The 1,139,795-nt window shown below is 42.2% G+C and overlaps 8 protein-coding genes and 1 long non-coding RNA gene across 17 annotated transcripts; 3 read left to right on the top strand and 6 right to left on the bottom strand.

The window, feature by feature from the left end:
- The first annotated feature begins 12,743 nt into the window (after positions 1 to 12,743).
- IQGAP1 (IQ motif containing GTPase activating protein 1) lies at positions 12,744 to 267,614 on the top strand. Its single transcript, XM_089676402.1, has 38 exons — positions 12,744 to 12,897; positions 74,527 to 74,626; positions 132,079 to 132,235; positions 132,988 to 133,065; positions 133,153 to 133,229; positions 138,672 to 138,739; positions 140,695 to 140,808; positions 144,401 to 144,579; positions 146,517 to 146,607; positions 148,409 to 148,572; positions 163,488 to 163,572; positions 165,631 to 165,794; positions 171,082 to 171,242; positions 178,057 to 178,181; positions 187,916 to 188,079; positions 205,032 to 205,122; positions 207,135 to 207,302; positions 207,602 to 207,744; positions 223,977 to 224,147; positions 227,343 to 227,426; positions 227,542 to 227,613; positions 227,694 to 227,763; positions 229,619 to 229,827; positions 231,209 to 231,364; positions 233,040 to 233,203; positions 237,405 to 237,629; positions 240,169 to 240,309; positions 241,050 to 241,134; positions 248,084 to 248,316; positions 248,939 to 249,071; positions 251,559 to 251,661; positions 251,878 to 252,013; positions 252,174 to 252,261; positions 254,889 to 255,101; positions 256,604 to 256,770; positions 257,091 to 257,207; positions 260,172 to 260,280; positions 265,362 to 267,614. Exons 1-38 carry the CDS (start codon positions 12,849 to 12,851, stop codon positions 265,473 to 265,475), a joined length of 4,968 nt encoding a protein of 1,655 aa, XP_089532528.1. The 5' UTR covers positions 12,744 to 12,848; the 3' UTR covers positions 265,476 to 267,614.
- On the bottom strand, positions 258,645 to 421,989 carry LOC149462778 (uncharacterized). Its single transcript, XR_016312590.1, has 4 exons — positions 420,037 to 421,989; positions 332,759 to 332,880; positions 292,006 to 292,144; positions 258,645 to 258,797 (listed from the first exon to the last, which is right to left on the bottom strand). It is a non-coding gene; the product is annotated as an uncharacterized LOC149462778 (long non-coding RNA).
- LOC149462779 (CREB-regulated transcription coactivator 3-like) lies at positions 421,598 to 613,384 on the top strand. Of its 2 annotated transcripts, XM_089676403.1 has the most exons (15): positions 421,598 to 422,028; positions 463,674 to 463,784; positions 501,726 to 501,845; positions 526,119 to 526,180; positions 534,342 to 534,404; positions 547,597 to 547,712; positions 565,505 to 565,543; positions 573,114 to 573,199; positions 576,741 to 576,790; positions 580,688 to 580,905; positions 585,962 to 586,257; positions 587,581 to 587,757; positions 588,355 to 588,435; positions 590,895 to 591,099; positions 598,578 to 613,384. In XM_089676403.1, the coding sequence occupies exons 1-15, from the start codon at positions 421,897 to 421,899 to the stop codon at positions 598,784 to 598,786; spliced, it is 1,965 nt and encodes a 654-aa protein (XP_089532529.1). In that variant the 5' UTR covers positions 421,598 to 421,896; the 3' UTR covers positions 598,787 to 613,384. The 2 variants fall into 2 exon arrangements, with proteins under 2 accessions (XP_089532529.1, XP_089532530.1); XM_089676404.1 differs by lacking the exon at positions 534,342 to 534,404 and having other exon boundaries at positions 421,599 to 422,028.
- Positions 613,385 to 630,869: 17,485 nt separating this feature from the next.
- On the bottom strand, positions 630,870 to 631,811 carry LOC149462780 (olfactory receptor 2G3-like). Its single transcript, XM_089676426.1, has one exon. The coding sequence runs from the start codon at positions 631,800 to 631,802 to the stop codon at positions 630,870 to 630,872; it is 933 nt and encodes a 310-aa protein (XP_089532552.1). The 5' UTR covers positions 631,803 to 631,811.
- Positions 631,812 to 650,690: 18,879 nt separating this feature from the next.
- LOC149462781 (olfactory receptor 5V1-like) lies at positions 650,691 to 651,626 on the bottom strand. Its single transcript, XM_089676421.1, has one exon. The coding sequence runs from the start codon at positions 651,624 to 651,626 to the stop codon at positions 650,691 to 650,693; it is 936 nt and encodes a 311-aa protein (XP_089532547.1).
- Positions 651,627 to 677,501: 25,875 nt separating this feature from the next.
- On the bottom strand, positions 677,502 to 678,437 carry LOC149462782 (olfactory receptor 2B8-like). The gene has a single exon (XM_089676422.1). It carries the CDS (start codon positions 678,435 to 678,437, stop codon positions 677,502 to 677,504), a length of 936 nt encoding a protein of 311 aa, XP_089532548.1.
- A 118,959-nt stretch (positions 678,438 to 797,396) lies between these two features.
- IL16 (interleukin 16) lies at positions 797,397 to 978,007 on the top strand. The gene is made up of 20 exons (XM_089676405.1): positions 797,397 to 797,681; positions 839,600 to 839,673; positions 874,399 to 874,779; positions 882,529 to 882,631; positions 897,450 to 897,592; positions 899,525 to 899,635; positions 900,419 to 900,533; positions 902,962 to 903,035; positions 907,715 to 907,922; positions 909,102 to 909,219; positions 911,291 to 911,423; positions 920,709 to 920,781; positions 927,846 to 928,264; positions 934,155 to 934,278; positions 943,003 to 944,059; positions 951,268 to 951,457; positions 961,993 to 962,094; positions 963,342 to 963,579; positions 968,914 to 969,045; positions 975,895 to 978,007. The coding sequence occupies exons 3-20, from the start codon at positions 874,441 to 874,443 to the stop codon at positions 976,068 to 976,070; spliced, it is 3,855 nt and encodes a 1,284-aa protein (XP_089532531.1). The 5' UTR covers positions 797,397 to 797,681; positions 839,600 to 839,673; positions 874,399 to 874,440; the 3' UTR covers positions 976,071 to 978,007.
- Positions 978,008 to 999,651: 21,644 nt separating this feature from the next.
- Positions 999,652 to 1,030,314, bottom strand: STARD5 (StAR related lipid transfer domain containing 5). Its single transcript, XM_089676406.1, has 7 exons — positions 1,030,296 to 1,030,314; positions 1,029,886 to 1,029,991; positions 1,019,354 to 1,019,403; positions 1,014,005 to 1,014,137; positions 1,007,292 to 1,007,409; positions 1,005,377 to 1,005,470; positions 999,652 to 1,000,056 (listed from the first exon to the last, which is right to left on the bottom strand). The coding sequence occupies exons 2-7, from the start codon at positions 1,029,973 to 1,029,975 to the stop codon at positions 999,909 to 999,911; spliced, it is 633 nt and encodes a 210-aa protein (XP_089532532.1). The 5' UTR covers positions 1,029,976 to 1,029,991; positions 1,030,296 to 1,030,314; the 3' UTR covers positions 999,652 to 999,908.
- An 8,723-nt stretch (positions 1,030,315 to 1,039,037) lies between these two features.
- Positions 1,039,038 to 1,130,622, bottom strand: LOC149462785 (pseudouridylate synthase 1 homolog). 8 transcript variants are annotated; one of them, XM_089676410.1, is made up of 10 exons: positions 1,130,499 to 1,130,596; positions 1,117,443 to 1,117,598; positions 1,110,950 to 1,111,025; positions 1,086,797 to 1,086,826; positions 1,085,792 to 1,085,849; positions 1,067,657 to 1,067,759; positions 1,065,844 to 1,066,002; positions 1,056,448 to 1,056,579; positions 1,046,093 to 1,046,198; positions 1,039,038 to 1,039,800 (listed from the first exon to the last, which is right to left on the bottom strand). In XM_089676410.1, exons 6-10 carry the CDS (start codon positions 1,067,750 to 1,067,752, stop codon positions 1,039,115 to 1,039,117), a joined length of 1,179 nt encoding a protein of 392 aa, XP_089532536.1. In that variant the 5' UTR covers positions 1,067,753 to 1,067,759; positions 1,085,792 to 1,085,849; positions 1,086,797 to 1,086,826; positions 1,110,950 to 1,111,025; positions 1,117,443 to 1,117,598; positions 1,130,499 to 1,130,596; the 3' UTR covers positions 1,039,038 to 1,039,114. The 8 variants fall into 8 exon arrangements, with proteins under 8 accessions (XP_089532536.1, XP_089532538.1, XP_089532537.1 ...); XM_089676412.1 differs by lacking the exon at positions 1,086,797 to 1,086,826; XM_089676411.1 differs by lacking the exon at positions 1,085,792 to 1,085,849.
- Between the last annotated feature and the right edge of the window lie 9,173 nt (positions 1,130,623 to 1,139,795).

Genomic DNA, 1,139,795 nt, shown 5'->3' on the forward strand with positions numbered 1-1,139,795 from the left:
CTAAAGGAAAATTGTACAAGGCAATTGTATAATGTATGGCCAGCCTTAATCTGAGTCCTGGCTGGGGAACCCTTCAGCAGTTGAGCCATTCGGCTGAGTTCATATTGTCAGGTGCATTGTTTGAGGGACACTTTGTAGGGGTTAGGACTGCTTTCTAAGCACCTTTTAGAGGCATATTCCAACTTTTGCAAAAAAAAGAAGCGGCAACCAATGCATCATGGGTGCAATGTATGGGCTCCTGCAGTCAAGTCCTCCAGCCCCAGGTCCATACAGAGGTACACACCTTTGCTTATGGTACTTGATGAAGTGATCTATGGATGACAAGTGTAGTGATGTCAATGCACTTGAGCTCCATTGACATCTATGAATTCCTCTGATGTGATGGATGATGGGACTTGTAGTCCTTTCACAGATCTGTGCCAAAGTAAAAGATGAGAAGACCCCTGTATTTCTGCTAAGAGGTAGGGCAGTTTGAGAGTGGGGGGGGGGGGGGGCTGCTGAATTTGACCATGTATCATGTCACTCCCTAAATATGCATGTAACATAGAACATGGTCACTAGAGCTGACATTGGGTTCAGTCCAAACCTAGAAGTTAGCTGTTATTGCTGGTCCAAGAGATGCTCATATAGAAAGGGGTGGGGATGCTTGTGACATCATATGGCCACGCCCCTTCCTTTGCTGCAGACCCACTGCTCTAGTTGTCCAGCCCAATGAGGGAGATTGCAGTTTGGCCCCATTCACAATACCACTGCTGAAATTTTTGCCCTGGTCAAGAAGCATATATCCAACCAGCTGTACGTGCAACTAATCGGGCTGGCAAAAATGCAGCTCAACCACCTGTCTTTGCCACCCACAAATGCAAGTGTAAAACTGCTTTTTGCAACCCCTAGAGCTTAAAGTGACATTAAACTGTAAAGAGAAAAAAATTCTATTCAAGTATGTATTTTTAGCTCACAAAGTACCTATTTCTCTCAACCTCCTCCAAATTCCTTTGCTTTTTTTCTTCCTGTTAGAGGGTAGCTACCTTTTTTCTCCATTGTCTCACGGTATGTAAGAACGTAGTGTCAGGGCTCCCAGGTATGACCAGAGGTGTGTGACTGATGCAGGGAAACGCAGACTTCAGATATGTGATAAACAATACAATTTATTAACACTAACCATACAAACATAAACGCAGTGCAATACTAAACATAATACAGTGCAAACAAACCAAACCACCCACAGATAACAGTACATACAAGCAAGCGTCGTCAGGCAGGCCGGGTCAATATCAATTGGGCAGGTAGGTACAGGGGGAGCAAGCAGAGAATGGTCGGGGTCACAGGCCAGGTTCAGCAGGTAGCAAGCAGCGTAGTACAGAGGGTCAAGCAGAGGGATGGTCAGGGTCACAAGCCAGGGATCAGGACAGGTAGCAGAGAATCAGACAGGAACAGAGAGCAGGAACAGGATACAGGGCCCAAGAGAAACACAACACCAAGGCAGAGTCTGTGGGTCTGGCCATCCCTTAAATACCCCAGCATCATCAGTTCCAGGTGTTAGCTGGCTGAAAGGTTGAGTCTCTGATTGCTGGGAGCACCCGCTGGCCAGCCCTGGTACTGCAGATCAAAAGGCAGGCGAGTCCCACCATTGCTGGCCAGTCCATTCCTAACAGTACCCCCCCCCCCCAAGGAGCGGCCTCAGGACGCTCCAAACAGTCCTAGCTGGGCAAAATGTTCCACCGCCCGGGTCTGGTAACTGGCGGGATATCAAAGACTGGCACACCGGGCAGGACTTCGGGCAGCGGCACACCGGGCTGGACTCCGAGCAGAGGCACACCGGGCTGGACTCCGGGCAGAGGCACATCGAGCAGAGGCACACCGGGCAGAGGCACACCGGGCAGAGGCACATCGGGCAGGACTCCGGGCAGAGGCACACCGAGCAGAGGCACACCGGGCAGAGGCACACCGGGCAGAGGCACACCAGGCAGAGGCACATCGGGCAGGACTCCGGGCAGAGGCACATCGGGCAGGACTCCGGGCAGAGGCACATCGGGCAGGACTCCGGGCAGAGGCACATCGGGCAGGACTCCGGGCAGAGGCACATCGGGCAGGACTCCGGGCAGAGGCACATCGGGCAGGACTCCGGGCAGAGGCACATCGGTTTACCAGGCGAAGCAGCAGGCAGCGGGCCACCAGGCGGAGCAGCAGGCACCGGGCCCCCGGGCGGAGCAGCAGGCACCGGGCCCCCGGGCGGGGCGACATGCATCGGGCCCCCGGGCGGAGCAGCAGGCACCGGGCCCCCGGGCGGAGCAGCAGGCACCGGGCCCCCGGGCGGAGCAGCAGGCACCGGGCCCCCGGGCGGAGCAGCAGGCACCGGGCCCCCGGGCGGAGCAGCAGGCACCGGGCCCCCGGGCGGAGCAGCAGGCGTCGGGCCCCCAGGCGGGGCGACCGGCGTCGGGCCCCCAGGCGGGGCGGCGGGCGCCGGGCCCCCAGGAGGGGCGACAGGCATCGGGCCCCCAGGCGGGGCGACAGGCATCGGGCCCCCAGGCGGGGCGACAGGCATCGGGCCCCCAGGCGGGGCGACAGGCATCGGGCCCCCAGGCGGGGCGACAGGCATCGGGGCGACAGGCATCGTGCCCCCAGGCGGGGCGACAGGCATCGTGCCCCCAGGCGGGGCGACAGGCATCGTGCCCCCAGGCGGGGCGACAGGCATCGTGCCCCCAGGCGGGGCGGCGGGCGCCGGACCCCCAGGGGAGCGACAGGCATCGGGCCCCCAGGCGGGGCGACAGGCATCGGGCCCCCAGGCGGGGCGACAGGCATGGGGCCCCCAGGCGGGGCGACAGGCATCGGGCCCCCAGGCGGGGCGACAGGCATCGGGCCCCCAGGCGGGGCGACAGGCATCGGGCCCCCAGGCGGGGCGACAGGCATCGGGCCCCCAGGCGGGGCGACAGGCATCGGGCCCCCAGGCGGGGCGACAGGCATCGTGCCCCCAGGCGGGGCGGCGGGCGCCGGACCCCCAGGCGGAGCGACAGGTCTCGGGCCCTCAGGCGGAGCGGCGGGCGCCGGACCCCCAGATGGAGCGACAGGTCTCGGGCCCTCAGGCGGAGCGGCGGGCGCCGGACCCCTAGGCGGAGCGACAGGTCTCGGGCCCTCAGGCGGAGCGGCGGGCGCCGGACCCCCAGGAGGAGCGACAGGTCTCGGGCCCTCAGGCGGAGCGGCGGGCGCCGGACCCCCAGGTGGAGCGACAGGTCTCGGGCCCTCAGGCGGAGCGGCGGGCGCCGGACCCCCAGGTGGAGCGACAGGTCTCGGGCCCTCAGGCGGAGCGGCGGGCGCCGGACCCCCAGGCGGAGCGACAGGTCTCGGGCCCTCAGGCGGAGCGGCGGGCGCCGGACCCCCAGGAGGAGCGACAGGTCTCGGGCCCTCAAGCGGAGCGGCGGGCGCCGGACCCCCAGGCGGAGCGACAGGTCTCGGACCCTCAGGCGGAGTGGCGGGTGCCGGACCCCCAGGCGGAACGACAGGTCTCAGGCCCCCAGGCGGGGCGGCGGGCACCGAGTCACCAGGCACAACCGTGGGCTCCGAGTCAACTGGGATGACCGCTGGCACTGGGTCAGACATTGGATCGTCTGGCTGGACAGCGGGCATCGGGTCACCAGGCATCAGGTCATTTGGCTCGACAGCGGGCACCGCGTCATCTGGCAAGGCAGTGGGCTCCGAGTCAACAGGCACGACAGTGAGCACCGGGTCATCAGGTACCGGATTGTCTGGCTCGACAGCGGGCATCGGGTCACCAGGTATGACAGCGGGCACTGGGTCACCAGGCATCAGGTCATTTGGCTCGACAGCGGGCACCGGATCAGGTACCGGATCATCTGGATCAACAGCGGGCATCGAGTCAACTGGCCTAATAGGATCGTCAGGCTGGATCAGTTCATCATGCTGGGTAGAGGCATCAGGCCGAGTAGAGGCTTCAGGCCGAGTAGAGGCATCAGGCCGAGTAGAGGCTTCAGGCCGAGTAGAGGCTTCAGGCCGAGTAGAGGCTTCAGGCCGAGTAGAGGCTTCAGGCCGAGTAGAGGCATCAGGCCGAGTAGAGGCTTCAGGCCGAGTAGAGGCTTCAGGCCGAGTAGAGGCTTCAGGCCGAGTAGAGGCATCAGGCCGAGTAGAGGCTTCAGGCCGAGTAGAGGCATCAGGCCGAGTAGAGGCTTCAGGCTGAACCACGGAAGGCAGGCTCACCGGTTTGGATACTGGCAGGATGGTATTGGTTGGAAAGAATTTTCGCTTTTTTCTGGTTTTAACTACTGGAGCACTGCAAGTAAACGCAGGTCTGCAAACGAATGGAGCAGCTGGAGACAGAGAAGAACTGGAGGATGGAACAGGAGAGGGAGCGGTTGCTACAGAGGGCTCTTTTACAGGGTTAAAGGCAGGATAGGTGCAGCGAGTGGGAACAGGGTACTGACATGCGGTAGATAGCAGGGCAGGAGGAGCTGTTGGGAATGCAGGAATAGAGTTTTGAGGAAATAGATTAGAAGCAGGACTGGGTCTTTGTAAGCTGACTGAGGCTGGGTGCAACAAATCTGTCCATGTCTGCAGTATGGGTTGAACAAAGCTGAGCTTACACAAAGCCTGTCTGGTCAATGACTGTACTGCGTTTATACAATCTCTTAGTGTCTGTGGTGAACATGTGGAATAACGCTCCAGAAAGTAACCCACATCATCCTCTAATAACCACACCAGGGACTCTACCTGGTCTGCACTAAATGGTGGCAAAAATTCATCCGTGCATTCGGGGGAACCAGATGAAACCAACTCAGCACAAACCTCAATCAAAGGCTGCACCTCAGAGAACTCTGTGCCCTGATCTACTAGAACATGAGCGAGCCGTATACATTCTAGCAGTTCATCCCGGGTATACTCCTTCAGAGTTTGATAAGCATACTCCCTGTCATCAAACACTAGCAGATATAAATATTCAACCTCATCCAGATCCATCCTTCCCATCAACAAGCCAAGATGGCTTCCCTGTGCAGCCACTTCTGGTCAGGATTGGCCTTGGTGTAATGTCAGGGCTCCCAGGTATGACCAGAGGTGTGTGACTGATGCAGGGAAACGCAGACTTCAGATATGTGATAAACAATACAATTTATTAACACTAACCATACAAACATAAACGCAGTGCAATACTAAACATAATACAGTGCAAACAAACCAAACCACCCACAGATAACAGTACATACAAGCAAGCGTCGTCAGGCAGGCCGGGTCAATATCAATTGGGCAGGTAGGTACAGGGGGAGCAAGCAGAGAATGGTCGGGGTCACAGGCCAGGTTCAGCAGGTAGCAAGCAGCGTAGTACAGAGGGTCAAGCAGAGGGATGGTCAGGGTCACAAGCCAGGGATCAGGACAGGTAGCAGAGAATCAGACAGGAACAGAGAGCAGGAACAGGATACAGGGCCCAAGAGAAACACAACACCAAGGCAGAGTCTGTGGGTCTGGCCATCCCTTAAATACCCCAGCATCATCAGTTCCAGGTGTTAGCTGGCTGAAAGGTTGAGTCTCTGATTGCTGGGAGCACCCGCTGGCCAGCCCTGGTACTGCAGATCAAAAGGCAGGTGAGTCCCACCATTGCTGGCCAGTCCATTCCTAACACGTAGTCACACTCAAGTCCTAAAAGTTGCACATCACAGCAAAACCCTGTAAGGAGGTGTATGACAGCCTCAGCCCGGGTCCAACCAGGTCATGCCCCAGCGCGTTTCACTTCGCCCCAATGCAGATATAAATATCACACTCTCTTGCTTGCTGCCAAGATGGACTAGGGACCATAGTCCATAGTCTATCTCAGGAGTGAGCAACAGGAGGTGGCTACATTTCTACATACCGTGAGACCATGAAGAAAAAAAGTAGCCACCCTCTAAAAGGAAGTCGGATCACAGCAGCACAGCAAAAGTTGGAGATTTGGAGTAGGCTGAGAGCAATAGAAGGGACACTTTTTAGGAATGGATACATTATTCTATAAATATATAATAATTAATAAAAATATTAATAGTTTTTTTTTCTTTATTTATTTAGAGTTTAGTGTCAATTTAATGAGCAATTAACCCTTTAGTGCAGGGTCAGCCCCACTGCAAGGGAGCATTTTTACTTTCCCTGGCATTCAGCTTTAAGCTGACACAATTGATCATAATACTTACTGAACTAAAGCATAATTGTGTGCCGTATTCTGTACTGCAAAGATGCCTGTAGCACCAAAGCATCTTATCCAGTACCCTATCAGTTAGAGGAGGCCAGCAGTCTCAGTCAGGGCTGCTGTTAGAAACCACAGGGCCCCATAAAGCTGACCTGACAGGGCCCCCCGCACCAAAAAAAAAGGCAGAGTTTACGATGCTTCAGTTATGAATGAAGACAGTGAGTGATCAGAACCCAGCTTTCATTTTGTTCATTCAGGAAAGAAAGGGGCTTGTAAATGTGACATATTTACCAAACCCATCCCCCACTCTTGATTCTGAAGGATCCTATCGCGTGCTTGCAGCTGCTGGTGGGAAGCAGAGGAGGGAAGTCGGCAGCACTGCAGGGGGTGGAGGCACACGGGGGGAGCCTGGGCAGCAGAGGGAAACATATAGTGCAAAAGGAGGGTGATGGGTGCAGCAGAGAGGGAGCAATTACTGGAACCGGTCCCCTGTATGACCATCTCTGCAGCAGCTGGAAGGGAGAGGAGATGAACCCAGCTTTCAGCTGCTGCAGGAAGAGCCATACAGGGGATCGGTTCCAGTAATTCGTGCTGATCACCCTCCGCGCCCACATCCAATTATCCCCCCTGCTGGCCTGGGCCCCGTACAGTCGGACTGGTGGTACTCCCTTATCCACAGCTGGTCTTAGCAATTATAACTGTCTGCCCTGACTTACTGACCTCTCTGCCATTATATGCTGAATGTAAAGAGATACAGATATGGCCTTGATCACACGATCATGCTTAAATGTACACCCGTATCAGGTCAATGTTTGCTCACACAGGAATGCACAGGTGATCCATGATCCCTGTGCAGGAAGTCCCATTTATGTCGATTGGGATGCAGCAGCTATACAGACACAGCTGCTGCTCCCAATTTGATAGCCATGGGGTGCATGTCATGAAATGTATATGTCTGCACCCAGGAACATGCAGGTACACACCCACATGCACAAGGATGTCAAATTGGAAGCAGCGGCTGTGTCCATGCAGTCTCAATTGGCATGAATAGGACTGTCTGTGCAGGGATATACAAAACACCTGTACACCCCCATGTGAGCAAGCATGGCCCTCACACGGGCGTACACTTATAGTGATACTAAACCTAAAAATATTTTTTACTTTAATACATTACATTAACCTCTTCATGCCTAAGGGTAAAACAAATCTTAAAGCCTAAGTAAAACTTTACAACTTTGTTAGTAAAACCATACATATCATCACAACTACTTTGTACATCCAGGTGAATTATACTGCGGTTTTTTTTTCAGGACAAATTGGACTTTCATTTGGTGGTAAATGGTAATGGATATCTCCTGATTTTTTTTTGTATTATCAAAGGAAAACTGGCCCAAAATAGTAAAAAAAAAAATATATTTTTTAAATGTAGCTGTGTATTTCTTATTACTACCATAACCTACCACCAAAGAACAACCCAAAATAAATTTTCCAGCTCTTGACGATCGCAGCGATACCGTATATGTGTATGTTACTTGTTGTTTGTACCTGTACTACAGCCCAGAAACAATAGTGCGCATTTTGTTTTTTGTTTTTTTTTTACCTAAAACACACTGACACTGATGCTAACTGACACTGATATCAAAATAAAAAAAAAAATCCTGACCTTTGATCTTGACCTTTGACCCTGACCTTGACCCAAACACTAACCCTGGCACTGAACTAGATCGAACCTTGATCTATGTTTTTTTTCATTTTTTCTTTATTTTTTAATATTTATTTATTTATTTATCTTTTTTTTTTTGTACAAACAGTTTTTTTTTTCTCTCTGCAAGGAGATAGAAAGATACAATGTATCTCTCTCCTCCATTCAGAAAGTAAAAAACCCAAGGGGCGCGGGCTATACAGTGACTGATCACTGTGATAGTCAATCAGAGGCTATCACAGTGATCATGTGACCCAAAATCGGGAGTCCTGGGTCCCGATCGTTAGAACAGAACCCGAGGCTCTCAGTGACACTGCGGTCTTTGTGCTGGGAGCGCTCTGTGCAGCGCACTCCCAGCGCAAAGACATGTACACAAATATGCGGCCCCATGGAAAAAAGGCCAGTTCTGTGAGGCCGCATATTTGTGTGACATCGGCGTGAAGGGGTTAAGGTAAAAAATGTTTTCAGTGTCCCTGTTTTCCCCCTTCCCTGTGCAAAGGGTAGGAGAGGAGAGATCAGTGCTGTACATGGCTGCATCTCTTCTCCTTTCTCTTCCTCCTCTCATAGGTTCTTGAACAGCAGCAGAGGCCATTGGCTCTTGCTGCTGTCAATCAAATGCAGTGAAAAGGAAGTGTGTGTGTGTGGGGGGGGGCTAAGTTCTGCTGTGTGTGGTTATGGAGCTGCGCTCCATAGACACACGTCGGGAGTAAGCATGCAGCATGTGGCAACGGCTTGCTTTTGAGACACACAAATTAGAGGAGGAGCAAAGCTGGCAGGGGACCCAAGAAGAGCAGGATTGGGGACGCTCTGTGCAATACCATTAATTATTTAATAAACTTTATGTGGTTTGTCACCGTTATACAGGCGTGCGCAATTATAAAGCATGACATGTTTGGTATCTATTTACTCTGCGTAACATCTTCTTTTAAATATTACCAAACAAATGGGTGCTATACTGTGTTTTTGTCCATAAAACTGAAAAAAAGTGTATTTTTTTCCAAAAAATTGAGCTTGAAAAACTGCTGCGCAAATACCATGTGACATAAAAATTGCAACACCCACCATTTTATTCTTTAGGGCCTGTTCTTTTAAAAATACATTACATTGCCAAAAGTATTGGGCTATCTGCCTTTACACGCACATGAACTTTAATGGCATCCCTGTCTTACAAGGTTTAGGAGTGTGTCTATGGGAAGGTTTGACCATTCTTCCAGAAGCACATTTGTGAGGTCAGGCACTGATGTCGGAAGAGAAGGCCTGTGTTGCAGACTCCGCTCTAATCCATCCCAAAGGTGTTCTGTTGGGTTGAGCTCAGGGCTCTGTACACGCCAGTCAAGTTCCCCCATCCCAAACTCGCTCCTCCATGTCTTTATGGACCTTGCTTTGCAGTCATGTTGGAACAGGAAGGGGCCATCCCCAAACTATTCCCACAAAGTTGGGAGCATGAAATTGCCCAAAACGTCTTGGTATGCTGATGCCTTAAGAGTTCCCTTCACTGGAACTAGGGGGCCAAGCCCAACCCCTGAAAAACAACCCCACACCATAATCCTTCCTCTACCAAACTTTACACTTGGCACAGTGCAGTCAGGCAAGTACCGTTCTCCTGGCAACCGCCAAACCCAGACATGTCCATCGTATTGCCAGACGGAGGAGTGTGATTGTTCATTCCAGAGAACAGGTCTCCCTTGCTCTAGTCTAGTGGCGGCGTGTTTTACACCACTGCATCCGATGCTTTGCATTGTACTTGGTGATGTAAGGCTTGGATGCAGCTGCTCGGCCATGGAAACTTATTCAATGAAGCTCTCTATGCACTGTTGTTGTGCTAATCTGAAGGCCACATGAAGTTTGGAGGTCTTTAGCTATTGACTCTGCAGACAGTTGGCGACTTCTCTGCATTGTGTGCTTCAGCATGCGCTGACCCCGCTCTGTCATTTTATGTGGCCTACCACTTGGTGGCTGAGTTGCTGTTGTTCCCAGTTGCTTCCACTTTGTTATAATACCACTAACAGTTGACTGTGGAATATTTAGTAGCAAGGAAATTTCATGGATGGACTTATTGCACAGGTGGCAACCTATCACGTTACTACACTTGAGAATCACTGAGCTCCTGAGAGCGACCCATCCTTTCACAAATGTCTGTAGAAGCAGTCTGCATGCCTAGGTGCTTGATTTTATACACCTGTGTCCATGGAGGTGACTGGAACACCTGAATCCAATGATCAGTCGATCCTGAATACGGCAGCCAGACTCATCCACCTTACCAACCGCTCCGTTTCCGCCACCCCCCTCTGCCAATCCCTCCACTGGCTTCCGATTGCGCAACGGATCAAATTCAACATCCTAACACTGACATACAAAGCTGTCCACCACACTGCCCCGAACTACATCACCGACCTAATATCCAAGTACCACCCAACACGCACACTCCGCTCCTCACAAGACCTCCTTCTCTCTAGTTCCCTGGTCTCCTCCTCACATACCCGCCTCCAGGATTTCTCCAGGGTGTCTCCCATCCTCTGGAACTCCCTGCCCCAACCCATCAGACTATCACCTACTCTCCTCTCCTTTAGAGGCACCCTGAAAATCCACCTCTTCAGGGAAGCCTACCCCACCCCCTGCTAACCTGCCGACCTCCTCCACTCTTCCTACCACTCCATCCCCCACAGCTATCTCCTCCTGTACCACCATCCCCTCCCTCCTAGATTGTAAGCTCCAAGGAGCAGGGCCCTCGAACCCCTCGTGTATCACCTTGTATTGTTATTGTACTGTCACATGTTCTATCTCCCTTTGTAATGTACAGCGCTGAGCGAACTGTTGGCGCTTTATAAATACTGTATAATAATAATAATAATTTAGATGGGTGTCCCAATACTTTTGGCAATATAATGTACGGTCCTTTCACATGGGCGTTCTGTTTTTTTTTCATCAGTTCAGTCGCATTTTTTCTTTTAACCACTTGCCGTCCGGCCGCTGTATATAAATGGCCGGACGGTGGCAGTCCTGGGGTGGGTTGTTGTTCATAAACGGCACCCGCCATTGTGGACTGTGCGCGCTCCGCACCGCAATCCGGTGCCCGCTGTGTCCTCATACGGGACATCATTGCTTACTACGTGTGAAATCTGCGAATGATCACAGAGGTCACATGGTACAAGGCTATTCACAACAGCCTTGTACCATGTGACAAGCTGTGATCAATCACAGCTCACACAGTATTTCTCAATGCAAGAATGCAGCCAGAGAGAAGGAGAAATTATTACTTTTACAGCCTTTATGGGTGCAAAAGCAATCAGTGTAAAAAAAAAAAAATCTTCATCACCCCCCACAAGTAGTACAGTGTCACCATGGTGACACTGTACTGCTAAGGTGACAGTATGTAAAAAAAAACCCATAAATAATAATATAAAAAAGAAAAGAAAATGTAAAAAATGTTTTTTGTAATTATAACTTTTGGTTATAAACTAATTTGGGTTATTTTTTTTTTTACTAAAAAGATAACTGAATAAATTTGGCCAATATTTATGCTGAAATATTATTTATTTGCAAAATTTTATAAGAAAAACACTTTTTTTTCAAAATGTTTGGACATTTTCATTTATATAGCAAAAAAAATAAAAATCCCAGTGGTGAATAAATACCACTAAAATAAAGCTTTATCTGTCTGAAAAAAATGCTAAACAATTCATATGGGTACAGTGTTGCATGACCGCGCAATTATCATTCAAAGTGTGATAGCACTGAAAGCTGAAAATTGGCCTGGACAGGAAGGGGTTGAAAGTGTGCGGATTCTCCGGACTTGAAGTGGTTAAAAGTGGAGCTAAACGGATCAAGACTTCACTGTTTTCATATCCGTTTACATCCGTTTTTTTCATCAGTTTTTACATCAGTTTTTTTATATCCTTTACCAATGCAAATAGAGATGCAAAAATGGACCATATGTCCGTTTAAGTCCGTTTTTCTTCCATTGTGGTTTTCTTCCGTTCAAAAAAATGTATGTTAACGGATACGGACATTAACGGAAGTAAATGCATGATCCTCCGGTTACATCCGCTAGTCCATAGAAATTCATGGGTGTCCGTTTGTCATCCGTAAACGGACAGATGAAAAGCAGACACATAAAACGCCTGTGTGAAAGAGCCCTACCTTAGCTGGGATACTCTCCTTAGCGATGGCAGCAGTCATTATACTCCATGTTGCTTTTGGCAAAGTCTACTGGCTACTGTCTGTCGAATGCGGCCCATTCAAGTGAATGCTTGCAATGCATGCTGTTGTGATGTGCCAGTGCGGGCATCAAGGGGTTTAAAGCAGGTGGTACAAATCAAACGCTCTGTGAAGTGTGACCTGAATGTGGATCACTCTTCAGAGAAGACTGCCATTGTGCATGAGCCCTTACGCTTTTTACATTTTAGCCTGCGGCTCCTTCAGCTTTTGCAGCCTTTTAGGTGCTGCGACTGCAAAGGGGTTGGGAAACTCTGATCTGCTCTATAAATAAAGAAACCAAATCTTGGCTTTAGATCTTCTTTTGGATTTTGGGTGAGGTGTAGCTGACATATGGATGGGGGGGGGGGGGACAGAAATAAGAGGGTGTGTCCCCCAAGTATTTCTAGCTATAAGCTGATTGGCTACAAGTTACCACCTCCACGTTGTAGCCCCTCCCAGTTTGTGAAGTTTTGGTAACTTTGTAAAGCATTGTGATGTATAGGAGGATGGGTGTCTATAGGACGTATACAGGAGGGTGTAGAGTATACAGCAGGGTGTATACAGGAGGGTGTAGAGTATACAGCAGGGTGTATACAGGAGGGTACGCGGGAGATCAGAGTGGAAGTGAAGTGTATACATTGTATCAGTGTGTCTTCTCTCCTATTGGCTGAGGACGGGGAGGGGGCGGGCCGGCACACCCTGCTCTCTCTCGGCGCTCGGTGTCCTTTCGGCTCCTCGCTCTCACCTTCCCTCCTCCGGGCGGATCAGATCGGACGAGAAGAAGTCACCATGTCCTTCTCGGATGATGTGGACGGGCTGCTCCGTCCTCACTATGGCTGTAAGTGGAGCTGCCCTGTGCAGTGTCGGTGTATGTTGGGTGGGGTGTGATCTCCATCGCCCGGGGCTGATCTTCCTGCCACGGAGCCGTGGAGGGGGTGAGGGTGTCAGTGTGATGTGTACACCGTGTGTGGGGGGCGCTCTGCACTCCTAGGACCATGCATGACAACTTGCTGCAAAACTTTCCATGCGATGATCTGGGGGAGGGGGCAGGGCTGGCAGAGTGTGTGTTGTGGGGGGGGGGGGGTCCTCTGATCAGGGGGTGCTGGGACTTGTAGTGCACCAGATGAGCTCCCCTCCCTCATCCACTCTGAATCCATGGCATGCTGGTCATTGGCTGCCTGATTTCCTTAGTCATGTGACCGGTGCTGTCACCAGGTGAGCTGAACATAAACTGTACAATCTGATTGTACAATCTCCAACAACTATGTCATATGAAGACACATCTAAAGATTCCATTTAGATCCAATCAGACGGGCCCTCGCTCTACGTAATTGATGGTAGAAAGGGAGGAGTTCGGAACTGGACTGAACCTGGAAAGAAGCTGTCACTACCACCCAAGCAACTGTGCCAACTCCACAAAGGGGTGGGGCTTAGTACAGTGACAGCTTCTTGGGGGGATTGCTCAGGTGGGTTTGGACTAGGATCTGAATACAGCTGAGTTGATGAGGGATGAGTTTGGACCAAACCTGAAAGGAAGCTGTCACTGCTGCCCAATCAGCTATGGCCAGGGCATTCCCCACTCTGCATCTGCACAAAGGGGGTGGGGCTGTGCATGACATCATTGAGCATTCCCCGCTCTGCATCTGCACAAAGGGGGTGGGGCTGTGCATGACATCACTGACCTACTATGGCCACATTAGGTCAATGACAATGGCCATATTAGGTCAATGATGTCATGCATAGCCCTGTCCCTTTGTGCAGATGCAGAGCGGGGAATGCTCAATGATGTCATGCACAGCCCCACCCCCTTTGTGCACATGCAGGGTGGGGAATGCTCAAAGATGTCATGCACAGCCCCACCCCCTTTGTGCACATGCAGGGTGGGGAATGCTCAAAGATGTCATGCACAGCCCCACCCCCTTTGTGCAGATGCAAGGTGGGGAATGCTCAGTGATGTCATGCACAGCACCGCCCCTTTGTGCACATGCAGGGTGGGGAATGCTCAAAGATGTCCTGCACAGCACCGCCCCTTTGTGCACATGCAGGGTGGGGAATGCTCAAAGATGTCCTGCACAGCACCGCCCCTTTGTGCAGATGCAGGGTGGGGAATGCTCAATGATGTCATGCATGGCCCCGCCCCTTTGTGCAGGATGGGGAATGCTCAATGATGTCCTGCACAGCCCCGCCCCTTTTTTGCATATGCAGGGTGGGGAATGCTCAATGATGTCATGCACAGCCCCACCCCTTTTTGCAGATGCGGGGTGGGGAATGCTCAGTGATGTCATGCACGACCCCGCCCCTTTGTGCAGATGCAGGGTGGGGAATGCTCTGGCCATAGCTGATTGGGCAGCAGTGACAGCTTCCTTCCAAGTTTGGTCCAAATCCAAGCTTATCCCTACTCAGATCCCAGTGTGAGCCCACCTCAGCAGTCCCACCAGGAAGCTGTCAGTGGGTCAGTCATAAGTAGCCGAGGCATTCCCTGCCCTAAAGCTGCATGAATATAAAGGGTGGGGCAGGAAATGCCTCAACTACTTATTGGCTCAGTACAGTGACAACCTCCTGGCGGGATCGCTGGGGTGGGTTTGAACTAAGACCTGAATGGGTATGAGCTTGGATTTGGACCTGTCTGGACGGAAGCCATCACTGCCACCCAGTCAACTGTGGCCAGGGCATTCCCTGCTGCTGCCACCTGTACACAGAGGGGTTGGGCATGACATCTCTGCCCTAATATAGCCTTGTGGGCAGTGTCATTGATCTTATGTGGCCATATTAGGTACCGTAAATGATTTCATGAGCATGTGCAGGGTGGGGAATGCCCTGGTCATAGTTGATTGGACAGGCGTAACAGTTTCTTTGGTCCAAGCTCATTCATATTCAGAATTTACGTCCTAGTCTGAATCCACATGAGCTCCCACTAGAAAGCCTTCACCTGTAGTGTGCCAATCCCAAATGGCTTCAGCATCCCCGCCCTGCATTCTCAAAAATGGTTGTATATGTGGGGTGGGGAATGCCTCGGCTGATCATAATTGTCCCAGTAAGTGACAGCTTCCTGGATGGATTTCTCAGGTGGCTTCACACTAGGATTTGAACATGCTTGAGCTCATCCCTAATCTCTATCTACCAGCAATTATGTAGTGCAAGGGCATGCCTGACTGGATGCAAATGAAATGGGTTGTTGAGGTGTTTCCTATATCCTACCACATTACCTAGTTTTGGTAAATCTTAAGGTGATTGTATAGTGTATGGCCAGCCTTAGGAGGCAATGATTCTATAGAATGAATTAGGACCTTCCACCGTTGTCTTCATCATTGCTGGATTAGAAGGACTCCAGGCTTCCACCTCATCTGCATTCAGTGCTCTTTATAATAAGTTTCAGCTTTGCAAGTCTTGCGTTTTGTCGGAGCTCAGTAGGGGAATCCCTTGTGTTCCTCTTAGTAAAGGTTTAGTTTCAGATAATCATGTATGCTTCTTGTACCTGGAAATAGTGTTTCCCCGTCGCCCATCGTTTCATTTATAATCTGCTTAGTATACTGCTGCCTGTACAAAAAACTCCTAGGTAGGTGACCCCCCCCCATCTAGATGGCAGGACACGGTGGATGTTTGGTACCGGCCCCCAGCTTCACAGGATCGAGTGATCAGGTTCATTGGAACCCCTGCCTGTACTCTGCTCTCACTCTGTCCCTTGGTTGCCAGAGCGGCTGAACTCATCATTGTGCGGCAGAAAGAGCGAGCGCGGTGCACATGCAGAGAATTTGAATGAGCCTGAGCGCTTGTTCCTTGAAACTGGGGGCATGTGCACTGCGTCCTGTCATCTAGACGGGGAAAGGGGTTACCTACCTAGGAGTTTTTCAGGCAGGCTTGGGAGAGGCAGCACACAGCCTACAGGGTTTATGAAATGTACTGGAGGTGGTGGAATGCATGGACAATTTCATTGTGACGGTAAACTAACCCTCAAAGGCTTGTTTGCACGCTCATTATGCAGTTCCACATGTGCGTTTACATGCATTTGTAATGTGTTAGTGGTGTGCTTAAGGCATTATTTATGTTTTTACTGTGTTCTGGTGCATTTATGTTTAAAACCATGCAGCATGCTGTATTCTAGATGCACATGAAAGCACCACAATGGTGTAAACTGGGCTCATTAAAAGACATTCATTTTTCTTGCTTGTGCATGCATACTCCATTTAAAAACACTTTCAGCTGCATCTGGTGTAAATGAGCCCTAAAATTGGCCATGTATGTGGCAGAGCCCAGCTAATCAGACTCTTCGCCCAGCATGCCAAACTACTGTGCCGCCCATGGCTGTAATGGAGAATGCTAGGGAAATATTGATCAAGGTAGAGTTGTATTAGGCTCAGTGCACACTAGCATTTTTTAAGCTCCTAGAAACTGTTATTAGCATTTTTATTCTGCTCGTAGGAGCTAAATAGTGTTCTCCTATGTGCACTACTGTAGGCTATTAAGCTAGATTCACATATGTGCGGTTGGTGCTGCTGCGGATCCGCACAAAAATCTGTGCAACTGCACAGAAGAATGTGGACCCTCAGGCGGGTGCCAAAAGTTCTAATGGCACACCGCCCGCACTGGAAATTGCAACCGTACTGGGAACCGAGGTTCCCGTGCGGGCTGCGTTTTCAGAAGAAGTGCAGGGACTTCTTCCATGCGTGTCCCACGCAAAACGTGGACCGCAGGAACGCACATATGTGAACCACGGCTTAGTGTTTTTTGAGCTTCAGCTTCTAGTAACAGGGAAAAAAAATTTTTGTAGAGTTTTTTTTTTTTTTTCTTCTTGGAGTGTTTTTCCAGCAGAAAAAACCCGCTAAGTACATCTAAATGCAACTAAAATGCTACTAACAGCTTTTTTCTAGCTTTTTCTGTACTGCAAAAATGCTAAAAAACAACGAACACTCCTAAACGCTACTAAAGTACGCTATTACCAGCATTTTCTATCCGTTAGTGTGCATGGAGCCTTAAAGTTCATGTGAAAAATTCCTGGTTTCTGGTGATGCTGGTTTGCTGGTATGATTGGTTGTAATGACTAATAATTTGGGTGTTTTTATGTACACGGTAGCAACAGGTGTTCCATATAGCTGCCCATAGAAATCACTGGCTATACGCGAACATACACTGGTACTTACATAAACGCACACACACATGCATGTGGACAAATGACCCTAGACGCAGACTACATGCATACGTCTGTACACGTGAGTTTATGCCAGTACTAGTGTATACAGCCATTGAATTCTATAGGCAGCTGTATGCGGCACCTGTGTCTCCCGGGTGGAGAAATACACCCACATTTTGCACCATATGGCCCCAGACGCCCATGTGCATGAAGCCCTATCTAGTGGTCGGTGTATTTCTCTTCAATGATCATACATAGAATGAATGAACTGCCACACAAAGATGGTGGAAGAGTTGAGGCAGGTCAAGCACATGATGAATATTATGAGGATTTTTCGATCTTCTAATCTGTGAAAAGATCTGAACATCTGTGGCCAACTTTAGCACTATCTGAATAAGACATCAGTTCAAAGTAGATTGATATCTGTACTCGCTATCTGGAGTGAAGACATTTTGGCCAACGTATTGACATTTTAAGGATTAGACGTGACTCTATAGGAATGCTGCTATAGCCTGTCTATTGAATAGGCCGAGCTGTGTTTATGAAGTATATATACAAAGGATGTGTCCCGCCACAGGAAAGTGTCAGTGCTTGTCACCATTGGTTGTTTACAAATGTATACTATAATGAATGTAATGATTGTTGGAGTGGAATTTAAAAGAGCTGACCTGAGATCTGTAGCTCTCAGAACTGTCACGGACAGCTCACAACCGAGTACCAAGGATCGGGTGCTGGTAGGATGGCTCCCAATGACATCAACACTGTTCAGACAGCTACAAAACTGGGAGTCCCTTCTACTGGCCCCAGGTATGACAGCCCATTTAGAGCGCTGAATCCTATCAGCGTAATGGGGTTAAAGGAATAGTCTACCTTTTGAAAAAAAAAAAAAATGCATCCATATTGCTAACAGCAAAAATATGCAATAATATATTTTTTTCATTTGAGCCTACAAAGCATTGCAACCGTGATCAGTGGACTATTCCTCCAGCTTAGGTCCATGCAAAGGTACAGATCTTCAGTTATGGAGCTGGAGGAAGTATCTATAGACAAGTGCCGTGATATCACCACACTTGCGCTCCATTGAGAACTAGAGCTCCTCTGCGATGGTGGAGGATAAGACTTGCCAGTTTTTAATTTTTTCTGTGAATGAATAAGGCAAGCCATTGATTATGCGATTTTCTTTCCTACAACCATGGTTTGCAGGAAAGAAGATTACTAGATTCCCCCCATCAACATGGTCAGTATTGATGGGGAAATCCCTCCTGTGGATCTATTGTGTTCGCCCTGCGGGGAGCCTTCCATGCCAGAAAAACAATTATTATTACTAGGGATTATAGCCACAGGCAGTAATTGCTTGCTAAAAATTCTACATGTTAGTTGTACCCAAGTCCATTGATGGTCACCTTGGGTACAATCAGCCTGCCAGTAGATGGATCAAATCTTGGCTGGTCGGCTTAGAACAGTTGTATGGGCGGAGCTGCGCCAAAATTCAAATTGAACTGGAGCTACGTAACACCCTAAGTATGGATATAACCGAAAACTTGGTCTGAAAGATGGACTAAAAATTGGTTATTTCTTGGTTGCAAAAGCTGTTTACTAGTTCAGTCCTGTATTAAGTCTCGGAGCCTTAAGGCCTGACTACGCTTGTCCTAACCTGCCACTAGACTGTTAAAACTCCCGCTCGCCCTTCCTGCTGTTGATAAAAAATTTGCAGTTGGGCAATAAGATTGCTCTGGAAACCTGCAGCTTTCATGTCTGCTGGGGAGATGTTGAAACACATGGTTTAGGTTACACCCAGACTGTGGTGGAAGAGTGAGTGGAACGAGGAAAGAATTGTGCGCCACAATGTTACTCGCTCCCTCACCACATATACTGTATGTGTACTGGCAATCACTGCTTAGCTAAAAGTTCACCTTTACATTAATAATAAACGCATCTTTTTTGCAGGTAAAAAAATGTGCATTTATGTATTTATTTTTTTCTTGGAAGCCTATAAAGCATTGCATGCGTGATCACGGGTGCAGTGTCAGGCCCTTGCAGACTGTCAGTACATTGTATGCCTCTTTCTCCACAGGTAGGTACTTAAAGCAGAGTTCCAGCTGAGAAAAAAATAAATAGAAGTCAGCAGCTACAAAAACTGTAGCTGCTGACTTTTAAAATACAGACACTTATCTGTCCCTTGGTCCAGCGGTGTCCTCACCATGGCTGGCTTCATCGGCTGGCTTCTCTCCTTGGTGCCAGCATCTTCAGTGACAGCTTGCGGCTTAACAGCCGGGTGCCCACTGTACATGTGCGAGAAGGCGAGAAGCACTGCGCTTTGTGAATGGCCCCGTAGTCTTCTGGGACCTGTCACGTGTCCCAGAAGACTAGGGAGAGAGGGAGAGGACAACTTCTGCTTCCAATCGCCTAGGCGATTGCAGCGGAAGTGGGAGCGGGGACCTGTCAAATTCGGGTACCTGCTCCCCAAAGGTACCAATCCTTATTAGGGAGCGGGGGACAAAGGCTTAAAGCGGAACTTTCACTTTTGGGTGGATCTCCACTTTAAGTCTAGGAATCTCTATGGACAAGGAGAGCACTTACCAAGTGTCCTCACAGTTCGTTGAAAATTACAAGCCGTCTGCTGCAATGGCTGATGATAGTTGTAATTCTTTCATTCATCCATTCATTCACGGAACTCCGTAAATGAATGAAACATCTATGTGGGTGGAGCCCCGCATGCCTGTGCTGTTTACAAATTGTGACAGCGGGTGCAGGAAGAAGATCTGCTGTCGCAAGGGGGAGTGCGCCGGGGGTAAAGTGGTGGATGCTCAGCTTGTTACACCCTAAATATAGGTGTAACATGTTGAGAAAGGTGAACCTATTCTTTAACATTGGGGAAATGATCTATGTGATTATAGAGCCGAATATTTTTATTTATAAGAAGCAATCTAAGAACAGTGATGTGAGTCTCAAAGCTGAACTTTAAGTATGGTCCTAATTGCACATTGGTCTAGCATGGCACAAGGGAAGCAAACTCATTGTAGTAGTCAGTGCTACTACAGTGATATCTGCCTTGTTCTGGGTCTTGTACTGCTTGGCTGCCCCTCTGTACGCTGACTACAGGGGGTCACTGGCATGGCACTGCTGCCATTTACAGAACTTCATGTATTTTTTTTCCATTAATACAAGACTTTCTCTGTTTAAACAAGGTGGAACGGAGGGATGGTTATGTCACAATCTCCTAACCGATCAAATCAGAGAACAGCCTGTATTCTTTGAAAAAAATACAAGGTGTTCTGTGTATTGCGGCAGTGCCAAGTGAGTGAACCCCTGTGGTCATTATACAGAGGGGAAGCCACTCCGCATAGGACCCTGAGGATCACAGAGATCACTGTAGTAGCATCAACTACTACAATGATTGTCAGCGTCCACAGGAGCCCCTTGACAAACACAACAATGTAATAGAGAGGAATCTTTCAATAAGGACACTAGTTCTGGTGGCAGTCAGGGACGTCTGTTGTGGCTATGGGAAAGTGAAGGGAAATCTCCACATTGGGACACAGATGGCATACAAAAAAACTAAAGGGGCTGTAAACTATTAAGGTTGAGCTTCAGTTTGGTGTGAACCTAGAAGTGAGCTGTTATTGCTGGGCCAGCGAACTGCCCACAACTACACAGGGATGGGGATGACATAAGTGACTTAAAGTGGTTCTAGAGGCAAAAGTTTTTTTTCACCAGCCCCCCTAAACACTTACCGGAGCCCGATCTCAATCCATCGCTGTGTCCGTCTGCAGTAGTTCTTCTCCCCTCTCTCTCTTCTCACAGGAGACGAAGTAGCAATAGGAGCCATTGGCTTCTGCTGCTCTCAACCAAATCCAGTGAGGGGGCGGAGCCAAGCCACGCTGTGTATCTCTATAAATGCACACAGCCTGGCTCAGGATTGAGCCCACACAAGTGCTCCTCTTAGCAAGCTACCTGGTGAAGAGGTGGAGCTAAGATTGCCAGCGGGGGACCACAGAAGAGGAGGTTTGGGGCTGTTCTGTGCAAAGCCACTGCACAGAGCAGGTAAGTATGACATGTTTTTATTTTAGGAAAAAAATGTAATCTTTACAATCATTTTAATATGGCCACTTTGGGTCAATGACATTGACCTTGTGCTTATTTTAGGTAGATTGTCACCGGCATCTCTGTCCCTTTTGGACGGGTTTGGACTGTCATTCATGTCACGTGTCAGCCTGTCAGGAATTGGTCATCTGTATGGGCCAGTCATCTGTGGCCAGGGCATCCCCCACCCTGCAGACGCACATATACAAGGGGCATGTATGGGCAGCTTTACTCTATTTGAAATGGGAAAAAAAGATTTTTCCCTAGTTCTATTTTAAGATCTTGAATTCCTCTTCCTGAAAAGCCAAGGAATATTAGAATAACCTGGAGGCTAAATAAAACCGCATAGTCCTACAGGACCACATGCCACCACTTGTTCTATGCTATGAGACATGATTTTTGAGACTAGGAGACTTGAATTTCAGTTCATATGTACAGTATATGCCGTATACCTTTTACTATACACATGCTGTATAAGCCACAGTGATCCTTGGTTGTAACTGATTACGGCAGCATATTATAGGACCTCAAATTACAGTTTACTAGGAGCTGGATCTGAGTAGTTGCTTGTAAATCTAGCTTCTAGGGCCTGGTCACCAGCATGCTTTTATTGTGTGTGACTTACTGCATTAAAGTGGAACTCTTGGATCTTTGTTGAAAAACAAAAACAAAAAAAAAAACCACACTGTAAGGGTTAACTGCTAGTTAAAGCAGAACAACACTGTATCTGAGCACCACAAACCAAAACCGCTGTTTAATTCATTTTTAATATTCAAAACAAATCTTCCCATCCATCCATGTCTCCATGCTTTATTCTGCTGAAAAAAAATCACTTTGAAAAACACCCCCAAGCATTTCTGGTCATGGCCATCTTGAGTACGGTCAGGTGATTCATGTAGCATTACTTCCTGGGATCCATCTGTCCTTAGCTTGGGCAAGCAGACAGGAGGGAGTACTTAGCTGAGAAAGCCCTCCTCCCCTCCTGAAGACTCCGGGAAAGCAATATATAATTTGCCTAGACCAGAAACAAGGAAGTATCTGAAGAAATTTAAAAAATACGTTTTAAACAAGTATAATATAATTTCCCAGCTATTTACTAATGCGAACAGCATAAGGATTAAAAATAGTTAATGTTGATTGAGAAAGTGAAGTTCTGCTTTAGGTCCGGGGGTGGAAGAATACGCTGTAATACTTTCCTTATTCCTAGTTTCAGCAGGCTTCTTGCAATCACCTTTTCTCTCTGACGCTCCAAGCTGTCGGAAGGCCCTCACCTCCCTCACATATAATGGAGGACCACTGATTCTGCACTGTATCAGATGTTGTCAGAGTGTGATGGCCAGACACTTGGGGAATCCATTGCACAGGGTGGTGGAAGCCTGCTGGAGTGATGAATGAAGTATTACTGCTTTTCCCTGAACCCCTAGAGGAGGCAAGAGTGATTATAGAAAATTCCTGGAATTCAGCTTTAAATATAACAGGCCATTGCATTCTGGTGGTTTTATTCATACCACAGGGGTGTGTTTATAGCATGGGGTCTAAAAGGGTATCTAAACCCAATGTACTATATTGCAGCTTACAAGTCCTTGGATGTGGTGGCTGCATTTGATTTCTTTTTTAAGCTTTATCCCCATGTATTTTTACCTGGTGCTCCTGGAAATAACACACTTCTTGTCTTTGTGGCTATGCTAATTTCTCTACTGTATTTATGGAGTGGGATCATGGTTGTCATACAGCTTGGATTCCAAACATGTCTTCCTTCGTTCAGATCCTCTGCATGATGAATTGATGGGATCAGAAGAGAAAGATGAAATAAGCTTTCATCCTGCAGGAAGTGAAAAGCAGTGGCGTCCCTAGGGGTGTGCGCGCCGCACCAGGTGACACCTATCTCACGGGGTGACACCAAAAAGTTTTACAGCAAGCCGACGATGGATTGGATCTGCGGTAACACATGGTGTCGCCCCTCCAGAGGTGGACGGTCCCTGTCATGCACACACAGCCTGGCTTTTCCCCTCCCTCTGTTCCGGTCGCACCCCCCGGACCGGTGTTGCAACCTATACTGGGTTAACTGATCTTGCAAGCCGACGATCCCCGGAAGATGGCTCGGATCTGCGGATTTGGGAGCATAATGGATTGGAGTCCGATCCACGTGTTACTGCACCAGGTGACACTGACCCTAGGGATGTCCCTGGTGAGAAGGACATTGCATTTCTAGCAAGATCATCATGTATTTTCTGTACTTGCTGGAAATGTTTTTGAAAAATAAGACTGCATCTAAGGACCGGTTAGTTGCAATATATTATGATTTTTTTCATTTTGTATACACTTTCCAGGAAGAATGCAACTGTTTGCTTGTATCACCACAGCATGTATAGAAAGGATCTGTATTCTTGGGTTGGCTGTAATCCCATATTGCCCAGTTAGTTGATGTAATGTTCAGCAGAAGCTCCAGGTGTTTTTCCAATACTGTGCAATACGCTTATGTCATTAGTATGAGGTTTGGTCATATGAAGTTTGGTACTGTGATGGTACACATTTCAGGATGCTGGAAGAATGCTGATTTATGTGTCAGCTGACCATTCAGTGCTCTTGTGGTATCTTCCTTTCTGACGTGTTCAGTAGCCGGCTGTCTCTTCTGGCTTCTTGCAGCCGGCCCCTGATGATGCATCGCCAGGTCCACCCTTCACACTGTGTCCTCCCTGCACTACTGGGATACAGTTGTGGCCAAAATTATTCAACCCCCAATGCTGTAAAGGGGTTTAGGGACTATAGTGTACATTTGGAATTGTATTCAGAATCAAATCCTACAAGGACGTTGTAACTACCCAAATGCAACTAAAATGACATCAATTGTTTATGTAATACAGTAGTAAATGGTTCTTATGTGGTTTCTTCATTGCCACAATTATTCAACCCCTTAAAGACTACCACTCTGAAGAACAGAGGTTCATACAGGTGCTTTCCATCAGGTATTGAAAACACCTGTGGATGTCACCGAGCAGCAATCAAGCATAATAAGCACCAATTAGGCAGCTTTAAAATGACTGTGATACTCAGCTCCTTCTAGACATTTACTGGTGTGGTTACAAACATGGTGAAGGCAAGAGAATGGTCCAGGAAGACAAGAGAAGAGGTGATTTCTCTTCACAGGAAGGGCAATGGCTATAAGAAGATTGCAAAGATGTTAAACATACCAAGAGACACCTTAGGAAGCATCATTCGCAAATTCAAGGCAAAGGGCACTGTTGAAACGCTACCTGGTCGTGGCAGAAAGAAGATGCTGACTTCGACTGCTGTGCGCTACCTGAAGCGTAGAGTGGAGAGAAGTCCCCGTGTGACTGCTGAGGAACTGAGAAAAGATTTGTCAGATGTGGGTACAGAAGTTTCAGCCCAGACAATAAGACGCACACTGCGTAATGAAGGCCTCCGTGCCAGAACTCCCAGGCGTACCCCCTTGCTGTCTCCAAAGAATAAGAAGAGTCGACTGCAGTATGCCAAAAGCCATGTGGACAAACCACAAAAGTTGTGGGATAGTGTTCTGTGGACTGATGAAACAAAATTAGAACTGTTTGGGCCCATGGATCAACGCTATGTTTGGAGGAGGAAGAACAAGGCCTATGATGAAAAGAACACCTTGCCTACTGTGAAGCATGGTGGAGGGTCAATCATGCTTTGGGGCTGTTTTGCTTCTGCAGGTACAGGGAAGCTTCAGCGTGTGCAAGGTACCATGAATTCTCTTCAGTACCAGGAGATATTGGATGGAAACGTGATGCAGTCCGTCACACACCTGAGGCTTGGGAGACGTTGGACCTTTCAACAGGACAATGATCCCAAGCATACCTCCAAGTCCACTAGAGCATGGTTGCAGAGGAAAGGCTGGAACATTTTGGAGTGGCCATCGCAGTCACCAGACTTAAATCCGATTGAGAACCTCTGGTGGGACTTAAAGAAAGCAGTTGCAGTGCGCAAGCCTAAGAATGTGACTGAACTGGAGGCCTTTGCCCATGAAGAATGGGCGAAGATACCCGTAGATCGCTGCAAGACACTTGTGTCAAGCTATGCTTCACGTTTAAAAGCTGTTATAACTGTAAAAGGATGCTGTACTAAGTACTAAGATTGAATGTCACTTGGGGGTTGAATAAAACTGATAATGCTGTGAGCACAGAAAAGACATTTGTGGTTATTTCATTATAACTGTTATGTTATATTTGTCTGACCTACAAGTGCCTCTTTAATGTAAATGTAAGCAAGATGACTGAATGATCAAAAGCAATGTCAAACTGGCCAAAACACTCAATTTCAGTGGGGGTTGAATAATTTTGGCCACAACTGTATGTGACCGGGATATACCAGGAGGCTGAAGGAGCAGTACAACCACTCGCGCCTTGTTTTTGGAGTGACATTTCACTTTATGACGCTGGAGCGTTATACTTTGTGTTACGCTTCTTGAAGACCCTATGATGAGATCTATAGTCTTGAGTTTCTAGGTCTGTGCACCTTTTATGGCTAACAAAAGAGGGTCGCACTCAACCTGCTGGATTCTTAAATATATATTTTAAAAAATGCATTTTATGTTCTGAAGAATACAGTGCGAGGACCCGAAATACACAAAGGTGGGCAAGGGCACCAAATATGCCCAAGGAACAGGAGTCAAGAGTTAGAGCGAGTAGAAAGGCTTGCGGTGTCGCTCCAAGTCAGACGGACAAAGATTACCCTGCTGGCATATAGAGGATGGGAGCCGGTGTCTCAATATGGTTACGCGAGTGGAAGCACGAGTCATGAGAAAGGACAGATAACGCTCAACCAGCCCAACAACGTCAGGATGAATTACTTTATTGGGCTGGTTGAGCGGATCCGTCCTTTCCCAAGAGTCAGGAGTTATGTTGCTTCCTGGTGGAGAAACCAAGACATACTCACCGGTCACTGTATTAGGTACACCTTGCCAGTGCCAAGAAAATTTCCCCCCACCATTACACCACCACCAGCCTGAACCATTGATGCAAGGCAGGATGGATTCATGAAAAATATTGGTGATAGAAAATTGTGTGCTGCCCAATGATTAAATGAATAGTGAAATAATAAATTTGAGCTGCTGCAAACACAGGATGGATTCATGCTTTCATGTTGTTTACGCCAAATTCTGATGCAACCAGTCTGCCCATTCTCCTCTGACCTCAACAAGGCATTTTCATCCACACAACTGTCACTCACTGGATATTTTCTGTTTTTCGGACCATTCTCTGTAAACCCTAGAGATGGTTGTGCATGAAAATCCCAGTAGATCACCAGTTTTTGAAATGCTCAGGCCAACCAACCATCTGGCACCAACAACCATGCCACATTCAAAGTCTTTTAAATCCCCTTTTTTCCCAATTCTGATGCTCGGTTTGAACTTCAGTTGTCTTCATTACGTCTAGATGCCTAAATGCATTGAGTTGCTGCCATGTGATTGGCTGATCAGCAATTTGTGTTACCAAGCGATTGAACAGGTGTGTCTAATAAAGTGGCCGGTGAGTGTATGAGAAACCAGGGAATGAGCCCATAGGACTTCAACTAAACAATAAAATATCACTTTTAGGATTGATTGGCTGTTGCAAGTTTATAACATTGGTCTACTTGTAAATGTAGAAAATGTCAGTTTGACGTGTACAACTTTTATTGTGGCTAGAAACTGTTTTTGAGCCAATGATAAGTCAGATGCATTTGTTTATTTATTGGCACTTCTTGTATGAACAGTTATAAATGTGCTCTGCAAAGCATTCAAGATGCCGATTTCGCACTGTGGATATGATATTGCGGATACAGCGCGCTGGGAAGATGTTCTATTTCTTAGGGTCTTGGCAGGGGATAAGACCCCATCCATTTCTGGCAGAAGACGATTTTCTTAAAGTTCATTCCATAAGAACACATGTTCATCTGACAGTTGAGGAACAAGGTCGTAATTAGGAACAGTCCTTTTCTGGAATCAGCCATTCTAAAAAAAATGGCTGTAGACTGGTGTCAGACAGGAGCTTGTAAAAGCTGGAATTTTCCAAATAAAGTGGTGCCCCAGCCATTTATTAAAGCTGAAGTAACATTCTTTCCCAGAATGCAATGTTTTCTAATATGACAGGTTGATGAATGACGGGGTCCACCTCCTCTAATCACAAAATGCTTTACATTTTGGAAAAGAATCCTATGAATTCTGTGAATTGGTGAGAGAGGAGGAGGGGTTGGGTGAGCAGTGCTGATGCTTCACTTTGCACCCGCTGATCTAAACCCCCCCCAAAGTACCAGAAGATCACGGCTGTGAGGAGTATCCGGCATTGGGGGATGGAAAATTTCTACAGTAAGTAACCGCCAGCTGCATGTAGGACAGACTTCATTAGGGGTAAGTCATGCCCCTGGTGCCATAGTGAAATATTTTTTTAAATATTTCAGCTTTAAAATTTAGTTTTGGATAAAATGGGGGAGGGATAGTCTCCTTGACAGTTCCCCTCCTTTGGTGATTTATCCGAATTCCCTTATAAAGCTCGCTCCCATGGTCGCTTCCGAGTCGCCTCTGTGTGCCTCAGCCCTGCCCCGCACCCTTCTCACTGGCTGTGATTGACAGCAGCGGGAGCCAATTCTCAGCCAATGAGAAGAGAGAGACCTGGGATAGCCAAGGCTCCCGTGCACAGCACTGGCTCAAGATGGGGCTCAGGTAAATATTAGGGTGGACTGTGGGGGGGACAAAAACACAGGTTTTTTTACTTTCATGCATAGAATGCATGAGGGTAAAAAAACTGTCTTTACAACCACTTTACTGGCCACTGAACAAAACAAAATCTAACAGAAAAAACTGCTTGTTCACATGGGTGTCCAGAGGCAGTAAAATTTGATGATTGAGCCATGTTTTCACCGACCGCCCTCCTACAGAAGGGCATGCAGGGCTGTACACGTAGCACAATACTTTGCTTCTCTGTTTGTAGGGAAAATGAAACTGCATGTCTCGTTCATTGTGCAGTACTGTCACCAAATTCAACCCATTTAAGTGTATGGGGCTGCACTGTAACTGTGCACATGATTGCAGAGCGGGGCTTCAGACTTTTGAAGGTTACATACGTATCTCCTTCTCACTGCCTGTCAAATGGCCTCTGAAATGGGATGCACTGTGGACCACTTTTCAGAGGGGCAGCAAGGTCTGTTGTACGTGGATGAATCCCCCCGCTAGGCTCTTGTATCGGCGGGTTGTAATGTGAGGGGGGGTTGTATTGTGAGGGGGGGGTTGTATTGTGAGGGGGGGGTTGTATTGTGAGGGGGGGTTGTATTGTGACGATGGGTTAAAATAAAAAGACGTTATACTTACCTGCTCTGTAAAATAATATTGCACAGAAAGGTCCGTCGCCTTCTCTTCTGGCAGTTCCCTGCTGCCTTCTTTTAGTAAGCTGGGTGCTAACGGGTGTGGAAATTAAAAAAAAAAAAAATTGTCCAGGGACTAAGGCTGGCCATAGATTATCCAATTTTCTTGAGATTTTTGGTTTAGATTTACCAAAAACCATATAATAGGAGGTCAAACCTAACACTTTCAATTGTATCCAATTAGGCGGGCCCTTGCACTACATAGTTGAAGGTAAATCTAAAGGAAATTGGGCAGAAAATTGTATAGTGTATGGCCAGCCTTAATCTGTGTCCCAATCTACTTTTCCAGATAAAAAAAACAAAACTGTATTTAAATCGGAGGTGATATTAGGAATGTCTGGGGCCCTTAAAAACAAAAGGGGCTTTATGGTGATTTAAACGTTTAATATTTTTACCATTGTGCTGTATATCTCCTCCTCCCCTCCCTGCCTGTCTCCAGCCCCGCACCCGGGGACTAGAAGGGAGGGGAGAGACCTTGCAGTGTAATGAGCACCGATTGGCTGCTCCTTAGGAAAGGGGAGTGTCTGGCTTATCCTTGATCCCTTTCGCTGCCAGAGCCGTTTTTTGCACAAGTTTAAAAAATCATTTTAGACCTGAAGATTACATAAAACCCCCAAACATTATATATTTTCTGAAAGCAGAGATCCTAGAGAAAAAAATAGTGGCAGTTACAATTTTTTATGTCGCACGATATTACCACAAATTTTCAGTAACCAATACAAGACCCTGCATGTCTGCCCTGTACTCCACTGAATGTAATTCAGTGTGCATTGTACCGTAATACATTCTTTCCCAGCTTCCATGGCCGGGAATCTCTCAACAGGGACCCAGAAGTGACATCATAATGTCATTTCTGGGTCAGGAAAAGAAGGGGAGGGAAGCACATGTCCATTCTCCTCCCTCTCCTCTAGCCGACGGTGGTGAGCCAGTCCTGGGCCCGCAGATGGCCTGCAGTGACCTCACAGGTGAGGGCTTGCACTGTGTGGAAGCAATCAGGCAAGCACTGCCACCCGAATGCTTCCCCTGACAGATGAACACGCTGCTTGCAGCAGGGCTAAAGGTAGAAAAAAAAAAACTACATGCCCGGAACTACATGTCCCGGGCGTCGGGTGATAGGAATCAACCATCTCTGTGCTAAGGAGGCATCAGTGTACATGTGCTCTTGAACCAGGCTTTGTGCATCCATAGACACACATAGCGCTTTAACCAACACCCCCACATACTAATCACAGGAGTTTGACTGACAGTGGCTCCTGCTGGAAGTGAAGTGAAGGAAGTGATGTTGCAACCAAGATGGAAGTGGGGGGGGGGGGGGGGGCAGACCTCTCCTCATCTTTGTTTCCAATGGTAGCAGTAAATGGTGGATGAGGGTATAACAATATGTGGATGGGGACAGCAATATGATTTGGCAGGTGCCCTATTACTTCCTTTTCGATGAAAACCGGGAAGAAAATGTTTTGCTGGAGCTTCCCTCTAAACATTGCATTATGCAATATTTGTGCTAAAGCTGAGAATTTCTACATTGATGTGGGGAAGTATAGATAGCCATAGGCGTTGCACAGTTGTTTCACTATCTGACCATATTTTACCTCTTTGTGACTATGATGGAAGAGGAGGTATTGGCACGTACCGCTTTTAAGAAAAAGTGTGTGTGTGCAGGAATACTAGACAACATAGGCGTAGCTTGAAGCTTGTGGGCCTCAATGCAAAAGTTGACCTGCTCCCCCTCCCACCCGCAGCTTCCATGGTGCACCAAGATACGCCCATGGGCTTGTATGTAAAAGAGGAACCTCCGAGGACCCTCTAATTACATACAAGCCCATTGCTTTCAACAGACCTGCCTGCCCCCACCTTGTGTTCATGTCCATGATTGATCAGGCTGAGCGGCTGTATTGGGCTGGGTGGGGAAGCTGAGCAGAGAGTGCGCCACTGGGGGAAAGGACTTTCCCTGTCACCCTGTGTACGTGAAACTGGAAACTCAGATGGTTTGGAACAGGCCCGGCTAGCCTGGGGACTCGGTGGAGATTTATCTAAATAACATGAGAGATCAAAGGTCAGCGGGGTTCTGCTCCCTTTCACCCTTTTATTAGCAAGATCTAACTAAATAGTAAAGAAAACATAGAATAAAAATATAATAAAACAAATGTCACTGTAAAAATATAAACTTAGTCTGCCTTATCAGTGTCAGTCAGTAGAGCAGAGGGCCGTGTCAATATGGTCGTGGACAGTGTCGTTAAAGCTGTGGGTGGTGTGTGGACAGTGTCGTTGGAGCTGTGGGTGGTGTGTGGACAGTGTCGTTGGAGCTGTGGGTGGTGTGTGGACAGTGTCGTTGGAGCTGTGGGTGGTGTGTGGACAGTGTCGTTGGAGCTGTGGGTGGTGTGTGGACAGTGTCAGATTTTCATTTCTAATCTGTAGCCTCAACTACACAGAACAAATGAACCACAATAGCTTTGTACAGAGCTTCCCATTCACCCACAAACTGAAGCATAGTAAACACAGTTTACTATGCTTCAGTTGTGAATGAACACCGTGAGTGATTGGTACTGATCACTCACTGTGTTCTTTCGGAAAAGTAAGGGGCTGGTAAATGACATATATTTACTGGCTTCTCTCCCAAATCTCCATCCTGAAACACCCCCTGCAACAGCCGGCAGGAGAGAAGGGAAGCTGGCAGCTCTGCGGTGGTGGTGGCCACGGAAGCACGCAGGGGACCCGGGCAAAAGGAAGGGGAACCTGGATGGGAGGGGAGGCATTTATTGGAGAGGATCTCTTTTTTTCCCTGCAGTAGCGGAGTGCCAGCAGGAGGGAGAGAAGGAGGCTTTCAATGGCAGCAAGAGGAAAGGAGATCAATAACAGTAAATTCTGCTCCTGCTCTTGCTCCTGTCCAGATTTTGTAAAACTTAATATGACAGGGCGGTTCCTGAGGTTCCCGTGGGGGCTGCGTTTTTCAAAGACGTGCAGGGACTTCTTTACCTGCGTGGCACGGGAGTCCATTCAAATGAATGGGCTCTCATTCCCGTGCAAAACGCGGACCGCACGGCCGCATAGATGTGAACCGGGGGTTAAGGAATCGGTGGGATAGAAACATGGAAGCTGCCATTAATGACACTGTTTCCCATTCACATCTGAACATTTTGTAAAGCAATTCTGCAAGTATGAAACAATTCAAGAATCCAATTATTCTCAAATGATCCATTCAGACCTGAGCATTGTGTTGCTAATCTCATGAAGCTTGAAAAAGTACATGAGCCTCTTTGGGACAGAACCGTCTGTTTTTTTTTTTTTTTTTGCCCAATAGATGCTTGAAAAGCGCATGTTTATGTGCAATTTTAGGCACTTAATTTAAAAGTCCATGGAGTAATAAATGCATGGTTCTGGTCCTGTCCTACAACTCGTGTAAAAGAGGCCTCTAAATTGCCTGGCTATACTCCTGTGTGAAAGGGGCTTACAGGCACATCCACTTGGGCTGTCATCCTTTATTCTGGCTGTACTAAGTTATATACTGAAAAAAGCATGCAGTCAGTGAAGCCTAACCTACCATCACGAATAGTTGGTTGAGGGCAGTAGTGCAGCCAGGGTCAGGATGATGACCGCAGAGGCCGCGTTTTACAACATGTCAGCAATGACTGCCTATGATTCTGTCCACAGCTCCCAACTGTAGCTCTGTTGGGACCCCCCCCCCCCCCCATCCAAGAAGTGGAAGGATTTTCTGTTTTCTGAATGTCTGCAGCACATATGTGGAAGGCGCACTGAACAGAGGAGGCTGTGTGATGTATTTCCTCCATCTCCACTCCTCAGTCATTAAAGTGAAACTTCACTCTCTCAACTAACATTGACTATTTTGATTCCTTATGCTGTCCGCATTAGTAAATAGACAGGAAAGTACATCATATTGTTTTAAATTTTGTTTTACATATCTTTAGTTACTTCCTAGTTTTTCCATGCCTAGGCAAATGATGTTCTACATCCCAGGAGTCTTAAGAAGGGGTTTTCTCAGCTAAGTACACCCTCCTGTCTGCATGCCTGAGCTAGAGGCAGATGGATTGCAGGAAGTAAATGCTACATGAATCATCTGCCCTTTCTAAAGGTGGCCGCAGCCAGAAACGTTAGGGGGTATTTTTCTAAGTGATTCCTCAGCAATATAAACCAGGGATGGATGGGTCAGTTTGCTTTGAATATTAAAAATGAGCTAAGCCCCTGTTTACACCGATGCGATTTGACAGTTCAGATTACATGACAATTTGCACCCTATAATCGGCAATGGAACCACTGTAATCAGTGTGACTCTGACTTTGTCGGAGTCGCACCGTTTTGAAAAGTTGTTACTGATATCTGGTGCAACTTGCTTTGACCTCTGTGCATGAAGTCACACAGATGTCTTACAAGTCACACCTGAAGTTGCAGTAATATGCGATTTATAGATCGTACAGCTTCAAGCTAATTCAAAGTCATGTTCAGTGTGAACTGGGGGGCTAACAGCACTTTTGGTTTGTACTGCCCCCCCCCCCCCCAAGAAGACAAATTTATTATTATACAGGATTTATATAGCGCCAACAGTTTGTTCAGCACTTTACAATATAACGGGAGACAATACAGCAACAATCTAAGAGATGACTCTTCGTGCTCTTGAAACGAGACACAGTATAGAAAAGTGTGCTTTGTTCATATTTCATGTCTGACATTTAAAACCACGTTGTTATTGTGGTAGCATAGTGTGTATTGTAAATGATACCATTTTCCCTGCATATGTTTCTCTTCCCAGGTACCACATCATTATTATTGTGCAACATGTTAGTGTATGTAGTTATTATGACGGCGGCATTGTAAATCATGTATGTACAAGCAGAATAGTAAAAGCACCAATTTAATAGGCACTGTAATTTAGAGGAGAAGCTCCGGAAAAGTTGAATGAATCACCCTCTGATTTTAGCACTGAGCACTTTCCTGTGTACTACAGAATAATCTAGAAGATGTCGTCATATGACGTTCCTCCAGCGAACTTCTCTCCTTGGTGTACAGCTCTGCTGACTGTGTGGCTGAGGATTGGGTATACCAATCAATTTGGTCATTGATCAGTGGGAGCAGGGTCAGCCTGGAGGAACTTTGTGTCTCTTGATCTCTGTATTGCAAGTGTATAATCCAAATGCACACGTTCCTGCGTTAGAAATGGCTGTGTGTATAAGTGGGTGCTGCAGCGACCGTCGGCTGGAACTGAACAGAATCAGCGAGGGAGAATGTCACCAGCACACTGAGGATCACCAATATGGGTCCAAAAGTTTTAATGAAGGATCACATAATAACAGCAAGGCAATGTTTCAGAGTCTCGCAGGACCCCATCATCAGGCATGTGACGATGAAGGGGTCCTGCGAGACTGAAACGTTGCCTTGATGTAACTATGTGATCGTTCATTAGAACTTTAGGACCCATATTGGTGATCCCCGGTGTGCTTGATCTCTGTATTGTCCATGCAGTAATAATTAGGAAATGAAGGATAAGGTCTGAGGCCCAGCACTTACAATGAGATATAGGAATACATGTTCCAGGTTTCAAGGCTTGACAGTGTACCTTTGTGAAGTGTCCCCCGTTTCCCCCCCCCCATTTAGATTTACTAACCTATTTTTCTTTTCTCCTGGAGTTGCTTCTGAGGGCTTGTTTACACTAGTGGTTGGGGGGACGGTAAAACCCTGTGGTTGGGCTGTATTTTTACTGCCCCTTGACAGGTCGTAGTTTTGTGGGGGGGTACATATGTTGTGATGATTTTGCTATCCACCCATTGTACTCAGTGGGCACTACTGCCCACTGAACACAACCTACACACACACACACCTGAGCACAATGGAAGTGGTTGTGGTGCAGTACTCAACATTTGGGGGGGTTAAAACAGGCAATACGCCTCCTCACCACCCGAACACGGATTGCTCTTCAAAGAGCAAAGCAAGTGTATATGTGACTTTAAGGCCTCATGCACACTGAGCATTTATCCTCGGTGCATGAAATTATGGCGTTTTTGGTGCAGGTTGAAGGAACCACCGCACTGTCCAGCCCCAATGCCAGCAGCCTGTAAAACTGTGAGAGGATGAAAGCTACTATGGCTGGATGGACCTAGTAGTACTAAGGTTTGCAGCAGTGTGCGCCCACGAGTGAATGCCCAGAACGCAATCGGTCTGCATTTTGAGCAGTCGTCCCTGACTGCATATTAGGGTAGATTTCCTTGGGGGATTGGGAGGGTGAGCAAATATTTTAATGAAAACAAAAACTGAACATGTCCTTAAAACGAAGTGGCCGTGATCCCTTAGTGGTGCTGCCACAGCTTATGTGAATAATAGGTTACTGCGATAAAACCTTACAGGTCAGAACAAGATTGACTGGTTGCTGTCTTGTGCTTCAGTAAAGCATATAAACCCTAATGATGAACCTCTCTTATTTTCTCCCTTTTGATCTCTTAAATATGTAATTGAAAGGATTTTGTTATATCTGTTTATTAAGTGCAAAGGTACCTGTAGATCCTGCTGGAAATCTAGTGAAGTGCCTTTGCTAACTATTATCAGTTAGCATTGTTCCCAGTAATCTCTGTGGACTACAGAACACCTCTGTTGTGGAGAAAAGGATAGGGGAGGTGTTCTGTGGTCCTAACACACTTCCTGTCTTTGAGTGCCATCACAGTTAGGCTACGTTCACACTAGCCTTGTGTGCAGGCGGCAGAGAGGCGTTTGGGAAGCGTTTTTACCGCCAATTCTGCACATTACAGCACATGGTGCTGTTCTAAGGGCTCGTTCACACTTGGCTGTTTTACCAACACTTGCCAAACGCCCCTATAGCGTTTGGCAAGCGTTGGTCCGGCGTTTGCGGAGTGTTTTTTAACACTCGGCAAACGCTCGGCAAACGCCGCATGCGTGGTTTAGCGGCGGTTGCTAGGCGTTTGCTGAGCGTTAATAATGCCCCACAAATGCCTATAATGCAGTTTGAGTGGTGTTACCGCGTCGCAACCGCACCGCAAACGCCGGCCAGGCGTTTGCGGAGCAGCACCATAGACAAGAATAGGAGGCTTCAAAGCCTCCTGACTCGACCAGAGGCGTGCGTTTTGCCGCGACCCGACGCAAACGCTCCCGTTAAAACCGCACCATGTGCTGTAATGTGCAGAATTGGCAGAGGCGTTTGGGAAGCGGTAAAAACGCTTCCCAAACGCCTCTCTGCCGCCTGCACACAACGCTAGTTTGAACGTAGCCTAACGGGAGCGTTTGCGTTGCGTCGCGGCAAAACGGACGCCTCTGGTCGAGTCAGGAGGCTTTGAAGCCTCCTATTCTCGTCTATGGTGCCGCTCCGCAAACGCCCGGCTGGCGTTTGCGGTGCGGTTGTGGGGCGTTTGCAGAGCGGTAACACCACGCAAACTGCATTATAGGCGTTTGTGGGGCGTTATTAACGCTCGGTAAACGCCTAGCAACCTCCGCTAAACCGCGCATGCGGCGTTTGCCGAGCGTTAAAAAACGCTCCGCAAACGCCGGACCAACGCTTGCCAAACGCTATAGGGGCGTTTGGCAAGCGTTGGTAAAACAGCCAAGTGTGAACGAGCCCTTACAGTAGAATGGGTGCGTGTTTTCTCAATGAGTGCAAGACTTTCTCTGATTAGATGAGGTGGAGAATGTGAAGTTGCCGCCTTGCTGACATATATGGAGTATGTATATTTTTTGTTGATCCAAGCTGGACCAAAGGATAAGTTCATCTTTCGTAACATGGTACACCCATATTCGGGATGTAACATGTTACAATCAGACTGGCCCCTGCTCCCCCGTTTTGACAGCTAGTGGGGGATCTTCTCCCCCCTCGCTAGCTGTCAAATTTTAAAAAAAATGTGGCTGTGCGGGCCTCTGCGTCAGTCCTCTGTGAATGAGAGACTACAAGTCCCAACAGTCTTGATGGCTGTCAGCTTGCAGTTCATTCATGCTTCCTGTCAGTATATCTGTTTGCTCGTACATCCCGTACTGCAAGCAGATATACTGACAGATCTGCAGGAGACCTGCATGGCATCAATGATCTGCTGATAGCTGGTGCAATGCTTTCCAGGCTCCTGCAGACAAAAATAATAAATACACATTTTTTTTACCTGCAAAAACAGGCACATTTGTTATTTCTTTCTAAAAGGTGAACTTATCATTTAACTATGCAATCAAATCCATACCTGAAATTCATCTTTAAAGTGGAACTAAAGTAAAAAAAAAAACTGGAAAAGGAAGATTATTGTAGAAGAGACATGTAAGGGTTTATTTACTAAAGCTGGAGAGTGCAAAATAAGGATCACTTCTGCATAGAAACCAATCAGCTTCCAGGTTTTATTGCCAAAGCTTAATTGAACAAGCTGATGTTAGAAGCTGATTGGCTGCACAGCTGCACCAGTTTTAGTATATCTACCCCGCAGTGTCTGCTCACTGTTTTATGTGGAAATTACTGCGTTTACATTCTGACACAGTGCATGAGTGCTGGGATGACCACTTCTATGCATTTATGGGAGTTATGTCATCTGCATTGGCCACACAAGATGGCCAAAAATGGCATCCGGAAGAAGCAAGGGATAAGATGCAGTGGAGGGACCTCATGGGCACCAGACCATTGATGCAGAAGCAAGTGTGCAGGATGTCCACTTTAAGGGCCGGTTCACACTATAGAAATGCAGTCCAGATGCATTTCTGCATACATGTTTTTGGTGCGTTCCAGTGCGTTTTTGATGCGTTTTACCACATTCCAATACAGTTCTCTGCAGGACAAATGCAGCCTGTTCTACTTTTTTTTTTTTTCTGCATCCAGAACACACTGGCACTGCAAGCACTGATGTGAACTATGACATTGACAACTATATAATGTACTTTCTGTGCATTTTGGATGCAGAAAAAAAGCAACTGAAATGCATGTAGTGTGAACTGGCCCTCACAGAAATCTGATTTGCTGCTATAGCTGACCGGCATGCCCTTACAACTGTTTGCACCATTTTCTCTGTATTCAGACAATCTCCGGCAGTCAGGATCTTTTTTGTTTATACTAAAATGACTGAACTTTGAATGCATTGTACAGCATGTCCGGGTTTGTACTATATTTCAGCATGTCTTGGCACCCGATTACTCCAGACCAGCAATAAAAACCAGAATCCATTTATATATAGTGACATTATAAAAACAAATGTACACCAAGTTTAAACTATAAATAATTTTCTGAACATTTACAGTGTCTATTCCATTCATGGGGCGGGGAAGTTGGGTAACTGAGCTATTTTGCAAATAAAATACCCTTTTCTCTTTGGAGCCAATTTCCAGTGGAGTGTAAATAGCACGTGCCAGTCCTGCAGCACTCACAGTACATACAGTAATAGGTGGTGTTATGGTGACACATTCCAATGAAGGGAAGGCTCTCTTCACTTTTTTTGTAGTGAGCTACAGCAATGAATATGGCCATATAACCTTTTATCATGAAGAAACATCGTATTGATTTCAGTATTTCAAATTTGATTTCAAAATCTGAGTGATCACATCTTTTCTGGCTACTAGATGTAGCTCGGGAGCACCTTTTTATTGTTTCATTCACAGCAAGCCACAGTGGAATCTCCAGCACCAGGCCGTGGCCTCCCATCTTCTGGGCCTCTAGTCAGCTGTCGATGCTCTAATCTCCTACAGTTCATTTTGACTTGCAGTGCCCTTTGGCCTTCCACAATGCCAACAGGGTCTCTGAGAGATCTCAGCCCCCACAGTGTTGCCCATCCTCACACAGGGGTGACCCACCCTGCTATCTTTCCTGCAGAGCCTTCAAACCTCCAAAAGCCTCCCTAACAAGACACTAGCCTCATGTAGAGACTCCCAGCCCCTTTCCTGAGACCTTTTCCCCCCACAGTTGCCACCAGGTTCTTCCAGAAACCTCTTTCTTTACAGGTCCAGACTGCTGCTGGTTCCTCAAACACCCATCTAAAGCTTTCTAGTATTTCAGTACATATTCCCAATTTTTTTGTTTTTTCCCTTTGGGGCATGGAAGGCTTTGGAACAATTTACTGGGCCCTGGTCTCTATTTAGATCCATACCTCTGGTATAGGGTATGGATCTTTAAGGGAAATCTAAATCTTCACTGCTTTCTGTAAATATGATGGTGATCAGGAGACAAGAGTCCCCCAGGATGGAGAGTCTCAGGTGACTGCTTTGCCTCTCAGTCAGCATATCCCTTTTCTGAACATGAAAGTGGGGACTTTAAGTTGGCTAGGGGCAGCAGTCGTTCTTTCTCTTGCAACACTGAATGATAGCCAGTAGATTCCATGTTATGAGATCTGCAACAATGTCTTCAACCTCTGCTCTTTACTAATTCTGGTTCTTTGCTACCCGGGCTTTGATCACTGTGATGAATTATCTATTATAGACACATGTACATTGCCGAGACATGTTGAAAATAAGGCTGTAGCTAAGTATAACATCCACCCATTATTTAATATCATCTGAATACTCCAGGAATTTAGGGGCTACCCCTGCCTCAAGGTCCCTTTTACTTTAATACTCCACCCTATCCCTCTTCTTTACCTCTCGTCTACCGGTATCTTCTTTTCTTGTCTTATGGCTCATACTCTTCTGTACATTTTGGTATTCTTCAAGATGACAATGACTTGGCAGTTGGTTTACCCCAACAGAGTTGGAACATTGATGAATCATATGGATAGTCTGGCCATGTACTGAGCCCACATGTCATGCAGGCCACATCCTTCGTCCTACTTATATCTGATAAGGCCATCATGTCCCTTTTCCACTTACCTGCAAGGGATCTGTTGTGGCCGCAATGTGATTTTTACTTTTTTTTTTTTTTTTTTTTGGGGTAGTAATAGCCTTGTACCCTTGGCCAATGTCAAGTCCTTTAGCATGGCACCAAGCCATTGCTTTGTAGCTTTTAAAACTTTAGTGAAAACTTATTGAGACAGAAAAATAGGTTTGTGGCTTTGTGGAAGGAGATGCCCTGGGCCATCGTATACTTGACACTCGACTGTTCCAATGGTCTAGACTGTTGGTTCTTTGTTGTTGCTGTAGAGTTAATACATTTCCTGTGTTTCAAAAGTCTATGAAATGATTGCCGAGCCGTCATGGTTTTTCACCATAGAGTTCTCCAGACCAATGATGGTTTACATTTAATCATTTGTATTATTTTTATTACTGCTGTTGTTGAAGGCCTGTGCAATTTGAAAGGATTGATTGTGATTATTTGCTGCTAATTATGCTGGAAGATTTTTGTACAACTTTACGGATATTTGCCTCCCAAGAAAGTCTGCTTCTTGATTAATTGTTTATTTGTTGCTCTCATACCACCTGATAATCACAAGGGACGCTACATTGCTTCATCAAAAGCGTTCCTGCTTACTGAAGTCAATTTGAAATTCTCTATTCATGAAATGCCAGTGGCAAACCAAAAAAATGCCAAATCAGCATTTTGTACATGGTTTCCTTTTTTCTGTATTTTCGAAAGTAAAAAAATTAATAGTTTTGGCAGTCCAATGAGATTTTAACTGTAGTTTGAATCTATCCTTCTGGGCACTAAAAAAATAAAAAAATTAACAAGGCATTGGGTCCGATCTCTTTAAAAACGTTTCTAGGAGGAGCCTTTGTATTTTGAAGAACACTTTTTGTTAGGGCTCGTTCACACTTGGCTGTTTTACCAACGCTTGCCAAATGCCCCTATAGCGTTTTGCAAGCGTTGGTCCGGCGTTTGCGGAGCGTTTTTTAACGCTCGGCAAACGCTCCGCAAACACTGCATGCGCGGTTTAGCGGAGGTTGCTAGGCGTTTGCCGAGCGTTAATAACTCCCCACAAACGCCTATAATGCAGTTTGCGTGGTGTTACCACTTCGCAAACGCCCCGCAACCGCACCGCAAACGCCGGCCGGGCGTTTGCGGAGCAGCACTATAGACAAGAATAGGAGGCTTCAATGCCTCCTGACTCGACCAGAGGCGTCCGTTTTGCCGCGACATAACGCGACGCAAACACTCCCGTTAGAACAGCACCATGTGCTGTAATGTGCAGAATTGGCAGAGGCATTTGGGAAGCGGTAAAAACGCTTCCCAAATGCCTCTCTGCCGCCTGCACACAATGCTAGTGTGAACGTAGCCTTACTGAAACATGGACATGATTATTCTTTGTCTCTGGGTTCTCAAGATAGCCTCAATATAATTGGTGTAAATTGCAGAAATACATATATGGTCCTAATCGAAAGGCAAAGAGCAATGTGAGGTGACCCATAAATACTAAGAAGAAGCCATTAAAGTAGAACTCCAGGCTTCTTTTTTCGACCTTGCACAGTTGCACAGACTACTTTCCTGTACTGAAATTGTTTAAGGTGAGTTTTTCAGCTATATTTAAGGTTTTGCATTAGTGTTTAGCGGCTTTTTTTCCAAAAATGACGGGTTTATTGCATTTTTCAGCGTAGAGTGTTTCTACAGCTAAAAAACTGTTCTAAAAACCACTAGTTCTGGGTTTTTTCTTCCAGGCAAAAAAACGTTGATTACAGTCTGTGTGTATGGACACATAGGATAACATGGTGGGGAGTTTGCTGACTGTAGAAAAAAAATGTCAAAAGCCAAAAACAGCCACGGTAAAAACGTCCAGTGTGCATGAGGACTTGGTTACACAAAGACACGGGTTTTCATTGTGCTTCATTACACCTTTCTAGCCACCTGCGACATATAAATCAATGATGTCGTTAGTTGATAAGAAGGACATCGGGCACCAGCACAGCATCCTTGCTTGCCCCTCTCCGTCAGCCCTGGGGTCACATTAGCTGAGTGAGCGAGAGAAATTGAGGGAGAAGAGAAACAATGGAATACTAGTCAGTACAAGTGTCCAAAAGTGTATTTGCTTTGAAAATAATAAATCTCCTCTAATGGGTGTCTTAGGGCTCATGTACACTGCAGCTGATAAACTCACGTTTAGGAGCTGTTCAGTGTTTTTTCAGCAGCTCCTGAACTCACCCTAATGTTTTCCTATGTGTCCATGTACACATCTTCGTTTACAGGCATTTGAGTTTACAGTTGTTTTTTTTTGAACGCAGAAAACTTGCATTCAGGAGTCATATTTTATCAGCGTTTCAAACGCAAAACACTTGTAAACGCTGCAAATCGCGTTTATAAGCGTTTGCGTCTGAACATTTTTTTTACTCTTCCAGTTCCCGATGCTGTCCAGAGCCTTTTTTCATCATGAAAAATGCGTGGAAAGCATTTTCAAGGTGCTCAGTTGGACATAACACAGGATTTTCCTACCAAGCTTGTCACACATTGTAATGACCAATTCACACCTCAGATCTATCCCACCCTTGGAAACAAAAGATATGTTAATGAACATTCACACCTCAAATTCCTCATGAAGACCCCCTGCCAGGTGACCCTAATGACTCCAGCAGACACCTTCCCACCCTTGGAAACAAAAGAAATGTTAAGGAGCAACTCACACCTAATTATCTCAACACGTACTGCTGTCTCTGCTTCTACTCTGTGTATTTCTCTGAAACAGTCTGAAATAGTTAATAATTTACCACTTTTCAGTGGCATTTGGGAGGTTCTCCTGTGCTTATCTTTAAAAAACGCTTCTAAAAGCATTATGCAAACATGGCTAAACAGATATTTTTTAACCTATGTTTTTCCAGCAGTCAGTTTCCATCGTTCAGAAGTGTCCCGTGTACATGGGGCCTAACGTGCAGATGTTTCTGAGTTATGTAAAACTATTAGTATAGTTTTTTTTTTACATTTTGTAATGGGTGCCTCAAGATTGTGCAGAATTTTAAATGGTGCCTAGAGATTTTGCAGGATTTTAAAGGGTGCTTCGACTGAAAAAAAATTGAGAAACACTGGTTTACGTTGATTTCATTGCACACTGCTAGACACTCCTAGTGTGCATTCGGAGGTCCAGCAAGTCAGCTAGCGCCCTCCTCATTTCCTAGTTGGAGGATGTCCAGTCACCTCAATTCAAACTGATATTTTCATTTTGTGAATGCTAATTGGATCATGTGCTGATCATAGATCATCGCCAGAATTTCCAGATCTGCCCAACTGTCAGAGCAATTACAAAGCCAAATGATGGTCCCATGTTTCATAATGTAAAATAAAAAAAATTATTGGGAAACCCCGTGATTACGAAGCCAAATAATGGATCCATGTTTCCTAAGGTATAATAAACAAATTACTGGGCAAACCAGTTACAAATGAGTAACATCTTTATGTATGACCTTGTGGGAGCTGGGATAAGAGAACATGATCCTAGTGCTAGGAAATTGTTCTAAAGGAATCTCAAAGGTGTGTTCATTTTGGTTGGAATTCATAGTAAATGCTTGAGCCGTAACTAGCATCCGGTGTGAGGATCAGAATTGTTATTGTTTGCAAAGATTTTACAGTGTTTGTCATTTTTGTTCGCCATGTTTTTGTTCCCTTTCCTCCATATAAAAAGGAACTATTTCTTGCCCTTCTGTGTGGGCCATAGTTAAATCTAGTCCATGACAGATTTTGAAGGGGTTGAACGGATTCTCACTAGTTCTCTTCAGGTCTGTCACTGAGCAGCCCAAAGCCTCATGCACATGGGTGGTTGGCCAATGTGTATGAAATCCCGGTGATTTCAGTACCAGCCCTGCTGGCAGCGGCCTGTCAAATGCTTGTGTTTAGTGCCGTATGCTCAAGACATAGGAATTCTGCATTTGGGGAATACAGCCCTTAATGCAAGTGCTTCTTGGTACAGAATCAAGCTGCCATGTATTTCGACCTGTCCTAGATTTTGACAAGCTGCTGATAGCGGGGCTGAACACTGCACCTGTTCCATCCAAGTACCTGAAAATGCTGGGATTTGATGCACACAAGCCATACCATTCATATACATGTAGCCTAATGCAGGCCATACACTGTTCGAATTCCGAACGATTTTTTGTCCGAAAATCGAAACATAGTTTGTTTTGTAATCTGATAGTGCCACCAATAATTTAGAAAATCGGTCGTTTTTCACAAATTTTCCAGCATGCCCGATGAATGAAATGGGGAGGAACCACGAAAATCGGCCGATGCCATTGCCCCACTAACAGAGCGAAAATCGGCTGATTATTCTTAGGTCCAATTTTCATACGAAAATCGTTCGGAATTCGAACCATGTATGGCCTGCATAAGTCCTCCTGCACACTGGATGTTTTTACAGTGGCTGTTTTTGGGTTTTGACGTTTTTTTCAACAGCCAGTAAACCCCCCAGCATGTTATCCTATGTGTCCATGCACATAATAATTAATGACTGTAATCAACGTTTTTTGGCTGGAAAAAAACCCCCAGAACTAGTGGGTTTCTAGAGGAGTTTTTTTTAGTAAAAAAAATACACAAATGCAGAAAAACACGGCAAAACTCCGCTAATCACGGCAAAACGCCGCTAAATGCTAATGCTAAAAAGCTATAAAAACGGAAAAACTCACGTTTTTTAATGTGACTTTACACAGCTAATGTTACCAGAGTTATCAAATGTCACGTGTGCATGAGGAGTAAATCAGGCCATAGAGCCGCAGAATTTTGTTCATATGTTTGTTCAGAAATTCTGAAAAGAATGTTTGTTAGACCATTTGATTTTGCCATCAGTGAGTCAACTAATTTAGTCTGAAAACCTTAAAAAGTTCCTCTAGTCCTGCTACTTGAATGGAATCCCAGACATGTTAAATAGGGTGCTTTTGTGCCCAAAACATACACATCACAATATGTGGGATTTTTCATGAAAACCACATTCATGGTTAGGATTTCGTTCATTTTGAAAAAAAAAAAAAAATTCCATCCTGCTCCTTAAAAATCTCTCATCATTGTGGTCGAAAATGATCATCGACTCCAGCAACCATTATAACATCTAATATTCTTCTCCCGGTAGGCACTGAGTTAATGCACATGTGTTCGCACAATGCGTTTTCATCTATTATGGGGCTCTGCACTAAGGCAGATATCCTTACCCAGAAAAATGCGGCCCTGGCTGCGGCATTTTCGACAATGTGGTGTTATGTTTTGATGCACTATATGTTGAATGAATGGCACCACATATGCGTTGAATGAATGGCACCACATATGTGTTGAATGAATGGCACCACATTGCATATTTTACCCTGCATTAACATGCACTGCAATACCATGCAGTTTTTCCATTCATTACTGTGAATTCACCCTGATTGGCTGCTATGAACTGTACAGAACAATCTCTTCCTTCACATATAAGTTAGCCGCTGTTTTTGGACAGTGACACAATGTGGACATAGGTGTAACTTCTAGTATTCCTGGATGACACAATATCGCTCTTAGGTTAAAACTCGAATTGTAAATCTCAGGTAGATGCGAACACGTAAGAATTCTATAGCTTGCTGTTAATATTGCAGCTGGTAAACATTATTTGGCTACTAAAAGAACCTTGTGTTCTCCTGTAAAGCTGCTTGTTTCATGGATGAGTAGGTAGCTATGTGAGGTCATGTTTATTTGTGAACTTGTTAAAAGAAAATATGACACATCCCTGCAATTTTAACACATTTCACAATGAAACTTTAAGGATCATGAGAGAAGCATCTATGATTCTGTTGATGTTTCCTGAAAATGCTAGTATCCTGGATGTCACCATGATCCTCCAACTTCAATACTTGAGTCGCTTACCCACAATAAAAATGCATGCATGGACTTCTTGGCATGAATGTCCTTGAGCTGTGGTTGAGAGAGGCAGAGGATCGAAATGACAGTTTTTTAACACTCCTTTTCAGAAGGAGGTTGCCAGTGGCCTTCTATTTCTGCTTTGGCATTTTGACTTGTGATGTCTGTTGGATACACTAGAAAGAAGCACACAGGTGGCGCAAACACCTAGCACATTATCCAAGGTTTATTAAAATGTTTTAAAAAGACAAAAATCATACTGACAAATTAAGTGCATGAAAAGCCTGTAAAGCCTCAGATGGCCCAAAATGATGGCCGAGTGTCCGACTGGTGGTGCGTTCGGCCTGCTGACAAGTCCCTTCCCTCAGAGCTGTTTATGTTGTCATTTCCCGCCCTGCAACTGATTTAGAATATTAAAAAAAAAAAGATAGTTTTGATTGGATATAGGGGAGTTTGGAGGATGTCCAAGCTCATCTCTACCGATGATAACCCCTTTTACTACTGGAATGCCTCAATTTGCTTTTAGTGTCCCAGGAGTGTTTTGGGGAACTGGAGAAGGTACAAGAAGGGCAACCAAACTGATAAGAGGCATGGAGGAGCTCAGCTATGAGGAAAGATTAGAGGAACTGAATTTATTCTCTCTTGAGAAGAGGAGATTAAGGGGGGATATGATGGACATGTATAATACATCAGTGGTTCATATAGTGAACTCTGTGTACAGCTATTCACCCTGAGGTCATCACAGAGGACAAGGGGGCACTCTTTACATCTGGAGGAAAAGAAATGTAATCTCCAGACACAGGTTTCTTCACAGTAAGAGCCGTGAAAATGTGGAATAGACTCCCTCAAGAGTTGGTTCTGGCCAGCTCAGTGGATTGCTTCAAAAAAGTCCTGGATTGTTTCTTAGATACACAGAATATAACTGAATACTAACATTTATAGGTAAAGTTGATCCAGGGAATATCCGATTGCCTCTTGGGGGATCAGGAAGGAATTCTTTTCTCAGCAGGAGCAAATTGGATCATGCTTTGCTGGTTTTTTTTGCCTTCCTCTCTAGATCAACTGTGGGTATAGGATTATAACTTTTGTTTTTGTTTTTTTTTTATGGTTGAACTGGGTGGACTTTTGTCTTTTTTCAGCCAGACTAGCTATGTAACTATGTATTAAAAGAGGAGGATGGACTTCGTTTGTTTTTAGCTGGCTTTTGTTTGCCAGTTTCCCATCCTCCTGTAAGTAGTAGCATAAGCCGAAGGTTAAAGTACAATTAAAGGCAAAACTTTCTCATCGGTGAAAGAAAAACCCAAATTTCGGGTTGTCCCCAGAAAACTAATAGAGGGGAAATCGTCAGATGGGGACACAAGTTCTGGTGACCTGGGGGTCCTCAAGGAATTCCCTAATTTTGCAGGGATTTCCTCCCACATCCTGTTTGGCTATGGGAGGGGAAGTGAAGGGAAATCTCTGTAATGGGACACAGATGGCGAAGAAAAATTTGGCAAGGGTTATAACCCTCCTGTACTCAATCCAAAATGAAAACAAAAAGTTTTGCCTACAGTTCTACTTTAAACTTCTGTTTTTTGTTTTTTTTTTTTTTTAAATTGAACTTCTAAGAAATAGATTTTAAGGTAAGTACAAAAGGGTTATTTTTCAAGCCAACAAATGGTTATTTACAGCCATCACACCACTGCATCCCAGAGGAAGGGTAACGGGTATGTTTTTGTAATGAACTACATATTGTTTTATTCCTTAGCAGCCTGTAGATGGCCTCTAAATGGGTTGATACATGCTCGGTAGAGTGCTCTATTGTACTACCCCCAGGTGTACATCACTCTGTCTACTACTGCTGAATGCTCCCAGTTTTATTTCACAGCTGAGGAATCCTATACCCAAGCATGGACGGTCATGTATTGAGGAGATCTTCTACCCAGCTGATGCATACAAGGGACATTTATTCATGGAAGAGCTACAGCAGTTTGTCTCCTTTGCTTTATATTGATTGTGTTTTGCATTTCTGTCCTGTTTGCATATACTCTGGAATGATGTTCATTACAGCACATTGGGTCATGTGAGGTTTACACTGTGAACACCTGCCATGGTGAGAATCCTTCACTGTGGGTCACTTTATGTGCCAGTTTTGACAAGTGCAGTTTGTACTTATGTTTGGGGACATGTAAATGTGCAGAGGTTGGACAAAAAATGACAACACTACATTATTTGCAGTTGTGAAAGTGACGACATGTTTTGTGTTGAAAGCAGAAGTGATGTAGCATTCTTTTGCTTCCGCTGTGTGATGAGACACCTAGTTAACAGGTGGGAAGCCTTACTTTTGTCATTCACTGCATGCACCGCTAGCAATACGGAGTCATATCAGAGCTTACTGAGCTTCAAAGAGGGCAAATTGTTGGTGCCGCTTAGCTGGTGCTTCTGTGACTGAAGTTGCACATTTATTAGTGGTGTTGCGAGGTACAGTATCAAAGGTTATGATGGCATATACTGTTTCCAGGAAAACTTTGTCTGGTAAGTATAGTCGACATGATCAACTGACCGAAAGAGACAAAAGGACATTGCGCTGGACTATGACCCAGAATAGGAAAACAACTGCTGCAAAAGTGACTGCAGTGCTCAATCTCCGTCCCACATGAAAGGCTTATTAGAATCCTTCTTGCTGCCTGAAGGATCAGCATGATAGCCAAGCAGCTAGCCTTTTCAGAATGAGTCTCCATGTTTCTCTTAAGAATCTTACATTTTAGGCAGCATGTTCCTGTTCTTTCTCTAGGAATATTATAAGAACACGTATGCATTCCTGAACAATGACCACACCAATATGGCTCAAGACCAGCCATTCTCAACCTTTTCACCAAGGAGGAACCTTTTGAAAAAGTTTTCAGGTCTTCCACTAAAACAGGATCTACAGGTGAAACTCGAAAAAGTAGAATATCATGCTAAAGTTCATTTATTTCAGTAATGCAACTTAAAAGGTGAAACTAATATATGAGATAGACTCATTACATGCAAAGCAAGATAGTTCAAGCCGTGATTTGTCATAATCGTGATGATTATGGCTTACAGCTCATGAAAACCCCAAATTCACAATCTCAGAAAATTAGAATATTACATGCAATCAATAAAACAAGGATTGTACATAGAACAATATCTGACCTCTGAAAAGTATAAGCATGCATATGTACTCAGTACTTGGTTTGGGCCCCTTTTGCAGCAATTACTGCCTCAATGTGGCGTGGCATGGAAGCTATCAGCCTGTGGCACTGCTGAGGTGTTACGGGAGATCAAGATGCTTCAATAGCGGCCTTCAGCTCTTCTGCATTGTTCGGTCTCATGTCTCTCATCTTTCTCTTGGCAATGCCCCATAGACTCTCTATGGGGTTCAGGTCAGGCGAGTTTGCTGGCCAATCAAGCACAGTAATCCCACAGTCATTGAACCAGGTTTTGGTGCTTTTGGCAGTGTGGGCAGGTGCCAAGTCCTATTGGAAAATGAAGTCAGCATCCCCATAAAGCTCGTCTGTGGAAGGAAGCATGAAGTGCTCCAAAATCTCCTGGTAGACGGCTGCATTGACCCTGGACTTAATGAAACACAGTGGACCAACACCAACAGATGACATGGCTCCCCAAATCAACACAGACTGTGGAAACTGCACACTGGACTTCAAGCATCTTGCAGTGTGTTCCTCTCCATTCTTCCTCCATACTCTGGGTCCTTTGTTTCTAAATGAGATGCAAAAGTTGCTCTCATCAAAAAAGAGGACTTTGGACCACTGAGCAACAGACCAGGTCTGTTTTTCTTTAGCCCAGGTAAGACGCTTCTGACGTTTGTTGTTCAGGAGCGGCTTGACAAGAGGAATACTACATTTGAAGCCCATGTCCAGGATCTGTCTGTGTGTGATGGCTCTTGATGCACTGACTCCAGCCTCAGTCCACTCCTTGTGAAAGCCCCCTACGCTTTTGAATCGCCTTTTCCTGACAATCCTCTCCAGGCTGTGGTTATCCCTGCTGCTTGTGCACCTTTTTCTTCCACACTTTTGCCTTCCACATAACTTTCTATTAATGTGCTTTGATACAGCACATTGGGAACATCCAGCTTCTTTTGCAATTACCTTTTGAGGCTTTCCCTCCTTATGGAGGGTGTCAATGATGGTTTTCTGCACAACTGTCAGGTCAGCAGTCTTTCCCATGATTGTGATTCCTACTGAACCAGACTGAGAGACCATTTAAAGGCTCAGGAACCCTTTGCAGGTGTTATGGCTTAATTAGCTGATTAGAGTGGGACACTTTGAGCCGAGAATATTGCACCTTTTCACACTATTCTAATTTTCTGAGATTGTGGATTTGGAGTTTTCATGAGCAGTTTGAGTTTTGATAATCATCACAATTATGACAAATCACAGCTTGAACTATCTCAAATATTAGTTTCACCTTTTAAGTTGCATTACTGAAATAAATGAACTTTTGCACGATATTCAGATTTTTGGAGTTTCACCTGTATAACTTGCAGTACCGTTTTGTGATAAGGTGTACTTAAATACTCTATACAGTGTATCCAGAAAGTATTCACAGCGCTGAATTTTTGCCACATTTTGTTATGTTCCAGACTTATTCCAAAATGGATTAAATACATTTTTTTCCTCAACATTCTACAAACAATACCCCATAATAACAAAGTGAAAGAAGTTTGTTTTGAAATCTTTGGAATTTATTAAAAAGAAAAGAAAAGAAAAAACACATGTACGTAAGTATTCACAGCCTTTGCTCAATACTTTTGTTGAAGCCCCTTTAGCACCAATTACAGCCTCAAGTCGTTCTGAGTATCATGCTACAAGCTTGGCACACCTATTTTTCTGCAGTTTCTCCTATTCTTATTTGCAGTACCTTTCAAGCTCCATCAGATTAGATGGGGAGTATCGGTGCACAGCCATTTTCAGATCTCTCCAGAGATGTTCAATCGGGTTCAAGTCTGGGCTCTGGCTGGGCCACTCCAGGACATTCACAGAGTTGGCCCGTAGCCACTCCTTTGTTATGTGGACTGTGTGCTTAGGGTCGTTGTCCTGGGGAAAAATGAACCGTCGCCCAGTGTAAGGTCAAGAGTGCTCTGGAACAGGTTTTCTTCAAGAATGTCTCTGTACTTTGCTGCATTCCTTTTTCCTTCGATCCTGATCCTCACTAGTCTCCCAGTTCCTGCCGCTGTAAAACATCCCCACAGCATGATTCTGCCACCACCATGCTTCACTGTAGGGATGGTTTTGGCCAGGTGGTGAGCGGTGCCTGGTTTCCTCCAGACATGACGCTTGGCATTCAGGATAAAGAGTTCAATCTTTGTTTCATTAGACCAGAGAATTTTGATTCTTATGGTCTAAGAGTCTATCAGGTGCTTTTTTCAAACTCCAGGCGGCCATTTGCCTTTTACTGAGAAGTGGCTTCCGTCTGGCCACTCTACCATACAGGCCTGATTGGTGGAGTGCTGCAGAGATGATTCTTCTTCTGGAAGGTTCTCCTCACTCCACAGAGAAACGCTGGAGCTCTTTCAGAGTGACCATCGGGTGCTTGGTTACCTCGATGGCTAAGGCCCTTCTCCCTTGATCGCTCATTTTTGCCGGGCGGCCCACTTTAGGAAAATTCCTGGTGGTTCCAAACTTCTTCCATTTACGGATGATGGAGGCCACTGTGCTCATTGGGACCTTCAATGCTGCAGAAATTTTTCTGTACCCCTCCCCAGATCTGTGCCTTGATACAATCCCTGTCTCGGAGGTCTACGGACAATTCCTTGGACTTCATGGCTTGGTTTGTGCTCTGACATGCACTGGTAACTGTGGGACCTTATATAGACAGGTTTATGCCTTTCCTAATCATGTCCAATCAACTGAATTTCCCATAGGTGGGCTCCAATCAAGTTGTGGAAACATCTCAAGGATGATCAGTGGGAACAGGATGCTCCAGAGCTCAATTTTGAGTATCATGGCAAAGGCTGTGAATACAGTAATTATGTACATGTGCTTTTTTCGTTTTTTATTTTTAATGAATTGCAAAGATTTCAAAACAAGCTTCTTTCATGTTGTCATTATGGGGTATTGTTTGTAGAATGTCGAGGAAAGAAATTAATTTAATCCATTTTGGAATAAGACTGTAACATAAAATGAGGCAAAAGTTAAGCACTGTGACTACTTTCTGGATGCACTGTATCAGTGATTCTCACACTACCGCCCGGCAGTAGCCTCCGCTCTCCTAGGCCTCCTGCCAGCATTTGATTCCTTAACCTCCCACAGTGCCTTCCAACTTCCATAGTACCCCTAACTCACTATAGTGGCCCACAGTGCCCCCAGGCCCCCTAAGAGCCCCAACCTCCACAGTCAACCCCCCCCAGCCTCCTATATATTTTATGTAACTCAAAGATATGAGTTACAGAAACATGTCACCATGCGACACTGGCCCACTAATGCGGACTCCACACTTTTGCGTTGTTGAACCATAATGCATGGATTTCCATTCTGAATTGGCATTCCAATACATAGCAGCAGCAGATGCCTAAATGTGATCATTCTGTGCGTTGTGGTGTGCTGTGTTGCCAAAGAAAATCGGTGCATCTTTTCGTACCAGTAGGTGCATTGAGAACAATGAACGTCCATGCGTGAAAATAAATAAATACACACACACACAGCTTTTATTCTCAGAAAATAGGTGCAGAAACTCAACCACAACCCCCCCCCCCCACACCACAGTGGGAGGGTCTTAAAGCGGCATTAAATACCAGGAGTGTACTATGTACAGAGTTGGGGGGGGGGTTGCACACAGATTGCAGGGTTTGGGAGTATGCTACGTACATAGTGCAGAGTTCAGGGGTGCACTGCATACAGAGTGCAGAGTTCAGCCTTCTTTCACATATTCTCCCATTCTTAACAGATCCAGCATCTTCCAAATGTCTTACTTTTGTTGCTGTATTAATTTGAAGCACCCTGCCGGCTCCCTGCACACTGTAGGTGGTTTTGCCTCTCTCACTTGTAGGGAAATCATCCAGTGGGGGTGTCAGCATCAACACCTCCCTTTCCCCTTTCTGCACTCAGTGGGAGCTGCTCAGGAGATCGGATCTGTGGGAGCCGTTGGGAGACAATCTGTCGCTTGTGAACACAGAAGCTGGACTTCTCGGTTTATGCCCCTGTTCACACCAATGCAACCTGTCGTGATTTGTCAGTTCAGAGTGCACGACAAATCACACCGTATGATTGACAATGGAAACATTCGAATCGTTTTCAAATCAATGATTTGAAAAGTAATTCCTGCACTACTTTTGACGATTTTTGGTGTGGCTTCCATTACCAGCTGTGCATTAAGTCGCACAGATCTCTTACAAGTCGCACCTGAAGCTGTACTGACATGCCACTTTGAAATTGTGCGATGCTGTATTGCAGAAAAATGCAGCATGTCTGCATTTTTACTGCAACCTCAAGGCAGCGCTAATGTGAACAGAGTAGATGAATAGTGATTTAGTTTATTTTTTATGTTTTATTTTTTTTTTTTGTGTGCCCTGAAGTTGAGACTGAGGTGATCTTTGCAGAGAAACACAACTGAAGTGGTGTGAACAGGCCCTAACACATTCAATGATGTGGAGTCCTAGTAGTCATAGTACCCTAGCAGGTTTGGCTGAGATTAAGTGGCAGAAAACAATGCCATGTCTCTTTTTCAATCATTTTTAAAATGATTTATAATACCATTCCAATTTTGAAAATAAAACCCTTTTCATTGAAAAGAATAACTCCTCATATCCTCATTGATTTAACAGACAGGCACATATGGAAAAATTGAAAAAAAAAAAACCCAGAAAACTGGTAAAGCAACTTTCCCGATCAGTATGTCATGGCTGGGTAGTTCCTCCCTGGTAAATACACTTCACCTGTGGAGCAATAGGAACTTTCTGTCTTGCTTTATGTGCATTGCATTGCCTGTGGTAGATATGGTCTGGAGCACATATTGGGTTAAATATAGTGATCGCAGCAGTTCATTATTTGAAACTATATTCTGTCTTTTAATCAGGCCAGATTTCTTTCTTAAATGAGAACTCCACCTTTCTCTCCATGTCTCATGTTCTACCCACATTTGGGGTGTAACCTAAAATATGGTCAAAATGCATAGCAGCCTTCCATCCCCAAACTGTGCCCCCTTTTCAGGATCCATTCACTGCAGATGCAATGGCAGGGCTTTTTTTTTTTCCAAACGCCACTGGAAGCTGATCATGTGACTGGACCAGAGCATCCTCAGAATAGGTAAGTAGAGACATCTTTCCTTTACGGGGTAGTTAGAATGTGGGTGGAAGCAGATTTAAGTATAGTTAGTATTTGACTGGACTTCCACTTTAAGGGCTCGTTCACACTTGACTTTATTTCTAACTCTTGCCAAACGCCAATATATTATTATTATTACACAGTATTTATATAGTGCCAAGCGCTGTACATTACAATGGGAGACAATACACGAGACAGTACAATGCGATACACGAGGGGTTTGAGGGCCCTGCTCCCTGGAGCTTACAATCTAGGAGGGAGGGGATAGTGGTACGGGAAGGATAGCTGTGGGGGATGGAGTGGTAGGAAGAGTGGAGGAGATCGGCAATTAGCTGAGGGCGTGGTAGGCTTCCCTGAAGAGGTGGGTTTTCAGGGTGCGCCTAAAGGAGAGGAGAGTAGGTCAAAGTCTGATAGATTGGGGTAGGGAGTTCCAGAGGATGGGAGAAGCCCTGGAGGCGGGCATGGGAAGAGGAGATTAGGGAACTAGAGAGAAGGAGGTCTTGTGAGGAGCGGAGAGTACGTTTTGGGTGGTATTTGGATATCAGGTCGGTGATGTAGATTGTGGCAGTGTTATGGACGTCAGTGTTAGCATTTTGAATTTGATCCGTTGGGCAATCGGAAGCCAGTGGAGGGATTGGCAGAGGGGGGTGGCGGATACGGAGCGGTTGGTAAGGTGGATGAGTCTGGCCTCGGTATTCAGGATCAACTAAAGCGGGGATAGCCTGTGGTGAGGTAGGCCGGTGAGGAGGGAGTTACAGTAGTCAAGTCGTGATATGATGAGGGAGTGAATGAGTTGCTTAGTAGTTTCTGAGGTTAGTAACGGACGTATTTTGGAGATGTTGCGGAGGTGAAGTCTACATGAGTTTGTCAGTGATTGGACCTGGGGCTGGAAGGACAGATTGGAGTCTAGGATGACACCAAGTACCCTGGCTTGCGGGGTGGGGCTGATGGTAGCATTGTTGGTCGTGATGGAGAAGTCGGGGGGGCTCGGGCTGGGGGGAAAACTAGGAGCTCGGTTTTGGAAAGGTTCAGTTTGAGGAAGTGGAGTGACATCCAATCCGATATGTCGTTCAGTAGGCTAGTGATTCGGGCGGAGACTGAAGGGGTGAGGCGAGGGGTAGAGAGATTTGCATGTCATCGGCATAGAGATGGTAGTTGAAGCTGCGAGAGTGTGTGAGTTGGCCAAGGGAGGAGGTGTAGATGGAGAAGAGAAGGGGCCCGAGGACAGAGCCTTGAGGGACCCCAACAGAGAGGGGGAGTGAGGGGGAGGTGGCAGCGTTATAGGTAATGCTGAAGGAGCGTTGTGATAGATAGGAAGAGAGCCAGGAGAGAGCGGAGTCTCTGAGGCCAAGAGAGTGTAGTTTTTTGAGGAGGAGGGGGTGTTCGACTGTCGAAAGCCGTGGAGAGGTCAAGGAGTAGGAGCACTGAATAGTGGCCATTAGCCTTGGCGGTTAGCGTTTGACAGGTGTTAGGTGTTTTGGAAGCGTTTTTAACGCTCCTCAAATGCTCCCCAAATGCCCTATGCGCGGTTTTGAGGAGGTTGATAGGCGTTTGCCAAGTGTGCCGCACCACAAACATCTATAACAAAGATAAATGGTATTAACGCTCCACAACCAAGTCGCAACCGCACCGCAAACACCTGCCAGGCGTTTGAGGACTGGCACCCTAGACTTGAATGGGAGGCTTCGACGACTCCAGACCTGACACAAGGCGTCAGTTTTGCCGCAATGCTAACGCTTCAGTGTGAACAGCACTGTGTGCTGCCATGTGCAGAATTTTCATAGGCGTTTCAGAAGCGTTAAAAACGCTTCCCAAACGCCTGTCTGATGCCTGCTGACAAAGCTAGTGTGAACGTAGCCTTACTGTCTCCTGTTAAAATAAAAAGTAGTCAGTTGGAGTGGCAGTGGGTACCCATTCCCCCAAAGGTGCCAATCCTTAACAGGGAGCGGGGGAAGAGTCCTTAAAGCAGAATTTCCCTTTTTGGGTGGAGCTCCTCTTGAAGGTCCGTAGGAGGCAAGGACCTGAGCTGGAAGAAGAGTCTACAGGAGCCAGAGTGTTGCACCCACCATCCACTGATGGAGGTTGTAATGCTTTGCTGGCTCAAATGAAAATAAATACTTGCACATTTTTGCTTTTTGCTATATGGGGCAATGTATTTATTATTTTTTTGCAAAAATTGTTTTCCCTTTTTTTTTTTTTTTCAACTTAACTTTCAGGTACTTAAGCCCAACACGTTGGTGTGGAATGCTGCTGTTTCTCTGTATATATATATAGTAGCTGGGATGTGTGGCTCCTCCGGAAGCAGAAAGTTATGTTGGATTTCCTGTGTTGCACACTCTATTATCTTGCTAGATGGCTTGTGTTGAGTGGAGCTGTGAATGGAAGGAATTGCTCCAGGCTGGGGAGTTCACCATAAAATGCAGGGATCCTGGCATGTGTTACCAGGGCCTCTCCCACCAGCACTATGCATGACATCATTTTCCCGAGTAGTTACCCACCCATTACTGTAACACAGCAAAAGGCACTGCGTACTATACATATCTCACACACTGCACATATTTCAGGGATTTGGTAATCTAGAGATATGTGTTAAAAATAATAATTTGACTGTAACAAAATTTGTGTTTCTGTTTTCAATTATCTATTAAAAAATTAAATAATATATGGAACCAAAAAAAAAAAAAAATATATATATATATATATATACACACACACACACAACGCACACTGTATTGCCAAAAGTATTGGGACGCCTGCCTTTACACGTACATGAACTTTAATAGCATCCCAGTGTTAGTCTGTAGGGTTCAATACTGAGTTGGCCCGCCCTTTGCAGCTATAACAGCTCCAACTCTTCTGGGAAGGCTGTCCACAAGGTTTAGGAGGGTGTCTATGGGAATGTTTGACCATTCTTCCAGAAGCACATTTGTGAGGTCAGGCACTGATGTCGGAAGAGAAGGCCTGGCTCACAGTTTCCTCTCTAATTCATTCCAAAGATGTTCTATTGGATTGAGGTCAGGACTCTGTGCAGGCCAGTCAAGTTCCTCCACCCCAAACTCGCTCATCCATGTCTTTATGAACCTTGGTTTGTGCACTGGTGCGCAGTCATGTTGGAACAGGAAGGAGCCATCTCCAAACTGTTCCCACAAAGTTGGGAGCATGAAATTGTCCAAAATGTCTTGATATGCTGACGCCTTAAGAGTTCCCTTCACTGGAACTAGGGGGCCAAGCCCAACCCCTTAAAAACAACCCCACACCATAATCCCCCTCCACCAAACTTTACACTTGGCCCAATGCAGTCAGGCAAGTACCGTTCTCCTGGCAACCACCAAACCCAGACACGTCCTTCGGATTGCCAGACAGAGAAGCGTGATTGGTCACTCCAGAGAACACGTCTCCACTGCTCTAGAGTCCAGTGGTGGCATGCTTTACACCACTGTATCCGACGCTTTGCATTGTACTTGGTGATGTAAGGCTTGGATGCAGCTGCTCGGCCATGGAAACCCATTCCATGAAGCTCTCTACGCACTGCTGTTGTGCTAATCTGAAGGCCACATGAAGTTTGGAGGTTTTTAGCTATTGACTCTACAGACCGATGGTGACTTCTGTGCGCTTCAGCATGCGCTGACCCCGCTCTGTAATTTTACGTGGCTTACCACTTTGTGGCTGAGTTTCTGTTGTTCCCAGTTGCTTCCACTTTGTTATAATACCACTAACAGTTGACAATGGAATATTTAGTAACAAGGACATTTCCTGGATGGACTTATTGCACAGGTGGCAACCTATCACGGTACCACACTTGAGAATCACTGAGCTCCTGAGAGCAACCTATTCTTTCATAAATGTCTGTAGAAGCAGTCTGCATGCCTAGGTGCTTGATTGTATACACCTGTGTCCATGGAGGTGATTGGAACACCTGAATCCAATGATTTGGAGATATATATATATATATATATATATATATATATATATATATATATATATATATATATACACACACACACTGTGTGTGTACACAATATGTATATACTAGGTGTGACAATTCAATTCCCGCGGCATAGCACTACAGTGGTGAGTCACGCAGTCATTCCCCCTCGAGAGTGTTCCAACATATTATGTATACTGTGTGTATATAATATATATTGGGGTTGCACCAATACCAGTATCTGTGCCGATACTGTGCATTTGGTACTAGTGCAAATGCACAGATACTAAAATTCGATACCTTAACGTTCGGTTCTTTCAGCTGGCAGTGGGATTCCCCTGCTGACAGCTAAAATGTAAAAGAGAGAATGCCAGCATTCATTGGTTGTCAAGGATTGGGGCCGCCCCGTCATTAACAACTGATGACATTTCAGCTGTCAACTTCCCCTTCCCCTCCAGCCTCCTCCTTTCCTCCCGCCAGGGCGGGCAAAAGTGCAAGTGAAACTTTAGCACTGTTACAACAGCCTTATGGTGAACATTCCATGAAGAAATCAAGTGTTTTTGAATGGCATAGGAGGTTTAAGGAGAGGCTGGAATATGTCCACGATGAGACAAGAAGTGGGCAGACCAAAACACAAAGGATGGATGCATATGTGGGCAGAGTGCGAACCCTCGTACACTCATTCAGAAGGCTTAGTGTGCGAATAATGGCAGAAGAATTGAACATGAACAGGGAAACCGTGCAACAGATTCTAAGGCTAGGTTCACACCTATGCAGTTTGCGTTTGATCCGTTTCTGCAGTGCTTTATGCGGTGCGATTTGCATTTTTGATACATTTTGCATTTTTTTCCCAACTTATTGCTGGGCAGATTTAACCACAAATTGCGTCAAAAACGCACTACATGCATTACTGCAAGGTCTCTATTGAAGCAAAAACGCAAGGTTTTGTATTAAAAAAAAATCCCTGACCCTTTCCAAAAAACACAGTGTGTGAAAACGCGGAGATGTGGACTTGTCCCATAGGAAATCATGTTAAATGGACTGGTGTGCTTTTCTGCAAAACGCAACAGGGAACACTTGTGTGAACCTACACTAACAGAGGATTTGGGAATGAGAAAAATGCAGAGGCATTTGATATTTTTTTTTCCTTGCACAGTCCATTCCGGGAATTCAATTGCGGTGTGTGTGTATGTATGTGTGTGTATACACACTAGGGTTACACTGTTATACTGCTTTTTTTTTTTTTTTATTAGCGAGTATGAGTACTGATACTTGTACTCACCAATACCAATTACTGATACCATTGCAGTGCAGTTTGAGCCTATTCAAAATGATTGGGCTCAAATCGCACTGCAAAGAATCACATGCGATTTGAACAGGAATGTGGTGCGATTCCTGTCTGAATCGCATACAGTTTCCCTGCAGGTGCAGTGCAATTTGAGACATTCATTTGGTATGGCTGAAATTGCACCGCACCCACAATGAAAAATGTATGTGATTCAGACAGGAATCGCACCACATTCCTGTTCAAATCGCATGTGATTCTTTGCAGTACGATTTGAGCCCAATCATTTTGTATGGGCTCAAATTGTACTGCAAAGGTATTGGTTTTAGCCCTGGTTCACACTAAATGCAGCTTTGAAATCCGGCTACTTCAGCTGAAGTAGTGTAATTTCAAAGTTGCTGGTCAGTGCGATTTCATGTGCAGCTTTCCGACATCTGTGCAACTTCATGCGCAGATGTCAATGCAAGTCTGCACATGAAATCGCCAAAAATAGTGCAGGAACCTTTTTCAAAATGAGTGCAAGTCAGTCGCATCGATTTGAGCAGTTCCATAGGTACAAATAGGGTACGACCTGCCATGTGATTTTGAACTGTGAAAACGCATGACAAATCGCATTGGTGTGAACGGGGGCTTAGGTATCAGAGTTTAAGTACTCATGCAAAGGCTCAGTATCAGCACCGATACTGGTATCAGTGCAACCCTAATACACACACAATTTTATATATTTGGCAAACTGAGTGACCCATGAGTAGAATAGATATTTAATAAAATTGTACTGATTGCACAGGAATGTAATGCAGAACCTTGAGAGAGCTAAAAATAAATGCGAATTACAGAGTTTAGGTTGGCGAATATATAGCAGAATATTAATTTTTTTTTTTTTTTTGTATTCTTAATTTAAAAGTGTCTCTTCTATAGCTAAACAAATAAAACTATGGATATTGTAAGAGAGAAAACATGTGGCGCACACACCTAGTGCATTATCCAAGGTTTATTGTAGGAGTGAAAGAATAATAAAAACATACTCACAGACGAAGCATGTATCTAAAAAGCATAGAAAAATGACAATGGCCACAACGGCAGGCAAGGTGTTCTCACTGTCAGTGCGGTCAAATTTCTGATGCGTTTCGGGGACGAATCCCTTTCCTCAGAGCTGATGACCAACCTCTGATGCAGATGTGTGATGAATGGAAAGTAGGAGCCTTGCTGTTGATGCCTGAATGTCGATGTACTGATTAAACGAAAATCAAACAATCCGGGTATCGTACGAGAAAAATTTTTGCGCTTGTCCCTTTGGATATTGTCGTACGAATTGTCATGATCGGCTCTTGAAAGCTGTGTATTATCGGACAATCGGTCCTTGTACAAAAAGTTTCTTATTGTGTGTACGGGGCATATATTAAAAAATGATGCCACTAAAAACATACACAGGTGATAGAATTTTTGATACCTTCTATAGCTCTCAGCTTTCCCCTAATCCCCTTGTTTTTGTTGCTGTGATCTGACTTTCTGTAAGAAGGTGGCTACATTCGTTGTCTATGGTCCCATTGTGTGTAAGAACGTAGTCATTCTCTCTTGCACCTGAGTTGCACTGTCAATTATAACATAGATTGTTACCATAAAAATATAGGGCTAATGTGTTACTATATGGCTGCTGTTTTTATTATATATACACACACAATATATATATATTTTTTTTAATTTAGTCACTTATGCAAATTTATACGAAGCATTGCCTTTGCAGCTTCACCTTTTTATTGCACCTGTTTATCAGATTGTATGATTGTAGATTACAGCCTTGTGCTGTGCATTTTAGATCACGCCTAATACTGGGAGAGAGAGAAGGTGAAATTGTAATAAAAATTTATACACATTTTCCCATGCAGTGTTAAACAAATCGGTACGTGTTAGAAATATACTAGGTTTTTTGTTAACCGGAAAGAGGACCACATTAAGCATCATAGGGATAGTTAGGAAAACTGGTAAGAAACGTTGCTTTAGGGCTCATTCACAAGGGTGTCTAATTCGGCACGTTTAGATGCATACTGCGTATAGGTAGGTGTGCATCTAAACCTAGCACAATAGGAATTAATGGGAAAGAACACAGCTGCATCTGCAGTCGAAAATGTGCTTTGCATTTAGCGACATACAAAAAACGTAAGACATATCTTCATCCAGGCAGTACATATCTGCAGATTCTACACAAACCTGCCTAAAGGCATTGGAAGAATTGTATACATCTAACCGCTGTGCATACTTTAAGCATGTTTTATGCACAGGATCATCTGCTAGCTCTGCCAGCATAAACCTGCATTCCGGGCAGAAAATACACACATATCCATGTGAATGAAACCTCATTCAATAGCAACCTGACTTGGATGATGATCTTAATAATAATAACCATTCACTTATTTGTTGCCTTTTAGTCTGTTAAATATACTATTAAAGCAGTAATAAACCACGAAAAATAAAACAAAAACTCTCCCTGCAAGTTAAGAGTATAATGTGCTAGTATTCATCACATACTAGCACATTATGCAAGACTTACCTGAAAACGAATCGCTGTAGCAGTGCACTGTCACTGAAAGGGCTTCCATCTTCACCTGGTTTCCCCTATGGGTTCGCGGGCTGCAGACACTTGAATAGCAAAGCCACGATGATGTCACTCCCTTGCATACATTCAGGAGTCACAGACATGCATGTATGACATCACCGACACTGCTATAGTAACTCCTAAATGGTGCATGTTTAGGAGATATTTGCTGTACCTACAGGTAAGTCTTATCATAGGTATAAATCCACAAAAGGCCTTACCTAGTGCCTTAAGGGCCCGTTCACACGAGGTGTCCAATCAGATCTGCCTGTATGATCTGGGTCCATTTGCCTCCAGTCATGAAGTGGAGGAAAAAACTGAATGGAGGTGTGTGTCACAAAAGTGACATCTGTCCCATTTGCTTCTGATTCAGCAGAGGATCTGTTCGGGGATCCCCTGCTGATTGGAACAGAGGATGGCCATTTGAAAGGCTCAGCTCACTGAGCACAACCCCATAAATCATTGTTTTTGGTGCAACTGGCCATTTAAAAGGGATCTGTCATTTAAGAAATGCCAATAGCACCTACACCTGGTATGCACTGTAGCACAGGCACAAGATATTTTGTACTCTTACCTAGTCCAACCTCTCAGTAAGCATCCACTGCTTGTGTCAGTTGGGGTTTCAAAGTCTAATCCCAAATTTTAAATTGTGTCACATTATTCACACAACTAGCTCTAGATGACAGATCTCTTTAGGGCTCGTTCAGAGACGTCAGTTTTTCTGCATGCGTTCTGCAAGGGCGCAACTAAATCAATTGTTCTCTAGATGACCTGTTCACACCACTAGTATCACGTGCAGATTTTTTTCTAAGCAGGAATCTGCAATGTGTATAAAACTCATCAATGCAAGTGAATTCTGCGTGTCAGTTTCCATCAGTTTTCATGCACGTATGGTGTGAACTATGGGTTATCTGGAGCTGTGGATTGTAAGCAGTTGCAGAACTTTGCAACAATTACTGGTCATTGGGTGTTGGAAGGAGAATGTTTTGCAGTGCCAGATCACCTAAAAATGACCAATCAGGATCCTTTGTTTGGCCAATTTAAAAGCCTTTCTCTTTTGTGTGCAAAATCTGGCCATACCAGTTTCCTCTGCCCTCCTAATGGAGCTTCACCTGTACTGTGAGATTATTTAAGGTCTTGGAAGCCACAATGTGCAAAACAACAAAAGGTTGCTGTTTCATCACTAATGAGGATTGATCATCAGATTGCCCCTTTTGTGTATTGTTGTCAGTAAGCAAGTGACTAAATTGAGCAACAGTCATCATTAGGCAACGCCTAGATCGTATTTGTATTAGACTTGAGGAAACAACACTCCATACAGATCCAGTGTATGAGGGGCGTTCAAGTCAAACCGGGACTTTTCAGTTTATATGTTAAAAGAACAAATTTCAAAGAGTGGAAACTGAATTTATTTTTCAAAATACTCCCCTGCTACATTTAGACACATATCCCAGCATTTAACTAATGCCTGGAAAGCTTCAGCATAGAAAGATTTGTCCGTATGCCTGAACCATCCCAGGACAACCTGCTTCACTTCATCAGTGCTGAAATGCTGACCTCCATGGAAATCTTTTAGGGGTCTAGTTTCACAACAAGTTATTTGTCGATTTTATCCAGGATCCAGCATTCCACGCGCTGAATGTTCACAGGAATGACTGCTGTGGGCTGGGGACCACCATGCCTGGGATAATCACTGACGGATGTACGGCCATATTTGAAACATTTACATCATTCAGACGTTTTCCTGCGGCTGAGTGTTTCATCACCTTACTTTGTTTGAAATCTTCTGTAGATACCTGCAGGTTTAACACCATCGTTCCCAAGAAACGTCATTACCACACTTTCCATGCATGCACTAACACTGTTTTCTGTCCGGCTTGTGCGTCGCCTCTCAGTAATAGGACACACTTGCCACGTACTACTGCATGTAGTACCCCCATGCTAGCATCCCTTTTTATACCTGTAAAGTTTAAAAGTCCCAGTTTGATTTGAACACTCCTCGTCAGGGGTGGACTGACCATTTGGAAACTCGAGGGCCCGGGGTCAGTAGGGGGCCCCATGAGATGCCCCTGGTACCTTTTTCATAGGCTTTTTTTGAGTTTGGGAAAGGACACAGGGGCCCCATGATCCCCTATTGCCCGGGGGCCCCATGAGTTGTCAGTCCACCCCTGCTCCTCGTATAATGAAATCTGCAAACTTAACCTAATATATATATATATATATATATATATATATATATTTTTTTTTTTTTGTCAAGATAAATGACTAATGCTGGCCATAATTTGTTTTTTTTTTTTTGCAGGAAAGTAATCGCTTGATCCCCTCATCGACACACTGTGTTGATGGGGGAATCCCGGTTCTCCCAGTGGGGAGAAGTTGATCCACCCCTGCCAGGAGAACCAGTGATTATTGCCAGTGGCTATAGCCACTGGCAATAATCACATGAAAAATCTGACATGCTGGTTGTACCCATGTCGTACAACACACAAATTGGGTACAATCAGCTTGCCCATAGATGGCTTGAATCTCAACCAGTCCCTGTTCAACTGGTCAACTTAAGAGGTGGATTTGAATGAGATATCTGGTTTAGTGCTTCTTGCATGTCTAAAGCTGGCCATAGATGGATAGAATGTCAAATGAAAATGTTTAGGAAAAGTCTTAGGAAAGGACTTTGGTTGTTTGAAAGGTTTCGTTTGCTTTTAAAATTTGATTTTGGAATTAATGGATTTTATCGAAACAGGGAAACAGCGGGCAGCTGCTGCAGGATCAGAAACCTGTTACTTGTTCCACCCTAAAAACAGATGGAACATGTAACCTGTTCCCAAGGGTGAACTTATCCTTTAAGTGTACTCTCAGTGTGCATGTCTTGCATTCTTATGGCTTGCTCTTCCATATTTGATTAAATCCAGAGATTACTAGGTTTGCCTCTGTCTAGCTGCCTAAGGGCCTGTTCACACCAGGTGCAGTAGGACTATATTGGGCGGCTATTCCATTGCAATCCAACCACAACACAAGGCTAAATGCCTTGTCTCCTACCTGGGTGGTTCACTGTGCTCTGGTGGTATGCGCTGAAAAAAAGTGTTGCATGAGCTACTTTTTCAGCACAGTGTGAAATAGTACAGTGCTGCAACCAATAAAACTTAATAAAAGGTATGGGACATTTCAATAAAATTCTTTGAAAAAAAAAAAAAAGGCTTAGGTGGTGATCTTGACTTCATCTGCCCGTCTCCCGACTTCAGCCAATCAGAGGAAGCTTTGTATGCATCCATTACAATACAAGGCTTCATGTGAATGGCTGAGCAGTCTAAACGCCAAAGCACTAAATGCAGCTTTCGTTTAGACACGTTTACATGCGTTTTTTTTTCGTGTTTAGCGGTTTTTCTGGGCCAAACGTTCCTCTCTGGAAGGTTTGACTGCCCCTAAACTCTGCTGCTCCTAATCTTTGGTAAAAGCCTATTTGTACATGAACACATAGGCTTTTATTGAGTAGAGTTCAGGGCAAAAAAATGCCAAAAGCTCCTAAACTCACATTTTAGGAGCAGTAGTGTACGCAAGGCCTAAGTTTGGATGAGCTTAGCCCAAACAATTTAAAATATTCTTATTCCTGGGGTTTCTGACCTGGGGGCAAGTTTGCAGATGAGAAAAGTCTGAAGTCTTTCTCAGTAGAGAAGGGAGAGAGCCAGCAGGCATTCAGGTGACCAACATTTTCTAGAGTAGAAGTCAAAGATTTTGGCTTCCACATTTCTGTGATTAATTTCTAAGCTGTGCTGTCTCCCAGAGCCAGTTTCTTTTTTTAAAGATTAGCAGATAAAGGGGATATTGGTGAATGGATGTACTCACACTGTAATATTGAAGGGCAAACTAATGAATTGGTTAAGCTTTACATAGCATGAATGGGTCACCTTGTTATTGGAGATAACAGACCCTTTGTGTTTGTCTAATAAGTTGGATAACTACTGTTGGGATGAGTGCACAGGCACTGTTTTTGTTGGTAACCTGTATTTCCATCAACAGACTCCACATTCCTTTTTGGTCTTTTTGGTGAGGACTGTACACACTGCAAAAGTGAAAGTATATTCCTTCCACCCCATGTAAGAGGCGTATGCATGGGCCCACAGTGAACTGAGATGCCATTCATTCCAACACTTAGGACTGAGGTGCTGTGAAGATGTATGCATCTGTATAAGTAACTGCAAATAGGCCGGCATATAATTGTGGCTATAGAAATCCATGAGAGGCTGCTAATCACATTTGAGCTTCCCCAAGTGAGCAACTGACCTAGAACAAGCATGAAGGCAGTAAAGTAGGAGGCAGCACAGCAGCTTAGTGGTTGATATTTCCATCTTTGAGTGGCTTAGTAGTTGCTGCTCATGTATTTCACAGCCGCTTAGTAGTTGTGCTTCTGCCTTTCTCTAGTAGGGTCATAGTTCGAGTCCCAACCAGGACATTACCTGCATATAGGTTGCACATTCTACCTTTTCTTTCATGGTTTGCCTCTGGGTATCCCAGCTTCATCTTACACTCCAAAGGCATGCTGTAAGGCTTCTATCCATATTGTCCTTCATATGCGTATATATGAATGTGCGATAGGAACATTAGATTTTAAAGCTGAACTCCAAGCAATGTGAACATTCTCCCTTGCATTGGGGCTGTATCCACATCACGAGGGTTTACTGGCTCATTTAGGTCTGGTCCCTGCAGAATCTTATCCCCCATTCTCCAGTGGTCTAAGGTCATGACATCAAGACAGATGCATGGTTCTCAGCCCTGCATTGGATACAATGGCACTGAGGGACAGTCAGCTGCCGTAGCATTGGGGAGCACCGTCTGCTGGGGAATGGAGAATTTTCAGATTACCCAGAGTTGGGCTTTAAGCTCCTTGAGGGCAGAGACTAGTGTGAACGTACAAGATGTAAAGTGCTGTGTAAATTATCAGCACTATATAAATACCTGTAATAAAAAAAAGACTGAACACTCATACCTGCATAGTTTTGGGGGTTGATTTACTAAAGGCAAATAGACTGTTTACTTTGCTGGGTAATTTTCACTAGGTAAGTGAATTTTCCCTTAGCTTACTGAATGTGCTGAAAATTCATTTTGCAAATAATACCTAATCGCATCCAAGGGAAAAATAAAATGTTTGCATGCAGATGATGGAAGTCACCACAACTTCACCTTATTCATTAAGCTAAGGGAAAATTTTAAAAACTGAGCAGCCTATTTACCTTTTAGCAATTGACTTGTTCTGTTCTCACATCAAGAAGAAGGGTCTAGATCAGGCTGACAGCTGCAGTAATGGCAAATACTGTATTCATATCAAAACAGGTATTCATAGTATGCAAGTTTTTTACATTTATAAAATATTTATGTGGTTTCTGTAGCCTTAATCACACTTGAGCATAGGCAGGCAATTTAGAGGAACTTTTTTGTGTGTTTGTACATGTGACTTGTAGTACAGAGGTAGAATGCTTTGTGTTTTTGACCCCATAGACTTAAAGGATAAGTTCACCTTTTAAACAAAAAAATAATAAATACACATTTTTGCAGGTAAAAAAATGTGCATTTATTCTTTTTGTTTACAGGAGACTCTAAAGCATTGCACCAGTGATCAGTAGATCACTGATGCCATGCAGGTCTCCTGCAGACCTGTCAGAATATCTGCTTTCCGTACGGGATGTACGGCCAAGCAGATATTCTGACAGGAAGCTTAAATGAACTACTGCGGCGCTACTACAGCGCCATGGTAGTTAATTGGAAACTACAAGCCGACAGCCGCTAAGGCTGCCAGGACTTGCAGTTCATTCATTCACGGAAGTCCATGAATGATGCAGCCGTGTGAGCGGAGCCCCGCAAAGCCGCGTTGTTTTCAAATTTGACAGATAGTACAGGGAGAAGTTTCCCCGTGCTATCTATCAGAGGGAGGAGTGGGCGGCGGCTGCGGCTATGGTAACATGTTACATGTTCCACCCTAAAAATGGTTGGAACATGTAACATGTTCCCAAAGGTGAACTTACCCTTTAAATTGGGAGTGACTGAAAAGCATTGTTGTTTTTTTTTTTTTTTTTTGTCAGGCACTCCCATTAAAGTCTGTGGGGCTAAAAACATGTTTCTTGCCCCAAAGAAGCTCATGTACTTCTTCAAGCTTCACATGACAGGTGACCAATGCCCAGGTGTGACTGGGACCAATTGAAGTAATCAACAAAACACTCAGGTGTGAAGGGTTGCTCATTGGAACATGAGGAAAAGCTTTTGGTTTGAGAGATTTTGCTTCAACCCATACGCTTTCTGTTCCTTTTTTCTAAGTAGGATGCTTTTACAGGTCCTCTTCCTTTACTCTGTCACAGCCTGAAACTGCTTTAGTGTTGGTGAGAGATTTCTGTGCTGAAAGGAATTTACAAAAATTGTTTCCTAGATCCGTGGTTTTCAACCACCAGCCCGTGGCCTACTGCAGGGTCATGGAATCCCTTGGCCCAGGCTGTAAGCCAACTGCAAATCCTCAATCTGCCAGACTGCCTTCCATATGGCCCTCAGTGCCCCTATACCTGCCAGTCTCCCACAGTGCCCTTGGAAAACATCCAGCCTAGTTGAAAGACACCCCCCCCCGCCCCCTCCATAGACTGCACCCCCCAGCTGCCCCTAGAACCTCTTCCACAATGGCTCCCAGACCCAGCATTTCAATAATATTTATTTTTTGTATTCCCACACTTTTATTATGTAAGTATAAACTTTTTTTTTCTAGGGATTTCCTCTCTCACTTCCTGTTTTGGCTATGGGACAGGTAAAGAAGGGAAACCTCCCCAATGGGACTCTAATGGTGAAGAAAAAAATAAACCTGACAGGTTATGACTCTTCCTTACTCCTATCCAATATGGGGAAAAAGTTGTGCCTTTTAGTTCTGCTAGACTTGGAAGCTTTACTGGAACTTGCAGTATGACCATTTGCTGAGTTTGTTTGTGAGAGGCAGCTGCTGCTTAACCTTTTATTATTTTATATTTACAGTGGTTAAGCTTTTCATTCCACTTCCCTTAACTGTGTCTATTGTTCACTTTGTTAAAGTCTCAGATGCATAAACTGTTGTCCCTTGAGGAAATCTGTGGTCTGTACATTTTTCTTTTTCTTTAATGACATACTCTTATTGTTATCTGCATAATAGAAATATTTTTATCAATGTATGATGATAAAAAAAGGTTTAATTTTTTTTCAAGTCCATATATGGACCAGTTATATTTTCCAGGTCAGCAATTGGGGGAAGTAGTGAAGTAATTTGGTCAGCAAAACAGCCAGACAAATTGCATTTTTGGGAGAAGTTAGCAATGGCAGCACACTATTTTTCTCAGTACAGGTTTAAACTATATTGGCTGAGAAACCTCAAGTCTACTGTTATTAACTTCTTTCTGAAAACACGAATTTCCTGGCTTTCAGAGTCGTCTCTCTGATTGTACCTATCTGGCGCTGTCCTTCGCTTTGACTATTTCCATCCTTCATCTGTCGCTGGCTTTTATGGCGTGGCTGTTGTGAAGCCTAGGTTCTGAAAGACTGGGGCAACTAAGAAACTGATTCCTAGCATGCTAAAAGCTAAGAAGGCTTCTTCTTGTAAGGTCTATCATCAGACATGAAAGGCATGTTTCACTTGGTGTGGGTTTTGGGGCTTCCACCCCAGGAGTTTCTCTGTGGGAAGAAATTTCTCTTTCTTGCAGCTGGGTCTGGACCAGCATTTGGCTGTCAGCACTATCAAGGATAGTACTGAGAGCCAAATGCTGCCCATCTACTCTTTCCAACCAGTTTCATAGACCGCTGGCCTCCCACTCCTGGTGTAACACTACCACCTTAGCAGTTGCTGAAGACTTGGGCCCCCCCTATAGTCCTGCACAGCCAGGCAACATGCATTTTCCACAGACTTGTATTCCAGAGACTGTAAACAGTCCTTGAACTCTTTTTTTGGATTTTATTAGGGGTAAATAACTTGGATGGGATTGAGAGATGCATGGGATGCCCAAGGAACTGTAAACTGCGGACAACTTCCTGGCAACTATATATAAGTCTTACCACAGCAAAAATCTTCTGGGAGAGCTCTCCAGCCTCTTCTGGTATACCACCCCAAACCCCAGATAGTCCTTCTCTATCCAGCAATCTGAGGGCTTTCCCTCGATAAAGGGATCCAGTATCTTCCACCTTAAGAGCACAGTCCAGCTGGGGCTAGTCAGGTTTCCCACCCAAATGCCCTCTCCCTTCTCTTCGGTCCATGGGGTGTAGAAGTACTCACTGTTCCTCTCCTGTAAGCTGTAGGAGGAGTAGGGTCGCTGCCTTCAGACCTTTCACTTGGCTGGCTCCTTCCTTAGCTCCACAGATGGTCAGGGGGCCGGTGAGGTTCAGCTTTCCTCCTGTGCAGATCCCACCTGGAGCCTTCCCACTGGGACCCCAACACCCCACCCACAGGCTCCAAAATCTCCTCCTGCTCTCACATCTTCTACGTGAACTCTCCTTTTCCTGAACAGGCTCGGTCACACTTGAAGGCTGCCCTGGCCTTATGCCAAGCCTCCTGCTTGGGGATTGGCCAGACTCTGCTAGGTGTGCAGGCCAGCCCCTCCTCACCCCTGCCCACTGCTTCTAGAATCTTATCTAAGATTCCAGAGCAGGAGAAGGTATCAAGGAACTGATCTGCAGAGCCTCTCAGCCGTGAGCCAAATTTGACCCTGTTGACTATCTCCCCAGGCCACTGCTCAGCCTTTAATTGGCAACTAACTTTCCCTAGCTATCTAGAGGAGCGCTATACTTGATTACGACTTATGGGGTGTCTTCCATGTGGCTTTCCCCTTCAATTTCAGTGTTGCTTCTTAGGGCCTGAATCCAGTTCTTTCTGTGTTTCAGAAACTACCATTTGAAAGTACAGAGAGAAATGTCTCTAATGGGTTCAAACATCAAGTGGTGTTTCTTGTAACTATCACCACCGTGAGGCAAGTGTTCGAAGTGACAACATTATCCTTTAAAAAACCCTTTCTGGTTTTACAGAGGGACATGATGGTGTTGAGGGCCAGGACTTGCATACGGTCATTTCTGCCTTTCACCTCAAGCAGGGCATTGTTCTTCCTTTTCTGTCTGACTACAGTTCACTATAAGAAAAATTCCCTCTATTTTCTAGATGTGGTTGGGACTATGCCCATCTACCACACATCCACTGATTCCTTTAGAAGAACTGATTTCCTTTTTCTCATTCCTGATGTACCCTGAAAGGTTGTGCTGCTTTCTCTTTCCACCATCTCTAGGTCGCTCAGATTAGACCATCATCCAAGTCTATGATTCCAAAGGTTCCTGCCTTTTCTATTAAGGTGCATTCAGACATTAGACATGTGAATGCTTCTTGGGCTTTTTGGCACTAAAGGTTTTCTAGAATTGCAAGACTGTCACTAGACATGTGCACGCCGGAAATTTTATTTTTGGATGCCTTTGTTCATTGAAGAATTTTGTTTTGTCATATTCATTATGTTGAACCAATTCGTTTTCAGAATTTGTTTTATATCTTCGGGTTTCATTTCGTATATTCGTTGGTCTGAGTGGTTTTTGAAAAATTTTGCAGTTTTTCTGGAAGATTGCCATATAATTGATATATTATCAAATCTGAAGAATTCTATACTGTATTTTCGAACTCTAGTTCAACACACCAAGAGAAATGGTATGAGCTGATTGAATAATATCGACAGGTATTGTGTGCATCCAAATTAACGGGTGGAATGAAATTCAAAGCCACTTGTTATCCAAACAAATTAAAAAATTTAATTAATTTCCTCATAGGTGCGAACTGCTATCGCATCATGTGAAGTCATCCAAATTAAACAAATGCATTCATTAATATCGTTTATAACTTTTTTTCAGATTTGTTGACATTTGTTACTTTGTCCTATTTGGCGATTCCTTTACATCCAAATCTCTGAAAATTGAATTTTTATCTGAAAAACAAAGCGAAAGGAAGCAAAAAGCACATGTCTAGCTGCTACCTGGTCTTCTGTACTCTAAGTTCTACCAGGTGGATCTTTCAATCCTATCTGATGCCAGCATTGGGCATAATGTGATACAGGTGACTCTGAGCTGCAGGCAGTCCACAGTCCCCTGTTTTTGTTGGGTTTGCTGTGTTTCCCACCCCTCAGATTAGATTGCTTTTGGACTTCCTGAAGGCTATTGACTTTTTGTGTCCCTCAACGGACAAGAAAGAAATTAAGATTTTTGTACTCGCTGTAAGATCCTTTTCTTGGAGTCCACTAAGTCAAAGGGTCAATGCCTGTGTAAAGGGGCTCCCCTGGCCCACTGATGCCTTGCCAGCACTCTCTCTCAGCTCCTTTTGATGCCAGTGAAAATACCCAGTGCTATGGAACTTGTGACCTTCTTTCACATGACAATGCAAGGATCTAGCAACCAATCACTATGGAGTGATGTTACTGCCCCCCTTAGCATCTGACACTGGGGATCTTGGTGCTAGCTTCAGCAAAGTGAAGGAGCAGTGGTGGAGCAGAAGCAAGGTGAGTATCGGTGGGTTGAGGGCTCCTCTTTACACAGACACCATCAGTCTTTTAATACTTACAGGTCTCCTTCCCACCACCAGCATGACTGAAAAGTGGTGAAAATAGCATTTGATGAGCTCATTTTTTCCACTCTGCTTTCTCCTAAACACAAACTCCTTGTCCGCACATGATATGATTGGCTTCTTGTTCTTCCTTTCCCTTTCCTAATCTGAGCTCTACTGTAATGGGACTGCAATAGGTAGATACCAAGTCAACGTCTGGTAGTTACACTGCGTACATTAAGTCCTCATGCACACTGAACATTTTTATAGCGGCTGTTTTTGGCTTTTGATGTTTTTTTCTACAGCCAGTAAACTCCCCAGCATGGTTATCCTATGTGTCCATGCACACATAGACTGTAATCAATGTTTTTTGGCTGGGGCGTTTTTTGACTGGAAAAACCCCCCAGAACTAGTGGGTTTCTAGAGGAGTTTTTAGCTGTAAAAATGCTCTAATGTGGTAAATCGTGGCAAACCAGTGTGTTTGGACTTTTTGTGACCAAAAAAAAATTTTTTTATTTGGTTAAAAAAAAAGTGAAAAAACGCAGTTAAATATTAATACAAAAATGGTAAAAAAACCTCTGAAAAACTCACATTTTTAACGTGACTTTACACAGCTAACATTACCAGCATGATTAAAACGTCCCCCCAGTGTGCATGGAGCCTAAAAATACATTTATTAAACAGAACTGCAGTAATGTGTGTCTTTTTTATGTTTGCCTGGTGTTCAGCTTAAAGGGTGTATTTTTATAGTCCAGTTTTGACTTGTAGTCACGTCCATCCCTAATCTGTGTCCGGATGTCTGTTTTGAAGTCAATAGGTGTATGTTACTGGGTTGTAGTGAGAAATCTTTGCAGAGTTCTTGTAGTGGAATGAAACATTGCTTTTGTTGTAGATACACAAAGGAAGTGTGATTCGTAAGTTTTCTTGTTTCTTTTCCCTGAATATTGATTTTATCTAGAGGACTCAGAGTCCCCTTTGTGCTACAAAGTGCATGTTTTCTATTCATAGTAAATAGGTTGTTTGCTTAAAATGAATGTGAAGTCTTACTGTGTAAAACTGGGGTGGGCAACCTTAAAGAGGTGCAGATCTACATGAACAACATGGGAGAAGTCAAAGATCACCGGGAACAGTGTCACCTCCTCACACCTGATTTAAACCTCAAATTGTCATACTACCATGTCACAATTGCGTGCATTGCATTGCAATCATGGGTTTAAATCAGATGGTGAGAAGGCAACATATCACCTCCTTACCATCTTTCAAACACACTCAGATCGCCTTTCAGAGGAGCAGCAGTGCCTGCTGAATTTGTGAATGAGCCCTTGAATGGCTCATGCTTGGCAGGTGCTACACCCACCAACCATAACAGGGTGTGGAACTCCTGTAGTTGCAACAAGTGTACACCCCTGGCCACTGCAGCTAAAGGAAGTATGGTTGGGGCAGGGGTGGTAAAAACAGGTCTTAATGGGGTTTTACCACCTCCCAAACTGCAACCCTTACTGTTCTGAGCCCCCCATAGGGCTGCTTTCACACTGATGTGCTGTAGTTTACCTGCACTGTGAGTGCAACGCAGTGCATTTGTGACGTTCCTACAGGAGTTTTGGTGCTCTTTCTGAAAGTGCGCCAAAGCTGCAGGATATAATAGATGTCTATGTCTAAGTGCAGCTAACCCAAAGGAAAACTACACCCGCGGTGTGGGTAAACCGCAGCATATCAGTGTGAAAGCAGCCCTATACTATTATGCACAGTGTATTGCTGCATACTGACCTGAAGACCTCTTCTTTCCTGCTGCTGGCACCACTCTGGAGACAACAGTCAGGATAAGAGGTGGAGTACAGTTGGTATCACTCTGCATGGGACAGGAGCCAGCACTACCGAGGATGCATCGACTTATGCGGCTCTTGCTCCCTACTACAGCTCCAACTTTACAAGTCATCCCTCTGCATTGCACCCTGTTTGATGCTCTGGGATGGCGGGTTACTAAGCCAAGATCGCGATATACCAATCACTTGGCCGAGATCTACTGGTAGATCGCAGTCTACTGGTTACTGACCCCTGGTGTAAAACAACCCATTCAGTTTACAATAGAAATGAAATGCAAAACGTTTGGGGTTTTCAGCTTTACACATTTTCACCGGTTAACTGTTCGTAGGATGCAGCTGCTCGATCACAGTAACTGGCTGGCCAGAGTCTATCACTAATTGCACATGTCCTAATAAAACAATTATGCAGAGAAAGCGAATGTAGGACTGAGTGCATCTAACCTTTCAGCTACATTTTCTAAGTTACTGAACCGGAGAAAACTAGCAGGCAAGTAAAGTCAAAGTTATTGGTGATAGCCAACCGATCAACATTTTTTAAAGGATAGGTCAGCAAAGGTAGCCTCTATGTTCTTCAGTACAGATTTTCTTTATTTCCTGTATAGATCAGAAAAACGATAACGGGAATAATCGATTCCTATTAAAACTACTATTCTCCTTTCCTTCAGTCTCTAGCTATTAATCTCTACATAATGTATTTTTTGTGGAGTTTCTGGATTGGCTTGTTTCAGGTTTTTTTCAGTTATGGTTGGATATATAATGTCTGCAATCTTGTTTTTACAGCGGTGCTGGACGATGAAAGGCTTACAGCAGAGGAGATGGATGAGAGAAGACGTCAAAATGTAGCCTATGAATACCTGTGCCATTTGGAGGAAGCAAAGAGGTACAGATAACCAAAGTTTTCATTTCATGAATTCTGTTAAGAAAATGCTTTCTTTTTTGAAACGTTTATCAAATACATCTACTTTTCAGCTTATACGTAAACCACTCACTGATGTATAATTATCCCCAGTTCATACTATGAATCGCACAGGAATTCGCAGCACATTCCTGTGCAATTTAGAGTGGTGCGATTTTGACCCCATACATTTTGAATGAGCTCTATTCGAACCACACTGTACCAAAGCAGTGCATGCACTCCTTTGGGAATTCCACTGCACCGGATTGCAGGGTACGCTTGTACCCTTGCAACCTGTGTTTAGGGTGTCGTTAAGTTAACATTGACACCCGCTGCAGATCTCAACTGCAGTACATTTTGAAAGCAATGTGGGGAAAAACACACAGATCACAGGTTTTCCACACCACAGTCTAGTGTTTCCTAGCTTAAATGATCAAAAATTCTGTTCCCTTGTAAGAGTAAAGTAAAACTGGAGGCATTGCTTTTTAGTTTTTGGATAGAGTGGAGAGGGATTAAAACACCTGTCAGGCTTTATTGCCGTCTTTTTATCCCCTTTATACTTAGTACACACGGTGAGAAAATCGGATGAAAAAATTCGCTTTCAGAGTGATCGTCCGATAATCTGTTAGTACATAGCTTTCTAGAGCCAATCATGATCGTTCATGCAAAAATATCCAAAGGGACAAGCAGAAAAAAACTTTTTCTCATAAGGTAACAGAATTAATGATTGATTTTCTTTTAAATCAGTATTTTTTAATTATCTTTTAATTCATCCATTAAAAAAAACTGCGTGGCTGAGACCGCGCATGCTCAGGAAAGAAATAATACATTACATCATCACTGGAAGTTGTATTCTGTTTTAAGAGAATTCTCATAAGTCTAGTAACCTATTCGTTTTCGACATGAAACTTGCATGGGAAAAAAAAAAAAGGCAAACATTCGTCTGATATTCTCAGTGTGTGCGAGGCCTTAGGAAGATTCACCCTCCTGACTTGTCCTGGTGACTGTTTGACCGTTATCATTGAAAGTGAAAATTAAAGACAATCTCAGATTTTGGGTTATTACCAGAATGGAACAGAGGGGACATTTTCCAATGGGAGGCACTAGCTCTGGTGACGACCAGGTATTCCCTCACTTTGGAGGAATTTCCTCCCACTTCCTGTTGTGGCTATAGAAAGAAGTGAAAAGAAATCTTCCCAATGGAATGGATTATAGCCCTCCCTTTCTCTGCCCAAAATGGGGGGGAGGTTTGTCGACAGTTCTATTTTAAGTGTATATAAACCGTAAAAATGAATTATTTGCTCTCTTTTGGTTTGTGAGATAAACACTTTTTTTTGTATTTGTTCAGTAAGTGCAAAAGAAAAAATACCTGTGGATCCTGCCAGAAATCACGTGGGCTGATAATTTCCTGTGCTTTCTGCCATTGTTGCAATCTTATCACTTAAATGTTTTCATCTCTTGGTGAACTATGGTACATCTGCTCACTTTGTATTTTGTACTTAACATCCTGTCCTAGAGTGACAATTCTGCTCCTCCATAACTACAGTACAGTGAGTTAGCATTGTCACCCCCAAAATGGCACTACTCTTGAAATTGATAGATGCACTTTGACAAGTCTGTAGGGTTCAATATTGGGTTGGCCCACCCTTTGCAGCTGTGGCAGCTTCGGCTCTACTGGGGTGGCTGTCCGTGGGGCTTGGGGCAGTGTCTGTGGTGGGGTTTGCCCGTTCTTCCGGGGGCGCATTTGTTGGGCTGGGCGCTGGTGTCAGACAAGAGGGCCTGGCTCGCAGTCTCCACTCTAATTCATACCAAAGGTGTTCTGTCGGGTTGAGGTCAGGACTCTGTGCAGGCCAGTCAAGTTCCTCCACTCCAAACTTGCTCCTCCATGTCTTTATGGACCTTGCTTTGTGCACTGGTGCACTGGATGTTGGAACAGGAAGGGGTCATCCCCAAACTCTTCCCACAAAGTTGGGAGCATGAAATTGTCCAAAATGACTTGGTATGCTGACGCCTTAAGAGTTCCCTTCACTGGAACTAGGGGGCCAAGCCCAACCCCTGAAAAACAACCCCACACCATAATCCCCCCTCCACCAAATTTACACTTGGCACAATGCAGTCATGCAAATACCATTCTCCTGGCAACCGCCAAACCCAGACATGTTCATCGGATTGCTAGACAGATCTGGTCACTCCAGAGAACACATCTCTACTGCTCTAGAGTACAGTGGCGGCATGCTTTACACCATGGCATCCAACGCTTTGCATTGCACTTGGTGATGTAAGGCTTGGATGCAGCTGCTCGGCCATGGAAACCCATTCCATGATCTCTCTATGCACAGTTGTTGTGCTAATCTGAAGGCCACACCAAGTTTGGAGGTATTTAGCTGTTGGCTCTGCAGACAGTTGGTGACTTGGGTAATTGGGGTAGGTTGACATTTGTAATATTGCTTTTATATTCATAGTCAAGGTATAATATGTAGCTGTTAACACGCTGTGGGACAATTCTCATACCTGCTCTTTCGGCCCACTGGTGGGGCAATCGGACTTAACACTGGAGGGCTTGTATTTGCCTCAGGCTATATAGTGCTAGACATTGTATTGTATTTGTAACTGTGGGTATAGAATTATAAAGACTTTTGTCTTTTTTCAGCCAGACTAACTATGTAACTATGTAAGAACTTGCTCTCCACATGCCATATATAAACAGTGGGAACAGTGGTTAAAATAAACTTGCAGCTGCAGGCTTGAAACTGTTTTTTTTTAATAGATGGTTCTTGGGCTCTGCTTCCTAATGATGGAGAGCGGAGTGCTGGACTCATCAGTATTCAGATGCTTTTTCACTGTCCTCTCAGCCCGGGATGGTCAGTGAACAAGCTGTATTACTTAGCTGTAGTGGAGAGAAGTGAGGTCACTGACCTGGCTATGCTTCCTAGTAGGTGTGTCTGGATAGTGCTTATATCTATATTTTAACCATATTTAGCTGCATGCTTGAAGTTCAGTTCTGCATAGGAAGAGTGACAACCACAGATTGCAGTTAAAAACCTAAATGATGCAGTACTTCCTGTTAGTTTCACAATGTATTAGATGTAGACAGTCACATGGATGTTATTCACAGCCAGCAGATGAATGGTGATTAATAATGCAGCAATGTTCGGTATCTCTGTTGGTTTTTGTTGGGGCAGCGATGTTTTTTTTAGTCTTCTGTTAGAAGTTAATGACTCTGTCGTGTTACTCACTCAGCTGGGAGTGAGAGTGGAATGTTGGGGTCAGAATTCTACTGTGACCTCCCATGTCTCACCACAATAATACGGACCTTTATCTGACACAGTGACACAGCACAGAAAGTCCTTCTGATTACGCTTCTTCATCGCTGTCATGCCCAGCGGGTGCTTTGTAAATAAAATATATCTAGATGAAGGATATACCATTTCTATTTGTACCTTAAGGTAAGATGAACATGATAAAATATGCCTACCAGTGCTGGATCTAGTTTCAAAAAACTGTCAGCAAGGTTCTGCATTAAATGTCTGTACACTGTACGCAATGCAAACGCTTCTGTAATGCTTCTATGCTTACGAGTGTACAGCACAAATCTGCACAATTGGTTGGTGGCTCAAGCCTTCTGCATCCTAAGGCTACGTTCACACTAGCGTTGTGTGCAGGCGGCAGAGAGGCGTTTGGGAAGCGTTTTTACCGCTTCCCAAACGCCTCTGCCAATTCTGCACATTACAGCACATGGTGCTGTTCTAACGAGAGCGTTTGCGTTGCGTCGCGGCAAAACGGACGCCTCTGGTCGAGTCAGAGCCTATTCTCGTCTATGGTGCCGCTCCGCAAACGCCCGGCCGGCATTTGCGGTGCGGTTGCGACGCGGTTGCGGGGCGTTTGCCGAGCGGTAACACGACTCAAACTGCATTATAGGAGTTTGTGGGGCGTTAATAATGCTCGGCAAATGCCTAGCAACCGCCGCTAAACCGCGCATGCCGAGCGTTAAAAAACGCTTCGCAAATGCCGGACCAACGCTTGCCAAACGCTATAGGGGCGTTTGGCAAGCGTTGGTAAAACAGCCAAGTGTGAACAAGCCCTAACAGTGAAGAACACTAGGCAGTTTGAGCCGTGTGAATCGTGAAGCAATGCAGGTCGCTAGGCAGTCGGGCCACCTGCATTCTAGTAACAATTTGGATCGCGCTAGTGCTCCTTGTATATATTACATTGTAGGGCATTCTCCTGGCAGTCCATTCAGGATAAGGGATGCAGTCACTGTTCCCCATCAGGTCTGCTCTGATGACTGGTGGGAGAAGATGTTTCTGTCTGTGTAAAATTTGCTTGGCCCTGGAGACTGGTGGGTGCTGCAGGGGCTAGGGTGCAGTGTGGAACACTGTTAAAGGCTTGGTTCACTATGGGGGACTTGGAGACACTGAAAGGAGTGGTTGGCACTGTGGATGGTTAGAGAACACTTAGGGAGGTTGGGGTACTGCAGTCCACTATGGAGGTTGGAGTGCATTATGGGAGCTTGGGAACCTCTGTGGGAGGTTAGGGGATCTGCAGCTGGCAATAGGACCCGGTAGGAGAGAGTCTGTGGCCCGGTGGATGGGAACCACTACTTTAGGGCGTTGCGTTTCCCAATCAGGTCTGCTCTGAACGCCAATGGAAGGAACCATATATGCCCTGACCAATCAAATTAAACACAAGCAGAAATGACTCCTCCCACCGGCTGTGAGAGAAAACCTGATGGGAAATTACAATACCCTAAGCCAAGAGTCTCCAAATTTTCTGAACAAACTTCCAGCTTACTGTCCTTGAGGCTTTACGGGGTCAGACACTGGCCAGTGAGATTAGAAAACACTCTGGTGTCAGTGAGAGTAAACAGTGCCCCATTGTTGGTTTTCGTGGAAGGTATAGCGCCCTATTTTTGGTATTATTGGGAGGAATGGTGCCCGATTGTTGGTATTCAATTCAAGATAGGAATGGTGCCCCATCATTGGTGTCTGTGGGAGGAATGGTGCCCCATCATTAGTGTCTGTGGGAGGAATGGTGTTCCATCATTGGTTTCTGTGGGAGGAATGGTGCCCCATCATTGGTGTCTGTGGGAGGAATGGTGCCCCATCATTGGTGTCTGTGGGAGGAATGGTGCCCCATCATTGGTGTCTGTGGGAGGAATGGTGCCCCATCATTGGTGTCTGTGGGAGGAATAGTGCCCCATCATTGGTGTTAGTGGATGGCATGGTGCCGCAAGGGCCAGATAAAGGCAAGCAGAAGGCCACATCCAGGCCACGGGCCACAGTTTGGAGACCACTGTCCTAAGCCTTGCTACTATGCCCTGCAATGTCTATTCATACATTGTGAAACTATATTGGCATCATGATGCTTAGAGCAGTGGACTTCAGCCCCTTTTATCTGATTGTAGATGTGATAGCTAAACTGATTGCCACAAGAATGGCCCCTGGCAGTGGAATAAATACACAAGCATTATCTCTGCTCACAGATTGCTGGACCGAATGACTCACTCAGGCTTGACATGTAAACATCAATGGTGCGCTGTTTTCACATTGGTATTTTGTTGGCCCTGTGCCCAGTTGTGTTGTACATATGTAACTATTAGTACACAAAATTACGTACAGTGTACATTACACTAATAACACTGATTTTGGACATTTTTTTACCCCTGAACTCCAGTCTAAAATACAAATTTAAATGTCAGAATTCAGAATGTCACATTGGCTCTCATAGAGCTGTGTTCAGAGGTGTAAAAAAAGAAAAAGGCCTCTAAAAGTGGCATTTTTGAGCCCCAAGGTGGCCTGGCAGTAGCAAAAAGTTCTGAGTTAAATGCATGAGCCAAAGTGGTCCCAGTCTGCTTGTGATGAAGACTAGAGGTTCGGCCATGTGGTTTCTGAGAAGGGTGCAGTATCATCCTGGGCTTTTACAAAAATATGATTAGTCACAGTGTTGGTATTACCTCTGCAGAGCTTTGTTCCTATTAAGGGAAACCCTGTGGCTACAGTTCATAATCATTCCTTGAGGCGGGGAAGGAAAAGCCTAGTCAGGCAGATGGCAGAGGATGACCTCTCTGCTAGACATCATGTTTCTTTCATTTAAAGATGCAATAGAATTGCTATATTTTTCAGTTGGCTTAAATGAACTGACAGAACCATCCATAGATGTGTTTGTAAAAAATGAAATAGTTGACATTAAAGAAAAACTTCAGCTTTTTTTTTTTTTTCTTTGACGGAGTACAAAGGGGTTAGAACCTCTGGCTGTTTTTTTTTCGCAGTCTGCATTACTGCTGATCCTGATCCTAATGCAGGCAATAGACGGGGAGAAAACCGGACGGTTTTTTAACAAAAAAAACAAAAAATCGGTCGTTCAATAGGCCGACGTTACCACCAACAGTAAAAAAAAAAACGGCCGATTTTCTTCCCGTCTACGGCCAGCATTTAATTACTTCTGTCCCTGCAGAGAGCTCCGCTATTATATTTTACATTAAAAAGTATTGCAGTTGCAACATTGTATCTATTTGTATCCATTTCGGATACAGATCTTCCTCTTCCTCCTTCTTCTTCTTCCCCCGTCATTGCCGATTTTCTTCCAACTTTACCGATCAAAAAATCTGACAAGATCCAGAAAAACAGCCAACTCATTAACGGTGCGAAAATCGTCCGATTGTTTTTTTTTTCGACCGAAAAATAAGGCCCCATGCTCACCGGACATTCTAAAAATGACAGTAGCGTTAGCTGTAGAATGCTGCAATAAAAATGTGAGGTTTTTTAGCTTTTTTACGTTCTTTTTTTTCAGCGGTTTTTAGTGTTTTTCAACAGTTATACTCTCACAAAATCTTCAGGCTCAAAAACGCTAATAAACACCGGATAGCTGCATTTTTTAGCGGTTTAGGATAACATGTTGGGGAGTTTACTGGCTGTAGAAAAAAACTCCAGAAGCCAAAAACAGCCACTGTAAAAATGTCCAGTGTGCATGAGGACTAAAGGTGACCATTGAGGCAGGAAGTTGCAAAAAAAAATCCTTTCCTTTAGAGACCCAGACAGAAATAAAAATCTGAGTCATAATAACCCTTTTCTACTCCAAAGCTAAAAAAATATGGCAGGAGTTACCCCTGACTTTTAATTTAGGATTACCGAAGGCAATGTTGTGTTGTATGATCGCGTAGGAGACATGTGTAGTGCTTATATCGCCTTACCTAGTCAGGCCATATATTCAGCACATTTTTTTCCTGCAACCACGGGTTGTAGGAAAGAAAATTGCTTGATTCTCAATCAGCACAGTCATTGTTGATGATGGGAGTCCTTTCTGCAGCACTATTGTGTTCTTCCGCTGGAGAGCTTTTCCTGCCAGCAGAACACAATGATTATAGGCGCCAGCAGTAATCTCGTGAAGAGAATCTGACAGGCTGGTTGTAGTTAGACCCATCTCCCTGCTGCCATTTACTTCCAAGCTCCTTGAGCGCTTAGTCTACAATCGCCTAAGCGCCCACCTCACTGACAACAACCTCTTCGATCCACTACAGTCTGGCTTCCATCCCCTACACTCCGGCTTCCATCCCCTACACTCCAACGAACCGCCCTACTCAAAATCACTAATGACCTGCTAACTGCCAAAGCTAATGGCTACTACTCAGTCCTCTTACTCCTTTCCGCGGCCTTCGACACAGTCGACCACCCCCTCCTCCTTAATAAACTACACTCCCTCGGCATCAGAGACTCTGCTCTCTGCTGGCTCTCCTCCTATCTATCCCAACGCTCCTTCAGCGTTAACAATAACGCTACCACCTCCCCCTCACTCCCCCTCTCTGTTGGGGTCCCCCAAGGCTCAGTCCTCGGGCCCCTTCTCTTCTCCATCTACACCTCCTCCCTCGGCAAACTGATACACTCCCACGGCTTCAACGATCACCTCTACGCCGATGACACGCAAATTTACCTCTCCACCCCTCGCCTCGCCCCTTCAGTCTCCGCCCGTATCACCCACCTACTGAACGACATATCAGACTGGATGTCGCTCCATTTCCTCAAATTGAACCTTTCCAAAACCGAGCTCCTGATTTTCCCCCCAGCCCGTGCCCCACCCTCTCCATCACGACCAACAACGCCACCATCAGTCCCACCCCACAAGCCAAAGTCCTAGGTGTCACTCAAGACTCAGACCTGTCCTTCCAACCCCATGTCCAATCATTAGCAAACTCATGCAGGCTCCACCTCCGCAACATCGCCAAAATACGTTCGTTCCTAACCCGAGACACTAATAAACAACTCGTTCACTCCCTTATTATCTGACGTCTGGACTACTGCAACTCCCTTCTCACCGGCCTACCTCATCGCAGACTATCCCTGCTTCAGTCTATCCTGCACTCAGCGACCAGACTCATCCACCTTACCAACCGATCCTCTTCTGCCACCCCCCTCTGTCATTCCCTCCACTGGCTCCCGATTGCCCAACACATTAAATTCAAACTACTAACACAGACATACAAAGCCATTCATAATGCTGCCCCAAACTACCTCACTGACCTGATACCCAAATACCACCCAACCTGTAATCTTCGCTCCTCACAAGACCTCCTACTTTCTAGCTCCCTGGTCTCCACCTCCCACGCCTGACTTCAGGACTTCCCCCATCCTCTGGAACTCACTACCCCAATCTATCAGACTGTCACCTACCCTCCTCACCTTTAGGCGCACCCTGAAAACCCATCTCTTCAGGGAAGCCTACCCCACCCTCACCTAACAGCCGATCTCCTCCACTCCTCCTACTACTCCATCCCCCACAGCCACTTCCTCCTGTACCACTATCCCCTTCCTCCTAGATTGTAAGCTCGAAAGAGCAGGGCCCTTGAACCCCTCGTGTTTTGTTTTGTTACTGTATTGTCTCATGTTCTGTCCCCCACTATAATGTACAGCACTGAGCAAACCTTTTAGCGCTATATAAATACTGTATAATAATAATATAATACTATTAGTCAATCAATTGATCGACTTCAGTACAGCCAGCCTGCCCACAGATGGATCGAATCTCGCTTGGTCCTTGCTGAACTGGCCAAGATTCAATCCATCTATGAGCGGCTTAAGTTATATCTTGTTTCTGGTCTTGATTTAATTTATCTGTTCAGATCATGTATGTATGCATATGTAGTCCAAACGTTTTATGTATGTACATATGTATTAAAAACAAATTTGTATTTGTCCTTTTACAGTATATTCTTACTCCTCTTCTTCTTTCACAAATGTTAGCACCATATTAAACATTAACCTTATTTTATATAGACCTCTAAAATCCCCATCAGTGCCCATCAGCGCAGCATCATCAGTGCCCATCAGCGCAGCATCATCAGTGCCCATCAGCGCAGCATTATCTGTGCCTATTAGCGCAGCATTATCAGTGCCCATCAGCGCAGCCTCATCAGCAGACATCACTGAAGAAGAAAAATTACCTTTTTGCAAAATTGTATAACAAACTAAGAAAAATGTTTTCTTTTTCAAAATTTTTGGTCTTTTTTTCATTTGTTAAGCAGAAACATAAAAAAATGCAGTGGTGATTAAACACCACCAAAAGAAAGCTCTTATCTGTCTCAAAAAAAGATAAAAATGTCATATGGGGAAAGTGTTGCATGAACATGCAATTGTCATTCAAAGTGCGACAGCGCTGAAAGCTTAAAATTGGCCTGGGCGGAAGGGGTGAAAGAATCCGGTGGTTAAAACCGCATTCAACTCCCCCTCTCTCATGTTTTTTTCCCCACTTACCTGTAGTCCTCTTCAAAGCACATACTCACCTACAGTTGTGGCCAAAATTATTCAACCCCCAATGCTGTAAAGGGGTTTAGGGACTATAGTGTACATTTGGAATTGTATTCAGAATCAAATCCTACAAGGACGTTGTAACTACCCAAATGCAACTAAAATGACATCAATTGTTTATGTAATACAGTAGTAAATGGTTCTTATGTGGTTTCTTCATTGCCACAATTATTCAACCCCTTAAAGACTACCACTCTGAAGAACAGAGGTTCATACAGGTGCTTTCCATCAGGTATTGAAAACACCTGTGGATGTCACCGAGCAGCAATCAAGCATAATAAGCACCAATTAGGCAGCTTTAAAATGACTGTGATACTCAGCTCCTTCTAGACATTTACTGGTGTGGTTACAAACATGGTGAAGGCAAGAGAATGGTCCAGGAAGACAAGAGAAGAGGTGATTTCTCTTCACAGGAAGGGCAATGGCTATAAGAAGATTGCAAAGATGTTAAACATACCAAGAGACACCTTAGGAAGCATCATTCGCAAATTCAAGGCAAAGGGCACTGTTGAAACGCTACCTGGTCGTGGCAGAAAGAAGATGCTGACTTCGACTGCTGTGCGCTACCTGAAGCGTAGAGTGGAGAGAAGTCCCCGTGTGACTGCTGAGGAACTGAGAAAAGATTTGTCAGATGTGGGTACAGAAGTTTCAGCCCAGACAATAAGACGCACACTGCGTAATGAAGGCCTCCGTGCCAGAACTCCCAGGCGTACCCCCTTGCTGTCTCCAAAGAATAAGAAGAGTCGACTGCAGTATGCCAAAAGCCATGTGGACAAACCACAAAAGTTGTGGGATAGTGTTCTGTGGACTGATGAAACAAAATTAGAACTGTTTGGGCCCATGGATCAACGCTATGTTTGGAGGAGGAAGAACAAGGCCTATGATGAAAAGAACACCTTGCCTACTGTGAAGCATGGTGGAGGGTCAATCATGCTTTGGGGCTGTTTTGCTTCTGCAGGTACAGGGAAGCTTCAGCGTGTGCAAGGTACCATGAATTCTCTTCAGTACCAGGAGATATTGGATGGAAACGTGATGCAGTCCGTCACACACCTGAGGCTTGGGAGACGTTGGACCTTTCAACAGGACAATGATCCCAAGCATACCTCCAAGTCCACTAGAGCATGGTTGCAGAGGAAAGGCTGGAACATTTTGGAGTGGCCATCGCAGTCACCAGACTTAAATCCGATTGAGAACCTCTGGTGGGACTTAAAGAAAGCAGTTGCAGTGCGCAAGCCTAAGAATGTGACTGAACTGGAGGCCTTTGCCCATGAAGAATGGGCGAAGATACCCGTAGATCGCTGCAAGACACTTGTGTCAAGCTATGCTTCACGTTTAAAAGCTGTTATAACTGTAAAAGGATGCTGTACTAAGTACTAAGATTGAATGTCACTTGGGGGTTGAATAAAACTGATAATGCTGTGAGCACAGAAAAGACATTTGTGGTTATTTCATTATAACTGTTATGTTATATTTGTCTGACCTACAAGTGCCTCTTTAATGTAAATGTAAGCAAGATGACTGAATGATCAAAAGCAATGTCAAACTGGCCAAAACACTCAATTTCAGTGGGGGTTGAATAATTTTGGCCACAACTGTACACAGCTGGGTCCCACAGCCCCATCTTGGTCCTCATTAGCTGGCTGCCTCTTCCAGGTGCAGGCAGCCAGCTCTGATGATGCGTTATACCCACCTGCCCACTCTGTGTGTCAATCCTGCAGCCTCCTGGGAAATGTGATAGAAGTATCTCAGGAGGCTGCAAGACTAGGTAAAGCCTAAGACAGAATGGCGGCAGAGGGCGGGATCAAAGTTTAAACCCCCCCCAAAAAAAATGTCCCGCAACTCTCCTTGTTAAAGTGAAACTCCCTTTTGCAAGATTCACTTTAGGCACCTGGAGGCTCCACAGTAATGAAGGGGCTGAATAAATATCCCAGCATGCCATGCCAGCCATAGAACAGTATCTTAGGCTTGGTTCACATATGTTCGGGTGGTGGCGCTGTGGATCCGCACAAAAATCTGTGCAGCCACACCACCCTCACAGAGGACTGCAGACCCGCGGGTGGGTGCCATTAGTTCTACTAAGTTGCGCTGGAAAACGCAGCCGTACTGGGAACCGAGGTTCCCGTGCGGGCTGCATTTTCAGAAGAAGTGCAAGGGAGTCCATTCAAATGAATGAGTTCTCATGCCCGCGGGAAACGCAGCCCCCACAGCCGCATATATGTGAACCAGGGCTTAAGAACTAAAGGCAAAAATCTTTTTTTCCATTTTGGATAGAGCATGGGAGGGTTTTTTTTCCACCGTGTCCCATTTCAGAGATTTCACTTCACTTCCTGTCCCATAGCCAAACAGGAAGTGAGAGGAAATCCCTGCAAACTATGGGAATTTCTTGGGGACCCCCAGGTCATCAGGACTAGTGTCTCCATTGCAAGATTTCGTCTCCATTACCTTTCAGTGGACAACCCAAAATGTGAAATTTACTTAGACTTTGATAATGATAAGCAGGGCAAATAGAGAGGATGAATCTCCCTTACGGGGGCACAGACGGCAGTAAAAATCGACAAGCTTTCTAATCCCTCTCTACTCTATACAAAAGTAACAAAGAAGTTTTCCTCTTCATTATACTTTAAGCAGGCCAAAGACAGTTTGAAGCCGGTTCAGCAGGGACTGGTCGAGATTCAAATCGTTTATGGGCAGACTGAATGCACCCAAGTTGAGGAGCCAGCCTGTCGGATGTTACATGCGATTCTATCTAGCGGCTATTCTATAACCCCCAATAGGAGAACGCAATGGCTCCGTGGGGGGGGGGGGGGAGGGATTCCCCCACAGGTTGCAGGAAAGAACATTGCTCCATTTATGGCCTGCTTAAACCCAATCTGGGTTACCATGTATGTCATTTTTATATTGTCGATAAAATCTCAGCCGGTTTGCTCTTGTACCTAGCCCAGTGTCCCCTCTAATGTGCCCTTGTTCTTGCAGTAACACTTTGCATTGCAGCATGCAGGTGCTGAGCGTAGAGGAGGCTTACATACACTTCTCCGCCGCAGACCGCTCATGTGAAGCTTGATAAGAGGAAGTCAAATATTGTGATGCCGGGCCATAGTGATATTAGCAGGATGTGACTCATCACCTACAGCTGCCGCTGGTCCCCGGCTGTTTCTGTTATTTGTTGCTTGGAGACCAACCCGGAGTACGATGTGGTTTAGCCTGTCATGTAGTCGATATTAAAGTACTCTGCTTAATATGCAATCTGTGATATTAGTATGTACATTACATATGTAGCACACCTTCTTTCAAATGAAGAGTTTATTATATTTGGGTGCAATCACATTTTGGATCCATGAACAGCTCCTACATGAAGGTATAGGTGGCAGAGCGAAGAGCATGGAAATAGAAAACATAACACTTTTTCTTTTTTTTTTTTTAGTTTGTGGCCTTGTTCACATGGGCATATTTAAGCGTAGGGCCGTATTTTACTTGCACAGTCTGCACAGGTGCACCCACATGCAGGCAGTGCCATTCATGTCAGGTGGGATGCAGCAGCTGCACGGCACAGTCACTTTCCCCAATTTGACATCCATGTGAGTGCCTGTCCTCGATCTCACACTGTCTGCATTCGGGGGCAGAGCACACGGATATCAAATTGGGAGCAGCGGCTGTTTCCATGCAACCTCTCCAATTGACATTAATGGGACTGCTTGTTCAGGGATACACGGACACATGGTCCTCACAAGGGTGTACACTTAAATACACCCTGTTCCAAATTATTATGCAAATTTATATTTTTTTCATTTACCTAAATAATTGATGTACATAACAGTCAGCATAATTCTCATGTTATCAACTATTAAGAGTACAATTCAAATTTTATTGAACAAACCTCCTAATGATAACAGAATTTTTTTTAAACATAAAACTTCCAATGCACTGTTCCAAATTATTCCGCACAGTAAGTTTCAAAACACGTTATAGGTTGTAAAGAACTGAAAATTGTCATTTGTTGTGTTTGCAGCATATTTACTGAAATCAAAAGCTATTTCAATCAAACTTTTAACAACATATTAACTTTTTAAACATTTTAACAGGTCACGTTACATTGTAACATAGGACCCCTTATTTGATAGCAGCTTCACAAGTCTTGCATCCATTGAACTTGTGAGTTTATGGACAGTTTCTGCTTGAATTTGTTTGCAAGATGTCAGAATAGCCTCCCAGAGCTGCTGTTTGGATGTAAACTGCCTCCCACCCTCATAGATCTTTTGCTTGAGGATGCTCCAAAGGTTCTCAATAGGATTGAGGTCAGGGGAGGATGGAGACCACACCATGACTTTCTCTCCTTTTATCCCCATAGCAGCCATTGATGCAGAGGTATTCTTTGCAGCATGAGATGGTGCATTGACATGCATGAAGATGATTTTATTACGGAAAGCATAGTTCTTCCTTCTGTACCAGGGAAGAAAGTGGTCAGTCATAAAATCCACATACTTTGCAGAGGTCATCTTTACACCTTCGGGGGCTCTAAAGGGGCCGACCCGTTCTGTTCCCATGATTCCAGCCCAAAACATGACTCCACCACCGCCTTGCTGACGTCGCAGCCTTGTTGGAACAGAGTGGCTGTCCACCAACCATCCACTACTCCATCCATCTGGACCATCCAGGGTTGCACGGCACTCATTAGCGAACAGGACTGTTTGAAAATTAGTCTTCATGTATTTTTCTGCCCAATGCAGCCGTTTCTGCTTGTGAGCATTGGTTAGTGGTTGCAGAATAGAAGGTTTATGCACAGTTGAAAGACTCTGGAGGACTCTACACCTTGATGTCCGTGGGACTCCAGAGGCACCAGCAGCTTCAAATATCTGTTTGCTGCTATGTAATGATATTTTAGCAACTGCTCTCTTGATCCGATGCATGGATCTGTCAGAAATCTTCCTCAATGTGCCTTTATCTGCACAAACCTGTCTGTGCTCTGAATCAGCCACAAATCTCTTAATAGTGCGATGATCACGCTTAAGTTTTCGTGAAATATCTAATGTTTTCATACCTCGTCCAAGGCATTGAACTATTTCACTCTTTTCGGCAGCAGAGAGATCCATATTACTTGAAAATAGGGCTCTGCTTAATAATGTGGAACACCGTCCTTTAGTAGTTTTTCCTTAAATTGGGCTCACCAGCCAATCTAATTATCACAGGTGTCTGAGATTGTTTTCAGTGATCAAAAGAGCCCTGACACACAATGCCATCCATGAGTTAAACTGAAAAACAAAATATTTAATCTTTGTGAGACTTAAATTGAATTTGCATAATAATTTGGAACGCAGTGTACACCAGTGTGGACAAGGCCTTTATCTGGGAGACTTTATCTATAGGCTGAAACAATTCAGTGATTTTAAGAGTCCTATGGTCAGAACACACCTGGTTTTTCCAATGTTTAATTTATTTTACAATGTTTTGGTGCAACTACAGTAGGGCCGTATTTTACTTGCACAGTCTGCACAGGTGCGCCTACATGCAGGCAGTACCATTCATGTCAGGTGGGATGCAGCAGCTGCACGGCACAGTCTCTTTCCCAAGTTGGCACCATGTGGGTGCCTGTCCTCGATCTCACACTTTGCTTTCAGGGGCAGAGCACATGGATGTCAAATTGGGAGCAGCGGCTGTTTTCCAATTGACGTTAATGGGACTGCTATGGGACTGCTTGTTCAGGGATACACGGACACATGGCCCTCACATGGGTGTACACTTAAATACACCAGTGTGGACAAGGCCTTTATCTGGGAGGCTTTATCTGAAACAATTCAGTGATTTTATTGTCCTATGGTTAGAACACACCTAGTTTTCCAATGTTTAATTAATTTTATAATGTTTTGGTGCAACTCGCTTTCTCAGAACTGCGATAATTTTTTTGTAGTATGTTAGTCAAATAATGCAAGGCATTCTATGATTGGATGAGGTGGAGATTGTGATGCCGCCACCCCTCCTTTCCCCTCTGCCAAAGGACCTAAAAGTAGTACTGTCTATCACCACAGTGATTGTCAACTTCACCAGCAGATCCTCAGGTGTGACATATGCATACTTGCATTGTGCCAAGCTGGACAAATATAACTTTGCACCTAAGATCATACCTTTAGTCATGGGAACTAGTGTCCCCACTGGAAGATTTCCCCTCTATTCTTGTTCTGGGGACACTTTCACTTTTTTATTTTCGGTGTTAACAGGAAACATGAAAAATGGAGAGGGTGAAGCTCCTTAAGGGAGGCACAGGCAGCAATAAACACCTAATAGGTGTTCTAATCCATCTCTTCTCTATCCAAATCTGAAAAAAATTTTGCCTTCAGTTATACTTTAAAAGAGAAGTATGGGGTTTGTTTTTTTCCTCCAATTATACTTGCCTAGGTGGGTGCAGCATCGGTCCTCCGCCCAGTGTGAACAGAGAGCAGTGACTGCTGTCTGCTCTTTAGCTTCAGCCCGCTGTCAGCTAAAAACGGGTCACAGGAGTGCAACTTTGGCTGTACTCCCCTTTTAATGAAACTAAGTTGCCATAACTAGATGACAGAGGAGATTGCAAAAGAAGAGCTGACTTGTTTCAGCTTTTTCATAACATAAGAAATGTCTTTATAGATTTTTTTTTTTTTTTTAAAAGTCCCTTTAATGAAATGTGGCCGTTACTGAAAAGGAAGTGGGTTGAGTGGAAGGGAGCGGCTAAGAGCGTTTCAGATCAGAGGTATGCAAAAAGAGCTGGTGGATCCATGTGACATGACCTTAAAAAGGCTAAAAATAAACATTAAAAGCAGAAATATCTGTTTTAGTTGTGTTATGTTCAAAGTGAGTCCATTTATAGAGCTGAACACCTGTATCAGAAGCCTCCAATGGAAGCAACCCTTCTGATGCACGTGCTACAAACTCAATTAAGGGTGATGAGGGTGACACTACTTAACATTACTGCAAATAATAGTGGCTTATATTGGAGGCTGGTGGGACTGAGACTTAGTACTGGGACAAACCTTTCTTAAGGGTCAGCAGAGTTAAAGTGAAAGTCCAGGTATATGCTAACTACAGTCGAACCCCAAAATTTGCGGAGGTTACATTCATAAAGCACCTGCGAATTGTGAAAAACCGCGAATTTTGGTTGTGGTAAAAAAAGCCTATTTTTAGGGTACATACAGTAATAATTTAAAAAAAATACAGTAATGGTACATTTATGGGTACTCAGCAATAATGAATGATATTGATTGGCAATGATGATGATGAATTAGCTGTGACGTACAATGAAGGTATGTAATGAAGATAATGACTGCACAGCAAAACAGAGGATTTACAGCTCCTCGGGTAATGCCTCTTCTTCAGGCACTTCAGGAGGAGTCGTACCTTCTGACGGGTCTTCTTCTAGTAGGATTTTGTGCTGGCTTTTCTTGATAGGTTTGAGGAACATTGTGATGGGAAGTTGCTGTTGTTTCTTCATTGGTGGTGAAGAGGGTTTTGTATGTCTGAAAGGCAGCATTGATGCCATTATTAACATTGAGTGCCCGAACCATATAGGGATCCCATGTTTCAACCATCCCTTGCAATTCCTTTGCTGTCCTAATAATCTGGGACACACGTTCCAATGTCTGGCCCTGCTCCTCCTTCTCCTCTTGATCTGTCGCTTCCTCCTCCTCCCCAGGGGTTCAGAGTGGGCATTACTGAGGTTGTTGACCGTCAAAACCTTCACCACCAAGTATCTTTGCCAGTCTCACAACCTTGTCTACAGCCTCATGTTGAACGTCTTCAGGTGAGAAGCCCTTGTAGTTATGGACACACTCTGGCCACAGCTTCTTCTAGCGTGCGTTGAGGGTTTCCTTTTTCATCTCCTTAAGAGCAGCTTGGATGACTGACAGGCACGTTACATTCGTAAAGTTACGCCAGTAAACCTTTTAATGTAAAATTCTCATCCATGTCCATTGCATCCACAAGCTGCTGGAGAGAATTCCGGGCTTAAAGAGCCTTGAAGGCACAGATCATGCCTTGGTCCATAGGTTGGATGAGAGAGGTGGTGTTGGCAGGGAGGAACTTAATCTGGTACTTGATCATGTGATCAGACTGGAGCGACTTCAGAATAGGTAAGTGTAGATACCTTTTTTTTTTTACAATAGATAGAATAGGTTAGAATAGAGGTGAGAGTAGGTTCAGGCTTAGTTTGTATCTGACTGAATTTATAGTTTAAGAAATGTATCTGCGGCAGGCAGGAAGGGGTGAAAGCCTGACTGAACGTTTAGTTCACGTCCGCTAAATGCATTTAAGATGCAGCAGCTGCATCTTAAAGAATAAATAATGCAAAATTAGAGTCATTGCACAATGTGTAAGACAAGAACACAGGTGTGTCTGAAATATGTGCTAATCTGTAATTTGTACTGCAAATCTAGCCAAGTTATTAGTTCAAATGGATGGTTTCTAGAAGCTGACACCGGAACTTTTTGGGAAAACTGCCAACATACAGCATCATAGTATATAGCAATCCTGGCTACATTTTAATCAGGATATATTCATACCAGTAATTAATAAAGCTGAAATTGTTCGTCTATATTAGCTGTATTATCTTGTCCAGTAACATTTACGAAGTACTTATCTCCCTTATGCTGAGATCAGGTTATGATTTGCAAACAAAACTTCTCTTTATAGTACTTGATATTGCACTGATTGGCATTCGTTCCTGAGGGTTCTGTAACCAGTGCTTCTGCAGAACAAATGGCATAAAACAGTTTTTTTGTTCTTAACAACTTGCATAGAGAGAATTTATGTTTTCAGAATGTTTGTTATATTTTCTAAAGGTTAGTGTTGTCAAATCAATGATCATTTTGGATCACAGTGATGAGCAAAATTGAAATAGAAAGATTGAAAACCTTTCCTCTTCTTATCTGATCAAAGAGAATTCCAACCATGAATGTGATTCCCGTTTTTGAAATCAAATTCGCTTCCCTCCATCCCAAAATCGAATGTTAAAATTCACAACATTGTTATGGCAACTGAACAAAACTTTTCAGGACTTTCATATAAAAATTTGGATAGTCATTGATGGTACTACCAATTGTTCTGCCAAGCAATCTTCATTCACACAAAAATCTAACTTTAGAGCTGTTAGTTTGAAATGATTCATTTGCTTCAGGACTCAAATGTAACTTCTCAAGCCTAGCTAATTCCCTTTCTGCCAAACCTAAAGTGGCTAGCCTCTCCACTCTCTCGCCTCCTTTTTTTTTTTTTCTTTTTTTACCCCTCGCCTCAAGTAGTACCAAGCTTTCTCATGCCCCCTCTATAATCCCAATACCATACAGGTATTGGTCACAAGCCTGTCTGAACTCCCCCAGATACAATATCAGGGAGTCTCTAAGTGCCCTCTCTCCTCACCTACTACACAAACATACTGTACTACCATGCATTGGGATAGTTTTATTTATTACAGGTACTTGTATAGGGCCATCAATTTATGCAGCGCTATATATATTATACATTCACATTAGCCCCTGCCTTCAAGGAGCTTACAATCGAATGTCCCTAAGTCACATTCATATATACACATACTAGGGTCAATTTAGAAAGGAGCCAATTTACCTACCAGCATGTCTTTGGAGTGTGGGAGGAGACTGGAATACCCCAGAGAAAACCCACATAGGCACAGGGAGAACATGCAAACTCCTGGCATGTAATGCCATGGTTGGGATTCGAACAGACGACCCTAGTGCTGCTTGGCGGAAGTGCTAACCACTGTGCTGCCCCATAGCTGCATTAGATACCACAACTGGCAATTCTTTTGTTGGCTCCAGATGCTGCAAAAAGCCAGTCTCTCTAAGCACTTGGTTGCAATTGGCTGCACTACAGACTGCAATTCATTTATTTTTATCAACAGAAATTTTTAAGGCAAGAACAAGAGCAATTCTATAGTTGCTGCAAATCTCTGCTACAAAATCACTTGTGTGACCAGACCCACTGTGGTGGGTATGAAGATGGATTGTAGAGGAAGAAATTTATTTGAGAATATAACCCCGTACCTCTTACTACAGATAATCTAGAAGAATTTACTGGAAGAATTTTACTTGCCCAATGAGTCAACATTCTTATGTGATCCTTGGGCAAATATCCATCATGGTAGTTAGGGCTACCTTATGGGAAGATAATAAGTGCTTCCAGGTTCTTATAAAGTCTTTGTTATGAGGCCTCTCTTCATGAATGGAGAGGAAATACTGCTCTGTGCAGGCACCATCAGCTGCATTATTAATCAGCAACATTTTACAGCAAACGTTCTCAACCTTTCTATCCCAGTTTTCAGGGAATAACCCATATGTTGGAAGTCAGTGGAAAGATTCAGAATGTCAGAAGGTCAGAATGCCACGATTACAGACAGCTAAAAAGATCATTGATGTCATGTGACTGGTGCTGTGAATTGGCTTTGGACCCAGAAACATGCAGGAACCATCAAATGTGAGATCAACCAGCTCAAGGAACCTTTAGCAACTTTTGAAGGAACCATTGGGTTCCACAGAGCTCTGGTTGAGAGTGGCTGCTTTAGCGTATGGACTGATGTCTGTCAGTCATTTTTAGGGAGACACATGAAGTCTAGGTTCATATTGATGCCTGCTCTGCTAGCTGCGTTTTGCGCTGGCAGGGCAGCCCATTCATTTAAATGGGCTGCTGTACCACCTGAAACACAGGGAAAAGGCTCTGCACCATTGGAATCGCAGCCACATTGGGAATCGCAAGTACAGTGTGATTTCCAATGCGTGCCATTAGGATCAATGGCACCCACATACATCTCCTGCATTTTTCTGTACAGGTGGTGCGGTTGCAGCAAGAGGTACAGACCCCCATGGGAACCACCTGCACAGATATGAACCTAGCCTAAAGCTGGCCAAACACTGTTAGTTTAAAGTTCATCCAGTGTCAAAAAAGGTGGATGGAAGGTCCCCACTTGCCAGGTATTCCCTTTGACAGAAGTCAATCAAATGATCATTTTCTGTGGAGCGGGGTTGATTGAGCACACACTGATTGAAATTTGCCCAGTCCCTGCTGTACCGGCCACATTTTGGTCAGTGTATGGCCAGCTTAAGCAATTGCTTTTAAGCCCCTTGAGTGTGAAATATAAAGTCTACTCTTCTTGCCCATTATTTTCCAAGGGTTAGGACAGAATTTCATTATTCTGCAGTCTTTTTTTGTCACTAAAATTTATAATGTATAAAAAAATTTTTTTGTGTGGCGAACTACTGTACAGTACCTAAAACAAGCTATCCCCTCAAAGTGGCTACAAATTACCCACTATATATCATTTTTTTAAGGTTTGTTGCAACAAAGATTACATTTAGGTACCAAAATGGATTTATATAACTAGAAGTCAGTATATTATATTTCCCTGGAAGGTTGTGGACTAACAGTCTCCTGAGATGCCACAAATTTATATTTTATTTTTAAATGGGAAAAAAAGGAATGCTTTTATACACATTCTGCAGAACTGTATGAACAGAATACCCTTCCTTGATTCCTATAGTAATTTCTGCTGAACGATCTATGAAGTTGTACTTCCCCTTTAACAAATATTATTTTAACCGCTGCCTCCTCTCTTGTGCTTTGCATATGGTATGTTCCCCACAGGATTGGGCAATCAGGAAGACATGTGACCCTGCTCATCAGGATTTGCTCACTAATAAGCAAGTGTGCACAGATTATGTAAAACTGGAATTTTTTTTTTTTTTTTTTTTTTTTTAGCTGGCTGTGTTTTGTCCAAGTCACAAGTAACAAACTAGAATTTGTCCTCATTTTTGTGAGATCTCCTTTTGTGGGGGAAATGTTATGCCATTGGAGCAGCAGATGGTAATTTATCTAACATAAAATGGAACCCTTTTGCAGCACAGTCTTAAGGTAGAACTATGACCCTACATTAAATGATATTTTCTCTTAGTGCTCTATTACGTGTTGATCCTGCTAGTAAAGTCCAGCTTCCTGTGATGGGGTAGCAACTATGCTGCACTGGTCCAGAATTCAGAGCAGAGTTGCCATTCATGGAGGCTATACCTGCTTGCACTACAGTGGGATGCGAAGGTAGTTCAGGGGGCGTGGCTACCAGCATTGTCACTGCTGATTCATAAGCCTGTAGCTTGTCAATCAACACCTAGCCACAGCTAGTCCTGCCCACTGCCTCTATTACTGAAACCTCCCACTGTGAGCTGCAGTGTCTAGGAGGCGGAGCGTGTAAGACACAGATGAAGGAGGAGTTGACTCATGTGCATATGAGTGACTTTCCTGCTTCTCTTCCCCCCCATCTCTCATTAACGTGCTAAAAAAAAAAAAAACTTTCCCTTCTCATTACATGCCTTATTTTGGCTCTAGTCATCACTGGTTCTCTGTGCTTCTCTGTGCAATACAGGCAGATGGGAGGGTCAAGCAGGGTGCTTTACTGAAAACATCACAGTGCCCTTCCTCACTACTGCTGTCAAGATCCCTCAGCCCTGATGCAAGAAGTGGTCTGATTCTTGGGAGGAGTCAACCAAATATCAAAATGCCTTGAAGCATGGATATGAAGCTGAAGACATTGACCTTCATAGGCAGGCTGCATTTACATGCAGACTGTGCTAGGTGATGCCCTCCTGTGAAAGTGAACTGAAATCTGTAATGAAAGGGGCAGACTAGGCACAATAAGGCTTGGGAGGAAAGAGCTAGATGATGCTGGATGCCCTTCAGGTAGGAAATGAGACAAACTGTCTGATTTGCTGCAGCTTCTATTGCACACTGTGAGAATCCTGTGAGAGTAAGCAATTTCAGTACAGGAGAGGAGCCTGTACAACTGTGCAAGACTGAAGGGAAGGCTGCTGTTCAGCATTTTGTATAAAGTACTACAGATACAAGATGACCTGTTTACAAAACCTAATAGGAGACCGCTATTCTAGCTTCCTGATTATTCCTTTGAAAAAAAATGTTATGGTCCCTGGATAATTTCCAATGCAAATACTTCCCTTCAGATAAAAGTGCTATTTAGGCATATTTACTTTAGATAACCTAACTACTTACAGATTAGGTGAATTGCCCTAGTTAAAATAGCTGCCCTAATATCCTGGGAATAAAAAAAGTAAAGCTAAACTTAAGGCAAGCAGCTAAGTACACCATTCAAATACATATAATGGAACGGTTTTCTGTACCGTTTTTAAGCCCAGATCAAGGATCATAGGAACCGCCCTTTTACTGATCCCTGGGTTAAAAAAACCCAAAAACCTTCTTAAATCTCTATTTTCATTCACCCTAAAGCGAACTAAAGAACTAAAGTCTCCATACTTACCTGTCCAATGGTCCTGCGTCGTCATCTTCTCCTGTGTGCCAATCTTCTGGTTTCTTCATTGGCGGCGGGGCTTGACGTCACTCCAGAAATGCCCGTAGCGGAAATAAAGAAGGAGATAGCGCAGGGCATGCATGACTAGGCCCAGAGTGGTGAAGGGGAACGGAAAGGGTTAAAATTAGCTCCAGGGGGTTGGGATTTGATAGGGGGGGTATCTGGTTGGCAGAGGTTGAGTGTAGGTGGGGTCTGCGGCACCTTAGGGTGGGGGGTTCCTTTGAGGGGGCATCAGTTGGAGCTGGACGTTAGGAAGGAAAAGAGCTTCCCTCCCGCCCTCCCTGTTTAGTTGGGTATCGGGTCAATCCACGGGAGAGGGGAGTTACAGTGGGGATCGAAAGTTTGGGCACCCCAGCTAAAAATTTGTATTAATGTGCATAAAGAAGCCAAGGAAAGATGGAAAAATCTCCAAAAGGCATCAAATTACAGATTAGACATTCTTATAATATGTCAACAAAAGTTAGATTTTATTTCCATCATTTTCACTTTCAAAATAACAGAAAACAAAAAAATGGCGTCTGCAAAAGTTTGGGCACCCTGCAGAATTTATAGCATGCACTGCCCCCTTTGCCAAGCTGAGACCTGCCAGTGTCATGGATTGTTCTCAATCATCGTCTGGGAAGACCAGGTGATGTCAATCTCAAAGGTTTTAAATGCCCAGACTCATCTGACCTTGCCTCAACAATCAGCACCATGGGTTCTTCTAAGCAGTTGTCTAGAAAACTGAAACTGAAAATAGTTGACACTCACAAAGCTGGAGAAGGCTATAAGAAGATAGCAAAGCGCTTTCAGATGTCAATATCCTCTGTTCGGAATGTAATTAAGAAATGGCAGTCATCAGGAACAGTGGAAGTTAAAGCAAGATCTGGAAGACCAAGAAAAATATCAGACAGAACAGCTCGCAGGATTGTGAGAAAAACAATTCAAAACCCACGTTTGACTGCACGATCCCTCCAGAAAGATCTGGCAGACACTGGAGTTGTGGTACACTATTCCACTATAAAGAGATACTTGTACAAATATGGTCTTCATGAAAGAGTCATCAGAAGAAAACCTCTTCTACATTCTCACCACAAAAATCATCGTTTGAACTTTGCAAATGAACATATAGACAAGCCTGATGCATTTTGGAAACAAGTTCTGTGGACCGATGAGGTTAGAATTTAACTTTTTGGCTGGAATGAGCAAAGGTACGTTTGGAGAAGAAGGGGCGCAGAATTTAATGAAAAGAACCTCTGTCCAACTGTTAAGCATGGGGTTGGATCAATCATGCTTTGGGGTTGTGTTGCAGCCAGTGGCACAGGGAACATCTCACGAGTAGAAGGAAAATGGATTCAATAAAATTTCAGCAAATTTTGGATGGTAACTTGATGCCATCTGTGAAAAAGCTGAAGTTAAAGAGAGGATGGCTTCTACAAATGGATAATGATCCTAAACACACCTCGAAATCCACGGGGGATTACATCAAGAGGCGTAAACTGAAGGTTTTGCCATGGCCTTCACAATCTCCTGACCTCAACATAATTGAAAATCTATGGATAGACCTTAAAAGAGCAGTGCGTGACAGACAGCCCAGAAATCTCAAAGAACTGGAAGACTTTTGTAAGGAAGAATGGGCAAAGATACCTCAAACAAGAATTGAAAGACTCTTGGCTGGCTACAAAAAGCGTTTACAAGCTGTGATACTTGCCAAAGGGGGCAGTACAAGATATTAACTCTGCAGGGTGCCCAAACTTTTGCAGACACCATTTTTTTGTTTTCTGTTATTTTGAAAGTGTAAATGATGGAAATAAAATCTAACTTTTGTTGACATATTATAAGAATGTCTAATCTGTAATTTGATGCCTTTTAGAGATTTTTCCATCTTTCCTTGGCTTCTTTATGCACATTATTACAAATTTTTAGCTGGGGTGCCCAAACTTTCGATCCCCACTGTATATTGGTTCATGGGCGGTTGTTGGTCTTTGGAGGTGGTTCTCATCTTGGAAGGTAAAAAACAATGGTGTGGGACCCATCGGTGGTATGGGGTGCCCGGGGGACATTCCCAGTTAACCAAGGTTTAACTGGAAGGTGGTGGTGCTGCACTGCGGACGGTATGGTTGTCTCCGAGCTGGTTGGTTGCGGCTGGAGGCCTAGTGTATATGGTTGTCCGCTGGTGCATTTTGGATTGTTTGGGGGTGCCTTCGAAGACCAAGAACAATTCTTTGGTTTCTGTTATAAGGAATGGCTGGTGGAATTAAATGTGAGTTGTTAATAAAAGGCTGTGTTGGCCATTTTACTCCAAAAGTGGTGTCAGGTTCTTTGTAAAGTATAATTGGTTAAGGGGGGGGGGGAAGTTGGTACGGATCGGTAATGGTGGGAGTGGACAAGCCTATCTCTGGTGCAATAGTCATGCGCATGCACCAGAGGCCGTCATCCCAGCACTTGGAGATCGGTCCAGTACTGTAAGCTGAGCATGCACAGGTCAGCTTACCGTGCTGGAGGAGACTGTGAGCAGGCAGGTAGGGGCATTTTATTGCAGAAGAGACCGTTCAATAAAAGCGTGCCTGCTCACTGTTTTTTACAGTAGGACTTTAGTTTGGCTTTAAACCACAGTCTTTCCAGCGCCTGGTCCTTCTCTCTATTTTCTTCCTGGAAGGGTCTTTCTTCCGGGTACCCATGTCATGGCCTACATGATATGGGCAATCTATTTTCTTCCTTGAAAGGTCTTTCTTCCAGGTGCCCATGTCCTGGCCTGCATGACATGGACAATTTCCATTGGCTGGCCAGCGGGGAGTGGTCCTCTTAGGATCCAGAAGAAGACTAACGACAGACTAAGGGGAGTAGAGGGGACCAACTGGTGTGTGTTCATGTTCGGCGCTGGACCAGCAGTCTTTGCAGGTGGAAATGGCATCAGTGAGGGACCTGGATGGGGCGACTTGTGTGAGTACAACTGACTTCACCAGATAAGGTAAAATATACACCTGGAAGGATGAATTATAAGGGAAGATGGGGGGAAAAAAAGATTTTGGAGTTGGGAGTGCCCGCAATGCAAGGTTTGATTGCTTGTTGTCTAGGGGAACAAAAACAAAAAAGACTTGGCTACCTGATCCTCCACTCTTCCCTGCAGTATGCACTTCCACACTCCACTGCTCTAGGATCCTGACATCATCAAGGCCAGAACAGGGTCCATAGCCCTGCTCTGGATGTTAGAATGCTGAGGGACAGTCCTCCTCCAAGGTTTCATGGTGGAGCGCTGCCTGGTGGGGGAGTGGAGGACCAGGTAAGTAAAACTGTTTCTCCTCTCTCCTAAACAAAATGAACAATTAGTGTGGAACTTGTATCTAGAGACATCTTGTCATGGACTTTTAGTACGTACGAAGCTGTTGGGTATTTGTCTACTGGCATCTCAATAATACCGATTTGGCTCAAGTTTTTCAGAATTTTTTTGGCTTCTTCATAAAAATCCCCAAATAAATGGTTCAATATAACCAATATTGAAAAAAGTTTATACATACATGTTCCACAGTGAACAGGAGCGAGGAGCTGTGGAGGGGACCAGCAGCTGCTGGCTCAGGCTCTCCGTGGCATGCTGAGAGGCTGAGCCAGCTGGCAGTCAGGTGTCTGGGTAGATCCCGACATTATTGTTGGGATCCCTGCAGAGCCTGGACTGTGGCATCAGCAGACAGCAGGCTTTAGCCCACTGTCAGCTGAATCTGGGTCACAGGAGTGCAGAACGAAGTACACTCCTGTGATCCATAGGAGAAGTAGGGCAAAAAAGAGCTTTGGTCATACTTCTCCTTTAATTTGTTCTGTTCCCTACGGGACAAAATACATGGAGTACTTTGTCTCATCTTCCTTTGTGCTGTCTAAGGTTAGCTGAGAGTTTGGACAGGGTGTCCCTTCTATCTCCACATATACATCCAGCAATGCAGCCATCTCCTTGCTAGCTGTGTTGTTGGATGGTGGTGGAGGGGGGCCCACCCCACCCTGTCTGACCTCGCAGCTGGCCTTAGGCAGCACATAAGAAGATGAGGAATAGAACACCTTAATATAAATTTAAATGAGGTGTCTTCTTTAAATGTAATTGGAATGAGAACCATATTATATCAGGAAAAGTTTCAGTTGCCCTGAGAGTGAACTGCAGCAAAGGTCACATGGCTCTGTATGGAAATAAAAGCCTTCCCATGTTTTCCAGTGAATGCTCTGCGCACAGGAGGTCAGCTTCACACAGCTCGGTCTCTCGGGATACAGAACACTGCCTAATTATTTGCATTAGCCAGACAGAGCTCAGTAGTGATTCATATGTGCCAATTCCTGTGATCATGCAAGTTCACTAAAGACTTGGCTCTTTCCGACATTACTCGACCATTCAGAAGCAATGTTAGTGCAAATCTGCTCGTATTATAAAAGGTTTGTATTTTGGAACAGTGTTATGAATATCAGTTTTTTGGGGCCCTTTCGTCTAAAATACCATACCACCATAAATAAACACAATTTTTGATTACAAGAGTGAACCTTGACCTTGAAGACGATCCAATAAGATCGCCCAAAAATTGCTTTTCAATTTTTTTGCTTTCTTCTATTCCACCTACTACAGATTTATCGAATTTAGACAACTTTTGGGCTGAATCGCACTAGGTGTTCATTTGGAGGACACTGTGCCAAACCATTGATACTGGCTCATTGTGTTGGTTACTTTTTTTTCTTCTTTTTGTTTCCCATAATAGTTTAATTGAACATCTTTCAGATACAGACAAAACAAGAAAACCAGAAAAATAAGTGCCCAGAAAGGACAATACCAGAAACCGTATTTCCAACAGTATCCTATGGGTGCAACCCAGATCGCACGAATAGTAAGGAAAAATAAAAAAACAGTACATGGGCATCCTTTCAGGATGAGGAAAAGATAATAAAGAATGAAAAGGGGGCAAATAACAAACTAGTAGAAGCAGGTCAGACACATTCCCAGTCGGAGAAATAATGAAAATAGGAATGGCAATATTTTTATATTGATATGTCGCAAGTTTCATTCATACATCAGTGTTGGGATGCGGTGGTTTCCACCACAACCCACTGCGTTGATTAAAAGTACAGCATGCAACTCAGTGGTGTGAATAAACATCATAGGAAACAGAGCAAATTGACTCATCTTTGCATTGAGACTGCACAAATGGTATTGAAAGGGGTCTTAAAGATGGGATGTTTCAATGTTAAAGTGAAAGCAGAACTCCAATCACATTTTTGGGCTGTGCCCTTACTGCATGGATCAGCTGCTCATTTTTTCTAGGGGTAATGTCTAAGCTCATACTCACCTGAGCCGCCAATCCTACGGAAAACCGTGCTCCCCCACAGTCCAGCGGTGGACTCTTCCTGTTATGGAGCGTGCTGATGTCAGGAACAGTCCATTTACAAGACCCCTTGGGGGCAGAAGCTGAAAGGACTGGTCTTGTGTGGGGAGAATCTGTGGGTCAGGTGAGTATATATTCAGTGTCCTCTCCCCTAGAACGAAATGAGCATTTAACCCGCTCCACTGCACAGGCATAAAAATGATTCCCAGAATTTTGCTTTAAAACTGCAGTGCTATAGGTAATAATAAGTTACCTGTAATGATGCGTACTCCATCTCTGGCAGCTGTGGTGTTGATTACTTTTATTCAGCCTGCAATCTCCTGTCGGTGCTGAACTCATAATGGTTGAGACTAGTAGCTCTGGATGCAATACAGAAGTACGCTCCCTTGGCACTTTGTCCATTTGGAAAGGGCTTTACATTTTTTTCATCATTTATTCATCTGCACCTCCTCCAATCACAGAATGCTTTGCTTCAGCATATTGAAAAACATATAAAGATTCTGAATGAAAGGAGTGCTGAGCGAGTGTGTGAGTGACCTCCCGTGATATCTGTACTATAGCTGGAACTACAAGTCTCAGTGCTGGACACTCAGTGCTGAATATTCAGGGGCTGATATGTGACTGCAGGCCAAGTAAAAGGTTACATGCACATAGATAGTTAAAGGCGCAAGGGAACTCTAGCATAAAACACCAGGCATTTTCCCATGCCTGGGGAGCCAGTATGTATAGCCATAGAAGTGTATTGCATGCTTGAATGCCGACGCTTGACATGCCCGGTGGTTGTGGGGGTGCGGGTGCAAGGGGACCCTCAAGATCCCAGCTCCGCCCATGTGAAAGAGTATAGAGTACATAGAACCCCTACTCATTCACCCTGGAAAAATGTCAAAAGCAAATACAAACACAGTTTTTGACAAGTGCCCCCCCCCCCCCAATGTTGAGGGCATTTGACCTGGTTTGGCTTCTGCCACGTCCTCGGATAAAGGCGAGTCTGGTATGGATTTTGCAGGGGAACCCACGCTCTTTATTTATTTATTTATTTTTAATGTGGGGTTCCTCCTAAAACCCATACCAGGCGGAAGGACCTGGTGCAGGTTTTTTTTTTTGGGGGGGGGGGGGCGGCATGCATTTGTTTTTATGTTTTGCAATGGAGTCCCCTTCAAAATCCATACCTGACCCAAAGGGTCTGGTAAAGATTGGGGAGGGGGGAACTCCGCACTGGGTTTTTTTTTTTTAATATATATATATGCTGGCTTTTTAGTTTACATTCTGCTGTCAGTGGGGAATCCATACAATGGATTGTGTCTGGTGTAGAGTAGTATAAAACACCAGGAAAGATATCCCATTACCCGAACAATAGATATGGTTGCATTGTTTTCACATTATATGAAATATGGTGAAAATGAGTGGTAGCTTTGCCTAGAGCAGTTCTAGAAATACAAAAATCTATTGTAAGCAGAATTTCTCAAGAGAGACAACAAATAGGGCCCTTTTGGTGCCAGATTAATCACATCACACAGATATTTTTATACATTTTATAGGGTCCAAATTTGGATAAAAAAAAGACTTTAGATGTGCATAAAAAATGATTAGTAGAAAATGTAATGTAGAGATATAAAATGGGGAATAGAAAATATTTTGTTTAATGGCAACTAAATTTATTGTGAAAGAAAGTCTTAGCTAAGAGACGATACTTGGAGCAGAGTTTCCTTCCTTGTAATGAGTAATGTGATTTGTACGCAGTCTGGATGTTTCATCAAAGGGCATGGAGAAGCAGAACCAAACTGTAGCTGAAAACGCTATTGAATTCATTTTTATTATTTAAAGCAAACTTGTCCAGTCCATCCATGTATCCATGCACTATTTTGCTGAGATGCGCTAAATGTAGATGCGTTTATGTACATTTTTGCCGCGTTTATGGCCAAAACAGTCCTCTCCTGAACACGATCCTCTGTCCCTAAACTTTGCTGCTCCTAAACTCTGGTAAAAGCCTATGTGTACATGGACACATAGGCTTTTATGGAGTTGAGTTCAGGGGCTTTGGCAAACAAATGCCAAAAAGTTCCTAAACTCATGTTTAGGAGCAGCAGTGTGCATGAGGTCATAGCCTATATATGGCACAGGTATGGCAGTTAGAAATGACTGTGTATAGGGGAAGATGACTTGGGCCTAGTTCACACTGGCATTGAAAGCAGGCGTTTGAGGGGCATTTTTAATGCTCCTAAAACACCTTTGCAAATAATACTATGGGCAGCACACAGTGCTGTTCACATTATCAAAACATGAAGCATTAGCGTCGCTTCGCTTCAAAATTGAAGCCTCCTGTCAAGTCAGGAGGAGTTTGAAGCCTTTCAACGCCTCTCATTCAAGTCTATGGTGACTCTCCACAAACGCGCTGGCAGGCGTTTGCGGGGCATTTGCAGTGCGGTTTCGGTGTGTTAACATTACAGTTTATTATATAGGCATTTGTGTCGTCACTTTAATGCTTGTAAAACACTTCAAAACTGCACATAGGTAGTTTGGGGAGCGTTTTTAACGCTTGTACAAGCCAGTCTAATGCCTGTACTGAAGCTCATTAAAGCCAGTCTAATGCCTGTACTGAAGCTCATTAAAGCCAGTCTAATGCCTATACTAAGGCTATAGGAGCGTTTGGTAGGAGTTAGAAATGTAGTCAAGTGTGAACAAGCCGGTCATTGTATACTTGTGCCATGTGACTTTTCATAGCAAGCTGCAGATATGACTAAATTGGACAAGATCTTATTGTTCAACTTTTGTTGGATCTGTGAGATTGTTTGGTGCAGATACAAGATTACCATTTGCTGTGTTATTAAATGAACCCCCTAGCGGAGTAAACTAAATTCCGCATACAGCAGAATTAATTTGGTGGACCAATGAAAAGGTTTTTTTTGGGTTGTTTTTGCTGAAATGCAAAATCATTCTCCAGCAGTGTGCATGGCTTGCAGTACTATGTACTTCAGTACTTGCAGTATGGCTCACCATACATGTTACAATCTGATTGCACAATCTTTTTAGCTCTTTAGTGCAAAGGCCTGCCTGACCGGATACAAATTATTTGGATTGTTTAGATGTGCTCCACTATTACTAAGTTTTGTTAAATATACAGGAGATTGTAAATATGTTGTGCATACTATAAACCCAGCTTTAACCGCTTCCCGACCGCCCTATAGCAGAACTAGTGCTACAGGGTGGCAAGGCTGCACAAAATCAGGTGTGTATATATACGTGATTTTGTATTTCTGGGTAGGGGGCGTGCGCCATTGGCGGCTACAGCTGTCGATCACCGGGTCCCGTCCGAAGATTCACTGATGGGGGAGAGTTCTGTATGTAAACGATACAGATCTCTCCCCTGTCAGCACCAGCATGCTGCTTTGTATTGCTATGCATAGCAGAGCAATACAAAGCAGTGTGCTTACACAGTAAAACACAGCACACAGTTAACCCTTTGATTGCCCCAGATGTTAACCCCTTCTTGCCCAGTGCCATTAGTACAGCGTCAGTGCTGTTTATTAGCACTGATCACTGTATTAGTGTCAGTGACAGTCAGTTGCCCCACTGTCAGAATGACCCCCGCAGTCCTGCTATAAGTTACTGATTGCCACCATTACTAGTATAAAAAAAAAACAAAAACAAAAAAAAACCATTATGTATACTGCCATTTGTAAACACTATAACTTTCATGTAAACCAATTAATTTACATGTATTGGGATTTATTATTTTAGCAAAGACATGGATCTGAATACACTTTGGCCTAAATTTATGACGAAATTTGATTTAAAAAAAAAAATTATTAAAAAAAATAAAAAACTCAGGTGATCAAATGCCTTTAAAAGAAAGCTCTATTAAAGTAACACAGCGCCATATCACAAAAAAAAGTCCTGGTCAGGAAGGGGGATAAATCCTCTGGAGGGCAAGTGTGTTAAAGGAATCTGCCCTAAAAAAACACACACATTTGAGAAGCTTCAGGTGGAAGTAGCCTTTCTTTAGGTGATGAACTGCATACTTCTAAGGCAGAAAATCACCTGTTTGTGGAATGAATCTAGAAAATCAGAGAAAGTCTACATACATTCTTTCCCTTATAAAAGATAACCACAGCAGTGGCATAAATTGGCCTTATTAGGCCAGCTTCTATGTAGCAAACCTCTTTTTATAGCTAATCTGGCTTTCCAAGCGTTTCTCTCATATCATGGGTTTTTGTTTTACACCTGCATGTCTCTGATTATTTACTGTCAATCATTCCACATTACTGTTTTATTGCGATGAGCCAACAGTGTGATTTTTCAGCCCATTGCCTCCTTACAGCTGTTATTCTGGCACTGCATGCAGTCCTACTCCCTGTATTGTTTATGTACCCAGCAGGGCATTTGTGAGGAAGTAACATGTTTGCTAAAGATTGTCGTTGTTGTTAGTTGTGGAAACTGTATTTCTGCAATTTTAACCATCTGTTTGGACTGTTTGGGCTTGTTTACACTTAGGCTCCATGCACACTAGCGTTTTTTAAAGCGAAACTAAAGGTTCAGTGTTTTTTTTTTTTTTTTTTGTACAATTAACAAACACATCATACTTACCTGCTCTGTGCAGTGGTTTTGCACAGAGCAGCCTGGATACTCCTTTTTTCAGGCCCCCCCGCAGGCTCTCCTGGCTCTTTTCTGTCGGGTCCCCCACAGCAAGCAGCTTGCTATGGGGGCACCCGCTGCTCTGTGTGTCCATTCACATATGAAGCTGTGGCTTGCCCCCCCACCGCCCTTCTCATTGGCTGATTGGCTGTGATTGACAGCAGCGGCTCCCGCTTGCTGTCTCAGCCAATGAGGAGGCAGAGACCCGGGCGAGCTGAGACTGTAGTGCACATTGCTAGATCTCGATGAGGCTCAGGTACGTGTTGAGGGGGCTGGGGGCACTGCTGCACACAGAATGTTTTTTTTACCTTCATGCATATAATCAGCACATAGTATTTACGATTTAAAAGTTTTAAGAATGGGATAAAAGCAAGTTAAAATCAACAAATGAAATGAAATCAGCACATAGTATTTACGATTTAAAAGTTTTAAGAATGGGATAAAAGCAAGTTAAAATCAACAAATGAAATGAAAACTAAATATATAATGTATAGGATAATACCATACAAGGAAATACCAAATCTCATTCTCACATGATTCATCCCACACAAGTAACACCTACATTCATAAACCATTTAAAGAGCCCATACACTTTATTAATCACTGAGAAAGAAATGTATATTTCTTTCAATATTCAAACCTGCAGGAGCTAATGACATGAGGTAGTAAATCCACTTTGTCGTCCTCCTGGAGGAGTCCCTGGCCCTGCTGAACCCATTCCAGGAGGGAATACACCCTGTCAATCCTCCAGAATTGTAATCCAGAGACATATGTGTTGTTTATACCCATTAATGATATTCTGTGTTCAGCAATCCTCCTCTCTAAAGAACGCTTTGTGCGCCCCACGTAATAGAGGCCGCAAGGACACTGTAACACACATACTACATGCGTAGTATTACAGGTTATGAATTCAGAAATCTTATTATCCTTAGTGATTTGAGAGAAAAAAAATAGTGTGATTTCTCGTGTTCCCTATCGCAAGCCTGCATGATTTACATTTCTGGCATGAAAAATGACAAATAGGGAAGATTTACTGAAACCAAGATTTACTGAAACCGTAACAATCAGCTTCTAATTCCAGCTTGTTCAATTAAGCTTTAACAATAAAATCTGAACAATTGAGTACTGTCCGTGATACTTTATTTGCACTAACATACAATGTTTCAGGACACACTTTCAGGGTGTGCCCCCTTCTTCATGGTCCAAGCAGTACTAATCCTCAAATAATAAAACCTAAAATATGATTGGTTACTATGCACAGCTTCACCAGATTCTGTGTTGGCCAGTTTTAGTAAATCTACACCCCAATATATAGTTTTGTTTCCTACAAACTTAACACATTAGGCTTATTTGTGTTTTCCAGGTAACGGGTAGCCTAAAATAGAGTTTAATAAATATGGCAGATTTTCATACTGAGTGAATTTGTTCAATCTGCAGAGAATCATACAGTTCTAAAGAGTTCGTGGGTTGCTTTGATATGTATGAACATGTTGAGGCCAACCTACTCAACTTATGGAAAAACAAGTGATTTACTAGCTTGACCTGACTCATAAATTGGTTTGCTTCTAAAGCCATATTCAGTTATCCAGCCTTGAAGGGTCCATTCATATCACATCCATTGAACTACATTGCTTGTCTCAGGCCCAATGCTATGACAAGCCCAGTTAGGCCCAGTTAACACCAACACACTGCATTGACGTGGGTTTTTTAAAAATGGAACATGCTACACTTTAACTCAGCAAAATGCATTAAATAAAGGATGCCAACTCAAGTCAACTCAAGTACATTTATTGCACATCAACATGTGTTAAGCACACCACACCACAAACTGTGAGAGTGCAGCCTTAGGGACGACTGTACGTTTTATTAAAAGCAATATTAAACCCAAAAGCGAACTTTTACTATATTGCAGTTTACCATTTCCTAGATGTGATAGCTGCATTCTTATACTTTGCCCGGCGATCCACTCAGTAAGGCCCCTTTCACACAGGGTGGACTTTGCTTTGCTCAGCAAGGGATCTGTCCATTGAGCCTCTGCTGATCAGAGCAGAGAGGATGGATGAGCCATCCATATCTGCTCAGTTTATGCAGAGTGGACATGGACACAGCGGCTCTGGTCTATGGACAGTTGGATGTAAACGAAGGACCGGCTTTTCATTGAAATCCAACTGCCCCCAACCTGATCTGTCTAGGATCCCCTTCCTTTTTTTTTTTTTTTTTTTTGTGGACCACATCAGTTTGGAGGTAGGTGGGTGTAAACTGACACAAGTCCCTTTACACCCACTGGTCCATAGGAATACATAGACCATCCAATCTGATCTTCCCTAAAAAAAAAACCTGACAGGCGGTCTTGACCGGATCGCCCATATGAGTCTGTTGTTTTTCAAAAGAGCAAGCAGTTACAGAGATGAGACAAACCATTTACCGCTGACAGAGTTATTTACAATGATCAGCTTTATGTAAAACCTTTATCCAAAATCGAAAAATAAAACTGCTGACCACTTATAAAACATTAGCTGGAGTTTGGCTTTAGTTTTGGCTATGGACACACTGGAGGAAGCCGTTGCTCTAGAATAGTCAGGAGACCATAGCACTGGAGGAAGCCTTGGCTCTGGAACAGGCTAGAAAAGACAAGGCTCTGGAACAGGCTGGAAATATTGAAGGAAGCCATGTTGCTGGAACAGGCTGGAAACACTGGAGGAGGCTTCAGCTCTGGAACAGGCTGGAAACACTGGAAGAGGCCTCTGCTCTGGAACAGGCTGGAAACACTGGAGGAGGCTTCAGCTCTGGAACAGGCTGGAAACACTGGAAGAGGCCTCTGCTCTGGAACAGGCTGGAAACACTGGAGGAGGCTTCAGCTCTGGAACAGGCTGGAAACACTGGAGGAGGCCTCTGCTCTGGAACAGGCTGGAAACACTGGAGGAGGCTTCAGCTCTGGAACAGGCTGGAAACACTGGAAGAGGCCTCTGCTCTGGAACAGGCTGGAAACACTGGAGGAGGCTTCAGCTCTGGAACAGGCTGGAAACACTGGAAGAGGCCTCTGCTCTGGAACAGGCTGGAAACACTGGAGGAGGCTTCAGCTCTGGAACAGGCTGGAAACACTGGAGGAGGCCTCTGCTCTGGAACAGGCTGGAAACACTGGAGGAGGCTTCAGCTCTGGAACAGGCTGGAAACACTGGAGGCGGCTTCAGCTCTGGAACAGGCTGGAAACACTGCTGGAGGTTGTGGCTGTGAGCTAAGGTAAGTAAGCAGATGGGGGTGGGTACTTTTGCTTGGGGTGGATTTTGTGAATGTTATAAGAAAGTGATGCTTGTTCATTCAGATGAGCCTGTGATTTGTCCAAGCAGGAACAGGTTCAATTTAGTACTGCACTCTGCAACTTCACATACTGTTGGCTGTTGGCTGTGGGAGTGCGGGGAAGAAGCCCTACAAGTTGCAGTTTGGGAGTTTAAACAGGATTGAAAACTCTCTGCCCATCCTTCTGTGATGTTTGTGGGTGCCTGAGCAGTCAGTTGTCAAACACCATTGGAAGGAAAGGGCTGTGTCATTCTCCTCAAATCCTGGAAATACCAAATGTGTCCCTTGATTCCCCTGGCAAAAGAATAGGCAGCTACAGGGCAGCATGACATAGGCAAAACACAGGTTCACTTGGGCACGTTTTAACTTTGATTTCTGAAAACTACGCATTCACTTATCCAATGCTCATAAAAGCCAAGATAAACGAAAATGTAATATACTTTTAACTTGTTGCAATATTGCAATATATACTGTACATACTTCTTAGTGGGTCTTTATAAGGACCCTTTTAAAACAGCACCGTACACCCAGGTCTGACCAACCATTTAACATTTCTTTGGCTTCTTATTAAATTGAGATAGTCCCCCTGGATTGTATTCTGACCTGTCATTTACAGTTCTGTGTTATTCCTGGCCAAATAAAGGCTAGGTTTAACAATGACATGAGAGGCTTTGTTTTTGAAACTGTGCTTAAAGTGGATGATCACAACACCTTAAATAATGTGGCTAATTGATTCAAACCTTTGCTTTCTGGTGGACATTCCAGATTGTATGCTCTGTCCCTTTACCATTTATGAAAACATGTGAGCTCTGATTATATTATTGTGCCTGTGGGATAAAGTGAAAGGTTTAAATGAATTCTTTGGCTGTGCTAGTTGGCTTAGTGGCCGAATTCTAGTTCTTATTTACCTTTTGGTACTTTACCTAACAGCATTCTTAACTGGTAGTGGAATTAGAATCATTTGATCATCTTCGTTGTGGAAATGAAGGATAACGTAAATATCCACGGCTAGTTAAAATTCCACAAGCTGGATACAGAGATCTTAAATTATCTGTAACTCCAGAACATATTTGGTACATTTTCTAGTTTTTTTTTTTTTTGGAAGGTTATCTAGATGAACACTAAAGGCGGAAGGGTTTTTTTTTTTTTACCTTCATACATTCTATTCATGAAGGAAAAAAGAAACAAATAAAGCTGTGCAAATAGTGAAAAAGTGGAAAAATAGCTGCTGGCAAGACAATCAGGTCAATTGTATACAAATATTATAAATACATTGCCGTGCTTAAATGTCACAACTCAGAATCTGTCACAACCATATAAGTAATAACATAAATGAGTCAAAATGTAGAAATGAATAGTCCCAGTGTTGTGAACCATATAGTAGATCACCACATGTCTTCAGTATAATTAGTGCTCCACTATCAGAAAATGGTAGGACTCTTAGCAGAACATGTGGACCCTTATAAAAGAGTCACAAACGCATGAGAATATTTCCACCAAATCCCTCAGAATTGGAAGATGTTATATCATGGTACTGGATGGAAGTATCACTTTCAATTCCTCCCCATTCTTAATCTCACAATAATACCTCTCAGTATGGCCATGCAAAGAAAGACAAAGGGGTGACCATCGCATAATACCATAAAACACATTCATTATCATAAGGTATTGCACTCACATTCAGGTGGGCAAATCAACGCTGTGTACAGAGTATTCTCCTGTCCCAGGAACAGGTATACATTCTAGTGTTAGAGAGCAGCGTGTAGACGTCAGATGCAGAAGCTCCACCTGACGTGTTTTGTCACATATGACGTCGTCTGGGGCGTGATACCTGAGCTTGATCTCGATTAAGCACTGTGAACAAGAACTGCACCTCTTCCGGGTCTCTCTTTCCTCTTTGGCTCAGACACAGCAGCAGGAGCTGTTGACTCTGCTGTCAATCACAGCCAGTTAGCACACGAGTGCTTTCAGAGCAAGCAGCTTGCTCTGGTGGCACTCAGCAGGGGGAAGGAGCCAGGAGTGTCATGGGGGGGGCCCAAGAAAAAGGCTACTCTCTGCAAAACCATTGCACAAATCAGGTAAGTATAACATGTTTATTATTAAAAAAAAAAAAAATCACAACCTTTTAGTATCACTTTAAGACTGTATCATCTTTGCTGAAAAACGAAGAGGGATGCATCACACTATCTGTTAGATGTGTTGGCTGTCTCTGTCTGTCTCTACATCTATTTCCTGTAGTGATCCCATGAGGATGTAAATATAATGACCTGTGTTTCCTTTTGGTGACCTTTACATCTCTCTCCATCTCCAATAATTTCCTACTTGCATGTTCAATCCCCGTCTCGGAAGTTTTCCAGGAAATACAAGTACACCATCTTGTAACGGGTGTCTGTCATTGTTTTCCTTATGATTGTTTCTAGCATTCGCAAAAATGTTATTTAGATGTAAACCGTTAGATGCTCTGTTTCTTAAAATCCTAAACTGTATATATGTCAACGTTCCTATAAATTGTCACTCTACCATAACTTTTTAATGTTGTTCTGACTGCTGAAAAAAGTCTTTGGGGCAACGTAAAAAGCTTTTGACATCCCAAGAAGGTCATCCGTTAACCTCTGGAACAATGTTTCCCAATCTCATTCCTCAAGTATCCCCAACACGACATGTCTTGGGAATTTTCCATAGATAAAACAGCTGTCATAAATACTATTTACAATGAGTAAAAGCACTTGTACAAGGTGAAGTCAATCCTGAAAACATAACGTGTTTGGGGTACTTGAGGACCAAGGTTGGGACCCACTGCTGTAGAAGGTTATGACTAACAATGCTCAAATTTGTACATCTAGCAGGATTGGGTAATTGGGAAGTTAAATTTAGAGACATGTAAGGATGCTACACTCTATGCGATGCTAAATTTCCATTGGCAGCAGATTGTGGAGTAGAAGCAGAAGTTGGATTTTGCGCTTTAAGTTTGAAAGTCTCAGCAGAAAGGACAGTTATACAGAATCATATTTTCTCTATTTTTTTTACCTACCCTGTAATATACAGTATGATATCCCTTTTCTCACCTCCATTTCTTCAACAGCTGTATAATTTTTTTTTTTAAAAACTCCTTTAATCTCTTTATAATGAAAAAGCAGTCCTTGAGTTCTAGGCAAGCAAATGCTTAGGTTGAGATGTGCAACCTAGGAAAATCATGTAATTGGTCTGCAGTAAGAAGCAGTTTCTTGTTTTATTGCCTCGCCCTAATTAATCCATCTGTAACATTGTGATTATGTAGTAAGATACAAAGTGGGGACAGTAGTGGGGCCTTATCTGTGTGACATTCAACCCACAACATAAAGTCTACAGCAAAAGTGCAACAATTTACATCATCCATTTCAACTAGGTTATGTCAAAACGCTGGGGTTCCTCTAGATCAGGGGTGTCAAACTGGCGGTCCACCAGCTGTTGCCAAACTGCAAGTCCCATGAGGCATTGCAAGGCTGACAGTTACAAGCATGACTCCCAAAGGCAGAGGTATGATAGGAGTTTTGCAACAGGTGGAGGGCCACCAGTGTTTGACACCCCTGCTGTAGAGGTTTCTAGGAGTTACTTGAACAATAAGCAATTTCTGACTCTCAGCGAAGTAATCTTTGACACCAAATGACTTTTTAGCTATCTGTAAGGAGACATTCTTACCAATGAGCATGAATTTAAGGGTCGTTCTTCCCATTGACTATCATTTTATGGAGCTTTGTTCCCACTAGCCACCAGTGTAAGGAGCAGTCTTACAGACAACCAATGAATGGGGTATTCTTTCTACTGACCATTAATGTAAGGGGCATTCTTCCCACTGACCACCAGTGTAAGGAGCTTTCTTGCCACTGACCATCAATGTAACACAACATGGCTTTTCATACTTGCTACCAGTGTTAGGGGTGCTTTTCTGCTGATCATCACTGTAGAGGAGGCATTTCTCCATTGTAATAAAAGGACACAAGTGAACGCTAGGTATCAAGCCACTTGCATAAAGGTGAAACCTCTTACCCTCTAAACAAATATATAAACAAATATGCAATGCTGAAAGATAATCAAGTGATATTAGTGCGGGCGCCTTATAGCACTATAGGTGATCAATAAAACATGATGACGTAATGGCAAAGTGAACAAATAAATATATATATATATATATATATATATATATATATATATATATATATAAATCTATATAAAAAACAATAAAGTGACTTGAGTGATTTTAATCAAACATTATAATTCTCTTTATGATGACGACAGCGACTGAAAATTACTTTGTTGTATAGAGTTTACCTGACTGTCAAAATATACAAAATACACCATATTCCTTACTCTTTATTTATGTCAACTTACTCTTCACACTAATGTACTTTGAGCTGCAGGGGGTCCCTGCGACTTGAGCGTTTTTGAACAGTTTCTCTATATTAAAAGGACTGATTCTGAGATCTAGGTAAAGGAATATCACCCAGGAAGCAGATGACTCTGGATGTTGGCCACTCGGGGAGAAAGGAAGAAAAATGCAATGTCAGGAGAAATGTGATCTCTTTGAGATTGAAGGACTACAAGCGTAGCTTACTTCTTATATATCCTACAAGCATGTAACGTGAAACATTGACCAAGGTTCGGTTCACTTTGTGTTTCTGTTCTTGTCCTGCAGTGGCGATTATCCTTTGTAGACTCTTTACTGTTTTTTTAAGTTTTAAAATGTCTGGTACTCTAGAAAATATTACAAAGCAGACAGTGAGAATGTGAAATGTTTTCTAATAGGGAACTGCTTGTAAGAGTATTTAGTTGTGAGGAATGGTAAAAGAGAATACATTTTAACTTTGTGCTTGGCCACTTGGCCACCTAAGGCCGGCCATTAGGACTAGGTAAATTGAAGCTTGGCCTATAGTCTGTATAGGTGTATTAGGCCCCTTTCAGATGGGGCAGACCTGCAAGTGGGTACCTTTTCTCAGCGGGGGATCTCTTCGCTGATCCACACTGAACTGAACAAGCGGATAACAGGTTTGTGTCCACTCCACTGTCATTTTCCTATGGGGCGGTCAGATGGAAACGCCTGTCTGTTTACACTCAACTGTCATCTGATGTGATCCACCATATGGATGGGGAACGGATCCTTATCCGTCTGTTTTGGGCGTACAGGATTGGATTGGATGCCGGCGGTGCCAGCGTTCTGCTGACACCCTGCCGGTCCATAGAGGTTTATGGGTGGTCCGATTGGGTCTATCTGAGAAACTGACAGGCGAGCCCGATCTGACTGTCAAAGTGAAAGAGGTCTTATGGGTTTGGCTAAAAACAGATCTGGCTCCAATTAAGCAGTCTTGTTTCTTGAAAACCACAAAGAGAGCTGAATAATGGTTTGCCGTCAGCTGCTGTAGCAATTGACCTACAGATACCAAGACAAGCTTTATTACTACTCGGGAATTGAAAATATCAAATACACTTCACCTAAATAATTGGATTTCTCTATTACTACAGATGTGCCTGAGGCTTTTCTTCCAGGCCTGGCGGTTAATAAAATTGGTGTTTCATTTGTGTTTAAGAAGGCTGCATCTCTGAATTGTTTTTTTTTAAAACTGGTCTGACCTGTTGTGCCTTCAAGTTACACAGTCAGTCTGATCATTCTTATGTGCTCTTAGAACTCAAAAGTTCTCCACTCCAGCCTCCAGGATAAGATAAAACTTAGACCACTGCATGGGTTTTTCACATTGTGATCACAAGCACTTGTTTTTCTTTGATGTAGGAGCTGTGATCACAATTTAGAGCTGAATGTTTTGGACTGGAGGAAAAATAGTTCAGTAGTTCAATCCAGTAATGAGCCTGACCCGCCCTGTTACTGACTTCCACATTATAAGTCTTCGCTAGATATGCTTGACCTGCAAGCTCGTAAAGTCATTTTTATTGAAGGCGGATGCACAGGTTGCAAATGCTGAAATAATACATGCACAGGAAACAGACTGCATTTAGTAACACCACTCATGTGCATCCAACTCAATAGGTCAGCGTGCTTTTAACACAGCAATGTGTTTACAGTGCCGATATGTTCTCTACTATCCTTTTATTGCAGGATTAGCAAATAATATAATTTTAAAAAACGGAACACATGGAAACCCACATTTATTATGCAATGCTTAAGTTTTCAGTTATCTTAATTTTTTTTTTTTGCATATAGTTAAAACCCTTCAGTTTTTTTTCTCTGTTCTGTTTTGCCTTTACTTTTGTCCCAGAGACTCATTGGAAAGTAAGAGGAACGCTCTTTAAAGCAGCGGGCGCCAACCAATGGTCCGTGGTCCACAGAAAAATCTGAACATTATTTGCATTTTTTATGTTTTATTAATAAAACAAATAATATTCTAAGAAATTCTTACATTCTGAATGATATTTTCGCCTTTATTTTGCACTAAATTCACGATTTGTACTAGAGAGGGGGAAATGAGAGGGGCAGTGTGACGTCAGGGTAGTTTTAAGTTGTATGAGGCAACCGTTGCTGAGTTGTATGCTTCAGTATTGTCGGTACAGGTCTCTGCTTGAAAGAACAACGGCTCTTTGTGTTGCAGTAACATCATTGCAGCCAAAAATCCATAAACTTATTTCAAACAAGCAGGAGCAAATATCACACTAAAAATGTGTAATACTTAAGTAAGCTTCAATTATTTTGTAATAATTAAAATAACTTTAATAATTTTGTTACAATTAACCTTTAAAGATTGTGTTATCATTAAATAAGCATTTATAATGTTATATTACATAGGTGCATTTCATATTAATAACATGGAAGTTCTCTGATCATTATTTTACAAATGTATTTATCTTTTTAAAAAATTCTTATTAGTGGTCCACGGGATTTAAAATTATGAATTTAGTGGTCCGTGAGATCCGAAAGGTTGGCAACCGCTGCTTTAACCACTTGCCTACAGGGCACTTATACCCCCTTCCTGCCCAGGCCAGTTTTCAGCTTTCAGCGCTGTCGTACTTTGAATGACAATTGCGCGGTCATGCAACACTGTACCCATATGAAATATTTATCCTTTTTTTGAGACAGATATAGCTTTCTATTGGTGGTATTTAATCACCTCTGGGTTTTTTAATTTTTGCTAAACAAACCAAAAACAACTGAAAAATTTGAAAAAAAAACCTTTTTTTTCTTAGTTTTTGTTATAAAATTTTGTAAATAAGTGATTTTTCTCCTTCACTGATGTGCTCTAATGAGGCTGCAATGATGGGCACTGATAGGCTGCATTGATGAGGAGGCACTAGTAGGTGGCACTGATGGGCATTGACAGGCATCACTGATGTGCACTGAAAGGCAGCACTCATATATGGTACTGATAGGCGACACTGACTGGCACTGTTAGGTGGCACTGACTGGCATTGATAGGTGGCACTGACTGGCACTGATAGATGACACTGAAAGGCAGCTCAGATGGGCACTGATATGTGGCATTGATGTGCACTGGTAGGCACTGATATGTGGCATTGATGAGGCACTGATGGGCACTGGCAGGTGGCATTGATGATCACTGACAGCTGGCATTGATGGACAGTGACAGCTGGCACTGATGGGGCTGCACTGATCATCAGGGCACACTGATCATCAGTGCCCTGATGATCAGTGTACATGTCCCCTCTGAGGAATGCCAATTACCGGCTCTTCTCTCCTCTCGAGCTGTCAGTGTGACAGCTCGTGAGGAGAGAAATGCTGATAACCGGCATTTCCCTATTTGCATGCGATTAGCTGTGATTGGACACAGCTGATCACATGACCAAGCCGACATCTTCGGCTCTTTCCGTTGATCGGTGATCCGCTGTGTCCGAGGGACACAGTGCACCACCGATCACCGCACTGTGCGCTCCCGGAGCCGAACATACGTGGTTAGAGTGGGAGGACGTCATATGATGTCCTCCCAGAACGAGATAACCGCCATGCGCCCGTCATTACCTTGTATGGCTTTCGGGAGGCGGTTAAAGGGTGATGAAAATGCCCTCTTAGACTTTGCCCTATTGAACAGATATCCTCATTAGATTGTCCCTCTTGCTGTTTCTGTGGCAACCATACATTTTGGATTCCCCAGTAACTTTCTGTTCCAGGTAATAATGGTCAAAAGAAAGTGGGGAAAAAAAAAATCTCTCCAACATCAGGAAAATTCCCCTCCTATTCCAGCCCTGATCTGATGCCTTGGGCCATCAGAACCAAGGGCTATTTTTCCATCCGTCCGACGTTAGGGGGATCAGACTGTGCTCAGTGGGAGTAAACAATGCCCCATCAGTGGTATTCGTGGAAGGATTAGTGCCTCATCGTTGGTGTCAGTGTGAGGAATAGTGCTCCAAGGGCTGGATAAAGGCACGAAAAGGGCCGCAGTTTGGAGAACACTGACTTAGACAACTCTGGTGAGGGTCAGGTAATAGAAGCAACTGTTTTTGCTATCACACCTTTGAATGAACTGGCAGACTCTTCCCTCCTCGCCTTTAGAAGAGGGGAAGAAGTAGTGAATCATATGTGCTGTTTCTGTATCTGGTGAATACAGCTGCATTGACCATATTTGGTCATTGATGTCACCAAATATCCCATTTGTTTACAAACCGCACTTGGGAATCTGATTGTCATTTAGCAGCGGTAGTGTGGCAGGGCAACATCACTGGGCAGGGGGGTTGTCATTGTGATTGATGTTTGAGTTACATAGCTGGATGGCTTGAGTGACACTTTGGCAGTGTGTGTTTTTAATATTGACCTTTTTGTGGAAATGGGTAAGGGGTACTTGCACTTATTACCTTGGGGAAGGTGGTAGTTATCGAGGGGGGGGGGGTGCTTTTACTCTACATGTGGCTTCCAGATTCCTATAAATCTTCCCCCATAAATCCCCACACCCTCTTGGCGTCATATGGTGTCCTTCCAGAACGCGCACACCCGGCAATCTCCGTGATCGCTGTGTCACGTGATGTGGTAAAAGGCCAATCACAGCGTCCTTTTACTACGTGATCAGCCATGTCCAATGACACTTTGATCACCGGGAAATGCAATTGCCGGTTCTCGGCTGCACTTTCCTCATGCTCTCAGAGCTCGAGGAAAGTACTGCCGAGAACCGGCAGTTGTCAGAGCAGAAATCGGCACCGATCATCGGGGCACTGATGATCAGTGCCCCGATGATCGGTGCCCAGCAGTGCCACCCACCAGTTCCGCCCACCTGTGCCCAGCAGTGCACCCGCCTGTGCCCAGAAGTGCCACCTGCCTGTGCCCAGCAGTGCCACCCACCTGTGCCCACCAGTGCCACCCACCAGTGCTGCCAGTCAGTGCCACCAGTCAGTGCCCAGCAGTGATGCCAGTCAGTGCCACCTATCAGTGCTGTCTATCAGTACCCATCAGTGCTGCCTATTCGTGACACCTCATTAGTGTTGCCTATCAGTGCCGCCTATCCATGCCACCTCATTAGTACTGCCTATCAGTGCCCTTCAGTGCTGCCTATCAGTGCCACCTATCAGTGCCCTTCAGTGCTGCCTCATCAACGCACATCAGTGAAGGAGAAAAATTACCTGCTTGAAAAATGTTATAATGGAAACAAAGAAAAAAAATTTTTCAAATTTTTTGCATTTTTTTGTTTATAGCGCAAAAAGTAAAGTGCCCAGCGGCGATTAAATACCTCCAAAAGAAAGCTCTATTTGTGAGAAAAAATTCTAAACATTTCATATGCGTACAATCTTGCATGACCGCGCAATTGTCAATCAAAGTACGACATTGCTGAAAGCTGAAAACTGGCCTGGTAAAGAAGGGGGTATAAGTGGCCAGTGGGCAAGTGGTTAATGAAACTGGTCAGGGTTTCTGGTTGCCGTCATTGGCCAAATTGGTTTACAAATAGCAGCTGGGTATTCACAGAGGTGAACTGGCCAGATTTTGCCAGCTTGTTTGGTACTTCGGTGGACAAACTCGCATTTAACACAAACCCCAAAGCTTATTCCTAATGTTTACTTGGAGTTCTGCTTTAGAGACTTTGAAAATGTGCCATTTGTGATCTGGGACGCAGCATCTTCACAGACACCGCTGATGGTCACAATTTGCCAGCTATGGGGTACATGTGTACAGCCTTGAACACAGACCGTGCGTGTTTTGGGCCATGTACCTGCACAGATTTCTAATTGAGACCATCATTTCCATCCTGCGTCACAGTTGACATGAATGGGACTGCCTGCACGGGGATGCAGAGAACACTGGTGTATCCCTATGCAGGCAAACATGGCCCTCACACAGGTATGTGCTGTAGAACGCTCATGTGAACGAGGTCTATTACTGTATCTGTGTATAGAGGGGAGGATTGTTTTGTTACCAAATATAACTTAGAACAAAACTTCACCCATCCATGGCCACCAACAAAATTGAAACATTACGGATTTGTCAATAGCCTTCACAGGTGTAGTAGGACAAAATAAAAAGTTATCAAAAACTGTTTAATTGCCACGCTTTGCTCTATATCTGATTAGTCATAAAGATGAAGTGAAGGTCATTTCATTGACTAAACCTTTATATCAGCTGTATTTAGAACTGTGTTGCAGAACTGGGACCTGTTTATGGATAACAATCATTCAGCATTTTCTATTTCTGCTTGCGTAGATTACCTTCTAGTTATGGGAATACTTGAATTCTTCTATCATTCTGTGTGTAGACCTGAGTAATATTAGACAGCGTTTCCATTTCACAATTTGTCGGACTTCCATTCCTGAGATGGCTGGCAGCTCTGTACCAGTCTTATACCAACAATCTGCTCTTGGCAGAGGACCAGTCTGCACAACTGGCCTGGTTTCCACAGCAACATCTGCTGAGTTTTTTCAAATTTTACTCAAACTGTTCTTCTGAAGTATTGGAGAATAAAACAACATTAGTGAATTGGTTCATTAGGGAAAAATCATCAACTTAATGAAGAGATAAACATTTTTATATTGTCCACAGTAACTAGAAGTCTGTTTTTGCTCTGTTATATGTGGAAATGAATGGTGATAAAAATCTCAGGTTAATATAATGTTTTTTTTGTAGTCTAGGGTAATAAGTGGAGCATGAAGTGTTTCTGAACGGAGGTCTTTTGCCATTTATAGTCCATACCTAAATGAGAACAAGTCAGTAATAGGCACTCAGAATCTCCAATCTTAGTCTGTTACAGTGTGGCAGCTCTACTTCTCAGGAATAGCTTTGCGTGATGGTATTTACTTGTATTTTTTCCCTGTCAGAGATTTAAAGTGTTACTAAACCCAGGACTCTGCATTCACTATATCTGGTCTCCCACAGTACACAGAACATGGGAGTGGAATTATTTTAATACATATAAACTGCTAAAAACCTTTTCTCATCAGCACTTAGAGCACTCTTGTGACTTCTATCAGTGTCCAATCAAGCACTGGTTAAAGCTTGTAGGAGGAGTTTTCTCTAGGAGGATGTAGAACTCTTGACCTCTGGCTGGACAGTGCTGATTGGCCCTGTGCTGATCACATGTACTCTCCCAAGAAAAAAAATCCTCTCTAGCAATACACACCAAATTGAGCATGTGCAGAGTGACTCCACACGATATGTCTTATCAGGAGATAAAAGGTAGATGCTGAAAAAAGGGGAGGATCAGAGAAGTCAGGATCAAACCTCCTTTTTACACAATGCAGAGGATTAACCCCTTAGATTCAACAGTTAGTATAACCAGCATACTTTACTGCATATACAGACTGATTTTACTGTTGTGGGTTTAGTAACACTTTAAAGGATGTTATTCATACAGTACAGGACTCATCTTGACCATAGGTTATATGCTGTCTCCTTCAGGCGAGAACACTGTCAGAGTAGTTAGCACATCCCATATAACCCCTCCTGCTCCCAGAAAGCCTTCGTTTTTGCTAGTGTCCTTAGGTGGTGTATGTAGACTTGATATTTTACACGGAGAAACCATTTTTTACTTTGTAGCATCAATGTCACTGAGGCAATATGATCAAAGCTTTCCAATTGGTTACCCCTCAGCTTTACCTCGGTGAAACGTATCCAATCCCTGCTGCAAGAAACTTCTATAATCGCTTGCCAACCTGTCTTAGTACATTTACTGTGGCAGATCAGCTCTTATAGGCACAATCACATACCTGTGTATTATGGCTTTCTTCCTGGCCCACGCAAAAGACTGTGCTGTTATTTGCTGCAGCACAAGCCAATCAGTGGGTCCCGGCCAATGGTTTATGGCTGTGATTTGCTGATTGGCTGAGCGAATGACAGAAGAGAGCGCTGTGTTGGCAAACAACACAGGGCTCTCTACAGACAGCAGCAATGTGCCGGTTTTATTCTAGCTGAAAAGTGTCCCTGGAGATATCAGTGGCAGTTACTCAGTTCACCCCCAGCATCAGTTAGTGTCAGATTGCCCGCTGCACCATCACAGTCCCACTATATAAGTCACTGATCGCCGCCATGACTAGTATTAAAAAATAAATAAAAATTCCAGTATCTATACCATAGTTTGTAAACACTATAAGTTTCAAGCAAACCAATCAATATACACTTATTGGGGTTTTTGTTTTTTAACCAAAGACATGTAGCAGTATATATTTTGGCCTAAATTTATGATGAAATACTTTTTTATTATATATATTTTATAGCAGAAAGTAGAAAATATAGTTTTTTTTCCCTAAATATTGGGTCCTTTTTTTTCATTTATATCACAAACCGCAAAAAGCCCAGTGGTGATCAAACACCACCAAAAGAAATCTCTGTGTGAAAAAAAAAATGCAGTAAATTTCATCTGGGTACAGCATTGCATGACTGCGCAATTACTATTAAAAAATTAGTACAGTGCTAAAAAGCAAAAAATGGCCCGGTCATGAATGGGGTAAAATCTTTCGCAGCTAAAGTGGATAAGTGGACATTTAGGACCTGTCTAAAGTGTTTGCTTTCGGCACTCACCTCCCGTACTACAGTACTTTGCCGTTTACACTCAGCAGGCACTTTATCTGGTACACCTTGCTAGTACTGGGTTTACACCCCTTTTTCCTTCAGAACTGCCCTAATTTTTTGTGGCATAGATGTTGGATTTTGGTCCATATTGCTGTGAGCTACTGTTGCCTTTCACTCATCTAGAACAACTCTACCCATTCCCCTCTGACCTCTGACATCAACAAGGCATTTTTATCCTCACAACTGCCACTCACTGGATATTTTCTTTTTTCGGACCACTCTCTGCAAACCTTAGAGATGGTTGTGTGTGAAAATCCCAGTAGATCAGCAGTTTTTAAGATACGCAGACCAGCCCTTCTGGCATCAACAACCATGGCTTGTTCAAAGTACCCTAAATCCCCTTTCTTCCCCATTCTGATGCCCGGTTTGAACTTCAGCAAGTTGTCTTCACCACGTCTAGATGCCTAAATGCATTGAGTTGCTACCATGTGATTGGCTGATTAGCAATTTGTATTACCAAGCAATTGAACCTAATAAAGTGATTGGTGAGTATATTTAGGCTTAGAATTCTCTACAGGTCCAGGGCAGTGGTGATCTGAGTGATCTGAGCATGGATAGTTCCGGTTCCTGAAGACCCCTTCCATGAATTGGGGCTTTCTGTATAGTGGTCTATCACCAGCAAACATGCCTGTACCCTGGTGTGGTGAGTCTGTCCCCCCTCTTTCTCGCATTCCCACAAACCTCACTCTTCCCTTGAACCTAGGGGTAGTCCCTGGACACCCAGTTTTTTTTCTCAACAAAAGTGGAGTTACTCCTTAAATCTTTCACATTATGCTCTTGTGTTCTCTTCTCTGCTTCCTCTAGCTTAAAGGATAAGTTCACCTTTTTACAAAAAATAATAAATGCACATTTTTTTGTCATTAAAAAAATGTGCATTTATTATTTTTTGTTGCTGAAGCCTCTAAAACATCGCACCAGCGATCATAATATCACCGGTGCCATGCAGGCCTCCTGCAGACCTGTTGGTATATCTGCTTGCCCATACAGGATGTACCATACATCTACTTGCCCATGATGGAATGGGCATTTGAATAGAAGAAAGATTCTGTGGACAGATGTCTCTTATACACATAACGAGGTGTCATAGGGGCACCTTCTTAAATTGACAGGACTAATCTGTGTACCACATGAGCACATCTGTGGGAGTCAGAATAATTGTTGATTGGTAGGGGATCAAATGCTTATTTTACTCACTGAATTTGCAACATTTGTATCGTGTGTTTGTTTTTTTTCTGGATTTTTGATTGATATTCTTTCTTTATCATGTAAAATACACCTGTGATAAAAATAATAGGCCCTTCATTTCTTTGTAAGTGGGCAAACTTACAAAATCTGCAGATGATCAAATAATTATTTTCCCCACTGTAACTGTGACAAATTTTAGAGAATCTTATGTTATAATTTTTTTAAATGATTGTATATATAGATATAGATCAGTTTAGTATATATTCTTATTAGAGCTGCACCGGAATGTCAGTGGCCGAAACATTTCAGCCAAAAACACCCTTATCGGCCTATGGCCGATAGGAAAATATGCACCGACACAGGTTTCCGAAAATAATCCCGCCCCCTCGCCACTGCCGCCTCTAGCCGACCACCGCTGCCGCCACCCGCCACTGCTCGGTAGTTCACAGCCTTACTTGAGAAACCACCAAACGATCCCGGCGCTGGGCATAGAGATAAGTGAAGAAAAGATGGCCTCCACTCATCTCTATACCCTTGGAGGACCGGAGCAATGTCACTTCCGGTTCCTGCGCCTTGTAAACAAGGCCATTTTTTTTTTTTAAAGCACTAGATCAATGCTTTTTTTATCTAATGCTTTACATTGTAAAGGAAAGATGTGGGGTCTTAGTGACCCCATATCTCTCCATAAAGAGGACCTGTCACTAATTATTTCTATCACAGGGGATGCATGCATTCCTTGTGATAGGAATAAAAGTGATTAGAATTCTTTTTTAAAGGGAAAGTGTAAAAAAAAAATACATTTTAAATAAATATTTAAAAAAAAAAGTTTAAAGTGCTCCCGTGCTCGCACGTAGTGGTGAACGCATACGTAGGCCATGCCCAAATTTGCAAACTGTTCAAACCACATGTGAGGTATCGCCATGAACGTCAGAGAAAGAGCAAAAATTCTAGCAGTAGACCTCCTCTGTAACTTTACACTGGTAACCTGTAGAAATTTTTAAACCACTCATGGAGATTTGTAAGTACCGTAGTTTGACCCCATTCCATGAATGTACACAATTTTAAAGCGTGGCATGTTGGGTATCTATTTACTTGACATAACATCATCTTTCATATTATACAAAAAAATGGGGTATATATTGTGGGATTTTTTTAATCATTATATTTTTTTCCAAAACACATATATTAATTTTTAAAAACCGTCCATTTCGGTTTCAGTTTTTGGCCAAGTGCATCGCAAATTTTTGTACCACGAATTCTTATTTGTTTAAATAGTAGGCTAGCTTCACCCCCTACAGCCATAGCATAGATTATTTAGGTGCCATCTTTACTCTCCTTGGCTTTGCTGCAGAGCAAACCATTACAAATGCACTGAAAACTAATTTAGTTGATAGGTTTGTGGGGGAAACTTTTTTGCCTAATCAGGTTTTGGACAGAACTTGCAGGTGTATTTGATAATCTGCAATTTGGCAATGTCCACCATGCGTATTACAGGTAGCATTGATCCCACTACATGAAGATCTGAAATGCATTTTATGTCTCCTGTTAGTGGTTTTTCTTTTCTTTATCGCTTTAAAGCATAACTAAAGACAAAACTGTTTTTAGTTTTGGACAGATTGGAGCAGGATTAAACCCCCTGTCAGGTTTTTATTGCTGTCTTGTCCTTTTTACCAATATCATTGAAATTGAAATTAAAAGAATATCCCAAATTTTGGGTTGTCCCCAGAAAGTAATAAAGCGGAAATCTTCCAATGGGGACAATAGTTCTGGTGATCTGGGGGCTCCACAAAGAATTGCCTTAATTTGCAGGGATTTCCTCTCACTTCCTGTTTGGCTATGGGACAGGAAGTGAAGGGAAATCTGACAAGACTTATAACCCTCCCTTGCTCTATCCAAAATGGAAAAAAAATTGCTAATAGTTCTACTTTATGAGATATCTGGAAGGTCTACTGAATGAAAAAAATGTGTTCTTTCCCCTTTTATTGTTCGTTTGACTCATGAATGAAGGTGCGGGAGTTTGCCAGTTTTGGTGAGCAAGTAGCCATTAGTCACTCATCCTTTCCTCATTGAATTTCAGTTACTATTTATCACATTGGCTGGTTTAGTCATAGCTCAAAGCCACAATGGATCATGCAGGATAGTTGCTGGCTGATGTCAATGGGTTCATTTTTTTCTGCTAGAAAATAGTCTGAACTGATGTAAAACTATGCAGGATACTTATTTTTTTAATGTTTAATAAAACTTTATACCCAGAGACATAGGTTAGTATTTGCCATTGCTTACGATACACATTTGCAGACTATTTTGCAGACCTGTTACAATCTGAGTGCTGAATAATTCTGAGAAGTATTGGCGAAGAGTAAGATGGTACAGAAGGTAAATGTAAGAAAAGATAACACAGAAAGACCAGCATCAGCCATTGGCTCCTGCTGCTGTCAGTCAAGTCATGTGAGGAGAGAGCTGGGGGGGCAGGGTCAAGCCATGCTATGTGTGTTTATAGACTCGCACAGCCAAGCTCGGGCGCAAGCACACAGGCGTCTTCCAAAAGGAGGCTGTTTCTTATGGTGGCACATTGAGGAGAGGAGATGTCAAGAGCTCCGGTGGTAGGGCCCCAGAAGAGGAGGCTCGGGGCTGCTCTGTACAATACTATTGCACAGAGCAGGTAAGTAAACAGATTTTTTTTTTTCAATTAAAAAAACAAAATATACATTACAACCCCTTAAAGCAAAACAAAAAAAAAAATTTTTTTGGTTGCATACCAACACTTATCTTTTGTGGTCAGTCTACCCACTTTGCATATCCGGATCCAGATATCTTTGATCGTTCCTCTTGGAAGAATTGCTCTTTTAGCTTGACAGGTACCATCGTTTACATTTTGCCACAGATTGTAAACTGGATTGTAGTTTGGACTTGAATGGGCTGCTCTAAAACATCCTATTCTTAGTTTTAAACCTTTCCGGTATAGCTTTGTATATATGTTTATGGGTTTTTTGTTTGGTTTTTTTTTTGCTTTTTGGTTTTTTGTTTTTTTTTTTGCTGAAGGGGGAGCCTCTGTCCCAGTCCCTGGACTTCTTCTGTACCTAAGCAGACATTCCTTTAGAATTACCCTCTGTTTGCTTTGTTGTACCAAACACATACCTTTTAGAAATCTTCAGCTGGCATTTGATTTTAAATTTGGGTTTTCTTTCAGCAATTACTTTCTTCCTGTCACTAACATAAATCCAAGTGTCTAGGGTATAGTTATCCCATGCATAGTTACCACCATCTTAATGGTGTTTATACTTTCTATAATCTTTCCTAACTGCTTTCTTTTGATGGAAATGCAGGTGCGCCATAGTCTTTCCCATTTTTAATTTAAAAAATATCACTGCTGTGGGGAATGTTTTTTTTTTTTTTAATTTTTTTTTTTTAAATCTCTGATTGGTTGTGTTTTACATCTCTTATCAGGATTTGCATTGATAGCTTGTCAGTCTTCATAATGATTTTGAGATGTTCTGTAACACACTTTGTCTATATTCTAGTAATGGGTGTATCTATTTTTGAATGTCTACAATAGCAGTGTAAATCCCAGATTTTAGCTCTACAAAAAGTGAAATACATATTAAAACACTGTATGTAATATTGACACATACTCTACTAGAAATCAATTATATTAAAGAAAAAAAAAAGTTTCTTCAGTAGGACTTTATGGTGCCACCAAACCTCCAACTCTCATGTACCTAATGGAGGAATATGAATCTTTTATCTTGTGTGAGGTCTCTATATTCTCAGCATGTAATCTAATCAGTCTAGATCCATGTAAAAAGCTTATTCTTTATGGTGCAATGGAATTATGTAAAGCTAATCTTCCTAATTTTAGTGCAGCCCTAATGTCTGCTTACTAAGGTCTGCAATTATCATTATCTTTACTGGTTGGGTTCATGTTTATTAAAATATTAGTTAAGCATTATATGTTATTTTTATTATAGTTTTGGCAATTGTATAATTGCATAGCCAAGACAGTCTCCTTAAGGTGCTGCCCCTTTAAGTTTGCAAGGATACTTATAGAAGAACTTTCAGACTTTATATACTCCATAGCTAGGCTGCAAAAAAAAAAAACAATAGCCTTGAAAACTAAATATAGAACCATGGCAGTGCAGGTCACCTATAAATAGCTTACACCTGTGAAATTCTTTTTATTAAGACAAAAAGCAAGCTGCCAGAAGGGAGAGTTTCTTTGTATTAGAAATTTGAAGCATACATATGGTTATACTGAAGCACAGATGCTAAAAATGTATTTTACTCAAACAGATTGTCTTCCCAAAAACCTGTTTTTATTTTGGGTACATTCAGGTGAATTGTGTTATATAAAGCTGGGTATACATTAGTAGAATTTATCAGAAATGCACAGTACACGTAATTTTCATTGGAAAGTAGTTCTCATTTGCTTTTAATATTTGATTGAATGAATTGACTTTACCAAACGAAAACCACATACACTTTAAGAAATTTTCCATCCTGCTCCTTTGAATTTTCTCATCATGGCCAAAAGCAAATGTTGATTTGACCCCACTAGTGATTTGAAAATCAAATATACATTCTTACAGCAAAAGATGTTGAACTAAATTCTACTATTCTATACCCAACTTAAGTGTCTTGTTTCACCCTCCTGAGTCCATACATGATATCTGTGAAGTAGATTTCCAAGGAACACCTAACCTGCCTCGCCCTAAGAAATTTAAGCGTGTAGTTGGGTGGTCCCTACCCAAGAAATATGAGTCAAAAAGTAATTTTGGCCAACATGCTCATTATCAAGTGAAACCTTTTTTGGTACAGATTTTTTAAACAAATGCATACAAATTCATGGTCTGTACAAATCTACCAGGATTTTTTAAAGTACATCTGCCAGTAAATCCAGGTCCTTAAACTGGCCTCAGACCTGCTTACACTCATTGACCACTTTATTAGGTACACTCGTACAATTGCTTGGTAACACAAATTGCTAATCAGCCAATCACATGGCATTAACTCAATGTATTTCGGCATCTAGACGTGGTGAAGACAACTTGCTGAAGTTCAAACTGAGAATCAGAATCAAGAAGAAAGGGGATTTAAGTGTCTTTGAACGTGGCATGGTTGTTGGTGCCAGACAGGCTGGCCTGATTATTTAAATAACTGCTGATCTACTGAGATTTTCACACACAACCATCTCTAGAGTTATAGAGAATGGTCTGAAAAAGAGAAAATATCCAATGAGCGGCAGTTTTGTGTGAACAGAAATGCCTTGTTGAGGTCTGATGAGAATGGGCAGTCTCGATTTCAGCTGCGACATTCAGATGGTAGGGTCAGAATTTGGCGTAAACAACATCAAAGCATGGATCCATCCTGCCCTGTATCAATGGTTCTGGCTGGTGGTGGTGGTGTAATGGTGTGGGGGATATTTTCTTGGCACTAGCAAGTTGTACCTAATAAAGTGGCCGGTGAGTGTATGAGACTTTAGCGAGTTAGACCTAATTCTGGTCATACATTTTTAAGCACTTGTTTTACCTGGTCAGATGTTCAAAACAGTTGGTCAGTGCAACATAAATAGCAATTCTGATCACTTTCAGTGTCAAAAGTAAACACTCTGAAAGTGAACATTTCAGAATTTTAACTGCTCTATTCAACATGCCATAGGCTTGAAAGCAATTTTCCAACCCAACCAAATTTAACTTTCAGTGGATCAGTGATGTCACCAGAATGGGTGGGAAATGATCAACATTGTAGTGGGAACCTAACATACTTTTTAGATTCAAAATTATTTGACAAACCTATTGATACATGTATGTAGTGTATAAAAGAGCCGTATCAGATCAGTATCTAATTATTTTTATTTACTGTATGTGTGTGTGTATATATTATGTGTAGTTATTGACTCTGTTATGGAAGGATATACCTTTCCTACATCACCTCCGCCTAATCTGCAATTTCATTTTAGTTGATGCACACCGTGAAACAAATGTTTCCCTTATTCAGTATCCTCCAGCAAATTTCTTCCCTCTGTTTCATAATTGGGTTTGGATCCTATAGATTTTAATAGTGAGTTAATTATGGACTGGGAGGATAGGCAGGGCTTTTTTTTTGGCAGGAACATGGGGAAAGACAGTTCTGGCACCTCCAGCGCCATAATGCATGTAGTAGTGAGGGATGGTGGGGTGTACTGGAAGGTCTATTGTTTCCGGCTGCTAAGAAATCTATTGTTTTTGCTGGGGGGGTCTACTGTTGATGGTGGGGTCTATTTTTGCTCACTGCTGGAGGGTCTGTTGTTGCTGGATGCTGGGTGAATCTATTGTTGCTGGCTGCAGGGGATATATTTCACTGCTTTTACTTTTATTATTAACAAGTTCCTTACAAATTACTTAGCACCATAAAATTATACTTGGTTTTGAATTCTCTAAAAGGGACGGTACTGGGAGTTGGGTAGCAGGTGGAACCGGAGGACGGTGCTTGAAGGTGGATAGGGGACAAAGACCAGAGGTGACTGCGAAGGGAGGAGTACCCGCACCTATTCTCGGAGAAAAAAACCCTGAGGATAGGTGAAAACAGAATGAGATAAAAAACCTTAAAATGGCTGGATTTGAATAGCAGAGCAGGGAAGTATAAAGTTACATGAATTTTTACACTTTTTCCTACACAGACTAAACACTGCTTGTGAAAGGTGTACCTAGAAATTTTACAGAGTAAAAATGAACACAAATGTGTGATCAGCGTATGTTGTGGAACTAGTGATTGGTGAGGTCAATTTGTTCCATCTTGTAAGTTGCTTTATTTGAAAAATTCTTTTGAATTTAAGATAATAGGATCATCTGGTTTTTTTGTAATTGTTCATAATTGTCTTATGGATTTCTGATCAACTCTTACAGATGGATGGAAGCCTGCTTGATGGAGGAACTACCACCTACTACAGAGCTTGAAGAAGGCCTCAGAAATGGAGTCTACCTGGCAAAACTCGGAAACTTTTTCAGTCCGAAAGTTGTTTCACTGAAGAAAATCTATGATCGTGAACAGACCAGATATCGTGTAAGTGTTCTGTTAGGTATCACGTACATATTAGAATATCCACACACAGAATGGTTCTGTAATGTAAGAATAGTATTTTGTAAAGGTGGTCACTGTTTGCCTAGTGTGAACATAAAAAGGTGAGTTGGTTGACCAAAACTTATTTTGTGTGATCATCATACTAAAAATAGGTTTAGAGGTTTGGTAGGACAGCATGAAAGTATTAGGTTGCCTTTTTGTATGCAAATGAAAACACAGCAGATGTGTAGATAAAGGATGCCCCATCCAAACATTTTTTTTTTTGGATAACCTATAGCAGTGGAACTTAATGGATGCAATAATATTCAGTGGACATCTAGTTATGTCTGAGTAAAAAGCTCTCAGACGTTAGGTGATATTTATGGTGGATTTGGGGTTTTGGTGTGGAGGTCATTTTAATCTATAAATGCTGCCTAAAGTGCTTCCACTTTGTACAGATATTAAAATATAGCTGAATGGATCCTTTAGAGATTTAAGTTTTTAGCATGAAAAAGCTTTGGGCACATCATAAATGTGACTGATTAGTTTGGAAATGGCAAAAAAACAGGATGTTAAATTCATTTTCACAGTAGTAACTATAAATTATTTGCTTCTTCAGCTTGGTCAGTTGTATTTATAAGATGGCTGCATGTGCTAGTATCCATTCATAAGTTCTTTGTCAATCTCCTATTAAACCAGGTGAACATAATGGAATGTGAATGTGTTCATAAGTGTGTGTTTTTCTTTTTCTTCAGGCTACTGGCCTTCACTTCCGACACACAGACAATGTGATTCAGTGGCTCAATGCAATGTCAGAGATTGGCCTTCCAAAGGTATGCTAGAGTAGTATGTTAAAGAATTTGTTCGACTTGTATGTCTTGCCTTCCAGTTAACTGGCCTTATTGTAAACTGTCATGTAGATATTTTATCCGGAGACTACAGACATCTATGATCGAAAGAATATGCCTCGTTGTATATACTGCATCCATGCCTTGAGGTAAGAATTATACATTTTTTTTAAACTACATCTTATTTTTGGGGAGTGCATAACTTTTTTTTTTATAAATATAGTGAGTGGATATCAATCTTGCTAAAATACGTCTGTTTCTTTTTATCATTCATCAGTCCCCCCAAAACTTAAATGCTACTTGGCTTTGACTATCCTTGTAAGATCTGAAATTTTTTTTCCAGAAACTAAGCATTTGATGCTATTAGCAGAAGTAGTGTTGCCTGTCTTGGACCACAGATTGGGTAAATATGTAACGTGTCCATGGCCCCTGTAATGGAATTGTGGGCTGCTCTTACAGTGGCGCCACTGATTGGCTAGCTATAGATCTAGACATACATACAAGATAATGGCACTGAAACCCAATCATGCAATAAGGACCAGCAAGAGCTCTCTGTTTCCACTCACCATGCCTGACCAGTGGTCTCCAAACCGCAACACAAAAGTCCTTCCATGTACATCAAGTCAGCAACCAGGTGAGGATGAATAAACTTTTTCTTTGTTTCGTCCAGCCTTACTCATAGTTCAAGAGTAAGGCCTTAACAGGCTGAAACATGCTAGTGTTGGCTCTTTTTGGAACATGTGTACTCCTTGGATGAAATAAGAGAAATTATATTCATCCTCCCCTGGTTGGTCACCTTATCTACATGGAAGAGCTATAGATCTACCTGTAACCTTCCAGCAGCTTTGGATTTTGCCAGGAGGATGCAAATATAGATTTCAGGAGGTAAGGCTAGCAAAAATTAATGGTGATTTGTCCAGACATGGAATATGGCTGGGCAGTCAACAGCGTTGGCGAGGCATTTACTGCCTTTTAAGGGCTTTATGCGGATTGCATGAATGCTGTATCCTTTTATGTTCCCTGTGATGTGCAAGGGTTAAAAAAGTAATTTCTTCTGTTACTGCTTGTATGGCCTAGTTAAAAAGCTCATTCAATGGATCTATGCCTATTTCCAAAAAGACAAATGGAATAAATCTCAGCTGCTAGCAAAATATCAGTATCTATGTGCTTCTTTACTACAGATCGTGTTTTGACTTGTTTGCCTTTGCGAGGTTCTCACAAGGAGTGGCAGCTCTTTGTCTGCAGCCCAGATTATATCTCAGCCTTATAAGATATTCTAGTCACCCATGCATTATAAAGTCTTGTAGAGTTAATTGATTGACTTGTATTACAACCCAGATCCAGCACAAATACATTTTTCACTTGAGAGTTGGCTATGTGTGGTTATGAGGATTTTTCTTCACTTCCTGGGACAACAATAGTCTTATCTGCTCTGGGTCAGTAGACCTATGATTAAAGTCATTGTGTCAGAACGATAGCAAGGTAATTGTCAAATGAATTCAGCAATGGCAGCCTCTGTATTGCTTATATTAATGGTTTCTTTGAAGTAGACCAAGAAAGGGTTAGAACCCCCCCTTATTTTTTGTTTGGTTTTTTTTTTTCTTTTTTTTTACTGTTTCTGTCCCTGCGGGGAAAATGCATCGCACTTCATTTGTGCTCACTTAGGAAATGAGGGGGATCTTCTCATGTAGCCAAAAGCTAAAAAAGTGTTGCCATAGGTTAATCATTAAACTGGTAGATTTTAAAACCGTGGTGTTGTACGTGGGGAAACAGGGACAGAGGCTCCCTTCCTATAGGAACAAGATACATAGCACAAAGAATGACCATTTCTACAAATAACACATATCAGGTAGCTCATAAAACCAATCTCTGACTAGGAAAAATTAGGTGTACCTCCAGATAAATTAACTAAATACCCTTCTTAGTGTTCATATAATTAATCAAATACCCTTCTTAGTGTCCATATAAACAATCAAAATTAATAAAAAATTATCAAAAATAAAATTAAAGTTCATAAATTATTTCTTCCAAAAACTCGCCATGTAAATCCAGTATGTGCCGTATACTTCGAAATAAAAGAAAACTCAATAGTGTATTATCCTCACATTAAATCGTGCAAACACGTCATAGTGAACCACTCTGTGTATTAATATTATAAAGTACTTCAGTGAACACTCAGTGTACACATCTAATGTGGCTGAATTGCATACCCTTACCCAAATAAGTAATCTGCCAGCCTTTATATATATATCCAAAGGAGGGTATAGATACAGATCTGCTAGGACCCTGCGGGTTCCTTCTGATCCCCCAATACTTCTATCGATACTCTTGTCTCCTGTTGTACTCCAATATATTCATTGATAGAGAAAAGAAGATTCCTATAGTATGTTTCAAGATATGATAACTCCACGCTTTATTAGTAATGCTTGCATAAAACGCCACACATCTAGCATAAAAGATCCCATGATCCACCTTGCAGCAGCTTCCAGGAACGCTAACCGCTTTTCCCACAGTTAAAATGGTCGCTCCGCTACTTCCAGTTTCTCGGGCAACGTCCAACGTGACGTCCCTTATAAGGCAGTCAAGGAAGTGACGAAACACGTCAAGGGACATGATGTTTGACGTTGCCTGAGAAACCGGAAGTAGCGGAGCGGCCATTTTAACTGTGGGAAAAGCAGTTGGCGTTCCTGGAAGCTGCTGCAAGGTGGATCATGGGATCTTTTATGCTAGATGTGTGGCGTTTTATGCAAGCATTACTAATAAAGCATGGATTTTTCATATCTTGAAGCATACTATACGGATCTTCTTTTCTCTATGAATGAATATACTGGAGTAGTACAGGAGACAAGAGTATCGATAGGAGTATTGGGGGATCAGAAGACACCCGCATGGTCCTAGCATATCTGTATCTATACCCTCCTTTGGATATATATATAAAGGCTGACTTATTTGGGTAAGGGTATGCCATTCAGCCACATTAGATGTGTACACTGAGTGTTAACTGAATTACTTTATAATATTAATACACAGTGGTTCACTATCACGTGTTTCACAGGTCTCCACGTGTTTGCACGATTTATGCGTTTTTTTTGCATGAGCTCTATAGGGTTTTTGGCATAATTATTTGGGATATTTGGATGAATTTAATGTGAGGATAATACACTATTGAGTTTTCTTTAATTTCGAGGTATACGGCACATACTGGATTTACATGGCATGTTTTTGGAAGAAATAATTTATGGACTTTAATTTTATTTTTGATATTTATTTTTGATAATTTTTTATTAATTTTGATTGTTTATATTGTTTATAGGGGCACTAAGAAGGGTATTTGATTAATTATTTAGTTAATTTATTTATACTTTCAAGGGTGAAAGTGAGTGTTTTTCACAGGGTTTCAGAATTTTTGGGGACACTGATTTACGTATATTAGTACCTACAGATAAAAAGAGACACATGATTGCATTAGCAGCAGAATATGTTTGAGCCTTCTACCTCCAAGATAATGAATTAACTCACCCCCTATTGAACAGAACCAAAGCTATGCTTTTCTTTTCTTTAAAGAGAGTCTATCATGATAAAAACAAGGAGGCTGCTACTGCTGAGCTCTGCTTCTAAAAATGTTTATTGCCTATCTGCCATGCTGATTCTCTTGCTTTTGAGTCATTGGGGTTGATTTACTACAGGCAAATCAGTTGATCACATTACAAGGGATTTTTGTTTTTTAGCTTCGTGAAATTTTTGTAAAAAAATTGTCCTTGCACATCATTGAGAATTCTTTGCAAAGTGAATTTTCACCACCTTCACTAAGTAAAAAGCCCCTTACACAGTGAATGGTCTATTTGCCTTTAGTAAAACAACCCTAGCAACTTGAACGAAGTAGAAAGCTGTGGACGTGAGGCTATGAAGTGGATATGTGGACTCAGGTGATCTATTACAAGATAACTCACAAATTCAATTCTGTGTCATGAAATGTGGCACAAGTCTTAATTTCTACGATTAAGCCCTGTTAAGTGAAAAGAATTAGATCAGAAGTTCTACAAGTGGGGACTTTGTTAGTGGTTGTTTGTGCAAATAAACCTAGACTATTGTGACGTCATTGGTGTATGGTGTCTTCTTTCTTTCCTCCAGTTTATTTAGGGCATGAATGGCGCCATATGTCACCAGCACTTTGTGTTTGGGGCAGAGATGGAGGATTCGGCTTGGGAGTGGAAGAGGAAACACTACACACATCCTATAAAGTGATAACTGGATGTCTTTAGTAAATTCAACAGCTCCTCATTTAAAAAATGCAACCTGCTTGACTATTGGAGTTTCCTAATATTAATAATGAAAGCAGCCTGCTTTTAATTTTGATGATACAAATCTAGATTATCTACATGATGACTAAAAAAAAAAAAAAAAAAAAGAAAAATATTCAGCTTATGATTGTGTGACAATGATGGCAGCCCTTCAGCACTGTAGTGGAGGAAAGGGGTGTTAAGATATATGCTTTAGCATAAATAATTTATCTACCATTGCATATTGCCTAAACCGCATATGGACAGAAATGATTTCATAAGGTTACCTGAGAGTACAAAAAGACAAATGATCAAATAGTTGGGTTAGACGTTTTTGATGGACTCCCTTCTACTCATCTTTGGACATATATATTCTGGAAACTTTTTATTAAATGAATTAAGAAGTGTGAAAATACCAGAGAGCAGTGTGACTTGTAGCCCCTGCATTGCAAATCCAGGAGTCCTGGGTCCAAATCCCAACAGGATATGAATTCTGCAAAGAGTTTGTAAATTCTCCTTCTGTGGTTCCGCCAGGTGCTTTGTCACCTCCCATTCCCCAATAACACAGACCACAGATTGGCCTTGCAGTGTGATGACTGTGGTAGAGACATTAGATGGCATCCTAAGGGCAGGGACTGATGTAAATGATTCTGTGTCCTCTAAAGTTCTGGGTACCGGGTTGGTGCTATGTAATTGCGAGAAATAAGTGAGTTAAAAAAAAAAAAACAATTTTCTTTTCAATCCGTTCAAAAAAAAAAAACAATTTTCTTTTCAATCCTTTGAAAAAGAGCTATTTATCTCCGCGCTGCTGTTTTCATAGGCTTCAATTTTTCTAATGGAAGACCAGGTCTATTGCTCTTTTAATGTATCCTCCACAAGTCTATAAAGGCCCCTGCTGTTTTCCACTTTTCCACTGCTCATTAGGCCAGAAGATGACAGCTCATTAGCTGGCAGTTCTGGGTCATTGTCTTTGTTTGTTAATTATCACTTTCTATTTATTTATTTTTTTCCATACACATTTTTCCTTGTGATTTTTGTCTGGAAGATCCTTGTTGAAACAAGTGTATTTGGGTTTTGTCATTTAGAACACCAATGAGCTCCATCACTCACCTGCTCTTTTACCTTGGCTTTATTTTATATATTTTTTGTCATTTTGGCATACATGAGGGGAACTAAACTAAATAAGGAGCTGTCACTATTGGCAGCACCAGATGTAAGGACTGCTGATTCATCAAGAAGACCTGGAGCCGTGAATAGCGAAGTCTTCTGATATATGCCTTGATTACGTGATTTTTTTTTTTTTTTTTGCAGTTTGTACCTGTTTAAACTTGGCCTGGCCCCACAGATCCAAGACTTGTACGGGAAAGTCGAATTTACAGGTCAGTATTCACTGAATTGCTTTGTGTATCTAAATAAAATATATTCAATATACTTTATCTGTTAGTCTATGCATGTTGTATATTTGTTTATATATATATATATATATATAAACCTTATTTTAGCTGTGTATTTTGCTTTGGCAGTTTCCTGCTTTTGCTGCAGAAACTTCTGTCTGATTAATATGTCCATACTAAAGTTGAAGGGGCTATAATAACTATACAGGCTTACTTAGTTAGCAAGCTATTAGAGGTTAGCTTTCATAGAACCATCAGAACAGTAACAGTGAAAGTGGTTTGCTAACCTAGTGCTGAGGATTATTACACATTAGTCTTAGATTTAATAAATTAAAGATTTGGGGGGCATCATCAGTATCCACCTCATTAGTAGTACTGGTGGTTAAGACATAACATTTTTTTTTTTACCTTTCAAAGGTATCCAACCTATGGAACTTAGAAAAGGCCAGTCTGTGTAATCAGTTGCCCTTTTTTTTAATATCTGTCATAACAGTTCACACTATTTATAATAAGCTGTGCAAATGGTGGAAGAATTACTTTGAGAACAATTGCTAAGATTTTTTGGGAAGGTTCCCCAATACTGTACAACCACAATACAAAATAATAATTATTATTATTGTTATAATATACCATGTAATGAAGTATTTGCATCAAATAGATTGCAGATATACTATACGTTCAGAAAACAATCTGTGGAAAGGTCAGGTAGTTGGTCCACACCAAAGTGAGATTTTGATTATAGGTGTGTGTTGGGTAACCTGCTGGCTTCATGTATCTCCTGGGAAAACCAGCCATGAGATTTCTGTTCCAAAATTCCCAGCTCTATTCTTATAAATAAAAAACCCAACTTGATAAAGGGAGAAACTCTATTGGAATAATCCTAGCTGAGTGTTGATGACTGGACCCCAGGGTGCCACTAACCCGTTCTTGTTATCACTGCAGTGTATATTCCAATCTCACGTAATATCTCAGGATTTAGTTGAAGTGTAATATTCTGTTACATTGTTTGAAGTGTCACTTTAACATTTAAAACATTTAGGAGACCGTAGTGCTAATTGATGCACTTTTAAATGAGGGTTGATTAAAAAATCCAATTGGAGGAGTACAAGAACATTGTTATTGCTGACATCTTACTACTTGAGAAACTTCAACTGTTAGATGATATATTTCACTTTATAGGTGGACTGGTTCTGATAAAAATAAATACCCCTTAAACATTAAGCAATTAAATACAAATAATGGATAGTATAGGACCTTTTTAATTGTAAGCTGAAATCTTGTTAAGGGTGAATTTGAACTAAAGTCTATAATTACATCTTCCCCAAAATATGTGCAGTAAACTTGTATACTTTGTCCTGTCATTCCAGAATAATAAAAACCTACTTTGGTTTGATGTCATATAATACTTTGAAATTTTGCATTTAGCTGAAATGGGTTATCATTTCAGATTACTCATTTTAAAGCCCAGTTGTATCTTCATTGTATATGCATCACACAAATTAAAGTTGCATGAAAGAATATATATATTTTTTTGAGGTTTGACGGTTTTCTCTTTAATAGCAGTCCAGCAGCACTCTAAAATCCCCTTGATCAGGGAGTTTGACAATTGCTGACTGGGGTACAGTAGTTGGGGATGTGTTGGAGGTGAAAGAGACCACTGTACTCACACAGCTAGCAGCTGTCTTTATGTTCAGGTCACTGAATATGAAATACAGGATGGTACTGAAGCACCATTACACAACAAAGTAAGACCTATAAAACCTATATTTTCATGCAAACTACATTTGTGCAATGTATGTACTGTAAAACAACAATTGGGCTTTAAATATAATACTGAAAAATGTTTTTGGTGATTACACCAAGTTCTCATGATCATTTTTTGAAGAGGTATCAAAACTAATTATCTCATTAATCTTGCATTGTTTTTGGTGTATTTACAGCGGAAGAAATTGATATCATGAAGAGTGAACTGGAGAAGTATGGCATTCAAATGCCAGCATTTAGCAAAATTGGGGGAATATTGGCCAGTGAGCTGTCGGTGGATGAGGCTGCATGTGAGCACAGATTGTTGTATTTTTTTCTCATCGTAGATGGCTGCCAGTATTGACAAGAATCTGCATGAAATGAGAGCTAAATTTTACTTATAAGCCTTTTTATGACAGTATTACAAATATATGTGGCGGCAGGGCAGAGGAACCCTAAAGCTCTGTCAGTGCATGTTTAGGTTGTTGTCGTGTTCTGGTGCATGTTCCATCAACACCCCCAGAACTATGACTGCACTTTTACCAGCAGTTACAGTCCACTACTATTCATTGGGAGTTTGTAGGATGGCCCCCAGTGATGTCAGCATTGGGCTGCATGATTCAAAACCCCTCCTAACCACCTTGAGCACCATGGCCTATTTAAAAGAACCAGCTCCTACTGGTATAAAGGGTCAATATTTGCCAAAATTTAAGCTGTGGATGGTCCTGCTGGCACCCCTCTGCTCTACAAAAATCAATATTTCAATTGCCTTTTGTAAAAGGAACCAGCTGGAAAATTTTCAGCCGAGTAGTGCCTACAGCCAATCAGATTCAGGCACTGTCTGGGTATTCAACACCCATTGGCGCAGTGGCTACTGAATACCGAAGTCAGAAATGGGGATTCCTCAGTCAATGCCCTTTAGCATAGATGGAGGAATTGATCATTTTTTCTTGTTCAGCCCCCTGAGGAGTGGCTTAACATTATAGACCACTGAAATAAGAATAAGTCACACGCCGATCATTTTGTTCTTGTACAGAAAGTGGAAGCTGCTATTGGATTGGTAACTCCACTGTACAACTGCATAACTCTAGACTTTCATCTCACACTCTGCTTAGCTGGTTTGCTCCCAATAATGTACGGTTTCCTTGCATGGAGTACATTAATGCAGATCACATCCGCTGGTCTTGTGATCATACAGCATCAAGCAAACTTCCAGCAGCTGCAATAACATTTATTAAGTGCTGTGCTTGAGAGGATCTCAGACGTTCTGATGTTTGCTATCAATTTCTTTTCATGGGACTCTGTTTACAGACCATTTGCTTTCATCATCTAGTTAGAAACTATTCCTGGAGCTAATCATCAGTGTTAAATATACAAATTAATCAGGCAGTTTAGGAAGTTTGTCATTTGTCCCTATTATATGCATCCAGCAGGAGAAAAGTGATTACGTGCCTACATAATGCCAGAAACTATCCAGCACAGTGGGTTTTCTGGAGCCTTCTGTTATGTTCAACACTACACTTAAATGCTTGTTTGGAAGACTCAAACAATGGTCTAATAATATAATTTCAACTCTACAACCATTACATAGACTTTTTCTTTGTGGCTTTTTGTTTACAATAATGGCTGCCCCAACCCATTATGTATAAATACGTCTTAATTGAAAAGGCCTGCAAAAAGTAAGTTATAAATTCAAAGTCATACTAAAGCTTTAAATACTAAAGAATCAAATTTATTTCACCTCTGTTATACTTTGTAGCCTATTTTTTTATTTAGGAAAATTTCCATAGTTGTACAAAGTATTTATTGAGAAATGTAACAGATAAAACTTGTCAGGTGGCCAAGTTGGACATTTTCAACTACTTTCCTTTTGGCATTCTGTTGAGAGCAAATATATGAAAATTTGTGCCATGGTCGTCACTGTAGTTTTTCATGTATGGGAACATAAAACAAAGGCTGTGTTACATGGGCAAATAAAAAAAACTTAAATGCTTGTTTGGCAAGCTTGCACAGGGAGGAGAGGGGGTTTAATTGTACCGTTCTGGCAGTGACATTTAGTAAAAGGCCTCAATAGTCTGAAGGTGGCTATAGCTAGATTGGTGACCACTCGCCCTACCAGCTAATAGAGTAGTTTAGTGTGTAATTCTTTGTACACAGATACTTTAGTCTAAATATGACCAAAATTAGGCCAAAATATTACATTCTATTCCCCTAGAACAGCTTTTCTTAACTTTTTTGACATGGGGGAACCTTTGAAAGGTCAGGTTTCAGGAAAGCCCTACTAACTACTATATCTACAACTCATGGTACATCAGTACGATGCTCAGTAGGGTAGAAGATTACATTTGTGGTCAGCGGGGAGGCTCCTTGCCTTTACAGATAGATAAAAAAAGATCACCGGTATCAGTAGTTACTCATCTGAGAGACAGAAGTTGCTCATTGCCCCAGCAACCTCTGCAGGAACCTTAGATGAAAAAGACTGACCTAAAAGCTATTAAAATCTTCACAATGACATTCCCAGTTCTGGCTCTCTGTGTCAGATGTACTGTAACTCAAGACAAACATAGACTTCTGAAAAAGATCTGTTGGATGGTAAAGGATACCTTATCATGAGAGAAATACAGGGGCTCCTATTGCCAGCTTCCTTTGGAAAAGGCTAGTGAGTGCCTGTTGGTTTGAATGAACATTTTCACTGACAAGAAACCATTTAAAAAAAAATTAGGAAAGTCAAGAAATGTAAAAATCCTGTCTTCATACTTTGTTCAGGTTAGTGTAAAAGCAAGAGGGTCAGCATGACAGACATGCAACTAGTATTTTCAGAAGCAGAGGTCAACAGTGGTAGATTTTCTGGTTCTCCTATGGCAGGTTTCCTTTAAATGGACAGATTTTTTTTCTTTAAAAATGCACCATTTTGCACACAATATAGATAATTTTTTGTTGTATAATTATTAATATCGTTAATTGAGTGTCATTGCTCCTTAGCTTGCCAGATCAAGTCTATTTCCAGTGTTAGCACACATCTTTTAAGGATTATTATTAATAAGTGCTATCAAATGAATGCATTCGTAACCACATGAACGGTGTTGTTTGATAACGATCTGTCTTCTGTTTGGGTCGTAAATCAGACCTTGTAGTGCAATGCAAGGTCTTTATAAATGTCTGGGCTCTGTCCCCCACATTCTCCCCTTCCTGCATAAATCACCTGCGTATTGTACATACAAAACTTACCGGTAAAGAAAAAGCTATACTTGGCTTTCCCCATGTTTTGCCTGTGGGGCCTAAGCATGGGTGACATTCCAGTCCTTCCAGCGAGGTTCTGGGGAATGCAGAGCAGCCCAAATACCAGAGGGAATGCAGAGCAGCCCAAATAGATTGTCTCTTTGCAGGATTTGGACTTTCCAGCAATATGGAAGACAGAGGTAAGGTAAATATAAATATAACTTTTTCTTTACAGGTAAATTTTGTTTCTACTAATAGTAGGCAATTTATGCTGGGGAGGGGGCCCAGAGAGTATATGCAGACCCTGCATTACCTGCAAGGATGGCCTTCAATCTTTGCTATGCACTGTTTAGGATTTCTGTGACTGTATCCATATACTTTACTATTGTTTGTTTTCTTTTCTTTTTAAATTTTCCAAGCATAAGGATGCTTTTAGATCTTATGATTCAAATGTAATATTCAGGTGTTCGATAGACAGCAATGTGAACCTATGGCTAAAAGCAATGTCAGATTGTTTTGAGAGCCATATATGATTCACAAGGAGGAAACTCTGTTTTCATTTGCATTTTTTTTTCATTCTATAGATGGATCAGTTACTGTTAATATACAGGATTATAAATACTAGATATATTGCTTGTTAATTCTATTGACCACAAATGTATTTTTTTTTCTAATGTTCTGCAGTGCATGCAGCTGTCATTGCCATCAATGAGGCAATTGATCGAGGAGTTCCTGCGGAAACCTTCACTGCACTCAAGAATCCCAACGCCATGCTGGTGAACCTTAATGAGCCTCTGGCTACTGTCTATCAGGACACACTCTATCAAGCAAAGAAACATAAAACCGAAAATGCTAAGAAGCGGGTGAGTGACCTATCCAAAACAATTCTGTTCCCAAGTGGAAGTGCAGGTCAATTCTTTCCTTGCAAAGTGGTTACATCTCTCAGTAGCAAAGAGTCTTAAAGTTCATCTAAAGTCAAAACTTTTATTTTTTTCCTTTTTTAGTTTTGGACAGTTTGAAGGGTTAGAACAACTGTTGGATTTTTATTAATGTCCCTGCTAGGGAGATTCACTCTCACTATTTGTACGTGACCAGAAATAAAAAAAATCAGAAATTTTGAGTTTTCACCAGAACAAGCTCTAGAATGGAAATCTTCTATTGGGGATACTTGCTGTGGTGAAAACTGTCTAAAGGTTTACACCAGCAAGCTGTGCTGAATGCATCCCTGCTGGTTCACACAGTAAAGCACCGTGCCAATGTGCTTATCCCAGGGCATAGCACTGTGATATTTCAATACAACGCTGTTCACTGCAGTTCTTTGATTCATGGCAAAATATGCTATATTGAAAAAAGCAAATACTGCAAGCAGTACACTACAACAATGCCCTTTTGCCTTGTCTATGAGTTAGGGCTGTGCATAAAATAGCCTGAGTGCTTCTAGTATGAGCGAGCCCTAAGAGGGGAATCGCCTCGCTTTCGAGAGATTTTCTCTTCCTGTTATATTTACAACACAGAAAGTAAAGAGAAATGTTATTAAAAAATTGGGCCAGGTTTTAACTATTTCCTAATTTTGTCCAAAATGGAAAAATAAAAGATTTGGCTTTTGGTGCACTATAATCCCCAGGGTAGTCCTAGGCTTACACTGCCTGAATATCACGATCAATTTGTGAGTGGATAACATTCCCTTACTAACAACATGGTCATCTTTAAAGTGATACTTATTAGTTAACCATCGACCAAATCTGTTTTCATAAATTTTTTTTTAAAATAGGACTGGAAGTATTTTTTTTAAATCACTTAATCTCCGGAAGAATTACCCTCCTTCATGACCAGGTCATTTTTTGCTTTTTGCGATTTTTTATTTTAACTGACAATTGTGCGGTCATGCAAGACTGTACACAAACAAAATTTATATAATTGTTTCCCCACAAATAGAGATTTCTTTAGGTGGTATTTGATCACCAATGGGTTTTTAATTTTTTATACTATAAATGAAAAAAAACTGAACGCTTTGAAAAACCAACAATATTTTTCACTTTCTGCTATAAAACATATCCAATAAAAGAAAATGTATAAATCAAATTTCTTCATAAATTAAGGCCAATATGTATTCTGCTACATATTTTTGTTTAAAAAAAAAAAAATCCCAATAAGCATATATTCATTAGTTTACGCATACATTGTAGCATCTACAAACTAAGGTGTGTGTATATATACTGTTATTTTTTTAACACTAGTAATGGTGGCGATCAGCAACTTATAGCAGGACTGCAATATTATGGCGGGCAATCTGACACTAATTGACACTTTGTGGTAACTAGTGACACTAATACAGCGATTAGTGCTAAAAATATGCACGGTCACTGTACTAATGTTACTGGCTGGAAAGGGGTTAAACATCTAGCGTGATAAAAGGGTTAAATATGTGCAAAATCACTGTTTTTGTGCTTTCACTGTGCTTTCACTGAGGGATGTGCTGGTTTTTATTCTCTGCTTTGTAGGGAAACAAAATCCAGCACATCTCCACTGGCAGGACAGAGCTCTGCCTTGTTTACATAGGCAGAGCTCTGTTATGTCTTTCTCCTGCTGATCAGTGGGCGCCAGTGGTGATCCATTGGCCGGTACTCGCTGATCGGCTTGTGCTGTCTCTATGTGATCCGGTGCAGGAGAACCACTCTGCTGCCATAGGTTTTGCGGTTGACAAGTGAGATTCTGTACAGAATGTGTGCCTGTCCGCTTTAAATGTCTGTACCAATGGATGATTATCCTTCAGTAATTCTGTTTGTTCCTCTCTGTCCAGGTAACTACAGAGAATGCAGGAGAAGAACGTGATGTATATGAGGAATTACTAACCCAAGCAGAAATTCAAGGAAATGTCAACAAAGTAAACTGTAAGTACTCTGCTTTACTACTGAATAGTTTTCCATTGTCCTTTAGCTAGGTCTGTTTATTGATTAGGGCCTATAGCCTTTGGAATTTTTTTTAGATGAGAATTTTTATATTTACAGTTTTATCAGAGTATGTTAAAGCATATCTAAACCCAAAAACAAAAATGTAACATAAGGAATATAAGCATAGTCACCCTAGGACAGGCCTATAGAACACCCCCCATCTCTGTATTTCAATTACGTTAGAGTTAAGGGGGTTTTGTAGTTCACAGAAGATAGCTGATAACAAAATTAGATTTTTAAAGTGTTTGTAAAGGTAACTGTTTTTAAATTAAAATAACAAACGTGGCGTACCTACCTTTTTTCTCTGCAGTGGTTTTGCATAGAGCAGCACTGGACCTTCTCTTTTGAGGTCCCCTGCTGGTGCTCTCTGCTCCTCCTCTTCTTTGTCTGCCCCCCATAGCAAGAGGCTTGCTATGGGGGCAGACGTGTGGGCACTCTCCTGTAGCTCTGCTGTGTGTCCATTGGCCTGCCACCTGCTCTCTCCTCATTGGTTTTGGCTGACAGCAGGAGGGGCCAATGGCTCCTTTCCGAGGCTCAAGTGAGACCAGGAAGAGGAGAGAAGAGTTGCAGAAGATAAGCTCAGCTCTGGATTGAGAATGAAGTCCATTAAGTGTTTGGGGGGCTGGGGGGAGCTGCTATTGAAAGTGTTTTTACCTTAATGCAGAGAATTCATTAAGGTAGGAAATCTTTTACCTTTAGAACAACTTTAAGTGCAGTGCACAGAAAGTTACAAGGACACTGGATTTCTGACAGGATTAACACATTTTTGTATTATATTCTTTCAAGAATGTATTTAGACTGAAAAACGAATGCACACACAACATCTAGAGATTGGTAACCTACAATATATTAAATTTTTTGTTCTTGGGTTTAGTTTTATTTTAAGAAGGTTTAAACTTTGTTTCTAAGTCTCGTTCGTAATGTTATATGTACATTGGTACAGCTATATTTGCCCATTACATAAGCAGTTTTTGTTTCCTGCTCCATTTATCTCATGGAAACGGTCCAGTGACTGGAGAAAAATAGACTTTCAGCAAACATTGAGGATGACAAACCCTCAGATCACGTGGTAGGCAGAAACCATGTCATCTGTGCCTTGGCAGTAATTGACGTGAACAGAATTTTCTATTAATGGCAAGACATATGTAACTTTTTACTGTGTTTTTTTTATTTTTTTTTATGGTAGGTCCATTTTAACTTGCTGCCACACATGCAACACACATGTGCAGCGGTAAAAGCTTGGGCTTTAACAACTACATGCGCCATAGGCAACCAGTTTTTCTGTGCAGAGAGCACAATCCCAGCACAGAGACCAAGCTGTCAAAGACAGCTTTCCATCCAGACTAAGGATCAGTATCTGGCCACTGTGATAGTCACAGTGGTCACATATTTGCCATTCCTTCCCAACCCTGGGCGTTCAGTACTTTTTAAAGGGACAGCAGGGCAGGTGGTAAGGGGTTAAAGCATTTTAAAAATAATAAATACATTTAAGAATATAAGTATGCCTCCAGATCAATATGGGCCTCAAGCCACGCTGCCCCTTACATGTTTTCTAACCTACCATATAGAATTTTTTTTTATATCAGACGTTTTCCCCCATTTTTGGTAAAATACACATGTAAATTATTTCTTTTGGTATAATTATAGGCAGGTATTAATACTGATCTTTCATTCCAAAATATTATTTTTCCCCCAGATTCTCAAATTATTAACCTTTCAATATGTTCTGTTTTCTGTTTAGTACGAGCAGCTGTAGATCGAGTAGACAATGCTCTGGAGACTGGCAGCCCCCCTGTCTTGTTTGATGCCCTTAGCAGTCAAGCACTTGCAATAAGAGGACTCCAGAGAGACAATTCTGAGTGGTATCTAAAACAGCTACAGAGCGATAAGCAGCAGAAACTAGAGGTAAGTTACTGTGTGTGTGTGTGTGTATATACACACGAGGTGTTATGAAAAGAAACTCAAAGCATACCTATGAGCATACCCATGAAACATTTTTAGTTTAGCTGCATATTCCTTCAAACGTCTTCAAAATATTTTTCTGTAAAATGTAATTGAAATTTCCTTTCATTCATAGTTGACACAAGCCAGCAAGAAGTTAATGTAAGGAGTATGGGCATTCCTTTACACACAATGGGGGGATTTACTAACGCTAGTTCACTCAGAATCTCGTGCACCTGTACATGGTGGACAATCAGCTTCTAACCTCAGCTTGTTCAATTAAGCTTTAGCAATAAAACCTGGAAGCTGATTGATTTCTATGCAGAAGTGCACGAGATTCTGAATAAACCAGCTTTAGTAAATCAACCCCAATGTTTAACTCCTTCCCGTTGGCTGTACGCATATATGCGGCTTCTCAGCGGGTGGGCCTGAACACTGAGAGGCCCAATATATGCGGAACAAAAGATAAACAAAACTGTGCCGAGAGCACATGCTGTGCGCACTCCCAGCACAGTTACCAGCGGCTAATGGAAAGCTCATGATCACTACTTGAGATCGAGAGCTCTACGATCATGTGACTGCTGGGACAACCAATCACAGCGGTCACATGATCAGAAACCCTATCCCGCCTCCTGGCATCTGAAACCCCTTAAAGGGCTGTGAGGCATGTGCGCAAAGGGGTTAAAGTACATCAAAACCCCAAAACAAAAAATTTGATATATTGGAGCTTACTTGTCCTTAGATATGGTGACTGCCTTAATTTTTCTTTTTTAGAGATAGCCTGAAAAAAAAACCAGAACCAATGGCATCAAAGCTAAGGATCTGTGAACCTCAATAGATTATTATTTTTTGTTCTTGGATATAGATGTACTTTAAATATTTCCTGTAGGTGTGTTTCATCCATGTATTAAAGTACACCTTCTTAGTGTTAAAGTACCTAAACGGACCCTCAGGGGGCTGCATGAAAACCAGTGCTAAACTTTGTTAGAGCGCTCCAGGATTTGGGGGCCCCAACACACAAACAGACTACAAGGGTACATGCACTAAAGGGTACATGCTTTTGGACATAGTGACAAGTAATCTTTAAGCTGGTTGGCTGGAATTATCCTTTAGAAGCTCATTTCAAAACATTGCACCTTGTTTTATATATAAAATGGCTGCTGTAATCATCCTGACCTCATTGTAACCCCTCACTTACGTATAGTCTACCTTGTCCATGCATGTAACATAAACATTAACATTAGGGGAAAAGAAGTGCATGCTGCTTTTTTTTTCCATAACACTGGTGATACCCAGTGCGAATTTCATCTGGTTCCTAAAGTACCAGACAAATTCACTCCATGGGTGGACCTGCTATGCAAGATCCTTTGATTGAAAAACTGAAGGAGCTGGATGGAAAGTGTTCAACCTGCATCCAATCAGAAAACAATAGGCTCAGTGCGAGATTCGTCCATGATTACTGTATAGCGTGGATGGTGGAATTTGTTGGATTTTCTCATTCTGCTTGCAGGCTGAACAAAAAAAAAAAAAATTTTATTGCACAGCCAGCTTTAGAGACCCTGTTGCCATCAATATCTACCATTTTTACTTTTAATTTTTATCGCAGTTTCAGTAAAATACAAAGCCAGCAGTAATGTAAGAACAGGCTTGTACAAAGGACAAAATGTTTGATAGAACATGAGAATTTACAGGAAACTTCAATATCAATCCGTATTACTCGCAAAGAACATGTAAGATAAAGGAGGGAAATGCACAAATTCCCATAACATTACTATAATTTGCCCCCAAACATAACCCATGTCACAGCCCGGAGCTTTCTGAAGTATACTGCTTCAATATCAACTATTTTTAACTATAGTCTACAGCAGTGTACTGAGTGTTTCATCCATAGATCAGAAACACTCAGTACACTGCTGGACACTTCCCTCTTATCTCCAACATCAGTGGCTGCAGAAACAAAAGAGCCCATCTCTCCTGCTCACAGCCTCTGCACTGTCAACACAGCACAAATCTGGCCATAGTTGGATCAAAATTTGGCCAGTTCAGCAGGATCCTGCCGAATTTTGATGTGCAGCCATTCTTTTTCGACAGAAGTCGATCATCACAATGTTGGAATACAATGTCTCAATGAAGTAGATTCCTCCATCCACCGCTCTTGTGTGGATAGATAAATCTGTTTATTTTTTGACTTCATGAAAAAAAGAGACCCATCTATGGTCTCTACTGAGAGCAGTAATCAGCAGGATCCCTGAATAATGCAACAGTCCTGGAAGTGTAAATTTCTGCAACAGTGAAACAGCAGCTGAATCTGACATTAGAGGCACTATTTTGAGAACATAAAAGGAGTCTTAATGGGTATGTTTTTGGCACTTCCACTGGGGTTGCCAGCTTAAACCGTAAGCTGTGGTGACAAGGTCTCTTTAAAGCCTATCTCTGGGAGGGAAAAAGTTCTCTCTTGCAGTGGGGCTGCCCCTGCACTACAAGGGTTACATCCTCATTCAGTTCTAGAGGCTTGAAAAAAGCGGTTTTACTCCCTTGGCAGTCAGCGCTCTGCATTGGTCTTGATGACATCAGAAGACCCACGACTGCTGGAGCATAGGGTAGAAGAGATCCTACAACCCAGAGGAGCCTGCAAGAGCAGAAGATTGGGTAGATAAAAGTGCTTTTAGTGGCTTACTAGACATAAACAGGCATTAGTAGCAGAACGTAACTGTATCTGAACACCACAAACTGAAAACCCTACTAAAATTAATTTTTAATATTCAAAGCATCCATCCATGTCTCCATTCTTTTTTTGTCGAGAAATTACTTTGAAAAACACCCCCCTAGCATTTCTGGCCGTGGCAATCTTGAATAAGGGCAGATGATTCATGTAGCATGTACTTCCTGGAATCCATCTACCCTTAGCTCCATCAGCCCCTTCTTCAGGTGAAAAAAAAACGCCTATGAAGACTCTTGAGCTGTATGACATCATTTTGGCCTAGGCCAGGAACCAAAAATGTAAAAAAAAGTTTAAAACAAGTGAATATAATAGACCTTCCTATCTATTTACTAATACTAGTAGCTTAAGGATTAAAAATAGTTAAGACTTTAGTGTCGCTCTAACCCTCGCAGTGCGGTGGCAGACCCGCTGCAAGGGAGCCATTTTGTCTCCCCCAGAGTTCAGCTTTAAAGGCTAAGTTCACCTTTTTTTTTTTTCTGAAATCCAGCTCCCCTATGTAACAATATACCATTAATGTACCTCGGTTGCAGAAAAATACAAGCTTTCTTTGATTTTGAGAACAAGGCCTTACCTTAGCCCTTCTGTATTTCTTAGAAAGCTTCATCGCTTGCTGGCATGTAGCTTTAGGACAGAGAAGCCAGTAAGACACAGGAAGGAGATTACTAGCTGACCTCATTAGCACACACATCCTGCACTGACCTCATGAAAACACTCACCTTTCAACCATCAACTATTTTTTCACAGTATCACCGCCATTTCTCTATAGGTGCATTTGCTTGGCTACCCCAGCATCCCTTCAGATGGGCTCGGGCTGCATGCAGCCCATGGGACACCCCTGATGTGGTACAAGGGCCTTCCTGATTGGATATAGAGGGATTGCATAGATGGTGTGTCATCCTATGATATAGTTTTGCTAAATCTAAAGGAGATTGTACAGAGATTATACGATCAGGTTGTATATTGTATGGCCACATTTATACACCTAAAATTACCTAGTTTTGCTTTTAGTGTCATTAATTGTTTATGGCACACCAAATACAGAAGCAAACACATGTTTTGTCACATGAAAAAATGGGTGACAAACGCAAACATACAACCCACATTACGCCAAAATGTCCCATAAGCTACTTTGCCACGTGTAGCACAGCCCATTGAAATCCATGGGCCGTCCTAAGTGTGTCATTGGAAAAATGAGCCAAAGAAATGTGCTCCAACAATGATACTGTAGGTGTGAATGGGGCCTGAAAGTGAAATTGGTTTGTTTACACAAGAACAATGAGGCTCCATTCATATCTCTGTTTTCAAATGCATGGCAAACTGCACAGAAAATGCATGCTTCGTCAAGCATTTTCAGAAACACGGTGCAAATGTTCACCGTGTTTGTGTTGTCATTACATGTTAAAGGAACCCCAAGTGCGGCAAATGCACCAAAAACTGCAGTAACACACCATGCTCACCTCCAAAAGCTTTGGAGCATCTCTGGGGCTATTGTATGTAGGGCAGACCATTCATTTGAAAACACTTCAAATTGCCCCAAAACAAATGCCTGCGGGAATATGAGTTTCGCTACATGGAGATGTGAATGGGGCCTGACAACTGGGTGTCTCCGTCCACTTCTTCCTTGTATAAAGATGGCCATACACTATGCAATCTGATTGTACAATCTCTGTACAATTTCCTTCAGATTTACCAGAACTATGGAATTGGAGGACACACCTGAACAATCCATTCAATTTGTATCAAATCAGACAAGCCCTTGCACTACATAGCTGATGGGAGATCAAAAGGAGATCGTACAAGCAGATTGTATAGAAAGTGGGTGGAAGGTAGTATAGTAATGAAGGCGGTGTGGTTCAGTGGGGAACACACTCTATCACACCCTCTTCTGTGATGCAACAAGGAAGCGAAGGGTTCTGGGACGTGGCCTTCAGGAAGTGAATGCTGAGAGACGATCTACAGGAAGTGAATCTGAAAATCAGTTAAAAAATTCAAATAAACTGACAAGATTTTAAACCTCCTGTGGATAAGGTAAGTGAGAGAAAAGCACATTGGGATGGCTGGGCCAGAAATGGCATTAGAAACCACTTCTATTTAGTATGAAAAGTGAAATTCTGCGCGAAAAGGTGAACTTATCCTTTAAACATACCTATGTGCAATAAACAACTGTTTTAACTACAGTACTCTGATCTTTTCTATTAAAATCAGAAGTTACTATCACATCTAGGTATCAAACTAAAAATACAAAAACCGTAAGACCGGAGTATGACGCTGGTATTGATTCTACCCCTCTCTTAACCACATGCCGCCCAGCCACTGTAGAAATACGGCGGCAGGGCGGCACGGCTGGGCAAAAGCATGTTTTAAAACGTGTGTTTTGAAAACAGGTAGGAGGAGCGCCGCCGCCGCCCTACCTATCCCGCCGATCACAGCCGCGGATGTCAGTCACCGGGTCACAGCCGTTCGTTACTGGCTATGTCCCGGCTATCGGCGGCAATCGCTGACAGAGAGCACAGCTGCAGTAGCTATGCTTTCTGACAGCTCCTGACACGCTGATCGGGACAGAAGAGTTTCTCTCTCCCGATCAGCGGTGTTCCCTGCAGTACACACCCCCGCCCCCTAGTAAAACACTCCCCTCACACAGTTAACCCTTTCACTGAAAACGTAACCCCTTCCTCCCCAGTGCCATCAGTACAGTGTCAGTGTTTTTTTTTTTTTGCACTGATCACTGTATTGGTGTCACTGGGGATGTCAGTGACTCTAAGTCAGTACCCCCCCAATGTCAGAATGTCCGCCGCAGTCCCGCCATAAGTCGCTGATCGCCGCCATAAGTCGCTGATCGCCGCCATTATTAGTATAAAAAAAAACTAAAAATCCCAGTATCTTTCCCGCCATTTGTAAACGCTATAACTTTCACGTAAACCAATTAATTTACACGTATTGGGTTTTTGTTGTAGCAAAGACATGTCGCAGAATGCATTTTGGCAGAAATTTATGACTAAATTTGATTTTTACATTTTTTTTTACTGGACGTGTTTTATAGCAAAAAGTCCAAAATATTGTTTTTTTTCCTCAAAATTGTCAGCCTTTTTTTTTATAGCGCAAAAAATAAAAACCGCACAGGCGATCAAATACCACCGAAAGAAAGCTCAATTTGTAGGGAAAAAAAAGGATGTAAATTTCATTTATGTACCGTATTGCGTGACCGCGCAATTGTCCGTTAAACTAGCGCAGCGCCGTATAGCAAAAAAAGGCGTAAATTGCAGTATCTATACCATAGTTTGTAGACGCTATAACTTTCACACAAAGCAATCAATATACACTTATTGCGATTTTGTTACCAAAAACATGGAGCAGAATACATTTTGGCCTAAATTTATAACCAACTTTGAGTTTACTATATATTTTTTTATAGCTGAAAGTAAAAAATATTGTTTTTCTTCAAAATATTTGGTCTTTTTTTGTTTATAGCGTGAAAAATAAAAAGCGCACAGGTGATCAAATACCACCGAAAGAAAGCTCTATTTGTGTGAAAAAAAGGACGTAAATTTCGTTTGGGTGCAGCATTGCATGACCGTGCAATTATCAGTTGAATTAGTGCGGCGCCGAGTAGCAAAAAGAGGCCTGGTCATTAGGGGGGTAAATCCTCTGGAGGTCAAGTGGTTAATATATAATAATGTTGAAGAATCTCATACTAGTATGGTGGATATCCACGACTTTTTAAAGGAGCACACATACCCTTATCAGAAAATGATCCTGGCAGAATCATTTGGATTTTATAGCAAATATTGTTTACGGTGCTTTTGTAGCCATATCCTCGGAGCCTATACAAAGGATTGTGAGTCAAAGCCGTTATCTGTCATGTGTATCCATGTGCAGAAAAACACTATTCGTGGTGTTGTGTGATCACAGAGCTTTTGTGGACACCATTTCATCCGGAAGTGCTTTGATGACACAGTTTCAGCTTGTCATGTTTTGTCAGCCATGTAAAAGATAATGGCTTGTGGTGAGCACTTAGAATGTGTTTGTCTGCAGGCATTTAGTGTGTGTGCCCAGAGTACATCTATTTCAATCCAGGCATGCCCATCACTCCCTGAATGTATAGAAGTGTAGGGTGTGGATCTGCTTGTATGCCCGCAGTCACATGCATGGCTCCTGTATGTGCACACAGACTTATAAATAGACTACAGAAGGCGCTCTGTGTTACGCTCTGGAATTTGGGTGTGTGCATTTAAGGGAGTGAATGAAACTTTTTGTGTCTGACCTGTTAACTCCTTGCACAAAAATAATTTCCAAAACCCTGGACACACTCTCCAAAACCAGAGTTTACGTCATTCTTTCCTCATATGCCACCATTACATGAGTTATTTGTACTAACCAGCTTTTTAGTAGTTTCAGCCATCAACAGTTTTGTATATACACTATATTGCCGAAAGTATTGGGTCGCCTGACTTAACACAATATTGAGTTGGCCCACCCTTTGCAGCTATAACAACTTCACCTCTTCTGGGAAGGCTGTCCATGAGGTTTAGGAGTGTTTCTAAGGGGATCTTTGACCATTCTTCCCAAATGAGGTAATTTATGAGGTCAGGCACTGATTTGGGATGAGAAGGCCTGGCTCACAGTCTCTGCTCTAAATCATCAAAGGTGTTCTATCGGTTGAGGTCAGGACTCTGTGCAGGAAAGTCAAGTTCCTCCACCCCAAACTCACTCATCCTTGTCTTTATGGACCTTGCTGTGTGCACTGGTGTGCAGTCATGTTGGAACAGGAATGGGCCATCCCCAAACTGTTCCCACAAAGTTGGGAGCATGAAATTGTCCAAAATGTCTTGGTATGCTGATGCCCTAAGAGTTCCCTTCACTGGAACTAGGGGGCCAAGCCAAACCCCTAAAAACCCCATCCATAATCCCCCCTCCACCAAACATTACACTTGGCACAATGCAGTCATGCAAGTACCATTCTCCTGGCAACCCCCAAACCCAGACACATCCATCAAATTGCCAGACAGAGAAGCGTGATTTGTCACTCCAGAGAACACGTCTCCACTGCTCTAGAGTCCAGTGGCGGCATGCTTTACACCACCGCATCCAACACTTTGCATTGCACTTGGGAACGTAAGGCTTGGATGCAGCTACTCGGCCATGGAAACCCATTTCATGAAGCTCTCTACGCACTGTTGTGATAATCTGAAGACCACACAAAGTTTGGAGGTCTTTAGCTATTGACTCTGCAGACAGATGGTGACTTTTGCGCACTGTGCGCTTCAGCATGCGCTGACCCCAGTCTGTCATTGTACGTAGTCTACCACTTCCTGGCTGAGTTTCTGTTGTTCCCAGTTGCTTCCACTTTGTTATAATACCACTAACAGTTAACCATGGAATATTTAGTAGCCAGGAAATTTCACAGATGGACTTATTGCACAGGTGGCAACCTATCACTGTACCACGCTTGAATTCACTGAGCTCCTGAGAGTGACCCATCCTTTCATAAATGTTTGTAAAAGCAGTCTGTATGTCTAGGTGTTTGATTTTATACATCTCTGGCCATGGAGGTGATTGAAACACTGAATCCAATGATTTGGAGGGGTGTCCCAATACTTTTGGCAATAGAGTGTATCAATATGTGTATTTTAGCGTGCTTTTTTTTTTTCCTCTTAGATGTTTGTTTTACAATTATTTCAAATTTCTGTAAAATGTGGATTGTTAAGAATGCGCATAGTATTTTATTTTTTTATTTTGCCACACAGTTCGGAAACCAGAAAGACCACTTTTATACTGTAGATACAGTTGTCCTAAACAATTTGCATACCCCTAGAGAATTGGTAATATACAGTACCATTTTTAAAGCAAATACCAGTGAGCAGGCAAAACACATTTCTTTTATTTCTTATGGGATTGATATCCAACTGTAGGGCATAACAGAATGGTACAATCATGAAACAAAACAAGTAAACAAATGAAATGACCCCTATTCAAAAGTCTGCATACCCTTAGTTCTTAATACTGTGTATTGCCCCCTTTAGCATCAATGACAGTGTCCAGTCTTTTGTAATAGTTGTCAATGAGGTGCCAAATTCTTGCAGGTGGTAGAGCTGCCCATTCGTTTTGGCAAAATGCCTTCAGGTCATGCAAATTCTTTGGTCATCTTGCATAAACCACGTGTTTGAGATCCCCCAGTGTGGCTCAATGATATTAAGGTCAGAAGCCTTCATTTGTTTCTGCTGTAACCACTGAAGAGTCAACTTGGTCTTGTGCTTGGGATCATTGTCGTGCTGGAAAGTCTAGTATGGATGAAAGCAGAAGAATGCAAATTGCCAGTATTTCCTGATAACATACTGCATTCATCTTACCAACAATTTTCAGAAGAATCCCTGTGCCTTTAGAGCTCACACCCCCGTGGGTGGGGATGTTATTCTTGTTGCTATAGGTCTTGTTGATTCCTCTCCAAACATAGTGCTTATGGATGTTACCATAAAGCTCTATTTTGGTCTTATCACTCCAGATTACAGTGTGCTAGAAGCTGTGATGCGTATCAAGGTGTTATCGGGCATATTGTAACCAGGCTTTTTTTTATGGCATTGGTGCAGTAAAGGCTTCTTTCTGGCAACTCAACCATGCAGCTCATTTTTGTTTAAGTATTGTTGTATTGTGCTCCTTGTAACAACCACACCATCTTTTTCCAGAGCAGCCTGTATTTCTCCTAAGGTTACCTGTGGGTTTTTCTTTGTATCCTGAACAATTATTCTTGCCATTGTAGCTGCAGTCTTTCGTGGTCTACCTGACCTTGGCTTAGTATTAAGAGATCCCTGAATTTTCTACTTCTTTAATAATGCATTGAACAGTACTGACTGGCATATTCAAGGCTCTGGATATCTTTTTATATCCTTTTCCATCTTTAAAAAGCGCCATTACCTTGTTAGGCAGGTCTTTTAACAGTTCTTTTCTGCTCCCCCATGGCTAAGTATCTAGCCTGCTCTGTGCATTAACGTGAGAGCTAACAAACTCACGGACTATTTATACAGAGACATCAATTGCCATTTAAAAAGCTGCAGATGTGGGAAATTAACTTTTGAATTGCCATTTTAACCTGTGTGTGTCACCTTGTGTGTCTGTGTGAAGGCCATTCCAGGGTATGTAAACTTTTGATCATGGCCATTTGGGTGATTTCTGTCATCATGATTTAAAAAGGAGGATGTGATAATAAGTGGATCATATGATCACTATCCTTAAAGCGGAATGCCACCCAAAAGGGAAGTTGGGAAGTTCCACTTGTCTGCCACCTGCCCTCCTCCTCTGCCACATTTGGCATTTTTTGAGGGGGAGGTACCTGCTCCCACTTCCGGGTCAGTTTGCCTTGCCCCCCCTTCCTTGTTTTCCCTTACTGAAAATACCAGCACCCAAAGCCAGTTGAAGAATCGGTTTGGGGTGAGGACGTCGTTGAACCCCTGGACAGGTAAGTGTCCTAATACTAAAAGTAATCCGCTACAGTATTTGTAGCTACTGACTTTTTTTTTTTTTTAGGGGGTGGAGCCTAGAGCTCCGCTTTAAATAAAAGACCATTTTTTGGCATGATCAATATCAATGCCAAAATTTCACGATTTCTGCCAGGGTATGCAAACTTTTGAGTACAATGGTAAATAGATAAAAAAATTGTCTGTGTTCAGTTCTTATGGTCATGATATGTAACCCTGATGTACATCACTGATGCCAAAAAGTTAGAAGAAACAACCTGACTTAATTAGGAAGTATGGCTTGCGTGGCCATTGTGGGCACTTTTTGCTCTGGACGCAGATGATTGTGGGTGCCCTGGCCAGTCTGCATCTGTGCAGCCCCATGCACGGCGGACTGCAGTGCACTGTGTGTTCTGGCACCTTTCTATCAGACCCAGCATTGCCTTTTTTTGGCGGTTTGGATTGCAGTGGTGGCTGTTTTGTTGGGTGAGGCTGCACAGGCAGGCCTTCGCTCCTCGCGTGAATCGGTGGGCCTTTTCTGCTCATTGTCCTGTTTTTTGTTTTTTTTTTTCCTTGGGCCACTTTTGGTGGGTACTGGCCACTGCGGACTGGGGCATCCCATGGGGGCTGTGATTTTGAAGTTGCTTTAGCTCAGTTGTCTGGCCATTGCTGTTTGGCCCTTGTTGGGATCACTTGCCCATTTTCTTTCTACTTTCAGCATGTTGGCTTGAGGGACGGCTTGTTTGCTCGCTGCCTAGTGTGTCTCATCAACAGATGCCATTGTGATGAGATGGTTGGTGTTCACTTTACCTGTCAGTGGTCATGCTGTGGTTGATCAGTGTATGCTTGCTGTAGTGTTGAATTTATTCTTCTTTGCCCTTTCATAATGCAACATGATATCCTGCATTTCTAGAGTCATTGGGAACTGGTTTGATAACTTATACAATGTTGCAGACCTGCTTGACTCATGAGCAGATGCTGTTTAACCTGTGGTATTTGGAGAATGTCATGGTGCCACATCTATCATTTGGTATCGACCCATGGGGGTAGTATAGCCAATGCCACTATGTCCTGGAAGATTGCTGCCATCTGTGGTACCATCACTTGGGTGGTGTTTTCTGAAGAAATGCCACATTGTGCACTGTGGTCACAGACATTTGCAGTACCTTCTCTACCACCAATGGTACCACCTGTAGTAGTGATCAGATTGTGAAAAGCTAGTGTTTTGCTGCATTGGTGAAGGTCTGTGGCTCATTTAGTAATATTGGTTGTGCTCCTTCATGGTTTGATATGACCTGAGTGGTATCAGCAGCAGTCTGCAATAATCCTCAGCTGGGTAGTATTGGCTGTAGACTCCCTTGCATTCAGAGATGCCATATCCTACACTGTAGTTGCAGAAGTTTGCAACCCCTTCTCTACCACCCAGTGATATGGATAGTGGTATTGATATAAAATGTGAATAGGCATGGTGTTGTGCCATGCTTCACATTGGTGGAAGTCTGTGGCACAGCTTTTACCAGTGTTTGTGTTATTCCATCCTTAAGTCACCAGAGCAGTCCTTTCTTTTCAGTTCATTTGAGGGTTTTCATTGAAGGGGGAATAGGTTAAGATGCATTGACTGGACAATATGAAATACCGTCTTACAATAAAGACATAATAAAACAAAAAAAAAAAGAACTACAACCAAACCTTTATGGCTTTTGGGTTTAGATATGCGAGGAACAGTCTAACTAATGCTAGCCCTGCCCCATTCACTCTGAATGTGTGACGTGTGCATAGATGTGCAGAAGGACTCTGTCTGGCCTCTGCGACCTGGTGTAGACCGCTGAGTTTCCTTGCACATGCATTGACAACAGTAGTCTGGGATCTCTGTAATGATGCTGTCTTTGCCCTTGCACATGAAAAAATATGGGCTTGCACAGATGTGACGAAGGGTTCTGCTGGGTTTGGTAAGAAGCATGGAATCAAGCACAACACCATCCTTGCCTAGAAGAGAAAAGGGGATGCTTGGCACTACAGCACAAAAAGTACAGTTTTTAAAAAATATTTCTTCCCTTTTTGTTGTTTCTCAGAAGGCCACATGGCTGACTTCAGGAATTTTTGAATAATGTCACAGTCAGTCTGTTCCAAGGACAGGCTGAGTCACCTCGTATTTCAGAGGAATTCAAGGTATGACATATTTTTTACATAGTTACATTGGTCCATCTTGGAGCAATGTAACTATGTACAGTTAGGTCCATATATATTTGGACACAGGCACAATTTTATTATTTTTTTCCAGGTATTTACCAAAACATATTCAAGCTATAGTTATATAATGGATATGGGCTGAAAGTGCACACTCTCAGGTTTAATTTGTACATACCGTACATCCAAATTGCAGGAAGAGTTTAGGAATTACAGCTCTTAGGAGTAGCCATCCCCCTTTTTCAAGGGACCAAAAGTAATTGGACAATTGAATCAAAAGCTATTTTATTGCCAGGTGTGGGCTACTCCTTTGTTATTTCTTCCTCAATTAAGCAGGTAAAAGGTCTGGAGTTTATTCTAAGTGTGGTATTTGCATTTGGAATCTATTGCTGTGAACCTACATCATGTGTTCAAAGGAGCTGTCCATGCACGTGAAACAGTCCATTGTAAGGCTTCAAAAATGAAACAAATCCATCAGAGAGATAGCAGCAACATTAGGAGTGGCCAAATCAACAGTTTGGTACATTCTGAGGGAAGAAGAATGCACTGGTGAGCTCAGCAACATAAAAAGGCATGGACATCCATGGAAGACAACAGTGGTGGATGATCGCATGATCCTCTCTATGGTAAAGAAAAACCCATTCACAACATCCAGACAAGTGAAGGACACTCTCCAGGAGATGGGCGTATCATTGTCAAAGTCTACAATCAAGAAAAGACTTCACGAGAGCAAATACAGAGGGTTCACCACAAGGTGCAAACCATTCCTAAGCCTGAAGAATAGAAGAGCCAGATTAGACTTTGCCAAAAAACATCTTAAAAAAAGACAGACCAGTTCTGGAAAAGCATTCTTTGGACGGATGAAACTAACACTAATCTGTACCAGAATGACGAGAAGAAAAAAGTGTGGAGAAGGCTGGGAACAACTCATGATCCAAAGCACACAACGTCATCTGTAAAACATGGTGGAGGCAGTGTGATGGCATGGGCATGCATGGCTTCCAGTGGCACTGGGTCATTGGTGTTTATTGATGATGTGACAGAAGCAGCCGAATGAATTCTGCAGTGTTTAGACATATAGGGGTTTATTTACTAAAGCTGGAGAGTCCAAAATCAGACTCCCTTCTGCATAGAAACCAATCAGCTTCCAGGTTTCATTGCCAAAGCTTCATTGAACAAGCTGAGGTTAGAAGCTGATTGGTTTCTAGGCAGAAGGGAGTCTGATTTTGGACTCTCCAGCTTTGGTAAATAAACCCCATAATGTCAGCCCAGATTCAGCCAAATGCAGCAAAGTTGATTGGACGCCACTTCACAGTACAGATGGGCAATGATCCAAAACACACTGCAAAAGCAACCCACAAGCTTTTGAAGAAAAAGAAGTGGAATATTCTGCAATGGCAGAGTCACTCACATGATCTCAACCCAATTGAGCATGCATTTCACCTGCTGAAGGCAAAACTAAAGGCGGAAAGACCCACAAACTAAGACAGCTGTAGTTAGAGCCTGGCAAAGCATCCAAAAGGAGGAAACCCAGTCTTTGATAATGTCCATGGGTTCCAGACTTCAGGCAGTCATTGCCAGTAAAGGATTTTCAACACAATATTAGAAATGAACATTTTATTTATGATTATATTCATTTTTCCAATTACATTTGAGCCCCTGAAAATGCAGGGACTATGTTTAAAAATGGTTGCAGTTCCTAAAATTTGTACTTAATATTTATGTTCAACCCCTTGAATTAAAACCTGAATTCTGCACTTCAAATTCATTTGGATTGTTTTGTTTTAATTTATTCTGGTGGCATACTGAGCCAAAGGTATGAATAATGTGCTTGTGTCCAAATATATATGGACCTAACTGTATATTCCATATCTGCGGAATCCATCCATTCCTAACCTTTTAACACAGACAAACCTGTATAATAATTTCCAGGTCTCAGGGAACCCTAGTAAGATTCATCCATCTTTTATCAAGGATCATTCGGAGAATGCCCCATACATTGGTGGTTAGTAGGAATACCGTTCCCCCAACAGCCATCTAAAAAGTTCATTGGTGCCATCCTACTAACCAAGTGGTGCCAGACCTGGAACTATGCTGGTCCATTAGCCACTGCTCAAGGAACCCCTAGCAATCTCTGAAGGAACATCAGTGTTCCACGGAACCCTGGTTGAGAATGGCTGATCTAGAAGCTGGAAATCACTGTAGTAGGTACTGATACTCCAGTGATCTCCACTTGTTCCTGGTTCTCGTGCTGAGCGGCTGCCCTGCTGCATTCTGAACACAGTCTGATTATATGTAGAAGCACTTTTGAAATGGCAGCAGAGCAGCATATCTGTGCAATGTTTGCTATGCTCTACTGCCCTTGACCCACTCTATACTGGGATAGCACTTGCTTGATTTCTTTTCCATTTCTTTTGTTTTTCTATAGATTCTAACATGTTGCAAAATAAGCTGTCACAGTGTAAATATGTAACCTTGAATTTATTTTAACAATGAATCTGTTTCTAAATTTTTTTCTTCAGAATGGCCTAAGTGGACCCTTACAGAAAGAAGAGTTGCAGGCTGGAGTCGATGCTGCCAATGGCTTGGCTCAGCAGTTACATAGAAGTAAGGAGTCATAACATGATGTATTCCCTGTCTGGTTAGAATTGTGTAATAGTAAGAATGACCCCGCTGCACTGAGAGTCTCATCCACAACATTAGGCACTCATGGCACCGGTCCAGGTATGCCTCTCTGTCCACAGCTGTGCTGGCTGAAAACAATGCATTCCAGCTATATCTGCGGAAATATCTACTCTACCTCTTATCTAGTGAGGGCCAGCTATTTCTGTTTTATCCACTGCTGCTAGTGAAAACAGTGTGGGCTGTTCACTGCTAACTGTGAGATGAAATACCATCTTGTTAAAATGCTGCAGCAAGTGAACATCAAACACTATACCAGCAACCAACACCAGAGGAAGAATTATTCTGGATATATACAGTAGCACATTACAGAAGCAGGGGATTGTAGGAAGCATAACACAAGACTATTTTACTATTTATTTTTTTTCTTCTCCCGTGACCAGAACAATACAATATTATAATAGTAATATTCTACTACTCTGGGCAAGTAATCAGGATTTTTTTTTTTTTTTTACATATTATGATTGCTTATGCCAACAAATACTATTGGTATAAGCAATCATTTTTACCGAATTAAACTGATTAACTCAGTTGTGATCGGCCATAGCTGATCACATGCTACAGATGGGCTGTGATTGGCCCAGTCTGTACATGTGATCACTGTGACCAATCATAGCTCACAGCACAGTTATAAGCAGTGAATGGCATGTAAGGAAGCCATTCATTGTTTTCAACTGTCATGTGATCTACTGTGATTGGTCACAGCGATCACATAACACTGCCACGTGGACACAGCTGGAGACAGATCACACTAGAGCGAGGCCCGTGGGGCCCGCGCAAGGTGTGATACTGGAAGGATGTCATGTGACGTCCTCCCAGGATAATAGGGCTCCCGCTCTGCTGTCATACAATAAGCCAGGTGGGAAGAAGTTTAAAAAAAAGTGGGATTTTAAATGTTACAATCAGACTGATTTTGTATACAGTATGTATTGGTTTGGCATTTCAGAAATATTAGTGTTGTGTAAAATGTTCTTTTGGTATTTCTGTTTATGTCTCCAAAGAAAATAGGCTCAATTCACCAAGCTAACACACTTATTATTATATTCATATGGATACATATGAATATTTAAAAAAAAAAGTTGCCATTTTTAGCTGAGTTCAGTGAGATTTGAAAATTACAGTTGCATGTTTTAATTGGAGAGCCTTATTCTTAGTTTTGTGAATTGAGCCTAATGAACACTTTTTTTGCAAACCATGCACATTTTGCCCTGTAATAGTGGAGAGCTTTTTACCATTTGCATGCTGGGAGTTCTAGGGAGTTGTATCTTGGAAGTGCAGCCTTAGTGTTCTTTCATTTTGAAAGAGTGACCAAACCCCTAGAAACATTTTTCCACATAGACTATATTGTGCCCCACTTATTGTACTAAGTGAACTTGGAGACCTATTGGTAAAATAAAGAAAAGTACAAAAGCACTGTACATTTTATTTTAAGAATGTGTGCCTTTAAATGAAGCAGAATCATAATGGTAAAGTGAGCTGTGTTTTTGATTAGGGCATTGGCTAGGAAATCTCTGAACTCTCATCAAGGTTTATTAGATAATTTTATATTGCTTGCAAATGACTGGATGAACAATACATTTTTTTTTTTTAAACTTAGAAGTATATCTTGTTTAGAACTACCATATCTTTAATTTTCTCTTTAAACCTGAAGAGGCCAATGTGCCTTGAAAGCTTAAACTACAATCTGGTTAAACAAAAAATAGCATCACTGTAAATTGAAACTTCTACTTTGCCAATTGCTAACACACGGCACTCTTCAGCTGCAGCAATGGACTTAAAGGCCATTTTGTAATTAAAAATGAAAAACTCTTCTATCAATTCATGGATCCTTCAACAACATATACGATTCCTGATACTGTACCATTCTAGTAAATGGCATTTTCATTATGAGTGTGAGCTCTACATACATACCGAGGAAAGAGTGTTAATTATACCAACAACAAATGTGTATTTTTTAATCTACATATGTATCTTCTTCTGCAGGAATGGGTGCGGTGGTTAGGATTAATAATGCCATCAGAAAAGGCGTTGCTGAAGAGACGGTGCAAGAGCTGATGAACCCAGATGCCCAGCTGCCAGACGTCTACCCATTTGCTAAAGATCTTTATCAAAGAGAACTGGCAACACTGCAGCAGCAGAGCCCAGAGGTGAGTTGTTACTGCATGCACTGTCCTTGATTAGTGGGTTCATCATAGGAGGAAGAGGAGTGAGTCACATGCTCCCCTATACCTGGATGTACCAATCATTTTTCTTTGTAGCAGGAGAGTGAACTGAAATTAAAGCAGAATTCCAGGAATCAAGTCACTTTCTAACATCTGCTGGCCACCTCGTGGACTTGTATCTTTACTGAGTGGACTTGTAAATACTGAGCTGCAAGGTCAAGTTGCCAGAAAGACACCTTTACTGCATCAATGCCACAAAAAAAGCCCGGTTACAATATGCCTGACAGCACCTTAACAACCTCACCGGTTTCTTTGTGGCTTTGATGCAGTAAAGACTTCTTTCTGGCAACTCAACCATGCAGCTCATTGTTGTTAACGTATAGTCATATTGTACTCCCTGAAACAACCACACCGCCTTTTTCCAGAGCAGCCTGTATTTCTCCTGAGGTTACCTGTGGGTTTTTCTTTGTTTCCCGAACAAGTCTTCTGGCAGCTGTGGCTGCAACCTTTCTTGGTCTACCTGACCTTGGCTTTGCATCAAGAGATCCTCAAACTTTCCATTTCTTAATAAGTGATTGAACAGTACTGACTGGTATACTCAAGGCTTTGGGTATCTCTTTACATATTTTTCTATCTCTATAAAACGCCATTATCTTGTTATGCAGATCTTTTGACAGTTCTTTTCTGCTCCCTATAGCTCAGTATCTAGTTTGCTCAGTACATCCACATGAGAGCTAACAAGCTCACAAGCTCACTGACTATTTATACACAGACACTAATTGCAATTTAAAAAGTCACAGATGTGGGAAATTCATCTTTAATTGCCATTTTAACCCGTGTGTGTCACCTTGTGTGTCTGTACCAAGGCCAAACAATCCAGGGTATGGAAACTTTTAATCAGGGCTGTTTTGGCTATTTCTGTTATTATGATTTAAAAAGGAGGCAAACAACTATGTGATAATAAATGACTTCATATGATCACTATCCTTAAATAAAAGACAGTTTTCTGGCATGATCAATCATAATTTCAATATCAGTGCCAAAATATCATGATTTCTGGTAGGGTTTGCAAACTTTTGAGCACAACTGTAATAAAAAGCACTCTGTGATTGGCAGGAGGAGGGAAGGGCAGGCAGAGTGGCTTCAAACAATACAAAACCTACCAGTAGAAAAGAAGAGGTACTACTGGTTAAAATATTTGTATGCAGTTCTTGAATTGTTTCAATAAAGATTTTGTATTTTTGCATAATTTAAAACATTTTTGATTAATAACTAGTCGGGTTCACGCCCCGGAGGCTACAATAATTAGGTGGCTTTAACCAGTAGTACCTTTCTTCTTTCTGCTGGTTGGTATTGTAGTGTATATGTGTGGACCTAAGAGACACACAACTAATATTTTTTCAGGAAGTGAGTGGGCAACCAACAAGGGGTTGTAATTACACTGGCAGTTATATCCTGGGTTTTTTATATTAATTTTTGGTTGGCTGCAAACATCTCTGCAGTTGCAGGAGCTGAGACCAGAAGTTCCAGCATTGGAGCACTGGAAGTGTAAGCATAGTCATCCTTCTGCTGTTCAGATAAAATAAAAATATTTAATCAGAGAAGACTACAAGGTGGCATGCACCTCATTGAACTTAGTAATCCAGATGTTTTGGCAAGTGTCTGAATTCCTGGAGTTCAGCATTATATATGTGCTGCTGGTAGGACTTGCAGTAAGGCAAACTAGTTGCTTTGCGTTAAAGCGACACTGTTAGAGGGTTAAGAGCTCTTGGCACAAATCCTATTCGATTCCTCTGTCACATTGAATAGTGTGTTTCCCTGCTGGATGCTGTGGTTTCTCCTGCTGGCCTCTATTCACTGCAAGACACATTAGTGACCTAGGAGTTTTGTCTGGAGAAACCTCAACAGTCAGCAAGGGACACACTATTCCAAACAGAAAAAACGCATTTTGCACTTGATTACTATAACATTGCAGGCTAAGTGATTCTGCTGCTGAGCTGCATACTCCAAATAGAAGATTCTGGTTTCTCTGTGGTAAAGCATGGCCGTGCTTGGGAAACTTGATACTTTGACTGGAAAATATTACTTTTTGTATGTATGCTATGTCACAAACAGACAGGAATAGAATAGTTATGAAATGAAAGCTATTCCGTAAATCTGAAGTTATAATATTCAAGGGGGAGTCTGAGTTGTTCAGATCAAAATATATTTAGAGGAATGTCACATATTTAAATGTATGCCCAGATATGGGTTCCTTTACATACATATGTTGTTGGAATTTTGTTCTCTTTGGTAATTTGTTTTATGGCCCTGGGTTTTAGGCTGGCCATAGTTATTCAGCGGTAGTTGGATTTTTTATAAATGACACAGTCTCTCAGACCCCCTCAATACTAATTGAAAGATTCTCAGCCAAAACAAAATTAAGTTAATGACCTTTTCCTCTGACAGAGCTAACTTAAGGGTGATACACCATTAATGGTATCCTATAGACAGCCCGATTGTCAACTGAATTTGATAGAATCATAGGCACAGGAAGTTGGTCGTGTTTTGTCAGTTCCAGAGATATACAGTTAGGTCCATATATATTTGGATGCAGGCACAATTTTCATGTTTTTGGTTTTGAATGCCGCCAGAATTAATTAAAGAGACACAATCGAAATGAATTTGAAGTGCAAACTTTGAGTTTTAATTCAAGGGGTTGAACATAAATATCAAGTAGACATTTTAGGAACTGCAACCATTTTTATACACAGTCCCCCTATTTTCAGCGGCCCAAATTTAATTGGACAAATTAATATAACCATAAATAAAATGTTAATTTTTAATATTTTGTTGAGAATCCTTTACTGGCAATGAATTCTAGAACCCATGGACATTACCAAAGACTGGGTTTCCTCCTTTTGGATGCTTTGCCAGGCTGTCTTCAGTTGTTTGTGGGTCTTTCTGCCTTTAGTTTTGCCTTTAGCAAGTGAAATGCATGCTCATTTGGGTCAAGATCAGGTGATTGACTCGGTCATTGCAAAATATTCCACGTCTTTTCCTTCAAAAGCTCCTGGGTTGCTTTTGAAGTGTTGCTAATGTTGCTGCTATCTCTCTGATGGATTTGTTTCGCATTTGTTTCGCTTTTGAAGCCTTACAATGGCCTGTTTCAGTTGCATGGACAGCTCCTTTGAACGCATGATGTCACAGCAATAGATTCCAAATGCAACTACCACACTTAGAATCAACTCCAGATCTTTTACCTGCTTAATTGATGAAGAAATAATGGAGTAGCCCACACCTGGCCATGAAACCGCTTTTGATTCAATTGTCCAATTACTTTTGGTCCCTTGAAAAAGGGGGATGGTTACTCATAAGAGTTGTAATTCCGAAACCCTTCCTCCAATTTGGATGTACATACCCTCAAATTAAACCTGAGAGTGTGCACTTTCAGCCCATATCCATTATATAACTATAGCTTGAATATGTTTTGGTAAATACCTGCAAAACAAAAAACCTAAAATTGTGCCTGTGCCCAAATATATATGGACCTAACTGTATACACTAAAAAGCATTTTGAACATGTACAAAAACATAGCTATTTTTAGATGACAATAGGGATGATTCAATAGGGCCTCATTCACATGGGTGTCAAAGGGGTGGTAAAAACAGGCTGTGGAACCACAGTTTTATTGCCCGCCCAGCCCATCCACCTAAAGGAGGAATATGCAGCTGTTCAGGACTGTACGTATGCCGGGGTCACAATGCTTTGCTTTATAGCTGTGGCAAACATACCCCCTGTCGTGTTCAGCAGGCATTACCACAACCAAACACGTTCCATTCATGTGAATGGGGCCACCCTGCAATGGCTTGTATTGCACATGGTTGTAGCATGATGGTGTGGGCTTTTCATGGTTAAAACAGGCGGTGAGGGGCCACATATTGCTTCCCAGCTACTTGTCAACCATAGATCACTTTTCAGAGGGGTGGCAAGGGCTGTCACAAGTGTGAACAAGCCCTGAGAGATTTGTGACATATTTCTGGTGGCATGTATAAAGTTAGAAGGCTTGCACCAAATTCATGAACACCGGCAACATTTTCATTGTTGGCACTTAAACATGTAATAAAATTAGGGAATTCTTATTAGTGAAACTTACTGTATGAAGCTACTGTGGTGCCGTATTGGTAATAAGGGAAGTGGCGGTAAATAAGATTTCTTCCATGTTGGAGGTAATTGTTGATTTGTGTCACATTTTGAGACAATTATGCAACAAAATGTGTCCTTATATTCTTCTGAAACTGATATTCGATACATGTCCATTACTCTCCAAAAGTCTCCAAAGAGCTTTTCTGCCTGTAAAACTCCAGCAGGAATGATGCTTGTCACCTTCTGTCAGTCATTTTTCATGAAAAGGTGAACTTACCCTTTAAGGCCTCAGTCCCACTGTCACTGTCAAACCTCTGTTTATATGCATTTAGAGAACATTTCTAAATGCATATAATCGCATTTTATGATTTTTCAGTGGTGCCATTTATGCTGAACGTTAACTTGTGTGTGTAGGTGTAGTCAAAATAGCGGCATTTAGAGAAAATAGAATTCTCTGCGTCCAGGATCTGGTTAGAAACTCTAAATGCATGTAAGCATGGCTAAATTTGCTTTAGGCCTCATTTACATGGGCATAGCTATCTGTACACCTGTGCGAAGGGTCATCCTTGCCTGCATAGGATGCACAGGTATTCCATGTACCTGTGTGCAGGCAGTCCAATTCATGTCTACTGGGACACAGTGGTTGCACATACACAACTGTTTATCCCAGGTTGACAGCTGTGTGGCTGCGAGCGCATGTCCTCAAATGCACACTGCTTGTGTTCGGGGACATGCAGCCACATGGCTGTCAAGTTGGGACCAGCAGCTGTGTCTGTGTAGCCTCTGCGCCCCTGTAGACAAGAATAGTTCTGCCTGCACACCTGCGCATCCCCTATTGGTAAAAATGGCTCTAGGTGTACAGAAAGGCACACCTGTATGAATGAGGCAGAAACATCGAAAGGCAGGCAAAAAGTAATCTGCGAGGCATAGAAGTTGTTTAAATTTCCCATAAAACTGCTTTTAGAAAAGTTAGGCTTAGAAGTGCCAATGTGAATGAGACTTAAATTGCGGGCTCCAAGCTTTCTTATGACATCAGTGCTGGGGAAGTCTATCTTTGTATGTGGCATCTGTCTTATGTTTGAGAAAATTGCTTTGCATTGAGCCCACATTGATAATAGCTGTTGTGCATCTATTTTTCTCTTTTAGGGCAACCTCACTCACCCAGAGCTATCAGTTGCAGTGGAAATGTTGTCCTCTGTGGCTTTAATTAACCGAGCGCTGGATGCTGGGGATGTAAACACTGTTGGTAAGCAGCTGGCCAATCCTGTCACTGGTCTGATGGACTTGGAGGATGAGAACCTTCAGAGGTTTGTAAGAAGCAACAAAGATTTTGCATAATTTTTTAGTTGAAGTTGAAAGCATTGATAGTTCAATTTGTATGCAGAAAGTGTGCTTCCTAGCAAGATTTATAAAATAAAGCGTACTGGTCACAGTTTTATAAGTGCAGGAAGGCTTTTTTATGAGCTTGTTCTGAATTCAGCCTAAGCTTACATACACTGATCAGTTTTTGCTGGCGGTGCAACAGATTCAAAGCTTGCTTGTAATTGTCAGAAAATGTAGCAGCACCCTTGTGAGCAATAACAAGCACATAGCAAGGATGAAAGTGATTGTGCCTTTAAAGAGATTTTTATCATAGCGTGTATACTCTGCATTTGATGAGCAGTCATTAACTCTTCCCCCAAGGAAAGGGACTGATCTTATCACTGCATATGTCCAAAATCTGCTCTGACTGATTCAACTTTGTAATGATCTCAGTGACAACTACCAGAGCAAATACTATTAACTAGCATGCATGGCGCACACCAAAACCAGTTCCTTATAATAGTTTTCACAAAGTAACAAGATAAGGAAGACTCTACATTCACTATTACAATCAGTTTAGTTCAGAAACATAATGTCAAAGAGTGACCCTAACTATAAAATATATTTACTTGCCTCCTCTGTAGGTAGTCAGCATATGCACCAGGTCAGTAATATTCCCCCGTTGCAGCAACTCGAAAAATGGGACATGTATTACTTGTGCTAGAAGAATGTGGCCACTAGACCTCCCATATTCCAGCTATGTGCCACCGAGGATTGATGTAGAAGAGGAGCTTTTGGACAGTGCAGAGCAACTGGTTCCTAACTCCATTAACCGCTTAAGAACCAACCTATAGCAGATATACTGATACAGGACAGCACCTGTGCGCAGAATCACATATACATATGTCATTTTGCATTTCCGGGTAGGGGGCGTGCGTGAGAGGTGCACACGCCCTACCCGCGCCACCATTTGCGGCCCGCGGATGTCAATCACCAGGTCCCAGCCAGTAATTACCCACCGGCGCCCGGTGACTACCAAGCATCTCCGATGGGGAGGAAGATTGTTTTGTTTACAAACAATCTTTCTTCCTGTCAGCTCGAGTACACTGCTCAGGATGGCTGTGCACAATACAGCCATCCCGATCATTGTGCTTACAGTGAAGAACACCCCCCCCCCCGCCCCCTAGTAAAACACTCCCAGCACACAGTTAACCCTTTCATCGCCCCTAACATTAACCCCTTTCTGCCCAGTGCCATTAATACAGTGTCAGTGCTTTTTTTTTTCAGCACTGATCACTGTATTGGTATCACTGGGGTGTCAGTGAAACCAAGTTAGTTCCCCCTCAGTGTCAGAATGTCCGCCGCAGTCCCACAGTCCCGATAAGCCGCTGATCGCCACCATTACTAGTAGAAAAAAAAATACCATTATCTATTCTGCCATTTGTAAACACTATAACTTTCACATAAACCAATTAATTTACACATATTGGGATTTTTTTTTTAGCAAAGATATGTTGCAAAATACATTTTGGCCTAAATTTATGACGAAATTTGATTTTTTAAAACATTTTTTAGTGGACATGTTTAATAGCAAAAAATCCAATTTTTTTTCTCAAAATCGTCTGTCTTTTTTTGCTTAGAGCGCAAAAAATAAAAAACGCACAGGCAATCAAATACCACCGAAAGAAAGGTCATTTCGTAGGAAAAAAGTGAATTTCATTTGAGTGCAGAGTTGCATGACCACGCAATTGTCAGTTAAAGCAACGCAGCGCCGTAATGCAAAAAATGGCCTGGTCAGGAAAGGGGGGTAAATCCTCAGGAGGGCAAGTGGTTAATAAAACAAATGAGGATGCTAGAGACATAGATTGGGTTTTCTCAAGAAAGACACAGAAAATAAACATTCCTAATAAATGACAGCACTCCATACAGCCAGCTTTTTAGGTTTTATTTATTGATGAAAGAAAGCATTATATAAAGACAGAACAATAAATTGTAGTCCCATGCAACACTTTTGACACTATATTAATGACCAGATATGAAGTAGCGCTCTGATAATTCATAAAATAATCAAAATATTCAGTAACAAATAATGTTTAAAGTTTTCCAATTCAATCATAAAGTCCACTCCACCAGTGATAAGTGCTAAATTCCCATTAAAGTAGTTCTAAACACAGTTCATAAATGTCTTCTCAATATAAATCTACTCCACGTCACCATGTGCCCAGTACAGACCACTCCACAGCACTCCGTCACACTCACCTATTCACAATGCCTGTCATGTTACTGATTGGCATTAGCACTTTTCTAGATGTAATAACCAATTACTTGCAGGACTTCAAGCGCTTTCCCATTAAGGGATTCCCCAGGCAGCACTATTTCAAATCCATGAATTCATGATGTCTTCAAAAAACCCCAGATTTCATTACAGGATCTTCAGGTAACTCTTGCAATAGTTGGTGTCAAAGTGCATGCATCTTTCTCTATCAAATTCCAAATTGAGTTAATAGAGAAAGATGCATGCACTTTGACACCAGCTATTGCAAGAGTTACCTGCAGATCCTGTAATTAAATTTTGGGGTTTCAAATATATTATCAACTCATTGATTTGAAGTAGTGCTGCCTGGGGAATCCCTTAAAGGGTAAGCATTTGAAGTTCTGCCAGTAATTGCTGATTACATCTGGAAAAGTGCTAATGCCTATCAGTAATATGACCGGTATTGTGAGTCAGTGAGTGTGACGGAGTGCTGGGGAGTGGTCTGTACTGGGCACTTGGTTAAGAGGTGTGGATTTACACAGAGCAGACATTTATGAACTGTGTTTACAGCTACTTTAATGGGACTTTAACACTTATCACTGGTGGAGTGGACTTAGGGAATAAATTGGAGATTTTGTAATATAACTTATTTGTTGCTGTATATTTTGATTAATTTATGAAAGGCCACAGTGCTACCTCATATCTGGTCATTAATCTAGTGTCAGATGTGTTGTATGGTGTTTATAATTTGTATAAGGTAGCAGCAGTGGAGATATTTGATTTTTGAACACTATTTTACAGAAAAGAAAGCTCTCAGTGATAAGCATCCTATACATTTTCATTAAAACAAGGAGGAGATCCAGGCTAAATGGAAAGCAATTAACAAACAATACTCTTGCATAGATATCATAAAAACCCTTCAGTTGGCATGTGGACACTCAGAATAAGGTGGAGGTGGGAATCAGTAAAAACCTTTTTCTCAAGTGAGATCCAAAATGAACATGTATATGATGGCTTTTTATTTATTTAGAGACTCCTGCTTTCATCCTTGCCTTTGCCCACTGCATCCCAAGCCAGTCCAGGGAGCTCAAAATTCAACTAATAAACTGTTTCTCAAAGTTAAAAGCGCTATATTCTAAGAGAGACAGGCTCAACTGGCAGTGGTAAACTATGCACAAGTCAGGGATACCCAAGTACAATTCAAGCAGGTTTTTCCTACATTTTTGTTCAGCAAGGCAGTTGAACAAACACAATTCAGTGAAGGAGGGCTTTGTGTAGCAAGTCCATAGCATAAAATAAAACATTTCCTTATCTGACTCATCAATTAAACTTTTTTCCGTTCATAACAGGGTGCCCTCTATCGGGTTTTCTAAAACAGACAGCACATGTACCATTTTAGCATTCTGTGAACAGGTAGCCTTCTCAGCCAGCAGCATGCTCCCACATCAGAGAGTGAGAGAGAACCTCTAGCATAAGTCAGCTCAGATGCTAACAGGTAAAATGTACACTTAGAAAAGGAGGCTTTTTCCCACCCAAAGCTCCAGGCAGAGGCAGCTCTTTAAGTAGGCAGATTAGTCTCCGCCTAAGGCCTCCCAGTCACTGGGGCCTCATGGCCACCTAATTTTCCTAATAAAGGGGGGGGGGGAGGCATAGGCATAGCATCAGGGGTCGCAATAGCAACCCAGCCCATGCTTCAGGTGGCCCATGCCCTGTAACATGACAGGACAGATCGTGCCCCTCCACACAGGTTCCAGGCAGAATGGGGCCATTGAGAGGAATGATACCGAACTAATGCAGCGAGGTAGTGGTACACAGATAGTCTACTCCCCGCTGCCTTCCAACCCCGCATCCTCCCTGTCCATTCCCCTCTGTAAGCTTGTCTTGCACTCCTCCCCTCTTGTCACCTCCCCTTACCTCTGCCTCCATGTCAATCCTCGCAGGTCACTTCACTCTTCTCTTGTTGAGGAGGTGGGAGCAGAACATGGAGGGAGGGCTTGGGGGACTTCTACACATTGATGGGAATAAGACTTCCCCCTGTGGTAGGGACTCCCATGCATGGGAGAGTGATAGAAGCCAGCATGAGAGAGGGAGAGTGGGTTAGTCCTGGACATGCTGGTACTTGTAGTGTGCAGGCAGTAGCGTGACTCCTGCGTGACATGAATTCACCTCAACACTAGCATAGTGACAAGGGTCACAATTGTGACCCTACCCATGCTCCAGGGGCCGATGCTGCCTCCCTTATACCTTTTGGTTTTATCCATGGAAAGGAGGGGCGGCATTTACAGGAACTGTATTGTCCTCCAGTAGCTGTTGAAATTCGGCTTGTCCTCCTCCCCTTCCCACTAAAATTCAGCTGATGCAGGAGGAAAATACAGGAAATTGGTAACTGTATATGCCACCCCCACCTGTCCAGGTTACTCTGGTTTCTGCTGCCCAGGCCCCTTGTGTGCTCTCTTCTTCCCCTGCAGCATTGCCAGCTTCCCCCCTCTCCTCTCCCACCCGGCTGCTGCTTTCAGGATGGACAGAGGGGGAAGGGGCGGTAAATATATAATATTTATTAGCCCCTTCCTTTCTTTAATGTACACATTGAGCGATCAGTACCTATCGTTCCTGTGTCTTCTCATAACTGAATAATAGTGACTGACATTCACTGCTCTACTAGCTCATCCACTGCCCTACTGACATCATCCGCTGCCACTCATTGGCATGCTAATGTGTAATCTGCATGGTGCATTGCACTGATATCCCTGAGATCCTAGATTGTGTGTAGAAGCTGCACGTTGGAGTTCATCACTGGTCCTGCATCCTCTGTCTGTCCCTAAGACACATTACATAGATGATTAGCTCATGCATAGATGAATAGGGATGGCTGTGTGGGTTACAATAGAGATCACAATGCTAGGTTCAATCACTGTGATGCAGTACTGCTTTCATGGATGTCATAGCATAGTAAAGCATGTATTCTGCATTGTTTAACTGTCTGATGACTAATAATGATATATGGCTATGGATGATGCTTGGTGTTTATTTACAGCCTAAGTATGGGCCATGATGAATAATGCATTCATACACTATTACACTGACCACACTGCATGATTCTAAAGCTTGACAGGCGCAAGCAGGAGGATGCTGGCAATTATTTCCTTTTTATCTATACTGGGTCGTCGTTTCCTGACACTGCAGTACAAAAAAATTCAGCACCAGGTGCTCTTCTGTATTCAGGTTCACTGTCCATAATCATTGCATTGGCTGTGTCCACAGCAGGTATGGGGCATAGGTTTAGGAAAATAGATGATGTTGGGTAATGTGAAATGTAGGTTTAGGAAAATAGATGTTAGGTAATGTGAAATGTAGGTTTAGGAAAATAGATGATGTTCGGTAATGTGAAATGTAGGCATAACAGAGGGCTGTCTAGTAAGTGATGATCACTATACAGAGGGAGCTTGTGTTGCAGTGCATATTCTGCTATGCTATGATTCAATGACCTGCTGGAATCCTTGAGGACTGGCAATGGGTGATTTGCCATCAGTTCATTGTACAGTGCAATGCATTATTAATTTTTATGTCTTGAATTATTTTTCCCATTTATATGTGTGAGCGGGGCCTCATGTCTAAGTTTTGCCTAAGGCTTCACAAAGCCCACAGACACCTCTGCCTCCAGGCTCTGGGTCCCATACCAGAACTTATTAAGGTCTTAGAAAACAACAAGTTTGTTTCTTCCTTATCCAACACAAATCCTGGAGCCCCTTGCCATGTGTAAATGAGAATCCTAGGTAAGATATATAGATAATCCACAATCCTGCCAGCCAGTGACTAACAAAATATAGTTTGGTGATATGCCAATTAGACTCCAGTCCATACAACTGAACTTACATGTTATCCTATTTGCATTGATGGGTGGATATAAGTGTAAGTAAACATGTATGAGCTGAATGTATGTGCATGTGTGCATATTTATGTATTGTGAAGCAGACAAAGAACCTTTCCAGTAAAGTTCTACAGACTACAGTGTGGTTCTTGAAACAGAAGGTGTCATTACATATTCAAAAAGCAAGGCGCTAATTCCTCATCTAGTGTACTAGGCATAATCATAGAGATGATTTAGTAATGCCTCAGTGGCTAACTGTGAATATAGAACAGTTGCTTTATGTTTCTATGGCATTTATATTAGCAATTTGCCACTAGAACAAAGAGGAATCATCTGCAATGCTCAATCTGCCCACCATCCTAACATAAGGAATAAACCCTCGTGTTGTGGATTAGTCCTAAAAGGGAAGACATGTAACTTCTGTTCTAAGAAGGAATACTGATCTTACAACAATAAACTAAAAATCAGATTGCTTAGGTTACAAAACTTTGCTTTGCCTCATTCATTCATTGATATAGTAAAGCTTAGCAAAAGTAATATAACCCAAGATAGACTGGCTTCACTAAGGGGAGCTTGTCTTATAATGGGCTTGGTTAGGAATGAAAACATAATTCATTTTATTTATACAATTGGTTCAGTGGGTTCTTCTTCCCTCCATTTTTTTTTCTTAATCTGTGTACTGATTTTCTGTTGACAGGTACATTGATGAACTGATTAGGCTAAAACAGCAGGCCCGGGAAGAAGGGAATGAATTTATTACATGGAATGACATCCAAGGCTGTGTTACCCAGGTTAATAATACAGTGCATGAAGAGCATGCCAGTAAGTATTTACTTCCATTATTCAGTTCATTTAAAGGGTATCTTGATATGAATTGGGACCTTGTAAGATCACCATTGGGAAGCTTTCATACTTTTCTTTTACAAAGAATTTTATTGTAGTTTGAGCAATGAGAAACAAACATTCGGAACATAGAATCCTTGACCAATACATAGAAAATTGTACTGTATGATTGAGAAATAATGTAACGTGTACATTGTAAAAAAAAAACTCAAAACATCAGCTATAACTTATAACAGAAATGCCCGGTAGAAGGGGTACGATTCACAGTCTTTGATGGTCAATGATAGTGTAGATTCTGAGATAGAAAATTGCTACATAAAAAAATATTGGACAAGTGTATAATAAAAACACAGACCAAGAGGAGAGAGAAGAAGAGATAAAAAAAAAAAAAAAGAAAAAAAAAAAGGGGGGGGGGGGAGTAGGGCTCCGGGGAGATTGCAGCAGAATCCAACCTCATATCGACAGAAGGGACTGGTCGAATCTCGATGGTTGGGCTATATCCAGCCAGGGACGCCATATCCGCAAAAATTTTGTATGGGTATCCAATAATATGGCCGTCAATTTTTCATTAACCATTATGAAGTTCATCCGATTTTTGACAGCCTCAAAGCTGAGAAGAGGAGTCTTCCAAGCCCTCGCAATTGTCAACTTAGTAGCCATAAATTAGTATGATGCCAGCTGCCATTCACAACGGAGAAGGCCCTCCATTGGTTTAAATAGAAGCGCTTCGTACGGGTTACGCTTAATGTCTGTGTGAAGCATAGTGCGAAGGAGGGCATACACCCTAATCCATAATCTGCTTACTTTAGGGCAAGTCCACCAGATATGAGCCAAACGAGCAGGTGTATAATACCATCGATACAGAATTTTGTAGGCATTCTCAAGAATAATGACATTCCTAGAGCATTTAGATAATGCTTGGGTCATGGTCCGCCAATCCTGTTGGTTCAAAGTCCCCCCTAATTCAGACTGCCAGCGCTGATGATAGGAGCGAACCGGAGGGGTTCTATAAGAAATGATGGAGGAGTAAATCAGGGAAATCAAACCCGGAGCATGGGGTCTATGTCTGCACTGGCTTTCAAAGGGAGACAGACGATACGGTCCCGAATGCGTGCGTATTAGTGTATTGACAAAGTGACGAAGTTGAAGATATCCAAAGTGTTCCCGCAAAGGAATATTATAAGAAGAGCGCAGAGTTTCAAAGGAAAGTATTAGAGTGGGAGATAGAAGTGAATGTACATCGTAAAAACCATGCATTTGCCACCAGGCAAACTGCCTGGGGTTGTCCCGACCTGGAGGGAATAACGGGTTATGCAATAGTCGTAACAGCGGCAGGTGAGCAGAAATAAGGCCAGCGGAAAATTTGATAGAATCCCAGAGACGGAGCGAGAGCGTCAGCGTCGGGCTAAGGGCAGATGGACGTTTAGAAGTGGGAAGCCATGGCAAGGAGGAGAGCGGTATCGGGTGGGAGTCCATCATATCCATGACAGCCCACAAGGGAAAGTGATGAGAAGCATGGATATGAGCCAAAGGGGCAATATTAGCCGCCAGATAGTAAGACTGGAGATTTGGGACCGATAACCCACCCTCACTCTTACGCGCGAACAAAATATGTTTACTAATTCTGGGCCGAGAAGAGCTCCAAATACAAGACAAAAGTTTTCGCTGATGAATACGCAATATATGCGAAGGTACTGGAACTGGTAAAACCCAAAATAGGTACAGTAGTTTAGGAAGATAGGTCATACGGATCGCATTAATTCTGCCGAACCATGAAAGCGGGAAATGAGACCAAGAGGTCAATAGTTCGGTCAGCTCCTGAAAAACAGTGGAAAAATTAGCCTGGTACAGTCCGTCATATGTCGGGGTGAGCTTAATTCCTAAATATGGTAGAGCCGAATGCCATTGAAAAGGAAACGTTTGCTTCAAAGTCATCAAAAGTGATGGTGGAAGGGTAATCGACATAGCTTTCGATTTGGCGGGGTTAACGTGAAGACCCGAAAGATTTGCAAAGGAATCGAGAACCGCGAGCAAATTAGGCAGAGTAATCCCCGGATTCGAAATCGACTATAGTATATCGTCTGCAAACAGAGACAATTTATATTGGGAGCCCGCTACTTCGGTCCCCTTAATATCATGATTCATACGAATGGCTTCCGCCAATGGTTCCAAAGCTAGGATAAAGAGTATAGGGGAGAGCGGACAACCTTGTCTAGTGCCTCTGGCGACCGAGAACGTAGAAGACTTAAATCCGTAATATTTAAGTTTCGCTTGAGGGGAAGTGTATAGCGAAGAGATCCATCTTAGAAACGAAGGACCAAAGCCAAAGCGGTGAAGGACTGATAGAAGATAAGGCCAGGATAAAGTGTCGAAAGCCTTATTGATATCTAAGGATAAGAGCATCATATCGAGTTTACGGATATGGGCTAAATGTTGTAATTGTAGGATACGTCTGATAGCATCTCCAGCTTGTCTATGGGGAACAAAGCCCACCTGGTCCTTTTTGATCAAACGAGAAAGGAAGGAATTCAATCGAGTAGCCAAAATCTTAGTGAGAATCTTCATATCGATATTAATAAGAGAGATAGGCCTATAATTTGCCCAGGAAGAGTGATCTCGATCTGGTTTAGGGATCATAACCACATTGGCGGTCAAAGAATCTGGGGAAAAGTCCACGCCCGCCTTCACCGCGTTAAACATAGCGGCAAGGTGGGGCGCGAGCACATCAGCCAATTTCTTATAATATAGTGCCGTGTAGCCATCCGGACACGGGCGTTTGCCCGTCTTCAGGTCTGCTATGCATTTCAATACCTCAGATGTTTGAATATTACGGTCCATTAGATCCCTATGGGCCGATGTCAAAGTAGGCAGGGACAGACGAGATAGAAAGTCAGAAATGGATTGGGAATCAGCCCGTGTAGGGTCAGTGTAAAGTTTGGCCAGACGAAACCGGAACTCTTCCAAAACCGCTACCGGATTGCTCGTAAGGGTATTATGCCGAGTGCGTAAAGATATCGGTTTGGGATGGTGCGCAAAAGAACGTAGTCTACGAGCCAACATAGAGTCCGGTTTGTTTGCTTTACTATACCACTTCTGGCGTGTTTAGCGTAAGTAGCGTTCAGCCTCATCCGTTAAGCACAGATCCAGTTCTAAACGGGCCTGATCCAACAATCTACGATTCGATGGGGTAGGTGACTGTTTAAATTGGGCCGATATGGAGGTCAACTTTGATTCTAACTGAGACTGTTTAAGCTGTCGTTCCTTCTTTCGTTTTGAAGCTATCTGGATAATATGTCCCCTAAGAACTGCCTTGTACGCTTCCCATAACGTTACTGAGGAAGAGACAGAACCCGAGTTTAATTGGAAGTATTCCTGAGATTTACGATGGAGTTCCGTCTGAATCTCCTTCAGCGAAAGCAAGGAGTCATTCATTATCCACGAAGAAAAGGCCGGCCTACATAGAAGAGATTGACAGACCACCAAAATAGGCTCATGGTCAGACCACGGTTCCGTAAGAATAGAAATAGCACGAACCAAGGGGAGATTCTTACGTGATACGAAGGCGTGGTCAATTCTGGAATGAGAACGATGAGGGTGGGAATAGTAGGTATAATCTGTCCCCCGGGGATGAAATTCACGCCATAAGTCCACCAGATCGTGGGTATGTAATGTACGTATAAAGGACTTTGCCGATGCGGAAGGGTCAGAATGTTCTGCTGGATATTTATCCAACGCCGGATTTAACACTAAATTAGAATCCCTGGCCATCAAAAGAGTACCCCGTTGATGTGTAGCCAGAAGAGAACACAGATGTGACAAAAAAGGTCCAGGGTTAACGTTAGGAGCATAATAGGACATTATGGTAACTTCTGTACCTTGTATTGTGCCCTGGAGTAGAAGGTATCTGCCATTGGGATCAGCAATACGTCTCACACAGACAAATGGAGTTTTACTAAGAAAGGCGATCAATACGCCTCTCTGTTTAGTGGGGCCATTAGCCTGAAATGTCTGAGGGTAACAAGCATCAAAGTATTTTGGGGCAGAAGTAGATGAGAAGTGGGTTTCTTGCAAACAAGCAATGTCAACTTGACGAGCTCGGAGAAATTTAAATATCTTTACCCGTTTCTGCGGAGAGTTCATCCCCTGGACATTCAATGATAACCAGTTCAACGACATGGTGATCTATAGGAAGAAAGAACAAATCCACCGCAATCCCCGGGAGCCCTGAAAAAAACATTTACGAAGACACACAAAGCAAAAAATAAAAGAGAGGAAATGAAAAAGAAAGGAGAAGAGAAGAAGACATCTGATATACAAGCAATATATCTGTGAAACAATAAGGTTAATTCAAACATCATAGCAGGTAACTGTGGGTAAAACACCCACATAGAGGCTGGGTAGCGGGCGGGAGATAAAACCAGACCGCTAGTCAGTCGGAGGGGGACACGTTAGTCCACCGGAATAACTCGGCAATAATAAAAAAGAGATATAAACATATTATATAAAACAACTTAGGCTAATACACCTGTGGATGATGAATCCAAAAATCGCAGGGCTAGGAAAATCTCAACCAATCAGTGCGGAAAAAACAGACATCCACCCTAGATTGGAAGGGATAAAACACATGGAGGTCATGGAACCTCTAAACAACTCTAGCATTAAATCCAGGAAGTGGCGATAAAAATCCACTTGTGATGAGAGTACATACTGGTGATCAGCCACTAAGCATCAAGTCGCGGAGACTTCCTGGAAATGCTGGGCCCGCAGAGACCGGAGGGCCTGGGAGCTACCTTGACTAGGAGGAGATTTACGGGGAGGCTGGGAATTTCGAGGACGTGAGGAGACTGATGCCTCCTCATTCTGGGAATGTGGCAGTTCCAGATTCAGTTCCCAAAAATGGCGTCGAAGATCTGCTGGCGAAGAGGCCTGGAATTGACGACCTTGAGAGGAGAATGATAGCTTGAAAAGGAAACCCCATCTATACTTAATATCAGCCGATTTAAGAATTTGGAGATAGGGCCTCAAGGTGCGACGTTTGGCAATCGTGACTGGGGATAGATCTGCAAACAGATGGATAGAATGTCCCTGAAATTCCAACGTCGAACGGTTCCGAGCCGCCTGCAGCAGGCGTTCTTTAGTACGATAGAAGTGTAATTTAATAATAATGTCTCTGGGAGGACCCTCCGTGGACTCTAGGTGCTAAGGCTCTATGAATACGGTCAAACTCTAAACGCTCCAAGGGAATCCCAGGGGCCAATTCCTGAAAAAGAGCGGTGACAGTCCCCTGTAGATCTGTAATTGCCTCGGGGACTCCACGGATACGGAGATTATCCCTGCGTGCCCTATTTTCAGCATCCTCTAATTTATCTTTTAAAGTGTCCAACTCAGCATGTAGATCCTCCACTTCCTGTTCATGACCCTCCAAAACTGTAGTCGCCAGATCCATACGCTGTTCCAATTGATGAGCACGAAGGCCCAACTCCTTTAGGCCTCTCGCCAGATCAGAAGATAATTTACGTGAGGCGGCGGTGATCTCCTCTCGCACTATAGTACGGAATTTGTGTAGCAAATCTTCAGGATGTTGTTCAAGAGTATCTGCCATCCCCGATGGAAATTGTCGCTGACTATCGCCATCAGACTCAGGATCACCAGGAAGCTGAGTGTTATCGTCAGGCTCAGGTGGATTAGGCATCAGCTTAGTGGCACGGCCCTTCGGGGGGGATTGTTGTTGGGCCTGATTTTTAGGTTTAGTGCGGGGAGTGCGGTGCATTATTAAGAATGGTTCAGAGGATGCCAAATCACCTTCAAACTATTGAGATATTACATTAGGGTGTAGAAGCCCATTTGCCGAGAAGAATATTTCGGTGGCACGGCACCAGAAGGTCACTCAGGCGTTTCCTCCCGATGCGTGTACGTGTCCCCCGCCAGGGAGGTGTTCACATGTGGTTCATGCTGATAATACAGCCTTGGAGGCGCTGGTAGTTATGGTAGTTGGGCCAGGTGTGCAGACTTTATGGCGATTATCCCAAAGTGCTCCAGGCACCCCAGATTCATCCACTCAGAGTGGGGGCTGACAGAGGGAGCTTCTCTACCCATGCAGCGCCACCCCCGCAATGAGAATGGTCCCCAGTTCCTCTATGGGATAGCACAGGGGCTTGGCCTAGACTACAGAGCCACCAGCAGAACCAGGGGGACTCACCCAGGCTGCCCCAGTAACTGTCCTGTCTCAGGGGCCAGAGGAGCAAAGCAGCGCCGCGATCACCCCGCCGTGGCGGTAATCCACTCCGGCCGCGGGATTAGGCGAGACCGCGGCTTCACACGCCGCGATAGGCCGCAAGCCTTCCCGCGCTCCGGTCTGTCGGAGAGGGGCCAAAACCGCTCAGCACCCCTCCCCAAAAGCCAGGTAAGGTCCGGACAGCCAGGAAACAGCGGCAGGTTACTGCTTTCCCCCGGATGGCAGTGGATGGAGGTTCAGACTGCCGGAGCTTTCAGAAAAGCGTCTGTTCCCGCGCCATCTTGGACACGCCCCGGGAAGCTTTCATACTTTTCATACAGTTTTATGCTGCAGGCCTGCTTGGGAGGCCTGGTAGCATTATGGGTCATCTCTACTGTATAGCACTATAAATAGTTTGCTTCTCTTTTTCAGTTGGCAAAGAAACAGATTATAATATCAAAAGATGTGTATAATTACCCCTGTACAGAGGAGCAGTATGTCTTTTTTTTTTCTTTGCATACATTTTGGACTGATTATACTTGTAATGGGTCAGATACAATTAGTTCCCTATTGAACTTAAAGTGGGTTTAAAGGCCCAAACTTTTTTATCTTCATGTATTCTTTGCATGAAGGTAAAGAACCTTCTGTGTGCAGCACTGCCCTCAAACCCCCATCCCCCCCCAATACTCACCTGAGACCCATTGTGATCCAGCGATGTGTACGAGAGCTGGGGATTTTCCCCCCTCATTGACTGAGACAGCTCCCACTGATGTCAGTCACAGCCAGTGAGTCAATGAGGAGAGAGAGGGAAAGGGGCCAAGCCATGGCTCCATGTGTTATTGGACACACAGAGCAGCAGCTTGGGAGTGCACCTGCTCAGATGCCCCCATAGCAAGGTGTTTTGCTCTGGGGGCACCCAACATGAGGGAGGGGCCAGGAGTGCCAATGGGGTACCCGAGAAGAGGAGGATCCAGACTGCTCTGTGCAAAACCACTGCACAGAGCAGGTAAGTATAACATGCTTGTTCTGAAAAAAAAATATAACATGCCAAAAGGATTGGTAAATCTGTATTGTGGCCCTTTAACCAGACATCTGTGTGGGCTGAGGCTGTGATGGCAGTCATTCTTTGAGTGCATGCTGTGTGCGTGACTGGTGGCCGAATTCCATGAAAAGGACATTTTATTTACATGGTGCAGGTGATCTAACAATGTGAGTGGAGCTCTTCATGCATCATTAGGCCATCTGTTATCAGCCCCAAGTAAAGTTTTTTCTTTTTTTCCCTCCCTGTTTCATCAACCAGGCAGATTTTTTATTCTGTTTCACCAGCCCAGCGTATGTCAACAAAATAGTCCTGTTTGTCCAGCTTGATATATGCTGTGTTTGTCCTATCCTTAGCATTTATGTTGACATCATTGTTAATTTTGTGATATTTATTGTGGTATGTGAGAGGTCTGTCTATGAAAAAGATATGGACATGTTCACCAAAAACATGTCAGTTTTGTGTGTGCCACTGTGCCACTTTCTGCTCTATTCTCTGTAATGCAATATAATGGAGAAGCCAGAATTTGCAAAAATCCTCTGTTAGAATCCAGCCAAAACCGAGAGGTAATACAAACTGTATACACAGGACCATTCCCTAAGGTAAAGAAATCAGTGCTTCCAATCTTCACCAAAAGCATAAGTCCACCAACAACTAAAGCCTGCATGTGCGATCCATGTAAGCAAAAGCATATCAAGAACAGATAGAGAAGAGAAAACTCATAGAACAGGAGTTATTTTACAGGACCATGCACTTTGACTAAGATGCTGTTATTATCAAAATTCAATAATTGACAAAAATTCAGAAACACCTCTACCTTACACTAATTAAAAATGATCAACATTGTCCTAATTTTTATTGGTAGCAGCTGCTCACATACATCCAACCTACCACCTAAATGTTAATTTACTTAGAAGTTTCCATCATACATGTAGCTAGCCAGGAAGCTATCAAGCCAAGTCCACTAGGATGGAAAACATAGGGGAGGAAACTACAAGTCTGTCCCAAGCCCTATTGGCCAGTATGAATAAGGCAGTCCTCCACTCCAAATAATTCAAATAGGATGCCTGCTCTTGTAGCACTGCTAACTTCATGCATTCATAACGATATACTGGGATTACAGTAAAATTACCCAAATCAATGCACAGGGGCCCCCTTTCCAATGCAGTAACTCAAGTTATGGCACAAAGGCTAATTCACAGCAGCCAATCAGCCCACGGATTTTTAATCCAATTAACCTGTTACTGAGCTAAAACTGCAGCTATATTTTTATAATGACAGGGAGGCAGCCTTTTAGTCCCTTGGTTTTATCGTACACTTTTTCCCTGCTAGTGGACTTGATAGCTTCCTGGCTAGCTGCATGTATGAGAGCAACCTCTGTCTAAAGCCAGCTATAGACGGTGCAGTTTAATTTCCTGCAACCACGAGTTGCTTGAAAGTAAATTGCTTGATTCCCTAATCAACACAGTCAGCATTGATGGGGATATCCCTCCCATAAGTAATTGTGTTTTCCTGGCAGGGACGGACCCCCCAGCCCCCCTTTCAGGAGAACACAATGGCTCCACTGGAGGGAATCTCCCATCAACACTGACAGTGATTACTGCTTGTGGCTATAATAACCGCTAGCAATAATCGCATGTAAAACCCTACAGGTTGGTCAATCTATCAACTTGGGTACAATCGCTCTGCCCATACATGGTTAAAATCTTGGCTGGTCCCTACTGATCTGGCCAAGATTTGAACCATGTATGGCTGGCTTTAGTGAATTAGAATTTGGGTAGAAGGTTGGATGTATGTGAGCAGCTGCCTCTGGTGCAATTTATGACAATGTTGTGAACTTTAGTGTAAGGTGGTGTTTTTGAATGTTTGTAAATTTTGGAATTTTAATAATAAAAAGCATCTTGTTCAAACTGCATAGTCCTGTAAAGTAACCCCTGCTCAATGGGTTGCATCTTAGCCTTGCTAATGCTAATGATTGACTTCTGTGGATTTGGAATGTTGGAAAATGTTTGTCAATTAATGAGCTGCAGCTATTGATCAGTATATTCTGACAGCAGAGGAGTCCTCCATCCATCTGGTTTCTGTGGCCACTGTCTGATCAAAAAAAAAAAATAGAGTCTCTAGCGAGCCTTAGGGTTTGATCCACATGCTAGTTATCCAAGGCTGTCTGGGAGCCTCACAATGCTTCACAGCGGAGAGGATTGCATGTGTGGATGGGGGAATCAGTTCTTTTTTTATTTTGGCTGCTTGAAACAAAACAAGTCATCTATGGCAGCCTAACACTTTAATAGCAGTGGTCATCACTGTGACTTCTCTTAACCCCTTTTCTATGATCCTTGTGCTTTAAAAAGAAATTAATGTGGTCAGTAGGTTACTGTGATTATTGGGGTTACCTTGGAACGAACAGCCATTTTAGGAAATCCACTCTTTATTTATTATTGCTTCCTCTTCCTTGTTTAGGGATATTGGCTATTGGGCTCATTAATGAAGCTTTGGATGAAGGGGATGCTAAGAAGACTCTACAAGCCCTACAGCTGCCAGCAGCAAAACTGGAAGGAGTAGAACCTAATGTTGCTCAGCATTACCAAGACACCCTGGTCCGAGCGAAAAGAGAGAAGGCTCAGGTAGGCAAAAACTAAAGTCTTCTTTAGTTCTTTATCAGGCAAAGGCATATAATTTTCCACTGGTATCCATATAGTAGAATCTGTTACCTATCAATGCATCTAACAGACAGTCACACGAAATTAAACCTGAACTTCGGACAAATGGCTAAATAAAGCTTTTTGTGCTTGGCACCGCCTCTATTTATAGAATATCTTGTATTTTTTTTTTCACTGATTGGGTGAGGTGGAGATCATGACATCACTGCCCCTTTTCTCCACATCGATCAATCAGAGAACATCTAGTATTCATTAATAAGAATGTACACAGTGTTCTGTGAATGGCAGCAGTGCCAAGTGAGAGACCCCTTGTAAAAATACAAAGTGAGGCAGTCTGAAGGACCTGACAGTCACACAATCACTGTAGTAGTGTGTGGAAGCAGAGAATCACTGTAGTAGCTGCAGCTACTACAGTGATCCTTGCTGTCTTCCGGGTCTGTGCTGCATAGTAACCACAGGGGTGCGTCTGCCTCGCATGGTCACCAATCAGAGAAGGCCTTGCATTTTTCAGAATGAATGTTTGAATGTCCAATCAGAGAATGCTTTGCATCCATTGAAAAAATGTAAAGCTTTTTCTGAATGGTGCCCATGCCAAACTGCCTGTGGTAGCTATGCAGCAGGGCAGCCACTCAGCGTGGGAGCCAAGAGACAACAGCAGCTACTACAGTGATTCTCCGCTTCCACAGGGATTGGCCAGGTATGGAATGTGCATTCAGTTTTGCTCAAAATATTGGATACCCTGGCAGAAATCGTGAACTTTTGGCATTGATATTGAAAATATGACTGATCATGCCAAAAAAACTTTTTTATTTAGGAATAGTGAAACCATTTATTATCACATAATTGTTTTGGCTCCTTTTTAAAGCTTAACAATAACAGAAATCACCCAAGTGGCCCTGATCAAAAGTTTACATACCCTGAAATGTTTGGCCTTGGTACAGACACAGGTTAAAACGGCAATTAAAGTGGTAGCAAACCTGCCCTTAAAAAATCTTCTCCCTGCAAGGTAGTCATGATGGGCTAGTATGCATTGCATATTGGCCCATTATGAAAAACCTACCTTAGAATGAAGCCCTCCAGCGGAATGCTGTCACCGCTGACAGAGCTTCCATCTTCACTCCTGTCTTCCTTCCGGGTTCTTGGGCTCTGGCTCCTTGATTGGCCAAGCTGCAATGATGTCACTCCCATGTATGCGCGTGGGATTCTCGGCCACAGCACAGAGCTCTGAAAGAATAACACGGGTATGCCGTTAATGGAGTTTTGTAAAAATGGAAAAGGATAAAAAAGGAAAACCAGAGCCTTGAATATACCAGTCAGTACTGTGCAATCACTTATTAAGAAGTGGAAAATTTGGGGATCTCTTGATACCAAGCCAAGGTCAGGTAGACCAAGAAACATTGGAGCCATAACTGCCAGAAGAATTGTTCAGGCTGCAAAGAAAAACCCACAGGTTACCACAGGTAACCTCAGGAAAAATACAGGCTGCTCTGGAAAAAGATGGTGTGGTTGTTTCAAGGAGTACAATACAATGATACTTGAACAAAAATGAGCTGCATGGTCGTGATGTCAGAAAGAAGTCTTTACTGCACAAATGCCAAAAAAAAGCCCGGTTACAATATGCCTGAGAACAACTTTACATGCCTCAGCTTCTGGCACACTGTTATCTGGAGTTATAGAACTTTATGGTCACAACCATACGTGCTATGTTTGGGGGGCAGACAACAAGGCCTATAGCGACAAGAATACCATCCCCACAGTGAAGCATGGTGGTGGCTCACTGATGTTTTGAGGGGGGGGGGGTGAGCTCTAAAGGCACAGGGAATGGATGAATGCAGCATGTTATCAGAAAATCCTGGCAGGCAATTTGCATTCTTCTGCACGAAAGCTGCACATGGGATGCTCTTGGTCTTTGCGGCATGACAATGACCCTAAGCACAAGGCCAAGTTGAATCTCCCGCAGTTACAGCAGAAAAAGGTGAAGGTTCTGGAGTGTCCTGACCTTAATATCATTGAGGCACCCTGGAGACAGCTGAATCGTGGTTCGCGCAAGATGACCAAAGACTTTTTATGACCTGGAGGCATTTTGCCTAGACGAATGGGGAGCTATACCACCTGAAAGAATTTGAGACCTTATAGATAACTATTACAAAAGACTGGACACTGATGCTAAAGGGGGCAATACACAGTATAAAGAACTAAGGGTATGCAGACTTTTGAACGGGGCATTTCATTTGTTTACTTGTTGCCAAGTTTTGTTTTATGATTGTGCCTTTCTGTTATGACCTACAGTTAAATATGAATCCCATGACAGATAAAAGAAATGTGTTTTGCCTGCTTACCCGTGTTTTCTTTACTGTACCAATACTCAAAGGGTATGCAAACTTTTGAGCATAACTGTACCTGCATTGTTCCAAACTGGACTATTATAATTATGAATAAAATAAACCTACCTGGAATTCAGCTTTAATGATTTATAAGCGATTTCATGGCAGTAATAGCATATGTATTTTATATCTCCCTGGAGTTCAGCTTTAAAGTGATTATAAACTACAAGGCTCATGGTTATGAGCTCTGTGTATAACAGGCATAAAATGTGATAAGGTCCTGACACTCTAGACTGATAAACTGCACAGACGCTGCAGGCCATTGTTCTATCATAACTCCTTTCATGTTTCCATATATGCCAAGCAATGATGGGTCCCTTATAATATGAGATGCTTTTGATGAATTAGTTGCAGTCATAGACGTAGTCTGTGATGATTCACATTACTGTTCGCGTAATCATTCTTGCATTGCACTCACAGTAACTGCACCCAGACATCTTGGTGTCATATCTTTTGTGCTATAAACGTATTCTCACTGTTCGGCTTCGTTTATAATAGATGGGGTCATCTTTCGTTCACTTTATTCTTGTTTTTTACAATCAGATGTATGCTTTGACCTGTAAGTGGTTGAATTTACAGTGTATGGATGAACCTGTAAAACATTTTTTTTTATCTCCTGATGATTTTTAAACACATTTTGCTATAACAGGTGTTAAAAAAATCCTTATACTGTTGGGGTTACAAAAACATAATACTTGTCTTAAAGGACAAGTTCACTTTTAGCCACACATTACATGTTACACCCATTTTTAGGGTATAACATGTAACGTTTTTTTTTTCTTTTTTTCATACGATCTCTGCCACGACTATAGCCTGCAGCAGTGATGATTGTATTTTGATGGTGAAGAAACCTCCTGCTGTCAGAATACAATAGCACAACGGGGTATAGCCAGCGCTATGTGGCTCAAATATTCTACAATTCTACATGAAATTTTGTGTACTGTTCAAGCAGAGATACAGAGCCTGTCATATGGGATTGATTATAACTGTCAATGTGGGGAGATGTCTGAACTTAAATTTGATGCGAGTTGGAAATAACAGTTCCTTTGTTTTCCCCATGTCATGCAATGAGCAGGACTAACTGCATCGTCCTTTGGTAGATTTATAAAATGTAACCCAGCACATCTAAGAAATTGAGGAACATTTGTCCATTTTGATGCATTTTTGGTTTATTTTAATGTGTTTTTCATGCTCTCCTATTGGAGTCTTAGTACAAAATTGCACCAAACATATACGTGTACCTTTTTCAAAATAGGTAGAAAATTTGTTGCCAGAACACCTTAATCTTCTACAATAAAATTGCCTTTATTGACGTTCAGTATATCACTCTGTGGCATGCTGAACGAATGTCAGTAAAGATTCTGTTGCAGAAGATTAAAGAAGAATTCTTGGTATGACTATTTTATACATTGCTCCAGCTTGAACCTGTCTGATGGCTCTGGAAACTGGAAATCACTGAAGTAGACTCCAATGATCTCTACAAGCTTCCTGGTCTCATGCCGGGTGGCTGTGCTTCTGCTTGTTGAACACAGAAGGTTGGCCACCGAGCATGGGTGCAATTCAGCCAAAGCGAATGGGGGTGGATGGACGCAGACTAGAGGCACGGCCCTGTGGGAGGAGGCAGTAAGGCCGTAGGCTCCATCAGCGAAACGGCCGTAGTAGGCCGCAAAGGTCCGGAGCATCGGAGGAGGGTCAGATGGCCACCCAGAGCTTTCCCCAGTCTGTAGGCATCAGCAGGTGAGGTATCTGGGTTAGAAATGACAACGCTGTCCCCAGGATGGATCTGGATGAAGGATCCAGGCTGCAGAGCACCACTCTAGGCGGCTGCTTTGGTCGCCATCTCGGACACACCCCCAGAATGGGCATCATTCAGAGATGCTCTGGATTTCATGAATTAATGCAAAGTGTTCTCTGATTTGACATGTTGGAGGGGCATGTCACGCTCTCCACTTCATCCAATCAGAAAATGCTTTGCATTCTTAAAAAAAAATACAAATCATTCTCTGAATGGCACCCGTGCTGAGCAGCCAACCTACTGTGTTCAGAATACAGCAAGGTAGCCACTTGGCACAGAGTCCAAAAGCAAGGGGAGATCACTGGAGTAGTGATGTGCACTACAGTGATTGTGAGCTTCCAGGGGCATCAGTCAGGTATGGTACGTACATATTTGCATTGATCCAAGGTGAACCAATGGAACTATATAAAATATCTATTTTTTTTCATACCTGAAATTCTTCAAGGTGTGCTGGCAACAAATTTTATGTATGTATGCTGTGGCACCATCTGCCAGTTGTTACAGCACCCTGAACTATAAATACTGTGTATTTCGGTCTGGTGTGCGAACTTCACAACGCATCCTTTTCCAAGTAGAAAGTGCAGAAGTGAATTTCATGTTGTGAATGAGACCTATACACAATAATGAGATTTCTCATGTCGTGCATTATCACACAACCGCTAAAATGCAACAAATCACACAGGTGTAAATGGGGGCTTGGCTGTCATGGAGGAGATTTGCAGGGAATCCGGCATCTATCAAAATATCATATAGCGATTTATACTTTTTAGTGTATTGGAGAAGTCCTTTGTAGTGAAAGTCCTAAGATCTGTTTCGCATATGGATAATAGAGGCTACATTTAAAGTGGTGTTAAAACCCTCAGTGTTTTTTGGTTTTAACATTTTAAGCACAAGAAAATAAACATTCCCCAGTAAATTATTTGTTCAAATTCTTACCCCAACACATGTTGTTTACAGCTTCCAATGCTGCTGACTAATGCTTTCTCAGTGCTGCTTCCCTGAACTTTTAGTCTTCACAGGAAAGAGTTAACAGTGGACAGTGCAGTGAGTCAGTCGGTTAGCTTGGAGGAGGAAAAGCAGCGGAGTGCCTTGGCATCCTACACTACAGGTCTATAGTGTACAGAAAGCAAAACTAAAATGCAAAGTGCAGTAACCCATAGTAGCAAACCAAATTTCAGGATATATTTTGCAGGCTGTTTTTTTTTTTTTTTTTTTTTTTTTATTCCATACATGATACCAGTAGAATCTAAGCACAGTTGGCTTTATTGCTAAGAAATAATGACATGCTATATAGGTCGGCTAGAGCAGAAAGAACTACGTTCATGAGAGTGTAAACAAGAGTTAAAGCTTCCAGCCAGATCATGCATTGGCTCCAGTACAGGGTGTATGAGAATTTGTACAGGAACTGATTTCCAGTCCAAGCATTTCCTCCCGCTGCTGAGCTGGGCTGAAATAACCATTTCTATTCAGTGAGCTCAGGGCTGCCAGACTGGGCTGCACTACACGCCTGGGCAAAATGACCTTATTTAGTCATGAGCTCTGCAATGTGCTGTGTACCCAACACACAGGCACTCCACATGTTGTGGGACAACAACCAAATATAGCAGATTATTAGAAAAACAGAGATGAATATGTGAAACTTTACTGTTGGTCATCTCTGGTTGGTTGGGCACAGCAAACTCATATGTCATCTGACTTCAGTTAAAATGTTGCTCTTCGTTCCCCTATCTTATTATATAATGTCTGCAGGTAATGGCATCTTTCTTATTTTTAAGCTTTAAAAAAAAAAAAGCGAGTCTGCTCAAATTGCAAGCCCATTGGCTTGATCTGGCTCGTCAAAAGACTCTAGATTATTTGACTGTATTGAGGTTGCAGGGTGGAAATTTGTCGTACAAACAGTGACTGCACTAGTCTGATGCAGTCACTGTTTGGGTGTCCATCAGCCACGGGTCTCTCTACCTGCTGAGGACAGTAGCCAACGGGGGGATTCCTTCTTCCATGCTGTAACATGGATGGGGGAATCTAAAGGTTTTTGGCTAGCTTAAAGTGTTTCTAAAGTTAATTTTGTATTAAAATAACAAACACAGAGCAGCCCTGAACCTCCTCCTCTAGAGTCCCCCACTAGCCATCTTGGCTTCTCCTCTTTTGTGTATGCCCCCATAGCAAGCTGTGTGCTATGGGGGCAGACATGAAGGCTTGCTCCCATGCTGGGCTGTGTGTGTCCATAGATGTACACAATGCAGCTCGGCCCTGCCCCCACTCTCCGCTCACAGAATTTGAATGACAACAGCAGTGGGGGTGTTTTTCAAAGGGATTTCTCAACAAAATAAAGCATGGAGACATGGATGGATGGGGGAGTTTGCTTTGAATATTAAAAATGAATTAAACAGTGATTTTGGTTTCTGGTGCTCAGATGCAGTTTGGCTCAAGAATATGTTTTATATTTGTATTATTGCTGACCTGTGCAGTTACCCCCTAGCTGATCACTGTCACGGGATTTGCATTTCAAAAGCCATTAGCTATAAGGTGCAATTCTCAATTGAATCTTTTACAGCTCAAAGCATCCATAAACATGTTTCAGTGGTGGCTGTTCACATATACGATGCTTCTAGCTGATATACCTGATACTCTAAGAGCTACATGAGCTACTTTTGAGGCAGAATTTGGGTGTTTTGGGCCCCATTGGACATGTTTTTGTGTTTGTTTTTTAAGGCAATTAGCCTGTACAGACCATTCTCACCCTAGTGCTTCCCATTGGCTGAAAAACACTTGTACACACGCACAAAAAAGCGCGAAAACAAGAAAAAATGCCTGAAAATCGCTCTGCACAAGTGTGAATGCAGCCTTATTCCCACAAGAAAAGGGCAACGTAAGATTTGTCTGCATGAGGAATAAATGTGCATGCTCAGCCAGTGCAATTATGCAAGCTGGAATCATGGGCATTCCACACATTTTTTTAGATGTTTCATATCTGTAACTGACCTAACTGCATAAGCCTGCATGGTTTAAACAAAATTGGTGCATATAGCTTGCATAAAATGTCAGTGACATGAATTTTGAAGGGAACAAATGAAGCCCACGGATATAACAGATATCACTTTAACCTGTTTTCCATGCAAAGGTTGGGCAGCTTAAGCCCAATTTCGATCCATGTATGGGCAGGGTTGTTGTACTGATCGACTTCTGTACAACTGCCCTGTCAGATTTTTTCCGCTCGATCCCCTCAATTCCTCCATTCTCCCCAGTGTCAGAATACAGTAGCTCAGCAGTTGGATTCCTCCATCCACCTTGAATGTGTGGATGGGGAATCAAGATTTTTTTTTTTCTGTCAGCCTGCTGGTTGAACAAAAAAAAAAAAAAATCCTCTATGGGCTGCTTACAGCGATTCTAAATGTTCATTTTTTTCAAACATGTCTATACTTACCTGCTGTGTGCCATGGTTTTGCACAGAGCAGCCTGGATCCTCCTCTTCTTGGGTCCCCTGCAGGCTCTCCTGGCTTTTCCTGTGGCTTGCTACGGGGGCACCCACTGCTCTTTGTGTTCATTCACACATTCCGTGGCTTGCCTCCCCCCCCAATTTGCTGACTGGCTGCGATTGACAACAGCGGGAGCCAATGACTCCAGCTTGCTGTCTCAGCCAATGAGGAAGCAGAGACCCGGGACAGCTGAGGCTGCCGTTCACATTGCTGGATTGCGAAGAAGTTCAGGTAAATATTGAGGTGGCTGGGGAGCTGCTGCACACAGAAGATTTTTTTAACCTTCATACTTAGAATGCTTGAAGGTAAAAAACGTTCAGCCTCTACAGCCACTTTAATATGCAGCTTGGGCCCCATAATTGCCGTATCATGGTGAGCGACACGACTGCTTGCTAAATATGCAAAGTTCTTATTGAATAGCAGGCACAGAACTTTCTTTTTCTTGTTCAAGTCTGCTGAGATAAAACAACCTGAGCAGGAGGAATAGCAATCCAGTGGCCCTTGTTTTTTGTTTTTCATATGTCCATCATAAATGTCCTGCAGGGTTTATGCTGCCAGTATAGGTGCACATAGTGCTTAGTTCTTCTTCTTTTCAAGCTATAGTCTTCTCCTCCTTCTGTTAGCATTGACTCATAGCTGTCCGCGTTTTAATATTACTGTATATGTTTCTGTCCATTCATTCTCTCACTTCCTCTCTGATGGTAATCTCCAGCGCACTCCCCTCAGCAGGCAAAGCCACAGCTTCCTTACCCACAGATCACTTTGGGCTAACTCCCCACTCATCTGCCATGGAAAATAGCATATAGGACTTTGGTCTCTTGCCTCTAGGTGCTGTTCATTTTTAGCGATTTACAATTGTGTATTTTACTGGAAAAGACTGATATTAGTGGAAACAGTTCAGTGCTGGCTTTAAAAAACGGGCCTGTTTTGAGCAAGGATAGGTGGTAGGGTTTCTGTGATTCTTCCAATCTAAGGAAAAAAACATTTGTTTAGCTACATTCCAATGGTTAGGTGTGCCCTTCACTTATTTTCAAGAGTAAGAGATTAATTGCTGAAGAGTTCTTTACTTCCTTCAGGATGATGCATCTGGTACCTCTGGTCCTCCCTAGTGTGGCAGTGCTCTGCTTCCCTTTGACATATTACACTGTCCTGTGTAGCTGCTACTATCCCTCTGCCCTCACTGCAGCACACATGTCAAGTGCAATGCAGAGCCCATAGCTTTACATTGGACAAGAAGACGCTGGGAGACAGTCCACTGCCTAAATCTAGAAGAGTAGAGGAGAGTGCCGGCTATGGGGGTAACATAAGTCAGGTAAGTAAAATGGCTTTTTGTGCATCTCTAGACCTAAAGGAGCATTTAACCCTTGCATTGAGGGGGCAGCCCTACTGCATGGGGTCATTATTCCTTTCCCCGTAGATGGGCTTTAAGGATTAGGTCAACTTCAGTTCTTGCCCCCTGTAAGAGTTATATTGTATAAATAAATTACACCACAGTAAAATAATGATCCATCATAAATTGACAAGAATATACTATATGAGTTCAATTTCTTATCTAAAAGATATTTGGGTTGATTTATTAAAACTGGAGAGTGCAAAATCTGGTGCAGCTGGCTATGGTAGCCAATCTACTTCTAACTTCATCTTGTCCAATTAGACTTTCATTAAAAAAAAACTGGAAGCTGAGTGGTATCTATTCAAAGCTGCACCAGATTTTGCACTCTTCAGTGCTAGTAAATCGACCTTATTGTGTGCTCTCATGTTCAGGCTGTCTTTGATAACTCCCATTCTTTCCCCACCCATGGTTGGTATAGCCCTATAGAACTTTGGTCCTTAGCACCTAAGTGTTCTCAGGCAGCAAAGGTCAGAAGTTGCCACCGCAACAGCTAGTTCACCTATCAAACTTTTTATGTTTGGATTATGATGTTTATTCTCAGTTGGCTTCTTGGTGTAGGAAGAAATTATAGTTTTGTATTACCAGTGAGCTTTTATAAAAAGGGTAAGTAGTGTTTGCTGGCTCTTAATGTAAACAGCTTGTGTGGTCCCTTGGAACAGAAGATGACTTTGACTAGTCATCAGTGGAGGGTTTTATGAAAGCACTGTGCACAGAATGCGGCTCATTATGAAAATGATCTTTTCTTTTTTCTTTATCTGCAAGGAAAATACGGTGCTGGTTACTTAAATATCACATCTTACACACAGGAAATTGTGGCATCATTACTCTGGTAGAGCATAATTAACTCTAAACTTTCCTTCATTTGTGGGGGAAAAAAATCAAATTGCAATTTTTGCTGCATATAATGGAATATTACATTTAGGAGAACTCTGAAAATGTTATAAAATACAAGTATTTTAATACAAATACATTTTTGCATGAGCATCACGGTGGTAAATACACTTCTGTATTAAACTATTTTTGAATGACATAATGAGGAGAATGTCTGCTGTTGAGGGAGACAGGAATAAGGTAAATAAAGCTGCTTATCGCTTTATCCCTGGACTAGATGAACATTAAACCTTGCAGTGTGGAGGACTCCATTACAATGGTGGTTTTTTGTATCCTGTAGTTCGGCTTTAAGACAACACACTTTGATGCATGTGAGTTAACTACATCAGACTTTACAAGTGCTAAGGGGCCTTAGAAAAAAGGAAATGTGGAAGCTCTACCAAAAAAATGCAAGCAGAGCAGAGAAGACAAGTCACATCAGTATTGCCTCTGGACTCCCTGCAGCTGATATTTTTTCTCCATTTACTGATATGTCATGCCTTGATCTGCACTGTGTGTATGTGTGTATATGTATGTATGGATGTATGTGTGTGTATATGTATATTTATGTGTGTGTGTGTGTGTGTGTGTGTATATATATATATATATGTACACACGCATATATATACGCACACATATACAGTGCTCAGCATAACCGAGTATACCCCTTTTGAAAAGTAAGATTTTAATCAATATCTCAATGAACACAAGAACAATCTCCACAATTTTTACAAAACTGAGTTTTATAGAACATTTGTTTAGCTCATTACATGAAAGAGAGGTTAATAATATTTCTTAGATGACGAAATCTTCAGTTTTACTCAAAATATTTGATGCAAAAATGAATACACCCTACAACAAAAACGACTCCATCTAGTATTTTGTATGACCTCCATGATTTGTAAGGACAGCACCAAGTCTTCTAGACATGGAATAAACAAGTTGGCAACATACTGCAACATCGCGCTTCTTCCATTCTTCAAGAATTACCTCTTTTAGAGCCTGGATACTGGATGGAGAGTGATGCTCAACTTGTCTCTTCAGAATTCCCCATAGGTGTTCGATTGGATTCAGATCAGGAGAGATACTTGGCCACTGAATCACTTTGACCCTGTTCTTCTTCAGAAATGCAACAGTGGCCTTAGATGTGTGTTTTGGATCATTGTCATGTTGGAAAAGGGCACGGAGTAATGGTAGCATCTTCTCTTTCAATATAGAGAAGTACATCTGTGAATTCATGATGCCAGCAATGGAATGCAGCTCCCTGACACCAGCAGCACTCATGCAGCCCCACGGTAGGACGCTGTCACCACCATGTTTCACTTTAGGCACCATGCATTTTTCTTTGTACTCCACCTTTGCAACGCCATACAGTTTTGAAGCCATTAGTTTCAAAAACCTTTATCTTGGTCTCATCACTCCAGAATAGAGTCCCAGTTGTCTTCTTCTTTTTCAGCATGGACCCTGGCAAATTCTAGGTGGGCTTTTTTGTGCATGGGCTTTAGGAGAGGCTTCCTTCGTGGAAGACACCCATGCATGCTACTCCTCTGCAGTGTACGCCGTATTGTGTCAGGGGAAACAATCACCCCAGTTTGTCTTTCTGCTTCTTTAGCTAACTGCAGTGAACTTGCATGGCGATTTTCTTCAACCCTTCTCATCTGAAGACACTTCAGTCGAGGTGATAACTTCTGTGGACGGCCCTGGCGTCTCCTTGAGATGAATGCAATTCCATCTTTGTTAAATTTTTGTATTACTTTTGCTACAGTATTCTGGCTGATAAGTAAAGCTTTGCTGACCTTCTTGTAGTTTTCACCTTTCTTGTGTAAAGAAGTTATTTTCTTTCTCAGGCCTTGCAACATTTCTCTTCTATGTGGTGCCATTGCTGACAGCATGAAATGGGAGGATTTTTCTTTGTTAAGTAACACCCTTTTATAATCAACTGTCTGCTGGACACCTGTTTAATGAATCATTAGACTCACCTTTAGTTAAATTCTTGTTAATTAGGATTTTGTTGTCTAAAATTTAGCTTTGCTCCTCACACTTCCATTAGGGTGTATTCATTTTTGCAACATGGTCTTCAATAAATTTGTTTGAAAAAATACTTTTTTGTGTGTGCAAATTAACAAATCTTTCTTGCAATCAATGGCCTGCATTTGTGGGAGGATTTTGTAGTCTAGTATCATAGTAAATGTTGATTGTGAAAGGAAAGGTTTTCTGATAAATCTGTTGGGGTATACTCATGCATGCTGAGCACTGTGTGTGTGTATGTGTGTGTGTGTGTGTGTATGTATATATATATATATATATATATATAGTATGTATGTTTGTGTGTATACACACACACAGTATCTCATTGTAAATATTTTATATCTTTTCATGTGACAACACTGAGGGAATGACACTTTGCTACAGTGGTAAGTAGTGAGTGTACAGCTTGCATAACAGTGTAAATTTGCTGTCCCCTAAAAATGCCTCAACATACAGTCATTAATGTCTAAACCGCTGGCAACAAAAGTGAGTACACCCCTAAGTGCAAAAATGTCCAAATTGGGCCCAATTAGCCATTTTCCCTTCCTGGTGTAACTCTCTCTTACTGGTCACTGGAAGTTCAACATGGCACCTCATGGTAAAGAACTCTGAGGATCTGGAAAAAAAATTGTTGCTCTACATAACGATGGCCTAGGCTATAAGAAGATTGCCAAGACCCTGAAACTGAGCTGCACCATGGTGGCCAAGACCATATTGCGGTTTAACAGGTTAGGTTCCACTCAGAACAGGCCTTGCCATGGTCGACCAAAGAAGTTGAGTGCACGGGCTCAGCGTCACATCCAGAGGTTGTCTTTGGTAAATAGACGTATCAATGCTGCCAACATTGCTGCAGAAGTTGAAGGGGTGGGGGCTCAGCCTGTCAGTGCTCAGACCACAGGCCGCACACTGCATCAAATTGATCTGCATGGCAGTCATCCCAGAAGGAAGCCTCTTCTAAAGATGATGCACAAGAAAGCCTGCAAAGAGTTTGCTGAAGACAAGCAAACTAAGGACATGGATTACTGGAAACGTCCTGTGGTCTGATGAGACCATGATAAACTTATTTGGTTCAGTTGGTGTCAAGCGTGTGTGGTGGCAACCAGGTGAGCAGTACAAAGACAATTGTGTCTTGCCTACAGTCAAGCATGGTGGTGGGAGTGTCATGGACTAGGGCTGCATGAGTACTGCCGGCACTAGAAAGCTACAGTTCATTGAGGGAACCATGAATGCCAACATGTACTGTGACATATTGAAGCAGAGCATGATCCCCTCCCTTCAGAGACTGGGCCGCAGGGCAGTATTCCAACATGATAACGGCCCAAAACACACTTCCCAAGACGACCACTGCCTTGCTAAAGAAGCTGAGGGTAAAGGTGGTGGACTGGTCAAGCATGTCTCTAGACCTAAACCCTATTGAGCATCTGTGGGACATCCTCAAATGGAAGGTGGAGGAGCGCAAGATCTCTAACATCCACCAGTTCCGTGATGTCGTCATGGAGGAGTGGAAGAGGACTCCAGTGGCAACCTGTGAAGCTCTGGTGAACTCCATGTCCAAGAGGGTTAAGGCAGTGCTAGAAAATAATGGTCGCCACACAAAATATTGACACTTTGGGCCCAATTTGGACATTTTCACTTAGGGGTGTACTCACTTTTGTTGCTAGCGGTTTAGACATTCATGGCTGTGTGTTGAATTATTTTGAGGGGACAGCAAATTTACACTGTTATACAAGTTGTACACTCACTACTTTACATTGTAGCAAAGTGTCATTTCTTCAGTGTTGTCACATGAAAAGATATAATAAAATATTTACACAAATGTGAGGGGTGTATTCACTTCTGTGAGATACTGTATGTGTGTTTGTATATATACACATATATGAATACCCTCTGTTCTCAGCTGCATAAGAGGTAAGGGAGGAGAAACAGCAGCTCACTAATCTTCCCAGTGATCCCAGCACAGCTAAAGTACTGACCATGCTGTGCTCTCATGCCTAGTGTAGTCAATTTTTTATAGGAATCAGAGGTACTGGCAGGAACACTTTAAGCAGCAGAGATTCAGAAAGCACAGATTAACAGAATGAATAAAGCAGGAAAATCCTTGCATTGCAGATTCCTTTGCAGCAAGGTGAATTTTGGGCTTTACAGTAGTGAACTTGTGAAATCTAGCAGCCACATCACCTTTAAACTCCAGCCCCCCCCCCTTCATGTATAATCCTCAAATTGTAGCTGGAAAAAAACAACACCCATGGGGAAAAGTTAGAATAACTTCCTTGTTAGACCTTGCCTTTGCAATGAAGAGGATGACTTCATGGTCCTACCAGAAAGATCCTGGGAATTCTAAATTTCCCTAATTTTGCTAGAAGATGTTCCTGCCCAGTGCAGTGATGAATCACTTCTCCACCATTGACCCCCCCCAGTTGTACCCCCCTGGTATGTATGATGCATGCATATTCTTAGCCCCCAAGTGCTAACCTTACATTTATCAACATTAAACCTCATTTGCCACATAGTTGCCCAATTAAACAGTGCATTGAGGTCGGCTTGTAAGTTGGAGACATCCTGTAAGGGCGTTATTCCACTGCACAGCTTGGTGTCATCTGCAAAGACTGAAATGGGATTTATAATCCCAGACCCTATATTGTTTATAAATGTATTAAAAAGTAAGGGTCCCAACACTGACCCCTGGGATACACCACTGATGACCCTAGACCGGGTGTCGGCAACCCGCGGCTCCGGAGCCGCATGCGGCTCTTTTTCACCTTTCCTGCGGCTCCGGAGCACACTGCCCACCAGGTGACAGGCAATAGGGTCGGCAAGCCGCGGCTCTTTTAATGCAGCTCTTCTGTGTGCCGGGCGCCCGCTGGCAAACATTGGCTGTCAGGATGTAGGCGGGGCAGCGTGACGAACTCCTCTCCTCTCACAGTCCGCCCTGAAGACCAGAACGGCGCGGGAACACAGCGAGAGGAACGCGCGGAGCAAAGGTAAGTGAATTGACACAATATGGGGAATGAATTACTATAGGGGGGATGAATTACTATATGGGGGATGAATTACTATATGGGGGATGAATTACTATAGGGGGGATGAATTACTATAGGGGGGATGAATTACTATATGGGGGATGAATTACTAGGGGGGGTGAATTACTATAGGGGGGGTGAATTACTATGGGGGATGAATTACTATATGGGGGATGAATTACTATGGGGGATGAATTGCTATACGGGGGATGAATTACTATACGGGGGATGAATTACTATAGGGGGGATGAATTACTGTAGGGGGGATGAATTACTATATGGGGGATGAATTACTATATGGGGGATGTATTTTCAGTTTTAAAAATGTTTCTCTCAAAATAAATTTCAATCGTGGTTTTCGCGAGATTTGGCTCAGTTGAAAAAAAAGGTTGCCCACCACTGACCTAAGGCTATGATTGTGATTGTGATTATGACGATATACTGTGGCCCTGATTAACCCTTTGCTTACTGGGCCCTTAAACCCCCTTCATGACCAGAGCGCTTTTTGCAATATATGCAGTGTCGGATTTGTTTTAAATGTTGCAATGGTTTTGCGGCTCCCAGTCTTTTTTTTCCCTCTCGGAAACTGGTCCAAGTGGCTCTTTATGTCTTAAAGGTTGCAGACCCCTGACCTAGACCATTCAGAGTATGAATCATTAACCACTACTCTCTGAATACCATCTTTTAGCCAGTGCAGGAATCTTTTAAATCTGTGCAGGGTTTGTAATAAAGACCGGCCTCTGCTGCTCTGTCACCATGTGCAGGGTGACTGGTCTGGTCTCCGCTCCCAACTGTAGTTTTCTGTAGACAGCCTGTAGTGGGTGGAGCCTTCATGGTCCCTCCCACAGCTCTGCTCTCTGCACAGGCTATGTACGGCACAGTGATGATGTCGCTTCTACTTTTAAAAGCAAATAGCTGGGTTTGAAAAGACTTCTGATGCACACAAAGTGAATTTATATCCTTCATGGTTTTTGATAAATATATTTAATAAACATTTTTGTGCCCAGAGTCCAATTTTAATGATCTCACACTGCAGATATATATAGCTGAGGCCCAGATACAGAAAGTGTAATGATGTTTTTCATGGGGAATTTAAGACAAAAGGTGCAATTTTTAGGGTACTGCTAAGCCAACATAGCATTTCGATATGATTCTTTATTTTAATGTATTTTATACATATAGAAAAAGGAGAATGATCAACATTAGATCTTGAACCAGATGGCAATTCTCAGAGTACATGATGTATAACCTATTAAAAGTATTACAGAAGCATTCATATACCATTAAAAAATAAACCGCTATAATTAACAATGGTGGGAATATGGGGATCACTTAGGGCTCATTCACATGGGCTCTGAGGCTCACAACATGCAAAAGCTGCATCCCTCCATATGCTTAGAGCACTGCCAAGCCAGGCACAGGCAGTCCTGGACAATCAGGAGACCCACCCGGGCCCGGAAGACGCATTAACCAAATAATGCATTTAACATTTCTAGATGTTCCCTATAACAAAGCTGTTCAGATCCACTTTTAATGATAGGATCTTTGTGCTCTGTACCCTGTAACATATGTTGTAGATGGAGTGTAAAGTATCTTTATTCCAGTCTCCTACATGCCATTGTTCCAGTCCCAAATTATAGCAAACTTCTTTACAGTTTCTCAGAGGTGAATCTATCTACAGGGTTAATTAGTAGAGTTATAATCGTACACAGATTTCCATAATGGTGTCTTCATGAATGCTCTTCATCTCCAAGGGAAGCCAGCCTCTCCTGATTACGGTATAGTTCTGTTGAATTAGACAGCAGTACCCTCTGCTGGTCAATGGTTTGATGTTTATGTTTATGAAGCATTGTGTATATTTGCTATAATGTGTTCTGCAGATGATAGACAAATGATCTCTACAACATCGCTTCTTGTACAAACTTTTTTTTATGGCTTGTCTTCCTTTAGGAAACTAAAGATGACTCTGCAGTTCTATGGCTGGATGAAATCCAAGATGGAATATTCCGCTCCAACAGCGAAACAGAAGATGCCCAAAGATGTATGTACCTAATATCACTGTAGTCTGGTTTCTTTTCCCTGAATATAAATTGTTGGTTTGCTTTGGTGGTTGATATATAATTATTAGTCAAACTTCTTATAGCTAAACAAATCTTATGTAAGTTCCCCAGGTGTTTACTTAGGTCTCATGTACATACTTGTGCCTCAGCTGCTTTTCTTCCTTATGCAAACCTAAAACAGCTTGAAGCAACACCATGACCAGTTCTAGAGCAGCTGAAATTATACTGAATTTGACTTGCTTCTGATGCCCATATACAAAATATGAGGACTCTTCCACAGTGGATGTGTTCTGATCACATCCACTTTTCAGTTTTTCAGATGGATATGAATTGAAACTCCATTTTAGTCTATTAGACGGTGGTTATAAACAGATGATCATCTCTCGGTCCATCTAAGTCAAGAAAAATGTTTTACTTTTTTCAGACACATATGTGACAGATAGAAAATAAAAGATTTTAATAGGCTGAGGCCTATTGAGACACCTGTTATTTAATTTGCTGATTGGAATGGGGAGAACGGTTGTGTTAAAGGGCCTTAAACCTGTAGGTTGTCTGACATTCCTATGACTTTTTGGAAGTTTAGTATACTATCGTTATTTTTGTTACACAACTTGATATGAGAGATTACACATGTGGTCGATTATTCTATGACTACTAAGGAAAGTGCACAGCTTCTACACATACACAGGAAAATTCAGGTAAGGTGTCTTAGACATCCTTTAGAATTTTTTCAGGGAGCAGCACCAAAGTGTTGGTTCTTGCACCCGATTCATGTGTCTTTCAGGGACCGGTACATGAATCTAACGGTACACACCCTGAGGTCAGGGTGTCTATACTTTATGTTCCTTTCTCAGTGTGTTTTCTTCCCGTCCAATGTGCCCGGCACTGTGACAGGCACAGTTTTGTCCTAGGAGTGGGTGGAGCCTGATGGGGAACTGAGAGACTATTTCCCCATCAGGTCTATTTTACTGCTGATTGACAGTGCACAGTAGTGGTCAGAGCCATTATTCAGTCTATAGCAACTTTGAAATCTACCGACTGCCGCGCGTTGCCCATCAAAAGTAAAGCAGTCCTAATTGGGAACTAGTCTATCAGTTCCCCATCGGGCTATGCCTACCCAGTGACAATTTCACAAATATGTGCATTGTCTTTTTGGGTTATGACATCACCTTTATTCCCGGCCCCTTTGTTTACATGTAGCTTTCAGCCAGCAAATTTCCTGATAGACAGTTGAAAGGGGCCAGGAATAAAACACAGGCATGGCTAGTTTGGAGTACTGGTGTACCTCTGTATGCCAGATCATAGTAATCTGCAAACTGGTGGAAATTCTTTAAAGCAGAGCTTCACCCAAAAAGGGAAGTTCTGCTTTATGTCCTCCTCCCCCCACCACATTTGTCATATTATAATTTTTAGGGGGAGTGGGTACTTTATTTTGATAGGTAATTTCTCACATTTCCGCTTGGATGGTCTTAGCAAGTCGAGCGGAAGTTTGGCCCCCATCCCCTTTGCCTGCAGCCTTCTGGAACACGTCTGAGGTCCCAGAAGACTGTGGGTCCATTCACAAAGCGCAGCTCACATAGGCGCAGTGGGAAGCCGGCTGTGAAGCCGCAGGGAGTCCCACAATAAACATGCTGAAATATCTGAATTTGCTGAAGTAATGTTACTGACATTGGCAAAAATGTTTGTCTGAATTTGGCGGAAATAGTTAATTTTACACATTCATCAACATATATCATTTTTTCATTATATAACTGTTAGGATGTTGAGGTGTATTGTAAAACCTTATCATTACAGCTCTTCAATTCACATTTAATGTGAACATTATCTGTCTAGAAAGCAACAGGAAATTACCTGAATAGATTTACTAATATTTAATCGGTAAATGCATACTTGTGATTAATGGGCATATATCCATTTAAAGCTACTTGCTTTGCAGCTCCCCCTTTTTTTTTTTTTTTTTGTCGAATTTCTGACCTACTCTTCTTCATCCCAGTTGCTCGTGGTATCTTGGCCATCAACGAGGCTGTAGACAGAGGTGACAGTGCCCAGACGCTCAGTGCCCTGCGATCTCCAGATGTCGGACTATATGGTGTGACGGCAGAATGTGCTCAGACCTATCAAAACGAGTTGTTGGAAGTAAAGAAGAATAAAGCAGCACAAGGTAGAATTAATTTCTGTACAATAGGAAAGTATGTCATTTCCTGCAAATTGGGATCTACAGCACTTTACAGTTAGTGATGATATGAGTTAGGTGTACATTACCTTAGAGAAAATCAAAATAAACTTACGTAAATGTAGAACTTGGATTGACTAAAGGCATGACTTATGCTGTGGTGTTCTGGGCTTTGCTATATTTGTGAAAATTCATCAGATGGAGAAATGTCAGCCATTATTGCATTGATCTATATGACGTGTGTATTGAGAATCATCCCTCTTTTGAAATGTGTCTGTTCTTTATAGGGTACAATGGAAGCGAGTGGGTACAGCACTGGGTGAAGGGTGGTTATCACTATTATTTTAACCTGCATACTAATGAAGGTGGATGGGAAGAGCCACCAGGATTTGCACCAAACAATGCTCAGCTCTCCAAAGAGGAAATTCAGGTAAGTGGAAAAAAAAAGATGTTTATTGTCATATAATATTAATGACTGGTGGACAAGATGGTCTGTAATGAAAGCATCCATCATTTTAAAACAGAAAGTGTCATCAAGTCTGGTGTTTGCTAATTCAATATGTACTTCAATATATTCCATCCAGGTCTGATCATCCATCATCTTATAGTGCCTATAAATATCTAAAATGCTAGAATTTGACATTTTACCTAATTTTGTAATGTTTTTCCTGTACATAAGACAAGAATACAGGGGGATTTGCAGTCTGTGCCTAATTAGAACAATGGTCAGATAATTTTCCTCATCTAAGGGGTGGGGTTTTTTGCAGTACTTTTTCTACAGTGGAAGGGCTTAGTGAAAAATGGAGATGGACCAAAGCACTAGTGAAAGGTAGGTTCCACCAGTACCCCTGCAATGAAGAACAAAAACAGGGCACCAACGTTGTGCATTACCTCAGTAAAAAGGTGTAATTTTATTGAAATAAGATGTATACTCACAAAAGTGACAGTATATAAGACATATAAAATCCAAAATAAGAACACTGGAGTAGGGGACGTGCGAATCCCACAGAGAGGGGAGACTCTCAGAGTGAAGTTGACGCGTTTCGAAGGGAGAGCCCTTCTTCCTCAGAGCTAACAGAACCAAAAATTCCCTCCTCTATATACAGTGGGGCAAAAAAGTATTTAGTCAGCCACCAATTGTGCAAGTTCTCCCACTTAAAAAGATGAGAGAGGCCTGTAATTGGCATCATAGGTAGACCTGAACTATGAGAGACAAAATGAGAAAAAAAATCCAGACAATCACATTGGCTGATTTGGAAAGAATTTATTTGCAAATTATGGTGGAAAATAAGTATTTGGTCATTATCAAAAGTTCATCTCAATACTTTGTTATATATCCTTTGTTGGCAATGACAGAGGTCAAACGTTTCCTGTAAGTCTTCACAAGGTTGGCACACACTGTTGCTGGTATGTTGGCCCATTCCTCCATGCAGATCTCCTCTAGAGCAGTGTTGTTTTGGGGCTGTCGCTGGGCAACACGGACTTTCAACTCCCTCCAAAGGTTTTCTATGGGGTTGAGATCTGGAGACTGGCTAGGCCACTCCAGGACCTTGAAATGCTTCTTACGAAGCCACTCCTTCGTTGCCCGGGCGGTTTGTTTGGGATCATTGTCATGTTGGAAGACCCAGCCACATTTCATCTTCAATGCCCTTGCTGATGGAAGGAGGTTTGCACTCAAAATCTCACGATACATGGCCCCATTCATTCTGTCCTGTACATGGATCAGTCGTCCTGGTCCCTTTGCGGAGAAAAGCCCCAAAGCATGATGTTGCCACCCCCATGCTTCACAGTAGGTATTGTGTTCTTTGGATGCAACTCCGCATTCTCTCCTCCAAACACGACGAGTTGTGTTTCTACCAAACAGTTCTATTTTGGTTTCATCTGACCATATGACATTCTCCCAATCCTCTTCTGGATCATCCAAATGCTCTCTAGCAAACTTCAGATGGGCCCGGGCATGTACTGGCTTAAGCAGGGGGACATGTCTGGCACTGCAGGATCTGAGTCCCTGGCGGCGTAGTGTGTTACTAATGGTAGCCTTTGTTACGTTGGTCCCAGCTCTCTGCAGGTCATTCACTAGGTCCCCCCGTGTGGTCCTGGGATTTTTGCTCACCGTTCTTGTGATCATTTTGACCCCACGGGGTGAAATCTTGCGGGGAGCCCCAGATCGAGGGAGATTATCAGTGGTCTTGTATGTCTTCCATTTTCTAATTATTGCGCCCACAGTTGATTTGTTCACATCAAGCTGCTTGCCTATTGCAGATTCAGTCTTCCCAGCCTGGTGCAGGTCTACAATTTTGTTTCTGGTGTCCTTCGACATCTCTTTGGTCTTCACCATAGTGGAGTTTGGAGTGTGATTGTTTGAGGTTGTGGACAGGTGTCTTTTATACTGATAACAAGTTCAAACAGGTGCCATTGATACAGGTAATGAGTGCAGGACAGAGGAGCCTCTTAAAGAAGAAGGTACAGGTCTGTGAGAGCCAGAAATCTTGCTTGTTTGTAGGTGACCAAATACTTATTTTCCACCATAATTTGCAAATAAATTCTTTCCAAATCTGCCAATGTGATTGTCTGGATTTTTTTTCTCATTTTGTCTCTCATAGTTGAGGTCTACCTATGATGCCAATTACTGGCCTCTCTCATCAAGTGGGAGAACTTGCACAATTGGTGGCTGACTAAATACTTTTTTGCCCCACTGTATATAGAGGAGGGCATTTTTGGTTCTGTTGGCTCTGAGGAAGAAGGGCTCTCCCTTCGAAACGCGTCAACTTCACTCTGAGAGTCTCCCCTCTCTGTGGGATTCGCACATGTCTCCTGCTCCAGTGTTCTTATTTTGGATTTTATACTGTATGTCTTAAATACTTTTTTGCCCCACTGTATAACACAAATCTTATGTGTGAGCTCTCCCATATGGGCTGGACATTCACAGCATGGGAGGTGGGGCATAAGTGTCAAGCAAAAACAAGAACATGCTAAAAGGACAATACAAAATTACAATATAAACATTGCATGTGTGTACAATTGCCATCCATATATAAATATAAAAAATACATAGGTGTACGATATTATAGATTACTGTATAATACTGATAGTAGTCCCTAAAAAACATAAAAAAGGTTTAGCTTTACCTTCAACTTTTGAATTAAAAACATGTGAATCCTTTCAAGAGTAATCCGGCACTAATTTCTACTGCGCAAGCGCCCCATGAGATGACACATACTGGCGTGCTTTCCACCAGCTCCTGGAGCCGCCCCTGTGTTCCTAGTCTCCCTTTTCATTGCTCTTCTCATGCAAGTATTGCCCATATTATTATAGAAGTGACACAGAGATTTTTCCTAAACCTGTCTAACCACTTCCGTGAGTAGAAATTAGTTCCGGATTACTCTTGAAAGGATTTTTTTACTGAGGTAATGTGAAAGGTTGTTGCGCTTTCTATTTTTGTTCTTCATTGCAGTTCATTGCAGTTTGTCGGGCTTCCCCAGCTTTCTGTAAGAGCTGCACAACCTTTGATCCGTTGTTGGATGAACTTTCTTAATAGCTGATCCATCCACCCATTCTGATCTGGGTCCCTGAGTGCAGGAGGCGTTGTTTATGTTTTAGTACTTCTCCCCTCCCTGTCCTGGCCAATCAGCACCAGTTAAATTTCGGGAGCACAGAAAGATACCCCTGTCTTCCATGTATAAGGAGCATATGGCTCCTACCCATGTAATGGCTCTGGTGCTTGCCAAAACACCCATTCTTTTACACAAGCACAAGGAGAAAGTACTGATCCCTTTATAAGCTTGAGGTTGCATTTTGGAGGTCACACAATGTTTTTTATTCCAAAAAAGTTTTATTGAAGTAAGAAAGACAAAACAGATCATAGACAGATACGGATCGCAGTCCGTGCACATCTTCATATATGTTCTCCCGTATCGCAGACGGGAATAGGACATTAGAATATATTTTAGAGCAACATGTATCCAATTCCCACAATAAAGCATATGCAAAAAGTATAACCATAGTAATAATATTTACCATCTGTAATGTTCGATAAATATGGTATACATTAGTCTCTATGTAGAGAGAGCTCAAGCAGCAAGACTATGAGGCGCAAGACAAACGTATTATCTCAAGGCACATATGTCTGCTATATCCGTATCCAAAAATCGTGGGTTAGTTTTCTAAAGTATTATCACACTTGTACATCTAGAAGTGTTCTGATCCTTGTAAATAATATTGCTATTTAGAATATGAGAAAAAGGGTTGCTAAAACGAGAAAGAAAAGAAAAGAAAGAGACTCGAGTGGAAATGGAAAAGGAGTATGGGACGTAATATCAGAGTGAGGAGGAGTGGGACAAGGAAGACATATAAATAGGGGGAGAGAGAAAAAAAAAAAAAAAAAAAAAAAGGGGGGGGGGGGAGTTGGGGATTAGAATTAAATAAGTATAACTAAACCAATCACATCACATAGTATCGGCCTGGTTATAACAGATGCTGTCTTAAATTAAGGTTATAATCTCTTTAAAGTCCAGTAAAGGAATTATTCCTGGGGTGAAAGTTCTAGAGGTTCTCCAGTTTACCAAATCTTCTCGCTCATTCCTTCATTAAGCCATGATAAGTCTCAGTAGATAGGAAGTGAGTCCAACATGCCCATGTCTTCCTGAATCGCTCGGGGTGTTCTTTCGCCACTGAGATCAGCTCCTCCATTTCCGCGATCTTATTGATCCTAAGAATCCACTCTCGCATGGTGGGAATATGGTCTGATCGCCAATGAACAGGAATACACTGTTTTGCCGCATTTATCATGTGTAAAGCAAGCGACTTACGATAGGTCTTCACAGGAAGAGAGGAATGATGGAGTAGACATTGTGCTGGGGTAAAGTCTAGGGCGTATGTAGTGACTTGTGCGATTATGTCCAAAACATTTATCCAGAAGGGCTGCAGTTGCGGGCACTCCCACCATATATGCAAAAGAGTGCCTGTTGCCTGGCAACCTCTCCAGCATAAGTTAGGAACACTAGGATCAAATTTATGAAGCACAGATGGAACTCTGTACCACCTGGAAAATACTTTGTAGTTGCCTTCTTGTGTAGAAACACACATGGAACCTTTATGTATGTGGTCACAAATCCGGTCCCAGTCCTCTGGAGAGAGTGGGATTTGTAGATCACGTTGCCAGGCTATACAAGCCCTCTGCAAATGAGAGGTATTGGAACTTTCCAAAAAAGAATATATCTTAGATATTACATGCCGCTGAGGGGAGTCTGTAAAGCAGAGCTTCTCAAATGCAGTAAGCGATCTTGACAAATCCTGTAAATGTGGGGAGTTACGCAAAAAGTGGTGTAATTGTCTATACATCCAAGGCGTTAGAGTGATGGAGGGCCACGCCCGAGTAATGTCTTCTCTAGATAAGAGCGTAGAATCTTTGAAGAGTTGACGTACTGTCAGGTTATCCTCACGGTTATACCCAGCGAGAAATGTTGGAGACATCCCTGGAACAAAGTCTGGATTCATTTTGATCGGAGTGAAAGGGCTCGGAGAGGAAGAAAGTTCTTTTTTCTGGAATAATTGTGAGCTACAGCGTAATGTGGGACCTATAAGTGGGTGATTCCGAAACTCAGAAGGGACGTGGGAAGTTTTCAGCCATGGGGAGGTAGAAAGAGGCGTCTGAGAAAAATCAGCCTCCAAACCAACCCAGACCTTAGGAATGTGATTCGTGGTCCAGTCTACCAACCTGGCTAGGTGGCAAGACCTGTAATAACGGTTAATATCTGGTAATCCAATACCTCCATTCTGCTTGGGCATAGTGAGTTGGGCATAGCTAATTCTTGGACGTTTATTATACCACAGAAAGGATGAGCAGAGCGTTTTATACGATTGAAAGAACGAATTTGGCAATTGAATTGGTATTGTCTGTAGTAAATATAATATTCTGGGGAGCACGTTCATCTTAAGAATTGCTGCTCTACCAAACCACGAGAACCAAGGTTTGTTCCATGTCTGGAGGTCTTTGGAGATGTTACGTAAGAGGGGAAGAAAATTTTTTGTATACAGTTCTGTAAGATGGGATGGTAGTTGGATACCTAAGTAAGTGATAGCTTCACGTTGCCAGGTAAAGGGAAAATTTAGTGTCGCCTGTCTAATCACATCTGGAGTCAATGATATATTAAGCGCTTGGGATTTAGAAAAGTTGATTTTAAAATTAGCCAAATACTGAAATAATTTGAAATCTTGTAACAAATTAGGTATCGTGATATGTGGGTCAGTCAAGAAAAGTAACACGTCATCAGCAAAGGCTGCCACTTTATGCATTTTGCCATTGATCAAAATCCCCTTAATGTTATCATTATCTTTTATGCAGTTCAAGAAAGGTTCCAGAGTAAGAATGAATAAGAGGGGTGATAGTGGGCATCCCTGTCTAGTCCCATTGCTGATTGAAAAGGAATCCGAAAGGCAGCCATTCACTCGCACACGTGCTGTGGGGGCATTATATAAAGACAGAATAAATGACAAAAAGCGCAAAGGTAGTCCAATGCCAATCAGAACTGCCTCTAGGTAATCCCATGCTAGTCTGTCAAACGCCTTTTCGGCGTCTAACGAGAGAAAGAATCCAGATTGTTGATTTTGGGTTAACCAATGATGTATATTTATGGCCCTTATAGTGTTATCTCTGGCCTCTCTCCCTGGAACAAAGCCCACCTGGTCCGGTGATATGATGGAATCTATTACCTGTTGTAAACGGGTAGCCAGAATCTTGGCAAAAATCTTTAGATCAACATTCAATAGAGAGATCGGACGATAATTCGCAGGTGATGTATGGTCCTTATTCTCTTTGGGTATAACCGTGATGTGAGCCTCGGAAAGATGGCGCATAGACTGCCCTGGCGTGTCTAGTGAGTTGAAGGCCTGTAGAAATGGAAGCCCCAAGACGTCAAGAAAAGACTTGTAGTAAGAATTGGTAAAACCGTCAGGTCCTGGACTTTTACCCGGTTTCAATTGTGTAATAGCTTGTTGTAGTTCATGCGACGTCAGAGCTCCCTCTAAATCCTTCACTTGTGATCTAGATATCGATTTAGGAAGATATTGTTTAAGGAATTGCTGTATAATGGTCTGACGTGGCCTAGTATCACCTGTTGGTTTGGATGGTAGGGGTAAGTTATAAAGGTTAAAATAATACTCCTCAAATTCCTTCGCAATATCCGACGACGATTTCAGTGAGTTACCAAATTTAGAATGGAGCAGATATACGTGTCGAGCAGCTTTTTTAGATTGTAAAGCCCGGGCAAGAAATTTTCCACTCTTATTGCCATGTTCATAGAAAAGTTTTTGTTGTAGAGTAAAATTGCGTTTCGTTTTCTTTTCCACTAACTCGCGGAGTTGTTTACGTGCGTGCTCTAGCTCAGTAGCGCATCTTAAGGCCATTGATCGTTTATGAGAGCACTCAAGTGTACGAACTTTATGCAATAAAGAGTTGAACGATGCTAGAGCCTGACGTTTTCGTGCTGCTGAGATAGACATTAGAAGACCACGTATCACACATTTGTGTGCCTCCCACCGTATGAGAGGGGACGTTTCCATGGATGTGTTTTCCTGAAAATAGTTTTTCAGGGCATCACGGATCTGGGGGACAACCGATGCATCCGTAAGGAGAAATGGGTCCAGTCTCCATATTTTGGAAATACCTGGTGTATCCGGAAATTGCAAGGTTATCATAATTGGATGATGATCCGAAAGGATCTTTGGTTCGATCGAGGCAGACTTCAGGGTATATAGATCGTTTTGCGAGAGGAAGAAATAGTCTATTCTAGAATAGCGGTTGTGAGGAGCAGAATAAAATGTATAGTCTTTGCCCGATGGGTGAAGAGTACGCCAGGTATCATGTAGGAGAAGATCTTTCAGTTCAATTTTTATTTGTTTAAGTGCTTTGAATGGAATGGATGAGACCCCTGAGGAGGTATCTTCCAATGGATTCAGCGCTACATTAAAATCGCCACCAAAAATCAAGATACCCGATTGAAACGTAGCAAGTAACTTGGCGATTTTACGAAAAAAACATACCTGTGCTGTATTGGGACTGTAAATGTTGACTAAGGTAAGTGGTTTATTAAAGAGGGTGCCTTTGAGAAAAAGGAACCTCCCCTCAGGATCCTCGAGCGATTCAGTAAGTTCAAACGGGAGCGTTTTAGAGAGTAAAATGGATACCCCTTTGGCCTTCACCTCCGCATTAGCTGAATGATATGCCGTGGGATAGTGAATATTTGAGAATCTAGGGACTTGGTCTGCCCGAAAATGAGTTTCTTGGATAAAGAGCACATCTGCATGAAGGCTTTTCATATAAGTGAGAAGTTGCGAACGTTTTTCAGGTATATTTAGGCCCCTTGCATTAAGAGAGGCCACGGAGAGTGTACGAGTCGACCGATTAGATATGAGGTTAGTAGTCATCATGTCATTTACCCAAAAGGGTTGCTTAAGGGCTATAAGTATACCAGATGAGTATCACAGCAGCAGGGAGAGAGAGAGAAAAAAAAAAAAAAAAAAAAAAAAAAAAGGGGGGGGGGAGGGAGGGGGGTATAGAGGGGGGTGGGTTAAGGGAGGGCAGGGAAGGTGATGAGGAGGGGAAAGAGACTAGTATACAGATTAGAAAAAGGCTAGTAGAAAGTTTCAGAATGTTGGAGAAGAGGAGAAGTTATTACGGAAAAGAGTCAAGGAATGTGGCAAAGAAGAAGAGAAGTGTCAGGTGTATGTCATATAAACCCATATTCATGTATTGAGCTATCTTCTTTCAATTTCCTGTAAAGACTAGAATCCAGAGGCAGAATAGTCCAGCTATTCTTTCTCATAATACAGCTCCCAATACTTAGTTGTTAGCAATATGATAGCTGGGAGTCTGAAATTACAGTCGGAGAAGTGTCAAACCCAGAGACGGCCGAATTGGCAATGTTAAGTACAATCTGAAAGAGGCCAAACTCTCCTGAATAAAAAGGTGTAGAGGGGAAATAATCCAACATGAGGCGGCCTTGACACATATACGTAGGTGGGAAGTAGCTAATTTGTATCGAGAGATGAGAGGTGTGTAACAGGGGGAGTATGCAGACTAGAAGTAATAGAAGTAACAGCATATTAAGCAAAATATTATAGGTAAGCACCTAGACCACATCAAGGCTCATAAACAAAGATGTGTAATGTTAGGTATGGGAGAGAGTGCATATCTAAGGATAAGACCTGTACGTTATGGATATACATCAGAAAACTTTGGCCAGCTCCAGAAAATGTAAAGTTCAGTTGCGTGAACCATAAATTTAAGTATTGATAAGTTATGTCATCAGTTAACCATAAAGTAATCTCTAAACTGTCTTAACCTGAAAGGTACATTAAACCGTGCCCATTAAGTAAGTGAGTCACTTGAAAGTGGTCATCATAGGCCATATGCATTTCAACTACTGATATTTACTTTACATGAAACAGTGCATAACAGTAGCAATAACATCACTTATGATTGTTCTAGGAAGTAGGTCTCCGACCAAACATTGTCAGTCACCCTTTCCCAGATACAATGTAGTTCTTAGTTCCAAACGAGGAAACTTGTTTAGTGCCTCACTCCCCACCACCCACTAAACATAGATAGGTTATTAGAGGGGAAGAGTCCACGATCCGTGACCCAACACAAGCTCCAAGTCAAAGCAGGTAACTGTGTAGGGCCAAGTTGGACCCGTCTACATAGTGAACTATAAACAAGAATATCAAATAGAACGATCCCAAATTTCAAATCTAAAACACCATCATAATCATAGCTAGATAGAGGGTATGTAACCTGTCAGAAACCACATTGGCAATTAAGGTATTCCAAATGCTATGTAGGGAGAGAACAATTTAGGAGGAGCAAAGGAATAGTGCGAGTATCAAACGAATACTTTGTCTACCTTGATCCAACTATAAGAGAAGGGTCAGAGGAAGGTTTGTATAATGGTACAAAAAAAAATGACATTGAGTCCTATGAATCAACCCCATTATATCATCTCTCAAGGTACAGCAGGAGCGAGAGACACAACATATTACGAGATTGATCTGCGTAAGCCAATATCCCCTGCCACCTTAAGGATAGGTAAAATAAATGTAAAGGCTAGTCCGGAAATCTCAATGCTCCCACAGAATCTGTTTCCAAGATCATGACAAGGAACATTGCGAAACCATGATCCTAAGAAACACAAAACCTAGGATCCCAGAGACTCCCCATCCAAGTGCACCATTTACCCCTACATTGGGATTTGGAGAGGAAGGTAACAATCCAAAAGAGGGCCTAGCCCATGTCCCCGGAACCCAAGCCTAACTTCACTCCTGTAACCGGCAGGGTTCGTAAGGTAATGTGGTAGACCCTTACCGACCAAGCAGATAATCTTTAACACCCATAGGTGCACAATCAAGGCCACCAGTAAACTTATCCCCACCTCGTTCTTCTTTATCACACACTAGGATACCTTAGCTGATATATGCCAACAAAACCAATATTTACCACAGATAGACAGTATACATATAAAATTTGACAATGTGATGCGATACACATACCCTTAAGTCCAGGCTTCAGAAGTATGAATGATGTCAAATAAAGCGTATAATGGAACCTTGGCTAAAATCAACAGAAAAGAGAAAGAAAGAGAAAACAACAAAAAAAAAACAATTCTTTCTTTCTCCTTTTTCTTTCCCCTAAACGCATACGATCCACCAGTAGAGCAGCTTCAGGGTACGGGGGAGTGTTTACTCAGAAGCATTGAGAAGTGATAACAAGGAGAAGTCATTCATGACGTGCCTTGCGGTGCGCAGGTGAAGATGGTAGACTGTCGCCGGTAATGAGCCTTCTACATACCGGAGAAGTTGAGGTTTGGTGAGATGATTTGCGTCGTCTGTCTCCGGTAGAGAGGCCATTAGACTGTGCCTCCATGGGGCCTTCATCTAGTTGCACTTGTCGAATAGAGTCATTGGACCAATTAGGTATGACCGGTAGTGGGATATTCATGGTTTCACAGAATGGTGCAAGATCTTCCGGAAATCTCATGAGAGCAGATCTCCCTAAATGTGTTGCAGAGAGGCCAAACGGGAACTTCCAACGGTAGGCAATACCTTTAGAGCGAAGTATATCTAGAAGAGGGCGCAGGTCTTTCCTGCGTTGCAGGGTGAGATGGGAGAGATCTTGAAACAATTTGATTTCAACGTCTTGGTATAGCAAGCGTTGTTTGTCTCGAGCTCTGCGTAAAATATCCTCTTTAAGGCGGAAGTCGACGAGACAGCAAACTATATCTCTCGGTGGGTCAGAATCTCTGCCTTTAGGACGCAAAGCCCTGTGTAGGCGCTCAAACTCAATTGGAGATTCATGCGGCCTTTCTAAAAGATCATTAAAGATAGATAAAATAGCTTGGGTTAATTGGCTAGGCTCTATTGCTTCAGGCACACCGCGCACTCTTAAGTTATGTCGTCTACCCCTATTGTCCAGGTCTTCAATGTGACGATCGAGCTCTCTTAAGTGCGAGGTGTGCGAGTCAACCTGCCTGCGCATATCATGAAAAGCAAGACCTTGCATATGAACTGTGTCTTCTACTGCGTCCAGTCTGTGAGCCACTGCCTGCATGTCGATATGTAACTCAGCTATCGCCGCAGAAAGGGTCCCTTTAATATCTGATGCAATCGCTTTCAAATCCCCCATGGTGAGAGGGGGAGGATCAGAACGTCCAGTTGCATTATCTGTTGACAAGCTCATTGGCTGCGAGGTAATTTCTTTAGCAGGCGAATGTAGTGGGGAGGCAAGGGTGGAAGAATCTGTTTGATCCGGAGTGAGAGAACGGAATAATTCCGGGATGCCTCGATTAGCAGGACCACCTGTACGGCGTGGGGATCTGGAGCGAGGAGTGTTAGCTTTCCTGTCTGCTTTCCCCATTTTAGCAGCGATTCCTTGTCATGTAAGCGTAGCCCCACCTACGTGTGTCAAGGCTCAGGGTATTAAGTTGCCATTTTCTTTGGGGTCATGCTGGAACCCCCAAAACAGGAAAATGAAGATGTGGGTAGGTAGATGCAAACACGCCCTAATTCGCACTGAAAGCCTCTACGGGCTGGGGAGGATAAGCAAATCAGGGGAGACACTGAATATTGCTGTGTGGATATAGTGATTATCACTGTCGTCTCTCTATATGAATCTACAGGGGAAGAATCTTCAGTAGGCCTAACCTCAGCACAGCTCCCTGCTGTGTGGGCTATAGCAGGGCCTCTACCATGTGCCGGTGGTCCCTGGGTTTGTGTGGGGGCTGCCCCGATGGGCCCTGGACTACTGACAGAAGACTTTGGGAGGAGGTAAAGGTGCCTGGGTAGTGCGCTGACCGTGATTAGGATCACTTCCAATCTGTGCTCTGGTGAAGGATCTGTGCTCACTGGGCCGCACTAGGCCTCACCACCCCTGTGTCACTTATGGGGGGGAGGGAGGAAGATGATGATGCCCCTCCGGCGCGGATCGCCAGACCCAGAGGGGAGACAAGTAAGCTGCTCCCTGCACGCGCGGAAGGGGGGGTGACCAGCCGTCCCCCTTCCCGCTCCCGTCTCACCACCACCAGCTGATCCGTAGGAGGATGCCGCGGCTGCACCTGGCCGCAGCAGGCCGCACCGGGTCGTCACCGCAGGACGGCGCCCGAAGCGCTCAAGACTTCCCAACCGCACTGCAGCAGGGACGGGTGAGTAACCCGCTCGCCCCCGCCCTCCTATACGACCTGGATGCCCGAGGTTGGAGAGGAATCCCGCCGGAGCTCCCGGTCATGCGACTCGTCCGGTCGCCATCTTGGACACGCCCCCCACACAATGTTAACTCTCCTAGCGATCAAAACAGTGGGGTAGCAAAGGGAAGGTAAGTATGTGCAACTGATAATTGAAGTGGCCTTAGAGTGAACCTATTGCTTTGCCTTCCATGGTCTAGCACAAACCTTTCCATTTTTTTTTTTATTAACATGAGGGAGACCTTTCTGGTCTCAGGGAACCCCTGCTAATAATTGCTTTATCTGTAACTCATTAGTGTAATGGTCAGTGGGAAGAATACTGCTTACACTTATGGTCATTGGGAAGAATCCCCCCTTGTACAGATACAGTAGCTGAATTGTTGATGTCATTGGTTATTTATCTGAAAGGCAGAAAGTGCTCAAGGATCCTCTAGCAGCCTCTGGAGGAATCCTGGTTGAAGAAGGCTGTTTTAGCATTTTTGTTTCACATGTGGCCTACCCCAATCACCACTTCCTTTTCTATTTAAACACCAGTTTCATGTACTAGTCTGCAGAGAGAGATTTGCTATAGATAATAATACATATTCCTATTTTCACTTTCATGAATATGCTAGGTGGACCAGCTATCTGCATATCTAACACATGCATTGTACAGCTCTACAGCAAACTGATCTTTAGGCCTTCTTCACACAGGCATACCGATCCGTACATCTGTGTGAAGGGCCACCTTCACCCACTTGCATGGGTTTATGGCTTGGTATGTTGGTGTAAATGAGGTCTTATAGAGAAAAGGCAGGAATGTGATATGAAGTACTTTTTTCTAATAATCTCTGGAGGTGGCGGGGAGGGCAATTGCTTACACTTGGTCCTTTGAGTGTTCAAAGTTCATTTTTGGGGTACGTTAAAGACAGTAAGCATAGGGGACAGGTGTCATGATTAAGGGATTGTACTGCAGGAGGGTCATACAAACCTTTCACGTGACTGACCGGTCATGTGAAAGGGCTCTCCTATCTCAGAGTGTTCTCTTCAGCTTTATGCAGAGAACAGTTAGCAAACTGACAGGTTCCACACTGAATTTTATAAACTAGATGTAAATTGCAGCTGCAGTGTAGCGTAATCGCTAAGCTATTCTGTGGAAAGCCTAAAGGTATGTCTGATCTCCACTGCTTTCTCTTTTTTATTTTGGTTACAGTAGAAGAGGGCTAAAAACATTTTATGGCCATCTGTGGAGATTTCTCTTTAGCTCTTGTCCTATAGACTCAACAAGATGTGAATGAAAATCTTTGTATCTGAATATCTTTCCAATGTAAGGACACCCTCATACATGATACAGTCTGAATATACAATCTCCTTTAGATCTAACAACAGCTATGCAGTGCAAGACTGGATACAAATTGATTGCATAGTTTTAACAGAAACTTTTTTATTAGGAATGAAAATGACAACAGAAATGAAATCCATGTGGCACAAGAGTAGAAATATACATTGTGACAATCCAGTATAGGCACATGGGGAACTTTACAATATACATGGTAATAAGGAGGCAGAAAATCTTCAAGATTGGGCAGTAAAGCCACTTCATAGAGATTACAAGGACAACAACATAGTCATGACTACCCAAGGAAGCACTACTGACTGAAAGAGGGGGGGGGGGGGAGGGGAAGGGGGCGGATAGAGGGAAAGGGAGTAGAAGAGAAGGACAGGAAAGGAGACATAGCAGCCATTAGCAATATGAAGAGTCTTCATCCCAATTAGTATAGTATGGTCAGTAACAACCATAAGTAGTATTTACAGGGACAAACCTCTAGCTTCCACCCAAGGACCCCAGAATTTATGGAATTTGTTAGGGTAGTTACGGTCCATATAAATCAAGGATGGGGAGCACCTGATTGATCATAGCTTTCTACTGTTCGACTGTGGGGGATTCTGCCATCTTCCATTTAAACAAAATAAGTTTCCTTGCATAAAAGGCCACATAGTAAATAAAGCACCTTTAGTGAAAAGAGGCCTCAATGCCATCTCCCACGTGCAACAAGAGGAATACGGGATCCAAAGGTTTGGTTCAGCTACAACCTCCTGGCAGTAACTCTGCATGTGAGGGCAAGATCAAACCATATGTAAGAAGGTTCTCACTTCCAATCTACACTTTGGGCAGTGGCTATCAACTGTGGGGTAGATGGGAGACATCCGCTGAGGTGTGTAATACACACAGTTGAGAAATTTCAATGGGATGCATCTTTATACCCTCCCCCCAGTCCTCATCTATAAGAGTAGGTAGATCTCCCTGCCAGGTGTGACATAACTGCATGACTTTAGACGTGTCTTTGCTCGAAATCTGTAAATAGAGAGAGGAAAGAGTTATATCTGCATTTTTACAGGCAAGAAAGCGTTCAACGGGGTGGGACACTAAAGTGATAGGGGTAGGAAATTGTGCTTTAACCGCATGTCGCAGCTGAAGGTATCTGAAAAACATCCAATTGTGTAGATTATAATCTGCCTTCAAATTGTCAAAAAGACAAGAGAGAACTGGTTGGGATATTATGTTTAAGGGTGGTGATACCAAACCGCACCCACACCACTGGGTCCGGGACCATACAAAGGTGTGGAAGAGGTGGGTTACCCCACATAGGTGTATGTGGGGAAATAGTATTGGGTCTCCCCAGAAATCTAGTCACCTGTTGCCAGACCATAATCTTAATGTGCATCGGAATCATAATGGGAGGATTGGAACAGGGCCCTCTGAGACTTTTACTTAATTCTGCATAGGATCCCAAACCACCATTGGATGGGCACCAGAAACGTCACCCAGTAAGTAGGGTCTAATTAAAATTAGGAAGAGCTAAACCACCCTCCAGCACAGGGAGTTTTGATTGAATAGTTTAGGTAGGTCGTTAATATACAAAGTTTTGGTAAATCTAAAGTTGAGTGTACAAAGATTGTTTGGTCAGATTGTAACATGCATGGTCACCCATAGACAGTTGTTGATCCAAAGAAAGAAAACACCGCTGTAGGTTTGTGCAGCAGGATCCCCCCAATGCTCCAACTGCAGAGGTGCTCACCTCCGGAAACAGCAACAATAGAAGAGAATGGCTGCACACTCTTCTGGGACGTGATGGTTTATTTAAATATTCTTCTAAACAAATATCAAAGTTCATAGCACACCGAATTAGAGTACAATCAGGAGAGATGTTGACACATGTTATGAATAAGCGCTACGGAGTGTGAAACACATCAGCATCTCCCCTGATTGTACTCTGTGTGCTATGAACTTTGATATTTGTTTAGAAGAATATTTAAATAAACCATCACGTCCCGGCGGAGTGTGCAGCCATTCTCCTCTATTGTTGCATCGACAGTTGTCATAGGAATAAGTGACCTCATTGGAAGATTTCTCCTCTATGCCTCTTCTATTTGTAACTCAGAATTTTGGATTTACCATCACTTTCCTGATAAAAATAGGGGCACAGACAGCAATAAAGAACTGACAGTGGTTTAAGTACAGTACCATTTTGTATAGCGACCTTTATTGCTTTGGGGAGAACTTACCGTAGCATTGGTGACCATTGTAGAACAGAGTTATGTTTGTTGGGTACCCTTGTCCTTTGTGTGTGCTTACCAGAATATGTGTGGAGACAATCTAAAGTACAGCAAGTGATTAAAATTAATGAGACTCATTTTAGAAAATTGCCAGACAAATACTTGGCTATTGCACAAGAAAGTGTTTTCTTTATTTTGACATTCAGAGGCTGATTACAGCCATTATAGTACCATCTACCACTAGGCTACCAAAACTACTGTTTTTTAAAGCAGACAAGCTTGGTCTATGTAGGTGTCTATGTTTAATTGCTTTCATTAGATAAATGGATTGACAAAGCTAATACATGTACAGAAATTCTGTTTTACTGATTGTATATACATTTGCCTTTTGCAGAGCACCATTTCAGGAGTTTCAGCTGCGTATAACCGGGAACAACTGTGGCTCGCCAATGAAAATCTTATTACTAAACTGCAGGCCCGGTGTCGTGGCCATCTCATACGCAAGCAGTTTAACAACAGAAAGAAATTCTTAAGGGAACAGGTCCCTGCTATAACATGTATTCAGGTAAGTTCTGCTTTACCAGTCGTGTGGTTTTCAGTTTTTGGGATTGCCTGGGGCCTCTGCAGGATTTAAAGTGACAACAAAAAATATCCTTGTTCTCCAAAAATAATCCATACACATCTACTATAAAGCTAAAGCAGGAATTCAGTTACTTTGTAAAATGTGCTGGCATGCTAAGAGTTAAATCCAACAAGGTGCATGCCACCTCAGGACTTAACTCACTGACCACTTGCCAACCACGCTATAGCGGAATGACGGCTACAGCGTGGTTGTCCAGTTCTGGGAGGGAGTCATATGACGTCCTCCCAGAACGCGCCTTCCTGCTCGCACCCGGCGATCTCTGTGTCCTAAGGACACAGCTGATCATGTGATGTGGTAAAAGGCCAATCACAGCGGCCTTTTACCACGTGATCAGCTGTGTCCAATGACACACCAGATCACCGGTAAATGTAATTGCCGGTTACCGGCTGCACTGTACCAGTGTGAGGAAAGTACTGCCGATAAGCGGCAATTGACAGAGGACGGATCAGCACCGATCATCAGGGCACTGATGATCAGTGACCACCAGTGCCACTCACCTGTACCCATCAGTGCCTAGTAGTGCTACCCACCTGTGCCGAGCAGTGCCCCCCCAATCAGTGCTGCCCAGCAGTGCCGTCAGTAACACCCATCAGTGCCCATCATTGTTGCATATCAGTGCAGCATCCTCATTGCCGCCTATAAGTGCCTATCAGTGCTGCCTATCAGTGCCCATAAGTGCTCCCTACCAGTGCAGCCTCATCAACGCACATCAGTGAAGGAGAAAAATTACCTGTTTGCAAAATGTTATAATAGTTTTATAATTTTTTATAGTTTTGGTTTATAGCGGAAAAAATAAAACACCCAGTGGCGATTTAATACCACCAAAAGAAAGCTCTATGTGTGTGAAAAAAAATGATAAAAATTTCATACGGGTACAGTGTTGCATGACCGCACAATTGTCATTCAAAGTGCAACAGTGCTGAAAGCTGAAAATTGGCCTGGGCAGGAAGGGGGTATAAGTGCCTGAAAGGCAAGTGATTAAATAGGAGAACTCCAGAGAGGGGGTCACAATTGAATACCTGACTGCTGACACATGTGAACGCACTTTTATTTTCATTTGGACTAGTCTGAAGTATAATAAATTATGCAGTCTTAACAAGAATCATTCGGCTATAGCGCGGTTGGCAAGTGGTTAATTAACACTCCTATTTAAGTTTCACATATCTGTCCTATAAGACCTAGACAATAAATAACTGATCCAGTAAGACAGGAACATTGTGTAACAGTGTTGTCTTGTACACAGTTGTGTATGCTTTTGTTTGGGATTGATGGTACTCAAGGCCTCGCCTTCTATTCACATGTAGGAGGTGTTTGCTCCAAGGAAGCATGTGGAGGATTCAAGGACAGGTAGATTCGTCAGCATAAAAAATACAAGATGCCATTCTCTTAAGCTGCATCAATACAAATATTATGCCCAATAGATTCTATCAATTCACAGATGTCACCATTTGCTGCAGCTATAAAGGCTGGAATGATAGACTGAAACAAATGCATTATCCAAAATAATAGGAGGGCTGAAGGGACGGTGTTAAAATGCTGGACAAGTTTTCAGTCTTTGTTTCCTAAGTGAGTCATCACCAGTGTTGGAATCAGGTGTAGAGGGCCCACCAATAAATAAAGTTCTGAACACTCTCCATTGGAGCAAAAACAATACACAGTACACAACATAAACATTGCATAACAATAAATACAATCATCAACATTAGGAAAGTATTTTCATGATTTTGAGATACTTCGATGCAATAAAACAAGTTAATGTGCTGAGCTGCAAGATGAATTTCCCATGGGCAACTTTCTTTATTTTTGCTGCTATTAGACATCATATTATGTTTATTGTTTTTGTATCATGTTCTTAGTGTGGAAGAAATGTTGTATTGTAGCTGTGAAAACATCATTGCCCCTTTGCACTTCACTGGTTGATCATGAATAAAAAATTGCAGATAAGGGCCACATTGTAGGATACACCATTTGAAAAATGTAATTCTTGTAGACACCTAGAAGAGTGACAACAGAGAAGAATCAAGTGGGTGCATGTAGTCTGACTTTATTTTAAATTAATGTGTGCCTTAGGATTAACACATTTAACCCAAGCGTGTATAAATTTACTTACTGTTGATCGACTCCCTAACACTCCTGGAAAGCCTCTTCCATGTATTCACTACTCATTTGATAAAATAATACTTCCTAACCCTACACTTACATCTTTCTCCTGCTTTTAGGTCATATCCCAGTATTAAGTTCATCTTTGTGTTGAAAATGCAACCCCTGAAACATATTTCTATACTTTGAGTATTTAAGGGTTTGTCATGTTTCCCCTTTTCCATTCTTTTCTCAAGACTGTGTAGATATTATGTTCCTGCTATCTCTGCTGATATGTTCTTTTCCTCAGACCTTGTACCATTTTTTGTAGCCCATCTCTGGACTCACTCTGTCTTTTAAAAATCTTTTGTACATAAGGTCTCCAGGGCTGGATACAGTATTCAAAATTAGGTCTAATTAAGGCTCTGTGGCAGCAGTTCTCAACCTTTTCACATCAGGGGAACTCCTGCTAAAACCAATTTATTAGGAATCATTGGAACGTTCCTTTAGATTTGAGGTCAGGAAATAGAATGCCTGCCTCACACCGGGCAGCACCATCAAGTGTGGAGGTTGCTCAGCTATAGCCAAAAGACCCCTTGAAATCTCTAGAGGAACCTTAGTTCCTAGAATAGCTGCTCCATATAGTGAGATAAGGACCTCCTTCTTCCTGCTGGTGATCCTCAACTGATACCTAAAGATCTATACAGTGGAATAATGATTTCCTTCCTCCTGTTGGGGATCCCTCTAGTGAAAACTAAGGATCTATAGAGGGGAATCGGGACTTCCTCATAACTAAAGATCTATATAGCCAAATCTGAACCTTATTCCCCCTGCTAATGATCTAGTGAATTCTGATCTCCTTCCCCATAACCTGGTTACACTTTTTGGTAATTTTACACTTGTCTGAACTGAGAACCCTGGAATCTGTTCTGGCCAACACTGTACCTCCAATACTGTATGATGGGGAGAATATTTTAGTTTTCCTATGGTAATCATTTTGCACATTTTCTTATATTGATGTTTTCTGTTTGTTGCCAGGCCCATTACAGAGGACAGAAGCAGAGGAAGGCATTCAAAGATCGCAAGGAGTATCTGAACAATCACAATGATGAAGTTGTCAAGGTATTTAAATGTTTGGCTTGCTACTGTTGTGTAGATGGTGATGCTAGTTGCTTACGTGAAGTATTGAGCTATGTGCCTTGTACATGTCTGTAACATGTTTTTAATTATATTCTAGATTCAGTCATACACAAGAATGTACCAGGCCAGGAAGCGCTACAAAGATAGACTAAAGTACTTCAGAGACCACGTAAGAGCCTTGACCTGTTCTATATATCCCATGTACTGTGGTATGAACAGCACATTACTAAACGCCTCTCTTGTCTGCAGATTGATGATATTGTGAAAATCCAAGCCTTCATCCGAGCTAACAAAGCACGAGATGACTACAAAACCTTGAGTAAGTAAATAGTGTTCTATTTAGGTCAGTTGTTCCAAGCTTTTCCACATGAATGCATGGACTGTTTCATTTAGAGTTTCACAAATTTTAGGTTTTGGTTTCCTTTTAATTGATTACAGGTATTCAGATAGCATAGACTATGTATGCAGAGCTTTACATGTATATTCACATCTATCCCTGTCCTCAAGGAGCTTACAATCTAAAGCCCTCATCTCACATGCATACGCACATATATATACACACAAACTAGGCCATGTTAGATGTGAACCATTGACCCTACCAGCATGTCTTTGGAGGGTGGGAGGAAAGCGTAGGACCCGGGAGACACAGACACAGGGAGAACATTCAAACTCCATTCAGAGAGCATTCTGACTAGACACCCCAGGGATCCCATGGCTGCAAGACAAAAGTGCTAACCACTAAGCCCCTGTGCTGCCAATTTAGTCTCACATCTCCCTGGAATCATAGACTACTACTAGATGTAAACAGGACCAAATTAGCAGCCACATGACCCATCCCAACGGCTGGTGATAAGAAATCACATGACCTTTACTTTGGTGCTCTGTTACATTGAGTAACAGTTTGGATGCGGTAGCATTTAGCCCTGGTTCACACTAGAGCGACATGAAAGTCCTGCCTGAGACTTTAAAGCAATTTCAAGGTGACTTTGAAGTTTTGCAACTTTGGTTGTGGCCAATCATAGCAATACAGTGTGACACAATTCCTATAACAAATATAAACATACATAACAAACCATACTATTCAGCTTACATTTTTTGGATTGCTCAGTGGTTGAAAAGGTGTCCCACTCGTCATGGTACAGACTTGTAACCTACAACCATGAAGGGTCTTTCTTCACTTGGTACTAGGCTGATTAACAGTTCCTTGTCCCGAACATTAGGCATGCGTCTGGACGCCATTTCTACTGCACTGCCCACATTGCAAAGACAACTGTAACAACATGATGTCCAGTCTAGCTATGTGGTTGGGAGGTATCAAATATTGGGCGGTAGCTGACAATGGGACACTTGGGAGGAGAATTCAACAGCAGGGATGGCCAAGTACAGAATTATACAGCAGAAATATTAATGTTAGTGAAATATAAGTTTAAAAAAGGCTCAGAAATCACTGCTGTGTCTTGCTGACAATTTTTAATTGCAGTCTGTAGGAGGTGTGCCACACAAAAATCACCCAAAAGGCGTTGACGGTTTTGTTTTTTCTTTTGTTGCAGCGACACAGGATGCTGCAACGAAGACAGCACCCATTAAAATGTGTTTTCACTTGACCTGAGACTTTACATGTTGCCAAAATGTGGCAGGCCACTGGAAAACTGCAAAAGTGTGACCCAGGGCCTAGTAAAACAAGTGTAATAGTGGCATATTGGAATCATATTCTACAATAAAATGACAATTTCTTATTAAATTTGAAAGAAAGACCACAATCTCCTTTCGATCGACCAGTAACTAGTACTAATGTGAGATGGTCTACCTAAACATTCCATTCAGCTTTTATTCCTTCATGTAGGCCTTCACACCCAATAGTATTTGGTAAATCAAAAAGTGATAGTACAATCAAATTGGAAAGTTGTGACCATTTCATCATTTTTAATTACAGTGATTTTGATTGTAGTAAATCAGATATAAATTTGTCTTTTAACTTTTTGCTCTCTATCCTCTTTCTCTCTCACCCTGATTTTTTTGTCTCACCCTGACAGTTCTTGCTGTCTTTTCTTTCTCTGAGGTTTCCTATTCTCCTTCCATTTTTTTCTCTGTTTCTCGTTGATGTACATAGTTATTGTGTTTCTCTGCTATGATCTGAGGTGTGCTTATTAAACTTTTAACACTTCTGCCTTCAGTCAATGCTGAAAACCCACCCATGGCAGTGGTCCGTAAATTTGTCCATCTTCTGGACCAGAGTGACCAGGATTTCCAGGAGGAACTAGAAGTCATGAAGTTGAGAGAGGAAGTAGTGACTCTGCTGAGATCTAACCAGCAGCTAGAGAATGACCTTAACCTTATGGACATCAAAATAGGACTTCTTGTCAAAAACAAAATTACATTACAGGTATGATTCCAGGATGAATTTTATTTTTCTCAGATGTGCCTGAAATATTCAAATAACAGCAGCAATGGATAAATGCATTTGTTGGAAAGCATGGGCTACAAAACAAATATAAAAGACTATAAAAAAAAAAAACAAGTGGTTAGTCATCAATTTTTCCTGTGTTCTCTCTGCAGCTGATCTTTACCCTATTACTAACCATGCATTGTGATTGTGGGGACAATTCACAAAGCTGTATCTTCCAAGTATGTCGTAAGATACCACAGAAAGTTTGTTGGCACTCACTAAAAAATGGAACTAAAATACTGTATGAGTTATTGTATGAAGTCATTGCTGGCAATTAAAAATTAAAGAAACAAAAAACGCTGTGGGGTCCAACCCATTCGTACTAGGCCCTTCAAGTCTGGTATGGCGTTCGAAGGGAACCCTTACACCTATTTTTTTTTTTTTTTTTTAAATGGCGTGGGGTCCCCCCCCCAAAAATCCATACCAGACCACATGCCTCAACAAGGGGGGTGCACGTATGTGCCTCAGTCAATAATGTCACAAGGAGACAGTCACCCGGTGATGTCACCTTGTGGCCCTGTTCCTTAGTTATTTAAGAGCTGGCAGACAGCAGAACCTTCGTCGGGAGTGGAGCCTCCTTTTTCTTTGTTTTTTTTTTTTTACCTTTCCTGACCTGCCAGGCTGCATGCTCAGATAAAGATCCGCTTTGGATTTTAGTGGGGATCCCCATGCCTTTTTTTTTTGGTGTGGGGGTTCCCCTCAAAATCCAAAATGCCCAGAGGGCCTGGTGTGATTTGGGGAGGCCCTACGTTGTTTTTTTTTTTTTTTTTCATTGCTGGCACATTTTTCTTTTTTTTTTACATACAGCTGATGACTCCTTAAAAACCTTGAAAGTCCCTGGTTAAGGACGCTGGTGGCCGCCCACTCCTTAACAACCATGCTGGCTTTTAAGGACACCGGTGGGTGCCGGTTCCTTAACAAGCAGTGCTATTTAATTCCTTGAATAATGCGTGGCTAGACCACGACTTATTCAGCGAATGTATTTATTTAGCTTTTTGAATTGACTTTAGAGTCAGTTTATGCGTTATTTACCATGCCTTTTTTACTTGTGCGGTAAATACCACATACACTGACCAAATTGACTCTGTCTCACAATTCACATTATAAAGTAGAGGTGTTAGTTGCACACATTTGCAAATATGTAGAAGCAGCAATGCCTCACCAGGGCTCCTCCTGTATACTGCATATATTTGAGAGTCTCCAAGTTGGAGCACATAAAGAAGTGGATAGATTAAGATCAGGTTTGCCTGAAGGGAGCCCACCCCTCCCTAAAGGCACAGGGGCACATGCTTAAAATACTGTCTTTTCTCATTTGCAGGATGTTGTCTCCCATAGTAAGAAGTTGACTAAGAAGAACAAAGAGCAGCTCTCTGATATGATGGCATTAAACAAGCAGAAGGGAGGCTTGAAGGCACTCAGCAAAGAGAAGAGAGAGAAGCTGGAAGCTTACCAGCATCTTTTCTATTTACTGCAGGTAAAGGAATTGTGAACAACATACTCTGCTGTCTGGTTGTCAGGTAAAGGAATGGTGAACAACATACTGTGCTGTCTGGTTGTGCAAAGATTAGAGAAACAATCCCACAAATTTCTCATTTTGACATCTACACCTGCCTATTACATGACACCATTCTACTCGTAACTTCAATAGTCAAATATCTTAGTAGAAGTCTTAAATCAAGTGTAATGAAAGTGGGCTCTTGCTAATGGTTAGGCCCATTGCACATGGGGCTGTCTAGCTGCAATGCATCCCTCCTGGTGCTTTACTGCACCCACAAGGGACAGGTGTAGCATACAGGTGTATGGCAAAGTGTATGGCAGGCTGTGACTGGATGGGGCTGGATGCTGTAGTGAGTAGTACCGACATTTAGAAAATGCAGGAGCGAGGATTCAGAACACAGAAGACCATAGACTTTGACAGGCTGCCTGAAGTGGGCTGGACCCAGCACCTGTCCCTCCTGGGCGCACTGCAGTTAGATGGCCCTGTGTGCAAAGTGGCCTTACTGTGCACTTTTATTCTATCATTTAACCACCTCCCATCCGGCCGTTGTATATAAACGGCCGGACGGTGGCAGTGAAGGGTCGGGTAGCCGTTTATAAACAGCCTCCCCGCACCCTGCTTGTGCGCGCTCCCTGGAAGCGCGCAGCACCGCGATCCGGTGCCCGCTGTGTCCTCTGGACACAGTGGAACACCGATCGTCGGACGGGACCTCTGTACGAGGTCCCGATCATGTGATCACTGATTAGCCAATCAGTGATCACATGCAGAGTAGTAAGCAAGATGTCACTTCTGACATCATTGCTTACTACGTGTGAAATCTGTGAATGATCACAGAGGTCACATGGTACAGGGCTCTTCACAGCAGCCTTGTACCATGTGACAAGCTGTGACCAATCACAGCTCACTCAGTTCTCAATGGCTGCAAGAATGCAGCTAGAGAGAAGGAGAAATTATTGCTTTTACAGCCTTTATGGGTGTAAAAGCAATCCGTGTAAAAAAAAAATCTTCACCCCCCCACAAGTAGTACAGTGTCACCATGGTGACACTGTACTGCTAGGGTGACAGTATGTAAAAAAAAAATAATAAATATAAAAAATTTTTTAAAAAAATGTTTAAAAAATATTATTTTTGCGTGTATACTAATTTGGGTTTTTTTTTTTTTTTTTTTTACTAAAAATATAATGGAATAAATTTTGCCAAGATTTATGATGAAATACTATTTATTTGCAAAATTTTATAAGAAAAACACTTTTTTTCAAAATTTTTGGACTTTTTAATTTACATAGCAAAAAAACTATAAATCCCAGTAGTGAATAAATACCACCAAAATAAAGCTTTACCTGTCTCAAAAAAATGCTAAAAAATTAATATGGGTACAGTGTTGCATGACCGCGCAATTGTCATTCAAAGTGTGATAGCGCTGAAAGCTGAAAATTGGCCTGGAAAGGAAGGGGGTAAAAGTGTCCAGACTGGAGGTGGTTAAAAAAAGGCTTCATCATGCAGGAGCCCCCATTCACTTAAAAAAAAAAAAAAAAAACCTGAGAATCCGCATTTTTGCACTGCTATTAGAAAGCACCAATCAGTATAAAGTTGTACATATAATTTGATATTTCATCTCTTAATTCAATCCTAAACATTTCTGTTTCTACAGACTAATCCAACCTACTTGGCAAAACTGATTTTCCAAATGCCCCAGAATAAGTCTACCAAATTCATGGACTCGGTTATCTTTACTCTCTATAATTATGCATCCAATCAAAGAGAAGAATATCTGCTGCTGCGCCTCTTCAAGACTGCCCTCCAGGAGGAGATTAAGTAGGTGGTTTCCTCCATATAACTACAAACATCATGCTCCTATTCCATCCTAACAAATCTATGTCCTAAAAACAAACAACTGCTACAATTATTCCTCAAGTACAACCACATTTCCAAAAAAGTTGGGAAGCTGAGTAAAATCTACATAAAAACAGAATGCAATGATTTGCAAATCTCATAAACCCAATATTTTAATCACAATAGAAAACCAAATCAAAATAGGAAAATGTACTGTTTTAAGAAAAAAATAAGGTAATTTTGAAGTTGATGGCAGGAACACGTCTCATAAAAGTTGGAACAGGGCAACAAAAAGCTGGCAAAGTAAGTGGTACTAACAATGAAGAGTTGTAAGGACAATTTGCAACTAATTTGGTTAACTGGCAACAAGTATAAAAAGAGCATCTTAGGGCTCATTTACACGTGCTTCAAAATGCGGCATTGGACACGCTTTTTAATGCACTCTGAATGCCAATCAAAGTCCCTGTCACAAAATAAAATGGTTAGCTTACAGTCCTGGTCACACGTGTTTTGTTTGCTTTGCTTCAAAAATTATACCCCATGTTGCTTTCCTGGTGCTTCAAAGCCTCCATAGAAGTCTACGGCAAAGCTTGCTTACAGCACCAACCGCTTTTGAGATGCTTTTATTCAGCTTTAGCGTCACTATGCTTCCAAGGTATTGCAGTTATGAGATATCCCATAATTCACTGGGAGACCAACAAGCAAACCTGAAAGATGTCATCAGCAGCCACTTCTGGTTCAGGTGTACTTATATAATAAGTTTCTAGTGTAGACGTCACATCTGTTGTGCAGCATGGAGCAGCAGGAAGGTGTGCTGGGTCCTGACTGGAGCAAAGCAACTAGCAGACGGCACATATGGTGTGCAACATGGGAATGCTATAGCGGGAGGTGAGTGGGGAATGGAGAAAGTGGACTGGGCAGCGAAGGATCAGCAGAGCTAGCAGACCAGAGCAGGAGAAACTAGCAATGTCACATGTAGTGCGCAGCATGGGAGCAATATAGAGGGAGGTGAGTGGGGAATGGAGAGAAAGGAGGATCAGCAGAGCTGGGGGTTACTACTGAGCGGGAGATCAACAGAGCTGGGGGTTACTACTGAACTGGGGATTAGCAAAGGTAGGGATATTACTGGGTAGGGCATCAATAGAGCTGAGAGTACTACTGAGCAGGGATTCTGCTGAACAAGGGTACTAATAAGCTGAGGATCTGCTGAGTGGGGAGTACCAGGGAGCCAGGGTTCTACTGGGCCCCTGTAAAACAAATAGGAAATCAACACACACACACATAGAGCACATGCCAAGCTTCATTAAAGCTATAAAAAAATATCACAAAGCATCAAAAACACATTAAAAAAGCATGCTGAAGCAGTAGGTACTTTAATGTGTATTGAAGTTGAAGCAAGTGTAAATGAGCCTGACATTCACAGTGTCTCAGAAGCAAAGATGGGGAGAAGTCCACCAATCTGTAAAAAGCTGCATCTAAAAATTGTTGAATAATGTTCCTCAACATAAATTGCAAAGACTTTAGATCTATCATAATCTCCAGTACATAATATTATCAAAAGATTCAGAGAATCTGGAGAAATTTCTGTTTGCAAGAGACAAGGCCGAAACGTAATATTGGATGCCTGTGATCTTCAGACCCTCAGACAGCACAGCATTAAAAACCGGCATGATTCGGTGATGTATATCTCTGCTCAGGAATACTTCCAAAAATCACTTTCTGTGAACACAGTTCACAGTGCTATCCAAAAATTAAGCTCGATCGTGCAGAGAAGAAGCCATATCTCAACACTGTCTTCCCCGAGTCACAGCTCCATTTAAAATGGTCTGTTGCATTGTTGAAAACTGTTTTGTGGTCAGATGAACTGAAATTTGACATTCTTTTTTGGCAACTATTGGTGTTGCGTCCTCCGGACTAAAGAGGAGAGGGACCTTCTGACTTGTTATCAGCGCTCAACTCAAAAGCCTGCATCTCTGATGGTATGTGGCTGAATTAGTGCATATGGAATGAACAGCTTGCACATCTGGAAATACACCCTCAATGCTGAAAGATATATCCAGGTTTTGGAGCAGCATATGTTCCCATCCAAATGACTTCTTTTTCAGGGAATGTCTTGCATATTTCAGCAGAACAATGCTAAACTGCATACTGCCTCTATGAAAACGGCATGGCTTTGTAGAAGAGTATTGGTGCTTAACTGTCCTGCCTGCAGTTTGGTGCATCTTGAAATGAAAAATACGACACAAAAGACCCAGAACAGTTAGAATCCAGAATACAGAGTGTTAAAAGAAGAGCGGATGCTGCGCCTGTCCCAACATTTTTGAGACTTGTTAATGCCACCCAATTCATATTTACCTTCTTTTTTTTCTTAATATGGTACATTCGCTAAACATTTGCTATGTTTTCTATTTGTTATTCTGAATAAACTATGGGTTTATGAGATTTGCCAATAATTGCATTCTGTTATTGTGTCCATTTTACACAGCATCCCAACATTTTTGGAATTAGGGTTGTACAATTTGATATACAAAATATAAGTTATCTATCATGTAGTGACAGCAATAATTCTAGCACCAGACCTCCTGTGATTCTCTAAACTGGTAACTTGTAAAGGCTTTTAAAACATTGCCTACTGATATTTTTAAGTACCATAACTTGTCGTCATTCCATGAGCATATGCAATTTTAAACAATACATGTTGAGTAAATACTCTATATAACATCATCTTTTATACTTTACCAAACAATTGGGTATTATATTTTTTTGTGAATTAAAATTCATTCAAGTGTATTGTTTCCAAAAAAATTGCAATTGAAAAAGCGCTGCGCAAATACCTTGTGACTTAAAAAAAGTGCAACATCCACCATTTTATTCTCTAGGGCTTCTGCTTTAAAAAGTTGTATAAATGTGGGAGTTCGAAGTAATTTTCTAGCAAAAAATTCTGGTTTTTACACGTAGAAGAGGAATGTCAGAATTGACCTGGGGCTGAAGCGGTTAATCCTACAGTCAAAAGAAGTGCAAAATGTTTATGACAATCTCAACCTATAGTGACATAACCCAAAAGTGACTTGTATATGTTCTTATACAGCATTATCAGAGTAAAACATCCCAGATCTACCATAATGCAAGCTATATATAGCTAATATAGATATTAACCCGTTTATGAAGGCAATACACATATGTGGCAGCAGGGTGGCTAGGCCTTTTATAATTTGTTTTATGCTATGCGTGAACAAAGGAAGCATTATCTAAGAAGTGCATATTTTATTAGAAGATCTCAGGGTGCACGGATATATCCATACTCAAAGCACAGCTACCTTTCTCTGATATAAAGGTAACACAGAGGATGAGCAATATTCCAATTTGAAATGGAGGGATTGTTGCACACACTGTCACATTTTGAAATTGGCTCAGCTCTACCCACACAGCCGTGTTATTCATTTTTGTGAATGGGTGAACTACAAGTACCATCAGCCATTGCGGCTGACAGCTTGTATTTCCCAATGAACTGTGAGGTTGCTGATGAGTGCTCTCATAGTTCGTTCACAAACCCTGCAGCTTGTAAACAGTCAGCCCCTTATCGGAGGAATGACCTGAACACTGCAGGGCTGGTCTGCAGTAACCTGACAAGTCTGCAGCGCTCTTGAGCCACTTATCACAGGTGCAATGCTTTTCAGGTTCCTGAGGGAAAAAAAAAAATAAATGCACATTTTTTTTCTAAAAGGTGAACTTAGCCTTTAAAGCCCACCCTTTTGCCCCTGCACATGTGTTATGTGGTCTAAAGAGGTTAAACCATTCGTGTTTTTATCTGCATTTTTATGTGGAGGGAAAAATCACAGGAGGGGCTCATGAAATTAGTTTTACAGATAGCACTAATAAAGATAACTACATAAACATATACATATTTAATATTTAAAAATAACTGGAACTGTGATAAACTTGCCCCACCGTATTAGATTGTAAGCTCTTATGAGCAGGGCCCTCTTAATACTCTTGTTCTTTATTGTATTGTAACTGTACTATATCCCTTTATATTGTAAAGCACAAACTGTTGCCGCTATATACATTCTATATAATAATAATAAATTTATATCATGTACACAAAATATATATTTCTAACATAAAAAAGAGAACGTTTGACAATCCTTAAAGTGAATACCTATTTTGATTTTTTTTCCCACAGATCTAAAGTGGACATGATCCAAGAAATAGTCACAGGAAACCCCACTGTTATCAAGATGGTGGTGAGTTTTAACCGAGGGGCTCGTGGCCAGAATGCTTTGAGGCAGATCCTGTCACCAGTAGTGAAGGAGATCATGGATGACAAGTCACTCAACATCAAAACTGACCCTGTGGATATTTATAAGTCATGGGTCAACCAGATGGAATCTCAGACTGGAGAAGCCAGGTGATAGTCTTAACACTCTTGTATGGAACTTTATCATTGCTGTATTGTCTCTCTTTATATTGTAAAGCGCTGAGCAAACTGTTGGCGCCATATATATCCTGTATAATAATAATAATCCCGTACTCGATTTACTCCAGCTCTTATGATCAGACGGGCAGCCATAGTGCTCCTCCCATCCTCCTTCTCTGACCACATATAAGGTATTCTGTTTGGGCCAGGGACAAGAATTATATTATTTTTTATACAATTTGACTTTCATTTCTCTGTGTTGGATTTTTCCTATGTTTTAGAATTTACAAGTTGTTGTTCCTTACTCTAAATTCCTTTCACAACTTAACATCAAAATTTCCTCTTATGTCTAATGTTACATTGTCTGTCACCCGTCATTCATCTTGCTCAAATAGATAGCTGTTCCTTTAGCTGTTTAATCTACATGATTCTTAGTCCCTGTGGACTCAGTAACCCTGTTACCCCTTGTGGATATTGTGGATTTCTGTCCACTTTAACCATTTATCTAGGGGCTCAGTAAAGGCAGAACTGCACCTTCGGTTCATGTATTCTCTAGCGCTCCTCTTGAGCTGGGCATTTTCTGAGCGTACTCTCTTACCTTTTCCCTTGTTTAATTTAATGCCCATAATGACTGGCCAGTCTTCTCTCTTCTTTACATGTTCCTATGCCCTCTTGCTTCTAGATCTGTTACAGCAGATGTGTGCTTCATATAACCTGTTAACCAGCACTATTATTCCTTTTTAACTATAACACTCCGTTATACAGTAGACAGTGACAATATAACATATAACTACTAATCAATATAGTTCGATTAAGAGGAGTAAAATAGGTTCCTTTTGTCCCAAAAATGTGTTACTGATCAAAACAGTTTGATATCTCAAATGTAAGCAAAGGGCTTATCTCAGCCGGCTGATTATCAGAAATTCCCAGATTGTCTCAGGCTGCTCGTTTTGGATTCTCAGGGTCACCCCCCCAGGTAAAAGTTTGCCATCTGTTCTGGACACTAATACTGACATTTTATAGCTGGGAAACTTCTCCTCATCCTCATATTGATTAGTGGTTCCAAATTAACAATAACCACTGCGGTAAGGAACAGACACAAAAAAGATACACTCAGCATCTTTCCAAATAACTGTTCATTTGAAGGTCTTTAGACACGTGATTACGTAGGTATCACATTAATATTACAATTTTACGTTTATGGTAACAAGGGGTATTACATAGACAGGATAATTTTTAATCAGGAAGGAATGCAAACATGTGATGAAAACATTGGTAGTGCCATGTGCACAGTGAGTGCCGTGTACAATACATAGGCAAAGTATACAAAATAGAATACATTATTACACAGAATTTACACATTTCCTTTACATTTTGTATTTCCCATCACTTTAAGTGACAGATAGTGAACCTTTCCAATGAGGACATAGACAGGAATGAAAACTAGCTGAGGTTTTAATCCTTCTTTACTCTATATAAAAGAGAAAAAGATTGGCTATGCACAAATGTAAATTTGTCTGTAGTTTAAAGTGGGTATGTGTAGAACAACGTGGAGCCATTTTAGATGAGTGTGTTGCCCTTGGGGAAGGCGGTATTTAAAGGTTCCATACTCATTCCTTCTCTGAAAAGCGATCTGTGTTTTTGCTTTAGGCGTCAGCACAACCCCATTGACATGAATGGCCAAGTTTAACAGGCGAATGATTCCTCTGTCAACGTGACTTGCTATGTTAAATTATCTGCAGCATGTAAATAAATCCCTCCAGCTGGCATAGTAGGCTTTAGGTGGGTGGTCAGGAAGCCATAAAACCATGGCCTGTTTTTGCCACTTGTTTGAAAGGGGCCCTAATATCACAATCTCATCTTAGCTGGTGCCAGTGACTACTGAAAAATGTTGATGTTTGGTCACACATATAAATAAAATAATGTATGGAGAATGTTTCTGTGGTTATCAAAAATGTAGTTTTTTAATAAAAGTAGAGTATTTACTACTTTACTACTAAATGCTAGAACAGCATGACATAAACAGAGCAAGAGCAATATCACTGACCTTAAAGTGGAACTAAAGGGGTTAATACATTTCCAAAGGTCCTTTGCAAACGCTGGCATCTTCTTCTGTGTGCCGGTCTTTGGCCATCTTCATTGGCCAGCATGAGATGAAGTTACTCCTGTCCATGTGCAGGAACAACTCATCCCAGCAAACAGTGCTTGACACCTCACTGTAAGCTGAGCTATGCATGTGCAGCTGTGTTTACAGCGCTGGAGAGCTCAGTGAGCAAGCAGGTAGGGGCATTTTATTGCTGAAGACACCTTGCATGTCACTTCTGCAGTAAAAGCCTGCCTGCTTACTGTTTGTTCTGCTCTAAGGTAAGGTTGAAGGTTCCACAGCAGTAGTGCGGTCTCTTCAGTTGTTTTTAGGTTGTGGTATAAATTCTTTCTATAGAACAAACTATATCCAGCTTGTTTTCCAGTTTGCTTAAGCATTGGCATAGTTAAAATGCATTATCTAACACTTATATACTTCACCATCCAGCAAACTGCCATATGATGTTACACCAGAGCAAGCAATGTCACATGAGGAGGTCAGGACCAGACTGGATTCTTCCATCAAAAACATGCGGGCAGTGACTGACAAATTCCTGTCTGCCATTGTCAGCTCCGTTGATAAGATCCCGTAAGTATGTGTGCTGGTCATTTGGTAATTGCTTTTGAAAGCAAAAAAAACATATTCCCCTATTAGCCAGGAATACAAATGCAGGTAGAAAAGACCTCAAATATTGTCAAAGAGGTATAGTTTAATGTGTAACTGAAATATTAAGAATTTGGGACATTACCAGTGAAGTGGCAGAACATGAGGTTGTATTGATAATAAAAAAAAAAAAAAAAGTTTAAATGTTTTTCTCTTGTGAAGCATGTACATTTAATATATGAGAATTTTGCTAATTTTATTAGGCTATTTCCTCTGTAGGTTGACTGTTTTTTCATTCATAAATAAAAGGCTCATTTAGGAAAATACAGCATTGTGGCCACTAGACTATCTGATTGCCATCTCCATGAAGTGGCCATAATGTGATATTTTCTTGATTCACTTTATACTGTAAGAATGAAAAACATTGGACCTAGAAAATAGCCTAATATCATTCCTTTGCACAGAAGGGAATGTGTATGCTGTTTCACAGGATTAATATCACCTGTAAACATGCATAACCGCCAGCATGTATGTGTAAATGTAGCCAATGTACAATAAATTAATATTCTGGCCAGTTCAATGCATTTATGCTCAAACGCCATATGCTCATAAAGGTGCATACATATTGTAAGAGAGATTTTTTTCTGCCAAATTTTCTGCTTTTTTTCCATTTGCCTGATTTCCAGGCATGTCCTTACATCATTTTTATTACATTTGCCTTCCAGTTACGGCATGCGTTACATTGCAAAGGTCTTGAAAGATACACTTCATGAGAAGTTTCCTGATGCTGGAGAGGATGAGCTGCTCAAGGTCAGTCGCTTTGTAAAATACAAATTGTAACAAATAGGCTTTACTTATGATCATGCTTATGCTGTCCTCAGTGAGGCTGAAGAAAGGAAAAAAATGTTGTAAAGCATTGCATCCGCGATCGGCAGATTGTGGGTGCAATGCCAGGATCCTGCAGACCGCTGTCTACCTGTATCTCCCATACAAGAAGGCAGTTACTAAATTGCAGGAAGAATCAATGAGCTATGAAAATGCTCACCAACACCGTAGCCCGACATGTGCCTTTACGTTTGTATGTGCGTATATGTATATGTGGGGGTCCTCAACATTTTTTGTGTGGGGGGAATGCTATGTGCTTAGGTGTAACTTTTTTTTTTTGTAATAAAATTTTTTTTATTTAACTTTTTCTTTTCATCACATAAGGGAGGCACATGGGGGTGGTGGCACCAGTACTGTGGAAGCTATCGGGCAGCAGTTATATACACAATCCCGGTGGCTTCAGCCATCGGTTTGTATATAAACACCCCCACTATCAGGTTCTTATGACGTACCGACCTGGTGGCAAACTTTCAATCCATGTATGGTCAAGGTGGTTGTACTGAGGTCCATCTACCAATCGACTCCTGTATAACCTCCATGCAATGATGATCCCCACTGTCAGAATACAATAACTAAGCGGGAGGATTTCCCCATTTACTTCCAATGTGTGAATGGGGGAATAGGGTCAGTTTTTTTTCGTACAACCTGTTGGTTGAACCAAAAAAAAAAACGGACTCCTGTATGGGCTGTCTTACTAACCAGTATAGTCCAAAGTCTTGGTGCCAATAAATTGTGTATTGTATTGTGCCTTCAAGGAGAGGGGTCACTATCAGATGTATGCATTACCCCCAGTGGCTACATCATGCAGTATATAATGGCTGACAAGGACTGTCTGACTTCAATTATCAGCGATCATCTTACTGTATGTAACAGAACTGAATCTTTTTTTCTCCTTTCTATTACTGTGGTGTAGAGCCCTCTGCTGGTCACACACGATTCAGCTTCTGTAGATGTAGTGCTTTATTTCCATGCTGTGCTTTAGGCTCGGTACTCATGACGTTCAAGTTAGGTGTTCAGCTAGTGTCTCAACAGCTTATCTTTTACACAATGCTCGCAAGTATCTTGTGGACGTTACTGTGTTACATTTCGCCATGTTTATCCATATGCTGCATGCAGTATTCTATGGTCTTCATCATTTATTAAATGCTTGAAACACACACAAAAAAAAAAAAAACTGCTGTCAGCATTCAGTGTAAATGTTTCAGGAAGTTTTTTCCCCAACAGTTCTCGTGAATCTTAACATAGAATCTTAAAATAAAAACTATAAAATATTGAAACTGCTTCCTTCTACCCCCAATCCTTCACTCAAAAGAAGGTTTAGTGTGCTTTGAGTTGTATCAATTAGTTTAGTAGAGATATCAAAGTGTTCTGGAAAGGTTTAAAGTACATTTCCACTTTTGCAGTTAAATTTGAAAAAGCCCCACTATATGTTTGTTAAATGTTCCCTGTCACACAATATACCTAAAAATGATGTAATGTATTAATCACCACTTGCCAACCTGCCACAGTAATTCTGTTGCGGCGGGGGGCACATGCAGGCACAATGACGTACATGTATGTCATTGTGCCTACTCCAGGTTAGGAGCTCACTGCAAGCCCCTTGTATGACCACTGTGTTCAGTGGACACAGTGGATTACAGTTTCCTGGTAACTGGGCATCATCAGCAATCCCATGATACCAATGTAAACAACCTGTCATGAATGGCTTTCTGTTCATGAATAGCTTGCTTACTGTGTTCTGCAATCAGCATGGTACCTGGGTCATTTGGGGAGTATTTGTACTGTCCTGGCAATTTAGGGCCTCAAACAGGGAGATAGGCTGTCAGTACATCAGGATTGATCAATTTTCAAATATATATACCATATTTTGTAGACTCTCTAACTTTCACACAAACCAATTAATATGCACTTATTGGGGTTTTTTTTTTTACCAAAGCTGTGTAGCAGAATACATTTTGGTCAAAATTTATTAAGTAGAAATTGATATAAAATGAATTTGTGTACACTGTTGCATGATGACGCAATTGCCAGGTAAAGTATAGCAAATAATGGGCTGGTCGTGAAGGGAATAAAACCTTCCGGAGCTCAAATGATAGTCAAGATAGACACACTGAGTTTCCCCTCAGTAACATAGAATGCAGAAGCTCAGCATCCAGATCTTTAAATCTTTTTTTAGAATGGACAGTGTTATAGTTTACAACTGATAATGAAATCTGCCAACACTGTACAGACAGGGTTAAGTATGGTAAATGTAACTAGAGTTCCAGGCTAAATCTAGCAAATCTTATACCTGCTCCTTCCCCTCCTAACACCTATGCTGACTAACCAGTGTAAGAAAGAAATATATATACTTATTTTCAGCCTGGTCTTGTTTGGTCACATGATCCAGTTCCCATGTCAGACAGTGGCAGCTGCAACGAAGAAGAGGGAACGCCAACAAAGGGTCATGGAAGCCTATGGGTAACTTCACCACTGTCAGGCATAACCATCCATTGTCGAAGAGCTCCCTCCTCTCCCCTGCATATAGCAATGGAGGACTTCAGTTTTGGAATTTTCAAAAATCACAAGTGACAAATAAGCAGCCGCTTTTCTGTTTCAATATATTTATTAAAGTTTTCAGAACAGCACAACAAGCTCACGATAAGCCCACGCAGGGGCTGAGTTAAACAATCACATACAAAAGTTTATAGAAGTCAGTAATTTGCACTAAGTCAGCGCAGTGCTAACCATAACTAAGGAGGATTGGCAGGAAAATCAAAACCAATGATATCAACATCACTCAGTTGTCCTTTGTGAGGCAGTAATCCCCACGGAGAGGTATCAACCCAGAAAGGGGAAAAAGAGAAGAACACAGAATGAAATAGGAGGAAAGGGAAATATAGGGAGACAGAGAGGGACTGAAAAAGAGGAAAAGATATCCCGGAGCTGGGGCCAGCGCAGGCAACGGCTATGAGGCCGCAACTGGTGGGAGGTAATGATGAAAAGGAAAAGTTTATCCAGGGTTCTCAAACTTTAAGGAGTTTCGGATGTGAATCTTTGAGGATGCTGGACATCTGTTCATTAATCATCATGGCAGTCATCCGGGTTTTCACACCCTGGAAGGCAACCGAAGACGTCTTCCAGGCTTGAGCTATAGTACTTTTGGTGGAGATGAAAAGGTAGGAAGCCAATTTCTGCTGAGGTGTGAAGAGGCCCGAAATAGGGCAGTGCAGAAGGCCAACCTGGCGTCCTTGTGGCCCGTTACATAAGCAGCCACTTTTAAGTTGTGCTTTGTGAATGAAACGTCACAAATATAAATTAGGTGTTATTCCAGTTTGCAAAACTAGAAATACTCTTTTTGCTGAGCACCTGCGAAGCACTGTAGGAAAGAACGGGACAGTCATTGAACAGGCCTGAATTTGACCGTTCACGAGTACCCAGCCTTATACTTGACATGCTGTTTATTTTCTGCCATCTGCTCTGTATCTGAATGCTGCTCTCTCTTTTCTGTTCTTCTAGCTCTGCTTCTCTGCACTGAGACATCAGTAATATTCTAGCTCTGAAGGTGATTTCTTTTTTGTTTTTCTTGATCTGATCTGTAAGATTTGCAGAAATAGCAGGGATTGTCTGTTTTCTCACCATAAACCAACCACTCCTTCAGCAGTTCTGAACTAGAGAGGGCTTATTAAGATGGCACTGAGACCCATCCTCTGTGCTGAGCTGCTTTGTGCTGTGTCTGCATCCACCTGGGAGCTGCACACAGGCAGTCCATAGTCGTCAATGCACACAGAGCAGCTGCACATACACAGTTGCATGTCAAAATCTGACATGCAGGCTGGAGCAGGTACACAGATCTAAACGCACAGTGTCTGTGTTTGGATCCATGCACCCATTTCTGCCTGCATGTCAGATCCTGAGGTGTTCTTGAAGCCGCTACATCTGTATTCACTTCTGTGTGCTGCCTGCCTGCACACAGCTCCGACGTGGATGAAGACACAGCAAAAAGCAGTTCAGCATGGAGGATGGATCTAAGCACCCGTCTGAATGAGCCCTTTATTATAGTGTGTATATGTCATATCTTTACATAGGAATCTCCATACATTGTACACACTGTCTTTCTGCATTTATACAATTTCATACAGAAATATAATTACACTCAACTATAACTATACTGTTTTTGTTATCTGGATGCCTTGCGGTTGATTCCGGTCATTTTATTGGAAGGAGAATTGGTCACATGGCCATTATCTGGATCATTCAGTAAAGTTGGCCATAAACTGTTAGATTTTTTTTTTTCAACAGACTCTTCCATCCATGGTTTATATTGGAGTCAGGTTCAGAACCTGGTTTTGCTTTCTGGCAGAGATGTCTTTATCACAGAAGTGGCTGAAGAGGATTGCAAATCATATGGCAAAAAAAAAATGGTTTAGCATTCTCTATTTTACATTTATCTAGATATTGTTCTGGCATTCAACTTTATTGTGCCATTGCTTCATATGGGGCAAGTCAGTAGTATCATTCATCAAGAGGAATAATTTGGGAACCGTTTACCTCGCCAGTTCTTCCCAGAACAGCTGAAGACAGAAAAACCTGTTTTTTGTTTTTTTTTGTACTTGGTGCCCATAAAAATAATTATTTTGCAGGTTTTTTATCATCTTGTCTTACTAAAACAGTGATAACCCTTGACCAGTACCTTTGACGAAATATAGTTTTCTTTGGATGATGCATTTCCAGCCCCGTTTATATCTCATTTAGACATGTATGCACAGTTGGACCACAGTATTTTTTCCATCCCCTGCTGCCTCTCCTTAAGTCGAAGTTGTTAGCAGAAGGGGGTCTTTACATGCCACAGTCGTAATGCTTTCTGCATGCAACAAAAACTACCCAACATGTAGCAGTCAATGGACAGCAAGCCCACCAACCGCAACCCATTTTGGCAAATGGGCAGTCCACTTGGTTGCGGTGCATTTGCCAGAAAAACTGAGGTTAAAACAGACTTTGAGGTGCGAATCGCTCTTCAGAAGACCAGTAAATTTAGACGCAGGTCAATATCTGCCCTAAATGAGTGGGGCGGAGCAGTAAATACACTTAATTACCAAAAGTACAACTACTAGTTTTTTGCCCCTTTTCCGGTGTGTTTTCGATGACAAAAATGTGCTGTATAGCTCGCAAATTTTACATTTTATTTTACATTGAATACATAATCAAATCCTCTTTGCATGTAAAATCTCCGGCGGATTGTCCATCCCTGATTTACAAGCTTACTATTTGGTGGTGAATATCGCCCATCTCCCACACCCATACAACATTTCTAATTTAACACGTTGGACAACCCTGGATCTTATCGAGGTCCACCCAGTTCTATTGGCCTCTCTACCATGGTTCCCTCCGGCTTCCTGACCCAAGTTTTTGAACCTTATTCTAACCTTTACTCAAAACATGGGATTCTGTTAAATAATCTCCGGATTTATTTTCCCCGCATTTACCCTTCTAGCCTTTGCTTCACTGCCCCTTGTTTTCCCCCAGGTCTTGACCATCCAACCCAATTTGTTCGGCGGACCGATCATGGTTTTGATACCATCCACTGCCTTCTAACCCCTATGCGGATACTCCCTTTCGATTCTCTTAGATCTGCCCATGATATTCCATTGCGAGAACATTTTTGTTGCCTACAACTTCCAATTTCTTTGTAAACTCCACCCTATAGCCCAACTTCTTTTGAAAGTACCTGCAAATCATGCCCATACTCTTCGGGTGTCATTTCGCTCATTAATTTTGCTATTGTCTCTCGGAGGAAACCTCCAGTAACTAACTACCGACGTCAATGGGAAAGTGAGCTGGGGGGCTATGTTAGATCCAGAAGACTGGCAGGTCGTAACACAGAATATTGCTCAAAAATCTAGGAATGTAGTCATTCTGGAAAATGTGTACCACTGGTGTTACACCCCCCCCCCCAGCCCATTTGGCTAGCATTATTCCACAGTATTCTCCATTATGCTTCCATGGCTGTACTCAAACAGGCACGATGGCACACAGTTGGTGGACGTGCCCAAGGCTGTGCAGACTATGATTCATTGTATAAGCGCTACTATGTACACTACTTCACTCCAATTTACAAAAAAAACCTATACCAGACTTTTCTTCGTAAACCTATTGATTCCTCCTTCTGTTCGGAACATCAATTGGTAGCCGACCTCTTCACAGCTCCAAAATAAATATTGCCAGGGCTTGGAAAACGTCTACCCTTAGTTTTGAGATAGAATAACACCGCATGAACGGCATTATGATTAAGGAAAGTTTGACCGCCATCTTGACGGGCTCTCATGATAAGTTCCTTTGGACCTGGCTCCCCGGGATCGATTATGCCCATCCATCCAGGTTTGACCTTCTTTTATATTCTTTTATATATTTGATCCTATGTCTTTTGAGATTCCTTGGGACCTCTCTCTTTCTTCTTTTTCTTCTCTTTTCTTCTGACTCCTCTTCCCATCCCCTTTTGAATGTCCGGTTCAACAGTAAAGATATCAATGGTTTAGACTGCCAGTTTAATAGAAGTAGTCTCCTTCTACCTTTTTCTGCTGGAGACGCCCTGCTGCTAGTTACACCTGGGTCACGATTTGACCACTTTGTGTGTTTAGCCCTGAATCCTACATGTTATCCTTTTATTTCTTTGTTTTTCTCATAAAAGTATTTAAATGCATACTTTGTGTCATCTGTGCCTATGCCCTTAATACTTTATTCTGTGAATGTAAACATGTTCTGCTATTTGAAATACTGACATGGCATCTGTTTGTTGGTTTATACTTTCTGTATGTACGGTTTGCTTACTATCAATAAAACCTTTGAAAAAGAAAAGTGTGCTGTATAGCTAAAATACATTGTTTCTTGTGTATAGATTGTAGGAAACCTATTGTATTATCGCTACATGAACCCAGCTATTGTGGCCCCCGATGCCTTTGATATTATCGATCTATCTGCTGGAGGTCAGCTGACCACAGATCAACGCCGAAACCTGGGGTCCATCGCCAAGATGCTTCAACATGCTGCATCTAACAAGATGTTCTTAGGAGACAATGCCCATCTGAGCATCATCAACGAGTATCTCTCTCAGTCCTACCAGAAATTCAGGTAACTGAAGAAATGATCTAGAACGCCAGTTTTATCATAAAATAAGGATTTTTTCCCTTTAGCTGGTAGTAGATCACATTTTTCTGGACGTGTTCTGCAACATTGAAGACGTTTCACCACTCATCCAAGTGGCTTCTTCAGTTCTAATAAGTATCAAGAACTTACCCCAACATTATTTATAGCAACATGGATAACTCTGTCACCTTAATCCAATCATCGCGGTGTCGTGTATTGTCCCTTGAAACATTACATGACATTATGATCATGCTTGCCTTGTGGCTATAAATGCTGGAGTATGTTCCTAATACATATTAGAACTGACAAAGTCACTTGAATGAGTAGTGCATTGTCTTCAACATTATTTAAAACATCCATTTGAATGTGACCAACTACTACTAGATATACCTGTATCAATGAGAACCAGAGAAATGTCACCCTTCGGGTCACAAACCAAATAAGTAAGACAAGAATACTTATACAGCATAATGAAAGATGACTATAAACATATGGTACCATAAAGGTTAGACAAAAACAATGTTCTTAAATCATAAATGATCTTTTAGTATATTTTCATCTGATTGCCGCATGCATTCTTGTAAGTCTGATCTGTACTTGTCCACAGACGGTTTTTCCAATCTGCCTGTGAAGTTCCAGAGCTGGAGGATAAGTTCAATGTGGATGAATATTCAGATCTCATCACCCTTACTAAGCCAGTTATTTATATTTCTATTGGAGAGATTGTTAATACACACACGGTAAGTCCCTCAATAACTGTGTGTTGGGCTGATGAGAATGGCAGGGCCACTTTTGAGCTCATTCATACAAGTGCAGAGCCCCATATAGTGTGAAGAGTTGTGTGTTTATCCCTTCAGAATAATGTAAAGCTGAATGCAGCACCCGATGTAGGTGAATGGAGACAAGACAACTGAATGGACTTACCTGCCCGAGTTTGACTGTGTGGGTGATTCCCTACAGCCACCCTGTCTCCTTCCACTTATATTGGCTGCCTGATGCAGCTCCACACTACTCAAGCTCTACAAACTGATTTTCATGCTGTATGAGGCTCTGCACCCATGTGAATGAGCCCCTGTATGTTTAAAAGGAAAACCGAGAGAATTACTTAGAATATTAAGTCTACTGCCAACGCAGACCTCAACTGGAAAAGCTATCTGCTTGGCTGTCATAGTTCTGCAGGTTAGAAGGGTCTTACTGTATTCTTGTTCAGATGACTGTATCATAAAGTATTGAAGGCAGAAACAGCCAGGCAACTAACCTTTTCAGAAGCAATGGCAATTTCTGCTTTTCTCCCAGTACAGGTTACCTGCATGGGTGATGGCAGGGCTTTTTTTACTTCTGAGACATATATCCATGCTCATTTGCTGTAAGAAAAAAAATAATCCATGTTTTCACTGTGTGGCTGTGTAATTTGTCTCATTCATGCAGCAGATTTAAATGTAAACGTTTGTCATTTTAAAACTGCATGGACATAGCTGCTGTGTCCCAATATGACATCCATGTGGGTACAGATGAGTCCCCAAACTTGCACTGGGTGCGTTCATGGCTGTGCACCCCGCACAGATATCACATTGAGACACAGCACCCATGTGTCCCAATAGATATCTACAGTGAAGGAAATAAGTATTTGATCCCCTGCTGATTTTGAATGTTTGCCCACTCACAAAGAAATCATCAGTCTAAAATTCGAATGGTAGGTGTATTGTAACACAGAGACAGAATAGCAACAAATTCAAAAGAAATGCATGTCTAACAAATGATGCACTGATTGCATGTTCATGAGGGAAATAAGTATTTAATCCCCTTCACAAAACATGACTTAGTACTTGGTGGCAAATCCCTTGTTGGCAATCACAGAGGTCAGACGTTTCCTGTAGTTAGCCACCAGGTTTGCACACATCTCAGAAGGGATTTTGGCCCACTCCTCTTGGCTGATCCTCTCCAAGTCATTAAGGTTTGGTGGCAGACGTTTGGCAACTCGAACTTTCAGCTCCCTCCACAGATTTTCAGTCGGATTAAGGTCTGTCCTCTTAGCAGGTAAACACCCCCAAAGCAGAAAGTTTCCACCACGTCTGACAGTTGGGATGGTGTTCTCAACGAGTTGAGTTGATGCCAAAGAGCTCGATTTTGGTCTCATCTGACCACAACACTTTCAACCAGTCCTCCTCTGTATCATTCAAATGTTCATAGGCAAACTTCAGACGGGCCTGGACATGTGCTTTCTTGAGCAGAGGGACCTTGCGGACACTGCAGGATTTCAATTCTTGTTGGCGTAGTGTGTTACCAATTGTTTTCTTGGTGACTGTGGTCCCAGCTGCCTGGAGATCATTGACAAGATCCTCACGTGTAGTTCTGGGATGGTTCCTCACTGTTCTCATGATCATTGACAATCCGCGAGGTGAGATCTTGCATAATGCACTAGACCTAGGGAGATTGACAGTTGTTTTGTGTTTCTTCCATTTGCAAATGATTGCACCAACTGTTGTCACCTTCTCACCAAGCTGCTTGGTGATAGTTTGGTAGCCCAGTCCAGCCTTGTGTAGGTCTACAATCTTGTCCCTGACATCCTCGGACAGCTCTTTGGTCTTTGCCATGGTGGAGAGTTTAGAATCTGATTGTTTGATTGCTGCTGTGGACAGGTGTCTTTTTTTACAGGTAACAACATGAGATTAGCAGCACTCCCTTTAAGAGGCTGCTTCTAATCTCAGCTTGTTACCTGTATGAAAGACACCTGGTAGCCAGAAATCCTGCTGAATGATAGGGGATATTTCCCTCATGAACATGCAAATCAGTGCATAATTTGTTAGACATGCATCTCTTTTGAATTTTGTGTTGCTATTCTGTCTCTCAGTGTTACAATACACCTACCATTCGATTTTTAGACTGATCATTTCTTTGTGAGTGGGCAAACATTCAAAATCAGCAGGGGATCAAATACTTATTTCCTTCACTGTATAGGACTTCCAGCACGGGAATGCACAGAACACCTGTGCATCCCCTTGTTGGCAAAACATGGCCCTTCTCAGGGTATACAAGTAATGTGAATGGGGCCATTACTTGCATATAGCTGAGACCCAACTTTACTGATCCATTTTAAATGCCCGTTGTAAAACATTTTCCCTGACTGATTGTATTACTGGTGTACTTTGTCCGCTGTATTTATATGGGATGGATTTTTTTACACTAATTTTAACAGTTTTTGTTTTTTTTTTGTTTTTTTATTACAGCTCCTTCTGGACCATCAGGATGCAATAGCACCAGAGCACAATGACCCTATTCATGAGCTACTGGATGATCTTGGGGAGGTGCCTACAATCGAGTCCCTCATAGGTCAGATCTTTGTTTTTTTTACCTCTGGCATAATTTATGCTATGCTTCTAAAAAACAACAAAGAGTACAAATTAAAGCAAAGATAGCAGTCCAATCCATAGTTTAGAATACATGTGAGATGTAAAGATCTAGGACAGTTGAACCTTTTAAAATAGAGCAAAGAAAGGGTGATTATAAAACCATGGTTATTGATTTTATATCGCCTTTTTTCCCTAGGAGAAGTACCAGGAGCTGGATCCGATGCCAATAAGGAGACACTAGCAAAGACTGAGGTGTCTCTAACTCTAACCAACAAGTTTGAAGTCATAGGAGATGAGGATGCAGAGAAGAATGCAAGGACTATTCTATTAAAGTGAGACTTTCTTCTCTGTTAAACGATTGTTTACAATGTAATACATGCCTAGCAAGTCTTTCTGTGGCACCTATCAGTGTTATATGTTGTTCCATCAAGTGATAATTATAAATATTAATATATTAACACAATATTAATTAAAATCTCTTTTTATTTTAAGTACCAAACGCTTGATTGTTGATGTCATTCGGTTCCAACCTGGGGAAACGTTGACAGAAATCCTGGAGACTCCAGCAACTAAAGAACAGGTAAATGGTCTACCCAACAAATTGGCAATCTTTGGGGGAAAAAAACAGAGTGGTTCTTATTTAGCCTTTTCGCTGCCAGAGCCGTTTTTGCATTTTTTGCACATGTTTAAAAAATTATTTCAGGCCTGAAGATTACACAAACTTCCCAAACATTATATATTTTCTGAAAGCAGATGGTTAGTGGTCGTTCCAAATATTTATGTCAATCGCAAAGGTTAATAGATACCCAATATGCCAAACCTTACATTTTTGTGCGCCTATGAAATGGCGACAAACTTCAGTATCCTATATTTTCTATATGCGATGCTTCAAAAGCCCCTATAGATCATCAGTTTAGTGTTACAGAGGAGGTCTTGTGATAGAATTATTGCTCTCAGTCTGGCGTGCACGGCGATATGTAACGTGTATCACATTTGAAGTTTTCATGCACAGGCGCCCCGACATTTGCATTCACGTTCATGTTATTTTTTTGCAAGAAAAATTCTATTTCACTATTTTTTTCCATCACGTAGGGGACACGGTCCCCTATGTGATGATTTTGTGACAGGTTCTCTTTATTGAGACATGTAGGGTCCAAACGACTTCAATCCACTAGATGTATTGCAATGGAGATTGCATTACAATACATGTATCCCCTGCTATTCTAGTGACAGCCTTGACCTGGAAGTGACATCATATACATCACCTTCTGGGTCTCCGAGAGATGGGGAGGAGAGTGAAAGTTCATCCGCTCACCTCTCTCCCCTCCACCCACCAGCACCTTCCATGGCGCTCCCCATCTGCGGAGATGGGCAAGCGGCGCCCGAATACATGGCAGGAGCACACGTGGAGGGGTTGTGCAAGCCAGTGGTGGCATTGCAGCTGCCTGACTGCTTCCAACTGACAGGAAGGAGTCTGCCTGTCAGTTTTATACACAATTCCAGTGGCTGCAGCCACTGGATTGTGTATAAAACGCCCTGCTGTATGAACCTGGTGGTGAAAGGGTTAAGTCTGCACATTATCCACAGGGACTAAGCAGATAACACTGAGGAAAGGTGAGAACACACTAATAAAAGGAAGTTTCATGCCCAGGCTATTTTTTCACATTATAAACTGAACATGGACATACCTGTCACAAATACATAGTCATCTGAGTAAAAATAATTGGCCGCCTTCTTCCACCATCCTGCTGCTGCGCATGTGCAATGTATCGTCCATTTCTGGCATCTTTTAGAGAGAGTATTGTTAGTACTAAGGTGACCTTTGTGGTCACCCTCCAGACACTGTTGTCTTGTAATTAATTTGCTTTGTTTTGGGGGAAGAAGGTAAGTGGAAGATGTGTGCAAACTTGGATTTGCTTTATGGCACAAGATATGAGTCAGCCTAAAACTAATAAGACACCTACCGCAGTTTGGAAGGTGGCACCACGGCATGTAAAGCGTCAAGTCAGAGTATGGATTACTGGCAAAGTTTACAATCCAGTGGGCTAGCTTCCATGTAATATACTGTCCAGAAGCATTTTTTTTTAATTTAGAGTTTCAGTTCCTCTTCCCGTAGCCCAGTTCAGAAGAGAAGAGGAGTTCTTAGGGCGCATATGCCTTGGAGACCAATGGAGGGAGACAGTGGGAATAGGCACTAAAGCAGCACTTCCAGGAGTAGAAGCAGACTCTGGGCAGGACAGAAGAGAGCAAGAAGGCGCTTCTAAGTGGAGTACATTCACATATTTATTGGTGAAAACAGGTAAAACCACTTATAAAAGATCATATGGCTCAGGCATATGAAAACATCGATGCAGGGCTCCTGTCACTGTGTTCTGGAGCTCACTTTGTTGGCCAGCAGCAGCAGAGGGAGCTCAGGTTCAATTCCAAGATAGCCACCGCTCTTCCTGGGCCGCCATGGAATGCACATCCCGGAAGTGACGTCAGTGGTGGGCCGTGATACTTTTCGGAGCATGCGCAATCGCTCCTTCATCATTTTGCCATCCCCCTGCTGCTGCTGACCAGCACAGTGAGCTCCAGAACACAGTGACGAGAGCCCTGCATTGACGTTTTCATATGTCTGAGCCTTATCTCTTGAAAGTGGTTTTAACCGTTTTCACCAATAAATATGTGGATGTACCGCACTTAGAAGCCCATAAAAAATAGATGCCAGTGTACTGGTCCATCCATTTTCAGGCTTTTCAGATCACTGTTGTTGAACCCCTAAATATTCAATGCCGTTAGTGAGTGCAGCCCCCCAACTTAGAATACACTGTTACATGATGCAGACATTCCTGCATAGAGAAGCACAATTGAAAAGCTACTGTTGGTTGTCTCATGCCTTTCATGTGTGCCTTCCTTCTCATCTTCATGGCGACTATTTTATTCTTCACAAAAGAGAAGCCTGGATCAAAGTCCAGTGATGTGCCCATTCACATATATGTATATGTTTTTGTGTGGCATATTTCTTGCCTGTGGATGTGCATTGAAGACTCACGGAGAATTAACAGTGCACCACAAGCATTGCTGCACAAAAAGCACACATCACTGTGGGAATAAGTGTGAATGGCTCCTTAATGATTTTTTTTTTGCCACCCATTAAAATCTGTTTGACCTATAGGTTTTGACCCCTCTATATAAAGTTTACATGTCATGTTTTCAATTTTCCAGGAAATGGATCATCAGAGAGCCATGCAAAGGCGAGCCATTCGAGATGCAAAGACTCCAGATAAAATGAAAAAAGCCACGTCCCTAAGGCAAGACAACAATTTAACACTTCAGGAGAAAAAGGAAAAGATACAATCTGGACTCAAGAAGCTCACAGAGCTTGGAATGGTGAATCCAGAAAGCCGGTACCAGGATCTCATTAATGACATTTCCAAGGTAAACTAGGGTTGTGTCTAACTAAAAGGCAGATCTGCTTAGGTTCCAGTGCATGCATGGTCCCATTAAAGAGGCGTTCCACTCACTTTGTAAAAAAAAAATAAACGTCAGCAGCTACAAAAACTGTAGCTGCTGACTTTTAAAAAAAAACCTGTCCCACTATCCTTCGGTGCCCGTTTCACCGGCCGTCCTGTATTCCAGGCACCGGCATCTTCATTGTGGGCACCCGGCTGTGACAGCTTGCGGCTTCATAGCTGGGTGCCCACTGCGCATACGCGAGTAGCGCTGTGCTTCCTGAATGGCCCCATCATCTTCTGGGACCTGTCACACAAGACTTCGGGGAGGGAGGACAACTTCCGCTTACGATTGCCTAGGCAATCTCAGTGGAAGTGGGTGGGTACCTGTCAAATTCGGGTACCCATTCAACCGCTCCCCAAAGGTGTCAATCCTTAATGGGGAGTGAGGGACCAATCTTTAAAGCGGAACTTCCCCTTAAGATGCTGGATCTCATATTTCTTTCTCTAAATTCATATTAAGACAGACCTTATATGCTTACTGCCTTCATATCCAGCGGACTACACAATAGCAGCACTTTTTCATGGATTGAAGTGCATTGCATCAAGTTAGGCAGAGCACTCATTGGCTGTAAAACACCTCAACACCTGAAAATGTTGGTCCTGCTGTATTTTATACTGCAGTGCACACTGAGGAGAAAGTGGGGTAAAACAAGCCTCATCATTGGTGTTCATAGCAGTAATAGTAATTGCCCACATTGATGTCAATGGATAAAGTAATGTCCCCCTGCATTGCTGTCTGTGACTGCAATAATTACACCTATATTGGTGATCAGTATTGTGTTTTTAAACCCCCTTCATTGGTGGTCAGTGGCAGTTTTACTTAACTTGTTTCCTCCTTGTTCATTGTCATTCAATTTAAGAGGGCACTTCACCGCCCACCAGTGTATGGAAGCACGTCATAGTGACTGCCAATTTGGTGTTCAGTGGTTAGGTGACCCCCTCACATTGGTTAGGCATGGTCAGTCATCACAAAGCGGAAGATTGCACAGGTTCCAACTGAGTTTTCAAACTGCCTTCTTCCCACCTGTACACAGCCCTGCCCTATCACTGGTTCAGTGTGCAATGCGCTGACAATTGCAAGCTAGGGGTGGGAATAATGGTTGGGAAAGGGTGGGACCAGCAGGTACAGTTGTCACTGGGAATGTTGGTGGGCAGGCGGCAAGGCTAGTGGGCAACACTACGGTTGATACTGCTTAAACCCTCTAGTCTCCAACTGGTGATGGACCCAGCCCAAAACATGGCAGGGCACTAGGGATATTTACAATGTGAGGAATATTATATGATCATGTAAGGCACTTAGTGCAGAAGATAAACCAGAAATGTTATGTTTAAAACAAAAAAGGCAGAAAACTTTACTGAACATGTATGCAATAAATAAATCTGTCCTGAATTTTAATTAGAAGCTTGCTGTGCTTTCTACTTCAGGACATTCGTAATCAAAGGCGATATCGACAAAGGAGAAAGGCTGAACTGGTGAAGCTGCAGCAGACTCATTCTGCTCTGAACTCCAAGGCTCTGTTTTATGAAGAACAAGTAGACTATTACAAGAGTTACATCAAGACTTGCCTGGACAACTTGGCAAGCAAGGGCAAGTAAGTACCACAGATATTCTTTCTGTGATTTGGGCGGGCTTGGTTTGACTTGTGTTTTCAACACAAATAGACTTATTTTTTAAAATTATATTTAAAAAGTGATGTTTAGTTACCGATATCAAGCAATCAGATTTTATAATTGGTCACTTTCAGAACTTAGATGATTTGAAATTGGTTGCTGATGACTGCTTTTTTTTTTTTTTTTTGCTTTTTAAATATTAGATACAATTTTAGCAATTCAATTCTATCTTTTCTCCTTTTCTATAAAAAAACACAGAATTGGGAAACATTCAGTTTATTTTTTTATTTCTTAAATTCAGAGTTTCCAAGAAACCAGGAGGGGTGAAAAAGAGCAAGAAGATATCTCTGAAATACACGGCAGCCCGGCTCCATGAGAAAGGTGTGCTACTGGAGATTGAGGATCTACAAGCAAACCAGTAAGTGTATACCAGCCCGAGTGACTTTATACATAAAACCGTGCCCTTCATTCAAAGATATTAGACTGCAAATGGAAGATGTGCACACGTACCCGAACTTCATGCTGACAAGCAATCTACTTGATGTTTTTTTTATGGGCCTGGAAACTAGAATAAGTTAAATTGCAGAGGGCAGTCCATCCATGGGATAAACATGTGGCAGGACAAAGATTTTGAAGTGGAATATCTGTGTATTCAAGAGCCACTGAGGCACGTTCCATTAAAAAAAAAAAAAAAAACACTCTCTCCAACCCTGTTGGTGCACTGACGAAGTACTTTGAGCCCGGCTTCACACTGATGCAGTGCGGGATTTGCACCGGTTTGTGTGTGAATTCTGCACCTCATCATAATCGCACCCCGTTCATACAAACCGCTGTGTGTGTATGTTAACAGCACCCCGAAATCGGTTTGCAAAACACAGTGAGATGTGCAGAATCAGATTGCATAGGTGTGAATACCCATGCAATCCAATTCTAATGCGGACAAAAAAAGGGTCCTGCAGCTTGCCCAGGAATGCAGTGCGGTTTCTGTGTGAATCACATGTGATATACCACACCGCATAAGTGTGAGGGCTCAAGGGGAAAAGTAAAGGACCAGTCTGTCTTGAGTATGTTTTTCATCAATCACTATAATGTAACTTTTATGCAGTTAATGCAAAAATACTTTATTAGCCAAAAGGGTTTTTTTTAGCGTTGCCTCTTCCAATAAAAAGCAGTTGTAAAAAAACTTTAGCTGTCTTTATTAGGCCAGCCGCTGTATTTGTCAGTCTTTTTTGAAGTCCCTTGTTCATCTATCATCTCCCTGCTGCTATGCTGTTGACTGTACCTTACCCTGCCTGACATTCCAAAATACACTGACTAAAAAGCATGCGGGAGGTATAAGTGAAAATAAGTATCATACATAAGACTTAGCAGTTTGATTTTGTACTATTGGGCAATTACTGAGTAGTTCCATTTCCTTATGCCCGGTCAAACCGGTGCGATTTCAGGTGCAATTTGTGAATTGAAATCGCATCTAATGAATGTGAATTTCAGTGTCTTAACATGTGCGATTTGCTACAGCGCGATTTCTAAAGTAGTTCTTGCATTACTTTTTCTTCAGTTTTGTTGCAATTTCACATACATAGAATATAATGGAAATCACACTGCAAATTGCAAGAAATTGATGAAAATCTTCACAAGTAGCAATAAAGTCTTCAGAAATCACACCTGAAATCGCGCTGAAATTGCACACAAATCGCACGATTTTAAATTGCAGTGGTGTGATTAGAGAGTATTCAGACTCCCATTTACTTTTCTCAATTTTGTCATGTTGCAACCTGATACTACAGTTTAAATAATTTTTTTCATTATTCTACACTCAGTACCCCATAATAACAAAATGAAAACAGGATTTTAGAAATGTCTGCGAATTTATTAAAAATAAACAACTGAAATATCACATTGGCATAAGTATTCAGACCCTTTGCAGCAACACTTGAAATTTAGCTCAGGTGCCTCCCATTTCTCTTGATCATTGCTGAGATGTTTCTACACCTTGATTGGAGTCCACCTGTGGTAAGATGAATTGATTAGATGTGATTTGGAAAGGCACACACCTCTCTATAATGCAGGCCATAGACGGATTGAAAATCAGCCGAAAAAAAAAATCGGCCAATTTTCGCATCGTTAGTGGGTTAATCGGTCGGCCAGTTTTCAGGGTTTTGGCACTTTTTTTATCGGTAAAGTTAGGAAAAAATCAGCCGATTTTGCCAATTGGCCGATTTTCCCGGCAATGATGGGCAAATCGGCTGATCGTTTTACCGATAAAAAATCTGTGCATGAGCCGTGACCTGCAAGAAGAAGAAAAAGAATAAGAAAAAGAAGAATTCCAGTCCGCTATTATATTCTATATGAAAAGTATTGCGGTTGCAACAATGTATCTATTTGTATCCAAATAAAAACAGCTGTATCCGAAATGGATACATTGTTGCAACCACAATATTTTTTCATGTCAAATATAATAGCTGTGCTCTCTGCAAGGGACAGAAGTAATTAAATGTCGGCCGTAGATGGGACGAAAATTGGCTGATTTTTTTTTTTTTTTTTACCATTGGTGGTAACGGTGGCCTATTGAATGATGATTTTTCGTTTTTTTAAAAATGGACAGTTTTCGACCCGTCTATGGCCTGCATAAGGCGGGTGGTGCCGCTGCGGATCCGCACGAAAATTCGTGCAGCTGCACTGAGGAATGCGGACCTGGGGGCTGGTGCCATTAGTTCTAATGGCACGCTGCCCGCACTGGAAAACACAGCCGTACTGGGAACCGAGGCTCCCATGCGGGCTGTGTATTCAGAAGTGCAGGGACTTCCCTGCCTGTCACAGGAGTCCATTCAAATGAATTGGCTCTTGTGCCCGCGCAAAACGCGGCCCGCACGGCTGCATATATGTGAACCGGGGGTAAAAGGCCTCACAGCTTACAATGCATACTGTATCAGAAAAAAAAGCCATGATTCAAAGAAACTGCCTGTAGAGCTCCGGGATAGGATTATTGCAAGGCACAGATCTGGGGAAGGTGATAAATCATTTCTGCTACGCTGAAGGTTGCCAAGAGCACAGAGGCCTCTAAATTCTCAAATGAAAGAAGTTTGGCACAGCCAGGACTCTTCAATGATCTGGTTGCCTGGCCAAACTGAGCAATCGGGGAAGAAGGACTTCTGTAAGAGAGGTGACCAAGAACCTGATGGTCACTCTGATTGCTCTCCAGAGATCCCATTACTGCAGCCTTCCACTGATCTGGGCTTTATGGCAGAGTGTCTACACGGAAGCCCCTTCTTCCACACTGAAATGACACTTCATTACTGTTAACTAGGATCCTGTTTCTCTCTTGTTTGCAACACTGTCTGTCTGACACACCCCTCACACTTGTCATCTGTTGTCTATGCAGGTTTAAAAATGTGATCTTTGAAATATCTCCTATGGAAGAAGTTGGTGATTTTGAAGTGAAAGCCAAGTTCATGGGTGTTCAAATGGAAACATATATGCTGCATTATCAGGTAATCTCATTGGAGTTTTGTTAACCCATTATCTGTACTATTTGCTCATGGTCTGCCAAAAAATGAAAGACTGCACATTTCCAATATAGCAGAGAGATGTCTAGGTTATTATAACTCTGAAGTTACGATTCACATGTGCTTACTGAAAAATTAAACCAGACTTCATTTCTTTTTTTTTTTTAAATTAAGTCGCAATACTACTATATAACTTTTATAAAGATAAATTATGATTTATAGAAAGGGGAAGGGGCACTTTTCATGCCATTTACTATTCATTACTGCATGCCTGTATGTGTGTAGAGGTAAGAAAGATCATTCATTTGATATGGGCTGCCAAAGCACCATAGTGGACCTTTGTAATGCACATGCAACGGTTTTTTGTGTTTTTTTTTTTTTTTTTTTTATTTGCAGCACACCACAGGACCCTAATAACATTTGTGCACTGTAGCACCTAAAATGTAGGTCTTTTATGCATTGGGAATGTGCATTTCAAATTTTAAATGTGTTTTACCGCAAAGCAAAGATGTGAATCTTTGAAAGTGTTTTTTTTTTTTTCTCCTCACAAGAATGACCATTGAAGTTTGTGTAGGGGTAGTGTGAGAATATATATTTTTTTCTTAGTGATTTTAAAGATAAGTTTCACTATTTTATTTTTAAATCAAAAAACTTGTTATACTTACCTTCTCTGTGCAATGCCTTTGCACAGAGTAGCCCCAACCATCCTCTTCTCAGGTCCCCCGCCGACGCTCCTGGTCCCTCTCTCCTGCCAAGTGCCTGCATGACAGCAGTGAGAGCCGAAGGCTTCCAATGCTTTCTCAGGTGTAGGGAAATATCGGCTGAAGCCTATGCTTCTTTCATCTACTTCTGCCCCCAGGCCCACTTAGGCAGTCCACAAACTCTATTTAAAAAGTTTCAGTATGAAGATGCAGCAAGCACTTTGGGGGGGGGGGTTGATTGTGAACCCCAGGGGTCCTTGGGTAGTTTGTGTCTCAGGAATTCAAGTTCAGAGAATGCCTCTTTCTACTCACAGGCTAATCCTTTTTTCCTGTGGCACCCCCTTCCCCTATATGGTTTTGCTCACTGGAGAGCCACTATTCCTGGGGCTACTGTCTTGCCCTTCAAAACAGTTTGGGCATCATCTGCTGCCACGTCTTCAACAAGGAGTAGGGAGTCCTTTCTGCGTGAAGGAAAATAGTCTGGTTCTTTCACTGCAGCAGGTATCCTCTGAAAAGAACAGAGTATATCCTGATGACTTTGTGAGACCTGTGCACCTGCGGATAGGTCCCCCTCCTTTGATCATCAGCTTCTTAACCCCTTGACGCCGACGTAACACAAATATTTGTGCTGGGAGCGTGCCGCTCGGCGCGCTCCCAGCACCAAGACCGCGGTGTCACTGAGAGCCCCGGGTCCCATTCTAACGATCGGGACCCGGGACTCCCGATTCCGGGTCACGTGATCGCTGTGATAGCCTCTGATTGGCTGTCACAGTGATCAATCACTGTGCAGCCCGGCCCCCTTGTTTTCTCTCTCTATATGAATGGAGAAGAGAGATACATTGTATCTCTCGAACTCCTGACATAGAGAGATTAAAAAAAAAAAAAAAAAAGATAAATAAATATTAAAAAATAAAAGAAAAAATAAAGAAAAATACCTAGATCAAGGTTTGATCTAGTTCAGTACCAGGATTAGTGTTTGGGTCAAGGTCAGGGTCAAAGGTCAGGATTTAAAAAAAAAATTGGTGTCAGTTAGTGTTAATGTCAGTGACAGTGTGTTTTATGTAAAAAAAAAATAAAAAAAAAGACAAAAACAAAATGCGCACTGTTGTTTCTGGACTGTACTACGGGTACAAACAACAAATAACATACACATATATGGTATCGCTGCGATCGTCAAGAACTGGAGAATGTATTTTGGGTTGTTCTTTGGTGGTAGGTTATGGTCGTAACAAGAAACACACAGTTAAATTAAAAAAAATTATTTTTTTTACTATTTTGGCCCAGTTTTCCTTTAATAATAAAAAAAAAATTAGGAGCTATCCATGACCATTTACCACCAAATGAAAGCCCAATTTGTCCTGAAAAAAACAAGGTATAATCCACCTGGATGTACAAAGTAGTTGTGACGATACGTACGGTTTTACTAACATGTCAACGTTGCAGAATTGTGCTTAGGCATTTAGATTTGTTTTACCCTTAGGCGTGAAGGGGTTAAGAAAGGTTCTTCAGATGCTTTGTTTTGTTCTGCCCTTAATGTATTGCTTTTAGCTGTACTACAAAGATATCTGTCCCTTGCTCCATGACGTCTGATACTTCTCTAGATCTGAAGGATCAGGGGCTTTCCTTTTTTTTTATTTATTTATTTATTTTTTTCTCCTCCAATTCTTTATTTAACAATAAAACAGAGTACAGAGATCATACACAACAATGGTAAAAAGAAAAGTATACAGGGATTTCCGAGTACAACATCATAATTATAATGTCCATAATACAAATAGTAGACTTTGTAAAACACAGCAAATAAAAATAAAACATGGCACCTGCCCCGGTCTATAACTGGCTTATGAAGCCAGGACTAAGTGAACCGGGCAACGCATGTCCGTAATAAAGGAAAAATGGTTCAAAAATCAACTCGCCAGCCAGCTTGCTCAGCAGAGCTGTACCAACGGAAGAGCGGAAATCCGATACCATATGTGCCATGTTACACGTGGCTCTCTGCACTCATTAACATTTTTAAAAATGGGTGGGGGTAAACTCACCTGAACAGCGTGGGAAAGGATACAATAGCGTGGGAAAGGATAGATGCCGTGCTCTTACTTTCGGGTCCCATAAGACAAGTTGTGTTCTGTTAACATTACAGGGTTTAGATCCAAGTTTAGTAGGGCTGAATATTCGGAGTAGACATTTTTAAAAAAAATGTATCTCTTGTGCTTTCTTTGTTGCAACCAAGTCTTCCATTTCATTGATTTCCCTGATTTTTGCTAGCCATACAACATTCAAGGAGGCATACCATTGTTTCCATGGGCGCTTTCATAGATCCAGCGCTTGAGGTCAGGGATAGACAAGGCAGTTTCCCAACAGGATCCTCTGAAATGTAACCACAGCACCTGTGCATGCCAGGGAGCATGTATGAGCGCCACTGGTCCCCTTCTCACCAGTATATGGGGCTATGCTTTCGATTCCATTTCCTGCCTACCCTTGTGGGGGGTGCCTTCTCTTCAGTCAAACCCTTGAGTCACATTGACTTTGTGGAATCTATCCCTTGGATTCTCTGGTCTCACTCTTTTTCACACCCGATGGCTGTTTGTTTTTGCTGCTCAAGTTTTCCCTGGTAAGTGTCACATAGCCAGTTTGGTTGTCTAGCCAGACCTCCTCTTTAATGCTTGACTTTTTGTTGTTTTGATTATAGACAGCTTAGTCCTTCCCATAAAGATTGGCTAGTCTTTCTCATCTGGACCTGGTTTGTCCTAATTACTTCTTGGGACTTTTTCCTTCCAGGGTTTGTCCCCATTTTCTGTTGATCACATCCAGTTGTGTTTTTATTTTCTGTTGTTACTATTGTTGTTCCATCTGTTTTAGTGGGTAGTGTTTGATCAGCTTTTAGATCCATGTTTAGCATTCCTTTCTGTGTGGTGTAACTCCTCTGGCAGTGATCTGTGTTAGTCTTGAGCAGTGGTCTCCAAACTGTGGCCCTTTGCTTGCCTTTATCTGGCCCTTGGGGCACTATTCCACCAACTGAAACCAATGATGGAGCACCATTTCCCCTACTGACACCATCAATGGGGCACTGTTCTTTTTGTTATCAACAATGTGGCACTATTCCTGCTATTAACCACTTGCCCTCCTGAGGATTTACCCCCCCTTAATGACCAGGCCTCTTTTTGCTACTCGGCGCTGACATGATCGGGAGAGATAAACACTTCTCTCCGGCTCAGCATGTCAGGAGCTGACAGGGAACTGACAGAAAGCAGAGTTACTGCAGCCCTGTTCTCTGTCAGTGATTGCCGCTAATCGGTAACGACCGGCTGTGACCTAGTGACTGACATCTGTGGCCGTGATTGGCGGGACAGGTAGGGTGGTGGTGCGCCCCTTACCTGTTTTGCAAACACACGTTTTAAAACGTGGTTTTGCCCTGCCATTGTATTTCTACAGTGGTTGGGCGGCATGTGGTTAAACCAATGATAGGGCACTGTTGCCAGGGCATTTTCTACTCCCACTGGCCACAGTCCGGCCCCCCTAAAGGCGGAAGGACAGCAACCTGCCCCTTTGCTTAAAAAGTTTGGAAACCCCTGGTCTTGAGCATCAGGCTGATTCTGTGTCCTTCCTTGGTTGTCTGACGGGTTACTCTATCGGGTAAGAGGCTTAGCCTAATCAAGTGTCAGATGTTGGTCCTTCAAGCATCTCTTCCCCAGTCCTGTTGGGCTTGTTAAGAGGTTGTTGCTCTGTAGCACACCACATTTGGGTGTCCCAGCAGCATCTAAATTTGTGTGTCTCTCAATGGGCAACAAAAGAAGTATTAATGCAGAGTATATAGGAGCCAATTGAGGGACACAGGTCCTACCATTCTCTGTTAATGTTCATCTACAAAAGCATGCCTCAGATGGTAGCAAGCAGTACCTGAAGGGTTATCATGAGGTTGGTTTACAATTTGTTGGTTTTCCAATGTTTAATCTTCCTGCGGATAATAGTAGAACCTGACAGCATCTGCATTTCTGTGTCCATTAATGGATTCCAAGAAATAGATTTTAGCAGTTTGAAAAATATCATATTGATTAACAAGAGAAGAGAACAGAAATGTAGAATTGAAGGGGTTTTTTTTATATATATAGTTTACAGTGAGTTCCACACCATTCTACCAGTGGGCTCAACTATTGCTAGTTTTGTTACTGACAATGATACCCTGTAACACAGCTCAATGAATGTGCCAGTATGTGTCCAGATCATCCATGTAAAGGTCTGTGTGTGTATCCTAAATTTGTATGAAAACAAGACATGTATTATGTGTTCTCCAATCAACTTTGCAGATGAATGCAGGCTTTTATACCAAGTGTTCACCTTCCTGACTTTCCCCATTTGCACTTTCAGGACCTTCTCCAGCTGCAGTATGAGGGTGTTGCGGTTATGAAGATGTTCGACCGAGCAAAGGTCAATGTAAACCTTCTCATCTTCCTTCTAAACAAGAAGTTCTATGGAAAGTAAAGTCAGAAGAGCCTTCAGAGCTGGTGGCGCTAGTGGAAGAGGCACCACATTGCCTTCCTGTCATCAATAAAGACATGATGGCTGCAAAACTGCGCAAAATGCTTTTGTACACATTAGGGGCTGTATGCCTACACTCTGCCAGGACTGTATTTTACTCTGTGATGCCATCTGTATAGTGCAGTGGTGACTACAGTGTTAATGAAAATTTCTCTTGGAGGTAACTTAGAATAGAAGAGGACTGTTCTAGCAGAGTCGCAATAACTGCATATTTAGATACATATTATAAAATGTATTGTTTAATGTAGTTTACAGTGATTGTTCTAGCATCATCCAGGATCACTATGTGTTGACTGTTTTTAAACATGGAATTGTATGATCCATATTGAATAGTGCAGGCACTTTTTTGCTTTATGGGCTGTGATGTTCTAGGCACAGATATTTTTATACCTAAGGTATCCATATACAGTAGCCTATTTATACATAATCCTTTTTTTTCTGTTTAGCCTGTGCTCCCACTGTTCTCAAACGTCTAGTCATGGGCTACTGTTAAACATCAGCTTTTGCTTTTTCTGGTGTAGGCCATATTGTCATGTAAAATCAGTTGTCAAAACTCTTAACCAGACGATGGTTTATTTTATTCATGTTCCTGTTCAACACAATGATGATGATTGCACTATTCCCTGTAATGGAATATATCCAGTTCTAAGGATTTCCTTTGGCTATCTGTACCTCATATATTAATTTGTGTTCTATGAAAGTGTTGCCAAACTGGAATGTAACGCCAGGCAATGTTCTTTGTTTTCTGAAAGCTGAACTGGTGCATGTTTTCATTTTGGTTTACCTTCAATGCATTCCTTACTTTCTTGCATAGTGTTTAGGTTGTTTTTTTAAAGTATGTAATATTATGGAATGGTTTAGAATGTTTGACCCAGCATCATAGTCTAATATTACATTTTCACTGCAATCTTGGTCTCTCAGGAAAAAAATATAAAATAGGATTAAAAGTAATTTGTATCTAGATACCAATCTATAGAATTAGTTATTTAAAATTGTAAAAATATGGAATTAGTTAAACCTTCTCCTATAAAAGGGTGTTTTTATAGTAATTTATGCAGTGAAAAGAAGTACTTTTATGAAACACTATCTCTATGGCCGCATAATATAAAAAAAAAAGTATGAATGTTCTTGAATATTCTTTGTGCACCAACCCCTCCCCACTCAGTATGCTAATTACCGCCAAATCTGTTTTACATAGTGAGCATAGGTCCCATTATTGTTCCCATTGATGGTTCAGTGGACACTTGAAGGTATCTTTAAGTATTTTTGACTTATCCATTATTCATCTCAAGTGTCACTGAACGTTTACAATGACACTTACGATAGACAGCATTGGCTTCTACCCACTATAACCAGGAGGACCAAACGGGTGGGTGAAGTGGATACGCTGGGGCTTTGTTAGCTGGCAGTCTGCAAGTTGTCCCAACCTAGATGCAAAAAAATAGTTACCGATTTTAGATTTAAGCTAAATAAAAAAAAGTATACTTTGTAACAAAAGCTGTTTTTTATTCATAGAGATATGTATATTGATCTTTCTTGAAATTTTTATGACCATGTGACTTCATATTTTATGAAAAAAGTCACATTTTGCCATTTATTTAACATGTTTATACAGACTTAAGAAAGAGAAGGGATGAAATCATCTCAGAGAACTATATTCAGCAGCCGTCGCTGCAAAGCTTTTATTAATATATAGTAAATGAATATGCTGAACATTTTTATTCCACATTTTCTTAGAAAATTAAATGTTTTAGAAAAAGGTCTTTTACTGTCTTTGTAGATTGTGTGCATATATACATACAATCTTCCCAATGTTGGCAGCATAGAAAGTTTCAAGATACACAAATTAGCTAGTTCAATACTGTAGATCTGTTGGCAAATAAAGCTTCCTCGATGATGCTGTTTTATACCTGTGCAGTTTTTATTTATTGGGAAACATACAATAATCATCCTAACAACCAAATTTGATTTAAACTTTTTATTATAATAATTAATGCAGTTTTGTTCCCTTTTTTGGTAAATAGGGCAGCATGCCTGTAACTAATATTTGAATAGCTGAATAAAAAGATGATTTGTCTGCTATGACTAGTGTTTATTTTCATCCTTGATATATTTTGTTTCTTTTGTTCAGATTGGCCTATTTGACCATGGGCTGTTAAATATTTTGGCCACTAGACAGGAGTTGACAATCATAATATCGATTTCATATGCACAATTCATCTAGTGGCCATAATACTGTATTTTATGAATTCGTGTTATTCTTAAGAATGGAGAGAAATGCCTAATGACCTTGATTTTGCTGGCATTCACACAGAATGAATGTATGTGCAGTTTCATGGCACAAATGGCTTTCCGATTATTATCCACTTGCCCTCTGGAAGATTTACCCCCCTTCATGACCAGGACATTTTTTGCTATATGGTGTTGCCCTACTTTCATTGACTGCACAGTCATGCAACACTTCTCACCAATTAAATTTTTATAATTTTTTTTTCACACAAATAGAGCTTTCTTTTGGTGGTATTTGATCATCACTGGGTTTTTTATTGTTTTTGCGCTACAAAGGAAAAAAGACCAAACATTGAAAAAAACTTTTTGCTATAAAACATATATCCAATAAAAAAAATTCTTCATAAATTTAGGCCAAAATGTATTCTGCGTGAAAGTTATAGCGTCTACAAATGGTGGTGTATATATATTGGAATTTTTATTTACTTCATTTTTTTTATATTAGCAATGGGGGCATCAGTGACACTGTACTGCTAGGGTGACCGTATATAAAAAAAAAACATAATATAAAAAAAAGAATAAAAATGTATAACCAAAAATTATAATTTCTAAACATTTTTTTTTAAACTAATTTGGGTTTTTTTTTTTACTAAAGCGATAACTGAATACATTTTGGTCAAGATTTATGATGAAATATTTATTTGCAAAATTTTATAAGAAAAATACTTTTTTTCAAAATATTTGGACTTTTCATTTACATAGCAAAAAAAATAAAATCCCAGTGGTGAATAAATACCACTAAAATAAAGCTTTATCTGTCTCAAAAAAAATGCTAAAAAATTCATCTGGGTACAGTGTTGCATGACTGTGCAATTGTCATTCAAACTGTGATAGCACTAAAAGCTGAAAATTGGCCTGGACAGGAAGGAGGTAAAAGTGTCCGGACTGGAAGTGGTTAAAGCTAATAAAAAGCACTGACACTGTAGTAATGACCCTGGGAAAGAAGGGGTTAACATCTGGGGGTGATCAAAGGGTTAACTGTGTATTGTGTTAGAAACATAGAAGAGAGATGGCAGATAAACACCAAGTGGTCCATCAAGGCTGCCCATTTTTGCATGTCTTTTTTTTTTTTTTTTTTTTTTTTTGGGGGGGGGTTGTTTTGGTTAACTTTTTTGTCCGCATATAGATCTATGCTTGAAGCTATTTACTGTTGGCTGGCTCACTACCGCTGCTGGAAGTTTATTCCATGCATCAACTACTCTTTTAGTAAAATAGTGCTTTCTGAGATTAGGTTTCAGCTTTCCTCCAGTTAGTTTAAGGTCATGTCCCGTGTTCTTGATTTTGTGGTTACACTGCACATTGTTTTACTAGGGAATGTACTGCCTTTCATCTCCCTGTTTGCAGAGATAAAAAAAACAGCATGTACCGTGTCCCCTCCCCGCTGAAAGGAGAGAGATCTGTGTTGTTTACACTCATGGATCTCTCTCCTGTCAGCATCTCCACCAATCACCGAGTGCCAGCCATGAATCACTGGCTAGGACCCAGTGATTGACACCTATGGGAGCCAATGACCAGCGCAGGTAGGACGGCGAGCGCCCCCTACCCACAAATGCAAAAAAAAAAAAAAAAAAAAAAATTTATATACAGTCATGGCCGAAATTGTTGGCACCCTTGATATTTTTCCTGAAAATCAAGTATTTCACACAAAAAAGGTATTGCATTAACACATGTTTTGCTATACACATGTTTATTCCCTTTGTATGTATTGGAACAAATATAAAACAGAGGCAGAAAAGCAAATATGACATAATGTCACACAAAACCCCAAAAATGGGCTGGACAAAAGTATTGGCACCCTTAACTTAATATTTGGTTGCACACCCTTTGGAAAACATAACTGAAATCAGTCGCTTCCTATAACCATCAATAAGCTTCTGACACCTCTCACCCGGAATTTTGGACCACTCTTCCTTTGCAAACAGCTCCAGGTCTCTCTTATTGGAAGGACACCTTTTCCCAACAGCAATTTTAAGATCTCTCCACAGGTGTTCAATGGGATTTAGATCTGGGCTCATTGCTGGCCACTTCAGAACTCTCCAGCGCTTCTTTGCCATCCATTTCTGAGTGCTTTTTGACGTATGTTTGGGGTCATTGTCCTGCTGGAAGACCCAGGATCTTGGACGCAAACCCAGCTTTCTGACACTGGGCCCTACAGTGCGACCCAAAATCCTTTGGTAATCCTCAGATTTCATGATGCCTTGCACACAGTCAAGGCACCCAGTGCCAGAGGCAGCAAAACAACCCCAAAACATCATTGAACCTCCACCATATTTTACCGTAGGTACTGTGTTTTGTTCTTTGTAGGCCTCATTCCGTTTTCGGTAAACAGTAGAATGATGTGCTTTACCGAAAAGCTCTATCTTGGTCTCATCTGTCCACAAGACGTTTTCCCAGAAGGCTTTTGGCTTACTCAAGTACATTTTGGCAAACTGTAGTCTTGCTTTTTTATGTCTCTGTGTCAGCAGTGGGGTCCTCCTGGGTCTCCTGCCATAGCGTTTCATTTCATTTAAATGTCGACGGATAGTTCGCGCTGACACTGATGCTCCCTGAGCCTGCAGGACAGCTTGAATGTCTTTGGAACATGTTTGGGGCTGCTTATCCACCATCCGGACTATTCTGCGTTGCAATCTTTCATCAATTTTCCTCATCCGTCCACGACCAGGGAGATTAGCTACAGTGCCATGGGTTGCAAACTTCTTGATAATGTTGCGCACTGTGGACAAAGGCAAATCTAGTTCTCTGGAGATGGACTTGTAACCTTGAGATTGTTGATATTTTGCCACAATTTTGGTTCTCAGGTCCTCAGACAGTTCTCGTCTCCTCTTTCTGTTGTCCATGCTTAGTGTGGCACAGACAGACACACAATGCAAAGGTTAAGTGAACGTCTCTCCTTTTTATCTGCTTTCAGGTGTGATTTCTATATTGCCCACACCTGTTACTTGCCCCAGGTGAGTTTACAGGAGCATCACATGCTTGTAACATTCTTATTTATCCGCAGTTGTGAAAGGGTGCCAATACTTTTGTCCAGCCCATTTTTGGAGGTTTGTGTGACATTATGTCGAATTTGCTTTCTTTCCTCCCTTTTTTTGTTTTGTCCCAATACACACAAAGGGAATAAACATGTGTATAGCAAAACATGTGTTAATGCAATACGTTTCGTGAGAAATACATGATTTCCTGGAGAAATATCAAAGGTGCCAACAATTTCGGCCATGACTGTATATCAAATGGAATTTTGTGCAGAGTGGCCACCCTGGAGTAGTAAAACTGCTAGAGGGTGGCTGGGAAGTGGTTATTCATTTTTTTTTTTTTTTTTTTTTAAATACACGACTTAGAATTCTCATTTTACCCTACAATGAAAGGTGCAATTAGGTTGGTTAAACCCCAGCGTGGTTGTATGAGTGCACGTGAATAACTACAAACGTGGTTGTAAGCTCAGCTGGAACAGTGGTTAACTAGTTGGCAAGCCACTGATCTGCGGTGCCTTGAAAAAGTATTTTTACCCCTTGAAATTTTCCACATAATTTTCATCATGACCAAAAACGTAATGTATTTTTCACATAAAATCCCAATAAAATACATTTACGTTTTTGGCTGTAAAATGACAAAATGTGGAAAATTTCAAGGGGAATGAAGACTTTTTCAAGGCACTGTATGTAAAATGTTTTAGAATACACTGATAATATAAACAAAAGGAAATAATAGAATTTTTCAAATTAAGTGAATGTGACTTTTTCATTATAAACCTCCCCACTTGCATCTTTTGTATTTTACCTGGATCAGATGTGCAGTGATTGTGTAGCTTCATGGTGTCATTTGTTGCCCCATTTGCACACACTATAGTAGAGTTAGTGCCGGTTCACATACAGTTGTGTTCAAAATAATAGCAGTCAGACATCTCTAACCGGAGCAATCACTGTTTTTGGTAGAAATGATATTTCTATATGGCAAATAATATACTAGCAGGTGTAGTAGAGTAATAGAAATCCAACAGACCCCACAGTCATGACATGCATGCTGCTGATTCTGTGTAATTGAATCACTAATTGAAAGGGGCATGTTCAAAATAATAGCAGTGTGGAGTTCTATTAGTGAGGTCATTAATTCTTTGAAAAACAGGTGGCAATTATTGCCCTTATTTAAGGAAGGAAGGCAGCAAATGTTGTACATGCTGGTTACAGTGCATTTCTCTCTGAAATTCTGAGGGAAATGGGTCGTTCCAGACATTGTTCAGAAGAACAGCGTACCTTGATTAAAAAGATGATTGGAGAGGGGAAAACATATAAAGAAGTGCAGAAAATGATAGGCTGCTCAGCTAAAATGATGGCAAATGCTTTAAAATGGCAACCAAAACCTGAAAGATGTGGAAGAAAGCGAAAAACTACCATTCGAATGGATAGAAGAATAGCCAAAATGGCAAGGACTCAGCCAACAATCAGCTCCAGGAAGATCAAAGAAGGTCTAAAGTTACCTGTGAGTATTGTTACAATTAGAAGACGCCTATGTGAAGCCAAGCTATCTGCAAGAAGCCCCTGCAAAGTACCACTGTTGAAAAAAAGACATGCTGAAGAGGTTACAATTTGCCAAAGAGTACATTGACTGGCCTAAAGAGAAATGGCGCAACATTTTGTGGACTGATGAACGTAAGATTGTTCTTTTTGGGTCTAGTGGGCGGAGACAGTTTGTCAGACGACCCCCAAACACTGAATTCAAGCCACAGTACACTGTGAAGACAGTGAAGCATGGTGGTGCAAGCATCATGATATGGGGATGTTTCTCATACTACGGTGTCGGGCCTATTTATCGCATACCAGGGATCATGGATCAGTTTGAATACATCAGATTACTTGAAGAGGTCATGCTGCCTTATGCTGAAGAGGAAATGCCCTTGAAATGGGTGTTCCAACAAGACAACGACCCCAAACACACCAGTAAACGTGCAACATCTTGGTTCCAGACCAACAAGATTGACGTTATGGAGTGGCCAGCCCAATCCCCGAATCTTAATCCAATAGAAAACTTGTGGGGTGACATCAAAAATGCAGTTTCTGAGGCAAAACCAAGAAATAGAGAAGAACTGTGGAATATAGTCCAATCATCCTGGGCTGGAATACCTGTTCACAGGTGCCAGAAGTTGGTTGACTCCATGCAACACAGATGTACAGCAGTTCTCAGAAACAGTGCTTATACAACGAAATATTCATTAAGTGATTCAAAGGAAAGCAAAATCTTCAAACATTTTTCAGTTTATATAGTGAATGTTTGAGTTTGTAAAGAAGAATACAAACACTGCTATTTTTTTGAACAGTCTAATATTCACTTTTCTTCATTTTTTTTTTTTAGAGGAACAACACAAATCTGATCTATTTTTCTTCATGTTTTGATTTGGAATAGAATGTGTAATGTTCCCAATGCATTTGTGTGTATGGAAATAAAAGCTATTAGAAGGATTTTGAGCTTTATTCACTTTTTTCAACACACTGCTATTATTTTGAACACAACTGTATATATGGATTGCATGTGGTTTGAACCGCATCCAATCCGCATGACATGTGAAAAAACATTGCTTCCTATTGTGCCTGTTCACACATGTCCAATGCGGATTCAGTGCGGTGTGGAAAAGTCCGTTCCGATTTCTGAGCAGTGCCTTCAGGTGCAGATTACAGGCCATTACCTTCCGGGGAACCGTTTCTAAACCACAGATGTGCGAACAGGATAAGATACTGAGCTAATCCTGTCCTGAACCTGATGTAAACCTGACATGAACCGCTGAACAACTACTGTGTCAATTAGCTGTGAAACCTGAGCTTCAATCCGCTCTGCACATGTGTGAATCAGCTCTAAATCTTGACATTGTTGTGTTAGAATTTTCTGTTGTGTTCAAACATGAGGCATGCAGCCTGGCACTGCACCGAATAGTGCATGGCCTCTGTCTGTAACCTGAAAACTGAACCATCCTGTGAAGAAACTACATATCCCACAATCCCAGGGTATCTCAGTCTGGTGCTGTGCAAAGGAGACCTACACAGTAATTAGATCTAACACAGACACAAGCAGGCAAACCAAACAACAGGTCACCATGCTGAAGGATGTGTTTTATCACATTAGCACTTCCACATTTGTGATACAACAGGAATAAAAAACGAGGGCTCTAACATATGAGCCTGAAAGCATGGGCATGCGGACGCCATCGATTAATTTAATTAAAAAGAAAAAAAAACTTCTCAGGAATAGGTAGGAATTAGGTTAGGGCCCCTTTAAGAAATCTGACAGGGAAAAAAGCAAGAAGAGAATAACCACATGACCTTAGAAAAAGCGGGAAAAATCACGTGACCTGGAATATTTTGGGGCTCATTATATACAGGGCACTCCGTGACAGAATTCTCACAGTTGGTCAGAGTTGGCCAACAGGTTGCAGGGAGCTATAATACTAAGGTGCCGGTTTGTGCTAATTCTGACCATGAAGACTCTCATGAGGCAAGTTTTGGAGCGAGCCAGGAGCAGCGGAGGAGAAGAATGGCTGTGGCGCTGCCTTGATATGGCAGCCGAAGGGGAAGAGCGGGAAGACACAGAACAGGGGTTGGAGAACTCACCGAAGCGCTGTCAGAGGAAGAGCGGCCGAATGGAGCCTGTCACAGAAGAGTGAGTCTCGGCACGGTTCCAGTGGTTGACCGGCATCATCAGCAGGGCAAGAGGAGTCTGGCCGGGCATCGGAAGAAACGGTGGTCAGAAGAGCAAGCCAGCGTGAGAAGAGGAAGAGGCAGGTTCCTTCGCCGCCAGGAAGAGTAAGTAGGCATGGAAGTCGAGCAGCATCCCTCGGAGCTGAAAGTGAGGCTGCGGCCTCCAAAGTGGTTGCTAGGCAACAACCTCAACTGGAGCTGAGTCAGGAAAGCCTGAAGAGAAACGAGTCTGTGCGTGCAATACCGACTGTATCCAGTGGTGGCAACAGAGGTCAGCACAGGGCTCCAGAAATCGAAACAGCGACATCTTGTGGAAATGATGAGATTAACAGCTTATTATAAAATATTAGATTCCATTACAACACTTACTAATAATTTAAACAAAAATGTTAATAGTGATAATTTGTTAAATAGTAGTCATGCTAATGTGTGGGTTAATAAGGATAGTAATGTTAATATTAATGATAAATAGAAAAAAATTATACAGGAATGAATATTAATTCATCAATACCAGAAACATGTTTAAAAGAAGTTTTTCTATGTGAAATATCCCCGCTGGGATATCATTTATCAACGCAACTAAAAGAAAAAATATGGAAAGGAGAATTTGTGGATATTCTGTCACTGTTACCCTCAGCAAAAGATTTCACAGGCAAAACTGATAGAAAATCCGACGATGAAGACAGGCATAGACCAATACCGAGATCACTTCATAATTGGCTACAAGCTTTTGCAATATATTCTAGCGTGCTAGGGGAAAAACACCCAGAGCATTGCAGTGGTTTATTCCAACATTTGGAACAGGTTTTGGAGGCCTATAAAAATTTCGGAGGATTAGGATGGTATCATTACAATGAATCTTTCCGGCAAAAACTATCTTTATATCCATCACTAAAATGGGGTATGAAGGATGTAGGCTTGTGGCTAAACTTATTACCTCAAAAACAGAAATTTCAAAAACCACAATCTTCCATCACAGTATTCCCTTATATAAAAGGGATATTGTTACGCATTCAATGAAAGTCAATGTAAGTGGGCAGGGTCATGTAGGTACAAAACACGAATGTTTGCATTGTTCAGGCCCACATTCATTCCTAAATGTTTCAAAAGAAACATGGTTTTTCAAGGACAAAGAGAATGTATCAAAAAGCAGCACACCAGTGAATTTGGAAAACATGCGTCAAAGTTGGAAATATATCCAAAAAAGGAGACAGTTAAGTTTATAAACGGATGGTTTTATGAATGGTTTTTTGTTACCAATATTTTCAGGTTATGGATGTAATATTGTTGATAATTTAAAGTCGGTAGATCAATTTTCACATATTGTTAGAAAAAAATTAGAAACAGAAATAAAAGAAGGACGCCTGGCTGGTCCCTTTAACCTCTTCACACTGGCCAAACGCAAATGTGCGGCCTCCCGGCGTCTGGGCCTAGACGCCGAGCGGCCGCACATTTGCGTTCTATTAAAAAAGGACACATGTGACGAGAGCGCACGCCCTGCCGTGCTCCCAGCACACATGTCCGGTACTCACGGAAAGGTTCCGATCTCCTCTTTCGATTGGGACTTTTCCCGATCATGTGACCGCCGTGACGACGCATGACGGCGATCACATGACCCTGAACCCCGCCTCCCAGCTTCTGAAACTCTTAAAAGGGTTGGGAGGCGCCGGCGCAAAGGGGTTAAGGAACCACCTTTTCATAATTTTAGGATATCGCCGCTGGGTAATATTCCTAAATAAGAACCGAATACGTAACGGCTTATTCACCACCTATCATTCCCAAAAGGCTTTTCTTTAAACAACGAAATAGATGAAGGATCAGCATCAGTATCATATTGCACGTTTGAAGGAGCCATTCATAAAATAAGAAAGTTTGGAAAAGGAGCATTGCTAGCCAAGGCAGATATAAAGGCAGCATTTAGGCTATTACCTATTAACCCAGAAGCATTTAACTCATTGGGTATCCATTATGAAGGTCAACTTTACTACGATAGAAGTTTACCAATGGGTTGTTCACTGTCTTGTGCGTATTTCGAAACATTTTCAAAATTCTTACAATGGGCTATTGAAAAAGAATCAGGCCAGAATGGGAGAACTCATTATCTGGATGATTTTTTGTTTATAGGCCCAGCATTTTCGACAATATGTGTAGACATGCTGCAAATGTTCAGTAAGGTAACGCAGCATTTCGGTATACCATTAGCAAATGAAAAAACGATTTATCCAACCACAAAATTGGAATTTTTAGGAATATTGATAGACACAGAAAAATGTGAATTTCGACTGCCAAGAGGAAAAAATAGAAAAATTGACAACAGAGGGTTTTTAAGAAGAAAAAAGTATTATTAAAAGAATTACAGTCATTATTAGGCCTACTGGCATTTGCATCCAGAATAATGCCAGTGGGAAAAATATTTTCGCGTAGGCTTTATTTAGCGATTTCGGGTTTAAATCTCCTTTCTCACATGTAAGATTAACCTCTGAATTAAAGGAGGATTTAGTATTGTGGTTAAAATTTTTTGAGGAATATAATGGTTGTTCATTTTTTCAGGATGAAGTTATCTTTGCAACGGATTTTGAATTGTTCACTGATTCAGCTGGCTCATTTGGTTTTGCGGAAATATGGAAATCACATTGGAGTTGTGGTAAATGGCCGTCAAAATGGATTCGAATGAATGCAACAAAGAACATAGTTTTGCTAGAACTATTTCCTCTAATAGTAGCGTTGGAATTATGGGGAGAGCACTTTTCCAACAAAAGGCTGTTCGTACAGACAGATAATTAGGGGTTATGTATGCAGTATATTGTTTATCATCTAGGTCAATTTTGGTGGTAAAATTGCTTAGATATTTAGTTTTGAAATGTTTAAAACTTAATATTTGCATTAAAGCAAGATATGTCCCAGGCAAAGAAAATCAAATAGCTGACGACTTATCTTGATTCCAGACATCAAGATTCAGACAATTATTTCCACAGCAGATTTAAAAGGTTTTGAGTGCCCAGATCACCTGTGGAAGCAGATTTAAACTTACTGATAAAGGCCATAAAAAATTCGGTATCCAACAGCACATGGGTTGAATATTCATCTTCATGGAATAAATGGAAGCAGTTTTCCAGAGAATTGGGTTTTCAGTTCAATTGCCCATCTGAGAATACAATTTTCTTTTTTGTGCTCATTCATGCACATGAATTTTGCTTATAGCCATATAGTTAAAATTCTAGCAGGAGTTTCCTTTTTCCTCAAGTAATTTTCCAGCATGTACATCATTTTTTTTGGTGAAACAAGCGCTCAATGGATATAAAAAACAGCATTATTCTCCAGACACAAGACGTCCCATATCTATGGAATTGTTAAAAAAGTTATGTAGGATTACCAAAGAAATTTGTTTTTCAGAATTCAAATCTATACTGTTTAACGTGGCATTTATTCTAGCATTTTTGTGGAGCATTACGCATATCAGAACTATTGCCCCCAAATAAAAAAAGCAATGTCTGGTCTACTACTACAAAATGTGACTGTTTTGGAAAATGGAATTAGTTTGTTTATTCCATTTTCAAAAACAGATCAGGCTGGAAGAGGAAAATGGATCAATCTTTATACTCGGGGAGACATGGATATTTGCCCTTTTGTCATGGTAAAAAAGTATTTGAATATTAGACCGGTCAGCCTGGGTCATTTCCTGGTGCATGCTGATGCATCAGCATCAGCTGTAACTAAGTATCAATTTAATGCCATATTTAAAGAAGGCATTAACAAATTAGGTCTTATACAATTTAAATTAACATCTCATTCGTTTAGAATAGGCGCAGCTACGGAAGCTGCAAAAATGGGCTTGGATGATGAAAAAATAAAAAAATTAGGTAGATAGGAGTCACAACATTTCCAATTATATGTTAGACCTAACCTGTCTGTTTAATTCTTCAGGTGACAGAAGATATACAGTTGTGGCCAAAATTATTCAACCCCCACTGAAATTGAGTGTTTTGGCCAGTTTGACATTGCTTTTGATCATTCAGTCATCTTGCTTACATTTACATTAAAGAGGCACTTGTAGGTCAGACAAATATAACATAACAGTTATAATGAAATAACCACAAATGTCTTTTCTGTGCTCACAGCATTATCAGTTTTATTCAACCCCCAAGTGACATTCAATCTTAGTACTTAGTACAGCATCCTTTTACAGTTATAACAGCTTTTAAACGTGAAGCATAGCTTGACACAAGTGTCTTGCAGCGATCTACGGGTATCTTCGCCCATTCTTCATGGGCAAAGGCCTCCAGTTCAGTCACATTCTTAGGCTTGCGCACTGCAACTGCTTTCTTTAAGTCCCACCAGAGGTTCTCAATCGGATTTAAGTCTGGTGACTGCGATGGCCACTCCAAAATGTTCCAGCCTTTCCTCTGCAACCATGCTCTAGTGGACTTGGAGGTATGCTTGGGATCATTGTCCTGTTGAAAGGTCCAACGTCTCCCAAGCCTCAGGTGTGTGACGGACTGCATCACGTTTCCATCCAATATCTCCTGGTACTGAAGAGAATTCATGGTACCTTGCACACGCTGAAGCTTCCCTGTACCTGCAGAAGCAAAACAGCCCCAAAGCATGATTGACCCTCCACCATGCTTCACAGTAGGCAAGGTGTTCTTTTCATCATAGGCCTTGTTCTTCCTCCTCCAAACATAGCGTTGATCCATGGGCCCAAACAGTTCTAATTTTGTTTCATCAGTCCACAGAACACTATCCCACAACTTTTGTGGTTTGTCCACATGGCTTTTGGCATACTGCAGTCGACTCTTCTTATTCTTTGGAGACAGCAAGGGGGTACGCCTGGGAGTTCTGGCACGGAGGCCTTCATTACGCAGTGTGCGTCTTATTGTCTGGGCTGAAACTTCTGTACCCACATCTGACAAATCTTTTCTCAGTTCCTCAGCAGTCACACGGGGACTTCTCTCCACTCTACGCTTCAGGTAGCGCACAGCAGTCGAAGTCAGCATCTTCTTTCTGCCACGACCAGGTAGCGTTTCAACAGTGCCCTTTGCCTTGAATTTGCGAATGATGCTTCCTAAGGTGTCTCTTGGTATGTTTAACATCTTTGCAATCTTCTTATAGCCATTGCCCTTCCTGTGAAGAGAAATCACCTCTTCTCTTGTCTTCCTGGACCATTCTCTTGCCTTCACCATGTTTGTAACCACACCAGTAAATGTCTAGAAGGAGCTGAGTATCACAGTCATTTTAAAGCTGCCTAATTGGTGCTTATTATGCTTGATTGCTGCTCGGTGACATCCACAGGTGTTTTCAATACCTGATGGAAAGCACCTGTATGAACCTCTGTTCTTCAGAGTGGTAGTCTTTAAGGGGTTGAATAATTGTGGCAATGAAGAAACCACATAAGAACCATTTACTACTGTATTACATAAACAATTGATGTCATTTTAGTTGCATTTGGGTAGTTACAACGTCCTTGTAGGATTTGATTCTGAATACAATTCCAAATGTACACTATAGTCCCTAAACCCCTTTACAGCATTGGGGGTTGAATAATTTTGGCCACAACTGTATATGGATACTGGGACATTCATTTGTCTACTGGGCTTTGAAAAGAGCGGCTCAGCATTCATATTCAGCTAATTTAACAATGGATCCGGCAAAAATTCTAATTTTATGGAAACGTTGGTCTTAAATGGTTTAACTTGTTTTTTCATCTAAGTTGTTTGAAGTTTGGCCTGCACCTGAGATATTAATCATACACCTTGGGGGAAATGCCATAGACAATGAGAAAACTCTAGAACTAATGTTCATGACGAAACGGGACTTACACCGTTTCCACTTTTCATCCCCGAATACTACCATTATCTTTTCAGAAGTAGTCCCTACACTTGTATGGTTAGTTAATCCTCAATTAAAAAAGACGACTAAACAAGTCTATGGAAAAATTCATGCCTCTGATAGGTGGAATTTCATACCATCACACGGATCTAGAAGGAGGAGTTAGTGGCATTTATCGGTCAGACGGTGTGCAGCTATCAGACGTAGGTATAGATATCTTTCATTTAGGATTACAAAATAGTATAGAATTGGCCTGCGGGTCTTGGGTAGGCCGGACGTTGTAAATAGTTCGGCTGGTGGGGACTTATTGATAGAATTATTTCAGATAGCTTGAGTCCTAAAAGACTGAGCAAGTTTATTCCTGGTTGATAATTAAAGTGTAAAAGTTTTGAATAAATGATATTGCAAATTTAATTTATGTTGTGTGTAATTACCAATAAAAGTGCCGCAACCACAATTTTATGCCAAAAGAAGAAATATTGTGTATGTGTCATTATTTAAATAAGTGTAGTTATTTCGGGGATGAGGGATAACGTGCAGCCTGCATTCCCATGCGCAGGACCCTGTGTGACCCAAAACAAGTAGTTGCCTGTCCTAAGGGACAAGTTAGGTGTATGAATACATAGACACAGGAGAACTGATCAGCCTATCATTACAAGCAGGGGCGGACTGACCATTTGTAAACTCGGACACTGCCCGAGGGCCCGGGGTCAGTAGGGGGGCCCCATGAGATGCCCCTGGTACCTTTTTCATAGGCTTTTTTGAGTTTGGGCAAGGACACAGGGGCCCCATGATCCCCTATTGCCCGGGGACCCCATGAGTTGTCAGTCTGCCCGATTACAAGGTGAGATAAACAGAAAACACAAGGAGTAGAATTACACTAATAACTATTTAAAAAGCGTACAACATATTTAACAAAGAATAAAGTATGTTCAGGTATGTAGTTGCACGTGTACCTGGCTACAGCAAGTGTCATGGCCCTCTATGCTTCAATGTCAGGCCAATGTGACAATTCAAGTAGCTGTTGAAGCTTGCCTGCTCTCTGCTGCCTGGAGGATGATGAAGACGAGGTGTTACTCTTAAAAACTAATTTCTCATAATCCTTTTGTGACTCCTTGCAAGTGGAAAACTAGCAGGAACAGTCTTGGCTCCCCATCTGATGCGGAGGCATCTATCCTGGCTCCAGAAATCCCTGTGCTTGGCCCTTTTCACAGCAGCTCCAGCCTGATCACCTGAAGCTCTGACACCTGTGACTGGTCCTGCTCAGATATATTCCTGCCATCCTATTTTACACTTGTGAGCGCATATAAATGTGTTGACCACTTGCCCTCCTGAGGATTTACCTCCCTTCCTGACCAGGCTTTTTTATGCTATTCGGTGCTGCACTATTTCAACTGATAATTGGGCGCAGCATTGCATGACCGTATAAACAAAATTTATGTACTTTTTTCACACAAATAGAGCTTTCTTTCGGTGGTATTTGATCACCTGTGTGCTTTTTTATATCATGTGTGAGACTTTTTGGGAGCCTAGCCACATACTGGAGCCTGAAATCCAATGACCATTTTGAAAGCCTGAAGGTGCGTAACTTCCTCGTTTCACTTCCTAACTACCTAGCACAGTTTTGGAGGTCCTGACATGCCAGCATAGCACCAACCCCCCCCAAAATGACCCCTTTTTCGAAAGTAGACACCTCAAGGAATTTAAAAGAGGCATGGTGAGTATTTTGCAGATCTCATTTTTTCCTCACAAGGTTTTGAAATATTAAAAAAAAAAGTTTCTAAAAACTTGCTCACCATGCCTCTTTTTAAATTCCTTGAGGTGTCTACTTTCCAAAAAGGGATCATTTGGGGGGGGGGGGGGGGTTGGTGCTATTCTGGCATTTCAGGGTCTCCGAAACTGTGATAGGTAGTCAGGAAGTGTAATGAGGAGATAAAGCCCTTTAAAAGACTGAAAAAGCATATTGGATTTTGGGGTCCTGTACTTGGCTAGACTGCCAAGACGTCTCTCACATATGGAATCCCCATACATGGGAGCAAATAGTTTGGGGTGTCTACTTTCCAAAAAGGGGTCGGTTTGGGGGTAGGGGCATTTTATGCCCAGCGTTAGAAGTTTATGCCACACATCACTCACTTTTCTAACCACCTGAAGACCAAGCCTTTTCACATTTTTTTTGTGCACATGAAAAATAATTAGTATTTTTTTCTAGGAAATTACTTTGAACCCCCAAACATTATATATTTTTTAAAGTAGACACCCTAGTGAATAAAATGGTGGGTGCTGCAATTTATGGCACATAGTACTCGAGCAGCGATTTTTCAAGCGCAGTTTTTTAAAAAAATACAGTTTTTTTACTTTTAATGCACAAAAACACAATATATTGGCCAATTATTGGTAAAATATAAAAGATGATGGTATGCTAAGTAAATTGATACCAAACATGACATGCTTTAAAACTGCGCATGCCCTGTGCAATGGCGACAAACTGCATACATTTTTAATATCCATAGGTAAGGCTTTAAAAGTCTTTACAAGCCACCATTTTAGATTTACAGAGGAGGTCTAGTGCTAGAATTACTGACCTTAATCTGACTTTTGCAACAATACCTCACATGCATGGTGCAACCGATGTTAACATACTGGAACGGGATCTATGTGCGCACGCGGGGAGGGCGAGGCGAGGACGCTTTATTTTTTAAGGTATTTTGATTTTTTTAATTATTTTTACACTGTCCTTTTCATTTTTTTGATCACTTTTAATGCTGTTACAGGGAATGCAAATATCCCTTATAACTTCAATGGGCATTGTCATACATTCATTTTTGAGAAATCTGGGGTCTATCAGGCTCTAGATATCTCCTCTGCTCTTACATTATCTAATCTCACCAAGATTGGTGTGATCAGATGATTCCCAATTTACAAATGGCGCTGTTTATATCCTGCGAAACTGAAGTGATGAAATGCTCGTAGCTTCTGATTTCTTAGACTATAGAGATGATTGGCACCATTCTGGTCTCCAATTAGCTCTATGGTCAGCTGGCAGAACACCGGCTGCATTCTCAGGTTCCCCCGAGAAGGCCGTGGAAGGCAGTGAAGGAGGGGGGCATCGTCTCCTGCTGCTTGTAAAAGCAATCTTGCAGCTAATTAGCCACTAGGATTGCTTTTACATGAAAGCTGATCGCTGGCTGAAAAAAATGATACCAGGATGATGCCTGCAGCACCAGCTTGTACTACACTTGTGGGACTCGCTACATCACCAAGTGATACTGCAGTGCTAGTATGTGAAAGACCAGGATGTACTAGGCGGCTGGTACTCGCCAGTTCACCAAAAGGTAGAGTGGCACTAGTACTGGCACTCTGCTGCATATGAGAGTCATCATGCAATTGTAACATCTCAGCAACCTGGGAATGGGGTTGGGTACGCCTGATCTTAGCAGAGATCTCTTCTCCATCATCTGAGCTATCTGTCAGGATGCCGCTGTTGTCTATAGGTTCATATTTTGAGGCTGATTGTGTCAGGGAGTCTGCCCCTTCGTTCTCACCTGACATACTCAGAATCCTGTAGGTCTCTTCACTAGAGTACCTTTCCATTGACATTTTGGCCACTACATTTATAGGTACCTAGTGCGCCTTACGGTAAAAGGAGCACCTAGGTGTCAGGGACTGCTTGAACCACTACAAAAAACTGTACTGGCAAGTGTTAACAGAGATCAGGCCTGATTCTGTGAACACTGCGGTTTTGGGTGCAATGTATCAAGTGACAGTGACCTACTGACACTGCACTTGCTGGGGAGAAGGGGGCGGTAAGCGTAGGGGCCAAATGCAGGTGCTGGCAGGTATCGGGGCTGATCCCGCTGATACTGCGTTTTAGGGGACGCTATACTAATGTGAACACTGGTATAGTGCTGATCTGATCAAAGATATTGATCCATTCAAAGACTATACTAGCAATGGAGGTTTATAGTGTATGTGAGTGTGCTCCTGGCAAACAAGGGGTTAAATGTGATTACTGGTGTACTGTCAGGAAATCTGACGCTATCTGGGAGGGGCACGAAAACCGTGGGAGTGCAAATCACATACATATACGTGATTTTATGCACCCGTGCTGCCCTGTAGCAGTATTTCTACTATAGGGCAGCGCGGAAGCGATTAAACATGTCCAGTAAAAAAAAAATGAAAGTGTAAAATTTTGTCATAAATTTAGTCCAAAATGTATTCTGCTCCATGTCTTTGCTAAAAAAAATGGCGGTATAGATACTGGAATTTTTTTTCTTTTTTCTATAAATAATGACGGCGATCAGCGACTTATAGCGGGACTGTGGTGGGCATTCTGACACTGGGAGGAACTGACTTGGTGTCACTGATATCCCCAGTGACACCAATAGAGTGATCAGTGCTAAAAAAAAAGCACTGCCACTGTACTAATGGCACTGGGCAAAAAAGGGTTAACATGAGGGGTGATCAAAGGGTTAACTGTGTGCTGTTTTACTATGGGGGCGTGCTTAAATCTGGAGCAGTGTGCCCCGAGCCGACAGGGAGGACGACTGTTAGTAAACAAAGTAGCCCACCCCCCTCAGTGATTGTCGGTAATCACCGGGTGCTGGCAGGTAATCATCGGCCCGGACCCGCTGATTGACAGCCGTGGCCGCGAATGGCGGGGTGGGTAGGGCACGAACACGGCCTGCGCGCACCCCCTACTTGGAAATGCAAAATCACGTATACATACGTGATTTTGTGCACCCGTGCTGCCCTTTGGCAGCATTTCTGCTATAGGGCGGTAAGGAAGTGGTTAATTGGTGTTTATAAGTGGACTTGCAGTCCAAGTTACCTTCTTTGTGTGTCTTTCATACAATATGGAAATGTAAGAACCGCAGTCATATCATTATGGCTAACTGTGCTCTTATTTCTAACAATAACCCTAAATACCCCCAACAATTAAAAGTCTGCAGCCCCTGCGGGCACCTTTCGCTGAAAAAGAAAGTAAAAGTCTCCTAAACAAGATACAGAAAAAAATCTAAAAGCTAAACCCTGGAATAACCAAATCTTGTCAAATTACCAGAGACGTGTATTCTTCCTTCAATCTTTGTGTGCTTTGTGTATCTCTGCCACATCTGTGCAGCAATCCAGTGTGAAATGTTATCTCTGTACGGCAGCTTTCTGTAAAGTCTGTAGTGGGAGAGGCCTTCTGGGTACCTCACAGCACTAGACTCCACACAGCCCAGCGATAGCACTGCTACTTTTACAAGGTAGTAACCAAGTTTGCAAAGACATTTGGTGCACACAAAGTGAACTTATATCCTTTGTGACTATTGAAGAATAAAGAAAACAAATATAAGTTTATGTGTAGCTTTATGACCTACAGGTTATACCAGGGGTCCTCAAACTTTTTAAACGGGGCCAGTTCACAGACCTTCACACTGTTGGGGGGCCGAACTATAGTTTGAAAAAAATATGAAGAAATTCCTATGCGCACCACACACATTTTATTTGTAGTGGAAAAAAACAGGAAAAAACAATACAATATTTAAAATGCACTGTACTCTAACGCACTGGACACCACAATGCACTGTACTCTAATGCACTGGACACCGCCATTAACTGTACACTGTAATGCACTGGACCCTGCTATTAACTGTACACTGTGACACACTGGACACCGCTAATAACTGTACACTGTAACGCACTGGACATCGCAATGCACTGTACACTAACGCACTGGACACCGCATTGCACTGTACTGTGTGATGCACTGGGCACCGCAATGCACTGTACTGTGTGACGCACTGGGCACCGCAATGCACTGTACTGTGTGACGCACTGGGCACCGCAATGCACTGTACTGTGTGACGCACTGGGCACCGCAATGCACTGTACTGTGTGACGCACTGGACATCGCCATGCACTGTACACTAACGCACTGGACACCGCATTGCACTGTACTCTGTGACGCACTGGACACCGCAATGCACTGTACTGTGTGACGCACTGGGCACCGCAATGCACTGTACTGTGTGACGCACTGGACACCGCAATGCACTGTACACTGGCACACTGGACACCGCAATGCACTGTACACTGGCACACTGGACACCGCAATGCACTGTACACTGGCACACTGGACACCGCAATGCACTGTACTCTGTGACGCACTGGACACCGCAATGCACTGTACTCTGTGACGCACTGGACACCGCAATGCACTGTACTCTGTGACGCACTGGACACCGCAATGCACTGTACTCTGTAACACACTGGACACCGCAATGCACTGTACTCTGACGCACTGGACACCGCAATGCACTGTACTCTGACGCACTGGACACCGCAATGCACTGTACTCTGTAACACACTGGACACCGCAATGCACTGTACTCTATAACACACTGGACACCGCAATGCACTGTACTGTGTAACACACTGGACACCGCAATGCACTGTACACTGGCACACTGGACACCGCAATGCACTGTACTCTGTAACGCACTAGACCAGCCTTTCTCAACCAGGGTGCCTTGAGGTTTCTTCAGGGGTGCCTTGGAAAAATGTCTAAAAATTGCCCAAAACTTGTACACAAGCCAGCGGGTGGAACAAGCCTGACTTTTAGTTACACAAAGCCACAGGTTTTCATTGTGCACCATTAGGACCTTTTAGCCACCAGTGCCCTGACAACCAATGATATCATCAGTTGATAAGGAGGATGCTGGTTGCCTGCACAGTATCTTGGTTTGACCCTCTCCCGGCCCTCTCGGTCTGTGCTGGGGTCACATCTCAGTGACAGTGAAAAACTGAGGGAGAAGAGAAACATTGGAATACTAGTCAGTACCAGTGTGCAAAAGTGTATTTGCTTTGGAAAAACAAATCACCTCCAATGTTGGGCGTCCTATGTATGCGGATGTTGCTGTGTTATATAAAACTATTAGAATAGTTTTATACATTTCAGAATAGGGTGCCTCAGGATTGTCCATAATTTCAAAGGGTGCTGTAACAAGAAGGCAGGAAGAACTAAGGGATGTGTCCAGGATGGGAGGTATATTTGTCCCAGGTTCATGTTATACACTGACTGTTTCTCCTGTTGTGCTGTGTAGTGAGCCTGTTTGGCTCACTGATGATTTCATTAGCTCAGCTGTAGTGAGTTGAGGGCTCTGGGCTCTATAAAACGCCCAGGCTGCTTAGAGAGGATGCTCCAACCTGGAACCAGTTTGCTGTGCAGGACAGACTGGGGAGCAACCAAACCATCCTGTGGTGAGAGATAATCTGTGTGATCTTAGATTGTGTGAACACTCTGGGGTTTATTTACTAAACCTGGTTGACTCAGAATCTTGGGCACCTGTGCATGGTAGCCAATCAGCTTCTAACCTCAGCATGTTCAGTTAAGCTTCAGCAATAAAACGTGGAAGCTGATTGGTTTTTATGCAGAAGTGGACAAGATTCTGAGTCAACCAGGTTTAGTAAATAAACCCCTCTGTGTCTGAGCAGCGATAGGCTGTATTCAGACAGCTAGATAGGAAACCTGTGTTTGTAGTTAGATGCCCAGCGGGGCAAGGGTTTATTTTCTGCTTGTATTTTTTTGCTGTTTTGACTATTTGCACAATGTGTTCACCTGACTTGTAAATAAAGCACAAACTTTTCACCAAGATCCTGCTGTCGTGCTGAGCCTCTTTCATGGTGTTCTGACCCATCCAGGGGGCCAGGCACAACCCGCTACTGGGCTAATCCCTTACATATGGTGGAGGATGCGGGCAGGTGAAGCAAGGCCAGCATGGAAGAGATACTGAGACAGCTTGCTTTGGCAAATGCAAGTCAGCAGAAAACAAATGCAAGCTTGCAACAGAGCCTTGCAGTCCAGCAGCAAGTTTTGCAACAGAGCCTTGCAGCCCAGCAGCAAGCCCCGGAACAGGCGGAGGCCCGCCTTAGGGAATCGTTGGAATGGCAGGAACAGATACACCAACAGCCATCATGAAACAGCTTCAGCAGAGTGAGCAGACTGAGGCTGGGAGTAATTCTACTACCATACCATCTTTCCGTGTAAGTCACCTGCTGCCAAAAATGTCTGCAGATGAGGGCCCTGAGATGTTTCTGACCACTTTTGAAAGAACAGATGAAAAAGAAAGTTGACCTAAAGAGCAGTGGGCTGGACTAGTGGCCACGCTACTATCTGGCGAGTCCCAAAAGGCTTATTTTGACCTTGAGCGATGAGGAAGCCAAGGACTATGATCATTTAAAAATGGAAATTTTGGCATGGCTGGGTGTAACCCTGGCTGTCCGGGCTCATCGGGTACACAACTAGAGTTATCGACTGGGAAAACCACCCCGATCCCAAATGTATGACCTTATTCATTTGACCAGGAAATGGCTGTAGCCAGATACACTGTCTGGACCAAAGATTGTGGAAAGGGTGGTGATGGACAAGTTTCTGAGGTCTCTCCCTACCTTGCAGAAATGGATGAATCATGGAGATCCAGAAACAGCAGACAAGCTTGTGGACCTTGTGGAGAGATATCTAGCGACTGAAAATCTTACGTCTTCCCTCAAGGAATCACGGACTTTCCACCCCAAGACCAGACCATCCCCGGCTATGGGTAAAATTGCACCAAGGGATGGGGGTGGAGAGAATGGAAAAGGGGGAACGAAAGGTACTTTTGGGACTGTTTCCAATATCTGGCACGAGCGGCCTGGAAGGCCAAACCCGCCAGAGGTGAGCAGAAGGATAATCTGTTACCGCTGCTGGGAAGAGGGACATGTAGCAGCAGATTGCCCAAGTACGGATGAACCAATGCACTGTGACTTTCTTACAGAGAGACGGCAGTCCCCATTTGCAACTGTTACTTGCACTGCTGAAAAGGGAAATTAGAAACCTTTATGCAAAATGGGTATTGATGGTAAAAATGTTGTTGCATTGTTGGATTCAGGTAGCCTGGTTACTTTGGTAAAAACTGAATTGGTAACGGGAAAAACCTTGCACCCTAGAAAATTGGCAGTCATTTGTGTTCATGGGGACACAAGACAGTATCCAGTGGCAACAGTGTCCTTTGAGACCTCCCTCGGTAACCTGTGTCATCAGGTGGGTCTGGTTCCCCAACTGCCACATGACGCCATTGTGGGGAGGGATTTCCCAAAATTCTGGGAGCTCTAGAATGGCCCAGATTTCCCATTAAATGGTCCTTCAGAGCCTGAAGGTTATCCTAGGGAATCCTCTGAGGGTAAGGATTCGCCTGTGCTTCCCTTGTCAGTATTAGCAGGGAAAACAGGGCCTAGGGAGGAGCCTACAACCTCAGAAGTGGAACAGCCACCCCTAGTGTTTGACTAAGAAGTACACAGGGAAAATTTTGCCACTGAACAACTGTAGGACCCCACATTACTAAGGGCTCGAGAGAATGTAGTAAAAATAGAGGGGGAATCCTTTCTATGAGTGGATTCATCTAGTGTGCTGCATACTATCCGGATAAACAAAACTGTGATGATTGTACAGGGGAATGCACCACAAGTGCTGTTGACCATACTAGAGATAATTGGTCACCTACATAGGGTGAGTGTTGGTCCATGTGGGGCACCAACAGTACTGTCAAGTGGAGCATGTTATTACAAGTACCAAACCACTGGCCCTTTTCACACCTCCGTATTATCTTTTTGAACTTTTAACTTACATATTCTTTGGTTTACTTTATAATGTTTATCGAATGTATACACAATGTTGTAATATGAGCAGTTTGCATTTGATTATTTATGGTACACTGTGTTGAGGTTAACACATATTTAACCCCTTGCCCTCCTGAGGATTTACCCCCCCCCCGCCCCTTCCTTACCAGGCCATTCTTTGCGTTACAGCGCTGCATTACTTTAACTGACAATTTCGTGGTCATGCAACGCTGAACCCAAATGAAATTTACGTACTTTCTTTCCCGTGAACTGAGCTTTTTTTCCCCTGACAGCATTTTGCAGTGAAGGACTCTTGCTTTCTGTGGAAGCAGCGGTTGTTCTGCAGAGGACAGACCTACAGCTTTGGGATCAGCAACAATCAAGCACCTTGCAGATTGGAGAGTTCTGTCTCTGACTCAGCAGTGGGTATATCAGATCTCTGAAAGTCAACCGTTGCCCCCACACAGCGAGAAAGGGTCCTCCTCAGCAGCATTGCAGGTAGTGGACAAAACTAGGGATGCACCGAAATTTCAGTGGCCGAAGTGTTTCGGCCAAAAACACCCCTTTCGGCCGTCGGCCAAAATGAAAAAGTACCGATACAGGTGCCGAAAAAACCCTGCCCCTCGCTGCCACCACCGGCCGCTGCTCGGGAGTTCTCAGCCTCACCTGAGAAACCGTCGATCCCGACGCTGGGCATACAGCTGAGTGAAGGAAAGATGGCCTCCACTCATCTCTATGCCCTTGGATCAATGTTTTTTTTTGATCCAATGCTTTACATTGTAAAGCAGAGATGTTGGGTCTTATTTCTAATTATTATTTCTATCCCAGGGGATGCATGCATTTCTTGTGATAAGAATAAAAGTGATTACAATTTTTTTTAAAGGGACAGTGCAAAAAACAAAACAAAAACAATAAAAACCCATTAAATAAATTAAAAAAAAAAAGTTTAAAGTGTCCCTGTCCCCCCACGTAGTGGTGAACGCATACGTAGGCCATGCCCACATATGTAAACAATATTCAAACCACGTGTGAGGGTATCACCACGAACGTCAGAGCAAGAACAATAATTATCGCACTAGACCTCCTCTGTAACTTTACACTGCTAACCTGTAGAAATTTTTACAGCATCACCCATGGAGATTTTTAGGTACCGCAGTTTCACGCCATTCCACGAGCGTGCGCAATTTTAAAGCGTGACATGTTGGGTATCTATTTACTCGCCGTAAAATTCTTTTTCATATTTTACAAAAAAATTGAGGTATTGTTTTTTTGTTTTTTTTTAATCAAAGTGTATTTTTAAAAAAAATATATATATTCATGTTTAAAAATTGCGCGTTTCGGTTTTCAGCTAAGTGCATTTTGAATTTTGATTTTCGGCACTAGAATTTTCATTTCTATGCACCACTAGACAAAATATTTTTTGTTACAATACTTTTGATGCATCCTAAATGTATTTAGCTGATTTAAATTGAAGAATGTGTTGACCTTTTCATTTTCAAAAGGAGAACAGATATGGCAATCCCCTGTAATTGTCTCAAAACAGCAACTTAAAGTGATTCTAAACCCATTTTATTTTTTTTTAAATAATAAAAATGTCTTACTTACCTGCTCTGTGCTCCCCTCGGGTCCCTGGCTCCTCCCCCTTTGCCAAGTGTCCTCATAGCAAGCCACTGGCTATGGGAGCACTCGTGCAGGTTCACTGCAGAGCCAGCTCTGAGTGTCTATTGACTCACAAAGCACAGCCTGGACCAGCTTCCTCCTCACTGGCTGTGATTGACAGCAGCAGAAGCCAGTGGCTCCCGCTGCTGTCTTTGAGCCAAAGACAAGGGAGAGATCAGAGAGATGGAATATTGATTTTTGTTAAAACGTCATCTATCCTTCTAGTGTATGATCTGAAATTACTAAGAATAAAAAGGTGCTCTGGATAGGCAGTGGATTGCTGCTGACAATGTATGGTGTGTTTTGGTTATAGAACTAAACTGCCCGAGTGATGCCTGCTGTAGTACTCTAGTGATAAAACATGAAAAGGAACCATGGCTTACCTTGCGCCTATAATCACCAGGTAATCCAGTAACCAAATGGCTTTTTCTTTTGCCCCATGCTCCCAACTTCCTACTTAATCATCTCACACACTGCTTAGCTCACTGGACCATCACTAATCAAGGAGAAACTAGCAGGAACCTTAAACCAGGAGAAAAATACACAAAAACAAAAATATATAAATACATTTCACACATACCAGCCTTTATATAATATTAACCTCAAACATATGGCTGAAATATTTATACAGGTCTTATCTGACAAAGGATTTATATTTCTATCCCTCCAGTCCTGAGATCTACACAGCTCTGCCACACAGCACAGTCCTGTTTGGCAGAGCAGGAACCCCATTTTTTTCTGCTGCAGTTAACTAACACTTACAGGTCTTGCCTTTCCCCCAGTCTATGACTGAACAGTAAAGAGAGAAGCAGAAAGCAGAATCTTTCTGTCACTTCCCCTTCTCCTATCAGCACATGAGCACAATCAACTGGTCCCTTGCACTGCTTCTCCCCCCCTTAGTCTGAGCTCTGCTGACTTCAAGAAGCTGATAATAAATCAAATTTCAGCTACTGTTTGCATTTAAAAAAAATTATTTATAGATATATTAAAGGGAGCTCCACCCAAAAGGGGCAGCTGTTTGTCTGCCTCCTACCCCCTCCACTGCCACATTTTACACTTTTTTGGGGGGGGGAGTGGGGAGCGGGTCCCTGGTTCTGGCATGCCCTCCTCCTTCCCCCCACAGTCTTCTAGGACACTTTACAGGTCCGAGAAGACTGCTGGACCATTCGGGAGGTGCAGTACACCTCGTGCAGTGGGCACCCAGCTGTGAAGCCAAAAGGTGTCACAGCTGGGTGCCCACAATTGAGATGTCGGTGCAAGGGGGGGAGACAAGCGGGTGAAGTGACGGCATGGGCAAGAACATCACTGATCCTGCTAAGGCAGTGTTCAATATTTTAATAGGGGTATAAAGTAGAACTATAGGCAACATTTTTTTTTCATTTTGGACAAAGTAAGGCAGGGTTATAACCCCTGTCAGTTTTATTTTTTGCCATCTGTGTCCCATTGGGGAGATTTACCTTCACTTCCTGTACCATAGCCAAAACAGGAAGTGAAAAAAATCCCTGCAAATTAAGGGAATACTTTGGGGTCCCTCATTGGAAGATTTCCCTTCTATTACTTTTCTGGGAACAACACAAAATTTGGGATTTTCTTTTACATTTATCTTCGATGATAATGACAAACAGGACACATAGAGAGGGGGAATCTCTCAGGGACACAGACAGTAATAAAAACCTGACAGGTGTTCTAATCCCTCTTCTCTCTACCCAAAAAAAAAAAAAGTTTTTCTTTTAGTTATACATTAAGGCTTTCTAATCCCAAGAATGAAAATACTCCATAATACTTGCTGCCGGTATTCTCACCTTCCAAAGCCCTTTAGTTCACGGATAAGTTCACCTTTTGATAAAATTTTTTTTAAAAAAATGCACATTTTATATGCAGGTAAAAAAATGTGCATTATTTTTTGCTGCAGAAGCCTGCAAAGCATTACACCAGCGACAGGCAGATCACCGATGCCATGCAGGTCTCCTGCAGATCTGTCAGTACATCTGCTCGCCCCATACAGGATGTACAAGCAAGCAGATATACTGACAGGAAGACTGAATGAACTATCCCAGTGCTCCACAGTGCCGTGGCAGTTCATTGAGAACTACAAGCTGACAGCCACCAAGTCTGTCGGGACTAGTAGTTTCTCATTCACAGAGGAGTGATGCGGCCGGGCAAATGGAGCCCCACACGGCCACATTTTTTAAAAATTTGACAGCTATTGGGTAGAAGATCGCTCACTAGCTGACAAAGCTGGTGATCTGCAGGGAGCGGGGGCCAGTGCTTTCATAACAGGTTACACTCTGAATATGGGGGTAACATGTTACAAAAGGTGAATTAACCTTTAACCACTTGCCCTCCAGAGGAATTAACCCCCTTCCTGAGCAGGCCATTGTTTTGCATTACGGCCGGTCAATGGTACGGTGGTATTTGATTGCCTATGCGTTTTTATTGTTTGCACAATTTTGAAAAAAAAACCCAATATTTTTGACTTTTTGCTATTAGACATGTCCAGTAAAAAAAAATTAAAAATCACATTTCATCATAAATTTAAGGCAAAATGTATTCTGCTCCATGTCTTTGCTATAAGAAAATCCCAATATGTGTAAATTAATTGGCTGACGTGAAATTTATAGTGTTTACAAATGGCGGTATATATACTGGGTTTTTGTTTTTTACTAGTAATGACAGCGATCAGTAACTTATAGCGGGACTGCGGTGGCCATTCTGACACTGGGGGGAACTGACCTGTTGTCACTGACATCCCTAAGGACACCAATACAGTCATCAGTGCTAATAAAAACCACTGGCACTGCACTAATGGCAGTGGGGAGGAAGGGGTTAACATGTGGGGCAATTAAAGGGTTAACCTGTGTGCTGTGTTACTATGAGGCTGTGTTAGTGCTTCACTGTAATTACACTACTTTGCATGGCTGTGCTATGCACAGCCATGCAAATCAGTGGGCAGGAGCTGACAGGGGAGAGAATAGCCGATAACCGCAGCCGCGAATGGTGACGCGGGTAGGGCACACGTGCGCCCCCTACCTGGAAATGCAAAGTTAGGTATATACAAGTGATTTTGTGCTCCCGTGCCGCCTTGTAGCAGTACTTCTATATAGGGCGGACGGAAAGCGGTTAATACATTACTGATGTTTACCTTCCTGGGGACACCTCTGGCACGTGTGCATTCTAATGAATATTCTCAGTATCCTGAAATGCTGCGATGTGAAGACACCTTTGCTCTAATGACATGATCACAGATCTCCAGTATAGGTTCTCACTCTCACAAGCCTTCCTCTATTTACTTCCCTGAAACACCATGTGACAAGGAACATCACAGGGGCTGTGTCATCACTTAGGCTACTTTCACGCTGACCTGCGGCAAAAACACATATGCATATTTCACACGTTTATACCACGGTTGCTGTGCGTTTTGTGGTGTGTTAAATGTGTTGCATTACAAAGCATATTGGTGAATAGCTGGTTGTTAAGAACATCATCAGGTACTGGCTTCTTAACCATTTGACAACCAGCCTATAGCCGAATGAAGGCTACAGAGCGGTTGTCCAGTTCTGTCATATGACATCCTCCTAGATTGCGCCCTCCCGCGTGCCCCCAGCAGCGCGCATCCGGTGATCTCCGTGATTGCTGTGTCCTACGGACACAGCTGATCACGTGATGTGGTAAAAGGGCAATCATAGCAGCCTTTTACCACATGATCAGCTGTGTCCGATCACACAGATCACTGGGTAAATGCAGTTGCTGGTCGTCGGCTTCACTTTCCTCACGCTGTCACAGTGTGAGGAAAGTCCTGCCGATAACCGGCAATTGTCTGAAAACAGATTGGCACTGATGATCAGTGCCACCCACATGTGCCCAGCAGTGCCACTCACATGCCCAGCAGTGCTTCCCATCTGTGCTGCCCAGCAGTGGCGCCAGTCAGTGCCCAGCAGTGCTGCCCATTAGTGTAGCATCATCAGTGCCGACTCATCAGTGACGCCTCATCAAAGCACATCAGTGAAGGAGAACAATTACCTGTTTGCAAAATTTTACAATAGAAACAAAGAAAGACTTTTGATTTTGATTTTTTGCTATTCTTTTGTTGATAGCGCAAAAAATAAAACACCCAGAGGGGATTAAATACCACCAAAAGAAAATCTGTGTGAAAACAAATGATAAAAATGTCATATGGGTACAGTGTTGCATGACCGCGCAATTGTCATTCAAACTGCGCCAGCGCTGAAAACTGTCCTGGGCAGGAAGGGGGTATAAGTCCCCGGTAGGGAAGGGGTTAAAGGATAAGTTCACCTATCATAACATGTTACACCCATAATCAGTGTGTAGCATGTATTGAATGGACCGACCCCCGCAACCCCCCTGATCTCCGTTGGGACAGCAAGTGGGGCATTTTCTCCTCTCTGCTGACACAATAAAAAAAAAAAAAAAAAAAAGACGTGGCCGTGCAGGGGTTCCGCCCACGTCACTCAATCACAGTGTTCTGTGAATGGGACAACTACAAGTTCCTGCAGCCTTTGTGGAGGTCAGCTTGGAGTTTTCAATGATCGACCGCGGCGCACCGCAGGGCTGTGGTAGTTCATCGAGCCTTCCTTTCAGTAGTATACTGACAGGTCAGAGGGTGACCTCCATGACACCAGCCATCTGCTGATTGCTGGTACAAAGCTTTACAGGCTCCAGAAACACAAAAATAATAAATGCACATTTTTTTTTCACCAGAAAATTTAAAAAAAAGTGCTTTTATTCATTGTATTCATAAAAAGTGAACTTATCCTTTAACTAGCAGCTATTCATTGGCTGTGAAGGATGCTGGTGGGCAGTCACTTAACAACCAGCACATTTCTGCCACATGACCTAAAAAAACGCACCCTGGGAGAGGATTGGTTACACTCTGAGGGCCGGATGACACCAGGACGGATGACACCAGGACGGATGACACCAGGACGGATGACACCAGGCCGGATGACACCAGGCTGGATGACACCAGGACGGCCCAGGAATGCGGCACTGAAAACTTGTGGAAGAAGTGGGAGGACTGGAGAACTCGGACACTCAGGACATTGTTGGCCATTCACAGTTTTATTGCTTTTCTTTTATTTTGACTTCAGTGAGCTGTACCCTGTGCAGGCCTGGGGGGGTCAGCCACAGTCTGCCTCCCCAGTGTTCTGGGGGAAGACTGGGGGAGGCAGGCGGGGGGGGGGAAGGATAACGCTAAGTGGGCGAGGGAAGGATAACGCAGAGGGTGCGGGGGGGAGATAACGCAGAGGGTGCGGGGGGGGAGATAACGCAGAGGGTGCGGGGGGGGGGAGATAACGCAGAGGGTGCGGGGGGGGGAGATAACGCAGAGGGTGCGGGGGGGGAGATAACGCAAAGGGTGCAGGGGGGGGGGAGATAACGCAGAGGGTGCGGGGGGGGGAGATAACGCAGAGGGTGCGGGGGGGGAGATAACGCAGAGGGTGCGGGGGGGAGATAACGCAGAGGGTGCGGGGGGGGGGAGATAACGCAGAGGGTGCGGGGGGGAGATAACGCAGAGGGTGCGGGGGGGGAGATAACGCAGAGGGTGCGGGGGGGGGAGATAACGCAGAGGGTGCGGGGGGGGGGGGAGATAACGCAGAGGGTGCGGGGGGGGATAACGCAGGGGGGGATGACGCAGAGGGTACGGGGGGGGATAACGCAGAGGGTGCGGGGGGGATAACGCTGAATGGGGCAGGGGGGGGAGGGATAACGCTGAGGGAGGCAGGTGGAGGGAAACACTGGTGGGGATAACGCTGAGGGGGCGGGGGGGAAATGACGCGGAGGGGGCGAATGACGCTGGGGGGGGGAATGACGCTGAGGGGGTGGAGGGGAATGACGCTGAGGGGGTGGAGGGGAATGACGCTGAGGGGGTAGTTGGGGGGACGCTGAGGGGTGGAGGGGAATGACGCTGAGGGGGTAGTTGGGGGGACGCTGAGGGGGGGGGGGACGCTGAGGGGGTAGTTGGGGGGACACTGAGGGGGCAGGTGGGGGAGCCCCAGCTATGTCTGTGCCTCTTATTCCCCCACCTTCTCCAGACATGACCTCCTATCAGCCTTTTTATACATACAATCCCCCCAGCCTTCTCCACAAAGCCCCCCGACCTCCTCCATCCACCTCCCCGGCTCTCCTGCCCTCTGTCCTCCTCACCTGCTCAGCTCAGCTCCCCCCCCCGGAGGCCATCATCCCCGCCCCGGCCGTTCCTTTCCTGTTTCCCTCTCAGCTGCTCCTCTCCTCCGCCTCCCATAGACTTTACATAGCTAAAGATGGCCGCCGTTTTCTCTGTATGGAGCCGACTGGGAAGGGAGAGATCTATGGCGAGGAGCGGTATTACACCTGAGAATGCCATCTTGTGGCAGAACTCTATAATAACCAATAAATGGCCCCAATCCTGTGTAATTCTCTGTAAAATCTATAAAATGATAGAACATGGATTTGGTTGTAGTGTTACATGAGCGCCATATTGCCAGTCAGAATGACAAGGCCGGAAAAGTGACAGTTGGTGACAGTTGGTGCTGAGTCAGTCTGAGGCCTGTTCTGGTAGCTGTGGCGATTGCATCCTCAGACTGTGCCTCCTGCGACTGACTGCGACTCTTCTCATCTTTATTACAATACATTGCGATTACTAGTGTTCTTATAACATTATTATTATTATTAGATATTTTTAAGCTGTTTTCAGGTACTCCGGCATCAATTACTACCAGGATGCCGCGATCTTCACGACGTCCATCTCGTGGAAGGCCATCACATCAGGAGGGCGGTGAGTCTCTGTCAGGGCAGGAGCTGAGGAACGGACAGGCAGGCCTAACAATGTAACGCACTGGCTGACGACAACCACCACCCACAGACCGAAGTCCCTCAGGGCGCGGAGTCTAAGTCCCAGGCTGCCCTTCACCAGGGCCCCTGATGGTGGGGATGGACTTGACGCAGCCAGGAACCAGGTCGCGGCCCCCGAGACACCTCAGCTGCGGTAATGGCCGCCGCCAATGGCGTGTAGCTGGTGGAAGAGACAAAAGAGTAGTCAGACAAGCCGGGGTCAACAACAACAGGACAGGACAGTACAGGACAGCAGACGAGAATCACAGGTCACGAGCCGGGTTCAGCAACAGAGGGTCAGATCAAAGGAGAATACAAAGAATAGTCAAGACAAGCCGAATCAGATACCAGGAGAGTCACGAGAGTCAGAACAGAGTAACAGCAACACAAAGACACAAGACACAAGTGCAAAGAGCATGTGCGGGCCACAGGCTTATATGTCATCAGCCACACCCCTCTGGAGGATGGACCACAGAAACCTGAAGGCATAAAAGGGCTCCCATCATGCACAGCAGAATCCAAGATGGACACCAGCACATGAAGTAACATAACCACAGGGAAAAGGTAGGACCTTGACAGTCTCCCATAGCCCATCGGACGAGGTCCAGAGCGCAACAACGGCAGAGACGGGAGGACCCCGCCATCAGACGGAGCCGATCTCCAAGAGACCGCAACAGGGCTGCTGAGCACCACCCAGAGCCACAGGGAGCACCGGCCATGGAGCCACAGGGAGCACTGGCCATGGAGCCACAGGCAGCACCGGCCATGGAGCCACAGGCAGCACCGGCCATGGAGCCACAGGCAGCACCGGCCATGGAGCCACAGGCAGCACCGGCCATGGAGCCACAGGGAGCACCGGCCATGGAGCCACAGGGAGCACCGGCCATGGAGCCACAGGGAGCACCGGCCATGGAGCAACGCGGCGAGGAGCAGGTAATCTGTGCCATTTGTTTGGCAGATTGTGAAGATGGAGACGCCAATACTACCCTACCCTGCGATCACCAATTCCACGCCCGCTGCCTCCAACAATGGGTTGAAGAGAGTGCTACCTGTCCCATGTGCCGGGCGAACATTCCTATCGTGCGAGGGGACCAGGATTTCAACAGAATGAGACAGTTTCTAGATGACAATGGAATCGACTACGAGATCGATGAGGAGAATGGTATTATACAGATCTATTATTAATATTATCAACTTAGATGTATTTGTTGTATTATGTATTTTAAGAGTTTTCCTGTCTTGTAGAAGTAATAGTATTTAATGCTTTAAAAAACCACCCAAAAAAAAAAAAAAAATTAAAAAAAAAAAAAAAAAAAATATAGTTGTTGAATATTATTATTAGTATTATATATTTTAAAATATGTCCTTTATTGTAGTGGTCTAATATTATTATTAATATTATTATTATATACACAGGATTTATATAGCGCCAACAGTTTGCTCAGCGCTGTACATTACAATGGGAGACAATACATGAGACAGTACAGTAAAAATACAATAAAATACACGAGGGGTTCGAGGGCCCTGCTCCTCGGAGCTTACAATCTAGGAGGGAGGGGAGAGTGGTACAGGAGGAAATAGCTGTGGGGGATGGAGTGGTGGGGGGAGCGGAGGAGATCAGCAGTTAGGTGAGGGCGGGGTAGGCTTCTCTGAAGAGATGGGTTTTCAGGGTGCGCCTAAAGGTGAGGAGGGTAGGTGACAGTCTGATGGATTGGGGTAGTGAGTTCCAGAGGATGAGGGAAGCCCTGGAGGTGGGCACGGGAGGAGGAGACCAGGGAACTAGAGAGTAGGAGGTCTTGTGAGGAGCGGAGAGTGCGATTTGGGTGGTAGATGGATATCAGGTCAGTGATGTAGTTTGGGGCGGTGTTATGAACAGCTTTGAACGTAAATGTTAGTATTTTGAATTGTATGCGTTGGGCAATCGGAAGCCAGTTGAGGGATTGGCAGAGAGGGGTGGCGCATACAGAGCAGTTAGTAAGGTGGATGAGTCTGGCCGCAGAATTCAGGGTAGACTGAAACGGGGATAGCCTGTGATGGGGTAGGCTGACGAGGAGGGAGTTACAGTAGTCAAGTCGTTATATGATAAGGGAGTGAATGAGTTGCTTTGTAGTTTCTGGAGTTAGGAACGTGCGTATTTTGGAGATGTTGCGGAGGTGGAGTCTGCATGAATTTGTCAGCGATTAGATCTGGGGCTGGAAAGACAGATTGGAGTCTAGAATGACACCAAGTACTCTGGCTTGCGGGGTGGGGCTGATGGTGGTGTTGTTGGTCGTGATGGAGAGGTCGGGGGGGGGGGTGCGCGGACTGGGGGGAAAACTAGGAGCTCGGTTAACCATTTGTTTGCAGGAATGCTTTCAGCTGCAGCACTGACCTGTTTATTCTGACAGCAACAGGCACTTGCTCTCAGAATAGACAAAAATCAGTGTGGACAGAGCTGTTGGATGAGATTTTTCATCCGCAGTTAAAAAAAGAGCATATATGCCGAAGCATGGGGGCCTGGGGTGGCCAGTAGGTGGATGGCCCCTATGCTTCGGCATATATATTTTATATTTTTTGGCACATTTCATGTGTGCCCACCATTAGAAGTGGGTGGATGCAGGGAGGTTTCTAATGGTGGGCATACCACCACACACTTTTCCTTGCAGAGATATTTCAATTATAAAGCTGTTTTATTGAGTTAATGTTTTATTGTTAACCATTGTTGATTTCTTTGCAGGAATGTCAAACTGCAGCACTGACCTGTTTATTCTGACAGCAACAGGGTCTTGCTTTCAGAATAGACATAAGTAGGTGTGTGCAGTGCTGTCGGATGAGATTTTTCATCCGCAGTTAAAAAAAAGAGCATATATGCCGAAGCATGGGGGCCTGGGGTGGCCAGTGGGTGGATGGCCCCTATGCTTCGGCATATATATTTTATATTTGTTGGCACATTTCATGTGTGCCCACCATTAGAAGTGGGTGGATGCAGGGAGGTTTCTAATGGTGGGCATACCACACACTTTTTCTGGCAGAGATTTCTTCTCTTTTTTTTCATTCAGCCCACAGGCTGCATAAAGAAAAAAAAAACATAGCATGTACACCCAACAAGGACCAGCGACGTACTGGTACATCACTGGACTTTGAATGGTTATACCAGGGTGATGCCTGCAGCTGCAGGCATCATCCTGGTATCATTTTTTTCAGCCGGCATTCCTAGTGGCTAATTAGCTGCAGGATTGCTTTTACAAGCAGCGGGAGAAAATGCCCCCCCTCCCCCTCCCTGAGATAGCATTAACAGTGATAAAAAATTTTTTTTTAAAGGGACAGTGTAAAAATAATAAATAAATCAGAAAAAAAAAGTAACCTCGCTCACCCGCACATGCGGTCGCGAGCGTTGACCCTGTGCCAGTATGGAAACAGCGATTGCACCATACATGTGAGGTATCGCCACGAACGCCAGATCAAGGGCAGTAATTATAGCTCTAGACCTCCTCTCTAAATTTGAAATGGTAGCTTGTAAAGGCTTTTAAAGCGTTACCTATAGATCAGTGGTTCTCAACCTGTGGGTCGCGACCCCTTTAGGGGTCGAATGACCCTTTCACAGGGGTCGCCTAAGACCATCGCAAAACACATATTTCCGATGGTCTTAGGACCGCTCCTCTATTCGTCTCCAGGCAGGTCCGCCCACATGCAGATACGCCCACATACGAGTACCCTGCGTGATGACATCATCGTGCCAACCCCATCACATACACCTCGTACAAATACAGGTGTATGTGACAGGGTTGGTGCCATAAAGTACTTATGTGGACCAGTCACACATGTGTAAAGAGCAGCTACTATGTAGAAAGCAGCTGCTCTGTTGAAAGCAAATTTACAGTTATGAAGTAGCAACAAAAATAATTTTATGGTTGGGGGTCACCACAACATGAGGAACTGTATTAAAGGGTCGTGGCATTAGAAAGGTTGAGAACCACTGCTATAGATATTAAAAATGTATGCAATTTGTCGCCATTGCACAGGGCATGCGCAATTTTAAAGCATGTCATGTTTGGTATCTATTTACTCAGCATAGCATCATCTTTTATATCATACCAAATAACTGGCCAATATATTGTGTTTTTGTGCATTAAAATTTAAAAAAGTGTATATTTTTCCAAAAAATTGCTTTTGAAAAATCGCTGTGTAAGTACTATGTGAGATAAAAAATTGCAGCACCCACCATTTTATTTACTAGGGTGTCTGCTCTAAAAAAATATATAATGTTTGGGGGTTCACTTTCATTTCCTAGCAAAAATACAGATTTTTTAATGTGAACAAAAAGTGTCAGAAAAGGCTTGGTCTTCAGGTGGTTAGAAGAGTGAGTGATGTGTGGCATAAACTTCTAATGCTGGGCATAAAATGCCCCCACCCCCCAAAATGACCCCTTTTTGGAAAGTAGACACCCCAAACTATTTGCTGAGAGGCATGTTGAATTGATAGAAGAATTTATTTTTTTACCACAAGTTTTTGGAAAATGACGGAAAAAAAATTACACAAAATTGTCATTTAAATAGTTTATTGCTCACACATGCCATATGTATATGTGGAATTACTCCCCAAAATACATTCTGCTACTTCTCCCAAGTATGGGGGTACCACATGTGAGAGACATTTTCGCAGTCTAGCCAAGTACAGGACCCCAAAATCCAATAAGCACCTTCAGGCTTTTAAAGGGCTTTATTTCCTCATTACACTTCCTGACTACCTATCACAGTTTTGGAGGCCCTGGAATGCCAGAATAGCACCAAACCCCCTCAAATGACCAATTTTTGGAAAGTAGACACCCCAAGGAATTTGATAAGAAGCATGATGAGTATTTTGCAGATCTTGTTTGTTGCCAAAAGTTTTTGGAAAATGAAGAAAGAAAACAAAAACATATTTTTTCAGAAAAAATGAGATCTGCAAAATACTTACCATGCCTCTTTTTAAATTCCTTGGGGTGTCTACTTTCCAGAAAGGGGTCATTTGGGGGGTTTGGTGCTATCCTGGCAAGTCAGGGCCTTCAAAACTATGATAGGTAGTGAGGAAGTGAAATGAAGAAGTTACGCACCTTCAGGCTTTCAAAGTGGTCACTGGATTTCAGGCTCCTGTATGTGGCTAGGCTCCCAAAAAGTCTCACACGTGTGGTATCCTCATACTCGGTAGAAGTAGCAGAATGTATTTTGGGAGTGTAATTCCACAAATACCCATGGCTTGTGCAAGAAATAAATCATTTAAATGACAATTTTGTGTAAAAAAAAAACGTTTTTGTCATTTTCCAGAAACTTGTGGAAAAAAAATAAATCTTCCATGGAAACTATATGCCTCTCAGCAGATAGCTTAGGGTGTCTACTTTCCGAAAAGGGGTCATTTGGGGGTGTTTGTTCTATCCTGGTATTTTAGCACCTCAAGAAATGTGATGGGCAGTCAGAAAGTAAAAGCTGTGCAAATTTCAAATTATCTATACCATAGTTTGTAGATGCTATAACTTTCACACAAAGCAATCAATATACACTTATTGGGATTTTTTACCAAAAACATGTAGCAGAATACATTTTGGCATACATTTATGATGAAATTTGAGATTTTTGGATATTTTTTATGACGGAAATGAAAAATATTGGGTTTTTTCAAAATCTTGGGGTTTTTTTTGCTTACAGCGCAAAAAATAAAAAGTGCACAGGTGATCAAATACCACTGAAAGAAAGCTCTATTTGTGTGAAAGAAAGTACATAAATTTTGTTTGGGTGCAGCTTTGCTTGACTGCGCAATTGTCAGTTAAACTAGTGCAGAGCTGTATAGCAAAAAATGGGATAAATTACAGTATCTATACCATCGTATGTAGACACTATAACGTTTGCACAAAGCAATCAATATACACTTATTGGCATTTTTTTTTACCAAAAACATGTAGCAGAATACATTTTGGCTTAAATTTATGACTAACTTTGAGTTTACGATATATTTTTTATAGCCGAAAGGAGAAAATATCATTTTTTTTTCAAAATTTTCGTGTTTTTTTTGTTTATAGCGCAAAAAATAAAAATCACAGAAGTGATCAAATACCACCAAACGAAAGCTCTATTTGTGTGAAAAAAAGGACGTAAATTTAGTTTGGGTACAGCATTGCATGATCGCGCAATTATCAGTTAAATTAGTGCAGCACCAAAAAGCAAAAAAAGGCCTGGTCATTAAGGGGGGTAAATCCTCAGGAGTGCAAGTGGTTAATATTATATATTTTAAGATATTTTCTGCTCATAGTAGTTAATGATTAAAAAAAAAAATACAAAAAATATTATTGTATATCAATATTATTATAATGATATAATTTAAGATGTGTTCTGGCTTGAAGTAGTTATAGTTTGTGCTTTAAAAAAAAATAAAAAAAATATATATATATATATATAATTTTTATTTATAATATTATCAGCTTAGATGTATTTATTGTATTATATATTTTAAGAGCTTTCCTGTCTTCTAGAAGTTATAGTATTTAATGCTTTGAAAAAAAAAAACCCCAAAAAATATATAGTTATTGAGTATTATATATTTTAAATATGTTCTTTATTGTAGTAGTCTAATAGTTTATGGTTAAAAATTACTTTTATTGTTATTTTTATTATTGTTGTTATTATTATTATTATTATTATTATTATATATTTTAAGATATTTTCTGCTCATTGTAGTTAATGATTAATAAAAATACAAAAAAATATTGTTATTGTATATTAATATTATTATGATGATATATTTTAAGATGTGCTCTGGCTTGAAGTAGTTATAATAGTTTATGCTTTAAAAAAAAAATATATATATATTTCTTTGCAGGAATGTCATTCAGCTGCAGCACTGACCTGTTTATTTTGACAGCAACAGGAACTTGCTTCCAGAATATACATTAGTCAGTGTGGGCAGTGATATTGGAGCGGCATACGGTATATGCCGAAGCATGGGGGCCTGGGGTGGTCAGTGGGTGGATGGCCCCTATGCTTCAGTATATATATTTTTTTAAATTGTTGGCAGAGATTTCTTCATTCACATCGACCGATGTGAATAGAGGAATCTGTTATTTTATTTTTTTTTTCGTTTCATGTGTGCCCACCATTAGAAGTGGGTGGATGCAGGGAGGTATATTCTAATGGTGGGCATACTTTTTCTGGCAGAAATTTCTTCTTATTTTTTTATTCAGTACACAGGCTGCATAAAAGAAAAAAAGAACATAGCATATATACCAAACAAGCGACTGGACTGGACTTTGAGTGGTTATATCAGGATCCTGGTATAATTTTTTTCAGCTGGCGATCAGTTTTCATGTAAAAGCAATCCTAGTGGCTAATTAGCTGCAGGATTGCTTTAACAAGCGGCGGGAGAAGATGCCCCCACTGCCTTCCACTGCCTTCTCAGGCTTTCCCGTGCCAAAAAAAATATAGTTGTTGAATATTATTAGTATTATATATTTTAAAATATGTTCTTTATTGTAGTGGTCTAATATTATTATTAATATTATTATTATTATATACACAGTATTTATATAGCGCCAACAGTTTGCTCAGCGCTGTACATTACAATGGGAGACAATACATGAGACAGTACAGTAACAATACAATAAAATACACGAGGGGTTCGAGGGCCCTGCTCCTTGGAGCTTACAATCTAGGAGGGAGGGGAGAGTGGTACAGGAGGAAATAGCTGTGGGGGATGGAGTGGTGGGGGGAGCAGAGGAGATCAGCAGTTAGGTGAGGGCGGGGTAGGCTTCTCTGAAGAGATGGGTTTTCAGGGTGCGCCTAAAGGTGAGGAGGGTAGGTGACAGTCTGATGGATTGGGGTAGTGAGTTCCAGAGGATGAGGGAAGCCCTGGAGGTGGGCACGGGAGGAGGAGACCAGGGAACTAGAGAGTAGGAGGTCTTGTGAGGAGCGGAGAGTGCGATTTGGGTGGTAGATGGATATCAGGCCAGTGATGTAGTTTGGGGCAGTGTTATGAACAGCTTTGTACGTCAATGTTAGTATTTTGAATTGTATGCGTTGGGCAATCGGAAGCCAGTTGAGGGATTGGCAAAGAGGGGTGGCGCATACAGAGCAGTTAGTAAGGTGGATGAGTCTGGCCGCAGAATTCAGGGTAGACTGAAGCGGGGATAGCCTGTGATGGGGTAGGCCGACGAGGAGGGAGTTACAGTAGTCAAGTCGTTATATGATAAGGGAGTGAATGAGTTGCTTTGTAGTTTCTGGAGTTAGGAACGTGCGTATTTTGGAGATGTTGCGAAGGTGGAGTCTGCATGAATTTGTCAGCGATTAGATCTGGGGCTGGAAAGACAGATTGGAGTCTAGAATGACACCAAGTACTCTGGCTTGCGGGGTGGGGCTGATGGTGGTGTTGTTGGTCGTGATGGAAAGGTCGGGGGGGTGCGCGGACTGGGGGGAAAACTAGGAGCTCGGTTAACCATTTGTTTGCAGGAATGCTTTCAGCTGCAGCACTGACCTGTTTATTCTGACAGCAACAGGGTCTTGCTTTCAGAATAGACATAAGTAGGTGTGTGCAGTGCTGTCGGATGAGATTTTTCATCCGCAGTTAAAAAAAAGAGCATATATGCCGAAGCATGGGGGCCTGGGGTGGCCAGTGGGTGGATGGCCCCTATGCTTCGGCATATATATTTTATATTTGTTGGCACATTTCATGTGTGCCCACCATTAGAAGTGGGTGGATGCAGGGAGGTTTCTAATGGTGGGCATACCACACACTTTTTATGGCAGAGATTTCTTCTCTTTTTTTTCATTCAGCCCACAGGCTGCATAAAGAAATAAAAAACATAGCATGTACACCCAACAAGGACCAGCGACGTACTGGTACATCACTGGACTTTGAATGGTTATACCAGGGTGATGCCTGCAGCTGCAGGCATCATCCTGGTATCATTTTTTTCAGCCGGCATTCCTAGTGGCTAATTAGCTGCAGGATTGCTTTTACAAGCAGCGGGAGAAAATGCCCCCCCTCCCCCTCCCTGAGATAGCATTAACAGTGATAAAAAAAAAAAAATTAAAGGGACAGTGTAAAAATAATTAAATAAATCAGAAAAAAAAAAGTAACCTCGCCCACCCGCACCTGCGGTCGCGAGCGTTGACCCTGTGCCAGTATGGAAACAGCGATTGCACCATGCATGTGAGGTATCGCCACGAACGTCAGATCAAGGGCAGTAATTATAGCTCTAGACCTCCTCTCTAAATTTGAAATGGTAGCTTGTAAAGGCTTTTAAAGCGTTACCTATAGATCAGTGGTTCTCAACCTGTGGGTCGCGACCCCTTTGGGGGTCGAATTACCCTTTCACAGGGGTCGGCTAAGACCATCGCAAAACACATATTTCCGATGGTCTTAGGAACCGAGACACCGCTCCTCTATTCGTCTCCAGGCAGGTCCGCCCACATGCAGATACACCCACATACGAGTACCCTGGGTGATGACATCATCGTGCCAACCCCATCACATACACCTCGTACAAATACAGGTGTATGTGACAGGGTTGGCGCCATAAAGTACTTATGTGGACCAGTCACACATGTGTAAAGAGCAGCTACTATGTAGAAAGCAGCTGCTCTGTTGAAAGCAAAATTACAGTTATGAAGTAGCAACGAAAATAATTTTATGGTTGGGGGTCACCACAACATGAGGAACTGTATTAAAGGGTCGTGGCATTAGGAAGGTTGAGAACCACTGCTATAGATATTAAAAATGTATGCAATTTGTCGCCATTGCACAGGGCATGCGCAATTTTAAAGCATGTCATGTTTGGTATCTATTTACTCAGCATAGCATCATCTTTTATATCATACCAAATAACTGGCCAATATATTGTGTTTTTGTGCATTAAAATTTAAAAAAGTGTATATTTTTCCAAAAAATTGCTTTTGAAAAATCGCTGTGTAAGTACTATGTGAGATAAAAAATTGCAGCACCCACCATTTTATTTACTAGGGTGTCTGCTCTAAAAAAATATATAATGTTTGGGGGTTCACTTTCATTTCCTAGCAAAAATACAGATTTTTTTAATGTGAACAAAAAGTGTCAGAAAAGGCTTGGTCTTCAGGTGGTTAGAAGAGTGAGTGATGTGTGGCATAAACTTCTAATGCTAGGCATAAAATGACCCCTTTTTGGAAAGTAGACACCCCAAACTATTTGCTGAGAGGCATGTTGAATCGATAGAAGAATTTATTTTTTTACCACAAGTTTTTGGAAAATGACAAAAAAAAAAAATTACACAAAATTGTCATTTAAATAGTTTATTGCTCACACATGCCATATGTATATGTGGAATTACTCCCCAAAATACATTCTGCTACTTCTCCCGAGTATGGGGGTACCACATGTGAGAGACATTTTCGCAGTCTAGCCAAGTACAGGACCCCAAAATCCAATAAGCACCTTCAGGCTTTTAAAGGGCTTTATTTCCTCATTACACTTCCTGACTACCTATCACAGTTTTGGAGGCCCTGGAATGCCAGAGTAGCACCAAACCCCCTCAAATGACCAATTTTTGGAAAGTAGACACCCCAAGGAATTTGATAAGAAGCATGATGAGTATTTTGCAGATCTCGTTTGTTGCCAAAAGTTTCTGGAAAATGAAGAAAGAAAACAAAAACATATTTTTTCTTTTCTTTTTTTAAATTTCAAAACCTTGTGAGAAAAAATGAGATCTGCAAAATACTTACCATGCCTCTTTTTAAATTCCTTGGAGTGTCTACTTTCCAGAAAGGGGTCATTTGGGGGGTTTGGTGCTATCCTGGCAAGTCAGGGCCTTCAAAACTATGATAGGTAGTGAGGAAGTGAAATGAAGAAGTTACGCACCTTCAGGCTTTCAAAGTGGTCACTGGATTTCAGGCTCCTGTATGTGGCTAGGCTCCCAAAAAGTCTCACATGTGTGGTATCCTCATACTCGGTAGAAGTAGCAGAATGTATTTTGGGAGTGTAATTCCACAAATACCCATGGCTTGTGCAAGAAATAAATCATTTAAATGACAATTTTGTGTAAAAAAAAAAAATGTTTTTGTCATTTTCCAGAAACTTGTGGAAAAAAAATAAATCTTCCATGGAAACTAAATGCCTCTCAGCAGATAGCTTAGGGTGTCTACTTTCCGAAAAGGGGTCATTTGGGGGTGTTTGTTCTATCCTGGTATTTTAGCACCTCAAGAAATGTGATGGGCAGTCAGAAAGTAAAAGCTGTGCAAATTTCAAATTATCTATACCATAGTTTGTAGATGCTATAACTTTCACACAAAGCAATCAATATACACTTATTGGGATTTTTTACCAAAAACATGTCGCAGAATACATTTTGGCATACATTTATGATGAAATTTGAGATTTTTGGATATTTTTTATGACGGAAATGAAAAATATTGTGTTTTTTCTAAATCTTGGGTTTTTTTTGCTTATAGCGCAAAAAAATAAAAAGTGCACAGGTGATCAAATACCACTGAAAGAAAGCTCTATTTGTGTGAAAGAAAGTACATAAATTTTGTTTGGGTGCAGCTTTGCTTGACTGCGCAATTGTCAGTTAAACTAGTGCAGCGCTGTATAGCAAAAAATGGGATAAATTACAGTATCTATACCATCGTATGTAGACACTATAACGTTTGCACAAAGCAATCAATATACACTTATTGGCATTTTTTTTTACCAAAAACATGTAGCAGAATACATTTTGGCTTAAATTTATGACTAACTTTGAGTTTACGATATATTTTTTATAGCCGAAAGGAGAAAATATCATTTTTTTTTCAAAATTTTCGTGGTTTTTTTAATTATAGCGCAAAAAATAAAAATCACAGAAGTGATCAAATACCACCAAACGAAAGCTCTATTTGTGTGAAAAAAAGGACGTAAATTTAGTTTGGGTACAGCATTGCATGATCGCGCAATTATCAGTTAAATTAGTGCAGCACCAAAAAGCAAAAAAAGGCCTGGTCATTAAGGGGGGTAAATCCTCAGGAGTGCAAGTGGTTAATATTATATATTTTAAGATATTTTCTGCTCATAGTAGTTAATGATTAAAAAAAAAAATACAAAAAATATTATTGTATATCAATATTATTATAATGATATAATTTAAGATGTGTTCTGGCTTGAAGTAGTTATAGTTTGTGCTTTAAAAAAAAAAAAAAAAAAATATATATATATATATATAATTTTTATTTATAATATTATCAGCTTAGATGTATTTATTGTATTATATATTTTAAGAGCTTTCCTGTCTTCTAGAAGTTATAGTATTTAATGCTTTGAAAAAAAACCCCCCCAAAAAATATATAGTTATTGAGTATTATATATTTTAAATATGTTCTTTATTGTAGTAGTCTAATAGTTTATGGTTAAAAATTACTTTTATTGTTATTTTTATTATTGTTGTTATTATTATTATTATTATTATTATATATTTTAAGATATTTTCTGCTCATTGTAGTTAATGATTAATAAAAATACAAAAAAATATTGTTATTGTATATTAATATTATTATGATGATATATTTTAAGATGTGCTCTGGCTTGAAGTAGTTATAATAGTTTATGCTTTAAAAAAAAAAAATATATATATATATATTTCTTTGCAGGAATGTCATTCAGCTGCAGCACTGACCTGTTTATTTTGACAGCAACAGGAACTTGCTTCCAGAATATACATTAGTCAGTGTGGGCAGTGCTATTGGAGCGGCATACGGTATATGTCGAAGCATGGGGGCCTGGGGTGGCCAGTGGGTGGATGGCCCCTATGCTTCAGTATATATATTTTTTTAAATTGTTGGCAGAGATTTCTTCATTCACATCGACCGATGTGAATAGAGGAATCTGTTATTTTATTTTTTTTTTTCGTTTCATGTGTGCCCACCATTAGAAGTGGGTGGATGCAGGGAGGTATATTCTAATGGTGGGCATACTTTTTCTGGCAGAAATTTCTTCTTATTTTTTCATTCAGTACACAGGCTGCATAAAAGAAAAAAAGAACATAGCATATATACCAAACAAGCGATGTACTGGTACATCACTGGACTTTGAGTGGTTATATCAGGATCCTGGTATAATTTTTTTCAGCTGGCGATCAGTTTTCATGGAAAAGCAATCCTAGTGGCTAATTAGCTGCAGGATTGCTTTAACAAGCGGCGGGAGAAGATGCCCCCACTGCCTTCCACTGCCTTCTCAGGCTTTCCCGTGCCAAAAAAAATATAGTTGTTGAATATTATTAGTATTATATATTTTAAAATATGTTCTTTATTGTAGTGGTCTAATATTATTATTAATATTATTATTATTATATACACAGTATTTATATAGCGCCAACAGTTTGCTCAGCTCTGTACATTACAATGGGAGACAATACATGAGACAGTACAGTAACAATACAATAAAATACACGAGGGGTTCGAGGGCCCTGCTCCTTGGAGCTTACAATCTAGGAGGGAGGGGAGAGTGGTTCAGGAGGAAATAGCTGTGGGGGATGGAGTGGTGGGGGGAGCGGAGGAGATCAGCAGTTAGGTGAGGGCGGGGTAGGCTTCTCTGAAGAGATGGGTTTTCAGGGTGCGCCTAAAGGTGAGGAGGGTAGGTGACAGTCTGATGGATTGGGGTAGTGAGTTCCAGAGGATGAGGGAAGCCCTGGAGGTGGGCACGGGAGGAGGAGACCAGGGAACTAGAGAGTAGGAGGTCTTGTGAGGAGCGGAGAGTGCGATTTGGGTGGTAGATGGATATCAGGTCAGTGATGTAGTTTGGGGCAGTGTTATGAACAGCTTTGTACGTCAATGTTAGTATTTTGAATTGTATGCGTTGGGCAATCGGAAGCCAGTTGAGGGATTGGCAGAGAGGGGTGGCGCATACAGAGCAGTTAGTAAGGTGGATGAGTCTGGCCGCAGAATTCAGGGTAGACTGAAGCGGGGATAGCCTGTGATGGGGTAGGCCGACGAGGAGGGAGTTACAGTAGTCAAGTCGTTATATGATAAGGGAGTGAATGAGTTGCTTTGTAGTTTCTGGAGTTAGGAACGTGCGTATTTTGGAGATGTTGCGAAGGTGGAGTCTGCATGAATTTGTCAGCGATTAGATCTGGGGCTGGAAAGACAGATTGGAGTCTAGAATGACACCAAGTACTCTGGCTTGCGGGGTGGGGCTGATGGTGGTGTTGTTGGTCGTGATGGAAAGGTCGGGGGGGGGGGGGTGCGCGGACTGGGGGGAAAACTAGGAGCTCGGTTAACCATTTGTTTGCAGGAATGCTTTCAGCTGCAGCACTGACCTGTTTATTCTGACAGCAACAGGGTCTTGCTTTCAGAATAGACATAAGTAGGTGTGTGCAGTGCTGTCGGATGAGATTTTTCATCCGCAGTTAAAAAAAAGAGCATATATGCCGAAGCATGGGGGCCTGGGGTGGCCAGTGGGTGGATGGCCCCTATGCTTCGGCATATATATTTTATATTTGTTGGCACATTTCATGTGTGCCCACCATTAGAAGTGGGTGGATGCAGGGAGGTTTCTAATGGTGGGCATACCACACACTTTTTATGGCAGAGATTTCTTCTCTTTTTTTTCATTCAGCCCACAGGCTGCATAAAGAAATAAAAAACATAGCATGTACACCCAACAAGGACCAGCGACGTACTGGTACATCACTGGACTTTGAATGGTTATACCAGGGTGATGCCTGCAGCTGCAGGCATCATCCTGGTATCATTTTTTTCAGCCGGCATTCCTAGTGGCTAATTAGCTGCAGGATTGCTTTTACAAGCAGCGGGAGAAAATGCCCCCCCTCCCCCTCCCTGAGATAGCATTAACAGTGATAAAAAAAAAAAAATTAAAGGGACAGTGTAAAAATAATTAAATAAATCAGAAAAAAAAAAGTAACCTCGCCCACCCGCACCTGCGGTCGCGAGCGTTGACCCTGTGCCAGTATGGAAACAGCGATTGCACCATGCATGTGAGGTATCGCCACGAACGTCAGATCAAGGGCAGTAATTATAGCTCTAGACCTCCTCTCTAAATTTGAAATGGTAGCTTGTAAAGGCTTTTAAAGCGTTACCTATAGATCAGTGGTTCTCAACCTGTGGGTCGCGACCCCTTTGGGGGTCGAATGACCCTTTCACAGGGGTCGGCTAAGACCATCGCAAAACACATATTTCCGATGGTCTTAGGAACCGAGACACCGCTCCTCTATTCGTCTCCAGGCAGGTCCGCCCACATGCAGATACGCCCACATACGAGTACCCTGGGTGATGACATCATCGTGCCAACCCCATCACATACACCTCGTACAAATACAGGTGTATGTGACAGGGTTGGCGCCATAAAGTACTTATGTGGACCAGTCACACATGTGTAAAGAGCAGCTACTATGTAGAAAGCAGCTGCTCTGTTGAAAGCAAAATTACAGTTATGAAGTAGCAACGAAAATAATTTTATGGTTGGGGGTCACCACAACATGAGGAACTGTATTAAAGGGTCGTGGCATTAGGAAGGTTGAGAACTACTGCTATAGATATTAAAAATGTATGCAATTTGTCGCCATTGCACAGGGCATGCGCAATTTTAAAGCATGTCATGTTTGGTATCTATTTACTCAGCATAGCATCATCTTTTATATCATACCAAATAACTGGCCAATATATTGTGTTTTTGTGCATTAAAATTTAAAAAAGTGTATATTTTTCCAAAAAATTGCTTTTGAAAAATCGCTGTGTAAGTACTATGTGAGATAAAAAATTGCAGCACCCACCATTTTATTTACTAGGGTGTCTGCTCTAAAAAAATATATAATGTTTGGGGGTTCACTTTCATTTCCTAGCAAAAATACAGATTTTTTAATGTGAACAAAAAGTGTCAGAAAAGGCTTGGTCTTCAGGTGGTTAGAAGAGTGAGTGATGTGTGGCATAAACTTCTAATGCTAGGCATAAAATGACCCCTTTTTGGAAAGTAGACACCCCAAACTATTTGCTGAGAGGCATGTTGAATCGATAGAAGAATTTATTTTTTTACCACAAGTTTTTGGAAAATGACAAAAAAAAAAAATTACACAAAATTGTCATTTAAATAGTTTATTGCTCACACATGCCATATGTATATGTGGAATTACTCCCCAAAATACATTCTGCTACTTCTCCCGAGTATGGGGGTACCACATGTGAGAGACATTTTCGCAGTCTAGCCAAGTACAGGACCCCAAAATCCAATAAGCACCTTCAGGCTTTTAAAGGGCTTTATTTCCTCATTACACTTCCTGACTACCTATCACAGTTTTGGAGGCCCTGGAATACCAGAGTAGCACCAAACCCCCTCAAATGACTAATTTTTGGAAAGTAGACACCCCAAGGAATTTGATAAGAAGCATGATGAGTATTTTGCAGATCTCGTTTGTTGCCAAAAGTTTCTGAAAAATGAAGAAAGAAAACAAAAACATATTTTTTCTTTTCTTTTTTTAAATTTCAAAACCTTGTGAGAAAAAATGAGATCTGCAAAATACTTACCATGCCTCTTTTTAAATTCCTTGGAGTGTCTACTTTCCAGAAAGGGGTCATTTGGGGGGTTTGGTGCTATCCTGGCAAGTCAGGGCCTTCAAAACTATGATAGGTAGTGAGGAAGTGAAATGAAGAAGTTACGCACCTTCAGGCTTTCAAAGTGGTCACTGGATTTCAGGCTCCTGTATGTGGCTAGGCTCCCAAAAAGTCTCACATGTGTGGTATCCTCATACTCGGTAGAAGTAGCAGAATGTATTTTGGGAGTGTAATTCCACAAATACCCATGGCTTGTGCAAGAAATAAATCATTTAAATGACAATTTTGTGTAAAAAAAAAAATGTTGTCATTTTCCAGAAACTTGTGGAAAAAAAATAAATCTTCCATGGAAACTAAATGCCTCTCAGCAGATAGCTTAGGGTGTCTACTTTCCGAAAAGGGGTCATTTGGGGGTGTTTGTTCTATCCTGGTATTTTAGCACCTCAAGAAATGTGATGGGCAGTCAGAAAGTAAAAGCTGTGCAAATTTCAAATTATCTATACCATAGTTTGTAGATGCTATAACTTTCACACAAAGCAATCAATATACACTTATTGGGATTTTTTACCAAAAACATGTTGCAGAATACATTTTGGCATACATTTATGATGAAATTTGAGATTTTTGGATATTTTTTATGACGGAAATGAAAAATATTGGGTTTTTTCTAAATCTTGGGGTTTTTTTGCTTATAGCGCAAAAAATAAAAAGTGCACAGGTGATCAAATACCACTGAAAGAAAGCTCTATTTGTGTGAAAGAAAGTACATAAATTTTGTTTGGGTGCAGCTTTGCTTGACTGCGCAATTGTCAGTTAAACTAGTGCAGCGCTGTATAGCAAAAAATGGGATAAATTACAGTATCTATACCATCGTATGTAGACACTATAACGTTTGCACAAAGCAATCAATATACACTTATTGGCATTTTTTTTTACCAAAAACATGTAGCAGAATACATTTTGGCTTAAATTTATGACTAACTTTGAGTTTACGATATATTTTTTATAGCCGAAAGGAGAAAATATCATTTTTTTTTCAAAATTTTCGTGTTTTTTTTGTTTATAGCGCAAAAAATAAAAATCACAGAAGTGATCAAATACCACCAAACGAAAGCTCGATTTGTGTGAAAAAAAGGACGTAAATTTAGTTTGGGTACAGCATTGCATGATCGCGCAATTATCAGTTAAATTAGTGCAGCACCAAAAAGCAAAAAAAGGCCTGGTCATTAAGGGGGGTAAATCCTCAGGAGTGCAAGTGGTTAATATTATATATTTTAAGATATTTTCTGCTCATAGTAGTTAATGATTAAAAAAAAAAATACAAAAAATATTATTGTATATCAATATTATTATAATGATATAATTTAAGATGTGTTCTGGCTTGAAGTAGTTATAGTTTGTGCTTTAAAAAAAAAAAAAAAAAATATATATATATATATATATATATAATTTTTATTTATAATATTATCAGCTTAGATGTATTTATTGTATTATATATTTTAAGAGCTTTCCTGTCTTCTAGAAGTTATAGTATTTAATGCTTTGAAAAAAAAAACCCCAAAAAATATATAGTTATTGAGTATTATATATTTTAAATATGTTCTTTATTGTAGTAGTCTAATAGTTTATGGTTAAAAATTACTTTTATTGTTATTTTTATTATTGTTGTTATTATTATTATTATTATTATTATATATTTTAAGATATTTTCTGCTCATTGTAGTTAATGATTAATAAAAATACAAAAAAATATTGTTATTGTATATTAATATTATTATGATGATATATTTTAAGATGTGCTCTGGCTTGAAGTAGTTATAATAGTTTATGCTTTAAAAAAAATATATATATATATATTTCTTTGCAGGAATGTCATTCAGCTGCAGGACTGACCTGTTTATTTTGACAGCAACAGGAACTTGCTTCCAGAATATACATTAGTCAGTGTGGGCAGTGCTATTGGAGCGGCATACGGTATATGTCGAAGCATGGGGGCCTGGGGTGGCCAGTGGGTGGATGGCCCCTATGCTTCAGTATATATATTTTTTTAAATTGTTGGCAGAGATTTCTTCATTCACATCGACCGATGTGAATAGAGGAATCTGTTATTTTATTTTTTTTTTCGTTTCATGTGTGCCCACCATTAGAAGTGGGTGGATGCAGGGAGGTATATTCTAATGGTGGGCATACTTTTTCTGGCAGAAATTTCTTCTTATTTTTTCATTCAGTACACAGGCTGCATAAAAGAAAAAAAGAACATAGCATATATACCAAACAAGCGATGTACTGGTACATCACTGGACTTTGAGTGGTTATATCAGGATCCTGGTATAATTTTTTTCAGCTGGCGATCAGTTTTCATGGAAAAGCAATCCTAGTGGCTAATTAGCTGCAGGATTGCTTTTACAAGCGGCGGGAGAAGATGCCCCCACTGCCTTCCACTGCCTTCTCAGGCTTTCCCGTGCCATCAGGGGAAACTGAGAATGCAGCCGGTGTTTCTGCCAGCTAACCATAGATTTGACTGGAAACCGGAATGGTGCCAATCATCTCCATAGTCTAAGAAATCGGAAGCTTACCAGCATTTGATCAATTCAAGGGACACTTCCGTGGGAAAGCGACAGGGGCAGGGCCGCCATGGCTGAGGGACCGGCTGCAGAGGAGAGCGGAGTGGTTGGCGGATCCCCGGTGTGCGCTCGGAGTGCGTGAGGGGCGGGGCCCACTCTCAGTGTGCCGGGATCTGCAGAAAGGCCAGAAGGTGCCACGAAGGAGGAAGCAGAAGGGGACCAGGTCAGGGGGGCAGAGCCCGCCCGGTCCTTTGCAGCTGCCGCCAGAGATCGTGGGGGAGAAGGGACACAGGCACAGGAATGATCCTGACACCATCTGGAGGAGCCGCTGCTGGACAGGTAAGTGCTTGGAGGACTGGTGCTCCCTCGGTCCTGTCTCACTTTCCCCTGATACACTGCCCCCCACCTGTTCTACTTCCCTCCCCCGTCCCATTGCTCCCCATCCATCACACTGCCCCCACATGTCACCCTGCCCCACACCTTTTCCACTTCCCCCTTCTGTCCCCCACATTGTCCCACTACCACCCATCTGTCCCCACTACCACCCATCTGTCCCCACTGCCCCCCACCTGTCCCTCTGTGCTCCTCCTGTCCATCTGACCCTCTCCTGTCCCTCTGCGTTCCTCCTGTCCAGCTGCCCCAATCCTGTCCCATGCCTCCTGTCACGCTGCCCCTCACCTATCCCTCTGCGCTCCTCCTGTCCATCTGCCCCTCACCTGTCCCTCTGCACTCCTCCTGTCCCACTGCCCCCCACCTATCCCTCTGTGCTCCTCCTGTCCCTCTGTGCTCCTTCTCCTGTCCCACTGCCCCTCACCTGTTCCACTGCGCTCCTCCTGTCCAACTGCCCCTCACCTGTCCCACTGCGCTCCTCCTGTCCCACTGCCCCTCACCTGTCCCATTGGCCTCACCTGTCACACTGCGCTACACCTGTCCCGCTGTCCCGATCCTGTCCCATGCCCCCCCGTCACGCTGCCCCCCTATCTGTCCCTCTGCGTTCCTCCTGTCCACTGCGCTCCTCCTGTACCACTGCCCCTCACCTGTCCCACTGCGCTCCTCCTGTCCCACTGCCCCTCAACTGTCCCACTGCCCCCCACCTATCCTTCTGTGCTCCTTCTGTCCCACTGCCCCTCACCGGTCCCACTGCCCCTCACCTATCCTTCTGCGCTCCTCCTGTCTCTCTGTGCTCCTTCTCCTGTCCCACTGCCCCTCACCTGTCCCACTGCCCCTCACCTGTCCCACTGCCCCTCACCTGTCCCACTGCGCTCCTCCTGTCCCACTGCCCCTCACCTGTCCCACTGCCCCTCACCTGTCCCACTGCGCTCCTCCTGTCCCACTGCCCCGATCCTGTCCCATGCCCACTGTCACGCTGCCCCCCACCTGTCCCTCTGCACTCCTCCTGTCTCACTGCCCCACACCTATCCTTCTGCGCTTCTCTTGTCCCAATGTGCTTCTCCTGTCCCACTGCCCCGATCCTGTCCCATGTCCCCCTGTCACGCTGCCTCTATCTGTCCCTCTGCGCTCCTCCTGTCCAGCTGCCCCGATACTGTCCCATGCCCCCTGTCACGCTGCGCTCATCCTGTTCCACTGCCCCTCACCTATCCTTCTGCGTTCCTCCTGTCCCACTGCGCTTCTCCTGTCTTGCTGCCCCGATCCTGTCCCATGCCCCCCAGTCACGCTGCCCCCCATCCCCATCTGTCCCTCTGCGCTCCTCCTGTCCCACTGCCCATCACCTGTCCCACTGCGCTCCTCCTGTCCCACTGCCCCTCACCTTTCCCACTGCGCTCCTCCTGTCCCACTGCGCTCCTCCTGTCCCACTACGCTCCTCCTGTCCCAGTGCCCGTCACCTGTCCCACTGCCCCCCACCTATCCTTCTGCGCTCCTCCTGTCCCAGTGCCCCTCACCTGTCCCACTGCCCCCCACCTATCGTTCTGCGCTCCTCCTGTCCCACTGCCCCTCACCTGTCCCACTGCCCTCACCTATCCTTCTGCGCTCTTCCTCTCCCTCTGTGTTCCTTCTCCTGTCCCACTGCCCCTCACCTGTCCCATTGCCCCTCACCTGTCCCACTGCCCCTCACCTGTCCCACTGCGCTCCTCCTGTCCCACTGCCCCTCACCTGTCCCTTTGCGCTCCTCCTGTCCCGCTGCCCCAATCCTGTCCCATGCCCCCTGTCACGCTGCCCCTCACCTATCCTTCTGCGCTTCTCCTGTCCCACTGCGCTTCTCCTGTCCCGCTGCCCCGATCCTGTCCCATGCCCCCCCGTCATGCTGCCCCCTAACTGTCCCTCTGTGCTCCTCCTGTCCAGCTGCCCCAATACTGTCTCATGTCCCCTGTCACGCTGCCCCCCACCTGTCCCTCTGCGCTCATCCTGTCCCACTGCCCCTCACCTATCCTTCTGCGCTTCTCCTGTCCCACTGCGCTTCCCCTGTCTCACTGCCCCGATTCTGTCCTATGCCACCGTCACGCTGCCCCCTACCTGTCCCTCTGCGCTCCTCCTGTCCCACTGCCCCTCACTTGTCCCACTGCGCTCCTCCTGTCCCACTGCCCCTTACTTGTCCCAGGGGCGTATTTGCCACGAGGCAAACAAGGTATTTGCCTAGGGCGGCACTTTTCAGGGGGGCGGCACCGCGTTGTAAGTATAATTGGTGTCAGTGGGAGTAATAGTGCTCCATCATTAGTGTCAGTGTGGGAGGAATAGTGCCCTCTCATTGGTGTCACTGACACCAATGAGGGGGCACTTTTCCTCCCACTGACACCAATGATGGGGCACTATTCCACTGACACCAATGATGGGGCACTATGCCTCTGGGCCTCTCACTGACACCAATGATGGGGCACTATTCCTCCCACTGACACCAACTATGGGACACTATTCCTCCCACTGATACCAATGATGGGGCACTATTCCTCCCCCTGACACCAATGATGGGGCACTATTCCTCCCCCTGACACCAATGATGGGGCAGGATTCTCCCACCGACACCAATGATGGAGCACGATTCATCCCACTGACACCAATGATGGGGCACGATTCCTCCCACTGATACCAACGATGGGGCACTATTCCTCACACACTGACACTAATGATGGGGCACGGGGCACGATTTCCCATTAAACTGCACGGGGTGTGATCTTCCTTTGAAGTGCACGGGTCACGATTTATCACTGAAGTCTATGAGGTGAAATTTCCCATTGAAGTCTACAGGGCGTGATTTCCCTCTGAAGTCTACGAGGCGGGATTTCCCATTGAAGTCAATGCAAAGCAGTGTGTGAACCCAGGTGCCAGGAAGGAATTTCTAATCCTGGGCCTGGGATTTGTTGAGCCCTGTGCAAATGTAAATCTTATATCTCCAGGGCTTTTCTTTCTCAGAGAATAGGTGCAGGAACTCAAATCATCGAGCGGGTGTGGCCTAATTTTACAGTGGGAGATAAAGAGACATTGTTGCACCAATGATATCTGTATGCTATACTGCAGGGGTTTAAATTTCGAGTCCAGACCTACTAGCCGGTCACAAAACTTATTCCCCACCAGTTGCCCCACCCAACCATGCCCAGGTCCACCCCCAACCCCGCCCCGCCCCCAACCACACCCCCTTAAAGCTTATGAAATTACATTTTTCTTTAGAATAAATAGTCCGAAATATAAAACTGTACACAGTAATGTATATCCCCCCTCCCCTGTACTCCATTATAGTGATATGACATGTACACAGTATGTATATCCCCCCTCCCCTGTACTCCATTATAGTGATATGACATGTATACAGTATGTATATCCCCCCTCCCCTGTACTCCATTATAGTGATATGACATGTATACAGTATGTATATCCCCCCTCCCCTGTACTCCATTATAGTGATATGACATGTATACAGTAATGTGTATCCCAACTCCCCTGTACTCCATTATAGTGATATGACATGTATACAGTAATCATTACTGTATACATGTCATCACTATAATGGAGTACAGGGGAGCTGGGATATACATTACTGTATACATGTCATATCACTATAATGGAGTACAGGGGAGCTGGGATATACATACTGTATACATGTCATATCACCATAATTGAGTACAGGGGAGCTGGGATATACATACTGTATACATGTCATATTACTATAATGGAGTACAGGGGAGGGGGGATATACATTACTGTATACATGTCATATCACTATAATGGAGTACAGGGGAGGGGGGATATACATTACTGTATACATGTCATATCACTATAATGGAGTACAGGGGAGCTGGGGTATACATTACTGTATACATGTCATATCACTATAATGGAGTACAGGGGAGCTGGGGTATACATTACTGTATAAATGTCATATCACTATAATGGAGTACAGAGGAGCTGGGATATACATTACTGAGTAATGTATATCCTAGCTCCCCTGTACTCCATTATAGTGATAGGACATGTTGTATACAGTACTTACTGTCCCCCGAGTCCCCCGAGGCGGTGGAGAGGGTGTCTCCTCTCAGCGGAGGACAGCGGACCTCTCCTGCACTTGTCCCCTCGGCAGCGGTGCCGCAGAAGCCGGAAACCGGAAGTTGTAAACCGGAACTTGGCTTCACAATGAGGCTTGGAGCACAGGTGCAGTCGCTCCAAGCTTCATCTGTGCTCGCCACAGAGGAATTGCTCCTCACATTTGGCGAGCGGCTTTTTCAAGCCCTGCTATACTGTATGTATGCTGTCCCTGCCTACCAAGTAAAAATCTTCCCCAGTGAAAACTTTACAAATTTTATTCCCTAAAAAAGCAAAACCCATCACTCACCTATGCACCTCCTATCCACTGCCCACCTCTCCCCCATGTCCAAAGCTCTCCTCTGTACCACTCTTCAAAGCTCACACCTGTCCACAGCTCACCCCTGTATCCCTCTCCAAATCTCACCTCTATATCTTTGTCCACAGCTCACCTCTATATCTTTGGCCAAAGCTCAGCCCTGTATCCCTCTCCAAAGCTCACCTCTATATCTCTGTCCAAAGCTCACCCCTGTACCCCAGCCCACAGCTCACTTCTGTACCCTTCTCCAAAGCTTACCTCTGTACCCCTGCCCACAGCTCACCCCTGTACCATGACCACAGTTCACTTCTGTACCCTACCCACAGCTCATCTCTGTACCCCTGTCTATGGCTCACCCCTGTACCCCTGTCCACCTCTCACCCCAGTACCCTGCCCATAGTTCACCTCTGTAACCTGCCCTCAGCTCACCTCAGTACCCCTGTCCAGCTCTCACCCTAGTACCCTGCCCGCAGCTCACCCCAATACTCTGGCTGCAGCTCACCTCTGTACTCCTCTCCAAAGCTCACCTCTGTAACCCTACCACAGCTCACCCCTGTACCCTACCCAGAGTTGACCTCTGTACCCCTTTCCATCATTCACCCCTGTACCCTGCTCGCTGCTCACATCTATACCCCTGTCCACTGCTCACCCCTGTACCCTGCTTGCAGCTCACATCTTTACCCCTGTCCACCGCTCACCCCTGTACCCTGCCCGCAGCTCACCCCAGTACCCCTGTCCACCTCTAACCCCAGTACCCTTCCCGCAGCTCACCCCAATACCCTGGCTGCAGCTCACCTCTGTACTCCTCTCCAAAGCTCACCTCTGTACCCCTGCCACAGCTCACCCCTGTACCCTACCAACAGTTCACCTCTGTACCCTGCTTGCAGCTCACATCTTTACCCCTGTCCACCGCTCACCTTTGTACCCTGCCCGCAGATCACTCCTGTACCCTACTCGCAGCTCAACCCAGTACCTTGCCCAAAGTTTACACCCTGTACTCCTCTCCAAAGCTAATTTCTGCACCCTCCAGCAACAGAATAATTTACTTTTATGCTAAAATAAGTATTAAAGTTAAACTTTCACCAGTCTTATCTCTGCCCTCCACTCTTTTCTCATCAATTCTTACTTCTGCACCCCCCCCCCCCCACCTAATCTGCCCACACATTAAAAGGAAGGGAGAGCCAGAATAGAATTGCCAGGCTTAGTAGCTGATAAGCTGGAGGGTGGTAGGACGGGATGGCTTACTAGCTGATGAGCGGAAGGGAGGGCACTGCACCATCCCCATTCAGAGGCGCAGAGATAAAGAGGCTAGTTAGAGCTGAAGCTGCAAGTGCTTAAGCCACTGGAATGAATGATTTGAGTGCCGTGCATTCTTTCTGCACTGTGTGCAAGGGCAGGGAGAGCTGTAGAGAGCCGCCTGCTAGTTTAGCTCAACTGTGCTGTCACAGGGGAGCCAGGCAGTAGATAGTGGTGAGCATAGGGCTAGTGTTGGAAGTAGCGGAATGCTATTCCGCCATGTTCCAGCTGAAAAAAAGCCCTGAATATCTCACTTTACTAGTTTTTTCCCGGGCCAGGAACACCAGGACCTGGAAATTACATTTTACATGCCACTTCTTGGTCATTAACAGAAATGGAAGATCCGTTTACTGATCTTCCTCCCATCTACCCAGCGGCACACAGCATGCTGGTTCTGGGTTCGCCGATGGGCGTAGAACCTGGAAATCCAGTGAAAGGAGGTGCTAAGATTGCTGGTGGGGGGATATCAAAAGAAAAGATTTATAGCCACCTTTTAGGAATAGTTCACCTTTCCACCAAATCTGTCAATGCATATGTTCACCTTTCACAAAAAATAAATAATATATATGCATATATTTTTTAATACGTTTCTATGGCTTTCATTTTTTTTACTCTTTTTCTATTTAACAAAAAAAAAGGATCGTGATTGGCCGGCTCTAAGGGGAGGAAGAGGCCGGATTTTTTTTTAAGCATCTTGCAAAAAAGAGAAAGGAGCGTGATTGGTCGGCTATGAGGGAAGGAGGAGGCCAGATATTTTTTTTTTTTTAAGCAATTTAAGAATTAACAATTATTTCTGGTATGCAGGAGATTTTTGTCCAGAAAAAAAGCGTGGCAATGGGCGCAAAATTTGCACCTAGCCTAGCAAATATTTTCATGGCGAGATGGGAACATGAAGTAATTTTTGGGAAGGTATGAAAAGGGTTAAGAACATGGAAGAGATTTATAGATGATATCCTGGTGATATGGAGCCACTACAGGTTTTTTTTTAAAACACATAGAAAATAATCCACACGGCCTGGGTTTTTCCCAGACTATAAATGTTGAATCAGTAAATTTTCTAGATTTATGTATTTTTAAAGATAATCAGAGATTATATACAAAAACATACTTTAAGGAGACAGATAGGAATGAATACATTCCTACCTCCAGTTGTCACCATCCACAATGGATTCAGGGGATACCGAAGGGGCAGTTTAGTCGCATAAGGAGAAATTGTTCGAGGGTTACGGAATATATTGATCAATCTGAACTGATTAAACAAAGGTTTGTGCAAAAAGGGTATGATCCAGGTAGATTGGAAAAACTGAGATTTGAAATCAGTAAAGAATACATGGGAAACAGAAAGATAAAAACACTAAAAGAAATGAGACCTAAAAAAGAAGATAAGAAGCTGGAATTTGCTTTTATTTCCAACTTCAGTTGCCAGTATGGAGATGGAGGGGATTATGTGTAAGTATTGGCCTATATTAAAAAGGGATAACATTTTGGGCCTATTGTTACTGTCAGGGATCGTCCCCTTGCCGACGCACATCTATGCGCTGGAGCCGGATTCCTGTCAGCCATGGCGGTGCGCGTTCACATGCGCAGGAGCGTGCGGTTAGGCGCATGTGCACCGGCGTGCACGTCATCGCAAGGCGGTTTATTTAAATAACCAACACACTTTAGCCTATGCCTTTTGGTCTACAACGTCCTGTACTCCATAACCTGATTCTGTTGCTGTATCTGATCTGACCCTAACTAAGAAAGAACTCCGCTTGCACCAACCCAGCTTATCCCTGACTATCCGCTTGCCTGCTCCCTCGTACCTGATCTGCCTGGTCGTACCTGGCCTGTATACTGGTTACCGCCATACCTACCTGCTGCTGCACCTACGTTCCTGCATCCGCACCTGGCCTGTATCCTGGTTACCACCATACCTACCTGCTCCTGCACCTACGTTCCTGCATCCGCACCTGGCCTGTATCCTGGTTGCTGTCATACCTACCTGCTGCTGCACCAACATTCCTACATCTGCACCTGGCCTGTATCCTGGTTGCCGCCATACCTACCTGCTGCTGCACCTACGTTCCTGCAACCGCACCTGGCCTGCTCCCGGGTCATCACCTGCCTACAGTCATCTCAAGACCCACCAGGCACTCGAACCGCTCCTGGCTCGGTGCCCTCTGTCCCCACTATCAGGGGCTCCGAGCGGGCGTAGTGAGAGGATGCCCTCCTCTCCACGTCAGGCTCCCCAACCAGGTACGTAACAGTACCAGAAGGCCATGTCGGAGCCTGAGAGAAGGGCCTCTCCTCTAGAAGAAATCTGTCAGCACATTGCGGCACTGACACAAGCCGTCAAGGGCCTGCAAGAGGGATATAACCGATTTGAAAATCGTTTTCAGACCCTATCTGTACCAGCACTTTCTGCAAGCGCCACAGCGACATCTGCTCCAACTGTCGCTTCGGGAGCTATGATGAACCCTGCAGTGATGCTGCTGCCCCCGGAGCCAAGGGTCCCCACACCTGAAAGGTTTTCTGGTGATCGCAACAAATTCAGGGCATTACGCAACGCATGTGAACTGTATTTTGCATTACAACCTCGCACCTTTTCATTAGAGGCAACCAAGGTGGTGTTCGTGATATCACTCCTCCAGGGAGAACCACAAGCATGGGCTCACCATCTGCTGGAAAAGGAAGACGTCAAGTTAGTTTCCTTAAATTGCTTCTTCGAGGCTATGGCTCAGCTCTATGACGATCCCCAGCAATCTGCATGAGCAGAAGCAGCTCTCCATTCCCTTTAGCAGGGCAGCTGAGGACTATGTGACGGAGTTTAGGCACTGGAGCTCCGATACCAATTGGAACGATGCTGCCCTACGCTATCAGTTCCGTTTAGGAAAAAACACTGCTTTAATAGTGATTTTTATTCTAGGGTCTCATATTCTATCATGTTTAGGGTATTTTTTTAGAAAATAATAAAGATATATATCTTCTATAGCTCTTGTCAGGTGATTCATTTAGTTATTTAAGCCTAATTATACACTCAACAGCCACTTTATTAGGTAAACCTGTTCAATTGCTTGGTAACACAAATTGCTAATCAGCCAATCACATGGCAGCAACTCAATACATTTAGGCATCTAGACATGGTCAAGACGACTTGCTGTAGTTCAAACCGAGCATCAGAATGGAGTAGAAAATAGATTTAAGTGACTTGAACATGGCATGGTTGTTGGTGCCAGATGGGCTGGTCTGAGTATTTCAGAAACTGCTGACATACTGGGATTTTCAGGCACAACAATCTCTAGGATTTACAGAGAATGGTCGGAAAAAATGAAAATATCTAGTAAGCGGCAGTTTGTGTGAGCGAAAATACCTTGATGATGTCAGAGGAGTATGGGCAGACTGGTTGCTGCGACATTCAAATGGTAGGGTTAGAATTTGGCGTAAAAAACATGAAAGCATGAATCCATCCTGCCTTGTATCTATGGTTCAGGCGGGTGGTGGTGGTATAATACACACACATATCAATTCAGGGAAGTCAAACCTCTTGCTCTGTATGTTGAATTTATTCCAGGTAACAACTGCACAACAATGGTTGAGCTTACCTGCACCTGGTGAAGAGTGGGGACACTTGAAACGGTTGTGCAACTGTTAAACCTGAAATTAATTAAACATATTGACTGAGGCATTTTGGAATGCAACGACTTTCCTGGATTGATAGGTCTATGTGACAGTTTGGAGCCTGTCAGTTACCGGCTATATTTATATATACTGTATCTCTAATCTTACAAATGTATCGGGCTACATTGGATCCAGTCAAGCTCAGTATATGTATCTCCAAGGGCCAATTATACATGACAGAAGCAGAGCACACTGGAGAGTGCAGATAAAACCACTTTAATAAAGAAAACATTTACATTGTACCTGCATACAAGTGAGCTGATCAGTGCCTATCACCACAATCAGCTCATCCAAAGGTGTACCATATTCCAGATGTAAATTTAGTTTCATTGAGAAGTTGACTATGGAGACCTTTCCCCAATTGTTTGGGATTTTTACAGCCAGAAGTACTCAAATATGTAAAACAACAACAATTGTTTGTAGTTTCACAATAAATAAAACAATACTTATAAAATGCAGTCATGGCCAAAAATACCAGCACCCCCCCTACATTTCTGTCAGACAATGCACCACTTTGGCCCAGAAAATTGTTGCAATTATAAATGTTTAGGCATTCTCATGTTTATTTCTTTTGTTTGTATTGATATAAGACAAAAAAATGGAGGAACAAAAAGCCAAATCTGACATATTCCATGCAAAATGCCAAAAATGGACTGGATAAAATTATTTCGACCCACCAATTATAGTACATAAGGAAAACTTGAAATGTACAATTTGTCATGCAAGACCCCAAGAGTTTCAGAGTCATAATGCTCCTTCTTCAGGGATATTTCTGCATGAAGGATAGTGTAATCCAGGGGCGGACTGACCATTTGGAAACTCGGGCACTGCCCGAGGGCCCGGGGTCCGTAGGGGGCCCCATGAGATGCCCCTGGTACCTTTTTCATAGGCTTTTTTGAGTTTGGGCAAGGACACAGGGGCCCCATGATCCCCTATTGCCCATGGGCCCCATGAGTTTTCAGTCCGGCCCTGGTGTAATCTATGGAACTGAAATTGCAATTTTGTGAATACATACACTATCAATATACAGATATATGTAAGTATGCAATACTCACACTAGAGTGAATATAAGGTTGAAACATCAGCCGTAGCGTAACAACAAACCACATGGCCACCACTTCCCCACTTGTGTCCCCTTAGGGTCCCAGCTACCTGTGGCTCATCAAACAGTCACTGTGGCCGTGTAAGTGATAGGTACATAAGGGAGGCTGCATTAATGTCAGTCAATACAATCAAAAAAAGATGTAAAAAGGAAGTAACTGCCAAACACCCACCAATTGCTCTTTATGATAGATGTCTGCACAGATAAGGGCCAAAAGCATCCATCTAAGATGATAGTTAGTATTGGATGTTGGAACAGAAGACAATTTTCTACAAGAGAAACAAAATGTATATATATATGTATATATATCAAAAGATTCCTTTAGAAGTATATTAAAGTAGAGACATATATTTCAGTCGGGGGTATTACACAGAGGCTCCCAAGTCACAAAAACAAACATATCCATCAAGTCAATATACTCACCAAAATGTAATCGATCTTATTTGTGTTGGTGTTTTGAGTGCCTCTGTTTAATGCCCCCCACTGAAATATATGCATCTACTTTAACCTCCCTGGCGGTATGATTATTTCAGATTTTTGGTGCTGAAAGCGGTACCATTTTTTTGCATGGAAATATGTATTTTTTTTATTGTAGGCTGTAATTTTTAGGAAAAACTCACTGAAATCTGTCCAAACAAGAGTCTAGTAAACATCCCGGGTATGATAAAATTTGAAACACAAAATCATAAATTATAATTTAATAAATAATCATAAAAATAATATAAAAATAATAAAAAATTTAATTCAATAATATAATCAAACCAAAAACACTGAAATGTGAAATAGAGCGCCAAGTTCGCACATTGCTGAGCTCAGTCGCAAAATCGTTTTCAGTGTCTGATGACGAATTTCCCCACAAATCATTATCACTCAATTCTGAAAGTGGTTCTGATTTACTATCGCTGTTCTCTAGCTGATCTAAACCGCTTTTGACCTAAAGGGACACTTTTTGGACGCCATGGACATTTCTCAGTTTCCAGGCAGAAAGAATAGACAAAATGCAGGCAGGGCACAGGACAAAGCACTAGGGACAATATGTATGTGAAATAGGTTGAAACAGCAATGTTTTACTGTGTAAAATGTAAAAAAAAAAAAATGACATTTTTTAAAATTTTTAAATTTCCCGCCGGCGGCGGCGGCGGCGCCCGTACGTCCCGACGTCACAGGGACAGGACACAGAAGCCGGATGCCGGCATCGGCCGGAGGAGATGGCCGGGGACGCTGCAGGGGACACATCGTGGGAGCGCAGGGTAAGGTAAGTGAAGAACACTTGCCGGAGCAGTGCCGCAGGGTAAGCCCGAGTGTAGCTCGGGGTTACCGCTTTTGGTACTGAAATGTTACCCCGAGCTACACTCGGGAATACCGCCAGGGAGGTTAATAGACTTTCAAAAGAGAAAAAAAAAATATATATATATATCTATCTTGTAGAGAATTCTCTTCTGTTCCACCATCCCAATACTATTTATCATCTTATATGGCTGCTTTTGCACTTATCTGTGCATACATCTATCATAAACGGCAGTCGGTGGGTGTTTCGCAGTTATATGATATTAATGCAACCTTCCTTACGTACCTGTCACTTAGACGGCCCCAGTGACTGTTTTTAACTCTTCACTCACTATAGTGTGAGTATTGCATTCTTATGTGGATACATTGATTTTAATGCATCGTATATATACTGTATATTGATATTCTATATATTATAAAATTGCAATTTCAGTTTCATAGATTACATCACTCTTTATGCAGAAATACCCTGAAGAAGGAGTTTTATGACTCTGAAACACTCAGGATCTTGTATGACAGATTCTACATTTCAAGTTTTCCCTATGTACTATAATTGATGGTGTATTTGTATCTATATGAAATAACAACAGCAGAGAGACATATTTTATAAGTTTAGTTTTATTTATTGTGAAACGACTAAAAATGGTTGTATTTTTTACATATTTGAGTATTTGCTCTGGTCACAGTGTGTTAAAAATCGTAATAAAATCAATAAGAAACAAAAAGATGAAAATTGAGCTAATGAAAAACAATTTTTTTTTTTACTGTCACCAGTTTTCCTGATCACCACCACACCAGTTATATGATGATGCTGTACTGTCCTGATTCTTCATTTTTAAAAATATCAGGACAAAAAAATTACAACTTCAAAAAACTCGCCATGCCTCTTACTAAATACCTTGAACTGTCTACTTTCCAAAAAGGGGTCATTTGGGGGATATTTGTACTATCCTGGCATGTTAGGGCCTTAAGAATGAGGCAGGCTATTAGTACATCAAGAATTATTGATTTTCAGATACAGTGCCTTAAAAAAGTATTCATACCCCTTGAAATTGTCCACATTTTGTCATGTTACAACCAAAAACGTAAATGTATTTTATCAGGGTTTTATGTGATAGACCAACACAAAGTGGCACATAATTGTGAAGTGGAAGGAAAATGAGAAATGGTTTTCAAATTTTTTTACAAATAAATATGCGAAAAGTGTGGCGTGCATTTGTATTTAGCCCCCCCGGAGTCAATACTTTGTAGAACCACCTTTCGCTGCAATTACAGCTGCTAGTCTTTTTGGGGATGTCTCTACCAGGTTTGCATATCTAGAGAGTGAAATTTTTGCCCATTCTTCTGTGCAAAATAGCTCAAACTCTGTCAGATTGTATGGAGAGTGTCTGTAAACATCAATTTTCAAGTCTTTCCACAGATTCTCAATTGGATTTAGGTCTGGACTTTGACCGGGCCATTCTAACACATGAATATGCTTTGGTCTAAACCATTCTATTGTAGCTCTGACTGTATGTTTAGAGTCGTTGTCCTGCTGGTAGGTGACCCTGCACCCCAGACTCAAGTCTTTTGAAGACTCTAACCGGTTTTCTTTTAAGATTGCCCTGTATTTGGCTCCATCCATCTTCCCTTCAACTCTGACCAGCTTCCCTGTTTTTGCTGAAGAAAAGCATCCCCACAACATGATGCTGCCACCACCATGTTTCACGGTGGGGATGGTGTGTTCAGGGTGATGTGATGTGCAATGGTAGTTTTCTACCACACATAGCATTTTGCTTTTAGGCCAAAAAGTTCAATTTTGATCTCATCTGACCAGAGCAATTTCTTTGACGTGTTTGCAAACTGGACTTCTTATGGCTTTCTTTCAACAATGGCTTTCTCACACCTGTGCTGTGGATCTCTGCAGCTCCTCCAGAGTTACCATGGTCCTCTTGGTTGCTTTTCTGATTAATGCTCTCCTTGCCCGGCCTGTCGGTTTACGTGGACGGCCATGTCTCGGTAGGTTTGCAGTTGTTCCATACTCTCCATTTTCAGATGATGGATTGAACAGTGCTCCATGAGATGTTCAAAGCTTGGGATGCTTTTTTATAACCTAACCCTGCATTACACCTCTCCACAACTTTATCCCTGACCTGTCTGGTGTGTTCCTTAGACTTCATGATGCTGTTTGTTCACTAATGTTCTCTAACAAACCTCTGAGGGCTTCACAAAACAGCTGTATTTATACTGAGGTTAAATTACACATAGATGGACTGATTAGATGATTTCTGAAGGTGGTTAGTTCCACTAGATCTTACTTAGGGGTATCAGAGTAAAGGGTCTGAATACTAATGCACACCACACTTTTTAGATATTTATTTGTAAAAAATTTTGAAAACCATTTATCATTCCTTCCACTTCACAATTATTTGCCACTTTGTGTTGGTCTATCACATAAAATCCCAATAAAATACATTTATGTTTTTGGTTGTAACATGACAAAATGTGGACAATTTCAAGGGGTATGAATACTTTTTCAAGCACTGTATATACGATAGTTTGCGGTTTCTATAACGTTCCTACAGAGTAAATAATAAACACTGATTCAAGTTATTTTCAACAAAGAAATGTAGCAGAATACATTTTGGCCTAAATTTATGACAAAATTTGATCTTTTAAAAATTTTTACTGGACATGTTTAATAGAAAAAGTCAAAAATATAGTTTTTTTTTCAAAATTGTCGATCAAAAATGCACAGGCGATCAAATACCACTGAAAGAAAGCTCAATTTGTGGGGAACAAAAGGACGTACATTTCATTTGGGTGCAGCATTGTGTGACTGCAATTGTCAGTTAAAGTAACGCAGCGCCGCAATACAAAAAATTGCCTGGTCAGGAGGGGGGGGGGGGGGAATCCTCAGGAGGGCAAGTGGTTAAAGTCAAGATCTTTCCTGAACCTGGACCACCTGAGTGATGTCAGCTGACAGGGGGTTTCAGAAAATGGGTCATAGGAGTGCTGAACGAACTGCACTACTGTGATTCCCAGGAGAAGTAGAGCCAAAACAAGCTTTGGCTTTACTCCTCCTTTAATGAACCCTTAAAAAGAAAAAAATATGGCACTTACCTCAGTGACAATGTAGACCAAATAAGGGAGAGCTTTGTTCATTTTGGCGTTCTGTCTCTTTCCATTTTCTCCTTCACTGATTGTACCTCAAGTGCGACTCACAAATCCTTTCTTTTCATCATCTGAAATGCAATCAAATAATTCATTACTTGGATAACTCAGTAAAATATGTCATCTGTACAACAGAAGACCCCATTTCTGTGTGGAAGAGGGATAAAAATTAAATTAAATCTGCAGCCTATTGGTTCCTTTCCCCTGCATTAGTGGCCAAAGTAGTGAAAGTTACCCCCCTGCATTGGGGATCACCTACCTGATTACAAGGCTTTATTTACATAGTTAGTCTGGCTGAAAAAAGACAAAAGTCCATCCAGTTAACCATTAAAAAAAAAAAAATAAAATCCTATACCCACAGTTGATCCAGAGGAAAGCAAAAAACCCAGCAAAGCATGATCACATTTTGCTCCTGCAGGGAAAAAAATTATTTCCTGATCCCCCGAGAGGCAATCGGATATTCCCTGGATCAACTTTACCTATAACTGTTAGTATCCAGTTATATTCATCCAGTTATATTCTGTGTATCTAAGAAAGAATCCAGGCTTTTTTTTAAAGAAATCCACCGAGCTGGCCAGAACCAACTCCTGAGGGAGTCTATTCCACATTTTCACAGCTCTCACTGTGAAGAAACCTTTCCGTGTTTGGAGATTACATTTCTTTTCCTCCAGACGTAAAGAGTTCCTCCTGGTCCTCTGTGATGACCTCAGGGTGAATAACTCTACACCTAGTTCACTATATGAACCACTGATGTATTTATACATGTTGATCATATCCCCCCTTAATCTCCTCTTCTCAAGAGAGAATAAATTCAGTTCCTCTAATCTTTCCTCATAGCTGAACTCCTCCATGCCTCTTATCAGTTTGGTTGCCCTTCTCTGTAATTTCTCCAGTTCCCCAGTTCCCCAATGTTCTTTTTGTGAATTGGTGCCCAAAATTGAACTGCATATTCCAGATGAGGTCTTACTAATGATGTGTACCGGGGTAATATGATATCTCTCTCTCTGGAGCCTATACCTCTCTTAATACAAGAGAGGATTTGGTCGCTTTAGAAACCGCAGCTTGGCATTGCATGCCATTATTAAGCTTGTGATCTACCAGAACTCCCAGAACCTTCTCCACCATTGATTCCCCCAGTTGTACCACCCCCTAGTATGTATGATGCATGCATATTCTTAGTCTCCAAGTGCTAACCTTACATTTATCAACATTAAACCTCATTTGCCACATAGTTGCTCAATTAAACAGTGCATTGAGGTCAGCTTGTAAGTTGGAGACATCCTGTAAGGACATTGTTCCTCTGCACAGCTTGGTGTCATCTGCAAAGACTGAAATGGTATTTTTAATCCCAGACCCTATATTGTTTATAATTATATTAAAAAGTAAGGGTCCCAACACTGAACCTTGGGGTACACCACTAACAAAGCTAGACCATTCAGAGTATCTCTCCCTCTCTACTGGCGCATTCCCCTCCCCCCTAAAGCACGCGCACATCACCCCCATACTCAAAAAACCCTCCCTGGACCCCACTGACCTGAACAACCTTAGACCCATCTCCCTGCTGCCATTCACATCCAAGCTCCTTGAGCGCTTAGTCTACAATTGCCTAAGCGCCCACCTCACTGACAACAACCCCCTCGATCCACTATAGTCTGGCTTCTGTCCCCTACACTCCACCGAAACCGCCCTACTCAGAATCACTCCACTTCCCCATACTGAACCTTTCCAAAACTGAGCTCCTAATTTTCCCCCCAGCCCGCGCCCCCCCCCCCCACCCTCTCCATCACGACCAACAACACCACCATCAGTCCCACCCCACAAGCCAAAGTCCTAGGTGTCACTCTAGATTCAAACCTGTCCTTCCAACCCCATGTCCAATCATTAGCAAGCTCATGCAGGCTCCACCTCCTCAACATCTCCAAAATACGTACGTTCCTAACCCCAGACACTACTAAACAACTCGTTCACTCCCTTATTATCTCACGTCTGGACTACTGCAACTCCCTCCTCACCGGCCTACCTCATCACAGACTATCCCTGCTTCAGTCTATCCTGAACTCAGCGGCCAGACTCATCCACCTTACCAACCGCTCCTCTTCTGCCACCCCCCTCTGTCATTCCCTCCATTGGCTCCTGATTGCCCAACGCATCAAATTCAAACTACTAACACTGACATACAAAGCCATTCACAACGCTGCCCCAAACTACCTCACCGAATTGATACCCAAATACCACCCAACCCGTAATCTTCGCTCCTCACAAGACCTCCTACTTTCTAGCTCCCTGGTCTCCACCTCCCACGCCCGACTGCAGGACTTCCCCCATCCTCTGGAACTCACTACCCCAATCCATCAGACTGTCACCTTCCCTCCTCACCTTTAGGCGCACCCTGAAAACCCATCTCTTCAGGGAAGCTTACCCCACCCTCACCTAACAGCCGATCTCCTCCACTCCTCCCACCACTCCATCCCCCACAGCCACTTCTTCCTGTGCCACTATCCCCTGCCTCCTACATTGCAAGCTCGAAAGAGCAGGGCCCTCAAACCCCTTGTGTATTGTTTGTTGCTGTATTGTCTCATATTCTGTCCCCCACTATAATGTACAGCGCTGAGCAAACCTTTTTGGCACTATATAAATACTGTATAATAATAATAATAATAATAATAATTAACCGCTACTCTCTGAATACGATCTTTTAGCCAGTTTTCTATCCATTTAGATACAGATTTTTCCAAGCCTGTAGACTTTACACATTAGCCATATTATTATTATATTATTATACAGGATTTATATAGCGCCAAACAGTTTGCTCAGCGCTTTACAATATAACGGGAGACAATACAGTAACAATACAGTTCAATACAAGAGCGATTTGAAGGCCCTGCTCTTTGGAGCTTACAATCTAGGAGGGAGGGGCTGGTGGTACAAAAGGTAGTAACTGTGGGGGATGGACTGGTTGGAAGAGTAGAAGATTCCAGTATTAGCTGAGGGCAGGATAGGCTTCCCTGAAGAGATAGGTTTTCAGAGCTCGCCTAAAAGTGAGTGGAGTAGGCGATAGTCTGATAAATTGGGGTAGAGAGTTCCAGAGGATGGGGAAAGCTCTGGAGACGAGCATGGGAGGAGGAGACAAGGGAGCTAGAGAGTAGGAGGTCTTGTGAGGAGTGGAGAGCACAGTTTGGGTGATATTTAGAGACAAGATTGGTGATGTAATTTGGGGCAGAGTTATAAATGGCTTTATACGTTATTGTTAGTGCTTTGAATTTTATTCGTTGGGCAATGGGAAGCCAGTGGAGGGATTGGCAGAGAAGGATGGCAGATACAGAACGGTTAGAAAGGTGGATGAGTCTGGCAGCAACATTCATGATAGACTGAAGAGGGGATAGCCTGCGATGAGGTAGGCCAATGAGGAGGGAGTTACAATAGTCAAGGCGAGATATAACAAGGGAGTGAATAAGTTGCTTAGTGGTTTCTGAGGAATGGTCGTATCTTGGAGATGTTGCGGAGGTGAAGTCTACAAGATTTGGACAGCGATTGGATTTGGGGCTGAAAGGACAGATGGGAGTCTAAGATTACACCTAGTACCCTGGCATGAGGGGAGGAACTGATGACTGTGTTATTGATCTTGATGGAGAAGTCAGGGGAGGGGGCACGGGCTGGGGGGAATACTAAGAGCTCAGTTTTGGAAAGATTGAGTTTGAGGAAGTGGAGCCACATCCATGCCAATATGTCACTTAGTAGGTTAGTAATGCGAGAGGAGACTGAAGGGGTGAGGTGAGGAGTAGAAAGATAGATTTGTGTGTCATCAGCATAGAGATGGTACTTAAAGTCATGGGAGTTTATCAAGTGACCAAGGGAGGAGGTGTAGATGGAGAAGAGAAGGGGTCCAAGGACAGAACCTTGAGGGACCCCTACAAAAAGAGGGAGTGAAGAGGAGGAGGCAGCGTTATAGGTAACACTGAAGGAGCGCTGCGATAGGTAGGAGAACCAGGAGAGAGCAGAGTCTCTGAGGCCAAGAGAGTGGAGTTTTTTGAGGAGGAGGGGATGGTCAACCGTATCAAAAGCCACAAAGACGTCAAGTAGAAAGAGTACGGAGTAGTGGCCATTGGTTTTAGCAGTTAGTAGATCATTAGTGAGTTTTAGTAGGGCAGTTTCAGTGGAGTGTAGAGAGCGAAAGCCAGACTGTAAAGGGTCAAGAAAGTTGTTGTCGGTGAGGTGGGAGCTCAAGTGATTGTAGACTAAGCGTTCTAGGGGTTTAGAGGTAAATGTCAGCAGGTAGATGGGTCTTAAGTTGTTCAGGTTGGTGGGGTCCAGGAAGGGCTTTTTAAGTATGGGAGTGACGTTTGCATGCTTTAGAGGGTAGGGGAAGGCACCAGTAGAGAGGGAAAGATTGAAGATGTGAGTGAGGTAGCATAGGATGGAAGAAGAGGGTGACTGTAGTAGTTGTGAGGGACAGGATCCAAGGGGCAGGTAGTGAGACGGGCTTCTGAGAAAACCTTAGTGACCTTTTCGGTAGTAGCGAGGTCAAAAGAGGAAAGTGCTGAGGGAGGTTTAGTATAAGGTATGCTAAGTGGGATGGATGTCTGTGCAGTGGCGATGCCCCTACGAATTGCGTCAATCTTGTTTTTGAAATGATTTGCAATCTCGTGAGCAGTGAGAGAGGTACTGGGTGGAGGTGGAGAAAGTAGAGAGGTAAAAGTAGAGAAGAGACAATGAGGACTGGATGAGAAGGTATTAATAAGAGTGACAAAGTAGGCTTGTTTGGCAGCATGAAGGAGGAATTGTATGTTAAGAAAGCAGATTTATATCGGGTGAATGCTTGGTGGGATTTGGTTTTAGACCACAATCGCTCTAGCGCATGACTATGTCGTTTAAGATTTCTGGTGTGGTCAGTCTGCCAAGGTTGTAATGGTCGGGGCCTGATGCTTTGTGTTGTTAGAGGAGCAACCGAGTCTAATGCGGATGAAAGCGAACTGTTGTAGACAGCAGTCGCCAGGTCAGGGCAGGACAGGGGAGAGATTCTGTCATAGAGTTGGTCAGTTGCAGAGTGGAAAGGAGCAGGGTTCAAGTTGTGAAGGTTTCTGTGGGTAATTGTTTGCCGCTTGGAGGGATAGGTGTGTGAAGGTGATGAGATTGTGATCAGAGAGAGGAAAGGGGGTGTTTGTGAGGTTGTAGGGAGTGCAAAGATGGAAGAAAACAAGGTCTAATGTATTCCCATTAGAGTGAGTAGAGGACTGTATACACTGTATTTCGGGGTGTTGTTACCTTCCATCGCTCACCCCTGTACCCTGCTCGCAGCTCACATCTTTACCCCTGGCAACCGCTCACCTTTGTACCCTGCCCGCAGCTCACTCCTGTACCTTGCCCGTAGATCACCCCGTTGTTACCTTAACATACACACCCGCAACTGTTCACATGAATGGGGTGCGATTCTGATGCAGTGCGGAATTTGCACTGAAAACGCTGTGAATTCCACACCTCATTAATGTGAACCAGGGCTGAAAACTACAATCTGACAGCCACAAAGGCTGCTGGGACTTGTTGTTTTCCCATTCACAGAATGCTGTGAATGAATGACGTGGCCGGGTGGGCGGAGCACCACACAGCCATTTCTTTTTTCAATTGTGACAGCTAGTGGGGAGAAGAAGATCTCCCTTACATGGTATAAATGGATTTGTTTTTTTTGTTTGTTTTTTTTTTCTTTTGTTCAGCTGTCCTGCTTAGACGTTGCTCCTATTAAGAGATCTGGCTGTGTCTTCGTCGGCTTTGGTTTGTGCATGCGCAATAGAGACCTCGCGCATGCGCAGTTGTATGTCTGACTTCCGCACCCGGCCTGTGACGTCACACGTCGGCTGGCGTGGAGGGTATAAATTAGGGCGGGAATAAAGATATGGCACTTTAGCTAATCAACTGTGCACATGTAGGATCTCACGAGATGTTTTCAGACCCCCTGGAGGTAATTTGAGAGACTTGTGTTGAGGGGAGGGCTTCAGGAAAATGGTGACTGCTCAGTCACCTGGGTGATTCTGTACACTGCATTGTTTTGAGTACTGTTTGATTTTTACAGCTAATATTCTATGAACTTGTGACCTCTCCTGACATCTAGTGGCTGAATTGTATATTAACAATTTGAGTCAAAAACTGTTTTCTTGTTTCCTCTATTGCCTGAATTGTGATAATTTACAGGTAAATTCATTTTTCATTTATTTTTTAATTATTTCAATGACTTGACATCACCTGGTGTTCTCTCTCCCTCTATCTGATTCTTTTTTTGCCCCATCTGGTAGAAATTTAATTATTAATTTGCGCTTATCTATACCTATGTTTGGATGGATATTTGATCCCTATTATATCCTCTACAATTGCATGGACGCATAGGCCAACTAAGTTCTTTGATAGTGCATTTTGATATGCGGTAGTAGCTCAGTGAGCCTGACATCTAGGGTGACCCGGCGTGTTCTTTTATACTTTTGATTATTATGTTCATTGTGTGGATGTATGTCATAACTCTGTTGTTTATGTATATTCTTTTTGATATATTGTAGACTGTATCGTGGTTGAAGCTTTTCTCTCTCTCTCACCTGAAGAAGCCCTTGTTGGGTGAAACATGTAGGGAATTACTGCAACAATACAGCCAAGCTTCAATTTTTGTTTTTACAGTATTGTAATTATTTACTCTTTTTCTTTTCCCTTTTTTTTGTAAGATTAAATAAAATTTATTGTGGTTTATAAATGTGTTTATCATTGTAAATTTGCACCCTGAAAATCCCACACTATCTAGTTCAACATTTTCAAATTCCAGGGATGTGGTGCAATTTATTATCTTGTCACTCACTCACCACTTCCTAACAATAAATGAAATCATGTTATAGTTACTGCTGCCCAGATGTTCTTTTATATGGACATTAGTAATAAGCTCTGCATGGTTTGAGATTACCAGGTCCAGCAGAGCACCATTCCAAGTTGGGGCTTCTATGAATTGTACCATAAAATTGTCCTGTAGTAGGATTAGAAATGTTTGCCCTTTTACTGTTCCTGCAGTACCATTACTCCAGTCAATTTCCGGGTAGTTAAAATCCCCCATTATTATCACTGTCCCAGCCCTTTCAATCTTTGCAAGGAGCTGAGTCTCCACCTCCTCATTAACATTGGGAGGCCTATAACAAACTCCAATGATTACCTTTGTAGTACACACCCCCATGTGCAGTTCCACCCATGATGCTTCAGCCTCATCACACTCTCTATCAACTAGGTCTTCTTTCACACTCGCTCTGAGATCACTTCTCACATAGAGACAGACACCACCACCTTTCCTTTTTACCATCTCTCCGAAAGAGAACATAGTCAGGAATATTAATGGGCCAGTCACGTGAAGAATGAAGCCAGGATTCAGCAATATTAATCAAATCATAGTTCTCTTCATGTACCAAAGCTTACAACCAGGGCTGCTGATAAGGGGGTACCACCGGGCCTCCTGTAAGGGGCCTGGGGTCTGCCACAGAAAAGGGGGGCCCAGACAGCAGCTTCAGGCTTCATGTAGGATCACATGTAGAGTCAGTGCATACACACTGTTCCCCTGTGTACATGGCTCCCGGGTGGTGGTAAAATTATTCCTGGGCTGATGGGGCTACATCAGTTCATCCTGAGGGTTGGGAGACAAGGGGGACTTTTTTTCTTTTTCTGGCACCTGCGGACCCAGCAGCAGCAGAGGTCACAGGAAAGGTACAGTAATGACATGACACAATACACACCTTTCCCTGTGCCCTGACCATTGCCTAGACTATGTTCAATTATACAGCAGGGAGCAGCCAAATGTGATCATCATTGTCATGATGATAGTCACACAGTACAGGTGCTTTGAGCCACAGCACCTGTTCTATGATTATCATGATAATGGTGATGATTGATGAGCCCTGGTTTACACTGTTACGATTTGTCAAGTGACTTGACTGTTCCAAATTGCATGACAGGTCGCACCCCATTGCTGGCAATGGAACCGTTCAAATCACTGCGACTCATGTCACAGCGACTTTGAAAAAGGTTCCTGCATTAATTTGTTCCGATTTCATTGCGACTTGCACTTACTGGTAAATGAAGTCGCAAGCCGCAGTAAAATCTTAGGTACAAATCTCTCTGATCTGTGGCTTTGAAATCACACTGAAGTAGCACAATTTCAAAGCCACAGTGGTGTGAGTCAGGACTGAAGGTAGGACAGTCAGATGCATCCTTAAGCCAGCCATAGATGTTGATGGGGGAATTGATCGATTTTTGCAAAATTTGCGTCATGTATGGCCTGCCTATAACAGGCTGGGGAAAGATAACTATCCTTAAAGACAAAGCTGCATTTTTTTTTTAGGTGGGTAGGCAGGGTAAGGGGGGTGGGGCAGGGTTGGGGTTTTGGGGGCCCCATTAGGTAGGCTGTATGGAGCCCCATGATTGCTAACAGCAGCCCTGCTTCCAACACACCTATTTTGCTTGGCAGACTTCTGGCATTGGTGAACAAATACTTTAATTCTTTTAAACCTTTTGCACACATATGTTGCATGTTTTTTATTTTTCTACAAATGGTACCAGTTCCAATGGTTGTTTGCAACATGGGAACCTTCTTATCATCTGCCATAGCCCTCCCCTTATCTTTCCCCATTCCACCCACCAATAAGGACTGACCCCTGCCTGATCTGTCTACCCCATTCTAATCCAATTCTCCCTTCCCCTCGATCCTAGTTTATATACTCCTGCAGCCTTTCCATAAATCTCTCCCCCAGCACAGCAGATCCCCTTCCATTTAGGTGCAAACCATCTCTAGCATATAGGTTGCACCCCAATGAAAAGGTTGTTTGTAACATTGGAATCTTCCTACTTCACAAAAGTACATAAAATGGCCATTTTCAGTGAAAAACAGTGCAAATATCAATATTTAAGCTATAAACATATAGCTAGTGCAATTAGCAATCTGTTTAAGTTATATGAAAAGTGAAAAAAACATTTTTCCATTTCCATGAAGGTCAGGTTAATATAACACAGCAGTGTTGTCACCTTCATCCATCTGGAGAGATTTTCCTTCAATTTCAGTCTCATAGCCAATTAGCCATCACCACAGAAATAGAAGGGAAATCCCAGGATGAAGAGAGCAAAAATCCCCTCAATTTCTGTTCTGAACTTGATGGAAAACTGAACAGGGCAAATGGAGGGTATTTCTCCCCAGCTGGAGCACAGAGACAGCATTAAAAACTGACATATCAGTTACCAAAGAGACAGTAATGCTAATGCTTGGTTGAAAAAAAAATTGTTCAAAGAGCTTGCTGCAGTTTTCAGTAAGACAGATGTCCTCGTGTGATGGTTTCCCCTCACCACCTGTTCCAGTAAAAACTGCTGCAATAGACCAATTTCCACAGAATTAATTAAGGTGGGGGGGGGGGGGGGGTTATTGATATAACAGGGAACCTGTATATCAGTGCACCCCTTACTAGTGGTGCACCGAAATTAAAATTCTGGTGTCGAAATCAAAACTTAATAATGCACTTGGCCGAAAACCTAAACCGAAATGCGCAGTTTTTAAATATGAATATATATATATATTTTTTTAAAATACACTTTGGTTAAAAAAAAAAACAATATATACCCCAATTTCTTGTAAAATATGAAAGAGGATGTTATGGCAAGTAACTAGTTACCCAACATGTCACGCTTTAAAATTGTGCACGCTCTTGGAATGGTGTAAAACTGCAGTACTTAAAAATCTCGATGGGTGATGCTTTAAAAATTTGTACAGGTTAGCAGTGTAAAGTTACAGAGCAGGTCTGGTGTGAGTATTATTGCTCTTGCTCTGACGTTCATGGCAATACCTCACATGTGTGGTTTGAACACCATTTACATATGTGGGCATGGCCTATGTATACGTTCACCACTACATGTGAGCACGGGGGACGGGGGCACTTTAAACTTTTTTTTTTATTAATTTAATGGGGGGTTTTTTGCCCTGTCCCTTTAAAAAAAAGTTATCACTTTCATTCTTATCACAAGGATTCCATGCATCTCATGTAATAGAAATAATTAGTGACAGGTCCTGTTTATGGAGTGATATGGGGTCAATAAGACTCCACATCTCTCCTCTGCAATGTAAAGCATTCGATCAAAAAAAAAGCATTGATCTAGTGCTTTAGAAAAAAAAAATGGCTGGAAAGGGAAGTGACATCGCTGCGGACCTCCAAGGGCATAGAGATGCGTGGCAGCCATTTTTCCTTCACTCATCTCTATGCCCATCGCCGGGATCGATGGTTTCTCAGGTAAGGCTGAACTACCGAGCGGGGGCGAGTGGCAGGGTTTTTTTTTTCGGTACCTGTATCGGTGCTTATTTTTCATTTCAGCCAACAGCCGAAAGGAGTGTTTTCGGCTGAAACGTTTCGGGCCACCGAAATTTTGGTGCATCCCTACCCCTTACCTAACTCAATTCAGTCCCTCCTTACATCAGTGACCCCCTCAGACTGGACTGGTAGCACTCTCAATGACCTCATCTCAGATGCTCAATGTAGGGTTCAGTAAGATGATCCTCTCTGGACTCCAGCTTGGCAGATCTGGTTCCATTGGATATTCTCTCCACAGTCCACATATATCTGACTCCTCCTGTGACCCCTGTCCTAGCAGCGTTCTTGCTCTTGACTCCTCTCCAGGCTCCACTTCAGAGATTGCAGACATCATACAAGAATTGGTCAGAGATTGCAGACATCATACAAGAATTGGTCAGAGATTGCAGACATCATACAAGAATTGGTCAGAGATTGCAGACATGATACAAGAGATATTCGGAGACTGTGGACATGATACAAGAGATATTCGGAGACTGTGGACATGATACAAGAGATGGTCAGAGATTATGGACATGATACAGAAGATGGTTAGCGAATGTGGACACGATACAAGAAATAGTTAGAGATTGTGGACATGAAACAGGACATGGTTAAAGGCTGCAGATAGGATACAAGAGATCATAGAAACATGTGCAAAAATATATATACTTTGAAATGTAAGGGCACCTACATCCAAAGCCTGTTATACAAAGGACATTTTTTGTCGCATTGCCGTAGTAAAGGCTTCTTTCTGGCAACCTGACCATGCAGCTAATTTTATATTGTCATATTTTGCTCCATCAAACACACCATCATTTCCAAGAGCAGCCTGTATTTGAGGTTACTTGTGGGTTTTTCTTTGTATCCCAAATAATGCTTCTGACAGTTGTGGCTGCAATCTTTCTTTGTCTACCCGACCTTGGCTTAGTATCAAGTGATCCCCAAACTTTCCACTTCTTAATAAGTGATTGAACAGTACTGATTTGCATATCCAAGGCTTTGGATATCTTTTAATATCCTTTTCCATCTTTATAAAGTTCCATTACCTTGTTATGCTGGTCTTTTGACAGTTCTGTTCTGCTTCCCATGACTTAGTATCTCGCCTGCTCAGTGCTTCCACATAAGAGCTAACAAACTCAGTGACTATTATACACAGACACTAACTGCAATTTAAAAAGTCCCAGATATGGGAAATTAACCTTTATTTGCAATTTTAACCCGTGTGTGTCACCTTGTGTGTCTGTACAAAGGCCATTCCATGGTATGTAAACTTTTGATCAGGGCAACTTGGGGGATTTCTGTTATCATTATGATTTAAAAATGAACCAAACAACTATGTGATAACTAGAAAAGCTACAATTTCTAGGGAAATTGTGTGAAGTGTTCTTGCCTCCACCAGTAGTCTACAACTGGAGTGGGCGGAGTAACTGGGTGGAGTGGCTTGTCACTCTGCTGCATGCTCACACACCTGGGTTCCTATGGCAAATCACTCTATAGCAAGGGCAGAGAAGAGTGGGTAAAAACAAACTGCTCCAACTTGCTCACTTCACTGGCGGTTGCCATCTTCAAACGGTTGTAGTTTAAAAATTGTAAATCCTACACCGAAGAGCTTTATATTGTGAGAATCACAAGACCCAGACCTACATTTTGATGTATAGTATGTCTCTGAAATATTAAAAATGAAGGCACAGTCGCAGTTTAGATATTGCCCTTCAAATTTGAGGTGGCTAGAGTGGAGTTTCAATGAATGTCAATGGGCGGCGTGAGTTGCAAACAAATGGTCATATTGTGAAAACTATCAGGACTATGGCTTAGCTGTGACATTTTTAGTGGCAGCAGGGATAGCTGATCGTTTTAATATAAGATTTGTGTAGGTGGGCTTGAAAATGAGGGAGTGATGGCAGTTTAGAAATCATGTCCTGATTTTTCAGGTCACATTCTAGCTTTTGTCAGCTCCCACTCTAGTTTTGAACATTCCACCATTCATTCCTATGGGACCAATTTCACCACAAAAACGCCGATATTTCGTGAACCATTCGGGGAAATGTTCCACAAAGTAATAGCACACCAATCGTTAACAATCCGCACGTTTCGGTATATTACTGTCTATGTAGTGTAAAAACTGTGGGAGGAGTTAGGGTGGTAAATTTGGCTATAATAATAAGAATATATATGTGAGATAACAGTAAGTGGTCTTGCCATGCAAGAACACTTAATAAATGGCTTCATATGATTACTGTCCTTAAATAAAAGACTTCTTTTGGCATGATTAGTCATATTTTCAATATCAATTAAAAAATTTCTGCCAGGGTATGCAAACTTTTGAGCACAATTGTATATGTTTTAGCATCTAGATCAGGACAACCTGCAGATCTCCAGCTACCAAAGTACCAGCTTGTCCACTTCACCCACACATTTGGTCTCCTGGTCATAGTGGGTACATCCCACATCAGAGACCAATGTCTATAGTTAGTGTCATCATAAACATTCAATGACACTTAAGGTGACTAATGGATTAGTGATTTCTGTTATTATGATTTAAAAAGGAGCCAAATAACTATGAGAAAATAAATGGCTTCATATGATCACTATCCTTAAATAAAAGACAATTATTTAGCATAATCAGTCATATTTTCAATATCAATGCCCAAATTTCACAATTTCTGCCAGGGGATGCAAACTTTTGAGCACAACCGTATATAATAATACTCTATCTGTGGCTACATAAAATTTATGAACTCCTGAAAGAAGAACTGCAGCCTATCTAGCTAAAGTTTTTTTATTTCTAGTCTATATGACCTGGCAGAGGCCCATGGCACGTCTATGCATGTGCAAAACTCTGCGAGACTCTTGTATGCATGGAAATACCTGTATGTCTCTGTCCGGCCCCAGAGACTGGCAAGGACCTACTGCTTTCCAGACATGAATCGGGGGTTTGTGGGATTGCACAAATGTGTACGCACGCTGCAGCTCTCTGCCATGCCTTATAGACCTGACAGAGATCCCCATCATATCTTCACCCATGTAAGCTATGTGCAGATATCCTACTTCATATGTCATCCTCACCTAGGTGAGCATACAAGCTTTGAAAGGACAGGTTTCTCCCATTTAGTTTGCTCTTTTAATTAGGCTGGCCATACATTATACAATTTTTTTGAGAATTTTGCTTAAGATTTACCAAAAACCATATACCGTATTTTTCGCTCCATAAGACGCACCTGACCATAAGACGCACCTAGGTTTTAGAGGCAAAAACAAGAAAAAAAAATATTCTGAACCAATGGACTGCAGACACAGTATAGGGGATGACCAGAGACTGCAGACACAATACAGGAGATGACCAGAGACTGCGGACACAGTACAGGAGATGACCAGAGACTGCGGACACAGTACAGGAGATGACCAGAGACTGCGGACACAGTACAGGAGATGACCAGAGACTGCGGACACAGTACAGGAGATGACCAGTGACTGCGGACACAGTACAGGAGATGACCAGAGACTGCGGACATAGTACAGGAGATGACCAGAGACTGTGGACACAGTACAGGGATGGTCAGAGACTGCAGACAAACTAGAGGAGACAGTCAGAGACTGCGAACACAGCACAGGAGATGACCAGAGACTGCAGACACAGTACAGGAGATGACCAGAGACTGCGGACACAGTACAGGAGATGACCAGAGACTGCGGACACAGTACAGGAGATGACCAGAGACTGCGGACACAGTACAGGAGAAGATCAGAGACTGCGGACACAGTACAGGAGATGACCAGAGACTGCGGACATAGTACAGGGAAAATACCAGGGACACAGTACAGATGACCAGAGACTGCAGACAGTGCAGGGAATAACCAGAGACTGCAGCCAGTGCAGGGAATGACCAGAGACTGCTGACCTTTGGGGAGGGAGGGGGAGCGGGTACCTGAATTTGACAGGTACCCGCTCCCACCTCCGCGGAGTTGTCCTTCCCTCTTCTTCCCACGTCGGCTTCTGTGACAGCTGGGTGCCCGCTGCGCTTTGTGAATGGCCCGGCACCTTCTGGGACCTGTCATATGTTCTAGAAAACACTGGACCATTCACAAAGCGCAGCGCATGCGCAGTGGGCACCCGGCTGTCACAGAAGCCAGCGCGGGAAGACTGTGCCGCGCTGGAGCGAGGAACAGGTAAGGCCCTGCAGGAGAGAACAGCTGAGCGGCCGGCCCGGTATTCTGACATGGTGGCGGCAGAAATACCGGACCGGCCGCTTTATATTCGCTCCATAAGACGCACTGACATTTTCCCCCCTTTTTTAGGGGGAAAAAAAGTGCGTCTTATGGAGCGAAAAATACGGTAATATGAGGTCAAACCTGAACACTTTCAACTGTATCCAATTAAGCAGGCCCTTGCTTTACATAGTGGAAGGTAAATCTAAAGGAAATTGGGCAGAAATTGGACAGAAAATTGTATAGTGTATGGCCAGCCTTATAATGTCCTCCAAAAAGCCAGCAATCTATCCAGAGCATATATTGAGAGATACCTGAACCCAGATGTCTGTTCAGGTCTGAATGATGTGTCCTGCATTTACTGACAGTCGCATCCACCAGAATACAGCTATTGGGTTTCTAGGGGACATGTTTGAACACAAGTTTCCAGTGATACATTAGGATTTTTATAAAGGTCTTTGGACCAAAATATTTCTTAAATCTGGTGGACATAAAGTTACTTACAAAGGAGTCGTGTGGGTTCACACATGTGCGTTGCAGATTGAAACTCAGATATCACAGCTAATTGACACAGTAGTTGTTCAGCCGCTCAGGTTAGTTTTAGATTAGGTTCAGGTCAAGATTTTATCCTGTTCACAACTGATGACATGTGTGGTTTAGAAACAGTTCCCATACAATTCAATAGCCTGTTAACCTCCTCGGCGGTATGATTATTTCCGATTTTTTGTGCTGAAAGCGGTACCATTTTTTTGCATGGAAATATGTAGTTTTTTATTGTAGGCTGTAATTTTTAGGAATAACTCACTGAAATCTGTCCGAACAAGAGTCTAGTAAACATTCCGGGTAGGATAAAATTTGAAACACGAAATCATAAATTATAATTTAATAAATAATAATATAATAACAATAAATTTAATTCAATAATATAATCAAACCAAAAACACTGAAATTTGAAATACAGAGGCAAATTCACACATCGCTGAGCAAAGTCGCAGAATCATTTTCAGTGTCTGATGACGAATTTCCCTCACGAATCATTATCACTCAATGCTGCAAGTAGTTCTGATTTACTATCGCTGTTCTCCAGCCGGTCTAAAACCGCTTTTGACGTAAAGGGACGCTTTTTGGACGCCATGGACTTTTCTAAGTTTCCAGGCAGAAAGAACAGACAAAATGCAGGCAGGGCACAGGACAAAGCAGTAGGGACAAAATGTATGTGAAATGCATTGAAACAGCAATGTTTTACTATGTAATAATCATTTAAAAAAAAATGACATTTTAAAAAAATTTCAAATTTGCCGACGGTTCCGGCGCCCGTACGTCCCGACGTCACAGGGACCGGAACATGGAAGCTGGATGCCGGCATCGGCCGGAGGAGATGGCCAGGGACGCTGCAGGGGACACATCGTGGGAGCGAAGGACAAGGTAAGTGCTGCAGGGACTCCCTGAGCAACGCTGCATGGTAAGTCCTAGTGTAGCTCGGGGTTACCGCTCTTGGTACTCAAATTTTACCCCGAGCTACACTCGGGAATACCGCTAAGGAGGGTAATCCGCACCTGAACCAGACTGCACTGCTCAGAAATCGGACAGGACTCTTTTTCAATTCGCAATGAATCTGCGCTGCCAGTGTACAGGACATATGTGAACAGGCACCATAGGAAGCAATGTTATTTCACATGTCATGCAGATTGGATGTGGTTCAAACCGCATCCAATCTGCATATATGTGAACCAGTACAGTACATAAACAGTTGGGGACTGGGGATTGTAATTACCAAGAGCCCTTATGGAGCAAACCAATACAGAGTGCTGTTGGGACGTTTAATATGGGAGTAGTGTAATGTACTAACATCACACTTCATTACTGTTCTGTTAACTATGATCCTGTTTTTTCCTCCTATGTGCCCAGCCCTTTCTATTAGTATTGTCTTGGGTATTTACCTACTAAATTTCAGCCATCTGTGCTATGTAAGGATTGCCCTGTGTACCTCCCTTCCCTTGAGCAATTCCCTTCCCCTTTAACCCACAGCTCCTTGCCTCTGGGTGCTGGGATTGCATCACTGCTCAAGCCTTTCTCTTGCTGACCTTCATTCATGCATTTCACCATATTCCTTTGAATAAGTATTTTGCTTCCTGTAGATCAGACACTGAAAGTCTGTATAAACTGCCATTCATAGGTGTGTGTGTATATATATATATCTTTTTTTTTTTTAAATATCAATCAGCAAGAGGTAGGCAGCAAGTAAATCTGTTGTCCCTGAAATTGTTGTGTTGAAAGCAGAATAAATGGGCAGTGCAGTCTGTTGTGTGTGCAGCTGTGAATCCGCAGACCATCCAGGGTACCCATGCTGACCCATGTCCGCAGGCAAAAGCGCCTACAATGGGAAAAACAGCATCAGAAGTGGATCACGGAGTAATGGAAGAAGGTGGCCTGTCTGATGAATCACGTTTCCTTTTACATAGTAATGGGCTGGATGTTCGACACGAACGTAAGTTCGACTCGAACATCGGCCATTCATGTGTTCTGCGAACACATGAATGGTAAGGGCATTTGGCAGGCTGTTCACCTGCTGGGTCCCACAATGCACTGCACTTTCACGGTGTATTGTGATTGGCCAAACAATGCAACTGACCACAGGTCGTCAGGTGCAATGCTTTGGCCAATCACATCACAATAGTTACCCCTAGCTCCGCCCGATTGTTCACATTTGACCGGCAAATGTCAGATTGCGGTGAGTGCGGACAGGTTGGTAGGCGTCGTTTTTGTTTTACTTCAGCGAGTCGGTGGCAGCGTGACAATACTGGACGTCGTGATTGACGATGGATTACAGTGATGGAACCATTTTTTGGCTTTTTTGTTTTTTTTATGTTAAAGGAATTTTTAAAAAGTCTGGTCTCTTTATTTTTTACTCAATTTAACCCTTTAGTGAATGGATGGTGGTACAAGTACCCCTTACTCATTCACAAGGAGGGGGGTAGCATCATTATTTAAAGGGGTACCCTGATGGTAATGAGCTCCCCTGCCTGCAGACCCCCACAACCACTGGGTCAGGGTTGTGGGGAAGAGGCCCTCGTCCCCATCGGCATGGGGACACTGTCCCAATTTAAAAGGCATGTGGCCTAAAGGGCCTGGTATGGCTTTTAGGGGGAACCCCACGCACTTTTTAAAAATATTTTTTACTGTAGAGTCCCTCCAAACCATCCTACCAGACGTAAAGGATCTGTTTTTTTTTGTTTTGTTTTTTTTCTAAATATAAAATTTCTCTTTTTTTTTTACATTGTACAGATGCGAAAGTTTGCAGATAGTTTAAGAGAACCCCCCAGGCATGATATTTTAAGGGTTTTTTTTTAACTGTAGGCAATGAAAAATGACTACCCCTTTAAAAATAATACTTTTTGAAGTTTTTTTTTTTCACTGATTCATGTACCTCAGGACCGTACCCGAGTCATCACACCCCTTTCATGGCCAATAACTTGTATATAAGCCTTCAGAATGGGCACTTTTGAATTTACAAGTTCGAGTCCCATAGACTTGTAATGAGTTCGAAATTCAGGGGGGTGTTCGGCCCATCACTATTTTTACATTGTGTGGATGGTTGGGTGCATGTGTGCCGCATGCCTGGGGAAGAAATGGCATCAGGATGCATTATGGGAAGAAGGCAAGCCAGCGGTGGCAGTGTGATGCTTTGGACAATGTTATGGGAAGCCTTGGGTGCTGCCTTTTCATGTGGATATTATTTGACACATACCACCTTTCTAAGCATTGTTGCTGACCAAGTACACCCCTTCAGGGAAACTGCATTTTATAATGGCAGTGGCCTCTTTCAGCAGGATAATGCACCTGCCCCACTGCAAAAATGGTTCAAGAATGCTTTGAGGAATGCAATAAGTTAAAGGTTCTGATTTGGCTTCCACATTCTACATATCTCGATCCAATCTAGCATCTGTAGAATGTGTTGGAAAAATAAGTCTAATCCATGGAGGCCTCACCTCACAATTTACATAACTTAAAGGCTATTACTGATGGCTTGTGATGACAGATACCAAACTGTATTTTATAATGGCAGTGGCCTCTTTCAGCAGGATAATGCGCCTGCCCCACTGCAAAAATGGTTCAAGAATGCTTTGAGGAATGCAATGAGTTCAAGGTGTTGATTTGGCTTCCAAATTCTGCAGATCTCGATCCAATCTAGCATCTGCAGGATGTGCTGGAAAACTAAGTCTGATCCATGGAGGCCTCACCTCACAATGGGTCAGGGCTGTTTTGGTGACAAAAGGGGGAGCTATTCAACATTAGGTGGGTGGCCATCAGTATATACTTAAATAGACCATGGAAAATGAGCCACTTATCTAGTTTGCAGTACTGACATTTTATATGTTTAACCTGTCACATTAAGATTTAAAAATTTTGCTCTCATGAAATTACATACAAAACAGGGAAGGGGAAATTCCAGTAATTTGTGTTAGGTGCAGAATTTCAATGCTGTTTTTAGTGCTTAAGGTGACTTTCGTTTTTTATCACATGCTCTATATATGTGCTACTATATGTGTGTTCTGCCTGACACACCCTTACACTTGTCATCTATTGTCTGTGCAGGTTTAAAAAATGTGGTCTTTGATATACAGTTGTGTTCAAATGTTTGTATACCCTGTCAGAAACTGAAATATTGGAATTGATGTTGAAAATATGACTGATCATTCCAAAAAACAGTCTTTTATTTAAGGATAGTAATCATATGAAGCCATTTATTATCACATAGTTGTTTGGCTCCTTTTTAAATCATAATGATAACAGAAATCAAACAAATAGCCCTGATTAAAAGTTTCCATCCCTTGGAATGTTTGGTCTTGGTACAGACACACAAGGTGACACACACAGGTTAAAATGGCAATTAAAGCTTAATTTCCTACATCTGTGGCTTTTTAAATTGCAATTAGTTTCTGTTCATAAATAGTATTAGAGTTTGTAAGCTCTCACATGGATGCACTGAGCAGGCTAGATACTGAGCGCCATGGGGAGCAGAAAAGATATCCAAAGCCTTGAATATGACAGTCAGTACTGTTCAATCATTTATTAAGAAGTGGAAAATTCAGGGATCCCTTGATACCAAGCCAAGGTCAGGTAGACCACAAAAGATTGCAGACACAAGTGCCAGAAAAATTGTTTGGGATACAAAGAAAAACCCACAGGTAACCTCAGGAGGAATACAGGCTGCTTTGGAAAATTACGGTGTGGTTGTTTTGGAGGAGCACAATACAATACTTGAACAAAAATGAGCTACATGGTCGAGTGGCCAGAAAGAAGCCATTACTGTATCAATGCCTCAAAAATGCCTGGTTACAATATCCCAACAACACCTTGATATGCCTCACCAGCCTTTTTTGTGGTATTGGCGCAGTACAGGCTTCTTTCTGGCCACTTGACAATGCAGCTCATTTTTGTCCACGTATCTGTGTATTGTGCTCCTTCAAAACAACCACAGCATCTTTTTCCAGATAAGCCTGTATTTCTCCTGAGGTTACTTGTTGGTTTTCCTTTAGATCCTGAACAATTCTTCTGGAAGCTGTGACTGCAATCTTTCTTGGTCTACTTGACCTTTGCTTGGTTTCAAAAGATTCCAAAACTTTTCAGTTCTTAATAAGTGATTGGACAGTACTGACAGGCATATTCAAGGCTTTGGATATCTTTTTATATCATTTTCCAGCGTTATAAAGTTCCATTACACAGGTCTTTTGACAGTTCTTTTCTGATCCCCATGGCTCAGTATCTAACCTTCATCCACATGAGAGCTAACAAACTCAGTGACTCTTTATAAATAGACATTAATTGCAATGTAAAAAGCCATAGACGTGGGATATTAACCTTTAATTGCCATTTTTAACCCGTGTGTGTCACCTTTTGTGTCTGTACCAAGGGCAAACATTCCAGGGTATGTAAACTTCTGGTCAGGGCTATTTGGGTGATTTCTCACATCAATATGATTTAAAAAGGAGCCAAACAACTATGTGATAATAAATGGCTTCACATGATCGCTATCTTTAAATAAAAGACCGTTTAATAGCATGATTAGTCATATTTTCAATATCAATTCTAAATTTTCAAGATTTCTGCCAGGGTATGCAAACTTTTGAGCACAACTACCGTAGATACAGATTTCCTTTTGGCTACCTATACCTTGTATACTAGTTTGTGTTCTATGAAAGTGTTGCCAAACTGGAATGTAACTCCAGGCAATTGTATTTGTTTTCTGAAAGCAGAACTAGTGCATTTGTTTAACTTCAATGCATTCCTTGCTTTCTGGCATAATGTTTTGTTTAGATTTTTCAAATTATATAATACTATGGAAGGGTTTAAAATGTTGGACCCAGCATCACCATCTGATATATTTTCACTGCAATCTTGGTTTCTGCAGAATTAGTTATTTAACATTGTAAAAATACTGAATTAGTTAAAACTTCTCCTATAAAAAGGTGTTTTATAGTAATGTATGCAGTGAAAAGAAGTACCTTTATCAAACACTGGGGTTGATTTACTAAAGGCAGATATAATGGGCACTGCAAGTGCAGTTGCTCTAGAGCTTAGTAAATGAGGTACAGCTTCACTTAGCAAAGACTACCCAATCACATGCAAGGGAAATTAAAAAAAAAAACAGCATTTTTGCTTTCACATGCTTGGATGATAGAAGCTTCCTCTCATTTCAGAGCTTCCCTTCAGGTCTAGAGCAACTGCAATTGCAGGGCACAGTATATTTGCCTTTAGTAAATCAACCGCTTAATCTCTATGGCCGCATAATAAAAAGAGTATGAATGTTCTTAAATATTCTTTGTCCACCAACCCCTTCCCACCCGTAATTACTGCAAAATAAATGTTTATATGGTGAACACCGGTGCCAGTACATATTGACATTTTGGTGACCACTGAATGCACCTTGAAGGTATCTTTAACATTTTTTTTACTAATCCATTAGTCACCTTAAGTGTCATTAAATGTTCATGATGACACTAACTATAGACAGCATTGGTCTCTAATGTGGAATGGACCCACTATGACCAGGAGACCAAATGTGTGGATGAAGTGGACAAGCTGGGACTTTGGAAGCTGGAGATCTGCAGGTTGTCCTGATCTAGATGCTAAAACATATACAGTTGTAATCAAAAGTTTGCATACCCTGGCAGACATCGTGACATTTTTTAATTGACTAATATGCCAAAAAAACAGTCTTTTATTTAAGGATAGTGATCATATGAAGCCATTTATTATCACATAGTTGTTTGGATCCTTTTTAAATCATAATAACATAAATCACCCAAATAGCCATGATCAAAAGTTTACATACCCTGGAATGTTTGGTCTTGGTACAGACACACAAGGTGACACAAACAGGTTAAAATGGCAATTAAATTAAATTTTTTACATCTGTGGCTTATTAAATTGCAATTAGGCTAGGTTCACATATGTGCGGGTGGTATCCACACAAAAATCCGTGCAGCCGCACCACCCACACAGAAGAATGCGGACCCACGGGCGGATATAATTAATTCTAATGGCACGCAGCCTGCACTGGAAATCGCAACCTCACTGGGAACCGAGGTTCCCATGCGGGCTGCGGTTTCCAAAGAAGTGCAGGGACTTCTGCCCTGCATGTGCCAGGGCACGGGATTCCATTCAAATGAATGGGCTCTCAAGCCCGTGCAAAATACAGCCCACAGGAACGCGGATATGTGAACCGAGGATAAGTGTCTGTGTATAAATAGTCAATCAGTTTGTTAGCTCTTATGTGGATGACCTGAGCAAGCTAGATACTGAGCCATGGGAATCAGAAAAGATCTGTTAAAAGACCTACATAACAAGGTAATGGAATGTTATAAAAATGGAAAAGGACATAAAAAGAGGTCCAAAGCCTTGAATATGCCAGTCAGTACTATTAAATCACTTATTAAAAATTGGAAAATTCAGAGATCTCTTGATACTAAGCCAACTACAGGTAGACCAAGAAAGATTGCAACCAAAACTGCCTAGAGAATTGTTTGGGATACAACAAAAAACCCACAGGTAACCTCAGCAAAAATACAGACTGCTCTTGAAAAAGATGTACTTTAATGGTGTCATTGGTTGTTCTGTATGCAAAGGCCCTAGTAGAGTAGATCTTCACATTCCTGCATCAGGAGTTTCTGTTTGTGTTCAAAAATGAGGCATGTAGTATTACACTGTACAGGTTCATGTATGACCTCTGCCTATAGTCTAAGAACTGAAAAAAACTATATCCCACAATCCCTGGGGTCTCAGTCCATTGCTCTGCAGGAGTTAAACAGTAATTAGATCTGACACAGACACAAGGAAACTGATCAATTTGAGAGATCACCATGCTGAATAAGATGTGTTTCATCAGAATAACACGAAATGGCGAGGAATGCACTGGATGCTGTGTGACCTGTTGAAAGAAGTTGCCTTTCTCAGGGACAAGCTAGGTGACTGACTACATGGACATGGGAGAATCGATCGACAATGACACTACAAACTGCAGCCACAATATGCGAGTCCATCATTACAAGGTAAGGCAAACAAATGACACAGGGACTATACCTGCACTAATATTTAGGTAAAACAAGGACTATTGAAAGTGTAAAATGCCTCTACCAAAGTTGAATGCTGGTATAATATTCAGGTACAGGGGTTGGACAAATTTATCTAAACACCAGGTAAAAGAACTACATTTTTACCTAATCTGGTGTTGGACTGCCTTTGGCATCCAAGACGGCCTTAATTCTGCTGGGAATTGACAAATATAAGTCTTGGATGGTGGATAAAGGAATCTGATACCTCTCTTCATGCAAAAATCATTCCAATTCTCGCAGAGTTGCTGGAGACCAAAAACGAGCCAGAACCTTGTTCTCCAAAACTGACCATAGTGGCTCTATGATATTGAGGTCCTGTGACTAAGGCACCCAGGGAAGGTGCGAGACTTCATCTGCATGCTTGTCAAACCATGATTTGACAACACCATCTGTGTCAATCAGAGCATTATTGTCTTAACCTCTTGCCGACCGCGCATAGCCGAATGACGGCTTCACCGCGGCCGTCCAGTTCTGGGTGGACGTCATATGACGTCCTCCCAGAACGCGCTCTCCTGCGCACCCCAGGGGGCGCGCACCCGGCGATCTCCGTGATCGCTGTGTCCTACGGACACAGCTGATCACGTGATGTGGTAAAAGGCCAATCACAGCGGCCTTTTACCACGTGATCAGCGGTGTCCAATGACACGCTGATCACAGGGAAATGCAAGTGCCGGTTCTCGGCTGCACTTTCCTCACGCTGTCAGATCATGAGGAAAGTACTGCCGAGAACCGGCAGTTGTCAGAGCGGGGATCGGCACCGATCATCAGGGCACTGATGATCAGTGCCCTGATGATCAGTGCCCAGCAGTGCCACCCGCAAGTTCCGCCCAGCAGTGCGCCCACTAGCTCCGCCCACCCGTGCCCAGCAGTGCACCCACCTGTGCCCAGCAGTGCCCCCACCTGTGCCCAGCAGTGCACCCACCTGTGCCACTCTGCAGTGCCACCTACCTGTGCCCAGAAGTGCCACCTACATGTGCCCAGCAGTGCCACCCACCTGTGCCCACCCACCTGTGCCCATCAGTGCCACCCACCTGTGCCCACCAGTGCCACCCACCTGTGCCCACCCACCAGTGCTGCCCACCAGTGCCACCCACCAGTGCAGCCCAGCAGTGCTGCCAGTCAGTGCCACCAGTCAGTGCCCAGGGGTTGTGCCAGTCAGTGCCGCCAGTCAGTGCCCAGCAGTGATGCCAGTCAGTGCCGTCTATCAGTACCCATAATCAGTGTCACCTATCAGTGCCGCCTATCAGTGCTGCATATCAGTGCCGCCTATCCGTGACCCCTAATTAGTGCTGTCTATCAGTGCCGCCTATCCGTGCCACCTCATTAGTACTGCCTATCAGTGCCCTTTAGTGCTGCCTATCAGTGCCCATCAGTGCCGCCTATCAGTGCCCATCAGTGCTACCTCATCAACGCACATCAGTGAAGGAGAAAAAATACCTGTTTGAAAAATTTTATAAAAGAAACAAATAAACTTTTTTTTTTTTCAAATTTTTTGCACTTTTTTTATTTATAGCGCAAAAAGTAAAGTGCCCAGTGGCGATTAAATACCACCAAAAGAAAGCTCTATTTGTGAGAAAAAAATGATCAAAATTGCATATGGGTACAATGTTGCATGACCGCGCAATTGTCAATCAAAGTGCGGCAGCGCTGAAAGCTGAAAATTGGCCTGGTAAGGAAGGGGGTATAAGTGCCTGGTAGGCAAGTGGTTAATAAGTGGAGCTGTCTTTGGGAAACAATGTCTGCACCATGGGTGCACATGGTCGGCCAACAATTGTACATAATCGCTGGCAGTGACTCTGCCTTTCAAGGTGATGATGGGGCCTGCAGAATACCAAGATATGGCTGCCCATACAATGATTGTGCCACCCCCATGCTTTACTGTTGGCACAGGACAGTCCTGGTCTTAAACTTGGGACAGTGTTTGCCACACGTAAACACGTCCGGTGATTGGGAACAACAGCTCAATTCATCAGACCATATTACAGTCTTCCATTGATCAATAATCCACGCTTTATGGGTGTTGCACCACTCTCTCCTCTTCTGAGCCTTAATATCAGTCACAGGTGATTCGGCAACTGCAGCTGACCCATGAATGTTTTACGTATGTAGTTTCCTCTGCACAATTTTTGTGGACATGGGATTTGGAAGACTGAGATTGAGCTCTGCAGTCACTTTTGCAGCAGTTTTTTTCTTATTGCAGGCCACAATCCTGCACAATGTCCTTTTGTCTCTTTTGGTCAGTTGACCATGTCGACCAAGCTTATGCTTATCAGACAATGTTTGCCCGGAAACTGTATATGCCATCATAATCTTTCATACTGTACCTCATGACACGGCAAATAAATTAGCAACTTCAGTCACAGGGGCACCAGCTAAGCATCACCAACAATTTGCCTTCTTTGAAGCTCAGTAAGCTCTGACATGACTTCATATTACTAGCAGTGTACACAGTGAATGACAAAAGTGAGGCTTCCCACCTGTTAGCTAGGTGTCTCATCACACAGCAGAAGCAAAAGAATATTCAATTTCAATGCCAAACATGTCATCACCATCACACCTGCAAATCATGCAGTGTTTCCGTATTTTTGTCCAACCCCTGTATATAGTGGCGCCTGTACATGACTACAGCAGGTTTCATGGCTCCTCTAGACTCCAGTGCAAAGCAAAGTTGCAAATTCTGGTAGTGTTGAATCTTGTCCGCTCTCCCTTGCCCCCAAGCATTCTGAGTGGTCCATCATTGTGGTGGGTTGCTTCACTAACCAACCAGGTATGTGTGGGAGATGGTGGACAAGCTACTGAAGTTGTCACTGCCAGACATTCCTGGAACTTTACCTGTTCCAAATGGCCTGGGATCTGGGTGCAAAGGGGCCGAGAAAGCTACTGCTGGTATGTGGTGCCTATCCTTTAATACCTTTGTATAGGTGGTAGGTGTTTAAAAGTACAGGACTATGGGAGTTGCCACTGTTGATTTGTTTTATGAGGTATAAACCTGCTCCTATGTTATCTATAAGTGCCCTTTACTACATAATGAATAGCTGAACTGAAACAAATATTAACATATCATCTGTGCTGACACTTCACTGGTTGCATGCTGGTTTTGGGTCAGCACTGTACAGCATAATGTATATAGAACTGTGTGACAAGCCATTCACATGCCAGTAAGGAAAAGGTACCTTTACCAATATATGGTAGCCAATTCGATTTAAACTAAAAATATTTAATTGCCAATCTTCAGTTCAGATCTAAAAGAGTTATCCAGCGCTTTGTGAGTTTAAAGGATAAATTCATCTTTTGTAACATGTTACACCCCCCCAAGTCCCTGTCCCCGCTGTGACAGCTAGCAGGGGATCTTCTTCTCCCCACTAGCTGTCACAATTGAAAAAAAAAAAATGGCTGTGTGGTGCTCCGCCCACCCGGCCACGTCATTCATTCACAGCATTCTGTGAATGGGAAAACAACAAGTCCCAGCAGCCTTTGTGGCTGTCAGATTGTAGTTTTCAGCCCTGGTTCACATTAATGCGGTGTGGAATTCACAGCGTTTTCAGTGCAAATTCCGCACCAGAATCACACCCCGTTCATGTGAACAGTTGCGGGTGTGTATGTTAAGGTAACAACACCCCGAAATCGGTCCGCAAAACGCGGTGCGATGTGCAGAATCGGATCTCATATGTGTGAATACCTATACCATCCAATTCTAGTGCGGACCCAAAAAAGGGTCCTGCACGTTTTTGGTGCGGGTGCGGTGCGATTAGAGCCATACAAAATGTATGGCTCCCATCGCACCGCACACAAATTGCATGTGATTTGCACAGGAATGCGGTTCCTGTGCGAATCACATGCGATATACCACACTGCATATGTATGAACCCAGGCTCAATGAACTACCACGGAGCTACACAGCGCCGTGGTAGTTCATTGAGCCTTCCTGTCAGTAGTATCCACTTGCCCGTACAGGATATACGAGCAAGAAGATATACTGACAGGTCAGAGGGAGACCTGCATGGCATCAGTGATCTGCTGATCACTCGTACAATGCTTTACAGGTTCACACATTTTTTTACCTGCAAAAAAATGTGCATTTATTATTTTTTGTTAAAAGGTGAACTTATCCTCTAAAAAAATACTAGTGTGTATAAGACTATACACCCCTTATGATTAAGTCCCTGGAAGTGACGAAACGCGTCAAGGGAAGTGACGTCAGACGCACCTAGAGGAACTGGAAGTGGCGGATCGGCCATTTTGGAAAGTGGAAATCCCAACCAAACGTTTCTGGAAGCTGCTTGGACACTGCAGAGGTTTGGATTATGAGGATATTTTAAGTTTTAATGTTTAAAAGTTTTAAGCTTGTTTTAATGTAAGAGCAATTATTAAAGTGTTATTTGTTTATATTATACGGAATCACACTATATATCCTTTTCATATATCATGTGTATCATATCGATGGAGCATGGGTACTATGAGTACTAGTGAGTACTCCTGCTCAAGGTCTTGATGACATCTAGAAGTTTTATCCATGAGGCTATGAGGACATCCTAAAGAATAATACCCAGGCTGGGAAAGCTTTCCTTGGATGTATTATAACCGTGGTGGTATTAAAGCGTGTTTTTTTGCCATTTGGTAAGGGTATTTATTCTTTACACTGTAGAAGTGTACACTGTTATTGGCACTTGGATATTTTTGGTCACAAGAGTGATTCACCACACCACCAGTGGTTCACCACATAGAGTTCACTTGGTCACCTATATGGTCACGTTTGATGTGGAATGGCACATATGGGTATTTTGATTACTACTGTTCACTTTTTGATTTTTATTTAAGGATAATACACTATATAGTTTTTTCTCTTTTTGAGGTTCACTTTGACATTTGGAGCCATTTGGAAGGTTCCCCTTTTTGAGGATTTGGATTCATTGGAATCTATTTAGTGTATGACTTTTATCTTTGTACACAAGTGCATCATTTTGGGATTTTTTGGAGACTTTATTTATTTATTTATTCATATTTTTGGAGATATCATTTTTCACTTTCATTATTAAATTTTTCACTATCTTTGATTTGTAAATAGGGTTTGAGCATATTGAGGTATGATTTAAATTATAACCAATTGAGCTCTCGGTACAATCAGCTTAATACATTCCTTGTGAATCAAAACAAAAGATGTGCAAAGTCTTACATTTTGTTTTCTGTAAGGCCTCATACACACAGGGCTCAGAAGAATGCCTGTTTTATAGGTGCTGGGCACTAAATGTGTCTAGCGATTTTTTTCTGTTCAAAAGCTCTTCCTCTGAATGCACTGGTGATTGGGGATTTTTTCGAACTGTAAAAGCACCTCCATGTTAGTCTATGGCCCTGATTTACTAAGAATAGAGTCTAACAACAGACGCTGAACATTCAGGCAGACTCAATTCAATCAATTAAGACCTTTCAGTGTTCAGAAAAGCGTCTAGCAAGCTGATTGAAAAGCGACTATCTTATAGACACAATTCCCTTCGTAAATACGAAAGCAGCTTAGACACATTTCTAGGAGCAATGCCGGATATGGTTGCTAGGTGGCGCACAAGCGCGAGCTTTGTCCCATTGGCGTTTATGCGTCTATGCATGTGTAGACATTTACAGGCATATTGGAAGAGGAGCGTTTACAGGCTGAAAAAAAAAGGATCACCAGTGCATTCAGGAGGAGCTTTTGAGCAGAAAAAACACCAGACACATTTAACTCTTCAGTGTTCATTCATTCCAATGGTCAGGATAGATTAATATTCTGGCCATTGGAATCCATTGACACTCAAACACTTGTTGCACCTAAACGTGTGCAATATGCAGCTTTGGGCAGGTATAAAATGCCCAAAATCTAACGCCTCGTGCACAAAATCTAAAGCCTTGTGTGCACGAGGCCTAAAAGTCTGCCACAGCCTGAATAGAAAAGCCTGTGTCCTACTTGCATGCTACAGAAAGGGACTTGTGACTTTGTGATTGGTGAAGAAGCAATGATCTCTTTGTAGGTTTCCACTCTGTGGCGTGCTAACAGGGGACTCAAGCTGCGGCTCATTGTTTTGCTTTAACCTGTTGGCGCCAAGCGCACGCAAATATGTGGCCCCTCAGCAGCTGGGCCTTGGCCTCAAGGGGCCGCATATTTGCGTATCCAATGTAAATTAAGGATGTGCCCAAGCGCACACCCTGCACGCACCCGACACATTTGCCGCCGCCTCACGGAAAGGTTTCCAATCACTACTTATGGTTGAGAGATTTCAGATTATTTGACTGCCTCCCATGACAGCCAATCACAGTGGTCGCATGACCCTAAACCCCGCTCAGCCGTCACAAACCTCTTAACCCTTAACCATTTCAAGTCCGGACACTTCTACCCCCTTCCTGTCCAGGCCAATTTTCAGCTTTCAGCGCTATCACACTTTGAATGACCATTGTGCGGTCATGCAACACTGTATCCATATTAATTTTTTAGCATTTTTTTGAGACAGATAAAACTTTATTTTGATGGTATTTATTCACCACTGGGATTTAAATTTTTTTTGCTATATAAATGAAAAAGTCCAAAAATTTTGAAAAAAAGTGTTTTTCTTATAAAATTTTGCAAACAATGCAGGCCATAGATGGAAAATTGGTCGGCGCTGTTGCTGATGCTGCCACCATCGTCCGCGAAAAACAGCCGTTCCAGCATGACCGATAAAAGTAAACGAGACGATCCACCAAAAATGTCCGATGGGCGGGCCCCACTAACGGTGTGAATATTGTCCGATTTTTCATGCTGACGAATAATCAGCCGATAAACGACCCGTCTATAACCTGCATTAGTAATCTTTCTTCATAACTCTTGGCCAAAATTTATTCAGTTATATTTTTAGTAAATAAATAACCTAAATTAGTTTATAACCAAAAATTGTAATTTTTCAAAAACTTTTTTACATTTTTATTTTATTTTTTATATTATTATTTATGTTTTTTTTTTTTAAACATACTGTCACCCTAGCAGTACAGTGTCACCATAGTAACACTGTACTACTTGTGGGGGGAGATGAACATATATTTTTTTATTTTACACTGATTGCTTTTACACCCATAAAGGCTGTAAAACCAATCATTTCTCCTTCTCTCTGGCTGCATTCTTGCAGCCATTGAGAAATACTGTGAGAGCTGCGATTGGTCACACCTTGTCACATGGTACAAGGCTGTTGTGAATAGCCTTGTACCATGTGATCTCTGTGATCATTTACAGATTTCACAAGTAGCAAGCAATGATGTCAGAAGTGACATATTGCTTACTACTATTCATGTGATCACTGATTGGCCAATCAGTGATCACATGATTGGGACCTCACACAGAGGTCCCGTACAGCAATCAGCGGGCACCGGATCACGGATCACACCGGATCTCAGGGAGCGCGCACAAGCAGGGGAGCGGGGAAGACGATTATAAAAGACCACCCACCCCTGCACTGCTCCCGTCAGGCCGTTTATATACATGGGCCAGACATGAAGTGGTTAAAGGGTCAGGAGGTGCTGGTGTCAAGGGGTTAATACACCTGCAATGTATTTAGTGGATTTAAAGCATATGGTCAAAATGTAAAATCATATATTAATTTACACATTGTATTTGAATTATTTCTAGGCTACTCTTGCTATTCTAAACAATCTTGAAGTTTGTAAACTTACTTTATTAAGATCCCCACACAGATTTCTGGGACACATTGGGGTTGATTTATTAAAACTGGAGAGTTCAGAATCTGGTGCAGCTGTGCATGGTAGCCAATCAGCTTCTAACTTCAGCTTGTTCAATTAATCTTCAACAAAAAAAAAATGGAAGCTGATTGGCTTTTATGCAGAGCTGCACCAGATTTTGCACTTTCCAGCCTTAGTAAATCAAACCCATAGTTACTGTACGCTGTGAGTAGGCACTGCTGTGTCACAAAATTCACAGAATCTGCCTTCTGAACTACAGAGGAGCTCAAGAGGGATCACTACTTGCTGGCAGCTTGGTACCATGGGGTATGTACAGTAGTCCTTAGAAGATGAAAGTAAACAGCATAGGAGAAGCTGCAAATCATATAGAGAATCCAGGAAATTTTGGAAAGAGATGGCCAGCAGACAGGCTATGGGGATCAGTCTTATTGTCAGGTGGAAGCGGAGAATCAATTAATTAAAAGTGCTTTTTGTGATCCCATAGAACTAAATGAGCATTTAAACCAGAGGTCTTAAATCTATGGTCCGAGGGCCGGATGTGGACCTTTGCTAGCCTTTATCAGATCCTTGGGGCACTATTCCTCGAAAGGATATGAAGCACTATTCCTCCCACTGACACCAACAATGGGGCACTAATTTTTCCACTTATACCACTTATGGGGTATTATTCCTCCCATTACTATCAATGATAAGACACTACTCTTCCTCTTACTGACCACCAACCCTGAGGCCATGTTTATTCTCACTGATGATGGACCCGAAACATTTCTTACCCCCACTAGCCAAAATCCAGCCCTCTTAAAGTCTGAAGGACCATGAACCGGCCCTTTGTTTGAAAAGTTTGGAGACCTCTAATTTAAACCTTGCAGGACAGCCCCACCGCATAGGAGGGTTTTTCCTTTTCTCTGGAAAGGATTCAGCAAATCTGTTTACAGCAAGCTGCAAGGAAAGCTATTCAGGGCAGGATCAACAGGTACAGATAAAGGAAAAGTAGGCCTGCAGAGAAATAGGACTAAACCTACAGCAGCTTATGGATAGCAAGCTACAATTTATTAATGTTTACATTTTTGGATTTATATGCACAAATAAAATTTTATGGTGGCAAGACGTAATAATACAATTATCTAAAATCCAGGAATAAATTCTGTGTTTTAGAATGGCAAAATCATTTGCATTCATCCACTAAAATATAAAGTTTATGAAATGTTTTTTAGTCATGTTTATGTATACATAAAATATTGTACTTGATTATTTTATATGTACTATTTGCAGCCAGCAGATGAAGCTTTAATTCATACCAATATGAAGAACACCCCTGGAAGAAGAGTTTTCAAGGATGATTGAAGGCTTCAGGTGCCAGGCAGGGAGCTTGAATGGAACTCAGGAGCACTAGTATCAGATGAGAAGAGGTACAGCAGGTAGGTCACCCAGAGTACACAAAGTTCAGGTATGAGTGGAGTCAGGTCACAAGCTGAGTTTGCTAACAGTGAAGAAGGAAAGCACCAAATCATAGGCAGGATCCGGATCAGAGGTTGGTGATGTATAGGTAGCGTGGTAGAGAGTCAATAGGTAAAACGTTGGTCGGAAGCCTAGGCTAAGGTCGGTAACAAAGATAAACAGCAAACTTGGGGAGACAAGTATAATCCAGAATAAGATCAGACAAAAGCTGGGTCAATAACAGGGTCAAGCATAAGGTTCAAGATCAAGAACTGCTGGAACCCAGACTGAAAGACCATTCAGTGATGATCCTATGCAGGACTTGGGTTTAAGGTATCCCATAGGTGCCAGTATCTGTAGTTGACATGACAGCATCTTTGCATGTTCCTATGTGTATATTGTGTTCATGCTTGTGCACATGAGCCTTATAGCTGGCATGATCTCTCTGATGGCTACCATGAAGTTCCTCATAGGAAACTTCTCTACTCGGGTTGTGTCTGTTTTAGAAAGAAAGTGTAAACTGCAAATCTTTTGTTTTCATTCACCTATAATGTATTTAGCTGATCTAAACAGAATGTTTAATTGAACTTAAAGTTCCATATACACTACTAATCTAGCACCAGGAGATTTAAAGCTTATGTATAGCCAAATCTTTTTTTGGATGGACTAAGGATATATTAAAATCCTATCAGTTTATGTTTTGCTATCTTTGCACCAATGGAGCAATTTCTCTTCACTTCCTGTCCCAGAGACACAACAGAAAGAGGAAATTTCACAAAATTAGGGAAACTCTCTTTGGGAATAGACTCTGTGTACAGTATAGAAGGTCCACAGAAATTTGGAGAGCTGGGAGCTGTACTAATCGGACAAGTCAACCAACTAGTTTTTAACACACTGAAGAAAAAAATTCACAAATGGAAGTTTGCAACTAAGACTAGGAGGACTAGTGTGGGATCTAATTGTATGGTGTGGACCTGTTATGGCCCCCTCGGACCTCATTACAATCTAATGACCTTTGGTTGTGGTCATACATAGTGATTTGACTGGTAGGTTACCCCTTATTGAGAAGAATGTTACTTTAGATCACAATCTTGGGGGACATTTATATTAATGAGATGATTATATATTTTGCCATTTATAGGCTTACAGGAGCCCCCCCCCTTTTTTTCTGTTGTCTCTTTTTGATGACAAGCCCTTCCTTTGGATAGCAAGTTGATGTGGTTATCTCCCATTTTCTGGTGAAGGAACACATGTATATCAGTCCTACCATATTATAAGGTACAACACTTCTTAGGAAGCTAGGCTTCAATGTTCAGTGTTATTGCTCAGAAGACCGTTCTCTTAGTCTATGTATATGTCTTTTCTTAGGCCTTTTTGGTTCCTCTTTTCCTGTGTTGTTTTCCAATACGTGGAATTTCAGCCCTTTGAGGATTCCTGTGGGTCCCCTGCCTGCCTTGTGTCTGTTCTTGCACCCCCATACCTGACCACTGATGCTCCTTCTCCCCGCCTTGACCTAAGAGGAGGCCCCCTCCCTTATGTCCTGAGGAGTCCACTCTTGCCCTGTGCATATTGGTCTATTTTGTAAGTGCTAAATTTTATATTATTATATTGCGTTGCTATATTGATATGTATCCCTGTTGTCTAAGAATATGCATTTTTTTCTAGATATTGCTAGCCTCTGAGGAAGTGACTGTCGTCACGAAACATGTCGGATGTTATCTACATTATCTGAATGTCTCTTACCCCTCTACAGGATTATTCTGTTGGTATTCTCTACACTGTAACTATTAATTGCCATGATTACGACTGTTTGGTGGGTTCTGGGATATTCATTGTGGGTGAATTGTACAATATTATCTTATCAGATACTTTTTAGATATGATGTGATGTTGAATAAAGGAACATTGATTTTACTTTCTTGTGTAGCAAGCTTCTGTGCCTAAAACTTTCACATTTTCTTCTATAAATAAGACTAGGAAATGTTTACGGCTCCAAATCCTGGAAAGGTTCTCATACCCAGAGTTGGGCATTAAAGTGTTACTAAACCCAGGACCCTGCATTCACTATATCTGGTCTCCCACAGTATACACAATATGGAAATGCAATTATTTTAGCAAATATAAACTGCTAAATACCTTTTCTTATCAGCAGTTAGAGCAGTCTTGTGATTTCTATCAGTGTCCAGCAGAGCACTGCTTAAAGCTTATAGGAGGAACTTTCATTCTCCTCTGATTGTCCTATGAGGCTGCATAACCACTGATCCTCTGCCTGGACTGTGCTGATTGGCACTGTGCTAACCACATGCACCCTCCCAAGAAAAACAAAATTTAGCAATATACAGCAAACTGAACATTTGCAGCTTGCCCCTGAGGCTCCGTACTATCAGCAGATGGATTGGGGACAGTAGAAGAAGGGGAGAATCACAGAAGACAGGATTAAACAGCCCTTTTACACAATGCAGAGGATTAACCCCTTAGGTTCCATAGTGAGCATAACAAGCATGCTTTACTGCAAATACAGACTGATTTTACTGTTGTGGGTTTAGTAACACTGTAAGGTGCATTTGCAGGCCATGCCTTTTATAGTTCTGCATATAGTAGGGGAGGGTTAGATCCTTTGTCAAATTTCTATTGCTTTCTGTATCCCTGCTGGAAAAAAAGTGACCCCTTTGTCTGTCCTGGTAACCATTGTCACCAAGAATGAGAAAACAATAGGACAGAAAGTACAGGTCATCAGATACATATTGCTCCACAGCAAGGAGAAGAGTGGCCAGCATTGCAGTGACATAATATGGGGAAACAAGATGGGAAAATCTTTTATTATGCTATTTTATATATTATATGGTATTATTTATTTATATTATATTACTTTGTCTTGAAAGTAAAATAAAGTTATTACAAAAAAACACCCCAAACAATGAAAATGGGCAGACTTGAAGGACCTCATTCTACATTTCTGTGTTTTCAGGTTAACAAAATACCATCTAACATACACTATATTGCTAAAAGTATTAGCACTTCAAATCATTGGATTCAGGTGTTCCAATCACCTTCATGACCACAGGTGTATAACATCAAGCGCCTAGGCATGTAGACTGCTTCTACAAACATTTGTGAAAGAATGGGTCGCTCTCAGAAGCTCAGTGAATTCAAGCGTGGTACCGTGATAGGTTGCCACCTGTGCAATAAGTACATCTATGAAATGTAAGAATGGGGTCAGCGCATGCTGAAGCGCACAGTGCACAGAAGTCACCAAATGTCTGCAGAGTCAATAGCTAAAGGTCTCCAAACTTTGTGTGTCATTCAGATTAGCACAACAACAGTGTGCAGAGAGCTTCATGAAATGGGTTTCCATGGCCGAGCAGCTGCATCCAAGCCTTACATCACCAAGTGCAATGCAAAGCGTCAGATGCAGTGGTGTAAAACACGCCCCCACTGGACTCTAGAGCAGTGGAGATGTGTTCTCTGGAGTGACGAATCACGATTCTCTGTCTGGCAATCCAATGGACATGTCTGGGTTTGGCGGTTGGCAGGAGCACGGTATTTGCCTAACTGCATTGTGCCAAATGTAAAGTTTGGTGGAGGGGGATTATGGTGTGGGGTTGTTTTTCAGGGGTTGGGCTTGGTCCCTTAGTTCCAGTGAAGGGAACTCATAAAGTGTCAGCATACCAAGACATTTTGGACAATTTCATGCTCCCAACTTTGTGTGAACAGTTTTAGGATGGCCCCTTCCCGTCCCAATATGACTGCGCACCAGTGCACAAAGGTTAATAAAGACATGGGTGAGTGAGTTTGGGGTGGAGGAACTTGACTGGCCTGCACAGAGTCCTGACCTCAGCCCAATAGAACACCTTTGGGATGAATTAGAGTGGAGACTGCAAGCCAGGACTTTGTTGTCTCCTGGGATATTGATCTGGGATATTGATCCTCCTGGGATATTGATCTGGTCAGTTATGTAGCAGGGTTGTTAATCAGTTTCAGCTGCTTTGGTGTTAATGAAATTAACAGGTGTACTAGATGGGCAAGAATGAGAAGACCCCTAAAACAGGAATGGTTTTACAGGTGGAGGCCACTGACAATTGTTCCCCTACTCTTTGTTTCTGACTGTTTTTCACTAGTTTTGAATTTGGGTAGGGTCAGTGTCACTACTGGTAGCATGAGGCGATACCTGGACCCTACAGAGGTTGCACAGGCATTCCAACTCCTCCAGGATGGCACATCAATACGTGCCATTGCCAGAAGGTTTGCTGTGTCTCCCAGCACAGTCTCAAGAGCATGGAGGAGATTCCAGGAGACATGCAGTTACTCTAGGAGAGCTGGACAGGACCATAGATGGTCCTATCAGCAGGACCGGTATCTGCTCCTTTGTGCAAGGAGGAACAGGATGAGCACTGCCAGAGCCCTACAAAATGATCTCCATCAGGCCACTGGTGTGAATGTCTCTGACCAAACAATCAGAAACAGACTTCATGAGGCTGGCCTAAGGGCACTACGTCTTCTAGAGGGCCCCGTGCTCACTGCCCAGCACCATAGAGCTCGATTGGCTATTGCCATTGAACACCAGAATTGGCAGGTCTGCCCCTGGCACCCTGTGCTTTTCACACACAAATAAGAGCAGGTTCACCCTGAGCAAATGTGAAAGGAGTGAAAGGGTCTGGAGAAGCCATGGAAAATGTTATGCTGTCTGTAACATCGCTGACTGCATGACCGTTTTGGTGGTGGGTCTGGGATGGTCTGGGGAGGCATATCCATGGAGGGTTGCACTGACCTCTACAGGCTAGACAATGGCATCCTGACTGCCATTAGGTATTGGGATGAACCATTGTCAGACCCCACGCTGGTGCAGTGGGTCCTGGGTTCCTCCTGGTGCACGACAATGCTTGGCCTCATGTGGCAAGAGTATGCAGGCAGTTCCTGGAGGATGAAGTAATTGATACCACTGAATGGCTCCCACACTCGACTGACCTAAATCCAATAGAACACATCTGGTATATCATGTTTTGGTCCATCCAAAGCACCAGGTTGCACTTTAGACTTTCCATGAGCTCAGTGATGCCCTGGTCCAAATCTGGGAGGAAATATCCCAGGACACCAACGTCTCATTAGAAGCATGCCCCAATTTTGTTAGTTATGCATACAAGCACGTGGAGGCCATACAACCTACTGAGTACCATTTTGATTTGCTGCAATGAAATTTCAGCAAAATGGACTAGCCTGCTGCATAATTTTTTCACTTTTATTTTTAGGGTGTCTTTGAATTCAGTCCTCTATAGGTTGATAATTTTCATTTCCATCAAGTGATGTGGCATCCTTACTTGCCCAATACATTACTCAGTCCATATCAGTATAGATATCCAGCATGATTTTTTTTCCCCATTGAGATCTGATGGGTTTTCAAAGTGTTCCTTTACTTTTTTTGAGCAGTGTATATATATATATATATATATATATATATATATATATATATATATATATACACACACACTATATAATATGTGTGTGTAGCCAGGTGCTGCTTCCGGCTCTGTGTAATCTCCTGCCTTTCACCCACCAGGTGAGCAGAGCTGTGTCAGCTCACTTCATCCTCCACTGTGAGCAGTGTAGGGGTGGGCTGTGAGTACTTGTGCCTACTTTCCTCTTTCATCTCCTGATCACCCCCCTGCTGCCACTTCAAAACAGGACAGTGTGTTCAGTTGCACCTGTGTTGTTGATGTGAAATCCCCACTTGCGCTTCAGTTTCCCCTCTCTACTAACAGCCACAGACCTTCACCAATCAGCAGCAATAGACATAAGGATGATTTCTCCTGCAAAGGACACTGGGACTTGTAGTTCTCTAAGGAGGCTGTACAAAGGAAATAAATGGCTGTCAATCTACAGGAGCCACCATTCCCTGTTCTGGGGAACCTACACACTAAGACTGGGATGCCATTAAAGTTTATGTGCGTGTAAAGGCAGGTGTCCCAATACTTTTGGCAATATAGTGTATGTTGTATAATAATCCAGTAAAGCTATTTCCTGCCTATAGGGATTTCACCTAACATGGCTCTATAAACTGCAAACTGCGTATGTACATTGGGCACTAAAGGGCCCTTCAAAGTTCTAGAAAAAAGTACCTGGGTGCAGCTAACCTATTAAAATATTACTTTGAGCAGCTCTCAGGAATATATCCTGCTGTAGTCACCTAATCCTGTAACTTCTTTGGAAGCCAGTAAATGTTTTTTTTGGCTCGGTCTCAGATATTAGAGGTAATTAAGGTAAGTCCTTAATTATCCCAGGCAATCCCCCAATGTCATTTGGCTTTCCTTTTTGTTTCAATATGCAAAGTTAGCCTACACTTATATGAGAAAGGTTTCTTTTACAACCTGTGATTAATGCCTTTACAGGTGAACAGCAGCATTGTTTCTACCTGTCTTTTCATTTGTTTCTATATTGTTTTGCTCCTAAAACGTCATGGATTTTAGTCATCCATACACAAAAAGTTATTTTGTTGTTTAGGGCAAAAGATTTGTAAACTGAAAAAACCATAAAGAACCCACAGTGAATGCAAGCAGGGGTGGACTGACCATTCGAATACTCGGGCACTGCCCGAGGGCCCGGGGTCAGTAGGGGGCCCCATGAAATGCCTCTGGTACCTTTTTATAGGCTTTTTTGGGTGTACTTTGAGTGTGGGCAAAGATACAGGGGCCCCATGATCCCCTATTGCCCGGGGGCCCCATGAGTTGTCAGTCCGCCCCTGGATGCAAGTTCTACAAGTGGCATTGTTGATGCTTTTTGTCAGTCCAAAGTGATGTTTCTCAGCATGATGGACTATTTCTGCACATTATTACAGGTGTTTTCTTTTTGCTTTACCACCATCACCTTATTGAACACCTTTTTAGACTACATGCACACAAACACATTTAGCCTCATGTACATTGCTGCTCCTAAACTTGAGTTTAGAAGCTTTTGGCGTTTTTTTTTTCCAAAGCCCCAGAACTCAACTCAATAAAAGCCAATGTCTTCATGTACACTTAGGCTTTTATCAGAGTTTATCAGCAGCAGAGTTTAAGGGCAGTTAAACATTCCTCTCCTGAATGCAGAAGAATCGTGTTCAGGAGTGGAACATTTTGGCTAAAAAAAAACACTAAACGCGGCAAAAATACGTGTACACGTGTCTAAGAGCTAGCCACGTTTAGCGACTGGGTGTTTATTCATTTCAATGGTAAATACTCTGGCCAATGACATTAATAAATGTCCCAGTGCTAAACACTGTTAAACGCGACTAAATGCATTGCCGTGTTTACATGTGTTTTTGCCGTGTTTAGTGTTTTTCTGTATATGTGTATAAAAAACAGGTGGTTTTCCTGTGGGTGGGAAGCTGCAGGTGGGAAGTATAGTTGGCCATAGAGGTGAATAACTGTACACCCCTGTAATCATATAAACACCAATGCCTCTCCTCATTTGCACACAAATGCGCATTGAACATGGTGTTCCAAACACAGAACCAGGGGCAGACTGACCATTTGGAAACTCGGGCACTGCCCGAGGGCCCGGGGTCAGTAGGGGACCCATAAGATGCCCCTGGTACCTTTTTCATAGGCTTTTTTGAGTTTGGGCAAGGACACAGAGGCCCCATGATCCCCTATTGCTCGGGGGCCCCATGAGTTGTCAGTACGCCCCTGCACAGAACTGTTGTGTTTGGGAAGTTACATCGTACACACGTGTGGTAAATGCTGATACAGAGAAGTACCAGAGCTTACACAAGTACAGGGTCCGTACAGTCATTCACTTCCATGACCAGTTTTTCACCCCACCTGTGGCTTCCCAGCTACTGGAAAATCACACTTTTTTTTTACACTAGACATACACTATATTACCAAAAGTATTGGTCGGCCTGCCTTTACAAGCACATTAACTTTAATGGCATCCCAGTCTTAGTCTGTAGGGTTCAATATTGAGTTGGCCCACATTTTGCAGCTACAGTATAACAGCTTCTGTCAGCTTTTTGTGAGGTCAGGCACTGATGTCAGACAAGAAGGCCAGGCTCGCAGTCTCCCAAGTCAGAGCGTAAGGAAAGTACTGCCGATAACTGGCAAGTGTGAAAGGAGACATCTACACTGATATTCAGTGCCCTGATAATCAGTTCAGTCCCAACAGTGCCCATCAGTTCTGCCTAATAAAGCCAATCAGTGTCCATCAGTGCTGCCAATCAGTGTCCATCAGTGCTGCCAAGCAATGCCCAGCAGTGCTGCCAATCTCTTCCCATCAGTGCTGCCAATCTCTGCTCAACAGCGCTGCCAGTCCATGCCCATCAGTGCTGCCAGTCAGTGCCAGCTATCAGTGCCCTTCAGTGCTGCCTATTAGTGCCCTTTAGTGACATCTATCAGTGCCCATCATTGCTGCATATCAGTGCAGCCTCATCAGTGCCTACTCACCAATGCCCACCAGTGCAGCCTATCAATGCCCATCAGTGCAGCCTCATCAGTGCCCATCAGTGCAGCCTATCAGTGCCCATTAGTGCTGCCTGTCAGTGCCCATCAGTGCAGCCTCATCAATGCACATCTGTGAATGAGAAAAACTATTTGTTTGCAAAATTGTATAGTAGAAACTAAAAAAAGTTTTGTTTTTTTTAACTTTCAGTCTTTTTTTGTTTGTTTAGCAAAAGATAAAACACCCAGTGGTGATTAAATACCATCAAAAGAAAGTTTTATATGTGTGAAAAAATGCTCATTTGGGTACCGTGTTGCATGACCGCGCAATTGTCAATCAAGGTGCGACAGCGCCGAAAGCTGAAAATTGGCCTAAGTCAGGAAGGGGGTAAAAGTAGGCAAGTGGTTAACCTGGGATTCTGACTTTTACTGCAGTGGATTCCAAAAAGATAAATGTGCCCATATTAACCCTTTGTGACATACATGTTGTTAGGTAAATAAAGTCACAAAGAGATCAATTACATACCAGAGATCCATTAGTCCTGAGGTGTGTTGCCCTTGAAATGTCCCTTTGTGATTCCAGGCCAGGCCAGTCCCTGAATGTCTGGTGACATTGCTGTTCTTTGCCGACATATTCAGTTCTGCATTTAATCTCCCCAAAGACAGCCAGGAGCCTCTCTATAAAAGGTTGGAACAATCGGTTTGTCACTTTATTCCCTGAGTTTCACCATTATTACTTATTTATAAAGACTTATTTGACAATTGAATTCACAGTTTAGTTCCCTAATTCATCACTGTGCGGTTTCTCAAATTTAAAACTTTTTGTTAGCATGTGCTTTTATTGTAGTACTTTTGAATTTAGAATCCTGCCAAAAAAGGTGAGAATAAAGTGTATATAAACCCATCAATTCAATTCTACCATCTCAATCTACCCACTAACCACTCCATGTTCTAAGGTGGCAACAAACCTTATTCAGTTGAACTGCAGCCTTGTCACCTTTTCCTGCGAACTTCTGAATATGATTACAAGCATTTGTGTCAATGCAGCATGCTTCAGCACATTTTGCGGCAGTTATTGCGGAATAGGCTCTTTTACACACAGCGATCTACAATCAACATATTTTTGTGCATTGAGGTGAGTTCCATTAGAAAGCCTATTGCATTGCATGTCCTGTCAGCTCACCTTAGGCCTCATGCACATTGGCCATTTAGCCCCAGAACATGAGGTGTGTATGGAAGGCACAGGTGCACTGTTCATCCCCGATGCCTGCAGCCTTTCAAACTCTTATGCCGCAAGTGGTACTTACATTTAGTGCAGTATGCACCCAGGGAGGTGTTCCAGGAACGCAGACTGCTTGCGTTCTTCATAAACAGAAAATTTCCCAGCATGCTTACCAGCTAGCCTGCAAGCAAACCAAACTGACCCTAACAATTCACATTAAAACCAGAGAGTTTAGGGGAGGGACGTTACCATGGCGCTCTGCAGTAGCATGGTGTAGGAGCTCCGAGCGCCAGCTGAGAGATGGCACATACCTGATCCTGCAGTATGTTTGCCTGTGCTGCCCGCTGGTGTTGCTGCTGAGTCTCTTTGGAGTGAGAGGTCATGTGCAGCCCTGTGCAACCGGTGGCCCTGGGGAGTAGAGGGAGCTGTGTGGCGGTGAAGCATCAGGAGGCGGCCGCCTGTTCGCAGGAGGAGAGAGACCCAGGGGAGGAGCGGAGGATCAGGAGGATCCTTGTGAGAGGTCAGGTGAATGGCAGGGATACCTGGGAGCCTGGGAACCTGCCTGATCAGAGTGACCAGAACCGGAGAGACAGAGTCTCCCTGCCCCTTCTCTAACGGGTCCCAGACTGTTCCTTCTCCTCAGTGCAGGAGAGGCTTTACTGGGGAAAAGAGCAGGGTTGGCGACAGCTGAAAGATGGGAGAAGGAAGGAGTGCACTGCGGAGCTGGACAGGAGCTGCTAAGTAGAGACCTGAGACAGAGCCCATTAGGCTGAGGACCCCTCAGACACCAAAGGAAAGCCAGTGTGACCCAGGAAGGAAAGGAAAACTATTGATGGCCAGTCAGTGGGAACAGCACACAGGAGCGGGTGAGTGGCTGGGGGAGGCTATAAATCCCCAAAGTGAAAACCCTGTTTACTACTGTTTACTACTGTGGAGGCTGGGAGACAAGAGGATAAAGTATTAGCGTTTTGGGGGTCTCAGAGGTGGATGGGACAGTGCACAAAGGACTCAGTCTGAAAAGTAATCTTGCATCTAGCAGCCCACATCCTGAGAAGTACGAAGAGTAGACCCACCAAAGGAGGGGGAGTAAAAACACCCCAGTGAAACCTAAATATAAGTACAATAAAAAAGTACATCCCTTTACAGGAGAAAAGTGCAAAGGAACTAACCTTAGAAAGTCAAGGAGAAGAAAGCGGACTGGGAAGACAGGGGAGATTATGGTTTGAGACACTGGAAAGAAATCAGCTGAAAGAAACTTCAAAGCCGGAGAGAGAAAGTGGAAAAATAAATATGGAGGAGCAAGAAGTAAGACCACAAATGCCCACAAAAGTAGAAATCACAGACATGTTTGCAAAATTAGAAAATTCTATAAAAAGCGAAATCGCGGTGTTATACCACAATGTGGGACAAGTTCTGTCACGAGTAGAGGAGATGGAAGGGAAGTTGGAGAAACAAGCATAAGTAATTAATAAATTAGAAGAGCAAATGGAGGAAATGAAATGAGAGCAGAGACTGTTATCCTATAAATTAGAAGATCAGGAAAACAGAGAAAGAAGGAATAATTTAAGGATTAGAGGTTTACCAGAAATGTCTCAAGGAGAAGATCTAAGGGACACTATGAGAAGATTGTTTAATCCATTAATGGGAAGAAGAGAAACAGAGCAACTGAAGATAGAAAGAGTGCATAGGATAAGAAGATCCCAATACGTTTCATCAGATATCCCTAGGGACGTGATAGTAAGATTCCACCATTATGAAGATAGAGAAATCATATGGAAAAAGCTTTGATGGTTGGCAGACATAATGTTCAGAGACGAAAGTGCAAATTTTCGCAGATATAGCCAGACATTAGCCAGAAGAAGATCACTGAAACCATTGCTAGATCAGATGAGAAATAAAAATATATCCACTGTAAATGGGGATTCTCGGTATGCTTGATTGGGTGGAAAGATGGGAAATCGGCGATATTGAGATTCCCAGAAGATCCAAATGACTTTTGTGAGAAACTACAGATACTGATTGTAGAAATTAATGGATGGTCTTTAGGAGAGAAAGAGAATTTAAAATTAGCTGAGGAGTAATAAAGAAGAGTCTCTAAAAAGAGATAGGCAGATGGGGGGGGGTAGAGGGGAGATGAGAGAGGGGAGAAGTGGAGGACTCAAGTAGGGTGTTCAACCCCCTTTAATATTTTTTTTTCTCTCTTCTCTCTTCCTCCCCAAGTCCCGCACACCAGTCCGGTACTGTCTCGGAGGTGAAATCTCCTTCCTTTGAAGACAATGGGGTAAGAAGATGTGTGTCAGACAGGTAATAAAATAGCTATGAAGAAGACTGGGCATGTGGGAGATGAAGGTGGTGCACCACGGCGGGCTGTAGGGAGGCTAATCATGCGGCCAGATCTCAAACCTAAACATGGGAGACCGGGGTCTGAATGGGCGTGCATGTTCAAAGTCTACCCAGAAGAAAAAATCAACTGTGGCTGCAGGTCACAGTTGATTCAAGGGCCAAAATGAGGTCAGTGGGGTTGTTGGGGGGGGGGGGGGGGAAGAGGAGTGGGGGAGGGGCGGAAAGGGTAGGTCTTCTTATTTCAAAATACTGTTTACTTCTACAGCTACAAAGGATATATGAAAGGAAGCAGTCAAAATGGGAGGAAGGAATATAGTTCATTTTATGACATATAACGTACATGGTTTAAATACTCCAACAAAAAGACAAAAGGTTTTAAAGGAAATATACCAACGATCTATAGAAGTGGTGTTTATTCAGGAGAACCATATATCCCAGGATTCAAATATTAAGTTATATTCAAAATTCTTGCCAACCTGGTACTATGCTGACTCCCCAATAAGACTGGCGAAGGGTGTGGCGCTAGGTTTTGGAAAAAAATAGAAAATTAATTTTGGAAGAAATAATAGTAGATCCAGCAGGATGCTATTTAATTCTAAGAGGAAATTTGCAGGGAAGAGAATGTACATTAGCAAATATATACTACCCTAATAAAACCCCAATGTTATATTTGGAAGGAATTTTGTCAAAACTTATAGACTTTAAAAGGGGTAGTGTGATTGTAGTAGGTAATTTAAATGTTTGCATGGACCCAGATATGGATGCCTCTTCGTGCGCCCGGAGAGAGGGAGACAGGAGTCTAAGGAATATTTAAAAAAAACTACATCAATGTCAGCTGATGGATGCTTAGAGGGTGGATCACCCAAACGAAAGGGACTACACCTTCTTCTCTGCAGCGCACAGAATGTATTCAAGACTGGATTATATGTTGATTGGACATAGACTCTTGGAGTTTTTCGTGAAAATTAATATAGATGTAATATCTATATCGGACCATGCTCCTGTCACAATGAGACTACGGTTTGGAAGAGAGCAGAGTAAAATAAATATGTGGGGATTAAACAAGACTATCTTACAAAACCCCGAGGCGGAAATAAGAGTAAAACAGGAAATAGAACAATAATTTAAGATAAACGTATCTGAGAAGTTTCTATCGCCACGGAATGGGAAGCACATAAGGCTTATATTAGGGGTATACTGATAGCAATAGGGGCGAAGATAAAGAAAGAGCGGGGAAAAAGAATTAGGATATTCACAGAAGAACTATATCAGTTAGAACAATTACATAAAAAGAAGATAAATATAGAGTTACAACAAGAGATACTATTAAAAAGGGTGGAGTTAAAGGACCTTATGGAACAAGAAACAAGGAAAATTTTTAATCGGGCTTCGAAGGAAAGATATCGCTGGGGGAATAAACCAGGCAAATACTTATTGAAGAAGCTGAAGGAAAAGAAATCAAAGAACTTTATAGATAGAAAGATGAAAAAGGAGAGATGATATATTCAACTCCAACATCGCCAACACATTTCAGATATTTTATAGTAGACTATATGGGTCAGAAGGTAAGCCTCAGAAGGAATCAGAAGAAGCGAGAAGGAAGAAGAGGTTAATTTATTTGAATGAGGCCAGTATGCCTAGATTGGATAAAGCCAGATTAACAGCTTTAGATAGCCCAATATCAATTGAAGAAGTCAATTTAGCATTAAAGGGCACAGCTATAGGGAAGAGCCCAGAACCAGATGGATTCACAGTGGGATACTATAAGAAGTTTAAAGAACAATTAGCCCCTAAATTGTGTATTTATATGAATGCTCTGGGAGAGGAGACAAGGAAAAGGGAGGAGTCGCTACAGGCATATATTACAGTTATACCCAAGGACGGGAAAGATTGGTCTCAGTGTACCAGCTACAGACCTATATCTTTGTTGAATACCGATACAAAATTATATGCAAAGGCATTAGCGACAACTGAAAGAGCTGATGTCCAACTGGATACACTTAGATCAAGTGGGATTCATCCCGGGTAGAGAGGGAAAAGACAATGGTTTAAGAACATTATTTATTCTGCAAAAAAATGAAAGAGGAGAAGTTCCGGGAATCATTCTGTTGGTTGACACGGAAAAGGCCTATGATAGAGTAGATTGGGGTTTTATGATTGACACATTGAGAACATTAGGAATTGGGCCTAAAATGATGCAGTGGATAAAAGAGCTACATAGAAATCCCTCAGCTGCAGTAAAAGTAAACGGCTCACTATCCAAATTTTTTAGGATGTATAATGGAACCAGACAGGGATGTCCCCTATCCCCATTGCTATTTGTGATCTACTTGGAACCATTATTAGCAACTGTTAGAAATAGTGTAGATTTCAAGGGAGTACGGATGGGGGATATCGAACATAAAGTGGCAGCATACGCAGACGATATGCTGTTTTATATAGCAAACCCCAGATTAACATTACCAAATTTAATGAAAAAACTGAAAGAATATGGAGAGCTATCTAACCTTAAAATCAACCCCTCAAAATGTAAGATGTTAAATATAAACGTCCCAAAGGCTGAGAAACAAACTTTACAAAAAGAATTCCCCTTGAAATGTAGAGAAAAAAAACTAAAGTATTTGGGAATAAAATTTACATTGTCTATAAAAAATTTATATCAGGCAAATTATATCCCGTTAATAAATGAGATAAAGGATGAATTGAGGAAAGCTTCTATGGGAAAGTAGTCCTGGATAGGTCAGATAAATATAATTAAGATGATAATAGTACCAAAAGTTTTGTATTAATTTAATATGCTCCAATACCTCTTCCGGGGTCTTTTTTTAGGTTACGTAAAAAAATGATACTCAGATACGTGTGGGTTAACAGAAAACCAAGAGTGAAATACGAAGTTTTATGCAGTAACAAAAAAAGGGGGATTAACTATGCCAGATTTCAAGAGATAATATAATTCGGTGTTATTATCACGAATTGTGGAATAGATATATAATGCAGAGGGGAGAAGCTGGGTTAAAATGGAGAGTTCACTCAGTAAGGCACCATTAGATAAGTATAGTTGGATACCACAGGAATTTTGTATGTGGGATGAGGATACAAGCACTTTGACACAGAATGTATTTAAGATTTGGGATGAATTTAACTTTTTTCCACCCGGGAATGATAATATTTCAGGGAAATGGATTATTGATAGAAATGCACGTTTAAAAGATATTGTGGATAAAGGGGTTGTATGTTCTTAATTTGATTTGAGGAATAAGAAGGAAATATTTTCTACACTAGATGAGTGGTGGTATGGTCAAATAAGACATTTTGTTGCAAAGCTTCCACAACCACTAAGGACCGAGGAAGAAATGTATCCTTTAGAACAACTGTTGAGTACAAATAGAACACAAAAACACACTACCTCTAGGATTTATAGAAGAGAGGGATCGGTATCCTAAAGTTTTTTTGGAAAAGTGGGAAACGGAGCTTGGAACAAAATTGAATGAGCAACAAAAGAGTAGAATGTTTAGTTTAACACATGGAGTGGTGAATATGAATATAGGGGAAATTAATGATAAATGTCTGGTTAGATGGTATATTACTCCTAATGAGATGCATAAATTAAGGCTAGAGGTCTCATCCCAGTGCTGGAGGGGATGTGGGAGTAAAGGCACAATGGCATATATCTGGTGGGACTGTCCCAAAATACAGGAGTTTTTGAGGGAGATAGTGCAATATATACAAGAAATCCAGAGGATCAGTGTACTGATGGACCCGTGGGTTTGCCAATTTAATAATTTAGAGAAGCAATATAAAAATATGATATTGTTCCATCTTTTAAATGCAGCCAAAAACCTTATTCTTAAATATTGGCAAACAACAGAAATAAAATTTAGGATTGGATGGAAAGAATTGAATATATATGTAGAATGGAAGAATTGTACCATGTGGATGGAGGATAGAATGGAAAAATTCAAGAAGGACTGGAAAGGATGGTACATTTTCAAGAAATCAAAAAGATTTTCAGAAGTGGTTGGAGTGTAAGGGAATAAAGAAAATAAATAAGCTGCTAGGAAAAACAGAAAAGAGAGAGGGAAAAGATAAGGAGGGGAAATGTAAGATAAAATAATAAAAGAGGATTAAGAAGTAAACGGAAGGATTAAGTTGACAAGAGGAGGAGGGTGGGCGGGGAAGGGGGAGGGTGGGTTAGAGGGTGAGTTAAATACAGGATTATGCACTGTATCGTGAGTGTTTGGCAGCTGACCCCCCCCTCTTTTTTTTTTTTCTTTCACTTTTCGTTTTTCTCTTTCTTTTTTTTTCCTACTCTATTCGTTGAAAATTTTTTTGGTTTTTTTTCTCTCTGTCACTTCTGGTTCATTTTGGTTTAATTATTGTTTATTGATTTATGAAACTAGTATGTCCTGATGGCTATGACACTTTTTGGGCGAATTGTAATGCTATTGTCTGATAATTTCTTTTTTTTTTATTTATATACTGATAAGTGTTATGATTCTGATTCTACATCTTGTCCCACCATGCGGATGGACTCCCCTCTTTTTCTTTGTGTTTGCCATCTTGTTCTCTGTTATAATATGCTGGTTTCTCAATAAAAATATTGAAATATAAATACAGGATTATGGGATGTAAATAAGTATAGATTTTTGTATTGTATGATGTTGGTTTGAAAGGGATTTGATTGATAAAAATTTAATAAAGATTTAATAACAGAAAAACAAAAAAAAAACAGAATTTAGTTATACACATTTGCAAATATGTGAAATTTGCAGTGCCCCAGCAAGGCTGCTTCATATACTATGATCTTTTGCCTTGGCATTAAGGTACACATGGAAGGGCAACATACATCACAACAGAAAATTTCCCAGTACACTTACCAGCTAGCCTGCAAGAAAAGTAGATTGATTCTAACAATATAAGTTAAAAACAGCTTGGGTTCTGGCCATTCATCCCTGGGAGAATACTGCACTAAACTTAAGTGCTGTTCAGTGCACTGTCCAGCCACAGCAGAGGTCAGCCTCTTATAGAGTTTGATAGGCTGCCAGCGGTGGGGTTGGAGGTGCGCATATAACTTCCACCCACACGTAAACACTGAAGCTCTATGCACCAGGAAAGAAAGACTAGTGTGCACTAAGCTTTAACAAACAATCTAAAAAATCAGTCCTGCACCACTTTTTTAAGCTTGACACATACAGTTGGGATCGAAAGTTTGGGCACCCCAGCTAAAAATTTGTATTAACCACTTGCCTACCAGGCACTTATACCCCCTTCCTTACCAGGCCAATTTTCAGCTTTCAGCACTGCCGCAATTTGATTGACAATTGCGCGGTCATGCAACATTGTACCCATATGAAATTTTGATCATTTTTTTCTCACAAATAGAGCTTTCTTTTGGTGGTATTTAATCGCCACTGGGCGCTTTACTTTTTGCGCTATAAATAAAAAAAATGCAAAAAATTTGAAAAAAAAAAAAAAGTTTATTTGTTTCTTTTATAAAATTTTTTAAACAGGTATTTTTTCTCCTTCACTGATGTGCGTTGATGAGGCAGCACTGATGGGCACTGATAGGCGGCACTGATGGGCACTGATAGGCAGCACTAAAGGGCACTGATAGGCAGTACTAATGAGGTGGCACGGATAGGCGGCACTGATAGACAGCACTAATTAGGGGTCACGGATAGGCGGCACTGATATGCAGCACTGATAGGCGGCACTGATAGGTGACACTGATTATGGGTACTGATAGACGGCACTGACTGGCATCACTGCTGGGCAGTGACTGGCGGCACTGACTGGCACAACCCCTGGGCACTGACTGGTGGCACTGACTGGCAGCACTGCTGGGCTGCACTGGTGGGTGGCACTGGTGGGCAGCACTGGTGGGTGGGCACAGGTGGGTGGCACTGGTGGGCGGCACTGGTGGGCACAGGTGGGTGGGCACAGGTGGGTGGCACTGCTGGGCACATGTAGGTGGCACTTCTGGGCACAGGTAGGTGGCACTGCAGAGTGGCACAGGTGGGTGCACTGCTGGGCACAGGTGGGGGCACTGCTGGGCACAGGTGGGTGCACTGCTGGGCACGGGTGGGCGGAGCTAGTGGGCGCACTGCTGGGCAGAACTTGCGGGTGTCACTGCTGGGCACCGATCATCAGGGCACTGATCATCAGTGCCCTGATGATCGGTGCCGATCCCCGCTCTGACAACTGCCGGTTCTCGGCAGTACTTTCCTCACGATCTGACAGCGTGAGGAAAGTGCAGCCGAGAACCGGCACTTGCATTTCCCTGTGATCAGCGTGTCATTGGACACCGCTGATCACGTGGTAAAAGGCCGCTGTGATTGGCCTTTTACCACATCACGTGATCAGCTGTGTCCGTAGGACACAGCGATCACGGAGATCGCCGGGTGCGCGCCCCCTGGGGCGCGCAGGAGAGTGCGTTCTGGGAGGACGTCATATGACGTCCACCCAGAACTGGCCGGCCGCGGTGAAGCCGTCATTCGGCTATGCGCGGTCGGCAAGAGGTTAATGTGCATAAAGAAGCCAAGGAAAGATGAAAAAATCTCCAAAAGGCATCAAATTACAGATTAGACATTCTTATAATATGTCAACAAAAGTTAGATTTTATTTCCATCATTTGCACTTTCAAAATAACAGAAAACAATAAAATGGCGTCTGCAAAAGTTTGGGCACCCTGCAGAGTTAATATCTTGTACTGCCCTCTTTGGCAAGTATCACAGCTTGTAAACGCTTTTTGTAGCCAGCCAAGAGTCTTTCAATTCTTGTTTGAGGTATCTTTGCCCATTCTTCCTTACAAAAGTCTTCCAGTTCTTTGAGATTTCTGGGCTGTCTGTTACGCACTGCTCTTTTAAGGTCTATCCATAGATTTTCAATTATGTTGAGGTCAGGAGATTGTGAAGGCCATGGCAAAACCTTCAGTTTACGCCTCTTGATGTAATCCCCCGTGGATGTCGAGGTGTGTTTAGAATCATTATCCATTTGTAGAAGCCATCCTCTCTTTAACTTCAGCTTTTTCACAGATGGCATCAAGTTACCATCCAAAATTTGTTGAAATTTTATTGAATCCATTTTTCCTTCTACTCGTGAGATGTTCCCTGTGCCACTGGCTGCAACACAACCCCAAAGCATGATTGATCCAACCCCATGCTTAACAGTTGGACAGAGGTTCTTTTCATTAAATTCTGTGCCCCTTCTTCTCCAAACGTACCTTTGCTCATTCCGGCCAAAAAGTTCAATTTTAACCTCATCGGTCCACAGAACTTGTTTCCAAAATGCATCAGGCTTGTCTATATGTTCATTTGCAAAGTTCAAACAATGATTTTTGTGGTGAGGATGTAGAAGAGGTTTTCTTCTGATGACTCTTCCATGAAGACCATATTTGTACAAGTATCTCTTTATAGTGGAATAGTGTACCACAACTCCAGTGTCTGCCAGATCTTTCTGGAGGGATCGTGCAGTCAAACGTGGGTTTTGAATTGTTTTTCTCACAATCCTGCGAGCTGTTCTGTCGGATATTTTTCTTGGTCTTCCAGATCTTGCTTTAACTTCCACTGTTCCTGATGACTGCCATTTCTTAATTACATTCCGAACAGAGGATATTGACATCTGAAAACGCTTTGCTATCTTCTTATAGCCTTCTCCAGCTTTGTGAGCGTCAACTATTTTCAGTTTCAGTTTTCTAGACAACTGCTTAGAAGAACCCATGGTGCTGGTTGTTGGGGCAAGGTCAGATGAGTCTGGGCATTTAAAACCTTTGAGCTTGACATCACCTGGTCTTCCCAGATGATGATTGAGAACAATCCATGACACTGGCAGGTCTCAGCTTTGCAAAGGAGGCAGTGCATGCTATAAATTCTGCAGGGTGAACAAACTTTTGCAGACACCATTTTTTTGTTTTCTGTTATTTTGAAAGTGTAAATGATGGAAATAAAATCTAACTTTTGTTGACATATTATAAGAATGTCTAATCTGTAATTTGATGCCTTTTGGAGATTTTTCCATCTTTCCTTGGCTTCTTTATGCACGTTAATACAAATTTTTTGCTGGGGTGCCCAAACGTTCGATCCCCACTGTAAGTGTGTATCTGTGCATTGCAATGTACTATATCATACACTATATTGACAAAAGTATTGGGACACCCCTCCAAATCATTGGATTCAGGTGTTACAATCACTTCCACGGCCACAGGTGTATAAAATCAAGCACCTAGGCATGCAGACTGCTTCTACAAACATTTGTGAAAGAATGGGTTGCTCTCAGGAGCTCAGTGAGTTCAAGCGTGGTACCATGATAGGTTGCCACCTGTGCAATAAGTCCATCCGTGAAATTTCCTTACTACTAAATATTTCACGATCAGTTGTTAGTGGTATTATAACAAAGTGGAAGCAACTGGGAACAATAGCGACTCAGCCACAAAGTGGTAGGCCACATAAAATGACAGAGCGGGGTCAGTACATTCTGAAGCGCACATTGCGCAGAAGTCACCAACTGTCTGCAGAGTGAATAGCTAAAGACCTCCAAACTTCGAGTGGTCTTCAGATTAGCACAACAACAGTGCATAGAAAGCTTCATGGAATGGGTTTCCATGGCCAAGCAGCTGCATCCAAACCTTACATCACCAAGTGCAATGCAAAGCATTGAATGCAGTGCAAGCCACCACTGAACTTTAGAGCAGTGGAGACATATTCTCTGGGGTGACTAATCACACTTCTCTGTCTGGGAATCTGATGGATGTGTCTGGGTTTTGCAGTAGTCAGGAGAACGTTACTTACCTGACTGTATTGAGCCAAGTGTAAAGTTTGGTGGAGCTGGGATTATGGTGTGGGGTTGTTTTTCAGGGGTTGGGTTTGCCCCCTTAGTTCCAGTAAAGGGAATTCTTAAGGCGTCAGCATTCCAAGACATTTTGGACAATTTCATGCTCCCAACTTTGTGGGAGAGGTTTGGGGATGGCCCCTTCCTGTTCCAACATGACTGCGTACCAGTGCACAAAGCAAGGTCCATAAAGACATGGATGAGCGAGTTTGGGGTGGAGGAACTTGACTGGCCTGCAGAGTCCTGACCTCAACCTGACAGAACACCTTTGGGATGAATTAGAGCAGAGACTGCGAGCCAGGACTTCCTGTCCAACATCAGTGCCTGACCTCACAAATGCGCTTCTGGAAGAATGGTCAAACATTCCCATAGACACACTTCTAAACCTTGTGGGCAGCCTTCCCAGAAGAGTTGAAGCTGTTATAGCTGCAAAGGGTGGGCCAACTCAATATTGAACCCTACGGACTAGGACTGGCAGACCCCGATCTGAGCATGCAGGTCCAGAAAAGGGGTTATGAGTGAGTGCCCCCCCTCCTGAACCATACCAGGCCATGGGGGGTGCTTTGGAGCAGAGGGTTCCCCTCCAAAGCACCTTCTCCCCATGTTGATGGGGACAAGGGTCTCTTCCCCACAACCATGGCCAGTGGTTGTGGGGGTCTGCGGGTGGGAGGCTTACCGGAATCTGGAAGCCCCCTTTAACAATGGGGTTCCAGATCCCACCCCCCCATATTAATGAGTATGGGGTACATGGTACCACTACTCTTTAACAAAAAAAGAATGTAGTGTAAAAAATGACAGAAGACGGTCTTAAAAACGAAAATAAAAAAAAGTCCCCTAAAGTCAATCACGATGCCCGCCAACCTGAAAAAAACCCCAAAACACTCTGCTCTCGATGCTGGCTCCCACCATCTGACATTCTTAAAAACTGTGGTGATGTTACAAAGGGCACAGGATCACCCCACCCACTTGTGACGTTACCGGGCACTGTGATAGGCCAAAGCATTGCACCTGACCTGTGGTCAGGTGCATTGCTTTGGCCAATCACAATGCACTGTCAGAGCGCAGTGCATTGTGGGTTGCAGCGAGTGAACAGCCCACCAAACACCCTTACCATTCGTGTGTTCGTTAAACACACGAATGGCTGATGTTCGCGTTGAACTTACAGTGCTCAGCATAAATGAGTACAACCCAACAGATTTGTCATAAAACCTTTACTTTCCTTTCAGAATCAACATTTTCTATGGGACACTATACTACAAAATACTCCCACAAATGTGGGCCATTGATTGCAAACAAGATTTGTTAATTTGCACACACAAAAAAGTATTTTTCCAAGCAAAATTATTCAAGACAATGCTGCAAAAATTAATACACCCCGATGGAATTCTTAAGAGTAAAGCTAAATTTTAGACAACAAAATCCCAATTAACAAGAATACAACTACAGGTGAGTCTAATTATTCATTAAACAGGTATCCAGAAGACAGTTGACAAAGATGGAAGTGCAGCCATCTCACAGAGACGTCCAGGCCATTCACGGAAGTTAACATCTCAACAGGAGTATCTTCTGATGAGAAGGGTTGAAGGAAATTGCCATGCAAGTTCACTGCAGTTAACTAAAGAAGTAGAAAGCCAAACTAGGGTGATTGTTTCCCGTGACACAATACGGCGTACACTGCAGAGGAGTGGCATGTATAGGTGTCGTCCATGTAGGTGTCAAGGTCCTACCTTTTCCCTGAGGTTATGTTACTCCATGTGCTGGCGTCCATCTTGGATTCTGCTGTGCATGATGGGAATCCTTTTATGCCTTCAGGTTTCTGTGGTCCATCCCCCAGAGGGGTGTGGCTGATGACATATAAGCCTGTGGCCCGCACATGCTCTTTGCACTTGTGTCTTTGTGTTGCTATTACTCTGTTCTGACTCTCGTGACTCTCCTGGTATCTATTCGGCTTGTGACTTGACTATTCTTTGTATTCTCCTTTGATCTGACCCTCTGTTGCTGAACCCGGCTCGTGACCTGTGATTCTCGTCTGCTGTCCTGTACTGTTTTGTCCTGTTGTTGTTGACCCCGGCTTGTCTGACTACTCTTTTGTCTCTTCCACCAGCTACACGCCATTGGCGGCGGCCATTACCGCAGCTGAGGTGTCTCGGGGGCCGCGACCTGGTTCCTGGCTGCGTCAAGTCCATCCCCACCATCAGGGGCCCTGGTGAAGGGCAGCCTGGGACTTAGACTCCGCGCCCTGAGGGACTTCGGTCTGTGGGTGGTGGTTGTCGTCAGCCAGTGCGTTACATTGTTAGGCCTGCCTGTCCGTTCCTCAGCTCCTGCCCTGACAGTAGGAAGCCTCTCCTAAAACCCATGCACAAAAAAGCCAGCCTAGAATTTGCCAGGACCCATGCTGAAAAACAAGAAGACTACTGGGACTCTGTACTCTGGAGTGATGAGACCAAGATAGCTTCAAAATTGCATGGCATTGCAAAGGTGAGGAGTACAAAGGAAAATGCATTGCACCTACAGTGAAACAAGATAGTGACAGTGTCCTTCTGTGGGGCTACATGAGTGCTGCTGGTGGATTTCATTTTTGATATCATTAATTCACAGATGTACTGCTCTAAATTGAAAGAGAAGATGGTACCATCACTCCATGCCTTTGGTCATCGTGCACTTTTCCAACATGACAATGATCCAAAACACACATCTAAGGCCAGTGTTGCATTTTTGAAGAAGGACAGGGTGAAAGTTATTCAGTAGCCAAGTATGTCTCCTGATCTGAACCCAATTGAACACCTATCGGGAATTCTGAAGAGACAAGTTGAGCATCACTCTCCATCCAGTATCCAGGCTCTAAAAGAGGTCGTTCTTGAAGAATGGAAAAAAGATAGATGTTGCAATATGTCGCCAACTTGTTCATTCCATGACTAGAAGACTTGGTGCTGTCTTTACAAATCATGGAGGTCATACAAAACACTAGATGTAGTAGTTTTTGTTGTGGGATGTATTCATTTTATGCATCAACTAATTTGAGTAAAACTGAAGATTTTGTAATCTAAGTTATATCATTAACCTTACTTTCATGTAATGAGCTAAACAATTGTTCCATAAAGCTCAGTTTTGTCAAAATTTTGGAAATTGTTCAAGTGTTCATTGAGATATTGATTAAAATCCTACTTTTCAAAAGGGGTGTACTCATTTATGCTGAGCACTGTACATTCAACTCGTACATCAAGCTCAACACTACTGGGGGACAATAACCTTTGCACTGCAACGCACATCAGTGCATAACTGTGCATTACAGTAATGTGTGTTGTAAAGTGGGTCATGATACGCACATTCTAATGTACCGTATGTCTCAGTGCGAACAAGTCTTTAAACTGGGATTATTAAACTGCTTCTGGGGTGTGCACATATCCACAGGATGTCCATTCAAAAAGTTTACAGGAAGTGTGCACCACAGGGAGAGAAAACGGAACGGATGTATTTTAACAAAAAATATTGGAATCCTGTTTTACTTAGAAAATGAAGTATCCTTTTGTGAGGGTCTAGTCCTACTTTATCTCGCTGCCATACTAGTGTCCATGAGTGCTTGTAACACAAACCTCTTCCTCTGTTGCCTTTCGCTTATGATAATGTTGGCAAATTATGCTGTTCTTTATCAGAGTTTTTTAAAAGACTGTTTTTAAGATATTCTTGTTGATTTTCCTCTTTGCCACCTTTAGTTTTAAAGAAATAACAGCTAAAGTTTAAAAACAAGAATGAAAGATGACCTAGACCTAGACACTGTGGACATAGAACTTGATCAGAACATGGAGATGAAACCTTGCTTCACCATATGTACCCTGTTTTAAAATTGCATGGCATTCTTTGGAAATGTTTATATGAATTAGCACCCGATCAGCCTGTCAGGAGCTGTCAGGGAACTGACAGAGAGCAGAGCTACTGCAGCCCTGCTCTCTGTCAGTGATTGCTGCTAATCGCCGGGACACAGCCGGTAACGATCGCGGCCGTGATCGACGGGACAGGTAGGGCGGTGGCACGCCTCGCGCGCACCCCCTACCTGTTTTGAAAACACACATTTTAAAACGTGGTTTTGCCCAGCCGTGCTGCCCTGCCAACGTATTTCTACAGTGGCTGGGCAGCATGTGGTTAATATGTCTGCATAGAGGAAGATATATTCTACAAGTACTTTCATTCAAGCTCCCAGATTCCTTTTGGTGTCTAGTCATCCTTCAAATGTGCCTTCTAGGTGTTTCTAAGTGTCCCAAAAGTGTGTCTACAGGCTCTAGTAATGGAAATCCAATCCTAACCCTATGCTCACCTTTTGTAACTACTACTACCACATGATTCTCCCTCAACAAATTTTCTTGAAAGCCCCAAGGCGGCAATTAACACTATTGTATTGAGGTATTGGAGCTCATATTACCACCAGGTACTATAACTGTGGTGTGTCAATATGCTATTCATTTTAAAGTGTAAATTCACCTTTTTGGAAAAAAAAAGAAGGTGAACTAACACCCTCCCCACTCCCAGTCCCTGCTGTACATACCTCTGTGGGTGATGAGCTGTCACTGTCCACATGGTCTGGGGATTTGAGAGCTGTAGTCTTCTTCCCTTTCTTTCCTTAGGGACACCAGGATGGATCACAGCAATACTGATTGGTCAGCACTGGCACGTGGCCTCTTGACAAATTGGATTCTTTCTGATTTGACCTAGCATCCCTTAGGAAAGAAGACCACAGTTTTCAAATCCCTGGACCCCTGCATTGGCTACGTGGGCAGTGACAGCTAACCATTCATGGAGGTTAGTGCAGCAGGGACTGCGGGGTGGGGAGGGTGTACAATCTTAGTTCACCATTTAAAGGTTAAGTTCACCTTTGGGAACATGTTACATGTTCCACCTGTTTTTTTCCACTACAGAGTTTAAGCCAGCACTGGGTCCTCTGCACTGCATAGGCTACAGCGTAAGTCAAGGCATCCCTGTTGTCACTAGAACTAGTGTTGTTATTGAAAGATTTCTCCTGTATTCCTGTTTTGGTGACAAATCAACATTTGAGATTTTCTTTATTTCTTTTACCTTGTTAGTGTAGTGTACCCCTGGGGGATCTGCTGCTGAACTGATTCTTTCCCCTATGGTTAGGGCACACACAGAATTTTTTTTCCATTTCCATTGTCTCAAATAGAACAGTCTAGGGGTGTGTTTTTGATACTTTATTGCAGGGGTGGGCAACTGTGGCCCTCCAGCTGTTGGTGAACTACAAGTCCCATCATGCCTCTGCCTTTGGGAGTCATGCTTGTAACTGTCAGTTTTGCAATGCCTCATGGGAATCTTTGGCCCTCCAGTCCCTCATGGGACTGGAGGGCCACAGTTGCCCACCCCTGCTTTATTGTACAGTTGAACTGGGATGGGTGAAAGGAACATGGGATACCCCAGAACTTCTGAACTGATTGTTTAACCTCTTGCCGACCGCGCATAGCCGAATGACGGCTTCACCGCGGCCGGCCAGTTCTGAGTGGACGTCATATGACGTCCTCCCAGAACGCGCTCTCCTGCGCGCCCCAGGGGGCGCGCACCCGGCGATCTCCGTGATCGCTGTGTCCTACGGACACAGCTGATCACGTGATGTGGTGAAAGGCCGATCCCACCGGCCTTTTACCACGTGATCAGCGGTGTCCAATGACACGCTGATCACAGGGAAATGCAAGTGCCGGTTCTCGGCTGCACTTTCCTCACGCTGTCAGATCGTGAGGAAAGTACTGCCGAGAACCGGCAGTTGTCAGAGCGGGGATCGGCACCGATCATCAGGGCACTGATGATCAGTGCCCTGATGATCGGTGCCCAGCAGTGACACCCGCAAGTTCCGCCCAGCAGTGCGCCCACTAGTCCCGCCCACCCGTTCCCAGCAGTGCCCCCACCTGTGCCCAGCAGTGCCCCCACCTGTGCCCAGCAGTGCACCCACCTGTGCCACTCTGCAGTGCCACCTACCTGTGCCCAGAAGTGCCACCTACATGTGCCCAGCAGTGCCACCCACCTGTGCCCACCCACCTGTGCCCACCCACCAGTGCTGCCCACCAGTGCCACCCACCAGTGCAGCCCAGCAGTGCTGCCAGTCAGTGCCACCAGTCAGTGCCCAGGGGTTGTGCCAGTCAGTGCCGCCAGTCAGTGCCCAGAAGTGATGCCAGTCAGTGCCGTCTATCAGTACCCATCATCAGTGTCACCTATCAGTGCCGCCTATCAGTGCTGCATATCAGTGCCGCCTATCCGTGACCCCTAATTAGTGCTGTCTATCAGTGCCGCCTATCCGTGCCACCTCATTAGTACTGCCTATCAGTGCCCTTTAGTGCTGCCTATCAGTGCCCATCAGTGCCACCTATCAGTGCCCATCAGTGCCGCCTCATCAACGCAAATCAGTGAAGGAGAAAAAATACCTGGTTGAAAAATTTTATAAAAGAAACAAATAAACTTTTTTTTTTTTTCAAATTTTTTGCACTTTTTTTAATTTATAGCGCAAAAAGTAAAGCGCCCAGTGGCGATTAAATACCACCAAAAGAAAGCTCTATTTGTGAGAAAAAAATTATCAAAATTTCATATGGGTACAATGTTGCATGACCGCGCAATTGTCAATCAAAGTGCGGCAGCGCTGAAAGCTGAAAATTGGCCTGGTAAGGAGGGGGGTATAAGTGCCTGGTAGGCAAGTGGTTAAGGACTCTTCTCTTTCACACTGAGCTGCATAAAGAGTCCCACACAACTCTCTACTGCTGACAGGTGATTATGACTTCTTCCAAAGAACTGAAAGCTACACACAGTCACAAAGTGTCATGTACCTGACTGGAGACTGAAATGACGAGGTCGGCCTCACTTGAGTCACTAGCCCTAACCTCACTGGAAGTGGAACAGAGGGTGTCTAGGGACCAGGGGGACAAGAGCGCCAGCAGATGTTGTTTGCAGCTCTTACAGTTGGAGACTTTGGAAGACTGGTGAACCTCCGATTCAGGAGCAGTAGTGATATGCAGAGCTGGTATGGTAGATTGCCAGGCATGCACCAGAGTAAGACAGGAAGCTGGGATGGGAGACAGAAGCAATGTCATAGGAATAGCCGGGGTCATCAACACTCGGACAGTGAGGTACCAAATCATAAGCAAGCCAAAGTCAGGAGCAGAGCCGAGGTCAGGAATGAGTATCAAGCAGGAGAATAATCAGAGTCAGGTCAGGAACAAGCCAGGTTAGCAACAAGGAAATCACACAGGAACGAGCAGGAAACGGGGAACAGCTGAAGACCAGTCAGCACTCAGCACAGGCAGAGGCACCTTTTAAATGGTCTGTCTGGCGCCAATCTTCACCATGCATGTGCCGTGCGTGTGCGCGATCGCACATTTTTGGCTCATGCGCACTTCTATTCGCCAATTGTCTCACCGGGATTCCCTTACACTAAGGCACAGCACTTAGGTTGTTTACTCATAATGGCGCAGGATCATTGGTTGCCTCCTACCAATATCCACTGGGTACTCTTCAGCAAGGGAGACACAAACTCAATACCACGGGATAGCTGGACACTCTTCCCCCAACTTCCTCCTGGTATTCTCCACTGAGCTCTGCAGAACAAAAATGACTCCAGACTTTTCAAATAGGTCCCCCGGCTTAAGCTCCAACTGGGACCTCAATGACTCCTAAATGGCACCTCCAGCATACCTGCCCCAAGGGCAGAGCCCCTAGAGAGGGTCTACTCTGGCAGGACTGGACTCAAGAATCTCCCCTCCTGCCCCAGGCCTCAGACTATTTATGACCTCTCCAGCCTCCTACTGGACACACCTCCCCAGGAATTAGCTGGAGTTCTATAAATATCTGGAATTTCCAGGGATTTTGAAGCCATGGGGAAAAAACATTTTCCATGTTTTTTCTGGAAAAATTTTAATTTTCAGAAAAATGGAAAAAAATCAGCGTGGAGTAATTTTACAAATTCAAAGTCATTTTGTGACACTGGTAACGTGAAATGCAGTGTATATAGAAGTGTTATACTTGAAATAAAATTACAGCTTATTCAGTAAATAAACTAAACTTGCTTTTTAAAATCTTATTTTTTTATTACAAATGGAACAAGGACTGTGTATGTTAAGAACATTTCAACTATTCATGAGAACAGGTAAACACCCCCCTTTCCCTCAAAAGCAGGGGTGGCTAACCTGTGGCTCTCCAGCTGTTGTGGAACTACATTTCCCATGAGGCATTGCAAAGATGGGAAGTTACTGACTTGCAGAGGCATGATGGAACTTGTAGTCCTGCAGCAGCTGGAGAGCCGCAGGTTGGCCACCCCTGCTCAAAAGCAACAAAAAAGGGAGAAACCATCAACATCAAAAAACCATTAAAAAAAATCAGATTTACCCCTTAGCCCTAATAGCAGAAATAATTTCTGGACTGAGAACTCTGGAGGGAAAAATTACTTGCACTTTCATCATGGTCCGTATCATTTAATTCCATGAATTATAAAGTATGTCTTTAGGCCACCTCTGCCATGCAGGGATGTGTTTTGTAATCTTTGTAGCATTTTGAAAAGAATATTTCTTTTCACAATATTTGCAAATTGCAGCTTTGCTCTCAGCAGAAATTGTACTGTGGAAATGTTTCCAAACTCTAGATGTTGGTCTCACCATTTTACTGCGAGGAGGAAAAGAAAAAAAACATCTACTGAGCAGACTATAGGTAAAAGGAGGTTTGATGACTTAATGTCCGCTGATGCCACTTCCAGGTGGTGGAACACACGCCACTTCAGGGATTGGAGTAGTCAGCGGCCAGGAGGAAAAGAAAATAAATTACTGAGCAGACTATAGGTGAACATTATGCTATGATGGTGGAGAACATTAATAGGAATCATTTAAAGATTATAAAGATAAACTAATTTGTCAGGTAAATTTACCCTTTTACCTGTCAACTAAGGCCTAATAGGAGGACAGAAATCATCTATTGTATTCCACCAATCACCCAACTGCAGAAGGTACAAGATGGAGCCCATATGCAAAGTAAATTGGAACCTTTTGCCTGCAGTTTCCCTAGTGGCAGTAATGCATATTTATCTTGTTTGAGAACTGCATTGAGAAGTACAGTGTTACCTGGATTGTATTCCAGGATTTGCATGTCTTTAGATGAGAGAACTTTCAATGATTTGAGGCTGCAATTGGTGCTAAAGGTGCTTCAACAAAGTATTGAGCAAAAGCTGTGAATGCTTATGTACATGTGTTATTTTTAGTTTTTTATTTTTAATAAATTGCAAACATTTCAAAATTAACTTCTTTCACGTTGTCATTATGGGGTATTGTTTGTAGAATGTTGAGGGGAAAAAATGAATTTAATCCATTTTGGAATAAGACTGTAACATAACAAAATGTGGCAAAATTTAAGTGCTGGGAATACTTTCTGGATGCACTCTATGTGTCTGGGTCTGCTCTCACTGCAAAGCTGTTCTGCTGCTGGCCAGTTTCTACTTTATTACACTTGAGGGATGTGGATGTAATTATTTTGTTGAAAACTGGGTACAGAGGTACATGGGATTGAGGGGTGGGGACCTTAGGGCTTTACATCTTATATTTTACAAAGACATCTTCTTGGGCCTTTCTACTCTGCATTTGGGACCATTGAGGCTGGTAAACCTAATAATAGGTTATGAATGAAGGCTGCAACTGTGGTAAATAGTGAAGCTTTGCTGTCACTTTGGCATCTGGTCTGCTGTGCTGTGCTGTCACTTTGACATCTGGTCTGCTGTGCTGTCACTTTGACATCTGGTCTGTTGTGTTCTGCTGTCACTTTGACATCTGGTCTGCTGTGTTTTGCTGTCACTTTGACGTCTGGTCTGTTGTGTTCTGCTGTCACTTTGACATCTAGTCTGTTGTGTTCTGCTGTCACCTTGACATTGGGTCTGCTGTGTTCTGCTGTCACTTTGACATCTGGTCTGCTGTGTTCTGCTGTCACTTTGACATCTGGTCTGCTGTGTTTTGCTGTCGCTTTGACATTGGGTCTGCTGTGCTCTGCTGTCACCTTGACATTGGGTCTGCTGTGTTCTGCTGTCACTTTGATATCTGGTCTGCTGTGTTTTGCTGTCACTTTGACATTGGGTCTACTGTGTTCTGCTGTCATTTTGACATTGGGTCTGCTGTGGTTCTCTGTCATTTTGACATTGGATCTGCTGTATTCTGCTGTCACTTTGACATTGGATCTGCTGTATTCTGCTGTCACTTTGACATCAGGTCTGCTGTGCTCTACTGTCACTTTCACACTGGGTATGCTGTGCTGTGTTGTACTTTGACATCTGGTCAGGTGTGCTTTTCTGTCAGCACTTCTAATAGAGAGCGGCCAGCTGTTACACTGACATCATGCTTAGCTCTGCTCTCAGTTTGACATCTGGTGTGTTGTGTTCTGCTGTCACTTTGACATTGGGTCTGCTGTGTTTTGATCTCACTTTGACATCTGGTCTGCTTAGCTCTGCTCTCACATTGACATTGGATCTGCTGTACTATACTGTCACTTTGACGTCAGGTCTGCTGTGCTCTGCTGTACTTTGGCATAGAGTCTGCTGTGCCCTGCTGTCACTTTGCAATTAGGTCAGCTGTCACTTTGACATTGGATCTGCTGTATTCTGCTGTCACTTTGACATTGGATCTGCTGTATTCTGCTGTCACTTTGACATTGGATCTGCTGTATTCTGCTGTCACTTTGACATTGAATCTGCTTTATTCTGCTGTCACTTTGACATCAGATCTGCTGTATTCTGCTGTCACTTTGACATCGGATCTGCTGTACTGTGCTGTCACTTTGATGTCAGGTCTGCTGAGCCCTGCTATACTTTGGCATAGAGTCTGCTGTGCCCTGCTGTCACTTTGCAATTAGGTCAGCTGTCACTTTGACATTGGATCTGCTGTATTCTGCTGTCACTTTGACATTGAATCTGCTTTATTCTGCTGTCACTTTGACATCAGATCTGCTGTATTCTGCTGTCACTTTGACATCGGATCTGCTGTATTCTGCTGTCACTTTGACATCGGATCTGCTGTATTCTGCTGTCACTTTGACATTGGATCTGCTGTATTCTGCTGTCACTTTGGCATTGGATCTGCTGTATTCTGCTGTCACTTTGGCATTGGATCTGCTGTATTCTGCTGTCACTTTGACATCGAATCTGCTTTATTCTGCTGTCACTTTGACATCAGATCTGCTGTATTCTGCTGTCACTTTGACATCGGATCTGCTGTATTCTGCTGTCACTTTGACATCGGATCTGCTGTATTCTGCTGTCACTTTGACATCGGATCTGCTGTATTCTGCTGTCACTTTGACATCAGGTCTGCTGTGCTCTACTGTCACTTTCATACTGGGTATGCTGTGCTGTGTTGTACTTTGACATCTGGTCAGGTGTGCTTTGCTGTCAGCACTTCTGATAGAGAGCGGACAGCTGTTACACTGACATCAGAGCCTGCAAGTTACAGTGGGAGAACTTTGCTCTCTAGGGACAAACCATGTGCACACTGGTGTCCGTTATGCTGGGGCAGTGTGATGCATTGTTACAACACATCACACGGTTTACTATTTTCCTTTTTTAACTTGAAATGTTTTGAAATTTTTCTACAATACACCTCAACCCAGAGCAAGACAGCATTGGTGTGGACAGGGCCATGGAAAACAATTGTTCTCTATGTGCTCTTGCATTGAGCCTGTGTTAACCTATGCAGATCAACGCAGCTCAATGGGGAAAATGCGAATGAGCCCCAAGGCTATGTTACCACTCGTGTATCTGCATATTTCTCATGTGTTTTTATAGCATTTTTCATGCTTCTAAAATGTCACACAAAAAAAGCCACCTGTACCCTCTCAAGTCACACTGCAGCACCACACCTAGGTGTGGCCCCATAAACAGTAATAGGATTTCTTTTGTGATGACTGTTGTGTGACAAATCGCATAGGTGTGCACAGGGACTATGTAAAATCTGCAGTGCTGGGCCATCATGTTGACTTCTTGATCTCACTCAGCACTGATAGCAGCAGAGGGAGATGCAGAACTGGGAAAGGCCACACACTTTCCTAGCACAGTACCTGGGGCAGGCGCATCACTACTGGATGCTTTGGCCCAGCCCTCTATGACACTATGGGCTCTTTCACATGGACGTTCCGATCAGGTCCGCCTGCCCGTTTTTCAGGCGGACTCTATCGAAACCCCTATTCCCCTCTATGGAGTTGCAGGTGTTAACTGACATGTGTCCATTTATACCCGCCGACATCTGATGTGATTTGCCAAAAAGGGACGGATGGAGATCCAATTCCCCTTCCTCCATCATATCAGCTGAGAGATCCCCCGCTTAGCAAGCACATACGCTAAACGGGTCCACCCTGTGTGAAAGGACCCCAAAACTGCACGTGAAACATGTTTCTTTACACACATTTGTCCAGCCATTCCTGCCAGACTGATTTTTATTTGATCAACTAAAGCTGACCTCCAGGTATGATCTTATTTGCATATTTACACTGGTTTAGCCTGCATGTATACATATATCACACCTGATGGTTAGCTTGGGAAGATAACAATCACTATAGCTGTCGGTGCTACTACAGTGATCCCCAGTATTGCCCATCCCTGAAGTGAAATTTACTAACAAGATGCCCAAAATTTACAAACAGCACCAATTTTTAAATTCATGAAATCTATTGGCAGAGCCACATTTTTTTACTGACACTTCATAAAAGAATAGAAAATTATAATTTTAAGATCATAACAGTGCAAATATCAATATTTAATTATATAAAAACATATAGCTAGTGCTATTAGCAATGTGTTTAACCACTTCCCACCTGGCCACTGCACTTAAAGGGCCAGGTTGGAGCTTTGACGTTCTGCGCCTGTACGTCCCTCAGAATGTGGGCACATGCCCAGCTTCGCTCTCTCGGTGTGCTTGTGTCTCCTGGAGACAGCGCAACACTGCCCAGCAGAAGGGCTTTGTGACTGGCCCTTCTGATCACACGATGGCTGTGTCCAATCACAGTCATCATTGCAATGTAAACACGGCCGCTTGTAAACATTGGCTCTGCTTCTCCTCACACAGAGCCCACCAGTGAGGAAAAGCAGAGCCGATCTGTGATGCCAGAAAAATGAACAGTGAGTTTTCAAGCACTACACTGCCCTGATCACCCGGATAGTGTCCCCCACACATCTGTAACAGTGTCAAAAACATCGGACACAGTGATCATCCACATCTGTCAGTGTACCAGTGGTCAACCACATCTGTACCAGTGATCCAAATCTGTCAAAAAGTACCAGTGAACATCCACATCTGTACTAGTGATCCACATCTGTCACAATGTACCAGTGGTCATCCACATCTGTACCAGTGATTAACATCTGTCACAGAGTACCAGTTTCAAACCCACATCTATACCAGTGATCAATATCTCTCACAGAATACCAGTGTCAAATCCACATCTGTACAATGTAATTTAGCAGATCATCAATAAAAAATAAATGAAAAAAATAAATTGGGTTAACATTTTCTGTTTGTATCTGAAGGCCTGGCTGTGCTGTAAAAGGGGAAATTGTATTTTCTACTGAATTAGCGGGCAGCCATGAGTTATATAAAAAAACATCTGGGAGGCTAGTATGGGCCCTACCTCGTTGTTGTGAACAGAACACACCGCTACTAGTTCCTGGCCTATCATCTGTGAATGCGGCCCTGCTTGTACTTGCCACTGCACCAGGATTTGCAGCACTACTGCTGGATGCCTGCCTATCTTCTCGGAGTGGTGCACTGCTTGTACTCACCACTGCACTACTGGTGGATGTCTGCTCCTCCTCATATCTCCTGAACCTCTTTGTTTGGACTCTCTTCTCCTCAGAATCCTTTGCTGACCCACTGCTTTCAACTGGCTCATACTCAGAAGCTGAGTCTGACAGAGAGAGTTCCCCACTACTCTCATCCATCATACTCAGTATCTGGAAAGCCTCCTCGCTAGTTGTAACGGAACCGTCCCAGCCTGCACTGAGTACTTCCGTTAGCCCTGTACAATTCATATGTTATCTTTTCTAAGTGCATGCAAAGATCCCTAGCCTACCTGGAATACCAAGAAGACATTGTTACAGCCCTTCTCTATCCACATGGCTATGCCCCTGAACAAAGTCGCTCTGATTCAGTGACCAGACTCTATGAGAGGCACTTCTCTGATATCCTCCCTCTTACCCAAATAGGTCGCAAATCCCCCCAAAAAATGTTGTGTTCCAGTAACGGAATTTGCCGTGACACCCGATACTAATGTCCCCAATGTCCCTCCCAGCCAGGCCTTTGTATTAGAAAGTGCTTCCACATCACTACACTATTGGTGAAGTATTTGTTAAGTGAAGATATTTTTCCAATGTCCGCTCTCTGCTATTTCCCTGTATGACCTGGACGGTTTATCGACAATTCCTCTGCTTGCTGCCTGAACTGACTCTGGACTGTTTATTGACGATTCCTCTGCCTGCTGTTTGAACTATCAACCACATTTCTGCTTTCAACGTGAATTGACCTCGGACTGTTAATCAACCATACTTTTTGCCTGCCTCCTGAACTGATCTTTTGCCCTGCCACTGTATTAGTGGGATTCAAGACAACACAGGGGTCTCATGCTTGTGAGGGCTCCAGAATAGTTTTTCCAAGTGCAGAAAACTAAGTTTTTGGCTTTCTCTGGGTTTTGTAATTTTCGGATTAGGATCTGCAGAGCGGAGGCTTTGAAGAGATTTGGGTGGGAAAAAGCCTCTACCCCTGTGTCCAGGTCTTACCTGAGAGAGTCCCCAAGCCTGATGTTTCTGCCTGCTGCCATCTGACCCTGGACTGTTAATCAACCAAGCCTCTACCTTCCACCTGAACTGACCACGCCACTGCCTGCTACCTGTACTACCTGCTTATGGACCATGTTTCTGCTACTGCCAGGACCAATACTTTCGCTGTGCTGAGTAGGTCTCTGCCTGCTGTCTGGGCAATTCCTTTGGCTGTGCTGGTAATATCTCTGCCTGCTGCCTGTTCTGACTATGGACAGTATTCCTGCCTGCTGCCTTGGCGATTACTTTCATTGTGTCAGGAACCATAAACCAGGCAGAGAAAGAAAGTGCAGTTAAAAATCACACCTTTAATAAAATAGTAAATATAACAGGAACGTAGTAAAAACAGAAGCCAGGGTTTGGATGCCAGTGTGGGTAATAAAATGAGCCAGGGTCAGGAAACCAAAAGTCAGCATAGTCAGGAGCCAAAAATCAGGAACATGAACTGGAAGAGAAGTCAGCCAGACCAAGTTGTACACAGAAACACAGGCAGGAACACACTGGAAATCATAGACCATGCAAGGGCAAGGAGGAACTGAGCTAAGCTGATAAAATAGCAAAAAAGGCTGGCTGTAGGCTGGACTAATGAGGCAGGTAACGGGTATCCAGGTGAGTCACTGTGGAGACAATGAACTTAAAAAGTAATTAACAGGCAGGTGAGCAGTTTCTGAGCACTACAAAATAAAGACAGTAATCCCCCTGCGCTAATGGGGAACATATGAACAAATACTAAGCAGCTGACGCCCTATCCTATACCTATAGGTGTACCAATAACATAATAACAAAAATGGTGTAGCGCTACACATATAATAACATGTGAAATTACATAAATAAATACAATATATATATAAAATAATTAGAAATATATATAAAGGTGATAGATCCTCCAAAGGTCTACTTATAAGTGTCACAAAAAGTGATTATAAGTGCAAATATCCAACAGGTCCCAATCTAGGACCTACATAAAGGGAATAATACCCAATCCCAATTGGGAGAAAAATTCCCCAAAACAAAGTGGCATATAAAGTGAATCCCAAAATGCGGGATATTCATATATCAAAATGACGTGCTGAAATTCCCCAAATAATACAATCACATAAATGTCATAAATGACAATACCAATCCAAAGAATAAATATAAACTAATGTCCAATCAAGTGCAAATGAGCAAAAATGTGCTTCAATCTTCCAAGCAGGTGTTGTAGTGCATGTGCAAATTGTAAATCGATATCCTTAAATGCAAGAAATGCCCCCTCACCTCCTTAACGCGACCCAATGGGTCAACACACCTTATGAATCACCCTGGATCCTACACAGGAAATATCTCGACACCATACAGACTCCACTGGTTCCATAGACCCTCACTGGTAGCTCGCATACAGCATGGATTCCCCTTCCACAGGCAGGTAAACGTAGTACAGCCAACTTATAAGTACCATATTAAGGCCATGAAAGAACAAAGAACAAATCTTCCATAGTGCAACACTGTTTTATTGCAGTGTAAATGTGTAAAAAACACCAAGTAAAACACTCACATTTAGTAATACATAGTCAGGCAATCACACCACAAGGTATGGGTGTACTCTGTATGAAACCTGGTGTCCCAAGATGGCGTTCCGCCAGAAACACGTCACCGCGCATCTACGCGTTGTGTCACGCTCAACACGTGACTTCCTCAGGAAGAACTTCAAAAAGAACTTCAAATAGGGGTCATATGTACATAATTATAAATATAGGGAGTAATGAACTATATGGAATGCTTAATGATTTTAAAAGTAGTAGATACCATGATCATTCAACCAGTATAATAAGTATTCAGATTTGAATAGGGAATATGGATCAGAAACATTAGGTTATATGCCTTATAAAAACATGGTATCTAAATATTAATAGAACTAACATATCATCAATTATTATTATTAGATTTTAAGGTCATTATAGTTAATTTAAATATACAATGTCATGATTTTATTTATTTTTTTGATGTATTTATAAGTTTGGGATTAATTAATATGTAATTTTATTTTAATTTTATTTGTATATTTGTTATAATTTTAAAAGTATTTTTAAGTTATCAATAATTAATATCATTTAATAAAGTGGATTGTTGTTAATGTGTGAGCCGCACGCCGCTTGCGAGTCTGTAGGGTGGAGTGGGTTGAAACAGAGTAAAAAGTATCCATAAATAGAAACAAAGTAATTAACGTGATAGTGCAGGTGGAAGAGTAAGATAGTTGTATACAATTTGTCCCCAAAAAGATGGCCGCGGTCAGAAATACTACAAGAAAACGGCGCATAGCAGATATATAAATCAGTATGGGTGAAGTGAACATTCAATTGTATCCCCCTGATGAAGTCACGTGGACCTGTGGTGTAACGCGTAGGGGAGGGGCTCTGATGTCACCACACACCCAGGACAGTGAGTATAGGCTGTGTGCGACGCACGCAGAGAAGGATTTTTGTACATACAAAGCGTATATTGTTTTAAATGAATGTGAGTGCAATATTGGGCACATAATAAAGTATGTTTCAAAAAGATAAGGCACTATATCACCTTTCTCTTTACAAACATTGATACGGAGGAAAATCTAGGACAGGATCGGGGAGACGGAGGAGAAAAACCCACAGTAGAAGGGGGGAGAGATCCTAGCAGGGATACCTGCACATGAGGAGAGGATTACCAAGGAGCTCCCAAGAAATATCCACCATCCATCAAACGGCGCAACAAGAGATTACACCAGGTTCCAATTGTGAACACAAAGTGAAGTTTGCCTAAACATTAGGCTTACAAGGAGGTGTGCACATAGCAAAAACACAATAAGAACACACAGAGTTCATAAATATTGTTTTGGATCACAATAACGATTTTTTGGAACTGTCACCACTTATTTAAATATAGACTTATGAATTCTCTTAATACTTTTTACATTTCAAATTCTTTTGAGTAATATCACATTTTGAGTTGTATTATATGGCACAGCTGATTATTATGTATGGATTTTCATATTGATTGAAATATTAATTAGAATATTTATTATTTGGCACAAGGCACATTTTATTCATTAAGTAGAAAATCATGAGAGAGTATTTTGGGATATAACACATAGATATAATAATTTTGGAGCACGGCATTTCTTTGATTTTTGAAAAAGTGTGTTTACTATACTTCAGCTTTTGAATAAAATGGAAGCTCTGAAAGGGAAGCTCATATCTTCTTCATTCATTCTGTGCAGCTGAGGCTGCAGAGATGGAGAATGAGTGCTGTGTCCTCAATCTTTTTTCTCTGTCTCCAAGGTGAGACATCAGAAGTCTGTTTAGCCAGGATACAAGAGATGGCTAGAGACTGCAGACATGGTAAAGAAGATGGTTAGAGGCTGCGGGCATGGTACAGGAGATGGTTAAAGGCTGCAGGCATGGTAAAGGAGATGGTTAGAGGCTGTGTACATACTACAGGACATGGTCTGAAGCTGAGGACAGGATGGAAGAGATGGTTTTAGGCTGCAGTTATGGTACAGGAGATGGTTAAAGGCTGCAGACATAGTACAGGAGATGGTTAGAGGCTGCAAGCATGGTACTAGAGGTGGTTAGAGGCTGCAGGCATGGTACAGGAGATGGTTAGAGGCTGCAGGCATGGTACAGGAGATGGTTTGAGGCTGCGGGCAAGGCGCAGATGATGGTTATAGGCTGTGAATATGGTAGAGGAGATGGTTTGAGGCTGTAGACATGGTACAGGCAATGGTTTAAGGCTGCAGAAAAGGTAAAGGGAATGGTTAGAGGCTGCGGACATGGTACAGGAAATGGTTAGAGTCTGCGGGCATGATACAGGAAATGCACAGAGACTGCAGGCATGGTACAGGAGATTGTTAGAGGTTGTGGGCATGGTACAGGAGGGGGTTAGGGGCTGCGGGCATGGTATAAAAGATAGTTAGAGCTCTGGACATGGTACAAAAGATGTTTAGAAGCCCTGGACATGGTTCAGGAGATAGAGTCTCTTGTCATGGTTCAGGAGATGGTGTAAGGCTTTGGACATTGTACAGGAGATGGTTGGACAGGATACATGTCAGGGGTCTGGTTAGACAGGATACAAGAGATGAGTAGAGATTGCAGACAGGATACAAGAGATGGTTATAAGCTGTGGACAGGATAGAAGAGATGGTTAGAGGCTGCGGACATGGTACTGTAGATAGTTAGAGGTTGCCGCCATTGGTACAGAAGATGGCTACAGGCTGCGGACATGGTACAGGAGATAGTTCACGACTACGGACGTGGTACAGGAGATGGTTAGAGGCTAGAGATGGACTATGGGCAAGATACAAGAGATGGTTAGAGGTTGCGGAAATGGTTCAGGAGATGGTTAGGGGCTGTGGACATGGTACAGGAGATAGTTAGAGGCTGTGGGTATGGTACAGGTGATTATTAGAGGCTGCGGCCATGGTACAGGAGATAGTTGGAGGCTGCGAGCATGGAACAGGGGATGGTTAGATGCTGTATACTTGGTACAGGAAATGGTTATAGGCTGCTAGTTTGGTACAGGAAATGTTTAGAGGCTGCAGACCTGGTATAGGAGATAGTTAGAGGCTGCATGCTTGGTACAGGAGATGGTTAGAGGCTGTGGACATGGTATGAGGGAAGGTTAGAGACTGTAGAGATGGTTTTAGGCTGCGGATAGGATACAGGAGCTGGTAAGAGGCTGCAGACATGGTACTGCAGATGATTAGAGGATGCGGACAAATTACAAGAGAGGGTTAGGGGCTTTGGACATGGTACAAAAGATGGTTAGACGCTCTGGGTATGGTACAGGTGATAGTTAGAGTCTCTGAACATGGTTCAGGAAATAGTGTAATGGTTTGGACATGGTACAGGAGATTGTTTGAGGCTGTGGACATTGTATAGGAGATGGTTTGAGGCTACAAACATAGTACAGGAGATGGCTGGAGGAGGTGAATATGGTACAGGAAATGGTTAGAGGCTGGAGGAGGTGAATATGGTACAGGAAATGGTTAGAGGCTGCAGGCATGGTACAGGAGATGGTTAGAGGCTGTGGGCAAGGTACGGGAGATGGTTAGAGGCAGCAGGTATGGTACAGGAAATGTTTAGATGCTTCTGAAATGGTACAAAAGATGGTTGGAGGCTGCGAGCATGATACAGGAGATGGTTAGATGCTGCATAGCTGGTACAGGAGATGGTTAGAGGCTGCTGGTTTGGTACAGGAAATGGTTAGAGGCTGCGGTATAGGAGATGGTTAGAGGCTGCGGACCTGGTACAGGAGATGGTTATAGGCTGCAGACATGGTACAACAGAAGGTTAGTGGCTGCTGAAATGGCACAAGAGATTATTAATAGAAGCGAACATTGTATAAAAGATGGTTAGATTCTGCAGGCAGGATACAAGAGATGGTTAGAGGCTGTGGACATGGTTCAAGGGAAGGCTGGAGGCTGCAGACATGGTACAGGAGGTGGTTAGAGATTGCAGACATAGTACAGGAAATGGTTAGAGGTTGCGGACCTGGTATAGGAGATGGTTAGAGGCTGCAGACCTGGTACAGGAGATGGTTAGAGGCTGCGGACCTGGTACAGGAGATGGTTACAGGCTGCAGACATGGTATAGAAGATGGTCAGAGGAGATGGTTAGAGGCCATGGACATGTTACAGATGATGGTTAGAGACTGCAGACATGGTAGAAGAAATGGTTAGAGGCCACGAACATGGTTCTGATGATGGTTAGAGGCTGCGGACATGGTAGAGGAGATGGTTAGAGGCTGTGGACACGGTACAGGAGATGGTTAGAGGCTGCGGACATGTAGAGAAGATGGTTAGAGGCTGCGGGCATGGTAGAGGAGATGATTGGAGGCCGTGGAAAGGGTACAGATGATGGTTAGAGGCTGCTGACATGGTAGAGGAGATGGTTAGAGGCTGTGGACATGGCAGAGGAGATGGTTAGAGGCCACGGACATAGTTACATAGTTAACAAAATAAATAAATACGTGACCTCCTAAACTAAATCCCACCAAAAAGTCACACTTTCTCACTAGAAAGTACAGTATAATAAAATACTTTTTTGTGTAAAATTCAAATACAATTAAAATAATTAAGAATTTTCACCAAATACAATCATAAAATGTCCAATTCAAATGTGTCCAACAAAATGTGTCCAACAAAATCCAAAAGTCCAAATTCCAGACTTCCATCCAGTAAGAAGGATAATAATCCTAATTTTTCAGCGAAAAACCTCAAAACAAAGAAATAAACTATAGTGTATTACCCTTAAATAAGTAAATAATACTCTAATTTGTGCATATCACAAACCATTCAAAAAAGTGCAAAAATACACAAAAAAAAAAAATATATATAATTATAAGTAATTTTTATATATATAATACACAAATTGTGAACACTCCGTGACCATTCCAACACTGTGTGCATAGTTACATAGTTAGTCTGGCTGATAAAAGACAAAAGTCCATCCAGCTCAATCAGTAAAAAATAAAAAAAAATTTAAATCCTATACCCACAGTTGATCCAGAGGAAGGCAAAAAAAATCCAGCAAAATATGATCCAATAAGCTCTTGCAGGGAAAAAACTTCCTTCCTGATCCCCTGAGAGGCAATCGGATATTCCCTGGATCAACGTTACCTATAAATGTTAGTATCCAGTTATATTCTGTGTATCTAGGTAAGAATCCAGGACTTTTTTAAAGCAATCCACTGAGCTGGCCAAAACCAACTCTTGAGGGAGTCTATTCCACATTTTCACAGCTTTCACTGTGAAGAAGCCTTTCTGTGTTTGGAGATTAAATTTCTTTTCCTCCAGATGTAAAGAGTGCCCCCTTGTCCTCTGTGATGACCTCAGGGTGAATAGCTCTACACCAAGGTCACTATATGAACCACTGATGTATTATACATGTTGATCATATCCCCCCTTAATCTCCTCTTCTCAAGAGAAAATAAATTCAGTTCCTCTAATCTTTCCTCATAGCTGAGCTCCTCCATGCCTCGTATCAGTTTGGTTGTCCTTCTCTGTACTTTCTCCAATTCCCCAATGTTCTTTTTGTGAATTGGTGCCCAAAACTAAACTGCATATTCCAGATGAGGTCTTACTAATGATTTGTATCGGGGTAATATGATATCTCTCTCTCTGGAGTCTATACCTCTTTTAATACAAGAGAGGATTTTGCTCGCTTTAGAAGCTTGGCATTGCTTGTGATCTACCAGAACTCCCAGATCCTTCTCCACCATTGATTCCCCCATTTGTACTCCCCCTAGTATGTATGATGCATGCATATTCTTAGTCCCCAAGTGCTAACCTTACATTTATCAACATTAAACCTCATTTGCCACATAGTTGCCCAATTAAACAGTGCATTGAGGTTGGCTTGTAAATTGGAGACATCCTGTAAGAACATTATTCCACTGCACAGTTTGGTGTCATCTGCAAAGACTGAAATGGGATTTTTAATCCCAGACCCTATATTGTTTATAAATATATTAAAAAGTAAGGGTCCCAACACTGAACCCTGGGGTACACCGCTGACAACCCTAGACCATGCAGAGTATGAATCATTAACCACTAATCTTTGAATACGATCTTTTAGCCAGTTTTCTATCCATTTACATACAGATTTTTCTAAACCCGAAGACTTTATCTTACACATTAGCCGTGTGTGGGGAACTGTGTCAAATGCTTTTGCAAAATCCAAGTATACCACGTCCACTGCCACCCCTCTGTCCAAGGTTTTGCTCACCTCCTCATAAAAAAAAAAAAAATCAGATTTGCTTGACAACTTCTGTCTTTCATGAATCCATGCTGTCTATTGCTTAAAATATATTTTCCAGAAAGAACTCATCTATGTGGTCTTTTATTAAACTCTCCAGTATCTTCCCAACTATAGAAGTTAAACTAACAGGTCTATAATTACTTGGTAAAGATTTTGACCCCTTATTATATATTGGCACCACATTGGCCTTACGCCAATCCAGTGGTACTATGTCAGTCATTAAAGAGTCCCTAAAAATTAGAAACATTGGCTTTGAAATGACAGAGCTCAATTCTTTAAGGACCCGTGGGTGTATGCCATCCGGTCCAGGTGCTTTATTCATCTTTATTCTGTCTAAATATTTTTGGATCATATCAATTGTGAGCCAATGTGGATCATCTGGAGCTGTGTCAATACCAGGGGCAGACTGACAACTCATGGGGCCCCCGGGCAATAGGGGATCATGGGGCCCCTGTGTCCTTGCTCAAACTCAAAAAAGTCTATGAAAAAGGTACCAGGGGCATCTCATGGGGCCCCCTACTGACCCCGGGCCCTTGGGCAGTGCCCGAGTTTCCAAATGGTCAGTCCGCCCCTGGTCAATACCTTGCCCATTATGGACAAGAGCTCCCCCATACTCCTTTGTATACACAGAGCTGAAGAAGGTATTTAATAAATTTGCCTTCTCTTTGTCCCCAGTCACCCACTCTAGATTATTTTGTAAAGGGCCTACAAGCCCAGACCGGACCTTTTTACTATTAATATATTTGAAGAATTTTTTGGGGTTGGTCCTGCTATTTTTTGCAATCTGTCGTTCATTTAAAATTTTTGCTGCCTTTATTTCCTTTTTGCATATTCTGTTATATTCTTTGTAATGTTTAAATGATGATAGCGTTCCTTCATTTTTATATTTAATAAAAGCTCTTTTCTTATTATCTGTAGCTTTTTTAACTTTGGCTGTAAGCTACATAGGTTTGATTTTCAGCCTTTTAACCAAATTCAATACCGGGCAATTTTACACCTTCCTGTCCAGGCCATTTTTCAGGTTTCAGCGCTCTCACACTTTGAATGACAATTGCACGGTCATACAACATTGTACCCAAACTAAAATGTTATCATTTTCTTCACACAACTAGAGCTTTCTTTTGGTGGTATTTAATCACCACCGGGGTTTTTATTTTTTTCTAAATTAACAAAAAAAGACCAAAAATTTTGAAGAAAAAACACATTTTCTTTGTTTCTGTTATAAAAGTTTACAAATAAATAATCGTTCTTCATAAATTTGGGTCAAGATGTATTCTGCTACATGTCTTTGGTGAAAATAACCCAAATTAGGATGTATTTTTTAGTTTGTAGGAAACTATAGAGTTCACAAACTATGGTAAAGATCTGATAATTTTGATCAATCCTGAAGTACTGACAGCCAATCTAATTTCTTGAGGTGCAAGAATGTCAGAACAGCACAGATATCCCCCAAATGACCCCTTTTTGTAAAGTAGACAATCCGACGTACTTCATAAGAGGAATGACGAGTTTTTTGAAGTTGTATTTTTTTTGTCATAATTTTTTGGAAAATTAAAAAATTAAAAAAAATATTTTCACTATTTGTTTTTTACATACTGTCACCAGTGCAGTACAGCATCATCATATAACTGGCATGGCAGTGATCAGGGACACTGACTGGTGACAGTATGAAAAAAAAAAAAAAAAAGAATTACTTTGCTATAAGCAAGCATTTACCTGAATGACATCGATTCATTCAGGTTTTTTTTTTTTTTTTTGTGCTTAGCTGTGATTTGGCCACAGCTAATCACATGACATGTGCATGTGATTGCTGTGACCATTCACAGCTAGACACTAGTATACAATGGATGGCATGAGCTGCGCGGCTCTGCAAGCGCGAAAACTGCGCATGTGCGGGAGGATGCCAAATGGCGTCCACCCCGGAAATCTAGTGCATTTTTGCGGCCGCCAACGGCCATTGGCCAGGCGGCAAATTGTTAAACTTGTTGCCCATAGGAATATATTTTGCAGTGTGTTCACATACAGTCTTTTTGAAGAACTCCCATTTCTGTGTTGTGTCCATCAATGCCAATATTCCCTCCGAGTCGAAGTCTTGGAGAGCAGCTCTCAGGCTTGGAAAATTAGCTATCTTAAAATTGAGCATTTTTATTTTTCCTGTTTGTGCTCGCTGTTTACAGCTAACAATAAATTAAATCATGTTATGGTCACTGCTACCCAGATGTTCTTTTATATGGAGATTCATAATAAGCTCTACATGGTTTGAGATTACCAGGTCCAGCAGAGCATCATTCCTAGTAGGGGACTCTATGAACTGTACCATAAAATTGTCCTGTAGTAGGTTTAAAAATGTTTGCCCTTTAACTGTTCTTGCAGTACCATTACTCCAGTCAATTTACGGGTAGTTAAAATCCCCCATTATTATCACTGTCCCAGCCCTTGCAGCTATTTCGATCTGTGCAAGTAGCTGAGTCTCCACCTCCTCATTAACGTTGGGAGGCCTATAGCAAACTCCAATGATTACCTTTGTAGTACACACCCCCATATGCAATTCTACCCATAATACTTCAGCCTCATCACACTCGCTATCAACTAGGTCCTCTTTCACACTCGCTCTGAGATCACTTCTCACATACAGACAGACACCACCACCTTTCCTATTTACCCTGTCTCTCCGAAAGAGAACATAGCCAGGAATATGAATGGCCCGGTCATGCGAAGAATGAAGCCAAGATTCAGCAATACCAATTAAATCATAGTTCTCTTCATGCACCAAAGCTTCCAACTCACCTATTTTGCTTGGCAGACTTCTGGCATTGGTGAACAAACACTTTAATTCATTGACACCTTGTTCACATGTAATTTGCATTTTTTTTTTTTCATACAAATGGTACCAATTCCACTGGTTGTTTGTAACATGGGAACCTTCTTATCTGCCATAGCCTTCCCCCCATCTTTCCCCATTCCACCCACCAATAAGTACTGACCCCTGTCTGATCTGTCTACTCCGTTATAATCTAATTCTCCCTCCCACCTCGATCCAAGTTTATATACTCCTCCAGCCTTCCCATAAACCTCTCCCCTAGCACAGTAGACCTCCTTCCATTTAGGTGCAAACCATCTCTAGCATATAGGTTGCATCCCAATGAAAAGTCAGCCCAGTGCTCTAGAAACCCAAATCCTTTCCTCTTACACCAGGTCTTCAGCCATGCATTGAGTTCTCTAATCTCCCCATCTTTCCTGCATTGCGTATGGCACAGGTAATATTTCAGAGAATATCACCTTGGAGGTCCATCCCTTTAACTTGCAGTCTAGTTCTTTAAATTGATTCTTAAGGAGCCTCCACCTTCCATGTATTCTGTCATTGTTTCCAACATGAACCAAGACAGCTGGGTCATGCCCAGCCCCTCCCAGTAATTTATCAACCTGGTCCACCACATGCCGAACCCTGGCACCAGCAAACCATTCGGTTAAGGCGATCCTGGTGACAAATTATTCTATCAGTCCTTCTGATTGTAGAATCCCTTACTACCACCAGCTGTCTAGGCCTTCCTGCACTACCCTCACTACCCCTCCCAGATTGTCTGCCCTCCTGGCTGTTAGGGATAGCAGTGACATCTAGGGCTGCCATCCCTGAGCTTGCCACCCCCACATCTTCACCCAACTTGGCAAATCTTTTTGTGTGTACAAACCCAGGGCCGCCCTTCCTTTTCTGTGAGCCGCTACCACTCCCTCTCATTACAGTAACCCATCTTCCTACCTCATAATCCTGATTAGCCCCTCCGCCCTCCATTTAAATCCCATTAGCTACCTGCTCAGAGAGCAGGAGACCCCTTTCAAGATTGCTGGTTCTGCCCAGTGTTGCAACTTGGGCATGGTAGAGGAGATGGTTAGAGACTGTGAACACGGTAGAGGAGATGGTTAGAGACTGTGGATATGGTAGAGGAGATGGTTAGAGGCTGTGGATATGATAGAGGAGATGGTTAGAGGCCATGGACATGGTAAAGGAGATAGTTAGAGGCCACGTACATGGTAGAGGAGATGGTTAGAGGCCATGGACATGGTACAGATGATGGTTAGAGCCTGCGAACATGGTAGAGGAGATGATTAGAGGCCATGGACATGGTAGAGGAGATGGTTAGAAACTGCGGACATGGTACAGGAGACTGTTAGAGGCCACGGACATAGTAGAGGAGATGGTAAGAGACTTTGGACAGGGTAGAGATGTTTAGAGGCCGTGGACATGGCAGAGGAGATGGTTAGAATCTGCGGACATGGTAGAGGAGATGGTTAGAGGCTGCGGACATGGTACAGGAGAGAGTTAGAGGCTGCAGACATGGTACAGGAGAGGGTTAGAGGTTGCGGACATGGTACAGTAGATGGTTAGAGGCTGCGAACATGGTAGAGGTGATGGTTAGAGACCATTGACATGGTAGAGGAGATGGTTAGAGGCCACGGACATGGTACAGATGATGGTTAGAGGCCGCGGACATGGTAGAGGAGATAATTAGAAATTCCGGACATGGTAGAGGAGATGGTTAGAGGCTGCGGACATGTAAAGGAGATGGTTAGAGGCTGTGGACATGGTAGAGGAGATGGTTACAGACTGTGGACATGGTTAGAGGCTGTGGACATGGTAGAGAAGATGGTTAGAGGCCGTAGACATGGCAGAGGAGATGGTTAGAGGCCACGGACATGGTACAGATGATGGTTAGAGGCTGCGGACATGGTAGAGGAGATAGTTAGGAACTCCGGACATTGTAGAGGAGATGGTTAGAATCTGCGGACATGGTAGAGGAGATGGTTGGAGGCCGTGGACATGGTAGAGGAGATGGTAACAGACTGTGGACATGGTATAAGAGATGGTTAGAGGCTGTGGACATGGTAGAGAAGATGGTTAGAGGCCGTGGACATGGTAGAGGAGATGGTTAGAGGCCACGGACATGGAACAGGGGATGGTTAGAGGCCGCGGACATGATAGAGGAGATGGTTAGAGGCTGTGGACATGGTAGAAGATATGGTTAGAGGCTGAGAACATGGTACAAGAGGGTTAGAAGAGAAAAGGAACAGGAGGTGCCAAACTAAGTGCAATAGGTTACAGTAATGTTTAATTCATAGGAATAAAAGCACCCACAAGAACAAGAATTAAAATAAGCTCGTCTGTGTTAGGATGTGAGACCACTTTAGTCTGTCCTGTTTGTCACGATGACAGCAGGATGGTAAAGCCGTGGGTGCAGTGGAGAGGATCTTTCTATGGGTATGGAGTTGAAATGGAGCGGATCAACAGCGTTTGTTCCCAGAAGAAGCTGCACTACCAGCGTGGAACGCACTGGCGGAAATGACGTCACCAGAAGTATTAGAGGGTCAGATGTAGGAGATGCCAGCAACACAGAAAACAGGCTACGCGCTTGGAGCATCTAGCTCCTTCTACAGGCCTAATGTGGCTAAAAGCGGAGACTACTTAAATAGGAACTGCCTTCATCGTGGGACAGCAAGGCGCAGCAGGTCTTAAAGGAACAGTACAATGTCAAATTGAGAGTAATTAGTATAAAACAAGTTATGCATAAAAAGACAATACTTAATAAAATATCATAAACAATACATGCTTTGATAATTATCAAATTAATGTTAACAGTAATTAAATTATATTCCATAGTATACTAAAAATGGATTTAAATAAAATAAGGGGATCAGATTTATAACAAAAATAAAAAATAATAAATAACGGATTATGCTGAGACATGCATATGGGAGATGTATGTTTAGCTGAAAGGTAGCTAAAAAATGGCACAAGGTCCTATCACTGTATTGGTATGTAACTGCGTGTGTTTCTTTATCTGCATAGTGTCATGTGTGAAAGTGAAAACAAAGGATGGGGAGGGGGAAGAACAAGAAGATATATATTGTGTATCAATAAAGTACAGGGGTTAAAGTACTGTGTGTATTTCAATTTCTTCATTAAGACCTCCAGGGACTAGGGTGCCCAGCGTATAAATCCAGTATGTTTCAAGCTGGCAGAGACGCTTGAAATGCTCTGCCATGGAGGATAATTTTGGGATATGTTCTACAACCCATACTGAGAGCCCTGTGGTGGATTTTTGATGGTGTTCTAGAAAATGTCTAGGGACACTATGTTTGTCTGATCCAGCTTCTATGAGATGTCTGTGTTCGCCAGTGTTTTCGTAAGGTTCTGATCGTTCTTCCTACATAAAATAATCCGAATGGGCAGGTCAAACAGTAAATGACGTATTCTGTGGAACAGCTGTAAAACTCTTTAATAGGAGAGTTTATGGTATAGGTTTTTTTGGCCATGCTGAATAAAGGAACATGTAAGGCATAATGCCTTTTTGCACTGGTACATACCAATCAGGGGGATGAGTGTCATTTTAGGTTTAGTGTCTGGGATTTGTTTTATCCTACTAGTAGCTATTTTTGCCTTTTAGATTTCTGGCCTTTCGATACAAGACTTTTGGATGTTCTGGAATGGATGTGTGTAAAAATGGATCTTGCAACAAACTAGACCAATGCTTACGGAAGATGTTTTCTATTTTCTTATACTGAATGTGGAACTGGGTAGTGGAACGAATAGGTTGTATGTTGTTGCCTAGCGCTACTGTATCGGACTTATGGGCTGGTTTATTGTGATAATATTGAAGTGCGTTTTGAATGATAGGAGTGGGATATCCTTTGTCCAGGGGCGGACTGACAACTCATGGGGCTCCCGGGAAATAGGGGATCATGGAGCCCCTGTGTCCTTGCCCAAACTCAAAAGAGCCTATGAAAAAGGTACCAGGGGCATCTCATGGGGCCCCCTACTGACTCCGGGCCCTCGGGCAGTGCCCGAGTTTCCAAATAGTCAGTCCGCCCCTACCTTTGTTCAATAATTTTTTAGCTAGAATGTCACCCTGTGCAATGTAGTCCACCTCCCTAGTACAGTTGTTCCTGAGACGACAATATTGGATTTTTGGGATGTCCTAACCCATCTAGGGTGGTGGCAACGCCGATAATGAATATATGATTTGCCAGCCTGGGGCTTGACATAATTTTTGGAGAAAATCTTGCCATCATCATGACACAGATGTAGCTCTAAACAGGCTAGAGTATGGGGATCTTGCACAGAGGTAAAGGATAATCCTAGGTTGGTAATGATTGCAGCGCTGTACAAAGTGATCAGCTGTGTGGGAGGGACCATTCCATATGATGACTATGTCATCTATATATCTCCCATAGTAGACAATGTGGGACACAATGAGGTTATTATTAGTGATATACTGTCATTCCCAAAAGCCCATCATGAGGTTCGCATAGCTTGGGGCGAAATTAGCCCCCATAGCCGTGCCATTAATTTTCAAGGAAAAATTACCCTCAAATTCAAAATAATTATGCTGTAGGCAGAACTGTGTGGCTTCCAAGATGAACTGGGCTTGTCTGGGGTTCATCAACAGATTTTCAGCTAGAAAATGTTGGACAGCTTGGAGGCCTACCTCATGAGGAATAGGGATGTGATATCCAATGACACCCAAAGATATGTTGGCTCACAACTGTAAGGCACCAACATCTCTAAAAGATGTATACCATTTCTAATATACGAGGGTAAATTTTGGGCTAGTGGTTGTAGGAAATAATCAACATAGATAGAGAACCCACTGGTGACCCTGTCCATGGCTGCCACGATAGGGTGGCTTGGTGGATTATGTTGGATCTTACATATTTTAGGAAGGTGATAAAAAGAGGGAGTCTGGAAAAACTCCTTTTTCAAAAAGGAAGCCTCCAATTTAGTAATAATACTGTTCTCTAGTGCTAAACTGATTAGTGCCATGGCTTCTTGGGAGAAAGCTGGTAGAGGGTTATGGTTTAATTTCTGATATGTATTATGATCCGAGAGTAACCTGTTGGCCTCTTTTATTATTATTATTATTATACAGTATTTATAAAGCGCCAATAGTTCGCTCAGCGCTGTACATTGCAAAGGGGGACAGAACATGTGACAGAACAATACCAATACAATGCAAAACTTGAGGGAATCGAGGGCCCTGCTCTTTCGAGCTATGTAATCTGTTCTATTTTGAATGATAATACCGCCGCCCTTATCAGCAGATTTAATGACAATATCTTAATTATTGGTGAGTTTTTTTAGGGCCATTTTCTCATGTGGTGTGAGGTTGGATGTTTTGGTGGAGGTACATGATTTTGAATTACACATACGAATTAAATCGGCATATACTACTTGGTAGAAGGTTTGGACATAAGGTCCTTTATTATGAGTAGGATTGAAGATGGACCTTGGTCTAAAAGTGGTATACTGTACTGGGGGAGATGTAGGAATATGTTAAGAGAGCTACTCTATATCATCATAGCAATTATCAACATAAAGATCCTCTAGACATCTAAGGATGGGCAACTCTGAGTCATTAAAGGATGTATTCTCCATATCAGATAGGGTAATGGAGTCTGAGGCAAATTTTTAGGATATTGTAAAATCTGTTTACTGTAAGATCCTGAACAAACTTGTTTAGATCCTTAAACAACACAAATGGATTAAGCTGGACCATGGGGGCAAAGGTAAGGCCTTTACTTAGTAAGGAGATATCATAGGCAGAAAGTTCTAAGTGGATAGGTTATATATTTTTATTGTTTCCTGATTTTCCCTTTTCTTGAATTTGCCCCTTCCACCCCTCCTTCCTCCCCTGTGTGTTTTCTTTTTGTGAGGTGAGGTGGAGGGCCTGTCACTAAAAAAGTCCCAGGTGTTATGAGATGCATGGTATCAGAGTCAGAAGTAAGATGAACTTTGTCAGTAAGAGTAGAACTAGATGTATTCCCCAAAAAGGTGAGTGGAGTATCACTATCAGTTCTGTTGACAGATGGCACTATGCCTGTGTCAACTGGAACTGATGTGGATGTGGCTGGACTATCTAAGTGTGGGATGATGGGTGTTGTAGTGTCTGTTCCTTTTAACCTATTGGAAGAGTCCTCATTATGCCTTACATGTTCCTTTATTCAGCAAGGCCAAAAAAACCTATACCATAAGGGCTCATGTTTACTGCAGCTGCTGAACTGACGTTCAGGAGCTGTTCTGCGTTTTTTTCAGCAGCCCCTGAACTCTCCCTAATGTTTTCCTATGTGTCCATGTACACATAGTTGTTTACAGTCATATACAGGCAGTTGAGTTTACAGTCGTTTTTTTGAACACACCAAACTTGCGTTCAGGAGTAGATTTTATTGGCGTTTCAAACGCTTGTAAACGCGGTTAACCGCGTTTGCGTTTATAAATATTTTTCAACTGTTCCAAATCCAGATGCTGTCCAGAGCCTTTTTTCATCATCAGAAATGCATGTAAAGCGTTTTCCATGTATTCAAATGGACCCGGTACACCAGCTCAGTCAGTTCCAGGTTTTGCGTGAAGGAGAAATTGGTAGAATGTGCCGCATTATGCTCATGATGGAATCCATAGTGAATACGACCAGAAAAGACCGGTCATCTCAACACCTACTGCTCTCTCTGCTTCTCTCAAAATGTCTGAAATAGTTAATTATTTACTATTTTTCAGTGCATTCCGGGCATTTGGGCAGGTCTCCTGAGGTTATCTTTTAAAAACGCTTCTAAATTCAAACGCACATAAACGCGGTATGCAAACACGGCTAAACTGACGTTTCTTAACCTACGTTTTCCAGCAGTCAGTTTCCATCGTTCAGAAGAGTTTTCCAAACGCCTCATGTACATGGAGCCTTAAAAGGGAAAAACTATCCTATTAAAGAGTTTTACAGCTGTTCCACAGAATACGTCATTTACTGTTTGACCTGCCCATTCGGATTATTTTATGTAGGAAGAACAATCAGAACCTTACGAAAGTGCTTCGGTGAACACAGACATCTCATAGAAGCTGGATCAGACAAACATAGTGTCCCTAGACATTTTCTAGAACACCATCAAAAATCCACCACAGGGCTCTCAGTATGGGTTGTAGAACATATCCCAAAATTATCCTCCATGGCAGAGCATTTCAAGCGTCTCTGCCAGCGTGAAACATACTGGATTTATACGCTGGGCACCCTAGTCCCTGGAGGTCTTAATGAAGAAATTGAAATATACACACAGTACTTTAACCCCTGTACTTTATTGATAAACAATATACTGTATATCTTCTTGTCCTTACCCCTCCCCATCTTTTGTTTTCACTCATGACACTACGCAGATACAGAAACACACGCAGTTACATACCAATACAGTGATAGGACCTTGTGCCATTTTTAGCTACCTTTCAGCTAAACATAAATCTCCCATATACATGTCTCTGCGTAATCCGTTATTTCTTTCTTTTTTTTATATAGTTCCCCATCATTGGTGTCAGTGGGAGGAATAGTGCCCCATCATTGGTGTAAGTGGGAGGAATAATGCCCCATCATTGGTGTCAGTGGGAGGAATAGTGTTCCATCATTGGTGTCAATGGAAGGAATAGTGCCCCATCATTGGTATCAGTGGGAGGAATAGTGCCCCATCATTAATATCAGTGGGAGGAATAGTGTCCCATCATTGGTGTCAGTGGGAGGAATAGTGCCCCATTATTGGTATCAGTGGGAGGAATAGTGTCCCATCATTGGTGCCAGTGGGAGGAATAGTGTCCCATCATTAGTGTCAGTGGGAGGAATAGTGCTCCATCATTGGTGCCAGTGGAAGAAATAGTGCCCCATCATTGGTGTCAGTGGGAGGAATAATGCCCCATCATTGGTGCCAGTGGGAGGAATAGTGTTCCATCATTGGTGTCAGTGGGAGGAATGGTGCCCCATCATTGGTGTCAGTGGAAGGAATAGTGCCCCATCATTGGTGTCAATGGAAGGAATGGTGTCCCATCATTGGTATCAGTGGGAGGAATAGTGTCCCATCATTGGTGTCAGTGGGAGGAATAGTGTCCCATCATTAGTGTCAGTGGGAGGAATAGTGCTCCATCATTGGTGCCAGTGGGAGGAATAGTGCCCCATCATTGGTATCAGTGGGAGGAATAGTGTCCCATCATTGGTGTTAGTGGGAGAAATAGTGCCCCATCATTGGTGTCAGTGAGAGGAATAGTGCCCCATCATTGGTGTCAGTGGGAGGAATAGTGCCCCATCATTGGTGTCAATGGAAGGAATGGTGTCCCATCATTGGTATCAGTGGGAGGAATAGTGTCCCATCATTGGTGTCAGTGGGAGAAATAGTGCCCCATCATTGGTGTCAGTGGGAGGAATAGTGCCCCATCATTGGTGTCAGTGGGAGGAATAGTGCCCCATCATTGGTGTCAGTGGGAGGAATAGTGCCCCATCATTGGTGTCAATGGAAGGAATGGTGCCCCATCATTGGTGTCAGTGGAAGGAATATATGATGGGGCACTATTCCTCCCACACTCACACTAATGATTGGGCACTATTACTCCCACTGACACCAATGATGCTTTGCTGACCTCTGCTCCAGCCCGGGCTCCCTCCCTCTCCCGTCCACAGCCAGCATACCTGGCTGCAGCAGCACCATCTGCTCTGCCCAGATCCTGGCCGCATGGGTCCGGCACAGACACTTACCTTACCGATCAGCTGTCTTCTTTCTCCGGCTGCTCTCCTCCTCTTCACCGTCTCCTGCCGGTCCCTCACTCCAATCAGCTTCTTCGATCTTCGTGCTGCCGCTCAGCTTCTCCTCTCTGCCTGTGTGCTTTATCTGAGCTACAGATCTGGCGGCCAATCACCGGAGAGGAGGCAGAACTTAGAGAGGGAGGGATAGGCTGCCCAGTGATCCTGGGGGTGTGGCCAGATGAGAGGGGCAGCATGTCATCCCGCCCACATCACAATCCAAGATCCAGGGAAATTAGGACACCGGACCGGACAACCTCTCTACCCTTCCTCCAGCAGTTCCTCGTGGACCAGATCGAAGTGGGACACGGAGTCGGGGCCGCAGACATGGTACAGGAGATGGTTAGAGGCTGCGGATATGGTGTAGGAGATGGTTAGAGGCTGCGGACATGTTATAGGAGATGGTTAGAGGCTGCGGACATGTTACAGGAGATGGTTAGAGGCTGCAGACATGGTACAGGACAGGGATAATGGCTGTGGACATGGTACAGGAGATGGTTAGAGGCCGCGGACATGGTATAGGAGATGGTTAGAGGCCGCGGACATGGTACGGGAGATGGTTAGAGGATGCGGACATGGTACGGGAGATGGTTAGAGGCTGCGGACATGGTAGAGGAGAGGGTTAGAGGCTGTGGACATGGTAGAGGAGATGATTAGAGGCCTCAGACATGGTATAGGAGAGGGGTAGAGGCCGTGGACATGGTATAGGAGAGGGTTAGAGGCCGTGGACATGGTAGAGGAGAGGGTTAGAGGTTGCGGACATGGTACGGGAGATGGTTAGAGGCTGCGGACATGGTAGAGGAGAGGGTTAGAGGCTGTGGACATGGTAGAGGAGATGATTAGAGGCCTCAGACATGGTATAGGAGAGGGGTAGAGGCCGTGGACATGGTATAGAAGAGGGTTAGAGGCCGTGGACATGGTAGAGGAGAGGGTTAGAGGTTGCGGACATGGTATAGGAGATGGTTAGAAGCTGTGGACATGGTACAGGAGATGATTAGAGGCTGTGGACATGGTACAGGAGATTATTAGAGGCTGCGGACATGGTATAGGAGATGGTTAGAGGCTGTGGACATGGTACAGGAGATTATTAGAGGCTGTGGACATGGTATAGGAGATGGTTAGAGGCTGTGGACATGGTACAGGAGATTATTAGAGGCCGCGGACATGGTATAGGAGATGGTTAGAGGCTGCAGAGAGGAACCTGTTAACACCTCACTATTGCCTGTGATTGGCTGTGCCAAGTGATAATAAACTCTCACTGTAACTAAATCGTTAGCCTGTAGTTCTCCTTGCAGGCGGCAGGCACAGTGTGTACAGCTCCACTGACAGCCATCGGATGGGATGTTCAGCGTTCTGAATTTTCCTCTTTTTGCTTCTTCTCTATCAGGAACGTGGGCGGTGCAGCGCGAAGATTTCTGATAGGTTCCGGCGGACAGATGGGCGGACAGCAGGCGGGGACCGAATGGGCGGGTGAGAGGGCGGTGCAGTGGGAGGGGCGTCGGCCGTCAGTTGGCAGGCAGTGTTGCCAGGAAGCGGCGCTCAGTCGGCGGACGTCGTGTAGTTTGCGGGGAAGTTTGTTGACATCGGGCCCGGAAGGAGAGGAAGGAGGAGGGGGAGGTCTGATCAGCCCCTCCCGGATGGCCTCTCATCATCGTCCTCGCTCCGGCCCGGGCCTGTCCTCCTCGTCTCCGGAAGGGGGCACCATGACAGGCTGAGCCCGGAGACCCCGGGCCCCCCTCAGGGACTGACCGATACCTAGAGCCCGCCGCCCGGACTGTGACTTCTCTGCCCTCTCAGACTCAGAGGAGCTCCGACATGGCGGCCTCCCAGGCCTCGTCCTCCTCCAACCCGAGGAAGTTCAGTGAGAAGATCGCCCTCCACAACCAGAAACAGGCCGAGGAGACCCGGGCCTTCGACGAGCTGATGACCGACCTGACCGTCTCCAGGGTGAGGAGAGGGGGAGGGGCTGTCAGTGTGCGGAGGGGGCCCTGCTGTCAGTGTGTAGGGGCCCCTTTGCTGCCTGGGGGCCGTGCTGTCAGTGCGTAGGGGCCCCTATGGTGCTTGGTGGCCCTGCTGTCAGTGCGTAGGGGCTCCTATGCTGCCTGTGAGCACTGCTGTCAGTATGTAGGGGCCCCTATGGTGCTTGGGGGGCCCTGCTGTCAGTGCGTAGGGGCTCCTATGCTGCCTGTGAGCACTGCTGTCAGTATGTAGGGGCCCTTATGCTGCCTGGAGGCCCTACTGTCAGTGTGTAGGGGCCCCTATGCTGCCTGTGAGCCCTCCTGTCGGTGTGTAGGGGCCCCTATGCTGCCTGTGAGCCCTCCTGTCAGTGTGTAGGGGCCCCTATGCTGCCTGTGAGCCCTCCTGTCAGTATGTAGTGGCCCCTATGGTGCTTGGGGGCCCTGCTGTCAGTGTGTAGGGGCCCTTATGCTGCCTGGAGGCCCTACTGTCATTGTGTAGGGGCCCCATGCTGCCTGTGAGCCCTCCTGTCAGTGTGTAGGGGCCCCTATGCTGCCTGGAGGCCTTGCTGTCGGTGTGTAGGGGCCCCTATGCTGCCTGGAGGCCTTGCTGTCGGTGTGTAGGGGCCCCTATGCTGCCTGGAGGCCTTGCTGTCGGTGTGTAGGGGCCCCTATGCTGCCTGGAGGCCTTGCTGTCGGTGTGTAGGGGCCCCTAAGCTGCCTGGAGGCCCTGCTGTTGGTGTATAGGGGCCCCTATGCTGCCTGGGGTCCCTTCTGTCGGTGTGTAGGGGCCCCTATGCTGCATAAGGGGCCCTTCTGTCGGTGCGTAGGGACCCCCTGTACTGCCTTGGGGCCCTTCTGTCGGTGCGTAGGGACCCCCTGTACTGCCTTGGGGCCCTTCTGTCGGTGCGTAGGGACCCCCTGTACTGCCTTGGGGCCCTTCTGTCGGTGCGTAGGGACCCCCTGTACTGCCTTGGGGCCCTTCTGTCGGTGCGTAGGGACCCCCTGTACTGCCTTGGGGCCCTTCTGTCGGTGCGTAGGGACCCCCTGTACTGCCTTGGGGCCCTTCTGTCGGTGCGTAGGGACCCCCTGTACTGCCTTGGGGCCCTTCTGTCGGTGCGTAGGGACCCCCTGTACTGCCTTGGGGCCCTTCTGTCGGTGCGTAGGGACCCCCTGTACTGCCTTGGGGCTCCTCTGTCGGTGCGTAGGGCCCTCAGAATTTCCCCTACCCAGAAATGGAGGTCACACACAGCCAGATATGGATTTGTTGCAGAATGCAATACATTATGCAATCTGATTGTTCAATCTCCTCCACAGCTGTCATATGAGGTTGGTGTGATTGGATGGTGTAGGTTGGTCTTCCTATCACAGGGATTTGGACATTGTAGATGGGATTGTACAATCAGATTTCAGGGTGTATTGCTGGCTGTACACAGCGCAGAGTCTGCATCTCTATGGAATGAAATCCTCTGTGGAGGATTTTCAGAGAACAGTGGAGCAGCAGATTCCAGGTTTTCTGGTGCTGATCCTTCTGCCTCCTGAATCCCTTTTTGTTTTGTTTTTTTTTGTGTCTTTTTTGCTTTGTGTGTGTTTGTTTTTGTGTTTTTTTTTTTTTTTTTCTTGCTCAAGTGCGGTTTTGTACTGGCACGGTGCAGTCTCATCGACTTAGTGCACATGGGACGTTTTAATAACGCTGGTAACGTTAGCTGTGTAAAGTCACAGTAAAAATGAGTTTTTCAGTGTTTTTGTATTAGCGTTTAGCGATATTTTTTTTTTTTTGTCAAAGTCTCAAAAATGCTGGTTTGCCGCGATTTACAGTAATTTACAGCATTTGTCAGCATTAGAGCATTTTTACAGCTAATAAAACTCCTGTAGAAACCCACTAGTTCCAAAAAACATCCTAGCCATAAAGCGTTGATTGCAGTCTATGTGTGTATGGACACACAGGATAACATGCTGGGGGGTTTACTGACTGTAGGAAAATGTCAAAAGCCAAAAACAGCCGCTGTAAAAACGTCCAGTGGGCAAGTCTGATTGGTGCCTGTGAGCCTGCTGGTAAATCTGCTGTAGGTGCCAAACAAAGCATCACCATCATGGCTCATGTACAGCCCCCGCCGACTGTCTTGGTAAGCTGGCCGTAGAGGGATCGAAGTCCAGCAGGGAACAGACAAATTTGGGTCCATGGATGGGCCATGAAGGACTAATGTATAGGCTGCCTTAGGTCCCATTCCACACCATGATTCTTGGCTTCGTGGCTGCAGCAGACTTGGTTTGTCCATTTGTCAGGCAGCACCGCCTGTCATACTCCTTGCTGCAGGTCATCGGCTCCACATTACAACCACAAGGTAAATGCTGGGCTCATGGCTGCAGTGAGCATGGAAGCCACTCCTCCACCACGCTCTGAAAAATGATTCCCCACAGGTCACTGTTCAGTGGATGGTAGGGAGTGCCGCCTGTTTAAAAGGGGCCTCAGGCTCATATGAGTCCTTATTTTTTTTTTTTTTTGTACAACTAGCAGGTTGAACAAAAAAACTGATGTGGATGGAAGGTTCCTCATGCTGAGTCAGGCCCTTTTCATACGGGTAGACTCTGCTAAGCGGATCAGCAGGGAATCTGTCCAGTGATCCCCGCTGAGCAGGTGGATGGGGTCCGTTCCCGTCATGCAGACACGGACACAGCCTGCTGTTCTCTGTGGCGGTCGGACATAAACAGACTGGGCTGTCCGTTTACATACCACTGTCATCCGATCTGCTAGTCGAATGGAGAACATATTCCCGATCCGCCTGTTGTTGGCGCATTGGATCGGATGTAGGCAGGTGTCAGCGGACGCATGTCTGTTTACATTCGCCTCCCCATAGAGGGCAATGGATGATCCCATCAGATCCACCTGAAAAATGGACAAGTGGACTTGATTGGTCTGCCCGTGTGAACGGGACCTGATTGTATTCTGACAGTGATTTCCCTGCTTTCAGAATACACTGATCAGCATTGCGGACTATAACTGGCGCTGGTAAAGCAGGGAACATCCAATTGCCTCTCGGGGGATCAGGAAGGAATTGTTTTCCCTGCAGGAGCAAATTGGATCATGCTTTGCTGGGGTTTTTTTTTTTGCCTTCTTCTGGATCAACTGTGGGTGTAGGATTATTACTTTTTTTTTTTCTATGGTTGAACTGGATGGACTTTTGTCTTTTTTCAGCCAGATTAACTATGTAACTAGGCTGGGTGGTTGTACAGAAGTCGCTCAGTAGATCGACATCTACACAACGTCCCTGCCTATACAGGGATCAAAATTCATCCAGTCCCTGCTGGACTGGGAGAATTTCACTCTGTATGGTCAGCTTTAGGCTTTCCATGGTGGTTGGGGGGGGGGGGGTATTTGCCACAAATCCCCCGTTTTTAACACCTGTATTTAGGTTTGTCCTTGTATTCTATAGATTTACTAACTCTAATGGTGGCCATATACACTTCAATAGTAAATGTACAATTTCTTCTCCAATCGATCTCTTCTAATAGGAATAGTCAGTCTAATGTCCACAACCCATTCAGGTGATTATGCCACACACCAGGAAGTGGATTTCACTCAGTGTTACTAAACCCACAACAGTAAAATCAGTCTGTATATGCAGTAAAGCATGCTGGTTATACTCACTGTGGAACCTAAGGGGTTAACCCTCTGCATTGTGTAAAAATGCTGTTTGATCCTGACTTCTCTGATCCTCCCCTTCTTCCAGTGTCCCTCCTCTTATCTCCTGTTAAGACATATCCTGTGGAGTCACTCTGCACATGCCCAGTTTGGTGTGAATTGCTAGAGGGTTTTTTTTTTAATTTTTTTTTGGGAGAGTGCGTGTGATCGCACAGGGCCAATCAGCACTGTTCAGACTGAGTCCAGGGGTTCTGCATCCTCCCAGAGCAAAAAGAAAACTCCTACAAGCTTTACCAGTGCTCTGCTGAACACTGATAGAAGTCACAAGACTGCTCTAACTGCTGATGAGAAAAATGATTTAGTAGTTTATATTTACTAAAATAATTCCATTTCCATGTTGTGTGTACTGTGGGAGACCAGATATAGTGAATGCGGGGTCCGGGGAGACCGGATCTAGTGAATGCGGGGTCCGGGGAGACCGGATCTAGTGAATGCGGGGTCCGGGGAGACCGGATCTAGTGAATGCGGGGTCCGGGGGGACCGGATCTAGTGAGTGCGGGGTCCGGGGGGACCGGATCTAGTGAATGCGGGGTCCGGGGGGACCGGATCTAGTGAATGCGGGGTCCGGGGGGACCGGATCTAGTGAGTGCGGGGTCCGGGGGGACCGGACAGAGTGAGTGCGGGGTCCGGGGGGACCGGACAGAGTGAATGGGGGGGACTGGATAGAGTGAATGCGGGGTCCGGGGGGGACCGGATAGAGTGAATGCGGGGTCCGGGGTTTAGTAACACTTTTTAATATCCGATTGTAGCTCCCATCTGTTTCCACCATGTAATCCTAATCTGATCAATTGATCTATGATCATATTCATGAACAAAGTATCTTAGTGTTGCCGATCGATCACGTTCACTCTAAATTGGGTCGATCAGTCAGAAAGTTATGGCTATTCGATTGTTTGTTTGCCAATTCAGTCATTTTAATAAAATCAAAGCATGTGCAGCCATTGTAAGATCTCATTCTCAACCAATATAAATCAGACCGGCTCAATCGTTGATGGTAGATCGGAATCAGATTGCATAGTCAACCTAAGGGTCATCATACACATTACAATCTGACCATACAATCTCTCTGCAGTCACTAGAAAATGTACCTATCTAATTGGATCTACCAAAACCATGTAATATGAGAACTTTCCTAACCCTAGGTTCTCACCCCTGCATTTTGCAGAAAAGTAGTACAGTCCATTTAACATGATTTCCTACGGGACAAGTTCACATCTCTGTGTTTTCACCCGGTGCATTTTTTGGAAAGGGTCAGGGACTTTTTTAAATGCAAAAAGTTGCGTTTTTGGTTCTATAGACTGCAATAGAAATGCGGCAGAAAAGCATGTAGTGCGTTTTTGATGCGTTTTGCGTTTGAAATCTGCCTAGCAACAAGAAAAATGCAAAACTCATCGAAAGTGTGTCAAAAATGTATGTGCAAAGATGCAAAACGCACTGCAGAAACAAATCAAAAACAAACTGCATAGGTGTGAACCTAGCCTCATTATCCAATCAATTCTATCCAACTAGGCAGGTCCTTTTAAGTCGAATTGTATATTGTGTGGTCAGCCTAAAGCTCACCACACGTTACAATCTGATTGTACAATGTCCTTTAGATCTACTGTATGTATTGCTAGGACCTGCCTGGTTGGATACAAATTATTTGGATAGATTATGTAGGTTCTTGTATTACATGGTTTTGGTAGATATAAAGTTGATTGTATTGTCTGCTTGTAATGTGTATGTTGAGTCCTGAGCTGGTCATGTACTCTACATAGTGTACAGTCACTTTTATTTATTTATTTTTTCAGTTTTGGATAGGATAGTAGAGAGGGATTAGACCCCCTGTCAGTTTTTATCGCTGTCTGTGCCCACATTAAGGGGATTCTGCCTCTCTATTTTTTTTGTTGTCCCCAGAATAGTAATAGAGGGGAAATCTTCCAATGGGGACGCCTTAATTTGCAGGCATTTCCTCTCACTTCCTGTTTAGCTGTTGGACAGGAAGTGAAGGGAAATCTTTGAAATGGGACACAGATGGCAAAAAAAAAATAAAAAAAATAAAAAATAAATCTGACAGGGGTTATAACCCTCCCTAGCTCTATCTAAATGAAAACCAAAAAACAGTTTTGCCTATAGTTCTACTTTGAGTGGTGTGACAGCCTACATGATGGATGACATGTGTTTGTTTCCTACATATATTTAAAAAAATGGGAGACGGCACTGCGGTGCTCGCTGTCACCAGATCCCCTCCCTCCGGGCCATATTCTGTCTGCTCAGGTGTCTAGATGTGACATTCGGGAATTCATCTCTCATAGCAATCAGGCATTAGTAACATGGGCAACCTGGGGCTGCCAGCTGTTGGGGTTGGAAGCCTCGACCTGGGGCGGTTTGCTGGGAGCAGTTCTGCCGGAGAACCTTTTCTGGGTGTAAATTAGATTGAAAGTCAAAACTTTTCTCCTTCTAGTTTTGAATATAGGAGGGAATAGCAAAAATCCTGTTTTTTTTTTTTTTGTTTTTTTTTTTACTCTGTGTGTATCCAAATGGGGGGCTTTTTCTTCACTTCTTGTCTGAAGATACAACAGGAGGTGAGAGATCTCCCCAATGGAAGGACAGTTTAGATAGGGCCTGATATTACGAGCTGATTCACTCCAGAAGTGACTGCATTGGACGGCTGTTCTAGTGCAGCCCCACTGCCTGGCAGAACACCACATTGCTGTGGTATAGGCTGGGGAATCAAATGAAGTGTGTGCACTGTTTTCTTTCAATGCAACTTTATTGACTGACTCATTGTGCTGCGGTCAGTAGAATTTAAAGCGGAGCTCCACCCAAAAGGGGAAGTTCCGTTTTTAAAGACTGGTCCCCCACTCCCTATTAAGGATTTGCACCTTTGGGGAGCAGGTATCCGAAATTGACAGGTACCCGCTCCCACTTCCGCTATAATCGCCTAGGCCAGTGGCGGGCAACCTTTTTTTTCAACTGAGTCAAATCTCGCCAAAACCACGATTGAAATTTATTTTGAGAGCCACATTTTTAAAATTGAAAATACATAGGATGGTACACTGTTTTTAGTTTCAATAAGTTTTTATAGTAATTCATCCCCCCTATAGTAATTCATCCCCCCTATAGTAATTCATCCCCCCTATAGTAATTCATCCCCCCTATAGTAGTAGTAAGTAAGTAGCAAGTAGTAAGCCAAGTCCCCCCTGTGTCAATTCACTTACCTTTGCTCCGCGCGTTCCTCTCGCCGTGTTCCCGCGCCGTTCCGGTCTTCAGGGCGGACTGTGAGAGGAGCCTAGCTCCTCTCACGTTCGTCACGCTGCCCCGCCTACACACATCCTGACAGCCAATCACTGGCTATCAGGATGTGAGTGGCAGCGAGACTGGTCAATCATTGCATTTGAGCGCGCTGCCCTGGCTGTTTTTTTTTTTTTGGATAACGCTGCAGAGTCCCTGCCGCCCGAGAGGAGGGAGGGGAGCGGGCGCCCGGCACACAAGAGCCGCATTAAAGCGTGTAAAGAGCCGCATGTGGCTCGCGAGCCGCGGCTTGCCGACCACTGGCCTAGGCGATCGAAAGCGGAAGTTGTTCACTTTTTTCATTTTTGTGTGAAAAGGTGAACTTACCTTTCTAAGAATGTAACCCCTGGATAGGCATTATACTTCAACAGAGTATTACTTCCACCATCCCTCTCCCAGACATCATCATATACAGTGCAGGATCAGTGATCACCCCTAGTCCTGCATAGTGTCATAGGAGTGCTTCCCATATTTTGGCATTGCTGGCTGTCATAGGACCATGACATAAGTAAGGGATTTTCTTCACTGGTAACAAAGGCAGATTTTGTGTTTTTGTTTTGTTTTGTTTTTTTTACATGCCTGAAATAGCCAAAAAACATACAACAACAGTGCAGTTGAGGGGTGCAGCTCCCACAAAAGCATCAGCGCTTCAAAATAAAATTGTAGTGTTTAAAAGCTGCAATGTAGAGCAATCTTCTATCTGCCCAACCCAGGAGTGGGCACACGTGTTCAAAGACCACTCACAAACACTTAACCCCTTTCTTAGCCCCAGTGTCACTCTAAACCAGTGGTTCTCAACCTGTGGGTCGCAACCCCTTTGGGGGTCGAACGACCCTTTCACAGGGGTCCCCTAAGACCATCAGAAAACACATATTTCCGATGTGTAAAGAGCAGCTACTGTGTTGAAAGCAGCTGCTGTGTTGAAAGCAGCTACTCTGTTAAAAGCAGCTGCTGTGTTGAAAGCAGCAGTATTGGAGGTAAAACGACACTCATGAATTATAATTACTGGGTAAATAATTTTATGGTTGGGGGTCATTACAACATGAGGAACTGTATTAAAGGGTCACGGCATTAGGAAAGTTGAGAACCACTGCTCTAAACAGTTCGGGATGCCCTGGGGGGTGGAGAGGATTGAAGATCATGTGACATTGTCACAGTGGTCACATGCTCAGAAGCTGGTCCAGTTGGCTACCAATCTTTAACCCAGAGCTGTTTTTGCCAGCTTGGTCTTTGTACTGGAAACGCTCTCTCAGCATATAAAGATTGCCTGCCCAGCGACACGTATATATGCCATGTGGGTGCTTAATACCACCCTTTTGCTGCCACACATGTGTTGGGTGATCATGAAGAGGTTAAAAAAAAAAATTTGAGGTATGTTTTTTTAAATTGTTTATGACGTTGAGTAAATAACACCAGTAGAAGCAAGGCCTAACGCTCGGTTTCAGATGACCCCGCCCCCCACATCCCATCCAACAAAACAAGCATTATACGGCTGTGCTCAGAAGTTCGCATGCCTGGGCAGACATCGTGAAATATTGGCATTGATAATGAAAATTTGACTAATCATGCCAAAAAACTGTCTTTTATTTAAGGATAGTGATCATATGAAGCCATTTATTATCACATAGTTGTTTGGCTCCTTTTCCAATCATAATAAAGGAAATCGCCCAAATAGCCATGATCAAAAGTTTCCATCCCCTGGAATGTTTGGTCTTGGTGCAGACACACACGGGTTAAAATGACAAAGGTTAATTTCACACATCTGTGGCTTTTTAAATTGCAATTAGTGTCTGTGTATAAATAGTTCAGTATGTTAGCTCTCACATGGATGCACTGAGCAGGCTAGATACTGAGCCATGGGGAGCAGAAAAGAAATGTCAAAAGACCGGTGTAACAAGGTAATGGAACTTTCTAAAGATGGAAAAGGATATTTAAAGATGTCCAAAGCCTTGAATATGACAGTCAGTACTGTTCATTCACTTATTAGGAAGTGGAAAATTCGGGGTTCTCTTGATACCAAGCAATGTACAGGTAGACTAAGAAAGATTGCAGCCACAACTGACAGAAGAATTGTTTGGGATACAAAGAAAAACCCCACAGGTGACCTCAGGACAAATACAGGCTGCTATGAAAAAAGACAGTGTAGTTGTTCAGAAGGAGCACAATATGGCAGTACTTGCAAAAAAATGATCTGCATAGTCAAGTTGCCAGAAAGAAGCCTTTACTGTGCCAATGCCACAAAAAAGACCAGTTACAATATGCCTGACAACACCTTGACATGCCTCACTGGGCTTTTTTGTGTAATCCATTTGTTGCTGCACCCCCCGCCAGCATAATCTTCCAGTGCGGTGAGGGTTAATACAGCTAATGGGATGTCGGAGGCTCTCATCAAGAGAGATTGACTATGTGCGCCATTTTCTGCCTGATCCACCAATGATAGAAGCCATACTACAGCTTCAATGAGTGACAGAGGATCTGAAAATGGAGGGGAGGGGCAGATCCATCAATCATCCACCTGTCCCTCATTCAGAGATCCAGTGAAGCTGTATTGTGGCTTTCATGATCTGCGGATCAGGCAGAAAAGGGTGGGAATAGTCTTCATGAGCGTTCCTGGCAGCCCCTAACTGTATTAAACCTCACTACACCAGAAGATTATGATGATGGGGGGGGGGGTGCAGGTGCTAGTGGATTACTACTGAAAGGATAGGAATCAGCACAAGGTTCACATCATTCTAGCACAAGGTTCACATCATTCTAACTATAACATCTGTCCCTTGTGCTGAGGATTTCTATTTGTATTTTGGCTTTAAACAACTGAGGGTTTAATATCACTTTAATGTGATAGAGCTTTTACAGAGGATGTTAAAGCTGAACTCGGGAAACAGATATGCATCTACTTTGTGTGCACCAGATGTTTTGCAAACCTATCTGATAGAAATACACAAAGTTTGTCAAAATTCAAGTAGGAATACATGGCTCTCGTATTTAGACAATATTTACTTATCCTAGAGTTCAGCTGTAAGTTATTCACATCAGTGACACTTGTCAGAGAGCTTACAGTCTAATATCCCTTCTAGTTATAAACTCTCCCACATTGTTTAGGGCCGAAAGCCTTTAAATGTTTGTAGGCAGAGGGAGTAAACCGCATTCAGGGGAGCACACACATCCCATGTACAGAGGGTTCAGTTAGATCTAAGACAGGACAATATTGCAAGACAGGAATGTGTTTTGTTTTTTTTTTTTTTGCAACTGTATTTTAAGTAGTTTTTATGTTCTAATAAAGCTGGGTGTCCTGTCTAGTGTGATACTTGTTGTGTTCAGTAGATGGAATCTAAAACATGTTTGGCACATGCTGGGTGTCTTGTCTAGTGTGATCATTGTTTTGGTCAGTGGATGAAATCTAGAACATGTCTGGTACATGCTGGGTGTCTTGTTCTAGATTCCATCCACTGACCAAAACAATGATCACACTAGACAAGACATCTAGCATGTACCAGACATGTTCTTGATTCCATCTACTGAGCGCAATGATCACACTAAAGACACCCAACATGTACCAGACACGTTCTAGATATCATCCACTGACCAAAACAATGATCACACTAGACATGTCTGGTACATGCTGGGTGTCTTGTGTAGTGTGATCATTGTGCTCAGTAGATGGAATCAAGAACATGTCTGGTACATGCTAGATGTTTTGTCTACTGTGATCATTGTCTTGGTCAGTGGATGGAATCTAGAACATGTCTGGTACATGTTGGGTGTCTTGTCTAGTGTGATCATTGTTTTGGTCAGTGGATTGAATCTAGAATGTGTCTGGTACATGCTGGGTGTCTTGTCTAGTGTGATCATTGTTTTGGTCAGTGGATGGAATCTAGAACGTGTCTGGTACATGCTGGGTGTCTTGTTTTAGATTCCATCCACTGACCAAAACAATGATCACACTAGACATGTCTGGTACATGCTGGGTGTTTTGTTTAGTGTGATCATTGCGCTCAGTAGATGGAATCAAGAACATGTCTGGTACATGCTAGATGTCTTTTCTAGTGGGATCACTGTCTTGGTCAGCAGATGGAATCTAGAACATGTCTGGTACATGCTGGGTGTCTTGTCTAGTGTGATCATTGCTTTGGTCAGTGGATATGTTCTAGATTCTGTCTGGTACATGCTGGGTGTCTTGTTTAGTGTGATCAATGTCTTAGTCAGTGGATGGAATCTAGAACATGTCTGGTACATGCTGGGTGTCTTGTTTAGTGTGATCAATGTCTTAGTCAGTGGATGGAATCTAGAACATGTCTGGTACATGCTGGGTGTCTTGTTTAGTGTGATCATTGTTGTGCTCAGTAGATGGAAACAAGAACATGTCTGGTACATGCTGCATGTCCTCCTGAGGTTGCAGAGGAAGTAGTTTTGCATGGAATGCTTCATACACCTGCTGAGCAGTTCTTGGAAATACCTTGGACTTCTTGCCAGCTCCGGCTTGGCTCCTTGTACTGTATAAAGCTGAAAGTCCATTGTTGTCTCTATGGAAGGGCTGCACTTGTGTTCTGGTTTATATTCAGCTAAAGAGCATTACTGACGCAGTTCCACCGTCCAAAGTTTCTTTTGTTCATGTGTTTATGGATGTGCTGTGTGTCACTTGCAAGGTCTCAGATTTCTTGTAGTAAATATGAGCACGGGTTATCAATACCTTGGTTCATTAATGTGTGTGGATTCTTGTTGGATAAAGTACAGTTCTGTGATAAATTGTGTATTCTGAGGGTTGGTGGCTGAGCTGTGAAGGTTTTATGTGACTTCGGAGTGTGAATTTAAATAACTCCTTCTAGAGCAGAGTCTCCTATATTTTCTGTGCATGGTCACATTGTATTTTTTATAAGTATTTGTAGGCAGAAAAAAAATCTAGGTTTTGGCTCGGTTCGCATTATGCGGGCTGGTTGCGGGTGTGGGAATTTCATCTGCTCCCACCCATGCAACCACAACCGCCGGCAGCGAATTTGTGATGTCCTTTCTAGATGAATGGCACCCCGCACAATTGCAGATGTGGAAATGACAGGGAAACCGCATGATCAAAAAGACCAAGTGGTTTCCCTATGGCCACGTTTTCAAAAAGGTGCATGAACCTTTTTTTGTGCAGAAAGGTGCGCACAGCAGGCCATTCAAATGAATGGGCAGCCGTTCCCAAGAAGATGCCGGCCACACAGACCGCAATAGTGTGAACCGAGCCTTAAAGTGGTAGTTAAATCACATTTCTATTTTTACCTAAAGGTAAGCTTATAATATAGTTTATCTGTATATAAAGAGACAAAAAGAGGGGGCGCACGGCCTAGTGTATTTTGTTTAAAAATTAAGATTTATTTATAAAAAGTAAAATATTCAATAGAAATAAAATTAAATAGCATGTCACAAGGGATGAAGCAGACCACCTTCAGGGGTTTTGGACCACATTGCATCCCTTGTGACATGCTTTCCATTTGATTTTATTTCTTTTGTGAGTATTTTACTTTTTATAAATCTCATTTTTAAAAGTAATGCACTAGGCCCATGCGCCCTCTTTTTGTCTCTTTATATACAGTTCTCTGTGGATTTCCCTGGTCCGTTGAGGGCAACAAGGCTTGCATTCCTTCCATACACATGTGGGGATATTGACATTGTGGAGTCCACTGTCCAGCACAGGAGCTCAGGCATTCGGTTGCTCTTTTCCTATAGCTTATCTGTAGGTAAAATGAATATCTCCTAAACATTCACCGTTTAGGTGATATTCTACAGAGTAGGAGCCGGTGACATCACCAGTGCATGCGCTCTGAAGGAATGGCATACCTACGCTCCCACCGTTTCTTCAAAGTTGTGTTCCATGGCTGAGCGTGAGTGATGTCATCGGCGGCTCAGCCACTCAAGCAGTTGCAGCTCAGGAACCTGGAAAGAAGACCTGGTGAAGATAGAAGCCTTGTCAGTGGTAGAGGGCTTTGTTTTAAGGCAGGTTTCACAAAATGTGCTAGTATACAATGCCTACTAGCACATTGTCATTACCTTGCAGGGGAAAACGTTTTTTTTTTTTTTCGAACAAGTTTATTACCGCTTTAAAAATGAACGAGTGTCCCTTTGCATCACGGTATCCATGGGGTTCCCCCTAAATTCCCAATCTGTGCACTTAGAGGATATGCCACTTAGCTGGAGGCTGGATGTGGCTCACAGGCCATAGTTTGGATGCCCCTGCTCTAGAGCGTGCTTGTCTTTTTAAAGGGGTAGTAAAATCCTTTTTCTTGATTTATACCTACAGGTAAACCTATAATAAGGCTTACCTGTAGGTACAGTAATGATCTCCTACACTTGCACTGTTTAAGAGATTTTACTTTAGTAGCGCCGATGACTTCACTGGCGCATGCACGCTGTGCTGTCAATGGATGGCATGCTGTCCGTTGAGAGAGCTGTGCTGCGGCCATGACTCCTGCATGGACTGACGTTATTGCGCCTTGCCCAATCAAACGGCCAGAGCCCCCGAACCCAGAAGGAAGACCAGGTGAAGATGGAAGACTTGTCAGCAGTGAGAGCGCACTGCTGAATGGCTTAATTTTAAGGAAAGTAATTTATAATGTGCTAGTATGCAATGCAATAGTACGTTATGCTCCTAACTTTTTTTTTTTTTTTGCAGTTTATTGCTGCTTTAATATGGCATTATCTAGGTGTAGTACTGAGATTAGGAGGGGGGATGCAGAATGTGGCATCCACTTCAGTGCTCAGGTATTCTTGTACTCTGGCCATAGACATCAGTGAGGGCTCATTCACATCATGTCCATTGAGATAATGTAAATTAAAAAGCGACTCCACGATTGTATCTATCACCAAATAATAAACATTTTAATCCTTCTCCACATGTAAAAGTGCAAAGTTCTATACTTAAAATGTCCCACATAATAAAGTGCTTTGTGGTGTATCTTCCTCCTATTTGGTTATTTCAGTGATCCACCACATGTGCCACTCCAATGCACTCACCATAGATCCATGACCCTTATTTAAAAGGAAGGTCATACACACTTGTTATCCCAGGGTCCTAATTCAGCTCACTGCTGGTATCTCATCTCTATGGGCCTCTTTCTCCAAGTGACATACAGCTCTCCCTCAGTAAGAATCGGTGTGTGATAGAATACAAATAATCTCATAGTATAGTGTTCATTAAATGGTGAAAATTTACAAAGAATAAAAAGGAATTGCACTCACATTTTCTGGTGCCCAGTACCTCCGTACCAATGCAGTCAGCCTTTGATATCGCCGCTGCACTGCTCTCTGGAGCCAGTGTGCAGACCATTCACCGGAAATGGTGTCAGTACGTATACTAGATATGGCAGACATGTTGACTGTCTATACATGTTTTGCCATCATGGTGTCCTCAGGAAGCTTCAACACATACGCCATATTCAGTATACACCTTTGGTAAGTATCTTCAAGAATGGCAGGCAGTAGAATCTGCTTTGTCTATAGCGGTCTGAGTGGAAATGGGAGCGGGGTACCTGACACACACACCGGAACTTCTTTAGGGTGAGGTCCACTTTAAAGTATAAATGGGCCCTATAACCAGTGAAGTTACTCTATTCTTCATACCCTAAATTTTGGCCTAGGGGAAGATGACATATCTGGACTTCACACATGCACAGATACATTGCAGGGTTCTCCACAAGACCCTGAGGTGTTTGTGCACATGTGCGAGATTGCAGGAGCTTGCCTGTAGGGATATGTGACATAGACATCCCAGGATTCAGTTTGCGAGATGTGGAAATATCACAGGGGGGTCTCTGACAAGCCCATGGGGGGATCCAGCACATGTGTAGACTCACCAGGTCCCATAAATCTTGGTGTGTCTGTTTGTGTATGTATGGTGTTCATGCCATATCTTGATTCAAGATGGCGGCACCAGAGAAGAGCAGTATAGTGAGAACTTTGTTGGCATGCAAGACAACGCCGGACTCCACTGTGTGTGTGTGTACAAGTATAAAGATGTAAAGGCTAAATTCATCTTTATGGAAAAAAAAATTATAAATACACATTTTTACAAGAAAAAAAATTGTTGTTTTTTTCCCACAGAAGCCTGAAAAGTTGTGCACTGGCAACCAGTGGGTCATAGGGGGGATGTCAGGCTCCTGCAGACAAGTCCTTCAGCTTTCTTCCCTTACCTTCCCAGTCCATTGAAGTTACAAGTCCATATACCACAGTGGCAGATGGGACTTGTAGTTTATTCATTGACAAGCTCCTGTGAATGAATGATGTGGCTTTGCATGTGGAGACCTACACAGCTACACCGATTTTTAAATATGGCGGTGGTTATGGGGGAGAGGACCCTCTGCCCATACCTCTGTATGGGCTTTGTTTTAGAAAGCTGCAGTAAGTATCAATGGGCTAAGTGTGCTGATAACCACATTCACATTGAACTGCAAGCCCATCTACCACGGTGGCAGACAGGGCTGGTATTTCTACATTCACAGATCTCTCTGAATGAATGACGTGGCTGTGTGGCAGAACTCCATACAGCTGTGCAGACTTTAAATGTGGCAGCGGCTGCAGGGGAAAGGAACCCCCACTCTGACACAAGTAGAAGGCTCAGAAGGTGGGAAGCAGGTGCCTAAATACAGGTGTAACGTGTTTCTAAAATGAACCTAGCCTTTAAAATGTGATTTTTTTTTTTTCTCAATAGGCAGGATGGAGTGATAACCTCTTCCTTATGCTATCCAAAATTAAAGGATAAGTTCACCTTTAGGAGCATGATACATGTTACACCCATATTTATGCTGTAGCATGTAATATGCTTCTGTGCACCCACCCACGCCACCAGCACTCCCCTCTCTGTGACAGTGAGCGGGGGTTCTTCTCCCTGCACCTACTGTCACAGGTTGAAAGCGGCACAGCAGTGCAGGGTTTCACCCACACGGCTACATCATTCAGTTTCCTGTGAAAGAATGAACTACAAGTACCATCAACCATTGTGGCTGATGGCTTGTAGTTCTCAGTGAACTGCAAGGGTCTGAGGTGGTGAGTGCTCCTGTAGTTCATTGATGCTTCCTGCCATTCAGTAACTGCCTGTCTGTACGGGAGTTACGGGGCAGACTGCTTGCTAAAGCAAGCCATAGAAGATGTGATTTTCTTTCCTGCAACCACACATCCAGGAAAGAAAATCGCTTGATTCTCCCATCAGTGTTGATGGAGGAGTCCCTCCTGCAAAGTTTTTGTGTTCTGCTGGGTGTGGTGGTGCAGGGAAACTTCCGGGCTGGCAAAACACATGGGTTACTGCTAGCAATAATCCCATCTGAAAAACCTCACAGGCTGGTTGTGCTGAAGTTGATTGATGGTTCCACTTCAGTACAACCAACCTGCCCATAGATGGATCAAATATTAGCTGGTCCCTGCTAAATCGACCAAAAATGGATCCATCTATTGCTGTCTTGGGAGTCCGCACGATCCTGGCATTGCATCTGCTGATCACATGAGCAATGCTTTACAGGCTGCAATGTAAAAAAAAAAAAATATTAAATGCACATTTTTTTTTTTTACCTGCAAAAAGATGTGCATTTTTTTTTTTTTTTTTTTTTTTTATACCAAAGGTGAACTTGGTGTTATTTAAAAATTATAAAATTGTTTGGCATTGAATATACTTTAGGCCTCTTGAACTTTGGGGCATCTAACTGCACAGCATGCATCCCAGCATTGTAGTGTGCCCAGGAAGCACAGATATAGCACCCAGTCCCTTGCCTGTCAAAGTCTGGAAGGCTGCGGCTGCACAGGGCTGAACGCTGTACCGAGTGGTATTCATGTTTAGGGCCCCATGCATTCATGCATCCCTGAACCCATAGGGCACTAAACACGAGTACAACTCAGTACAGCGATCAGTCTCTTCCAGCTGCAGTGTGCCATACACTGACAGGCGGCAGTGAGACTGGGCACTATACCTGTGCTTTCTGGGCACACTAAAATGCCAGGAGGAATTAGAGAGGAATTAGAGCAGCTGTCAGGTGTTTATTGCTGTCTGTGTCCCTGTTAAGGAGATTAACCCTCTCTGCCCTGGTTAATGTTATTATTCTAAGTGAAAGTAAAATAAAATCCCAAATTTTTAGTTGACCTCAGAACAGGAATGGAGGGGAAATCTTCCAGTGGGGACATTAGTTCTGGTGACATGCGGGTATTCTGTCACTTTGGAGGGATTTCTTGTCACTTTCTGTTTTGGCTATGGGACAGGAAGTGAATAGAAATTTCTCCTATGGGTACACAGATATAATCCCTGCCAGTTTTTTTTTTTTTGCTAACATTCCTCTCTCTATCCAAAGCGAAAACGGGCAGCACAGTGGCTAACACTTCCGCCTGGCAGTATTAGGGTTGCTGGTTCGAATCCCAACCTTGGCACCACCTACCTGGAGTTTGTATGTTCTCCCTGTGACTGCGTGGGTTTCCTGCCACACTCCAAAGACATGCTGATAGGTTAATTGGGTCCTGTCTAAATTGGCCCCAGTATGTGTATGTATGAATGTGAGTTAGGGACCTTAGATTGTACGCTCCTTGAGGGTTAGGGACTGATGTGAATGTACAATATATATGTAAAGCTCTGCATAAATTGATGGTGCTATATAAGTACCTGAAATAAATACATTTTGCCTTTAATTACTCATTGAAGGAGACCTTTACTGAGAGAGGTGCGGAGGCTGCCATTCCTGAGTATGATGTGTATAATTGTTCCCATTCAGTAACGTGGAAAGCATTAAAACCATTGGATAGGCAGGACAGCCAGGAAGCTGGTATTATGGTCATATTTCTATTAAATGGTGTCCAGATGTATGTCTGATTGTTTTTTGTGATGACAGTGGCTCTATTTCTGTCCTTGTGATCGTCCTTTGGCATAGTGGTTGTCTTTTAATATTATATTGTGGCTTGTTTGCTTTGTTGTGGCCTGTAGTCTCATTAATTCTAGAGATAGTGTGGTGAACCCCAGTGACCGCATTATCAGTAATTAGCCAGGAGAGTTGTCTATAGCCAAGGTAGTCTGAGCCAGGATAATTGGCAAGAAATCACTACGTGACTCTTGTAGAAACATTGGGCTTGTGTATTGTTGTTGTTTTTTGTTATTATTATTAATATTGTTCTAATACAGGATTTATGTAGTGCCAACAGTTTGCACAGTGCTTTACAATCTAAAGGGGGGGTGGGCAGTAAAATTACAATACAGTTAAATACAGAATTATTATTATAATACAGGATTTATATAGTGCCAACAGTTTGCTCAGCGCTTTACAATATAACGGGAGACAATACAGCAACAATACAGTTCAATACAAGAGGGATTTGAGGGCCCTGCTCCTTGGAGCTTACAATCTAGGAGGGAGGGGCTAGTGGTACAAACGTTAGTAACTGTGGGGGATGGACTGGTTGGAAGAGTAGAAGATTCCATTGTTAGCTGAGGGCTGGATAGGCTTCCCTGAAGAGAGGTTTTCAGAGATTGCCTAAAAGTGAGCAGAGTAGGCGATAGTCTGATAAATTGGAGTAGAGAGTTCCAGAGGATGGGGGAAGCTCTGGAAAAGTCCTGGAAATGAGCATGGGAGGAGGAGACAAGGGAGCTAGAGAGCAGGAGGTCTTACGAGGAGCGGAGAGTACAGTTTGGGTGATACTTGGAGACCAGGTTGGTGATGTAATTTGGGGCAGAGTTATAAATGGCTTTATACGTCAGTGTTAGCGTTTTGAATTTTATCCATTGGGCAATTGGAAGCCAGTGGAGGGATTGGCAGAGAGTGGTGGCAGATACAGAACGGTTAATTAGATGATTCTGGCAGCAGCATTCATGATAGACTGAAGAGGGGATAGCCTGCGATGAGGTAGGCCAATGAGGAGGGAGTTACAATAGTCAAGGTGAGATATAACAAGGGAGTGAATAAGTTTCTTAGTGGTTTCCGAGGTTAGGAACGGGCGTATCTTGGAGATGTTGCGGAGGTGAAGTCTACAAGATTTGGACAGCGATTGGATTTGGGGGTGAAAGAACAGATGGGAGTCAAGGATTACACCTAGTAACCTGGCATGAGGGGAGGAACTGATGGTTGTGTTATTGATCTTGATGGAGAAGTCAGGGGAGGGGGCACGGGCTGGGGGGAATACTAAGAGCTCAGTTTTGGAAAGATTGAGTTTGAGGAAGTGGAGTGACATCCATGCCGATCTGTCGGAGCTTACAATCTAAAGTACTGTGGTTGTGCATGTTGGTGACAAATCTGTGACGACTAATCAGAACCAACGTGGAATCATTACTTTGACCTGGTAGGACAGTAATGTCTGTACACTGCCAAATGATCTTAATTAATTACATTTAAGTTAGGGTTATTAAAACATTTTAAATTCAAAGTGCGTTCCCGTAGTAAAGAATATTTACGTTCTTAGGCCTCATGCACACAGGACGTTTAAAAAAAACCTGTCGTTCTGGCAGCAGCGTTTTTGCAGAAAAAAAGTCTGACGCTAGTAGAAGTATCTGACGCTATGAGAAGCGGTTAAGTGCGTTTACAAGCATCAAGCACTTGAGCATTTAATTCATTTAATTGGCCAGAATGATAATTTATTCTAGCCATTGAAATGAATAAACGCTCAAGCGCTAAACGCGTTTAGATGCGTTTTAGACGCGGCAAGCGTTTTTTCTGCCAAAACACTGCTGCTCCTGAGCGCACTGGCCCTGGGTTCTTTTTCCTGCTGCTAAACGCCACTGGTACTGCAAGCTTCTAAAAGTCTGTGTGCATGGTCACATAGGATAACATGGAGGGTTGTTTGAAAAAAAAAAAAAAAAATACCTAACGCCCCTAAAAGTGGCTGCAAAAACGCCTTGTGTGCATGAGGCCTTGAAGGCATGCTCCATCTTCCTGAGCATGTTTTATGTTACACCCATATGTAAGGTATACCATGAAACATGATAGTAGCGCAAACCGAAAAAAAATGTACTTACTGCAACGCATGTAATGTGACAATTAGGGATGCACTGAAATTTCGGTGGCCGAAAACACCCCTTTCAGCCGTTGGCTGAAATGAAAAAACACTGATACAGGTGCTGAAAAACCCCACCCCTCGCCTATGCATGCCTGCTGCTACTGCCACTGGCCGCCGCTCGGTAGTTCAGCCTTACCTGAGAAACCATCGATCTCGGCGCTGGGCATAGAGATGAGTGAAGGAATGATGGCCGCTACTCATCTCTATGCCCTTGGAGGATCGGAGCGATGTCGCTTCCTGTTCCAGCCATTTTTTTGTTTTTTAAAGAACTAGATCAATCCTTTTTTTTTTTTTTTTTTTTTTTTGATCCAATGCTTTACATCGTAGAGGAGAGATGTGGGGTATTTTTAACCCCATATCTCTCTATAAAGAGGACCTGTCACTAATTATTTCTATCACAAGGGATACATGCATTTCCTGTGATAAGAATAAAAGTGATTACATTTTTCTTTAAAGGGACAATGCCAAAAAGAAAACAAAAAAAACAAACCATTAAATAAACAAAAAAATGTAAAGTTCCCCCGTCCTTACATACATGGTGAAGGCATACGTAGGACATGCTCATATATGTAAATGGTGTTCAAACCACACATGTGAGGTATTGCCACAAACATTGGCGCAAAAGCAATAATTCCCGCACTAGACTTCCTCTGTAACTTTACATTGCTAACCTGTACAAATTTTGAAAGCATCACCCATCGAGATTTTTAAGTATCGCAGTTTCACGCCATTCCACGAGCGTACACAATTTTAAAGCGTGACATGTTGGATATCTATTTACTCGCTGTAACATCCGCTTTTATTTTTTTTAAAAAACCGGGGTATATATATATATTTTTTTTAATTGGTGTATTTTTTTCGGAAAAATATATATTCATTTTTAAAACTGTGCATTTTGGTTTTTGGCCAAGTGTATTTTGAATTTTCGTTTACGGCACCAGAATTTTCATTTCGGTGCACCACTAGTGACAATGAACTCAATACATCCTCACTGTATCTTACTGTAGTTAAATCAGTGTAATTATACCAACAGATACTTACTGAATGAATTATCAAGCTGAAAAATAGTGTGTCAAAAAAACGTATAATGCATGATATACATCAATGAATGTAGTGAGTCATGGAAACAAGTCCACATATAAACACCTAGTGAACTAGGAGCAATGATGAAATATTGTCCTGCATTCTGTGATCTTTTAAAGTGTCATCATAGGAGAGGATCCCACCACCATTCACTCTCTGCTCTCACCTGGATCTGTGGCCCTTTTTGGTAATAATAGGTCAATCAGTCTTTTTCCTTTCACCAAAGGGTATAAAACCAACAGTTTCCAGCAGCCACTCGATGAGCAAACGCCTCAGGATTATTCCTCCCTCTTCTCCCATATGGTAAAGGGCACAACCAGGCTCATCCACTCGAGGCAAAGAGAAAACTCCACATAGTGTGATGTAGTCACAAAAAGCTACCATTTAATTAAAATTACGAGAAAAACCAATCACAAGTAAAGTGCACCAAGGAAGCAGTGTGCAACTTCAAACGCTTAATTGAAATCAATCCCAGATCACTTAAAAAATGTCGGACTCCCACCTCCATACGCCAGCTAAGCAGCCAGGCTTCCGAAGAGTCGTCCTGATAATGTCACTATGCTTTGCCTTGATGATCTGCCCTTTACCATATGGGAGAAGCTGGAGGATTCATCCTGAGGTGTTTGCTCATCAAGTGACTGGTGGAACCTTTTTACTCTTTGGTGAAAGGGAAAGGCACTGATTGACCTATTATTACCAAATAGGTCCACAGGTCCAGGGGTGAGCGGATAGTGAATGGTGGTGGGACCCTCTCCTAGGATGACACTTTCAAGGATCACTGAATGCAGTACAAGATTTCATCATATCTCCTAGTTCGCTGGGTGTTTTATATATGGATCTAGTTCCATTATATTACTACATGCATTGATGTATATTATGCTTTATAACCCTGGGTTCACACCTATGCAGGTTGTGTTTGAACCTTTTCTGTATTGCGTTTTTGCACTTGCATTTTTGCTGTTTTTGATGCATTTTACATTTTTTTTTTTTTTATTTTTCTAGGCAGATTTAAAATGCCAAAATCATCAAAAACTCAATACATGCTTTTCTGCAGAGTTTCCTTTGAAGTCTATAGAAACAAAAATGCAACTTTTTGCGTTCAAAAAAGCTCCTGACCCTTTCCAAAAAACACATCGGGTGAAAACACACAGGTGTGAACATTTCCCATAGGAAATCATGTTAAATGGACTGTACTGTATTTCTGCAAAACGCTGCAGAAAACGCTTAGGTATGAACCTAGGGTAAGTTGCGTTGTGGTTTTTTTTTTTTTTTTTTTTTTTAACACAATTTTTCACTTTTATTTATTATTCACTTAGTAAGTGTATCTGTTGGTATAGTTACTGGGTTAATTACAGTGAGATTCAGTGAGGTTGAATTGAGTTGTCACATTACATGCATTGCAGTATGTCACTTTTTTTTTGTTGCTTTGTGCTGCACTTTTATATAAAGTGTTACTAAACCCAGGACCCTGCATTCACTATATTTGGTCTGGTACAGTACACCGAACATGCAAATTCAATTATTTTAGTAAATATCTACTAAATAACTTTTCTCATCACCAGTTAGAGCAGTCTTGTGACTTCTATCAGTGTCCAGCGGAGCACTGGTTAAAGCTTGTAGGAGGAGTTTTCATTTTGCTCTGAGGATGCAGGACCCCTGATCTCTGTCTGGACAGTGCTGATTGGCCCTATGCTGATCACGTGCACTTTCCCAGAAAAAAGAAAAAAAGAAAACTCTAGTAATACACACCAAACTGAGCATGTCCTGAGTGACTCAGACTCCACAGGATATGTTTTATCAGGAGTTAAGAAGGGGACACTGGAAAAAGAGGAGGATCAGAGAAGACAGGATCGAACATTCATTTTACACAATGTGGAGGATTAACTATTTAGGTTCCACAGGGAGTAGAACAAGCATGCTTTACTGCATATGCAGATTGATTTTTACTGTTGTGGGTTTAGTAACACTTTAATGGTTTGTTTGGTTTGTGGTTGCATTATCGAATTCCCCCCCTTCCTGAATTGCAGGGTTCCTCTCCCTGCAGTATCCTACTTTTTTTTTTTTCAATGCATGCCTCTGCTCACACAGCCTTGATCATCCATTAGCAGGGATCTGTGAAAAACCTAAATATATACTGTTAGTTTTTTTTTTTTTTACTTAGCCCGATGACTGAATGAATAAAATACCAAGGGCTCTTTCACAGTCGCAGGGGAGTATGATACCCTCTGATGAGTGATCCAAGTGTGGATTGCATTTCAGAAGGCATTTGAGAGAGGCCTTACATGGCCTCCTCTCCACTTAATTAAATCCTATAGTACTGCACTACCATACCACAATTGTGTGCAGGCAGTGACTATGAAAGGCTGCGGACAGTGGGGCTGGATAATCAACCTGTCACACTTCTATGTCAGGAGGGACGCACAACAGCTAGATGGCCCGTGTACAAAGGGGCCTTATGTTCACATCTAAAGGTGTATTTATTAAAGTGGTGGTACATAAAAATAAATTTCCTCTTCAAGGTGATATAATGTCGTATGTACTCTCCAGCGCCTCAGGATATGCACAGCCAAAAGGGAAGCCAAGGGTACCAGGTCAGCGACAACCAAAGGAAATGTTCCAGGGGTGCAGCCCTCCTCAGACGGGGAAATCAGCCACTGGATAGAGAGAAAACATGTGGCGCACACACCTAGTGCATTATCCAAGGTTTATTGTAGGAGTGAAATAATAAAAACATACTCACAGACGAAGCATGTATCTAAAAAGCATAGAAAAATGACAATGGCCACAACGGCAGGCAAGGTGTTCTCACTGTCAGTGCGGTCAAATGGCTGACGCGTTTCGGGGACGAATCCCTTTCCTCAGAGCTGATGACCAACCTCTGATGCTGATGTATGGACAGAAAGAGCCGCGCTGTTGATGCCTCAACGCGTCAGCCATTTGACCGCACTGACAGTGAGAACACCTTGCCTGCCGTTGTGGCCATTGTCATTTTTCTATGCTTTTTAGATACATGCTTCGTCTGTGAGTATGTTTTTATTATTTCATTCCTACAAAAACCTTGGATAATGCACTAGGTGTGTGCGCCACCTGTTTTCTCTCTGATGTTCTAATGTGCTAGTATGCATCATATAGCACATTATGAAAGACTTGCCTGAAAACAAAGCCCTCCAGCAGTGCGCTGTCACCACTGCAGAGGCTCCCATCTTCGCCGGGTTTTCCATCCGACCACTTAAATGGCAGAAGCTGGGATGATGTCACTCCAGAGCATGCGTGCGGGAGGTATGGCTGCTGCACACGGTTCTGAAGGAACGGCACGAGTATGCCGTTCATTCAGAGCGCATGTGCTGGTGATGTCACCGGCTGCCGCTCACTAGAATATCTCCTAAATGGCGCACATATAGGAGATATTCATGTTACCTACAGGTAAGCTTTATTATTAGTATACCTGTGGGCGAAAGTATAAAAAAATGAGTTTACTACCACTGTAAAGCAATGTGTGACGCATACCAAGACATGCATAATGTCTGTAAAGTGGAATTGGCAGCTTAAAATGACAGCAGTGTACCCCCATATATGTACATTTTATGTATTGGTGTTCCATTATTTGCTGCATTTCTTGATTAGTGGATTTTTTCTTCCTGGTGTAATTGGAACGTCCTGGCTCTCCAGGGAATCTGCGGGAGGGGAGGGTTAACTCCTGTTTCTATGGATTGACACTAATTTTGTGTCTGTAACAAATCCCTCGGAGTATAGACGATGGGTGTGGAGCAGTAATTAGATACGTCGCCTTTCAATATTTTAGCTGGCTGATATTGGATGAAGCCTCATAAAATTTCAGTCTTTTTAATTTATGATGGAGAATGCCTTTTTCATGCATTATCACTACTCATTGGTGTGACTACCAAAAATGCAAGTAACTGATAGTAAAGTTTATCTGTAGAGTTGTACTATTGTGCCTACTACATTTATAATAATGTGGTGATTTAGCTGTTCTGTCTAGGAGAATCTGTTAGTGTCTGGTTAATGTATATGTGAACCCCACCTTGTAAAATGGCCCATTCAGTTTAAAATAGAATTGCAAGGCAAAGTGTGTATGTATTATTATTATACAGGATTTATATAGCGCCAACAGTTTGCACAGCGCTTTACAATATAAGGGAGACAGTACAATTACAATACATTTCAGTACAGAAGAAATAGGAGGGCCCTGCTCGTGGAGCTTGCAGCCTAAAGGAAGGGGGAGGTGGTACAAAAGGTGATAGCTGCGGGGGATGATCTGATGGAGGTGGCTCAAGTACAGTTCTTAGGTGGAGGTGGGGTAGGCTTCCCTGAATAAGTGAGTTTTCAAAGATCGCCTAAAGGCAGACAGGGTGGGGGCTGACCAGACATACTGTGGTAGGGAGTTCCAGAGGATGGGAGAGGCTCTGGAGACAAGCATGGTAGGAAGTGATGAGGGAGCTAGAGAGGAAGATATCTTGGGAGGAGCGGAGTGGGCGATTTGGGCGGTATCTGTGGATGAGGTTGGTGATGTAGCTAGGGGCAGTGTTGTGGATGGCTTTGTAAGCTGTGGTTAGTATTTTGAATGTTCTACATTGGGTTAGTGGAAGCCAGTGGCATTCACAAATGTTTGTAGAAGCAGTCTGCATGCCTAGGTGCTTGATTTTATACACCCGTGGCCATGGAGGTGATTGGAGCACCTGAATCCAATGATTTGGAGGGCAGGCCCAATACTTTGGCAATATAGAGAGGATGTGTGTGACACGCACACGCACACACACACACGGAGTTCTATTAGTGAGGTCATTCATTCTTTGAAAAACAGGTGGCAATTATTGCCCTTATTTAAGGAAGGAAGGCAGCAAATGTTGTACATGCTGGTTACAGTGCATTTCTCTTTGAAATTCTGAGGAAAATGGGTCGTTCCAGACATTGTTCCGAAGAACAGCGTACCTTGATTAAAAAGTTGATTGGAGAGGGGAAAACATATAAAGAAGTGCAGAAAATGATAGGCTGCTCAGCTAAAATGATCGCAGATGTTTTAAAATGGCAACCAAAACCTGGAAGACGTGGAAGAAAGTGAAAAACTACCATTCGAATGGATAGAAGAATAGCCAAAATGGCAAGGACTCGGCCAACAATCAGCTCCAGGAAGATCAAAGAAGGTGTAAAGTTCCCTGTGAGTACTGTTACAATTAGAAGACGCCTATGTGAAGCCAAGCTATCTGCAAGAAGCCCCCGCAAAGTCCCACTGTTGAAAAAAAGACATGTGCTGAAGAGGTTACAATTTGCCAAAGAGCACATTGACTGGCCTAAAGAGAAATGGCGCAACATTTTGTGGACTGATGAAAGGAAGATTGTTCTTTTTGGGTCTAGTGGCCGGAGACAGTTTGTCAGACGACCCCAAACACTGAATTCAAGCCACAGTACACTGTGAAGACAGTGAAGCATGGTGGTGCAAGCATCATTATATGGGGATGTTTCTCATACTACGGTGTTGGGCCTATTTATCGCATACCAGGGATCATGGATCAGTTTGAATACATCAGAATACTTGAAGAGGTCATGCTGCCTTATGCTGAAGAGGAAATGCCCTTGAAATGGGTGTTCCAACAAGACAACGACCCCAAACACACCAGTAAACGTGCAACATCTTGGTTCCAGACCAACAAGATTGACGTTATGGAGTGGCCAGCCCAATCCCCGGATCTTAATCCAATAGAAAACTTGTGGGGTGACATCAAAAATGCAGTTTCTGAGGCAAAACCAAGAAATAGAGAAGAACTGTGGAATGTAGTCCAATCATCCTGGGCTGGAATACCTGATCACAGGTGCCAGAAGTTGGTTGACTCCATGCAACACAGATGTACAGCAGTTCTCAGAAACAGTGCGACTACAACGAAATATTCATTAAGTGATTCAAAGGAAAGCAAAATCTTCAAACATTTTTCAGTTTATATAGTGAATGTTTGAGTTTGTAAAGAAGAATACAAACACTGCTATTTTTTTGAACAGTCTAATATTCACTTTTCTTCATTTTTTTTTTAGAGGAACAACACAAATCTGATCTATTTTTCTTCATGATTTGATTTGGAATAGAATGTGTAGTGTTCCCAATGCATTTGTGTGTATGGAAATAAAAGCTATTAGAAGGATTTTGAGCTTTATTCACTTTTTTCAACACACTGCTATTATTTTGAACATTAACTCTGTATATGTATATATACATACACACACGGCTTAGAGAGATGGAGACTCTAGGGGGGCATGTCAGCAAGAGGCAAGGGCACTGACCTTCCCAGTGAATGGCTGTGCAGGGGGGTTGTCATCGCAAGTCTTCGCTAGGGATGCACAGAAATTCTGGTGGCTGAAACATGTCGCCTGCTAACACCCCTTTCGGCTGAAAGGGGAAAAAAAAAAAAAATACAGGTGCCGAGAAAACCCCGCCCCTCATTTTATGTAATGCTTTACATTGCAGAGGAGAGATGTGAGGTCTTATTGACCCCATATATCTCCATAAAGAGGACCTGTCACTAATTATTTCTATCACAGGGGATGCATGCATTTCTTGTGATAAGAATAAAAGTGATTAAATTTTTTTTAAAAGTAACAGTGCAAAAAAAAAAAAAATTAAATTACATTTTTTTTTTTAAAGTTTAAAGTACCCCCCATCCCCCGTTCTCGCACATAGTGGTGAATGCATACGTAGGCCATGCCCACATATGTAAATGGTGTTCAAACCACAGGAACGTCAGAGCAAGAGCAATAATTCTCGCACTAGACCTCCTCTATAACTTACACTGCTAACCTGTAGAACTTTTTAAAGCATCACCCATGGAGATTTTTAAGTACCGCAGTTTCACACCATTCCGCAATTTTAAAGCGTGACATGTTGGGTATCTATTTACTCACTGTAGCATCCTTTTACATATTTTACAAAACAATTGGGGTATATATTGTTTTTAATCAAAGTGCATTTTTTTCCCCAAAAAATATATATTCATTTTTAAAAATTGCGCATTTTGGTTTTCGGCCAAGTGCATTTTGAATTTTTGGTTTCGGCACCCGAATTTTAATTTCGGTGCACCACTAATCTTTGCCATTGGAGAACAGACAGGCAGGCAGGCTGTGCTCCCAGTACATCCAGAAAACTGGCCACTCTGAGATGGATGTGCTTCTATGCCTAGCATGGTCCGTTTGAAATGGGAAAGAAGGGGGACTAGGTATTTCACACAAAGGATGCATCTGGTAAATGTGTGCAAAACTGCCCACTTTTGAAATGCTAAAATCGTGTGTTGCATATGCAATGACATTCATTGTTAATACACCCAAAACACAGCAAGCGGATGTGCGTTTTGCCACATGGTAAAATGCACTGTAAAAAAAAAAAACCCACAAAGAGTTACATGAGCTGCCTTGCTGCGTTTGTTGCGTGTAGGTTAGCTCATTGAAATGAACATGAACTGCATGTCTGCTTTTGTCCTTTTTTTTTGGGTGTATTTTTTTAATGTCTAGTGTAGTGCATTGAAATTATTGTCTTGGGCATCACAACTTCTGTCAATGCAGAGAAAACACACGCCTCATTTTTCAACCCCACTGTAGTGCACCCCATAAATCCGTATAGATCAGAGCAGCATCATTAAATCACATTTTGCTTTACAAAGCACACATTTAATAGGAAGGTGAGAAGGGGTCAAAGGCTAGGCTGCTATGTGGGAACACAAGCAAAATCGAACGCATTCATGCAGTGCACAAAGAACATGTGTCCTTTTTTTTACTTGCGCATGCATTCATTCTTAATAGCATCCCAATGCATCTTGCTAGTGCGTTCATGAAATTGTGTGCCAGAACATATGGTAACAAAGTTGCATTTTTAAAAAAAGGTTTTTGCCCTTTGATGTACTTTTTCGTGCAGAGGGCAGCCCTTTGAAACACAAAGCACCTGCTTAGGTTTGAATGGAACCGAAGTCCCCATTCACTCCTCTGGGTTTTTAGTGCACACTTCAGAACACCAGTCGATGAAGGATTCGTAGGAACATGTTACCCAATGAGGCCATACACATTTAAGCTCTGTGTTGCACTTCTTTTTGGAGTGGAACTTCACCCTCTCAGTCAACACTGACTATTTTTAATCCTTGTGCTGCATTAGTAAATAGATGTATATCATACTTAAAGCGGAGTTTCACCCAAAAGGATAAGTTCCGCTTTAAAGATTGGTCCCCGCCCCCCATTAAGGATTGGCACCTTTGGGAGAGGGGGGAACGGGTACCCGAATTTGACAGATACCCGCTCCCACTTCCGTTTCGATCGCCTAGGCGATCAGAAGCGGAAGTTGTCCTACCCTCCCTCCCCGAAGTCTTGTGGGACACGTGACCCAGAAGATGACGGGGCCATTCAGGAAGCGCAGCGCTACTCGTGCATGCTCAGTGGGCACCTGGCTATGAAGCCGCAAGCTGTCACAGCCAAGTGCCCACGCTGAAGATGCCGGCCTCCTGGAATGCAGGACGGCTGGTGAACCGGGTTGTGGTGGGGGCAACGCGGGACCAAGGGACAGGTGAGTGTCTGTTTTTTAGACTTTTACATTTTTTGTAGCTGCTGACTTTTTATGTTTTACAGAGTGAGTGGAACTCTGCTTTAATTTAAACTTTTTTTTTTTATTTCTTTTTTTTTTAATGCTTCTTCATGCATTACTGGTCCCAAGAAGTAGATCCTTTTAATGTCAACAGCAGTGATTTCACTTCAAGAAATCAGTCCTCATTGGCTACACCAAAAACAAATTGCAAGGCTTATTGAAAACCTGTGTTAACTCACTATAACAGACATTGAGAATTACACGAAAAATTTGCAAATGGACACAGATTGTTATGAGAGGAAATAAGAAATTTTATGAGAAGATTAAGGAGCAATCAGGCACTCTACTTTTCACAGAATAAAACGCTAAATCCCAGTGGCTAAATCCAGCACGACACAGTCCTTGTACTGATGGAGAACATAAGCATTTTATTCCCATTTCACAAACCTTTGATTGGTAATGTAGGCCAGACCACACCATGTATAATATGTATTAGGTCTTGTGTTACCATGCATTGAGCACATGAGTCCATCTGAATGTGGCTTTGTTTCCCATTCGTGTAGGGTGCTCCTAGCTCATCATGTAGACCTGGGGTCTCCAAACTTTGTAAACAAAGGGTCAGTTTATTGTACTTCAGACTTTAGGGGGGCTGGACTGTGCCCAGTGGTAGGAAACCATGCCTCATCTATGGTATTAAGGGGAGAAATGGTGCCCCATTGTTGGTGTCAGTAGGGGGATTGTGCTCATTGTTGGTGTCAGGAATTGTGCCCCATCATTGGTGTCAGTGAGGTGAAATACTAATCGTTGGTGCCAGTAGGGAGGAATAATGTCACATCGTTGGTGCCAGTGGGGAGGAATAGTGCCCCATCATTTGTGTCAGTGGGGAGGAATAGTGCCCATCATTGGTGTCAGTGGGGAGGAATAGTGCCCCATCATTGGTGTCAGTGGGGAGGAATAGTGGCCCATCGTTGGTTTCAGTGGGGGAGGAGAGAATAGTGCCCCATCGTTGGTTTCAGTGGGGGAGGGGGGAATAGTGCCCCATCGTTGGTTTCAGTGGGGGAGGGGGGAATAGTGCCCCATTGTTGGTTTCAGTGTGGGGGCGGGAATAGTGCCCCACTGTTGGTGTCAGTGGGGGAGGAATAGTGCCCCACTGTTGGTGTCAGTGGGGGAGGAATAGTGCCCCACTGTTGGTGTCAGTGGGGGAGGAATAGTGCCCCACTGTTGGTGTCAGTGGGGGAGGAATAGTGCCCCACTGTTGGTGTCAGTGGGGGAGGAATAGTGCCCCACTGTTGGTGTCAGTGGGGGAGGAATAGTGCCCCACTATTGGTGTCAGTGGGGGGGGGGGGGATAGTGCCCCATTGTTGTCCCTTCTAGGGCCAGGACCTGCGTGGAGCCACCCAGTGATGTCATCAAGTGACCCTGGCCCTTAGTTATTTAAGCGCTGCCAAATGGCAGGAGCCTTCGTTGGGACTGGAGGTTTTTTTTTTTTCTTTCTTTGTGTCGGGTCGGCAATGGCAGCAGGTGGCGTGATTGATGATGGATCTACATTGGGGACATTTTTTTTTTCCCCCCTTTTTTATTTTGTACATTTTATAATAATGGTCTTTTCATAAACTTGTGTTGTGTTTTTATTTACTTTTTACACTTTTGTGGTGAATGAGTAGGGGGCTGTCATCTGGGGGCTTCCAGATTCCCATAATCTGGAACCCCCGGCTGCAGACCCCACAATTAGCAGCCAGGGTTGTGGGGAAATTGTGTGTGTGTGTGTGTTAAATATATAGTGAGCGCAAATAAACAAGCAGCTAGTACAAAGTGGCAAACCCTCCTATTCCACTGAAAACATAAGTGTATATACAGAGGTGCAGCGCTAATATTGATCTATGTGAACTAATATCCAATATCATAAATAAAAAGTCTAAAAGAAAGAGTGCTGATGCCACGGCGACGAGTCCATGCGATGGTCTGGCAGCCATCTTTGTGAGTGTTTGTTTTGTTGTTTTATGCTCCATGTGGATCCTTTTGCAATTTAAAAAATAAAAAAAAATTACACTATATGCCGTTGTCTCTGGGCTCTTGTATGTGAGCTCCTTTTAGGATTTGCCACATTTAGATCGATCGGCAACCAGTGTAGGGGAGGTCCATTTCCAGGAATGCTCATATAGGGCATTTATCTATTTCCTGCAGTGGAAAGGATACATCTCTTGGAGGGATTTCCATACAGAGCCTGTTTTATTTCTTGCTTCTGGAGAGTGCATAGTGGTGGAGGATTGTCACAGGTGTACCCTTCACCGATGCCACTGTTATTTTTATATATATATACAGTGTGGATCGAAAGTTTGGGCACCCCAGCGAAAAATCTCCAAAAGGCATCAAATTACAGATTACACATTCTTATAATATGTCAACAAAAGTTAGATTTTATTTCCATCATTTACACTTTCAAAATAACAAAACAGAAAAATGGCATCTGCAAAAGTTTGGGCACCCTGCAGAATTTATAGCATGCACTGCCCCCTTTGCAAAGCTGAGACCTGCCAGTGTCATGGATTGTTCTCAATCATCGTCTGGGAAGACCAGGTGATGTCAATCTCAAAGGTTTTAAATGCCCAGACTCATCTGACCTTGCCCCAACAATCAGCACCATGGGTTCTTCTAAGCAGTTGTCTAGAAAACTGAAAATAGTTGACGCTCACAAAGCTGGAGAAGGCTATAAGAAGATAGCAAAGCGTTTTCAGATGTCAATATCCTCTGTTCGGAATGTAATTAAGAAATGGCAGTCATCAGGAACAGTGGAAGTTAAAGCAAGATCTGGAAGACCAAGAAAAATATCCGACAGAACAGCTCGCAGGATTGTGAGAAAAACAATTCAAAACCCACGTTTGACTGCACAATCCCTCCAGAAAGATCTGGCAGACACTGGAGTTGTGGTACACTATTCCACTATAAAGAGATACTTGTACAAATATGGTCTTCATGGAAGAGTCATCAGAAAAAAACCTCTTCTACGTTCTCACCACAAAAATCATCGTTTGAGCTTTGCAAAGGAACATATAGACAAGCCTGATGCATTTTGGAAACAAGTTCTGTGGACCGATGAGGTTAAAATTGAACTTTTTGGCCGGAATGAGCAAAGGTACGTTTGGAGAAGAAGGGGCACAGAATTTAATGAAAAGAACCTCTGTCCAACTGTTAAGCATGGGGTTGGATCAATCATGCTTTGGGGTTGTGTTGCAGCCAGTGGCACAGGGAACATCTCACGAGTAGAAGGAAAAATGGATTGAATAAAATTTCAGCAAATTTTGGATGGCAACTTGATGCCATCTGTGAAAAAGCTGAAGTTAAAGAGAGGATGGCTTCTACAAATGGATAATGATCCTAAACACACCTCGAAATCGACGGGGGATTACATCAAGAGGCGTAAACTGAAGGTTTTGCCATGGCTTTCACAATCTCCTGACCTCAACATAATTGAAAATCTATGGATAGACCTTAAAAGAGCAGTTTGTGACAGACAGCCCAAAAATCTCAAAGAACTGGAAGACTTTTGTAAGGAAGAATGGGCAAAGATACCTCAAACAAGAATTGAAAGACTCTTGGCTGGCTACAAAAAGCGTTTACAAGCTGTGATACTTGCCAAAGAGGGCAGTGCATGCTATAAATTCTGCAGGGTGCCCAAACTTTTGCAGACGCCATTTTTTTGTTTTCTGTTATTTTGAAAGTGTAAATGATGGAAATAAAATCTAACTTTTGTTGACATATTATAAGAATGTCTAGGTAGGTGAGGACGCCGGCGGCCCCGCTCCTTAACACTGAAGCTACTAAACATAGCTTAGGCACTAGGCTAAACACTGCTATACGCCAGGAAAACCCCCCTGAAACATTAGCGTTCTTTTAGTCCAGAGTGTCTAAAGCAGTTTTAAGCTTAGTTCCCAGCACAGCTAGAAAACTGACCACGGTATGTTCTGCTTAGTATGGTCAGTTTTTAATAAGAAAGCTGAAGGACTGGCAGGAACACCAGGGATTTTACACAAAGGAAGCAATACAAAGAGAACAGGAGACTTTTTCACACAAGAACATGGTACAGCAGGTACATATCAGGAATATGAAATGTTGGGTTTACATGTTTGATCACTCATTTCTCGGTTTGTTGGTCACCGCTCTCTGTCCTGCTCATCCAGCGCTCACTGGAGAGAGTGGGTGCGAGGAGGCTGCGAGCAGACACAGCTGGCTGTAGCTCTCGGTGGCGGGCTAAGATGTGGAGCTAGGTGTCAATCAGGCAAATGGGTGGATCCCAACAATGGTTGAATCCCAATGGTGGAAACCTTCCAGAGCCTGGAGCGGCTCTGTCCGGACTCTTGCCCACTATCGACTGAGTTTCTGGGTTTCAGGAGAAGCAAAGTATACTACTGTGACCCACAAGAGAAATATGGCAAAAAAGCTGTTTTATTTCTTTACACCCAGACAAAATGAGTATTTGGCCCTTGTAGTCTAGGGGACCCCGCTGTGAACCTGCAGTTCAGCTTTAAGCACCATGTGTTCCTTGTACTCTGTGAATGCTTTACTAACCCTCATGTATGTTTAGTGAACACCAGGTAGGTCATGCTGTGTTTATGAGCTGTTTTAAGGTCTGCTAAAAATAGCAAGTATTGGTAAAGCATTTATTATGGTAATCTATTGATCTGGTTTTACAGGCTTTCAAGCTGTATTCATGATCCACTTAATGCACTGTGTGTGCGCAGGGTGGAGGCAACGGCCACAGGTTCATGCCTTTTAAAAACTGAAGGTTAAACCATGACTTTTAATGGATTATTACTTTTAGTTTCCAAAGGTTTTTTTATTGAGTAGTTCTACACAAACACGTAGTACGAATAAACAGTGCACCATCATACATACAAATATAAGACACCGATATCAACAAAGTGTGCCACAAACAAATGACATTTAAAGCAAAACACATATTGCAACCAGACCGAGAGTAAGTGTGTCTCGCCTAACCAATATATAAGGAACAATGCAGAATAGAGGAAAGCAAAGAAAAGAGTGGAAGAGAGGGTCGAGATGAGGGACATTAAAGAGGAGTTCCAGACTTTTTTTTTCTTCTCTCCCCTGAAAGACGATGGTCTCCCTCTTCACAGTCCGTTTTGGCAAAAAAATAAAAAATAAAATACACACACACACACACACACACACATATATATATATACACACATATATATATATACACATATATATATATATATATATACACACATATATATATATATATATATATATATATGTATGTATATGTAGTGTGTTTTTTGTTTTGTTTTTTTTTCTAAATACCTTTTTATTGATCATTTCTGTCTCCACTTCCGGTCCCCGCCGCCTAGGCGATTACATAATCAGGCATTCCCTAGGGCTTCTGGAATATGGGCGTCATCTATCCCAGCAGTCCTAGGGAATGCCTAATACCAAAATCTCACGTTATTATGAGACCGAGAGTGATACAATCGCGGGGATTTCTTCACACTGTGCAGGAGCGAAATGGGGAAGTGCATGCTGGGTAGCCAGCTGCACAATTTCCCGGAAGAATGTCTGAGCGGGCTTCAGGTGCCCACACTTAAGATGACAGCGTTCACAATATGAGGGTGCAGTAAGTAATTTTATTTTTTATAAGGAAAGCAAAGGATTCCAAGTACAGGTGATCTCAACTTGCATTGCCTAAGCTGCCACTCTCACGTGGGTGCCTTTTTAGAAATAAATAATTAAACAGCTGGAACTCCGCTTTAAGGCACAGAGATGTATTGAATCCACGGGTTCCATGTGTTAGCAACTTTTTTTGTATTATTGTGCAGGATACAGGTGAGCTTGTCATTGACCATAATCCAGTTTAGTTTCTTTTTAACATAATCAAGTGGAAGGTTGAATTTTTCCAATGTCTAGCTATAGTAATTATCGCTGCCAGAAACATGTAGGTGATCAATTTATGGGATTTCTTGAGAACATTATCTGGAAAATTTATGAGAGAGCGCCATCTCCGGGGATCTGTGAATTTTTATTTCGATCAGTGAATTTACCATATTAAATTTGCGAATCCAAAATCTAGTTGCAGTCGGACATTGCCACCAGATGTGATACATAGACCCCACCTGGCCACAACACCGGAAACACATTGCAGAAGCAGACGGATGCATCCTCGCAATCCGAGTAGGGACCAGATACCATCTCAACAAAGTTTTTTTTATAGTTTCCTTCAATTAGGGTAGTTCTGATAGAAATTTCTGATAGTGCCAGACCAATATCTTGCCAATTTGATAATTCATAATTGACAGCCAAATCATGTTCCCAATGCCCCATATAGGGAAGTTTACAATTCGGATCAGTGGGGAGAGCATAAACTCTGGATATGCGGCCTCTTGGGAAATTCCTATTCCGGCAAAAAAAGTTCAAAGGAGCAAAGGTGACTCATCCAATAAAGTAAATTTTGAGCGGAAAAATTAGACAATCTGGTTATATCTGAAAATTTCAGTGGTAGGCATATGCAGCTTGTCTTTAAAATATTGTAAAGAATTTATGCAAGCACCGTTAATTTAGTCTTCTATCCACAACAAGCTTTTATTGATCCACCATTGAAAAGGGGCCGGTGTTAATCCAGGCACACATTCAGGGATTATTACTTTTAGCACAGTACCTTAATACTCATGCAGGAAAAACGTATCTGACATGTCTCATTCTAACTAGAGCTTTTAATATGCCTACAGGGTAATACTAAAATAGAAGAGTACAGTGGCCGCCACTGTGTTGTCTTGCAGTGCTTTGGCCCTAGCTTTCAATCCTGTCAGAGTTATTATCTGCATGGGGTTTGCTCACTCCATGTTTGCATGAGATTACTTAAGTGTGTACCTCGTTTACCGGCATGAAGCTTTTGGGTGTCAGTTAATTTCATTGGCCAGAATAAATTTATTTTGGTCATTGAAATAATTCAACTCTCAAGCTCTAAATGTGCCTAGCCTTTAGGCGTGATTACATGAGTTTAAGCGCATTCTGTTTTTTTTTTTTTTCCATCCACAATACCGCTGCTCTTGAATGAGCCAATCACACAAGCAAAAAAATGAAATTTTCTAGGGGCATGCTGAACACCATTGGTATACAGAATGCCTCCAATTAATTTTTTGGTTGTTTCAGATTGAAATGGAAAATTGATTTTTAATAACATTAAATTACAAAATTGGGTGCCATTTTTATATGGAAGGAAGTGGAATTCCTCTTTCATTGTAGGAGTTGTTTTAGTATTTAGTAAATCTGCCATTTTTCTGGTTTAATATGTCATACTTGTAACAAATCCTGGCTATAATTTGCAGCGTGTATTTGGAGGGATCTGATTTTCTGGTACTTTACTGCAAAAAATGAAAATACTGCTCTTATAAAGTACATTAATTTTAAAAAGATTAGACAAGTATACACTCTTTGGCCACTTTATTAGGTACACCGGTTCAATTGTTTGGTAACACAAATTGCTACTCAGCCAATCACATGGCAGCAACTCAATGCATTTAGGCATCGAGACGTGGTAAAGACGACTTTACTGAAGTTCAAACCGAGTATCGGGAAGAAAGTGGACTCAGGAGACTTTGAACATGTCATGGTTGTTGGTGCCAGACTGGCTGGTCTGATTATTTCAAAAACTGCTGATCTACTGAGATTTTCACGCATAACCATCTCTATGGTTTCCAGAGAATGGTCTGAAAAAGAGAAAATATCCAGTTGTGTGGGCAAAAATACCTTGTTGATGTCAAAGGGGAATGGGTGACATTGAGATGGTGGGATCAGAATTTGGCGTAAACAACATGAAAGCATGGATCCATTCTACTTTGTATCAACGTTTCAGACTGCTGGTGGTGGTGAAATGGTGTGGGGGATATTTTCTTGGCACTGAGCAAAAGGTATACTTAAAGTGACTGTAAGTGTATATTATCCAGTACTGTGACCTACAAGGCCTTCATGGTTGGACCCCTTAAAGTGGAATATCACCCCCTGCGATGCTGTATTCCCATCCCCACCTCTTATCTGTGCCGCCATCTTTACTGTTCCCACACATTTGCAGATGTGCCAAAAAGTCTCTGCCAGATCTTTGTGACCTAGCAGAGACCTAGGGCACATCTGCACATACACAGAGCGTTTCTGTGCATACACTATTACTGCTAAACCTCACAGAAGTAAGAATACTCTCCAGTCTCCTAAAAATCCTCTACAAACTTTGTAATCATAAATATCCTCTGCGGGCTCCTCTGATTCTAGGTGCAATTTGTCACTAAAGCCCCTTTTTATCCCTTGTTTCGATCAGATCCCCCTGCCAGTGTTTCAGGCAGACTTGAACCGACATTCAATGTTGATCTATGGACAGGTGGTTGTAAATAGTCATACATCTGAGATTAGTCTATTTAAAAAAAAAAAACAATTTCCCCGATTGTTCCTCATTGAGCTATTGTAGTCTGACAGTGGAGAGACTTCCCTTTCATCAGAATGCACTGATCGGCCTTGCAGGCTGCAGCTCGACTGGAGCAGGGAAAATGTTACTGGGTGGTTATACAGAAGTCAATTGGTCAACCAACGTTTGTACAACTTCCCTGCCCATACATGGATCCAAACTTATCTGATCACTGCTGACTTAAGGCTCACCCACTGACCAATATGAGCACTGATCATGGATCTCTGGATATTTGCATGGATGGATGAGCATAATGTGCCCCCTTCACACAGTACACAGGAACAGAGCTGAGACTATTGATCACAGGCTATGTGCTGGAGCTCCCTCCCATGTCACCATTTTTTCTTTGTGTCAGGAAAACCCGTCAGAAGTGACTCGTACAGATAGCAGAGGAACAAGGCAGCAGACAGAAGTGGCACTTGACACTCTAAATTGAGACAAGTACACAACATAGAGGGATATGACCATATATCTAGTTTTAACTGCTATTTGTGTCCCTACTGGTTAGAGCCGCTCTTACTGGTCCTGAAGAACATTGCCTTCAGTACAGAAAGCGATGGGACATCCCAATTTTCTGCAAAGTCATAGGAACAGGTTTTAGCTTGACATACATTTTAAACGAATGTGAAATGTGTGCAGTTTCTTTGTAAATAGGTTTCAGCAGAGATTGTGCTGAACATTGTTTATACCATAGAGCTGAGCATGTATTTTAGTAGTATGACCTATTTTAACAGAACTTTGGCAGGTAATAAGAAATAACAAATAGGCAATACCCCACACTGATACTTCCATGATTTATTAATATCAGCTAGACCTCCATCTCTCTGTGTACCCGTGCTGGTTGGCTGTGTGCTCATATTAGGTCAGTTCACACAGATATACAGTAATGTGAATAATAATCATTGTCTGTTATAAAGAACGAGATAATTGTTGTGCTAATTATATCTGTGTGAACTGCCCCATTTGGCTTTATTCAGTATGCTTGAAGGTGTTGAATGTCATTTATAGAGGTGATTAAAACCTGTTCTTAATTTGTCGAAAAAACTGTTCTTGTCTGCAGCAACTAAATTCTACTTTCATTTTCCAAAACTTCACATTGAGTGAGTCTTGATGTCTGGAAGAGCAGCCTGTGTTCTCATATAGTCATGGAATAATCTACTCATTCTATAGGATTCTGTTAACCACTTCCACCCCCTTTCACCCCCTTCCTGTCCAGGCCAATTTTCAGCTTTCAGTGCTATCACACTTTGAATGACAATTGCAACACTGTACCCATATGAATTTTTTAGCATTTTTTTTGAGACCGATAAAGCTTTATTTTGGTGGTATTTATTCACCACTGGAATTTTTATTTTTTTTGCTATGTAAATTAAAAAGTCCAAAAATGTTGAAAAAAAAAAAGTGTTTTTCTTATAAAATTTTGCAAATAAATAGTATTTCATCATAAATCTTGGCCAAAATTTATTCCGTTTTTTATATTTTTAGGAAAAAAAAATAACTCAAATTGGTTTATTACCAAAAATTGTAATTTTTAAACATTTTTTTAAAATTTTTAATATTTTTATTTTTTATTTTTTACATACTGTCACCCTAGCAGTACAGTGTCACCATGGTGACACTGTACTACTTGTGGGGGGGGGGGGGGCGATGAAGATTTTTTTTCTTACACTGATTGCTTTTACACGCATAAAGGATGTAAAAGCAATAATTTCTCCTTCTCTCTAGCTGCATTCTTGCAGCCATTGAGAACTACTGAGTGAGCTGTGATTGGTCACAGCTTGTCACATGGTACAAGGCTGTTGTGAATAGCCTTGTACCATGTGACCTCTGTGATCATTCACAGACTTCACACGTAGTAAGCAATGATGTCACAAGTGACATCTTGCTTACTACTCTGCATGTGATCACTGATTAGCCAATCAGTGATCACATGATCGGGACCTCGTACAGAGGTCCCTTCCGACGATCGGTGTTCCACTGTGTCCGGAGGACACAGCAGGCACCGGACCGCGGTGCTGTGCTCCCCCGGGGAGTGAGCACAAGCAGGGTGCAGGGAGGCTGTTTATAAACAGCCACCTGACCCTGCAGTGCCACCGTCCGGCCGTTTATATACAACGGCCGGACGGGAGGTGGTTAAAGAGGAACATTCCCTCATTGCTTTTCATTGTTACCAGTGGGTGTCCTCCAAAAACATACACACACACCCAACAAATCCAACATTGTCCAGTGTAAGCTACTTCCCCATCACAGTATGCCTTGTCCCACTCTGCTCCATTACAGCATCCTGGTCCGGTGCTGCACCATCTTCTCTTCTCATGTTATCAGGGAGCCGGCTGTCTACTCCAAGTTCTTTGAGGTGAACCCCAATGACATGGCAGTGATTGACCTTAATGGAAGCGTGACAACCCAGAATGCTTTGGGAGGGGGCATCATTCTCACCTAGGCAAGAAAGCTGGATGTCGTATGTACTCTCCAGCGCCTCAGGATATGCACAGCCAGAAGGGAAGCCAAGGGTACCAGGACAGCGACAACCAAAGGAAATGCTTCAGGGGTGCAGCCCTCCTCAGACGGGGAAATCAGCCACTGGATAGAGAGAAAACAGCTGGCGCACACACCTAGTGCATTATCCAAGGTTTATTGTAGGAATTAAATCATAAAAACATACTCACAGACGAAGCATGTATCTAAAAAGCATAGAAAAATGACAATGGCCACAACGGCGGGCAAGGTGTTCTCACTGTCAGTGCGGTCAAATGGCTGACGCGTTTCAGGGACGAATCCCTTTCCTCAGAGCTGATGACCAACCTCTGATGCTGATGCACGATGAATGGAAAGTAAAGTAAGAGCCCTGCTGTTGATGCCTGGAAAGAAAGCTGGATGTGCAGGGCTGAGACCCTCAAAAAAAGGAAAATAATGCAAAGTCATTTAAGAGGGTGCAGGTCTACTTTTAAAGAACATTTTTACAGGCTCTGGACAGAAAATTGGCTTCGCTGACAACTGGGAACACCACAAAAATTTGAGCTTGTCCTAATGTCCAGAAAACCCCTTGTGTCATTGTTGCTGTATATAACCCATTTATTTTAGTTCTCTGATGTCTCAGTCCATATTGTGGTGTGCTGTGTAGAGAAAGCCGGAAAGAGAAAGTCTGGACTTGCTCATACAAAGGCTGATAGGCAGGTCCTCTAGCCTAGGCCTTAAAGGTTGGCTCTGGTGGATGACATTTTAGTAGAAAGCTCGGCACTGATCTCATACAATAATTACTGGAAAAGATGACTAAACAAACTGATAAAAGGTCTGATTTCAATGATCAAAGCTTTTACTGTCTTTAGATTTCTCACTGCTGTGCAGAAAATACAGTTTGTTCCAAATTGGAAAGCAGGCATTTTAAAGATGGTAAAATCCATTGTTATAACCGCTAATATTGTGATCCGTTACCTTCGTAGTCCTGTTGTTCTAGTGCTTGTTGTGTACTAAGCAATCTAATTTGTCTGCTCAGCTTTTACTTTTTGTGAATGTCCCTTTTTAACAACCTGCTTTTTGGCTTTTCAGGTTCAGTTTCAGAAGTCTCAACAGTTGCGATTGGCACAATCCCGAGCTCAGTACTATGGTGGCTCTTTGCCAAATGTAAACCAGATTAGCAGCAGCCCGTCTGATTTCCAGGTAAGACATTCTTGTTGTGTCCGGGGGTTTTCTTTCTAAAGTCTGAGCAGCTGAACAGAGTTTCAACTCATGGCTGCCTGCTTCTTTTCCTACTTATCAGCTTATTTCTGTATATGATGCAAGTTAAATTGATATTAAAGGCATTTCTTTAAACAACATCCATGTGTATACTTACCTGCTCTGTGCAATGGTTTTGCACAGAGCTACCCCGATCCCCCTCTTCTCGGGTCACCCACTGGTGCTCCTGGCCTTTCCCTCCTGCTAGTGCCCTCAGAGCAAGCAGCTAGCTATGGGGGCACCCAAGCAGGCTCGCTCCCGAGCTGCTGCTTTGTGTCCATTGACACACAGAGCCACAGCTCGGCCCCACCCCTTTCTCTCCTCATTGGCTCACTGGCTATAATTGACAGGAGCTAGAATCAATGGCTCAACCACTGAGGAGAGAGTGCCTGGAGAGCCGAGGCTCTCGTGCACATTGCTGGATCACGATGGGGCTCAGGTAAGTATTAAGGGGTGCTGAAGGGGCTGCTGCACACAGAAGGTTTTTCACCTTCAGCCACAGAATGAGAGAGAGATAGTTAAAACATTTTTTCTTTCCTTGGTTATTACAAAGCACGGCACTGTTTATCTATTTTTCTTTTTTTCCCCACTGTATTGAAATGTCAAAGTGACAGTTCATTCATTCCTATGCTGTGATGCCAAAACAGACAGTGACTTCAGGTGAGTTGTGGCCAAATTGCAGAAAAATGCTGCATGTCTGCATTTTTTCACAGTGCATTGCTATCTACCTGAAGGCAGCGTTGCAGTGTGAACAAGGCGCACAGAAAACACTAGCAGTTAACCAAGTACAGAAAGTACAATCCATGGTGTAACCATCTTTGGGGGGGGCCTTAAAGTGACACTTAACCACTTTCATACCTGCACTTTTACCCCCTTCCTGCCCAGGCCAATTTTCAGGTTTCAGTGCTCACATTTTGAATGACAATTGCGTGGTCATGCAACACTGTACCCAAACAATATTTTAGCATTTTGTTCACACAACTAGAGCTTTGTTTTGGTGGTATTTAATCACCATTGAGTTTAAATTTTTTGCTAAATTAACAAAAAAGCCGGAAAATAAAGAAAAAAAAAGTTCTTTTTCTTGGTTTCTGTCATAAAAATTTGCAAATAAATAACTGTTCTTCACCAATTTAAGCCAAGATGTATTCTGCTACATTTCTTTGGTGAAAAAAACCCAAATCAGTATTTATTTAGTCTGTAGGAAAGTTATGGAGTTCACAAACTATGGGATATATCTGAAAATTGATCAATCCTGAAGTACTGACGGCCAATCTAATTTCTTAATCCCAAAAATGTCAGAACAGTACAGATAATCCCCCAAATTATACTTTTTTTAAAAAAATTTTTTATTGTATTTTTAATTTATTATTTACTTTTTTTTATTTTCTTTTCATGATACACTATGACCAAAGTAGTATAATGTTACCATAGTAACATTGTACTACTTTGGGGAAGTGATCAGTATTTTTTTTTCTACACAATGATTGCTTATATCAAAGAATTCCTTTGCTATAAGCAAGCATTTAACTGAATGAAATCCATTCATTCAGGTTTTTTTGTTGTGATTAGCTCTGATTAATTGGCCACGGCTAATCACATGACACAGATGGGCTGTGATTGGCCCAGTCTGTGCATGTGATCACTGTGACCGATCACAGCTAGTGTCACAATTGTATACAATGGATGGCATGAAAGGAAGCCATCCATTGTTTACCGTTGTCATGTGACCTGCTGTGATTTGTCACAGCAGGTCACGTGGTACTGGCAAGGGGCCGGTATACAGATCTGTCATCGGCTGTGTCCCTGCGGGCACGCTCAAGGCTCTATTCGTGTAGGACATCATATGACGTCCACCCGGATCGACAAGAGTCCTGCCCGGCCATCATTTTCCTATTGGCTGGGCAGGAAGTGGTTAAAAAAGCAAAAAAACATTGGCTAGGCAGGAAGTGGTTAAAAAAAAAACTTAAAATGGCTCCCTGTAACAGAGATATTAAACCTAACCTGTCCCACTGCCTGCTCTGCCAGACTTTGTTCTCTTTAGCATCTAAGGTGAAGAAGTCCTCTTCTTCCAAACACATTGAGTTCCCTAGCCAAGTTCTGCATTTACTGCTACCAGCCCCTACTTCACTCCTGGACTGTGATGGACTGTCAAGAATGGAGTGCTGGAGCAGGGTAAATCTAGAGGCAAGTCCACCATAGTGTGCAAATATGTTGTGCATAATTGTACATTATGTCCAGAGCCCCTGCCCTTCCCTGTATCTGGCAGTTGATTCTATCATTAAAGGAGTATAGCCAGAGCTTGTTTTGCTCTACTTCTTCTGTGAAACACAGGAGTGCAGTTTGTTCTTTATAGTCGGGATCCACTCAGATGCCTGGACTGGCAGCTGGCTCAGCCTCTCAGATTGCCACCTGAGCCAGCTGCTCCTGCCCCCTACACAGCTCGGCTTGCTGCTCAGTGAAGACTAAGAACTGAGGGGTCATTGGTCTTTGATCACTCAGTTCTCAGTCTTAGAAGTAACAGGGGACAGATTCAGCATCGGATCGATATTGCATCCACCTAGGCAAGTATGATTACAGAAAAGAAAAAAAAAAGGCTTCTTTTTAACCATTTTCCTGCTCAGGCCAATTTTCAGCTTTCAGTGCTGTCACACTCTGACAATTGCGTGGTCATGCAACACAATACCCATATGACATTTTTATAATTTTTTTGAGACAGATAGAGCTTTCTTTTGATGGTATTTAATCACCTCTGGGTTTTTTATTTTTTGCTAAACAAACCAAAAACAACTGAAAATTTTGAAAAAAATAAAAGTTTTTTTCTTGGTTTCTATTATAAAATTTTGTAAATAAGTAGTTTTTCTCATTAACTTATGTGTGCTAATGAGTCTGCGGTGATGGTCACTGATAGGCTGCACTGATGGGGAGGCACTGTCAGGTGGCATTGATGAGCATTTTGACAGGCATTACTGGTGGGCGTTGACACATCACTGATGGGCACTGAAAGGCAGTACTCATATATGGCGCTGTTAAGCTGCACTGACGGGCACTGTTAAGCGGCCCTGACAGGCAGCACTCCTGGGCGGCACTGACGGGCAGCTTAGATGGGCACTGGTAGGCACTGACAGGCAGCATTGATGGGCACTGACAGGTGGCATTGATGGGCACTGGTAGGCACTGACAGGTGGCATTGATGGGCACTGACAGGGGGCACTGATGGGGCTACACTGATCATCTGGGCACTGGTGATCAGTGTAGATGTCCCCTCTGAAGAATGCCGATTGCTGGTACTCCTCTCATTACGAACTGTCAGCGTGACAGCTCATAAGGAGAGAAATGCCGATAATCGGCATTTCCTTATTTACATGCGATCAGCTGTGATTGGACACAGCTGATCACATGACAGAGCCGAAGTCTTTGGCTCTTTCCGCTATTCGGTGATCCGCTTTGTCCCAGGGACACAGTGCACCACAGACCGCTGTGCTGCGCTCACACGCAGTTAGAGTGGGAGGACATCATATGATGTCCTCCCAGAACAAGAGAACCGCCGCCCATCCATCATTTCCTTATATGGCGGGCGGGAGGTGTTTGAAGTACTTGTAAACCCTTACATATATCCAGTGAAGCAACTGGCCTTTCAGGTGATGCACAGAGATAAAACAAATCCTCCTACATAAGTTGTACCTATTTATCTGTAGTATTCCATTCTCTACATCTGTTCAAAGTCCAGAATTTATAGTTTGTCTGAGCTGCTAGAAAACAGCTGAGAGCTGATGTGAGGAAAGGGACAAACCCTCCACCCAGCACACAGGAACAAAGCTGAGGCTGGAGCTATGCCTTTCCCTTTCACTATTTTCTCTTGGTGTCAGGAAAACTTGGCAGAGGTGATTGCTGATAGCAGAGGAACGAGGCTGCAATGACACTGCTTTGGATTGAGACAAAATACACACTATAGGGGGATGTGCTTTGTTCATATTTCACATCTGAGGTTTACAACCACTAACTTTTCCTGTCTTCTGCTACATTTCCTTCTGCTGGCACATTGAATTACCAGTACTTATAGGTATTCGGGAACATGGCACTCCTACGAACGCCCCTTCCTTATTGGGTTCCAATTTGTTTAATAACACAGTTAGGCCCTTGAAACAATGTATATCTCCCACTTGACACATGGTACTTAATATTCCCATGGAATGTGCCACGTTTAAGAATTAGCCCATTTTTAAATTGCCAGTTTCTCAGAATTTTAGTTAATAAACTTTGTATCAATATAGTACATCTAAAGTGCATTGATAACCAACCTTTTGTTTATTGATAAGGTAGGGAAGGAAGGACATCAGTCAGGTTTTATTGCCGTCTGTGTTCCCGCAGGGGGGACTTTGTCTTCACCTTCAGTTTGTCTTGCTTACCACTGTCGGTGGGAATGAAAACGAAAGAATAAACACAGTTGTCACTGGAGCTGGAATAGAGGGTATATCTTTTATTGGGCACACTCGTTATAGTGACAACTGTCTGAGGGAGTTTCCATCCCTTTGGAGAGATCTCCTTTGACTTTCTGTTGTATCTTGAGGCAGTAAGTGAAGTAACTTTTTCTAAGGGAACACTGCAATAAAAAAAAAAACCCTCATAAGTGTTATTAATAACTAGTAATGAGTTGTGGGGGTGCAGCTTAGGAAAAAATGGGCATTTTCCTAGGAGAAAACTAATTTTGGCCTGATGCCTGAATGTGTTTTGCAGTTGCTTGGGAAGGATTGAATTTCCCAGTGTAATATCACTGCCAGATTGTTCTAAAATTTGACAAGCAATATTAAATGCCTTAGTGAATACCAACAAAGTGACCCAGTGCCTTGCTGCATTGGGTTCCTCTGTTCGAATCTTGGTTAGGACGCTATCTGCATGGAGTTTGCATGTTATCACTCTGGAATATGGGAAGAAACTGGAGTATCCAGAAGAAACCCATGCAAGCAAAGATAGGTAAATTGGCTCTAGTATGTACATGAAATGGAGATCCTAGATTGTAAGCTTCTTGAGGGCATGAACTGATCTTAAAGGTTAGGCTTACCTTTAGGAACATGTTACATATTATGGCCATATTACACCCACAATCCACTGATGCACCCTGTATAAAATACAGTAAATGTACTTTTTTTTTTTTTTTTTATTTCTTGCAAAAACATGTGCATTATTTATTTTTAAAGGTGAACCCAACCTTTAATGTACAGTATGTAGAGCAATGTGTAAAAGGTGTCAGCATTAAATACCTGCAATAAATAATAGAGATATTTAATCTGTATGTGTTTTTGGCTATGGTTTCTGTATATTAGTAATCAGTATGACATTTATCTGTGATAATTGAGTAGATGGATATAGTGTGCACATGGGTCATTTGTAGAAGGATATTCCCCGATATAACAGAGCTGAATGTGTTGTAGTCATAATGTGTAAGGCTCTGTTTAGCTGCATGACTCTGATAAGAGCACGAAGTGCTTAGAACAAGCACTTTTTTGTTTCTGCTACTGTAAAAACTGTAGCTTCTTTTGACACACTGAACATTATAAAAAGAATCTTCTGCCTCTAGCAAACACGTTCACCAAGCTTAAAAAAAAAATCCAGCCACATTAAGGGACATCAGCCTTATTTATTTGCATTTGGAGCCAAGAAGACGGATAAGTTGTGTTCTTACATTTGTAGCCAGCTTATGAAACCTGGCAGATCCTATCTGGTTTGCTATGGACCTCCCTTTTTACTTCTTTTATATGAGCCATGTGTTTTTTGACTTCTCATTTTACTTATTTGTGACCTCTAGTTGGATTGCAATGGTCAGACCAACCAGAAGTTATATTTTAATTTTGGGGTGAGCTTAGGGGAAAAGGTAGCCCTTGTATTTCTTGGCTGTTCCAACATTAAGGCATGTGTTGAAAAATTAAGTCAGCAGCTAGAAAAACTGTAGCTGCTGACTTTTAATAATAGGATACTCGCCTGTCCGAGGATCTAGCTCTGTCCTCACCCAGCCGTTTTCTTCACCGGGATTTGGTCCCTTGCACTGGCATACTAACTGTGGGTAGCCAGCTATGACAACTTTCAGCTTCACAGCCAGCTGTCCACTGCACATGCGCGAGCTGTGCTACCTGAATGGTCCTGCAGTCTTCTGGGCCCTGAGATGTCCCAGAGGTCTGTGGGGGAAGGAAGGGGGCTGAACTTCTGCTTCGGTCACCGAGGTGATCCAACTGGAAGTGGGGGCAGCAGTATCTGTCAAAATCAGGTACTCCACCCCCACAAAGAAAGTACCGTATTTTTCGCTCCATAAGACGCACCGGACCATAAGACGCACCTAGGCTTTAGAGGCGAAAAACAAGAAAAAAAAATATTCTGAACCAATGGACTGCAGACACAGTACAGGAGATGACCAGAGACTGCAGACACAGTACAGGGGATGACCAGAGACTGCAGACACAGTACAGGGGATGACCAGAGACTGCAGACACAGTACAGGGGATGACCAGAGACTGCAGACACAGTACAGGGGATGACCAGAGACTGCAGGCACAGTACAGGGGATGACCAGAGACTGCAGGCACAGTACAGGGGATGACCAGAGACTGCGGACACAGTGCAGGGGATGACCAGAGACTGCGGACACAGTGCAGGGGATGACCAGAGACTGCGGACACAGTGCAGGGGATGACCAGAGACTGCGGACACAGTGCAGGGGATGACCAGAGACTGCGGCCCTCTGGGGAGGGAGGGGGAGCGGGTACCTGAATTTGACAGGTACCTGCTCCCACTTCCGCGGAGTTGTCCTTCCCTCATCTTCCCGGGCCGGCTTCTGTGACAGCCGGGTGCCCATTGCGCATGCGCGAGAAGCGCTGCGCTTTGTGAATGGCCCGGCGCCTTCTGGGACCTGCCATGTGTCCCAGAAGACACCGGATCATTCACAAAGCGCAGCACATGCGCAGTGGGCACCCGGCTGTCACAGAAGCCAGCGCGGGAAGACTGCAGCGCTGGAGCGAGGAACAGGTAAGGTCCTGCAGGAGAGAACAGCTGAGCGGCCGACCCGGTATTCTGACATGGTGGTGGCAGAAATACCGGACCGGCCGCTTTGTATTCGCTCCATAAGACGCACTGACATTTTCCCCCCTTTTTTTGGGGGAAAAAAGTGCGTCTTATGGAGCGAAAAATATGGTAAGTGCTAAATGTGAAAAGGGGCAGGAGGAGGAAGAGTGCAAATTCCCCTTTTGGGTGAAGTGCCGCTTCATGATCTTTCTGCCATAAATCCGGACTCTGTTCTTGTCCACTTGAGAGGTGTTTTTTTGAGTGTGCACAATCAGTCTGTATGTTCCTGCTTCTCCTGTTCACCATAAAATAATAAAAAAAAAAGTCAAAAGGGAGGATCCCTCATAATCCTCGCAACAGGTCTAAAGACCGTGAACTGAGGAGATTTATGAGATCTTATGAAAAGAACCCCCAAAAGATATTACAAACTCTCAGGTTTATTTATTTGTAATTTTTAGATGGATTTCAATGGTCAGCCCATCTAAAAGTTTTATTTTAATTCTAGGATGAGCCTTGGGGATTGGATTTTAGTGGCCAGCACCATCCGTTTATGCAGTACATTTACATATATATGGTACATTCACATCAGTCCAAGGAGCTTATAATCGAAGGTCCCTAATTCGCAATCATACAGTACATACACATACTAGGGCCAAGTTAGAAAGGAGACAGTTAACCTACCAGCATGTCTTTGGAGTGTGGGAGGTAACAAAAGTACCTGGAGGAATCCCACACAGGCACAGGGAGAACATGTAAACTCCAGGCAGGTAGTCTCGTGGTTGGGTTTTGAACCGATGACCCTAGTGCTGCTTGGTGAAAGTGCTAACTACTTGGCCACTGTGCTGTCCCCTTTTTGTATTTCTTGGATGCTTCAACATACAGTGATCTTTCTGTCCCAATTCCTGAATCTGTTCATGCACACGGAAGTATGTGTGGTTTTTTTTTTTTTTTTGCATGTTCCAGTGGCAGTCACCATAAAATAAAATGATTAAAAAATGCAGGAGGGAGCTTCATTCATTCATCCATTCATCCTTCAAAATGGCCGCAACAGGTCTGAAGACCCTGGAACCTGACAAGAGATTTTACCAATAGAGCACCTTAAAGATATAAGAAATTGGCTGTTTGATATTTCAGTTTTTGGTAGCAGCTGGCAATTTCAAATGGACTGACCTTTTAAAATACTGTTGCTTGTGAAATTTTTCTCAAGGCTTAAATAAATGTCAAAGTAGTAAAGAATGACACTGCAGAATATGATGTGTTTCTCAGCTATTCATTCCATTGGATGACGTAAGCCTTTGCATAGCTACGTCCTCATTGATGCAAACCAGTATATACTTTCACACAATCTTCCAATGGAATCCAGTTAGAAAACTGTGTGAAACCTGGTTGAATGTTTCCTGAATGTTTGTGTGTTTTTTGTTCTCCACCCAACTACTGAAGTGCAGGTACATGGGCATGTTTACTCGGTGGTGGTTTTCTTTTTTTATTTAGGTTGACGTATTACATTATCCTCTTTCTTTTGGTTAACATTTATATTGCTTTATCTTTGTGATTATAGCAGCAATATTTTATACATTTATGTGCTATACTTGCATCTACTGTTGTCTAAAACACAAGCAACGTGTTCCATTGTGCTTCCATAATGATCATTCACAGCATACACAGTATGTGTGCAAATGTGCAATCATGTTAATACACATTTTGCCAGGTGATATTTGTTTAGTTGGGGAAGTAAACTCTTGGGGCTGATTGAGTAAGTGACTTGGCTGATGGCTTGCCTGTTTCCCAGGACCTTGCACCTGGAAAAAAAACGCTATGCATAAAAACCGTGGGAGAGCATGTTAAACATCTGTGTGAGATCATGAAGTTCCAAAAGTAGGAAACATACCAAGAAAAATACTCTGTGTTTAAGGAATAGACTCTTTTATTAATAATTTAAAATAATCTTAATATTTAAAGTGTAGTTCTGCTTTTGTTAAGGGAAACATCTTCTCCTGGATGATCTATGTGCATTGCAAGGATTTTAACAAACTTTGTTGCAGAGTCCTACCTTTTTGTTCTGAAGAAATACCTGTAGTTGTTTAGTTGTCTGTGTCCATGTGCAGAATGAATCTGTGTGGGAGTTATTTTATATTTATCAATCTACTATTGCACATGCAGGACTCTGACCAGAGTGGCATGGTCTGCATCCCTATAGACGTGATTTCCCTTTGGGAGTATCCCACCAAAAATGTGTACCTATGTTAAACAGGACTGCCTCATTAAGCTAAACCTCAGTGAATACTGACATCTTCATTTTCTGATTGGTCAAAGTCCACACCTGCAATAAAGCAAACCAAATATGAAAAGGTGAACTAGCCCAAAATATCTTGGTCACCTGGCCACCCCTCCGGACCCCTCTGTACATAGCAGCTCTGTTGCCTAGTGCTGCCAGTGTAGCAGTTCGTAAGCAGCAGTATACAGCCCCAGATTGAGTATCCATCATAATGCCCACAATGGCAAGTGTTCATTGGTCAGCACGACCATTGACCACTTCTTCCTTCTGGGAATATTAGAAAAAGAAGCCTCAGATGTACTTCTCATTTGCTAGCACATTCACATGACCAATAAGTTCTTGTCATTGTGATGGATATTCTCTCTGGGGCTGTGTACTGTGGTGTAGGGTTTGCAGACCACTACACTGCAGCTTAGGGCATCACGACCATGCAGCGGGGTCCAGTGGGGGGGCCAGGATATTTGGAGTTCATCTGGCTGAAGTACATTATATGTTGTACAGTACAATTCAATACAAAAGGGTTCAGAGGGCCCTGTCCAATTATTATTTTTTTTTTTGCCATCTGTGTCGCATTAGGGAAATGGGGGGGGGGGGGGGTTTCACTTGTATCCTGTAAACATGACAGGACATGAGGAAATCTCTCCAAAGCGAGGGAGATCCTCTTGTAATTGGTACCTACCATTGAAAAACTTCCCCATCAATTACTGTTCTGGTATTTTGGATCTTCTCTTACTTTCAGTCTTTATGACTTGTTACCAGGGCAAATTGAGAGGGTAAATCTTCCCAATATCACTGTTTTTGGTAGAAATGATATTTCTACATGGCAAATAATTCACTAGCAGGTGTAGTAGAGTAATAGAAATCCAACAGACCCAACAGTCATGACATGCATGCTGCTGATTCTGTGTAATTGAATCACTAATTGAAAGGGGCATGTTCAAAATAATAGCAGTGTGGAGTTCTATTAGTGAGGTCATTCATTCTTTGAGAAACAGGTGGCAATTATTACCCTTATTTAAGGAAGGAAGGCAGCAAATGTTGTACATGCTGGTTACAGTGCATTTCTCTCTGATATTCTGAGGAAAATAGGTCGTTCCAGACATTGTTCAGAAGAACAGCGTACCTTGATTAAAAAGTTGATTGGAGAGGGGAAAACATATAAAGAAGTGCAGAAAATGATAGGCTGCTCAGCTAAAATGATCGCAAATGCTTTAAAATGGCAACCAAAACCTGAAAGAGGTGGAAGAAAGCAAAAAACTACCATTCAAATGGATAGAAGAATATCAGGACTCAGCCAACAATCAGCTCCAGGAAGATCAAAGAAGGTGTAAAGTTACCTGTGAGTACTGTTACAATTAGAAGACGCCTATGTGAAGCCAAGCTATCTGCAAGAAGCCCCCGCAAAGTCCCACTGCTGAAAAAAAGACATGTGCTTTAGAGGTTACAATTTGCCAAAGAGCACATTGACTGACCTAAAGAGAAATGGCACAACATTTTGTGGACTGATGAAAGTAAGATTGTTCTTTTTGGGTCTAGTGGCTGGAGACAGTTTGTCAGACGACCCCCAAACACTGAATTCAATCCACAGCACACTGAAGACAGTGAAGCATGGTGGTGCAAGCATCATGATATGGGGATGTTTCTCATACTACAGTGTTGGGCCTATTTATCGCATACCAGGGATCATGGATCAGTTTGAATACATCAGAATACTTGAAGAGGTTATGCTGAAGAGGAAATGCCCTTGAAATGGGTGTTCCAACAAGACGACCCCAAACACACCAGTAAACGTGCAACATCTTGGTTCCAGACCAACAAGATTGACGTTATGGAGTGGCCAGCCCAATCCCCGGATCTAAATCCAATAGAAAACTTGTGGGGTGACATCAAAAATGCAGTTTCAGAGGCAAAACCAAGAAATAGAGAAGAACTGTGGAATGTAGTCCAATCATCCTGGGCTGGAATACCTGTTCACAGGTGCCAGAAGTTGGGTGACTCCATGCAACACAGATGTACAGCAGTTCTCAGAAACAATGCTTCTACAACTAAATATTCATTAAGTGATTCAAAGGAAAGCAAAATCTTCAAAACTTTTTCAGTTTATATAGTGAATGTTTGAGTTTGTAAAGAAGAATACAAACACTGCTATTTTTTTTTGAACAGCCTAATATTCACTTTTCTTTAATTTTTTTTAGAGGAACAACACAAATTTGATATATTTTTCTTCATGTTTTGATTTGGAATAGAATGTGTAGTGTTCCCAATGCATTTGTGTGTATGGAAATAAAAGCTATTAGAAGGATTTTGAGCTTTATTCACTTTTTTCAACACACTGCTATTATTTTGAACACAACTGTAGCTGATAGCTCGAATTTTCTTTTTATTTCATGAAAAGTGGTTATGAGTAGCAGTGTGGAACATGTCTGTTCACACAGACTAGTACTGCATGAATTTTGTTCCTTAGAGATCTGCCATTTTCAGAAAGGATCTTACAGAAGGACCACGGACAGCTGCAGAGAACAGATGGGTCATCATGTTGTGTTTTTAGGAAATAACATTGTCCCGTTTTTCAGATACGTCACAAAATAGCATAACTTCCCTCTAAAGGCTCTGCAGCAAGTGCAGCCTTCATACAACTTCATTTCTTTGGATTCCTATTAAAATGTAGTGGCTCATATGCACCAGAATAGCAGTCACTCCAACACAGTTACTAGTGCTCTTTTACATCATTGGATATATAGTAGCCTCTGTTTGTCACGAAACATGCAAGTCAGGTCTTTTTGTCTGGCAAAGTAAGTTTTACATAAAATAAATCTGTTTAAGCCCAACAGCTTTACAGGGCCTGTTTTAGTTTACATGTAAATGCCAAAAAAGTCAAACCTTTAAAATCAATGATTTGAATACCGCAATGCAGGATTTAGTGCTTTGAAAATTTATTTCTTAGCATGTCAGAAGTTACCACTAGAGGAGGTTCATGTACTCAACCATCGAACCTACATATTCATTGTGCAGCTCTTAGGCACCCTGTAGTGTTTTCCCTGCCTGGGAGCTTACACTCAACTTCTGATTTACCCGATCTCGAAAACTGAAGATTTGTTATCTTATAGGGAACATCTAAATGTAGAACCCAAAAAGCAGTACCCAATAAGAGTTTTAAATTTTTCTAAGAAAATACTAGTGTGTTTCTGTACCTAGGCACTCTTGTGCCTTGAAGGAAAAACAGGAGTGAGGACGCTACCACCTCCCTCAACAGCTGGTCTGCCTGGTGCTCAGAGCCAAGAGCTGCCGAAACTCTCAAGGATACATGAAGAGCAGGAATGGCCGGCACCCAGGATGACATTCAACTGTAAACTTCTTTACTAAGGTATGTACAAAGCTAAAATTTCCAGCATGTTTCGGACAAATCAGTCCTTAGCCATGACTAAGGACTGGTTTGTCCAAAACACATTGGCAATTTTGAGATCCGGCCATTTCTGCCCTTCATGTGCTCTTGTTCCTTGAGCCTTATAGCTGTGTATCTGCAGTGTGTGAATATTTTACTCATTGCTGCCTCTGACTTCTAGTCTTAGGAGATTTATAGAGAGATATGGTGGTGTCATTAAGCAGAACTACGGAGCAAAGGTATTACTGCTCAGGCAAACGATCCAAATCAAACCAAGGCAGGTGCAGACTCTGGCTTGCCACCACACGTGATGCAATAGGAAGAAGGGTGAGCCGCACATCGGAGGATTGATGAATAGTAACATTCATTTTTTGATCCATAGGACACACAAAACACCAGGATATGTGTACAGAACTTTCTAACGCGTTTCATATGATCACATGCTTAATCATAACCATGATTGTGATTAAGCATGTGATCGTGTGAAACGCGTTAACAAGTTCTGTACACATATCCTGGTGTTTTGTGTGTCCTATGGTTCAATAAATATATGTTACTTTTCATCAATCCTCCTGTGTGCGGCTCACCCTTCTTCCTTTTGCATTAAGCAGAACTACGCTATATCTGAGCACTTCAAACCATAAACGCTGTTTAATCATATTCAAGCAAGTTCATCCATCCATCCATGTCTCCATGCATTCTTTTGCTGAGAAATCACTTTGAAAAACACTCCCTAACATTTCTGGCTGTGGCCATCTTGAGTAAGGGCAGATGACTCGTGTAGCATTTACTTCCTTGAATCCATCTGTCTTTCACTTCAGGCAATTTCCTAGATTTATTCCACAGATGTCATGTGACCTATGATGTTGGAAATGCTTCGGAAGGCCTTCGATCTCTGCACGCTGCATCCCACCTGCTACCAGAGAGATTCCTTTATGTAGAAATGTTGCCAGTTGCTGCAATGTCTAAAAATTCAAACATTGGATTGCTATTCTGGTTATCTAGAGCTGTCTTTCTCAACTTGTTTAGCATGGAGCAACCCTTGAAATATTCAGATCTCTGGGAACCCCTATATTATGGTACATTTGTGATCAGTGACAGATGGTCCTCCTATATGCTGGTCAATGGAAAGAATGCCCTGTTACACTGGTGGTTATTAAAACGAATGCCCATTTGGTCAGTTTATTGAACCCATACATTGAGGAAACAGTGGGGAGAATGTGCCTTACATTGGTGAGCAGTGGAAATAATGGTCTTCCTTTACGTGATCAGTGGAATCAGAGAGGAGAAAAGAGAAGCACCATTGGTCCCATGCCATTGTCTCTGCAAAGTGGTGTTGGTGTCTGAACTATGTGTGCACCATCAGGTGGGAGTTTACGTTACCATCGCTCAAGGAATCCCTGGCAACCTCTGGAGGTACCCTAGAGTTCAAGTGATCCCTGCTTAAGGCAGCTATAGAGGATTGAGTTGCAATGTTTGAGCTTTTATATATGTCATACAGTATTAAAACCACAGATGGTTTAAATAATAATGTTGATAACTACTGTACCTACTACACTGCCAGATCCAGAAATTGTGCAAATGGTTTACTACCCTGGCTTATGTCACTTAAATTGTGTGCTTCACATTGAATTGCTAATTAAAATTCACTTTTCAGCTTGTTTTATTTCACTTTCTCTAGGCAGTTTTCTATTTCCACCCTTTTCTTTGGTACTTTTTTTTTTTTTTCTTGATCTTGTAGTATGGATTTTAATATAGGGAGCATCAAATTTGGGGACAATTTTTAAAAGTAAACATAGGTATATTAGTAAAAAAAATATAGGCAATTCCAATTTGGCTTATGTAACAGATATAAGAAAATGCAAAATAAATCAAATAAGCAGCACCTCTAACCAAAAAAGGTAAAATAGTGTACAAATAAAAAGTGCGCTAATTATTCACAAAACATGCAAGGATAAATAATAAAAATAAATGAATTCATAAGTATAAACATAAGTCCAGCCACCATAACAGTGATAGTCCAATATCAACTTAATGTCAATCTTGAAAACAAACACCCATGTGCAAATCCGACACCAGATGAGATGAATACACTTACCAGAGCTATATGCTGATTATATTCTAAACCAGCATGATAGCATTTTGCTCTGGGAGCAATGATCTGCAGGATATCCCAGTAGAGGAACAGCAACCAATAGTAATCCAATCAGCACATATGGAACAGCTAGGCAGCACATATGGAACAGCTAAGCAGCAAATGATCTTTCAATAACATGGGCAAAGCTCGAGGAATAAGAAGAGATATGATGGTGCAGTACGTTTAAAACCAGTAAAATTTTATTAATAAAGTATTGCACTCACAAAGAAGGTGTCTAGCCGACACCAGCAATGACAGCCTCTAAAATGCCACATCCACAAGGGAAAAACCAAGGGACGAACTTCCTGCACTGCGATCAAACAGCCGACAGCTGGGAGGAACGTTCCAAAGTCACATCCACTAGGCCAGTCCCAACACGTTTCGTCACTTGACGTCTTTGGCTTATGTCAAATAAATGGGTTAACAGTATTTATCTCCAATTTAGACCTAGCGTACAGAAGATATGTAGAGCTAGTATATGATCTTTACAGAAAAGTCCCAATTTTCTATATAATTTCTTGTCTATATTTCTGTATCTATTGATCATACTGGCAGTTTTCAGAGATGGTATCCTATGCAGTTTGTGTGTTTTTTTTTTTTTTTTTTTTACCTTATTTGTTACTTTTTGGGTGCTCAAGGAAGGATGCATTGATTTGTAAAGGAACTGTGAAGGTAGTGATATGTGGCCATCTCCATCTCTGATGCTGCACTTAAGCTCCCCAGTATCTATTAATTTTGGTACCCCAAGGTTCAGGTATAGACAGCAAGTCACCATCTGTTATAATATAAATTCAGTTTAGATTACTACAGTTAGTATAATACCCTGGAAATGTATGTAATTTGCATTTAAATTGTTGGTTCACCTTTCTAAAAAATTTTGAAGTGCAGTCAAGGGGCCTCAGTAAGTTAGAAGTTTTTAGTGCTATGCTTCCTTTTAAGTTACATACCTGAAAGCTAACCTTCGCTTCCACAAAGCTTGGCCTAAAAAGTAGCATTCTGAGTGATCAGAGCCGTCTTGCATATAAGCTAGGATGGAAGCACATGCTCAGTGCTTTTTCCCTCAATCCAGTCTCTCCCACTGAGCTCAGCACTGCTGTGACTGGAGGCGGAGAGCACACTGCGCATGTGTGGGTTTATGGAGGAGCAATGTTACGGCACCACGCTTGTTCCTTGATGGGCACAATGAAGTCCTTGTTTATATGCAGATTGGTGCTAATCACTCAGAATGCAACATAGTGGCCGGGTCTTGCGGAAGTTGCAGTAGATTTACAGGTACAGTATGTAATGTAAAGGAAGCTGAATGTCTCTACACTGCACCTTCATTTTATGTGCAGCAATCCTTCAAACTTTTCTTTTTGTATGAGACCTGTGGGATGGTCTGATGGCATTGCACTTTGAGATTGCTGAGTCCTGTTCACCTTGTCTGGGCCTTACTATGGCCCCCTGCACTTATTTTCCAAGCACATCAAGTACATGCTCTTTTATTTAAAGTACCATGGCTTGTTTCTTCATTCATTTTTGCTACCCTTCAAATATACACCTACTTTAAAAGGACGCTTAGCTTGAAGTTGAAGTGTGTTTCTGTAAAAATTAAAAATCCAGCTGACTTTGCTACACCAGTATATTAATATCTCAAATTTCACTCCACATCCCCCCCCCCCCTTTTTTTTTTGGCTTTTTTAAGTATTCACTTCACGTGCCCCTGACAAAGGATCTTTGTCCCTTCAGTACTGTTTTCTGTGTGCGTAAACTGTGGTTACGTGCACTGCTCCTACATTTTACAGCATCAGTGTGCCTGGTGTTTTTACCATGAAGGTGTCCGCATTCATTCAGTTTGGTCTGACTGTAATTTTATTGGTTGCATCTTATTCCTGCAGTACATCTCGGGAGGGTGGCTACATTCCCACTCACAGTGGGGATCATCTACGGCAAATGTAGCCACCCTCAGAAAAGAAGCTGGAGCAGGGGAGAATTGACATGTATTTTTCTATATGTGCTGGCCAAAGCTTCTATTAGAAGGGAGACAGATGCAACTTACTGGTAGTGTGTAAACCACCTTTCTTGTCTGTAGTGCTCACTGACTACCCAGTACTATTAAATTTGACATGTTCTCATCTTTTTTTAAGTTTTTTTTTTTTTTTGTTTTGTTTTTTTTATATACAAAAACTTGTTTCCACTGCAATGTCTGTGCATATTGTAAGCATGGGGCTTTGCCTTTTGGGTGTACATAAGTGATCAGTGAGCTGGCTAAACAAAGCTTATTTTCAACAAAAGTCAGTAAGCTGAGAGTTAGACTTCTATACATAGAAAAGGTGCGATGTAGAATACGGAAGCAGACAGGGACGTCAGAAACGCCATGCAAAAAAATGTGAAAACAGCTTAGCAGTGTATAGTGCTCTGCCCCCAAGGAAGGTAAATCTTTGGGTGATTTTTTTTTTTTTTTACATTGTGTGTGTGTGTGTACACACTATATTGCCAGAGGTATTGGGACACATCTGCAAATCATTGGATTCAGGACTTCTAATCACCTTCATGGCCACAGGTGTATACAATCAAGCACTTAGGCATGCAGACTGCTTCTACAAACACTTGTGAAAGAATGGGTCGCTCTCAGGAGCTCAGTTAATTCAAGTGTGGTACCGTGATAGGTTGCCACTTGTGCAAAAAGTCCATTCGTGAAATGTCCTTGCTACTAAATATTCCGCGGTCAACTGTTAGTGATATTATAACAAAGTGGAAGCAACTGGGAATAACAGCAACTCTGCCGCAAAGTGGTAGGCCATGTAAAATGACAGAGCGGGGTTAGCGCATGCTGAAGCGCACAGTGCGCAGGAGTCACCAATTGTCTGCAGAGTCAATAGCTAAAGACCTCAAATCTTCGTGTGGTCTTCAGATTAGCACAACAGTGTGTAGAGAGCTTCATGGAATGGGTTTCCATGGCCGAGCAGCTGCATCCAAGCCTTATATCGCCAAGTGCAATGCAAAGCGTCGGATGCAGGGGTGTAAAGCACTCTGCCACTGGACTCTAGAGCAGTGGGGACGTGTTCTCTGGAGTGACAAATCACACTTCTCTGTCTGGCAATCCGATGGATATGTCTGGGTTTGGCAGTTGCCAGGAGAAGACAGTACTTGCCTGACTGCATTGTACCAAGTGTAAAGTTTGGTGGAGGGGGGATTATGGTGTGGGGTTGTTTTTCAGGGGTAGGGCTTGGCCCCTTAGTGCCTGTAAAGGGAACTCTTAAGGCATCGTCGTACCAAGACATTTTGGACAATTTCATGCTCCCAACTTTGTGGGAACAGTTTGGAGATGGCCCCTTGTTCCAACATGACTGCGTACCAGTGGACAAAGCAAGGTCCATAAAGACATGGATGAGCGAGTTTGGGGTGGAGGAACCTGATAGGCCTGCACAGACTCCTGACCTCAACCCGGTAGGACACCTTTGGGATGAATTGGAGGCGGAGACTGCGAGCCAGGCCTTCTCATCTGACATCAGTGCTTGACTTCACAAAAGCGCTTCTGGAAGAATGGTCAAACATTCCCATAGACACACTTCTAAACCTTGTGGTCAGCCTTCCCAGAAGAGTTGAAGCTGTTATAGCTGCAAAGGGCAGGCCAACTCAATATTGAACCCTACGGGCTAAGATGTGGATGCCATTAAAGTTAATGTGCGTATAAAGGCAGGCCGACCAATACTTTTGGCAATATAGTGTATATCCCTATCTCAATCACAGTGCTTTACATGTATGGTACATTTGCATTAGTCCCTGCCCTCAATGAGCTTACAATCTAAGATCTCCATACACACATGCTAGGTACAATTCAGACAGGAGCCAATTAATCTACCAGCAGGTCTTTGGAGTGTTGGAGAAAACTCGCACAAGATGAACATGCAAACTCCATGATGGTTGTATCACTAAGCCACTGTGCTGCCCATAGTGTCGCAACTGGCCAGCTATACCTGATTTCAGTCTGGGACTTGTTCTTGGATTTTTATTTCTGGAATATGAATGAGCCTGTATGGTTGTGTAGGAATGGGGGACTTTCCAAAAACAATGGGGGTGGTGTTTTCTGTCCATGTTCTTGTATTGCTCTAGTAACTGCAACTGTCTACCAAGCTCAGTCATTGTTGGGTGAGGCACGTGCATAGTGTGCACGAGAAGAATGATACCTACATACACAGGGATTTTTCTAATTATTGCTTAAATGCTTTTAATTTTATAATTGACCAATGCGATGCATATAAGATGCTTTCGCTGTTGAGCTTTACATATAGTTTAACATCATTAGGCTTAAAGGAGTGTTATGGTCATCGCATACACTAATTTTTATTTAATTTTTTTTTTTTTAAATCGTAGCTATTGTAATAAAAATACAAACAATGGTTATTGACAATCCAATATGAATGTAGGCTTACATGAGAACAAATCTCCTTTCATGTTGTGTGTTCTGCCTGTCCACTGACCATCTTTCATCGACTTTCTAGATTCCTTACATGCTTTGTAGCTTCTCTTCAGCTTCTTGCTTTTAATATCTAAGGACTATATAGCCCAGCAATGGGCAAACTACGGCCCGGCGGACCTTTTAATCCGGCCTGCGGAGTGTGATACATTGGCTGTCAGGATGTGTGTAGGCGGGGCAGCGTGACGAACGTGAGGGGAGCTAGGCTCCTCTCACAGTCCGCCCTGAAGACCGGAACGGCGCGGGAACACGGCGAGAGGAACGCGCGGAGCAAAGGTAAGTAAATTGACACAGGGGGGACTTGGCTTACTACTTGGGGGGGAATAGTACTATGGGGGATGAATTACTATATGGGGGATGAATTACTGTATGGGGGATGAATTACTATATGGGGGATGAATTACTATATGGGGGATGAATTACTATATGGGGGATGAATTACTATATGGGGGATGAATTACTATGCTTACTATGGGGGAATATTACTATACTTACTATGGATGACACATACACATCATTCATCTACTCTTGGTCCGGCCCCCGGGTCCAATATATGAACCCATTGCGGCCCTCAAGTCAAAAAGTTTGTCCACCCCTGATATAGCCCATGGTACCTTGCTGGCTGCAAGCAGTGATTCCTGTACTGACTCCGCCTTCCGAAACTCCTCTCAGCACCTCTGTAGTTCAGAAGGCAGGCTCTGTGAAATGTGTGACACAGCAGTGCTTACTCACAGGACATAGGGAACACGTGTCAGACATCAGGGAAACAAATGTGTGGATCTTCAAGAAGTACATTTAAAAACTTCAAGATCATTCAATTTAATAGGAGTAGGCTAGGAATAATAATTGAAACAATGTGGAAATAAATGATTTTACATTTTGACCATAGATGTACTTTAAAGTTTTTCTTGGCCATCCAAGACAATATTGTTCATGGTGAGTTCACCAGTTAAAAAAAACAGCAAGTTTCTGAAAGTCATTTATAATATGAACAAAACCTAATTGTCAGTCAGCGCAGTCACTACATGATTACCCCTTACACCACAAAATCATCAGACATATAAGTATAAAGATTGCATATGAATCAATAATTATTATATCTCTTCAAACTTGCTCTGCCCTCCTTGCACATCATAATTCTCTCTCTTTTCTTGGACTATCTAATTACCATCTGTGATGCCCTAGCTCCTCTGCCCCTCCCCTCAACTCTCTACATAACCTTTTGTTCCATAGTTGCCCATATTATAAAATAATGCAAGCAGGGGTGGAGTGAAAGCACTTTATGGTGCACGCAGCAACCTTCCAGACCTATAATTATAATTAAACGTAAGGTTGCTGCGTGCACCATAAAGTGCTTTCACTCCACCCCTGCTTGCATTATTTTATAATATGGGCAACTATGGAACAAAAGGTTATGTAGAGAGTTGAGGGGAGGGGCAGAGGAGCTAGGGCATCACAGATGGTAATAATTCAAGAACAGAGAGAGAATTATGATGAGCAAGGAGGGCAGAGCAAGTTTGAAGACACATGCAAGTGGATACAAAATAATTTGTAGAATAAAACACAGCATCTGAAATACTTGATTTTTAAAATACCTAGATCATCCATGAAGTGGCAGTACACTTGGCCATAGCATAGTATAGTGATTCTGTGACAAAACATGGCAGATGTTCAGTCTGTTATCTGTGATCTGAAGCTGTGAGGTCAAACCCTCAGTTGAGTTCATTTGATTTTCTCTGTCATGTCTATATGTGTCAGAATGTTGTGAGTGAGAGTTCAGTAATACTGTCATTGCTGCACCATACTGCACTGGAAGCCCCATTCACACACTGGAGAGTGATGCCTGGTGTCGCTCATATGCTTCAAGCACAGGGCATTTCATTCATTTTAATGCGTTACCCTGCGCACGGCAATGAGGCTTATGTATTTGAGCTTTGCCTGTTTATTTTTACTACCTATTTTTGAGCATGTTTAGCTATGCATCTTGCTTGCCACAGTGAAAATCCATTAACAATGAATGGCACCACAAGCATGACACCTGCTTCTGCATGAAAGCGTGCAAAATCCTATTGCTGGATTGTGAGCTTTGCTATGCAGGGGAATGCAGGCTCAAGGGCCAGTTCACGCTACAAAAATGCACTCTGGATGCTTTCCAGGTATGTTTTTGTTTATAGTTCACACCAAATGCAGTTCTGGTGCAGTTTTGATGCAGTTTGCCATGTTCCAGTATGGTTCTGTGCAGAAAAAATACAGCATGTTCACTGCACTAGTGTGAACCAGGGCCATTGGAATACATGGAAAACACTGTGCATGCATTTTTGATGCAGAAAAAAAGCTTACTGAACGTCTTTTAGTGTGAACTAGCCCTAAAGGTAGTAATGCTCAGGTTCCCATCACTAGGGATTTCCTTTTTTTTTTTTTTTTTTTCCCCTATATTTCATGAACATTTAGCTCATTTGGAACTAAATAATGGAAACAAATAACTAACACATCTATGAATGCAGCTGCCAAGGTGAGCATGAGTCATGTTAAATTGATTGTCAGTAGGTGCCACCTATAATTGAGGTGTGTCAGTTGACACTTTGATAAGCTGATATGCAAAGGGACCTGTGTTCAGGGAGGCTGAATAGACTATGTGAGAACTGCTAAAAGTGGTCCAAAGGAACAGTACGGCACTCCCTCCTGTGGCACTAAACATGCACAGTGTGTATGCTCTCAGGGTGACTATGATGAGCTCAGCGGCTGTGACAGGAGAGTACACACTGCACATGTTTGGCCTGAAAGAACATGATGGCGGTCCCTCACGTGGCACTGGTCCCAACGGCTGCTCCATCCCTACAGTAACTTGGGGCGAAGTCACCATAGGTTGCAGAAAATTTTAGGAAGGCTTCATTTTAATGCAGTTTTAGCCTTCATTATTTGAACTTAAAGGGAGCCATGGCTGGAAGGCAGATTTAGCACACTGTGCTGTTATACTCATATGGGACAGCATAGTTTTGTTCGTGGTGTTTTTTTTTTTTTTTTTTTAGTAAATGCAGGCTTACCCTGTTAAGTTCCTGCGAATGGGAGAGAGTTGGATCAGTAACAGAAATCTCTACACTGCCTGTAACAATCTGTGAATAGTGGAATCAGTGAACATTTCTCAGTGCAGGAGAGGACAAGAGGGAGCATGTACCCTCAGATTATCTTTAGTGCAGCTGAGCCCAGAGAACCGATGCTGTTAACCCCCACAGCACCGGTAGTATAGCAGCAGGAAGAGGACAGGGCAGCCCTGCAGTGAAGATTTCTACAGAATCCAGCAGCCTGCACGTTACAGGATGTACTTTAGCTAAAATTATTTTTCTCTCTATAGCTTCAGTTAAACTTCAGTTTTAAAATGTTACATTCATAAATAAGCCGTTATCAACCTTTTTATCTCTGAGGAACCCTTGAAAAAATTTCTGAGTCTTAGGAAATCCCTGCTAAAATCAATTCATTGAGGTTCAATGGGGAAAGATGTCTTACATTGGTGGGAAGAAAGGCCTAATTTATTTATTTATCGAGTTTATATAGCGCCAAAGGGTTTGCTCAGCGCTGTACAATAGAGGGGGGACAATACATGAAACAGAACAGTAACATCAAACAGTACACAAGGGGTAAGAGGGCCCTACTCTTTCGAGCTTACAATCTAGGAGGGAGGGGGTAGAGGCACAGGAGGAAACGGCTGTGGGGGATGGAGTGGTAGGAGGAGGGAAGGGCAGCGCCTGTTAGGTGAGGGTGGGGTAGGCTTCCCTGAAGAGGTGGGTTTTCAGGGAGCGCCTGAAGGTGAGGAGGGAAGGTGACAGTCTGATGGATTGGGGTAGTGAGTTCCAGAGGTTGGGGGAGGACCTGGAGAAGTCTTGCAGTCGTGCGTGGGAGGAGGAGACCAGGGAGCAAGATAGGAGGTCCTGTGAAGAGCGAAGGGTACGGGTAGGGTGGTACCTGGGAATCAGGTCGGTGAGGTAGTTAGGGGCAGTGTTGTGAATGGCCTTATAGGTCAGGGTGAGCAATTTGAATTTAATGCGTTGGGCAATGGGGAGCCGAATACTAATACTGTTAGGTAAACGATCACTGATATAATGCCACTGCCTCTGCCTAGAGGTGTTGGCCCCGGAACTATGCAGGCAATATCAAATGGGAGGTTAATCAGTCTCCACTTGAGGCACCCCCTAGCATTTTCTGGAGAACTTCTAGAGTTCCATGGAACCCTCAGTTGAGAACGGCTGTTATAAATATTGGAAACCCCTATCAAGAAGACCATTGGCCCCAACTCTTCTGGACAATAGATATGATTGTTCTGTTTTGTGTTCAGTTTGGATTTGCGCCATCAACTAAATCCCTCATAGAGGGTTGCAAAGATGGGACAAAACAATTCTGTTACATTCACGAGGTCACATCACATACAGTAGTGTATAAACATGTTGAAAATCTAGTACCCAATATTCATATAAAGGTTTTCTTGTACATAAGCAATCGCTATAATGAATATATCAGCCGACAAGTGTAGGCCGTATCTACATATATTCAGACTCTTTATTGTCAATCTGTTGGGGGAGGACATTAACACCGTCACATAGAAGAGACAACTTGGTTAGTTGCACATGGCCTTTTGGACTGTGAAGCAAGCAACAACGATGTACAAATAACTGTAGGAGTAATCCAAATGATTGCTTTTCTACACAGATGTCATAATAACCCAGCTAGCAAACTATCTTATGTTTTCGTAATAGATTTACCCTCAAAGTGTACCTTGCTGAATTATCACTGCTTATGCCATGCAGCCTTCGTGTTTCAATAAAGTTTCCTTTTTTAGGCAAGCCTTTCAATTGTTCTATATCTCATGTACTGTACATACTGTCTCTGTAAGTAAATGTACTATTCAATGGGCCATAGACTGTTTGTTTAACATCTAAATTATTTTCAAATACTAGTAAAAAATGTAGGAGTGAAAAGACTTCATCCAGCCATTTCCCATGGATGTACTTAATGTGCTTGTAAATCCTTACAGATACCCAGTGAAGTGACAGGCCTCATGTAATACACAGGGATTAAACAAATTCTCCTACATAAGTTATACCTGTCTATCTGGAGCCATCTGTCTCCTACATTCTTTCAGATGCAGAATTTAAACAGGATCTTTCAGCTCTGAAAATCGGGGCGGAGAGCTGATGGGACACACCCTCCCTCTACATAGCTCAGGAAAACCCGTCATAAGTATATAATACCTATAACGCTGCCACCTCCCCCTCTCTGTTGGGGTCTCTCAAGATTCTGTCCTCGGGCCCCTTCTCTTCTCAATCTACACCTCCTCCCTTGGCCAACTGATACACTCTCACGGCTTCAACTACCATCTCTATGCCGAAGACATGCAAATCTATCTCTCTACCCCTCGTCTCACCCCTTCAGTCTCCGCCCGAATCACTAGCCTACTGAACGACATATCGGATTGGATGTCACTTCCTCAAACTGAACCTTTCCAAAACCGAGCTCCTAGTTTTCCCCCCAGCCCGCCCCCCCCCCCCCCGACTTCTCCATCACGTCCAAAAATGCCACCATCAGTCCCACCCCGCAAGCCAGAGTACTAGGTGTCATCATAGATTCCAATCTGTCCTTCTAGCCCCAGGTCCAATCGCTGACAAACTCATGTAGACTCCACCTCCGCAACATCTCCAAAATACGTCCTTTCCTAACCCCGGAAACTACTTCATTCACTCCCTTATATCACGACTTGACTACTGTAACTCCCTTCTCACCGGCCTACCTCACCACAGGCTATCCCTGCTTCAGTCTATCCTGAATACTGCGGCCAGACTCATCCACCTTACTAACCGCTTCGTATCCGCTACCCCCCTCTGCCAATCCCTCCCTGGCTTCCGATTGCCCAACGGATAAAATTCAAAATGCTAACATTGACGTACAAAGCTGTTCATAACACTGCCCCAAACTACATCACCAACCTGATATCCAAATGCCACCCAAAACATACTCTTCGCTCCTCACAAGACCTCCTACTCTCTAGTTCCCTGGTCTCCTCCTCCCATGCCCGTCTCGAGGACTTCTCCAGGGCTTGCCCCATCCTCTAAAACTCCCTACCCCAATCCATCAGACTATCACATACTCTCCTCTCCTTTAGGCGCACCCTGAAAACCCACCTCTTTAGGGAAGCCTACCCCACCCTCAGCTAATTGCCGATCTCCTCCACTTTTCCTACCACTCAATCCCCCAAAGCTATTCCTCCCATACCACTATCCCCTCCCTCCTAGATTGTAAGCTCCAAGGAGCAGGGCCCTCGAACCCCTCGTGTATCGCATTGTATTGTTATTGTACGGTCTCGTGTATTGTCTCCCATTGTAATGTACAGCGCTGAGCGAACTGTTGGCACTTCATAAATACTGTATAATAATAATAAAAGTGACTACTGCAGATGGCAGAGGAATGAGGAAGCAGACAGAAATGACACTTGGTGCTCTGGATTAAGACAAGTACACATTATAGGGGAAAATGCTTTGTTTAGATTTCATGTCTGAGGTTTACAACCACTTTAAACACAGACAGTGTGAGTTCAGGGACCCTCACCGACACCAATGTCAAATTGGAAGCAGCCGCTGTCTCCCATTTGACATGAATGGGACTGCCTACAATACAGATGCATGGAACACCTGTGCATCCCGTGCAGGCAAAACACAGCCCTCACAAATGGTGTACGCTTAAGTACACCCATGTGATTGAGGCCAAAAAAAATGCTAGTTTCCTGGCTGTTTGGCTTTCCTTTGTTAAAATGCCTGAGTTCATTCCTTCTCTATATACTTGTTCTGAGTCAGTGAAATAGTCCAAAAAAATCAATCAGTAGATGGCCCGACCCTGTCGACACCACTTTGCTTCGCATAGTTTGACAGAAAATTCAAAGCTATTGGGTGGAAAATTGTCGGCCAAACATTCTCTTCATCCTCTCAGAGCGTGCCCACTGTCAGAACATCTACATCTGCAGCAGGAGATTCATTAGTCCCTGCTGTTTATTGCAGATGGAGAGATCGAACGTCTGCTCTGCATTGGGTGTCATTTGTGCTTAACTTTAGCTCATCTGGCTTTGTGAGTGTAATGGCTAGTGTTTTCCATTCTAATAAATGGAACCATTCGTAATACACTAGAGGTGTGTGCCCTTATTCCTGTTTTTTTTTTGTCCATATCTTTATGACAACTCACCGTTTCTATTCAGTAGATTCCCCATTTGCTGCCAAAACAACCCTAACATGTTGAGTCATAAACACCACTAGACCTCTAAAGTTACCCTGTAGTGCCTGGCAATAAGCTATCAGTAGCAAATCCTTTAAGTCCTGTAAGTTGTGAGGTGGAGCCTCCTGTTCAAACCTGTTTTTTTAAGTGAAAATTTCCAAATTGGGCCCAATTAGCCATTATCCCTTCCCTGTGTCATGTGACTCGTTAGTGTTACAAGATCTCAGGTGTGAATGGGGAGCAGGTGTGTTAAATTTAGTGTTTAGTGCTCTCACTCTCTCATACTGGTCACTGGAAGTTCAACATGGCACCTCATGGCAAAGAACTCTCTGAGGATCTGAAAAAAAGAATTGTTGCTCTACATAAAGATGGCCTAAGTCAGGGGTCTGCAACCTTTAAGACATAAAGAGCCACTTGGACCCGTTTCCAAGAGGGAAAAAAAGACTGGGAGCCGCAAAACCATTGCAACATTTAAAACCAATCCGACACTGCATATATTGCAAATAGCGCTCTGGTCATGAAGGGGGTTTAAGGGCCCAGTAAGCAAAGGGTTAATCAGGGCCACAGTGTATCGTCATAATCACAATCATAGCCTTAGGTCAGTGGTGGGCAACCTTTTTTTTCAACTGAGCCAAATCTCGCCAAAACCACGATTGAAATTTATTTTGAGAGCCACATTTTTAAAACTGAAAATACATCCCCCATATAGTAATTCATCCCCCATATAGTAATTCATCCCCCATAGTAATTCATCCCCCATATAGTAATTCATTCCCCATATTGTGTCAATTCACTTACCTTTGCTCCGCGCGTTCCTCTCGCCGTGTTCCCGCGCCGTTCCAGTCTTCAGGGCGGACTGTGAGAGGAGAGGAGTTCGTTACGCTGCCCCGCCTACATCCTGACAGCCAATGTTTGCCACGCTCCGCGGGCTGGATTAAAAGGTCCGCCGGGCCGTAGTTTGCCCATTGCTGGGCTAGCTGCAGAGTCCTGACTTTTGGGGCGGCCACCCGAGAGGAGGGAGGGGAGCGGGCGCCCGGCACACAGAAGAGCCGCATTAAAATGTGTAAAGAGCCGCGGCTTGCCGACCACTGAGCTACGGCAACCCTATTGCCTGTCACCTGGTGGGCAGTGTGCTCCGGAGCCGCAGCAAAGGTGAAAAAGAGCCTAGGCTATAAGAAAATTGCCAAGACCCTGAAACTGATCTGCAGCATGGTGGCCAAGACCATACAGCGGTTTAACAGGACAGGGCCCACTCAGAACAGGCCTGACCATGGTCAACCAAAGAAGTTGAGTGCACGTGCTCAGCGTCATATCCAGAGGTTGTCTTTGGGAAATACATGTATGAGTACTGCCAGCATTGCTGCAGAGGTTGAAGGGGTGGGGGGTCAGCCTGTCAGTACTCAGACCATATTCTAGGCAAGGGTTAATTTCCCCTCGGATGATCTGGGAGACCCCTTTTCAGAGACTCTGGGAACACACAATAAAGACCAGGACACAGACTCTAAGTGTGTTCGTTTAATGGTAGCGTGAGTTAGGATTAAATACAAACAGTTACTAAGGGAGGGATATCCCTCCATCCAATCAGAATATTACAACCAATATCAGTTCAACCAATCAAAACATTACAGCTAGGAATATTCCTCATAATGATCTCATTCTAATAATTGTTAATATGTAACAAACTAAGCTAATTTCTAAAACTTGCACACTGCATCAAATTGGTCTGCATGGCTGTCATCCCAGAAGGAAGCCTCTTCTAAAGATGATGCACAAGAAAGCCCGCAAACAGTTTACTGAAGACAAGCAGACTAAGGATATGGATTACTGGAACCGTTTTTGTTTTGTTTGTTTTTTCTCAAATGTTTATTTTTTTGGGAAGAACTTTATCCAAGATTTTCTTTATAACAATGATGGGGAGCATTGTAGTAGGAAGGGCTAGACAATTCCTCTTTGTCATGACTTCTAATAAAACCTCTATAGTAGTCTGGTGACAAATGAAGAATTTAGTGAAATTCCTGCATAGTACAGGTTCTGAGATGCAGAATGTTACAGTCGAGAGGATCGGTTTCATTTTACTCCAACCGAGTCTGGGTTAATAGAGAACAGGGAAAATAGAATATTGGGGATGGGGGTACCTGGAGGGAAAGTATATTGGGGCTGGCTGGGGGGTACCTGGAAGTAAAGGTAAGGTAACCGTGTCTGTCTAGGACTGGAGGTACCTGCAGAGGCAAGTGGGTGTAGATCTACCTGAACAACATGGAAGAAGTCAACATCACTGGGCCTGGAGTTGCCCAGCGTTGCCTCATCGCTTCCTAATTTAAACCTGTAATTGCCATACTACTGTCGCAATCACGTGCATTGCACAGCAATCATGGGTTTATATCAGGTGGTGAGTAGGCAACATAGCACCTCCTCACCACCTGTCAAACACTCTCGGATCGCTTCTCCTAGCTTGCAGCGGCACCCTTAGGGCTTGTTAACACATAAAGTTTGGTGGTGGTAAAACCCTGCTGTTGAGTGGTTGTTTTAGTGCCCCCAATCACTAACACCTTTAGCTGCCGAGGCAGCAACCAAAGGTGTACACGTGCCACCACAGGAAATTAAACCTCCTTTTGCTTTTGGTGGGTGCTACTGCCATCTAATCACAACCCTTTCAAGTAAATGGGGCCACTCTGCAAGTGCCTTGCTACTTCATGTTTCTGCGGGGTCCAAGGGGTTAAAGCTGGTGATAAGAACACAACGCTGCCTGCTTCAGCTCCTTGCTGGCTGTACTGCACAAGGTTGCAGGGCACTTGCAGAGTGGCCTCATTCACTTGAATGGGTCATGCTTGGCAGGTGCTATACCCGCCAACCATTACAGGATGCATAACTCCTGTTGTGGCTGCGACGTGTACACCCCTGGCTACTGCAGCTAAAGGTGGTACTGTTGGGACAGAGGTGGTAAAAATGTCTTAATTATGGGGTTGTACCACCCCCCAAACTGCAAATGTAAATGGACCCTTACTGTTCTGAGCCTCCTATGAGGCTGCGGTTTACCTGCATCGGGGGTGCAGCACAGTGCATCTGTGACTTTTCTGGGTTAGCTGTGCTTTGCCATTGACCTCTATTATATCCTGCAGGTGTGGTGCACACCAAACCCACAGGGTGTAATAGAACTCTATGGCTAAGCGCAGGAAAGCTGTAGGTGCACTGCACCCGTGGTATGGGTAAACTGCAGAGCATTATTGTGAAAGCAGCCCTATACTATTATGCGCAATGTATTGCTTCACACTGACCTGAAGTTCTCTTCTTTCCTGCTGATGGAACCACTCTGGAGATCACTAGCTGGGATAAGAGGTGGATTGCAGTGGGTAGTACTCCTCATGGAACAGGAGCCAGCGCTACAGAGGGGGCATTGGCTTATGCAGCTCCTGCTTGCTACTCCAGCTCCAAATTTTCAATTAGTCCATCTGCATTGCACTCTGATGCTGTGGGATGGCTGGTCATCAAGCCCAGATTGTGATCTACCAATCACCCGGCCTTGATCTACTGGTTGCTGACCCCTGGGCTAGCAGAATAACATTGGGAGTACCTAGATGGGCATGTGGGTAACAGTATGTCTTGGACTGGAGGTACTTGGATTGGCAGATAGAGAATTTGTTTATCTGGGATTGGGGCGGGGGTATCAGAAATTTGTCCAGGCTCACCTCTGGGTCTGCAGTAAAAGGAGAGGGGTGCATGGAGAGAGAGGGGCCAGTATGGCTTTTGGGGGCTAAGGATTCCCTAGGCAGCTGTCAAGTGGTCACCAGTAAAAGGTCAGAGAAAAAGGGGACAGATAGTAAACGTTAGAACTCAGGGTAAGGGGATTCAGAGGCAGAAGAGTGCCCAGAAGAAGGTAGAATTCAGGACTCTTGAGTAGTCACCATGGAGAGCTCCAAGACCTAGGACATTGGAGTCTCTGAGGATGCGCATTAAAATGACATTAAACTCTGGTATAATCGAAAAAATTATTTTCCAGTATGTATTCTTGACTAAATGCCCTTCTGTTGCTCTCTCCCTCTTCCAAATCTTCAGTTTCCTTTTTTCTTTTGACTTCTGTTAGTGTGGCTATGTTGTTCTTTGTATGGATTGTTTTTGGATAATATTGTTTTAAGTCTGTCATAGATGGATCGAATCACGGCTGGTTCAGCAGGGACTGGCCAAAATTCAATCTGTCTGTGGGCAGGCTGGTTGTACTGAAGTTGATTCTTTGATCGACTTTAGTACAACCAGCCTGCCGGATTTTTTGCATGCAGTTACTCCTGGCGACTATAGACGCTAGCAGTGATCATTAAATTCTGCCGGCAGAGAAGGCATTACACTGGCAGAACACAGTAGCATCAGAGGGTTTCCCATCAATACTGACTGTGTTGATTGGGTAATAGTCTATGGCTCGCCTTAGTGTCACTTTAAAGGGATAGTTCAACTTTTCAATAAAATACATCATGCAGTCAAGGGGTCTCATTGTATTCAAAAACATTGTGCAGGTTTGAAATATTGGTTAAAAAGACGTACCTGTAAGCCACTTGCACTCCTCTGAAGCCCGGTCAAAAGACTTCTGTAGATAGCGTTGTCTCTTCCTGTCCTGTTGCTGCTGTTCTTGCATCACAGGAGTGAGCATTCTGCTTTTAAACCCCCATGCATATGGATTGTTCTCTCTCTCTCAGAAGTGGCTGAATTCTGCTCATCATTGTGCTTTTTATGCATTCTGTTAAAAGGGACCTAAAACATCATCCAGTAGGCATGGTGGGGGTTTGGTCCTCAAGTGTTAAAACGCACCTATCAGATGGAAGGTGCTCCAGTTGTCTAGCTAAAGTCGCATCACTTCTTGAAACCTAGGTAGCAATGTTCTGAACCACTGACATCATGGTCTTCAGTATAGGTCCCTGAGGGTTTGGCTCCCCAAGGTACAGAGCTGGAAGAGTGTTGTGGGAGCTGCTATTTCTAAGTGACTGATAATATTTTACCTTTCATAAACATATATTTTATACATCAATATGAAGATCAAATATATAGTATGTGAAGAGTGATTGGACAGTTCTCTAGATCCCAGTTCTAGCCAGTTGTTCCTGGTATGAATTCCTCTTACTTCATTTACAGTTGATGGATGTCAGATAGATCAGGAAACAAGGAGAAATCTTCTCATCAGCACTTAACAGAGGACCATTTCACTGGTCTATCCAAAACTAAAAACAAAGGTTTGGGTGGGGTTGGGCTTAACTTTATCGTTAAGCCAGATGGCTTTGACTCTGAGCTGCCTCCCAGCAGGTGGGGTAATGAAAAAGCAGCTGGAAAAGATGGCGAAATCACAGAATAAATGAAGGAAGTAGGAAGATGCTGGCCCCCAGGTACCCAGCTACAGCTTTCTCTTCAGCAAGGAGAAAAATGAACAGCACAGTAGTAATCTCACCAAAGCCCAAGAATGGGGGGAGGGGGAGCAGGGGGAAGCACTCAGATCAACTTTTTAAAGGCGCAGTTCACAAAAAAAAAAGTATTACTTTGCCAGTTCAAAAAAATAGCATTTTTTTTTTACAATGGAGCCTGCGAAGCATTGCACCCACAATCCACTACCATATCACGCTCCTGCAGACACCGCTGACAGTTATCTGCTCCTACCTCTGTATGGGCAGACAGTTACTCATTGAACTACAAGGACGCTGATCAACACCCTGGTAGTTCATTGAGATCTAAAAGCCATCTGCGATGGTGACAGACAGAAGTTTAATACCTCTTTAACCTTTAACTGTTATTTATACAGTGGTTGGCAACACACTGCTTCTGGGTACTGCTTGAGTGACTTGCTTTTTGTATATTGAACACAGATTACTCTCTCAGCACCTCTGCCATTCATAAAATGTTTTGTATTTTTTTCAAAGATTAGAAGATATGCTAACATTGGACAAGGTGGAGAGGAGAAATGGATGATGGCATCATCTCTATCTCCTATCAGTGAATGCCTTGTATTCATGGAGAGAAAAATAAGAATAGCGGAGATGCCGAGCAAGTGACTCCCTGTGTTCAGTATACAGACTTGAGCACCACCCAGAAGAGACTAGCAATGATTGTATGTAGCCCAGACTACTACAGTGGATTTATGCATCCCCTGCATCCCTCCTAATGTGAGATATGAAGAATTAGATGTAACCAAGCTGGGCCATAATGTATATATGAAAAAAAATAGATAATCCCTGGAGTTCAGCTTTGGTTAGGAATGATCAACTCTTATGGCCTGTACACACAATGAGAAAACCGGACAAAAAAAATGCATTTTGAGCGATTGTCTAATAATCTGATTGTTAGTGCACAGCACGACCGTTCATGCGAAAATATTCAAAGGAACGAGCACAAAAATGTTTCTTGTATGATTACAGATTGAACGATTTATCATGTAATTAGTATGGTGTTCTTATGAAGGAATTCGAATGTACACATCGTGTATATTTCTAGGCATGGCTCGAAGAGAGGTCACACATAATAACATCACTTCCCATTCTATGGTGGAACGTTGCTACGTACAATACGGAGGAAGTTGTATTCTGTTGTACGATAATTTTTGTACCGTTTGTAATCGCCTTTGATTCGACATGAGACTGGCATCCAAAAAACAATGAACGATCTTTCGTTCGATTTTCTCAACGTGTACTAGACATTAGGCTAGCAGATACCCTTTTTTGTCCTTTGCAAATGACAGTGTTTGTTTTAATTAACAAAAAGCCAGAATTTGCTGCAGTGTTTGATTTAGCCGAGGTTCAGATGTGGTACAATCAAGGTAAAGGTTCTCTTGCCTTTTTTTCTATTGAAAAATTGGAATGATTGCTAAACCCTCACACTCATTTTCTGACACGCTAGATGTTCCTAAACCGCACTGCATTTTGTAGTTGATGAATTGCAGTTCTTTGTGAACATGTCAGTTTGTAAACGTGTTCACATGTTTCCATGTTGGTTCTTTTTAAAGACCCTGCAAGTACAGAAAAAAGTACCGGTTGGTCTTCCAGAAATGTACTTGGCTTCTGAAGTCCTGACGACACTTCATTTTGGTGGAAGGAGTGTAATCTGCTCTCTATTGTGTTTTTTTTTTATTATTATTTTGCAGTCCAATGTGAAATCTAGGAGGGCTAAATTGACTCCTTGAGATAACACAAGAAGTGTGGACAGGACAGTTCTGAATTTTGTATATGATCAACAGTTATTTTTTGCACGTATTGAACAAATCTAACAAAAGTGGTCAGGGACAGGTAAGTATAATGCCAGCAGTCAGGGGCAGGGCACATTACTTTTTGTTTTTGTGTATCCAAGGAACACCATTCATTTTGCATTATTGTACTGTAGGCTTGGTTTTAGGCCAGACTTGCAGCCAGTTGATACTTTCACATTGGACTCTTGCATCATCTCTGCTGTGAGTCAAGATAAATTTATATTAACAAGGCAGGACTTTTGGTGCCTTGTTAATTTGAGCATTTATTACCTGACAAAATCCTATTCTGACATAACACTACTGTGGGGCAGCAGGGTAGGTGGGCTGCCATCGCACATCAGCATCCGTGGGACTCCAAGGTTGTGTGTTGAGAGTTCACTTGCTGAGCACTTCTAGTATACTGACCAAGTGATCACTTACAGCTCATGGTAACTGTGTATTCAAGAGCTAGTGGAATGGGCTTTCGATCATGTGACGGCCAATAACCGCAATCACATGATCAGGAATAAACCTCCTGTACTTAACACCCTCTTAAAAAGCCACTAGGAGGCAGCAGGAAGGGTTTAATAAGTCACGTGATGTATCCATATTCTCTGCAGTTTTTAAAGCAAATGTAAACCCTCACCTTGTAAAACAAACCATTCAGTTTAAAATAGAAATGAAAGGCAAAGTGTGTAAGTATATGTGTGTGTGTGTGCGTGTATGTGCAGTGGGGCAAAAAAGTATTTAGTCAGCCACCAATTGTGCAAGTTCTCCCACTTAAAAAGATGAGAGAGGCCTGTAATTGGCATCATAGGTAGACCTCAACTATGAGAGACAAAATGAGAAAAAAAAAAAACAGACAATCACACTGGCTGATTTGGAAAGAATTTATTTGCAAATTATGGTGGAAAATAAGTATTTGGTCAATATCAAAAGTTCATCTCAATACTTTGTTATATATCCTTTGTTGGCAATGACAGAGGTCAAACGTTTCCTGTAAGTCTTCACAAGGTTGGCACACACTGTTGCTGGTATGTTGGCCTATTCCTCCATGCAGATCTCCTCTAGAGCAGTGATGTTTTGGGGCTGTCGCTGGGCAACACGACTTTAACTCCCTCCAAAGGTTTTCTATGGGGTTGAGATCTGGAGACTGGCTAGGCCACTCCAGGACCTTGAAATGCTTCTTACGAAGCCACTCCTTCGTTGCCCGGGCGGTATGTTTGGGATCATTGTCATGTTGGAAGACCCAGCCACGTTTCATCTTCAATGCCCTTGCTGATGGAAGGAGGTTTGCACTCAAAATATCACGATACATGGCCCCATTCATTCTGTCCTGTACATGGATCAGTTGTCCTGGTCCCTTTGCAGAGAAACAGCCCCAAAGCATGATGTTGCCACCCCCATGCTTCACAGTTGGTATGTTGTTCTTTGGATGCAACTCAGCATTCTCTCTCCTCCAAACACGACGAGTTGTGTTTCTACCAAACAGTTCTATTTTGGTTTCATCTGACCATATGACATTCTCCCAATCCTCTTCTGGATCATTCAAATGCTCTCTAGCAAACTTCAGAAGGGCCTGGACGTGTACTGGCTTCAGCAGGGGGACACGTCTGGCACTGCAGGATCTGAGTCCCTGGCGGCGTAGTGTGTTACTGATGGTAGCCTTTGTTACGTTGGTCCCAGCCCTCTGCAGGTCATTCACTAGGTCTCCCCCGTGTGGTCCTGGGATTTTTGCTCACCGTTCTTGTGATCATTTTGACCCCACAGGGTGAGATCTTGCGTGGAGCCCCAGATCGAGGGAGATTATCAGTGGTCTTGTATGTCTTCCATTTTCTAATTATTGCTCCCACAGTTGATTTGTTCACACCAAGCTGCTTGCCTATTGCAGATTCAGTCTTCCCAGCCTGGTGCAGGTCTACAATTTTGTTTCTGGTGTCCTTCGACAGCTCTTTGGTCTTCACCATAGTGGAGTTTGGAGTGTGACTGTTTGAGGTTGTGGACAGGTGTCTTTTATACTGATAACAAGTTCAAACAGGTGCCATTGATACAGGTAATGAGTGCAGGACAGAGGAGCCTCTTAAAGAAGAAGGTACAGGTCTGTGAGAGCCAGAAATCTTGCTTGTTTGTAGGTGACCAAATACTTATTTTCCACCATAATTTGCAAATAAATTCTTTCCAAATCAGCCAATGTGATTGTCTGGATTTGTTTTCTCATTTTGTCTCTCACAGTTGAGGTCTACCTATGATGCCAATTACAGGCCTCCCTCATCTTTTTAAGTGGGAGAACTTGCACAATTGGTGGCTGACTAAATACTGTATGTGTGTGTGTGTGTGTGTATATATATATATATATATATATATATATATATATATATATATATATAATTACTTTTTTTTTTTTATAAGTGATCACATAATCTTTCTTCTCAACTGCATAAGGGGCTTTTTCCAGGTGGGGTGGAGAAACAGCAGTACACTTAACTTCCCAGTGAATGGCTGTGCAGGGTCAGCACAAGTCTTGGTAATTGGAAGACAGGCTGTTCTCCCAGCACAGCCAGAACACTGACCATGCGGTGATGCATGTTCTATGCCCAGAGTGATCAGTTTGAAATAGGAAAGCAAAGGGACTGGCAGGATCACCAGGGATTTCACATAAATAAAGCAATACAAAGAGAACAGGACATTTTGTCATACAAGTACATGGTACAACATACACATATTAGGAGTATAAAATGTTGGGCTTACATATTCTTTAAATGTAGTAGTAATCCATTTTCAGAACTTTATTTTGAGAGGGTATTCTAGCTTTATACCATGTTTTTAACTCATTTGAAAAGTGTTGAAGCTTTAGTACTTTATATCATTTTATCATTTCAAATGAAACAGTAAGTGGTTGTAAGGTGAATAGGCCATCATGTATTGAAGTTGGCAGTCTTGCTGTCCATGGACATTATGCTGCTTACTGGTGAGGTGGATAGGTTGAACAACTACTTAATGTGGACATTTGATATCCCTCGCCTGGTGAAGGCAATTGCTCAGCAGTAGGGATTCTCCTGTCAGCACAGTCTGCGTTGATGTGGGAATTCTGCAAATTTATTTCCTGCAACTCGTGGTTGCAGTAAAAAGTTTGCACAGTCTATGGCCTGCCTAAGAGTTCACCTTTTCAAAAAAAAAAAAAATGAAAAGGTGAACAAACACCCTTCTCTGCCCCCCACTAGTCCGCTCTGTACTTACTCCTGTGAGTGATGACCTGTCAGAGCCCACTCCACCGGTATAGCAGTTTAGGGATTTGAAAAGTGGATCATAATGAGATAAGTACACCATGTGCGTTTGAGCTGTGTGTTTCTGCAATGATACATGCATGGAAAAATGGAAAACAATTGTCATCTGTGTACTCTCTTCACACCATACATGTGCCGTGGTGTGAAGAACAACTCAATATGTTGTGAACAATCCCTAAATCTTCCTATAAACCAGAGAACCCCTTAAAGTGCAACTGCACTGCATGTGAGTACCACAAACCAAAAATGCTATACAATTCATTTTTAATATTCAAAACAAACTCCTCCATGCTTTATTTTGCTGAGAAATCCTTTTGAAAAATGTCTCCTGGCATTTCTGCCAGTGGCCATCTTGAGTAAGGGCAGATGATTCATGTAGAACATGTGGAACCCATCTATTCTTAGCTCAGACATTGGCTGAGCTGAGAACCCCCCTGAAGACTGCTGGGATGTATGACGACATTTGCCTAGGCATGGAAACCAGGAAGTAAATGAAGAAAGGAAAAAAAAAAGGTTAAAACGAGTAAATATGATCTACTTTCCTATGTAACTACTAATGCTAGCAGCATAAGGATTAGAAATGGTCCATGTTAATTGAGAGAGCGAAGTTCCACTTTAAACGATGGGCCTCTCTAGTCTGGCTGACTAGCATTCCTGTTCGGAGTTCTAATGGTAGAAGACAGATGGCTGGCTGAGCAAGCTTGTGTTTTGGAATTGTAGCCGAGTGCTGTTACCATCGACTCCATAAATATAAAGTGCTGAAAGTGAGAGGCTTGCCACATGTTCAGAAATATTTTATTTATACTTTTTAAAATGTTATAATCCATTAGTAACATATTTTCCTTATTTTATAGGGTTCATTTCACCCCACGGATAACATCCGCGGCATGAGGCACCATGGGCTGGTGGAGAGAGTATCAAGAAACCGCCTGCACTCGCCTCATCACAGACCCGTGGAGAAGCATACACGTCAGATATCCTTTAAGGCTGATGATAAGGCTGGGGGAAAGCTGGCCTCGTTTGCCTCTGTTCTGGCAGTAGCTGGATTCTTTCACCTCCGCTGTGGGCTGTTGTACTTCTTATAAACAATGAAATCTTGTCTAGATTCCAGCTCATTAGAATTATTCTTCTAGCAGCAAGCACTTATCCCATTAAGACATGGCTTGAAGCGTACTAGTTACTTATTTTTAATTTCTAACTGTTTTTCCATTTTACTTGCTAAGAGTTTTTCATTTAGGTGTTTTTGTACACTTTTTCTCATATGTTGGGTTATTGTGTTTTTGTGCTCTTTGTTAATAGATCTAGTTTAGACTAAATATGCAACCAATAGATGTAATGTGGAACCAGGGCACATGATGGAGGAACAGGCTTCTATTATAACTTACAGAAGAATTATGTTTTAATATTTTATACATGGTTACATTGGCTTGAACCAATAATGCAACTATACATATACCATATCTGGCCGATGCCCCTGGAATCTGGAAGTCACTGAACTAGACACTGCTACTCCAGTGACCACTTGCTTCTGGGTCCCCTGCCAAGCAACTGCCCTGCTGCTTTCTGAATACAGAAGGTTGGCCGCTTGGCACAGGCACAATTCATAGAATGCTTTACATCCTTTGATTGGAGTAGGTGGAGAGCATGACATCGCTGTCCTGCCTCTCCAACTCTTTTTCAGTTGGAAAACATTTTGCATTCATTCATCCATTACAGGACTACAGGATTTGTTTTCCCTGCCAGCTTCTGTAATTTTTTTAAAATTGTACAGCTGTGTGTAGCACCTTTCACATAGCTACATCATTCTTTTTAAGAACGTGAATAAAAAACTACAAGTCCCATCTTCCACCACAACAGTGGGGACTCATGGTGTTCATTGGTATCACAAATTACATCAATGTACTTGTAGTCCATTGATACTTCTCCAGCTGCCTAATTGACAGTTCAGAGGCTGGAGGAAGAGTTGGCAGGAGCCAGAGCGTTTCACCTGTGGTCAGCTGATCATGATTGCAATGCTTTACAAATTCAGTTGCGCAAAAAAAAAAAAAAAGAAACCATTGTGAATTTTTGCTACTTGCCGACTGAGTGCATTTATATATATTTTATTTATTTATTGATTTTTTTGCAAAAGCTGGAATTCTCCTTTAAAATATTTTGCAGATTAAAACTGGTAACCAGTAGTCTGTTCCATTTTACTCACATATCGTTCCCCCTTCTTATATCCCCTTTCACTCACAGTCCCTAATCCATTTGCTGATCATACAGAGCCCTAGGAAGAACATTCTGCACAATGCTCAATTTGGGAGGGTGCATGTGATGAGCACATGGCCAATCAACACTGCGCAGAGAGCGAGTCAGGGGTCATGCAGCTTTATAAGACAGAGGAGAATGAAAACTCCCCTCTGCAAGCTTTAACCAGTGCTCAGCTGGACACTGATAGAAGTCACAAGACTGCTGTATACTGCTGATGAGAAAAGGTTTTTAGCAGTTTATATTTACTAAAATAATTGCATTTCCATGTTGTGTGTACTGTGAATGACCAGATATAGTGAACGCAGGGTCCGGGGTTTAGTAACACATTAAGGCCTGGTTCACACTGTGCGGGTCAGCTGTGTGGGTGTGATCGCATCTATTTCTACACCTGAATCGCGCTGCTCTTACGAGATGCGCAGGGCTCCAATTTATGTTAAATAGCACCCCCACACATCTCAGCCAATAGTGTGATCGCAGGTGTGGGAAACGCAGGGAAACTATATGGTCAAAAAGACCACGCAGGTTCCTTGTGGTTACGTTTTTAAAAAGGTGCATGCTTCTTTTTTGTGCACTACAAGCAACACGGCACAGAGCGAACATGTGGCGCACAGACCACACTAGTGTGAACTGGGCCTAAAGGACAGAATCACCTTTTGGAACATGTTACATCCATGTTTGGGGGTATAACAACATGTCCCAGCACATGTTCTCTCTTCTCCAATGCCCCCCCCCCCTTCCTCATGACAGCAGGCGGGGTTTCCTCGCAGCCGCTGCCACATGTAAGATCAGCATGGTCACGGCCGTGTCATTCATTTACAGGAGTTTTTGAATGAATAAAGTACAATTCCTTGTTACTTCCTAGGACTGTGAGCATGCTAGTCAGAAACCAAAAACTGAAAGCCCGTAAGGGAAGAAAGCTGATGGACTTGTCTGCAGGAGTCTGACATTGCATCTGTGAAACACTGATAGCAGGTGCAATGCTTTGCAGGCTTTTGGGGGCGGGGAATAATAAATGTACATTCAAAGGTGAACTTGGCCTTTCATTAAACATCATGTCTGGCAAACTAATTTTTCCTGGATGATGAATGTAAGACCTTGGTTGGTTTGCAAGTCACAAGGTGACTCAGAATAAGAGTAAATCTTGTGGATACTAAGAATGGGCTCTTATGGTGGGAATGGTAAGGCTGTTGCGCATTCTCACTGGTTAAAGGGGGAGGGCGCAAGAATCCAGCAGCGTAAAGCAACTTCAGCTGCATTTTCTACTTGGAACAATTCAAGTTTTCAGAGCTAACGTCATTTGTTAAGTTTTTCACTAAGTTCCACTTTAAATGCATTTGGAAGAATTTAGTTTATGCTGCATTTTGGGCACTGGGAAGAGGAATGGAATCATGCCTATTTGTACACATCGTTTCTTTGGTGGAGAATGAAAACAGTTACTCCCAACTCATATTCCTTATTTTTATCCTGTGTGCAAAACTACTCTGGCACATACCATGTATAGAAATACATGTGTGTGGAAAACCATAAAGTTTACCTAAACCCAAGGATAAAAATTCAAAGCTGCAGTACAGTCAAAAACAATTTTTGTACATTTGCCACTGAGACTTGTAGTTCCGGCTGTAGTTAAGTTATCACAAGAGATCTCGGCATCTCCTCCATTCAGAAAAAAATATTTTCTCCAAATGAAAAATGCTCTGAGGGTGGAGGAACAAATATTAGGAATCTTCTCCATTCACTGAGCACCTCGTATTCAGTGAAAAGAATACAAGGTTATTTCTGAATGAAGGAGGTGCTCCTTTGATACCTTTACTACAGCTGGAATTACAAGTCTTGGCACTGAGAGGGAAGTGCGGGCTGAATAAAAGTAAAAGTTATAATAAACGCTGCAGCAGCCACAAATGGGGCACACTTTAGTGGATGTCATTTATTTATTTTTAATGTGCAAATATACAAACATTTTTTTCAGTCATTCTTCAACTTTGATATGTTGCAACTTACCAATCCTTTGATGTGGTGGTAACCTTAGGTTTTTTTTTTCTTTCTTTCTTTCAGGCCTATCTTCCTTTATTTTCACTTGGGTGATCATTATCACACTTCCAAGGATGTCACTTACTCATTGTACAAAAATAAAAAAGGACTAGACATACCAATAGCTGTCTCTGAAAGAGATTTTTAACATTGTATATCATATGGTCAGAAGTCCTCAGCAGTGGTCAGACCTTTTTGTTTCCGAACATCATTTAGGTTTGGTTCAAATCTATGTGTCCCGGGAATGCGCACAGAATTGTGTGCTTTCCCAACATACTGAAAGCTACTGCTCTTAGCAGTCATGTGGGTGTGCTATTCTTATTGGCACTCCCATGCATTGGCAAATGTGCGCCGCACGGCAGTTCAGTTCGGCAGTTTTATAAAATGTGGGGGAATTCTTTCCCACATTTCTCGTGGGCATGGCAGCCCATTGAAATGAATGGGCTGCCCTACATGCAAAACTCAGCATGCCTTGGAAATTTTTGTTTCACACATTTGTTTGCTTAACTAAGCTGCTAAAGCTGAACTCTTGGATAAGCAAATACATACAGTGCTCAGCATAAATGAGTACACCCCTTTTGAAAAGTAATATTTTAATCAATATCTCAATGAACACAAGAACATTTTTCCAAAATTTTGAGAAAACTGAGTTTTATAGAATAGTTGTTTGTCATTACATGAAAGTAAGGTTAATAATATAACTTGGATTACAAAATCTTCAGTTTTACTCAAATTAGTTGATGCAAAAATGAATACACCACACAACAAAAACTACTCCATCTAGTATTTTGTATGACCTCCATGACTTATAAGGACAGCACCAAGTCTTTTAGGCATGTAATGAACAAGTTGACAACATATTGCAACATCTACCTTTTTTCATTCTTCAAGAGACTAGATGCTGGATGTAGAGTGATGCTCACCTTGTCTCTTCAGAATTCCCCATAGGTGTTTGATTGGGTTCAGATCAGGAAACATACTTGGCCACTGAATCACTTTTACTCTGTCCTTCTTCAGAAATGCAACAGAGGCCTTAGATGTGTGTTTTGGATCATTGTCATGTTGGAAAATTGCACGATGACTAAGGGCACGGAGTGATGGTAGCATCTTTTCTTTCAATATAGAGCAGTACATCTGTGAATTCATGATACCATCAATGAAATGCAGCTTCCCGACACCAGCAGCACTCATACAGCCCCACAGAAGGACACTGTCACCACCATGTTTCACTGTAGGCACCATGCATTTTTCTTTGTACTCGTCACCTTTGCAACACCACACAGTTTTGAAGCCATCAGTTCCAAAAACATTTATCTTGGTCTCATCACTCCAGAGTACAGAGTCCCAGTAGTCTTTTTTGTGCTTGGGCTTTAGGAGAGGCTTACTTAGTGGAGGACACCTATGCATGCCATTCCTCTGCATTGAACTCTGTATTGTGTCACAGGAAACAATCACCCCAATTTGACTTTCTGCTTCTTTAGCTAACTGTAGTGAACTTGAATGGCGATTTTCTTCAACCCTTCTCAACAGAAGACGCTCCTAGCGAGGTGTTAGCTTCTGTGGATGGCCTGGACGTCTCTGTGAGATGGTTGGAGTTCCATCTTTGTTAAATTGTTGTATCACTTTTGCTACAGTATTTTGACTGAGAAGTAAAGCTTTGCTGATCTTCTTGTAGCCTTTACCTTTCTTGTGTAAAGAAATTATTTTCTTTCTCAGGCCTTGTGACATTTCTCTTCCATGTGGTGTCATTGCTGACAGCATGAAATGGGAAGGGGTTTTGTTTGTCAAGTAACGCCCTTTTATAATCAGCTGTCTGCTGGACACCTGTTTAATGAATAATTAGACTCAATTGTAGTTGAATTCTTGTTAATTAGGATTTTGTTGTCTAAAATTTAGCTTTGCTCCTAAGACTTCCATTGGGGTGTATTCATTTTTGCAACATTGTCTTGAATGAATGTGTTAGGAAAAATACCTTTTGTGTGTGCAAATTAACAAATCTTGTTTACAATCAATGGTCCACATTTGTGGGAGTATTTTGTAGTGTAGTGTCCCATATAAAATATTTATTCTGAAAGGAAAGTAAAGGTTTTCTGACAAATCTGTTGGGGTGTACTCATTTATGCTGAGCACTGTACAAGAGGCATGTGTATTCTTATTTGAATCTTGATGTGCTTTGTGTATTTCCTCCTGTAATCCAGTGTGAGACTACCTCTGTGCAGAAGCTTCCTGTAAAAAAGACCGGTCACTGCTGATTTTTTTGTCTGTGCAGTATGACTGGTCTTCCCTCTGCCCCCTCCTGCTGTTTGTGCAGGCAGCCTGTAGTGGGTGGCCCTGCTAAGCCCCTCCCACAGCTCTGCTCTCTGCTTAGGTTATGTACAGCTCACTGATGATGTTGCTGCTTCTATAAAATCTTCACTTGGTTTCTTGAGGCATTTGATGCTTATAAGGTGGGTTTATATCTTATATTCTTCATGACAGTTAAGGAATATATTTGAAGGATAAGTCACCTTTAGGAATATGTTGCATGTTCCTCCCTCTTTTAGGGTGGAATATGTAACTTGTTCCCTCTCCTGTAGTCTCTCACAGATATCCCCCCCCCCCACCTTATTGTTACAGCTTGCCTTGAATCTTCTTTCTGTACCCACTCTGCCGCAATTTGAAAAGAACAGCCATGTGGGGCTCCGCCCACATGACCTTAACGTTCATTCACAGAGATCTATGAATGAATGAACTACAAGTACCGACATCCTTTGCAGCTGACGGCTTGTAGTTCCTAATGAACTACCAGGGCGCTAGTGCACGGTCTAGGTAGTTCATGGATTCAGTGTGTAACTGCCTGTCCGTAATGGTACGAGCAAACAGCTTACATTGACGGTCTGCAGGAGACCTGCATGGCACCAACTATCTGCTGATCGCTGGTGCAGTGCTTTCTAGGCTCCTACAAGAGAAATGGTAAATGCACATTTTTGTGCATTTATTATTATTATTATTTTTTTTTTTTTAGAAAGGTGAACTGCCCAGAGTTTAGCTTTAAAATGTAATACTGCAAGTTTCTTTCTAAGGAGTAATGTTTGAGATCAGCGTCAGTTGTGTAAAGTATTGGGTCTGCCTGTGCAGCCTTATTGCGGGAGCCATCTACTGTCCCGTTCTTCCTGTTCCTTGTGTCCTTCTTTGTTGTCATATTCAGTGGCGGCCTTTATTGATGGCCTGTGTGTGAATCAACATGGATAGTAGGAATTAGAGCATGTCTGACTGTTTTGGCATTGCTTCACAGCGTCTGAGGTTCTCTCTCTCCTCCACTGGCCTGGAAGATTTTCAGTGAAGAAAGGGTGTTCATCATTTTCACAAGTTCACTTTATGTGCCTGTGAAGTCATGATGGCCATGTACGTTGTTAACATAGTGAGGATGGCTGTGGGGCCTTGTTTATAAGAAATAGAGGGAAGCATCTTAGGGCTGTAGTACAGGCAGAGGACAGCTGTTTTGTTTTCCATGGAGAACACAAACTTCAGCAATATGTAAGCAGTGAGGACGCTATTTACTCATGTCTGCTTCTTGTTTTTGGATGTGTTTCTAGAAGGGAAATAACTGCTGTATAGAAGATGATCATTGCTGCTTTGTGCTACAGATGGCAAACATGTATCCACACTCAAAATGAAGTTTAAACCAATAATGTTCTCTTCCGCATCTTGCCAGTATAGTAATTGAAAAGCTGTTAGGGACATATGTAATAGCCAGCAGCTCACATGAAAAAAATTAAATTTTAAAGTATATGCATAGCCAAATTGTATCCAAAATAAAAAAATACATTTTCAAGTATGTGCATAGCCAAATTGTATCCAACATTTAAAAAATGCATTTTAAAGTATACTCATAGCCAAATTGTATCCAAAATGAAAAAGAAATACACTTTAAAGTATTCATATACTTAGCCAAACTTTTATCTATACTTTTATACATTTTTAAGTATAAGCATAGCAAACCTTGGGAGGAGGAGCTCTCTCTCTCTCTCTCTCGCTCTCTATGTGTTCGCGTGTGTGTACTCGAACATCACTTGAGTATAAATACTATATATATATATATATATATATATATAATTTTAAATGTATATTTCTACTCGAAGGATGTTCAAGTCAAACCGGGACTTTTAATTTTTAAATTGTTATTAATTTTACATTTATAAATAGGGACGCTAGCATGGCGGCACTAACTGCATGCAGTAGTAAGTAGCAATTGTGTCTTATTACTGATAGGCAGCGCACATGTTGCGGGCTAATCCAGAGATCATTAATCAAAATGGCAGATGGAAGCCTTAGTACGTGCAAGGAACAGCGTGGGTGAAAGCTGCGGATATCTACAGAAGAGTTCAAGCACTGTACGGTGATGAAACACCTCAGCCGCAATAAGTAACTTGAATAGTGTAAATGTTTCAAAGATGACCGTACGTATGTCAGTGATGATCCCGGCCGTGGTGGTCCCCAGCCCACAGCAGTCATTCCTGTGAACATTTAGCAAGTGGAACGCCTGATCCTGGATAATCGACACATAACCTGTTGTGAAATTGGACCCCTAAAAGATTTCCTTAGAGGTCAGCATTTCAGCACTGATGACAAAGTGAAGCAGGCTGTCCTAGGATGGTTCAGGCGTACAGAAATCTTTCTATGCCAAAGCTTTCCAGGCATTAGTTAAACACTGTTTATAGTGTATAAATGTAGCAAGGGAGTATGTTGAAAAATAAATGCAGTTTCTATTCCTTGAAATTTGTTCTTTTATTATATAAACTCAAAGTCCCAGTTTGATGTGAACGCTCCTCATGTGTGTATGTGTTAAAGGAAAAAACAAATAGTGTATGTGCATCAGGAATGTTCGATTCCTATCGCCCGACACCTGGGACATGTAGTTCCAGGCATCGGGCAGGTCATTTTTTTTTTTCTACCTTTTAGCCCTGCTGCGGGTAAGCAGTGGGCTCACCTGTCAGGTGAAAGCATTCTGGCAGCATATGCGGGCCTGGAACCGTTAGCTAGAGGGGAGGTAAGAGAGCGGACATGTCTGTTCCCCTCCCCTTTTTGTCCTGACCCGGAAGTGACGTTATGAGAGATTCCCAGCCATGGAAGCCAGGAAAGTATGTAATGCGGGGCAATGTGCACCACATTACATTCAGTGGAGCACAAAGGAGACATCCAGGGTCCAGGTTTTAGACCCTAGATGCCTCAAAGAGAACCTGTCACTAAAAAACCTTCACATAGGGGACTTTGTCCCCTATGTGATCTAAAAAAAAAAATCAGTTTTTTTTTTTTTTTTTTAAATTGTAAAAAATTAAAGCTACACCTAAGCACATACCATCCCTCTCCCCAAGAAATTGAGGACCCCCACATGTAAGCACGTACAAACGTAAAAGCACACGCAGGGGCCGATTACACGTCGCATATCACCGCGCACACCAGAATGATGGCAATAATTCTAGCACCAGGCCTCCTCTGTAACACTAAACTGATAACCTATAAGTAGCTTTAAAAGTGTCAACCTATAGACCTATAGAAAATATAGGGTACTGAAGTTCGTTGCCATTTTACGAGCGTGCACAAATTTAAGATTTGACAAGTTGGATATCTTTTGTTTTTTTTTACAAAAAATAGGGTAATTTATTGCTTTTTGTGCCCTAAAATTAACTTGTATTTTTTTTACTCTGCTTTCAGAAAATATATAATGTTTGGGGGTTTTATGTAATCTTCAGGTCTAAAATGATTTTTTAAACTTGTGCAAAAAATGCAAAAACGGCTCTGGCAGCGAAAGGGATAAAGGATAAGCCCGACACTCCCCTTTCCTGAGGAGTAGCCAATCAGTGCTCATTACACTGCAAGGTCTCTCTCCTCCTTGCTAGTCCCCAGGTGCAGTGCTGGAGACAGGCATGGAGGGGAGGAGGAGATAAACAGCGCAATGTTAAAAATATTAAATGTTTAAGTCGCCATAAAGCCTCTTGTTTTTAAAAGCCCCAGACATTCCTAAGATCACCTCCAATTTAAACACAGTTTTGGTAAAAATTTATATATATATATATATATATATATATATATATATATATATATATATATATATATATATATTTTCCCCCTTTTCAATTTTGGATAGAGTGTATAAAAGTTAGAGCATCGCCACACCAAACCCCTCTTTTTTTTTTTTGGGGGGGGGGGGAGGTCTGTGTCCCAGTTCACAGTTCCTATTTGTCTTGGTAGCCAGAAAATGAAGGGAAATCAAAAATTTTTTCAGTTGTCACCAGGAAAAATGTGACTGTAAATCTCTTAATAGGAACAACCCTGACAACTGCTTAAGGGGGCCATTCATAGCAATTTATTCTCACTTCCTGTTGTGTTCCTGGGGGCAGGAATTGAAGGGAAATCTCCCCAACAGGAAGCAGATGGTAAAAATGTAAATGCTTCCCTAATTTTATCCCAAAAAGGTTTGGCTATATGTACACTTTTTCCATTATTGTTACCTAGTTGCCTGTAAAGAGAGAGAGGCCTTTTGTGCAGTGGACCAATTATGATATTTTGTGGTGTATTTAAAAAAAGAAAATGAAGAGGTATTCCTCGTTTTGAAACTACATGTACAGTGCCTTGAAAACGTATTCCTACCCCTTGAAATTTTCCACATTTTGTCATGTTACAACCAAAAATGTAAACTTATTTTATTGGGATTTTATGTGATAGACCAACATAACGTGGCACATAATTGTGAAATGGAAGGAATGGAATGGGTTAGATCAAAGCATATTCATGTGTTAGAATGGCCCAGTCAAAGTTGAGACTTAAATCCAATTGAGAATCTGTGGCCAGACTTGAAAATTGCTGTTCACAGACGCTCTTCATCCAATCTGACAGAGCTTGAGCTATTTTGCAAAGAAGAAAGGGCAAAAATTTCTCTAGATGTACAAATCTGGTAGAGACATCCCCAAAAACACTTACAACTGTGATTGAAGCGAAAGGGGGTTCTACAAAGTATTGACTGTGGGGGGGCTGAATACAAATGCACGCCACACTTTTCACATTTATTTGTAATAAGTGTTGAAAATTTTTCTTCCACTTCACAATTATGTACCACTTTGTGTTGGTCTATAACCTAAAATCCCAATAAAACATATTTACATTTTTGGTTGTTACATGACAAAATGTGGAAAAATTTCAAGGGGTATGAATAAGACACTGTACATTTGTTAGTGCCAGCAAAATAAAATGTTAGTAGGCTATTTTCTTTCCATATGGTTTTGTGTATTCTTTGTTCATACAATATGTGTACAATTATTAGGCATTGAGCATTTTGAACAAATCCTTATTTTTATGATATATCGTCCAACTCCAAGCTGTATAAACTTGAATGCCTTTTGGATTTAAGCATATCAGGTGATGTGCATTTGTGTAACAAGGGAGGGTGTAGCCTAAGGAGATCAACACCCTTTATCATAGTGTGCATAATTATTAGGCAGCTTCTTTTCCTCAGACAAAATGTGCCAAAAAGGAGATTTAACTCACTTTTTGAAAAGTCAAAAATTGTAAAAAAATTTGGGATGCAGCACTCTTGAAATTGTTAAGATATTGGGGTGTGATCACAGAACCATCAAACGTTTTGTTGAAAATAATGAACAGGATTGCACGAAACGTGTTGAGAAAATTAAAAGCCAACGTTTTGAGAAGAATAAAACCTGAAGCTATCAGGAACCCATTATCCTCTGGTGCTGTCATATTTCCAGAACTGCAACTTACCTGGAGTGCCCAGAAGTACAAGGTGTTCAGTGCTCAGAGACATGGCCATGGTAAGAAAGGCTGAAGCCCGACCACCACTGCAAAAGACATAAGTTTAAACGTCAAGACTAGGCAAAGAAATATCTGAAGACAGATTTTTCAAAGGTTTTATGGGCTGATGAGATGAGAATGGCTCTTGAAGAACCAGATGGATGGGCCCGTGGCTGAATTAGTAATGGGCACAGAGCTCCACTTTGACTCAGATGAGAGCAAGGTGAAGGTGTACTGGTAAGGGCTGGTATTATTAAAGATAAGTTAATTGGGCCTTTTCGGGTTGAAGATGGACTCAAAATCAACTCCCAAACCTACTGCCATTTTTTTAGAAGACACTTTCTTCAAGCAGTGGTACAAGAAAAAGTCTGCTTCTTTCAAAAAGACCATGATGTTTATGCAGGATAAAGTTCCATCACATGCATCAAAGTACGAGGCTAGCCAGTAAAGCCTTAAAGATGAAAAAATAATGAAGTGGACCCTTCCTCACCTGACCTCAACCGTTTTGAGAACTTGTGGGCCCTTCCTAAACGGGAGATTTACAGTAAGGAAAACAGTACACCTCTCTGAACAGTGTCTGGGAGGCTGTGGTTGCTGCTGCACAAAAACTTGATCGTCAACAGATAAAGAAACTGACAGACCCCATGAATGGAAGGCTTATGACTGTTCGTGAAAAGTACAGTGGCTATATTGGTCCCTGATTTTTTTATTTATTTTTTTAAATGTCAAATGTTTATTTGTAAATTTTGAGTTGTTTATTATTCTCACTTTAACAGATGAAAATAAAGTGAGGCGGGAAAATTTTCATTTAGTTGCAAAATAATTCCCAATAATTTGGATTGACCTGAGAGCACTGTAGTTGTTCAATAATGAAAATAATCCTCAAAAATACAACTTGCCTAATAATTGTGCACACAGCGTAAGAATAGCATAAATCCTGAAAATACCACATTACGGTCACTACATGTAGCTGATGATTGTAGTAAATGAGTATTTACTTCCTTGGCCATCAGCTCCATATAGTGGCCATAATAAGGTGTTTTCCTAATTCTTGCTTTTCGTCTAAATAAGCAGCATATGACGTGAGCAAAAAATAGCCTAGTAACATTCGATTTTGCTGGCATTCACACAGACCAAATGTACACACAGTTTTGCAGTAGGAATGGCTCTGCGTGAGTTTTCATAAATACACCCTTTGGTATGTCATTCCATACAGGCTATACCCATAATGAGCTGTTATACTGGCTTTATTCAGGGATGGTTGTTTTTGCCAGCATGCATCCTGACTTTTTAAATAGGTGTAAATAAGATGCAGATGTCTCTTAAAATGTGTTTAGAGTGGTAAAAAACCTGCTTGGTTGGTGGGAGGAATCTGATTGGCTGCGAACAAGCCTTTTGCTGCCACGCCAGTTTTGGAGTGTAATAGAAAAGCAAATCTCTGCTTGGAAAACCATGTGATAGGAAAGCTGTCAGGAGAAAAAAACAAAATGCATCCTTTTAGGATGATTTGTGGCCATTTAGTGTAACAACCAGCCTCTTTGTTGTATCATTAAAGGATCTGTATGCAGATGGGTAACGGCAGAGAAATCAGTGGGGCCCTTTATGAAATCCAGATGATGCTTCAGCATTTTTAACAACTGTAGCGTCATACTGGCCCTTTTTTGATTTGCAATGCCATGTAAATGACTCGATCATACTGTGTAATATTATATAAAATCCTCATGCTTCAGTTGTGTGCGGGTCGCATGCAGAGAACCGCTTCCAAAACATTCATAGCAGTAAGCAAAGAAAGATAATCCTTGTGCTGTTTTTTTTTTTTTTTTCTTCGTATTTGGGTTTTTGCCCTACCTATTACAGAAGTGATTTTGTTGGTAAATGATTCATCTACTTTTCTGGGCATTTATTGTTGATGTCTTTAAATGATTAAGATATTTTTTTTTTTTTTTTATTAGCTAGGTCATGATTTTTAACATCGTGTTATAACTAACAACTCATTTTCTCCTCTTCGTGTGTGTTGGAACATGCAGCTCTCCAATGAGGCATACTGTTTGCTTGGTAAATATGACGGGCTTGCATTGCTCATTCAGACCTGTTTAGTGGCGGGCTGCAATGGCTTAATACAGAGAGGCAATAAAAGTCGAGGTAAGGCTGTGAACTAAATTTGTCAGACAGAATGGCGCATGGAAGGATCAGCCTCTTCTGATGTGGCTTCTGGATGGAGTGAAGTAACAGAACCGTAGAGAGCTTTTTCTCCATTAAATAAAAAAAAAAATGCTTCTGAAGACATAACAATCTTTCTGTTGGAAACCCATAGATCTTTTTTTAATTTTAAAGAATCCTTTTAAAAATAAATCCACAGCAGCAATTGCATTGTAGAAGAAAGAGTATACTTTATTTTTAGTCCGTGCATATTTTAAGTAATTTTTAAGACCTTGTCACCACATTGAACCTTTTACTTAAAGCTGTATTAAACCCAAAAGAAACCTTTTTTTTTTATTGTAGCTTACCAGTTCTTAGATGTGATGGTCGCATTTGTTTTTCTTTTTATCCTTTCTTTCATTTATTTTCAACTTGTGATAAAGCCAGTAAATCTTTTGTTTTTCAAAAGAACAAGCTCTCTTGCAGATGTAGCAGGTGGGATGAGGCAAACCGTGTACCACTGATGGGGGTGCACAGAGTTCCCTGAATGGAAACGGTGACAAAGTCTCTTTAAGGGCTCTTTCACACTTGGCTGTTTAGCCAACGCTTGCCAAACGCCCCTATAGCGTTTGGCAAGCGTTGGTCCGGCGTTTGCGGAGCGTTTTTTAACGCTCGGCAAACGCTCTGCAAACGCCGCATGCGCAGTTTAGCAGCGGTTGCTAGACGTTTGCCGAGCGTTAATAACGCCCCACAAACGCTTATAATGCAATTTGAGTGGTGTTACCGCTCTGCAAACGTCCCGCAACCGCACCGCAAACGCCGGCCGGGCGTTTGCAGAGCGGCACCATAGACGAGAATAGGAGGCTTCGACGCCTCCTGACTCGTCCAGAGGCGTCCGTTTTGCCGCAACGCGACGCAAACGCTCCCGTTAGAACAGCACCATGTGCTGTAATGTGCAGAATAGGCAGAGGCGTTTGGGAAGCGGTAAAAACGCTTCCCAAACACCTCTCTGCCGCCTGCACACAGCGCTAGTGTGAACGTAGCCTAAGAGTCGCACATTATTTTGTTCTGCACTCCTGTTCCTTATTTTAGCCAGTCTTTGTTATTAGGCTTTTTTTTGTCTAGGCTTAGATACAGTATGTCAGATTGTGAGCTTTTTGTGTTTGCTTACACATGTCTATAAATATTTGAGAGCTAGACACATATATTACAAGCTGATTGCACAGTCTCCTTTAGATTTTTCCAACATCAGTGTAGTCTGAGAGCCTTCATGATATAAGAATAATGGAGTATTGGGCAAGTAAATAACCCCTTGCTCTTAATGGCTTTTAGTAAATCCAAGGCAGCTTTCTGAACTCCAATTTTCAGGTCTTAGTCCCCTGCTGAAATCAATTTATTGGTGTTCATTGGAAAAAATGCCCCTTACATTGGTGGTTAGTGGGAAGATGGCTTTTCTTACAGCAGTGGTCATGCCACCTGTATAGAAAGCTAAACAAAATCATTGGGTTCATGCAGCTGGATCTGCTAAGTGGTGTTGACCCTGCCACTACGCAGGCACCAATTTAGAAGTCGGTCAACCAGTAAAAGGTATCTATCTGTAGCAACCTTTGGAGGAACCCAAGAGTTCAACGCAATTATGGTTGACAATAGCTGATCTAAGGGCAGTTGTTCAAGAGTGTCCAATCACATGGTTATTTGTGGGGCTTTCATAAACGATCAGGATGCTGTAGTAGATAGAAAAAAATGAGTCTTCATCCTTCACCCTTCCCTGCCAAGAAAATCTTATGTTTTATAATGTACCCCTATATTATGAAGAATAAATATACTTACAAGGATTTGGAATCCAGTGTTGTCGTCTTCTCTACTGTAGCATACATCTGCACCACCATCAGGAGCCAGCTTCAAGAATCGGGAAAAGACAGCCAGTCCTCTGATGATGCAGTGCAAGAGCTCATACTAACAGTCTCTTGTCTTTTTTTTTTTTTCTAGCCACAGGAGCAAGTGATTGCACAGGTTCAGGGATCTGTTGCCCCTGGGGATATGTGAAGATGCTATCCCAGGAGGAAGCATGAGGAAGCACATGTCATTTTCACCTAAGGGGTGTGTACAAACAAAAAAAGGGTAAATGGCAAGATCATTTACTTTTTACATTGTGCAGGGAGGAAGATTCAATGTGGCATAAAGTGGTTTCTAGGATGATCAATTTTACATCGTCCAGCTTGAATCAATATGAGTATAAACTGCATCCGATTCACATGACAGCCTTTTCTACAGAGCAGGTTCACATGCGTGGGCGGGTTAGGTACGATTTTCAGCCCAGTTCAGATGTGATTTGTTATGACCATGTCATACACTTTAAGAATTTGCATTGGAATTGCATCTGAACCGCTGAACAAAGTTGCGCAGTCAAAACTGGCCCACAAATATCTCAACCCAGATTCAAAGGAATCCAACCCCAACATAGCAATCACTCGAATTCCCTCCAAAATCTTCCCTTACTGCAGAAATCCAAACCAACATGGCATTTAGCACATGGCTTAGTATTGTGGAAGAGATGTATGTTGAAGTTTCATGTGGTGCCTTTCTGCCTTTTCTTCCCTGCAAGACATCAAGAACAAGAAGTTCTTCAGGGCTGTTTGTTTTCTAAGCATGAGACACTGTATGTGTTGCTAGAGTTTAAATCATTTTCAGAGCCTGGTGAGAGTCGGCTGCTTTGAAGTTGTCGGAATGCTGCAGGTCGAGCAGGTACAAGCACTGCCTTATTAAGGGAAAGGTACCAGGAAACATCCTTGCTCTAGGGGAAAGTCATCTATTTTTCTGTACAGACTTGCAGAACACGTTAGTTGGTTGACCCTGATATTGTTCATTTAAGCATGACGTTCCTATTCACAAGTTCTGTATTCATCTGCTGCACAGAGGCTACGGCCTGAAATAATGCATTCTTCGCATACAGCTGAATGGACAGTGGCAGACTTGTGTACAGCTGTGCATATCACCAGTTCTTGAAATGTTCTTAGAGACAAAACAAAAATCTCCAGCCTGTGTTGACATAGCAATGAGTGGGAGGTTTTTTGTGAAAAGATGAAATATGGATTGCCAAAGACACTCCTTGTTTGTACAGCTCGAGTCTAATAATCCCTGCATCGCAGCTGGACTCCTTAGTGGGAATGCACTCCGACTTTAGTAAACTCTTCCTTCCTGTCTGTTTTACAATGTGTTTGTTGGTTCTTTGGAAGTAACCTCTTGCTTGCTGGAAACTGACACTCAGTAAAACTGCACTTGATTGATATATAAATGTGCTTTTACTCCATACAACATGAATTGAAGGATTGCAAATGGATTGTGGTGAGAAATTTTCGTGACTGCTGTGACTGTGGTACTAAATAACAGCAACAAAGCTTATTGGATATAGTTCATGCGGAGTGATATGACTGTGGATACACAATAAGCAAAGATTAATATTCGTGACTGCTGTAGCTAGAAGCAATGAGCATACTATGCACCGACTAGATAGTATCCCATAGTAACGTAAACTTGTAGGATATAGTTCATGCGGAGTAATGTGACTGTGGTGACACAAAGAACAGCGGATAACTTTCGTGACTGCTGTGGCTGGAAACAATGAGCATACTATGCACTAACCAGATAGCACAGATAAATGTGCGTTGGAGTAAATAAGACCTACTCCTTGGTACTCAGGGGGTGGGAACTCAGCATACGGATGTGATCATCAGGTGGAGGTGCTTCACCAGCTGTCATCTATCCAAAGCAGGTTTCCACATCTCAGGTTAACCGTGTCCAGCAGTACAATTTCCAGCCATCAGGGGGATCGTACAAGCATATGGAAACCAGGAAAAGATCCTTCAGGATAAGGACTCTCAGTGCCAGATAAATGAGCCCAGAGAGAAAAAAACCCCACTAGTGTGTGTTTAATGATAATATAAGAGTAACATCAAGGTACAGGTAAATAAACAGAACCAGCACTTACATCTGAGGTAGTTTGTAGGTAATGTAGTTAGTATTCCATGAGAAAGGGTATCACACTAACGCGTTTCGTGTAATAACACATTTTCAAAGGGACAGGCTTTTTAATACGGAAGAGTCTTTCTGTGTCTCTTTTGTATTAAAGTATTCTTACCTGTCTGTTCCTAATGCACACTGAGCTGCCCTTGGCATCTGCTGAGATGAATGAACACGCATGCATAAGCAAAAGTGACATCTTGGCCCGACCAGTTGAGACGGATGATGATTGAAACCTGGAAGAAGACTGGCCCAACATCTTAAGACTACGAGGGAGCACCTGGACACCACATCACTGGAGTGGAGGTGGGTATAGTTTTGATTTAGTTACCTTTTCACCTTACCTACATGGGTGATATGCTGACGGTGCCCATGCAGCCAATGTAAGCAGTCCATGGATTTTAGATCCCTGTTCTTTTTCCCCTTTTCTGTAGAGCTTTCAGGATAGATCAAAGCGATTCTGATTTGATTAAAATGGCCATGTACCAGTGCTGACCAATCAGAATTGCTCTGATCTGTCCCAGAAGGCCTAAAGGAAAAGGGGAAAAAGAGCGAGTATTTCAGATCCTTGAACTGCAACTTTGGCTGCGTGAGCACTGACAGCTCATTACCCATAAAGGTAAGTACAACCAGGACTGGGGGTGGTGGGGAGGGTGCAGGGCATTAGTTCACCTTTTAATTTTTTCTAAAAGGCAAACTAACCATCTAAGGGCTCAATGTAATGATGTTGAGGCGAAAAAAAACTGTTCCTTTGTGTGTCCTGTTCACACCATACAAGTGTGTTATTATGCATTGCATAAAACGCAGAGTGTCCTAAAACACACACAGAACCATTACATGTTCTAAGAATGCAGTGGACATGCACAACACACACCAGTGCACTCGTTTTCTAAGCATCATAATGCACGGTCACTGGTGTGAATAGGCCATTAATAGCTCACACTTCTATGCAGGTAGTAATGGGTCAGAAATCTTGCTTTTGTGATACATCTCGGAGACAAATTGATCCAGAAAAATCTTCTATCTGGAACATATTTACATAAAGTGTATGTAAACCATACCAGTAATCTTTCCTTGTTCCCTTTTGGTCTGTTAAATATACAATTGAAATTTGATTAGTGCAGAAAAATCTGTGGATCCTTCCAGACAACCAAAAATTCTTTATTTCCTGTAGTGAGCTGTCAATGCTGCAAGGAAATCACAAGCATTGTCATTCTTCCCAGCCATTTCTGTCTATGGACTACAGTACACCCCCCCCCATGTTATGGAGATGAAGAAAGTGAGGGGTGTTCGCTAGTCTTAATTGTTTAATGAAAGGAAGTATATTACTGGCAGGATCACAAGGTTCAAATAAAGGCAAAATGCTTGGGGAAAAAAGACTTGTGCAGCCACCAAGTCTAGGACTGGCAAGCTGCAATTTAGTACATTTTTACTCTTGGTTTAGAATGTGTGTTTTTTGTTTTGTTTTTAAGTGAAATTTTACCAACACCTGTGCATTACAGCTCTGTACACAACTATGGGGCCAATGACTCCCGGGTTATGGCCCCAGTTGATGCCTATGGGGCTGTAATATGCTGGTGTGTCCAGGAATCAAAACAAACAGCGGAGCTGCGGTCGTCGGATGGAGGTAGTTATTAAGGTGCATTTATCCTTTTATCTGCTCTTTATCATAATGCAAATCTGAGCCAGTCAACTCTTTGCCAACCATGTGGGTGATATCTCAACAGGTGTTGAGAGAGTAATTGCATTGAGCCAGTGGCGACTCCGTTAGTTAGCTAGTCTACAGATTTACATTTTACTGCAATAAAAAAATTAAATATAAATAGAGTTCCCTTCACTTTTTATAATCTGATCAGAGAAACTGCGAATCAATATTAAAGTAAATGCTTATAACTCAACTTTATAGCAGTTGTAGTTGTTGATTAACGAACATTTAAACTCATTATAACAATCGTGCTGTAATATACTGATAGGTGCAGTGGTGTAATATTTACTTTGTTTCCCTGCTGGGTGAGTGATATATAGAGTGTGTTATTGGAGGGAGGGTTTCACTGTTTGAAGTGCTGCAGTGATGTTAATGCTATATTTCCAATGTAATAACTGGGTTTGTAAGGCTTTTGGTGCCCACAAGGTGAATTTATATCCTTTGTAGCTATTGAGGAATATATTTAAATTAAATTTGTGTGCCCTGAGTTCAGCTTTTAACAACCACAAAAAAAAAAGTTACATCAGTGAGGAGAGCTCTGAGAAGCTGATTGAAGGGTAGAGACATAACTCACCTTCACACAGCACACAGGAAAAGAGATGAGGCTGTCAATTATAGGCTATGTCCTCCCCATCACCATTTTTTTTTTCTTGGTGTCAGGCAAACCCATCAGAAGTGACTCATGCTGATGGAGGAATGAGGCAGCAGACAGAAATGATACTTACTGCTTTGGATTGAGACAGATAAATGCTATAGAGGGATGTGCTTTGTTCATATTTTTCATTTGAGGATTACAACCACTGTAATAAGAGCTTCTTAAGCCAAAATTCTGCTTTCTGTTCTACTCTTTTTCCATTCCTCTCTCAAGTGTTGGTTCATTTTAACACTTTAAACGTTCTTGCAAACATGGACATTAATGTTCATTTTCTGTCTGCCAGTAAGTACCTGTGTTTAAAGCCCAACTTCAAGCAAATTAAAAAAATATTATTAACAGTGTGGCTGTGCCTGCACTGCAAGGTTTAAATGCTTTTTTATGTCTTAAGGGAACAATAAAAGTATATTTGACTACGTAGTCCTCTACTTCTCCTCCCCCCTGCTGCTAGACTGATCCTCACAGCATCCGCATCTCAACGCCTCACAGGTGTAGAGTCCTGATGTCATCAAGACCAGAGCAGGGTTCAAAGCCTTGCACTGGATGTGGGGACACCAAGGAGCAGTCCACTGCCGAAACATGGGGGAGCGGAGGATCAGGTAAGTAAAACTGTTTCTCCTCTCCCCTGGACAAAACAAGCATATAACCCTTGCAGTGCATGGCCAACCTCACTTCAAGGGAATTTTTTTCTTTATTTGCCTGGAATTGTGTTTTAAAGTAAATCAGAACCTTAGTGATAAAGCTAAACATATAATGAAAAAACATAATCAAAAGAGCCAGAGAAATAGTCTACTGAATATACTGTATAAGCACATTTCCTCATGTTCTCAAACCGAGCTTTGCTTCACTACCTACTACTTTTTGGCTCTTGAATTTGGTGAGTGGCCTCAGTGACTGTTATGAAGGTGAAAGAGGCAGGACTTGGTTTGACTTTTTACAAGAAGAGTTGAAATTTGTGTAAAATTTCACCATCGTGTCTCCACACTTATTGATTATTCACCATTTTGCATGTATTAAAAATGACTTTTTTTCATCCTCTACCCAGTTTGCATTGTCTGTATATAATAGGGTTATTTAACCCCTAGTATTTTTCAAAGCTGTATTCATCCATTGGGGTAAATGTAGGCTTTTACAGCTGCTTAAAAACCTGTTTATCTGTAGGGAAAAGAAGCTCAACTCCTTGCCTCTTGTGAATAAACCCTTCAAGTGACCCTGTCAGGATTCTGAATGTTTAGGCCAGAAGGTCCCTAAAGTAGAAAAAATTTATATTGGAATCTCTGGCAGCCTGTTTCTCCTAACATTCCTTCATTTGAGGTCTGCAGAAAAGTCTCAGAAGGCCTCTATGGCAGTCTACACTTAGGGACATAAGGGATCAAGGGAGGATATCCGTTCAGAGGAGGGGGTACATGCTTTCTTCACTTTTAGAAGTGTTGACTAAAAAAGAGCCTTTTCAAGATTGCAGCCCTGAACAGGGCTGCTGGCAAGGTGCATATTCAGTGGGGTTGGCAGGGGAATTTATTAAAACTGGAGCAGACAGAATCTGGAGCAGCTGTGCATAGTACCCAATCAACTTCTAACTTCAGTTTGTTCAGTTAAAGCCCATCTTCAGGAAACTTAAATTATCCCATGCATTTTCCGTGTCCTCACTGCAAGAGTTAATTGCATGTATAGTCTAGAGGGGGGTAAAAGCACTTTTACTTATTCCTGTTCCCCTTTATTCTGGTGATGGGCTGTTCCTTGGTATCATCCCATTCAGTACAGGGCTATGGATCCTGCATTGATCTTGATGAATATGAAGGACCTTGGACTCCTGGAGAATGGGGGGAGCAGATGCTGTGGGGACTGGTTTATCAGCGTGGAGGATTGGGTAAGTAAATCTACTTTAACAAGCAATTAACCATGTGGAGTGCGGGCCAGCCTTACTACAAGAGATGACTTTTTCAATTTCCCAGAGTTAGATTATAAGCATTGAAAATTATATCTAGAAGCTGATTGGTTGCCATGCATAACTGCTCCAAGTTCTCTCTGCTTCAGTCTTAGTATATTCCCCTCAACGTCTCCTATTGCGGGGACCTACAGGATCTCTTTAAAGTATATCTTAAAACCCTCAACCCTTAAAAAAAAAAAAAAAAAAAAAAGTCGTGTTGCTGCCATTGATTTCCAAATTACCTTATTTTTTACTTAAAATGGTACATTTTCTCAATTTAAATATTTGATATGTTTTGTATTGTGACTAAAATGTGTTTACAGGATTTGTAAATCATTCTGTTTTGATGTAGATTTTACACAGCATCCCAACTTTTTTTGGAATTGGGGTTGTAAAAATAAAATTGTATTTATTGCAACCTACCAGACCGTTGATGTGCTGGCTGCAAATTTTTGTTCTTCGATTTAGGTACACTTCACATGTTCTTATTATATTTGTTCTAAGCTGTTTGCTTGTTATCAAGGGATTACTTTTGATTAGTAGTGCCAAATATTCTCTTATATTGGCATTGGTGGTGTGAATCACATCTGATTATGGAGGTAATATCTCACTGAATGTCTGCATGGCTTTTATCATTGTGCTTTTCACCTTAGTACCTGTCCTCCATTCTACCGTGCAGGCACATACCTTGTCTTTCAATAATGTTTGGTGAAAGTATTTGTGAAGGCGTTTTGTGCTGTTTCTTTGCCTGGGTGGGGTGATAGCAGGTGTTTGACCATGCTCCTGTACACCTTATACAGAAATCATTACAGAGAGACACCTGTTTTTGCAAAAAAAATAATTCCACCGTATGGTTTACTTTTGGCCATTCATTTGTATGAATGAATGGGACAACATTTGATCTGTGGGTGGCCCTCTCCCCACCCTCCTGTCCAAAATCTTCTAAATAAAAAGCCAAAGGAGCTTGTGGGCTGAACAATGGCTGCATCCAGTCACATGCAGCCATTGTATGGGCATTTTAAAAGCCGGTGGGGTCGTTTGTTAAAATACAATATCCACATGTGTAGATTCTGTTACAGGCTGAAAGAAAAAAAAATGTGTGTATGGCCAACTTTAGTGTATACTGGAGTGTGGTCTGCTCGAAAGGCTTTCTAACAATTCTGCCCGTACAATTTTAATGGTCTATGGCAGGGATGTCCAACTTTGTGACCCTTATGGACCACATTGGAAGAAGAGGAATTGTCTTGGGACACACTTTAAATGCACTAACAATGATAGCTGATGAGCAGAAAAATTTGGGCAGATCATTGATCAGGTTAACTATCACTGATATAGATATTGTCCCTATCGGAGTAATAAAACCGTAGTTTATTTTGTAATATTTTTCATTATAAAAGTAAGAGGGCAACATAAAATTATTTCAGTAGAGAGACACTGTCAAAATTTTCTTTGGTCACATGTGTTCGTTAAGTGTAAATGCATTTTTACAAACATTTCCAAAATAAATCAACATTTTTGAGCATGTTTACTATTTTGTGTTGGGCCGCATTCATAGCTGTCTTGGGCTACAGGTTGGACACCCCTAGTCTATGGTTTTAAAGCGGAACTACACTGCATCTGAGCACCACAAACCAAAAACACAATTTAATTCTTTTTTATTATTCAATGCAAACCCACACCTCCATCCATGCTTCCTTGAATTTTTTTGAGAAATTACTTTGAAAGACATCCCCCAGCATTTCTAGTTATGGCCATCTTAAGTAAGGGCAGATGATCCATGTAGCATTTACTTCCTGAAATCTGTCTGCCCTTAGCTCAGGTAGGAGGGTGTGCTTTGCTGAGAAAACCCCTCCTCCCCCCTGACGATTCCTGAAATTTATGACATGTGCCTACTATATTTCCTGGAAACCAGGAAATATAGTAACTGAAGAAATGTAAAGAAAAAAAAAGGTTTCAAATAAGTAAATATGAAATACGTTCCTATCTATTTACTAATGCTAGTAGTATTAAAAAAAATGTGGCTGTCTGTCAATGTGGATTGAGAGCATAAAGTTCCACTTAAATATTCAAATATTTTCCTTTTGGTGACATAGACACTTTTCATCTGGCAAGTGGTTTTGGTGTCTTGCTACCAGGCCACCGTGAGCACTTATTGCAAAGACAGGTTCCTCTGAATGCTGGCAATGATAAACATACTGCACAAGGTCTTTCCCACTTCCCTGGCTCTAATGTTACAAGGTTATAGTCTTATTAAGTAGGTCACATGGCGCCAGATGTCCAGAGATGGGAAACGTAGTTTGTAAATATCTGTTACACATGATAAGGCTGGCAGTGCTGCAGCTATTGCAGAGGAGACTGGAAGTGTTCACGGATTTCTGAGTGTTCACGAGTTAAATTTTAAGTGACATGTGTATTGTTTGGCCTAATTACTGAAAATCATTCTGGACTCTCCATTTATACTTATCAAATCACTATAATTCTAGCTTTTGTTCTGCTTTGGTGCCTTGCCCTGATTTAGTTACATAGTAATTGAAGATTAGCTCCCACTGAGAAATGCTGAGGATTCCTGTTCCAGGCTCCAGTGCCCTCAGACTCTTTTTTGTTGTTTATTCGTAAAAGCCTGGATAATGTCTGAGGCCTGGTTCAGGATGCCACCCAAACCATAAAACGGTCTGTTCTTTTACTATGCTATGTTGTCGCTATGTACTCTGCTGACTTTTTCCTTAACTGTGAATCACTGTGACAGCTCTCCCTATGGACCTGTTTATCTCTCCCCACCGCCAGATAATAACTGGAGAAGGTAAGCAGATGTCCAATTCAGTTATGCCAACATAATGTTTTTTCTATTCCAGATTGCCTATATTTGATGACTCTCGGAACTTGATTTAAAGCTGAAGTCTAGGTATGAATTTTATTGCATTGTTACATTGGTCCAGCTTGGGCCAACGTAGGTATGCATATCTCATACCTGAGGGACTGCTGGGGAAGCTGCAGACCTCTGTAGTAGTTGACACTCATTATTATTTATATAGTTCCAACATTTTATGTAGAACTTTTCATACATACATATATACACACTTCAGTCCTGGCACTCAAGGAGCTTTCAATCTAACTTCACAATCATAATTACACATAAGAGGGCCGATTTAGACAGGAGACAGTTACCCTACCAGCATGTCTAGAGAGTGGGAGGAAGCCCACAAAGGAACATAGAGAACATGCAAATTCAATGCACATAGTGCCATGCTTGGGATTTGGCCCAACAATCCTAAGGCTGCAAGGCAAATGTGCCTTCTTCGTAGCCACTGTGTGACCAGAGTGATAGCTGTAATCTTGCTGTGCCAGATGGCTTCCTGCTTGCATATTAATCATGGGGTATCCTTGTATTTGTTTGTTTCAAAGAGATATGTCAATTGCGTAATATCGGATACAACATGCAAACAATGCAAGCTCTTTGTAGTGCTGTATGATAAAAAATAGTGATTTGCAGTTTCCTCAGCAGTCCTTCAGATATAACATATGCATATATTTACATTGGCCCAAGCCAGTCAAATTTAACCATGCAATAAAAATCATGCCCAGACTTTGGCCTTAACCTTCCTTCAGTTATTTTAGTTATTCATCACATAAAACAGATTTTTTTTTCAGTAGCCTTTCTCTACTTCAACACACATGCGACTTTCAAAAGAGCATTGCTTAATAAACACGAATTTAAAAAAGTATCTACTATAACTATTTAGCAGCTGACTACCAATCTGTTCACATGACTATAGCTGTAATTTAAACCAAGTTTCCACAGCAAGACCATGCATGTACTTTTCCACCTAGACATTGTTAGGGGCAGCACAATAGACCTCAAACACCACTAAAAGTGTCACTAAACCCACATCATAAAAACTATCCATAAATGCTGTATTACATGCTGTTTATAATCGGTCACTATGAGATTCTTTTTTGTATTCTGCAAAAAACCTGGTTGATCCTGCTGTTCTCTATCTCCGCCTTCTGTCCAGGTCCCCAATTCAGCTAGGGATTTTGCAGAGCAGTGTTGACAGTTCTGCACATGCTCCGTTTTCAGTAAGTTTCTCTGCTGAGCATTTCCTCCCTATCACATCTGAGCAGTCCATGTGACTGAGTCAAACGTGGACGTATGCACAGTGGTAAATGACAGTCCACTCTTTCTCTCTTCCTCCATGCCCACTAACCAGCTAAACACTATGGGGGTGTGATATTACATGTACATTGATGGAGGCTTCACCTCTTTGTTATTCTAAAACACAGGTTGGAGAGGGTTGACGCAGCCTGTGACTGGTAGAAATCCACCCACACCATATCATTGCCAAAAAACTAATAAAGATTTGATTTCAAATATATATTTGTATGACAATTTAAAACCGTTTTATTGATTTTTATTTTTACTCTGTATTCTAAAGGCTGCTTTTTATTTATTTTTTTTTGAACATGTGACCAGCAGCAGAGGACATGAAGCTCCTCCTGCTAGTGTTTCACTACAGACAGGTTTGGAAAGAGCTGGGTCATGTGACACCTGTATGTCAATTAGGAAAAAGGTGCTTAGATGGGTGTTTTTTTTATTACAAATATACATGTACAGAAATAGAAGGGACAAAGTAAATTAAACAATGTGTGTCTTTAGTATCATGTAAACTGCTTCCCCTCCACCCTATAGCAGAAGAACTGGTACAGGGCACGCGTGTGTAAATCCGTGATTTGCATTTCTTGGTTATGGGCGCGCGCAGCGCCTACCTGCCCCACCATTGGCGGCTACAGATGTCAATCACCGGGTCCCGGTTGAAGATTCCCCGCTGGCACCTGGTGATCACTGAGTAACATTGACAGGAGAGACCTGTGTGTAAACAACTCGGGTCTCTCTCGTGCCAGCAATAACATGCTGCTGTGTATTTCTCTGCACAGCAGAGAAATACACAGCAGCGTGTTTCCCTAGTAAAACACACACAGCGCTTTATGTAAAACAGCACACAGCATACTTTTAACCTTTTGATCACCCCAGATGTTAACCCCTTCCAGCCCAGTGTCATTAGTACAGTGTCGGTGCATTTTATTAGCACAGATCACTGTATTAGTGTCATTGGGATATCCGTGGCAGTCAGTTCCCACCTAGTGTCAAAATGCCCGCCATAGTCCCGCTATAAGTCGCTGATCACCACCATTACTAGTATATTAAAAATAAAAATTCCAGTATATATACCACCATTTGTAGACTCTATAGCTTTCACGTAAACCAATTAATGTCCTTGTATTGGGATATTTTTAGCAAAGACATGTAGCAGAATACATTTTGGCCTAAATTTATGAAGATATTAGATTTTTTTACATTTCTTTGCTGGATATGTTTTATAGCAATAAGTAAACAAGCATTGTTTGTTATTTTTCAAAATTATCAGTCTTTGTTTATAGTGCAAAAAATAAAAACCGCAGATGTGATCAAATACCACCAAAAGAAAGCTTTGTGGGAAAAAAAGGACATAAATTTCATATATGTACAGCATTGCATGACTGCGCAATTGTCAGTTAAAGTAACACAGTGCCATATCGCACAAAATGGCCTGGTCTGGGGGGGTAAACCCTCTGGAGGGCACGTGGTTAAGCTTGCCATAGATGGTTCGAATCTCAGCCGCAATTTGAACCATCTATGGGCAGGCTGATTGTACCCAATTTATTGTACAACTTGGGTACAACCTGCACGTCTGATTTTTCCGTGTGATTACTGCCAGTGGCTATAGCCGCTATCAATAATCACTGTGTTCTCCCGGCAGGGACGGATCCCTGCGACCCTCTGGAAGCAAGTACTAATCCTGCGGGAGGAATTCCCCATCACCACTGACTTTGTTGATGGGGGATATAGAACAGTTATCTTTGGTTGCAGGAAATAAAATCACATTGTCTATGGCCTGCATTATGCACTCTTATTGAAACCAATTATCTCGAATGCTGTGTGCAGTTTTCTTTACTCACACAAGTATAATCTGATATCTACATACTACCTGTTTCTATATATCAGTGCTGTTTGCTCCATTAAATTAATTTCATAATGTGAACAAAATGTCCTATCCAATTTGCAATAGTCAGATCAGACAGATACGCATTGCTCTTGTCCTGTTTAGGAAATGGATGTCTTTATACAATTGGCTGGTACTTCTAAAACGCATATTTCAAAAGCTCTGGAGAGTTGTAGCTAGTTGTTTTATAGGTAAATAACGGATTAGTGGCTGGTGTATTCTCCTATCTTATATCCCCTTTATTGTGTTCACAGTATAAAAACTAGTGATTAACTGAAAGGCAGACATCCAGTCTGATATTACGTCAGCACCTGAAATAGGAAACCTGTCCTTCTTGCATGCTGTGTGAAATTTGCCAAAGCTTAGATTTCAGGACATCAGTTTAAGAAACAGCTTGTCATAGACTGGCATTGGTTCAGTTGTCCAATTTAACTTCACCAGCTGCAGAATCCTATTACTGCTTGAGTACATTTCGTGCTGCCAGATAAGTCATTATTTGCCCCTTTGGTGTCAACAAAAGCTTGTAGAATGCACCATAGATAATTTGTGATAATATGTTAACGAAGTCATATAGTTTCTGCTGGGCTTTAGGTTCTTCTCCGCTTTTAATTTTTAATTACTGTAGCATCATGGGGGTCCAAGGGAGTTGATTAAAATCTCATGTTTTCTGTACAGGACTGCAGATCACTTTCAGGATAAAGTCAATCAGGCGTAACTGAATGTCCATTATTGTGACTGAGTTCTTTGATCTGGATGTGTGCCTCTCTTACCACCTTGTAGCAGATTTGTCCTGTACCCTATCTAATGAGAGCAACTTTGTTGGTGGACTTTCTTCAGGAAAGTTGAACCCTAAGTAACAAAGTCAAACCACCCCATTGCCACCCTGAAACATGAGCCCTGGATGTTCTTCAAGCATTGTCCACCTAAACACAGCCTTAAAAAAGAAAATACTGGCAGATTTACTTTAGTTTAAATCATTTGTGGTCTAAAAATTGTATAGCCTACAAACTTCTATGGTGCCCAAAAGTAATTGTCGTAGTTTATAACCTTTCTTTTGTCTTGTAGAGTCTGTAGAAGTCCACGCTGTACACAAAGCTGTACACAACCCTGCTTCTTATTTTATATCAGATTCTAAACCTTAAGTAGGAGCGTATGCATTTGATAGTTCCTTTGTAGGCCCAACCACTGTCCTTCAACTAATCCTTCAATTTAACAGTGCCCAAAATAGTTACATTTAAGGCATGCCGTGAATGGTAAAGGTCACCGGTCCTTGTGCTCTTAACTAAACTGTCAAACCATCAAATGGCTGGTGTCATAACTGATCAGCGTGCAGCACCATGGCAGCTGCAGTTCAAACAGACTAAGATGGCAGCTTCTATGGTTGTAGCACACAGGAGAGTTTAGTTCCTCTTTAATGCCAGGAATGGGCAGGGCTTTCTGCTAACTTGGACAGGATTCCAGGCCCTATGTACAGTATTGTTCACAAAATAAAACCGCTTGTTTTCAAAAAGCGCAAACCTACTTAATCAGATATGTTTTTTAGTTGCGATGGACAAAGAAATTGGCTGGATGGAACAGTTAAAGTAAATCTTAAGCAGTCCTTCATCTAAAGAAGAAGACAAAATCCAGGAAGCTAAACCAGACCTTGATTATTACAGAGCACCGTCAGAATAAAATGAAATTATAGCTGTTTTGAACTCTTGTGAAGAAAAGGATTGGCGCCTGGCTTTGACAGTATTAATACATGCGCTTGCTTTCACAGTTCCTCAACTCCTTTCACATTCCTTCAATATTAGATGACATTACCATTATTCATGTTAGAGCTTCGTTTTAAATATCTTACAAAAATGTATGGACTTGCTAGGGCAAATTTATATTTGTTGACTATAAGGAAATTTTTGACAGCTTACATGGAGCTAGTGTGTGCCGCTATGTGAGAGCTTACTTTATCTCCACCACATTTTGTGCAACTTATTAAAACATTTCTACAACTTTACTTACAACATTGGTTTATAGCAGTGTTTCTCAACTCCAGTCCTCATGGACCCCCAACAGGTCATGTTTTCAGGATTTCCCTCAGATGAAACAGCTGTGGTAATTACTAAGGCAGTGAAACTGATCAAATCACCTGTGCAAAATAATGGAAATCCTGAAAACATGACCTGTTGGGGGTCCATGAGGACTGGAGTTGAGAAACACTGGTTTATAGGGATCTGCACATTGAAGTGTGCATGAATTCCACAGTTCTTCTTAGCATTTCTATCTGTTGGGGATATTTGACATATCATTTTTGTTCTTAACATGGTTGTAATTATGAATATGCAGAATTGTAACTATTGTAATTTGTTTCTGTACACCCATTTCTATGTTCACATCTTCAGCACTAACCATTTTCCTCTCCATTTCTATTCTTGGCTCAGCATTAAAGCTTGCATTCCGTCGTCCTGACGGTGTTAAATGGCTATAGCTGAAGCTTCTTACATACATACTCTGTGGCTAGACTTGTGTTCGAAGATTGTGTTGTCCTTTGTATCCAGATGTTGAGTGTGTTTTATTGAAGTGTAGTTCTAGTCTGTGTAGACTTAGGTGAAAAATGCATTGACTTTGGCTGAGGTTCTGGTTTTATTCATAGTAAATCAAAACTGTTCTGTACACTTGGAAAAGGACACTGTATGTGCTGATGTATACCAGAGAGGTGATTGTGGTTTGGTTTTGGCAGCTTACAGTTGACTTTTAGTAACAGACAAACAAAATGGGGTCACTGGGTACAGTTCCTGAAAGTTATGCCTTGTCTGAGAGGGGGAAAAAAAATCTGGAGCTGGTCTGCATCCCCATGTCTTTCTCTTATCCACAGTGATGACATAAAGTGCTTTATTCATCACTGTTTTTTGTCTGGTTTTCAGTGTTCTCAGCCATTTGCCTGTACTCTGCAGGCTGTTTTTCACTTTTCTTGGCTGTGGAAGTATTTCTATGGCATGGATGTAATTAGAAAGATCTTTTAGGCATACTTGGACAACAGGCCATGTGCTAACATTTTGTTGTCAGGCTTGTAGGCACCATCATAGGCACAGATGACAAATGATTTGTTAATGTAATGTAGAAAGTAAATGTGGGATTCAATATTGAAGTGGTTGGCAATTTTTTAAATACACAGCTTTCAAAATGAAATTTTACATTTTATTGAGCAGCACCATAGCATACCATTCACATAACAGGCCACACACTGAAGACGTGCAACTCCAGCCAAGGTTGACTGCAGTGATTGCATGTGTGCCATGGTTTTGGTTGTGAGCGAGTAGTGTGCGGTCATGGCAATAGACCTTGGCTGGAGGTGAACGTCTCAAATGTGTGAACATCTCAAATGTGTGGCCCATTGTTTGAATGGGGGACTATAGTGGAACAAGAGCATATGTCAAGGCCTTGGCACCCAGCTGATTGCAGGGAACTGAGAAGGACATAGTCTGGCCTGTGGAAAGTCAATATATTTCAGAAAGGTACGTTAAAAAGGGCTGTTTTGCAGTATGTTTTTGCTTTTAGCTATTGGCCCTCTGCATTGATAAAAGTAACCAATATATGTCCTACCTTATTAGCATTTCTTGGACCTTAACCTTTTTTTTTTTAGTAATTTAGGCATCCAAATACAGAGAGACCATACGTAGTTCTTTAACAGTTAACCAAATATGCTGGGGTGTCTAGTTTATGAACAGTTTTTCAGACATCTTTTGTAAAAAAAAAATATATATATTTTCTGTTTTCAATCTCTGATCTACAGACCAGAGACATTGATATAGTTTATTTACATAATGTTCATCCTCCTGTGTACCAAAGGGCATTATCATTCATATGTGAATCTAGAGATTGCACTGTAGCAGAAGTGATCTATAGTCTGACCTGACTTGGCATGGTAAAAAGCAGCGTCCCTGGCAAGTAAATGAGCTCAATAAAATAATTTCCAGTGAGAGAGGTTAAAAGTGCAGCTGGGCTCTGTGTCCCACGCTCTGGATCCCTGGTGTCATTTGTTCCCACTGGCAACTGCGTCCCTGCCAAAGAACTTTCAGAAACAAACAAAAAAAAAAAAAACTCCCAAAACCAGAAAAAAAATTTCTGTGTGAAGCCAAAAGCAGTAATGCTCGGATTTTCAACTTACTGCCAATATTCTTGTGCAATTGCTGATGACTTTTTTTTTTTTTTCTACCCTCCACATTGCACAGATGACAATGACCACCAGCTGTGTTTGATAACGCCTTCATGGACCTGTAACAGAATGCCATGAACTTTTTTTTTTTTTTTCTTTCTTTTTTTTAATTACAGTATTAAAAAAAATGAAGTGATTGGGCAGTGCAACAAAAACTGCTTGGCTTTGTCTTTCTTAAATGGTAAACCCTACAATGCCATTCAAGTGCTGATCTCCTTGCCTGTGATAGAACGCATTGCACCAATAAATAAAGTGTTAGTGGTTGGCTCAGATTTCGTAGACTCTTTAGTAATTCTGCCTCTTCTTGTTAATAATCGTACAATGCTTTCTTAAGCTAATGATCACTTAAAAGAAACTTTAATGACTATTTTGCCTACAATTTCTATCTTTAATTATAGGCTTCAGTTTCTTCGCTGACACTAATTTGAATGTAAAACTTTGCTTACCTTTCTTCTGGCTCTCAGCGTTAGATATGCAGTGTCTTGCATTCTGACAGCTGCTCTTATCCAGAATCCTCTCTGACGAGCAGAATTTCACCACTTACTATGGTTCCATTCTGTTCTTTCAAATCTTATTTTCCATCCTCTGCTCATTAACTCTTATACAGTGCTGTTTCTTTTGGCAAAGCACTAACTACATACGACCGTAATGTTCAGTATTTTCTATTGGGATTTTAACTGATATCAAACATTCTTTCTTCTTCCCCTTCTTGACTTTGGTCTCTGAAGGCAGCAGGCTCCCTGGAGTGAAGAGAAACGGCCAGGATTTAGACTATTGTCTGCTCTGAACAGGTGAACTTTTTCTTTTCAGTCATATTTTTTTCCATTTAGTTATTTTTTTACTTTTTTTGTCTTTTTTGTCTTTTTCTTTGTGGATGCATTGCGTAAGAATTTAAAAGCTCATTAGCACATTGGAATTATAAAACATTTAGCTGTCCTTTTCAATTTCCAGTGTATTGTTTTCTGACATTGTGGGCTTATTTACACCATCAACACTTAAAAATGCCTTCAAAGATTGCACACTAGTATAGGCATTTCAGAGTGTTGTGTATAGACATTGTTTTGTATTTTTTCACTTTTTTTTATGTATTAACAAGGCACAAAGGAATATGGTACAATTGGATTAAACGGTCTACCAGCTTAATCACTCCACCATTCAGAGACCTGATCGATACTAAAAGGGTTATACATTCTCATCCCAATAATATCCACACAAACCAAACATATATATTCTTGAAGTGTTTTATATACAACATAAATAGAAAATGTGCTGCAAACATAATCCAGTGATAGTTTTTCAGCAGTGTAATGGGTGAATAACCATGTTTAAAACCGCCAGTTCTTATTGATGCCAAGAAAGTTTGAGAACATGGGGGGGGGGGGAATTGAAAGTTCCCCTAGCCATAGTGGATTTGTGTCCCAGGTCTGCATCATACTATTTGTGTTAATGCTGGAGCAAGTACTTGTTGCAACTATAAATCCATGCTTCTTGCCCTTAGAAATAGGTATTCTGTTCTTAAATAGATACTGAACTCTGGAAGGACCAGTGTTGCCTGTGGTTTCACTGCATCAAATCGTTTCCCCATTACTGACTTACCATGCTTTGCTTTGGGCTACCTCTGTGTAGTTGGCCATCTTGGTAGAGGCATGGTTTTGCTTCCACATGTCAGAGCCTCCAGCAAAGAGAACAATGAGCAGCACAGTAGTGACATCAAATCTCACTCTAAATCTCCTGTACCAGAGGCCTTGGATTTCAAACTTTATCTATAGATCTGTTCGATAAGCCATAGATCAGTGGTTCTCAACCTGTGGGTTGTGACCCCTTTGGGGGTCAAACGACCCTTTCACAGGGGGTCCCCTAAAACCATCAGAAAACACATATTTCCGATGTGTAAAGAGCAGCTACTGTGTAGAAAGCAGCTGCTGTTTTGAAAGCAGCTACTCTGTTAAAAGCAGCTACTGTGTTGAAAGCAGCAGTACTGCAGGTAAAACGACACTCATGAATTATAATTACTGGGTAAATAATTTTATGGTTGGGGGTCACCACAACATGAGGAACTGTATTAAAGGGTCACGGCATTAGGAAGGTTGAGAACCACTGCCATAGATGAATTGATTTTCACTCTCAATTTCCCTATCAACACAGTCAGAGGACGGGGCACAGGGAGCCTTCCTGGCCAGCAGAACACAATGATTACTGCTAGTGGCTATAGCCACAGGCAATAATGGCATTCTATAAATCTGGCAGGCTGGTTGTACCCAAGTTTATAGATGGATCGACTTTGGTACAATCAGCCTGCCCATAGATTGTTTGAATATTGCGTGGTCTCTGCTCAACTGGCCGAGATTCCAACCACCTACAGTATGGCCAGCTTTAGGCTCTGCTCTGCATTACTGCTTAGGGACAATTACCATATTTAGATGTTCACAAATATTTTTGTACCTTTTTCACTTTTTGAGTTCAGGTATACTTTTGTTTTATTTTTTTAATCTGCTGGAGTTCCATTTTTAAGAAATGCTCTCTTCAGTCAATGCTGCTGCTGAATATCCATGTAGGTTTGCAAACATCCAGCGTAACTGAGATCCCAGCTGGTACATGTGACACCTGCTATTCTGATTACATGGTTGGAGTGATGTCACCAATCACTGTCATCACTTACATAGAGATGTATCATCCAGTAGTGTTGTGGCATTTTGAACATCATTTACAAATTGTGAAATTGCTTGCAGCAAGGGTCTTCAAAGATTTTGTAAACATTGTCATAGGCTGTATACAATGGGAGGTTGAATATTTTGTGGGAAATGCTGAATTAAGGTTTGGTTTTTATTTCAGCACCTCTCAGCAGTACACATAAACTTCAAATTAACCAAGAGAAATCAATCCTCCCAATGCCCATGACCTCATATGGATCTCAAATTCCCACCCAAACAAATGTAAACATTGCATGGGGATACAGCCAGTGATATTGAAGCAGCTGCTCTAAAATGATTACAGTGTTGTATATTGTATCACCGCATGTCTCCAAGTATTCACAAAACGATTATTTTCCACTTCCAGTGACAGAATTAGTGACATGCCATATTTCATGTCCAGTTTGTCATCACTGTAAGATCTGTGAAAAAAATGGTCATCATTGCAGGGTCTATGTAAAATGTGGATTTGAGCTTACTTTTTCATTTGGTGCCAGCATCTTTTAGGGCTGATGGTTTCATGCACACAAGAACAATGTAGACTCACAAGGTGTACAGGTGGCTGCTGGGGGCAAGGACCCTATTAATGTAATCCAGTGTCAAAAAAGCACATGACCATACTACAGAGCAAGGGTATTAACCTCAGGAGGTTTTATTCACAAGGTTTGCAGGTGGCTGCTGAGGGCAAGGACCCTGCTAATGCAATCCAATATCAAAAAGCACATGAGCACAGTACAGTGTGAAGGTGTAATCCTCAAATGGTGAGGTTTAATTTGCCTGAGTCTAGACATTGGAGAGCCATTTCACTGAAAAAGATTGTTTGGTGGAGACAGAACCTAAAGGGGAAAATGGAAAGGGTCATAACATGTTGCTCATGTTCTGTCCACTAGAATAATCTTGCATAAGATTATTAAATACGAGTCGTGCTTATGAGTCAGAACTAAATATAATCGATACAGAACAAAAAAAGGAAACCTAAAGAAGTTGTATGCAATCCATTGACGCCAATTACATGTTAGTGTATTATTTATTTGTTACAGGTACTTATATAGCGCCATCTTTTTATGCAGCACTTTAAATATATTTTACATTCACATCAGTCCCTACCCTCCAGGGGCTTACAATCTAAGGTCCCTAGCTCACATTCATACATATGTATACTAGGGCCAATTTAGACAGGAGCTAGTTAACCTACCAGCATGTGTTTTGAGTAAGGGAGGTAACAGGAGTGTACCCAAGGATAATATCCAAATAGAAAATAGTAGCTATCATCACAAGTGATCATCTCATTTATGGGAAATGTCAGTGAGAAGATAGTATTCAAGGCTCCTCGATGTACAACCATATGAAGTATGTAACAGCAATATACATCCTTTCTCCTATAAGAGCCATTGTTCCCATTTACCACCCCTGTATGTATGCTAAAATCCATCATCCCATTGTGCTTCTCAGTATGAACATGATTAATTGCAAAATGTGCTGCTCCTGAATTGTTTTTCCAATTACGGTAGTATCTTGCATTACTAGTCTTAATCTGGTAGAGACCCCCTAACCTTCGTGGTGTTTGTAAGATTGGAACATGAAGCATAACCGCGAATTTCGATGTGTTTTTACTGTGTACCTCTCTACTGACCGCTTGAGAGAACTAGAGCTTCTATTGAGTAAGGGAACCTAAAATTTTTTGGGCAGAGTTTCACTAACTATTACAGGCCAATAAGGTTCTCTGAGGATTCAGGAGTAGCAATGAAGTGATGACTTGTCAGCATAAACACAAGATTTGTGTTCACAACACATAAGTTATCTTTACAAGAAAACATATCATACAGTATAATAAGATCAATGCTATATTGAAAAAATAAATCGAGGACACTCATTTTATGTAAAGACAGAAAGAGTCCCAAGAGAGGCAAGTTCAGAAAGGTGTACTGGCAAAACCAACAATGCATTGTTTACTTTGAAAGACTAAAGCTCAAGATGCAGACCCCCCAACGATACAAGGATGGCACAATGTTAAGGCGTCACTAGTGGGGAAGCAACTTGGTCGACATGTTTTAGGGAAGCCTGCATACACGCTAAATGCAGGGTACATCCCAGGGTCTCCAAATGCTATTATTTATTTGGCATGCTTTCAGAAACAAGATGATGGATTCTGACTGTTTTTATATAACCCCATTACATTCTCACACATTTTTTACCTTTTTTAGGCAAGAACTGAGAAACTAATTTGTGAGACCTTATCTTTAGGTCTCATGCACACTGGGTGTCAGACACTTTTAAGGGACTTTTTTCATTTTTCTCCTGCCTCTAAACACCGCTTCATATTAGCCTATGTGTTCCCTTAGACACACAGGCGTTTAGAGGCAGGAAAAAAAAAATCACTTGCACATTCAGGATAGGAGGGTTTCGGCTTAAAAAATGCCAAACGTGCCTGACTGCTAGGTGCCTTTAGCGCTTGAGTGTTCATTTATTTCAGAGACCAGAATAAATTTCATATTGTGGCTAGCTAAATAAATGAAGGCCAAAACATCTGAGGCGCCTAAATGTGTTTACAAACCACAGATTTAGGCGTTAACACTGCTTTTCTCCTGGCAGGGGAAAAGGTGTTCAAAGGAGCTGGGCAAAAACCCAGTGTGCAATGAGGTCTTATTGATTAGTTTTTATTAAATAGTGATGGTTCTTCCCTACTGTTTGTTACAGATGCCTTGATGAAGGAGCCCCATGTAGTCCCAAACTGCTCATTGCACTGTTGGTGACTTTTATACACTTGTATCTGTTAAATCTCTTTAGGGAAGAGCTGTTTGTATATACTGTGATACAACACTATTACTTTGCAAATTAATTTTGTCGAGCTGGATGGGGGAATCCTCCCTGCTGTCATTGTATCTGATATGCCATCAAAATACACTGGTAAGCGCTGCAGCTGATTTGCTGCATGCGCTGATTGAAGCAAAGTTTCATAACCAGCCAATTCATGAGCAGTCATTTAATAGATTGACTTCTCATGAACAGGAACAGCCATACCTGGATTGAAATTCAGCCGGATCAGCTGGAATTGGCCAAAATTCAATCCATGTATGGCCAGCTTAAGTCCACTGTTCCATCCAGGTATGGCTGTTCCTCTCAAGTTTATGATTACAGAAATGTCCTTCCAAACCCGCTGCCATATACTTACCTCTATTTTTGGTCAGAGTGCTGCCTCACTATTAGTTGCCATTAAGTACTGGAAGTGTTTGCAGAGATGGTTCTGATTGGCTGCCTTTGCCTTAAGAGCCATTTGAAGATTTTTCCTTCATACAGATCTAATCCTTTCTCATGGCTAGCAGAAAGATTAGTAAGTAAAGCAGGGGACCCTGGAAATTTAGGGGACCACGTTATCGCACTGGATAGATCAGTCCACAAGTGGTGTTGTTAAAATTCTTTGGATACCTACCAACTAATTGCTTACGTCATTGTATTTGACAATCCAAAAGCCGGCCATTCTCCAGCAGAATTTATTTTAAATATTCAGAAGAAAAATAATTCCTCAGAGCATTTAAAACTCAACAAATTTTATTTGAAATCCAAAGAAATGTAATTTCTTTCCATTGATTTTTTTTTTTCTTTTTATTGGCAGAATTTGAAGGATACATACAAAACAATTCCAAACAGTTGGAGTTAAACATAGTCATCCATCGGTAATATTCAATAGTAAAAGGTATATAAAGAGGCGTTGCCTCCACACGCCCTTGATAGTTACATTTCCCCAACTTATCAGGCCATTTCCACAATGGCATAACAGCAGGTTACAAAATGGAACATTCGAGAGAAATAAGAAGTGAAAGAAAAGAGGGAAAAAAATGTAAAGAGTATTCTGTGCGATTAAAGAGCTCAATACCAAAGTTCTAGGAACGCTTACAGGTATTCCTGGAAAGATAGGTGACCCAGGGCTCCCAGATCTTTTCAAACTAAGGTAATTTATCATTGAGGATGGCCGAGAGTTTCTCATTAACCATTATCCAGGAGAGTTTTGTCTTAATCATATCAAATGGTATAATGGGAGATTTCCAGAACTTAGCTATCATAATACGGGCTGCTAAAAGAAAAACAAATCTGCCTGCTCACAGGCCATGGATACTTTAAAATGGGTGGGCTAGGTAGAGTCTGTTGTGGGTTTTTTTTTTTTAAGATTTGTGTCTGTTAAGGAATACAGGAAACTATAGACACTGATCCAGCATCTTCCAGGTTCTAGACATTCCCACCAAATACAGAAGAACAAGCCTTCTTGGCCGCAACCCCTGAAACATGGGGGGGCTCCCATGGTGTAAGAGGCCAACCTTGTCAGGACCATGTACTATCCAAGTAAAACATTATAATTTGCTTCTATTAGAGGAGTGTTACTATATGATCTAGAAGAATATCCCGCTAGATTGTGTCAATCCTTGAGATCTAATTCTACATTCAGACCGTGTTCCCATTTTAACATAAATTGTTATTTAGAGAGTTGTGACTTTACCATGCAATATATTGCAGATTTAATTAATTTTCTATGCCAGTGGTTCAAATTCTGTTTTTAAGATGAACATGCAAGTTACTATAAGTGCAATTTTTTTCCCCCACACTAAAACCACAAACCAAAAACATTTTTTCATCCTCCCATTTTTCTTGTCATTGTTAAAATTATCTTCCGATTCATCCCATTACTATTAGAAAATAGAACACACATTCCTAAAATGAGTATTTTCACACATAATTCTACTGGAGTATGATCATCTTTAGGCATTTGTCTCTTTATTGGTAAAATCATATTACCGTATTTTTTGTTCCATAAGACTCACCTAGATTTTAGAGGAGGAAAACAAGGGAAGAAAAATTCTGAACCAATGGACTGCAGACATAGAACAGGAGATGACCAGAGACTTCGGACACAGTACAGGAGATGACCAGAGACTGCGGACACAGTACAGGAGATGACCAGAGACTGCGGACACCGTACAGGGGATGACCAGAGACTGCGGACACCGTACAGGGGATGACCAGAGACTGCGGACACCGTACAGGGGATGACCAGAGACTGCGGACACCGTACAGGGGATGACCAGAGACTGCGGACACCGTACAGGGGATGACCAGAGACTGCGGACACCGTACAGGGGATGACCAGAGACTGCGGACACCGTACAGGGGATGACCAGAGACTGCGGACACCGTACAGGGGATGACCAGAGACTGCGGACACCGTACAGGGGATGACCAGAGACTGCGGACACCGTACAGGGGATGACCAGAGACTGCGGACACCGTACAGGGGATGACCAGAGACTGCGGACACCGTACAGGGGATGACCAGAGACTGCGGACACCGTACAGGGGATGACCAGAGACTGCGGACACCGTACAGGACATGACCAGAGACTGCGGACACCGTACAGGACATGACCAGAGACTGCGGACACCGTACAGGACATGACCAGAGACTGCGGACACCGTACAGGACATGACCAGAGACTGCGGACACCGTACAGGGGATGACCAGAGACTGCGGACACCGTACAGGGGATGACCAGAGACTGCGGACACCGTACAGGGGATGACCAGAGACTGCGGACACCGTACAGGGGATGACCAGAGACTGCGGACACCGTACAGGGGATGACCAGAGACTGCGGACACCGTACAGGGGATGACCAGAGACTGCGGACACCGTACAGGGGATGACCAGAGACTGCGGACACAGTACAGGGGATGACCAGAGACTGCGGACACAGTAGAGGGGATGACCAGAGACTGCGGACACCGTACAGGGGATGACCAGAGACTGCTGACACCGTACAGGGGATGACCAGAGACTGCGGACACCGTACAGGGGATGACCAGAGACTGCGGACACCGTACAGGGGATGACCAGAGACTGCGGACACCGTACAGGGGATGACCAGAGACTGCGGACACCGTACAGGGGATGACCAGAGACTGCGGACACCGTACAGGGGATGACCAGAGACTGCGGACACCGTACAGGGGATGACCAGAGACTGCGGACACCGTACAGGGGATGACCAGAGACTGCGGACACCGTACAGGGGATGACCAGAGACTGCGGACACCGTACAGGGGATGACCAGAGACTGCGGACACCGTACAGGGGATGACCAGAGACTGCGGACACCGTACAGGGGATGACCAGAGACTGCGGACACAGTACAGGGGATGACCAGAGACTGCGGACACAGTAGAGGGGATGACCAGAGACTGCGGACACCGTACAGGGGATGACCAGAGACTGCTGACACCGTACAGGGGATGACCAGAGACTGCGGACACCGTACAGGGGATGACCAGAGACTGCGGACACCGTACAGGGGATGACCAGAGACTGCGGACACCGTACAGGGGATGACCAGAGACTGCGGACACCGTACAGGGGATGACCAGAGACTGCGGACACCGTACAGGGGATGACCAGAGACTGCGGACACCGTACAGGGGATGACCAGAGACTGCGGACACCGTACAGGGGATGACCAGAGACTGCGGACACCGTACAGGGGATGACCAGAGACTGCGGACACCGTACAGGGGATGACCAGAGACTGCGGACACCGTACAGGGGATGACCAGAGACTGCGGACACCGTACAGGGGATGGCCAGAGACTGCGGACACGGTACAGGGGATGGCCAGAGACTGCGGACACGGTACAGGGGATGGCCAGAGACTGCGGACACGGTACAGGAGATGGCCAGAGACTTCGGATCTTTTGGGGGGGGGGGGGGCGGGTACCCGAATTCAACAGGCTCCCACTTCCACGGAGTTGAAGACGCACAGACATTTCCCCCCATTTTTTTGGGGGGGGGGGAAAGTGCGTCTTTATGGAGCGAAAAATACGGTATGTGATTTCTGTATCAGAGCCCTATTTTCCAGTTTGTAATCGCTGTCATGACATATTTGTTGTGATTTTACATGCTCTTTACCCTCCTTATATTCAAAGACAAATCCTGTACATGCCTTCACTCGCACACTAAAGAATGACTACTTTTGTGTGCTAAAATCTTCTGGATTTTGAAAAGCTTAACCGTTGCTATATTGTTAAAATTGAGGCTATATGTTTGGCAGAAACCTTGCACCAAAACACTGGAGATCTAATGACTGTTAGAGTTTCAGTGGTTTGCATGATCACAGGACTTATACACAATAAAAAATTATAATTCTTCTCTTACATACTGACAAATCAATCTGATTTATCTGTTAGCATTTGTGTATTCAGGAATAGCTAATAATTAACCAAGATGCTAGCATTCAGATAAAGATGGATTAGCAACAATCTGAAATACTTCTGGTTTGCTACAGAGGAAAAATATTGTTTAAATATGTTTTAGAGTAATGTCGCAGCGAGGTGGATGGAGCCCCTCACGGCCGCTTTTTTAAGAAAATTGTGACAGCAGGTGCGGAGAGAAGATTCCCGGCCCACTTTCACTTGGAGGGGGGGGGAGGGGGGCTGCTCATTTGGTAACATGTTACACCCTAAATATATGGATGTAACCTGTTACTAAAGGTGAACCTATTCTTTAAGCTTACTCCCATGTGAGGACCGTGTTTAGCCTGCGCAGGTGTCCATTGAGATGTAGCAACGACACAGCCGCTGCTCCCAATTTACCCTATGCGGGTAGTGCCACTGCGGATCCAAACAAAAATCCGTACAGCCGCACCACCCACACAGAGACATGCATACCCGCAGGCGGGTGCCATTAGTTCTAATGGCTCGCCGCCCGCACTGGAAAACACAACCGTACTGAGAACAGAGGTTCCCTTGCGGGCTGCGTATTCAAAATAAGTGCAGGGACTTCTTCCCTGCGTGTCATGGTCACGGCCGTCCATTCAAATGAATGGGCTCTTGTGCCTGTACAAAACGTGGCCCGCACGGCCACATATATGAACCGGGGGTGAACATTCTTGTGGGTGTGTCTGAACCCTCAATCCCTGAGTTTTGAGGACACACACCCACACGGCTGTTAAATTGTGAGCAGCTGCTGCATCCCAGCTGACATGAATGGGACTGCATGGACATGGATGCATGGAACACCTGTGCATGCTGGGCAGACAAAACACACCCCTCACATGGGTGTACACTTAAGTTTGCCTGTGTAAATGAGGCATTAGAATGATCGAAAAAAGCTTCAGTAAAACAAACCATAGAAATTTCAAATAATCCTGAGGCCCTCAGATTCTACCTTACATCACGATCCCCATCAAATTTCTCCTTTATATCAGAGTCCCCGCTTGCACACAGTTTGGACACCCTTGACACTGATGTCTGTATTACTGAAATTCTTTCAACCAAAAAAACGGTTTAGGAAAAATCTGGCTTCTCACGTGATTATCAAGCAAACCTCTGATCAAGGTCTTACTAACTGCATCTGTCAGTGAATGTTTAGGGACTGTTGCCAGCTGTCTTTTTCTCTTTAGTTACATTTACAAGCTGCTGAAAATGAGATTTAATTTTGTGTGAAGAGGGAAACTGATATAATTTTGTAGAGAGTGACATGCACTTATTTCTTGTGAAGTGTGCTGCATATTTCTATCTTGAGTTTTGGCATGTACCTCTTAAAGCTGAAATGTTTAGACAGCTAAAGCTGAACTCCAGGAATGATCTGTAGTCCATATTTACATTGGTCCAGCTTAGTACAATGTAAGTATGCATATCTCATACCTGAGAGACCACTTTAGAAGCTGAGAATCACTGTAGTAGTCTGCACTACTACAGTAATCACAGCAATCCGTTCCAGGTCCTGTGCCTCCATGATGCACAGACCACTTGTCACTGCTGCCATTCACAGAACTCCTTGTATTTTTTTCCAATGAACACAAGAAATTATCTGATAAGATGAGTTGGAGATCATGATGTCACTGCCTCTCCTCTCTCCTTTGTCTAGTTGGAGAACACCTTGCAGTCATTGAAAAAATAATTTATTTTCATTGGCCAGCCTTGTGATCAAGGAGTTCAACAAGTGATAGATCCCTGCGTCAACAGAAATGATGTTGATGCAGTAATGTCTCCCGCTGTTCTATTGTGTTCTGACAGTAGGGGATATGTCAGAATACACAGATTATCACTGCAGCCATTGGCTACAAGTGCTGTTTGAATGCTGGGTTTTCCATCTGGACCGTTCAGCAGAAGCTGGTCATTACAATGGTACCTGCAGGCTGAAATTGAACAAGCCAATTTTACAGTTGTGTTCAAAATAATAGCAGTGTGTTGAAAATAGTGAATAAAGCTCAAAATCTTTCTAATAGCTGTTATTTCAATACATACAAATGCATTGGGAACACTACACATTCTATTCCAAATCAAAACATGAAAAAAAAAATCAAATTTGTGTTGTTCCTCTGAAAAAATTGAAGAATAGTGAATATTAGACTGTTCAAAAAATAGCAGTGTTTGTATTCTTCTTTACAAACTCAAACATTCACTATATAAACTGAAAAATGTTTGAAGATTTTGCTTTCCTTTGAATCACTTAATTAATATTTCGTTGTAGTCGCACTGTTTCTGAGAACTGCTGTACATCTGTGTTGCATGGAGTCAACCAACTTCTGGCACCTGTGAACAGGTATTCCAGCCCAGGATGATTGGACTACATTCCACAGTTCTTCTCTATTTCTTGGTTTTGCCTCAGAAACTGCATTTTTGATGTCACCCCACATGTTTTCTATTGGATTAAGATCCGGGGATTGGGCTGGCCACTCCATAACGTCAATCTTGTTGGTCTGGAACCAAGATGTTGCACGTTTACTGGTGTGTTTGGGGTCGTTGTCTTGTTGGACCACCCATTTTAAGGGCATTTCCTCTTCAGCATAAGGCAGCATGACCTCTTCAAGTATTCTGATGTATTCAAACTGATCCATGATCCCTGGTATGCGATAAATAGGCCCAACACCGTAGTATGAGAAACATCCCCATATCATGATGCTTGCACCACCATGCTTCACTGTCTTCACAGTGTACTGTGGCTTGAATTCAGTGTTTGGGGGTCGTCTGACAAACTGTCTCCAGCCACTAGACCCAAAAAGAACAATCTTACTTTCATCAGTCCACAAAATGTTGCGCCATTTCTCTTTAGGCCAGTCAATGTGCTCTTTGGCAAATTGTAGCCTCTTCAGCATGTCTTTTTTTCAACAGTGGGACTTTGCAGGGGCTTCTTGCAGATAGCTTGGCTTCACATAGGCGTCTGCTAATTGTAACAGTCCTCACAGGTAACTTTAGACCTTCTTTGATCTTCCTGGAGCTGATTGTTGGCTGAGTCCTTGCCATTTTGGCTATTCTATCCATTCGAATGGTAGTTTTTCACTTTCTTCCACATTTTTCAGGATTTGGTTGTCATTTTAAAGCATTTGTGATCATTTTAGCTGAGCAGCCTATCATTTTCTGCACTTCTTTATATGTTTTCCCCTCTCCAATCAACGTTTTAATCAAGGTACGCTGTTCTTCTTAACAATGTCTGGAACGACCCATTTTCCTCAGAATATCCAAGAGAAATGCACTGTAACCAGCATGTACAACATTTGCTGCCTTCCTTCCTTCCTTAAATAAGGGCAATAATTGCCACCTGTTTTTCAAAGAATGAATGACCTCACTAATAGAACTCCACACTGCTATTATTTTGAACATGCCCCTTTCAATTAGTGATTCAATTACACAGAATCAGCAGCATGCATGTCATGACTGTTGGGTCTGTTGGATTTCTATTACTCTACTACACCTGCTAGTAAATTATTTGCCATTTTAGAAATATCATTTCTACCAAAAACAGTGATTGATCAGGTTAGTGATGTCTGACTGCTATTATTTTGAACACAACTTTATATCTTGCTTAAACTGCTGAAAAGCAAAGCAGCCTGGTCCAGGACTGGCACCATCCCTAAGTTGGACAGAGAGCAGCACATTGAACCAATCAGCAGGCAAGGAAAGGAAAGCGCAGAGGTCTCCTTTGAGTGATGCTGTGCAGAGGATTACAGACAAGTCCATATTATGGTAGATGCAAGTTCTTATGCTAGTTTTTTTTCTTTAATACATAACTTATTTAAATGGTTAGTTTTTACATTTGCATGGCATTGAGTGAGAGTGGATAAAGTTATCATATATTCATTGAAAAGCCTTAATAGTACAACGCAGCCTTTACAGAGTTTTGTGTGTTTATCTTTTGGTTCCTTTCTTTTGCGTGTGCCTTTCACTTGCCTGTGCTCTGCTATTAGCTTGTTGCCATCCTAATGTCCTTTCTTTCCCCCTAGGTGTAAACATTTTTTTTTCTTTCCTCCAGGACAAACTCTGACTCTGCACTTCACACCAGCGCTTCCAGTACCAAAATCCAGGACCCATTTATGGGGGGAAATCAGCCTGTAGCACGAATTGCCAGACATACTACGCAGCGTAATAGTAAGATTTCACTTTCTATCATTGCTTGCCATGTATAAACTTTTATATACATGAGAAGATCTCTACTGCATATCATTACATCTGATTCTCATGACATAACCCCTGTGCAGATTCAGAAAAGGAATGGAAAAACAACACATACAGTCATAGGGGGCATCACATGTCCCATAGTCACATACACACGTGAAACTAACCACTCTCTTTTACTGAACATGTCGGTCAGTTGTGCACCAGACATGGGACAATCAGAGCAAGAAAATGTTACCAGCATGAAACAGATCCCCAGAACAGGTCCAGAGCTTTATTCAGCAATCGCACCTTTATACCAGAAGCAACGTTTTGGAGCTTTGTAGGACCCCTTCATCAGGTATGTGATCACATGCCTGATGGATAACAGCCACCTTAACCAACCAACAAGCTTGCATTTATATCATGGTTAAGGTGGTTTTGTTACCGTCAGCCATAGGGGGGATTTGGTGATGAAATCAAAGTTATTTATTTATTATTTTTTTTTACACAGTTTAACTGCAGCAAGCTTTTGAGGTTTTTGTCTTTTTTGTTTTGAGGGTTCATTTTATTTGTATTTTTAGTAGGGTGGGGTAAGGGACACATGGACAGATATCCATACCGCAGGTTAATATTTTATTTTTAAAGAAGCTTTTTTTCTCTGCTTTAAATCATATTTGGTGATTGCAAAAAATTATTATAGGAAAATTAATTCATTTAAATTTGATTCATTAATTTACAAAACTGCTTTTTTTGGTTGGTCTATTAATATTTCTAAAATATACAGTGTGGCCCTCATACTGAAAAGTTTGAAGATCCCCTTGCAGGACAACTCAACTGAATGTGAAGTTGTCCCAAGTAGTACTCTGACCAATTTTGGCCCAAAATTTTGGGATAGGGTAGTCAACAAGGACACCCCCTTTTTTTCTGAGAAGCCTTCTGTCTTACTCTGTGCAGCAAGTGCTGGGACTGAAATGCACCTTGCTTCAACACTCACTACAGGATCCATGCACACAATGTGCCTTGTAATGTGCGACAGGGGAGGGAGTGCAGGTTGCTGAATGTATCTTGGTACGTGGTGGTGCACAGTGTGACATGGTGCGCGGTGGCTCAGCATGACCAGATGTGTGATGGTGGAGCATGACAGGGGCTGCGCTGGCCCAACAAGACTGGGTGCCTGGTGGTACTTTTTGATGGGTTGTGCAGTGCAGAGTGTGATGAGTTGTGCATACATATCCATTCTCTAGGTAGAGCATCTTCTGTATGCAACACAAAAATGTGCAGTATCCCTTGCATTGAAAACACATTGAAAGCACTGCAACATGTGGTAAGTTATTGTCATACATGGTGCAATGCAATTTAAAAAAAAAGAATAAAAAAGAAAAAAGGTGCCTGCAGTTCTTTTGTCCTTTTTATTGCATGTTGGGCAGCGCATTGAAATGAGTGGGCTGCACTAGATGCCACACCTAAATGCACAAAAGTATGAGTGTACCATCGCACCTGCATGAGTGGTAATGGAGCCTAACTCATATAACACGTGAGCTGTATAACATTTTTAGCAGGTGTTTGTAGAGATCTGGAAATGATTTTACCCTTCTTGGGGTAATGGCTGTTTTATATAATGATTCTGTATTTGAGAGGTCACTCTTGATCTGCTTTTCACCTTGGGCTCATCCAAGTCATACTCCGGCAGCTTTTCAGTGCACATGGTGTCTTTTTATGTTTACATTAAAGCTTAGGCCTTGTGACATTCATGTTTTAAATGTTTACAGTCAAGTTAAAGCTTTCTTGTACGCTGTGGATTCTCTTTTGTAGCACACAGCCAAATATATTTTATGTGTCCAACAATTCTAACAGATGGTTCACTTTTCTTCAGCTCATACCTTATGACTTGTGTTGTTTTTACTTGTTAAATCTCTTATTTTCTTTAGGACATGGAGATCTGCTGTATGTTAAAATACATTTACAGTTGCAAGAAAAAGTATGTGAACCCCTTGGGATTACGTGGAGTTTTGCATGAATTGGGCATAAAATGTGCTCTGAACGTCATCTAAGTCACAACAATAGAAGAACACAGTCTGCTGAACATAATACTACACAAACATTAGATGTTGCCATGCTTTAATTGCACATAACATGTAAACATTCACAGTGCAGGGAGGAAAAAGTATGTGAACCTTTGGACTTAATAACTGGTTGACCCTCCTTTGGCAGCAATAACCTCAACCAAACGTTTCCTGTAGTTGCAGATCAGACCTGCACAACGATCTGGAGTAATTTTGGACCACTCCTCTTCACAAAACTGTTTCAGTGTAGCAATATTCTTGGGATGTCTGGTGTGAATCGCTCTCTTAAGGTCATGCCACAGCATTTCAATCGGGGTTGAGGTCAGGACTCTGACTGGGCCACTCCAGAAGGCCTATTCTGTGCTGTTGCAGCCATTGTTTTGTTGAATTACTTGTATGCTTTGGGTCATTGTCCTGTTGCATCACCCATCCTCTGCGGAGCTTCAGTTGGCGGACAGATGGTCGTACGTTTTATGTCTTGATAAACTCTGGAATTCATTTTCCCATCAATGACAACAATCCGTCCAGGCCCTGAGGCAGCAAAGCAGCCCCAAACCATGCTGCTCCCTCCGCCATGTTTTACAGTGGGGATGAGGTTTTGATGTTGGTGTGCTGTGCCTTTTTTTCTCCACACATAGTGTTGTGTGTTCTTCCCAAACAACTCAATCTTGGTTTCATCTGTCCACAGTATATTTTGCCAGTAGTGCTGTGGAACATCCAGGTGCTCTTTTGCAAACTTCAAACGTGCTTCAATATTCTTTTTGGACAGCAATGGCTTCCTCCGTGGTGTCCTCCCATGTACTCCATTCTTGTTTAATGTTTTCCTTATTGTAGATGTGTCAACAAAAATGTTAGCATGTGCCAGAGATTTCTGTAGGTCTTTAGCTGACACTCTGGGATTCTTCTTTACCTCATGCAGCATTCTGCGCTGTGTTCTTGCAGTCATTTTTACAGGACGACCACGCCTAGGGAGAGTAGCAACAGTGCTAAACTTTCTCCATTTGTAGACAGTCTGTCTTACCGTGGACACATGAACATCAAGGCTTTTGGAGATTTTTTGTAACCCTTTCCAGCTTCATGCAAGTCAACAATTCTTGATCGTAGGTCTTCTGAGAGCTCTTTTCTGCGAGGCATGGTTCACATCAGACAGTGCTTCTTGAAACCAGTAAACACAAAACAGGTGTGTGTTTTTTAAGGGCAGGACAGCTGTCAGCAACACATCCAATATCATCACACTGATTGGAGTCAAGGTTGGCTCACTCCTGGCTCCAATTAGCTCTGGGAGAAGTCATTAAGCTAGGGCCTCACATACTTTTTCCTCCCTGCACTCTGAATGTTTACATGTTATGTGCAATTAAAGCATGGCAACATCTAATGTTTGTGTAGTATTATGTTCAGCAGACTGTGTTCTTCTATTGTTGTGATTTAGATGACATTCAGAGCACATTTTATGCCCAATTCATGCAAAACTCCACGTAATCCCAAGGGGTTCACATACTTTTTCTTGCAACTGTATATCATTTAGTTATATTCGTTTATTTTCTGCTTAGGCTTATCCTAGGTAATTGAAGCTGAGTTTTGGGCACAACAGAAACATTTTTTTCCAGTGACACTCCCTCCTCCTACACTGCAAAGGTAAATGCTCGTTACGTCTAGAGCAGTTGTCTCTAATCTGTGGCACACAGGCCAAACGTGGCCTTTTACTTGACTTTATCCGGTCCTGGGAGCATTGTTCTTTCCAATGATATGAGAAGCTATTCCTCCCACTGACACCATTGATGAGGCACCATTCTTTCCACTGACCCCAACAGTGGTGTATTATTCCTCAATGATGCCAATAATAGGACACTATTCCTCCCACTAATATAATCAATCAGGCACTAAACCTCGCACTAGTCCCAATGATGGGGCACTATATACCTCCCTCTAACGCCAATGATGGGGCACTACTCCGTCCATTGACATCAATGATGGTGCACTATTCCTTCCATTAAAACCAGTGATGGAGCACTATTCCTCCTCCTGACCACAGACACTGTAATTTTTTTTTTTTTTACTCCCACTGACCACAAAGCTTGACAACATTGTCTACTCACACTGGCCACAGTCTAGCCACCTGAAGTCTGAGGGGACAGTAAAATGTGTTGTTTAGAAAGTTTGGAGACCCCCTGGTCTAGAGGGTTGCAGAAGAGACTATAATACTTTCCTTCCCAGCCACTGTGCTCTGAGCCACGTTTGCATGGTCATCTTCTCCACATACAATGCAGGGTTGTTAATAGCCTTGCATTGCATGCGATAATGCTGAAGGACCCCCCCCCCCCCCCAAAGCATAGAGCTTCAGGGAGAAGAGCTGGCTGAAGTGGGGAGTCAGGTAAGTTATGCAGCATCTCGTGTTACCCTCTAGACTTGAAAAGCATGTTCCTTTGCAGTGTCAGAGGAGAGGGAGGTGCCTACTGTACGTGATTTTTTTTTTTCCTTTTTTTTTTGTGCCCAGAATTGTGCTTCAATTAACTAGGACTTCCCTAACACCTAATGTGCTGTGGCAAAAAGGTGGGCTTTAATGGGGTTGTTAAACCTTACATACACCCAGTGAAGTGACTGGCCTTAGGTGATTCACAGAGATGAAACAAATCATTCTATATAAGTTGTACCTGTTTATCTTTCCCTTACATCCATTCAAAGTGCATCATTTACATAAGATCTCTCAGCTCTAAAAGAAAAAAAAAAAACAGGTGGTGGAGAGCTGAATTTACATGAGTAGAGCTGATTAAAAAAATAGCAAACAGGAGGCGCAAACCCCGAGTGCATTATCCAAGGTTTATTTATAACTAAAAAGGATGAACACATACTCACAAACATGGCATAATTGTAAACCTTAGTAGAAAGGTGGAGATGGTGATATCAATGGTGGGGTGTCGACTGTCAGTGTGGTAGGCTTGCCGACGCGTTTCAGGGACGGATCCCTTTCCTCAGAGCTAGTGACCAACCTGGATGTAGGCCATGCTATAAATCACTATGGCTGAAGCCATGGGGAGCTTTTCTCCTCCCCATGAGCTCATAAAAGGAGGAGGGGAACACGTAGGTAAAAGACACATGTGAATGCCAAATTTAATGCTGATGTAAACAAAATAAAAACCAAAACGAAAGAACACGTTTCTGTCATTATTGAAACCAATAAGATGAACATCACGGGCACCTGAGAGTGCATCAGAGCCGACATCACTTCTGCTGTTGGCGGAAGAAGCCTCTATGACTGGCTGAATATCCCTGAATAGGCGCATATACTGCGCTACCCTCGAGCGGGACCCTGGAGTGCGAAATGCAGGGAAGTTTCCCATGTCGGGGCCCGACATGAGATTAAAATCTGGAACATATATATAAAATCTGGAATATGCTGGTTGGTGCATGGTTGGGGCCATATAAGAAGTGCTTTGTGCGTATGGAATTAATGAAAACTTAAAAAATATTTTAAAAAATCACACTGAGTGACTTTTGCTAGAAAAGGAGGAAATATGTATGTGCCCATATATTTGGTTGCATAATGAAAATGGTGTAATTCACCCTAATAATGCGAACAGTAATGAAAAATATATAATACTAATAAAAACAGTAAACATTATAAAAATGATAGCAATAATATAAATGTTAGTAGAGATAAAAGCAAGGCTGATAGAAACCGGCAAACACACTGAAAGCATACGGCCCTATGATGTTAGTAATAAATATATTCAGGTGATGGACAAGTGATAAAAAGGTGCACCTGGCTATGTATATCTCATAGGACATATAATAGATAATAAATATATTAAAGTAATAAACTCATGATAAAAAGGTACACCTTACTATGTATATGTCATAGGACGTATAATCGAGCCTCTTGCCCAAGAGTGTATGAATGATAGCGTATTTAGAGGACTCATCTACCAAAGATTGGAGGGAAGAGAGACACCCCCAATCACACAGCTCACAGGAACAGAGTTGAGGCTGTCAATCTGCTGGAGGTCCCTCCCCTGTCAACCTTAATTTCTTGGTGTCAGGAAAACTTGACAGAAGTGCAGATAGCAGAGGAATGAGGCAGCTGACTGTACTTAGTTCTCTGGATTGAGACAAGCACACACTATATTGGGATATGCTTTGTTCATATTTCATGTCTAAAGTTTACAACCACTTTAATGCTCATACATCCTGTACATATGCATCATTGGGTGGCTGATGTTGCTCCCAACACAAAAACTGAGCTGTGAAAGACAGTTTTTTGTCCTGTCATTGGTCAGTAGCCAGGAAACGCGCTCCCAATCACGTGACCACTGTGCCAGCCAATCACATTGGTCATGTGATCAGCTTATATTTCCCACACTCTGGTTTTCAGAACTTTTTTAAGGGAGCCCAGGCGGGCAGGAAAGGGGTTAAAATGATTATTCTGCTCTTATATGGGAAATCTCGCTTCTCATTTCTAGTTTGTTGTCCTGGAAAACTGAGGAAAGAAAAGGCTATTTAACTGGGTAATTCAGTTCCTAGGAATCTTCCCCATAACTAACAGAATCTATATTTCACCAATGCACAGGTGATCACATACCACCAAAAGAAAGCTCTATTTGTGGGAAAAAGGACATAAATTTAATTTATTTACTGCGTTGCATGACTGCGCAATTGTCAAAGTAACGCAGGGCTGTACCGCACAAAATGGCCTGGTCAGGGGGGGGGGGGGTAAATCCTCTGGAGGGCAAGTGGTTAAATAAGACAGCTTTTTGGTGTGATCAGTAATTTTTTCAGTATCCAATTCCAAAATTTTATGATTTCTGCCAGGGTATGCAAACTTTTGAGCACAACTCTGTTTGCCATAAATAACCGTCTGTACCCCGCTTGCATGCTCCGTGATCAGTTGTAAACTAGTTGTGCACACTGTCTGAACAAATGTTTAAATATCTCAAGGCTAGCTTGGCACATTGTATGTTCATTTAAAAAAAAATGTCCCACAGTCTGTTCCCTAAGGGCTCATGTACACTGCAGCTAATAAACTCACGTTTAGGAGATGTTCAGCTTTTTTTTTTTTTTTTAGCAGCCCCTGAACTCTCCCTAATGTTTTCCTATGTGTCAATGTACACATCTTCGTTTACAGTCGTTTACAGGCATTGAGTTTACATTCGTTTTTTGAATGCAGAAAACTTGCGTTCAAGAGTCCATTTTATCAGCGTTTCAAACGCAAAATCACAGCAAATTGCATTTTATAAGCGTTTGCGCTTTAACTCTTCCAGTTCCCGGTGCTGTCCAAAGCCTGTTTTCATCATGAAAAATGCATGCAATTTGTTTTCAGGGTACTCAAATGGACAAAACACTGAACACAGGATGTTCCTACCAAGCTTGTCAAACATTGTAATGACCAATTCACACCTCAGACCTCTCCCACCCTTGGAAACAAAAGATATGTTAATGACCATTCGCACCTCAAATTCCTCATGAAGGCCCCCTGCCAGGTGGCCTTAACTCACTCTAGCAGACACCTTTCCCACCCTTGGAAACAAAAGAAATGTTAATGAGCAACTCACACCTAAGCTGATCTCAACACATACTGCTGTCTCTGCTTCTACTCTCTGTATTTCTCTGAAATAGTTAATAATTTATCACTTTTCAGTGCATTCTGGGCAGGGTGGATTTGATTTAAATCAAACTGATTTAAATCACGATTTAAATCATTAGTCAGTAAGGCTTGATTTAAATCATAGTTTTCTACATAAAGACTAATTCTTGCTGGTATAACTTTAATATGCAAGTAGATGAAGATTTTTAGAATAACAACTTTTCATATTAGTTTTTTTATCCCCAGTTTCCCCAGTTTAATAGGTTAATCATTCATATTTGGACAACTTTTCTGTTGTACTTAGGAAGGAGAAAATAATCATTACCTTAATAATAACAATTTAAATAGATTTATTCAACTGAAACAATAACATTCCAGCATTTGTGATTTGCTTAAACAAACATCCATGTTTGTTAACTAATTTGGCTAAATAAAATATATATATTTTAAGAAACTTAGACTGTCAGCCCCTTCCTCCTCACACTTAGTTTCACTTTCTTCTTGTGCAGATCTATTCCACTCCAAACAATCAGAAAAATATTGTTTCTATTCTATTCACTGAACTTCTTGAAACTTAGCACTGAAGGGGTCGATTCTGTATTCATAGGTTTGTAGAAGTCAGGATTAAGGTCTTCTTCTTAACTCTGTTCATGTTATAACATTTTTGCTGTGAGAAGAGGCATGTGATCTCCGCTGAGTCAAATTCAGTTTTGAGAACTGCAAAAGTAAACCAAGCATCTGTGATAATATCTTGTAGGCAGAGAAACCGCCCAATAATCTTACAAAAACCTCTGGAAGAGCATGACATTGTGAATGGATTCATGGAATTTATTTACCAAAAAAATTAAACATATACAGCCTTATTCTACATAATAAAAAACTAATCTTTATTGCATGATGGAATAACCTTTGGATGGTAATATATTTTCCTCAAAAAGCATTTTATTTAAAAAAAAAAACAAAAAAAAAACGATTTAAATAAAAAAAATCTGATTTTTTTTTTTTTTTAAATCATTGATTTTTATCCACCCTGATTCTGGGCATTTGGGAGGTTCTCTTGTGCTTAACTGTAAAAAACGCTTCTAAACACAAACGCGCATAAATGCGTTATGCAAATGCATCTAAACAGACTTTTTTTAACCTACGTTTTCCAGCTGTCAGTTTCCATCGTTTAGAAACGTCCCGTGTACATGGGGCCTAATTGTTCGTTGCAAGCAATTCAAAACTGTAGAAGCAGCTTGTATCGTTCTATGTATAATCCTGCTCCAAAAAACAAGAAAAGGAAAAAAATATTTATAAACAACAGTATTGGGAACACAGAACAAACATATAATTTGGGGGGTGGGGGTGGGGGGTCACAATTTTGACTGCAGAGATGGAAATGCACTATAATGTTCACCATGCTATATTTTTGGCGTGCAGGCTGATTTTCAGTCCATTTTTCTGTTTTGAAGACATGCCATTGTTATGACCTGAGCCTTGTTGCTCTGTACCTATTCCTACTGATGCTTTCATTCTGTATCATGAAGTATGTTCCCTTTTCAAATAATGCATAGTTATGATGTGCCTGTGCGGCTGCGATATTAGACAGCACCTGCCGGCAGACAGAACCTGAGCCAAAACTGGAGATCAAAGCAGGGCTATACAGAGCGAACCCAGGGCAGCGGACATCCAGTTCTTTGAAAGCCTGCATAGGCTGTGATACTCTGTGAGTCATAGTGCTGCTTGCCAGCTTGTCCTGGAGATAATAAATTCCTGTTCGGATAATGCAGCAGTGAAAGTCACTTGTATATTATGTAAATACAGTAAATCGGGCAAGCCTTGGGGATACTCATGTTTTCATAAAGGAATCTCCCTCTACTGTTGGCTTGTTGAACTGCAGGAACCAATGAGTTAAGGTTATAGCAGTTAAGCTGTAATGCTGACTTAACACGTTGATTATTTGGCCACACTTTTGCCAGTGTAATATTGATGAAAGGTTTATCCATGCCTTGTGGTTTGACTTGCAGAGTAAAGAAAACCTGTAGGTCCATATCTCATAGCAGGGTGGTGCAATCAGGTCCAGCTGTCAGACAGACAGGTCAGAAACTTCATGATGAAAACGTGTGCTCTTTTAAGTACAGTCCTTTTAAACTGTCTGCATCCTTTTTCTGTTTTTTTTTTTTTTTCAATACATTTTTTTTTTCTGTGGAGGCAGTTAGATGTAAATGGAAGCATGGCTGCCTACAGATCTAGTATGGGTCTGAAAACCTTCTGTGGCAAAAAATAATGAACAGACATCGATGTCTGATTTGGGAGGGGATCTGTTCACAGATCTCCTGCTCATTGGGACTAGACACACCCTATGAGAAAGGGGCCTTTTAGAGAACAATATGTGGGCTCCTACTACTGATCAATAAAAGTGCTACTTGTGTGACTGTCTCTGGTTTGTTCCTAAAACCAGCCAATGACGATGCGATTTTCTTTCCTGCAGGTTGCAGGAAAGAAAATCGCTTAATTCCCCCCATCAACACAGTGTTGATGGGGGGGAATCCCTTCCATGTAGCTGTTGTATTCTCTTGGCCAGTGGGGGGGGGGGGGGGGCGAGCTCTCCCTGCCAGGAGAACACAGTGATTATTGCTAGCAGCTATAGCCACGGGCAATAATTGCATGAAAAATCCAACAGACTGGTTGCACCCAAGTTGTACAGCAATCAAATTGGGTAAAATCTTCCTGCACATAGATGGTTCAAATCTTGACTGGTCCAGCATCAGACTATCTGTGGCCTGCTTAAGTCATCAGTTCTGAATGACTATGTAGGTAGAGAGGTCAGAAAACGTACAAATTAGTCACTCAGAAAATATCAGAGCCAGACAATCTGTTTGAAAGCCAGACTATTCGCATTTTCAGAAGGTTGGCTTTGGTTGCCCTCACATTTCTTTCATGACAGGTTTTCTTTAAAAATAATTTGGTTTACCTTACAGCAGCCATACTTACAGCAGCCATATTCGGGATTTGATTCTAACATGGCTTTGTCACTGTATAGTCAATTGTGGCCTTGATGAATAAGGCCAACTACATGCCAGCTAGCCGGTGATGTTTCCTTTGCAGTTGTACAACTTCAGTGTGGGCCTGCTGTCGGTAGAGAGGCTTGCGTCAAATAGTTGAGAATGCTTGCTTTAGGGATTGGGGGGGGGGCTTTAGCTGCTATAGCTGTTACGACTCGTTGTCCCAAGTGGCCATGGGGCCATTTTTAGAAAGTAAAATGCTGTCCAAATATTACTAAAACTGGTTCACAGTACAAAGTCTCTTATTAAACACTATCAGCACCAGGCTCCCCGGGCAGTAAACAAATATATTGCAGTCAGTTCTTGCACTTCTTTAGGCTGAACTCCAGGAAAAGCAAATATTGTCCAATTGAGTCCTGTGTATTCCTGCTTGAATCTTGGTGATCTTTGTGCATTCCTTCCATATATGTGCAGTTAAAACTTAAGCTCTGTGCAGGAGCTTCCTGTAATAAAGACCAGTCACTGCTGCTTTCTCTTCTTCTTCAGGGTGACTGGTCTTGTCTCCACCCCCTCCTGTAGTTTTTTGTTGGCAGCCTGTAGTGTGTAGAACCTGCTGGGTCCTTCTCACAGCTTTGCTCTTTGCACAGGCTAGGTGCAACACAGTGATGATGTCACTGCTACATTTATATGATAAAATCTGGGTTTGTAAATTAATTTCGGTGCACACAAAGTTGATTTATATACTTTGTGGTTACTGAGGAATGTATTCAAATGAGTTTTGTGCCTAGAGTTCAGATTTAAAGAAAAGGTATACTTTTTTTTTTTTTTTCTTCCTGTCAGCTCCGTAAAGTCTTCCTGCTGACTTTTATATTGATTTCAGATGCCTGTTTTACATAATTGGGTAGTTCCCTTATTTGTTCTGCCCTCACATTAACCAGTTTTTGATGGCGCTATAGCCAATATACGGGTACAGCGCAGTCTTCCAGTTCTTGGAGGGCATCTATTGATGTCCTTCCAGAACCACACCTCCTGCGCCCCCTGGGGCACGCATCCAGCTTGCTTTGTGATCACTGTGTCCTAAATACACTGACAGCATGAGGAGAGAAGAGCTGGTAACCAGCGATTGTGACAGGATGTTTACACTGGTAATCGGGGCACTGATCATCAGTGATGTCTATCAGTGCACATCAGTAAAGAAATAAAATAACTTGTTTGGAAAAGTTTTTTTTTCTTTAAATTACTTGTTTGCAAACTTTTTTTTTTTTTTTTAATTTTCGGTGTAGCAAAAAAATTCCCCAGTGGTATATCAAATAGCACCAAAAGAAAGCTATTTGTGAGAAGAAAAAAAAATGATAAAAATTTCATGTGGTTACAGTGTTGAAAGTGCCCGGTATTGAAGTGGTTAAAGTTAAGCTGGTTGGAAGAGGAAAATTAAAATGTATCTAAATCCCCAAACAAAAAAAGTGATATAGTGTATGTTACCAGACCTTATAGCTTTCAGGCCTTTTTCCTTTTTTTTTTTTTTTTAACCTGGTGATTATGGCATTGACACACTTCCTGTCCTAAGGTGATAACAGTCACTTATGCTGGCCATAGACTGGTCGTTTATCAGCCGAAAAAACGGTCGTTCTGCTGCCACCAATGCTTATGAAAAATGGCTGTTTTCCGTAGATTTTCCAGCATGACCGATAAAAGTAACGAGAAGGAACCGCGAAAATCGGCCGACGACATTCCCCACTAACGGTGCGAATATCGGCCGATTATTCTGTCGATAAACGACCCGTCTATGGCCTGCATTACTGTACTGTATTTATGGAGGAGCAGCAGCATTGTCCCCTAAGGACAGGAAATGATCAGGACTACAGAACATTCAGCTCACTCCTTCATGATGAGGTGGGTGTTCTGTTGTTCAGAGGGAACTAGGATCAATGCTAACTGATCAGATAGCAGAGATGTTGGGAGCATACGGGATTTCTGTCAGAATCAACTAGTATTTGTTTTTCACTTTCAGTCGTATATTTAACACACCAAAGGGAGCAGAAAAGGGATGTTCATTCTTGGGGTTTACACACTCTTTAACCCCTTTTTAACCAGGGTATGTATTTAAACAGCAGATCGATGACCCATTATTTACCCAGTGCTGTTTAAAAGCGAGATAAATAGCCATTGGATGGCTGTTCTGGCCTGTAATAGCTGTGTACCTAGTCATCACTGGATGGCTTGGTACACAGAGACCCTGAACTGAGCTGATCTGAGGGTCTAGCTAAGATGTGATTGGTCATCACAGGAATCACATGCTATTGTTTCCAGTGTTGATCTCTCCACTTCCTTTTACAGCAGAGGAATGATAGAGATTGTACTGCCTGTGAATGTTGACAGAATGAATGGAGCAGCAGCTGCAGATTCATTCATTCTGTTTCAGTGACACGGATCGCTTTTTTTTTTTTTTTTTTTCTTGCCCCTCTCTTCCCTTTACATACTCTTTCCAGGCTGTCTTCATGTGATCTGTATATGAACTCCTTCATTTCCCTTATCCTGAACATTAACCCTTTTGTCCTGCCACTGTGTGTAACCCCTTCCTTTCTTCTTTCTCTGTGTAATGTATCTAGTGCACCATTCTCAAGATCCCTTTTTAATCCGCTCAAAACCAGCATGTTTTTCCTAAATGGGTTAATTTTGGGGGGTTTCGTAATATGCTGGCATTTTCATTTTAACAGAAAGTAAAGAATAGTCGTTCCCCCATTTTTTTTCTTTTTTTAAAAAGCTGGGGTATTTTTTTGTCTTTTTCTTTGTGTAGTTAAAAAGAAAAAAAAAAGAGAACACCCAGGGTATACCACCAACGGAAAGCTCTTTCTGTCTCCAAACATTATAATAACATTTGTTTGGGTACAATGCTGCATGACACAGTAGTTGTCAGACAAGCTATTGCAGCACTGAAAAATGGCCTGGTAATAAAGGGATAGTACAGGCTGTACTCAAGTGGTAATGCTAGCAATTATTGAACCGTATGATCAAAGTAAAGATGTTACCCATGGCAATAATATTTCAGTTGTCTTACAGAATATAAATGCTTCTAAAGCAGGTCATAGATTATGCAGTTTGTAGTGGAAGGAAAGAAAATTACATGATTTCCCCATCAACACAGTCCGTTTTGATGGGAGGGAATTCGTCCCGCAGTGCTATTGTGTTCTGTTGGAGGGAAGCCTTTCCTGCTGGCAGAACACAATGATCATATGTTGTGGCTATAGCCACCAGCAGGGATAGCAGGAAAAAAATCCGACAGGCTGGTTGTACCCTACCCATAGACTGAATTTCGGGTGGTCACTGCTGAACCGACCAAGATTTGATCAAACCATGGCCAACTTTACTAGCCGAAAGAGCTGATTCACACATGTGCGGAGCGGATTGAAGCTCAGGTTTCACAGCTACTTGATACAGTAGTTGTTCAGCGGTTCATGTCAGGTTTACATCAGGTGTAGGACAGGATTAGCTCAGGATCTTATCCTGTTAACACATATGCAGTTTAGAAACGGTTCCCATAGAAGTCATTAGCCTGTAATCAGCACCAGAACCTGAAGGCACTGCTCAGAAATGGTACAAGACTCTTTCAAACTGCACTGAATCCGCACAGCCAGTGCACCGGACATATGTGAACAGGCACCATAGGAAGCAATGTTTTTTTTCGCATGTCATGAAGATTGGATACTGTTCAAACTGCATCAAATCCACATATACGTGAATCGGCACAAAATCTTTAAAAATGAGACATTTCATATTTCAGACAGTTATCTATGTTTAATGCAGAAGTTTACTTCACAGCATTTCTCCAGTTAGAATAAAAGTCACATTCCTGTGTAGTTTGTCTCACTTAATTCAGTATGCATTTTAAACTAGCTGCCCTTTGTATTTCAAATGATATTTAACCCCAGATCAATAATTTAGGGCTTCCTGTACACATAAACCACAGATAAATGTCAGATTGCTTTGAATTTGTGACAAAGAGATAAAGCCTCCTGAAATGTCAGTCCATCAGATGAGACGGTCACCAAGTCATTTATCAGTGACAGGAAGCTGGCCAAAGACCTGAAATAACTTGCAGAATATAATTTGTCTTGCAGCAGGACTGGTTCTGTTTCTGTCTCAGTCATCTTGTAACATAATGTGTGTTTGGTGATGGTTTTCTTGAGGCAATGGAGGAAGCAAGTACAAGTTCTGTACAACCATGAGGTCGCATGTAAAAGCCGGCAGGCTGGTTGTACCCAAGTTCATCGATCGATCAACTTTGGTATATGCAGTCAGCCTATACATGGTTTGAATGTTGGCTGGTTCATAAGGAGCTGGTCGAGATTCGAACTGTCTATGGCCGGCTTAAATAAGCATGCATATAGAAATTGGGATATTTCTCTCCATGCACCCGACTTTGCTAATTCACCCATTTATTTTTATTGAAGCCATGATAATATTTCAAGTGATATCTGTATTTTGAATCTCCCTTACAGTATAACAGATATAAAACGTGGGCTGAATACAGACACAAAATACATTTATATTTGGTTATCAGTGTTTTTAGTGGATTTTATGTCTGTATTCATTCTTTATTTTATATCATAACATCATTTGTATTGTTTGTATGGAACTTTGTGATAGACGGGTATTTTTATGTCTGCATAGATGCTGTTTTTCTTGTCTTGTTTATATACTATAAGGATCATGCCCTGGTCTGACACTCATAAGCCACCTATTCCAGCTCTTCTAATTAAGATATAGTATTCTCTGTAATTGCCCCTAGAGCCTACAGTAGTTGTGCTGTTGCTTCCGGTACACGTTCCCCATGCTCCCTGGTGGCTTGCTGTGATTATACTGTTTCTCTGAAAATAATCTCATGTGTGTAGCTTGCGTCCTCCATTGCCAGGCTGTTAAGAAATTACAGTAGAACACAAGATTTTTAAATTTTTTTTTCATATTGTCCAGTTTTTATTGCAAATCTAGTAATACAAACAGAAGTAAACTGTTTCAACAGATATACAGACAGTAAAGCAGGTCATACGCTGGTATATATTTACTGTACATTACATGACTTCTTGACGAGTGTCATTTGCAAGTACTTCAGAATTTGTTTGCCTTTAATATTCGATTTTGGAATTAATGGACTTTCTTGAACATAAACCACATATACTGTTAGAAGTTCATTCGTTCAAGACAAAATTTCCATCCTGTTCCTTCCAGCTTTCTCTTCGCTGTGGTCAAAAATGAATATTAATTTGACCCCCACTAACGATTAAAAAATTTTGAGTCAGTGCTCTTAATGCGAACATTTTCGAACAATTCCACTAGTGTATGGCCAGTTCAAAGTGGTTGTAAACCCTTAAATACAAGGGGGGGGGATTGAGTCCTCTTTTTTGGTGGGACTTTAATGGCACAATTTACTTGTATGATAAATTTCAACAATTCAAAAGAGATTTTTTTTTTATAAAAAACAGTATGAAATTTTATTTTTACAATCTTCAAAAATAAATATAAAGCGACAATACATATTGCGGCGGTGTCAACAGAGATGGTATTGCAAATCTAATCATGGATCATGTATGGTTCGCATTATGTGAACACAGCCACAGATTTCTCATATTTCTCAGGCAAAAATAATGAAACAATTTTTGTTTCATTAGATTTTTCCTGAGATATGAGAATTCCGTGGCTGTGTTCACATGATTTGTTCTTAATATTTCCTGGCGGTTTTTTACCTCACATGGAATCATGTAAGTGTATAACCATATTGTAAAGTATCACATTTTTTACAATAATTTGATTGAGTCATGTATATTGATATATATATGTTTGTTATAGATGTCATGCCTTCTTGAGCACTTCTGAAGAAGAGATTTTTGTTGATCTCGAAACGCATCAAGTGCGAACCATGCATGATCCATGATTAGATTTGCAATACCATCTCTGATGACACCGTCACAATATGTATTGTAGCATTATATTTTTTTGAAGATTGTAAAAATAAAATTTCATACTGTTTTTATAAAAAATCTCTTTTGAATTGTTGAAATTTTTCAGACAAGTAAATTGTGCCTTTAAAGTCCCACCAAAAAAGGAGTTTTCCCCCCCTTGTATTCGTTAGGGATGCTGGCACTTTGTGTATTATATCCCTTCCCCACTCTAAACTCTTAAATATAACCAGTGACTTTGACTTCAGATGTTTAGCTTGATTGCCATTTAAATAGCCGGTCACATCAGGTGCGACTTGGCATGCGATATGCATGCTATGCAAGTTGAAAATCGTATGCCAAGTTGCACCCTATGTCTGCAATTACATCGGTCATATCAGTGCGGTTCCGACTTGCACCAATTTGTAAAGTAGTGCATGTACTACTTTTGGTGCGATTTGCATCGATATCTGTGTCAGATGTCTTGCAAATCGCACCTGAAATTGGCATGTCCCTTGACATTGAAATTGTGCGACTTCACTGTAAGTCGCATGATTTCAAAGTCGGGCTTGATGTGACTGGGGGTGTAAGCCTCAATTACCCAGGATTTTTATCAAAGCTGCAGCAAGAATCTAGTGCATTCCTGTGATTGGATTCCCAGGTGGATGTGAATAGTTACAGCCGCTGAGCTCTTTCTTAGTAATAACGGGTCAACAGCGGCCGTAGCTGTCCTTGGGTGTTTGGATGTAATCCAATCAATTACCTGCAGTTAGGAACTGGAGATTTGTATCTGTGGTCATGGTCCATTAGTTCCTCACTGGGACTAATTGATTGGATACCATCCAGACACCCAGAGACCGCTCCGTCCACTGTTGGCCTGTCATTGCTTTGGAAAAGCTAAACAACCGCAACTATCCATACCCACATTTGAAACCATTTGCAGGGATATGCTGGGTTCTTCTTGTAGCTGTGATAAAAAATTCTGTGTGAATGAGGCCTTGTAACTAAACACAAATTACATGGTGGCCTTCAGGTTTAAAATTTAAAGGATAAACTGATACTTAAAATTATGGCATGGATAAAAGGAATAAAAGACAGCAGGTAGCAGGTAACTTTCAGGTGGTGGTATTTTTTGCCATTAAACTGTCTTCGTAAATGAGAATTTTTTTTTTGTATTTTATGAACATTGTAGTAATTTTTACACCCTTGTTTTTTATTGCAGCAAGTTTACAGGACGGGGAAATAGAAAGCTTTGCAGAAGGTAAATATATGATGTCCTGTCTTTTATTTTGTGACCTTATGAGCAATCTATAATGTTAGCATTATTGCTTTCCAAAAAAAACACAACCAGTATCTTTATTTGGTGTGAAGTCATAAATATATATTGATTTATAGGAACCATGAACATGATCACAGTGAAACACTTCAATAACTAATAAAGCCTACTGCAGGAGAAACACTGAATGGTTGGGCTGGCCATACATGGAGGGAATTTTGTTTGGGTCCTGAAGAACCGGCTGAAATCTGTTATAAGGGTGACCCTGTTGCGCCCCTCCTATCTGGCTCCTTCGATTTTTCAATTGAAGGAGCCAGGTAGAAGATTCTCAGCCAAACAGCACCAGTATCCAATGAGGTACAGGCACTGTTTGGGTGTTTTGACAGCTGCCCCCTGTGTTCAGTAACATCATAATTCCTCATGCACACTAGTGTCAAAAACAGACTGCTCAGGTTCATTAAGCAAACATTCTTAGATCCGAATGCATGCTATGGTCTTCAATGTGCTCTTACCAAATCAATTAAAATGTATAATCACAGTCCGTTTTGTGTTGGTTTTGTGGAGCTGAACATAGCTGAACGGACGTAAGTGCATCTAAACCAGTGTTTCTCAACTCCAGTCCTCATGGACCCCCAACAGGTCATGTTTTCAGGATTTCCATTATTTTGCACAGGTGATTTGATCAGTTTCACTGCCTTAGTAATTACCACAGCTGTTTCATCTGAGGGAAATCCTGAAAACATGACCTGTTGGGGGTCCATGAGGACTGGAGTTGATAAACACTGATCTAAACCAACCAAATCAGGAACACAAAAACGCAGGAAAAAGTGATCTGGGAGGCATTAAAGTTGTTAAGCTCTGGTTCACACTAGCCCGCAGGCTACAGGCTGTTTGGGGGTACAGGAATTACACATGTTCTTGCACCCACATCGCGCTTCTCTTGTGAGAAACACAGACTGCTATTTATTCTGATCGCGGGTGCAGGAGCCGCATTGGTCTTTTTGATGCATGATGCATTTTTGAAAAGGTGCATGTACCTTTTTTTTTTTTTCCCTCGTGAAACACGGGCACAGCAGCCCATTCGAATGGGCTGCCGTGCCCGTGCAAATGCACGCCGCTTGGCCCACACTAACATAAACCTAGACTTAAAGAGAAGTATGGAATATGAAAAAAAAATTTTAATCACCTAGGTGGATGCAACATCAATCCGATGTTGCATTTGTCCTCACCAGCTCTACACTGAGAACTGAGCAATCAAACACTGCTGTTCGCACAGTTCTCCCCTCCACTCTGAGCAAGAAGAGTCATGACTGTCAGCCACTTGCTCTCTGCTCTGCCCCTCCAGCACTCACTGAAGCGCCTGGGTAGATAGGGAGCAGCTGGCGGTATCTCCCAGCGTTGTAGCTGAGAGGCTGAGCCAGCTGCTGGTCCAGTCGTCTGGATAGATCCCAACCATATGGTCAGGAGCTTTTCAGAGCTTGGACTGGCTTTGTGACGTAATCTGACAGTGGGCTTTAGCCCTCGGTTGGCTGAAAACGGGTCACAGGAGTGCAGAACAAATGTCACTCCTGTGATCCATTGGAGTGCAGTATAGCCAAAAAAGCTTTGACTATACTTTTACTTTAGCTTTTCTAAATGCAGGAAAAGTGATCTGGAAAGTTTAAACACAAGAGTGTCAGTGTGAATGAGACCTAAGAAGGATACAGTTTATACACAAGTTACTACCTAGCAAAACTGTAACAGACCTTGTCCTACAAAATGTATAAATGTTACATAAAATAGAAGAACAAGAACACTCTGGTAGTGAAATGAAAGAAAATATTTCAGTGTTTATACAATGTCACATGTTTATTGTACCAGAACAAAAAAACTTGGTATTTCATATGGGAATCACAAACACAAAATTTCCCAGCACACTTCTCGATAAAATCAGAGGGTTTAGTTGCCCACATCTTATTATACAGGGTTTATTATACATCTGCAAATGTATGTAGAAGCCGCAGTGCCTTGCCAAGACTCCTTTATATAGTGAAGTCCTAACTCTGTCATTTTTTGAGAGTCTCCAAGTTGGATAATACAGTTGTGTTAAAAAGTTTGCATACCCCAAATTTTCCACTACTTAAAGTGTTACTAAACTCACAACAGTAAAGCATGATTGTTATTCTCACTGTGGAACCTAAGGGATTAAACCTCTGCATTGTTTAAAAAAAGCTGTTTGATCCTGACTTCTCTGATCCTCCCCTTCTTCCAGTGTCCCCCTCTTATTTCCTGCTAAGACATTTATCGTGTGGATACACTGAACATACTCAATTTGGTGTGCATTGCTAGAGAGGTTTGTTTTTGTTTTTTTTTTGGGGGGGGGGAGTGCATGTGATCAGCCCAGGGCCAATCAGCACTGTCCAGATAGAGGTCAGGGGTTCTGCATCCTCCTAGAGAAAACTCCTCCTACAAGCTTTAACCAGTGCTCTGCTGAACACTGATATAAGTCACAAGACTGCTCTACTGACTGGCATATTCAAGACTTTGGATATCTTTTTACATCCTTTTCCATCTTTATAAATTCTATTACCTTGTTACACCGTTCATTTGACAGTTGTTTTCTGCTCCCCATGGCTCGGTATCTAACCTGCTCAGTTCATCCACATAAGAGCTAACAAACTCACTGACTATTTATACACAGACACTAATTGCAATCTAAAAAGCCACAGATGTGAAATATTAACCTTTTAGTTTCAGTTTTAACCCGTATGTGTCACCTTGTGTGTCTACACAAGGCCAAACATTCCAGGGGATGTAAACTTTTGATCATGGCCATTTGGGTGATTTCTGTTAGTATAATTTACAAAGGAGCCAAACAACTGTGTGATAATAAATGGCTTCATATGATCACTATCCTTAAATAAAAGTCAATTTTGTGGCATGAACAATATTTTCAATATCAATGCTAAAATGTCATGATTTCCTCCAGGGTATGCAAACTTTTGAGCACAACTGTATATAGCAGCAGATAAATTAAGGGCAAGTTTACCTGAAAGGACCCTGCTCCTCCTTAAAGGCACAGGGCACACTAGACGCCCAGCAAGAGCACAGTGGCAGCTGAAGGCCTGCAATGCGTCCCTACACCAAATTCAGTCAACATGCTGTGCAGACAAGTGGCAACCACAACACTCTATGACTAGCCTCAAAGTAAAGTGCAGATGGATGCCTTGAAAAATCATATGAGAATCCACTAGACATGTACATTAAAAAAAAAAAACGCTGTAAGAGAAAAGGACAAAAGCCGTAAATGACAAAAAAGAAATCTTAAATATATTATATTGGCCTGGACTGGTCATATAAAGTGGTAACATTTTTCAAATTGATAAAACGTATATTGTATATGAATATCTGATTCCAATCAATACAAATGTCTGATAACTTGTGATTAATTTAAGTATATATTATTTTGTAAGTTACATTAGTCCAACTTGGACCAATGTAAGTATGTATCTGCGATGTCTGTGGGATCCCCACTTTGGCATTTATACAACAGTGATTTTTACTAGCTTCTAGGTCCTTTGCTGATCGACTGCCCTGCTTGATTGTCAACATGAGATGCTTGCTCAGCACAGGCGCAGTTCAGAGAACACTTTGCATTTTTTAATGAATGCAAAGTGTTCTCTGATTGAATGAGGTGGAGATTTGTGATGTCATTGTCCCACCTCTCCACGTTGGTCATCAAAGAACTCTCTGCATTATTTAAAAAAAAATGCAGAGTGTTCCCTGAATAGTGTCTATGCTGAGTGAGCGATCCCTTAGGTTCACAAAGCAACAGGGCAGCCACTTGGCATGGTACCCAGAAGCTTGTGGAGATCATGCGAGTAGATGTGCCGACTACAGATATTTCTCTCAGGTACAGTACGTAGAGTGGATAAAAAGTCTACACACCCCTGTTAAAATGTCATGTTTCTGTGATGTAAAAAAATGAGGCAAAGATAAATCATTTCAGAACTTTTTCTACCTTTTTAATGTGACCTATAAACTGTACAACTCAGTTGAACAACAAACTGAAATCATTTAGGTGGATGGAAGTAAAAATAAAAACTAAACTATCGTTGCATAAATGTGCACACCCTTAAACTAATACTTTGTTGAAGCACCTTTTGATTTTATTACAGCACTCAGTCTTATTGGGTATGAGTCTATCAGCATGGTACATCTTGTCATGGCAATATTTACCCACTCTTCCTTGCAGGCATATACCAAATCTTTGTTGATTTGGATGTATGCTTTGGGTCGTTGTCGTACTGAAATATGAAGTTCCTCTTCATGTTCAGCTTTCTAGCCGAAGCCTGAAGGTTTTGTGCCAATATTGACTGGCATTTGGAACTGTTCATAATTCCCTCATAAATACCTTGATTAAGGCCCTAGTTCCAGCTGAAGAAAAAGAGCCCCAAAGTATGATGCTGCCACCACCATGTTTCACTGTGGATATGGTGTTCTTTTGGTGATGTGCAGTGTTGTTTTTGCGCCAAACATATCTTTTGAAATTATGGCCAAAATGTTCAACCTTGGTTTCATCGAATCATAACACATTTTCCCACATGCTTTTGGGAGACTTCAGATGCGTTTTTGTAAAATTTAGCCAGGCTTGGATGTTTTTCTTCGTAAGAAAAGGCTTCCGTCTTGCCACTCTACCCCATAGCCCAGACATATGAAGAATACGGGAGATTGTTGTCGCATGGACCACCCCTCCAGTACTTGCCAGATATTCCTGCAGCTCCTTTAATGTCGCTGTAGGCCTCTTGGCAGCCTCCCAGATCAGTTTTCTTCTCGTCTTTTCATCAATTTTAGAGGGACGTCCAGTTCTTGGTAATGTCACTGTTGCGCCATATGTTCTCAACTTGATGACTGTCTTCACTGTGTTCCATGGTATATCTAATGCCTTGGAAATTCTTTTGTACCCTTCTCCTGACTGATACCTTTTAACAATGAGATCTCTCTGATGCTTTACAAGCTCTCTGTGGACCATGACTTTTGCTGTAGGATGCAACTAAGAAAATGTCAGGAAAGACCTACTAGAACAGCTGAACTTTATTTGGGGTTAATCAGAGGCACTTTAAATGATGACAGGTGTGTACTGACTCCTATTTAACATGATTTTTAATGTGATTGCTTAATTCTGAACGCAGCTACATCCCCAGTTATAAGAGGGTGTACACACTTATGCAACCGCATTTTTTTAGTTTTTTATGTTTACCAAACATCCCCCCCCAAGATTTCAGCTTGTTTTTCAATTGAGTTGTACAGTTTATAGGTCACATTTTAAGGTGGAAAAAGTTCTGAAATTATTTCTTTGTCATTTTTTTTACGTTACCTAACATTTTGACGGGTGTGTAGAGTTTATATCCACTGTACATACTTAAATTGGTTCCACCTGGACCAGTGTATCTGTGTACATATTGCCATGCATAAACGGCAGCTTTAATCCTTTTAGCTCTAATGGTGAAACAAAAGGCTTGTTGTAATCATCCAATAGTTGTAGCAAAATGGTAATCCTAAAACCTGTGTGACTGATATGTCTAGTACATACAGTCAGGTCCATAAATATTGGGACATTGACACAATTCTAAAATTTTTGGCTCTATACACCACCACAATGGATTTGAAATGAAACGAACAAGATGTGCTTTAACGGCAGACTGTCAGCTTTAATTTGAGGGTATTTACATCCAAATCAGGTGAACAGTGTAGGAATTACAACAGTTTGCATATGTGCCTCCCACTTGTTTAAGGGACCAAAAGCAATGGGACAGAATAATATTAATAAATCAAACTTTCACTTTTTAATACTTGGTTGCAAATCTTTTGCAGTCAATTACAGCCTGAAGTCTGGAACTCATAGACTTCACCAGACGCTGGGTTTCATCCCTGGTGATGCTCTGCCAGGCCTCTACTGCAACTGTCTTCAGTTCCTGCTTGTTCTTGGGGCATTTTCCCTTCAGTTTTGTCTTCAGCAAGTGAAATGCATGCTCAATCGGATTTAGGTCAGGTGATTGACTTGGCCATTGCATAACATTCCACTTCTTTCCCTTAAAAAACTTTGATTGCTTTTGCAGTATGCTTTGGGTCATTGTCCATCTGCACTGTGAAGCGGCGTCCAATGAGTTCTGAAGCATTTGGCTGAATATGAGCAGATAATATTGCCGAAACACTTCAGAATTCATCCTGCTGCTTTTGTCAGCAGTCACATCATCAATAAATACAAGAGAACTAGTTCCATTGGCAGCCATATATGCCCACACCATAACACTACCACCACCATGCTTCACTGATGAGGTGGTATGCTTAGGATCATGAGCAGTTCCTTTCCTTCTCCATTCTCTTCTCTTTCCATCACTCCTGGTACAAGTTGATCTTGGTCTCATCTGTCCATAGGATGTTGTTCCAGAACTGTGAAGGCTTTTTTAGATGTCATTTAGCAAACTCTAATCTGGCCTTCCTGTTTTTGAGGCTCACCAATGGTTTTCATCTTGTGGTGAGCCCTCTGTATTCACTCTGGTGAAGTCTTCTCTTGATTGTTGACTTTGACACACATACACCTACCTCCTGGAGAGTGTTCTTGATCTGGCCAACTGTTGTGAAGGGTGTTTTCTTCACCAGGGAAAGAATTCTTCGGTCATCCACCACAGTTGTTTTCCGTGGTCTTCCGGGTCTTTTGGTGTTGCTGAGCTCACCGGTGCGTTCCTTCTTTTTAAGAATGTTCCAAACAGTTGTTTTGGCCACGCCTAATGTTTTTGCTATCTCTCTGATGTGTTTGCTTTGTTTTTCAGCCTAATGATGGCTTGCTTCACTGATAGTGACAGCTCTTTGGATCTCATCTTGAGAGTTGACAGCAACAGATTCCAAATGCAAATAGCACACTTGAAATGAACTGTGGACCTTTTATCTGCTCATTGTAATTGGGATAATGAGGAAACAACACACACCTGGCCATGGAACAGCTGAGAAGCCAATTGTCCCATTACTTTTGGTCCCTTAACAAGTGGGAGGCACATATGCAAACTGTTGTAATTCCTCCACCGTTCACCTGATTTGGATGTAAATACCCTCAAATTAAAGCTGACAGTCTGCAGTTAAAGCACATCTTGTTCGTTTCATTTCAAATCTATTGTGGTGGTGTATAGAGCCAAAACGTTTAGAATTGTGTCGATGTCCCAATATTTATGGACCTGACTGTATGTTTATGGTTGTAGCAGCACTCTCCATACCATGCTTCCCTGTGGGTGGTAAGGTGGACCTACTCTGGTGGTGTGGAATAGTTGTGGCATCTTACCACAGCCATTGAGATGCACGAACATACAATACTTATACACTGACAAATCGGGTTGAAAATTGGTAAACCTGCACCAAGATGAAAACCACATGAACATGCAGAGAATATATCCTCGAGCCTATTGAAATGTATTTCTTTATAAATTATTTTTGTTGTATAAAATCAAACCTTTTCATTACAGTATCAATTTGTTTGTGAGATCCGGTCTGTCTGTAAAAATAATTTCTTGTTCTATTTTAGTTTATCCCTATTCACGTGCTTTGGTAGAAGAGAATATGCTTAACATTTCAAAGCCACTGCCGAAACAGCTATGGGAGGCCCAAAAGGTGCATTTTTATCTTACATTAAATTCTTGGTGTCTATCAGTCTATGCAGGTTCTCATTTCTGTAGACTTTTATGGTACTTGGGGGGGGGGGGGGCATCCCCTGAGAGTATATATTTTTCTTATAAGGGAGCCTAGCAAGTAGCCCATTCTTGGAATGTAGGAAGAAGAGCCTGTATCCAATTTGGACTATTCACTTTCTGGCAGTGAAAAGTGTTTCCTGCAGAAAGATTGATGGGTATTCATCAGCGTCAGGGCATGCCCATTTCTTTGTGTAGAAATTTGACCACTTGGGTTCAGTAGCCTTGCATTTCAGGACAGGCCCATAATAAACTGTGGAAGGTGCCTATGGCGATGGAACATCTAGGGCACAGGGGGCTGTGTGAGGGACAATATCTGGACATACGGTTAGGGGTCAGATAAGCCCTATGCAAAATGTATAGGTGTGAGTCTGTCAGATTTGGAGAGACCAATTTGCATGACTCTTAAAATTCATTCTGTTCTCCGTCTTCCAGGTTCCCTACATCCGCCTCCCAGTGTGTTTTCAGTTGGTATGCATCTTTAGTGGCTGATAGTAAAGGAAGCTGTATAAAAAGTAGAAGCTAGTTTCTTGGCGTCAGTACCATAAATGACTTTAAATGGGTCTAGCCCTAGGTATGCATTAGGGGACTAGGCTTGAAAAGCATGGCAAAGTTGAAGGTAGCAAAAAAAAAACATTGCCTTGTGAAGAGCAAACTCTTCATTCAGCTCCTGAAATGTTTTAATACAAGTGGTAGTGAGCACGTGGCATATCTAAGTTATACCCCTAGATGCCCGCACACCAAAGTCAGATAGAGAGGGGTGTATGAGAATGGTAAGACAGGTGCCTTCATTTTACTAGTTCCCACACCTGTTGGTGATATACCATACTTTCCCAAGTCATCTTCTAGGACAGCTTCACATGAGAGAGAGGCTCCTCCCACTAGGAAACACATGATCCACATTTTTCCCAATAAAGGTCTCTGTACCCCCTCTGTGCCTCAGTTTTTGCGTTTCTTCGGGCCAGCAAGGACACATTCCATCCCCCTTTTGTTATATTTCATTAAAGCAAATCGGGGTTACACATTAAGGGAAAACCTAGTCCACTGGGGTATGAGTAATACTCACACCTAAGTATTGAATGGGGCTACCCTGACGAGGGAAAGAGACACTTGTGGCCCATTGGGGAGATTTACCATTACCTCCTGTCCCATAACCAAAAGAAGTGGAAGTGAGGAAATCCCTGCAAATTAGGAAATTCATTAGGAACAACCCACAACTTGGGATTTTCTTTTACTTTCAATGATAATGGACTGGAGCTTTTAATACCACCTGCCTTCCACATTAAAATGATTTTAGAGCAATCATGTCACTAATTTTGTAAAGAAGTTTGTTAATCTTTACATTTCCTGTTGCATGTGCGACTGAAGACCACGCCAATGCGGATATATCTTCTGCAGAAGTCCTAAGGGAAATCAGTACTTCTGGGATGGCTTAAACAAAAGCAGTACTGCTCCAAGCTCTGTGTACAATCTTCCGGTCTATTAAAGCACCAGTTTCACAGAGCTTGTCCCATTTCCAGTAGTAGCAAGCACAGAAGACGAGGCTGCGCTCTGATGACATCACAACATAAGTTTATTCAATCAAGCTGGCTTCTGGCACTGTCCCCTCCCAATTGGAGTGAAGTGTGTCAGTGGAATCTAGCAATGGGCAGGGACTGTGTCAGAAGCCAACTTAACTGAATAAATATATATATTGTGACATCATCAGAGTGGTGCCTCATCTTCTGAGTTGCAATACTTCCAAGAGTGTCAGTCTCCTGGGTCCCCCGCAGCTCTGCTTGGTTCCTCCCTTTGACCCCCACACAAACCCAACATAAAGTCATACTAAATGTAAAATTTAAAGCTGTATTGAGTTAATACCAAATATTTGTAAATTTAAACTGTCTTTTTTGCAAAATGGTGGAAACCTAAGGTACATAAAACTGGAAGTAAGCAACTTCTTATTTCTGGAGGTTGGCTTCTCACTAGTGTTGAGGTAATGACTGATCAGCAGTGCCATGTGTGCACTTCATTGGTGTTGCATAACTTTGAAATAATGTCATTTTTAAAAGTTCAAAATAAAACAAAAAAAAAGGGTTGGAAAGTACTGAAGGAAAGGGACATGGGAAGGCAAGGGGGAGTGGGTGTCACATATAAATATGCTATGATTAGCAGTTTGTCAGCCACTGATTATAGCTATTCATTTAATTGCAGAGATAGCAGGACAATGCTACTATAAGTTCATGTCCGATGAAATGACCATGAGCTTAAAGTAGAAAGGGGCATGCCAGGGATGTAAAACTTAGAGAGAATTAACAGTTGCTAATAGGTCGACAATGATTACCTGTGAGAACCCCAACAGGGTTCCTGCCGCTTAGTTGCAAATGCAGCCCATTGGAAAAAAATGGATGGCTGCTGGCTGCCTTAGCTAATCATGGCAGCTCACATTTAATCAAACATGGAGAGATCACTTGTGAGTGATTGGCCCTGGACACAGACTGTGTCTGGACAATTACATGCAAGTGGCTGTGGTTAGCTGTGGGAGCTGGCAGCCTTACATTGCTTTTAATGGGGCTGCCTTCTGCAGGTAATCGCTGGGATCCCCTACTGGGGTTCTCACGTGATCGGTGTCCGGTCCATTTGCAAGTATGAATGTGGCCTTACTGAGCTGGCCAGTTGTAATTGTTTCTGTTTTGGCATAAAACTTACAGCTTTGGAGGCAAAAGGGTTAGTTTTCATCCATGTTTGGGGATGGTTGTTCCAGTTTGATATAGTTGGCACCTTCATGTTTCTTATAAACCAGTTTTCTTTGTTCATAACATGCTTTTCGCTGACCTCCTGAGAAAGTCCCGCCACCTTTTTAGATGTAGGAGACAGGACATTCTTCCTGGGACAGTCAGGACTCAGTAGTAAATGGTACCTAGGGTTTTGATCATTCAGCCTGCACTGTAGGGATCGTAAAGCACTATTTATTTTCTATTAGTCTTCAGCTATTCATCTGAACAAGTCTGTTATCAGAGTTGAAAAATTTAACTATATGTCCATTTTAGGGCAGCTTCACACTATGCCCCGAGCTGAATCGCATAGGAACGCACTGTGCATTGCTGTGCAATTCATCTGCAGCTCTGTGTGGTGCGATTTTAAGCCCATTCATTTGAATGGGCTGAAATCGCACCCAACCAAAAATAGTGCATGCACTACTTTTTGAAACACATGGCAACCACATCGTATGGTACTTTCTACTATGGCCAGTGCGGGCAAACAATGTATTTGCGATTTGCATTTGGGGTGTCGTTAACTTTTAACTGACCCCCACAGCATATCGCAAGGGTTTTGCGATTAGAATGTGGTGTGGGAAGTTGCACAGGACCGTGGCTCTCCCGCACCGCCTTCAGGTATGAACAAGCCCATAATGTGTTATTCATTTTGAAAATGTGGGATGTTGCCTGTAAGCTGAATTCTTTTCCATTGTGTGCTGTGTATAGGTCCAGTCTCTAGCATCTCGTCCCCGCTCTTGTGAAGTTCCTGGAATCAAGTATGTATTGATGTCTCTCCTTTTTTCTTGTAGAAAGTTTGGCTTCACTTAGTGTGAGGCTCACTGCTGTCAATGCTGTTATAGTGATATGAAAATTCTGTGTAATGTATGCAAAAAATGGGTTAGCTGTTATTCTTTATTTCTTTAATTGCTGTAAGTCAGTATTTTTGACAGTGTTGAAGCTGAGGCATCAGCATGGCAGCCAGATAATGAACATTTTAAGAACGAGAGTTCAGCAATGATAGCTTCCATATTCCTCACATGACAGAGCATGGGTTAATAGAAACAAGGGATTTTTGACAGGTTCTCCTCAAGAGTGTCTATGCCCACCTTTTTCACCCTTGTCCTCCATTCATAGACACCACACTACAGTTTCTGTGAATGGAAAATGATCTATGAATTGAGGATGGGAGAAAAAAATGAATGGCTTGCTTTGTGCTTTCATAGACCCTTTTTCATTCATAGAAGCTCTGGTACCGCTTTTAATAATGGAAGAGATCGGAGAAAAAGGTTGGCATAGTTGGGTACCTGTCACAGCTCCCTTAGTTCTATGAACTCCCTCCGCATCGGAATATTACAACAGCAGGGGTGAGGAAGATTTCTGCTATACCAGTTCACAGCGGTAAAAGGGACCCTTCACATTGAAGATAAGTAATATCCCTTGTGCTTATTTTTTTTTTCTTTAACCCCTGGTTCACACTGATGCGGTGCAGGATTCGCAGCGTTTTCTGTGCGGATTCTGTACCGCATCAGAACTGCAGCCGTTATTGTATGAGAAACATTTTTTGTGCTTGTCCCTTCGGTATTATTGAATGAACTGTCGTGATCAGCTGTTGAAAGCTGTGTATCAATGATCAAACAATTCCTCCAAAAGCTATTTTTGTCATCTGATTTTCTAATCGTATGTACTAGGCATTAGAATAGGACTGGTAATAACCCAGGACTTCTACTTTAATATCAGTATTCTTGCTGAATAAGGCTAGCCTGAACTCATACCACTGCTAGCTGCACCATACTGCCAGTTAGTAATAGCCTGGATTTCCACTTTAATATGGATAACTTTAAGAGTTTATACTTCAATATTTTTATTGAGAATTGGTTTACAGTGGTATGCATAGGAACAATAACATTTCCGCCACATGCCAGAATGGTGAGCACAAACAAAATCGTAGAACATATAATCATATATATAAAAAACAGCGTGCTCGCCAGGTAGCAAACGTTTCAACAGACTTTGGACAAGGGCAGTGTCAGAGAAATTAACCACCAATATAAAAACCCCAATTCAAATGAAAAAAGTTAAGATTAGGGAGATCGAAAGAAAAGATCTAGGATAAGACGAGGAGAGAAGAAAAGGAAAAGAGAAAACAAAAAAAAAGGGGGGGGGGGGGGGAAGAGGGAAAAAATGAGAGAGTCAGCTGCGGCGTTATTAAGCAATGGAGGTATATCTGATCCATGGTCCCCACGTCCCCTCAAATCTAGATTCATCATTATTGACAATGCTAGTTAACTTCTCACCATTATCCAATTAAGGTTTTGTTTAACCCCGTCTAGCTATGGTAATGCATGCCACCAGTAAGAGGCAATGAATTAGTTTAGTCGATTTTTTGGGAACGGTAGCAGGTAGCAGTTGAAATAAGGCCACTTCCGGTGTTCTACGAATATTAATTCCCGTAACCGAGTAGTTAAAATTAAACATTCTGATCCAAAATCTATTTACTACCGGACATTTCCACCAGATATGGAACATAGTTCCCTCTTGTCTGCAGAGCCCGGAAGCAAGTAGGTGATACTGAAGGGCATATTTTAGCGAGGCGCATAGGAACCAAGTACCAACAAAGTAGCGTTTTGTAATTGGATTCGATAAGAGCAGTATTAATCGATATCTTTGATAGAGAATGGGCCGCAGCCTTCCAAGTTTCCAGATCTAAGGAACTATTCAAGTCCCTTTCCCATTGAGTCATATAGGATAATTTAGTGAGAGGATCGACCAGGGAAGCATAGACAATGGACAAACGACCCCTCATCAACCCAGTTGCCCCACAGGAGACTTCTAAAGGAGTGAGTGTACAAGGGTCTGCGATTAATTTGTTTGCTAGAGATAAATCAGATAATTTGATAATAGCGAAACAATTCTTTGGGAGGCATCTGGTACTGTGTCAGAAAATACTGGAGAGAACGAGGACGAAGTCCATCCAGGAAGTCTCCAATACGCAGCAAACCCTTATTCATCCACCAATGAAATTCTGATGGTGACACACCAGGAATAAACTCAGGATTATAAAAATCTGGAGCTAATGGAGTATGTGGGGAGAAGAAAGGTTTGTGAGCCCTCCATCTATCCCAAACCATCATCGAATAGGACAGCATAGGACACAAAATAGGAGGACGTAAGCGACTGGGGAGCCACATAAGAGCACCAGTAGCATAAGGATTGCAGGATAAGGCCTCAATGCCAACCCACTGGGGGGCATAACCCCTGGCTCTAGTACAAGTTAACTGTGCTATCTGAGGAGCATGAAAATAAGCTACGAGATTAGGAAGTCCCAAACCGCCATGCTTCTTTAGGGAAAAGAGAGTTGACCTGTTGACCCTAGGACGCTTTCCACTCCAGATAAATCTAGAGACTGCAGCTTGTAATAGTATCAGTTCCCATTTGGGAACCATGATCGGTAATGTCCTAAAGTAGTACAATAGGCACGGTAAAAAAGTCATTTTAATAGAGTGGATTCTACCAAACCAGGAAAGTGGGAGATCCTGCCATTCTAGTAAATCAGATTTAAGTCGCCTGAAGAGCGGAAGATATTTGGTCTTGTATAAGGATGAAAAAGATTTTGTGAGGTGAATCCCCAGATAAGGGAGAGAACGAGGGGCCCACTGGAAATCAAAATTGTCCCAAAGGTAATGAACCTCCGAGTCATACAACAAAATATTTAAGGCAATTGTTTTAGAGGAATTAAGAGTAAGGCCTCTGCGAAACAATGAAACGGGAAGGAGATTGGGCAAAGAAGTGCGAGGAGCAGATATGTACATAAGGACATCATCAGCAAATAGAGCGCATTTATGATCCCACTGACCGCAGCGGATGCCCGAAATAGTGGGATCAGAGCGAATGGCGATCTCAAGCGGTTCCATTGCCAGAGCGAATAATAGTGGAGAGAGAGGACAACCCTGTCTAGTACCACGCCCTTTCGACAGGGAGGCTGACTTATAACCACGAATGGAAATTTGAGCCGAAGGATTAGAATAGAGGGCCCGTAGCAAGGTCGTAAAAGAAGGGCCAAACCTATCTAACATCTGAAATAGTCCCACGATAGAATGTCAAACGCTTTATGAATATCCAGCGATAATAAAATTTCCCTCTGTGAAGATTTGTCCCAATTAGAATGTACGGCTGACAGCAAAGCTAAAGTCCGGCAAATTTGGTCTGATGTTTGTCGACCGCTTATGAATCCTGACTGATCATCATGAACATACAGTGCTAGGAATTTATGGAGGCGTAAGGCGAACATTTTAGTGAGAATCTTTAGATCACAATTAATGAGGATGGGCCGGTAATTGGAAACTATAGAAACATCTTTGAGGGGTTTGGGGATGACACTAATGAAAGCCTTATTTTCGTTGGGGGGTAACAGTCCCCCATCCTGTAGATAAATAAAATATTAAACCATATGGGGAACCAGGATATCAGGGAAAACTTTGTAATAATTGTGAGGAAGACCGTCCGGTCCTGGGGAATTATAAGGGGCAAGAGATTTCAAAGCATCCCTAATCTCTTCACACGAAATGGAACTGTAAGAGTTTAAATAGTTTTCCTACTGTGACCAATTTTTAGTATTGCTATTGTTAGTATGACTAATAGAATTGAGTAATTCGTATCTTTTTTTTCATCTACAGAGTTTTTCCATCTGCAGATCAGAATGCAGGCCTTTCACATTTCCAGAGCAATCTAAACACAGGTGGTTCACTGCCAGACCTTACAAATCTCCATTTCCCTTCTCCCTTGCCCACTCCCCTGGACCCAGATGACACGGCATATGCAGGCATCAGCACGGAAAACAGCACGAGTGGGTTGCCTGCTGCTATGACTCACCTGGGCATCAGTAACTCTCCAGGTCAGTGATGTACAGATAGTTCTTAAATAGAAGTATGCGGCTATCTGCTTTGAACTCATTGGGCTTATTTAAGGATATTTTGATTTTTGTGCATTTGCTTTTCTTTATGGATCAAATTTTTTTTTTTTCTTCAGTTTGCTGAAGGCATAACACAGAGATCAATTGAAATATCACACCTTATCTTTAAGGTCCTGTCCTGACTCGATAGAAGTTTTAACTATTTTTCTCCTGGACATGCCTGGCGTATAGTCCACCTCTTGCAAAATTGTAATAATGCACGCACAATATTAGAATAAAAGTGCATTTGTTAAATTTTTGCATTGAAGCCTGCAGAGCATTGCAACCATGACCATTGCATCGCAGGTGCAATGAACAGGCTCATGCATTGTTTACATCCCATCCACACTTCAGTATGGAGGTGCGGACTCGCCATCATGGGTGAACTTCCTGTCTTCTCAGGGATGACATACACATGATTCCATTTACCGATGTTATCCACAGTAGGAGTTGATGGGGACTTCCAAAGTGCTGGGATACATGTTTGTATCTTGGTGTCTCACCAGAGAATGAATGTTGATATTTTTGTTTAGATAAGGAGGTGAGGTGAGTCCGTAAGGTTGTGAATCAGGGTTCATGCATCCCAAAAAGGTTGGATTTGCGAACACGACCAGAAAATATGGAGGATCAAACCTATGGCTGTACCACATCCCCTAAAATTGGGGCTGACTTTAGGGAACAAATGGTGTAGCCTCAAAGGGACCCTATAAGAGGATAAACTTTTTATTCAGGTGTCATCATGTGTCAAGTGTAAATCAAGATCCTTCTCCCATTTGGTGAGGAAAGGGGAAACATAGTCCTCAGGAGGCACCACCAACTCTGTGTAGGCCACGAGAAGATCATGCCTAAGAGAAGCAGTAGAAATAGATTTACTTTCAAAAGAAGTTGGTGGAAGAATAGAGGTTGGTGGGCCCAGAACAACAAGTGAATAATGTCTAATTTGGTAGGCCTGCCAGAGCGGCAGGGAGGATCGATTGAAAGTCCTTTCTTATCCCCCAGGGTACTAAGTGCATGTAGCACTTCATCACATGAAAGAACATTTAGTGTTATTAATGGAATGGGAAGTATAAGATATATATGACATAACTGTTCTCCAGCAGACAGTGATCTCAACAAATTGCAATGAAGATTTGTAAAATCAGTTTCAGGTTTTGTGTTCCGAAAAGCAATATGAAACAATGTAATGGAGGATATACTTCAGTAGTGGCTATATTGACAATTTTTTCACAGACACACACACCTTATTAGAATGACACAGCAGACTGCTAGGATACAGGAAGAACGTGGAGCTCTGTGCATACTGCAGGGGAAGTCATCAATTTACTCTGTCAGTCAGGCATTAGAATGTCGGTGCTTTTTTACCCCCATAACTCATACAAAGGATACTGTTACTACTCTCTGATCTTCTGAATAAAGGGTTGTCAAACTTAAGGACTCACATTGTGCTGCATCCAAACTCACATCTACTGGGCACAAACGCAGATCTCCTCTGCTTGGCTTTCTAAGATTTACATTTTGACTTTTGTTGTTTGGCCATCAGTTGCTGGCTGAGGAGCAATGGTTTCTAGGAAAGAAAGAATTACACACTGTGCTGTCCACACACTGTTCCACCAATACCCATTCAGAGAGAAGCGGAATCAAGGTTTTCACATCCAAAATAAACATCCTCATAAGATACCATCCCAAAATTTGATCCAACAGCATATCAATAGATTGATATACCGGGACTTTATATGTAGCAATGAGGAACACCCAGTGAGATAATATATACAAAATTGTATCAATTTTTCTTTTCAGTCCCTTTATCCATTTTTACAATATGGGTGACATTGCAACATTTAAATCACGATCTTATACATCTGTTTATCAGTAACATTCCTCTGTATGCGTAAATTACTGTGTGATGTACATGACAGTTGGTATTTTTCTTGTCCATTGGTTCTAATATGCGGTTGTCCATTTTATGATCCTTTTATTGTCCTTTCTGATGAACATGACTTGTGCAACATCTCCCTCATGATGTACAGTGGATATAAAAAAAAATCTACACACCCCTGTTAAAATGTCAGGTTTCTGTGATGTAAAAAATGACACAAAAATTAGTAATTTCAGAACTTTTTCCACCTTAATGTGACCTATAAACTGTACAACTTAGTTGAACAACAAACTGAAATCTTTTAGGTTGAGGGATGTAAAAATAAAAAACTAAAATAATATGGTTGCATAAGTGTGCACACCCTTAAACTAATACTTTGCTGAAGCACCTTTTGATTTTATTACAGCACTCAGTCTTTTTGGGTATGAGTCTATCAGCATGGCACATCTTGACTTGGCAAATTTGCGCACTCTTCCTTGCAAAAGCACTCCAAATCTGTCGGATTGCGAGGGCATCTCCTGTGCACAGCCCTCTTCAGATCACCCCACAGATTTACGATCGGATTCTGGTCTGGGCTCTGGCTGGGCCATTCCAAAACTTTAATCTTCTTCTGGTGAACACATTCCTTTTGTTGATTTGGATGTAGGCTTTGGGTCTTTGTCATGCTGAAAGATGAAGTTCCTTTTCATGTTCAGCTTTCTAGCAGAAGCCTGAAGGTTTAATAATTCCCTGTACCTTAATGAAGACCCCAGTTCCAGCTGAAGAAAAACAACCCCAAAGCATGCTGCTGCCACCACCATGCTTCACTGTGGGTATGGTGTTCTTTTGGTGATGTGCAGTGTTGTTTTTGTGCCAAACATATCTTTTGGAATTATGGCCAAAAAGTTCAACCTTGGTTTCATCAGACCATAACACATTTTCCCACATGCTTTTAGGAGACTTCAGATGTGTTTTTTGCAAAATTTAGCCGGGCTTGGATGTTTTTCTTCGTAAAAGGCTTCCATCTTGCCACTCTACCCCATTGCTCAGACATATGAAGAATACGGGAGATTGTTGTCTCATGTACCAGACAGCCAGTACTTGCCAGATATTCCTGCAGCTCCTTTAATGTTGCTGTAGGTCTCTTGGCAGCCTCCCAGATCAGTTTTTCTTCTCGTCTTTTCATCAATTTTGGAGGGATGTTCTTGGCAATGTCACTGTTGAGCCATATTTTCTCCGCTGAATGACTGTCTTCCCTGTGCTTCATGGTATATCTAATGCTTTGGAAATTCTTTTGTACCCTTCTCCTGACTGATACCTTTTAACAGTGAGATCCCTCTGATGCTTTAAAAGCTCTCTGCAGACCTTGACTTTTGCTGTAGGATGCAACTAAGAAAATGTCAGGAAAGACCTACTAGAACAGCTAAACTTTATTTGGGGTTAATCAGAGGCACTTTAAATGATGGCAGGTGTGTACTGACTCCTATTTAACATGATTTTTAATGTGATTGCTTAATTCTGAACACAGCTATGTCCCCAGTTATAAGAGGGTGTGCACACTTATGCAACCGCATTATTTTAGTTTTTTTGATTACCCCCCCCCCCCCCCAAAGATTTTAGTTTATTTTTCAATTGATTTGTACAGTTTTTATAGGTCTCATTAAAGGTGGAAAAGGTTCTGAAATTATTTATCTTTGTTATTTTTTTTACATCACAGAAACCCGTCCTTCATAACAGGGGTGTGTAGACTTTTCATTTCCACTGTATGTGATGCAACCCATCCTTTAATTGTGTGTGTGTGTGTGTGTGTGTGTGTGTGTGTGTGTATATATATATATATATATATTTTTTTTTTACATATTTATTTATAGATTTTAAATACAATTCAATAAAATGCATAATTTCTATAAAAACAAGGTTTCTGATATACTGTATATGTATAGGGCAACGCTATACATCAGAACATATAGGTACAGTATATACATAACACGTTTTTAGACACTCTGCCTGTCTAGGCACCCAAGTTATTGCATTTTGCAGATGTCTTCATCAGGACTTGGTTAATGTCCGTCTGTAACAAATATTTACAGTGAAATAGTCAAAATACAATTACTTCCATGAGTCACAGGGAAATCATATATCATTTTTGTAGAGAAAAAGAAAATACACAAGTTTATGCAGGGTTCTATGCACTTAGAAATCACCCGACTTCTCTAATGCACCTGGCTTGTGGGAGAGCGCTAGATAGGAACCAAAGAGGGTTGGGGGGTCAGTTGTCTGTGGTACCCACCAATAATCTCTCCATGGACACAAACCCGCCAATCAGAAGGCAAGATGAAAACGGTAAACCCCAAAATAGTACCGACACCAAGTATAAGTCACTTGAAAGTTGAAAATCAGATGTAGCATAATTCTAATGCTAGGTAATCTTCCTAGACAGGATTTCTACAGGTATATTGCTGTTGGATAATTTGCTGTATGTTGGTGCATATCCATAGAGAGTAAAGCCACTTCTTCACTCCAGGTGCTGTTCAGCTCAGCTGAAAATGAAAAGTTAATAAGATACAGTGCATGTAACATAGACTGGCAAGTACCAGGGCTGAGCTAAACTAGGGTAAGTGGTGAGCCAGAAAAAATAAGAAGAAAAGCACATGGAAATCTTTTTTTTCTTTCAATGGGGTCTTTGTACCCTACATCCCACTCTCTGACTTAAAAATGCAAGTTCAAGTTCCACGAAGCAGTTCTGATAATGCTGCCATTATATGGCCGTGAATAGGGGTTTGTCTGTAGAAAAGTCAGAGGGATCAGGATAAATCACTTGGTTGGTTTACTGAATTTCATTGGTACATAAAACTTCAGTAATAATCTGTAAGATTACTCTAAGATAGACGTATATTGGCTTATAACAGGTGCAGGGGCTCTCAGAACGCTTTTTTTTTCTTTTTTCTGATCAAGGGATAGTTTAATGAATTAACAACTACAGCAGTGCTTTCATTCCTAATCCTCCTTTCAGGTGTTGAGTTTCTTCATCCTGGCTTCGTGCCAATGATCCAAAGGGATGCAAGTGTCTTTTTCTGTGTTACCTTGATAGGAAAGAAAATGTTGCATTGGTTTCACACACTTTTTTTATATACTTTTTGACAGGTTTGCAGAACACACGGAGCAATCCACCCATTCAAGCAACACTGAACAACACCTCACTTGCCTCTTCTATAAACAACCATGGTCCTCCATCTGGTCGAGCCAATGCATCCCTTCACCCATCTCTTCGCCTGGCCTCCCTTAGCAACCCTTCTCTACCTACGGCTGCGCTTGGCAGTTCCCCAAGACGCAAGCAAACTCCCGTCAGCCCTCTAACCTTGATACCAGGCAGTGAGCCAATCCGGTGTGTTAGTGGCCAGTTTTCACCTACCAGCCCCATGAGCATGGCAAGCTCTCAGGTAAGGTTTCAGCAGGTAATCATAAGTGTAGTTGGTTTAAATTGACAGAAGATTGTGTTTCTGGTCTGTGAGGGTTTTAACTGAAAGTGTGAGGCTTATGGACTTTCTGTGGCTGTAATGAGTTGACTCGCTGTTGGCAGCTGCTGTGCTGATTAATAGTAAAAATGTGTGATTGAATTAAATTGAATTTTGGCTTTTCCAACTGTATTTAAATATTATGTTTCTTGATGACTTCGGACATGATTACAAAAATTATGGCTATGGTTTGTCTCTGGGTGAGGAAAATTTCCCAACTTAAGCTGGCCACACACACTCCTAACATTCCAGCCAAACATCAATTAGTGGGTGCCCCTGAAGACTTAACTTTGCCCATCGTCCATCATCGTCCATCAGTTGAAAAGTCTATGGTGCTGGGTAAAGAATTGTTGGCCGAACATCACCTCCATTATTATTATTATACAGTATTTATATAGCTCAACAGTTTGCTCAGCGCTGTACATTATACTGGGAGACAGTACACGAGACAGTGCAGTAACAATGAAATACAATACATGAGGGGTTAGAGGGCCCTTACAACCTCCATCCAGCAATCTACGTCCAGTCAGATGCAGGCACTATTGGAGTATTCTGACAGCCAGCGGCACTAGCTGTCAGATTTCAATGGTCGCAACAGAAGATTAGTCCATCCACATTGAGATTTAATTCGCTCAGCCCCTTGACTGCCAAAGAGTTGCCGCAATCAATAAGGACAGTAGGGATCCCCCACCCAGATGTCATAGACTGAAGCTTTATTTGTTTGCATCCCACAAGAGGTGTAGCTATAGTCTTTCAGCCCCCCCCCCCCTTCTTTCCTTTTTTTTTTTTCTTTTCTTTTTTGTATGGAATGGTTAGAACTTCTGTTGGTGTCCTCACTAAGGAGATTCACCCTCTCGGTGTCCTGGTGACATTGTCATGCAGGTACAAAGTAACTGGAAATCTAAAACCACCTGGTTATAACCAGAACAGGAGGTGAGAAGAAATATTTAAACTGGGATATACTGGAGACAGCTGTCTAAGAGGGGATTTAAGCTTTTTATGCAAAGGTTTCCTAGAACTTCATGTAGTGACCACAGAAGAGGAAGTGTATAGAAATATACCATATAGGACATGGACAGCAAAACAAAATCCTGGCAGGGATTTTATCCCAACTTTATCAGAAAGTGAAAAAAATAAGTTTCACTACAATTTAGAGAAAATAGTGCGATAGAGCCAATCCACTATGTACTTATGCAAGAAACAACCTGGCTAGTCTCATGTTAAATGTTCTTATTTTTACATTGCTAGGGAGTTGCTATGGACAGGAGTCCTCTTTCTTTGCCTCCACTGGAACCTCCTCCACCTTATCCTTTGTACCAAGACCAGTCCCAGCATCCACTACAAATACACGATCCTCACGAATCACAAAATTTACAGCCTCCCTCACCTGTGCCGTGCCCTCCTCTGGATCTCAATTTGGCTAATGTGAGTATAGTACCCGAGGTGTATTCAGTTTCTTATTTCCTCCCATTTACCTATCCATTGATCACGTTCCTACTTTTAGCCTATAAGTTGTGTGTCTTTCCCTTTTTGTCTTCATTTGTTTACCTTTCCTTATTTTTTTCACATGCTGTCATGGTTGAGAAGGTACATTGTTTGGTCAGTAAAGATTTAGAACAAAAAGATTAAGACTTAAAGATCAAAACTGAGCTCATTGGATAGAAAGCTGTGTTTATGGGAAAGTGTATTTTGCTGGACCCTGCTGTCTTCCTGTCCAGCCTTCTGTCAACCTTTGTCAGCCTTTCCTGAGCTTGGTTTGGCTGAAAACATAGCAGGATATCCTTCTCAGTAAAATTATAAATGGATTTTGTGTTTAATGGTACTTTTAAATTCAAGGGAAAGCTTGGATTTTCTCATTTAAATGAATGAGTAAATGGAAGCTGATTGAAGCATTATTGTTTTGTATTACACCGAGAGCACTTCTTGATCAGAATATGAAATGGTCGAGAATTGCCAGCCCATTGAGCTGGGGATGGTAGTCTATTAATCATACTTGTGATTTTTGTATTTCACTTTCCATAGAACTCTTTCAGTGGCTTCTTTGCCGATGCCTTCCATGATCAGCAACAACCCAATAGACTAGGAAAGTACCTGTGGCACCAGGTTAGTCTACTGATCAGCATGCATTTGTACGGATTATAGTATGACAAATAAACTCCTACTGTTAAGCCTTGTTCACGTGGGTTTACTTTAAAGCAAAACTACACTGCATCTGAACACTACAAACTAAAAGTACTATTTACCCCATCAACCTGACTTATTCAGACATCTACATCCATCAAATACTAAAGTGTAAATGGTAATCAAAAACTTGGCTTTTATAACTCAAAATACTCTGTGCAAACAGTTATGTGCAAGATACGCATAAAAAGTGCTTTTGTGCCAATTAAGTGATCAATCAATTCATATATATATATATATATATATATATATATATATATAAGTCCTATACACAAAGTGCTAGTGTGCAATAAATTAAGTGTCCAATTCATATAGCATTCATGACAACTATGTTACCAAACCAATCATATATATGAATTAGGGATGCACCAACATTTCGGTGGCTGAAATGTTTCGGCCGAAAACACCCCTTTCGGCCGTCGGTCGAAATGAAAAAATACACCGATACAGGTGCCGAAAAAACCCTGCCCCTCGCTGGTGCCACTCTGTAGTTTTCAGCCTTACCTGAGAAACCATCAAGCGATCCTGGCGCTGGGCATAGAGATGAGTGAAGGAAAGATGGCCTCCACTCATCTTTATGCCTTTGGACGACCGGAGCGATGTCACTTCTGGTTCTGGCCAATTTTTTTTTAAGAGCACCAGATCAATGTTTGTTTTTTTTTTTGTTTTTTTTTAATCTAATGCTTTACATTGCAGAAGAGAGATGTGGGGTCTTATTGACCCCATATCTCTCCATAAAGAGCACCTGCCACTAATTATTTCTATCACAAGGGATGCATGCATTTCTTGTGATTAAGAATAAAAGTGATTAAAAAATGTTTTAAAGGGACAGTGCAAAAAAAAAAAAAACATTAAATAAATGTAAAAAAAAAAAGTTTAAAGTGCCCCAGTCCCCCCCGTGCTCGCATGTAGCGGTGAACGCATACATAGACCATGTCCACATATATAAATGGTGTTCAAACCACACACATGAGGTATCGCCAGGAACGTCAAGAGCAATAACTTTACACTGCTAATCTGTAGAAATTTTTAAAGCATCACCCATGGAGATTTTTAAGTACCGCAGTTTCACGCCATTCCACGAGCGTATGCAATTTTAAAGTTTGACGTGTTGGGTATCTATTTACTCGCCGTAACATCCTCTTTCATATTTTACAAAAAAATTGGGAGATATATATATATATATATATATATATATATATATATATATATATATATATATATAATTTTTTTTTTTTTTTTAAATCAAAGTATTTTTTTCCAAAAAATATATATTCATTTTTAAAAACTGTGCATTTTGGTTTTCGACCAAGTGCATTTTGAATTTTCGGTTTCGGCACCAGAATTTTCATTTCAGTGCACCACTAATATGAATGTCCACCACAGGCATAATATCAAACTCCACGTGTCTTCTTAATATGTATTGCCAAAAATGTTCTTTTCCACCACCAGATGAATTAAATAGACTCACCAAAGCTCCAGGCTGGTAACATAATAAGCCAGCATGAATGTATGAAGTCTGGGAGTCTTGAGGCCTTAAAGAACACCTTCACCTTTGAGAATCTGTTACATGTTCCACCCATTCCTGTTTATAGCTGAAATTCAGTGATTGAGAAGTGATCCATCCCTTTCTGCTTTGTTCAACTCTTGACTGTAAGGTTATCTAAAGACCATTACATAGGAAAGAGCTACTTCTAGACTTTCTCTTTAGGAAACCCAGGGTGCTCTACAAAGCTAGCATCTACTATACACCTGTATTAACCTTTTTATTTTTAAAATACACATTTTATATGGATAATAAAAAATAGATAAATTAACAATTTATAACCGTATTAACAGAAAATGATCCAAAACCATTATATGGTTTGTGATAAATGGGAATCGGTGGTAGACATTCTGGGGTTTATTTACTAAAGCTGGAGAGTCCAAAATCAGACTCCCTTCTGCATAGAAACCAATCAGCTTCTAACCTCAGCTTGTTCAATGAAGCTTTGGCAATGAAACCTGGAAGCTGATTGGTTTCTATGCAGAAGGGAGTCTGATTTTGGACTCTCCAGCTTTAGTAAATAAACCCCTCTGTGTTTGCTGTTCACAACTACACGATTCTGATGTGAAGCTGTGGGCACACAGGCCCTGATTTCTTTAGAATTCTTTCATAAGCAGGCAATGCTTAGGATATGAGTACCCTTTTAAACCCGGTTTGTCATGGTATTGTGGTTACTTAATGTAAACAATGACAATGTAAATTCTATTTATCAGAATTGCAATTTAAATGTTTTGCTCATAATTTACAAAAAGAGATGGGTTTATATTCAGCTTTTATGTAGCACATAATTTACTGACCTTTTTCGCTATTGAGCTATAATTTGTTTACTTTTCAGCAAGAGCCATATGATATGTATGAAAGTCTGAGCAATTCCCTACCCAACACCAATTTCTCTGATCCGAATATGAATCTCCAGTACTCCCAGGCAGCCATGATGGGACGAGGAGGGAGCCATGGAAACCTCCAGGATCCCTACCAGCTGCGGTCAAGCTACTTGTATTCCACCTGCGGGGGGAGTGTTCCGAACATCATCTTAACAGGTTAGCTCTTATTGATAACAGAATGTCAGTCGCTTTACCATTGTTACAGGGCTTTCTTCTAAATAAACCTTGTCACATCCAGCTGGAACTTTTTTGTAAAGAATTGCACACTAAATTGTGGTGGAATACAGCAGATCGTGTATGGGGTTTTAGAGAGATGCTCAAGACACAGTTTTTGCGGTTAACTGAATACTTTGACTTCACCCATAGGATTATAAGAATGGGGAGGCTGCTTCTACTTTGTTCCAAAATAACTTTACCATTAATGCTTCACTAGCTTAGATACAGTGGTATTAGATGTGGTGGCTGCATTAGTTTTCTTTTTTTATCCTTCTGTTTTCACCTGTTATGGCCATTAACAAACAACCTGTATTAGAGTGCCCCCACTCTGAATGAAGGAGTACAGGGGCAACTTTGGACAGCAGCATTGTCAGTCTAGGGGGAGGAAGGTGTTAGATATACTAGCAGATATTACAGTAATACACTAACAAATGAAGTCAAACTCCAGCTCACACTTTTATAAGAAGTTACAACAAACCGATTTTTTTTCCTTTTGGAATAAAGGTTTTCCATAAATAAAAGTGGATCATTTAAAGCACCAGCCAGTGGCAAATGGTTTGTCTCTACCATTAATGTCTGTAACATTCTTAGGTGTAAATCAGCTGCCAACTCTTTGATACGTTCCTTTATGTGAAGCCAAAAGTGTGCTTAGATTCCAAATATGAAGGCTAGAAGCCAGCTTTAATAATAAGACTGCACATTGTGGTGATTTTATCCCATTTGGGATGTGGCGCTCTAAGGCTTTATAATATGGATTTATCACTGTAGTGGGATGTGAGTATTGGATCTGAGGTCAAATTTTGGTTATCAATTTTTTGACTTGTATACCAAAAAATGCGACTTTGTTCCCCAGTAGAATGCTTAGCCTTCCACTCTTTGTACTTCGGTGCACAGTTATCTACAAGCTCCATAAATATGAATTGAAAGCCCAACTCGATCTTCCCAGAAGACCTCAGATCTGTCATGTACCTTAATAGGAGAAGACAATAAATGATGAAAGTAGAAAGCAATGTCATAACTGATATTGTGCCATTTAAGGAAAGTAGGAATGAAGTAGAGAGAATAAAAAGAGGTGGAAATGATGTTGTTTTATGGACACTGAAGTAAGGGCCTGGGGGGGATTGTGGATGGACATATATAAGTTTATGGTAAACATAACGAACAACATGTACATTGTGCATGTGTGGAACAAGTACAAAACAAGGTTAACATAAACTCAATAAAATATTTCCAGGTGAAGCATAATTGTAAATACTGTTTGTGTATATAATTTGTAAAGAAATGTTTGCTGTGCCAGAAAATCATCTAGGTGTTGATGAGTAAGGTTTTGAGTGGTACTAGGGAGTTGCTGTAGTTGGCTTACCCAGCACCAAACTACAATCACAGGAAGCAGGATGTTGGTTTACATGAATAGTGGATGAATCCTTCAATGACAAGAAAAACAGGATGTTGGGCAAAACGTAATGGTAAACCAACATGAGACTGTAACAGATATCATTTGAATTTACACAAATTTTATTTGCATTAATAATTTTGAGTGGAAACATTAGCAAGCTTGTGTGTGTAGTCATTTAGCTTGGAATTCTTACTGGCCACATAAAATGTAAACTTTTTCACATCTGTCCTTCTCTAGTGTAGATTAGTCACGTGTGTGCACAACATTATACACAAAGTCAATTATACACTTAATGCACTGTAAGGCCCCTTTCACACAAACAGTCCAATCGGGCCTTCCTGTCTGTTTTTCAGACGGACCTGATCAGACCTCGATTCTCCTCTATGGACCGGTTGATGTAAACGGTCCTCTGATTACACCTACTTACCTCAAATCCTGGCAAAAAGCAAATGGAGGGGGATCTATTCTCCTTTATCTGGGCAGATGGGATCAGAGGGCAGCCGGATGTAAATGGACAGTTGGCCCATTTACATCAGACTGCCCATAGAGTAAAGCAGGCTGTGTCTGTGTCCGCTCTGCAAGAGCAGAGTAGACACAGACCTGTCATCTGGCAACTCTGTTCAACTCAGCAGGGGATCAGTGGACAGATCTCCTGCTGAGAAAAACAGATCCGGCCTAAGGCTGGCCACAAAGGAAATTGGTCAGATGTTTAATAAACCTGTATAATATGAAAGTCATTCAGTTTTAAAAGTTCCATACAGACAAGCATTTACATTTTGTTTTTAAAATGTGTTGGCAAAAAATCCTACCTACTAAATGCATGTGACATTTGTAATGGTTTCTGATAGCTAAACCTTTTTCTCGAAATGATCTAGAATCCACCTATAAAAGAGTTCAGGCCAATGTGATTCTTGGTTTCAGCTCCACCAACTCTCTGAGCAGGAGAGAGAGGATCAAAAGCACCGAATCCTGAGACATAGGGCTGCGTCTCTGTTCAAAAGCACAACAAAAACTTACCAATTCTGGCTGCAAAGGATTGTGTTTAAACATAGAATAAAGGTAGAGTGGTAGAGTGAGCACATTTGGTAAAGTTGTGTAGATAACCCATAATTTCAAACAAAATCTTCTCATAAGATATGTGTTTTTAATGTATTTTAAACATTTTATTTACATTTAAAAGCCTTCTCTTTGAAGACCTCCAAAAGATCTGAGACTGCTCCTGTAACCCTCCATTTTGGATGTGATGTCAGCAGCCCCAGCAGGATCGGAGCTGTCACTCAAGTGACAGCATTCCCATTTTCTCCTCCCCTAGCAGCTACATCAAAGATTATGCATGGAGGTGAAGAGAGGGGTAGAAGAGCTGGGCCCGCTCAGAGAGTAATTAGACACTCTCAGAAGAGGAGAGGTCTATGACGTGTAAGGATGGAGGGAGCTGTGTTGGGGAATAGACTCTCCTGGAGTAGTCACATTCAGAGACACATTGCAAGTGAAGAAAACATTTGTGGAAATGGAAAAAAAAAAAAAAGATTCAAAAAGCATTTAAGATACTTTTTGTTTTCTGTAATTTTTAAAGTTTGGTGGCTGGGTCTTTCTGGAGAGCGCCAGCAAAATATGCAGCCATCAGAAAGTTCACTTTCGTTCATTTTAGTTTTATTTAACCACTTCCAGACCGGACACTTTTACCCCCTTCCTGTCCAGGGCAATTTTCAGCTTTCAGCGCTATCACACTTTGAATGACAATTGCGCAGTAATGCAACACTGTACCCAAATTAATTTTTTACCATTTTTTTTGCGACAGATAAAGCTTTATTTTGGTGGTATTTATTCACTGCTGGGATTTTTATTTTTTTTGCTATGTAAATGAAAATGTCCAAAAATTTTGAACAAAAGTGTTTTTTTTTATAAAATGTTGCAAATAAATAATATTTCATCATAAATCTTTGCCAAAATGTATTTCGTTATCGTTTTAGTAAAAAAAAAAAAAATTAGTTTATAACCAAAAATTATAATTTAAAAAAAATTTTTTTTACATTTTTATTTTATTTTTTTATATTATTTTTTATTTATTTTTTTTTTTTACATACTGTCACCCTAGCAGTACAGTGTCACCATGGTGACACTGTACTACTTGTGGAGGGTGATGAAGATTTTTTTTTTTTTTTTTACAATGATTGCTTTTACACCCATATAGGATGTAAAATCAATCATTTCTCTTTCTCTCTGTGTGCATTCCTGCACTCATTGAGAAATACAGAGTGAGCTGTGATTGGTCACAGCTTGTCACATGGTACAAGGCTGTTGTGAATAGCCTTGTACCATGTGACTTCTGTGATCATTCACAGATTTCACACGTAGTAAGCAATGATGTCACAAGTGACATCTTGCTTACTACTTTGCATGTGATCACTGATTGGCCAATCAGTGATCACATGATCGGGACCTCGTACAGAGGTCCCGTCCGACGATCGGTGTTTCACTGTGTCCGGAGGACACAGCGGGCACCGGATCGCGGTGCTGTGCGCTCCCAGGGAGCGCGCACAAGCAGGGTGCGGGGAGGCCGTTCATAAACGGCCACCCGACCCTGTACTGCCACCGTCCGGCCGTTTATATGCAACGGCCGGTCGGGAAGTGGTTAATCTACTGTAGCAAGAATTGCAGAGTACACTTCACAGGGTCATTGCGGTGTGTACTTCTGAAATCCAACTTTGTTTCACTCTGCTTTCTTTAGAACTAGCCACATTCAGCTGTCTCTCTCAGGACTGTGACTTTAAAAAAAATTAAATTATATATATATATATATATATATATATATATATATATATATATATATATATATATATATATATATATATATATATAAAATTTAATATATTGTTTGGGAAGGAAAGGTGGCAGAAGTGGTAATAGCTCCCACAGGCAGTGGGGTTCTATTAGGCAAACCAGAATAACATGCTCAGAGGCACTGGGAACTTTTGGACATACACTTGTAGCTGAATGAAGGAACACTTCAAACAAGCTTAATAGCTCTGGTGAGGTGACTCCCAAATAGCAAGGCTTCCTTCTGCAGGCACCCAGCAGAAGCTCAAACTATAGAAATGCAGAATGTAGTGCCACGATAATTTTACTTTTTGGTAAAAGTCATATCAACCAATCAACACATTTCAGGGGCAACACCGCTACCTCTCATCAGGGCTCCACCCATGATAAAATGTGGATGGACTCAGTGACTCCATTGCTGCTCAGCAACTGCTGTCAAGTTGTTACTCCAAGTTGTTTAGTGCTGGTTGTAATATAGATTTGAGAAGTCACTCTTTTTTTCTGAGTCCATCCAAGGTTTATCCTGCATTAAAGTGTTACTAAACCCACACCAGTAAAATCAGTCTTTATATACAGTAACACAAACTTGTTATACTCACTGTGGAACCTATGGGGTTAATCCTCATTGTGTAATCAAGACTGTTTGATCCCATCTTCTCTGATCTTCCCTGTCTTCTACTGTCCCCTATCCATCTGCTGATTGTACAGAGCTCTATGAGTCACTCTGCACATACTCAATTTGGTATGTATTCCTAGAGTGTTTGTTTGTTTTTTGTTTTTTTCTTTGGGAGCTTCGTAGGGCAGTCAGAGCAGAAGAAAAGCTACTCCTATAAGCTTTAACCAGTGCTGTGCTGGATGCTGATAGAAATCTCAAGACTGCTATATACTGCTAATGAGAAAAGGTATTTAGCAGTTTATATTTACTAAAATAATTGCATTTCCATGTTCTGTATACTGTGGGAGACCAGATATAGTGAATGCAGGGTCCGGGAAGACCATATATAGTAAATGCAGGGTCCGGGGTGACCAGATATAGTGAACGCAGGGTCCGGGGAGACCAGATATAGTGAACGCAGGGTCCGGGGAGACCAGATATAGTGAACGCAGGGTCCGGGGAGACCAGATATAGTGAACGCAGGGTCCGGGGAGACCAGATATAGTGAACGCAGGGTCCGGGGAGACCAGATATAGTGAACGCAGGGTCCGGGGAGACCAGATATAGTGAACGCAGGGTCCGGGGAGACCAGATATAGTGAACGCAGGGTCCGGGGAGACCAGATATAGTGAACGCAGGGTCCGGGGAGACCAGATATAGTGAACGCAGGGTCCGGGGAGACCAGATATAGTGAACGCAGGGTCCGGGGAGACCAGATATAGTGAACGCAGGGTCCTGGGAGGCCAGATATAGTGAATGCAGAGTCCTGGATTTAGTAACACTTTAAGCCTTGATAAATAGGGAGTGATATTGCCCTTGAAACTCGTTGAATGTTTGTTTTTTTTGTTTTTGTTTTTTTAAACCAGCAGTGAAAATGATTTGGCCTCTTTCATGCAGTTTTTGGTCTGGTGCTGCTTTCTGCATTTCAATGAATAACTAAGCAGGCAGTGAGTGAACCTTTAACTACATGATAGTACTGCCCGGCTTTGCTGTTTATCTGCCTCCTGCCCAACCCATTGTAATATGATGGCAGAGCAGAAACGCAGCTATCTTGGGTGAACATCGCATGACATCCAAGAATCGTGCCCTGTGTGTGCCCCACAGGCCACGTTTCAATGTGATCTGTCACCTAGTGGGTCCACCAGACACAATGGATGAATGATCAGTCTACTGAGCCACTGCCGCTACAGCTACCATGTGATTTCTGTGACAAATCAAATGTACTATTGTGTTGATTTCTGTGATTAGTCGCAGTGATCACATGGTACAGACAGGGCCAGTTGCTGTGAATTGTACCATCTGATAGCTGTGGCCAATCGCAGCTAATCACAAAAGTACAAACTGGGTGAATGGATTTCATTCATAAGAAATGGTTGTTTATTACAGTCAATCATAGTGTGTAAAAAAAAAAAAAAAAAAAAACCTGTAATAAAAAAAGAAAAAATGTTTAAAGAATGTCTGTGATCACCGCCACACCAGTTATATGATGACGCTGTACTGCACTAGTGACCATATGTAAAAAAAAATGTAAACCATTTTTTTTTTTAATTTCCTTTCTAAAAAATTGTGACAAAAAAATTTCAACTTCAAAAAACGCGGCATGACTCATACTAAATACCTTGGACTGTCTACTTTCCAAAAAGGGGTAATTTGGATGGTATTTGTACTATCCTGGCCTTTTTGAGCCTCAGAAATTAGATGAGCCGTCGGTACATCAGGATTGATCAATTTTCAGATATATATACACCAAAGTTTGTGGACTCTATAAATTTCCTACAAACGAAATAATATACACTGATTTGGGTTATTTTTGCCAAAGAAATGTAGCAGAATACAGTTTGGCTTAAAATATTGAAGAAATGTCATATGGGTAGTGTTGCTGGAGCGAGAGCAATTGTCATTCAAAGTGTGACAGCACTGAAGCTGACAATTGGCCTGGGCAGGAAGGGGGTGAAAGTGTTTGAAATTGAAATGATTAAAGTAGAACCTTAGGTCAGAAAGTAATAAAATGATGAACAGGCAGGAATTTTAATGCAGAAGAGACATGCTTTGCCACTTCTGCATTAAAGGTACCTGCTTGTCTGCCCTTGTACAGTGAGCTGCACACGCACAGCTCACTGTGCAAATTTGGCAATGGCGTCATCCCCACCTGGCCAATGACATCGTTCAGCGACTGAGACCTGGAAGCCGCCCGCCCGACGATGTCAACGACCAGGGAGGGAAATCTGGGATGCCACATCTGTGGATCCAAGGTGAGTATAGTTGTGCTTTAAAGAATTAATTTTGTTCCTAACTCGCCAACCAAAATCTTGCTGTGCATTGGCTGCTTTCGGCAGGGCAGTTATGTGCTTTCATCTATGCAGATACACAGAGACAAGGGAAAATATTTAAAATCTCTTTGGGTACTTTTCTATTTATAATCAAACCAAGCTTAGCAGTTCTACTCATACATAATGCTGCTCATTTATGTACAGGTCAAGGCTGCATTTAGCAAACCTTGTTTTGACATAGTTCTTTTTGATTCATATTCTCCTTGATTCTGTTTTTCAGACGATACAAGCAACAGTTTATCGAAGGACATTGGAAGTGCGGTAGCAGGAGTTTCCGAGCTGGGCTTCGACACAGATAATACATTTCAGTTGGATGACGAGCTGAAACTTGGACCTCTGAGTTTGGATGGTCTGAACATGTTAAGTGACCCTGACATGATCCTACCAGACCCCACAATAGAGGACAGTTTCCGTTCCGACAAGCTGTGATCCAGACTGCCCATCGGGGTGCAGGCTACTTCGTTCATTTCGTAGACAAACAGAAGGAACTTGTTCGGGAAGCAACTGAGAACAAATTGTTTTGTTTAAGGCTCATTTTCTCTCCTTTGGATCCGAGCTGTTGTAATCACTTAATGGATCTTTTGATATTTGAATGTCGGATTAAGTAGATGTACTAACTTTTTTTGAAGAAGGTTTGAAGAGAAATCTAAAGAGACACTGCTTTAAACCAAGCCAGTAATTTACTTTGTAGATAAGCACACACAATTCTCTGTGAAATAACTTAGGTTGAAGAACTGCATATCTACGTTATTAATGGTGACGTGCCATTGCCTTATCTTTTTTCTACCTTCTCTTTTAGCCCTTCAAGAAACCGTTTATGGAAACTACCCAAGAAGCAACCAATTTACAAACATATTTTTGTATTGCAAAAAAAAAAAAAAAAAACCTCAAACACCCAGTGATAACATTGACCTTGAAAGGATTACCTTACTATACAATCTAAAACCACTGACCTCAACACTTGCTGATTTTTTTTATTTTAAATTTGTATGTGAACTTCTGCCAATTTAGATTAAGAACTAATACTATATTATAAATAACTATACGACAATGAGGTATAATGCAGTAGTGCCTTAGTGCTAGCCACTTTCTTCTGACCTAAAGTGTACGTGTCCTTTTGCACACCTTGCAAATAGGCGCTGGTTGGCCAAACCAATGTGTATGAAGTTGTAGGCCATGAGCAATATGGGGCGCTATATGTCTCATTATTCCAGTATCATGAGTTCCCAGTGAAGGTAAAATATTGTTTTTATATACAGAATGGCTTTGTTCACTGTAATATAGGCGATGGGTGCTCATGTTTATTATAAGCACGATTTTAACACTTTTTTCTCCTGTACAATCAAATGTATTACCCATTAGTTTGCACTATATCTGAGTATTGTATCAGATAGCCAGTAAATCTTTTTGGAAAGGATACAGTGCACAGACTGTTCCAAGAGTGTGATCTGTGATCAATCAAACCTTTTCGTATGTCCAAAGGCTTTTGCTTAAAGCGGAACTTAAGACAAATATGAAAGTTTAGCCTGGGTGTGTACTCATCCAAACTTAAGTGTATTTTTCAATACTAATGCTAATATAAATATCTCAGATTACTATTATAGTAATGTCCCACAATTGTGTATACACCAGAAATCAGGCTGAAAGTAAGTGAATAAATGTCACCCTCCTGCCTAGATAATTTGGCAGAGGCAGAATTGCAACTGAATTAAAAAGGTTATTGGCATGAAACTGTTTGGCTAGGGTTCTGCTTTTGTGATTTTTATATAGAGAACACCAATATTCAGTTGTGTCCAATAGCAGGAATTTGAATAAACCTTTTCTGTCTTTTACAGTGAAACTAGACCCTGTAATGTGTCTAGTTATGTATGTGCACACACCAGACATTTTAATATCTTCCACCCAGTACCTAATAGTTTTCGATGATGAAGGCTACCATTACCTTTTGGAAGTAGTACTAGCTCTAGGGCTGTGTTCATATGTACACATGCACAGTGGTAACAATGCCTGCCTTGAGACTAGCACAATGTTAGGTGGCCAGGCAGCCCCCCCCCCCCCCCCCATCCCTTACTGGCTGCAAAATGTAGCTGTAATGGGTAACGGCCATTATAACAACTTCCCTTTGATGGACAAGTCACTTTAAAAAGCATTCTGAGTTTTGGGTTCACACCTGTAGGTTCATGCTCTTCCAACTCATGGCCGAGTGGTGCAGTCTCCTCCCAGAGATCATGACTAGAGCATAGAGATCCAGTTATACACTGGTCAGTATAAAGCTGCTGAATGTGGCTTCCTGATGTTGAGGAAGAGTGGAGCAGGAAAAATCTTTTAAGAGTAATCACAAACCAGCTAATGAATGAACCCTCAGTATGCACCAAAAAGTTGCAAATTTAAGTTGAATAGACTCTCTATACAAAGTTCATGTGTTTGCACATGTATGAGTGATACGTATTTGCTTTATATGGTTGCAGTATGTTCATCCCAAGTTTTGACATTAGAGTTGCATTATGAAAATCTAACTGAAAAAAGCGGTCTGATATGTAGCAGTTTGTCTCTGCTAACAAAATGAGTTTTTTTTGGTCCAAGATGGCAAATTTTTCATCTGTTTTTGGATCCAATTTTCTAGAAATAATTTGCACTTTGTTTTGGTAAAGGAGCAGTAGGGTACCAGTGCAATTCTGCTTTTTTTATCCTAAATTTTCTGATTCTCAGACTTTAGTCCTTTCCAACTAAATGAGGAATTTTTAGCTTTGTAAACTTTGTATGTTTTTAGCCTGGAACAATATATTTTTAATCTTTGTCTACAGAAGTGGTTACAATTACAACTTTAGGTTATCTGTTCCTTTGGTGGGTAAGGTTCATTTTGTTTTTCTTGGTTGTCTATACGTTTTTGGAAACTAACTTTGAATCTAAACTAGTTTTATATGGAGTTTATATGGATACTATGACAACGAGGTCTACTTTCCTGAGGTGTGAAGATAGCTGCAAAATCTGGAGCAGCCTAGTGATTCTTTAGTTGGTTGGAGCATCTTCTTACTAATACAAGCCTGGATTCATTTTACATCCAGCTCCTGTGTGAACATAGCCTTTGGCCCCATTCAGACCTGTGTGTTGCACTGATATGCAGTAAAACTTGCTTTACCGCATCGCATGATCCCTTCATTGCAGTTCCATTCTATTTTGAATTGTCATCCCCTTACACCTTGATAGCGCACCTCAATGCACAGCTGTTTTTGATTACCACAAAGCACATATGTGAATCATCCTTATGTGGTGTGATGCATAAAAAAAAAATATGCAGATTTTTTGTTTTTGTGTTTTTTTCTGTCAAAGTGTTACCAGCCCATTCAAAATGAATGGGGCTGTCTTAATAGATGAAAATGCACTGGGTTAACGCAACACCAAGTGTGAATCTGGCCTAAGGATTAAACTGCAAGAGTGAATGATTCTTTTATTACTAATTGATAAACCTCCCAATAGCAAGGAACAAAGTTGCAATGCATACATTTTTGTGATTAAAGCCTTATGTTCAGGGACTTTTTGCTGAGGTTCGACCTTAGCACAGTGTGTAAATGAGCTGATTGATTGCAGTAGGTAAAATCATTTATCATCCAGGGTTAAAATTGCCCATTTTACTTATCCCTTAGATTAGCTTGATATGCTTGAATCTGACTGCCAGGTGTGACATTCTGTGCACCTGATAGTGGGGTGATCATGATGACAGGCTCTTTCAAAGTCAAGATTGGTTGCTTTCCCTGCCGAAAATTTTCCATCATGTTGGAAACTCTCTTAGATACATGATTAGTGCTTCCTACTTGTAGGAAAGAAATGACAGAATATGTGTTGCATTGTCCTCATTATGTGACTTATACAATATAGAGGTTGTTCCTGAGTTTACTGAGGTTGACCCTGTGTCTCCATGCCTTTTGTGTTCAGTGAGATATCTGCCAGCTTTACCCCTGCTGAGCCCGCACACCTCCACAGACAAGCTAGTGACAGAATGCATATGCAGTGTTACTGTAGAACAGCAGGAAATCCATCTTAAACTAGAGTTTTTCCTACAATATCTGAATTTATCCACCATGAGATGTCTTAGCACGAATAAGTCTGATTAGTCATATTTTGCCTACGAAAACTGACCATATAGAAATAGGGGAGCCCCCATTGCTAAGTTAATTTTGAAGATGCAACTTTTCCTGTTGGTAATTCAATGACTTGGAACAAACCTGTGTATATGGAGTGTCAGTGCAGTTCATATTCAACTGCATGGTTTGGATCAATAAGATGCTATGTAGTAAAGCAAAGATGAGGATGATCACACCACAACTTGCCCCTTCAAAAGCCTTTCTACGCTGGCAGCTCCTGGATTTTAACCTGAAAAATTCCCTTTAGGGCCTGTTTACACTATTGCACTGTTGTAACGGGTGGCACTCCACTGTATCTTGTCCATGGTTTTGTGTGCAGCCATACATTAACGCGTGTTGTGCTGCCAAAATGCTACATGCACTTTTTTGATGTGATAACACTTACATTTGATCTTTTTAAGTTCACGTGCTAATACAGTATAATAGTATCAATGGGCCCTCGAGGATTGCAGTGATCCACGCAAGGGTGATTGGGCCGATCATTCTGGTAAAGGAATTACATAGGTTAGACAAAAATATGGAAACACTATGTGATATTCTGGTGTGAAAGTGATGACATGTTTCACACTGAAATGATGCAACATTCTTTTTGATTCTGCTGTGTGATGACATACCTAGCTAACAGGTGGGAATCCTCACTTTTGTCATTCACTGCGTGCACTGCTAGTAATATGGCATCATGTCAGAGCTTACAGAGTTTCAAAGATAGCAAATTGTTGGTGCTCGCTTAGCTGATGCCTCGGTGACTGAAGTTGCCAATTTAATTGCCGTGTCGCGAGGTACAGTATCAAAGATTATGACAGCATATACAGTTTCTGGGAATATATTGTCTGATGAGCATAAGCGTGGTCGACATGGTCAACTGACTGAATGAGACAAAGACATTGTGCAGGATTGTGACCCAGAATAAGAAAGCAACTGCTGCAAAAGTGGCTGCAGAGCTCAATCTCGGTCTTCCAAAGCTGTTTCTGCAAAAACTGTGCAGAGGGAACATCATATGCAAAACATTTACACGCGAGATGCAATTGACAAACCACTAGTGACTGATATTAATGCTCAGAAGAGAAGAGAGTAGTGCAACACCCATGAATCGTGGATGATCCATCAATGGAAGACTGTAATATGCTCCGATGAATTGAGCTTCATACTGTCCCCAACCACCGGATGTGTTTACGTGTGGCGAACACCATCCCACGCTTACTACCAGGGCAGTGTTGTGCCAACGGTAAAGTATAGTGGTGGCACAATCATGGTTTGGGCAGCCATATCTTGGTATTCTGTAGGCCCCATCACCTTGAAAGGTAGAGTCACTGCCAGCGACTATGTACAAATTTGAGCTTACCATTTCCCTAAGACAGCGCCATTTTCCAAGATGCTCCAATTCACACAGCTGGTGTTGTCAGATCACGGTTTACCAAGCATGCAGACGAAGTCTTGCACCTTCCCTGGGTGCTGCAGTCGCTGGACTCCATATCATGGAGCCACTACGGTCAATTTTGGAGAACAAGGTTCTGTCTTGTTTTCTGCCTTTTGGCATCTCTGCGAGAACTGGAACAATTTTTGCATGAAGAGTGGTATCAGATTCCATTATTCACCATCCAATACTTATATTTGTCAATTCCCAGGAGAATTCAGGCTGTCTTGGATGCCAAAGGTGGTCCAACGCTATATTAGGTAACAATTTCATTCTTTTACTTGATGTTTCCATAATTTTGTCTGGCCTTGTATTCTAGTTGGCTGGCTTTACCAAATTGGGGCTCTGACATGGAGCCAGTAGTCAGGTCAGGACAGAGTTGTGTCAGAACTAGTATTCTACTTATTCTCAGCCAGTGGTTTAAAAACTACTGAGATTTGCTAATTGGGGTGAAGAGTACAGACTGTAAGTGATCATCACTCCTGCTCAGTCAGTCCAAGCCCTAATCCCTGTGAAAATCGAATATGGCCATGATTAAAGGGGTAGTTCAGCCACCTTGCTTAGTCTTCAAAAGTTATAATAGGTGATTGCTTCATGGGTCACATCCAAAATGAAAATGCTTGTATCATTTGGACCAACCCTTTAGTATTGTAAAAAAAAATTGTGTCCAGCAATGTGTCTGCTTCTTCCAACAGGACATGTTTAGACGTAATGTAGTCAGCGATAGATTGTATGCAGTCAGAGACTTTTAAATTCTGTCCTGGAACAAATGTTGTAAATCAGAGGTTGTAACTTTTACCCTGGGTCCACTGGGTTAGTAGCATATTCAGAACATCATCAGTGGAAACCTAAATATTTCCCTTCTTCCAGATTTTCCTTACTGGAGTAACATGGACTTTTGGTAGCCAATAAGGTATTCGCTGTCACCTATTCACTGCTGTGCGGTTTCACATTGTAGGTCAACTGCATGACACAGAATAAAATAAAGTCCAAGTAGAAGCAATTCATTTTTGTTCATTAACACATTCTAAATGTGAAGATGAACACATAGTTTTCATCTTCCTTACTAAAAGAAAAATTAATCAAAAGCTCAAGTAAAAGTCAATTTCGCATGCATTAAAATTGCAGTAAAATGCTATCTGTGTACAAAAGTGTTTGAAAAGAGAATGCGTGTTACATGCAGTAGAAAACCAGCAGTATGAAAAGGCCTGAGAGCTGGAATCTTTCCACCTATCAGTGGGTATAATAATATATAAGAGGGCTGTCTGTATTTCTATAGCAAGATATCCACTTCTGCTTAACATTTTCCACCCTGCTTGTTGGCTGAAATCCAGTTTCTACGGTAACTTGATTCTTGTTTCTTGCTCAGTGCCGTTATGGAAACCTGGGCAGATCTGTAGACGGGAGCAATTTGCCCCCAGTGCTGTAATATTTATGGCAGATACTATAAACCATATATATCCTGAGTTGGCGAAGAATAGTTTCACTAGTGCCTTAGTGGGTTCTCCATAATGGTGACCATTCTGAAAGACCTTGTCCGTGTGCATGCTGAATTGTGATATAATGGAAAATACCATTCAGTTGAATTTTGAATTGTAACTTCTCTTTCTGGCATTATAGGCAACACATGGTCATTATGAATGGTAACCTATCTTAGTGGAATTGGGTGGGGGGAGGAAATCGCAGATCTGTGAAAGCAAGACAAAAACAGGTAGTATGTTTTCAGACAAACAAGGAGCTACACATGCCGGGCAAAGCAGCAGGTTTACTTAACTGCCTCCCTCTTAACCTGTATGCACCATCCCATGCTTCCCCATTCCTCAAATCAACAGCAAAAAAAAATACTCCATACTGTCAGGTATGGGGAGCATGTGAATCACCCTCTTGACAATGTTGGTTCTTACTGATTGGCAACTGGGGCGCCCATCAGTGTCACATGAGTTAATGAGAGCCCTTAGACCGTATGTAAGTTCCAAGTCGCAATCAGAAGCTTACACAGGGCTTTTTGTTGTCCCAGCAATCAAACGGAGCTTCAAGGGCAAAGCACAGGTTCACTTTAAAGCAAATTAGATCCCAAACACTTTCTGTTGGCCACTTAGTTGAAATGTTTTTCAGTTGTTTAGAAAAAAAAACTTTATTAGGGTTAAACATTTTCAGGCTGCAGTAGTAAAAAAAAACATAATCTATACTTATTAAATGTTTAGAAAAATTAATCCTAGATAAGGTCAGGCCTTAGTAGATTTTTGGCGGTATACAACATGCTTGGTATAGAAGCAGGAATGAACTGATACACGGTGATGCATTTAATAAGAGAAGCTTTTCCATCTGTTTTATTAACACTCAGCAGCTCTTTAAAGAGCAGATTATGCAAGGCGACTCCCAAGCCTGAAGTCAACTGGGTTACATGCATAACAAGAAAGGGGATCATATGTCTTCCCAAAACCCTTTTCTCTGCAGGAGTAAATTATAATTATTGCTTTACCCCCCCCCCCCTTTTTTTTTTAATACAAAACACAAAAGGTTTTTTTTTTTTACTTTTTATATCTATACGTATACTAAAACACATTTCTATCTTAAGGGCTGAGTTATAAAAACTGGAGCAAAGAAAAATGGTTTTGCTGTTTCCAGATTTGCTTGTCTACTGGTGTAAGAGTAGAGCTAACACCCGATTAGTTGCTCTGTGCAGCAGCCAAATTTCCGTCTCTAGTTTATTTTGTCTATAAATCAGCAGGTCTGTCATCCATGTTGCGCTGTAATAATTTAGGGCAATGTTGACTGTACATTATTGTATAAAGAAATATTTACAGCTATGTTGAAGTCTGTAGCCAAAGGAGGACATGTACATGTGTTGTGTGTGAGAGAGTGAATGCTCAGTACTTTATATTTTACTGCCATTTTTGGTCCTCTCTTCTAGTCTGCTCTTGTGTTTTACATTTGGAAATGGTAATTAAATGGCTTTCCTATTTGTAGTCATCTTATTTTGTGACTTACTATATTATTTCAGTGCTCCACCTCTATGAAGAACACATGCAGGGGCAGAAACGGGTCCTGGACCCAGGGCACATAAATCGCCTGGTATCTTCCTCCCAGTCAGGATGGGGGAGGGTGCAAACCAATAAGTACATGTCAAAATCGATTGCACTGCCTGTTTGGGACTTCTGTATGCATAGGTTCTAAAATGCAAGCAGTCCAGGCATGCCAGCAAATAATGTTAGGGAATGGTGCTGCCTGAAGGGATACAGGGCAGACAGTGCAGTCAATACACATTGTCAGGATAGCTGTCCAGACTCTGAGGAACCTGGTTGGGAAGCATGTGATATCAGATGACCAACTTCCCCTCTCCCCCAGCCCTTGGGTCACATAGCAGTCATGTGAGTTGCCATGGTGGAAGTTCTGATAATGAGCACTAGCCAGCAAACCAGTGCTGGCTGGTGAATAGTGGTACAGGTTTGGTTTTTTAGACATGGCAAACACCAGTAACAATTCCAATTACTCAGAACCACCAAATGGATGTCAGGTTAATTATATTTGTACAGCATAAAATAAAGCCAATGTCACGCAAGTGTCCATGTTGTTGGTGGCAGATTTACCAAGCTACTTCTTTTACTTTTTTTTTTTTTTTTTTTTTAGAAAGCCACTTTCCTGCTTTCTAGAGTTGCCCCCTTGCTAGCCAGACCAGTGAGATGTTCTCTTGTTGATCTCTTTCTAGCAAGATAGATTTGGCAGTCATCCACATTAGCAAGGGAGTGATTTCCCTGAGGTAATGGAAGTCTCTTCTGGTTGACACTCATGTGGACATCAGCCTTAATCTGTCACAATACAGAGGTTACCTTTAGTGAATGCCACAGGTCAAGCTGTGTACTAGATTCCGAGATTGAGGTATGAGTTTATATGCAGTTCTCTACTTTTCCTGTAAAGTCTAGTGTGGCCCTGCCCTTTCTCTGTAGTGTCCCTATTGGTGGGTAAGGTGTCCACAGCATTAAAGATTTAATAGGGAATGTTAGTGGGTGGGCATTTTTGGGGCCAACTAGGAAAGTTCAAATTTGCATATTTGGCTGATTTGTATTTTTTGGATTGGACCGTTTTTTAAAGGTGTAGTTTTATGCTCTGTATGAATGGTCCAGGATTGTGACAGGCTTTAAGGGCCCTTTCACGCTATTGCACTTGGTAATGGATGTTGGTGTGCTGAGGTGCCATGCTGAATGGTATCCCAACTCAAATTGATGGACAATTGTTGCAGTGCAACATAGTAATGTACATTGCAGTACGCTGCCAGAAATGCTGCATGCACCTTTTTAGGTGCGTTGGGCAGGTCATTGAATTGAATGGACTTTCTTGATTCAACGTTCACACATGTGCAGCTCTATAGTGTGAATAGGCCCTTAAAGTTTACTTGAGTTTGCGCATTATCGCTTCATTGCAGCATCTCACTGAATGAGCCCAGTTGAGTTATTTGATGTGACATAACTGGCATGCCAATGAGGATCTGGTAAATACATGTATTCTGTATGAGCAAAACTATCATAGTTATGTGTGTGGGCTCAAAGTTATCACTGCTAGAGGAGGCTGAGAGTCCTGCCAGCAGGTGAGGGGTTTAGGTTTCGGCATAAACCTCTATTGGTGAGTTGATCTCTTCCATGGGTAAGGCTTCCCCTTTCAGAAAAGGACCATCTCTGATGTGGTCACTGTCTGGGTTAAAGGGATTTGCAGATTGTCGGATATGCCTTCCTCAGTGTATGCTTGTTATTTAGTTGCTATGACAAAAATGTGCACTTAAGGATGCACTTATCAGATGTGTTTAAAAAGATGTTTTATTGTAGAGATTTTGTATTGTAATTAAGATTGTTTTAGTCTTTTCAGTATATCGTATTGTAAGTAATTTATGTTTAAATGACATTTCTTTTAGTCCTTGGTGTAATGTTTGTCCGCAGTTAAGCAATGAATTGTTTTTGTTCATCCTTTTTCTTCATTTCCATGACACAAGCATTATTTATGCATCTGGGTTTTTACTGTTTTTAATAGGCATTGTGTTTTAACTTGTTCTTTGCCAAAGGGATTAAAGGGCTGCAATATCTGGTCGTAAAGAAGTGAGTGAACCTTGTGCATTGATAATAGACGTGTAAGCCGTATTATTTCACTAGCCGTCCTTGACATTTTCCTGTTATGACTGCTGCACTGGCCTGTTTTGGCATCCTTTGAATTAACATAATATATTGGACTCTTCCCAAAGACCTAAATACAGAGTCCCTGTTCATTCATACCTAGTAGAATCCGTTCCAGTTCTAGCGAACACATTGACAGATGTGCAGTCCACTGTTATAAACCAGGTGTGACGCACACAATAGAAAATCTAATTATCCATGCTGTGTCCTAGCTTCCGTGTAGCTACTGGCGGAGGCTTTTTTTTTTTTTTTTCCTGAGCAATTATCAGGCTTGTGCAGATTTATTCATGGTTTTACGTGAGCGGCTCAACTGCTCTCTAATCTTTTCCATGAAAGAATAAGCGGCAAAAGGACAGACACTTGGCATCCAGATCAATGCTCAGAACGCCTTTGTATTTTTTTGCTTAAGGGATTGGAGCTTCCAAAGTGAAAGTTTTGTGTACATTAACACAACTTTATTCCACCCCGATGTTCACACAGGCTTTTGATTGTGTAAGAGAGTATACAGTATAAAAGCTGCATCTGCAAAACTTTTGGCAAGCTTCAAGTGGCTTTGTTTGACATCTTTAAAGCTGAACTCTTGCATAGTCCCTATTTACCTTGGGCCAGCTTGGCACAAAGCAACTATGCATACATGATACTCAGTCGGCCTCCGAGGAAGATGGTAATCACTGTAGTAGTCCGAGCTATTACAGTGGTGGCCTCGATTTTGTGGGTGCTGCTTATCTGCATAGTAACCATAGGGTGTCGCTTGCTTGTCACAGCCACCAGTTAGAATATGCGTTGAATTATTCTCAACGAATGCAAAGCGTTCTCTGATTGGATGGGATGGGGAGTAGAGGCGGTGATGTCCCTATCTCCACCTTGCACACATTAAGCCCTCATGCACACATGACATTTTGATAACGCTGGTAACGTTAGCTGTCTAAAGTCACGTTAAAAACTTGACTTTTTCAGCTTTTTTTGCCGTTTTTGCATTAGCGTTTAGCTGTGTTTTTGCCGCGTTTTGTGGTTTTTAGCGGGGTTTTTTTTTGGTCACAAAACGTCCAACAAAGCTGGTTTGCTGTGTTTTATTGCGTTTTGCCATGTTTTTCAGTGGTTTTATAGCTAAAAAAACTTATCTAGAAACCCACTAGTTTGAGGGGTTTTTTTTCCTGCCAAAAATGTTCCAGCAAAAAAAAACGTTTATTTCAGCCTATGTGTGCATGGACACATAGGATAACATGCTGGAGAGTATATTGACTGTAGAAAAAAATGTAAAATGCCAAAAACAGCCGCTGTAAAAACACCAAGTGTGCAGGAGGGCTAAAACAAATGCAATGCGTCGTGAATGGCGGCCGTGCTGAGCGCTGTTGTTACAATGCCGAAGAGCAGTCTCTTGGCGCAGGACCTGGAAGACGGCTGCTATCACTGTAGTGGCTTGAGCTTTCACAGAGGCTAATCGGGTATCATGAAAGCTGCTTGCAGGCTTTACTAGGATTCAGCACTGCATGAAACTTGCTGTAAGCCTGCTAGCAGCTTGTTTAAAGTGACAGCCAGCACTCCCATTAAAGCAGAATGTAAGTGTATTTCCACATTGCAATTACATTTCGGAAAACCCTACTGTGTTTGTGTTCCCATTCACATGAATGGGAACAGTTTGAAATGAGAGGAAACTCAATCTGTCTTTACTGACAAAATGGACACAGAGTTCCCCTCAGTAACATACAATGCAGAAACCCAAGTGCTAGATCCTTAACCCTTTGTAAGGGAAAATCTAGTTTTCACCTGATTAATGAGATGTTCCATCATGGTACAGACAGGGCTATTGTGGCAAAAATCAACGCTCCAGCAAGTAAAAAGTAAGGTGCAGTTTTTTTTGTTTTCTTTTATATGTGTGAATGAAATCATGTAACCAATATAAAGTAGGTGTTATCCCAATTTAGCTGTAAAAGTGGAAATACACTTTAAATCTACTTGGTGGATGTGTGCTTCTGTATGCTCTCTGCCAGTGGTGACTGGGCCAGGCTCCAGCTGCCCATCCGTCTGGTGGCATCTCCCCTGCCGCTTTTTCCACTCCTCTTTAGCCATTGGACAGCCATTGGTAAATATGTAGCCTACGAAGGATTACATTGTTCCCACAACCCGGTTCTGTTCTCTGCATGCCAACAATGAGCCAGGATGTGAAGTGTATGGTACATGTGGCGTGCAATGTACAATGTAAAAGCACCATTATGAGGAGCATAGTACTTTTTTGGCCACTAAAACTTTGCACGCTACTCAAACTACCTTCAATTTTTTTTTTAGCGGCAGTCCTTCGTTCTGCTGTAAGATCTGTGTTAAACATTGCCCTACCAGAAGCTTTATTTAAAGGCTTCAGCAAAGCTACTGGCCTTGATCACACATGCCTTAATCTTTGAAGAGCGATCTGCATTCAGATCACTCTTTAGAGAGCATTTGGCAAGTGGCGAGAAAGCATTGTACCACCTCCTCACCTGTTGCTTTAACCCTGCACTAGTGTGCCACAACCATGTACATTGCATGCAGTTGTTGGGCAAGTGCAGAGCAGCCCTATTAACCTGAATGGGTTGTGCTCAGTGGGCGCGGCACCCCCTCGAAAGCAACAAGGGGTATAATTCCTGCCATGGCATGTGCACACCCCTGACTTCTGCCTCTGCAGCTGAAGGGAAGAGGTCAGGGGTGGTAAAAAAACGTGGCCCAAACATAGGGATCTGCTGCCCCTTAACCACTCGTGTGAATTAAACCATACAAATACTTTTCTGAAGCCTGTGTGAACAAGACCTTTAGGTTTGGGGTTTTGGAAAATGTTACATAGGTTTCTTGCTAAAATAAAGTCCCATGTTTGTAATCCTCTCATGTAGAGTATAATCCTCTCATGTAGAGTAGAAAAATAAAGCATTCTGCAGTTAGTGTATATTCATGCGCCCGCTGTTGCAATATAAAATAATTTAAAGCTGAACTGCAGGTATGATATTTACTGCATAGTTACATTGGTTCAGCTTGGCACAATGTACATATGGAAGTCATACCCAAGGGACTGCTGGGAAGGCAGACCATCACTGTAGTTGTCAACTGTAATGCAATGATGGCAAGATCTTCCTTGTCCAACACATTCTGTGCAAGCAACTGCTCCACTGCACATTGAACACTGCCATTGTCACCATTCATAGACCACCTTGTATATTTTCCAATGAGTACAAGGCGTTCTCTGATTGGTCAAGGCAGAGGGGACGGTGATATCACAACCTGTACCTCATTTATTCAGAAAATGCCTTGTATTCATTGCAAAATACAAGGTTTTCTATGGACGGTGGCAGATGCCAAGTGAGTAACCTCTTGTGGTCAGTTTGCAGAGGGGAAGCTGCTTGCACTGGACCCTGAAGATTGCAGCAGTCACTGCAGTACCACCAACTACTACAGTGATTGTCTGCTTCCCCAGCAGCCCACCAGGTATGAGATGAATATACTTTGTGCCAAGCTGGACCAATAAAGGTATGTAATTCAGATTATTCCTCGAGTTTAGCATTTAAATGCTATAATCAAACAGCGACTCTGCAAGCATTTTTATGTTATTTAACAGCACAAATCTCCTTGAAAATAAGCCCAGTGTCTTCTTTACATGTCTTGTTTATTCCTCTGTAAGATAAAGCTCAATACTAGACCAATTATCAAACCCAACCACAATCATTATCAGCAGGAGTCATTTCAGTTAATACAGAATATCCATACAAGCTGTGTGTCTGCTCTTTAAACCAGAAGTATGTCATCTTGTTTCAGCAGAAAATGTAATGGTATAACGAAACAATGGTACACGGCCTAAGCATTTGCAAACGCAGTACTTTAATATCCATTTCTGCAGTTTACATTGAATGTGTTTATTGCAATGCAAAAAAAAAAAGAAAATGCATGTGCGTTACAACAGAACAAATGCAGCTTAAATGCTTTTTTCGCAGGTCATCGAACATATTTCATTTAGCCATTTGGCACACATTACTCGTGTTAATGCAGCAGGTCATGCTAAACTGCTCACTTCACTAATGCCTTAATGTGCCAACAGCATAAAGCATTACACAACCTTCTCTCCCTAATGTGCTAAGATCGTACCCTACCAATAGTAATAATACCGGGCCGTCTTCAGGGTTTCATTTAGCTGGACTGAAAGCAAATGTCTCATGCGAGTTTCCCTCACTTGTTTCTGTTGTAAAATGTACAGTGGTATTTAAAACATGCAGTTCATGAAACTAGTTCTCTGTTTTGTAATGCGTCATTTTACATCTTTCTTAATTAAATTGCTGCAAATAAAACTCTACATTTGAATGTGCTTATTTCAGCAGCCTGTCAAACGTTTCTATTTTGTTTTCAAGACCTTTATACACCAGGTATTGGAGAACGTTGTCTGGGCTCATGGTACGCAGGTTATCTCTCTGGGGCATCAGTGGTAAGTAATATTATAAGTACATAGGCAGTAGCTCCCAATGAAATGGCTGTTTTACTGATGCTTCAGTCTTATGTAACTTAAAGCGGAGCTCCACCCAAAAGGGGAAGTTCCGCTTTAAAGCTTTGTAGAGGGAGGAGGAGCCTGCCGTACTGACCTCACGCCACCGTGTCCTCACGGAAGTCCAGCGGCCATCTTTGTGAGTGTTTTTTCCATTTCTTTGTTTCCCACGTGGATGCTCCATCTATTCAAATAAAAATGACTACACCATGAGCACTCCTTTTGTGGCTCGTTTTTTTGCGAGCTACTTCCCCTAAGGTGGACTGTGTTTCTCTGCTGGTTCTGTCCATGGTGGAGAGGTCTGCTGGAGTCATCCCTGTAATGCAGTGAGAGGCCAGTGGTGTTCTTTTTTCCATACCATGAGTATTCCGGTGGACGCTTTCCCTACCTCTGGAGGAGCGGGGTATATTACCGTATTTTTCGCTCCATAAAAGCACTTTTTCCCCCCCAAAAAAGGGGGGAAAATATCAGTGCGTCTTATGGAGCGAATATGGAGCGCCCGGTCCGGTATTTCCACTGCGGCCGTGTCAGAATACCGGGCCGGCCGCTCAGCTCTGCAGTGGGACCTTATGGAGATGACTGCTGACCTTTGAGGAGGTGGGGAGTGGGTACCTGAATTTGACAGGTACCCGCTCTTACTTCTTTGATCTTACCTGTTCCTCTATCCAGCGGCACGCTGTCTTCCGGCTTCTGTAGTGTGGGCACTGGGCATGACAGCCGGGTGCCAAGTGCGCATGTGCAAGAAGCGGTGCTTTTTGTGAATGGTAAGGCGGTACCTGGGACACATGACAGATCCCAGAAGCCGCCGGACCAATCACAAAGCGCAAGGGCTTCTGTAGTGTGGGCACTGGGCATGACAGCCGGGTGCCAAGTGCGCATGTGCAAGAAGCGGTGCTTTTTGTGAATGGTAAGGCGGTACCTGGGACACATGACAGATCCCAGAAGCCGCCGGACCAATCACAAAGCGCAAGTGCTTCTCGCTCATGCGCGCTGGGCACCCGGCTGTCATGCCGAGCGCCATTACAGAAGCCAGGAAGACAGCGCACGGCTGGATCGAGTAACAGGTAAGATCAAACAAAAACTCTGCGGAAGTAAGAGCGGGTACCTGTTAAATTCAGGTACCCGCTCCCCACCTCCCCAAAGGTCAGCAGTCATCCCTGTGCTGTCCGCAGTCTCTGGTCATCCCTGTGCTGTCCGCAGTCTCTGGTCATCCCTGTGCTGTCCGCAGTCTCTGGTCATCCCTGTGCTGTCCGCAGTCTCTGGTCATCCCTGTGCTGTCCGCAGTCTCTGGTCATCCCTGTGCTGTCCGCAGTCTCTGGTCATCTCCTGTACTATGTCTGCAGTCCATTAGTTCAGAATTTTTTTTTCCTGTTTTCTGCCTCTAAAACCTAGGTGCGTCTTATGGTCAGGTGCGTCTTATGGAGCGAAAAATACGGTACTATGCGCATTTAATATGCGCTTCTGGGGAGTGCATTCAAAAGCAGTATTTATCACGGAGTCACCTTTCACCTGTTCGTCACGGAGATTATTTGGACGTTTTATTGATATTTATCTTTTTTTTTTATATATTGGACTGTTCACCATTGTCACTTTATATATGTAACGTTTTATCACATACAGTACATAAATAGTAAGAACAATGTTGCTTTATTAACATATCACATTTAAAACATATCTTGTATATATTTAAAATTGCATTGCACAATTGGAACACAACATGTCTCCCCCCACCAACCAAACATAGCAAATTAATTCCAAAAGAAAGTAGATAAGGATGGAAGATACAATATACTTCTTTCAGAGGGCGGGGAATATCCAGGCTGTGTGGAAAACGTCCAACATGTTTCGCGACTGAAGTTGGCTAACAACGCATCTAAAAAATTAACAAACTTATGTAGTAAACATCTATAAAATCAAACAAAAATACAGCATGAGTACCGCCTATCAGGCACTTACATGATTAGGCAATGCGTATTGTATGGTGAGGAACTCCCCAGTGCAGCAATAGAGGTCCCCCTATTGCGACCAAATGACGAAAGACCCTACTGTCGAGTATGGGGGCGTATCAGTTATGCAGTGGGCAGACAGAGAATCTCATTTTGATACACATGCAAATGACTAACTGACTCAAATGTTGGTCTTGGCACTATCTGTGCAAGAAACGTATCTAGTGTATGCCCTTTGATGGGGAACACCTCTTTGGTGAATCCCTGGACAGTACTATCAGAGGTGTCAGTTGTGGAAAAAGTACCCTTTTGCTCCATAAAATAATAAGGAAAAAAAAATCCTCAAAGCTATAGGCCATGAACCCCTGAATCCTTCAGATCCATGAGAATGTCCTCTTCTCAATGAGGGAAAGCCCCCCATTTGTCAGAATAGGGGGATGTCTGTTGGCTTTTGCAGGACATTTCAGACTCTCTTGTCCCTGCAAAGACTGGTAAACCTCAATGCCCCCCCGGGGTGTCTCTTTAAACATGTTTACTGTTCCCAATGCACTACCCCACACTGGATTTAAAGGTTCTCAAGACCTCCCTCCTTGTACAAAAATTCTGTATGGAAACTTCAAAGTCAGTCATTGCTTCCCTTCATCCAGGAGACCTGGGTATGTCCCCATCTTCCTGGTGCATCAACGCTACCTATGTTTTGCTGTGGGCAGATAACATTACCAATTTGTTGCCCTTTCCTTTGGTCTGTCCACTGCATCTCAGGTCTTCACCAATATGACATGCTTGCTGTGCTTCACTCTGGAAATCCCCATAGTGGGATATACAGGCAAACTTTTTCTAACAGTCAATGTGCTGTTCATTCCCTACAGTGGTTAAGGCAGATCCTAAATCTCCAGAAGTCACAGGAATTGACACAGGGTCTATCTCATTGCTTTTAGTATGTGGGCCTGGTCCCTAAATATGGCCCTGTCCAAGGATTTGCCTCCACAGGACAAACTCCAGACTTTCAGCTCCCACATTCAAACTGTACAGTCTCACTTTTGAATACGAGTTCTGGGCTTAATGGTGGCCTCTTTCAAAGCGGTTGCTTATGCCCAAATTCCCTCAACACTGTTGCAAATCAGCATTTTGACAGCAGCATGAGCTAATCAGGCTCAGTCTCTGAACAGTTGCTTGCCCTGGCCTGGTGGATCACAGGTCCAGCTCTGGAGTTGGGGAAAACCTTCCTTTCATGGGTTGAAAATTAGTCACAATGGATGCCAGGCTGAGAAGTCCTAGATGCTCTCTCGGTGCAAGAAACTTGGTTGCTGGAGAAAGCTTATCTTCCATTCAATATCCTATAGTTCAGAGCAATTTCATTGTCTCTAACGCTGGACCTCTTGATTGTGAGGTCTACACACACCCCTGTTAAAATGTCAGGTTCTGTGATGTAAAAAAATGAGACCAAGATAAATTTCAGAACTTTTTCCAACTTTAATGTAACTTATAAAAAAAAATAGGGCAACATTACAAAAAAAAACCCAAAAACCTTTCTTGTGCTTCACAGAGACACAGTTGTCTTGGGGTTTGTCTTCTTCCCAAGGTTGTTTCTGCCTTTCACCTTAATAAGGACATTGTTCTCTCTATCCTGCTCCATGCCAATTCATTCCATTGTTTGGAGTTGGAATGTGCTGTTCGCTTTTCTCTCTCAGCTCTCATCTCATCTCTCAGCTACAGTTCCTTTTGGACAGTCTCACTCTGTTTTTCATTCCTGTAGGTCCCCATTCTGCCACTATTGCCAGGTGCATTCAGTAGCTTATCATCCAACCTCTTAGGCCTCATGCATACTTCAGCTAAACAAAACACCCGTTTTACAGGCTTTTGACTTCCTGCCCTTTAATGTGGCACATTGGCATTTACAGCCGTTTAGGGGCAGAAATCTGGATGCACCAATATTACATTCAGGGAAGGAGCTTTTAGGCAGAAAAAAATGCTGCATACGCATTAAGCACTTGAGCGTTTGTTCATTTCAATGGCCAGAAAAATTATTATTCTGGCCATTGAAATTAATGAGTGACCAAACGCTTGACAAGTCTAAACGCGAATAAACATGTTTGAATGTGGCTTTAGGCAGGTTTTAATGCTGCTTTTCTCCTGTCAGAAGAAAGGCCTTCAGAAGAGCAGTGTGTGCATGATGCCATAACCTTAAGGACAAAATCCCATCTTTCTTCGGCAACCCTCTCCTACCAGATCTGGGCTTTTTAGCATTGAGTATCTGTTCCTCAGATCCTCCACCTAGTCCTTTGTTCACACATTTGTTTTATTAGGTGGATGTTCAGGTCTCTGATGCTGGCTTCACTTGTAGGGTTCTTTAGGCGGCTCTGTAGGCTCTGTTGAGTCATGTGGGTCTGTTACCTTTTTGTTTACTGTGCTGCACACTCCTCAGTCAGACTGCTTTAGGACATCCCGATGTACCTGAAATACTTCATCGCCTGTCTCTTATTGTGCAATTACTTCATCCTGTGTCCCTTAATGCACAATTAAGATGAGAGGACATTGACTTGCAGTAAAATCCTTTTCTTGGAGTACATTAAAGGGACACAGGTCCCTCTCCTGTGTTCCTATAATCCATTCCTACATTTGCTTTCTGAGGCATATGAGTGGAAAGGGTCATGCTAGGCTGTCCTTACAGCTTTATTTGTTAATGTCCAGACTCCTGAAGGTAGCTGTATAAGCCAGTGTACCTGAATTGATTCCTCCTGTGTCCTTTAATGTTCTCCAATAAAAGGATTTTATGGTAAGTCAAAAAAATCTATTTTTACTTCTACAATAAAACCTATGATCAATACTTTTTTATTTGTTTAAAATTTTATAACAATGACACTTTCCCACAATGCTTTGCTATGGTCTCCACCATAGTCCTATACAATCTGGTCCATTTGGGGTGGAAGCCAATTACTCATTTTTTTCAAAATGTGGGAAGAAACTGGAGCACTTAGAGGAAAATGCAGAGAGAAGAACATAGAAAATTCATGCAGATAATGTTCATTGTGGCAACTGAGCCCAGCACCACAAGCATTGCAAAGCAAATCTGAAGATTGTTTAGCTACCATGCTGTGTAGACATTGCTATATGCTAGCTCCAGTAGTAATGGTACCTCATGGAAAAAGTGACTATTGCTGAAGCTAGAGAAATGCAACCCTAGGACAGACGACGTGCCTCTTACTACATTTATGAAGCCTCCATTCCAGTATCTGGTGCTATTTTAATACACAAGACCTAATGCATAAGAGCATTGTAGTGCAAGAGGCCTAAAACCACGAAGGAGTTCTGGGTCCTCGTTAGTGAGAGATAGTTCCATGTCCTTCCTGCAGTAACCTTTACAAAGCCAAAGGATTGAATTACCAATAAGTGATAACAGTTAAAAATATCACGTCTAACCGGTTGGTCAGGTTGACAAGTATGAATTCCTCTCTAGTTGTGTAGATTCATGTGACCATTGCAGCAGTGACAATCTAAAAACCTTGTTCTATATTATGGCCATAAAACAAAAGGGTAACACTGTCCGCAGGCTAGAATTTTTTTTTTTTTACTGTTTAATATTTGAGGGACAATTCACACTTAAGCTTTCTGTTATGGAGTGCTTCACATACCAATCTTTAACAAAACAGGGGAGGGAGCCGCTGACTGTGGTAAAAGCCAGGATGTACGTTTTTAATTGAATGAGCCGAAGCATAATTACTTAACCACACGACTACACAACTTAACCTGTTTTGCTTTCACATGGAGCTTATTCATGGGATAAAAAAAATCAGAGGATGTAGGGGTGAAAATGTGTTAGTTGTGTAGCTCTTTGGTGGTATAATTATGCTTGAGATCATTCAATACACTAAGGCTGGCCATACACTATACCATTTTCTTCCAGTTTTCTGTCCAATTTCTACCCAATTTCCTTTAGATTTACTTTCAACTATGTAGTGCAAGGGCCTGTCTAATTGGATACAATTGAAAGTGTTGTTCATGTTTAACCTCATATTATATGGTTTTTGGTAAATCTACATCAGAATTCTCAAGAAAATTGTATAATGTATGGCCAGCCTGACATCCTGGCTTTAAAAAAACAATGGAGCAGCACACCACAATGCACAGAATATACCTAGAGGTGCATTGGGCTCTGCTGTACAATGTATAGGGGTGCCATTTACAATAAATCACCATACACGAAGCAGGTGTGTTGCATGCACACGTGTTTTGGCACGCAGTGAAGTGTGAATGTGCCCTCAATATTGTCAACTTCAAAAACACTTTTTTTTTTAAAAAAACATTTTAATATTTTTCAACATTTCAAAAGCATATGCCTTTGTTCTATTTGTGGTATTGTACACTTAAAAATGATCATGCCACCAGTTCACCGAGGCCTAGTTTACACTTGCAGTTGGAGGGGCTGTGCCGTGTTTTACTGCTCCTCTTTAAGCTGCTGTTAAGCTGCTCCCCTGCAGTTGTGTTCGGCAGACAGTTTGTAGCCCATTGAACTGAATGGGGTTGCCCCGTAATGCACAGTTATATCACACTGGTGCAAGGTTTTAGTGTTTAACCACTTCAAGTCTGGACACTTTCACCCCTTCCAGTCCAGGCAAATTTTCAGCGCTATCACACTTTAAATGACAATTGTTCGGTCATGCAACACTGTACCCATATAGTTTTTTTAGCATTTTTTTGAGACCGATAAAACTTTATTTTGGTGGTATTTATTCACCACTGGGATTTTAATTTTTTTGCTATATAAATGAAAAAGTACAAGATTTTTTCCTATAAAATATAAATATCTTTCTTCATATATCTTGGCCAAAATGTATTCATCTTTTTAGTAAAAAAAAATTATAAAATCCAAATTAGTTTGTAACCAAAAATTATAATTGTTCAATTTTTTTTTTTACATTTTTATTTTTTTTAAACATACTGTCAACGTAGCAGTACAGTGTCACCATAGTGATACTGTACTACTTGTGGGGGGTGATGAAGATTTTTTTTTTTTTTTATACACTGATTGCTTTTACACCCATAAAGGCTGTAAAAGCAATCATTTCTCCTTTTCTCTGGCTGCATTCTTGCAGCCATTGAGAAATACTGTGAGAGCTGTGATTGGTCACAGCTTGTCACATGGTACAAGGCTGTTGTGAATAGCCTTGTACCATGTGACCTCTGTGATCGTTCACAGATTTCACACCTAGTAAGCAATGATGTCAGGAAGTGACATCTTATTTACTACTATTCATGTGATCACTGATTGGCCAATCAGTGAACACATGAATTGTGACCTCACACAGAGGTCCCATACAGAGATTGCAGTGCGGCGCGCTCTCCAAAGCTGATAACTGTCCAGCGGGCAACGAATGTGTAAATAAGGTCTTCAAATCTTATGTTTTAGTTTATGCCTTAGTGTGTGTTTACAAATTATTTCAATTTACAAATCATTTAAAACACCTGTGTTATTATTAACCACCTCCTGCCCTGCCATATAGTAATATGACAGAAGCAAGGTGGTTCTCTCAATCTGGGAGGACGTCATATGACGTCCTCCCATTCTCACCGCGCATGCACGGCGATTGGCGGTGCGCCGTGTCCCTCGGACACAGTGGATCACCGATCACGGAAAGAGCCAAAGGCGTCGGCTCGGTCATGTGATCAGCTGTGTACAATCACAGCTGATCACATGTAAACAGGGAAATGCCGGTTATCGGCATTTCTCTCCTCTCGAGCTGTCACGCTGACAGCTCCTGAGGAGAGGAGAGCAGGTAATCGGCTTTCCGCGGAGAGGACATGTACACTGATCATCAGGGCAGTGATGATCAGTGTAGCCCCAGCAGTGCCACCTGTCAGTGCCTCGTGCCAGTGCCCATCAATGCCACATATCAGTGCCTACCAGTGCCCATCTGAGCTGCCTTTCAGTGCCGCCTAACAGTGCCAGTCAGTGCCATGTATCAGTGCTGCCTTTCAGTGCCCATCAGTGATGCCTGTCAGTGCCACCTACCAGTGCCTTCTCATCAGTGCAGCCTATCAGTGCCCATCACTGCAGCCTCTTTAGCGCACATCAGTGAAGGAGAAAAATCACTTATTTACAAAATTTTATAACAAAAACTAAGAAAAAAAGTTTTTTTTTTTCCAAAATTTTCAGTGGTTTTTGGTTTAAAAAAAAAAAAAAATCCCAGAGGTGATTAAATACCACCAAAATAAAGCTCTATCTGTCACAAAAAAATGATTAAAATGTAATATGGGTACAGTGTTGCATGACCGCGCAATTGTCACTCAAAGTGTGACAGCGCTGAAAGCTGGAAATTGGCCTGGGCAGGAAGGGGGTAAAAGTGCCCTGTAGGCAAGCGGTTAATGATCTTATGGTTGTGTTTTTTTAGTTCTAATCTGTAGTAAAAGTCCCCCCCTCACCCCCCTTATACTTACCTGAGCCCAATCTCAGTGCAGCGATGTGTACGAGAGTAGAGGTGGTCTCCCTCCTCATTGGCTCAGAGACGATGCCTTTTTCTGCTGTCAATCACAGCCAGTGAAGAGGGAGGAGGGGATGGGGCTGACCTGCACTCTGTGTGTCAATGGATAGAGTGTGGCTCGGAACTGAGCAGCTTGCTCTTGGCCACTCCAGAGGGAGATCCAAGAAGAGGAGGATCATGGCTGCTCTGTGCAAAACCACTGCACACAGCAGGCAAGTATAGCATGTTTGTTATTTAAAACAAAAATGTAAAATATTGCAAAGGATTAAAACTTTTTTTTTTAAAGTGACTACCAATGTTTAAATGTGGTAGCTGCATTAGTTTTCCTAAATGATATGTTTTTAGCTTTTATTAAAATTAAAAAAATAAATACATAGTTTTGCAGGTTAAAAAAAGTGCATTTATTTATTTTTTATTTTTTTTAACCTGGATCCTGTAAAGCATTGCACTCGCAATCAGCAAATTGTGGATGCAAAACCAGGATCGTGTAGACACTCAGTCATTAACTGAGGATGAAGTAACCAAATTAACCTAAAATACATTTGCCCCTGGGGATAGATTTCAGCAAAAATAAAACCATAAAATAATACAATGCACCAAAATATAAGGGGGAAAAATGGTGTACTGTGTCTTTTACATGTGAAAAGTTGCTGGTTTTCCAGGGTTTTTTTCTATTTTGAAAACTCAGCCAACAAAGTACTCCATAAAATAAGCGAATACACAGAAAGGACTCAAAGCACATTGCAGTGTTAAGAAGCATTAATAATAAACATACATAGTGAAAGAAGAAACCCTTTCTGCAAAATGTGATCCTTCCATGTCCTCTGCACACCTCGTGTGGTCCAAAGTCAACAATGTTTAGTTGCCCCATCACTGAGTATTGGAGGAGCCATATTGGAAACCATCCAGATCTCTGCACCCAGCACTACTTTAGAATAGTTGTGACATTGCTGCCCTCTAGTGATGAGACTGCAATATGTCTGAACATGAATATGCCCCAAACTGATGACTTTTGGCTGAATTTAGAGTTTGCAAATTGTTGTCCTCACCCTTAATGCTCTGTGCAGTTTTTGACCTTTGTCAGCAGCCTCACAGGGACCAAAAATTGGGGCTGCAAGAAGCAATAGTGTCAGTGTATTGCAGCTGCTTTAGAGAGAATACTGGAAGAATTTACAGTCGATAGATATCAGATTGCTGGATTAGTTGGCTTAAGTTCTATGAATTGCAATGGTAAGGTACATTCTCTAGAGTGGGTGACTAGGGCCAAAAAAGAAGGCACATTTATTAAATACCTTCTTCAGTTCTGGGGGAGCTCGTGTCCATAATAAGGATGGTATTGACACAGCCCCAGATGATCCACAATGGATCACAATTGATATGGTCCAGAAATATTTAGACAGAATAAAGGTGAATAAAGCACCTGCAACCATGGGTCCTAAGAGAATTGAGCATTGTCATTTTGAAGCTATTGTTTCTAATATTTTATAGACTCTTTAAAGTGGAGTTCCAGTCACATTGTGAAAAAATAAGTCAGCCGCTACAAAAACGGTAGCTACTGACTACTAGCTACTCCCCCTCAGCCCGTTTCACCAGCCGTCTGTTGTTCCAGGAGGCCGGCATCTTTAGCGTGAGCACCTGACTGTGACAGCTTGCGGCTGCATAGCCAGGTGCCCACTTCACATGCACGAGAAGCACGGTGCGGCCTGTATGGCCTCGTAGTCTTCTGAGACCTGTCACGTGTCCCCGAAGACTACGGGGAGGGAGGGGGGGGGAGCACAACTTCCAGTTTCAATCGCCTAGGCGATCGCAGCGGAATTGGGAGCGGGACCCTGTCAGTTTTGGGTACCCACTCCCCAAAGGTGCCAATCCTTAGTGGGGAGCGGAGGATCAGTCTTTATAGCAAAACTTCCTCTTTTGGGTAGAGCTCCTCTTTAACCACTTGCCTACCGGGCACTTTCATCCCTTTCCTGCCCAGGCCAATTTTCAGCTTTCAGCGCTGTTGCACTTTTCAATGACAATTGCGCGCTCATGCAACACTGTACCCAAGCTACATTGTTTATTTTTTTTGAGGCAGACAGAGCTTTCTTTTGGTATTTAATCACCACTGAGTTTTTTATTTGATAATGATCGTTGTAAAGTTGGGGGCACTTGGGGGATAAAAACACGCATGCATCATACATACTAAGGGGGGGTACGGCTGGGGGAATCAATGGTGGAGAAGGATCTGGGAGTTCTGGTAGATCCCAAGCTTAATAATGGCATGCAATGCCAAGCTGCGGTTTCTAAAGCGAGCAAAATCCTCTCTTGTATTAAAAGAGGTATAGACTCCAGAGAGAGAGATATCATATTACCCGGTACAAATCATTAGTAATGTACAGCGCTGAGTGAACTATTGGCGCTTTATAAATACTGTATAATAATAATAATAATAATTAGTAACACCTCATCTGGAATATGCAGTTCAGTTTTGGGCACCAATTCACAAAAAGTACATTGGGGAACTGGAGAAAGTACAGAGAAGGGCAACCAAACTGATAAGAGGCATGGAGGAGCTCAGCTATGAGGAAAGATTAGAGGAACTGAATTTATTCTCTCTTGAGAAGAGGAGATTAAGGGGGATATGATCAACATGTATAAATACATCAGTGGTTCATATTGTGATGACCTCAGGGTGAATAGCTCTACACCGAATTCACTGAGGACAAGGGGGCACTCTTTACGTCTGGAGGAAAAGAAATGTAATCTCCAAACACAGAAAGGTTTCTTCACAGTGAGAGCTGTGAAAATATGGAATAGACTCCCTCAAGAGTTGGTTCTGGCCAGCTCAGTGGATTGCTTTAAAAAGGCCTGGATTCTTTCCTAGATACAAATAACTGGATATTAACATTTATACCTTAAGTTGATCCAGGGAATATCCGATTGCCTCTCGGGGGATCAGGAAGGAATCTTTTCCCCTGCGGGAGCAAATTGGATCATGCTTTACTGAGGTTTATTTTTGCTTTCCTCTGGATCAACTGTGGGTATAGGATAGTGTATATGGAGATTTTGTGTGTGTGTGTGATGGTTTTTTTTTTTTTGGTTTTTTTTATTATTTAACTGGATGGACTAATATCTTTTTTTTCAACCAGAATAACTATGTAAAATACTAGAATGGAATTTGTTTTAAACCGGAGTTTACTATCATAGCCCCAAAAGTCCTTTACACAATAAGTTTAATTATTGGCTCTCCCTGTAGCTTAGTAGCTTACTTGTTGTTTTGTGTTTTTTGTTTTGTACAGTTTTAATTCTGCTTTGAGGGCAGTGATCATTTTGCTGTTGACTTTTTTTTTTTATTTTAAAGAAAGCCCTGCTGCTAAAAAAAAAAAAAAAAAAAGCGTCTTTTGGAAGGTGGTATTTTTTGTGCTGATAGGCTTTTTTTTTTTTTTTAGTATGGGGTGATTAAAGTGTAACATTCACCTCTTGCAAAACAGCTGCCTGTGTCCACATTTAGGCTCCATGCACACTGGGTTTATTTTAAGCTAAAAAAAAGCACTGGCGATAAAAAAATTTAGATTTTTCGTAGTGTTTAGCATGTTTTTCTGCTGGATAAATGCTCCAAAAACACTGCAAAAACAATTTGTTTTTCTGCTCTTAAACACTGAAGTAAAAAAAATGCAAATAGCCTAAAGTAGTGTGCATAGACACACATGATAACACGGTTTAGCTTCTAGGAGGTTCTAGTGTGCATGGGCCCTTAGACCTGGTGTTGCTGCAGCCTGACTTTGCTATTGTTTTTTGGGTTTTTTTCTCTCCTTTAGTGAAAATCGTTCATCGGGCAATATGTAGTGTTGACGTCTTCTGTACAAGTGGAAGTGATGCGGTGTTCGTGTGACCTTGTAGCCACGCCCTTCTGGCCAGAACAAGCGATCTACACAACAATTACCAGCAATGAGTATAATATAGTTTATTACATTGCCTATATACATAAATAGTGATGCATAAAAATATAATATGCAGAATTCTGATTTCATTATCTCATGTTACTTATAACATTTGGGTTTTTCGTTCGTGTTTACGAAGATTCCTTGGACGTAAACATCCGGGTCATCTTCTGTTTCCGCTCATGCGTGATAGTGCTTAATAGATTTTTTTTTCCGTACGACTGTCATACCACCGCATAGAAAATTGTTTGTTTTTCACTGTTGTTCAACCGGATTTTTTTGTTCACAATATCGTTATCGGTTAAAACATCCTGCTCATCAACGAAGAGAAAATCGTTCGATCAGTGGTTCCGCTAAATGTTTCGGTATAATTTTCTTATCGTGTGTACAGGGCATAACAGTTGATACTTTGGATCATATGCAGACCCAAGGAGCTGAATATAATGGTAATATGGAATGTTTTTCTATTTTAAAAAAAAATAAAAATTGTCTATCTATACAGTAACTGTTTTTTCTATTGGGCACATGCTTTTTTTTCATGCAATTCCCAGACACACCCCTTAACCCATTCATCTACACCTTGTGATACAAGAATGTTAAAATACTGGCCTCACAATGCTATAGAAGAGGGTGGCCCTTTTATTATTATTATTATTATTATTATTATACAGTATTTATATAGCGCCAAAGAGTTTGCTCAGCGCTGTACAATAGCAAGGGGGACAGAACATGAGACAAGACAAACAATACAATACACGAGGGGTTCGAGGGCCCTGCTCTTTCGAGCTTACAATCTAGGAGGGAGGGGAAAGTGGTACAGGAGGAAATGGCTGTGGGGGATGGAGTGGTGGGAGGAGTGGAGGAGGTCAGTTGTTAGGTGAGGGTGGGGTAGGCTTCTCTGAAGAGGTGGGTTTTCAGGGTGCGCCTGAAGGTGAGGAGGGTAGGTGACAGTCTGATGGATTGGGGTAGGGAGTTCCAGAGGATGGGGGAAGTCCTGGAGAAATCCTGCAGTTGGGCGTGGGAGGAGGAGACCAGGGAGCTAGAGAGTAGGAGGTCCTGTGAGGAGCGAAGGGCACGGGTAGGGTGGTATTTGGGTATCAGGTCGGTTAGGTAGTTTGGGGCGGCGTTGTGAATGGCTTTGTAGGTCACAGTTAGCAGTTTGAATTTGATGCGCTGGGCATTCGGGAGCCAGTGAAGGGATTGGCAGAGGGGGGTGGCGGATGTGGAGCGGTTGGTGAGGTGGATGAGTCTCGCCGCTGAGTTTAGGATCGACTGTAGTGGGGATAACATTTGTTTGGGTAGGCCAGTGAGAAGGGAGTTGCAGTAGTCCAGCCAGGCGTGAGATGATGAGGGAGTGTACGAGTTGTTTAGTAGTGTCTGGGGTCAGGAATGTACGTATCTTGGAGATGTTGCGGAGGTGGAGCCTGCATGATCTAGATAGTAATTGGACGTGAGGTAGGAAGGAAAGGTTTGACACCCAGGACTTTGGCATGTGGGGTGGGAGTGATGGTGGCGTTGTTAGTAGTGATGGAGAGGATGGGGGGGTGGGTGCAGGGTGGGGGGAAAACCAGGAGCTCGGTTTTGGACAGGTTTAATTTGAGGAAATGGAGCGACATCCAGTCTGATATGTCATTTAGGAGGTGGGCAATGTGGGCGGAGAGTGAGGGGGTGAGGTGGGGGGTGGAGGGGTAAATTTGTGTGTCGTCGGCATAGAGGTGGTAATTGAAGCTGTGGGAGTGTATTAGTTTGCCAAGGGAGGAGGTGTAGATGGAGAAGAGGAGAGGTCCGAGGACAGAGCCTTGGGGAACTCCGACAGAGAGGGGGAGAGAGGGGGAGGTGGCAGTGTTATAGGTGATGCTGAAGGAGCGTTGGGATAGGTAGGAGGAGAACCAGGAGAGAGCAGCGTCCCTGATGCCAAGTGAGTGCAGTTTAGTAAGGAGGAGAGGGTGGTCGACTGTGTCTAAGGCCACGGAGAGGTCAAGGAGCAGGAGGACAGAGTAATGGCCATTAGCTTTGGCGGTTAGCAGGTCGTTGGTGATTTTAAGTAGGGCGGTTTCGGTGGAGTGTAGGGGACGGGAGCCAGACTGTAGAGGATCAAGGAGGTTGTTATTAGTGAGGTGGGTGTTTGGGCGATTGTAGGCCAGGCGCTCAAGGAGCTTGGAAGTGAATGGTAGCAGGGAGATGGGTCTAAGTTGGCCTAGTTTATCCTAGTTGGCCACATGAGTTTCTCCGGGTCTCATGGTCTCATGCACATAAAAATGACTGGACCAAAGAATAAAGTGACTACAATAATGTGAGATGAACAAGTGAAAAAAAAAACCCCTTCTTTAGCGCCATGGATGTACTGATTAAAGTATAACTAAAAATTTTTTTTAGTTTTGGGTAGAGTGGAGATGGATTAGAACACCTGTCAGTTTTTTTTACCTTCTCTATTTGTCCTGTTTATCATTATCATTGAAAGTAAATGTAAAGAAAATCCCACATTTTGGGTTGTCTCCAGAACAGTGATAGAAGGAAAATCATCCCATGGGAACACTAACTGTTATGATTTTGGGGTCCCCAAGGGATTCACTTAATTTGCAAGGATTTCCTTTCACTTTCTGTTTAAGTGTGGGACAGGAAGTAAAGAGTAATCTCTGAAAAGGTATACAGATGGCAAAAAAAAAAAAAATCTGCCTAGGATTATAACCCTGTCTTTATCCAAACTGAAAAAAAAAAGTTTTGCCTATAGTTCTAGATTAATATCTGTTGATCTTGTCAAAAATTTTGAGCTGTCCTGTGATCTCTACATGAGTAATCTTAAAGGCCCAATTCTTATCTAGGGTTTACAATTCTGTTAGTGGCTATCTTTTTGAGATAAAGACAGTGCAGCGAGTGAATAGTTTAGGAAAAGACAGTGCATCATGGCTGATCCTACTTAGTCCACATACAGGTGAAACTCAAAAAATTTGAATATCGTGCACAAGTTCATTTATTTCAGTAATGCAACTTAAAAGGTGAAACTAATATATGAGATAGACTCATTACATGCAAAGCAAGATAGTTCAAGCCGTGATTTGTCATAATTGTGATGATTATGGCTTACAGCTCATGAAAACCCCAAATCCACAATCTCAGAAAATTAGAATATTGTGAAAAGGTGCAATATTCTCGACTCAAAGTGTCCCACTCTAATCGCCTAATTAAGCCATAACACCTGCAAAGGGTTCCTGAGCCTTTAAATGGTCTCTCAGTCTGGTTCCATAGGAATCACAATCATGGGAAAGACTGCTGACCTGACAGTTGTGCAGAAAACCATTAGTGACACCCTCCATAAGGAGGGAAAGCCTCAAAAGGTAATTGCAGAAGAAGTTGGATGTTCCCAAAGTGCTGTATCAAAACACATTAATAGAAAGTTATGTGAAAGAAAAAGGTGCACAAGCAGCAGGGATGACCGCAGACTGGAGAGGATTGTCAGGAAAAGGCCATTCAAAAGTGTTGGGGACTTTCACAAGGAGTGCTTTGCATGTAATGAGTCTATCTCATATATTAGTTTCACCTTTTAAGTTGCATTACTGAAATAAATGAACTTTTGCACGATATTCAAATTTTTCGAGTTTCACCTGTATATGCTGTGTTTTGTCAGCCTACAATAGAAAATTAGGAGTCTAGTGCCTTTCTGGCAACTTAAAAGATATTTTTCCACACTGGCTGGGTGTGCAAATGGAACACACATTTGTTTATTTCAGGTACTTATATAGCGCCGTCAATTTACACAGCGCTTTACATATATATGTTGTACATTCACATCAGTCCCTAACCCTCAAGGGGTGTACAATCTAAGGTCCCTAACTTACATTCATATACTAGGGCCAATTTAGACAGGATCCAATTAACCTACCAGCATGTCTTTGGACTGTTGGAGGAAACCGGAGTACCCAGAGGAAACCCACGCAGGCACAGGGAGAACATGCAAACTCCAGGCAGGTGGTGCCGTGGTTGGGATTTGAACCAAAGACCCTAGTACTGCCAGGCGGAAGTGCTAGCCATTTATCCACTGTGCTGCCCTAGTGTGCATGTATTGCAGAGATGTGCTATATCTACTACTTAACCCTTAGACGCAAATATACAGCTTCTCGGTGTCTGGGCCTTGACGCCGAGCTGCCGCATATTTGCGTACCATTTGAAAATACATATGTGCTGAGAGGGGGCGCCCCCAGCACATATGTCCGTGACTCACAGAAAGGTCCCGATCTCCCCTTGCGATCGGGACCTTTTTCAATCATGTGACTGCCGTGACAGCGAATCACGGCGGTCACATGACCCTAAAATCCCGCCGTGCCTCCCGGCTTCTGAAACTCTTAAAGTGGCGGGAGGTGTCGGTGCAAACGGGTTAAATGTATTGCAGAGATATGCTATGTGTACTGCTTAAATGTATTGCAGAGATGTATTATGTGTGAATATTATTTATTATTATAATACAGGATTTATATAGCGCCAACAGTTTGCTCAGCGCTTTACAATATAAAGGGAGATAATACAGCAACAATACAGTTCAACACAAGAGGGTTAGCTGGGCCCTGCTCCTTGGAGCTTACAATCTAAGAGGGCGGGGCTACTAGTACAAAAGGTAGTAACTGTGGGGGATGGACTGGTAGGAGGAGTAGAACATTCCATTATTAGCTGAGGGCAGGATAGACTTCCCTGAAGAGAGAGGTTTTCAGAGATCGCCTAAAAGTGAGCAGAGTAGGCGATAGTCTGATAAATTGGGGTAGAGAGTTCCAGAGGATGGGGGAAGCTCTGGAGAAGTCCTGGAGATGAACATGGGAGGAGGAGACAAGGGAACTAGAGAGCAGGAGGTAGTGTATTTATTACAGGTACTTATATAGCGCCGTCAATTTATGCAGTGCTTTAATATATATATGTATATATATAACATTCACATCAGTCAATATACTTACAGTTCCTATTGCCATTATAGCACATGCTTTTTTCTCACAATCTCCACTAACACCCCTTTAACATCTTTGTTTCTTAAGGTGTAGATAAGCGGGTTGAGCACTGGGGTCACAACACTATAGAACAAGGTGGCCATTTTATCCTGGTGGGCTACGTGAGTGTCTCCTGGTCTCATGTACATAAAAATAATTGTACCATAAAATATAGAGACTACCATCATGTGTGAAGCACAAGTGGAGAACGCCTTCTTTCGGCCTATGGATGTACTGATTCTAAGTATACTGGAAATAATGTAGCCGTAAGTTATAAGAATGAGGAAAAATGGGCCCATGACCAACGACATAGCGCAGAAGAAAATAATGTTCCTGTTCAGAGAAGCATCTGTGCAGGATAGCTCTATTACAGAGGGTATCTCACAGAAGAAATGGTTAATGACATTTGGGCCACAAAATGACAATCGCAAGGCAAAGAATGTGTGTACTAATGAGTTTAGAAAGCCTGCAATCCAACAGCCGGTTGCCATTTTAATGCATAGACTTGGATCCATAATGGTGGTATAGTGTAATGGTCTACATATAGCCACATAGCGATCATACGCCATTGCTAGGAGAAGACAACATTCCGAGCCTCCTAAACACATGTGTACAACCATTTGGGTGAAACAGGCATCGAATGATATACCTTTCTTCGGTGATAAAAAGTTGATAAGCATTTTGGGAACTACGCTGGTGCTGAATGAAATGTCTAAAAACGACAAGTTACTCAAGAAGAAATACATGGGTGTATGGAGACGGGGACTTATCCTGCTGACAAAAATAATAAGGATGTTACCCAGAAGGGACAGAACATAAATGATGAGGATGATCACAAATAAAACAATCTGCAAGTTTGGTGTGCTTGTCAGCCCCAGAAGAATGAATTCCTCAACTTTTGTGTAGTTCCATGTCATTATTTCCAAAAAGACGCCCTGCAGATAGAATTTTGTAGTGGAAATGTCATGATAAAAAGCATACATTCATGAAAAAACAATAGCAAGTCCCTTCCGTAATAAGAGTCCACTTGACACTGCTTTCTGCACTGGTTCAAGTGTGACAGCTCTAGGAGTCCTAAATGTGACCTTTTTAGTATGTTACAGTGAATTAAAGGGCGTAGGTGTGACCATTAAGTGTATAGTAAAAGATTTAATCGTGGATCACATGAGGCACAGTAAAGGGTTAATGGACAGTGTAAACAGAATATATAGCTTTCCATTGGTGTCACAAAAGTATCTCACGATACAATGATTTGTTAGCTTCTGGAAATTGGCTTGGATATTTGTAGGCATATACTTTCTGCAGTGGTATGTATTATGATACTGATAATATATTCTAGCTAACACAGATGTTTTATGTGGTGAAAAATCTAAACCCAAGCATTATATCAAATCTTAATTTAAAGTGTAACTAAGCCCAGGACCCTGCACTCACTATATCTGGTCTCCCACAGTATACAGAACATGGAAATGCAATTATTTAGTAAATATAAACTGCTTAATGCCTTTTCTCATCTGCAGTTAGAGCAGTCATGTGGCTTCTGTCAGTGTTCAGTAGAGCACTGGTTAAAGCTTGAAGGAGGAGTTTTCTTTCTGCTCTAGGAGGATGCAGGACCCCTGACCTCTGTCTGGACAGTGCTCACTGGCCTTGTACTGGTCACATGCACGCTCCCAAGAAAAAAAAAAGGATGGATTAACCCCTTAGGTTCCACATCGAGTATAAGAAGCATGCTTTAATGTATATATAGACTGATTTTACAGTTGTAGGTTTAGAAACACTTTAAAGTAGAAGTCCAGGCTATTGCTAAGCCTAAACATTCCCCACCCGACGTCTAAATCCTATTCTAACTACTTTGTAGAATGAAGATGCTTAGACTTACCTATTCACAGGGCATCCCAGTCTGGTCACATGATCAGCTCAGAGTGGCAGCTTTGGGGAAAAAGAGAGACAGCCCACAGAGCATGCTCCATAGTAAGCCTATGAGTGATGTGACCACCCAGGTTGTAGGTTTAGTAACACTTTAATCCTTAGCCTGCTGTTTGCTATGTAGCCAACAATATTCTAGCAACGAGTGACACTGTGTAGCCAATAACGTTCTAGCAACCAGTGACGCTGTGTAGCCAGCAACGTCCTGGCAACCAGTGACGCTGTGTAGCCAACAACATTCTGGCAACCAGTGATGCTGTGTAGCCAATAATGTTTCAGCAACCAGTGACTTTGTGTAGCCAACAACGTCCTAGCAACCTGTGATGCTGTGAAGCCAACAACATTCTAGCAACCAGTGACACTGTGTAGCCAATAATGTTTCAGCAACCAGTGACTTTGTGTAGCCAACAACGTCCTAGCAACCTGTGATGCTGTGAAGCCAACAACGTTCTAGCAACCAGTGACATTGTGAAGCCAACAACGTTCTAGCAACCAGTGACATTGTGTAGCCAACAATGTTTAAAAACCAGTGATGCTGTGTAGCCAACAACGTCCTAGCAGCCTGTGATGCTGTGTAGCCAACAACGTCCTAGCAGCCTGTGATGCTGTGTAGCCAACAACGTTCTAGCAATTAGTGACGCTGTGTAGCCAACAACGTTCTAGCAAGTAGTGATGCTGTGTAGTCAACGTTCTAGCAACCAGTGACGCTGTGTAGCCAACAATGTTTCAGCAACCAGTGACTTTGTGTAGCCAACAACATCCTAGCAACCTGTGATGCTGTGTAGCCAACAACGTTCTAGCAACCAGTGACATTGTATAGCCAACAGCGTTTCAGCAACCAGTGATGCTGTGTAGCCAACAACGTTCTAGCAACCAGTGACACTGTGTAGCCAACAACATCCTAGCAACCAGTGATGCTGTGTAGCCAACAACGTCCTAGCAGCCTCTGATGCTGTCTGGCCCAGGGGTTGAACATGCATTGGGGACAGAGTATCCATGGTATGTAGTGTCGACCCCCCCCCCACACACACACACACCCCCCACACTCACACACATACCCTGCTTCCATGCAATAAATTCATGTACCTGTTTCTAGCAGGTACGTGAACCTGATGCAGGACCAACATCTGTCATGTGAGCAGGACTCCAACAGGGTGTCTGCAACACTATGAATTTCAGGAAGAGTATTTTTTTGTTATGCACATTTTAAATACATGTAAAGCCATAACTGCTGCACCAAGACACCTCCACAAAGTGTGGTCAGCACCTCTCCCATAATATTTTTATGCATAAAAAAGCTTTGATATGATTTTATAATTGCATGACAAATCAGGTAGAACACATTTTTTTCTGCATTGTCCCAGAAAAATTATGCAAAGGCCCCTGTTGGCAAATTTGCAAACACCAGGGAATATCTACACTGCGGGGATTGTTTACACAACATATTCCAAGGCCCTGATGTCACTGCTGGGGAGGCTTTTAAAAGCAGTATATAGTTGTTTTGTAAATATTTTCTCTATTTTCTTTTAAGGGCAACCTTAAAAAGAAAAAAAAAATGCATTTTAGATTTTAGACTGTCTGAAAGTAAACCGCTTCTGCTGTGCTCTCTCTTTACAAAATTGACATAACCCCCTAAATCCATGATAGTTTTCCTATAATTCCTCATACTCCCCACACTTTGTACACTTCCAAAAGCTGTGCCCCCTGCACTGAAATTGTCATTGACCCAAGAGACATTCAATTTACTATTATAATTGTACCAATAGGAGACTGTCATGCTGCTAAATATCATATGTCATAACAAATGTGTGTCCTAATGCATGGTTGAACCATGGTTGTCAATATTCCCCCCAAAATTGAAAGTTTTGAAGTCTCCTCTTGCAGTTAGCGGCCAAGGGAAGGCTTTGTCCTAAAACAAGTGTGGTTTATTGTGGCATTCACTGCATATTCCATACCCCAGGGCAACTCCCAAAATGTCAGTATTGATCATTTTAAAACTGGTCCAATAAAACTCAAGTTTATCGAATGAATATTAACTAAATAAGTCTGTATATGCAGTAAAGCACGCTTGTTATTTTCACTGTGAAACCTAAGGGGTAAATCCTCTGCATTGTGTAAAAAGGCTGTTTGATCCTTTCTTCTCTGCCCCTCCTCTTGTTCAAATGACCACCTGATACAGACTGAATCCCTAGTCACGTGCACATGCTCAGTTTGGTGTGTATTGCTAGAGCTAGAGGGCACTGTTTAGACCAGGGGTCCTCAAACTTTTTAAACAGGGGGCCAGTTCACTGTCCCGCAGACCGTTGGAGGGCCGGACTATAGTTTAAAAAAAAAAAAAACTATGAACAAATGCGGACACAGTACAGGAGATGACCAGAGACTGCGGACATACAATGGCGGCAGGAATACTGGGCCGGCCGCTCCATAAGACGCACAGACATTTCCCACCAAGTGTGTCTTATGGAGCAAAATAGTGCCTCATCATTGGTGTCAGTGGGAGGAATAGTGCCCCATCATTGGTGTCAGTGGGAGGAATAGTGCCCCATCATTTGTATCAGTGGGAGGAATAGTGCCCCATCTTTGGTGTCAGTGGGAAGAAACGTGCCCCATCATTGGTGTCAGGGTGAAAGATCGTGCCCCATCATTGGTGTCAGTGGGAGGAATAGTGCCCCATCAGTAGTGTCAGTGGGGGGAGGAATAGTGCCCCATCGTTGGTGTCGGGGGGGATGAATAGTGCCCCATCGTTGGTGTCAGTGTGGGGGGGGAGGAATAGTGCCCCGTCATTGGTGTCAGTGGGGGAAGGGGATAGTGTCCCAACATTGATGTCAGTGGGAGGAATAGTGTCCCATCATTGGTGTCAGTGGGAGGAATAGTGTCCCATCATTGGTGTCAGTGGGAAGAATAGTACCCCATCTTTGGTGTCAGTGGGAGGAATAATACGTCATTGGTGTCAGTGAGGGGGAATAGTGCCCCGCCATTGGTGTAAGTGGGGGGGGGGATAGTGTCCCAACATTGGTGTCAGTGGGGGAAGGAATAGTGCCCCATCGTTGGTGTCAGTGGGGGAAGGAATAGTGCCCCATCGTTGGTGTCAGTGGGGGGTGGAATAGTGCCCCATTGTTGGTGTCAGTGGGGGGGGGAATAGTGCCCCATCGTTGGTGTCAGTGGGGGGTGGAATAGTGCCCCATTGTTGGTGTCAGTGGGGGGGGGGAATAGTGCCCCATCGTTGGTGTCAGTGGGGGGAGGAATAGCACCCCATCATTGGTGTCAGTGGGAGGAATAATGCCCCATCATTAGTATCCGTGACACCAATGATGGGGCACTATTCCTCCCACTGACACCAATGACACTTAACTTGCTGACCCCTGTTCCAGCATGGTGCTGCTGCAGCCAGCTTACCTGGTTGCAGCAGCACCATCAGCACGCTTACCTGTCAGCTGTCCTTCACTCCGGCCTGTGTGCCTTTCCTGAGCTACAGTTCTGGGGCCCAATCACCGGTGAGGAGGCAGAGCTGAGCGGCAGGAGTGAGTGGCCAGAGTGAATGAAGGAGCAGCGCTTCCTGGACTGGGTCGTCGTGGGACTGGGACCGGAGCCAGGTAAGGTATAGCAGCCCCCTGCCCACCCCTGTACTTAGTGTCCCTTCCTCGCGGAAAATACGCCCCTGCCAGCGGGCCAGATAGATGGCCTCGGCGGACCGCATGTGGCCCGCAGGCCGTAGTTTGAGGACCCCTGGTTTAGACAGAGGGTCAAGACTTTCACATCCGCCTAGAGCAGAAAGATAACTCCTCCTACAAGCTTTAACCTGTGCTCTGCTGAAGTCACAAGGCTACTCTAACTGCTGATGAGAAAAGGTATTTAGCAGTTTATATTTAGTACAATAATTGCATTTCCATGTTGTGTGTACTGTGGGGGACCAGATATAGTGAATGCAGGGTCCTGGGTTTAGTAACACTTTAAGCCCCGTACAAACTGCCTGAAATCAGCCAGTGCAGTATATACCTGCTGACATTTAGCCCATGTGTACAGGTCCTTGTTTGACAGAAGCTGATCTCATGACCTGTGATTTAAATATAAAATGAGTGCTGGATATAAATGCAAAAAGCAGCTAGCATGAAAGGCAAAACCCCCTACACCTTCTTGAAAACATAGAAATTCAGCATGCAGCGCATAGAAAACCGTATTGAAATCCATATGGAAAAAACACAATATCTCAGTGCAATATTATTGTATCACAAATGTATCATAGTCTCTAGGGTGGGTGATGTAACCCAAAAACCATAATAAAGCTCTTAGCAAGTGAATATAGTAATAAACAGCACACTGGGATTAATAAAAGTGGATATAGTAAAGTGACAGTCAATCATCAATATTCAATTGATCTCATGACCGGTTTCTGATGGAAAACCAGCATCCGATCACTACTCTCAGCCAATGGTTGCGGGCGCAGTCCCCCTATTAGAACACAATATCACAGCGGGGAGATCACTGTACTAACATCGAATAGTTTGCCCATAGACCTCACAAGCTGCTCAATCTTTTTTTGTTTAGCCTGCTGGGTTGAAAGAAAAAAAAAACCTACCATGTATACCAGGCTTCACAGTTCACCAGAAATGAAATAAAAAAGTGCTATTGACGGCCAGCAGGAATGATCTCATTTTATTAGCAGCCTATATGAGAGAAGAGGTTTGTTTAAATGCTCAAATCCTTTTTTTTTTTTTTTTTTTTTTTTTGTTATGCATTCAAAAATGTTTTATGCCCCAGCATTCCTCAAGCTTTGCCTGGACTCTAGGTTACTATGATTTGTATGTTAGGGCCGTGTACAAATCATAATAACCCAGAGTCCAGGCAATGCTTGAGGAATGCTGGGGCATAAAACATGTTTTTTTTTTTTTTTTTTTTTTTTTTTTTTATAATGGATAGAAGAAAAAAAAATCCCTAAAGGATTTGGGCATTTACATGCAGCCCTTCTCATACAAGTTTGTATGTAAGTTGGAACAGGTACATTTTTTAAGTGTAACTCCAGCCAAAAAAGTATTTTTTAAGTTTTGGATAGCATAGGGAAGGGTTAACTGGCCATGCAGTGATGTGAGATTACTGACAGGTCCGCCAGGCAGTAGGTGGCAGCATGCGGTGAGCAGCAAGATGGCCGACTGGCAGTTTCTCTGACCAGAAGGACATCACGCTGCCTCCGGTCTTAATTATGAGTTGGATGTTTATATCTCGGGGACTGCCTGTATACAGACAAGGACATCTGACTTTTCTGGTGTGCTTAAAGTGTTCCAAAACCTGGACCCTGCATTCACTATATCTGGTCTCCCACAGTACACAGAACATGGAAATGCAATTACTTTAGTAAATATAAACTGCCAAATACCTTTTCACAACAGCAGTTAGAGCAGTCTTGTAACCTCTATCAGTGTTCAGCAGAGCACTGTTTAAAGCTTGTAGGAATTTTATTTCTGCTCTATGAGGATGCAGAACCCCTGACCTCTGTCTGGACAGTGCTGACTGGCCCTGTGCTGATCACATGCACTCTCCCAAGAAAAAAAAAAAAAAACTAGCAATACACACCAAACTGAGCATGTGCAGAGTGCCTGCATGCGATATGTCTTATCAAGAGATATGAGGTGGGCACTGGAAGAAGGGAAGGATCAGAGAAGTCAGGATCAAACAGCATTTTTACACAATGCAGAGGATTAACCCCTTAGGTTCCACAGTGAGTATAACAAGCATGCTTTACTGCATATACAGACTGATTTTACTGTTGTGGGTTTAGTAACACTTTAAGCCGGCCATGGATGGTTCTGAATTCAGCCATTTCAGCAGGTACTGGACGAATTTCGATCCATCTATGGGCAGGCACTTTGTATTGAAGTTGATCTATTGATCAGCTGCTGACAGCTATCACCTCCAGCTGTCAGAATACAATGGTGCAGCGGGAGGGATTCACCCCATCAACACTGTGTTGGTGGGGGAATCAAGCAATTTTGTTTCCTTCAGCACAGGGTTGAAGGAAAGAAAATTGTAGAATCTACGTCGAGGCTTACTGAGCCTCTGACTCAGAAAGTCTTGAAGAAAGTAATACAACAGCCAGACACTTAGCATTTTCTGAAGGAGGTCTGCACCAGCAGCCACCTTATTTTTACTTCAACAGTGAATCGTCTGTCCAGGCAACGTTACACTTTATTCTTGCAGGGACACGGTGACAGCACTGGCATACAATGGCTCTTTAAAAAATTGTAGTACCTGTGAGAATGACAAATGAATGAATAGAAATTTGCTCAATTGTTGTAGTTTTTAAAGGTGCAGATATCTTTGTTTTTCTTCCATGGAGCATCATATTTCAAAATTGGGATTTCAGGTTTGCCTGTCTCCATCATGGGTTTAAAATGAATAATCTGATTTCACTTCCTGCAGTTACAATCTGCAAGAATGTAAATTAGAGATGTATACATTCTACAGGGTTCTTATTTCTACTATCCGCATATATAACACACACAGCTTACCTAATATCCCTTTTACCAAAGAAAATAAATATAGTTAAAGTGCAGTCTCCATGTTATACACATAGTCTTTGGGATAAACACAATCCATGTTATTTTCAGAAATGCTCCAAGGTATAGAATTCAGAGACCTTATATAGATTCTATGTCCACATGATACAGCTGGTAAGACTCTCCTAATCCCTGATGAATACTCTTGTGCTGCTAATTAACTTATTTTCCATAGAGTATAATATCTCAAAACAATAACAAGAAAGAAAAATCTAATTAAAAAAAAGCTGGAAAGAAACTAAGATGTAACTGTGACATTCACAGCTAATTTAACCTTTGTGGTTTTATTTATAAAATGACTTCACCGATGTAACTGAAACTTCCATTTATTAATGGAAAGAAGTATATACCTCCATTAGGTTCTAAATGATGCATCCTCATTTGATTTATTAGAATTGGGGTGATTTTCACTAAAATTATTATTATATTATTATTTGTATTTTTATTTAGTAAGTGAGAGTACAATTGACAAACATAAGGCTATAACATTTGGCCAAAAATATTTAATTTTAATAATTAAATCACTGGTGTTAAAATGGAACTCTAGGGTTTTTTTCCTTTTTTTAGGATGGGGAGGAGTATATTTATTTATTGTTTATTTCAGGTACTTATATAGCGCCATCAATTTATGTAGCGCTTTACATATATATTGTACATTCACATCAGTCCCTAACCCTCAAGGGGTGTACAATCTAAGGTCCCTAACTCACATTCATACATACACATACTAAGGCCAATTTAGACAGGAGCCAATTCCCCTACCAGCATGTCTTTGGAGTGTGGGAGGAAACTGGAGTACACGGAGGAAACCCACGCAGTCACAGGGAGAACATGCAAACTCCAGGCAGGAGGTGCCGTGGCTGGGATTCAAACCAACGACCCTAGTACTGCCAGGCGGAAGTGCTAACCATTTAGCCACTGTGCTGCCCATATACTGTATATACTGTACCTCTTTAAATGTTCTCTAAGTTCTAAATGATATATCCCTAATGGGGTGATTTCCTATAACTGGGGTGATTTTCACTGAAATTTACTATTTTAATATTATTTAGTAAGTGATAGTACAATTGACAAACATAAGGATGCAACATTTGGCCAAAAAAAAAATCCATTTTAATAATTACATCACTAGTTTTTTTGGGGTTGTTTTTTTTTGGGTTTTTTTTTGTGTTGTTTTTTTTTTAGGATGGGGGAGAGTATATACCTCTCTAAATGTTATAAATGTACTCTAAGTTCTAAATGATGCATCCCCATTGGGGTGATTTCCTGAAATTTACTATTTTATTATTATTATTATTTAGTAAGTGAGAGTACAATTGACAAACATAAGGCTGCAACGTTTGGCCAAAAAAAAATTTCATTTTAATAATTACATCACTGGTGTTAAAATGGAACTCCTTTTTTTTTTTTTGTTAGCATGGGGAAGAGTATATACCTCTCTCAGGTTCTTATTGCTTCTTCTCTATTGAACTGATTTCCTCTAATTGAGCATGAAGCGATTTTTGTTGGACCATCATCCTCTTTTCCTTCCTGGACTGGTGGATCAGAAATTACATCATATATAGCAGGTTGCTGTGCAGTTATTGGCTGTGCTCACAAATGTCTTCCTGCTGCAGTCTCTTACCCTGTGACTGGGGAAATGCTTCTTCTTTTCTGCAGCAGACTAATGACATCATCACTTTTTTGACACTTGATTGCACGTCAAAGGCCGTTTTTTTCATTTTGTATATAGTTGCTGTATGGTCACTTGTCAGGAATTGCTTTATACAGACTTGTAAAGTTACTCAACGGACTACTTCAGTTTTACAATCCATGCACGGATCTATCCAATGGAGCCTGGTTATTTCTGATCACAGCAGGGGAGCAGAATGGCTGATATGAAATGGGTACTGAGGGTGAAAGTATTCTTCTGTACTGTGAAAATTCTACACTGCTGAAAATGTCCATTGGATTCTAAGCCTTCTAGGCCATATATAACACTGGCACGGCAAAAAAAAGAAAAAAAAATATATTACCAAAATACAATTCAGTTGGGGGATCCTAAGCGTAGTGGCAGATTGTCACAGATCTCTGTGGAGCTCTGTCCTTCAATACTTAAGTGTCTATAGTGTTGGACCCCAGACTATTATGGATTACTATTAATGAATGTCTATCGTATTTTGGCAATATACTTTTTGGAGTTCTGGGACATCTTTAGCTGGTGGTACCTGTTTCAAGGGGCAGGTTTGCTTATCAGGACAGATAAGATCTTTTTACTCCCCCTCTTTCTACTATAATTTTTATGTGTTGTGGGATCCGGTGAGGGTCTGGGTTGATCCTTGTGGTATATCACCTAGTGCGCGATAGGCTCCTCCACTGATGTCGTTTGTAGCAATAAAATCTGTGCACCTTCTGCCCCTGAAGAAGCTAAATAACAATGTGAAACATGCCGAGCTTTAATGTGTTTGGATGGTGGCACCCATTGTTATATATGCAAACCAGATAATTATTATATGTCTATAACTAGATTATTACAAGCTTTTCTCTCTACAGTGTGTGACCACCACTCTAAATGACAGAAGGGGTTTTTTTTGTATTTTAATTCAGTTTTAATCTCATTTTAACATGCAGATATAAAGTTTCTACTTTTTAAAGAATGTTGGCATGATGCCCATAAAGTCCATGGACTGTGATCCATTGTGCTTTTTTCCTTTAGCTTGCTGAATCTCCACCCAGCGTTGTCTCGTTCTTTATTTATTCTGTCTACATTTATCACCAACAGGCTAACAGGGCCATATAGGGCCATAAGGATATTGGTGTCCAGTGTACATAGGGACTATAATCATTGGGGCACAATAAGCCACTGATTTCCAGTGTTTACTGAAAATGTCATTAAATGTACAATACAGGCCACGAGCCAACAGTGTTAAAGAAGAAGCTTTACATGTTCACTAAGCCACCTCAAAACAATTACAAAATGCCATTGCTATGGAAAAAGTTGGAAAGTGGGGAAAAGGTATCATAACATCTCATCATTTGATTTTTACAGCCTTGTGCATGATCTTCATTTATGTCATAATATTACACTGCATTTATATATTCCACATTTCTACACGTCATATGTAGCATCCTCCTAGCATAGGATGCTAGGTAAATTTATTTTTGGCTTATTCTGCAATCAAGGGAGCAGTGATTGTCTGTTCTGGTCTGTTCAGGGATTCACAGGCTGGGAGTTTACATAGTTACGTAGTTAGTCTGGCTGAAAAAAGACAAACGTCTATCCAGTTCAACCATAAAAAAAAAAAAAAAGTTATCCTACACCCACAGATGATCCAGAGGAAGGCAAAAAACCCAGCAAAGCATAATCCAATTTGCTCCTGCAGGGGAAACAAATTCCTTCCTGATCCCCCGAGAGGCAAATCGGATATTCCCTGGATCAACTTTTCCTATAAATGTTAGTATCCAGTTTTATTCTCTGTATCTAAGAAAGAATCCAGGACTTTTTTAAAGCAATCCACTGAGCTGGCCAGAACCAACTCTTGAGGGAGTCTATTCCACATTTTCACAGCTCTCACTGTGAAGAAACCTTTCCATGTTTGGAGATAACATTTCTCTCCCTCCAGACGTAAAGCATACCCCTTGTCCTCTGTGATGACCTCAGGGTGAATAACTCTACACCGAGTTCACTATATGAACCACTGATGTATTTATACATGTTGATCATATCCCCCCTTAATCTCCTCTTCTCAAGAGAGAATAAATTCAGTTCCTCTAATCTTTCCTCATAGCTGAGCTCCTCCATGCCTTTTATCAGTTTGGTTGCCCTTCTCTGTACTTTCTCCAGTTCCCCAATGTTCTTTGTGAATTGGTGCCCAAAACTGAACTGCATATTCCCGATGAGGTCTTACTAATGATTTGTACCGGGGTAATATATCTCTCTCTCTCTGGAGTCTATATCTATTTTAATACAAGAGAGGATTTGGTCGCTTTAGAAACCGCAGCTTGGCATTGCTTGCCATTATTAAGCTTGTGATCTACCAGAACCCCCAGATCCTTCTCCTCCATTGATTCCCCCAGTTGTACCCCCCCTAGTATGTATGATGCATGCATATTCTTAGCCCCCAAGTGCATAGCCTTACATTTATCAACATTAAACCTCATTTGCCACATAGTTGCCCAATTAAACAGTGCATTGAGGTCGGCTTGTAAATTGGAGACATCCTGTAAGGGCGTTATTCCACTGCACAGCTTGGTGTCATCTGCAAAGACTGAAATGGGATTTTTAATCTCAGACCCTATATTCTTTATAAATATATTAAAAAGTAAGGGTCCCAACACTGAACCTTGGGGTACACCACTGATGACCCCAGACCATTCAGAGTATGAATCATTAATCACTACTCTGAATATGATCTTTTAGCCAGTTTTCTATCCATATACATATAGATTTTTCCAAGCCCGTAGACTTTACCTTACAAATTAGCCGTGTGTGGGGAACTGTGTCAAACACTTTTGCAAAATCTAAGTATACCACGTCCACCGCCACCCCTCTGTCCAAGTATACCACGTCCACCGCCACCCCTCTGTCCAAGGTTTTGCTCACTCCCGCATAAAAAGAAATCAGATTTGTTTGACAGCTTCTGTCTTTCATGAATCCATGCTGTCTGTTGCTTAAAATATTTTTTCCAGCAAGAACTCATCTATGTGATCTTTTATTAAACTCTCCAGTATCTTCCCAACTATAGAAGTTAAACTATCAGGTCTATAATTACTTGGTAAAGATTTTGACCCCTTTTTAAATATTGACAACACATTGGCCTCACGCCAATCCAGTGGTACTATGCCAGTCATTAGAGTCCCTAAAAATTAGAAACAATGGCTTTGAAATGACAGAGCTCAATTCTTTAAGGACCCGTGGGTGTATGCCATCCAGTCCAGGTGCTTTATTCACCTTTATTCTGTCTAAATATTTCTGGACCATCTCATTTGTGAGCCAATGTAGATCATCTGGAGCTGTGTCAATACCATACCCATTATGGACAAGAGCTCCCCCATGCTCCTTTGTATACACAGAGCTGAAGAAGGTATTTAATAAATTTGCCTTCTCTTTGTCCCCAGTCACCCACTCTAGATTATTTTGTAAAGAGCCTACATGCTCGGACCGAACCTTTTTATTATTAATATATTTGAAGAATTTTGTGGGGTTGGTCCTGCTATCTTTTGCAATCTGTCATTCGCTTTCAATTTTTGTGGCTTTTATTTCCTTTTTGCATATTCTGTTATATTCTTTGTAATGTGTAAACTATGATAGCGTTCCTTCATTTTTATATTGAAAAAAAGCTCTTTTCTTATTATTTATAGCTTTTTTAACTTTGGCCGTAAGCCACATAGGTTTGATATTTAGCCTTTTAAACTTGTTGTCCATTAGAATATATTTTGCAGTATGTTCATATACAGTCTTTTTGAAGAACTCCCATTTCTGTGTTGTGTTCATTTATGCTAATATTCCCTCCCAGTCTACGTCTTGGAGAGCAGATCTCAGCCTTGGAAAATCAGCTCTCTTGAAATTGAGCATTTTTATTTTTCCGGTATGTACTTGCTGTTTACAGTTAATAAATTAAATCATGTTATGGTCACTGCTACCTAGATGTTCTTTTATATGGACATTTATAATAAGCTCTGCATGGTTTGAGATTACCAGGTCCAGCAGAGCTTCTTTCCTAGTAGGGGCTTCTATGAATTGTACCATAAAATTGTCCTGTAGTAGGTTTAAAAATGTTTGATTTTTCCCCTCTGCCTCTGGAAGAATCTTCCACAACCTTGGATGAGAGAATTCAAGTGACCAGCCTGAATATTTATGCTCCAGCCATTCCCTGGAGGAGAGTGTCCAGAAGGGGCTGGAAAGGGGATAGATAGTCTGAAGCACTGGAGAGCTGGGTTTCTTCTCCGCAGGAGGGTTCCAAAGTCTGAGAGGCTGCTGTCCCTAGGCAGCCCATGGACTGTGTAGCTGTACTAGAGGCCTCAAGGCTGATGGCCTGAATGGATCTTCCTAGCAGCTAATTGCAGGACCTCACAACAAGAAAAGGACTGGTCTGGTTTGGAGATGGACGATCTCACTCGACCATGTCCAGAGGAAACTGGAACATGACAGTTGTCCTGAGGACTTGTGAGTAAAGACCCTAAATTGATCTCTGTGACTGTGTAGTGTTCTAGAAATTGCACTGGCTACTAGTGCATAGGCGCAAGGTAGCCAATTGCCAAAAAAACTTGCTCCATGGCCTTCAGCTGAGAGGCCTTAGACTGCTGAGAAACTTGTCTCATGGTCGTCAGTTGTGGGGGTTTAGGCTGTATCCACACATCTGGAGTGACTAGTGTTTTCATGCATTGTAAAACGTAAAACAGAATTGTTTCTGTGTTTCCTATTCACACTGCAATGCAAGTTGAGCTGGGAATTTTTCTCTTTTGTTGTTTAACTTGCTTCACCCTTCCATGTCCTCCTTGCTGTGAAGGCCAGTTATAGATTGGAGCAGTGGCCATTTTTGTATTGTTAAATTGTTGGTGAGGGGGTGCACTGGACACCCTAGCTGCCATTGTGCTACATGCTGGGTGTCTAGTGCACTCCTGTACTTGTACCTTTAAGGAGGGGTGGGCTCCCTCAGGTCCACCTGCCCTTGGTCTATCCATTAAATACATGTGCCTCTACTATGGGGGCCCTCAAAATTTGTAGAGTTAGAAACTGCAGAATATCGGGGTGCCCTGACAAGGCTCTGTAGCTTATGCATGTATTTGCAAATGTGTGCTAACTAAACCCCTGTTTTTATTGCTTATTGTTAGACAGGTTAATTCAGTTTGTTTGCAGGCTGGTTGGCTGGCAAGTTAGAGCTGGGAACTTTTCTCTTTTGTTGTTTGACATGTGTCACCCTTTCATGTGCTCCTTGCTTTGAAAGCCAGTTATAGACTGGGACAGCGGCCATTTTTTGTATTGTTGAATTGTTGGTGAGGGGGTGCACTGGACACCTTAGCTGCCATTGTGCTACATGTTGGGTGTCCAGTGTGCTCCTATACCTGTACCTTTAAGGAGGGGTGGGCTCCCTCAGGTCCATGCATGTGTCTCTACTACGAGGGCTCTCAAAATTTGTAGAGTTAGGAACTACAAAATATCGGGGTGCCGTGACGAGGGTCTGTAGCTTACGCATGTATTTGTAAATGTGTGCTAACTAAACCCATGTTTTTAACGCATACTGTTAGGTTAATTTGGTTTGTTTGCAGGCTGGTTGGCAAGCTGAGCTGGGAATCTTTCTCTTTTGTTTGAAATGCGTCGTCCTTCCATGTGCTCCTTGCTGTGAAGGCCAGTTATAGACTGGGGCAGCAGCCATTCTTTGTGCCATTCCTGTGTACTCAACATGATTATGTTTGTTTTTTTGGGGTGTCTATCTTTAATTTGCTTGAGGCCATGCCATAGCATTTCAGAGGGATTTGGGTTAGGGCTCTGATTTTTGCCATTATAAAATAGTTTGTTTGTTTTTTTTGTTATAATAATTTTTGCTTATACACTCCTAGGCTTTGAAATGTAGATTATTGACAAGTTACATGATACAACTTATTTTGAGATTTAGTTCGCTGGTAGAATATTTCAGGTTCTGCTTTGGAATTTCCTGATCCAAATTGGAGTTTATTGGCTCCTCGATGACTGTAATCTGCCAGGTCCTGAGGCAAGGAAGACGCCCCACACCACTCTACTTCCTCCTTCATACTCCTTTCTTGGGATTGAGGTTCAGGTTTGTTTCTCTACACAAATTCATCGAAAACTTCAGAGTGTGTCATATTTGTCCATAAAACATTGTTGCAGTAGTACTTTGAGTGAAGTTGGGAGTAATCCTAGTTCTAAAAATAATATTCATTTTGGGTAACTCACCACCAATATAATTCACATTTAGGTCACCTGTCATATGAACGCTGCATCTACTTTTTTTTTAACACAGAATCTGGTCAACCAAAAGGATTGCTTTATTCATTTTATACATATCTATATTGTGTTAACTGTATGTACTGAAAATATATTTTTCTTTTTGCATATTAATGTGACCTGCCACATCCAATGACTTAAAATGTTACTAAACCCAGGACCCTGCATTCAGTACATCTGGTCTCCCACAGTACACATAACACGGATGTGCAATTATTTTAGTAAATATAGACTGCTAAATACCTTTTCTCATCAGCAGTCTTGTGACTTCTATGAGTGTCCAGTTTTCATTCTCTTGTAGGAGGATGCAGGACCCCTGACGTCTGTCTGGAGAGTGCTGATTGGCCCTGTGCTGATCACATGTACTCTCCCAAGAAGAAAAAAAATGCTCTAGCAATACACACTAAACTAAGGATGGGCAGCGTGCCCCCCAAGCCTCTGCTCTATCAGGAGATATTTAGGAGACCCTGAAAGAAGGGGAGGATCAGAGAAGTCAGGATCAAACATCCTTTTTACACAATGTGGAGAATTAACCCCTTTGGTTCCACAGTGAGTATAACAAGCATGCTTTACTGCATATACAGACTGATTTTACTGTTGTGGGTTTAGTAAGAATGTAATGAGGAAGATAATGCATACAAAGAAGCTTTTATGTCAACATGTATTTTGTTGTATACAAGGTTGCTTTTAGAATCAAGGGTTCCTGCACAGTCTACCTGACAGGTCCCCCTAATATCAAATAACATTTTTGCTAAACATTACACTAAAATCAATATTAGCAGGCACAAACACAAAACAATTCCTGCTAAATCTAAAAGTTAAATCTGTATTGAGTTAATAATTAAAGCTCTGTGTGTGAGTGAGGTCTTGGGGCTCATTCATATGGCCGCTGTGGCCTGTACAGTTTAAATCAGAGGTTTGTTTATGTGGCAGGAGCCACTGTGTGCTGGCAGCCCATGTTACACTATGGGGACACAGCAGCTGTATGAACACAGCCACAGGTTGTTATATGTACGGTTCAGAACTCAGGCAGTGTGCATTCAGGGCCATTCACTGGCAGCTATCAAATTAGGACCTGCAGCTGTGTTCATCCCCGTAGAGTAACAGGCTGCTTCAGCCCCAAGAAAAAAAAAAAACACTCATTCACACAGCCAGAGGACCTGTGTAAATGAGTCCTTAGGGTCGGGGGGCTGTAAAATCCCATGTTTGATCTGCACTTTTACATCCCCCCAACTGCTACCCCTTTTAGCTGCAGAGGGAGCAACTTTCGTTGTACACATGCAGCAGCCACGGTGCTTTAAAAGCAACAAAAATATGAACAGACCTCAAAGCCCATACCTCTAATAGATAGAAAATACAGAACTAATAAACACTCCTGGAGTCTAAAGCAGAAAACTACTACAAACCACTTTTGCTAAATGTCTACATTATAGGGCAGCCACTGAAGTTTAAATATTAAAAAGAAAAAAACATATATATAACTCCAACTTCTTGACAAATGCAACATTTTTTTTTATTACAAAATTATAAAGATGCAAAACAACGCAGATTACAATCAACATATAAATCAAGGCGTACCAGAACTCTTCTGATATGGCTATGACATCCTTGCTGTTTCTGTTTAATGTTTGATTTGTCCTTTATGAGAAAGCTTTACATATATACTTTAGAATGTAAGTTTTATGACCCCCCTCAAATGGGACCCTTTTAATTGAATGGCACTGTTCTGAAAGCGCCCTTAAATTTTGTGCAATGCAAATGGTTGCGGCATGCTAGTCTGAGATTACAGCAGGTAGTAAGGTGATGATACACCTCACTGCCTGTCAAATGCCCTTTGAAGAGTGTTTCAAATGGGGATTGCTCTTCAAAGAAGAGAACACATATTAATGTGCCCTTAATTTAAACATTTCAAATTTCTTTTTTTAAATGTAGTTTTTTTATTATTTAAATTTTTTTAACTGCCCTATTGGGGAGCTCTGACGAAATAAACAGACCTCTGACATCTCACTTTTGGGACAGAGAAATGGACTGAGTTCATGAAATTCCTCAGTCCCTTTCTCTGCAGACTCAGTTGTACTGGGGATAAATGAATAGGTAGCACTCTGAGGCTTCATGTTCATTCGTAAACTAAAGCATAGTAAACACAATTTTATGCCTCAGTCAGGGGCGGACTGACCATTTGGAAACTTGGGCACTGCCCGAGGGCCTGAGGTCAGTAGGGGGCCCCATGAGATGGCCCTGGTACCTTTTTCATAGGCTTTTTTGAGTTTGGGCAAGGACACCAGGGCCCCATGACCCCCTATTGCCCGGGGGCCCCATGAGTTGACAGTCTGCCCCTGGCCTCAGTTATGAATGAACACAGGAGCGATCAGTTCTGGCTCCCTGCTCACTATCCTGAAACAATCCCCCTTTGTGCCCTGCAGCAACTGGTGGGAGAGAGAGGAGGAGAAGCCAGTTGTGCTGCGGAGGAGGAGGGCACACAGGGGGGCCTGGACAGCAGGGGGAAGGGGGGTGGGGGTGATCAGATCTGTAGGGCATGGGGGGTGCAGATAATGGAACCGATCCTCATGTAGGTCCCCCTGCAGTGCCTGCAGTGAAGGAGAAGCCAGCTGCATTGCCGGGGGAGCTACAGGAGGATTGGTTCCAGTGACAAGGCAGTACAGCCGTTCCTCCTGCTCAGCAAGTGCCTCCTGTTGAACTGATGGCACCTAGGCTCAGTATAGGAGGGCCGGATTTACCCCCTTATTGGCATCCCTAGTTGTATATATAGAATAAAGATCAAACTTGTTAAGATGGTTTTCAAAGTCTGTGCTATAGTTGTCCCTTTTTGGACTTCCAATACTTTTTTTGTGAAGTATTACTTCACAAATGCTATGTTTCCATTATTTTATGTTTGATATGATATGGTATCCTTTTGTAGCTTTACTGCCTAAAAATAAAGTGCATTATAATTGTTGTTAATTATGATGAGTAGTGTGTAAGGGATAGAATGTGTAACAGTATACCATGACAGGGTGATCTATGCATAAGTTCCAATATTGAGCTATTCCAATCAATATTTATTGGAGCCTGGAGCTTTAGCTCCTATTTTGTACTAGAGTTCTTCTACACCTCAAGGAGGTGATGTTTATTCGGGTGGAGACATTATGGCGGTAGCTGTATTATGGATGACTTAACAAAATGATCTACTGGAGCACAGATTGGATTTCAGTTCTCATCAACTTATTTTAATCATATGACGACAAGCAAATATGTGCTTTTTTTGAACCTGCACATGGTGGCCAGAGCCAAGAGGAAGGAGCAGTTCTAGAGTGGTACGTTGGGTTTGGTCTATATCCCTGTACTTACAATTCTCTGTATACCTGTACTTACAGTTCCTATTCTCATTCTGACACATGCTTTGTTCTTGTAATCTCTAGCAACACCCCTTTAACATCTTTGTTTCTCAAGGTGTAGATGAAGGGGTTGAGCATTGGAGTCACAACGCTATAGAACAAGGTGGCCATTTTATCCTGGTTGGCCACACGAGTGTCTCCCGGTCTCATGTACAAAAAAAGGATTGTACCATAGAATAAGGTGACTACAATAACATGTGAAGCACAAGTGGAGAAAGCTTTTTTCCGCCCGACTGATGTACTGATCTTAAGTATATTAAAGATGATATAGCCATATGTAATTAGAATGAAGAAAAATGGGCCCATAACCACAAACATAGCAAACAAAAAAATGATGATTTTATTAAGAGAAGCATCTGTGCAGGACAATTCTATTATATATGGTATCTCACAGAAAAAATGGTTAATGACATTTGGGCCACAGAATGGCAATTGCAGTGCAAATAGTGTGTGTATTAATGAGTTTAGAAAGCTTACAATCCAACAGCCACTTGCCATTTTAATGCACAGACTTGGATGCATAATAGTGGTATAATGTAATGGGCTACATATAGCCACATAGCGATCATAAGCCATTGCTAGGAGAAGGTAGCATTCCGAGCCTCCTACACCCATGTGTATAAATAACTGAATGAAACATGCATCAAATGATATACTATTCTTCATTGATAAAAAATTCATCAGCATTTTAGGAACTATACTGGAGGTGAACCAAATGTCCGAAAATGATAGGTTACTCAAGAAGAAATACATGGGTGTATGGAGACGGGGGCTGATCCTGCTGACGAAAATAATAAGGACATTACCCAGAAGTGATATAATATAACTGACAAGAAATACCAGAAATAAGACAGTCTGTATATCCTGGCGTCTGGTCAAGCCCAGAAGAATGAATTCATCAACTCTGGTGTAGTTCCACATCATTGTTCCTGGATATAAAACTATGTTGTAAAAATGTCATGATATTCAGGCTTATGAATAAACAATACTTTGGCTCTTTAGGAAGAGTACTTGACTACACACATCTGGCAGCCTTCTAATAACTTGGGAATCCAAAAAGTGGGAACTTTTTCCTCTTTTATGGCAGTTAAATAACGTACTATACATCAAGTAGAAGATGTCAGCTGTAGAATCTGGATGTGGGTATGGTCATGGCGGAATTTCTATGCTCTGGGATTTCCATGTTATTAAAAACCTAACAGGTTACAATCCAACAATCCACGAATAAGAATGTACTTTCAGGTGGATGGGATTTTTAAACAGCTATAAAAACACCAGATGGCCAATGGTTTACTTTAAGCCAGTGGTCTGCAAACTTTCTAAACAAAGGGCCAGTTTACTGCTTTTCAAACTTTAGGGGGGCCGGACTGTAGCCAGTGGGAGTAGAAAATGCCCCATCATTACTGTCAGTGAGAGGAATAGTGAACCATCATTGATGTATGTAGGTGGAATAGTGCTCCATGGTCAGTGTCAGTGGAAGGAATAGTGCCCCATGGTCAGTGTCAGTGAGAGGAATAGTGCCCCATTGTCCGTATCAGTGGCAGGAATAATTCCCCACCATTGGTATTAGTGAGAGAAGTAGTGCCCCATCACTGGTGTCAGTAGGAGGAATAGTGCCCCTTTATCAGTATCAGTGGCAGGAACTATGCCCCACTGTTGCCGGCAATGGGAGGAATAATACCCAAAGGACCGGATAAAAGCAAGCAAAGGGCTGCGGTTTGGAGACGACTGCTTTAAGAATATATCAGGGATATTGATATTTCTTGGTTAAACTAAACCTTTGCCTTCTGAGATCACTCTTCTATTACAGTATTTACATATTTAGTTAATTGTTAGGCCAATTAGCTCTGTTGCATGATCCTTTTTGTATAGGTTGGTCGTATCCTCCCAATGACTACTAATCTAACGATTGATGTAGGAATAATCACATAGCAGAAAGAGCACAGATCCAAAGAATAAAGGAAACTGAAGCAGGATAACCCATGCACAAAAAACAGATGTAATTATGGCGCAAGAAAGGATGTAAAGACACTATCCACATGAACCACTAATGGGGAGCCAACTGTCAGATAACAGCTAATAATCGTAATGCCCAAGGATACAGAGTCCACTGGCATGGTATCTAAAGTTCATAAAATTCCATGAGATGGATTGGTGCTTCAGTAGGCTGCTCCACCTGAGACAGGAACAATCTCTGGAAACAGAAAAGAACACAAGGGACACTACGTATTTAATGAAGAAAAATGCATACTCACAAGGATAAATTAATAAGAGCTTATCTGCAACCAAAGACAGGAATGCTGAAGCCAGTTCGCCTGGATAAACTGCATGTAGTGGCTTTTGACGTGCTTGTCGGATGGAAAGCCAGTTCAGCCGATCCCAGAAGTAGGAGGAAACCACCCTGGAACACAGAGCCGAATGAGACGTCACACCGATGGCCGTTTTTACTTCATTAAATGCTTACTAATATTGCACTTAGTTGGTGCTCCCTTGTGTTCTTTTATATAACCCAGGCGCTGCAGTTCCTCAGGTACCGCTTCTTCTCCAGCAAGGAGAACAGTGAATAAGATAGTAGTGATCTCGTCTTCTCCAACCGCTGCGCTCCCCACAACCTCACTAACACCCCCTTCCCTCTCTCTGACCACAACCTGATTACCTTCTCTATCTCCTCGTCCTCCAACGCCTACCCCTCCAAATGTCACACTACTACCAGCCGTAACCTCCGCAACCTTAACCCTGCCCCCCTCTACTCTGCAGCTGATCAACTCCACGACAGCATCCTCCCCCTGTCCTGCCCCAACTTGGCTATGACTGCCTATAACAACGTGCTGTCAACAGCTCTTGACTCACTAGCACCTTTAACCACACGCAACATCAGACCCTGACCGCTCCAGCCCTGGCAGACTGATCACACCAAAACCCTTAAACAACACAGTCGTGCCCTGGAGTGACTATGGCGCAAAACCAAATCCCAACAAGCCTTCACCCGCTACAAATCTGCCTTCCACACTTACACCTCCTCCCTCCACGCAGCCAAACAAGCCTACTTCCTGACCCTCATCAAGGCCCTCTCCTCCAATCCTCGCCGACTCTTCTCCACCTTCAACTCTCTACTCTCTCCACCCCCACCTCCACCCAGCACCTCACTCACCGCCCTTGAGATTGCCAATCACTTCAAAAACAAGATTGACACAATTCGCAAGGACATCGCCGCAACTCTCAACCCGTCCCATCTCACACAGCTACCCCCTCATGCCCACTCTCCCTCAACATAACCCGCAGGGACTTCGTCACTGCTCAAACTCCCTCCAACCCCATTCCCCCTCACTCAGCTACCCCCTCATCACCCCTCTCTCATGGCCCCACCACTGTTCTGACCTCCACTTCCACCCCACCCTACATTCCTCATACTGAAGCCCCCTCAACACTCTGCACCTTTGACCTTACTACCGTCAAGGAAGTCTCCAAGGTCCCTATCTCCTCACAACTCCTACAACCTCCTTCCCCCTCCATCCTATGCTCCCTCACCCACATCTTTAATCTCTTCCTCTCCTCCGGCACTTTCCCCTCCCCTCTGAAGCATGCACACATCACCCCCATACTTAAAAAGCCCTCAATGGACTCCAATGACCCAAACAACCTCAGACCCATCTCCCTGCTCCCATTCACATCCAAACTCCTCGAGCGCCTAGTCTAAACCCGCCTAAGCTCTCACCTCAACGACAACAACCTCCTAGATCCCCTACAGTCCGGCTTCCGTCCCCTACACTCCACCGAAACTGCCTTACTCAAACTCTCCAACGACCTGCTAACCGCCAAAGCTAATGGCCACTATTCAGTGCTCCTACTCCTTGACCTCTCCGTGGCCTTCGACACAGTTGACCACCCCCTCCTCCTCAAAAAACTACACTCCCTCGGCCTCAGAGATTCTGCTCTCTCCTGGCTCTCATCCTACCTGACACAATGCTCTTTTAGCGTTACCTATAATGCTACCACCTCGCCCTCACTCCCCCTCTCTGTTGGGTTCCCTCAAGGCTCCGTCCTCAGGCCCCTCCTCTTCTCCATCTACAGCTCCTCCCTTGGCCAACTCATACACTCTCACGGCTTCAACTACCACCTATATGCCGATGACACACAAATCTATCTCTCAACCCCCCACCTCACCCCCTCAGTCTCCGTCCGAATCACACACCTACTGAGCGACACATCAGACTGGATGTCGCTCCACTTCCTTAAACTGAACCTCTCCAAAACCGAGTTTCTTGTCTTCCCCCCAGCCCGGACCCCACCCCCCATTGAATTCTCTATCATGTCCAACAACGCCACCATCAAACCCGCCCTGCAGGCCAGAGTACTTGGTGTCATTCTGGACTCCAACCTATCCTTCCAGCCCCAAGTCCAATCTTTAACAAACTCATGCAGACTCCACCTCCGCAACATCACCAAAATACGCACGTTCCTAACCCCAGAAACCACTAAACAGCTCATCCACTCCCTCATCATATCACGACTCGATTACTGCAACTCCCTCCTTACTGGCCTGCCTCGCCGCTGGCTATCCCCGCTTCAGTCGATCCTGAATACGGCTGCCAGACTCATTCACCTTTCCAACCGCTCCGTCTCCGCCACCCCCCTCTGCCAATCCCTCCACTGGCTTCCGATTGCGCAATGGATCAAATTCAAAATCCTAACACTGACGTACAAAGCCGTCCACCATGCTGTCCCGAACTACATCACCGACCTAATATCCAAGTACCACCCAGCACACACACTCCGCTCCTCACCAGACCTCCTTCTCTCTAGTTCCCTGGTCTCCTCCTCCCATGCCCGCCTCCAGGACTTCTCCAGGGTGTCACCCATCCTCTGGAACTCCCTGCCCCAACCCATCAGATTATCACCTACTCTCCTCTCCTTTAGGCGCACCCTGAAAACCCACCTCTTCAGGGAAGCCTATCCCACCCCCTGCTAATTTGCCGACCTCCTCCACTCTTCCTACTACTCCATCCCCCACAGCTTTCTCCTCCTGTACCACCATCCCCTCCCTCCTAGATTGTAAGCTCAAAAGAGCAGGGCCCTCGATCCCCTCATGTTTTGCATTGTATTGTTATTGTTCTGTCACATGTTCTGTCCCCCTTTGTAATGTACAGCACTGAGTGAACTATTGGCGCTTTATAAATACTCTATAATAATAAAAATATTAATAATAGTGAAATTACCAAATTTAATGAGGCCAGCAGTCAGAGACAGCAGTATCTTAGATGATCTCACATGGCAGACACACAGCTATGAGGCACACTCGCCTACAAGGAAGTACAAAGCTATTTTCAGGATAAAATGAAACATTTTTCGGGTACTGTTTATACACAATATATTTTTAGATAACATATTTAATTTGGAAATAACTTAAATCACAAAGTTCAATTCCATCTACCCATTGGTTCCCAAAAATAATGTATATTTCATTGGTTGCAAAAATATTTGACTACTTTTCTTAATACTTGGACAACTCTGCACAATGTAAAGACAATTACAATTTGTCTAATTAAATCACTGCTATAAAGAATATGTTAATTTTTACTCATTCAGCCTGGGTTCACACAGGCTGTACAAAGCACATGTGATGTTATTAATTTGGTATGGCTCAAATTGCACCGCATCTGCACCAAAATGGAGCAGGACCCTTTTTTTTTGCCACACCTGAATCAGATCTCATAGGTGTTCACACTCATGCGATCTGATTCATGCAATTGTATGGCATTTTGCAAGCTGTTTTGGTGTATCGTTAATTTAACATTGCGATTTCAATGTTACTTAGTTACATAGTTAGTCTGGCTGAAAAAAGACAAAAGTTCATCCAGTTCAACCATTAAAAAAAAAAATCCTATACCAACAGTTGATCCAGAGGAAGGCAAAAAACCCAGCAAAGCATGAACCAATTTTCTCCTACAGGGAAAAAAATTCCTTCCTGATCCCCCGAGAGGCAATAGAATATTCCCCGGATCAACTTTACCTATAAATGTTAGTATCTAGTTATATTCTGTGTATCTAAGAAAGAATCCAGGCCTTTCGTAAAGCAATCCACTGAGCTGACCAGAACCAACTCTTGAGGGAGTCTATTGTACATTTTCACAGCTCTCACTGTGAAGAAACCTTTCCGTGTCTGGAGATTACATTTCTTTTCCTCCAGATGTAAAGAGTGCCCCCTTGTCCTCTGTGATGACCTCAGGGTGAATAGCTCTACACCGAGTTCACTATATGAACCACTGATGTATTTATACATGTTGATCATAACTCCCCTTAAGCTCCTCTTCTCAAGAGAGAATAAATTCAGTTCCTCTAATCTTTCCCGATAGCTGAGCTCCTCCATGCCTCTTATCAGTTTGGTTGGCCTTCTCTGTACTTTCTCCAGTTCCCCAATGTTCTTTTTGTGAATTGGTGCCCAAAACTGAACTGCATATTCCAGTTGTGGTAAGGGAAATGCACAGGATTCACTTCATTTCCCGCATTGCATATATATGACCCTAGGTTGACTGTTTACTAATGTCAACCTACAACTTATAGTATGTAAATGTCAATATTTTCTACTATAGTGTTTTTAAATATTCTTGTTATCCTGCCCATAACAATAAAAATGTAATGCTTAAGAATTCTGTAATAATTCTGAACATGAATGTACGCTTCCCAAGTAATTAATACTTTTAATTTAAATTTTAATAGTGGTTATTTGTAATTAATATTTGTTGAAGACATTTTAGTCATATCTGGTGAACTATCATTTGGGCTCAGAACAAAAGAATTTTTTTTTTTCTAGTTATATCAAAATTTTGGAACTGTTCAATAATTGCAGAAGTGCTGCACTGAAATCAGTGTTTGGTAATGTAGTTGTTATTTTGGTTATGTAATTGGTATTGTGCTGTAGTTAAAGTGTACCTTATTGTGTTAATAATGCAATTTATTTCCCAGCTTGTTAATTTTTCATTATTCTAGCTATCATCATGTGTGGCTATTTTTCTGGGTCATTTCTTAGTTCCATAATTTATTTAGTTGCTTTGTCCTTGTGTAATGTCTTGTTGAACACTTTGTTCTCTATGTGCTCCAGTTTCCTTATATTATCTTTGTGTTCATTATGAATGGCTGCTGAGCTATGCAGTGCAACCGATTTTTGGAACTGGACGATTCCTATATCTTTACCCATTTTTTATGATATTGCGGAGTTCTATAGTTCATAAGGCCAAATACTTCAGTGTGATGTTAAGTCCTATGTGCACACTGTGCTGTATAGTCCCACCACTCATTCTTGCATAAATTATTCCCAGCCAGGGGCGGACTGACCATTTGAAAACTCGGGCACTGCCCAAGGGCCCGGGGTCAGTAGGGGGCCCCATGAGATGCCCCTGGTACCTTTTTCCTAGGCTTTTTTGAGTTTGGGCAAGGACACAGGGGCCCCATGATCCCCTATTGCTCGGGGGTCCCATGAGTTGTCAGTCGGCCCCTGATCCCAGCACTGGTCCTGGGCAGCTTGAAAAAGAAGGTGGATCCTTTGTAATGCGTCGCTGCCCACCCCTACGGCCAACTGCATCCACAAGAACACTGCTCACATGTAGATGCTGTTTTCTGACAGTTCCCTGAGCGGGCTCTGTGCTGTTTGATACCAGGGTTCATTAGCCTCACATCTGTGTGTTGGAGACTGTCATCACTGTCTGTGTTCCAGGTGATCACAGGCAATTATACTGTATACAGTATTAGCTTCAATAAATGTATTGAATTTTTTGCCTGCCCCTTGTTTGGTTTTCTCATTTGGCCATCAAACTGAATACTTGCTTCAATCTTTTGAGTCACAGACCCAGAGCAAGCATGCAAAAAAGACATGTAATTTCGTCGATATGAACAAGTAGCTTTTTTCACAAAAAAACTGATTCCTCCATCCACACAAAGGAGAGAGATGGAAGAATCTCCCCGCTGGGAGCTTCTGTTGCTGTCAAAATACACTGATGCAGCCACAAGTTTTCACCATCTCTCAGCTCTCCAAGACTTAGACTGGGAGGGAATATATGCATCAATGAACACAACACAGAAATGAGAGTTGTTCAAAAAGACTGTATGTTAACACAGTGCAAAATATATTCCCATGGGCAACAAGTTTAAAAGGCTAAAAATCAAACCAAACAAAATTTGGCTTATGGCCAAAGTTAAAAATGCTATAGATAATAAGAAAAGAGCTTTTATTAAATATAAAAATGAAGGAACACTATCATCGTTTAAACATTACAAAGAATATAACAGAATATGCAAAAAGGAAATAAAGGCCACAAAAATTGAAAATGAATGACAGATTGCAAAAGATAGCAGGACCAACCCCAAACAATTCTTCAAATATATTAATTGTAAAAAGGTCCGGTCCAAACATGTAGGAACTTTACAAAATTATCTAGAGTGGGTGACTGGGGACAAAGAGAAGGCAAATTTATTAAATATCTTCTTCAGCTCTGTGTATACAAAGGAGTATGGGGGAGCTCTTGTCCATAATGGGTATGGTATTGACACAGCCCCAGATGATACACATTGGTTCACAATTGATATGATCCAGACATATTTAGACAGAATAAAGGTGAATAAAGCACCTGGACCGGATGGCATACACCCACGGGTCCTTAAAGAATTGAGCTCTTCCATTTCAAAGCCATTGTTTCTCATTTTTAGGGACTCTTTAATGACTGGCATAGTACCACTGGATTGGTGTAAGGCCAATGTGTTGCCAATATTTAAAAAGGGGTCAAAATCTTTACCAAGTAATTATAGACCTGTTAGTTTAATTTCTATAGTTGGGAAGATACTGGAGAGTTTAATAAAAGACCACATAGATGAGTTCTTGCTGGAAAAAAATATTTTAAGCAACAGACAGCATGGATTCATGAAAGACAGATGTTGTCAGTGGAATAACGTGCTTACAGGATGTCTCCAATTTACAATCCGACCTCAATGCACTGTTTAATTGGGCAACTATGTGGCAAATGAGGTTTAATGTTGATAAATGTAAGGTTCTGCACTTGGGGGCTAAGAATATGCATGCATCATACATACTGGGGGGATACAACTGGGGGAATCAATGGTGGAGAAGGATCTGTGAGTTCTGGTAGAACACAAGCTTAATAATGGCATGCAATGCCAAGCTGCGGTTTCTAAAGCTAGCACAATCCTCTCTTGTATTAAAAGAGGTATAGACTCCAGAGAGAGAGATGTCATATTACCCCGATACAAATCATTAGTAAGACCTCATCTGGAATATGCAGTTCAATTTTGGACACCAATTCAGAACAAGAACATTGGGGAACTGGAGAAAGTACAGAGAAGGGCAACCAAACTGATACGAGGCATGGAGGAGCTTAGCTATGAGGAAAGATTAGAGGAACTGAATTTATTCTCTCTTGAGAAGAGGAGATTAAGGGGGGGATATGATCAACATGTATAAATACATCAGTGGTTCATATAGTGAACTTGGTGTAGAGTTATTCACCCTGAGGTCATCATAGAGGACAAGGGGGCACTCTTTACATCTGGAGGGAAAGAAATGTAATCTCCAAACACGGAAAGGTTTCTTCACAGTAAGAGCTGTGAAAATGTGGAATAGACTCCCTCAAGAGTTGGTTCTGGCCAGCTCAGTGGATTGCTTTAAAAAAGTCCTGGATTCTTTCTTAGATACACAGAATATAACTGGATACTAACATTTATAGGTAAACTTGATCCAGGGAATATCCAATTGCCTCTCGGTGGATCAGGAAGGAATTTTTTCCCCTGCAGGAGCAAATTGGATCATGCTTTGCGGGGTTTTTTTGCTTTCCTCTGGATCAACTGTGGGTGTAGGATTATAACCTTTTTTTTTTTATATGGTTGAACTGGATAGTCTTTGTCTTTACAGCCAGACTAACTATATGTAACTATGTAGCCACGTCCCTTCAACAGAAGGCGATGAAAGGATTGAATTCTGTTATGCATGCGTGGCCACACACTGATCGAACTTCAGCCTATCTCTGTTGAACCAGACGAGTTTGGATCCATCTATGGCCAGCTTTACTTAAGTCAGTAATTTAGAAGGCAGTGTGTCGGCACTGCAGCCTGGCAACTAGCTTTCTTAGGAGGTCCGCAATGGTAGCAACAATTTCTCTTAATATAGCTTTACTTTAAGGCCCCTTTACACAAGCGGACTGATGGGGTCAGCCTGTCTGTTTTTTAAGTGGACCTGATCGGTCCATCTATAGACTTCTATGGACCGGCGGATGTCAGCAAACAATAGTCCGCTGACACCCGCCGGCATTCGATCTGATCATGTATGCCAAAAACAGACGGATTGGGATCTGTTCCCCATCTGTCCAGTGGATCGGATGACAATTGGGTGCAAACGGACAGGTGGTCCGTTTCAATCTGACCATCCCATTGAAACCAATGGGCACTGTCTGTGTCCGCTCTGCAGCAGTAGAGCGGACAGAGACCTATCAACTGCCTGCTCAATGGGGATCAGCGGAGAGATTCTTCACTGAGCAGGCGGATCACGCTGAGAGATCCACCCCATCTGAAAGGGGCCTTACAGTAATTAGTTTATCCATGAAACATTTAATTTAAAGCTTTGCAGGGATACAATTGCTTTGAAAAAGGCAAGCAAATTGTAGTAATTGTACACATAAAAAAGTGAAAAAAAACACTAAAGCCGGCCATAGATGGAACTATTTTTTTTTTCTGTAACCACGGGTTGCAGGGAAGAAAATCACTCTATTCCTCCATAAGCACAGTCACTGTTGATAGGGGGATTCCTCCCAGGGAGCCACTGTGTTCTCCCAGCAAAGGGAGCCGCAGGGGCGGACTGACAACTCACGTGGCCCCCGGGCAAAAGGGGATCATGGGGCCCCTGTGCCCTTGCCCAAACTCAAAAAAGCCTATGAAAAAGGTACCAGGGGCATCTCATGGGGCCCCCTACTGACCCCGGGCCCTCGGGCAGTGCCCGAGTTTCCCAATGGTCAGTCCGCCCCTGGGGAGCTGTCTCTGCTGGGAGAACACAGTAATTACTGCTAACGGCTATAATAGCCACTAGCAATAATCGCATGTAAAATCTGACAGGCTGGTTGTACACAAGTTGATCAATCAACTTGGTTACATTCAGTTTGCCATACATGGTTCGAATCTCTGCCGGTCCCTGCTGAACCATCTACGGCCGGCTTCTCAGGGATTACCTCAATGGTTGTAGCTTTTGAAAAGTGTAGTTAGTTCAACATTTTGCTTCAATGGGTTCCATGGGTTTAAAATGAACAATATGATTGTGAGAGATTGGGATTTAATCCAGACTGTCACAATCTCCCAGCATTAAATCAGAGTTCCATGCATTGAACAAAGATTTCCTATTTCCAGCATTAAAGCTGAAATGCAAGCAAGACTTACATAATACAGCTAGCTATTCATTATTGCATCATCAATTTTTTTTTAAATGCAAGCAGCGTAAATACCTGAATTTGACTGGTATCTGCACTTTACAGTTCCTGAACTGCAAAGCACAGACTAGGAGAGGAAGAAGCAGCAAACAGGACCGATTGTTTGGTATATGCTAATAGGAGGAGAGATCAGACAGACAGAAGATGAGTTCATGCATCTCCTGCTTCTCCTCTCACTGTCTAGTCACAGGTTGGGGAAAGGACAAGACCTGTAGGTGTTACATAACTGTCGGAGAGAAAAATCAGGTATCCTGACCTGCCAGATCGGACTGTGCTGTGTAGCACAGCTGTGTGACTATCAGGACTGAATGAACAGAAATTCAAATACAAGGTAGGTAAAAGAGCTAAAATGTATAAATATGTCATCTGCATTTTTAGCTGTTTGCCTGCAGTTCAGCTTTAAGATATTTGGTGTCCATAGCTTACCTGAAATTATTGGTATAAAGCCTCTATAAATTTTATCCAGTAAACTTATAATGTATACAATTATAGAAGTGAAAACAAATATACTGTATTTAGAATCCAGTCTCCTTTATATACCCATAGCCTTAGGAAGGAGCGTGGTCCATGTAATTTTGAATTATGCCCCCAGGAACTGAATTCAGAGACTATATATAGAGTTCATGTCTACATGCTACAATGTGTACGGCTCTAATAATCCCTGATGAATACTTTTGTGTTGAGAATTAACTTTTTTCCATGGGGCATATTATCTCAAAACAAGACACAAAATCTCCAAAAAAAAAGAAAAAAGAAAAATCTAATCTAAAAGCCAGAAAGAAACTAAAATGTACCTGTAACACCTGTGACCATAGGGTATTGTATCTCAAAATACTAACAAGAAAGTTAAACTTTAAAAAGTCAAACTTAAAAAAAAAAGCCTGACAAAAAATTAAATTATACCTTTGACAGTCAGTCTTTGAATCGTTATCTACAGAAGGACTTCACTGGTGTAATTGGAACTTTAGACTAGATAAAAATATTTACTTCTCTCAAGTTCTTATTGCTATGTCCCCTCTTGGGATGATTTCTTTTCTGTATTGATGACACCTTTCACTGTGTCAAGGTTTGGATCTAAGGCTGGGATGGGGGTGGAGGGACAGAAGGGGTCGGTGCCCTGGGCACAGCATTTAAATGGGGAATTTGACCATCACCAGAAGATTGGCACTACAATTCTACCTGCCTGGCTGCCCTGGTGCTCAATACAAGTAGAGCAGAACAACACCTTATAGAGTGGCAGTGGGGTGCCAAGTGCTGGGGCACTCTTCATGTGCCAGTAGGGTATCCTTAATGTGTTCAGAGTGTGCACTGCACACATTAAGGATCAGGGAGGTTAACTGTCCACTTGCAGGCAAAGAGCCAGCCTTGGCAAACATCACTTTCCTGCACTCCCCACGTTAGCAAGCAAAGGTGGGGATAAACATTGTGAAGCAGCTGGTCCATCTTCCATGGCCTCTGCTGCTAATTCCACACACCCCCTAGCTGTAACTCCACACTTTTTCTCTTCCCCTGCCACTACATTTGACTCTGCTGAAGTGGGAAAAGATATGGGGGAAAAGATGGCAGCCCATCTGTGTAGGTCATGGAGTCAACCAGGGATTCCCTCATTTTAGAGGGCTTTCCTGTCACTTCCTGTTTTGGCTATGGGACATGAAGTCAACAGAACTCTCCCCAAAAGGACACAGATGGCAAAAAGAAAAAAAAACCCTACTCTATCCAAACTGAAAAAAGTTCTTTTAGTTTTACTTAAACCCAAACAGCGTAAACAAAGTTGAAATTACACAGGTCTGCAAAAAAATTTTTTTCAAGAGCGGTTTTGGTTATTCCATGTAATCTTTATGTTTTTTGGTGAATCCCAAAAGGACCTCCATTTTGTCATAGTACATCACGTTTCCCGACAATTTAGGTAACTATGTTAAATAAGGCAATACCTCAAAATAAATGGAAATAGACTTATAAAATTAAAGTTTTATTACAATTTATTCATGAAAATCCTTTTTTGAACTGAAATGAGCTCACTTACACACACTAAACTCGATTCTTATTCCCTGTGAGGCTCCTCTTGGTGCATTTACGCTTGTGAGTAGCATCTGGAATGTCTCTCTGAAGCATCCAACAGTAGTCTGCCATCATTGTAATGCTCCATTTTCCCTGGTATCTCCTTTCCATCTCTTTAATGTCTTGGTGGAATCGTTCACCTTGTTCCTCACTCACAGCTCCCATATTTTCAGGAAAGTAGTCAAGGTGGGACTGGAGGAATGCACTTTCAAACTCATCAGGCAACCTAAAGCTTGAAATGCTTTCAGCATTCGTCCGACAATCTTTTTGTAGTGAGGATCTTTGTTATTGCCTAAAAATTTCTGTACGACTTCTTTAAATGCAATCCACCCTTCTTTTTGAGGATCCGTCATGGTATTGACAAACTCTTGATCAACTATAAGCCTTCTAATGTCTGGTCCGACGAACACACCTTTCTTCAATTTTGCCTCCGACAGGCCTGGAAACTTGGTGACCAAGTATTTGAAGCATTCTCCATCTCTTGGAAGTGATTTTACGAATTGCTTCATAAATGCCAATTTTATGTGGAGAGGTGGTAGAAGAACTTTATGGGAAGGTACCAAAGTTTCTCGGAGGATATTTTTTTTCACTGACTGTTAGCACCGTCAGCTGCCAACTCTTCTTGGTCCAGTGATTTTTGTCAGTCTCGACTGTCACATAGATACAGAAAACAAGGGTATTTGGTATCCCACCCACTGGATTCTTCAGGAAAGATTAACCCTTTCCACCATTAGAAGCACAGACTCAGGGCTGAGGCTTACACATACAGCATGCTGCTGAGTATCCCAGTAGTCAGACATGTCACTCAGAGCAGCACTTGTATTCTCCCCCTTTGCGGGGGGGGGGGGGCAGAGATTGTTTACCTGCAAATAACAACAAAGGGCCAGAAGAGAACTAGGGAAATGAGGAAATATAATTTTTTTCCCTAAAACTTGCTTAGCTTATGTATATATTGCTGACCATCAGATTTACAGTGCTATATTTTTTTTTACATAACTCGGAAAATCCCTTTAAGGCTTTTTTGGTATTTTATATCTTAAATGCACTTATGTGAATTAATTAATATTAATTTGGACTTTAAATTTGGTTAAAAACCCATAATATAAAAAAATACCAAAAATTTTAAACAGTTGATACATTTGAAGACAATTTTGCATTTTGTGGCAAATCATGACATTTAGGAGTTTTTTCAATATTTTATTTGTTTTCAGCACACCAAAATACATGGAAATTAGATGAAAATAATCAAACAGCCTTTTAGTCGCAGACCTGTGTTATTTGATAAAATATAAAAGATGATGGTATGCCGAGTAAATATATATCAAACATGACATGCTTTAAAATTGCACATGCCCCGTGCAATGACGACAATCTGCATACATTTTTAATATCCATAGCCAACATTTTAAAAGCCTTTACAAGCTACCATTTTAGATTTACAGAGGAGGTCTAGTGTTGGAATTACTGCCCTTGTTCTGACGTTCATGGCGATACCTCACATGCATGGTGCAACCGCTGTTTCCATACTGGCACAGGGTCAACGCTCATGAACGCAAATGTGTGTGCGCGGGGGGGCGCGGGTACTTTTTTTAAAGTTATTTTGATTTGTTTTATTATTTTTACACTGTCTCCTTAATTTTTTTTTTGATCACTTTTAATGCTATCACATGGAATGCAAATATCCCCTATAACGTCAGGTGCCAGTTTTTAAATGTAATTACTGTTGTTTTTTTTTTGTTCTTCACTATATAGTAGTTCAGAAATTCAGCTGTCACTTTCCCCCTCCAGCAAAAAGAGAGAAAGTTTCTTTTAGCTTTTAGTTTAAAAGATACAATGTTTCCTTTGTTTCTTAAAAGATACAAAGTATCCTTTAGCTCCGGGGAAACTGACAGCTAATGTTGTGAGCTATAGTGAAGAAAAAAAAGACAGCAATTGCATTTAAAAATCAGCACTGGCATACACTTAATAATGTGAAAAGAATTAGTAAAAAATTTGTAAACCGAGGCATTATTTTCAATGGATTTTCATTCATAAACCGAAAATTACATTAACAGAGGCGTTCATAAACCGAGGCATTACTGTATATGCTATGTTCTTTTTTTTTTTTTTTTTTTTTTTGTATGCAGCCTGTGGACTGAATGGGAAAAAAAAGAGAAGAAATCTCTGCTAGAAAAAGTGTGTGGTATTCCCACCATAGGAATATACCTCCCTGCATCCACCCACTTCTAATGGTGGGCACACATTAGGTCACACTTTGCCACATGCGCCAGTTCCAAGATTGTACAAATGTCTAAATAGTGGCACGCTTGAATAAAAATTGATAAGTGGTATCCCATATGGAGAAAGGATGACTCCAAGTCCCAAACTATCTTGCCGCTGCTCCCCATGTAGTCTGGGCATCCGGGGGGCTCCACGTGACTATCTTTTCCCTCATAAATCCGAAACTTATATGGATAGCCTGTTGCCTTCTAAGAGGTTTTCTACATCTTGACCCCATATCTGGAACGCTTGCTGGGGAGAAACTGTTTGAATGCAAGGCGGCCAGAAAAATTAATGAGGGACGCATCAATGCAGATGTTTTGCTGGGGAGTATAGACATCTGCAAATTTTTGGTTAAGGTGATTTACGAGGGGCTGAATTTTGTGTGCGGTCAAATTCAGGGTCACCCCGAGGACAACAGAGTGTATTGTCATTGAAATGCATAAAACACATTATACTTTCATATCTATGCCTGATCATGGCAGCAAAGAACACGGGCATATGATGAAGCGGGTCTGTGGACCAATACAACCGCAAATAATATTTTTAAGTAATGCCCATGTTGAGGGTTAGGCCCCAAAAAAATATAAATTATAAATTCAGAAACCGTAATGAGTTTCCATGCGACTGGTCTGGCAAGGTTTGAATTTGGGGTGGCATCGATAAATTGTTGTACATATAAAATGCTTTGATCCACATTCAATGTATACAGATCTTCCATGAAAAACAGCTCCAAAAAATCAAGGGGGGTAGTTAAATTTGCTATATCCACCTGAATTCCGTGTTGGGCAGTGAATGGGGGAAGTACGGGTGCTGCAGAATTTGTGGGCTGCCAATCGGGATTTGCAAGCACATCTGAAAGGATACTAGGGGCTCTACGGGCCTCTGTGTGAATTCTTGGTGGTTGCGGGACACTACTTGTGCTCGCCACCGCACCAGCTTGTACTGCACTTATGGGACTCGCCACGTCACCAAGTGATACTGCAGTGCTGGTATTATTATTATTATACAGGATTTATATAGCGCCAACAGTTTTCTCAGCGCTTTACAATATAACGGGAGACAATACAGCAACAATACAGTTCAATACAAGAGGGTTAGGAGGGCCTGATCCTGGGAGCTTACAATCTAAGAGGTATGTGAAAGGCCAGGATGTACTAGGTCACGAGTGCTCGCCAGTTCACCAAAAGGTAGCGCGACACTAGTACTGGCACTCTGCTGCATATGAGAGTCATCAAAATTTACAGACAAGTGCTAACAGAGATCAGGCCTGATTCTGCAAACACTGCGGTTTTGTGTGCAATGTATCAAGTGACAGTGACCTACTGACACAGCACTTGCTGGGGGAGAAGAGTGGGGTAAGCATAGGGGCTAAATGCAGGTGTTGGCAGGTGCCAGGGCTGATCCCACTAACGCTGCATTTTTGGGGACGCTATACTAATGTAAATTGATCCGTTTAGACAGTATACTAGCAATGGAGGTTTGAGTACGAGTGTGTTTCTGGCAATCAAGGGGTTAAATGTGATTACTGGTGTACTGATGGGCAATCTGACACTATCTGGGAGGGGTGTGAGCACCAATCATGTATATATATGTGATTTTGCGCAGCCGTGCCGCCCAGTAGCAGTATTTCTGCTATAGGGCAGTCAGGAAGCGGTTACAGAAGCGGTTTGTGTTACGGCGCTGCGTTACTTTAACTGACAATTGCGCAGTCATACAACACTGCACCAAAATGAAATTTACATACTTTTTTCCCCACAAATTGGGCTTTCTTTTGTGGTATTTCATCACGTGTGCGTTTTTTTTTTTTTGCACTATAAAAAAAAGACCAACAATTTTGAGAAAAAAACAATATTTTGGACTTTTTGCTATAAAACATGTCCAGTAAAAAAATGTAAAAATCAAATTTCATCATAAATTTCAGCCAAAATGTATTCTGCGACATTTCTTTACTAACAAAAATCCCAATACTTGTAAATTAATTGGTTCACGTGAAAGTTATAGCGTGCTCAAATGGCAGTATAGATACTGGATTTTTTATTTTTTTATACTAATAATAGTGGCGATCAGTGACTTATGGCAGCAAACAGCGACTTATGGAGGCGATCAGCAACTTATGGCGGGACTGCGGAACTGCGGCAGACATTCTGACACTGGGAGGGGACCTGACTTGGGGTCACTGACATCCCCAATGACACCAATACAGTGATCAGTGCAAAATAAAAACACTGGCACTGTACTAATGGCACTGGGGAGGAAGAGGTTAGCTTTTGGAGACAATCAAAGGGTTAACTGTGTGAGGGGAGTGTTTTACTAGGGGGCGGGGGTGTGTACCTCTCTGTTAGCCTGAGCTCAGCGATCCCAGAACAGTGTGCTGAAAGCTTACAGGGAGAGCTCCATTAAAAGCAATGCAGCCTTCCTCCCCATCAATGTTTGCTGGCAATCGCTGGGCTCCGACACGTAATCACCGGCCGGGACCCAGTGATTGACACCCACAGCCATGATTAGTGCCGTGGGTAGGGCGTGCCCCCTACCCCGGAATGCAGGATCACGTTTATATACGTGATCCTGCGCACAGGGACCGCCTTGTAGCAGTATATGTACTGCAGGCGGTCCCCTAGTTGTTAATAGGCTTCAGTTAGACCAAAAACTGGACTCCATAAACACCTTCCTTTCTTCTAGAGACAGGGTGTCAACCTGGTGGCCCTCCAGCTGTTGTGAAACTACAAGTCCCATCATGCCTCTGCCTTTGGGAGTCATGCTTGTAACTGTCAATCTTGCATTGCCTCATTGGACTTGTAGTTTGGCAACAGCTGGAGCGCCATCAGTTTGACACCTGTGTCCTAGAGATACCTTTCTAAAGACAAGTCATGGCATCTATAGAAGAAATAGTCCACCAGATTATTGAACAGTAAATGGGAGAGGTAAGTTAAAAGCTCCAACAACACAGCATTGTACACATTTAACCACTTCAGTCCCTAACCCTCAAGGTGTGTACAATCTAACTTAAATTCATACATACACATATTAGGGCCAATTTAGACAGGAGCCAATTAACCTACCAGCATGTCTTTGGAGTGTGGGAGGAAACTAGAGTACCCAGAGGAAACCCACACAGGCACAGGGAGAACATGCAAACTCCAGGCAGGTGGTGCCGTGTTTGGGATTTGAACCCATGATCCTAGTACTGCCAGGCGGAAGTGCTAACCATTTAGCCACTGTGCTGCCCATGTACTAGTATGTATCGCCTACTAGCACATTATGATAGACTTACTTTAAAACGAAGCCCAACATTGGTGCACTGTCTTCTTTGACAGGGCTTCCATCTTTCTTTCAGGTTCACAGGCTCCAGCCATTTTAATGGCCAAGCCACGACGACGTCACTCCCACGGCATACTGGCCATTGAGAGTGCAGAGTGCATGTGCTGATGATGTAACCGGCTGGTACTGAAACAGATATCTCCTAAATGGTGCACGTTTAGGAGGTATTTACTATACCTACAGGTAAGCCTTGTTATAGGTTTACTTGTAAGTATAAATAAAAACTCGGGTTTTTACTGCCACTTTAAATTGGACATGTACTGTGCCCCACAATAGGCAAATGAGAAGTAACTGGTTACCAGTATTTCCTATAGACTTCCATCAGCTGATTGTTTTTCTCATCACTGAGTTACCATGTCTTGTTCTGTACTTTCTGTATAGAATTGGCCATCTTGGTAGAGGAGCAGGGCTTTGCTTTCCTGCCCTATCTTTTGATGACTGATTGTGTAATGATTAGAGATGAGCGAATCGAACATGGCGAAGTGGAATTCGTTTCGAATATTGGGAAATATTCGATTCGCGCCGAATCCGAAAATTAGCCAACTTCGGATGCACGAATCGAATTTTCCCAAAAATGGCGGCGTCATGTGTGGTGACGGAGCGGTGATCTCTGGGAAGGTGCGCAGACAAGGCGCGCTGACCCATAATGCATTCATTCATGACATGTGATCGCATTAGCCAATCAGCAGCCAGCACTGTGTAATGGTGGAGCTATAAATTGCGGCCATCTTACAATTCTCCATTAGCCTCCGGTCATTCAAGAGAGACAGACCTGTCTGTATTAGGGACAGAGTTAGGGCCAGAGAGACTTTAGGGCCACAGAATCGTTACTTAGGGACACAGAATCGTTACTTAGGGACACAGAATTGTTACTCAGGGACAGACACAGAATTGTTACTCAGGGACAGACACAGAATTGTTACTGAGGGACACAGAATTGTTACTGAGGGACACAGAATTGTTACTCAGGGACACAGAATTGTTACTCAGGGACAGACACAGAATTGTTACTCAGGGACAGACACAGAATTGTTACTGAGGGACACAGAATTGTTACTCAGGGACACAGAATTGTTACTCAGGGACACAGAATTGTTACTCAGGGACACAGAATTGTTACTCAGGGACAGACACAGAATTGTTACTGAGGGACACAGAATTGTTACGCAGGGACACAGAATTGTTACTCAGGGACAGACACAGAACTGTTACTCAGGGACAGACACAGAACTGTTACTGAGGGACACATAATTGTTACTGAGGGACACAGAATTGTTACAGAGGGACACAGAATTGTTACTCAGGGACAGACACAGAATTGTTACTGAGGGACACAGAATTGTTACTGAGGGACACAGAATTGTTACTGAGGGACACAGAATTGTTACTCAGGGACAGACACAGAATTGTTACTGAGGGACACAGAATTGTTACTGAGGGACACAGAATTGTTACTCAGGGACACAGAATTGTTACTCAGGGACACAGAATTGTTACTCAGGGACACAGAATTGTTACTCAGGGACAGACACAGAATTGTTACTCAGGGACAGACACAGAATTGTTACTCAGGGACAGAGAATTGTTACTGAGGGACAGAGAATTGTTACTGAGGGACAGGGAATTGTTACTGAGGGACAGAGAATTGTTACTGAGGGACAGAGAATTGTTACTCAGGGACAGAGAATTGTTACTCAGGGACAGAGAATTGTTACTCAGGGACAGAGAATTGTTACTCAGGGACACAGAATTGTTACTCAGGGACACAGAATCGTTGAATTAAAGAGTATGTCAGACAACACGCAGAGGAGTGGCAGAGGAGGCAATGTTTCAGGAGCGAGCAGACGTGGCAGCAGAGGAAGGGGTCGAGGCAGCACTAGTCGCAGCCAGAGGCCAGTGCTCCCGGTGTCATCCAGCGGTCGTGTCTCCACCGACAACCCTGCCGTCATCGATTGGTTGGCTCGGTCGTCTTCCTCTTCCCAGGTCACCTCTGACACCTACAGCCAATGGTCGGTGGGTACGTCAGACACAACCGTTAGTTGGCATGGCCCGGGAGCAAGCCCACTGAAATCACGTGTCCTCTACCTGCCCCTGTCCTTTGGTGTTCCCTCACCAAGCGAAGTATCGCATGCTGTGGGCTCAGCCCCACTGTACAGTGAGGAAGAGCTAACAGAGGGTGGTCAGGAACGGGGGGAGACATCCGCCTCTTCAGCAGCCAGGCGAAGAAGTAGTGGCGAGGAGAGTGGCTCGGTAGCCGGTCTAGAGACAGGTCTGTCTCCTGACCCACACGCAGCCGAGGGGGCTAGTAGTGAGGCGGAGACCCTAATTGATGATGATGAGGCTGATCGCACTTGGCAGCCTCGTCGTCATCTGCCAGGCCCGTAATCTGCCATGGGTCCCCGTACCGACTCCTCATGCTGCTGCCAGGCCCGTAATCTGTCATGGGCCCCTGTACCGCCTCCTCATGCTGCTGCCAGGTCCAGAGTGTGTCATGGGTCCCTGTACGGCCTCCCATTGCTGCTGTCTCCATCGCCACACTCTGCCATGTGCCACTTTCAGGTCTCCTCACACTGCTGGTGGGTTCCATTTTGTCATAGGGTGCTGGCAGATTACGGGCCTCCCATTGCTGCTGCCAGGCCCGTAATCTGCCATGGGCCTCCGTACCGACTCCTCATGCTGCTTCCAGGCCCGTAATCTGTCATGGGCCCCTGTACCGCCTCCTCATGCTGCTGCCAGGTCCAGAGTGTCTCATGGGTTCCTGTACGGCCTCCCATTGCTGCTGTCTCCATCGCCACACTCTGCCATGTGCCACTTTCAGGTCTCCTCACACTGCTGGTGGGTTCCATTTTGTCATAGGGTGCTGGCAGATTACGGGCCTCCCATTGCTGCTGCCAGGCCCGTAATCTGCCATGGGCCCCGTACCGACTCCTCATGCTGTGACGTTGCAACAAGGTGGAATTCAACCCTACACATGTTAGACCGCCTTTACGAACAGCGAAAGGCCATCACCGATTTCCTGATGTTACAAGCGGATAAAGGTACTCCCCTGTGTAACTTAGATGTCAGCGATTGGCAGCTCATGCGTGACACCTGCTGCTTGCTCAGGCCCTTTGAGGAGGCCACGCTATTCGTGAGTCGGCAGGACTATGGGATGAACGACGTCATTCCTCTGTTGCACGTCCTGGAACAAATGCTGTTAACAATGGCTGGTCAGGGTGCGGTAGACGTGGCGCACAGATCTCAACGCCACATGACCCCTGTGGGGGCAGGACAGGAAGAAGAGGAGGAGGTAGAGGAGGACATTGGTGCTCAGGAATTATTGAGTGAAATGGGTGGTTTTTCCACTCAGCGGACAGGAGTGGAGGAGCAGGAGCATCTGGTAGAGGAGGAGGAGGAGACAGAGGACCCAGACGCACCGTGGCAGTATGCTGTGGAGATGGAGGCAGGGAGTTTCTCGCATTCCTTGGCACAAATGGCCCATAGCATGCTCGCTTGCTTGCGTAGCGACAGCCGAATAATAACCATCAGACAGAGGGATGACTTTTGGCTGTCCACCTTGTTGGACCCTCGCTACCGTTCAAAAATGGTGGCCTTTTTCACACCTGCTGAGAGGGAGGCCAAAATAACGTACTATAAAAACCACCTATGTAGTCAGTTGGTCTCTGCCTTTCTGCGCCAACGTCCATCCTCAGACACTGTGGGCCCTGTGCGCTCGCGTTCCGCTGCCATGGCAGCAGGGGAGGGGTGGGGTGGTAGGAGCAGTGGCAGCTCCACCAGCAGCGGCTGCCTCAGTCTGCAGTCGATGATGAGTAGCTTTCTTCACCAGCGCATTGAGGAAACTACTAACCAGCCGCAGCATCAGGTGGACCTGGAGCAGGACCTCAAACAACAGGCTTGGGCCTACTTGGACAGCACCCTGCCAACCGAGGTAGACAATCCCCTTGACTACTGGGCAACGAAACTTGACCTTTGGCCCCAACTAGCTGAATTTGCCCTTGAAAGGCTGTCATGCACGGCCAGTAGCGTGGCATCGGAGCGCGTGTTTAGTGCGGCAGGAGGTATTGTAACTCCGCGGAAAACACGACTGTCCACCCAAAGTGTGGAGAGACTCACGTTTGTGAAAATGAATCAGGCGTGGATTAGTCTGGATTTCAAACCACCAGTTCCTGACACAACTGACTAAATCCGCCATGAATCATGCCCCAAACATGTTATTATTTTTAACATAGGCCTCTGTATGGCCTTCAATTTAAGCTGCTTACGCTTCGCCACTCTGCCATGGGCCCCTGTACCGCCTCCTCTTGCTGCTGCCAGGTCCAGAGTGTCTCATGGGTCCCTGTACGGCCTCCCATTGCTGCTGTCTCCATCGCCACACTCTGCCATGTGCCACTTTCAGGTCTCCTCACACTGCTGGTGGGTTCCATTTTGTCATAGGGTGCTGGCAGATTACGGGCCTCCCATTGCTGCTGCCAGGCCCGTAATCTGCCATGGGCCCCCGTACCGACTCCTCATGCTGCTGCCAGGCCCGTAATCTGTCATGGGCCCCTGTACCGCCTCCTCATGCTGCTGCCAGGTCCAGAGTGTCTCATTGGTCCCTGTACGGCCTCCCATTGCTGCTGTCTCCATCGCCACACTCTGCCATGTGCCACTTTCAGGTCTCCTCACACTGCTGGTGGGTTCCATTTTGTCATAGGGTGCTGGCAGATTACGGGCCTCCCATTGCTGCTGCCAGGCCCGTAATCTGCCATGGGCCCCCGTACCGACTCCTCATGCTGCTGCCAGGCCCGTAATCTGTCATGGGCCCCTGTACCGCCTCCTCATGCTGCTGCCAGGTCCAGAGTGTCTCATGGGTCCCTGTACGGCCTCCCATTGCTGCTGTCTCCATTGCCACACTCTGCCATGTGCCACTTTCAGGTCTCCTCACACTGCTGGTGGGTTCCATTTTGTCATAGGGTGCTGGCAGATTACGGGCCTCCCATTGCTGCTGCCAGGCTCGTAATCTGCCATGGGCCCCCGTACCGACTCCTCATGCTGCTGCCAGGCCCGTAATCTGTCATGGGCCCCTGTACCGCCTCCTCATGCTGCTGCCAGGTCCAGAGTGTCTCATGGGTCCCTGTACGGCCTCCCATTGCTGCTGTCTCCATCGCCACACTCTGCCATGTGCCACTTTCAGGTCTCCTCACACTGCTGGTGGGTTCCATTTTGTCATAGGGATGCTGTATGGCCTCCAATTGCTGCTGCCTCCACCGCCACACTGTGGCTCCACACTCTGGTTTTGGCCCCGTGACTGCCCAAATGAGTGAAGTGTGCGGTGATTCTAAGATCGACGGCACTCATCTGCATGTCATACTGACTGACAGTATTATTTCTCTTCCCCAGCAGACTCCAAGGGCATTTAAATTAGAGGTACAGTGTTCTGCACTAATATAAAGGCTCTCTGAAGCCTAGAAACACCCTTTTTATAAGTTAAATTCGCAGCGAATATATTCGACTCGAATCAAATTTATTCCGCGAATTCGCCGAATCAGCCGAATTGAATTTTTGAATACTTCGCTCATCTCTAGTAATGATCACAGCTGAAGAAATGGATGAAGCACAGATCTACAGAATGTTACTGATAATTATTCAGTTATAATAGAAGATTTAATGGAAATAGAAAAGATCATATCTTTCTCTACATGGGCACCCCCTTTTTTGTACAAACAGGTCTATTTAAAAGGTTTTGGAAGGATTTACATTTAAATGACCTTTTTGTTTTTTTCACAGCTGCACCCTTCATTGAGCAAAGCTTTCATAACTACATCTCAATTGGAATTGCTTATCCTTTAACTAATATAAAAGAATTAAAAAACAACCTGCTTTATGAAGCACTGTGGCATTTATTTATTTATTTCAGGTACTTATATAGCGCTGTCAATTTATGCAGTGCTTTACACATATATATATTAAACATTCACATCAGTCCCTAACCCTCAAGGAGTGTACAATCTAAGGTCCCTAACTCACATACACATATTAGGGCCAATTTAGACAGGATCCAATTAACCTACCAGCATGCCTTTGGAGTGTAGGAGGAAACCAGAGCACCCAGAGGAAACCCACGCAAGCACAGGGAGAGCATGCAAACTCCATGCAGGAGGCGCCATGGTCGGGAATCGAATCCATGACCTATTTACTGCAAGGCAGATGTGCTAACCACTAAGCCACTGTGCTGCAATTTATGATTGTTTTTACAGCAAGGCAATTGTAAATAAACGCAATATTAAAGAATATTGATACCACATGCAGAAAATGCTCCATGTAGTCCTTTATATGGTTCTCATCTCAGTATAGGACGTGGATATTTCTAGAAGCTGTAATCTTCAAATTTAAGCCCTCTAATTCAAACAATTAGATATTACCAATAGCTCTTGCCTGTCCTGTCATAGAGCCACCAATCAGAGATCATCCTCATCACCCCCCGGGTAGTCTTCTCCAGTGTCCTCATCCCACCATGAGACATAGCCTTATCTAGAAGCTGTGATTTCCACAATATAGCCCCTCCAGCCACTCCCAATGTGTTTACATTGCCTAACAGTGCCCTATCGTTGGTGTCAGTGTAAAGTATAGTGCCCCATCTTTGTTGTAAGTGAGAGGAATAGTGCAGCATTATTGGTATTAGTGGGAGGTAGTATGGTCCACTGTTGGTGTCAATGGAAGGAAAAGTCCTCTATTATTGTTGTCAGTGTAAGAAATAATGCTGTATTGTTGTTTTCACTGGGAGGAATAGTGCCCCTTTGATCAGTGTCAGTGGGAGAAGTAGTGCCCCATCGTTGAGGCAGTGGAAGGAACAGTGCCCCATTGTTGGTGCGGTGGAAGGAACAGTGCCCCATCGTTGGTGTCAGTTGAAGGGATAGTGCCTCTATGTTGGTGGCAGTGGAAGGAATATTGCTGCATTATTGGTATTAGTGGGAGGTATTATGGTCCACTGTTGGTGTCAATGGAAGGAATAGCGCTCGATTATTGTTGTCAGTGTAAGAAATAATGCTGTATTGTTGTTTTCACTGGGAGGAATAGTGCCCCTTTGTTCAGTGTCAGTGGGAGAAGTAGTGCCCCATCGTTGAGGCAGTGGAAGGAACAGTGCCCCATCGTTGGTGCAGTGGAAGGAATAATGCCCCATCGTTCGTGTCAGCTGAAGTGATAGTGCCTCTATGTTGGTGGCAGCGGAAGGTATAGTGCCCCATTGTTGAATAATGGGAGTGGGGGGAATTATGCACCGCTGTTGGTGTCGGCGGAAGGACTGGTGTCTCATCATTTTTGTCATTAGGAGGAATAGTACCTTGTATCCAAGCACCATATAAAGGCAAGCAAAGGCCTCAGTTTTGGGACCACTGCTTTAAGTTAAAAGCTAGTACTGAATGTCATTATAAAGTTTTTGTCAAAAATGCTTTAAACAGGGAATGGGCATATAAGGAGAGCCAGGACTAACTTCTCCTTTTTATGTTGGTGCCTTCATACAAGATTAGGCAAGAGCATGTTATTTTTTTCTACCCCTTAACTACTGCAGACTAGTAGTCGCAATATTAGGGAAACTCAACAACCCAACTAAGGGAATGTTGTGACAGTAAAGTTCTTCCATTTTTGAAAAACGTGTGTGTGTGTGTGTGTGTATATATATATATACACATTATTGTGCCTATTGTTATCATGGCACATGTTTTTTTCTTGCAATCTCTAGCAACACCCCTTTAACTTCTTTGTTTCTCAAAGTGTAGATGAGAGGGTTGAGCATTGGAGTCACAACGCTATAGAACAAGGTGGCCATTTTGTCCTGATTGGCCACGTGAGTGTCTCCTGGTCTCATGTACATAAAAATTATTGTACCATAGAATAAAATGACTACAATTATATGAGAAGCACATGTGGAAAAAGCCTTCTTCCATCCCACTGATGTACTGATCTTAAGTATACTATTGATAATGTACCCATAAGTAGTAAGAATAAGGAAAAATGGGCCCATTACCACCAACATGGCACAGAAGAAAATGATGGTCTTATTAAGAGACACATCTGTGCAGGAAAGCTCCAGTACAGATGGTACCTCACAGAAGAAATGGTTGATGACATTTGGGCCACAGAATGACAGTCGCAATGCAAACAACGTGTGTATTAATGAGTTAATGAGGCCTCCAATCCAACAGCCACTTGCCATTTTAATGCATAAGCTTGAATGCATAATAGTGGTATAGTGTAATGGGCTGCATATAGCCACATAGCGATCATAAGCCATTGCTAGGAGAAGGTAGCATTCCGAGCCTCCTAAACAGAGGTGTATAAACAGCTGGGTGAAACAACCACGAAATGATATACTTTTCTTCAGTGACAAACAGTTTATGAGCATTTTAGGAACTATACTGGAGGTGTGCCATATGTCCAAAAATGATAAGTTACTCAAGAAGAAATACATGGGTGTATGAAGCCGGGGGCTTATCCTGCTGATTAAAATAATAAGGACATTACCCTTAAGTGATATAACATAACTGATAAGAAAAATCACAAATAAAACAATCTGCATGTCCGGCCTTCTCGTCAACCCCAGAAGAATGAACTCCTCAACTTCTGTGTAGTTCCATGTAATCATTCCTATAAAGAACGTCTGGAGACAGAATTGTGTTGTGAAAATGTTATGATATTCACGCTTATGATTAAACAATACTTTAGCTCCTTGACTTCACACGTCTGTCAGCCTTCCAAGAACTTGGGAATCCAAACATTTGGACCTTTTCCCTTTGAGATCCCAGATGTGACTTCTTTTATGGCAGTTAAATATCTAACTATATGTCAAGCAGGTGTGTCACCTGACCTCTGCTGTAGAATCTGGATGTGGATATGGCCTTAGAGGATCTCTATTCTCTGAGATTTTTGTCGTATTAAAAAACTGAGAGGTGACAATCCAACACAGAGATGAGAACTCGGTTTTAGGTGAATGTAATTTTTAAACTGAGCTAGTGGTTTCCTTGTATCAATGATACTAATATTTCTAGGTTAGACTAAACTTTTTTCTAAGAAAGAGCACTTTCTGCTGCCTGTTGATCCTTCAGTAGTTGATGCCTGTTGATCCTTCAGTAGTTTTCTGAGCCATTGACCTGGAAAAAGTATGCAGACCAGGAGAGTCAGATGTAATCATTCTCATACAGTATTTGTTCTGTGTTAGTGGCTGAAAGTTTAGCCTCATACACAAGATCAGAAAATAGCAATACACATCGCATATGAAAAATACAGCTTTCAAAGTGATCGTACAATAATCTGATTATTAGCACACAGATTTTGAGAGCCAATCATGAAAGTTCATTTGAAATTATCTGAAGGAGACTAACACAAAAATGTTTCTCATACGGTATCAGATTGTATGATTTTCATTTAATCAGTACAGTTTTCATCCGAAAATGCAATACAAATACAATATAATACATTACATCACTTCCAAAATTCTATTCTGTGGTGAATTTTTGTTAGTTGAGTAACCTCTTTGTTTTCGATATGGATACGAGCATGCAAAAAACAAACAAAACAGATGATCATTCGTCCAATCTTCTTATCATGTGCACAAGGCTTTAAGAAGCAAAATGTTCATCAGAACAGGCACAGAACTGGCAATGGTAGCTTCCATGTTTCTCTCAAGAAGGGGTCTTTCAAATTTAAAGAAGCTCCAGCTTGGATCAATGTAACTATCTACACTGCTCAAAAAAATTAAAGGAACACTTTTTAATCAGAGTATAGCATCAAGTCAATTAAACTCCTGGGATATTGATCTGGTCAGTTAAGTAGCAGAGGGGGTTGTTAGTCAGTTTTAGCTGCTTTGGTGTTAATGAAATTATCAACAGATGCACTAGATGGGCAACAATGAAAGGACCGTCAAAACAGGAATGGTTTTACAGGTGGAAGCCACTGACTTTTGTTTCCCTGCTCATCTTTTCTGACTGTTTTTCACTAGTTTTACATTTGACTAGGGTCAGTATAACTACTGGTAGCATGAGGCAATACCTGGACCCTACAGAGGTTGCACAGGCAGTCCAACCAGAAGGTTGTCTCCCACCATAGACTCAAGAGCATGGAGGAGATTCCAAGAGACAGGCAGTTCCTCTAGGAGAGCTGGACAGAGCCATAGAAGGTCCTTAACCCATTAGCAGGACCGGTATCTCCTCCTTTGTGCAAGGAGGAACAGGATGAGCACTGCCAGAGCCCTACAAAATGACCTCCAGCAGGCCACTGGTGTAAATGTCTCAGACCAAATAATCAGAAACAGAATTCATGAGGGTGGCCTGAGGGCCCGATGTCCTCCAGTGGGCCCTGTGCTCGCTGCCCGGCACCATAGAGCTCGACTGGCATTTGCCATTGAAGACTAGAATTGGTAGGTCCACCACTGGTGCCCGGTGCTTTTCCCAGATGAGAGCAGGTTCACCCTGAGCACAAGTGACAGACGTGAAAGGGTCTGGAGAAGCCGTGAAGAAAGTTATGCTGCCTGTAACATCGTTCAGCATGACCGTTTTGGTGGTGGGTCAGTGAGGGTCCATGGAGGCATATCCTTGGAGGGATGAACAGACCTTTACAGGCTAGATAATGGCACCCTGACTGCCATTAGGATGAAATCCTTGGACCCTTTGTTAGACCCTATGCTGGTGCAGTGGGTCCTGGGTTCCTCCTGGTGCACGACAATGTCCAGCCTCGAGAGTATGCAGGCAGTTCCTGGAGGATGAAGGAATTGATACCATTGAATGGTCACCACACTCGCTTGACCTAAATCCAATAGAACACCTCTGGGATATCATGTTTCGGTCCATCGACGCCACCAGGTTGCACCTCAGACTGTCCAGGAGCTCAGTGATGCCCTGGTCCAGATCTGGGAGGAAATACCCCAGGACACCATCCGTTGTCTCATTAGGAGCATGCCCCGACGTTGTCAGGTATGCATAGAAGCACGTGGCGGCTATACAAACTACTGGGTACTATTTTCAGTTGCTGCAATGAAATTTGAAAAATGGGCTAGCCTACTGCATCATGTTTGTGCTTTTATTTTGGGGTGTCTTTGAATTCAATCCTCTGTAAGTTGATAATTTTCATTTCCATCAAATGATGGGGCATCCTTATGTTCCTAACACATTACCCAGTCCATATCAGTATAGATATCCAGCATATTTTTCCCCATTGAGATCTGATGTGTTTTCAAAGTGTTTCTTTAATTTCTTTGAGCAGTTTATACATCATACCTGGAAGCTGGAAATCAATGAAGTAGATATCGCTACTCCAGTGATCTCCACTTACATCTGCGTCCTATGCTGAGCGGCCAGCCTGAAGCATTGTGAACACAGGAATTTGGCTGCTCAGCACAGGCACCATTAAGAGGATGTTTTCCATTTTATGAATGAATGCAAAGCTTTTCCTGATTGAACAAGATGGAAAAGATGATGTCACACACATCTGAATGGCACTTGCACCGAGAGGCCAACCTCCTGTGCTCAGTAAGCAGGAGTGCAGGGCCCAGAACAAGTGGAGATCACTTAGGTAGCAGTGTCAACTTCATTGATTTCCAGCTTCCAGGGACATCGGTCAGGTATGGTATATGCATAGTTATATTGATTCAAGCTGGACCAAAGGTTATAATCCCTGTAATTTTTTTTTTTATGCCACCTGTGTCCCATTGGGGAGATTTCTAATCACTTCCTGTCCAATAACCAAAACATAAAGTGATAGGAAATCCCTTTATTGTGAGAGAATCCCTGGTTCACACCAGGGTCACCAGCTCTAGTATCTCCATTGGAAGATTTCCAATTTCTTACTGTTCTGGGGGAAACTCAAAATGTTCGATTTCTCTTTATTTTCACTTTCAATGACAACAGTAAACATGACTAATAGAGAGGGTGAATCTTCCTAATGGGGACACAGACAGCAATAAAAACCTGAAAGGTGTTCTAATCCCTGTCCACTCTATCCAAAACAAAAAAAAATGTTTTGCATTTAAGACTATGGAGTCTATATATGGAAAAAAAACATTACAAGAGGGATGTCATTTGCAACCCTTAATTTTGCCAGTGTTTTTACACCTTCATCATCCTCTACTATAATGATATCAACAGAGCACATTTTTCATCATTGGAACGTTCTTCCCTAGTTAATATAAATTGATAGTTTAAACCTGAACTACAAGCAAAAAACCAAAAAATTAATGCATTACGTATTAACACTTAAAGTGTTACTAAACCCACAACAGTAAAATCAGTCTGTATATGCAGTAAAGCATGCTTGTTATACTCATGGTGGAACCTAAGGGGTTAATCCTCTGCATTGTGTAAAAAGGCTGTTTGATCCTGTCTTCTCTAATCTGCCCCTTCTTCTACTGTCCCCAATCCATCTGCTGATAGAACAGAACCTTGGGAACAAGCTGCACATGCTTAGTTTGGTGTGTTTTGTTTTCTTAGGAGTGTGCATATGATCTGCACAAGGCCAATCAGCACTGTCCAGACAAAGGGTCAGAGGTTATGCAGTCTCATAGGACAGACAGAGGAGAATGAAGACTCCTCTTACAAGCTTTAACCAGCTTTGCTGGACACTGATAGACGTCACAAGACTGCTCTAACTGCTGATGAGAAAAGGTATTTAGCAGCTTATATTTACTAAAATAATTGCATTTCCATGTGCTGTGTACTGTGGGAGACCAGATATAGTGAATGCAGGGTTTAGTAACACTTTAAATGTGTTTTAAAACACCAGCAGTGTAAGTACCTGAGTCTGAGTTGGTAACATCCTCTCACAGTGCACAGCAGAGCTTAAATCTGGGTAGGGAGAAACTGCACAAGGAGCCAATCAGTTTTGTTGCAGTGTTCCTGTGCTAACAAGTAAATTGCTGTTAGGAGCAGAGAGCAGAACTACAGAGAGATGAGCTCATCAGTCTACTGCTTCTCTTTCCACTGTCCAGTCACAGGCTTGGATTCAAGACCTGTGTTACCAAACTGCAGCAGCGAAAACTCAGATGTCTACTCCTCTTACAGACATGGATGTGCTGGGTGACAGAGCTATATAAATCTGGGGGCTGGATGGAGATATATATAAATCATTTGGCAAATAAAACTTCTTCCTTATGTCAGTTTGATTGTATCTGTTTGGCTGGAGTTCAACTTTAAAGTAAAGGAAAAAAACTGATAAATTGTATATCCAGCATAAAACTTCATGCTTTATTAATATGGATATACATTTTCAATTAGACAGAAGCAGTAAACAAGTGAGAAGGCAGTGCTGGGCTTTTATATTAGAAAACTAGTCTGTATATATATACAGGTGAAACTTGAAAAATTAAAATATCGTGCAAAAGTTCATTTATTTCAGTCATGCAACTTAAAAGGTGAAACTAATATATGAGAGAGACTCATTAAATGCAAAGTAAGATAGTTCAAGCCGTGATTTGTCATAATTGTGATGATTATGGCTTCCAACTCATGAAAACCCCAAATCCACAATCTCAGAAAATGAGAATATTACATGCAATCAATAAAACAAGGATTGTACATAGAACAATATCAGACCTCTGAAAAGTATAAGCATGCATATGTACTCAGTACTTGGTTTGGGCCCCTTTTGCAGCAATTACTGCCTCAATGCGGCGTGGCATGGAAGCTATCAGCCTGTGGCACTGCTGAGGTGTTATGGAAGACCAGGATGCTTCAATAGCGGCCTTCAGCTCTTCTGCATTGTTCGGTCTCATGTCTCTCATCTTTCTCTTGGCAATGCCCCATAGATTCTCTATGGGGTCCAGGTCAGGTGAGTTTGCTGGCCAATCAAGTACAGTAATCCCACGGTCATTGAACCAGGTTTTGGCGCTCTTGACAGTGTGGGCAGGTGCCAAGTCCTGCTGGAAAATGAAGTCAGCATCCCCATAAAGCTCATCTGCAGAAGGAAGCATGCAGTGCTCCAAAATCTCCTGGTAGACGGCTGCGTTGACCCTGGACTTAATGGACAGTGGACCAACACCAGCAGATGACATGGCTCCCCAAATCAACACAGACTGTGGAAACTTCACACTGGACTTCAAGCATCTTGCAGTGTGTGCCTCTCCATTCTTCCTCCATACTCTGGGTTCTTGGTTTCCAAATGAGATGCAAAAGTTGCTCTCATCAGAAAAGAGGACTTTAGACCACTGAGCAACAGACCAGGTCTGTTTTTCTTTAGCCCAGGTAAGACGCTTCTGATGGTTTTTGTTGTTCAGGAGCGACTTGACAAGAGGAAGCCCATGTCCAGGATTTGTCTGTGCGTGGTGGCTCTTGATGCACTGACTCTAGTCTCAGTCCACTCCTTGTGAAAATCCCCAACACTTTTGAATGGCCTTTTCCTGACAATCCTTACCAGGCTGCGGTCATCCCTGCTGCTTGTGTACCTTTTTCTTCCACACTTTTCCCTTCCACTTAAATTTCTATTAATGTGCTTTGATACAGCACTTTGGGAACATCCAACTTCTTTTGCAATTACCTTTTGAGGCTTTCCCTCCTTATGGAGGGTGTCAATGATGGTTTTCTGCACAACTGTCAGGTCAGCAGTCTTTCCCATGATTGTCATTCCTACTAAACCAGACTGAGAGACCATTTAAAGGCTCAGGAACCCTTTGTAGATGTTATGGCTTAATTAGCTGATTAGAGTGGGACACTTTGAGCCGAGAATATTGCACCTTTTCACAATATTCTATTTTTCTGAGATTGTGGATTTGGGGTTTTCATGAGCTGTAAGCCATAATCATCACAATTATGACAAATCACAGCTTGAACTATCTTCCTTTGCATGTAATGAGTCTATCTCATATATTAGTTTCACCTTTTAAGTTGCATGACTCAAATAAATGAACTTTTGCACGATATTAAAATTTTTCGAGTTTCACCTGTATATACATATATATATTGCAATGCAAGCTAAGTAAGTCTTTAAATGCATGTAATTTTTTAGGGTGCAGTTAACTTTTATCAGAGTAGTAAATTTCTAAATACAAATTGGGAAACTGAAAAGACTTGGTCCATATTCCTATACTTACTAATAAAGGTGTCAGATCCCAGGTTTGCCCACCTCCATCTTTTGACTAAGGCTGCTTTTGCAATGATCTGTTTTTCTTCCGCTTTTGCGTTAAAAAAACCAGAAGAAATATGCATGACCATTTATTCCTATGGAACATTTCACAATGATCTGTTGCAGGCCTGGTGAGTTTTTCAAAGTCCTGCTTTCTGCATTTTTGGTGCAGGTGTGGTGTGGTAAAACACTGCACCAAAAACGCACCTCCGCACTAAAATCAATGAAAATGTGGCAAAACTGCATATGCGTTTTTGCCGTGGATCGGCGTGAAAATAGCCTAACGGGTTTAACATTAACAATTAGGTTGGAAAAGGCTGAAATTCTATTTTGATTTGAAAAAATGTAAATTGGAGATGCTCGCATTCTGCAAAGTTTTCTCCTACCATGGCTTACCTTATCTTAGCCTATAACTTCTATATGTCTAATAAACTGTAAACCAACACATTTGGACACGGATCTCCTTTGCCTATAAAGGCTCCAATGTACTGAATTCAGACAACAAATATATATATAAATACATTGTGTCTACACGGTACAACTGGTAAGACTCTTATTAGTCCCCAATGACTGTTTTTCATGCAGCTGATAAACATTTTTCCATGGAGAATTATAGCTTAAAATACATACAGGAAAACTAAACTTTAAGTGGTTCTGAAATCTACGTGTTTTACCTTAATGCAGTCCCTGCATTAAGTAAGAATTATAGGCAAAACTTTTTTTCATTTTGGATAGAGAAAGGGAGGGTTATGACCCCTGTGAGTCCCAAGAGGGAGATTTCCCCTCACTTCCTGTCTCATACACCAAACTGGAAGTGAGATTGAACCCCTGCAAGTTAAGGGAATTCTTGCCCCCCCCCCCCCCAGATCACCAGAACTAATGTCCCCATTGGAAGATTTCCCCTCTATTAGTTTTCTGGTAGAACCTATAATTTGGGATTTTCTGTCACTTTTAATGATAGTGATAAACAGGACGAATAGGAGAGGGGGCTCTCCCTAATGGAGGCACAGACAGCAATAAAACAGCAATAAAACAGATGTTCTCTTGGGCCTGAACCCACGTTACGAAGACCCACAGCCTGGCTGCATGGTACAGGAGAGAAGCAAGAATTAGTCAGCTGAACGCATGAGGTATGCAATATGTTTATGGTAGATGTGTGCATGCCGGAAAATTTTGTTTAGTTTTCGGATCCATTCATTAATTGAAGAATTAGTTTTCAGCTGCATTCATTAATGAATTTTTTTTTTCGGAATCTGTTTAATTTCTTTGGCATTCATTTTGCTTCGTGCGCTGGATTCCCTGCTATCAGCAGAAAGTAAACAAAACAAGTGCTGGTTAACCACTTGCCCTCCTGAGGATTTAACCCCCTTCCTGACCAGGCAATTTTTTGATTTAGTGCTGCATTGCTTTAACTGACAATTGCGCGGTCATGCAATGCTGCACCCAAATGAAATTTAGGTACTTTTTTTTTTACATAAATTCAGCTTTCTTTCAGTGGTATTTTATCACCTGTGCGGATTTAATTTTTTTTGCGCTATAAAAAAAAGACCAACAATTTTGAGAAAAAAAACTATATTTTTGACTTTTTGCTATTAAACATGTCCAGTAAAAAAATGTAAAAAAAAAATTTCGTCATAAATGTAGGCCAATATATATTCTGTTCCATATCTTTGCTAAAACAAAAATTCAAATACGTGTAAATTAATTAGTTTGCGTGAACGTTATAGCATTTACAAATGGCGGTATATATACTGGGATTTTTAAAAACTTTTTTTACTAGTAAAGGTGGCGATCAGTGACTTATAGTGGGACTGTGGGACTGCGGTGGGCATGCTGACACTGGGGGGAACTGACTTGGTGTCACTAACATCCCAAGTGACACCAATACAGCTAAAAAAAAGCACTGACACTGTGCTAATGGCACTGGGAAGGAAGGGGTTAACATGAAGGGCGATCAAAGGGTTAACTGTGTGCTGTTTTATTAAATGCTGTGTCTGTATGCTTCACTGTAAGCTCACTGCTTTGGATGGCTGTGCTCTGCAGTGTGCACAAGCTGATACGGAGGAGAACTGTTTTGTTTACAAACAGTTCTCCTCTCCATTGGAGATGCTTGGCAATCATCGGGCGCCGGCTGGGACCCTGTGATTGACAGCAGCGGCCGCAAATATATACGTGATTTTGCACACCTGTGCCGCCCTGTAGCAGTATTTCTGCTATAGGGCAGTTGGGAAGCAGTTAAGAAAAAATTAAAAACGGCAATAGGGTCCTCTCCAATTTGGAGGGGAACCCAACGATAAAATCAACATGGGGAAAAGCACCCCCTCATGTCGATGGCATGTGGTCTAATATGATTCGGAGGGGGCATGCTTGCCCCCCTCTTTCCTGGCCTGCCGGGCTGCATACTAAAAGAAGGGTCTGGTATGAATTTTGGGGGGATCTCCACACCATGAAATAAATTTGGTGTGGAGTTCCTCTTAAAATCCATACCAGACCAAACCTTCCAGATTCCGTTAAGCCCTCCAGCCCACAGACCCCTACAACCACTGCCCAGGGTTGTGGGGAAGAGCCCCCCTCCACAAAGTACTCTCCCATATTGAAGGTATGTGGTCTGGTATAGTTCAGGAGGGGAGGGGAACTCGCTCATCCCCCCCTACCATGCTGAATGCTCGGATAACTGTCTGCTAAAGGTTTTAAGGGGGGACCCCATGTCATTTTTTTTTAGAATTTTGGCATGAGGTTCCTCTTAAAATTCTTACCTGAACTAAGGGTCTGGTAGGTATTTTGGGGTAGACCCCACCCAGTGTTGCCAACCTCCCACAGCATTTTTTTACTGACAAACTGAAAAATGACATTAAAAACTTAGACAATCAATATTTAAACAGTATAAACACAATATGGAAACACTGACAATACCCATAACAAGTAATTTTACTGGTTTTCACTTACAAAAATCAACACACCATGACAAATTATCAGCCCCTGATATATACAGACAGCTGTAAAAAAATCAAAGATTTTTACGAACTGTCCATAAATTTACTGATGATTGGCAACCCCGACCCCATCCCATTTTTTTTTTTAATTTTGTGTGGTGTTCCCCTCAAATTCCATACCAGACTTGAAGGGCCTTGTATGGATTGGGGGGGGGGGGGCACTCTGTTTATTTATTTACTTATTTTTAACAGGCACTTCGTTTTTGTTCTGCAGACAGCGGGGAATCCCACTGGTGGCACAAGAGTCATGGTGGTCGTTGGCTCCCTAACAACCGACTCTTCTCAATGAATCTGAATGAATCCAAAAATGTAATTAGAACTTTTTTGGATTCTTTCAGATTTATTACTATATCCATTCATAAATTCAGATACATTCGAATCTCTGAAATGAAACTTTCCTACGAAAAATTAATCTGAACTAACCAAATAGCACGTCTAGCGCACACTGGGACCCCATTCTGCCACCGGGATTAAAGTGACAGAGGTACGCTGGACAGGTGGAGAGGGCATAGGTTCAGGGATGTCCCTCCCTAATGCAACAACTCACTGGCAAGGTATGTAGTAACATGGGGCAACACATTTCACAGAGGATCTCTGTACAGTTTACTGCTACACACAGTTTACGGCTCATCTCTAAGCCAGGGTACAGCCAAATTGTTGATTCCCACATGAATACGTCCCGTCTGGTCCCAGGTATTGATGAGTGTGTGCACATGCGAAAGGTGCAGATCGATGTACGGGACCGCTGTGTGAGGTCCCGATTCATGTGATCACTGATTGGCCAATCAGTGTTCACATGAACAGTAGTAAGCAAGATGCCACTTCCTGACATCACTGTTTACTACTTGTGAAATCTGTGAATGATCACAGAGGTCACATGGTACAAGGCCATTCACAACAGCCTTGTACCATGTGACAAACTGTGACCAATCACAGCTTTCACAGTATTTCTCAATGGCTGCAGGAATGCAGCCAGAGAGAAGGTGAAATGATTGCTTTTACAGCCTTTATGGGTGTAAAAGCAATTGGTGTAACAAAAAAAAAAATCTTCATCACCCCCTACAAGTAGTACAGTGTCACTATAGTGACACTGTACTGCTATGGTGACAGTATGTAAATAAATACATAAATAATATTAAAAAAATAAAATAAAATTTTAAAACAAAATTTTGAAAAATTATAATTTTTTAAAAAACTAATTTGGGTTTTTTTTTTCTTACCAAAGAGATGGCTGAATACATTTTGGCCAAGATTTATTTAAGAAAGATTATTTCTTTGCAAAATTTTATAAGAATATAATAATCTGGACACAGCTTCAGAAAGCTGGACTCATGTGACATCTAAGGGAGTCCAGGCTTTGTGCCAAGGCATTGATCGTGGGCATAAAGGAGCTGTTGGAGCTGAGGCCACTGGAGTCACTCCAGCAGGAGTACCCAAGTGTTACTGTGATTTGTCTCAAGTGAGAAGCGAGGAGCTCCCACAATTGTCAAAGAGAGACTTGAAGGCGGATCAGAGTGAGGACCCGCTCTGCAGTTCAACCTTGAAAACTCTGACCAAACAAGATCCCAGCCTGCTACTAAATGTTTCCGTCATGAACTCCAGAATAGCACTGTCTGCAGGTACGAGATGCCATCATCTATCAGAGGGGTCCTTCAGAAGATTCAGAATTAAGGTGTCAGTTCCTCCCAGAGAAACACAGACAAGCTGTACTAATGGCTCTTCATGATGAACATGGACACTTTAGACCAGATAGGACCTTTAGATTGGTTAGTGATTGCTTCTACTGGCTTGTTATGAGAGCAGAAGTGGAGCTCTACTGTCACTCATGGTTACAGTGCATTCAAAGGAAAACTCTACCAAGCAAAGCTGCCCGCATGGGTCACCTACGGTGTCAAGGGCCTACTAAGTTGGTATGCATTGGCTTCCTGTGGCTGGAACTGGATGCCTGTGGGAGAAGCAATGTTCTGGTGGTAACCAACCACTTTACTGGATATGCTCAAGCCTTCCCCACCAAGGATCAACAAGTAGTAGTACTGGTAGAAAGTTTTTTTGTGTACTATGGTCTGTCACAATGAACACATAATGACTTGGGCAGGGACTTTGAGAGCAAGCTTGTTCACAATCTATCTGAGCTGCCGGGCATCCAAAAATCCCAAACTTCCCCATATCATCCATGAGAAGATCCTTGACCTGAATGGTTTAATCGCACTCTGTTGAATATGCTGGGAACTTTGCCCTAAGAGAAGAATCAGCATTGGGGAAATCATAATGGAGCTGTAGTTCATGCCTACAACAGCATGACTAACGATGACCTGGGGTATTCCCCCCACAGGTTAATGTTTTGGGAGAGAAGCTCAACTGCCGGTCGACCTAGCTTTTGTAACCTCCATGTATCACATTTCCCTGACTTCATACAAGGGGTATATTGACTGACTATGGAAAAATTTAAGCAAGCCTATGAGAAGGTGAGAGAGACTGCAACCACGCGAGAGCAAAGAAATAAAAGAAACTTTGACCTCAAGATAAAAGTACAAGACCTTCAGCTGGGGTATTGTATGCTGTTGAGAAACGCTGGAAACACAAGCTGACTGATTGCTGATCCCAAGCATATATTGCCTGAGAACAACTTCCCGGCTGCCAGTTTATCAAATCCTCCCTGAAAAGAAAACAGGCCAGCTAAAAATGTGGCACCAGAATCACTTTCTGCCCATTTCAGATGCCATCCAAATACCTCAGCCTCCTGACTTCGAACCAATCAAACCACAAAACCTTAGGCCTAGATCACGCTGGCAATGTCAAACTAATATTCAAATAGAGGAAGACGGTGAAAGTGATGGAGAAGAGATGGTGCCTGATTGGCTTTTTTATGGTTGGGAGTTTTTTTTTTTTATAGCAAAGACATGTAGCAGAATACAGTTTGTCCTAAATTGATGAAGAAATTTTATTTTTTAAATTTTTTTACTGGATAAGTTTTATAGCAAAAAGTCAACCATATATATATTATTTTTCAAACTTGTCAGTTTTTTTGTTTATAGCGCAAAAAATTAAAACCACAGAGGTGATCATATACCAACAAAAGAAAGCTCTATTTGTGGGAAAAAATTACAGAAATTTCATTTATGTACAGCATTGCGTGACCGTGCAATTGTCAGTTAAAGTTCCGCAGTGCCGTATCGCAGAAAATGGCCTGGTCAGGAACGGGGGGTAAATCCTCTGGAGAGCAAGTGGTTAATTTAATTTTTTTAAACTACAATTAATAAGTAATATATATACAGAGTCACTCAGGGTCGGACTGACCATTTGGAAACTCGGGCACTGCCCGAGGGCCCGGGGTCAGAAGGGGGCCCCATGAGATGCCCCTGGTACCTTTTTCCTAGGCTTTTTTGAGTTTGGGCAGAGACACAGGGGCCCCATGATCCTCTATTTCCCGGGGGCCCCATGAGTTGTCAGTCCGCCCCTGGAGTCACTATACATTCCTCATACGTAGGCATCTAAATGTGGCCATAAAAATAGAACCTGTACAATTAAAGGAATAGGTAGCAAAGGATAAATAGTTATAAGATGAAAGCTGTTTTGCTCATTGCCCAAGTTACTTCAAGAACTTTGTATGACTTCTCAGCGCACATGGTAATAAGCCACAGGGGTGGGGAAGTGTCAGTCAAGACATTAAAAAATAGATCCCACTGAGCATTATTAGAAAAATTGTTTTCACAGCATGGTGAGGTGGGAATAACTGTAGCTTTAAACAATGCTATAATTACATAAACTGGAATGACTTGGTGTTTAAACGATAATTAAAAGTTACTACAACTTATTTAGTGAGATTACTTTAACAGACAATACTCTTGAAGAATGTTCTTGAAAATGTTCAAACATAAGCGGTGATGGTCAAACTTATTAATATAGGGGGCTCAGGTATGGCCCTTGGCTTATCTAAATGGAATTACATATAGTTCAGTGAATGTGATGCTATATAATGCTGCTAAACACTGCAGACATGCCACAGGATTTTTTAAAGACTATGAGCATGCTACAAAAATGGTCAGAGACTGCAGACATGCTACAGAAGATGGTCAGAGACTGCAGACATGCTACAGAAGATGGTCAGAGACTGCAGACATGCTACAGAAGATGATCAGAGACTGCAGACATGCTACAGAAGATGATCAGAAACTGAAGACATGCTACAGAAGATGATCAGAGACTGCAGACATGCTACAGAAGATGATCATAGACTGCAGACATGCTACAGAAGATGGTCAGAGACTGCAGACATGCTACAAAAGATGATCAGAAACTGCAGACATGCTACAAATTGATGGTCAGAGACTGCAGACATGCTACAGAAGATGATCAGAGACTGCAGACATGCTACAGAAGATGATCAGAAACTGCAGACATGATACAGAAGATGATCAGAAACAGCACACATGCTACAGAAGATGATCAGAAACTGCAGACATGATACAGAAGATGGTCAGAAACTGCACACATGATACAGAAGATGATCAGAAACTGCAGACATGCTACAGAAGATGGTCAAAGACTCAGAACATTCTATAGGAGTTGTTAAAGACTTTAAATGTGCTTCATGAGATAGACATGCTGGAGATCTCTGTTATGACCTTTACAAATCAATACTTTAATATCTGAGCTCCCTGCAGCCACCCTGTAAATGAATTGCACTACATTTCTCCAAGCAAGATCTATTATAAAGATTAGACTGCAAAAAAACATAAAATAGAAAAGGGATAGACAGCACAGAAAACTGACAGCACTTCTCAAATAGAAGTTGTGCAGACCAACACCTGCAAGCATTAATATCTCACTATTTAATTTCAAAAATAAACAATTTATTCAGTTTTACATAATTTCATTCCATTATCATTAAAAATATTGAAATCCACTAAATAGAATAAAATAAAAACACAGCATTTGAAGCATAATAAATGACCCCCCTCGATAGGTCCAGGTCAATCTTCTACAATATGTATCAGATTTTTCAGGGTATTCCATAGGTCTACGCGTTTCTCAGGTCTTGCCAGCTTTTTCAGTTTTCAGAGTGGATCTTCATTCTCTCAGTCAACATAAACTATTTTAAATTCTTATGCTGTTAGCGTTAGTAAAGAGATAGGAAGGTATATTATATATTTCTTGTTTTAAGCTTCTTTTCTAACATTTCTTTAGTTACTTACTGGTTTCCATTTTTAGACTAATGATGGCATACATCCCAGGAGTCCTCAAGAAGGGAGGAGGAGTTTTCTCAGCTAAGCACACCCTCCTGTCTGCCTGAACTAAGGCAGAGGGATTCGAGGAAGTAAATGTTATATGAATCATCTGTCCTCACTTAAGGTGGCCACAGCCAAAAATCTTAGAGGGCGTTTTTCAAAGTGATTTCCCAGCAAAATGATGCATAGAGACACAAAGGGATGAGTGAGTTTGATTTGAATATGTAAAATGAATTAAACAGCATTTTTGGTTTTACTTAGATGCAGCGTAGTTCCACTTTAACCGCCTCCTGCCCGCCATATAAGGTAATGATGGGTGCAAGGTGGTCTTCTCGTTCTGGGAGGACGTCATATGACGTCCTCCCACTCTAACCGTGCGGCGATCGGTACTGCGCTGTGTCCCTGGGATCACCGATCAATGGAAAGAGCTGATGACGTTGACTCTGTCATGTGATCAGTTGTGTCCAATCACAGCTGATCGCATGTCAATAAGGAAATGCCGGTTATCGGCATTCTTCTCCTTACGAGCTGTCATGGTGACAGCTCGTGAGGAGAGGAGAGCCGGTAATCAGCATTACTCAGAGGGGACATCTACACTGAGAATCAGGAAACTGATGATCAGTGTGCCCTGATGATCAGTGTAGCCCCAGCAGTGCCATCTGTCAATGTCCATTAATGCCACCTATCATTGCTCACCAATGCCACCTGCCAGTGCCCATCAGTGCACATCAATGCCACATATCAGTGGCCATCTGAGCTGCCTTTTAGTGCCACCTATCAGTGCTGCCTATCAGTGCCTGTCAGTATCAGTCAGTGCCACCTAACAGTGCCAGTTAGTGCCGCCTATCAGTGCCATATATGAGTGCTGCCTTTCAGAGCCCATCAGTGATGCCTGTCAATGCTCATCAGTGAAATCATTTGTTTTGTTTCAGATACATTTGTTATGTTACCAATTTTGTTTTGTAGATTAGTTTCAGAATTAGTTTTGCTTATTCATTTTCTAATGAATTTCACATTTTCAGAATGATTTGAATTGGTCAAATTTATCTGTGTGAAGAATAGCTGGTTGTTAAGGAGAGAGCCAGGAAGCCGCCTGCCATGTCCTTAACAACCGATGATTTATGAGCTGTCAGTGGTTTCCCCACTGCCAGCTGCATGTAAAAAAAAGAAATGAAAAATTAAGAAAAAAAATCCCCCCCTCCTTCCTGGCCTGCCAGGCTGCATGCTCAGATAATTGTCTGGTATGAATTTTGGGGGGGACCCCATGCATTTTTTTTTAATTTTGTCGTGGGGTTCCCCTTAAAATCCATACTAGACCTGAAGAGCCTGATGTGGATATGGGGGACCATATGCTGTTTTTTTTTTTAATTTTACATTGCCATTAATTCTTTTTTTACATTTAGCTGCCAGTGGGGTAACCATTAACAGCTGAGTCATCAGTTGTTAAGGAGCAGCAGCCAGCTTCCCAGCCCTCTCCTTAACAACCAGCTATTTTTCTCACAGAATTCAGATCGGTCAATACATTCTTGACCGATTTGTATTGTTCTGAAAATTTGAAATTCATTAGAAAACGAATAAAGGAAACAAAATGAATTTTAACAAAATGAATTTTAACAAAATTCGCAACTATTTCTATTCAGAAATTCAAGAGCATACGAATCTCCGAACAACCAAAAATTTGTCTGATTTTAGATTTGGACCGAATCGAATTGCACTTGTCTACAATTCCTAAATGTACAAATAATAACTGGGCACTAACATTTATAAGTAATGACACCAGAGCTTGTTGATCCTGGGAGCTGAAGCAAATTGGACCATGTTTTATAGGGTTCTTTGCCTTCCTCTGGATCAGCTGTTGGCATAGGGATTTGTATATGGAGGTTTTCTATAAACGAAGTTTCTTAAAAAAGTTTCCTCACTTTAATATATATATATATATATATATATATATATATATATATATTAAAGAAGACTCCTCATATTTTTTTATTGGTTGAACTAGATGGACTTTGGGAGGTGTCTTTTTTCAACCTGACTGTGTAACTATGAAATATTCTATAAAAAAAAGAGAAAAGAGATGGACATCACAAAAAAGGCAGTGTTTAAGAAAGAAACCAAACCATTAACTTATTAGAAGCCAGTCTAAAGAGTATTTTTTTCTTCTCTGGCCCAAGTAAGCACCAAGTAGGGAAAACTTACTACTGTCTACAGGGGCCCCCAGGATCAACCAGTATGTGCAAGATGACCCCAGGTTGATTACAGGGCATTAAAATATAAAGCAAAGCCTTCATTTTTTAATTTCAGGTACTTATATAGCACCGTCAATTTACGCAGCACTTTACATATATATTGTACATTCACATCAGTCCCTAACCCTCGAGGGGTGTACAATCTAAGGTACCTAACTTACATTCATACATACACATATTAGGGCCAATTTAGACAGGATCCAATTAACCTACCAGCATGTCTTTGGAGTATGGGAGGAAACCGGAGTACCCAGGGGAAACTCACGCAGGCACAGGGAGAACATGCAAACTCCAGGAAGGTGGTGCTGTGGCTGTGATTTGAACCAATGACCCTAGTACTGCCAGGCGGAAGTGCTAACCATTTAGCCACTGTGCTGCCCATAAATAGAGTCTGCATTTATTAAACCTTTATCTTGTCTTCTTGCAATGTTGCAATATTGACAACTTGAAACCTTTTTTGGTGATTATTTATAAAAAAAAACTTCACATAGTCATTCATCTATTTTTTTTAACAAGATATACAATGAAATAATACTACAGAATACTAGAGGGAATTAGCAATTAAATTTAGCCAATGGTTACATTTAATTGCTAATTCTCAGGAATTATTACATTGCATCTTTTGTTACAAAGACATATGTATTTGAACTGCTCCTCAGCTCATCTAGTGGCCATAATGTGTAATTTTACTTTTGCCCATAATAAAAGATACAATCATTCAGATGAGAATATAGCCTAAAGTACAATTATTTTTTATTTAAAGTAATTCTAAAGGCTCGTTTTTTAAAACAATAAACATGTCATACCTACCTGCTCTGTGTAATGGTTTTGCACAGAGCAGCCCTGATCCTCTTTTTCCCAGGTCCCCTGCCAGAGCTCCTGGCTCCTCCCCCTTGATCAGTGCCCCCAATAGCAAGCTGCATGCTATGGGGGCACTTGTGTGTGCTTGCTACCGAGCATAATCCATAAGACACATAGAGCCACGGCTTGGCCTCACCCCTGCTCTTTCCTCATTGGCTCTCTGGCTGTTATTGACAGCATTGAGAGCCAATGGTTCCCGCTGCTGTGTCTCAGCCAATAAGCAGAGAGAGACCCAGGACAGTTGAGGCTCCCATGCACATCACTGGATCAAGAAGGCTCTCAGGTGAGTATGAGGGAGGGGCTGTGGGGGGAACATCACACAGAAGATTTTTTTTACCTTCATGCATAGAATGCATGAGAATAAAAAACCTTCAGCCTTTACAACCACTTTCATTTTCAGACATTGAAAGTACACATAAGTTCCCTGTACAAATGGCTATGCAAATTCTTTTTACAAATAGCCCCTTTGTGTCTCTCCCTAACCATCTACTATATCAGGTGGATTTTAAACCCTTGCTGACATACAGGAAAATCATATTAGTCAATTAGTTTATATATATAATTTTCCTGCGATATTAGAAGAATGTATAATAAGCAGCCAGCACTTGGGTGTCCCACCCCTGGCACCAAAATACAGTCAAAGAATTGCAAATATAGAAGTGCAGCGCTATAGGTACCTCTTCCACAAGATGTACTATGTGAAAGTTAACTCATACTATAACAATACATAAATATATATAGTGCTGTGATTACTCTCAAGTAACAGGTGAACAAAAACACACAGCAATCTTCATGCAAGTGCTCCCAGTTGAATAATGAATCCACAGTGACAGGGGTGCCCCCTCACCTTCCTGCCCAGGCCCCTCAGGACCACTGAGCTAGATAGAATGCCTCTTTTGTTATCCTCCCAGGACACCTTGGAAACCCCCTCAGTAATAGCAGTGGTACTTCCTCCAGTCTATATCCAACGAATACCTCCAGGTATCAATACGAACACCTCTCCATACATGTCTTTTTTTGTAAAATATAAAAGATGATGTTGCACTTTTTACATTTTTTTTTCTTTTTTCATGCAGCTTTTTTATATCGTGATCTGGACTCCCAAACACTGACCTGATCTGGAGTAGCAATGAATTAAGGCTGAGGATCAGGAAAAGTGCAGATTAGACTCCTGAATCTGGAGCGACACTTGATTATGATTGTGGATCATGTGGTATGTGGACCATTCTCCTGGATCACATGTAAAAAGTGCAACATCATCTTTTATATTTTACAAAAAAAGACATGTATGGAGAGGTGTTCGTATTGATACCTGGAGGTATTTGTTGGATATAGACTGGAGGAAGTACCACCGCTATTACTGAGGGGGTTTCCAAGGTGTCCTGGGAGGATAACAAAAGAGGCATTCTATCTAGCTCAGTGGTCCTGAGGGGCCTGGGCAGGAAGGTGAGGGGGCACCCCTGTCACTGTGGATTCATTATTCAACTGGGAGCACTTGCATGAAGATTGCTGTGTGTTTTTGTTCACCTGTTACTTGCGAGTAATCACAGCACTATATATATTTATCTATTGTTATAGTATGAGTTAACTTTCACATAGTACATCTTGTGGAAGAGGTACATATTAGTCAATTGCATCAAAGGAGGGTAAGAAAGCTCAAGCCTGAGTACACAATTCTAGAGAAAACTGTAAGCACTGGGAAAGATGGCAATGGTTTGCATTCAAAGCTCCCAGCTATGGAAACTCTCTGACATCACCACTCCATCAACAGAGTCTTCAGGATCACCAATGGACAACAAATAGGAAGTGCCTACATTACAAGACAGTGGTGTAGTCACCCAAAAAATGTGCTCTGCAGACTAGAGGCAGGCAGACATGATGCATCACATGACCATGAATATAGGTGTTCAGGCATTTTTATGGGAGTTTTTTTTTTTAACTGCTGCAGAGATTTTTTGGACAGGGGTGGGAAGTGCACACTTCAACTTAAAAAAAAAAAAAAAGCTGAATCCAAGGTCATTATTGATCTTTATGCTGGACAGACTCTTTGCTGGTATCACAGATACCTTCTGCAAGTCCCTGTACAATATTCTGTTTAGGAGACTAACTGAAATGAGAGTTCAGCATCTGCAACATAGTACCGGCACATAGAACAAACACGACTTGACAAGGACAACAGATCTGGAAAAGTTATCCATAAACCACTTCATGTAAGAATGTTGACTTGTCATGTTTAGTCACTCCAGGACATTATAAGCAATTACATCTGCAACAGCTATTTTGTTTTGAGTTTTATCTTCAAGTTCATGCACTGGCTTGGACCAGGATAATAACGATAATGAATTTCAGGTTTTTTTTATTATTAACTTGTTAGTGCTTTTCTTTTAGAAAAAGAACTCCAAAGCATACAAGGCTGGCATACCAGTTATATGTGCTGGAATGCCCTTAACAGGAGGGCTAGGTGGGTCGGGTCCCTCTGCTTTGTGAATTTCCACCTGCACACCCTAAAAAATGTACACCTTTGGTGTCCAGAAGAAGGATTATTTGGGGAAGAGAATTTGTGATACAAACTTTGTAAAAGTGGTTTCAGCGAATGTATTAACCAATCAGAATGTTTAAAAAGAAGAAAGGTAATATCCCAGAATTATACACTCTGCTCACTTACATCTCTTTGTGATTAAATCATTAATTGTCTGGAAAGTGAAAATATATAAGGTTCTCTGCTATCTCAAAGATTCTGGTCCCTCATTATAAAGATATATGCAGGCAATGTGATACATAGAGATGTAAAATATCTGAAAATTTTGAAGCCATGGGGAAAACACTTTTCCCTGTTTTTCTCTGGAAAAAATGGAAATTTTCAGAAAAAATAGAAAAAAATTCAGTGTGGAGTACTTTTACTAACTGAAAGTAATTTTACTACGCTGCGAATGTGAAATGCAGTGTATATAAAAGTGTTATGCTTGAGATAAAAGTACAGCTTATTCAGTAAATAAACTAAACTTGCTTTTTAAAAAACATATCTTTTTATTACAAATGGAATAACAAGGACTGCATATGTTAAGAACATTTCAACTATACATGAGAACTGATAACCACTCCCATTTCCTTCAAAAGCAACAATAAAAGCAATAAACCATAACATAACATAACAAAAAAAAAATTCAGATTTGCCCCTTTGCACCAATAGCAGAAAGTGTTTCTGGATTGAGAATTCTGAAGGGAAAAGCTACTTGCACTCTCATTATGGTCCCCATCATTTAATTCCATAAAGTATTTTGTAATGTCTTTAACACACCTCTGAAATGCAAGGGTATGTTTTGTCATCCTTGTAGCATTTGGAAAAGAATATTTCTTCTTACAGTATTTACAAATTGCAGCTTTGCTCTCAGCAGAAAGTGTACTGTAGAAATGTTTCCAAACTCTAGATGTTGGTCACACCATTTTACTGAGAGGAGAAAAAGAGAAACCAATTTAATGACCGGAATATAGGGAAACATTATGCTATGATGGTGGAAAAGATTAATAGGAATAATTTAACTTCTTGCTGACCAGCCGCTGTAGAAATGTGGCAGATCGGCACGGCTGGGCAAAACCATGTTTTAAAACGTCCGTTTGCAAAACAGGTAGGGGGCGTGCACGAGGCGCGTGCCCGCCTACCCGTCCCGCCGATCATGGTCGCAGGTGTCAGTCGCCGGGTCACGGCCAGTCATTACTGGCCGTGTCCTGCCGATTAGCGGCAATCACTGACAGAGAGCAGGGCTGCAGTAGCTCTGCTTTCTGTCAGTCCTGTCAGCTCCTGACATGCTGATCCAGAGAGAAGAGTTTATCTCTCCGGATCAGCGGTGTTCCAGTGCAGTACACATCCCCGCCCCCTTGTAAAACACTCCCCGCACACAGTTAACCCTTTCAGTAAATAAAGTTAACCCCTTCCTCCCCAGTGCCATTAGTACAGTGTCAGTGGTTTTTTTTTTGCACTGATCACTGTATTGGTGTCACTGGGGATGTCAGTGACCCTAAGTCAGTTCCCCCCCAGTGTCAGAATGTCCGCCGCAGTCCTGCCATAAATCGCTGATCGCCACCATTATTAGTATAAAAAAAAATTAAAAATCCCGGTATCTTTACCGCCATTTGTAAATGCTATAACTTTCACGTAAACCAATTATTTACATGTATTGGGTTTTTTTTTTTTTAGCAAAGACATGTCGTAGAATACATTTTGGCCGAAATTTATGACTAAATTTGACATTTTTTTTTTTTTTACATTTTTTTTTACTGGATATGTTTTATAGCAAAAAGTCCAAAATATTGTTTTTTTCCCTCAAAATTGTCAGCCTTTTTTTTATAGCGCAAAAAATAAAAACCGCACAGGCGATCAAATACCACCGAAAGAAAGCTCAATTTGTGGGAAAAAAAAGGATGTACATTTCATTTATGTACCATATTGCATGACCGCGCAATTGTCCGTTAAACTAGCGCAGCGCTGTATAGCGAAAAAATGGTGTAAATTGCAGTATCTATACCATAGTTAGTAGACGCTATAACTTTCACACATACAGTGGGGCAAAAAAGTATTTAGTCAGCCACCAATTGTGCAAGTTCTTCCACTTACAAAGATGAGAGAGGCCTGTAATTGGCATCATAGGTAGACCTCAACTATGAGAGACAAAATGAGAAAACAAATCCAGACAATCACATTGGCTGATTTGGAAAGAATTTATTTGCAAATTATGGTGGAAAATAAGTATTTGGTCAATATCAAAAGTTCATCTCAATACTTTGTTATATATCCTTTGTTGGCAATGACAGAGGTCAAACGTTTCCTGTAAGTCTTCACAAGGTTGGCACACACTGTTGCTGGTATGTTGGCCCATTCCTCCATGCAGATCTCCTCTAGAGCAGTGATGTTTTGGGGCTGTCGCTGGGCAACACAGACTTTCAACTCCCTCCATAGTTTTTCTATGGGGTTGAGATCTGGAGACTGGCTAGGCCACTCCAGGACCTTGAAATGCTTCTTACAAAGCCACTCCTTCGTTGCCCGGGCGGTATGCTTGGGATCATTGTCATGTTGGAAGACCCAGCCACGTTTCATCTTCAATGCCCTTGCTGATGGAAGGAGGTTTGCACTCAGAATCTCACGATACATGGCCCCATTCATTCTGTCCTGTACATGGATCAGTTGTCCTGGTCCCTTTGCGGAGAAACAGCCCCAAAGCATGATGTTGCCACCCCCATGCTTCACAGTAGGTATGGTGTTCTTTGGATGCAACTCAGCATTCTCTCTCCTCCAAACACAGCGAGTTGTGTTTCTACTAAACAGTTCTATTTTGGTTTCATCTGACCATATGACATTCTCCCAATCCTCTTCTGGATCATCCAAATGCTCTCTAGCAAACTTCAGACAGGCCCGGACATGTACTGGCTTAAGCAGGGGGACACGTATGGCACTGCAGGATCTGAGTCCCTGGCGGCGTAGTGTGTTACTGATGGTAGCCTTTGTTACGTTGGTCCCAGCTCTCTGCAGGCCATTCACTAGGTCCCCCCGTGTGGTCCTGAGATCTTGTGATCATTTTGACCCCACGGGGTGAAATCTTGCGTGGAGCCCCAGATCGAGGGAGATTATCAGTGGTCTTGTATGTCTTCCATTTTCTAATTATTGCTCCCACAGTTGATTTGTTCACACCAAGCTGCTTGCCTGTTGCAGATTCAGTCTTCCCAGCCTGGTGCAGGTCTACAATTTTGTTTCTGGTGTCCTTCGACAGCTCTTTGGTCTTCACCATAGTGGAGTTTGGAGTGTGACTGTTTGAGGTGGACAGGTGTCTTTTATACTGATAACAAGTTCAAACAGGTGCCATTGATACAGGTAATGAGTGCAGGACAGAGGAGCCTCTTAAAGAAGAAGGTACAGGTCTGTGAGAGCCAGAAATCTTGCTTGTTTGTAGGTGACCAAATACTTATTTTCCACCATAATTTGCAAATAAATTCTTTCCAAATCAGCCAATGTGATTGTCTGGATTTGTTTTCTCATTTTGTCTCTCATAGTTGAGGTCTACCTATGATGCCAATTACAGGCCTCTCTCATCTTTGTAAGTGAGAGAACTTGCACAATTGGTGGCTGACTAAATACTTTTTTGCCCCACTGTAGCAATCAATATACACTTATTGGGATTTTTTTACGAAAAACATGTAGCAGAATACATTTTGGCCTAAATTTATAACCAACTTTGAGTTTACTATATATTTTTTATAGCTGAAAGTAAAAAATATCATTTTTCTTCAACATTTTTGGTCTTTTTTGTTTATAGCGTGAAAAACAAAAAGTGCACAGGTGATCAAATACCACCGAAAGAAAGCTCTATTTGTGTGAAAAAAAGGATGTAAATTTCATTTAGGTGCAGCATTGCATGACCGCGCAATTATCAGTTGAATTAGTGCAGCGCCGAGTAGCAAAAAGAGGCCACACAAAGAAAGATAAAAAGGATAAGAATAAACTTCTCACTGGTGAAAATAAAGTGAACGGGACTTTGAGGGTGCCAACAATAATGAGAAAATTGTAACTAAAAATACAGTATTTATTTAAATCAACTAAAATTCACAAATATAAAATATACATTTGAGTATCCAAACTTGGTGATGATACTTATTCAGTAATACATATCCGGGGCATTATTTCTCAACATGTTTTGCCTATTTTAAGGCTTCTTCAAGAGATATTAAATATATAACCTACAACAACAAATCATGCTCATTACAAGATATGACCATGACCATAACTATCTTAACAAGTCAAAGTATGTAAATTAATACCAAAAACATAATATTATGTATATCATAGGCATATCTCAGAAATAGATAGGGCAACTTACCAGCAATTGCATAACTGGCTCAATTATAAACAATATGTAAGCCAATCAGTAGGTAGTTTAAAGGAACAAGGTGTCCTTAGATCAGCCTGGACATAAAGACAGCTAAAATGGTTGGTGAGGGAGCCCATAGGCTAACTTCAAAGATATACAGGGGAAGAAAATCAACTGCCACCCAATATTCTAGGTTTATTTAACAACTTAATGCAGAAACATTTTTTTTGTTTTATACCTTTTAGGTGGAGATATAACCAAAAAATAACTACTCAATGAGCGCTAATTGTAACCACTATACTAGTAGCAATACATCAGAAGAAAGAAAGAGCCAAGGTCCAAGTAGAACACTAAAACAGAATATATGTAATGATTTAGAAGCAAAGATCAGGTGAAATCAATCAACCTACCAATAGTAGGGGCACTAATAATGGGGATAATACTGAATTTACCTCAAGCATGTAATTGGAAACAACCAAAAGGGATAGGTGGCAGCAGTAAACCAAGGTTACATGGAAGCCCAATCTGCAAGGGGAAGACACATGCTAAGAAACAAAAACAGCAAAAAGCATTAATCTGGTAATAGTGGAAAACCTATAATGCAATACCAGCCACCAGCTTGGATAAATGTCTCACCACAGCATGCTCCAACGACTCAATACCACCTCCCCATCACACAACAAACAAACCAGATCAGCTCCTTTAAATGTGAGTTTTTCCCGTGGCACCTGCCGTCAAGACGCCGATGACGTCACGCTGGTGCAGGACGTCACTTCCACCCTCCATTACAACCGTGTCAACCAACAGCGACTACCAACCTGGATTAATGCCTCAAAATCAAAAAAAGGAGACAACGCACGAGAAAACCATTTGCCACCGCTCAAAAAATATACAATAGGCCACAATGATTGCACCTAATGATGGGCCAAGTAGGGCTCAATGATGCAAATAGGTGCCATCTAGCAGACAACTGGCACATTACAGTATGGTAGAAATTAGCCCATCCAGGTTGTAAATGGAAAGCTCAATGAACATCCCACACATTGTAAACCAACCATACAAGCATCAAACATTCAGGTTGAGAACAGTAAAATATCAAAAGAATATAATATTCATAAGATAATTAGACCAAAAATGCCCTTCAAAGATAGAGACATTGCTAATGCAAAATGAATATCTATACTATTAAAGACAGAAAACATTTAGAACCATTTATAGATAGCCATTAATTGCACCAAATCCAACTGAGATATTAGAACTATAGAAAAGGTTTAAAACTTATGGAGTCATTTAAACCTGGAAACCTTTTTTGGTGGGCTGCAGCGTAAAAATCCATTTGGTTTCACACTGCAAAACAAGGAGGTTCACCTCCCCACCTCTCTCATGGATAGCAATGTGCTCTAAAGCAAAAAATTGTATTTTTGGTAGGTCATAGTTGTGATAAAGACCTACATGCCTGCTGATAGGAGTTTCTGGTCTTTTTTTGTTTATTAGAGAAATATGATCACGGATGCGCTGAAAAAACATCCATTTAGTTTTACCCACATAAAATGCCCCACAGTCAAAAAACATTAAAGAAACCACACTGATAGTTTGACAATTGACTAAACATCTTGGTGTATACACACGTCAATTAGGTAGGTAGCTGTATCCTTTAACAGGTAACAACAATAATTACATTTTCCACATGGCGATGTTAGGTAAATGTTTTCTAACATAATGACTCTGTACCAATTGATCCTTCAAGGATCTGTGAAATGTAATCTGAGGTGAAGGGCCAATATATTTGGAAACAGTGTCATCTGCCTACATCAAATACCAGATTTGCCTAAAATATCATGCACTAAACACTCTTGACCTGAAAAGCGAGTAATGACTCTAGTAGTCGAAGGAGGTGATTGAGTTTTAGATTGATGAATTAATTGAGACCTATTGGAGGTTTTTAACTCGGTTATAGGCTTTCCTCAGACAGGACTTACTGTAAACACACTGTAAAAGGCGTGTCTGTAAGGCTTTGGCTTCATTAGCAAAATCCATGAAATTTGTACAATTATGTTTAATTCTAAGGTACTGGCTGAAAGGAATGTTCGATATCAAGGGCTTAGGATGTGAGCTAGCGGCGTGGAGAATCGTGTTGCCTGCTGTAGGTTTCCTTTATAATGAAGAACCAATACTTCCATCGTTATTGACAAGTATTGTGACTTCAAGAAACGTGATAACTTTTTAATCACAATTAATGTTAAATTTCAAATAGAATTGGTTAGTCTTTTTGGACAGAAATTATTGTAATTCAGAATAGGTACCACCCCAAATAGACAAGGTATCATCAATAAAACGATTCCAAGTGATTATATGACCCACATCAACCTGTAGGTCCTCTCTTGAGAAGAGTTGACGCTTATACTCCCCATGTACAAGTTTGCATAGGAGGGAGCACAACGGGTCACCATAGCGACACCCTGCACCTGGAGGTAGTTGGGAGTGTCTGAATAGAAAAATGTTGTGAGTCAAAATGAACCGCAAGAGTTCTAGAATAAATTGATTATATTGGTGGGCAGAATGACCTCATTCGGCCAAAAAATTGTTTGACTATGGATATCCCTAGATCATGTGAGATTGAATTGTATAAGGAGTCTACATTCACAGCAACTAGCCATGCTCCCTCTGGGACATGCATACCATCTAAGGTTATTAGCAAATCAATCGTATCCTTGACAAAGGAAGTTAAGGAAATGACATGTGTGTGCAAGTATTCGTCCATTAACTGACTTGCCTTTTCAGTAAGACAACCTCTACCAGATACTATAGGGCAGCCTGGAGGTTTGGTAGCATTTTTGTGGACCTTAGGCAAAGCATATAAAGTGGTGGTTTTTGGGACCTTAACATTCAGAAAATATTATGTATTTTTGTCTATGATTCCCCGACGATAAGCCCAATTAATAATAGCTTTTTTTTTCAATAATCGAGGGTATTGGTTTATACCAAACTCGATTACTCAAAATGTTCATTACCATAAGTTCAAATTGGTCAGAATCCATCACTACAATAGTATCCCCTTTGTCTGAGGGCTTAATAACAATTTGTTCAGAGAGATTAAAGCTCGTTGTTGAGCATATGTCAAATTGGCACTTGGGCAATTCCTCCCAAGAGGTGTCTTGAATAGCCTTGCATACCTGTTGTGTAAAGGCCCAAATACAAGTTGGCTTGTAGAAGAGGAAAAGAACAAAATTTGGGTTTATAAGATATTGGGGAAGGAAAAGAAGAGATATTCTCAACATCATTGTCATTGATTTCACAGTTACCTTCCTCCCATAATTCCATGAGGTCACCAAGTGATCTCATGTCCTGAATAGTTAAACCCTGACAAATAGGATTGTTCAAAGAATTAGTGTTAGGTTTAGTACAATCCTTATCATAAATTACTTTGTACATCAATGTCATGCAAATAAATGTCCTTGATCAGGTCAAACTGGTCCACCCTCTGGGCCGGACAAAAGGTCAGGCCCAGACAGAGAACAAGGACCTCATCAGGAGAAAGTTGAATCAAAGAAATATTAAACACTTCAAGCTGGGTTTGAACATTTGAGGTTTGGGAGTAAACATTTCTGCTTGGGATGTCTTTTTTGGATTCATTGGTGTCATGAAAAAAATGGGTGCTGTAAGTATCTCAGTGGAGGATGGAAATTTTTAACCGGTGTGCTGCCTGTTTTAGAAATCGTGGAAACATTGGGTAGATTAGTGGGCATAAAGTTAAATCCGTCATAAGAAGCTATTGTGGAATTAGTAGCCAGTGAAGGTGAGGAAATACCCCGCATATTAGACATATTTGTCAGAAAACTTTATCCTCTTACCTGTCAATTAAGGCCTAAGAGGAGGACAAAAAGCATCTATTGTATACTAACAATTACCCAACTGTAGGAGGTACAAGATGGAGCCGACAAACAAAATAAACTGGAGCCTTTTCCCTGCATTGCCCCTAATGGTAGAAATGCATATTTCTCTTGTTTGAGAACTGCATTCAGAAGTACAGTGTTACTTGAACTGTATTCCAGGATTTGCTTGCCTTAAGCTGAGAGAACTTGCAATAATGTAGCACTTTCCATAAAGTCTCAGAAATATTTCACTATGATCTTCATGTTATATAGTTTGAATACCATGTCATATACAGTTGCAAGAAAAAGTATGTGAACCCCTTGGGATTACGTGGAGTTTTGCGTGAATTGGGCATAAAATGTGCTCTGAACGTCATCTAAATCACAACAATAGAAGAACACAGTCTGCCGAACATAATACTACACAAACATTAGATGTTGCCATGGTTTAATTGCACATAACATGTAAACATTCACAGTGCAGGGAGGAAAAAGTATGTGAACCTTTGGACTTAATAACTGGTTGACCCTCCTTTAGCAGCAATAACCTCAACCAAACGTTTCCTGTAGTTGCAGATCAGACCTGCACAACGATCTGGAGTAATTTTGGACCACTCCTCTTCACAAAACGGTTTCAGTGTAGCAATATTCTTGGGATGTCTGGTGTGAATCGCTCTCTTAAGGTCATGCCACAGCATTTCAATTGGGTTGAGGTCAGGACTCTGACTGGGCCACTCTAGAAGGTGTATTCTGTGCTGTTGCAGCCATTGTTTTGTTGAATTACTTGTATGCTTTTGGTCATTGTCCTGTTGCATCACCCATCCTCTGCGGAGCTTCAGTTGGCAGACAGATGGTCATACGTTTTCCTTCAAAATGTCTTGATAAACTCTGGAATTCATTTTCCCATCAATGACAACAATCCGTCCGGGCCCTGAGGCAGCAAAGCAGCCCCAAACCATGATGCTCCCTCCGCCATGTTTTACAGTGGGGATGAGGTTTTGATGTTGGTGTGCTGTGTCTTTTTTTCTCCACACATAGTGTTGTGTGTTCTTCCCAAACAACTCAATCTTGGTTTCATCTGTCCACAGTATATTTTGCCAGTAGTGCTGTGGAACATCCAGGTGCTCTTTTGCAAACTTCAAACGTGCTGCAATATTCTTTTTGGGCAGCAATGGCTTCCTCCATGGTGTCCTCCCATGTACTCCATTCTTGTTTAATGTTTTCCTTATTGTAGAAGTGTCAACAAAAATGTTAGCATGTGCCAGAGATTTCTGTAGGTCTTTAGCTGACACTCTGGGATTCTTCTTTACCTCATGCAGCATTCTGCGCTGTGCTCTTGCAGGCATTTTTACAGGAAGACCACGCCTAGGGAGGGTAGCAACAGTGCTAAACTTTCTCCATTTGTAGACAGTCTGTCTGATCGTGGACACATGAACATCAAGACTTTTGGAGATACTTTTGTAACCCTTTCCAGCTTCATGCAAGTCAACAATTCTTGATCGTAGGTCTTCTGAGAGCTCTTTTCTGCGAGGCATGGTCCACATCAGACAGTGCTTCTTGAAACCAGTAAACCCAAAAAAGGTGTGTGTTTTTTAAGGGCAGGACAGCTGTCAGCAACACATCCAATATCATCACACTGATTGGAGTCAAGGTTGGCTCACTCCTGGCTCCAATTAGCTCTGGGAGAAGTCATTAAGCTAGGGCCTCACATACTTTTTCCTCCCTGCACTGTGAATGTTTACATGTTATGTGCAATTAAACCATGGCAACATCTAATGTTTGTGTAGTATTATGTTCAGCAGACTGTGTTCTTCTATTGTTGTGACTTAGATGACGTTCAGAGCACATTTTATGCCCAATTCATGCAAAACTCCACGAAATCCCAAGGGGTTCACATACTTTTTCTTGCAACTGTATATTTTATTTAGCTATGAACATATTCCACACTTCTTTTTTTTATTTTTCCAGAAAAAAATATAAAGCTGCTGTGGGAAAAAACAGTTTTTTCCCAATTTTTCCATTTTTTCACAGACCTTCCCATCTCTAATAATACATTCTGTGTGTCTCAGGAGATTTATTAAGCATCTGTGTCTATGAAAAGAATTAGTCCACGTTTTCAAGTATTGTTCCAAATGCTTTTGTGTATCAATCCATATATATTCCTTTGAAGAATCATTCACCCAAAGCTGTATATACTAGGTTTCCAGAATAAAGGTATTTCACAGTTTGCTGCCACCTGTCTTGGCCATAGATTTCATAACAGATTTAGCAAACACCAGCTTCTGTCATGCACCGCCCAGCGGTACCTCTAGTGATCCACAGAACGGGATTCCCCAGAACGCGGAGTCTAAGCCCCAATCTGCTTATTCACCAGGGCCCCTGATGGTGGGGATGGACTTGGAGCAGATCGAGACCAAGTTGCGACCCCCGAGTACACCCAACTGTGGCAGAGGGGATCGCCGGAGGTATGTAATGGAAGATAGCCTGATGTAAAGAGGCTGGCAGGGGGACTGGATCCGTGCAGGATGGATAGACGGATAACAGTGCACGTATAGCGTAGTCAGACGGGCCAGGTCAGTCACAGCAGAGTCAGGATGGTACAGAGCAGCGGGCAGAGAATAGTCGGGTCACAAGCCAGGTTCAGCAACAGGAGGTCAAGCAATCAGGAGTAGGCAGAAGAGTAGTCAAATGAGCCAGAGGTCAGGGCAGGAGGAGTCAACAGGAACCAGGATCAAGCAGGGTCGGCAACAAGGGATATCTCTCAGGAACAGATCAGCAGGGAACAAGGAACGAAGACCATAGGCAACTTGAGTCTGCACAGAGCTTGTTTAAATAGCGTGCCCTGCGCTGTCATTGGTGCCAGGCACATGTCCGCGATCGCGAGTGCACATGCGCGACCGCCGCCATTGCCACAGTTGCCTATGTCCTAGTGCCCGCACGCTAATCCACCTCGGCGTTCTGCGCATGCGCCGACCTGTGTGCCGCCGCGATTCCTGACATTGCCCCCCCCTACGGGCAGCCCCCGGATGCCCAACTGGTTTCTCCTCTGTGGCTGGTTGCGGAAAAATTCTTGGACCAATCTAGGAGTGTGGACGTTTTGGGTTGGTTCCCATGAATTCTCCTCTGGGCCGTAGCCTTTCCATTTAATGAGAAATTGTGACTGGCCTCCCTTTTTCCTACAGTCCAAGATTGCCTCAACTTCAAATTCTTCCTCTCCATCAATGTTTATGGCCTCCGGGGGTCTGGACCTACAATCCAGAAAGGAATCCGGTATTGCAGGTTTAATAAAGATACATGAAAAACCGGGTGTATCTTAAAGGATTCGGGAAGTGTGAGCTCATACACTACTTCATTAATCTTCCGTTTCTCCCGAAATGGACCCATGAACTTAGGTGCCAGTTTCCTTGATGGGCACGACATTTTCAGGTTATTCGTAGCTAACCAGACCTGGTGCCCAGGATGCAGGATTAGTTTGCCTCTTCTTCTTCTGTCAAAAGCCCTTTTATTATCCTCCTGGGCTTTTGCAATTGCTTCTTGTAACACCTTGTTGTTAGAAGAAAAAAAATTTAGCATATCTTGTGTAGCGGGCACCGAACTTTCTGGAATCAGATTAGGCAGAAGCGTGCGATGGAACCTGTAATTAGCGAAGAACGGAGATTGTTTGGTGGCGGAATGACTTGCATTGTAGGCAAATTCGGCTAACGACAGGAGCATCAGCCAATCATCCTGGAGAAAGGATGTGTAGCACCGGAGATACTGTTCCAATGTCTGGTTCGTCCTTTTGGTCTGCCCATTTGTCTGTGGGTGATATGCGGATGAGAAGGGCAATTTGATTCCTAGGATTTCACATAGGGCTTTCCAGAACTTCGAGGTGAACTGGACCCCCCGGTCTAAGACGATATCTTGAGGAATCCCATGGAGTCTTACAAGTTCCTTGATAAAGATTTGTGCCATCTCCGGAGCCGAAGGTGTGTTCTTTAATGGTAAGAAATGGGCCATCTTTGACAGGCGATCCACAATCACAAAGACTGCAGTGTGATCTTGAGAAGGTGGGAGCTCCACTATAAAGTCTATGGAGATCATTCTCCATGGCCTGTCGGGTATTGGCAATGGTCGTAGTAGACCCCAAGCCTTGTTTCTGGTGGACTTGCTTCTCTGACAAATGGCACAAGTCTTCACGTATGATTCGCAGTCCTTGACCATACTCGGCCACCAGAATGTGCACTGTAACAGCTCTAAAGTCTTACCTACTTCAAAACGGCCTGCCAATGGATGATCGTGGCAGTAGCCAAGGACCAAGGTACGGGCTTCCTCGGGTACCACGATCTGTTCTTCCTTCCACAAAAGTCCTTCCTTGTTCTGCAAAGAAACCCCGGGTGGACTTGGCATTCCTATGGAGGCAGTTTGCAACTTGGACTGCAGTTCGGATTGGAGGGCAAGAAAATTTCCTGTAGACAAAATGGTGTCTGGCTTAGGCACCTCTTCAGGGTCCTCGAACATGCGCAAGAGCGCATCAGGTTTTGTGTTTTTGGATCCAGGTCTATAGGTTATGTGGAACACAAACCTTGAAAAGAATAGTGCCCATCTGGCCTGGCGTGGTCTCAGGCACTTAGCCGTCCTCAAATATTCAAAATTTTTGTGATCTGTGAAAATTAAGATCGGGTGCGTAGACCCCTCCAGCAGGTACCTCCACACCTCCAGTGCTGTCTCGATCGCCAAGAGTTCCCGATCTCCGATATCATAGTTCCTCTCTGCTGATGTGAGCTTCCTAGAGAAGAAGGCTACTGGGTGCATCAGTTCCTTGACGCCCCTTCTTTGGGACAGGACCGCCCCCACTGCGTTCTCAGATGCGTCCACCTCCAGTATATAGGATAAGGAGGAATCCGGGTGGCTTAGGATAGGAGCTGCGGTAAATAATTTCTTCACGGATTCGAATGCCACCTGTGCTTCAGGTGTCCACCGGAAGCGAACCCCCTGCTTGGTGAGTTGGGTAATGGGGGACACCAGACCCAAAAAATTCTTGATGAACTTCCAATAGAAGTTAGCGAAGCCAATGAACCGTTGGATACCCTTTTTATCAGTGGGTACTGGCCACTCCAAGATTGCAGAGACCTTCTGAGGGTCTATGGCAACTCCCGTGGTGGAGATGATTAGCCCCAAGAAAGAAATGCTGTGTTGTTCAAAGCTATATTTGTCTGCCTTGGCATATAGCATGTGTTGGCGTAGTCATTCCAACACACTCGTGACATGACCTCTATGTACCTCCAGTGAAGAGAAAATCAAGATATCGTCTAAGTAGACGACGACAAAGATATCTAAATAATCCCTGAAGACATCATTTATAAAATGTTGAAATGTGGCCGGTACTCAAAGTGCCCGAATCTGGTGTGGAATTCTGTCTTCCATATATCTCCTTCCCTTATGCAGACTAAATTATGAGCACCTCTCAAACCCAACTTAGTAAAAACACATGCCGACTTCAGCCTTTGGAATAGCTCAGGGACTAAAGGAAGCGGGTAGTGATTTTTCACCGTTACCTTGTTTAGTTCCCGATAGTCTACGCAGGGCTTTAGGGACTTGTCTTTTTTTCCACGAAAAAGATTCCAGCTCCAGCTGGTGACGTGGAAGGGCGAATGAAACCCTTTTGGAGGTTCTCATCTATGTATTCCTTTAATACCCCCAGCTCCCGCTTGGATAAAGGGAAAATTCGCCCAAAAGGGATCTCAGATCCCGGGAGGAGGTCGATTGGACAGTCATAAGTTCGATGCGGAGGGAGAATGTCTGCCCCTTGATTACTAAACACGTCAAGGTAGCTGTGGTAGGCCGGAGGAATGGCTTGGGTCAGTCCTGCGTCCGTGTCGATGCATAATAGGGACTGTGGGGCTGAGGAAGCCCTGGGGCAGCAATACTCCTGGCAGTAGGGTGATCAGAACTGAATTGACCCTGTCTTCCAACTAATCTGGGGGTCATTGGCTTGTAACCAGGGAAGCCCCAGGATAATTGGAAATAGAGGGGATGCGATGGCATCCAGGCGGAGGAATTCCTGATGGTGGCCAGCCACTGTAGTACAGATAGATGGGGTCTCCCGGTCTACCAACCCTGATTTAATACGGGACCCGTCGGCCAGGAAAATATTTAAACCACATTCCCTTGTCTGTAGGGGGATCTGCTGTTGAGCTGCAAAATCTAGGTCTATGAAGCAACTGCAAGCTCCAGAGTCAACAATCGCTGACACAGTCCTTACCGGAAGTTGGAAAGAAATAGGCACAGCTAGGTAATTTGAGTTATTAAGACAGGTGGGTGATACAGCAGAGAAAACAGAGGCGCACTTACTTAGTTTTGCTGGGCAAGAGTGTACCATATGACCCGCTTTCCCGCAGTAGACACAGAGGTGGTTTAACCGGCGTCTCTGGCGTTCTTCAAACGTTAATGAAGGTCGTATTAATCCCAATTGCATAGGTTCGGGCATGTCTGTAGTTTCAGAATTCCGATTTCCAACGAAAGTAGAGTAGACTGGACCGGAACCCGGGGTAGTACCCATGTTGGTCCATGACCTTAGCTGGACCTTTCTGCTCTACGTTCCCGCAATCTGCGGTCGATCTGGACGGCCAGGGTTATTAGGTCTTCTAAGGTATCTTGTCTGAGTGTATGCAGAGCTGTTTCAGCCGAAGCTGCCCGCTGCAGATCATCGTATAACAAGGCCATTGCTTTAAAAAATTCTGTTACCCAACTCAGCTGCTGATGGCGAGTCTCGAGTAGTCGTTGGGCCCAGCCCTGTGGTTCACCCTGCAGAAGGGAGATAATGAATCCAACCTTTACGGTTTCTGTAGTGAATGTCCACAGCTGCAGATCAAAATATAATTGGCATGAGTTATGAAATGCCCTAAATTTCCTTCGATCCCCATCAAAGCGTTCCGGCGTTGGCACGCGGGGTTCGGGTGGAGGTATGGAGGCCACTGCTCCGACAGGAGGTTCCGAGGGGTTCCTGGCTGGAGACGGAGTCACCGGGTTCTGAGATGTGGATGCTGGTGAAGCTAGTGTCTGAATACGACCTTCCAGGTGCGTATAACCTTCCTGTAGCATTTGAACCACTTGGGTAAGTGCCGCCAGATGTTGGCATATGTCGTCCAGAGGGGAAGGTCCTCTTCCAGGCTCAGTCATGGCCGTATGGTACTGTCATGCACCGCCCGGCGGTACCTCTAGTGATCCACAGAATGGGATTTCCCAGGACGCGGAGTCTAAGCCTCAATCTGCTTATTCACCAGGGCCCCTGTTGGTGGGGATGGACTTGGAGCAGACCGAGACCAGGTCGCGACCCCCGAGTGCAACCAACTGTGGCAGAGGGGACCGCCGGAGGTATGTAATGGAAGAGAGCCTGATGTGAAGAGGCTGGCAGGCCCAGGCAGGGGGACTGGATCCGTGCAGGATGGATGGACGGATAACAGTGCAGGTATAGCGTAGTCAGATGGGCCAGGTCAGTCACAGCAGAGCCAGGATGGTACAGAGCAGCGGGCAGAGAATAGTCGTGTCACAAGCCAGGTTAAGCAACAGGGGGTCAAGCAATAAGGAGTAGGCAGAAGAGTAGTCAAACGAGCCAGAGGTCAGGGCAGAAGAAGTCAACAGGAACCAGGATTAAGCAGGGTCGGCAACAAGGGATATCTCTCAGGAACAGATCAGCAGGGAACAAGGAACGAAGACCATAGGCAACTTGAGCTTGCACAAGGCTGGTTTAAATAGCACGCCCTGCGCTGTCATTGTTGCCAGGCGCGTGTCTGCGATCGCGAGTGCCACGGTTGCCTATGTCCTATTGCCCGCCGGCTAATGCGCCTCGGCGTTCTGCGCATGCGCCGACCTGTGCGCCGCCGCGATTCCTGACAGCTTCATTGTAAAGAGAATAACTTCTGGCAAGTTTATTATTTCTATTATCAAATGTATCAGTTATTGATCAAATGATATATTAACTTGAAATCAGTTTTCTATATGTCACTCAATTATGTAAAGCCGTTCCTTTCTCTTATTAACACTTCCAACATAGGTCAGCTACAGTGCCTTGAAAACATATTCATACCTCTGACATTTTCCACATTTTGTCATGTTACAACCAAAAATGTAAATGTATTTTATTGGGATTTTATGTGATAGACCAACACAAAGTGGCACATAATTGTGAAGTGAAAGGAAAATGATAAATGTTTTTCACAATTTCTTACAAATAAATATCTGAAAAGTGTGGTGCGCATTTGTATTCAGCCCCCTATACCCTGATACCCCTAACTAAAATCTATTATAGCCAATTGCCTTCAGAAGTCACCTAATTAGTAAACACAGTCCATCTGTGTGTAATTTAGTTTTTCAAGGCACTGTATGTCTTCACATATTTTTCATAGGGCCATTGAAGTTTTGTTTACTGCAAATCAGGAAAGTTATGTAAATTCCAGGAGTCCATCTCGTATTCTCTTATTCCATGTCAGTAACTTTTTATGTTTTTCTACTATAGAAGGATGAATAACCATTGTTACCCTAGGACATATATTGTGTTACTACTGGCAGGTTTACCAAGTGAAAATATAGAGAAAAAAGTATTGTAAAAGAAAGCAAATGCAGCCGCAACACCTAATCTGCTAACACTGTTTTGTTGGGAGAGTTCCAGAGTAATGACTTTTTAAAACAGGTGTACTGACCCTAAGGTAGTAACAAGCACATGCCAAGAAATAGCTGCTTCTATTAGAGGCTAATCACACAGAATCCATTAAAAGGATTTTTTAATCAGCTTCAAATTCCAGTGTGATTTACTAAGTAGTCACTAGATGGCAGCACAGCTTAATGTTATCATATTCAATTGCATGTGTTCGGTTAACAGAAACAGTATTTATATAAGGAATCAGTATGATGAAGTTCTTATTCTCCAAAGACAAATATTTATCTAAAACCCAACTAGAAGAGCAAATGTCATCCATCCTTCTTCAGCCCGGGTTCACATACATGCGATGCGGTACATCGCATATGCTTCGCACAGGAACCGCACCGCACTCTTGTGCAAATCACATGTGATATGTGTGCGGTGCGATTGGAGCCATACATTTTGTATGGCTCTATTCACACCACACCCGCACCAAAAACAAGCAGGACCCTTTTTTTGGTCCGCACTAGAATCGAATTGCATGGGTATTCACACCTATGCGATCCGATTCTGCACATCACACCGCGTTTTGCAGACCGCTTTCAGGGTGTTGTTAACTTAACATACACACCCGCAGCGGTTCGCATGAATGGGGTGTAATTCTGATGCGGCATGGAATTCACACTGAAAACGCTGCAAATTCAGCCCCACATCAGTGTGAATTAGGGCTCAGTCTTGAAAAGGGATCAAGGATGACTTATGAGAATATGGCTAGGCTATATGTACTTTTCCATTTAAAATCTGAAACCAACCCAAGCAGTATTACTAATAATATATGTCAGAACCATACATAAACGACATATATAAGATAGATCATGCTGGTGTTTTCCATTTTGTCATGCAGCAGTCCTTTCCAAGTGTTGCTGATTTTGAGCCCCTCCCATGGGCCCGGAAGGCGCATGTCGGACACACGGGGATATTTACTAAAACCGAGTGAAGAAATCTGGTGCAGCTCTGCAGAGAAACCAATCAGCTTTCAGGTTTCATTGCCAAAACTTATTTAAACAAGCTCAAGCTGACTGGCTACAATGCACAGCTGCACCAGATTCTGAGTGAACCAGTTTTAGTAAATCTCCCCCACACTGTCACACATGTGAACACAAAGTAATACATTTATGTGCATACACACACATATATTATGATTTTTTTTTCTTTTCTTCTTTTTCTGTGACCTTTCTGATTTTGCCTTGCAATTTAGAGCGGGTATTTATCAATTGGGGTTAATTACATCAACTATGTCTATGTCATGTCATTGTTACATATGATTGATTATAGTGCTATGACTGTTATAGTATCTCATTAATTATATATATTTTGTCCTAGTTTTTGTACAAACGAGATCCAAGGCCCTGAGGAAGCATTTGTTCCGTGAAACGTGTCGGCCATTTAAGGCTAGGATCTTTTGAACAGTTATATGGTTATATTCCAAGCGACATTATTGATTTTATTGATTTTTTATGATGTGTATTTGTGATACTAATATATGTGAATATTAAAATATTGCTTTTATGTACTAATATCTGTTCTTGTTTATACCTTGGGAGGTACATTTACAGTCCCAACTCTAAATGCTGTTGTGTCACATAAATATTGAGGCATGGTACCTCCAGAGAGAATATTAACCCTGTACCCATCCTCCACATATGTGTTTTGATTTCATACTATAGTCCCATAGACTCCTGTGGTATGGTTGTTACGTAGCAGGGCACATGGCAGTCTCATTAACCCTCTATCTGCTGCCACGAGCTAACACTTATTAACTTGCTGTCCCCCAAAATACCTGCTGTAGGTGGTGCTGCACACAGAGAGGCTACACTTCCTAAGGGACTTTGAAGGTAACCCAGGCTGGCATAGCTAGGTAGAGTTTCTTTCCTTGGCCATATCTGCCGCTGACTGTGTCTGCTCCACTCATTATTCCTACAAAAATCCATGCCCAGGAGTAGAGCCCAGTGGAACAGATTAACTCAACAAAACAGAGAGGATGGTAAACACACTTCTCTTTAAAGGGTTAAATATAATTTTTTTTGTCTCCTTCCCTATTCAGTATGGTAAGAGGAGACAATATTGTCAGGCGGTTTCAGAAGCTGACATGTTATTATTTTCTTTCCCGAATCCCACAATGTGGTTTGAATTACAGTGAGATCACAGTGTTTTCTATTTCCTCATTAATAAAAAAGGAGCTATATAGTGATTCACCATGGAAAGATGTCCTCACAAAACAAGCGTTACTTTCGCTGGTTGTAGAGTTAGACAGCAATGGAAATGTTTAACTGAGTTACATATTCCAGTTGTAATACTTCCTGAGCCATAGATAATATTCAATGGATTTCCTTTTTTGCAACTCATCCTCACATGTTTTCTGAACTTGGCTGCATTGCAGGCTGGGGGTAGGATTTATGAGTTCACTGAACGTCCTTATTAACTACACAGTGGTGGAATAAAGGAATCCTGTGGGCTTATTAATCGGAATAAAGTGTCTTGTACATTTTAAGTAAGGCATGCTGCTTTGCCAATAGTAACCATCTTCTATGGCCATCAACTCTAGCCCATCCCCCTCCCCCCGCTCTCTCTCACACATCATTAGTAACACCAACTGTGAATCACAGAAGAGACCAGACCAGAATGATGGCAATGGGATCGTTATTCATATTTCAAAGCATTTGTGTTCTGTATGCTCCTCGGGGGCTCTACATGATGGAGGACATGATATTCAGGCACCTGGGGAGCATTTGTAATCAACCCAAAGTTCCACTATTAGGGTTTGTCTACACATGCGGCAGCCCTTACCCCCTATGAAAAGCAATCTGCAGTAGATCACTTTTCAGAGGACAGATGACAGTTGGCTAGGGGGCAATGTGTTGTCTCCTCAGTTCCTGTTTTAACCCTTAAAACCCCAAACCAATATATTGCAACCACGTACACTGAACGCGGTTGTGGTGCAGTTCCATTCACGTGAATGGGTTGTGTTCAGCACAGGCACTAATGCTTAATGCGGGTGTAATTTTTGCTGCAGCCACAACTTAGTGTACATTTTAAAGTCTGTGAGCAGGCAGTTACATTTACAGTATTTTATTGCAGAAGAGACATTGAATGCCTTTAGTTTTATTTTAAACATAGCAGACCTACCAGACTGGTCCTGCTATATTTGATCCCTAACATGTACAAGTAGCCAGGAATAAGGTATTTCTGTCTAGGGGTATCAAATACTCAATCTTCAGACAGTAACCAGACAGGGGTTGTTATTTTTTGTTGTTTGTTTTGTTAGAACTGGGATCAAATATAGCAGGACCAATCTGGTAGGTCCGCTACACCTGTGGGCTCATCCAGGATATTCTGATCTGCAGTAAACCACCAAACCTACACCCCAGAGAATATCAAGATGGATCCTGCGTCTGCAGCCCAATGGTGTGAGGAAGAAAATGGCCTCCAGGAGTCAAGTGTGGTATTCCCTGGGGAGGCCTGGACAGAGGAGCAGTCAAACTGTGAAGACACTAGTCCCAGATCAGAAGGTGTGGGTGATCGATGTAGAACCAGATTGAGGGATATGTCATACTTATGCTTTAATACAGTGTAGGAGAGGGATCCTGGGCACTTTCCAAGGAACCAATCTGCAACTGACTAATGATGTTGAGGCACACCTAATCCAGCTGAACGTATCAGATGTTAGCCCAGAAAGTTCAAGCCAAGCAGCCTTGTCAAAATAAGTCACCTTACTGATACCTGTAGCCATTATTGGGCCAGAATTCATTGCTGACTTGGGAAACTTTGTGGAGAGGTGGCAAAAAAATAACCCAACATACACTGGGTTGGGATATCAAAAACTGAGGGCCTTCACCAGAAAGCAACCAGTGCTTGGACGGGACAGTTTTGAGGAGTGGCTGGAGCAAGCCACGCCAACTTTAGATGAATGGGACATTCCCAAGACACAGCAAAAACAGAGAGCTTAAGGGGGCCTGCCTCAGAAGCCATGGGCAACTTGAAACTCAGCAAACAGGATTGTACTGCTTATGACTACTTGATTATCCTGCAAGATGTGTTTGGGTAAACAGAAAAGGCCTTTGACTTCATGTACCAATTTGAGCATACCTATCAAAAGGAGAGAATCTGATCATACCAAGTGCCTAGACAAGATAATAAACAAGATACTTTTAAAAAAAGGGCCTGGATTCCAAGTCATGAGATGCGGTCCAGGCACAACAGGTTTTGGGGGAGCGCAACCCATAGACACTATTACAGTTCAGCTGAAAACTCAGGGAGACAGTGGAATCTTAAAGTATCCTGACTTAATTCGGACTGTGCAAGAACAGCAGATCATGTTGGAAAGCAAAAAGAAGAGGCCAAGATCAGAGCCTGTTGCTGTGTTTAGAGTGGCTAGTGTGGCTGATGGCAACACAGAGGTAGAGCTTTTGAAAACTCAAGTGTCACAATTGATGGAGATGATGGCTTTGCTGACAGCCAGGATCACTGTCTCACCTGGTTAGGAAGTCTTGCAGTCCAAGCAGTCCTTAACTCTTATAGCTGCCCAAATCAAGAAGCCAGTAAATCAAGGGGTTTGCTTTAACTGTGGAGGAGTGAGGCATTACCAGCGTGTTTGTCCAAGTCCATCGAAGTCTGAAACCCAGTATCGAAAGCCAGCAGGAAACTTCAGAGGTCCCCGGTGAAGGAGCCAACCTGGTGCCCTTCTTCAGCAGCTAGCTCCAAAGTAAAAAATGCAAATAAACCACAATAGAAGCCCAAACCTTCGCAGAGGGATCCCTATGCTGTTTCTGAGTGACCATACAACCCACTCCCATCGACCTTGGGTGCCCGACCTCAGATAGTCAGTGCACACCAGCCCTCCGGGGCCCAGCTGAGGCACAAGCAAGCCCGGAAGAGCATCAAGAATGGGGCACGAGTGCAGACAACAGGACCGACTAACCACACTACTACTGGCAAATTCCCTGACAAACCAGAAGGACCTTCTCCCGTCATGCCAATTCAAGTAGAAGGCATCTATACAATACTTCTAGAAGTGCAAGTGACCCTTCTATACTGGGACTTTTACGAGAGGCACCTCAAACACTTGCCCCTGCAGAAATGGGAAGAATTATAAATATGGGGCCCTGGAACCCAACATTTCCCATATGATGGATACTTACCAGTCAAGTTGGCTTTTGACCCCTCTGTGGCTGGACGAACAGGAACATTTGATACACTAGCCGCTGTATGCCCTTGCCCACCAGCAGCCAACAAGAGTGTCCTGATAATAGGAATCAACACTGACCTCGTCAGGAGGATACTCAGTCCTCTTATCTCAGAGTCTGACACCCCAACTAAGGGCATACACTCTATGATGAGACAAGTGTATCAGTGCCTAGTTCAAGAACAAAAAGCCGCAGCTGAAGGAGTGGGGAAGATATGGCATTTAGAGAGAAGATAGTGAAACCTGGAGAGGTGGTGTGTCTATGAGCGTCAGTTAAGCTCAGTTGGGAGAAACTGGGCCCCTTTATTGTCTTTGAAGCCAACTGTCGGGGAGAGGACATGGGGGTGGAGGTAGTCCCAGAAGTGATATCAAATAAAGCCTTGCAATGAAGCCATGTTAAGATTTCAATCAGTGTTCACAATGTCACAGACTTACCAGTGTAACTGCAGGCCTGAATGCTGCTGGGACAAGTGAATCCAGCCACTCCAGTCCCACCATCTGATTTGGTGGGAGAAGCAAAAGATGGGGTTCCTGTAGAGACATTATACTTTCAAACAACTATACTTGCACTTGAGTGGGAGGAAATAACCAAAGCCCATCTCCAGAGATGGCAGGAGATGTCATCAAAGAGTGGATTCAATGCGGGGTGTGCAAAGAGAACCCAACACAGGATTCACCTCCAGGAAGACAAACCATTCAGGCAGAGAGTTCAACAGATCCCACTGGGTGATCTGGAAGATCTCCATGAGCAACTACCAGAGCTTAAGTGAGCAGGTATCATCCAAGAGTCACTTATGCCTCTCCCATAGTGGTGGTGTGGAAGAAGAATGGTACCCTGAGACTATGTATCGATCACTAAACACTCAACAGGAGAACTATCCCTTACCAGTACACCACTCCAAGAATAGATGTCTTACAGGGCCTGTCGGGGGCAAAATGGTTGGACTTAAAAACGTGGGTACTGTCAAATCCCCATGCACCATGAATACAGGAAGAAGACCGCTTTCACTATACTGGATTTCTAGTTTGATAGGATGCCCCAAGTTCTGTCTGGAGCTACAGCAACATTTCAGAGATTGATGGAGATGACCTTAGGAGACATGAACCTAATCATCTATGGTAAAACCCTTGAAGAACATGAGGAACGTTTGGAGAAGGTCCTGAAGAGACTCCATGATGAGGGGTTGAAATTGTCTCTAAGAAAAGTGTCAGTTTTATCAGCCTTCAGTCAATTACCTTGGACATTTTGTCTCTGCTAAAGTAATAGCTAGTGACCCCAAGATCCTGGAATCTGTCACCTCCTGGCCAAGACCTACAAACGTAACTGAGCTTAGATCATTCCTGGGGTTTTGCCCATACTACAGAAGATTCATTGAGGGATTTGTTACAATAGCCTGGCCTCTTAATGAATTACTGAAGAATGAGGATGATGACGATGATCCGGACCAAAGAAAGCCGGTCAAACATTTCAGACAAGCCCCCATGTGTAGCAATACCCCCATAGGAGCTGCTTAGTAATTTTGGGTTCCCTGTTCTGAGCCTCAACTCCAAGAACAACCTCAGCCCTTCTGACGCACCTGGTTGAATGAATCACTACAAACATAAGTAGCAACACCAGCATATAGTACCTTTCACCTTACTGTAGGATATGGGGGGTGGAGAGAGAGCCTGCAGCTGCTCTCTCTGCTCTGCAGCACAGCTGCTCCGACCTCCTGCTGTGGCAGCCGCAGTGCTGACTGGAAGGAACAGGGGGGTAGGGGGAGCAAGCACTGACAGCCCGCCTGTGCCCCCATGTAGCAGCAGCTGTTTACACTCTACCCAGCAGGCTTAGCAGGGGTAGAGGATTGGGCAGCACCAGCTACATAAAGACTACCTTTAGATACCCACTTCTGAAAATGCTAGCTATCTGGCTGTCTTTGCCTTCAGTGTTTCCTAAAGTGGAACTAAACAGTTTTGCGGAATTGGTGCTAGTAGGTGGGTTTTTATGGTAGAAGAGATTCTCTATGTCTCTTTTCCCATGAAACCATTTGTGTCCTAACTGTACACTGAGATGCACATGTACAATGTTGGTATTCTGTAGCTGCCAGAACAAAGTGACTTAGACGTGTATGTGCTGGAGTTATATCATCCCTGGCCATATAATAAAGATGGCTGAAAACTCTGGACCCAGAAGAGGACCAAGCAAAGGTGGCAGGGCAATGAGGGGATCATGGATGCTGCATTGCTGGAGGAAAGCACTTTGGAAGGTAAGTGCGCCATATTTTACAAACATTCTGTGTGCATACAGACTGTGTTAAAGCTTTAGTCACATCACTTACCAGTAATGAAGTATGTCCCAAGTTATTCAGGCAGCTGGATCAGGAGACATCTTCACTGCAGAGATTCCTGTCCTATTCCTGCGTCTGAACTTCCAGTTCTGCAGTGTTTAACAGGTCTTCAGGCAGAATAGCAGTACAGATGGGACATGCCCCGTCCTTCCTCCTCCATTGCGTAAAGTTTTTTTATGGGTTACACTTCCTTTACCAGGGTCTTCGAATGGGGAGAGAATTTCGAGACTGGTTAGAACCTCCCCCATTTACAGATCATGTTACAGGCAGTGAAAGAACTTTTTTCAAAGGAGGAGGAGGAAGTAGGGCCGGTGCTTCCACTAGGTAAACTAGGGCGCACTGTCACCTAGGGATGCCTGGGAACAGTACAGGCCATCACTCTCTCTGTGTGGGACATCGCCACATCATGAATGATCCTTCAGCTGAGAGGAGGAGTGGCAGAGGGGAGGAAGAGAGGACAGAGGAAGATGCCGAGTGTCTGGGGCCAGTGTAGCAGCTGAGCTGCTGCTCCTTTCAGTGTTCCTCTCAGACTCAGTCCTTTACTACAGCTGGCAGCTGCTGATCACTGTGAAGTTCTCTTCCTATTCATCAGCAGAGGCGGAGCTGCGCCTGCTGAGAAAGGTAATGTCTGACTTTGATGTCTCCTGTCTGTGTGAGTGTGATTTGGCCAGCCTGACATCCATCACATGTGCAATGTGTCAGTGAGTGATGACATCACATCCTGCTCTTCTAGTGCCTGCTGATCTGTGTCAGTGTTGCTGGTAGTGTGTTGTGTCACATCTGTCACTGTGCGGGATCGCTTAGTTCAGCTGCCTGCTGTCACAACGTTTTATCACCCCACACTGCCTGGAGAATTCCAGCCTGGGATCTGTCAGTGTGGATCCATCATCAGTGTGGATCCATCATCCTCCACTCACTGCAACTGTCACCCTGCCAGTGCAAGCCACAGATACAGTCCATCCTTGACACTGATTTTGTCTTTAATATTGGTGCTGGTGGTATCTTATGGCATTTATTTTTGCAAATTAAAAGAAATGAATATGTTTCATGCTTTTTTATTTAATATTTTCTACTGTTTTTTTTTACATTTTAATTTTTTTTATTTTTTTTGGGGGGGGGGGGTGCAAGTAGCTGATCTTGCCTAGGGTGCAAAATAGTCTAGCACTGGCCCTGGGAGGAAGGATGTCTCCATTGGACCTTTTGTACTGATGTTCTGCCTGAGGACCTGACGCTGCTAACAATTGCATCGCCACATATTCAGAGACAGGAAGAGGACAGGCATCTCCACAAGGAGAATTCATAACTCCTAATGTTCCTAATGTTTTGAATTAAAGACTTAGAACGTACTGAAGCCATTGGACCAGTACGACCACCAGGGAACTAGTATTTTAGAAAATTAGGAATGATAGCCTCCACACTTCCCCACTGCAAGTTTATTTTTTTTTATTATTGAAGAAGAATTGCCTAATGACTTGAACCTTTGAAGAAGAAAGGATTGTTCAGTCAGAGAGACTGTAAACTCTCATATTAAAAAATGCTCTGATAGGCAAGATTTTTACAACAAAAGAGACTCTAGTGGTCTCTTCTGTTATAAATGGCTCTCTCCGTCTGCCAGCAGTAATATAGTCTGAACTGCACGTGTGCAGCTCAGACCACATCTATGGCCCCTGCATGTGTGGGAGTGACCTCATTGAGGCTTGGCCATTCAAGCGCCTACAGAGCTCAAACTGGGTGAAGATGGAAGGTACTGGGACCTGCTGAAGACATAACAGCGCAGCATTCGAGGGCTGAATTTGGCAGGTACAGGATTTAGACAAAATTATAAAAACACCATGTAAAAGAACAAAATTGTTACCTAATAAGGTGTCGGACCACCTTTAGCATGCAAGATGGCCTGAATTCTCCCGAGAATTGACAAATATAAGTCTTGGATGGTGGTTAATGGAATCTGATACCACTTTTTGGGCAGAAATCATTCCAGTTCTTGCAGAGATGCTGGAGGCAGAAAACGAGCCCGAACCTTGTTCTGCAAAACTAACCATAGTTGCTCTATGATAATGAGATCCAGCGATTGCGGCACCCAGGGAACGTGCAAGACTTCGTGTGAATGATCGCCAAATCATGATTTGACAACACCAGCTGTGTGATTCTGAGCATTATTGTCTTGTTAAATGGCGCTGTGTTTGAGAAACAATGTCTGCACAATGGGGTGCACATGGTTTGTACATAATCGCTAGCAGTGACTCTACCTTTAAGGGTGATGATGGGGCCTGCAGAATACCAAGATATGGCTGCCCAAACCATGCTTGTGCCGCCACCATGCTTTACCTTTGGCACAAGACAGTCCTGATCATAAGTTTGGGAAATGTTTGCCATGTGTAAATACGTCCAGTGGTTGGGAACAGTGTGAAGCTCGATTCATCTGACCATATTACAGTCTTCCATTGATCGTTAGTCCACGATTTATAGGTGTTGCACCAATCTATAATGTAAAGTGCTGAGCAAACCATTGGCGCTATATAAATCCTGTATAATAATAATTGCAGCTTGCCATGGATGATTGCTTATGGAGTTCTCTCTGCACAGTTTTTGTGGACACAAGCTTTGGTAGATCGAGATTGAGCTCTGTGGTCATTTTTGCAGCAGTTGTTTTCCTATTCCGGGTCACAATCCTGCGCAATGTCCTTTTGTCTCTTTCGGTCAGCTGCTCATGTCGACCATGCCTATGCTTATCAGATGACATTTTCCCAGAAACTATATGCCATCATAACCTTTCATACTGTACCTCGCGACACGGCAAATAGATTGACAACTTCAGTCACAGAGGTACCAGCTAAGCGGACACCAACAATTTGCCCTCTTTGAAGTTCAGTAAGCTCTGACATGACTCTGTATTACTAGCAGCACATGCAGTGAATGACCTAAGTGAGGATTCCCACCTGTTAGCTAAATGTCTTTCAATGCGAAGCATGTTGTCACTTTCACACCTGCAAATCATGTAGTGTTTCCATATTTTTGTCCAACCCCTGTAAGTCCACCACTATGTACTACTATGCAGTGCATACTAGTACATTATGGTTATACCTGCAGGTGCCCATTTTAATAGATTTCCTTAGGCTGTAACATAAAAAGAAATGTATCATTATTTAATAGAGATGAAAATATCATTCTGCAATATGTTTCTACGTTTCACCACACTGTACCAATTATTAAAAGCTTGTAAGCCCCTCTTGCAGGAAAATGTTTATTTTCTGAGTAATGTGGAATGGGATCAGAGATTTTCAGTGCATCTGTAATGCTCTGGTAAGTTTCCTGAAGATTGGTACAACCTCACAGCAATCCCTATCACAAAGATCTTTTGCGGACCGCTGCTGGGAAAGATAGTGTTAAGGGCCATCTGGCAGTTCTCACCAGTCTGGATGATTGTTCCTTTTTCATTTGCTTCTCTTCTGCAAAGGAGTTAAACAGAGGAGGGGTCAGAATGAGCGGATATCACAAAGAAAAATCATATGGCCTATCAATACATTGGAGGTAAATTGTTTTTACTTTGCCATATTTAACCTCTTCAATACCAGGCACTTATACCCCCTTCCTGCCCAGGCCAAATTTCACCTTTCAGCACTGTCATGCTTTGAATGACAATTGCGCGGTCATGCAACACTGTACCCATATGACATTTTTATACTTTTTTTCACACAAATAGAGCTTTCTTTTGGTGCTAAATAAAACAAAAAACACCTGAAACTTTTGAAACAATGCACTTTTCTTTGTTTGAATGGGCTGCCATATGCACATCAAATACACCGAAGAAGTTCCCACACCTTTCCAGGTGTTGAGAGTCGCATGTTTTTTTGCTTATCTTGTAAGTGAACACACAGCAAAACCAGCATCTGCTATCCACATTCATGGTACCATTAGGAATGAATGACAACCTGAGCGCGTTGCGTTGTCAACATTTTAGTATGATTCAGAATCGCGGGAACAATTGTGTGATTCTGACTGCCGTTCTGCATAATGATTCTGCATCACTCAGATGTGATCAGAGCCTAAGAGCCCGATCACACCACGTAAAGTGGCCTCTAAAGTGGGGTCTCTAAACAGTGTGCTGCACATTGAGAAATGCAGATTAAAAGGGGGGGGGGCATTTGATCCACATACAATGTCTATTAAAGCAACCATACCAGTAAAACAATAAATACATTTAAAAATATGCCTCTTTAACCTCATATTGGCAGCACAGTGGTTAGCACTTCCACCTGGCAGTCCTAGGAGAAAGCGCGCCACTGGTGGGTTTTGTTTTAAGGTAAGTCTGTCTTAATGTGCTAGTATGCGATAAATACTAGTACATGGACAGCACAGTGGCTAAATGGTTAGCACTTCCACCTGGCAGTACTAGGATCGTGGGTTCGAATCCCAACCACGGCACCACCTGCCTGGAGTTTGTATGTTCTGCCTGTGTGGGTTTCCTCCGGTTACTCCCAAAGACATGCTGGTAGGTTATTGGCTCCTTTCTAAATTGGCCCAAGTATGTGTATGTATGAATGTGAGTTAGGGACCTTACATTTTACACCCATTCAGGGTTAGGGACTGATGTGAATGTACAATATATATATGTAAAGTGCTGCATAAATTGAAAGCGCTATATAAGTACCTGTAATAAATAATCTTTGATTAGCCTTAACCAGCCCTAATAACCTTCTTTTTCCCCTTCTCCCGGAAGATATTATTTTTCTGCTGATTTTTTTTAAACATTTATATTTAAAGTGAAGTTCCAGTCATTTTTGTGTTGATCAAAAGTCAGCAGCTACAAAAACTGTAACTGCTAACTTTTAATAAACGCACACTTACCTGTCCCAGAGTCCAACAATGTTCTCACCTGCACCGGCCCTTCTCTCCTCTCCTCCACAGCACTGGAATCTCAACTGTTGGCACCCGGCTGCAGCCTCACAGCCTGGTGCCCACTGCGCATGCGCAAGTCGCGCTGTGCCTCTTGATTGGTCCGACAGTCTTCTGGGACCTGTGAAGGTTCCCAGGAAACTGCAGGAGGGAATAGGGGGCCGAACTTCCAGCTCACTTCGCCACGGCGAACTGAGATGGAAGTGGAAGTGGGTACCTTTCAAAACCAGGTACCCGCCCCCCCAAAAGGTGCCAAATATGGCAGTGGAGGGGGGGAGGAGGCAAATAAGTGGAGCTTCCACTTTTGAGCGGAACTCTGCTTTAAACTTTGTTTTGCTTTTATTGTTAATTTAATTGATTTTTGGTGTATGATTTTAAAATACACAAAACAAAATGGCATTTGAATTGCAATGTTACATTTTATTATAAAAAAAGGTGGAATGGGGGAGGGGTTGCACTTCAAGATCTTTTCCATGGGTGCTAAAGGACTTTATCCCAGTATTGCCTGCAGTACTCTGTCCAGTTTGTAATCACTGAACTTTGATTGACAGGTTTATTTTGCTGGCATTATCTTTTTTTCAAAATGACTTACAGCTGTTAACAAGCCAGTTTCTATAAACAATAACACAATAAAGTGCATTGTATTCTGAATCTATAGTGAAATAATCCCCCCTTCATTTATCCCTAGTGCCAGCTCAAGATGCAAATTATGCCTACATGTCTGTGTTTATTTTATGGAGCGCCACAAGTGTACAGAAATCCCAGTACAATGTAACAAATCAGACAATTACAGTCATACAAGAGCATTCCATGCATAGAGGAAGATCTTCAGTCTCCATATTGAGCTTATAATAGACATCAATACTAAATAATGTCCAATGCTAACAGAATTCTACAAATGACAGATTTTATCATGTACAAGTATTCCATATGTTAAACCATGTTAAGTAGCAGAATGCCAAACATACATTGCCTAGGACGGGGTGGGATAAATTACCAATCACAACACTTTACAGAAAACCAACCACCGAGGTCAGAAAATCCAAAAAAACTATAGGTTCAATGGGCACAATTGTACAAAAAGTGCTGACATTGCAAAGATACTGTACATTAAATAGGCAGAAACCAAAGGCAGAGAACTAAAAATGATATTTTTCCTTACCTCGTAGTCTGGATACTAGCTCACCAAGGCAGACATATAGTGAGTTTTATCTAAATGAGTTTTATATCCTTATCCATGTTTTATTTAACTGATAATAAATATCTAATTGTTTGAATGTACAATGCAATAGTCCAGGGCCCTCCACACTTTCTAAACAAAGAGCCGGTTTACTGTCCTTTAGACTTTAGGGGGCTGGACCAAACAGTGGTGTCACTAGGGTTGGTGTCTCCTGGTGTGTAGAGCATGGTGTCACCCCCCCCCCCAATCATGGACATGATACATGAGATGGTTAGAGACTGCAGACATGATACAGGAGATGATCAGAGACTACGGACATTATTATTATTATACAGGATTTATATAGCGCCAACAGTTTGCACAGCGCTTTACAAAGTGAAGGTAGACATTACAGTTACAATACAATTTGGTACAAGAAGAAACAGAGGGCCCTGCTCATTAGAGCTTACAATTAGAGATGAGCGAAGTATTCAAAAATTCGATTCGGCTGATTCGGCGAATTCGAGGAATAAATTTGATTCGATGCGAATATATTCGCTGCGATTTTAACTTATAAAAGGGTGTTTCTAGGCTTCAGAGAGCCTTTATATTAGTGCAGAACACTGTACCTTTATTTTAAATGCCCTTGGAGTCTGCTGGGGAAGAGAAATAATACTGTCAGTCAGTATGACATGCAGATGAGTGCCGTCGATCTTAGAATCACCGCACACTTCACTCATTTGGGCAGTCACGGGGCCAAAACCAGAGTGTGGAGCCACAGTGCGGCGGTGGAGGTAGCAGCAATGGGAGGCCATACAGCACCCTATGACAAAAATGGAACCCACCAGCAGTGTGAGGAGACCTGAAAGTGGCACATGGCAGAGTGTGGCGATGGAGACAGCAGCAATGGGAGGCCGTACAGGGACCCATGACACACTCTGGACCTGGCAGCAGCATGAGGAGGCGGTACAGGGGCCCATGGCAGATTACGGGCCTGGCAGCAGCAATGGGAGGCCCGTAATCTGCCAGCACCCTATGACAAAATGGAACACACCAGCAGTGTGAGGAGACCTGAAAGTGGCACATGGCAGAGTGTGGCGATGGAGACAGCAGCAATGGGAGGCCGTACAGGGACCCATGAGAGATTCTGGACCTGGCAGCAGCATGAGGAGGCGGTACAGGGGCCCATGGCAGATTACGGGCCTGGCAGCAGCAATGGGAGGCCCGTAATCTGCCAGCACCCTATGACAAAATGGAACCCACCAGTAGTGTGAGGAGACCTGAAAGTGGCACATATTTGGGGCATGATTCATGGCGGATTTAGTCAGTTGTGTCAGGAACTGGTGGTTTGAAATCCAGACTAATCCACGCCTAATTCATTTTCACAAACGTGAGTCTCTCCACACTTTGGGTGGACAGTCGTGTCCTCCGCGGAGTTACAATACCTCCTGCCGCACTAAACACGCGCTCCGATGCCACGCTACTGGCCGGGCATGACAGCCTTTCAAGGGCAAATTCAGCTAGTTGGGGCCAAAGGTCAAGTTTCGTTGCCCAGTAGTCAAGGGGATTGTCTACCTCGGTTGGCAGGGTGCTGTCCAAGTAGGCCCAAGCCTGTTGTTTGAGGTCCTGCTCCAGGTCCACCTGATGCTGCTGCTGCTGCGGCTGGTTAGTAGTTTCCTCACTGCGCTGGTGAAGAAAGCTACTCATCATCGACTGCAGACTGAGGCAGCCGCTGCTGGTGGAGCTGCCACTGCTCCTACCACCCCACCCCTCCCCTGCTGCCATGGCAGCGGAACACGAGCGCACAGGGCCCACAGTGTCTGAGGATGGACGTTGGTGCAGAAAGGCAGATACCAGCTGACTATATAGGTGGTTTTTATAGTACTTTATTTTGGCCTCCCTCTCAGCAGGTGTGAAAAAGGCCACCATTTTTGAACGGTAGCGAGGGTCCAACAAGGTGGACAGCCAAAAGTCATCCCTCTGTCTGATGGTTATTATTCGGCTGTCGCTACGCAAGCAACCAAGTATGCTATGGGCCATTTGTGCCAAGGAATGCGAGGGACTCCCTGCCTCCATCTCCACAGCATACTGCCACGGTGCGTCTGGGTCCTCTGTCTCCTCCTCCTCCTCCTCTACCAGATGCTCCTGCTCCTCCACTCCTGTCCGCTGAGAGGAAAAACCACCCATTTCACTCAATAATTCCTGAGCATCAATGTCCTCCTCTACCTCCTTCTCTTCTTCCTGTCCTGCCCCCACAGGGGTCATGTGGCGTTGAGATCTGTGCGCCACGTCTACCACACCCTGACCAGCCATTGTTAACAGCATTTGTTCCAGGACGTGCAACAGAGGAATGACGTCGTTCATCCCATAGTCCTGCCGACTCACGAATAGCGTGGCCTCCTCAAAGGGCATGAGCAAGCGGCAGGTGTCACGCATGAGCTGCCAATGGCTGACATCTAAGTTACACAGGGAGTAGGTGTCAGAGGTGACCTGGGAAGAGGAAGACGACAGAGCCAACCAATCGATGACGGCAGGGTTGTCGGTGGAGACACGACCGCTGGATGACACCGGGAGCAATGGCCTCTGGCTGCGACTAGTGCTGCCTCGACCCCTTCCTCTGCTGCCACGTCTGCTCGCTCCTAAAACATTGCCTCCTCTGTCACTCCTCTGCATGTTGTCTGACATACTCTTTAATTCAACGATTATGTGTCCCTGAGTAACAATTCTGTGTCCCTGAGTAACAATTCTGTGTCTGTCCCTGAGAAACAATTCTGTGTCCCTGAGTAACAATTCTGTGTCCCTCAGTAACACTTCTGTGTCCCTCAGTAACAATTCTGTGTCCCTCAGTAACAATTCTGTGTCTGTCCCTGAGTAACAATTCTGTGTCTGTCCCTGAGTAACAATTCTGTGTCCCTCAGTAACAATTCTGTGTCCCTCAGTAACAATTCTGTGTCTGTCCCTGAGTAACAATTCTGTGTCCCTCAGTAACAATTCTGTGTCCCTCAGTAACAATTCTGTGTCTGTCCCTTAGTAACAATTCTGTGTCCCTCAGTAACAATTCTGTGTCCCTCAGTAACAATTCTGTGTCTGTCCCTGAGTAACAATTCTGTGTCTATCCCAGAGTAACAATTCTGTGTCCCTCAGTAACAATTCTGTGTCCCTGAGTAACAATTCTGTGTCTGTCCCTGAGTAACAATTCTGTGTCCCTGAGTAACAATTCTGTGTCCCTCAGTAACAATTCTGTGTCCCTGAGTAACAATTCTGTGTCCCTCAGTAACAATTCTGTGTCTGTCCCTGAGTAACAATTCTGTGTCCCTGAGTAACAATTCTGTGTCCCTGAGTAACAATTCTGTGTCCCTCAGTAACAATTCTGTGTCCCTCAGTAACAATTCTGTGTCCCTCAGTAACAATTCTGTGTCTGTCCCTGAGTAACAATTCTGTGTCTGTCCCTGAGTAACAATTCTGTGTCCCTGAGTAACAATTCTGTGTCCCTCAGTAACAATTCTGTGTCCCTCAGTAACAATTCTGTGTCCCTCAGTAACAATTCTGTGTCTGTCCCTGAGTAACAATTCTGTGTCTGTCCCTGAGTAACAATTCTGTGTCCCTCAGTAACAATTCTGTGTCCCTCAGTAACAATTCTGTGTCCCTGAGTAACAATTCTGTGTCCCTGAGTAACAATTCTGTGTCCCTGAGTAACAATTCTGTGTCTGTCCCTGAGAAACAATTCTGTGTCCCTGAGTAACAATTCTGTGTCCCTCAGTAACACTTCTGTGTCCCTCAGTAACAATTCTGTGTCCCTCAGTAACAATTCTGTGTCTGTCCCTGAGTAACAATTCTGTGTCTGTCCCTGAGTAACAATTCTGTGTCCCTCAGTAACAATTCTGTGTCCCTCAGTAACAATTCTGTGTCTGTCCCTGAGTAACAATTCTGTGTCCCTCAGTAACAATTCTGTGTCCCTCAGTAACAATTCTGTGTCTGTCCCTTAGTAACAATTCTGTGTCCCTCAGTAACAATTCTGTGTCTGTCCCTGAGTAACAATTCTGTGTCTATCCCAGAGTAACAATTCTGTGTCCCTCAGTAACAATTCTGTGTCCCTCAGTAACAATTCTGTGTCCCTGAGTAACAATTCTGTGTCTGTCCCTGAGTAACAATTCTGTGTCCCTGAGTAACAATTCTGTGTCCCTGAGTAACAATTCTGTGTCCCTCAGTAACAATTCTGTGTCCCTCAGTAACAATTCTGTGTCTGTCCCTGAGTAACAATTCTGTGTCCCTGAGTAACAATTCTGTGTCCCTCAGTAACAATTCTGTGTCCCTCAGTAACAATTCTGTGTCCCTCAGTAACAATTCTGTGTCTGTCCCTGAGTAACAATTCTGTGTCTGTCCCTGAGTAACAATTCTGTGTCCCTGAGTAACAATTCTGTGTCCCTCAGTAACAATTCTGTGTCCCTCAGTAACAATTCTGTGTCCCTCAGTAACAATTCTGTGTCTGTCCCTGAGTAACAATTCTGTGTCTGTCCCTGAGTAACAATTCTGTGTCCCTCAGTAACAATTCTGTGTCCCTCAGTAACAATTCTGTGTCCCTGAGTAACAATTCTGTGTCCCTGAGTAACAATTCTGTGTCCCTCAGTAACAATTCTGTGTCTGTCCCTGAGTAACAATTCTGTGTCTGTCCCTGAGTAACAATTCTGTGTCTGTCCCTGAGTAACAATTCTGTGTCCCTCAGTAACAATTCTGTGTCCCTCAGTAACAATTCTGTGTCCCTGAGTAACAATTCTGTGTCCCTGAGTAACAATTCTGTGTCCCTCAGTAACAATTCTGTGTCCCTGAGTAACAATTCTGTGTCCCTGAGTAACAATTCTGTGTCCCTGAGTAACGATTCTGTGTCCCTCAGTAACAATTCTGTGTCCCTCAGTAACAATTCTGTGTCTGTCCCTGAGTAACAATTCTGTGTCCCTCAGTAACAATGCTGTGTCCCTGAGTAACAATTCTGTGTCCCTCAGTAACAATTCTGTGTCCCTCAGTAACAATTCTGTGTCCCTCAGTAACAATTCTGTGTCTGTCCCTGAGTAACAATTCTGTGTCCCTGAGTAACAATTCTGTGTCCCTCAGTAACAGTTCTGTGTCCCTGAGTAACAATTCTGTGTCCCTCAGTAACAATTCTGTGTCCCTCAGTAACAATTCTGTGTCTGTCCCTGAGTAACAATTCTGTGTCTGTCCCTGAGTAACAATTCTGTGTCTGTCCCTGAGTAACAATTCTGTGTCCCTCAGTAACAATTCTGTGGCCCTAAGTAACGTTTCTGTGGCCCTAAGTAACGTTTCTGTGGCCCTAAGTAACGATTCTGTGGCCCTAAGTAAAGTTTCTGTGGCCCTAAGTAATGTTTCTGTGGCCCTAAGTAACGTTTCTCTGGCCCTAAGTAACGTTTCTGTGGCCCTAAGTAACGTTTCTCTGGCCCTAAGTAACGTTTCTCTGGCCCTAAGTAACGTTTCTGTGTCCCTAACTCTCTCCCTCAATACAGCCAGGTCTGTCTCTCTTGAATGACTGGAGGCAAATGGAGAATTCTAAAATGGCCGCCATTTATAGCTCGACCATTACACAGTGCTGGCTGGCTGGCTGCTGATTGGCTAATGCGATCACATGTCATGAATGAATGCATTATGGGTCAGCGCGCCTTGTCTGCGCGCCTTCCCAGACATCCCCGCTCCGTCGCCGCACATGTTGCCGCCATTTTAGGAAAAATTTCGATTCGCGCATCCGAAGTCTGTTAATTTTCGGATTCGTCGCGAATCGAAATTTTCCTAATATTCGAAACGAATTCCACTCCGCCGAGTTCGATTCGCTCATCTTTACTTACAATCTTGGACATGATACAGGAGATGATCAGAGACTACAAACACGAACAGGAGATGGTCAGAGATTGCAGACATACTATAGGAGACAGTCAGAGACTGCAGACATACTACAGGAAGTGGTCAGAGATTGCAGACATGGCACAGGAGATGGTCAGAGACTGCAGACATGGCACAGGAGATGGTCAGAGACCGCAGACATAGCACAGGAGATGGTCAGAGACCGCAGACATGGCACAGGAGATGGTCAGAGACTGCAGACATGGCACAGGAGATGGTCAGAGACCGCAGACATGGCACAGGAGATGGTCAGAGACTGCATACATACTACAGGAAGTGGTCAGAGATTGCAGACATGGCACAGGAGATGGTCAGAGACTGCAGACATACTACAGGAAGTGGTCAGAGATTGCAGACATGGCACAGCAAGTGGTCAGAGATTGCAGACATGGCACTGGAGATGGTCAGAGACTGCAGACATGGTACAGGAGATGGTCAGAGACTGCAGACATGGCACCGGAGATGGTCAGAGACTGCAGACATACTACAGGAGATGGTCAGAGCCTGCAGACATATTACAGGAGATGGTCAGAGATTGTGGACATAATACAGGAGATGTTCAGAGACTGCAGACGTACAACAGGAAGTGGTCAGAGACTGCAGACACAGTTAAAATCCCCCCCCCAAATCCCCACACTTAGTACAAATCCTCCCCCTTAATCCCCCCTCTTAGTACAAATCCCCCCTTAATCCCCCCTCCTAGTACATATCCCTCCCCCTAAATCCCCCTTACCAGTACAAATTTCCCCCATCCCCCCTCCTAGTACAATTTCCCCCCCAAATCCCCACTCCTAGCACAACCATCTGCATATTATCCTTCCCGACACACATCCCTACCCCCACCCATATCTCCCTCCTAGCACAAATTCCCCCCTTCTAACACAAATCCTCCCCAATCCTGCCTAGTAACACATTCCCCCCAATTACCCTTACCAGCACAAATAGCCCCCCCCCCACCCCTCCTCCACAAGCTCCCTCTCCCCCAATCTTTCATGTGGGAACTACAGGAGTAGTGATTAGATGCGGGCTCCCTGTGATCTCCACCTCCTGTCATAACAGCGATCCTCCATACAGCAGGTTACACAGAATCGCTCTTAGATCTGATGATACATGGCTTCATTACCCGCTCCCCATCCACATTTCCAGGAGTTGAGTAGTCTTTGGAGGAGATGGGGGTGGGTAAAGAGGCCGTGTACCATCAGATCTAAGAGCGATTCTGTGTAACCTGCTGTATGGAGGATCGCTGTTATGACAGGAGGATGGAGATCACAGAGAAGCCAGCATCCCCTCCCCGCTCTCTCCTCTCTGCCGCTGTCACTTCTCCTATCCGGACTGTTCACTTCACTGCGGCCGACTCTGAGTGCTGGGATGAGGGGGAAGCTCAGCAGTCATGGCCATAATGTAAATAGGGGGCACCCAGCTTGGGGGGCACAACTGAAATCTGTGGGGGGGCACAGCCCACCTCAGCACCCCCCTAGATCTGGCCATGTTTTGAATGATTTTTTGTGCAGGTGCAGTACTAAAATCCCCAGTAATTGTGTGCCTATGGAATATTATTTTGCATTACTGTTGGATTTCACAATATATTGCCAGTACTTAATGAGCCAAATAGTCTCTGAATGCTAAAAATGAGTGGAATGACTGTCTAATGCTACATATTACATGCTCTCCCTGTTTAGAAATTACATTAAACAATGCAGTGTAGTACCAGTGCTAACAAATTCTCCACGCAAGTTCAATCTCTTCCTACACTTCTATGTGTAACCTTTTTGCCTGCTAGCAATTATCTTGAGTGCACAGACTGTTCATTCATTATGTGAAAAAAAACAGACCTGGCACATTGGTGCCTTGTAGATATCAAAGCATTTTGGATTTAGCAATACTACATCAGTCACATGGTCTTCTAGGTCAATGGTCTTCTGAATCTGGGCCTGCAATCTGTTTGAAAGGGACACATGTTTGAGATAAACCAGATTTATTTTTTTTTATGTTTTGTTTGTATGAAATCAACATACATTCATAAAATATTCAGTATACCCATAAAACATAGTTTACAAAGTTACAAAAGACACGGGTATGTCCAATAATTATAATAGTTATACAGTGCTTCTCTTAGGACAGTGGTGTCCAAATTGTGGAACATTGGGTAGATGTGGCCCTTTGCTTGCCTTTATCTGGCCCTTGGGGCATTATTCCTCACACTGATACAAAGCACTTTTCCTAATCGTTATACAGCTGTCACATGACTCAGCTTTTTCCCAGTCTGTTTGCAGGGAAACATAGCCAGGAGGAGCTTTCAGTCCTCTGCTGCTGGTCACATGTTCAAAATAAAAAAACAGCCTTTGGGATACAGAGTGAAAATAATTAATATCAATAAAATGTTTCAAGTAATCATTCACATATATATTTGAAATCAAATCTGTATTATTTTTTGGCAATAACATCGTGCGGGCTAAATTCATGCCCCTCCGTCCCGTGTCTTAGAATAACAGGGAGGTGAAGTCTCCATCAATCTACATGAATTATCCCACTCCCATTGTGTTTAGTGGGCATGGAGGAGGAGGGACGCAGCGAGCTGTCATTTACCACTGTGTATACACCCACATGTGTGACATGGGCTGCTCAGATGTGATGGGGAGGAATACACCCAAAACCGAGCATATGCAGTAGCTGCCTACACTGCTCTGAGAAATCCCAAACTGCACTGGGGACATGGACAGGAAGGGGAGATAGAGAACAGCAGAATCAACCAGGTTTTTTGCTGAATAGAGAAAACTGATCCCTAATGACTGAGTGAGTATGAACGCTGTGTGATACAGCATTTACTGATAGTTTTTTATGATGTGGGTTTAATGACACTTTAATTTGTTAATCAAGTCCATCTAAATCTGCTAAAGCATCCAACACTACCCTAAAGGAAAATAAGAGTAAGTCAAAGCTAGTGCAGCCACCAAATTTAATGCATATCAATGGTCACAATTTTAAATAACATATTAATTTCCACATTGTATTTCAACTATTTCTAGGCTAGACTGCCTGGGGTGAGGGGGGAAACTCATTATTTTTATTTTGCCATACATTTGTGGCACAATAGCTTATCCCAGATATGAAGAATATTCTTGTACCATAAATTCTGTACGCACACAGGACTTAATACAAATACTATTTTTGCCTGTATGGACCTCTGTTGCAACTCCGGCAGGGGTAGGAGCAGTCTTTTGCCTCAAGTAACCTTCTGTACTGACTCTTTTCTTTGTATCTGTAAGTTAAAATACCTAATAAACTTTTTTCTTACAAAAAAATCTGTACTTACTCTTCACAGGTTACTATGTACACGTGCACCCAAACCAGGAAACTTGACTTGCCATAGACTTACTACTAGACATACTACTACTAGTAGGCTTACTACCATGCTATTTGTAGCCCATGTTCCTATCAGAGGACAGTGTCAAAGGTCAGTTCCACTGCTCTTCCATTGTCACTAAGGCCCTGTACACGCGATGAGAATATCAGACAAATGATCGTACATTTTTTTTTTATTTTGCATGCTAGTCTTATATCGAAAGTGAAGAGGTTACTAAAGTTACAAAAAAACTTGTACGACAGAATAAAAATTTGAAAGTAATGTATTGTATTTTCAGACGAAAACTGTGCTGATTAAACGAAAATTGTACAATCTGGTATCATACGAGAAAAATGTTTGTGCTTGTCCTTTCAAATAATTTCGAACAAAAGCTGTGTACTAACAATCAGATTATCATACGATCGCTTCGAAAGCGGTATTTTTTGATCCACATTTTTCATCATCTTCAAATTCATCTGTTAGTTATCCTTATCATTACATTCTGGTTCTAGTTAATAAGATGATGTTCACAAGATTGTAAAGCTCAATAAAGTTAATTTTACATTAGATTACAGTACTAAACTTTCACTCAGGTCAAATATTAATTCACAGTTTTCCTCCTTTCAGCTGTATTTGTGTCAAGGTACATTCTCTGGTTTCAAGTTCTATATCTCCAATGGTACTGTTAGAGTGTCCCTAATTCTCTAAATTGAGAGTAGGGTGACACGTTTCTCCGAGAACATGGCAAACACCCCCACACTCCCCCGTGACAGAGGATAATTCTACTAATGATGATAAAGTTCTTCTTTAGAAAAAAATAAATGGTCGCTTCACCTTTACACTCTAACTTACCCCCATCAACTGTCACGTCCAGGGGCGGACTGACAACTCATGGGGCCCCCAGGCAATAGGGGATCATGGGGCCCCTGTGTCCTTGCCCAAACTCAAAAAAGCCTCTGAAAAAGGTACCAGGGGCATCTCATGGGGCCCCCTACTGACCCCGGGCCTTCGGGCAGTGCCCGAGTTTCCAAATGGTCAGTCCACCCCTGGTCACGTCACAGCTTTTCACTCTCTTGCCTTTATACCTCTTCCTCATGATAGTAGCCAAATAACCCAATCACCAGAGAGAGCTAAGAGTTGCTACATAGTCCACAGGGAGATCTAAAATTCTATATAATCCATTCTGTAGTTTGATGCTATTAGAAATGATCATTCAATTTAAATATTTTCAATGTAATGATTTTCTAAAACTACAAAATTATCAAATGTCCCTGCTTCCAACTCTGAAAACCTGCTCATGCGATTACTGCGTTGCTATTCCAAGCAGTCTGCACAGAGCCGTAAGTCAGACTATAGGCATCCTCTGCAACAGATTTATTTCTGGCAAAATAACTTTATAAGGTGCCTGGAGTTTGCATGTTCTCCCTGTGTCTGTGTGGGATTCCTCCGGGTACTCTGGTTTTCATCCCACACTCCAAGGACATTCTGGTAGGGTAAAGAGTTCCTGTTAAAATTTGCCCTAGTATGTGTATGTATGATTATGAGTTCGGGACCTTAGATTGTACGCCCCATTAGGGTTAGGGAATGACGTGAATGTACAATATATATGTAAAGTGTTGCGTAAATTGACGGCACTATTTAAGTAGTACCTGTAATAAATAAATAAAGGCTATTTAATAAATGCTACTGAAAGGGGGGAATAGGAAGTTGAGTCATGGTTTTACTGCCACCCTTAGCTCAACACAGCTGGAAGGGTGTGTACACATGCCGAGGCCCCCATGTAAAATTTGGGTGGGTGTTACTACTGCTGAACATGACCCATTTAAGTGAACCACGTTGCAAGGGTAGAACAGGCAGTGAGGAGGCAACATGTCACCTCCCAGGTGCCTGTGAACTACCCACTGAAAACCAATCCACTGTTGATCACTTTGCAGAGGGACATCAAGTGCTATTACCAGCGCAAACAAGCCCCCAAGGCTTTTGAAACTTGAGCGGTAAGTCTGGATAAGAAGAGGAGACATTGGTGTACCAATGTGGCCATTACATTATCATTTTCAACTGTGATAAGTAAACAACATGGGACACTTTGATATTTACTACTGGAAGTAAAGGATGCTTACACAACCACTATTGAGCAAAATGTGTATTGAATGTACTTTAGGAGGCTGTTTATTTCCAATCCCCACCCTACAACATTACATTTTTTAGAGTGGTGGAGTCTCACATAAAAAGAATAACAATGATAGAGAAAAATGAATTTTGTATTTATAGTCAGTAGGGAACTGGATGCCTTTTAGAAATAAAAAGGGAAATATCTTTCCATAAACATTCTGTGGTTTAATAGGAATATTTTTATATGGATTAATTTCTTCTTATAGAACTGTGCTTAATTACGATTCCATAGCATATTGCTAGAAGGAAGCTTAATGCTTGGACAAATATCAGCCCTCAGTTAACTCTGCGGAAACAAGCCCTGCTGGAGCCTTACCAAGTAGAGGGAAGGATAGTTACACAACATATTTGTGTAATATCATCAACTCCAATATTACCCTAAAGTGGTGGTAATGTTAAACTGAAACACATTTGGGGGGTGGATTTTCAAAGTCTTGGCCAGTGGAATTGTTGCTTTTCCAAAAACCTTGATGCACTGTATTATTTTCACAAACGTTCCTGTTCCAGACCCCGGCATCTTTTAAAGTATTGAAAGTTGGCTATTTTTTTCTGCTATGTAGAGTACAGAATTATATTTTACAAGTAATGCATTATTAAACCAGAACAGTAGTGTTGAGCTTGTTGAGTAGTGATCAGGGGCGGACTGACCATTTAGGCACTTGGGCAGTGCCCGAGAGCCTGGGGTCAGTAGAGGGCCCCATGAGATGCCCCTGGCACCTTTCATAGGCTTTTTTGGGTGTGATTTGAGTGTGGGCGAAGACACAGGGGCCCCCATGATCCCCTATTGCCCAGAGGCCCCATGAGTTGTCAGTCCATCACTGGTAGTGACCCACTATGTTGCCTTGAGAAAGAAATGCTGAGCAGCCCCGAAATGTCAATTTCTTAAGCCTTATATGATGCTGAAGAAAGGAATCCTGGTGCTGCACAAACAAGGAAAGTAAGTGATAGTCACTTGACATCCTGGAATCCATTCTTTTCTCCTCCAGTCGTGGTGGTGAGTGATCCTCAGTGCTGCAGCGAAAGGTGCTGATATTATGATGTCAGCGCCATGATGAGGCACCCACTGGTGTTCCATAATGGCCTGAGATTACAGTAAGTGGTTTCAATGATCCTGGGTGCCAGTCAACCCGGGAAAAAGACTGAGGACCTGCAGGAAATGTGGTGGCCAGCACTGGAGCATGGAGAGGGTGAAAAATATTTTTTTGTTCTATGACAGGGGGAGAAGACTTGAAAAACACAATAACAGGTATTCTGCTTTGGTTTTAGACACTAGGGGAAAGTTAGACTGCCCTTTCAGGTTCTAATCCTGTTTGTATTCTCATTTGGGAGGTTTATTCCCTATATTTTGGCTGTAATAGGAACAGGAAGTGAGGGAAAATATTCCTGTTCTGGTGACTACTAAGTTCTTCTGGTACCCATGGCAAAAGTATTCAGGAGATCTTTCAGAATGCTCAAGCCTGTGCCTCCATAATTGACTCCTCTCTAGCAGTTGTGTAGAATATGGAATTCCTGCCATTATTTTTAATTTTATTAAAACGGAAGATTCATTTTTGGTGATATACTTGTACCTCTAAATGCTTACTCAATGTCTTCTACATCACTGGAAATGATCACTTTATCATAGTGAAAGTAGAATGTTCTATTCATCAGTCATTTTGAAAGATTTCATCAAATCTTCTGGAATGGAATAGAATCTCTGTATCTAGTTAACTGTAGCAGTCCTGCTTCTGTGGGCTGCAAACCAAAAACTAGCCATTGCCCATAATGTGCTAAGATCCAGCCACTGAACTTTCTGCATTGCAAATTACAGATTTGTGAAGTTAGTTTATATAATTACACATTTTGAAGGGAAATTCAATATTTTACAGGATAAACTATTTATATTTTTCAGTTATTGATTGAATGTTTGTGTTACTTAAAAAAAAAAAAGATATGAAAATCAATGGAACTAAAATATAAAGCATAATATGTGGATTATCATGAAACTATTTTATTTATTCTACACAGTGAAATGAGCCCAGTCAGTCTCTGTGCTCGGCACTGCACACATCTGGAACGGTTATTCTGGATGACAGGCAGACACTCATAATTAAATAAACATTTCTTCAAGTGCAGTGACTGTGCTGCTCTCGGGTAAGACCCCTTCCTTTTAGGTTGAAACCGCCAATACAGATGGCGAGACTCTAGTCAATTATATCATGGCTGAGGGATTTAGTTAAATGTAACCAAAGTGCAGTTGCTGCAGGATAGCAATAGTTTTGAAATATTTATGCAACAGTAAAGGGTACATAGGTGATTTCAAAAGATATAATCAGAACACCAACAAAAGTAAATTGAGTGGCCTGGAAATGTATGCCTGATGCAGGGGCGGACTGACAACTCATGGGGCCCCCGGGTAATAGGGGATCAAGGGGCCCCTGTGTCCTTGCCCAAACTCAAAAAAGCCTATGAAAAAGGTACCAGGGGCATCTCATGGGGCCCCCTACTGACCTGAGTTTCCAAATGGTCAGTCCGCCCCTGGCCTGATCCCTACTTTTTCTGTACTATGGTAGCTATAGTTGTCCATAGACACTAGAACAGGGTCAGATGCATGTTAAAAACCTTTGGTGCCGATTTATCTGGGGAAATCCAGCAATCACAGTATAAAAAGGCTATGCAGGGAATGCCGGAGGATAATAACATTCTTTTAACCACTTGCCCTCCAGAGGATTCAACCCCATTCCTGACCAGGCCATTTTTTGTGTTATGGCGCTGCATTACTTTCACTGACAATTGCGCAGTCATGCAATGCCACACCCAAATGAAATTTACAACCTTTTTTCCGACAAATTGAGCTTTCTTTTGGTGGTATTTGATCACCTGTGCGCGTTTTATTTTTTCTGCTATAAGCAAAAAAAGACCGACAATTTTGAGAAAAAAAACAATATTTTGGACTTTTTGCTATTAAACATCTCCAGTAAAAAAAAATTAAAAAATCAAATTGCATCATAAATTTAACCCAAAATGTATTCTGTGACATGTCTTTGCTAAAAAAATCTCAATATGTGTAAATTAATTGGTTTATGTGTAAGTTACAGCATTTACAAATGGCGATATAGGTACTGGGATTTTTTTTTTCCTTCTAGTAATGGCGGCAATCAGCGACTTTTAGCGGGACTGCGGCAGGAATTCTGGCACTGGGGGGGGAACTCATTTGCTATCACTAATAATAATAAAGTGCTTGTGAGCCACTAGGATCTAATGTGATTGTGAAATTATATAATTTATAATGCTATGGTTCGCTAACATTAATACACACACTCATAAAATGTGTAATATATAACCAAAAATTAAAGTGCAATTGTGTCACGCTCCATATAATAATGATTAGAATTACTGAAATTACTTAATTAATCATAAATGAAATATCAATATTATTGTGATATGCCCAAAAAAACAATATTCAACAAAAGATAAATAATATATTAAATAAATATACTAAATATATATATATAGTGATAGTCCTAAAGACAATTCATATATTTCAACAAATGCTTTCTCTTGCATACGTGCCCTCCGAATTTGAATATCTATATGCGCTCACCTCAATGGAAGCCTAATTTGCGATTAGGCAACCATAGCTTTGTATTATATAATAGGATTGATCTTCTCCTCTGTACTCATTATACAGGCTGATTAGATGTAATTCTGTATTTCATCCACCAAGGTTTTTTCCTAATGGTCTCCTCCCTTAGTACAGATTAGGTTGCATGGATCTCTCCCTCTATCTGCTGCAGGATAAAGATCTATCTTTCCATCTCTCCATTTCTCCTTATCTCTCCACGGTTTCATGACAGTTTTCAGGAGTCCTGTATGGCACCAGCAATCCAGCCTCCAAACTTAGTTCTGGGTATTCCAGTACACCTAATTTTCACTGTACAGCTACTTTCTTCCCATGCAGCAGGGGTGTCCAGTTCAGTTCCTTAATGATAACACAAATGTCCAACCAGCTCTGGAGTCTGACTGTTATCCACACACTTCCCAATCTGTAAGCACTCACAGAATGCAGTAAAGGCTTCTTTTTGGGACCTCGACCATGCAGCTCATTTTTGTTCAAGTGTCATCATATTGTGCTCCTTCAAAACAACCACGCTGTCTTTTTCCAGAGCAGCCTGTATTTTTCTTGTGGTTCCCCATGGGTTCCCTTCCCGAACAATTCTTCTGACAGTTGTGGCTGCAATCTTTCTTGGTCTACCTGACCTTGGCTTGGTATCAAGAGATCCACAAACTTTCAACTTCTTAATAGGTGATTTAACAGTACTGATTAACATATTCAAGGCTTTGGATATCTTTTTATGTCCTTTTCCATCTTTATAAAGTTCCATTACCTTGTTACGCAGGACTTTTGACAGTTCTTTTCTGATCCCCATGGCTCAGTATCTAGCCTAGTCATGCTTCCACGTAAGAGCTAACAAACTCATTGACTATTTATACACTGACACTAATTGCAATTTAAAAAGCCACAGATGTGGGACATTAACCTCTAATTAGCATTTTAACCTGTTTGTATCACCTTGTGTGTCTGTACCAAGGCCAAACATTCCAGGGGATGTAAACTTTTGATCCGGGCCATTTAGGGTGATTTCTGTTATCATTATGGTTTAAAAAGGAGCCAAACAACTATTTGATAATAATTGGTTTCACATGATCATCATCCTTCAATAAAAGAGCATTTTTTGGCATGATCAGTCATATTTTCAATATCAGTGCCAAAATTTCACAATTTCTGCCAGGGTATGCAAACTTTTGAGCACAAATGTATATCTCTCTCTTGAGTTTATGCCTCTTGTTATACAAGTAATTATCTTGTTAGCTTTAAAACAGTGAATTGGCATTGTGTGCACTTATTATGTCTATCAAGGACCCTAGATCTTTCATCATTCATCTACCCCCCCCCCCCCCCCTCAGATTGTATGCATATATAATTCAGCCTACTGGGGCATAACTTTACATTTATTCACAATAACCTTCATTTATCTCCACAATCAACAAGTGTATCTAGGCCAAAGATACAGTGACTTGCAAATGCAAACACTGAAGTGGTACATTTAGTCTCAAGTAATGATCCATTTGCGTATATTATATCCAACCCTAGGTCAGTCAGAGTATTATTTATTCATTTACAGACCATGGCTGGACTTAACCCCCCAGATTTTAGTTGTGCTAATCCCCGCCCCCAGGCAACTGCCGTCCGTCATGGATGCTGTGCGTGGGCAGGGTTGCACATCATCTATATCAGCAGAAGCTGGAGCTGCAGTGGTTATCACTCACAATTTCCAGCCTCGGCCAGCACAATCCTTCCATCCCCACCCCTTGACAAACAGGAGAGGAGAGAGGGCTCATCCGCTCCGCCTCCTTCCACCCCTATCTCTCTGTGTTTGCCCCATCCACATGCTGTGTGCAGCCAGTCTGTGCCTGAAAAAGGGATCTGTGGGTGGGAAATTGGAAGTACAACAGCTACATTGTGGCTGCATGAATGATGCCCCTGTATGAGCCTTAGCACTTAGGGACAACTGAACTCTGATGTAAGGAGGCACTCTGCCAGATTCTGATGTAAGGGGGCACCCCGATGGATTCTGATGTAAGGAGGAACTAGGCTGGATTCTGATGTAAGGGGGCACCCTGCCAGATTCTAATGTAAGGGGGCACCCCGCCAGATTCTGATGTAAGGGGGCACTCTGCCATATTCTGATGTAAGGGGGAAGTCTGCCAGGCTCTGATGTAAGGGGGCACTCTGCTGGATTCTGATGTCAGAGGGCACTCTGCTGGATTCTGTTGTAAGGGGCACTCCACTGGATTCTGATGTAGGGTGGGACTCTGCTGTAAGGGGGACTCTGCAGACTCTGATTTAAAGTGGTGAAACCCAGGGGACACTGACGCAAAGTGGGACTTTGTAGACATGGATGTAAGGGGGGACATATATGGATGTAAGGGGGGATGTGTAGGAAAAGTGCTTGCGGACATTAATGTAATGGAGGACCTTGATGTGTATGTGGCACTCATCCTGACTGCTGCACTCCATATGTTGTTTTTATTTTTACTTGCTCCTGACCCCTGTACTCTATACATTATGCTGTACATAGACCTGATCAAGGTATTCACTGTCTCAACAGTTGCTGGTTTTTATGGAGTTCTTCTTCAAGGTAGGCTCAGTAAGGCAGCCCATACATTAGTCATTTTTTTTGTTCAACCAGTAGGTTGAAGGAAAAAAATTATTTGATTCCCCCATCCAAACACTTGAGATGTATAAGGGAATCTCTCCCTCTGAGTTGTTGTGTTCTGACAGTGGGGAGACTTCCCTGTCATCAGAATACATTATCACTGCTGCCAGCCACAGCTGGTGATGCAGATCAGGCAGAAATATTCCTAAAGGCGGGTTGTACTGCAATTAATTGGTAGATTGACTTACTGTCTTCACTTTTTAATTGTAAAGTCAGGAAGATTACTTGCTATGAGTACTGTTAATATTTTCATTGTTACATATTGTTTATACTGTTTAAAGGCTAAATTTCCTTTAGGAACAATTATACTCTGCCCTGCTGATCCCCTGTTCACTACCATACTGACCCCTGTATGCTCCCTTGTTGACCTCACATCTTCTGACATTTTTGTACTGCACCCCCACATCTCACCGGCTAGATCCGGCCCTGTTACATACTGAATTTTCTATATACACTGTAAAGTCAAATTGAACTTTCAGTTTCAATTGGCTAAATACATTGCAGGTACATCATAACAACTGGTGTCCAAAGCGTACAGTTCTTTTTTCTTTAGAAAGCAGCCACAGCCTGAGTAGAAAAGCCTGTCATCTGCCAGCATTCTCCAAAGTGAGTCCTTTCTTTCTGTGTGAAAGTAGTAGTCTCTCTGTGCAGGTCCACTACACCTCTTGCTGAGTCAAGCCCATGGCTCACCAATCAGCAAAGCTCATGCTCCCTCCTGACTTACCCCTGGTTCACATATCCGCGTTCCTGTGGGCCGCGTTTTGTGCGGGCACGAGAGCCCATTCATTTGAATGGACTCATGTGCCCCGGGACACCCAGGGAAGATGTCCCTTCACTTCTTCTGAAAACGTAGCCCTCGCGGGAACCTCGGTTCCTAGTACGGTTGCGATTTCTAGTGTGTGGTGTGCCATTAGAATTAATGGCAGCTGCCCACAGGTCCGCATTCTTCTGTGAGCGGATTTTTGTGCGGATCCTCAGTGGCACCACCCACACATATGTGAACCTAGCCTTAAAGTGTAACTAAAGGCAACACTTTTTTTCATTTTGGACAAAGTAAGGCAGGGTTATAACCCCTGTCAGTTTTTTCCCTGCCATCTGTGTCTCATTGGGGAAATTTGCCTTCATTCCCTGTCTCATTGATAAGGCAGGAAGTGAGAGGAAACCCCTCTGTTACTGTTTTGGTGTCAACCCAAAATGTAGGATTTTCTTTTACTTTCGCTTTTGATGATGATGGTAAACCGAACAGAGGGTGAATCTTTCTAAAAGGGGCACAGAGACTGCAATAAAAACACATAGGTGTTCTAATCCTTCTCTACTCTATCCAAAACTAAAAAAAAGTTTTTCTTTAAGTTACACTTTAAACTAAATGTCCAGGTGGGCTTTAATTTCCACATTACCTCTCTGCAAAGACACTTTAGTAAAGTCCACAGAAAAGGGTAACTACTCACCACACCCTCTACTGAACTAGTTGAGACCTATGAACAAGCCCAATATAACCAATGCTCCGCCAGCAAATTTGTGTTTTCCCAGTAGGGATGAGCTCCTGGTTCAATCCAAACACAGGTTCAGACCAAACCTTGCTTGTTGGGCATTCATCTGAATGCTGGGAACAGTGGGTGCTGAACATTATGCCACTACTATATAGGATAGTTTCTCTTTTCCCCTGTAAAGGAAGCAACGGGTGCCGGCAACCATTGTGTCCTTAGCAATCAGTGTTGTAATTTGGCCCCATTCATTTTCTGGCTGGGAAACCTTGAGAGTGTAAAAAAAAAAAAGGGCAGGTATAGTGTTTGACATTGCCCATATATGGCCACAAGAACATGACCATATTTGGTCAATGACATCAAGGGATATACCTTGCCCATTTTTTTATATTTCAGATGAGAACTCAGGGAGCTGTCGTTCGCAGAGAGTGAGCAAAGGGATATGATGTGTCAGCAGGATTTTTTTTAATTTTTATTCAGCGAGTCGGTGGGCGTCATTCATGGTGATTGAGGAGGATCTGTATTGCAGGATGACAGAATTGGTGATGGATTTATATTGTGGGACTTTTTTTAGAATTTTTATTTTTAATAAGGAATTTGTCCAAAAGTTTCTTTACTATTTGCATTTTTTGAGAATGGGTATGAGTACTCTGTACCTTTTTCATTCATGATAAGCCTCCCACCCATAGATCCCTGCAACCAATGGGCCAGGGTTTCTGGGAAAAAGCCATTGTCCTTATCAATATGGCAAGGTAGCCCCCCACATCTTGAGGGCATGTGGCTTGTGGTTCAGGAGGGAGGGGACATCATGCTGGAATAAGGGCCTGGATTTGAGGGGGGGTCTCCCCACTTTTTTCTTGTATTTTTGCATGGGGTTCATCCATAAAATTAATATGAAGTGTTTGGCATGGAATTTGGTGGGACTCCAGGCCTTTTTTTTTATGGGGACCCCTTTGACATACCTACCAAACCATCATCAAGGATAAGGGTCTGGTATGCATTGCTAGGAGGAAACACTCACTGTTTCTTTGTTTTTTTTGTAGGGTTTTTCCATTAACATCTATACCAGATCCTCATCATGGGTAAGGGATTACGGTATAGTTGAAGGGAATCTCCAGCTGTTTTGTTTACAAACAAGAGTAAACAGCCAGGAACTATAATTTACCAGAATTTTAAACAGAATTTATTTCTTTGTAAATGTGTGTTTTGCTGAAGTAGATTGTATAATTTGTACACTATTTTAAAGCAGGTTAAGGGCATCTCCCAGGCATGGTATTTAGGGAATATTGCATTTTTAATGTTGCCTTTTACGTATTTTTAAAATTACTGCTCCCTGCCAGATAAAAGTACACAGACCCCCATCCTTTTTGTTTTGCAACCCCCTTGCCGATTGTCTTATTACTGTTTTTTTAACATTCATCTCCTATTGAATGGAATCCAGGTATGTTCTACTCATCCCTATTGACCAGAATGGGCACACTGCGTACAGCAATCCAAATACAAGGATATCCACCAACCAGTTGCAGGCCACAGATAATTTCCAGAACTTCAAGAACATTCTGCCTCTGCAAAACAAAGCTCTGTCATCCCCATGTGCTATGTAATGCTGTAACATATTTATTGGTGAACATTATTATTAAATATTTTACGTAATTAACCCTCTTGTCTTATGTTGTGTTGTAACTGTGCTATCTCCCTTTTTTTTGTAAAAGGCTACACAAACTGTTGGTGCTATATAAATCCTGTATAACAATAAAAATAATGTTAAAATAAAAGTGTTCATTTTTACTGATTGGTGTGTAAATGTTTTCGAAATATGTCAGTTAAACATAACGTGCACTTGGTAGGAGGTTGAAAGACACCGAATAAACAGCCCAAGGGAACAATGGGTCACTGTTGAAATTCTGGACTTGGTAACTCAATACCAGCAAATTTAAACAAAATTATGAATACCATGCGACACAGAGGCTTGTATGTGGGTGGTAAGCAAATACATGAATGTATATAGCTGTGTACACTAGAATACTTAGGACTGATCTACTTCTGCCATAATGGTTAAAAATTAGTGACTTCTACAATCTATTTAAATATGGCCGATTTTTTTTGGGAAGTACAGCTATGACGTGTCTACATTTGTCACAATAATTAGCCAGCGAGCGTGCCAGAGGCAATCCATTTCAGATATATGTTAGATTACAAATTAACTCAGAAGGATGGCAGTGGATGGAGAATGGGCCTATCTGCTTCCAGTACAGTGTAGCTGTCAGCCATTGGATTGGGACCACCAGCATCAGGGGCCCAAAGCACGGCTAAAAAATGGTTTGGGTATGAAATTACACCGAATCAATGGGATTCAGCATATAGTTAGGAAAATGAATATGTATATAGTTCTTGAACCTGTGTTGCAGAATAATTTTCTATGCTTAAGTGTCATTGTTTTTAAGGTAAAGGTTTTAGGTGAGTTTGCAGTTACTGAGCTTGAGGATAAAGCCATGGAACTTTGCTGAGGGAATTAATTACTTACAAATATGATCACTTGGTGGACTCCAGGTTGCATAGAGGATGCTTTTTAAAAAAGTGATGTATTCCTTACAGCTAAACTTCAGGGAAAGGAAAATTCTCGCTTGTAATAGGGCTGCCCCAGCACTGCAAGGGTTAAATATTGATTTAGGGCCAGGGGCCACAAAAAGCCCTTTCACTTATTCTCTGTGCTTGCAGACTCCTGCAGGCAATAGGACTGGGCTCCGCAGCTTCTTCTCTCCTATGCTCCAGCGGTTGAATGAACATTTAACCCTAGCAGTGCGAGGGCTGCTCCACTGCAAGGGAGTATTTTTATTTCCCTGCAGATAGGCTTTAAACATAATCAAATATATGCACAGTATATATAGTTTTTAAAAAACAGTTTGTTTAAGTTCCTAAGTTTGATTTGGTATCAGTCTGTAGGTGGGACCTGAGTTAGGTACCTTGTATTGGAAGGAAATATTAGCACACAGTTTATAGCGCGCTGATGTCTTTTATATGCATCTTGCCGTTTGGCTGTAGCAACAGATAAACTGTTCTTCAGTACTGATATAAGCAATTCAGAAAATATGCAATCTCAGTGTTTACAGTATATGTTACCAGAGGCCAGCTTTGTCACCGGTCGTAGTGTCCAGGGGCGGACTGACCTTTTGAAAACTCGGGCACTGCCTGAGGGCCCGGGGTCACTAGGGGGCCCCATGAGATGCCCCTGGTACCTTTTTCATGCATGAAAACATCGATTGCATTACACATTACATATCGCCGCGCATTCCGGAGTAAGAACAATAATTCTAGCACAAGACCTCTGTAATGCTAAATTGATGGCCTATAGGGGGCTTTTGAAGCGTCACCTATAGAATATATAGGGTACTGAAGTTTGTCTTCATTTCATAGGCGCACATAAATTTAAGGTTTGGCATGTTGGGTATCTATTTACTCGATGCAACCTCATCTTTTATATATATTTTAGCAAAAATATGGGTAATTTATTCAGTTTATACAAATAATATGCTTAGTGACAGTAATAAATAATAATCTTATTCCCCAAATAGTGTATAACAATTAAAGGTCCTATATTCAATAGTCCAAAAGTTTAAACAACCAAAGTCCCCTTCAAACAAAAATTATATCCAAAAATTGTCCAAAAGTGGTGATATGCTCTTCAAAGTCTTGTAAAGGCTTGGTTTACCTCAAAATAAAACAAAAAGTAGAAACCACATAGTGCATTATCCTTAGTATATTAATTACATATAACTCATCCAGTGATAATTCACCAAAGTGAAACAAAAAAGTGTAAACAGCAAACGTGTGCCAATACACTATATATAGTGAAAAGCTGTGTAGGTGAATCACTCTTTAAAGTGCTTATAACACACACATAAATCACGTCTACTACAGTAAGGAGTGAATACCCTTACCAATGTGTATATCATTTAAGGCTTTAGATAATCATCCCCAAGTAGGCTGTGTGATGGGACGAATAATATTCTGCCAGTATCCTCACTTTCACCTCCTCATACTCCAATGTGGATCCAACCACACTATTTCCTCAGACCAATATCGCCATCCCGATAACGATATATATATATGCACATAAAAAAATATATAGTATAATACCGCCACACATACGGATCACAAATTTTATTGGTGCTGCTTACAATGTAAAATCTTTTTATCGCATGTTTGAAAGTATGAAAAAACCTGGATGCCGTCCGTCTAGGAGAGTCCAAACCGCTACAAACAGTCTTGCTTCCACTCTCCAAGATGGCCGCCGCTCAACTTCCGGTTTCTCGTTTGCGTCTGACGTCACTTCCCTCTGACGCGTTTCGTCAATGGACGTAATCATAAAGGGCCTTAAATGATATACACATTGGTAAGGGTATTCACTCCTTACTGTAGTAGACGTGATTTATGTGTGTGTTATAAGCACTTTAAAGAGTGATTCACCTACACAGCTTTTCACTATATATAGTGTATTGGCACACGTTTGCTGTTTACACTTTTTTGTTTCACTTTGGTGAATTATCACTGGATGAGTTATATGTAATTAATATACTAAGGATAATGCACTATGTGGTTTCTACTTTTTGTTTTATTTTGAGGTAAACCAAGCCTTTACAAGACTTTGAAGAGCATATCACCACTTTTGGACAATTTTTGGATATAATTTTTGTTTGAAGGGGACTTTGGTTGTTTAAACTTTTGGACTATTGAATATAGGACCTTTGATTGTTATACACTATTTGGGGAATAAGATTATTATTTATTACTGTCACTAAGCATATTATTTGTATATTGTGTACACCTCTAAGGGTAGGGGTGAAGTGTGCTGACACGGGATATTTTTGATTAGAGTGATTTACTAATAATATAAATTTATTCAGTTTGTTTGCCCTAAAATTTTCTTCAGTGTATTTCTGCTGCTGTAATATCATGTGACATAAAAAATTGGAACTATGCCTATTTTATTCTCTAGGGTGTCTGCTTTCAGAAAATACATAATGTTTGGGGCTGTTGTATAATCTTCAGGCCTACAATGATTTTTTTAAACATGTGTGCAAAAAATGCAAAATCAGTTCTGACAGCGAAGGGTTAAGGAGGGGTGGGCTCCCTCTAGGCAAACCTACCCTTAATCTATCCATTACTATGTATGTGCTCCAACTTGGGAGACTCTCAAAACTATAGAGTTATGACTGCTGTACACTGGGGCGCTGTGACTTGGCCACTGCATTTTATGCATATATTTGCAAATGTTTTTACCATGAACTGTTAGACAGGGTCAATTCGGTTTTGTTGCAAGCTAGCTGGTAAGTGAGCTGGGAATTTTTGTTTTTGTTTTTTTTTTTGAGTCACACTCTGGGGCGCCTTCTGGGTTCTTCAGGTGTGCCTTGACAAAATGCGTAAAACTGCCTGAAATGCCTCAATAATTGTCAACAAGCAAGCCATAGGTTTTTACTGTGCAATATTGGGCACCCTGCAGGCCATTCATTGGCACCTTAAGAATTGATGAAGTCTGTTGTTGATAAGGAGGACATCAGGTGACTGAACAGCATGTTTGTTTGCCCCTCTCCATCAGAAATGGGGTAATGTTATCTAAGTGGGGGAGAGAAACTAAGGGAGAAGAAAATCACTGGAAAACTAGTTACTACCAATGTGTGAAGATGTGTTTGTTTTTATAAAAATAAATTGCCTGTAATGTTGGGTATCCTAGGCACCTGTAATCCCCTGTATAGAAGCACTTATACTATAAGAAGGAAGGCAGCACTAAGAGCCAATCACATGCACATGTGCTGACAAGGAACATGCTGGTAGAAGGAGAGAGCAGAAAGATGAGCTTATTAGTCTTTTGCTGCTCTTTCATTGTTCAGTAACAGCTTGGGGTTGGTCACCTAACCTAAATAAGCAGATAAAACAATGACCACATATTTATTTCAACTGTGTATTCAGCTGTTTGCATTGTGGACACTGCCTACTATCCAGGAGCTCTTATTAAACAGTTGGATAGCATGCTACTATGTTTGCAACAACTTAATGTAGCACCCTCCTAGAAAAGGTTGCTAGAGATGTTAAGGCAAATGTAGTTTTTCTTTCTAGCTCCTCTGTAATCAGTGGAGCAGTATGTGATTATTTTTGGCTGTTCTAGATCGTGCTGGTTGCAGGCTCAACTACTTTCCCCTGCCTTCTAAAGGATTCTAGAATATAGTGAGCTGGATGAAGCAGACCCTGGGTGTGAATATGCATGCGGTCTTAGCCAATCCCTGAGGAAAGAGATGGACAGTAGGTGGCTTAGGGATGCATAAATAGTCTGAGGCCTGGGGCAGCAGGGTTCTTGTCCAGGAGGAGAAGACCCAACCTGAAGGTCTGCTGCCCTTCTGAGCAGATTAGCTGAAGTCTGCAGGATTTAATTGAGGTCCAAGGTCAAGGAGAGCTAAGAGGCCTAATTTCCAAGAGAAGTTGGAGACAAGCTAAAGGGGGTTCACTGATGATCTGGCCTAGTGTTGGAATACAGTGTTCATGTATTGTTGTACAACTATTTCAGTACATCAGTATAAATATTCAGTAGAGATATATTCTTCAACCAGTAGATGGCAGTGTTTATAATTTTTTTAGATGCATCTATGACTATACTCTATGTCTGCTTCCTGAATAAAAAGTCCCTGTTTCCTGTTAGCAGAGATTCAGCATATAAATACATATGGACTGTGCATTGTCTGTTCTGTAGAGCTATATACAGAATCTCTAACAGGTTATGGACCCAAACACCCAGCCATAGCCAGATACAGGAAATGAGTGCAAGATACAGCAATAGAAAGAAGACTGAAACAGAATAAAATAAAATGGTCAGTAATACAGCTGCAACAAAACTTTCATTTGCAAACCTGACAAACCAGAACTGCCAAATTCAAGATGAAAATGCTGCTAATAAGAGAAGGTATATGGAAATGTGTAAATTAAGTCAGGCCAGAACACCCTTTAGATGAGTGGACACAGAAAGATCAAAAAGCTCAGTGCACAATCTCTCTTAGCATAGAAGGTGATTAGATCATACATTTATGTAAGTGTGAAACTGCTAAAGAAATGCTGGAAGGATTAAGAAAGGTGCATAAGCTACAGCAATAAACTGTATTTGATTAGAAAGCAATACCAAACCAAGCTGATGAAAGGACAGGATATGTAGGATTACATAAGACATGCCCTGGAAATGGCTGAAGAGAGTTAAAGGAGAAGACATAAAAGATTTTAATATTTCAGCCCTTTTTCTTAGTGGTTTACCAGAAAATTATAAAACGCTTATCACAGCACTTGATGCATTTCCAGATGATGAACTGACATTGAAATATGTTAAGGGCAAGTTTATGGATGAATATAAGCGTAAAACAGAAAGCATTAATAGTGACGATGACTGTGCTTTTGAGATGAAAAATTGGAATAAAAATAAAATGCAACAATAAACACGTGAATTGTTTTGTGTGCAAGAAACAATGCCATTCAAAAGCAGGTTGCAGAATCTGGAAAGCTAGAATGAATAAACAAACTAAACTACAAAAAGTCAAAAGTGCAAAGGAAGAAACTGATTTTTCTTCAGATAATGAATATGTTTTTCAATCCAAAAGTTGCACCTTATCTTTGCAGGCATAATGTGTTGATTCAGGAGCTATGAGTCACATGACAAATGATAGAAATTTCTTCATTCACCTTGACCAGAGTAAAGCAGAAAACTCACCACAGCTAATGGGCAAATAATGGAATCAGAAAGAATAGCAGACATTTTCTTTACGGTCCTATTTCCCAGAGTGTCACCAGAAAGCTACCTGTGAAAAATGTCGTCAATGCCTCTGCTCTTAAAACTAATCTTTTGTCAATGAAAAAGCTCACAAAACAAGGTTATGTAGTGACCTTCCAAGGTGAGAGTTGTGCCATCACAAAAGGGGATATATTACTTGCAAAGGCTAAAATTACACATGAACTGTATCAGCTGAACTGCAATGAAGTGGTTAATATTGCCAAGGAGGAATAACATTCAAAGTGAATTCACACATGGCACAAACGATTTGGGCACAGAAGTCCTGACATCTTAACTGAGAATGACTATGCAAGTGGAATACAAATTAGTCCATGTGATCAAACAATGAAGTGTACCAGTTGTATAAAAGGGAAAATGACAGGAAAAGCCTTTCCAAAGCAGAATAACAGCAGAGTTAGAAAACCTCTGGACTTAATTCATTCAGATACTTGCGGTCCAATGGGAAAATTGACTCCAGGAAAGAAGAGGTATTTTCTCACTTTTACAGATGATTACTCCAGATATACTACACTATATCTGTTACACAATAAAAGTGAAGTACCAGAGAAACTTGAACAGTATTTGGCTTAAGTAAAGCAACAAATCTGGCAAAATGCTGAGAGTATTGCGCACAGACATTGGGACTGAATATACAGGTGATGACACACAAGTAATTGTCAGAAAACATGGCATAATATTATAAAAAACTGTACCATACAAACCACAATACAACAGGGTTGCAGAAAGAATGAACCATACTCTATGCCAGAGTGGAACAACCATGCTGTTTGATGCAGATATGTCAACCACATACTAGGGGAGACAGTTATGATGACATGCTGTCTTCAAAATCAACTACCAGGAAAATCAACTGAGAAAAAGCCATATGAACTGTGGAATGGAAAAGCCCCTAATTTTAACCATCTAAAATATTTTGCAAGCCAAGCCTATGTGCACATCCCAAAAGAAAAACATACAAAATGTACAGTGAATCTCAAATGGGATACAGAATTCTACACCTAGACACAAACAATGTAATCAACAGTAGAAGTGTAATTTTCGATGAAACTTCAGGGCGTTCAAAATTTTATGAACTAACACAAACGCTTCAAACTTAGGGAAATTCCAGATCAATGGCATATGGACATAAGCTACAAAGTGACGCAGAAATAGAAATGAATGTAGACAATCCAAATATTGTAAAAGAGGAAAGCAAGCCACAAGAGGCTTCAATCAGGAAATCCACCAGAAGCAATAAAGGCATCCCAGTCAAACGTCTGTCCTATGTTGCTTGTGTGGCATTAAAACCAGAGCCAGATTCTTCGGATGAGATGCAAAGACTCCCAACCCATGAGAAACAAAAGTGGATCAGAGCTGCTGATGAAGGGTTGACATCTCTTAGTGAACTGCAGACATGGACAACTGGTAAGCATGCAATCGGCTGCAAATGGGTTTTTAAGGCCAAATACAACTCTGAAGGCAAGGTCTGTAGGTACAAAATATGGTTAGTGGCAAAAGGGTACTCACAAAATTTTGGTGAGGATTATAATGTTACTTTTGCTCCAGTTTCAAAACAAAGTACTTTCACAACACTGTTAACAGTGGCGTCTTCTTGGAAAATGGTTTTGAAGAATCATGATATCACAACAGCCTTATGGCTGTTTTTGACATCGAAGAGAAAGTATATATGACACAGCCAGAAAGTTGCAGAAAACTCTTTACAGACTCAAGCAATCAGCTTGATCATGGAATTTAAAAATAAACAAAGTCTTGCTAGATGAAGGATTCATACAAAGCAGAGCTGACCCATGTGCAGGGGTGGACTGACAACTCATGGGGCCCCCGGGCAATATGGGATCATGGGGCCCCTGTGTCCTTGCCCAAACTCAAAAAAGTCTATGAAAAAGGTACCAGGGGCATCTCATGCTCAGTCCGCCCCTGCCCATGTGTATACTCAAAATGTGTAGATTCTGAATATATGTATATTTTACTCTATGTGGATGACTTGATTGATGGTCACAAAAAGGATGAGAAAGTTGCAAAGTTGACTGCAGTGCTTGACCAGCATTTTGAGACGAAAGATCTTGGGAATGTGACATATTACCATATAGAAATTAATGTAAATCAGAAATCTAAAACTAAGGCAGTTATTTACAAATTTGGCATGACTGCAGCCAAAGAGGCAAGTACTCCCAAGGACACAGCATACTTAAAAATAAAAGGGGATGAGGACCTTCCTACTAATGATCAGTACAGACAAGCAGTGGGGGCAATGCTATATATTGTATTGCAACCATTACACATCAAGACTTTGCTGCTACCATGTCGCTTCTTTGTAGAATCGTGAGTGAACCACATCAAGAGACTGAACATGAATCAAGAGATATCTCATACAAATGAAAGACTTGAGTCTGAAGCTGTCTGCAGTTGGTAATTTGAACCTCATAGCATATGTGGACTGGGCAGGTACTGGGTATAGGATTGGGCAGGTGACCTAAGCACTCACGAATCCATGAATGGTTACTTGTTCAAATTAGGAAACAGTGCTATATCTTGGTCCAGCAAGAAACAGATATCAGTAGCTTTGTCTTCCATAGAGACAGAATGCATTGTTGCTGCCTATGCCAGTCAAGAAGCTGTGTGGCTACGTCAATTGCCTGAAGACTGGAGAGCCAATGTCTCAGCCTACAATCTTATATGAAAACCAAGGATGTATGAAACTTGCCACCAATGAGAAGATCAATGCAAGAACAAAGCATTTTGATGTGAGACATCATTAAATAAATGATATGGTTGAACGAAATGTACTGTAATTGTGCTTACATATTGAGGGAATAATAGCATGATTGCAGATGGTTTGACAAAGCCACCTAAAAGAAACAGATTTATAGAGCTGAGATCCAAGATGGGGCTAATATAAGGAATAGTTGTTGAGTGGGGGTGTTGGAATATAGTGTTTGTGTATTTTTGTACAACTACATCAGCATTATTATTCAGTAGAGGTATGCTCTTCAACCAGTAGATGGCAGTGTTTATAAGGTTGTAGCTGCGTCTATGGTTGAACTCTATGTCTTTTGTCTATAATAAAGTTCCTGTTTCCTGTTTACAGAGAAGCAGCAGATAAACACATGTGGACGGTGCACTGGCTGTTCTGTAAGTCTATAAACAGAGTCTGTGACAAAAGGAGAAGCAGTAGACTGAGCAACCTATCTCACTGTCACACTTTTTCTTCCCTCCTATCAGCATGCTCCCTGCACTGCAGAACAACTGATTGGCTCCCTGTGCTGTTTCTTCTCCCTTTCCCAGCCTGCACTCTGCTGCACAGGGACTACAAGAGGCTGATTTCTGGTTAAATTGATGCATGCTCACCACTTGCATGCACAAGATAAACTCGGTGACATATTAATAAATACAGAACTGTATTAATGTGTCTCTTTTATATCTGGCTGTACTTCAGCTTTAACTACAATGTAAGTTACTATGAGTCATTTTATTTTTGTACTGAATGTATCCACTGTACAGCCTATGCTCCTTCGGAAATTTGAAGGTCGGAAGCTCTTGCATCAATTAAGCTAAGTTCATACAGACATCCTCCCTTTTGTCCTTATTTTGTGAAATGGAAAAAGAAAGAAAAATTAATAGTAGGGCTAAAGAAAAATCTTAGTTTACTGTGTAGTGATGGATTAGATGTATACACAAGACTGGCATAAAAGACACTGCATACAATGCCAACTCTTAATGGATGCCTCATGCATAAATGTATAGAAAAATGCACTTCTCTTTGCTGTCTTATTCTGGCTATCCGTCTGCCTCACTCTCTTCCCCTGATTTTGATAAATAACATGGAAATGATGTGAAAGATGGATTAGATTTAGCAAATCCTTAATGCAATCTTTTCTATTGCACAATCCCAGCAAACTGATAGATATACTGTAGTTTCTCCAAGGTAAGCACAATTTACCACTTCTAAGGTATTACTTCTTACACCCTACATGTATTGTACCTTAAGACCTGGGTTTCACCCTCCTGTCACTATCTACCATGGCATATCCTCATGCATTCCTGTGCATGCTAGAATTTGGGGAGTTTGCTGGTTTACAACGAACAGCCCTGAGATGTGTGGGTGGGTGCAGCAAGGTGCGGCAGTAAACACACTGTGTTTGGTTGCAAATAATAAGACTTGTATTGAAGAAATGAGTCAAATATACAAACAGCCCAGCAAGAAGGCACCAAGCTGGGAAACACTCACAATTCTGTGCAACCTCTAGAGCGGAGTAGGTTCTGATGCACCGACAGGGCCTGTCTCCAAGGGCGGAATGCGGCCTCGCCAGTCAGAGCCCAATGGGGAGGATTCCAATAGAGCAGGGTGTGTCCCTAGCCTGTCCATACTCCTCTGGAACCTTTCCCTACCACTATTCACTTTCCCCGACAGACGGGTGCTCTGCCCCTACCCTATCCACTTACAAAATGCCAGCAACTGCAGTGAGCCAAGCTCTGCTCTCACTAAAGTTGGTTGCCAGGTTTCTCTGACTTTAGTGTCATATGGGGTAATTGTATTAAGAACTGATGTATCTCTATTTAAACACTATATATGGCCTACCTGCGATGGGATAAATTGTGTTGTACTGACTGTGATGCCTCAATAAACGTTTACCTGTTAAAAAAAGATGGTCGCCAGAGTCTCATGGGACAGCGACATCCAACTGGATCACTTCCAAGTGACCCAAGAAATCATAGAGGAGTAAGTTCATCTTGACTTCCTCTCCCTCTGCAATGTCGTTGCGGCTTGAGCACACCTGCAGTGGAGAAAACAGACTGCACCTGCCTACACACTTCTGAAAAGGACATCACAGCCATGCATACCATTCATGGACCAGCACTGGGTTAAAGTGTCAGGCTTAGTCTGACTACTAAATCTTAGTAGAATTGATGTAGATTGCTGTAGTTTTGGTGGTTAAAGTGTTACTAAACCCCGGACCCTGCATTCATTATATCTGGTCTCCCACAGTACACAAAACATGGAAGTGCAATTTTTTTAGTAAATATAAACTGCTAAATACCTTTTCCCATCAGCAGTTAGAGCAGTCTTGTGACTTCTATCAGTGTCCGGCCGAGCACTGGTTAAAGCTTGTAGGAGGAGTTTTCTTTCTGCTCTAGGAGGTTCCAAAACCCCTGACCTCTTTCTGGACAGTGCTGATTGGCCCTGTGCTGATCAAATGCACTCTCCCAAGAAAAAAAAAAAACATCTCTAGCAATACACACTAAACTGAGCATGTGCAGAGTGGCTACAGTTCAGTCTGTCTTATCAGGAGATAAGACGTGGACATTTGAACAAAAGGAGGAGCAGAGAAGTCAGGATAAAATGGCCTTTTTACACAATGCAGAGGATTAACCACTTAGGTTCCACAGTGTGTATAACAAGCATGCTTTACTGTGTATACAGACTGATTTTACTGTTTCATTTCTTTAACATGTCAGAGTAACATATCAGTTTCACTAAAATGGAATTCTCTTCCCTTTGATAACATAGAAGTTGTTTTAACTTGAGTCTTTACATCAGCCTTTGTCAATGTTTTTGACTTGAAGGAACCCTTTAAAATAACTTTCAGTTCCAAGGCAAACCCTGGTAGTAACTACTTTTATCCACAGCTTACATTTGAATTATGGTCAATGAGAAGAATGCTTTTAAAATGTGTGGTTAATTAGAAAGATCCCCTCTGCTAGACAGCTAAGAAGATCATTAATGTCAGTGGTTACTTATCTGAGAGGCAGAAATTGCTTATTGCTCAAGAAGCCCCTATCAATTTCTGGAGGAACCCTAGAGTTCCACAGAACCCTGGTTGAGAAAGGCTGCTCTATATCATCCCAGTCTCTCTAAGAGATTGAGACATCACTGTCCGCCTCTGTGCCTTGTTTAATTAGAGAAAGCCTTGTATTTCTTGAAAAACAATACAAGGCATTCTGTGAATGGTAGCCAAGCCAAGCAAGCAATCCCCTATGTCCACTATGCAGAAGGGCAGCCACTTGTCACAGAACCCAGAAGGCCAAAGCAATTACTGTAGAAGTAGTCTCTATTACAGAGATTCTCACTTTTCTGAACAGTCCAGCTGATATGGAATATGTATACTTACATATATTTACATTGGTTGAGCTAGATTGTATTTTTATTCAACCAGACTAATGCAGGCCATAGATGGGTCGAAAATCGGCCGATTTTTCGGCCGAAAATAAAATCGGCCGATTTTCGGATCGTTAGTGGGCTATTTGGTTGGCCGTTTTTCGGTATTTTGGCCGTTTTTTTTTCTGTAAATTTGGAAAAAAATTGGCCGATTTTGCCGATCGGCCGATTTTTGCGGCGATTAGTGGGCAAATCGGCCGATTTTTTGCCGATAAAAAATCTGCGCATGAGCAGTGACCTGCAAGAGGAAGACAAAAAGAAGAAAAAGAAGAAGAGGAAGAGGATGAAGAAGAGGATGAAGAAGAAGAAGAAGAGGAAGAAGAAGAGGATGAAGAAGAAGAAGAAGAGGATGAGGAAGAGGAAGAAGAAGAAGAAGAGGATGATGAGGATGATGAAGAAGAAGAAGAAGAAGAGGATGAGGAAGAAGAAGAAGAAGAGGATGAGGATGAAGAAGAAGAGGATGAGGATGAAGAAGAGGATGAAGAAGAAGAAGAGGATGAAGAAGAAGAAGAGGATGAGGATGATGAAGAAGAAGAAGAAGAACAAGAGGATGAGGATGATGAAGAAGAAGAGGATGAGGATGAAGAAGAAGAGGATGAGGATGAAGAAGAAGAAGAAGAGGATGAGGATGAAGAAGAAGAGGATGAGGATGATGAAGAAGAAGAAGAAGAGGGTGAGGAGGAAGAAGAAGAAGAAGAGGATGAAGAAGAAGAGGATGAGGATGAAGAAGAAGAAGAAGAGGATGAGGATGAGGAAGAAGAAGAAGAAGAAGAAGAAGTAGAGGATGAAGAAGAAGAAGATGATGAGGATGAAGAAGAAGAAGATGAGGATGAAGAAGAAGAAGAAGAGGATGAGGATGAAGAAGAAGAGGATGAGGATGAAGAAGAAGAAGAAGAGGATGAGGATGAAGAAGAAGAGGATGAGGATGAAGAAGAGGATGAGGATGAGGAAGAAGAAGAAGAAGAAGAAGAAGAAGAAGAGGATGAGGATGTAGAAGAAGAAGAAGAAGAGGGTGAGGATGAAGAAGAAGAGGATGAGGATGAGGATGAAGAAGAAGAAGAAGAAGAAGAGGATGAGGATGAAGAAGAAGAAGAAGAGGAGGAGGATGATGATGATGATGAAGAAGAAGTGGATGAGCATGAGGAAGAAGAAGAGGAGGATAAGGATGATGAAGAAGAAGAGGATGAGGATGATAAAGAAGAGGATGAGGAAGAAGAAGAAGAAGAAGAAGAGGATGAGGATGTAGAAGAAGAAGAAGAGGATGAGGATGAAGAAGAGGATGAGGATGAAGAAGAAGAAGAAGAAGAAGAGGATGAGAATGAGGAAGAAGAAGAGGATGAGGATGTAGAAGAAGAAGAAGAAGAAGAAGAAGAAGAGGATGAGGATGAAGAAGAAGAAGAGGATGAAGAAGAGGATGAGGAAGAAGAAGAAGAAGAGGATGAGGATGATGAAGCGGAAGTGGATGAGGATGAGGAAGAAGAAGAGGAGGATAAGGATGATGAAGAAGAAGAGGATGATGAAGAAGACGAGGACGAGGATGAGGAAGAAGAAGAAGAGGATGAGGATGTAGAAGAAGAAGAAGAGGAGGAGGATGAAGAAGAAGAGGATGAGGATGAAGAAGAAGAAGAAGAAGAGGATGAGGATGAGGAAGAAGAAGAAGAGGAGGAGGAGGATGAAGAAGAAGAAGAGGATGAGGATGAAGAAGAAGAGGATGCGGATGAAGAAGAAGAGGATGAGGATGAAGAAGAGGATGAGGATGAAGATGAAGAAGAAGAAGAGGATGATGATGAAGAAGAGGATGAGGATGAAGAAGAAGAAGAAGAGGATGAGGATGAAGAAGAAGAAGAAGAAGAAGAAGTAGGATGAAAATAAGAAGAATTCCAGTCCAGCAAAAAGTGTCTCTGCAGAGAGCTCCGCTATTTCTGACAGTTCTCTGACAGTTCTTTGACATTTACAGCGGTTGCAACAATGTATCTATTTGTTTCCGAATAAAAACATCTGTATCCTAAATGGAAACAAATAGATACAATGTTTCAACCGCTGTAAATGTGAAGGAACTGTCAGAGAACTGTCAGAAATAGCGGAGCCCTCTGCAGGGACACTTTTTGCCGGCTGTAGAAGGGATGAAAATCGGCCGATTTTTTTTACCATTGATGGTAACGTCGGCCACTTGAACGACCGAATTTTCGTTTTTTAAAAGAAAAATCTGCCGTTTTTCTCCCCATCTATGGCCTGCAGCCACTTGTCACAGAACCCAGAAGGCCAAAGCAATTACTGTAGAAGTAGTCTCTATTACAGAGATTCTCACTTTTCTGAACAGTCCAGCTGATATGGAATATGTATACTTACATATATTTACATTGGTTGAGCTAGATTGTATTTTTATTCAACCAGACTAATGCAGGCCATAGATGGGTCGAAAATCGGCCGATTTTTCGGCCGAAAATAAAATCGGCCGATTTTCGGATCGTTAGTGGGCTATTTGGTTGGCCGTTTTTCGGTATTTTGGCCGTTTTTTTTTCTGTAAATTTGGAAAAAAATTGGCCGATTTTGCCGATCGGCCGATTTTTGCGGCGATTAGTGGGCAAATCGGCCGATTTTTTGCCGATAAAAAATCTGCGCATGAGCAGTGACCTGCAAGAGGAAGACAAAAAGAAGAAAAAGAAGAAGAGGAAGAGGATGAAGAAGAGGATGAAGAAGAAGAAGAAGAGGAAGAAGAAGAGGATGAAGAAGAAGAAGAAGAGGATGAGGAAGAGGAAGAAGAAGAAGAAGAGGATGATGAGGATGATGAAGAAGAAGAAGAAGAGGATGAGGAAGAAGAAGAAGAAGAGGATGAGGATGAAGAAGAAGAGGATGAGGATGAAGAAGAGCATGAAGAAGAAGAAGAAGAGGAAGAAGAAGAAGAAGAGGATGAGGATGATGAAGAAGAAGAAGAAGAGGATGAGGATGATGAAGAAGAAGAGGATGAGGATGAAGAAGAAGAGGATGAGGATGAAGAAGAAGAGGATGAGGATGAAGAAGAAGAGGATGAGGATGAAGAAGAGGATGAGGATGAGGAAGAAGAAGAAGAAGAAGAAGAAGAGGATGAGGATGTAGAAGAAGAAGAAGAAGAGGGTGAGGATGAAGAAGAAGAGGATGAGGATGAGGATGAAGAAGAAGAAGAAGAAGAGGATGAGGATGAGGAAGAAGAAGAAGAAGAAGAAGAGGAGGAGGATGATGATGAAGAAGAAGAAGAAGTGGATGAGGATGAGGAAGAAGAAGAGGAGGATAAGGATGATGAAGAAGAAGAGGATGAGGATGATAAAGAAGAGGATGAGGAAGAAGAAGAAGAAGAAGAAGAAGAAGAAGAAGAAGAGGATGAGGATGTAGAAGAAGAAGAAGAGGATGAGGATGAAGAAGAGGATGAGGATGAAGAAGAAGAAGAAGAAGAAGAGGATGAGGATGAGGAAGAAGAAGAAGAAGAGGATGAGGATGTAGAAGAAGAAGAAGAAGAAGAAGAAGAAGAAGAAGAAGAAGAGGATGAGGATGATGAAGAAGAAGAGGATGAAGAAGAGGATGAGGAAGAAGAAGAAGAAGAGGATGAGGATGATGAAGAAGAAGTGGATGAGGATGAGGAAGAAGAAGAGGAGGATAAGGATGATGAAGAAGAAGAGGATGAGGATGAAGAAGAAGAAGAGGACGAGGATGAGGAAGAAGAAGAAGAGGATGAGGATGTAGAAGAAGAAGAGGAGGAGGATGAAGAAGAAGAGGATGAGGATGATGAAGAAGAAGAAGATGAGGATGAGGAAGAAGAAGAAGAGGAGGAGGAGGATGAAGAAGAAGAAGAAGAGGATGAGGATGAAGAAGAAGAGGATGCGGATGAAGAAGAAGAGGATGAGGATGAAGAAGAGGATGAGGATGAAGATGAAGAAGAAGAAGAAGAGGATGATGATGAAGAAGAAGAGGATGAGGATGAAGAAGAAGAAGAAGAGGATGAGGATGAAGAAGAGGATGAAGAAGAAGAAGAAGAGGATGAAGAAGAAGAAGAGGATGAGGATGATGAAGAAGAAGAAGAAGAAGAAGAAGAGGATGAGGATGAAGAAGAAGAAGAGGATGAGGATGAAGAAGAAGAGGATGAGGATGAAGAAGAAGAAGAAGAAGAGGATGAGGATGAAGAAGAAGAGGGTGAGGATGAAGAAGAGGATGAGGATGAGGAAGAAGAAGAAGAAGAAGAAGAAGAGGATGAGGATGTAGAAGAAGAAGAAGAGGGTGAGGATGAAGAAGAAGAGGATGAGGATGAGGATGAAGAAGAAGAAGAAGAAGAAGAGGATGAGGATGAGGAAGAAGAAGAAGAAGAGGAGGAGGATGATGATGATGAAGAAGAAGAAGTGGATGAGGATGAGGAAGAAGAAGAGGAGGATAAGGATGATGAAGAAGAAGAGGATGAGGATGATAAAGAAGAGGATGAGGAAGAAGAAGAAGAAGAAGAAGATGAGGATGTAGAAGAAGAAGAAGAGGATGAAGAAGAGGATGAGGATGATGAAGAAGAAGAAGAAGAAGAAGAGGATGAGGATGAGGAAGAAGAAGAGGATGAGGATGTAGAAGAAGAAGAAGAAGAAGAAGAGGATGAGGATGATGAAGAAGAAGAGGATGAAGAAGAGGATGAGGAAGAAGAAGAAGAAGAAGAAGAGGATGAGGATGATGAAGAAGAAGTGGATGAGGATGAGGAAGAAGAAGAGGAGGATAAGGATGATGAAGAAGAAGAGGATGAGGATGATGAAGAAGAAGAGGACGAGGATGAGGAAGAAGAAGAAGAAGAAGAAGAGGATGAGGATGTAGAAGAAGAAGAGGAGGAGGATGAAGAAGAAGAGGATGAGGATGATGATGAAGAAGAAGAGGATGAGGATGAGGAAGAAGAAGAAGAGGAGGAGGAGGAGGATGAAGAAGAAGAAGAGGATGAGGATGAAGAAGAAGAGGATGCGGATGAAGAAGAAGAGGATGAGGATGAAGAAGAGGATGAGGATGAAGATGAAGAAGAAGAAGAAGAGGATGATGATGAAGAAGAAGAGGATGAGGATGAAGAAGAAGAAGAAGAAGAGGATGAGGATGAAGAAGAAGAAGAAGAAGAAGAAGTAGGATGAAAATAAGAAGAATTCCAGTCCAGCAAAAAGTGTCTCTGCAGAGAGCTCCGCTATTTCTGACAGTTCTCTGACAGTTCTTTGACATTTACAGCGGTTGCAACAATGTATCTATTTGTTTCCGAATAAAAACATCTGTATCCTAAATGGAAACAAATAGATACAATGTTTCAACCGCTGTAAATGTGAAGGAACTGTCAGAGAACTGTCAGAAATAGCGGAGCTCTCTGCAGGGACACTTTTTGCCGGCTGTAGAAGGGATGAAAATCGGCCGATTTTTTTTACCATTGATGGTAACGTCGGCCACTTGAACGACCGAATTTTCGTTTTTTAAAAGAAAAATCTGCCGTTTTTCTCCCCATCTATGGCCTGCATAACAGTATAACTACACTATATTGCCAAAAGTATTGAGCCAGCCTTCCAAATCATTGGATTCAGGTGTTCCAGTCACCTCCATGGCCACAGGTGTATAAAATCAAGCACCTAGGCATGCAGACTGCTTCTACAAACATTTGTGAAAGAATGGGTCGCTCTCAGGAGCTCAGTGAATTCAAGCATGGTACCATGAAGGTTGCCACCTGTGCAATAAGTCCATCCGTGAAATGTCCTTGCTACTAAATATTCCACGGTCAACTGTTAGTGGTATTATAACAAAGTGGAAGCAACTGGGAACAACAGCAACAACTCAGCCACGAAGTGGTAGGCCATGTAAAATGACAGAGCGGGGTCAGCGCATGCTGAAGCGCACAGTGCACAGAAGTTTACAACTGTCTGTATTTGGCTTTCAGATTAGCACAACAACAGCGCGTAGAGAGCTTCATGAAATGGGTTTACAAGGCCGAGCAGCTGCATCCAAGGCTTAGATCACCAAGTGCAATGCAAAGCATCAGATGCAGTGCCATAAAGCATGCCGCTACCGGACTCTAGAGCAGTGGGGACGTTTTTTCTGCAGTGAGGAATCATGCTTCTCTGTCTGGCAATCCGATGGATGTGTTTGGGGTTAGCATTTGCCAGGAGAATGGTACTTGCCTGACTGCATTGAGCCAAGTGCAAAGTTTGGTAGAGGGGGGATTATGGTGTGGGGTTGGGCTTGGCCCCCCTAGTTCCAATGAAGGGAACTCTTGAGGCATCAACATACCAAGACATTCTGGACAATTTCAAGCTCTCGACTTTGGGGAAAAGATTAGGGATGGCCCTTTAATGTTCCAACATGACTGCGCACCAGTGCACAAAGCAAGGTCCATAAAGACATGGATGAGCGAGTTTGGAGTGGAGGAACTTGACTGGCCTGCACAGATTCCTGACCTCATTCCCATATATACACTCCTAAACCTTGTGAACAGTCTTCTCAGAAGAGTTGAAGCTGTTATAGCTGCAAAAGGTTTTGCAACTCAATATTGAACCCTACAGACTAAGACTGGGATGCCATTAAAGTTCATGTGGGTGTAAAGGTAGGCATACCAATACTTTTGCAAATATAGTATATATGGTTGTGTTCAAAATAATAGCAGTGTGTTGAAAAAAGTGAATAAAGCTCAAACTCCTTCTAATAGCTTTTATTTCCATACACACAAATGCATTGGGAACATTACACATTCTATTCCAAATCAAAACATGAAGAAAAATATATCAAATTTGTGTTGTTCCTCTAAAAAAAATTGAAGAAAAGTGAATATTAGACTGTTCAAAAAAATAGTAGTGTTTGTATTCTTCTTTACAAACTCAAACATTCACTATATAAACTGAAAAATGTTTGAAGATTTTGCTTTCCTTTGAATCACTTAATGAATATTTTGTTGTAGTCGCACTGTTTCTGAGAACTGCTGTACATCTGTGTTGCATGGAGTCAACCAACTTCTGGCACCTGTGAACAGGTATTCCAGCCCAGGATGATTGGACTACATTCCACAGTTCTTTTCTATTTCTTGGTTTTGCCTCAGAAACTGCATTTTTGATGTCACCCCACAAGTTTTTTATTGGATTAAGATCCGGGGATTGGGCTGGCCACTCCATAACGTCAATCTTGTTGGTCTGGAACCAAGATGTTGCACGTTTACTGGTGTGTTTGGGGTCGTTGTCTTGTTGGAACACCCATTTCAAGGGCATTTCCTCTTCAGCATAAGGCACCATGACCTCTTCAAGTATTCTGATGTATTCAAACTGATCCATGATCCCTGGTATGCGATAAATAGGCCCAACACCGTAGTATGAGAAACATCCCCATATGATGCTTGCGCAACCATGCTTCACTGTCTTCACAGTGTACTGTGGCTTGAATTCAGTGTTTGGGGGTCGTCTGACAAACTGTCTCCGGCCACTAGACCCAAAAAGAACAATCTTACTTTCATCAGTCCACAAAATGTTGTGCCATTTCTCTTTAGGTCAGTCAATGTGCTCTTTGGCAAATTGTAACCTCTTCAGCACATGTCTTTTTTTCAACAGTGGGACTTTGCGGGGGCTTCTTGCAGATAGCTTGGCTTCACATAGGCGTCTTCTAATTGTAACAGTACTCACAGGTAACTTTACACCTTCTTTCATCTTCCTGGAGCTGATTGTTGGCTGAGTCCTTGCCATTTTGGCTATTCTTCTATCCATTTGAATGGTATTTTTTCGCTTTATTCCACATCTTTCAGGTTTTGGTTGCCATTTTAAAGCATTTGCGATCATTTTAGCTGAGCAGCCTATCATTTTCTGCACTTCTTTAAATGTTTTCCCCTCTCCAATCATCTTTTTAATCAAGGTACGCTGTTCTTCTAAACAATGTCTGGAACGACCCATTTTCCTCAGAATTTCAGAGAGAAATGCACTGTTACCAGCATGTACAACATTTGCTGCCTTCCTTCCTTAAATAAGGGCAATAATTGCCACCTGTTTTTCAAAGAATGAATGACCTCACTAATAGAACTCCACACTGCTATTATTTTGAACATGCCCCTTTCAATTAGTGATTCAATGACACAGAATCAGCAGCATGCATATCATGACTGTTGGGTCTGTTGGATTTCTATTACTCTACTACACCTGCTAGTAAATTATTTGCCTTGTAGAAATATAATTTCTACTAAAACAGTGATTGATCAGGTTAGTGATGTCTGACTGCTATTATTTTGAACACAACTGTATAACATTGGTCCAAGCTGGACCAATGTAACTATGCATTAAGTCCATAACTGAAGTTGTTGGTGGCAGGTGATTATTATCTGACAAAGACTAAAGATACAAACAAAAATTGAAACAAATGCTCTTTACATCCCCAAATAAAAGTGCAAATGCTAAGTAAAATATCCAGAGTTAGGCCTCATGCACACTGCAGCTCATAAATGTGAGTTCAAGAGCTTGCTTTTAGCATTTTTTTGCAAAGCCCCTGAACTCAACTCAATAAAAGCCTATGTGTCCACGCACACTTAGACTTTTATCAGAGTTTATCAGTAGCAGACTTTAGGGTCAGTTAAACGTTCCGCTCTTGAACGCAGGAGGATCACGTTCAGGAGAGGAATATTTTGGCCAACACTAAACACTGCAAAAAAAGTCTAAATGAGTCTAAGCGCTTACCGCGATAAGAACTTGGGCGTTTATTCATTCCAATAGCTAGTGCTCTGGCCAATTAAATTAATAAACATCTAATCGCTAAATGTGGTACTGTGTTTACATGCATTTTTGCCGTGTTTAGAATTTTTCTGCTGGCAGCAGAAAAATGTTCCAATGTACATGCAGCCTTATTGTCACTAGCCAGTCTTCAATTAAAATTAGGGATTAACCAGAGAGACCTAGTAGCCTAGTACTGGTACTGTAGCTGATTTCTGCAATTCAGTGATTGATAGCTTGGCGTTTATCAGGAATACTAACATTAGATGCATCTGCAACTATATTATCAAATCATCAGATTGCATTGAATTGTAATAACAAAAGATCAAGAACTGATGTCCAAAAACCTTTGGAATCCAGCCCTTGTCTCTTATCTATGTGTATTTTTGAGGCCAAACAAAAAGCTGGCAGAGTGATCTTTAGCTTTTAGTACTGTTACACATCTGTTAAAACTTTCTCAGCTTATTACCCCAGACAGTCTGCTAATGTCTGCTAAAGGGATTCTAAAGGTTCCAATTTTATTTTTTAAATAACAAACATGTCATACATACCTGCTCAGTGCAAAAGTTTTGCACACAGCAGCCCCAATCCTCCTCTTCTCGGGTCCTCTTTTGGTGCTTCTGTGAGATGGGGAAACATTGTTTGAACACTGTTTGTGTGCAGTAAATTAATGTTTTGACTGACATTCTGTGGATTAGCCACAAGATGTCACTGTTTTTCTAACACAGGCTCAGACTGCATAGATATTTGTATATTCATGAAGAGGTGGGGTTTTCACACAGAGTTGGGGTTTTTAGTGAACAGGAAGAGGAGACTGCAGCCATGTTTTGGACGATGCTGAATTCAGGAGCCATGTTTTGGACGATGCTGAATGCAGGAACCATGTTTTGGATGATGCTGAATGCAGGGGCCGTGTGAGCTGAGAACCCGATGACATCCAGGTGTGAAAGCGTCCCTCACTAACCAGAGATTGCTTCCAGGAAGGCTGATGAGAGCAGAGGAACTAAGCAACATTTGTTCTGTTCAGAGTCACCAGCGGATGCAAGGCAGACCCGGGTCTGTAAGATCGTGCACGCACCTCATTTCAGTGTTGGCGCCTATAGACGGTGTCCAGGCCGATAGTTAGTTAGTTAGGGTCTCTGTTTGTGTCAGGCCGCAAGTGTTGTTACTGATTATTGGAAGGACTCCACCACTTAAAGTGACATTTAACATTGGAGAACTGATAAAATCCTACAAACTCAAGCCAGACTGGCGTTTTGCTCAGAAGGAATACTCAGGCACGTGCTACAGGACCAGTTATGGGAGAGGGAATACTGTAGATTTGTGTAAGATTGTAAGCTGTTGTGCTGCACCGCAGGCTAGCCCATACCGTACACCCATACACTGATTCCTGCTCTTTTAGGGTAATAACAGGTAAGGTGTGGCAGCTTAGTTGTGCCCGCCAGTAGGTAAATTACTTCACTTTCTACCTTCATCCATCAGAACGCGCCGTGCTGTGCAGCACAAGGGTCTCAGCCTTTGGGCTGGGTGTATGTAAATTTATTGTATGTTTCCAGCATTTGTGGTTGTGTTTATTTGCCACATCTAAGTAAAATTCTGTTGTGGCAAAAGCTGGTGTTGGGGTTGCTTTCCTCTTTCGTGACTTCACTGTATCCTGGGGAGCCCATCCCGGTACACGGATTACACTTCTGGCCCCTACCCCTTGCCAAGTGCACACAGACCAAGCTGCTAGCTCTGACGGCACTTGTTCCTTCTCGCTCCTGAACCACCTCTGTGTGTATATGGGACACACAAAAGCAGGCTCCCTCCTCACTGGCTCTGATTGACAGCAGTGGGAGTCATTGCTGTGTCTCAGCCAATGAGGAGGGAGAGACCAGAGAGAGCTGAGACTCTCACGTACAGCGCTGGATCACCATGGGGCTCAGGTAAGTATTGGGGAACTGAGGGGGGAGCTGCACACTGATGGGTTTTTACCTTCATGCATAGAATGCATGAAAGTAAAAAACCTTCAGCCTATAGAACCACTTTTTCAGCTATTACCTTACTGACTGTATAGAAAACCTGCATGGGTGCTATTTTATTTGTAGCCAGGTGCTGAACTACAGAAACATGGAGGAGACATTTTCCTTTTTACAATCAGTTACCTTCACTTTCTATTGAGATACTTGGGTTATGCTGCATCATTATCCTCTGGCCAGCAGGGGGATCGCCAAAGTCAAGCAAACACCTTAGACTTCAATGCAGGGCATGGGAGGTGTAGTCCAAAATGGCTGCCATATAATACAGAAACTGAATTTCAGTGTGCCCTGTGCAGTAAGAGGTGGGGAGAGACGACTTTTATTAAACTGCTCAGGGAAAGTTCTTCCTCTTGGTGCCAAGGAGTTAGAGAGAGATCACTTCTGTCTGAGGATTCACCTGCCAGCGGAGATGCGAACCTCAGACTGGGAATGAGGACACCTGGGGGCAACGCAGCAATGCCCCGCATCACAGCTCCTGCATCGCTGCCACGAGGAGACTGGAGTCTTCACTTACCCTCTATTTTCCACCGCTGATTACCAGAGGCTTTCATGTAGAGACTCATGGAGCTCCCTTCTACAGCGAGTGTCCACAGCAGCATCCTGGGAACTGGTAGGAGGGCTATCCGCCCATTATTGACACTGCTAGCAGAGACTGAGCCACTGAGAGCAGGACAGCAAGTGCACCCAACTTATACTGCATCTATACCAGCCCTTTACTGCATTTCTATCAAACCTATACTGCACCCAACTAACCCTATACTGCACTTATACCGAACTGTCACAGCATTTCACCCACACATACACTGCACCTGTACCACACTTATACCACACCTTGATTGCATTTTTACCGCATCTTGACTGCATCTTTACTGCAACTATACTGCATGCTGATTTACTAAATTTGTTGTTAAGTGCACCACCACTTCTTACCGTTGCCTCAATGATAGCTGGCAGAAGAACAACATCAAGGACTGCCCCTCCAGCAAAACTATCCTACAAATGTCACTTTTGATTTCTTTCATTCTTACAAACAGTGCACAGTCAGTTTAGGCTTAGCATAGTTGCAGTATAGTCTCCTGTAACTGAAACATCAAGCTTTATTACTGCCCACTGTTGCACTTTAAGTGACCCTGCTACTGTTCATGCTGATCTGGAATTCAAATGCCTAGTCCTTACTACTAATCACTCTGTATGCTAAATTGTGATATCACCTTCGTTAAAGTGATATTAAAGCGGTATTTAAAAACAAACAAACAAACATGTTATACTTACCTGCTCTGTGTAATGGTTTTGTACAGAACAGCCCTGATCGATCCTGGCCTCCTGCCAAGTGCCCCCAGAGCAAGTAGCTAGCTATGGGGGCACTCAAGCAGGCTTGCTCCTGAGCCACTGCTCTGCATGTCCACTCACACACAGAGCCGTGGCTCGCTCCCGCCCCTTTTCTCTCTCTGGATTACTGGCTGTGATTGACAGCAGCTGTCTCAACCAATGAGGAGGGAGAGCCCCCGGAGAGGCAAGACTCTCATGCACATCACTGGATCGAAATGAGGTTCAGGTAAGTATTGGGACTGAGGGAGCTATTGCACACAGGTTTTTTACCTTCATGTATAGAATGCATGAAAGTAAAAAAACCTTCTGCATTTACAACCACTTTAATTCATTTCCATGCTTACCTCATTACATACTATATTGGGTGACAATATATTAAATTGTTACTAAACCCACAACAGTAAAATCAGTCTGTATATGCAGTAAAGCATGCTTGTTATACTCACCGTTGAACCTAAGGGGTTAATCCTCTGCATTGTGTAAAAAGGATGTTTGATCCTGTCTTCTCTGTTTCTCCACTTTATCAAGTGACCACCTCTTGTCTCCAGACTGAACCGTAGGCATGCACATGCTCAGTTTGGTGTGTATTGCTAGAGAGGTTTTTTTTTTTGGAAGAGTGCATGTGATCAGCACAGGGCCAATTGGTACTGTCCAGACAGAGATCAGGGGATTTCCATCCTCCTAGAGCAGAAAGAAAACTCCTACAAGCTTTAGCTAGTGGTGGGCTGGACACCGATAGAAGGCACCAGACTGCTCTAACTGCTGATGAGAAAAGTATTTAGCAGTTTATATTTACTAAACTATTTGCACTTCCATGTTCTGTGTGCTGTGGGAGACTAGATATAGTGAATGCAGAGTCCTGGGTTTAATAACACTTTACGTTTGCCTTCACTAACTGGTTCAGTGTTTGATTTCTTGGACATGATATTATTACTGGTTACCAGGTATTGCTTTCAGTGATTTTCTGTGATATTGCATGCTTTGTATGCCCAACCAGGCGTGTCAGAGTGGCTGAAGTTCTTATGGAGGTCGAGGCAAAGAACTGAGGACCCATCGTAACCAGCGGTTCCTACAGGGGTAGCAGTATTGATTTATGCTGTGACTGTAACATATTTAACTAATTACCTCTTCCATGTTTTTTTGTTTTTCAGTTCAGCGCCAATATAACTTTTACTCCTTGTGTCACACACTTCATTGCTTTCTACTGAATAACATCATTGTGGTCCAGGACTGATTCAACTTATAAAATTCTCTTACTGCTATATTGATTTTATTACTAATAGAATCATCCTTAATTAGCCAAATATTGTTTCTACTCCTTGCTATTTGTGATCTTCTCGGTCTATTTTATGGGTAATGTGACTCGATCAGAGTCTGAATGAAAAATGTTTCCAGTCTCCGGTTACATCATTTATAACAGATTGAGGGATATAAAGGTTACTACCTCCCAGGATTCACTTCATTATAGACAAGCTGAATATTGTATACCTAGTAACCCTTTTATTTTTTGCTTTTATACAAGGATGCTATAAAAATTCTTTAAGGTATGTAAGAAAAAATAGAATTATCTCATTATTTTATAATCTATTAGGAGACTCCGAAACCACTTAATAAAAAATAATCTGATGCATCAATGGAAAACTGAATTAAAGCAGTGAAGGCGATATTCATACACTATTAATTGGAGGTGAATCTTCCATGTTGCATGTGTTGTAAATGATAGGGAATGACTAACCACCTGTAAATGTTTGATGAATAACATATTTACTGTTTTATCATTATACCCAGGTCATCAACCAATAGCTAATTGCATAAAGATGTCTAAATCTACTTTCAATACAAATTTTGTATGTAATTTTTTTTTGTTCAGAAGCTATCTTACACTGTACAGATTATTTTATTTTTAATAAATATTAAAAAAAAAATAGTTTTGAATAATATTCTTCTCCACTGAGATTGACACTCATATTTAGAGAGCATATAATCTTTGGATGCTTTTCATGTCCTTAAAGGAAAACATTAATAGTTTTGGGCCAGTTTAATTTTATTTTTGGCCAGGTTTGGTTTAGGCTTAGAAGACACACAAGCGGTGTTGCATATTTCTTTTCTGTTAATATTTACAAAAAATCTGATTTCTGATAAGCAACAGTTAGTTTTTGGCACAGCGCTTCTGGAAATGAGACTAATGCCCAACCCTAAGGCCCACCTTGCATTAACCCTCCCAATAACCTAACACTAAACCTCATGCTCCCTCAAACTATGACCCCAGCAATAACCCTCCCTGTCACCCTAACATGAACCCTACCTTAAATGAATTTAATTCCTTCTCTGCTCTCTCACCTCTACTTATTTCTCTTTCTTCCTTTTATCATACACTACTTCTTTTGTAAGGTAAAGAAGAAAGTAATTCCCCCACCACTTTTATAATGAATTTTCTCTAGGTTTGGGATTACTATTTTAATAGGCTAGTCTTGCCTTTTGTAATGATAAAAAGAATTCCTACATAACCTTCTTAATGTAGGTGCTAGGTGATATAATGTACTGTTAATTATGCTGAACCACATGCCCTGCTGTCCAGATGTAGCACCCAGGGGTGGACTGACCATTTGGAAACTCGGGCACTGCCCGAGGGCCCGGGGTCAGTAGGGGGCCCCATGAGATGCCCCTGGTACCTTTTTCATAGGCTTTTTTGAGTTTGGGCAAGGACACAGGGACCCCATGATCCCCTTTGCCCGGAGGCCCCATGAGTTGTCAGTCCGCCCCTGGTAGCACCCTCCTAGTATGGGATATTAGGCAAGTTTAGTTTGGCTTGCTCTGTAATCAGAGAAGCTGAGACTGATTGTCTGGGTATGTTTATGGTTCTACAGGACTGTTTCCCCTGCCTTTCTGCAGAACCTGCCAGAGCTAAGGGTGGGGGGAAATTTAAATGCCCAGTCTGAATATTTACCATGCTTTGACCAATCCCTGGGGAGGTGTGCCCAGTAGGTGGTCAGAGGTAAATAGGTTGGAATCAGTGTAGACTTGTGCTCCCTTGTGAGGGAATGGATCTGTGAACTTCAGGGGGTTGCTTGCCCCAAAGCACTTCTGGACTGGAGGCTGGACTACTTTTCAAGGGGCTGCACCTATGGATTGATCCTGTTCCAGGATTTTGTGAGTAGAGATTCTATTCTGTGCTGCAATTTAATTCATGGTTGACAGCTGTGAATATATTGACTGTTCCAGTCTGCCATTACCTGTGCTACAAACTGCCTTGAGGTTCCCAGCCGTAAGGATCTAGACTGTTCTAGTTTGTTGCTACTTATGCTAAAAACTACCTCATGGCCCCCAGCTATGAGTGTTAGACTGCATTGCTGTTACTGAGCAAAAAGGTACTCTTCTAACTGTGCTTAACATTTTGGAGTATCCCATACCCCACTGTCCTCTCCTGTTTCAATAAGCAATAAACACTAAAAAGACATCCCCTAGAGACTGTTTAATGAGCTGGAGTGAATGGACTTTTGATGTGTGACTGGCTGCCTCTGCACTAATTTGGGAAAGAACCTGTTAAACTACAGTGGCTCCTGTGGGGGTAGTGCTAGATATGGGATTACTGTTTAGTGCATGCTGCTGTTGCCGGTAACTGTCAAGAGTGTAGAGAGTTGGGGTGTTTCTATGGACTGTTCAGTGTATGAATACACAAGAGAGGGCCACTACAGTGCTTATTACATGCAAATAGAAATGTTGCCTGAAAAAACGGCTGTCAGAACAAGGGGCATTTTCAGCTGAAATTACCTTTTCATGTGGGCGGAGCCTGTTCAGTGAGAAGTGCCACTGACGCTAAAGGTGGAAGGAGGAAGAAAGTTGAAAACAAACAATAAATATTAGTTGTGGACTCAACCAAGATTGGTGGGTTTTTCATGCTATTGGTATATATTATATACCAATATATATTGGTATATGGTACCATTGGTATATGGTAGTCAAAGTACAGGAACAACTCCTTTAATTATACAAAAAACACATAAATATAAAAACAAACCACACTCCATGAGTCTCACTTGTTCCCCCCAATGGGTGCCAGTTAATGCCATATATTGTAAACATTTAACATATAATCTTATTAACTTGACCATAACTGCTTAGCATATTAAACTCAAACATCTTTGCGTCATCTCAAAAATGGATATCTCCTCTATCACAAGCTTCTGCCACTCAAAGGAAATATGGTTGGATAATAATGTGTAGTCCAGAGGATGATATCTTGTACACTGTAGTGTAGTTCATGGTAACCTCCCTATATTTTGTTATACTATTCACTACACTTTCCCCATCCTTTTTTACAGTGGGGTATGCTGCTCTTGTTTCTATTCTACGTGCTGTTTTTTTTTTTTTGGGGGGGGGTAGATGTAGTACCCTCCTAGTATAGGAGGCTAGAGAAATTTAGTCTGGATTGCTTTAATCAGATAAGCTAATTGTCACGTACCTGGTCTGAGGCCGGAGAGCTGAGAGGGCTCCCCTTGCAGCTGAGTGCAGGAACATCCCTGGAAGTAGAGACAGGAAATGCTCGGTGACAGCAGGCAGGCAGGAAGCAGGGTCAGGAGCCAGACCAGTGGTCATGCACAGAAGGTCAATCAGGAGCAAGAAGCAAGATCAGGAACAGGTTGAGGTCAATTACAGGTGACCAGGCAGAAGCAAGGTCAGGAGGATAAGTTGGGGTTATACATAGATAATCAGGCAGTAACAGAGTCAGTAGAACAAGCCAGGGGTCAGAGCCAGGAGAAGAGACAAGACAGGTCAAAGGCAATTAGGGTCAGCAACAGGAAGTCCAATAATAGCAATACAGGAACACAGGGGGCTGACGATCATCCAGCATCTAGTGATCAGTGCTGCTGTCTTTTTAAAGGCAAATGGGAGATAGAATCTATTGTGCCTGCGCACCCGCTGATTCGTGCACCATCATGCGCCAATGTGCATGGGAGCATGTAACCTTCCACCAAGCTGGGTGTGGGTGACAGTGCCAGTTATTCTTTGATTAGTCCCTTGACACTAAGACTAATTGTCTGGGTCTTTTTATGGTTCCACAAGATGTGGATTTGATTGTTTCCCCTACTTCTGTGTAGAACCTTCCAGAGCTTAGGGTGGGAAATTCAAATTCCCAGTCTAAATATTTACCATGCTTTGGCAAGTCCCTGGGGAGGTGTGCTCAGTAGGTGATCAGAAGAGTGGTAATCAGGCTGGTGCCTGTGCAGACTTGTCTTCCCCCGTGAAGGAATGGATCTGTGAGTTTCAGGGGGCTGCTTGCCCCTGGAGCACTTCTGGACTGGATTCTAGACTACTCTCCAAGGGGCTGCACCTTTCAAAAGATTTCAATCCAGGATTTTGTGAGCACGGCCTCTTTTTTTGTGCTGCAATCAAATTCATGGTTCCCAGCCATAAATATAAACTGCCCAGTCTGCCATTTCCTGTGCAACAGACTACCTTGTGGTTCCCGGCTATAAGGATCTAGACTGTTCCATTTTGCCGCTTCTTGTGCTAAAAACTGCATGGCCCCCAGCGTGAGAGGTAGACTGTGTTGCTGTTACTGAGTGAGAATTGTTCTCTACTAACTGTGCTTAACATTTTAGAGTATACCCTCCATCCAGAGACTCGTCTCCAAAGCTAAGTATACATGTATAGTATACAACCAGTAAGTTGACCAAAAATAAAACTGATAGATTCTTGCCTCAACACAAGTGATGTTGATACAGATATCTTCTCTGTCGCACTATTGTATTCTGACATAGGGGACTCCCTGCCCATCAGAATACACAGATCATCACTTGCAGCCATTGGCTGTGAGCCCTGATCAAAAACAGTTTTTTGATCAGCATTCAACAAAAGCCAATCATTAGACTTGCTTCTGTTGAACAGACAGCGGTACACGTACTGAAATTCAGCTACTTTCTGCTGAACTGGCCGACTTTCAGTATGGGTGTACTGGCATTAAGACATCACCCCCTACTGGTACTTAATTGTAGACTCCACTATAAATGAAACATATGTGAGAGAGGCCTCTGGGTGGAGTCTGTGTGAGTGTGCTGTACAATAAAGTTGTTTTTCCACTGTGGAGGTGCTGTCCAGAAGTATGTTTTGAAGCATGTATAAAGAACAGCCCCCTAAGAAGTGGGCACCTGCAGGCTGGAGATGAAGATTATGGCTGTCTTGTGAGTGGCTTCACTTATGTGAGTAATTTTCTTCCCATTGTGCTTAAAGTACAGGAAATAAAGGGAAATCTCTACAAAGGGGTCACAAACAGTAGAAACAAAACAGAAGTTCTAACCATCCCCTTCTCTATCCAAAACTAAAAAAGAAAGTTTTGGCTAGATGGCAACTGATGGGCTGCACTGATGGGCACTCATAGGTGGCACAGATGGACACTCATAGACTGCACTGATAGGCACTGACAGGCTGCACCGAAGGGCACTGATTGGCACTGATGGAGTTGCACTGATAGGCTGCACTGATGGGCACTCATAAGTGGCACTGACGGACACTCATAGGCTGCATTGCTGGGCACTGACAGGCTGCACTGATGAGCACTGATTGGCACAGATGGGGCTGCACTGATCATCAGGTCACTGATGATCAGTGCCCTGATTATCAGTGTAAATGCTCCCTGTCAGAATTGCCGGTTACCGGCTATCCTTTTCTTGTGCATTGTGATCAGATGTGATTGGACACAGCTGATGTAAGGAAATATATCTCATGGTAAAAGGCCGCTGTGATTGACCCACTACTGAAGGACACAGCGGTCACAGAGCGCACCTGATGCGGTCCCAGAACTAGCCTGACCGCACTGTAGCCGTCTTTTGGCTATGGTGCGGTCGACAAGTGTTTTAATGAACAAAATAATTATCTCTTTGAAGGTATTTCAAACCTTCCTACTTGCACCTTGTGTTTCTCACCTGCATAAGATGTGCATTGATAATGTAGTTTCATGGTGTCATTTATTGCCCTGTACACACTATAATAGAGTAAATCTTCAGATTCCTGTGTCAGCAATGTCTGTTTGTGTTGAAACATACCACATGGCACTGCATAGGCCAATGCATAACCTCTGTAGTGTGGGAACTGACAATTCCCATGAAGACACTACATATCCTGCAATCCCTGGGTCTCTCAGTCTAATGCTGGTGCAGGTGAGAACTACACAGTAATAAGATCTGATACAGACATGACCAGGCAGAGCATTCACAGACATGCAGAGAGCTCACAACAACACAGCTGGAAGATTTTTCTTATTACATTAGTACTCCCACATTGGTGATGCGGCACAGAGTGGATGGCAATGCATAAGGAAAGAAAAAACAAGAAAAGAAAAGGATAGCAATGCATGTGTGACCCGGGACAGGAAATTGTCTTGGTGAATAAGGACAGCCTGGCTGTTGAAACCCATGGACATAGAGGAATCAATCAGCCATGACATCACAAACAGTAACCACACCATGTGAGCCCATCATTACAAGGTAAGGCAAACACTAAAACCTAAAAAAAAACCCAAAATATTTAAAAGCATACAATTCATTTAATGTTTTTATGTTGCATGCTCTGGTTGCCTTGGCCATTTGGAATGCTTGCAGTCAGGGAGGTACTTCACCAAAAAATGCTACCCTGCTGATATCTTCTGTACATCTTTGCTGCAAAGACTTTGCTGCCCCAGAGTCAAAGTAATGAGAACATCTTTGCCTTGGAAAACCTACACTTATAATTTTGCAGATTGGATGTTATATCACAAGAGGCACCTCAGGACATTGGGATATGCAGGGCTGCTGTGAGAAACCACGGGGCCCCCCTTTCCAAAAAAACATAGTTTACTATTCCTCAGTTATGAACAGGGGCAGACTGACAACTTATGGGGCCCCTGGGCAATAGGGGATCATGGGGCCGCTTTGTCCTCGCCCACACTCAAACCACACCCAAAAAGACCTATGAAAGGTACCAGGGGCATCTCATGGGGCCCCCTACTGACCCCAGGCCCTCGGGCAGTAAGCGAGTGCTGGAATGGTCAGTCCTCCCCTGGATATGAATGTACACAGTTAGTGACTGGTACCAATCAGTCATTGTGTTCATTCGGGAAAGGAAGGGGCTGGTAAATGTAACGTATTTACTGGACTCTTCCCCCACTCTCCATCCTGAAAGATATTATTGTGTGCTTGCAGCTGCTGGAAAGAGACGAGGGACACTGGGAGCACTGTGGGGGTGGGGGGCACACAGGGGGCTTGGGCAATAAGGGGAAATTTATGGTGTACAGGGAGAGTGATGGGGGCAGTGAGGGGCAATTACTGGAACCGATCCCCTGTATGCTCCTCTCTGCAGCAGCTGAAAGCCAGCAGGAGGAAGACAAGAACAAGTCAACTTTCAGCTGCTGCAGAGAGAGCCATACAGGGGATCTAGTCCAGTAATTACCCCATCTCACCATACCAATCACCCTCCCTGCCCACATCTGATCACCCAGCTGCCTGGGCCCCCTTGCTAGCTCCGTATAGGAGGACTGGTGGTTCCCCCTTATCCATGGCCCTGGGGATATGGCAAGTCTATTGTCGCACATACTCAATGTGTGTGTCTCCGGCATCAAGGAACCCCCCCCCCCCCCCGTCTCCAGCCTCAGCATTATAGCACTCTCAGCCTAGGTTTGCCAGCAACATCATTGTACACAGAAATACAGTCTGATTAATGCAACCAGAATTTGAAGATCAAAGGTGGCCAGGCTTAGCCCTCCATACCAGGCCATATTCGACGGTTTCAGAGACATTAATCCATAATGCTACTTCATTCATCTCTTTTTGAAGTCGCAGCTTGGGAACAGCCGCTGCCTCTAGCCAGAGAGTGTTTATAATAACAAAGTCTACCACACTTTCCGGTTGGTTTTGCGAGTGCTTTTTTTCCAGACCTCTGGTTACTATGCCAGTTTTGGCTGCCGCTTTAGCCCTTACCACTTTATATTAGTGTTTGAAGGTGAAATGAAAAAGCATGCGTCTATAGAATAGGAGGGAATAAATGATAAATTATTGCAGTGTTTTACAGCTTTTTCTCTTTTTTTTTTTTTTAGTTTGCTTTATTCCCTTAGAAAGGATGGGTTAAGAGATGAAACCGTTGCTGTTGTGTGAAGCGTCCAAACTTTATTATGGCAAAAGTGAGAGTGATGTGAAATCCATCTGTACTGGGATGGGTGTGGCGGTCACAAGCTGGCAGCTTTTTAAATTCTCTTTGCAACTATATTCATCTCCAGACTACACATTTCATTACAGTTATTAAGGCGAGTTTTTATTTATAACAAAAAGATTTATACCTTTATATTTGGTGGGATTTTTAAGGCAACCTAAAATATATAAATCAGACAATTGTTTTTTAAAATGAAAGTTTGACATTTTATTTGACACATCAGTACACATTTCCCCCATAAAGTATAACAATTCTTGAAAGCATACTTGGCAATATTAGTACTTATTGCATAGGAAAATTAACGATATCTCTTGAAGCTGATATTCATCTTGCAACCTCATTTGAGGGAACTACAAGTGCATTCAGCCTACATCCAATGTGTTTCGAATACTTTAATGCAGATTCTTCCTCAGGATAGGGATACCGTTCTACAACAATAATTGTCAATAGTTACACTTTTTGTGCATATTATTTATTTTGACAATTGTTTTTGTAGAGCGGTATCCCTTCCCCGAGGAAGAATCTGCATTAACCACTTCAAGTCTGGACACTTTTACCCCCTTCCTGTCCATGCCAATTTTCAGCTTTCGGCACTATCACACTTTGAATGACAATTGCGCGGTCATGCAACACTGTACCCTTAATAATTTTTTTGAGACAGATAAAACTTTATTTTGGTGGTATTTATTCACCATTGGATTTTTATTTTTTTTGCTATATAAATTAAAATGTCCAAAATTTTTGAAGAAAAGTGTTTTTCTTATACAATTTTGCAAATAAATAATCTTTCTTCATAAATCTTGGCCAACATTTATTCAGTTATCTTTTCAGTAAAAACAAATAACCCAAATTAGTTTATAACCAAAAATTATAACTTTCCAAAACATTTTTTACATTTTTATTTTATTTTTTTTAATATTATTATTTATGTTTTTTTTTTTTAGATACTGTCACCCTAGCAGTACAATGTCACCATAGTGACACTGTACTACTTGTGGGGGTGATGAAGATTTTTTTTTTTACACTGATTGCTTTTACACCCATAAAGGCTGTAAAAGCAATAATTTCTCCTACTCTCTGGCTGCATTCTTGCAGCCATTGAGAAATACTGTGAAAGCTGTGATTGGTCACAGCTTGTCACATGGTACAAGGCTGTTGTGAATAGCCTTGTACCATGTGACCTCTGTGATCATCCACAGATTTCACAGGTAGTAAGCAATGATGTCAGAAGTTGTACCTAATACTGTAGTAGTACTCTGTGCCACAGGTCCAGTCCCAGTATGTTGGGAACTGGCTGCTAATGAAGGGGACATGCACAACACCCTTTCACTACCAGAGTAATCATCATTGTGCACCAAGTCACCCATTTCCTGGCTGGTTGGCTGCTTTATCCTCTTGCTGACTGCCCTGGGCAAAATCACATATTTATACATGATTTCACATTTCTGGATAGGGGGATGCCATTAGCTCCTGTAGGTGTCAATCACTGAGTTTTAGCCAGCAGTTCATGCCAGGGACTCAGTGATCGCCAGAGCAGCTGACAGGAGAGAGATCTGTTGGTATAAACAACACAAATCTCTCCTGTCAGTGGAGACATGTTGATTTTTATCTCTCTGAAAAGCAGAGTAAAACAGCACACAGTGCACAGTTTAATTGCTCCCTAACACACAGTTAACCCTTTTATCGCCTCAGATGTTAACCCATTCCTGCCCAGTGTCCTTAGAACCGTGTCAATGCTTTTTTTACCAGCACTGATCACTGTTATTAGTGTCACTGGAGATGTCAGTGGCAGGTAGTCAGTTCCCACCCAGTGTCAGTTAGTGTCAGAATTCCTGCCGTACTATCACAGTCCTGCTATAAGTCGCTGATCGCTGCCATTACTGGTATAAAAAAAAAAATTCCAGTATCTATACCATCGTTTGTAGATGCTATAACTTTCACGCAAACCAATTAATATACACCTATTGTAATTTTTGTTTTACCAAAGACATGAAACAGAATACATTTTGGTCTAAATATGAAGAAATGTAAATTAAAATACATTTTTTTATTGGATATGTTTTATAACAAAAAGTTAATTTTTTTTTAATTTTGGATTTTTTTTTCATTTATAACTAAAAAATAAAAAACCCAGTGATGACAAAATACCACTAAAAGAAAGTACTATTTGTGTGAAAAAAATTATATCAATTTTATTTGTGTACAGTTTTGCCTGACCATGCAATTGTCAGTTAAAGTAACGCAGCACCCTATAACAAAAAATGGCCTGGTCATGAAGGGGGGTAAATCCTCCAGAGGGCAAGTGTACAGTTGTCCCTAGCAATGGCAATATAACCTGCACTAGACAGCAGACTACATTCTGGGCTAAAATGTAATGTATCTCCTCTAGCAGTCCCCTTAGTTTCAAGCCCTGTTCTTTAGATACGCCATGCAATGTACCATTTAAAGTATTACGAAACCCATGACCCTGTATTCACTATATTTGGTCTTGCATGGAAAGGCAATTATTTTAGTAAATATAAACGGCTAAATACCTTTTCTCACCAGCAGTATATAACAGTCTTGTGACTTCTATCAGTGTCCGGCCAACCTGTGGTCAATCTTGTAAGGAGTTTTCATTCTCCTTTGACTGTCCTATGAGGCTGCATGACCCCTGACTCTCTGTCCGGACAGCACTGATTGGCACTGTGCCGGTCACATGCACCCTCCCTAAAAAAAACAAAAAACAAAACAACTCTCTAGCAATACACACCAAGCAGAGCATGTGCAGACTGCTGTACTATGGCAGATGGGTTGGGGACAGTAAAATAAGGGGATGATCAGAGAAGACAGGATCAAACAGCCTTTTTACACAATGCAGAGGATTAACCCCTTAGGTTCCACAGTGAGTATAACAAGCATGCTTTACTGCATATACAGTACATTCACTGACCACTTCATTAGGTACACCTGTTCAACTGCTTGGTAACACAAATTTCTAATCAGCCAATCACATGGCAGCAACAAAATGCATTTAAGTATCTAGACGTGGTGAAGACGACTTGCTGAAGTTCAAACCGAGTATCAGAATGGGAAGGAAAGGGATTTAAATGACTTTGAAAGTGTCATGGTTGATGGTGCCAGGTGGGCTGGTCTGAGTATTTCAAAAACTGCTGTTCTACTAGGATTTTCACAGAACCACCTCAAGGGTTCATAGAGAATGGTCCAAAAAAGAGAAAATATTCAGTGAGCATCAGTTGTGGTGTGGACAAAAATGCCTTGTTGATGTCAGAGGTCAGAGGAAATGGGCAGACTGGTTGCTGTGATATTCAGATGGTAGGGTCAGAATTTGGCATAAACAACATGAAAGCATAGATCCATCCTAACTTGTATCAATGGTTCAGGCTGACGGTGGTGGTGTAATGGTGTGGTGGATATTTTCTTGGCACTAGCAAAGTGTACCTAATAAAGTGGCCGGTGAGTGTACAGACTGCTTTTACTGTTGTGGGTTTAGTAACACTTTAAGAGAGAAACTTGAGACCAGGCATTGAACAGTTAACTGGAACCTTAATGCGAAAAGGCAAACAGGAACCGGTATTGTCAGGCAGCCTCTTTTTATGCAGTGCCTTGAAAAAGCATTCATATCCCTTGAAATTTTCCACATTTTGTCATGTTACAACCAAAAACGTAAATGTATTTTGTTGGGATTTTATGTGATAGACCAACACAAAGTGGCACATAATTGTGAAGTGAAAGGAAAATGATAAATGGTTTTCACAATTTGTTACAAATAAATATCTGAAAAGTGTAACGTGCGTTTGTATTCAGTCCCCTTTAATCTGGTACTTCCAACTAAAATCATGTTTTGTGAAGGGGATCAAATACTTATTTCCCTCATGAAAATGCAAATCAGTGCATCATTTGTTAGACATGCATTTCTTTTGAATTTTTTGTTGCTATTCTGTCTCTCAGTGTTACAATACACCTACCATTCGATTTTTAGACTGATCATTTCTTTGTGAGTGGGCAAACATTCAAAATCAGCCGGGGATCAAATACTTATTTCCTTCACTGTATGTATGTATATATACACAAGGGGCATGTCAAACCAGGACTCCCCTGCTACATTCATACACTTATCCCAGTGTTTAACCACTTTCATACCGGGCACTTTTACCCCCTTCCTGCCCAGGCCATTTTTCAGGTTTTAGCGCTCTCACACTTTGAATGACAATTGCGCGGTCATACAACACTGTAACCAAACTAAAATTTTAGCATTTTCTTCACACAACTAGAGCTTTCTTTTGGTGGTATTTAATCACCGCTGGGGTTTTTATTTTTTGCTAAATTAACAAAAAAAGACAGAACATTTTGAAAAAAAAACACATTTTTCTTTGTTTCTGTTATAAAAGTTTGCAAATAAATAATTGTTCTTCATAAATTTAGGCCGAGATGTATTCTGCTACATTTATTTGATGTAAATAACCCAAATCAGTATTTAATATTTAGTCTGTAGGAAAGTTATAGCGTTCACAAACTATGGTATAGATCTGAATATTGATCAATCCTGAAGTACTGACAGCCAATCTAATTTCTTGAGGTCCAAGAATGTCAGAATAGTACAGATATCCCCCAAATGACCCCTTTTTGCAAAGTAGACAGTCCGACGTACTTCATAAGAGGCATGGCGAGTTTTTTGAAGTTGTAATTTTTTTGTCATAATTTTTCGGAAAATGAAAAAATGTAAAAAATGATTTTCACTATTTGTTTTTTTACATACTGTCACAAGTGCAGTACAGCATCATTATATAACTGGCATGGCGGTGATCAGGGACACTGACTGGTGACAGTACGAAAAAAGTTTTTTTATAATTTTTTTAAAAATGTAACATTTTTTAAGATTTTTTTTCATATTTCACTATGACCAAAATAGTATAATATTACCATGGTAACATTGTACTACTTTGGGGAAGTGATCAGTATTTTTTTTTTTACACAATTTGCTTATAGCAAAGAATTACTTTGCTACAAGCAAGCATTTACCTGAATGACATCGATTCATTCAGGGTTTTTTTTTTGTGCTTAGCTGTTATTTGGCCACGGCTAATCACATGACACAGCTGGGCTGTGATTGGCCCAGCTTGTGCATGTGATCACTGTGACCATTCACAGCTAGACACACTAGTATACAAAAGATGGCATGAAAGGAAGCCATCCATTGTATACAACTGTCATGTGACCTGCTGTGATTGGTCACAGCAGGTCACATGGTACTGGAAACGGGGCTGGTACACAGATCTGTCATCGGCCGTGTCCGAGGTACGCGGCTGGTGTCAGATTGCGACACAGAGCAGCCCTGCGGGCAGGCAAACTGCGCATGCCTGAAAGGACATCATATGGCGTCCACCCGAAGGGACGAGGTGTTTTGCCGGCCACCTTTGTGCTATTGGCCGGGCAGGAACCGGTTAATTAACGCCTGGAAAGCTGTGGCATAGAAAGATTTGTCAGTACGTCTGAGCCATCCTAGAACAGCCTGCTTCACTTCTTCATCAGTGCTGAAGTTCGTCTCAATTTCACAAGAAGTTATGTGTCAATTATCCAGGATCAGACATTCGCTAAATGTTCACAAGCGATGACTGCTGTGGGCTGGGAACCACCACGGCCAGGATCGTCACTGACGGATGTACGGCCATCTTTAAAACGTTTCCACCATTGAAATGTCTTACTGCGGCAGAGCATCTCATCACCATACTCTGCTTGAAATCTTCTGTAGATATCTGCGGGTTTTACACCTTCGTTCAAAAGAAACGTCATCACCACACGCTGTTCCATGCACACACTAACACTGTTGTCTGCCATCTTGATTAACGGTCTATGGATTGGCCCGCGACATGTGCGCCGTGTATCAATAATAGGACACACTTTCCATTTACTACTGCATGCAGTACCACCACTCTAGCATCCCTTTTTATACCTGTCCCGCTATATATATACACACACACATACAAATTAGAAGCTAACTCGACTTTTCAGACCATGTTTCATGCTACAGCCATATATAGGGTGTAACATGATAAATTCATATATCTATAATGTACCGCGCTCCAAACACTCTAAATAAATAATAAATAAATATTGTGTATCACCGATAAATCAATAATAATCTATAACCTTGATGCTTAAATCCATAATTGCATAATACTTAAATCCATGATTGAAGTGAATCAAAAAATACTATTAATATTTATAAATCAGTGCATAAAAAACTGCGTGCATAAAAAACTAATGAAAACTGAAAAAAGGAAGAATGAAAAAATAAAATAAAAATATAAAAAATGAAAAATATAAAAAATATAAAAAATAAAATGCAATAAACTGGAAGAAAATATATATAGGTGAATAATAATTCAGTTCATACGAATTGAGATGGTGATGTGGTTCAATCTAATCTGCGTAGTAAGTCAATGTTCATAACATGAACCTCTCTCTCCTTCCTCCTCTCCTTTCTCCTCATTACAGCTTTTCTCAATAAGGACTTTCTCCTCTAGCTGCTTGGCTTATTCCTCCATAACCGATACATACAGAGAGAAGGGAAAAAGAGACATAGTGTCTTATCCTGGGTAACAAAATGTTTAATGAGCTTCTGATCTCCCACTCACATGGTATCAGCAAAAGTAGCGCTTTGTGTAAATAAATCAAATCCTCCTGCAAACAGCCCTGCAGGTGTGTGTGTGTTCACTCGCTATACTCGCCGTTCCTCTGTGGATGCGTGATGACGTCACCGCCCCTCCCCTACGCGTTACGCTACAGGGACTCGTAGCTTCCTCTGGGGGATGTAGTTTCCTAGGAACCATCAAATCTTGGGTGAGAACTATCTTCCCTCAGCCAGGGCGTTGAAAATGGGTTGTGGATGGGTGTTCCAGCATGACAATGACCCAAAACACATGGCCACAGCAACAAAGGAGTGGCTCAAGAAGAAGCACATTAAGGTCCTGGAGTGGCCTAGCCAGTCTTCAGACCTTAATCCGATTGAAAATATGTGGAGGGAGCTGAATGTTCGAGTTGCCAAACATCAGCCACCAAACCTTAATGACTTGGAGAGGATCTGCCGAGAGGAGTGGGCCAAAATCCCTCCTGAGATGTGTGCAAACCTGGGGGCCAACTACAAGAAACAACTGACCTCTGTGATTGCCAACAAGGGATTTTCCACCAAGCACTAAGTCATGTTTTGTGAAGGGGATTAAATACTTATTTCCCTCATGAAAATGCAAATCAGTGCATCATTTGTTAGACATGCATTTCTTTAGAATTTTTTGTTGCTATTCTGTCTCTCAGTGTTACAATACACCTACCATTCGATTTTTAGACTGATCATTTCTTTGTGAGTAGGCAAACATTCAAAATCAGCAAGATGCTAGCATCCCTTTGTATACCTGTAAAATTAAAAGTCCTGATATATATATACAGTTGTGTTCAAAATAATAGCAGTCAGACATCACTAACCTGACCAATCACTGTTTTTGGTAGAAATTATATTTCTACATGGCAAATAATTTACTAGCAGGTGTAGTAGAGTAATAGAAATCCAACAGACCCAACTGTCATGACATGCATGCTGCTGATTCTGTGTAATTGAATCACTAATTGAAAGGGGCATGTTCAAAATAATAGCAGTGTGGAGTTCTATTACTGAGGTCATTCATTCTTTGAAAAACAGGTGGCAATTATTGCCCTTATTTAAGGAAGGAAGGCAGCAAATGTTGTACATGCTGGTTACAGTGCATTTCTCTCTGAAATTCTGAGGAAAATGGGTCATTCCAGACATTGTTCAGAACAGTATACCTTGATTAAAAAGTTGATTGGAGAGGGGAAAACATATAAAGAAGTGCAGAAAACGATAGGCTGCTCAGTTAAAATGATCGCAAATGCTTTAAAATGGCAACCAAAACCTGAAAGTCGTGGAAGAAAGTGAAAAAATCCATTCGAATGGATAGAAGAATAGCCAAAATGGCGCGGACTCAGCCAACAATCAGCTCCAGGAAGATCAAAGAAGGTGTAAAGTTACCTGTGAGTACTGTTACAATTAGAAGACGCCTATGTGAAGCCAAGCTATCTGCAAGAAGCCCCCGCAAAGTCCCACTGTTGAAAAAAAGACATGTGCTGAAGAGGTTACAATTTGCCAAAGAGCACATTGACTGGCCTAAAGAGAAATGGCGCAACATTTTGTGGACTGATGAAAGTAAGATTGTTAATTTTGGGTCTAGTGGCCGGAGGCAGTTTGTCAGACGACCCCCAAACACTGAATTCAAGCCACAGTACACTGTGAAGACAGTGAAGCATGGTGGTGCAAGCATCATGATATGGGGATAAGTATAAATCAGCACACATATATATATAAAATCCTCAAAAATCCCTTAAAGTCATATCAATATCCTTCCCCTGAAGTACTAATAAAATATAATATATACAGTTGCAAGAAAAAGTATGTGAACCCCTTGGGATTACGTGGAGTTTTGCATGAATTAGGCTTAAATGTGCTCTGAACGTCATCTAAGTCACAACAATAGAAGAACACAGTCTGCTGAACATAATACTACACAAACATTAGATGTTGCCATGGTTTAATTGCACATAACATGTAAACATTCGCAGTGCAGGGAGGAAAAAGTATGTGAGGCCCTAGCTTACTGACTTCTCCCAGAGCTAATTGGAGCCAGGAGTGAGCCAACCTTGACTCCAATCAGTGTGATGATATTGGATGTGTTGCTGACAGCTGTCCTGCCGTTAAAAAACACACACCTGTTTTGGGTTTACTGGGTTCAAGAAGCGCTGTCTGATGTGAACCATGCCTCGCAGAAAAGAGCTCTCAGAAGACCTACGATCAAGAATTGTTGACTTGCATGAAGCTGGAATGGGTTACAAAAGTATCTCCAAAAGCCTTGATGTTCATGTGTCCACGGTAAGACAGACTGTCTACAAATGGAGAAAGTTTAGCACTGTTGCTACTCTCCCTAGGCGTGGTCATCCTGTAAAAATGACTGCAAGAGCACAGCGCAGAATGCTGCATGAGGTAAAGAAGAATCCCAGAGTGTCAGCTAAAGACCTACAGAAATCTCTGGCACATGCTAACATTTTTGTTGACACATCTACAATAAGGAAAACATTAAACAAGAATGGAGTACATTGGAGGACACCACGGAGGAAGCCATTGCTGTCCAAAAAGAATATTGCAGCACGTTTGAAGTTTGCAAAAGAGCACCTGGATGTCCTTGTTGACAAAGTCCAGAAGAGACGAAACGCGTCCAGGGCACGTGACGTTCCCGGAAGTGCTGCGGCAGCCATTTTGGATTCTGGAATCCCTGTGTGTTGGAGGTCTGGAGAGTAACGGTGCACTTCAGGTGTCCCCCAGAGCTACAAAGTGATAGTGCTGGATAGGAGTAGCAAGGGGGAATTACCTGGTGATCGGGAGACCCTCTACACACGGAAAGGGGATCGCATACTGGGCATGAGGAGTTGGATGCTGTCTTGCTGATCTTATCGTTTTTATATGTAAGTGGCTACAATAAATTTTATATATGATTATAATTCACATACTGATTCCTGGTCTGTTTGTGAGGTCCTGAGGAACAAGAGGATACCAATCTAAGGACACTCTGTACATATGTGGTTGATTACAAACTGGAATTTGTTTGTTTTAGGGTAATTATGCACTTTATATATAGTTTGCAGTGATATTTATAAAATTTAAATAGATTTTTTTTTTTTTTCTCTCACATGAGTGCTGTGACACAGGAGTGTTTTTTTTGCATGATACACGTGTGGCACTTTAGTTCTGGGATTTAAAAGGTAATATACTATGTTGAGATTTTGTTTTTTGAGGTATTTGAAGAGCACCTGTGATTGATTTGCATCTTCTTCAGTGGAGTAGGAAGCATCTTCCTATCAAGAAATTGATCTTTGTTTGGACACATTATTTGGACACTTTGCATATTGGGACTTTATTTATTTTTGTTCTTTTATATATATTTGATATTTTTTATTTTTTGGGTAATCTCTTTGGGTTTTGATCTTTTCACTATAATTGTGGGTTTTTGGGTTTAAGTCAATGAATATATATGATATGGGGATGTTTCTCATACTACGGTGTTGGGCCTATTTATCGCATACCAGGGATCATGGATCAGTTTGAATACATCAGAATACTTGAAGAGGTCATGCTGCCTTATGCTGAAGAGGAAATGCCCTTAAAATGGGTGTTCCAACAAGACAACGACCCCAAACACACCAGTAAACGTGCAACATCTTGGTTCCAGACCAACAAGATTGACGTTATGGAGTGGCCAGCCCAATCCCCGAATCTTAATCCAATAGAAAACTTGTGGGGTGACATCAAAAATGCCGTTTCTGAGGCAAAACCAAGAAATAGAGAAGAACTGTGGAATGTAGTCCAATCATCCTGGCCTGGAATACCTGTTCACAGGTGCCAGAAGTTGGTTGACTCCATGCAACACAGATGTACAGCAGTTCTCAGAAACAGTGCTTATACAACGAAATATTCATTAAGTGATTCAAAGGAAAGCAAAATCTTCAAACATTTTTCAGTTTATATAGTGAATGTTTGAGTTTGTAAAGAAGAATACAAACACTGCTATTTTTTTGAACAGTCTAATATTCACTTTTCTTCAATTTTTTTAGAGGAACAACACAAATTTGATATATTTTTCTTCATGTTTTGATTTGGAATAGAATGTGTAGTGTTCCCAATGCATATGTGTGTATGGAAATAAAAGCTATTAGAAGGATTTTGAGCTTTATTCACTTTTTTCAACACACTGCTATTATTTTGAACACAACTGTATATATATGCATACATACACACACACGAATTAGAAGCTAACTCCACTTTTCAGACCACGTTTCATGCTACAGACATATATAGGGTGTAACATGAAATATGGTCAGTGTGCACAGCCTCTCACCCTTACAAGATTGAGGGGCTCCTGTCATGTTTGAAATCGGTCAGACTGTGCATGGTTTCGCTAACACATCCACATCATTCATTCACAGGAATCTGTGAATGAAAGACCTAGAAGTCCCATCTGCCACCACCAGTAATCTTTCCTCCAGTTCCATAGCTGAAGGTTGGCATCTCTGTACAGACCAGTGGCTGGAAGAGACAGAGCATTGCACCTACAATCCACTGAGTGTGGCTACAATGCTTTGCAGGACCTTATACAAAAAATAATAAATTCACAGTTTTTGCAATATGGGACTAGTTATTAATTTTGCAAAAAGGTTGCCAGAGCCGCTTTTGCATTTTTTTGCACACATTAAAAATTCATTTTAGGCCTGAAGATTATACAAAACCCCCAAACATTATATATTACTTTGAAGTAATATCGGGTGACATAAACTGGAACTACCTCTATTTTATTCTCTAGGGTGTCTACTTTCAGAAAATATAGGAAATGCAACATTTCAGTAAAACATACTATAGTGAATATTAGGGCACACAAGTGCAATAAGTTACCCAGATTATTGGTAAAATATAAAAGATAAGTTTGCACCGACTAAATAGATTCCCAACATGTCAAACCTTAGATTTGCGTTGGCCTGTGAAATGGCAACAAACTTCAGTATTCTATATTTTCTATAGGCGATTCTTCAAAAGCCTTTACAGGCCATCAGTTTAATGTTATGGAGTAGGTCTTATGCTAGAATTATTGCTCTCACTCTGACATGCACGGCAATATGTAACATGTATTGTAATGAATGTCTTCACGCATAGGTGACCCTGACCTGTGTATATGTGGGGGTCCCTACATTTTTTGGGGGGGATGTTATGTGCTTGGTTGTAATTTTATTTTTTTGCAATAAAAAAAAAAAGTTCTACCTACCTTTTTTTTTTTCATCACATAGGGGACACAAAGGTAGCAATGTGATGATTTTTAGATGACAGGTTCTTTTCAATGAGACATGCAGTGTAAAAGACCCTGCATGTCTCCTCTTGGCTCCACTGGATGTATTGCGATGCAGATCGCATTGCAATACATTTCTCAGCGACTAGAATAGTGACTCAAAAGTAACATCATACACGTGGGAGAAGGGGAGGAGAGCAGATGTGTGTCCGCTGTCCTCTCTCCCCTCCACCTGCTGGCGCCTGCCATGTTGGCCCTGGGCCCACAGATGGGCAAGTGGGAGTGCACATGCAGGGGGGCACTGTTACCAGGGGCTGTGGAAGCAATCGGGGCGGCCGACTACTTCCACGTGACAGGCAGGAGTCTGCCTGTCACTTTTAGGGTCTTTTCATGCGAGTGTTACGGCTTTTTTTCATTAGTTTAGTCTCGTTTTTTCTAAGAAAAAACGGCTCAATTTTCATCCGTTTTTCATCTGTTTACATCTCTTTTACATCCATTTTCATCTGTTTACATCCATTTACATCTGCTTTACATCTGTTTTCATCTGTTTTACATCCGTTTTCATCTGTTTACATCCGTTTTACATCCATTTACATCCATTCACATCCGTTTTCATCAGTTTACATCTGTTTTACATCCGTTTATCTGTTTACATTCATTTACATCTGGTTTACATCCGTTTTCATCTGTTTACATCCGTTTATCATCCATATACATCTGTTTTACATCCATTTACATCCGTTTTCATCAGTTTACATCTGTTTTACATCCGTTTACATCCGTTTTCATCTGTTTACATCCTGGTTTACATCCGTTTACATCCAGGTTTGCATCCATTTACATCCAGGTTTACATCTGTTTACATCCGTTTACATCCAGGTTTACATCCGTTTACGTCTGTTTACATCCAGATTTACATCCATTTACATCCAGGTTTACGTCTGTTTACATCCAGGTTTACATCTGTTTACATCCGCTTACCTCTCTTTACATCCGGTTTACATCCGTTTACATTCGTTTTTCAGCCGTTCTGTTTTTTTATTACGGAAGAAAAATAGGGGTTTCTTCCGTAAAAAAAAGGTGGATGTTAACAGATACAGAAATTAGCGGATGCAAATGCATGATCATCCGTTTACCTCTGCTAGTCCATAGAAATACATGGATGTCCGTTTTTCATCCGTAAACGGACAGATAAAAAACAACATACGATACAATCTAGGTGGTTTCAGCCACTGGATTGCGTGTAAAACGCCCCACTGTCAGGTCCGTACGACGTACAGCAAAGGGTTAAATTCCTATAATTTTCTATGTAAACTTTGCAAAAGAAAGTTGTTACACAGAAAACCTGTATTCTCTATGACTCTTGTTTGTCACTCATACACTTTACAACTTGCACAGCGCTTTCTGTTTTTATGACGTGTAATAAAACCTGCTGTCCCCGTCATGTCATTTTGATGTTTTATTTTCCTTCCATAGGCAGTCACTACACAGACATTATTCACCCTCCAGCAGCCTGGAAACACTTTATGAAAGGCGTTTTCTTCCTGGTAAGTGAGCAGAGAAGTTTTGTTTTTTTTTTCTTTTCCTTCTTGACATAAGGCCTTAAATGATTCATTTTAATTTCAGGCATGAAGTGTAGGTAATGTTTAGCACTGCTGCACTATATAAACAAAAAGGCAGCCAGCTAACAGGACCCCCTGAACGACCAGAAGAAAGAAAGTGGAGCTGAGGGCAGCAGTGATTTAACTCTTTCGCAGTCAGCGGCGGCGGTATGAGGCGGTGTGTAGCCCACCACTAATTTGCCGCGAACTCGCAGCGTTCTGCTTTTTAGTCTGACTGGTCCAGCTCAGCAAAGGAAAAGTCTGAGGTTCCTCATTGTTGCCTTGCGGTGCAGGAGAAAAAGGTTAAGCCCAACGTGGTTTCATTCAGTGAAATAGCATCTCTTTTATGCACATCTGTCTCACTGGGCGGTATTGAAAATGCGTAGACTCAGGCAATTATGATTTACTGGCAAGTCACTGCAGAGCAAGAGCAGAGGGAGGAAAAAAAAAAAAAAGCAAAAGAAGTCATATGAAAGTCTTGCAGAGGAGGGATATCCACACAGGACCAGCCGTCAGGAGCATGGACCGGCCGTTCACTCTCAATCAGGAGGCTCACTTCGCCTTAATGAATCTGTAAAGAAGATATTCAGTATTCTTGGCAATGGTAAGTCATACGTTTTTTGTTTTTTTTTCATCAACTAAACTTTTAGTGACTTGTAAAGTGGAAAACTTTGCCAGATGTTCTTGATTTAACAGTAGCGCAGCTTGTCCTGGGTTATTTTTAATTAAGACTAACCAAAGAAAGAGCTCTTTTATGTAAGTGCAGAAACGTAGGCATGGTAGAAGAGATTTAGGCTGGCTATACATGGGTCGAAATTCAACCGATTTTTCATACGAAAATCGGACCTAAGAATAATCGGCTGATTTTGGCTCTGTTTGTGGGTCAATGGCACCGGCCGATTTTCGTGGTTCCTCCCCTTTTCACTGATCGGGCATGTTGGAAAATTCATGAAAAACGACGGAATTTTGACTCAATGATGGTCAAATCGTACGATCGTTTTTCCAAAAAGAATATGCGTATGAGCTGTGACCTGGAAGGAACAGAAGTTTTGCCTGTTATATGGGGTGAACTTTATAACTTGGTCGGCCGATTTTCAAAATCATTGATGGGACCATCGGATTACTGAGCGAACAACGTTTTCGATTTCTGGATGAAAAATCGTTCGGAATTTGAACCATGTATGGCCTGCATTAGCATAGGCTAGGGGGAACTGGCTGCGATCTAGTCCTGGATAACATGTTTGGAGACATTTGGTGGCTTTGTAAAGAAGAAGGTTTGACAATGATGCTAACGTTTGTTTCTGAACAGTTTATATTACATAGAAACCATGATCGGATTTGTAATAATGAATTATTGTCAAATGACTCAATTCATATTTAATACTGAGCTTTTGGATTAAAGTGACTGCTTTCATGTATTTCTGACAAGGGAACTGAATGTTTGTTAAGGATCCTGGAATCAGCCACTGGGTTGTGTGTAAAACGCCCAGCTGTCTGGTCCGTACGACGTACAGCGAAGGGTTAAAGTCCTATAGTTTTCTATATAAACTTTGCAAAAGAAAGTTGTTATATAGAAAACCTGTATTCTCTATGACCCTTCTTTGTCACTCATACACTTCATTCATATTTAATATTGAGCTTTTAGATTGAAGTGACTGCTTTCATATATTTCTGGCAAATGAACTGAATATGTGTTAAGGATCCTGGAAATATATATTGATGTAATGTCACTCATGTTAGAAAAATACAGAGTCTCATTCATCAACTTTTCAAAAATCACAACTTTCCGGGTTGCTCAGCATTAATGTAAGATACCATATTAACCACTTGCCCTCCTGAGGATCCCCACCTTCCTGACCAGGCCATTTTTTGTGTTACTGTGCTCCGTTACTTTAACTGACTATTGCACGGTCATGCAATGCTGCACCCAAATGAAATTTACGTCCTTTTTTCCCATGAATTGAGCATTCTTTCAGTGGTATTTGATCGCCTGTGTGGTTTTTATTTTTGTGCTAAAAAAAAAAAGACAGACAATTTTGAGAAAAAAAAAATATTTTGGACTTTTGCTATTAAACATGTCCAGTAAAAAAATTTAAAAAATCTAATTTCGCCATAAATTTAGGCCAAAATGTATTCTGCGACTGTCTTTGCTAAAAAAAAATCCCAATATGTGTAAAAGAATTGGTTTACGTGAAAGTTATAGCGTTTACAAATGGCGGTATAGATACTGGGATTTTTTTTTCTTCTAGTAATGGTGGAGATCAGCAACTTTTAGCGTGACTGTGGCGGACATTCTGACACTGGGTTGAACTGACTTGGTGTTAATGAAATCCCCAGTGACACCAATACAGTGATCAGTGCTAAAAAAAAGCACTGACACTGTACTAATGGCACTGGACAGGAAGGGGTTAATATGAGGGGCGGTAAAAGGGTTAACTATGTGTAGGAAGTGTTTTACTAGAGGGCAGGGGTGTGTGCTTCACTGTAAGCACACTGCTCTGGATGGCTGTGCTCTGCACAGCCATCCAGAGTAGTGTGCCCAAGCCAACAGGGAGGAAGACTGTTAGTAAACAAACCAGTCTTCCTCCGCGTTGGAGATGCTCGGTAATCACTGGGCGCCGGTGGGTAATTACTGGTCGGGACCTGGTGATTGACAGCCGCAGCCGTGATTAGCGGCACGGGTAGGGCGCGCATGCGGTTCACGCGCGCCCCCCCACCCGGATATGCATAATCACGTATATATATATGTGATTCTGTGCACCCCTGCTGCCCTGTAGCAGTATATCTGCTATAGGGTGGTCGGGAAGCATGCTTTTTATTTGAAATAGTTGGAATCTGATAAAATGTTATGGTCTGTAGTGATGGGCCGAACACCCCCCTATTCAGTTCGTGGTCAAATATTTGAACAAAAGTTTGACCGCGAACTTCGAACTTAATGCTAGCCTATGGGACACAAACTTCTAAAATTCAAAAGTGCCCATTTTGAAGGCTTATATGCAAGTTATTGGCTGTTAAAGGGGTATGGGGACTCAGGTACTGCCTTGAGGGACATGAACATTTTTTTAAAAAAAGTACCGTTTTTAAAGGGGAAGTAATTTTTCATTGCTTAACCCTTTCACTGCCGTTTTTGCATTTTTTTGAACACATGTTTAAAAAATCATTTTAGGCCTCAAGATTACACAAAACCCCCAAACATTATATATTTTCTGAAAGCAGACACCCTAGAGCAGGGGTTAAAATTTAGAGTCCAGACCTACTAGCCAGGCACAAACCTTACTCGTGTCCCCCAAGGCGGAGTAGAGTGGACCTCGTGTCCCCCAAGGCGGAGGAGAGTGGGCCTCGTGTCCTCCAAGGTGGTGGAGAGCGGGCCTTGAGTCCCCCAAGGCGGTGGAGAGCGGGCCTTGAGTCCCCCAAGGCGGTGGAGAGCGGGCCTTAAGTCCCCCAAGGCGATGGAGAGCGGACCTTGTGTCCCCCAAGGCGGTGGAGAGCAAGCCTCGTGTCCCCCAAGGCGGTGGAGAGTGGGCCTCGTGTCCGCAAGGCAGTGGAGAGCGGGCCTTGTGTCCCCCACGGCGGTGGAGAGCGGGCCTCGAGTCCCCCATGGCGGTAGAGAGCGGGCCTCGAGTCCCCCATGGCGGTAGAGAGCGGGCCTCGAGTCCCCCATGGCGGTAGAGAGCGCGCCTTGTGTCCCCCACGGCGGTGGAGAGCAGGCCTCATGTCCCCCACGGCGGTGGAGAGCGGGCCTCGTGTCCTCCACTCAGCGTAGGAAAGCGGACCTCTCCTGCACTTGTCCCCTCAGTGGGCTTGGAGTGCATGTGCAGTCGCTCCATGCTTCTTCATCTGTGCTCGCCGCTTGCCACAGAGGCATTTCTCCTCGCATTTGGCGAGTGGGCGAGCGGCTTTTTCAAGCCCTGCCCTAGAGAATAAACTAGTTGTAGACCTAATTTGTTATGTTACACGATATTATTGCAGAGGTCTAGGAAACAAAATTTCTGTAAAAATCACACTAAAGTGAATTTTAGGGCAAACAAACACAATAAGTTATCCACATTTTTGGTAAAAAATAAAAGATGAGGTTGTGCCAAGTAAATAGATACTCAACATGCAAACTTTAAATTTGTGTACACCTATGAAATGGTGACAAACTTCAGTACCCTATATTTTGTATAGGCAACTTTTCAAAAGCCCTTATAAGTCATCAGTTTAGCGTTACGGAGGAGGTCTGGTGCTAGAATTACTGCTCTCACTCCAGTGGGCGCGGCGATATGTAACATGTGTATCGCAAACAACGTGTTCACACGTAGGCGCTCTGACGTGTGTGTTTGTGTTCGTACGTTCGTATATGTGGGGGTGGGGCAACATTTTTTTTGGGGGGGGGGGGTGTTAGGTGTTTGAGTGTAAGTTTTTTTATACAAAATAATTCTTTTTTTTTTCTTAACTTTTTTTTTCCCCTATGTGATGATGTTTTGGTGATAGGCTCTCTCAATATGGGGGGGTCCTTTGGAGTAGGGGGAGCAAGGGCCTCTTCCCCATAACCCTGGTCTGTGGTTGTGGGGGTCGGGGGGGGTGACTTATTGGAATCTGGAAGCCTCCTTTTACAAGGGGGCCTCCAGATACCGCCCCCCCTTGTAAATGAGTATGGGATACATAGTACCCCTACCCATTCACCAAAAAAAGTGTAAAATGTAAATAAAAACACAACTGCAGTTTTTGACAAGTCCTTTATTTAAAAAAAAAAGGCAAAAAACAGTTCCATCTTTGTAGTCCATTGTCAATCACGACATCCAGCATTGTCACGATACCTCCAATTCACCGAAATGAAAAAAAAAAACATGACGCCCGCTAACCCGTACACACCCGCCAAGAGCTCACTGCTATCCGACATTTGCGAGTCAGATGTAAACAATTGGGCGGAGCTAGCAGTGACCTCACCGCTATCTCTGCCAAATTGTGCTGTGATTGGCCAAAGCATTGCACCTGACCTGTGATGATAAACACAACCCATCAATGGTGTCCCGCCTCCCTTGGATCCCACCTTCTCCCTCCACAGATGTATATCTTACAAGATCCAACTGCTGCAATTTCTGTTGTTTATTAGGGATACATTCACTTGGGTGGCCAGGGGCAGCTACCACTGAGAATCAGTGGATTCTCATCAGCGGAGCTAAACGCTGGTTGCACACAGTATGTGGGAACAACGGCGGCTGAGAGACTTGCACTCTATACATATCAATGGCCGGCACCACCGCTGTTAGCATGCAATTACTCATCCAAGGCACTGTACATCCAGGGACATCTTTTCTGCAGAGTTTCTGGCCACACACAGACTAGCCGCAGTATGTATGTGGCCATTGCACAGAGTGCAGCTGCGTTCAAAGGCAGCATTTTGCCATTTCTGATCACAGCAAACTATCCAGCCCCGACCACCCATGTAAGTGAGGTCTTACATCCTGTGCTGCAAGTCCTCTTTCTCCTGGCTGTGCAGGCACACGGTAACCCCCATATATGTTAATAGAGCTGTAATGCACCTGTGTGCCAGGAGAGAGAGGACTTGGGGTGCAGGATGTAAATATACAATCTAGGCTGCAGCAGTAAGAGGAGGAGGATAGGATCAGTTTACTCAGGGCAAAGGGGCAAAAAGGGATAATTACACATTGGTTTAAAGAGCACTCATCCTTTAGAGCATGGGTCTCCACACTTTCAAAACAAAGGACCTTATTACTGTCCTTCAGACTTTAGGGGGGACTGGCCAGTGGGAGTAGAAAATGCTCCAGTGTCAGTGGGAGTCAGAAAATTACACAGTGCCTGTAGTCAGCTGGAAGAATTATAGTGTCCCATCATTGGTATTGATGGGAATAATAGAGCAAATAGTTGTCATCAGTGGGAGGAACAGTGTCCCAACATTGGTGTCCGTAGGAGCAGGGGCGGACTGACCATTTGGAAACTTGGGCACTGCTCGACGGCCCAGGGTCAGTAGGAGGCCCAATGAGATGCCCCTGGTACCTTTTTCATAAGCTTTTTTGAGTTTTGGCAAGGACACAGGGGTCCCATAATCCCCTATTGCCCGGGGGCCCCATGAGTTGTCAGTCCGCCCTGCGTAGGAGTAATAGTGCCCTATCCCCAGTGTCAGTGGAAGAAATACTGCCCCATCATTGGTGTCACTGGCGGAAATGTGCCCCAAAGTTGGTGTTAATGGAAGAAATAATGCTTCATCATTGGTGTTAGCAGACGAAAAGTGTCCCATTGTTGATGTCAATGAAGGAAATAGTGCCTTGCTGCTGGTGTCAATGGAAAAAAAAGTGTCCTATCGTTGGCATCAGTGTGAGAAATAGTGCATTGTTTCATTGGAAGGAATAGTGCCCCAAGGGCTGGATAAAGGCAACCAAAGGGCAGCATCCAGCCCCTGCAGTTTTAAGACCACCGTTTCATAATAGCTAAAGGGAAAATCTTAGTGGTGCCCCTTTTCCTTAGTGCCCTAAGCATGTGCTTGTATCGCTTAAAGAAGAAGTACAGCCAAAGCTATTTCCAGGCTGGGGAAAGATCCCGACTTCAAAGTCGGGATCCACTCCAGAGGATCCACTCCAGAGTCTGGAGCAGCACCTGGCTCAGCCTCTTATCGAGCCGCTGAGAGCCTGAGCCAGCCACTCCCTCCCCCTCCACAACCCAGCGCTCCAGTGAGTGTGGGTGGGCTGTCAGAGGAAAGAGCAGTGACTGACAGTCCTGCTCTCTGCTCAGAGCGTCTGTGAGAACCCAGTGATCAGCAGTCATGTGATCGTTGAGTTCTCACACTTAGCCAGGGGGGACAAAAAAATCCAATACTTCTCTTTTAATGGTTGTTCCAGTCCTGTTTTTGGCCAATACAGGTGTCAGGCAAGACCTGCCTAGAAAATGATGATGTCAGTTCTGTCGCATAACTCATTCTCAAATTGTCTCTGATGGAATTCATAAAGCGGAACTTCATCCATAAGGGGAAGTTCCTGCTTGTTTGCCTCCTCCCCCCTCCACTGACACATTTGACACTTTTTTTGGGGGGAGCAGGTACCTGGTTTTGACTTTTAATTGTTTGGGGGGAGACTGGAGCTCCACTTTAAGGCTCCATGTGCACAAGCCTACCCTGACCGACGGCCGCGGGAAAAATCAAATCGCTGCAAAATGCAGCAACTTTGGTACCACAGTTTTACAGCGTTTTGCCGTTGGCGGTCAAAACGTTCGCAATCCTGAACACAATTCTTCCGCGTTCAGGAGTGGGAGGTTTAACCTCACCTAAATGCGGCAGCTTCAAAACTCTGCTAAAAGCGTATGTGTATATGGATGCATAGGCTTTTATGGAGCTGAGTTTAGGAGCTTTGGCAAAAAAATGCCAAAAGCTCCTAAACTCGAGTTTAGGAGTTGCTCATGTACACAAAGCCTAAATGTTATTATCTGGTTAGTTATGTGTAAATGTTATTAATGTTGTGATTATCTGGATGTAAGGACCAAAGCAAAGGGAACTGTCTTTGTTTTAAATCAAGTGTCATGGAGTGAAAGACATTATTTATCAAGTCTATTATTTTCCAGTGCAAGACTGAAAGTGAAACACAAAATCCAACTAAATTTAGGTATTTTAATAAACAATGTAGATTGCATGTCCCATTTTAAATTCTGGAGATCCCCTTTTTCATTAATTACTGAAAAAACATAGGAACTTTTAAATGGCCATGAAACATCCATATATCCTCATAGACTACAGTCTTAATGTAGTTAATTTGGAGCTTTGTGCTGTGACTACACCACCATATGTCATGCATGGCACTTTGGACCTCAAAGGATAGAAAATGTGCTCACAGTCAACTTTCAGCTTTCGGGTGCACATCAGAAAACCAGAGAATCTAATTAACCTTTTTCAGTTTACAGTATATATATATATATATATATACTGTGTATATATATATATAGAGAGAGAGAGACAGTGTGTATATATATATATATATATATATACTGTATATATATAGAGAGAGACGGTGTGTGTATATGTATATATATATATGTATATATATATATATATATATAATTTATTATTATTATTTATCTATTTTTTACTAAAACATATGTTAATACATGCTATTTCATTCTAATCCTTGCTTGAGGTGATTGTAGCCGTATTAGTGCACTTGCGACAGAAACAATTCAGTACTGTCCGTGATACTTTTTTTATTGCTAGTTAGTGCATATAAAAAAAGTATCACGGACAGTACTGAATTGATTCTAATCCTTCAAATTCTTCAATGTCATAACTGAAAAACCAAGGTCCATTAATCCCCCCAGACCTTCTGTCTATGAATACAGAGGTGGTTTTTACCTTACCCTATAACAGCTGATGAAGTATTAGATGAATCTTTTGTACTGTATTTTTACTGATGCCATATACTGCTTAGGACCAGTTCTTGAATACATCTTTGTAGTACATACTAAAGCTGAACTCCAGTCAAACGGCTAAATACTGGTGGCTTGGTTTTCCTCTGCTGCAGCTGAATAACACATCTTGGTCATCTTCCTTCTACCACCCTGTGATTGGATGTAAAGGAGCAGCAACATACTAATTAAGTGATCTGTCTACTCTTCCCTGCACTTCAGCATGCTCCCTGTGGGTACATATACTGTATTTTCAGGATACCCACCTGCCTCTTAGTGCTGCCATTTACATTTATGATAGTAAAACCAAACCTTAAACCTTGATGGCCCTATATGTAGGCTTGTTTTTCGATTGTATTATTCTTTAATCAATGATATTATTATTATTAATAATAACTATAATATTAATAATAAAGGTATACATATTAGAATCAATTATATGTCCCTTTGTGGGAAGTTTGCAATAAAATAATTTGCTGAAGTGATGGCTATACTTCTGGGGATCCTACCACAATGTTGGGATCCATCCAGAAGCCTAGTCAGCACCTGGCTCAGCCTCTCAGTGGTCTGCCTAGAGCTTGAGCCAGCCCCTCCTGCATCCTCTACAGCCCAGCGCTCCAGTGAGTGCTGAATGGTCAGAGCAGAGAGCCAGAGAATGACAGTCACTGCTGTCACGGAACTCTGAGAACTGAGCAATCAGCAGTCTTTGATCACTCAGTTCTCATCCTTAGAGCCAGCGAGGGACAGATGCAGCATTGGATCAATGCATCCACCTAAGTGGGTATAAATTATTTTCTTATTTAACGCATACTTCTCTTTTAAGCTATCATGCATCTCACCTACTAGGACCTAAAATTTTACTTTTTTCTTTTGTAATTTTTTTTTTTAATTGAGAGTATAGATCAGGAGTCTCCAAACTTCCTAGACAAAGTGCCAGTTTACTGTTCTTCAGTCTTTAGGGGGGCAGACTGTGGCCATTGGGAGTAGAAAAGGTCCTGATGTCAGTGGAAATAACAATGCCCCATATTTGATGTCATTGGGAGGAATTGTGCCCCAATGTTGGTGTCATTGTGTGGAATTGTGTCTCATCATTGGTGTCATTGGGTGGAATTGTGTCCCAGCGTTGGTGTCAGTGGGGGGGGGGGGAGTATGATCCATTGTTGGATGAAAGCAAGCAAAAGGCCACATCTGGCTCCCAGGCCACAGTCTGGAGGCTAGTGGTATAGGTTTTTAGTCAATGTATGGATTTATAATGAGGTCCAAAATGCAGTATACACTAGGCTGATACTCATAGACTTTGGAAGCAATAACTGATTTGGAGACAGAATTTATTTGCAGCCAGTAAACTGTAGATAGAACAGATCATCCATCTTTCCAAGTTGCTATCTGCAGGATAAAGGTTCGGGATGGTTTCAATTATTTTTTAATGGAATAGAATAAAAGTTATATTTTAGGTCCTAGTGGGTGAGATGCACTGTGATTTAGGTGCATCGCTTCAGTGATTATGGTATATTATGTTTTCTATAACATCTTACATGGCAATTTTGATTCATGGTGAACTTGTAAACTGTAAGCAACCTGTTGGGTCAATCACAGTGGTGATAACTGTCTAAGTGCTCATTCACACTAGCTGTTTGAGCAGTGCTAAAACTAGCAGTCGAGCCACGCTTTTACCACCCCTCAACTACTACCCCCTTAGCTGCAGAGGCAGTGGCTGGAAATTATACCTCTGGTTATTTTTGGCAGACATACTGCCCGCCAAACGTGCCCCATTCAAGTGAAAGGGGCTGCTCCGCAACTGCTCCGCAACCACTTGCAATGCATGCAGTTGAGGTACACTAATGTGGGTTTCAAGGAAGTGAAACAGGCAGCAAGGAGGTGATACAATGCCTCTTTGCCGCCTGTCAAATGCTCTCTGAAGATCGATTCAAATGCAGATAGCATAGATGTTGTGAATGAGCCCTAACAGTTTCCTTTCACTTTGGGAGATTTCCTCCCATTTTGTAAACTGTAAGGCCAACCACCAAAAATAAATTTGGGCAACATTGCTAAAAGTGGGGTCCTCAACCCTGTGTCAATTCATAACTCAAGTTTGAAGTAACAAAGAATATGTAAAGAAGGCAGATTCTCTCAGGATAGATATCGATGTTTGCAATCACAGACAGTTTTCTGTACAATCATACTCAAATATTTTTCAGACCGTATTCAGATAAGGTGCAGTAGCTGTACTGACAGGCCTTGTACGTAATGTGCTAGAGAAGGATAAAAGTTCTTGGCAGAGACTAATGCAGGCCAAGGTAATTTTCGCGCTTACAGTCTCTGAAGACATCCAAACCAGGTCTGAAGTTCCATTGTTTCTCCGAATTAGCCATGAGATACTTTCCTTGGTTCTTCTCCAGTGACCACATATGGAGTGGACGACTTTGCAAGGAGGATAACCCATCATTTGGCACATTTATGTTATTATGGAAAAATTAATTTGTATTATAATTTATCTTAACCCTTGGTTTTAAAAGAAGGAAAGAGAATTCTATAGGTTATGTTCTGTGGAATAATGGAACCCACAAAACACTTAATTGGGGTGTTGGGTGTGATCCACAAAAAGTAATATTACTTGTTATATTCTCCACTTGGTTGCTCAGGGAGCGGGAGCTTTGCTGATTGCAGGGCTGTAGCTTTGACCAAACAAGGGGGTCATACTGCTGCTTCTATATGTAGCGATACCCCCGTAGGGGCTGCTTAAGTTTGTTCACTCTGCCACTCTGCCTCTCAACCCCAAGAACTGTCTCAACCCCAACTGACACATCTGGCAATAGTGTAAGTGCAAGGACCAATGAAAAGCACACACTTTATAATAAAACACAGAGATCAGCTTTACTGTAAGACCTCTATGGGAAGTAATAAACACTAACAGGTATATGCTAGGTGAATCAAGAGACCAGCAAATACTGAGACCGGAAGCAATATAACTCACTTTTACACTCAGGCTGCTTTCAGGGGATTCCAACCATGAATAACCCCAAGAGCAGAGGAAACACTTAATTGGCAACCTCAAAGTGGATTTAACTCCTCTACATAAATTCAGCTCTATGGTGTCCAAGCAGGAGGAGAGCAGAAGAATGACTCTCTGTTGTGTCAGACTTCTCCCTTCTAACCCCCGACACCACAAGCCCAATAGGCAATTACTGTACCCAAATGATGCTTAATAGCTACTTTCCAAGGTAAAGCTATTCCCCCACACACCATGCAATATAGAGGCCTGACTACGCATGCGCGTGCATGTGCCCGTATGGCACCAGTAACTTCAGTCTCTTGGTAACAGGATGAATCTTGGGATCTTCAGCTAGCCACTTTCGTTGGTGCACTTAAACTCTTTAAAGTATAATTGTAATCCTGTGGCAGTATTTGTATTGCAAAGCGAAAACTGTATCTCTTCAGCAGGGCCATCTACACAACCCAGTGCCTGGGGAATATGAGCAAGGTATGATGCAGTATGTGTGCAGTGTTCCTGTCATCTGACAGTGGAAAAAATCCCTCTCACCAGATCCTGTGACTAAGACCCAAACGATCGTCCTGGAAATTACAGGCTCTTCTGGTCACCTCACGATGAGCACTTCACACTGACAGGATGGCCACTGTACTGTAGGCCACTTCTCTCAGTTTGGATGTTCCCTTGGCTGATGCAGATCACCAAGCATGCAGTGCACTGCCAAGAAGCACTTCTTTGCCAGGTCCAATCTCTCTCCTGCCACATGCAGTCTCCTCTCCTCAGGAGAAACAAGATGGAGACTCCTTCACTCTGCTCTCACTCAGCATTCTGGCCTTTGTAGTTTCATTGCAATATAAGCATATCAGGCCATTTCTGTTCAGGACTACATATTCCACAATGCTTTTCAGCTGCACTTCCCTGCTTGAGAAAGTCCTTGTCATTGGCTCCTTTAATGGCTCTTATGATTGGCTCTCTCTCTCTATTACAGTCTGAGAGGAGAAAGGTGGGGGGGCTGAAATCCCTCACTGCTTTGTGTCAGTGAAAGTGTCAGGTTACACAGGAGAGGCCAGTCAGCAGATCAGAGCCAACACAGATAGGATTAATATCTTACCCTCTCCTGCTACATACACAAAACAGTGAGTGCCGAAAGGGGGAAAGGAAGGTGTACCGGTGATGGGGGTCAATTAAACAAATAACAGGAAGACATATAAAATGTAGCTTTTGTGGCACATTCGATAGGGTTGGTTTACTACAGGAGTAGACTTCTGTAGTTTACTTTTCACAGGAATTTTTTCGCTTAGCTTAGTGAATATGGTGAAAATTCACTTTGTGAAGAATCTAATCATGTAAAAGGGAAATGGGGAAAAAGCAGGAATTATGCGTTTCAAAACACTGAAGTTCACTGTGCTGGGAATTGATTCCCACATTTCAAATTGAAGTTAGCACAGCTTTCCCACATTCACTTGCCCTTCACAGGATTTACCCCCCTTCATATCCAGGTCTTTTTTTGCGTTACTGCGCTGCGTTACTTTAACTGACAATTGTGCAGTCATGCAACGCTGCAACCAAATTAAATTGACGTCCTTTTTTTCCCGTGAATAGATCTTTCTTTTGGTGGTACTTTATTGCCTGTGCGGTTTTTTATTTTTTGAGCTATAAAAAAAACGACAATTTTGAGAAACAAAAACAATATTTTTGACTTTTTGCTATTAAAAATGTCCAGTAAAAAAATTTAAAAATCAAATTTCATCATAAATTTAGGCCAAAATGTATTCTGCTACATGCTTTTTCTAAAAAAAAATCCCAATACATGTAAATTAATTGGTTTGCATGAAAATCATAGTGTTTACAAATGGCGGTATATATACTGGGCGGTTTTTTTTTTTCACTAGTAATGGCGGTGGTCAGCAAATTATAGCCAGCAAGCATTCTGACACTGGGGGGAACTGACTTGGTGTCACTGACATCCTCACGTGTGCCCCCTACCTGGAAATGCAAAATCACGTATATATACATGATTTTGCGCACCGCTGCCGCCCTGTAGCATTATTTCTGCTATGGGGCGGCACTAAAGTGGTTATGTGAAAACTCCCTTGCGAAGTGAACATGTTCTTTTCCTTTAGTGATCAATTTGGGACACCTCCCCATATGTTATGGAGATGTAAAGGGGGTGGGGGCATTTTGAAGTCCTGTTCTAGGGTGACAATGCTGCTCCTCCATAGCTACAGTATAATAAATGGATGTTCTCACCTAAGGATCACCAGATGACAATAAAGCAAAAAAGAACACTAATTCAGCTTACGTCATATCTAAGGACTGGTAAGTTGCAATTTACTAAAAAAAAGTTGTTCTTTAGGTTTAGATGCACTTTATGACTGCCCGCAAATGTGAACTTTTGTCATTTTCAATAAACTAAATAATAAGTGATGAAAATTTTAATTTTTTAGTCTTGGTAACTGACATTTTCCTTACAGTTCCTCCAACAAGAGAAGCAAGTTTTATCCACCAACCAATCCCAAGCATTAGTTTTTGCCATTTTAAACCTTTTCTGTTTATAGAATTGCATCAACCTATTTTTTGATCTGTCTTTCATTAATTGTTCCCTTCAAGTTCTACTATATTGTTTCATTTGTGCAAAGGTCAAGTCTTTCAGCCAGCCTATTCCAAAATGATACTTTTATCCCTTCAGCCATCCTGTTTTACTTTATAAGGAGCCAATATTGATTGCATAATCCAAATAAACTGAAGAACATTAGTTTATGAATTAATTCTTGGATGTCCTACATAGAATTTGCTGGTACAGTCAGCACCATAATAATTGCCTAGCTGTCCAAAGCCAGGATGTTGCCACTATTCCCCACTGTTCTGGCGGGGTTGAGGTTGTTTGAGGGAATGAATTGTTTGGTTTTATTAGGTTTCTTGTTTATGCCAAATAGGAGCTGCATAGATCATCCAGGCAATCCTTTGGGACAATAAAACATAGATTAAAAGAGAATTCTTTCCAAAGCAGAAAAACCTTTGTATGTAATTTTCTAAGAAAATTATAAAGCCTGAAAGACAAGTTTCCTGGAAGTCATCTTGCTGCTTCCTATCCTCTCCAATGTAGTTCTGGTGTCATAGTACAGTTTGATGTTGGTCTATTGAAGGCATTTTGTGCCTTCAGGAGAGAAATGTGCAGAACTCCCCTTTAATTTTCTTATGGTGACTGTACTTTAGTGTCTTCAAAGATTGTATTTTTATGATAAAGACAGGAAAATGCTGTATATTTTTGTAACACATTAGTTTGTTACTTGTTTAGTGATATCTGATCATTTCATTTCACTGGAGGCTTTTATAACGGGGATTTTGGCCTCCTCAATTATTCTTAACGTACATGGAACATACTATATAAATTGTCTTAATGTTCTACCACGGTGTAGCGCTACTCCCCTAAGAACCGCAAGAATACTGTCCAGATCTTTCCCAAAAGCTTTGCGCTGCAATCAGGCACACAGGCTCATCCACACATTTCTTCAATGTCCAGTCTATGGATGTTGTTTTTTGTTGTTTTTATTTTTGGAGAGCTTGCATAGGGATGAGGGAATTAGGTGGGATACTCCAAAAACAGTAACTATGTACGGTTGAGGACTTTAGGTACATTTTTGGATAGGTTATGACAGGGGTTAAAATTTCGATTCCAGACCTACTAGCGGGTCACAAAACTTACTCTCCACCAGTTGCCCCACCCAACCTTGCTCAGGCCCACCCCAAAACCCACCCCGGCCCACCCCCAACCACGCCCCCTTAAAGCTTATGAAATTATATTTTTCTTTAGAATAAGTCCAAAATAAAAAACTGTACACAGTAATGTATATCCCAGCTCCCCTGTACTCCATTATAGTGATGACATGTATACAGTATGTATATCCCAGCTCCCCTGTACTCCATTATAGTGATATGACATATATACATTAATCATTACTGTATATATGTCATATCACTATAATGGAATACAGGGGAGCTGGGATATACATTACTGTATACATGTCATATCACTATAATGGAGTACAGGGGAGCTGGGATATACATTACTATATACATGTCATATCACTATAATGGAGTACAGGGGAGGGGGGATATACATTACTGTATACATGTCATATCACTATAATGGAGTACAGGGGAGCTGGGATATACATTACTGTATACACGTCATATCACTATAATGGAGTACAGGGGAGGGGGGATATACATTACTGTATACATGTCATATCACTATAATGGAGTACAGGGGAGGGGGGATATACATTACTGTATACATGTCATATCACTATAATGGAGTACAGGGGAGCTGGGATATACATTACTGTGTACATGTCATCACTATAATGGAGTACAGGGGAGGGGGGATATACATTACTGTATACATGTCATATCACTATAATGGAGTACAGGGGAGGGGGGATATACATTACTGTATACATGTCATATCACTATAATGGAGTACAGGGGAGCTGGGATATACATTACTGTATACATGTCATATCACTATAATGGAGTATAGGGGAGCTGGGGTATACATTACTGAGTAATGTATATCCCAGCTCCCCAGTACTCCATTATAGTGATAGGACATGTTGTATACAGTACTTACTGTCCCCCGAGTCCCCCGCAGCCGTGGAGAGGGTGTTTCCTCTCAGCGTAGGAGAGCGGACCTCTCCTGCACTTGTCCCCTCAGCGGCGGTGCCGCAGCAGCCGGAATCCGGAAGTTGTAAACCGGAACTCGGCTTCACAATGAGGCTTGGAGCGCAGGTGCAGTCTCTCCATGCTTCATCTGTGCTCACCGCTCGCAGCCGCTCTCCACAGAGAAATTTCTCCTTGCATTTGGCGAGCAGGCGAGTGGCTTTTTCAAGCCCTGGGTTATGACAAAGTCCCTGCTTGAAACAAACAGTAGACTTTAGCTTTAAGGCAGTAGTAGTAGTAGTAGCAGCAACAACTAGAGCAGAGCCTTTTTAGCTAGCAGGTTAAGTGGACATAGCTCTTTAGAACACCAGCCAGTGACCCCTTTAGCTAGATCCACAGCTGACTCACTAGCACCAGAAGGGTTTAAGTAGCACACAGTCTCTAAGATCCTTTAGGGTTGTCTGTACTCACAAGGCCCAAGAACGGCTGGTTGCTTTCCTCTGTGATACCAGACCAGATCTTCAGTAGACGGCCCCTGTTAGCAAAACCCAGGAATCAGCATTCAGGCCCTCAGGTTGCCCTCATGTCACCCTCAGGCCTACAGAAGTAGATCCATCAGCATTGCCTGGGAGAGTAGCATGCCCTCTTCAAGCTGGAACAATTCTATGCAGGAAATACCCAGAGCCCAATGTGCTTACTGAATATATACAGTTACCCAGCATACCTTCAGAGCCTCTTTCTCTGGGATAGGCTGGGGCTGTATCCATATTCATACTGCCATCCGCATAGTTCCACACCTATTATCCAGAAGCTTCTCAAGCCTTCTGAATACAGAGGGTGCTATCAGCATGGCTGCAGCTGATCACACTGAACAGACCTAGCTAGCAGTACACAGCAGCACTAATTACAGTGTGCAAGTTATGCTTTACCTAGCAACAAATATAACCAAAATGACTACAGTGTGACAACCAAATTTACCTATCAAAAACACACTAAATCTTATCTATCTAAACCTAGCACCTATCTAGGAGGGTGCTACAATGGCATTAGCTCTCTTGTGCTAATTAGAATATGATGGGTTTTAGAAACATCAGTTCACCAAACAAAAGCCAGGTATATTACAGTAATAGAGATATTCAAGTGGTAATGACTAGGTGAAATGGGAGGATAAATAGATTTAACAAGCAAGTGGCTTAGCAAAGCTAAGTACAAAATAGTGTAGTGGTGGTCATCTTACTTGATACACGGAGGCCTCAAGTTCAACCATTGACATCACCAAAGGGCTGCACATCATATTCAATGAATGTAATGCTACAAAAAACGAGCTTGAAGCCATTGAACAGGCGGTAGTCAGAGGCTTCAAACATACTATAGGAGTTCCTGGAGTCCTAGGATATGTGTCTGTCAAAGACAAGAGACACATTACAAATTGATAAAAGGCATGGAGAAGCTCAGCTATGAGGAAGGATTAGAGGAACTCAATTTATTCTCTCTTGAGAAGAGGAGATTAAGGGGGGGTATGATCAACATGTATAAATACATCAGTGGTTCATATAGTGAACTTACTCGATGTAGAGTTATTCACCCTGAGCTCATCACAGAGGACAAGGGGGCACTCTTTACGTCAGGAGGAAAAGAAATTTAATCTCCAAACACAGAAAGGTTTCTTCCCAGTGAGAGCTGTGAAAATGTAGAATAGACTCGCTCAAGAGCTGTTCTGGCCAGCTCAGTGGATTCTTTCTTAGATACACAGAATATAACTGGATACTAACATTTCTAGGTAAAGTTGATCCAGGGATTGCCTCTCGGGAGATCAGGAAGGAATTGCTTTCCCTGCAGGAGTAAATTGGATCATGCTTTGCTGAGTTTTTTTGCCTTCCTCTGGATCAACTGTGGGTATAGGATTATAACTTTTTTTTTTTAATGGTTGAACTAAATGGACTTTTGTCTTTTTTCAGCCAGACTAACTATGTACATGAGACTGTTGTAAATCACTGCTGTTCAAGTCCTTTTACAAGTCAATCCCTGAAATTCTTAGACTGGTGCAGACAGATTTTTCCAAAATGTTATGTTCTGAAACTGGTGCAGATTTCACCAAATTCATGTACCTGTCCACAACTTGTACTTGAATTTGCACCACTTTTAGGCTCCATTCACATTTGAGAGAAGCATTTTTGTGCATTTTTTCACGTTTTGTTGTGCATGTTATGTACTTTTGCAGACGTTTGTGTGAGATTTGTTCAGGCATTTTCAGACTTTTTGAGTTCTGGCATTTTTGGATTAGCCAGTAGAGAAAAATTTCATCTGTGACATCAATTTTTGCTATGTTTTGCCATGCGAGAAAAATGCTTTTGACCGCATTACAAAACATGAGAAAGCGCATACAAATGCCCAATTTACATGTTTTCATATATTTCTATGGGAATGAAAACGCGCCAAAAACACATCAATCTGCCTGAATGGAGTTACAAAATTAGCTCCAAAACTTTTTTGAGCTTCAGGCATTCTGCTTCAGGCAACATGGAGTGGAGATGTGAACCAACTCCATACAGTAATATTGATTTTTTGAGCTTCAAGCTTTGCGCTACATAACGCTCAGGTGTGAATAGGGCCTTAGAATGCACACAATACATTTTCAGAAAAACTGTCTGTGCCAGGATCTCTCCCTGTACGCCAAAACAGATTTGGTCTTAATCAGCTCCACTGGTATTGTATTCTGAATATTTGAATGCATGTGCTATTTTTATCAAAAACTTAGATAATGCAATGATTAAATGACATAAGTCCAATAAATGCATACAAACAGATAAAAAAAAATGGCCATACCTCGTTACAACTTACATACTGCTAAAAGGCAGAATACAATTCCAATTCAGTGACAAAGAACTCATTCACAGAGAATTCCCACATACATGACAACTAAGAATGAGACAATCAGTTTGTATAACAGAACAAGTGATGACAGATCAATAACATTTTACAAATTAACATTTATAGAGGCAACTGAATTGTAAATTAAAGTATATTATTAGTCATTCTGTACATACCTAGCATTATTCAGGCAAATATGTTGAAGTCAAAATGGCAATTCCTTCAGTGGCTTACTGTGCTACAACAGATAAAGGGCAAACTAGAGTAATTAAAACAAACATACACCAACTAAAGGATAAGGAATTCAATAATAAAAAGTTATATTATTGCATGGTCAAGAAAACTAAACTCAGTTGTAATACAATTAACACTATAGCAGTAGCCTTTATTATTATTTTTTTTTATTGTATTTGATTTCACCTGTTATTTCTGCTATCAATGCATCATTAACTTTGCCTGCATAGAGCTTAAATCAGTACTACCCCCCCCCCCCCAAAGTAGTATATTGCAGCTTACCAATTCTGTGCCTGCATTAGTTTTGTTATTTTCCTTCATTTTCACTGGGTGATCTGGGGCCAGTAACTGTTATTTTTCAACTCCCGCTAGTACACCAAGCTGTCCAGCAAAAGTAGCAGTTAGAAGGTTGAGACAAATAATTTAACACTGACAGAGTTATTACAATGATCAGCTTTTATTCATTTACGTAAAACCTTAAAGTAGCAATAAACCCAAAAGCAAACATGTATTATACTGCATTGTGATGGCTGTATTCGTTTCCTTTTTAGGCTTTCTTTCTTCTATTTTCATCTTTCATTCAGCCAGCAAGTCTGCTGTTTTTTTTTAGAAGTTAAAGTTCTCCAGCAGAATGTATCAGTTTACATAGTCGAGACTAGCCATTTACCATTTGCAGGGTGCTTGAAGTGATCAGCTTTTATTTAGTCGTGTAAAACCTTTATCTCAAAAGGAAAATATGTTTGCTGTAACAGACTATAAAGTGTAAGCTGGAGTTTGACTTCAATTTGTTATTGTACTCAAATCTGCTAATACATTTAACACTCCCATTTCCCCCAGACTGACAATGCTGCTGTCTGTTGTGTTCTGGCTCATTCCTCCAGACTGGTGTCTCACTAATACAGGAGGTGAATTACTGGCCAGATCACCAGGTGAAAACAGAAGGAAAAAAAAGCCTAAAAAAAGAAAACCGATGCAGCTACCACATCTAGGGATTGGTAAGCTGCAATATAATACATTTTGGGTTTTGTGTTTAATACCACTTTGATTCAGGAAAAATAAAACATTGCTATAACTACCCTAAAAGCATTAATCTGAGTTCAGATTTAATTTGTTAGTCAAGCCCACTACATTTAAGAATTGGAAAGCTGCAATGTATTATATTTTTGTTTTTGGGTTTTACCTCCCTGGCGGTATGATTATTTCAGACTTTTGGTACTGAAAGCGGTACCATTATTTTGCATGGAAATATGTAGTTTTTTTAATGTAGGCCTGTAATTTTTAGGAATAACTCACTGAAATCTGTCCGAACAAGAGTCTAGTAAACATCCCGGGTAGGATAAAACTTGAAACACAAAATCATAAATTATAATGTAATAAATAATCATAAAAAATAATAATATAATAATAATAAATTTAATTCAATAATATAATCAAACCAAAAACACTGAAATTTGAAATATAGCGCCAAGTTCGCACATTGCTGAGCAAAGTTGCAAAATCGTTTTCAGTGTCTGATGAGGAATTTCCCTCACGAATCATTATCACTCAATTCTGCAAGTGGTTCTGATTTACTATCGCTGTTCTCTAGCTGGTCTAAAACCGCTTTTGACCTAAAGGGGCGCTTTTTGGACGCCATTGACATTTCTCAGTTTTCAGGCAGAAAGAACAGTCAAAATGCAGGCAGGGCACAGGACAAAGCACTAGGGACAAAATGTATGTGAAATGCTTTGAAACAGCAATGTTTTGCTATGTTATATTCGTTTATTAAAAAATGACAGTTTTTAAAATTTTTAAATTTGCCACCGGTTCCGGCCCCCCGTACGACCCGACGTCACAGGGACCGGAACACGGAATCTGGATGCCGGCATCGGCCAGAGGAGATGGCCGGGGACGCTGCAGGAGGGACATCGCGGGAGCGAAGGACAAGGTAAGTGCTGCAGGGAATCCCTGAGCAACACCGCATGGTAAGCCCGAGTGTAGCTCGGGGTTATCGCTTTTGGTACTGAAATTTCACCCCGAGCTACACTCGGGAATTCCGCCAGGTTAATATTGATTGAAAGCTCTACCTATTATAATCATAGGTAGAAGAGGCAATTTTCAAAGAGTCTCTCTGGTGGCAGGCATCTTTGTTGCTGGAAAGGTCTTAAACTAAGTAACAAAGAGCAGTCGTTTAACTTGCTATGAAGTAGGAAAGGGAGTGGGAGCTCATGAAGTGTGTAAACTGAGTACTGAGTGCCAGTTATGTCTGTGTATGAAACCTAAACAATTTGGAAATTTCTCTAGGCATGCTAGTATGTCTTTGAAGCAGGTGTGCTGACATTTGCAGTGTATAATATAAGTGTTGGATTGCACCTATTCACCGAGTACATATAATCATCTATGCATCAGTTCAGAATGGCAGCTCTACTGCACTCTGTTAGAGCATGACATCACTGTGTTGCCCCTCCACCTCTTCAAATCAGAAAAAGCTTTGCATTCATTCAGAAGATACAAAGCATTCTCTGAATGGCACTTGTGCTGGGCAACCAACATCCTGTGTTTAGAATGCAGCAGGGCAGCCGCTCAGTAGTGGTGTCTACTACAGAGGTTTCCAGCTTCCAGGGGCATCAACCAGGTATATACAAAGAATATAACAGAATATGCAAAAAGGAAATAAAGGCCGCAAAAATTGAAAACGAATGACAGATTGCAAAAAATAGCAGGACCAACCCCAAACAATTCTTCAAATATATTAATAGTAAAAAGGTCCGGTCCGAGCATGTAGGCCCTTTACAAAATAATCTAGAGTGGGTGACTGGGGATAAAGAGAAGGCAAATTTATTAAATACCTTCTTCAGCTCTGTGTATGCAAAGGAGCATGGGGGAGCTCTTGTCCATAATGGGCATGGTATTGATACAGCTCCAGATGATCCACATTGGCTCACAATTGATATGATCCAAAAATATTTAGACAGAATAAAGGTGAATATAGCACCTGGATCGGATGGCATTCACCCCGGGTCCTTAAAGAATTGAGCTCTTCCATTTCAAAGCCATTGTTTCTAATTTTTATGGACTCTTTAATGACTGGCATAGTACCACTGGATTGGCGTAAGGCCAATGTGGTGCCTATATTTAAAAAGGGGTCAAAATCTTTACCAAGTAATCACAGACCTGTTAGTTTAACTTCTATAGTTGGGAAGATACTGGAGAGTTTAATAAAAGACCACATAGATGAGTTCTCGCTGGAAAAAAATATTTTAAGCAACGGACAGCATGGATTCATGAAAGACAGAAGTTTTCAAACAAATCTGATTTCTTTTTATGAGGGGGTGAGCAAAACCTTGGACAGAGGGGTGGCGGTGGATGTGGTATACTTGGACAGTGGGGTGGCGGTGGATGTGGTATACTTGGATTTTGCAAAAGCATTTGACACAGTTCCCCACACATGGCTAATGTGTAAGGTAAAGTCTACAGGCTTGGAAAAATCCATATGTAAATGGATAGAAAACTGGCTAAAAGATTGTATTCAGAGAGTAGTGGTTAATGATTCATACTCTGAATGGTCTAGGGTTGTCAGTGGTGTACCCCAGGGTTCAGTGTTGGGACCCTTACTTTTTAATACATTAATAAATGATATAGGGTCTGAGATTGAAAATCCTATTTCAGTTTTTGCAGATGACACCAAGCTGTGCAGTGGAATAACGTCCTTACAGGATGTCTTCAATTTACAAGCCGACCTCAATGCACTATGTAATTGGGCAACTATGTGGCAAATGAGGTTTAATGTTGATAAATGTAAGGTTATGCACTTGGGGGCTAAGAATATGCATGCATCATACATACTGGGGGGGGGGTACAACTGGGGGAATCAATGCAGGAGAAGGATCTGGGGGTTCTGGTAGATCCCAAGCTTAATAATGGCATGCAATGCCAAGCTGCGGTTTCTAAAGCGAGCAAAATCCTCTCTTGTATTAAAAGAGGTATAGACTCTAGAGAGAAAGAGATATCATATTACCCCGGTACAAATCATTAGTAAAACCTCATCTGGAATATGCAGTTCAGTTTTGGGCACCAATTCACAAAAAGAACATTGGGGAACTTGAAAAAGTACAGAGAAGGCCAACTAAACTGATAAGAGGCATGGAGGAGCTCAGCTATGAGGAAAGATTAGAGGAACTGAATTTATTCTCTCTTGAGAAGAGGAGATTAAGGGGGGATATGATCAACATATATAAATACATCAGTGGTTCATATAGTGAACTCGGTGTAGAGCTATTCATTTGAGGTCAACACAGAGGACAAGGGGGCACTCTTTACGTCTGGAGGAAAAGAGATTTAATCTCCAAACAAGGAAAGGTTTCTTCACAGTGAGAGCTGTGAACATGTGGAATAGACTCCCTCAAGAGTTGGTTCTGGCCAGCTCAGTGGATTGCTTCAAAAAAGTCCTGGATTCTTTCCTAGATAAACAGAATATAACTGGATACTAACATTTATAGGTAAAGTTGATCCAGGGAATATCCGATTGCCTCTCAGGGGATCAGGAAGGAATTCTTTTCCCAGTGGGTGGAAATTGGATCATGCTTTGCTGAGGTTTTTTTGCCTTCCTCTGGATCAACTGTGGGTATAGGATTATAACTTTTTGTTTTTGTTCTATGGTTGAACTGGATGGACTTTTGTCTTTTTTCAGCCAGACTAACTATGTAACTATGTAAGGTAAGGATCAAACAGGAGCATAGTCAGTAAACAAGCCAAAGGTCAGTTTGCGATCAAGCAGAAGCGTAGTTGAGGAACAAGCCAAAGGTTGATAATGAATGGTAGAAAAGTTACATTTGGCAGCAGGACTGAGTTCCTGGGTTCAGATCCAAACCCTGACATTGGCTCTCTAGCCTACATCATAGAAATTATCTTAAAGACTTGTATAAAATTAGAGTATATAATGTCTGCTCAGTCTCAGTTTATAGAAATTAATAAATTGTTTAAAATTTAACCCACTAGGAATCCACTGGATCATTTCCAAAGTCGAATACTGCTGTTCTCACATTTTATTGCTAAAAAAGTCCTTTGACCTCTTTTTAATTCACTTTCTCTAGAAATTTAGCCCCCCTGGAAGTATGCGAAAATATGTTATTCTGGTAGTATAGTGGAACTATAGTCAATTTTTTTCATTTTGGATAGAGAAAGGATGAGTTATAATCCCTGTCAGATTTTATTTCTTTTGCCATCTGTGTCCAATTGGGGAGATTTACCTTCACTTCCTGTCCCGTAATCAAAAGTGAAAATGATGGGAATAATGGTAAAAAGGACTAATAAAGAGGGTGAATTTCCTGAACAGGGACACAGACAGCAATAAAAATCTAATCCCTCTCGACTCCATCCAAAACTAAAAAAAAGTTTTACCTTTAGCTATATTTTATTACCTGCAATGCTAGTATTCAGTATATTAACTTTTTTTTATATTTTAATTTTTTTACATTTAACCCCTTCACGCCTAAGGGTAAAACAAATCTAAATGCCTAAGCACAATTCTGCAACCTTGACGTGTTAGTAAAACCGTACATATCGTCACAACTACTTTGTACATCCAGGTGGATTATACCTTGTTTTTTTCAGGACAAATTGGGCTTTCATTTGGTGGTAAATGGTCATGGATAGCTCCTAATTTTTTTTTATTATTAAAGGAAAACTGGGCCAAAATAGTAAAAAAAATCATTTTTTTAAATTTAACTGTGTGTTTCTTGTTACGACCATAACCTACCACCAAAGAACAACTCAAAATACATTCTCCAGTTCTTGACGATCGCAGCGATACCATATATGTGTATGTTATTTGTTGTTTGTACCCGTAGTACAGTCCAGAAACAACAGTGCGCATTTTGTTTTTGTCTTTTTTTTTTTATATAAAACACACTGTCACTGACATTGACATTAACACTAACTGACACTGATACCAATTTTTTTTTAAAATCCTGACCTTTGACCCTGACCTTTGCCCTTGACCCTGACCTTTGACCCTGACCTTTGACCCTGACATTTGACCCTGACTTTGACCCAAACACTAACCCTGGTACTGAACTAGATCAAACCTTGATCTAGGTATTTTTCTTTATTTTTTCTTTTATTTTTTAATATTTATTTATCTTTTTTTTTTTTTTTACAAACTTTTTTTTCTCTCTCTGTGTCAGGAGTTCGAGAGATACAATGTATCTCTCTTCTCCATTCATAGAGAGAGAGAAAACAAGGGGGCTGGGCTGCACAGTGATTGATCACTGTGATAGCCAATCAGAGGCTATCACAGCGATCACGTGACCCGGAATCGGGAGTCCCGGGTCCCGATCGTTAGAACGGGACCCGGGGCTCTCAGTAACACCGCGGTCTTGGTGCTGGGAGCGCGCCGAGCGGCGCGCTCCCAGCACAAAGACAGGTACGCAAATATGCGGCCCCACGGAAAAAAGCCCAGGTCCGTGAGGCCGCATATTTGTGTTACGTCGGCGTCAAGGGGTTAAATAACAAACTGGCAGTTGGAACAGATGCAATGTTCAGCTTTTATTTATGTGTTATAAACCTTTATTCCAAAGGAAAAAAAAATTGGTGCTCTTGTAAATGCTTTAACAACGTGTTAGCGGGAGTTGTACTTTAAATTGTTTGTCATGTGCCTAAAGTTCATCTAAAACTACAAGTCAGTTGTACAGTTGTAGTTGTACTAAAACAGGATGACAACCATGCAGTGATTTCATTGCAGAAAGAACAGTGATGTCACCCTATTACAGGAAGTGTTCTAATCAAATATATTGGCAGGATCAACAGGTACTAAAACTATGTTGTAGAGGGACTACGAAAAACATAAACTGCTGTGATAGAGAGGACCTCTGTATGTTGTGTCCAGAAATGTAGGCAGATATTTTGACCATTACTGATTTACCATGCCATGTTCTGCAGTGTGTCTGTGTGTGTGGTGGCCATCTTGGTAGAGGCCAGGCTTTGTTTCCTCTTGTCAGCACCTCCAGAAAGGAGAAAAATGAGCAGCACAGTAGTGACATCACCAACTTTCACTCCAAATCTCTTCAGACTAGCAGTTAGAGGTAGGAAAATAAAGAAGACAGACCAGAGGGTAAAGGACCCAGAGGCCAAAAAGTGGGTCCAAATGAGGACAAACTGCAGCCTTGAAAACCAAATAGTAGACAAAAATAATTTAATTTGTTGTAAAAAAAGGTACAAATATCACAGACATATATGGCATGGTAAGCCAAAATATACAAAAAATTACACAAGAAATTACCTCACCACCACCCAGGGGAAAAGGAAGTCAAAAGCAGAATGGCAAGATCAACCTGGACAGCACTAGACATGCAAAAAGTCCCATAAAGTTGTAATGAATAGTAGACCTGTGATGAATAGTATAGTCTCAAAATTTGAACAAGACAGTGAAGATGACAAGCAGGTGATGATATAGATAGCTCAAGAAGGTATGGTGAGTACCAAGGACAGGATTCATGTATAAATCACATAACCATATAAACATACACGAGAAGTGCATAATAATCAATCTGAATAAACATGATCCTTGATGCAACCATCAAAAATAATTAGTATAATCCCTAGTATCAGGGTAAAGAGCTGAAAGTCATTCCTCAGGTATCAAGTAAAGTATGAAAGTATTACAGCTCTCTCATCAAAAATATGCGGTTAGGCTTATAGTGCAAAATTATGTAGAATACATCTCCTCAATATTGCAAGAGTGGTTAAATAATAGAAGGGAAATGGCAATATATGACATAATATGCCCAATATCCCAAAGGTCATTTAGACAGTCAATGATTATCATGTAGACATGTATCATACAGATGGCATAATAGCTTGGTGGAGCCCATAGCATGCATAATATATAGATGCCTTGGATACTTGAAGCACAAGGGGTCGTCAGGTGAAGACCCAGTTCAGTAAAAGTCCAGAAAAAATGCACATATGGTAAAGTGGAAAGCTTGTGTCAAACCTGTAACAGCTAATAGTCATCAACCGACCTGTAGCCCATGCAGGGATAGTTGCTGAGGTCAGTGGAGTGGAATCCTGTGTGTTAACAGGTGAAGATCCTCCCAATATAGGGAAAGCTATTAGCCACTGCTGGGTTAGATTCCTGTTGCCAGCCCCAAACGTGCCGTGATAATAGGCTTGTAATGCAGAGTTATGTAGAATACTTCTCTATAATATTTCAAGAGTGGTTAGATGATGGCAAGAAAAATGGCAATATATGACATAATGGGGTTTATTTACTAAAGCTGGAGAGTCCAAAATCAGACTCCCTTCTGCATAGAAACCAATCAGCTTCTAACCTCAGCTTGTTCAATGAAGCTTTGGCAATGAAACCTGGAAGCTGATTGGTTTCTATGCAGAAGTGAGTCTGATTTTGCACTCTCCAGCTTTAGTAAATAAACCCCAATATGTCCAATATCCCAGGGATCTATGTGAGTCAGCATTATTTATAATTGGGTCACTATCTTTATTTGGTATTTTCTGACCCTGAGTTTTGGGAATCCTGGTGTGTTTTATTTTTTTTATTTTAGCAGTTAGAGGTACAGGGATCTTACACTGCAGATATAAAGCTCTGGGGCTGAAACTTTGCCTAGGCACACTCACAAGCTAGGAAGTATACTGCTATGCTGATATTTAGGAAGAATTCAAGGCAAAGGTAGATTTTTCAGGGTACTGCTTGGACACAATTAACATTTCTAGGTGTTCCATATAGCATAGCAAATCTTCACTTATTGAGTTCAGGACCACTTTAGTGCCATCGACAAACTATATCATATGTCATTTTTGCTTTTGCACATAGTTCCACTATAACAAATAAACACTAATGTTACATTACTTCTGTAGCACCGTTTAATGTACACAGTTGTTTTAGTGTAGTTAGAGGCTTGCTAGGAGCCTGGGTATAGTTAGAGAATGTATTTCAGGGTAGGCTGGAGGGTTCTACAGGTCAGTCCTCTGGTACCTCCCACTGCTCTAGAAGCTTGGTGAAGCTTCTAGAAGTCAGTCAGTTGAGGCAAGGAGGAGCTGATCTGCATATTCATGGGAGTCTGACCAATCCTATGTAGGTAGCCTAGCAGTGTGGCAAACTGGCCCATAAATATGAGAGAGCCTGGCCAGCAAGGGGAGTCAGGTGGAAAATGGATGGTTGAGGTGCTGCTGTGTAGCCTGGGAGGGAGCCCTGGAGAAGGGGGGTTCTTCCTCCATGCTGGAGGTTGGAGGGAGAAGGAAAGCTGAAAGAGGGAGCTCCATTGCCCTGCAGTCCACTGGGAAGAGGGCAGCCTGCATAGTCTGGAAAACAACCAGACCAGCAGAAGGCCTGAACGCAGTTCTATCCATAGCTGCAGGACAAGGACAGTGTGAGTACTTCTACACCCCAAGGCCTATAAGGAAGAAGCCTGCTGGATGCAAGCTTTTGGCAAGGCTTTATGGGACAGTTTATTGCTTACCCAATCCCTTGCCTTGAGATAAGATATAATGGCCAGCTGGGCTGGTATTTTTTTTACTAAGGGGCTCAAGAGCTCCTACAAGTTGACACTTTGCTGAAAATCCACTCAGGGGGGAAACCCGACTCCTAGGTGGGGATTACTTTGCTAAAGACTGTTGCTGTTCTGGAGGGATTACAGTCAAGTATCTCTTATTGCAATGTGCCAGAGAAGGAAGTTGCCCTTTTCCCTATTCAAGTTAAAATCCCTAATAAATACAAAAAAACAAGCCCATGGACTGTTTTTTGTGTCTGGATACAAGTTGGAAAATGTGAAAATGTGTATTGCTTGGCTGTGCCGGAAAACAGAGGGGGGCAAAAATAGCGGCTCTCAAGGGAGTGGATCTACACTTCCTATTGGTTAGGTGAGAAATTTTTGGATGGTCACAGGGGAATCATGCCCTATATTTTCTTGATCTGTCAGTAGTTAAGATAATTTAGCTCCATAAGACCTCTTTACCAACGATGGTGAAACCAACCTGTTCGCCTACTGGATCAAGATAGATGTAGGAGTATCCAGATACCCATGAATTTACAATCTAATAATAAATTATGGTTTTAAAACAGCCACTTTGCTGCTGGTCCTTTAAAGCTGATTAGCATAGACCCACAGTTATTGTAGGCTCATTTTAGATAAACATCTTATTAAACAAAACTTTTATTTGTGAGTTATGAAGTGCGGTATTGAAATGTCCTGCCCTGCACACTGCAGCCTACTACACAAGGGACTTCATTCAGCCTCCCACAGCCTGTGGTCTCCACAAGTCATATTTAGAATGCCTGCCTTCTTATACAAAGGCCTTTCTTTGTTAATCATCAGACCATGTGCGTTTGGGCCATATGACAGCCTTTGAGAGATTAAGGAACATTCAGAATAGTGCCTCTTGACAAGGTCAGTTTTATTTTGTTTTGCAGGGAAAATTGTTGGAGTTTTCCGATTAATCCAGGAACTGTATCCAGGAATATCTCATTTATCTCTAGTTCCTTATGTTAGAAAATGAAGAAAGAAAGCAGACATGTCGCTGCAATGAATTCTAATCCTAATGGCTTTGGTACATGAGAAGCCATGACATTCCTGCATTTATTCAATTTATCTATGTTAAATACCATGGGTTCCTAAAACATATCATGTGGCAATTTTATTTTTAGGCTTGTTTTAAGGGTATCTTGACCCAGGAATGATCATAGAATATATTGCAGTTTACCAGTCCTTAGATGTGGTGGCGGTGCTGGTATGATGGTTGTGCATTAGTTTTTGTTTTTCAAGTGTTTTTTCTTTAGTTTCAGCTTGCTACCCTGCAAGTAATTAATTTCCTGTCCTAGGGTGACTGGGCTCACTTACCATACTGTATCTATGGTGGGGTAGTGTTGTCACCCTAGCATAGAAAGTGTGGTAAGACTTCAGAACACCTTGACCTCTCATGATCTCCATAACATAGATAGCCCGCACAGAAAACTCAGGCAGGGCTGATAACTTTGAGGGTTTTAGTGCAGTATTTTCAGCTCATTACAGTAAGATGAGCTTACTGAATTTCTGACGGGATCAAAAGTTATATTTGCACTTATAGCACAGATATAAACAGGGCCCGGACAAGGGAGAGGGGCAGCATCCCTGGGTGCAGAATTTTTACCCAAGGTAGGGGGGCTGCTTGGTGAGCACCTCAGTGCATACCTGCTTAAGATTGATGGTGGGCTGCTAGTAAACTGTGGCCTCCATTCTACCTGGCTCTGGCTTTCAGTTTGCTCTAAAGGCTACTGCTTACACACCGTGCTCCATCATGCCCACTCCTGGCTTCCTCACCTCAGTCAACATGAAAAACAGACAGTGCATGAGATACCATCCACCCACCCCTAACTGCTAGAAAGCAAGAAAATGATTATGTATGTACAGTGCACCCTCCATGCCAACTATGGGCATTAGGGGAATGGGAGAGGGACACAGAATGGACATATTAGAGAAAGCAGGGCAGGTACACCCATGTAAGACATACATTATCAGCAGAAGAAGGTCATGCAGTTCTGTATTTTAGTCCTGGGCACTGGATGATCCTATCCTGGCACTGGATACAACAAAGCACTTTCAAACTTATATTTAACAGGCCAGAAGGAATGAAATAAGAACCAAATTGTAAATTGCTTTATTGGCAAAACTAGTTTAATGCAAGCTTATTGTTGGTTGGTTGGTTAATAAATGCACATTACCGCTGTGCAAATTTACTTGAGACATTCTATAGGACGCTATATTTTTATTACTGGGTCTAGGATTTTAAACTTTTGGTCAACTCTTTGAGCATTCACACATTTATATTTATGAACATTTACACATTAATTTCCATTATTAACTAGGCTACATTATGCTGTTCTGGATTTTGACTGTTCAGTCTTCCAAGCAGCTCTGCACCTTGTCTGTACTGTAAATACTGCAAAATACTGCAATAATTCATTCAGAGATAGTCTCTGGTTATAGGCCCCCAAATTCTTGTTCCATCACAAAGTCACATCCTGAATATAAACAATGCAGAGCATGCTTTGCAAAAACCCCAGAGTCTTTTAACTGGATGAATATTTTATGTATGGGTATGGTGTATCTACTGTTTTCACCAAGGAGCTTTCTTGGTGAAGGCTTTCACCTGGAAAGCTCCTTGTGTTTATAGTATAAAACATAGTTTATAATATATAAAATAACTATTTTGTCTCACCTGCCATATCTGCTTGGGTTGTTGCAATTAGGGAAAAAAACTATAAAGGACCGCTCTGGAATTTTGTAAGGGTCTTTTGTCATAGTTAGTCCTGGCATCTTGCCACTTTTGTGATTTTGCTTCTTTGCTGCAGTCAAGAGGATGAAGTAGAGACCAAGGCTGCCTACCCAGGTACTCTCCAGGGCTAATGGATATGCAGATGAAGTATTATGTGACAACGTGTTCCAAGTATTGCAAGCCAGTCCATGAAAGAGACATTCCAATCTGCCCTATGTAACAGCCCTACTTCTTGCACCACTGAAAAATTTAATCAGAGCACTGAAAAGCATGGAACATTCCCAAATCATTTATCTTCCTGCTTACTCCTATAATGAACATGGGACCAATGGATAAGGCAATATACTGTTGGATTTTCAAGTTTTTTAAGAGAAAGGGCAATTGTGGTATAAAGAGCACATGGCATTTTTAGCCTTTTGGCTGAGATCAAGTGTATCTGTTCTTATCAGTGTCCAGTAGGGATGCTCCACCATTAGCCTTCTATCTGGGATAGTTGGTTGTATAGTATCCCTGCTTGTATGATGGGGGCCCTGAGGAATCTTCCTTTGGGAGCAGAAACTGGAGAGACCCAGGGCAGTGGAGACCAGGTGTATTTCCCTGGTGGAGGATTGTGAGGGGCCCATTGTTTACTGATTTGAGTAGTACTAATTGGTCTGGCCAGGGGCTGGGAAGACAGAGAGCTGGTGGTGTCAAGCGCCCCACCCCCCTGAGAGTGGAATTCTGAGGCTTCTGGAGTAACACTGTGGGTTTGAGATTCCACTGTGTGAAACTGCACTAAGCCAAAACACCTTTGCTTTTTTCTGCACAACACCTCATGGACTAGGTCTTTTGGCAGAGATCGGGCAATTTTTTTCAATTAAGCCTCAAGGCTTAGTCAATGCACTAGCACATGCACTGGCACATTTATTTTTATAAAATTCTGAACATTCACAAAGATCTACACAACCCACCGGGCCATCCTATAGTTGCAGCCATGAAAAGTTTCACTAGTGGCTTCTCGGTCTATTTTGATAGCTTTTTACAACCATTAGACCAGAACTTACCCTCTTATATTCGAGCTGGCATACATCTTATAGATATGCTGCCCCCATATACATAAAAAAGCCTCGTACTTATAGGTTTCATTAGATATTACATCTTTATATACATCCATCCCCCATGAGGTAGGCCTTTGGGCCATATAGCACTTCCTTGCTAAAAGTTCCTCTCATGATTCCAAAATAAGTTCAATTTATACTTGAAGCCACACGTTTCTGTCTTTAACATAATTATTTTGAATTTGATGGCACCACCATGGGGGCTAATGTTGCCCCCAGGTAATCAAATTTGATTATGGGTTACTAGGAACATCTATATATCACAAACAAAAATCCATATTCCACCGATACATCGACAATATTGTGATTATATGGGATGGGTTATCCGACTCTGTGGATCTTTTTGTACAACATTGCAATAATAACCACCTAGGATTGTCCTTTACCCATGTCCAAGATCCCAATAATCTAGCCATTCTAGATCTGGAATTGAGCCATGACCATGAGAAGATTCTCGCTAAAATTATGTTAAACCAACGGATAGTAACTCATACATACATTATTGGAGCTACCACCATTCCAGGTTGATCAAGAATATCCCTAAAAGGCAGTACTGTAGACTTCAAAATAATTGTACTAGGACAGAAGACTAACTTACCCATGACCAAGCCATCACCAAAAAATTCTTGGATAAGGGATACCCTGCTCCCCTCATACAAGAAGCATTCCAGCACTATTCAGATAAACCTCCCTGTCATTTTCGTGATCTGACAAAGACTACATCCAGACAACCCATCCGTTTCACTACTCAGTACCATGCTCAATATAAAAAGATGGAAGAAATCCTACATAAACATTGGACAATACTCCTTGAAGATCCTTTTATGCAAACTTCTCTTGCCCAAAACCCCAAAATCAGCTATCGCAGAGCTAGAAACATAAAAAGCAAAGTGGCCCCCAGTAAAACAAAAACAGACCAGATACTTGCACAAGATCTACCATACTCATTCCCTTAACAGACATGTACCAATGCAAGAAAAAATTATGTCTGACATGCCAATGGTCTCAGTGATGATCTTGAAATCCATAGTATTATCTAACAAGTATGACCAATAGTCCCCGGCATTAGGATCCTCCTGTTTTTTTCGCTCAACCATTATTTACTGATATTTCTTTTATATACATTATTGTTTTCTTTTAACACTTGTCTTTTAACTTTTACTGTTACCACGTATATATATTGCGTTCACTCAATTATGAATGTATGTTACCACACATCTATTGCGTTAACTTGATTATGAATATTTGAGCTACCTAATTTGATACCCATATTGATTTTACTATATTTCTTTTGGCAGTACCTTTTATGCAGTCACTTTTACCTTCATATGCCAACCTTTTCCCCCTCTCCCTTCTTCGTCTATATACTCAAAATTACCTCACTATAAACGCATTTTTTGACATAGATGTAGCTTCCATGTACCAGCGATGAAATTTTTACCTTAGAGTTCTCCCAGAAAGTTTTCCTTTTATTATTTTATTGTTTTATTATTGCATTAATTCAGCTAACAATAAAAGTATATCATGTCTTCCAATAGTGTTCTTATACATATCACTCCATTAGTTGGTATCACTTTCTGTAACTTGCAATTTGTACTTTTAAATTTGTATTTAGCATTGCTTCAGGATGAGCCATCCGCTCTGATTGACACCCCGTCCCCTGCTAATTACACTCAGCCAGGCTTCCCTCTAATGGTCTTCTATATAATGGCCAGGGTTTACCAGAGACTTGACAAAGTGCAACTGCGCAAAACATGTCATCTTGGTAACCCTGCATACGCTCCCAGCTGAAGCCGACATCGGACACTGCCTTCCGCCCTTCACTTGCCGTGATGACACCACCTGGGACGCCAGTACACTGACAGCACGTGATTAGAAGCCGACAGGAGCATTCTTCGATCTCAGCTTGTAATCCTAAACAGTGTTCTATATTACTATACAGAGCCTCTACTTCTAAGCTTGCCAGCCACACATCCTCTGTCAGGACTATACCCTCCAACCTATTTATAAAGTCCTGGGTATCTTCAATATATGAGAATAATTCATGTACATAAGGACGCAAAAAAAAGTCTATATATTTACTACCATTTTATGTAAGATTTTGATTGCCCGAGACTATTGGTCTTCCAGGTGGTTGTGTCTGATGTTTATGTATTTTGGTAGGGCATAAAAAGTCACCAAAGTAGGGTGGTAATTCATGATGAACTCCAATTCATCTTTTGATAACATGTTCATTGATTTGGCATCTTCTAAGATGCGTTTTAAAGTAGTTAGATATTCCTGCGTAGGGTCTCCAACTAGGACCTCATAATTATCCCCTTTACTCAGGATATCATAACACATCTTAAGGTAAAAATTCCTGTTCATCAATACTATTATTACCACCCTTATCTGCAGGTTTTAGAATCAGCTCTTGATTACTTTTTAGGTCCTGTACTGCCTTCCATTTGGAATAAGTGAGATTGTAGAACTTCTGTCTTTTATCTCCATGTATTTTGGTACTTAAAGATGTTAAATTCTTGTTCCACTAATTTTACAAACAGTTGTATTTGTGTACCCCGGGGTATGGGAGGTGTGTAGTTGGATCTAGCCTTAAGAGTTGTAAATCACTCTAGGGTAATAAACTCTAGGGTTTACAGAGAGTGATTCGAAAAAGAGAAAATTTCCAGTAAGCGGCAGTTGTGTGGATGAAAATGCCTTGTTGATGTCAATTGTCAGAAAAGAATGGGCAGACTGGATCAAGATGATAGCAAGGCAACAGTAACACATGTCAAAATGAATCAAAATCTCTGAGGAATGCTTTAAATAACTTGATGAATCTATGCCATGAAGAACTAAGGCAGTTCTGAAGGCAAAAGGGGGTCCAACCTGGTACTAGCAAGGTGTACCTAATAAAGAGGACACAATTTGTGGGTACCTCGTGATGCAGCAAAGAAATTGGCAACTTCAGTCACAGAGGCACCAGCTAAGCGGGCACCAACAATTTGCCCTCTTTGAAGCTCAGTAAGCTCTGACATGACTCCGTATTGCTAGCAGCACGTGCAGTAAATGATAAAATTGAGGCTTCCCACCTGTTAGCTAGGTGTCTCATCTCACAGCGGAAGCAAATTAATGGTACATCACTTCCACTTTCTCTGCAAAACATGTCATCACTTTCACATCTGCAAAAAATTTAGTGTTTAAATTTTTTTGTCCAACCCCTGTAAATCCTGTATAATAATAATAATAATAATAATAATTGGATTGTGTGAGCCTCCATGTATTCTGGCTTTTATATCCATATTTGTGCAGGATGACCTGTATGGCTGGATCTGTATATCCTGACCTGTACATATGACCATATGTATACTATCAGTAATCCAGTCTGTTACTCTAGTTGTGACGTTAGCCTGATTTCTCATTCCTATGTTCTGTTTGCTGCCTCTCTTGACTTTCTGCTGGTGATTTGAATTTGCCAAACTCTGTGACCTGACTTTAGCGTTCCTATGTTTTGCATTCAGTTTACTTCTCTGACTGTCAGTCATTACCACATGGGGAAAACTCAAGGATTGCAATCTGAAGGTGTCATACCAGAAAAACAGTAAGGCCAGGCCTTCTAGTGAAAGGGTTTCTAGCTAAAACCAGGACCTCCCTTGACTCCATGTCTATTAAAGTGGACACAAAGAATTCTCTTCAATGTATGACAATTTTATGGCTATTTAAACTAAACTACACTACTCCTAAAAGTAGACTCAAGTAGATGTAAAACGTTAATTTAAAGTTTTTATCTACCACTAATAAATTATTGATATCTACTTGATTTTCTTACACCTGTAGCTTGCTTGTAGGCAGGTGCTTACTATAAGTTCTGGGTTTGTAGTACGGTCACTTTAAGGTTTTGGCTGATGCTGCAGGGGTTGTGACTTACCGACTTACCCTTGTGAAGGACACAAATGCCCAACTTCATGGAGGGGAGTCTGGTGTGAGAAGCAGTAAGATCCTATGTCATGCTTTTCTTTAGGCCTCAGCTCCTTCCAATGGGACCTGTTCTTTAGGAAGATCACGTGTTATGTACTTTTGTTGCTATGGACTACTAATTCTCTATTTACTGTATTCACCACGAGGGACAATGTAACTAAAAAGCAGGACAAGCAAATATCACAGCAATTAAGACGTATGTAATCAAATGTACAGTATGTGAAGAAGATGATGTATTTATTCTGAAATGGATGTACAACTGTGAACTTGGATGTCTACATGTAAAAGAGACTTTTGTAAATATTGGTGTCATTTACTGAGGAAGAGTACTTAAGATGCAAGATGCACCCCAGGCTAGATCGGTAGGTGAATTCTGTACCACAGCCAGCTCCAAGACAAAGACCAATCCACTAGGTGGGGAACATGAAGTATACTTGTTCCCTCACCACCAGGGTTCCCATCACCCGCCACTGTCACCACTTCCACTGCTGGCTGGCTGCTACTTCTTCACCTTCTACTTCCACAACCATAAAGTCCTTCTGTAAGTGTGTGTGCGTGGCCTGAAGGTCTTAATGCCTGCACAGAAGTGCGAGTTAGAGTGCTACTTTATTAGATGGCAGTGAGACTTGTGCCCCCTAGGGAGCAATCTTCCAACATGCTTAAATTGGCATATACGAAATCTGACGTCAAACACTGAAGCCAGCCAAACACTGTTCGCATTTCAAAAAAAAAAATTCTAAGATTTTACTGGTGTATATATTTATGTATACATATATATACTTATTCTTACTTGTATTTATTTATTTAATTGTGCTGCACTAATTTTGTTCACATAGCCATCAGTATATAGCATGGATGGCCGAATCTGTTAAATTTTTTTTTTTGTTCCTCAAGGCTGGCTGAACAAAAAAAATCTAGTAGTGTATGGCCAGCAGAGTACAATTATTAGCAAATGGACAAACGTTTGCACAGTTTTCAACTTTAGCCCCCACTTCTACCCTCCCTCACATTCATCAGTCTCTCTGTTATTTACATTGGTGTGGGTGGGAAATCTATCCATGCCAAGGTATTTGCATGCTGGAATACTTTAGACTGTTAGCATGTGGGGGATTATAGCCCCCGATATGTTGTTCCAGGGGTGCCTCATGTTGAGCATGGAGGTCCAATTTAACCAAAACCCTCTTGATTAGGTCTGTTATTAGCAGAACTTTCTGGATGTCAGTATGGCATAATATGGATGGAGAATTGACTTGGATTGTTTTCATTCTTAGGTCAGTGCCAAGCACAAATGTATATTATGGAACTTCTGATTTGTATTCCCAGATTTAAAAGTAAAATGCATGTTCCGTTTACAAGACCCTACAGTTATTATTATTTTACCAATTAACTAAGAAACTCATTGTGCAATTTAACAAGCGCAGCAGCGTGCCATTTTTAAGTATTTGATCAGTTTGCATCAACTTTTTAAAATATTCTTTATTTCAGTTGTTGGCAAACAAAAACAATTTTCAGATGTTATGTGACTCTGGAGTAGTCAGAATGTAGAAGAAAAAAAGGCTCATAAAAGCTTTTACTGGTCCATCTTTTCAACAAACACTGTATTTATAACTGGGCTGCCAATAAAATCCAGTACATGCTAAGAACAAATTATTTGCTACGGTGCAAACTCCCAACCCCAAGAACAGTTTGTTAAAACACCGGAAAACCTCATTAATCATAGTCAACGATACCCTTAAAATACTTAAATATAATGATGACCAGTGGAGCTTAATAATGTAATCCATTGGGCAATGTACAATTATTATTCAGGTTGCACAACACATTTGTTGCAAAGAAAAATGAGGGACGAAAAATGTAGTTTTGTGTGCCAGGATTGCAATCATGAGCAAAGTGTTTCCCATCACTGCATGTTACCATTGGGTGGGTTTGGGAGGGTACAGGAAAGCAAGGTGCAGGCATGAAGGCTCATTTATTAAAGAGGTTCACTCACAAAATTGTGGGAATGTTCGATTTATTTATCCTATATTAGGCATCTGAAATCCATCTGCATATTATTGGGTATTCAAAGCAAACAAGAATTTGATTTTCTTATAATTGGATAAGTAAAGTTGCTTATTATTACTTAAAGTGTTACTAAACCCATACCAGTCAGTCTGTATATGCAGTAAAGCGTGCTTGTTATACTCTCCTTGGAACCTAAGGGGTTAATTCTCTACATTGTTTAAAAAGGCTCTTTGATCCTGACTTCTCTGATCCTCCCCTTCTTTCAGTGTCCCGCTCTTATCTCCTAATAAGACAAATCGTATGAAGTCACTCTGCTCAGTTTGGTGTGTATTGCTAGAGTGTTTTTATTTTCTTGGGAAAGTGCATGTGATTATCACAGGGCCAATCAGCACTGTCCATACAGAGTTACAGAGGTCAGGGGTTCTGCATCCTCCTAGAGCAGAATGAAAACTCCTCCTACAAGCTTTAACATGTGCTCAGCTGGACACTGATAGAAGTCACAAGACTGCTTTATCTGCTGATGAGAAAAGGTATTTAGCTGTTTATATTTACCATAATAATTGCATTTCCATGTTGTGTGTACTGTGGGAGACCGGATATAGTGAATGCCGGGTACTGGGTTTAGTAACACTTTAATGGTACTTTGGTTACCTAATATTCCCACAATGAATTACGTTTTAATTCAACACACCTTTGAGTGAAGAGTCTTTGGTCTCTTGCACACTGCAGCTTGAAAAAGCTTAGTACAGTGTTTTTTCTATTGAGGAAAAATTTAGCCCATTATTTACAGTGTGCCTTTGCACACAGGTGCATAAATAAGTACCGCATATTCCTCAGTAAAACAAAAAATTAAAAAAAGTAAAATCTGCATTTTTGGTCAGTAGTTTAGGCCAGATGCACGCACATGCATTCAAATATGCGCAAATGCATGCGAATATGCGCATATGTGCATAAACATTAATGAATTTTCCCTAAGACTATATTGTGCATGCAAATGCACGACAATGCATATGTGCCCAAATACTCACATAAATATGCACAAAACAAGCGTCTGAAATTGCGTTTAAAAAAAGGCAGATGCTCAAACATCAGTACTATCTACAAGAGGCCTTTTAATTAATCAGCCTTCAGGAACTATTTTCCCAGTAACATCATTCTGTTTGACTATAAGGCATGGGAGGCAAGGACTCTTTGGACCAGCATTGTCACTTATCCATTTTTGAGGTGTCCAAGGAGGAGAATAAATGGAGATTTTAGAATGTGGGAGGTTTAGAGAGGAAAAAGAGGGATATTTTGGAGAGCAAGAAAAGTCAAGAGTTTGAGCATTTGATCTTATTGCGTATGTAAATTGGAGAGCTTGAAGGAATAGCATACAGTTTTGTGTATGCATCAGACTAGAACTGAAAACATTATGTTCTACTGCCAAGTTCAACTTTCCCATTAAATCAACAGTGATCGCTAGGGTATATTTTTTAAATTATTTTTACTTTGATGTTTCCAGTAAATTAAATATAAGGCTTTTAATAATGTATTGACTATGAATCAAAACCTTGGTGACAAATTAAATGCAATCACAACATACATGGGATGCCATAACATTTCTCAGTTGATTTGTGGTTTCAGCCTTGAAAATAATGGGCATCACTGATACACTATACTGCAAAAAGTATTGGGACGCCTGCCTTTCCATGCACATCAACTTTAAAGGCATCCCAGTCTTGGTCCATAGGGTTCAATATTGAGTTGGCCCACCCTTTGCAGCTATAACAGCTTCAACTTTTCTAGAAAGGCTATCCACAAGGTTTAGGAGTGTGTCTATGGGAATGTTTGACCATTCTTCCAGAAGTGCATTTGTGATGTCAGGCACTGATGTCGGACTTGAAGGCCTGGCTCACAGTCTTCGCTCTAATTCATCTCAAAGTGTTCTATCGGGTTGAGGTCAGGACTCTGTACAGGCCAGTCAAGTTCCTCCACCCCAAACTCGCTCATCCATGTCTTTATGGACCTTGCTTTGTGCACTGGTGTGCAGTCATGTTGGAACAGGAAGGGGCCATCCCCAAAATGAAATTGTCCAAAATGTCTTGGCATTCTGATGCCTTAAGAGTTCCCTTCACTGGAACTAAGGGGCCAAGCTCAACCCCTGAAAAACAACCCCACACCAAAATCCCCCCTCCGTCAACTTTACACTTGGTACAGTGCAGCCAGGCAAGTACCGTTCTTCTGGCAACAGCCAAACCCAGACATGTCCATCGGATTGCCAGAAAGAGAAGTGTGATTGGTCACTCCAGAGAACACATCTCCACCACTCTAGAGTCCAGTGGTGGAATGCTTTACACCACTGCATCTGACGCTTTGCATCGTACTTGGTGATGTAAGGTTTGGATGCAGCTGCTGGGCCATGGAAACCCATTCCATGAAACTCTCTACACACTGTTGTGCTAATCTGAAGGCCACATGAAGTTTGGAGGTCTTTAGCTATTGACTCTGCAGATAGTTGGCGACTTCTGCACACTGTGCGCTTCAGCATGCGCTGACCCCACTCTGTCATTTTACGAGACCTACCACTTGGTGGCTGAGTTGCTGTTGTTCCCAGTTGCTTCCACGTTGTTATAATATCACTAACAGCTGATCATGGAATATTTAGCAGCCGGGAAATGTCACAGATGGACTTATTGCACATTTTTGTCATAGGGTGCTGTATGGCCTCCCATTGCTGCTGCCTCCACCGCCACACTGTGGCTCCACACTCTGGTTTTGGCCCCGTGACTGCCCAAATGAGTGAAGTGTGCGGTGAGTACCGTGGTACTATGCTTGAATTCACTGTAGTACCTATAGTACCGTGGTACTATGCTTGAATTCACTGAGCTCCTGAGAGCGACCCATTCTTTCACAAACGTTTGTAGAAGCAGTCTGCATGCCTAGGTGCCCTATTTTTATACACCTTTTTTATACACCTGTGGCAATGGAAGTGATTGGAACACCAGAATCCAATGATTTGGAGGGTTGTCCCAATACTTTTGGCAATATAGTGTATATATATAATATTTGTATGCTATCCTTTTTACTGGTCTAGCTCATGCTAAAGAAAATAGATGAAACAAAGTGCATGCTAATTTGAGCTGACATTTTAAAATGTAAGAAAGCTTGATTCCTTCACCTTATTTGTGAGAGTGGTGTTTTTGTTGGGTCAGTTAGATTCTGAAGTCTTTTGAATTTCTTCTTTCTTGTATTCTTCTGCACATAGCCTAATCATTGTTCTGTTGTCAGTTAAGAAGTAATCATCAAAACAGAACCAGTGTCTCCTTTGGCCTTGGCTAACCAGAATCCAGATTTTCAAAAATTCTGACAAACTTGTGATCAGGTGCTGCTTTAGGCTGTATTTATAAAGCAGCGAAAGTCACGTTCACCATTTACGACAAGTGTATCTTCCTGGTGCATGTGCTTTAAATTACAGTGATTGATTCACCTGCAGTGAATGTGTGGTCCATATTTTTCATTGAATGGATCAGGAGAGAAAGAACCCTAACAACTCAGCCCTGAAGAGATATTTAATTAGACAGAGGTAGTGAAAAAGTCACATAACGGAGCTGGGATTCCATAATAATCAGACCAGCATGTTCTGTAAAAACAGTTGCATGAAAGTACCTCACATTAAGCTCTGGTTCATATTGGATCCGACTTTGAAATCACTTGAAATTGCACATCAAAGTCGGATGGAAGTGCGACTTTGTGTGCGACTTTATAGACATCTGTGTGACTTCATGCACAGATGTCTACGCAAGTTGCACCTCAAATCGGCAAAAGTAGTAGGAGCTACGTTTCTAATCAGGTCAACTCCGAAAAAGTCAGAGTCACACCGATTAGAATGATTCCATTGCCGATCATTGGATGTGATTTGTCATGCAATTTGAACGGTTAATTCGCATTAGTAAGAACCAGGGCTAAATGTTTGTTTTGTAAATTTTAGATTTTATTCAACTAATGCAAATATGATAGAACAACCAGTTTACGATCTTGTAGAGAATAATAAAAAATTATATAAAATTGTCACAAGACCATTATCATTTTTTTCAGGCAAATGAAGCTGAAACAGCCAATGGGTATCAAAGACTTCACAGATATGATTACTTTGCAGTTATGATCAAAAGGTGAGTTCATAGTTCCTTGCTGATTTAAAGAATATACAGAACAAGCATAGGGAAAAAAACTGAATGATATGTTTTTAAGGGCTCCATTCATCGGAGCAGATCACATGCGATTTTTAGGTGTCTGGACACACTTTGCCTAAATATTGCATGTGATTCACTTCTGTTTTGCGGTATTTCAGTGAAACTTAGACACAGCTCTAATCTAGCCAAGCAATAATTCATAAAAATAAATTAAGGTTCTATTTGTATTATTGTGCATGAGAGGTATAAATAAGCAGTAAGAACCATCCAGGTTTTAAAGTTAATTTTTTAAAATAGAGTGTAAATAGATTGTAAGCTCCGAGGAGCAGGGCTCTCCTATCCCTCTTGTATTGAACTGTATCGTTACTGTATTGTCTCCCGTTATATTGTAAAGCGCTGAGCAAACTGTTGGCGCTATATAAATCCTGTATAATAATAATAATAATAATAATAAATACAAGGATCATGTGTATGCTTACTTGAACCTTGGTGTGCTTTGAGCATGTCTTCTACACTTGTGCAGTAATCCATTGTGAAACTTTCCCTCTGTGCAGGAGCTTCCTGTAATAAAGACTGCTCACTGCTGCTCTCTCTTCTTGTGCAGAGTGACTGGTCTTGTCTCTGCCTCCTCCTGTAGTTTTGAATGCATCAAGACAAAAAACCTTAAGGCTTTACAGCCACTTTAACCCATTGGAAGCTCCTGCTTACAAGTGACATTTTTAGCATATATGGAAAAGCTTCAAAGGATTGTAATAGCAATTGCTTTTTCTAAACTATTTTAAATGCAAGTGGTGGAAACTTTCAAGTGCAAACTCATATAAACCATAATTATGAATCCCAGACTAAAATTTCACAATAAACAAATGGTAAATGTAAATAAAAACAGCAAATTTGAATGATGGTGGAAACCCCTTTGGTTAAATTATCAAGTTACATGTAAAGACAAGTGCAAATTGCAAACAAGTCTGTACACGTGGCTTGATAATTTAACCAAAGGGGTTTTCACCATCATTCACAACTATCACTTTTATTTATGTTCACTATTTTTGTTTATTGTGGAATTGGGATCATTTAACCACAGGGGTTTCCATCACCATTCAAAATTGCTATTTTTCTTTACATTTACCATTTGTTTATTGTAAAATTTCAGTCTGGGACTCATATTTATGGTTTATGTGAGTTTGCACCACTATTCTTCCAGTTGTCATAAGGATTTAAAATATTTTTTTGTATGTATGCTTTATGTGAGTTTGCTTTATTTGTATGTATGGTTTATGTGAGTTTGCTTTATTTGTATGTATGCTTTATGTGAGTTTGCTTTATTTGTATGTATGGTTTATGTGAGTTTGCTTTATTTGTATGTATGGTTTATGTGAGTTTGGTTTATTTGTATGTATGGTTTATGTGAGTTTGCTTTTTTTGTATGTATGCTTTATGTGAGTTTGCACCACTATTCTTCCAGTTGTCATAAGAATTTAAGATTTTTTTTGTATATAAGCCTTTTTGTTCTAAAGACATTAATATGCAGGTGGAGGAGGGTTCCACCATCATTCACGTGTGGTGTCTAGAAACAACCTGTTACTTATACGTTTTTTTGGGGGGGGATTTTAAATGAGAACTTTTCAGTTACACTTTTGATAGTAGTGTTGTGATATCCAAATGTAATTTTTCTAAATTATGACTATTTTTTTATGATTCATATGTAGGTCTGTGTTTATAATAGACCTAAACCTTAACCAAATTACATTTAAGCTGGTGATAGATGAATTGAATCTCGGCCGGTTCAGCAGGGACTGGCTGAAATTCGATCCGTCTATAGGCAGGCTGGTTGTACTGAAGTTTGCACACCTGTGCCGCCCTGTAGCAGTATATCTATAGGGCGGTCAGGAAGCGGTTAAAGTTCACAGTTCTGAGCCTCATATGAATGAAGTAAATAACAATAAAAAAATACTGTGAACTGTGCTAAACACACCCTCTGCATGCATGCCTGAGCTAAAGGCAGATGGAGTCCAGGAAGTAAATGCTACATGAATCACCTGCCCTTACTCAAGATGGCCACAGCCAGAGATGTTAAGGGGCGTTTTTCAAAGTGATATCTCATCACAATAAAACATGGAGACATGGATGGATGGGGGAGTTTATCTGCAATTGCAGTTTCACATTGCTGTGTAATACAAACCAATTGCTAACTGTCAAAGTAATAGTGTCTCTATAAGCCAGCTGTTCTCAACCAGGTTGCTGCCTAAGATCGTCAGGGGTGCTGCAGCATCATGGTAGAGAAAATCATGTGGTTCAGGTCAAACTTCTGTAAGCCGTGTACCGGGTGGGCTCCCCAGGATATAGTGAAGTCACGAATGAGGAAAGCAACCCCAACACCAGCTTTTGCCACAACAGTATTTTACTTAGAAGTAGGAAAATAAACACAACCACAAATGCTGGGAACATACAATAAATTTACATCCACCCAGCCCAAAGGCTGAGACCCTTGTGCTGCACAGCAGGCGCCTTCTGATGGATGAAGGTAGAAAGTGAAGTAATTTACCTACTGGCGGGCACAACTAAGCTGCCATACCTTACCTGTTATTACCCTAAAAGAGCAGGAATCAGTGTATGGGTGTATGGTATGGGCTAGCCTGCGGTGCAGCACAACAGCTTACAATCTTACACAAATCTACAGTATTCCCTCTCCCATAACTGGTCCTGTAGCACGTGCCTGAGAATTCCTTCTGAACAAAACGCCAGTCTGGCTTGAGTTTGTAGGATTTTATCAGCTCTCCAATGTGAAATGTCACTTTAAGTTGTGGAGTCCTTCCAATAATCAGTAACGACACTTGTGGACTGACACAAACACAGACCCTAACAAACTATAGGCCTGGACTCAGTCTCAAGGTGCCAACACTGAAATGAGGTGCATGTACGATCTTACCGACGCAGGTCTGTTTTTCATCCGCTGGTGACTCTGAACAGAACAAATGTCTCTCTAACAAGCATGCGATCTTGCCGTATATGTTGCTTAGTTCCTCTGGTCTCATCAGCTTCCTGGCAGCAATCTCATCAGCATTCCTGGCAGCAATCTCATCAGCTTCCTGACAGCAAACTAATCAGCTTCACTCAGCTGCAGGTCTGGTTACTGAGGGACGCATGCACACCTGGATGTCATCGGATTCTCAGCTCACACGGCCCCTTCATTCAGCATCGTCCAAAACATGGCTGCAGTCTCCTCTTCCTGTTCACTCCAACTCTGAGTGCAAAACCCCACCTCTTCATGAATATACAAATATCTATGCAGTCTGAGGCTGTGTTAGAAAAACAGTGACATCTTGTGGCTAAACCGCAGAATGTCAGTCAAAACATTAATTTACTTCCACACAGTGTTCAAACAATGAGCACTGTTTCCCCATCTCACACTTCCACTTCTTTGCTGAACAGCACAGCAGGAGCTCAGTCAGGAAAGTGAAAGCAGTTGGAAGGAGGGAGGTGTCTTCCTGAATTTTTGCTGTACTCTGCCTCCTGGCAGTGCCAGTACTGCAATTTTTAAAAAGGCATATGTGTGTGTGTATGTGCATTTATGCAGAATGTGTGTGTATTTATATATGAATGTATGTGTGTGTTTCAGTGCATGCGTATTTATGTGTATGTATGTGTGTGTTTATATGTGTATATGTACAGTATATACAGCATATGTGTGTGTGTATGTATAAATTTATGTGTGTTTCATTGCATGTGTATGTATGTGTATTTATATGTATATTTATGTGTGTGTTTATATGTGATTTGTAGGTATATGTACAGTATATATGAATGCATGTGTGTGTTTATATGTGTGTGTATGTATGTATGTATGAATGCATGTGTGTTTCATTGCATGTGTATGTATGTGTATTTCTATGTATATGTATGTGTGTGTTTATATGTGATTTGTAGGTATATGTACAGTATATATGTATGTATGTGTGTGTGTTTTATATGTGTGTATGTACATTTATATGTGTTTCTATGTATGTGTGTGCTTAAATGTGTATGTGTATGTATGTACGTTATTTTAATCCTTAGACTGGGGTGCCTCAAGACTGAAAATACTTTTCAAGGGTACTTGGACTGGAAAAAGATTGAGAAACACTGCTACAAGCAATGTTGCAGTGTTCTATTGGCAGCATTTCACTGGCAGTTTAAACACATTGCCTGCAATTAGTACAAACTAATACATAGGTAAATGTTAAAGAATATTTGTTTAGAATCAGATTCAGAATACTTTATTAATCTCAAAAGTAAATTTTTAAACCATTTAACCATTTGGTATATATATATATATATATATATATATATATATATATATTTATACTTATATATATTAATCCCATTGCAGCTAAAAATGCATGTAATTAAAATGAAATTAGCATCAGATTAAAAAAAAAACCATTAATATATGTGACAAATAGAGTTATAGATGGCTGATTTACTGCAGCAAGAGATCACCTTACATACAGTATGTATTATATTTTGGCTCCAGGAACTGGAATCAGATCAGAGGCAGGAATCGAAAGTAATACTGTAAAATATTCCTATGATGTGTACCCCAATTGAATTTGTTTATACTGCAAATCAGGAATATGTTAGGAAAATATGTCTGCATTGCTTGCAATTACATTGACAATATCTCCAGTTCTCTACAGAATAATATATAACACAATGTGAACCCGCAATAGGAATCGGGTGTGTTGGCAATACAAACTTTAAGAACCCTAGCAAGCCATTTCATATAATGCATTTCAATCTAAAATCAAAACTTTGCCATTTTCCCAGTGCAAGGACTGTTGTAGCTCACAAAAAATGCTAAGCTGACTAGTGATGCTGACTAGTGATGCTGACTAGTGTTCACCATTTACTATTGTTTTCTCAGGTTATACATAAAGCAAATTTTAAAACAAAAGTAAACATTTATAAAACAAAAATGCATTAAAGTGGAACTTAAAGCAGATCCTGAGCCCCCCCCAATTTTTTTTTAACCCCAGCTTACTAGGGGTTGTCTTCTGCACAAATCAGACCCCCACCCATCCAGTGGATCCAGCAACGATACTCTTCTGTTTTGCCTTTGTTCGGTCCCGCGCCGCCATGTTCAAGTCTAATGTCATCGGTAAGCACCAGCTTTTCTGAGTTCAATCGGCCACCTACTGATGGCATGCCGCTTGGCCTACCCCCTCCTCCTTTACTGAATAGAGGGCCAATGCCATCTGATATATATGACAAAGACTGCACAGTGAACGTCCTTCGCCTAGGCCAGTGGTCGGCAAGCCGCGGCTCGCGAGCCACATGCGGCTCTTTACACACTTTAATGCGGCTCTTCTGTGTGTCGGGCGCCCGCTCCCCTCCCTCCTCTCGAGCGGCCGCCCCAAAAGTCAGGACTCTGCAGCTAGCCCAGCAATGGGCAAACTACGGCCCGGCGGACCTTTTAATCCGGCCCGCGGAGCGTGATCCAAAAAAAAAACAGCCAGGGCAGCGCGCTCAAATGCAATGATTGGCCAGTCTCGCTGCCACTCACATCCTGATAGCCAGTGATTGGCTGTCAGGATGTGTGTAGGCGGGGCAGCGTGACGAACGAGAGAGGAGCTAGGCTCCTCTCACAGTCCGCCCTGAAGACCGGAATGGCGCGGGAACACGGCGAGAAGAACGCGCGGAGCAAAGGTAAGTGAATTGACACAGGGGGGACTTGGCTTACTACTTGCTACTTACTTGCTACTACTATATGAGGGATGAATTAATATGGGGGATGAATTACTATATGGGGGATGAATTACTATAGGGGGGATGAATTACTATGGGGGATGAATTACTATAGGGGGGATGAATTACTATGGGGGATGAATTACTATGGGGGATGAATTACTATGGGGGATTAATTACTATATGGGGGATGAATTACTATATGGGGGATGAATTACTATGGGGGATGAATTACTATATGGGGGATTAATTACTATAGGGGGGATGAATTACTATATGGGGGATGAATTACTATATGGGGGATGAATTACTATATGGGGGATGAATTACTATGGGGGATGAATTACTATATGGGGGATTAATTACTATAGGGGGGATGAATTACTATATGGGGGATGAATTACTATATGGGGGATGAATTACTATGGGGGATGAATTACTATGGGGGATGAATTACTATAAAAACGTATTGAAACTAAAAACAGTGTACCTATGTATTTTCAGTTTTAAAAATGTGGCTCTCAAAATAAATTTCAATCGTGGTTTTGGTGAGATTTGGCTCAGTTGAAAAAAAAGGTTGCCCACCACTGGCCTAGGCCAATATAAACACACACATACAAGCACATTTAAAAAAAATAAAGTAAAAAAAAAATTCAACCAAAAACACAGTATCAGTGTACTTAAGAGAGGGTGAAGGCCCCTCTAACTGTATCTGAGCATCACAAATTGAAATGGTATTTAATTTAATTTTAATATTCACAGCAAACTCACCCATCCATCCATGTCTCCATGTTTTATTTTGTTAGGAAGTCACTTTGAAAAACGCCCAGCTATACTTTCTATCCATGACCATCTTGAGTAAGGGCAGATGATTCATGCAGTGTTTACTTCCTGGAATCCATCTGCCCTTAGCCCAGGCATGCCGTCAGGAGGGTGTGCTTAGCTGAGAAAACTGTTCCTCCCCCCTCTAAACCAAAGGAAAAAAATGCCATTAAGACTCCTGGGATTTATTTATTTATTTATCGAGTTTATATAGCGCCAAAGGGTTTGCTTAGCGCTGTACAATAGAGGGGGGGACAATACATGAAACAGTACAGTAACATCAAACAGCACACGAGGGGTTAGAGGGCCCTACTCTTTCGAGCTTACAATCTAGGAGGGAGGGGGTAGTGGTACAGGAAGAAATGGCTGTGGGGGATGGAGTGGTAGGAGGAGGGAAGGGCAGCGGCTGTTAGGTGAGGGTGGGGTAGGCTTCCCTGAAGAGGTGGGTTTTCAGGGAGCGCCTGAAGGTGAGGAGGGAAGGTGACAGTCTGATGGATTGGGGTAGTGAGTTCCAGAGGATGGGGGAGGACCTGGAGAAGTCTTGCAGTCGTGCGTGGGAGGAGGAGACCAGGGAGCAAGATAGAAGGAGGTCCTGTGAAGAGCGAAGGGTACGGGTAGGGTGGTACCTGGGAATCAGGTCGGTGAGGTAGTCAGGGGCAGTGTTGTGAATGGCCTTATAGGTCAGGGTGAGCAATTTGAATTTAATGCGTTGGGCAATGGGGAGCCAGTGGAGGGAGAGGCAGAGGGGGGTGGCAGAGCTGAAGCGGCTGGTGAGGTGGATGAGTCTGGCAGCTGAGTTCAGGATGGTCTGAAGCTGGGAGAGTTTGCACTGGGGTAGGCCGGTGAGGAGGGAGTTGCAGTAGTCCAGGCGTGAGATGATGAGGGAGTGTACGAGTAGTTTAGTGGTGTCTGGGGTAAGGAAGGAGCGTATCTTGGCGATGTTCCGTAGGTGGAGCCTGCATGTGTTTGTAAGTGATTTGATATGAGGTTGAAAGGAAAGGTTTGAGTCCAGAATGACGCCAAGGACCTTGGCTTGCTGGGCGGGATTGATGGTGGTGTTGTTGGTAGTGATGGAAAGGATGGGGGGGGGCGCGGGCTGGGGGGAAGACGAGAAGCTCGGTTTTGGAGAGGTTGAGCTTGAGGAAATGGAGCGACATCCAGTCAGAGATGTCGTTTAGGAGGTGAGTGATGCGGGCGGAGAATGTGGGGGTGAGGTGAGGGGTGGATAGGTAGATTTGAGTATCATCAGCGTAGAGGTGGTAATTGAAGCCGTGGGAGTGTAGGAGTTTGCCAAGGGAGGAGGTGTAGATGGAGAAGAGAAGGGGTCCAAGGACAGAGCCCTGGGGGACCCCAACAGAGAGGGGGAGGGAAGAGGAGGTGGCATCGTTGTAGGAAACGCTGAAGGAGCATTGGGATAGATAGGACGAGAACCAAGAGAGAGCGGTGTCTCTGATGCCAAGGGAGAGTAGTTTATTAAGGAGGAGGGGGTGGTCGACTGTGTCAAAGGCCGTGGAGAGGTCTAGGAGAAGGAGGACAGAGTAGTCACCTTTGGCTTTGGCGGTTAGTAGATCGTTGGTGATTTTGAGGAGGGCAGTTTCGGTGGAGTGTAGGGGACGGAAGCCGGACTGTAGTGGGTCAAGGAGGTTGCTGTCAGTTAGGTGGGCGCTTAGGCGATCGAAGACCAAGCGCTCAAGGAGCTTGGAAGTGAGTGGCAGCAGGGAAATTGGTCTGAGGTTGTTGAGGTCAGTGGGGTCCAGGGAGGGCTTTTTGAGTATGGGGGTGATGTGCGCATGTTTTAGGGGGGAGGGGAAGACGCCAGTAGAGAGGGAGAGATTGAAGATGTGGGTAAGGGAGCGATGAGGGAATGTATGACATCATTTAGGCTAGAAGCCAGAAAGCAACTGAAGAAATGCAAAAAAAATGTAAAACCTGTGAATATAATATAAAGGAAGTCCCTGGGGTTATGAACAAGATAGGTTCTTTAGGTTTGTTCTTAAAGAGGAGTACCACCCAAAAGTGGAAGCTTCGCTTCTCCCCCCTCTTCTGCCACATTTCCTTTTGGCACCTGGTTTTGACGGGTATTCGCTCACACGTCCAATCCAGTTTGCCACAGGGAACTGAGCCAAAAGTTTGACCCCCTCCCCGCAGTCCTCTGGAACACTTCTAAAGTCGCAGAGGACTGTGGCATATTCACAAAGTACAGAGCGCTGTGCGCATGCGCGGTATGAAACCAGCGGTAAAGCCACAAGATTTCACTGCCGGTTTCCTTCAGTCAAGATGGTGGCGCCAGCACCCGACGGCCGACTGAAGAATCGGCTTGGAGTGAGGACACTGCTGGATCCCTGGACAGGTAAGTACCCTAATAAATAAAGTCAGCAGCTACAATATTTGTAGCTGCTGACTTTTAATTTTTTGGGGGAGAAGGGCCAGGGACCAGAACCCCGAATTAAGTTGAATTTGTATGTAAGTTGGAACAGGTAAATTAATTAAGTGTCATTCCAGCCAAAAAATGATTTTAGGGTTACCTAGTCATGCATTGATGTGGGATTGCTGACAGGCTTGCGGTATAGTAGGTGTGCAGCATGCAGTGAGCAGCAAGATGGCCATCCGGCGGTTTCCAGGACCAGCGTGATGTCATGCTACCTCTGTTCCTAAGAATGAGTCACATGTAAATCGTTTGTACCTTGCTATCTATTTACTAACACTAGCAGCATAAGAATTAAAAATAATAATGACTAAGAGAGTTTAGCTATGCTTTAAATAACACGACAGCAAATTCTGTTAGAAAGCTTAATGTTTTATTATTCTTGAAAAAAAAATCACTGAAGAAAAAACAAAAAACAAAACAAAGCATGACAAGTATTGAACATTACCGCCGTAGAGATACTGTATACACTGCTACCCCTAATAACCCAAAATATATACAGTATAACCACCTAAAGTTAAACACAATACATTTATGAAAAATATTTCAATGAATAATTCTAGGTAAGTTTAGCTTGGAGCACATTTTTATTTGGTGATTATTACATAATATATGTACACATACTTGTAAGTATACAGTATTTTCTTCAGATATCTAGAAATGTGGTGGCTCTGCTTCAGCAAGGATCATTCATAATGTTCTGGTATTGCTTCCACCCCCAGCAAACGTCATAATGATAAACAGCTGCATTTCAGCGGTATCTCTGGATTAGTCAGTTACCACAATCACAGGCAGGACATCCCAAACAACCAAGCAAAACCATGGAAGAAAGTTTTATGCCGGAAAGTTTTCTGTCTTTCTTTTCGTAACCTAATATTTTCCCACAAGAATTTTCATAACTACACAAGACCTGAACCAGTCAATCCACGATAGATTTCTCTATTGTCCCAAGGTAAACACTCAAGCTCAAAAATTATAACCTTTTAATTCTAGTAGCAAGAAGAGAAGAAAAAGAAAAGTTGATACATACGATTTTAACTAAAAGACCCTCAAATACAGGAGGAATTAAAGAAGCCTTTTTATTTTGACATCGCGGAATGTTCAACTGAAGTAGAGGACTGTGGCAATGTTAGTCTCCATGTACACTGCAGCTGATAAACTCATGTTCAGGAGCTTTTCGAGTTTTTTTCAGAAGCCCCTGAACTCTCCCTAATGTTTTCCTATGTGTCCATGTACACTATGTCATTTACAGTCATTTACAGCTGTTTACAGGTAGTTTAAGTTTACAGTAATTTTTTTGAACGCACCAAACTTGCGTTCAGGAGTAGATTTTACCAGCATTTCAAACGCCAAATGCTTGTAAACGTGGATAACCGCGTTTATAAGGCCTCATGTATACGGGACACTTCTGAACGATGGAAACTGACTGCTGGAAAACATAGGTTAAAAAATGTCTGTTTAGCCGCGCTTGCATAACGTGTTTATGCGCGCTTATGTGCGTTTGCATTTAGAAGCGTTTTTTTAAAGATAAGCACAGGAGAACCTCCTAAATGCCCATAATGCACTGAAAAGTGGTAAATTATTAACTATTTCAGACTGTTTCAGAGAATTACAGAGTAGAAGCAGAGACAGCAGTATGTGTTGAGATTACTTAGGTGTGAGTTGCTCATTAACATTTCTTTTGTTTCCAAGGGTGGGAAAGGTGTCTGGTGGAGGGAGTTATTAAGGCCACCTGGCAGGGTGAAATTTGAGGTGTGAATGGTCATTAACATATCTTTTGTTTCCAAGGGTGGGAGAGGTCTGAGGTCTGAATTGGCCATTACAATGTGTGAAAAGCTTGGTAGAAACATCCTGTGTTCAGTGTTTTGTCCATCTGAGTACCTTGAAAATGCTTTGCATGCATTTTTCATGATGAAAAAAGGCTCTGGACAGCATTGGGAACTGGAAGAGTTAAAAAAAATTTCAGAAGGAAACGCTTGTAAACGCGATTTGCCACTTTTACAAGTGTTTACAAGCATTTTGCGTTAGAAAAGCTGATAAAATCGACTGCTGGACGCAAGTTTTCTGTGGTCAAAAAAACAACTGTGAACTCCAATGCCTGTAAACGACTAAACGAAGATGTGTACATGGACACATAGGAAAACATTAGGGTGAGTTCAGGGACTGCTGAAAAAAACGCTGAACAGCTCCTGAACGTGAGTTTATCAGCTGCAGTGTACATGAGCCCTAAGAGTTTGCGTTTGGAAATTTTTTTTAACTCTTCCATTTCCAGATGCTGTCTAGAGCCTTTTTTCATCATGAAAAATGCATGCAAAGCATTTTCCCGATACTCAAATGGACCCGGTACACCATAGTTTGAGGTTTCACATGACAGAAAATATGTTAGACACTGCTGCAATAATTTCTGCACAGAAATGAGCTGGAACACATCCAAACACCACAAAAAAAAAAAAAAGACAGCTAATCTCAATAAATACTGCTCTCTCTACTTCTGCTCTCTCTATTTCTCTCAAAATGTCTGAAATAGTTAATTTTTTATTGTTTTTCAGTGCATTCTTGGCATTTCGGAAGGTCTCCTGAGGTTATCTTTAAAAAATGCTTCTAAACGCAAACGCTCATAAACGCGGTATGCAAACACAGTTAAACAGACGTTTTTTAACCTACGTTTTCCAGCAGTCGGTTTCCTTAGTTCAGAAGTGTCCCGTGTACATGGAGCCTTAAAGGGTTAGTTCATCTTTACTAAAAAACTACGTATGCAGATGAGGAGCATGTTTAGATTAAAACAAACTGTGCAGCCTTGACTAAAGTTGGATAATGTCCTTGTTATAGGTGTAGGTCATTTACATATCTCCTGAAGCCTGACTGGAATACTCTCAGGACGTTGCTAAGTGAGACCTAGTCGGTACTGCTCACCTCCACCATCTCCAGAATGAGCTCTTAGAATGAGCTCTAAGCTCAGAGCTACATGCATCACGGGAGAGAACGAGCATGTGAGGAGGAAGGAATAAGAGGAGAAGCTCCCTCCTGGGATGTGGGGTGAACGGTAATGACTAGGCCTCACTTAGAAACATCCTGGGAGTATTCCAGTCAGGCTTCATGAGGTATGTAAATGCCCTACACCTATAGCATGGAAATTATTCAACTTTAGTCAGAGCTGCATAGTTTGTTTTTATCACACATACCCCTTACCTGCATAGGCTTTTTTTGTAAAGGGGAACTAACCCTTTAAAGGATGTTTTAGGATATCATTACACAGGCTATAGCAGAATTTAAAAAAAGAATATGGTGAGCAAGTGAAGCAAGAAAAACACTGTATACCCCCCCCCCCCAAAAAAAAAAACCAAACTGGAATAAACACTTGTGTGATATAAAACACAGAGGCTGTCACAAAATATATAGTAAAAGCTTCAAATCAAATAGAAAAGGACAAGTTAAAGTGTTACTAAACCCACAACAGTAAAATCAGTCTGTATATGCAGTAAAGCATGCTTGTTGTACTCACTGTGAAACCTAAGGGGTTAATCCTCTGCATTGTGTAAAAAGGCTGTTAGATCCATTCTTCCCTGTTCCTCCCCTTTTTCAAGTGACCACCACTTATCTCCCAACTGAAATGTAGGCCTGCACATGCTCAATTTGGTGTATATTGCTAGAGAGGTTTTTTTTTTTCTTGGGAGAGTGCATGTAATCAGTACAGGCCAATCAGCACTGTCCAGACAGAGGTCAGGGGATTTCCATCCTCCTAGAGCATAAAGCAAGCCCCGCCTACAAGCTTTAGCTAGTGGTGGGCTGGACACTGATAGAAGTCACAAGACTGCTCTAACTGCTGATGATAAGGCTCCATGCACACGGGGCATTTTGATAACGCTGGTAACGTTAGCTGTGTAAAGTCACATTAAAAACGTGAGTTTTTCAGCTCTCTTTTTAGAATTTTTGCATTAGTGTTTAGCAGCATTTTTCTGCATTTGCATTTTTTGTAGGGTTTTTTGGTCAAAAAAAGTCCAAAAATACTGGTTTGTGGCGGTTTTACAGCTAAAAAACTCCTCTAGAAACCCACTAGTTCTGGGTTTTTTTTCCAGCCAAAAAACATCCATGCCAAAAAATGTTGATTACAGTCTATGAGGAGTTTACTGGCTGTAGAAAAAATGTCAAAAAACAAAATCAGCCGCTGTAAAAACATCCAGTGTGCATGAGGACTAAAAGATATTTAGCAGTTTATATTTACTAAAATAATTGCATTTCCATGTTGTGTGTAGACCAGATATAGTGAATGCAGGGTCCTGGGAGACCAGATATAGTGAATGCAGGGTCCTGGGAGACCAGATATAGTGAATGCAGGGTCTGGGGAGACCAGATATAGTGAATGCAGGGTCCTGGGAGACCAGATATAGTGAATGCGGGGTCCTGGGAGACCAGATATAGTGAATGCGGGGTCCGGGGAGACCAGATATAGTGAATGCGGGGTCCGGAGAGACCAGATATAGTGAATGCGGGGTCCGGGGAGACCAGATATAGTGAATGCAGGGTCCTGGGAGACCAGAGATAGTGAATGCGGGGTCCGGGGAGACCAGATATAGTGAATGCGGGGTCCGGAGAGACCAGATATAGTGAATGCGGGGTCCAGAGAGACCAGATATAGTGAATGCAGGGTCCAGGGAGACCAGATATAGTGAATGCAAGGTCCTGGGAGACCAGATATAGTAAATGCAGGGTCCTGGGAGACCAGATATAGTGAATGCAGGGTCCGGGGAGACCAGATATAGTGAATGCAGGGTCCGGAGAGACCAGATATAGTGAATGCGGGGTCCGGAGAGACCAGATATAGTGAATGCAGGGTCCGGAGAGACCAGATATAGTGAATGCAGGGTCCAGGGAGACCAGATATAGTAAATGCAAGGTCCTGGGAGACCAGATATAGTGAATGCAGGGTCCTGGGTTTAGTAACACTTTAAGGAAATTATTGAGGCCTCATTCATATCTGGAATTTTGGGATCTCAAAAGGCAGAATTGATGTGTTTAAGTGAAAAAGTCAGCGCTTTGTGGGAAAATGATAAAACAGCCGCTGGCCCTAAAAGATGAAAATATGCCTAAACCTTGTGATATGTTATAAGTGAGAAAAGTGCAGCGCTCAGAAAATCACAAGCAAGTGCAACAACACAGACATATATGAAAAAAGTCCAGCAAGTAAAAAAAAACTCCAAAGATAACAGTTCATACAGTGATAATCATTCTTTAGTGAAGTATATCAATCTTCAACAAAAACTCTGTGGGTCCCACCACCAATCGAATGCATTCACCAGAGGGAGTTGCTGCACAGGTTATAGGCAGCATATAGAGCTCAACCACATCCTTCCTAATGGATAGAATTCCTTAGAACGTCTCCTTTAGGGAAATGGCTTCTCCAAAGACGACACCCACCAGGTACGTCCTCCAACAGAAATGGTAAGTGGATGGTAAAGGTAGATGTAGGGGGTGCTCCCCAGAAACAAATTAGTATATATAGTGTAGTAAATCAAATATATAAAAAAAGGAAAAAGGATAGTATGTAAAAACCACAATTGAAAACTTGATGTAAAACTCGACGTGTTACACCACCACCACCAGTCCAATGCACTCACCAGACCGAGTGGCTGTACAACATGTGAACAGTAAAGGAGTCCAGTGTCTATCTCAGATCACCAGATCCCCACAGCAGACACATTTAAGGTACATCTAGATGGAGCACTGGCCACAGTTGGTAGCACAAGTCAGTCTACAGACGAACAGCAGAACTGCCAACCAATCAGAAAATGGCACAGACAGCCAGTGCAGGTATGTAATTGGTTGCCAGGGAAATACCTCCATTTTGTACCAGTGTTCAGCACTGAGCCCCATATTTAGTGGCGGACGGCTCGCACACCAATACAGTCAGGCCTAAGCTAGAGCCATCTGGCGGATTGCTAGATTTGCTTTCATAGTAAAGCTATCACGATGACAGCGCAGCATATGGAAGACTTTCCTGCTTCAACCTAATGGACCTGTAGGCCTCCTCGCCCAGCTCATACGTGTAGACTGGGTGTCACACATACTAATCAGCTAAAATGTTCTGTGGCAGCACATGGAATCCCTTACCCACAGCTAATACGGCATCGCAAGTTTGTCATGATTGCAGCGCTACAGTTGCAACAGAACTGCACCATGTTTAAGTGCCATTGAAAATGAATAGCACCTGAACACATGTTCATTTTGCTACCATTGTAGTGTGTTTTGAGATTGTAGACAGAATCACTGCGATTCTGCCTGAGATCCCAAAATGCCAGATGTGAACGGTACCCAAAGAATACCTTTATGGAGGAAAATATGCTAGGTTTATAGCTTCTTTAACCACTTCCCGCCCGAAGGACGTCATATGACATCCTGAACTTTGAGTGGAGACACCGGGATGATCATACCAAGCCACATATAGCCGGTGCTACAAGAACCCTTACCAATAAAAAGATGTAGCTACAGGCGTCATCCTGGTATCTTTTTTTTGAGCAGCTGATTCTCTGTAATGTAAAAGTAATCCTAGCAGCTAAGAAGCTGCTGGATAGGTTTTACAGGCAGCGGGAGGGGTGACCCCCTCCACTCTTTGGTGCCTTCCTGGGCTCTCCTGGCTGGTCGGGAAGTCTGAGACTGAAGCCGGCTCTTCCACTAGCTTACCATAGAGCTGAAAGGGGACCAGAACATCCCTAACATCTCTATGGTATTAGAAACCAGAATCGACAAGTATTTTGTCACCTCCGGTTTTGTTGAATGTAAACAAATCTCTATTGGGCTTGGGAAAGGATCTGATCACACCGATCTTGATGTGATCAGATACTTTATAGAAGCAAAGTGGTTACAGAACAACTTTACATCCACCCTATAGTAGTTTTACTGCTACAGGGCATCTCTCCAGTGCAAAATCATGTATACACGTGATTTTGCACTTCTGCCTCACGGGGGCGCGTGCGCACCACCGGCGGATCACTTCTGCTGGCAGGGAGCAAGAACAGAGCTATGCCTATGTTTACATTTACATATGGTTACACAATATTGCAGAATTAGGCAACAGAACAGATCTGCAAAGAACATGATGTTTCTATCATAATCTTAAAAGGAGTAAAATTTATATCTTGGGAAACATGTGATATTCAAAAAAGTGAATTAAACAAAATGATTGGAATTGGAATTATTGGAAAATGTCCTAGCCACTATGGCATCTCATATCTCAGTGTTACAAGCAGAATTTACTAAAGAATTTTGAAAACCAAGCTTTGAAGACAGATAGAACAACAGCTAATATGGTATCAATGGGGGGTTTAGAGCTGGTTAAGTAAGGCAGAACATTTGAGAAGAACAAACAAGGGTGCACTCTCATCGTGCATTACCGTGGTATAACACGTATTTATTAAATGAAAAGAGGATATATACTCACAAACCAATGTGATAAAAGGCAGTAAAAGTGGTCTTGTGACTTCTATCAGTGTCCAGCAGAGTGCTGGTTAAGGTTTGTAGGATGAGTTTTCATTCTCCGCTGATTGTCCTATGAGGCTGCATGACCCCTGACCATCTGTCTAGACAGTGCTGATTGGCCCTGTGCTTATCAAATGCACCCTCCTAAGAAAAAAAACCTCTCTAGCAATACACACAAAACTGAGCATGTGCAGCTTGCCCCAAGGCTCTGTTCTATTAGCAGATGGATTGTGGACACTAGAAGAAGAGGAGGATCAGAAAAGACAGGATCAAACATCCTTTTTACACAATACAGAGGATTAACCCTTTAGGTTCCACAGTGAGTATAACAAACATGCTTTACTGCATATGCAGACTGATTTTATTGTTGTTGGTTTAGTAACATTTTAATATTTCTTAGACATGTTAAACGCCTTTGATTCAGAACCAAAGAAAGAGAAAAGGATATCAAGAGGAATCATTCAGAGTGTTTTTGCAGGTATCAAGCACTTCTGTAAAGTACGTGAGAACAGAGTGAGGATAATAAACACCCAGTCCATTAATTCCCCGCAATAGCTAGAATGAGGAATGGGGACAGTCAAACATTGTTACGACTCATGGAACTGATGAAGGTCATAATCCAGAGTTGTGAGAACATATAAAACCATATGAACTCCTGAAGCCCCTAGCAGTAGCTTCAAAAGCGCCCAGTGTGCATGAGGCCTTAGGCTTGATTAGTCCAATGATATTGTCTAGAAAAAAGGAAAATTTCAGCCTTTTCACAAAGCCCTTGATGCAGCAACATAACAGAGTATGCAATAAATAAGTAGTTTCAGGGCTTTTGTTCTCAGAGAATAGATGAAGGAACCCCCCCTTTCTGAATCTCCCCTTGTCTCTGCCCCCTACCCACTTTCGAGTACCATTCCTTGGTTCCTCCCCCTATCCACCTCCCAGTACCACCCTTTTTTTAGAGAATACAGAACCAAGTATCATTACAAAAGTAATTTGTATGGAATTTGTTAACCCTTTGTCCTCAAAGGGTTAATGATAACAATAAGAAAAGTAGTAAAATAGATCCCCTCCAGCCAATAAGACAATAGACCCCCCAGCAACAATGGACCCCCCTCCAGTAATAATAGATCCCCTCTACAACAATAGACCCCCCAGCAACAATGGACTCCCCACAACAAAATACTACCCCAGCAACAATAGATCCACCCCAGCAACAACAGACCCCAGCAGCAACAACAGATCTTCAAGCAATCATCATCAATAGACCTCTCCATCAACAGTAGATTTCACCCAGCAATGACTGAACCCCCAGCAACATAAGACCCCACAGCAACAACAGATCTCCCACCAGCAACAATAGACCCCCAGAAACAATAGTCCCTATCCACAAATAGATCCCTCCAGCTACAATAGATCCCCCAGCATCCAGAATTAATAGACCCTCCAGCACACCCAGAACCCCTTGCTACTACATACATTCAGTGCTGGAGGTGCCCTCACATTTCTGCTGAAAAAAAGCCCTGAGTAGTAAGCACATTGCTTAAACCAATTTACAGCCATAACCACTCAAAATAGATAAGAAAAGGCTGTATTACTCTGAAGTTACATACATACAGGGGTTGGACTATGGAAGCACCAAGCAAAAGAACAAAATTGTTAACAAATATGGTGTTGGACTGCCCTTGGCATCCAAGACGGCTTGAATTCTCCTGGGAATTGACAAATAGAAGTCTTGGATGGTGAATAATGGAATCTGAAATCATTCTTCATGCAAAAATCATTCCAGTTCTCGCAGAGATGCCAGAAGCGGAAAAGAGGCCGAACCTTGTTCTTCAAACTGATCATAGTGTCTTTATGACATTGAGGTCCGGCAGTCGCAGCGCCCAGGAAAAGGTGCAAAACTTCATCTGCATGCTCATCAAACCATGATTTGACAACACCAGCTATGTGAATTGGATCATTATTGTCTTGGTAAATGGCGCTGTCTTTGGGAAACACTGTTTGCACCATGGGGTGCACATGGTTGGCCAAAATTTGTACATAGTCACTGACAGTGACTCTGCCTTTTTAAGGTGATGATAGAGCCTGCAGAATACCAAGATATGGCTGCCCAAACCATGATTGCTCTGCTAACATGCCTTACCATTGGCACAAGATAGTCCTGGTCGTACGTTTGGGACAGTGTTAGCCACACATAATACCATTTGGTGGTTGGAAACAGCATGAAGCTCGATTCGTTGGACCATATTACAATCTTCCAGTGATAAATCGCCTATGATTTATGGGTGTTGCTCCACTCTCTCCTCTTCTGAGCATAAATATCGGTCACTAGTGAGTTGGCAATTACAGCTCCTGAAGGTTTTGCTTATGGAGTTCCCTCTGCAAAGTTTTTGTGGACACGGACTTTGGAAGACAGAGATTGAGCTCTGCAGTCACTTTTGCAGCAGTTGTTTTCTTATTCCAGGTCACAATCCTGGGCAATGTCCTTTTTTCTCTTTCATTCAGTTGACCGTACTTATGCTTATTAGACAACCTTTTCGCAGAAACTGTATATGCCATCATAACCTTTGATACTGTACCTCGCGATACGGCAAATAAATTTGAAACTTCAGTCACAGAGGCACCAACTAGGCGGCACCAACAATTTGCCCTCTTTGAAACTCAGTATGCTCTGACATGACTTCATATTACTAGCAGTGCATGCAGTGAATGACAATAGTGAGGCTTCCCACCTGTTAGCTAGGTGTCTCATCACACAGCGGAAGCAAAAGAATGTTACATCACTTCTGTTTTCAGTGTGAAACATGTCGTCACTTTCACACCAGCAAATCATGAAGTGTTTTGATATTTTTCTCCAACCCCTTTATGTATTTTATGAGACAATTGACATATACATATCTGTAGCAAATTGTCAACATGTCAATTGTATCATTAATTTCTGGTAACAAGCTCATATTGTTGGGTCTCAAGGATGAAACGTAGCAAAACTGGGCAAAGATACAGGCAGTTTTGTGAAGGGGTTTTATAGCCCTAATACATCCTTTCTCAAATGTTTTACCCCTAAGAAACCCTTGGAAGAATTCTAAGGTCTTGAGGAACCCCTACTAAAAAGGAATACACCTACTGAGCATTAAATATAATATATAATCCAGCAGTTGCCACTGCGTACATATCTGTGAGAAAACGGGCCTGGGTGCTTAGCAAATCTTTAGTGCATACAGTCCAAAAGAGAGAGCAGCACTCACAGGTCTTGAGAGGTGAATGCACAGTGAAGATTTCCTTTAGACAAGACACAAGATTTAGAGAAGAGTTTTCCACTCACAACCCAATCCGCCTGTCCCTTGGGCTCTAATGCATTTCACTCCATCCAACACATATTTGAAGAGTTCCTACGAATAACCTCCATGTGTAGTGAACTGTATTATAACTCATTTGGACAAGTGGATCCGCTTGTGCATGGAATACTTCAATAAACATACATGAGGCTTTTAATAGAGTGGCTTCCTTGTTTTTGGTGCTTGAAAGTGGACTTTGTGGAGCCACCATCAAGCACCTGTTGTCAGAAGAGTGAGGAGGTGGTATGTATGTAAGGGGACTGAATACTTTTGAAACCTTCTTTAGTTAAATAACAGTTGGGAAATAACATTTTAAATCTGATTAGCGTCTATGGATAACAAAAACATTTCTTTCTTAGATCTCTTGGATAAAAAGATAGAAATGCCCATAGCAAAAAAGAAAGAAGAAATGGTGCAGGGCATACATGACAAGGCCCAGAGTGGGGAAGGAGGAACAGAAAGGGTTAAGGCAGATCCAAGGGGTTTGTTTTGATAGTGGGGGTATTTGGTTGGTGGAAGGTTGAGAGTAGGTGGGGTTTCCTGCACCTTAGGGTGGGGGGCTTCAGTGAGGAGGCGTCAGTTGAGCTGGAAGTCAGGAGTGTGAGCTTCCCTCCCGCCCTCCCTGTTTTTGGTGAGTATTGGGTCTCTCCAGGTAAAGGGGGGTTATGTTGGTTCCTGGGCGGTTGTTGGTCTTTGGAGGCGGTTCTTATCTTGGAAGGTAAAAACAATGGTGTGGGACCTCATCGGTGGTATGGGGTGCCCGGGGACATTCCCAGTTAACCAAGGTTTAACTGGAAGGTGGTGGTGCTGCACTGCGGACGGTATGGTTGTCTTCGAGCTGGTTGGTTGCGGCTGGAGGCCTAGTGTGTATGGTTGTCGGCTGGTGCATTTCGGATTGTTTGGGGGTGCCTTCGAAGACCAACAACAATTCTTTGGGTTTCTGTTATAAGGAATGGTTGGTGTATTTAAATTTGTGTTGTTAATAAAAGGCCATGTTGGCCATTTACTCCAAAATTGGTGTCATGTGTTTTGTAAGTATAATTGGTTAAGGGGAAAGGGGGGGTTGTACGGAACGGTCATGGTGGTAATGGGGAGTGGACAAGCCTATCTCTGGTGCAATAGTCATGATTTCTTTTAACTTTACTTTTCTTACCTGCACAGTCATATCAGGCATATTAAAAGGAAACTGAGTATGATATGTACTTCATTTGATGTGCCACATCCTCCGAAAACAATAATGTTATAATTGCTATGCCTAACCTGTCAAACAGCGACACAGTATTAAAAGATGATGACAAATTACTGTGCAATCATTTTTGTAATTATTTACAGCAGGGAAGCATGAAGATATAAGCAACCATCCAATAAAACCATATACACAGTCATTACGTATAACCACAAGATATAAATACAATGAGAAAGCACATTTAACCATAAACTAGCTGTACAGCAAACTTAAATAAGTTGTAAAGTATGCATGAGTCATATTAACTTCTCACTAGTATGACAACAGTCGTAATGAATCAGAAAAATGTTAAATCAAATCTCCCTTTCTTTTTCACGTTTTTTTAAAAAAACAGAAACGAAAATATGTCTGAAAGCCAAGGAAAGTTAAAGCTCTAGTAAACAAGCTATCTTGTGACTACAAGGATCATAAGTATTTCTGAGATCTTACAAAAATGTTCTGAAAAAAATAAGCACAGTAAAAATTTATGACAACTACATACCACCCACATCCTCAAAAGGTCAGAGAGGGACAATGGCGTACTTAGTTAACACTTTCCCTTTTTATCAACCAGATTAGAATAAAGGTCCTTAAAGCTGGGGATCCGTGAACAGATCACCTTGCTGAATTGGACTAGAATGGGACTTGCCGTTCAGTTTTTAGTTATAATTTTGACAGCGGATGTTTGAGGACCTGTCATGGATCTATGGGGGGCTGGATCAGGGGCGAACTGACCGTTTGGAAACTCAGGCACTGCCCGAGGGCCCGGGGTCAGTAGGGGGCCCCATGAGATGCCCCTGGTACCTTTTTCATAGGCTTTTTTGAGTTTGGGCAAGGACACAGGGGCCCCATGATCCCCTATTGCCCGGGGGCCCCATGAGTTATCAGCCTGCCCCTGGGCTGCATGTAAACAGACTTGCCTCAATTTACATTAGGCTACAACTGATCCATCATGTGTAGGTCTGGAAAAATGGAAAACGATGCAGTCTTTTTAATTTTTTCTTTCTGGACCTGGATAGACTCGAGGATAGGCAGATGTCTGCTTACATTCCCCTACCCATAGTAAAAACACACACAAGAGGGCATCAACTCCTTGTGCATTGCTACCATAAAATGTATTCCAACCTTAGAGGCAAATGGGTACTTACAAATTATTAAAAAGAGCAGGTATATAACATGAATGTATCAGCCTTGGATGATACGTCCCATCTTGGAACTGTCTGGTCAGAAAGCTAATGCGTTTTGGAAGTTGAGCCCCCCTCCTCAGAGCTGAACCGACTGAGTGTCTTGTCTGCCCTTAAATGGCCAAGTCACCCTTGGCTATTTAAGGGCAGACAGGACACTCAGTCTATGTTTATACAGTTGACTGGAGTTTCTCTGATCTGTGGAGGGCTGCATCTGAGGAAGCAGTGAACACCATAGTGCAATCTGAAGCACCTTGGATTGAGCACTGGAATGTTTTTTGAGGATTCCCCTGCCCATAGATTTGCATAGAACTTCCAATCAGGCCTGCTTGAACAACTGAAAGGTGGACCTGGTCAGAAAGCCTATTTGAAAAAACCCTAAAGATGGCCATGGATGGATTGAAATTCAGCTGGTCCATGCTTACCTGGTTAATTTCTATCCATCTATGGCCACCTTGTGTGTGGTTATCCCTGTTCAACAGAAGTTGGTTGCTAAATTGACTTCTCTTGAATTAACAAGTTGGAAAACTTTTGTCAATCGCAGTAGCCACTGATCAGTGTATTCCAGGGGTCTCTAAACTTTCTAAACAAAAATCCAGTTTATAGTCCTTCAGACTCTGGGTGGGGTGCACTAGGAAAAATGGCCTAGTGTCAGTGGGAGTAAGAAAATTACATAACGACTGTGGTCAGAAGGAGGAAAAATAGTGTCCCATCATTGATATCAGTGGTAGGAATAGTACCCCATCATTGGTGTCATTGGAAGCAAAAATGTCCAGCTGTTGCTGTCAATGGGAGGAATGGTGCACCAATTTTGGTATCAATAGGAGGATTATGCCCCACTGTTGGTGTCAGTGGAAGGAATGGCGCCTCATTTTTGGTGTCATTGGGAGATATAGTGATTCATATCAGTGGGAGGATTAGTCCCTCAAGGGCTGAATAAAGGAAAGCAAAGGGGTGCTTTTGGCCCCCGGGGGCTTCAATTTGGGGACCACTGGTGTATTCTGACAGCACAGAGCCCTGCTTTCAAAATACAATGTCCTGGCGGGAGGATGGAGGAACCTGTTAATTTTCTTTTTCATTCAGCCTACTGGCTGAATGAAAAATAACTAATCATCTATAGCCAGCTAAAGGCTTTAATGGGTTCTTAATGCCACATCTGAACTGGGTCCTTTTGCACAAGCATCACCAGTTCTGTCACAAAATCTGAAAAAGAACACAGAACCCCTGTACATCAATTTGCATCAGTTTATATCTGTCTTTAGCTCAGTTCACATCAATAAACATCCTTTTTTCACATATCCATTTTTTTAGTTGTTGATGAATATGTGGACAAAAGTATAAAACAAATGTGTTTCTTGCCTAAAAATAAACAAACAGCATTCGTTTACATCAGTTTCTGTCCACAAAAATGGAAAAGGACACAAACCTTTTTTCTGTTTTTTTTTTCCTGCAGACATAAATGGACTCAGATGTAAGCAGGTGTAAATGGACGTAAATCAGTTTACATCTGCTTGCTCACAGACATACATTGTGGTTCAGTCTGGATCCATCTGAAAAACAGATGGATCGAGACTGGACGCCCATGTGAAAGGGTTCCAAAATGATAACTTCCAAAAAGAATGCTGTGGGGGTTATTTACTGAAATTATGTGGCACAAAATATGGTGCAGCTCTGAATAGAAACAAATCCGCTTCCAGGTTTTATTGTCCAAGCTGAACTAAACAAGCTGAACTTAGAAGCTGATTGGCTACCATGCACAGCTGCACCAGAATCTGAGTGCTCCAGTTTTAGTAAATCTCCTCCAGTGTGTTATAGACACAATGGCAAAAAGTAGTAATCAAGATTGTACTACATGCTTCAGAAATAATATCCATACCTTACATAGTTACATAATTAGTCTGGCTGAAAAAAGACAAAAGTCCATCCAGTTCAACCATAAAAAAAAGTTAAAATCCTACACCCACAGTTGATCCGGAGGAAGGCAAAAAAAACCAGCAAAACATGATCCAATTTGCTCCTGCAGGAAAACAAATTCTTCCTGATCTCCCAAGAGGCAATCAGATATTCCCTGGATGAACTTTACCTATAACTGTTAGTATCCAGTTATATTCTGTGTATCTAAGAAAGAATCCAGGCCTTTTTTAAAGCAATCCACTGAGCTAACCAGAACCAACTCCTCTTCCAAGAGAGAATAAATTCAGTTCCTCTAATCTTTCCTCATAGCTGAGCTCCTCCATGCCTCGTATCAGTTTAGTTGCCCTTCTCTGTACTTTCTCCAGTTCCCCAATATTCTTTTTGTGAATTGGTGTCCAAAACTGAACTGCATATTCCAGATGAGGTCTTACTAATGATTTGTACCGGGGTAATATGATATCTCTCTCTCTGGAGTCTATACCTCTTTTAATACATGAGAGGATTTTGCTCGCTTTAGAAACCGCAGCTTGGCATTGCATGCCATTATTAAGCTTGTGATCTACCAGAACTCCCAGATCCTTCTCCACCATTGATTCCCCCAGTTGTACCTCCCCTAGTATGTATGATACATGCATATTCTTAGCCCCCAAGTGCAGAACCTTACATTTATTAACATTAAACCTCATTTGCCAAATAGTTGCCCAATTAAACAGTGCATTGAGGTCGGCTTGTAAGCTGAAGACATCCTGTAAGGACGTTATTCCACTGCACAGCTTGGTGTCATCTGCAAAGACTAAAATGGTCACATTTGTCACATGTGAGTGCAGTAATTACTTTTTCTACATTTATGCCGCCATTGGCATATAAAATACAACAGCAACATAGTGGTTGGCTTTTATTTAAATTAACATCACAATCGTAGGAAGCAGACACAATTCTTTGTGTCTGAATACATAAAATATTTACAATTACATTGAATTTAGCATTACCCTATAAATGAACCCTTTAAGCTGATCATATTATCTACTGAGGAACATATAATTTTTGGTTAGTAACACAAAAAACACTCTAAGTTGTCGGCTAAGGCAGTAAACATATGGACATGTACATTGGCCTGAACATTGCATGCAACTTGTAAGTCACACTAGGCAGTCACTTCCTTGGATTCCCTGGAACAAGTGATAACATCATGGTCCAAACAGTGGTATAAATGACACAGGGGTTGGGTGTTTCTTCCTTCTAGGTTATGTGGGGACACATGCTAACATTACAGGGAAAGTGCCAAATAAAATCCATTTCATAAAATGGATTATGCTGATTTTTTTTTTTTCATTTTAAATGAAATTCAACTCCACCTCACAATGTAAAACTGACAGACACAGAAAAATTACCAGGAGGTTTAGAAAAACAGATAATATTTTCCTAGCCCTTAAAAACAGGCGTTAATGCATGAGAACAGATTTCTGACCTCTGAAGAGGTAAAGCTTAGCGAGAAAGAGTGGTTTTGCCAATTTATGGGTGTATTTTGTTGGGTCTGAGTAGAGCATGGTATGGTTTAAACATCCTGATTTTAGGTTTCTACAAGGTTGTTAGGTACATGAAATTGCTCGCTAGCATTTGTAGAATTTGGGAAAGGGTGATTTTGATTGCTTCCTCAAATTATGACTTGAGTCATAGCTAGTAGTAATTAGTCACTCTCAAGTTGATTTGGTTTGTAATGTTGAAAACATTTCTTCAATGGCTTGAACAACTTTCTTGGATATAATGAGTGTGAAGAATATACCATACCATGGATTCATTTAAGGTAGATGCTTCTTGTCCAAAAATATGACAGATGTGAAAGTATGTGAAACCACCTTGTTGTAATTACATAATCCAATAAACGTGGTGCAATTACTTTTGGGACAGATGTCAAATGTTCAAGTTACCTGGCTAAAATCGGATGGCTGTTTTAGATTCATGTGGAATGTCCCTTTTCCTTAAAGTGTGGGAAGACTCTTGAGTCCTGACCTACAGATTTTGCCTTTCTATGTTGGGCCATCTATTTGTTGAGCAGTTGTTTTATTCGCCTTCCTCATTACACTGGACTGCATGTGTAGGCACGTGCAGTCTATATTCTCCACTGCAGGAGGCTCTCAATTCCAGCGGCAATGTAGATGGGAGAGTTGAAGGAAACTGGGTTTCTCTATGACTTCCTTGGTCACATGGGGCAGTGATCCGGTTGGATGCCCGTGTCCCATGTGACCCTGGTGGCTATCTTGAGTCAAGCAGTGTCTATTTAAGACTCTGACCCTGGGTTTTGGTGCACTTTATGTGAGCCGCTAGCATAGGGATAGGTTCCCCTTCCATTAGGGACAGGACTAGCTATAAGGAAAGGTTCCAGTGGAGTAGAAAGAGAGCAGGTTTACCTTTGTCTACCTTCTCAGGAAGCTTCCCATATTGGTCAGACTGGCCAGGCCGCACTCAGCTCTTTGTGACAGATGCTGTCAGCAACTCTGAGTCTTCAGACTGCTGTCTCTACACTGCATTATCAAAAGTGGTCCTGATTAGGTGTGTCTCCTTGCAGGGCCCAGTTGTACTGTTGAACGTCTTTGATAATATGTTGTTTTGGCCAAATCAGGACTCTGTGTGCTTACTGCCCAACACACCACGCAGCACCTACCCAACACATGTACAAAGTTATTTTGCTTGTGTTCAACTGTTGGGTCTTTGAGATTTACAAGCGTCTGACTCAGTTTGTTGCTGGGCTCAGAAAACAAAGGGAAGCAATGTTTGCTAAAATATAACCCTCCAGCCATATAGTTTGTGACGTTATCATTTGAGTCATAATTTGCCTTGCAGAAGTTAGAACTCAAGTGAAAATACTTTAGAAAATTGGGTAAGTAAATTCCTAAATAAAAGCATGGCTAAATGCAGTGCCCGTGACATGCACATACAACTATGAACACGTAAATTCACTATTTTATGTTTATATTAAAGAATACATTCACCTTTTAAAAAAAATTATAAATGTACATCTTTTTGCACGTAAAAAAAAATCTGCATTTATTTACTTATTTTATATTATGAGCCTGTAAAGCATTGCACCCTCAATCAGCAGATCATGGGTGCAATGTATGCTCCTGCAGACTGTCAGTGTAAGCTGTACTACGTACAGCACTCACCAACAACTACTCTAGTAGTTCATTGAAAACTACAAGCCATCATCCACAAAAGCTGTCGGTAGTTTTCCCATTCACAGAACCCTGTGAATGAATGAATGAGTGACAGTGAGTTTGGGAAGATCTAGTCAGGGAGAGGTTGCAGCAGTGGGAACATGTTACAAGTTCCAACCTATAAATGGGTGGAACATGTAATATGTTCCCAAAGGTGAACTTATCCTTTAAAGGAATGTATAAACTGTACATTCACATTAGTCCCTACCCCCAAGAGCTTACGATCTAAGGTCCCTATATCACATGCTTATATACACATACTGGGGTCAATTTAGAAAGGAACCAATTACTACCAGCATGGTTTTTAAAGTGTGGAAGGTAACTGGAGTACTCAGAGAAAACCCACACAAGCACAGGGAGAATATGCAAACAGTGTCCTGGCTGGGATTTAAATTGAGGACCCCAGGGCTGCTAAAGCCTTGTACACACAGGCCAAATATTGGGTGGTATCGGCCGTTCAATACTGCAGCCAGTCTGACAGAAGCCAGCCGAACTTCTAGCTTCTGACAGAAGGGCATGATTGAAAAAGGTCTGCTGATCGACATCCGAGAGTGCTGACCTTTGTGTTCTGATGGGGGGCGCTCCCCTTCCCTGTCAGAACACAATAGCTCAGCATTGAAATCGCTGTACTGACATTGGATTGTTAGTTCAGGATTTCCTCCAGAGCTCTTCAGTTTTTATTTTCGTTCAGCCCGCTGAATTGAACCAAAAAAAACGAATAGTGTGTACTAGGCTTAAGCAGAAGTGCTAACTATTAAACCAGTGGTCTCCAAACTGTGGCTTGGGGGACAAATGCAACCCTCTGCTTACCATTGTATGGCCTTTGGGGCACTATTTATCCCACTTATATGAGACACTATTCCTTCTACTGATACCAATAATGGGGTATAATTCCTGCCACTGACACAAACAATGGGACATTATTCCTTCCACTGATAAAGGACACTATTACTCCCACTGACACTAACAATGGGACATTATTCCTTCCATTGACACCAACAATGGGGCATAATTCCTTCCACTGATAAAACACATTATTCCTCCCACTGATACCAACAATGGGGCATAATTCCTTCCACTGATAAAACACATTATTCCTCCCACTGATACCAACAATGGGGCATAATTCCTTCCACTGATAAAACACATTATTCCTCCCACTGACACCAACAATGGGGCATAATTCCCGCCATTGACACCAATGATGGGGCATTGTTTACTCCCAGTGAAGCCTGAACATTTTCTACTCCCACTGCCAGCCCCCTAAAGTAGCAAGGACTGTAAACCGGTCCTTTTTTATTAAGTTTGGAGACCTCTGCATTAAACCTCTGTGCTGCTATAGGAAATCCATGTCCTCATGTTTGTGACAGCTTATTTCCAAGTGTACATCCATTCTTCTCATTGGAGCATGTAAGCATAGATGTTCTAATTAAAAAAAACTGTTAACTGTTTTTATGCTCCATAGTTTTCCTAATCATTGTACATTGTTCTGGTGCAGAGATATGTTAATATAGTGGTAAAAAGTATTATGGTTTCTAATTTTGAACAACTCAGTTTCAATCAGCTAAATACATTTCATGTGCATCAAAACAAATGGTATGCAAAGCCTTCCATTTGTATGCTCTACCACATCCTGAATAGGAAAGCCTGTGCCCTGCCAGCATAGTACAGAGAGGCTCCCTTGCACTCTGTGTGAAAGCAGAGATCTCACTCACTCACTGAAGAGTCCAACTTCCAGTCAGCGGGGGGCATGAGCTTTAGTTCTGACTCAGGAAGAGAAATGTCAGTCCTTTGAATTTAGCCTAGTAAATGAGGAGAAGCTGTGCTGACTTCAATCATTTAGTCATGTGTGCAAAAATCCTTTTAATGTTGGCTAGGATTAAACATCATATGATGTAGAGTAGTGGTCTCCATACTGTGGCCCGGGGTCCGGATGCTTGCTTTTATCCTGCCTTTGGGGCAATATTCTCCTCATTGTGAGCAACAGTTGGGGCATAGGTTCTGCCACTGCCACAAACGATGGGGCACTAGTCTTCTTACTAACACCAATGAAGCAACACTATTCCTCCCACTGACACCAATGATGGGACACTATTCCTCCCTCTGACACCAATGATGGGGCACTATTCCTCCCACTGACACCAATGATGGGACACTATTCCTCCCTCTGACACCAATGATGGGGCACTATTCCTCCCACTGACACCAATGATGGGGCACTATTCCTGACATTGATAACAACAAAGGAGCACTATTACTTTCCCTAATACTAATGATGAGGCACTATTCCTTCCGTTGATACCAACAAAGGGGCACTATTACTTTCTCTAATACCAATGATGGAACACTATTGCTCCCACTGGCACAAATGATGGGACACTATTCCTCCCACTGACACCAATGATGGGGCACTATTCCTCCCACTGACACCAATGATGGGACACTATTCCTCCCACTGACACCAATGATGGGACACTATTCCTCCCACTGATAGCAATGAAGTGTCCCAATTACTCCTAATACCAATAATGGGGCACTATTCCTCTCACTGACACCAACAATAGGGCATTATTCTTCCCATTGATACCAACAAAGTGGTGCTATTACTCCCCCTAACACCAATGATGGGTCATTGTTTACTCCCACTGATGCAAGGACAAAACATTCTTCTCCCACTGGCTACAGTCTGCTCCCCTCCGTAAAGTTTGAAGGATGTAATCTGGCTCTTTGTTTAGAAAGTTTGGAGACCACTGACTATGTAATGTAAAACACAGGGCATTTAATGCAGCAGCCAGTACTGTGTAATGTATAATATATCGTATAGACTGCAATGATTAAGAGCATGCAATGTACAACATAGCATATAGAGTGCAGTAGTCATGATTATGTAACGTACAACATATCTTATAGAGTGTAGGGGTCTAAATTATAAAACATACCACACACAGTATAGAGTGCAGTGGCCAGGATTACAGAAAATACAACATATTGTATACAGTGCAGCAGAGTGCAGTAGTAAAGAAAATGTATTTCACAGCACAGCTTGCAGAGGTTAGTGATCAAGATGAAGTTCCCTCTTATATTGGGGGTGACTGATCAGTACCGCCTATAATTTTGGTGGTCAATAGGGAGTTCCCCCATATGTTACTGCTACATAATCAGTGTTCCCTTAAATATTGGTGGTCAGTGTTGAGAATCCCTTACATTGGTGGTCAGTGGTCTTTACCCCCTTGAATACTGGTAGTCAGTGGTGAGTACACTCTTACATTAGTGGTCAATGGTTGCTTCATGCACGATGAATCGTTGGTCATCAATTTCGAATGCCTCTTTCTACAGTAGTAAGTGTCTTCTTACACAATAGTGTTAGTGGTGAGGCCCCTCTTTAGCTAGTGGCCAGTGGGAGTCGCAACGCTTTCTGTGAACAGCTGTAGATGTCACCCACTGTTGCCTTCTGTCTTTTGGGAGAGACTTTCAATAATAATCAATTGTAATATTCAGGTATCATTAAGCTGGTATGACATGCTTCTTCAAAGATGTCAATAGACCCAGGACCCTATGGGGTTGATTTACTAAAACTGGATAGAACAAAATCTGGTGCAGCTCTGAACAGAAACCAATCAGCTTCCAGGTTTTATTGTCAATGCTTAAGTGAACAAGCTGAAGTTAGAGCTGATTGGCTATCATGCACAGCTGCACCAAATTTTGCACTCTTTAGTTTTAGTAAGGGCCGGTACACACTATAGAAACGCAGTCCAGATGCGTTCCGGATATGTTTTTGCATGCACGTTTTTGGCGCATTTATGACGTGTTCCGTTGCATTCTTAATGCATTCCAGTTCATTTTTTCCCTCTCTTTTTCTTCAATTTAAATAGGAACAGTGCATCTTTAGTGTGTTCCAGTGCATTTTTTATGTGGTTTACCACAGTCCAGTACAGTTCTGTGCAGAAAAAATGCAGCCTGTTCTACTTTTTTTTCTCAAACCGGAACACACTGGAACTGCAAGTACGGATGTGAACTATGACATTGACAACCATATCACCGACTTTTTGTGCGTTTTGGATGCAGAAAAAAAGCTACTGAAATGCATGCTGTGTGAACGGGCTCTAAATCATCCCCAAGTAGGAGACCCTACTGTGGGTGCCCAAATCTATGTTTAATGCCTTTCACGATAATGCAGAGACATTTAACATGAACCCTTACTCCCGGTTCACATATATGCGGCCGTGCGGGCCGTGTTTTGCACGGGCAAGAGAGCCCATTCATTTGAATGGACTCCCGTGCCCATGACATGCAGGGAAGAAGTCCCTGCACTTCTTTGGAAAACGCAGCCTCGGTTCCCAGTATGGTTACGTTTTTCAGTGTGGGCGGCGTGCCATTAGAACTAATGGCACCCGCCTGCGGGTCTGCATTTCTGTGTGCGGGTGGTGCGGCTGCACAGATTTTTGTGCGGATCCGCAGCGGCACCACTCACACAGATGTGAACCTAGGGTTAAACAGGTGCACCCAAGGGTGGGTTTACCATTACACATGAGAGACAGAACAGTCGTTTTTCCCTAGATAGTTTTTCCAATCATCAGTAGAAATACAGAACCCTGTTTATAAGTTTATTACCACATTATCACAATAATCTAAACAAAGTTAGAACCAATAAATTAACAAAATGTTTTCATAAAAAAAGATAGTTCTAGCAGAAGAATACAATAGTGAAAAAGCACGGCACTGAATCACTTATACTTATTTTTTGGTTCTATAAGAGTGTTCTTGTGGACACCAAACATTTTGTACCTACAGGTTTTAATGATTGAAGTCTAATTCTACATCGTGTTCTGTGGTACTGACCAGGGGCGGACTGACAACTCATGGGGCCCCCGGGCAATAGGGGATCATGGGGCCCCTGTGTCCTTGCCCAAACTCAAAAAAGCCTATGAGAAAGGTACCAGGGGTATCTCATGGGGCCCCCTACTGACCCCAGGTCCTCGGGCAGTGCCCGAGTTTCCAAATGGTCAGTCCGCCCCTGGTACTGACATTGGAGCTGATCTAAAATAGCCATTATGTCCCAAACTACAGCACTGCTTTGCTATAAAAATGTATCCTTTGCCATTATCAGTAAACCATTACCACGAGCATTAGTATGCCAGTGACCAATACCATTTATCAACAGCGTCACCTTATAGTCATATGAAAGGACAGGGCTGCTCCAGTAACCTAATTTCATCTACTTCTTACTCAGCAAAGCTCTAGTTTTTAATATCCCCACTGCACAGCACTACTAATATAATTAGATTCATGAAAAAAGCTGTTTGATTCTAAATCACAGAACATCCCATCTCTACATTCTGGAAAGCTATGTCAAAAATATTCCATTAATAGTTCCAGATCTATTTACATTACCCTTAAGTCTGCACAGAAAGCTATGATGTACATACTTTATATTAAAGTGATTGAAAACAGATGATACACAGAGATTAAACAAATCCTCCTTCATAAGTTGTGCCTGTTTATCTGCAGCCCTCTCTTCTCTACATCTATTCAAAGTGCAGAATTTACAAAGGTTCTCTCAGCTTTGAAAATCAGGGGGTGGAAAGCTGAAGTTACATCAGTGTGGTGAGCTCTGAAAGACGATTGGAGGGAACAGACACACACCCCTCCACACAGCTCACAGGAACAGAGCTGAGATTGTTAATCGCAGGATGTGTCCTCCACTGTCACCATTTTTCTCTTGGTGTCAGGAAAACTCATCAGAAGTGACTCACGCTGATAGCAGTGGAATGAGACAGCAGATACAAATGACAGTTAGTGCTCTGGATAGAGACAGGCATGCACTATAGAGGGATATGCTTTATTTATATTTCAGAGGTTTACAACAACTTTAAACATGATGTATCATAAGTCCTCATGCACACGGGACGTTTTTACAGCAGCTGTTTTGGCTTTTGGCATTTTTTTCTACATCCAGTAAACTCCCCAGCATGTTATCCTTTGTGTCCATGCACACATAGGCTGTAATCAGCATTTTTTGGCAGGGACAATTTTTTGGCTGGAATTAAAAAAAAAACACAGAACTAGTGGGTTTCTAGAGGAATTTTTTAGCTGTAAAAATGCTCTAATGCTGAAAAACGTGATAAAACGAGGCAAACCGGCGTTTTTGGATTTTTTTTGAGCAAAAAAAATTGGGGGGGGGGGTAAAAAAACGCAAATGCAGAAAACCATGGAAAAATGCGGAAAACCGCGTCAAAACATGGCTAAATGCTAATGCAAAGACACTAAAAATTGCTGACAAACTTGTGTTTGTAACTTGACTTTACACAGCGAACTCTACCAGCGTTATTAAAACACCCCGTGTGCATGGAGCCTTAAGCAGCAGTTTAGAATGCTTGACCCTTTTTTTTATATTTTTTGTTCTCCTCTATAAGCCCGGGTTCACACTGATGCAGTACGTAATTTACAGCGTTTTCTGTGCGAATTCAACATCATTATTGCACCCCGTTCATGCGAACTGCTGCGGGTGTGTATGTTAAGTTAACAACACCCCGAAATTGGTCTGCAAAAGGCGGTGCAATGTGCAGAATCGGATCATATAGGTGTGAATACCCATGCGATCCAATTCTAGTGCGGACCAAAAAAAGGGTCCTGCGCCTGTTTGGTATGGGTGCAGTGCAATTAGAGCCATACAAAATGTATGGCTCCAATCGCACAGCACACAAATTGCATCTGATTTGCACAGGAATGCGGTGCGGTTCCTGTGCGAATCACATGTGATGTACCGCACCACATATATGTGAACCCGGGCTTATAGTTTTTATTTTTGTTTTAGGATGGGAAGCCCATTACCCCTCCTCCCATGCACCTTCTAAAAACATTCATTGGTATTTGGGAATGATAAATGCTATTTGGAATATTTTTGCAGAACTCTCTTCCTTATGATGTGTAGAAATGTTGCTATTTTAATGACATTCTGTAAACCGAGCTTTGGCAGTAATAAATGGAAATTGCTTCTTAAAAAGTAGGCATTTTCCACAGTATTCCTGTAATTTAAATACGGAAAACATGTCAAAGATGTTTTTTTCTTTTACTAGAGGAACAACTGTAATTCCAGTTCAGGGTTCTTCATAGATCGTAAAATCTGTCATCTGATATATTCAATAGCCCTGCACTTCTGAACTGAAAGTTCAGTTTGGGGTAATTGGATTTGCAACTAACTAATTGGGCATAACATTACTATAGAGACTATGACACGGAGAAGCATTGACCATTAAGGAATGATGCCTGATCATGAGTGAACATGTGCTGTTAGTAGAGCAATTATGAAATGCCTTATGAAACAATTATTGTGACTTCTTGTCTTCGATATGTTGCCATCCAACTCAGTGCTACAATATGATTTCCATTGCATTTCCAGAAAAAATGTTACATTCCTGGTGATGTAGGAAGACATCCTGACATGCCAAACAAATATGGTTGCGAGAGAGGGAGCATTAAGTCCTCTCTGAAGATGGACAGGCAGAACAGCACAGGGAAAAAAATCAAGAAAGGCAAAAACTTCCGTTCCATATCCAAGTCACTTATTCTGTGCAACACTAAGAACAGTGATGATGGGTCAAGCCTGGAGGAGAAATACTCAGAAATCACTGAGATACCACGATGCAGTGTACAAGATTGGGAATCACCTTTTTGTGGCATCCCACAAACCGATAACATGATACCAGAGCCTACAAGTAAGAAAATGATCCTATCAAGAAGCACCTCTAATGACAAAAGTGTGAACAAGTCATCTCTTAAGGTAAATTTCAGTTTAAATTAAAAACGTAGCTGGGATTTCAGCATTCAAAGATTTGCATATTGATCACAAGTAGTAATTAAAGCAAGCCCTCATTGACCCTTATTACTGCAGATGTTGTGGAGCAATTCATCCTCAAACACAATAAAGGCAGGGAAGTTGGTCAAGTCTCAGCACTTTATTCTCTCCCTTCTTCCTGTGCACTTGCTTTGTGTTTAATTTAACCACTTGCCCTCCAGAGGATTTACCCCCCTTCCTGACCAGGCCATTTTTTGCGATATGGCACTGCATTACTTTAACTGACAATTGTGCGGTCATGCAACACTGCACCCAAATGAAATTTATGTCCTTTATTCCCCCACAAATAGAGCTTTCTTTCAGTGGTATTTGATCACCTCTGCGGTTTTATTTTTTTGCGCTATAAACAAAAAAAGACCGTCAATTTTGAAAAAAAAACCTTTTTTTTATATTTTGCTATAAAACATATCCAGTAAACAAATTTAAAAAAATCTAATTTCATCATAAATTTAGGCCAAAATGTATTCTGCGACATGTCTTTGCTAAAAATATCCCAATGCATGTAAATTAATTGATTTACATGAAAGTTATAGCGTCTACAAATGGCGGTATATATACTGGAATTGTTTTAATTTTTTATACTAGTAATGGCGGCGATCAGCAACTTATAGCGGGACTGCGGTGGGTGTTCTGACACTGGGGGGGAACTAACTGCCACTGACATCCCCAGTGACATAATACAGTGATCAGTGCTAATAAAAAGCATTGACACTGTACTAATGACACTGGGCAGGAAAGGGTTAACATCTACGGTGATCAAAGGGTTAACTGTGTGCTGTGTGCTGTTTTACATAGTGTACTGTATGTGTTTTACTAGGAAAACATGCTGCTTTGTATTGCTCTGCTATGCAGAGCAATACAAAGCAGAATGGCGGTGCTGACAGGGGGGGAGATCTGTGTTGATTACAAAGAGACCTCTCCCCTGTCACTGTTCCTCGGCGATTGCCGGGTGCTGGTGGTGTCTCCGTCCGGGACCCAGTGATCGACATTTGTAGCCGCCAATGGTGGCACAGGAAGGGCGGCGTACATGCGCACGTGCGTGCCCCCTACCCGGAGATGCAAAATCACATATATATACGTGATTTTGCACAGCCCTGCTGCCCTGTAGCTGTGGTTCTGCTATAGGGCGGCGGGGAACCGGTTAAAGATCAGAAGGCTACCAAGTCACTGCTGGAAGGGCAGAAATGAATGAACTGACCTGAAGTGCAATTGAAAGTACCTTTTACTGTAGATTTTGAGTTTGATTACTCCACAGTGTCTGCAGTTACAAAGTTCAGTAATCCTGTATTCTAAAACTACTTTACTACTATTTCTTAAAACTATTCTAAAACTATTCTTTACTACTTGTTAGGAATACATAAATATTTAAATGTACATAAGCCTTGCTATCCTTATAAGCTACCAGTATTAATGGGTCTTTATGTAGTGCATGCCATGTACTTACCTAGTAGACCAGTGTAAACAGAAATAAAAAACTGAAAATGCTATGAGTATGTAAGTCCAGTGTCTAACATGCATGTTGAGCTATGTAACCAGCAATACTTACTCCTGCATCATCATGTACAATGCAGAACCAGCAGTGACCGCTGGTCCTGCATTGTATTTAAAGATGTTCACGGAAGGGGTGGCCACATGACTGGTCGGAGACCAGAAGGATGAGTGGCTTCAAGGGGACTGGTCATTCCAAACAGAACCAGTGGTGAGGAAGACTGGGGGATTGTGGAATTAGGTAAGTACTCCCCTATATTTCAACATATTCTAGTATTCAACAAGAAACATTCCCAAGCTTTGGAGAGATTTCCTGTCACTTTATGTTGTGTCTTTGGGACAGAAAATGAGGAAAAATCTGCCCAATAATACACAGACAGCTTTAGATATATTTCAAAATTCAAAACTCTGTGCACCTGCAAAATGGCAAAAAATGAAAGTACCCCAAATTATCAATAGGTGGCACTTTAAATATCCTTACAGCTCATCGCTTTAGAGTAAACCGTAAATGATGGCCCTAGAATTAATTATCTCAGTCTGACATTCATGGTGATATACAGTATAACACATGTATTACAATTGCTGTATATGTGTGCTCCCTATGTATGTGTTAGCATTTGTGGGTGTGTACAGAGGTTGCTTTTCATTTTTTGTTATTTTTATTCTTTTTTATATAAGTTTACCCTGCCCTCCAGTGCAGCTAATCAAGCACAGATTGTGCTTGATTAGCTGCTTTCCCTGCTACAGCAGGCGGGAAATGACAGCTCTGAAGCAGGAAACACATACAGTGAGAGTTTTTGGCTTCGTATCCAGCAGAGGAGAACGGGCAACAGATGTTGCAAACAAACTACCAGTACAAACCCCTAGGATCTGTTAGTATATAATACCAACCTGAATTCGGTTGAACCGGCCTGAATTTGCTGCAAAATTGCAATCATTAGCTGTTAATATTCACCACACTGTCACAATGTTTAAACTGACAGATGTCAAAGAATACAGGTGCTGGACTACAGAAACATGAGGGAGAGGTTTCCCTCTTTACAATCAGTTTACTTTCACTTTCTGTGATTATGGTGAATGTTTGTTGCACTATTCCCTCCTGTCAGCAGAGGGAGGAATATAGCCAGGAAAGCCTATGGACTTCTGTGCAGAACACGAAAGGATTATGGGAATTGTAGTCTGAAACATCAATCACAGAATTAAACTTATGGAGCTTTACAATACAGTTCCCATAGGACATTGAGGAGGAAGGGGAGAGGTGGAATAGCTTTTAACAGACTGCTCTAAGAACGTCTTCCTCTTGGCACTAAGGCTCCTTTCACATCTGGGCACTTTAAATCGCAGACAGAATCACCGTAATTCAGCTCTCAATCATAAAACTAAAATTACAAATTGCACAGCGAATATTTCAGATACCTTTCATTTTAATGGCACCTAAAAGCGCAGTGTGGTTTGACCATGATTGTTGCATTATAAATCGTGCTGCAAGCGTGGCAAACTCCTTCTCGCAAAGCTTGTCACTCAAAAAAAGCTACTGCTCCTTTTTGGCCAACAAGCTTTATGCGATGCAACAGATCAGCGCCATGTTTTTAGGTGCCCTTCAAATTAATTTGTCATTTTAGCAGAGCGTTTTGAAACCGTGGGCAGAATCGTGGCAATTCTGCCCATGGTTCAAACTGTCCAGGTGTGAACGGAGCCTGAGGGAAGCAATGCATAATGACCAGATTACAGAGAGGCCAGGTCAGCGGAGACACTAGAGACAGCACAGACCACAGTGATCGCATCTGCACAGTTGCCAGGGGGAGACCAGAGCATCCTCTCACCCGTTACTTCCTATTGCTGAATCTCCGGAGGCATACTGTGGAGAGACTGAGGGGGCTCCCTTTCCACAGCGAGAGTTCACAGCTGCACCACATGGGCTGCTGAGAGGGCTCACTACCCATTGTTCACACTAGAACTGAGTTAGTGGAGGCATTTATAGGTAAAGTCGATCCAGGGGATATCCGATTACCTCTCAGGGGATCAAGAAGGAATTTTTTTCCCCTGCTGGAGGAAATTGGATCGTGCTTTGCTGGGTTGTTTTGCCTTCCTCTGGATCAACTGTGGGTGTAAGATTATAACTTTTTTCTTTTTTTTTAATAGTTGATTTTAATGGACTTTTGTCTTTTTTCAGCCAGATCAACTATGTAACTATGACATTAAATAAATCTCAACTTTACTGTATCTCTTCACTGCATCTATACTGCACCTATACCGCACCCTTGCTGTATCTTTAAAGCACCTACTGTATACTGCATGCTGGTTTACTAAAACTGTCATTAATAGACCCCAGATGTCTCATTAAAGAGGACCTGTCACTACCTATTGATATCACAAGGGATGTTTACATTTCTTGTGATAACAATAGAAGGGATAAAAAAAAACTTAAACGTAGAGTGTAAAAATTAAAAAACTAAAATTAACAATACATTTTAATTTGTTTTAAAGTGCCCCCTGTCCCCTCTTACTTGGGTGTCAAGGCAAATGCGCTCGGTATGTAAACAGCGATTACTCACACATGAGAGGTGTCACCGCGAATCGCAGATTGAGAGCAATAATTGTTATCACCAGACCTGCTATGTAAATATAAAGTGGTGACCTGTAAAGGCTTTTAAAGCATTGCATATAGACTATATAATTTATGTAGTTTGTTACTGTTCCACGGCCATGCACAATTTTAAAGCAGGGCATTTACTCTGTGTAACATTATCTTTTGTAATTTACCAGGCAATTGGGTATTATATTGTGTTGTTGTGCATTAAAATTCGTTACAGTGTATTTTTTTCCCAAAAAATACTTTGAAAAACCACTGCGCAAATATCGCATGACATACAAGATTGCAACTCTCACTATACTATTCTTTAGGGCCTCTACTTTAAAAATATATTTAATGTTTTGGGGTTCTAATCAATTTTCTAGCAAAAAAATACTGATTTTTAAATGTAAACAAAAAGTGTCACAAAAAGGTCTGGTCTTCAAGTGGTTAACAAAATAAAATACTGTATATCAAAAATAGGCATGGCAGATATACAAATGTTAGTGTGTCACTGCCCAGGCCATAGAAGAAGGAGGCTGTTTTCATTAGATGCTATGGAAGCAGTTGAAATGCCAAGCAGGAATACAAGTGCTTAATTTTGTCTGATGCCTGCCCTTCCCCTCTTGCTCGGGAGAAAGACTCACAGGAAAAGGCAAACGAGGACCAAAAAGAGATTAAAATGAGTCTCTGACCAAAAGTGGCGACCCCAGAAATTCCAACTGTGTCCCACTTTCCCTCTGCCAGTGCCAATATTTTATCTGGTTTGCATTGAAGTCCCAGCTCATTTTTGTTTGACAGGGGTGGCCTTACAAGGAAAATAAGAATTAAAATGTGAATAAAGCATTTTAAGAAAATTATTATTATTATTATACAGGATTTATATAGCGCCAACAGTTTGCACATTACAGTTACAATACAATTTGGTACAAGAGGAAACAGAGGGCCTGGCTCGTTAGAGCTTACAATCTAGGAGGAAGGGTTGAGTGATACAAAACGTAATAGCTGTGGGAGGGATGAGCTGATGGAGGAAATAAATGGCAGTTTACTAGGTAGAAACAGGATAGACTTCTTTAAAGAGAAAGGTTTTCAGGGATTGTCTAAAGGTGGATAGATTAGGAGACAGTCGGACAGATTGGGGTAGGGATTGTAAATATGTACATAAAATGTTTATTTAAAAAAGTTATGGCAGCTGGGAATATGTTACTTCAGGGTTGACCTGTCCAAAAACTTTACACTAAATACAGGATGAGTTGGAATAATTTTTTTCTTGAGTGATGAAATCCTTTCTGTATTCTGCAACAATTTGCTTATCCCAACATGTTATGCCATTTATGCTCAACAACTGATCAAATTGAACAGACTACAGGAGTCCTATGCTTCTACAGCTTTCTGCAAACAAAACATACCTTTTTTGCCATCCCTGCCCATGTTTGCTTGGTCTGGACAGGAGTGGCTTTCCAAGGGAAAACAAGGAAAAAAATGATACATAGTTAGTCTGTCTGAAAAAAAGACAAAAGTCCATCCAGTTCAACCATCAAAAAAAAAAAGTTAAAATCCTATACCCACAGTCGTTCCAGAGGAAGGCAAAAAACCCCAGCAAAGCATGATCCAATTTGCTCGTGAATGGGAAAAAATTCCTTCCCGATCCCTCGAGAGGCAATCGGATATTCCCTGGATCAACTTTACCTATAAATGTTAGTATCCAGTTATATTCTGTGTATCTAAGAAAGAATCCAGGATTTTTTTAAAAGCAATCCACTGAGCTGGCCAGAACCAACTCTTGAGGGAGTCTATTCCACATTTTCACAGTTCTTACTGTGAAGAAACCTTTCCATGTTTGGAGATTGAATTGCTTTTCCTCCAGACGTAAAGAGTGTCCCCTTGTCCTCTGTGATGACCTCAGGGTGAATAGCTCTACACCGAGTTCACTATATGAACCGCTGATGTATTTATACATGTTGATCATATCCCCCCTTAATCTCCTCTTCTCAAGAGAGAATAAATTCAGTTCCTCTAATCTTTCCTCATAGCTGAGCTCCTCCATGCCTCTTATCAGTTTAGTTGCCCTTCTCTGTACTTTCTCCAGTTCCCCAATGTGCTTTTTGTGAATTGGTGCCCAAAACTGAACTGCATATTCCAGATGAGGTCTTACTAATGATTTGTACAGGGGTGAAATAATATATCTCTCTCTGGAGTCTAAAAAAATGTTTATAATAACATAGCAAAAAAAAAAAAATTACGATGGACGGGAATATGTGTGGGAAAGAAAATGCCTGTTACTTGTAGCAAAAGTCTGTGACCAACTGTCTGAGGGCAGGTTAAAAATGGGGGCTTGATGTTGTTGCTGTGGCTCCAAATGGCACCCTGATTTTGTGGGTGTGGTTGAGCATGGACATGGCCAGTAGGGTATCCCTGGATTTAGGTTTGAAAATCTGGAAACCATAGGGTGGAGGGGAAGGAGTAGGAAGAGATGAAGAAGGAAAAGGAGGAGTAGTTCACATTACCGGATACCTCTCTCTCTCTCTATATATATATATTTTTTTTATACAACTGGCTGCTGAGTGAACTATGAAGAATTGCAGATGTGTCTGGCCTCTGCAAATGTACTTGGAAATGTAAAGACCTTACTGGAACCAATCTCATCAAGTCCAGCACCCGGTATGGCATCACTCCTCGGAGCAAGCTCAGTACACGTTTCGAGGTATCTATTTCTTTAGCAGCTGATGCTTTGCTGAGTGCAGCCTGGAAACTGCTTCCTCAGTTTACATTCACGCCCCTGGCCAGGGCTTGTGGATGTTTTATGGGCATTCAATCCCCAGCTTGGTAACTTCCAGGTATGTCTTGTCACATACCTTGTGAGTAGAAATTGGTCTATTTATAAAGCATTTTTATCAATAATACTACACTATGGTGGTTTGTGCGGTGTCTTTCCCTTCCCTTTTTTGACAATAGCTTTCCTATTAGCCTTGAATATAACTAGAATTGATTTTCAAGATTTGCCACTATGGATTTCAGTGGAATTCACTGCTAAGTTTGGGTTTTCGTGGATTTTAAGCAGGATTCAACAAACCCCCAACAAATGGAACCCTGTGCAGATTCACCTAATCCCAATTTATAAATAATTTTTGATACATTGATAGGATACAGTAATTCGGAAAGAACATCACTTAATCCTGAAGACATAGGTGCATGCAATCAATCACTGGTGCGATAAAACCTTTTTACGTTTGTAACTTACAATGAAGTAAACACATTTTTGTCATGGATATGATTGTCATGAATACTTTTCTTTTGCTACGTGGAAAACAGTAATGTTTGTTGAGCTGGATCTATATACAGCAACTGTTTTCTATAACTGTGCTACAGGCTGCCAACACTTTATCACATTTGGCACGTGGTTTCTTTCATGGTCCCAACTTGGATTTCAGAGACCTTTGTCTACAAAACTGCTGTATACAGATTAGCCATGACAAACAGCCTTAACCCTTTCCAGGTGGAAAATATTTTGCTGCTGCTCAAAATATTCACATGTATTCCTTATTCATAGTCCTTTGATTATGAAGAAAATAGCTAATTAAAAATAAGAAATATTATGCTATTCCATTTTACAGGAAGCAGCTCTGAATGCATTTGTAGAAAGTCAAGCTAAACTGGAAAACCATTCCCTACTACAAATGAAGGTTCCATGTGTGAGGACGAGGAGCAACTCAACAAGTATGTTTTTCCTTCTTATATTACTTACTAAGAAAAGCAACAAATAGGTTTAAATTATTCTAGTGTAATGGCCTTAGGCTGCTAGGTTGAATTTAGGGTTTTTTTTTTGCTTCACTGCAGTAAGTGGAGCAGTGGCTTATTGTGTTTGATTGGTCAGAGTTTGCAGGCTGGATGTTTGATTTCTCTGACCTGCTTCTGGAAGAAGTCTTCAGAATATAGGTCATTGAAAGTCATATGACCAGCATAAATACTTATCATGCTTCAGCCAATCCCTGGAAGAAGGCATCCAGAAGGTGTCTTGGGAGGTGATAAATGTTTGGGAGGCCTTTCCAGGTTTTTTTTAACCTCTCTAGGTAGGGTTTCAATTTTTCTGAGTCTGCAGCCCGGAGAGATAACTAGTGAGACAAGAAATTGCAGCCTGGGCTTCAGCAGGAGCTAGGCTGGAAACCTGGAGGAGATTGCTAATGGACTTTTGCTGGAAGGCATTGCCCTAAAGTCTTGGTTTGTAGAAGGATCTGTTATCTCCCTCACCAATGATCTGCCTGTGGATGCTGGGTGGCAGACAGCTTCTGGAACATTGTGAGTATGACCTGACCTGGGACTGTAGTGTGCGCTGCTCGTGTAAGGATTTTCTACTGAGAAGTTTGTCCTCCCATTGATTGCTATTAACATTCTGGAGTAAACTGTGACCCTAAAATCCTGTTCAAGTTCTTCACCAATAAAATACAAAAAGATCCCCTAGAGCAGGAGTATTGAATTAAAATGCAAGGAGGTCCGGTCACTAAAGTTTTCTTCTGGCCAACGTCTGAATAGGGTGTACCCATCAGTGTGTCCCCTTACATTAGATGTCGCCATCAGAGTGCAACTTTACATCATGTATTCTCATCACATCACATGTGCCCATCAGGGTGCTCCTTTACATCAGTTGTCCCCATCAGAGTGCCCCTTTACATCAGGTATCCCCATCACAGTGCCACCTTATATCAGGTATTCCTGTCAGAGTGCCCCCTTGCACTCAAAGTACCCCTTTCCATCATATTTCCCCATCAGAGTGCCCCTTTACATCATATTCCCCATAAGACTGTCCTTTTCCATCACATGTGCCCATAAGAGTGCCCCTTTTCACATAATGTGCCCATTTGTGCCCCCATAACATAAAAGTTGCCCGTCAGAGTGCCCTTTAACATAAAATGGGCCCGTCAGAGTGCCAAACCCCCACTATTTGCTGTAACCATCAGAGTGCACCTTAACATTCAATGTGCCCATCAGAGTGCACCTTAAAAAAAATGTGCCCATCAGAGTGTCCCTGTAAGATAGTGGTTCTTAACCTTTTTGGAGGTACTGAACCCCACAAGTTTCATATGCGCATTCACCGAACCCTTCTTAATTGGAAAAATAAAATATGATTTTTAAAATTCAAAACATAGGTATATATTTATACATAGGTGCACAAAATGAACAAAACCATTAAGAACAAAGAACAAAACCATTAAAACATGATTTTCACACAAAAACAAAATAATGAATATTTACCGCAAATCAGTGTGACTTCTGCTGTTGTCTTTCAGAGGCCAGTTCAGAAATGCACGGCATTACCTTGGCAAGTGCCACTCTCATGTCATTTTCGCAACAAAGTCTGTTCCTTTTCTTCGTCTTTATGTCCAGCATCCTCGAAAAGGATTGCTCGCAAAGATATGTTGTAACAAACGGTATGAAAATTCATCCCCCATAGTAATTCATCCCCCATATAGTAATTCATCCCCCATATAGTAATTCATCCCCCATAGTAATTCATCCCCCATATAGTAATTCATCCCCCATATAGTAATTCATCCCCCATAGTAATTCATCCCTCATAGTAATTCATCCCCCATAGTAATTCATCCCCCATATACAGTTGCAAGAAAAAGTATGTGAACCCCTTGGGATTACGTGGAGTTTTGCATGAATTGGGCATAAAATGTGCTCTGAACGTCATCTAAGTCACAACAATAGAAGAACACAGTCTGCTGAACATAATACTACACAAACATTAGATATTGCCATGGTTTAATTGCACATAACATGTAAACATTCACAGTGCAGGGAGGAAAAAGTATGTGAGGCCCTAGCTTAATGACTTCTTCCAGAGCTAATTGGAGCCAGTAGTGAGCCAACCTTGACTCCAATCAGTGTGATGATATTGGATGTGTTGCTGACAGCTGTCCTGCCCTTAAAAAACACACACCTGTTTTGGGTTTACTGGTTTCAAGAAGCACTGTCTGATGTGAACCATGCCTCGCAGAAAAGAGCTCTCAGAAGACCTACGATCAAGAATTGTTGACTTGCATGAAGCTGGAAAGGGTTACAAAAGTATCTCCAAAAGCCTTGATGTTCATGTGTCCACGGTAAGACAGACTGTCTACAAATGGAGAAAGTTTAGCACTGTTGCTACTCTCCCTAGGCGAGGTCGTCCTGTAAAAATGACTGCAAGAGCACAGTGCAAAATGCTGCATGAGGTAAAGAAGAATCCCAGAGTGTCAGCTAAAGACCTACAGAAATCTCTGGCACATGCTAACATTTTTGTTGACACATCTACAAAAGGAAAACATTAAACAAGAATGGAGAACATAGGAGGACACCACGGAGGAAACCATTGCTGTCCAAAAAGAATATTGCAGCACGTTTGAAGTTTGCAAAAGAGCACCTGGATGTTCCACAGCACTACTGGCAAAATATACTGTGGACAGATGAAACCAAGATTGAGTTGTTTGGGAAGAACACACAACACTATGTGTGGAGAAAAAAAGGCACAGCACACCAACATCAAAACCTCATCCCCACTGTAAAACATGGCGAAGGGAGCATCATGGTTTGGGGCTGCTTTGCTGCCTCAGGGCCTGGGCGGATTGTTGTCATTGATGGGAAAATGAATTCCAGAGTTTATCAAGACATTTTGCAGGAAAACGTACGACCATCTGTCCGCCAACTGAAGCTCTGCAGAGGATGGGCGATGCAACAGGACAATGACCCAAAGCATACAAGTAATTCAACAAAACAATGACTGCAACAGCACAGAATACGCCTTCTGGAGTGGCCCAGTCAGAGTCCTTACCTCAACCCGATTGAAATGCTGTGGCATGACCTTAAAAAAGCGATTCACACCAGACATCCCAAGAATATTGCTACACTGAAACAATTTTTTGAAGAGGAGTGGTCCAAAATTACTCCAGATCGTTGTGCAGGTCTGATCTGCAACTACAGGAAACGTTTGGTTGAGGTTATTGCTGCCAAAGGAGGGTCAACCAGTTATTAAGTCCAAAGGTTCACATACTTTTTCCTCCCTGCACTGTGAATGTTTACATGTTATGTGCAATTAAACAATGGCAACATCTAATGTTTGTGTAGTATTATGTTCAGCAGACTATGTTCTTCTATTGTTGTGACTTAGATGACGTTCAGAGCACATTTTATGCCCAATTCATGCAAAACTCTACGTAATCCCAAGGGGTTCACATACTTTTTCTTGCAACTGTAGTAATTCATCCCCCATAGTAATTCATCCCCCCATATAGTAATTCATCCCCCATATAGTAATTCATCCCCCCTATAGTAATTCCTTCCCCATATAGTAATTCATCCCCCATATAGTAATTCATCCCCCATAGTAATTCATCCCCCATATAGTAATTCATCCCCCATAGTAATACATCCCCCATATAGTAATTCATCCCCCATATAGTAATACATCCCCCATATAGTAATACATCCCCCATATAGTAATTCATCCCCCATATAGTAATTCATCCCCCATATAGTAATTCATCCCCCATAGTAATACATCCCCCATATAGTAATTCATCCCCCATATAGTAATTCATCCCCCATATAGTAATACATCCCCCATATAGTAATACATCCCCTATATAGTAATTCATCCCCCATATAGTAATTCATCCCCCCTATAGTAATTCATTCCCCATATTAATTCATCCCCCATATTAAGTCCCCAAGTCCCCCCTGTGTCAATTCACTTACCTTTGCTCCGCGCGTTCCTCTCGCTGTATTCCCGCGCCGTTCCGGTCTTCAGGGCGGACTGTGAGAGGAGCCTAGCTCCTCTCACGTTCGTCACGCTGCCCCGCCTACACACATCCTGACAGCCAATCACTGACTATCAGGATGTGAGTGGCAGCGAGACTGGCCAATCATTGCATTTGAGTCCCTGCCGCCCGAGAGGAGGGAGGGGAGCGGGCGCCCGGCACACAAGAGCCGCGGCTTGCCGACCACTGGGCATGTCATCACAAATCATATGAGTCGGGTGTGGGTCACCTCCGCCGAACCCCCGAGACTGACTCACCGAACCCCTGGGGTTTGATCGAACCCAGGTTAAGAACCACTGCTGTAAGACTACATCCTACCTTGAGGGCAGACAGGAGCTGTTCCGGGATCCTTGCTGAAGGATGCTTGTGTACAGGCAGGGAGCTGGAGAGACAGTGAGCTGCAAGGGGCGGGGCACACACGTGATGTCATGTTCCCATGAAGACCACCATGCTCAGCAGCGGACCAGTCATTGCGGGCTGGCGGTCCATCAGGGAGCTCTGTTGGGGCTGTTCTCGAACCATGGTCCCCCATTTAGTAACCGCTGCCCTAGACTGAGCCATTTTTGTCATTGTGCATGAGACTGAGCTTGTGACTGTACTACTGTGGGAGGCCTGGGCATATTCTCAGCAGCTCCATTGGGGGTAAGCACTGCACAAGTGTCTCAAATAAGAAATAGGTGCATTGTGCTGTAGCAGTAAATGAAAGGCAAGCATATACTGGACAGTGACATTATGAGATTAAAGCCTAAAGCTGGCTATAGATGGTTCAAATCTCGGCCGGTCCAGTTGGGACTGGCCAAGATTCTAACCATCTATGGGCAGAACGAGAGTAACCAATTAAATTGTTGTGCAACTTGGGTACAACCAGCCTGTTGGATTTTACATGCGATTATTGTGAGTGGCTATTGTTATTCCTCCCCCCCTCTGGGATAACACAATAGCTCTGTGGGAGGGACTCCCCTGTCAACACTGACAGTGTTGATGGGAGAACCCAGCGATATTGCAGGCAATAAAATCGCATCATCTATGGCCAGGTTAAGTTTACTTAAAAAAAAAGAAACAGCAAATGGGACATCACTATCAGTTGGGGATGTGGGCCTTGTGCTGCTCTGTCCTGGTTTAGCAGAAATCTTCCTCCTCTGATATCACTCACCCCCGCTGCCGTAATCTTCTGGTGTGATGGGTGTCCTTCTCTGCCCAGTTCCTCCATTCATAGAAGCCATACTATAGTATATATGAGAGAAACGTGATCTGTAAATGGAGGAGGGGCAGCTGATTGAAAGGTCTGTCCCCTCCCATTCATATATCATTTTTCATTCTCCAGTAGAAATTTTAATGAAAATGGCTCAATCTGTTTTATTGGCTCCATCATTTCATCTGGCTGGGCTGCCAGTAGCTTCCCAAATTATTCTGCACAATTTTGTGCTTTTCATTGACTTCCTAGAACTTTCAATTCACAAATTTTGAGTTTCAGAGGTTCACACATTTTTAACAAGTTAGCACAGACTGCAACTGATGGAAATATTCAGAAGTTCACTTACCCCTAAATAGAAATTACTGGGCATGAGGAATCTGGTGATTTTTACATTAACACTTAACGGAGTGTACAAAAATGACTCTTTTTATGGGCTACCTGACCTTCACACCCCAGTGACCCATTGAATGCTATCAGCAGTATACTAAAGCACAACAATAGAGATTTTAATAGTGGATAAAGACTTGTAATGTCACCTATACCTCTTATTAGGCAGGCGAGAATGTATCTTAAATGCATCTTTTGACTTTCTCCTAGCCTGGTAGGGCAGCAGTTCTTCTGATTTAATTCCACAGACTTTATATTTGTAGCATCCTCCTAGTGTAGATGGCTAGGCAAATTTGGCTTTTGGCTCCTTTGTAATCAAAGAAGTTTAGCCTTTTTATAGGGTTCAGAGATCCAGTCCTGAGAGGTGCCATCTCACTCACTGGGTTGTGTCCCAAGGTAGCTGGAAGGAGGCAGATGTCCTGGGGACTTGTGAGTAGTGACTTAAAGTTGGTCCCTGAGACTGAGTGCTGGATGCTGCACTGGGTACTAAGGTTGAGCATTGGCACAGGGTAATTAAATGCCTTGGACTGTTCACTATTTGCTATTAATTCTACTCCTAGATAGACTGTCTTCTGATTGCTAACTTGTAGGCAGATACAGTTAGCTACTTTTCCACTCAGAGGCTCTATACAAGAATAGCTTCTGGTGACACCAGGTGCTAGGCCCCTTTTAGGTAGAACTCTCCCACAGTGATGTCCTGGGAGAGTCAGCACCCACATATAAGTTAGTTGGGGAGGGGCACAGTCTCACTTGTCACATGGGAGCTAAATAACCCACACCTATGAGGATGTAGCCTGCACACTTTGGCCCTGGACAGGGCAGGAGGCCAGAAGAGTGGATCTGTACACAGGAGGTGCTGGACGTAGTCATTCTGTCTCTTATGGAGTTAGGGGGCTTGGGCGGATTGCAAAAGCCCTTTTAGGCTGGAGATCCCTGTTTGAGGCTGCTTCCCTGGACGGTTCCTGGGAGAGATGTACCAAGCAAGGAGTTGACTACAGAGAGCATAGTCCTGTGAATAGTAATGGCCTTGGACTTAGGAGAGACTGTAAGGAGATGGCTGCTAAAATGCTGCACATGCTTTCACTTGCGACTATTGCAGACCATCCACTAAATGTGATTGACTGTACTATGTTGAGTGACTCTGCGATGTGACTGTAATGTTGTTTCCTGACTACCACCAGTAAAGTGCAGCAAATCTGTTTCTTGACTTCTTGTAGACATTCCTTCCTTGGGATATAAAGGTCTATGGCTGGGAATGAGGTGTGGAGGCCTATGGCAAGGAATAGGGCACAAGATGGCAGAGGGTTCAGCCTCACCAGGAGGGACAGTGTTCTAGCAGGGCTGGAGCAGGGGTAGGGACTTTTTCTTTGGCACCAAATTCAGCCAACTATGAAGTCCCTCTTACAAACTACTGCTGAGTGTTTTTGGAGTATCCCATGCCAAGATTCTCATGCCCCAACCCCTCCCCTGTAATAAGTTCTATCAGCAAAAAAATACAAATAGACAACCCCTAGACTGTTAAATCGAGCAAGAGTGAAGGGACTGTTGCTTGGTTGGCTGGTGGCATCTGTGCTGCTTGGGAGAGAACCAGTTAAATTCAGCGGCCCTTGCAGGGTTGAGCTCTACATATTAATATACACCAGGGGAGGACTGACCATTTGGAAACTTGGGCACTGCCGGGTCAGTAGGGGGCCCCATGAGATGCCCCTGGTACCTTTTTCATAGGCTTTTTTGAGTTTGGGCAAGGACACAGGGGCCCCATGATCCCCTATTGCCCGGGGGGGCCCCATGAGTTGTCAGTCTGCCCCTGATATACACCCCACTCAGTGGCGTCCCGAGGTAGGTGCGGGGGTGCGTCCTGCATCGGGTGACACCTACCGCACGGAGTGACACCGGACCCGCTCCACGAAAAGATAAGTTGTAAAGCAAGTCGACGATCCCCGCAGGATGGATCAGATCTGCGGATTGGGGAGCATAATGGATCGGCCTCCGATCCATTATGCTCAATCCGCAGATCTGAACCATCCTGCGGGGATCGTCGGCATGCAACCTATATGGGGTGACACCGGACCCGCTCCACGAAAAGGTAAGTTGTAAAGAAAGCCGACGATCCCTGCAGGATTGATCAGATCTGTGGATTGGGGAGTATAATGGATCCGACTCCGATCCATTATGCTCAATCCGCAGATCCGAACCATCCTGTGGGGATCGTCAGCATACAACCTATATGGGGTGAAACCGGAGCCGCTCCACGAAAAGGTAAGTTGTAAAGAAAGCTAACGATCCCTGCAGGACGGATCGGATCTGCAGATTGGGGAGCATAATGGATCGGAGTCCGATCCATTATGCTCAATCCGCAGATCTGAACCATCCTGCGGGGATCGTTGGCATGCAACCTATACGGGGTGACACCGGTCCGCTCCACGAAAAGGTAAGTTGTAAAGAAAGCCGACGATCCCTGCAGGATTGATCAGATCTGTGGATTGGGGAGTATAATGGATCCGACTCCGATCCATTATGCTCAATCCACAGATCCGAACCATCCTGCCGGGATCGTCAGCATACAACCTATATGGCGTGAAACCGGAGCTGCTCCACGAAAAGGTAAGTTGTAAAGAAAGCTAACGATCCCTGCAGGATGGATCGGATCTGCAGATTGGGGAGCATAATGTAACGGAGTCCGATCCATTATGCTCAATCCGCAGATCCTATCCATTCTGCGGGGATCGTCGGAGGGAGTGTCACCAAGTGTTATCGCACCGGGTGACACCAACCCTAAGGACACCCTGACCCCACTAATATAGTCATAATATAGTCTGCCACAAATTCATTATAAATCACTGTGGAGGCTCCAGTGGGCGATTTACTGATCAGGCCCCAATGGCACGGAATTGAGAGGATTGCCTATGGAAAAAATCGACTTATCAGACATGTCCATTAATTCTTTTAAAGCTTCACCTGCTAAAAAACATAATGTACCTTATAAAGAGTTAGTTTTAGCATATTTGTATTGTTTGAAACATGTTATTAAAGATCTAAAGGCAAAACTTTTTTTTTTTTCACTTTGGAGGGCTATAGCCTCTTTATTTTGCCATTGATGCCCCATTATGGAGATCTCCTAGATTGTAAGCTCCAAGGAGCAGGGCCCTCAATTCCCTCTTGTATTGAACTGTATTGTTGCTGTATTGTCTCCCACTATATTGTAAAGCGCTGAGCAAACTGTTGGCGCTATATAAATCCTGTTTAATAATAATAATTTCCCTTCACTTCCTGTCCCATAGCCAAAAGAGGAAGCAAGAGGAAATCCCTGCAAAGTGAGGGAATTCCTGGTGTTCACTGGAAACCAGTGTCCTCATTGGAAGATTTCCCATCTACCCCTGTTCTGGGGATAACGCAAACATTTGGGATTCTATTTTACTTTCACTCTCAGTGATAAAAGTATAGAGGACACATGGAAAGAGTGAATCTCCCTAATGGGGACACAGACAGCAATAAAACCTGACGGGTTCTAATAACTCTCCAGTCCAGCTGTCTGTAGGGGGGGATTATTTCCAATGACCCCAAATGTAAGAAGCATTCCTCCCACTGACCATCACACTGATGTACTTTAACCATTTGACGCGGACCGTACGCAAATATGAGGCCTCTCGGCAGCTGGGCCTTAACGCTGAGCGGCCACATATTTGCATACCATTTGAAAATACATATGTGCTGAGAGTGTGCGCCTTGCACGCTCCCAGCACGTATGTCGGTGTCTCACGGAAAGGTCCTGACCTCCCCTTGCGATCAGGACATTTTCCGATCATGTGACTGCCATGACAGCGAATCACATGACCCTAAAACTCCACCCCGCTTCCCAGAGTCTGAAACCCCTTAAAGGGCCGGGAGGCGCCGGCGTGAAGAGGATAAGCTGTGAACAAGTTGACCTTTCAAAATATTAATGGTTTAGCTTCTAGAGTCATTATAGATGTGACTGAAAAAATAAACATGTCAATTTTTTTCCATTATTTGCAAAATGATTCTGTGATGCGATGAGTTTTTATACTGCTAAACATGCTAACATCCCTTGTTCTGCCAGTCTCCATTAGACTCCATTCACATTTGAGCGTAGCGTTTTTTTAGCACAATTTTTGCATGTTTTCATACAGCGTTTTTGAGGTTTTTTTTATTAGCCAATAGAGAAACATGTCATCTGTTGCATCATTTGTTGCTAGGTTTTTCTGCTTCAGCTTTTTCATCAGCTTTTATTTCTTTTTTTTATTATTATTTTATTATTATTATTAAATTACTAATTATTTTATTAATGTATTATTTATCTATTATTTTTGTTATTGTGATGATGATAATAATAGTAATAATAATAATAATAATAATAATAAATGAATAAATACATAAATTATAAATACAAAAGTAAATAAAAGTATTAATAAATAAATAATAATTAACCCATAACCTTAACCCCCTAACCCTTAAAAATATATAAACGTATTATTATTATTAATATTATTAATAATAATAATAATAATAATAATAATAATTAATAAAATTTAAAAATACACAAATAAATAAAAATAAATATAAATAAATACTTGTAATAATAAATTAATAATAATTAACCCATAACCATAACCTCTTAAAACCTACAAAAGTTAAAAAACAAGAACAACCAACCAAACAAGCAAACAAATAACCAAACAACAACAACAACAACAACAACGAAACACACAACCAAACAACAACAAACAACCCAACAACAACAACAACCAAACAAATCAACAACAACCAACCAAACTAACAAGAACCAAACAAATAAACAAACAAACCAACAACAACAACCAAGCAAACCAACAACAACCCTAACCAGGGGCGGACTGACAACTCATGGGGCCCCTGGGCAATAGGGGATGATGGGGCCCCTGTGTCCTTGCCCAAACTCAAAAAAGCTTATGAAAAAGGTACCAGGGGCATCTCATAGGGCCACCAACTGACCCCGGGCCCTCGGGCAGTGCCCGAGTTTCCAAATGGTCAGTCCGCCCCTGACCCTAATCCTTTTTTGTAAGGTTAGGGGTTAATTATTATTTATTTTACATTTATATATTAATATATAATTACTATTTTTTTTTTTAAAAAACGTTCATTTGAGCAGAAAATCACGCAAAATGCGTGTAAAAACACGCAAAAAATGTGCCAATTGTGCGTTTCTATTGTTTTCTGTGAGAATAAAAACGCACCAAAAACATACAAATCTGCCCATATGAGTACAAAAGTAGCTCCAAAAATTTTTTGACCTTCAGATGTTCTGCTTCAGGAGGCTTGGAGTGGAGATGTGAAGCATCTCCATAGAGTATTATTGATTTTGTCCCCCTGAGCGATTTGGAGCTTCGAGCTTTGCGCTACAAAACGCTCAGGTGTGAATGGGGAATTACAATTGGATGACATCATATGGTATGGACAGTTACATTTGTCTGTTCCTCTTTTTGGCTTTGCACAGCTATTGCAATCATGATATTATACTTAAAACACAGCGCCATCTAGTGTGTACATAAGACTATAACACTCTCACATACTGAACAGATATCATGGGTGCTTTGCCCTAATAACCTTGGCTTACTATTTTGAGAAAAATGTGTTTCCTAATTGTCTGCAAAAAAAGTTAATTTCAAAACGGTTAATCCTGTGCAAAACATATATTAAATAACTGTATAGACATAATATTGTCCAAACTATTTGTTAAAATGGAAAACGAATTTTAAAAAGTACTCGTCAGAAGTCATGAACTTAAAAATTGCTGATAAGCTCTTAGGTCACATAATTGATATTTTAAAGAGTGAACAGGAAAAGTGAATAAAACCAATGTTTAACATTACAACAGGTTATTTACTGATACCTCCTAACTTTCTGAAATGATAAATTGTAGCACACAGTATGTAGGCAAAGGTCATGTCTTTATCACAGCCCAAGATTCACAGACCACTAAGAGCTAATATATTGAAAATATATTTAATATATAATATACACTCGCTGGCCATTTTATTAGGTACACCTTTTTCGATTGCTTGGTAACACAAATTGCTAATCAGCCAATCACATGGCAGCAAATCAGTGCATTTAGGCATGTAGATGTGGTGAAGACGATTTGTTGAAGTTAAAACCAAGCACCAGAATGGGGAAGAAAGGGGATTTAAATGACTTTGAATGTGGCATTTTTGTTGGCGTCAGATGGGCTGCTCTTAGTATTGTAAAAACTGCTGATCCACTGGGATTTTCATGCACAATCATGTCTAGGGTTTACAGAGAATGGTTCGAAAAAGAGAAAATATCCAGTGAGTGACAGTTGTGTGGACGAAAATGCCTTGTTGATGTCAGAGGTCAGAGGAGAATGGGCAGACTGGTTGGAGGTGATAGAAAGGCAACAGTAACTCAAATAACCACTCGTTACAACCAAGGTATGCAGAATACTATCTCTGGATACACAACACATTGGACCTTGAAGCAGATGAGCTACAGCAGCAGAAGACCACACCGGGTGCCACTCTTGTCAGCTAAGAGCAGGAAACAGAGGCTACAATTTGCACAGGCTCACCAAAATTGGACAATAGAAGATTAGAAAAATGTTACCTGGTCTGATGAGTGTCGATTTCCCTAGAGATGGTTGTACATAAAAATCCCAGTAGATCAGCAGTTTTTGAAATACTCAGACCAGCCTGTTTAATACCAACAACCATGCCATGTTCAAAGTCACTTAAATCCCTTTTGTTCCCCAATCTGATGCTCGGATTGAACTTCAGCAAGTTGTCTTCACCAGGTCTAAATACTTAAATGCACTGAGTTGCTGCCATGTGATTGGCTGATTAGCAATTTGTGTTACCAAGCAATTAAACAGGTTTACCTAATAAAGTGGCCGGTGAGTGCATAGATTAAATATATTAAAACTACACAAGTGCTTTTTTATCTCTATTTTTCATTTAAATTGTTTTTTCAAAGTAACAAATACAGTACTTTAGAGGTTGGATAATATGTTTAGTGCAGCATAACATATTTAGCAGTAAAATAGTACATTTTGGAGGAGACTTACTAAATCTGGTGCAGCTGTGCATGGCAGCCAATCAGCTTCCAACTTCAGCTTTTTTAATTAAGCTTTGTCAATAAAACCTGGAAGCTGATTGGTTTCTGTGCAGAGCTGCACCAGATTTTGCATCATGCAGCTTTATTAAATAACCCCCTTTGTGAAAGATGTGCACATCAGACCAAAAAGAGGGATAATTAAGGTTGCACAAGGGACAGAGGGAATTGGTCTCCCTCTAAACGAAGGACAATTTGGAGCCAGGGGCAGACTGACCATTTGGAAACTCGGGCACTGCCCGAGGGCCCGGGGTCAGTAGGGAGCCCCATGAGATGCCCCTGGTACCTTTTTCATAGGCTTTTTGAGTTTGGGCAAGGACACAGGGGCCCCATGATCCCCTATTGCCGGGGGCCCCATGAGTTGTCAGTCCGCCCCTGTTGGGAGCTGTGTATTTACTTTTACGTCCAACAATTAACATAAACTGTTAGGCTCGGTTTGCACTGCCATGACTTGGGATCCGACTTGTGAGACCCCAAGTCGCATGACATGTGAAATCCCATGCTAGCCAATGAGAGTTCTTTTAATTAACACTACTGAAGGCGCTCCGACTTTAGAAAAGGTTCCTATACTACTTCAAGGCGACTTCTATCCGACTTGTGCCCATACACTTTACTGGAGATCGCCTCCAAGTCGGATCCTCATCTATAATGATGTGAATTGGATCCGACATTACAGGAAGATTACCCAGACATTCTCTGAAAGTCGCTTCGGAGTTGCTTTAAAGTAGTACTCAAGTCACCTGGCAAAGTCACACTGTAAGGCGCATGACTTTCAGGTCGTATTAGTGTGAACCGAGACTTACACCAGGCAGCTTTGTAAATATAGAAATTAAATTACAGGAACAAGGGCCAATGACATCAAAGCAGTTCAGCATCCTAACTTTTATTTAATGTTTTTTTAACCACTTCCGCTCCGCCCTATAGCAGAAATACTGCTACAGGGCGGCACGGGTGTGCAAAATCAGGTATATATACATGATTTTGCAGTTCTGGGTAGGGGGCATGCACACGCGCCCTACCCACGCCACCATTCGCAGCCTCAGCTGTCAATCACTGGGTCCCGGCCAATGATTTCCCAGCGATTGCCGTGTATATGGGAAGAGACCTGTGTATAAACAACACAGATCTCTCCCCTGTCAGCTCATGCACACTGCTTTGTATGGCCTTGCATAGCAGTGACACCAAGTCAGTTCCCCCAGTGTCAGAATGCCTGCCACAGTCCCGCTATAAAGTCGCTGATCACCACCATTACTAGCAGAAAAAAAAATCCAGTAGAATACATTTTGGCTAAAATGTATGACGCAATTTGATCTTTTTACTTTTTTTACTGGACATGTTTAATAGTAAAAGGTCAAAAATATTGTTTTTTTTTTCAAAATAGTTTTTTTGTTTATAGTGCAAAAAAAATAAAATAAAAAAATGCAGAGGCGATCAAATACCACGGAAAGAAAGCTCTATCTTTGATTGTAAGCTCCAAGGAGCAGTTCCCTCCTATCCCTCTTGTATTGAACTGTATTGTTGCAGTATTGTCTCCCTTTATTTTGTAAAGCGCTGAGCAAATTGTTGGCGCTATATAAATACTGTATAATAATAATATAGTAATTTGTGGGGAAAAAAGGACATACATTTCCTTTGGGTACAGCGTTGCATTATCATGCAATTGTCAGTTAAGGTAACGCAGCGCCGTATCACACAGAAATGGCCTGGTCAGGAAGAGGGATAAATCCTCTGGGGGGCAAGTGGTTAAACAATGGCAAATAATTGTAGGGCAATGAATGTCCTAAATTTGTTAAAAGTTATTGGCTTCCTAAATTAAAAGTTTATATTTATTATATTTAACTGACAAATATGTTGCCATATTAAAGCCAGTTACATCATTTAAAATTGATGTAGTGTAAGTAACTGTAAATCACTGATTTTGTGATTTCATTTTTAAGCACTATTTGATATGTGTAACATTTCCTTATATCAGCTCAAATAATGCCATGTTATATCTAAGTCAATGTCTAGAATTCATACATTTATTTTAATGTAGGTGTAAACCCATACTGGATTGGTGAAATCGATGCACCTGCAAGTAAGAAGCCTTTACTGTACAGAGACCGACAACCCCCCAACTTGTGTAGCAACAGAAAGTCTTTGTCTCAGCAATTAGACTGTCCTACTGGCATTGTACAGGTGAGAAGCAATGCTACTGTACTCCAATTATACCAGAAAAGAGAAGTTGATTGCACAAAAACATAAGGGTGTTAGAGATACATAAAACCTGGGGTGGCCTGTGTCCTTTGGGCATTGCCCAGATGTGCTTGTTAGCAGTTTATATATACACTGGATAACAATAACAGAAGATGACATATAAACAGAACAATCTAACCAGCTTTGGGTACTCTTTTGTAATATGTCCAGTAAACTTTCCACTAAATTAAAAAAAATGCAACCAGTTTAACATTAGAAAAAAAGTATTCTGGATGCAATACACACTGTATTTAAAGTGTTACTAAACCCACAACAGTGAAAATCAGTCTGTGTATGCAGTAAAGCATGCTTCTTATACTCACTGTGGAACCTAAGGGGTTAATCCTCTGCATTGTGTAAAAATGCCCTTTGATCCTTTCTTCTCTGTTCCTCCCCTTTTTCAAGTGACCACCTTTTATCTCCAGACTGAACCGTAGGCATGCACATGCTCAGTTTGGTGTGTGAGAGAGTACATTTGATCAGCACAGGGCCAATCAGCACTGTCCAGGCAGAGATCAGGGGCTCTGCATCCTTCTAGAGCAGAAAAAAAACTCCTCCTCCTTTGACTAGTGGTGGGCTGGACAGAGATAGAAGTCACAAGACGGCATGCACATGCTCAGTTTGGTGTGTATTGCTAGAGAGGATTTTTTTTACTTGAGAGAGTGCATTTGATCAGCACAGGGCCAATCAGCACTGTCCAGAAAGAGGTCAGAGGTTCACCATCCTTCTAGAGAAGAAAGAAAACTCCTCCTCCTTTTGCTAGTGGTGGGCTGGACACAGATAGAAGTCACAAGACGGCATACACATGCTTAGTTTGGTGTGTATTGCTACAGAGGATTTTTTTTTGAGAGAGTGCATGTGATCAGCACAGGGCCAATCAGCACTGTCCAGACAGAGGTTCTGCATCCTCCTAGAGCAGAAAGAAAACTCCTCCTCCTTTAGCTAGTGGTGGGATGGACACAGATAGAGGTCACAAGACTGCTCTAACTGCTGTGAGAAAAGGTATTTAGCAGTTTATATTTACTAAAATAATTGCACTCCCATGTTCTGTGTACAGTGGGAGACCAGATATAGTGAATGCAGGGTCCTGGGTTTAGTAACACTTTAATACATTTTATACATTTTCTATATACTTTGAGAAACATTCTAACAGAAAAAAACATATTCAGTCTTCTGGACACAAGTAATATATAATATACAGCATTATTACATTTTATTTCGTATATTCTCACTCAGTGGTGTATTTAGGTTTTGTGCTGCCCTAAGTAACACAAAAATCATCTGCCCCACGGACACTGACCAACACCCCCCCCCCCCCCTTCCTGTGGAGAGAGCAAGACATTGATCAACAACACCCCTGCCCCCCATATATAGAAAGAAAGAAAGAAAGAAAGAAAGAAAGAAAGACACTCATCTTCACAACTCCATGCATCCCTGGGAATGAGAATCAGGCTCAGGGGCGGACTGACAACTCATGGGGCCCCTGGGCAATAGGGGATCCTTGCCCAAACTCAAAAAAGCCTATGAAAAAGGTACCAGGGGTATCTCATGGTGCCCCCTACTGACCCCGGGCCCTTGGGCAGTGCCCAAGTTTCCAAATGGTCAGTCCGCCCCTGGTCAGGCTCTACATACACAATCAAGCAGCCTGCAGCCTCTCTTAGATCCCACCTGGTTCCCATGGCACGCATGTCCCTTCTTCCATCTCTTCTTCTGGGGAGAGGTGCTGCCCCCCTGAAAAATGCCGCCCTAGGCAAGTGCCTTGTTTGGCTTGTGGTAAATACACCCCTGCTCTCACCCTAATCTCAATAGCCTTACAGAGATAAGTATAAAGGATGGATACAGTAATGTGGTCTCATTATTCTTGCATGTTTCCAGGGTGTTTCCCGTTCTTCAAGGTCATTGAGTTCTGCACACCTAGCAAACATGAGAGGCTCTTCACAAGTGTCTGTTATTTCCAATATTATTTTAATGAAAGGCCAAGGCAAGGTAAGATTTTTTTTTTTAATTCGGATTTTGTTGCCTTCCTCTGGAGCAACTTTGGGTGACTGGGCATTCTTTGTAAAGTGAAGCTTCACCTCATTTACTAAACTCTAGAGTAGCTGCGCTTACAGAGTGCAAAGTTTATGTGCCTTTAGTAAATAAACCCCAAAGGACAGTATGCATAGGTAGGGCAAAGGTAGAAATTAACTAAAAAAATACAGGAGAGACATATAACAGAACAGATTTCAGTATGAATAGTAAAGGAATTAGTTAGGGAGGTACTCTAAATAGTTACACAGTTACATAGTTAATCTGGCTGAAAAAAGACAAAAGTCCATCCAGTTCAACCATAAAAAAGAAAAAAAAATTACAAAGGTGAGAAGAAGTTTGGAGTATGTCTCTATAGTCGAGTCTGTTCAGGTAGATTGTCCATCACAATTGGGTTGATTTACTAAAGGCAAATAGTGCACTTTGCAAGTGCAGCTGCTCCTCTGCAAGTTCTGGTGCTCCAGAGTTCAGTAAATGAGGGGAAGTTCTGCTGACTTCCATCATCCAATCATATGACAGCAAAAATTCTGTTATTTTAATTTTCCTTCCATGTGATTGGGTATTCTTTGTAAAGTGAAGATTTACCTCATATATTAAGCTTTGGAGCAACTGCACTTGCAAAGTTCACAGTCTATTTGCCTTTAGTAAATCAATGCCAATGTCATAGTCAAAAATACTTGTGTCATTGAGACATACAAAAAGGAACACATTTTAAAAATTCATTGTCTTCCTGTTTCTCAGGGACTTGGATTCAGTATTGTTGGTGGGAAGGACAGCATTTATGGACCAGTTGGCATTTATGTGAAGACCATATTTCCAGATGGAGCAGCTGCAGCTGATGGAAGACTGCAAGAAGGTAACCTTGTCCACAGATTATCTCATCTTATTTTTGGATTGCAGTGAACAACCTGTATTTAGAGGTCTGCATCTAATGATTTGGGTGCTTTGATTAAAGTGGCTGTAAACCTCAGACATGAAATATGAACAAATCATATCTCCTATAGTGTTTACTTGTCTCAATCCAGAGCACTAAGGGCTCATGTACACGGGACGTTTGGAAAACTCTTCTGAACGATGTAAACGGACTGCTAGAAAACGTAGGTTAAAAAACATCAGTTTAGCCACGTTTGCATACCGTGTTTATGCGCGTTTGTGTGTAGAAGCGTTTTTAAAAGATAACCTCAGGATACCTTCCAAAATGCCCAGAATGCACTGAAAAATAGTAAATAATTAACTATTTCAGACATTTTGAGAGACACAGAGAGAGCAGAAGCAGAGAGAGCAGTATGTGTTGAGATGACCTGTCTTTTCTGGTTGTATTCACTATGGATCCCATCATGAGCATAATGCGGCACGTTCTACCATTTTTTCCTTCACACAAAACCTGGAACTGACTGCGCTGGTGTACCGGGTCCATTTGAAAACATGGAAAACGCTTTGCATGCAGTTATGATGATGAAAAAAGGTTCTGGACAGCATCTGGATATGGAACAGTTAAAAAAACACTTCTAATCGCAAACGATTATAAACGCGGTTAACTGCATTTACAAGCATTTACACACGTTTACAAGAGTTTGGTGTTTGAAACGCCGGTAAAATCTACTCCTGAACGAACGTTGGTGTGTTAAAAAAAACAACTGTAAACTCAACTGCCTGTAAACGACTATAAACGATGATGTGTACATGGACACATAGGAAAACAGCTGAACGGCTCCTGAATGTCAGTTTAGCAGCTGCAGTATACATGAACCCTAAGTGTTCAGAGCACTATTACTGTCTGCTGCTTCACTCCTCTGCTATCAACCTGAATCACTTCTGACAAGTTTTCCTGACACCAAGAGCAAAAAGGTGACAGAGGAGGACACAGCCAGTGATTGACAGCAGCAGCTCTGTTCCTGTGTGCTGTATGATGGAGGTTGTGTCCCTTCCCCCCAATCAGGGCTCAGAGCTCCTCTCACTGAGTTTTTGCAGAGTGTAACTTCAGCTCCCCACCCCTTGCTTTTCAGAGCTGTGAGATTCTGTGTAAATGCTGCACTTTGAATGGATGTAGGGGAAAGGCAGCTGCAGACAAACAGATACAACATATGTAGGAAGATTTGTTTCATTGCTATGCATCAGCTGAGGCCAGGCACTTCACTGGGTACATGTAAGAGTTTACAACCACTTTAATAAAAGAAATAATTATGTGTTAGAAGAGTTCAAATTTTAAAACACTGGGGTTGATATACTTAAAGCAAATAGTCTGTTTACTTTACAAGGGAAGTTCCACTTTGCAAGGGAATTTTCCCCAGAGCTTAGTGAATGAGGTTAAGCTCTGCTGAATTTTATCATGTGCAAGCAAAACATGCCATTTTTTGTTTTCCATGCATGTGATTGGATATTTTTTGCAAAGAGAAATTGCACCACATTCACTAATCTCTGGGGAAAATTCCCTTGCCCCGTGCAAATTCCCTTGCAAAGTGAACAGCCTATTTGCTTTAGTAAATCAACACCTTTATTTCTACTTAACCGACAGTTCATCTTGGGACCTTCCATAAGATGTACAAAATTCTTCTCTGGTAACCCAGAAATGTCAGCTCTGGTTTATTCAATCGTTGGATCAGTAATATGTGTGTGTGGTGGCTGCTTCATTAAAACTTGAGAAATACAAAATAAAACAAAAATGAGGTTGCTGTACATAGCAATAATCAGATTTTTTTTTCTATTTCTAAAAAATAACAAAGATTAATGGCCAGCAAAACTATCAGCTGCTGCACCTGCATGGCTCTAATGAGGAAAGTGGTAGAGTCTGTATCTTTTAAGATGTGATTTCTCTTTGGGAGTATCTTACCAAAAATGACATTTTATGCAGAGAATGCCAAAAATCTGATTTGTATCTTAGTGCAGACGTCTAGGAAAATCAGCAAGCCAATCACTAAAGCACGGAATTACATTTTTGGGGAGCACTCTGTACTCCATCCATGTACAGAATGCCTCCAGGTAGCCATATTGCATTTTACAGAAAATTACAGCACTGCGGATTGAAAAGGAAAGATAATTTTTAATAACATTCAATTACAATATGACATGAGTCGCAATCGTACTGTATACGCTATATTCGTTTTTTTTATTTGCTAAACTTTTTCCCACGACAGTGGAGTTACCCTGTAATGAATCAGACCCATAGCATACCAGGTCAAGCAGTGCCTTACACAAAAATAAGAATTTAATTGTGATATTGTTATTAAAGGAACCAAGGCATGACAGATCTTGCAAGTCACACAATTCCCTTTTTTTTGTTGCAGGGGATGAAATTCTAGAGCTGAATGGAGAATCCATGTATGGTTTAACACATAATGATGCGTTGCAAAAATTTAAGGTGAGAACTGGTGCATGCTATTGTTACTTGTGTTTTGATGTGAGCCCTAATCAAGCTTCGGGAGGTCTTTTCCTTTGACAAATGCTTAGTTACTGAAAAAAGATATGACAAGTCAAACAGAAAAAGCCAAGCAATGCAGACCGGAGTATGCAGGACCCACCACTAAATTAATTCAAGAAGCCAACCTAGTATTTTCAAGGTTTTACAAGATAGATATATGTACAGAACCTAAAACATTACTGTTATCTCTATACCATGACCCCAATGTGTTGATCCCACACCATAATAACAACATTAATTCAAGATACCTAATGCAGCATAATGGCACCAAGATGAGGACAAGTTGAAGCACCATGCTAAAATTCTGCACAGTTAAAGCAGAACTACACGGCATTTGAGCACAACAAACCAAAGACGTTATTTAACTACTTAACCTCTGGATGGTTTTACCCCCTCCGTGACCAGAGCATTTTTTTTTTTGCTATGCAGCACTGTGCTACTTTAACTGGCAATTGCTCAGTCATGCAACGCTGTACCCAGATAAGCTTTATATAATTTTTTTCACACAAATTTTTTTGGTATTTTATCACCACTGAGGTTTTAATTTATTTTTATTATATAAACAAAAAAAGACAGAAAATTTTGGAAAAAAAATTATATTTTCTAATTTCTGATATAAAATATATCCAATAAAATCTAATTTCTCCATAAATTTATGCCAAAATATATCCTGCTACATGTCTTTGGTAAAAAAAAATCCCAATACAAGTGTACCTTGGTTTACGTTTTAATGCGTTCTCTGAGACGTTTTGTATTGCGAAAAATTTGTAAACCGAAACGTGGTTTCCCATATGAATGCATTGAAAACCAATTAATCCATTCCGGAGGTAAAAAAAAAAGTGAAAAGAAAGTCGCTGTAGCTATAGGTCAGTGCTGGTTTTTAAATGTAATTACTGCTTTTTTATTTTCTTCACTATAGCTCACAGAATCAGCTGTCACTTTACCCCTAGCTAAAAGAAACCCATTTACCTTTTAGCTTATTTGAGTTAAAAGAAACAATGTTTCCTTTTAGTTTCTTAAAAGAAACAAAGTATCCTTTAGCTCCAGGGAAAGTGACAGCTAATTCTGTGAGCTATAGTGAAGGGAAAAAAAAGCAGGCAATTGCATTTAAAAATCGGCACTGAAATACACTTTGTATTGCGAAAAAAATTTAAAAAACATTTGTAAACCAAGGCATTATTTTCAATGGATTTTCATCCATAAACCGAAAATTACATTAACCGAGGCGTTCATAAACCAAGTTACATCTGTAACTGTATATTAATTGGTTTGTGTGAAAGTTATAGCATCTAAAAACTATGTTATATGTACTGGAATTTACACAGCTATAGACGCTATAATAATAATTGTGGTGACCAGTGACTATTAGTGTGACTGTGATACTGTGGTGGGAAATCTGGTGCTAACAAACACTGGCTAGGAGAGACACTAACACTGATGTCGTTAGTGTCACTAATACAGTGATCAGATAAAATACTGTACACTGTACTAATGACATGGATGGGAAGGGGTTAATATCAAAGGGCAATCAAGGGGTTAACTGTGTGCCTAACAAGTGTGTTTTACTCACAGATCTAGCTGTTTTATCTCCCTTCTTTTCAGGGAGAAGAAACAGACAGATCTCTGTTCTGTGTACAGTTCTGTTCTGTCTGTTTGTAAACACAGAACTCTGTGTTGTGATTGGCCACAGCTGATCAGCAGGTAAATCATTGGCTTAAACCTGCTGACAAGCTTGTGCTGTGTCCAGTTACAGCACAGATCAGCATGGGAGTGCCCAAAAACCCAGGAACAGGCGGCGATGTATGGGTACCTCACTCAGCCTGTAGTTGCTGCCCGCCCGCAGTAGGTGTAGACTCTGGTGGCCATCTTTAGTGAGGACACAGATTACAGAAAGCCCTGTCGCACTGTAGGGGCAGGATCCCAGTCTGCTAGGGACAGTATTGAGCAGTAGGGAAAGGCTCCGAAGGAGTAGGGAAAGTACAGGGACTTCACCTCTCACCTAGAACTCCTTCACCTCTCAGCTAAGCCACACTTCCTCCTAGTGGCAGACACTGCCGGCAGCTCGGAATCTACACACCACTGTCTCCTCATTGAACTGTTGTAAGTGTCCCAGTCCCACTGGGCCTGTTTGTATTGTTTCACTATTTCTTCAATACACCGTTTTTGGCAAATCGGGACTTTGTGTGCTTACTGTCTGCCACACCACGTTGAACCCACCCAACAAGTTGATCATTGTACACGCCCTGTGAGTGGTAAATGGTTTGTCTCAACCCTCTAACTGCCATTTTTTCTGGACAGCTTGGTCTGTTAATGGAGGTTGAAAAATATCAAAATTATTGGCCAAATCATCAGGTGAAAATAAAGGATAAAAAATTCCTAAAATAAGAAATCTAATGCAGCCACCTCATTTAACCACTTAAAGTGGTTGTAAAGGCTCAAGGTTTTTACCTTCATGCATTCTATGCATGAAGGTAAAAAACCTTCTGTGTGCAGCAGCGCCCCCAGTCCCTCAATACTTACCTAAGCCCCATTGTAATCCAGTGAGGTGCACAAGAAAGAAAATCCTCATTGGCTGAGACAGCAGCCAGTAAGCCAATGGGGAGAGAGAGGGGACGGAGCAGCGGCTCAGGAGCAAGCTATGGGGAGCACCCGACAGGAAGGAGGAGCCAGGACTGCCAGCGGGAACCTGAGATAAGGAGGATCCGGGCTGCTCTGTGCAAAACCACTACACAGAGCAGGTAAGTATGACATGTTTGTTAATATTGACATATTATGTTATTAAAAAAAAACCTGAACCTTCAGTATCACTTTAAGTTCTGGAAGATTTTACCCCCTTCATGACCAGGTCATTTTTTGCTATTTAGCACGGCGCTAATTTAACTGGTAATTGTACGGTTATACAAGGCTGTATCCAAACCAAATTTATATCTTTTTTTTTCACACAAATAGAGCTTTATTTTGGTGGTATTTGATCACAACTGAGTTTTTTTTTTTTTTTATATATAAATGGAAAAAGACCAAACATTTTGAAAAAAAGCCAATATTTTTTACTTTGTGCTACAAATATATCCAGTAAAAAATGTAAAAAATCTAATTTCTTTATGCATATGGCCATAATCTATACTTCTACATGTCTTTGATTAAAAACGGTCGCTGTCTTAAAATGGTATTGCAATAGTTCGGGGGCAATCTGACACTAACTGATGCTGAGTGATCAGTGATACTATACACTGTCACTGTACTAATGACACTGGTTGAGAAGGGTTAACATCTAGGGGTCAAATGTGTTCCTAACTATGTGTAAAGTGTGTAAAGTGTTCTGCTTTTTACTAATGATCTCTCAGTTTCTCATCCGTGCCAAGCAGGGATGAGAAACACAGAGATTGTTCCCTCTGTACAGAGCTCTGTGTTGCTTGTTATCGCTATGCCTACAGTGGCTGCCCGTCCGCAGTACATTGCAGGCCGGCGGTCTACAAGTAATTAAAGATTGGTAAGCTGCAATTTTATTAATTTTTCTTTTTAGGTATAGATATATTTTATTAATGAAAAACATACGATTAAAAAGCCAAGTCAGACATTTATGGATAGGCCCAGCTGGCAGGAGGCTTCATCAACAAAAGTTTAAATTCATATAGAATATACAATAGGATCAGAGGTCTCAGTAATGAAGAAAATGGAAAATGAGACAAAACGTTAATTTAATGTATTTCAAGGAATTTGGGTGTAGTAATTTTATTAGGGCAATGACTAAAATTACAGACTAGACATGATTTGTGTATCAATGTAAAGTTCATAAAGCACGTGCAGATAAAACTGCTACATGGCTGTCCTCTGATCCAGGAATACGCACAGAATTTGCTGGAGGTCCCTGGAAAGAACTAATATGTGTCATAGACTAGTATTGCCCATGCCATGTAGAGATATTACATGTTATCTAAAAAAAAGTATTTATGAGAAAAGGTGTACTCTTCATAAAATATATCATACATATCACTTTGTATAGTATTAATTGGTTGTAGTTTGGCATCTCTTCCTCCATCTCTCTCTTGCCCTCTCTCACCTCGCTCTCTCTCTCTCGTTCTCTCTTTCGTTCTCTCTCTCTCGTTCTCATTCTCATTCTCTCGTTTTCTCTCTCGTTCTCATTCTCTCTCCCTCTCTCTTCCCCTCCTCTTTCTCTCTCTCGTTTTCATTCTTTCTTTCGTTCTCACTCTCTCTCTCTCTTGTTCTCATTCTCTCTCCCGTTCTCATTCTCTCTCTCTTGTTCCCATTCTCTCTCTCCTTCTCATTCTCTCTCTCTCTCGTTCTCATTCTCTCTCTCTCTCGTTCTCATTCTCTCTCTCTTGTACTCATTTTCTCTCTCTCTTGTACTCATTCTCTCTCTCTTTCGTTCTCATTCTCTCTCTCTCTCATTCTCATTTGCTCATTCTCTCTCTCTCTCGTTCTCTCTCTCCCTCTCTCTCTCCCCCCTCCCTCTCTTGTTCTCGTTCTCTCTCTCTCTCCCCCCCTCTCTCTCTCTCTCTCTCTCTTTGTTTGTAGCTTCTTCACTTCTATTTAACTTGGTGACTTTTTGTCATTTCTGCAGCACTTTTCTGTAATATTCTATTTGTGCTTTTCCTCAGCAAGTGAAGAAAGGAGTTCTGACCCTAACAGTCCGGACTGGACTCAGCCCTCCAGATTTCAAAGGTTGCAATTCTCAGATGGTTCGATCTAAGAGCTCCAGCACCTGTGCCATGAGAGATCATAGTCCTCTTCATCCTGAGAATCCTTCCACTTTATTCAGCTCCAACCCAAATGACAGAGTCCTTATTGAGGTGTCATTACAAAAAGGTATGGACAAGATCATCTATGTAATGGCCAATCACAAGAAACAGAACACTACATAATTGTTCAGGGAAACATATAATGTAGTAAAACAATCCAATATAATTAAATGAATCTTTATTCAATAAGAGGATTATCCTGTTATTTATTCTCCACAGCAGGTACAGTAATACCAATATATACCAATACGTCCAGTAATACCAATACATACCAATACTTACAGTAATACCAATATATACCAATATGTACAGTAATACCAATATATACCAATACTTACAGTAATACCAATACTTACAGTAATACCAATATATACCAATACGTACAGTAATACGAATATATACCAATACTTACAGTAATACCAATATATACCAATACGTACAGTAATACGAATATATACCAATATGTACAGTAATACCAATATATACCAATACATCCAGTAATACCAATATATACCAATACGTCCAGTAATACCAATATATACCAATACGTCCAGTAATACCAATATATACCAATACTTACAGTAATACCAATATATACCAATACGTACAGTAATACCAATATATACCAATACTTACAGTAATACCAATATATACCAATACGTACAGTAATACCAATATATTGGAATACTCAGGTTGTCCCCTCCATTAAGGAGTGGATAGATGAAATAAACCAATTAAAGAAAATGGAGGAACTATACATGATTGTTACCATAAACATCTGTCGCTGTGGTTCCCTTGGGTCGAGTTTGTGGGCTTTGACATCCTGAGACAGGGGCGGACTGACAACTCATGGGGCCCCCAGGCAATAGGGGATCATGGGGCCCCTGTGTCCTTGCCCAAACTCAAAAAAGCCTATGAAAAAGGTACCAGGGGCATCTCATGGGGCCCCCTACTGACCCCGGGGCCCTCGGGCAGTGCCCGAGTTTCCAAATGGTCAGTCCGCCCCTGTATGGGACCATTTATGGAATAGTTTCCACGCTTGCACCTCGAGCATTATTTATAAAATGGTGTTTATGGGAGAAGTTGTATGGTGTGTTTGTGTTTTTGTATGTGTGGATATGTGTATTTACCAAGCTAGGTGAACATTGACTTTGCAGTGTGAACTGGTCTACTCATTTAGTAAATTAACACCAATGCATGCCAATGTCAAATTTCAGCCTAATTATTGGATATTATTTTTCTCTAGAGTCCGGCGTTGGTCTGGGAATTGGATTGTGCAGTGTTCCAAACTGTGGAGGCATTTCTGGAATATTCATCCATACTCTTTCCCCAGGCTCTGTGGCCCACATGGACGGCCGGCTCAGGTAGTAATTCTAATAACTTCAAATGAAAATATTTTTAACCCTTATTTGTAAATAGTGAGGAAGGTATATTATATTTACGTGATTTCAGTGGTCTTTTACATTTCTTAAGTTGCATCCTGGTTTCTGGCCTAGGCCAAAATGATGTCATGCATCCCAGGAGCCTTCATGGCATTTTTTTCTTTCATCTGGAGGAAATGAGGAGGGGTTTTCTCAGCCAAGCACTCTCTCTGGCCTTCATGCCTGAGCTAAGGGCAGATTGATTCTAAGAAGTAAATGCTACATGAGTCGCCTGCCCTTGTTCAAGAAGGTTGCAGCTAGAAATGCTAGGGTGGTGTTATCAAAGTGATTTCTGTATAAAATAAAGCATGGAGATATGGATGGATGGGTGAGTTTGCTTTCAATATTAAAAAGAAATAAAAATAGTGTTTGCAGTTTGTGGTGCTCCTATACAATTAAGTTCTGCTTTAATAATTATCCCCAGAAGCATAATTGGATATATTAGGCCCTGTTCAAATATCGCTTAGTGGGAACACGGGTTTCCACTAGCGATTTGAAAAGCGTGATTCACGTGCATTTCTGCATGTTGCGCATAGGGCAGTCCATTCACACTGCATTCAGGATGAATGTCACCCAAATGCACATCGTGATTCCTATTTGCCCAAATGTGAATGGGGCCTTAAGGTGTATATGAATTAGAATTTTGCTGACTGAATGTTTCAAGAAATTGCACAACCACATTGAATAATCACCATAATGTGTCTAATTTTTTTTTATTTCCTATGATCATCAGCTCCATCTAGTGGCCATAACGTGGTACTTCCTTCATTGAGATATTTCAGGAAACTACTACATTATGGCCACTAGATGGAGCTGACAATAATAGGAAATATACATATTAGACAAATTATAGTGATTATTTATGGCGGTTGTGCAGATACGCAAGACATTAGCACAGCAATTTGTTTATACACAGACCCCTAAAGCCTAGTTTACACCAATGTTACTCTCTAAAGAGTGATCTGCATTCAGATCGCTCTTAAGAGAGTATTTGACCACAACCACATGCATTGTTGAAGGGTGGCTGTAGTATGTTCCTTTTTCACTTGAATTGGTCATTTTCAGAATGTGTTAGTGCCTGCCAAACAGTGTCGGGACAAGGTCACCTAGAGCCCAGGGCGAACATATCAAATTGCGCCCCCCCCCCAAGATGTATGAGCATGTGTGTCATTCCCCCTCCTCCCAGTACATATCCACCTCCCAAATAAAATCACCCTTCCCAGCACAAATATTTGCCCCTCCATCCCCCAGCTCAAATCCACTTCCCCCCCCCCAAAAAAAAGAAAATCCCCCCTCCTAGTACAAATTATCTACCCCTCAAATTTCTTTTTCATGCAATAACCCCCCCTCAACTTCTGAATCCCTCTCTCCTAGCACAATTTCCACTCCCCCAATTCCCGATCCTAGCACATGCTGCTCAATCATCCCTACTAGCACTAATCCCCCCAAAATCAAATTTCCCTTTCTAGCACCAATCCTTTCCCCCCTCTACCATATTACCTTTTCTAGCACCAATCCCCCCTCTTAGCACAATTCCTCTTCCCCCCATCGCAATTCCCCCAAATTACCACTCTTAGCCCCTCTTGCCCACCCCTTGTCCCAGCCCTGCAAACATGACAGAGGGTATTATTCCTTATGCCTTTGCGAAGCAGAGCATTGTGTCTGAAGGGGGAGAAATATAAAGGGGGTGAAAACATGGCTTAAAGCCATGGTTTTACTGCCCCCTAACCATTAGTGTAAACAAGCCCTACATGTGTGTAATGAAGTGTAATAATCCATAGCAGAGTCCAGTGTAGTCAGACTAATAAAAGGTGACTTCTCATTAGCCATTGCCTATTTCTCCCTGCTTCTCTTTGCCGTATGTGATGTGAAAGCTCATTATGTAAGATTTCAGAAGCATGGAACATGAGCTGACCTGCCTGTTAGGTTAATGTGAAAAGAGACAATCTGAGCAAAAAACAGTGCGCAAGACAATTTTATGTATATCAGATAAAAGTATTATTTTGCTTTACAGAAAAGGCGACGAGCTTGTGGAAATAAATGAACACACTGTCACTAACAAGCCACTGAATGAGGTCTATGCACTTCTAAGCCATTGCAACCCTGGAGCAGTCATTATCCTGATTAGTAGGCACCCTGACCCACAGGTAATTGGAACCATATGGCATGCCTTCTATTATACCAGAGTTATGGCTAAGGATATTGTTGTTTCCAGTGTTTAAAACCAATGAACTATTCTTTCATTTAATTTTTGTTAAAGTGTTACTAAACCCAGGTCCTGCATTCACTATATCTGGTCTCCCACAGTACACACAACATGGAAATACAATTATTTTAGTAAATATAAACTGCTAAATACCTTTTCTTATCAGCAGTTAGAGCAGTCTTGTGACTTCTATTAGTGTCCAGCCCACCACTAGCTAAAGCTTGTAGGAGGAATTTTCTTTCTGCTCTAGGAGGATGGAAATCCACTGACATCTGTCTGATCACATGCACTCTCCCAAGAAAAAATAAACCTTTCTAGCAATACACACCAAACTGAGCATGTGCATTTCTAGGTTCAGTCTGGAGATAAGTGGTGGTCATTTGAAAAAGGGGAGGAACAGAGAAGAAAGGATCAAACAACTTTTTTACACAATGCAGAGGATTAACCCCTTAGGTTCCACAGTGAGTATGACAAGCATGCTTTACTGCATATACAGACTGATTTTACTGTTGTGGGTTTAGTAACACTTTAAGCTCATGTAATAATGTAGTGTGCAAAGTATAAAACTGCCTAATTCACTAGCTTAGTGTTATAGTACTAAACTATAGTCAGGGACGTATTTACCACAAGGCAAACACGGCACTTGCCTAGGGCAGCATTTTTCAGGGGGGCAGCACCTTCCCCCAGAAGAAGAGATGAAAGAAGGGACACATGTGCCATGGAAACTAGGTGGGATCCGAGAGAGGCTGTGAGCTGCTTGATGGTGTATGTAGAGCCTGACTCTTGTTCCTTTGTTCCTGGGGATGTCGAGAGCTGTGAAGATGAATGTCTTTTTCTCTATCACCGGGGGGGGGGGGGGGAAGTGGAAGGCTCTCCTGGGTAGGGGTAGGGGTCAGGGGCGAACTGACCATTCGAGCACTTGGGCAGTACCCGAGGGCCCAGGGTCAGAAGGGGCCCCTGGTACCTTTTTTATAGGCTTTTTTGAGTGTGGGCAAGGACACAGGGGCCCCATGATCCCCTATTGCCCAGGGGGCCCCATGAGTTGTCAGTCCACCCCTGGTAGGGGTGTTGTTGGTCAATGTCAGCAATGTCAGGCTCCTCTCTGCGGGAGGGGGAAGGGGGGGGTGTTGGTTGGTGTCCGTGGGGGCAGAAAATTTTTGTGTTGCCTAGGGCAGCACAAAACCTAAATACACCACTGACTATAGCCAGACTACCATTATACTGTGCATACAGCCTGCACAGATTATTATTATTGAGGGCTGGTTCACGCTGGGAATCGCACAGAAACTTGTGGCGCGTTTCATAGGCGGTTCAGTGCTGTGCAATTTTGAGCCCATTCATTTTTTTTTTCTTTCTGCACTGGAAACTGACTGGCACTGACTGCACTAGTGTGAACTAGGGCCATTGGAATACATGGAAAACACTGTGCATGCATTTTTGATGCAGAAAAAAAGCGCACTGAACTGCATCTAGTGTGGACTAGCCCTAAAGCAGTATTGAACCCCCCAAAAATGTATGTTTTGCAGCTTACCAAGCTTTTTTCAGGCTTTCTTTGCATTATTTTCACCTGGTCTGAAGGGAACAGCAGAGATATTGTCAGTCTGGAGAAAGGTTAGTGTTAGATGCACAAGCAGATTTCAATGAACTTGACTAACAGCTGTGATTGGACACAGCTGATCACATGGTAAATGGCGGCTGTGACTTGGCCCCCGAAGGACACAGTGATGACAGAGAGCGCCGGGCAGGCGCCCCAGGGGGCGCGGTTCTGGGAGGATGTCAATAGATGCCTTCCAGAACAGGACGACCACGCTGTAGGCAATAGCATGGTCGGCAAGTGGTTAACACACCAAGCTGTCTAGCAAAAGTAGCAGTTAGAGGTTGGAGACAGACTATTTACTACTGGCAGGGGTGCTTACAACGATCAGTTTTTATTCATTTATGGAAAACCTTTATCCCAAAAACATAAAATTAAAAAAAACTGTTGCTGTAAATGCCTAAAACATGTTGGCTGGAGTCTTGCTTTAACCCCTTGGCGCCCGTGCCTCCCGACCCTTTAAGGGTTTCAGAAGCCGGGAGGCGGGGGGGGGTTTTAGGATCATGTGACCGTTGTGATTCGCCGTCACGGTGGTCACATGATCGGGAAAGGTCCCGATTGAAAGAGGAGATCGGGACCTTTCTGTGAGTACCATACATGTGTGCTGGGAGCACACACAGCGCACGCTCTCAGCACATATGTTTTTCTTAATTGCACTCAAATGTGCGGCCGCTCGGCGTCTAGGCCCAGACGCCGGCGTGAAGAGGTTAATATATTATTCAAGTTTATTAAATTTCTGCTGGTGCATCTAACACTACCCTCTCCCCAGATTGACAATGCTGTCATCCAAGAGTGTCTCCAATGCTCCTCCAGGGGTGGACTGACAACTCATGGGGCCTCCGGGCAATAGGGGATCATGGGGCCCCTGTGTCCTTGCCCAAACTCATAAAAGCCTATGAAAAAAGGTACCAGGGGCATCTCATGGGGCCCCCTACTGACCCTGGGCCCTCGGGCAGTGTCCGAATTTCCAAATGGTCAGTCCGCCCATGTGCTCCTCTATCCAGAGTGGAAACACTCTAAGGCTGGGTTCACACTGTGTGGGATGGTTGCGGGTACAGGAATCGCTGCTCATAAGAGACATGTGGGGGGGGGGCTACCCATCATTCTTAATGGCACCCCCATGCATCTCAGCTCACAGCTCGTTTACGTGTGTGGGAACTGCAGAAAAATCTAATGGTCAAAAGCAATATGTGATTTCCCTGTGGTTGCATTATTAAAATGGTGCAAGTAACTTTTTTTTTGTGGGGAACGCGCTCCGCAAACCTGCACATGTATGAAGTTAGTGTAACCCATTGAAATGTTGTTACTTGCAATACATTAAAACAGACATTAGATGGCAGTGTATGATACTGTATTTAGGATTGTTCACATTGGTAGAACAGCCCTCTGAACAGCAGGATCTGGCTGATAAGCAGAGTGCCTGGGACTACATATCCCAGAAAAGGTAGCATGTGGGCGGTGGCATATAGATATCAAAGGAGATTGGCCGGGAGTGTGCAGAGGGGGATTGAACAAGAAGGAAGTGTGCTGCCAGCTGAAGTGCTGAATTAGGCCGCAGAGCCAGGATAGGAGAGTGGAAAGATCTTACTGACCACCTGGCCTGCTACGTTGCCAAGCAGGCCACTCTGACAGCGGATCGCCAAGTCTGAACCAGACGGCCTGTGCACTGTTCCTATCCATTGTGAAAGATGGAATGCGGCAATCCACCAAACCACATTGATCGGGTGGGAGAGACCCAAGAACTCACTGACAAAATGAACAATGTTGGTTTGTCACCTCAGTTATCTACTTGTACATAGTTGTGAACATTTCATACAGTTGCCCCAGCTGCGGCCTAGTTTACCAGTGCCATTGCCGGAATCAGGGCTTTTTTTCAGCAGGAACGCAGAGAAACGCAATTCCAGCACCTCCAGCAATGGATGAATGTAATGACAAGGGGTTCTGGGATGTTCTGGAAGGTCTATTCATGCTGGCTGCTGGGGGATCTCTTGTTACTGGTGGGGATTTATGTTTGTGTGGCTATTGTTGCTGGGGAGGTCTATTCTTGCTGGTGGGGGATCTATTCTTGCTGGGGGGTCACTTATTGCTGGAATGGGTCTACAATTGAGGGAGGGTCTATTGCTGTTGCCTGCTCGACAGTCTATTGATGCTGGCTACTGGGAGATCTGTTGCTGCTGCTGGGTTCTATTGTTGATAGGATGGTATTTTGTTGCAGGGGTCCATAGTTGCTGGGGGAATCTATTGTTGCTGGGATGGGGGTCTATTGCTGATGGCTGTGTGGGGTCTGCTTTACTGATTTTATTGTTATCATTAACAAATTCCATGCAAATTACTTAGCACCACAAAATGATACTTGGCTCTGTACTCTCTAAAAAGGACGATACGCGGAGGTGGGTGGGGGAGCATAGTGACTCAGAAGGGGGCAGTTCCTGCGCCTATTTTCTGACAAAAAAAAAGCCCTGGCTGAAATACATAAGCAGTACAGATATCATTCAAGCTGGCCACAGGACATATAGTAGCAGTTAAGATTACAGGACTCAACAAGAGGGATTTATCTTTGTCCATTGTTTTTTGATGAATAGTCGGTACTCTTTCCAGTATAACCACCAACGTGAATACTGCACCACCGTGATGACAAATTGGAGGCTTACCAGATCCTTTGACCCCTTCACTATAGGGGGTAAACAAATGCCTTTTTTAAAAAAATAGTTCCATCCAGACTCATGTATCCCAAGCCAGACCACATGTATCATCCAAGGCTCCTCAGACCATCCCGATCTCGTAGGGTTGGCATATACTCATATAAAAAGATGCCTTTCACAGTGCAGATAGTTAAAAAAAATATATTGAACATAGAGAAACACTTACATGCATCATGAACTTTACAGTGATCATAAAATCCTCAAACAGCAAGGAACATTAAAACGGCAATTCTTACGCAATAACGTCACAAGGGAGGCTCCACCCGATGCGTTTCGTCATACCAGACATCTTCCGGGTGACCTTTTTTATTTTTATATGAGTTTATGCCAGCCCTACGAGATCGGGACGGTCTGAGGAGCCTTTGATCATCACAAAACAAGGGGATTGCTCTATATACCCCATACACATATGTTAACTCTATTTGCACTTTAATTTCTGGCATTGGTTCACTTTTGAGCACTTGTTCATCACTGTTTTTCATGTCCACAATTTGTGTATTATTTTGTTTTTGTTTTCAATTTAGCACAACACTAGAAGTTTATTTGTACTTGTGATTTAGAGAGGATATCCTCTTGGTGTGTTTGCTGTTTTGTACACAGTCTGGTTTGGGCATTTGCGTGTTTTTTGATTTATTATCTTTGTCCATTGACATTCATGCCACTTGTTGCTTCTTACCAGGGCTTTTTTTCTCAGAGGAAAGGTGGTGGAACTCCCCCACCCAAACCTGGCCACGCCCCCATCAAACCCTAGGACCACCCCTTTAGAGAACAGGAATGCAAGTAAAATTTGGGAGGGGCTTCCGATGACATCATTTCCCGTACATACCATATAAGGGAAATGATGTCATCGGACCCCCGGCTGCCTCTTGCATGATCTGCATGAAACACATGCATAGATATAAAATGACTAATGTACTGACACCAGAAACACATGCATAGATATAAAATGACTAATGTACTGACACCAGAAACACATGCATAGATATAAAATGAATACCGTACTGACACCAGAAACACACGCATAGATATAAAATCAGTACCGTACTGACACCAGAAACACATGCATAGATATAAAATGACTAATGTACTGACACCAGAAACACATGCATAGATATAAAATCAGTACCGTACTGACACCAGAAACACACGCATAGATATAAAATCAGTACCGTACTGACACCAGAAACACATGCATAGATATAAAATCAGTACCGTACTGACACCAGAAACACACGCATAGATATAAAATCAGTACCGTACTGACACCAGGAACACATGCATAGATATAAAATCATGGCAGGCCGTTTGTAAACGTCCAGCATAGATATAAAATCAGTCTAGCATGCATGTGTACCCTGTCTGGTAGATGTGCCTGCTCCTACAGGCTCCCCTAGGGTTGCCACCTTTTCCTCCAAAAAATACCGTCCATCACTGAATTTATCTTTCCTGTTCCTCATGCACAGGAGGGGCGCTCTCGATCGGCGCCGCTGAGCGCTGAGCAATTGCGTTCTGAAATAGTTTAGGTGGGCTCAGGTGGGTGAGGATAGTTTAGGTGGGCTCAGATAGTTTAGGTGGGCACAGGTGGTTGGGATAGTTTAGGTGGGCACAGGCTGGGGAGAGAGTAAAAATTTAGAGCAATACATGATACTGCAGTCAGTGACAGGGAGCCGAGCGCAGCTTACCTACTCCAAGCTGTACGGCCCCTGCGTCCACGCTGTCACTGCCGTTGATGTCGCCGCGCCGCCCCCGATGTTTACACGCCGGCGGGGGGGGGCGGTGAAGCGTGCATAGTGTCCTCGCCCATCGTCCGCGCCCCCGATGTTTACACGCTGGCGGTAGAGGGGGGGGGGTGAAGCGTGCATGTCCCCGCTCACCGGCTGTGAGCAGCGGCAGTGACAGGTGCCGGGCACGCGCAAGCATGACATAAACAAGCCGCGTCCGGCACCTGTCACTTTCGCTGCTCTGCATAGCTTGTCAGCTCTGCAGAGGCAGTCGGTGAGCGGGGACAAGAAGAAAAAGGTGGCGGAACGCAGTACCGCCGCGTTCCGGCAGAAAGAAAGCCCTGCTTCTTACTAATCCAAGCTCAGTTCATCTTTAAAGCCCTTAAAGGGAACCTTGCACTAATTATTTGCCATCAATCAAGGAAGTGTTGAATATTATCCTTTTCCCTCATCACCTCATCTACCCCTAGACATAGCCTCACATCAATTGGGCCCCAACAATCGTGCTGAAGATATTACAGAGCTCTTAAAGGAGACACTGCCAAGTATATCTGAGAATTCTCTTTCTTTCGCATTTAATTCTTGTCATCTAGTTCTGAGGACCTACAGTGAGCTTACCTGTTTCTTGGTACTTGCCTTCTGCTCACTGGGGATTCAGCAGTCCCCTCAGATTGGAGGCAGTGGATTATTTCTGAAAGCAGGCCTGCTAACAGATTCTGTTTTATTGTGAATGTTGATGCCTTTGCTCACAATTGCTAATAGTGATCAGAGTTGCTGCCAATACCAGTGTTATTTTGTTATTCTCGACTCAGTTACCTTCAAATTCAATATAAACTTTGTTTTGATTTAAACTACTCTGTGTGTGAGTCCATTTTGAAAGTGTGGTTTATCTGGGTCATCAGAGCACAGTGGTGTCAACAGAGGTTGGGCTTTCAACAGGAGGTCCAGATTGATAGGGAACCCAAACAAATTAATAGTGCAACCCTTAAGGGGGTAGTGCTACATTAGGGTAAGACAGCATAAACAGTAACAATGCCACCAGTAGTATAGCTGTAAGCAGTGAAGGGATTTGAACTAAAACTGGTAAGGCTATATTTCTAACATACACTGGTGGCAGCTATGCTATTTCTAAACTGATTGGGAAGGCACAGACTATAAATTAATGATTGAATAAAGAGAACAAATGGGGTATAGTGAGTGAAAAATGGGAAGGGCAGTATCTAAGATGCTCCTATGCTGGCTACTAATGGGGCCCATGAAGAACGTTGGTGCAATTTAGGAAAATCCCCTGGAGAATCTGCATGCAGTGAAAAAAACAGTGTATACTTATACTGATTTCAGTAGAATACTTGGCGGCTGTGGCCAGATTTATTGTGATTTAATATCCTTGCAGCTTAGTTCTTTGGGAAGGATGTAGGGTAATATTTTATAACATGAGGTCAGAGTTGAATTAGGTGTACTAGAATTCTGATGCTTAATGTGCTGCCTTCAGTGGTTCTGTGAGTAATAAAAAAAAGAAGCACAGGCCAATAGCTCTCTCCCCAACTTCCAGGGCAAAGTGGAAGGCACTTACGGTGAAGTTGGAACTTTGTTTTGCTCGGATGTGTTTAGAGTCCAGCAGCCTGTAGCAATTAACCATGGGAATGCTCTGGTCTCCCAGCAGCAATGAGAGAGGAAATTGTGATGCGGGCAAGGTTGCTGGGTGTCTCAGCTGTTGCTGGCACATGGCTATGAATCTCAATGGTGCGATCCTTCTGGGGACAAGGACCCATGACTGTGTCTCTCAGAACTCCCATGGCCCCAAGAGAGCAGCTTTACCTGATCTATTCTACTTAAGTCTCCCCTACTTCAGAAAGTTCCTTTACATTGTGGTTGTTTTGGACTACACCTCCCACAATTCTCAGCTCTCTGCATGAGTATGTAGGCTTACATGGCTTTGGCTCCCCTCTTGCTGGCCGGAGGAGATTAATGCTGCATAGCTTCAGTATCTCTGCAGAAATAAGAGAGTGTTTCTTTCACTATACCAGCCAGGGTGCCCAGGCACCATGGGGTGCTTTGAGGTTTCCTCCAGGGTGCCTTAGCAAAATGTCTATAAACTGCCCAAAGCTTGTATAAAAGTCAGCGGGTGGAACAAGCCTGCCTTTTAGTTACACAAACCACAGGTTTTCATTGTGCACCATTACGACCTTCTATCTGCTGGCATCCTGACAACCAATGATAAGGAGGATGTCAGCTGCCTGCACAGCATCCTAGTTTGACCCTCCCCTGCCCCTATTAATCAGTGCTAGGGTCACATTAGCTCAGTGATGGAGAAAAACTGACGGAGAAGAGAAACACTGGAATACTAGTCAGTACCAGAGTGCAAAAGTGTATTTGCTTTGGAAGAATAAAATAATTTCTAATGTTGGGTGCTCTATATGTGTGGATGTTGCTGCTTTATATATAGCTATTCGTAGAGTTTTCACATTTTAGAATATGGGGCCCTTTTAAAATTATGGACAGTCTTGAGGCACCCCATTTTGGAATGGGGTGCCTCAAGACTGTCCATAATTTTAAAGGGTGCCTCGGGACTGTCCATCCATAATTGTGAAGGCTGTGGTGACTGCAAAAAGGTTGGGAAACACTGCTCTATACTACTGTAGTCCAGCGCCTGGCTACACTATGAATGATGGTAGTACTGAGTGAGTGACTACATGTGATCAGTGTGCATCTGCTTGCCACAAGACTTGGAAGATATTGGCTATCGCTGTAGTACTGCCAACTACTATAGAGATTTCCAGATTCTCCAACAGCCCATCAGATATAGATATACATAATTACATCATGCAAAGCTGGACCAATGTAACAATACAATACAAATAATTCCTGGAGTTCAGCTAAAAACACACTGCCAGTTTGCTCACCCCCTTCCCCTAGCAAGTTATACTAAATTTCACAATCCATGATCTTTCACTACTTCCTAGTACCTTAGAAGCCTTCACTCTATTACACTAATAGGACAGTGCTTCTGGGTATGCTTCTGGGTATGGGGGGTAGCATGTGATCAAGCCCAACCAGTAAAACCCTGGCAGAGATTCTAACCCAGTGGTTTTGGAAGCACCATGGACAATGGAGATTAAGTAGAGAATATAGAGACTAGAGAGTCATAAAACTGGAAACACATAACAATTGCACGACTCTTTATTGTAACCATCATTCTTCATTTACAGGTCTCTGAGCAGCAGCTGCAGCAAGCTATGGCTGAAGCTATGGAAAAAGAATTTCCACATTGGAATTCAGAAGGTAATGTCTGATAACATTTTAATGGACATTGTGGCATGATATTCTTGCACTGTAAATAAATATATATTCATTTCATTCATGTTCATACCAGTAAACAGGACAAATAGAGGGTGAATCTCCTTAATTCTAAGATGACAGGTGTGCTAATCCCTCTTCACGCTATTCAAAACTAAAAAAAGTCTAGCCTTCAGTTATACTTTCATAAACCTCCATATTAATACAATAAAGTTTAAAAGCACTAATTTGAAAGCATTAGAGTATACTCACTGTTGCAAACTTCAGGCTTATGCTGCTTCTAGTGGAAGTTAAATTTACACCACTGAACACCTAATGACTCTGGACCCTAGGACATCACCAAGATTGTTCCCTTATTATCCACCACAGCTTCTATTAATGTCAGATATTTCCCACAAAGGAAAAGTAGGTCAGACTTTGCAGCAAAACCATGTTCTTCAGATTAACAGTTATCAATGCAGGCAGGCTTTGTTCTGTTAAAGTTACCTTGAGAGCCAATGTACATCTTTGCATCATGGGAATGAACACATTATTGTGGCAAAGCACATTACATACAGTCACACATTGCAGTACCATTCATTTTAAAAAGCACCCCAACACACTGATACAATGGACACACATTGAAATATGCTGTAACACGTGGCAATGTTCCATAGAGCATTGCGGCAACAAATGTGATTATTGATTTCAATGGACTGCCTTAATGCAATACACATTAACACGCCACACACATTTAAATGGACCCAAAGGGTATTACTAGTCATCTCCTGTGTTGATTGAGTTCTTGTATTTATTTACCGTATTTATTTATTTCAGGTACTTATATAGCACTGTCAATTTATGCAGCACTTTACACATATATTGTACATTCACATCAGTCCCTAACCCATAAGGGGTGTACAATCTAAGGTCCCTAACTCACATTCATACATACACATACTAGGGTCAATTTAGACAGCATCCAATTAACCTACCAGCATGTCTTTGGAGTGTAGGAGGAAACTGGAGCAGCCAGAGGAAACCCACGCAAGCACAGGGAGAACATGCAAACTCAATGCTGTAGGCACCATGGCTGGGAGTCGAACCCATGACCCATTTCCTGCAAGGCAGACGTGCTAACCACTAAGCCACTGTGCCGCCCCATGTATTAGTGAAGTTCATAAAGTTGTTTCTCAGTAAAATACATATGTACTAGTACAGTAAAAAATACCCTATCACAGCTTGAAGGCAGTTTGTTCCTCTTTTTTCAGGTCATTGTTTCAAAATAATATCACATATAGGCCTATAGTGCTTACATGTGATGGTGGAGGGCAATGGACCATACTGGTATTTAGTGGAACACTTCTGTGTGTTAAAGTTCTGCTTATGTATCTGCATTTATACATTTAACACAAAGGCTAAGGGTTCAGCAGTTTCACTAAACAGTTCCTCTTTTTTAGCTAACATGACCTTGTAAATTTTCATATTTAACCACTTGCCCTCCAGAAGATTTACCCCCCTTCATGACCAGGCCATTTTTTGCTGTTTGGCACTGTGCTATTTCAACTAGTAATTGCGCGGTCGTGCAATGCTGTACCCAAACAAAATTTATGTCTCTTTTTTCACAGAAATAGAGCTTTCTTTTGGTGGTATTTGATCAACTCTGAGGTTTTTACTTTTTGCACTATAAACAAAAAAGACCGAAAATTTTGAAAAAACCCCAATATTTTCCACTTTAAAAAATATCCAATAAACTCAAAGTTAGTTATAAATTTAGGCCAAAATGTATTCTGATACATGTTTTTGGTAAAAAAAACCTCAATACATGTATATTAATTGTTTGTGTAAAAGTTATAGCGCCTACAAACTATGGTATATACAGTATATTGGAATTTATGCAGTTTTTACCTTCTGACTGCCTATCACATTTCTTGAGGTGCTAAAATACCAGGGCAGTACAAACACCCCCCAAATGACCCCTTTTTGGAAAGTAGACACCCCAAGAATTTTGCAGAGGCATGTTGAGTCCATGGAACATTTTATTTTTTGCCACAAATTTTTTGAAAATTACAAATTTTTTTTTTTTACGCAAAGTTGTCACTTTAATGATATATTGGTCATGCATGCCATGGGTATATGTGGAATAACACCCCAAAACACATTCTTCTACTTCTTTCGAGTATGGGGATACCACATGTGAGAGACTTTTTGGCAGCCTAACTACGTACAGGCCCCCAACATCCACTCCAGGCTTTCAAAGGGTATATTTCCTCATATCATTTCCCCACTACCTATCACAGTTTCAGAGGCTCTAAAATGCCAGGATAGTGCAAATACTCCCAAGATAGTACAAATGACCCCTTTTTGGAAAGTAGACACCCAATGGAATTTGATAAGAGACATGGTGGGTATTTTACAGATATCATTTTTGTCACAGGGTTTTCTTCAATTTCCAAAAACACATGGTAACAAATGAGATCTGCAAAGTACTCAGCATGCCTCTTAGCAAATACCTTGGAGTGTCTACTTTCCAAAAAGGGGTCATTTGGAGGGGTTGCTTCTATTATCCTGGCATTTCAGGGCCAACACTAGAAGCTTATGCCATACATCACCCACTCTTGAAGACCAAGCCTTTCCTGACACTTTTTGTTCACATGGAAAAATATTTTTTTTTACTAGAAAATTACTTTGAACCCCCAAACATTATATATTTTTTTAAAGCAGAGGCCCTAGAGAATAAAACAGTGGATGTTGACATTTTTTACACCACACAATATTTGCACAGCGATTTTTCAAATGCAAATCCTTTGGGAAAAATACTTTTTAGAATTTTAATGCACAAAACCACAATATATTGGCCAATTGTTTGATAAAATATAAAAGATGATGTTACGCTGAGTAAATAGATACCAAACATGACATGCTTTAAAATTGCACATGACGGTGCAATAGCAACAAATACATACATTTTTATTATCGATACTCAACGCTTTAAAATCCTTTACAGGTCACCAATTTATATCTACACAGGAGGTCTAGTGCTAGAATTATTTATCTTGATCTGACGTTCATGGTGATACCTCACATGCATGGTGCAACTGCAGTTTACATACTGTCATGGGGTCAACGCTTGTGAGTGCAGGTGCGCACTCGCAGTAGGGCAAGGGTGCTTTTTTTGCGTTATTTTGATTGTTTTAATTATTTTTACACTGTCCCTTTCTTTTTTTTTTTAATCACTTTTATTGCTATCACAGGGAATGTAAATATCCCCTCTGAATGCAATAGGCATTGACAGGTATTCCTTCTGGAGAAATCTAGGGTCTATTAGACTCTAGATATCTCCTCTGCCCTTACATCATCTGATCTCACCAAGATCGGTGTGATCAGATGTTTTCCCAATTTACAGATGGTGCTGTTTATATCTTGCGAAACTGAAGAGATGAAATGCTCATAGTTTCCGATTTCTTAGACCACGGGTGTCAAACTGGCGGCCAAACTACAAGTGCCATGAAGCATTGCAAGATTGACAGTTACAAGTTTGACACCCCTGCCTTAGAATATAGAGATAATTGGAGCCATTATGATCTCTGATCAGCTCTATGGTCAGCCAGCGGAACTGCTGGCTGCATTCTCGAATTCCCCTGTGGGACAAGAGAGCCCAAGAAAACTGTGGAAGGCAGCGGGGGGGGGATGTCTCTTCCCGCTGCTTGTAAAAACAATTCAGCACCTAATTGGCCACTAGGATTGCTTTTAAATGAAAGCCGACAGCCAGCTGAAAAAAAAACAATACCAGGATGATGGCTGTAGCTGCAGGAATCATCCCGGCATAACCACTCAAAGTCCAGCAACGTACCAGTACGTTGCTGGTCCATGTTGGGCATATATGTAACAGCTGAGAACATGGACATACAGTATGATGAATTGAGTCTATAGACCAATATGACCGCAATTCATTCTTTTTTGTAATGTCCATGTTGAATTTCAGTCCCAAAAAAGTTTTAAATTCAGAAACTGTGATAGGTTTCCATGCAAATTGCCTGACAAGACCTGAATTTTGGTGGGCGGTGATGTATTGTTGTGCATATAAATTGCCTTGGCCCACAATCAATTGGTACAAATCTAAACACTAGTGCTTGCAGTGAATGGGGCGGATCCTGCTAACACTGCATTTTTGGGGACACTATACAAAGGAGGCACTAGTATAGTTCTGTTCATGATCATTGTATTGATCCGTACAAACACTATACTAGTAATGGGGGTGATCAGCGACCTATTGCATTAGTGTGATAGTGTGCGGGCAATCTAACGCTAGCTGACCCTGGCTGGGAGGGGCTCTTACTGACCCTGATGCTGTCTGATGTGGCTAGTGGCAGGAATGCAGTGATCACTGAAAAATTCTATATACTGACACTGTACTAATGGCACTGGCTGGGTGACAGGGTGATCAAAGGGTTAGTAGGGGCAATCAAAGGGTTAAATGTGCTAATCTAACGTGTGCGTGTAAAATGCAGTGCTTTTACTAGGTGCAGTGTTCTCTCTTTTCTCCCTGGACTGACCGGGGGGGCAGCGGGGGGCAAATGCGCGTTCACACCCCAAAACAGGAAGCGACGCAAGATTACATCGCTTTGCCAAGAGCTGCTGCTCGCCTGCAAAATGCGGGTAAGCGGTTGTCAAGTAGTTAAAAAAAAAACATTAAAAATGTTTTTAAAAAATTCTCAATATGGTATTTTAATTTAATTTAATTTTTTTTTTTTTAAACATTTCCAAAACATTTTTTTAATATTTTTATCAGAATAGTACAATGTTACCATAGTAAGCTTTGCTTTCATTGTGATCATGTGATCGCATAGCGATCACATAATCACTGGGACCCGTTCACCGGGCTCTTCATTCCGCTGTGTTCGCCGGACACAGCAGTCACGGTGGAGGAGCGCTGCGAGCCCACCCCAATGTGTGACGTACGGGTACGTCGCCTTGCGTGTAGCTGCCGCCTGGCCGCCGTATATTGCAGGTGGGCAGGTGGGAAGTGGGTTACAGTAGGACTGAAGGCAAAACTTGTTTTTACTTTGGATAGAGTAAGGGAGGGTTATAACCCCTGTCAGTTTTCTTTTTGCCATCTGTGTCCGATTGAGGAAATTTCCCTTCACTTCCTGTCCCAATACCGGAAATGAGAGGAAATCCTAACAATGTATCCCCGTTTGAAGATTTCTGCTCTATTTGTGGTCTGGTGGCAATCTAAAATTTAAAACTTTAAATTTAAAATCTAAAACAGTAAGGCCCCTTTCACACATGCGTTATGATTTTTTCTTTAGTTCAGTCACAAAAACGGATCAGTTCAAATCAATTTTTTATCAGTTTACATCAGTTTACATACGTTTTTTATCCTTTTTTTCATCAGTTTACATAATTTTTTCATCCGTTTTGTCATCTGTTTTCATCTGTTTACATCCATTTTTTGTCTTTCTACATCCGTTTTCATCCATTTTTGTCTGTTTACATCCGTTTTTCATCCATTCTGTTTTTTTTTTTAATGTAAGAAAAATAGTGTTTTCCTACGTTCAAAAAAATGAATGTTAACAGATGCGGACATTAACAGATGTAAACAGATGATACATGGGTGTACGTTTTTCATGCGTAAACAGGCATATAGAAAACGGACATACCAAATGCCCATGTGAAAGGGGCCTAAACAGGACAAATAGAGAGGCCTTAAGGCCCCTTTCACACGTGTGTTCTGTATGTCCGTTTTTCATCTGTCTGTTTACGGATAAAAAATGGACACCCAGGTATTTCTATGGACTAGCAGATGTAAATGGATGATCATCTGTTTTCATCCGCTAATGTCTGCATCCATTAACATCTGTTTTTTTGAACGGAAGAAAACCTTATCTTTCTTCTGTTAAGAAAAACAAACGGACAAAAAACGGATGTAAATGGATGTAAAACGGATGTAAATGGATGAAAAACGGATAAAACGTGACTGAACTGATGAAAGAAAACGGAACTCCCTTGTGAAATGGGCCTAATGGAACACAGACAGCAATAAAAACTGACAGGTGTTTTAATTCCTCTCCATTCTATCCACAACTAAAAAAAAAAGTTTGCCTTTAGTTATACCTTAATTAGTTGTTAGTTTCAATAAAATACTTCTTAAAAAAAACCCACTTGGATACATTGATGGTTTTTTTTTTTCAGAACATGTAGACCAGGGTTCTCCAAACTATGGCCCGCAACAGGATTTTTGCAGCCTGCAATTAGAGTCAGTGGCATATCCTCAATGTGCACAGGATGAGGATTAAGGTCAGCAGAGGCTACCTATATTCTCCACTTCAATACCACCAACTCAGACCTAGACTCTGTGGGGGAGACTCCGATGGGGACATTGATGAGTTCCTGATGTAGGAGGCTATGATGGGGAATTTGATTTAAGAAGGGACTGTGGTGTAAAGAGGACTCTAATGGGGATTCAGATATAAGGGAGGAATCAGATGTAAGGGGGCACTTGGATGTGGTTTCAGATGTAAGGGGGGATGGGAATGGGAAGTCACAGGTAAGGAGGTACTTGGATGGGAACCCAGAGGTAAGGGAGGACTCTAATGGGGATCCTGATATAAAGGCAGACTCTAATGGGGACTTGGATGTAAGGGGGGACTCGGCTGGGGAATCTGACATAAGGAGGGACTCTAATAGGGACCTTGATGTAAGGAATGACCTTGATATAAAGAGTAGTCTGATGTGAGGGGGAGTCTGATGGGGAAAGTAGTGTAAAAGGGAATCTAATGGGAATCCCGATACAAGGGGGGACTCTAGCAGGATTTTTATTGGCTTGCAAATATTTGTAAAATAAACAATGTGTCCCCCATACTGAAATGTTTAGAGACCTATGGTGTGAACAATGTAACTTTCATTGGTATTTCAAACAACACAATTGGGGTGTAGATACAACCACCTAACTCAGGAGAAGAGGCTGTTCTGTATTCTCTGTATTGGGACCCTGCGTGTCTTGTCTGCTTTTGATATCTTAACAATATTTTTGTGGATTTAATTTATGATAATAATTTATTTTGCAGGTGATAGGAAGATGGCCTCATGCTGCCATGGGAAATATCAATGTGAGAGTTGCATTGAGAAGCATGCTGCATACCTATATTACAGCCGGAGGGAGCAGAGGCAAATGGTTCGTTCCAGCAGTGACAGCAATTACAATCCCAGGTCAATGGGCCTGAACCCAGACTCCTGCCAACTATATGGTCTGAAGGGTAGAGTGCACAGTGTGGACGTGCCTGTACGGACAGAGCCCATACAGACTCATTATTCTGCTCCTACGAAGCTGGGAGATTATTCACCTACTGCCAGTGATGCTTTAACCTCAGCTCAGGTCCTCTGTAAGAAAAATAGTAGCCACTCAGGAGAGATCATAGTTAGAAAGTTAACATCGAAACCAGCCCCACCACCAAGGAAGTATTATAAGCAAGACACAAAGGATGATGTAAGTACAGTATATCAATACAAAACATATTGGTGTCATTATTATCTATAAAAAGTGCTACAACTACAGTCATAATAGTTCTCATTTCTCAGGAGTCTAATTTGGCAACAGAGAGGTAATTTACATTATCAAACATACACTACTCAATAAACGTTTGTCTTGATTTAAAATATAAACATACACACAGCGGTCTGTATAGAACAGGGATCACCAATCATTTTGGTGCAAGGGCCACATAATTTATTTTACAAATATTCGCAGGCCAAAAAAAAAAATCACTTAATAAATTAAACTCCTTCCATACATCCAATCCCACAGAGTATCCCCTTCCAATCCAGGAGTGCTCATCAGAGAACCCCCTACACCCAAGAGTACCAAGCAGAGACCCCCCCTTACATCCATAAGTGCCCATTAGAGACACCCCAACCTCTGGGAGTGCCTGTCAGAGTCTTCCTTACATCCAGGTGTGGCCAGCAGAGTCCTCCTTACATCCAAGAGTGTCCATCAGAGACTCCCTCACATCTGGGAGTGCCCATCATGGTCCCCTTACATCGATTTGTGCTCATCAGAGACCCCCCTTATGTCCAGGAGTGCCCATTAGAATCCCTCTACATCCGTGCGTGCCCAGCAGAGTCCCCCTTACATCCGTGCGTGCCCAGCAAAGTCCCCCTTACATCTGTGTGTGCCCATCAGAGACCCCCTTACATTCAGGAATGCCCATAAAAGACCCCCTTACATCTATGAGTGCCCATCAGAGTCCCCTTACATCCAGGAGTGCCCATCAGAAACCCTCTACATTCAGGAGTGCCCATCAGAGTCTCCCTTACATCCAGGAGTGCCCATCAGATTTCCCCTATCCAGGAATGCCCATCAGAGTCCTCCCATACATCCATTTGTGCCCATCAGAGTCCCCCTTACATCCAGGAATTCCCCTCAAGAGTTCCTCTTACATCCTTTTATACCCAGAAGAGTCTCCTTACATTCAGGAGTGCCCATCGCATTTCTCCTATCCAGGAGTGCCCATCAGAGTCCTCCCATACATCCATATGTGCCCATCAGAGTCCCCCTTACATCCAGGAGTCCCCCTTAAGAGTTCCTCTTACATCCTTTTATACCCAGAAGAGTCTCCTTACATTCAGGAGTGCCCATCACATTTCTCCTATCCAGGAGTGCCCACCAGAGTCCTCCCATATGTCCATTTGTGCCCATCATAATCCCCCTTACATCCAGGAGTGCCCATCAAAGCCCCCCCCTTAACTTCCAGGTCGAGGGGTAGCAGGACAGAAGCCAGGATGTGGAGCAGGTCTAGACCTAGGAAGTTTGGACCTCCTGTAAATACAGGGGGCATATTACAATACACAGGCCGGCACATCCAGTGCCAGCCAGCCAGGGTTGCTGCTGGCCAGATAAAAATCTTGTATGGGTCGGATGTGTAGTTTGGGGGCCCCTGATATAAACATCAAAAACATTCATATCAAGGCTTTATGCGTGTTTGTTGATGATCCCTAAATCGCTTTTTTTTTTTTTACTGCAGTTATTCACTTCAACCTTTAAAAGAACTCAGCTTCTCTAACTATGTTCCATTGTTTTGTCTCATTCATAATCTTATTTATTATTATACAGCATTTATTATAACGCCAACAGTTTGCTCAGCGCTTTACAATACAAATCTTATGTCAGTGTTTTCCTGATGTTAACGTGTCCAGTGTCCACAGTTTGGACAGATTTGGATGTCAGTCAAGCAGTATATGGACTGCTGTGTAAACATAACCACAACAGGCAAAATCAGGACATCCAGAGAGTTGGAAAATGTCAGCTGGCAATCTACTATCTTCATATTTTAGGCTGGGTTCACACGAGAGCTTGAACTTTTTCAATCCTTTTTGAAGCGTTTTTTATGCACATATGTACACATGTTTTTGGGCATTTTCAGGTTTTTCGCAAACTTGAGCGTTTTTGCTTTAGCCAATGGAAAGCTAGTAATTTGTAAAAGGAGATGCAAGAAAGCACACAAAACACATTCATTCTGGAGCATTTTTAGGCATTCCCATTGAAGTCTACAGGTCCAAAAATGCACGACCCCACCCCAAAGAAGCTCTCAGTACTTTATTGAGATTTGAGCAACAATCCTCAAGTGTCACAATGCTCAGGTGTGAATGGGCACCATTGAATTTAATAGGAATCTTGATGTCGACCTATGAAGTGCTTTAGGAAACGCCTTTCAAATTTCTCAGTTGTGAACTGGACCTTACAGTAAAGATGAGTGATATGTAATGAATTGTTATGTAGAGGATCTCTACACCAATAGACAATTGCAGTGCAGAGAATAGGGATGTTTATCATGTAGGGCATATCAACTTCTAGAAGTGGTTTTCTAATGGTTGCCTGTCTTAAACTAGAGTGAGAAGTCAACATGAAAACGTGAAGCCATATAGACGCTTGGATTCAGAGTACAAAGTGTAAAGAGGCAAAGAAGCAGTACAGGATGTGGTTTAGCATAGGAAGTATGAGCTTGTGTGGCATATCGCAATAAATATTACAGACATAACAGGCGGGGTATAATCACCGAACATGCAACAGATATACAACCCTTGTTAAGCTGTATTACTAGATAAGAACTTTATAACATTTCCAGTATTTTACTATGAAAGTGAGGCATGGAAGTAAAAAATCTGGTAGGAATAGAATGTTTTATCAATGCGTAAACATGTTAGACAGATTATCTCACCACCCGTATCCACAAACCTCAACCACTATCTTACTTCGTTTTATCTCACAGCGTCATGGTAGATGGTACAGGAGACACCAACATTTTATTGTACTGAGTAAAGCCTAGATTACACTTGTGGTTGGAGTTAAGGGCTTAAAAAAGCAGCTCACCTGCTTGATTTTGTCATCCCTCCAAGTTGGGTGTAAGCACATGATGCAGCCAGGATGATTTGCATCACAGCATAACAAAATTGATCCCCTCTGTCGCATTCAGCAGGTACCATCCACTGAACATAACATATTCAAGTAAATGGTGCCGCGGTGGAAACACATGCAATGCACGTGGTTGGGATGTGGTGGTGTGGGGTTAAAACAGCATTGAGAAGACAAAATAACATAACACCTCCTCATGAAGTGCCAACCACCCTTTGAAAAGGGTACAGCATGGGGGTCATCACACATAGCACACCATGGAGGTCAATACATATAGCACAACATGGAGGTCATTATATATAGCACAACATGGAGGTCATTATATATAGCACAACATGGAGGTCATTATATATAGCACAACATGGAGGTCATTACATATAGCACAACATGGAGGTCATTACATATAGCACAACATGGAGGTCATTACATATAGCACAACATGGAGGTCATTATATATAGCACAACATGGAGGTCATTATATATAGCACAACATGGAGGTCATTATATATAGCACAGCACTAGGGCATTTACATATAGCAGAGCTTTGGAGTTGTTACATAAGAGGAATCGATCAGTAAATGGCTTGTATTCTTTGATGATAAAATTCCTTTGCTGCAATAAATTTAATTACATTTTAAAGCTGAACTCCAGGCAAAAAGCTAAATACACAGATGAGTATACAAAGGATTTCTGTTGCTGTCCTTCCAATCCTGATGTTTATAAAGTTCTGGCACACCACATGGTCCTGACTCATTCAGTTGAGTAACACAGTCATCCTCCTGGCCCCCACCCTGTGAATGGACAGTGAAAATAGAAGCAGCATGCTGATGAGCTCATCTCTCTGTCACTCTGCTCTCTCCCCTAGCAGCATGTTCCTTGCCTGCATCACAGCTGATTGGCTTCATGAGCTTCTTCTTTCTCTCCCAGTGTGAGCTCTGCTGTATAAGGTCTGTAAAAAATTGCTAACAAGTCCAATTCAAGTACTTAGATTTCTTACATTAAGTAATATACATTTAAAGTGATATTAAATCCTCATTTTTTTTCAGCATCTGATTTAATCACTAAGTATTCAGTTCCTTTATCTTTTAATTCTCGCCTACGTTCCAGTTTAAACTGGTGTTAGGTTTCTGGTTTCAGGGTGAGTCCTTTCTCTTGCACTGTCCTATGAAGTCACAATTGCATGCAGGGACTAGAGTCATGTCTCACTACACTATGTGCATCAATAGAAACACACAGCCCCATAGCCTAAGATACAGAGCCTATTTTGAAACTTGTGGGCCAGATGCAAAAGTTGACATGGGCCCCCCCCATCACCTACCACTTCCAATGCGCTCATGCCCCATCTCTCAGGGAACCAAGACTCTTTCACTGCTCTTTATCCTGAAGCATCCACCGCATAGCTCTGCTGTCTCTCCTCTAACAGCGGCAGGGGTTGCTTCTGTAAATATGTATTTTATCGGCCCCTTCCTTTTCCGAGTGAACACAGTGAACCGATCACTCATTCTGTTCATTCATAACTGAAGCATATTAAACTGTGTTTATTATGCTTCAGTTTGTGAATTAATAAAAAGCCGTTTAGCGTAGAGCACTTCCCATTCATTCACTGTCCAGTGCAGCTGAGGCTGCAGAGAAAGGGACTGGGGAATCTGTCCTCCATCCTTCCTTTCTCTGTCTCAAAAGTGAGAAATAAGGGGTCTGTTCATACCCCTGGTATGTCACCAAAGCCCCCCAACAGGTCTCCTTAAAATCGTAAAACATTATTTAAAAAAATAAAATTGTACAAAAAAAAAAAAAAGAGGGCACCATCCACTGCCCTACTTGGGGAGAAGAACCAGGGGAATGCACAGTGTGGCCTGAGCAGCAAGCGGAACAGGGACAGGAGGGGCGGCGGGGCAGCATTTGCTAGATTCTGTAGCTGTATTAGTTGTATTTACTGTTAGCTGTATTTTTCTGCAGCAGCTGAATGCCAGTGGAGGGGGAGAAGGGGAAGTGGGCTTTCAGCTGCTGCTAGAAAATACAGCTGATCGGGCCTTGTAAATGCTGCCCCAGCCACCCCTCATGCCCAGGTGTGACGGGACCACGCAGGCCCCATGGAGCATGAGCGGGGTTGCCATTGTGACCCCTATTGCTATGCCCATGCTAGGATGGCAAAGCACTCCCCTCCATCCTTCCCTTCTCCCTTTCCCCCCGTTCCAAGCTAATATTATTTTGTGCTTAATGTGTCACGCTAAAAACCCTGAGGGTTTAATACTACTTTGAAGTTGTTTTAAACCCTTAAGGGTTTTTTTATACCTTAATGCATTCTATATATTAAGGTAAAAAACCTTCTGTGCTACGGGATCCCCACAGCCCCCCTTTTTTCTTACCTGAGCCCGATCCCATCCAGCAATGTGCATGAGAGCAGCAGCTTTTGCCGCTGTCTCCCTCCTCACCGGGCTCATTAATATCAGCGGGAACCATTGGCTCCCACTGCTGTCAATCAGCTGCTCTGATGAGGGAGAGAGGGTGGCTCGTGAGCGAGCCTGCTTGGGTGCCCCATGGAAAAAAAGTGACTTTCCATGGGGGTTCTCTCCAAAGAAGATGAGCCTGGAGCACAGACGGGGAACCCCAGAAGAGGCAGATTGGGGCAGCTCTGTGCAAAACCATAGCACAGAGCAGGTAAGTCTAACATATTTGTTATTTTATTTTAAAAAATGAAGGATTAATGTTACTTTAAGGATTAATTAATGAACACAGAACTTCCTAAATGTGTATTTTTTTGTATCTGCCTGCAGTTCGGCTTTAATTCTAGTTGCAGCTTACTTTGTGAATGAAAACACATCATGAATTGGCACTTAGTAAGTGGCCTATAATGTACAGGAACGCGGTACTGTATGCCTATGCTCACGATATGCTGTATTGAATGGTTAATGCTGAAGTAAAATGTTGTGGCCGGGGTTGTTTTTGACATGTCTGCTCTGTTAAACAGGAAGCAGGAAATTTGATTCTAAAGGGAAACCAGCAATTTACAGCCCACAGCGTGCTAGATACATCCTTATCTTCTGCTGACTCTTCACATACAACTACTACTGATCAGATATCTCCAGACTCAGGTATGTGATTGTCCGAGCAAACTTGGCCAACGCACTCCCAAAAATGTTCATCACTAAAGGGCTTATTCCATAAGGCAAAGCAAAGGACGACGGCAGTGTGCAAAGTGCAAGAACTCAGCAACTACATGGAAAAGATACATAAACTGTACTGGCTCATCACCTGCTTGTGATCTGTAGGTTAACATTCTCTGCACACTGGCATTGCACTTTTCATTGTTTTATTTAATAAATCTGATGACATGATTTTAATTATATAAAAATCATTTTTGGAGAAACTCTTGTGCACTGCATATATCTGTAGTGAAAACTGTAGTGGAATTTATGGTAAGAATATATCATAAGTAAAAAAAAAGTTGCAGTTATGCACAGATGCATAGGTAAATAGATATTTCTTTATAGAAATGATAGTTAAGGATACATTTATTAATTACTTACACATTTAATGCTTCCCTTTTTTATTTATTTTATTTTTAGAGATATCAGTCTCAAAAATATCAGAGACAATCAGGGAATAGCAACCGTGCAAGATCATTTGTATTTTATTTGCTTTAAAATGTGCGGTTTTGATCATTTGCACAAGAATAAAATAATTTTTTATACCTTTATATATAACATTTCAAGATCCAAATTCTTGAGTTAGGTATCTCTATTAAATAATATAGGAGAGCAATAAATGTGGAAGCAGATAAAAAAGGTTCCAACAGAGAATTATGTAATGGTCAGTGAGCAAGTTCCCACACTCATTTCCTCACTTCTTGAAGATTACATTAACTAATGTGTATTTTTCTCTTTGTTTTTCAGTTTTTTTTTAATAAACACAATGAAATAAATAGGACACATTGGTGTATTTACTATAGGCAAATAGACTAGTCACTTTGCAAGAGATTTTAGGGCAGCACAGTGGCTAAATGGTTAGCACCTCCATCTGGCAGTACTAGGGTCATTGGTTCAAATCCCAGCCACAGCACCACCTGCCTGGAGTTTGCATGTTCTGCCTGTGTGGGTTTCCTCTGGGTACTCTGGTTTCCTCCCACACTCCAAAGAAATGCTGGTAGGTTAATTGGATCCTGTATAAATTGGACCTAGTATGTATGAATGTAAATTAGGGACTTTAGATTGTACACTCTTAAGGGTTAGGGCCTGATGTGAATCTTCAATATATATGTAAAGTGCTGCATAAACTGATGGCACTCTATAAGTACCATAAATAAAAATACATTTTTATGTAGCTTAGTAAGAGGTAAAGCTCTTTTGACTCCCATCATCCAATCATTTGTAAGCAAAAATACAATGTTTTTTATTTTTCTTGCATGTGATTGGTAATTCTTTCCAAAGTGATTTTTCAGCACATTCACTATGTGAAAATTCCCTTGCAAAGTGAACAGGCTATTTGTCTTAAGTAAATCAGCCCCATAGGGAACTCTACTAGGAATCTGTCTTACATGCTCAGTTATTAGGTGAAATTGCAATGGCCATTATTTAAAGTTAATGCTTGGGCTAATTCAGTTGAAGTGCCTATGTTACAGTTTTAGCTGTCAAATTATGTATACAGTGGGTGTAGAAAATTACCCCCCCCCCCTTTAGCCAGCTCAAGTCCGGACACTTTCACCCCTTCTAGTCCCGGCCAATTTTCAGCTTTCAGCACTATCACACTTTGAGTGACAATTGCGCGATCATACAACACTGTACCCATATGGAATTTTTATCATATAGAGCTTTTTTTTGGTGGTATTTGATTAACACTGGGTTTTTTTATTTTTTGCTATATAAATGAAAAAATACTGAAAATTTAAAAAAAAAAATTTTTTTGTTTAGTTTTTGTTATAAAATTTAGCAGATTTATAATCTTTCTTCATAAATTTAGGCCAAAAAGTATTCTGCTACATTTTTGGGGTAAAAATAACACAAAGCAGTGTATATTATTTAGTCTGTGTGAAAGCTATAGAGTCTACAAACTATGGGATATATATTTGAAGATTGATCAGTTGAGACCCTAGAATGCTGGACACTGGTATGACGTATGGCAATGATCAGGATGCTGGTATGGGGTATGGTGGTGATCAGGACGCTGGTATGGCAGTGATCTTTACTTTCAGTGTTTACAATGTGATTGCTGTGATTGGTCACAGCAATCACATGGCAAAACACCATGTGATCACCCAGACGCAGCGGTAATGTAATCGTCAGGCTCCCAGGTGCGCTCTCTGTGATGTAAATGTACGTTAGCCTACATCTGCTAAGCTGTCTGTCTGCCGTCTATAGGCAAACATTTTGTTGCTTTGCAACCTAAAATGAAGATGGAGACAGTTTTTGTTTTATCCAGTTGTATTCACTCATGCAACTTATAACATACAAGGGAAAGATATAACACCAACATGTCAGAAAAAAAAAAAACATCAAAAACCGGAATCACTGAGTTGGAAAAAGGATCACCCCTTTGTGTCAGTATTTGAACCACAATTTGCTTTATTTCCAGTCTTTAGTCTGTTGGGTTACTAATATCAGATAACTCCCATCAATCAGCAGCTACTGACTGATGGAAATTATATGATATTAGAAGACTAAAAATCTGAATCAACATCCACTCTGTGTTATTAAGGGTGGCTTTTATTCCAATTTGTTTTCACTGAGATCAGTGTTTTAATCACGTACTAATAAAAGTGATTTATACATTTTATATTTGCCTTTCTGTGCTTATAAAGTCCATAATATGTCCATCTATTATTACTGTTCTATAATTGGGACCTGGCACATTTTATGCCTATTTGGGTCTCCATGATACCACCCTGTTGCCCATTGGTTAATCTCTAAGTTTTGGGTGAACACATCATATAACTATCACCCCTTTCTGTCTTTATATCATTATGTGGCTGACAGTTTATGGTCTGTAGGAGGAATTTGTACATACAGCTAGTATATTCTTAGATTTATAATTTTACAATTATTTTATGCTATTGCCTTTATACAGAAAAAGGACATAAAGATCCTCTACATCTGCTTAGTGGTGCTCAACCTTTCTCAAACTGAAACCCATAATATTAGAATAATTTGACTCTGGGTTTCAGTTCTGTATTAGATTGAGAAAATTTCAGGAGAAACCACTCCAATTTTTGAAGAGCGTAGACTGAAAATGTAAACGTAGCCAGCTGTGACTTGTCTTGACAAAGGTTAATCTGTCCACAATCGCTGTAATTTCCTACTTTTTTCCTACTTTTTAAGGTGATAGTGTCACTTGTCAGCTTTTCCAACTACATACCCAAAGTCAGACCACATAGCAGTTTACAAGTGACTATCGTTTGTGCACCCCTTATTTCTTATTACGTTATTGCTTCAGGGATTAAGATGCAGTTCCAGTATGATGGGACACCTCTTATAGATTAGGTTGCAGGTGATAGACTGGCATAACAGCTGTAAAGTGATGCTAGTTTTGCAATAGTGAGTATGTAAGGGACCGGGATTAGATAGAAAAATGCTCCTTGCCATCCCTGGGTTCTGCCCTGCTTCTTCTTGGATAGGGCCACCACATACCTATCTTTGGGTCCACCATCTTGGAAAAATTTTTCCTGGCCATAGGCCCACTCATAACATCCCTGGGCCAGAGGCCCGTTGCCAAATAAAAGAATGTCCACACGCAGATGCCTCCAACACAGCATCAAATCTTCACAGAATTACTGAAAGAATCTTTAGTGCAGAACACCAGCAATATAACAATTATGTATTGACAGTGTTTTCACTTCAGTGCAGAACACTGTTCATCAGGTTAGCCACCTTTACTTTACCCCTCTTCTAGGAAGCACCACAGAGTTGAAATAGTTACTCAGTATTCCAGTACTTGAGCCCAAGACCATCATACACCAAGCCACAGGACCCACAGCTGAGGGTCACATGGTCCCTCCATTGCATACTGCTACTCTCACAATGTCCTCCCTCCATTACAGCCCAGCCAAGCACACTCTCCAATGTTATCTTCTCCAAGGTTGTCTGTTCCCACGCACAGGCCCTGAGGCCATATTCACCTATCTATAGAACCTGCAGAAGAAGATCAAGGGTAGACAAGGTGACTCACTTGGTCCTCATATGTTCTGTACCACTCTCCCTGGGAGTTCAAGCCTGCCAATGGCTCCTTATGGCAGCAGCATCTCAGGCTGATAGAAAGTCAGAATAAAAAGTAACAGTAGCAGGACAGGAACACAGGTTTGCACAGTGACAGAGATTGACAACCTCACACTGCTTCTCTTTTGGGCAAAACGTATCTTAGTGGTAAGCACCTTTGCATTGTAGCACTAGGATCATCGGTTTAAATCCCAGCCCTGACACTAGCTGCATGGAGTCTGCATGTTCTCACTGTGCTGTCGTAGGTTTCTCCCCACATTCCAAAGAAATGATGAAGTTAATTGGATCTTGTTTAACTGCTTGCTGCCCGCCCACAGTACATTTACTGCGGGCTGGCGGCATAGCCAGGCTGTATAATATATACAGTTGCAAGAAAAAGTATGTGAACCCCTTGGGATTACGTGGAGTTTTGCATGAATTGGGCATAAAATGTGCTCTGAATGTCATCTAAGTCACAACAATAGAAGAACATAGTCTGCTGAACATAATACTACACAAACATTAGATGTTGCCATGGTTTAATTGCACATAATATGTAAACATTCACAGTGCAGGGAGGAAAGGGTATGTGAACCTTTGAACTTAATAACTGGTTGACCCTCCTTTGGCAGCAATAACCTCAACCAAACGTTTCCTGTAGTTGCAGATCAGACCTGCACAATGATCTGGAGTAATTTTGGACCACTCCTCTTCACAAACCTGTTTCAGTGTAGCAATATTCTTGGGATGTCTGGTGTGAATTGCTCTCTTAAGGTCATGCCACAGCATTTCAATCGGGTTGAGGTCAGGACTCTGACTGGGCCACTCCAGAAGGCGTATTCTGTGCTGTTGCAGCCATTGTTTTGTTGAATTACTTGTATGCTTTGGGTCATTGTCCTGTTGCATCACCCATCCTCTGCGGAGCTTCAGTTGGCAGACAGATGGTCGTACGTTTTCCTGCAAAATGTCTTGATAAACTCTAAAATTCATTTTCCCATCAAAGACAACAATCCGTCCAGGCCCTGAGGCAGCAAAGCAGCCCCAAACCATGATGCTCCCTCCGCCATGTTTTACAGTGGGGATGAGGTTTTGATGTTGGGGTGCTGTGCCTTTTTTTCTCCACACATAGTGTTGTGTGTTCTTCCCAAACAACTCAATCTTGGTTTCATCTGTCCACAGTATATTTTGCCAGTAGTGCTGTGGAACATCCAGGTGCTCTTTTGCAAACTTCAAACGTGCTGCAATATTCTTTTTGGACAGCAATGACTTCCTCTGTGGTGTCCTCCCATGTACTCCATTCTTCTTTAATGTTTTCCTTATTGTAGATGTGTCAACAAAAATGTTAGCATGTGCCAGAGATTTCTGTAGGTCTTTAGCTGACACTCTGGGATTCTTCTTTACCTCATGCAGCATTCTGCGCTGTGCTCTTGCAGTCATTTTTACAGGACGACCACGCCTAGGGAGAGTAGCAACAGTGCTAAACTTTCTCCATTTGTAGGCAGTCTATCTTACCGTGGACACATGAACATCAAGGCTTTTGGAGATGCTTTTGTAACCCTTTCCAGCTTCATGCAAGTCAACAATTCTTGATCGTAGGTCTTCTGAGAGCTCTTTTCTGCGAGGCATGGTTCACATCAGACAGTGCTTCTTGAAACCAGTAAACCCAAAACAGGTATGTGTTTTTTAAGGGCAGGACAGCTGTCAGCAACACATCCAATATCATCACACTGATTGGAGTCAAGGTTGGCTCACTCCTGGCTCCAATTAGCTCTGGGAGAAGTCATTAAGCTAGGGCCTCACATACTTTTTCCTCCCTGCACTGTGAATGTTTACATGTTATGTGCAATTAAACCACGGCAACATCTAATGTTTGTGTAGTATTATGTTCAGCAGACTGTGTTCTTCTATTGTTGTGACTTAGATGACTTTCAGAGCACATTTTATGCCCAATTCATTCAAAACTCCACGTAATCCCAAGGGGTTCACATACTTTTTCTTGCAACTGTATGTACGTCATCCGGCTTCTTCCAGGTTGGGGGCATGCGCCCCCCCCTGCTGAGCCATGCTGTTACTGGCTATCGTGTGATTTTGTCAGTAGGTCCCAGCCAATGATCTATGCCTGGAACCTGCTGATTGGCTGTGGCCAATCACAGCACAAATACACAGGGCTCTGTACACAGATCAGCGATCTGGCTGTTTCTTCTCTCTGCAAAGCAAAAAATCTGCCAGAACTCTTACTAAAAGCATCACATATTACATACATTACACTTGTTTGACACACAGCTAACCCTTTGATTGCCCTGTGATTTTAACACCTTCCCAGCCAGTGTCATTAGTACAGTGACAGTGTACAGTATTATATATGATCACTGTATTAGTGTCACTTTTTATGTGAGAATCAGTGTACCTCCCAGCGAGGGTCTGTTAGTGCCAGATTGCCTACCACACTATCACTGTCCCACTATAAGTCCCACTATAAGTCGCTGATCACTGCCATTACCAGTATAGTGGCATAGCTGCATAAATTCCAGTATATATACCATAGTTTGTAGATGCTATAACTTTCACACAAACTAATTAATGTAAACTTATTGGGATTTTTTTTATACCAAAGACATGTAGCAGAATACATTTTGACCTAATCTTATAAAGAAATTTAATTTTTTAAATTTTATTATTGGATATGTTTTATAATAGAAAGTAGAAATTTTTTTTTTCAAAATGTTCTGTCTTTTTTTCATTTATATAATAAAAAATAAAAACCTAGTGATGATCAAATACTACCAAAAAAAAGCTCCATTTGTATGAAAAAAATGATAAAAGTATAATTTGTGTACAGTGTTGCATTACTGCGCAATTGCCAGTTAAAGTAGCACAGTGCTGAATAGCAAAACATGCCCTGGTCATGAAGGGAGTAAAACCTTCCTGAGGTCAAGTGGTTAAATTTGCCCTAATAAGTCTGAATGCATGTGAGAGACCTTATATTGTAAGTTACTTGAATGATGTGAACAGGGCAGCTGATGAGGCAATACAATCATCCCTCCTGTACTGTTCAAAAGGGGGGGCATGGGCATCTGCTGAGCAGGAAGGCCAGCTATACTGCCCTATTACTGACTCTTGTGGAACCCGCTGTGGCACTTCCAGCTTCTACTCCTCTTTCTCCCTTCTGCTACGCTGCAGGGGGATCACGTCTTGAATCTGAGCCCCCTTCTACCTGCCATCAGGCCTCCCTGTGTGTCCTTCCTCCTCCACAGCACTGCTGGCTTCAGTACCAATCACTCCTGTGTCCATTCATCACAGAAGCATAGAAAACTGTGTTTACTATGCTTCAGTTTGTGAATGAATGGGAAGCCACTCAGCACAGAGCACTTCCTCTTCATTTACTGTTCAGTGCAGCTGAGGCTACAGAAAAAGGGGCTGATGCATCTAAATGCCCTCAGTCCCTTTCTCTGTTTTAAATGTGAATATGAGAGGGACTGATGGATCTGAATGTCCTCAGTCCCTTTCTCTGTCAAATGTGAGACATCAGGGGTCTGTTTAGGTCCATGATACTTCACCAAAGGCCTCCCAACAGGGCAGTAAAAAAAGAAAAATAATAAATAAATAAATACACAAATAAATGCTAAAAAAAAGTAAAACATTTAAAATTCTGAAAAATAATTTTACAAAAAAGGGCTCTCTGAAGAGCAGTCAGCATTTGAATTGCTCTTCAGAGAGCAATTGACAGGCAGTGAGGCAACATATTGCTCCCTCACCACCGCTATTCATTTGAATGTGTCTTTCTCAATGGGGGTATATTTTCTGCCATAGCTGCGAAGCATAACATCGTGACAGTGGCATTTTAACAAAAATATCAACTGATATTTTTGGAGAGGGTGGCTCTGTCAGGTAGTCTGTGATTTCTAACAGCAGCCCTGGATGTGAACATAAAATATATTTAAAGCACTGCGTAAACTGTGGGCACTATATAAACCTGTAATTAATACATTTTCCTTTAAAGTAAGTTTGACATAGAATACAAAAGTGCCTAAGTATTAGCACTAAGTACGTATGTTAGCCTTCAATATACCCGGTGGTATAGACTGTACACAGGGTCTCTCAATGTCAAGATTACGTCTTGCCCCCCTCATGCCAATAAACCCTACCACTTGACATTCAGCTCTCAGATGACACAGGATCAGGGGCGGACTGACAACTCATGGGGCCCCCAGGCAATAGGGGATCATGGGGCCCCTGTGTTCTTGCCCAAACTCAAAAAAGCCTATGAAAAAGGTACCAGGGGCATCTTATGGGGCCCCCTACTGACCCCGGGCCCTCGGGCAGTGCCTGAGTTTCCAAATGGTCAGTCCGCCCCTGCACAGGATAGATTGACAGTAAAGGCACTAAGCAGTAAAATATCAGATATGAATTGTATTGGCAGAACTTGGCATTCAGTCTGAACCAAGAATTCCAAGGGGAAATACAAGGTTCAATTTGACTAGCCCACATACCTATTGTCTTCACTGTTGTGTTACATTTACACTTTTTTAGGCTAGATCAAGTTTTTTTTAAGGCACTAATGTACTATATTGGAACTCAAGAGTCCGTGTCAAAAAATGTAGCTCTAAAACAACTGTTTCTCATGTTCCATAGGAAATTCTGTTGTGTCCCATCACAAGCCATTGTTAAGAAGACAGGCACGTGTTGACTACAGCTTTGATACAACTGCAGAAGACCCGTGGGTTAGGATTTCTGATTGTATTAAAAACTTGTTCAGTCCCATCATAACTGGAGACCATAGCCTTATGGATATGGATGGAAATATAAGCACAGGGGAAGATAGCTCTTCTTCTATACAAACAGAACAAGGACACCAGCAAACTTATGATGGTGAATCCAGTTCTCAGAGAGGGGGAAATGAAGATACAACTATCCTGAAAAAAGGTCCTCCTGTGGCACCAAAGCCAACCTGGTTTCGTCAGAGTTTAAAAGGAACCAAGAATGTAAATCGCTCCTGGGACAATAGTGGTTTTGATAAACCCAAAGAACCTAGTTACATTTCTAGACAACAGGTTTCAAACCGAACATCATCAATCAAGCAGAGAATAAGTTCATTTGAAACTTTTAGTAGCCCACAACCAGTAACAAAAGGGAACAGCAGGCCTAGCTCTCAGTCTCCAGTGCACCATGAAAAACCAGTTCACAAGGAAATTGAAGTAGAATGTGTTACTGTGTCTTTCAACAAGGTCTCTGTCAACTCAATTGAAAATAAAGTTGAAAAAGTTGAACCTCAAATGGTATCTCCAGAACCTGTGGATAATACAGAATTCAGAGTGTCTTGCTCTCCACCAAAGATTAATGTATTGAATGCTAGAAGAAGCAGCAGTACAAGTAATGAGTCACAGCTCTACTCTTCATATACAGAGTTCACAGAGCCCTCGGCATACAAGGCTCCAAGTCAAAGATCAAGGAGCTATCCACTTTCCTCCACTATATCAGCGGATACCACAAGGAAAAGTGAAAACTGCAGCAAAATATATTCTATTAGTAACCAAGTGTCCTCTGCTCTAATGAAATCCTTGCTGGCGTTTCCACAGTCTCCACTTCCACAAAGCAAAGACTTATGGCAGACTGACTCCACTGCAACTGAGGAAAGCCCTTGCAGCTCCTTCACTGAAAACCACCTGCCGGACACTGGATTCTCTGTAAAGTAAGTAAAAAGTTTAAATTACTTTGAAATATGGAGGAAGAGCATACAGAGGTTTCATGAATAAAAGATTCACTATGGTTTACAAAACATGATATATTATATAATACAACACAGGAAGTACTACAGCTTTCCCTTTAGTACAAGTACATCAGCCAGCATAGCAATTCTTTATGTAGCGCCATCCCTGAAGAAGCCGCTTGGTAACTTTGGGTTCTCTGTACTATGCCTCACCTCCAAGAACACCCTCAGCCCCTCCGACACACCTGGTTGAGTAAAATATCACTGCAAACACGAGTAAAGACACAATTGTATAATACCCCTAACTGAGTTTAGCAGATCAACTATAAACAATATTAATAAACATTAAAAGCAGTATAAATGGGGATAATACTACAATGGATTAGAGTGCACTTTAAGGGATTGGCTGGGGTACAGCGTCTCTTAAGAGGTACCTCTTTAACTAAGCAAAGGCCCAAAGCCTCAGGGCAGCAACTGTTAGGGGCAGTCTCAGGGGCGGACTGACCATTTGGAAACTCGGGCACTGCCCGAGGGCCCGGGGTCAGTATGGGGCCCCATGAGATGCCCCTGGTACCTTTTTCATAGGCTTTTTTGAGTTTGGGCAAGGACACAGGGGTCCCATGATCCCCTATTGCCCGGGGGCCCCATGAGTGGTCAGTCTGCCCCTGGGCAGTCTTTAGTCCTGACTTTTCATCCAGCTAAAAACTGAGGGCCCAGTTACCGCTGGCACACTTTAAGGCAGTTAATGAGGCCTGCAGGCAGTGTTAGAGCTATAGGGTAGGTAGTTCCTAATGGCTCAGTCTCTAGCAGTGGTAACAAGTAGTGGCCACAAGACCCTCACCAGACACAGTGACACAGCAGCCATGATTTCTCCTGTCAGGTATCCGCTCACTCTGGATTACCCACGCCTACTCTGGTAGGCAGCACAGCAGGTCCGTACCCTGCCATCAGCTTCTTCCCTCCGCATTTGGGTCACACTCTGTACTCTCTGGTATTCCCACACACGGCACTGAGCTTTAGCTGGCACAGTCTCCCTTTCCCTCAAATGGCGCCCCCCAGCAAGGTCTTCTCACACACTCTGCCCAGGTAGCACTGAACTGAGGAGAAAACTTTCAGATAAAATCTGTTTTTCTCCTCCTTACTGTGGCAAAACTTGGTGTGGGCTGTAGTTCATACTCTATTATTTACAATAGGCAGCTTGTGTTGTTTGAGGAAACATGTTTGGGCTCAGAGGAAAAAGGATACCAGGTGACAGAAACGGGTCTTGCTACTGTTTTTTTAAGATGCTGTTGGGACACAGCTAAGAGTATTTATCAACATTCCCAATGGAATGTCTAATTTATCTATATAACTAGTGGGCTATTGGTGTAACATCCAAAATATCATTCGTCAGTGAATGAGAGTAGAGATTTTTACTGGCAGGGGGCATATCACTGTTAACTGGATTTTCTAGTCCTGGGATAAATTCAGAGTTATGTAAATGGTTGTGCAGTGTGGGTAGTCAAATTGTTTCACAATAGCATCTAACATTTAGAATGATTGGGAATAGCAAGAGTGGTTACAATGGGTTAATCAGTCTACTGGTGTCTTTTGGCATTCAACACTTCAACACTTCCAGGAGTATATAGTGTTACTCACGAAAGGGCTGCTTGATGATGCTTTTCCTAAGTGGTTGCCCTGACCTTGCAAGCCTCTGACACTCTGGGGAATATTTACTAAAACTGGAGAGTGCAAAGATTTGGAGCAGTTTAGCATGGAAATCAATCAGCTTCCAGGTTTTATTGTCAAAGCTTAATTGAACAAGCTGACTTTAGAATCTGATTGGCTACCATGCACAGCTGCACCAGATTCAGTAAATCTACTCCTCTGGATTCAGACATATGTCAACAGCAGAGAATAATAATGTAAGAGACACAAGTAAATCACTTTAGTATTAGTAACTTTTTAGACTTTAGTAAAAGTAATTAGACTTTAGTAACATCTTTATATGAGACTGATTCAAAAGAATACACCACATAAATAATGGGTTTAAGGTTCACAACCCCACTTAATGCATAACAGCAGAAAACTGGTGCAATAGAGACAATCTATTAGCAACATTCAACGGAATATACTGTCATGAGTAAGCTCCGACTATTTAGAACCGGCAGTAGAAGAAGGAAGGGAAGGCTTATTGATTTATCAGCTACCTTTGGGCTACTGGTGCTACAATGAGGTATTCAGAGAATTATATAAAAATATACTCCAGCAAAAATATATACAGTATATAGCTTTAGTAACAATGGCCTTAGAAAGGAAGCGGTACCTTTTGTTAGAGATTTCAGCTTGAGTCATGTGATGTTAAAAGTTCCTGATAGCAATGGTGGGGCCCATAAACATTATGGAATACTGGTAAATCAAAGAACTTAGATTAGATAGGCTGTGGTACTGCTCAAAGCAAAGGTCTCCTGGGAACTGAGGTGTAAAGGTGTCTGCATGCAGTGTCTTTAGAGACTTCAGGTGTCAACATTGTCTGCTGTCAGAAGAACTGGATCCACACTGCTAACAGGAAGTGATGTAGCAGTCCCAGTACTGCGCACTAGGGGGAAAAGGCTTATTCATAGTCTCATCTGTGTCTCTGAATTGCATAATGACATAGCTGGCAACTGGCTACATCTGTCTGAAGCCTGTGCCCCCCACAGCAAGCCAAAGTTACTTCCTCCAACCCCTACATCACTGATGAGTCCTGTACTAATGCAGGGGTCGGAGGAAGGAACCGGCACACTGCAGGGTACAAAGGCATCTGATTATCCAGAAAATGCTGAATTTTGAAGCATGGAGTAAACTGCAGCACTTGAATGGAAAGAAGGTGGAAGTCATAGGTTGGCAGTGATGTGAGTATGCTATCTATTATCTTGCATGACTTTCCAGTGGTGAAAAATGCTGTATTCTGTATATTGATGCAATATTCTGGTCACTCTTGCGGTGCATGCGCCCCATTATATATATTTCCAGCATCTTTCAGACACCACTATGAGAGTCATCTTATGATAGAGGAATGTATAGAGTTACCTCCAGGGCACTTGGAGATGAATGCTTTAGAACTCACTCAAAGATGACTCTATTGTACACATTTCAGATATGCAGGATTTTACCCCATATGTCACTGGAAGGCAGGACATCAGATAGGTGGAAGTGGAAGCTAGGAGAAGTGAAGATGATATCAACATCCTATAAGAGAGGAGCAATATCTAAAATTATTGTGTGTTAAAATAACACTGAAAATAAGAGGCAACTTAGTGAAAAAAACCCAAAATGGTAAATAGGAGGTTGCTTTGTGCTAATTACTGTACCTATACCCAACAGTGCGTAACAAGGGGTTGATGCAGCGATCTGTAAAGGATATTTAGGGTTATAGACTGTTTATCTCAATGTACCTGTCCTGGATCTCTAAAACTGATCAAGTCCCAAATGTAATATAGGCTATGTGCGTTTCATTTCGATTTGCTTTTAGGACGAAAATGTCATTTTCAGAGGTTCGGATGTATATGAAACTCCAAATGGACTTAGTAACCAATATCAATGAATCAAAAAAAAAATTATATTGAAATTAAATAATGCATCTGTTTCATTCAGATGATGTCACAGGATGTGATATTAGCTCAGGCCCATGGGGAAATTAATTAATTTTTTTAATTTGTTCGATAATTTGGATAACAAATGGATCCACATTTAATTTAATTTGAATGTGCTAGACTCAAGTCAAATTTACAATCAGCTCATGCCATTTCTCTTGGTTGGTTGGACTAGCATCCGAAAAGATCTAATCTGTTCGATTCAATAATATGTAGAATATATAGCAATCTTCCAGAAAAGCTGCAAAATTTTTCTAATCCACCCAGACCAATAAATATCGAAACAAACAAAAGATACAGCATAATTTACGAAAATGGACTGGGACAACATAACAAATATGAGGAAACAAAATTCTCCAATGAACAAATGCATCCGAAATGAAAGAAAACTGTTTCCATTGTGCACATGTCTAATATCAGCAGAATACCTTGGTTTGTCACTGGGTAGCATGTTTTCACTTTGACATACACACTAAAATGCATTATTTAAATGCATTCTCAATGAATTATTTCCCCGTGGAACAAAGTACATGTAGTACATGTAGCACTTTGTTCTATGTTCCTGTGTGCTTTGTAAACCTAGCTACCTACAGTATCTCACAGAAGTGAGTACGCCCCTCACATTTTTGTTTTTATTATATCTTTTCATGTGACAACACTGAAGAAATGACACTTTGCTACAATGTAAAGTAGCGAGTGTACAGCTTGTATAACAGTAAATATGCTGTCCCCTCAAAATAACTAAACACACAGCCATTAATGTCTAAACCGCTGGCAAGTGAAAATGTCCAAATTGGGCCCAAAGTGTCAATATTTTGTGTGGCCACCTTTGTTTTCCAGCACTGCCTTAACCCTCTTGGGCATGGAGTTCACCAGAGCTTCGCAGGTTGCCACTGGAGTCTTCTTCCACTCCTCCATGACGACATCACAGAGCTGGTGGATGTTAGAGGCCTTGCACTCCTCCACCTTCCATTTGAGGATGCTCCACAGATGCTCAATAGGGTTTAGGTCTGGAGACATGCTTGGCCAGTCCATCACCTTTACCCTCAGCTTCTTTAGCAAGGCAGTGGTCATCTTGGAGGTGTGTTTGGCGTTCGTTATCATGTTGGAATACTGCCCTGCGGCCCAATCTTCAAAGGGAAGGGATCATGTTCTGCTTCAGTATGTCACAGTACATGTTGGCATTCATGGTTCCCTCAATGAACTGTAGCTCCCCAGTGCCGGCAGTACTCATGTAGCCCCAGACCATGACACTCCAACCACCATGATTGACTGTAGGCAAGACACACTTGTCTTTGTACTCCTCACCTGGTTGCCGCCACACACGCTGGACACCATCTGAACCAAATAAGTTTATCTTGGTCTCATCAGACCACAGGACATGGTTCCAGTAATCCATGTCCTTAGTCTGCTTGTCTTCAGCAAACTGTTTGCAGGCTTTCTTGTGCCTCATCTTTAGAAGAGGCTTCCTTCTGGGACAACAGCCGTGCAGACCACTTTGATGCAGTGTGCGGCGTATGGTCTGAGCACTGACAGGCTGACCCCCCCCCCTTTCAACCTCTGCAGCAATGCTGGCAGAACTCATAAGTCTATTTCCCAAAGACAACCTCTGAATATGACGCTGAGCACGTGCACTCAACTTCTTTGGTTGACCATGGTGAGGCCTGTTCTGAGTGGAACCTGTCCTGTTAAACCGTTGTATGGTCTTGGCCACCATGCTGCAGCTCAGTTTCAGGGTCTTGGCAATCTTCTTATAGCCTAGGCCGGGTGTCGGCAACCCGCGGCTCCGGAGCCGCATGCGGCTCTTTTTCACCTTTCCTGCGGCTCCGGAGCACACTGCCCACCAGGTGACAGGCAATAGGGTCGGCAAGCCGCGGCTCTTTTAATGCAGCTCTTCTGTGTGCCGGGCGCCCGCTGGCAAACATTGGCTGTCAGGATGTAGGCGGGGCAGCCCGGATGTAGGCGGGGCAGCGTGACGAACTCCTCTCCTCTCACAGTCCGCCCTGAAGACCAGAACGGCGCGGGAACCCAGCGAGAGGAACGCGCGGAGCAAAGGTAAGTGAATTCACACAATATGGGGAATGAATTACTATAGGGGGGATGAATTACTATATGGGGGATGAATTACTATAGGGGGGATGAATTACTATATGGGGGATGAATTACTATATGGGGGATGAATTACTATAGGGGGGATGAATTACTACGGGGGATGAATTACTATATGGGGGATGAATTACTATAGGGGGGATGAATTACTATAGGGGGGATGAATTACTATATGGGGGATGAATTACTATGGGGGATGAATTACTATATGGGGGATGAATTACTATATGGGGGATGAATTACTATATGGGGGATGTATTTTCAGTTTTAAAAATGTTTCTCTGAAAATAAATTTCAATCGTGGTTTTGGCGAGATTTGGCTCAGTCGAAAAAAAAGGTTGCCCACCACTGACCTAAGGCTATGATTGTGATTATGACGATACACTGTGGCCCTGATTAACCCTTTGCTTACTGGGCCCTTAAACCCCCTTCATGACCAGAGCGTTTTTTGCAATATATGCAGTGTCGGATTTGTTTTAAATGTTGCAATGGTTTTGCGGCTCCCAGTCTTTTTTTCCCTCTCGGAAACGGGTCCAAGTGGCTCTTTATGTCTTAAAGGTTGCAGACCCCTGGCCTAGGCCATCTTTATGTAGAGCAACAATTCTTTTTTTCAGATCCTCAGAGAGTTCTTTGCTATGAGGTCCCATGTTGAACTTCCAGTGACCAGTATGAGAGAGTGAGAGCGATAACATCAAATTTAACACACCTGCTCCCCATTCACACCTGAGACCTTGTAACACTAATGAGTCACATGACATCGGGGAGGGAAAATGGCTAATTGGGCCCAATTTGGACATTTTCACTTAGGCGTGTACTCACTTTTGTTGCCAGCGGTTTAGACATTAATGGCTGTGTGTTGAGTTATTTTGAGGGGACAGCAAATTTACACTGTTATACAAGCTGTACACTCACTACTATACATTGTAGCAAAGTGTCATTTCTTCAGTGTTGTCATATGAAAAGATATAATAAAATATTTACAAAAATGTGAGGGGTGTACTCATTGCTTTGAGATACTGTAGGTGCCATCCTGCCCCCACAGCCATCTGACAATGTAGCGGGCAAGGAAATGCTTGTGGAATTAATGCAGAAAGATGGGGTGGGGTGGGGTGTGTTAGCCTCCCAGCCATCTGCATTCTTCATGTCACCACTGGTGGCATTCTGTCTAACCTTGTAACTAGGCTTCCAAAGCATGTAGGAACAATGGACAAAATGCTACTTGTGCTTTGGCATCTGGGGGCAGAACACTGGAAAAAAAGGTGAGAGTTCTTCCTTAAGCTCATCCCTTCATGCTTTAAATATACTTTTAATTGAATGCATTATTTAAGACTAGAACTGTTAGTTACTGTGAGTCTAAGACATTCAGTGAATGACACTTGGTCATGCCTTATTTAAACAGATTAACTAAATGGTTTGCACACCATAGAGTTCCAGAATCATCTAATAAAGTCACACTTTTCGTTCTAGCCTCTCTGAGTTAAAGGGGTACGGAACAGGACAGCCAGAAAAAGAAAAGGAAGAGGCCATCACTGAACAACCCATCTTTCTGCCTTCATCTACAGCCAGTAACAGCCAGTCTGTCATATCTCTACTTCCCATTCAAGATCTGAACCAACTGATAGAGGAAGTTCAAGCTCTAGATGAAGAAACACTTAAGGTCTGAAATTGTCTGAAAATATTTTTGTTTTTAAGTTTTGCATATCTTCCTCAAAACGCCAACTACATAGTGCGCATATTGTGACAAGAGCACTGGGAAAGCCCATGTAGACATGGCAGGCCGCTCACACTGACAGCTGGCTGGAAATCTGATGTTTTTCTTGATATATCCTTGCATGAGGGGCTGAGAAAAGGGGAGGGCAGGAGGGGCATGTATTCTGGGCACAGTGTTTTCATGTTGGGAGGGAAAAATGCCAGCATGGCGAGCTGTGCCCTCATTAAATTCTTGTTACCAGCAGCACAAGGTGAGCCTGGTAACAGTTGTGCTCACTTCTGATCTGAAGCTGTTGATTTTGCCCCTTACAAATGATGTCAGCAAATCCACCACCCTCTCCTGCAATTTTAATCAGTGTTGCTGGTCTGCCTGGACAAGCATCTGAACATGACACCATGCCACTGAGGGCTACCTGCTGCAATATCAGTGCCTGCATGGTGCTGCTGAATTGTGGGAGGATGGGCTCACTGTGTTGCTAGCAGGCTTCCAGGTAGAGGTGTGCTGACAGCTCTGAAATTGTCAGTACACCTCAGTCCAGGCACCTTGCACCACAGTGTTACTAGCTTCAGAACCAAGATAGCTGCAAATACACTGAACCCCATCCCTCACTTTAGCTACAGTGAAGGGAGTGATATTGCAGCAAACCTGGAGCAATATTCCCAAAGCACATGTTCTTGAGAGTGGCTGAATAGTGACTGCTGTAGTGATCACTGGCAGGAAACCAGCACAGCTCAAAGCAAGGAATATCTCACCAGCACCCAAGATAATTCCATAAAGGGTACAACATTTTATTGATCGATCATATCACAGCAAAGAATATGTGCTTTGGGTCACATGCCTGATGAAGGGGTCCTGAGTGGCTCCAAAAAGTTACTATCCTTTGCTGTGATGTGAGCAGGGCTGGTGCTAAGCTATTTTGCACCCTCGGCAAGACCAGCTACTTGGGTCCACTCTCAAAAAAAATAAAAAAAGAACATTTTAAAAACAGTAGAAAATATTAAATCAACAAAACATGAAACTGCTAAATTTCTTTTAAATTGCAAAATTAAGTGCCATAAGATGCCACCAGCACCAATATTAAAGACAAAATCAGTGTCACGGATGGAGTGTATCTGTGGCTGGCAGTGGCAGGGTGACAGTTGCAGTGAGTGGAGGATGATTGATCCACACTCTGACAGATCCCAGGCTGGAATTCTCCAGGCAATTGGGGGAGATAAAATGCTGTAACAGCAGGCAGCCCAGCCCACACACACAGAGAACACCTGAACTGAGTGATCCCACACAGTGACAGATCTGACACAACACCCCACCACCAACACTGACACAGATCAGCAGGCACTAGAAGAGCAGGCTGTGGGATCATGATGATGTCATCACTCACTGACACATTGCACATGTGATGGGTGGCCGGCCGAGTCACACTAACACAGACATGAGTCATCAGAGTCGGACATGACCTTCCTCCGCAGGAGCAGCTCCACCTTCACTGATGAACGGGAAGAGAAGGGATGGAACTCTACAGTGATCATCACCAGCTGCCAGCGAGCTTGCAGTAAGGGACAGAGTGCGAGAAGAACACTGGAGAGAATGGCAGTTCAGCTGCTACACCGGGCATCTTCCTCTGTCCTTTCTTCCTCCCTTCTGCCACCTCTCCTCTCAGCTGAAGGATCATTCATGACGTAATGTTGTTCCACACAGAGAGAGTGCTGGCCTGGGCTAAGCCCATGAGCCCCTAGGAGGCAGTGTGCCCTAGGCAGCCGCCTTGTTTGCCTAGTGGAAGCACTGGCCCTGAATGTGAGTGTTCATTAAAACGTTGGACCCTTTATGCAGTGCCCTGGTGTGCAAGTGACATATTCTTTGGTCTGATATTGCAGCAAGTGGGACAACAATGGGAATTGATACTGGTCCAGGCTGACTAGAGGTATTGATTACTGTGGGTGAGGGTGGTGGTCTCTGTTAGAAGCAGTATCAACAGCATTGGATTCTGGGGAAGAACCCTTAGTGTCAGGAGTGTCAGGAGTGTCAGGAGTCTGGTGAGAAGAATAGGCCTTTGCTGGAAGCTAATAGCAACATTGTCGAGGTTCCCTGGTCACAACTCCCTCCAACCCACTTTCATTGCAGTCCACGTCTTCTTTTAGTCACAGCCACTCACAACCACCTTAAATCCTCCTCCATACCACCTCACATTTTTTCCTTCATTCACAGCATCTCCCACCCACCTCCATAGTCACTGTTCCTCTCTTACCTTTCAGATCACAGCACCTCTGAACTCCAACCCTTCCTCTTCCTCAGACCACCTCCATCCTGCTCACCTTTTACCTTCTCCAAAACTTCCCTCCTACCCATCCTCCCCCCCCTTCCCATTTTATTACACAGCCTCTGTGCCATAGGACTTTCAACCTCCACGTCAAAGCACCTACCTCAGCACCTACCTTAGTTACAGCAAACATGTTTTTTTCCTTTTGGGATAAAGGTTTGACATAAATAAAAGCTGATGATTGTAAGTACCCCTGTCAGTGGTAAATGTTTTTTTTCATCCCTGTAAACTGATATATTTGGAAGAGCTTGTTCTTTTGAAAAACAACAGACTTACTGGCTAAATCTCCAGATTAAAATAAAAGAAAGAAAGCCTAGAAAAGAAAACTAATGCAGACATCACATCTAAGAATTGATAAGCTGCAAACTAGTTGTTGCAGTTGATGAAAAGAAACACATAAAAAATGCAGGGCATTTATTATGGATGGAAAACACTGATTACTCAAGATGTTAGAAGTGACTGTCAATTTCCACTCACATAGATAAGCTGACATATTTGACATTATTAAAAAAAAATGTCACTTATTTTGTACCAATTTTTCTTCCTTGTTTATACTTCATAAGCACAACTTCTTTGCAGAAGAAAATATGTAATTAGCTATTGATGACCTTTCCTTCTAAAAATGCTATCTATCTGGATATCATACTGATAATACATCACTACTTTCAGAGTCTCTGACCAGGGACATATGTGCAAAATTGGAGCTATAACTTTACTCTGATTCCACTTTGGGTTGTGTTTATAAAAAAAAATTGCATAAAAATTATCCAAATGAAAAATGCATGTGCATATGTTTTGAGTGAATGCAGCAAAAAACAAATGGTATTAGGCAATTTCGTGAGCTGTTTAAAAGTTTTAATTGATTTAAAATTGAAAATAATGCATTTGACCACTTGATGGAGCTAAGTACCATCGGAAATTCCAATTATACTTAGAGCCATCTAATGGCCAAATGCAGTATTGTCCATGTAATTAACCACTTGCCCTCCAGAGGATTTACCCCCTTTCCTGACCAGGCCAATTTTTGTGATACGGTGTTCTGTTACTTTAACTGACAATTGCACGGTCATGCAACACTGTACCCAAATGAAATTTATGTCCTTTTTTCCCATAAATAGAGCTTTCTTTCTGTGGTATTTGATTACTTCTGCATTTTTATTTTTTGCACTATAAACAAAAAAAGACCGACAATTTTGAGAAAAAAACATTTTTGATTTTTTGCTATTAAACATGTCCAGTAAAAAAATGTATAAAATCATAAATTTAGGCCAAAATGTATTCTGCTACATGTCATTGCTAAACAAAATCCCAATATGTGTAAATTAATTGGTTTACATGAAAGTTATAGGGTTTACAAATGGCGGTATATAGAGTATACTGGAATTTGTTTCTTTTTTTTTTTACTAGTAATGGTGGTGATCAGCAACTTATATTAGGACTGCTGGACTGTGGTGCTCATTCTGACACTGGAGGGAGCTGACTTGGTGTCACTGGGGATATCAGTGACACCAAGTCAGCTCCCCCCTGTGTAAGATACAGTGATTAGTGCTAATAAAAGGTACTGACACTGTACTAATGGCACTGGACAGGGAGGGGTTAACATATGGGGCGATCAAAGGGTTAACTGTGTGCCGTTTTACTATGAGGCTGTGTGTGTGTTTCACTGTAAGCACACTGCTTTGTATGGCTCGGCTATCTAGTGTGCAGTGTGCAGGAGCCAACAGGGGAGAGATCTGTGTTGTTTAAACACAGCTCTCTCCCCCGTCGGAGATATTAGACTATCACCGGGTGCCGGTGAGAAATCACCGGCCGGGACCTGGTGATTGACAGCCAAGGCCGTGAATGGCGGTGTGGGTAGGACGCGCACGTGCCCCATACCTGGTACTGTAAGATCACACACATATATGTATATATACAGTGCATCCAGAAAGTATTCACATTTTGTTATGTTACAGCCTTATTCCAAAATGGATTAAATTAACCTTTTTCCTCAACATTCAACATTTTCATTTTTTATTTTTAATAAATTGAAAAGATTTCAAAACAAACTTCTTTCACGTTGTCATTATGGGGTATTGTTTGTAGAATATTGAGGAAAAAGATGAATTTAATCCATTTTGGAATAAGTCTGCAACATAACAAAATGTGGCGAAAGTTAAGCGCTGTGATTACTTTCTGGATGCACTCTATATATATATATATATATATATATATTATTTATTTCAGGTACATATATAGCGCCGTCAATTTACACAGCACTTTACATATACAGGTGAAACTCGAAAAATTAGAATATCATGCAAAAGTTCATTTATTTCTGTAATGCAACTTAAAAGGTGAAACTAATATATGAGATAGACTCATTACATGCAAAGCAAGATAGTTCAAGCCGTGATTTGTCATAATTGTGATGATTATGGCTTACAGCTCATGAAAACCCCAAATCCACAATCTCAGAAAATGAGAATATTACATGCAATCAATAAAACAAGGATTGTACATAGAACAATATCGGACCTCTGAAAAGTATAAGCATGCATATGTACTCAGTACTTGGTTTGGGCCCCTTTTGCAGCAATTAATGCCTCAATGCGGCGTGGCATGGAAGCTATCAGCCTGTGGCACTGCTGAGGTGTTATGGAAGACCAGGATGCTTCAATAGCGGCCTTCAGCTCTTCTGAATTGTTCGGTCTCATGTCTCTCATCTTTCTCTTGGCAATGCCCCATAGATTCTCTATGGGGTTCAGGTCAGGTGAGTTTGCTGGCCAATCAAGCACAGTAATCCCATGGTCATTGAACCAGGTTTTGGTGCTTTTGGTAGTGTGGGCAGGTGCCAAGGCCTGCAGGAAAATGAAGTCAGCATCCCCATAAAGCTCATCTGCAGAAGGAAGCATGAAGTACTCCAAAATCTCCTGGCTGCGTTGACCCTGGACTTAATGAAGCACAGTGGACCAACACCAGCAGATGACATGGCTTCCCAAATCAACACAGACTGTGGAAACTTCACACTGGACTTCAAGCATCTTGCAGTGTGTGCCTCTCCATTCTTCCTCCATACTCGGGGTCCTTGGTTTCCAAATGAGATACAAAAGTTCCACTCATCAGAAAAAAGGACTTTGAACCACTGAGCAACAGACCAGGTCTGTTTTTCTTTAGCCCAGGTAAGACGCTTCTGATGTTGTTTGTTGTTCAGGAGCGGCTTGACAAGAGGAATACGACATTTGAAGCCCATGTCCAGGATCCGCCTGTGTGTGGTGGCTCTTGATGCACTGACTCCAGCCTCAGTCGACTCCTTGTGAAAGTCCCCAACACTTTTGAATAGCCTTTTCCTGACAATCCTCTCTAGGCTGAGGTCATCCCTGCTGCTTGTACATCTTTTTATTCCAGACTTTTCACTTCCACATAATTTTCTATTAATGTGCTTTGATACAGCACTTTGGAAACATCCACCTTCTTTTGCAATTACCTTTTGAGGCTTTCCCTCCTTATGGAGGGTGTAAATTATGGTTTTCTGCACAACTGTCAGGTCAGCAGTCTTTCCCATGATTGTGATTCCTACTGAACCAGACTGAGAGACCATTTAAAGGCTCAGGAACCCTTTGCAGGTGTTAAGGCTTAATTAGCTGATTAGAGTGGGACACTTTGAGCCGAGAATATTGCATCTTTTCACAATATTCAAATTTTCTGAGATTGTGGATTTGGGGTTTTCATGAGCTGTAAGCCATAATCATCACAATTATGACAAATCAAAGCTTGAACTATCTTGCTTTGCATGTAATGAGTCTATCTCATATATTAGTTTCACCTTTTAAGTTGCATTACTGAAATAAATGAACTTTTGCACGATATTCTAATTTTTTGAGTTTCACCTGTATATTGTACATGCATATCAGTCCCTAACCCACAAGGGGCGTACAATCTAAGGTCCCTAACTCACATTCATACATACACATACTAGGGCCAATTTAGACAGGAGCTAATTACTCTACCAGCATGGCTTTGTAGTGTGGGAGGAAACACACGCAGTCACAGGGAGAACATGCAAACTCCAGGCAGGTGGTGCCATGGTTGGGATTCGAATCAGCGACCCTAGTACTGCCAGGCAGAAGTGCTAAACATTTAGCCACTGTGCTGCCCATGTACTAGTATGTATCGCCTACTAGCACATTATGATAGACTTACCTTAAACCGAAGCCCAACATTGGTGCACTGTCTCCTCTGACAGGGCTTCCATTTTTCTTTCTTTCATGTTCGCAGGCTCCATCCATTTGAATGGCCAAGCCATGATGACATCACTCCCACGGCATACTGGCAATTGAGAGTGCAGAGTGCATGTGCTGATGACATCACCGGCTGGTACTAAAATAGATATCTCCTAAATGGTGCACGTTTAGGAGGTATTTACTATACCTACAGGTAAGCCTTGTTATAGGTTCACTTGTAAGTATATATAAAAACTCGGGTTTTTACTGCCACTTTAAATTGGACATGTACTGTGCCCCACAATAGGCAAATGAGAAGTAACTGGTTACCAGTATTTCCTATAGACTTCCATCAGCTGATTGTTTTTCTCATCATTGAGTTACCATGTCTTGTTCTGTACTTTCTGTATAGAATTGGCCATCTTAGTAGAGGAGCAGGGCTTTGCTTTCCTGCCCTATCTTTTGATGACTGATTGTGTAATGATCACAGCTGAAGAAATGGATGAAGCACAGATCTACAGAATGTTACTGATAATTATTCAGTTATAATAGAAGATTTAATGGAAATAGAAAATATCATATCTTTCTCTACATGGGCACACCATTTTTTGTACAATCATGTCTATTTAAAAGGTTATATATATGTATATTCCCGTGATTTTTCGCACCCGTGTCACCCTGTAGCAGTATTTCTGCTATAGGGCGGCATGTAAGCAGTTAAAGTATAACCTAAGGCAAAACTTTTTGTTTTAGTTTTGGATAGAATGGAGACAGATGAGCGTTTTTGTCAAGTTTGTATTGCTCTTTGTGCTTCCCTTAAGGAGATTCCCCCTCTCTGTCCTGTTTACCATTTAATCGAAAGTGAAAGTAAAAGAAAATCTCAAATTTTGGGCTGACACCAGAATAAGAATAGAGGGGAAATCTTTCAGTGGGGACACTAGTTCTGTGATCCTGGTGACATCTCGGGATTCCCTCACTTTGTAGGGATTTCTTCTTGCTGTTTTGGCTGTGGGACAGGAAATAAAGGGAAAGGTACACAGAGGGCAGAAAAAAAAAACTGACAGGGGTTATAACCCTCCCTTACTCCATCCTAAATGAAAAAAAAGAATACTGAATTTTGCCACTAGTGGTCAGATATGGTATTTTCCATTTTACATCAATGAAAAACAGTCCAACAGCACAGGAAATTTGCCTCATTTGCATAAATACACCCTTTGGTGTATGCTCTTGTAGTGTAGTGAGGAAGGTAAAGATTATGAAGTCAGAGATAGACAGGCAATTAGATTTTTCAGAAGGAGGGCAGCAATGGCAGCACGGTTTTTCTGTCAAATATATTTTGTTAAAAAGGATTCTTCTGCGCTTCCTCTGTTTTTAGCCTGACAAAGGCCTTATGATTTGAAAGCTTGCCATCATTTCCGCTAAAGCTAGTTATGAAAAGTATTATTCTGAGTTTTGTCATTTAGTCCAAACATATTGCAACCTACCTTTAACCCCGGTTCACATATATGCGGCCATGCGGGCCACGTTTTGCACGGGCACGAGAGCTCATTCATTTGAATGGACTCCCGTGCCCGTGACACGCAGGGAAGAAGTCCCTGCACTTTTTTGGAAAACACAGCCCGCATGGGAACATTGGTCCCCGGTATGATTGCGTTTTCCAGTGCGGAATGGCGTGCCATCAGAACTAATGGCACCCGCCCGCGGGTTTGTATTTCTCTGTGGATGCATGGATTTTTGTACGGATCCACAGCCGCACCACCCATACAGATGTGAACCTAGGGTAAGTGAGTTTACCCGGGTGGATGCCTGGCAGTCATCTGCAGCCTGCGCTTTTATCTGTGGCAAAGGCACACAGTGGGTACTTGGTTGGCTGTATGACCTCCTGTGTTCTCCTAGGTCTTCTCTGCTTTTGTTCCCCAAGTCTTGCTGTCTGCTGGTTGCTGTTTCTTGCTGTTCCTACAGCCATTTTTGGGTCCTGCTGTCCACATGATGCTGTTTCTCTGGTTGTTCCCATGAGGGGATGTAGGCAAATGGACCTCTCCAGACTGGTCCATATTCCCCATTACTGCCTTATTTTCTGGATGCAGAATATCCAGCACCATCTAGGTCCTCCCCAGCCAGACTTTCCCTGGCCTGCCCCTTTAATTGTATTTAAAGTGTAAGTAAACCCAGGACCCTGCATTCACTATATCCGGTCTCCCTGGACCCTGCATTCACTATATCTGGTCTCCCTGGACCCTGCATTCACTATATCTGGTCCTTAACAGTACACACAACATGGAAATGCAATTATTTTAGTAAATATAAACTTCTAAATACCTTTTCTCATTAGCAGTATATAGCAGTCTTGTGACTTCTATCAGTGTCCAGCAGAGCTTGTAGGAGGAGTTTTCATTCTCCCCTGATTGTCCTATGAGGCTGCAGGACCCCTGACCCTCTCTCTGGACAGTGCTGATTGTCTCTGTGCACATGCACTCTCCCAAGAAAGGAAAAACCTCTAGCAATACACTCCAAACTGAGCATGAGCAGCTCGCCCCCTGGCTTTGTTCTATCAGGAGATGGATTGGGGACAGTAGAAGAAGGGGAGGATCAGAGAAAACAGGATCAAACAGACTTTTTACACAATGCAGAGGATTAACCCTTTAGGTTCTACAGTGAATATAACCAGGGGTGTATTTACCACAAGGCAAACAAGGCATTTGCCTAGGGCAACATTTTTTAGGGGGGCAGCAATGCCTCCCTGAAGAAGGGACATATGCAGCATGGGGACCAGGTGGGATTCAAGAGGGGCTGCTTGATGGTGTATGCAGAGCCTGACTGTTGTTCCCAGGGATGTACAGAGCTGTGAAGGTGAGTGTCTTTTGCTCTGTAACCGGGGGGGATGTTAGTGGAAGGCTCTCTTGGGTGTGGTGGGGAAGGGGCAGAGGTGTTGTTGGTCACTGTCAGGCTCTCTCAGTGGGGGGGGGGGGGTGTCTGGTGTTGGTCAGTGTCAAGCTCTCTCCGTGGGGGGGTCTGGTGTTGGTCGGTGTCAGGCTCTCTCCACCGGCGAGGGGGGTGCATCCGATTTTTGTGTTCCCTAGGGCAGCACAAAACCTAAATACACCACTGAATATAACAAGCATGCTTTACTGCATATACAGACTGATTTCACTGTAGTGGGTTTAGGAACATTTTAAGGTATTTGAATTATGGAGGCTCAGCATGTTGATGTTACCTAGGGCAGTCTACATGCAAATGTAACCTATCTAGGAATGCCCACTACTCCAGACTAACATCAACCATTCAAAGCATTTTGTTATTTGCATAACTCCTCCCAATAGCCAATGCCAGGACTGAGGGTTGCTGAGAAGAGTACTAAGGTAGGGTGCTGTGATGTTTTCAGGAAGCTATGTACAGCACCCTGCTGACTCCTCCAACCACCTGTGGTCTGCTTGCATGGCATAGAGTAGCACAAAGACTCAGTGATGCCATCTTTGGTAGTACATCAAAAGTATGTAATGAAAAAAGAGGGTTTTATTTTAAAAATGTATTAGTATGTTGATAAGTGAAAGAGAGAGAGGAACCAAGAAAGCAAAATATGAACAGAATCAGAATAGGTTCCTTCTTCAGGCTTCATACAAATGTGTATAACGTCTGAAGAAGGGACCTAATGGGTCCCAAAGGCTTGCATCTTTAATCATTCAAATTAGCCAGTTGTTTATTTTAGCCAGTAAAGGATATCACTTAAACTCCAAACTTTCTGCAGTGAGTGAGCTTAACATGGTACAAGACTGTACTTTGCCCACAAAAATGGAATGCTTGTTTATATTTTCAGTGCAGACTGGGGAATGTGATCCTTGGTTTGTTTCTGTAAGTAACAGTCCAGGTTTCTTTCATCCACTTTTAATATATAAGCCTTGTTCTGTACTTTTGTCCACGTCTGTATGTCTGTGAAAGCAGCTTTGTGTATGTCTCCAATCCAGGAATTCGATGACATTCATGTGGTGGTCCTACACAAGGAAGAAAGTGCTGGCTTAGGCTTTAGCCTTGCTGGAGGACTTGATCTGGAAAACAAGGCGATCACTGTAAGTATGATAATCAATAATGTCTATACAGTTCCACTAGAGGATTATGTTAGAGAGCAGGTGGAGTTTGGGCAAGGAGTTGAGAGAATAGGAGTGGGATTCTGGAGCTTAGTGGGGCCTAGTCTGCAGAGATGTGGTGCTTCCAGTGATTGGTATTCCTCAGTCAGCAAATACCTCGAGAGATCCTGAAGCCCTGGATAGCAGGGAGTCGGGAACAGGACATAAATGTCTCAACCTGGGAAAGTGCCGAGGACTGCTATCATAATTGGTGAGAAGCTATATACCCTAAAATTGTCTACCTTGAAGTTGCAAAAGTAAAGTTTTACGAATATTTTGGACTCGCCTCTTCTTGCAAGGGCCTATCTCTGGAATCAGTGCCTGCTTAGCTGGGAAGGCTGTGGGTTGATGTGCCAGGCCTGGTAATGTACATGTGCTGGTGAATGCATGCTAATTGGCTCCCTCTGGGAACAGGGACTCACACTAACTTGAAAGGAGGGCAAGAGGCCAGTTAGTGGTACCAGAGAGTGAAACATTTTCCCCACAATCTCATGGCCCTGCCTTACAAACTCCAAGAGTGCTGGTTTAGATATGAAAAATTAACTTGGTAAATTACATTCAGGGAGGTTGCGGTAACCCAACCCAGTAGAACACAGAACCTTCCATGGACGCAAGTGGAGATTACACAGGATAGATTGGTCACTCTCGATGCCTTAGAAGTCCCAGATCTAGGTCTTTAGAAGGGACTTCAGGGAGTGATGTACTTGTTGGAGTGAAAGTAAAAAACCTGTCTGGTTCGAATGGTAGAGGCACCTGTTGGAATGTGTAATATGGTGTGTCTATGGATCAACCAAAGTCATTGTATTTTAAAAACATCAAGTTACTTTATTTCACCAAAGACGTGTTTCATGACTAGAACCGACCACTTCCTCAGTTTAGAGGTGATACACAGAAGTTCTTCACTTCTTTGTTGTACAGGCTTCACTGGAGTCTATATGTGTAGTTCCTATGCAAATGATTCTATTTTTTGCATATGCTCACATGCTATATTCGTGTTTATGTGAGTACTGCCGTATACCTGGAGTACAGTCACTCACAGCCATTGATGTCTATGGGCAGGAGGAAAGCCAGAATTTATGTCGAACACACTCATGCACCTGTGTGCAAAAGGCAGTCTTCTTTTATTTTGTATGCCTGTTATGCAATTTGTGTGAAGTTGTTCTATTAAATGCTCGCATTTCATTCTCCAGGTACACAGAGTGTTCCCTAATGGTCTCACTTCTCAAGAAGGAACCATTCAAAAAGGAGACAAGGTTTTGTCCATTAATGGAAAGTCACTGAAAGGCGTAACTCATAATGAAGCACTGGGGATTTTACGTGAGGCACGTTTGCCTAGACAGGCTGTTATAGTTATAAAGAAAGAAAAGGATGGCGAACAAAACTCCAGCTCATCAGATTTTACTGGGACCGATGACCAAACAACTGGAAGTAAGTACTATGTTATAACAATCCAATTATAAAGAAATATATCACCATATTTTTTTCATTATTACCTGAAAAACAGTTCTTACTACCCATATCTTACACTGTCTCCTAAAAAATGAATAGCACCCGTGATACTCAGCTTGTTGCCTAGGTCAGGAACTATGGTTAGTGAATGTTTGTTTTACCCTCAGCAGCCCCTGGTACTCAAGCAGGCCAGAACTTGGTTGTCCCCAGGTCTTGGTACCCAACTCTACAGTTGCTGGCCTGATGGCACCGGGACAGAAGGAAGAGGACAGGAAAGGTGCCTGCAGTCTGGGTTAGTCAGGTGAGGGTCATGGTTGTTGCGGAGGAGCGCCCATGCCACAATCCAGAAGTTGGTGGTCTAGGAAGGCTGAAGCTGGTTACATAACTCAAAGAATGGTCCCAAGGTCAAGGTCATGGCAGGCAGCAGGCAAGCATGATCCAATAATCAATCAGAGGTCAAGGCTGGTGGCAGTCTGAAAGAATAATCCAAGTTCAAGACCAAGATCAGCAACAAGGGAATCTAAGTTGACAGACAGGAAAACAAAAGGCACATTTGGTAGGAATTCAGGAACAAAAAAATGCTATCACAATCCAAAAGCTCTGGACTTGTGACATTCAAATACAGCATCATAGTGGTGTAACCAATGAGGGGTAGAGCAGGCAGGGCAGTCTAAGCCAACTGCTACCTAGCAACTGGGCCACCTCCTAATCAGAATGGGAGGCCCTTCAAGCTATGAGAGAAGAGGAAGCTAAAATGTGGGCAAAAAAGAGCGGCAGCCACAGCTCTCCTAACAGCAGCATTCAGTAGAGTACCAGCAATGTAGGCCTTACTTCTTTTATAAACTGTATTTTTATACAGTACATATAAATGAATAAGGAAGCAGAAAAAATAGAGTGCACACATGATAAAACACAGGAATGTTGACATAGCAATGTTCATGGAATGAGAACTGTTAGAAGCTCACTAGGAAACAATAGTCAATAATGCTATGAGCATCAGGATCAGATACCTAAACACTAGGTGAATCATGGGGATGGCCCCTAACAGTAAGCTCTGAGCAATATATATATAACCAGAGGCACAGCTTGAAGCTTGTGAGCCCCAAAACAAGTTGACCTTGGGCCTCTCACTACCATCTGCTTCACCCAACACTCACCAAAATACTCCAAGTGGCTAAAGATTTATTTCAGATCTTTAATTACATATACATTTATTTCCACTAAAATCCTAATTAGCACAAACACAACATCATTTACAAAATTTCTGCTAAATCTAAGAGATAAAACTGTAGTGAGGTGATAAATAAAGCTCTGCGTGTGAATGAGGTCTTGTGTGGCTGGAACTGTGTGCAGGCAGCCAAGGTTATGCTATGGGGATGGAACATCTGTACAAACACATCCGCAGGTCCTAATTTGACATGTATGTGGATGTAAGTGTACAGCCCCAAACACATACAGAGTGCATTTGGAGCCACCCACCTGCATCGGCACAACTGCCAAATGTAGGACCTGCAGCTGTGTTTATATAGTTACAGAGAGCTCCAAATGCACAGACAATCTGCTAGTTTACTGTATGAGAACATGGGTGAATAAGCACTTCATTTTGTTTTTATTATTTTTTAAAGTTTTAAGTATTTTTAATTTTTTATATATGTTATGCATTTTTTTTTAATTTTTGTTACATTTTTTTATAGTGCTTTTGGGGTTGGAGGGGATTTTGGTGAAATATCAGGGATATAAATAGACCCCTGATGTCCCTCTTTTGAGACAGAGAAAGGGACCAAGGAAACACATTTCCCAGTTCCTTTCTAAAGCCTTAGCTGCAAAGAATGAATGAGCAAAAAGAGCTTTCCTCAGCCTTCCTGTACATTCATAAACTGAAGCATAGTTATGAATGAACACAGTGAGTGTTCGGTACCAATCACTCACTGTTTTCATTTAGAAAAGGAAGGGGCCTGAAAATTACATATTTACTGGTCCCTTCCGGCCTGAAAAGATCCCTCAGAGCAGCTGGCAGGAGAGAAGGAGAGCTGGCAGTGCTGCAGTGGAGGGGGACCACATGGGTGAAGCAGACAGCCACGGGAAAGAGAGCACAGAGAGGGTGATTGGCAGGAGGGATTAGAGGAACTGATACCCTGTATGCAGTGGGAGGGAGAAGAGGTAAACCAGCTTTAAGCTGCTGCATACAGGGGATACAGGGGGGCAGCATGGGCCAGGTCTCAGTTGGGTCCCCGGCCACCCCTGATGCTACGCCAGTGGTTATAACACCTAAGGCAGGGATATGGGAATAAATTACAGTATTTAGAAGCTGAAGGATTAAACATCCCAAACAGTATAAGAAAATAAACCAGTAAAAGGCTTGTTTTTGCATGTGGTACGACAGGGCATTTGACAGGTAGTGAGGAGGCAATATGTTCACCAAGATAACCATGACAATTACAAAGCAGCAATCCAGTCTGGAGAGAGCTTGTAAGGCTCTGCTGGGATAGTGTGTTCTCCCATGGCAAAAAGAGAGGAGGTGTCATCTGGATGGTGGAGCTGCAGTGAAGAGGTGGCTCATCATCCCCATAAAGAGGGCTGGGATGTCCGAGAGCCTGTAATGCCAAGGAGGGCATCTGTGGTGTCGTCCGGTGGCTGCATGGGGAGATACACCTGGATAAATACCAAGGGGACCGCTAAGATTGTTGCTAATAAAGAATGTTAAAGAGGCTGTTTGTGAGTTAAATACCGGTGAAGGGAGGAGATCTGCTTCCAACAGAAACTGCTGCTGTGTAGTACCCGGTGTAGTGGAGAAACATGGGTTAATGCTAAAACCGCAGCGACACTGAGGACTGATATGGACTTTTCTGCATGCAGTCTTATGTGTAGCAGGAAGATAAGTGGTAAAATTAATATATTGTGTTGCTTACTATTGAGTTTAAATATAGTAAATATTAGGTTAATGCAGCCTGCTGAAGCTGAAACAGCAGAACATTATGAACTTAATTATTTGCCATCAGTGTGTGGTGGTGAAAATGTGGTTTTGAAACTATATGTCAGGGGTGACCACTGAGAGATTTGTGCCATTGCCCGTAGGAAGCTTAACAGATGCAAGAGAGTTGTCCTTGGAGACTTCACAGGAACTCATGGGGTCTACGTTTGAGGTTTCCCAGGACAAGTGTGTAGCTGCTCTGACACGGGAGTGTGGTTCTTATGAGCTGAAAAGTGAAATATTGAATATCACAATGTTGATGATGAAGGTTTGATACCTCCCATGGCAACCAGGGGTAGTGCTGCAGAGTTGAAATCACATAAGGACTCCCGGGGTTGCAGTCGGTGGTTGTCCAGGACAGCTCTGATACTACGCTGGTGGAAGAAAGGGGGAGTTAGTTCAAATGTACAACGTGCATTATCATCATCTGATGATGTTACCACTGACAAGTGAATGCGTCCAATGCTGTTGAGCCCCTGGGTACATCTGTGTCTTCTTGGGCGGCTGCAGGGCTGCAAAACACCAGTGAGTGGAGCCTTAGGCTCCATGCACACTAGCTTCTAGAAGCTATTATCAGCATATTTTTTTCTGCTCCTAGAAGCTAAATAGTGTTCTCCTATGTGTCCATGTACACTACTTTAGGCTATTAGCAATTCTGAGCTTCAGCGTCTAGGAGCAGAAAAAAAATAGTTTTGTAGAGTTTTTTTTGAGTGTTTTCTAGCAGAACAATATGCTAAATGCTCCTAAATGCTGCTAAATGCTACTAAAACGCTCCTAACAGCTTTTTTAATAGATTTTTTTCCTCTACATGTCCTGTAAAAACATTAATAAACCGCTAATGCTCCTAAATGCTTCTGAACGCTACTAAAACACTAATAAAATGCTACTAAAAAACACTATTACCAGTGTTTTTTATCCAGCATTTTTCCCAGAGTTTTTTTTAGCTTCCATAAACGCTAGTGTACATGGAGCCTTTGGCACTACAAAAGAGCTATTAAACCCCCAAATCATCACAAGGTATAGTCTAGCAGTGAGATTTCCCAAGGTTTAGACATGACTGAGCCGAGTAAAAAAGTAATATGTAGGCAAATCATTTGGGTTTATGTTTAGATAGTTGGGGAAAGGATAAACACAACTTGTCTGAGGAGTGAATGGAAGAACAGTATGTTGTGAGATAGTTTAGTACATCCTGGACTTCACGCCAGTAGGATTGAATACTGGGACAATCCCAGAATTTATGATATAACAAATCCTTCTTCGACAGGTGGGAGGGATAATGGGGTTAAGGTAACACTTCAGGGGTGTGGTGTCAGTGGTATAACATTTTGTACTGATGCTCCTTGTAGAGACTGCAAATGGAAGACTTACTAGCATTACTCCAGATAGTTTCCCACTCCTCCATGTAAGGTACCAGTCCCAGTCTCTTTTAGCTAGTTTTGTTTGGAGAACAAAGGAGACCAACAGTAGTAGAGATACAGGCATCCAGGAGTACAGGAAACGAGTGGACACATTCACTGAAAGATGCTAAATTTGAGGTTTTTACTGGTGATGAAATTTCTAAAACAATTAGGGCTTCTCTCTATTACATTTTCTGTATGAGAAATGAAAGTTCTTATTAGGCTAACATGTTTGTTTTAACCTTTAATACAGTAGGGAAGGGATAAAACCCCTGTGTTTTTTTTTTCTGTCTGAGTACCATTGGGGAAATTTCTCTTTACCTCCTGTCACAAAGATATAACAGGAAGCTAAAGGAAAAAGTGAGGACAATTATTCTCTTATTTAAACAACATAAATTAAAACGTGTCCTCTAGGTACTAGTTGCATGATATGTACCCACTTTATGATTTTCTTAAAAAAAAAAAAAACTCACCAGAGGGAGCTGTTGGTATATATGAATGTAAAAAAATGAAATAAAAATCCTCTCTTGTTAAATATGAATTGTACCAAAACCCGTATTGGAAGGGACCTGAGAGACCACTCAGCAATAAACTTTATTCATATTAAAATACCACTTAACAACAAGCAACACTAACCACAGTACAGCATAAAAATAATTGGCCAATTATGAATATAAAAACAAAAATCCCCAGAAGCTGCCGAGGAGAGCACTGCTCAAAAAACAAAATGCATTCTCAGTATACAGCAAACACAGGTTAAAAAAGAAAAAAGGAGGAGTTCTCAGTGATGGTAAGACCCAATTAAGGATCAACATGAGCCAGACATGATGTACACAGTCCCATGATGAAAAACGTTTACTAGCTCTGCAATGATCTATTACAAATTATACATGTATATTTGCAAATTTTTCTTCATGTAAAATAAATCTTTTATCTTTCTGGCAGATTTGGAGTTGGGAGGATTTATAATGACTGTAACTTTGGAGAAGTCTATGGCTGGTTTAGGATTCAGCTTAGAAGGAGGAAAAGGCTCCGTGCATGGGGACAAGCCAATTGTCATCAACAGAATATTTAAAGGTGAAGAATATGCGTTAACTTTTTATTGCACTAACTAATAATGATTTCTTCCAGAATTTAAGAGATTTTTTTACTTTCAAACAAGTTCCACCCATTGTTTTTCCTTCCTCATCTGAATAACTATCCAATACGCTGTCCTCATGGAAGGTGCCCCTTCTCCCTATCCTGATTTTCACTTTTCTGCCACAGGACACTGCAGTCACAGAACATAAACTGGTGTTGCTTTGTAATTGGCAACCTGTTGGATAGGTGCAGCATGGAGCGGTGGCAGTAAACACACAGAGTCTCAGAGTGCAGTAACCAATGTATTGAAGAACTTGCAAACAGTACAACAACCCACCAAGGGAGCTCACCTGACTGGGAACTTACAGTCAATGCAGCAGAAAGTCAGGGGTAGTAGGTTTGAGCTAAAGACAGCGCCTGCCAAGGGAGGTGGAATGTGGCCTGGCCAAACCAAAAGGAAGCTTACTGGAGAACAGATGTAGGCCCTGAACTGTCCCTAGCCCTCTAAAACCTGTCCCTACTGCTAGTGCTGTCCCTGCCAGAGAAGTGTGCTCTTCCTACAGTAGCCACCAGGGGCAGACTGACCATTTGGAAACTCAGGCACTGCCCGAGGGCCTGGCGTCAGTAGGGGGCCCCATGAGATGCCCTTGGTACCTTTAATATAGGCTTTTTTGAGTTTGGGCAAGGACACAGGGGCCCCATGATCCCCTATTGCCCCGGGGGCCCCATGAGTTGTCAGTCCACCCCTGGTAGCCACTTCACAAATACGCACAAATACCTGGGAGAAGGGACTTAGAAAGACTCTGCGGGACCCAAGATGGCCTTCAAGGTAACCCGGATGCAGTGTAGCCAACTGGAACATTGCTCCAGGGAACCTACAGTGAAGACTGCACCTGCCTACAAGCTAACATCTTGCAAAAGGAGGAGACAGAATATAACTGTGTAATGCTTACAGTAGTGATAGCAGTTATTAAAAGTAAAACTTTTACATTTACATCCAAATCCAATAAATTTAAATCACTGGTCACTGGTGTCTAGGATCCCCACCACCGACCCCTTTATACTTACCTGAGCTTGATCCCGATCCTGCGCTGTGCCTAAGAGCAGCTTCTCTCTTCACTCTCTCTCTCCTCACAGATTAATAGCAGTGGGAGCTATTAGTCAGTCAAATCCTATTATGAGGGAGTGGGGGGCAAGGCTAAGCCCAGCTGTCTGTGTCTATGGACATGGGTAGCGGGACTTAGGAGAGAGCCCCGCTTGCTAGGGGGTACTTGAAAGAAAGGAATAGCCAGGAGCTACTCCAAATCCAATGCACAGAGCATGCACAGAGAGGTAAGTATAACATGTTCGGTATTTATAAAAAAAAAAAAAGGTTTAAAATCACTTGAAATGTGGTGGCTGCACACGTTTTCTTTTTAGTTTTTTCGTTTTTTTTACTTTATTTTCACCTGGTGAGCCACTTCTGTTTTAGGCGGTAATCACACCTGCAGATTTCCTAAATGCGCGGCTGAACACACAAAATTGGGCATTTTGCAGCGAGTTTAATAAATGAGCTGCATACACGCTGCAATTGCAGGTTGCACTTGTACTGCCATTAATTGTTAATGGCACCCCAAGCATGGATGGAAGACGTGTTTTACCTCGCATTTGTCATGTGACAAAACTTGCCAAAACACGCACTGAAAAAACGCCAGACGCTCCACATCCGAAAAGGTTCTGGAGCTACTTTGGGGTGTTTGTTGCACATAGGGCAGCTCATTCAAATGAATAGACTGCCCTAGGCACAACACTTGGTAAAGCATGAAAAACATGCAAAAGTACATGAGCAGGAATGCATGTTCCTGCTACGTTCAGATGTGAATGGGGCTTAGGATGTCTCCACTCTGGATAAAGGAGCAACGGAGACATCCTTGGACAGCAGCATTATCAGTCTGTGGAGAGGGAAGTGTTAGATGGACTAGCAGATTTAACACTATCTACTGTCATTATCACACATATACTATCACTGTGGTTATCACAGAGACAACGCACTAAATGAAGAAATGAGAAATTTGGTTCCTACCTTACTTAACACGGTTTATTAAACACCTCTCTAGGGAATTACCGCCGATTCACTGTGATGAAGCTTATCACAACTTATCACCCGCTTAACACAGTTTAATTAACGTAAACTTAAACTGGCTGGATCATCTGTGAGAATAAAGGGAATAAAAGCCTAAAAAAAATCCAATGCAGCCACCACATCTGAGAACTCGTATGCAATGTAATAAATTGTTGGTTTTTTTCGATTTAACACTGCTTTGAGGTAATGATAGCTATGGGAAGCAAATTCTGTGCTGCCTACTTCCCTTGGTGCCCTTAGCAAATGCTTATTTTGCTTAATGATTAAAGGATAAGTTCACCTCTTTACAAAAAATAATAAATGCACATTTGTTTGCAGGTAAAAAAATTAGCATTTGTTATTTTTTTCTTTCTGGAGCCTCTAGAGCAGTGGTGGCGAACCCGTGGCACGCGTGCCACAGCCGGCACGCCGAGCCTTATCTGTGGGCACGCCAGGAGAATCCAGCGGCGCGCTGTCTTCCCGGCTGTAGTGTGCGTGACAGCCGGGTCCCAAGTGCGCATGCACAAGAAGCAGTGCTCCTTGTGAATGGTAAGGCGGTACCTGGGACACATGACAGATCCCAGAAGCCGCCGGACCAATCACAAAGCGCAGCGCTTCTCGCGCATGCGCACTGGGCATCCGGCTGTCCGACGAGCGCCCACACTACAGAAGCCGGGAAGACAGAGCGCGGCTGGATCGAGGAACAGGTAAGATAAAAAAAAAAAACTCTGCGGAAGTAAGAGCGGGTACCTGTCAAATTCAGGTACCCGCTCCCCCTCCCTCCCCAAAGGTCAGCAGTCATCCCTGTGCTGTGTCCCCAGTCTCTGGTCATCCCTGTGCTGTGTCCCCAGTCTCTGGTCATCCCTGTGCTGTGTCCCCAGTCTCTGGTCATCCCTGTGCTGTGTCCCCAGTCTCTGGTCATCCCTGTGCTGTGTCCCCAGTCTCTGGTCATCCCTGTGCTGTGTCCCCAGTCTCTGGTCATCCCTGTGCTGTGTCCCCAGTCTCTGGTCATCCCTGTGCTGTGTCCCCAGTCTCTGGTCATCCCTGTGCTGTGTCCCCAGTCTCTGGTCATCCCTGTGCTGTGTCCCCAGTCTCTGGTCATCCCTGTGCTGTGTCCCCAGTCTCTGGTCATCCCTGTGCTGTGTCCCCAGTCTCTGGTCATCCCTGTGCTGTGTCCGCAGTCTCTGGTCATCCCTGTGCTGTGTCCGCAGTCTCTGGTCATCCCTGTGCTGTGTCCCCAGTCTCTGGTCATCCCTGTGCTGTGTCCCCAGTCTCTGGTCATCCCTGTGCTGTGTCCCCAGTCTCTGGTCATCCCTGTGCTGTGTCCCCAGTCTCTGGTCATCCCTGTGCTGTGTCCCCAGTCTCTGGTCATCCCTGTGCTGTGTCCCCAGTCTCTGGTCATCCCTGTGCTGTGTCCCCAGTCTCTGGTCATCCCTGTGCTGTGTCCCCAGTCTCTGGTCATCCCTGTGCTGTGTCCCCAGTCTCTGGTCATCCCTGTGCTGTGTCCCCAGTCTCTGGTCATCCCTGTGCTGTGTCCGCAGTCTCTGGTCATCCCTGTGCTGTGTCCGCAGTCTCTGGTCATCCCTGTGCTGTGTCCCCAGTCTCTGGTCATCCCTGTGCTGTGTCCCCAGTCTCTGGTCATCCCTGTGCTGTGTCCCCAGTCTCTGGTCATCCCTGTGCTGTGTCCCCAGTCTCTGGTCATCCCTGTGCTGTGTCCCCAGTCTCTGGTCATCCCTGTGCTGTGTCCCCAGTCTCTGGTCATCCCTGTGCTGTGTCCCCAGTCTCTGGTCATCCCTGTGCTGTGTCCCCAGTCTCTGGTCATCCCTGTGCTGTGTCCGCAGTCTCTGGTCATCCCTGTGCTGTGTCCCCAGTCTCTGGTCATCCCTGTGCTGTGTCCGCAGTCTCTGGTCATCCCTGTGCTGTGTCCGCAGTCTCTGGTCATCCCTGTGCTGTGTCCGCAGTCTCTGGTCATCCCTGTGCTGTGTCCGCAGTCTCTGGTCATCCCTGTGCTGTGTCCGCAGTCTCTGGTCATCCCTGTACTGTCCGCAGTCTCTGGTCATCCCTGTACTGTCCGCAGTCTCTGGTCATCCCTGTACTGTCCGCAGTCTCTGGTCATCCCTGTACTGTCCGCAGTCTCTGGTCATCCCTGTACTGTCCGCAGTCTCTGGTCATCCCTGTACTGTCCGCAGTCTCTGGTCATCCCTGTACTGTCCGCAGTCTCTGGTCATCCCTGTACTGTGTCCGCAGTCTCTGGTCATCCCTGTACTGTGTCCGCAGTCTCTGGTCATCCCTGTACTGTGTCCGCAGTCTCTGGTCATCCCTGTACTGTTAATTAGTTTGCACTACTGTACGAGTTGTTTTTTCTAAACCAAAAGCTCGATATTCAGGTTTCATTGCAGTGTTGGCACTTTGAAAGAAATAAGTTGATTTTGGGTTGCAGTTTGGGCACTCGGGCTCAAAAAGGTTCGCCATCACTGCTCTAGAGCATTGCACCAGCAACTAGCAGATCACTGATGCCTTGCAGGTCTCCTGCAGGCCTGTCAGTGTATCTGTGCGCACAAGCAAATAGTTACTGACAGGAAGACTCAATGAACTACCACGGCTCTCCACAGTTCCCTGGTAATTCATTGAGAACTACAAGCCGACAGTTGCAAAGGCTGTCAGTAGTGTTCCCATTCACAGAATACTGTGAAAGAGTGACAAGGCTGGACGGGTGGAGTCTATAAAAAAAGATTCCCTGCTAGCTGTCACAATGGGGAGTGGGGAGGAGTGGGGGCCGGTCTGTTTATAACATGTTACAACCTGAATATTCATGTATCATGTAACATGTTATAAAAGGTGAACTTATCCTTTATCCAAGGCTGCTGGAGTGACGCTATCTACAGTATCTCACAGAAGTGAGTACACCCCTCACATTTTTGTAAATGTTTTATTCTCTCTTTTCATGTGACAACACTGAAGAAATGACACTTTGTTACAATGTGAAGTAGTGGGTGTACAGCTTGTATAACAGTGTAAATTTGCTGTCCCCTCAAAATAACTCAACACACAGCCATTAATGTCTAAACCGCTGGCAACAAAAGTGAGTTCACCCCTAAGTGAAAATGTCCATATTGGGCCCAAAGTGTCAAAGTTTTGTGTGGCCACCATTATTTTCCAGCACTGCCTTAACCCTCTTGGGCATTGAATTCACCAGAACTTCACAGGTTTCCACTGGAGTCCTCTTCCACTCCTCCATGATGACATTACAGAGCTGGTGGATGTTAGAGACCTTGCGCTCCTCCACCTTCCATTTGAGGATGCCCCACAGATGCTCAATAGGGTTTAGGTCTGGAGACATGCTTGGCCAATCCATAACCTTTACCCTCAGCTTCTTTAGCAAGGCAGTGGTCATCTTGGAGGTGTGTTTGGGGTCGTTATCATGTTGGAATACTGCCCTGCGGCCCAGTCTCTGAAGGGAAGGGATCATGTTCTGCTTCAGTGTGTCACAGTACATGTTAGCATTCATGGTTCCCTCAATGAACTGTAGCTCCCCAGTGTCAGCAGCACTCATGCAGCCCCAGACCATGACACTCCAACCACCATGCTTGACTGTAGGCAAGACACTCTTGTCTTTGTACTCCTCACCTGGTTGCCGCCACACACGCTTGACACCATCTCAACCAAATAAGTTTATCTTGGTCTCATCAGACCACAGGACATGGTTCCAGTAATTAATGCCCTTAGTCTGCTTGTCTTCAGCAAATGGCTTTCTTGTGCATCATCTTTAGAAGAGGCTTCCTTCTGGGACCACAGCCATGCCGACCAACTTGATGCAGTGTGCGGCGTATGGTCTGAGCACTTACAGGCTGACCCCCCACCCCTTCAACCTCTGCAGCAATGCTGGCAGCAGTCATACGTCTATTTCCCAAAGACAACCTCTGGATATGACGCTGAGGACATGCACTCAACTGCTTTGGTTGACTATGGCGAGGCCTGTTCTGAGTGGAACCGTGCTGCAGCTCAGTTTCAGGGTCGTGGCAATCTTTTTATAGCCTAGGCCATCTTTATGTAGAGAAACAATTTTTTTGTCAGATCCTCAGAGTTCTTTGCCATGAGGTTCCATGTTGAACTTCCAGTGACCAGTATGAGAGAGTGAGAGCGATAACACCAATTTTAATACACCTGCTCCCCATTCACACCTGAGACTTGAATCACTTAATGAGTCTCATGACACCGGGAAGGGAAAATGACTAATTGGGCCCAATTTGGACATTTTCACTTAGGGGTGTACTCACTGTTGTTGCCAGCAGTCTAGACATTAATGGCTGTGTTTTGAGTTATTTGAAGGGAGAGCACATTTACACTGTTATACAAGCTGTACACTCACTACTTTATATTGTAGCAAAGTGTCATTTCTTAAATGTTGTCATATGATATAATAAAATATTTACAAAAATGTGAGGGGTGTACTCACTTCTGTGAGATACTGTACTTTGAGTCTTCGAGTCAATTACCCATCAATCTTGCTAAGACTGAACTGCCAAAATCAATATAAAAGAATCCCTAATAAGATGTCTTGTACACGATATTATGGAACAGCCGTGCATTAAACAAGTTAAAAATTTAGGTTTACTTCCTACTATTGTGATTCAGTTTTGTAGAGTAGCATTTTCCCCATCCAATGCTATCAGTAATATTCATAGCTAAATCTGTTTCACGAACTTTGATATTTTGAGCACAACTAACTTGTATTTGTATTGTAGGTGTGTCAGAGAAGAATGATGCTGTTCAGCCTGGAGATGAATTGCTGCAGTTAGGAAATATCTCTTTGCAAGGTCTCACTCGCTTTGAGGCCTGGACTGCTATTAAAACATTACCCAGTGGACCCGTTCATGCTGTTATTAGAAGGAGCAGCAATGCTGGCTTGGTCGATCAATAGGAATCTCGACATAGAAGATGATGAAGCTTCTGCTTAACATACAATGTTTAACTGGCATGTGGTTGTTGTGGTAGGGCAGAATATTAACAAATATGACCCACAGATGATTGGAGCCACTCAACCCAATAACGATATTTTGGTCTTATGTGGATCCTGATGGGCTGAAAAAGCCACCGACTTCTTATATGTCTTGAATGCACCCAACAACAAGATCATCCTGTCATAATTCTTGACTCTGTTCCTATGGTGTTCTTTTAGTGGACTCACATTCAGTGACCACGGATGCTTTCCCTTAGCACCCCTGACAAGATACATACTTACCTGTCCCCCATTATCTGATTTCACAGGGTGACTGCTCGGTGGCACACCGTCTCTTCTTAAAATCTCCACTGTCCAGTCCTGTTCCTCCTGAACACGAGGATGCTACAAACTTTATTTGTTCCAGAGGAGAGTTACAACTTCTCTTGTCCCAGAAGAACACAAACCCAGGGATAGGTAAGTGTATACCTTGTCAGGGGTGCTGGCAGAGGGCATCTGAGGCCAATACATATAAGTCTTTCATTTTTCAATTGATATTCAAACTACTGTAGCTAGTATTACAGACTAAAACGTTGGTACCTGAGGAAGGTCTTTATAAGGTTCTATGACCCATCAAACACTGTGAAATGTCATCCCACCACAAAGAGCTGTGCAATGCAATTCTCACCCAGGGTCTTGTGGAACCCTAGGTTTCTAACAGAGGTTGTAGGGGTTCTTTGAGCTGTGGCTGATTGACCTCCCATTTCATGGTGCTTGCATATTTCAAGAACTAATGCCACTTGGCAGAGCCAGCTGCATGGCACCCATCATTTTTTTTAGCTGCATGTAAGGGTGGCATTCTGACAACCACTGTACAAGGGGCATTTTTTTCTTCTGACCACCAATATAAGGGACATTGTTCCTACTGACCCCTATTGAATTGGTTTCAGCCGGGGTCACCTGAAACCTGATAATTATTTTAAGGTTTCTTCTGAGGTAAAAAGGTTGCGAAAGGCTAGAAATCTTTCATTATAGTGTCTGTCATCTTAGCGTGGTAGGCCTAAAATGGTAAGATCAGACAACATATTGGGACTCTTAAAATAGTAAACTTTTTTTCTCTAACTTCAATACTAATTTTACACATCCCATACTGTATTTAGATTACATAATGAGCCAGTCCTAAAAATACTGTGGGTTAGATAGAGGTGCTACAATCTAGCAGTAACCCATTTGACCAGAAAACTCACTAATGGAAGATGCCTAGCTCCTTAGGCCTCTAAAGCAGACATTTTCAATATGCTGAGTCCCACCTTAATTACAGTAAATAAGACATAACTAATTGAACTAGCAAACCTAATGATTCCTCATATCAATCAAGTAACATACATCTCTTATCCATTCAATGCAAAAAAAAAAAAATAAGCCCGATTCTTAAGCCAACCCAACTCAATGTAACCTTAATTATATGGATCACACTCAGTTTGGATATTGCCCCAAAATATACTGTAGGTACTCCCAACTAAGGGTTCTTGGGATCTAAAATCATAGACACATTTACTTGGTTGAGCTCAGTTTGTTATTTAAATTCATATTTTATTCAACATTTCAGCTAAAACATATAAATCAACAAAAATTACCCACTTACCCTCCAGAGGATTTATCCCCTTTCATGACCAGGCCATGTGATACAGCGCTGCGTTGCTTTAACTAACAATTGTGCGGTCATGCAACGCTGCACCCAAATGAAATGTGTGTCCTTTTTTTCCCACAAATGGAGCTTTCTTTCGGTGGTATTTGATCGTCTGTGCGTTTTTTAATTTTTTGCGCTGTGAAAAAAAAAAAGACTGACAATTTTGAGAAAAAACAATATTTTTGAATATTTGCTATTAAACGTGCAGTAAAAAATTTAAAAAATCTAATTTTGTTATAAATTTATGCCAAAATGTATTCTGCTACATGTCTTTGCTAAAAAAAATCCCAATATGTGTAAAGTAATTGGTTTACGTGAAAGTTATAGCAACTACAAATGGCGGTATATACATACTGGAATTTTTTTTTTTTACTAGTTTAATGGCGGCGATCAGCGACCTATAGTGGAACTGCGGGACTGCGGCGGGCATTCTGACACTGGGGGGGAACTGACTTGGTGTCATTAACATCCCCAGTGACACCAATACAGTGATCAGTGCTAATAAAAAGTACTGACACTGTACTATTGGCATTGGGCAGGAAGGGGTTAACGTGGGCGATCAGAGGGTTAACTGTGTGCTGTTTTACTGTGTGCTGTGTGTGTGTGTTTCACTGTAAGCACACTGCTTTGTATGGCTCTGCTATGCAGAGCCATACAAAGCAGTGTGCAGGAGCTAACAGGGGAGAGATCTGTGTTGTTTATACACAGATCTCTTCTCCATCGGTGATACTCCCGGGTAATCACCGGGCAGGACCTGATGATTGACAGGCAGGGCCGCGAATGGCAGCGCGGGTAGGGTGCGAGCATGGCCCCTACCCAGAACTGCAAAATCACTTATATATAGATGATTTTGCACACCCGTGCCGCCCTGTAGCAGTATTTCTGCTATAGGGCAGTGCAGAAGCAGTTAAAGCAGACAGAATTAATTAGCAGCTGTCATATTTCATTGAATTGTATAAGTGTATCAAATAGTGATCTTAAGTGGTTGTAAACCTCAGACATAACATATCATATCTTTCTAAAGTGTATAATTGTGTCACTTAAGATCACTAAGTGTCATTTCTGTCTGCTACTTCATTCCTCTGCTATCAATCTGAATCACTTCTGACAAGTTTTCCTGACACCAAAAGAGAGATGGTGACAGGAGAGGAACCTCTAGCAGACTGACAGCCTCAGCTCTGTTCCTGTGTTCTCTTCCCTCCAATCAGCTTTCAGAACTCTCCTCGCTGAGCTCTTCAGTGTGTAATTTCACCCACTTTTTTCTGAACACAAGCTTTATAAATTCAACACTTTGAACAGATTTAGAGAAGAGAATACTGCAGATAAACAGGTACAACTTCTGTAGGAGCTTTTGTTTCATCTCTGTGTATCACCTTAGGCCAGTCACTTCACTGGGTATATGTAAGGTTTACAACCACTTGTGCCATAAAATATTGGAATGGATAACTTTTTATATGAATGAACTTTACATGGCTGCAGATGGTGCCTCTGAATGTTCCGCTGCAACTCAAGTTAGTCACATGCTTTTGTGCTGTTTGTATAATTACATAAAGGGATATCTTGAAGCCGGTAGGTATAATATGTATGATAGATGGGATGCACTAGGATGTCTGTAATAAGCACAATCAGAAAAAGCTATAATTGTGTATTGAAGGACAGATGTGGACCAAAGGTAGGACACCAGAGAACCTATTTTCAACCTATGTCAGTTAAATCCAGTAAGAGTTGATAACATTTTATAAGCTAACCTAATCCTTCTGGTTTCTTTGGAATACTTCACATCGTTGCCATTTTTAAATATGCTAATTAGAGAAGGCATTTTAAGGGTCTGTGTCTAAAGGTAAATTGCAGATTGCTTTAAAGTGCATTCTGTTTATGTTTGAGATCAGTTTGAGGCACTCAGATCATGTAGGTCTTGTTCACATACAGGCAATTTGGAATTACAGGCAGAATCACTGCAATTCCACATTGCAGCAAAAAACACTACATGCGTTTAGGTGCCATTTAACCACTTCAAGTCCCTTCCTCTCCAGGCCAATTTTCAGCTTTTAGCGCTATCACACTTTGAATGACAATTGTGCGGTCATGCAACACTGTACCCATATGAATTTTTAGCTCTTTTTGAGACAGATAAAGCTTTATTTTGGTGGTATTTATTCACCACTGGGATTTTTATTTTTTGCTATATAAATGAAAAAGTCAAAACATCTTGAAAAAAAGGGTTTTTCTTATAAAATTGTGCAAATAAATAATCTTTATTCATAAATCTTGGCCAAAATGTATTCAGCTATCTTTTTAGTAAAAAAAATAAATAACCCAAATTAGTTTATAAGCAAAAATTATAATTTTTTTTTACATTTTTATTTTATTTTTTAGATTATTATTTGTTTTTTTTAACATACTGTCATCGTAGCAGTACAGTGTACTACTTGTGGGGGGGGGGGGGGGGGGGTGATGAAAATTTTTTTTTTTTTACACTGATTGCTTTTACACCCATGAAGGCTGTAAAAGCAATCATTTTTCCTTCTCTCTGGCTGCATTCTTGCAGCCATTGAGAAATACTGTGTGAGCTGTGATTGGTCACAGCTTGTCACATGGCACAAGGCTGTTGTGAATAGCCTTGTACCATGTGACCTATGTAATCATTCACAGATTTCACAAGTAGTAAGCAATGATGTCAGAAGTGACATCTTGCTTACTACTATTCATGTGATCACTGATTGGCCAATCAGTGATCACATGATTGGGACCTCACACAGAGGTCCCATACAGCGATCGGTGTTCCCAGGGAGCGCCCACAGGCAGGGAAGCAGGAGGACATTTATAAACGGCCACCCGCTCCTGCACTGCTCCCGTCCGGCCCATGTACATAATGTGGTTAATCTTAATGGCACCCCAAATGCAGTGCGATTTTTGCCATGATTGTCATGTGACAGATGCATGAGAATCACTGCAAAATATAAGTAAAAAAAAATCGCTCCTGACTCAGGGCCAAAATTTGGTCCCTAAGCTTCTTTGTAGCGACAACCTTGCATAGGGCAGCCCATTCAAGCGAATGGGCTGTCTGAGGCATGACATGCATTTCTGAATGTGAATCATGCTCACAGAATTGCTATCAGGAACAGGTTCCCACTAAAGCGATATGTGAGCAGAGCATTACAATTCACAGATAGGAAGAAAGTCAAATGTGGATCACATGCACTTAACTGCATCAACCTGCTTCAAGATGATTTTAATGTGGAACTAAACTCTCTCAAACAACCTTAACTAGCTTTAAATCTTATGCTTTTATCCTTAGTAAATGGATAGGAAGGTACAATATATTACATTTACTTGCTTGAAACTATTTTAGATTTCTTCAGTTGTTTCCTGGTTTCTGGCCTAGGCCAAATTTTGTCATACATTCCAGGAGTCTTCATAGGCATATTTTTGTCTGGAGAAGGGGAGGGGGGCTTTCTCAGGTAGGCACACCTGCCTGTCTGCGTGTCTGAGCTAAGGGCAGATAGATTCCAAGAAGTAAAGTCAAAGTGATTTCTCAACATAAAAATCTTAGAGACATGGGTGGATGGGTGAGCTTGCTCTGAATATATTAAAATTCAATTAAATAGCATTTTCAGTTTGTAATGCTCAGAAACATGTTAGCTTCTCTTTGAGTTCACAATGATTTGTATGGGGAAAGAAGCAGTTTTGACACAAACAAGTCTGAGTGCTCAGGCCCTAATGGGAATGTATGTCACTAATTTTCTGAGCTAGGAAAGATTTTAAAGAAAAAAACTACATTTCTGGCAACAATATCTTAGCCGGCTAACAGGTCCAGCCCATTAAAATGGCTTAAAGTGTGTTTTTCCACATTGCTGGCCAATAGGGATAACACCTACTTCATACAGGTACACGGAAGCAATAGCAAATGGTACCACTCCAGCTGCATCACCAGTCATGGGTGCTGTGTATATGTGGCTACAAGGGACCCATCCTCATTCCTGGAATGCAAATCAGAAGTAACAGAAGCTGTACCACTGCTGAGTCCTTGTTTTTCTTCTTCAATAAACTTTATTCCACAGAGAACAGTCCAATACAAACACAGCTTAATTTGGCAGTGATATGGATTTTTTTACTTGTTATTAGTTACATATTTTAATGTCAGCATGACGGGCTTTTGTTCACTTCAAATGTTCACTTGAAACAGGGTAAATGCAGGTTGGAAGGAGGTCCACTACAGGTCAAAGGAACCTGCAGTTGAATTATGGATGATCCCAGAAGGGTCTCAAACTGATGTAAAACCAGTCTTCCTCAACCTCTACCTCTGAGTAACCCTTGAATAAATTTTAAGGCTGTTAGGGGATCCCTGGTAAGAAATAAGTTATACCCATATCTCATAGGACAACTAAATGATCAATAAGTTGAAGAAAGTTTTAAATAGAATAAGTAAGGTGGTATACTTAATGTATTTGACACCTAGTATGGGTCATTTTGTTATTAACTCCTTACAAAGTTATTTTCATTAGTATGCTTGAAAAAAACAAAAAAGAAATACCTTCGGAAGGGAAAAGTAGGCAGTAGATGTTGTATCCTCTTATAGTGGTCAGTGTAGAAAGGATTATTTACATTTATAATTAGTGGAAAATTGCCTCCTTGCATTGTTGGTCAGTATAGGTGGAAGGTCATTCCACCATTGCTTACAGCTTGAAGGACCACTAGCAACCATGAGAGGAAGCCCATGGTACCATGGAACTCTGGTTGAGAAACACTGTGTCAAACGTATGTTGTAACTGATGTTGTTGATAGATGCCCAGTGACACAGGCCCCAAGAGTGTGTGCACATGTACATGTATGACTGTATATATAAAATACATAAAGGCAGCACACAGGCATAGAAATTTGTACTACATCCTTGCAACATAGGTGCTTTTAAAGCACTATCTACATGGAGTTTCTATGTTTGTGTATGAATGGATTTAGGCAAAAACATAATGGCAGATGACCTTGTTTAGTTAATAGTAAGTATATTTATACTTGTATCCCTGGTAGGGACATTTGACAAAAAGCTCTACTTTGGAGAGCCTAACGTTATTAATGTTCTATGGCAGTAATGTAGCACTTACGTCCGAGAAAGTTTTGAAGCAGGACGAGCATGTTGTGTGCCAGTATATGGGATGGTCACACTCTTTCACGTATTCGTGCATTCATTTTAGGGATGCAGCTTTAAGCACGTTAAACGTTGCATGCAGAATCAAAATTATAGCTGTAAAATATAACAAGTCAACTTATTGTGACTATACACATTTTTTTTCACATAAATTCTCTCTACCAGAGGAGGAAAATTAAATTGGGAGCAGGTTTTGCAGTGATTCAAAACAACCAAAAAGTGACTTATCACTCTCTGGCCTTCTCATTGAGAGATCAGCTTGTGTACGGCAATCCACGGGCCTCTTTGTAGGCAATACAGTAGGACTTCCATAGAATTAATGTATACCTTACATAGAGTAGAGATTTCCTATTGAAGCTTAAAGCTTACAATGCAGTAGCTGGACCACTTTTTAGATTGGCTCATTCATTTAATGATACATGAGCAATAGAATCTACAAGGTCAAATAACATATTAATAATGCAAAACAATGCCAGATTAATAACCTCTGCAAAGGTTTACATAACAACAATTATAAATCTATGCAATATAGTGTTTTTGTAAATATAGCATTGTTCATGTGCAAACATGTTGATGAATATGTAAATACATTTGTTTTGCAGTTGCAAATAAAAAATTCTAACAAACTCTTGTTGTTTGCTTAGGTTTGCTTTTTTAGTTAACACGACTCTTCTTTTCAAATATAATTATTGTATATTATATATTTTTCACAGCTGTATCAGGTCTTGGACCAATAACAATACATGTAAACTAAGTATGAAATATACACTCAATGGCAGGGCTTCTGTTAGAAACCAAAGGGCCCCACACAACAAACCTGAGAGCCCCCCCAAAAATACCCCCACAGTTTACAATGCTTCAGTTATGACTGAACACAGTGAGTAATCGGTACCAATCACTTATTGTGTTCATCATTCGGAAGGATCCTATTATATGCTTGCAGTTATCAGTGGGAGGGAGAGGAGGGAACCCAGGAGCACTGGGGGGGGGGGGGGGGGGTTACACACAGAGGGGCCTGGACAACATGGGGAACCATAAGGTGCACAGGGAGTGTGATGAGTGCGGCAGGTGGGCAATTACTGGAATTGATCCCCTGTATGGTTCTCTCTGGGTGTAATAATCAGTAGTGATAATCTTCATTCCATCCAGAAAACCACCAAAGTGAATGGACCACCACTATATAGGCAAAATGGAGGCTTACCGGATACGCAGACTCTTTAATTATAGGGGGTCACGGTAGGCTCTGTATGAACACAGCTCCCTCCCAAGTTCTATACTTTGACTGGGACCCAGATTCCACATAGATGTCAGTAAGCCACTCCGATATTGATATCAAAATTAGCCCATGTAAAAATAAAAAGTGCCTCTCATAACGCAGTAAAGTCAAGGTGTGTTTAATGCGCAAATAAAACCTTAGTTACAAACAGTGGAGTAAGAAGCATTCATATTTTAAACAGATTCCAAGATGGCGGAAAACGCAATGAAGTCATGTTTCATCATCAACAGACGTCTTCCAGGGCTAGGATACTGCCCTTCATCATCGCGCATATATAAAGGAAAAACAAGCCTCGATTTGAAATAGAACAAGCTTCAGCCATATTACAGGAACCGGAAGGGATATCATATCCCGATCCATGGGAAATGGAGACAATGAGCTGGTGCCAACCAAGCCTCTCTCACTTTGAAAAACCCATGATTTATCTAAATTATAACGATAATAACAATAACCCAGTGAATAAGAAGGAAATCTAGAGAAGTCCGGCACGAGATCACCTTGAATAACTGATGTCACTTTGTGAGCACTCTTCGCTCCTCACAATACCTCCTACTTTCTAGCTCCCTGGTCTCCTCCTCCCATGCCCAACTGCAGGACTTCTCCAGGACTTCCCCCATCCTCTGGAACTCACTACCCCAATCTATCAGACTGTCACCTACCCTTCTCACCTTCAGGCACACCCTGAAAACCCATCTCTTCAGGGAAGCCTACCCCACCCTCACCTAACAGCCGATCTCCTCCACTCCTTCTACCACTCCATCCCCCACAGCCACTTCCTCCTGTGCCACTATCCCCTCCCTCCTAGATTGTAAGCTCGAAAGAGCAGGGCCCTCGAACCCCTCGTATACTGTTTTGTTACTGTATTGTCTCATGTACTGTCCCCCACTACTCTGTACAGCGCTGAGCAAACTTTTTGGCGCCATATAAATACTGTATAATAATAATAATAATAGTAGATAAACAATTTTCTTACTAAAACACCATCTGGTGACCAACAACTATATTACAAAACTCTGTATATGAATAAATGAATGTATGCCATTGAAAATCACATGAACCAAACCTATTAAAAAAATTATATAGATTTATGCAAATTATCCTTAAATTACATATAAGGTGCTAAAAATAAATTAAATAAACAAAAATAAAATAGAGGAGATCAGTAATAAATAAATAAATAAATGGCCCACAGAAAATAGCTCATAATCGCATGGGCAAGGCTAATTCTTACAGTTAAAGTGACATAGGTGGAAAGTATCAATAAGAAAGATAGTGAAATATCCAATGAGGACAGAGACAGAAATATATAATATAAATTATAAAATAGAATATAAATTAGGCATTGTTTATAAAGGCATTCATTTTCCATTCTATATTTAGCCCGAAAGGCTCATAGCATTTGACATTATAACTCCACTTTGTTTCAAGCTTAGAAATTTCCCTCCTAATAGCAATCCCTCCCCAATGTCAGAAGAATTTGTCAATTCCTAGAAAACAGGTACCTGTAGGGTCCGTATTGTGAATCTTGGCATAGTGTCTGGAGACACTATGCCCTCTGAAGCCTCTCTTGATGTTTCCCATGTGTTCCCCCAGTCTGACTTGGAGGGTACGGGTAGTCCTCCCAACGTATTTAAGGCCACAAGGGCACTGTAATAGATAAACTACATTAGAGGAAGAACAGATAACAAAGGGTTCAATAAGATGATTCCGAGAAGTAGACACAAAGGACGTAACACTTTTATGTGAACAGGTATTAATTTGACATACTATACACTTCTTACACTTATAAAAACCTTTTAGATCCTGAAAAAAGGTAGTATGATGGGAAGAGTCATATACATTAGGGGCGACTTTATTACGCAATGGTGGAATACCACGAAATACCACCTGTGGTTTTGGGGGTAAAACTCATCACAATATCCCATCATTGCACAAAATATGCCAATGCTATTTCAAAATCCTTCTGATAGAACAGTGTACATTGTACACCAATGAAGGTTTGAAACCTGTTTAAGACTTTTTGAGGAACATAATTAAGTCCTTTGTCTAAAATTGAAATTTCAGATTTGGTTAATTGTTTGGAGCTTAAATTGTAAACACCTTTCCCCTTTAAACTCTCTTTTTTTATGTTGTTGTTTCCTTCCCCCTCTGCTACCTCTCCTCGTTCGGCTTGCCTTTTTGTGCCTTGATTGGTCCGGTGAAAATCCCCTGATTGAATTCTATGAGGGAGTTGGATATAAGTGTAATCCCTTTCACTAGGGTTTCCATTAGGCGAGTACCAAGATACCAAGTGAACAGACTTTTAATAGGGAGGGTTGGATGGTCACCGCAGATGTGGCTTCACTCTATACTATTATACCGAATGATTTGGGTTTGGAAGCTGTAGAATATTATCTAACTAATGGTTCCGATCTTCCCTTAACCCACAAAATCTTTCATTATGGATCTTTTGAAATTTGCAGCTTCCCATAATTACTTTTGGTTCAGGGACCAGTATTATTTTCAACAGAGAGGGGTTGCTATGGGAGCTAAATATGTGCCTAGCCTGGCCAATTTATTTATGGCCATGTGGGAGGAGGATGTCGTGGGTGTTACTTGGTGCTGTGGGCCAGATACATCGATGACATCCTCCTCCTGCGGGATGGATCTTTGGAGTCCCTACAGGTTTTCATGGCCTCTCTAAATCTAAATGAGAGAGGCATTAACCACTTGCATAGTGGGAACTTATACCCCCTTCCTTTTTTCAGCCAATTTTCAGCTTTCAGCGCTGTCCCACTTTGAATTACAATTGCACGGTCATGCAACACTGTACCCATATGAAATTTTTTTATCATTTTTGTAACACAAATAGAGCTTTCTTTTGGTGCTATTTAATTGCCTCTGGGTGTTTTATTTTTTGCGCTATAAACAAAAAAAGAGCAAAAAACTTGAAAAAAAAAGTTTTTCTTTGTTTTTATTAAAAAATTTTGCAAACAGGTAATTTTTCTCCTTCACTGATATGCATTGATGAGGCTGCACTGATAGGCAGCACTGATGAGCACTGATGATGTGGCACGGATAGGCAACACTGATGGGCACTGATAGGCGGCACTGATGGGCACTGATAGATGTCACTGCTGGGCACAGGTGGGTGGCACTGTTGGGCACAGGTGGGTGGCACTGCTTGGCACTTGTGGGTGGCACTGCTGGGCACAGGTGGGTAGCACTGGTGGGTGGCACTGCTGGGCACTGATCATCAGTGCCAATCCGTTTTCTGACAATTGCCGGTTATCGGCAGTACATTCCTCACGCTGTGACAGCGTGAGGAAAGTGCAGCCGATAACCGGCAACTGCATTTACCCGGTGATCCTAGCCTCCTTTCTGACTTAATTGCGTCGTCCGCCATTTTGGAATTTATGATATGAATGCTGCTTATTCCTTCAGTGTTTGTAAGTAAGGTTTTATTTGTGCAATAAAGACACTTTGATTTTATTGCACTTTTTATTTTTACATGGGCTAATTTTGAAATCAATATTGGAGTGGCTTACTGACATCTATGTGGAATCTGGGTCCCGGTCAAAGTATAGGAGTCAGGACAGAGCTGTGTTTATACAGAGCCTACCATAACCCTCTATAGTTAAGGGGTCTGCGTATCCGGTAAGCCTCCATTTTGCCTATTTGGTGGTGGTCCATTCACTTTGGTGGTTTTATAGATGGAATGAAGATTATCACTACTGATTATTACACCCAGGAAACGGATCTTTTTTCATGAACTGTCTGCTGAGGCTGGACTTTGAGCACCTATTGGCCTCCGCATGGAGTATTTATGATTATATTCATATGATTAATTTTGAGCACTCAAAATTTATATCAGTTATTTTTTATATTTTCTCATGGATTTGTCACTTTATTCACACATAGCGCAACATTAATTGCATATAAATTCCAGTCAATCACAGCATCCAGTGATGTAATCCTCATCAATCACAATGACCTGCTACCTGTCATTGTTGAAGTGCTGCAGTCCTTGTCGCCAAGTTACATATTCTCCAGCTGTAGTAAACAGACAACCAGAAATCACTGGTGATGTTATTTTCCAAGCTTGATCATGGATATCACATGCGATTCCTAGCTGTTAATTCATCTGGGAAACAACAAAAAAAAATGTATGTGTTTGTGGTTAATTTCAATTAAAGAGCTTTGTCAATGTGTGTGTTTGTGTACACGTAACTCTACTAATGTACTCCTGTACTCATTCCCTGGGAGGGGTCAGCTTAGCTGAGCATCCCTTTATTTTTAAAAAGTTTTAATTGGAGATAACAATCCTAACTAGTGTATTCCTAACTTTTATCTTACCTATAGGCCAAGGTGCGATGAATGAGATATAGTGATATATGTGAGGTGGTTTAGGTGCACACAGACTGTCCCTGTTCTCGCTGATGCAAATTTGTCCTGCCACTGGCCACTTTAAAATCTCATTAAGAGATGATACAGCAGTGTAAAAATGGCCCGGCACCATAGAGCTCGATTGGCATTTGCCATTGAACACCAGAATTGGCAGGTCTGCCACTGGAGCCTGTGCTTTTCACAGATGAGAGCAGGTTCACCCTGAGCACATGTGACAGATGTGAAGGGGTCTGAAGAAGCCGTGGAGAACGTTATGCTGCCTGTAACATCATTCAGCATGACCATTTTGTTGATGGGTCAGAGATGGTCTGGGGAGGCATATCCATGGAGGATCGCACAGACTTCTACAGGCTAGACAATGGCACCCTGACTGCCATTAGGTAACAGGATGAAATTCTTGGACCAATTGTCAGACCCTACGCTGGTGCAGTGGGTCCTGGGTTCCTCCTGGTGCACGACAATGCCCGGCCTCTTGTGGCAGGAGCATGCAGGCAGTTCCTGGAGGATAAAGGAATTAATACCATTGAAGGTCTCCCACACTAGCCTGGTCTAAATCCAATAGAACACCTCTGGGATATCATGTTTCGGTCCATCCAACACCTGCAGGTTGCACCTCAGACTGTCCAGAGGGTCAGTAATGCCCTGGTTCAGATCTGGGAGGAAATACCCCAGGACACCATCCATTGTCTCATTAGGAGCATGCCCCAATGTTGTCAAGCATGCATACAAACACGTGGGGGCCATACAAACTACTGAGTACCATTCTGTGTTGCTGCAATGAAATTTCAGCAAAATGGACTAGCCTGCTGCATAATTTTTCACTTTGATTTTTGGTCTTTCGATTTTTGAAAATATTAATTTCCATCAAACAATGGGGCATCGTTATGTTTCTAACACATTACCCAGTCCATATCAGTGTAGATATCCAGCATGATATTTTTCCCCATTGAGATCTGATGTTTTTTCAAAGTGTTCCTTTAATTTTTTTGAGCAGTGTAAATATATATACCATATATATATATATATATATATATATATATATACAGTTGTGTTCAAAATAATAGCAGTGTGTTGAAAAAAGTGAATAAAGCTCAAAATCCTTCTAATAGCTTTTATTTCCATACACACAAATGCATTGGGAACACTACACATTCTATTCCAAAACAAAACATGAAGAAAAATATATCTCCTAGATTGTAAGCTTGAAAGAGCAGGGCCCTCAATCCCCTCATGTTTTGCATTGTATTGGCATTGTTCTGTCACATGGTCTGTCCCCCTTTGTAATGTACAGCGCTGAGTGAACTATTGGTGCTTTATAAATACTGTATAATAATAATATCAAATTTGTGTTGTTCCTCTAAAAAAATTGAAGAAAAGTTAATATTAGACTGTTCAAAAAAATAGCAGTGTTTGTATTCTTCTTTACAAACTCAAACATTCACTATATAAACTGAAAAATGTTTGAAGATTTTGCTTTCCTTTGAATCACTTAATGAATATTTCGTTGTATAAGCACTGTTTCTGAGAACTGCTGTACATCTGTGTTGCATGGAATCAACCAACTTCTGGCACCTGTGAACAGGTATTCCAGCCCAGGACGATTGGACTACATTCCACAGTTCTCTATTTCTTGGTTTTGCCTCAGAAACTGCATTTTTGATGTCACCCCACAAGTTTTCTATTGGATTAAGATCCGGGGATTGGGCTGGCCACTCCATAAAGTCAATCTTGTTGGTCTGGAACCAAGATGTTGCACGTTTATTGGTGTGTTTGGGGTCGTTGTCTTGTTGGAACATCTATTTCAAGGGCATTTCCTCTTCAGCATAAGGCAGCATGACCTCTTCAAGTATTCTGATGTATTCAAACTGATCCATGATCCCTGGTATGCGATAAATAGGCCCAACACCGTAGTATGAGAAACATCCCCATATCATGATGCTTGCGCAACCATGCTTCACTGTCTTCACAGTGTACTGTGGCTTGAATTCAGTGTTTGGGGGTCGTCTGACAAATTGTCTCCGCCCACTAGACCTAAAAAGAACAATCTTACTTTCATCAGTCCACAAAATGTTGCGCCATTTCTCTTTAGGCCAGTCAATGTGCTCTTTGGCAAATTGTAACCTCTTCAGCACATGTCTTTTTTTCAACAGTGAGACTTTGCGGGGGCTTCTTGCAGATAGCTTGGCTTCACATAGGCGTCTTCTAATTGTAACAGTACTCACAGGTAACTTTACACCTTCTTTCATCTTCCTGGAGCTGATTGTTGGCTGAGTCCTTGCCATTTTGGCTATTCTTCTATCCATTCGAATGGTAGTTTTTCTCTTTCTTCCACGTCTTTCAGGTTTTGTTTGCCATTTTAAAGCATTTGCGATCATTTTAGCTGAGCAGCCTATCATTTTCTGCACTTCTTTATATGTTTTCCCCTCTCCAATCAACTTTTTAATCAAGGTACGCTGTTCTTCTGAACAATCTCTGGAACGACCCATTTTCCTCAGAATTTCAGAGAGAAATGCACTGTAACCAGCATGTACAACATTTGCTGCCTTCCTTCCTTAAATGAGGGCAATAATTGCCACCTGTTTTTCAAAGAATGAATGACCTCACTAATAGAACTCCACACTGCTATTATTTTGAACATGCCCCTTTCAATTAATGATTCAATTACACAGAATCAGCAGCATGCATGTCATGACTGTTGGGTCTGTTGGATTTCTATTACTCTACTACACCTGCTAGTAAATTATTTGCCATGTAGAAATATCATTTCTACCAAAAACAGTGATTGATCAGGCTAGTGATGTCTGACTGCTATTATTTTGAACACAACTGTATATATATATATATATATATATATATATATATATATACCGTATTTTCCGGCGTATAAGACGACTTTTCAACCCCTGAAAATCTTCTGAAAAGTCGGGAGTCGTCTTATACGCCGGTGCGAGCCGGTGTCAGAGCGGCACTTTTTCGAGGGGCGGCGCGGCGCCGCCCTCCCTCCTCCTCCAACGGACACTAAGTACAGGGGTGGGCAGAGGGGCTGCTGTACCTTACCTGGCTCCGGTCCCACGACGATCCGGTCCAGGAAGCGCGGCTGCTCCTTCTTTCAGTTCGGCCGCTCGATGGTCACGCGGCCGATCGGCTCCGCCTCCTCACCGGTGATTGGGCGCCAGCACTGGAAAGGCACACAGGCGACCAATCACCAGCGAGGAGGCGGAGCCGAGTGGCCCTGCGAAAATCGAGCGGCCAAACTGGAAGAAGGAGCAGCCGCTCCTCTCCCCCACTGACACTAATGATGGGGCACTATTCCTCCTCCACACTGACACCAACGATGAGGCACTGTTCCTCCCCCAATGACACCAACGATGAGGCACTGTTCCTCCCCCACTGACACCAACGATGAGGCACTGTTCTCCCCACTGATACCAATGATGGGGCACTATTCCTCCTCCCCACTGATACCAATGATGGGGCGCAATTCCTCCCACTGACACCAATGATGGGGCGCAATTCCTCCCACTGACACCAATGATGGGGCGCAATTCCTGCCACTGATACCAATGATGGGGCGCTATTCCTCCCACTGACACCAATGATGGGGCGCAATTCCTGCCACTGATACCAATGATGGGGCGCTATTCCTCCCACTGACACCAATGATGGGGCGCAATTCCTGCCACTGATACCAATGATGGGGCGCTATTCCTCCCACTGACACCAATGATGGGGCGCTATTCCTCCCACCGACACCAATGATGGGGTGCTATTCCTCCCACTGATACCAATGATGGGGTGCTTTTCCTCCCACTGATACCAATGATGGGCCGCTATTCCTCCCATAGACACCAATGATGGAGCACTATTCCTCCCACTGACACCAATGATGGGACACTATTCCTCCCACTGACACTAATGATGGGACACTATTCCTCCCACTGACACCAATGATGGGACACGATTCTTCCCACTGACACCAATGATGGGGCACTATTCCTCCCACTGACTAATGATGGGGCACTATTCCTCACACACTGACACTAATGATGGGGCACCATCATTGGTGTCAGTGGGAGGAATAGTGCCCCATCATTGGTATCAGTGGATGAAATAGTGCCCCATCATTGGTGTCAGTGGGAGGAATAGCACCCCATCATTGGAATACCATACTGAAATAGCATACCATATTGAAATCAAATCTGATGTTTTTTCATTTTTATTTGGTGTGCGTTGGAAGAGGGGTAGTCTTATACGCCCAGTCGTCTTATACGCCGGAAAATACGGTATATATATACTGTATATTTAAAAATTGATCAGTCCTGTTGTACTGATGACCTAATTTCTTCAGGCCCTAAAATGCTAGCACAGTACAGATGAGCCCTTTTTGAAAATCAATGGTGATTTTGGAATCAATAGTGAAGAAGGATCTGTGAGTTCTGGTAGATCACAAGCTTAATAATGGCATGCAATGCCAAGCTGCGGTTTCTAAAGCGAACAAAATCCTTTCTTGTATTAAAAGAGATATAGACTCCAGAGAGAGAGATATCATATTACCCCGGTACAAATCATTAGTAAAACCTCATCTGGAATATGCAGCTCAGTTTTGGGCACCAATTCACAAAAAGAACATTGGGGAACTGGAGAAAGTACAGAGAAGGGCAACCAAACTGATAAGAGCCATGGAGGAGATCAGCTATGAGGAAAGATTAGAGGAACTGAATTTATTCTCTCTTGAGAAGAGAAAATTAAGGGGGATATGATCAACTCGGTGTAGAGCTATTCACCCTGAGGTCATCACAGAGGACAAGGGGGCACTCTTTTCATCTGGAGGAAAAGAAATTTAATCTCCAAACACGGAAAGGTTTCTTCACAATAAGACCAGTGAACATGTGGAATAGACTCGCTCAAGCTTTGGTTCTGGCCAGCTCAGTGGATTGCTTTAAAAAAGTCCTGGATTCTTTCTTAGATACACAGAATATAATTGGTTACTAACATGTATAGGTAAAGTTGATCCAGGGAATATCCAATTGCCTCTCGGGGAATAAGGAAGGAATTTTTTTCCCCTGTAGGAGCAAATTGCATCATGCTTTGCTGGGTTTTTTTGCCTTCCTTCGGATCAACTGTAGGTGTAGGATTATAACCTTTGTTTTTTTCAGCCAGACTAATAAAAGTATGTAAAATACTGTCATCAAATGGGGTCTTCTGGGGGTAATCAGGATTTGTTTTTTTTTTACACACTGTGAAGATCATTGTCATAAGCAATAGGTTTAACTGTCATGAATGGCTTTCCATTTATGACAACTTGTGTACTGTTGACATTCAGTGATTGGCCCACAGCTATCACATACGTACCATGTGATAGCTGTGGGCCAATCACAGCATCACCATAGTAAGCACAGCTGTTATGAATGAAAGTCATCCAAAACAATTTTGATTACATTGTGATCACATAGCAATCAGGTGATACTGGGAACAGAGATCCGCTGTGACGTCACAGGAGCGACGTGTATAGTTATGTTGTTGAGCCTGGGGAACCTGCCTGCCCACAGTGCTTTTACTGTTAAAGTGGTTAATGACAGAGTATTAGCCAAAATATCCAAGAGAATAAGATCACAGGCATGTGTTTTACTACAAGAATTGGGAGACTGCAGATGACTCAACAGTGTAAAACTGGCCAGCAGCAGGACAATTGTAAATAGCAGGGCTAGGCTACAGTGGTGAAAAACTGGCCAAAAGCAGGAAAGTTTTCAGGGAGTATAGGCCTAGCCAGTGTATGTCTAAGTTGTATTCTTACTATATGAATAGACATTGCAGAGAATAAGGGGGATAATATGAGGTTTTTAGGTGCACAGTTTTGCTCTTAGTTTTGTGCTTTTCTGTCTTTTAAAAGATGCAACCGTGTACTGAAACAGGAGGCAGCTACGAGATCAGATTAACAACAAAAATGATTCTGTGCTTTGAGCACCCCAAACTTAAAAGATGGCTCTCTTAGAAACACCCAAAAGAAATGAAAACACCAAAATACCAACCTGAAAACACTCCTCCTTTTTTAAATAAAAGCTTTAACCACCCAGTCCTCCTAAAAAGAACTAAAAACTCCCTTGGCCTTTAAAACTTCCTAGATCTCCTACCTATCTCAGCAGAGCTTCAGTGTCACCTGCCACTCTATCTCCTCCTCTCTTCTGCTTTCTATAGGGGTTCACCAAGGCTATGTCCTCAGACCCTTTCAGTTCTCCATCTTCACCTCCTCCCTGGGTCAGTTGATTACTTTCCACCCAAATCTATCTCTCTACGCCTCAGCTCACCTCCTCTGTCTCCTCACACATCACTTACTAACTGACATATCAGTATGGATGTCTCACAACTTCCTCAAACTCAATCTTTCAAAAACTTAGTACATAATAATTCCTTCCCCTCCCTTTCCTGACTCCTCCATCAAGATCAATAGAACAACTGTCAGTCCCTATTGGTGCTAGGTGTAGTCCTGAACTCTTCTTTTTCAGGCCCCACATCCAATCCCTGTCCAAATTTTGCTGTTTTACCATCTGTATGCTCCTCTTGTAGAAACGAAAAAGAATTCTCCTGCGCTCCAAGACTCAGACAGGTGGCACAAGATGGAACCAGGCCTGGGGAGAACGAACACCACTGCATAAAGGGCTGTGCAGCTCCAAACCAAGGCTGGGGAAGCCCAATCAGCACTGTAAAATGAAATAAAAAACAAGAAGCGCACCAGCCTTGCGCATTACCTCAGCGACCAAAATTTATTACTTGTAAAAAACATACTCACAAACAGCGAATAAAATCAGGCATGTAAGTCCTCTCAGGGGCTTGAAGATAACATGAGTCCCATCAGGGGAATAGGTGTTCAGTACAGCTGACGCGTTTCGAAGGGAGTCCCTTCTTCCTCAGAGCTAACTGAACCATACGTGCACCCTCCTATATATACCCATATCTCTGGACTAAAAATAAGCCCTCCCTACCCGGGTTGGGCAGTCTCAGGATAGTAGGAGGGGCCAAAATCTCATAAACTAACCATCAATATTTACAATGCCATTAGAGAGAGATATAACATATAAATTATAAAATGAATAAAATACATAAAATACATAGAGAACATAAAAAACCTATATAAAATATATATCTTAAAAATATATATATATAAAAAAAAAAAAAAAAAAAAAAAAAAACCATATATTGCATACGCCACTTGGTGTGCATCTAATCCCTCAATTTGACTATGACACCAGAGGAGATAATGGTCTTCCACAGTTATGAAACATTGTCATGTTCCGTGTTGCATTAGTGCACAATGTGTCCCATGGATACTTCATCCAGAGGACTTGTCATAACGCTGGATGGAAATATAGCGATCAATGTGACAATAATCATAAGTTCTTAATACAGATTGTTAATCACCGGATATTTTGATGGTTAAGTGTCCATAGTGTCACAACCCCATGTATATATATATGTCCAACCATATAGTCAAATCCACCCACACTCAGACCTTCAACCCAGAGCTGTGTGTTTTTTGTATTTTCTACTACCAGGCAACTGCATGCGTTTCATGATCAGATAATGATTATTATCTGATCATGAAACGCATGCAGTTGCCTGGTAGTAGAAAATACAAAAAACACACAGCTCTGGGTTGAAGGTCTGAGTGTGGGTGGATTTGACTATATGGTTGGACATATATATATACATGGGGTTGTGACACTATGGACACTTAACCATCAAAATATCCGGTGATTAACAATCTGTATTAAGAACTTATGATTATTGTCACATTGATCGCTATATTTCCATCCAGCGTTATGACAAGTCCTCTGGATGAAGTATCCATGGGACACATTGTGCACTAATGCAACACGGAACATGACAATGTTTCATAACTGTGGAAGACCATTATCTCCTCTGGTGTCATAGTCAAATTGAGGGATTAGATGCACACCAAGTGGCGTATGCAATATATGGTTTTTTTTTTTTTTTTTTTTTTTTTTATATATATATATTTTTAAGATATATATTTTATATAGGTTTTTTATGTTCTCTATGTATTTTATGTATTTTATTCATTTTATAATTTATATGTTATATCTCTCTCTAATGGCATTGTAAATATTGATGGTTAGTTTATGAGATTTTGGCCCCTCCTACTATCCTGAGACTGCCCAACCCGGGTAGGGAGGGCTTATTTTTAGTCCAGAGATATGGGTATATATAGGAGGGTGCACGTATGGTTCAGTTAGCTCTGAGGAAGAAGGGACTCCCTTCGAAACGCGTCAGCTGTACTGAACACCTATTCCCCTGATGGGACTCATGTTATCTTCAAGCCCCTGAGAGGACTTACATGCCTGATTTTATTCGCTGTTTGTGAGTATGTTTTTTACAAGTAATAAATTTTGGTCGCTGAGGTAATGCGCAAGGCTGGTGCGCTTCTTGTTTTTTATTTCATTTTACAGTGCTCCTCTTGTAGGCCTACCTTTACACCTCAATCCCAATTCAGTCTATCATGAATGTTGCTGCTAGACCTATCCACTTTCCTCATCAGTCAGCTCTACCCCGAGCTAATTCACCATCCTCATAAATATCATCTAAACTGTCCATTCAGTTCCTCCCAGGATGTCAGCTCCTTCATCACCTCCTTTCATGCTCACCTCCAGGACTTCTCCCTTCCATGATCTATTTGACTATCTCCTACTGTGTCCACCTTTAGGCAATCCCTAAAAACATCTTCTCAGGGAAGCCTATCTCACTTCCTCCTAAAATCTGATTTTCTACTTCTTCCCTCTGTTCATCACTTATAGTTATTACCATTTGTATAACTGCCCCCCCCCTTCCTTTTATATTGTAGACTTACGGGTACAGCCCTCCAACTCCTCTTTTTTCATATTATATTGTAATTATATTGAAACTGTATTGTCTCCCTTTACTTCTTTAAGAGCTGCGCAAACTCCTGTATGATAATAATAATGCAATTTGTCAGCTCTCTCTTTTGCCTTTCCTTATAGCAGTATCCAGTACACTGTCACTATGATTGTTCTGTGCCCATTTATGGCGAGGGGGGGTAGAACATAAGAAAACCCTCATTATTGGTCCTTCTAAGTCAGCTGACCTGAGTTCAAAGTCCCTGCTTGTTATATTTACAAAGGATTTCGTTTGGCGACATCCTGTGAACATGCAGGATCTGCCTCAAGCTCATGGTAGACCTGAACCCAAACCTCATCCCATGATGAAATGCCTATATATTGAACTCATCGACCACTATACCTGTAGTTGCTAGCAACATTGCAGTGACAGGTACTCTCTCTAACCTATAAGAAGAGGATGGCAAGGTAATGACAAAAAAAATAGTCTACATGGTTACAGCTCTATATATCACCCTTGAAGTGAGCCCGAACATTGCCCTTACAGAGCAACCTTTTGCAGCCCCCATTGTTCCATGCATCCCTTGGGAGTGAGGAAAGGAAAGCCTGTGTAAGCTCCCACTCACTCCAATCATAGGTTACACAGGGCTAATGACTCTTTCTACTCACAAGGTCCATTCACTCAGTACCAGTGTTGTCTCTTGAGAAAATGAAGACTGACCAAAATTGGAAGAAGAATGGAAGAAAAATATATTTGAAATATATTTTAAAAATATTCTTTCGAAATATATTGACATATATTTGAAATACTACAATTTTGGTCGTATTCAATATATTTCAAAATACATTTCAATGAATATATATATACACATACATACACACACACACACACACACACACACAATGTTGATGAAATGCATTTTTATTACAAAATATATTTATTACAAATATACATTTCAAATATACTGTATGTCTTTAAAAATCTACATTTACAAATATATGTAAAAATATATGTTAAAAGGACTTTTTATATGTTTAAAAAATCTGAAGAATATATTTAAAAAAATATATATTTTTAAAAATATATTCTTCAGATTTTTAAAGACATACAATATATTTGAAATTTAGTTTTAAAAATATTTTTTCATGTATTTTGTAATAAAAACGCATTTCAACATGCAGTGTATATATATATATATATATATATATATTTATTGAAATATATTGAATATGGCCAAAATTGTAGCATTTCAAATATATGTCAATATATTTCAAAAGAATATTTTTAAAATATATTTCAAATATATTTTTCTTCCATTCTTCTTCCAATTTTGGTCAGTCTTCATTTTCTCAAGAGACAACACTGGTACTGAGTGAATGGACCTTGTGAGTAGAAAGAGTCATTAGCCCTGTGTAACCTATGATTGGAGTGAGTGGAGTGGGAAGAATATTTTTAAAATATATTTCAAATATGTTTTTCTTCCATGTGGGGAGTCACAAGAACCCCATTCTTGGAAGACCTGGGTATATTTTTTGGAGGAAGTGGTAAGGGAGCATTGAATAGGAATAAGCCTGGGGACCTGACATTTGAGTGAATGTATTGCTTTACCTTGCAAGGCTAAGGCAATGGTTTGCTCTCAGACACATCAAGGATGTTTGAATGCCATTGGAAGTACAAAAAACAGGCAATGGACAAGTTACAAACAAAGGCTGGCCAAACATGACCTGATGAAAGCAGGCAGGGAGCGATAACCAGCACTTAGGATCCTCATTAGATAACATAATACAATTCAGAAATTTACCAACATACTGGAAATTAATTTGGGACCAAACATTTCTTTTTACAGCACACACATGTCCCTTTCATCCATTAGCAAATCCGGAAGGAATTTCTCGGCGGAGTAGAAATCCCCCCCATCATTCTTAGTCATATACCTGCACCTTCCCATGAGCACCATAACAAGAGAATTATTATTATTATACAGGATTTATATAGCACCAACAGTTTGCTCAGCGCTTTACAATATAAAGGGAGACAATACAGTAACAATACAGTTCAATACAAGAGGGAAAGAAGGGCCCTGCTCCTTGGAGCTTACAATCTAGGAGATAATAGGTTTTTGTGTTAGAGTTCATAAAAATATCTACACTTTGACAGCCCATTTAACACAACTGAATAAATGCAAAACACAATATATAAAATATGTTTTTAATTTTATCAGTGTTTCTTTTGGAATTATGTTGAACAGATACTCTTAATAAAAAAAATGTATAAACTATGTGGGTAAAAATAAATATGCATAGAAATTCTTGAATAACAAGTGCCACTGTGTCACAATGGAGTAGTGCAGGAATTCTTATACAGGGTGTGATATTTTTTTTCTTTGCATCATTCAACTCACCCCGGCTTGTGCAACACTATACTTTGTTTTCTAATAGGCCATGCTATGTGTCATACATGTAATGTTTTAACAGCCTTTGCTAGATTGCTGTAAAACTGAGTCATGCTGTATGGAAAAAAAGACTCCACCACAGATTTGGGAAGGTAGCCACTAAGATCCGTCTGGAAGAAACTCAAAACTTGTGTTTTCTCTGGCTCTCTGAAATAAATATAAAGAAAAAAATAAGTACATGGAAATAATAATGTATAATGCATCATATCATGTATACCATCAAATGTCAGCAACAGTTTGGTGCAGATTGACTAACTGGTTACTGTAGAATACCACATACTGCAGTTTTTGCTTAGTTAAAGTATATGTCAAACCAACATTTTTCATTTTCTTTGTAGAGTAGGGAATAGTTAAAACCGTGTCACTTTTTAGTTGCCATTATTACCCCATTTGAGAGATATCCCTTTATTCCAATCTCGTAAAAACCCAAGAGGAAGTGACAGGACATCTCTCCACAATGAGGTAAATCCCCTAGACAGTTGTCACCAGAACAAGTGTCCCTACTGGAATTTTTCCCCTCTATTTCTGTTCTGATCACAACTTAAAATTTTGGATTTTCTACCCCATCTTCACCTTTTTGCATTTCCCATGGGCTATACATAACTCATACTGCACTTTATTATTTATTGTGTTATACTCCTAATTTTCTTGCTTATATTTCTGAAAGTTGATATGTGCCTAATCAATATGATAGCCCCTAACTTCTACCTCCAGATTGCCTACCTTGCTCATGTGGATGCTGCTACCCTCGTTGATCGAGGGGTACCTGCAATTGTGACTACTGTTAGGATTGTTCTTTTAGGTTATATTTTCTTTTGAGCCAGGTAATGCCCAAAGGCTTTGTTTTGTAGAGTATTTTTCTAAAAACCAATAAAAACAATTTTGAAAAAAAAAATAATTGAGGGTGGGGGGGGGGGGATTTTCCCCCTTTTTAGTCCCAGTGACACTTCTAGTCTAGTCAACAGTGGTCACCAGGAGAGTGAGTTTCCTCAGCGGGACACAGGCAACCTATCTAAAACTTTTTTTGGCTTCAGATACACTTTAATAAAGTGAGCCCACGCAGGGCAAGACCTTCACAGATGCATATACTTACCTCTGTATTACTCTGACACTGCTCTGCTCAGTTGCTGTGACTGAAAGAAAGGCCCCGTATAAGATCTGAGACTTTGGAGTTGTAGCCTACACTGGCCCCTTGACCTTCCCATGTGTCAGCACTGATTGGGACAGAACTATCACACGGAGTGAGTGACATGCTCATTAATTCCAGGTATTTCCTTCACATCCTCGCACTGAATGAAACATGAGGTGAGCAAGAACTGCCACTTGGGGTGAGGAGGTTAAAGTAAATCTGCTGCTATGTATTGAATGAGCAAGGCACGTATTTACTTTAAATTAAAAAAATAAACGCTTAGAGTATATCCTCAGATTCCTGACCTCCAGAAGAGAAACGTCCTCCAAACTGTAGCTCAGAGGCTGGATTTAGACCTTTACTTGCCTTTATCTGGCCCTTGGGGCACTATTCCACCAACTGACACCAATGATGGGACACTATTGATGGTGAACTATTCTTCCCTTTGATAAAAGAAATGGGGCGCTATTGCTCCCAAAAAACCAATGATGGTGCATTGTTTATGCCCACTGATGTCGGAGCATTTTGTAATCCCACTGGCCACAATCTGGTCCTCACTAAAGCCTGAAGGACAGTAAACTGGCCCTTTGTGTAGAAAGTTTGGAGACCCCTGACCACCATCATAGATGTTCACACTAAAATAGCACCTAGATAGGTGCTAGGTTAAGTAAATTGAGTTCTGAGCACCAATTTAATCAGTTGAGATGCTTGTGAGGGTGTTCTGTGTCTCACTGGTTGCAGGTGTGACTGCTTCCCCCTGCTTTCAGGAGGATTTTGGAGAATAGTGAGTTGGGAGAGCCAAAATCAGCAGCTGAATATTTATGCAGTCCCAGCCAATCCCTGAGAGGGTGCTCAGATGGTGGCGGGGAGGGAGCATAAATAGGTTGAAGCCTTGAACAGAGGGGTTCTTATCCAGGAGGAGGAGATCCCATTGTTTATGGAGTCCCAGTAAAGCTTAGCCCATTATTGGCTGGTGCAAGGACTGTGCTCAGAATCTTTAGGAGGAAGATAAGTGTCCTCAAGTTACTACTTAACATTAATAGAGTATTAAAAGTGAGTTATGGGTTTAAAAAAAAAAAAAAACTTATATTCACCTAGGTGGGTGAAGCTGCATCTGTACTCTGCCACTTCTAAGACTGAGAACTGAGTGATCAACGAGCGATGATAGCTCAGTTTTCAGTCTTCACTGAGCAGAGAGCCAGTGACTGTCAATCACTGGCTCTCTGCTCTGCTCTTCCAGCACTCATTAGAGCATCGGACTGTGGAGTGGGAGGGAATGGCTGGCTCAGGCTCTCTGTGGATTGCTGAAAGGCTGAGGCAGCTGCTGCTCCAGGTATCAGGATGGATCCTGAATTTATAGCCGGGGTCTTTCGTGAGTCTGGACCAGCTGAGTTAGGTCAGTCTGGACCTAACAAACTTATACAAAGGTGTATATCATCATCCAAAAAACATTAGTGTTTTAAATAAATAATTATAGTGTCCAAACATAAATTAGTGTCCAAAAAATATATATCTTCAGTGACTTGAACCAATTGTGAAAAATCCACCACCAAAGGAGATTAAATGAACTCACCAGAGCTAATGGCTGGTCAGATTATAAACCAGCAACAGCGCTTGTGCTCTGGGAGCAATGAACCCGATGTCCAAATAGATATGGTGAGGTTTCAGATACTTCCAGATAATAATAATCACAGACAAACAACTTTGCAGCCCAAGCTCTTATGATGAATAATGGTGCAGTTTCCTTATACCTTTTTTATTAAAGAGATAAATGAAAAAAACGTATTGCACCATTATGTTCTCTTTTTTGTCCCTGAGTGTACTGCATGCTCTCATGGAGGTATGAGAAAGAGTGGAGAAGTTCATCATAAGAGCTTGGGCTGCAAAGTTGTTTGTCTGTGATTATTATTATCTGGAAGTATCTGAAACATCACCATATCTATTTGGACATCGGGTTCATTGCTCCCAGAGCACAAGCGTTGTTGCTGGTTTATAATCTGACCAGCCATTAGCTCTGGTGAGTTCATTTAATCTCCTTTGGTGGTGGATTTTTCACAATTGGTTCAAGTCACTGAAGATATATATTTTTTGGACACTAGTTTATGTTTTGACACTATAATTATTTATTTAAAACACTAATGTTTTTTGGATGATGATATACACCTTTGTATAAGTTTGTTATTAGCGCATACCTTTTAATTAGGATTACTGTTGCCAAAATTTATTTTGGGTGAGATATGCTGCTGACATTTTGGTGTTTTTTGTAAGTGGCGCTTTTTTCTTTTTTAATTTGGTATAGGAAAAGTTTACCCAAAATAGCTTTGGCTGTACTTCTCCTTTAATAAAAATGCCACTTTATAGCTATTGCAAAAACTAGTATTTTAAATTATGACCAAAAAAAAAATTCCAGGTTCATAAAGTTTAAATAGCTTGTATTATAGTAAATGTTAAATGTGCAGAGTGCAGCAAATCAGTAGTTGCACAATCTGACAATACTGTACTTTGCATATAAAACTGGAAATTGCAATGCTAAGCTTATACATTTCTGTAAAAAGATATATATATATATATATATTGGGCCAAAGGGTTGATTGTACAGGGTAAAAAGGGGTTTTTCCTGTCACACACTATAGAAAACTTACATTTTTATTTGCAAATTGCTCAAAGCAAACTACACACACGGACAAAGGAAGGCTCAAAATGTGCATCCATGTACCCCCAAAAACAAGTTCTGTTAGATTCAAATGCAACATCATAAGAGTATATTTGTAAATTTAGTTGGGCAATGACAGTTACAAGCCAGGTTCTGGGCTACATCAATATGGAGAAGGAGACGTTGCCTTTTGATCTTACTCTCTACTAAAATACTGATTTTGTGCTACAATATTCTCCTCTGGTCAGCAGAGGGAGAGTCAGAGCCAAGATCAAGACATTTATGCAGAGCTCTAAGAATGCTGGGAGTTGTGGTTTGAGATGACAACTATATAATGGGAGGAATAGACTCTTTACAATACAGGTCCCAATATGTGTGTTGGGAGGAGTGGAACAATGATTTTTATTAAGATGCCCAGGAACGTTTTTCCTTTTGGCAGTGAGGGAACTGAAGAGAGCACACTTGCTGCATGCTGAACACACTGCTGAGAGGCCAGACCAGTCAGCACCAAGCCTGAGATCTGGGATTGGAGAACAGGGCATCCTCTCACCCTCTGCTTGCCACCGCTGAATCTCCTGAAGCATTCTGTGGAGAGACTGAGGGGGCCCACCTTCTGCAGCGAGAGAACACAGGCACACCACAGGGATTGGTGAGAGGGCACTGTCATTATTCACACTGCTAGCAGGGACTGAGTTACTGGAGGCAGGACACTGAATATACAGCACCCATACTGCACTCTATATATACTGCAATTATTCCAAACCTAGACTGCACCTTTACCAACCCTATATCGTATTATACTGAACTTTTACCGCATCTGAACCACATCTACCTAGCACATGTGCTGAGACTATATCATACCTATACTGCATGAGGGTTAACTGGGACTGTTGTTAAGTGCACTGACCCTCTTAAAGAGCCCCAATGATAGCCGGCAGAAAAACATCTCCAAGGACTTCCCCTCCCATATTAATTATCCTGCAATCTCCTTTTGTTTCCCTGGTCCCTCTGTTACCATCCTCCTTTTCTTTTGGTCAGTGCATACCCATGTCAGTCTTGGACTAGCATCGGTGCCAAACATGTTCTGTATAGTTCCAGCACTCAGTAGATTAAACTTTACTACTGCTCACTGCTGCACTTGAGGTGGCCTTGCTACTGCTTATGCTGAGCTGGATGCCAAATGTCATCTTATGCCTAATTCTTACTGTTAATCACTTTGTAGGCTAAGTTGCGTTTTGTACCATTGTTAATCCATTTTATGCTTGCCTAGTTACCAATCATATTGGGTGACAATATACTAAATTTGCCATAACCACCTGGTTTGGTCCCTGTTTTCTTTGTTATAGCACCACTATTGGGTACTCAGTATTACTTTCAGTTATTTCCTGTTATATTGTCTGTTTGTACACTCAACCTTATGCTGACGTTGAGAAGGTCGAGGCAAAGAACAGAAGACCCATTCTATCGAGCGGCTCCTATGGGGATAGCGCTACAGTCTGAGTGCATCATTATCTTCCACATGTCTATATGTTGTGCATCTTTGACCAAAGCACTGAAGAACTGTATGTTCTGGAGTTGGATTTTGCCCCAAGTGGCAGGTTTGGTCTTTGTTTTCCTTAGCACTTCTTTTAATTGAAGATAATGTAGTATACAATAACTCATGTTAGCAGTCATGCCATCCTTACCCAGGTACAGGAACACAAAAGCAGCCACAAGGATGGTTAAAGCCTCTAACAAAGTGCCGCTGGGGAGTACAGCTTTGATGTTCAACATTTGTTGCTAAAATAAAAACAGAACAAAAAGGATAATTTTTATCAGCGTTTTCCAATCTTTAGTTGGTCATGCACCACCATCAAGACTAAGGATGAGTTAGTTTCAGAAAATCTGCTCCTCCATCAATATCTAGATTAGTGTTCCTCAACCTTTTTTTTAGTCAAAGCACCATTTAAAATTATGTATAATCTCGGGGCACCTCATTTTAAGTAAAAAGTAAAAAACTAAACTAAAAGTTTTACATAATGCAGCAGAATCTACACTCAACATCAGAGGTGATTTATTTTACACTGACTACTGACGAGTATTCCAGTATTTATCTTCTCTGTCAGCTTCTCTGTATAATGTAGATAATATAACCCCAGTGCTGACAGAGAGGGGTCAAAGTGGGGTAAAAAAGGATGCTGTACAAGCATCTGATGTGCTCCTTATCAACTGATGCTGCTGGCTGGCCCCTACTGTGCCCAAGCTTGTAATGCTACACAAATAAAACCTGTGGTTTTGTGTAACAAAAGAGGACAGGCTTGTTGACAATTTTTGTGCAAAAATGCAGCAATTTTCTTTATAAAAAAAAACTGCCACAGACTCTGGCCCAGTGTAACCTGTCATATGGAATATGAGCTGCCAGCGGACAGACAGCGCATATCCATCTCCCTGCTTGTGCAGTAATTATGCTACATGAGCAGAGCCTGTAGGGTTAATATACCTCCTCCCTGCATCCCTCTCTGAGCTGAGCATGAGGAGGGGAGTCAGAGAAATTGGTGCTCCATGTTCTCTGTGCTGTCAGACATGGCAGAACAGAGAACTGATCACTCCTACATATCACAGAGGCTTTTAATTAGGAGCAGCATCTGTTCAATTTATTCATGTTTAGAAGAGTGGTGCAAGCTTGTGTTTGCACCACTTTTTGTTAATTCTCCCCAGAGAATTAGACAAAGAGGTCAGTCCTGACCTTCAGAGTAGTCTCCCCATCCTCAGTTTGTCTTACTGACAGCACACTGCAGCTGCATCTCCCATCCTCAGTCTTCTTGATTATAAATCATATGTGTGTGCCTAACCTTGGCCTGTGTAATGCAAATTAATTTGATCTGCCAGTCAGGCTGTCTTTGACATCTTATCAATTTCAGATGTCACTGAATTATTTAGAGGTGCTAAAGTTACCTTCATGTCAGCCAGTTAGCAGGTCCATGAACAATTCATACACATGAATTCCCCCTTTGTGACATGCAGCATCTGTTCAAGAGACTGCTCTCTCCAAAATGTTTTTTTGGACTGTTCAGTCTACACTTCCAGTAGTAGTTTAAACTGGCACATTCCTTCCAGTGGCTGATCACTAGACTGAACAAAACATCGCACAGTCAATATTCACAATTCTTTGTTGGCTACCAGACAGTAGAAGGTAGGATGTTTATCTAAATTGTGGACCAAAAGGGGTTGATTTATTAGAACTAGACAGTGCAAACTCTAGTGCAGCTCTGCATGGAAACCAATCAGCTTCCAGTTTTGTTTTTGTCAAAACTTCTGAACAAGCTGAAGCTAGAAGCTAATTGGCTACCATGCACAGCTGTACCAGATGTTGCAGTCTCCAGTTTTAGTAAATCAACACCAAAGTGACCTCTACTATGGGCTCCATCCAGTCTTCTTTGTCAAAAAAGTCCTAAAATCTACCATCCTGTACATGTACTAGTAACCCCATGTAACCCTAGTGGTATGGCTTCCCAATCTTTAGAGAACACAACAGCATATAATACTTTGGTAATACACTGTTATAACTTGTCAATGAAGTCCCTATTGTTGCTGAGCAGTTATTTATCCACAGGTACTCACCATTAGATGCTATAGAACCATCTTCATAACTCTTGATCAGTACTACATCTACAAAGTCTCTAGGTGCGATAATGCCCATTGCTGCAGATGGGGTTACAGTTCGGCAGATCGAGATATCCTGTTAAAGAAACAATAACTATAATATCGAAAGACAGGCATTTATACTGTTTTTCAATGATTGACCAAAACACTGGGCAAGAAAAATATATATGAAAAATAACCTGGCACTTCTTTTGAACAATTATAAATTATTAAGAGGATAAAATTAGAGAATTATATGTGAGAAGTTGGGTGAATTAGGCAGCATTATAACACACCATGTTTAAAAATTGGTAACAATAGTCAAGGTAAGAAAATCAAATTGCTGACCACAATAAATATTCAACATAGTTGAGGCAATGTTCCAATTATTTCTACAGCTCAAATTGTCCATAAACATTGATTGATTACTATGGAAAGTAGCAACATTTTAGATTTAATATGTAAATATGTATGTATGTTATATGTAAAAGGAATTGATTGGTTGGACTGGTTTTGACTCTGCAAATGTATGTGGTCCCAGCATGATAACTTGTCTCCAGTGCATCATTGTGTAAGGCCGGATCTGTTACAATCCATCCTCTCAATATTCAGGAGAAGCAGCTGGATCTTCCAGAGAACCTCATATTTCTGAGTCATTGTAAAAGGAAACCTGCAAGTCCTAAACACTGACTGAGCCAGCAATAGTCACAATGGCCAGCACCATGTACTGATAATCCTCAAAAGCAATCCATTTGGAGCATCTGGGTTCTAGGTTTATTGGATTAAATGAGCCTCAACTTCCGTTCAAGTCCATATTAGGTCTCCTTTCTGAGCTAATCATTACTATCACTGTTCAACAGTCAGATCCCAGAGCTTCACTAATGGATTACTGAATTGAAGAGAGAATTGCTTATTGACAGCTGGAGGTGGGGTTTGGGGCCAAGATGGACAATAGCACAGGTCATTGCAAGTACCACAATACTCTTACCCTTCAGCAGTATTGTTAAAGTAGTTGTAAAACCCTACCTTAGCAAACAGTCCATTAATGGTCATCTTTGCAGGTTACAAAGTTCAAAATAAGAAAACTGCTTGATTTATAGCTTTTTTTCATATGGTTACGGGACCACAATTTCCATGCACACTATAACACTGTTCAGCGGACGGGCATGCAACTGGGCATGCTCTTGTATCACTGCTGGAAGTGATGTATCCTGCTTGGGCATGTTTCCGAGATAAATTATATATACAGTGAAGGAAATAACTGCTCCACACCGATGACAGCTCATTACTCTGCATACCCACCTGTCCGATGTTACACCGTACCACGGTTTTATGCATTTCTTTTACCTCAGTAATGTGAGTGTTCCTACCTTTGATCCTTAATAAAGTGTTATGCTGCACTTAGAGGCACTTCTTCTCCTTCTCTCATCCTACAGAGTCTGCTACAGTACTTTTTGGGAGCATTGCCCTTAGTGCCATACGGCCCCCCCCATTACAGTCATCCTCAACATCACCATCATCATTATTACCATCACCTAACACCAGGATAGCCCAGGCCTTTGAGCTAATTTGTGCTGATCACCTCTTTCCATTTTTTTGAATGTTTGCCCACTCACAAAGAAATGATCAGTCTAAAAATTGAATGGTAGGTGTATTGGAACACTGAGAGACAGAATAGAAACAACAAATTCAAAAGAAATGCATGTCTAACAAATGATGCACTGATTTGCATGTTCATGAGGGAAATAAGTATTTGATCCCCTTCACAAAACATGACTTAGTACTTGGTGGCAAATCACAGAGGTCAAACATTTCCTGTAGTTGGCCACCAGGTTTGCACACATCTCAGGAGGGATTTTGGCCGACTCCTCTTGGCAGATCCTCTTCAAATCATTAAGGTTTGGTGGCTGACGTTTGGCAACTTGAACTTTCAGCTCCCTCCACATATTTTCAATTGGATTAAGGTCTGGAGACTGGCTAGGACACTCCAGGAACTTAATGTGCTTCTTCTTGAGCCACTCCTTTGTTGCCTTGGCCGTGTGTTTTGGGTCATTGTCATGCTGGATCACCCATCTACAACCCATTTACAATGCCCTGGCTGAGGGAAGAAAGTTCTCACCAAAGATTTGACGGTACATTGCCCCGTCCATCATTCCTTTGATGCGGTGCAGTTGTCCTGTCCCCTTAGTAGAAAAACACCCCCAAAGCAGAATGTTTCCACCACCATGTTTGACAGTTGGGATGGTGTTCTTGGGGTCATAGGCAGCATTCCTCCTCCTCCAAACACAGCGAGTTGAGTTGCTGCCAAAGAGCTCGATTTTGGTCTCATCTGACCACAACACTTTCAACCAGTCCTCCTCTGCATCATTCAGATGTTCAGTAGCAAACTTCAAATGGGCCTGGACATGTGCTTTCTTGAGCAAAGGGACCTTGCGGGCACTGCAGGATTTCAATCCTTGTCTGCGTAGTGTGTTACCAATTGTTTTCTTAGTGACTGTGGTCCCAGCTGCCTGGAGATCATTGACAAGATCCTCACGTGTAGTTCCGGGATGATTCCTCACTGTTCTCATGATCATTGACACTCCACGAGGTGAGATCTTGCATGGTGCACCAGACCTAGGTAAACTGACAGTTGTTTTGTGTTTCTTCCATTTGCGAATGATTGCACCAACTGTTGTCACCTTCTCACCAAGCTGCTTGGCGATAGTTTGGTAGTCCAGTCCAGCCTTGTGTAGGTCTACAATCTTGTTCCTGACATCCTTGGACAGCTCTTTGGTCTTTGCCGTGGTGGAGAGTTTTGAATCTGATTGTTTGATTGCTCCTGTGGACAGGTGTCTTTTATACAGGTAACAAAATGAGATTAGCAGCACTCCCTTTAAGAGACTGCTTCTAATAGCTTGTTACCTGTATAAAACACACCTGGTAGCCAGAAATCCTGCTGAATGATAGGGCATCAAATACGTATTTCCCTCATGAACATGTAAATCAGTGCATAATTTGTTAGACATGCATTTCTTTTGAATGTTTTGTTGCTACGTTACAATGCACCTACCATTCGATTTTTAGACTGATCATTTCTTTGTGAGTGGGCAAACATTCAAAATCAGCAGGGGATCAAATACTTATTTCCTTCACGTTTAGATGCCTTAAAGCATGTCACATAATTTCTGTCAATGCCACAAGACCATGCCCAGTTACACACCCACCAGCTGAAAGTGTCATGATGTGCATGACAGTTTCTGGGTGCCGACAAAGCCATCTCAATAGCAGCAGAATGACAATGTTAGCCCAGGAGCAGAAATGTAGAGTAAACTCAATAAAATGGCCTGATCACAAGGTAATTTCTATGCTAACAAATAGATTGATATAAATGAGCATAATAGGAATGTGACAGAACAGAAAAATCAAATATTTCCATTGGGCACAAGAGCAGTGAGTTCTCATTGATACTGGGAGACGATTCCTGTAGACATTGACTTCTCACACAGAGTGAAACACATTGGAGGGGTTTGCATACTCTGATGGATCAGGGTATTGGAAGATGTCATAAAAATGTATTGAGGCTTTTATTTCATGAGCATCTCCTTTTCTCACCTTTGGGGCTTGGTATGGATAGTATGAAAGAGGAACATAACTACAATTTTCTCATTTTCTCATTTTACCTTGTCCACTGAGTTGTCTAGTCAACCTAGTCACCCTCCCAATGAATCCAGTGTTGTATGCTGTAATCCATTCCACCATCACACCCCATGTCTTCTCTTCTTTTGTTATCAGGAGGCCCTCTGCCTCTTTCTGCTGGCCCCCAGTTGATGTACCATGTTACATGCGCAGTGAGTGTTGGATATTTCCTATCACTTGCACAGTGTGGCGTTTAGTGCCCAAATCTCCCAGGATGCGTTATGTGAGTATCCCTATGGGCAACTGGGGCCAGGTCATTCTCACATTGGCAACAAAGGTGGGAGCTCCTAGTATTCAAAATATTATATACTGGATACTTGTATTGTATACTATATACAATTTGTAAAAAATTATATTCTATGTGCAAATGTAGTAAGAGGGGAGGAGGGTGGGAATCAACATTACAGCAAAGAAGAGTGAAGGTCGGCTATAATGGAACCTTACTAAAGCCTTTTTCATATTTGCCTACCGGCACAGTTTAAGGTGGATCTTCACTGCATCTGAGCTCCACAAACCAAAAACACTATTTAATTCATTTTTAATATTCAAATTAAACTCCCCCATCCATCCATGTCTCCATGCTTTATTTTGTTGAGAAATCGCTTTGAAAAACACCCCCTATCATTTCTGGCCGAGGCCATCTTGAGTAAGGGTAAATGATTCATGTAGCATTTACTTCCTGGAATCTATCTGTCCTTATCTGAAGCATGCATACAGGAGGGTGTTCTTGGCTAAGAAACCCCTCCTCCTTTCCTGAAGACTCCTGGGAAGTATGACATCATTTGCCTAGGCAAGAAACCAGAAAGTAACTGATGTAAAAAAAAAAAAGTTTAAACAAGTAAATATGATATAATTTCTTTTGTATTTACTAATGCTAGCAGCAAAAGGATTAAATATAATCAATGTTGATTGGGAGGGTGAAGTTCCACTTTAACTTTTAGAATGTGACAGGTCAACTTTAAGCTTTAACATGTTTTCTGGATTTAGTAAGCCCTGCATGAAAGTTGATCCATCCAATGCACAACACAGTAAATGAAATGCCTTACTACTTCATTAAATACTCATGCAGAACAAACCCAGTAATTGCCATACAGCAGTACTACAGTCTCAAATTTAGTTATGGTTGACATCTTTACTGAAATATGATTATTAGCAGGACCTACAACTCATGGGGCTCCCGGGCAATAGGGGATCATGGGGCCCCTATGTCCTTGCCCAAACTCAAAAAAGCCTATGAAAAAGGTACCAGGGGCATCTCAAGAGGCCCCCTACTAACCCCGGGCCCTCGGGCAGTGCCCGAGTTTCCAAATGGTCAGTCCACCCCTGATTATTAGCAATATGTCTTACATGTTAACATTTTACTGTTATAGTTTTAAGCAGTTTTAGTGACTATATGAAGTGAATTCTGATTACTTTCTAGTATGTATGTGGAAAGAGAAATGATAAATTATGTGTGGAATGTAGAATATGACTGGGTCTCCTGACCTTATGGGCCCAGGCACCCAATACATCTGCTGCACCTATACCTTAGTTGTCAAACATTTGGTTTTTTAGGAATCCAAACTTTTGTATGTAGCATACTCCTAGTTTAGCTAGGGGGAGCTAGAATCTTGTCAGTAGGGAAGGCTGAGTAGCAAGCTGGGTGTGCAAGCCAGAAGGTCAAATCCTGCTCAGGAGCTGACAGGCTCTGCAGTCCAGCCACTCTGGAATTTCCCCCTGCTCTAGGGCTTTTTGGAGGAAGGCTCTAGGGACAGTGAGTGGATCTGAGGAGTGGCTGGCTGCACTCTTGAGGGGGTCTAGCCAATCCTCGACAGGAAGTTGGCAAGGGGCTGGACACCCTTAAAAGTGTTAGAGCCTGCTCAGTTGGAGGAGAGTTCGGGTGCAAGGTAGACAGGAAGAAGGAAGGAGGCTGTGAGGAGGCCCAGTGGGATGTGGCCTACCTGAACTGTCCTTTGTGTTTGCCGGCAGCTTCTGCACATGAGAGGGAGAGCTCTGTTCATCATCTTCATCATCATCTCTACAGTGACTGTGCTTGTGAACTACAACAACCCACGGCCCTCTTGTGGGTGCGTTACACAACATTCTTGACTCCCTACAGTCTTATTTCTGCCCACAACACTCCACTGAAACTACCCAATAAAACTCGCTAATGACCTCTCAACTGCTAAAACCAATGTCCATTACTCCATACTCTTAGACCTTTCCGTTGCCTCTGACACAGTCGACCACCCACTCCTCCTCAATAAACTCCACTCTCGTGACTCTGCTCTTTCCTGGTTCTTCTCCTATCTCAGGGAACCTTCTGTGTCACCTACAACTCTATCTCCTGTGCTGCTCTTCATCTTTCTGTTAGGGTACCCCAAGGCTCTGTCCTTGGGCCCCTCTTATTATTATTATACAGTATTTATATAGCGCCAAAAGGTTTGCTCAGCGCTGTACATTATAGGGGGGACAGTACATGAGACAATACAGTAACAAAACAATACACGAGGGGTTCGAGGGCCCTGCTCTTTCAAGTTTACAATCTAGGATCCTATTCCCCTTTACACCACCAATAGAGACACCTTTGGACAAAACCATTGTCAGTGTGGGGAGAGGGTAATCTTAGACTAGCAGATTTAAAATAACTTGACTAACAAATTAAAGCCAAGATCCAGCTAACACTTATTAATAAGTTACAGCAACAGTTTTTTTTAAGGTTTTACATAAATGAATAAAAAGCGGACCATTGTAAGCATGCCTGTCAGTGTCAAATGGTTTTTCTGAACCCTCTAACTGCCACTTTTGCTGGACAGTTCGGCCTGCTAAAGAAAATGAAAAACAACAGACTTACTAGCCAGATCACCTGTTAAAAATAAATGAAAGCAGCATAAAAGAAGAAAGTGAATGGAGCCACCATATCTAAGAATTGGTAAACTGCAATATAATAAATTCTTTTTATTGGGTTTAATACTGCTTTAAGCATAACATACAATGTATCATGATCCCTCCTTTATTAAAAAAGATATATCTACCTCAGTTATGGTTTCCAAAAGTTGAAAATCATCCACATTGCTGTCCCATTTGACTCTCAATCCACCCGCCTCTGGTTTTAAACATTGCCAAACATCTTCTGGCTTTCCAGCCACAATGCCTTCACCTTTGTATCTGAATACAGAAACCTATGGTTATTTAAAAAACATTTCCAGCATAATAACATTATTGTATTGTCAACATTATAGTTTATAGTATGCAAGGATCAGTAACACTGTCAACTGAAGCTGATATAGATATCAGATAATATATTACAGTAAAGCCAGAATGTCTTTCATTGCACCAGTTTGAAATATTTCAGTAATTACATGGAATTACCCTTTCTCAATATCTACAGAACAGAAGCATGTAAGGATTTGAAATATTTGCTAAATTCCCTGTAAATAAATATATATTTACCTAGAACAAATATTTTCAGTAACAAAACTGTAGTGGCTGGGTGGGCTTTGTATAGAGAGTGGGGTTTTTATAAAACACTTTAATCCTTTGGAGAATTTTTTTTTTTTAATTTAAATATTTTATTGCTTTCAAATCACCATATTAAATGTACAAAAGCTAATAAAACAGACAGTATACATTACACATTTCTGTCATAACACTCCCCAGAAATAACCTTACTCTCGGTGACCTTTTACCCCTCCCCTTTCCTACCCCCCCTCTTTGATTATGTATTTTTAACTTCATTCTAGAAATCCTGAACCTTAGCTATTACTGGTATTGTACTGTACTATACTTATCCCCTTTCCCTTCTTTTTCTTATTTCACATATTCTAGGTATACCTCTGAATTTTTAAACTGTACCCACTTTTCCCAACTTGTACGAAATACCTCCAATGGAGAATTTTTGATACAAGATTTATATTATAATAAAAAATGTTTTTTTTGCTGACTGAAGCCCACCATTCTGCCGGCTTACCATTGAGATGACCGAGGACTGCAACATCCCAAATCATCTCTAGGGTCTAAGAAACTGGTAGCAATGAGTAATTTGTCACTTCCGGTTTCAGTCTGTGAAAGCATTCATTCAAACCATTCTGACCCGATACTTTTAAGGGAAGAGAAGAGATCTGGGGTCTAATAGATAGATCATTCTATAAAGAGAACCTGTCACTGCCCATCCTATCACAAGAGATGTTGTTTCGTTTGATAGCAATAAAGTTGATACAAATGTTTACATAGACAGTGTAAAAAAAAAAAAATAAAATAAAAGGAAAAAAAAAAAATTTAAAGCACCTCTGTCGCCACCATACAAAGGCGAACATATACGTAGGTTGTGCATGCATACTGTATATAAACGGTGTTTGCATTACACATGTGAAGTATTGCCACAAACAGTATGGCGAGAGCAATAATTCTAGCACCAGGCCTCCTGCATAGAGCTAAACTGGTAACCTGCAAAGACTTATGGAGATTTTGTATACCATAATTTGGCACCGTTCCATGTGCAATCTTAAAGCATGGCATGTTAGGTACTGTATCTATTTACTCGGAATAAATTAATCTTTTATATTTTACCAAACAATTGGGTATTATATCGTGTCTTTGTACATTAAAATTCAATAAAGTGTATTTAAAAAAAAAAAAAAGTGTTTAAAACTGCTGTGTAAATACCTTGTGACATAAAAATTTACAACACCCACCATGTTGTTCTCTAGGGTCTCTATCTATCTATCTATCTATCTATCTATCTATCTATCTATCTATCTATCTATCTATCTATCTATCAATTAGGGTTCTAAGTAAGTTTCTAGCAAAAAAAAGTAGATTTTTACATGTATGTGAGAAGTGTCACAATTGGCCCAGTGCTGAAGTGGTTAAAAGTTGTTACTAAAGAAAATTTTCCAATGATTGTTGATCCCACGGATATGTGTTTTATACAGTCACCAAGAATCAAGATATAAAAAGTATTGACCAATCTACATTTCAGTGTATAACTGATTATATACGCTCACCAGCTACTTTATTAGGTACACCTTGCTAACCCACATGGAAGAAAAATATATTTTAAATATATTTTAAAAATATTCTTCCCAAATATATTGACATATATTTGAAATGCTACAATTTTGACCATATTCAATATATTTCAATAAATAAATACATTAAAAAATATATTCTTAAGTTTGTTTTTAACATATAAAAGAGTCATTTTAACATATATTTTTACATATATTTGTAAATGCATTCCAAAAATGTAGATTTGTATTTTTAAAGACATACAGTATATTTTAAATGTATTTGTAAAAATATTTTTCATATATTTTGTAATAAAAACATATTTCAACATTCAGTGTGTATATATATATATATATATATATATATATATATATATATATATTTATTGAAATATATTGAATATGGTTAAAATTGTAGCATTTCAAATATATGGCAATATATTTGGGAAGAATATTTTTTAAAAATATATTTCAAATATATTTTTCTTCCATATGGGAATACCGGATTGGACCCCCTTTTGTCTTCACAACTGCCTCAATTCTTTGTGGCATAGATTCAACAAGGTGTAACATTCCTCGGAGATTTTGATTCATATTAACATGATAGCACTCACTGGATATTTTCTCTTTTTTGGACCATTCTCTGTAAACCCTAGAGATGGTTGTGCGTGAAAATCCCAGGAGATCAGCAGTTTTTGAAATACTCAGAATAGCCTATCTGGCACCAACAACCAGGGCACATTCAAAGTCACTTAAATCCCCTTTCCTTCCCATTCTGATGCTTAGTTTGAACTTCAGCAAGTCGTCTTCACCACATCTAGATGCCTAAATGCATTGAGTTGCTGTCATGTGATTGGCTGATTAGCAATTTGTGTTACCAAGCAATTGAACAGGTTTACCTAATAGAGTGGCCGGTGAGTGTATAATAACTCTTAGTGCAATTAATTCTTGTATAAATGTGCAGTCAACAGTTTTATTATTAGTCTATATAGTAAAAGTTTGAATAATAAAGTACAAAAACATCTCTATGTCTTCTGTGAGAAAACTCCTAATGCCACCACCGTTCACTCAATGTGCTCACCTGGATTCATTGCCCTATGTAGCAAATAGATCGCCATGCACTTTCCCCTATTCCAGGGGCCTCAGCTTTAATCTCTTCAATTGGTCACTAATGCAACACTAAGAACAAGCACCTGCAATGGCTCCTCAGCTCAAGAGGTGTTTCACCTTATAAAATACACTTGATTAAAATCCTTAAAAATGTATCAAAAAGATCAAAAAGCCACTCACAAAGACTGTGCACTGCTATCCTCAGTGCACAATAGTAGGAGCGCCCCCTTACAGCCTGGGGATCGGCATCACCTCACCGGGCAGCTCCGGGTCACGGGCAGTGGCTGTGTTTTTGGACTTTATTATTCCCAATTTGATTATATGGACTAATAATAACACGGACGGTGGCACGTTTTTAGTTTGTCACTGTGACATGGTTTAGATGGCCTGGCACCATCTTGCTACACCTAAACCCATGCAAGTACACCCATAGCATGTGGTTTTACTGCTTGTGTTTTTTGAATGAAAAGTGAGTGGGCAATTGGCTATACATGTATTTTATACTATATTAAACGGTTTTACCCTATGGAAGATCTCTTTTATGTCTTCACTTTGATCTCAATGTGAGTGGGCTATATCACATTTATACATGCCTGGAGGGGACCGTGTTGCCTTAAATGCATATCAGTGAAGGGGATATCACCTCTTTTGGAAGGATATCATAGGGAGAGGGGAATCCTACCGTGAAGAATCCTTTTGTGATCCTACAATCGCTTTGGCCCTTTTGGGTCACAGCAAGGAGGTGAGGGGGCAATTCAGCCGTTTAAGGATTATTTCCCATTGGTTGTTATGCACATCCACCCTATCACCTGCACGTTTGAAAAATCCTTGGATCACTTGGTGTTTTTGCAGCTTTGAACTTTTTATATATGTGTCTATTTTATATTTTTGATGTGTACATTTTTTATATATTGTACATTTATCAATTCATTTGAATTTTGTGTATATTTTGCATCACTATTTGAAATTGAAGGATGATGAAGTTTTATGTTGTCACCAGAAGTTTTGATGATGATATAAAATGTACAGCGCTGAGCGAACTGTTGGCGCTTTATAAATACTGTATAATAATAATAGCACACACAGAGGAGCTTCATCCCTTTATAGGGATTCACGGATTTGCCACTTTGTTTGTTTTTTAATTTTATTTATTTATTTTTTCTATTCTTTGGCATTTCAGTCACTGTGAATTGGGTGCTTTGTGTGTGATATTGGTCACACATGAGGGATTTGTGAATATCATTTTTTTGGTTTATTTTCACAATTATCCAGTCCCATTTGGACTGTTTTTGTTCATCACTATGTCTTATCAAGTCACCATGTTTAATCACTTTTTGGCTGTCACTATAGATCCCTGAGTGGATCAGTTCACTTTGTTCACTTTATTCCAGGTTTCTGGATTGATTTTATTTCATTTGGTTTACACCATTTTGTTCAATCACATTTTTGGGTATGCTATAGATCCCAGAGTGGATCAGTTCACATTTTATTCACAGGTAATTGTCATGTATGTAAATATATTGATTTATTTATAATAAAGTTTATTGAAGTTAAGCGCTGCACCAGTTTAATTAATATTGTCTATTATTCATATTGTTAATGATTGGGTGCTGGCAGCTCCCCACCCTAGGTAGCATTTAAGAGCGCAGGAGGATTACACCTTAATAAAATGCAGCATTTTATCACAGATCACTGCATTGCAGCTCCAGGCTGCGTTGCAGTGTAAATAGGACACCCAGAAAACAATTGTTTCCAGAATATTCCAGCAGTCACTGTCCTTCTAGTGCAGAAAAATGCCAGTCATGGCACTAGGTGTGAAATGGCTCTTCTAACTCTAAGTAAGCCTTCAAGTTTCTTAGGGATCCTCCACTTTTATCAACACCTGAGAGGTTCACTCTTCTACTGAATCTACTTAAAAATGAATGTCTGAGTCCCTATTTATAAGATTTTGTTTCTTTCTTGTCTCAGGGACCACATTAGAAGAGAGACAAAATCTACCCAATGGCTACAGAAAGAGCAATAAAAGCCCACCAGATTCTGACCCTTCCCTACTCTGCACACAGACTGAAACATGTTAGGGTCGGGGTGATGCTTGAAAGAGAACAGCTCTACTGCTGAGAGCAAACACTGTACATAATGTATGACAATGGGAATTCATAAACTGCTGGGAAAGCAGATCTCAAATAGATTACCAGTTAACTTGCTAATCATCATAAAAATGTATTAATAATTAAATACTGTAAACATTTTGGCTTTATTACTTACAAGTTGCCCGTGAACTCCGATGAAGGTCTCCAATATACAGCTACATCACCCTGCACAGTAAACAGAAAATAAACTGTCAGCACATTTATCTCAGAACTTGTATTTCAATTTGCAGAAATGATTTCAGTTAATATATTCATATAGTTAACCATCAACCTTAAATCCCAAAGATGTGCAAGAATAGGTGAGTGACACAAAAATGCTTTCCATTTATATTGTTCTTTAATGATCCTGCTCCACCTGGGAAAGTACCTAAGTGCTCGTTCCCACTAGAGGTTGAGGGGTGGTAAAACTCTGTGGTTGGGATGCTTTTTGCCTCCCCCCATCCTTTAGCTGCCAAGGCAGTGGCTGGTGATGTACACATGCTGCAGCTGCAATGCTTTGATTCACAGCAAGAATTATACCCCCTGCTGCTGTTCAAGTAAATGGGGCTGCTCTGCAAGCACACAATTTCAGCATGCTAGTGCGGGGTACAGGTGGTTAAAGCAGGCAGTGAGGAGGCAATACAACCCCACCTCACTGCCTTTTAATGTTCTCTAAAATGTGATCAGAACATGGATCACTATTCAGAGATCAAAGCATGTGTGAACAAGCCATAAGGATGTTTTAGGCTTAGTTTGCATGTATGATTGTGGGGCAGTAAAAATATGCAATTGAGCTGTGATTTTACATCCCCCTTAAGCTGAAAAGGCAGCCAGACACATGCCACATCCTTGATGATTTGCTTCATGGCACAGCAAAAATGATATCACTTGTCAAGTTCAGTGTGCAATACCACCGTGGAATGTGGCATATTCAAGTTAATGAAGCTGTGCTGCAACCGCGACACAAATGCTAGGCTAGTGGTTGCTGTATGGTGTTCCCATACAAGCAGTCCGTTCATCTGTCAAAAGGTGATACTATCAGAAGGTGATACTGCCTATCAGCTGCACCAGCACCACTCTGTGAAAAGCAATCCACTGCTGATCGCTCTTCACAAACCAACACAGGTATAAACAAGCCCTTAGATCAGTGGTTGTCAACTTACAAGGTGTAGGGGGCCTTCTCTTGCTTTTCCCCTCTGTGATGTGATGTGCAAAGTACAAACAAATGGCAACCAACCCAACCTATAACTGGCCTTTACAGCAAGGAGCACATGAAAGGGTGACGCATATCAAAAAAACAACAAAAATTCTCAGCTCACTTACCTGCCAGCCGGCAACAAAGCGAATTAACCCTGTCTAACAGTTCACAGTGAAACCAGGGGTTGATGTATAAAGTGCTTTCTCTTCAATACCAGCATATGAGGAGTGTGGATGTGCCAGAACTTTCTTTTTGGATGAAGGGGGCCTCAACTGTGGCTCCTGAGAGCTCAAAGGAGCTGCACATAATATTCAATATACAGTACACTATATTGCCAAAAGTATTGGGTCAGCCCTCCAAATCATTGGATTCAGGTGTTCCAATCACCTCCATGGACACAGGTGTATACAATCAAGCCCCTAGGCATGCAGACTGCTTCTACAAACATTTGTGAAAGAAAGGGTCGCTCTCAGGAGCTCAGTGAGTTCAAGCGTGGTACTGTGATAGGTTGCCATCTGTGCAATAAGTCCATCCGTGAAATTTCCTTGCTACTAAATATTCCACGATCAGTTGTTAGTGGTATTATAACAAAGTGGAAGCAACTGGAAACAACAACAACTCAGCCACCAAGTGGTAGGCCATGTAAAATGACAGAGCGGGGTCAGCACATGCTAAAGCACACAGTGCGCCGAAGTCACCAACTGTCTGCATTGTCCATAACTAAAGACCTCCAAACTTGGTGTGGCCTTCATCTTCGCACAGAAACAGTGCGTAGAGAGCATCGGAAGCAGTGGTGTAAAGCATGCCGCCACTGGACTCTAGAGCAGTGGAGACCTGTGCTCTGGAGTGATGAATCACGCTTCTCTGTCTGGCAATCCGATGGACATGTCTGGGTTTGGTGGTTGTCAGGAGAACAGTACTTGCCTGACTGCAAGTGTAAAGTTTGGTGGAGGGAGGATTATGGTGTGGGGTTGTTTTTCAGGGGTTGGGCTTGGCCCCCTACTTCCAGTGAAGGGAACTCTTAAGGAGTCAGCATAGGTGCTTGATTTTATACACCTGTGACCATGGAGGTGATTGGAACACCTGAATCCAATGATTTGGAGGGTGGGCCCAAGACATTTTGGATAATTTCATGCTCCCAACTTTGTGGGAACAGTTTGGGGATGGCCCCTTCCTGTTCCAACATGACTGCGCACTAGTGCACAAAGCAAGGTCCATAAAGACATGGATGAGCGAGTTTGGGTAGGAACACCTTTGGGATGAATTAAATCGGAGACTGCAAGCCAGGCCTTCTCTTCCGACATCAATGCCTGACATCACAAATGTACTTTTGGACACACTGCTAAACCTTGTGGACAGCCTTCCCAGAAGAATAGAAGCTGTTATAGATGCAAAGGGCGGGGCCAACTCAGTATTGAACCCCATGGACTAAGACTGGGATGCCATTAAAGTTCATGTGCGTGTAAAGGCAGGAGTCTCAATACATTTGGCACTATGGTGTATAACAGAAGACTGAAGGACACTTCAGACATAACAGAGGAGATGATTAGAGACTGCAGACATGCAACAGGGGAGGTTTGCGACTGAGGACACCATGCAGGAGACAGAGAGAGACTGGAGACATGCTACATAAACTGCTAGATCACAAACACTTCCACTGCTGACTGCTGGGGTCTGCACAGGTCTGCATGTGGCACTCGGACTGCAGGTTGAGCACCAGGGCCTTACATAATGGGATTTTATACAGATGCTAAAAACATTTCTGTATAATACCTAATAAAGAGACCTGTACAGTCATTTAAAGAGTTAGACCATCTAAAACTGATATTTTGGTTTTTGGTAGATGCTGATGAGTTAAATACCAACTCTGGGAAATAGGAAAAATCTACCCTTGTAGTGGGGTCCCCACACTGCAAGGGTTAAATGCTTATTATGTCTGGGGGGTACAGAAACAGGTCGAATTACGTTTCTAACCCCCGTTCTGACCGGCTCTTGTCCTCTTCTACCCATATGCTTCGGTCTGTAGGCAGCCCCTCTGCGTCATTGTGTCTTGTGGAACCCTGCATTGTATGCAGAGAAAGGAGGATCATGACTGCAGCCTGGAGTGCCTTAGAGGGCCCTTTGCAGGGCTGGTGGCACTGCTGGAGGATGCCTACAAGAGTGAGGAGACCAGGTCTTTTTCTGACACTTTTGTTGACAATCAGTAATTTTTGCTAGAAAATTAGTTAGAACCCCAAACAATATATATGTTTCTAAAGCAGAGGCCCTAGAGAATAAAATGGGGGGTTTTGCAATTTTTTTGTCACACGGTGTTTGCACAGCTGTTTTTCAAACGCAATTTTATTTGAGAAAACTACACCTTTTTAATATTAATGCAAAAAAACCCCACAATATATAACCCTTTTTTGGAATGTATAAAAGATGATGTTATGCCGAGTAAATAGATACCAAACATGTCATGCTTTAAAATTGAGCACACCTGTGCAATGACAACAAACAACGTAGATTTTACTATTCATAGGTGACACTTTAAAAACCTTGGTCTGACATTCACAGTGATACCTCACGTGTACGTGCAGGACTGACGCATGCATTCGGCCTTTGTGCACAAGGACAGGCACAAGGCACTTTATCCACTTGGTAACCACGCTATAGCTGAATGATGGCTACGGTGCAGTTACCCAGTTGTGAGAGGATGTCATATGAAGTCCTCCCAGAAAGCGCCCTCCTGTGCGCCCCAGGGCTGATCTCCTACTGCGATTCTGGCGATCTCCTACGGACACAGCTGATCACGTGATGAGGTAAAAGGCCAATCACAGCAGCCTTTTACCATGTGATCAGCTGTGTCCAATGACACAGCAGATCACAGAGCAAATACAGTTGCTGGTTATCGGCAGCACTTTCCTCATGCTGTCACAGCGTGGGGAAACTACTGCCAATAACCGGCAATTGTCAGAAAACAGATTGGCACTGATAATCAGTGCCTTGATTATCAGTGCCCACCAGTGCCACCCACCTGTGCCCAGCAGTGCCACCCACAACTGCCAAGCAGTGCCACTCACCTGTGCCCATCAGTGCCCAGCAGTGCCACCCACCTGCCAATAACTGGGAGCTGTCACAGAGGAGATTGGCACTGTTCATCAGGGCACTGATGATCAGTGCTCTGCAGTGCCGCCCAGAAGTGCTAACCACCAGTGCCACCCATCAGTGCCACCAGTCAGTGTCATAAGTCAGTGCTGCCAGTCAGCACCGCCCGTCAGTGTCACCCATCAGTACCGCCTATCAGTGCCGCCTATCAGTGCAACATCATCAGTGCCTCCTCATCAATGCCCACCAGTGCCACCTCAGCAGTGCCCATCAGTGCTGCCTCATCAACGCACATCAGTGAAGTAGAAAAATTAGAAATAAGAAAAATTAATAATAGCGCCTATGGTCAAAATTATATAACTTACTAATAGTGTACCAGCTGCAAAAAATCACCATATATAAAGTGTACCAATAAATAAATAATTTGCGCTAGTAAATGTGTATAAAAAGAAATCATCAAATCATAAGTCCAGAAAAAAATATATATATGCCAATACCACAAAAAAAATTAAAAAAACTTTTAAGTGCAAAAAACTTTTGTGCAAAAAAAGTGTCTAAATATGAAAAATTTTCACCAAAAAACCTTGATAATATAATGGCAGATCATCCATAAATATATCTTCAGAAACGGTAACTCTGCAACACATCGATCCTCATCGATCGAAATAACAGGATGAAAAACTTTGTAGTTAATCGAAAATCCACTTCTCCAATAGATAAAGGACCACCTTCAAACGTATCCATGGGGGGAAATGCCAAGCACTCGAGAGAAACAGAAAGACTTCATGGTGCAATATTATAAAAACCAATTCCTTTATTAGGTACTCATTGCACTTACTCAAGAGGTGTCCCAGCCGACACCAGCATCAACAGCATAAGGCTACGTTCACACTAGCCTTGTGTGCAGGCGGCAGAGAGGCGTTTGGGAAGCGTTTTTACCGCTTCCCAAACGCCTCTGCCAATTCTGCACATTACAGCACATGGTGCTGTTCTAACGGGAGCGTTTGCGTTGCGTCGCGTTGCGTCACGGCAAAACGGACGCCTCTGGACGAGTCAGGAGGCTTTGAAGCCTCCTATTCTCGTCTATGGTGCCGCTCCACAAACGCCCGGCCGGCGTTTGCGGTGCGGTTGCGACGCGGTTGCGGGGCGTTTGCGGAGCGGTAACACCACTCAAACTGCATTATAGGCGTTTGTGGGGCGTTATTAACGCTCGGCAAACGCCTAGCAACCGCCGCTAAACCGCGCATGCGGCGTTTGCGGAGCGTTTGCCGAGCGTTAAAAAACGCTCCGCAAACGCCGGACCAACGCTTGCCAAACGCTATAGGGGCGTTTGGCAAGCGTTGGCAAAACAGCCAAGTGTGAACGAGCCCTAACAGCAATCACATAAACGAGCCTGGCTTGGCATTGGCTTGGCATTTCCCCCCATGGATACGTTTGAAGGTGGTCCTTTATCTATTGGAGAAGTGGATTTTCGATTAACTACAAAGTTTTTCATCCTGTTATTTCGATCGATGAGGATCGATGTGTTGCAGAGTTACCGTTTCTGAAGATATATTTATGGATGATCTGCCATTATATTATCAAGGTTTTTTGGTGAAAATTTTTCATATTTAGACACTTTTTTTGCACAAAAGTTTTTTGCACTTAAAAGTTTTTTTAATTTTTTTTGTGGTATTGGCATATATATATTTTTTTCTGGACTTATGATTTGATGATTTCTTTTTATACACATTTACTAGCGCAAATTATTTATTTATAAGTAGAAAAATTACCTGTTTGCAAAATTTTATAATAGAAACAAAGAAAAACTTTTTTTTTTGCCCTTTTTTTGTTTATAGTGCAAAAAATAAAATGCCTAGTGGTGATTAAATACCACCAAAAGAAATCTCTACTTGTGTGAAAAAAAAATTATAAAAATTTCATATGGGTACAGTGTTGCACGACCGTGCAATTGTCATTCAAGTTGTGAAAAACAAGTGGTTACATTTTGTTTTTTTTCACATTATTGCTTTACTTATTTTTTTTATCACTTTTATTGCTGTCACAAGGAAGGTAAACATCTCTTGTGACAGCAATAGGAATGTGACAGAAACTTTTTATGGAGAGATCTGGGGACTATAAGACCCCAAATCACTCATCTGCACTTAAAAGCATTCAAAACGCTAGGATTGATGTTTCTGGATGCTGTAGAATTTTTAAAAATGGAGCCGTTTAGTGGTGAGAGAACTGGAAGTGATGTTAGATTATCGCTTCCAGGTTACTATAACGAAGAGCTGATCAAAACCGATCTCGGCTTTGTGTGGCTGTCCAGCCATCTGGCAAACGCGCCGGCTGGTCAATTGGATCTCCAGGTGAGATGGGAGAGCCCAAGAGAGCCGTGGAAGGCAATGGGAAGGGGGGCATCCCCTCCTGCTGCTTGTAAAAGCAATCAAGCAGCAACTTAGTCATTCCAATTGCTTTTACAAGAGAGATGACCACCGGCTCTAAATAATGGTACCGGGATGACAAAATGCAAATGTGAACGTGGCCTCAGAGGCACACAAAAAAGGCTGTACGTAACTGCAGATTGTATGCATGTGTAACTGAATGTAATATGTACATACACACACACATAAAGCCATTAGAAGAATTGTATGTGTCCAGGGGCGGACTGACAACTCATGGGGCCCCCGGGCAATAGGGGATCATGGGGCCCGTGTCCTCGCCCCCACTCAAATCCCACCTAAAAAAGCCTATGAAAGGTACCAGGGACATCTCATGGGGCCCCCTACTGACCTCGGGCCCTCGGGCAGTGCCCGAGTTCCCCAATGGTCAGTCCGCCCCTGTATGTGTCTAAATGCTGTACGGGTAATTTAAGAATTGGTTTTATGTAGGATCTTCCAGCTCTGCCAGCATGAATCTGCATTCAGTGCAGAAAATACACATATGCGTGATCAAAGCCAGAATCATTCACAGTGCTTTATATGACACTTCCAGGAGTGTCAGAATCCTGTTTCCCTCATTGACTGCTGTGGTTCCTTCTCAAGTTCTGTACATGGGGGCTGGAAGAAGGATCCCCAATGAATGGCAGGGGACGGAGTTATTTTTTTACTCCCAGAAATTTTGATTTCCAAACAGCCTTATGGAGGCTGACAGAGTAGGGCTTTAACCCTTTTACTGCCACAACATATGTCATACATTGGTGGCAGAAACAGGTTTCACACACACTGCTGGCTGCCACAGCGTGTTCCTACAACTCACAAGCTGTCAGCTTTCAATTGAAAATGATTAGGCCTCCCTACAGTCACCTGATCACTTTCACAGACCTCCGGAAGTGCCCCCTGTGCAACATCCCACCTATGGGCCTGAGAACCCCATGGCAGGTGTCACTGGGTACAGGGGAGGGAGACCAGTGACTGACTGTTTGCCGATCTCTCCTATCGAGTAAAAACCCAGAAATGACAGTTTCACTTTCACTTTCCCTGGCCACTGAAGCTTAAAGTTTCATTGGGGAACATGTAAAAAAATTAGTTACTCAAGCACTTAAAGTGATATTAAAGTAAATCTTGAAAAAAAACAAATATGATATGCTTACCTGCTGTGTGCAATGGGTTTGTACAGAGCAGCAGGGACCCTTTTCTTCTCAGGTCCCCTGCCGGCACTCCTGGCCTCTCCCTCCAGCTAAATGCACCCAGAGCAAGCAGCTTGCTGTGGGGGCACCCAATCAGACTTCCTCCTGAGCAGCTCCTCTGCGTGTCCATTCACACACAGAGCCACGGCTCGGTCCCACCCCCTCTCTCTCCTCATTGGCTCACTGGCTGTGATTGACAGCAACGGGAGACAACGGCTCCCACTGCTATCTCAGCCAATAAGGAGGGAGAGTCCCCAGAGAACTGAGGCTTTTCTACACATTGCTGGATTGTCATGGGGCTCGACTACGTACTGGAGGGGCTGGGGGGGGGGGGGGGTTACACACAGAAGGTTTTTTACCCTCCTGCATTCTTGAGCCTGTACAACCACTTTCCTCCCAAACAAAATTGAGCCCCCCTGTACAATGCGCATGTCATGTAAAGAATGTATTTACTTGCCACAATGTTGTATTTTATATTTTTAAAAAATCCAAAAATATATTGCATTTTTGTGTGCCCTTAAATGAACTTTACTGCATTTTTAAACTGAAAATTAGACACTCAATAAACCATTGTGCCAATATCATGTGACAAAAATTACCGTTTTAATCTCCAGGGTCTCTGCTTCAAAATATATTTTGGTTTTTGAAGGTTTTCATTAATTGTTGGGATTAAAAGGATTTTTTAAAAAGTGTTGCTAAACCCACAACAATAATATTAAAATGCATATGCAGTAACACGTGCTTGTTGTACTCACTGTGGAACCTAAAGGGTTAATCCTCTGCATTGTGTAAAAAGGCTGTTTGATCCTGTCTTCTCTGATCCTCCCCTTCTTCCACACTCCCCAATCCATCTGCTGATAATACAGAGCCCTGGGAGACACTCTGCACATGCTCAGTTTACTGTGTATTGCTAGAGAGTTTTTTTTTCTTCTTGGAGGGTGCATGTATGCAGCACAGTGGCTAAATGGTTAGCACTTCTGCCTGGCAGTACTAGGGTTGTTGGTTTAAATCCCAACCACAGCACCACCTGCCTGGAGTTTGCATGTTCTCTCTGTGACTGCATTAGTTTCCTCCGTGTAGTCTGGTTTCCTCCCAAAGACATGCTCCTCTATAAACTGGCCTGTGTATGTATGAATGTGAGTTAGGGACCATTAGATTGTACGCCCCTTGAGGGTTAGGGACTGATGGGAATGTACAATATATATTTAAAGCGTTGCATAAATTGATGGTGCTATATTAGTACCTGAAATAAAATAAAGTGATCAGCACAGGGCCAATCAGCACTGTCCAGACAGAGGTCAGGAGTTCTGCATCCTCCTAAAGCAGAAAGAAAACTCCTCTTACAAGCTTTAACATGTGCTCTGCTGAACACTAATAGAAGTCACAAGACTGCTCTAACTATGGGCAGCACAGTGGCTAAATGGTTAGCACTTCCACCTGGCAGTACTAGAGTCGTTGGTTCAAATCCCAGCCACAGCACCACCTGCCTGGAGCTTGCATGTTCTCCCTGTGCCTGCATGGGTTTCCCCTGGGTACTCCGGTTTCCTCCCACACTCCAAAGACATGCCGGTAGGTTAATTGGCTCCTGTCTAAATTGTCCCTAGTATGTGTATGTATGAATGCAACTTAGGGACCTTAGATTGTACACCCCTTGAGGGTTAGGGACTGATGTAAATGTACAATATAGATGTAAAGTGCTGCATAAATTGATGGCACTATATAAGTACCTGAAATAAATAAAATAAATAACTGCTGATGAGAAAAGGTATTTAGCAGTTTATATTTACTATATTTGTGTGTACTGTGGGGGGCCAGATATAGTGAATGCGGGGTCCTGGGAGACCAGATATAGTGAATGCGGGGTCCTGGGAGACCAGATATAGTGAATGCGGGGTTCGGGGAGACCAGATATAGTGAATGCGGGGTCCTGGGAAGACCAGATATAGTGAATGTGGGGTCCGGGGAGACTGGATATAGTGAATGCGGGGTCCGGGGAGAGCAGATATAGTGAATGCGGGGTCCGTGGAGACCGGATATAGTGAATGCAGGGTCCGGGGAGAGCAGCTATAGTGAATGCGGGGTCCGTGGAGAGCGGATACAGTGAATGCGGGTACCGGGGAGACCGGATACAGTGAATGCGGGGTCTGGGGAGACCGGATATAGTGAATGCGGGGTCCGGGGAGACCGGATATAGTGAATGCGGGGTCAGGGGAGACCGGATATAGTGAATGCGGGGTCCTGGGAGAGCGGATATAGTGAATGCGGGGTCCAGGGAGACCAGATATAGTGAATGCGGGGTCCTGGGAGACCAGATATAGTGAATGCAGGGTCCGGGGAGACCAGATATAGTGAATGCGGGGTCCTGGGTTTAGTAATACTGTAACTGTTCAGCAAAAAAACAAAACATAAATGTTTGTGGCAGTGAAAGGGTCACAGCTGTCCCAATATCAGCACATCCACATAGAAGTATGAAGGAAGGAAGGAGAGGAAGTGACAACCGATACAATGTAATGAGAAGTGTCAGCAGTCTGTGTGTCTGTAGTGCTCTTCTAATGAATGATCGGATACACTGTGACAGATGACAGGGGCAGGGATCGGCCAATGACAGGAGCTGTCAGAGGGAGGCAGGAGTACATCGTCCCCCATACACACTACAGACAGAGAACAATGACACCCACACACGTCTACTGTCTGTCCCTGATCTGTACTATCTGCTCTCCATCCTCCATAGGAAATACAGTCCCTCCATTGCCTCCGACACACACACACTTACAGATTTCTTGCATTGCTTCCAGCCGCTGGGATCCCTCCTGTAGGACAGTAGCTTATCGGCTGCCGATCGGGCGATCTCCGTGTAGTCCATGATTGCAGCAGTAGTGCTGAAGAGGAGAGAGAATTGCAGCTGAAGGTGAGAAGGTGGGAGGAGCTCTGTGCTCGCCCCTCCCCTCACCCCATCATCCTCCCTCCCATCTGCTGGGACTACACGTCAGTCCCTATGACAGAGGGACAACCTTCCCCCTGACTGTGATCGCCCGATGACCTGTCCCTGGATGGACCAGCCCAGTATACAGACCCACATCGTGTGTTCTGGTCTGATGTGTCATTACTGCCCAGACATCCTACACAATCCTGATAGGAAGAGTGCTCCCCACAATGTCGTCCCAGAATACAGATCATCAATACCTTACAGAGGGCAAACACCTCAAGAGTCCATGACCAATCCCAGTCTGTATGTAGTGCAAACTCAGAAAATAATCAGAATTCAGCCGCAAGTCCATACACCATCCAATGGGCGACCAACAAATTCCAGCAGTGTAGAACACCAATACATTTTGGCTTTCGATGTGATTACGTGCTGGAGAGTCTATCCCTCCATTGGTCACATGCCTGATGATGGGGTCCTGCGAGACTCCGAAACGTTGCCTTGCGGTAACTATGTGATCGTTCATTAAAACGTTTGGACCCATATTGGTGATCCTCGGTGTGCTGGTGACATTCTCCCTCGCTGATTCTGTTCAGTTCCAGCCGACGGTCGCTGCAGCACCCACTTATACACACAGCCATTTCTAACATGTGTGTTTGGATTGTACACTTACTTTCCCTCCATTATGTCCCCATCATACTGCCCCCCACCCTCCAGATTTGCCTGATCCCTCATTCCGGTCATTCACAGCACAGTGCGGCTGGCCATACACTATTGTTCACATCGCCGTACTATGAAGAATTATTATTAGTGTAATATTACATCCCAAGATACATTTATTAAAAGAAAGTCATTTTTAATAAACCTTTTATATTATTTTGTTATTTAATCTTTTTATATATTTTCTGCTGTATGTAGGGGGGCCCAGGGCAGCTGCCCCTTTTGCCCCCTTATAAATCTGGCACTGCACGGAACACCAGTGCATCTCCATAAGCAGTGGTGTCGTTAGGCAGGTGCAGGGGTACGCACCGCACCGGGTGACACCGACTGCAAGGGGTGATACTGGACCCGCTCCACGAAAAGGTAAATTGTAAATCAAGCCAATGATCCCCGCAGAATGGATCAGATCCATTACCCTCCCCAATCCGCAGCTCTGATCCATCCTGCAGGGATCGTTGGCATGCAACCTATACAGGGTGACACTGGACCCGCTCCACGAAAAGGTAAATTGTAAATCAAGCCGACGATCCCCGCAGGATGGATCGGATCTGATTGAGCATAATGGATTGGAGACCGATCCATTATGCTCAATCTGCAGCTCTGATCCATCCTGCGAGGATCGTCGGCTTGCTTTACAACTTACCTTTTTGAGGAGCGGGTCCAGTGTCACCCTGTATAGGTTGCATGCCAACGATCTCCACAGGATGGATCGGATCTGTGGATTGGGGAGGGTAATGGATCGGACTCCGATCCATTATGGTCAATCAGCAGATCCGATCCATGTTGTGGGGATCATCGGAGGGGGTTTCATCAAGTGTTATCGCACCGGGTGACACCAACCCTAGGGATGACTCTGCCCATAAGGGCAAACACGGCCCTCCCACCAACATTCCCTATAGTACGCCCATGTGAACGAGGCCTCAGGATCCCTCTGTAGTAAGGGTATTGTTTACCATGTCCTGAAAGGGGATCTGCATTGGATCACTTTTCAGAAGCCAGAGAAAAGCGGTTAGCTGGTGTTCAGTAGGTGGTACTGCCACATGCTGATGCCAGTTTCTAATTGTTTATTGATGTTTCTTTTTTTTAAATTGATGAACAGCAACTTTGCAGTGCAGGACTGTGCTGGAACTGTGAACCAAGCATTTGTCTCATACTTGTGGCATGGCCCCATTTATTTGTATTGGAGAGCTTGACAGATGGAGCTGCCCGTCAAACTCTTCATGTAGTGTTTAGATTGCAAAGCATCACTGCTGCTTCAATAAGTACTGCTTCGGGCAGCACCATGTCCGCTTGTAGGTGGGCAGTAAAAGCTTGGATCAGCTGCCACTGTTTACTAGACATAATATGCCTTTGCATGAACGTTTCTTACCTGTCTGTCTGAACTGTACAACTGAGTTTATGATTTGGCATCTGCTCAGATGAATGAACTACTGCACATGCATGGGAGTGATGTCATCTAGGGATGGGCTTGATGTTCGAGTCGAACATCGACCGTTTGTGTGTTCAGCGAGCAGTGCATTGTACACAATTGTGACAATAGGTCAGGTGAAATGCTCTGGCCAGTCAGAGCGCATGATGACGTCACAAGGTGGCAGGAGTGACTCCTTCCCCTTGTGACACCATCACTCTATTTAAGAACTGTCATCCCGGCGCAGCTGTCAGACGGCAGGAGGCAATGTCGAGAGTGGAGCATTTTTTTTTCTTTTTTCAGGTCAGTGGTGGGCATCATGATTGACATTGGATCTACTGCAGGGGACAATTTTTTGTTTTTAATAAAGGACATGTTAAAGACTGTGTACTGTAATTTTTTTTTTACACTACACTCTTTTTTGTGAATGGGTAGCAGTGCCATGTACCCCATACTCATTTACATAAGGGGGGGGCTTGGATCTGGGAGGCCTCCTTGTTAAAGGGGGCTTCCAGATTCCAATAAGTCCCCCGCCCGCACACTCCCACAACCACCGGCCAAGGTTGTGGGAGGAAAGCCCTTGTCCCCATCAACATGGGGACAAGGTGTTTTGGGGTGGGGGGAGCCCCCCTGCCCCCAAAGCAACCCCCCCACGTTGAGGGCATGTGGCCTGGTACAGTTAATTTCCCCTCCCCCATTCCTGACCTGCTGAGCTGCATGCTTGGATAAGGTTCTGGTATGTATTTTGGGGGGGGGGGAGCTCCCATGCTATTTTTTTTTATTTTGGCGTGGGGAGTTCTCCTCAAAATCCATACCAGACCCAAAGGGCTTGGTATGGATGGGGAGGGGACCCCACACCGTTTTTTTTAGAAAAAAGTTTAATTGACAGGCAATACCGGCAATTCTATTTCCATGCAGTTATCAGTGGGGAACCCCGCTGACAGCTGACACATTAAAGATGTCTTCATCACTAAAAAGTATTTTAGTAGCTGTGCGCTATCTTACTGCATACTCAGATGTGGTAAGATACCACTTAGTGACTTGTCTCTGTTCGAAGTTTGCAGCCAAACTTTCATTAGGTTTGAATGTTCGACCACGAACCAAACAAGGGGGTGTTCAGCCCATCACCAATCTCATCTCAGCCAGACCAATCAAAATGGCTAAAGACCAGAACTTGGAAGAAGTCCAACCGAAGATGGCAACAGTCAGTGAGGGAGCTCTGGGAGCACTAGAGTGAATGTGAATATAGTTGCACTTTAAAGTGGGTTTTCCCTGCATCTGAGCACCACAAACCAAAAACACCATTTAATTAATTGTTAATATTCAAAGCAAACTCACCCATCCATCCACGTCTCCATGATTTATTTTTCTGAGAATTCATTTTGAAAAACACCCCCAGGTATTTCTGGCAGTGGCCATCTTAAATAAGGGCAGATGATTCATGTATCATTTACTTCCTGGAATCTATCTGCCCTTAGATCAGGCACTGGCTGAGCTTAGAACCCTCCCTCCCCTCCTGGGATGTATGACTTCACTTGCCTAGGTATGAAAACCAGTAAGTAACTGAAGAAATCTAAAAAAGTTTCATGCAAGTAAATATGATATACTTTCCCATCTATTTGCCAATGCTAGCAGCATAAGGATTAAAAATAATCAGTGCTGATTGAGAGAGTGAAGTTCCACTTTAAGTTGCAAAGGCAGCCATATGGGGGTATACAAATGTAGCACAGCAGCATGGTAAAAAATCCCTCCCCCACCCTTGTATTCAATAGTCAGTACTGCAACCAAATGTGACTTATTTACAGTAAGTTAATGGGGCCACACTGCAACCGCAAGCCACTTTTTGAAAAGAGATCCACTACAGATCGTTTTTCAAAGACAGTGTAGAAAAGTGTAAATGAGCCCTAACAGTGCTCTGTATGCTGACATCACAGTACTTAGGCCCGCACAATGCGTATTGTCCATTTTGGGAAAGTTTGAATAGCACAGTATCTTTTCATATAATCCTTTCACCAAATATCTTTTGTGATATTTATATACTGGCTAGTTTTAGTTTTTAAAATGGAGAGCAGAATACCATAAAAACTCACTACAAAGCATCAACATGCATATGTATGGATATGTATTTAAACAAGTTGTAAAGACAATTATTTTTTAGACAAAATAATAAACATTTTATACATACCTGCTCTGTGCGATGGTAAAACACAGAACTGCCCCAATCCTCGTCTTCTGGGGTCCCCTGCCAGAGTTCTAGGCTCCTCTTTTTCTCTGTGTGCCACCATAGGAAGCAGCTTCCTATGGTGGCACGTGAGGGTTGTGTGCATCTATAGACACACACAGCGTGGCTTGGTCTCACCCCTCCTCACAGGATTTGAAAGACAACAGCAGGAGCCAATGACTCCCCCTGTTCTTGGCTAAGCCTGCGAGACCAGGAAGAGAGGCAGAGAAGACCTGCAGGTGGGCACAGCGCTGGATTTATACAGGACTCAGGTACGTATTTGAAGGAGTGGGCAGGCAACAGCCACTGAAAGGTTTTTCACCTTGAGCCCAGGTTCACATATATGCGGTGCGGTACATTGCATGTGATTTGCACAGGAACCGTATTCTTGTGCAAATCACATGCGATTTGTGTGCGGTGTGATTGGAGCCATACATTTTGTATGGCTATAAATCGCACCACACCTGCACCAGAAACATGCAGGACCCTTTTTTGGGTCCGCACTAGAATCGGATCGCATGGGTATTCACACTTACTGTATGCGATCCGATTCTGCACATTGCACCGTGTTTTGCGGACCACTTTCGGGGTGTTGTTAACATACACACCCGCCGCGGTTCGCATGAATGGGGTGCGATTCTGATGCGGTGTGGAATTCACACAGAAAACACTGCGAAATCCGCACTGCATCAGTGTGAACTCGGGCTAATGCATAGAATTAGGGTTAAACACGTGTTGACTTTAGAACTACTCTGAGCCCTGGTTCACACTTGTGCAGGCCGCGTTTGCATGGGCTGCCATGTTTGCACCTTTTTAAAAATGCAGCCAGAGGGAAACCGCATGGACTTTTTGACCATGTGATTTCCCTGTAATTCCCACATCCGCAATCATGCTGTGAATTGAGATGCGTGGGGTGCTATTCAGAATGAATGGTAATCCCATGTGTCTCATAAGAGCAGGGCAATTTGGCTTCGGGTGTGGGCACAGTGCGATTCCTGCACCCACAGCCAGCCATCTGTTCTGAAGATAACCTTAAAGGAGAAGTACACACAGGAGTGCAGTTCGTTCTGCACTCCTGTGATCTGTTTACATTTGACAGTGGGCCGAAGCCTTCTGTTGGCTGACATCACTCAGCTGGTCCAGGCTGGGGAAAGATCCCGACTTTAAAGTTGGGATCCACCCCAGAGTCTGGAGCAGCACCTGGTTCAGCCTCTTAGCGAAGTGCTGAGAGCTTGAACCAGCCACTTCTTCCCCCCTCCACAGCCCAGCACTCCAGTAAGTGCTGGGTGGGGGCAGAGCAGAGAGCGGTGACCAACAGTCACCGCTCTCTGCTCAGAGCGGAGAGGAGAACTCAGCAATCAGCGGTCATGTGAACAGGTTCTCACCCTTAGAGCCAATGGGGAACAGATGCAGCACCGGACTGATGCTGCATCCACCTAGATAAGTATAAATAAGGAAAAAAAAAAAAGCCCTACTTCTCTTTTAAGATATGAGCTTATTTATTATTTATTAAGATTAAGATATGAGCTTACTTTGTGACCGCTTTAAAAAGGTAGTTACCTACAAGTTCACATTTAGAACTCTTCTTCTGAAAGCCTTTTTTGAAGCTTGTCCAGGTTGAGATACACTTTTATAGGTGGTATAAACCAGTTCTTCTTACCACCAAAGATTACACAATCTACTGGCATGCAAAAACAAAAATTAGATTTTTCACTTCAGTATTTGGAGTACAGTACAGAACACAGGGTCTCTAGTTATTACCATGGATTATAGGCAGCTGTCTACAGGTGATTGGACACTGTAAAAAAAAAAAAAAAAAAAAAAAGTCTAAACAGCCCCATCTTCATAATCGGTCTGATGAGGTTTGCCTGTCAGTTTTTCAGGTGGACCCGATTGGACCCTCCATTCACCTCTATGGAGGGACATAAATCCATTTACACCCAACTAACTGCAAGCTGATCCAATCCGCTTAAAAAAAAAACAAAAAACAAAAACCCGTGTCCTATACTGTATGCCAAGAAAAGGATTTTACAGGTCAGTAAAAGAAAAAAATGTTTTTACAGCAGAACTAAACTGTATCTCAGCACCACACCACAAACTGAAAATGCTACTTTATTCATTTGTAATATTTAAAGCCAAATCTCCTATCCATCCATGTCTCCATGCTTTATTTTGTTGAGAAATCACCTTGAAAAATACCCCCCTAGCATTCCTAGCCATGGCCATCTTGAGTAAGGGCAGATGATTCACGTAGCATTTACCTTCTGGAATCCTTCTGCTCTTAGCTCAGACATGCAGGCAGGAGGGTATGCTTAACCAAGAAAGTCCCTACTCCCAATGAAAGAAAAAAAAATAGACTATGAAGACTCCTGGAATGTATGACATTTTGGCCTAGGCCAGAAACCAGGAAAAAACTGAAAAAATGTAAAAAAAGAAAAAAAAATATATATATATATACACACAGCAGTAAATATAATATACCTTCCGATCTATCTACTATGGCTTGTAGCATAAAGATTAAAAATAGTTAATGTTGATTTAGCGAGTTTAGTTCCAAATTAATTGTACTGTATTCAGGATCTCTACTGAAAATCATGGGACGTACCAAAGCAGTCCAGTTGAGGGGTGGGCAACACAGCAACAGGCTTTGCTAATAGGCCCACATAACAGGGTAAGGAAAGGCTTGCCAGAGCTCAGAGAACAACTTGAAGCACCTTTTCGTCTGCAACTGGCAGCAGAGGAGGACTGAACATTCACCTGATAAGACAAATGTGTGAATAGAGGAACCATTGACAGTCTTGCAAATCTGAGAAACAAGTGCCAGCTGCTGAAAAGCCCATAAAACACTAATGGATCTGATAGAGAGGAAAGAAGGAACCTTATCCTTCATGGTGGAGCAAGAGGCAGAGAGCTCCGTGCAGGAAGCCTCAGGAAGGACAAAAATGGAATACGACTGACTAAAGGAGACTAGTCGAGAGGTAGACTGTCACAGCATGTACAATATCCAGGCAGTGGAGGGATTGTTTCATTTTTGAAGCCTTACAATGGCCTGTTTCACTTGCATGGACAGCTCCTTTGAACGCATAATGTAAGTTCACAGCAATAGATTCCAAATGCAAATACCACACTTAGAATCGACTCCAAACCTTCTACCTGCTTAATTGATTAAGAAATAAAGAAGTAGCCCACACCTGGCCATGAAACAGCTTTTAATTCAATTGCCCAATTACTTTTGGTCCCTTGAAAAAAGGGGGGATGGCTACTCCTAAACCCTTCCTCCAATTTGGATGTACATACCCTCAAATTAAACCTGCGTGTGTGCACTTTCAGCCCATATCCATTATATAACTATAGCTAGAATATGTTTTGGTAAATACCTGAAAGCAACTAAAATTGTGCCTGTGTCCAAATATATATGGACCTAACTGTATACTGCCAACAGTTTATGCTGCGCTTTACAACATACGGGCAAACAGCACAATTAAAACTCAAACTAATACAGCTATTCCCCTTCAGTTCAAGATCAAGAATGCTGCTGCCAGACTCCGCCACCTTTCCAACTGCTCAGTGTCTGCTAGCCCTCTCAGCCAATCTCTTCATTGGCTGCCACTCACCCAACAAATTAAATTTAAAATACTAACAACTTGCAAAGCCATTCACAACTCGGCCCCCATCTACATCGCTAACCTAGTCTCAAAATGCCAACCAAATCATTCCTTTTTTTCTCCAAAAACCTCCTGCTCTGTGACTCCCTTGTCACCTCCTCTCATGCTAGTCTCCAGGACTTTTCCCAAGCCTCCCCTATCCTATGGAACTCCCTACCCCAATCTGTCCACTTTTAGGTGACCCCTAAAAAACCCTTCTCTTAAGAGAAGCCTGTCCCATCTCCACCTAACAACTGTGTTTCCATTTTCTCCATCAGCTCATACCCCACTGTTATTACCTTTTCTATCACTCGACCCTCCCTTTTAGATTGTAAGCCTAACAAGCAGGGCCCTCTGATTCCTCCTGCATTGAATTGTACTGTCTGCCCTTATGTTGTGAAGCACTGCACAAACTGTTGGCGCTATTTAATTTAAAATAATAATTAAAGAAAAGCAGAAGGCTGCTTAGAATCTGTCCAGCTGTTACTACTGTTTCCAATTTGGCTTTACTTTCAGTGCATGTAACACTGAGATGGAAATCTCCCCAGCAATGAGGACACCAACAATAACAAAAAGGTTGTCGTCATTCCCCTTTATCACAAGCTTGAAAAAGCTTTGCATGGAGTCATTCTTTAAAGCCCCATTCATATCAGGGAACTTTGCCTGACATTTGTGTTTTTTAATGTATAAAGCTGCAGTTAAATATTTATCAGCATTCTCTATTTTATGCCTGCTATTTTGAGAAAATACTGGAGATGGCCGCCTGTGGCAGTGTATGTCAAAGATTACTAAAATATGCATAAAAGTATGTTAATGTGCATGTTCATGTGCATTACAAATTGGAAACTTACAAAAATGTTCTGGTTGTAAACTCTTGACCTGTGGTGTCCTCAGACACACTTTAAACACATTTAAAATGCACATTAAATATGCTCATTTAAAATGTAAATAAGCTCTTTCCAAGTACCATCAGCACACAAACATCCACAGTAAAATCAAAAACATTAAAAAGGAGTGGAGTTTGTTTTTAATATAAAAAGAAACCTTCCACACATTACAAAGTTTCCATTCTGATTAGTCTGTGGATCACACTACTTTATGGTTCTCTTTAACGTTCATAAAATTATGCATGCTAAATGTTTGCAACCAGTGACACATAGAAAGCTCTTTTAATTCTCCTTCAATAATGGCCGGCATAATCTTCTCATCCCTGAAGGCTTCCCTAGCAGGTGAAAACTCTTCCCAAGTTATCGGCTCATGTAATGTGCGGTCAATGCAATACTGATTGTAGTAGTCAAAGTGTGTAAATTCCAGGACCAAGCCCAACCCTGGAGCTCGAGGAATGTTGACCTTGTCCATCTGCACAGAATGAATGAGGAGGTCAGGAGAGACCATGCCTCGTGCCACCGCAATGACAAGACAAACCATTTTGCGAATCTGGTGCAGCATGAAGCTATTTCCCTTTACCAGGATGCGTGTGAATTCCACACCATGATGAACAAATGGCTCCGAGCAACAGATATCCATTATGTGCCTATGTGCACTCTTGTCAGTAGCCAATTTAGAATTTGTGAAGTTGTGGAAGTTGCGTGTTCCTTTATAGAATGAGAGAAGCCTATTAATCACATGGAAGTCTTCTCGAGGCAATCGGAAGCTGGAGTCAGGAGAAACGCCACCACTTCTTGACAGTGCAAATGTAGGCAATGTGTAAGAATACGTCCGAGCATTGCACATTTTCTTGGAATTGAATCGTTTAGTCCCTCGCTTTATGCCTGATCAAGAAAAATAAATAGTCAGCATGGGAAATGGTAAGATATACATGCCATGAAAAATACTCATTACTTGAACAAGTATGTATTGTATACTTATTTCTCATCAATTCAGCTTTACAATTTATAGTATAAATATATGTGGATGAAATACTAAAGGGTGTATATATATATATATATATATATATATATATATGTAAAAAAAAATGCAGAGCTGTTTATATTGTGATGATGCATATGCATTCATTCTGTATGAATGGGAGCAAAATCAAATGTTTTTAGGCTATTTTCTCTCCCTGGTTTTCATTCTTACAGATTATTGAATCAGAAAAATGCAGTGTTATTGCACAAGCAAATGGCAACCTCCCCAACCTATAACTGGTCTATGCAGCAAGGAGCACTTGGAAGGGCACCACATGTCAACAAAGATTCCCAGCTCACTTACCAGCCAGCCTGCAACCAACCAAATTAACCCTGTCTAACAGTCCACGATAAAACTAAGGGGTTTGGTTTGCACACATTTGCAAATATATGTGTAAGCTGCAGTGGCCACATCACAGCACACCAGTGTACTGCAGTGCTAACTCTATACATTTTGAAAGTCTCCTGAGTTGGAGCACATAAATAATTATGGGTACATTGAGGGGTGGGTTCCCTCCAGGAATACCTGCCCTTAAAGGACCTCCAGCAATAGCACAATGGCAGCGAAGGTATCCAGTGGATCCCCTCACCAATTCACCAACAGTACAAACAAATAGAAAACCACCCCAACCTATAACTGGCCTTTGCAAGGAGCACATGGAAGGGTTGGTAATGATCCTGGTTGGTCTAGAGTTTGTAGTCCTTCTTGATGGCTGTATTCGATTTCCCACACCAGTGTACCATGCCAAAATGGATTTAACTCATGGGGGTTTATTTACTAAACCTGGAGAGTGCAAAGTCAGGCTCACTTTTGCATAGAAACCAATCAGCTTCTAACCTCAGCTTGTTCAATTAAGCTTTGGCAATGAAACCTGGAAGCTGATTGGTTTCTATGCAGAAGTGAGCCTGACTCTGCACTCTCCAGGTTTAGTAAATAAACCCCATGATGTCAATAACTACATATTTCAGAGCTCTCCATCACAGCACACTTGGGAGAGTATCCACCCACCTCCTTTCTCACGTTACTCCAGACTGATCTTCCACAGTACAGACAGCATGTCCTTTCACATCCAGACTACAAGCTCCAGAACAACCAGGATCATTAAACAACGCATATGACTCTTATTTCAATTGAAGAGTCCACATCCTCTGGTGAGTGCACTTTAACTAAAGGAGTAACACTTGGCATCATGTCAGAACGCACGGTTGTTTTTCACAAATATATGTACTAATTTAAGGAGCTATACATTGTTTTAATTTTATATATATTCACTTTGATATTCATTTTAATGTTTTAATGTTATTTATTGCTCTTCATTGTTCATTATTTGCACTTTGGGATTGTGACAAATCTTGCACATACTAGACAGCACTTGCAATTTAAATGTACAGTACCCTATTAGAGCTGCAGACAGTGGTAGGGAGGTTCATTCACATATAATTGGCCCTAAGAGCGGGTATATAATAATACTTTAAGCTCCATCAAGTGGCAATAATGCTGCAATTTTCTGATTCGCTCTTCTGTATGAATGAAAAACATAGACCTGTACAGAAAAAAGCCTAAACACATTTGATTTTGCCCTGATTCGCACAGATTGATTGTACATGCAGTTCCAGGGGAACAATAAGCTCCGTGGATTACTTTATAAATATACCCCTATTTAAGATATTCTGTAAATTATGGCATATATCAAAAGGATAAAAAAAAGGATAAAAAAGCTTAAGATTTGTCTTGGGATGTAAGACTAAAGTGGGACTCTATCCAAAACTTCATTTGATTTTTAATGCTGTGTTAGCCCTATTGATAAGATTTACCATCAGCTCCTGTCCTGAGGAAAACGGAAGGCATTCTTGATAGTTGAATTTACTTTGTCCCTTTCCGGCTTGCATACTCCTTATATTACAAAATCCACTGACAATGGAACCAGCCCTCCCACCCTTTCTTCTAGGCCAGGGGTTCTCAAACTAAGGCCCGCCAAAGACATTTATCTGGCCCGCTGGGCCAGCCCAAAATAAAAAAAAAACAAAAGAAAAAAAAAAAAAAAAACGGTGCTGGCTGGAAAATAGCTAGGCTGCTCACTGGGTCCTCGGCCGCGAGGACAGACACAGCAAATGGTAGCCTGGAAGCCACTGATTTCACTTGCTGCAGCCAGAGTAGCAACAGGAGAGCACACCGGGCATCAGGTACAGGGCACTGCAGTGTCCAGTGGGTTACAGAGTACAGTGCATTGAGGTGTCCAGTGTGTTACAGAGTACAGTGCATTGAGGTGTCCAGTGTGTTACAGAGTACAGTGCATTGCGGTGTCCAGTGTGTTACAGTGTACAGTGCATTGCGGTGTCCAGTGGGTTACAGAGTACAATGCATTGAGGTGTCCAGTGTGTTACAGAGTACAGTGCATTGCGGTGTCCAGTGTGTTACAGAGTACAGTGCATTGAAGTGTCCAGGGGGTTACAGAGTACAGTGCATTGAAGTGTCCAGTGGGTTACAGAGTACAGTGCATTGCGGTGTCCAGTGGGTTACAGAGTACAATGCATTGAGGTGTCCAGTGGGTTACAGAGTACAGTGCATTGCGGTGTCCAATGTGTTACAGAGTACAGTGCATTGCGGTGTCCAGTGGGTTACAGAGTACAGTGCATTGCGGTGTCCAATGTGTTACAGAGTACAGTGCATTGCGGTGTCCAGTGGGTTACAGAGTACAGTGCATTGCGGTGTCCAATGTGTTACAGAGTACAGTGCATTGCGGTGTCCAGTGGGTTACAGAGTACAGTGCATTGCGGTGTCCAATGTGTTACAGAGTACAGTGCATTGCGGTGTCCAATGTGTTACAGAGTACAGTGCATTGCGGTGTCCAATGTGTTACAGAGTACAGTGCATTGCGGTGTCCAATGTGTTACAGAGTACAGTGCATTGCGGTGTCCAATGTGTTACAGAGTACAGTGCATTGCGGTGTCCAGTGTGTTACAGAGTACAGTGCATTTTTAATATTGTATTGTTTTTTCCGTTTTTTTTGTGCACTACAAATAAGACATACGGTGTGCATAGGAATTTGTTTATTTGTCTCAAACTATATTGCGGCCCCTCCAACAGTGTGAAGGTCAGTGAACTGGTCCACTGTTTAAACGTTTGAGGACCCCTGTTCCAGGCAGTCACTTCAACTTTTTAGCCCGTTAACAGGAGCAGTTAATTAAACATATTGGGTCAACTTTCAGAAGAATGACCTTGGGACCAAACTATTTAGAACTGGACATTTCTTCTGTATCATTGCTCACAGTGGACAACCCAGTGTTTGGGCTTAGCAATACAGTCCTTCTATATAATAAAGGGCTATGGTAGCCTGTAATGTCAGGTATTTTCCATCCAATCCACCAATTCTGCTTTTAGAATATCTGTAATATAACACTGACAAAATGTAGTGTGTCCAAGTTTTATATTGACCATATTCTGCTGAGATACTCCTTTGTTATGTCCCAGCAAAACATCTCATTAGTCTTCAGTTCATCTACTGTACTCTGAACTCTCAATTTTTCTTCAATCCTGAAGTATTTTCTATAATTGTCCCTGTATTGTTTAAAATAGTGGTCTCCAAACAGTGGCCTGGGGGCCGGATGTGGTCCTTCACTTGCTTTTATCTGGTCCTTTGGGGGAAATATTTCATCCACTGACACCAACAATGGGGCACAATTCCTTCCAATGACAGCAATGATGGGACACAATTCCTTCCAATAACACCAACAATGGGGCACAGTTCCTCCCAGTTTGGACTGGACAATGCTGTTCTTTAGATGATGTGCCTTTGACAATATTGTCTTTTGTGAGTATATTACCTCTTCTTTTTTTATCAATAAATGTTTTTTTAAACGTAATACACTAGGCCTGTGCGCCCTTGGTTTGTTTTCTTTGCATGCAGTGTATTTGGACTCCCTTGGTCTATTAAGGGCAGCAAGGCATGCACTCTTCAAGGCATTCGATATGCGGTTGTAGCCTCTGCGGAGTCCATCCCCCAAGCGCAGGAGTATATGTGTATGCCATTTTTAAAAATGTTTGCTCCTAGTGAAGCCAGAACATTTTCTACTCCCAATGGCCACAGTCTGGCCCCCTTAAAGTCTGGAGGACAGAAAACTGGCTCTTTATTTAGAAAGTTTGGAGACCCGTAGTTTAAAGCATATATTACTTTTGTAACAGAAGTGCAATCAGTAGACTGGGACATTGAGGCTGGATTCACATTGTGTTCCAGTATTGCGAGGGTTACCATGCATTGTAGCATGCTGTGTTGCTAAAAATGGTGCATGTACCTTTTTTGTGCATTTTGGTACACTACGCAGTCCATTTAAATTAATATGTTGCCTTAACACAACACACATTAAAGTTTCATGCACACTGAGGCACACTTGGTAGCCTAAGCCGTGTTTTTCAGATGTGTTTAGGCGCGTCAAGCACTTGGGCGTTTATTTCATTGGCCAGAATATAAATTTATGCTAAATTTATATAAATTTAATGAAAAAAAAAAAAGATGCTCAAGTGCTATATGCACCTACTGCTTAGGAATGTTAAGCATTTTTTCAACCAAAGCACTCCTGAATGCAAGTGATTTTTTATTTTGTTATACCTGTAAATGCCTGTTTGTGGATGGACACATAGGTTAGCATGGAGGGGTGTTTAGAAAAAGGGGAAAAAAAAACACAGTCATATGCCTGTAAAATAGATGCTTTTGATCTCAAGTAGGCATGAGGCCTAACTCAGGTTAACACACCTATTTGTAAATGGACCCTAAACATGGCCTTAAAGCTGAACTCAAAGAATTAGGCAAAATTTACTCTTACAGTGGGGGCCTTCCCTTACACCAAGGGATAATGTATTTTTTTAGGCCAACTTGTTGCTGGGGAGGTTAAAAATGCAAAACGTATTAAAAAGAAAATGTGTGCATTTTCAATCCATTTCAGGTCTGTTTCACACCAGTGCAATTTGCTTTTGTCCTTTTTGCAGTGCGTTTTTTATGTTTTTGTATGCATGTTTTTTATGCGTTTTTAAGTTTTTTTTGCCAGCTTGTCGCTTGTGGGGAAGCAGGGCAGTTATTGTGGACAGTATAGATAGTTAATTTGCTTAAATATTTGTGCAAGAGTCCAAATAAGTGTTATTGATTTTCTTGTTTGGTTGAGTGGTGATCATTGGGATGCCATAGGTTTGTACCCAGAATTCACGGCAGTGGCTCTAATTTACACTGTGCCAGCATTATAAGCAGGGTGGCAGGGTAAAATGCTTGTGTAGTCTAGGGGTGCAGACATGAGCTGTATTGCTTGCGCTATCCCTCGCTCCAGCACTGTTCTCGTCTGCCTGAAGCCTCATACTATGGATGGTCCCTCCCCTTATGTGCAGTGCAGGGCTATTAACACAGAGAGATCCTGCTGGAGCAAAATTAAAGTTATGTGTTAAACCTGGACTAAGGCAGGCCATTACTTTTGAGCAAAGTTCAGAACCAACACTTCTGAGCAAAGTTGTATGATATTTGTAACTAGTTCAATTATTATATTTTTTTATGTTATAACATAAAAAAATATAATAATGGAACTAGTTATAGATATCATACAACTTTGCTCAGAAGTGTTGGTTTTCTTTAACAGCACCTGTGGAGCACTCAAACCAAGTCTCTTTAATATACAAATACTGATTTCAACTAGGAAGTCTAGGTTTGACCTCTTACCTTCGTATTGGTCAGTGAGAATGTCTATCACATGAATGGGCCTATCAGTGGTCATGGGAGAGAGCTGGTCTCAATACTGACCTTCTAACTGACTTTGCTGTTTGTAAATTAGAAGGCCCAAAGCATTCAAAGAAAAATGATGCTATAACCAGGCCTAGACCTAAGTGTGGTGTGTCGCTGTCTGTTTGTGGAGTCTAAATGTCAAATGTCCTATTGTCCTGATTTCAACAAAAGTTATGGCCAAGCCAGGACTCTACAACCTTTGTGACCTCAGTTAGAGCCCCGAACCACAAGCTGTGCAATATTTAGCATTTTGGTGCCAGAATAATAGTAGACTGACATCAGGCTCCAGGAACAAAACACAACACGTGGGCACTGGATCTAAATCAATACAGTTGGTGTTTTCTACTAAAATAATGTGTTTCAGTATTCTAGATGGGTGCTTTGATGTTTACCTAGTACGCGGATTTCTGGTGGAAGGTATGAGTTGATTTTTTCCATGGGATTTGTGCAAGAATTGAAGAGTTTCACAGAAACTACTTGAGCCAATGCAGAAACCCCCTGTAACAAAGAAGAAAAATTGTAACCAGTCAGCAAATATTTCATTGAAGTGCTTCATTAACCATTTGCCCTCCTGAGGATTTACCCGCCTTCTTGACCAGGCAATTCTTTGCGTTACGGCGCTGCGTTACTTTAACTGACAATTGCGCAGTCATGCAATGCTGCACCAAATGAAATTTAAATGTTTTTTTCCCACAAATTGTGCTTTCAGTGGTATTTGATCGCCTGTGCGTCTTTTTATTTTCGGGGCTATAAAAGACTGACGCTTTTGAGAAAAAAAACATTATTTTTGACTTTTTGCTATTAAACGTGTCCAGTAAAAAAATGTTAAAATCAAATTTCGTCATAAATTTACGCCAAAATGTATTCTGCAACATGTCTTTGCTAAATAAAAAAAATCCAAATACGTGTAAATTAATTGGTTTTCTGTGAAAGGTATAGCGTTTACAAATGGCAGTATATATACTGGGATTGATTTTTTAATTTTTACTAGTAATGGCGACAATCAGCGACTTATAGTGGGACTGCGGCAGACATTCTGACCCTGGGAGGAACTGACTTGGTGTCACTGAAATCCCCAGTGACACCAATATAGTGATCAGTGCTAAAAAAAAAAAAAGCGCGCTGACACTGTACTAATGGCACTGGGCAGGAAAGGGTTAACATCAGGGGAGATCAAACGGTTAACTGTGTGCAGGGAGTGTTTTACTAGGGGGCGGTGTCTGTTTGCTTCACTGTAATCACACTGCTTTGGATGGCTGTGCTGTGCACAGCCATCCAAAACAATGTGCCCGAGCTGACAGGGAGAACTGTTCATAAACAAAACAATTTTGTTTCAGTCCCAGTCCCTCCCAGTCGGAGATTGTCAGAAATCACCGGCCGGGACCCAGTGATTGACAGCCGCGGCCGCAAATTGCGGCGCGTGTAGGGCACACGCCCCCTACTCAGAAATACAAAATCCTGTATCTATACTTGATTTTGCACACCCGTGCCGCCCTCTAGTTGTATTTCTGCTATACGGCAAAGTGGTTAATTAATGTGAAACTAAACCTTTTTATTCTTTACAGTCAAAGGAAAGTGCCACCTTAGCCTCTGTTTAGCTCAGAAAGTGCCATGGTTATCCATATGTGATCAGCTGGGATACCAGTCATTTGAGGGTTTGAGCGTTCACTTAAGCACTCTGGCTGTTGGTGCAGTTATCACCAGAGGCATGCCTTGAATCTAATAATTTGGGAAATAGTTGAATCTGTGGGTTTAATTCTGCATTAACCACCTGCTGACTTGCTCACAGTAAATATACTGCAAGTGGGCGGCAGGTGCAGACATGATCACGTATATGTATGTGGTTGGTCGTCTTCTGGGTTTGGGGTGCGCATACGCAGGCCTCCGCTGACCCCTGCTGTGATTGGCACAGCATCAGTCTGGCAGCTGATTTCAGCCAATGATTTTGGCTGAAGTCAGCTGATCGGCTGTGTCCAATCACATACAGTGTTCTGTGTTTACAAAACAGGGAACAGCCATATAGTAAAGTAAAAACAGCACATATTACACACATTTCACATTAATTAAAAAATTAACTCCTTCCCAGTCAGTTACATTAATACAGTGACAGTGTACAGAATTAGCACTGATCACTGTAGTAGTGTCACTACTGATGTCAGTGTCAGTCAGTTAGTGAACCTCTCAGCCAGCGTCAGCTAACGCCACATTGCCAGACACACTACCACACCAAAAGAAATCTATTTGTGTGATAAAATTATATAAATTTCATTTGGGTACAGGGTTGCGCAACTGCGCAATTGTCAGTTAAAGTAATGCAGTGTTAATAGCAAAAAAAGATCTGGTCATGAAGGTGGTAAAACCTTCTGGAGGTCAAGTGGTGAAATGTACAGCGATATATAATGGTGTACAGTTATATAACTACCACAAACAGCATGAACATTTTCTAAGAAATGTCTTGAATGTATGGGATAACATAGTTAGAAACCAGTTCTACAGAGCTAAAGAATGACTAGGACTATAATCATGGAGACAATTTCTATGTAATTGTTGAGTGACTGGAAATATATATTCTCTCTCTCTCTCTGTGTGTATGTGTATATATATATATATATACAGTCATGGCCGAAATTGTTGGCACCCTTGATATTTTTCCTGAAAATCATGTATTTCTCACGAAACGTATTGCATTAACACATGTTTTGCTATACACATGTTTATTCCCTTTGTGTGTATTGGGACAAAACAAAAAAAGGGAGGAAAGAAAGCAAATTCGACATAATGTCACACAAACCTCCAAAAATGGGCTGGACAAAAGTATTGGCACCCTTTCACAACTGCGGATAAATAAGAATGTTACAAGCATGTGATGCTCCTGTAAACTCACCTGGGGCAAGTAACAGGTGTGGGCAATATAGAAATCACACCTGAAAGCAGATAAAAAGGAGAGACGTTCACTTAACCTTTGCATTGTGTGTCTGTCTGTGCCACACTAAGCATGGACAACAGAAAGAGGAGACGAGAACTGTCTGAGGACCTGAGAACCAAAATTGTGGCAAAATATCAACAATCTCAAGGTTACAAGTCCATCTCCAGAGAACTAGATTTGCCTTTGTCCACAGTGCGCAACATTATCAAGAAGTTTGCAACCCATGGCACTGTAGCTAATCTCCCTGGTCGTGGACGGATGAGGAAAATTGATGAAAGATTGCAACGCAGAATAGTCCGGATGGTGGATAAGCAGCCCCAAACATGTTCCAAAGACATTCAAGCTGTCCTGCAGGCTCAGGGAGCATCAGTGTCAGCGCGAACTATCCGTCGACATTTAAATGAAATGAAACGCTATGGCAGGAGACCCAGGAGGACCCCACTGCTGACACAGAGACATAAAAAAGCAAGACTACAGTTTGCCAAAATGTACTTGAGTAAGCCAAAAGCCTTCTGGGAAAACGTCTTGTGGACAGATGAGACCAAGATAGAGCTTTTCGGTAAAGCACATCATTCTACTGTTTACCGAAAACGGAATGAGGCCTACAAAGAACAAAACACAGTACCTACGGTAAAATATGGTGGAGGTTCAATGATGTTTTGGGGTTGTTTTGCTGCCTCTGGCACTGGGTGCCTTGACTGTGTGCAAGGCATCATGAAATCTGAGGATTACCAAAGGATTTTGGGTCGCACTGTAGGGCCCAGTGTCAGAAAGCTGGGTTTGCGTCCAAGATCCTGGGTCTTCCAGCAGGACAATGACCCCAAACATACGTCAAAAAGCACTCAGAAATGGATGGCAAAGAAGCGCTGGAGAGTTCTGAAGTGGCCAGCAATGAGCCCAGATCTAAATCCCATTGAACACCTGTGGAGAGATCTTAAAATTGCTGTTGGGAAAAGGTGTCCTTCCAATAAGAGAGACCTGGAGCTGTTTGCAAAGGAAGAGTGGTCCAAAATTCCGGGTGAGAGGTGTCAGAAGCTTATTGATGGTTATAGGAAGCGACTGATTTCAGTTATGTTTTCCAAAGGGTGTGCAACCAAATATTAAGTTAAGGGTGCCAATACTTTTGTCCAGCCCATTTTTGGGGTTTTGTGTGACATTATGTCATATTTGCTTTTCTGCCTCTGTTTTATATTTGTTCCAATACATACAAAGGGAATAAACATGTGTATAGCAAAACATGTGTTAATGCAATACCTTTTTTGTGTGAAATACTTGATTTTCAGGAAAAATATCAAGGGTGCCAACAATTTCGGCCATGACTGTATATATATATATATATATATATATATATATATATATACATACACACACACACACACACACACATACACACAGTGTGAAATTTCAGCAAATTTTGGATGGCAACTTGATGCCATCTGTGAAAAAGCTGAAGTTAAAGAGAGGATGGCTTCTACAAATGGATAATGATCCTAAACACACCTCGAAATCGACGGGGGATTACATCAAGAGGCGTAAACTGAAGGTTTTGCCATGGCCTTCACAATCTCCTGACCTCAACATAATTGAAAATCTATGGATAGACCTTAGAAGAGCAGTGCGTGACAGACAGCCCAGAAATCTCAAAGAACTGGAAGACTTTTGTAAGGAAGAATGGGCAAAGATACCTCAAACAAGAATTGAAAGACTCTTGGCTGGCTACAAAAAGCGTTTACAAGCTGTGATACTTGCCAAAGGGGGCAGTACAAGATATTAACTCTGCAGGGTGCCCAAACTTTTGCAGACGCCATTTTTTTGTTTTCTGTTATTTTGAAAGTGTAAATGATGGAAATAAAATCTAACTTTTGTTGACATATTATAAAAATGTCTAATCTGTAATTTGATGCCTTTTTGAAATTTTTCCATCTTTCTTTGGCTTCTTTATGCACATTAATACAAATTTTTAGCTGGGGTGCCCAAACTTTCGATCCCCACTGTATATATATGCCTTTGTCAGAATTATCAGCCAGGCATATTGTCAGCAGGCTCTGCTTGTGTAGTGCCAAAGGCCTAATTAACTGAGAGCTGTCAGAAGACAGCTCATTTTCCCCCTATGCAGACCAATTTTGGTAATTAAAAGGGAACATGTACTGTATACTGCAGTCTATTATTAAACAATTAAAGTCCGACTCTGGACAGAAAAAAAACAAAACATTCCTTAAAGTGGACCTGCTTTGCTCACCTAGCAGACAGCACTCCCCCCCCCCCCCCCCTCATGATCAGTTCATAACCTGTCCCTCAGTGTCCCCATATCCAAAGCAAGGCAAGGCTATAGATCCTGCTCTGGTCTTGATGCCATCAAAACTCAAATACAGCAAGAAGATGCGGAGAACAGTCTAGCTGTGGGAAGGAGCAATTAACTCTTGCAGTACTGGCACAGCCCCACTGCAAGGGATATATTTTTTTTTCCTGGAGTTGGGTTTTAAATTTTTATATGAATTTTACATTTGTACAAGTTTGTTCTTTCATGTTTTTGTTATTATATTAATTGAGATTTCTAAACTAGCCACTAGGAGGCGCCTTCTGATGCCAGAGCAATTACTCTGTCCCCCCCAGTTGTTACCAACTGTTAAGAAAAGATATCAGCCACACATGGAGAGCAGAGAGTTTGCTGAAGTCTGAGAATGAACAATTATTGTGTGACACTGCAAATATACATATAATTACTATACGTATACATAAAAACACATGGCTTTCGAAACATAAACACATTTTTTATAGATAATTCATGTCAAGACTAAAGCTTTTACATAGTAAAATGATTATACATTCCTTTTACACGAACAGCACATCCCTTTTACATTAGAATCAGTGCCCTGAGTATTGCCTGGAGCTCCCCTTAAGTCTCTCTGACCTATCAGCAGGCCTGAGCACTGTACTGAACACCTATACTGTTATGCAGGCCATAGACGGTTCGTTTATCGGCCGATTTTTCGTCCAAAACACGAAACATCGTTTGTTCTGTAAACCGATGTTGCCACCAATGATTTGGAAAATCGTCTGTCTTTCACGCATTTTCCAGCATGACTGATAAGAGAAATGAGGAGGAACCACGAAAATCGGCCGATACCATTGCCCCACTAACTGCGCAAATCGGCCGATTATTCTTTCGGATGAAAAATCGGCCGATAAACAAACCGTCTATGGCCTGCATTAGTCTGTTGTTTAGTTGATTCCAGAGGCTCATTAAACAAATACCTGTACAGGATTTCTATGCCCATATATGTGGGGCAGTCTTCAGTACAGGAGAAATCATCCTAATCCTTAAAGTTATACAAAAAGATATTTTTTTTGTTTTTAATAAACATTTCATACTTATCTGCTCTGTACAATGGCTTTTGCACAGAGCAGCTCGATCCTCCTCCCATCAGGTCCCCCACCAGTGGTTCTGCCCCCTGCCCCCTACCCCCAAGCCATTTGCTATGGGGGCACTCGTATGTGCTTGCTCACTCCCGAGCAGGCTGTGTCCATAACACACAGAGCACACAGCTTGGTTCTGCCCCCAGTTCCTTCCTCGCTGGCTGCGATTGACAGCAGTGGGAGACAATGGCACACATTGCTGTCTCTGAGCCAATAAGGAGGGAGAGTACTGAGAGCCTCTGCTCTCTTGCACATTGCTGGATTGAGTCTGGGCTCAGGTAAATAATAGGCCGGCCTGGTGGGGAGGAGAGCTACATGCAGAAGGTAAAAGGCCAGCCCACTGGAAACTGAAACTGAAGTTGCTGTTAAACTACTTGTTTTCTTGTACAGTTGTGTTGAAAATAATAGCAGTCAGACATCTCTAACCGGATCAATCACTGTTTTTGGTAGAAATGATATTTCTACATGGCAAATAATTTACTAGCAGGTGTAGTAGAGTAATAGAAATCCAACAGACCCAACAGTCATGACATGCATGCTGCTGATTCTGTGTAATTGAATCACTAATTGAAAGGGGCATGTTCAAAATAATAGCAGTGTGGAGTTCTATTACTGAGGTCATTCATTCTTTGAAAAACAGGTGGCAATTATTGCCCTTATTTAAGGAAGGAAGGCAGCAAATGTTGTACATGCTGGTTACAGTGCATTTCTCTCTGAAATTCTGAGGAAAATGGGTCGTTCCAGACATTGTTCAGAAGAACAGCGTACCTTGATTACAAAGTTTATTAGAGAGGGAAAAACATATAAAGAAGTGCAGAAAATGATAGGCTGCTCAGCTAAAAGGATCGCAGATGCTTTAAAATGGCAACCAAAACCTGAAAGACGTGGAAGAAAGCGAAAAACTACCATTCGAATGGCTAGACGAATAGCCAAAATGGCAAGGACTCAGCCAACAATCAGCTCCAGGAAGATCAAAGAAGGTCTAAAGTTACCTGTGAGTACTGTTACAATTAGAAGACGCCTATGTGAAGCCAAGCTATCTGCAAGAAGCCCCCGCAAAGTCCCACTGTTGAAAAAAAGACATGTGCTGAAGAGGTTACAATTTGCCAAAGAGCACATTGACTGGCCTAAAGAGAAATGGAGCAACATTTTGTGGACTGATGAAAGTAAGATTGTTCTTTTTGGGTCTAGTGGCCGGAGACAGTTTGTCAGACGACCCCCAAACACTGAATTCAGATGTACAGCAGTTCTCAGAAACAGTGCTTATACAACAAAATATTCATTAAGTGATTCACAGGAAAGCAAAATCTTCAAACATTTTTCAGTTTATATAGTGAATGTTTGAGTTTGTAAAGAAGAATACAAACACTGCTATTTTTTGAACAGTCTAATATTCACTTTTCTTCAATTTTTTTAGAGGAACAATACAAATTTGATATATTTTTCTTCATGTTTTGATTTGGAATAGAATCTGTAGTGTTATTAGAAGCTATTAGAAGGATTTTGAGCTTTATTCCCTTTTTTCGACACACTGCTATTATTTTGAACACAACTGTATCTCCCAATGTTCCCAGGGTGAGATCCTTGCACAAGTTCCCAGGTCTGCAGACTTTTCTAAACATCAGAGTGAGAGGAAAGTGGAAAGCTCTGCTACAAAATATTAGCGGCTAGTGCTCACATAACCACAATTTAAAGGAAACAAAATGAGCGATAAAACAAATTGAGAGCAACTATTTGGGACTATATCAGTATGAGGAGTTTCCCAATACTACCCAACTCAAGAGAAAAATGTTCCCTGCACCAAGATTGCAAAGGTTAACTTCTTGTTTAGTCTAGAGGAGATTAAAAGTACTTCACATGTGAGTGGTGGCAACCAGGTATGGACAAAGACAAGTGTGTCTGATGCAAGACTTGTGAAGCTGCTATCAAATAAGGGGTCCTATGTTACAATGTAACGTGACCTGTTAAAATGTTTAAAAAGTTAAAATGTTGTTAAAAGTTTGATTGAAATAGCTTTTGATTTCAGTAAATATGCTGCAAACACAACAAATGACAATTTTCAGTTCTTTACAACCTATAAAGTGTTTTGAAACTTACTGTGCGTAATAATTTGGAACAGTGCATTGGAAGTTTTAGATGTTTAAAAAAAATCCTGTTATCATTAGGAGGTTTGCTCAATAAAATTTGAATTGTACTCTTAATAGTTGATAACATGAGAATTATGCTGACTGTTATTTACATCAATTATTTAGGTAAATGAGAAAAATATCATTTGCATAATAATGTGGAACAGGGTGTGTGTATATATATATATATATATATATATATACACATATATATATATATATATATACATACATACATATGTATATATATATATATATACACATACACACACATACACACACACACATACACAGTATATATATATAATTGCATTATATTCGACTTTTTAAATAATATCATAACACTTTAACACTGAGCAGTTTTTGCAGCGCTTTTGCATTAAAAAAAATAAGCACCAGAAAAGCACAAAAAAATTGCAACCCTTTAAATTCACTGTATGTCTTCACACTGGTCCACTGCACTTCAATTGTGGTTTTAAAAATCCTGCTTGCCGCATTTTTGGTGTATATTTGGGGAGTTAATAAAAAAGCAACAAAAACGCACCTCCCCATTGAGGCCTGATTCACACCAATGCGTTTTTTAGGGCTTTTTGCAGAAACGCATTATAGTACATTTAACATGGACACATTCAAATCTATGCTTTTTTGAGCTGCTGCTTTGGAAAGGGTCAGGGACTTTTTAAAAGCAAAATTTTGCGTTACTGGTTCAAGACTTTAATGAAGCCACTGCAGAAAACGTATTTAGTGTGTTTTTGATGCGTTTTCACAATTATGCCTCATCTTTGATGCATTTTTAATTTGTCCAGCGAAAAGCTGGCAAAAAAAAAAAAACTTAAAAAAACGCATAAAAAATATGCATACAAAAACACAAAAAACGCACTGAAAAAAGGACAAAAGCAAACTGCACTGGTGTGAAACAGACCTGAAATGGATTGAAACTGCACACATTTTCTTTTTAATACGTATTGCGTTTTTAACCTGCCCAGCAACAAGTTAGCCTAAAAAAATACATTAAAAAAAACGCAAAATGCATTAAAAAAAGTGTCAAAAATGCATGTACAAAAACGCAAAATACACTGCAAAATGGACAAAACGCATACTGCATTGGTGTGAACCAGACCCGGAATACATTGAAAACTCATCAAAAATGCACGTGTTGCGTTTTGATGCACTTTTTTTAGTCACGTGACCTGTGAAAAACACACCCTAAATGTGGTAATATCGCTGCAAAATTGCAGGTAAAAATTGCGGAAAAACTTGCACGTTTCCAGAAGCCATTATTGGCACCTTTTTTCCTATCAGCAAAGTGCTGTTAACACTATTTTCAGCTGATACATTTCGGCTGCCGGTATATCTGTGCATTCCTAATGTATATATATATTTTAATTTGCATCCTGTCATTGTAACGTGTATCGCAATCGATGTTTTCATGTGTAGGCACCCCAGCGTGTGCTTTTACGTTTGTACGTGCGTATATGTGTGTGTGCGTGGGGGCTCAATTTTTTGGGGGGGGAGGGATTTTATGTGCTTGTGTGTAACTTTCATTTTTTACAAGGAAAAAAACTTTAATTTTTTTGTTTTTTTGAATTTTTTGGTGACGGGTTCTCTTTATTGAGACATCCAGGGTCTAAAAGACCCTGGATGTCTCCTCCCTGCTCCCCTGCAGTACATTTTTTCCTGGCCTCAATTGCTGGAAATCTCTCAATGGGGACACCGAAGCGACATTATAACGTAACTTCGGGGTCAGGACAAAAAGGGGAGCGGACGTGTCTGCTCTATTGCCGCCCCCGGCGGTGGGCCGGTCCCGGGCCCGCAGATGGGCAAGCAGAGCCCAGGAGACAGTGCGCAGGGGGAGCAGATAAACTGGCACTGTGTGGAAGCATTCAAGCGGCAGCGCTTCCGTCCGAATGCTTCTACCTGACAGGTGAGCCCTGCTGCTTGCCCGCAGCAGGGCTGAAGGTAAAAAATAAAACTACCTGCCCACCACCCGGAACTACATGTCCCGGGTGTCGGGTGATAGGAAATCAACATCCCTGTGAATGACAGCTCCATTCACTGGCAGACTTCTTCCTCTTCCTGTTGTGCCTTCAAGACAGGCATGAAGAGAGCGCTCCCAATGGCACAAAAAGAGCAACAGAACAAAAAAATAATGAATGTACAACATTCAAGGTATAATACAGTATGGCGAATACCACCCAGAACTGGAACACCCCAGCTGTAAGTCTTGGATTGCTAACCCAAAATAAACCCGTGAACCGATTACACTTTTCTTTATCACCTTGTCAGTTCGAGCACAGCGCTGGAACTGCACTTCCTTTAAATTGGATAAGCACGTCTCTGGGACACACTGAGCTTTTATCAGTGCTGAAATCAGTGTACCTTCGATAGTTGGCGAAGCAAATGTGTTCGCCTGTATAAAAACAAAAGTAGTAATATTAGTGTACAGAATGAAAAAAAAACGTTTTTTTTCTATGTAATTAAACAACAACAATGTGTATTAGAAATGTGTTTAGGAAGATGGACACATAGACACTGCTTCATTACATACATAGACCACTCCCTACCACTGTACCTTATTCTTTATCATAGGGATTAGGCCTCTAACACACAAGAATGGTTTCTGACAAGTTATGAAAGGAATATCAGAACCATACTGGCCCTACTTCTCCTGTATGTCACATGAGCGCAGTTCACTCGGCACTCCTATTACCCGTTTTCAGCTGACAGCAGGCTAAAGCACGCTGCTGGCTGATGTCATTCAGCCAGTCCGGTCCGATCCAGCTCCTGACCGGATCGACAACTGGATCAGCAACTTGGGGAGCTGCTGAGAGCCTGATCCAGCTGCTACCACCCTCTCCACAGCCCAGCACTGCAGTTAGCTCTGGAGAGGCAGATAAGAGAGCAGGTGACTGACACTCACCAGCTCTCTGCTCACTGAAGATGGAGAATTAAGCAATCAGCAGTCTTTGATTACTCATTTCTCAGTCTTAGAAGTGGCAAGGGTAGATGCTTCATCTACCTAGGCGAGTATAATTTTTTTTTTTTCCTCAAACCCCTACTTCACTATTAATGTTCAGATCTAAAACTACAGGCCTGGATTTGTGGAAGGCCCACATAATAATGGATACAGTGCATTTTTACTATTCCATTTCAGTCCCAAAAAGCATAAAGAATAACTAAGCGGTTGCTCTACAGTACATGTGGTTTTCTTTTTTCAAAGTTTATGTAAAGCTAATCACCAAAGTCTCATATAAGCATATTAATGTAATTTCAAAAGTCATGTTCAATATTTTTAAATCTTTCATTAATATAATGCTTTGTGTTTTCAAAATTTGTTACAAATAAATACAGTGATACCTCGGTTCACAAACACTTTTGTTCACAAACAACTCGGTTCGCGAACAAAAGAGTTCACAAACTCCATTTGGTTCATGGACTCCGCTTCGGTTAACGAACACGAGCCATGGCCATCTTCCCTGCTCTGACATGTGGTCCTGACTTCCTGTAGGCGAGATCGCAGTCACAGACGGACATTGGAAGTGTACTGTGAAGACACAGTACTGAGAAGCTTTTTAGCACATACAACACATCCCTGTGCACACTTGCTGTAAAGCTTTTTTGTGTGCTTCCAGTATGGCTCCAAGGAAAATTCAGAGGAAGCATGGTGGCAAGAAGAAAGTGCAGAGTGGTAATGAAGGTGACCAGAATGTGCAGAGTGGTAATGAAGGTGACCAGAACGTGCAGAGTGGTAATGAAGGTGACCAGAATGTGCAGAGTGGTAATGAAGGTGACCAGAACGTGCAGAGTGGTAATGAAGGTGACCAGAATGTGCAGAGTGGTAATGAAGGTGACCAGAACGTGCAGAGTCGTAATGAAGGTGACCAGAACGTGCAGAGTGGTAATGAAGGTGACCAGAACGTGCAGAGTGGTAATGAAGGTGACCAGAACGTGCAGAGTGGTAATGAAGGTGACCAGAACGTGCAGAGTGGTAATGAAGGTGACCAGAACGTGCAGAGTGGTAATGAAGGTGACCAGAACGTGCAGAGTGGTAATGAATGTGACCAGAACGTGCAGAGTGGTAATGAATGTGACCAGAACGTGCAGAGTGGTAATGAATGTGACCAGAACGTGCAGAGTGGTAATGAATGTGACCAGAACGTGCAGAGTGGTAATGAATGTGACCAGAACGTGCAGAGTGGTAATGAATGTGACCAGAACGTGCAGGGTGGTAATGAATGTGACCAGAACGTGCAGAGTGGTAATGAAGGTGACCAGAACGTGCAGAGTGGTAATGAAGATAACCTGAAGCAACACACCATCTGGATGAATCCCGACAACATGGTTGGGATCCTTGTAGAGCCTGGACTGGCTCTGTGATGTCAGCTGACAGAAGGCTTTAGCCCACTGTTGACTAAATCTAGGTTACAGGAATGCAGAAGTGAAGTACACTCCTCTGGCTCACATGGGAAAGTATGGCCAAACAAGCTTCAAAACTGACACAATCAATGGAACTACATTGCCCCATTTCTTTGTAATTTGCAGGGCAGTATCATCTTTGTCACAAACACCTCCCGGCTACACCTTTGGAAAGGTGCCACACTGCACAGAATTCTGTATAAGACAGACAGACTCTATGATGCCTCAGTGGATAACGCCGTGGTTGCTCCAATTGTTTAGAATGGAACCTACAACATATTGAAAGCACAGTTCCACCAAAGAGGTCTGCACTGGCCTTACTGTATTTGGTATTATTCAGTCTTTGTTAGGCATTCATAGGATCTGCTGAAAAGTTTTTCATGTTGGGACATAAAGTTACCTATTATATATTTACTGATTAAGTCAGCAACATTTCTGCCTTCAACGAGCTACCAGAATTGGCAAGATGTGTCCAAGCGGATGCAGATAATTTATGATTAGTCTCACCAGAGATTTTTCTGGCGTGTGTGGATGTGGATATGAGGTTCACCGATGAGGTCACGGTTGAGAAGATCAGGCAAACGTGGGTGCCATTCAATGGTATCAATCCCTTCATCCTCCAGGAACTGCCTGCATACTCTCGCCACATGAGGCTGGGCATTGTCGTGCACCAGGAGGATCCGAGGACTCACTGCACCAGTTTAGGGTTTGACAGTGGGTCCAAGGATTTCATGCCGATACCTAATGGCAGTCAGGGTGCCATTGTCTAGCCTGTAGAGGTCTGTGCGTCCCTCCATGGATTTGCTTCCCCAGACTATCACTGACCCACCACCAAAACGGTCATGCTGAGTGATGTTACAGGCAGCATAACGTTCTCCACTGCTTTTCCACACCCTCTTTTACGTCGGTCACATGTACTCAGGGTGAACCTGCTCTCATCTGTGAAAAGCACAAGACGCCAATGGCGGACCTGCCAAATCTGGTGTTCAATGACAAATGCCAATTGAGCTCTATGGTAGAAGTGAGCACAGGGCCCACTAGACGATGTCAGGCCCTCAGGTCACCCTCGTGAAGTCTGTTTCTGATTGGTCCAAGACATTCACAACAGTGGCCTGCTGGAGGTCGTTTTGTAGGGCTCTGGCAGTGCTCATCCTGTTCTTCCTTGCACAAAGGAGCAGATACCGGTCCTGCTGATGGGTTAAGGACCTTCTACGGCCCTGTCCAGTTCTCTTAAAGTAACTGCCTGTCTCTTGGAATCTCCTCCATGCTCTTGAGACTGTGCTGGGAGACACAGCAAACCTTCTGGCAATGGCATGTATTGATGTGCCATCCTGGAGGAGTTGGACTGCCCGTGCAACCTCTGTAGGGTCCACGTATTGCTTCATGCTACCAGTAGTGACACTGACCCTAGCCAAATGCAAAACTAGTGAAAAACAGACAGAAAAGATGAGTAAGGAAAAAAAAGTCAGTGGCCTCCACCTGTAAAACCATTCCCGTTTTGGGGGTCATCTCATTTTTGCCCATCTAGTGCACCTGTTAATTTCATTAACACCAAAGCAGCTGAAACTGATTAACAACCCCCTCTGCTACTTAACTGACCAGATCAATATCCCAGGAATTTAATTAACTTGATGCTGTACTCTGATTAAAAAGTGTTCCTTTTATTTTTTTGAGCAGTGTATATATGCGGGAGTCTGCTATGGTTGACTGGGAAGACTTCCAGGAGGAGTACCTTTTTTTGCATGTATCTGCCTGTAGTACCTAATTTTGGCCACTTTAGGGAGTCTGTTGCTACACGGGCATGCAAGCGTGTGGGGACGCATGCGCAGCAGCAGCAGGAAGAGAAATTCACCACATTATTTACATTATTTAGGACTCTGCCTGTTAGACGTGAGCTGCTGCAGCAGCCGCTACCTCTGTTGTTACTGCTGCTAGACCCTGGAGGGATGGCCAGGACACAGGGCAGGTTATTCTAAACGGCACGTGAGTACTTCCCTGAGAGGGTCAGCCAGTCAGGTGGGAGGGTTGTGTACATGCTACCCCCTTTTTTATTTCAGTGGACTGACTGAATGTGTTGCTTCATTCTTAAGCATGTCTATTGTGCATACTGTGTTTTTATTAAATCCTTACACAGTTATTGTAACACTAGTGGAGGTAATGTCATGCAGAAAGCGGTGTGGGGGAGGAACCGCAGGAAAAGGTGAAAATGCACCACTGCCAGGTCCGATCAGGCCTAGTTAAAGTTATGCTGTGTTATCCTCTCCTAAAAGACCAGGGGCAACAGGTCCATCTGAGTCACTGCTTTCTTCCGGCATTGTGGCTACTGCCAGTATGTCTGCATCAGCGTACGTAACTAAGGAGGATCTTGCATCAGCCCTAGCAGGGTTAAAAGACAAGATTGCTGGGATGGTTGCATTGGTGGCTTAGGGGGGTAAGAAGCAGGAAAAATCCCCATCTATGGACCCACTAGTCCTTGAACAAAAGTGGTTAGAACCGGAGGATGAAGATGCAGTAGAGGATATTGAAGAGGGTCAAACAATAGATTCTGTGAGAGGAGTAACAGCCAGATGAGAAGCAGGGGGTTTCTGCTTCTCAATCACAGAGGTTATCGGTCAAAACCCTCACTGATATGGTCTGGTCAGGTTTCAAGTTACCCCCAGTAGAGGCATCTGAGGTCTCTTATTCCTCTTTGAGCTCATTAAAGCCACCTCAAAGTATTTAAGTATTTCTGGTGCATGCTCTTTTGGAGCAAGTTATGTATACTGAGTGGGAACACCCAAAAGATTCTCCCTTCTGTATCCTATGGAGGAGAAGTTTGTTACAAAGTGGGGCATACCGGGGGTAGACGCAGCTGTGTCTTCCCTGAATAAGCATTTAACTTGTCCTTTGGATAATGTAAAGGTGTTTAAGGATCCGGCAGATAAGAAATTAGAATTGTTCCTCAAGGCTTCTTTTTTCCTGGCAGGGGCTGGCGCAAAATCAGCAGTTACTGCTCTCGGTATCTATCAAAGAGTCTGAATGACCGTGTTAAACAGGTGGTTAAAAGACCATCTATCCTGGAGGAGGATACGGCTCTGGATTTGGCAGATTTACCACAGGCCTTGTGTTTTGCAGTTGATACCCTTAAGGACTCGATTCAGCAGATCTCTCACATGACCCTTCTGTCATTACACATGCGCAGGATCCTGTGGTTAAAGAGTTGGGCGGTGGAACTATCGTGCAAAAGATTGTTGGCGAGTTTTCCCTTTCATGTAGAATATTTGTTTGGGGAGGACCTAGACAAGTATATCCAAAAGATTTAAGGGGGGAAAAAGTACACTCTTACCCTTTTAGCGCCAGAAGAAACCCTGGGTGCAGAAGCCTGAAAATATCAGATTCTAAGTCCGCTTCATTATGAAGTGGTGCCCCCACTCGTGCAGGTGGAAGACTTTTGGTTTTTGCAGAAATCTGGGAAGAGTTGATTCATGACAAGTGGGTCACTGGTACAGTTGCTCAAGGGTACAAACTGGAGTTGTGGGGGATTCCTCCTCCCTGTTTTCTTAAGGTCCAACGTATCCACAGATCCATTGAGAAGAAATGCTTTGTTTCAGGCACTCAACTGACTTTTGTCCCAGGGCGTAAGTGCGGAACTTCCAGTGGACGAAAGGTTTAAAGGATTTTATTCAAACCTATTTACAGTTCCAAAGCCGAATGGGGATGTAAGGCCTATTCTAGACTTAAAGGGGCTGAACCAGTTCCTAAAGGTTCATTCATTTCAAATGGAGTCAGTCTGGTCAGCAGTCACATCTTTAAAAGAGGGAGAATTTCTATTGTCCACAGACATCAAGGACGCATACCTGCATGTGCCAATATTTCCAGTTCATCAAAAGTTTCTGTGGTTTGCGGTAGAAACTTGACATTTTCAGTTTGTGGCATACCTTTTGGGCTAGCCACAGCTCCTCAAGTGTTTACAAAGATTCTGGCTCCAGTTCTGGGGCTGCTCAGAACCCGGGGAGTATCATTTTTGGGCTATCTAGACGATCTACTGCTCAGAGGTCAGTTGGGTTAAAAAAATGTGGCCCTTGCGATTCATACTCTGGAATGCTTGGGCTTGGTGTTCAACTTCGAGAAGTTGGCCCTGGAGCCAGTACAGAGTCTGGAGTATTTTGGCTTGGTTAGACACTGTCCAGGCAAAGGTGTTTTTTCCGCCTCCAGGAAAGGGCCATGCCCTGAGAGATCAGGTTTGGAGTTTGAGGAGTAGGAAGTATCCTTTCATTCGTCTCTGCATGAGGTTAATGGAGAAGATGGTATCCTCATTCAAGCAGTGCACTATGCGTAGTTCCACTCAAGGCCTTTGTAGAGGAATATTCTATCGACATGGAACAAACATTCCAGAGCTGGATTATGGATTACCGTATGTTTTTGTCCCCCCAGGTGCTGCAAAACCTGAATTGGTGGTTGGAAGCGTGGAATTCAGAAAAGGGAAGATCTTTCCCACCAGTGATTTGGAAGCTGGTAACAACCGATGCCAGCCTCTCAGGTTGGGGGGCTGTTCTAAAAGGGACCACAGTCCAGGGGACGTGATCGCAGCAGGAAAAGAGCCTTCCCATTAATATTCTGGAGCTTCTGGCAGTGCGGCTTGCCCTGAGATATTGGATAACCAGGCTTCATGGTTACGGCAGTGGCATACATCAACCACCAAGGCATTACCAAGAACCTGAGGGCTAAGGAGGAGGTAGATCTCATTCTGGCCCAGGCAGAAAGGAATGTTCCAGTTCTGTCAGCAGTATTCATACCAGGGATAGAGAATTGGGAGGTGGACTACCTCAGTCATTGGCAGTTGTTTCCAAGGGAATGGGCTCTGCATCCCAAGGAGTTTTTGGCAATCTGCCAGCATTGGGGTTACCCGAACACAGATCTATTGGCATCCAGGTTCAACAGCAAGGTGGACAGGTTTGTATCCAGGATGTGGGACCCTCTTGCGATAGGGGTAGATGCCTTGGTGATACCATGGGATAAATTTTCCCTAATCTATGGCTTTCCCCCAATTCAGCTACTCTCACGGCTAATACACAGGATTCGAGACGAGGTGATTCCGGTGACATTAGTGGCACCAGCCTGGCCCAGGAGGTGTTGATACGCGGACATGGTCAGGCTAGCAGCGGGCGATGTTTGGCCTCTGCCAGATTGGTCAGACCTGCTGTCTCAGGGTCCTATACTGCACCCAGATAGGGGAGTGTCAGACTCAGTTATCCACACAATGTTTAACACTAGGAAGCTGGTTTCTGTGAACATTTGTTATAGAACTTGGAAGGCATATATTTCTTGGTCTGAGGGTCGAAACTGGCACCCCCGGAAGTATTTGATTGGAAGAATTTTGTCTTTTCTCCAGTCAGAAGTAGAAAAGAAGTTGGCTGTTGGTACTATTAAGGGTCAGGTTTCAGCCTTGGCTGTTTTCTTCCAAAGACTGATTACTTCTCACTCTTTGGTTTGTACTTTTTTTTACAGGGAGTGATGTGTACTGTTACTCCTGTCAGACAGCCCCACTTGTCCTTGGGACTTGCATTTGGTCTTAGCAATTTTACAGAAACCACCATTTGAACTCAGCAGGGAGATTAAGTTAGTTCTGCTAACTCGAAAGGTTGTTTTTGGTGGCAATCAGCTATGCAAGAAGGGCATTGGTGTAGGCAGCTCTTTCTTCTAGGGAACCATTTTTTGGTTTTACATCAGGATAAGGTGGTGTTATGGCCTCATCCGTCCTTTTTTTGGCAAAGGTGGTTTCTAGCTTTCATATTAATCAGGACATTGTTCTGCCTTCATTCTTTCCTAGGCCTCAATTTGCAAAAGAAATATCTTTGCATGCCTGGGATGTAGCTCGGGCAATAAGAATGTGTTTTTGAGAATGACAGCGCAGATTAGAAAGACTGATTCCTTGTTTATTTTGCCAGTAGGTCCCAGGAGAGGACAGTCGGCATCCAAATCAACTATTTCTACGTGGATTCGTCAGACAATCATTCAAGCTTATGGTTCCCTCCTTGCAGGTGAAAGCACACGCTACCAGGAGTGTGGGGGCATCTTGGGCTATCAGCCCCCAGGCGTCAGTTGCTCAGGTTTGCAATGCTGCTACATGGTCTTCGGTTCATACATTCACAAGGCTTTAGCAGGTGGATGTTAGAGCCACGGAGGATTCTGCTTTTGGCCGCAGTGTTTTACATAGCTGAATAGCTTCCTTTTGGGATGTTGGTAGTGGGTATTGTAATATCACCCACCTCTCAAGGATATTGCTTTGGGGCATCCCAAGTAGTCATTATTATGGCTTGCTCTGTGTCCCATGATGTATGAGAAAGAAAATTAGATTTTTTCTACATGCTTACCTGTGAAATCCGTTTCTTGGAGTACATCGTGGGACACAGAGGTCCCTCCCCTCTTTCTGGATATTCATTGCTTGCAACAAAAACTGTGTACCTGAGTACTCTTGATTGGTCAGGTCAGTGTCCATTCACCTATAGGTGGCATATAACCCACATAATAATTATGGCTTACACTGTGCCCCATGATGTACTCCAAAAAATGGATTTTACATGCGAGTATGTAGAAAAAAAATCCAGTATTTCTAATATCAATAGGGTTTACATCTTTTAAGTTTTGAAAGATTGAGCTAATCAAATGGGTTCTACCATGTGATCAACATCATTAAAATCAGAAGGTGCTACATAGACACAAATCAAAAGAAATGAGGGGGGGTTGCTGGTTCAGGGAACCAATGCCGGGTCATTTTAGAAGAAACTTTTTCTAAAGGGCGTATTCACACTGCCAGCACATTAAACTGCAATGGTTTAGTGTGCGGGGACCTGTCAGTTTTGGCTGCAGTGAAGGGGCGGTGTGATGCTCATTTCAGTTCCCTTTTTTTCTTAACTTTATTTGAAGTGCACAAAGTGACCATTTATGTCACCACACACCGGCTTGCTATGTTGTGTGGTGCAATGCAGTGCCATCCAGATGTTGCATGTCTGCATTTTATCAGAGCTCAAAGCACTACACCTGTGGACTGGGTTGCAGGGCGAACAGAGCACATAGAAAATAATGGTTTTCTATGTGCCCTAGCTGTGACTGGTGTTCTTCCAATTTAGAAAGACATGAGTCACTGCACTATGTGTGAAAGGACCCTAAAAGAAGGTACTGTGACTTTACTCGCTCTTTGGAGGGACACTGACTTTTATGAAATGAGAAAGTGAGATCTTATTATAAAATGGGTATTCAATATCTATTGTTCACCTACCTGCATACCATTATATCCAAGACCACAGTAAACCAATATAATGGCAAACGTCTTCCCCTTTTGCACTGGAGCGTTTTCAATATTCTTAGATTCATTCTCCGCATTTAAATTTATTTCACTTGATGTCTGATTATGTAACCTGTGTTGATCCGTTGCCATCTGCTCCAAATAAAGACAGAACAGTACATCATACACCATTTCCAGGATTTATATTAGCATAAAATACAATACACTGCAGGAGTATTAGACTAGGCAGTAATGCTCCTTTCAAGGCTAATGAATCACTGCTTGTTCTGTAAATGTCTTGTCATCTGGGATTCCCGAGTGCAATTCAGTATTACATCATCTTGCTGGAAAGGTATTTTTTTATACCAGAGTGGTGCACAGAAAGGTATGCTGGTCAAATAAGGCCCAACATTCATAAAGAGTGTGATCATGCTAAATAGCATAACCCATATATTACACATTTGTAGATGAATTTTATAGGTTTGACTAAACAAAACCTAAATCTGAAGTTAATTCTACTTATATTTTGCCTTCCTTGGTTCCTCCCTAGTCATCAACTAGCTAATGAAGGTTTCAAATAAAAAAAGATAGCCCATAGAGCAGAATGACTCTGTCTGTGTCTGCTCAGTTTATGTCATTCGCCTGCTCAGCAGGGGATCAGAGGACAGATACTCCACTGGGCAAATGAAGCCCTCCTCCTGTGAAAGGGGCCTAATTATTGCTGCTACTCCAGGTAAAGATGGCTCAAATGGCGTATGCACTATCTAGCCATTGTAAAGGTAAAGAATGAATCAAAGAATATGGTGCTACAACCCAACAATATAGAAGACTCCTCCTGGGCTGACAGGTGCACGATGAGTAGAGGCACAGTTGTGAGCATAAATACAGAGGAAAACAACCCGCCACTCCCTCCATTAAAGAAAAAGGGTAAGTGCACATAATACTAATAATCTGTCATACTAGTGGGCCGAATTCCCAACTGGTTTAATGTCTTTCAAGAAGTCAATATCTACCCACAGCAGTTCCGTTTCTGACATTCCCCCCACCCCCCAGTTATTATGCTCAATTCACAAAGCTACAATACCAGGAAGAAGATACTTATTTTTGTTTTAAAGTTACAGTTCTTTTCAGCTAAAATTTTAAATAACAGTCACAATGAATATAACAAAGATTCCTTTTGTGAAATGAGAAAATAGGGTTTATTAAAGTGATGATAAAGGCTTAATTTTTAAAAAATGACAAAACATGTTATACTTATCTGCTCTGTGCAATGGTTTTTGCACAGAGCTGCCCTGATGCACCTCTTCTCTGTTCCCCCGCAGGTGCTCTCGGCTCCTTCCCCCGACCGAGAGCTCCCATAGCAACCTGCATGCTATGGGGGCACTCGTGCATGCTTGCTCCCAAGCCCCGTTCTGTGTGTCCATAAGATACACAGAATGGAACTCAGCCCTGCCCCCGCCACACTGGCTGTGACTGACAGCAGCAGGAGCCAATGAAGAGGCAGAAAGTCAGGGCAGCAGCCACTCTCACGCACATCACTGGATCGGGAACGGGCTCAGGTATTAGGGGGGAGCGCTGCACACTGAAGGTTTTTACCTACATGGATAGAATGCAAGAAGGTAAAAAACCTTCAGGCTTAACAACTACTACAAGCAGGAGGCCCCCTTGTAATGGTCTCAGAGGGTGGAAGTTGCTAGGAATGGAGTTTCCAAAATGCTGCACCACAGTTTAATCAGGTTTCTATTGAAATCTAAACACGCTAGATTATTTCCTAGAAACTCAATAAAGTATTTAAGATTTACAGTACCTGGGATGGAACACTAGCTGCCACACTTAATGAACGGGACAGGACATTCCTGCATACGCTTCTGAAATGAACTCCTAGAATTGTGATTCTCCCCATTTTCTCCCTGATGACATAAGAACAACTTTATTAAGCATTTAATTTTTCATTTTATAGATCATTTGTGAAAGATAGGTATTCTGAACTAAATGGTAAAAATTAGATTTTTTTCTACATACTTGCCTGTAAAATCCATTTCTTGGAGTACATCATGGGACACAGAGCAGGCCATTCATGACTATGTGGGATATATGCCACCTATAGCTGAATGGACACTCGCCGATCAGAGAGGAAGTCCTCCCCTATATAACCCTTCCTACACAGGAAGTACTTCAGTTTTTGTAGCAAGCAATGAAATTCCAGAAAGATGGGCAGGACCTCTATATCCCATGATGTACTGCAAGAAATGGATTTTACAGGTAAGTATGTAGAAAAAAATCCAATTTTCTTTATCGTACATCACGGGGCACAGAGGCTATTCTTTTTTTTTTAATTTCTTTATTTATATTTTTATGCAAGACATCATATACAAAAAAGGCAGACAACAACCATTGTGACAGTATAAGACAGAATGCCGAACAAAAAAAACTGGACTGCATACGATAGGACCAGAAAGGTCCAATTTGTAAGACAAGGTATAATACAAGCAGGGATAATGGACCAGGCAAAGCAAATTATACACAAATTGAAAAAGTATACATCTTGGAATAAACCAGTGTGTGAGGGGGGAGTAGGGCAGGGCAACAAAAAACAGGCTGATGTGCACCGGGTCACTAGGATATTGTCAGGGCAGCAGGTATAGGCATTGCAGCAGCAGGTAAAGAGATAAAGCGATATCAAGGAAAACGGGAGAGCTGAAGGAGAGGCCCGCCTTGGCACCCCATGAAAAAAGAGGAAGGGGGGGGGGGGTTGAAGACAAGAGAGGGTCCATAAGAAGGGGAAGGAGGAGGGGAGAAGAAAGAAGCAGAAGAAAATTAAAGGCCAGAAGAAAGGCAAGTAAAAAAAAAAAAAGAACGGGGGAGGGGGGGTTGTGGTTTTGGATAGAGCAGGCTAGAAAAAAGAAAAATATCCATCCTCTCCCGGGCAAAGCTGATAGCATGTTAGAGAGAACCACGTCATTAGGAGGTAGTAAATTTGTTTTGGCAGGCATCCGTGTAGACAAAATATTGCCAGGGGCACCAGCTTTCCTTAAAGGTCTCCTCTTGGTTATGTAACATGGCAGTAAGGTCCTCCATGTCCCTAAGTTGATTATCCTTAGCAAACCCCATGGCTAGTGTAGGAGGATGAATGTCTTTCCATAGGAGTGGGATACAGGCCTTCGCTGCATTAAGCAGCTGTATGGTCAAGGAGGCTTTATATTTCTTAATGAATGTTCCTGTTAAATGCAAAAGGCAAGCTGCAGGGTCATTCTGCAAATCAACTGCAGTGAGTTGTTTAATAATCCCAGTTACTCCCTGCCCAAACGATTGCAGCTTCAGACATTGCCAGAAGATATGTAGAAAGGAGCCCTGGTCGGTCCCGCATCTCCAGCAGACACTGGAAATTGAGGCGAAATGGAGTGGAGCCTGGTGGGAACCCAATACCATCGAGTAAGGAGTTTATAGTTGGTTTCTTGAACCTTGGTAGCCATAGAAGACTTTTGAGCAAAGTGAAGAATTTTCTCTGAGGTGACATGAGGGTCAAGCCTAGGTAAGATTCCCATTTGGATAGGAAAGCGTGAACATACTCAGGTTGATTAAGGGACAAGCAAATGGTGGAAAGGGTAAGCCGAACTGGCTCACTCTAGAGGCAACTGTACTCTATTGCAGTCAGGGGACAGGCAATGCCCAGAACGTGCAAAAGGGAAAACAGGTAAGCGTGAAACTGCAATCCACCCCAGAAATTAAGGGAAGGGTCTACCAACCTAGTAAGATCAGATGAAATGATGGTCCCAGCCGGGGTCAAGAAATCAGATAGGTTAGTCCGTCCAAAAGAGGAAAGGCGTGAGAATCGTTGGTCTTCTAATCCGGGGGGTAAAGTCAGGGTTACCCCGTACAGGAAATAACGGGGAACAACCAGGGGATATTGGGGTGTTTCTGAATGCTTCCCGAGCAACCCTCAAAGTGGTGCCCAGAGTCAGAGAGGCATTGAGATCCCGTGGCAGAGGAGGAGTCAACCATGGCCAAATCGTCATCATACCCTGGGAGTCCTCTAGTTCTATGACTACCCAGCGTTTGGCTTCCCAATGGAAATGCCAGTCAATCTGACATGTGAGGTGAGCAGCTCTATAGTAAGAATGGATGTCAGGTAAACCAACCCCTCCACATCTCTTGGGCAAAGTCAATAGACGCAAGGCCAGTCTTGGTTTCTTATAAGACCAAACAAAAGCTCGAAACATGGTGTTAACCTTCTGGAAGAACTGTGCTGGTAGATAGATAGGGAGCGCTTGCAGGAGATAAAGGATACGAGGAAGCAAAGACATTTGGAGGGCGTTACAGCGACCAAATCAAGTCAAGATGAGGGTATGCCAGAGTAGCAAGTCCCCTTTGATTTTCAGCAAACAGGAATGAAGTTTGCAGAGTAGAGGTATGAGAGATCAGATGTAATACTGTATTTGTGCACAAATACCTGATAGATTCCGAAGCCCAGCGGAACGGGAAGGAAGATCGAAGGTGTCGTCTAACAGTACTGTCGTCAGAGGAGACGTTCAAAGCAGAGGATTTTGCATAATTGATTTTAAAGAAAGAAAGAGAGCAATATGCTTCTTGGGCCTGAATAAGGTTGGGGAGGGAGATGAAGGGGATCTGTAAGAAAGATCAGGTCACCGGCGAACGCAGTGACCTTATATTCGCCACAGGATATGCAATAGCCGGAAATATTGGGGTCCGCAAGGATCATACACAGGAATTGTTCCAGGGTCAGAATAAAAATTAACGAGGAGAGGGGACATCCCTGGGAAGAAATCTGACCTAGTTTCATTTACCTGGACAGAGGCCGAGGGTTGAGAGTAAAGGGAGGAAACCCATCTCAGCACGGAGGTACCACGACCAATGTTGAGCAACGTCACTTGTATAAAGACCCAGTGGACCCGGTCAAAGGCCTTTTCGGCATCAGTGGAGAGTAGAATAAGTGTGTTTTTTTTTTTAGAGGTCCTGGCAGCATGGATCAATTTGAAGACATGAATGGTGTTGTTTCTTGGTTCACTAAGAGGGACAAAGCCAGCCTGATCCTTGCGTACCAGGGGAGGGATGTGAGGTAGCAGGCGATTAGCTAGAATTTTCTTGAACAACTTGAGGTCGGTGTTCAGAAGTGCGATGGGACAGTAACTGCCACATTGTGCCAAGTCTTTGTCTTCCTTGGGGATAAGCGATATAGACCCGGAGGGTGTCCGGAAGCATGGCCTTTCCCTTTGATAGGAAGTTAAAGGCCACCACCATACAGGGGGACTGCAGGTTGAAAAAAGTTCAAAAAAAGCTCTACAGTAGGCAGCAGTAAAACCCATCTTGTTCTTTGGTTTTGATTGAGCAAGTGCCACCCCCAACTCCTCAACTATGATGAGTGCCTCCAGCTCCTGATGAGCAGCTGGGAGGGAGGGTAGACATACCAGAAGCAGCAATATAGGAGGAAATCTCTGGCCGGATACCCGGTGGGGCGGGGAGGGGAGGGGGGGGGGGGGTCTCCAGAGGCGTTTGGTACTATATTGTACAGAGCCCTAAAAAAAGGAGGAGTAAAATTCACTAGCCATAGTGTCTGAAGAGGACAACTTCTGTCCAGATGCTGACACAATATGAGGGATGGAAGTCCGGGTACGAGTTCCTCTCAGCGCCCTGGCCAGAAGAGTGCTGCGTTTGTTGGAAAACATAGAAAGATGTGACCATGCCAGCTTTTCCTTGACTTTAGAGAAGAGAATGGAATTTAGTTCCTCTTGAGTCTTGAGGAGATCCTGATATGTAGCCTTCACCAGGGTAGCTTAATGGGCGCCCTCCAGGCATCAGAGGCATGCTAAAAGGGTGTCAACCTGAAGAAAAATGAGCCGGTTTAAGGTCGTCACTAATTGCCATCAGCGAGCCACTGCTGACTGGTTTATGGGCTTCCCAAAGGACGTAAGGGCTGTCCACAGAGTTTCTATTAAGTGCGAAATAGTCAGAAAGAGCACGTTCAATGGATGACCTAATCTCTGGAGATTGCAGCAACCCCTCACTCCGACACCAGGACAGTGGGCCACAGGTAGTGGGGCCCAACTGTAGGTCTAAGAATACAGGAGCGTGATCCGAGAGAGTTATCTCACCGAGACAGATCCTTCTATTGGACCAGAATATAGTCGAGGCATGAATACGTTTGGTGTACTGCAGAGTAGAACGAATAGGCTATTCATGACTATGTGGGATGTCCCAAAGGAATAAAGAAATTTTGAGGGAAGGGTGAGATTATGACAGCTGCCGCCAACAATCCCACAAGACCTACTCAACTGTTCGAAAGACGCTGCAACCAAAGGTAGAATCTTCTGCGGCTCTGACATCCACCTTTTAGAACCTTGTGAATGTGTGAACCGAAGCCCATGTAGCGGCCTTGCAAACCTGAGCAACTGACGCCACATGGTGGATCACCCAAAATGCCCCCACAATCCTGGTAGAGCGTGCTCTCTCCCGAAAGGGTGGGACCTTATCCTTCAAATCACAGGCTTGAATTATTAACTGGCAGATCCAGCGAGAAATAGTTGCCCTGGAAGCCGCCTGCTTGGGCCCATCTGGCAGCACAAACCAGGAATCCTGACTTGTGGCGCCAAACTCAAGTAAATCCTGCCCATCCGAAGTACATTCTGAGTATACAGCTGTCTTTCCCCTGCCGACTGTGGACTAGGAAAATAAGAAAGGCAAGACCCTGTCCTGATTTAAGTGAAAACTAAAAACCACTCTAGAGAAGAAGACAGATGAGGACGCAACATCACCTCATCATTTTCCAAGACCAAGAACGGTTCCCTACATGAAAGGGCCACCAGCTTACACTCTCCCTGCTGAAGTGACAATCAAAGAAGCCACCTTCCAAGTCAAAAGATTACATTTCTTTTATTGTTTCAAAAGGTGGCCTCCGCAATAACAGCCAAGATTAAGTTCAATTCCCAAGGACACCAGGGTGGCCCGACATACAGGTCTATCCGTGTTACATCCTGTACGAAGTACAAATCAAGGAGTGAGGAAAAAATGATCTCTGGGAAAAAATGGATAGAGCCAAAATCTGACCCTAAATGGCACCTAAGGTCGATTCCATTTCCCCTCTTGATAGGAAAAAGGAAAAGGCTTCACACCAGGCAAATAAAATTTACAGGCCTTGTAATGGAAACTCCCTGAAGCCGGCTTCCAGGCATTTAATAGTGGGGAAATCCAGTAACCATGATCCCCCTGATCCATGCAGACCCGGGCTTCAATAGCCCAGCCTTCAATTCTAGCAATCGTAAAGCAAGATATGTTATTGGACCCAAGACAATAGGTCTGGGCAGACCAAAAATGTCCAAGAAGTGTCCCCTGCCAGACACTATGTCAGTGTACCAAGCCCTCCTGGACTAGGCCGTCAGTGGGACTCCTGACCTGGACACAACCTGTCTAACTTGTAGTAAAACCTGGAAGTCTGTAGATCCATATTCAGAATTCCCCAACGCCGACTTGATTGCAGGGATGCAGGGACAACCCTGCTAGTAAAACCCACTGCCAGTTTCCTATAATTGGAATATGTATTGCTAACAGAGACAACACATGCTGTTCTGCCCCAGACAGAATGTGATGCACCTGTTTCTGAATCGCACGACCCTTGGTACTGCCCTGGTGGTTAACCACAACCTGTACAACTGATTCGTCCAATAATCCAGAGCAAAGCACAGGAACATCAAGGTATTCTAAGAGTGATACCCCTGTGACCCTAGCAAACCCAGCACAAAGCTAGGAGCTTTGTGAATGCTTGGGGGGCTGTGGCCAGCCCAAAGAACAGTGCCTCAAAACAAAAAATGACAATTGTTTACTGCAAAACGCAGAACCCTTGATGGGCCTGAAAAAAATCAACACAGATATGCATCGTTAAGGATAATAGACCCCCGAAATCTACCTCTAGCAGAGAGGCCACCACTAATCGGATTGACCCTATCCGAAACAGAAAGACGTCTAGATTAATGTCCAGTGCCTTGGGATCTTAACATAGATCTAACGTCCCTGTCTGGTATCAGGCCTGCGAATGTGTTGAGTGTCTTGAATCACTTCAGAGACTGCCCGAGCATCCTCTGTCCGAAATACTTCTCCACACACAGCAGCCTCAGACTCTAAAGGGGAAAAGCTTAGTTTCTGAGTTCAGACAAGATCAGGCGCTTTCCAGGTAAAGCGGCCACAGTCCATTGCAGCTCCACTTACCAGAAATAGCTGCAATGCCAGACTAACAACGTGGCCCAGATACACCTGGACCTACTGGTCTACCAGAAGATGAGAACATCGCCAGTCCACTGGGATTGAGGGTGGTGCACCTGCCTCCCCCTTCTGAGACCTTTTATTCGTATACCAGGCAAATAATGTAGCAACTGTAATTTCAAAAACCTAATTATACAGGAATGCAGTCCATAGCTGGATGTTCTACAGCTACTCAATCACGCAGGTATGCAAGCCTGCAGATCTGCTGAAGTATGCAGTTTATGTAAGTATGTAGAGCATTAAAATATGCAGATCATGCAAGCACAAAAATGCAGTTCACTGACTAACAAGTAAAATAAAAACTCGTGAGCTGCTATGCCATATACTTTGTGCCAATGTGCGATATGTGAATATTTACCCTATGTGAATATTAGCAGATCGCTTGCACCATACATACTCACAAAAATATGTTACTAATATAAATATAAAATATCAAAAACTGTGCCGCACTCCACTTAAGGCTATAAATATATGCAAATATACAAAGATACAAAACGTCTTTCAACACAAATATATCCAAGTGTCCGTATCACATCCGTGATTCTCTGCAATCAATGTGGTATAACAAATCAAGTTTTCCTCAATTCACCACTGGTGTTTAATGCCATACCAACACTTGTGCACCTCCACCAGTTGTGCTCTCACCTTATATATATGACCCAACCCTTAATAAAGGTCATATAGAGCTTGTGTCCCTTTGTGGGATTATGTAAAGATGGGACTAGTATCCAACAGGTCTGGATCCTCTTCACTCCTCTAATTGTCCTCTTCCAACAGTTTATATGCCAAGAAAAATAACCAGAACAGTGCTTTTTCCTTATAAAAAAGCATTTATTTATAAAAATGTTCCACTCACATGTATAATGTGTAAATGCGCTTTTTGCAAAAACAAATGCTCCAAATACCGCTAATAGTTCTGACATGTATAGCCAGCTGTTACCTTTCACTGTCCGTTGAGCGTTGTGACGTCAAAGCCCCTCCCCTACGCATTACACCAATGGGTCACGTGGCTTCATCAGGGGGAATGATTGGACGGCACGGTGCTCATACCGTTTATATAGGGGACACCTCAGCGCCATTTTGTTGGAGTCTGTATGGCGATGGCCATATTCCTATGGATAAGGTACACAACATTACTGGAAGTGCAGCTGTATGAGCCAGAAATATTGAAGATCCAATAAGAAACGCTGCAAACTGTGCAACCAAACCAATCCATCAAAAAGACACTCAAAAGGGATCTTCAATATTTCTGGCTCATACAGCTGCACCTCCAGAAATGTGTACCTTATCCAGTGCAGAAAATGTAGCAAAGGATCTTATGTTGGCAAAACAGGACAGAAGTTGCAAACAAGGATGAATTTGCACAGACATACCATCAAGGAACATAAAGAAGATGACCTCTGCACACCTGTAGGACACCATTTTACACAACCAGGCCACACAATGGGAGACCTCAATATTTTAGTTCTTAAAGGAAATTTCAAATCCATCCAGGAAAGAAAAACTTTTGAACTAAGAATGATAATTCTATTTGACACAAGAGATAACGGCCTTAACTTGGACATGGGATTCCTCACTGACTATTAGCTAGCTTGACTCCCTCTGTGTGAGTGTAGTACCCCCCCCCCCTCCCCCCGGCTGTATCTTATCTCTAGCCTCTCTTTTTTTTTTTCCTTCATCTCTTCTAACATTCTTCTGAAACTTTGTGATTTGTACAGTACTGCTTGGACTTTGAAGAAGGGGACATACCCCGAAAGCTTGTCCTCAAAATTGTATGTTAGTGCAAATAAAAAAAGTATCACGGACAGCACTCTGTCTCATAATCTTGAGTCTGTGTAGTTTCTTTTGATTTGCTTGAATTGCCCCCTGGGGATGTTTGTGAGTCAAGGTTTAAGATGACTACTGGTCATAGGGATATAAGCAATCCTATCAGTATTCGTAAAGTAGGTTTTTGTGTATATGGCATTCTTATCCTTCGTGATCTCTAAATCCAGATAATGTTCTGAGTACTGATTTCCCAGTTTTATATTGTTATCATTTTGGTTCAGATACTCCAAAAATTCTTGCAGGGATGGTTTTTCTCCCTGCCACATTATAATGAGATCGTCTATGAACCTCCTATATAGGATGATTTCCTTCTTGGTATTTTCAGAGATAGTCTCCTCTTCCCATTGGGCCATATATAAGTTAGCTATACTGGGAGCAAAATTTTGCTCCCATGGCTACTCCCTTATACCAGAAATAGTTATCTTTGAGGCAAAATGTCAAACGTTTACAGTAATAATAAACCTTTTGTGCTTGTGCGTTCGTGTGGAATATTTTTTTAAGCCCATTTTGCTGCTTGGATTGGCCCTTCATGATCTATATTGGTGTACAATGCTGACACATCAGCAGTACTCAAAATGGTATTACAAGTCGGCTCTATATTCTGAATTAGTTGTATAATGTGTTTTGTGTCTTTGAGAACAAGAATGTACAAGAATGCAGCTCATGCATGTACAAGAGTGCAGATCATGCATGTATAAGTATGCAGTATATCCAATAATTATGCAGGCATGCAATAACGTAAGAATGGTCTGGATAAAAGCGCACAGATGTGTCCCAAAGGAAATAAGTGAATGGTATATGTCAACTATGATTGGTGGGGAAAAAACTCACTGCTGCCATGGTAAAAACACATCGGTTTGTGGGAGGTATGAACAGGAGCCAGGCGCTGTGTAGTTTTGTGATAGAAATAATACACCTTGTATGGAGGTGTGTCTTTAATAAGTCATATGGTAAAACAATAATAAATAACCAGCCTGTGGCTTTAGGAAGCCAGGTTCCAAGATGGACGGCCCGTCCGCTCAGAGGGAAGCAGTGGAGTAGAATGCCTGTCAGTGCAGGGACCACGTTTACCCGACGTCCCAGCGTCCTGGATGACGTCACCACGATGTGGAGAGACAGAGGGGGGGAACTCTTGCTGGAGCCGCAGCTTTAGAAGGAAGAGGCCGGTTGCTTTATCAAGTCAAGACTTCAATCATAAAAAAGGCCGCCCTTCTACTTCCTGACTGTACTGCACAAGAGTAGGCTATATAGAGCGGCCCCGCGCTCTCTAGAGGCTGCAGGAGAAAACTGCAGTCCTTTTGAAATCCTCAGAGCATGGTCGGGCCAAACTAAACAGCGCACTGCCACCAGTGATATTTCTTTTTAAAGAAACACTGCAAATGTAAACTTACCATTCTCACTTCAGGACTCTGAAATATAACAGGACTCCAACCTTCACCCATCACAGCGGGCTCTGTCATGCAGACCTTTAAGGACTCGGTTCCCATAATGTGGGGCCACTGTCTTGGACCTGAACAGCATCCTGCTGGAAAGCACCTTGGTCAGAACAAACACTGCACAGGGTTCCATTATGCAGGGTCCAGCGCAGGGGCGGACTGACAACTCATGAGGCCCCCCGGGCAATAGGGGATCATGGGGCCCCTATGTCCTTGTCCAAACTCAAAAAAGCCTATGAAAAAGGTACCAGGGGCATCTCATGGGGCCCCCTACTGACCCCGAGCCCTCGGCCAGTGCCCAAGTTTCCAAATGGTCAGTCCGCCCCTGGTCCAGCGCCATAATGGCTGCATTACAGGCAGAAACCAGATTCTTCTCCTATTTAACGAGGTTCAGGTACCATCCATTTTGGCTAACAGCTTTTCGAATGGATCCAGTTGAAGCCCTTGATTCTCAGTAGAACCGTTCCATACCTCCAAGTATGCTCACAAAGCACATGTTCAGTGACCATCCATCTTACAGACAATTGCAAAATAAACTGAAGTACTTCTGGTGTAGGAGGGGTTATATAGGGGATGTCTTGCTCTCTGATTGGTCAGCCAGTGTCCATTCACCTCTAGGTGGCATATAACCCACATAGTCATGAATAGCCTACTTTGTGTCCTTTGATGTACGAAAAAGACTATATTACACGCATTTTACCGCATCACAAAAGTCTAAAGTCTTTTCTGGTACCCCACAGTGATAGATTTTATAAATGCATGCCAGTTAAAAAAATACTTTGTTTCCCTATTAATATGGACATTTTATGACGCTACCCACTTTAAAAGGGACACTTTATGGGGTGAGTTTAAAAAAATTTGGTGCAGCAATTCACCCAGTGAAAGTGCATATACATTCATTCTGTGTGAACGGGGCAAGATAGGATCATTGCTATTTCCTGTTATGGATGAAGATTTATCATTGATTTAAAACATAGCATACTGCATTTATTACAGTTATGTACAGTATATAGCACTGATTTATGCAGCATCATCTAGTGGCCAAATGCTGTATTTTCCATTTTAAATCTATGAAACACAAACATTCACACACACCAAGTGCACATGCACTTTCACTGGGTGAATTGCGAATGTTTTTTTTTCCCTTTATAAATCCACTTTTATATCTGCCAACTGGCTTTGCTTAAATAACACTATACCGAGGGGAGTACAGAGTGAAATTTAGATTAGTATATGGAGTTTATGATCTGAAACTAGCCCAAGCGTTATGCATTCTGTTAGATCTTGTTTACAGAGAACTGAAATGCAGAAGCTCACCCGGCACCTCTGAGAATTTCAGTGGTCTTTCATCCAAATGCTCTCCGGGCAGGGGGATCAATGAAAGTCAATGAGCTTGCAGGAAACATTCTAGGCAGTATAATGCAGCAATCTATACTTTGATAACTGGGGAAGGTGGGGCATGTACAACCCCTGGCAAAAAGTATGGAATCACCACTCTTGGAAAAGGTTCATTCAATTGTTTATTTGTGTAAAGAAAAAAAAAAAAATAATCAGACATGCCTCAAAACTATTTTCATTTAACATTCCAACCTTCTGGTTTTAACTGTTCCCGGGCCACCCTACATCAGAAATACTGCTACAGGGTGGCACGGGTGCACAACATCACATGTATATACACATGATTTGCAGTTCTGGGTGGGGGGGGGGTGCGCTTGCGCCCTACCCATGCCGCCATTCGCAGCCTTGGCTGTCAATCACCGGGTCCCAGCCGGTGATTCCCTACCCACACCCGGCGATCTCCGAGGATTTCCGACGAGGGAGAGACCTGTATGTAAACATTAAAGATTTTTCCCGCCAGCTCCTGCACACTGCTTTGTATGGGTCTGCATAGCAGAGCCATACAAAGCAGTGTGCTTGCAGTGAAACACAGCATCATAGTAAAACAGCACACAGTTAACCCTTTGATTGCCCACATGTTAACTCCTTCCTGCCCAGTGCCATTAGTATAATGTCAGTGCTTTTTATTAGCACTGATCACCGGGGATGTCAGTGGCACCAAGTCAGTACCCCCCCAGTGTCAGAATGCCCACCGCAGTCCCAATATAAGTTGGTGATTGTCAACATTATTAGCAAAAAAAAAAAATTCCAGTATATATACCGCCATTTGTAAATGCTATAACTTTCACGTAAGCCAATTAATTTACACGTATTGGGATTTTTTTTTTAGCAACGACATGGAGCAGAATACATTTTGGCCTAAATTTATGATGAAATTTTACTTTTTTATTTTTTTTTTACTGGGCATGTTTAATAGCAAAAAGTCAAAAATATAGTTTTTCTTTCAAAATTGTCGGTCTTCTTTTGTTTATAGCGCAAAGAATAAAAACCACACAGGTGATCAAGTACCACCAAAAGAAATCTCTATTTGTGGGAAAAAAAGAACACAAATTTAATTTGAGTGTAGCATTGAATGACCGCGCAATTGTCAGTTAAAATAACGCAGTGCCATATCGTAAAAAATGGCCTGGTCAGAAAGGGGGGGGGGGTAAATCCTCAGGAGTTCAAGTGGTTAAGAAACACTGAAAAAAAAAAAAAGAAAGAAAGAAAACAGTAGTCAACTGCAACTGTTTTTGCAGATCAAGCAGAGGAAAAAAAAAATGTGAAATCACTCAGTTCCGAGGAAATTATCATCACCATGTACTTTGCAGTTCTAAAACAAACATCTGCATCAGATTACATCTAATAATTAGTCTGCAGTTAAAAAAAAAAAAATCTGATTGACATGAATCATGGCTCCAACATGAGAAATATCAGTTGAAACAAAGGAGTGAATTATAAAACTTCTTCAGGAAGGAAGTCATGGAATGTTGCAAAAGATGTTGGTTGTTGCCAGTCAGGCTGTGTCTAAAATCTGGACCAAGTACAAATCAAATGGGAAGGTTGTAAAAGGGAAGTGTACTGGTAGACCAAGGAAGACATCAAAGCATCAAGATAGAAAATTAAAGCAATATGCCTTGAAAACAGAAAACACACAACAAAACAAATGAGGAACAAATGGGCAGAAACTGGAGTCAATAAGGAAATGGGGATTACATACAGAAAAGCCAAACGAAAACCATCATTAACCACTTGCCCTCCAGAGGATTTACCCCCCTTCCTGACCAGGCCATTTTTTGCGTTACGGAGCTGCGTTACTTTGACAATTGCGGGGTCATGCAACGCTGCACCCAAATTAAATTTACATCCTTTCATGAATAGAGCTTTCTTTTGGTGGTATTTGATTGCCTGTGTGTTTTTCACGTTATACAACAAACAAAAAAAAATAGACTGACAATTTTGAGAAAAAAAAAAACAATATTTTTGACTTTTTGCTATTAAACATGTTCAGTAAAAATTAAAAAAGAAAAAAAAATAATTAATTTTCATCATAAATTTAGGCCAAAATGTATTCAGCTACATGTATTTAGCTTTGCTAAAAAAAATCCCAATACGTGTAAATTAATGGGTTACGTGAAAGTTATAGCATTTACAAATGGTGTTATATATACTGGGATTTAAAAAAAATGTATTTTTAATAGTAATTGCGGCGATCAGCAACTTATAGCGGGATTACGGCAGGCATTGGGTGGAACTGACTGTGTCACTGACATCCCCATTGACACTGTACTAATGGCACTGGGAAGGAAGGGGTTAACATGTGGGGTGATCAAAGGGTTAACTGTGTGCTGTTTTACTAGGAGCTGCGTGTTCCTGCTTTACTGTAATCACACTGCTTTGCATTCAATGCAAAGCAGTTTGCACGAGCTGACAGGGAGGAGAACTGTTTTGTTTACAAACAGTTCTCCTCCCCCTGTTGGAGATGCTTGGCAATCACCGTGCGCTGGCGAGTAATCACCTGCCGGGACCCACTGATTGACAGCCAAGGCTGTGAATGGCAGCGCGGGGAGGCCACACACACACACACGATTCTGCGCACCCCTGCCGCCCTGTAGCAGTTTATCTGCTATAGGGCGGACGGAATGCGGTTATCACCTTAACAGAAAAAAGACAATGTTACAGTGGGCTAAAAGAAAAGCAATCATGACTGTGGATGACTGGGATGAAAGTGATATTCAGTGATGAATCACGAATCTGCATTGGGCATGGTGATGATGCTGGAACTTTTGTTTGGTGCTGTTCCAATGAAATGTAGGAGATGACAGTCAGTAAATCTTCAATAAATGCACAAATTTATATGGAGATTTTGGACACTTTTCTTATTCCATCAATTGAAAGGATGTTTGGAGATGATGCCATCATTTTTCAGGATGATAATGCATCTTGCCATAGATCAAAAGCCATGAAAACCTTCCTTCAAGAAAGACATCAGATGTCAATGGCATGGTGTGCAAATAGTCCGGACCTCAATCCAATTGAAAATCTATGGTGGTAACTAAAGAAAATGGTCCATGACAAGGCTCCAACCTGCAAAGCTGATCTGGCAACTGCAGTAAGAGAAGATTGGAGCCGGATTGATGAAAAATACTATTTGTCAATAATTAAATCCATGCCTCAGAGAATTCAAGCTGCTATAAAAGCCAGAGGTGGTGCAACAAAGTACTAGTGGTGTACTGTAGTGTTTTTTTTCATGATTTCATAATATTTTCCTTAGAATTGAGTGATTCCATATTGTTTTTCTCTGCTTGATCTGCAAAAACAATTGCAACTGACTGCAGTTTTCTTTTTTTTTTCTTTTTTTTAAGTGTTTCGTAATGTCAGAAGGTTGGAATGTTACATGAAAATAGTTTTGAGGCATGTCTGTGATTAGTTTTTTTTTTCTACACAATTGAATGAACATTTTCCAAAAGTGGTAATTCCATACTTTTTGCCAGGGGTTGTAGCAGACATCAGGTGCACAGTAAGCAGTTCCTTTTATGTACATTAGTAGAACAATTGGTCTCTAACATCTGGGGTGATCAAAGGGTTAACTGTGTGTTGTGTTTTACTAGGGAGACATACAGTTTTGTTTCTCTCTGCTCTGAAGAGATACAAAACAGCATGTCCATGCTGATGGGAGAGACCTATGTATAAACAACACAGGTCTCTCTCCTGTCAGCTTTCCCCAACAATCGCCTGAGTGCCATCCAGGATTCACCAACCGGGGCCCGGTGATAGACATCACTAGCCGCCAATAGCATCGTGGGTAGGGCGGCACATGCGCCCCCCTCCTACCCAAAAATGAAAATCACGTATATATACATGTGATTTTGTGCTGTGGGACAGCAAGGCGCTTCATGATCTCTATGTGGGATCAGTGTCTCTGGTCAAGAATTCACCTTACATGTGGGTGGTGTGATTTCCTGTAGCACTAAATGCTCTCCATCCTACACTCTGTAATGTGTCTTCTTTTCCTTTGGGATTTTCCGTCCTGATTTTGGATACTTATTCCCTTGTATGGACATTTTGCACATTTGATTGCTTTATTCATCTTCAACTTTGTTTGCAATATTTATGCTTGTTCATTTAACTTTTGTCCATATGTACATCTCTGTACGCATGTACACTTTTATAATTTTTTTTTATTTTGAGGGTAGAGCACTGGGTTATATCACATACACCTTTTAAGTTTGTGTGTTTTTGACATATTTAGGCGTCTATCTTATTATTGTCCATACACGCATTCATCCATCTGTATGGATATATACTCTTCTAGGTTTATTATTTATTTGTTTTTTTTAGGTTTTTTTTTGAAAGGCGAGTATGGTGTTTTGACACAACCTTATTTGTGATGTTATTTTTATATTTATTTAGATTATTGCATATATTGAGCTAAGATTATCGATTTTCTCTGTAATATGGTTTGATATTGTATGCACAATTGCACTTTGGAATTTTTAAGAGACAGCGCACCCTTTTTTTTTCCAAGGATGTGTAAAATTGCCAAGCTTTAGTATGTAGGGAGCATTCAGGGCGAGGTTGTCTAGAAATAAAAGGATGCAATTCTTATGTAGCAGTCATGTTCTAAGATATGTTAGTTGATAATGTGGAATAAGCTGGTGAAATACAGAGGTAGGGAGCGGCATAATCAGAGGCGTTACAAGAACATTCACCTTCAAGGGCCCCAGTGCAAGAAACTATAGAGGCCCCACCTTTTCCATTGCTCCAGGGGCCCTTCCCTCTTGTCCCACGGCCCTTCATTAGGGTTCTGCAGCACCTTTCACATGTTCTGCAATGAACCGCCTTCCTACTGTCTTGAGGACTCCTCCATGGTGCCAGGATAGCGGGGCCCTGTCTCAAGAGAGACTTTTGCGACCCTGGTAGCTCTGCCATCGAATATAGTGCTACTATAGATAATGCACAGTCGTAAGTTACAGAGAGCCCACTATGCTTGGAGAGAGGCTTATTGGTAGGGTGTCCAGGGCTCGAGACTGTCATCTATCTGCCATAATTAAATAAAAAATCATTACCTATTAAAGAAGATTATATTTCAGACCATAGTGTGGGAGGATTTTATATCAGGAAAGGTAAAGGACATTTACTTTAGGAAGCTTGTGTATCACATAGGAACTGGATTAGGGACTTGTTAGACTATCATACAGGAGAATATAGATGAACTTTAAAGTGTTTTTAAACCCAAACAATACAATTCTCTCATCTGCTCTCTTTTTCTCTGTTAAATATATCATTGAATGTGCTATGTCTGTTTGACAAGTGCAAAAAAAAAAATCTGTTGATCTTATTAGACATTCAGAAGTGTCCTATATTCACTTCTGTTCTGTGTCTTCTCAAATATGCCTCCTAGTTGTTAACTTGGACTGCAGAATAATTAGCCTTTATGTTGTAAAGAACTGAAATTGGCTGTGTAGTTTAGCAAAAGACAACTAGGAAGGTGGATGACACTTGGCCCACAAAAATGCTGTGTGTTGCCAGTTTACAATAGTACCCAAGTGCATTTCTGGAATATCTTTTCTGTACATCCAGGGTCTGAAAATGACACACAAAAAAGGTGAATGCATTGCAGAGATTTACTGCATGTTTTTTTTTTCTTCACATATGCTTTAAAGTGGAACTTCCCTCTCTCAATCAACATTGACTATTTTGATTCCTTATGCTGTCAGCATTAGTAAATAGATAGGAAAGTACATCATATTTACTTGTTTTAAACAGTTTTTTACATTTATTTAGTTACTTCCTAGTTTCCATGCCTAGGCAAATTATACCATAAATCCCAGGAGTCTTCAAGGTGGGAGGATGGGTTATCTCAGCTAAACACACCCTCCTGCCTGTCTGTCTAAGCCAGTGTTTCTCAACTCCAGTCCTCATGGACCCCCAACAGGTCATGTTTTCAGGATTTCCCTCAGATGAAACAGCTGTGGTAATTACTAAGGCAGTGAAACTGATCAAATCACCTGTGCAAAATAATGGAAATCCTGAAAACATGACCTGTTGGGGGTCCATGAGGACTGGAGTTGAGAAACACTGGTCTAAGCTAAGGGCAGATGAAGTAATACTACATAAATTATCTGCCCTTACTCAAGATGGCCATGGACAGAAATGCTAGGGGGTGGTTTTCTAAGTGATTACTCAGCAAAACAAAGCACGGAGACATGGACTGAGGGGAAAATTTGCTTTAAATAATAAAAAATGAATGAAATAGCGGTTTTGGTTTGTCGTGCTCAGATACAGTGTAGTTCCACTTTAAAGGATTCACTAAGAGTCATCTGCTTTTGCATGAAACTAAAGTTTGTTTTTTTTCCAAGTGACCAGCTCTGGCTGAAAAAGGACAAATCTATTCAAGCATGTCTTCTTAAAGTAGAACTATAGGCAAATCGTTTTTTTTTTTTTTATTTTGGATAGAGCAAGGAAGCATTACAACCCTTTTTTTTTTCATCATCTGTGTCCCATTGTGGAAATTTCCCTTCACTTCCTGTCCCATAGCCAAACAGAGAGTGAGAGGAAATCCCTGCAAACTGAAGAAATTTCTTGGGGACCCCCAGGTCACTAGAACTAGTGTCCCCATTGGAAGATTTTTCCTCTATTACATTTTTGGAGACAACCCAAAATTTGGGATTTTCTTTTACTTTCAATGATAACGGTAAACAGGGCAAACGGAGAAGGTGAATCTGACTAACGATGACACAGACAGCAGTCAAAACAAACAGGTGGTCTAATCCCTGTGCACTCTATCCAAAACTACAAAAAGAAAAACCGCCTTTAGCTGTACTTTAATTTAAAAAAGTCCCTTCTATTCTTAGCCTCCTCCAAATTCCATTTTTTTTTTTTTTGGTACTGTGATTTAACTGTTAGAAGGTAGCTATGTTTGTTCTCCATGGTCCCATTGTATGTAGGAATGTGGCCACCCTCTCGCTCCCAGGATGGACTATGGGACCTGTTGTGTGCATAGACCAGTGGACATGACCGCAACTAACCTGTACTGCTTATTCCACACAAACAGAAGTACCGTATTTTTCGCTCCATAAGACGCACCTAGGAAAAAAAAAAAATTCTGAACTAATGGACTGCAGACATAGTACAGGAGATGACCAGAGACTGCGGACATAGTAGAGGAGATGACAAGAGATTGCGGACAGTACAGGGATGACCAGAGACTGTGGAAAGTACAGGAGATGACTGCTGACCTTTGGGGAGGGAGGGGGAGCGGTTTACCTGAATTTGACAGGTACCTGCTCTTACTTCCGCGGAGTTGTTCTTTGATGTTACCTGTTCCTCTATCCAGCCGCGCACTGTCTACCCGGCTTCTGTAGTGTGGGCACTCGTCGGAAAGCCGGATGCCCAGTGCGCATGCGCGAGAAGCGCTGCGCTTTGTGATTGGTCTGGCGGCTTCTGGGATCTGTCATGTGTCCCAGGTGCCGCCTTACCATTCACAAAGAGCACCGCTTCTTGCGCATGCGCACTTGGAACCCGGCTGTCACGCACACTACAGAAGCCGGGAAGACAGCGCGCCGTTGGATAGAGGAACAGGTAAGGTCCCACTGCAGAGCTGAGCGGCCGGCCCGGTATTCTGGCACGGCGGCGGTGGAAATACCGGACCGGCCGCTCCATAAGACGCACTGACATTTTCCCCCCTTTTTTGGGGGGAAAAAAGTGCGTCTTATGGAGCGAAAAATACGGTAAGTAGAAAAAGGAGAGGTTCAGGAGCTCACATTGGACATTACAAGCAGGCAGCAAAACACAGTAAGAAAAGCTTTAAAGAAGATTGATTACAGGGCCATTAAGTAGTGGATGAATTATTTTTGGGGAATAAGGATATCGTTTAGCATCACTTTAAACTCTTCTCTGGGGATTAGAGAACACAAAAAATGCTGACAATTTACAAAATGAATAAACTCTGAACTCATGAAAACGCATCAAAACCCTTTACCTCTGTCTATGAAAGATCTCTACTGCAAATGGATTTTTAAAAGGAGACTCACCAAGCCTTAAGTAGTCAGGGGTTTGTACACCTGAGTGAAAAAAAATATATATATATGCAGTGAAGCTTAACCAAATAGTCATTACAATAGCTTTCCTGTACAATAAAAAAAAATTATTATGCAGGATTTAAATAGCTCCAACCGTACTTGTCAGGCTTTACAATATAAAAGCAGACAGTACAATTATAATACAAATCAAGAAAATAGTGTTAGGAGGTCCCTGTGTGATTCTATATTATTTATTGCACAATTCGAAGTAAAACTAAATTTTAGTATGTTGAATAGCTAGCAGTGAAGAACATAGGCAGTGTGTTGAGCCATACCAATCAGATTTTGTTATCCCATATTCATGATAAAAAGAAAGGGATTGGGCTTGACAGAACTGAAATCAATGCTAAATAAAAGATCTATGCTGGGAAGCTTGAGACACTGAAATCCACAATTAGAATTTCAGAAGGCTAACCAGTTTGAGTATTGATTATTAATACAATGTAAGCAGTGAAAATTAAAGTAGGAATAAATGTTACATTGCACAGCTGTCCCCAATAACACATGTAATACATCTTTCAGAACTATGAAGATAAAACCTCAAAGTTAGAATTAGAAAGCTAAAACATTCAGATATAAAGCATTTTAACACAGATGATAAAATACTTTCACTAGAGGAATGGAAAGAGTTAAAGTATGTATAGCCATAACATTCTATTATAGTTTTGGATAGATTAGGGAAGCCTTAAAACCCCGTCAGCCAATGTCTTGCAGGTGAGATTTAACTTCACTTCCTGTCCCAGGGACACAAACAGGAAGTGAGAGGAAATCTCTACAAAATGAAATGAATACCCCTTGTAGGCAGTTGTTAACCGAACTGGTGTCCCCGTTAGAAAATGTACTCTCTCTATTCCTGTTCTGGTTGCAACTCTTGAATTTTAGGTTTCCCATCACATCACACTGTAGCACACACAAAATGGATCAAAATTGACAAGGTATGTACAGAACATGAGGAGGGTATATAGTCGAGTCAAGAGGCACAAAAGGTATCAGCAGACCAATGAAAAGATATATAGGTTATAATGAATAAAGCTTGAAATGTCTGAGAAATCCAGAAGGGAGGTCCTGTTTATCAAAGAATTATAAATAAGGATATAAGATGCAGATCATACATTTTACACTTCCCCTAGTTTGACCATAGCTGGGCAATCCTCCTGGGAGCTGGCAGGGGACAGGAAAGCTTCGTAGGAGTTGGCAGGGGACAAGGAATCCTCCTGGGAGTTGGCAGGGGACAGGAAAGCTTCAAAGGAGATGGCAGGGGACAGGAAAGCTGTGTAGGAGATGGCAGGGGACAGGGAATCTTCCTGGGAGCTGGCAGGGGACAGGGAATCCTCCTGGGAGCTGGCAGGGGACAGGGAATCCTCCTGGGAGCTGGCAGGGGACAGGGAATCCTCCTGGGAGCTGGCAGGGGACAGGGAATCCTCCTGGGAGCTGGCAGGGGACAGGGAATCCTCCTGGGAGCTGGCAGGGGACAGGGAATCCTCCTGGGAGCTGGCAGGGGACAGGGAATCCTCCTGGGAGCTGGCAGGGGACAGGGAATCCTCCTGGGAGCTGGCAGGAGACAGGGAATCCTCCTGGGAGCTGGCAGGAGACAGGAAAGCTTTGTAGGAGCTGGCAGGGGAAAGGGAATCCTCCTGGGAGCTGGCAGGGGACAGGGAAGCCTCCTGGGAGCTGGCAGGGGACAGGGAATCCTCATGGGAGCTGGCAGGGGACAGGGAATCCTCATGGGAGCTGGCAGGGGACAGGAAAGCTTCGTAGGAACTGGCAGGGGACAGGAAATCCTCGTGGGAGCTGGAAGCCTATGTAGTGTTGTACATCTGCCAGCATCTGCCATGGGCAGTAATGTTCAACCAGCATCCATGATGATCTCAACAGATCTCAACATATTTTACCGATTTCTGAAATGCCATGGGAGCTTGAAACCCAAGGGTGCTAAATTATAGAATCTCAGCTTTAACTAGGAATCTGGCCTCGCCCTCCATAGCGGTTTAACTGATCACTAGGAGTAGCCGCCTTATAGGCTATTAGGCAATTGACCAAGTGCCGACTTCCTAGATAAAGCTGAGATTTTCATAATACAACACCCTTGGTTTTGGGGTACACCAAGATAATGAACATCCCTGGAGGTGCTTTCCTTTGGATAAAAGTACCTGACAACTGTTTAGGGTAGTGTTAGTCAACTTTCTTAATTTAGGGGGCCTCGAATGCAGCCCCTAACAGCATTAAAGTGGTTCAAAAGGCTGAAGTTTTTTACCTCCATGCATTGTGTACATGAAGGTAAAAAAACCTGCGGCTTCCCTCTTAGCCCCTAATACTCTCTAAGCACAATCTCAATCCAGCGATGTGCCTGAGAGCAGCAGCTCTCCCCACTCTCTCGCTCTCCTTATTGGCTGAGAGACAGCAGCGGGAGCCATTGACTGCCGATGCGGTCAATCACAGTTAGTGAGGAGGAGTGGGAGCGGGGATGAACTATGGACACAGAGTGGGACTCAGGAGCGATCACCCACAAATGCACCCATAGCATGGGCACCGGTGGGGGACCTGAGAAGAGGAGAATCAAGCTGCTCTATACAAAATCACTGCACAGAGCTGGTAAGTATGACATGTTTAATATTTAAAATACCTTTAGTGTCACTTTTAAGGTAATCAGGGAATGTAATGGGACAGAAAGCTGTCAAAAGACAGCAAACATCCAACAAGAGCTTGTCAGAGAATATGTGCATGCTAAAATAAATGGTCAGAGACTGCATGCTCTGCGGGAGTTGGGGAGAGACTGCAAAATATGCTACAGTTATTTGAAACTGGGGGCACGCTACAAGAAACCCTCTAAGGGGAGAAGGGAAAGGTGGTATTGATTAGGGTACACAAAGGGTTAATATATGGTTTAATGACAACAAACATTACTGAAAACATTTTTATTTGTATTAGTTGCTTTAACTAACTTTATATGCAAATCAAAACTCATTCCTCTGATCTGCAGAGGAAGGCAATAGAGCAGGTACAAAAGTAACAAATTTATCTTGTATCTCTATCTCACTGAACATCTCACGGTTTATAAACAGGGCGTCAGAAGGCAATTTTTTTTTCTTTTTACTGCATCTGCTGTAATAGTTGTCAAATATACACAGCAATTCCTGGCTGTAACGGCTAGGAATTCTCGGTGGAGGAGGAGCAGCAGGGGAGAATGAGAGGGTGCACTACACATACCCTATGTACAGTACTTAGATGAACTTCTGATGGTGCACGCAGCATGCTCACTTTCCACAAAAGGTTAAAGCCCAACTCCAGCCAAAACTGTCCCAGGACAACCACCTCCATTTTTGTTTCCTATTGAAATGAGGACAGGAAAAGAGGTGATCTCTCCCCAATGGTGACATTTTCAGAAAGTTTACCTACAATATAACGGTATGGTTTGTAGAGAAAGGGAAACATTAAAATATAATTTTGTAACAGATCTGTGAGTGCTACAAGGTGGCAGGGCAAGCCTTTATGTGCCAACAGCAGAAAACCACTCAGAACACCAATATACCAGGGGACAGTACATTGGTCAACAAGATAATGGATGTGCACAACAGTGATCTCACATATAATCTGGGCCCATACAGCATTACTAGTGCAAAGGGTTAATTGCACTGACCACCACTGGAACTGTGGCCACTGGATTGACCACATTTGTGACACAGAGCAACACAGACTGACTATTTATGTACAGTTGTGTTCAAAATAATCGCATTCAGACATCACTAACCTGATCAATCACTTTTTGGTAGAAATGATATTTCTACATGGCAAATAATGTACTAGTAGGTGTAGTAGAGTAATAGAAATCCAACAGACCCCACAGTCATGACATGCATGCTGCTGATTCTGTGTAATTGAATCACTAATTGAAAGGACATGTTGAAAATAATAGCAGTGTGGAGTTCTATTAGTGAGGTCATTCATTCTTTGAAAAACAGGTGGCAATTATTACCCTTATTTAAGGAAGGAAGGCAGCAAATGTTGTACATGCTGGTTACAGTGTATTTTTCTCTGAAATTCTGAGGAAAATGGGTCGTTCCAGACATTGTTCAGAAGAACAGCGTACGTTGATTAAAAAGTTGATTGGAGAGGGGAAAACATATAAAGAAGTGCAGAAAATGATAGGCTGCTCAGCTAAAATGATCACAAATGCTTTAAAATGGCAACCAAAACCTGAAAGACGTAGAAGAAAGCGAAAAACTACCATTCAAATGAATAGAAGAATAGCCAAAATAGCAAGGACTCAGCCAACAATCAGCTCCAGGAAGATCAAAGAAGGTGTAAAGTTCCCTGTGAGTACTGTTACAATTAGAAGACGCCTATGTGAAGCCAAGCTATCTGCAAGAAGCCCCCGCAAAGTCCCACTGTTGAAAAAAAGACATGTGCTGAAGAGGTTACAATTTGCCAAAGAGCACATTGACTGGCCTAAAGAGAAATGGCGCAACATTTTGTGGACTGATGAAAGTAAGATTGTTCTTTTTGGGTCTAGTGGCCGGAGACAGTTTGTCAGACGACCCCTAAACACTGAATTCAAGCCACAGTACACTGTGAAGACAGTGAAGCATGGTGGTGCAAGCATCATGATATGGGGATGTTTCTCATATTACGGTGTTGGGCGTATTTATCGCATACCAGGGATCATGGATCAGTTTAAATACATCAGAATACTTGAAGAGGTCATGCTGCCTTATGCTGAAGAGGAAATGCCCTTGAAATGGGTGTTCCAACAAGACAACGACCCCAAACACACCAGTAAACGTGCAACATCTTGGTTCCAGACCAACAAGATTGACGTTATGGAGTGGCCAGCCCAATCCCCGGATCTTAATCCAATAGAAAACTTGTGGGGTGACATCAAAAATGCAGTTTCTGAAGCAAAACCAAGAAATAGAGAAGAACTGTGGAATGTAGTCCAATCATCCTGGGCTGGAATACCTGTTCACAGGTGCCAGAAGTTGGTTGACTCCATGCAACACAGATGTACAGCAGTTCTCAGAAACAGTGCTTATACAACCAAATATTCATTAAGTGATTCAAAGGAAAGCAAAATCTTCAAACATTTTTCAGTTTATATAGTGAATGATTGAGTTTGTAAAGAAGAATACAAACACTGCTATTTTTTTGAACAGTCTAATATTCACTTTTCTTCAATTTTTTTTAGAGGAACAACACAAATTTGATATATTTTTCTTCATGTTTTGATTTGGAATAGAATGTGTTGTGTTCCCAATGCATTTGTGTGTATGGAAATAAAAGCTATTAGAAGGATTTTGAGCTTTATTCACTTTTTTTCAACACAGTGCTATTATTATGAACACACCTGTATGTGGGTGATGCTATAATAACCATCAATGTAACCTGGGGAGGAAGGGGGGGGGGGGTGGGACACATGGAGGGGAAAGAGGAAATACAGTGATCACTGCTGAAATGGGGGCGACCACAATGGCCAACAATACAAAAGGTGTGCTCAACAATAATCAAGAACTGAGTGATAATGCGCCAATCAGGAATTTAAAGGTTGACTAAGATCTATGTACCAGGTGGCCAAGACACTGAAACACTTTGCCAAAAGAAAAAAAAATTGTGAGATGCTCAAAAGACCTCCCTTGGCTCTTAGTCCTTCTGAGCCCCTCTCCTTTGTTGGGGGTTTAGACTCTGGGTAAAACATTCAGATGGGCTCTATGGACCTGGCGGGACAGTATAAAAATACATTTTTAAAAAATCAAACTTAAAGAAAAAAAAAAAAAAAAGCACCCTTGCCCCCCTGCTCATGCTGACCCCATGCCGGTATGTAAACAGAAGTTGCACCATGCATGTGAGTTCTAACACTAGACCTCCTGTGTAAATATACAGGCGACACTCAAAAATTTAGAATATCGTGCACAAGTTCATTTATTTCAGTAATGCAACTTTTACCTTTACCCGCCCAGCCTATGGCCAGATGGCGGCTGGCAAAATTCCTCAGCGTTCCGAGTGGACGCCATAAGGCGTCCTCCCGGGCATGCGCAGTTTGCGGGCCTTCAGAGCCGCGTAGCGGCACGATCTGTCACCGGCCATGTACCTCGGACACGGCCAATGACAGATCTGAGTACCGGCCCCATTCCCAGTACCATGTGACCTGCTGTGACCAATCACAGCAGGGCACATGACAGTTGTATACAATGGATGGCTTCATTCATGCAATCCATTGTATACTAGTGTGCCTAGCTGTGAATGGTCACAGTGATCACATGGACAAGCTGGGCCAATTACAGCCCAGCTGTGTCATATGATTAGCCGTGGCCAAATCACAGCTAAGCACGAAAAAAAAAAAAAAGCCCTGAATGAATCTATGTCGTTCAGGTAAATGCTTGCTTATAGCAAAGCAATTCTTTGCTATAAGCAAATGGTGTAAAAAAAAAAAAAAAATACTGATCACTTCCCCAAAGTAGTACAATGTCAGTGTCTCTGATCACCACCATGCCAGTTATATGATGACGCTGTACTGCACTGGTGACAGTATGTAAAGAAAATTGTGAAACTTTTTTCACTTTTTTAGTTTTCCGAAAAATTTGAACAAAAAAAATACAACTTCAAAAAACTTGCCATGCCTCTTATGAAGTACGTTGGACTGTCTACTCTGCAAAAAGTGGTCATTTGGGGGATATCTGTACTATTCTGATATTCTTGGATCTCAAGAAATTACATTGGCCATCAGTACTTCAGGATTGATCCATTTTCAGATCTATACCATAGTTTGTGAATTCTATAACTTTCCTACAAACTAAATAATACATCCTAATTTGGGTTATTTTCACCAAAGACATGTAGCAGAATACATCTTGGCCTAAATTTATGCAGAACAATTATTTGCAAACTTTTATAACAGAAACGAAGAAAAACGTGTTTTTTTAAAAAAATTTTAGTTTTTTTTTGTTAATTTAGCAAAAAATAAAAACCCCAGTGGTGATTAAATACCACCAAAAGAACGCTCTAGTTGTGTGAAGAAAATGATAAAATTTTAGTTTGGGTACAATGTTGTATGACCGCGCAATTGTCATTCAAAGTGTGAGCGCTGAAACCTTAAAAATGGCCTGGGCAGGAAGGGGGTAAAAGTGCCCGGTATGGAAATGGTTAAAAGGTGAAATTAATATATGAGATAGACACATTACATGCAAAGCAAGATAGTTCAAGCCGTGATTTGTCATAATTGTGATGATTATGGCTTACAGCTCATGAAAACCCCAAATCCACAATCTCAGAAAATTAGAATATTGTGAAAAGGTGCAATATTCTCGGCTCAAAGTGTCCCACTCTAAACAGCTAATTAAGCCATAACACCTGCAAAGGGTTCCTGAGCCTTTAAATGGTCTCTCAGTCTGGTTCAGTAGGAATCACAATCATGGGAAAGACTGCTGACCTGACAGTTGTGCAGAAAACCATCATTGACACCCTCCATAAGGAGGGAAAGCCTCAAAAGGTAATTGCAAAAGAAGTTGGACGTTCCCAAAGTGCTGTATTAAAGCACATTAATTGAAAGTTATGTGGAAGGTAAAAGTGTGGAAGAAAAAGGTGCAAAAGCATCAGGGATGACCGCAGCCTGGAGAGGATTGTCAGGAAAAGGCCATTCAAAATTGTTGGGGACTTTCACAAGGAGTGGACTGAGGCTGGAGTCAGTGCATCAAGAGCCACCACACACAGACAGATCCTGGACATGGGCTTCAAATGTTGTATTCCTCTTGTCAAGCCGCTCCTGAACAACAAACAACGTCAGAAGCGTCTTACCTGGGCTAAAGAAAAACAGACCTGGTCTGTTGCTCAGTGGTCCAAAGTCCTCTTTTCTGATGAGAGCAACTTTTGCATCTCATTTGGAAACCAAGGATCCAGAGTATGGAGGAAGAATGGAGAGGCACACACTGCAAGATGCTTGAAGTCCAGTGTGAAGTTTCCACAGTCTGTGTTGATTTGGGGAGCCATGTCATCTGCTGGTGTTGGTCCACTGTGTTTCATTAAGTCCAGGGTCAAGGCAGCCGTCTACCAGGAGATTTTGGAGCACTTCATGTTTCCTTCCGCAGATGAGCTTTATGGGGATGCTGACTTCATTTTCCAGCAGGACTTGGCACCTGCCTACACTGCCAAAAGCACCAAACCTGGTTCAATGACCGTGGCATTACTGTGCTTGATTGGCCAGCAAACTCGCCTGACCTGAACCCCATAGAGAATCTATGGGGCATTGCCAAGAGAAAGATGAGAGACATGAGACCGAACAATGCCGAAGAGCTGAAGGCCGCTATTGAAGATTCCTGGTCTTCCATAACACCTCAGCAGTGCCACAGGCTGATAGCTTCCATGCCACGCCGCATTGAGGCAGTAATTGCTTCAAAAGGGGCCCAAACCAAGTACTGAGTACATATGCATGCTTATACTTTTCAGAGGTCCGATATTCTTCTATGTACAATGCTTGTTTTATTGATTGCATGTAATATTCTAATTCTCTGAGATTGTGGATTTGGGGTTTTCATGAGCTGTACACCATAATCATCACAATTATGACAAATCACGGCTTGAACTATCTTGCTTTGCATGTAATGAGTCTATCTAATATATTAGTTTCAACTTGTAAGTTACATTACTGAAATAAATGAACTTTTGCACGATATTCTAATTTTTCGAGTTTCACCTGTAAATTGGTGACCTGGTAAAGGCTTTTAAAGCCTTGCCTATCCATAATAAATATGTATGTACTTTGTTGCCATTGCACAGGCATGTGCAAATTTAAAGCATGTCATGTTTGGTATCTATTTACTCAACGTAACATCATCTTTTATTATTGTATCAAATAATTAAGCAATATATTGTGTTTTTGTGCATTAAAATTATAAAAAACGGTATTTTTCCCAAAAGATTTGCGTTTGAAAAATTGCTGCGCAAATACTGTGTGACGTAAAAAATTTAAACACCCTGCATTATATTCTCTGGGGCCTCAGCTGTAAAAACAATATATATAATGTTTTGGGGTTCAAAGTAATTTTCTAGCAAAAAAAGTTTTTTCATTTTAACAAAAAGTGTTAGAAAAGGCTTGGTCTCCAAAAGTGGGTGCTGTGTGGCATAAGCTTCCCTTGGCCCTGAATAGCAAGGATAGTAGAAGCAACCCCTCCAAATGACTCCTTTTTGGAAAGTAGACACTGCAAGGTATTTGCTAAGAGGCATGGTGACTGTTTTGCAACTCTCATTTGTTGCCTCATGTTTTTACAAATGTGATATATGTAGGAAGAGCATGAATAGTTGAGGTGACTCTGTTATCCATATAGAGGTGGTAATGAAATGCGCACTCACCGGACGCGCATATTAAATGCGCATTGAGTATAAATATCCTGCTGCCAGGTGGTGGGCGATTCCTCCTCTCTCGGGTCCTAAGTGGGTGGTCCTTCTCCTCTGGGGGTCCCCTTATGTGGTCCTAGTGGGTGCTGTCACTACAGGTGGCCTGAGTGGTTTATGGCAATCCGTTCCTGAAGTGGGTCTGCGGACTAGAGCACTCCCCCAGGGGGCGACAAGAACACTCCCATAGTGTAGTAAGTTTAAACCTCAAATTTATTAATAGGAGGAGCCACACCACGCCGTGACGTCACATCCGCCGGAGCAACGTGGAGCTCCGGCGGCCATCATTGTTTTACCAGCTGGTCAGTTACCTACAGACTACTGTCTGCAACGCTGTATTGTTTTAACCTATTAATAAATTTGAGGTTTAAACTTACTACACTATGGGAGTGTTCTTGTCGCCCCCTGGGGGAGTGCTCTAGTCTGCAGACCCACTTCAGGAACGGATTGCCATTCACCACTCAGGCCACCTGTAGTGACAGCACCCACTAGGACCACATAAGGGGACCCTTAGAGGAGAAGGACCACCCACTTAGGACCCGAGAGAGGAGGAGTCGCCCACCACCTGGCAGCAGGATATTTATACTCAATGCGCATTTAATATGCGCGTCCGGTGAGTGCGCATTTCATTACCACCTCTATACGGATAACAGAGTCACCTCAACTATTCATGCTTATCCACGGGACTACCCATTACTTATATCAGTGACTTTTCATTATTAATTTATATATTTTTTTATATTTTTTATTATTATTCATTATTGCTCACTAGCGCTGCACTTTTTTTTATATATCTACTGTCTATTTCATAGGTCTTTGGTACCTATTTTGTGCATAGCTGCTTGTTGTTTCTTACTAAGGCGCTGTTTACCATTTTATGTAGGAAGAGGTGAGCCCAGAGGGCAAGAGGCTTAGAGCAGGAAATGAGAGATCATGAGTACGTACTAGGATGTTATAGCCACCGATCCCAAATCTTGTTATACTTAGAAGGACAACCTCTATGAAGATAAAAATAGTTTCTCACAGGGGAGGGTGGTGTTGACTTCCAAAAACCAGGATTGTATTGAGGGTGGGGCAGCTCACATCCAGTTAAGTGTGATTAGCTTTTTCACAGCAAACAAGATCTCATGCAAGAACACAGTTAGGAATTTACTTGCTTCTGGGTCAAGGAAAAGGCCTAGCAGGCACTGCTTGGGGATGCAGGTGTAGTGGGAACCCTTGCGGTAAAGGAGAAACCCTACCACTTGTGCCCAAAACCCTTGGATTATGGGAGAGGCCCATATTAGGTGGAAGAAGATACCTGGTGTATTAGAACACATGGGGTATACCAGACTGTGAGTAGGGCGATACTTGGATATACGGATGGGGGTTAGAAAATCACTTTGTAGTACAAATAATTGTGTGATGTAGCCAGACAACTTGGTGGAGACCATCTTACAGGTGTTGTCTAGAACCTCATCTCATTCTGTGTGTTCCAGCCCCTCTATACCAGTCACCCATTGAGCGCCCATAGTGGGTGAGGAAGCATACTGTAAAACGTAGAAGACAGCTTTCTGGTATCATCATCATGCAATGTGAATTTTTACTTCGTGAACGTGGTTAAGCTGGGCTAACTTCTATCATACAATCATGTGCAAATCATGGTTTTAAACCACATAATTAGGGATTCTTTGCAAAGTGAATTTTTACCCCTTTCAAGGTGAAAATTCAGTTTGCAATGAGTAAATGCTCAACTCATTTAGTAAATGAACCCCTACATATTCATCTTTTTTGTGTTTTGGGGAAGATAATTTACAAAGCCTCAAAATCAATTGATATGTGAAAAGGACACAAATGAGAACTCAAAACTATTAGCTTACACTAAGGTTTAGTGATTAAGCTACGTTCTTAACCATTCTCCAAAAGATGCAAAGGAAGTCAGGCAGGTTTGTACACATGCCATGGCCATGATGCCTTGTTACTTGTGCTGCAAAAATTATCGTCTTTGTCAAGTGATTGGGGCTGTGCAGCAACACTGAGCAAAAATACAGTTAGCCGCACCTGTGCCATATTTTGAAAAGTGATTCAGCATGGATCAATTTCACAGACTAACGCAGGTGTAAAAGAGCCCTAATGCAGGCCATAGACGGTTCGTTTATCGGCCGATATTTCATCCGAAAAACAAAACATTGTTCGTTCTGTAAACGGATGTTGCTGCCAATGATTGCAAAAATCAGCCGTTTTTCACGAATTTTCCAGCATGACCGATAAACGAAATGAGCAGGAACCGTGAAAAATTGGCCGATGCCATTGTCCCACTAACAGTGCGAAAATAGGCCAATTATTCTTTCGGATGAAAAATCAGCCGATAAACGAACCATCTATGGGCTGCATTAGTCTATGGAAGGTTTTCAGTTGCAAGCTCTGGTATAATTTTTTTCCACAAAAGTTTTTGCTAGTAATAACTTTTATTTTTGATGTAGTTTCTACTAGCATTGCGTTCTTGGTATTGTTTTTGGTATTTTCTTTAACAGATGCCTTAGAAGATTGGCATTACAGGTAATGGCTCATGGGCTCCTGGGCAAAATAAAGAGGGTGCCCATACTGTTTTGGGCAATGTGGGTAATACAGGATGACTTTACCAATGCAATCAAGAAAAGGACCCTGGCTTCAAATGGTCTAGTGATTATACAGAAAGTGATATGGCTTTCATGTATGATATATCCAGGAACCAAAAAAAAACTAGGACATTTCATGTGCTACTTAATACACACATGTAAATTATTTATATATATATATATATATATATATATATATATATATATATATATATATATACACACACACACACAGTGGGGATCGAAAGTTTGGGCACCCCAGCTAAAAATTTGTATTAATGTGCATAAAGAAGCCAAGGAAAGATGGAAAAATCTCCAAAAGGCATCAAATTACAGATTAGACATTCTTATAATATGTCAACAAGTTAGATTTTATTTCCATCATTTACACTTTCCTAATAACAGAAAACAAAAAAATGGCGTCTGCAAAAGTTTGGGCACCCTGCAGAGTTAATATCTTGTACTGCCCCCTTTGGCAAGTATCACAGCTTGTAAACGCTTTTTGTAGCCAGCCAAGAGTCTTTCAATTCTTGTTTGAGGTATCTTTGCCCATTCTTCCTTACAAAAGTCTTCCAGTTCTTTGAGATTTCTGGCTTGTCTGTCACGCACTGCTCTTTTAAGGTCTATCCATAGATTTTCAATTATGTTGAGGTCAGGAGATTGTGAAGGCCGTGGCAAAACCTTCAGTTTACGCCTCTTGATGTAATCCCCTGTGGATTTCGAGGTGTGTTTAGGATCATTATCCATTTGTAGAAGCCATCCTCTCTTTAACTTCAGCTTTTTCACAGATGGCATCAAGTTACCATCCAAAATTTGCTGAAATTTTATTGAATCCATTTTTCCTTCTACTCGTGAGATGTTCCCTGTGCCACTGGCTGCAACACAACCCCAAAGCATGATTGATCCAACCCCATGCTTAACAGTTGGACAGAGGTTCTTTTCATTAAATTCTGTGCCCCTTCTTCTCCAAAACGTACCTTTGCTCATTCTGGCCAAAAAGTTCAATTTTAACCTCATTGGTCCACAGAACTTGTTTCCAAAATGCATCAGGCTTGTCTATATGTTCATTTGCAAAGTTCAAACAATGATTTTTGTGGTGAGGATGTAGAAGAGGTTTTCTTCTGATGACTCTTCCATGAAGACCATATTTCTACAAGTATCTCTTTATAGTGGAATAGTGTAGCACAACTCCAGTGTCTGCCAGATCTTTCTGGAGGGATCGTGCAGTCAAACGTGGGTTTTGAATTGTTTTTCTCACAATCCTGCGAGCTGTTCTGTCTGATATTTTTCTTGGTCTTCCAGATGTTGCTTTAACTTCCACTGTTCCTGATGACTGCCATTTCTTAATTACATTCCGAACAGAGGATATTGACATCTGAAAACGCTTTGCTATCTTCTTATAGCCTTCTCCAGCTTTATGAGCGTCAACTATTTTCAGTTTCAGTTTTCTAGACAACTGCTTAGAAGAACCCATGGTGCTGATTGTTGGGGCAAGGTCAGATGAGTCTGGGCATTTAAAACCTTTGAGATTGACATCACCTGGTCTTCTCAGACGATGATTGAGAACAATCCATGACACTGGCAGGTCTCAGCTTGGCAAAGGGGGCAGTGCATGCTATAAATTCTGCAGGGTGCCCAAACTTTTGCAGACGCCATTTTTTTGTTTTCTGTTATTTTGAAAGTGTAAATGATGGAAATAAAATCTAACTTTTGATGACATAAGAATGTCTAATCTGTAATTTGATGCCTTTTGGAGATTTTTCCATCTTTCCTTGGCTTCTTCATGCACATTAATACAAATTTTTAGCTGGGGTGCCCAAACTTTCGATCCCCACTGTATATATATATATATCTATATCTATCTATCACACACACACACAGTTGTTTTTTAAAATAATAGCAGTGTGTTGAAAAAAGGGAATAAAGCTCAAAATCCTTCTAATAGCTTTTATTTCCATACGCACAAATGCATTGGGAACACTACACATTCTATTCCAAATCAAAACATGAAGAAAAATATATCAAAGTTGCGTTGTTCCTCTAAAAAAATTTAAGAAAAGTGATTAGACTGTTCAAAAAAATAGCAGTGTTTGTATTCTTCTTTACAAACTCAAACATTCACTATATAAACTGAAAAACGTTTGAAGACTTTGCTTTCCTTTGAATCACTTAATGAATATTTAGTTGTAGTCGCACTGTTTCTGAGAACTGCTGTACATCTGTGTTGCATGGAGTCAACCAACTTCTGGCACCTGTGAACAGGTATTCCAGCCCAGGATGATTGGACTACATTCCACAGTTCTTCTCTATTTCTTGGTTTTGCCTCAGAAACTGCATTTTTGATGTCACCCCAGAAGATTTCTATTGAATTAAGATCCAGGGATTGAGCTGGCCACTCCATAACATCAATCTTGTTGGTCTGGAACCAAGATGTTGCACGTTTACTGGTGTGTTTGGGGTCGTTGTCTTGTTGGAACACCCATTTCAAGGGCATTTCCTCTTCAGCATAAGGCAGCATGACCTCTTCACGTATTCTGATGTATTCAAACTGATCCATGATCCCTGGTATGCGATAAATAGGCCCAACACCGTAGTATGAGAAACATCCCCATATAATGATGCTTGCGCAACCATGCTTCACAGTGTACTGTGGCTTGAATTCAGTGTTTGGGGGTCGTCTGACAAACTGTCTCCGGCCACTAGACCCAAAAAGAACAATCTTACTTTCATCAGTCCACAAAATTTTGCGCCATTTCTCTTTAGGCCAGTCAATGTACTCTTTGGCAAATTGTAACCTCTTCAGCACATCTTTTTTTTCAACAGTTGGACTTTGCGGGGGCTTCTTGCAGATAGCTTGGCTTCACATAGGCGTCTTCTAATTGTAACAGTCCTCACAGGTAACTTTACACCTTCTTTGATCTTCCTGGAGCTGATTGTTGGCTGAGTCCTTGCCATTTTGGCTATTCTTCTATCCATTCGAATGGTAGTTTTTCGCTTTCTCCCACGTCTTTCAGGTTTTGGTTGCCATTTTAAAGCATCTGCGATCATTTTAGCTGAGCAGCCTATCATTTTCTGCACTTCTTTATATGTTTTCCCCTCTCCAATCAACTTTTTAATCAAGCTACGCTGTTCTTCTGAACAATATCTGGGATGACCCATTTTCCTCAGAATTTCAGAGAGAAATGCACTGTAACCAGCATGTACAACATTTGCTGCCTTCCTTCCTTAAATAAGGGCAATAATTGCCACCTGTTTTTCAAAGAATGAATGACCTCACTAATAGAACTCCACACTGCTATTATTTTGAACATGCCCTTTCAATTAGTGATTCAATTACAGAGAATCAGCAGCATACATGTCACGACTGTTGGGTCTGTTAGATTTCTATTACTCTACTACACCTGCTAGTAAATTATTTGCCATGTAGAAATATCATTTCTACCAAAAACAGTGATTGATCAGGTTAGTGATGTCTGAACGCGATTATTTTGAACACAACTGTGTATATATATATATATATATATATATATATATATATATATATATATATATATATATATATATATATATACATATACACATACATATATATATATTTTTTTTCCATGTGTGTATTAAGTAGCACATGAAATGTCCTCTAGTTTCTATATAAAAATATATACAACTTTGATTTTATTATAAAAACAGCATTAAAAACCTAAAAGAAAAATGTTTGTGTTACAATGGAGCTCAGCATGATTATCAACCTATATGGCAAGGAATTACTACTGTCTTTTAGTTTCTGTTTTGTAAATGAACAGAAAGCCTCTTTACAAGGCACAGTTCTGCTGCAACTGCAAAGAAGGAGATTGAGGTCTCCATGTCATCAATCTCTTTATCTGAAAAGTTAAAAAATAACATGGGTCTCTATAGACCCCTAAAATTACACCAAAGCCCCCTTCCTCCAACAGAACTGTGGGCATGCATTATGATGCACAGAACATGCATGTGTGTTCTGCACAAACTCTGAAGTGTTTTCTTACAATGCACTGCATTGCACACCGATCCAGCACTCCGATGTAATCAAGTACGCCGATGTAGTACTGCCGGTTACCATAACATATGGTTGTGTGACTTTTTCAATCAGGTAATTTTTATTAACCAGATTTTCAATAACAGAACAAAAAGTTCCAAATATTCAATTTTTAACAGAAAAATAAAAAAATAAAAAACAATAAAAGAAAAACAAGGCACTTCACAGACCCAATATTACAATTTCAGAAAAAGGCACAATATAAAAAATTTACCAATATTAGGTATTTATTAACGTAATAAAATTTGAGCTTTTAGACTCAGTAGGAATTTTGTAAGTTTTGTTATGTTTGAGCACTATGATTTGAGTATGTTTTATTTAAAAAAAAAATCATTATTGACAAACATTTGCACAACAACTATCACGAGACCTACAAAATTAGTAGCAACATCTATTTTATTTTGCTGGTCTTCTGCATTCAGAAAATGTATGGTTTGGAGGGTATTTTACAAACTCAGAGCTGTAAGTGAAGAAAAAATGACTAAAGTGAAATTCTGCAAAAAATGGTCTGGCCACCAGAAGTTAAATTGGTAGAAACTATTTTTTTATTTTACCTACAGGTAAGCTTATAATAAAGCTTACCTGTAGGTAAAATTAATATCTCCTTAAAGCGGAGCTCCACCCAAAAAGGGGAAGTTCCACTTTAAAGACTGGTCCCCCGCTCTCCATTAAGGATTGGCACCTTTGGGGGGCGGGGGGAGAGCGAGTACCCGAATTTGACAGGTACCCGCTCCCACCTCCGCTCCAATCGCCTAGGTGATCAGAAGTGGAAGGTGTCCTCCCTTCCCGTAGTCTTTTAGGACATGTGACAGGACCCAGAAGACTACAGGACCATTCAGGAGGCGCAGCGCTACTCACACATGCGCAGTGGGTACCCGGCTGTGAAGCCGCAAGCTGTCAAAGCCATGTGACCACACTGAAGATGCCGGCGCCCAGGGAGAGAAGACGGCCGGTAAAACGGGCTGCAGGGGACACACCACGGGACAGGTGTGTGTTTTTTAAAAGTCAGCAGCTACAGTTTTTGTAGCTGCTGACTTACCGTTTGACAGCGTGAGTGGAACTCTGCTTTTTATTATGCACAGTTTAAGAGATATTCTCTCTTTTTCCCAGCCAGTGCAAGCACTCTGATGGAGCGGCAGATCCATGCTGTTCCTTCAGAGCTGTGTGTCGTGGCCCGGGACTCCCGCGCACATGAGCGGGGGTGAAGTCATTGCGGCCCAGGCTGTCAGACAGCCAGAGCACATGAACCCGGAAGGAAGACCGGGGGAAGATGGAAACCTCTACAGCGGAGACAATGCGCCACTGGAGGGCTTCGTTTTCATGTAAGTTTTACATAATGTGCTAGTATGCAATACATACTATACATACTAGCACATTATGACATTACCTTGCAGGGAATTTTTTTTCCCCTTTCCTGCGGTTTACTACCGCTTTAAGATTGGTACACAAGGCCGGGGAGTTGAAGGGTTAAACCACTCCTTAAGCTTCATTACACACCACTAACAAACCCTCCTCCTCAGCAGAATCTCATATCTAAGTGATTCATTTGAGTAACAATAGATACAGTCTCTAAGCTGCCAAATTTATTACAAATTTATTGATTTATTACAGATCAATCGCAGTACAAAATTAGTAAATACAAAACTTTCTTGACTCACAATCCAATATAAAAATCTTTGAAGTAAAGTTGCAGTAAAAGTTCAATTTGCTAAAAAGAAAACTAAAATTGGAATAAACAAAGAATATATTACCATGTCAATTAAAATAAAAAATATGGAAGTGCTTTGCAATGTCTAAAAGAAATACATTAATAAATATGAAATCTCCAAATTTCTTGAAACAAAGTACATTTAAAGGTATATGTAGTTTTGAGTAAGAAAGTTTGAAATCCTTGGCTGAACTTATGTCCGGTCCTTATAATTAAAGTGTTACTAAGCCCACAACCGTAAAATCAGTCTGTATATGCAGTAAAACATGCTTGTTATGCTCACTGTGGAACCTAAGGAGTTAATCCTCTGCATTGTGTAAAAAGGCAGTTTGATCCTGACTTCTCTGCCCCTCCTCTTGTTCAAATGTCCACGCTGATAAGACAGATTGAACCCGTAGCCCTTCTGCACATGCTCAGTTTAATGTGTACTGCTAGAGGTTTTTTTTTTCTTACGAGAGTGCATGTGATCAGCACAGGGCCAAGCAGCACTATCTAGACAGAGGTCAGGGGTTCTGCATCCTCCTAGAGTATAAATAAACTCTACCTACAAGCTTTACCAGTGCTCAGCTGAAGTCATAAGACTGCTCTAATGTATTTAACAGTATAGATTTAATAAAATAGTTGCACTTCCATGTTCTGTGTACTGTGGGAGGCCAGATATAGTGAATGCAGGGTATTGGGCTTAGTAACACTTTAAACTAGAAGTGATCACCGATCACTGAATGGGACAGAGACAGCGATAAAATCTACATAGACACATTGAACCTTAAAGTACTGTATAACTAAAAGGCAATATTTTTTTGTTTTGTTTTGGATAGAGTGGAAGGGGATTAGAATGCTTGTCAGCTTTTGTTGCTGTGTCCCCATTAGGGAGATTCCACCTCTCCATTTGTTTACTATTATCATTAAGAGAAAGAAAAAGAAAATCCCAGAAAGGGAACAGAAGTGAAATCTTCCAATGGGGACACTGGTGAATTGGGGGTCCCCAAGGAATTCCCTTAATTTGCAGGGATTTCCTCTCAATTTCTTTTTGGCTATGGGAGAGGAAGCGAAGGGAAATCTCAACAATGGGACACATGCGAAAACAAATCTCACACGGGTTATAACCCTCCCTTGCTTTATCCAAAATGAAAGAAAAAAAAAGTTTTGCCTTTTAGTTCTACTATAAAAAAGGCTGTTGCTAATACCAATACCAAAAAGTGCTCCCTGCCAAATTTAGATACTCAACTTGCCTCCTACCAATGCTGTTGATTGCCGGAGTCGTAGAGAAAAACTGCCTGATGAAGAATTTTCAGAAACTTTCACTTCTGGGAGTGGCAATTCTTCAGATCCCTATTGGGTTGTGTGGTTCCTACCACCAAGCACTATGTCTACACAGTAAGTGACGTAGATGCCAGCAGATTTACGAACAGTGTAAGAGCAGTAATCCCAAACTTCATATTGGTTCCCAAAGGTTTTTGCTTGGACAATTCCTCCTTACTTCTACAGATATCAGCAGCGTGTTAGGTGACAACTTCTTTGCAGAGAGCCCTTTGCTTTAGGTATTACATTTTATGAGTTAACTTAAAGTAGAATTCCAGCTTACACTTAACTAGTCTTAAAAATGTCCCCTCCCCACTAATAACACCTATACGGACTAACCTGTGTAGAAAAAGATGTATATACTTACCCTTTCAGCTCACTATGATCCAGTCATGTGATCTGGTTCCCCTGGGTCAGCTAGCGGCAACTGCAGGGTAGATGAGGGAGTACGGAAAACAGCAAGACCTACGGGTGACATCACTGTACCCAGATTTCCCAGCCATTATTGGGCGCGCACTCTCCTTTTCCTGCAGCCACCTCTGGATAACACGGGGAGCAGGATGAATATAGGCAAGTATATACACCTTTTTGTGCAGATTAGTCAGTATAGGTGTTAGGAGGGGCAGAGGACATCTTTAAGAATTGTTAGGTTTGGGTTGGAATTCTGTTTAACAACTACATTTTTCTCAGGCTATTTGATCCACCAAAGCTGAAAAACCTTTTGTTATGTTGCAGATATAGCGCCTAACAAACCACCATGTAGACAAGGGCTGTCTTCCTTCTCAGTCCATAACATAATAGAAGGCTTAGCTCATGTCTACTGATACCAACTTTATATCGTGACCAATATTTCAAAACCAGATTTTTCTGAACGAGGCACAGTAGCAATATTCTGTGGTTCCCTATCACAGCGAGAACGCCATGGGTAAGACCTGTTGCCTTTGGCTAGTTCCAGTACGTCCTTTATGATTTCTTTAATAAATTCCTGATCAGTTGGTTCAAATTCATTTTCAACAACCCATTCTTTTTTTGCTTTACTGTTGGAGAGTCTCTGATTTGATGACCCAAGTTTTCCACCATGGCTTGTGACTCTGCGTACTACAGCCTGCATTCGCCCAATGTTCTTGTTGTGTTCTAAGGCAGCTAGTTGTATTCTTGCCATCAGGCTATCAAGGGAATAGTGATTTCGCTTGGATTGGTATTTTAAAGCAGTGTTGTGAAACACCTCCAGTTCTTCTGCATGGGAAAAATGGGACAAATGCTCAATATTTTTTAAAAGGCGGGGATTTAAGACTATTTCCTTTAAAGTACTATGAGCGGTTGAACCAACAGTAAGCCATTCTCGAGCTTTTCCTTCCTCCCTGTTGAGTGGAGCATGAAGGCACTGCTTGTATAGTGTGCCTGTTTGCCACTTGTGCTTGTTGGCAACATGATAAACAATGGAAATCCATTGTTCCCGCAGCAGCAAAGGATTCTGATTACATGTCTGTACACACCACCATAGGTGTTTTTTGGCGGGAACCACCCAGTGTGCTAGATCTGCTGTATTGGATCTCTTACTAGCAGAGGAAATTTTGTTGCCAATCGACTTTGCCACGTGCCACACATCAAACTGATGTGTTATGTCCTTGTAAAGGTCATGCATCAATTTCCGAATTGACATGTGGAGATCTGTGCAAACTATTTTGATGTCTATATTGCTTGCACGCAGCCTTTGTAAGCAAACATGGAAGGCCTTTTTTTCTAATAAGTCTGCTTTTGTACCAGGCTGATGTTGTTCTATCTGAAAATCTACAATTCTTTTGGATTTGCTGTCCAAGAAGCTGTAGATGCAATATTTGGCACTATGACTTGGAGAATGAAATATTCTGTCACCGGACAGAGCCACTGGGTTATTTTGCATTCCTTCTAGTGTCTCCAGGTGGTTTTTTTCCCAGTGATAATTTATTGTTGGAAATAGATATTTGTCCTGGTTGTTAAAGTGAGTTGGCTTACTGATGCCAAAGATCCCCATAAAACTGAGCAAACGTTCCACTCTCAGGAAATTGGAACCACTACATAGAATACCAGCAGAAAGTAAAAGGTTGCCCACAGGTGTCCTGCCAATAAGTGGCTGACTCCTCCACAAGTTGAATTTGTGTTTTTTAGAACAGTAAGCAGTGACACTTATTGCAGTGCCAATTCTATATTTCTGAAGTTTTACAATAGATCCCATACAGTTAGCTCTGGCCTTGCACTTGCAGGAAAAGAGAAGTTCATCCAAGCATGATTCAAAAACGATAAATTTATTTTCTTTAACGTGGTCTCTGTCATTGGGCATGTCATTAAGTAAGACATAAGAGTTGTCAGGGTCATTTGAATCCATAAAGATATCCTCATGTACTAACTTTCTAAAATCATCCTCCTTTTCTTTAGTGAGCCTGTAACTTTCATCTATGTCCCTTCGTGGGATGGGAGGACTTAGTTCTGAATCTGAAAGGGGGACTCCTTGTAGTTCAGAATCAGAATCACAAGAGTCATCGGTTGCAGAGGAACAGGGTGGAGAATCAATGTTTACTTCTACCAGATACTCAGGATCCTGTTCCAGGCTCGCTAGATCAGCGAGACTGTTCTCAGGTACGTGACCAGTCTGCTTTGATAAGACATGTGAGCGACGACTAGAAGACTCTGCTGATACATTTCCCAAATTGCACTGGATACCAATAGACCTATGAGGTGGTCTGCGGCACACCTGTGATCTTTTGTTCTTTGTTCCAAAACTTTTCCTAAACTGAGTGGATTTGTGAAGTTGGCCTGGGAAATATTCAGTACATGTGCCCACACTCTTTGCATGCCTTTTTTTGGATTTTTTTCTTCTTGAGGATTCCCCACAAAATGCTAGCTGTGTTTCTTCTGTGCATGGAATGGAGGGGACAACTTCCTCATACGTTTGTAAACCTAGGCTATCGATGGTAGAGAAGTCTGTTATTGTCTCAGATATAATTAACACAGGAGACGAACTCTCTTGCTCAGCCCCTGAAGAGATGGAAGCGATTTCTGTGTCCTCAAATTCCAAAGGCTGCTCAATGGTTTCCCCAGACATTGCACTGCTTTCAGCCCCCTCTAGCTTAGGTCTTTTGGCGTAAGCATGGTCTGGTTCACAGTCGTCTTGAAGGAACAAGGTTGGTATGGATCCTTTTTTCAGTGTCCATCCAAACGGGCGTTTTTCATAGCAATCCTTTGCAAAATGCTTGCTGCAGATCCTAAATGAGCCCTGCTTTCTTTCTTTTACTTTTCCAATGACCTGTTCGATTTCATCTGGAGGAATGCCAAGTTGTTGCAGCCATTTTTTTGTTAAGGATGGATCTTTTGGAAAAACATGGAGGCTGTAATCTTCATCTTTTCTTCCCCACCTTGACAGGCAGCCTCTCACATAACAACCAGGCATCTATTTGGAGAGAAAGTACCAACAAGTACATGTTGCATTGAAGGAACATACAAAAACATGATACAAACTGAGTTTAACCACCTGCAGACCGCTCACAGTAAATATACTGCAAGCAGGTGGCAGGTGCAGCCATGATCACGTATATGTATGCGACTGGCCTTCTTCTGGGTTTGGGGTCCACAGGCGCACATCCCCTGCTGACACGTGCTGTGATTGAAATGGCACTATTTTGGCAGCTGATTTCCACCAGTAAATTTGGCTGAAATCAGTTGATTGGCAGTGTCCAATCAGTCACAGAGCTCTGTGTTTACAAAACGCAGAACTCTGTGTACAGGGAACAGCAATCTGTCTGTTTATTCTCCATGCAAAGCAGGGAGAATAAACAGCAATACCATAAAGTAAAAGCAGCACAATTCCACATTGTTAGGCACACAATTAAACCATTGATTGCCCCTAGGCGTTAGCCCCTAGGCGTTAACCCCTTCCCAGCCAGTGTCATTAGTGCAGTGCACAACAGGCAGTTCTTACATAGGGCTCATACTTAAGAACGGAGGCAGCGTGATGTCACGCTGGCCCTGAAAACCATCGGGAGGCCATCTTGCAGCTTACCACATGCTGTCACATACTGTTCAGCAGGCTTGTCAGCAATACCACATCACTGCATGACCAGTTAACCCTTCCCTATGCTATCCAACACTCAAAAACGATTTTTTTTTGCTGGAGTTACACTTAATAAAATGTATCTGTTCCAACTTACATACAAATTCAACTTAAGAACAAACCTACAGAACCCATAACCCAGAGATTGTCTGTATTAGTACTGACCACTGTATTCAAGTCACCAGTGATGTCAGTGTCAGTTAGTGTACCTCACGGGCAGTGTCAGATTGGCCACCACACTATCACAATCCCACTATAAGATGCTGATCACCTCCATTACCAGTATAGCGTCATATCTGCGTAAATTCCAGTGTAGTTTGTAGACGCTATAACTTTCGCACAAAGAAATAATATAACACTTATTGGGATTTTGTTTTTACCAAAGACATGTAGCAGAATACATTTTGGCTAAAATTTATAAAGAAATTAGATTTTTTTATCCTTTTATTGGATATGTTTATAACAAAGTACAAAATACCATTTTTTCCCCAAAATTTTCAGACATTTTTCATTTATGTAATAAAAAAATAAAAAACAACCCAGTGGCGACCAAATACCACCAAAAGACAGCTCTATTTGTTTGAAAAAAAAAAAAGGATATAAATTTAATCTGGGTACAGTGTTGCATGACCGAACAATTGCCAGTTAAATTAACGCAGTGCTGAATAGCAAAAAATGAGGGGTAAAATAAAAATACAGAAAAAAAAAAACCACAAACAAAAAAGTAAAAGATATTATGACACATTGGGAAGTATTGTAACAATTTTTCAGTAAATTTACACTTTTACAATCTTCCTATTCATTTAGGCAAGTATGAATAATGTTTTTCTTTTTGGGATTTTCACTAGTTTGTAATATTCAGTTATTGCAGATCTACTAAATATAAAACAAACACATTTCCAGAATTAATGGTGGTCTTACAAATAGCTAAAGGTAACTGAAAGCCAAAGTGTGCAAATACCTTATTGATATTGATGGAATTGGGTAGGATTTTTCGGATATTCTTAAAATTTGCACGTCAGAACCACAAAGAAAACCTGTAAACATGGATGTGCAAAAAAAAAAAAAAAAATTAGTGAACATCAACTCTGGACACCACTATGGCACTGAAGTTTTATTTCTGTTGAAAAACGGATTTCAGAAGGCCACAGTAACTAAACAGTTCCTATTCTTCTTCGCAGGGAAGCACAAGTGGTAATAATTCCATACACTTCACAAATGTACACCTTGAGTACAATTCTATTCAATATATTGTTTAATTTCATCAATTATATAAAACTAAACAAGAAGTTAATTGATGGGAGATGCACTTATGTTTCTTTATTAAATTGCAACTATACTCACTTCCTGGATCTCCCTGCCTGGCTGCTGACCTCTTCGGGGGGGAACGGCATCCGGGTCCTCAGTGTCAGCTGCTGTCGTTGGCTGGGCAGGGATGACATGACTCCGACGCATGTACGGGAGTTCCAGTCAAATTCGGCGTTGCTGAATTTGTACAGCGAGCTGCGCCTGCATGGCTCAAAGTACAGGGGTGGACAGGCAGTAGGTAGCTTTAATGGAGAAGAGGCATGTCTCTTCTGCACTAAAAAACCTGCCTGTCTCCATTTTAAATTTTTACCTAACGTTCCACTTTTAAGAAGTGAAATCTAGAAGATGTGCCCCAAAATAATATAGGCAGGAGGGAAACACCACACACCAGTGCCATCTTTGGTCTTCCTGCAGCTGATCTTCCTCATTACTAATTTACAATGCTTTGTTCTGCATTATGTGGAGGTGGCCATCTTGTAAGAGGCAGGGCTTTGCTTCCTAATGTCAGAGTCCCTAGCAAGAGTGACTGTGGAAAGCACATTGGTGACATCACCATATTTCACTCGAATCTCCTGAGACTTGTGCTGAGAGGCACAGTGCCTTAGATCTCACAATACAGATGTACAACTATAAGTCCTATAAGGGATTGTACAGACAAAGCCGCTGCTACCAATTTGACAGCCATTTGAGTGTGGGTGCACAGCCCCAAATACACACTGCCTGCACTGGGATACATGCAACACCTGTGCATCCATGTATGGGAAAAATGGGCCCTCACACGGGCATATGCTATAGAATGCCCTTGTGAATGAGACCTAAGGCTGTAAAACACAGAGGTGCCTAGGACACACAAGTGCTCTGCCATTTTTTAGGAGAAATGCTGACAAAAGGTGCATTTCAGAGTTCTGCTTAGGACAGCTAACATTTCTAAATTTTCCATTAGAACAGCAAAACTGCACTTTTTCAGTTCAGTTCCACTTCAAGTAACCAAATGCTACAATGTATTTTACATCATTTCATACTTCATGAGTACATTAAAACGATAATTAACTAAAAGGATAAGTTTACCTTTTGACAAAAAATAATACCTGCACATTTGTTTGCAGTTAAAAAAAATGTGCATTTATTATTTTTTGTTGCAGGATCCTGGAAAGCATTGCATCAGGGATCAGCAGATCAGTGGTGCCATGCAGGTCTCCTGCAGACCTCTCAGTATATCTGCTTGGCCATACATCCTGCATGAGCAAGCCGATACATTCTGACAGGAAGAATCATTGAACTACGACAGCGCTCACATTGCCATGTTAGTTCATTGAGAACGATAAGCCGACAGTCACTAAGGCTGTCAGGACTTGTAGTTTTCTCATTCAAAGAGGACTGTGAATGAGTGACGCAGCTGGGTGGGCGGAGCCCCACACGCCCCCTTTTTTTTTTCTTTTTTAATTTTGATAGCTAGCGGGAGAAAATCCCCCCTAGCTGTCAAAGAGGGGACGTGTAGGCCGGTTCACAACATGTTACACCCTGAATAAGGGTGTAATGTAACATATTATAAAAGGTGAACTTATCCTTTATTATGTCATAACAGTAAACCCTTATGATATACAAGTGAGCATAGTTAGGAGCTTTTATTAAACAACAGATTTGCTGGCTGTATTACCAGATGAAAATAGAAGAAATGAAGCCTAAAAGAAAATGAATGCAGCCATCACAGCTAAGAATTGCCTTTTAAGTATGCAGAATCTGGGAAGTTCTTCAATATCCAGAGAGGGGGAATTCCTGTAATCAGGTGGCTGACCCTGCTGATCCTTAACCTCCCTGGCGGTATGATTATTTCAGATTTTTGGTGCTGAAAGCGGTACCATTAATTTGCATGGAAATATGTAGTTTTTTTATTGTAGGCTGTAATTTGTAGGAATAACTCACTGAAATCTGCCCGAACAAGAGTCTAGTAAACATCCCGGGTAGGATAAAATTTGAAACACGAAATCATAAATTATAATTTAATAAATAATCATAAAAATAATAATATAATAATAATACATTTAATTCAATAATATAAATCAAACCAAAAACACTGAAATCTGAAATATAGCGCCAAGTTCGCACATCACTGAGCAAAGTTGCAAAATCGTTTTCAGTGTCTGATGACGAATTTCCCCACAAATCATTATCACTCAATTCTGCAAGTGGTTCTGATTTACTATCGCTGTTCTCTAGCTGGTCTAAAACCGCTTTTGACCTAAAGGGACACTTTTTGGACGCCATGGACGTTTCTCAGTTACCAGGCAGAAAGAACAGACAAAATGCAGGCAGGGCACAGGACAAAGCACTAGGGACAAAATGTATGTGAAATGGGTTGAAACAGCAATGTTTTATTATGTAAAATTTGTTTGGAAAAAAATGACATTTTAAAAATTTTCAAATTTCTCGCCGCCCCCGGCGGCGCTCGTACGTCACAGGGACCGGAACACAGAAGCCGGATGCCGGCATCGGCCGGAGGAGATGGCCGTGGACGCTGCAGGGGACACATCGCGGGAGCGCAGGACAAGGTAAGCTCTGCAGGGACTCCCTATGCAGCGCCGCATGGTAAGCCCGAGTGTAGCTCGGGGTTACCGCTTTTGGTACTGACATTTTACCCCGAGCTACACTCGGGAATACCGTTAAGGAGGTTAAGGAGACCTCTGGAGCAGACATCACCCACTTACTGCGGAGCTGCCCAATTGGAGATGGATGTCCCAGACGCATACCTTACTACTCTGATTTATCAATGCACATAATCTATGCGCTTCTGGTAAGCGTGTAATTTTATCATTTGCATGGAGCACCACCTAATAAGGATACGCTTACTGGCACGATTCACAATACCGATTGTATATTGAATTATATTGGGACTTTATTTTCACTGATTTATTTAGCGCTGCACTTATTATTTATTTTATACTGAAGGTTTTATGTGGTTAACTGAGTGTATCAGCTGCTATCGGAGAGCGCTCACTATTGCCACATTTTACTCTAAGCATAGTTATTATAAAAACCCAAGATATGGCAGCAATTTAGATAGTAAAACCTTTTTTTTTTTTTTTACCACCATTGATAACAGTATATGCACGACAGGAGATTACAGGACGGCATACTAGAAAACTAAAATGCATGGCTTAACTAATGTGTAAGAAATCATACTTCAATTTATCCCAACCATAAAAAATGAGGCAAGAGACAATTGCTGCATAGGTAATACATACAGAGCACAGAACAAGAGGAGGGCTACTGGCCAGTCTCCATATTATACCGGATACAGAGAAAGAAGGAGATACAAAGAATTCCACGCAGCAAGTATAACGAGAAGAATGCTGACTCCATATATACAGAAGTAGATGCAAAGAATTACATCCTGGCCTCTGGACAAAACAGGTATAGTGCAGCATTGCTAGGCTAGAAATTTGGTTCACATCTATGCATGTTGGGAATGCACACAAAATTGTGCATGTTCCCAACAAGTACAGAAACTATTAATGGTTAATGGCACTCCACACATCTGGCAATGTGCAGTTCGTTGCAATGCGTTTTGGAAAGGAATCAGGGATTTATGTTCCATGTAGGGCAGCTCATAGGTGTGAACCAAGCCTTAGACTAAATGCTGAGAATTTAACCCAGCACACAGGAACAGAGAATTGCCACCAGACATCTGAACATGAACAGCAGAAATACATACTGAGAATTATCTCTGGCCTTCATCACAAGAGAATGTTAATTGCTACTGTGCTACAGGAGTTCATATAGAAGGCTAACAGATACTGATAATTACACCTAACATCTAGGACACGATAGGCGCTCTGTGCAATGTTGTCATATGCTGCGTACGAATGGATACTCAAAATTACACCCAGCGCACAGGAGAAGTGGTACTGTGCAGCACTGAGACATACAGTTCCTTGGTCTCCTCCTCCCATGCCCGCCTCCAGGGCATCTCCCATCCTCTGGAACTCACTACCCCAATCCATCATACTATCACCTACTCTCCTCTCATTTAGGCGCACCCTGAAAACCCACCTCTTCAGGGAAGCCTAACCCACCCCCTGCTAATTGCCGACCTCCTCCACTCTTCCTACCACTCCATCCCCCACAGCTATTTCCTCCTGTACCACTATCCCCTCCCTCCTAGATTGTAAGCTAGAAGGAGCAGGGCCCTTGAACCCCTCGTGTATCGCATTTTATTGTTATTGTACTGTCGCATAGACTGTCCCCCTTTGTAATGTACAGCACTGAGCAAACTGTTGGCGCTTTATAAATACTGTATAATAATAATAATAATAATATAGAGCAGGAACAGATAACTGAGAATAAATCCCATCATTCAGGATGCACTGTGTATCACCAGTCGGGGATGTGCAATTCATATCACCCAACGCCTGGGACATGTAGTTCTGGGCACCAGCAGGTTGTTTTTTTTTTTTGCCTGTAGCCCTGCTGCAGGCAAGCAGCACGGCTCATCTGTCAGGTGGAAGCATTTTTGCTTCCACACAGCCCACAGTGCTAGCCGCTGCCCCCCGCCAGCAGCTGCCCCCCCCCCGCCCACTATACGTCCTGGGCTCAGCTTGCCTATCTGCGGGCCCGAGACTGGTTCAGTAGGTGCCGGTGGTATGTCGGGATGTGGGTATAGAGTGCTCCCCTTCTTGTCGTGACCTGGAAGTGATGTGACATCACTGCCGGGTCTCCGTTGTCAGATCCCCGGCCATCGAGGCCAGGAAAGAATGTAATGCGGTGCATTACATTCAGTGAAGCACAGGGGAGATATGAAAGGTCTTGTAGACCCTGGATATCTCAAAAAAAAAGAGAATATGCCACCAAAAATAATCACATAGTGGACGTTTTGTCCCCCACGTGATTAAAAAAAAAAAAAAAAAAAAAAGCTAAGAAAAAAATTTTTGTTTTTTTCAAGGCCCTCCACCCCCACATATGTACGCACACACAAATGAAAATGCACGTGCTGGGGCGCCAACACATGAAAATGACGATTGCGATACGTGCTACATATCGCTGCGCACGCCAGAATAAGAGCAATAATACTAGCACCAGAACGCCTCCGTTACGCTAAACTGTCAACTGTGTTGGATATCTATTCACTCTATGGAACCTCGTCTTTTATATTCTACCAAAAAAATTGGATAATGTATTGCTTTTTGTGCCCTAATATTAATTTAAGTGTATTTTTTACTGAAATTTTGCATTTCCTAGACTTTTGTGATAATATCGTGTGGCATAAAAAATTGGAACTACCACTATTTTATTCTCTATGGTCTCTGGTTTCAGAAAATATATCATGTTTTGGAGTTTTGTGTAATCTTCAGGCTTCAAATGATTTTTTTAAACATTTGCAAAAAAAAAATTAAAAACGTACAGGCGATCAAATACTACCGAAAGAAAGCTGAATTTGTGGGGACAAAAGGACATAAATTTCATTTGGGTGCAGCACTGCATGACCGCGCAATTGTCAGTTAAAGTAACGCAGAGCCGTAATGCAAAAAATGGCCTGTTAAGGGGGGTAAATCCTCAGGAGGGCAAGTGGTTAAAACCGAACACATAAATTACACAGGTTCTGTGGCTGATTAAAGTGGTTAAAGTGTTCTGTGGCTAATTTATCTGCAATAAATTAGCCATAGAATATGCGTCATTAATATGTGTTCGGTTTTAAAGGGATGAGGGTGCAACCCTACTTATGATGGAGATGTCAGATATCAGTCACCGCTGTGCATAAGCAGGGATATGGATTTTCACTATTAGAATTGAGCAGATTCACTTCTGAAAGGTTTATATTTGTCCCATTATTTCACTTTACTCACATCTTCTAAATATTCAGAATGAGAGTCGGGGTGAGAGCTCACCTCAGGTATCAAAAGAGCCCTGTCGCTAAGTGATATGTAACTCCTTCCCCCAGATTCTCCAAATGTGTCCGATTCCAAGTAAAGCTAAAATGGGAAAAATGTTGCACAAGTATAAGGCGCCATGCACACTAACGTTTTTTTAACCCCTTCACGCCTAAGGGTAAAACAAATCTTAAAGCCTAAGTAAAATTTTACAACTTTGACATGTGTTAGTAAAACTTTACATATCATCACAGCTACTTTGTATATCCAGGTGAATTATACCTTTTTTTTTCAGGACAAATTGGGTATTTCATTTGGTGGTAAATGGTAATGGATAGCTCCTGATTTGTTAACATGACGGCCAATCAATTCATGACAAATTCCTTCCAAGTGCTATTCCTGCCGACCTCCTCTCCCCTTCTTCAGGTCTAAACAGTACTGAAACAAAGATTTAGCAGAATGTTAGAAGAGATGTAGGGGATGGGGAAAAAAAAGCAAAAAACAGAGATAAGACACGGCAAAAGCAAAGTCTGGGGGGGGGGGGGGACAACACTAGCAGAGGCAGTCATGCTTGAGCTGATAGTAATAAAACTGTTGGATTATGATTGAGGAATCCCATGTCCAAATTCAGGCCATTAGCTCTTGTAAAATTGTTCCTGTCGCAAATGCACTAATATGGGTACAATCACCTCACGCAGTAAACTCCCCCCAATGCGTATTTTTTTCTGTCTGCAACAGGACGGTCCCTATTCTTGGACCACACTATAGAAGGTATGCCCAAGCACACATAAAGGGAAGCATATGTGTGACAGCAAGACATAGGGCCCATACTTTCAGCATATGGGTAAATCCAGCGGGAAGGGTTAAAATTGTTTGCAAAGTTGATGCCGTTTTAAAGGCAAAGAACAGACAAACCAAAAATGCACATTCACAATTAAAATAACTACATATACTATGAGCTATACACATGCACTTAACCCTTTTGACTTTGAGACCGACATTTACATTTTTCTGAACACATTCCAAAATGTGCTTTTCATAATGAAAAATTAACTGAGAACCCCCCAAACAATATATATATTTTCAAAACACAAAAAAAGTCTAGGCTACAGTATGTCTAGACCTGGAAGCTAGGAGATCCACATGTGACACAGGTCCTGGTTCAAAGACCACACTTCTGGGTCCAGTTCCACAGCGTGGACTGAGACAATGATACCTTGGTCCAGGAGCCCTGACATAGTTTAGTTAAGGTCCACATAGCATTAAGAAGACAGTAGGAGGAGAATGGAAGACAGGAAGCAAGCAGGGACCGAAACTTGAATTTCTTGTTTTCAAACTTTCTAAACAAAAGGTCCATTTCACTGTCCTTCAGACTTTAGGAGGGCTGTGCTGTGGCCACTGGGAATAGAAATTGTTCTGGCATCACTGGAAGTAAACAGTGCCCCATCTTTGGTATTAGGGGACAATTAATGCCCCATCAATGGTACCCTATTGTTGATGTCAGTGGGAGAAGTAGTTCCCCATTGTTGATGTCAGTGGCAGGAATTATGCCCCATTGTTGGTGTCAATAGCAGCCCAAAGGCCGGAAAAAGGCAGGCAAATGGCCACATTTGGCCCCCAGGACACAGTTTGAAGACCACTGCTCTAAAACAAAGACACTAATGTGAAGAGCTTTACATATTTTAATGGAAAGTAGTTTTCATGCGATTTCAGTGCACTGTGGTCCTGCATTGTAGTGCACATAAACTGTGGTGGTGTGAATGGGCCCTAAGAGACTTAGACCAGACAGTGAGAACTTGACAAAGTAAAACCAGGCCCGAATGGTATGCAGAGTACCAGAGAGGGAAAACATGGCCATGGAAAACCTCCTCTCCATAGCGTCCTTAAAGGGCACATCCTCCACTGGTATGGTCACCTTGTTTAACCAAAAATGTGCCAGATCCGCGGCAGAAAGGCATCAGTCAGTTCCAGAATGCTGACAGTCCTAATAGAGTAACACAACAAAGGATAATGTAGAAACGTCTTAGCTGACTTCGAAGAGCTAAGACTGCATGCTAGTAGTAGCGACAAGCGAATCCTCCAGCTTCAGGATAGTGCACACTGCTTCAATTTAAGTCTACAATATCTCAACAAAAAAGAAGAAAAAGCGACTCTTCCATTCTTAAAGCCCAGAGTGAACTTTAATAGCTACAGTGGGGCAAAAAACTATTTAGTCAGCCACCAATTGTGCAAGTTCTCCCACTTAAAAAGATGAGAGAGGCCTGTAATTGGCATCATAGGTAGACCTCAACTATGAGAGACAAAATGAGGAAAAAAAATCCAGACAATCACATTGGCTGATTTGGAAAGAATTTATTTGCAAATTATGGTGGAAAATAAGTATTTGGTCAATATCAAAAGTTCATCTCAATACTTTGTTATATATCCTTTGTTGGCAATGACAGAGGTCAAACGTTTCCTGTAAGTCTTCACAAGGTTGGCACACACTGTTGCTGGTATGTTGGCCCATTCCTCCATGCAGATCTCCTCTAGAGCAGTGATGTTTTGGGGCTGTCGCTGGGCAACACGGACTTTCAACTCCCTCCAAAGGTTTTCTATGGGGTTGAGATCTGGAGACTGGCTAGGCCACTCCAGGACCTTGAAATGCTTCTTACGAAGCCACTCCTTCGTTGCCCGGGCGATATGTTTGGGATCATTGTCATGTTGGAAGACCCAGCCACGTTTCATCTTCAATGCCCTTGCTGATGAAAGGAGGTTTGCACTCAAAATCTCACGATACATGGCCCCATTCATTCTGTCCTGTACATGAATCAGTCGTCCTGGTCCCTTTGCGGAGAAACAGCCCCAAAGCATGATGTTGCCACCCCCATGCTTCACAGTAGGTATGGTGTTCTTTGGATGCAACTCAGCATTCTCTCTCCTCCAAACACAATGAGTTGTGTTTCTATCAAACAGTTCTATTTTGGTTTCATCTGACCATATGACATTCTCCCAATCCTCTTCTGGATCATCCAAATGCTCTCTAGCAAACTTCAGACGGGCCGGGACATCGACTGGCTTAAGCAGGGGGACATGTCTGGCACTTCAGGATCTGAGTCCCTGGCGGCGTAGTGTGTTATTGATGGTAGCCTTTGTTATGTTGGTCCCAGCTCTCTGCAGGTCATTCACTAGGTCCCCCCGTGTGGTCCTGGGATTTTTGCTCACCGTTCTTGCGATCATTTTGACCCCACGGGGTGAAATCTTGCGTGGAGCCCCAGATCGAGGGAGATTATCAGTGGTCTTGTATGTCTTCCATTTTCTAATTATTGCTCCCACCTTTGATTTGTTCACACCAAGCTGCTTGCCTATTGCAGATTCAGTCTTCCCAGCCTTGTGCAGGTCTACAATTTTGTTTCTGGTGTCCTTCGACAGCTCTTTGGTCTTCACCATAGTGGAGTTTGGAGTGTGACTGTTTGAGGTTGTGGACAGGTGTCTTTTATACTGATAACAAGTTCAAACAGGTGCCATTGATACAGGTAATGAGTGCAGGACAGAGGAGCCTCTTAAAGAAGAAGGTACAGGTCTGTGAGAGCCAGAAATCTTGCTTGTTTGTAGGTGACCAAATACTTATTTTCCACCATAATTTGCAAATAAATTCTTTCCAAATCAGCCAATGTGATTGTCTGGTTGTTTTTTCTCATTTTGTCTCTCATAGTTGAGGTCTACCTATGATGCCATTTACAGGCCTCTCTCGTCTTTTTAAATGGGAGAACTTGCACAATTGGTGGCTGACTAAATACTTTTTTGCCCCACTGTATAGTCTGGTACAAGGTTAATCCACCTGCCTGTCTACCACATTTCACTCCACTTAATCAGAGTGTACCCATTGGTCAGGGAAGCAGAAGTGGAGAGCCTGCAGCGAAGAGATTGTGTAGAGACTATACAGTCTCTTATCTTAGGGGCAGTGGCTGTAAAGTGCAACACCCTTGTTGAGCACAGTGGAGAACTTTGAATTGATTGAAGAAAATATGCACTTCAACAAAGCTGGAGCACAAGCACGTGCACTTGTTTCCCCAGTTGGGACTTTACTAACGGCAATTTATGTTGTATGTTATTGGAATGGTTATTGTTTGAATTATATGCATATGATGATATGTTTAATACTAATGCGCAGTCTGTTTACATTTTTATCTCCTGACCACATGGCCTTAGATCTCTGTATATGTAGCCACAGGGGAGCCTAGGCACACATACACCAGGAAGTACACTGTTACCTATGGAATTCCAGGGAAATAGACATTTTTCAGATAATAGCTTGGCTACAACTTACATTTATAAATGTTCCCCATAACACAGCACATAAATCACTCTTTGTATTCAAGTTCACTTGAACCACTTCTTGCCCTTAGAACATCAAAGGACGTCCTGGGTGGGAGTTGTTATACCAGGATCATGCAACAAGCATCATCCTGGGTATTAAAATTTACAGCCATCAATTTTTCTTACACAGAAGTGATTCGAGTGGCTAAACAGCAGGTTCCCCCGCCACCTATCCAATCGCATAGCCTGGGACCGCTGTAAGCAGCAGCAGTGACATTACACAGAGAGAGGAACTGACGTTGTTCCTCCCTTTCTGTAGCCCCGGAAACCACAAGATTTCATCATTTGAGGTTTCAGCTCTTTGTGCCTTTAGCAGCTAGGAAATCAGCCGATTAGGCCGATCTGTGTCTGATCAGCTGAAGCCCAGGAAGAGAGATTTTGGGTGTAATAGACCCCAAATCTCTCATGAAAGAGGACCTGTCACGATCCATGCTTTCACAAGGGATGCAGTTCATTCAGCAATAAAGCTGATATAAAGAAAAAAAAAAAAACTTAAAATGACAATAAAAAAAAAAAGTCTCAAATAAAATGAATACAACTATACTTAAAAAAATTTAAAGTGCCCCCCCTATCTTATGCACAAATGCGAACACATGCATGCATATGTAAACGGAGATCACATCACACTTGTGGGACATTGTCGCAAACAGCAGAGTGAGAGCAATAATTTTAGTTCTAGCCCCCTTGTGTAACTCTAAACTGGTAACCTGTAAAGGCTTTTTAAAGCGTTGCTTCTAGAGATTTTTAGGTACCGTAGTTTGGCGCCATTCCACAAGCGTACACAATTTTAAAGCGTGACATGTTAGGTATCTATGTAATCAGCGTAACATCAACTTTTAGATTTTGATAAAAATTAGGCGTTTGTGTGCAATAGAATTGTTTGGGGGGTCCTAAGTAATTTTCTAGCAAAAAAAAAATGTTGATGGAGAGAAGTGTCAAAATTGGCCTGACCCAAGTGGTTAAACCTACAAAACCTGATGTAGCATGAAATCCTGTATCCCACAAACATCTGCACCCCTTGTGCTTTCTGAGCATGTTCCAAATCCTGATCTTAAAAGCAAGTGATCAGGGGGGAAGTAGCTGGACTCAAGCCTGAGGAGAACGTCAAAGCAGTTAATCCCATAAACTGCTGAGCAGCATTTGAGGCACCGTGGGTGCAGAATTTAATAGTTGGGAGGGAACCAAGGTGGTGGTGGGGTCTTTCAGTTTGGAAGGGTATAAAAAGAATAAAATATTAGAGGACATATAGAGAGGATGCAGAATATCAAAGCCTACAATACTAATAAAGGAAATATAGAGGGGGTGCAGAATATCACAGCCTACATTACTAATAAAGGGGGTGCAGAATACAACGGCCATCATTATAAGAGGAGAGAGGAATTTGAATGTTTACATAGAGTTAACTCAATAAACTCCAGGGAGGGAGCTAAGCAAGCTGCTTGCAATTACACTTCAATCTCTGGAGAAATGTACTATATAACCAGCAGTTGCTACTTAAAGTGGAGTTTCAGTCAGTGTTGTGTTTAAGTCAGCAGCTGCAAAAACTGTAGCTGCTGACTTTTAATAAACACACTCACCTGTCCCAGGGTCCAGCAATGTGCTCACCTGCGCCGTCACTTCTCTGCCTCTCCTCTCCCCGGCATCACAACTGTGGGCATCAGACTGTTACAGCTTGCGGCTTCACAGCCGGGTACCCACTGCGCATGTGCGAGTCACGCTGTGCATTCTCATTGGTCCAGCAGTCTTCTGGGACCTATGAAGATTCCCAAGAAACTGAGGGGAAAGGAGGGGGCCAAACTTCGGGCTCAATTCACCGCGGCAAACTGAGCTGGAAGTGGGAGCAGGTACCTGTCAAAAACAGGTACTCGCCACTCCCACCCTCCCCTTCAAAAGGTGCCAAATATGGCAGTGGAGGGGTGGAGGAAGCAAATAAGCAGAGCGTCTGCTTTTGAGTGGAACTCCGCTTTAGGATCTTCCTGCTGGCCGTACACATGCATGCGGCCTCTCGGCAGGTGGGCCTTTATGCTGAGAGAACTACCAAAATGTAAACAGTGCTTTGCTGAAAGAGTGGGTAATGGAAAGCTACTTGCGATCAGGAGCTTTCCAATCATATGACCACTGTGACAGCCAATCACGGCGGTCACATGACTGAAATGCCCATTTCTCGGCATCTAAAACCTCTAAAACCAGCAGGAAGGGGTTAAAGCCCCCAGTGGTTGTTAGACAGCTGTCCGGTTACAGGGAGAGGAAGGGATGTTTTATCCCGATCTTCTCCCCCTCTACCAGCCTGCACCACCATCCCCCTACTGTATGATAATATCTCTGATCATTTAGAGCTCATTCACACCATGATGCAGAGATGTCAGTTTTTCTGCACAAGTTCTGCAAGGGCACACCAAAATCAATTGTTCTCTATGTGCCCTGTTCACACCACAACACTAGTATCATGTGCAGATTTTTTCTGCATGGGCATCTGCAACATGTATAAAGCTCATTGAAGTATGCATGAAAACTGACTTTATGCTGCTAGCATTAGTAAACAGATAGGGAAGCATTTAATTTTTACGTGTTTTAACCTTTTCTTTTTTTTGCATTCCTTAAATTTACTTCCTGGTTCCCATGCCTAGGCAAATGATGTCATACATCCCAGCAGTCTTCAGAAGGGGAGGGAGGGTTTTCAGCCCAGCCAATGCCTGAGATAGGAACAGATGGATTCCAGGAAGTAGCTGCTACATGAATCATCTGCCCCTACTTAAGGTGGCCACTGCCAGAAATGCCAGGAGGTGTTTTTCAAAATAATTTCTTAGCAAAATAAAGCATGGGGACATTGGTGGATGGAGGAGTTTGTGTGGAACATTAAAAATTAATTATATAGCAGTTTTGGTCTGTGGTACTCAGATGCAGAGCAGTTCTACTTTAAACTCACAGTGGGGATGTTCCAATTGTTTATGGCAGTGGGGTTTGTTCAGTCTGCAGTGTCAGTGGCAGGAAGTGGAGGAGGGCTGGGTCAGTCTGCAGTGTCAGTGGCAGGAAGTGGGGGAGGGCTGGGTCAGTCTGCAGTGTCAGTGGCAGTAAGTGGGGGAGGGCTGGGTCAGTCTGCAGTGTCAGTAAGTGGGGGAGGGCTGGGTCAGTCTGCAGTGTCAGGAAGTGGGGGAGGGCTGGGTCAGTCTGCAGTGTCAGGAAGTGGGGGAGGGCTGGGTCAGTCTGCAGTGTCAGGAAGTGGGGGAGGGCTGGGTCAGTCTGCAGTGTCAGGAAGTGGGGGAGGGCTGGGTCAGTCTGCAGTGTCAGGAAGTGGGGGAGGGCTGGGTCAGTCTGCAGTGTCAGGAAGTGGGGGAGGGCTGGGTCAGTCTGCAGTGTCAGGAAGTGGGGGAGGGCTGGGTCAGTCTGCAGTGTCAGGAAGTGGGGGAGGGCTGGGTCAGTCTGCAGTGTCAGGAAGTGGGGGAGGGCTGGGTCAGTCTGCAGTGTCAGGAAGTGGGGGAGGGCTGGGTCAGTCTGCAGTGTCAGGAAGTGGGGGAGGGCTGGGTCAGTCTGCAGTGTCAGGAAGTGGGGGAGGGCTGGGTCAGTCTGCAGTGTCAGGAAGTGGGGGAGGGCTGGGTCAGTGTCAGTGGCAGGAAGTGGGGGAGGACTGGGTCAGTCTGCAGTGTCAGTGGCAGGAAGTGGGGGAGGACTGGGTCAGTCTGCAGTGTCAGTGGCAGGAAGTGGGGGAGGGCTGGGTCAGTCTGCAGTGTCAGTAGTTGGGGTTGTCAGTCTGGAAGAGTGGGGGTCTCTTAGTCTAGGTTGTCAGTGATGTGGATAAAAGGGGTGTCAGTCTCAAGTTTCAAACGGTTTAAAGTAGGTGGGTTTCCTCCCTCCTCTGTGTGATTTTTTTTTATGTCAACTAAAGTATTTTACTCAGTGTGTTATCCATTTATCTTGGTGTTAGTGATCATTTCTATTGATGGACAGAAGGTGGATCTTCCTGTAAATGCTCATTTACTGTACATTGTTGAACCATAAGTTGTTTGATATGACAGTGATCATAATGGCTCCCCAACACACCTTCCAACAGACATACATTGTAAGGTAATGTCTGATAATGCACTAAAGTGCCCTGCGGTGAGTTGACCAATAACAGTGTATGGACCCTCTTCAGCACACAGCAACGTTGGGGTTCCATTTACATAATTGAGGGGAAACCTTATTTGGGAGAAATCCCCCACCACCAACTACTGACACCTCAGACTGACACCGCAGAATGACCCAGCCCTACCCCCATTCCCACCACTGACACCCCAGACTGACTGAAAGACCTCCTCCACATCCAGACTGACACCTTAACCTCTAACTACTGACACAGCAGATTGACCCCAGCACTCTCCCCCGCCTTTATCGCCACTGGCACCTCAGACTGACAGAACCCCTTTTGCCAACCAATGTGAGTGTGATTAGAGACATGATCATAAAGTAAGGGAATAGGGAGATGGTGGTGCAAGCTGCTAAAGAGGGAGAGGGTCAGGATAAAACATCCTGTAAAATGACCACTGTCACAACCAATGGGTGCTTTAACCACTTGCCCTTCAGAGGATTTACCCCCCTTCCTGACCAGGCCATTTTTTGGTTTACGGCGCTGCGTTACTTTAACTGACAGTTGCGCGGTCATGCAACGCTGCACCCAAATGAAATTTACATCCTTTTTTCCCACAAATTGACCTTTCTTTCAGTGGTAGTTGATTGCCTATGCGGTTTTATTTTTTGCGCTATAAAAAAAAAAAGGCCGATAATTTTGAGAAAAAAAAATATATTTTTGACTTTTTGCTATTAAATATGTCCAGTAAAAAAAATTTTAAAAATCAAATTTCCTCATAAATGTATGCCAAAATGTATTCTGCTCCATGTCTTTGGTAAAAAAAAAATCCCAATACGTGTAAATTAATTGGTTTACGTGAAAGTTATAGCGTTTACAAATGGCAGTTGTCACGGTGTGCCTGCAGAGCTGCCCCCCCTAGTGCCTGTGTCCTGTGTGGCACCTTCCTTCCCCCCTTCTCATCCTGTCACGGCCCTTTGAAGCCGGGCTGCATAGGATGAGAAGTGTTACTTTCCTCACCCTGCCGCGGCCATCTTTCTCCCACCCCACACAGCCGGCAGGAGGAAGATGACCACCTGTGGTGAGATTCACGCCTCTCCTGGCCATATGGCCCGGAGAGGGGTGACCTCCCGCAGGGAGGTTCCGGGACGAGTGTGGTGTGGCTACAAGATTTCCCACGCCTGCACTCGCTGGAGACAAAGGCCGCGCTCTTGAGAGCGCGGCCCGTGTCAAGGGGGAGTGCCTCGTTGCCTGGGCAACGAGGCATGCCGCCCGACATTGCCAGGACAACCGGGAGCGTCCTGCAAAAGCCTTAAGAAGGCTGATGCAGGGCTCTCCTGGTTGTTCTTTCCGCTGCCAGCTGCTGGGAGGTCTACGCAGCCACTCTGCAATACTCCCGGGAATAGAGACATATTACCCTCTGAGCACTCTGCAATCCACCAGGGAATTGGGGATTATTACCCGCTGGGCACTCTGCCATACACCAGGGACTTGAGGATTATTACCCGCTGAATACTCTGCAATACCCCAGGGAGATTGGGGACTATCACCCGCTGAACACTCAGCTAATACTCAGGGCTCAGGAGGAGTACCTGCTGCTATACTGCCTAATACTGCAGGGCCAGGATTGCTTGTGTAGCTGTGTGCTGGAGTATCAGGACTAGTGCCTGCTGTGTGGACCCTCTGCTGTGTGCTGAGAAGGGTCGCCCCCCTGCTGTCCTCCGCTGTGAGGCAGGACATCCCTGCCGGAACCGTGAGTGTCTGCACCCGTTTTATCTCTCTTTGGACTGTCCGTGAACTTTCCCCCCTTACTCTTCTCTGCCTGGATTACTTACCCGTTGCTGCTGTGAACTGCCTGCTGTGGGTCCCACGATACTCTGTCTAATACTCTGGGGCCAGGCTTACCCGTTGCTGCTGTGAACTACCAGCTGTGTAGATTACCTGCCGTGTACTGAGGGTTGTTGTTGCCTGCTGCCGGCCGCTGGGAGCCAGAAGGGACCCCTGCCAGAACTGTGAGTGTCTATACCCCTGCCTGGACTGTCTGTGACTTTTCCCCTTACTTTCCCCTGCCTGGACTGTCCGTGAGCCCCTCCATTACCCTGCCTGGATTACAATTTTCCAGAGACTCCAAGTTTGCCCTATCGTGGGCCGGATTACAATTGTTTCAGGCTCCTCCCCCCTCTACTCCCCTTGTTTGGGTACCCGGACGCTACCTTCCTACCCTGATTAAGTGTCTCCCATATGTCAATAAAGCTTAGTGTGTTTATCATCCTCGGTGTGTGTTCTGTCCTGCCTACACCCACGTCACAGCAGTATATATACTGGTATTTTATTTTTTATTGTTACTGTAATGGCGGCGATCTGCGACTTAAAGCGTGACTGCGGTGGACATTCTGACACTGGGGGGAACTGACTTGTTGTCATTGACACCAATACAGTGATCAGTGCTAAAAAAAAACCCCAAAAAACCAATGACACTGTACTAGTGGCACTGGGCAGGAAGGGGTTAACATAACGGGCGATCAAAGGGTTAACTGTGTGCTGGGAGTGTTTTACTAGAGGACTGTGTCTGTGTGCTTCACTGTAATCGACCTGACAGGGAGGAGAACTGTTAGTAAACAAAAAACAGTTCTCCTCCTCGTCGGTGATCCTCAGAAATCACAGGGCGCCAGCAAGTACTCACCAGCCAGGACCTGGTGATCGACAGCCACGGCATGTAAATTGACAGCCCTACCCAGAAATGCAAAATCACGTATATATACACGTGATTTTGCGCACCCGTGCCGCCCTGTAGCAGTATTTATGCTATAGGGCAGTCGGGAAGCGATTAATTGGTACCCGCTGGTTACACAGTACATTTAGAGTCTTTTCACACAGGCATTCCATATGTCTGTTTTTCATCTGTTTATGGATGAAAAACGGACACCCATGTATTTCTATGGACTAGCGGATGTAAACGGGTGATCATCTGTTTACATCCGTTAACATCTTTTTTTGAACAGAAGAAAACCCTACTTTTCTTCTGCAACAAAAAACTGGAACAGACGAAGAACGGATGTAAACGGACATACGGTCTGTTTTTGCACTGGTAAATGATGTAAAAAAATGATGTAGAAACTGATGTAAACTGAACCGTTTTTAATTTGAAAAAATGTGAGTTAAATCATAAAAAAAAAACAAAAAAAAAAAAACGGACCGTCTGTGTGAAAGGACCCTTATTCAGAGACTGAGAGCAGCATGGTGGATAAATGGTCCTGGATGGGCGCTATGTAGCGCTGATATTTGGGTTATGGGCCGGCAGAACAGTGGCTAAATGTTTAGCACTTCCGCTTGGCAATCATAGAATCATTGGTTCGGATTCCAATGACATCACCACCTGCCTGGAGTTTGCATGTTCTCCCTTTGCCTGGACGGGTTTCCTCCAGATACTCCAGTTTCCTCCCACACTCCAAAGACATGCTGGTAGGTTAATTGGCTCCTGTCTAAATTGGCCCTAATATGTGTATGTATGAATGTCAGTTAGGATCTTAGACTGTAAGCTCCTTGAGGGTTAGAGACTGATGTGAAGGTACAATATAGATGTAAAGTGCTGCGCAAAATTAACAGCACTAAGCACATGTAATACATACATTGTGAGCCGTCTGCTCAGCTCCCTCCCTGCCATTTACTGGGTTAACTCTGTGTGGACATTCAGCTCTCACTATCCTCTACAAATAATGATGGCCGTGATATTCTGTATTCCCTCAATATATAATCTGATAGTAATGTAGGTCATGATACTCTGCACCCATGACACTCCTCACCCCAGCTACTGAAACCCCCACCTGCAAAGTAAAAGACCCCCACCATCCCAGAACTACATCCACCACTCCCATAGCCCCCATATTGACAGACTGTCACCCCTCCAGAACTGAATGATCCCCACCCCCTACACCCCCAGAGTGAAATAATACCACCACCACCACCCATATACATTCCCCACATCACCCCCCTAGACTATCAATCCCACACTGACAGACCCCCTCACACTGACAGACCCCCCTAGCCTATCACTCCCACACTGACAGACCCCCTCACACTGACCCCCACCCCCCTAGACTATCAATCTCACACTGACAGACCCCCTCACACTGACCCCCACCCCCCTAGACTATCAATCCCACACTGACAGACCCCCTCACACTGACCCCCACCCCCCTAGACTATCAATCCCACACTGACAGACCCCCTCACACTGACCCCCACCCCCCTAGACTATCAATCCCACACTGACAGACCCCCTCACACTGACCCCCACCCCCCTAGACTATCAATCCCACACTGACAGACCCCCACCCCCCTAGACTATCACTTCCACACTGACAGACCCCCTCACACTGACCCCTCACCCCCCTAGACTATCACTTCCACACTGACAGACCCCCTCACACTGACCCCCACCCCCCTAGCCTATCACTCCCACACTGACAGACCCCCTCACACTGACCCCCACCCCCTAGACTATCACTCCCACACTGACAGACCCCCTCACACTGACCCCCACCCCCTAGACTATCACTTCCACACTGACAGACCCCCTCACACTGACCCCCACCCCCTAGACTATCACTTCCACACTGACAGACCCCCTCACACTGACCCCCACCCCCCTAGCCTATCACTTCCATACTGATAGACCCTTTCCCTGATAAATCCTCCAGACTGAAAGCCCCCTCCCTACACTGACACCTGATAGACCCTCTACCCAGAAAGATACACACCTCCACTCCTCCAGACTGACTGACAGACCCCCCAACACTACAGAGCGCCTCCCCTCAGAAATGGGATAAGAATCTCATGCTACACCACCATGCCTCCTCCGTACATCGTGTATAAGAGCCATGTGCCATCCCCGGTCCCCCTCCGTCATTCCTCACCCAAGGAAACAAGCCATTCCAGTACACAGAGCTGAAGACCGCAAGACTCACACTGATCGCCGGAACTCAATCACTCCGGTCCGAGATCCTCACCAAATCCGACCACAGCACTTCCGGGGTCATAGAGCGGGAACCAATCACAGGCCGAATACAACTCCCACAATCCCCCTCTCCCGCCCTTTGAAGCTGCAACTTTATTAGGTCAAAACATTGCCACTGGTAATGGACAAGTATCATCCTGTACCTGGACAGTGTGTGGGGCGGTGATGATATGAAAGAGGGGGGGGGGCTGTGTGATACGGAGGGGACGTGTATTGGGGGGGCTGTGTGATACGGAGGGGACGCGTATCATGGGGGGCTGTGTGATACGGAGGGGACGCGTATCATGGGGGGCTGTGTGATACAGAGGGGATGTGTATCATGGGGGGCTGTGTGTTACGGAGGGGACGTGTATTGGGGTATGTGCGATATGGGGGGCTGTGATACGGAGGGGACGTGTATCATGGGGTATGTGCGATATGGAGGGGACGCGTATCATGGGGGGGCTGTGTGATACGGAGGGGACACGTATCATGGGGGGCTGTGCGATAAGGAGGGGACGTGTATCGAGGTATGTGCGATACGGAGCGGACGCGTATCATGGGGCTGTGCGATACGGAGGGGACGTGGATCATGGGGGGGCTGTGCGATACGGAGGGGACGTGGATCATGGGGGGGCTGTGCGATACGGAGGGGACGTGGATCATGGGGGGCTGTGCGATACGGAGGGGACGTGGATCATGGGGGGCTGTGCGATACGGAGGGGACGTGGATCATGGGGGGCTGTGCGATACGGAGGGGACGCGTATCATGGGGGGCTGTGCGATAAGGAGGGGACGTGTATCGAGGTATGTGCGATACGGAGCGGACGCGTATCGTGGGGGGCTGTGCGATACGGAGGGGAGGCGTATCATGGGGCTGTGCGATACGGAGGGGACGCGTATCATGGGGGGGCTGTGCGATACGGAGGGGACGTGGATCATGGGGGGGCTGTGCGATACGGAGGGGACGTGTATCATGGGGGGCTGTGCGATACGGAGGGGATGTGGATCATGGGGGGCTGTGCGATACGGAGGGGACGTGGATCATGGGGGGCTGTGCGATACGGAGGGGACGCGTATCATGGGGGGCTGTGTGATACGGAGGGGACGTGTATCGGGGCCTGTGTGATACGGAGGGGACGTGTATCGGGGCCTGCGCGATACGGAGGGGACGTGTATCGGGGCCTGCGCGATACGGAGGGGATGTGTATGGGGGGGGCTGTGCGATACGGAGGGGATGTGTATCATGGGGGGCTGTGTGATACGGAAGGGACGTGTATCGGGGGGGCTCTGTGATACAGAGGGGAAAAGTATCGGGGGGCTCTGTGATACGGAAGGGACGTGTATCGGGGGGGATTCTGTGATACCGAGGGGACGTGTATCCGGGGGGCTCTGTAATACCGAGGGGACGACTTATATATGTGATATGGGTTCAAATGAAACTAAGCCCCCATTCACACCAATGCGATTTTATAGTTCAGAATCGCATGACAAGTCTAGGGCTAGCACCTCATCCCTTTACACCTGAACACATATTAATTACACAGGTTCTGGGTGTGATATGCAGGCCATAGACGGGTAGAAAATTGGCCGATTTTCGTACCCTTAGTGGGTTAATTGGTCAGCCGTTTTTCGGGGTTTTGGCACTTTTTTTTTTTTTATTGGTAAAGTTGGAAAATTCAATGCCGATTTTCCCGACAATGATGGACAAATCGGCCAATCATTTTACTGATAAAAAATCTGCGCATGAGCCGTGACCTGCAAGAAAAAGAAGAATAAGAATTCCAGTCCGCTATTATATTTTATATGAAAAGTCTTGCGGTTGCAACAATGTATCTATTTGTATCTGAATAAAACCATCTGTATCCAAAATGGATACATTGTTGCAACCACAATACTGTTTCATGTCAAATATAATAGTGGAGCTCTCTGCAAGGGAAAGAAGTAATTAAATGCCGGCCGTAGACGAGACGAAAATCGACTGTTTTTGTTTTTTAACCGTTGGTAACGTCGGCCGATCGAACGATCGATTTTTTTAAAAAAAATTTTTTTTATAAAGGCTGGTTTTCGACCCGTCTAAGGCCTGCATAAGGTGTTAAAACTCGTTTAATTAAACTCAGCGCCTTACCTGCATTAAATCGGCCCCAGAACCTCTGTAATGTGTTCAGGTGTAAAGGGATGAGGTGGCAACCCTAGACAAATCGCACCCACTTTGTGCCTATGTCCTCGTTCACACTGCGTGCAACTTGCAAATCGCATGGCAAGTCACACCCTATTGTCTGCAATTACAGCAGTCATATTGGTGCGGTTCCAACTTGGTCGGAGCCGTACCAATTTCTGAAGTTGTGCATGTACTACTTTTGGTGCGATTTGCATAGACATCAGATGTCTTGCAAATCGCACCTCAAATCGGCAAGTCATCCAACTTTAAAATCGTGACTTTGAAATTGTGCCACTTCACTGTAAGTTGCATGATTTCAAGGAAACATTCAAATCGGTGCAACCCTTATTTGCTCTGATTTTTCAAAAGGCTTCCTGTGCTTTTTTTGGCGATCTTCATGTGCGACTTGCATTGACATCTGTGCATGAAGTAGCACAGATATTAGCAAGCTGCACATGAAATTGCTCTGCGGACCAGGGCTCAAGGTTCGTTTGTTGTTTGTTCGTTTTTTTTCAAATATCAAACATGTCATACTTATCTGCCCTGTGTAGTGGTTTTGCACAGAGCAGCCCTGATCCTCCTCTTCTCTGGTACTCCACTGGCGCTTCTGGCTCCTCCCCCTTGAGTAGTATGGAGGCAGATGTGTATGTTCGCTCCCGAGTCCCACTGTCTGCATCCATAAGACACAGTAGAGCGCGGCTCAGCCCCACCCCCTGATCACTGGCTGTGATTGATAATAATGGGAGCCAATGGCTCCCGCTGCTGTGACTGAGCCAATGAGGAGGCAGAGACCCGGGAGAGCAGCTGCTCTCCTGCACATTGCTGGACCGAGAATGGGCGTGGGTGAGTATTAGGGGAGAGCTGAACACTGAAGGTTTTTACATCCACTTTCATTTCAGCTTCTGCATGGTTCTCCATTTGTCATTGACAAGGGAAAAGTCATTGAAAAGCTTCTATTCTTCGGATTAAATAGGTTTTACGTGCTGAGTGAAGTTTTCCAGCTTTATCGTCTGTCTTTTCATGTTTCTGAAGCCCTGAAGAAGAAATGAGATCCACTAATAGAAGAAATTCCTCTAAAACTCCTGGGGGCAATGTTTTCCTGTGGGGGGGGGGGGCGTTCAAGTCCTTATGACTAGGGTTGCCACCTCATCCCTTTAGCCACTTCCTGACTGCCCTATAGCAGATATGCAGCTACAGGGCGGCATGGGTGCACAAAATCTTGTATATATACATGATTTTGCATTTCCGGGTAGGAGGAACGTGCGCCCTAACCGCACCACCATTCGCGACTGTTAATCACCGGGTTCCGACCGGTGATTACTCACTGGCGCTCAGTGATTGGCAAGCATCTCCGACGGGGAGGAGAACTGTTTGTAAACAAAACAGTTCTCCCTGCCAGCTCGTGCACACTGCTTTGGATGGCTCTGCATAGCACAGCCATGCAAAGCAGTGTGCTTACAGTGAAGCACACTGACACCGCACTATGTAAAACTGTAAAACAGCACACAGTTAACCCTTTGATTGGCCGTCATGTTAACCTTTTCCTGCCCAGTGCCATTAGGACAGTGTCAGTGCTTTTTTTTTTTTTTTTTTTTTTTTAGCGCTGATCACTGTATTGGTGTCACTGGGGATGCCCCCTATAGTCAGAATGCCCGCCACAGTCCCTCTATAAGTTGCTGATCGCCATCATTACTAGTAAATAAAAAAATTTCAGTATCTATACCGCCATTTGTGAAAACTATAACTTTCACATAAACCAATTAATTTACACGTATTGGGACTTTGTTTTAGCAAAGACATGTAGCAGAATGCATTTTGGCCTAAATTTATGAAGAAATCTGATTTTTTTTTTTTTTTTTAATTTTACTGGACATGTTTAATAACAGTCAAAAATATATATTTTTTTTCTCAAAATTGTCTCTTTTTTTATAGCGCAAAAAATTAAAAACGCACAGGCGATCAAATACTACCGAAAGAAAGCTGAATTTGTGGGGACAAAAGGACATAAATTTCATTTGGGTGCAGCACTGCATGACCGCGCAATTGTCAGTTAAAGTAACGCAGAGCCGTAATGCAAAAAATGGCCTTTTAAGGGGGGTAAATCCTCAGGAGGGCAAGTGGTTAAAACCGAACACATAAATTACACAGGTTCTGTGGCTGATTAAAGTGGTTAAAGTGTTCTGTGGCTAATTTATCTGCAATAAATTAGCCATAGAACATGCGTCATTAATATGTGTTCGGTTTTAAAGGGATGAGGTGGCAACCCTACTTATGATGGAGATGTCAGATATCAGTCACCGCTGTGCATAAGCAGGGATATGGATTTTCACTATTAGAATTGAGCAGATTCACTTCTGAAAGGTTTATATTTGTCCCCTTATTTCACTTTACTCACATCTTCTAAATCTTCAGAATGAGAGTCGGGGTGAGAGCTCACCTCAGGTATCAAAAGAGCCCTGTCGCTAAGTGATATGTAACTCCTTCCCCCAGACTCTCCAAATGTGTCTGATTCCAAGTAAAGCTAAAATGGGAAAAATGTTGCACAAGTATAAGGCGCCATGCACACTAACGTTTTTTTTAACCCCTTCACGCCTAAGGGTAAAACAAATCTTAAAGCCTAAGTAAAATTTTACAACTTTGACATGTGTTAGTAAACCTTTACATATCATCACAACTACTTTGTATATCCAGGTGAATTATACCTTGTTTTTTTCAGGACAAATTGGGTATTTCATTTGGTGGTAAATGGTAATGGATAGCTCCTGATTTGTTAACATGACGGCCAATCAATTCATGACAAATTCCTTCCAAGTGCTATTCCTACCGACCTCCTCTGACATATTCTGTAGAGTTATACAAACACAATTCTACATTAATATAGCTTTAACAAAATTTATTGTAATATGTGTTTTGTGTAATACCAATGATGGTGTGATTTTCCTCCAACTAATACCAATGATGGTGCACTATGCCCCCTCCTATTGATTAGGCGCTATGTAATTGTTTGACTCCCACTGACTACAAATCCTGAGGTATTGTTTAGTTCCCTTTTATAATATAAATATTTCTCACAAGCAATAACGTGTTAAATCAATCATCTATAACTAATGAAAGCAGCTTACACCAGCCACATGCTCATAACATGCGTGAAAATTAAATGTAAATGTAATGTACATGTAAATTGAACAATCGTATCCCTCTGAAGAAGCCATGTGACCCTGTGGTGCAGCGCGTGGGGGAGGGACTGGATGACGTCACAACACTTACTACGCAAGCCGATTCACTGTCACAGCAGATGAGTGGAAGAGTTTATATGGTTACAACGTTGTTTTTATATGTGCATTATATCTGGTGCGATGAGCACCTAAAGAATGTGACTGACCACTGTTTAAGTTTTTAATGGAATAGTTTGATTTTGGGGATGGAGCACTGTTGTGTTTCCTATCTTTTATATCGTGTATGTGGAGTGGAGAGATTTGGAGAGTGGTGATCTCTGGAGGAAGAACCTGCACTCTGGATACTTATACCAATACATGTCCGCTTCTTGGGACACATGCGTTGTTTGACCTGACATGATGTAAGGTCAAAAACAATAGGTGAGGGCACATCTGGTGGTTGTTTGGTGAAGGATTTAATCTGTATAATGACAGAAGTTTTGTTCTTTATTCAAGTTGAAGAGATCACTTATTCAAGTTGAAGAGATTCATTTTGGGAGACTTTGTATTGGTGCATGTTCACCTTATTGATGCATGTTCGCTTTGATTGTTACATGTTCACTATATATTTTACATTTAGAGTTGTTTGATTTGTATAGGGAAGAGCTGTACTATATATTTATATTTAGTTCCCTTTATGCTGCAACATTTTCTACAATCACCAGCCAAAGTTCAGCCCTCCTAAAGTCCAAAGGACAGTAAACCGACCCTTTGTTTAGAAAGTTTTGGAGACCCGTTTTTAGAGGATGATCTAATACAGAGTGGAGATTGCCTTAATCCATGGTTCCATAGTCTTCCTTCCCATGGATTCTGGTTGTAGGTACACAGTCCCCAGTCTCTGGCCAGTCTTATCTGGGTCTCCCTCTCAGATGTTATATACAATGCATGAGTGGGGTCTTACCCATCCCATGGCCTTGGCAAACGTTATACCCATGTTGTGTTCAGAGGGCAGTACCACCGACAAATGCAACCCATCCTAGTGAATAGAGGTCATGCTGCAACCATGAGCCAAGTTGGTGGGCTCACAGTTGAGCTGTGGTATTTACATAGAACATCACTGTTGAGCTATAAAAACAAAACAAAAAGCCATTCACCTCCTGAATGCCTAGAAGCTGCTCTTCTACCATCATCTGAAAAGCAATCTGTGATTGTAGAGAGTGCTGCAAGTGTGAACAAGCCCTTAAGGGTTAGTTCACCGTCTTAGTAAGTTTTACTGTGCAGTCAAGGGGCCCTAGTAGGTTGGAAATAATGGTGCAGTGTATAGAAATTGAGTTTCCTTAACTTTACATACCTGTAGGTCTTTTGCAAAGCCTGGCCAAAAAGTAGCATTCTGATTAATTGGCACTGTTTATAACATGAACTAGGAGAGGAGGTACTGTATATTGGGCTTGGGCTGCTGTGACAGCAGAAGGGAGGGCACACTGCGCATTTGCAGATTTGTGTGCAAGCGAGAGCATGCTGCACTTGTGCACACAAACCATACAACAGCCCCACGCTGGCTCTTGTGATCATGGGGAAGTGTGGAACGCACCTACTGTCCTAGCATGTACAGGATGGTGCATGTCACTCAGGATTCTCCTTTTTGGCCAGGCCTTGCAGAAGCCACGTTTGGCTTACAGATATATAATTTAAAGGCCAGTTCACGCAATATAAATGCAGTCCGGATGTGTTTTTGTATGTGCATTTTGGACGTGTTGCAGCGCTTTTGACCTAAAGAGACGCTTTTTGGATGCCATGGACGTTCTCAAGTTTCCAAATTAAAATTGCAGGCAGGGCACTGGACAAAGCACTAGGGACAAAACTGAGGTGAAATGGTTTGATACAGTAATGTTATCCTAACAGATTACAATGTATTGTGTGTATGTCATGTTTTTGAATCTACCACCAGTTCGGCCTCCCTACGTCGCGGCGCTCACAGAGAAGGGAACCTGGAAGACGGATGCCGGCATCGGCTGGAGGACACAGTGGGAGGACATCGGGGGATCGCAGGAACAAGGTAAGTTACACTACACACACTACAGTGTAATCCCGAGTGTGGCTCGGGGTTACTGCTTTTGGTACTGAAAATTAATCCTGAGCCACACTTGGGATTACCACTAGGGAGGTTAAAAGGTATCAGTCAGGAGGAGGGTACAAAAGAATTTCCAAGGTATTAGATATACCATGGAACACAGTGAAGACAGTCGTCATCAAATGGAAAAAATATGGCTCAACAGTGACATTACCAAGAACTGGACGTCCCTCCAAAATTCATGAAAAGACAAGAAGAAAACTGGTCTGGGAGGCTGCCAAGAGGCCTACAGCAACATTAAAGGAGCTGAAGGAATATCTGGCAAGTACTGGCTGTGTGGTACATGTGACAACAATCTCCCGTATTCTTCATATGTCTGGGCTATGGGGTAGAGTGGTAAGACAGAAGCCTTTTCTTACAAAGAAAAAACATCCAAGCCTGGGTTAATTTTTGCAAAAACACATCTGAAGTCTCCCAAAAGCATGTGGAAAAATTAGTTAATGTTTGATGAAACCAAGATTGAACTTTTTGGCCGTAATTCCAAAAGATATGTTTGGCAGAAAAACAACACTGCACTTTACCAAAAGAACACCATACCCACAGTGAAGCATGGTGGTGGCAGCATCATGCTTAGGGGCTGTTTTTCTTCAGCTGGAACTGGGACCTTAGTCAAGGTAGAGGGAATTATGAACAGTTCCAAATATCAGTCAATATTGGCACAAAACCTTCAGGCTTCTGCTAGAAAGCTGAATATGAGGAAGAACTTCATCTTCCAGCATGACAATGACCCAAAGCATACATCCAAATCAACAAAGGAATGGCTTCACCAGAAGAAGATTAAAGTTTTGGAATGGCCCAGCCAGAGTCCAGACCTGAATCTGATCGCAAATATGTGGGGTGATCTGAAGAGGGCTGTGCACAGGAGTTGCCCTAGCAATCTGACAGATTTGTAGTGTTTTTGCAAGGAAGAGTGGGCAAATATTGCCAAGTCAAGATGTACCATGCTGATAGACTCATACCCAAAAAGACTGAGTGCTGGAATAAAATCAAAAGGTGCTTCAACAAAGCATTTATGCAACCATATTATTTTAGTTTTTTATTTTTACTTCCCTCCACCTAAAAGATTTCAGTTTGTTGTTCAACTGAGTTGTACAGTTTATAGGTTACATTAAAGGTGGAAAAAGTTCTGTAATAATTTATCTCTGTCCCATTTTCTTACATCACAGAAACCTGACATTTTAACAGGGGTGTGTAGACTTTTTATGTCCACTTGTAAGTTGTATTGGGCCACACATAAAATACACTAACAATAAGGATAGCCAATGTGCAGTTCCTTCTGCGGCTCTCAACGGGTAGGCGTGGCCGCCGACTGTCTCTATAATGGCACTTTTCACTGGTGGCTGCACCTGTTCGTGGCTCTCTGCACAGCCAGCGATTACCTGCAGTGATCACTGCTGGACGCAGACAAAATGCATCTGCAGCTGTACCTACCCGCTGAGAGCTGCCACTACAATTTGGCAGTGTGAATGTAGCCTATGTATGTATGTATGCTGTGTGGGGAGATAAAGAGGGTTGTTGATGGTGGTCTTTGGGGGGAACAATTGAAATATGGGAGGATGCAGCCCACTCCAGCACCCCCTAGATCTGGCCATGTAGCATTTACTTACCTGGTGCCCCTGCATCCTGCTGCTGTTGCTATTGCAAACATGGCAGCCCTGGCATTTCTCCAGGCGTGCATTTGCCTGGCATGGTAATGCAGATTACCACAGCTGCTATGCTTGCAGGGCATCCCCAGCCTCCCTACAGAAGTGCATGGCTCGGGCTTGTCTT

Source organism: Staurois parvus, unplaced genomic scaffold (assembly GCF_062004578.1).
Source record: "Staurois parvus isolate SC_StPar_1 unplaced genomic scaffold, SC_StPar_1.0 ptg000168l, whole genome shotgun sequence".
NCBI lineage: Eukaryota > Metazoa > Chordata > Amphibia > Anura > Ranidae > Staurois > Staurois parvus.

Excerpts from the sequence above, each read along its gene's own strand:
- STARD5 (XM_089676406.1), bottom strand. The coding sequence starts at position 1,029,975 with ATGGACTACACGGAGATCGCCCGATCGGCAGCCGATAAGCTACTGTCC. Across the intron at positions 1,005,471-1,007,291 it reads TGGTTCTATAGCATCTAATG|CAACAAATGTTGAACATCAA; the intron begins GTGAGTACCTGT and ends TTTTTATTTTAG. Across the intron at positions 1,000,057-1,005,376 it reads TTTTGTGTTCCTGTACCTGG|AGAGCCAGAGAAAACACAAG; the intron begins GTAAGGATGGCA and ends TATTTATTTCAG.
- IL16 (XM_089676405.1), top strand. The coding sequence starts at position 874,441 with ATGCCAAACAAATATGGTTGCGAGAGAGGGAGCATTAAGTCCTCTCTG. Across the intron at positions 882,632-897,449 it reads GACGAGGAGCAACTCAACAA|GTGTAAACCCATACTGGATT; the intron begins GTATGTTTTTCC and ends ATTTTAATGTAG. Across the intron at positions 899,636-900,418 it reads TAATGAAAGGCCAAGGCAAG|GGACTTGGATTCAGTATTGT; the intron begins GTAAGATTTTTT and ends CCTGTTTCTCAG.
- LOC149462785 (XM_089676408.1), bottom strand. The coding sequence starts at position 1,109,328 with ATGCCTGGTTGTTATGTGAGAGGCTGCCTGTCAAGGTGGGGAAGAAAA.
- IQGAP1 (XM_089676402.1), top strand. The coding sequence starts at position 12,849 with ATGTCCTTCTCGGATGATGTGGACGGGCTGCTCCGTCCTCACTATGGC. Across the intron at positions 138,740-140,694 it reads CGGGAAAGTCGAATTTACAG|CGGAAGAAATTGATATCATG; the intron begins GTCAGTATTCAC and ends GTGTATTTACAG. Across the intron at positions 227,764-229,618 it reads AGATGACTACAAAACCTTGA|TCAATGCTGAAAACCCACCC; the intron begins GTAAGTAAATAG and ends TTCTGCCTTCAG.
- LOC149462781 (XM_089676421.1), bottom strand. The coding sequence starts at position 651,626 with ATGATGTGGAACTACACCAGAGTTGATGAATTCATTCTTCTGGGCTTG.
- LOC149462779 (XM_089676403.1), top strand. The coding sequence starts at position 421,897 with ATGGCGGCCTCCCAGGCCTCGTCCTCCTCCAACCCGAGGAAGTTCAGT. Across the intron at positions 422,029-463,673 it reads CCGACCTGACCGTCTCCAGG|GTTCAGTTTCAGAAGTCTCA; the intron begins GTGAGGAGAGGG and ends TTGGCTTTTCAG. Across the intron at positions 573,200-576,740 it reads AGCTATGGGAGGCCCAAAAG|GTCCAGTCTCTAGCATCTCG; the intron begins GTGCATTTTTAT and ends TGCTGTGTATAG.
- LOC149462782 (XM_089676422.1), bottom strand. The coding sequence starts at position 678,437 with ATGATTACATGGAACTACACAGAAGTTGAGGAGTTCATTCTTCTGGGG.
- LOC149462780 (XM_089676426.1), bottom strand. The coding sequence starts at position 631,802 with ATGACATGGAACTACACAAAAGTTGAGGAATTCATTCTTCTGGGGCTG.